A 1,132,855-nucleotide genomic window follows, 5' to 3' on the forward strand; every position below is an offset into this window, starting at 1 on the left:
AATGTTTATTTATTTTTGAGAGTGAGAGAGACAGAGCACAAGTGGGGGAGGGACAGAGAGAGAGAGGGAGACACAGAATCCCAAGGAGGCTCCAGGCTCCGAGCTGTCAGCACAGAGCACGATGTGGGCTCAAACCCACAGACCATGAGATCACGACCTGAGCCGAAGTCAGATACTTAACCAACTGAGCCACCCAGGTGCCCCAATACTGTGCATTTTCTATTCCTCCTTGTGTGATGTGGTCCATAATTTCACCATACACTGCACGGTCTACAGTATTACCAAAACTCCCAATTTGCAATTGTGATGGATGGGGTAGGTACTCACCCCTGCCTCAGCCTCTTCTCCACACCAAGCCACCCTGCGTGACAGCGCCCCCTGGTGGCCAGATCAAGAAAGACTTTGAATCAACATCTTCCCACCTTCCTGGGAGTGTTTCCTTACTGGGCTTCCAACTAAATGGGCTCAGGACTCACTGGGTTTTATGTGATGCTGACAAATATGTCAAGGTCAAAATCGTCGTGCCCATTTGACAGATGAGGGATTTTCATAACTCTAAGTCTTAATTGTCATTACAAACAAATTTGGGGTGAAATGTTCCATGTGTTACATCACTGCCTCCAAGAAAGCTTCCCTAACCACACAAGTCTTCTGGATCACAGTAAGATCAGACTATGTTGCACTGTGGGTGTTCCCGTCTTCCCACACTTCCCTGCCATCCCCTCATTAGAATAAGCCTTTGTGAAGACTGAAGAGTAACTATGTCACTCACCACCCTATCTCCAATAACTAGTGCATCCTATATGCTCAATAATGTGTTGACTGGGGGAAAAGGGAAAGGAAAAGAGATCACTGGGGGGTTTCTTACAAGTGCAGATTCCCAGTCCCTCTGCCCTTCTGACAGATTTGTTAAGTCGAGGGTGAGTCCACACAACCCGCTCTTCTAACAAGCACTCTATGTAATTGCCAGCGGTCCCTGAACCACACCTTGAGAAATATTAGCTACTCAGAACACAAGAAAATCCTACATTCAAACAAGATTGCAAACTACTGCAGCCCATGACTTCCCCTCTCTGCCTCCTTGAGATCTATAATCACGTATCACATTAAGGGTTCTAACGGGTACTTTAGTAAAGAAACTAGTATAACTCCACTTACCTCAGAGTTTTCCCAAGTTTATTTGACCACTAAACCTCTTCTTTTAGGAGATCTGGAGGAGCAAGGATTCTGAGGAATATCATTTTGGAAATGCTGCCATGGAGGGCTCATGTACAGCTCAATTCATATCATCCCCAAGGAAACGCTTTCCAAAACATAGACGGATCCCCCTTTACCTTCATTAAGCTTTTCTTTCCCACTCTGCCTTTTCTCCTTTGTCCGTTGGTTAGCTGTAATAATCCCATTGGTGGCTATCCATAGCACATACACCTTAGAGCTGGCTAGGGATACACCTCTATCAGGGGGAAAAAAGAGGTGGGGGGGAGAGGGAGGGAGAGAGAGAAGAAAGAAAATCCAAACGTTTTGATTGAAGTTATCAAGACTAGACATCCAAGCCCTCTTACCATTCCAGAGTGTTATATATTATGTAAGAGTGCTTTCGGTATCTCATTTGATTCTTGCAGGGAGTACCTCGGGGACTGATGTCATTTCCATTTTATAAACGAAGAATATGAGGCCCACAGAAGGTAAGTAACTCACCCAGACCCGAGATGGAAACCAAAGTCTTCAGAATCCCATCCTAGTGGCCCTTCACACACCAGCCATCATGATCCAGCCTAATCGGATTTGGGTTCCTCAAAGACTTGTTAACTTGCGATACCTACTTTGAGTCAGAAACCTTTTGAACACAATCAAGAGCTATGCCCACAAGGCTGTAGAGCACCCAGATGTCTCCTTCAGGTGCTCCACAGCAAGCCTCACCTGCCTCCTTAGCCTTGTCTAATTAAACCTGATTTTCTTCACTTACACAAATAAAGAACCGTTTCCACTCCATTTTGTTTCTTTCCCTTGTTTAAATAACAACACTACAATACCAGTGTTTTCTATTTCTGTCATCATACATGCCCTGAAATTGGTCTGCGTTATGGAATAAACAGGCATTTATGGGCTAACCTGGGAACTAACCTCTTTATATAATGTGGCAAGTGGAATTCAACCCATTCCACATTTCCCCCACAGAAACAACTGACTAACAGAAGGACTTTGGGAAGTGGATTTAATTACACACTAGGAACTGCCTAAATCTCTTCCAGGGGTGCCCCCTTCACCTTTCATCGTGCCAATGGATCCATCTTCTTGTCTCAGCAACCGGCCGGGTAGACCAGGTCAGGGGACAGAGTCTAGGTTTCAGTAGGTAATCTCTTCAAGGTGTTTCCCAGTTACCTGTTTTGTGCATTAGGCCAACAGCAACACTACCTGCACAACCACCAAGCACGGGCTGGATGCTGAGCCGTACCCCATAAGCTGATTCCCCAGGCCATGTTACCCAGGAAGGAAGAAAAGGAAGAACCTCAGAACACCCCTTCAGAGAGGATTGGAAAATGGCCTTGAAGGGAGATGCTCCCAATGGGACAACACTGCCATCTTCTGGCCTGACTGGGTACAGCACGTCTGCTGCAGAGGGCTGCAGGCCCTGACTGCACTCTTTATTGACAGAAACTCCTTCCTGATCCTTTTCACTGCCCTGGTGGAAGGCTTAAGGGAATGATTTGGAAATTTTTTTTAGCAGAGGACTTCTTGCAGCAAATGACTGTGTTTTGCCTAGAGCTTTCCGTTATTTATACTTGTTTTGCCTCCTGCTCTGCTGTTTGTCTCCTTGTCCACGAATTCTCTTTTCATGCACCATACCTGGTCCTTGTTCTTCCTGACATCCCCTTGCTCAGAATCCCTTGAGTCATTCTTAGTCCTTCTCCCTGGCTCATTCAGCATTTTCTGGCTTTACTGATCCTTGAATCCCTGCGAGTTCTAAGTTAAAAGGCAGAGCTTGTGATGCCTTGTGACAAACTCTGGGGCCCTGTTCCCAGAGAAAAAAACCAGCTCTAAACTCAGCCATGACAGGATTCTTCCCTTGCCTTTACCACCCAGCCCCCTCAGTTCCTGCTGATTCTTCCTCCTAAATATCTCTTTAATCTGTGCCCTCTCCCCTGTCCCACCATTTCTGCCACAGACCAAGAGAGCCATTACCTGTTTTCTACTGCAATAGCCCTAACCTGTCTGTGATTCTCCACCCTCTCCTAGGAGCTTCCCTCAACAGCTCCCCACCATTCCCTATCCTGCCTCCAGACAGATATTTTCAAAACGCAAGCTTAACTGTCAGTGTGACTGCAAGATTCAAACACCGCTGAGCGACCTCTGCTGTCCGACTCGTTCATCCTAGCAGAGGTTGTCAGGACTGGTTGCATGTTAGCTTTGAAAGGCTCCAGGCACCAGGGCTCAGCTGAGACCCACTGAGGTAGAGTCCCTGGAGGTTAAGCGGGCACCGAGCTGAGAACCAGCACTCACAGGGCCAACTGTCCCTGCCATCTCTCTAGTCTCCTCATCAATCACTCCTCTCCCTCCCTCACCCATGCCACACCCCACCCATTCCTGTCCTTGCCACCAAGTTCCCTTTTCCCGAGGTGCCCTGCCCCCCTCGGGCCTCTCTATCCTCCCTGACACACTCAGACTTCTTCCTACCTGACCTAATGCTGATGTCACGCCCTTGACACTTGCTCCACAGTGACAGTCCATACCCCTGTTGACTCACTCTCCCGGTGTGCTACCAGCTGCCATGGTTTGTCCCCACGGCTGTCCAACTGTCAGCACCACGCCACGGGCTGCTGGAGGGCAGGGCCTGTGCTCTGTCCATGACCGCTTAGCTAGCAGTTTGCGTGGGACAGAAGACGGCTTGGGAGCTTTAGCACGTGCTTGGTACTTCCGTCCTTGCTTCTGCCCTCCTGCCTGGTTTGCAGCCTGGCCCTGCGGTGACAGACTTTGTCTTCTCTGGTTTGTCCTAAAGGGCAGGGATTGCCCCTTAAGCTTCAAAACCCTGATGGCTCATAATCTGACTCTGAGGAAAATGGCCTCTGCAGAGCAGGTTTGTGCACGAACCCATTCCCAGGGGCGGGGGCTACCAGAGCTGGTCTCATTCCAGTGAGGCCAGGCACAGACACTTAGGGCTAGAACGTTCTCCTCAGTCAGATGAACAGCCTTTAAAAATGAGCTCATCCTGACTTCTTCTCTGCCCCCCTTAAGGGTCAGCTGAGGTTTCCCCTGCCAGTCCTCCGGGCGGCACGGCTCCCACGGCAGTTTCCAGGTCCCGGCAAGTCCTCATCTTGGCCGGTGGTGGAGAAATGCTGCGGTCAGGGGACACAGAGGTGTGTGGGGGGCATCACAGGTCCAGAGCAGAGAGACCAGCAGCAGGCGACCCCTACGCCAGAGCTTACTCCAAGAGTGGTCAATCTGGCGGCAGCCCCAGCCCAGACCTACTGAGTCACAAGACCTAAGGATGAGGCCCAGCAACCTGCGCTCTACCCAGCACGTTTACCAAGCATTCACCAACCCACGTGGGGAATTTTTGCCCGCCACGCACCAGCCCCAGCTCTGAGTCACCCCGAGGTTCGGTCCACTGCGTCCACTGGGTTGAGCGCCAGGCTCCTGAATCGCCAAGGTGAGGGCGGGACTAGTGCAGTTTCTTCGCTTCCGCAGCACCAGTACTTACAGCAGAAGCTGGCTCCTAACGGGGCTCCATCAGCTTTTGTGGAATCAATGAGTGAACGAATGAATGACAGTCCACACGCCGTCTGGCTTGCTCACCTCTGTGTCTCACCTGTGTCCCCCTCCCACCCAGGGCACAGCACACACCCTGGTGAGAAGCAGGCAGACACACACTCTCACTGAATTCCTGTTTAGACCGCCCTCACCAGATCTAGCAACAAGCACTGCGGCATTGTGCGTATGGGGGGGCGCGGGCGGTGCTGAAAGCCTACAAGGGGGACATAACCCGTTTGGGGCATACAGCTTGGCCTTCGGCCGGAGGTTAAACCCTGGACAACCTGAGGCAGTGAACAACTCCCCGGGCCTGGGGCGGCGCTGAAGCTTTTAGGGCACATGCCTCCGCTCCCACTCATCTCATCTCTCCAGGTTCCAAATACCACGATTCGCCGTCTCGCAAGTATGAAACGGCAGGCTGACCGCATTCTGTGGTGATGCACAAGTTGTACCTTCACATGCACTTGGGTTGAATTTAGAATTCAAGCGCACTGATGTGAGTTAAATAACACAAGGCAAATTTTTTAAAAACCAGGTGTTGTTTTTTTTCTTGACTCAGAACGTAAGTTACTTTTAATAATGATCACTGACTTCACTACAGAGAAACTTTCCAAAGGGGTAGGAAAGTAAACCCAAAGGACCCGACCTGTCAAGTGCCTGAGCAAACAAGAAGCTTCTACTGGGCACCTTCAGAACACCTACAGGCCCAACAGTGTGGGGGCCCAGGGAAAGGGGCAGGGCTGAAGACTTGAGGGCATGAAAGAGAGTCACTGAAGAGTCTTTGGGAGGGACCAATCACCAAAAGAGTCCAGTTATTTAAAGCTGAAACGAGTGAGAATTTATTCACAACATATGCAGATCTCTGAAAGTGATTATGCAAATATGTGGGAAGGGGGAACTTGAAAAGGGGGGTAACATGGAAGCTTGGTTCCCAGCCTGCTGGATACTGGTCACAACTTAGCTCAATGTGAATCAGTCTTGGTCCCTTTGTTCTTTCTCCTGATCTAGCATTTTTTAAACAGGTGAAGATTTATACCTTTTTCCTCAAATCCCAGTGGTCATGGGAGGTAACAAGCATCAGACTACGTTAAGCCCCTTGGTCATCAAATAGAACCCCTCCTTGGTATATGGCTTTCTAGAGAAAAGATATATGTATACACACACACACACACACACACCAACTGGTGAAGTGCTAGATGATTCTTTTCCCTTCCCCCTACTCCCCAATCCCATATATTTGCTACTGAAGACTGACGAACTTGCAGTCCGGTGTTCTTTCTCATATATACTATTGTGTTGATTTGCAGGTCTCCAATACAGATGGGCAGAAATGCAGGTGACAGAGACCTGTGTGGTCTGAAGTTTGGTCACACACTTTGTCCTGGAGGTTACCCAGCCATCTCAGAAACCAGAGGCCAGGAGTATCCCTCAAACTTCCATTAACCAGTCACCACTACCCACCTTGCCCCAAGCCTACATAGCCCCAACCCTGGGCTGGTCTTGTCTCGTGTGATGACTGTTCAAATAGGCCATCAGAACATTCTCGAATTTTCTCCTAGTGTCCGCTTCTTTCTGTCCAGGATGTGCTCTCCACTGTAGCCATGAGGGCGGATTTTCAACTCCACATAAGGAATGGAGAATTCATGTCCTTTCCATGGCTCCCAGTTCACCCCCTACATAGGAAGAAAGAAAGAAAGAAAGAAAGAAAAGAAAGAAAGAAAGAAAGAAAGAAAGAAAGAAAGAAAGAAAGAAAGAAAGAAAGAAAGAAAAAGTCAACATCAAGAAAAGGCACTAGGGAGGAGGGTGGGATGGGTTAAGGTACAAGGTACAAAGGAACGCTTCTTTGCAGGGAGGGGAGGGGAGGGGAGGACCACACCCTCTCTGCTTAAGGAAGACAGGTGGTTACTGGGGTAGTTATGATAAGGGAAGTACAGCTGAATCTAGAAACATGTGCCCTCCCTGTTGGGATGAGCACTGGGTATTGTTGTATGGAAACCGACTTGATAAATTATATTTAATATAAAAAATTAAAAACTAATAAAAAAATAGAAACATGTGCCCTCTGCTGGGCAGCTGAAGTTAGGCTGATGACTCAGAAGCCCCCACCACCTCCACCTGGTGGTTGGAAGGATAGGGTGTGAGGATAGGGTGTGAGCCCAGGGGGCCGGGGAGCCCGAGGCAGCAAAGCTAACACAGGGTCAACCTGGCCAGCAACAGGCACAATATCTTTGCCTCACTCTTTTCCTTTCCAAAAAATTAAAGGCAAAAATAAACATATTAATTGGCCAATCGTGTAAAATCATTTTCAATTTAAACTGTTTAGATACTAGCTCTGGGGTAACGAATAGCCTGCTGAAAACTAAATTTCATTTTATGTCTTTTGACTGGTGAGCGTAATAATATTTAATTCACTTAATAACCTTGCAACCTGGCCAATAAAGAGCCCAAGTGACCAATTTTATGTATTTTAATTTGTGAGGTAAATAATAAACAGGAAGCTAAATGCCTTGCAGACTGTGAAAAGCACATTAACCAGATGAATGTCTTTTATTAGCAAATATGGGGATGGTTTAGGGCATGCTGGTTGCTCATTTCAAATATTTGATCTCTGATCACAGGCTTTCCTGAGTCAGCCCATATGCTGCCACCATGATTCATGGACCCACCCTCCTTGGCCTCCCTGGGGGAACATTTCTTCTTCCCTTTGAAAAATCACACAAGGATTGGGAGCCCCCCCACCCCCGTCTGGTCAGGGCCAAAGTAATCAAACTGTACCTGGACTTGAGATGAGCTAATATTTACAGTGACACCGGTTATAAGGTAAGTTCTGGGGAGCGGTGGCTTCCTGAAGGCTAGAATAGACCCAGGGTGGGAAGTTAGAAACCCAAGGTGGGGAGGAGCTCATGGCAACAAGACGCCATTTTCAAGAAGATGTGTGGGAGCAGTCAGGAGATGCCTGGCAAGGAGTCAAGATGATGTCCACGGGTCATGGAGGTTTGAGAAATCACTGGTAGGAAAGTTTCAGAGCAAGGAAGGGGAGAGGAGCCATCAAGAACTCTCAGTCCTGGGTGCACCTCCTGAAATGGAGAGAGAAGTTTAGCACAACACTCTGGGTAGACTCTGAGTGGCTCTGGATGAAGTGGACCCAAAAGTGGGTCAGATCAAAGACAGAAAAAACTTGTTTCCTGGTGATCAAAGGACTTGAGGCAAATAGTTGTGGTTTCACTGGGAGAACAACTAGAAAGAATTCTGAAGTTATGAATAGAATGTTAGCTCCCACCTGCCCCCAAGGCATATGTTGAAGTCCTAACCCCCAAAGTGGTAGTCTCTGGAGGTGGGATTTGGGGAGGTAATCAGGGTTGATGAGATCATGAGGGTGGGTCCCCCATGATGGGATTAGTGCCCTTGTAAGAAAAGGAAGAGAGATGAGAGCTCTCTCTCTCTCTCTCTCTCTCTCTCTCTCTCTCTCTCTCTCTCTCCACCATAGGAGGACACAGTGAAAAGGCCACCATCCGCAAGACAGAAAGAGAGCTTTCACCAGGAACCGAATCTGCTAGCAGGCAACTTGATTGTGGACTTCCTACCCTCCAGAACTGAGAAACAAATGTGTCTCGTTCCAGCCACCCAGCCCATGGCATTTTGTTACGAAGATAGTGTCCATGGGTGGCCCGGAAACAGATGGTGCATAATCCATGTCACCTGTCTCTGTCCAGCAGTGGGCAGCCTGAGCTCCCACCCACCTACACTAAGTTTGCAGCTCTGGTGGGAATGCAGAGTGGGGAAGGGCTGCAGCGGGTGGGCAGGGGAGGCCTTGACCTCCAGGCCATAGAGCCTGGAGAAGAAGCCCCACTGCCCCGACTGGGAGCATCAGAAGGAGAGAGGTAGCCAAACCAGCGTGGAGAGTGTCACTTTGGGAACGCAAAGCTTTGGGCAGAGCTTGGAACAAAAAAAAGTGCACCTGTCGCCTACCTCACTGTGTTTGGTCTCCCCGTATCTGCCGTTGGGGTTGGCCAAGTGGCAGTTCTTATACCACCAGCCACCATGATGTGTCAGGGCACAGTTGCTGAGGGCAATATCGTTGTCTCTGTCAAAAGTTGTAAACTTCCATCCGTTGTGGTAAGTAAGAGCATCCCCTGCGGGAGAGGAGAGATGAGGGGTGAACAGTGAAGTTCGGCCGCTGAGATGGTGATGGAACTCTGGGCTCAGCAGGACAATCTCTGGGCATGAAAACGCCAAAGATCTGGCCATTTATGTCACAGGTAAATCACTCGTCTCTGAAAACGGCCAAGGTGAGGACATGATACAGATAAAGAGATTCTCCTTCCTGGCCTGTCACCCAAACTTCAGGCCTGTTTCTCCAATAGCTTCCAACAGCTTGCTCCCTTCCAGCATTTTCACTCAGAGGCTACACAGTCACGTAAAATAACCAAACATCTGAAACCAAACTCGTCGGCTCTCCCCCCAGCACCTGACCACCCCTCTCCCATATTCCCTGCCCTCACTCAGCCATCCTCTTAGCCACCCCAGCCTCGAACTCAGAGCCACATTTGCCAATCCCATGTACCCCTCTACGGAGCCCTTCTTCCTGAGGATCACTCACAGATGGCCTCACTCCTGGGGCTGCCACACGGCCTGCTCTCCCCTCCTCGGGCCTGCATCAACACGACAGCCCTCCCGGCCTTCCTGAAGCATAAGTGTCCACTTTCATGCTCTCCCGTCAATGTCCTTCCCACCACCCACCACAGGGAAGGAGCCGCTCCTCCTTGCTTGGCTTTGCAGCCTGTAATTTGGCTTGTACCCTTCGCACCATCTCCTGGCCCGCTGTCCCCACAGGCACACACGGCTTGTGCAGCAGACAGGTCTGCCCTCCATGCCTCTGCCCTCCCCGGTCCAACTCCTAAACGCCCCTCAAAGCCCAGCTGGACCCCACTCCTGAGGAAGGGTCGGTCTCCTTAATAATCCTCCCACACCCCCTCCCAGCACACACTCCCGAGTTTCCCAGGCCCTCCTGGCACATATATACAGTTCAGTGCTTCATTACATCCTGTCTGGAAATCCGCTTGAATCATCTGACTTGTATTTCTACCATTTCCCCCATGGTATGTATCATCTTTGTATCAGTTTAATTCTTAATTCAGCTCATAAAAGGTGACAAGGGCCTGAATCAATCCTAAGTTGTGTTCCTATCATGACAACACTTAGGTTTTCATCTGACCCCTGAGCTACCGACCACCTTCACATCCGTATCCTCCCCCTCTGTCCCCACGACAGCCTACAAGGTGGGCCAGGCAGCCGGCAGTCCCATGAGGAGACAGACTCACAGAGGTTAGACTCTGGGGACTTGTCAAGGTCCCACTATCCCCAGATAGTAGGGCCGGGACTCAAACCTCAGTCCTCAGATTCCCAGTCCAGGGTCCTCCCTGACACACCAACTTGCCTGCGGCTGCCTTATTTCAGTAGAGACCTTTAATTACTTGAACCAGAGCAGGCCGTCTCTGGTTCTCCCGGTGTGGCCCCTGGACCAGCAGCATCAGCAGCACCTGGGAATTTGTTAGAAAGGCACATTCTCAGCTCCACCCCCACCCCGGATCCACAGAACCAGAAACTCTGAGGCAGTACCCGCCTGCAGTCTGCATTTTCACAAGCTCTTCTGAGGACAACAAGCCCTTCAGAACGTCGGTCTGCAACTTCCTTCATTTATTCAGGAACCATGAGAACACCTGCTGGGCCCAGCACCACGCTCAGCCCTGGGAAAACAGATGGAGGAGGTCCCCACCCTCAAGAACTTAGTTGGGGGAGGAAGGGGGCAGATGTATGTAAAGAGTTAACAACACATTATGAAAAGGGAAGGTCCCAGATGGTCCCAGATTGTCCGTCTGACTTTGCAGCTTGAACAATGGCTCCTTGATGGCTTCCCCGGCGAAAGCAGGGGAGTGAGAGCAGGGGACATAGGCCGTTCCTGCTAAGACAGCTGAAGGGCCCCTGCCCCCAAGAGTTTCCTCCAACTGAGGAAAGGCGTGTAGTCGCTGGATTCGTACACATCTCTCTCCCCTTCAGCTCTCTAGCAGACAGTTAACTACAGCTTAAAATAACACGCGATTGCTCCCTTGGTGACACTCTTTTAATGAGCTCAGCTTACCGAATGCGCATCTAAAGTTCCCAGAGCTGTTTCCTAAGAATCTGTGCGGAGGCTGTTTCTTAACGATTTGTTCACAGTTATCGAACCTTAGGCACTGGGATCAAGGAAAGCGAAGCAGGTTTCGGACTAAGTGTGGCAGTTTATTCCATGATGGATTTGCTCCCTTCCAGAAAATGAAGCCATGCTGATGTTCAGAGCATGGACAGCGAGGATAGTCATGAATCAAGAAATTGCTTTGCTCTGGTCATCAGGCCCCAGCCAACACGGTGTTCTGATCTATTAAGCTTATCTCCCTAAGTAAGATAAAGTAGAAAAGCCAGTGGTCGTCAGACCCTCTCTCTTCTATCAGAGTTTGAGGAGAAAACATTGGATGAGAAATAAGCAGCCTTAACTTCTAGTACAATGGTTTTGGGTGGGCGGCTGGCTCCCCTCAGGAGGTGCGTGTGGGGTTGGTGGCAACCCCATAAGAGCCCTGGGTGGGGCCGCTGAGCTGGTTATCACCCATCTTGTCAAAACATCACTCCAAGATCAGCTCTCCTCTTGCACCTCCTGAGTCGGGAAGGATGACCCAGGCAGCTGAGCCACCTCAGACCCCAAGAAGCCATCGACATCACATCCCTTTTAAGTCACACAAGACTGTCTGGACCTTGAACCCTGGGAACAGGAATGGGCCCATGGAAGTGGATGTGTGCCATTTCTAGCTTTCCCTTGTGTCCACGAACCCAACACTTGTTTCGCCTTTAAGTACCAGTATTTAAGGGGCGCCTGGGTGGCTCAGTCAGTTAAGTGTCTGACATTGGCTCAGGTCACCATCTCATGGTTCATGGGTTCGAGCCCTGCACTGGGCTCTGTGCTGACAGCTCAGAGCCTGGAGCCTGCTTCGGATTCTGTGTCTCCTTCTCTCTCTGCCCCTCGTCCATTCACACTCTCTCTTTCTCTCAAAAATAAATAAATAGTTAAAAAAATTCTAAGTACCAGTGTTAAAGAATCTGTTTCAAAGCAAGAAAGGCACTGGCATTTGTGTAGAACAATTCCTCACCGTGGACAGTCAGCATCCCTGGCCCGGGCCCACTGAATGCTGGTGGCATTCCTTAGTCACGCTTCCAAGTGCCCCCAGGGCGTGAACCCATCATCCCTGGTCGGACATCCCCAAGTCTCGTGTCGATGGGATTGAACCCAGCTGTAAATGACGGGTCAGCCCATAGAAGTCGCTCTGCGCCACTCCAAATGTCTGTGTTTTCACCATCACCTCTCCAGAGACGAACAGCGTCTTATAGGCAGAGCTCATTAGATGTCCTCCCGGCCCTGCTCCAAGATCCAGAATCGGAAACTATATTCACCTGGCACTTCCTTGCTGGGCTCTCCTTCACGTGGGAATAACAGAGCTCTCTGACAGGACTTCAGGGAAGCAGAAGTCGGGGGCCCACCTGCACAGTGTGAGTCAGAGTGGTCCTGACTGACACGTTTCCCCCAGGGTCCCACATGCCCAATCCTAATCAGAGCTCCAATGGGGACAGCCAGCACATGCACAGAGACATCAAACCCTTCACCTTCTATTTGAGTGCTATGTCCTCTAAACAGCACCTCATCATTTAGGATGTGAGTGGTCAGAAGCTTCCTAAATTTCAAAACTCTCCTGGGGACAAATCAGCCTATACAAGGAAAGCTAAAACTCCACTAAGCCCACCACTCAATTTCAGAGTGTCCAAGTAGGAACGGCACGTATGCGGAGACCAGAGTGCTGCCAAATGTGGTGTGATCTGAAAGTCTCCCGAGGCCTCCTATTAGAAAAGGCATCTTCCGCTGACCAGCACTGTGGGCCTGAACAACCTCAGAATGGCAATTATCCCCTAATCACACTTAAAATGCAAATAGAGTCCCTGGGAGGAGGACCACGTTAATTCACGAATATACTGACTCCTTTTCACTCCTTTCCCCATTAGCATCAGTTCATTTCCCAGTTATTTTAGGGCAGGCGTTGGAAAAGGTGTGCGGTAGAAGAGAGGAGAATGGGCGGCCCTCGTGGGCAGGCCTGAGTGATGTCCCCAGTTGGGAGCTGGGGGCACCGGGATTCCGGGAGAGATGTAGGAACTCCGCATCTTGTCCAAGGAAGATCCCATGAATGGAGTCTCCGGAGGCTGGGAATCTTTAGCCCGAGAAAGGCAGACCGACTTGATCTCCACGGTCAGTAGTGAACGGCAAGAAGAAGGAAGACCAGCTATCCTCCATGTGGACTGAGCAGGACAGGAGGGGCCCGAAGGGTCTCAGGGAGCCTGTGATGTGTGCACCCTCACACCTAATGGTTGGAGATCCAGGAATGAGCCATCAGCAATGTGGTCTGATTTCATCCAGAACTGGGAAAAGGGTAGGCAGAGTGCTGAGTGGTCAAAACAGCATCTCTCCATCCCTCCCCACCCCACCCCCCGATTCGGTTTTATCGTCACAACCCCAGGAATGTCCATCTGTGCTTCCCAACTATTTTAACTGCCTCGTTCCTATGCCTGCCTTTCACGTTTCGTACTGTACTGTGAGCAGATGAAGTGCAGCGTACCCAACATCCAGAAACTGTATAGCAAGTAGAAAAGGGTTGCCCAGCCTGTTTCACCTATGGAGACCCCAGACCCCCAGAGAGAAGTGACAGCTCTTCCAGCAATGGTCCGTTTTTTCTTCAAGGATTTTCCCTGAAACACTGCACTTATCTTTGCACGCTTCCCCCACCCACCCCCTCGGAACGCTTGAACAATTCTGCCGTGTCTGTCACCCAAACTCTTCATGCGCTAGTAGGTGCCTACCCCTTCCTCTTTGTCTCCTCCCATGTCCCCATGTCAGTAGACCCACCCCTTCACCGGCCCCTGTGCAAACTCCTTGGGTCTCGGGGACTATCCCCTACACTATGAAACATCCATAACATCACACTGAAAGATCTTGCTAGCAACATCACATTTTAGCAAATGCAAAATTCTTGTGATTAAAAAAAAAACAAAACAATTAAATTATAAGACCTAAAAGTAACTTTGCATTAGCTACTGGCCACTTCGGATCACACTCCAGAGGCATCTGTTCACAGTCCTCCACCGTTAGGGGAGGAGGAGTGGCCTGAGTGGCCTCAGGCTTCAAGGGCACACCCCCGCACCCTTGCTTCTGCTCGGTCCTTGCTCACCATGGACTCCCCTGGGCCGGGGGGCCCTTCTTTGTTTCCCATCTAAGTCCCACCCTCAGACCCAGCTCCTGCCTCCTGCCCTGGGGGAAGCTCCCTTCAACAGCCTCAGCGTACCCACCTTGTCGCATCCTGTAGCTCCTTATTCTCCTCACCACTAGGTGACACTTTGCAAAAGTTACTTTATATTATTACTTATCTATTTACTGACCGCCTAAGGGGAGCAACCAGGTCCTATAGAGTCAGTGGATCCGACTGGTAACACATCCCTACAGAGTCACACCAAAGTCAAAAACGTGCAAAATCAAACGACTTGTTAGGGAATTTTTAAAAACTATAAATGTAAGTTTAAAATATATTAAAACAACCACCACCTTCCCCTCTTAAATAGAAAACTCAACGGTAAAATCCCAGTATTTCAGTCATGTTGCTTATGCTGTTCTCTTCCTTCACAACCGACCACACCATCGACTGGCTTGCATCCAATGAGCAGCTAATCAAGGTTAGAGATTCCCTGCTTTCGGCTGAACTGCTAATTTCTGGGTTGTCACAGTTCTATGAGGTTAATGAGACCTTCCTTCTTCTTGTTTGAATCAGCCCTGTCATTTTTTTCTTTACTTATGGTAAAGTGCTGCAAAATATTCAAATAACACACACACACACACACACACACACACACACACACACACACACACACTCTTCTGTGCAAGGACAGCAGCCATACCGCTGAAGCCCAGTGCAAGGTGGGCAGGCACCATGGATCACTCAGGATGCGGGTTCATTGGCCAATGCACAGCAGCCTGAACCAGGGGAGCGTAAGAGGAGGGCTTTTACTGGTGGGGGGATCAATGTGTAATGTACAAAATTCCCAACTTTCAGATGGTCAAGGATTGCTTTAACATACCTGTTTACTGCTCACCCCCTGTAGGGCATCATGCCTGAGGGGCCTCGATCATCAATGATCAATGAGGACAAGTCACCTTCACAGAGCAGTATCGCATCCCCCAGATCCATGGCCCATGGCAAACCGATCCTCAGACCCACGGGCTCGAGCCCGAGACCCTGGCAGGGGGGAGATGCTTTTGCTTACCGGCCGTGCCTCTGTATTTCCCGACTGAGAGCTTGTACCGCTCCTTGCTGGAGGCCACCTGGAAGAAATCATACACGGCATAGGCGGACTCGTTGGCTGTCTGTAGGTCCACTCTCACCTCATACCGGGTGGCAGTGCCAGTGGTGAGGTTGTGCAGCTGGTCGAGTCCTAAAAATAAAGCAGGCAATCCCAATAACCAATCAACCTATGTGTGCAAGTGCCCACCTACCAGCAGCCGAGATGTTCGGCACCAAAAGTCACCTTAGCCTTCACCACCTCTGCTAATGGGCACTTCCTCACGCTATCTCTTTTGGGGGACCCATTTTCTCATCCTGTTATCTCTCTGGCACGGCCATATTAACGAGTGTGGAAACCACGTCCTGTGAGAAAGAGCGGTGGAGGGTAATCACTGGTGAACCTGCCCCCACACTCCTTCTCTCTAAAGTAGATGCACTTCTACTTATCATCCCCTTATCTCACCAAGCAGAAGAGGGCATCAGATGCCACCGTAAGGTCTCTGGAGGAATTTTGCACCAAGAAAACCACATCATCACCTACTCTACCTGACACTGGGTCTCCAGATTATGATTTTTTCATTCTCCATTTCCCAGTGGGTGCTTTCGGCTAGTTCACTCTCTATGAGCATCTGCTCCAGAAAAGAGCAGAAGGGAAAGGGAAAAAACAATCCCCATAATGATGGGCATTACTAGTAGAATTTCAGGGACTACTGGTATGACCTCCCAATAATAGCCCAGAATCCCAATCAGTCAACTGTTTTTCTACTATGGTTTCTAAGATGTGCAGGCTCCAGGCAGATCCTGTGGAGCTCAGATACAGCATAAAGACCACCTGTGACAGCCACACCTGCTCACAATCCCAGCACATGAGAACCTTCCTAGCAACATGTCCCCACCAACACCTTGGTGGGTAGGTTCCTCAGGGTATCCTGTCCCTGTCACTGAAACATCTTCCTGAACGTGGGGAGCCTTCACAAGCCACCCAAGCAGCTTTTGAAGGGAGATGTCCCTTCCACAGCACAGCCCTTCCGGAATCTCAGAGTTCATACCAAGCCAGAACTCCTTCATGGGGTCCCCAAAGCCTTCCACATAGGTCCGCCAACGCTTGAAGAAATCCAGCTGTCCAGTGTTGCGCCTTTGGAAGACCTGCAAAGGGAGATGGACCTTTCACTCTGACACACTTGGACAGATGTCACTGAGTGAAGGAGGGCAGCAGCTTGGACTGGGGCTGCCCCGAGGTCAGACAGAAGCAGAGAGAAGGTCACACTGATGGATGTGGTGACAAGTTGAAAGTGGAACTGAAAGAGAAGTCAGGAGTGATTCTTGTGGTTTGGGCTTGCGGCACTGGGTGGCTGTTCCCTCAGCTATTGGCGGAGATGGGGGCTCTGAGAGAAGACAGGTTCTGCGGGTGCATCACGAGCTCACTTGGGACAAGGTAAGTGAGGGTCACCCCCAAGGTGCCCTGGCGAATGGGGAGGCCATAGTGGCAGATGAGTGAAGGACTAGGGTTCTGAAGAGAGATCTAGGCCAGACTTACAAAGGTAAGCATGTGTCTCAGATGATGCTAAGTGCCCACCAAGACCCATTTCACTTTCCTCTCCCCAGAAACACAGGGAATCTTCCTTCTCCAGGCTCCCTTGCAGTTAAGCTGGAGCCATGTGACTCATTCTAGCCAAAGGGCCGTAAGTGGGAGTGCAGGAGGGCAGGAGGGCTCTCCATGCTCCCTCTTCCATTGCCATGCATCACGGGGCCTTGGTGAAGGCCACATGACCACAGAGCAGAGCCATGAGCTGGAATCAGCCTGAATCCTGAGTCACCACTTAGAAGTGACTGCCAAACCCCCAGAAGATTGCACACATGGGAAGAAACTTTTTATGTCTCAGATCATTGGAATCTGGTGGTGTTTACTGCAGCAAGGCCTGCTCTATCCTAATGAATACAGAAAGCCACGGGGACACAGATCGTAAAGTGGAGCCACTGGAGAGGATGAGATGACCTGGGAAGAAAGAGTACCTAAAAAGAGAAAAGGGCCTAGAATCAAGACTCGGGGACCACCAATACGCAGCAGCCAGGTGCAGAAGGATGTGTTCATTAAGGAGAACGTTCATGAAGGACAATTAGGAAAGCATGGAACCACAAAGACCACAGAGAGAAAAGTGTGGCCGATAGTGTCAACGGCAGGTAAGCAGTCAAGGGACACGTGGCCTAAGGAACATGTCCATAGAATTTAGTGAGACAGAAGTCGTGAGTGACTCTAACAAAGGCTGCACTGGAGACAGACAAGGGCAGAAGCCAAAATGGAGTGGGCTGAAGAGTGAGTGGGAAGTGAGAAAATGGAGACAGACTTGGGTACTATTTCATGAAAATATGTGCTGCCTTCTTTTCAAAAACTCCTCTCTTTGGGGAAGGAAGGCAGTTCCTGTCAGAGTAAACTGGACTCGTTTATATGAGGTAAACCTGAAAAGGAGCTACAAGCTAAACACACCTGTATATCCTACGAGAAGTGATACTAATTGATGTCATTCCTCGTGACCTTGAAAGACAGCCATGCTAACCGCCATCCTAGCTAACCTCAGAAATGATTCTGGAATTCTGGAAGGCTGGAATGGCATCTTTGTCTCCACCTACTTTCCTCTGTAGTCATTCGAATACAGAAGCCCCAACACAAAACCCCATCTCCCTCCTTTCCACCATGCTTCATAGCGGGTGCCTTGACGTGAAACACAATTATTTTGAATTTGGTAAGGTACACCTAATATTTCTGTGTTCTTTACATTTTTTCTGGGAGGGAGGGAGAACAGAACAGGGGTCCTGCAACAGTGCTGAAATCTCCTCATGGGAGCTCACGTTTAACTCCTTCTGAAGCACCAACCCACCTCTGCTGGCCCAGGAAGCCCTGAACTAGGGCATCAAATGGCGGGAGAGCCCTGGGCTCTGAGGCAGACCATGGCCACTGCCTGGCCAGGGGCTGGTGAGTCAGTCATCTCTATCACTGAGCCTCGGTCGGTCAGCTTGGTGACAAACAGGGTTAGAAGCGGGAAGGAAGTGTTTATCTCACAGGTGCTAGGAGAACTCAATGAAATGGCAAGTGTAAAAACATTCTACAATACCCAGGTGCTGAGCAGGACTTAGGGAATGATCAGGCCCATAATTACATACTGCATTAACACTGTTGTTCCTGTCCCCTTTTGTCCTTATTTTAGAGACTGTCACTCCTCTCTTGACTTCCTTCATTTCTTTACTTACTGACCCACTTGTGTAACTACCATTTACTGAGCATTTTGTTAAGGGCTGGATACAGGGCGAGTATACATGATGCCATTTTACGGATGTGAAAGTTCAGAAAAGCAATTAGCCAGATTAAATACTAATCAGCTTATTATGTAATGACTGATGCAAGGATAAAACATTGATCTCATCTTTTATAAGAACATTTGAAAATACCAGCTTTTACTGAGTCTATTTTCCAAAAATCATTTCTTAAGATTCTGGGGAGCTAACTGGTCATTTCCTAGCATGGTGCCTGTTCCAGTACCTTCCCAGGGACACTTCCTATACCATGGACAGTGGAATCCCAGGGCAGAAGTGTTACCAATGTTTGGTTCCTTGTACACCGGGTCAAATTACATTCCCACTAACATAATTAGTTATAGTACAAGATCAGGCTCAAATTTGATTCTGCCTTCCTAGGAGAGATGCATTACAAAGGCATTCTCCAATCAATGAATAGAGTACCTAAGCATGATAGGGGTTTTTCCCACTGATATATATTTGTATATACATATATGTTTAATAATGTTAATAATGTAAATAATGTTACTAATGTAAATATATATACATATATATTTAATAATGTTCAGCTTAGTGAGGAAAACTCCAAAAAAATGGTTCCGATGCTCTCTCCATCGCCATTTAGACCCAGCTCTGCCCTTACTACCTGTGTCCTTCGGCAACTTAGTGAACCTTGACAAGCCTCACTTTTCTAAACTATTAGATCAAGATGTTAATAGCCCATTTGTCATTCTCTTAAACTGAGGCTGTAGCAAGATCATTAATCATGATAAATCATGAAAGTGTGAAGGCCAGAGACTGGCACATACTGCTACAAGTTATTATTATATCTCTATAATTGTTAGTTTGCATTTTATTGTGTCAGATTCCAAATGAACTGACCCACCATGAGCGTTTGCACGTCTTGATCAGGCAGCGTGACTGGACTCCCAGAGAATCTAGTCCATTCCCCTTCTATGAGGTGAAAACACCTGATGATGGACTGTCTGGGATAACAAGAGCCACTCAGCAAAGAAGTCTCGAGGCGGGCAACATGTCTCAAGACAGAACTGTCACTGCACTCTAGAACTTACTCAACGTCCTGACTCAATTGGGAGAAAAAAATGAAAATCTCATTTAATTGCCTGTGGAAATAGCTTCTCATGTAGTCCTTAAGACTTGCAAGATGGAGAACAAAGACGGAAATACCTGAGGCACCTAAGTGCTCCCGGATTGTCTTCATCCTGGCCTGCCTCCTGTGGTATCAGCTACCACGGGGTAGAGCTCTTCAGGCCTCTTAAACATAAGGAGTTCCTGCTGCCCCATGGAGGAAAATATCCTTAAAAGGATTTTAGGAGCTCAATTTAAAAGAGCCACATACTGAGGTCATCTCTCAGTGACAAAAGATCCTTGAACCCCAAATCAGGGACAACGCCAGTAAAAGATTTGGTGCAGAAGTGCTCAGGACTCCGCATGTTTTCTGGACTGTGATCGCTTTGAAGAGGGCCCTACAGAAGCTCAGTTCGTGTATTATCTTCAGGAGTCTGGGTCAGAAACAAGACTTGGGAGGGGGTGAAGGATTAGTTCACCGGTATTGGTTAGAACATAGAGGGATTTTATTACTTCTGGAATTGACCTCAGTTTCCTGGTAAGGGTCCTTGGCGTGAGCAGGCCCCAGAAGGCAAGCTCCTTGAGAGCAGGGATTCACTACTGGTTCTTGAGTATATAAAACAGTGCTTGACACACAATAGGCACACAATAAGTAATTTTGGAAAAAATCTTGGGGATTCCCAGGTGGACACACCGGCAGGTATCTTTCTAGAGGTTGCCCTAGACAAACGTCTCCTTCCCGATGGGAGGCTGGCTTTCAAAAAGGCCACACTAGACAACACAAACATTCTGCCAATGGTCAGTTATGGACACAGACGCAGGATACTGGCTTCAGGCCTGAAGAGACCCGACGCTTACAACCGTGCTGATGCAAAGCAGCAGGGACAGCTCAATGGCTCTGCTCAGGTAGAAAACCCTCCCGTGCTACAAGGTGTTCGGTTATTTTTACAAATCAATCAGGAATTTCTCCCATCCAATCCAGTTCCTGCCTTTCAGCCATCAGATGCAGCTGTGCGGATAGTAAGTTTTCTTCACTGCTGCTTAGCGGATGGTATCATTTTACCCGTGGCTGCTCAAGTGTCTTTGGTCTCCCAGGCCCCTGAGCGAACGTGTAAATGAATATAGTCTGAGCACTAGGAGATCATGCTTTCTCCTTCCCAGAGTGAGCTCCGGATGCACAGCAGGTTAAGGCCGCATGCTGGTCTGGAGTGGTGAGAGCCTCTAGCTGTTCAGGCACTGGGAGAAGGGGGTGGGGGGAGAAGGAAGGATCAGATCGAAACCCTCAGAGACAGCTCATCATATAATTGGATCAGGCTGATGCAATCAAAGTAGGTGCCATGTGGTGGGAGCAGACAACGGCCGGAGGGAATAAACCTCCACACAGAAGGACCATCAGCACGTTGCCAAGTTGCCCTCTTTCAGGCTTTAGCCTTCAAAGCAAAGTCCCCAAGGCCTCGCTTCTGACCTGCACAGCAGGATGCAGAGCCTGGACAAAGGGCTTCAATCCAGAGGCCCAAGGCCCAGGGAGGTCATACGTTTCCATGGCGGATGGCCTTAGAGGACCCAAAGGGAAGGCCAATGATCTGGAAGGCCGGAGTCCTGAAATCTGGCCCCAACTTTTGTCATTAATTCTTATGAAGGGCCAAGATACTTCTCCTTGTGGCCTCAATTTACCTATCTATAAACTAGAAATAATAACCGCTGTCACTTACTTGAAAGATTTTGTGTGAGAGTCTCGTTTATGAGAGTGCTTTGAAGAGAATAAAATGTAGCATTATACAAACATAGAGGGCATTATTAGATGCTGATAAACCCACGAGCCCCCACAATCATTAACCTTAGTTTAACTAAGCCTGCTCTATCCTGGCCATGAAGTACTTCAGGCTCTATTCTTTTTTTTTTTTTTTTTAATTAATTAATGTATTTTGAGAGAGAAAGTGAGAGGGGAGGGCCAAGGAGAGGGAGAGAGAGGGAGAGAGACAGACAGACAGACAGAGACAGAGAGGGAGGGAGGGAGGGAGGGAGGGAGAGAGAGAGAGAGAGAGAGAGAGAGAGACAATCTCAAGCACGGCCCACACTGTCAGCGTGGAGCCTGATGTGAGCCTCGAACTTACCAACCGTGAGATCATGACTTGAGCCGAAATCAAGAGTCGGAGGCTAGAGGCACCTGAGTGGCTCAGTCAATTAAGCGTCCAACTTCCATTCAGGTCATGATCTCACAGTTCCTGAGTTTGAGCCCCACATCGGGTCCTGTGCTGACAGTTCAGAGCCTGGAACCTGCTTCGAATTGTCTCTCCCTCTCTCTCTGCCCCTCCCCAGCTCGCTCTCTCTCTCTCTCTCTCTCAAAAATAAATAAACATTTAGGAAAAATTACAAAAAAACAGTTGGAGGCTTCACTGACTGAGCCACCCAGGCGCCCCCTTCAGGCTCTATCCTTACAGCCTGGGGCGGGGGAATCGGAGAACAAAAACAAGCCACCCAGCCCCTCCCTCCCGTGGATAAAGACTCACAATCCAGCCACCTCCGTCCGTGTCCATATCACAGTACACCTGCAGGGGCCGGCTGGCATCACCATGCAGGTAGATGGTATATAGACCGCTGGCAACATTGCTGTTCTGCTGAACTTGACTGCAGTCGGAAGGATGTGGAAAACGGGCACCAACTGGGAGTCAAGCAGAAAGGTAGCATCGTTAGGCGAAGGGCAAGGAAGAAGTAGGGGGGCTGGTCCCTTATTTCCAGATGATTTATTTTGTTCAGAAATTATTTCATAACCTCCTACTACTTTGCTTCTTCCGACCCTTCGCAAATATCTTATTTTTCTCATTCACCCTGCTCTCATCAAACCCTTCAAATGTAGTAGAAATAAGGTCAAGTTTACATCACTTCCTACCCTGATGCCCTCAAAATAACATTCTGTTCTGCTTCCCTCTTCAGTCTTTCTACCATGAGATCAATTTTGTTTGAACCCATAACCCTATTGCCCCGTTTTCAGAGAAATCCATCACTCTGTCCACTCGCTCCTCCTTGGACAGCTTTCTTGGCTGTCCGATGCTTGTCCTCTACCACATTCTCGTTCAGAGAACATTACCTGTGGAAAGGGTGGTAGATACACTCCTGCTCCGGCGATCACCCTTAAAGGCAACCAAGGAGACTGGGTAGGCGATGCCCTGCTCAAGGCCTTGCAACTCAAGTCTCTCGTTCCCTCTTCCAAGCTGTACCTCCTACCAAACAAAGGAGACAGTAGACAGTCACTCAGTGTGTCACCCCCAGCACCCTAGCTGTCAACGGCTTTCCCTGGTGCTAATGACAGGAGCTCTCTGAGAGCACAGTGTTTGGTTTCTTTCAGGGCTTAGTGGCGCCCAGAATACAGGTGGGTCCCAGCAGCTTCCCTGGGGGGCGGCGCCATGGAGATTCAGCCCTGCTGGAGTGCTAGCACAGAACTGGCACCACGGACCGCCCTGGAGGGGCACCCACCAGGTCTCCTGGGACCCTCTGCCTCCAGGTACATGCTGGAACACGAACTACAGCAACCAAGGCCAGCGGTGCTGGGCTGAGGAGCTAATAAGGGCGATTAAAGTGACTGCTGATAACTGTGCAGCAGGGCCACTGTTGGCCTTTCGGGAAACGTCCTTCTGAACCTATCTTATTTCCTCTACAGACATAGGGCTAACTTTCCTTGAAGCACTGTCATAAGCAACCATTAAGATAATGAACAAATCAAAGTGCCCTTCCTTTCCCTCTTCGTCCCTTCTCTCTTGCCAACAAGAAAGAGGAAGAATTTTCCATTGGAACAAGCTACAAAAACTTGCTGGCCTTCAGATTCCAGGTGGGAGGTATAACTCCTGAAAGAAGGTTTAATCAATCCATTCAATAAATATTTAGTGAGCATGTCTTGTGTGCCAGGTTGTAAGCACGTTAGATACAATGATAGATCCAACAGACAAATTGTCCTTGGAGCGAACGTTTCCTGAGAAAGACAACAGAACAAAATAACATGGGGCGGATGTGCAGCCCGCAAATACTCAATGGATAGCGAGGAGAAGGCACAAAAGTTAGTCCTCTAAAACGAGGCCACACGTACGATGTCAGCAGACAACTGTGTGCAGCAGCTTCGCTAACACAGCAGATGATCAGTAAGGCTCAACTCATTTCTTAGCCGGTGGCCATGACACCAGCGATCAAGCCGGTGGGCCCGGGTCAGTTGCTTCATTTGGAGGCTGGGCATGGGTACCAAGAGAAAAAGCAAGAAGTATCCAGTACCTTAACGGTGCCATCTGGGAGTTGGTAGGTCAGAATGTAGCCATCGATCTGAGCAGAGGGGGGCGTCCAGGTCAACACCCCCCCGGACTGTGTAACGGCAGATGGACGAAGGTTTTTGGGAGGGTCGATGTCTGTATACAGAAAGTCAGGTAATTATTATTAGTCGGTATTTCTGCAACCAAGGCAAGATCATTTCTGATGTGTTAACATATTTTCTACCAACTTATCCTTCCCATGGCAGCAGGCAGTTCCCAGGCAGTTCCTCCCCGACAGCAGGCATGGTCTCTGCTCTTCCTTGCCACCAGCCCCTTATGACCTTGGTTTCTAAAAGCACACTCCAGGGGCACCTGGGTGGCGCAGTTGGTTGAGCATCTGACTTCAGCTCGGGTCACGATCTTGCGATCCGTGAGTTTGAGCCCCGCGTTGGGCTCTGTGCTGACAGCTGGGACCCTGGAACCTGCTTCGGACTCTGTATCTCCCTCTCTCTCTGCCCCTCCCCTGCTCACACCGTGTCTCTCAAAAAAGGAATAAGTGTTTAAAAAATTTTTTTAATAAAAGCACATTCCACACCTGCTGAGGACAAGGTGACTAAGGAAGAGGGGAGTGGGTAGGGCTGAGACAGTGCATCTGTGCTCCCAGGTTCCCCACAGATTCTCCAAGAGTGGTGGGTATGAACAATCCAGGTCATCCAGATCAGCAGGCAGATTCCCAGTGACAGCAGGGCTCCCGAAGTGACCCGGAGTGCGGATCTGAGAGGAACCTGTGCACAGAAACCACGTGTCCCGGCAAACACCTACCTGGAAAGATGACTACAGAGCTGCCCACCCCCCACCCCACGGCTGGCACTGGGAAACCACCCAAGACTTTACACACAGCCCTGGAGAAGGAGCATGCCCCCTAAATCAGAGATACCGACTCACCAGCAGAATGGGGGCTTGCGACAAACATTAAGTTGGCGTAGAGATTTAAAGTTCTATTTCCTACCTAACTAAACATATGGCCTTAGATGCACACCCTGTACAGAAAGCATGGAGAAGGCGTGATGGTGGTGGTCTTGTGCAAAGGAGAGGAAGAGAGAGAGGGAAGAAGAGGCAGAGAAAAAGCAGAGCCTTCCTTGCGGCTCTGAACGTGTGATGGGGAGGGAGGGAAGGGGGAGGAGTACACACTCTGGAGACCGGGAAACCAAAACTCAGCAAGAATTCTAGTCAAAACCATATTAATTGGTCAGATGGCTCGTTTTTTTAAACCCAATAAGATATTGAATGAAAAATTTCCATTTTGAAAAATCATCATAGAGGGTGATTTTAATTTAGAAGTTCCCAAAAAAGATGTCTCCAGGCTATTTTCTCCTCAGTAGCATTTCAGCCGAGAATGGAATTGCAATGTTTTAATAGAAATCAGGCAGCTGTTGTTTTGAATTAGGATGTTTTGACAAATTTTGAGTTTCTGTAATATCAGCTCGGTTTGACTTTCTAAAGTGTAACATCTGGCATGGATTTTATTCTTTCCATCACACTACAGAACTAAATTTCCTGCTTCCAAACATCAAAGCAAAACCTTAACTATTTAAATATCTTAAGCTGGCCTCTGCTACATCTTTGACTGCCCACCAATCCCCTGGTTATGGACTTGAGATGTCTTAATTACTTCCACATTTCTGTGAAGTACAAAGATGGTAATATTGTTGTCTTGTTGTCTTTTTTAATTATTATTTAAGAGAGAGAGAGAGAGACAGAGCGAGAGCGAGCACATGCAAGCACAGGAGGGGCAGAGGGAGAGAGAGAATCCAAAGCAGGCTCTGTGCTGTCAGCTCAGAGCCTGGAGCAGGGCTCTCGATCCCACAACCCTGGGTTCATGACCTGAGCCAAAATCAAGAGTTGGACACTCAACCCCCTGAGCCACTAAGGCACCCCTTATTGTCTTTAAAAATGGGAAGAGTGAGAGGCACTTGGGTGGCTCAGTGGGTTAGGTGTCCAACTTCAGCTCGGGTCATGATCTCATGGCTCGTGAGTTTGAGCCCCGTGTCGGGCTCTGTGCTGACAGCTGAGAGCCTGGAGCCTGCTTCAGATTCTCTCTCCCCCCCGCCCCCCTCTCTCTCTCTCTCTCTCTCTGCCCCTCTTCCATTCATGCTTTGTCTATCTCTCTCTCAAAAATAAACATTAATTTTTTTTAAATGGGAACAGTGAAGCAAAGAGAAGATAATGAAGGAACAGAGGGAGAAAGGAACGAGGGCAACAGAGAGAGGAGACAGGAGAGAGGGAGGGAGGGTAAAGGAAAGAAGGAAGGAGGGAGGGACTGGCTGCCTCTGGGGAACAGCATTGACTATTAAGGAGTCTGGGCTGTACAAGAGTTTTTCTTTCTACGTGTTCCTTTGAATAGTTTGATTTTTTTTTTTACTGTAAGTATACTTTACTCTTTTAATTAAAAAATCCTGCTAATTGTAACTTATAAGGAAATTCAAGGCACCTCTAACTCCAGTGGCCACACATGGTGTCCCCCGCCACAAAGGGGATGGCCAGCCCTTGCCCAGATGTCCAAAGAGACCCGAGGACATCAGGGTGGGCACAGGGAGTCTCTCGGTCCCTGTGAGGCCCCACCACACACGCAAAACACAACAGCCCAGGCCCCTCTGATCACTAACTGGAAAGGGACAGCGAGGGAGAAAGACACTTCACCACCGCCCCCAACCCGGGACGTGGACACAGAAGCGCTACGTTGCCTCCCTCTTCTCCAAACTGGAGCCGAGGCCCGCCAGGTTCTAACATCCAGGTGGAGAGCCTGGGAGCTGGGCAGGGTGGAGGACAAGCTGACGGAGGCCCCGCACAACCACCTGGAAAAGCCACACACTTCCACTTTCACACTGCCTCCTCTACACTCTTTTTTTTTTTTTTTTTTTGAAGTTCATTTATTTTGAAAGAGAGAGAGAGTGCACAGCAGTGGAAGGAAGGCACAGAGAGAGGGAGAGAATCCCAAGCAGGCTCTGCGCTCCCAGCACAGAGCCCAACGTGGCTTGAACTCCTGAACCACGAGATCACGACCTGAGCCTAAATCATGAGTCGGACACTTAACCCACTGAGCCACCCAGGCACCCGTCCTCTACACTCTTCTCAATCAGAGCCCTCGTATCCGCGTAAGGTAAAGAAGGAACCACTCTGAGGCATGTCCTCAGGTGAAACAACGGCCTTCCCTACTCCCCTCTGCACCCCTAGGTACAGATGATGACTGCTCTGATGGGTGTGCAGGGTCCCCGGTTCCAGGCCTTTACAGTACCTGTCAGGGCCGTGGTGTCCGCCTTCTTGCTCTCCCGGGCCCCCTTCTGGGCCCACACCTGGACCGTGTACTCCACGCCCGGCCTCAGGCCCGTCAGCACGGTGCTGCTCTGCTCCTTCCCAACCGGCACCTCCCCGGTGTCTCCATCGGCAGACGTGTAGCGCACCATGTACCTGTTGATGATGGCCTGCACCGGGTCCCAGGAGACGGTGGCCGTGTTCTCCGTCACCCGGTCGGTTACCAGGTTTTGGGGGCTGTCAATGTCTTTTGAAAAAGGAAAGGCTGCATTTTAGAGCCAAGGGAGACCATCCTACCTCCCGACCCTGTCTCTAGGAGCTTTCCATTCAAGTTATCTTTAATAATGATTCAATTCCATCGCAACCAGGAGTGAAAGGCCCCTGGTTTCCATTTTCCAGGGAAACAAACCACTGGACATTAATATGAAAATTTTCTCCCTAGCTTCCACAAAAATAACAATAAAAGTCTCCCGAACAAGACAAGCCACCCAAACTGCTGTTCGAACAACCTCTTCTTGTTATCTCCACATTATGTGGTGGTTTTGTTTTACAGAGTCTCAGAGCTGAGAGGTCAGATCTTCTCACCTTCTTGTCTCTTACAAAAAGGGGAAGAGAATGGAGGTCCAGAGGAATGAAAAGGCTCGCCCAAGATCCTGCCATTTCCCTGTGTTAAAACGCAGACAAACCCCTCTCTGCTCTGAACTTTGAAGCCTCCCGCCTTCTAAAGGACTCTGCTCCTTTTCATCTGCCCTCTCTCCAGCACCATCAGCCTCTCCCACTCTCCCACCCCTCTGCACGCCTCAGCCCACGGACTTCTCGGGAGAGCGGTCTGCATGCCTCCACTATCAGTCCGCCCCTCACATCCACTCCTCGAGCAGTGAAGTTTGGCAATTTTTGACACCACGTCACCGACCCCACTAGTATAGGTCACCACCGACTCTGCACTGCCAGATCCGATGGACGCTCGCCACCCCCAGAGGCGTTTGGCAGAGCTGATCCACTCCCTCTGTCTTAAATGCTCTCGGCTCTTGACTGGCGTGACTACACCCTCCTCTGGTTTTCTCCTAACTGCCCGACCCCTTCTCCATCTCCTTTGTCGGCAACCTGGAAACATGGGGCACCAAGGCCCCCGTCTTCCTCTCTACACCTCTCCCTAAGCGAACCCATCCACGTCCGTGGGTCTGAACGCCAACCAATGCTCTCGGCTCCCTGATACACGAGCCCCTGGCTTGCATCCACAACCATATACCCAGCACAGCACTTAGCCTATGTTGGACACTCGACCAATATTTGTAGGATCGATGAATAAATCAATTAGCCAAGGAATCGCACAAGTTTCTCCAGCTTAAATGTCTAAAAGTCTTAACATCCCCCCCCCACACACCGAGCCTATTTATCTCTGAGCCTCCCCTCTCCGAAAATGATGCCCCAACCTTCCATGTTGCTCAAGCCAGAAACCCCGGTCTTACCTGATTCGTTTTCTTCCTGCCCCACACCTCATCCATCAACAAATACTGCCATTTATAACTCCAAAATATGTGCTCAGATACTCCCTCTCCTCTTTCCCAATGGCCATCATCACCTCTTGCCCGGATTTTACACTAGAGTCTTCATTAACCCTCCTAACGCTACCCTTGTCACGTCCTCTGTTTATTCTCTTCACTGCGGCCTGAATAAACTGTTTTAAACAAATATGACATCGTGTTGCTCTTCTTCTAACAAATGTAACCTTCCTTCAGGCACGTGGGGTCCTGTGTGAGTGACCCTGCCTCCTTCCCACCCGCCCCACATCACCTCCTCTCTCGCCCTCTGCGCTCCAGCAACACCAGCCCCCTTGCGGTCCCGTGTCCATCTCAGCTGCTGCAGCTTAGGGCCGTCAGGTGCACTCTTCCCTCAGCCAGAAGCGGCTAGTTTTCTCCAATAGCCATCCTCCCCTTCTTCCGTAAGCATACTGTCCAGCGGATCTCTCTGTAATGATGGAAGTACTCTGCCCTGTCCAATACAGTGGCCATTAGAAACGTGGCTCTGGACCATCTGAAATGTGGGGTGTCCAACTTTGAAAATAATTTAGTTGCTTTTAATTAATTAAAATTTAAGCTGCCACAGGCAGCCAGGGGCTACTGAATTGGAGAGGACGGTCTAACAGAAGGGTAAGGTGGGCACATGATCACCCAGCCGAAGACTCCGTTTCCCAGCCTTTCCTGTAGTGAGGTCTGGCACCGTGCCTTGGGTCTGGCCAGTGGAACACGAGAAGAACTAAAGGACGCATGCAGTGTTCCAGTCGTGTCCTTCCCTTTCCCAGGTCCCTTTCCACTTCTGGAATGAGGACAGATGACCACACAGACGAAGGCAACCCCCTAGGGATGACGGAACACAATACCAAAGGAGCCGGGGTCTCCTGTGCCGTGGGGCTACCTCATCAGCCCTGGGCCACTTCTACTCTGCCCACTCCACGAGAGAAGAGTAAGCTTCTTTCTTGTTTAAGGATATGTTATTTGGATGTTTCTGTCTATATGTATCTTAACCAGGATTCGTTCCATCCCGTCTAAGAAACACCCCTACCCTGCTATTCTTTATACCTGTGCCAGGTACATCTCCTTCATAGAACTTATCATAATTATAGTTACCAGTTGGTTTCCTTGTTGATTGTCTTTCCCACTGGACTGCAAGACAGCAGGAATCATATTTGTTTTGGTGCCACTGGATCGCAGGCCTGGCCTTCGGAAAATGCTCACCAAAACTTAGCGTAGGCCGAAATGAACACAGAGCTCCAACCTCCAAGGAAACACTTATTCCTCTAAACTACACACCATCTATTAAGGCAAACCCACAGAAAACAGCTTTGCCACAAAACAGTTCTCTAATCCAGTGCTTTTTCAGAATTTTATGTTGTTTTTACCATTCTATAATTTTTTATCACTGAGAAGCAGAGCTGTTAAAACACAAGCCTGGGGAAAGAGTTTTAAGACCTTCACAGGACTGTTCAGTATGTACCCCATAACTATGCTTTGATTTTTTTTTTTTTTTTTTTTTTTGGTACGGGAATGAGGTTTTTTCCAACAAACCTGCCTAAAACAGTCCCTGAGTCACAGACCCAAAAGGCAGCAGTGGTATAATTCAGCAGCAGCATCAACCCCTAGTGATGACCCCAGTTTCTGTTCTCCTCCCTCCTGTTACCTGTGGGGGCCATGGTGTCCGCCTTCTTGCTCTCCCGGGCCCCCTTCTGGGCCCACACCTGGACCGTGTACTCCACGCCCGGCCTCAGGCCCGTCAGCACGGTGCTGCTCTGCTCCTTCCCAACCGGCACCTCCCCGGTGTCTCCATCGGCAGACGTGTAGCGCACCATGTACCTGTTGATGACGGCCTGCACCGGGTCCCAGGAGACGGTGGCCGTGTTCTCCGTCACCCGGTCGGTCACCAGGTTTTGGGGGCTGTCAATGTCTAAAAGGAAAAGTACTCATCAACGTGCACTAGTTATAGGCCACAGAGTGCAGAAACTCACATCGTTTTGCTTGGAATGAGGCCCTTTCATGTTACGTGGTCTTTCCGTCACCTACGCTCTAACTGCTTCACTAACGTATGTCTTCTCTAACCAGACAGAGTTGGGCTCCTCAAGCAGAAAGCACAGTAACCCAAAATCTGCAAATCTACACTATTACCTTTACCAAGAGTATAACAAAACAAATCTCATTATTGATTTGGGAAGCGTATATCAAACTCCCACTATGTGCAAGGCATGGTGTTATGTGGCGTTCAGGGTTCAGCTGAAGACACAGTCCATGCTCACAAGCAGTAATCATTTTGTTTCTAGCATCATGTCAATGGAGACTTCTGATCTCATCCAAGATGATTCTAATAACTAGATGCAAATGTCAGCTCCTAGAGGAAGAGGGCAGCGACCATATCTCCTCTGGGTTGCCACAGCCTCGTAGAGAACACAGCACATGGTAAATGCTCAACACACATTGCTGAGTGGATCAGCCAAATGAAGACAAGTTTTAATATGCTTTACACATCATAGATGCACTTGTAATGCTGGTTGGCTGGTTAAATCACTACAGAAATACGGCCAAACATCTCTTTCCCAATAAAATTAAAATATAACATATAAGTTACCCTTATCCTCAAAACCAGATTATCATGATTCATTCATGCTAAAGCACACCACATAGATCAACTTGCTCTGGTAGATGTAAAGTCTATTTTATAAAGTTGAGTTATCAACATATTATTTAATAATATTAACAACATTTGATTTTCATTTTCTCCTCCCACTCAAAACACAAGGACAGACCCTTAATGCTGTCCACAGTGAAATATCCACGCACTCAGAGCAGGAGCAGCTGGACACTACCATCCAATCACGGCAAAACTGCACTTTGGAAACTGCCACAGGGGACTGACTTGTAAGGAAACCAGTTAAAGGGACGTGAGAGGTGGTGTGTGCAGTCTCTTATGAAAGGACACTATTCTGCTCTTCTATAAGTCATTGATTCTTCCAGGGTCAAACAGGAAAACAACTCTTGACCAGCCACAGGCTTAGGCCTTACATTCTCAAAGAACAAGGCTCCATTACCTGTCGGGGCCATGGTGTCCGCCTTCTTGCTCTCCCGGGCCCCCTTCTGGGCCCACACCTGGACCGTGTACTCCACACCCGGCCTCAGGCCCGTCAGCACGGTGCTGCTCTGCTCCTTCCCCACCGGCACCTCCCCGGTGTCTCCATCGGCGGACACGTAGCGCACCATGTACCTGTCGATGACGGCCTGCACCGGGTCCCAGGAGACGGTGGCCGTGTTCTCTGTCACCCGGTCGGTCACCAGGTTTTGGGGGCTGTCAATGTCTTTAAAAAAGATATTTGGAAAGCCTAAGCTTTGAAGCCATGGAAGAGATACCCACCACCCACCACTCTCATTTCATCTTCTAGAACTCTCTTAGCCCAAAGCAATGGTATTCCCGTCCAGAATCTGCTGGGAGTCAAGGGAGAAAGGAACCCCAGTTCTCAATTTCAAAAGACTACACATTGTAAGCTTAACATACTCTTTTGGCTTTTAGCTCCCTAAAATATATGAGGAACGACATCTTCTTAACAACATTATGTCACATCACAACAGTCATTAAACATCTGCCATGACGTTCAGGGTACCTAGTTTATCATTTTATCATGGGCTGCTTCACGGGCAATCATTCTAAAAGTATTATCACAAGCATTGCAACGATCAGAGCCTATAAACATCTTTGCTGAGTCCGCTAAAAACATGGCCACCGCCATGTTTCTCCCTTCCTGTGGGCTGAGTGGTTTCGTGAGCAGCTCACCACAACCAGGCAGAGAGAGCTACCAACTACCACCTCGCTGAGGTCACTACTAGGACTCACTGTCCTTTTTGGTCTCTGTGACTTTCTCTGCAAAGTCTCTCATCTCAGGCCGCCTCTTGGGTATCATGCACACTCAAATCCGCATGCTCAAAATTCAATTCTGATTGATCTTTTTCTTATTACCTGTTGGGGCCGTGGTGTTGGCTTTCTTGCTCTCCCGGGCCCCCTTCTGGGCCCACACCTGGACCGTGTACTCCACGCCCGGCCTCAGGCCCGTCAGCACGGTGCTGCTCTGCTCCTTCCCCACCGGCACCTCCCCGGTGTTTCCATCGGCGGACGTGTAGTGCACCATGTACCTGTCGATGACGGCCTGCACCGGGTCCCAGGAGACGGTGGCCGTGTTCTCTGTCACCCGGTCGGTCACCAGGTTTGTTGGGCTGTCAATGTCTGAAAGGAAAGTTAAAGCGCACCATTAATAAGCACCGAAGAGGGAGACCGTGTTGCTTGAAGGGAGGCAGTTTCCTGGTCTTGTGGTTTTCCCATGTCCTGTCAGTTTTCAGGTGTGTCACCAAGACCGAACTTCTCTCCACAGCTAGACTCTTGGATCCTCAAGAAGGCAGCACAGGATAATGGAATGAGCAGGAGTATCCAGAGTCAGAAGAGCTAGTTTGCAGTTTCAGCCCAGAGATGCAGAGCAGAGGGGCAGGAAAAGCCCTGAGCAGAGCCAACAGACTGGGGATATAGGCCCAGCTCTGCCATCAGCCAGCCATGGCCCTGGACAGCTAGCACTGCTGTCCCCAGCTGAACCTCAGTTCCTGCTTTGTAAAATATGGGCCTTACTAAATAGATACGAAGGTACCATAATATGCAATGAATATGCCACAAATCTGACTCCATGAATCATCAGCTGACTTTGTGACTTGTAAAAATCATTCACTTCTTTGTATTTGAGGTTTCTTAACTATAAAATGGGGATATTGATTCCTGCTCTACCCATCTCACCAAATACCTCTGAGGACGAAGCAATTGAAGAATATAACCCTCATTCATTGCTAGTGGGTATATAAAATACTGCCACCATTCTGGGAATAACTTGGCCATTCCTCAAAAAGTGAAACACAGAGTTATCATATGACCCAGCAATTCCACTCCTAGGTATATACCCAAATGAACTGAAAGCATATGCCCACACAAAAAGTTGTACCATAAACACTCATAGTAACCCTATTCACAATAGCTAAAAAGTGGAAAAAGCACAAATGCTTATCAAGTGACAAATGGATAAACAATGTGTTACATCCATACAATGGAATATTATTTGGCAAGAAAATAAAGTACCCATACATGCTCCAACATGGATGAAATTTGAAAATATTATGTGTAGTTAATAAAGCCAGTCACGAAAGACCACATGCTGTGTGAATCCATTTATATGAAATGTCCAGAATAAGGACCTTCTGTCTCTATAGAGACAGAAAGTAATAGTTTCCTAGGGCTGGGGGGAGTGGGGGCAGGAGGCACTATTAACGGACATGGGGTTTCTTTCTGGAGTGATGACAATATTCTGATTAGATAATAGTGATGGTTGTAGAACTCTGTAGATACACTAAAAACCACTGAACTATATGCTTTAAAAGAGTACATTGTATAGAAAGTAAATCATATCTCAATAAGTCTGTTCTTAAAAAATGAGGACACAGAGATGAATGAGCTTTAAAAATTATGAACTGTTACAGGATGTAAGTGCAACTTTAGGATCCTGAGAACGGAGCACACAGTGCTTCAGAGAGGATTTATCCCCTAAGAAAACAATAACCCTTCCTTGCTTCAAAAAGATCAGAGTGAAAAAAACACTTCCCTAAAGTACTAGGCTCGCAGATCCTAACATATATGGTTTCTTTATATCTTTTCCCTCTTAAGACAAAACATTTCAACGATTGAGTACAAATCAGAGGAACAGTGGGTAGATGGGACCGATCACCATCTATCTTTATAAGACCAAAGTATGAGGCCAATATGAGCTCCTTATTTGGAGGTAATGTGTAAAAGGAAGGTGAGGGATGGTGTGTGCAATCTCCACAAAGGGACACTATCCTGCTCTTCCATAAATCATCTAGTCCACCAGTGTCAAAGCAGGAAAACAAAACTTGATTAGCCATAGGTTGAGGTCTTACATTCTCAAAGAACAAGGCTCCGTTACCTGTCGGGGCCATGGTGTCCGCCTTCTTGCTCTCCCGGGCCCCCTTCTGGGCCCACACCTGGACCGTGTACTCCACGCCCGGCCTCAGGCCCGTCAGCACGGTGCTGCTCTGCTCCTTCCCCACCGGCACCTCCCCGGTGTCTCCATCGGCGGACACGTAGCGCACCATGTACCTGTCGATGACGGCCTGCACCGGGTCCCAGGAGACGGTGGCCGTGTTCTCTGTCACCCGGTCGGTCACCAGGTTTTGGGGGCTGTCAATGTCTTTAAAAAAGATATTTGGAAAGCCTAAGCTTTGAAGCCATGGAAGAGATACCTACCACCCACCACTCTCATTTCATCTTCTAGAACTCTCTTAGCACAAGGCAATGGTATTCCCATCCAGAATCTGCTGGGAGTCAAGGGAGAAAGGAACCCCAGGTCCCAATTTCAAAAGACTACACATTGTAAGCTTAACATACTCTTTTGGCTTTTAGCTCCCTAAAATATATGAGGAACGACATCTTCTTAACAACATTATGTCACATCACAACAGTCATTAAACATCTGCCATGACGTTCAGGGTACCTAGTTTATCATTTTATCATGGGCTGCTTCACGGGCAATCATTCTAAAAGTATTATCACAAGCATTGCAACGATCAGAGCCTATAAACATCTTTGCTGAGTCCGCTGAAAACATGGCCACTGCATAGCTTTATTTCTCCCTTCCTGTGGGCTGAGTGGTTTCGTGAGCAGCTCACCACAACCAGGCAGAGAGAGCTACCAACTACCACCTCGCTGAGGTCACTACTAGGACTCACTGTCCTTTTTGGTCTCTGTGACTTTCTCTGCAAAGTCTCTCATCTCAGGCCGCCTCTTGGGTATCATGCACACTCAAATCCGCATGCTCAAAATTCAATTCTGATTGATCTTTTTCTTATTACCTGTTGGGGCCGTGGTGTTGGCTTTCTTGCTCTCCCGGGCCCCCTTCTGGGCCCACACCTGGACCGTGTACTCCACGCCCGGCCTCAGGCCCGTCAGCACGGTGCTGCTCTGCTCCTTCCCCACCGGCACCTCCCCGGTGTCTCCATCGGCGGACGTGTAGTGCACCATGTACCTGTCGATGACGGCCTGCACCGGGTCCCAGGAGACGGTGGCCGTGTTCTCTGTCACCCGGTCGGTCACCAGGTTTGTTGGGCTGTCAATGTCTGAAAGGAAAGTTAAAGCACACCATTAACAAGCACCGAAGAGGGAGACCGTGTTGCTTGAAGGGAGGCAGTTTCCTGGTCTTGTGGTTTTCCCATGTCCTATGTCAGTTTTCAATTGTTTCAGGGACATAGACCTTCTCTCCACAGCTGGCCTCTTGGATCCTCGAAAAGGCAGCACACGACAGCAGGATAAGCACTAGATCCAAGTCAGAAAAGCTGTGGTCCTGCACATCTCAATGGTCTCTGGCTGGGCCTCAGCCTCATCACCTGCAAATCTGGGGTTCAGGTCAGATAGACTTTAATGTTCTTTTGAGCACTAATGTTCCATGCATACATCTAATTTCATAAATTACTAACTTGTTTCATGACCTTGGACGGCTCACCTCACCTCTATGCATGGATAAAATAGGACTGTTAATAGTTATTGTAAATATTTCACTGGATGGCTCTGAAAACCAAGACAAAAAATACCATGTAAAAAGGGGCCTTGAAAATACTGAAGTATTACAGTGTCTGCAGAATAAAAAAAGCAGGACAAGATATTAGTGTATAGCCTGGAAACTAGCTGTATTAAATGAGTTAACAATACGCCCTTTGTGACAACTCTTGGCACAGAGTAGATGCCCAATGACCATAAGCTATTATTGATATCACCTTGCTGATATTTTATGAGTGAAGAAGATTATGCTCCTCCAAACTATACACAGAGAAGATATTCAAAAATGCAGTCACCAAGAAAATAACAACATGTCTTTGTTCCAAATAGTTTATTGCAAAAGTCGTTTCCCTAAAGTCTTTGCCTCTAGGTCGTGTCACATATGTGCAATAGTATGTTCAAGCAGGACTCCTCTTATCTTGGTTTGGGCTGTGACTCCAAGAAAACTGGTATCTACATTCCAATCTGAAAGCCCACAGTCAAAGTAGGACCAACAGTCCCGTGGCCCTTAGCTGGCCAAACCATCTCCAGACAATGAAAGAGGTTGGAGAGGCCAAAGGGATGGGACTTCAAGAAGTGGATTTCTTTGGGCAGAGTTACACTGAGTTTCATGGGTGAGACCCAAACCTCAAATGGGCAAGTGTTCTCAATCAGGAATGATTGGCAATATCTGGAGACCTACTTGGTTGTCACAACTCGGTGTGGGATGCAGAGGCTACTGGAGTCTAATGGGTAGAGGCCAGGGATGCTGTTAAACAGCATACGGTGCCTGAGACCAACCCCTGCAACAAAGATTTCTCCAGCCAAATATTTCACTAGTGCCAAGACTGAGAAACTCTGCCCAACACTTGGGGAACACCGTAGGCTGGTGTCTGACATGTATCTAAAATACCTAAGGGGTGAGAAAATGGCTGTTTGCTCTGATAGAGAGCATTGCAAAAGAACCATGTAACTAGTTAATGGATTAAAGGATGCCTGCATATGCCCTGCAGACCAGACATGGACCAAGGAAAGAAGAGCCCACCTGGGATTATTTTAGAAGCTGTCCAAGACACTCAGCCAGAGGGGCGAGGTGATGCCACCAGAAAGGCACTGGAGTGCACCCCACATGTGTAGGCAGAGGAAGGGGAGTAGGTGACCAGCAGGAGAGATGCATCTGTCACAGGATCACTATGATGACAGCTCAGAGTGTAAGAGGGTCCCTGAAGAATGCACAGAAGTGCTCCACGAGGGAAACATTAGCTTTAACACTGGTCAGGCCCCATGACAGGCTCAGGGCAGCTGTGAAGGTTATAGTAAAGCAGGACCCCTTACCTCGCCTTCTCCTGACCCCTGGCCTCTCTCCAAGCTGTACCAAACATAAATGGGCCAGAAACTACAGTTAGCATGCTAGAAGGAGGGTGTCTGAAGTATAAGAAGGGAAATACAAGAGCAGTTGAGCAGACCCCCCTTCCCATGGCAGATAGTTAGCCCGCAAATGGCCCACACCAGTGGAGAGGAGAAGACTTAACTTTAAATGAAGTATTGATATAGACATTTTAATTACTAAAATGATATGTGTTGAGGACTAAAAATGACTAGATACTTGCTTATTTTTAGCTAATAGAGCATTATTATTATCTCTGCCTAAAACATTCATCCGAAGGGCAGAAATAAAAAACAAGCTCCAAGAAAGGGTTTAAACAGGTGAAGAGGGAAAACAAAGTTGGTTTGGGATCACAGTCCGGCTCCCCCCACATGGAAGGCACTTGTGCTTTCATCCCGTTTAGTCCGTATCAGGTGAGGCACTTCGTGTGTTCACAACACGGAAGATGCACAGGCAGAGAACAAAGGACCACAAGCAATCACATCAATCTTTAAAGACCAAAGTTTGAAGGCCGCAAGATGAGCTGTGCATTCTACGAGAAGCCATCAAATAGAAGTAAGGCATACAATGAACTCTATAAGCACACCATTGCACTCTGTAAAACCTCCCTTTCTGCCAAGGTCACAGAAGGAAAACCAACTGAAACAGACATGAGTTTAGCAGTGACACAGGGATGATGCATGCTCCGTTACCTGTCGGGGCCGTGGTGTCGGCCTTCTTGCCCTCTCGGGTCCCCTTCTGGGCCCACACCTGGACCGTGTACTCCACGCCCGGCCTCAGGCCCGTCAGCACGGCGCTGCTCTGCTCCTTCCCCACAGGCACCTCCCCGGTGTCTCCATCGGCAGACGTGTAGCGCACCATGTACCTGTCGATGACGGCCTGCACTGGGTCCCAGGAGACGGTGGCCGTGTTCTCTGTCACCCGGTCGGTCACCAGGTTTTGGGGGCTGTCAATGTCTTTAAGAGAGATGAAAGAAATGTAACATTTACCAACTCTCTGGTTCCAGAGAGGCCAGCACATACACAGACAAAATGATGATCTCAACAAATTTCAGAATCTGTTATGTGCCAGTGATTGGGATAACTTAAGGGTTTAATTAAGCAAGTGGTCTGAAATTCCAAGAATGAGCTAATAGCATGTAAGGAGACATAGGGTTTTCAGACAAAGCCAAAACAGTCTCAGCTCTATAAACTTTACCCACAAGTAGACTCTGGATTTTAAAAAAATTGGTCTTCATATACAAATTTCTCCATTACCCTGGGTTTATATAATACACTCTTTGAGTTCTGATTCCCTGTACCTGAAAGCAATTATACTTCAGTAAATCTCTGCAGTGGCTCTAATATTTTATTTGGGAATAAAAATATCCTGAAAGTAGGAGCTGTTAGTTCTTTCCATATAAAACATTATGCCTACAGCCAGAGCACCAGAAGACTTCAACTGATGGTCTTTGAGGTCTGGGCTGATAAAAAAAAAAAAAAATAATAATCCTACTTGGGTAGGAATCTGTCTGGGTTTCAATACAGTTAAACTGGGTTGGAATCTGGGCACCGTTTCTTAGTTGCTGACTTTGGACAGACTCCAAATTTAAGTCTCCATCTCCTCATCTCCACAAAGAAGGAAATACCAGTACCTACCTCACAGGTTACGACAAATCACAGATGAGATATTCACATGGAAAAATGCTTGAATATAAGCTCTTTGTTATTACAAGTGTCATTCGAGGCACGAAATTCCCCCCTTTCTCCTTGAAATGTGAACCTCTGAGTCAGAAATCCAAGTAGTTGGGTACATGATTAGCAATGCCTTTATGATCCTGTTTCAAAAACCACTTCCTCAAAATGGCTGAGCTTTCCGTAACAGCAACTGCATCTCAAGCCCGTGCCCCACTGCTCGACATGCATGGCCAGGCCAGCGGGATGGAGCACACAGCCAAGGAGACAACTTGCCTTGAGGAGCAAAGACATACAAGGGGGAGTTTCGTTCTGGGATTCTGAGCTGGCTTTGATGCTGCCGCCCCATCCTTCATGACTCCCCTCTGTCCACCACCAACACCACTTAAGATTGTTAAGAGACTTGCATATTAAAAATAAGACACAACCAGCCCATCCTATCCTTACATCTTATGCCTTATGCTGCCCGCCCCCCGCCCAGCAGCTGAGGTGCTAACTCACACCACCGCCACCTGAGAGCGGGGAAGATTCTTCTCTATTCCAGCTTCCACCATCTTAAAAAGACTGACCCACAGGTCTCCCTTTCACAACACTCAAAATCCTAGAAAACAGAAAGCCTTGTGTAATATAAACCAGGAGTTGGCAATTTACAACGCATGGGCCAAATCTGACCCACTGCCTATTTTTATAAAGTTTCATTGAACACAGTCATACCAGGTCATTTATATACTCTCCATGGCTGTTTTCACATTTCAATGGCGGAGCTGAATAGTTGTATCAGAGACAGCATGGTCCCCAAAGCTGAAAACATGGACTATCTGGCCCCTCACAGAAAGTCTGCTAGTTTAAACAAATCTAGATCTCACCCTCCTTACTGGCAACTTCTCCTTCCCCTGGAGGAGATAAGGCCCACCTGGACCCAGGAGGCTACATGCCATTAAATACTTCAAGGGCTAGGGGCACCTGGGTGGCTCAGTCCATTCAGCATACGATTCTTGGTTTCAGCTCAGTTCATGATCCCACAGTTCATAGGTCCGGGCCCCCCCCCAGCCCCCACCGCTGCCAGCACAGAGCCTGCTTGGGATTCTCTCTCTCCCTCTCTTTGCCCCTCCTTCACTCACACTGTCTCTGTCTCTCTCAAAATAAACTTTAAACAAACAAACAAACAAATAAATGAAAAAATAACCAAAAACTTCAAGGGCTGTTTGCTGATTAGCATTTGCTATGGACTGAATATTTGTGCTCCCCTCCAACTCCCAGGTTGAAGCCCTAACCACCAATTTGCTGGTATTTGGAGGTAATTAGGTTTAGGTGAGGTCGTGGGGGTGGGTTCCCTATGGTGGCATCAGTGCCTCACAAGAAGAGACCTGAGTTTCTTCTCTCTGCCCTATAAAGGTGTAGGAAGAAGGTAGCCATCTATTAGCCAAGAAGAGGGTTCTCACCATGAACTGAATCGGCCAGTGCCCAGATCATGGAGCTTTCCAGGCTCCAAGATTGTGAGAAATAAACCTCTTTTGTTTAAGCCCCCAGTCTATGATATTCTGTTATAGCAGCCAGAGCAGACTAAGACACATTCTAAGAAATAATCTCTACTACCGCTCACGTAGCCCTTGCTATATGTCGGGCACTTACATGAATTCACTCATGCAACCCTCACAACAACTCTTTGATGTAAATACTCATATGCCCCATTTTACAGACAAGAATGTGAGGAACAGAGGTCAGCTGACTTGCCCAAAGTCCCTCAGCTACTAAATGGCAGAGCTGGGATTAAAACTTGGACAGTCAAGCTTCTGAATCCACATTCCTAACTAATTAATGGCTTCTCTGGGCACCTCTGTACTAAGTGACTGTCCAGAATGGAGCCCAGTGAATAAGTAAATCCTTTTCTAGGATTCCTGTCAAGTGTCTGCAACCTCAAGCAGCCTCCAGGATTAGACTGCTCTGGACTCAGGGACAGTACCAGCGGAGGGTTTAAACACAAAGCAGGTGTGGGATACGCTCCCCTGCAGCCTCAGGACATCTGCAAACCCAAGCTGGGCCGAAGGCGGGCTATATTTCACAGCCGGGTGAAATATAGGGACCCATATGGTTTCTGAAAGCTTAAAGGCAGAATCAGTACATTCGGTGACTGTTGACTCAGGATGCAAACCATTTCCATGGTCTGAAAGAGAGCTCCAGATTATAAGCAAAGTGCCTGTACAGCCACTGCAAACTGAGATAAGCATTCAAATTCACTGTCAGCCAAATGTTTTGAGTTTTAACGTCCAAAAAAATGAAAATTAGGAAGTGTTATTCTTCTCTGAGAGAGTTGCATATGGAATTCTAACCCAAATAAGTATGACCTTCTGTGTAACGTAAAAAGGCTGGTCTCTTTTGTTTGAAGTTAAAAGGGGAGAAATCATAATTATGAAATTTGAAATTGCTTTTGCAACCCCCTTCCCCACCCCCGCAAGCAAAAGAGCTGATGCTAGGTGGGCATCGGACTCCTGATTCAAAAATCAGCCTCCTCCCTGCTGTGAGGAAATCTGTTTAGGCTCCCGTTCCTCTGTTACCTGTGAGGGCCTTGGTGTCGGCCTTCTTGCTCTCCTGGCTGCCCCTCTCGGCCCACACGTAGACTCTGTACGCCTCTCCCGGCTTCAGGCCCGTCAGGACGGTGCTGCTCTGCTCCCTGGGCACCGCCATGTCCCTGGTGTCCCCATCAGCAGAGGTGTAGCGCACCACGTACTTGTCTACGACAGCCTGGACTGGGGTCCAGGAGACTACCGCTGTGTCTTCTGTCACTCGGTCGGTGACCACGTTGGTTGGGCTATCGATTTCTTCATAAAAATATACGAGAAAGAAAAGTTAGAGAAGACGTTTGGCTGGCCAAAATCACAGGGGCTTAAAGATCTAGTTCATTCAGGTGACCGAGTTCCATGGTCCATACAATGCAAGAGGGTCTCTCCATCATCTGTGACAGGTGGACAGCTGGCAGAGCTCTACTTGAACTGTAGGCTGAGAAAGGGCTCCCTGATGGACAAAACAATCCCTTCCATTTTGAGACCAATGAGCACGTTAGACAAGACTCCTGCAAATGCAGTCACATGAAATGGAACTTCTTCAAGAGGCATATGGAATACACCTAATGCTTCTTCTGGGAGACCCTCCAGCAGGTGTTCAAGAATAGTAACCATTCTCCTTCCTAACTCTCCTCAAGTCAAAACAGCTTCATCTCTCCAATGTCTGTATTTATAGGTTATTAACTTTTGTATCATTATATCATATCATATCATGCCATACCATATCATATCATATTATACTTTCAAATTACAGTTTCTAGACCTGGCACTTACATCTGGACATGCTTTCTTTCCCTTGATCAAAGAAAAATCCCCAAAACTCAGTCCATTCATTCAACAATTCACTGACCATCCGTTTCATGCCAGGGAATATAATGGCACTCAGGAGTCACCAATGAACAAAACAATCAGAAATCCCTACCTATGCAAGGTTGATGTTCTAGAAGGACGAACCGAGAACAACATACCCCTCCATGTCCTAGACACTGTTCCCTCAATAACATATCTTCAGCCCACAGCCTCAGAAAATCCCTATGCTTTTCAACACGTGTCCCTGCTGACCCAGGGGTTGTCAACATTGGGCACCTCCTCAGTATCACCTGCAGAGAGCTCATTTCAAGTCTCAGATATGCGCTGACATCTCTGCTGAAAAAACAAATAAGCAAGACTCCTCAGGTAATTCTGATGCACAGCCAAGGCTGAGAATCCCACATTGAGCCACATCTTCCCCATTTAAGATGCATATAAAATACATCTCCAATGTTTATTCTTGTTATATTTCACCTTATGGACTTCATTTATAATTTAGTCTTTCACTCAACATGCTGATTTTCCTTTCTAGCTTATCATTTACAAACCTAATAGGTAAGCATCCGAGTGCAGCATCCGTTCAAGGTCACTGATAAGGGCGCTGCACAGAACAAAGCTGACATTTGGTGCCAAGAACCCTCCCCCCCTGCAGATCTATACCCTTTTGGGGAAAGACACATGAAAACAGGTTCCTCCTCTCAGAAATTTAAGCAGCTTTCCTTCCTCCCCATCCTGCCCTGGTTCTCTTAGCCAAGGGTCCTCCGGCAGAGAAGTTCCGACGCTACAAAGCTGCATTTTTTTCACATCAACTAGGATCAGCTTTCTTGAGCACAATGGCAGTGTCTTCTTTGTGTGCAAGGAAATGAAATATGTTCTGTCACCAGAGACAGTGCATATTTAATAAACCAACTGTCATCAATTGAGTGTATACTAAATGTAAGGTGCTTTTCACACATTACCCTATCAAACCTCATACTAACAACTCAAGGTTATATCAGATTCCTCATGTACTAATTTTGAACATTAATAATGGTTACCATTTTTAGAGCACTAACCATACATCAGGCTCAGAGAGGTTAGATAACTTAGCCAAGGTCACTCAGCTAGTAAATGGTAGTCACACATTCTACAAACGTTCCCTGAGTGCCTAGCTGGAGCTGGGAATTCAGTTTAACTCAGTTATTCATTTTCTATTTTTTTTAATTTTTTGTAATGTTTATTTATTTTTTGAGAGAGACAGAGCACGAGCAGGGGAGGGGCAGAGAGAGACAGAGACACGGAGCTGTCAGCACAGAGCCAGACAAGGGGCTCGAACCCACAAACCTTGAGATCATGACCTGAGCCAAAGTCGGATGCTTAACTGACTGAGCCACCCAGGCGCCCCAGTTTAACTCAGTTTTAAATTAAAGTGAGCCTGCCTGGAGCCTGCTTCAGATTCTGTGTCCCCTGTCTCTCCGCCCCTCCCCTGCCCGCACTCTGTCTCTCAAAAATAAATAAACATTAAAAAAAATTTTTTAAGTGTGCCCCTCCCCCACCAAAAGCTTAGTCAACATGCTAACCCTCCGTACCTCAGCATGTGACCTTACTTGGAAATAGGGTCTTTCTAGAGATAATCAGGTCAAAATGAGGTCATTAGAGTGAGCCTAATCCAGTATGACTGGTGTCCTTATGAAAGGGGGAGTTTGGACACACACACACACACACACACACACAGGGAAGATGATATGAAGAAGCCCACCATGTGCCTAGAATGCCGCATCTGTAAGTCACAGATTGACAAGGATTGCCAACAAACAGCTGAAGCTAGAGGGGTGAGGAAGGACTCTCCCCTACAGCTTTCCAAGAGAGAGCGGAGCCCTGCAGGCACCTTGATCTCAGACTTTGCAGCCTCCACAGCAGGGAGACAATAAATTTCTATTGTTTTAAACCACCCGGTCTTTGGTACTTTGCTACAGCGGCCCTAGGATACGAATACCCTTGACCCCTGAACAATGCAGGAATCAGGCACCTCAATTCTCTTCTGCTCAGTCAAAAATCCACATGTAACTTTTGACTCATGAAAAACTTAACAGCCTGCTGTTGACCAGAAGCCTTACTGATAACACGAACATTCAAGTAACACATATTTTGTATGTTGTATCATATACTGTATTCTTCCAATGATACCTACTTTCCCTTAATTTTTTCAGGATTTCTAGGCTATATTTCTAAACTTTGTCTGGGTTTTTCTAAAGTGTCATGAATCTCAAAAAACTTTTCCAGTATATTTATTGAAAAAAAGCTGCACATAAGTGGACTGGTGCAGTTCAAATCCATGTTAAGGGCCAACTGTCTAAGCAATGAACAGAATAAAGACTCTCTGCTATGGAACTTACATTTTCCTCAAGGAGACAGACGATAAACAAGATGTGATAGTATTAGGAAGCCCAATGAGGCAAGATATAGGGTTAGAAAATGCCGAGCAAAAGCGGTTTGTGAGTTTAGACAGGGAGGTCAGGAAAGAGCCATCTCACTGGGAAGGTAACATTTGAACAAAGACCTAAACGAAATGAGGCAGCGGGCATGTACTGTCTGGGCACCTCATTCCACACAGAAGGAGCAAGTCCAAAGGCCCTGCTCCACATAGCCAGGGAAAAGCAACAGGACAGAGTCAGTGAGGGGCTGAGTGGCTGGAGGTGAGTCCAGGGAGGTAAGGGGCAAGTGGACCGTGGATGGCGTCCAAGGCCACTGTAATGACTGTGGCTTTTGCACTGAATGAGATAAGAAGCCCCTGGGGGTTTTGCACAGAAGAATGGCATGATCTGACCTAAATTATCAAAGGGTCCCTCTGGCTGCCAGAGAGAGTACAGGCTATAGTAGGTCAAGAGTAGAGGTCACCCGGGAGGCTGTCCCAACAGTGCGAGAGAAGACAGGAATGTGAACCCAGTGTGGCAGGGATGAAGTCACGAGAAAGGCTGCACTCGGGAGATTTCAAATGTAAACCTGTCAGAATCTGCCGATGGGGCTGATGTGGGATACAAATCCACGCTTCCATCCATCCATGTTGATTTGAGACCCGAACGATTTGCAGAATGGGGTGACCATTTACAGAGATGGACAGATCTGAGGGAGGGCAGGGTTTTCAGGAGAGGGCGGGGAGAATGGGACCAGGAATCTGCACCCGGACACTTTAAGTGGGAGAGCCCAGCTGTGAACCATTCCTATCTGCCGAAGACCCTGCCTGATACCACTGTGTCTCAGCAGCATTATTGTCAGCCTTTTCTCATGGAAATAATCACAATAAACAAATAGCATCAAGTGTGATCTGGAAGGTTCCTGCCATCTGAATCCATACGCAGCAGGGGACTGGAGCTTGCAGTGACAGCTGGAAACAGTCTCCTACGGTTGCTCTTGGGAGACTGGCTGGGCAGACGTCACGGCAGAGAGCGGTGAAGTCAGGAGCAGACAGTGACAGGGCCTTGTCCCGGGCCTCTGCAGACTTGAGCAGGTTCTAAGAGGATGCTCAAGGGAAAGTGAGCACAAGAGAGAGAACTCGGTCCCCACCCTGGTCCCCCTTTTCTGTGCAAAGCATGATTCTGCACATGACAGGGAAGGAATGAAAAGAGCCTCCGCAGGTGACCCCTCCATCTGGGAAAATCTTGGTAGGTCGACCTTTCACTTGCATGTGTTAGAATAAAGGGGAGCCCCACTTTGGGGTTGCCTGGGTGGCTTAGTCAGTTAGGCATCCGACTTCGGCTCAGGGCATGATCTCACAGTTTGTGAGTTCGAGCCCCAAGTCGGGCTCTGTGCGGAGAGCACAGAGCCTGGAGCCTGCTTGGGATTCTGTGTCTCCCTCCCTCTGCCCCTCCCCTGCTTGTGCTCTCTCAAAAATAAACATAAAAAGTTTAATAAAAAATAAAAATAAAAATGGGGAGCCCCACTCCAGAAGATCTAATCTACAAAACTGAGTATACAGAAGAAGCTAATTAAGAGCTCTAGGCTCAGCAGGAAAGTTTATTCCACTTGGGGTAGGGCATGGCGTGTTCAGTCTCTGCTCAAACACCAACCTCACATGTCCCTGCTCCAGCCCACGGCAACAGGCAATAGCACTGACTCAGGAATGGGGACATTTAGAATGGAAAGTGAGGACAGGGGAAAAGAGCAAGGACACCCTGACAGTCCTGCCTCTTAAAGTCCCTGGTCCTCATCCTCTCCAAAGTGACCCACATCTGCACAACCCAAGGTCCCAGCGGTGCCTCCCACCATCCCTCCCTGCCCCAGGCCAGTGCTTGCCCCAGAGATGCGGGACCCAGGGCACAGGCCTATGCTTTGGGGGGTCAGGGCTGCCTTGTGCACAGCCCTCTCAAGAGCCACCATGCCCATGTGAGTGTAACCAGCCTGGTGCATCTGGTTCCCTCAACAGTCCCGGGGCACTCGAGGAGTGGAGAAGAGCCAGGAAATGCATCTTGACTGTGAAGAGTACGAAGGTGGGAAAGAAAAACAGAATCCTCCCGTGCCAGGGTCAGAGATGTAGCCCAGAGAGGAGATGTGACTTCTCCAAGGTCATGAAGCCAGCTAAGAAGACTGGCCAGCCTCGAACTCAGGACTCTGCCCTTTCTCTCGATCCCCTAACAACACCCTGAGTCAGAAGGAGGGGCTTCGTGGGGCTGCTCCTCTATATGATAAATCTAAGGATGGGAACCAGATGCCACGACACAGAAGCAGGAGGACAGCCCTGGTGTTGGGACCCCGATGGGAGGCCACACTCCTGGTCCAGCTTAGCAGTACCAAAGCCTCCCTCTCTGCCAAGAAGGGATGTGAGGATCATAAGCAGTTTTTTCATGGAACAAAGCCCTCCAGCAGCTGCAGACGCTGGCTGAGTCATAGATGAGTCATGGTGGGAGCCTCAGTGAGGAGACTGGCTCTCCCACCCAGCCCCCAACTCCCTGCCCACCTACTGGATGCTAGCAGCCCTGATGGGACCTTTCTCAGGGTCGTGCAAGGTCAGAGAGATTTAAGACAAGACTTGGTAGACAGACTTTTAAGTTGCATGTGTTAGAATAAAGAGGAGCCCCACTCCAGAAGATCTAATCTACAAAACTAAGTATACAGAAGCAGCTAATTAAGAGCTCTAGGCACAGCAGGAAAGTTTATTCCACTTTATAATGAGATTCACCACCGGTTTGGGTAGGACATGGCTGTCCTCAGTCTGTGCTGGAACACCAACCTCATGTGTCCCTGCCCAGCCCATGGCCACAGGCATTGGGAACAGCTTTTTCCATTCACAATGGCTACTTCTGAATCATCCCTTTGGCATAGTGGAAAATGGCACAGCCAGAATCTAAAATCTATGGGCATATGAGTTTGGGGGCAAAGATGGGGGAAAGGGCCTACGCCCCTAGTTTGATAGTGAGTTCCTGGAAGGTGAGGCTTTCCTCCCGACTACCGTGGCCATGCGTCCCAAGATCTTGTTTTCTCAAGCCTCCCCTACTGCCTTCACTGTGGCAATAAAATTATTCCACAAGCATTATTTGTAGAGAATGTGCCAAAGATGAACTCCTTTTCCTGCTCTCCTCTAGCTTTGCTTCTGGAAAGGTGGTGATTTGACCTCAAGCAAACCTAAGTTCAAATGCCATTCACTGGTTCACCCTGACTCTCCTAAATTCTGTAGTCTTCCATTTTCTCGCCTGTAAAATGGGAATAATAATGTTTACAACGCTATTATAAGGACTAAAGGTAATGTTTATCAAGCCCTGCAGCACCTAGAATAACAGTGGGTACTCAAATGACAAAAATCATTATTTTTCAGCCACCGGGTGTGCATGGGTGGCTGTGTGAGGCAGGAGCTCTGAATGTTGGCAGGAGTTCATCTTGAAACATGAAGGAATTTAAGAAGGCAAGTTTTAGGGCTGGGCCATTTCAAACAGAGCAGTGTGTTTGGAAAGCAGTAAAAAGTGAACAAGATCCTCAGTGAAGCAAAATTGTTATTTCGTAGCATCATCAAAGGGAAAAGTTCGAAGAAAACTGTTAACACGTGAATATGCCAGGCTGTATGTTCCACTGCGCGTGGCAGCTTGTGAAATTACAACAAAGCAAGCAGTCCTTTGTTCCGTACTCACCATTGCAAAACACACGCATCGGAGAAGTTATTAAGACTCATAATGACGTGAAAAAGAGGGACTTTAAACTTATTTAGTCTAACCTTTAATTTTACAGATGAAGAAACTGAGGGACAGCATCGCCTCCCAGTTAGTGACCTGCTCGTCTTGTCATGTGACGTGAGGTGGCTGTGGAGGGTCCGGCAGAGAAGTCAGGGACACTCGCCGCTGAAGATGCTGGCCTGGCTGGTGTCTGCTACTCTGAAGTTGACCTGCTTCTGAAGCCTGGCCTTTGTGGGAGACGCTTCAGTGCACTCCGAGTGTCTTAACAGGGTGAGGATTTTCAATTGACCCCTTCCCTTTCGTGGATTAGTTCCACCGAGTGACTTGTTAAATGGAAAATACCTGAACTGTGTCATTTCCTCCCTGCGCACGGCTATGCTGTTCTTACATTCCAGGGTCTTCTTCTAGCTCATGAAATGCAAAACATTTTTTTTCCCCTTAAATTAATGAACAGTCTAGCCAGGTTTGAGAGTGTTTCCTGACCTCAGACATTATTGCCTCTTTTTTTTTTTATGTTCATAGGACACATGACACACATTTATTTGCTATCCAATAAAATATCCCATCCTGCGTTTAGAATATAATTGACAATAAAAACACTTCTTGAGTGTTCACATTCTAGTTGGGATAATATACTTGAAAGGTTAACCATCAATTCAAGGCCATGTGTGATTAAATGCTCCAAAAACTCAGAGGCAAAAATGGCTGCTATTTAATGTGGTCCTACAAGGCCTCAGTGGAGAGGCTAAGGTTGGAGCTGGGTCTGGAAGGATGAGTGATCTTATTGCTATGAGTCCCTGAAGGGCAAGGACCAGGACTTTCCAGCTGTGGAAGTATCTAAAGGGACCACGTCTCTAGTGCCCAGCTCTACTCTGCAATTCGTGTTTGTTGAATCAACTGATGGCTTGTATTAATTGAATTCCCCACTGAATTAATGGAGATAACCGTGGAGGGCTTCCTAGGCTGGGGTAACAACATGAACAAACCCATCATGATGTAGAGATAAGCTTTCTGTGTTAAGAAACCCCAAGAACAGTCCAGCAGCAAGAAGGCTTCCCGTTCAGAAGTGGTAAGAACAACGACCCAGTTTGGTTGGGTCCCTTGAGGCCAAGATAGAAGGGTTTCTGCATTATCCTAAGGCAATGAGGAGTCACAGAAAGTTTTCTAGTTAAGAGGTAAAAAGTATAGAATTAACCAGAAACAATGGGTGAAAAGGTGAAAGTGGGATGCACTTTAGTTTTGTGTCCACCCAAGAGGAACCCATCCTGGGTTCAAATCCCAGCTCTGTCATTTCTTGGCTGGGCGATCCTACACTTAGCTTCTCAGTTCTTGTGGTTTTTCATATGTGACTTAGAAACAATAATACAACCTACCACATGGCCACAGGGAGAACTAAATGAGACAATTTTCCAGAAGTAATTGTTAGTATAATGCCTGATACATCGTGGGCTCTCAAGTAATTCAGAGCTGACGAGAAAGCCCCTGGAAACAAGGACCTCCTTGCCATTTCCCAGCCCCTACAAGTGTTCCACGAGTCCACCATTCGGGCCAGCTCCACAGTCTGTACTGTGTAGTTCATAAATTAGGTTCTATCTTCTCCTTCACAACTGGCCGACTAGAACTTTCACACTACTGATATGCAATCTGTTAGGCAACCGAAATAGCGAACTCAATTCTTGCACCATCTCACCAGCCTGACCAGCTCCTGCCAGGACTGCACTGAAAAGAACTAAAACACTTTTCAGGGAAGTCTCAGAATTCAAAAATCCCTTCTTGGCCAGCTTCAAGGATCAGCCTTCCCCAAGTGGCATTAGACTCCAGCTCACCAGTTCCCAACGTGGGCTGGCAGAACCACAGCTTTGCAGGAAATGCACCATTTCATATGGACTCAAGCATCAGCTAAAAACTGAAAATTACACAGACTATCTTGCATGTATGACTATAAGGATTGCAAATTCTTTTACGATTAATAAATCACAGTGTCAAATGTTACTGATTTATAACGTTTGTCATTATCTGTTATCTCGATCCACAGATGCTAAATATACCACTACTCCCATGTGAGAGCCTTTAACATCTTTTGACATTTTTAAAAATATTTTTAATGCTTATTTTTGAGAGAGAGAGAGAGCAGGGGAGGGACAGAGAGAGAGGGAGACACAGAATCCGAAGCAGGATCTAGGCTCAGAGCCCAATGAAGGGCTTGAACCCACAAACTGCGAGGTCATGACCTGAGCCAAAGTCGGACGCTTAACCGCCTGAGCCACCCAGGCGCCCTTCTTTCAACATTTTAAAGCAGAGTGCATGAGTGTGATCATCAGGAAAAAACACAGGAATGACAAGAAAAAAATTTTAGAACAACTTTCTTCGGTAATACGGAGTCGTGTGTCTAAGTCCAAGATAATGAATAAAATAACCCAGTGATTAAAGCTAATGAAATAAGCAGAAAGGTGCCAGAAATGGCCTTTCCCCTGGACTCCAAGATCCTGGGGGAGATTTTCAACAGTAAGAAACATTTCAAATAGAAGTGTTTACTTCCCTTCCCCTGCCCCACAAAATAGATGTCAGTACACAAAGAGACTCTCTCCATCCCAGGGTTTTTATCCAGGGAGGACTCAGCCAAGAAAAACATCAGGAAGAAAACTTGAGAAATGTTCACAGTGCCTCCAAATAGCTCCTACCTGTGCGGCCATTCAGGAGAATCGGCCTGCCCTCCAGTTCTCCTTTCATGGGGATGACAGTGATCCTATACTCTGTTCCGGGCTGTAGACCTGCAAACAAGCAGCCGGTGCGCGATGAGTTCTGGCTCCAGAACCTCGCCCCCAGCCCTGCTCTCCCCCAGGGTCTCTCTTGTGAGGGAGCTGAGGGGCTATGCTCCTCACCTGAAGGCTAATCTAAGGCAGAGAAAGGGCGGCAGGACCAGTGGGATACGAGGCGTCGTTGAAAGGCTTATGGGGGAACAGGGGGCCAGAGCGGATGAGGGCCTGATGGAGCTCCTTCCTTGGGCCACCAAGCACAGATCTCCCAGTTTTATTTACAGCCCGAATGTTTTTCTGCCCCCAGCAATCCTTTTCCCTCAAAAGTTTCTTTTCTAATTAGCCTCATTGTATTCCATTATTTTCTTCTTTGCTCTGCCTTTTGCTGTTGTTGTTGCTTGTTATTTCTCTGTAGCAGCAAATCTGAATGACTGTTGTTCACGGCACCTGCACCGATATCCAGACGGGGGCAAAGTGCAGACAAATAGTGGCACGTGTGAGACACACCCACTGTTCTCCGCTCTACAAATGCTGGGAACCTCAAAGATGTCCTTTCAAGATGCAACTCACAGAGCGGACAGCAGACTGAAGCCCCAGAGGAGAACTGAACCACGGCGCTAAGAAGCCTCAGGGCCCCCTCCCCTGCATAGGCCACTTCCAAGGGTATTCACACGGGTATTCATGATTGTGTATTATTTTCTCTAAAGAGAGCCCTGAGAATTCTATAAGCTTCAGGAGCCACAAAACATGATCCAGCCCTGCAGGTCCCATTTCCTTAGCAACCATCAGATTTTCAGCACTCAGCAGATTCACTTGGTCAGTTGGGACAGGACATCCCCACCCAGGCCTCCCATATGACTCCCCATGCAACATGCCAAACAACCCAGTCTCTCTCTCTCATTCTATCTCTCTCTCTCTCTCTCTCTCTCTCACACACACACACACACACACACACAGAGCTCTTCCAAAAGGAACATCTGTGCCACTATATCCACCCTGAGACACAGGCAGTTTTCAAGAGCACATCGGGCCTATGATCTGTTGACCAGGTGCTCTGAGATTCCAGTCAGCTCTGGGATGCTGGAGCACAGTCTGCAGGCCTACAGAATGGGCTCACATCTCGTAGTTTCCAGGGTCAGAGTTCAAGTGATTCCTAGGGCCCCAGGACCCTCTGTGCACACTGTCCCCACCTTGGCATCCATGGCGAACATCTCACATGCCCAGTGCTGGCTCTTACCAGTGATGTCATATCGGCTCTTGGGGTCACTGCTCCTGGGCACGGTGACCTCAGCCACCTCCTGCCCTGTCAGAGGGCCATACTGAAGCTTGTAGTAGTCCACCTCGGTCGGGGGGTTCTCCCACTCCACATCCAGGGAGCTCTCAGTCTCCTCTGTCACCCACGCGGTGCCAAGCACAGCCGGATCTAGGGCAGGGGTCAAGGAAGGCAGGAGAAAGCAGTGAAGAGCAGAGGTCCAGCAGGTCTGTAACAGGCCATTGGCTACCAGGTCAGTGCCCTTTCTTGACACGTTGAGAACATGCTTCAGCCCAGGACACAGTCCTTAACAGGTGTCTCAAGACTACCAAAGTAGCAAATAAACTATTGGTCCTCACATTATCCATGGAGGGAAGACTATCTTCTGGGAAAGCCTCCTGTCTCCCATCCCTTCCCATCAGATGCCAGGCTGCCCCCCTGCCCAAGCTGCCGTGGGCCAAGTCCTGGGCCACATCTCTCCAACCAGCCATCCAAACCTCCAGAACCTCCAGATCCCGGATCCAACCAGTCATCCAAACCACCAGGCCCTGGGGGCAGACTGCTCTGAATGAAACACCCCCTTTAGCAGAAGTGACTCAAGAATCACAGAAGGGTCCCTCAAAGACTGCACCCCAGCATGAGGCACTCAGGCCCTCCCATGTAAAGTGTGGGAAACGCGTTTGAAATTTTAAAATTTTCTCGTCCTCTGTCTCCCAAATTATAGCTCCTTCCTCACCTCTCAGATTCTCCTATGAGGGCTAACACTAAGCCAAACTATATAGTAGTTTGGTGAACTTTAACTTGGTCCTTCTGAGGATCCTTCTTGCACTTTCTACCACAGTTTAGACCTGGCGCCCTCAGCTACCCAACCTGTCCAGCCTGCAAAGGAGAGTTATTGGGCCCATTTGTTCACAGCAAGTATTAATGGCTCAATGTTTCCCCCCTCCCCTAAGAAAACAATGGAATTATAATGATGAATACAAAAGAATGGATTCCTGGTGTGGCTCCAAGGGAAGAACTTTTGAGTGGTGGCTGGGGAGGGGACCCATTCTCTGGGAGCACTTTGCATTCCAAAGGCCGTATCCCAGGTGGATGTGGTCTGACCTGAAGTCTGGAACAGGGAAGACAAGTCCCTAGACTCCCCAGCCTTGCCCTTCTCCTCGGTCACATGCCCACCTTCACCACCTTGGCGGTGCTCCCACCTAGGCCTACTGACCACTTGTCAAGGACATGGGACAGAGAATCTGTGCATTAGGAAGGGGGTGAACATGGTGTTCTCAAGGTCCCTCAGCTCTGAATGTTCCTGATTCACTGTTATGAACAAAGAAGCTCACAGAACCTTTTCTCTGAAGAATTTCTTCCCACCTACTGGCTTCTACCTGCCAGCCTCCAGGCTCTTCCTTCGAAGGTGGGAATTCCTTGAGGGAACAGGTCAAGACGTGAGTAATGGAAGTGACTCAAGAATCACAGAAGGGTCCTACTCAGCTCACAAATGAAAAAGCAGAGACTTAATGAAAATATTCAAGATTATTTTGGGGATAAGTATCTCTCGGACTGAGGCTCCCCTGAGAAGCAAATAAGAATGGGTTTAACATGAATCAGATTAGACAGAAAGACAAGCTTCGCAGTTACAAGATTTTACAAGTCCCTAGAGCAGAAGCCAAGAGGGGTTACTAAGACTTTCAGAACAGATGTCTCTGCTCTTCATTGGGAAGCTTGGGGCACTGGCCTGTCTGAAGGCGGAGGCAGCCACAGACAAAAACGGGAGAAAGAGAAAAGCAGCCCAACAGTGGGGGGCTGGCCTGGTTCTCACTGGGCTGGCTTGGGTGTGCTCCCATTGAACATAAATGGTTGCACAGAACATCAACATCAGACAAGCCACTGTGTGGCCATGACAGATCAAGACAAAACAGGACCATTCTGTGATCGTGTCTGAACACAGACAAAAATGTGAACAATGGTCCAAACCACAAAAATGACTAAATATTCTCTCTCCTGATATGAGTGACTACCCTTTCTTTATTGATGATGGCTTTAGCCTCCCTCTAGTCTGTTCTTTCTAGATAAGGTTCACTAAGTTACCATAGAATTAACTCCCCTTCCCGACAGCATGCAAGCCAAAACAAACCCCTGCTGGCTTTGACTTCCCCCAAATCACCTAAATACAAGTCTCAATTGTATCCCAGTCCTTTCTAAAGCTTTTACAGAGATGCTCACAGCCCCTGCAGTGAGCTGTCCCACCCCAACAGTCAATAAACCCAACCTGCTCAACTCCAGAAGTGTTCCAAGGGGTCTATGGCTGGAGGGGGGTGACAAAAGCAATTGCAAATTGTGCTCCCAGGAGAAGCACAGAGCCCTTTCCAACACAGAGCCATCCCTATCTCCACCGCCAAACAGGATAGGCAACTGAAATGTTTCTGCAGAGACATGTGCCCCAAACCCCATCCATCCAGGTCTTCCTGGATCTTTCCCCAGGAGTTTAGCAAAGGGTGGAGGCCGATGATTTTTATTAGCATCCAAAACACTATGCCTGGTACATAGTAGATGTTCAGTAAAACATGATGAGTGCATATATGGATCAGACTCACTCAAATAATAGGTTTCTCCAAGTCCTTGAAGATCTAAGAACTTTCACGAGAAAACAAAAAATTCTAAACAGTAAGCAGTGATGTCTGTCCTTCCAAACACTGTGGTAACATTAGGTGGTGTGCTGGAACCTCTGTCCCTCCAGATCCATCCTCTATCCTCCTGTCTCCCAGATTATGACCTCTACGAATTGTGTTAGTCAGATTCTCTTGCCCTCTGGATTCTAGTTAAGTTCAGCCAGTGAGTCACCAGGAGATCAGAGGGCAGGATAGAGAGTTCAGGCAACTGTTCTCCCCTTCCCTCGCTCCCTTCCTTCTCCTTCCCTCCAGGTGGACCGCCTGCATCTCTACCCAAAGCACCTCCTCAGGCAGCCCTCTCCCACAGCTCTTTTTGGGTTCCAGTACCAACCTCCATCCCTGACCCTTCAGAATGAGGCGATCCCCACTGATGCCAGTCCTATAGTGTTCCACCAGCCAAATCCTACCCAAGCCTCTTCGCTAGCTGTCTTCAATTACACTGTTTGTTCTCTCTCTTTCCTGCTAAGATAAATCTGATGCAGGGCGCTTCAGCAAATCTTCACCCATCCCAGCTTGAACTTGCTGAATGGCTTCAAAGGCTCAATGAGGGCTTGGGTGTGCAGATGTGCTCCTTGGCTGCTTGGGTGTGGTGCAGGGCAATCAGACCTTACTATTCTCAGGGGGGCAGAGAAGTGCCCTTGAGCCCCAACCCAGCAGGCTCTATCACTGACTTGGAGGAGCAGAGAGAGGGGAGCAAGAACTGAGATTTTTCTCCAGAAACTAGGATTGCAGCAGCTACGCTTTTCAACCCCAAATCAGGGCAATGTTCTGAGTAGTTGAAGGGTATTTGCAGGGACGATGGAAGAAAGCATTTAAAATGGGTCCTTTCCTGGGAAACCTGGCCGCTTCCTCACCCGTGGTGGCAAGCAGATGCTGTGGGCGGCTGGAAACCTCCTTCTTCACGTTGCGCAGGGTAACCATGTACTTGGTGCCAGGCAGCAAACCAAGGATCTCATAGCTGTGCTGCTCCTTCGGCACTTGGATCTGCTTCCCAGGGAGCTCCTCTCCCAGGGGGTAGTAGCTGAGGAGGTAGTGGTCCACCTCGCTGGCCGGCTCCCAGCTCACCAGCAGGGAATCCTCTGTGCTCTTGAGCAGCTGCAGGCCCTGGGGGGCCACCACTGTATGCAGAACAGGAACAGGTGTGCAGAGGGTGAAGCAAGCAAGGGGAGGGGGGATGCATAGCCAGTGTGCATTCACTGAGCACCTACTATACACTTAACACCGTGGTGGCAGGTATGAGAGCACAAAGAAGCCGTGCTGAGCACCCCTCTGGACACCCCTCCCCACACACCCGCCGGAAGTTACGTGAGGGGGAGTTCACCCTGATCCGGTCATCAGCAGACACACACAGACACACACACACAGCACCATCAGATCACATAAGATCAGTGGTTCCGCAACCTAGAACTTATTAATGAATGCCCACCCCAGGGCCCCACCCCAGGCCCGCCGAATCAGACACGCAGGCCGAGCCAGCAATCTGTGTTTAATAAGCCCTCCGGGGGCTCTGACGTACGTGGGCTGGACGTCGAGTCCCCCCCCCCCCCCCCGAGCATCAAGTGTAACAGGGTCTGGGGGTGCCCGCCCCCAGCAGGGAAAGGAGAGAGTCGGGCGTCGGCGCTCTCACCCTGGGCGCAGTCCGGGCCGCTGAAGCCCTCCTCGCAGTAACACTCGCCCGTGTCGCAGAAGCCGTGGCCGCTGCAGTCGCCGGGGCAGCGGCGCTCGCTGCAGTCCTCCGACGTGAAGTCCTCGTGGCACCGGCACGCGCCGCGCACGCACACGCCGTGGCCGCTGCAGTTCTCGGGGCAGGCGGGGTAGGCGCAGTCGACGCCCACGTAGGGCGCGTCGCACTCGCAGCGGCCGTCCACGCAACGCCCGTGGCCGCTGCACGCCCCGGGGCAGGCGGGCCGCTCGCATGCGGCGCCCTCCCAGCCCTGCTCGCAGCGGCAGCCGCAGGTCTCGGGGGAGAAGGTCCCGTGGCCGCTGCAGTGGCCGTTGGCACCTGCCGGCGAGAGGAAGGTAGGCTGGAGGGAGTGCGGGCCGGAGAGCGGTCCTCTCCCTTCCCTGGAGCTCCGGTAAGAGCGGGCTGGTGGGCCCTGGGCACTGTCTTTGAAGGAGGGCAGGGCCCCTGCAGAAGACTGGGGTCCGCCGTTTCCGCCCCCTCTCCCCCCCCCGACCGGCCGGACTCTGACCTGTGACATCCACAAACTGTGCCCTCCTTTTATGCCCAAAGCCACGGGAAGTCCCCTTCCCCTCCCCTTCTCATCCAAGTGCTCAGGTGAATTCAGGTTCCCTCTGCTCTAAACAGCAGTAATTACTTTGGACGTTTAAGAATGGGGGCGCGTTCACGTCCCCAGCCTGGGCGTCCTCGCGCCAGCGCAGAAGCTCGTCTTGTCTTGGCTGGAGGTTGCTGGACTAGCTAGCAAGGCCGGGTCCTTGGGAGATGAGCCCAAACTGAATCCTGGCAAAGGGGGCCTCCAGAAGCTACAAACCGGCCGCGTCTCACTACGGGGGTGAGGGGCGGGAGAAGGGATCACCCAGGCTCCCCTCTCTGACCCCAGGCAGCAAGAGGCAGTTGGAGGCCCTGGCCCTTCAACAGCCCGGCTCCTGCTTCTCAGAACACCCTCTCTCCTTCCTAGAAACTTTGGACGTGCAGGCTCCTCGGCAATCCCGTGCTGTTTCATTCACGGCAGTGTCCCTGATGCCTAGTTCTGTGGCTGGTACATAGGAGGCGCTCTCAACGGTAACACTTCCTCCAGCATGAACAGGTACGCCAACATACCACTGGATACTCGGATCAGCTTTCGTAATTATCAGCTATGGGCCAGGGAACTTATGTACAGCATCTAGGGTCCTCAGAACTAGGCTAGTGGTTAGAGTTTTCCTAACTGGGCAGTTTAGAAAACTTCAGGAACTGACCCAGAGTCACACAACTAAAAAGCAGCGAAACCCATCTGTACCCAGTCCTGTCTAGCTCCAAGGCTGACCGTCCTTCCTGTCTTTCCCACTGGCTTCCCCTTCCAGTAGAGATTGGATCCACAGGTCAAACAGCACCCAGAAGTGTAAACTCAGGAGTCCAGACTCCCTTTCAGGGTTGCCGGTCCCTCAGCACTTGGGTAGCTCAGTTGGTTAAGGGAGTGACTTTGGCTCGGGTCATAATCTCACAGTTCGTGGGTTCAAGCCCCTCGTCGGGCTCTGTGCTGGCAGCTCTGAGCCTGGAGCCTGCTTCAGATGCTGGGTCTCCCTCTCTCTCTGCCCCTCCCCCGCTCACACTCTGTCTCTCAGAAATGAATAAACGTTAAAGATTTTTTCTACAAAGAGTCGCTGGACCCTCTCTACTGAGGCTTGCAGATGCTTCCTGGAGCTAGTGTCGAAGATGAGACCCCCACCCCACCCTCAGAAAACCCAGAGGGAGGTGGGAGCACACCAGACCCCCACAGGACACCTGGCATGTGGAAGGCGCCCGTTAGTTGTTTGTTGAATGAATACCAGATGGTAAAAGCTCACCGGCAACTCCTTGGCAGCAGCGCTGAACATCACACCGCTCCTTCACCTCCGCCATCTCTTCCTCCAGCTTCTTCACTCGGGCCAAGAGGGCTTGGACGCTGCCTGCCAGCTCACAGTCCTTCTGTGGCGTCTGCAGGCGGATGTTGTGCCTGAAGATGATGTTCTGTTCCTCGGCCTCCCCTGAGGCCAGGAGCGAGGCTCCATCGTCACTAAGGGGCTGGGGGTTAGTCTCGACCTGGACCAGAGCGGACTTGGGCACATCAATCTTGTAGGTGTGGCTGACAGTAACCTGCGGCTCCTTGTCGCTGCAGCCCTGAGGCTCGAGGGTGGCCGGGGCTGAGGCCACCAAAAGCACAGAGCCAAAGAGGAGCCCCAGGGGGAAGCAGAACATCCCCCGGAGACCCATCCTTGGGGAGACAGGGAGCAGATGCTCTCGGAGACCTGTATCCAGAAAAGATGCAAACGAAAGCCATGAAGATTTGCTGGTGGAAATTGCCCTTTATAGTGGATTCGAAGAGTCCACAGGAAGCTGAGAAGCCAGCAGAACTACATCCTAGATCTCCTAAGGATCCAAACTAAATTTTGTGTTCTTTCTCCTGCTTCCTGTCTTTGCTTACACCGTTCACTCCCTGGGAGACCCTCCTCTTCACCTCTAATTCAATACTCACCTGACGAATAGTGACAAGGAAAACAACTGCGACCAGGCTTTGATCTCCCCATCCCTGATCTAAACCACACACCGAGTAATACCCTCCCCATTAACACCACCTACAGAACAGCCGCACATAGAGAGCATGCTGTGTGCCAGGCACTGTCCTAAATGTTCTGCGTTGATTACCTTATTCGAGCCTCACAACGCTTCGCAGAATATACTATTACTACCCCATTTTGCAGATACAGAAACTGAGACTCAGCTCCCTAAAGTGACTTGCCCACAGGCAAACAGCCAAGATGGCCGAATTTGAATCCAGAGACCATGCTCATCCCCACTTTGTCACGCTGCTTTGCACACGTGAGGAAACCAAGGTTCAAGGGACTGAGCAAGTTGTCCCAGGTGCCACAGCCAGGAAGGGCAGAGCCTGTCCTCGGACCCCAGGCCAGGGTCCTGCTCACCACCTCTGCCTGCGAGCCAGCAAAAGATGAGAACTTCTAATACAAATAATTCTTCCATGAAGCCTTCTCTCATGCCCCCCCCCCATCTCACTACAGCTGGAAACTACTAGCTCTCCTGCTGAGCATTCGGAGAAATGTATTGGTTCCTCTGTGAGTCTCTTCACGGCCTACATTGTGTTATAGTTACTCTTGTATGCGGTTTGTCTCCCCATGAGGCTGTCAGCCTCTTAAGGACAGGACCCAAGGCTGGTCCCTCCCGGAGCCCTCCCGAGGCAGGAGCAAAGAGCCACCCAAGCCAAGGGGTTCAGTCACCCTCAAATCCGTGCTCAGTGGCCTGGTTTGTCAGTCAAGCCGGGCCACCCTGGCAGGAGCAGGCGATTAGGTTTCACCTCTGGTTTGGCCCCCAGGAGGTGTGAGCCTTCCTCCATCAGTGTGGAGAAGGATCTCTGTCTCCAGCTCCTATCCAGGATGGCACGTTCTTGACCACTATCAGACTGAGGCCGGGCAGACACAGGAGACCTAGCTGGTACTTCACATTCGCTCAGGGGCACTCACCAGAACACCTCTCAGCTGGGCTGTCACGGCCCCCCTTTGCTAGAAACCAAGCTGCAGGGCTGCCTCTGGCCAACGGGCTTCTGTGACCAACTCACGACTCGTAAGCATTTGTACCGAGACTGAAGTCAGGAAGCCTTGTCCTTTCCTGGAGGTGATGTCCCAGTCAAGCCCAGGCTCTCCCTCCCCATTATAAGAGGCAGTGACAATGTGCTGGAAAAACAAATCAGGTCCTAAGTGTGTAGCCTCGCGAAGGCTCCTTATCCTCCTGTTAACCATCATCCTCTGGTAAAGTGGGAATGATAACACCTGCTTCCCGCATTGTATGAGGAGAGCGCTTCGTGCCATGCCAAGCACACGGTAAGTGCTCAATAAATGAGGTTTGGGTTTTAATCAACTACTGAGTATGACTTCCTTTTCTTTCTCATCTTTTCTATCGTGAAGGGTGATATCTATCCTGAAAAGAGCATGCAACAAAAATGGTGTCATTTTTAGTGAATTGTTACAAAGGCAACAGCCAGGGAACCACCACCCAGCTTAAGACCTAGAACGTCGAGAGCCTCTGGAAGCCCCCCACAGGCCCTCATCTGATCCTGCCTCTTTTCCCTATCAGTAGTCAGAGTCAACCATCCAAAGAGTTGATCTGGGCAGGTAACTCTGTTGGTCAGAAAAGGGAGAAAGCCTCGTTGAGGCAAATTCTCATACTTTGTGTGAGTCATCTTTTCTAAGAGTCCTCATTTATTTAGTATGAAGAAGTGGAGGATGAAGGTCCCTGGCAGCATTATTATTAGAAGTGACAATAAAAACATTACAAGAATACTATATGTTATTTGTCAAGTTGCTGCTTGGTGCCAGGCATTGGCCAGGTGCATTAATCCTCATAATTAAACTCCACAGCTGCTAAATAAGGTCAGGGCCAGTCTGCCTACCTTGGGTGAGGAGCCAGATGTGAAAGGCAAAGTCATTTACCGGGGGGTGTCCAACTAGTAAGTGGCCCAGTCGGGATTCAACACTAGGTCCATCTGATTGCAAGCCTGCACTTGCTCTACGTCAATACAACATTCTGACACTAATAACACATGAGCTCAGGATGTACCTTCCCTATGCAATTCCCTCCTTTGGCCTGACACCCTGTGTGTTGGGCCCAAGGGACGTGCTACCACTCTGAACTAAACGGAGCAGCCCCAAAGGAGAGTTCTTCTTCATATCACACCTTAGCCCCCCTCACTCCTTCTTGGCTCTTCCTATAATCCAAAGCATGCGTTATTGCTAATCATAATCATCGTAGCTCACCTTTTCTGAGCTCTTACTATGTCCCAGGAACTGGATTCAACACCCTGCAGACATAATGGTCAGTGGGACATTTCTTGTTGGCGTGGGATTTGGACAGTGGGTAGTAAGTGCCCACACATTTTTTTAAATTTTTTATGTTTATTTTTGAGAGAGAGAGAGTGCGTGCACGGGTGAAGGGCAGAGCGAGCAGGAGACACAGAATCTGAAGCAGGCTCCAGGCTCTGAGCTGTCAGCACAGAGCCCGGCGTGGGGCTCAGACTCAAAAAGCATGAGATCATGATCTTAGCAGAAGTCAGATGCTTTACCAACTGAGCCACCCAGACACCCCAGTGCCCACACATTTTAAAGAGAGACATTCTACTGGATCTCTTCTGCAGGCAGGTTGGTCTGAATAGGAGGTGGAGGGCAAAAAGACCAGCGTCTGCCCCTTGCCCAGAGGAATTCAGAGGCGGGGGTTGCCTAGAACAGCCTGCATAGCAGAGATTGGAGGGAGCCTACAGTAGGAGAGACCTGCACCCCAGAGTTTGGGGAGACAAGACTATGTTAAGTCCTGCTGTAGGTCATAGTCCTGTGTAAATCTATGCAACTTACCATGGGGGGGGGGGGGTGGGCAGAGCTGAGGGGCAGCCCCCTGGCTCAGCAGGAGTATGCTTCCCCAGTGGACAAACCACAGGAGGAGGTTCCCAGGAGGTAGAATGAAGACCGTCTAAAAACCCAGGACAGAGTCGCACAAGAGGGAGCTGATGGAGCCAGCCCTGGGAGCAGCTGCCACAAGGGCATCGGAAGGAACTACGATGGCTCTAACTAGGTAAAAATCCCTTTTCTCTTCTCTCTGACTCCCCTCCCTGCTGCTGACCTGGAGAAGGCAGAAACAGCCGGGCAAGTTGGGGGAGGCAGTGGAGGAAGGAAGCCACCAGGCTCACCACCTGCCCCCTGGCGTGTCTGTGGACTCAGGCCTAAGCTGGGTGAAAAGAAAACATGTGGCCTGGATAAGAGATTGAAGCTCTCATATTGGACGGACATGCCCTTCACAAAAGGGTTTTCTTCCAATATCAAAAATAACCAGAAAAGCTCTAGAATCTGCTTGAGATTTTTATCAGAGGACGGGGGGGGGGGGGGGGGGGGTGAGGAGGGCCAGGAGAGCAAGTCGGAAGGCAGGTATAGGATAAAAATAATAATATTTCAAGGGGTGCCTGGGTGGCTCAGTTAAGCGTCAGATTCTTGGTTTTGGTTCAAGTCGAGATCTCTCAGTTTGTGAGTTCGAGCCCCACATTGGGCTCTGCACTGGCAGCACAGAGCCTGCTGGGATTCTTTCTGCCTCTCCCTCTCTCTCTGCCCCTCCCCTGCTCGTGCTCGCTCACTTTCTCTCTCTCTCTCTCTCTCAATAAATAAGCAAAAACTCAAAAAAGATAAGCTATTTCACAATTGCTATCTTCAAAAGTTCAACCCAATGGTAGCACAGTTACACGTATAGCTGTGTGTTCACTCCCCGAAATGGGGACCGAGGCTCAGGGACATCAAGCAATGTGCCCTTGATTATGCAGCAGAAGTGCAAGGCTGCAGATTCAAACCGGTCTACACAGTGTCCACTAACTGAGCTTAAGCCCTGAGCACCTCTGTCACCCCCAATAACCACACACATTGATCTCAAAGCAACTTCTTTGAATGGAGTTTTCGCTGTCCCAGATCCCCTTCCCAGGCAACAGTGGAGCTAGAAAAGCAGACTGAGACTTCTCTGCCCACTCCTGCCATCCAAACCCCTCCCCCACCCCATGGCTCACTATTTTCTGAGACGCAAATGGAGCGCAGATGGGTTTTTGAAGAAGTTCTGCACGAATGCAAAACAGCTACAGACTCTTGCCATAAACCGCAGCAAGGCTGTGCAAAGCCCAGTCTCACTGTGTTTGTTTTGGGAAGCCTGGAATATGAGAAACCCCAGAAGCCCTCGTATGAGCCCTCCGTGTCACCCGTCCTTCTGCCGCCTGTCGCTTGTAACAAGATGTCCTCGCTAATTGCAGCCTCTTGGATTCCCCCAGTTGAGCTCAGATTTCCCTGGGCAGGGTGATTGTTGGAAAGAAGATGGGAGGGAGGGATCTGCGACCTAGCACTTCTGTCAAGTGTAATGAGCGAGAGGAGAAGCCTGCTGTCTTTCCTTCCAGCACGTGGCAGGAGAGACTTGCCTTGTGTAAGAGCAGAAGGAAGGGATGACCTCACCAAGGCTGCTAGCATGCACAGCCGACCACAGACAGAGCTCCGTCAGAGTGGGGAGGGGGCGGAAAGGGCAGCAAATGTCACCAAGGAAAATGCAGGATAAGTTTCCGAATGGGGATGATTTTTCTGTTGAGGAATCATTTGGTAAATGCTGTAGGAATGTCTGCGATAAAGGGGGTTTACATGCGAGGAATGTGCCTGCAGGAAACCACGGGAAACCAGGTGTCCACAAGAATCAGTCTCATTGACTCCAATCTCGTCTTTAATTCTGGCTGCAGAAGGGGTGGGAGGGGTGTGGGGAAGTGGCAGGCAGAGGCATACTAAGACTCAAGACAAATGCTGCCTGGCATTGCTTTTTCGAGAAAGGCTCTTTAAGGAGTGTGCTGCTACCATCAGCTGGATGGACAGTCCTGGTTCTGCCCTGAAAGACACACTGATGTCACAGGGCTCTTCATCTGTGCTCTATTCATTCTCTCTTGATGGCCACATCCACCCTTGTGACTTCAATTTCCAACCAACCACAGATAGCCCCAAAATCTATATGTGAGTTCCTCAGCCGGACATCCTTGTAAATCTCGGGCATGGTAGTGACCATGAATGTGTTGATTCCCTCTGTATTTTCAGCACAGTCCTGATGAAGGTAATATTTTGTGTATCAAGTAGTAATCCGCCCCTAGGTTTTTTGTGTATGGGTTTATTAGACGGTGGTGACTGCCAAGTACTTTATAAATATTATTCTCACTTAGTCCTCAAAATCCTGGGAGTCAATTGATACCATTCTTTGTAACAGGTGTTCAGAGAGGTTAACTAGCTTGCCCAAGGGCACAGAGCTAATAAGCAGCAGAGCTGAAATCAAACACCAGGTCTGTCCACTCTCCCTGTGTTCTTCATCTTTCTGCTATATGTACTGCCTGCCCCTCAAAAAAATCCAGTGAGAAGAATACCAACTGTGAAAAATAAACCAATGTCCTCTTGCCTATCATATTTAAGAGAGGGGTTCTTCTGCTGGAAAGAAAAGAAAAGAAAAGAAAAGAAAAGAAAAGAAAAGAAAAGAAAAGAAAAGAAAAGAAAAGAAAAGAAAAAAGAAAAGAAAAGAAAAGAAAAGAAAAGAAAAGAAAAGAAAAGAAAAGAAAAGAGAGAAGGGAAAAGAAGAGACGAGACTCAGGGCTTACCAGGTGCTCATTTCAAAATGAACTGCCCAGTAACTAAATCCTATGCCTGTACTCCCTCTGAGCAGTGCCAAGGATGATCTCCTAGAAGAACAATTCGTTTTCCCCCCCACAAGGAGGTTAAATCATGATCATTTCTCATGGAATTCTGGAGAACTTCCTTCCCAAGAAACACAAAGCAGACCAAGACTTCTGTCTGTAGGGGCAGATGTCAACCAAGGCTTGGCCAGAGGAGAAGGATGGACCCTCAGTCCCAGATAGTCCTCTCCTATCCTAAGGCTGATGGTCTCCATGTCACCTCATTGTCTCCAAAGAAGCACACACATCCTGGTCGGAAATAAAATATACGACTTACAACGAAGAGAGTGGCAGCCAATTTCTAGCCACCATTACAGATCTTTCTACTTAAATTCAGGGCTTTCTTTGGTTCCCTTATTACCTCATCCTGCTTTTACAATTAACCACAAGCAAATGAGAGCACTGCTTTGGGTTTTAGAAAAATCGTATCATCCATTTCCAGTAGAGTCACTTAAAAAGATATTCTGTCCCTAAATGACAGGGTGGACATCATTGAACCATGAAGGAAAGTGAAGGAGATGGTGGCTAGGGATGCACTGATGTCATAAATGTCACCTAGCATTTGTTACTCCTTCCCCAAACTCTCTTGGGCATATTCTGCCAGTGATCTACAACCTGGGCCTTGGATGACCCCAAGGTCTTCTGACCCAGTACTCAGTCCAGGAGAGCAAGTTCTTGGGTGCCTGGCTCAACTCGTCCTCAGCCTACCGATTTCACCTCTGGATCTTTTTCTCTTTTAGTAATGTGAGCATGTGAGATGCACAAGACAGTACTCTTTCGGCTAGGTCATACTACAGACAAACCAAATACATGTGAACACTTATTTCGAGGCCCTGTGACCCTGAACCCTCTGCAGAGGTATTCTATACAGGATAGAAGATACCAAGTGTGGGTGAGAATGAAAAATTGGTTTCATGGGATAAGGCTTAATATGGTGGCATTTCAGGCATCATTAGGTGCACCCACTCCTCCGGGTCAGTGGACCACAACCAGCGAGTGCCCAAGAAGTCCTTGTAGATGACTCTCACTGCCACACAAGACCTCTTTTCCTGAAGAGCTCTTTCCACCAAATCTTCCCATACACCACAAGCTAGAAAAGCTGACACACAGTGTCTCTGATTCAGCTTCAACATTCAATCACCTTTTCACAGGTGGTCACAAGCTGCCGTGGTTGTTTTATTCCATCAACCGAATATTAGTCTACCTTACGGAAGCTCAAATGGGTGGTGACAATGGTAGTTACCACTTTCTAAGCTCTTATGATGTGCCAGGCTCTGTGCTAAGCTCTTCTAAAGCTTTTCCTGAGCATCAGGCAAAGGCAAAGATGTCCATTGACACCATGGGAATGAATTCCTTCCTCATATAAAGCCCTTCCTTTTACTTTCACTGGAATGCACAGGCTCATGCATAGTGAGAAGATAAAATGGGCACAAGGGCATAAATTCGGAGACCTGCCTCCCCCACATCCAACCATACACCCAGTCTCCAGAATGCCTAAGCATCACGTTAGACACACAGGTGTAGAGGGCTTCACATGACAAACTCTGTTTCAGCTGAATGATAATGAAGAGAGGCGTATGATGAAAATATTGCTTTTCCTATCTTTGGTTTAACGTGTGGTTTTCCACAGATTGAAATAATTTTAAAGTTCCAGCCTTCTTCCAAAGAAGGTGAGTTCCATCCGCACGCTCTGGGTCTCTCCTTGAGACCAACAGCACTTATTCAGACAGTGGCTGGTTGACATTAACAGCGAGTCTACTGTGGTGAGACCCTGCAAAGCCTATTTGGGGATCAGGCTTGAGATCTTAGCATCACCAGCTTGCTGACTGGTGGCCCCAGATGCTGCTATGGAACCTAAACCATGATCTCATATCTGTATCCAGATCATATAGGAGCCAAGGCTCTGGAATGAGTGGTGGATGGACAAGAGTTTCCACTGGATCTGGGCATGATTTCTACAGGCCCCTTCTCAGGAGCAGACCTCAGTCTACCCTATATTTCAAACCACAGAACGGTGCTGGAATAGAAACCAGAAGCCACAAGACGATCTGAAGTCATCCTGTGTAATTTTCCCTCCTTTAGCAGTCAGCTGCAGCCACAAATTTGGGGACATAGCAGGATTCAAAGTTGCATGAAAGAATGTCTGGTTTGGGAGAGCAGGGGAGTACCCCTAGGAAAAAAAATGGTAACTGATGTTAATACTTTCTATTTCTTCCGGAGATTGTCTCCCAGCATTGTCACCTTGACTCTGAGTCTCCAACAAACATCTAAATGCCAAAAAACACCAATTCTTCCCATGCAGATCCTATGCTTCGGCAGCCACCTGTCTATGGCCGTGGCTAAGCACGTGTCACCTGCTACCTCAGTGGTTCTCTGGCTCCTGGAGGAGCCTATGGGCATTAGGCACTGTGGCTAACCTACTTTGTTATTTTTATGTTAGGATTTGTTCTTTTTTAAATGCTCATGTCAGCAACTCCAGTTTTGTGTTTTTAGGTGACTGTTCTCATTCATTCCTTCTCCATTTCCTCAGGTCTCTCCTGACCACAAAAATAAATAAATAGGTACATAAATAAAAAGACCCCCGAGAACTAGTCCAGCACAGTTTCTTGAAATGCTTTAATATGGGTGTTCTCAAGGCATTTCAAGGGTCATGGCATGGGAATTTGGGGGAAAGTTATAAATAAGAAATAAAACCTATAAAATAAGAAATAAATACAAATAAGAAATAAAACCTATAAAATTAAATGTTTGAAAAAACTTCAAAGCTCTTAAGTGCATTTGCAAACATCATCTTACTTGGCATATCCAAATTTCAAAAAAAGGGGAATGTTAGGATAGTTTCCTGATCACATCGAAAATGAAAGCTTTGTTTCAGGATTTTATTAAAAAGTGAGATGTAAGAAAACTTACCAAAAAATGAGGGCTTTGACATTGTAATAAAGAAAAAAAAAAAGCCCGCAAAGAAACAAGAGATGAGGAGGCACGAAAAACTTAAAGGAAATATCGTATGTAAAAATCTGTTACTCCAGGCAGAAATTCCCCTACAACACAGACTGCACGTGGCCAGGTAGGAAGGTGATTGTACTCAGTCCCTGTCGGGTATCCAATATACTGCTGACACGTTACTTGGGTCCTGGCAAATATTTCCTAATTAGGTTTAGGCAATGACATTGCCTGGGATTTTCAGCTCAGGAGCTCATGCCCAGCTGGCCATCACCCTCCCGCCCACAGGTAAAGCCCTCAGGACCTCTTACCTCAGAGGCTGCTGGGCACCACTTCCAACACTTCCCCCAGGGACTGGGCCCCTCGGGCTGCAGAGCTTGGTGCTTCTCTGTCCCTCCTTCTTTCCCCTCCTCAGCTTCCCTCCCTGGATTTAAATCCCATCCAGGCCAGAGGAGGAGCCAATGGGGACTCCTGGGTGTTTCCCTGTCTTCCCGGCAGTGACTCGGTTAAGAGATAATGAGCAATTCCTTCTTATTCTAACTAGGGAAGAAAAAACGTACACACATTTCCCCCTTCTTTTTTACATCCATTACACAGCAGCTAAAAATACTGGTGACTGTTTCCATTTAAGTAGATCCAGAAAAAGGTTATTAAAAGAGTTTGCATGTCTCCTGGCCAGGAGCTGGCTCTTTGGATTTGCAAGAGATTTTCTAAAGTCTCTCTTTTTTTTCTGTTTCAAGCAACATGGGACTTAATTGCCTACCATTTTTTAAAATAGGAGAAGACCCCTGGCATAGGAAGAAATGAGCAGAGACCCTCAGGGACAGAATCCCCCTGCCAACCTCTAGCCTCTTCCCGCCATCAGTTTGCAGCTCTGAGTGGCAGGGCTCTGAGGACACCGAGAGCAAGAATAGCAGATCTAGGGCATTCTACTCCAGTGCCCCCCTGTCCCACCCCTTCCCAGAGCCTCCTATACACAAGTCACAGGAGAGCTCCATCACCAGGAAAGCACCGTGGGCGCCCTTTGGTGCTGCCCTTCCTTTTTTGCCATCGGACGGACAGACCTTAATTCTTTCCATGAAACAGAATTATTCCAATGGGTCACTGCTGACACTCAGTGTTCCTTCTGCCCTCCACCCCACCTCTGCTCTGCCTGAAGTAGGTTCCAGAGTGCAGAACTATAATGCACTGGAAGGAGTCCATATGCTTCAACTTAGCAATGTAGGCATTGAATGTTGTTGGAAGGGAAGAAGGACCGAAGAGATGGGAGGTGGAGGAGTTGCCCCAGAAGCATGAAGGTGCATCTAGAGCCAGATTGCTGTATCTGAAGTTTGTGTCTGCTACTTGCAAGTGACCTTTGACCTAACCTCGCCGTGCCTCAGGTTACTCATCTCTAGAAGAATAATGTTACGGTAAGGATTAAAGGAGCTTGTACATGTAAAGAAATTCGGGGAGGGGCCCACATGGCAGAGAAGTGGGGGGATCCGAAGTTCCCTCATCTCTCAAACAAAGCGGTGTTGAAACCAAAGGACTTTGAACCCCAAGAGTCCAGGAAGCAAAGAGAGTCGCTTCCAGGGACCCACCCGGACACCTGGCAGGCCATAGGTGTGTGATTGTGAACTGGAGGAAAGAAAACAAATGGAGGGGAGGGATCCCTTTCTGCGGAGAGACAAAGGGAAGAGAAAGAGGCTGGGGAAGCATAGGACTGTATGCGGATAAGAGAAAAACCATGAACTGGAACAGAGAAAGATCCAATATCCAACTGCCGGGCTTTCTCCAGACTGGGGCCGGCTGCCCGGATTGCACACCTGGGGAGGAGGGGAGCCAGCCCCGGGCTCAGTGGCTAGGTCAGGGGCGCAGTCCAGAGTGGGAGAGATCGATCCCCTCCCCGGAGTGCTGTGGGACAGGACAAAGCCTGCCTGCACCTGCCAGCCAGGGACCACATATCGGATGGCACGGGGAGTCACTCCCCCAGTACCGGTGCGCGGAGGGAGAATTTGAATCCTAGCCAAGCACCAGGCACCAGAGTCAGGGGAGCGAGACAAAGTGCCTCGTTTGCACCGTGGCACAGTGAGCACAGCTCGAACAAAGTAGCTTGGGACACCAGTCCGTGGAGGAGAGACTGGGGTGTCGCCATTTTTCTCCCCATCACCACCGAGGTGAGGCTTCAGGGAACAGTCAACAGGGTGCACAGTGGAGGTGGGACCTGCCTGCACCAAACCACACCCCTGCACACCTGGTTACTGTGTATCTACTAGAACAGGATAGACAACCAGACAGCCCTTCCTCCAGACCTGCACTGCTGCATTGCCTGATTTAATTCTCGGACAGTTCTAATTATGTAGATATATTCTTCCTTTTCTCCTTCTTATCTCTTCCCTCCTCTAGTCTAGTTACTCTGGTTGTTGGTTTGTTTAAGCAGACATATTTAATCCATACTCCTGATACCTATTCTACACCTCCTTCTTTATTTTCCTTACTCTCTCTCTCTCTGGATTAATTAAGCCATATAGTTTCTCTGTCTGGACAACTTTATCTTCTTTTCTTTTTCCCCTCCTCCTTCTTTATTTTCCCTTCTCTGTCTCTGGATTAAGTCATATAGTTTCTCTGCCTGGTCGATTTTTATTTTTTCTTTTTCCCCGCCCCTGTCATTTCTCTCTTGGTATGGGATAGGCCTCTTCCATCAGCACTGCTTCCACCCTGTTGTTTACTTGTAGCTGGTGTTCTGGTTTTTTGTTTTTGTTTTATTTGTCTGTGTGTTTGCATGTTTTTGTTTTCTGTTTGTTTTTTGGTTGTTTTGTTTTCCTTTCCAGGGCTACTTCAACAAACAAATCAAAGCACACCTGGTGGAGGGTCCAAAACATTACTAGGAGTAGGCAGATAAATTAACCAAAGTCACAAGAGAGAGCAAATAACACTCCCCAAAAAACACCTCCTGAAGGGCCAGGCCCTGGACAGTGAATGGCCCCTCTTTAATACAGTAGTGCTCACAGGTTTAGGGCACATAACAAGCTTTTAAAACACAAAAGGGACAGAAAACTAGGCAAAATGATGAAACAGAAGAATTCTCCTCAAAAGAAATTCCAGGAAGAAATGACAGCTGAAGAATTGATCAAAACAGATATAAACAATATAACTGAAAATAATTTAGAATAATCATCATAAGATTAATCGCTGGGCTTGAAAAAAGCATAGAAGACAGCAGAATCTATTGCTGCAGAGATCAAGGAACTAAAAAATAATAATGATGAATTAAAAATTCTATAAATTAGGTGAAAAATAAACTAGAAGCAGTCACAGTGAGGACTGAAGAGGCAGAGGGGAGAATAAGTGAAACAGAAGAGAAAATTATGGAAAAAGAGGAAGCTGACAAAAATATATAAAAAAAATTCTGGATCACGAGGGGAGAATTAGAGAACTAAGTGAATCAATGAAACGGAATAATATCCATATTGTAGGAGTTCCAGAAGAAGAAGAGAGAGAAAGGGGCTGAAGGTATACATGAACAAATCATAGCTGAGAACCTCCTCAATCTGGAGAAGGAAGCAGACATTGAAATCCAGGAGGCACAGAGAACTCCCTTCAGACATAACTTAATCGATCTTCTGCACAACATATCATAGTGAAACTGGAAAAATACAAAGATAAAGAGAGAATTCTGAAAGCAGTTGGGAAAAACAGGCCTTAACATACAAGGGCAGATACATATGGATAGTAGCAGACCTATCTACTGAAACTTGGCAGGCCAGAAAGGAGGGGCAGGAAATTTTCAATGTGATGAACAGGAAAAATATGCAGCCAAGAATCCTTTATCCAGCAAGCCTGTCATTCAGAATAGAAGGAGAGATAAAGGTTTTCCCAAACAAACAACTACTGAAGGACTTCATCACCACTAAACCAGCCCTACAAGAGATCCTAAGGGGGACTCTGTGAGTGAAATGTTGCAAGGACCAAAAAGGACCAGAGACATCACTACAAGCATGAAACCTACAGATAACACAATGAGGCTAAACCCGTATCTTTCAATAATAACACTGAATGTAAATGGACTAAATGCACCAATAAAAAGACATAGGGTATCAGAATGGATAAAAAAAAACAAGACCCATCTATTTGCTGTCTACAAGAGACTTATTTTAGACCTGAGGACACCTCCATATTGAAAGTAAAGGGATAGAGAACAATCTATCATGTTACTGGAAGTCAAAAGAAAGCTGGAGTAGTCACACCTATATCAGACAAACTAGATTTTAAACTAAAGGCTGTAACAAGAGATGAAGAAGGACATTACACCATAATTACGGGGTCTATCCATCAAGAAGAGCTAACAATTATAAATTTCTATGCAGTGAATTCGGAAGCACCCAAATATATAAAACAATTACAAACATAAGCAATCGTATTGGTAAGAATGTGGTAATTGCAGAGGACTTTAATACTCCACTTACAACAATGGACAGATCATCTAGACAGAAAATCAATAAACAATGGCCCTGAATGGTACACTGGACCAGATGGACTTGACAGATATATTTAGAGCTTTTCATCCTGAAGCAGCATAATATACATTCTTCTTGAGTGCACATGGAACATTCTCCAAGATAAATCACATACTGGGCCACAAAACAGCCCTCAATAAATATAAAAGAATTGAAATCATACCACACACACTTTCAGATCACAATGCTATGAAACTTGAAATCAACCACAGGAAAAAGTTTGGAAAACCTCCAAATCCATGGAGGTTAAATAACACTGTACTAAAGAATGAATGGGTCAACCAGTCAATTAAAGAAGAAATTTTAAAATATATGGAAACAAATGAAAATGAAAACACAACAATCCAAACCCTTTGGAATGCAGCAAAGGCAGTCCTGAGAAAATACATTGGAATCCAGGCCTATCTCAAGAAACAAGAAAAATCCCAAATACGAAATCTAACAGTACACCTAAAAGAACTAGAAGCAGAACAACAAAGAAAACCCAAATCCAGAAGAAGAAGATAAATAATAAAGATCAGAGCAGAAATAAACAATATAGAATCAAAAAAAAAAAGAACAGATCAATGAAACTAAGAGTTGGTTTTTTGAAAAAATAAACAAAATTGATAAACCCCTAGCCAGACTTCTCAAAAAGAAAAGAGAGGACCCAAACAGATAAAATCACGAGTGAAAATGGATTTATTACAACCAATCCCTCAGAATTACAAGTAATTATCAGAGAATACTATGAAAAATTATATGCCAACAAACTGGACAACCTGGAAGAAATAGACAAATTCCTAGACACCCACACACTACCAAAACTCAAATGGGAAGAAATAGAAAATTTGAACAGACCCATAACTAGTGAAGAAATTGAATCAATTATCAAAAATCTCCCAACAAATAAGAGTCCTGGGCCAGATGGCTTCCCAGGGGAAATCTACCAGACATTTAAAGCAGAGTTAATATGTATCCTTCTCAAGCTGTTCCAAAAAATAGAAATGGAAGGAAAACTTCCGGATTCATTCTATGAAGCCAGCATTACCTTGATTCCCAAACCAGATAGAGACCCCACAAAAAAGGAGTACAGGCCAATATCCCTGATGAACATGGACACAAAAAAAATCTCAACAAGATACTAGCAAATTGAATTCAACAGCATATAAAAAGAATTATTCACCATGATTAAGTGGGATTCATTCCTGAGCTGCAGGGCTGGTTCAATATTTGCAAATCAATCAGTGTGATAGATCACATTAGTAAAAGAAAGGATAAGAACCATATGATCTGTTAATAGATGCAGAAAAAGCATTTGACAAAATACAACATCCTTTCTTTAATTTTTTTAATGTTTATTTTTGAGAGAGAGACAGAGAAACAGAGTGTGAGCGGGAAAGGGTCACAGAGAGAGGGAGACATGGAATCTGAAGCGGACTCCAGGCTCTGAGCTGTCAGCACAGAGCCGGATGTGGGGCTTGAACTCACGAACAGTGAGATCAGACGTGAGCCGAAGTTGGACGCTTAACCGACTGAGCCACCCAGGTGCCCCTTACAACATCCTTTCTTAATAAAAACCCTCAAGAAAGTTGGGATAGAACAAACATCATAAAAGCCGTATATGAAAAGCCCACAGCTAATATCATCCTCACTGGGAAAAAACTGAGAGGTTTCCCCCTAAGATCAGGAACACAACAGGGATGTCCACTCTCACCAGTGTTGTTTAACATAGTGTTGGAAGTCCTAGCATCAGCAATCAGAAAACAAAATGAAATAAAGGCATCAAAACTGGCAAAGAAGAAGTCAAACTTTCACTTTTCACAGACAACATGATACTCTACATGGAAAACCCAAAGACTCCACCAAAAATCTGCCAGAACTGATACATGAATTCAGCAAAGTCACAGGGTACAAAATCAATGTACAGATATCGGTTGCATTTCTATACACCAATAATGAAGCAACAGAAAGAGAAATCAAGAAATCGATCCCATTTACAATTCCACCAACAACCATAAAATACCTAGGAATAAACCTAACCAAAGATGTAAAAGATCTGTATGCTGAAAACTATAGAAAACTTATGAAGGAAATTGAAGAAGACACAAAGAAATGGAAAAACATTCCACGCTCATGGAATATTTAACAAATATTGTTAATATTGTTAAATATTGTTAAAATGTCAATACTACCCAAAGCAATCTACACATTCAATGCAGTCCCAATCAAAATTGCACCAGCATTCTTCTCAAAGCTAGAACAAACAATCCTAAAATTTGTATGGAACCACAGAAGACCCCGAATACCCAAAGTAATGTTGAAAAAGAAAACCAAAGTGGGAGGCATGACAATCCCAGACTTTAGCCTCTACTACAAAGCTGTAATCGTCAAGACAGTATGGTATTGGCACAAAAACAGACACATAGACCAATGGAATAGAGAACCCAGAATTGGACCCACAAATGGACGGCCAACTAATCTTTGACAAAGCAGGAAAGAGTATCCAATGGAAAAAAGACAGTCTCTTTAGCAAATGGTGCTGGGAGAAATGGACAGCAACATGCATAAGAATGAAACTAGACTACCTTCTTACACCACACACAAATATAAACTCAAAATGGATGAAAGACCTAAATGTGAGACAGGAAACCATCAAAACCCTAGAGGAGAAAGCAGGCAACAACCTCTTTGACCTCAGTTGCAGCAATTTCTTGCTCAACACATGTCCAAAGGCAAGGGAATTAAAAGCAAAAATGAACTATTGGGACCTCATCAAGATAAAAAGCTTCTGCACGGCATAAGAAACAACAAAACTAAAAGGCAACTGACAGAATGGGAAAAGATATTTGCAAATGACATATCTGATAAAGGGTTAGTATCCAAAATCTATAAAGAAGTTAGCAATATCCATACCTGAAAAACAAATAATCCAGTGAAGAAACAGGCAGAAGACATGAATAGACACTTTTCCAATGAAGACATACAGATGGCCAACAGACACATGAAAAGATGCTCAACATCACTCATCATCTGGTAAATACAAATCAAAGTCACGCTAAGATACCACCTCATACTGGTCAGAGTCTCTAAAATGAACAACTCAGGAAACTATACATGCTGGCGAGGATGTGGAGAAACAGGAACCCTCTTGCACTGTTGGTGGGAATGCAAACTGGTGCAGTCACTCTAGAAAACAGTGTGGAGGTGCCTCAAAAAAATTAAAAATAGAACTACCCTATAAGCTAGCACTGCTAGAAATTTACCCAAGGGATACAGGAGTGCTGATTCATAGGGGCACATGCACCCCAATGTTTATAGCAGCACTTTCAACAATAACCAAATTATGAAAAGAGCCTAAATGTCTATCAACTGATGAATGGGTAAAGAAGATGTGGCTTATATATACAGTGGAATACTACTTGGCAATGAGAAAGAATAAAATCTGGCCATTTGCAGCAGCATGGATGGAACTGGAGGGTATTACAGTAAGTGAAATAAGTCAGTCAGAGAAAGGCAGATATCATATGTTTTCACTCATATGTGGAAATTGAGAAACTTAACAGAAGACTCTGGGGGAAGGGAAGGGGAAAAAATAGTTTCAAACAGAGAGCGAGGCAAACCACAAGAGACTCTTAAATACAGAGAACAAACTGAGGGTGGATGGAAGAAGGGGTATGGGAGAGGGGAAAGTGGGTGATGGGCATGGAGGAGGGCATTTGTTGGGATGAGCACTGGGTGTTGTATGTAACCCAATTTGACAACAAATTATATTTAAAAAATGAATAAATAAAAAAATAAAAATAAAAGATATCAGGTTTTATTCTAACAATCCCCTAAGAAGATTCCAAGAATCGGAAAATCCTCAGTACAATAAAATTTCAGTATAGAGAGAATTGGAGGAGTCCTAGGAAGTATTTTAAAGGATTTTTGCTGTTGAACATGAGTACAACACAGGCTCTCTGCTGTCACTTAAAGCAAATGAATTCTTGAGCTCTAGATATTTAACTTGGGCTTCATTATCATTATTATTTTCTAACTGTACTTTAAAGTATTAGGGGCATTTCCAATCAAAGATAATAGTGAAAAGGTTTTTCTACTCAACTCTCCTCTACAAAACTAACAGCTCCTGGGCGCCTGGTGACTCTATCAGTTGAGCGAACCACTTGGGCTGGGTAATGATCTCACTGTTCGTGAGTCTGAGCCTTCAGATCCTTTGTACCACCCCCCTCTGCCCCTCCTCCACTCTCTCTCTCTGTCTCTCTCAAAAATAAACACTAAAAAAAACAAAAACTAACCACTCCTGCCCTAAAACAGCACAATGAAAAACAGAGACTAAAACTCCACCTTTAATGAAACTATCAAACAAGTAACTTTTGTACTGAAGGTGGTGAGAGGATGACAAGAACAAACCCATGTCTCCAATGCTCAATTAATTAAACGAGGAGGCCATTAGGGGGAGGTGACTCTAATGCCATGGTGGCCTTCATAAGCAAACCGAGATCTAAACCTACAAATGCCTCCAGGTTTGGAAATGGAAACCTAGGGACAACCAATTGCAAAACGGCCAGTAGGCTTTAAGCTAGAGTCAATCATTTCCTTTCTTTGCTTCCATACCTTCTCACTGTAAGTAGTTCCACTAGCTCCTCTCAGGGGTGCCCTTCTAACCATTTCTGGTTCACGCCTGCCCAATTCAAATTAATTTTTGCTAAAATAAATTATTAAAAATTTTAATATGTCTCAGTTTATCTTTTAACACAGTAGTCCAGGGCAGAGTTATGCAAAAGTCTGTGAAATGCCGTATCTTAAAACAGAGAATATATCTTCTTTTTAAGTACCTATGGATCTTTCATAAAAATGAATTAAATCTTATAGGACCAAGAAAACCTAAATTCATTTCAAAATTTACAAATAGTATGGGTCATTTTCTCTCAACCAATATAATACTACTAGAAGTATGGAAAAAATATTTTTTTTTAATCCTCCCACCCGGAAATGAAAATGAAAAACTTTCAAATAATTTTGGATCTAAATGAAAAACAGCCAAATTGCATATAAAGTTTTAAGTGATGATAATGAAAGTAATATGAACCCCTACATTCTCCTTCATCTCCCGTCCTGTGTTGTTCATACCATGAAATCTGCCTGTTCTATGAGGAAGCATCAAAGAAGGCTCTAGTGTCTGCCACAGCCAGGGACCACCCAAGGAAACAAACCCCAAAACAGGAAGTTAATCATTTTCAAGCAACAGATAAATCCTATTGTGATTAGTAGGGTTTGTCATTGAAATTGGAATAAGAGTTTCATGTGATGGTCATTCAATGAAATAAACATATCCACACAGTTGGAAATGAAGAAACAAGATTAATTTGAGTTCAAAAGAGAAGACGCTACTTAACTCCAGAATTATTCTCCCATACACAGCAGTATATTCACAATGGGAAAATACCATCTGGTTCCAGCACATACAGACTAATACTTCTGTTCTCACTCCAAATCAGAACCTATGAGATTTCGCTATTTAGCTATAACAAAGTATAGATTTAAAAAAAAATAATTGTATATATTAATATATATACATATTTCAAGCATTCACACTGTGAAGCAAATAATTATGTAATAATTATTACATAATTAATAATTATGTAATAATTATGTAATCAAAGAAGTTAAAAATAAAAATAAATTGTTTTTTTTAATTAAAAAAAAAGAATTTTGATTAAGTTCTGGGGACACAATGAGGACTCAGTAAATGTTACCTGTTACTATTGTTGTAATTATTATCATTTTAAGGATTCTTAAAGACTACCAAGTAGTCTTTGATAATCCCCACCTCAATCTAGATAGGTTCATAGTTCTCTTCCCTTCTTTATCAAAACCACCAAGAGTCCTGCTATCTGGCCCTGGAATTGAGGCCAGCTATACACAGAAGCAGTGTATTCACTGTGGTGACAGTTAAGGTCACCAGAAAATCCCATTGCCCCCAAACATTTCTCTTCTCCCTGGATATTTTTTCTCTGCTTCTTAAATAGGAAAGTCTCCCCTGGAGTCTCCTAGGACCCTGCTGTCCCTTCACATTGCTCTCCAGTTCTTAATTTCCTTTTGCTAATTCTCCTCAAATGGGTGATCTTCTCCAACGCACTCCATTATCCCATCTTTCATGCCCTAAATAAGAATAACAAAACCAATGCAACGGGCTCCTAAGAGGCCACCTTCCTCCAGGCTTTCCCTCCTCCAGCCTGTATGAGTTAGGTGCAGGTCACGTAGCTATAACAAAGAGCCCTCACACCCAATGCAAATAGCTCAACAAGATGGAAGATGATTTCCCCCTCACATAACAGTAGAAGGCTGCCTGGGACGAATAGGGCAGCACCACCGTCCATAGCACATGGCCACTTCCCTCCCAGCACTATCTCCCAGCCAGAGGGAAGAGTAAAGAAATTAGGGCAGAGGAAGTGCATGCCCATTCCTCAAAAACAAAAACAAACCCTTTTCACTCTGTAATTGTTTCAGGCTTGCCAAAAATTTGCAAAAAAATATTACAAAGAATCCACAATCAATCTTCACCCACATTTTCCAAATGTTGACATTTTGCTATGTTGGCTTTATCGTTCATTCTTCCTACGTTTTTTTTTCTAAAACATTTGAGAGTCAAAGACATGATTTACCTCTTTACCTCTAAATGACTTCCCTGTGTAATATTTCCCCCAAACTGGAACATATTCTTATATAACCTCTACACAATGATCAGAATAAGGAAATTAACATTGACACAATACTATTATCTAATTCATGGACTATATTCAAATTCCATCAGTTGTCTCTCTAATGTCTTTTGTAGTAAAATAAAAACTGTTTTCCTGATCCAGGATCCAATTCAGGATAACTCATTGCATCTAATTGTCCTGTCTTTCGAGTCTCTTTATTTTATTTTATTTTTTCATGTTTATTCACTTATATTTGAGAGAGAAAGAAAGAGAGAGAGCATGAATGGGGAGGGGCAGAGAGAGGGAGAGAGAGAATCCCAAGTAGGCTCCATGTTGTCAGCACAGAGCCTGATGTGGGGCTTGAACCCACGAACCGTGAGCTCATGAGCTGAGCCGAAGTTGGACCAGCTTAACCAACTGGGCCACTCAGGTGCCCCTTGAGTCTCTTTAAACCTACAGCACCTCTTCATTCTTTGTCTTTCATGACCCTGATATTTTTGAAAAATGAAGGTCAGTTATTTTGTAGAACATTCCAGTTTGGGTTTGTCTGATGCTTCTTCATGACTAGATTTAGGTTATGCATTTTGGGCAGGAATACCATAGAAGTGGTATGTCCTCAGTGCATCTTATCAGGAGCCACTTGATATGCAACTGTCCCAGTGTTGGTGATGTGACCTTGGATCATTTGGTTAAGTTGGGGTCTGCCAGGTTTCTCCACGGTAAATAGGTGCCCCCTTTGTAACTGATAGGTGTCTTGTGAGAAAATGTTTTGAATCATGTAACTGTCCTGCTTGGTGTTCTACTTTCACCAGCTAGTTTAGTACCCATTATTCAAACAGTTACTAAGATGGTGGCCATCAAATGGTGATTTTTCTTTTTTTAAGTTTTTTTATTTATTTTGAGAAAGAGGTAGTGTGAGTGAGCAGTGGAGAGGCAAAGAGAGGGGGAGAGAGAGAACCCCAAGCAGGCTCCACACCTACAGCTCTGAGTGAGATGCTAGGCTCGATCCCAGGAGCCACGAGGTCATGACCTGAGCTGACATCAAGAGTTGAACAATCAACTGAGCCACCCAGGCGCCCCCCAAGTGGTGATTTTTCTAATTCCATTACTCCTTATGCGTTGACAGATGGGATTCTACTATAAAGTAGAGATTTTCCTTTCCCTCCTCCCACTTTATTATTTTATTTATCTACATTCAAACTGGTTCATGTATTCTTATATTTTATTCTATGAGTTATATTTCCTTTACTCTCATTATTTATTTCATTCTGCAAATATTCCCAGATTTGGCCAGAGGGAGCCCCTTTGGCTGGTTCCTGCACCCTTTTAACATGCCCTGCCACTCTTAGAGCATTTCCCTACTTTCTGGATTGCAAAATGGTCAGGCTCATCTTGCACTTCTCCTGCCCCAACAAATGGTCAGCTTTGACCACAGCCTTCCCCGGTCCTGGTCCACATGACGCTCCTCTCATCCATGCCCCCTCTTTTTGAGGTCAAGCACATCTGCACCCCATGGGGTCTTCTCTGATTTTCCTACTACAATCACCTGAACCAAGGTGAAATCCTTACTTTTTTAACAGCCAGCCCCAGAGGTAACCTTCTTCATGTAGAAAAACACTTGGGATCCTAAAAGTAGACTTTCAAGGAAACTAAGAAACAAACCAATAAAGGCCAAACTGCTCTGCCTGGAATGAATAGGAATCAGCAAGGAGAAAACAGAAAAGATTACGGAGGTGGTGAGGCAGGAGGGCTGAGGCTGGGGCCTACAGAGGACTGAGGCCAGTGAGATAATCTTTAGAATATGAATTACTTTTAAGAATGAGAATGTCCATTCACTATTAAAGAGTTTGCAGGGCACCAGCGTGGCTCAATCCATTAAGCATCCAATTCTTGATTTCAGCTCAGGTCGTGATCTCATGGTTTGTGAGTTCAAGCCCCGCATTGATCTCTGTGCTGGCAGTGCAGAGCTGTTTGGGACTCTCTCTCTCTTTCTCTCTGCCCCTCATCCACCAAGATAAATAAATAAAAAATATATATTAAAGGCGACACCTGGGTGGCTCAGTCGGTTGAGCATCCAACTTCGGCTCAGGTCATGATCTCACGGTTTGTGAGTTCAAGCCCCGCCTCGGGCTCTGTGCTGACAGCTCAGAGCCTGGAGCCTGCTTCGGATTCTGTGTCTCCCTCTCTCTCTGCCCCTGCCCTGCTTCCACTGTGTTTGTCTGTCTCTCTCTCAAAAAAAAAAAATTCAAAAAAGATACTAAATATTTATTATTATATATATTAATATATATATTAAAGAGTTCGCTTTGCTTTATATAAACTCCCATTCATGGCCCCCCAAGAGTCAACTTAAGATGGAGTCTTCCACACCCATAGGTGCATTTTTTTGACTGGCTTCAAAGGCAAGAAGAAAAAACAAAGGAAAAACCAAAGATGTGTGGGTCACACATCTGGGTCAGCACCACACAAAGAGAAGGAAACAACCAGAGGATTAAGACTCCATGCAACAGAGTTCAGAGGAAGCAAGAATCCAGAACCAGACATGTCTGTTGGCCATGAGCCCCTGCACCCTGCCCAGGACAGAATTCAGAGAAACTGGTGATGGGAACAGGAGTGCTTTGGACTTCCCACAGGTCAGAGGTTGGAGGTTGGAGTTGATTATACTTAACTATCCAGCACCTGAGTTACAGGATACTTCCCCAGATCCCTCATTTCGACACCAGTAGTGCTGGTTGGCTTTCCATGCGTCCACACAAAGTCTCCTTAAGTTCAATATGAACTTCTGGAGAATGAGTACTTTGTTTTCCTTTTTCCTCTTACCATCTATGGTAAAGCAAAGTACATAGTACATTACCTGAAATTCCATCATGACAGACTTATTCCTCAAAACACCCAAGAACAAAGCAAATACCCCAAACATATCAGGTCTAGACCATGTTGGCAGGACTATTATGTCTGGCTCCCAACAGCCTCATCCTTCCTCTTTCCCAAGAGAGACCCAATTTTATTTAGATATCCACTCACCTCCTCCTGATCTTGGACTTCAGCAGAGTCTGGGCCCATTCCCTGCTCCATAAGTTGGGTTCTGACTGATCTAAGCCAACCCAGGTAATCCCACTGCCACTGACTGATCCAGACAAGATCAGGCAATATGTTTAGGGTCAGTGAGATGTAGGGAGAGGCTGCTGGCAGGGCTTCAGAGAAAGTTTCCTTCACTCAAAAGATAAATAAGCGATCCAAGGAAGTGGCAGATATTGTCACATTTTTATATAAGGGCTGATATTGTGTCAAACACCTTGCAACCAAACATAAGGGATACTAGCCAAAGATCAAACCTATCAAGGATGGCAGGACAGAAAGATGGAAGGAATCCGGAGTTTTGGCTATTGTGCTAAAGCTGCTGGATTAACAACCCCTCACAATTTACTCCTTCAGAACTTTCTTGAGTCAGGGCTTTATTTCTTACAGCAAAAAGCATCTAAGGAATTCAACACTGCTCAGTGAATGTCTTAGTAGCCAAGTGATTTATTGACATTCAGCTGAGAACACAGCAAGAGGTATATGTAGGGAACTCCTATGAGGAAATAGTCACAGCCAGCACAGGCCATGGCTTGGAGACTGCGAAATCGGTTTCCAAAGCTTTCGGTTCTATTAGCTCCACTGTGTTGCCTTGAGGTTGGGAGTTTGTGGTAGACTTAAAATAGCCACAGATTCTTTGCAGCTCCTCCCCAGGAGAGGCTGAGTCTGTTTCCCCCCTACTTGAACCTGGCCTACCTTTGTGATTTCCTTTACCCAGTAGAATGTGGCTAAGTGACATTATGGTTCTGAGCTTGGTCCTCAAGTGGCCTTACAGTTTCTGCTATCACCCTCTTGGAATACAAGTGGTTTCTGGAGGATAAAGGAGTGCAAGAAGAAAGAAGCCTGGCCGTCCTAGCTGAGGCCCCAGACACATAAATGAGTCCAGCCAATGTTATGTGAGACACCCCAGTCCAGTCAAGCCCAAACTACCAACCCACAGAATTTTGAGCAAATAACTAATTGTTTTAAGTCACCATATTTTGGAGAGGCTTGCTATGCAACAATGGAAAAATGACACAGAACTATTCCCAAACGAGGGGAATAATTTAACTTGAAACTAATTTCAACTCATTATTTTGCCCAAATACTGTAACTCATTCCAGAACAACCTGGAAAAAAACAAAGCTACTGGTTCAAATAATGATTCAGTCAACATGTTATTATATCATCTTCTTCTATTCGAGAAAAATGTAGGAAAAAGCATTCCAACTGCGGTCATCTCCAATTCGATTTGTCCCAAGAAATTACCCAAAACCCCATGTGCTGGCTCTGAGGGAGCCTGAATCAGTCGTGTCTAGTTTGGGATCTGGAGCTGGCTTCAGCTGGTTTGGGTCTGTCTGAGCTGTTTGGAAGATATGTCTTAGTATTTTTAATTAGGATTCTGCTGAATCTAAAGGAACTGAAACCAAACCTAAGCAGCCCTCCACTGTCACCATCTTGTCTCAATTCGCTCACTCATTCTGCTATAAACTATACATTCTGTGCCAATAGGGTCGTCTCCCCGTATGGTAGATACTGTGGTAGATTCTCTGTTAGTGCTTGTAAGGATTTGCCATATTTGACTTCAAATGTGCAAGTGCCTGCAAAAATAGGCAACAGAATACAGCATTAGCAAAAGGCTTTCAGCGAAGCAAAAATTATTACTTCCTTCAAGGCATTGAAAGACCTTGATTCTTCTTCCATCAATATTTTCTTTTCTTGGGTCAATATTTTTTGAGATCCATCTCCGTAGAAGTCAATATCTTCTTATTAATCTCTTTGGGCAATAACAGTTGCTATGAGCCAATGACCTGAAGTGTGTGTGGGATCAGAAGGCTGGATTTGCTGCTAGGGACCTGGAACCTTGTAGGGGCAGCAGTTCAGTCTTTAGGACGTTCTTCATACATCACTTGTCCATAAATCACTGTTTTGTAGGTAATCAGTAATATTTCCATTTTAAAAGTTACTTATTATTGTAGACTAACTGCAACATGCAGAAAAATACAAAGAAGGAAATTAACATTTCCCGTAATTCCCACAACCGGAGATAACTATTGATTTTTTTCTATAAACGAATACGTATATGGGGAGATGTATGTATCTGCGCACATGTATAAAAAAAGATGAAACAATTAGGATCATACTACATAGAGATTTTTTCCCTGCTCTTTGCTCTTAACTTTATAGAGAGACTTTTTTCCCTCCATTTTCTTACATGTTCTTTCAAGGACATAATTTTTAATGTTGTATAGTATTCTAGTCTATGCATCTAATACACGGGGGAAGGGATTCATTACAAAGGGACACAAAGGAATTGCAGGAATAACAGAGACGTTCTATATCTGGATTGTGGTGGCTGTCATAGGGCCTTATGCATTTGTCAAAATTCAGTGAACTGTATACTTCAGAGGGGTAAATTTTAATGTGTACAAATTATATCTCAATAAACCTGACTAAAGCGGGAGGTAAATACTTAGCTCAAGAATCACCTTCTAATATGACCCAGTGCTGCCCAGATCTTGATCTACTATTTAATTTCTGAGGCTTGACCACACACGGAAATCACCTGGGAGCGTTTAATAAAATAAGAGGCCAGGATTGGTGGGGGAGGGACACCAGAGACTCTGATTTAATTGGCCATGGTGTCCGGCCAAGGCCTCACATTTTCTGAAAGCTCCCATGATGATTCTAAAATGTGCAACCAGGGTCGAGAACCACTGATTTGCACAATAAGTCATCTGGACCAAGGAGGCAGGAGGTGATAAAAAGGGATGTGTACACTTCAGAATCATAAAAGGGTTTTATAAATTTTGCAAACTAAACATTTATTAGCCCATTGATTTTTTGTCCTATTTCCCCCCTTGAGATATTTATATGAGATAGTCATATAAATATTTTTATTGCAACATAATTCACGTAACATAGAACTCATCCTTTTAAAGTCTACAATTCAGTGGTTCTTAATATATTCACAAGGTTGTATAGCCATCACTATTATTTACTTTGAGAACATTTTTTTCAATCTAAGAACAAACCCCGTGCCTGTTAATAGTCACATCCGATTCCCCCCGCCTGCAGCCTGTGAAAACCACTGATCTACTTGCTGTCTATATGAATTTGCTTGTTCTGGGTATTTCATATAATTCATATTCATCGTATGGAATCATACAATACATGACCTTTAATGACTGGCTTCCTTCACTTAATGCAGTGTTTTTGAGGTTCCTCCATGTGGTAGCATGTATCAGTATTTCATTCCTTTCCATGGCCAAATATTTTATCACACAGATATACCACAATTTTGTTTATCCATTCATCTGTTGTTGGATACCTGGATGTTTCCCCCTTTTGTCTATTATAAATGCTGCTATGAGCACTTGTGGACAAGTTTTTTCTGTGCATATATGTTCTCCTTTTTCTTGGTATTTACCTAGGAGTAGAATTGATTGCTGGACCATGTGGTAACTTCATATTTTACTTTTTGAGGAGTGGCTACACTATTTTCCCACCAGCGATGTATAAGTGCTCCAATTTCTCTATGTCTTCTCCAGCACCAGTTATTTCCTGACTTTTTTTGTCACAATCATGCTAGTAGGGGTGAGGTAATAATCTTGAGGTTTTGATGTGTTCTTCATTAATGATTAATGATGTTGACCATCTTTTCGTGTGCTAATCGTCCATTTGTATGTCTTCTTGGGAGAAATGTCTATTCAAATGCTTTGCTCTTTTTAATTGGATTATTTGCATTTTCATGGTTGAGTTGTAAGCGTTCTTTATATATTCTGGTTACTAAACTCTTAATAAACACAGGATTTACAAATATTTTTCCCATTCTTCAGATTGTCTTTTAAGTTTCTAGAAAGCATCCTTTGAAACACAAAATTTTTAATTTTGATGAATCCAATTTATGTTTTTTCTTTTGTTGCTTGTGCTTTAGGTGTAATATGTAAGAAACCATTGACTAATCCAAGTCACAAGATTTATAAGATTCTTTCTAAGTCTTTTATAGTTTTAGCACTTACATTTAGATCAATGATCCATTTTGAGTTTGTCTTGGTATATGGTGTGGGGTAAGGGTCCAACTCCACTCTTTTGCATGAGGATATCCAGTTTTCCTAGCACCACTTATTAGAAAGACTCTTATCCTCATTGAGTAGTCTTGGCACCCTTGTTGAAATTCATAGTCAGGTGGTTTTTTTTTTTTAATCTATGCTCAGATGGAAGAAATTTTTACTCATTCTCTCAGCTGATTAGCAGCTCTAAGTCCAAAAGTCCATATCTACACATCAGTAAGCCCAGTGCCTAATAGTTGTGACCTTTAAGTGTCAGTTCCTACTGCTAGGTCCTTAACAAGTACTTTTTGATAAGTTATTCTTGAGGTTAATCAATTTAGTAAACATAGCAGAATTGATCAAATTGATTGGTCTGCTTCACGTGGATCTCTCTGATCATCCAAAACAACCAAACTAACCTGTACAAATCAATAGTCAGAATGGTGTAAGAATCCTTGGGGTGACGACAGTTGCCTATTAACCAAGACCACAATTCTGTCTGGATGTTTACCTCTCCCCTATGTGACTCATGGTTGAATCCTGATTTATTCTAAACTAATCATGGTATTCCAGTCTCTTTGACATGGTTTGATTTAGGAAAGGATATATGACCTTTGTCAAATGCGGATTCCGGAAAAGTTTTCTTTTATCAGAAGAGTTGGTCCTTTTCTTTCCAGTGACTGTTGCCATGCCTGCCTGGAATTTGACAGCCATATTATAACCATGAGGGAAGCTAAACAGAGAAGATAAAGGATGACAGTGCAGAAATATGGGAGGTTTCTGGGTCCTTAATGACATTCTTGAACCCCTAAACTAACTAACCTTATTGCTTTCCTACCTTGGGACTTCTCATTACCCAAGACAGTTAGAGTGCTTTGTTACTTGTACTCAGATTATCCTAAACAATAGAGGCCTCCTAACTTTCCACAGAAAATGCCGTTCAGACTGAAAAACGTTAAGGGGACTGTAAGACTCAGCATGGTAATCCAGAGATTTGAAATTCTCCAAAGAGATTTTTCCAAACTTAGCCCCAGATGACGTTTCCTTCACATCTGCAAGGAGACCTGCCCTCAAGGCTGATGATGATGGAAAAGGTATGGTATGTAAGTTGAACTCCATCACCAACACTAAGTCCCTGGCTTCTTCAGAGAGAACAACTCATCTCTATTGCTTTTCTATAAAAGGAATAGAGTTTTAGTATTGATGTGTTTCATATATTCTTATCCTCCAAAAATGTTTAGATCTGGAGGAAGTGCTTTTACATTCTAAGTGGAATGATGTAATCTCAACATCTTTGGATTGAGACGGAGCCAGGAGAGGCCATAGATGTAGGAGTCTCCTCCCTGACACTAGTCACCCTTCCTATGATGGAGAACTTCAGCCAGAGCTGCTCACCACCTCGATAGGAGGGGAATTTCAGTTGTATGTGGAAGCCAGCATGGATGGGTTTGGGAGAGCCAATTACGTGCATCTCTCCCTAGCTCTTCCCAGCCCGCACTCAGCGACGTCACATGCGTAGCTTAAAAATCAGCCATTGTGAGAGAAGTTATGCCGTGGAAATGAGGAAAGAGCTTTTTCTCTCTGGAAAGCCAGCTCTTCAATGGTACTAGCACACCACTGGAGATTCCTCTCTTGGTCATTCTTATACAACCAAGGTATCATGACATCTGCCACACTTCATGGCTGTAAATCAAAGAGAAGAAAGACCCCACTGTCCTTCACTGAAGATGACTGACTGCTAAAACATGACAGGAAAATACAGTCTTTTTTTTTTTTTTTTACAAACTGAGTCACAGCCTCCCATCTCAAATTTCCAGGCTGTTCAGGCTTTTGGTTTTTTGTTTTTTAGGAAGGAAGGAAGGAAGGAAGGAAGGAAGGAAGGAAGGAAGGTAGGAAGGAGGGGGAGGGGGAAGGAAGAAAAATGCACAACTTTGAATCTTCCTAAGAAGCTAACTGCAAAGATTTGGGGTTTTAGTGGTTTTTTTTTTTAATTGTTGTTTTTTTCAGAGTGTAGGGTTACAGCAAGGCTGGTGTGTGGTAACTCTTCCATTGCATGCAAGGGTAAAGCCACGGTAATGACAAGGTCTTACTGTAGAACTGCTGAGGTCGCCCGGCTGAGGCCATCTGTGGTATCTGGACATGAATCTATGGGCGGCTCCCTGAGTGACTGTGGGGCAGGGCTCCTACAAGGTACTTCTGCAGACTGCCATCCCTCTGGCCATCTGGGCTCCCGTCTCCTTCCACCTCTATTATCCCATAGCCTGTAGCCCACAGCCCATAACCAGCCAGGCTTTACAGGCTCTTCTTTCTCCCCCTCCCTCTTGTCAATTGCAAGTCTGGGAAAAATTATGGACTATTTTAGATATACCAAAAGGCACAGAGAAGAGTATCATAAACACTCTTGAATCTCTACCCTGCTTAGGAAATAAAGCATCATGAACACTACTAAAGTCCTTGCATATGCCTCTCTGATGCTATTCCCCTTCCTTCAAGAGAGAAACAGTTTCCGGAAATTGGGACTATCATCCCGGTGCATGTCTTTATCATTTGACTACATATGTCTACATATAAGCCTGAACAGTGTGTAGAATTGGTACAAAAGCTTTGAAGCTTTATGTAAATGCTGTATCTATTGCATGTCTCTTGCTGCAGCTTGCTTTATTTCTATCAATATTTTGTTTTTATTAATGTTTGTATTAGTTTTCTGTTGCTGCAGTGGTTTGAAATAACACACATTTATTATCTCATAATTTCTGTGGATCAAGGTCTAGGTGGGACTTAACTGGGTGCTCTGCTCAGAGTCCGACAGGCTCCCATCTAAGTATTGGGCAGAATGCATTCTCCTGTGTAGGCCTGACCGGTGAAGCATGGGCTTCCAAGCTTATTCAGGTTGTTGGCATAACTCCTTTCCCTGAGTTTGTACAGCTGAGGGCCCTAGTTCCTAGAGGACACTCACCGCTTGCCCCACGGCCCTCTCCCCCGCTCCCCACCCCCACCGGCTCTCCAGGCAGCTTTCATTATAGCAGCTCCCTTCTGTAAGGCCAGCAGAATCTCTCATTCTAGTCCTCTAAAATGAGGTTATACAATGTATCAGATTTATCCATCAATTTTGAGTGTCCCTGCACTCAAGGGGAGAGAATTTCACAAAGGTACCAACACCCACCGGTTGATGGGAATTATTGGGATCTGTTCTTTGGCCTAGGAAGTCTCCCCATTTTGCTGTTAATGATTATGTTAGTGTGATGCCAATTTCTTCTATTATAAACAATGTCATACTTAATAGTCTTAACAGATTTTTTCTGTACATACGAGAAAGTTTCTAGGCCCTAAAGCACACCAAAAGTCTCCGACTTTACTAGTAATGGTCAAATTACTCTCCAGAGCAGTTACGGCCTATGTCCATGCTACCAGGAAGTATGTGACTTCTGCAATTCCACATAGTCTCTTACTCTCGAAATTGAAAGAATTATTTTTATATCTTTATTTTATGGGCAGTCCAAGAGCTGTGAAATGGTATCTCTTGGTTCTAATTTTTAGTTTTGGAATTACTAATGAGGTAATGAGTACCTTTTCATACCTTATTTTGTTTCTTTCTGGGAACTGTCCTGGACTGTTTGTCTATTTCTCTCTTTTGTTTGTTTCTTCTTTGTTTTTCTTGTCTATTTATAGTCCTTTATGTGTCTTTGTTCCTAAGTCTTTGTATTATTGCACTACTGGTATTTTCTTCTTGTGTTTCTCTACCAACCTTCTACCTTTTATTTTTATATGCAGAACTTTTAAACTTTAATTTGGTCAAATTTATCAGTCTTTCCCTTTATGATTTATTTCTTTTATGACTTATTTAAGAAATATTTTTCTATCCTGAGGCCAAATCCTGAGGCCCAAAACATAGTCACATATATGTTTTAAAGTGTTGCTTTAGGGGCACCTGGGTGGCTGGGTCAGTTAAGTGTCTGACTCTTGATTGTGGCTCAGGGCATGATCTCATGATTCATGAGATTGAGCCCTGCATCAGGCTCTGCACTGACAGCATGGAGGCTGCCTGAAATTTTCTCTCTCCCTCTCTCTCTCTCTGCCCCTCCCCTGCTGGTGCTCGATCTCTCTCTCTCTCCATTTATCTCTCTCTCTCAAAATAAAGAAAATAAACATGAAAAAAAGTTTAAAAATTAAAATAAAATAAAGTGTTACTTTAACACATTTAGTTTTATAATATACCTGATACTTATTTTTGTCCATAGCATAAACAAAGCATCCAATTTTATTTTCTATTTCTATATAGATATCTAGGTTTTTAGCACCAGTTATTGAATAAGCCATGTTGACCTTTCTAATATGCCATGTCATCACTCATTCACCAAGTTTTCACATATGTATAGTTTTGCTTCTGGATTCTCTATTCTATTCCCACATCTCTTTGCTCATTCCTATACTAATACGCTCTGCCTTAATTATTATAATTTTATGATAAGTTTTAATATGCAAACAGGCATACCCTACCATCTCGTTCTTCTTCTCAACAATGTTTAGTTTATATTTGACCATGGCTCTTTCATATAAACTTGGATTCAGATTATTAAATTCCATGAAAAGCCTTCCTGGGATTTGATTGGGGGAGTCCTCAATTTATACATTAATTTAGGGAATGTTATGGGTGTGAATAGTGTACCCTCCAAACTTCTATGTCGAAATGCTTACACGCAGTACGTCAGAATCTTCAAGGGGATGCTTCTACAGTTTCAGAGATGTCCGTGTTTCTGAAGGGTTTGCCACCTGGCTGTCTATTCGGAGCCCCGTGTCTTGAAAATAAAGTGAAATAATGTGGCGATTTACCCGGAAATGCTGAGGGTGATCGGTGATCAGATGGCACATTCACGTGTCGGGACAAAAGTCTAGTCCAGAGGAAGAAACGTGACTGTTGAGGCTAGAGTGTTAACATCTCCTCAGATCCCAGCAGTAATGGAAAACATCCATGGGCCTCCTTTCCAGCTCCCTCTTAAAAATAGCACTTCTGGCACTTACTCTCTGAGTGTTCAGATCAGACTAACTCAGATGGAAGCAGGAGAAATTCCAAAGGATGAGGACTTGATATGTCCCCTTATTTTCATCCAACCACTTCGGTTCACACCCCAGTTATGCGTTACCTATATGGCCTTGGGCAAGGTGCTTCTCCTCTCTGGCCTCCGTCGTCTGACCTGTCAAATAAGGATTCTGGTAGCACCTACTCATGTGTGGGATTAAGTGACTCATTCACGTAACTCATTGGGAATAGCGCCTGGCATACGGTAACACAGTAAACACTCGATAAATACTAATGAAGCCCACGGGATGGCCACCTTTGCACTGCCTTTCGGCTACTTACTGGGTTTTTACATCGCTTTAATTTTTCCTTAAAATCTCAAAATACGCTGCTTAAATGTTACTCTATCCCCCATATGTTCCACCCGACGGCCTGGCACACAATACGTCTCTAGTTCATTTGCACAAGTTTATCCAACCCGGCCTGTCGACAATCACACTACCACCCGCCTTGCCTTTTTTCCAGCATTTAGGGTCAGATGCCACTGGTTTCCAGGCCAGCTTTCCACAAGGAATGGAATGCTGAACAAGAAGCAAGCAATCTTGAAATGACCAAGCTGAGCCTGACCATAGATATGCCGGCATGCTGGGGGAACCCCTTGTTTATAGCCTCATCTGCTAAAAAGTCCGGTGCTATCCTGGGGGTCAGTGGGCCTGGTGAACTTGAAGACATTCATGCTGGGGTCTTAGGGAGTAGGGTGGGAACAGCGAATGAGTGGCCTCCTTTCTTCTCAGTAATGCCCATCGAGCAATGAGGTGGCTAGGCTGTCGTCTGTGGTGGGGCAGAGGGCTTCCCCTCCTGTTCAACATAAAATCCCAATACCCAGCACCATGCCTGGGCCACACTAAGCGGTCAACAAATAGACATGGTACCAGGTAATTTTCCCTGGTACCCAACCCTAGTCAGGTTTAACGCAGGCTCTGGACGCACAACAGATAGTTAATGAACATTGCCGAGTGCTCCAAGTGGTCCCTGTGCTTCAAAATCAGTGCTGGCCTCAGTGACCTGGGTCCCTACCTTTACCTTGTCTTGTAAGACTCTTCTGTTATATTTGCATAAGTGCACACGTCCTCGAGGAATGAGAAGAAAGGAGAAGTCACTAGACAAACACAGCTCTAGCTACTAAGTAAGATGTTTGGCGCACAGTGATGAAGTATCCGGTGTCACTGTTATTCTTAGCAGCAGCAAACACATATTATGGAATTAAACCCGCAAGGCACTGTGCAGGTCGAAGGTGCAAAGAGTCACAGGCCGCCAGCCTGGCCAACAAGGGAGCTCAGCGAGGCTTTGGTCAGGAAAACAGAAGCACTGAAGCAGAAGGAGACGGGGCGGGACAGAGGCGCAAAGGCCGGCTCTCAGGTTTGCCTTTTAGAAAATCAGGAGCTTCAGAGCTTCCGTAAACCGCTCCTGCTGATCCCAGCTGCATCAAGCACCAAGGTCAGACATTTGCAGAGGCCTACGCAGCCGCGTGTGCCTCCACAGCCAGGGAAGCGATGAAAACACTTCTGCCTGTCTTCCTCGTGCCGTATTTCAGGCAAATGCCTTTCTTAGGCAGAATCTAGCTGGGAATGCTGCCAGCGAAGAACGCTGGGAAGTTTCGTTCTCAGGCTTTCAACCCCTGGGGTACGGGTGGAATATAGCAGGGATGGGATGGCGTTGAGTTCTCAGCAGACAGTTCAGCATGAAAAGCTTCTAAGTGTAAATTTAGAAAAACAACATTCAAAGGCATCCTTAACCTTTGTAAAGGATCTGAGAAGCAACACCATCTGTGCTTGGAGACAAGCATTGCCATGAGAGTTGGAGCCTTTAAAGGAGGCTTTGGCTAGAGTCATACCCTAAGACAAGACTTTGTCACACAGATAATGGGGAAAGGAAGAGCACAAGGAGGTGAGTGCACCCACACTTACTCACTCGCTCATGCATTTGGTCATCCATGCAGCAAACATTTATTGCTAAGTCCTGAGCTAGGCTCTTGGGCTCCTGAGCTGTGAGTACCAATTGTTTTTCAGAAAGGGAATAATATGATGAGAGTTTTAGTGCGAGGAGATCACTTTGGAAATGCATGTGAGCATAGACCGATTGAAAAGGGCAGGTGCCTCAGGGTAAACAGTGCTTGTCCCTGGATGGTGAGACTGTGAATAAAGGCTATTTTCTTTTCTAAATCTTTCAGTATTTTCCAAATATCCTGCAGTGAATGTATATTGCTTTTTATCAGAAAAAAAAAAAGTTTTAAGAAAGAATTTGGTGGGGGGAACGCCTGGGTGGCTCAGTCAGTTAAATGTCTGACTTCGGCTCAGGTCATGAACTCCTGGTTTGTGGGTTCGAGCCCCGCTTCTGGCTTTGTGCTGACAGCTCAGAGCCCGGAGCCTGCTTCAGATTCTGTGTCTTCCTCTCTCTCTGCCCCTCCCCTGCTCACTCTCTGTCTCTGTCTCTCTCTCAAAAATAAATAAACATTTAAAAAAAGGAAGGAAGGAAGAAAAAAGAAAAAGAAAGAAAGAAAGAGAAAGAAAGAGAAAAAGGAAGGAAGGATATAGGGGGGTGCCTGGTTTTTTTGTGACCAGGATACCTTGCCTTTCCCCTCACCTTCTTCCCCTTCACTTAATTGCCTCCTGTTCCGTTCCTTCCTCTGTTTTCAGTTGAAACTTTCCTTCCCCGAAAAGACTTGCCTGAGCCCTAAGGTTAGGTTAGGTCTCCACATTCTATACCCTTAGCCCCTGGGGTTCTCCTACTACTGGTCATACTCATTGGATGTCTGTCTTTCGCACCAGAATGTAAGCCCCACAGAGCAGGTATCATGTCTGTCTGTTCACAGCTGATGCCCAAGCACATTGGCCACTCCATAAATCCTGCTGCAATGAATCAGCCACAGTTTTAAAGGATGTAAGATTGAAGACTGGCAGATTAATAAGGAAGGAAGTATGAGAGCCTGGACAAAGGAGGGTGAGTACCGAGGGAAAGGGCAGAGTGATGAAGGGGAGAAGTTATGCTATTAAATCTGCAGAACCCGGTGACTTGGATACATTCAACAAGAAACGGAGGTTGGGGGAATATTTTGGAGGCAGAGCTAATAGAACTTGCTGATGGATGAAATGTGGGAATGATGGAAAGAAAGCTATCAAGAAGGCCTAAAAAAGAATATATTTCTTGGGATGCCTGGGTGGCTCAGCTGGTTAAGTGTCTGACTTCAGCTCAGGTCATGATCTCTCAGTTTTTAAGTTTGAGCACCCGCATGGGGCTCTAATGATGGCACAGAGCCTGCTTGGGATTCTCTCTCTCCCTCCCTCTCTTTGCCCTTCCCCCACTAGTGCTTTCTCTCTCTTTCTCAAAATAAATAAAAACTTTAAAAAAGAATATATTTCGCATCAGCCATCAAAAAGAATAAAATCTTGCCATTTGCAATGACATGGATGGAACTAGAATGTATTATGCTAAGCGAAATAAGTCAGAGAAAGACAAATAACACATGATTTCACTCATATGTGGAATTTAGGAAACAGATGAACATATGGAAAGGGCAAAAAGAGAGAGAGAGAGAAAGAGAGAGAGAGGGAGAGAAGAAAATCATAAGAGCCTTAAGGATAGAGAACAGACTGAGGGTTGATGGAGGGAGTTGGGTGAGAGATGGGCTAGATGGGTGATGGGCATTAGAGGACACCTGTTGGGATGAGCACTGGGTGTTGTATGTAAGTGATGAGTCACTAAATTCTACTGAAACCAATATTACACTATATGTTAACCGACTAGAATTTAGATAAAAATGGGGGGGGGAGAATATATTTCTCATCAAAAAATATGTCGTCTAGCCCAAGTCACTACTGACTTGAAGAAGCTGGAGAGTAAAACCTAGAATTTCAAATGCTGTCATTACTTTTGCTTTTCTCTCATAGTCCCTCAGCAATAACGAAGGACAAAAAAACATTCCCCAGGAATCCTCCCAGTTTAGCCAACTCCAAAACCAAGTGCAGCTTATCCAATAGCCTCTCTGATGAGCCTCAGTGGCAGAGCTTCAGAGCCACAAGGGCCATGTGTTAGTTTATGTTCCAGGAGTTACCAGACAATTGCAGGAAAATGTCTGTCCTCCTTTCCATTACAGTGTTCCAGAAGAAGAAGAAAATGGCCTGAGGCAAAAGGGGAAAGACAGGCATTATGACTTTTAAACCCTGGCAGCCTTACCTTCCACCACTGTGGTTTGAAGAGAGGTTTAAAGCTAAGCTTCCAGAATCATTGCAAATGGCTAAACATGGCTAAACACGATCACAGAGGGAGAGGGAGATGAACTGTGTCTTTGCAGAAGTCATTGGGGTGCACGGTGAGTCTGTGAACCTGAATGTCCAGAAAGGCACCTCAACAGATGCCTTGGTGGGTGGCGTGTGTCGGGGGGCATGCGTGTCACAAGAGGGTGAGCCTCTCGGGTGGACTGGACAGATGAACAGCAATTCAGACTGATGACAAGTGTACCAGGGATGGGTCACCTGACCGGCTCAGTCAGTAGAGCATGCAACTCTTGATCTCGGGGTTGTGGGTTTGAGCCCCATGTTGGGTATAGAGATTACTTTAAAAAAAATAAAAATAAAAATCTCAAAAAAAAAAAAAAAATACCAGGGATGGTTGGTAGCTAGCAGCGTGTTTATGGATGTCTGCATGAGACTTCACTCGGCATAAACACTTTGCAGAGACACATTTTGCGGTTACTTTCAGAAAGCCCTCAGTTTCCAGCCACTGACAGAATCCAGAAGCTGCAGAGACTGGAGATGAGTTGGACAAGGGTGGTGCCCTCGGGGGAATGGGCTGGCCCTGAGAACTCTGTGCTCGGGAGCCTGGCTGGGGAGAATATGGAAGGAAAGAGTCAGGTAAACCCAGTTGGATGTGAGGTTCTTTGATCTAAGCTTTGGCCATCTCTACCCCCAGACCCCAGTTTCCCTCCATGCCAGGCTCCTCTTCTGGCGAAAGGGGGGTGAATGAGCAGAGAAGTCCTTGGAAAAGAGATGTCACCTCTGAGGGATGCAAAAGCCAGAGCTCAAGAAGCTGATGCCGTGAAGCACAAGGAGCTTATGGCTGATCCCTCTAACTTGCCTCAAGATGCACCTTGTTGGAGAAGACAGACCCCCTATTTCTCTTGGCTCACTGGTAAGACCCAATGTGTCCAGAGGGGTTCAAGGAGGCAAAAAGCCTGAGGTAAAGTCACAGGTGAGGAGGGATTAAGAAGAGACCAAGGATGACAATTGGACTTAAAGGTGAGGGCTGAGGCTAAGGTATGGCATCAAAGCAAGGGGGTGGTGAGGGAGACACGGAAGAGGTCACCTCTGCTCATTCCATCCAGCCCTGTCCTGTCCAACAAGCATACTGAGCACCAAGCACCCTGCTCAGTGCTACAGATGCTAAAAAAGACAAGCCTCCTGCGCTCATGAAGCACATAGTTTTCTAGGCAAGCAGGCTTTTAGAAGTCCACTAACATGGGACACCTGGGTGGCTCAGTCGGTTAAGTGTCTGACTTTGGCTCAGGTCATGATCTCACGGTCTGTGAGTTCAAGCCCTGAGTTGGGCTCTAGGCTGGTAGCTCAGAGCCTGGAGCCTGCTTCTGATTCTGTGTCTCCCTCTCTCTCTGCCCCTCCTCACTCACACTCTGTCTCTCTCAAAAATAAATAAACATTAAAAAAAATTTTTTTAAGTCTGCTTACATGATGAGTGCCAGAGGTACAGAGTGCAGAGGAACAGCCCTACCCCTGCCTGGGGTCCCAGGGAAACCTCCCGAAGAAGAGGGGAATAGATGCTCTGAGAGCAGAAACAGTCCCATGTGTGTATGTGCACACACATGTACAGATGCATGTACTAATATTCCCCCCACAGTCCTGTATGGTATTTTGAATATGGCAGATACACAATAAAGATTGTTGAGTGAGTACAAAAATTAATTACTTTTTCTATCTGCATTTCTCTAACCATTCCTCTGCTTACGTCCTAAATCTTACTCTTTTTTTTTTTTTTTCCTTTGCTGGAAATGTCCAGTAGACTTTAATTTTAGGGTAAGGTCCAATAAACCAGATGTCAGTCAGATATAGAAATTGTCATTTCATGACATGAGCCAGTTTTGGAGCCAAGGGTACCTGTGGCCTCTGGTTAGAAAGAAAATCACCATCATCTTAATCATCAGAGAGCATTTACTGAACACATACTGTGTGTCAAGTGCTATTTTAAGGGCTCTAATTATGGAACATTCTTAAAGTTTCCAAATCTAAATCATTTGATCCTCATAATAACCCAATGAAATGGATACTATTACAGGTGAGAAATTCGAGCGATGTAACTCGCTCAAGCTCCCAGAGCCAGTACACGGTGGGGCCAACACCGTCTTCAGCTACTACTGAGTCTCACCCTTGGGACCGAAAACTGAGGGCAAAAGCATCTTGGGGTTACCCCCCAGTGTACAGGCCAGAAACCACTAATTATTTCAAAATTTTTAGTTACGTAATCCCCACCAGTTCATTTTCGCCTAATGCCCCATTCCCCTGTAGGAACAGATCCTAAATTCAAAGAGCTTTGTAGATGATCACTTCCGTCTGGGCCTTCATTGCAGTGGTAAGATACATAAGCCAGAAAAAACACGACAGTGTTGGAACCATGGAGCACATCATTTTCTCCGTCGGAGAGTAGCAATAGGACAAGGTCCCATTGCTCTCTAGCAATACAAGGCCAGGATGAGAAAAACCTCCATGGCAGGTCTGGCATGCTTGGCCTCAGGTCAATGCCCATGCTGTGGTCTCTCCATCTGAAAAATGGAGCAAATGATCTTTGGGCCTCGTGAGCGCACTGCAAGATTAAGAGACTCCCGTTTGTATCTGAGAAGTCGGGGTCTTCTCAAAGGAAACAGTGATTCTCAAGATTTATTATTCCAAATAATACCATCACAGAGGGCCAGTTTGGGCCAGTCCTCTCTAATTCTTCCCCAGTATTAAAATCAACATTCATCAGAACCCGACCTATTACCATAGAAGGGTGAAGGATGATTAAATGAAACGAGGGAAAAAGACTCCTGTAAAAGACCTGGGTGGTCGCTGTGGACATCCCCCACAGATGCATGTAGTCTGCATTGAAACGCCCGCCTGTGTGGGCCTGTTCTCTCGCCTTCATTACATCATCTTTTCCTACTGGGTTGCCATTCCCCTCACTACTGCAAATGTTCCTCGTCTTCCAGAAGCAGACCATTCGTGGTTATTGAAAGCAAGAGGCTGAGGTTTGTTTTTTTTTACAGAATCCCAGATCAAATCAGACTGGGAGACACTTGGCCTGACATCAAAGCTCGGGGACAGACTTCAAATGTATGAGAGGACAAGTCTAATCTCTACTTCGCTGATTACCATAATCTGTAAGGTTATACAGAAGATAACCTGAACTCCCTTTAAATACTTAGTGAATGTTGGGGTGCCTGGGTGGCTCAGACATTTGGTTGAGCGTCTGACTCTTGATTTTGGCTCAGCTCCTGATCTCACGGTTTGTGGATTCAAGTCCTGCATCTGGCTCTGCACTGACAGTGCGGGGTGTGCTTGCGATTCTCTCTCTTCCTCTCTCTCTGCCCCTCCCTTGCTCTCTCTCAAAAATAAATAAATAAACATTTCAAGTAATCTCTGCTGACTTAAAAAATATATACTTATTGAATGTATACCATGGGACAGACACCGCTCTATGAGATGAGGATGTAAAATTGAACAAAATAGACTAATTATTGGCATCATCATTGGAGTTTATATTTCTAGAGGGAAAGACGGACTGGCATTCCCTGTAGTAGGAGGGAACCAATATTAATGAAGTATTGCCCTGTGGTTCTGTGAAAGAAGTAAATGAATTAATAGTAGTCCGTATTCTTCATGTATCTTTCAGGGAATACACACAACATTTCCCAGGGCTGTACAGGATACTACCAACCCTACAGCCTGCATTCTACGGTGGTGTAGTGATTTAGGTCGTTACCATTGCACTTCTGTTCCCTTTCCTTTTCCTTGAGCAGAGAAGTCCAGGGCGCTGTTCACTGGGAATTACATCCAAGGGAAAAAACAAAAACAAAAACAAAAACAAATGGATTCCTGAAAGCAGATGTTCAGCAAATCAAACTCAATCCAGTAACTTAATTACTTGATGAAAAGATGTTTACTGAGGACTGAATGCCTACTGTGTGCTGTACATTGTGAGAAATCTGAGAAAGTGTTGAGTCCTGCCCTTGGATATGAGACATGAAAGCAATTAGTGAATAACATAAAAGAGTGTATTAGCTGTTTGTGACAGCAAAGAACGGGATGAAAAAGATCTAGAAACAATTTTAATTTCCTTTTCCGCAATAAATCAGGACAAAATTCGGATTCCCCTGCTTTGGCTGACAACTAATAAACTCAGCAGGAGACAAGGTGCATCCAGGAATATTTTTCTTTAACGTAAGTTAGCCTGGCAGGGTGCGGGGGCAGGGAGGGAGCGATGGGGTAGAACTTAAGGATCCTTGGATTTCTGGGAGAAAGCCATGGAGAAGGGTCTTGGGCAGACAGAGAATGTAAAGTGAGAGTAAAATGAATGCTCTGCTATTGCTCCTTCCCAAGCTCCAGCATGGACTTTGGACAAAAGGACAGGGTACACATTTTTTGCTGCTCCAGGGCTGCTGGGCAGCCTGCAGGATCACCTGACCATGTGTCTTCTCCAGAAAAGCCCACCTCTGCCTTGTGCTGGCATCATCAGGACTCACCCTGTGGCTTTGCAGAGGTTGCCTACCCTTGAATCCCATTAACTTCTAGCTCTTTGATATTTCTGTCCCCATAGCTACTAAAAGCAATGCACTTCCATTAAATGCTAACATTTTACCTTTTCACCAGCATTCAGAATTTAGAAAAACTACGAAGAGGGGAAAGAAAAAAGAAAAAGGAGAAATGATGTCAAAGAAAGAAGAAGCTGTTTTCCTCTCAACCGTGTATTCCCCCAAATGAAAATCTGTTAGGGACATTGCAAAAGAAAACGGGTGTGACCTCAGCCCCGAAACCACACGAAACATTTTGTTTTCAGCCTGGGCCACAAGCAGCTGGAGGAGGGGGCCTGGGATAGCACAGAGTCAGATCCAAACCCTCAGAATAAGTGTGGTCTTCCCTCTGGTTAGAGGTGAGGGAGGCAACCACACAGCTGCGGAGGCAGGAGCCAGCAACTGAATCAGCTTGACGACCAAGGGGACCATGGCCTTGGGCACAGAAGCCCCGTGCAGAGAGTGCCGTGGCTCTCCTGGGACCCTGCCGAGGCAGAAGGCCTGGAACGCTCAAAGGCCACGTAGCTCTGGGGGTCCTTGTCTCTTCAGGGAGCAGGCAAGCTCTCCCAGGCATTCCAGGGGAGAGCAGAATGACCACATCTGCTTGGGTTTCAGCAGATGAGTAAGTATCGTCATTATCATCAGGGGTTTGCTGGGTCTGGCTCTGTGCAGGGCAGCATACTGGATCCTAGGAGTACAGAGGCCAAGCCTCATCTCTGTCCTCATGGACTTTACTTTCTTTCCAGGAGTGCATGACACATGCTTCACACCTGTGTTTCAGAGAGGCCCAGGAAGCCCTTTGCTCCCTCAGGATCCTCTTGAGGCAACACTGGCTCCTTTCCTCCGGGAAAGACAAGATGCTTAGATTATTCCCGTCCGCATTGTGGGTGTGGTCTTTGTCCTGCCTGGGAAGGGAGAGACAGAGGGTACCTTTTTCCTCAAATACTAGGCCAGCAGCTTGTATCTATGGAGGCTGAATTTGAAAGAAAAGTCCATGAGTGATGAAGAGAGAATTCTGTGCCAATCTAGTCCCTTCCTGGGCAGATCAGCAGTGTCTGGTTAGGACACAGTCAAAGGTAAATTCTGAATGATCACAATCCAATAAATATTTATACAGCAGACACTCCGCAAAGAACTTGGGTATTAAGTTGAAAACAACACATTGCCTTAAGGAACTTTCAAATGAGTTGGGGAAATTAATACAAATAATATGTATATTATAATATATATGTATAATAATATCTACAGTATATAATAATATATAATTACATATATTGACAGCGTGGGGAACATGTCAAACAAGTACGATATTGAAGAATGTGTGCATGAATGTATAAGTCCCGCCCTCCGTGACTCTGACTTCCCCTATGAGAATTGTAAGAAATACATACTTAACCTTTGTGTATTTGTTTAGAAAGAGGATGGCCGAGTCCTGAGCACACGAATTATGAGTCATCCTAATGGAGTCAAATAGGAAAAGAGGAACTTGGAGGTGAGAAGAGGAAAAAGGAGGTAAAGAAATAGAGGTGCTGGGGCACCTGGATGGCTTAGTCGGTTAAGTGTTTGACTTCGGCTCAGGGCGTGATCTCACGGTTCATGAGTTCGAGCCCCGCATCGGGCTCTGTGTCGTCAGTGCAGAGCCCGCTCCGGATCTTCTGTCTCTTTCTCTCTGCCCGCCCCCCCCCCCCATGCGTGCACATGCGCTCTCTCTCTCTCTCTCTCTCTCAAAAATGAATAAACAAAAAAGCAGAAGTGCTGGCACTGAGTTCTCGATACAGTTAAAGTAGAGGAGTGTAGTGGGTTGAATAGAGCTCCCCCCAAATTCATGGCCTCCTACAACCTTTGTTTGAAGGTAGGGCGTTTGCAGATATAATTAAGGTAAGGATTGAGATGACATCATACTGGCTTAAAATGGCCTAAATGCAAATGAGGGTGTGCTTGTAAGAGTCTGAACACAAAGAGACACACGGGGAAGAAGGCCGGGGAAGACGAAGGCAGGGACTGCAGTGTGATATCACAAGAAGCTGAGGAATCTGGAAGAGGCAAGGGCGGATCCTCCCCTAGAGCCCCTGGAGGGAGTGTGACCCTGCCAATACCTTGATTTTGGACTGCTGGCCTCCAGAACCCCGAAAGAATACATTTCTGTTGTTTTAAGTCACCCAGTTGGTGGCAACTTGTTACAGCAGCCACAGGTAATGAATACAGCGAGGGAAAGTAAACCAGGCCCCTGAACTGGGAAGTGGCCTTGGAGGAGAGGGCATAGGAAGGTAGGATGGAGAGTGGAGTTGATAGCTGGGCTTCTGCACAGATACTGTTGCGGAACCAATGTGGGTCCGTTCCTTGGTGAATTACAGACAGACTACAGCAGGTGGAGCCGCCTCACAGAGTTGTCTTTATTTGCAGCAAATAAGGAGAACACGGGGAATTACTTCCAAAGCTGCGTTTCGCCGAACAGGGGTGAGCAGGCTCCTTTTATTAGGGCTGCAGGTGGATGTTCAGAGGTGGCATGTCATGTGCAGGCATAGAGCTGCACCTGCACTCTCAGAAACATGCCTGTGCATACTTTGTATCTCATGCTGATGGAGCTCACGCTCTTCCCAGGGCGGAGTGATGATTCATCTGGGCAGGCGTCATGCTAGGGGTCCTACTCAAAATGTTTTTCTACCCCCACAATTCGTTAGTTTCTAAAAGATGAAAATGATAGTTGGGCAGAGGCTTCTAGAAGTTTCCTGAGTTCAGGGGTTCTGGCTGATGACCAAACCACAGCCATGTCTGAGATCATGAACCCTGGGAGCTAGATAGAAGAGTTGAGAATTACCTGCAGATCTGTGCCTCATGTCTTTGTGTTCAGAATCTTATAAATATGATTATCCTCAGACATTTCTGTGTCAAGCACCAATTTACTTGGCGTCTCTGAATCACAGCAGAATTAAAAAACAGTAATGCAGGGTGGCTCAGTCGGTTAAGCGTCTGACTCTTGATTTCAGCTCAGGTCATGATCCCTGTATTATGGGATGTGGAGTCTGCTTAAGATACTCTCTTTCTTTCTCTCTCTCTCTCTCTCTCTCTCTCTCTCTCTCTCTCTCTCCCCCCCCCCTTTGCTTGTCTCACCTGCTCACACACACTCTCTCTCTAAAATAATAATAATAATAATAATAATAATAATAATAATAAGGGGCACTTAGGTGGTTCTGTCGGTTAGGCAACTGACTTCAGCTCAGGTCATGATCTCACGGTTTGTGAGTTCAAGTCCCACGTTGGGTTCTGTGCTGACAGCTCAGAGCCTAGAGCCTGTTTCAGATTCTGTGTCTCCCTCTCTCTCTGCCCCTCCCCTGCTAGCACTCTCTCTCAAAAATAAATAAATATTTTTAAATTAAAAAAAAAATACAGCAATGCAGCTATGAGCCAGGGAGCCAGGCCTGGAAGAATGAGTGGGTCCACCCACCTCATCGCCTACTCCTCGCCCCCATGAGTGACTCAAATGACTATGTGCCTGGGGTTCAATTACGCATTTGATACACTAAACTGAACCCAATGGAGAGGTTACCCAAAATAAAGGCTTCACGAGGAAAAGCCTCCGAGGGGAACCTTGTTAAGTTGGGGAATCTAACATGGTTAGAGGTGCTTAGCAGGAACGGGAATCCGTGCTATAGACAGCTAGTATGATCACAGATTGAGATAAGGGGTTTGGGCTTTATTCTGCAGGCAATGGAGAACTACCAAAAATGAGTAGTTGTAGAGTTTAGAAAGTTCACTCTGGCAGCAGAAAAGGGGGGATGCTTTTGTGAGGAAAGTCAGGTTAAGTTGAAAAAAGGGGAGTATGGAAAAAGAGCAATTTGGAATCCAGCTGATGCTAATTCAGGTAAGAGATGAAGAGGGTCTGGCCTACAGGAGCCAGTAGGAATGGAGACGATTTAAAAGACAATTAGAAGTAGAATCAACAAGATTTGGCTGATCTGTTTGGATGGGATATTTCTGTCTTAGCCTGAATTCCCCTGCTACTTGCCCAACACCCCCCAAAACAGAATCCAAGACAGAGGCTTATGTGCAAGTAATAGCTGTGGGCAGCCAGCCTGGGGAGCAGGAGTGAGGGATCAGGGCAGTGGAACGAGCAAAGAGGAAAAGGCAATGTCAGGATGTGTCACTGCATACATGACTGGAGTTCCATATCTCTGAGCCTTCAAGGAGTCACAGGAGACGTGTTCTCCATAGACTTCTGTCCCCCATTGGTTCAGGGTGTCCCCGCGGGTGTCCACGGCCCTGCAGTTGGTAGCCCTGTATGTGTGTTAAGCAGGCCCCTGGTTCCTTAGGTGTCACATGTGGACCTCACAGAAGCCACAGAGCAATAAGCAAGAGGTGCTTGAGGTCAGCTTGAGGGACTGTCTCACTGCACTGGAGCTCAGCTGTATATTTTACTACCTTTCATAGCAACTTTCTCCTGCTTTTTTGAAAAAGGAGCCCTACATTGTCATTTTGCATGGGGTCCTACAAATCATGTAGCCTGTCTTGCCGGTAATTCCTACTAAAGAGGCAAACTCAATCAAACACACAGGTCCCACCTGAGGATATTATGTCATCATTTTATTTAGAGGATAGGTGTGTATATGTGGGTGTGGGCGTGGGGGTGTGCGTGCGCACGTTTCTAGCTTGCATCAGGCCCCTTGTGGTGTGCGCGAACAGGGTGACGCGGGCATGGGAGCTCGGATGTGGTATTACTGCCACCTTGTGTTCAGTCCGTGCACAGCATATAGTTCCAGGAGGAGACTCCCAGGCAGCTGCTTCCACAAGTGCTAAGGCCACCCACACTCCAGAGCCAAGCTGGTACACCAGTAGGGTTACTATTCAGCTGGTGGTATTTAATGAAGGCAGACTACCGGTACAAACCATTTTAGAGCCTGGGCTGAAAATGCCTGTGTGTTTGTGTGTGTGTGTGTGTATGTGTGTGTGTGTATCCCTGTGCCTTTCTCCTTCCACACCATCTTTTCCTTCACTCCTACTTTCCTCTTCTTTTTCCCCCTCTCATAGCTGTCCCTGCATAAGTCAAACCATATCCAACTTTCCATACGTGGGCGGCCTGGCCCTTGAGGTCCCTCCTGGAGAACACCAGGGTTGTGAAGCACTGCAGGGGTGAAGCGGGGAGGGTATTCAGGCCCTGGGAGGCTGCTGAGTCAGGTTTCCTGAGTCAGCCTGGACTGCTGGGCCGACAGGGTCTCTAGGGACAGACGCATGCCAAGTTAATATTCTTACTCTGTGATGCCAGGGGCTGCAACCAAGGAGCCCTGGTATTTACCACTTACAAAATAGTGAAGAGGAATAATTGTTCCTCCCCCAAAACAGGGAGCCTAAGGAAATGATCGTTCCCTTACTAGCTATAGACTAGACACTAAAGGAACAACTTATTTGATGGTAGACACAGAGGAGACAGAGAAACGAAGCCCAAGGGGACAGCGAATGGCTTCGTATTAAATGTGAATGAAGCAAGCATCCCTGATTTCTTCATTTCCTCCTGCTTTGTCCAGGGCTCTGACCCCATGTGTCCCCACGGATTAGCAAAGAAGATTGACTGGGACCAGAGCATGACCCCTTCATCATGGCCTTGGAGAAACACATGTTCCAGATATCTTGGGTGAGACAATGGAGGCTTAAAAAGAGAAGGACTGATTAATATTTTTAAATCAATGTGAACATTTTTAAAAGTCTTAAAGCAAAACAAATTATAGGGAAGCTGACAAAATTCTAAAAACATAAATATAATCAGTAATCTGGTCACTCACCTATTACTTAATATTTCAGTTATTTCCTTCTTAATATTTTTATTTCTATCTATCCTATAACTATACCTCTCTCTTTAACCACGCATTTTTCAAAATTTGGAACCCATCAGATTTTATAAACTAGAATTACAACATGTTATTTCTTAATTCATTTAACCCTCCCTCTACTGTTAGACTTTTAAGTTATTTGTTTTTATTCTAAATAATCCCATGGCACATCTCCTTATAAATAAACTTAAGAGTTTCTCAGTATTTCCTTGGAATAGTTTCCTTAAAGTGGTATACCTAGGTCAATAGATAAAAATCTTGAAAACACTCTTGCCAAACTGTTTTGTAGACAAGTTATGCCAATTTATATTGCTACCACTAGGATAGGAAATTACCCATTTCCCCACACCCACAATAACCCTGAACTTCCTTTTAACCTTTGGTAATTTGCTAGATTAAATTGTCATGGTTTTAATTTGCTTTCTCTTGGAAACTAGTGAGGTTGAATATCTGTCATGTTATTAGATATTCTGAGGATTGTCTACTGGGCTTAAGTTTAAAAAGATATTCATCTATGTTTTCTTCTTTTTTTTTTTTTAAGCTTTGTTAGCATTTAACTCTTTAATGTATCTATGGTAAGAGGCTAAGGTATAATTAAAAATTTTTTCCTGGAGCACCTGGATGGCTCAGTTGATAGAGCATATGACTCTTTTTTTTTTTTTTTTTTTTTTTATTTATTCTTGATAGAGAGAGAGAGTGTGTGAGTGGGGGAGGAGCAGAGCGAGAGAGGGACACAGAATCTGAAGCAGGCTCCAGGCTCCAAGCCATTGGCACAGAGCCCGACGTGGGGCTCAAACTCACAAACAGCGAGATCATGACCTGAGCCGAAGTCAGACGCTCGACCGACTGAGCCACCCCGGGCGCCCCTATGGAGCATATGACTCTTGATCTCGGGGTTGTGAATTTGAGACCCACACTGGGTGTAGAGATCACTTAAAAAAATAAAATCCTTAAAAAAAGAAACAAAAGAACGTTTTCCCTAGATCTTTAACCAGTTGTTCTACCATTTGTTCAATGATTGTTACGCTTTCTTTAATAAATAACTAAATTGCAGTTACATTGGGGGCTCTTTCGGGCCACCTGCTTTAAGTTCCTTTACCTGTCTGTTGATTTTGGCACCAGTTCCAACTAATTCAATCACTGTGACTTTATAATGTATGCCACTTCAATATCTGGTAGAGCAAGGCTATTCATTATTTTTCCTTTTCAAAAATTGCGTAGCTTTCTACCTCATTCCCATATGAGTTATCCTCTTACATATATTTTAGAATTATTTTTTTAAGAAAAAAATCCATTGGAAGTCCCCTCCCTCCCCCATTGGAAGTTTTGACTGAAATGGCATGAAATCTGTGCATTAACCGATTGACATAAGTAGGGATTTTGTAAGCACGGATTCCGTGACAGCAATCAGGACTTTCTCCTTGAGCCATTGCTCCTCCAGAGGACAGAGTGGAGTGAGGATTTAGAGACTGGGCCTTGGTCTGGGGCCTTGCTCTGTGAGCTTGGCAAGTTCCAGAACCTCTCTGTGCCTCAATTTCATCATCCATACAATGGTTGTTGTTGTTTCATTAGGCCCAGAACCAACATGGTGACTGAGTCAAATCTCAGTCAAATCTCAAAACATTACCAATTAAATTTTTAATCTGTCCATCCAAAAAGTACCTTCTAGCCTCCAAAGGAAAGACTGTCTGGAAAAAGCAAAGGCAGTATAACTGACAATGGGGACTATCTCCATCTAAATGTAAATCTGGAATCTCCAGTTGAATATAAGCATCAGAAGGGCAGGGATTCCCTTCTCTCACCCCACCTCACACACACATACACATAACAGGCACTTAATATGTATTTGTTGAATAAATGAATGAATGGTGATCATTCTCCCAATCCTGGAATTCCAGGACAGTAAGGCCAAGAGCTTTCCCCACCTCTGTGAAATGGCCAGGGAGAGTCACAGACTTCTTAGGAAAACTCAGGTAAAGTGAGCCTTCTTTAGGCCTTGCCAAGCTTCCCCACACACAAATGGAGGAGGGTGCATTGGAGAAAAACCTTAGGCTATTTTACAAAACCAACACTATTAATTAAAGAAGGCCCTAGAATTTTCTCTTAGTATCTGAGAGCTGCCTATGTTACTAGCCACTGAATTATTTTACTCTCTTCTTAAAGTGAAGAACAGCCTAATGGATACTAATGCTGTTTAAGATATCCATACATACATGTTCCCACTAGCATTAGTCACAATATCCAACACATGGAAGCAAAGCGAATGTCCACCGACAGATGAATAGAGACACAAAATGTGATCTATCCACATATCGGAGTATTAATCAGCCATAAAAAGTAATGATGTACAGACACATACTACAACATGGATAAAACTTGAAGACATTCAGTGAAAGAAGCCAGTCACAAAAGGACAACTGCATGCTTCCACTTATATGAGGTCCATCGAATAGGCAGAAAGCAGAATAGTGGTTGCCAGGGGATGGGGGTGGGGGAAATCGAGAGTTATTGTTTACTGGGTACAGCTTCAGTTTGGGAGGATTAAAAAGTTCTGGAGATGGATGGTGGAGGTGGTTGTACAACAGTGTGAATGGACTTAATATCACTGGACTATACACTTACAAATAATTAAGATGTGAAGTTTTATATTATATATATTTTACCACAACTTTTTAAAAAGGTACTGATGCTGTTTCAAGATGCTTTCATGGGTGCCTGGGTGGCACAGTCAGTTGGCCATCTGACTCTTGATTACAGCTCAGGTTATGACCCCAAGGTCATGGGATTGAGCCCTGAATCGGGCTCCACGCTGAGAGTGGAGCTGCTTGAGATTCTCTCTCTCTCCCTCTGCACCTCTACCCTGCTTGCACGCATTCTCTCTAAAATAAAAAATAATAATAAAATAAATAAAATAAAATTTTTTATAAAAGATGCTTTAGGGGGCACCTGGGTGGCTCAGTCAGTTGAGCATCTTGATTTTGGCTCAGGTATCGTCTCACGGCTTGTGAGATTGAGCCCCACAACAGGCTCCACGCTGGATATGGGGCCTGCTTAGGATTCTCTCTCTCCTGATGCCCTTCCCTTGCTCTCTCTCCAAAAATAATAATAATAATAATAATAATAATAATAATAATAATAATAATGCTATTAGAACTATTTTTACATAAAGGAAGCAAAAGGCCACAGTACACAAAGCTGGCTCACTCATTTCATGAACTGATTACAGATGACCCTCAGTTGTGGGGAGAGAAAGGCATCCCATGGGCTAACATTAGGAATAGATGCCTCCTTGACACTGGTCCTGGAATTTTCTGATTCTACCTTGACAGCAGCCCATGTTGTTCTCTGCTGCCAGCTGACCTCAGTCAGTTCCTCCCCAGTCCATTAGAGATGTTCCAATAAACTCGAACCTTTAAAGGAGTCTGCATTCAGCTTCCTACCCAGAAGATGTAAATAGCATATGGGCATCCTCACTTAACCCATCAGCGCATCGAAGATACAGGTCTTTGCCATGCTGATATACACTCCTTTATACTCTTCTAGCAGAATCGTGGGTAGGTGGTACTCTCCTTACATCCAAACAAAGGAAAGGGGCCCCTCAGATTGCTCACTCCAGACCAAGGACATCTGCTATAAAGATGACCAAAAGTTCCCTGTAATATAGACTGAAAACTTTTAATTTTAAGTAATCTCTACACCAAATGTGGGGCTCCAACTCATAACCCCCAGATCAAGAGTCGCTTGCTCTTCCAACTGAGCCAGCCAGGCACCCCAGAAAACAGCAGTTTCTAAAGGGCAATTCTCCTCCCTCCCCTCTAAAACCCCAAGTGTTTTAATAAATATAAAGATCCTAGACGTGTAAATGGAAACAATTTTTATCACTGCCATCATTAATATGATAATTATCGCCATTATAGTGGACGGAAAAGATTTGCAAAATCTACAGGAAGGATGACAGAGAAGGAGTTGGCAATAGTTCCAGGTTTATGGCAAATAGCACCCTAAACTGGATGGAGGATATAGGAGGAGAAGCAGATTGAGCGAGACAGGGAAAGATTCAGGAGAAGAGAAACTGACGACGATGTGCTGGAGGGTGTGGGGAGCGGAGGAAAGTAGGTGGGTAAGAACGAAGGTAGCTCAACAGTATATAAAGTTGAAGGAAAGGCTGCCACGAGCCCGTAGCGCAGCACTACACCATCTGTATCAAATCTGCGCTCCCTCCCGGGTTTCTAATCTGCCCCACGTTCCTTGAAATACCGCGAGAACGCGAAGCCAATAAACCCTCCAGAGGTAGCCTAAAGACACGCCCCCCGCCCCGGGCCCCGCCCCTCGCGTCCGCGCCGTATTCGGTAGTCAATAAAATTGCGGCGTCTCGGCGTTTGCGGCGGGTAACATGGCGGCTTCCATGCTGGGTTCTCTGCTGCGGACGGTCCGGCAGGTCAGGCCTGTGCCCTTAGCCCCATGCCTCCTCCTTCCCACTGAATCCCCAAACCCACGGGTCCCCTACTACTCCACCAACTGCAGTGCCCAGGGTGGACCCGTCTCAGGGGAGGTCCGAACTGCAGATTTGGTGTTCGTAAGCCTATAACTGACAGGCATTGAAAGCTGCAGGTTGCCGCCTATTTGTAAGAAGTTAGTGCAGGTGGAAAAGAGTAGGAGTCCGTGGATTGAGGCCCGAGGGATTCCCAACGTTAAGCAAGGAGAGTCGAGCAAAGACTTGGGCGTTCAGCGAGGGAGAGGGAAAGCTTGGAGAGTGTCGTGGCCCAGAGGCAGGTGACAGAATTTTTGGGAGCAGAGTGGTCAGCCCTCTGCTCAGAGTTGCCAGACCAATTAAAAGGGGGAGATAACTGGCTATTGGTTTTAGCAGTGTGGAGGTTGGGGCCTCCATCACAGCAGTTTTAATGGCGTGATAGGGGCCAAAGCGTTCAAGAGAGAATGAGGAAAGAAATTGGGAGACTACGAGTATCGACGAACCTTTGCAGATGTTTTGCCAAAGGGGAGCCGAAAAATGGGTCAGTAGCTGGAAGGACAGGTGGGTTAAGAGTGTTTTGTGTCTTTGTTTTTTCACGTGACAGAAGTTAACTGCAGGTTTTTGTGTTAAAGCGGAAGATCCTGCAGCCTGGGAAAAATTAAGAGAGGGAAGAATTGCTGGGGCTGTGCCCTTGTGTAGGTAGAAGGTGATGGGTCCCTGTTCCATTATTTGGTCTAAGGAACATGGACAGTTCACCTGCGGTAGCATTGTCCAATAGAAATATAATGCCAACTACATGTGTAACTTAAAACATTCTAGTGGCTATGTTAACAAGGCAAAAAGAAACATGAAAATTTTAATAAAATATTTGAAGCCAGCGTATCCAGAATATTACTTCCATATGTAATCTATGAAAATGACTTATGAGATATTTACATTCTTTTTCATACCAGATTTTCAAAATCCAGTTTGAATTTTACTTCCGGCACATCTGTTTGGATGCCAGATCTTCCGCTATTAACATGGAAAATGTAGCCCTACCAAAACAATAAAGTTGTTTGATATTTACAGCTGCTTCAGTTTAAATGTTTAATGAATTAAATTAGGAATTAATGTTCTCCAGTTGCACTAGTTACTGCATTTCAAGTGTTCGGTAGAATATGTGGTTAGCGGCTACTATCTTAGAATGGATCTTTAATAACAGGAGGGAATATACAGCATATGATTACAGATTCTGGTAAGTGGGTAGATGTAACAGATATTTATGGATATTTCTGATTGCTTCTAATTCTATAAAGAGAAGTCATCAGTGGCATGTGAGGATGTGGGAGCAGGTGTTAGGGATTTAAGAAAAGAAGAAATGGCGTGAAATAGGAGTAGACAGGAAAACTAGTAACAAGAATTGGAGCAAGTATAGTGATGTCACAGAGGGGCCAGAGAGTTGAGGATGTATGAAAAACAACATTGTATTTACACGCTATGGAATTCAGGCTGGGTAAGGGGAGAAAGGAAATCAAGACCTGACAGTGAAAAGGTGGTAGGCTCGGGGCGCCTGGGTGGCTCAGTCGGTTAAGCGTCTGACTTCGGCTCAGGTCATGATCTCGCGCTCTGTGAGTTCCAGCCCCGTGTCAGATTCTGTGTCTCCCTCTCTCTCTGGCCCTCCCCCGTTCATGCTCTGTCTCTCTCTGTCTCAAAAATAAATAAATGTTAAAAAAATTTTTTTTTAATAAAAAAGAAAAGGTGGAGGATCAATGAATTAAAAACCTCACAGGAATTGTTATTGGGGTGTTTGAAGGAACAAGCTAGAAATAAGCAATAGAGAATGAGATACACAAAACTGAGATGATAGAAGGCTTGCACTTAATGGTGATAAAAGACTCAGGGCAAGGAAGTTAGTACAAAAGTCACTGGAGGAGAGGGGTTCGAGGAACAGAGAGATCAGGGGATAATTTCATGTATATTGGCTCACCAGGAATTAGGACAAGAATATCAGAGAGCATCTGATTCTTTTTTTTTTTAATGTTTGTTTATTTTTAATAGAAAGAGGAGCAGGGGAGGGATGGGACGGGGCGGGGGGGGGGGGGGGGAGACAGAGGATCTGAAGCCGGCTCTGTGCTGACAGGAGAGAGAGCCTGATGCAGGGCTCGAACTCACCATCTGCGAGATCATGACCGGAGTGGAAGCTCAACCAACTGAGCCACGCAGGTGCCCCTGAGCATCTTATTCTTGATTTCAGCTCAGGTCATGATCTCAGGGTCATGAATTCAAGCCCCTTATTGGAGCCTACTTGAAAAATAATAATATTGGAGAGAGTAACAGTGAGCCAGGATCTAGATTCATTTAAAAATGAAAGTGGTAGTTGAGTGCAGGAGTGAGGGGTGGTGGGAGGTATAACCCAAAAGCATTAAAGTCACAGCTTCCTTTCAAGAAGGAAGGTTTGGGAGCTGCCCTGAAGAGCGAGCAGTACACTTCCCTCACACCTCTACACCCAGTCGTGGGAGAGGGAAAAAAAAAAAAAAAACACAAAACTATAGGGGAGGCTATCAGGAGGGATTCAAGATTCAGCTAGAGCAAAAATCTGAAGATGGTAAGAGAAGTTGAGGATTTAGAAGATATTGATGACCATACAGCATGAATTGAAGAGGGCCCAGTGGAGGCATTTTGGGAGGTGACAAGGGGTGAGAAGGGGACAGGAAAGTGTATAGAACAGAATAGATTGTGGTCTTCATATATACAGCATTGTTAGAAACCAATAAAATATTGACAATATAATAGAAATGTAGGCAAAGGACATAAAACATTCACAGAAGAAATAATGTAACCGACCAATAAATGTTTTAAGAGTGTATTTCTAGTCAGAAAAAAATTATACAATGAGTAACGAGACATGTTTTAAAATGAGAGATGTTTTAGGGGCATCTGAGTGGCTCGGTTAAGTGTCTGACTTCGGCTCAGGTCATGATCTCAGGGTTCGTGAGTTCGAGCCCCACGTCGGGCTCTGTGCTGACAGCTCAGAGCCTAGAGCCCGCTTCAGATTCTGTGTCTCCCTCTGTCTCTTGCATTATCTCAAAAATAAACACTAAAATAAAAAAAAATGAGAGGTTTTAAAATAAATAGAAACCTGTTAGGAGATGGTAGAGAGGAAGTTGATTAGAAATAGTTTGGAAAAGAATTGAAGGAGAGTGTTTAATTTTGAGTTCTACGTCTCCTTAACTTTCAGTTTCGTAGGTAAAAGCAAACTTTGTGATGCACCTCAACATAAATTGTTTCTTTCAGCCAAAATGATCTCCGCTTGTCTTATGAATATATCTTACTCATTTTCTGTTTTGGTTTGGACAAACTTCACCTTTTCTCCCTTCCCCCCACCCCCCAGCTGTATAAAAAGTCTGTCCCTTCAGAGCCTTACTGAAGGTCCCTTTTCCAGGACACTTGTTTCCAGCCCAGCCCCAGTGACCATGGTATTCGTTTGACTCAGTTATGTCAAATCAATATTGAAATTCCATTTGTGTTTATTTCCAAAGGTGATTGGAGAATTGTTGTCTTTCTCCATGAGAATTCCAGCACTGAAGGCATTCAGTTTATCTTTTATTAATAGATTGAAAAAATGTTTGTTTTCCAGTAGTCTCATTTTCACTTTTATATTCTTTATTATTCTGTACATATATTTCTTCTATAAACAGCTCTTATTGGAAGCCATCATTACTTTCTGTAGCTGAAATTTAATTAACATATAGCATTTACTCTGGTTTGGGACAGTCTTGAGTTTCTAGTGGCTTGTACAATCTATGCCTGCACTATGTTAAGCAAACTGTAGGTGAGTAAATTTGAAGGTCTAATTGACTTTATTAAGTAATCTTGAATCAGGCACCATCCCATCTAACAAGTAGAGGGAAGCTCTTAGGACTTGTACAAAATGAAGATTTTTTTTTATAGGAAGGATGGTGGGGCAAGAAAGTTATCGGCAAAAGAAAAGGTAAGATCACCTTCCCTTAGGGGGAAAGAGCACTGGGCCTTGTGCAGATGATGTCATCTTCCTTTGGGGTGGGGATGGAGGGCCCATGTGGCACTCATTGGCACCCATCAGAAAATTCTTGACTGACTAGTTAAGACTGCTTTTCTGGGGGAGGTTGAAACTGCAATTAGATTAGAGACGAGGGCTAAGTGATGCCATTTTGGGTCTGTGGTTTTCTGTTTTACAGTTACCCCCTTGTGATCTAATTCTCAGCTTAACAGAAATGTGATCAAAATTAAAGGCATTAACGCCACTCTCAGTTACCAACCTCAAGTTCTCGCAGTTTTTGTTCTTCCCTTGTGTGGCCTGTCCATATGGTTATGGCTTAATCTCTGGGATATTCACAAGTCATGGCTTCAGGTTCACAATTTTTTAAATGTCATTTTCTTTGTTCCTTAGATGTTTCAGGTCCTTTAAAATTTTTTTTTAAGGTAATCTCTATACCCAACATGGGCTGAAACTCACCACCCCAAGGTCAAGAGTCGCACACTCCACCAACTGGGCCAGCCAGGCGCCCCCAGATGTTTCAGGTCTTAGGGAAATCATTTGCTTGGTGGTTAACAGCTGTGAACATGCATTTAAAGCTTTTAAGAGACTACAGCGCACCACAGAAGTTATTATGATTACTAGAAGCAAGGTAATTTCAATATATGGAGTGTACTATAGAGCTATGGTTCCCAAGACCCAAACCAATCAAAATTAACTAATTCAAAGAAAGACCCCATGCAAAGAGCTACCTTTTTAAGCCAAGTGACTTGTTCTGTGATCTTATGTAATTGAGTATCAGCTTCCCCAGAAGTGTTAATCTAAGCATAGCAGGTGGTGGCCATAAGCACAGACATCTTGCTCAGATAAAAGATAACCAAGAGCTATTTTATTATTAAGGACAGCTTTGACTCGAGAATCTAAGGATCTTTATTGGGCTGCTATTGCTTTAGCAACAGATTTTGCAATAATTCTAAGAATTAAGGAGCAGTTCTTGATCACAGCCTCATTTATGTATATCTCTAACCAGAGAAATAGGGACCTGTCAAAAGGAATGAATTCTGAGTCATGAATAGGCCCTTTTTAACTCAACAGTGTAAATTCAGGGGAATCGACTGATGAGATGTCTTATTTTGCTTGTGAAAAGTTAAGAGCCCAGTTAGATTTTAGCTAAGCCTGAAGTTAAAGAGGTTGTGCCCTCTTAGCAACAGCCTGGGAGATACAGCTGGGGACATTAATCTTTCCAGGCCAGTGCCAGAGTAAAGGAAAAGGAGGATGGATTATGGATTTTTAGTGTGAAGTCAATCTGTCATCTTGGACTGAAGCAGTCTACCTCAGTACCAGCCACTTCTCTTTCTTGTCAATTTGATTTAGAGGTCTGCAGCATCTGTAGGGACCAGGGGTCAGGTGGAGCTTTTTTTTTTTTTTTTTTTAAGCTGTGTGTTGTGTACCCAAGACTTAATACGTTTTAGTTTTGCTGTAGCGTCAGTGGTCAGGAGTACTAGGTAAGGTCTTTTCCAGTGGGGCTCAAGAACTGTTTTTCTCTAAGAATGTTTCCAAAATGCCACTTTATCTACATGTGCCACACTCTTACAAATACAGCGTAAAGACTTAGTATTACTTATTTGACAATGCTTCCCATATTTTACTTATTTTTACATATTTCCCCCCAGCTCCTCCCCCCCCCTTTATATATTAACAAATCTTTCAGAATATTCCAGGTCAAAGACTTCATTTGTTTATTTTTAAAGTTTGTTTATTTGAGAGAGAGTGTGTACACGGGCACTTGAGCGGAGGAGGGTCAGAGACGGGGAGAGAGAATCCTGAGCAGAGCCCCACTGACCCCAGCCCTAGGTGGGGCTCGAACTCAGGAACCCTGAGATCATGACCTGAGCCAAAATCAAGAGTCACTTAACAGACTGAGCCACCCAGGTGTCCCTTAAAACTCATTTTATAAAATAATTTCATTTTAATCTTAACCAGCTTGATCACACATTAATATTCCTTTTCAAAGACTTCTTTTCAACAAACCTGTAACTTTTTCCCCCTACATTTCTGTTTTATCATGTGTTTTTAATTTGTTTACCCCTTAACAAAAATTCATCTCTAATTCTCATACTTTTAGTGAAAACATATCCTACTTCCTTGGCATATGGAGATGTTTCCCTTATTTTTAGTAGTTTTAATTACATATATTAATTTGAATTTCTAACTTAGAAACTAATTTCTAGTGAAAAGTAAGAAGTAAGCAATTGTGAATGGTCTGGTAACCAGCATTCCTTAAATTTGCAAATTTATGAATACATTTTATAATTTCTAGAAACATATGTATGTCTTTTTGAAATTTTTAAAAATATTTGAAAAAGAGGGAGAGTGGGTGGGGAGGAGATAGGCGACAGAAGATCTGAAGCAGGCTCTGCTGACAGCAGAGACTCTGATTCAGGGCTCAAACTCACAAATGAGCCGTGAGATCATGACCTGAGCTGAAGTCAGACACTTAACCGACTGAGCCACCCAGGTGCCCCTAAATATTTTAATGTAGCATTAACATAACACACCTAAATATCTTTTAGTTTCTCTGTAATCAAAAGATAAACCTGTGTTTAGTAATTAATGTTTTAGTATTTTGTCCTATTTGGAAAGGATCTAGATATTTAATGAATTTATCTTAACTCGTCATTTAACTTAGCAAACCTTGAAGGTTTCAAGTTACTAAAAAGATTTGGACGCTATTTTAAAAGGTTACCTAAAACTTTTTATTTGTTAAGCAATTATGTTTAAATTACCTACCAAAACTTGATTAAACATTAAACAAAGTCTGCCATTATCCCTAAGCTATTATTTTTTGGTGGCCGATGTTGTAAGCGATAGGTAGAATAAAAGTTTTATATTTAATGTTGATAACTCTGAAGATTTGTCTGTTTTTAAACTTTTTTTTAATGTTTGTTTATTTTTGAGGAGGAGCAAAGAGAGAGAGGGAGACACAGAATCCGAAGCAGGGTCCAGGCTCTGAGCTGTCAGCACAGATGCGGGGCTTGAACTCAAGAGTCTGATGTGGGGCTTGAACTCAAGAATCATGAGATCTCGACCTGAGCGGAAGTCGGATGCTTAACTGACTGAGCCACCCAGACACCCCTAAACTAGTTTTCATATCACATCTGTTTTCAGATCCCATGAACTTGAAAAACATTTGGGTTAAATTCTAGCTTTCTGAGAGTTTTAGAATGCCCCAATTTTCCAACCATTTGCCTTCAAACCAACTAAATAGAGCTCCTTTACTGCTCCTTTAGCAGTATCATTTGGAGTTAGAGAAAATATCTCATATTTACAACATAGATGGACACAAATACATAGATGAGATAAACAAAAATGTATACCTTTTGTTTTGACTGATATTTCCAAATACCTCCTTGTATTTATTTATTTTTTTTGGGGGGGGGGATGAAAACTTCCCCCTAAAGTTTTGCATTTTAAAGAATGGCTCTTAGGTCCTAGAGAAGAGGGTGGGTAGAAAATTTACAGAAAAAGTATCCAAGTTTTCTTCAAGGTGGAGATTTGGAGCATATCTGTCTGTTATCAAAGGTGCTGGAGTCTGGGCTTGAGAACCCTTTCGGCAGTCTGTATTTTAAAAGGGGCGCCTGGCTGGCTCAGTAGAGCTTGTGAAGCCTACTTAAAAAAATAGAAGGGCCTTTTTCCACCACTTTTTTTTTCCTTTAGTCTCAGGTGATTGTGGGCTGCGCTTCCATTTCAGAGATGTGATAAGATTTAATCATTTCAAGGGACAGAGAATGTAAAAAAATTTTTTTATGAGAGCTTCAGGATAATTGCAATTTAAAATTTACCTTTCTTCTTAAGGACAGGACAATTTTGTTTCAATATCCTCGTCTTTTATAATATGCACATTTTGAGAATAGGCGAGGTTTTAGGATTGTGAAAGATAGGTGGGTTTTGACTTTCTGGTTTTGGAGAGATTTGTAAGACAAAGACCGTTTTTCTCCAGAGAACTGGGTTACAGCCTGAATATCAAGGAACTGGCTCACGTTTTTAAATAGATTTACTTATTTATATCAGGGAGATTTTTAATGAAAATGAGAATCAAAAGATGGTTGTCTTTGTAAAGTCTGTATAAAATAAAGCATTTTAACAGAAGCCTTCTTTCTGGTTATACGGTTCAACTTGGCATCTATAATCCTTCTGTTAGTATAAAGTATTAGCTTTATACTTTAAAACGTGTGCTGCTGTTCCACGGACAGGAATTCTCTGGTGGGCGGTGGGGGGTGTCTAGGATACACTTGCAAAGGTCATGCATGAAAATGCCTGAGGCTGGCTGGGATTGATCATAGTAAACCAGGCCCTACGGTTTGTTTCTCAGACTTCCGCTAAAATCACTTTCTGCTTTCGGCGTTTACAAGAATAGTTGATATACTTTGAACCTAGAGATTAGGCTGGAGTACTCTCTCTGAATCTTGTAGGGAAGAGGAAGTTAAAACAGACAGACGGGGCTGGATTTTAAGAAGGGGAAATTTTGGGATGCCCAGGTGGCTCAGTTGGTTAAGCATCTGACTCTTGGTTTCGGCTCAGGTCATGATCTCACAGTTTTGTGAGTTTGAGCCCTGAACCAGGTTCTGTGCTGATGGTGCAGAGCTTGCTTAGGATCCTCCCTCCCCCTCCCCCTCCCCCTCCCCCTCCCCCTCCAAAATAAGCTTAAAAAAGGGGGGGGGGATTTTCATTGGATGTGGACACTTATTTGTCTTAAGCCTAATTTTTTTTTTAAGTTTATTTAGAGAGAGTGTGCATGTGAGAGTATCTTTGGTTAAGCCATAGAAAGGCTTACTGATAGGAGTCGATATTAAATTAGTAAGACCCGACTTGTTAATGGCCAGACAATGAAGCCTTTAAATTGGCTACATTTGGGGAAAAAAATCATAAAGAGCTCTCAATTGCCTTATTAGTAGAATGGCTAGTTTTAGGGACTCCTTTGACAAGATAAAAGAACAAAAATTAGAGGTGCCTGGGTCGCTCAGTGGGTTGAACGTCTGACTCTCGACACATGCATGTCACATCCATGCAGTGGAATATACAACCTAAAGAAAAGGAGAAGCTTTTTAACTTATGGATATGAAAGCTCTCCAAGATACATTGTTAAATGAGAAAAAAGTAAGGGCATGAAACATGGGACGGGGGGGTGTATATGTATTTGTATAGGCAAAGATGTCTGGAAGGATACGGGATCTAGTAACAGTGGGTACCTTTGGAAGTGGAGGGGTCATCATTGGTCAGGTAAGGGATGAGGTAGGAGAGAGTCCACCCTGCTTTTTCTTTTTACATTTTTTTGGTTTTTGAACCACTATTAGCCTAAGTAAAGGTCAAACAATTATAATAAAAATCTAAGAAAATGTTTCACTTTCCAACACACCTTATTGGCATTATTAATTACCACCATTTTGGCTTAATGGACATTTATAAAAGTTATTTATTTTGAATTAAGTCTATTTAAGTTATTAAAATGATCCAAAATTATTAGAAAAAAGCTATTAGGTCATAAATAGTAAAAGGGATCACAGAATGGGAGACACTGGCAGAGCCTGGGTCTCACTGTCCTTCACCTTGTTCCTTGTATTTTAGATGGTTCCTTCCTCAGCTTCAGGTCAGGTTCGAGGTTATTATGTAGACTGGAAAATGCTGCGTGATGTGAAGAGACGAAAAATTGCCTACGAGTATGCAGATGAGAGGCTTCGAATCAATTCTCTCAGGAAGAATACCATTTTGCCAAAAGATCTTCAGGTGAGCTAATTAAGATGCATCCCAATGTGCCACAAGATCATTCTCAAAAAGCACCGTTGATACTGTTGTAACTTAGTAACAATATAATTTCTGGAGGATATGATCAAATTCTCCCAGTCAACATAAATTAATACCCTTGAAGTTATTCTGGTGAATTTCAGATTAAAGAGAACTTTTCATTCCTAACTAGCCTTTTAACTGTTTATTAGATGATCCTTAGAAAGTACTGGTGAATGGTAATCACACAGAAATTGGACAGTTATTTTGGCCTAAGTTCTCTCCCTGACTTCTTCCCACTCTTTCAACACTCTCCAGGCATTGGGAGGCTGTGCTGACGATTGAGGCCATGTGCCTCATATGTGGCCTAAGCTGTTCCTCACCCAGGGCAATGGGTGCCTGCCTCTCTGAACTCCTTCGCCCACCTCTGTGTGCTGAGGTGGTTTTCCATCTGGTTTACTTTCTTCTCATACTCCTTAGCTTGAATAAGAGGATGCCAACCGTGTTTGGCCTCCCGAAGCATATGGGTCCTGCACCTAGCTGGTGACACAGCATACCTGCATTCATGAGTCTTGTTGAGAACCTGAACTCAAACTCAAGGCTACTCAGACTATCAAAAGCTCAGAGGAAAATAAAAAAATACTTATAGAAGCTGGCTGAATAATATACAGGCCACTCATTACCATTAATTCTTTTTAATCTTGTCCAGATTAGCCAGATCAGCAGAAGACTGAGTGTCCTGAACCATTCGGTTACGGCTCTTACCATACGGCATTAAGCTACTTGCTTACATTTAGGGAGTCGTAAGAGGAGGCCTCTGAGAAAAACTTAAGATGTTGTGGAGGATGTTATTTATGAAGACCCCACCCCCCCCACCCCGCCCCAAGGAATGGCTCTGGTATGAGAACCAGCAATAGCTGTTCAAGGACTCTGTGAATTGTAGGAACTGATCCTGGCTCTGTGTTGCCTACCAAGTAGCATACAGATCAAACTTCTGTCCCAGAGGTCTGTCTCTAACAGACTTACAGGCTTTTCACAGTGCACACTATTGTCTCATTGTCCCTGTGCCCCAATTTCCTCATTTGTAAACTGACTTAAATCTTTTTTGGGAACAAGGAGAGGTATATAAGTGTATATATATGATAGGTATGTACATACATACATAATTCATAGCTCTTCTAGGACAGCCTCCACGAAACTTGACTTCCAGCCTGGTCTCCCCTCCAGTCCACTTTATAGCACATACTATCTACCATTCATTGGCTTAATTGTCAGTGTATAGAATTCACTAAATATTTCATAATGGCAACACATGCACAAGCTCTTGGAGATTAGGAAATAGTTTTTTTTCAGCGGTGCAACATATATATTTGATTTGCTAATTCTGTATATTACTTTGTGTACAATGATAATGATAAGTGTAGTCATTGTCACCATACAATGTTACACAATATTTTGACTATATTCCCTATCTCTGTAACATACTTCTTTTATAACTGGAAGTATATACCTTTAATTTTAAAATAACATTTAAATAACATTAAAGTAACATTTAATGTTACTAGTTTCAGGTAACTAACACATTGATTCAAAAATTCTGTACATCATGCTCAGCCATAAGTGTAATCACCATGCAACATTATTGCAATATTATTGACTGTATTCCCCATGCTGTACTTTCCTTTTTTTGTCCTTTAATTGAAGTATAGCTCATGCACACTGTTCTGTTAGTTTCAGGTGTACAACCTACTGATTTGACAACTCTATGCATTGCTGTCGTCACCACTAGTGTAGTTACCATCTGCCACCATATAACGCTATTTATGATACATTGACTATATTCTTATGCAGTCTGTACCTTTCCTCCCTGTGACTTACTCATTCCATAGCCGAAGCCTGCTCTTTCTATTTTCCTTCACCCCTTTTGCCCATATACCCACCTATCTGCCCTCTGACAATCACCGGTTTTCATTTTTGTGGGTGAATTTCTATTTTAGTAGTTTGTTCAATTGTTTTTTTAGATTTCGCATATAAGTGAAATCATATGGCATTTGTCTTTCTGTTTTACTTATTTCACTTAGTATAATAACCTGTAAGTCTATCTGTATTGTTACGAATGGCAGGATCTCATTGCTTTTTAAGGCTGAGTAATATCCCATTGTGTATACATACACATCTTCTCTATCCATTCATCTAGTATTGGACACTTGGGTTGCTTACATATCTTGACTATTGTAAATAATCCTATAATCGTAGGGGTGCATATATTGTTTCAAATTGTGTTTTTGTTTCTTTGGACAGATACCCAGTAGTGGATTACTAGGTTGTACTGTTTTCTATTTTTTATTTTTTGAGGAGACTTCATACTGTTTCCCACGGTGTCTGCACCAATTTACATTCCCACTGCAGGAGATTTCCCTTTCTCTATATCCATGCCACTATTTAATTCTACCCATTCTGAAAGTTGTAAGGTAATGTCTCATTGTGGTTTTGATTTTGATGGTTAGCGATGTTGAGCATCTTTTTATTTGTCTGTTGGCCATCTATGTCTTCTTTGAAAAAATGTCTATTCAAGCCTTCTGCCTATTTTTTAATTGAATTATTTGCTTTTTTGGTATTGAGTTGTATAAGTTCTTTATATGTTTTTGGATATTAACCCCTTATCAGATGTATTGGGAGATGTCTTCTCTCATTCAGTAGGCTGCCTTTTTGTTTCGTTGATGGTTTCCTTTAATGTACAAAAGGTTTTTATTTTGGTGTAGTCCCAATAGTTTATTGTGTTTTTGTTTCTCTTGCCTGAGGAGATATAACTAGAAAAATATTGCTAAAGCCAATGTCCAAGAGATTACTATCTATGTTTTCTAGGAGTTACGTGGTTGCAGTTTCTCACATTTAGGTCTTTAATCCATATCAAGTTTATTTTTATGCGGAGTGTAAGAATGTGGTCCAGTTTCATTCTTTGGCAGGTAGCACTTCAGTTTTCCCAATCACATTTATTGAAAAGACTGTCTTTTCCTCATGGTGTACATCCTTACCACCTTGTTATAGATTAATTAACCATATGAGCATGGATTTATTTCTGGGCTCTCTAGTCCTATCCCATTGACCTAGCGTGTCTGTTTTTGTGCTGATACCATGCTGTTTGATTGTTACAGCTTTGTAGTATATCTTGAAATCTGGGTTTGTGATACCTCCAGCCTTGTTGTTTCTCCAGTTTGCTTTGGCTATTCAGGGTCTTGTGTGGTTCTAAGCAAACTTTTGTATTACTTGTTTTAGTTCTATGAAAAATACTGTTGGTATTTTGATAGGGATTGCATTGCATCTAGAGATTGCTTTGAGTAGTATGGACATTTAAACAATATTAATTCTTCTAATCCATGACTATGGGATATCTTTCCATTTGTTTGTGTCATCGTCAGTATCTTCCAGTTTTCAGAGGATAGGTTTTTCACCTCCTTGGTTAAATTGGCAACCATACTAGAAGTAGTACGTTAATCACTTATGAAGCCAATATGGGAATTAAAATGCTAAAGTAGTAAAAATCTGTTTTATCTACAAAAATTAGTCTAAGGATAAAATAAGAAGATGTAAAATATAACATCATATACATAAAACATGGATGGGGTTAATTTAGTGCTTTTAGTGTATGTTTGAATTTAAGGTACAGCAACATAATACAGACTGTTAAACACTTAAGATGTTATATATAACCCTGTGGTAACCACAAATGAAGAAGTTATAGTAAATACACAAAAAATAGAGACAAAAATCCAAGCATAACACTAAAGAAAGACCTCAAACCCCAAGAGAAAAGAACAAAAGAAGGAAAAAAAAATAGACAGAAACTACAAAAACAATAAGGACACGACAAACTGCTAATAACTGCATATATATCAGTAATTACTTTAAATGTGAGTGGACTAAATGCTCCAATCAAAAGATACAGGATGATGGAGTGGATTAAAAAAAAAAGACCCATCTGTACACTGCCTACAAGAGACTGACGTCAAGACCTAAAGATGTATACAAACTGAAGGTGATGGGATGCAGAAACACATTCCATGCAAATAGAAGGGCAAAACAAAAAAAGCCAGGGTAGCAATGCTTTAGGTGCATTTTCTGCACTGTGGGGATGGCAGAGGGAGAGGTGAACCAAGATTTCATTGTCAAGATGGAAAGCCCACCCCTAGCACTCCACAGGATTGTGCCAGCCCACCATCTCCACATGCAAGTAGTTCAGGTAAACAACCTATGAATGTAACACTTAGAGAATGATTAAGGAAAACTAGATCTTCATTGATTCCTGTTACAGTTTGGTAAAACATCCTAAAGTAGAGAATGAAGAAAATGATCAGACTTCTTCAGAAGAAAACTTCAACAGAAGAAAACTGTTTGAATTTCAAAAAAAAAATTTAAATACATAGACAATAAATTTGAAGAAAGCGCATATTTGAAAAATACCTTCAAGAATATCAATTCAGGGGCACCTGGCTGTCTCAGTTGGTAGAGCATATGACTCTTGATCTTGGGCTTGTGAGTTTGAGCCCCACGTTGGGTATAGGGATTACTTTAAAAAAAATAAAATCTTTAAAAACAAAACAAAACAACATCAGTGCATGTGAATCTAAATTGATAGTCATGCAGTGATCTGCAAAGTGTTGCTGTGGATGAGGATCTTCTCAAATAAGGATTAAGTGTGAAGAAAAAAGCAAAATTGGTGAAGCCAATTGAGAAGAAAGAAGACCTTCTCTGGAGGCCAAAACTGGTCAAAATGTACAGATCAAAGACTGACATGTCTCAGTGACAGTTAATACAGAAGTGGAGAAGCTGGAGCCAGCTGTGGCTTTATGAGTTGCAGTCAGCTATGTCTGAGGAGAACAAGAAACCCAACCTTACAAAGCTGATAGACCCCTGTGGGTTAGATGATCAATTGCTACCCTGTAACAGAAATGAAGAATTTGTCAGTGTTTAATAATTTTTTCTCCAGAATATTTTTGAGAATAACAATTTGAGATACCTAACACATTTTAAAAGGAAGATAGAAACCATTAGGGCTTAAAGAAAGGTATCTCGATGAACATCAGTTTAGGGCACTCTGTTATATAAATACAAAGTAGGCTCTAAAATGAAAATTTAGGGGGCACTTTGGTGGCTCAGTTGGTTAAGTATCTGACTCTTGAGTTCAGCTCAGGTTGTGTTCACGGTTTGGGAGATTAAGCCCCGTGTCGGGGTCCGTGCTTACAGCGTGGAGCCTACTTAGGATTCTCTCTCTACTCTCTCTCTGCCCCTCCAACTGCTCATGTGCTTTCTCTCTCTCAAAATGAATAAACTTTAAAAAATAAATAAAATGAAAATTTAGGATTGTGGATAAATTTTCCAAAGAAAACTGGACATTTAAAGAAATGTGAAAAAAATTTAGATCATGTTTTAAAAAATAATTTGGACATTCCTTGAAGTCTGTTTTAATACCTTTGGGTTTAGTGGTCTAAAAATGCCTGCATGTCTCCTAAGTTTATGAACATTATTTCCAAGTATCACATATTTCCATCTGGATGGTATAGCAGGTAATTAGACTTGTTCATATGTCCAAAATTAAAAAAAAAAGACTTTAAAACAAAGACTGTAGCAAGAGACAAAAAAAAAAAGGCATTACATAATGAAAAAGGGATCAATCCTACAAGAGGATATAACAATTATAAATATTTATGTACCCAACATAGGAGCACATAAGTACATAAAGCAAATATTAATAGATACAAAGGGAGAAATCGACAGTAAAACAATAATAGTAGGGAGCTTTCACACCTCACTTATTTCAGTGGATAGATCAGCCAGACAGAAAATCAACAAGAAACTGAGGCTTTGATTATCACATTAGACAGACCTAACAGATATATATAGAACATTCCATCTGAAAACAGAATACACATTCTTTTCAAGTACACATGGAACATTCTCCAGGATAGATCACATGTAAGTTCATAAAGCAAGTCTCAGTAAATGTAAGAGGATTGAAATCCTATCAAACATGTTTTCTGATCATAACAGTATGAGACTAGAAATCAATTACAAAAGAAAAATCTGGAAAAAACACAAACACTTGGAGGCTAAACAACATGACACTAAGCAACAAGTGAGTCAGGAGGAAATCAAGGAGAAAGTCAAAAAAATACATGGAGACAAATGAAAATAAAAACACTAGTCCAAAATCTTTAGGACATGGCAAAAGCATTTCTAAGAGGGAGGTTTAAAGTCCTACAGGCCTACCTCAAGAAATAAGAAAAATCTCAAACAACCTAACCTAACAAACTAGAAAAAGATCAAATCTCAGAGCTAGTAGATGGAAGGAAATAATAAAGATCAGAAGAAATAAATGAAATAGAGACAGAAAAAAAAATAACAGTAGAAAAGATCAGTGATAGAGCTAATTTTTTGGAAAGATAAACAAAATTGACATTTAACCAGACTTATCAAGAAAAAATAAGGAATGTAATAAAAAATGGAGAGGAAATAGTAACTGACATCACAGAAATACAAAGGATTAGAGAGAACATTTGAAAAATTATATGTCAACAAATTGGGCAATCTAGAACAAATGGATGAATTCCTAGAAACATACATTTTCCCAAACCTGAATCAGGAAGATATAGAAAATTTCAACAGGGGTGCCCAGGTGGCTCAGTTAAGTGTGTGACTTTGGCTCAGGTCATGATTTCATGGTTCATGAGTTCGAGCCCTGCATCAGGCTATGTGCTGACAGTGCAGAGCCTGCCTGGGTTCATTCTCTCTCTCCCCCTCTTCCTTTTCTTCTTCCCTTCCCCCACTAGCTCACATGTATGCATGTGTGCTCTCTCAAAATAAATAAACTTTTAAAAAAGTAAATAGGGGTGTCTGGGTGGCTCAGTCAGTTGAGCATCCGGCTCTTGGTTTCAGCTCAGGTCATAATCTCACAGTTTTGTGAGTTTGAGCCCTGTATCTGGCTCTGTGCTTAGGATTCTCTCTCTCCCTCTCTCACTGTCCCTCCCCTGTTCGTGCTGTCCCTGTCTCTCTCAAAATAAATAAACTTAAAAAAAAATTTTTTTAAATATAAATAAAAGAACATTTGAACAGACCTGTTACTAGTAACGAAATTGAATTGGTAATCAAACTCCCAACAAACAAAATTCCAGAACCAAATGTCTTCACAGATAACCTCTACCAAACATGTATAAAAGAGTTAAGGGGTGCCTGGGTGACTCAGTCGGTTGAGCATCCAACTCTTGATTTCGGCATGGGTCACGATCCCAGGGTTGTGGGATTTAAGCCCAGCATCAGGCTCTGTGCTGAGTGTGGAGCCTGCTTAAGATTCTCTCTCCCCACTCTTCCTCCCCCTCTGCCCCTCTCCCCTGCTCGTGCTCTCTCTCTCTCTCTAAAATAAAAAAATAAATAAAATAGACTTAATGTTTATTCTTAAACTATTCCAGTAAATAAAAGAGGAAGGAAAACTCCCAAATTCATTCTACATGGCCACAGTTACCCTGGTACCAAACCAGATAGAGACACTACAAAATCTCTGATGAACACAGGTGGAAAACATCCTTAAAAAAAAAAAATTAGCAAAGCAATTTCAGCTAATATATTAAAAGATCATTCACAAAGATTTATTTCAGGGATGCAAGAGTGGGTCACTTTTGGCAAATCAAATCAGATACACTAACAAGAGAAAGGATAAAAACCATATGATCATCTCAGTAGATGCATTTGACATAATACACTAGCCATTCACAATAAAACTCTCAGCAAAGTGAACATACCTCAAATTAATAAAGGCCATATATGAAAAACCCCCAATTAACATCATACTCAGTGGTGAAAAATTGGAAGTTTTTCCACTAAGTTCCAGAACAAGACCAGGATGTCCACTCTCACTACTTTTATTCAACATACTACTGGAATTCAACTGCAACAATCACACAAGAAAAAGAACTTAAACCATCAAAATTGGTAAAGAAGAAGTAAAACTGTCACCATTTGCAGATGACCCGATACTATATATAGAAAACCCAAATTACTCCACCAAAAAACTGTTACTACTGATCAATGATTTTAATAAAGGTGCATGATAAAAAAATTAATATACAGAAATCTATTGCATTTTTATACACTAATAATGAAGTAGAAAAAAGAAATTAAGAAAACAATCCCACTTACAATTACACCAAAAAGAATAAAGTACTTAGGAAATATTCTTAATGCTTAATAGTTTATGACAATTTAGTGGATTTTATATGCATTTTCTTATTTAATTTATGCACTTTTAATATGTTAGAATAATTACTGTGCTTTCTTAACAGTCTAGCACAGGATCAATCATACTTGTCAGGTTTAAATGAATACAATCACACTAACACGCACATATATAAGAATAAACTTCTAAGAAATCCTTAATGCAAACTTTTGCAGTAATCTTTTTCCTCCATCTTGACCACTTTTGCCCTTCTAGATTCATTCTTTACATTGCAGTTGATCTTAAAAATGTATATCTCAGGGTGCCTGGGTGGCTCAGTCGGGTAAGTGTCCAACTGTCAGTCTTGGCTCAGGTCATGATCTCAGAGTTTGTGAGATTGAGCCCCATGTTGGGCTCTTGGCTCAGGTCACGATCTCACGGTTTGTGAGATCGATCTCTGCGGAGTCTGCTTGGGATTCTCTGTCTCTGCTCCTCCTTGTCTTACTCTCTCAAAATAAATTTAAAAACTTAAAAATAAATAAAAATGGAAATCTCACCTGATCTTTCATCTTTCTTACTCCAGCTGCCAGAATCTTTACCACAGATGTCAGGGCTCTGTTATCCTCATTCTCCAGCCTCAGACCACATTCCCTCTTACTTGCTCTGCATCCCAGAGGTTTCAGATTTTAAAGATTCATAAATCATATGGGGAATAACCAAACTTTATACCTTAAGGAACTAGAAAAAGAAGAGTAAACTTTAAGCCCAACTTAGCAAAAGAAAGGAACTCACAGGGGTACCTGGTTGGCTCAGTTGGTAGAACGTGTGACTCTTGATCTCAGGGTTGTGAGCTCAAGCCCCACACTGGGCGTAGAGCTTACTTAAAAAAAAAAGAAAGAAAGGAAATAATAAAGATCAAAGCAGAAATAAATGAGAGACCAGGAAAACACTAAAGATCAATGAAACTAAGAGCTGATATTTTGAAAAGATAAACAAAATTGACAAATCTTTAGCTAAACTAAGTAAAAAAGATCAAGAACTCAAAATCGCAATGAAAAAGGAAACATTACATCTGAGATCACAGGAATACAAAGTATCATAAGAAACTGATATGAACCATTCATTAAATGCCAGCAAATTGGAGAACCTAGACAAAATGGGTAAATTCCTAGAAATATACAACCTAGCGAGACTAAGTGGAGGAGAAATAGAAAATCTGAACTGACCAATAATGAATAAGGCTATTGAATTAGTGATCAAAAACCTTTCAACAAAGAAAAGCCCATAAATGGCTTTATGAGTGAATTCCATCAAATATTTAAAGATAAATTAATATACTTCTCAAACTCTTCCAAAATATTAAAGACAAGGGAACACTTGCAAATTTATGTTACCAGATCAGCATAATACTATTACAAAGCCAGATAAAGACACTATAAGAAAAAGAAACTACAGGCCAATTTCCCTGAAGAATATAGATGAAAAATTCTCAACAAAATACTAGCAAATCATATTCAATAACATATTAACAATATCATCCACTATGACCAAATGGGATTTGTCCCTGGCATGCAAAGATGATTCAACATATGCAAGTCAATAAATATACCACCTTAATAAAATGAAATATAAAACTCATGATCGGGGCACCTGGGTGTCTCAGCTGAACATCTGACTCTTGATTTTGGCTCAGGACGTGATCTCAGGGTCATGGGATTGAGTCCTGTGTTGGGTTCTGCACTGGGTGTGGAGCCTGCTTAGGATTCTCTCTCCCTCTGCCCTCCCCTACTTGAACTTGTTCTCGCTCTGTCTCTGTCTCTCTCTAAAAAAAAAAAAAATCATATGGTTGTCTCAACAGATGCAGAAAAATCATTTGGCAGAATTCAACATTATTTCATGATAAAAGCTCTCAACAAAGAGCTGCATGTAGAAGAAACATGCAACAAAAGAATAAGCCCATAGCTGACATCATATTCAGTGGTGAACAGCTGAAAGCTTTTCCTCTAAGATCAAGAAGAGGAAAAAGATGCCCACTCTTGGTTCTTTTATGCAACATAGTACTGGAAGTCATAGCCAGAGCAGTCAGGCAAGAAAAAATTTTCAAAGGTAGTCAAATCAGAAATCTGAAAAGGAAATAATATAAGCTGATGTACAATAGCATCAAAATCAATAGAATACTTAGGAATAAATTTAAAGAGGGGACAGATCTGTACACTGAAAACTATAAGACACTGATGAAGGAAATTGAAGAAGACCTAAATGAAAAGATAATTCTGTGTTCAGGGATCAAAAGAATTAATATTAAAATGTCCATACTATACAAAGCCATCTATAGACTCTTTGCAATCCCTATAAAAATTCCAATGGCCTTTGTCACAGAAATTAAAAACAAAAAAATTCTAAAATTCATATGGAATCACAGAAGACCCCTGAATAGCCAGAGCAAATCGGAGAGAAGTTCGAAACTGAAGGCCACATGCTTTTTTTTTTTTGTAGTAAAAGGACCTGCACACCACCTGACTTTTTTAACATTCATTTTTTTTTTTTCAAAAGCGAGTGCATGTGTGAGTTGGGGGAGGGGCAGAGAGGAGACAGATCCAGAGCAGGCTGCATGCTGTCAGCACAGAGCCCAATGTGGGGCTTAAACTCATGAACCAGGGGATCATGACCTGAGGCAAAGTTGGACACTTCACGGACTGAGCCACCCAGGTGCCCCTACACACTTTCTAATTTTTAAAATGCTATTACAGGAGCGCCTGACTGGCTCAGTCATTAGAGCATGCGACTCTTGATCTTGGGGTTCGGTGTTCAAGCTCCACATTTGGTATAGAGATTACTTTAAAAAAATCTTTAAAGAAAAAAACTTCATTACAAAGCTATAGTACTCAAAATAGCATGATACTCCATAACACATAGAGCAGTGGAAAAGAAGCAAGAGCCCAGAACCCAATCCAGTTGATTCCCAACAAGTGAACCAAAACTCAGTAGGGGAGGAGTAGTTTCTCTAACAAATGGTGTTGGGGAAGCTGGATGTTCATGTGCAAAAGAATGACACTGGACCTCCGTCCTGTACCACTCCCAATAATTAACTCGAAATGGGTGAAAACTTAAACCTGAAACCGTAAAACTTCTAGAAGAAAACATAAGGGAAGAGCTCCTTGACATTGGTATTGGCAGTAATTTTTTTAGATATGACATCAAAAGCATAAGCAACAAAAGCAAAAATAAATGAGTGGGACTGCATAGAAGTAAGCAGCTTCTGCACGGCAAAAGGTCTGAGAAAGGGTGCACTAATTATTGAAACTGGAGTTTCCTCAAAAAGTTAAAATTAGAACCATATGATCTAGCAGTTCTACTTCTGAGTGAAGAAAATGAAAATACGAATTCGAGAAGATATCTGCACCCCCACACATATTGCAGCATTATTCACAGTAGCCAAGTCATGGAAACACCCTACGTCTCAGCAAATGAAGGAGATATTTATTCAAAGAAAATGTGGTGCGCGTGCACACACCCAATGTAGTAGGATTTTCCTTTTGTAGTAACTTGAACGTACCTTGGGAACATTACATTAAGTCAGAGGAAGACAAATGTTTGATCTCACTTACATATATAATGTGGTATAAGTTGAACTCATAGGAATAGATTATAATGGTGGTTACCAGTGGCTGGGAGGTAGGCGAAATGGGAAGATATTGGGCAAAGTGTACAAACTTCTGTTTATAAACTGAGTAAGTGGTGAGAATCTAACATATAAAATGGTGATTATAGTTAACAATACTGCGTTACATGCTTGAAACTTACTAAGAGAGAGTAATGTTATATGTTCTCATCACCCCCCAAAAAAGGTAATTATTTCGGGTGATGGAGGTGTTCATTAGGCCTTATTGTAGTAATTATTTTGCAAGGTATACATGTATTAAATGTGTTAACACAATGTTATATGTCAATTACATCTCAATAAAGCTGGGAAAAAAACATGGGGAGACAACAGAAATAAATACATTCACATATTTTCTAAATGACTTAAGAATGTATATAGTGGTGAAAAACTGAGGGCTTTTCCTTTAAGAACCGAAACAAGACAAGAATGTCTACTCTTGCCACTTTTATTCTACATGGTACCGGGAGTCCTAGCCGCAGCAATCAGACAAAAGTTAGCTTTAGATAGCATCCAAATTGATAAGGAAGAGGTTAAACTGTCACTATTTGGAGGTGACAAGATATTATATATAGAAAACCCTAAAGACTTCACCAAAAAACTTATTAGAGGTAATAAATGAATTCAGTAAAGTTTCAGGATACAAAATTAATTCACAGAAATTAGTTGCATTTCTATACACTAATGACAGAGTAGCAGAAAGAGGTATTAAGAAAACAGTCCCAGGGCGCCTGGGAGCCAGTTAAGCGGCCTACTTTGGCTCAGGTCATGATCTTGTAGTTTGTGAGTCCAAGCCCACGTCGGTCTCTATGCTGACAGCTCAGAGCCTGGAGCCTGCTTCAGATTCTGTGTCTCCCTCTCTCTCTGCCCCTCCCCTGCTCACACCCTGTCTCTGTCTCTCAAAAATGAATAAAAACGTTAAAAAAAAAAGAGAGAAAGAAAGAAACAGTCCCATTTACAGTTGCACCCAAAACATTAAATAGGAATAAACCAAGAAGTCGAAAGATCTGTACTCTAAAAACTATAAAACGTTGATGAAAGAAATTAAAGATGATACAAACAAATGGAAACATATTCCATGCTCATGGATTGGAAGGATTAATATTGTTTAAATGTCCATACTACCCAAAGCAATCTACAGATTCAGTGCAATCCCTATCAAAACACCACCAGCACTTCTCACAGAACTAGAACAGATAATAATAAAATTTTTATGGAACCACTTACGAGCTCAGTAGGCAAAGTAATGTTGAGAAAGAACAAAGCTGTAGGTATCCCAATCCCAGATTTCAAGATAAACAGCAAAGCAATAATAATCAAAACAGTGTTCTACTGGCACAGAAGTAGACATAGATCACTGGAAAGGAAATAAACTCAGTTAATCTACAACAAAGGAAGCAAGCATGTACAGTGGGGAAAAGACTGTCTCTTCAGTAAATGCTTTTGGAAAACTGGACCACTTACTTAACCATACCCAAAAATAAACTCAAAATGGGTTAAAGACCTAAATGTGAGGCCTGAAATAAAACTCCTGGAAGAAAATATAGGCAGTAATTTCTTTGATATCAGCTATAGCAACATTTTTCTAGATATGTCTTCTTAGGCAAGGGAAACAAAAGCATAAATAAAAATTATTGGGACTACACCACAATAAAAGTTTTTGCACATCAACAAAATGAAAAGACAACCTAATGAATAGAAGATATTTGCAAATGATAATAGGTTAGTACCCTAGATATATAAAGAACTCCTACAACTCAACACCCCAAAAAAGCAAAAAATAATTCAATTAAAAAGAGAAAAAAAAAGACCTATGAATAGACATTTTTCCGAAGAAGACAAACAGATGGCCAACAGACACATGAAAAGACGTTCCACGTCACTCATCATAAGGAAATGCCAGTCAAAGCTACAATGAGATGTCACTTGACACTTGTCAGAATGGTTAGAATTAAAAAAATAAGTGTTGGCAAGGATGCGGGTTAAAGGGAATCTTCAGGCACTGTTGGTGGGAATATAAATTTAGTGCAGCCACTGTGGAAGACAGTGTGGAGGTTGCTCAAATTAGAAATACTGTATGATTCATTCAGGGCGCCTGGGTGGCTCAGTCAGTTAAGTGTCTGACTCTTGATTTCAGCTTGGGTCATGATCTCACATTTTGTGAGACTGAGCCCAGGACTGGGCTGTATGCAGTCAGCACAGAGCCTACTTGGGTTCTTTCTCTTTCCTTCTTTCTCTGCTGCCTCTGCTCTCACACGCACACTCTCTCGAAAACAAATATTAAAAAATTAAAAAAAACCAAAAAACTATATGATTCAGTAATTCCACTACTAGGTGTTTACCCGTGGGAAACGAAAACCTAATTCAGAAAGGTACATGCACCTCTGTGTTTACTGCAGCATTTTTTACAGTAGCCAAGATACAGAAGCAACCTAAGTGCCCATCGACAGAAAATTGGATAAAGTTATGTGTGTATACATATATATATACACAGTGAAATATTACTTAGCCATAAAAAGCAATGAGATCTTGTCATTTTCAACAACATGGACGAACTTAGAAAGTAGTATATGCTAAGTGAAAGAAAAATGCTATACATATGCTTGCATTTATACATGGGATCTAAAAACAGACCCATAAATACAGAAAACAAACTGAGGGGAGAGATGGGCACAAGGAAGGAGAGGGAGTGGGAGGCACAGGCTTCCTGTTATAGGGTGAATAAGTCATGGGGATGGAAGGTACAGCATGAGGAATATAGTCAGTGGCATTGCCTTAGTGTGGCGTGGTGACAATTGGTAGCCACGCATGTGGTGGGCACAGCACAATGTGTAGACTTATCGAATCACCATGTTATACACCTGTAGCTGACATCGTGTGTCAACTGTACTTCAATAGAAATAAAAATAAGATTCAGAGAAAGAAAAATTTATACAGCTGCCCTATTCATGATAGCTCAAAACTGGAAACCACCCAGATGTCCATCAACTATAGAATGGATAAGTGAATTCCAGTATGATGAAAAGAAATTATGTATGGTCACACAATGAAAATCAAACAGTATGGATGAATCTCACAAGCATATTATTGAATGGAAGAAGCCAAAGAGAAATGAATAAAAAAGAATGCCTATTATATGGTTAGATTTATATAAAATTATGAGTAAGAAAAGCTCATCTGTGGGTGAGCTGTTAGCTGACAGTGTCTGTGCTCAGTGTCTGAAAGGAGGCACAGCCAGGGCCTGGGGTACCCATCATGGGTTTTTTTGGTACTCTAGTTCCTTATTACTCAGATGTTCTGTTAAAAGTTACTGAGCTGTTACACTTCCGGTTTGTAGATTTTTGTGTACCTATGTTACATTTCTATAAAATTTTAAAAATTGTATTGGGAGCATGCCAAACATTTCTGTCATTTTTCTGGTCTGTTTCTAGCCAAAGCTTAGGGTTCACTACTGTGTCCAAGGTTCTTTGGACAAACTGGCTCTATCAGTGAATCTAGCCCTTTGTTCCCCTACTCCAAGCATTGACTTACGCATATAGAATGAATAGATGCCTGTGATATGTGTAATAATGTTGTGACTTCCCTTAGGAAGTGGCTGATGGAGAAATCGCTGCCCTTCCCCGGGATAGCTGTCCTGTTAGAATCCGAAATCGCTGTGTTATGACGTCCCGTCCGCGTGGTGTAAAGCGGCGCTGGAGGCTTAGTCGCATTGTCTTCCGTCACTTAGCAGACCACGGGCAACTGTCGGGGATCCAGCGGGCAATGTGGTGATCAGCTCCAGACCCACTGAGCAGGGAAACCAGGTCTGGCAAGAAGAGACTTTTCTAATAGACAAAACCCTGGTTTTATAGAGGTCCAATGTAGGAGTCGTCTAGTCTACCTGATACTGCCTGTTAAATTACTTCTTAATTTTAAATTAAGAAATTTGGATGTTTCATTCTGTCAGTGAACTCTGGCCATCTGTGAGTTCTCTCTTCTCTTGGACTTAAAAATTAAACATACTGCCTCCCTGCATAGTACAAGGAGTACAGTAATAAAAAATATTGTGAACATATTCTCTGTATACCTGCCTTTTCCTTCACATTTAATCTTTTAATAACATCCTAAAAGTTTCTGTATTTTTTAAGTACATTATTTCAGAAAGCAATTTTATCTGACAGTTAATGCAACTCATGGACAAGTAGCTCATCTGTGACAACTTGTAATCTTGGGTTGTGCTTCCCTGACATGCAGAGCACTTTACCATTTCTCATTGTTAGAGAAATGGTATGTCGGAAGGTAGAGACGGTGTTCTTGATGATCTAACTAATGCTCGGCTGCTTTGTGTGATGGCTGAACAAAAGGCACTAAATATTTCCTTGCTCCATCTTCAGTGGCCTTCAGAACAAAATGTCTCTTTAAGCCCCTGAAAATCTATCCAAAGAGGAAAAGTTTTGTTGGAATAGTATATATTTTCTGTATTCTTATCTGTAACAGAAATGAGTAAAGATAGCAAAAGGTTGTTTTGTTCAGTAGCTCAACAGTGACCAGCCCAGTGATAAAACTGTCCACGGTGTAGTATGGAAGCTGCTGCGTACCATTGGGAGAGTGTTCCTGGAGCTGATATTTGAACTTAACTCAAGAGGCAAGGCACAAGATGTTTGCAGAGGACAGTGGAAGCAGCCACTTCATTGTATGAGGAATAAGAAACCCAAGACAAAGGCTGTCATGGAACAGGTCACATTATGTGAAGGTAAGACTTAAATACTGGCTATTGGGAGTTTTAAGCAGAGGAATGGCTTCATCAGTTTGCTCTACAGATAAGGGACAACCGTGTGGTAGATCTAGGCCATGAGAGAAAAGGCTCAGTGCAAGATAACCAAGGCAGGAGAATGTCGTAATTGTTCTGGAAAACCAGGGCCTGGACAAAGGGAGTTCAGGCATTAGCAAAGGAGACAAGAGGAACAGATCTTAAAAGTCTTATTTAGGAAAGAAAATTGGACAAGACTTAGAGACTGATATTTACTAGATACAGGGGCCTCTAGGTTCCTGGTAAGGGTGACTAGAAGGGTGGGAGAAGGCAACACCAAGACAGAAAATAGAGGAAGAGAATTGGTTTGGAAGAAACCAGGTTATGGGAGTTTAGGTTTCAGTTGTGCTGTTTGAGATGCCTGTGTTTTCCAAGTCTGCTGTGCAGCTGGATAGCAGAGTCTGGAATTTTGGTGGAGGTGAAGCCTTAAGAGGGAATTAGCACAAACCTTGGATTCATATTTGCCAAGTTTTTATTACAACTTACCAACTGGAATGCTCTAGCTAATATTCCAACCAGTACCTGGTGTTAATCAGAGTGTAACTAGGACATCAGATTTGTGGATTTCTGGTAGATCATGGATAGGACACCCTCTTTTCATTTGTTTGAACCTGGGTCTGAGCATGATCTGTAGATTGCATTTGGTTGCTGTGCCTCTCATTCCTGTTTTCCTCATGTCACTCATTTGTCCTGTACGGTGGCCAACATCTGGCTATGTGCTTCATGTGTCCTTTAGCTTTGTCCTCTGTCCCTAAAAACTCAGTTACATTCAGAGGCTTGGCAAGATTCAGGCTCGGTTTTTAAGGGATGAATTTTCACAAATGTGCTGGGTTCTAGTTCATGTCACATCAGAAGGCACATATCTGGAGCGCCTGGGTGGCTCAGTCAGTTGAGCATGATTCTTGGTTTCAGCTCTCACGGTTTGTGGAATCGAGCCCCACAGAGCCTGCTTGGGAATTCTCTTCCTCCCTCCCTCCCTCTGCCCCATCGCACTCATGCACTGTCTCTCAAAAAAACCCACAAAGTATTATTTCTGAAATAAAAATTCACCATTAACAAAAAAGAAGGCACATATCTTGTCCGGCTTTCAGTGCTAATGGATCAATGGTTCAGGTGGGGGCAGCCTGCTCCCTGCATTCATTGTCCCCTAAGGATTTTAACATTTCATTGGTTGGTGATTTTTACCCTAGTCTGTATTTCATTAACGTTACAATAGTGATTTTCTAAATTCCATCATTGTTTCCTCTCTTAGCTGGCAAAAATTTAAGGAATTTTCCTTTATTGACATTTCCCTGAAATACATTTTAAACCCTACCAAATTTACCCTACCACTTTTACCAGATTCTGATTATTAATCATACTTTTGGTTAATCCTCTTGGATTTTTTTCCTCTATGTGTATGCTTTCTCGTCTCTAATTGCATTGGGAAACACGTCACGGGCATCTTGCTCTTACTCCTTATTTCTAGGAGGGAGTAATTCTAAAACAAATCCTCCCTTTTTGAAGCCTTTTGTGACACACTCCTGGATAGATTGAACTATTCCATTGAACAAAATCCTAATCAGCTTGAGTGAACATAGGAATTGATGGGTTTTCATTTATTTTTGCTTTATAGTTACTGCTTTTGTAAGCCATCTTAAAACATGGCAACACTAATACTATACAAAGATGTTTATCATTTAGGTTTAGCTTTAACTTAATATATTTAGAGAAAAACATTTGTGATTAGAGCATGGTGATGTGTTGTGTATATATATTAAGCTGTTCATAGAAAAACTCAACAACCTTGAAGTACACAGGTACAAATTTGCATTTTATGCAAAAATCCAGGTTTTATTTTTACTTATTCTTACACTGGTGGGAGGTGATGTCAGAAACTTATAGGCAAACGAGAACTTTTGTTTTCTACCTCTTAGCTGAACAAAAATACACACGATGTGGCATTATCATTAGGCAAGACTTGCTTTTTAACATTTCACACAAGAATACAATATTATCCTTTTTTGAACGAAATGCCCAGATTACTAAGGAAACCATCTTTGGAGGAAGTGTTTAATAAGCATATTTAAATAAATCCTCCAGTAGAAATGGGAGAATTCATTGCCTTTACTTAGAAGAAGGCTATGTAAGTAGTTATCTGTCAAATTTATCTGTGCAGCTCACCAACATTTCCTCATTGGAAAGATCAGTATTTCCACATCACAGTCCCCAAAATGACTTTCAAGTCTCAAAATTCTGTGTCTCCTTTGGCTTGCTTCTCTCTTGATTCCACCCAGGCTTTATTAATGGTTCGCTTCATATCATCATCTCCATCTTCATAAATTTTCTTTAGAACATTCATCAGTCCCTCACTAGGATCTGTTTCAGTGTCATAGGAGGGCTTTCTATTAAAAAGAAAACAAATAATGGAGATACAAATACATATATATAAATGATCCCATTTACTGCTATGTCCTTATCATAATGAATGCCTCCAGTTCACCCAATGTCCAAGCAGGGCAAATTATCTTCTTCACTTATTAAGTGCCAGATCGCATAACTGGCTCTGAAGAAACAGTAAGACAAAGACATAGTCCTGTACTCAGGTAATTCGTTCTTGATTTAAAATCAATTCAGATAGCTTCTAACCCTAACCAACCAAGTGCACGCAGGCTACCGGGGAAGGAGTGAGAGGAATGTGGAAGGCTAAGCAACTCAATGTAGGACATGGCCACTGCAGGATATTTAAAGCAGAGTAACAGTTTGACCTAGGATGGAAGTATCTTTAAATGAACACTTTTTGGAATGGTCATTAATGGATAAAAATACTTTTTCACTCTACACCAGTGACTGTGAAACTAAATTACGTGTAAGAAACTTCTGTGGAATTCTTAAGACTAATGAAAAGTAATCTCTGAGAAAGGACCTGGTATCCATATAGGAATACCACTGGCTTAGTGTTAAGAACCAGTACAAAACAGCGAATCAAAACTAAAGCCCTGGGTATAAAGCAACTTGCTGGCCATGTGCCCTCTTTTGGTAGGTTCTGACAGTTGAAAGATAGAGGATAATTGGGTTACTCAGTGGACATTAAGAGGTAAATGGTCAAATCACAGACTACAGCTCTTCTCCACCATAGCAAAGTATTAAAAATCTACAATCCCAGCAAAGAATACATTAGAATTCTTAAAGAAATGAAAGTAAACTCACTCTTTTTCTTTGCATTCTTTTTCAACTTGAGTCAGGTAGTCCCACCTCGTGTTTTCTGCTTTCTTTCTACATAAGATAAGAACTGTATCTGTCTTAACCTGGAAGAAAAGCAGGAAAACAAGTACAACTTACAACACATGTAGAGAGCATGGATATTTCGGAAACAGTTAATCAAGTTACTATTACGTGTAAGACCTGTTTTACGTGTAATAGTTTTACAAATGGGCCAGAGTCCAAACACTCATGGAAGAGAAAGACCATAGACAAGTAAAATTGGAATACCTTCAAATATAAAGACAAAAACCAAGATAAGGTGTCAATGGGGCTTCAAGGGGGAACTTCATTAAGAAAGGCCTCTGTGAGCTGAAATCTGAGATCTGGAAGAAAGGGCACTGCAAGGAGAAAGGCTGTAAAATGCGATGATTTTAGTGTGTTTGATAAAAAGGGACTGGTGAGATTTTGGTGATTGAAAGAGAGTTCTCTTAGAGGGGTCAGAGATAGGCAGAAAGCAAGACAATATACTCTTTCAACAATGATCCATATAATTCCTAGGATTATTTGAGCATTCAATTATGGGATTAATGGATGAAGAAGAAAGCAGTGAGACACAAGATAATTCATAAGTTACATTCTAATACTACCTTTAACCTGCTACATAACTGTGCAAACACAGATGGCAAAATGGCACATCTATGTACCAGATGCATTAAACCCTATTTAAATTAAGTAGGGAAAAGATTATCTGAATTAGCGCGAAGTATGCATAATAGTTTAAAAGACTTTTTTACAGCTTTTACTAACTCCAGTTAGGCTGAGTGCTGAAGCCCTTTTATGTTTCGAAAATTTACATATGATGCTAATAATAACTACCATTATTTAAGCACTTTATATAATTTCACTTTAGTATATAATTTCAACTGTGTAAAACAAATCACTGCCATCATACAAATGAGGAAACTGAGGCACAGAGGGATAAAGTGAGCTGCCAAAAAGTCACAACTAGTAAATGGAAAAACTGGCATTAAAACTCAGTTCTCACTCTAAACCAATTTTAATAGTTTATTCCCTCTCCTGATTTTAATGGCATTATTCCCTTATTTTTTTTTTTTTTTTTTTTTTTTTTGAGAGTGAGGGGGCAGAGAAACAGGGCTCACCTGAAGCGGGGTCGAGCTCAAGAACAGAGATCATGAGCCAAAGTCAGATGCTTAACTGACTGAGCCGCCCAGGCACCCAAGAATCTATTCCCACAGAACAGGAGTTGACAAATGGCCAGTTAGTATTTCAGGGTCTGGTGCAGCTCCTTGTTTCGTTATAGCACAAATGCAGCCCCAGACAACACCTAAGTGAGCACAGGCATGTTCCGATAAAGGGATCAGGCTGTAGTTTGCTGACCCCTGTTATGGAGGATAAATTAATTCTAGCTCATCTCAACTCTAAATCAACCAGGTTCAATTTAGTGAGGTTTTACATTATGACAAAAGAGCAAACTTACTTTTTTTGAACTGCCTTCCACAGAGATGGGTTTCAAGAGATTATTCACAATCATGGAGTAACTCTTTCCATTTAGATTCTTTACCAAGAGATCAAATGACCTACAACACAACAGTAAATACGTAAGCTTTGTGCTCTACAGCTCTTGTGGAAAAAAGATAGGAGTTTTATTTCAGGATGTGCATTTGGCCACCCCTGGTGAGAGTAACCTCTTCGAAACATGTGTAAAGGACAATTCTAAATTTAAGCAAGTTTTAGAAACTGCAAGAGAAAAGAACTGGTAATAAGGCAATCTCGGACTTAATGATCACTACCTTCCCCATTGTGAAAACTCACCTCTCTGTGAAATGCACCTGCACATTCTCAGTGGGGATTTGATGAACTCCAGTTAAGGTAATGTAGATTTTCACAAACTTATCTGACTGATCCCATCCTAGTAACAAAAAAAAGGGACATGAGTGAAGTCTCAGTATCTCTAGAACAGCAAATGCAAATGGCTCCTTAAACTGGAGAAAACTAAATTCTAGTAATAGAAACATGGGAAAAATTAAAATAGAAGAATTTTCTAGATGGAGAAATTGAACTTCGTAACAGTTAAGCAATCTACCCAAAATTAGGCATCTAGCTAGTGGTAGAACTGAGATTCAAATCCAGGTTTACTGAACACAAAGCCCATGTGTTGTTTTTTTTTAATATACCTTAGAATAAGGAATATGAGCATTAAATACATTCTTTTAAGAGTAGCTCATTTTTCTAACACCGCACACAGAAATAAACTCAAAATGGATCAAAGGCCAAAATGTGAGACATGAAACCATGAACTCCTAGAAGAGAACACAGGCAATAAACGTCTCTGATCTGGCCATAGCAGCGTTTTTCTAGATGTGGCTCCTGCGGCAAGGGAAACAAAAGCAAAAATAAACTATTAAGACTAGGGGCGCCTGGGTGGCTCAGTCAGTTGAGCATCCGACTTCAGCTCAGGTCATGATCTCACAGTTCAAGGGTTCGAGTACTGCATCAGGTTCTGTCTTGATGGCTCAGAGCCTGGAGCCTGCCTCAGATTCTGTGTCCCCCTCTATCTCTCTCTGCCCCTCCCCTACTCACACACACTCTCTCTCTCCTTCAAAAATAAACATTAAAAAAAATAAACTATTAAGACTATATTAAAATAAAAAGCTTCTGCACATAAAAGGATCATCAACAAAATGAAAAGGCAACCTATTGAGTTTGCAAATTCAATACTTGCAAATAAGGGGTTAGATATTCAAAATATAGGAAGAACTTATATACAACTCAATACCAACCCCCCCCCCCCACCAATCCAATGAAAAAAAAATGGGCAGAGGACCTGAACAGACATTCTCCCAAAGACCTACAGATGACCGACACATGAAAAGATGCTCAATAATCATCAGGGAAATACCAAATCAAAGCTACAATGAGATTACCACCTTACACCTGTCAAAATGGCTAGAATTAAAAACAAGAAATAACAAGTGTGGGTGGGGATGTGGAGAAAAAGAAAACCCTGTGCACTGCTGGGTGGGAATGCAAACTGGTACAGCCAGTGTGGAAAAGAGTATGGAGGTCGCTCAGGAAATTAAAAATAGAAATACCATATGATTCAGTAATTCCACTACTGGGTATTGTGGAAAACGAAAACACTAACCTGAAAAAATATGCACCCTATGTTTATTGTAGCATTATTTATACTAGCCAAGATAGGGAAGCAACTTAAGTGTCCATCAAAAGATGAATGGATAAAGATGGTGGTATATAGGATACACGTATGGAATATTACTCAGCCATAAGAAAGATCTTGCCTCTGCAACAATATAGAAGGACTGAAAGAGTATTATGCTAAATGAAGTCAGAGAAAAACAACTACTCTATGATTTCATTTATATGTGGACTCTAAAACACCAAACAAAAGCAGAAACAGACCCATAAATACAGAGAACACACCAATGGCTGCCGGGAACCACCACAGGCACAGTACAGTGGTGAAGGGGAGTGGGAGACAGAGGCTTCCAGTTATGGAATGAATAAGTCGGGGGAAATAAAAAATACGGCAGGGGGAATATAGCAGATGATACTGTAATAGTGCCAGATGGTGCCAGATGGCAGCTACATACAGCATAACACAGAGATGCTGAATCACTATGCTGTACACCTGAAACTAATGTATCACTATGGGTCAACTACGCTCAAAAAATTAAGCCCCCCTCCCCCAAACAAAACAAAACACCCAGCTCATTTTCTTTTTGTGGAATTTTTCTCCTATACCTAAATATCAATAATTCTCTACTAAACTGGATGGCTAAACATCAGCACCATCTAATTTCATAATCCTTTCTACTTCTCTAAGCAGTTAAAAGGCAATCATAGTTTCCTTAATTCCCTTCCCTGACAAAGTAGAATTCAGAGTCCAATTCATCCAAATACAATTTCACTAATCAAGATCTACTAAATGCCACTGAGGCATACGTTATCAAACTATTCATATTATTCTCTAACCTAGATGAATGGCCAACACAAAATACATATTAACTTCACATAGAAGGTATATTCTAAAAACGTGTATGTATTTATCGTATATATAGATTAAATACATATATCCCAGACTGTCCCTTGCTTAGTCCTATACAACAGAAATGTACTGGTCATAAAAAAAGATGTCCTAGAGAGAGTTCTGCAGAACCTCATCCAGTTTCTTCCCATGCATTCAATCCATCCCTAAATGCAAATCTAGGTGTCTGGGTGCATGCCATAATCCTACAACCTCAGACCAGTTTCCTATGGTCGAGTAAGTACACAGCATTATCTCCTTATTGTACCACAGTTCGTCTCTTAAGCAGGACACACTGCTTTTCATTAGGACAATACAGAAAACACAGTGCCTTTCACCTCCCCAGGCGTGTCCTCTCCTCACACTTGCCGAACTTGCCCTCCAAACTCAAGTGTCTCTTGTAATTCTCCATTCCTTACCTCCTTCAGATTACATCAGCTGTACTCCCACAGAACTTCCCAAATCTCTATTCATTTAAGCAAACAGGAAGTGACTACTACATGCTAGATGTTGTGAGCACAAAGAAAAATGACCGTCCCTCCCCTCATGAAAGCTCCTCACACCGAAATCGCACACTTCCAAACAACCTACTGAGGGAAAACAGCATTAGTACACGACCCGGTGTTAGTTGTAGGTCTGTGTTCTAACCACACCATGAGCAAGGATCGGGTCTTGGTCACGGTTGTTGCCACGAGCCCAAGCACAATAGTGGCACATATTAGGCGCTCAAAGATGTTTCTCGAATATAACTAGATTCCCTTCCTTAGATAATACTGGTGGTTGTTTGGCAAAATATAATGCAAAACATGATTGAAGCAAAACAAGAATCTGTGTTCCTCATATGCTGAACATATTTCAGAATAGGTTCATTTTTGTTGCTACTCATTGTACTAAATCATTTTGCTCTCTTGTTAGAAGCTTCTAGAATGTATTCTTTCCTTTCTTCATCGATGGGTCTTCTCTTTCAAACCACCAAAAGCAAACACTGAGATTGTTTTAAAAATTGAGTTTGTTAGTGGGTCACTACTCAGGAATAAGTTACTGGAAGGCAGAAAGAGCTGCATGTAGGGTAGTGAGTCATACCGTAATTACTGATTTTCATGGTGTATCCCGTTGTAATGGGAGCAACCACAGCAGCTGGCTTTTCACTGTCAACAAGTTCTGCTTTTCTCTGTGATTTCTGCTGCACCTTGTTCTTGATTTCGGTCTCGATCTTGGATTTTTCAGTCGTAAGGGCATCACGTACTCTTTTTCTAGTGGCCTTTTCCAGGAGCACCTTCACCTCTTCTAGATCTTTCTGTAGCTGTGTTAAAACAGAAGGTAAGTTAGCTATGATAGAAAAGATAATAGCTGGATATTATGCCCACTGGTCATTTCAATTTACTGAAAAGCTAAGTATTAAGAGGCTCATTTAAATTTACTAGGGTTGGTTACAACCTGGGATTCTTTTCTCCAGCCTATAGAACTGTAAATAACTAAAGCTTCCTGGTTTTCTTAAGGAAAATTTAATATTAATGTAGCAAGAGTTAATTAAGCCTAAATTTTTCACTTTGGTAGATGTTATCTGCCTTTGATTTTACTTAAAAGATATTTCTGTGATTCATCAAGCTGGATGAATAAATCTTTAAAAAAAAAAAAAGCCAATTCATGGATTTCCTTTTAACATCTCTTCCTAGTCATCAGATATTAGGAATTTTAAAAATCTTTCAAAAGATGAGCAAATACATGATGAACAGGATGAAATGCTATGGTAACTTTACTGAAGTAGTCTTACTTTCTGTGATTGTTCCTCAGACTCCTATCCCAAATGTTACACATCAGTAAGTTTGCATTTTTAAGACAAGAAATAAAAAAATAAAGACCTATTTTTGCTTTTAAGAAAATGTCTTGGGGCACCTGGGTGGCTTATTCGGTTAAGCGTCCAACTCAGATCTGGTCCTGATCTCTCAGCTTGTGAGTTCGAGCCCCGCGTTGGGCTCTGTGCTGACACCTCAGAGCCTGGAGCCCACTTCAGATTGTCTCCCTCTCTCTCTCTGCCCCTCCCACGCTCACACTGTCTCTCTCTTTCAAAAGTAAACATTAAAGAAAAATTTATTAAAAAAAAAGGGGGCGGGGGAGAAAAAGTGTCGTTCTGAATCTCAGGGGTAATGCTGCAGTCTAAAGTCTGGGTCTTGGCTGCACCGTAAAGGAGACAAACATAGGTGAACAATCCAAAGTGTGACATACTCCTGGTGCACTAAAAAACCCACCTGTTTGTTCTTCTCTCCTCATGTGAATACACTGCCTGCCAGTGTCTATTTCTACTTTCTGCAGAATGGGCCAACATTTTATGAAGAGTGAAAGATAATCAGCTTAAAACCTTTTCCCCAATTATCCTCTGATGTACTGCAAATGCATAATATCCTTACAAACAATGGTTTGTTTTTCTTAAAATAATTTTACATTCTGGCTTGATTAATAACAATTTGACTCTAGCTGAGTTCTTATTAAAAAAAAAACAAAAAACAAAAAACAAAAACTTAGTATAGGAGCGCCTGGGTGGATCAGTGGGTTGAGTGTCTGACTCTTGATTTCCAGTTAGCTCATGATCTTGAGGTTCATGAGTTCAAGCCCCTGCATCGAACTGTTAGCGCTGAGCCTGGCTGGTATTCTGTCTCCCTCTCTCTCTGCCCCTTCCCCAAGCACAGGGGCATGCAAGGTCTCTCTCAAAAATAAACATTAAAAAAACCCTCAATATAAAAATCTTCAAATGCTTGATAACTTAGTATAATGTCCAAAGTAGAGTGTTAAGGTCTTGTTTATTTGTATTATTTATTTTTAATTACATCCAAGTTAGCATATGGTACAACAATGATTTCAGGAGTAGATTCCTTAATGCCCCCCTACCCTTTTAGCCCATCCCCCCTCTCACAACCCCTCCAGCAACCTTCTGTTTCTCTGTATTTAAGAGTCTCTTATGTTTTGTCCCTTATGTTCATCTGTTTTGTATCTTAAAGTCCTCATATGAGTGAAGTCATGATATTGGTCTTTCTCTAATTTCACTTACTATACTACCCTCCAATTCCATCCACATAGTTGCAAATGGCAAGATTTCATTCTTTTTGATTGCCAAGTAATACTCCATTGTGTGTGTGGGTGTGTGTGTGTATCTATCTATCTATCTATATCATATTTAAAGTCTTGTTTCTTAAGTCTTACAAAATGTAGTAACAAATTCAAATGCTTTCCCGGTCTTACATTATCTCATTTAACTCAGATGCCCCTCCTTTTACTTCTCTGTAACTGCTAAGATGGTATACAAAAAGTCCAACTGTGGCCAGTCTCCTGCCCTTATCTACTCTTCCCACCCCCAAAAGTCCTATTACTAAGACAACAAACCCTGCAATTTCATCTATTGAGCACTGAAGCAATATGCTTTAATTCAAAGCAATAATTTATCATGGTGGTCTAAAAAATTCACATTGATTCTAATACCAATATGACAAAATTTTTGAAATGTAAAATTAGTGTATTTGTTCCCAAGTAAGGATTCAGTTAACAACAAAAAAACCCCAGAAAATATATCAAGTCTAAACAAAATGTTTTATTTCTTGACTGTACAGGAATTGTTTCTAGAACACTTAGGAAAGAACTCTGAGAATTAAGGAATTCTCAGGCCTCGTTACAGCCAATTTTGGCGCTCACCTACTACAAAAGGAAGGTATCCACTGTAAGTCTGAAGCAACTCACAGAAGGCCTGTTTTAGGTAATTCCTCAGTTCTTCTACTTGCAAACCTGAAACCAGTCAAGTTGATCCCTTTGTTACTTTTCCTACCCACAAGCTTTAAGAAGTAATTTAGGAGGCATTCATTTGTTTTCTTTATGCAAAATCCCATACCCCTTTTATCCCCACCCTTAAACACATTCAAGCTTTAAGTATTTCCAAATTCTTCACCAGGGAGCATTAAAACCAAAGTGCCTCAAAACAAAAGGACTTGAACACAGCCACCAACCACATGAAAAAAGATGTTCAACATCCTTAGTCATTAAGAAAATGCACATCAAAATCACAATAGGATGCCATTTCACACCCACTAGGAAGGCTAAAGTCAACAACAAAAACCCCTGAAAACAACAAGCCTTAAAAGGTGGACAGAAATTGGAACCTTCATACACTGCTTGTGTGAAGGTCAAGTGGTGCAGCCATTTTGAAAAGAGTTCACGTGCTCCTGCAATTCCACTTTTAGGTGTATACCTCACAGAATGGAAAATACACGTCCTCATAAAAAGTTGTACACAGTATTCACTGCGGCACAGTTCAGAACAGCTGAAAATCATCCAAATGTCTGTCAACTGATAAGCAGAGAAACAAAATGTGGTATATCCACATAATGGAATATTATTTGGCCATCAAAAGGAGCACATGCCACACTTCGGATGAACTAGAGATTATAATCAGTGAAAAAAGCCAAAAGTAAAAGGCCACATACTGTAAGACTCTACTTATAAGAAATGTCCGGAGTGGGCAAATCCATAGTGCCAGTGTAATTAGTGGCTGCTGGAGGGAGGGGAAGTAGGAAGTGACTGCTTAACAGACACTTAATAGGTTTTGGGGGGGAGTGATGAAAATGTGGAATTATAGAGCAGTGACAGTTGTGTGACGCTGAATATTTATCCTAAAGACCATTAGACCAGCGGTGGGTGTCTTGGTCAGTTAAGCATCCCACTTCAGAATGCTCAGGATGTGATCTCCCAGTTCCTAAGTTTATGCTCAGCATCAGGCTCTCTGCTCTAAGCACAGAGCCCACTTCAGGTCCTCTGTCCCCACCCCCCCACCCCCCCCCCCCCCCGCTTGCCTTAAGATAAATAAACATTAAAAAAAATTTAAAAAAAAACAGCCAATACTTTAAAATAGTTACAACAGTGAATTTTATATCAAACCAAAACTATCCCAGAAGTGCCCCTAAGTGTGTATTTTTAAGTACCTCAACTGAGAAAAATTCCTTATTTTGAAAAGGATTAATACTGAGCTATCCATGTGTGTGACTGTAAAGTCACTGTAGAGATGGGTTTCCTCAGGACACATGGAAGGAAACCCAAGGCCTAACACATACCATAAACCTGGGGCAAGGTATTCAGACCCCCCCCCCCACACACACACTCTTTTTCTTCATTTAAAGCAGATTCTTAGACTTCCAAGTCAAGTCTGGGATTTTTCAGACTTGTTCGTATTGAGGAAAAGATTTCCAGAAAACAAATCTCGTTAATACTCAACACTTTTCTGTAAATAACAGCAACATGCAGTGACATCCTACTTAGGCCAAGAAAAGCGCAATGTAAGTATTATTATTCCCATTTTGCAACTGTGCAAACTAAGTCTTCAAAAAAGTTACTCCGCCCCCGTTCAGAGTTTATAGAGCTTTCGAGAGAAAAAGGCTATCCGCCCCCCAACCCCCGCCAGTCACAACTAAATTTTGCCAAGCACGGTCTGAAACATTTTGGATACTAAAATGTGGCACCGAACAGCACAGTTATTTGCCCAAAGTAACACAGCTACTCATATGCGCAAAGAAAACAGGACTAGAATCCAAGTGCCGGGAGCAAAGGCTTCTCACCTTCCAACCACTTCTACGGTGAAATGACCCTCGGTTTCTGCAATCAGCACTAATTTAAAGAAGCTTCACGTCCTCGGGCTAGCATAGAAGGGGCAGACGGAGCCGGAGGAAAACGTGAAGGTGACCAGCTCACCCAGGTCCACCGCGGGCACTACCTGCAGCCGGGGACCGCGACACAGCCCCGCGCCCTCAGCCACCGGCTCGGGCCGGGGCTGAGCGGCGGGCGTCGATCGGCAACTTTCCCCGGGCAGCGGAGGCCGGAAGCCGGCAGGGGCCGCTGCAGGTGGGCGGGTGGGCGGCCGAGGCGAAGCTCGGGGACCGGAGAGGCGACCACCGAGCACCTTACCACGGGAAACAGGGCGTGAAGGGGGTGGGGGGCGAGTGCCGGGAGACAGCGGTGAAAGCCCCGCACGACCGAGTGAGGACGATGAGGCCAGACCCTTACCTCTTCCAAAGCTGAAGCCATGGTCAGGCTGGGTCAGGCAAGGCCCGAGCTGCAGCCGCGCAGAGCAGAGAACAGAAAACACCACCGAACCCGCTCACCCGGACGCAGGCCCCACCCGCACGAGGAGCAGCGCTCGCAGCCCCTGCGCACACTCGACCCGGCGCGACACCCAGCCCGCCTCCCGCACGCGGCGCCTCTGGAACCTTCGCGAGCCCGTCGTCGCCGCACCCCCTCGCCCCCCCCCCCCCCCCCACCGCGCGCGCGCCGCTCACCTCGCTCAGCCCCGCCCCGCCAAGCCTAGCCCCGCCCCCCGAGCCTCCTAGTAACGCTCAACTCTCGCGAATCCACCAAGAGCTCGGGAAAAGTAACGCCTCTTCCTCCCAGCCCGGAAAACTGTACGTATTATAGTTTGACGTCGCGAGTCCCGGCTGCGCAGTCGCAGTTCAGAACCGCTGTCTCGGCCTACCTTCACTCAACCCCGGAAATAACGTATGGGTTTTCGGGCTCCAAGTCGGAAGTTGATTAGAGAGTCGGCTGACTCCGTCACCTCTAGGGCACTGGGTTCGGTAGGCAGCCATCTTATCTAAAGGTAATTTGTGAGCCTCTTCGAAAAAAGGACAAAAACAGGGGGAGAAGGGGCAGGTTTTTTATGTTAAAAAGGGGAAGGATGAAGACGGTTAACGTAGAGGATCCTGAAGGAATAGTTCGGTTTTCAGTGGGTTCTGTCGTTCTGGATACGTCACCACGATTTAGCATCTACGATATGGTGGCGTCATCACCGAGCGCCTTGGGAGGTGGGGTCGCGCTGGCCACGTGACGGGGCCCACTCGAGCGGCCGGAGCGTTAAAGCGGCTGATGCGACAATTGTGGCTCCGCTTTTTTACGTTGACGAAGCACTTTTCTGGTATTTTCGCCACCTTCACCGACCATTCTGCAACCCTCTAGTTCTACCTCAGGGTTGGGACTCGACTTAACTGAGCCTGTGGACCAGAGAAAATGTAGGCTGAGATTTCCTGGGATTACATCATGTTCCTCTTTTAAGATTATTTTAGCCTTTGGCAGCCTTAAATCGTGGCAACACGGTTGGGAACAAACAGTAACCTCTGGGAAGTCAGATAACCCTCACAGCTTTATATATCGCCCAAGGTAGCCATTAGAATCAGCAAGTCTGAGAAGCCAAAAAGCTACTAGAAAAGTGCAGGCTGATCATTGTCTTAGAGAAGATTCGGGAGTACAGCGCAAAAATACACGAATTGCAGCTACTCACAACATGCGTGAATCTCACAAACCTGACGTTAAGGGAAAGAAGCCAGACATGCAAGAGTTCATGTCGTTTGGTTTTATTTAAATGAGGTCTAAAACCAGTTAATCTAATCGGCTGTGGTGTTAAAAATCAGGACAGTCTTTATTTGGATGGGGGACAATGACCGAAAACAGCCACGAGGAGGCTTTTAGTTTCAGTTACAGTTCGGTTTCTTGATTTGGATGTTGGTCAGAGGTGTGTTCACTTTGTGGAAATTTCATGGAGCTGTAAACTTAAGTGTGGTTTTCTTGTGTGTGTTATACTTAGCTGAGAGTTAACATTTGTAAGTAGGCCCAGGAGGGAATTTTCCCGAAAAGATGAAATGTTACGCTGATACACACAATTGTCAAAATTGATAGAATGAACTCTAAAGATCTGTGCGTTTTATTGTATGTTAATTCCTGTTTTCTTAAAAAAGTGGCCCAAAGCCTGGAATTACGTATACTTAAATTAGGAACAAATAGCCTATTGCCCTCCATGAAAGCTTGGCCTAATGCAGTGATTTCCCAGTTTGCTTGATGCACCTAGGGCAACTCTCCCCACCCCCAGGTATCCTAAAGTTACAAGATTTTCGATGCCATCTATTATCCCCTGACCCCCAAATCCGCAACACCTCTCCTCTGGACTCTGCTTGTGCTTAGATGTCTGAGAAGTACATCAAATTCAACTCTTCAAAAAACACAAAAGCCTCCGGAGCCTCCTCACACCCCCTCAGTGTCTCCAGTTATTCTCCAGCTCTGCGAATGCTCACCTCAGAGTCCTCATTGCTCCGGCCGTGGAATGCCTACTCGAGTCTTCAACCTCAAGTCCTACCCTCTGTGCTGTAGCAAGACTTACTGGCCCTACCTACAAAGTATGTTGATAATCAAAACACTGCCCACAACCTCCACCGCTACCACTGAAGACCAGGCCGTAGTTACTTTATCCGGAGTTTTAGCATCGTAACTGTTTTCTCTCCTCACTGTGGCTTTGTAGTTTTCCACAGCAGCCAGAGTAATGTTTTCATATTATTATATTCCTTTGCTTAACAGCCTCCAATAGCTTGCTGTTAGGCTGGGAATAAATGCAAACTCTTTGCCATGACCTAGCGTGTGCGGCATGATCTTATCTCACCTAAGTAGCATATCATGTCTTACCTTCCAGAACTCTTCTCTTCACCGCTCCCCGATCTCCCTGGTTTAAATCCACAGAGTTTGCTGCGTCTCCCTCTTTCTCTCTGCCCCTCCCCTGCTCGCACTCTCTCTCTCTCTCTCAAAAATAAACATTAAAGATATTTTAAATCCACGGAGTTTGCTCTCACCTCAAAGTCTGTATTCTTGTGCTTTGCTCTCTGGAATGCTTTTCCTCCAGACCATCACATAGATCATTTCTTCATTTACTCAGGTCTCTCAAAAGTAACCTCAGGGATCCTCTTCTTGATGATATTAGTTAGATTTCAGAGAAGCAGAATCAGTAGGTGACAGATACTTATTACAAGGAATTAACTTCTGCATTGTGGGAACTGGCTAAGCAAGTCCCAAGTCTGTAGGCTGGACAAGCAGGAAGGGATTGTGGGCATTCTGGGCCTCATGAAAACGGGTTGAAGCTTTCATCCACACAAACCGGGGAGGGAAGAACCCCATTCTTCTCTCAAGTAAATCTCAGCCCTGCATTAAGACCTTCCCCCTGATTCAATTAGGCCCACCCAGATTATCCCAGATAATCTCCCTTACTCAAAACTGATTATGCAAAATACTTTACATAGCAACACTTAGTGTTTGAATCACTGGGAGTGTAGGCTAGCCAAGTTTACATATCAAAAACCATTTTACCAACCTCATCGCCCTATTTCTCTCCACCCTCTTACCCTGTTTTTCTTCTTGGTAATTATTACCACCTGCCATATATTAGTCTTTTCCTACTACAACATTCTTGGGAGGGGGATTTTGGGCATTCGGGAATGTCTTTTTTGGTTGTCACAACTGGGGAAATATTACTAGTATCTAGTGCGTAGAGGCCAGGGATGCTACTAAACATTCTACAATGCAGAGGACAGCCCCTCCCCCCACCAAAAAAAGAACGCTTTGGCCCAAAATGTCAATAGTTTTCTCTGAGGTTGAGAAAAATTCTTTGCTAGGGTTTAAGCTTCACAGAGGCAGTATCTTTTCGTCCACTTCATTTCTAGCACTTAGAGACTGGCACCAAAAAACAAAAACAAAAACAGACTGGCACAGTAGACAGGCAGTAAACTTGCTTGAATTAATGTAATGGACCTGGTAATCTGCATTTTGTTTTATTTTTATTTTTATTAAATACTATGATTTTTATTTTGTGAGTCCATGCTAAAGCCTGAACTTTTCCATTCAAGTAAACTTTTTTTTTTTTTTAAGTTCATTTTGAGAACAAGGAAGGGGGCAGAGACAGAGAATTCCAAGTAGGCTCTACACTGTCAGCTCAAAGCCCCAATGCCAGGCTTGAACTCACTAACCATGAGATCATGACCTGAGCTGAGGCTGGACGCTTGACAGAGCCACCCAGGTGCCCTGCAAGTAAACTTTTAAAAGATTTTGTTCTGTCTCCCTTTGACGGTAATCAAAAGCTTTGTTATAGGTGAAATTTCAAAAAGGTGAAATCAAGAATCCCATGCAAATATAAAAGGAGCGTGTGACTATTTTATTCAACTCCGTTAATGAAGGAACCCAGTAAGTTGTTAAACGTGTATCACAGTGCATTTGCATAATGGATACTTAGAGGCAACTTAATAATGGAATGTTAGTAAAGTTAGAGGGGCACCTGGGTGGCTCAGTGGATTAAATGTCCAACTTCAGCTCAGGTCATGATCTCACAGTTTGTGGGTTCAAGCCCCACATTGGGCTGTGCTGACAGCTCAGAGCCTGGAGCCTGCTTTTGATTCTGTGTCTCCCTCTCTCTCTGGCCCTCCCCTGCTTGTGTTCTCTGAAAAAAACAAACAAACAAACAAAAACAAAACTTAAAAAAAAAAACCCATAAAGTTAGATACAAACTGGCTAATGTCTTACAGGGTAGTAAACTACATACAACCTTTGGAGTTATCCATTCCACTGAAAAGCAAGTAGGGACTTGCATCCCTCCGGACATAAATCTACAGTTTAACATGTAGCTTCACCAAGTATAGGACCTTTAATCAGTAGTGAACAGTGAATCCCATTTACTGTTCATATCAAGAACCCTCGACCCATAACTGCAAACCTCGGTATTTTCTGAATAATTTTGCTGTTTTACTTTTTAATGCAAAATTTCTTGTTTAAAATGCCACATTGGCCAGGGGCACCTGCCTGGCTCAGTTGGAAGAGCGTGTGACTCTTGATCTCGGGGTTGTTTGAGTCCCACACGTGTGACTCTTGATCTCGGGGTTGAGTCCTACGTTGGGTGTAGAGATAACTGAGAAAAAATTAAAAAATATGACATGGGCCAAACAGAAGAGGTGTCTGGTCTGGATTTGGACCACAAACCGTTTGATTCCACCATCTCTGATTAATATTTATTAACACGTGCTGAATTCTAAGAGGAGCCAGCTAATTTCTTGGATTTCACGTAGGTTCCATGGACTCCCGGAATAAAATGCACATGGGGCATCTCTGCACTCTGCGCCCACTTCGAGAACTCCTCTGGAGTTCTTCACTTACAGGACCACCCACCGTGCTGTACTTTGAAAGACTCAGCAGCTACCTCATCCAGGATGAGCCAATCCAATGTTGTGAGACTCTGGAATGGGGACACGGAGATGGTAGACCAGCAGGTCACCTGAAGAGAAAACTTGTGAACTTGGGAGTTGTGCTCCTGGAAGCAGGAAAAGCTTGTTTTCTGAGAGAGAAGCAGCAGCAGATAACCATGACCTGGGAAGACACGCAGATTATGAAACAGTTGCCTACGTTCCTGATGGCATTCCAGTCCTTGTCCCAGTGTCTCTTTAGGCCCAGCTGTTTGGCCTTTATGAGATGACCATACCTAGTCCTTTTAATTAATTGCCTTATTATGATTAAACTAGCTGTGAGAGCGTCTGCTACTTGCAACCAAGGAATCTCTATAGAAAGAATAGGGCACTTGGCCGTGCCGCCGTGCACAGTACCAATTTGCAGTGTAGAGCCTGGAGCAAACTCCTGGCATAGTTTTTCTTTCTAAGTTGACTGGAGTCTAGTGTCAGGTAAGAAGTGTTACATAAAGAGTGGGTTCAGGGGATTCAGAATAAAGTCAACTAGAAACGTCAAAAAGACATACATGGACTTCAGAACAAACATTTATTACCACTTAATGGGGCCAAAGGGGCAACACAAACCACTGAAAACATCACCGACTCACAGAAATAGTCACCTTGTCACCTTTTGGTTGAATTTGTTTATTTCACAAGGCTTCATTCACACATGAAAACAAGATACTAATCCAAGTTCATAACTGTTAAAAAAGTAAACATTTCTTGGGACAATGTACAATAAATTGCACTTTTTCTTAACAAGCATTACATTTACAGATAGCATGTACTATACATAATACATGGAATTATGGAAACATCGAATTGGTCAGTGTTCACAGAGGCTGCTCATCCATGTTTCTTTTGTAGTCAGCACTACAATCAACTCCTTTCTTCTAGAACCTGTTTTCATCAGAGAAGTCATGGGCAAAATCACAGAACTCATAAAAATAAATGGTACAGAATTTCTGCTACCTCCTCAGCAAGGGAAAGGTAGGAGTTGAAAGAAAGGAAGTGATGCTCATTGAGAAAGTTCTTCCTTCGTTGAACTGAGGATCCAGACATTATGCAAAACATCAAAAATGGAGAAAGTGATGCAAAAGGCTATTGGGTCATCTTGGATTCTGGGACCATCTCCAGCTTTATTCTTGTGCTTGCATGACACCAGAGTCCTGATGCATTTATATACTTATAATTGAGTTTCCTCATACTTTATTCCACATATAATATAGTTATTAAACGTTACATTTTAATGGAAAAGATTTTACATGTTTTAATTCATTGCCAATGAAAAAGGAAAATAACTTTAAAATGTTTGGTTTTTACTCAACGATGCTTTTTTCTTAAAGTTTTCAGAATACTACTAATGACAGACCAAGGACGGAGGTGGAGAGAATGGACATGTTGATGATGTCTTTATAACATGTAACAAATTCATTCGGAGAGACACTGGCCGTGCAGTCTTTTAGATGGAAGCCGGGAAGGGAACACCTGACAGCCCACTGTAGTCCCTAAGCTACTTGTAAACATCTACTTTTCTCCTCACATCTCACAATCATCAGCTGTGGAGGTACAGCCCACATGGAGGTGTTCATTTTGGTTAACTTTCGGGAGAGAGGGGAATTCCTAAGATTAAGGGCTTTGCCTGTATTACACGGACGTCACTTTGCTGGAACTGTTCTAGTCCCAGCTCAGCGTGACGTCAGCATGGCAACCAGAGGGAAAGACAGTTCTGTATCTGGTAGTAGGAGATACGGGCCACTAGACTTTTGGTTGGCCTCGGCTGTATTCAGTTGCACGGTACCTGGATGTACAAAAAAGGCAGGGATGCTCCCTGTGGAACCCTACCACTCACGCGCACACGCAAATCTAACGGTGTTCAAGTTAAACAACAGAGTTGGTCCATTGCCTCATTTACTTGTAACTGAAGCAAGAAAAGCAGAGCTATTTTAGACTTTGTGGTTCGTTTTAACGAGGAAGTTGTACAATAGAATCCTCTTGCTGAGTAATTAAAAGTGTTCTTTCCCAGAGAGAGAAAACAAACCAGGTTATTTAATTTTTTTTTAATTTATTTTTAAATTTTTCCCTTAAAGAGGTCCTGAAATCACACAACCACTCTGGCAGGATAATTAGGCTGATTTTAGCTACAGAAAACAAGATCCCTTACATTAGTTAGATACATGATCTTCATCCTCAGTAACAAATCAACTCCTTTAAGGATTTCTCATCTCACGCCCTAAACTGTGTATTCTCTTGTTTTTCTCACTTCCTCTGGGAAATAAAGCCATAGCTATTAACTGTTAAATATTTTAAGGAAATGGAGGAGGTGTTTGAGAAAAATAAATATTAACACATAGTATAAAGGAATGAAAATTTTGGAAAAAATATGAAACAAGATAACTATTATTATTAAATATCCCAACATCAGTGCAAAGATTGCTTTTGTACTTTACTGTGGAAATTTAAGACGACCAGTGGAGAAATTACTAACTTACTAGCTGGGAGAGGGAAAGAGAGAGAGGTTATATATGGAAAGAGAGGTCGTAGGCCCATATGACATTCCTATTAGTGTTTCTGATAAGCACTCATAAACAGGACATTAGGTAACTGAGAATATCTTTGCATTAAATTATACGTAACTAAATATAACCAAATTGTGCCACAGCTTGGGATGTGGGAAGCTAGCAAACATGTGCACCGCAAAATTCAGCCTGGTTTCTTTCAGCTTGAAAGAATGTGTTAAACAAGAGTATCGAGATACAAAAGCTAATGAACTGAATTATGAAATTGAAATTCATTCCCTTAATTTATTCTGCAGAATTTAATGAAAGAAGAAATCATCACTCTTTAGAATTCTGCAAATGTTGGATTTTTTGGAGGAATGTTTTCTACAACATATCCTAGGAAAAGACAAAAAACACTCTAGAATATTTGCAAATTTCCTAGATATTTGGGTTAGTTGATATCTAAAAGAAATTCAAGAGAAGAGTGGCAATTTTCAAATATGTTTCAAAATAAGTGAAATTAAAACTAGCAGTTACTTAATACCGGATGCACAAGTTTGCACACTGTATGTGGGGAAGGATATGTGGTTTGGGAGAGTACTATGAGAACATATTGAATGAATAATCACATCCTATACCAAATTTTGAATTTTCTATCTTTAGTATTGCTACTGACCCAAAGGCATTGCACAAAGGAACAGTTCAGACTTATGGTACCAATATACGTACCTAAGTATGATATGGAACTGGAGAAGAAAAAAAAATCTATAGATGGCCATTAAAATCTTTTGAAAGAGTTAAGAGAAAATTCAAAAGACATTACACATTTGGAATGCAGGTAGCTGGTGATTTTGTTTAAAGAGAAAAAGATGTTAGGGGCTCTGGAACTGAGCCAGGTGTACAAGTAAGGACTGAACCCACAGCCATTCTATTTGTCCCTCAACTGCGATGTAAGGAAAATACTGCAATTTAGGCATTCTGTGGAATGTGCTGAGTTTTGGAGGTTAAAAAGAGCTCTTACAGGAAAACTATGAGAGTCACAAAACACAAAAGAACATCTTTAATTTAGCTGGCCATTTCATAAGGCAACTTGTACAAGGCTTCCTGGAATAAAAGCATAAAGTACCAGCAAAGCTAAAAAATTATACTGAATGATTTACAGAAACAAGTACCAAGATGCAATTTTTCTAGCCATTATATTTAAACAACAACAACAAAAAGATTACCTTTGCTAAATCACCGAGTAGGGAATATTAGTCCACACACTCAAGAATGCTGGATTATTTTCTTTTTGGTACAAGGAAATGAATATTATAATGAAAGATGTCAGGACCAAACAAATAATTCTGTAAAAAAAGTATTATTTGATGAGTGTAACAAAGGGTAACATCCATATCGGTTTCATGGGTTGTAGATGATATAAACACAAGTGAAGGGGACTTAACTTTTTAGAGTTTAATGATCATTTTGGAGGAAAGGATCTACCACGAGCAACTTGTAGCATGTGCTCCCGGAGTCGAGATGGCGCTTCCTTAATTTTTACTTCCAAGAATGTGTTACTCTTAATTGCAACATGTGGCACAGATGAGAATCCCTGTGGCACTACAGAGTTTAAGGTCCTTGCTAAGAACGTGTTCAACAATGAAGCCAAGGATGAGTATCACTATATGTTATTGTACATGCTGGCAGCAGTTTGGGTGGTGCAAAGGACCAAAGGCCTCCAAACTAGCTTAGAAGATGGGAAAATTGGTTTTGTCCTTACCAAAGGATTTCCTGCAAGGATGATCCACACAGACATGTTAAATATCATTGAAAAAACTATTTCCACCAACTTTTAAACACTAGCTTTCCCTTTCCAGGAGATAAGTATTTCTATAAAGGTTTTGTATTCAATCAAAAATGTTACCAATGCATTCACATCTCTTCCTCTCGGGTACCAAGGGCACATTTGTAGGGAGATACAGAAATCAGGAAAAGTTGCCCAACAGTAAACTAAGATGATGTGAAGCTGGCCTGTATTTCCCATTTCATAACTTTAAAAAGCTACAGTATATTAGTGTTTCCTTAGCAAATATATGTCAATATCAAATGAAATACTCTGTCCCTGGCTCTCTATTTCATTTTAAGCACAGTGCCTGAACCTGGGCCTCTCTAGGCTTGTCTGGTAAAGGTTCCCTACTGCTGCAGCTTGCACTAGACCCTCCTGACTTCACGTTTGCTGCAAGTGTTCATACTTAGGAATATGCAATCCCCATGCAGAGTTTCTCAAAAGGACCCGTTAGAATACTAGGGCGAAATGGTTTATCTTCTCCTGCGTTTATCAAAATCCCAGTGCCTTTCATCTAGCGTGTAATTGTCAATAGTCTATCTTATTCTATGATTCTTGCCATTTCATTTCCAGATATACCCAACAGAAAATGAAAATAAACTAATTCCTTTTGGGGACTGCTCAATCCCAGGTTTACTCTTTGGACAGGATTATTGTTATCCAGGGAATCACTTTCGGGAAGAAACCTGATGGTCGTCACGAATGGCCCCACAGTGTGCTTTCTGTGAATAAGTCCTGAAAAGTTAAGAGCTTTCGGTTTCAATCTTTTTTTCTTTCTTTCTTTCTTCTTCTTTTTTTTTTATTTGCTGTGACAAATATCTTATCACTTCAACCTTGGAATAAAAGACATCTCCGTTTTTATGGAAGATAAAAGTAATTATGAATAATTAGTTCTACATAAAAGGCATTTAGTTCTGAATTACTTATTTCCAACTAAACATCAGGCATATAAAATAATGTGTAATCACTATGATGGAACTGAACGTGGCCTCCCATGAAGAAGCTCGAAAACAGGTATTCAACATAAGTCAGGGCAGTTTAAGTAACATCCCTTTGAAAAGTATCAAACAAGAAAGAGAGCTACTGAAAGATTCTGGCTTGCTTTCTGGCCTCCTTTACTTTCCTTCAAAGGGACACTGGGGAGAGTCCTCCTGGGTTTCTGTCACTTTGATCATTGTGCTCTTGTGCTCGGGCGAGGCTGGAACTATGTGCTCTCCTTGGGTGGCTGGGTGGCCTGTGGTGGCTGCAGCGGCTGGGTGCCCGTGGCCGTTTTGATAGAGTTCAGGGTTTTGCTAAACCAAGAGTTTTTTGCAGCTTGGATTTCATTCATAAGGGCTCCTCTCTGGTGTTCAAGTTCCTAATTAAAAAAAGAAAATCATTGCATTGTATAAATGTTTGCCCTCTGCCCCCCAAATTAACAGTATACTGCTTTTTGGAATCCCCAAGTCTGTATGAGCCATAGCTTTCCTCCCACAAAACCCAGGAGAGATTAAATTGGCTTCTTAATGCACTTTAGAGTTAAAGAGTTACCGCTGAAAATCAGAAACTGCTTTCTCTGAACAGTGAAATGAAACCTCATTTTATCCACCCCCCCCCACCCCGGGCAATCTCGGTCCAAATTTAGGCTCGGGTTCGAAACCACAACTAAACATAGACGTGTGCATGGACTGAATCTGAATTTTCACTGATAGTGTAAGCATGAATGAGTTCAAGTTCCAAACACATGGCCTTTGCCCCTGAGGACATACAGGGTCCAGCACAAAAATAGGTTATGGCGATGGGTAAGGATCTTGGGGAAAAGGGAATGGGGAACAGTCCATCAGAATCCAGGATGATTTTTCTAATTATGTTATCTTCCAACATGGAAAGAGATTATGGGAAAAGGGATCTGGTAAAACCAGGTAAAGACGAAGGATAAAAAGCCCCTCCAAGAAGCAGGGGTATCAGCCAATGTTCAACTGTTCAGGGAGGGATAACGGAGAAAAGTCTGGCCTTTCATTTTCAGGATCAGCTACCAAAGTGGCTAAGTTCGATGAGAAAGGACCTTGGCAAAAAACACAAAAAAACGGAAAAAGCATATGCCTAGGTTCCCCCAAGATCTCATTTTAATTATTACATTTTCATTTAAAACTATGCGTTTATGTCACTGCTTAAACACGATGACGTAACATGCGACTACGCGGGACACCTCGGTAGGCAAACAACCTAATCACCTATGGAAGCGTCTCAGACTCTGAGCCAGACACGCACGTTCCAAAGCGTGAGAAGGTGTCCTGGCGCCCTAACTGTTTGCTCCTGTTGATCCTTTACCAGATCACCAACCTGGATTTTGCACTTAGCCTCCACCAGCTGCAGCTTGGTCTGCGCCAATTCCAGCTCCAACTCCCTCAGCTGCTTCTTCAGGGAGTCCTTCTCGTCGTCCGGCTCGATCCCCTGGTCCTCTCTGCTGATGGCCACTAGTTTCAAAGTGCCCTCTTTGCTGAAAATGTCACTGCAGTGTTTACACGTCATCATCTTACCCTGAAACATCCGAAAGGGTTAACCAACCTCAAACCATTTCATAGCATAACGCGCTTCCTGAAACAACGGGACACGGGTTTTATTGAGACTCTGCTTGTAGTCATCAGATGCAGGTCTGTTTCTGGAGGTAATTACTTGTCTTGTGCTGCCACCAAAATGGTTTTAGTCAGCACAAAACCCAACTTTGCAAGATAGGTGCTCCTTTTTTTCCATAAAGTATCTCTAGGGAGACCCTGGAAATGGAAAATATTATAGCATCTCTCTGAAATCTGTTCTAGGAATGTTGGGCTTCCACTCCTCTTCCTCGAGCGCCATGCCATACGCTCTACGAGCAGTGTCTCATTTAATCCTACAGCGAGGTCATCAGGTACTATTAAAACCCCCATCGTACCCTGTGAAGGAACTCAGAGTTTAAGTACCTAGCCCACAGCAGACTGAGAAAGGCCATGATGACTAACCTAAATCTATCCTTCAACAAATAAAGCTTAGGTCCTTTTGTTCAGCTTTAAGCAAAGATGACCATTACTGTTCCAGGTAATGAAGGTAACTCTGCCACATGCCGAGATTGCCAGTCAAGCACACAGCACTCTCTTCAAGACAACAGTGCTATTGTTGTCTTAAAATATATGGAATATTTCTATTTTAATGTACTATCATTATAATCTGTCCACAACAGAAACCATACTCCTCTCTTCACACACACACGCACGCACGCACGCACGCACACACACACAGAGCAACTCCCCACACTTCTGTGTCATTGTGCCTATTTCTACCATTTAGGCCTGAACACTTTGGGGTTACCTTCTCATTGCCTCCTCCTTCAATCCATAGTCAGCTGGTCATTAAATGATTTCTCTGACATGTCCAAGCTCTCCCCATCCCAGGCCTGAATCCCTAAAAGTCACCTTCTCAGCCCCCACTGATTTCTTTCTTCTCCCATCCTTAAAGCACTCTTCAGATTCCTACCTGATTAATATTCATTAGTCACTTAAAAGATATTTGTAACTCTCAAGAACCTTTTGAGGATAATCAGCCCACTACTGGCACTAAATAGGCACACAGCAAGTATTTGTTATATATATTTATTGTTGACCAAATAAAATGTTAAAGTGGTGGCTTTTGATCGGGGTCTTAAATGATGAAAAGTTTACCAAGCTGGGTAAGCAGTGTTATTAGGCTGAACTGAGGGAGGAGGACATTTCAGCAGGGAGAACACTGGGTGCAGAGACACCGGCCCTTCACAGGACCGCAGGGAGCCTGAGATGGCTCGAGCGGGAGTAAATGGCGCAAAAGGGAGAGGCAGGAAGTGAGAAGGGTTCTCCACGGCCATGATGTAACGGTCCTTAAATGTAATGCTATCAAATCCTGCTTTTATCCTACAGAAAATGCATTCACTCACTCTATCCTGTGCTATCTGTTGGAGAGAGACCAATGAGCCTCATGACGCTGCAGTCAGGCGAACATGCTGAGTACAAAGCTGTGGTAGAGACTGCAGGTTCCCACCAGATCCATCTCCCGCGCTGCCAGCGGTGAGCCTGACGCAGGGCTCCCCTTCTTCCTTGATAACAGAACTCCTGATTTTATTTGGGCTGGCAGTTTGCCCAGTTACAAGGTGCCATTTCCCAGACTCCCCTGAGGCAAGGTGTGCCCATGAAATTAAGTTCTGATATGTGAGCGGAAGGAAGTGTGGTAGGGAGCTTAAGGAAGCTACTCAGAGCTCACCCTGCTGGAGCTGGGCCCTCATACCGTCGCATCTCCTTCCAGCCTAACAGTCTACCATGGAATGTGGGTGTGATGGAAGAAACTCCAGTTGACAGGTTTGACTTTTAGGTCACCGTGAGGATGGAAGGTCACTAATGCTGTGGATGTGGGTCACTAATAACTAATGAGCTTGGACTGCTGATGAAACCAAGGATCTTTCTAGCCCTAGACTTATTTTTACATGAGAGAATCAACATCTTCTATGCTTAAGCCAATGTTGATTTGGGTTTCCTATATGTGGCCAATCTAAGTCTAAACTGATGCACAGAGACAGTCAAATATACACTGGGGAATGCTCATTCTGATCACAGAGTAGAGGATTATCTGAAGGGGGAACGGTGTCATGGGAGGATGGAAAAATCAAAAGCTGCAGCATCGCGCCAAACGAAATGAAAAGGAAGTAGCTCTGATGAAACAGGATGTAGTATGGAAATGACTAAGGGTGTGGAGAGTAGAGTCCCACTCCCTGGGTTCAAATCCTGGCATTACTGTTTACCGGCTAAGTGACCTTGAGATCATGAATTACCTATTTTAGTAATCATCAATAAAAACAAGACATGGTAAATCATTAAAAAGAAGATATAATAGTATCTACCTTCTCAGAAGCTGTGAGGATTAAATGGGGAAATCCTTGGAACAGTACACACAGTAAGTGTTTAATAGGTGTTAGTTATTCTTTATTCAGCTAAAACAAGTTCAAATTCCTCTTCCCAAATATCATGGCCTCTCATTAGATAACCCTACCTCCTTATTCAGTATTTCCCTCTATTCCTTCGTACATACTCTAATCACACAGTCTCCTTGATGAAATACCAAAATGCTCATTCCAATTTCTGGGTCTTCAATAACAGTTTTTTCCAGAATGTCATTAAAAATTTTTTTTTTATTTTTAATGTTTATTTATTTGTGTGTGTGTGTGAGAAAGAGAGAGAGAGAGAGAGAGAGAGAGAGACAGAGAGAGAGAGAGAGAGGCAGGCAATGCAAGCAGGGGAGGGGCAGAGAGACAGGGAGACACAGAATCCAAAGCAGGCTCCAGGCTCTCATCTGTCAGCACAGAGCCCGATACAGGGCTTGAACCTGTGAACCATGAGATCATGACCTGAGCCAAAGTCGGATGCTTAACTGACTGAGCCACCCAGGTGCCCGCAGAATGTCTTTTTTAAATCCTTCTAACAGAATTCTACCCATCCTGCTTCAGTCCAACCTCCTCCATAAAGTCATCTCTGGTCTGTAGTTCTTATGATTTTGCTTTCTCTACAACCCGGATTGTCATCCAACTCAATGCTGACTTATATGCTTTTGAACTATTTCCTAAAGGTTTCATGTGCATATGTATAACTTGCTCCTGCAGGAAAATTCTAGGCTTCTTGTTATACATAATCTCCATAAAACAATAGAAGTCTAATAGCTGTGCACATAGTTGGATGCTCAATAAAACCTCGAGTATCCACGTAAATCCATTTCATTTCTATTTCCACAAAGATTTTAGTTCAGGATGGTTAACCCTTTTATGCCAAGGCACTTCATCAACTGAGTGTTGGTCAGTGTAAAAAGAATGATAAAGGCTAAGTACGAAGAGGGGTAAAGGTGGACCAGAGAGCAAAGGTATGAGCCCCGAATTCTAGGGTTTGGGCGGGGAGATGACCAGCTTTATAGTCACTAATAATCTCAGAATGTTTAAGAAAAAAACACGTTTGGAATACAAAGTCAGAACAAGGTTCATATTTCAGTTCTCATGTCTCAGATTTTCAGGTTATAAACTTATAAAAATATGTATCTACTGTATGCCAACTACTAAGCTAAGCACTTTATATATGTTATTTAATCTGCAAAATAACCTGATGAGGCAGGTAATGTTATGTCTATTTTACAGGATACAAAATAAAGCTTCGAGAGGTAAATAACTTGTCCAAGTTGTTAAATGAATGCATTTATTCACTAGCATGAAACCTGAATATATTCAAAGACAACTCTGTCAGGTTTCTGTAACACAGATCACAAGAGCTGGGTGTGCCCACACTGCCTCTTAAGAAGACCAATTCACGTGGTTTACTGTGGTTTCTATGGAATAAGCGATTGCTATTTTCACATAATCAACAAAAGGAGTTTTACCGCCAGGGGGCAGCATATAAAGAAATGCCATTGGTTTTCTTTAAAAACAACCCTCTAAAAAACTGGTGGAGAGCAATGGGATGATCCTCCTGGGTTGCACCCCGAAGCCACATCGATTCAGGCACAGGTGGGATGCAGGCTGCAGAGGCCTCCCAGGTGTCTACCGTCCCAGAATGCTCAGGGGCCTCTTGGGACAAGGCTAAAGTCCTTACCACCTGCCTCTGACAAGCCCTAAGATTTATGGGGATGCAACCTTTCTGCTGGCTGGGAAGAGGATCGCGCCCCAGTCGGAGACAGATGCTGCTTCCCACAATTCCTAAATCCTTTGAAACAACGAGAGGGGCAGGGTGGGTGTGACGTCTCACAAACTGTCCTGCCTGTGGGGCATCCTCACGGGCTGGGATGTCCTATCCGGGACTAAAGACTGTGTGAATTTGGAAGAAATACCAGAGATCTGTTTCATTCTTCCTCACCTTTACCACTTCCAGCTCCTCCTTGCTGGCTGTTTGCTGTTTCTCCAGTCTGGTACTTAACTGGGAGCAGATCTGAAGAAAAGAAAAGAGTTTCTTTACTGGAAAGTAGACCGACTCTTGCACAGCACGGGCACATGACTGTTTATCAACTCATATGAATTACTCTCGCTTCTCGGATGATGCTAAGGAGATTGAGCAAAAGAACAGCCCCACAAATGCAATGCGCATCAGAAAGCCTGACAGTGTTCTGTGTGTAAAGCCTATCTTAGTCTTAATTAGAGGAAAAACACGTGGGGTATTTTGATTTCTGTCACTAGCCAAATCTGTGACTAGTTCCAGTGGATTCCTGTCCTATTTTGGAATCAACCTATGGCATCTTTGCTGAGTGTCAGTTCTGTGCAAGGTACCATTCTGGAAGTCTGATGAAAAGAATGCTGGACCAGAAACTGCTCGTGTCTACAGTCACACAGAGAGTCTCTGTTTTCAATTACCAGAGTTTCCCTAAAACGTGGCAAAGGGGATAAAACAGTTAAAATGACCAGAAATTAATAAAGACTAAAATTCTGATCTCGTGGTTTGGCAACACGGAGTGAAATAAAAAGCCTGAGGTCCAGCTCTAGTACTCTCCTTGGGCAAACTCACGAATCTGAGCTTCAGTTCTCTCCTCAACACTAAGTGCCGTGCTGTGATAATCAATGGGGAAAAAATGTACGTAAAAGATTCAGTATAGCACCTGGCCTATAGTAAGTGCTCATTAAAGAAAATCTCATCATTATTGATTCTGAAAGAAGGTGCTAACAAGAAGTACTAGGAACAGGTAGAAATCAGTGCTTTCAAAGCTAAAACCAACCAGACAAACAAACAAACGAGCCATTTGCTTAAAAAAAAAAAAATACTAGAAGTTCAAATTCCTTGAGTAACATATGAATCTTTTATTTTTGAAAAAATGGAGTAAAAAACATTAGGGGATATCAAATTTTAAAGTGCAACTTGAACTAAAAACATAAAAGATCTACTTCTATTATCAAAACAGATTTTTTTAAAAAAAATCCCAGTCTACTCAAAAAATGGCTCTAGAGAGCAGGGCCTGCTTGTTGTGTTCAGTTTCTGATTTCTCCAGCTCTCAGCCTGTAAATGATGACTAGGGCTGTATCAGCTGATGTGAAAAAGAAGCAGTCTCCCCAGTAATTTTGGCAAACCAGAAACCCTTTCAAATAACCCCAAAGATTCCATAATAAGGACAATAATAGCCAATTCCAACTATAGAATGCTTTTGGATTATGTTTTATGTCCTAATTATCTTCAGACAGATGGGTCCGTTGGCTTTACATGACTGGTACTGCCTGCCAGATAATATTCGAGAACAGTCCCAAAGATTACTATTTTGAAGAGTGCTACATATGGCGGCCACCCATGGCCTAATGTGGGGATGGAAAAAACCCATTTGCAGTGATGGCAAGTTCCATAGCGCATGGTCTTTAATGTTCCTCGTATTGGCTAATGTCTACCCATCCCTTCTCCTAGTTATCCAATCAGAAAATCTAGGGATCAGTGTTTTCCCTGGTCTCGCAAGAAATGACTACATTCCTCTTCTCCATTTTCATTACTACTTATTTTAGTTCAGGGCCCTGTATTTTCTCACCTGGCCTCTGCTGTTAGCCTCTTACTGGTCCATATCTTTGCTTGTGGGACTCCCCATTGGTTTCACATTTCTCACTGGGACAGATTAGTGCCACCAGTATTTCCCCCATCATGCCACTTTCTTGCTCAAACATTCCTACTATAAACAGAATAAAATCCAAGCTCCTCAGTCTAACTGAAGAACCCTCCTTGAACTGGGACCCAACTCACCTTTACTTCTTTTCTGTACTTGAAACTCTTGACAAAACAAAACTATTTCTGTTCGCTAACCTATCTCTGTGGCTTTGCGTGTGTCCTCTGTTCCCCATTTCTTTCCTCCTCTGCCTCCGCACACCCAAATCTTGCCTCGCCTTCGAAGCACCGCTCAAATCAACCCTCCTCCAGGAAGGGTTTTATTTCCCATGGTCAGTAAGTTCCCTTTTCTCTTATTTGTGCACAGGTGTTATCTCCCTGTTACAAGAGCAGCATCTAAAGGGGAGAAATTGAATTAACTCCTCTTTTATTCCCCCAAAGAATCAAGCCTCTCAGATAGCAGACATTAAATAAACATATATTGATTATCATAAAAGAGAGTAAGACAGCTCTGAAGCCTTATTTCTAAGCAATCTTCCACAAAGGAGAAGAACCCTTCTGAAAAGACGTTCATAATATATGAAGTGCACTAGTCGTAAATATCAGCATGGATGACATAACTCACATTTTTATTTACATAGCAGCAATGCATATTCAGTATATTACAGTGATTATTTCTAATCGGCAAGGTTAAGGGGGGAGGGTTTCTTTGTGCTTTTCTACACTTTCTTAATTTTCCATGAGGAACAGAAATTTCATTTCTAAGCAGAAAAACACATGTTAATAAAAAAGAGTAAGAATCAGACTTCAAACTCCCATATGAGGCAAGAGACCCCAGAGAAATTCTTAAGCTGAGGAGGTGGCACAATACGGTGCCTTGATTCTGGAACACTGGAACTTCAGCAGTCCACTCGAGGCTTTCTCGGCAATGTGGAGTCCTTGCCGTGTGCTAGGCATGAGCAGCAGGCACGAGATGATACTACGCAAGCTGGAAAGAGGGCTTTCTGGAAGCATTCTGGCGATGGGGTCAGGGCCAGATGCATCCTCAAGGAGAGCAAACCCTCCACTAAGAGATCAAAGGTTCCCAACAGAATGTCTCCTGCTAGCATTGGCCACGGTTGGGTTAGGCCACAGAGCCGTGTGGGATGAGGAATCGCTAAACCTTAGTCCTCTGCAAAGAGGCAAATGTTACTGGGGAGGTCTATTTGAAATCATCTTCTGAGTAGGGCAGAGACGGGATCCCAATGGTAATAATCCAGTTTCCTGTTCCTCTGAATCTACCAAACATCGTAAACAGCCAACAGATTGTTCTGTTCGGTTAAACCTCCCATGTTATCAGCAAGCATGTCAGCTCACTGTCTATTTCAGCGGAGAAAGTAAGCCACCCAGTGTAATGAATGTACGCAGTCTCTATTCTGGAAACTCTAAAAACAAAAAAATGTTTTTTTACCCAAAGAGAAACAATAAGAAAAATCACTTTTATAGCAACATGAGCCACAGTAGCACACTACCTGCTTATACTCAGCGATGATCGCAGTGGTCTTCTTTATTTCATATTCTGCCTTCTCCAGCTGTTTCCGAAAGACTTCTTTCAGCTAGAGAGAGGGAGGATGCAAAACATCAAGACTCAAAGTTCTCATCAATTTCCACAAACACCTATACTTAAGTCGGCCCGGTCTGGTCAATGCCAACGTTAACAACTACAACTAGATAAATTTTCCTCACTGAAGCTATTTCTCGAGCATTCGAAAAGCCTAATCATGTCCAGAGATGCAGAAATATTTCTTTCCTGTAATGTGTAAGACGTATGAGCAACCCCATCATAGAGCTGCTTGTGCTTACCACTTACTTTATAAATATATTATTAAATAAGTGTCCCTTCTGAAGCTATCTTTATTCTTATGAAGAGTCTAAAACAAAACATCAGGGCAACGTCGCGCATAATCTTACTGCTAGGTAATAAATTACTGAAGGGCACGTGGGTGGCTCAGTCAGTTGAGCGTCCGCCTTCGGCTCAGGTCATGAGCTCACGGTTTGTGAGTTCAAGCTCCACGTCGGGGTCTGTGCTGATGGCTCAGAGGTGGAACCGGCTTTGGATTCTGTGTCTCCCTCTCTCTCTCTCTCTCTCTCCCCCTCTCTCTCTCTCTCTCTAGCCCTTCCCCACTAGTACTCTGTCTCTCTCTCTCAAAAATAAACATTTAAAAAAAGTTAAAAAAAAAAAAAAGAAATTACTGAAGCAGCATTTTGGGCCTTTCCATTCCCAGCCCCCTCCTATCACTACTGTTGTCTCTCTGAAGGTGGCAACAGGAAGTTTTTGAGGCTGGAGTCAGAGAAACCTGGAGGAAGGTAAGAGCTCTTGAGGTCAGGAGGTTCAGGGACTGAACAGTGACTGCAGAAGGAGCTAGCTTGACACACAATGCGGGTACTTATTACAGTCGCAGAAATGCTCAACTCTGGGTGCTAAACTGAAAACCACACTTATTTTTGTAGCCCAGCAGCTCCGGGATTCTAGGGTCGGGGAAGGGAGGTGGTGAGAAAGCACACATGCCACCAGAAAAAAAGGAAGCGTTCAGTTCTTCCCAGGTGTTGGCCAAACAACCAAACACAAAACACTCTGGTTAATCTTTAAGCACATAACAGAATAAATGGATAAATTCTGTTTGGCAGCCTCCCAGTTATGAATGGGGTGTGCTCCGTATTTGCTAATTCGCACATGATTGCGATTTATAACTGGACTCCTTATTGTCGGATGCTTTCCAGATTTCTTCATATTTGCTATGTTCTTAAATTCTAAAAGCAATTTGTGGGTTATATTGATTCAAACTTAGTTGTTTGTATTCATCTCTGTTCTCTGTCTTACATAATTTAAGGATGTAAGTCACACCCTCCTCCCTTCCTACAGTAAGGCCCCACTGACTTCAGGACAGACTTAGAAAGCTGAGGGGCTTTGAGCAAGTGTCACTTAATTCTCGAAACTATGGTTTCCTTATCTGACACACGAAGAGCATAATTGTTGTCTCACAAAGGCACTATAATGATTAACACAGGATATATGCGCACGCGCGCGTGCGCGCGCGCACACACACACACACACACACATCAAGGGGAGGGAAGAAGTATGGATTAAACTAATTAATTTGCAGGGGCGCCTGGATGGTTCAGTCAGTTAAGTATCCAACTTCTAATCTCGGCTCAGGTCATAATCGCATAGTTTATGAGTTCAAGCCCCACTTCGGGCTCTGCACTGACAATGTGGAGCCTGCTTAGGATTCTCTCTCTCTGCCCCTCCTGCTCTCTCTCAAAATAAATAAATAAACTTAAAAGAATAATTAATTTGCCAATAGCTTCATTCTTTACCCAAAGTACTGAATTGGGTCCCCAAAAGGCAGGAGGTAAAGAAAAACACAGAACCCATCAAAACGCCTAGTTCAAACTGGATAATCAGCTCCTGAAAATTTTTGAGTGGGAAAAAAATCTTGGTCTACACTAAATGCCAAGAGTCATTTCATCATTTAAAAAAAAAAATCATGAAACACTTTTTTTATAAACCCTGGAAGGTGCTAAAGGATGCATCCATTCATCAGAAACTTAAGTGGATTTCTTCTGCTTGGATGCAGGTCTTTGAAACGCTTTATGTTCTGTTTTATATTTAGTGTTATTGATGTCTTAGAATGAAACTCATTAAAATAAGTGAGTTAATCCCGCCTGGCTGGGACTGACAGACGGAGGACATTGGTGAAGCGGGCCTGCTCTTTCTTAGGGAAGCCTGAAGCCTCAACTCTTTGGGTGGAGAGGCCCCTCCTGTCACTTATGTGGAACGCCTTTGCCACGGTGGCATCTTGCAGCCGAACAGCCTCACAACTCGTACGATGACTGGAGGGTGCTAACAACAAGGCTGGTTCCCAAAGAGCTGCTTTTTCTATTCCCCCCGGGGAGTAAGGGTTGAGAGCTCTGCCAGGAACGTTCTTCTAAGGCATGAATCAGGAAAATCGGGCGTGACTGACTGAGACAGCTTGCAGCAGAGATCTCTGTGGGCTTTCCGCTTCATAATCCTCCTAAAATACTGCTGAAGTCAATTACCTTGGAGACACGACACAAACTTTGCGGATTCGTCAAGGCTCTTGGATCGCAATTCCAAGTTACTAAACTTAGAGGAAGCTTAACACTCTCGCCAGACATCTGAGTCAAGGCAGATTCCTAAGAGCTGTTGGAGGGTAGAAACGCGGCCTCGTCTTCTAGCGCCCTTCAAAAGAAATGTCGAGACCCACGCTACTCACATGTACTGCTACCAGGTGGCCCTTGATTTAGAGTAAGTGTCATTTTACTTCCTGCTTATTGTATTCATCAGCTCCACGGGCCGATCCTCCTGGGTAAAGAAACAGCCCACCTCTGCCTTTTACCTGTGCAGTCTCTTCCTCTTGCTTCCTCTTCTCCTCTTCAGCCTCCACCAGCCTCTGTTTGGTCAGGAGGAGCTCCTTATTCAACACATCCGCCTTGTCTTCTGCCTGCAAATCAGAGCACATCACACTGGTAAAGAAGGTGAAGGAAGCGTGCGTGTACCTCCTCCGAACCTAATCTCTAGTTACGACTGTTGCGTCACTACCAAAAGCCGTTTCTCCCCTCCTAGCTCACCCGGGGGTGGCTGCTCTCACTGAATGCCAATGATACAGCAGGCGCTTGGCACACGCCATCTCTGATCCTCACAGCAAGAATTATCTTACAGATAATGACAGGGAAGTCTGGAGGGAGCAAATAACCTGACTGGGGCAGACATCTAATATCAGAGCCACGATCTGAATTCTGAGTTGGATGGCACCAAAGTGCAGGCACTTTCTAAACGCTTCTTGCACGTTTTCAGATGTCACAACAGCACCCGCTCTGAGACTATGTAGATGGACTGGATGGAACCTCCTATGGAAGCTTCTGGCTGTTAGTGCAAGGGGGTTGGGGGTGGGCTCAGAGAGGAGACGGGCTGATCCATGGACAACAGTTAGGTGAGAAAATTCAAAGACCAGCGGAGGTAAAATGGTTCACAAGGCTACTCCCACAGGACAGTGAGTACAGCAAGGAGAAATTAAGACCAAAAACCCATGACAGAGATAGCCATGAGGAAAAATGATGTATGGACCAGGAATGCAAATGGAAAAGACCACGTTTCTAGAATGGTCAAGAAAAGCTCAGAGACAATACTCCGGTTTTAACTTGGATACAGAGTCCAGTTAACCAGGAAAGCACTGTGCGTGCATTGAACTTAGTTGACAGGTGCCTACTGCATACTCTGGACCCTCACCTCACCCTTGAGGTCTCAGCTCCAAGTTCATATCTGCAGTAAAGCGAGACCTGAGCCCTGCCCCACTCATCCTCATCTCAATCAGCTTCTCACCCCCCATCTAAATCAGTTCCTCTGCTCAAATCTCTCCAACTTCCCTTGATCGCACTTAGCACAATCTGTAATAACAAGATGCATGTATGATTTATTTGTACTGCCCACCAGACTTTCAGCCCTGGAAGGCAGGAACCACGTCTCTTTCGCTCCTGGCTATTTCCTCAGCACCAAGGCCAGCCCCAGGTAGGGGAGGGGCTCCGGAAGTATTTGGTGAGTGAACGGATGTGGCATTCAAGTCACTGCTGAAGCTACTGTGTGGAGTGGAGGTGGCGGAGGGCCACAGGATGAGTTCAGTAGAGGAAACCGCAGATGCAGAGGAGAGGCAGCTATTTGAAGAAGCCATCCCTGGCTGACAACAGCAAAACATTATCCAAGTAATTGTGAAAACTGGCCAGGTGGCCTTGTGTCTGTGTTTCACCGTATCGCCCACACGTCCAGATGGCCAGGCCAGCACCGTCTGCTGGGTCCTGGCATTCCAGCTTCTCTGTTCTGTCTTCCAGTTCCTGATGTCCCCATATTCTAACGGTTACAGTTCGGTGTTCAGATAATTTGCATCTATTGGGTAGCTGAGGTGAAAAAATCCCTTTTAAAGACTTTAAAATTTGTTCTGATAACACTGGATTTTATAGAGGAAATCTACACAGCGAAAGAACATCCTAAAATTAGAGGTGGGCAAAATACATGCTGCACGTTAAATCTTCATAAATTATAAGAGATCTCATGTAGATTATAGAAATTCAAAACAGCGAATTCTAGAGCAGCCAGCCAGATGACTGTAGTCAAAGCAGGGAGCACCTCCCCCGAGTCTCTGATGGAGGGTCACAGAGCAGCGAATGAAGAACAGCCATACAGGCCATTTTCATGTTCTTGAAAATCTAACCAAGATCTAGCTCCCTATAACTTCAACCCACTGGCTCAAGTTCTACCCCAGAATTTCTGAGCAAGAGCCCTCCTACTAAAGAAGGATCCTCTTCCGGTAGCCCCAGCAATTTCCATTTTGTGAAGAGAATATACATCATGACACTCTAAAGTGAATGTTATTCTAAGTTTGGTTTCTTAAAGAGATTCACCCCCAATTTTTAGCCTTTTGTAAATTTCCGAATAGTCAATGCTATCTGGACATTTAAGGTTCTTAAATTGTACACCATACCTAGACATTTAATTTTATAGTTTTGGAACACTAAAGGAATATTTCCAACATCTGCAGAAATTGCTGCGGGTCCCATGTGAGAGGAGTGCCAGAATTCTCCAGGAAGCTTCATCCAGAGTCTCTCCTCTATGTTAAATAGTAAAGTCAGAGAGATTCTGCTGCTCATCAGGAAAGGACCATATCTGAAAAAACTTGGTTCTCCTTCCACAAGCAGTCTTCTGGGTCTTTGTACGGCCTACTTCTATACCTCTATACCTTGTACGGCCTACTTCTATACTTGAGTAGAAGTCATCCTTAATGTTAAATGAATCTCAAGGGACGTAATACTAAACAGATACTCAAATTCTATCTTTGAACTCAAACTGTAAAACCTTCACCATAATTTGTTAAGATTATTGTCACTATTAAGTCTTCTAATCGCTTACCCACATCTTATAATGCCTTATTGATGTGGAGACTTCTGCTTGCTACCTAAGGCTTCTACGACCTACATAAGAGAGGACTTGTGATTTAATCACAAGTCCACCAATAACCTGACCAGAAGGTTCAGCTCTCACATCAGGGATGAGGATCTTCCAGACCCGATTTCTCAAAGAACTAGCCAAGCCAGTTGTCCAATTTAAAACAAAACAAAAGACTTTGCCACCCATTACATGCATCTTCTGGTCTAACACGGAACTTGCTCTGTTTAGAAGGACTAGGCATGGTCTTCTACTGGGTATGTCTCTTCTGTTTGTTCCCTGGGAACAAGAAATGACAGAAAGGGCTTGAAGGCAGGCAGCGACAGAAACTGAAATGGAGATATTGTATCTTTCTACACCCTTAATCGCTGAGGAGTCCATATTTCAAGCGCCTGATGGAGGGCAAGTTGTCAAAACAGAAAGCTGTGTCAGAGAGAAAATGAAGAGCCCAGGTGTCCAGGGTGCCCAAAGCCGGCACTAAAATGACACGGGTAAGGAATAATTTATTTACTTATTTATTAAAAAAATTTTTTTTAATGTTTACTTATTTTTGAGAAACAGAGAGAGACAGCATGAGCAGGAGAGGGGCAGAGAGAGAGAGAGGGAGACCCAGAATATGAAGAAGGTTCCAGGCTCGGAGCTGTCAGCACAGAGCCCGATGAGGGGCTCGAACTCACAAGCCTTGAGATCATGATCTGAGCCGAAGTCGGACACTCAACCGACTGAGCCACCCAGGAGCCCCAGGAATAATTTATTTTAAAGAACACCTAATTACTGAATTAGTGCTTGTTTGCTTTACATATTGTCTTGAATACAATCTGCTTTCGTGTTTGTTTAATGTCTGCCCAAGTTTTGCTATTTTAATGAAGAGATTGGATTTGGATAAAAGTGAGAATGGAAAAGTATGGGGTGAAGCAGGTGAAGGGGGGGCGGGGCTTGGGCTTTCTCTGTGCGGCTGGTGCCCTTCCTGGCTGGGGGTGGGGGGTGGGGGGCAGGACACCTAAACTGCACAGACAGCTTTTTGACAGGCAAATAAACCCCGCTCAGGCAGAAACGGCAAAATCAGATGTTAGGAGGAAATATGCATGAAATAGCAGTTTTTGAATTCTTTCACTTAGATGATAAGTTTCAACAGGCAGGGGCCAGGTCTTACTCTTTTAAAAAGGGAGGAAATAAGAGAAAGAGGCAAAAATGAAGGAACCAAGGAATCTTTTCTTCAGGGACTAATATCGAGTATCTACATGAGCTATCTACCCAGGTGCTCAATAGTCAATTATTTCAGGAGTGTCCATGTAGCAGTCTTTCCAGACTGATCCACAAAATGGATTTCCTTGGTGGTGCAATATTTTTTAAGTAATATATATTTTTCTGATTATTAAAAAGGTATAGGAGCACCAGGGCGGCTCAGTCGGTTAAGCCTCCAACTTCAGCTCAGGTCATGATCTCACAGTTTGTGAGTTCGACCCCGCATCCGGCTCTGTGCTGACAGCTCAGGGCCTGGAACCAGCTTCAGATCCTGTGTCTTCCCCTCTCTCTGCCCCTCCCCTGATCGAGCCCTCTCTCAAAATAAATAAATAAATAAACATGAAAAAAATTTTTTTTAAAAAGGTATAATCCATATTATTACTTAACCAAGGGTGGTTAAGTATTTAAGGTGTTATAAAAGATAAAATAACTGAAAAAAATGTATAAAGATGAATGTAAAAATTAAATTGACTCTTTTAAAAAAATTTATTACATTTATTTATTTTTGATAGAGAGAGACAGAGCACAAGTCGGGGAGAGATAGAGAGAGAAGGAGACATAGAATCCGAAACAGGCTCCAGGCTCCGAGCTGTCAACACAGAGCCCGAGGCGGGGCTCAAACTCACAAACCGCGAAGTCATGACCTGAGCTGAAGTCAGATGCTTAACCGACTGAGCCACTCAGGTGCCCCAAATTTACTTTTTTTTTTAATTTTTATTTTTGAGAATGTGAGCCCAAGTGGGAGAGGGGCAGAGAGAGAGAGAGAGAGAGAGAGAGGTGGGGGGACAGGGGATCTGAAATGGGCTCTGTACTGACAGCAGAGAGCCAGATGTGGGGCCTCAACTCACAAAGTGTGAGATCATGACATGAGCTGAAGTTGGACACCTGACCGACAGAGCCACCCAGGCACCCCAAATTAGATTCACTCTTATCACCCAGAGATATCTAGTACTAATATTTTGATGTATTTTCTTGTGTTTTTCCTTTTGAAGTATATATTTCAGCTTTCTTTCCTAACATGACTGCCCCATGCCAGCCATATCCCTTGCTATTTAGATGCAAGCATTACATACAGATAAATATATGGTTTTACAAAAATATTATTATAACATCATCTTCCCTGTTTTGAAGAACAATTCCAAAGACATTTTACAGATATACTTTCATTCTCCCCTTCTATTGGACATAGGCATTATTTCCACTTTTTATTCTTCCAAGTGACACAGTAGTTAACAATCTTGCACACATATTTCTGATCAGGTCTCTGTTTTGTTAGCATGGTTTTTCCAAGTCAGAGTGTATATGTCATTTTCCTCATTTTTAAATGCAAGATTAAAACAATCCCTGCTTGATGGAGTCAAGTCATTAGCGAGATTAAATAAGCTAATGCTATGAAAGTCCTAAATATAGTCCTCGGTGCATAGTAGACACTCAGTGGATATTTCATTTCATTACTTTTTAATCCGTTTAAGGGCTTGATAGAGAATATCAAATACACTTCCCGCACAACTTTCAATGTACAACTCTCTCTAGTGAATCTCACCACATCCCCGCAGAGCCCAACTGCTTAGAGCGCTTTTTCATTTAGCTATCCATCGTAAGAAAACTATTAATGGATACAAGATTCAAAATGACAGAATCAAATGTGAGTCAGGCTGTTAGGAGAGCTAATATGAAACAATTTCATCACAGTACTGACTCACCACCATAGTCTCATTAATACATAAATGTACCAGCCAAGGTCAGGCTGGTTATAGCCCTGATGGAACGGAGGCCCTCTGTCTTCTTTGGTTCTGGCTCTCCTACTCACACATTTTTCACGCCATCTCTAATAACTTCCCAACAGGCTGGCTGAGCAGTTCTGCGGTGAAAGGGGCCACCCCGCCCCCACCCTTTAACCAGGCTGCTTTTCTACCTTCTACATCCTGTGTCCCCACAGCAGAGTTTCTGTTTTATTTTTAAACTCTGTCTAGTGTGGATTGCTTCAGCTTCCCCTTCTCCCCCTTTAGCACGATTTTCCTTAATAGTCGTCTTATTGCCCATCTTCCTGTGGCTGAAACTTTGGAACCGCAAAATTAGTATGGGAACAAGGAGTTGAGGCAGGGACGATTTGTAAACATTTAACCAACTCCTTCCATCTCAAACATTTAATCATATTCATATCATTAGATGTGTATTTTAAATGTTGTCAACGAGCAGTTAGAACACAAGTAACGCCTCTGTTTTTTTACCGGTTCAACAGTATAAGGCTCAGTTTTTCTGACCCTGGCACCATTTGTTGGGAGTAATCACTTTTTAAGTCAGAAAAGAGGGATAATTTTAAATCTGCACAAGACTCCTTCCATCTTGCCAACTATTGTTGAAAACACTAGCACTAGAAAACAGGAAGTCCTAAAGCTGTCGGTACTGGTGGAAAGAACCAGGGAAGCTGAACGATTTAAGGTCTTCTAGCAACAGCTAACATTTTTGGAACTCACACTGTTCAAGTGCTTTGCCTTATTCAAAACCCACAGGCAGGGTCCGAACCGCCCAGGGTCACGGGGTTAGTAAACGGTAATGCCAGGATTCACACCCAGGCAGCCTTGGCCCTTAGTAGCCACTAGAACGCCTCCCAATCCAACAAGACATACGTCTTAATGTACATACTTTATATAAAAGCTTCACATTTATTGTAGCTGAGAATTCTTTTTGTTCCACAAAAAGAAGTGCCCTCCGATGTTTGAAGGGCATCCATATACTCTTGGTGACTGATATGTCTGGGTAATTATGCTGGCAGCCCTCGGCTTAGGAAAAGTACCAATGAAGAGAAGAGACACCAGAGAAGTTGAGAGTTATAAAAAAAAAAATACGTCGCACATGCTGTTTGGAAATAGCCCAAACCCTCCGTTCTCAAAGGCTCCGCGTCTTCCGCCCTCTCCCATCAGCACAAGCTGCCCCCTCCCGCCCCATCGCCCGTCCCTCCATCCAACAGGCAGCCAAGTCGGTATCAAGCACAGCGTGAGCCCCGGCGGGACCCTGGTGGGCGCCACTCAGTCCTCGCCCTTGAGGAGGTTGTCACGGTGGGAGGTCAACCAAGTTTACCTGATCCAAGTCGTTTCGCAGAGCAATTTTGCTGGTGACCAGTTCATGGGCGAGGTCATCGTTCTCCTGTTCCAGCCTCATGCTGGCCTCCTGTAGTCTCCGGTTCTCCCTCTGCAGGAAAAGAGCGACAGCCAGAGGTGGGCATTAGCACCTGGACGTACTAGCAGAGGCCAAGGGGGCTGGGGGGGAAACACAAGCCAACGACAACAAAGTGAACCTCTGAAAGGTGAAGAAAGGAGAAGGCGCGAGTGGCACAGGGACGCAGGGCTGCCGTCTGGGAAACGACAGTGAGTCAAGCTAGCAGTGCAGATGCGGTCTCTACCCGGTGAGACTTGCAACTGTCCCTTACAGGCACCCTTAGAAAAGGCTTCGTTATAAAACACGTGCCACAAAAGGCAAAATCTCCCCACATATCCCCAGTCCTGTGACATTTTCATCTAGACCTAGAGCACAGACACGGGACCTTCTCTGAGGCGTGCACAATAACCCCACCCTTGACCTCAAGGGAAACGGCACAACATAGGAGGGGTGAAATGGGGGGAACCTCTAGATGTTTCTTCAAGTCGTCTGTATACTATCAGAGTTCAAATTCATGGAATATATTTAATTAAGAGCACTAACTCCAGAATCAGGATAGGGGTTGGTGACTTTGCTATCAACGGACATTTCCATTCTTGGGGTTAAAAAATAGCTTCCTGAACACCAGTTTTTCTATTAGTAAAGAGCAACAGTCCTTACGACAGTGTCTCTAAATATTTGTTTGGGTGTTTTTTTAAAACTTCAGAATAAGAGGTTCTGGGTAAAAAAAAAATTACTGGGCTGTTTTTTTTTTCCTCTTGAACTCCCAGGAAAAACTGAAACAAAGTTATATGATCAAAGGTCCAAGTTACATTCTGTACGTTCATGTGGATTTTCAGAAGGGCAATTTACTGTCTTCCACTCCAAAGTATCAAAAGCGGTTTTTTGTTTTTGTTTTTGCTACTGTTAGCAGTTACAGGAGATTCAGAGAGCTGACAGGAAAGACTTCAATGCGATGAGACCTTCCTGTTTTTCAGATTTATACTCCTAATGGTGTTTTCTGCAAGGGCGGCAGAAACTCAGACAAAGCAGTGCCACACAGCCAGAAGACTCATCTATGCCCCGGAAGATAGCGTGTCACAGCACAGCGTGTGGGGCGGATGGCTCTTATCTTCCACAGAACAACCCAGGATTGGTTACATGGGAAAAAGAGAGCCTAGTTGCTGTTTTTCTTTTTGTTTTTTAAAGAAGGGCTAAGAAACCGATGGTGAGGACAGAGCCCAAGACTTCCATGGAGGTAGAGGGTCCAGGGTCCAGGGTCCCCCCCCCCCCCCCACCGGCAGGGCCAGCAGGAGGTCAAAGGACGAACCTGCGTGTTGACTAGAACTAGCCCACAGGGTCTATTTCTGTCTTCTCTTTTGGAAAAGGAAGAGTGGGATAGCTGGGGAATGCCAAAACATTTTTTTAATGTTTGTTTATTTATTTTGAGAGGGACAGATAGAGCGCGAGCTGGGGAGGGGCAGAGAGCGAGGGAGAGAGAGAATCCCACACAGGCTCCAAGCTGTCAGCGCAGAGCCCAACTCAAGGCTTAAACTTAAGAACCTTGAGATCACGACCTGAGTCAAAATCAAGAGTCGGACGCTCAACTGACTGAGCCACCCAGGTGCCCCACCAAAACATTTCTGAAAAAGAAATCTATGGAAGAAGATAAAAACAGTTCAAAATCTCTTAAATACTTTTAAATAAATTCATAATAGAATTCCATGCAGTGTTAAAATTAAGGGAAAAAATATCTAATGATGAAAGAAATGCTTAAGCCACCTTACAGAAGTAAAAAAGACAAGTAACTAGAAAATCTCATTTTCCTAACAACATAAATGACACTATTAATTGTAGGTAGATTTATTTTTATGGTTGCCTTTGTACCTTACAAATGTTTCTAAGTTTTCTACAATGAATACACAACACAGGTGTTTAAAATGTTGTTTAAAAAAATTAAAAGTCATTTGGAATTTCAATTCCGTTGAAAAGGATAAAATGCCCAAATGAGAACTTTTTAAAAGTCCACTCCTGTTAGAAGCTCATATTCTACCGGAAACCATACTGGATCTTCGTTTTTTGACTAAGATACAACGTAACCTCCCCAATGCATGGCCTTGCCAGGAACGCTTTCCCAAGATATCCCTGCAAAGACTGTGTACGTATTTGTAGGGCACATTGCACTCATCAAATTCTGGCAGTCCCTCAATCTATAGAAGTTCTAACCTCCACAGAAGTGTAATAAAAGGAGACACTAATATATATATCAAGGGCATCTACAGCTCAATCTTTCAATCGTTGCTGAAGCAATCCAAATTCTAGCAGAGGCCAGAGACTTAGTCTTCTACCCTGATTTGTCTAAATATCCCTCCTTTTCGTGGAACCAACTTGCATATCTGTAGGAAGCTGAGAATTATATATAAAAAAAGCGGGGGAGGGGAGTTTCGGAAACTTTTCCAATCCGTGTCCTCCTCACGGGGAACAAGCAGCAATGCCGAGCCCCTTTTCTTCACAACATAGTTCACAAAGCAGACCGCTGGGGCCCAGGAGCGATTTTTCTCTTTCTTGACCAGTCCCTCCGAGAGACCACGAGGATGCTACTCTGATACCTATTCCTGAATTAGGCGTCCGGTTCCCACTGAAATCCTACTTGCGGGATTCCAAACTGCAGAGTCCGCTCAACTCTTACTTAGGTTACAGTCATTTACCACCAGTGACCACGTGGCAGCTACCAGTTTTTCAGGGCACAGCGACATACGCTTCCGGGGGAGTGCAAATAACCTGCAGAGGAAATCGCACAGGGAAGAGCACTCTGTTCCAAGTATTTTCAAGATGCAGCAGGTGGTACTTCACCGCTGCTTGGAGATAAAGGCCTGACGCCTGATGTTATCTGAGAAGAGGCAGGAGCTCCTCCGGAGTGCTGACCGGAAAGTTCCCCTTACTGCGCCTGTGGCACGCGGCCGCGTCACGGGGGTGGAGGCGGTGGCCAGGGGACAGATCTGGGGCGGGAGCTGTGAGCGTCTAAGGGTCCCTAGGAAGCACAGCCGCCTCAGGGACGCACCTGCTGGCTCGGCTTTAGCAGAAGCTTCAGTTGGGCGTGTGGCACACAGCAAGCAGCACAGTGGGAAGGTGACGCCCGCGCTGCGCGCAGACACGTGGGAAAGCAAGCCGTGGGGCCGAAAATGCAGCATCGTCCTCCAAAGTCCTCCCTGCACCGCAGAGGCACCGCTCCCCGGCGAGGTGGAGGGTCCCTGCGCAGGGCCCGGCCCGCGCTCACCGAGGGGTCCAGCCGGCTTTCTTGCTCGGCTGTCTGTGGCAGCCCTTCCCGAGGGGCCAAAGCTTGTGTTCCCCGCAACTGACTGAGGCGCCAAACGGTTCGCCTTGCTGCCCCGACGGAGCAGAAAGTTCCGTCTGGACTGACCAGGTTCATCCTGCGATGTGTCCGAGGGCGGCCCGCCCGCCAGCGCCCGGGGGGTCAGCCGCGAGCCTGGTTCGCGCCGGCAGCTGTGCCCAGCTGTGCCCAGCCGGTCGGCCCCGCAGGCAGACGGCTCCCCTCTCCGCTCCGAGAAGGCTGCGGGAGACGCGGCCTACAGAACCCGGAACCCTCACACCGCACCGCTGGAAACGTCCTCCGTCCTGCACACCCTGACATCACCTGAACAGAAGGCGGACGACGCTGTCCTCCTCGGGGCCCTCCCCCCCTGGCATGGGAGCCGAACAGCCAGGGGGCAAGTTTGCTCAGTAACTTCTGGGAGGAGGATACTGCATTTTTCAGACAGACAGACGCCGGTATCACAGACACACACAGATTTAAAAAAAAAAAAGAAACAAAAAAACTTACCTCCTCAACAGTCATAGACCAACTACCGTTTACAATCATAGGTACAAAGACAATTGAAAAAAAACAAAACAAAACAAAACAGAATATCCAATGAAATTGCACACCTACTGATACATTTACCAAACCGCAGTCACAAAAGCAGACCCCTGTCGAGGCCGGTTTGCTATTTTGTTTTTCCTGAGAGCGCCATTTACTCCAAGCTCTCTCTCTGACTGCAAACATTCGCTGGAAGAAAGTACACTCGAGGCAGCCAGCGGGCAAGTCTCAACTCAGGAAGACGAAGCCCCTCCCTGTCCACGCTGCCATCTGCAGTTCGCGTGCTGATGGAAACGCTGCCTGTGGAACTATTAGCCGCTCCGGTGTGAGTTGTTTAGACCGTGTTACCAAAGCTGGGTGGGAGGAACTTCCTCCTGTGACAAGGTCAGAAGCCTTGCCGAACAGTTCATCTTCAGGCAACAGAATGAAATGGCCAGGGAGGGGAACGTTTCTAGTGGTCTTCTGCGTCTTGGGGGCTGGGCGGTGGGTGAGGCGGGGCGAGGGATGGGGAACGTCATTTATTCCGTGAGAAACCAGGGAAACGTGAACCGGCATTCAGAAGAAAATAAACTAAGCCTTACAGGAAAAAGTGACGGGGAAAGAGGCAGCTCCGTGGACTCAAGCTCAGCATTTTGGGTGTGTCGTCTGCTGCTAGAATGAATTCTTGGCACATGTTTTTAGAGACATTTAAGGGTCAGGAGGAAATGTTTTCCTAAAAGATCCAGCACAGTTTTATTTGCAACAACGCACTCCACTCTCACGTATTTTCCTTTGGGTAATTCTTTCCAGAGTTGATAATTATCAGCATCCCCCCTCAGCAAACAGCTTTTTGACATCCAAAGACAAATGCCTACAGATAAATGTTTCAATGCCTACGTTGTCTGCAAATGAAGATTTGAGAGAGAAAAATCTGGATATCTGAAATCATTTTATGCTCTTCCTTTACCCAACATATCCTATTTTATCATTCCGGTAGAAATTTTTTAAAATTTAAATGTCAAACTAAAAACAAAATCTCGTCAGTAATAACTAACTGGCAGTTGGCTAACCAGACTACAGTTTTTCCAGCATTTAAAAAACCAGTCTTAGATTATACGCTAGCACAGGGGTCAACAAACTTTTCATGTAAACGGCCAGACACTAAGCACTGTAGGATTTGCAGGCCACATGGTCTTTGTTGAGACTACTCAAACTCTGCCACTGTTGTGCAAAAGCAGTCCTAGACGATGATTAATAAACAAGGGGTGTGGCTGTGTTCCAATAAAACTTTATTTACAAAAACAGGCCGTGGGCCGGTGTGTCCCACGGGCCGTAGTTTGCAGATCCCTGCTCTAGCATACAAATCAAATTCTAAAAAAGAAAACGGCTTACCGATAATGTCAGAACGTGTCAGTGTGACGCAGTTTTTCTCAGGTACTACTACTTTAACAGGAAGCAAAACTTACTAAAAATGGAATACATTTTTTGGAGAATTCATTCTGGAGGTCATCAATAAGCATACTTAGAGATTCTTAATATGCATAACATTTTTGCTTCCCTCAAGTGGTAGGTATAACTCAATCAGCGAACAGGCATCGTCAGAAACCACCCGTTCCTTCTTAGCCAGTTTGCTCAAGAATCCTCAACAGGGCTTAGGCTGGCAATTTCCACCGTCTTACAACAATGAGTTCACTGGATTATCCATGCTCAAAATGAGTGGCAGCCTTCTGAAGTTTATCAGGAAGTTATCACAGGCAGATGGAAACCATGCTCTTGACTATTACTACTCATTAAAAGCACATTATTTCATAAACATAAATATTTCCAAAAGCCAATGACAGTCTTGCTAATAAGGAAAACTAACAAAATATGTTTATTTTCATTGGTAGAAAAACATTTTTCAAAGATGGATTCGCTTATCTTGACTGTAAGGAAATGCCCAACACGGTAAGAGAAAGGAGAGCCATCCCCCCCGCCCCCCCCCCCCGCCAGGTTAGAAGTCTAGCAAAATTTAAACTTGTTTCACTTGACAAGTTAAAAACAAAAGTGATAACTTGTCTGTTATTTCATTAGCTATGGAAGGATGGCAAATAATGCAAGTACAAGTAAGCTTCACTTCATATTTTTGTATTGTTTCTTCCAAGTATAATTAAATAGTTTAGTTTAATTTTAAATTACATGCAGGGATGGGATGCCTGGGTGGCTCAGTCAGTAAAGCGTCTGACTTTGGCTCAGGTGGTGATCTTGCGATTTTGAGTTTGAGCCCCGAGTCGGGGTCTGTGCTGACAGCTCAGAGCCTGGAGCCTGCTTCGGATTCTGTGTCTCCCTCTCTCTCTGCCCCCCCCCATGCTCATGCTCTGTCTCTCTCTGTCTCTCAATAATAAATAAACGTTAAAAAAATTTAAAACAAAATTACATGCAGGGACTGATCTACAAAAATTAGTATGTGCAAGACAAACTTTTTGTACACTTGGAGGAATTATTTTCTTCCTGTTTGAGTTACACTTTGGTAAGAGAATTACTATTTCTAACTCCATGAAAGAAATGAAACATTCTAAATTTAATTATACTAAACATGGCTAAGATACTTCAATTAGAAATGACAGATAATACTCTGTGTCCCAACTCAAGAGAGTTTGAGCATTCCTGATTCCTTCTAGGAGTTGCTCATCTCAAATAGGTGATAACATGATCTTCATTATGCTTTGGGAGACTCGCTGAATTCAATTAATTAGTTGTGCCTTTTAAGGCTTAACCCACATTTGTGCAGGTAGTTCTTTAATTAAACAAGAAAAGCATCCCATCTTCCAGAAGTAGACGAAGGCTGCAGTTCTCAAAAAGGCGCTGTCAGCAGATTACATTGTTAGAAAACTAACTTTCCCTCAACAGAAACAATGCATCTCCTTAAAACTGAAAATAGCATTATAATTCCTGGAGTTGGTAATTGCTTATTAGGGGCTTGGCTGCTAAATTTTAAAATATACTAAGACAGCTACACATATTTGTTTGTTTTCTGGGGGCTTGTATGAAAATGAAAATGTAGATGACGTATTTCTACGGACAAACCTTCAGTCTGAATTTCACTTCATTTGAAATAAATTAATTTACAAACCAACGTCTCAGAGTAGATAAATACCACTGCACAAATATGTCCAGGTCAAACTTAAGAAGGACAATAAAAGACGTTTAGAATAAATGTTCTATATTCTTCTCACAATAAAGTTTCTTTTTTGTGTCTTGGAATCTAGTCATGAAGATAAGCAGAGCAGCTACACCAGAGACCATAGGAAGTCATGATACAGCTGAGTTTCAAACGCAAACTGAAGCCAACACCAGGTGGCTCGCTGTGTGCACATATTTGTATATGCTTATGTCTGGGTGCATATATATTTATGTACAAAAATGAATATTCCACCCACTTTCCCCTATAAATAGGAGCACACACAGGATTTATAGTCATTAATTAGCTCCAAATCGGACAGAAAGATCTCCCTCCCGTAAGTATGGCTTCTGTACAGGCACCTCTGGTGTCACTTGGGATCTATGAAAAGAAGATGGCAGGCTGGATGTCAATCTTCTTGAAACATTTTACTTGGGGATTATTTTTTCTTTTAGAGATGTAATTCATATACTACACATTCATCTTTTTAAAATGCACAATTCAGTGGTTTTGGTATATTCAGAAAGCTGTACGACCATCACCACTCGCCTAATTCCTGAAGATTTTTGTGTTTAGGGGTTCTAAAATTTAAACTTACACCAACATAATTCATCTCTTTCTTTGTGGCTGAGATTTCAGTGTTAGATTCAGGTGTGTTCGGGGACATAACTTGAAAATGTAGACATCTGCATACGCCATAAAAATAGACACAAAACACGTATTTGGACACAGCCAGAATGTGACCTCCTCATTGTTGAGCCTTTAATCCTATCTCTGGCTTCCACGCAAGAGCCCTTTTTGTTTGCGGAGAGAAACAGCATCAGACTGAAAAATCTCTCAGAATGTTTTATTGTATGTATGACATTTATGGGCTCTTAAAAAAAAAGTGACACAACTTTCCTAACTCCCTTGCCATAGAGTGAGCTAGGGGGTAGACGTGGCATTTTAAGCAATATGGATCTTCATGGGTGAGGAGGGGTTGTTAGTGAGCTGGCAGGTAGGACTTCTGGCTGGATGCCCATGGTGATGCTTCTAAATTATTGTTAAGAATTTATGCAGCACTAGGTTCCCAGCCCAAGATCTATGAATTATAAAGTGCTCATGCCGGGGACACAGATCTTATTCTTGACTGGACTCAGGTCACAAGATGCTAAGTGGTATTTCCTAGAACACTTTCCTACTTTCAGGTAATTTTCACTAGCTTCTTAACTGCCTATCTGAAAGAACAAATCTGTTAATGGTTGGAAACTATGTTGTCAACGGTCACCTTGAAAATGTGATTATAATTTGAGGACTATAACTTTTATCAAGTATATCGCCAATACAAATGTTTAGCTATTATTAAAGGGGTATAGGAATATTAGTTAGATGTACTGACAAGCTATTACAATAATACAAAATAAATAGCTATAGAGGGTATCTGCTATGTGTACGAAGAACAGGCCATCACACTCAAAGTTAAAAGTAGTATCTGTTTTCAAAACAAAAACAAAAAGTTTAATTTCACTTTGGTCCCTCAGTAAAACTGGCACACACTAACGGTCTTAATGTGTGATAAGTACTTTTTAAAACATAATAAGCCTTGTGCCGTTTGTATAGATCTACTCTGACACAAAAAGGATTAAAGAAGCAATACCAAGTTCAGCCCCAGACGGATTTTAAATATATAACTTGAGTCTTCCGTTTTCCTCTCTTCTATTTTAAAGCATTCTTCCCAGATTTTATTTGATGGCAACTAAGAAAATTAGAATGATACAAGCAGTAGGAGGGCTTCATTTTGGATCCTTAAGAATATTTTATAATTACTGCTTCAAGCCTTTTTAAAGCAGCATGCTACATGAGCTACGTGAAGACTAGTTTTATTGGGAGGTGGTGGTGGTGGGAATTAGCTGCAAACTGTATTCTGTGAGCACCTTAAGCGTTAACAGTTATCTGCCACAGCAGTACGGGGGAATCTTATTATCACTCCTGTAGCCAGTTCGAGAAACAAGGAGAGAAACGTCAGGTTATGGGGTAGCAATACTACTTGGGAGAAATGTGAAATAGGGAAGTGGGGGACTGGAGGAACACACCCCCAAAGGGGCTATGACTCTAGTCACAGCTGGGTAATTGGAGGAGTTGGCCTAGTGAGGCTAATAACAACCGTTTATCGAACACCAACCACGTGCTAGGTACGTGACACACAAAATCCCTCATCTTTACAAGTCATTCAAGGAACTGCCCAAGCTACATGCTTTACAGAGGAGGAAGAAGTTCACTAACAGCCCAAGCTGCTGAACAACGGGGTAGATATTGAAACCCCTAATGTGGATTCCAAATCCTACGACGGTGTTTTTGTTTTTTGAAAGCCAGGATTTGAACTCAGGCCTGACCACAAAATCCACATACTGCTGCCGCCACACCCCACTCCGAGCCCCCCACCCCCGCGCTATTCAGTTCAGCAGCGAGGACAAGCCGTTCTGTGACTACAGCTGCCCATGTGTTTCCGACCACATAAAGGCAACCGGAGTCACAGAGGTACAAGTCACCCTGTTGTGGGCGATCTGACAATGCGACCCCAGTATATTATTTGGTAGGCTATTCTGGCATTGGTGATGCTCTGTGTGAAAATGCAATATTCTCTAATCCTAATGTTACTGACATGCAGAGGGAGGGAACCATTATGCACCTGTAGGAATCTGAGGAATTAAAAACATGTTCAAGGGACAATAATATTACAGTTGGAAAAAATAAGTTCAAAATCAGTGTTTCCCCAACACTGCATCATGGGAACAGTGCTGCTAATTACCACTGAAGAGATGGATCTCTGTGAATGGCCCCATGGAAAACAAAATACTACAGTTAACTAAGATATTAAATTGAAATCACTCTGATTCTGAAACTGCATACTGTAGTGAAATGTCACTTGTTTCTCATAAATTTGTAGAAATAAATGTTGCAACAAACACCAATACTGTGCTCCATTAACCTTTGTGGGTTTTATTTTTCCTTCCAAATGAGTTTGTATTTTTAACATTTGCCACAGACAGAGGGAAGTCTGAAACATTCTGGTGCCAGGCTTGGAACAGTTCACCTTCTAACAGTCTTTGTGGATGTGACCACGCACAGCTAAAACAGTACTTGGCCATTTTCCTTTTTTTCTCATTTTTGAAAGTAGTCGATAGCCACTTTCTTTCCTTTTCCCCTCTCTTTCTCTCAGCTTCTTATGAAGACTCCCAGTATAAATGCAACAGGTGGAGTTTCCTACAAATATACAAACTGAAAGAAAAGAAATATTATGGTTGGCTACTCAAGAGTTTCCTGAAATGAAAACATACCTGGACATTTATCATGGTCAGAGAGCATCTAAGTCTATCAAAAGGGAGCAGAGGACACTGAACTTGCCACACTTACTGCGACCTTCGGGTGCAGAAGGCACTTTGCTCTGACGGGTGACCCCTGCCGCCCATACCTTGTATCTATCCATTGGGTCTTCTTGTTGCAGCTGACTCTCTCGCATTGTCTGATATTCTTTCTCATATTTCTTCAGTTTCTTGGTCGGTACCTGCAGGGATTAGAGAAAAAGCACGTTAGACAAGGCGATTCTTTAGGAAAACATTTTCTGATGTGTTTCCCACTTAAGTCTCTGGCATTCTAATGGAGCACACCCAACTCAAAGGAGAGGGGGAAGAAGTCTAGACTCTAGAGCAAGAATCTGCAACCTTTTTCTGTAAAGGTCCAGATAGTGTATTTTAGGCTTGGTGGGCCACATAGTCTAGGTCACGGCTTCCCTACTCTGTTGTTACTGCACAAAAAGCTGCCACAAGTGACACATAGACAAATCAGAGTGGTTGTGTTCCAACAACACTTTATTTACAAACATGGGCTACAGTCCGTCCATTTCTGTTCTGCAATATTGTTACGTCACAACTTTTCTTGTAAATGTATTTAACAGTGCTATTAACTCTAAATACTTTTAAGTAACATTCATTCATAGCCTTCTACCAGGTTAAAAATGAAAATTATTTTATAAAAATAAAAAAAACTGAGCAACAAAAACACATTTAAATAGTCAATATACCATCCAGCGAGAAGGAAGTTTGTCACTGAAAACTCCCAAGAAATAACAGAATCATTGTGCTGTAATGAGATAATAGAAAATCATTGAAACAACTCATCTATTTCTTGCTAAAATTGTGTCATCTTTAAAAGAAAGTAGTCTGTTTACTGGAAAAAGACTAGATCTTACAGAATCTTCAAATTCTAAAAATAAACAAATAAACTTAACATAGTATAAAGGTCATAGAATTTGGCACTAGATGGATCAAAGTCTGAATGCCTACCTTTTTTATTATTAACTATGAAACCTCTTGGCAAACAGGTATTTAACCTCTCTTAGCCTGAATTTCTTCATCTGTAACATGCCAGGCAAATACATTTCTCCTTCAAAATGTCTGTCAGGAGAATTAAATGCTGTAACACAGGCAAAGTATCTAAAATATTGTGTGGTTCCTGGATATTTATTATTATTATTATTTTTTTAATGTTTATTTATTTTTGAGAGAGACAGAGACAGAGTGTGAGTAGGGGCAGGGCAGGGACAGAGAGAGAGGGAGACATAGAATCCGAAGCAGGCTCCAGGCTCTGCACTGTCAGCACAGAGCCCGGCGGGGGCTTGAACTCGTGAACCGTGAGATCATGACCTGGGCCGAAGTCAGATGCTTAACTGACTGAGCTACCCAGGTGCCCCAGTTCCTGGATATTTTTTTTAAACGTTTTTTAAAGTATTCAATAAAATTAACGTATTATAACCTCTTATATTCCATATAACAGATTAAGTCTACTTTTAGGCTTTCCTTGAACAATCAAAATGACAGAATTCCTTTCAACATCAAAATCTTTATTCAATGTTTAGGTCTTCAAGTAAGTGACTTGAGAGGAAGAAAAGGTTTGCCTAATTTTTTTTAAAGATAATGCATGTGTTATTTTTCTAGATTCTTAGGAACTTGAAGGCAGGGATGTGCGTTGATGCTCCTCAGTAACTGTCATGACACCTACTTAAGTCACTGTGTCATGATACCCATTTAAGACATTGGCCCAGACGAGGCTCTCTCAATAGAGTGTTTCTTGTCGAGTTCAAAATATGGTATTTAAAAAACATGTAATTAGTGTGTGAGAATCTGGCCAGAGAGTGTGTTAAATGCAAAGCAGAGATGCCATGTGTCCTGCCCCATCTTACTCTAATTCTTCTGTTCCATCCAGGAGCACTCTGAAATACTGGAATTACCTGCTTCTTACCACACCTGGGAAGTTGCACAAACTCAGTCCAAATTTGAGACAGTGGATTATCATAATTCAACAACCACATGATGACAATATTCATCTGGCTGATGGGGGAATATCTCCCCAGTCGAGCAAGAAGTAAGGACATTTTTCAGGGTGTCACTGAATCGCAAAACCACTGCTGGCAAGTGTCAGGAGACACTGATTTTGTCTTACTCCATCTCCAGAGACCTTCAACAATCCACCCGACCAACCAGAGTGCAAAAGAGAGGGAAGCACCACCTGCCGGCCGTGTGGCCTCAAGCGCATCAGACAAACCAGGAAAACATACATGGTCGTGTGCCAACAAAACAGCAGCAACAACATGATTTTTTTTCTTGACTTTAATAGGGAGCCTCCATTTCCTCTAGGTTTCTTGCCCCTGTGTGTTATTAATCATACACTCCAAAACCCAAAACCAGCCTCTTAAAATGAACTGGCAAATCTCCAGCACTGGTAGCCCTGGAGCCGAGGCAAAAGGGAAGAAGAAGGTCTCAGAGCTTCAAGCAGGGACAGGTGTTTCGGGCATTCCTGGGAGCAGGCTCAAGGGGGAGAAGGGAGTTCTGTAAGGAGGGTGCTTCCTCCCAAGGCCATTTACCTTCAAGATGGGAAGTAAGTCAGGATTTCTGCAACTGAACAGCAGTCCTATGCGGAAGTATTTCCCAGCCGGTTCTACGATGGATCCAGTCACCAATGACTGGATGCCACATTGCAAGCGTGCTTCAACGAGCATTTCTTCTAAAACCGTATTTCTCAAATTCCAAGTGCTACAGAATTTTTTTTCATGTAAAAAAGTATCCCTTTAAAAGTCAATCTTGCTACTTATGTTAAAAGGTTCATTTCAATGTGAAATTTTTAAAAAAATGCATTAAACACCCTCAATAAGCTCATCCTTGCCCATCTGGCTGAGATTCTAAGATGTTTGGCTTCATCGAGTTCAGGGAAACAGAGCAGGTTCCCAGAACAATATGTTGCTAGGAAACCTTCCAAGCTTATTTATCTTGTGCTGCGGGGTGATACTGAGCATCCACCTGTGATTGGCACAAAATGAAAGAGGGGAGGGGGCAGGAGGAAGGTGAGCTGATATGAAACTGTTATTTACGAGATAATCAAAGAACACAGCCTGTCACAGTTTTTTCAAACTGCATTTCAGGACAAAATTGATTTTATTTTAGGGAATATAATATTGAGCTTGAAGGTTTTCTTAGCAGAGAAAGGAATAAAATACCTCCTTAATATGTAGTTTTAATTAAAAGAACAGAAAGTCATCAAGAATTACCAGAAGTGAAACAACTTATTATCTCAAGAGTGGTAGAGGTATCTCTCCCCTTGTTAAATGTTTTTAATATAAGTGTGCACTTGAAGAATCATCAATCCTTTTAAGTTTTTGAGTTTATTTATTTATTTTGAGAGAGAGACAGAGGGAGAAAGAGAGAGAATCCCAAACAGGCTCTGCACTGTCAGCACACAGCCCGATGTGGGGCTCGAACCCACAAACCGTGAGATCATGACCTGGGCTGAAGTCGGACACTTAACGGACTGAGCCACTCAGGCATGCTGAATCACCAATCCTTTTAAATGCCTACCTAATTTGGGAGACTTCTTTCACCAACTGTTCATCTTCTACCTAATACTCCCTATTTGGTTAAGTTCAGGAAATGTCCTCAAAAAATCCACAATTGTTTGATAAGAGCAATGATAAAAGTATTCACCAGTTCAAAATGGTGTTTATTAAAAACAAACAACCTTCGAATAGAAAAACCCTGGCAAGACAATCTCTCACAAGTATGACAGCGATGATTGAAATAACCAGCCAAGGCCTGACATTTTGGACTTAACAACTAAATTTGGGGAAGAAGTAAGCATTTAAAACAGAACCCTTGTTTTAATCTTATGAATAGTACATGACATTTAGATATATTTCATGATATATTTAACCCTGACATTTAAATTTATAACATAACCATTTACATAGAATTAGGAATTTGGATGTGGAAGGACCTTTGGAGACCGTCTGGCTGGTATAATCCCCACCTTCAGGATGAGGAAAGTGAAGCCATGTGGCTGAGAAGGCTGGACAGAACCAGCTGGTTGTGGCAGAGCAACCGGAATCTGGGCGGGTCTCCCGTCTCTCTGGCCTATAGTCTCTTCTGGTATTGGGCTGTCAGGGGAAGTGTATTTCCCAAACTTTAGTCATTTGAATGCCATTTTCATTATTTTTGCCATGTCCAAGCACATTTTCTACTATGTTTTCCTTAAATCAACTAATTTCCTTACATAAATTTATTTTACAAGAAAAATATTTTGGAAGCAAGAGTCAATATAGACAACTATGATAGACAAAAAAAAAATGGCCTCCCAAAGAAGTCTGTACCCTGATCCCCAGAACCTAGGAATATGCTACCTTAACGTGGCAAAATAGATTTTGTAGATGTAATTGAGGTCAAGGATCTTGGCTTGGGGAGATTATCTTGGACTTTCTGGATGGACTGAATGGAATCGTACAAAGTCATTAAAAGAGGAGAACTTTTCCAGACTTCAATCAGAGGAGATGCGACTATTGCAGAAAAGCCAAAGAAATTCAATATTGCTGGCTTTGAAGATGGAGGAAGAGGTCCCTGAGTGAAGGAATGGGGGCCTCTGGAAGCCTCTGGAAGCTAGAAAAGGCAAAGAGAGCCTTCAGAAAGGATTGCAGCGCCTTTGACACCTTGATCTTAGCCTAGTGAGACCCTGTCAGACTTCTAACCTACAGAACTGTAAAATCATAAGTTTGTGCTCTTTAAAGTCTCTAAATTAGGTGACAGTAGGAGACCAATACAACATATTATATGTCGTAACCACTATCGACTGAGCTACCACGTGTTTATAAACAAAACTCAGTTGAAAGTTTTTATTTACACTTTCGCTGAAAGCAAGATAAAAACTTCCCTGCCCCCTTCATTTTATAACCAATTGCAAATTATGTCAACATAAAATAAACCATATACTGTTAGCTCCTGTGTTACAAGTATCAGAATAGCAGTAAGCAAAAGATAAAAACAACTCCACCCCAGACCAATGTGTAGACTCATTCAGTCCTTTCCTGCCTTCTCCCACTCACCACTGATGGCAACTAGTTGTGGTATTTCTTAAATCTCAGTTTTTGCTAAGGATCTATACAATGCCTGCTGATATTTCCTATTACGTTTTATCATATTCCATTTTTTAAATGCCTGTTCAGACCTTCTAAAATGATTTCATGAACAGCAGTTTGAAGGACATGCACTAAATCAAGGGGCCTTTTTCATCTCTTCCCCTGACGATCACACTAAATCACTGGAGAGGCTTTATTAACTCCTGTCCTGGTCACCAATGCAGTCACCTGCCATTTACTGATGAAAATGGGTTCTATTCAGCTGTTATCGGGAAATATACAGAAAAGAGCTTTATGAACTTAAGGGAAAGGGGGTGGTAAGGGAATGGTGGGGGAGTGCTCCATGGTGACCTTCGATAACCAGGAAGAAGAAAATACAATAGTTACTAATTTGCTTTATTCTTTCAATGTTCATCATGCTGGCCTCAGTTAGAGATGTAGGAGAGGAAGACTAAAGAATATGTTCAACTTTCTTTTCCCATGCTCTCCCTCTTCTTTTCATCTAAAGCATATATATTTTTAAGTGCTTATTTATTCATTTTGACAGAGAAAGAGCGTGAGTAGGGGAGGGGCAGACAGAGAGGGAGAGAGAGGATCCCAGGCAGGTTCTGCACCATCAGCCCGACTTGGGGCTCAATCTCACAAACAATGAAATCATGACCTGAGCTGAAATCAAGAGTCAGACACTTAGCCGACTGCGCCACCCAGGCGCCCCCTAAAGCATATATTTCTTATTTTTATGTATGACTCTAATAGAATTAAAATATGTGCATATATATATATATATATATAGATTTATAATTTTTTGTTGTATGTCAATTAATTTAATTTTTTTAAAGTTTATTTATTTTGAGAAAGAGAGAGAGAGTGTGTACGTGAGTGGGAGAGGGACAGAGAGAGAGAGGGAAAGAGAGATTCCCAAGCAGGCTCTGCACCGGCAGCACTGAGCCTGACGTGGGGCTCAAACTCATGAACCATGAGATCATGACCTGAGCCGAAACCAAGAATTTGACACTTAACTGACTGAGCCACCCAGGTGACCCATATATCAACTAGTTTTAGATGAACTTGCCTTAATAATCTTTATCTCACTAATCACACTTAGCTGGGCTATTGCCTTATTTTTACTTTTATTACATTATTTTGAGTACTCCTTATTAATACTTAAATTTCACGTGCATTAGTTATTTTTTTGAAAAATTTTAACAATATTTTAAAAGCTTATTTATTTTGAGAGAGAGATAGCATGAGTGGTAGAAGGGCAGAGAGAGAAAGGGAGAGAATCTTAAGCAGGCCCCACACCCAGTGTGGAGCCCAATGCAGGGCTCAATCCCACAAACCAGGAGATCATGACCTGAATTGAAATCAAGAGAGTCACTTAACCAACTGAGCCACCCAGGCACCCCAGTTTTTTTTAATGTTTATTTTTGAGAGAGAGAGAAAAAGAGTGAGCAAGCTGGGGAGGGGCAGAAAGAGAGGGAGATAGAGAATCCCAAGCAGGCTGCACACTATCAGCACAGCCTGACGCAGGGCTCAAACCCACAAACCATTAGATCACGACCTGAGCCAAAGACAGGCACTCAACCGATTGAGCCACCCAGGTGCCCCAACATTAGTTATTTTTAATAAAACATACTTCTTCTCTTACACACATGATCTTGTTGGATCTCCTAATTATCAAATGTGCTCTTTATACATTAAGGAGTTTAGGAGTCCTAAAACAACACAGATCTTAAAGTCTGAATTGTAAATAATGGAATAATAGAACTTTTCTTATCAATGTTTTATTTATTTTTGAGACAGAGTGAGACAGAGCATGAATGGGGAAGGGGCAGAGAGACAGGGAGACACAGAATCTGAAGCAGGCTCCAGGCTCTGAGCTGTCAGCACAGAGCCTGACGCGGGGCTCGAACCCACAAACTGTGAGATCATGACCTGAGGCGGAGTTGGACACTCAACTGACTGAGCCACCCAGGTGCCCCACTAGAACTCTTAAGTAACAAACTTGAAGCACACCCATCACATTAACCTAAGGGAAACTCACACACAGAAAAGAGGAAAGAGACACAACACAGCAGATTGTATGTGTGGAGAATTTTCAACCTGGTCTACACTCTGCAAGGTACATGGCATGGTTTCTGGTACAGGCTGATCTTATGCAATTGTGCATCAGTTTTGTGAAAAATTGATTCCCAATTTAAGTAGAGAAAAGAATCTAGGGACTACTAGTGTTTCTCAAGGTAGGAGTACTATTGTCATTTTGGGTGGAAAGATTTTGGGTTGTATTAGATTCCACTTCCCGTTTCTGAGCCCTGAGTGTCCTTGGCCCATTTAGATGTCACCTATCAAATGCTGGTAGTGCCCTCCAGTCAATTAGGATGGCCAATACAGCTTTCCAAACAGGGAGGGGAGGACACTGGGTAATGGGAGGCACAAAGGGTAGACACTTGAGAAAAAGTGGGTTTTGTGCTGAAGGGCTCTGAGCTGTGCTTCAGAAAAGCCAAGGGGAGGCCTGGGCTGGCATTCGAGGTAGTCAGCGCTGCATTCGTACATTCTGACGTCCGCATCCTTCCGCTCTGTTTTTGATCGGCAGTAACCGGCACTCAGAGAAACGTGGAGTGTCTGCATGTCAAAGAATTCCCTAACGCTTTTAAAGCTATAATTTAGAAAATTATATATTTAAGCCTCTCAACAACTCTGTGAGGTATTATTTAGATTTTACAAATAAGGGAATTGAAGAGAGGTAACTTTCCCAAGATCAAACAGCTGGTAAACGGAGAGTCAGAGCGGGGATCTAGGCCACCATCTACCTCCAGATTCTGCCCTCTTCAACCACTTTGCTCTACTGCCTGGGACCAATGAAGGCAAATCTCCTCAAGAAGCTGACAGTCTTGGTGCACCTGGGTGGCTCAGTCGGTTAAGCGTCCGACTCTGGGTCATGATCTCACAGTTCGTGGGTTGAAGCCCCACATCGGGCTCTGTGCTGACAGCTCAGAGCCTGGAGCCTGTTTCAGATTCTGTGTCTCCCTCTCTCTCTCTCTGCCCCTCCCCAGCTCGTGCTCTCTCTCTCAAAAATAAATAAACATTAAAAAAAAAAGCTGAAAGTCTTGATGTAGTGCCAAGTGTCTAATTACCATATAGTTTTGCAAGTGCAATACAAGGCATATAAGTACATATGTTCATAAAAGATACAAGGGTGATCAAGAAGAAATTCTTTTAGGGGGAGGGGAAGGCACACTCCAGTGAGGAGGATTTCCATTATGACTGGTTTATGTAAGCTTTCCTGACCAATTAAAAAATAGCATTTCCCCTGTGCTAAATTTTAACAATGGGCTAGTCACTTGTCAGATGTATTATTCAAAGCTTGATAAATCTGCTTCTCTATTTCAAAGATGAAAGACACAAAAATATTTATTAATGGATGCAAATACTGGCACAGTAAGCCACTATTTAAATAAAAAGGCTGCTAGGATCTCTTTAATATTTTCCTGGCTGGTCAGGAGTCTGAGTGCCTAAAAATCAATAAGCCAAAGGTACTAGAAATTATGTATCACTCTTGCTCACTTCAGATAATTTCTTTGAATATAAATGATCCCATTTAATACATTAATCATTAGAGAGAGAAACAAATAGATAACTATGGTAGCATATTTCTTGGTGACCTGGGGTACAGGGGGCTGAGAATTTCTAATTCAGAGTTAGTTCTGCAAGGACCCGTCAAAATCTGGAGAGAAAGTGGATCAGTGGCAATCAGAATTCTAGCAGTCAGTTTGCAGTGGCCTAAATTCCTGGGAAGAAATAGATGGGAAGGAGTCAAGAGAAGAGGGCCATGTCCTGTGAGGCTTCACTGAATCCTCTTCACAGTGTTCAGCAAATGAAGCTACTTTGAGTCTTGTTGAGCTTTTAAGCACTAGGATGAAGGGGAAACATAGTCAATGACAGTTTTACCCCACAGGATTGGTGGGGGGAACCTTCAGAGAACATAAGAGCCTATAAATGATTACTAATTGTATTCTTTGTTTTTTAAAGATTTATTTATTTTTGAGAGACAGATTGCAAGGAGGGAAGGGGCAGAAAGAGGGGACAGAAGATCCGCAGCAGGCTCTGTGCTGACTGCAGCAAGCCCGTGCGGGGCTCGAACTCACAAACCGTGAGATCACGACCTGGGCCGAAGCCGGACGCTCAACCGACTGAGCCACCCAGGCGCCCCAATTGTATTATTCGTTTATTAAGGTACAGTTAACAGATAACATTATATTAGTTTCACATGTACGATATGAGGATTCAAGATTTGTATATACTGCAAAATGATCACAGCAAGTCTAATTAACATCCGTCTCCATACATAGTTATAAGAATTATTTTTATGTGATGAGAACTTGTAAGATCTACTCTCTTAGCAGCTTTCAGATGAGCATTAGAGTATTATTAACTATAGTCACCATGCTGTACATTACATCCCTAGAACTTCTTTATTTTATAACTGGAAGTTCGTACTTTGTGACCCCTTTTACCCATTTCATCCCCCGCCTCTGGCAATCTGTATTCTAGGAAGGAATACAATGGTTTAAGGCAGTGGAGACAAGGAAAGTACTTATCTCTTGTAACTCTGACAGAGCTCCCAAGGCTTACAGACATCAAACTACGAGGCATTCTTTTCCTGAGTGCTGCACTGCTGTCATCTCATCTGGCGTGTTCAGCTTTCCAATCACTCAAGTCTAATGGTGAACACACCTGTGACAGGTTCCTGGACTCATTAATGAATAATTGTATGATGTGAGTCACTATCCAACATTCATGGCTCACTCCTGAATGTAGCATGCTCATCAAAGTATCTATGAAAGCTTTTGAAATATCCATTTCTACTTTCTTTACTACATTCTTATACAAGCTGCCTGTTCCCAATGTTATAGCAACTTTAAGAAACTGTGACATTTTATTTTTCAGATTTTTTTTCTATTTACACCCAAATTAGTTAGCATATGGTGCAACAATGATTTCAGGAGTAGATTCCTTCATGCCCCTTACCCATTTAGCCCATCCCCTCTCACAACCCCTCCAGCAACCCTCAGTTTGTTCTCCATATTTATGAGTCTCTTCTGTTTTGTCCCCCTCCCTGTTTTTATATTATTTTTGTTTCCCTTCCCTTATGTTCATCTGTTTTGTCTCTGAAAGTCCTCATGAGTGAAGTCATAGGATTTTTGTCTTTCTCTAATTTCACTTAGCATAATACCCTCCAGTTCCATCCACGTAGTTGCAAATGGCAAGATTTCATTCTTTTTGATTGCCGAGGAATACTCCATTGTATATATACCACATCTTCTTTATCCATTCATCCATCGATGGACATTTGGGCTCTTTCCATACTTTGGCTATTGTTGACAGTGCTGCTATAAACTTTGGGGTGCATGTGTCCCTTCGAAACAGCACACCTGTATCCCGTGGATAAATGCCTAGTAGTGCCATTGCTGGGTCGTAGGGTAGTTCTATTTTTAGTTTTTTGAGGAATCTCTACACTGTTTTCCAGAGTGGCTGCACCAGCTTGCATTCCCAGAAACCGTGGCATTTTATAGAAAATGCTTGTCTGTTCTTTTTCTTTTTTAAGTTTATTTATTTTGAGAGAGAGTGAGAGAAAGAAAGAGACAAAGAGTACACAAGCATGAGTGGAAGAGGGGCAGAGAGAGAGGGGAAGAGAGAGAATTGCAAGCAGGCTCCAAGCCACCAGTGCAGAGCCAGACTTGGGGCTCTATCTCACAAACTGTGAGACCATGACCTGAGCCAAGAGCAAGAGTCAGACAACTAACTGACAGCCACCCAGGTACCCCTTGTCTGTTCATTTCTAATTCCTTGTCTCTAGTCCTATGAATCTAATCTTGCATACTATTTTTATGGAACTCCTCGGTCCATAAAAAGCTCGAGCCTTCCTATCAATAGATAATATCCGGAGGTAATTTATTTACTATCATACGTTGACAGCTCTTCTTTTATAGTTTCCAGCCCAGGACTTCTACTGAGCTCAACCTACATATCCAACTGCTAACTTCCCATCATCTTTTGGATATTTCACATAAGAAACATTTAAACTGGACTTCATCACCCACTCTCTACGCCCAACCAGTTCTCCCACTGTTCATCTTCCATCCAGACGCTTGAGCCAGAAACCCAGCAGTGACCCCTGTCCCACTGAGGATCATGAAATCACTCACTAGATTCTACAGAACATGCCTCCAAATGTCTCCTAGTTTGTCTTCTTCTCTTGAACCTCAATGACACTGCCCTAGTTTAACCCATAACCTCCTCTCATCACTGCAATAACCTCCCAAGTGGTCTCCCTGGATTTGTCCTTGCTCTGCTCCAAACCTATTCCATAGGACAGCCAACCTTTTTTTTTCAGAATGCAAATCTGTTGTCATTCCTCTACCTAAATTTTTCAAATGCTTCCTGTTGCATTTAGGATAAAGAGAGGAATACTTGACATAGCTCTGCTGATCATATAGGATCTGGTCTCTATCTACTTTTTCCCCCCTCTGCCTATGCCTGTATTTTGCAAAAGTGGAGCTCCCATCCCAGGGAGCACATGGAAGTATCTAAGTAGATGCAAAAGGCAATTATTCAAACTTCTAGTTCCGTTTTCTAACCTTATTTTTTTAATTTTTATTTTTTTAACCTCATCTTTTAAAAATGTCTATTTTTGTGCCTATTTTATTAAAGTACACATTAATTTATTTAAAAAGTGAAGAGACATATATTGGAAGTATGTGCTTAAATTACTTTTACCAACAGGTTTGCATAATCAAAAGAATTTAGGGGTCACCAGTCTCTGTTCCAGCCACACTGGACTTCTTTTACCTCCTTCTGCACATATTCTGTCCTATCTCAGATTTTTAGGATGCCATTGCTTCTGCTGGGATGGATTCAGCATACTCACCCCAAGATTCTAATTGAAAGGTCTAAGGTATGGTTAGGCACCTCCTATTTTATAAAGCTCAGGCAATTATGCCATACTGTGTTATCCATTTGAAAACCATTGGATTAAAATATCAAGTGCTAAGGGAATGGGGGACAAGCTACAGAGGCTTTTAATGAACTGGCCTGAGAATATGACCACCAACTTCTAAAGAAATATCCATTCTGTGTTTCAAACAACCAATTTATAAATAAGCTTTAGGACAGAATAAATTTGTAAGATTAGGAAGGACTATTTTTAATGTTCTAAAATATTTCAAGAATCTATTACATAAACAGTTTGGCTACAAGGACAAAGTTGAGTTTTGAAAAGGGAAGAACCAGGGGCTCCTGGGTGGCTCAGTCGGTTAAGCGTCTGACTTCGGCTCAGGTCATGATCTCATGGTTTGTGAGTTTGAGCCCTGTGTCAGGCTCTGAGCTTGCCTGGAGCCTGCTTTGGATTCTGTCTCCCTCTCTCTCTGCCCTTCCCTTGCTCATACTCTCTCTGTCTCTCAAACATAAATGAACATTTTTAAAAAATTAAAAAATAAATAAACAAAAAGAAAAACCACGCACTTCAAGAATAAATATGTAAGCAACAGAATTATATGTAAGGTGGTTTAGGGTTGAACAGGCTCACATTTGAAATCCCTCTCTGTTGAATACTATGTAATTTCAGAAGCAAATCATTTAAACCTCTTATTCAGAGCTCCCATCATTTATGTTTTAAAAAGGGGGTAACACAAATCACACTACTATAACCATCTCCTTTTATTGAGCACAATAATGCATGCCTTGGCCCTGGCCAGAGCACTTCACATATTTTGTGTTCCCTAAGCCTCACAAAGCCCCAAAATGGGTTAACTGTACCCATTCTACACAATGAGGAAGACTAAGTAATATGAAGAGGGACCATAATAACAACTGACCCAACAGGTCTTTTGACACCAACGTCAAGCCTTACTTGTCACATGCCTGTCATCTACACTGCCCGTCATGTATCCGGCACACGCAGCTCTCAAATCCAGGGCCTTTGCTAAGCCTCATCAGTAGCCTGCTGCAACAGACCAAGCTAATCAGCTGCAGGATGGTGGAGATACTATTTTATATAAACACCTGACTAGGAGATAATGAACCTAAGACATCTGCCATATTACCTAGCATCAAGTAGGGGAGCTCAGAAAAGTATAAACATCTTCAACCTGAATTTTCTGGACAAGCCAGAAAAAAGAGAAGGTCAAATGAACCCCGGGGTGGTTGAAACAGGAATTTAACTCTGGGAGAAGTCTGCGTAGAATTTCATAAAATCTCAAGAGGGGGCAGACTGAAATCATATATTTTTCTCCTCTCTCAGCTGTCTGAAAAAAAGTACTGAGGCATAAACCACCCAGGAGATTTACAGCATAAAGCAAATTACCTTAAGGTATTGGAATCAGTCAACACTTAGATGGAACATTTTGGGGAGCCTATAGCTTCATTGAGAATGCCTTTCTTCTCTGTGTATTATTTCTTGTATTTCTTTCTTTCTGTTCCCACTGCTTCACATCCTGAGTTGTACAAAAAAATGCCAGGTTCCTTTCTTCACCCACACGCCACAGCTGCAGCTGGTTCACTAGCAACTAGCACTCCTTCTGCTGGATTTTAAATCTATTTTTCTCAGATTCCTTGCACTTGAAGGAGAGAGAAAAAAAAGAGACATTTTTGCCCGTTTTTCTTTTTAAGTAATAAGAATTCTTATCTCACTATATCCTCAACTTTAGATTGAGTTATAAACATTCTATTTTTCTCTTTGTGAAAATTAAGAAGCGGGCATATGCTAAGTTGGTGTACCATAATGGATGGTGGTATTTCTTTTATTTTGGGGGAAAGTGCTCAACATCCTCTGTAATGTCTCAAGTAAAATTCTACTTCTGAGTAAGGCTTTGGCTGGAGATGGATCACTTAAAATTTTTATTATAGAGTTTAGAAAATAACAGAATGACCACCAAGTGCTAAAACTTAAGACTGTAAGATGGTAGGTAATGTGCTAAATCTGGTTACATGTTGAATGGTGTTGGTCTGAGTCCAGGGAGTAGATTAACCAGATGTAGTCCCAAAACTGGGCCGCAGAAAGCCGATACAGGTATTCATTCAAAGAGAGCTAATTAAGCTTATTTAAAATTAGACAATGATACAGAGGAGAAGGAATGGTGGGGCAGCCAAGCAGGACACTGTTCTTTATTACCATCAAATGCTACATTCATTATAATAACACTGACCCTGGCACCACTGAATGCTAAGGAATCTGAAACAGTACTTTTATGTCAGGTTGTCATTGGCAAATGGAACAAAAGTAAATACGTATCTCTTGCTAAAAGTACTCTTAATGGGTGGAAGACCAGGGACATTTATGCTAGAAGACATTTCATTCAAGACTAATATGCTAAGACAATCTGAGTACTTCTGTCTTTAGAAAGATTTAACCTTAATATACCAGGCTAAGAAGGACAAACAGTGGAAAAGAGTGAGAAAGGGGAGCCTTCTCTGTATTCATGTACCTTTAAAGGCAGTAAGGAAATTGGTTAGTTGGCATCAGCAGAGTATCAACCTGCATGATTGCACTGCCATTTTTATACATCCCTTTTTAAGATGGGAAGGAAAACTTATACCTAGTCTGCATTTTTAAAAATCACCCATTCATCCACTCATTCATTCATTCAACAAATACTTCTTGACTCCCTACTGTGTAGCTGGCACAGCCATCCAGGAACAAATGCACAGTCTGTCCCAAGGAGCTCAGTCTGGTGGGGAGAGAGTCTTTAAAGACGTAATCACACGATTTAAGTCGATACTGCACTTACAAAGTGAGGTGGGCACCGTGAGGGAGAAGTCAAGGTGGACAGATAATAACGCATGTGGCTCTAATTTTGCTTATGTCTCTGAGGAATGACAATTAACCTGAGGAGTAAGTTAGCCAGAGAAGAGTGGGGAGAAAAAGTGCTCCCAGCAGAGGGAACAAGTAGCACAGGATGGGAAGGAGCGTGAACGGCCACATAGTTTGCAGGATCAGTACAAAACAAAACCTGAGATTCCTTATGTAAAAAGTGCTAATTTCAAGATGGTAGAGCATTCCCTCTCTCTTTTTTATGTTTGTTTTTTTTATTTTGAGAGAGAGAGAGAGAGAGAGAGAGAGAGAGCGAGCGAGCAGAGGAGGGGCAGAGAGAGGGACAGAGAGAATCCCAAGCAGGCTCTGCATTGTCCGCGTGGCACCCCTTGCGGGGCTCAATCCCACAAATTGCAAGATCATGACCTGAGCCGAAATCACGATTCAGACACTTAACCAACTGAGCCACCCAACCACCCCAAGATGATAGAGCATTCAACCAAGCGTGGGGGCCTGTGCGACTGCGCACGCTTCGTGCCCATGAAGCTGGCTCTGGGAAAGAGGGCTGGTTTGAGGGACCAAAGGTCAGGTGAAGCACCGTCGGGACAGAAAAGGCCAGCTGAGGCTGAAAAAGTGTGAGAGGTACACAGGCACCAACCCAAGGAACAGGGCCTCCAGGGACCAACCTCATAGATCAACCTACTCTGTCTCCTTTACAGTTCCCCAAATAGTTATTATTAAAGAGCTATTGTATAAGCCAGGCTGTTATGTAAGCACTCTTCTGGGTGCTAAGAGGAAGACAAAGAAGACAGCCTTTGCTTTTAAGGAGCTTACAAATAATTCCGTAATTTAGGGTAGAATGTGGTAAGTTTCACCTAAGTATAAGCACCAGTTTGTGGGAGATTCAAAGCAGGAAGATTATTCACATGAGGTAAACAGACTGAAATTAGCCTTCTTCTTCTGCCTTTAGAGCGGTGATTTGGCCATGTCACTATAGAAATAGCACACACACCCAGCGCTTCCTATAAGAGAGGCACCAAACGCTATATGCTTTAGATGTATTAATTTATTTTAGCCCCACATGCATAAGGTAGGTGCTATTATTATCCTCACTTTAAAGAGAAGAAAACACAGACCCAGAGAGATTAAACAACTTACTTGCCCAAGGTCACACAGCTAGCAAGGTGGGGATTCATTCCAATCCCAGCAGCCAAGGTCCAAACCCCTTGCTCTGAACTACTAGACCATACTACCATTTAAGTAACATTGTTTCATTTTGCTTTGCTTTAAAAATCTACGTACCGTACTTAAGCCCCTTGTATTTTTTTCTCCCTGGTCTTCTGCTGTCACTTTACCCTTTTTATCTACTCGGTTAGCCATATATGCTGCCTCAACACTGCCTAAGAGATACACAAGAAAAAGAATTTTCCTAACGATTTTTCCACCTTTACATCGAGAGTCAGAACTGGCAGGAACAGAAATGATAAATACATTTAGCTCTGAATTTCTGAAAGGAGGTGACACAGTGCTACTTTCCTTTGCTGTTGATGACAGTCCCACACATCTTTGTACTGATAATCAAGCAGAGCAGAGATGGTTGTGGACACTTACTACTGACTCCCTGAGAACTGTGAACACCTAATTAATAGACTCTGGGAACCCCCAGTTTCCCCACGACCCAATGCTGGGTCTGTTCCTTAAAGAAATGAGAAGTGCGTGTATATGCTCATTAATTCAACAAACACCTACTTTGTGCAAGACACTAGGTCAAATGCTCTCTGGGATACAAAGATACCTAGGGCACAACCCTTTCGTTAAGAAATTCACAACTGGGGAGGCTGGGTGTTTCAGTTGGTTAGGCATCCGACTCTTGATTATGATCTCAATCCTGAGATTCAGACCTGTGTCAGGCTCTGGGCTCCCTGCTCACAGTGTGGAGCCTGCTTTGGATTCTCTCTCTCTCTCTCTCTCTCTCTCTGCCCTCCCCTACTCTTGCTCTCAGTCTCTCTGTTAAAATATAAATAAACAAGTAAGTAAGTAAGTAAGTAAAAACACAAAAACTTAAAAAGAAATTCATGACAGAGGAGCCTGGCTGGCTCAGTGGGTAGAGCAACTCTTGGTCTTGTGAGCTGGAGCCCCAGGTTGGGTATAAGGATTACTTAAAATCTTAAAAAAAAAAAAAAAAAATGAATGAATGAATGAATGAAAGAAAAGAAAAGGAAAGGAAAGGAAAGGAAAGGAAAGGAAAGGAAAGGAAAGCAAAGCAAAGCAAAGCAAAGCAAAGCAAAGCAAAGCAAAGCAAAGCAAAGCAAAGCAAAGCAAAGCAAAGCAAAGAAATTCACAATAAACTTTAAAATTTGATTAATGCCGGGGCGCCTGGGTGGCGCAGTCGGTTAAGCGTCCGACTTCAGCCAGGTCACGATCTCGCGGTCCGTGAGTTCGAGCCCCGCGTCGGGCTCTGGGCTGATGGCTCGGAGCCTGGAGCCTGTTTCCGATTCTGTGTCTCCCTCTCTCTCTCTGCCCCTCCCCCGTTCATGCTCTGTCTCTCTCTGTCCCAAAAATAAATAAACGTTGAAAATAAAATTTGATTAATGCCGTAATGGAGATAGAAGACTCGTAGAGGAGAATGTTTTCACAAACTCTCCAGGAAACTTAGGACAGACTTTAGGGAGGAGCTGGCCTGGCCTATAAGCACTGTTCTGGGGGGAGCTTTTGCTAGTGACCATTCTCAAGTGTCAGGATCCTTCTTTTCCTTCCTCCCTCCTTCCTTCCTTCCATTTTTTTTCTTTTTGGGTTATCTGTAGTCTCTAAGGATTAGACACAAACAAGACCACTGGTTTCCTCCCCACTCCCTTTTACCCAGCAGGAAGCATCCTTCTTGGGAAAACAAGCCCAGAGGCTGTTCCGAGTCAGCTGCTGTTCTGCAGATGTCAGAGCGCCTGGCTCGCCACAATCTTACATGCAAAATCCATGCAAGGCTAGAGGGGCCTATACATTATTTCTAGCCAATCCAATTAAAAATTATTTGACATCCTTTATGCTAATTAGAAAACCCTCTAGTGTAGACTTAAATATAAGTGGGATAAATTTATAGTGGTCATCTCCTGATTAGGCTTTTTCCAATGCCAACCAACTAACCCTGGACTGTATTCCCGTATCAGGGTGCTTCAAACACACATCTTATCACACTGTTGGCTGGAGTATTTTAACCCAGGTTTCATCACACTGTGTAGGCTGGAGTATTTTAATGTAAATTGCAGAAAGTAGAAGAAACAGCCGGTAGGACTGTAAGAGGTACAGAGAGGAGCAAGGTAAAGAAAACAACCCAGCTCATTATTGCTTATTTCTTTCCAAGTTCCATAAAGGATGCGGAAGGAAGCTGCTGTAAGCAGAGGCATGATGCTAAAAAGCATGGGCCTCCCAACTGTGCCAATAGGCAGTTGTGCCCGCCGGGGTTAGGAGAGGCCCTTGTGTCTGGCATCTGCAGAGCAGGCTGGAGAGAAGGCACTGAAGCCAGATCATCAGGAGATCTAGGTCACCGCCAGTTGAGGGAAGCATGAACCTATTTTGGTAGTTGCTAGTTTAGTGACCATATTTTCGGGAAAAAAAAAATCCGCCACATGGTCTTCACAGATGTTTGTGTCCATTCTGGATGTGAGAAGCAATGTGGAAGACGGAAGAATCTAAAATACTAAAAACGTTTTGGTTGTTTTGGTAGCTTCTAGGGCTTCAAAAACAGAGTATCTGACGTTAGAACTCTCTGGAAAAGTCTTGTCCCAATAATGGGAAGAAGTCACTGAGGAGTGCTAAAACAAGGGGACAGAAGGATCTCAACTGTGTTGGTTAAGAATGTTCATCTGGAAATGGCATATCTAAGCTAAATTAGAAGGGAGGATGAAGAAAAGGAGAAAGGTGGCAATTGAAAGAATACTTAGAAAGTTCTGAAAACAGTTCAGGACAAAAGGCCTTTGTGAAGGTGACAGTAGGAAACGCACAAGAAGGTCCGTGAGAACCAGTGGAAAAGAAGTCTTTAAAGCAAGTCTTTTCAGTCATTTCAGTGAAGCCCAATGATCCCTCCCCTCCTTAAGCCTCTTTAGAATGTGTCTATACCACTCATTTAATAATCACATATGGCGGTAAGGAGCGTTTCCTGGGGTAGGAATTTTCCTGAATAGGATACCTTAAGGCAAAACAAAACAAAACAAAACAAAACAAACAAAACCCTTCTTTATTTAAACTTCATATCTCCTTCTTCAACCTAACCCAGAGCTGAATACTTAAAAGACGCCTAAAGCCGATTTGTTCAGTTAAGCATATTCTTAATGTCTCGTGGTTTGAATGGATTTTGTTAATTAGTTAAAATATCAGAATAAAAAAGACAGATGAAGACTATGCCCATATATTTTCTTTGAGTATGGGTATTACAGGAGGTATGTGATGACACAGGGCTGATGAGTGGAGACACACAGAAATCCACTTAACATAGGATATTTTTGTTACCTAAATGAGAAGACTGTGATAACCAATTAAAAATGGCAGTTTTCCTTGATATGTTTGACAGAGCCAATAATTACCTCTGCTCTGTGGGGCAATTTCTGAAATGGTGCATAAGAATGAGACTATTTGGGAGACTTCTTACGCTAGGCGACTGGATGCTCTTCCCTAAATTGAAATTCATTTCTTTAATTGGGGGGTGGGGGAGTAGGAGAAGGATAAGAAAAAAGTAAAAAACATCATGCATAGTGAATGCTTAACACATGGAGATTAGATATACATCTGACAATCATAAAAGAATTCTCTAATATCAAACTAACTCTCTAAAAATTAATTGAATCATTTTTAACGCTTAGAGTACATCAAATGAGAATAATACGAAATTCGTCTTGGCCACACACAGGTAAAAGGAAAGACCTTAAGATTAGCTTTTTTATATGCCTGTTTAGGGTCCCTCTATTGCTGTTTACACATGAATGACTGCTCTCCAAAGCTTGGAGTAGAGTGGCATTTATGTTCCCATTTCCATGGCAACTGTGAGGAGGCAAGAAAAATAAGGTATGGGGAAATATGCATTTCAACCCTCACTTCCTTCCACCCGTCCGGCCCTCCTCATTTCCATGGGAACAGGAATAGAAAGGCCTCCAGCAGCTGAAAGTAAAAGCAGGTGCATAGACTGCAGCTGTTGGAATGTCAGCCGAGGGCCGCAAATGACAGTATACAGCAGCTGGTAAAATTTTTAAACGATGTTTTCCTTAATAAATTCCCCACTGTAATAATTTACAAGGGGGAAACTATAGAACTAGATGAGGAGGAACAAACACTCAAAGGGGTCTCTGGATTTAACATTCTGCTACCTTTCACAAGTCCAGTAGCATGTATCATTTTTTTAAAGTAATCTCTATGCCAAACGTGGGGCTTGAACCCACAACCCCGGGATCAAGAGTCGCATGCTCTACAGACTGAGCCAACCAGGTGCCCCAATATGTATCATTTTAAAACAAATGGCTATGGGGGCGCCTAGGTGGCTCAGTCGGTTAAGTGTCTGACTTCAGCTCAGGTCACGATCTTGCGGTCCGTGAGTTCAAGCCCCGCGTCGGGCTCTGGGCTGATGGCTCAGGGCCTGGAGCCTGCTTTCGATTCTGTGTCTCCCTCTCTCTCTGCCCCTCCCCCGTTCATGCTCTGTCTCTCTCTGTCTCAAAAATAAACAAACATTAAAAAAAAACAAAAAAAAAAAAACCAAATGGCTATGGCAGGAAATGCAGTGAAAAGAAGAGTGGGCCTCATCAAGTCACTGTGATGTCACAAACGTCCTCCAAGTGGTGGATGTGGAAAAAGTCACAGAGGAACGAATTCAACTGAGGGAGGAGAGAGGAAGGAGAGAAGGAGGAATTTAATTAAACTTAAAAAAAAAAACCAACACAACTACTTAATGGTATTTCATTACAAGAAACCATGTGAAGATTATTAGCTACACCTAGAGTTGGAACACACCGAGCCCAAGGAACTTGCTGAGAAATGTAGACTTTTGTAAAAAATTCTACAAACTTTACATTATAGCATTTGTAAAAACGTTACAGCATTTGTACAAAATTCCCTTCACACAGAGTATTGCTATTCCAATCTCCTTGGCTGAGTTCACATGGAGACATGTACCCATGTTTCTTTAGCTACTGTCATTAAAAGGACAGGCTGGAACCTGCCTAAGATGACCCATTTCCCCTCTACATACAAGGTCTTTAGAATACACATTTAACAGGGCTTTATAGTTGGAAATCTGTGTTATAGGCTTTTAGCTTACAGGGAAATATCCTCGTTAATAACTGAAATGAATGCCATCCTTTTAAGCAAATGCAAAGGTTAAAAAAGAAAAAAAATTATTTTTGATTTACGTATCTATAACTTAATTCTCTCTCTGAGGTACTTTCTCATTCTTTTTGGAGAGGTTGTTATTCCAAATTGTTCACTGTAACCTGGCTTCTACTTACACATGCCCCAGGCAAATTCAAAACCTGAACATAATCTAATACAATTCAACAGAATGGTGTCGGGAGCATTAGCCAACGAGATAAGGCGGACTATTAGCAAAGACCTTTGGGGCCTAAATGGGTCTCTTGTTCTTACCACAGTCTCCAAGGTGATATTTCCAAAACGAGATTATGAGAATGAACTACAGAGGCTCCAAGTTAGGATATCCAGTTTTCACTGGTGATTCACATAAGTCTAACTCCGTTTAGCAAGAAGCATGTATTGAGAATTCCACTTATCACCTCGTACCAGGTACTGGTAATACCAACGTTTCTGAAGAAGACAGAGTCTCTGTCAGATATCTCGTTTTGTAAATGAAGTATTGCTATTTTATAATTAATCTTATAAAAAAATACATGGTTAACTCTCCTCCCCCACCCCTCACTACTATAGACCATTATTTACAAATACAAATATGTAAGGACTAGACAAAATTAAGTCAAAATCCATATTAAGTGACTTAATTCATCTTCTAGACTTTGTAAATTTGAGTGGGTAGACATTTATATACCTATTGTTTCTAGTCCAAAAAAAGTCAAAGGTATCATAACTAGGTATTTTCAAAACTGTTATTCACATGCACTCAAAACGGAGAGCCCAGAAACATGTACAAAGATTTTGTGAAAAACGGTAAAAACGCCTTTTTTGACAACAAAGAAAGTGAAAACCAGAAATATCAATCACCTTTTAAGAAGGGAAATCAGTTTTAATTCAAGGGAACTTTTAACTTGAATTAAAAATGTTTTCAATTCAGGTACTGTGTCAAAATTATCCTTTTTTGCTGATCGAAAAGCTAAAGGGCCCAGAATATATCTGGCCCAGGAATCTAAAGAGAGAACAGAGTTCTTGGCTAATTCCATTGAGGTGAATGAAGGTCACAACACTAAACTGGCTATGCTTTGTTCTCTAGTATAAATACAGTCTTTTCTGCTGATATTTTCATGCCTTTCAAGAAAAAAAGATTTTCTTGTCAAATTGTTTTACTCCGCTACCTTATTCACTTGAAATGTAAACCTCCATGTCAAGAGAAGTCAAAATAGGTGAAGCACATATTTTCAACATTCTAGGACATGTCACAGACTTTATTCCCCACCCCCACCAGCCTTACTGAGATATAGATGACACATAACACTGTGTAAGTTGAAGCTGTACATGTTGATTTGGGATTATGTGTATATTGTAGTGTGATTAACCACTGCTGCATTGGCTAACACCTCCATCATCTCACATAATTACCATTTCTTTTGTGGTGAGAATGATTTAAGAACTTTCTTAGTAACTTTCACGTACATAATACAACACTCTTAACTACAGTCACCACGTTGTACACTGGATTTCCAGAACTTAATCATATTACAACTAGACGTTTGAATACTTTGACTTCCATCTCTCCATTTCCCCCACCCTCGCGTCCTTGGTAACCCTTCCCTTCTGTTTCTATGCATTTGGCTTTCTTAGATGCCACATGTAAGTGAGATAATATATTATAGGCTTTTCTCTGACTTATTTCACTTAGCATAATGCCCCCAAGGTCATCCATGTTTATGCAAATGGCAGGATCTCCTTTCTCATGGCTAAATATTATTCCATTATATATAGTGCATCTTTTTTATTCATCCATTGATGGACACTTACTTTCCTATCTCAGCTATTGTGAATAAGACTACAATAACCATGGGAGTGCAGATCTTCTCCTTGAGATCCCATTTTCATTTCCTCTGAATGTATACCCAGAAGTGGGACTGCTAGACTATACGGTAGTTGTATTTTTAAGTTTTTGAGAAACCTCCATACTTTCTTCCATAGTGGCTGCACTAATTTACATTCCCACCACCAGTGTACAGGGATGCCTAACATATTTTTGATAACTGCAGAAAACATACCCAGTATAAGAGACCACTAGCTCATTAATCTACATTCTTACATCATATGTAAGTGAGCTTAAACAAAAACAGAGGTGTTGCTCTGTTGCTTTGATATTGCTATTACCATTTCTGATCCCTGCTTCAACTATTTCTGTTAGGCCTTAATAAAAAGGTCTCTAAATCAAAAAGACAGACTTTAATTCTTCTACAAGTTCATAATTTTCCCTGGAGGACTGGGCTTTCCAAAGTTGGTAAACGGAACTAAATATTCCAGTCTGACCCCGACGAAAGGCCAAAAATGCTGAGATGGCTCCAAAACCCTAAAAATGGTCCCCAGGCACATTTGACAATCAGGGAACCTTCATTATGCAAGAGATAGCCAGGATGTAGAGTGGAATGGGTCTCAAACACTACTGTGCACCAGAATCTCCTGGGGGCTTAAAGCATACATTGTTGGGTGCTAGTCCCAGAGCTTTTTCTTGTAGGGCTGAGATGAGGCCTAAAAATTTGTATTTCTAAGAAGTTCCCAAGGGATGCTGATACTCTGGGTCTAGGAAACACATTTGGAGAACTTTTGCTCTATTTTCCATTTCATTAGGCAAACTCTTGAGTACTTGTCAGTCATCCAATTTCCTTTCCTGTAAACCCATGAAAATACAGTGTAGGGTGGCCTAGAATGGGTAAACTGGGCCCAAGCAACGTGGTAACCAAGCAAAGTGAGGGTGGTAACCAACCAAGGGGGTGGTCCTGTGTGGAACATTAGAGCTCAAAAGGGTGAGGAGGGTATTTACATGGAAAGGAAGCCTGGCATGGGTGTGTTAGAGCCCTAGTGGAAAACATCCAGGAGCGGGGTACAATTTGACAATTAGAGCCTGAGCAGGGTGAGGAGGACATTCACATAAGGCAGAGGCGGGGGAGGGGAGAACAGCAGAAACGGCAGACTTGTACATACAAGGGGATTGAGCAAATAAGTTAAGGATTCAGACTCCTCAAAGTCAGAGAAGGGAGTTACAATAATGGAAAGAGAAAACCAGAATGAACACTGTAGTACTGGATTGGCAGTGGAGGTAATGACACAGGGTCAAGAGTTTTCAGGTACATAGTTAGTAATACAGTTGCAAGTGTGTGTGTGTGTATGTGCGTGTGTTCCTTAGCTCTGCCTGCTGAGCGGGCCTACAGGTAATGACACGTCCCTGGTGAGCACATCTACTCCAAAGATCATAGTTTCTAAATAGCATCTTCTATTAAAAGGAACCAGGGCTGCTTGGAGAAATACCTGGTTCCAAAGCTAGAAACAAGAAAGTACAAAAAGAGCCTGGAATATCTTGCTGTTTCAAAAGCAACTTCTGCCCAAAGAATAATGGGAACACGTCCGAAGGACAGAGAAACCATATTGAAGGAGCTCCCAAAGACCAAAAAAGCGGTTATTTCAGCATTAAAATAGTGATTGTAACAAAATACAATATTGAATATAATAGGGAAGCTTGAGTCCATATAGGTAAAAATGAAATAAACGGAAACTGATTAGGCATGGCATATTGACATAATTTCAAAGTACCTCCCCAGGAAATTCTTACTAGTCACAAAGAGGAATAGAGCAACTTTGCATGAAGAACCGGGCAGCAACCACCTTTATTCAAAATATCAAATTGGGCATCACCACTAATGAAACAAATCAAACTCGTGCTCCATCTAATAGAATGGATACAACAGGAAAAATATAGCATCATCTCTAGGATATATTCTGGTCAAACATGTATATCCCGAATCTACTCATGAGGAACCATCAGACAAACTCAAATTGAGAGACATTCTACTAAATAACTAGCTTGCAATCTTTGAAAGTATCAAGCTTATAAAAGCCAAAGTAAGACTGAGAAACTATTCCAGACTGAAGGTGGTGGCTAAAAAGAGAGAGTTGAATACAGAGGCTGGCTCAGAGTTCATCTTTTAAAAAATCCTTTTAAATAAGTGAACAAATATTCCTCTTTGAAATTTTGCAGAAAAGGATGGACTTTTTTGGGGGGGGGGTTGATATAATCCTACATGGAGAAAGGAGAAGTACCAGATGATTTCTCTGGGTCCTTTCTACAGTCTGCCAATTCCCCCCTTTTTACTATCTACCAGCCTATCTATCGTTCAGAGTGCACTTAACAGAATTTGAGCATTGACAGCTCAGAACTTCACTGGGTAGGAAAAGAACCGTGCACTTAAAAAAAAAACATGATGAGTGTAAGGAGAGTTGTTTTATACTATAAATCTTACATTAGTAGTAAGAAGGCAAGTCTTAAAAATCTACACCTGGACACAAGATGGGAGGCAGACCATGTCTTCAAGAAAAGGGGCTACCATGTGTGGTCCTTCACATGATATTTCTGCCACATGACTGTAGCCTTGGCCAGGAAATAATAAGAAACAATAGATTGAAATGGGTCTTTAAAGTTAAATACTAACGAAGCCTTCTGCTGTAAATAGGAGCCATCTTTTTATTTCTTATAATGCCTAGTAGACCGGATGGTTAGTAGTAAATGTACATCTCAAGTACTGCAAAGAGCATAAAGAGCTATACAGTATACAGACACAAAAACTCCCTGCCTTCCTCCGCCCCTCAGAGGTACTCCAATTGGCAGAGACAATTAATGGTTCAGTACAGCTGAGTAAAATGCATGGCAATAGCTGTCTTCCCTAATCTCTTTTTTATAAAACATTTAAATCTTGCCAGGGCAGAAGCAAGCTTTGACTTGGCTCAAAGCACTGGCTCCTAGTAACTTTGAAAAGCCTCACAAAGAAAATCCCTGAAAGAGGATCAGTGAAAAAAGTATTATCTGTTAGAAGCCATAAGAAATGACTTCCCTTATCCTAAGAATTAAAAGTTAGGCTTAGCACCAGCATATTAGAATAACAATCTTAACATTAGCACTAGGGATTCTGAATTTCATTTGTAAAATATAATGCAAAAGACATCTTATCAGTTTTCCTTTTTCAAAGAAATGGGAAATGTTCATCCTACATAAGAAAATACTGAGTTTCACTGGACATATACATTCACTCCAACCACTCAGAGCTTGGCCCAGTTTACTGTGAAGTACCCTGAGAATAAACTAAGGTAGGCATTAAGAACAGCCACATTACTTATTTTGTCATTATCTTTTTAAAGTTTATTTATTTCTGAGACAGAGTGCGAGCAAGGGAGGGCAGAGAGAGAGAGAGAGAGAGACAGACAGAGAATCCCAAGCAGGGTCCACACCACCAGCTTAGAGCCCGAAGCGGGGCTTGAACCCACAAACTGTGAGATTGTGACCTGAGCTGAAATCAAGAGACGGACGCTTAACTGACTGAACCACCCGGGGGGCCCCAGTTATTTTGCCATTGTTTTAATTATTTTAAAAAATGGTGGGATGATTTTTAAATGTTTCTAGTTAAAATAAGAACAAAAAAACCCCACTAAACTTGGGGGTTAAACAAAAAACCAAACTATTCCCCATGTGGTAGGCTGGAACCTGATAAATTCCTTTAGTTGGACTTTTGTTGTTTCATATTCATTTGAATTTCAAAAAATGTACCATTAGATTATTGTTAATTTTAGTAGGTATGATATCAATATTATGGTTATAATTTTAAAGTCCCTATTGGTTAAGATATACACCTAACTACTTATGAGTGAAATGAGAGGTCTCCAATTCTTATTTAACACTTGAGCAAGAAAAAGTTGGAGGAGAAATGAAACAAGAAAAGCAAGAGACTGATGGTTATTGAAGCTGGGTGAGGAGTTCATGGACATTCGTGGTACTCCTCTCTACTTTTGTGTTTGATTATTTCCATAATAAAACGGGGTTTTTAATGCATCTATCATTAACACCTTTGGGTATCATTATGGCAGTGCCACCACAGTAAATTCAGGTTTGGATTTAACTCCTTTCTACATAAAACACTGGTTTAGAAACCTAACTCTATCCTTGCTGCTCCAACCACCTACTACTATAATCAGATACTTAATAGCTACCGTCAACCTCACATATTAACATAACCAATTTTCACCCACACTCAGGTATACCATGGGGAAATCTTTTAGTAAAAGTCAGACACAAGACTTATATACAGTAAGTTGGTCCTATTTCCTCATGTCCATGCTATAAACAACCCATTATAAATGCATTACATTATATTTCAATTAAAAAAAATTTTTTTAATGTTTATTTATGTTTGAGAGACAGAGCATGAGTGGGGGACGGGGAGAGAAAGAGAGGGAGACAGAATCCAAAGCAGGCTCCAGGCTCTGAGCTGTCAGCATAGAGCCTGAAGCTGGGCCCGAACTCATGAGCTGCGAGATCATGACCTAAGCTAAAGCTGGATGCTCAACCAACTGAGCCACCAATGTATATATACATATATATATATATAGAGAGAGAGAGACGTGAGGGACAAATGTTAAGAAGCAGAAAATGGACAGGGCTTGGTCACTGAGTAGATAGATGTGAGCAATACGTAGACCAGCTCTTGAGTTTCTTGCCTGGATGGTATCATTCTTCAAAAACGGGAAGTGAGAACAAAGAGTAGGCTTGGAGGATAAGGTCAGTTTTATGGTTTGGATTTTGAGCCGTGTCATTTTATTAATTATTTACAATATTGTTAAATAAGAAAAAATATTCTTGACATTCACATATTAAAGAAGATAAATCATAAAATCATGTAAACAGATGCACAAAAGCAACTGATAGGATTAAGCACCCACCAATTTATTTTTAAAACTTAGCACGTTAGTAATGGAAAAGAGTGTTTTAAACCCACCAAAAGCTATCGATGTAAGACCTGGAGCAAACATAACATTTAATGGTGAATCCTGATCAACAGGCCCTTTAAAACCAGAGACAGGACAAGGATGCTTGTTATTATGGCTCTGGGAATAGCTATCGTTGACGTTCAGACTGATGAAATAGATAAGAGAAAATAATAAATATAGAGTTTAGAAATTAGAGATGAAGGCAAAAAAATTGTCATTTACGGATGATTAATAATTTAATTAGAGACATCTAAAATAACCTATGGATAGTGGAATGAAATGACTTAGAGACTTTAACGAGTTTGTTAAAACCCAAGGTCAACTTATAAAATCAATAGAGGTCTATACACTAGCAGCAACCAAATAAAAAATGTAAATAAAACCAAACTCTGTTTCTTCTTGCGACAAAAACTATAAGGTCTCTGGAAATAAACCTAACAAAAAGCCTCTGTGAGAAAAAGATTTTAGTTTTGTTAACGAACATAAAAGAGGACCTAAATGAAGGTGAAAGGACTCCCAATAGCATTGATACATCAATTCTTCCAAGATTCATTTATAAATTCAACACAATTCTGCTCAATATCCCAAAGGATTTGTTCACATAAGCCTCGATAAGTTCATCCAAAAAATTCATACTTGAAGAGCAAAGGACCAGGAAAAGTCAAACAAATTTTAAACAAATATAAAAGAAGAGGCATTTATTCTCCTAAATATCAAAATTTAGAGTAAGTTCTGCTAATTGAAATTGTGTCGTACCAGCTCAAGGACACACACATAGACCAACAGAACAGAATGAAAGGGCCCAGAGACAGGCCCAGGTACATGGGACTTGCTATAAAACTCAGATGGTGTTATTACAAATCGAGAAGGAAAGGGAGGTCAGACAACTGGCTAGCAAAAAGAGGAAAAGAATTAGGTTCCCCCACACTATAAAAGAAATAATTTGCACAGAAACTGAATAGCTAAATGAGAAAAATAAATATTCCGAAAATTTTATATACAGAACATTGTCACGTGGGCATATTGGAGGCTGGGTCGGTTAAGCGTCTGCCTCTGGATTTTGGCGCGGGTCATGATCTCACGGTTCGTGGGTTCAGGTCAGGCTCTGCACTGGCTGCACAGAGCCTGCTTGGGATTCTCTCTCTCTCTCTCTCTCTCTCTCTCTCTCTCTCTCTGCCCCTCCCCCGCTTGCACAGATATCTCCCACTCTCAAAAATAAATGAATAAATAAATATTTTAAAAAATGTCATCTCCACGAAAATCTACAAAAGTCAGTTTTACAAAGTGCTTGGCACACAGGAAATACTTAATAGATATTAACCACCATCTTCGTCTCCATCATCTATGACTTCTGGGTAAGGAAGAAATCTAAAATAAGAGCCCAAAGGCACAAATCACAAAACAAAAATAGAAACCAAATGCCAAGGCCTGCAAGGCTCTGCTCCATCTGGCTCTCTCTTCCCCAGCGGTTTCCTCTCTGGTTTCCTCGAGCTCATCAAGCTTCTCACCCCCAGCTCACTGAACTTCAGTGTAGGCTGTTCTCCAGTGTACCCGTCCTGCTCCTGCCTCGGCCCTTCCACTGGCTGTCCCCTGTCCCTGCAACACTCTCCCTTCTGTAGAGGCGCGGGGGTCACTCCCTTGCCCCAGTCAAGTCTTTGCTCAAATGTACCTACTTGGTGGAATCTACCCTCACCACCCACTTAACACTGTGCCCCTCCTAGTACTACTGATTGTCCTGCCCTTGTTCTGTTTCTTCCATACTATCTTGTAATATACTCTATAGTTTTGCTTAGTGCATTTACTGCCTGTCTTCAAGTAAACGTAAGTTGTATGAGAGCAAGGACTTTTGCCTCTTCTATTTACTACCATATTCCCATAGTATAACAGTGCCTAGTAGAGTACTTAATAAATATTTATTGAATTAATGAGTGAATGGAGATTGATAATAACTCATTAAAATTAGAAATTCTGGCAAACAGAGAGACACCATAAACAAAATTCATAGAAGGGCGCCTGGGTGGCTCGGTCGGTTAAGCGTCCAACTTCGGCTCAGGTCATGATCTCACGGTTTGTGAGTTCAAGCCCTGCATTGGGGCTCTGTGCTGACAGCCCAGAGCCTGGAGCCTGCTTTGGATTCTGTGCCTCCCTCTTTCTCTGTACCTCCCCTGCTTGTGCTCTGTCTCTGTCTCTCAAAAATAAATAATAAACATTAAAAAAAAGCCCTAAGTTCATATAGATAAGAAAAAACTGAAAAATATGTGTAACAAATATAACCAGCAAAGGATTAATATATAAATACCTATATAAACTAGGAGAAAAAACTCAATCCATTATGAAAATGAGCCAGTCAGTTGAAGGCCTTAAGAGTAAAGACTTGGGGTGGGTGGGTGGCTCAGTCAGTTAAGCAACCAACTTCAGCTCAGGTCATGATCTCGCGGTTGGTGGGTTTGAGCCCCACATGGGGCTCTGTGCTGACAGCTCAGAGCCTGGAGCCTGCTTCGGATTCTGTCTCCTTCTCTCCCTGTTCCTCTCCCACTCAGACTCTCTCTCTCTCTCTCTCTCTCTCTCTCTCTCTCTCTCTCTCTCCCTCTCAAAAATAAACAACCATTGCAAAAATTAAAAAAAAAAAAGAATAAAGACTTAGGTTTCTCAAAAGAGAAAGAATTCTAAAGACTGCAATGTAGAAGTCCTGCATGAGTTTTAGCTTCAATCCTGCAAGACTCAAGACTGCAACATTAACTCTGGTCTCAATTTTCAGCCTGCCAGCCTGCCCTATAGACTTCAGACTTACCAGCCTCAACAATCATGTGAGCAATTCCTTTAAAACAAAACAACCTCTCTCTTCTTTCTCTATATATCTGATTGGTTTTATGTCTCTCTGGAGAACCCCAACTAATACAGTGTATGCCAAGTGCTTAGCACAGTCCCTGATGCATAGTAAGTGCCACAGAACTATTAGCTCTTATTAGAATGTACTAAAAGTATTAAAAAGTTAATGGTATCAATATGTGCCAATTGGGGAGGGCCATAGAAAACTCTGGAGAAAGAGAGTATGAAGTGAGTGAAGGTAAATGAATTTTTAACTCTACTGGCATTGTTTCAATTCTTAAAAAAATGATCTCAAATAAATATGGCAAAACATTAATATTTATTAATTTGGGCACAAATACTTGGGTGTTTATTCCATAATTCTGTTTTTGAAACAGTTCATAAAGAAAAAGTATTTTTCTCATAATTAAAAAAAAATGTTCATTTATTTATGAGCATATTTATGAGCTCATTATTTATGAGCAAACCTGTGCTCATAGAGAGCAAGTGGGAAACGGGTAGAAGGAGAGGGAGACAGAATCACAAGCAGGCTCTGTGCTGTCTGCACAGAGTCCGATGTGGGGCTTGAACCCATAAACTGTGAGATCACGTCCTGAGCCAAAATCAAGAGTTGGATGCTTAAGCGACTAAGCCACCCAGGCACCCCAGAAAAAGAATTTTGTGTTAAGTGTGCAGAAAAAGCTGAGACAAATATAAACTCTTCATTGGTAGAGTTTGTCTTTAAGGGAAGGGGAGACAGAGAGAGCACATATCAGCATGAGGGGGCCCAAGAACTTTCTGACCAGTTTTTCTTAATTTGAGAAAGACATGAGTCACCAGAAGAGACGTTGAAACTGTTTTGCCAGAGATTACCCCTTGGTGCAAGGCTCTGGGGAAGAGAAGCAGAGACCAGACTGCGTGCAAGGTTGAAGGAATTAAGTTGAGCAGCAGGGGAACAAGTCATTCTCTGAACCTGGAGAAAATAAGGTATGTTAGGAGTAGAAAAATGTACTGAAGCAGCATCTGATTACCCTCAATTTTCTGGGAAGCTGGAACCAAAATCATCCTTTAGAGTTCCCCATCAATGCTATTTTCACTCCATAAATCCTTACTTCCTGATTCTGCGATGAGAAAAATGCTCTTTCCTCTTTTCCGGATTCCCATAGTATTTTGTACCTTTCTTATGAAACTCACTGGACTGTCCCATAGTTTGAAAGTGAACCCCTTATAAGCCTTAGGTGCCTCTGACCCAGGTATGATAGCTCAGTCACATTTGCAACTCCCAGTGAAACCACTTGGTAATATCAGTTTTGACTAAATACTTTTCTGATTCAACCTTAAAGGTAACAAAGTATACAACCACACAGCAGACTTCTGAGTCTTTGTTTAGGTAGAATGCACTCAAATAATTAATGTATTATGTAACCTGACTACATGTCATTTATCCAGACATGGCACCAAGGGTAAGGCTTTTAGATCTTCACTGGGAAGGTTCTAGAACCTTAAAATTGTGCAGAATTTAGGGGCGCCTGGGTGGCTGAGTTGGTTAAGCGTCCGACTTCAGCTCAGGTCATGATCTCATGGTTCATGAGTTCGAGCCCTGCATCAGGGTCTGTGCTAACAGCTCAGAGCCTGGAGCCTGCTTCGGATTCTGAGTCTCCCTCTCTCTCTGCCCTACCCCCACTCTCTCTCTCTGTCTCTCTCTCAAAAATAAATAAACATGAAAAAAACACTGTGTAGTATTTAGCTGTGAAAATCGTTTAGAGGTACCATATTCTTATAATAAACCAAGTCTTTCAAACCTGTTATTGTCTTTGGAAAAACAGTCACCTGTTCTATAAACGCTCCACACACACTTCATACATTTTAAACTGTTATCCGATAAACATTCAGTGACTTACACGGTACACAGACACATCCACCTTAAAGGTGATTTCAGGTGTTTCTAATATCCAAGTGGCCAAAGACAGAGGTAATGATAATAAGGGCTAGTGTTTGCTGTGTCTTTCCCATGTGCCATGTGCTGTTGAAGCAAATAACATGTTTTACCTTATTTTGTTCTCGTAACTCCACAGACATTGTCTCTTATTGTCCACATTTCACAGAACAGGAAACTGAAGTACAGCAAGGCTCAGCCGATTTGCCACACAGCTAGTAAGTGGCACAGAAAGGATTTGAACCCGGAGAGAGTCCATACTTCTAACCACTACAACGGATTTCTTTACCAGAAAACTAGAAATGTGACTCATATGCATGCATTCTGGTTCTAGGAATAATGTTGTCATTTACTTTTTCAGCTGGAGGAGACCGGATGGTCAAAATGACAAAATGATCAACCCCCTGGTCCTTATTTAGAAATATTTCTGTCCTAACCCATGAGTAGGTTATATTCCTAAACTCCCTGGTGAAAAAGCAGTGCTGGGAGAGAGTGCTGCTATCTGAAGAGCATGTCAGGGAAAGACAGGTTTAAAGACTGAAAGGCAGGGGTCCCTGGGTGGCTCCGTCGGTTAAGCGTCCAACTTTGGCTCAGGTCATGATCTCACAGTTCGTGGGTTTGAGCCCACGTTGGCTCTGTGCTGCCAATGTGGGGCCTGCCTGGGATTCTCTCTCTCTCCCCCTCTCTCTGCCCCTCCCTCACTCGCACTTTCTGTCTCTCAAAAATAAACAAATGAACAAAAAGAAAGTGAAAGGCAGAGTAAATGCAATAAAACAACTTGCAAGTACTGAAAATAAATGTCTTTCCCATATTGATCTCAATAGCGTTTCAATTGTGGGGCTTAGGGGGAAAATGTAACACGATGTCTAAATCTGCATCCAGTTGAATAGGCATTTAGTGCCCACCTGCAAAAGCATTGCTTTACATTTTACCAATCCGGTGATTCAAAAGGATGTATCTTTAGGAAGCTCACTATGGAGGAAAGACAAAAAATTTAGACATGACGGAGTATGAATCATGTGATAAATGCTGTTTTGATGAGGTCTAATTTCCAGTTCTAATATTTGAACAGTTCTTAGCAGCTGATAACTAGCTGTTAAGACCAGAGACTTTCATGTTGATTTCTGGATTACTCTGAAATAATCTTAATTAAACCTTGACCTTTGCAGAAAATAATGCCCTTAGGGGATACTGATGTTTGCATTGCAAAAAAGGGAAGAACGCTAATTTTATCTTATAGGTAAGAGTGTGCCTAAGAGAATGTATTTTTACCTTGAAGAACTATACATCGTTACAAAAAATTTTTTTTAATGTTTATTTATTTCTGAGAGAGAGAGAGAGAAAGAGAGACAGAGTGTGAGTGGGGAGGGGCAGAGAGAGGGAGACACAGAATCTGAAGCAGGCTCCAGGCTCTGAGCTATCAGCATAGAGCCCAACGTGGGGCTCAAACCCACAAACTATGAGATCATGACCTGAGCTGAAGTAGGACACTTAACCAACTGAGCCACCCAGGTGCCCCTGTACATCTTTATTATATTCCTCACCAAGTGATTGTGATAAGAAGGAGCTTGGAGATTCATATAAAAATTGATGAAAATATAACTAGAGAAGAAATATTTTATTATGGATTTTGTTGACAACAATATCTCTGTAAGGGACAGGACAATCTGAAAGACAGCCTGAAAGCAGGCTGATACAAACACATCACCACAAGAACAAAATCTGTAAGTATGTGTAGTCCATGTGGATGGATGTGATATGGTGGTGACCATTTCACAATATACACACAGATCAAATCAGCATGTGGTACTACACCTAAAATGAACAGTTATATGCCAATAATATCTCAGTTTAAAAAAGGACAGATAACAAATTAAAAAACAACAAAAACACACATTACTATAATATCATTAGTGGTAATACTAGTCTTTGCAAAGGGCTGCCATAATAAAGTACCATGGATGACGGGGGTTGGGGTGCTTAAACAATAGAAATGTATTTCTCACAGTTGTGGAGGCTGGAAGACCAAGATCAAGGTGTTAGCACGGTTGTTTCTTTGGAGGCCTCCCTCCTGGGTCTATATGTGGATGGCCATCTTCTCCCTGTGTCTTCCCGCCTGTCTGTGTCCTAATCTCTTCTTTCAAGAACACCCATCATATTGGATTAGGATCCATTCCAATGATTTCATATAAGCTTAATTACCCAAAGACCCTGTCTCCAAATATAGCTGTATTGTGAGGTAGTAGGGATTAGGACTTCAACATGTGAATTAGGGAGGGAGGGCACAATTCAGCCCATAATAGTAGCTAAAGCCACAAATACTGGAGTTGGATCTGTTTTGAGTCAGAGGTTCAGTGGCTTATCAGCATTATGACCCGGACAAGCTGCTTAAGCTGACTAAGCCCTGGTTTCTGCTTAATGCTGTTGTAAAGAATAAATGAGATAATCCCCGAAAGTACTTGTGGACCAACACCTACCATACAGAATACACTCAACAAATGATAGTTATAATGTCCTGGTAGCCTCAAGTAAACTTTTATAACTCCACTTACTTTACACTTAACATGTTTCATGTATTTGGTATTAAAAATAATTAAGTTTTTTATTCTTTTTTTATTAAAACATTTTTTTAAGTTTATTTATTTACTTAGAGAGGGAGAGGGAGAGAGAGCAACCTGGGGAGGGGCAGAAAGGGGAGAGAGAATGAATCCCAAGCAAGCTCCACACTGCCAGTGCAGAGCCCAATGAGGGCTCGAACTCATGAACCACGAGATCATGACCTGAGCTGAAATCCAGAGTCGGACACTTAACCAACTGAGCCACCCAGCTGCCCCTTAAGTTTTTTATTCTACTAAAATTTTCAATCATCTCATAAGATAAAACCTTGCTCTTAGAAAACACTAGCTCCCAGAGTCCTGAGTGGCCATGTAAGACACTCAGGTCACCATGCTGTGAGGAAACCTAAATTGAAAATCCAAAGCAGGTTTTTTATTCAACAATCCCAGCTGAGCCCTATTTTGAGACATTCCATTCTAAGCACCTGACTAAGAGTGAAGAACCTTCGTATAATTCTGGCCCTTAGTTTTTCAAGTATCCTCCGGCTGTTTGAGTCTTTCCAGATAAGGTCCCAGAATGCTATGATGCAGAGATAAAGCCATGCCTACTAGGTATTGTCTGAATTCTAGACACACAGAATCTGTGAGCATAATGGTCATTGTTTTAAGATACTATGTTTTAGAGTGGTTTGCAATAGATACGCTAGAACTATAGATTATAGAAAATCAAAACTATAGAAACATAGGGGCACTTGGGTGGCTCAGTCAGTTGAGCGTCGAACTTCGGCTCAGGTCATGATCTCATGGTTTGTGGGTTCAAGCCCCGTATCGGGCTCTGTGTTGACAGCTCAGAGCCTGAAGCCTGCTTCAGATTCTGTTTCCCTTTCTCTCTCTGTCCCTCCCCTGCTTGTGCTCTCTCTCAAAAATAAATAAACATTCAAAACAAAACAAACGAAACTATAGACTTGTTGAGTCATAAAGACTAAAAATAACATATAACACACAATATAGCCCATATATAACACATACATCATAGATATCAACAGCTAGAGAAGCACAGACACAAAGAAGACCATATAAAGCATATAATGAATCCCCTAATTTTAAAGATGAAGAAATTGAGGCCAGTCCACAGTTACCTGACGAGTGACAGATCTGGGACACACACTTAAGCCTCTTCACTTCCAGTCCTGGGCTCTTTCACAAACACAATTACTTCATAATACAGTTCTATATTGTAAAAGTCTCTTACCGTCTCTTGCTATTGTTCAAACTTCAACATTTCAGGACATTCTACATGTTCTCTAAGGCCAAACATAATTATACTTCTGAATACAGACAATTTATCCTACTATCCCTGACACATGACAGGTACTCAATAATCGTCTTTTGTTTGTCTGTTTTTGTTTTTGTTTTGTGGGGGAAATAAAAACAACCAGCCAAAATTTATTCTCCGAGACAGCATCTGCAGGTAAAGCTACGGGGTTTCTCCATAGCTCAGAGATTCACAAGGCATTGTTTGCTTACCAGTGAGAAAGGCTCGGGTGTGTTCTCTGTAACAATATCTACGTCACAGTATAAACAGGTACAAGTATGGTGTTCCACTTACAATTCCAGAAGGAAAGGCACAACGTGGCCAAAAAAAAAATTGGGGGGATCCTAAAGTCAGGTGCAATAACACAAACTTTTGATTACAGTTTTTTTTCCACAAACTACTTTTCCACAAACAATATTTCTCCACTCAGAAATTAAGGGTTTTTCTCCTTCCTTGTTAAGCCATTAGAGCAATGTTTCCTCATTTGCTTCATATTACATAGCCAAAAATGGGGAGTTTAAATTAAAGAATCATAAAAATATCTTAAACATACAACTGCTCCCATCATACATCAACTCAGGTTTAAGACAGGGCATCAGAAGACTTCAGTGGTTGGGGCGCCTGGGTGGCTCAGTCAGTTAAGTGATTGACTCTTGGTCTTGGCTCAGGTCATGATCTCACAGATTGTGGGTTCAAGCCCTGAGTTGGGCTCTGCACTGACAGCGTGGAGCCTGCTTGGGATTCTCTCTCTCTCTCTCTCTCTCTCTCTCTCTCTGCCCTTCCCTCACTTGCTCACTTTCTCTCAAAATAAAAATTAATAAACTTAAAAAAAAAGAAGACTTGATCAGTCATAAAATAGGAAAATGGAGACAATGGCTACAAAAATAAAAAATACATGAGGTAGATAAATCAATGTTGTGTTTTTTTTTTTTAAGTAAAGAATTATGAACAAGACAGCTCAAAAAACTGTAAATGGTGCAACTTAGATCTTCAGTGGTTGTGTTTGAAAAACAGAAACAGCATTTTAGTTTGGGAGCAAATTTTTTTTAAGTTTCTTTCTTTCTTTATTTTGAGAGAGAGAGAGCATATGTGAGTGAGCAGGGGAGGGGCAGGGAGAGAGACTCCCAAGCAGGTTCCAAACTGTCAGTACACAGCTCGACACAGGGCTCCATCCTACCAACCGTGAGATCATAACCTGAGCTGAAACCAAGAGTCAGTTGCTTAAGAAGCCACCCAGGTGCCCCTGGAACAAATTTGTTAAGACATAAAACATGATTGCTTCTCCCACCACCAATAGTTAATTTCTGGAAATCTCATTGAGGGCAACCTTCACAACCCCTCAACAGTGCCTCAAATGTAGGTGCTCAATGTTCACCTTCTGATATGTATATAAATATAACTATACTTAATATAAATATAATTGGAGGTATCACCTGCTAATTGCCTCTAACTATGTGCTCTCCCCTTGTTTTTTGGTAATACATTTTTAAGCCAGGTGCATAGCCTTCAAATTACGCTTCCTAGCCTTCTGTGTATCTAGGTATGGCCAATAACAAGTTTGGGCCAACAGACTCAATAAAATTGATAAGTGAAAGCTCCTTCAAAGGAAGAGGTATGCTCTCCTTTTCCAATTTTCATCCTTCCCTCCAACTAGATTATAGCCCTAGAAAATGTGGTGGTGAGTGTATGTGACCATGAACATGAGGGCAACATCCCTAAAGATGGTAGAGCAACAAGATAGGAATCCTGAGTCTGGTTTCCAGATTTCAACATAGCCATCACAGCCAATTTGGACTGCATACACTCAGACTGATACTGAAGAGGAAAATGAAGATCGTTCCTGTTGAAGCCACTCTCTGTTTAGATCTCTTTGTTAACCTGTACTTTTTTGCTGCTATTGTTTACATCTGCCTTCTTCATTTATTTTTTTTCCTTGCAGGAGGAGTTGAAACAAATTTTAAGGGTATGTTCATTTTTCTCCCTAAACATGAATCATTCAAGTAAAACCAACTTCCCGATAGAAATGCAGCAAAGTAAGGGGAAAGAAGCACAGCAATCCAAGAAAAGGCAAAGGTTCGGGGGGGTGGCGGGGGGGGGGTGGTGTAGGGAAGAGGGGAAGAGGTGGGTGCTGTCTGCATATAACATATGTTTGAGTGACATATGATTCACCTGCTCAGGACCGCCTTCCCAGAAAGCAAGCACAAGGACCTATTTTAAGAGTTAACATGTACTTTAATAAAACAAATACTGGGGCACCTGGGTGGCTCAGTCGGTTGAGCGTCCAACTTCGGCTCAGGTCATGATCTTACGGCTCATGAATTCAAGCCCCACATCGGGCTCTGTGCTGACAGCTCGGAGCCTGGAGCCTGCTTTGGATTCTGTGTCTCCCTCTTTCTCTTTCCCCCCCTCATGCTCTGACTCCCTCTCTCAAAAATAAACAGTAAAAACAAAAAACAAAAAACAAAACAAATACTACATTTTTGTGACTATAATTCCCTTTTCAGTTTTGGCCTTTTTGCCTTCTGGACTTACATCTGGCCTGTTTAGCTCCTGCATCACAATTTTCAGTGATGTTTAAGTGTTATGAGATCATTTCGGGTCCCATCATTGACTTGATTAGATGACAAAGCAAGAAGGTAAGTTCAGATATATTACTGTGAAAGTCTTTTTTTTTTAATTTGTTTATTTTGAAAGACAGAGAGAGAGAACATGAGCAGGGGAGCAGTGGAGAGAGAGGGAGAGAATCCCAAGCAGGCTCTGTACTGGCAGAACAGAGCCCGATGGGGGCTTGAATTCACAAACCCTAAGATCATGACCTGAGCCAAAACCAAGAGTCAGATGCTTCACTGACTGAACCACCCAGGCGCCCCACTGTGAAAGTCTTAAAAATCTGGCCAGGTGAAGATAGTTATACAGATCAACGATACAGAATTGAGAGTCCAGAAATAAACACTTATTTTGGTCAACTATTTTTTTTGACAAGATACCAAATACCAATAGTATTTTCAACAAATGGTGCTAGGGTAATTGGAAATTGCTATGCAAAAAATATATGTAGAATCCTATTTCACGATACTCCCCCCCCCCCAAAAAAAATGAATCACAGACCTAAATGTAAGAGCTAAAACTAAAAAATATTTAGAAGAAAATCGCAGTGACTTGGATTAGGCAAAGACTTCTTAGGACACAAAAAGCATAATCCATGAAAGAAAAAAAATCGGGAAGTGAAAAACTTCTGCTCTCCAAAGACATCTATTAGTTCTATGAATAGGTCTGCATTCAATTAAAGAAACAACCAGGAAAAATAAAAAAGAACATCATTAAGAACATAAAAAGGAAAGCTGCAGACTGGGAGAATGCATTTATAAATCATTCATCTGATAAAGGCCTTACACCCAGAAAATATAAAGAACTATCATGACTCAACAAGAAGACATATTTGTCTTCAACCCAATTAAAAATGGGCAAAAGCTTTGAACAGACATTTTACCAAAGAAGATATATAAATGGCTTGGCTAATAAGTACCTGAAAAGATGTTTAACATCATTAGGAAAATGTAAAAAAAACAAAAAACTAACAAACAAGCAAAACCCTTCAAATGAGATGTTACTATATCCCCACTAGAACGGTTATAATGAAAAAGACTAACATCATCCAGGGTTGTTGAGGAGATGGACAAATTGGAATCCTTGTATACTGCTGGTGGGAATGTAAAAACTGCCACTCTGGAAAAGTCTGGCAGCTTCTCAAGAAATTAAACATAAGCTTACTATACGACTCAGCAATTCCATTCCTAGGCATCCACCCAAGGAAAATGAAAACACATGTTCACACAAAAACTTGTATGGAAATGTTCATAGGAATATTATTCACAGTAGCTAAACACCAGAAACAAGTAAAAAAACCCACCAACTAGTGAAGAGATAAACAAAATGTGAGCTATCCATACAGTGGAATACTACTGTGCAACAAAAAGGAACAACTGATATGTGCAATGGCAGAGATGAACCTCAAAATCCTCACGCTAAGTGAAAGAAGCCAAGTACAAAAGACTATACATTAGATGACTTCATGCATACGAAACTTCCAGAGAATGCAAATGTATAAAAACAAAAAGGGGATTACAGGTGACTGGGTCTGAGGGTAGGATGGAGATGGACTACAGAGGAGGGAACTTCTTGGGATAACAGAAATGCTCTAAAACTGGATGTGGTCATGGATGCACAACCCTATAAAGACTTCTTCCTGAATTTCAACTGGGTTCATGGATACCCATCTAAGGATCTTCCCCGGTCTTTTCTGCGGCTTGGTGGGGGCATATGACTAAGTCCGGAAACAAGCAAAGGTGATGTATGCCAGTTTGTACCAGTGCCCTTAGAAGAGAGGGGGCGTATCCTCCCCTTTCTTTCTCCTATTGGCAGGGAGATGGCAAGAGCTCTAACAATTCCTTGGATCCACAGATGGAAGCAGCTTGTCAGGATGGCAGGGCTGTCCTACTGGCCTTGGACCTTTCATCCCTGGCCTGTATATGAGAAAACCAATGGATTTTAGGGTGATACGATTACATTATAGAAAATGAAGAATGGAGTTCACCACTCAACATTTGTTAACTGTGAACTATCTTAAGCAGCAGCTATCTTTATGAACTGTTTGCAGACCAGCAGTAAGAATGTTCTTATCTAATTACAGAAAAAATTATGCAACAACTTCTGTTAGTTTGCAATATTTAAGATCTGTTGTAGACAATATACTGGGAAATCTATCCTGGACACTGGTATATATCTCAAGTGTTTGCATCGAAAGAATGTTCCAGAAAGTTACTGAAGCTTGCTACTTATCTTTAGGTGTCAAGATTTATTTTCTGAAACAATGAATTGCCCGTATTTTTCATTTCACACAACCGCTGGCATTAAAAAAATGCTAAGCCAAATTCGTCCTTTTTCTTTCTCCTATAGTTCTCCAATGAAACTTTAAGATAGCTAAACAGCACAAAAAAACCTTTTGTGGACAGCTCATTCATGTAAAGAAGGTGGGTATTTACTTACCTGCCACCTGACTGAAAACAGAACCGTGACAGGTAATCAACCAAGAGACTGCTGGAAGTCAGAAGGCAGTGCCCTTTCTTCCAGTGTAAAATTTCCAGAGGTAAGCCTTGTAAAATTTCCACCAAATAAGGGTTTGGTAAACATATCTACTTTATCGGGAAGATTGTATCACAAAAACAGGTATGCTGCTCTGCAGGCGAGACAAGAGAAACGGCCTGTGCTGACTGTCCACAGGACAAACCTTCTGTCTGTAGAAACACCAGGTTCAGCACTGCTAACTTACTCACGTGGCAATGAGGTGCAAGTCAAAACTTCTGGGGAAAACAGTCAAAATCCGGATAGTTCTATCTATGCTTTACCACATGGCTCTTGTAAGTAAGTGTGGAGAGTGGACTACGAATGGGCACCTCTACTCAGAGACAAGAGCGCAGTCTGGGTCATAGACCGTAGAGACGTAAGCTTTCACGCAGTGGCTGGGCAAGAATTAAGCTGAGCAATTGTGCTGCTTACTGGGTGTACCAGATGACAATGGAAATGACAGTGAGAAAAAGGATTTCCACTATTTTCTAGGTTAAAAAAATCCAAACATACAGACTATAGACACCTGAAATAAATTTTATTGTTAAATGAATCTTTCTCTGAAAAATTGGTAGAGACCCCAGGATTCACAGGTGATTTCAGCTAGCTAGTATGCCTCATCTCTCAGGTTGGTATACATTTTCCATAAGAAATAATGGAAATAATTAGACACAGTTGGCAGTGTCCCAAACAGATTCAGCTTGTATCCTCTCATCTGCACTTGTTTGTAACTTGCTTTTCAGTCATTAGGCATTTCTAGGTGTGGGTGTGCTCTTTTCTGAGGATGCTGAAACTTTTTACGATCAAAGACCGTGCGCTGGCTTTTTCGGGATGTCTTGTAGTAAGGCATGGTACACCTCTGCCATTTATAAATGCATAGTTCCAGCTCAAAGATGGATGAGACAAGTATCTTATCCTTTGGGCATACCTTTGAGTTACTTTTCCATGACAATGGATGCGAGCTGATCTGTCCACATTCTCCTGCCTGGGGCCTTTTGTGAGATACATTTGAGAGGCTATTGGCAGAGAAAAGGAGTAAAATCTACAGAGCAGGATACAATCATCTGTCTCATGTGGATATGGAACATATGGCTAGTATCTCATTAACACCTGCCAGCCACAGACAGTGCCACTCACCAATTTTTTATGTTTCTTATTTTATCAAACAATGAGTTTGTAAAGCACAAATGCTTAGGCGAAAATCAAATCTTATCTACTGACTCATTTGACCTACAAAGCAAAACCAGAACTGCCAAGGGTAGGTGCCACTGTGAATAGCAATGCCAGAAACAGCAATAGGAGGAAGTTTTTGAACTAAGCATGGCTTTTTGTGTTACTCCAAGCCTCGCCAGCAAATCACAGAAGCTCTAAGGAGAAAAGTAGGATATCTGGAATAAAACATGGCCTGGTCCTATGAGTAGTTTAAAAACCACTGTCTCCAGAGTCATCTAGATGTCCAGTTTTCACCATCAAGGCAAGCACAGCCTGACATCTGGAAGCAGTAAGGATCTCTTACTGCTCAGTCATGTGTCTCTATATATGATTACAAGAACCACAGAGATAGCAAGGGGGCTTTGATTTTTATAACAATAAATGGTGATCCGATTATATAACAGAATTATATAATAGGAGTATTTGAATAGACTATTTTCAACATCTTGAAATCTAGTAAGACAGATGATGTCATTACTAAGCAGATAGTATGCTCACAAAATTTACTGCCAATCTTATAGGCATATTCTCAGATTTTATAAGCATTAATTAAAAATCTCAAAATATCCTTTATAGGTAAATGGGACTCTTCTTCACAGAAAAGACAGAGCTTAGAAAAGATAACAAAAATCATACAAATTTGCCTTCAATTTAGCTACTGTATTATTCTGCATGTATTCAACTGAACAGTTTGTATTCACTATTAAATGACACAACCGTTTGTTTTCTTAAACAGATGTTTTTAGGAATTTTATGGTGCCTTATTAAGTAAAAAGATCTTTGAGACAAGCAACAACAACAAAAAATAAGCCGGACTTTTATCAAAATCAAAAAATTATGTGCAAAAGACTTATCAAGAAAGTCGAAAGATGATCTACAGAATGAGAGAAAATATTTGCGTATCATGTATCTGATAGGGTTTGATATCCAAAATATGCAAAGAACTCTTACAACCCAATACAAGACAAACAACCCAGTTGAAAAATGGGCCAAGGGCTTGAGTAGCTATTTCTCTAAAAAAGATATACAAATGGCTGACCAGCACATGAAAAATGTTCAACATTATTAGCCATTAATGAAATGCAAGGATATACCACTCCAGATCTACTAGGATGGCTAGAAAGAAAGAAAAAATAAAAACCACAGAAAATAATTGCTAGTTTGGTAGCAGAGAAAATGAGAACTTTCACAACATTGCTGGTGGGAAACATAAAATGGTCCAGCTGTAAAAACAGCACAGCAGTTTTCCACAGTAGCTGATAAGTTACTCAGTAAATTCAATGCAGAAGCATAGTATGAGCAAGCACTCCACTTGCAGGTATACACCAAAAAGAACTGAAAACAAGGACTCCAATACTTGTACACCCATGTTCACTGCGGCATTATTCACAGTAGTCAAAAGACAATCCAGCGTTCCAACAACAGATGAATGCATCAACAGAATGTGGTGTATACACAAAATGGAAAGTGTGCAGCCATAGAAAGGGATGAAGTCCTGACATGTGCTACAACATGGACACAACATGGATGTTTCTTGAAAACTTTACACTAAGTGAAGTAAGCCAGACACAAAAGGACAAATATTGTATGATTCCACTTCTATGAAATGACTAGAACAGGCAAATACAGAGACAGAAAATAGATGAGAGATTATGAGGGATTAGGAGAATTGAGGGAAATAGGAAAGAACTGTTTAATAATTAAGTACAGAGTTCCTGTGGGGGGGCAGGGAGGAAATGGGGGTAAAAAAAGTTTTGGAGATAAAAGGTGGTAATAGCTGGGGTGCCTGGGTGACTCGGTCAGTTGAGCGTCCACCTTCGGCTCATGATCTCATGGTCCGTGCATTCGAGCCCCGTGTCCGGCTCTGGGCTGACAGCTTAGAGCCTGGAGCCTATTTAGGAATCTGTGTCTCCCTCCCTCTCTCTGCCCCTCCCCTGCTCACATTCTTTCTTTCTCTCTCAAACATAGACATTAAAAAAAATTTTTTTTAAAAAGGTGTTAATAGTTTTGGAAATCAAGTGGTGAACGTAATTAATGCTACAGAATCATACAACTGAAATGGTTAAAAGGCCAATTCTACGTTATATATATTTTATCATGATAAATAATAGCTTAAAAAGCACAATGAGGTACCACTTCACACCCATGAGGATGGCTAAATTAAAAAAAAAAAAAAAGAAGTGTTGGCAAGGATATAGAGAAATTGGAACCTCATACGTTGTGGGTGGTGATATGAAATGGTTCAACTGTTGTAGAAAACAGTTTGGTGGCTCCTCAAAAAGTTAAACATAGAATTATGATATGTATAGTCAAAAAAAAAAAAAAAAGGAAAATGGGCAGTTGTACATGTAAAGCAGCACTATTCTCAATGGACAAAAGGTGGAAACAGCCCAAAGGCCCAACAGACATGAATGCTTTATAAACAAACCGTGGAATATGCATACAGTGGAATATTATTTAGCCAGAACAAGGAATGAAATACTGATATGTGCTACAAACTTTAGAAATATTATGGTAAGTGAAAGAAGCAAAATACAAAAGGTCACATATTATATTATTCCATTTATATGAAATCTCCAGAATAAACCAATCCACAGAGACAGAAGGCAGATTCAGTGGTTGCCAACAGTTAGGAAGGAAAAGGGGGGCAAGGAGAAACAGCTTAATGGATCAGGGGTTTGGGGAATGTTCTGGAACTAGACAGAGGTGATGGCTGCACAACATTGTGAATGTACTAAATATCACTGAATTATTCACTTTAAAATGGTTAATTTTACGGAGAGGAGAAAGGTTACCAGGGGCTGGGGGCAATGGGAAGATGGAAATTGGTCAAAGGGTACAAAATGCCCATTATGTGATGATTAAGTTCTAGAGTAATTAATGTACAGCATGGTTGCTGTAGTTATAATAATGTGTACTTAAAATTCGCTTGGAGAGTAGATCTCAAAATGTTCTCACACCCCCGCAACACGACAGGTAACTAGGAGAGTGATGGATACGTCAAGTCAAGATACCTAGCAGCTTAAATTGCTTTTCTTTTTCAGACAGGTATTAAATTATCCTTCAGATCAATTATGTGTTCATCAAAACATGAAGTGAATTAAGATTCCAAAATAAAACTCTTAATTATGGAGTCAAAGTTCATATAATTTAACTTTCTATCTGATGCTTGGATTTCCCCAGTAATACCCTTAAGTGACCTCATATGGCTTAAACGTATGTAGCAATATACTGGAACGCCTGCAGGCATTGAGAGAAATTCACCAATGTTCTGATGAACAGCTCTACTTGTTAGTTTTGTGTTCCCCAATACTGAGGTGAAATGCACATCTCTAGCAGCCTCTACTCATTAACCACATTTGTGCCTTCTGTTCCAACTTCCACACAGAGTCCTTTTCAGGAAACTGAAGACTATTCCTGTTATCTCCAGAATTCCCCTTCCCCAAAAGGCACAATTTCCCTTGGGGTCAGTTTTACCAGACTGAACCCTCCACTCAGCTACATTCCAGGTGCTTTAGTATCAAGGCATCCAAGATTATGATCTCCTTCTTGCTCATATTCTACATTTAAAAATTTTTCCACTGTAAATCTACAGTTACTTTATGATGACAAAATGACTTTAAAAAAACTGTGTCATAGGTCCCATTAGAGTACTTTCTCTAAAACACTGACTAAAATATGCTTCTTGACAAAACCTACATTCCAAGTCTGAAAAGAAAAAAAAAAGAATAGAATCAGAGCAGAATAGATGAGAAATACTTCTTTCTAGGATTCTTAAACTCACATATCTGAAAGGGCTGATCCAAATTTCTTACTCCAAAGATGAAAAATTTAGAACTAGAAAGGTCAAAGAAACCACCAAGCATAAACCACAAGCCAGTGTTTTTGACAGTTCCGTAAAAGTAATGTCTTCCCCACTTAAAACCTTTTAAACAGCTTTGTGTTACCCTTTGTATAGAGTCCACAATCTCTTTCACTTGACTATTAAAGACTATTCATGGTCTGGTTCCTACTATCTTCCCCGGGGCTAACTGCAAACTCTTCCCTGCTCCCCTCACCCCCACTCTATGCGTTGTTTATTTAAATTCTTCTTTCGCTCACCTCTAAGACTTAGAAGATTCTTCATCCCCTTCCTGGAACACCCTCCCCCTTACCCTCATTCTCTTTAGCTGACTGGATCCTATCTATCTTTCAGCTCTTCCCCAATCCCTAATTTGGATTAGGTCCCCGTATTTGTTCCCAAAGAACCTAGGACCCCTAACATAGATTAGGTCTCCCTATATGTCCCCATAGGACTTGGGACTCCCTCTCTTCATAAAACTCATAACCTTTTTTTGGTGATTATTTGTTTAATACCTATCTTGTCTGCTAGACTGTAAACCCTGTGAAGGTAGGGACCACATTTATCTCAGTCTCTTCTGTAGTCTGAGCACTAACACATTACTGGGCACAAAGTATAGAATAAACATTCAATTTTGCAAAGGCTTAAATTAGCTTACAATTGTTAAAAAACCATTATTCAAATGCCACACACTATACAGAATTCTTCTGGACTCGAATCTCCTATATTACCCTTAGCCCTATTGTGTTTCATGGACATGCTGCTCTAGCCAGATCTTTCTGGATCCTCATTCTGCCAACCAATATGCTAGCCATCCATGTTAGCTATCTGCAAATTTGATTTAAAAAAAAATGCTACAAAAAATATATATTGCCTTTATATAAGTGTTCTTCCTTTAAGAAACTGTCCAAAGAGCATTTTTAATATTAGCTGCCTTTGTGTCTGTGTTTCATCTTCTTCTAAACTACCATTTTCTGCACTATCAAAGTGTGTTTCTTTTCCATGAAACCAATAGGTACTCTTAGCTTTGCTCACAGACTTACTTGAATTAATAGGCTGCAAAGTGAGATTCAAGTCAGATGGCAGCAGTGCCTCATTGGAACAATAACTCTTGTTACCGTGTGTCTCCTCCACAAGTCAGGGAACTTCAAAAAAGAACTGCTAACAGGTTTATTCACTGTCAGTATGCGTGCTACAGAACAAGGCTCTCTTTCCGTGTATAGAGCACAAAGTCAAACACGGAACTTTTGGCATTTAGACAAGCATGCTCACCTTACTATTCAAATCCCTGAAAGAAAGTGAATAGAATCTGAAAACAGGGCTGATCACTGTCAGGATCCATGCTTCAAAAATTAAGAAAGCTCTAATTATAGGTTTAATGTTTAACTTATCACCTTCCTCAGAAACTGCTGAAGTACAGAACATGTCAGGATTCTGCGGGTGTCTACATGGCTCAGTTGGTTAGGCATCTGACTCTTGATTTCGGCCTGGGTCATGATTTCATGGTTCGTGGGACGGAGCCCCGTGTGGGACCCCATGCTGACAGCGTGGAGCCTGCTTGGGATTCTCCCTCTCTCTCTCTGCCCTTCCCCCCGCTCATGTTCTTTCTCTCTCTCAAAATAAAAAGCAAAAAAAAAATTTCAGGACTCTAATAATCAAAGGAATATTGGGTGTAATAACTAATGAGTGGGTATAAAACAATGCCACGAGGGTTTTTTTGTTTTGGTTTTCCTTTTGTTCTGTTTTCACCATGAGTTTTGAATAGTGACTGAGAGCATTAACTCAGAGCCAGGAAGTCACTGTTCAAATTCTGACCTTGCCACTTGGCCACGGGGTGTCCTTGAGCTGGTTGTTAGTCTGTGCTTCCATTTGACCATCTTGAGATTCAGCCTCAAAACCTGTACTTAGCTCATAGAGCTCTTGGGGAGATTAAATGAGTTAAAAATCACATAACGTGTTAAAGAAATTAAATGTATATATAATGATGTGTCATTCTTTCTGTTCTGTGTCTATTTTAGTACCATCACAAGGAAGCCCGGCTTCTAACACTGCAGGACTTGTGGCCCTGCCCTTGATGTGCCTTACATCAATTCTCTGGTCTCCATTTGTGAGTAGACGGATGTCCTCTGCCTACTCCAAATCTCCCAATACCGGAGCCAGTGCGGAATCAAGAGAGGAAATTAATTCCTTCCCTTTGCAGGGGTACCAAACACACCAAAGGCAAGTACACTTTACTGTTATATGGGAAATTCCCTAAAAGCAGAGGAAGACTGATAATCTACACAAGCAGATGGGCCACACAGACATTTCGAGCGAGGTGGGTCATCATAATGCCAGCAATGCTGTCCTCACACAGTCCAGGCATCATCATATGATCTTGGCACAGCGGGGCCCAGGCCCTGAAACTAGAAGCCAGTGGAGTCCTGTGGGTTTGGCCTCAACAGGTCACAGGTGAGTGAAAATTTTCAGTATGAATTCATCGTGGACTTTACATAATGTTCAAATATGTTCAATATATAAACAACCACTGACTATATAGGTTAAGACACTGAGTGGGCTGAATGGCTTCATTTCACTCTGAATGGAATCAGTACTTTTGTTTTACAGTGTTTTGTTTTTCCCTTATTATTTAAGGGAGGTGACAAGTAGCTCTTTATTGGGAATGCTGGTATCACTTCAGTTTTATTTTTACAGCCTTGAAGTATTTTCAATTCTTTATTCTCAAATCTGCTGAGAATACACAGAATAGTTTCTATGATTCCAGTCAACAGAAAGAACTCTTATTCAATTACTTTGTTTACATATTTAACCCATTTTGGTAGAATTTCTATCATGTTCTGACCTGATAAGGGGTGAGAAAAAGCCTTCATCTCTTAGCTAGTGTCTGTTAACAAATGACCTCTTTTCTCCCCTGGGTCCAGTCTCAATACCCTCTTGTACCAAATGCAGTGCACTAAGTTCCAAAGCTCCACTTCCATTGATGATTATATACGGTGCCCCCTTCCTGACGTAACAGGTCAAAGTCCTTCTCAGAAGAAAAATGAACCTGTGAGTCCAGCCAACTCAGTCATACCCCTCTGAGTTAGACGAAATACATTCCCATCCATTCCAGGCCTCTCTCTTACCCTCCTCTCTGCACTCTGTGCCCTTCCAACACTGGGAAGGCTGGTCACTGAAAACACTTAATGCTGGTGTTAATCTGGAGTGCTAAGTTACACCTTGGCTTTTCAAATCTTCTTCCAGGAGTTCAAGTCAATGACAAATTAGACTACAAATTTACAAGTGACATTAATACTTTAGATGGAAGATATATTTCCTGTCTCTTTAATCAGAGGGAAGCTGAGCAGCCTACATCCAAGAGTGAAAGCAATTTGCACCTTTCAGGCAGGAGCAATAAAAACGATCATTTTACATGAAGGAATCAAATTAATGTGATTGTTAGGTTGGCAGGCATCGCAGGGCTTTTGGGCTTCTAACCAAGGGTCATATTTTAACTATTAAGAGAAATTAGGCTGACTCCAGCATTTATCAAGTACTGTAAGGTTTTAATATTACCTTGGATACACTGAATCTCAAATCATCAAAACTGTTACAATCTATCACCTTGGAATACTTCAACGGATAGATCAGTAAATCCACCTGGGATCTTCCTTCCCTCCCCTTTAAAGTTCTTAGGATGTAATTAAAGAAGGAAAAAAGTGATTTCAAGGTACCTTAATGCACCTGTGAAGCAGCAGGATGAATGTGTTCAAACACAGCATTAGCAACCTGGAGATTATTTACCCAAGAAGAGTCTGAAAAGGATCTGCTTACAAACTGTTCCAACAGGCCCTACAAGTGGAAGACTGGGCAATTAGGATCATTCCACACAAAGACTTCTGAGTATGAACAGAAGAGTCCAGCTTTCTGAAACTTACCATCCTTCCACATACTTTGTATGGCTGATAATTAAGATCCTGATGAGAGAGGTGTCTGTCAGTAAAGTGTCACAAAGAAGAAAAGCAGCACAGGTAATCAGTATCTCTCCAAAAGGTTTGTAGCAAGGTCTTTAAAGAAAACACAGCGGTTATGTCTCTAAGAAGACACCCGTATGGGGACTCCTGGATGGCTGAGTTAAGCGACCGACTCTTGATTTCGGTTCAGGTCACGATCTCACGGTCCATGAGATCAAGTCCCGCATTGGGCTCCAAACTGACAGCACGGATAGGACACCCAGATATTTAAGAGAAGGCCATCACTGTATAACCCTACACTGACAATTATGCTGTGATTTATGGAGGAATATGCAGTTTTTCTTTTTTCCTCGAAGAAATTACAAGAATCTTTTAGCAAGTAGCTGTCTTTGGAAACCACTTTGTCTGTATTTTCTTAACCTAATACATATACTGATTTTCTTTTATTGTTTTAAGAGCAACAGGAATTATTTGGATAGGGAAAATCTCAGAGTGATAAAGTTGTAATTTCTGCTTTATTTTTTTAAATGTTTATTTATTTTGATGGGGGCACCTGGGTGGCTCAGTCGGTTGTGTCCGATTTTGCCTAAGGTCATGATCTCGCTGCTCATGGGTTCGAGCCCCACAATGGGCTCTGTGCTGACAGCTCTGAGCCTGGAGCCTGCTTTGGATTCTGTCTCCTTCTCTCTCTCCCCATCTCCCACTCATGCTCTGTCCCTCTATGTTTATTTATTTTTGAGAGAGAGAGGGGGGCAGAGAAAGAGAATTCCAAAGGGGTTGTGCATTTGCAGAGCTCGATCTCACGAACCACGAGATCATGACCTGGGCCAAAAATCAAGAGTTGTACATTTAACCGACTGAGCCCCCCATGTCCCCCTATTTTATTTGTTTTAGTTTTTATTTATATGCATTTCCTAAATTTTGTATGTCAACATATTATTTTAGTTATTAATGAGGAAAAAATCTTTAAGTTGCAAAAAGATCTTTAGGGACTACACCTATTTGGCAACCTTCACTTTAAATAAATAGCTAGAAACATCTATTCTTTCTGTAACATGTATTAATCAACTTCATTACATTATGTACCTACTCAAAACCTTTCCCTATAGAATTAAAAATATCAGTGCCTGACTGGCTCAGTCAGTTGAGCATCTCATCTTGATTTTGGCTCAGGTATGACCCCAGGGTTTGTGGGATTGAGTCCCAAGTCTGGCTCTGTGTTGGTAGAGACTGCTTGTGATCCTCTCTCTCTCTCTCTCTCTCTCTCCCTGCCTCCCTCCCTCCCACCCAGTCTCTCTCTCTCTCTCTCTCCGTTCCTCCCCCCCTCCCCTACTAAAAAGAAATAAAATAAAATAAAATAAAATAAAATAAAATAAAATAAAATAAAGTAAAATAAAATAAAATAAAAGTATCAGTTCCTTAGCATTACACTAAAACCATTCATGACCAACTCCTACTATCTTACCACTTCCTGGCCTTCCTTCTATATTCTAGCTAGATGGAAAAAGCTAAAATTCCCAGATACCTCTCTTGCTCCTGTATCCCTCTGAAAATACTATTCCTTCTATATGGAACATATTTCCTCTCCACCTGACCACCTGAAAAATTGCTGTTTTTTCTTTAGAATTCTACCCCAAAATTTCCAATTAAAAAAAATTTTTTTTAACGTTTATTAATTTTTGAGAGACAGAGACAGAATGCGAGTGGGTTGGGACAAACAGAGAGGGAGACACAGAATCTGAAACAGACTCCAGGCTCTGAGCTGTCAGCAGAGCCCGACGCAGGGCTCGAACTCATGAGCTGCGAGATCATGACCTTAGCTGAAGTTGGACGCTCAACTGACTGAGCCACTCAGGTGTCCCAAAATTTCCAATTTTAAATGGGCACAGTTTTAAACATTGTTGGTGGGGAAAACAATATATCCTTCAAAGAGAGCAATTAGGCTCTAACTATCAAAATTAAAAACGCACTACCCTTCCACCCAGCAATTTCACTCCTAGGAATGTAACCTACAGATATATTCACACATTTGTAAAATGATGGTATACAAGATTATTCACTTGTCACAGTCTATAGCAGCAAAATATTGGAAACAACCTTATATATGCAAATATTGGGAGTTGGTTAAACATATGGAAATCCATATAGTAAAGCAGTATGCAGCTGTCAAATGAGCGAGGAGTCCTTGATGTACTGACAAAAACAACAACAACAAAAATCTCTAACACACACTGTTAAATGAGAAGAGCACAGAATGGGACACCATAAGTTCTATAAAAAGAGAGGGGAAGAATATATACAAATTTGCTTATATGTGCATAAAATATTTCTGGAAGGAGATCTCTAAAACATTAGTGACATCACAGGACAATAGGAATGTGTAGTAAACTTCATTAGAAGCCATTTTATATTTGTCAAAATTCTGAAAGCACGTGAAAGTACTACTTATTCAAAAGGTAAAATTGTAAAAGCTTAAAAACCAAAACGCTAACAAAAAAAAATTTGTTGGGGTGCCTGGGTGGCTCAGTTGGTTAAGGTCTGACTCTTGATTTCAGTTCAAGTCATGATCTCACAGTTTATGAATTCGAGCCCTGTGCTGGGCTCTGAATTGATGGTGTGGAGCCTGCTTCGGATTCTCTCTCTCTGCCCTCTCTCTCCCTGTCTCTAAAAATAAATAAATAAACTTAAAAAAAAAAGTGACCACATCTTTACGAAAGTATCTCTACTTCTCACGTTCTCCCGATCATTCCTTTATTCTCTCGTTAGAACCTTTCTATGTGTCAGGTGCTGTGGTAGAGAAGGAAAATGAACCTCACTGTACAACTCAAAAAGCAGACAGAATATCTCATTTCAGTGAGGGTGTAGGGTGTGACAGATACGCGAAGAAGACGAAGGCATCTTAGCTCTAACAGCACTCTCATCCTTGGTTCATGGCAAGTGTTTACTTGGCTGTCTAGACTGGCATCGCTCTGAAGATGTGTCAGAGGTTAGCACAGTGCTATGCACACAGGAGATCTGCATGTTGCACGAACCACTGAGTTAGAACAGAAACAAGCATTTCTTAACAATTAAGAACTAATATGTAAGTATTTAAGTAGACTCGACCCTGACTCCACAACCAATTCTATCAGAAGTTACTACAAAAGTGGCTCGGTTGGTTAGGCATCTGACTTCAGCTCAGCTCATGATCTCAGGGTTCATGGGTTCCAGCCCCACATCAGGCTCTGTGCTGACAGTGTGGAGCCTGGAGTCTGCTTCAGATTCTGTGTCACCCTCTCTCTCCGCCTCTCCCCTGCTTGTGCTCTCTCCCTCTCTCAAGAATAAGTAAGTAAACATTTTAAAAAAAACAGAATTTAGTATAAAGGTCTAAGGACAAAAAATTTTTTTAAATAACTCTCCCTATGTGTACAGATATGTATGAATACAGTCAACTGTCACAAACATCACCCTCTGTAGACCAATGATTGTACCTATGTGGTGCTTCATGTCCCCCCAGTGCTATCAATTCAATACATACACAGAGAACAATGCACCAGGCACCAGGCTGGGCTGGGGACACAGTGGTTAACAGAAACATACACAGCCCTGCTCTCATGGATGCTATGAGTTAGTGAGAGATTAATCAAATAATCACAAAAGTTTCACATGTATTCTTCTACCTTCGAGAAGGAGAAGACAGAATGCAAGCCATGGCCAAGATTTCTCATAGGCAGCCATAAGGAAAGGAAAGTTACTAAAACCTGTGTGTCTCAGGTAATGCAGGTTAAATGCTATATTAGGGGACTGTGGTGAGAATTCAGCATCCTTGAGCTCTGACAGAGAAAATATCTTTATTTTCCTAAACATCTGAAATTATCAGCTATAGATATTACAGATATTTTCATTCACGTTAGTTATTGCGTCTACCTCAAAACATTATTTACATTTATCACTATTTTGGAGTTATGGCAGTTATTCTCCTTGCTACCCTATCTTGTTATTTAATGTATTAATAAAGAAGCACATAGTACTCTATCATAAATCGGATTTTGGGGAGTTGACGGTGGGCAAAATGTGTATAGATAGTCAAAAGGTACAAACTTCCAGGTATAAAGTTATGTCTAGGGGATGAGATATGTGGTATGGTGAGTATAATTCATAATTCTCTATTGCAATGGAATGGGTAAAATAGGCAAAGGGGACTAAAAGGTACAAACTTAGTTATAAAATAAATAGGACACTGATGCTAGCTAGATTAATTGTGGTAATCACTTTGCAATGTGTATAAATGTTAAATCACTATGTTGTACACTTGACATTAATATAATGTTGTATTATGTCAATTACATGTCAATAAAAAATAATACTCTATTGTGTATTTGAAAGCTGCTGAGAGTAGATCTTGAAAGTTCTCATCACAGGGCCAGGGATGCCTAAAGCACCACAGTGTAGATGAAGACAGCATACACAAGATGTTTCCTGAGGGCGTGCCAGGCCCTGTAAGGACCCTGTATGGACAGCTCCAGGCTCCTTGATGAACTTGGCAGCCAATGAGAAGGCAGTTCATGCAGACTTTTTAAATGATTTTGTAGATCTCTTTGATGATGATGATATCCAGTGAGATACTATCCAGTGGTATGTGCGGTCAAGCCTTTGTTATATAGTGGTGTGGTGGACCTCCTCAAAGGACAATTTCAAATGGTTCTAAAGAACTTGTGGACATTACCTGAAATTAGGAGATGGTTAACTAAGAAAGAGAAGGATGGTTTTAACTATCTATATGAGGCCTGTTAATCTCTGAATGTGACCAACTTTCGACCTTCAATTTAAAAAAAGCGATGTCTTAACAGACAGAATGGGAGAAGATATTTGCAAATGATATATCAGATAAAGGGTTAGTATCCAAAATCTATAAAGAACTTAGCAAGTTCAACACCCAAAAAACAAATAATCCAGTGAACAAATGGGCAAAAGACATGAACAGCCACTTTTCCAAAAAAGACATCCAGATGGCTAACATACACATAAAAAAGATGCTCCACATCACTCATCACCAGGGAAATGTAAATCAAAACCACAATGAGATACCACCTCACCTAATCAGAATGGCTCAAATTAACAACTTGGGCAACAACAGATGTTGGCGAGGATGCTGAGGAAGGGGAAACCTTTTGCACTGTTGGTGGAATGCAAACTGGTACAGCCACTCTGGAAAACAGTATGGAGGCCCCACAAAAAATTAAAAATAGAACTATCCTGCAACCCAGCAATTGCACTACTAGGTATTTATCCAAGGGATACAGGTATGCTGTTTCGAAGGGGCACATGCACCCCAATTTATAGTAGCACTATTGACAATAGCCAAAGTATGGAAAGAGCCCAAATGTCCATCAACTGGTGAATTCATGTAGTATATATATTACTCAGTGACCAAAAAGAATGAAATCTTACCATCTGCAACAATGTGGATGGAAGTGTATTATGCTAAGCAAAATAAGTCAGTCAGAAAAAGACACATATCAGATGATTTCATTCACATGCAGAATTAAAGAAACAAAACAGATGAACATAGGGGAAAGGAAGCAAAAATAAAATAAAAACAGAGAGGGAGACAAACCATAAGAGACTCTTAAATACAGAGAACAAAATGAGAGTTGCTGGTGGGGTGCTGGGTGGCGGGGGGATGGGCTAAATGGGTGATGGGCGTTAAGGATGGCAGTTGTTGGGATGAGCACTGGGTATTATACGTAAGTGATGAATCAGTAAATCCTATTCCTGAAATTATTATTACACTGTATGTTAACTAACTTGGATTTAAATTTTAAAAAATGGCAATATCTTAAAAAAAAAGTTCTCATCACAAGGAAAAAAATTGTAGTATGTTTGGTGCTGAATGTTAACTAGACTTATTGTGATCATTTTGCAATATATACAGATGTCAAATCATATCATTATGTTGTACATCTGAAACTAATACGTTATATGACAATTATATCTCAACTTTTTTTAAATGTGATTTTTCTCTATTTTGATAACTATATTTCAATACAATTAGTTTCCTTTGTAATTTTATTTTATTTTATGCCCTTAAAAACAGTTTTCTGATAAGGGATCCGTGGACTTAAACTGCCAAAAGAGTCTGTGACCCCAAAATTGTTAAAAATCCTTGGGCTGTAAAGATGGCTCAGGTGGGAATAACAATGTTGGCATACCACAGCATGTCACTGGAGAAGAGATTTCAGTTTTTAATTACCTTTGAGAGAGATGGGTAAGAAGAGTGCCACTTCAAAGTTCCAAGTAAAATGAAAAAGCAAAAGAGTGGAAAGTATGAATTTACATTCAGGTTTTATTGTATTTCTGAGTAAATGTTATTTTCTGATGACAAATCGGGAGATGTACGGTTTGTGTGACTATAAATGATGTATGTTATTGAGAAACACGGTGTTTATATATTTTAGATAGCTAACCCAACTATGATGAACACATGAAGGGTCAGTTATTACATATGTAGTAGATGGCTGTTTGGCAAATAGTCACTTCCCCATCCTCCAGCCTCCATGATGGTATATACTTTCTGCCCCACCATGTTGGAAGTGACCTCCTGATTTGTTTCAGCCAATGGAACATGGATACAAATCAGTGTGCTAGATCTGAATGGAGGCCTTTAAGAGGCATCTGATGTTTCCACTGACCCTTCGGGGAATTTCTAAACTCTGTCAAGAGAAGGACATGCTCCAGATTGCCTATTGATTCCAAAAATAATGAGATATGGAACAGATCTAACCAAACCTGGGTCCAGAAACTAAGTAAACTCGGCTATATCCGCTGTGCTCGGCCAAGATCAACCACACCCTAGCCATCTAAAGACTCCCAAAGGAAATAGAAATGCTTACTGGGATGTGCAACAGGATTCATAGCTGCTTGTTGTGTTTGTTGTGCATGATGTGTGCTCTTGAAAATTTTTGCCCGATTAACTAATGCTCTCTGTTCCCTTCATAAAGAAATTGTATACACTGGGCATGCTTAACTCTTGTGGTGAGTAGACCACAGCTGAGTTTATGTTTAAAAAACAGTTAGGGCGCCTGGGTGGCTTAGTTGGTTAAGCTTCTGACTGTGGCTCAGATCATGATCTCACGGTTCGTCAGTTCGAGCCCTGTGTCAAGCTGTGTGCTGACAGCTCAGAGCCTAGCACCTGCTTCGGATTCTGTGTCTCCCTCTCTCTCTCTGCCCCTCCCCAGCTTGTTCCTTCTCTCTCTCTCTCTCTCAAAAGTGAATAAACATTAAAAAAATTTTTTTAAAGAGTTAATTGCAGGGCACCCGGGTGGCTCATGGTTCATGAGGTGGAGCTGCTTGTGGGGCTCTGTGCTGACAGTGCGGAGCCTGTTTGAGCTTCTCTCTCTTTCCCTCAATCTCTGCCTCTCCCCTGCTCACTCGTACACATGCTCTCTCAAAATAAACTTAAAAAAAAAAAAGATGTAAAAAGTTGTAAAACAAAACAAAAACAAAACCTCTACAAAGTTTGCATTAGATTGCTTCATAAATTTTTTAATTTGTTGTTCTCTTAAGAAAACAAACTAGAGGGGCACCTGGGTGGCTCAGTCGGTTAAGCATCTGATTTTGGCTCAGGTCATGATCTCATGGCTCGTGAGTTTGAGTTCCGCGTCGGGCTTTGTGTCTCCTTCTGCCCCTCCCCTACTCATGTTCTGTCTTTCTCTGTCTCTCAAAAATGAGTAAATGTTAAAAAAAATTTTTTTTAATCTAAAAAAAGAAAACTAATTAGCATTATGTATTTCAGAATTCCTATTCTAAGAAAGGGCATTAAGTTTCCTGTACTAAAATGGATTATGAATATATACTGATGTTTTAAGTTAAAATAAATGTTTAGGTTAGTATGTACTGTTTTTTTATGCTTCATCCTCTGAGCCAACTTCTTCTATGAACTGACTACAGTCCTGACTGTGTCAGATTTAAGAGGGCTTCTTCAGTATTTCAGCCTGCCTGCCAGGAATCCTATTGTGGGCAGTATAATAATCAGGGCTCCAGTGTTAGTGTTGCTTTGTTTTGTTGCAAATCCTGTTCGTAAGCCAGCTTGTAGTCCTGGCATTGAGTCTGAATGCTACAATTTCATATTGAGTTTGAGCACAGTGGTAAGTTTTTGATATAATATTGGCTTCTCCAATAATTCAATCATCATTTTAAATTCCTGTTAAACAAGATGTAAAATCTGATTTGTCAGATTTTTAAAATACAAGGACATCAAATAAGGAATAAAACCTGAACTCTTCCTTCTGGCTTAGAAGTCCTACATCATAGCGGTTCCCAACTTCTTCCCCAACCCCATTTCTTACCACTGTCTGCCCCTGGCCCCTGGTGCTCTTTCCACACTGTGATCCCACACTGACCTTCCTGTTTAGCTAATATATCAAACTCTACCAATTTGGGCCTTTTTTCAGAGCTTTTCTCTGCCTGAAATACTCTTTCCTAATTTTCCCAAGGATGCCATTCATATCTCAAATGACACCACTGAAGCCCTCATTGACTACCCAAAATAAAACCTCCAATGAATCCCTTTTGACGGTATCACTTCATTTTAAGTCTGTGCATAATACTGATCATAGCTGATAAGTGATATCATTAGCTAATATTTCTTTCTGACTTCTCCCCAAATAGTATAAGATTCACAACGGATATGTCTTTTGTGTTCACACCTCGCTCGCAGGGCTTAAAAATATAGCATAGCACACAGTAGCAGATCAATGAATATTTTTGATTGATTATTATATTGAATACAAACATGGATGCTAAAAACAAACAAAAAACCTAGAGTAAGACTTTTCAACCACTGTGGACAAGTTAGGACTTACAAGACAGAGAGAAATAATTTAATATATTATGTTTTATGTCTTTTTTTTAAATTTTTTTATGTTTATTATTTATTTTTGAGAGAGAGAGAGAGAGAGAGAGAGTGTGTGAGCAGGCGAGGAGCAGAGTGAGAGGGAGACACAGAATTGGAAGCAGGCTCCAGGCTCCGAGCTGTCAGCACAGAGCCCGACACAGGGCTCAAACCCACAAGCTGTGAGACCATGAGCTGAGCCGAAGTCGGACGCCCAACTGACTGAGCCGCCCAGGCGCCCCTATGTCTGTTTCTATAACAGACTTCTATAACTGTTTCTATAACATCTTCCAAAAAATTGTTTTGGATTGACTTACAAATCAACATCACCCCCAGGCCAGTATAGAAAGATTATTTTTCAACATCTAAAACAGGATTAAATGCAGAAAAGTTCTAATTATTGTTACAGAAGCTGGTTCAATTTCATATTTATTACCCAAACAACCTAAATAGGGATGCCTGGGTGGCTCAGTTGGTTAAGTGTCTGATTTCAGCTATAGTCATGATCTCATGGTTCAGGAGTTCAAGCCCCGCATTGGGCTCTCTCCTGTCAGCACTGAGCCCACTTTGGATTTCCTGTCCCCCTCTCCCTCAACCCCTCCCCTGCTTGCGCAATCTCTCAAAAATAAAAATAAACACTAATTTTTGGATGATGAATTTAGTTATAAAGTCTACTAAAAGTTAATCTCCTATTTTAAGATTTTTTAAAAAGAAATCTGTTTGGGGGTGCCTGGGAGGCTCAGTCAGTTAAGCATCTGACTTCGGTTCAGTCCATGGTTCGTGGGTTCAAGCCCCACATCGGGCTCTGTGTTTACAGCTCAGAGCCTGGAGCCTGCTTTGGAGTCTATGTCTCTCTCTCTGCTCTCCCCCTGTTCGTGCTCTGTCTCTGTCTCTCACAAATAAATAAACATTGAAAAAAAATTTTTTTAAGAGAAATCAGTTTGGAATAATACCAACTAACGTACATATGCCTCTTACTATGTGATAGCTATTCTCAAGTGCTTTACTTGCATGAACTGATTTAATCCTATAATTTAACAGATGAGAAAAATGAAGCTCAGAGAGGTCACATAATCTGCCAAAAGTCAGTGAGCTAGTTGGAGGTGAGGTGGGATTTGACCCAGTCAGTTTGGCTCCCGAGTCTGCACCCACAGGCTCTACTCTATTTTGTGTCACCTCACCCAACACTACTCAGGCATACTGTCTCTGAGGAATCTGGACTTGTGATTTAGGGGTAGCAACTTAACTCTCTGCATATGACAGAACTGTAAATCTGGATGCTGAATGGCAGCCATATTTCTTGGGAATGAAGAAGCAGAAAGCGGGTAGAGAGACAGATAAATAAAGGAGAGGCCAAGAGAGAAGTTAATTAGATGGCAAGAGACAGGGAGCGTGCTTGCCAGCAGGGGTCCGGTGCCAGCTCAGCTGCCTGGCCGCACCTCTGTGCTTGTGTTTAAAGGGACACACTCTGGTGTCTGCATGAGAAGTTCCCTTTCCTGTTGAAGATAGCTCAAGATTTTACTACTTGCAACTGTAAGAACCTTAACTCATATCAGAACTGATAACCAAATGAGGGAAAATTTGGCTCCTGCTACTGAGCTGAAATTGATGAAATACCGCCAAAACGTGCACAGGCTAAATAACAATGGAGAACAGAAAACGTTCAGATACTAACATTATTTTAAGAATATGGAGGAATTAATTGGCTTTATGTTTTGCTCCAGTCAAGATTTGAAATGTATATGCAGTGAAGATTTAGAAGCAATATTGATTTCATTGTTTTACCCATCTCTGGCACATGGAACTGCTCTGATTTTTTTTTCTAATTTGGCACACCACATTAAATTGGTGTGCCAACCCAGTAAGGAGAAAGTGATTTCAGAATGCCTACCCTCATCTCCCATTTATAGATCAGATAAACCGTAGCTCCCTGAAGGAGCTCCCTTCCTTTGCTGGCACAGTGCTGCTATTTTGGTATCTGCCAGTTAAGAACATATATCTAGTGGTAACAGAGCGCAGATATGTGCTAGCCTGGGTAAGTGGTTTGTGTTAATGGACAGTTCTACCACTGGACACCAAGCCTCTTACGGTGACATGTGACCTCGAATTTCTAGAAGTGGAACATGGTGAAGCCAGGCCGCCCTTTCTCCATTACATTCTTGATATCAAACTTGCCCATTCAAGTCAACACAACAACAAAAATTCCAGTTCTGTAAGGTGAGGAGCTTATAGTAGTTTTCAACTTAACTCCCTAATTTACTCTTCTCAAATAGATCAGCTGCTTCTTCCTAAGTAGTATTACTACATGTATCTATTGCAAGAACCTATCAACATGTGTGGATTAATTTCTTTATCACACTGCCATTGTCTAAGACTAGACACTTGTCAACTTTTTACCTGCACTGTTGTAATGCCCTTTAAAATTTTTTTCCACAGGCAGCATGGCCCCTGTCAGTCCATTACCACCAGATTATTGTGCAATACCGGATACATCTACTCAGCAGATGGTTTGGCTCACATAAATCTCTCCTGTTGATTCTACGTTGCCTTCCCACCACCCTAAGGCTCACACCTAAGATCTTTTGTACCGTCTTCAAGGCAGAAGGCTTCAAGATTCCTGTAGGACTGATATCCTGATAGTGATTCCCTAATTAAACAATTCACCAGGGTAAACCAAAGAATCCACCTTATCCTGTCCACCCACCTCCTCATTCCACATTGCTATGGCACCTTATCTATTCAGCCCACTCCTTCCTTCAAGCCTTCCCCAGTTTGAACAGCCCTTTCCTTGTTAGAAGGGAGACAATCAGCAAGGGCATTCACTGGGCTAAATATGTACAAATGCTCATTTAATGCTTACACTAATCCAATGAAGTGGTACTACTATGTCCCTCATTTTTCAGATGAAGAAACTGAAGTTTAGAGAATTTAGGTAATTTATGAATAAGTAGCAGATCTAAAACTTCAATTGGACACTGTGTAACTTAAAAAGCCCCCAAAGCAGTTAACCCTTGAGCCTTTGCACAAGCCGTTCCCCCTGCTCAGAAAGGTCCTACCCTCTTCCACCAGTTGGCAAGCACCTGGTCAGCTTTCAAAGCCTGACTTAAGTGCCCCCAGTCCCTTTTGAAGGCTTCTTCCACACTGCTCAATCAGTGGTGGTTATTCTCTACTTTGTTCTACCCTATAATAGCCAACTCATCACTCCCATAAATATTTATTTTGTTTCTCTCATTTACTTGACTGTGAGGTCTTTGGAGGAAGGGATACTCTATTTATACCAGCTCATTGCAATAACCCAAAAATGTTGGTTAACACTACATACTGCCCTAACATACGTCAGAAGGCAATATTCCTTTGGTGATCCCTGTATAGATTAAAAAGTTAAGATAATTCAGAATATAAATTAACACTTAACCTGAAAGTCAAGCTTGACAGAAACTATGCATTGGTTATTAGGCTTGTTCACTGTTTAAATCATATGTTTCGAATTCAAATACATATTCAAATCTTCCTTTGGAATGTATAATAAATATAACAGGTGTGCTCTTTTTCCCTTATTTACACCAGGCAGCTACAGAGATAACTGGAAATGGTGGAGGCAGTAAAGAGGAATGCTGGCCATTCCTCTCTGGCACAGAAGGCCCTGACTGAGGACAACTTCAGAGACTGCCTCCCTCATATGTTTATTATTCCTGGTGTGAGCACCACTCTGGAATTTAAAGATATATGTGTTGGAGGGAGAATGGGGGGAAGGTACAACTTTGCCTCAAAATGCAAGCCAGTTAATTTCAGCCAATGAACAACTAAAGAAAAAATAATCTTTTAGATTTAAAGGAAGGCTGGAATACTATGTTCAATGAGGCACCTTTCTAAATGTTTCTGGAGCCATTTTGATTATCCTGGATTTTCACCTTACACACCAATTTATTTTTGCTGTAATTTAAAAGTTCTTAGGTTTTTCTAGTGGAGACTCTAAGCTTTTGTTTAGTTTATCTTCGTAAATACAACACTGGCCTAGGTAATTTTTTTTTAAAGTAACGACTACACCCAACATGGGGCTCGAACTCATGACGCCAACCAAGGTCAAGAGTCAGCTGCTCTATCAAGTGAGCCAGTCAGGGGGCCAGGTCATTTCTTATTGTGGGGGGTGGGGTGGGGAGGCAGAGAGAGGGGAGAGAAGAGGAGAGGGAATGAGAGGGAGAAAGGGAGGAGGAGAGAGATAGAATATAAATGAAAGAAAGGAATCTGGGGGACAAGAGGAGTTATGCTTGGCTTCCTTATCCTTTTTTCTTACCTGTGATTGTCTAAAGGGAGCTGTATAAAGGGATTTGTGATTTGCTTGCATTACTGTTTATGTAAAAAAATTTTTTTTAACATTTATTTATTTTCGAGAGACAGAGTGGGAGCAGGGGAGGGGAAGAGAGGGCGACACAGAATCAGAATGGAAGCAGGCTCCAGGCTCTGAGCTGTCAGCACAGAGCCCAATGTGGGGCTCAAACCCACGAACCATGAGATCATGACCTGAGCCGAAGTCGGATGCTTAGCTGACTGAGCCACCCAGGCACCCCTGCATTATTGTTCATTTTTAAAGGATAAATAGGCTATAACCATGTTTTTCTAAGTGTGGCTTGAAACATTTCTGAAATCAATTTAGTGGTACATAACTAGCCGCAAACAAAATAGGAAAAAAACTGAATACATCACATGTAGTAACAGTTAAGTATTGTTTAGTCAAGTTTTCTTTTAGTCTTGTATGCATAATGGCTTGTATTTTTTACCACAAGTCTCCACCAAAAATGCCAGAAAGCCACAGGGCTACTTATAAACAAGAAATGATTCAGTGTCCACACCAAAACCACCATGCTTAATGGTTTTTTTCTTTCTTTATTTCTTTTCTTTTTTTTTTTAACCATTTGAGGAATCAAACTACCTTCCATTATGAAACAAAGTCCAATTACAGAAAAACATTTAATTAATCTTGTACTAAGAAAGCTTCTAAATATCTTTTGTAATAGTCAACCTACACCCAAAAGATTTTATATGGTAGCAAGAATGTAATTTGCTTCATAGTGCAGTAATAAATCAGATTGAGAAGTAATTTATTTTATACTGTAGAAAATCTGAGTATTTATCCCTTTCATACAATTTAAACGGTTCATCTTGGACAAAGCAAAGAATGGAATACAGAATCAAAAGTAAGTGATAAATATTTCACCTTAGCACAATTTTAATATGACTTTTCCACATGAACCAAAACCAAATATCACTTTCAAAAGATGGTACCAGTCAACTCTTTTAAATTTTCAATTCTGATAAAGAAAACTAAATATCTCCAGAAAGTTGTATAATTAAGTTCAACACCCCAACATCAATATTATTTAAAAGTTGAATACAGAGCAGTATTTTGTGCCTTTATCATACCTCTGAGGCTTTCCACATTAGTAACCAAATTTCATACCAAATATGCTCCAGGATTAGGAGTAGAAATGTGCGTTGGGGGAGCTGAAGTTGCATCAAGGCATAACCTATATCAATATATTGAATATTCATCTGATCTACAAATGGAAGAGTGTTTCCCAGTGAGCACATAAATATTAATTAGCTCATTTTCTCTCTGTGTCTCCTGCACATGTGCATATGACCACATGCACAACACACACAGCATGATGTCCTACACTCACTGAGTGTAAGATGTTCCCTAGGACTCAGTCACTGCCTCTCTCCTCAGCCTCCTTTGTCCTCTAGATTGTGCCACTTTACATCTGTTTTTGATTCTTCTTTTTTTTTTTAAGGCTGCACAGACACCTTAAGAGGATCTTAACAGGATGATCAAAAAGAAATGAAATGAATTCTGAATTCTTTGGATAAGTCTTCATGGTGAAATATTGTGAAATTAATGGCTAAAATGAAGTTAAGAGCTTATCCATAACCACTGAGACTCTCTGCTGACTTGATAAAATATTGTGGTTAACCAAGGGTTGGCAATAATATCAACATATATAATTATAAAATAGAAGTTAAGGGACGCCTGGGTGGCTCAGTCAGTTAAGTGTCCAACTTCGGCTCAGGTCGTAATCTCATGGTTCGTGGGTCTGAGCCCCGCATCAGGCTCTGTGCTGACAGCTCAGAGCCTGGAGCCTGCTTTGGATTCTGTGTCTCCTTCTCTCTCTGCCCCTCCCCCAGCTTACACTCCATCTCTCAAAAGTGAATAAATGTAAAAAAATTTTTTTTTAAACAGAAGACAAGAATGCAAAAGGCTAGATGTTTCTGTATCAATGAACACTTATATAAGTATATTATGTAGTATTTGTTTGGCTTTGCTATTTTTTTGGTCCAGTTGACTTTAAGTTTGTTTATTTATTTGAGTGAGTGAGAGAGAGAGAGAGAGAGAGAGAGAGCAAGCACACCCGAGTGAGGAAGGAGAGAGAGAGGGAGAGAGAGAATCCCAAGCAGGCTCCATGCTGACAGCACAGAGTCCAACGCAGGGTTCAATCCCACGGAGCTGTGAGATCATGACCTGAGCTGAAAGCAAGAGTTGGACCCGCTTTACCGGCTGAGCCACCCAGGCACCCCAGGCCAGCTGACTTTTAAACTGCATCTACCGGGATCCCTGGCTGGCTCAGGAGGAAGAGTGTTCAATTCTTCATCTCATTCATGAGTTTGAGCCCCATGTTGGGTGTAGAGATCACCTAAATAAATAAAATTTTAAAAAAGTAAAAATAAAAACATCCACTGCATCTATAAAACATCTACTGGGGCGCCTGGCTGGCTCAGTCAGTACAGCATGCAACTCTTGATCTCAAAGTTGTGAGTTCAAGACCCACGGGGGGCATGGGGCCGACTTTAAAAAAAATTCTACAAAAGTGGAGAGAGTATAATGAATCCCTATTACTCCTCTCTCAGTTTCAACAGTTACCAACACAGTTCTGTAAGTTCATATAACTTCATCCATATCACCAACCCCTCTACTGAATCATAAATATTTTTGAATCTTTGCAGATACTTCATCTATAATTATCTTAATATGTATCTCGAAGTTACCATTTTTAACATAATTGTACTATCATTATTTCATAAAAATGAATAATCCTCTTAATATCATTAAATATTTAATTGGTCAATTATAGATTTTTTTAATAGTTTGTTCAAATCAGCATCTGAACAATGGCAGTAGACTACATCTAATTAATGTAACCCTTAAGTCTTTTAAAATCTACCTATGAGAGTCCCCTTTATGTTTTCATTGCAATTTCATTGTTTGAAAAAATTGCCATCGTGTGTTTAAGGTTCCTATGCCTTAAAATAGAGAATCAGGGTTTCATACTAACAAGATAATGGTTACGATATAGTCTTTCGTCCTGTTGTCTGTGATGAGTACTATCAAATATGATGAATAAGAGGTTACTATGGCAAGAATTAGGCAAGTTAGTATAAAAGGTATGCTTCACTACTGTCTTAAACTCGAGAGCCATGATATGACATCTACATAGAAGAAACAACAAACATTTGCAAGAACTTCATTTTCCTATTATGCGAGGACGTGTGCACCAAGACGCTTGGAGAATTGTTTCAAAAATTTACCAATATTAAATCCAAACTAAAATTATACTAGAAGCTATTTTCATAATAGTTCTTCATAATAATGTAAACATTTTGAAAGTTATCTGGCTTTTAGATCACTTAACTTTGTGTTGATGTTATAGCCCACACGTAAAATTGTTCTACTTCAAAGACTGAATCATGTGTGTGTAAATGCAGGTGACCTTCACCTGCATCTGTCATCACAGACACGCATACAAGGCAAACGCATGAGGCGGGGCGATATTTGGTACTATAAAACTCTTCTCACCCTCACCATATATGAAAGCATTAACTTAGGTTAGGTGAGGTTAGGTTAGGTATGACTCCTAAGTCACTTTAAACGCACTACTAGCATATAGTGTTTGGTGATGTAAATACATCATTAAAAACCTGTAGACCTGTCTGTAGCCTGAACTCAAAGCCAACAGCAATACTTCTATTCTAATTCCCAGGACGTGATGCCTGAGTTGCTCCAGGAGTACATGTTAGAAAAGAGGAAAACAGCTCCAGAGCCGCGTGCAAGGGACCACCTACCATCGATCTGGGCTTGCTGATGGCCACGAGACTAGTGAGGAAGTCTTCGTCGTGCAGCTGGCTGAAAACATGGGCGTCATAGGCTACCATAATGGAGATCTCTTCCATCATCTTGCCAGCTGGCCTTTCCACAGCGGCAGCTGCTACCCCAGCTCCAGACCAGACTATCCAGGGAAAAATCCTACTGCAGCTCAGTGCCAATGCCCACACCCACCTGAGTCTGAAGGGGTGTAGTATCAAAAATCCACGAGGAAAAAAAGAAATATGAAAAAAAACCAGCTGCTATCACAGGCTTCTTTGGCAGCTCACCCCCTGTAGAAAACTAAGGTAGGTCCTCTTATCTGTGGAGGAAGTAAACGCTATAAACACCTTCTGTGTTCTTAACACAGCAGCTGGAAAGCTCAGTTTTGGGAAATCTTCTTTAAACTTCAAAAAGAGAAATGAAAAGTTTTCTAACTGGAAATATCCTATTGCAAAAACAATAAAACAAAAGGACCCCCAAACTGATTTATGCTACGTCCTTGGTAATTAGAAACTTAAAGTTTATCTTCTTACTTCAGTATCATTTATATCAAGAGTCTTCTTCTTGGAGGAGAAGTGGATTTTCTTATGGCTTATTTTTTCACATTCACAGAAAATAAATAGACGGCAACCTTTAGTTTTTCAGAATTTATAGAATTCTTGGTGCAGTTAAAAATTATCTCCTGAAGTATGAAAAAAAGAGTCTTTTCCCCCTCTGATTATTTCTGTTAAAAAAAAAAAAAAGAAGCACCTAAATATAAAAATGAAATGGACTGCAGTATCAGTTGAAAATCATTTCCCCTTCTCCCACTAAAAAACAAGCAAATATTTTAAATAGAATTCCTGATTTGGGGAACTTTGTTTTCTGTTGTTATTCACAAAGCAACACAAAGGTCTCATTTCTAAAAACGTATTGTTTTTCTCCCATAGATAAAAGTTCTCCTGTTTTATTTTTAAACTTAGAGGCTGTTGTTTTTTTTTAATTACCCTGTTAGCAGATAGTGGTGAACTGGTGGTGGCTTAGCCACCAGAAGTGTTTTCCAGTTGGAGACCGTAAATATGAACCTCAATATGCCCTGATGAAAAATCCGAAAGCTGCCCCAAATCATCATTACAAGGTTCCCTACATTACCAGGAAGTACAGCGTAGGCTGATTCCATGGAAAAAGTAGTAAGCAAATAAAAAGGGGGGGGGGGGAGAATAAAGCTCCTCCAAAAGTTGTTTTGCCAAAATGTCTAATTAAGCTATTATCTACTCTGCTATTTATAGATGATGACATTGCAATACCAGGAAAAATATTATTTGCTAAAAATCAGTTTGGCAATGTTTGTCTCTAATCAAACAGAGCTACTGGTTGGAATTTTTAGTCCTAATTTAGCATTGTTATGTTGTTGAATTGTTTGCTTTTCAGAAGACACACAAAACGTGGGATGAGATTCATGGTGTCTATTTTCCCTTATTTTCCTGAAGTATCTTCACCTAGATTAACATGATTACTTAAATAGCACCTTGTTCCATTTAAATATGATTAGGAGACTTTTGCAATTGCTATAGCATTCTAGATTAAATACACTCACACTCGCATGCGCACACACACACACACACACACACGCAGAAGGGGAAAACACCTTATTGCTAGGAAACAGGAGTCTAAGAAGCTTATTTTAATAGAAAACGCAAGACTTTCAATAAATCTCCAAGATTAAAACAGCTTCAAACTGTGCTTGACCCTTGTTGGAGCCGGTAAAGCATTTTTACTTCATTTTTTTCCTCCAATGCAGCTTTCTCTTTCAAGCTCTGTTTATGTTAAAAAGTTTCCCGGCACATTTACCTTAACGCTGACTAACCAGGTAAAAATTAAATGATAATCAAGAGACAAGGTTTTATAAGGCATCCGGGCAGTTCATACCTTTTAAATTCCTTTTTATCTTTTCAGAAGTGCTGTAAAAGTTACTGTGAACCTCTTCGTGCATTCACTAGCACCAGAAGGTTTCAGATTTATCTTGCAGCACCATTTTCTAGATGTGAAAGGAATTCCTCTTGCTTTCCTATTTTTCTGTGCTACAGTGACTCAGTGCTTCCACACTGATACCTGGATAAGGTGCACTGACAAAGACACCTGTTGTGGAAGGTAAAGAAACTACTTCCCATCATGCCTTACTCCCTGCTGGCAACCGCCCAGGGCCAAACGAGCATTATAACCGCTTTCGAGCAGTGCCTATGCACCCCGAGAGAGCAATTCAGTGTAACAATAGGTAATCTTCTAGGTTAAGAACACTCCTAACTGGAGGGAAAAAAAAAAAAGGACCAGAAAAACAATACCAAATAGGTGCTGTATATTAAACTCATAAAACATTTAAGGGATCAGGGCTGTAAAAGTACAAAAACAATTTCAGAAACATAATCAAAGGCTGTAAAGATAGTTTTAAAACTACATAAACAGAAGCTAACGACTTTAAATAATTCAGTCCTTTTAGAATTCCACACAGATTCTCAGGTAAAGAGGTGTTTTTTTAAAGCTTCTAATTTATTACCTTCAAAAGACTGTTCTAATTAGCCACAGTCACTAGAATTATTAACATTTCATTTCCAAATCTAAAAGGTCCTCTATTAAAGCCACAATGCATGCATTTTCTAAAGCAAGGGTTCCCTAGGTTAGATTAGCACCCTTCATTTTTTTTTCACCCTTAAAACTGTCCTCCATACCTGACTTTTGGAATCCAGGCAGGGAAAATACCAACGTTTCTTTCCTCTCACAATTGAATGTGTATGTGTGGTCCCAACACAAAGCATACTTTTTGAAAACTGATGATTTAAAAACCTGTCTTAGAACTGGCTTCTCTTCCTAAGACATTTTCTCTTGGGATACCCCAGCCTCAAAATTTCAGGGGCCATGTTACAGTCATGTTTACAGTCCTTTACTCCCTTGCAAGACGTCTTTCGTACTCTCTTGCCCCCCCCCCCCCCCGCCGCGCATCCCCCCAGAGCAACCCCGTGAATTGATCCCACGGATCTCCCAGGGTAGTCTGCGCGTGAGCTCCTGCAATCCTCTACTTCGCACCGCGCAGCTCCCCTGAGAAAAGGCGTGGGGCGGGGGGGGGGATTACCTGAGATCAAGGGGTGTAGCACCATTCGCTGCTACAATTTACCAGGACGGGGTTGCATACCCAGCCGGCGGCAGAAAACGCGGCGTTAGCGGTAACCAATAGCTAGTCGCCAGTTCAAGCAGGAACTAGCTAGCTGCCTGTCCCAGGGTAAGTCCTTCAACCTCCCTAGGTTTCCATTTCCTCATGGTCATGTAAATTGAGAGGGATGGACTAGATCAGAGGTTTGTGCGCTCAGAAACAGTCCAAAGCTAAGAATCCAATTTCCCTCCACTAAATAGGCTTATTCGGGGATTTGAAGGTGGAAATACCTTTTTCATCTCTATCAGAATAAAAAACAAAACGTAACGTTAAGCCCAGATGTTAAGGAAGTCCCCCTGGGGTTGCTATTATATGTCCCAACAAATGCAGTCTACTTTGTACCCTACTTTGGATTTTCTACATCAAGCCTTTTGCCTATGAAGAGTATTCGATGACAGCTGTTTTACTTTTCATTAGTTATTCCTTACAGTCTTTCAGTTTACAGACCAAACTGGCTACAAAGTAATTTTCAAAAGCCTCTCCAGATCTCATTAAAATAAGAAAACGTTAACAAATAAAATATCTTTAGTGATTTTTAAGTGCCATTTTAGATTTTAGATAGATTTTACTCTGGTAGCTGATTTTGTTCTACAGCCATTCTTCTAGGATTATTACTTTTCAGCAAACACATACCTGGGTCACACTGAATGACTAGGAGTTTAATAAACCACTCCTGGCCTTCAGAGAACATCTGTTCTCACGTGTCAAATTTAGGTACAGCCAAAACAAAAATCAAGTAAAGCCTGAATAAGATGCGAACTTTTTTTTTTTTAATTTCTGTGTTCTCCCCCAATGCGGCAAAGTATCTTTACAATGGCAGTCATGTTCAAGCTCAAGGCAAATACACTAAGAACCGATAGCACATCATTAAAAAATTATCTCATCTCACAAGAGTGGCTATAAAGACCCTTTTCCCATGAGTCGGGTTCTACTTTTAGAACATTCTCATCACAACGGCCCTAAAATCAGGGTAGGATGGAGAGGAGGAAAAAAGCCCATAGCAGAAATATGGTCTAGAGGGCAGAAGGATCTTCTGTGCCTCCCACGTGCACAGGTGGAGCTCTCTAGAGAGTCTCTTCCCTCCCCAGTGGTGCCTGTGTAATCACTCCTGAACATCTTCACAGATGTTCCTGAATCTTGACATAACCATTCCTGAAGTGTGCAGGACTCCATTTAAAATGGAGATCTTCACAAAATGTTCATGCCATTGACACAAACAACTATAAGAAAGACAAAACTCTACAAGCACCTTCTTAATCACGGAAAACCAAGTTTCCAAGTAGGTTTCATACTTCAGAGTGCACATTACAAAACCCAAGTCCTCTAAGTGGGGGAACAAGAGATAAAATGAGAATGAGAAGCCATAGGAGTGTGAGTAGTAGAAAGCTTTCCAGAATATTTTGTATTTCAGAGGAGTTCAGTAACACATATGGAGTTTTTACAAAGGGAAAAAGAACAAAACGTAAAAGATTAAAAAAGCAAAAGCTTAGCATTCTTTACAAATCATGCAAAGGTAAACAAAGAAAACCATTATTCTTGTGTCAAATTCCAGCCATTCAGCTCATTATCTTTTCTATCTTTCATAGCAATTGCTAGGCAAATTCAAAACCCCAGAAAACACAGATTCTTAAGAAAGAGAAAATCCCCAGAGTTAAAGAAAGAAAAAAAAAAAAAACAAACCAAAACAACAGTGGGGCATAAATACTTGCCTAACGGCTATCCTGGGTATCTTACTTCCTCATTCAGATCTCACTACAAAGAATATGGGGGTGAGGTAGAGTTCCCAACAATCAGCTTTTTACCTCACTTGTAACTCTAAAATCCACAGCCAACTGTTAAAAACAAGACAACAGGCCCCAAATGGAGCCACTTATGCGAAGCCTCATGTCACCCAACAGAGACTTCATTACCGTTTTGGCTCTCTCAGAAATGGAATCTCTAGTCACTCAGAAATCACCAGATCAGCACTAGTTGGGTAATCCGCCTGATAGACCCCTTTGAAATAATCAATCTGCTTTTTTGCCTAGTGGAACTTCTTTGTTCCTGCTCCCTTCTGCCTATTAAAGTCTTTTCTTTGGTACAAACTCCTCAGAGCTCCTTTCTATCTGCTAGATTGGATGCTGTTCGGATCATAAATCACTAGAAAAAGCCAATAAGATCTTTAACATTTACTCAGTTGAATTCTGTTTTTTAACACAACACATTCACTTAAGCCTTACCTAACCAAAAATAAGGGCTTCCAGTGTTGAGGATGGTTACAGACACATCTAAAAATTTGAGGAATGCTTCATCTTGCCTCATTTTGAGAATACACAACTCAATTGTAACTACAGAAATTTTACCTTATTTTTAAAGCAAATAACTTTTAAAATTAAAAAAAGTCATAAATTTTTTAAAAATTTTACTAACAACCAAATCAAGTCATTCCACAAGGCTAATGTTTTCGATTCTCTTTTCTTTTTTTTTTTTTTTAATGAAGACCAGAGTGTAGTTTTAGGGAACAGCAATAAAATGTGAACTAGTTTTCATTCAGATGTTTATTTGTCTCAGGTTCTTCCTGCAGGTTGGTTGAGTCCAGCCTGGATAAGTCCCTTTCCAAGGGGCCCTCGGGTCCCTGCAGTAGATCATATACACAGCTTGCAGTGGTGGACTTGGCTTAAATCCTACAATTAAAACTTGATTAATCTGCAATGAAGCAAAGGGGGGTGGGGGAGGGAGGAGAGAGAGAGGCAAACCAAGAAAAAGACTCTGAACTATAGAGAACAAACGGATGGCTCCCAGCGGGGAGGTGGGTGGGGGATGGGTGAAATACGTGATGGGGATCAAGGAGCGCACTTGTTGTGATGAGCTTCAGGTGACATATGGGAGGGTTGAAGCATCATGTTGTACACCAGAAACTAATATTACACTGTATGTTAAATGGAATTTAAAAACTAAAACAAAACAACCTTGACAAATTTGATGCTACATGAATTATATCACAATTTTTTTTCAAAAACCAACAGAAAAAAAAGTGGGGGCGCCTGAGTAGCTCAGTCAGCTGAGTGTCCGACTCTTGATTAAAGCTCAGGTCATGATCTCGTGGTCGTGAGATCGAGCCCCACGTCAGGCTCCGCACTGAGTGTGCAGCCTGCTTAAGATCCTCTCTCCCTCACTCTCTGCTCCACCTGCTCCATCTGCACACACCTCCCCCATCGTGTGTGTACGTGAGTGCAAGCACGTGCATGCATTCTCTAAAACAAATAAACAAAAAAATCCAAGAGCATTTACTAAATGCCTGTAATGTTCATGGGGGGACTTACTAAACTTTTCATATAGTATCATATAATCTAGTTATAAATAATGACTAATACCCTAAAAACTTTTAATGATAATAATAGCAACTCATATTTGGTAAGCATTCACCATGTCCTAGACAGAGAATCTCATTCAATCTTCACAGCAAGTCGATGAGCTAGGCACTGTAATTATCTCTGCTTCTCCACTAATGTGTGGAGAAGCTTAGTGATTTGACTCAATTCTCACAATCAGAAATGGAGCTGATAAGATTCAACAACAAGTGTGCCTGGCTCCAAAGTGCAGGCCCTTCATCACTAAAGGACAATAAGGGAAGGAGCAAACATAAATGGAGTATCAGCCATGTGCCAGACACTAGTGCTTTTCAGACACTCACATGTCCTCCTCCCCCACCCCAGAAGACAATGCGCCATTTGTCAAGTGATGCAATTGTAAGTGACTTTAGGATTGGAATAGTATAAAGTCTCTCTGCATTCAGGAAAGCCTGCATGGAAGACATGGATTGAATCTAGATAGGCGAAGTGAAATCATTTTTTACAGGGAAAATAAAATAAACTTGGCCACACTGGTGAACTGAAGACATCGGTTGGGTACGGTAGGAGATAAGGCTTCAAAGGCAGATTTGAATTGGCCTGCAGCGGGTTTCAAATATCGGGTCAACAAATTTGGAAAATATGGTGTGTAGGCCAAGGGCGGTCACTGAAGACTACAAAGTTTCTGCCTTTCTAGCCTCCATTTTTGTCATTAGAGGAAGGACCTATAATGGTTAACATGAGGACTTCAGAGTTCAGAATCACCTGGGGTAATTAATATAGGACTCTGCCACACACTAGCTCTGTGACCATAAGCAAATTCCATAAGCTGTCTCACCCCTGGTTTTCTCATCCACAAAATGAGAAAATAATAATAGTGCTATAATTATGAGGAATAATAAGATAATGCATGTAAAAGCCCTTAGTAAGCTGCCTGGCTCTAGAAAGCATTTGATTAATGTTCATTGCTGTTATTATCAATATTAAAAATGATGTCTGGAGGGGCAAGATTATTTGCTAAACACCAAAGAGAAGATGGAATTGTAACTCTTAGAATTGGGGCGGGGGGAGGGTATCCTCAGTATCCAAGAACACAAATGTCTCCATTTCCTATTTCCTTATCCAATTAATTAAAATCCAAGAGAAAGAGAGACGCTGTCACACAACTCCAATCCTCTACCAGTTTTCCCTAAGCAATTAAATCTTTCTACGTGTTGCTTTATTTGGGAGCAATTTGGTAATTTACATGTGTCCTTCTGTCAGAAATAATTGAGACAGGTTAGAGGACACAAAAGGTTGATAATGTGTGTGTGTGGAGTCTCCTGCAGTTTAGCTGCCTCTCCAGTTTCCTGACGACAATGCAGACAGAGTTTAATCAATTACCTCTTATTAAATTAAGCAATTGTGACAAGAATAGGGAACAAAGAGAGCATTTGTTGTCTACTGATATTCATCTGTTGTAACCTGATCAACAAAACACTGTTACTAGGGGCTAGCGTGGAAATACACAATCCTTCTTTATAATTGTATTATAACAAGATTCTCCATGGTTCGTTGGTATCTTAGAGTCAAAAGAAATATCCTATATAATTGTTTAGAGTAACAGCTTATCTGGAAGCTTAGACTTGACCAAAAAAACTGTTAATCCATTTCATCTCAACGATATCAACTGAGTATGGGTAGGGGTAAAAGGGGAAGGAGGAGAAGGGGAAGTAACGCATATTTAATATCTACTATGCTTGAATGGGCCTTTAACTATATACTCTCTTGTAGTTTTTTACAACAATACTATGAAGCTGGTTTTATTATCCCCATTTTATAGAAGAGTAAACCATTGTCCTCTGGGTTTAAACAATTTAAGGTCACTAGCAAATCAGACCTATTATTAAGACTGAAATATGTGATTATAAAGGATCTGTGTATCCCCCTCCATGCCCCCAACAGGTTCATTATAAGATGAATTCAAGAAAGAAGAAAATAAACTCAACGTGGAGATCCTGAAATAGAAGCTTTAAAATTTCCAAAGCTGGACTTTGTATCTCTCTTCTCTTAGTATTTTGCTTTTATATATTTTTAAGCAAGATCTACACCCCACGTGGGGCTTGAACTTAGGACCTCGAGATCAAGAGTCACATGTTCCACTGACTGACCCAGCCAGGCACCCCTCTTAGTATTTTGCTTTTAATATTATATCATTGTATATTGAAAATAGGAACTAAAAGTTCATTTTGCATCTAACGGTATTATTTATAAAGCATTTGCAAATGTAAAGAAAAAGAAAACTGAACGGCAACTACTGACAAGGGTTATGTATGTATTAGCAATCTTCTACAATAGAAAATAGCCCTTTGATTGAATGATCTGTCAACAGCAGCTTCCATGTTGTTAAAAATTGGCATTTTGTTTGCTTTGAGAGCAACAGTGAATTGCTTAATTGGCCAATAAAAAAGTAATAAAAAGGTCTTAATACTTTTTTAACAGTGGTCTTAGTAGCAGTAGTAGCAATTTCATTCATTTCAACAAGAATTTTATTTTTATTTATTTTTTCTTAAAGATTTTACTTTTAAGTAATCTCTGTACCCAAAGTGGGGCTTGAACTTACAACCCCGAGATCAAGAGTCACATGCTCTACTGACTGAGCCAGCCAGGAGCCCCAAGAATGTTTTTTATGTTCAATCTAAAGCATTTTCCCAAAAAGTCATCATTTCAGGTTTAATAACTGTCATAAAGTCTCATCATAAAGAATACCTCTCCAATATCATGATTTTTATTTTTCAACTAAAAATAACTAACATACTCATGCGTTACTCTTCAAAGACAACGAGAAGTTAAGAGAGAATGTCAGTGCCCACAGGGCCCAATGGTTTACTTTCAGTTACAAATTCTAAGGACAACCTTTAGGCCTAAGGACACATATCGTCTACCTCGCATCCTTATTTAAAAATGACTGTTTGAGGGGAGCCTGGCAGGCTCAGTTGGTGGATCATGTGAGTCTTGATCTCAGGATTGTGAGTTCAAGCCCCACGTTGGGTATAGAGATTACATGAAAATAAAATCTTTAAAAATAAAAAAAAATTAAAAATTAAAATGTCTGTTTGAGACAACTTATTTGTGGAGAATTTTAAGTATGCAATGTAATAGGAGATTATGATTTGTAATTCTAAATGTCCAGCACTTAATCATTACTAAAATGATGGTGAATCAACAATCACTGTAACAAGCTGAGACTTGGGGGATGTATATCTATTAGCAAATCTGCATAAATGATCGGGTTGTAAAACTGAATACAAATCTGTATTAAATACTGATTTGTGGGGAATTTCAATTTATGTAAATAATAATGCCTTTTGCTTCTCCTAACGGCCACCTAGTTCTTTGGCATTTCACTACTTACTAGTAGCTATACTCCAAAGAGTACAAAAACAGGGAACAAAGGAAAAATTCTCATTAGTGAATAACTGGTAAATGTTATTTCTGATAATCTCTGTCAAATGACTAGGGTAGAACAAGTTAAAATTAAGAGCTAAAATAAAATTTCAGTGTTTGAAAAGTTCTATATTTGACAATTAAATGTTTTATACATACTTTCTATTTTCTTTTCGAACGAATAGGGGAGAGCTGTCTAAAGGAATATTATAGGAAAACTGCCCCATGAAGGTGACTAAATAAAAAATTAACGTTAAGCAAGAAGTTCTGGTATTAAACTTCATAAAGAATAAAATGAGTTTTTCCATTACCTGCACTTGGAACACAGAATTGAAGCATTAGTAAGTGGCTGTTTTCATTAACTATTTTATTCACTATCAACAAAACTTGTGAATTTCTTTTTACTTTTAAGCCAGTCTTTAAATTTCAACAGTAACATTTCTTCTTTCCCTTCTCTCCATTCTTTCTCCCATTATCTGACTCTCTCTCACCCATATGCATCTCTTTTCTAAGATTATTTTTGTCCTAAACTACTGGGTTATTTAGCATTCATGTATTTTTACCAGATAACTTACTAAGTATACACCTTTACAAACATTTTTAAACCTAACTCCAGTTATGCCACACCGTTCTCTCTATACAAGGGTTGACAATATAAATGAGATATGAACATGGTATATGTGGTCTTACAGAGTCCTCTATCAGCCAATTGTAGGTAATTGTTCTACTATGGTTACTTCACCTATCAGTAATTAAATATTGCTTTTAAAAAACCACTTTATTTTATGTTAAGGTAATATCTTAATGAAGGCATTCCATTAAAAAATCCTACTGACATATATATATGATATATATATATATGATATATATATGATAGATATATATATGATAGATATATATATGATATATATATATGTGTATATATATATATGGTATATACATATGGGGTAATTAACCATTGTGCAAGATGATATCCCAGAAGTTCTTTCCTGTGAAAGGAAATGGCTATAAATTTGTTCAAAGCCTCCATGAGAAAAAAACTGTAAAGCAGCCATTTTGTAAAAAGGAGCTTCATTCCAAGACAGAAGTTCTCTTTGAAATCATGCACTGTTTCTCTTTAATGCAGAGTGCCTTAGCACCATTAATATAAATTGCCTGTGTTCTTTTCATTATTAATATGTTTGTAAAAAGTGGTTCTTAACTTTATAACACCACAAAATATAAAGGAAGCAGTAAACAAATTTATTGGTATTTTGTCTTTACCCTGGGGCAGTTTGAACAGAAGCAAAGGGAAGAAAACAGGTCTGAGATTTAGATAATAATAAATCTCTGTATGTCATAGTGGGCAGACTCAAACCTCTGGCAGGTTAATACAACAAAGCTACGTGATAGGAGTCCAATAGGACCTTGCAATGTGACAGCAACACTTCCCACCCCAAAGCCCTTGGCTCACATGACTCTTCTGAGATACTTCTGAGTCAAATAACCAAAAAATAAAACCATTATAGGTAATAGCAACCATTTCAATTTTATCTCCAAGTATTTCCCTCTCCTAAAACCTTAATGTATTTCCTCTAAAAAGAAAATAGCTTCTTAGCATTGAAAAGGAATATTGTAGAATTCTGTATCCAATGATTAGAAACCATTTCTTTACCCAGCATATATCATTGATAAAGGTATTATGTTGGAAAGCAAATGACGAACATAAAACATACTATAAATATATAAAAAACATAAAAATACTAAGAGGCAGAAGGGAGAAAAAAAGACATTTATACTAAATATATTGTTTTTTGTTTTGCTTTTGCTATAAAAAGCCCATATGTAAATTAACAAAATAGACGCAGAAATCAGAAGAAACTCAAAGTGAAACAACATCTTCTTGGTTTCAATGGTCAATAAAGAAATACTGTATATAAATTTAAAATAAATAAGTCCTTTAAGCCCTTACTAGATACAGGCTTATTAGTTATTTTGGTGGTTGCTAAGCAACGTTTTCTTCTGTAGGGCTAAAGCATATGCAATTAACAAGTTTTCGGAAAAAGATAAATGCAAAATTAAGGGATAGTATTTGAAAAGCAAAAAGGAAATTTGGGGTGTCTGGGTGGCTCAGTTGGGTAAGCATCTGAGTTGGGCTCGGGTCATGTTCTCTCAGTTCTTGGGTTGGCTCCTGGGTTCGTGCCCCATGTTGGACTCTGTGCTGACAACTCAGAGCCTGGAGCCTGCTTTGGATTCTTGTGTCGTGTCCCCCCCCCCCCCCCCACTCTCACAGGCTCTCTCTCTCTCTCAAAAATAAATAAACATTAAAAAAAGAAAAGCAAAAAGGAAAAGGTATTAACTTGCTAATCAGGTTGTAACAGAGGGTTAGTGATCTTTGCAATAGTGATTAAACCTTTTGTTTTCCACTGGCACCAAGTGGGATGTTACTTTAGTATATTAACATTTTAATTTTATTTAAATGGTGATCATCCGACTTAGCCCTACACTCAACAGCCTAGTTGTTTTGAATATCTCAAAATAAATCAGATCAGTATGCTCTGATTACTACTACTAACAGTGATCTCTACAGATCTCTTTCTCTACCAGTATTTTCCTCAAATCCCCAGTTTCAGGGTAGTCATAGCCCTGTTTGTAATTTTTTTTTAAATTTTATCTTACAGTGACATGAAATTAGTAAAGCTACACATACAGCTTCATGATACTGCTTAAACTACTAAATCCCTGAAAATTTTGTTCTTTAAGGTGCACATTTTAGAATAACTCTTTTTACAGATGCTACTGTATCAGCTCAGTGAGTAAAGAGGAATGCCCTTTAATCCACTGGGTATAATAACGGAAACTTTTTTAAAAAAGATAAGGGCAAATAACTGAACGGAAAATTACTGTAGGATGTCAACTGTTGTGGGGGAAAGAAAAGATAGGAAATGGAATGCAGCTCTACCATTCTGTGGATTCAGGGGAAAATTTCTCTCCCTGCTCCTGCACTTTTCCCCTTCCTCGTTTTTAATATTACGTTGCAAGTTGTATAAATGGTGTAGGATTGTGACTGCCAATCCCCTTGTTCACAAAATCAGTTCCTCCCTGAATTTTCTTAGTCTACATTGAGCAAAGCTCGATGCAGAGGCTAGTGAGGGCCCGCTTTAATAAATGAACTAATAAAAGAATTTACAAATGTGATGGAGAGGGATGTGCCTTGTGTTTGGGTTGTAATCATGCCTTGTATTGGTTCTACAACCAAATACCTTGTGAGCTTTGAAAGGCAGCTTCTTACTTGACTTTAAAAGAACGGCATTGGACTAAATGTTTGGTAGAGGCTACTGTAATGTCCATGACTCCACCCTGAAACATAATATAATGTAAGAATTATAACCTATTAAAGAATTACTCGGTTGATCTTTAAACTTGCCCAGATGGGACACTTAATACCAATTAGTAGGATCTTTTGAGTGCTTTCTCTTTTTGTTTCTGTGTAGTTTGCCTCAGACCAAACTCAAGAATCTTCTGTGAAAATCTAATTGTCCAGATAAGAGTAAAAAGCCAAGAAAAATGCCAAGAGTCAGCAAGCAGTTTAACGATATGCATGGCTAAGACGTGAGTTTTAATGATCTCTGTTTTGTTTCAACACCTACCAGAATTAAACATGAGCAGGCACTCCAAACTGTAGAACTCTCTATTGAGTCACACACAGAAAAATTTCTCAAACTTGGCACTGTTAACATTTGGGCACGAAAAATTTTTTTCTTGTGAAAAGTTGTCCTGTGAATTTTAAGATGTTTTGCACCATCACTGGCCTCTATACACTAGATACTAGTAGTACCCATCCCCCCGAGGTTGTGACAACCCCAATTTTCTAGACCTTGCCAAATAAATGTTCCCTGTGGGAGAAAACTATTCTGCATTGAGAATCCTGACCATTTCTCTCTTTCTAAATTAAAATTATGGAAAGGGGTTATTTTTAAATCCCAAATTGACCTCCAACCATTAGACTTTTTAAAATAAGTTCCATAATTTCAGTCCCTACTGATACTGTCTCAAACCCTACTGAAAATTATCAATAAATGAGTCATTCATTAATATCTGTGAACTTTCTTTCACTTGGGCTCTGTGAGGTTTTTGCCTCATGAATTACAACCAGAAAACCAGAACATTTAAATATTTTTTTGTATTGAAGTATAATTGAAAAGAAATTGTAATGTATTTAAGGTAGACAACTTGATGTTTTGATATAAAATATTCTTAAAATTGGAAAAGTCACAGTTAATGACAAATTACTTGTGGTGTCTCATTGTTATAGGTATTGTTTAATATATCAGTATTACTTATATGTTTTAAATATATATTATTCAACTTCATCAATCAGCTTTATAAAGTAGTATCCATAAATTTCAGACATAGGGGGCGCCTGGGTGGCTCGGTCGGTTAAGCGGCCGACTTGGGCTCAGATCATGATCTCGCAGTCCGTGAGTTCAAGCTCCGCGTCGGGCTCTGTGCTGACCGCTCAGAGCCTGGAGCCTGTTTCAGATTCTGTGTCTCCCTCTCTCTCTGACCCTCCCCCATTCATGCTCTGTCTCTCTCTGTCTCAAAAATAAATAAACGTTAAAAAAAAAAATTTCAGACATAGGAGGGTTCTAAAATGTTCTCAGATTCTTATGTTTCTAAAGGGGACCGGAATATGCCACCCCAAAATATCCCACAAAATATGCATAAGGATTATTTTGAGCTGAAGGCAATTGAGAAACAGCAGACACAAGAGGAACTCTCTGCCCCTAATTGCCTAAAAGCAGAGTATAAATTTTCCTTTTGTAAAGGAAATTTCCATTTGTAAAGGTGCCCCCTCCACAACCCCTATCTGGCAATAGTTTCCCTCCTACATTTCCTAGTTACCTTCTCACAAGTTGCCCCCCCTTGAAGCCCAAACCCCCTTTCCCTATGTCTAATCACTGCTCCACAATTTGTCACCCTTTGTTAAAATGGTATATAAGTCTCCAGGTCCAGTTGTCTCTTTGGGTTTTCATTTCTTTACTGTGAAATCTCTATTCATAAAAAAATATTAATATCACAAAAGAAACCAATGCTTTTTTTCCTGCTAATCTGCCTTTTGTCACTTTTATTTTATTTTTTTAATGTTTATTTATTTTTGAGAGAGACAGACAGAGCGCTAGTGGGAGAGGGCAGAGAGAGAGAGAGGGAGACACAGAATCCGAAGCAGGCTCCAGGCTCTGTGCTGACAGTTTAGAACTCATGAACCGTGTGAGATCATGACTGGACCCGAAGTTGGATGCCCAACGGACTGAGCCACCCAGGTGCCCCTGCCTTTTGTCACTTTAATTCATAGGCCCCCAGGCATATAACCTGAGAGGGCAGAAGAAAAGTTGCCCCCTACTTACATTTCCAACTCATGATTTGTTGATAAAATTACATTATAAAGATGACAATTTATTCATAAACATATATTCCCAAGGGTTCATAAAGTATGGGCAGTGGCTTTACAGATTATTATCTAGTTCCTGATTTACAGATGAGGTAGGCAACTTAAAAAGTAAAAATAAATTTCATTTTTAAAAACTGAGGGGAAGATAAAAGAAGAAAGCTTAAGAAGGAAGAAGAAGCAAAACCACTGGGAAAGAAGTAATGCCTTTAGAGGAGTGTGGCTTAGTGTGACAAACTAAAGCTTCACAAATTGCAGATCTCGGTCCGTGGGATTCATGCAAAACAGGAACTAGAGAAGTAATGACTATAGTTTTACAGCTTTGAACAAAGTCAGTGCTTCCTACCAAGGAGCCCGTGTTGCTGGTGGGGTCCTAGAAGAGCAGGTGATGGTGCGCAGACAGAACTTCCCTGGGCAGGGGTGGACAGAACCACCTGGCTTCTAGACTGATGGTTTATAGCACTTGATTAACTTGACTTCCTGTCAAATGGTGGCAAAGAAGGGCGTGTTGAGTATGTTTTACACTTTTGTATTTGAAAAAGTTTTTCTTACGTGTTTACCCTGGGTTTTTTAGTATAAATAAACAAATAAAAAAGGGTTGTTGCATGAACATCCATCCACCATTAAAAATAGGCTTAGAAACTATTCAAATACAAAAAGGCAGTTGATACAACTTCACTTTTTCTTTTTCTTTTTTTTCATTTTTTTCAATGTTTTTATTTATTTTTGGGACAGAGAGAGACAGAGCATGAACGGGGGAGGGGCAGAAAGAGAGGGAGACACAGAATCGGAAACAGGCTCCAGGCTCCGAGCCATCAGCCCAGAGCCTGACGCGGGGCTCGAACTCACGGACCGCGAGATCGTGACCTGGCTGAAGTCGGACGCTTAACCGACTGCGCCACCCAGGCGCCCCCAACTTCACTTTTTCAAGAGGTATTTTAGTGAAGTTCAAGAAAACACATAGTTACTGAGTGTCTCCTATGTACTGAACAGAGTGCTAAACATTTGGAGCGTCAGACTGAAAAACTCAAGAAACCCAGATTTTTATCAGTAGGCTCCAGAAGAAAATGAAAGAAATTTCTACACATAATGAAAGTAAATGTATTAATCACCCATTCCCCATACAAACACAAATAATGACCTCAGTCCATTTTTATTATTTTTTATCTTTAAGTTTATTTTTCTACTTTGAGAGAGACAGAGACAGTAGGAGTGGGGGAGGGGCAGAGAGAGAGAGGGAGAGAAAGAATCCCAAGCAGGCTCCACGCTGCCAGTGCAGAGCCCAATGTGGGGCTCAAACTCACAAACCATGAGATCATGACCTGAGCCAAAAGCAAGAATTGGACGCTTAACTGACTAAGCCGCCCACGCGCCCCTGACCTCAGTCCGTTTTAAAATGTCCTTGATTTGGGTCTTCCTTTTCATTGCTTTTAAAGTCCTCTTTCTCAAGAGGCTTTGTTTAGCAGGTGCAGAAAACAAGGCCCACAGAAAGGGAATGAAATGCTTACCTCAGGATTCTATGAAGTCATGGGCAGAATTTAGACTCATGTGATGTAAGGGCTACACAGGCCTTCAGGGGTTCTCTAACTCAACTGCTTATGTCACAGGCCCCAAATGGAGCTGTTCAGTGGCAAAGTTAAGATGGGAATCAGCCCTCTAGCCTCTTAAGCAAGGGCACTAATGGAAGCCAAAGCCTACCTTACCTTCGGTCTGTGTATAAGACACAGCCATTCCCAGGCTTCTACACAGCACAGCTAAGCCATTATGGTTAAATAAGGTGGGAATATGCTTCCTCCAGCACCATTGAGACTGGAAAAACTCTAAGCCTGAACGGGGCCATCAGCGTGGTCCATGATAGCCACCTTGATTTTAAATTGCTACAGACTACCAAAATAAGACCAGAAATGGATTAGTCTCTATCACCAAAATATACAACCTAGACTCAATGGTAATTTTATACCTGATACTTAATATAAAATCAGGTTTTCCTCAAAATATGATTTTAGGTAATTTATTCTCTTTATTGATAATATCAGATCTTCAAAAGGGTTGGGATGGGAGAGGAGGGAGAAACATTTTTAAAAGCGTTAAAAAACCCATTTATATTGAATATTATAGTCAGAATTTTTAAAGTTTATTTATTACTTTTGAGAGAGAGCATGAGTGCAAGCGGGGGAGGGGCAGAGAGGGAGGGAGGGAGAGAGAATTCCAAGCAGGAATTCCAAGAATTCCGCTGACAGCCTATAGCCTGATGTGGAGCTGGAACTCAGGAATCATGAAATCATGACCTGAGCTGAAATCAAGAGTTGGACACTTAACTGACTGAGCCACTCAGGCGCCCCTAGTCATAATTTTTAATAGGCAAGAAGTTTGATTTCAAATTCACTGGTGGAATCTATAAATATATTGCTCATTTCCTGGTTGCTTAGGCCATTAAGGGTCTAATCTATTTCCTGAGCTGAAACTAGCTAATGGAAAAATATTTAGAATAGTAATCATCTAGTGAGATGGGGCGTTGGCATCTATTCACCCAAAACATATTCTTGGTCATAATTCCCTTCAGTAATTTATATGGTTTCTAAAGGAATCATCTCACTTTTTACAATGAAAGGTCTATGCTCTACCCCTAATGTTTTATGAATAAGAGCACCCATCTATGACATTTTTCAGCCTAAACACAAATGTTACATTAGGTCAGGAAGTGTATTACTTGCTTTCCTACCAAATCAGTGAACAAAAAATCCCCATAAAGTCAATATTGTTACCATAAAACTGAGACTTTGTATTTATGCGAAGGAAATCCATTAAATAAGCTCATTACCCCACCTATTTGCAATACTACCCCAAAGCTGCAGAGATCCAAATGACTCAAAGCAAACTACAGTGTGCTGATGCTGGATTCACCAGGGGCAGCCCAAATGAGACATTCACAACACCCTCAAAATTATGTTCCCACAAGTTCCTTTCTCTTTTGTGGCCACCATGTCGTCGCTGATTATCAGCACACCTCTGACACAGCTGTTATTAGGTGGAGGGTTCAGATGGCAGACTAACTTTCTATATTTAGCCCACGAGAAGCATTATTCACAAGGTAAATATGCCAGAGGAAAACCCTAAATGTAGGAAAAAGCCAAGCATGACTTTAGCACGATCTGTACCGTTCCTCCCTCCCTTTTGCAAAGTTCATCAAGAATTGTCTTTGAAAATAACCTACCACGGTCAGGTTTGGGCTTTGGAGCAAAGCTAGCCTTTGAGCTGAGACCTGGGAGTGTGGCACTCATGAGTTACACATAATTCTGAAATCTGAGCCCACCAGAGGAAATTTCTTTTAAATCAGAATCCATTAAGATACATCAGTATCCATACTTTTGTATATAAGATGTCTTTGATTACATAAAAATATTACTGGACTTTGAGAAAATGTCTGCTTTCATTCAAACAGCATTCTCACATTATACACATTATTACCTTTCCATAATTCAGACACCAGGAATAAATTTTATATATTCTGGCACAGAGTATTAATATAATTTTTGCTGTTGTAAATGTCTCAATCCACAACAGAATTAGTAGTAATATAGTTCTGTTCATTTTGGAAACATCTCATTAAAAAATTTTGACTGCATTTCATAAAGGAAAATAACAAATTTCTGCTAAAGAGGACCAATATACTCTTTAAAGAAATGTGGTTATCAAAGCAAAATAGAAACTCTATGTTCTGTCTGCTAGTCACACCCTGTACAGTCATTAAAATCAGTTGTTAAAGTTTTTCCTTGTGGGTTTCACATCTATCATAGATAAATCTTTTTATAACACATTGCCCAGTGGTGTTTTGTACATGAGGCAGAAGCATTTCCTGACCTCAACAGGCTTCTAACAAGATCCGGGAATTGTCCAGGAAAAGAGAATTGGACAATGTAACTTAACCAAAAAGAAAATGCATCAAAACTCAGTATCAGAGATTCATATATGATACTGTACCTGCTGATGATGCTTATACACTTCAGCTTCTGACACCGACTAGCTTGCAACTGTTCTGTTCTTTTCTATTCCGAATTTGAAGCAACAGAGACCACAGAAGCAATTCACCACATTCTGGAATCCCCCTACGCCCTCTAACAGATATACTTCTTTTCTGCAGTTCTCAGAGTTAACACTTCCAGGTAAAAGTGTACAAAGGTATAATTAATTGAAAATTACATATTCGATTCTCATACCACTAAACTCAAATAATTAACTAAAAGACAAGTTCTGGTGTCTGACCACTTTAAAGGGAAACTATATTTGTCTTGGATAAAACTGGCATTGGAACAAAACTCTAAAAAACTCAAGTAGTCAAAGAGTTACAGTGTCATTTAGCTGTGCTATCATGATCAAAAACTGTTCTGATGACAAATTTAAAATCTAAGTCAGATACATCCAAAAAGCTTTAGAAAGGTAAGCGTTAATTTGCTAAGATATCCAAAGGAAAAAAAATTCAACTTCTTCACTCAGAAAACATGTTTAAAACCAAAATATCAAAAAAATGCTTTTTTCTTTTCTTTTCTTTTTTTTAAGAGAGAGAGAAAGTGAGAGAGAGAGAGAGCATGCTTGAGTAAGTGGGACAGTGGCAGAGGGAGAGAGGGAGAGAATCCCAAGCAGGTTTCTTGTTGGGGCTCCATCCCAGAACCGTGAGATCATGACTTGAGCCGAAATCAAGAGTCGGACGCTCAACCGAACCACCTAGACACGCCCCAAAATTATTTTTAATACTATAATTTGAATAGGGACAAACAAAAATGAGACAGGCATAAAAAAATTTATTCTCTTCATTAAGATAATAAAATGGGACTTCTGCACAATTGGAGAAAACAATGAAAATACAGCAGAGTATATTGTACTGAATGAGAAATGCAGCCCCTGATGAGGTGCGAGGCCCCCTGCCGCTGGCTCTCAGGCTGCTCTGCACCATCCCACTGTGTCCCACTGGAGGGAACATGGCTCCTGTCTCTAAGTCCCTAATGAAGTAGTGTTTCCTTTACGGCTATCACCTGGGGGGCGGGGGGGCTGCCTTCAGCTCCTCAGAACCACCTGCATTCCTTCCCGTGATCTCCTCCATCTTCAAAGCCACAACTGCACAGTCACACCTTCCAATACTTCCTATCTCCTTGACTGCCCTCTGCCATCCGCCAAAGGAAGCTCTCATAGGGATAGGTCAGCTTCACTCAGATAACCCAAGATAATCTTCTTATGTTGAGGTCAACTGTGATATGGAACATAATCACAGAAGTCAGATCTCATCATATTCACAGGTTCTCAGGATTAGGGTGGGACATCTGTAGGGAGGCCATTTAAACATGTTTACTGACCAAAAAAATCAAGGTAAACCGAACAAAATAACAAAAGCCAAATGGTTTTGTGAACTTGTCCAAACGTGAAACAAATATATTCTAAATTCCTCGCACTTGGGTAAGTAATATACACATATGGCATAAAATAGAAAGACACAAAAGACAGGTAGAAAAAGTTAAGACTTGCTTCCAATACTGTCCCTTAGTCCTACCTCCATTCCCTAGGGCTAACAACTGTTTGGGAATTTTTGTCTCTTCTCAGAGATTGCCATACTTATTAAAGCACATATATTTGGGAAGATTGGCCTCATCTGTTCCTGAGAAATTGATAGCAGCCACCTGTTAAATCACCTGGGCCTCACTCAGGCTTTTCCGGAGGGGGCTGGGGGTTGGGGTGAAAGTTATTCTGTGATAGTTTAGATTTTCTAATTATCTGAGATGAGTATTGATCATTTCTGTTTTCCTTGAAAAATCATCCTTTCTTGCAGGTTCCCAATTTGTACAGGATTGAGCGAAATAGTTTATCATTCTTTTATTCTTTTCTGTTTCTACCATTTCCCCATGTTTATTTCTCATCTATGCTATCTTCCCCTCCCACTTTCTAATTTTATTAGGTTAGCTAAAGATTTACCTATTTATTTTAAATAACTGTCTCTTTTATTTATTAGTCAGATCAATTTTCCTTTTTCCAGTCCATTAACTTTTATCTTTATTCCTACCTTCTGCTGTTTAAGGTTTGTTGATCATTTTTCCAACTTTTTGAGTTAGATATTCATTTTCTTTCTTCAGTAAGAGAGGTGCTTCTGAATTCTGCTTTCGCTGTGTCCCATGGGTTCTGAGAATGATGTGTTTTCACTGTGCTTTTTTCCCTAGCTTTTTTATAACCTCTTCGGTTTCCTCTGTGATCCAAGAGTTAGTTAAATAAAAATTTTTAAATGTTCAAATGATAAATTAGAACATCCTTAACTTTTAGTTTTATTGCAATAAGATTAGAGAATGCTGTATGCCTTCCTTTCACCTATTGAAATTCATTCAATTTCCTTTCTGAGCTATTTTTGTGAATGTTTTATTCAGCATTTAAAAAGGTCTATTCTTACCTTTCAGAACACAAAGTGGCAAATACCAAGTATTTGCTTTATTTATTATTTTTATTTGGGTTTTCTTTTTCTTATCTCTTGTCTACCTGATCTCCTGGACTAAGAGAAGTGAATTAATATTTTCCTACCACAATCATGTAAGTATTTCCTGTAGGAAATTTCGTATTTCCTGTTGGTTTTCCTTATAGATGGTGGTAGTATACTGCTATTATGAATCATCCTTCTTTGCCTTATTTAAAGCTTTTTCCTCCAAATCCAATCATGTCTGATGTTAAAGATGCAATCTTACTCTAGTGTTTGTGTTTTCCTGGTAAGCTTTTGCCTGTGTTTTCAATCTTTTCCGTGTGATTCTCCCTTCAGCGCATTACCCTGCTTCCTCTTTCTGCCTAATCAGGGCCAAGGAAGCTCTTGCTGCCAGCCCGCACCCTGGCTCCCATTAGTCTCAACTGGGCATTACTGGTTTGTCTGGGATGTGCAGCTGTGGTTATCTTTCTTCAACTGGCTTTGTCTCTTCCTCATTGCATACTGTGGTTTGGGGCTGCACGTCTAGTTTCTTTAAAGGTGGGGCTCATGTTTTTTCTTTTTGTTCTCCTAGTGCAGTTGCATGCTTTGTGAGAGACAAGGAAGATAATGCCATATATGCTCTGCCATTTTAAAACTAGAATCCAGAATTTGTGTTTTGCCAGTTCTCCTCCACTACCCATTCCTTACATCATGCTCTCTGGCCAAAGGCTACGCTGTACTGTGGGTTGCAGATGTTCCCGATAACAGTATGTTCTGGTCCTTTGTACCCTGAATGAGGAAGGCAGTTTCTTATCTGGCTCTTTGAAATTAGCTCCTCTAGTTTCTAGACTATTTTGCACTGTCTATATCTACCTCTCCCAGAAGCTTCTGGAAATCCTACTCTTGTCTCTGATTCATGTCTGTCTCTTCAGTTAACAGTTTAGTCTGCCTACAAGTATATTTTTACCAGCGAATTCAAAGCCGATACTAAACAAACCAATGGCTGGGCCACATCATGTGACCAATTTAGTGCTCCACCTGCTGTGTGCAAAGCCCCCTCCCGGGCATTGGTGAGGCACATTGAGAAGAATGCCTCAGGAACTCATAATTTAGCAGTGAGCAAAGAAAAAAATATTGTTCCTATGCTTTTTTTTCCCACTAAATGCACATTTCCATGTAGTGTCCTCGAATGTCATGGCATCAGGGTTACCCATCTTTCTCTGGGCCCTCCCTGTACCCCGTCAACTTTCTTAAACAATTAGAGGTGAACTGCCTTTCCTATTCAGAGTCTGTACACTTTCGACGTGGGCATGAAATTGCTATCGTGCATCAGCCCTCGCCTTGGTTGCACAGCCAACATAATAAGAGATGAACTCACAGAGCAGGTGTGTAAATTAGGATCCTTTGGCTACAAAGAACAGAGACTGACTCAAGTCATCTCCAGTAACTGTGAGGTTGTGTGTGTGAGGGAGGAGGGTCAGAGGGGGCATTATCATAGGCTCCACATGAAAATAAGGAACAAGGTATGCCGTGTGGCTGGGCCTCATGGTAATTCATGGAAAGCAGCTTCACTGGGCCTCATGCAAAGTATAGGAACACAGACTGAGGATTTCAAGTTGTGATTTCAAGTTGCCCAGGATTAGACAGATGTGCAAAAATTTGGTTAGTTCCTTATGCCTCTCGCAGTGGTAATTTGTTAATCATCCTCTTCCCCTGCAGATATGAAGTAAAATATCTGTAGGCCTACGCACACACTTTTTGAAAATTTCATGACTTAGCTTTTACTTATTTATCACTCTTGCTTACTCACAGCTTCTACTGACTCATCTTTGTCTACCTTTTTTTCTGGCTAAGTATTTGACTTCTGTCCCTATCAAATAATTCTCTCTACCTTGAATTTAAAATTTCCTAAAAGAGAGGATCTGATCAGACCATTATGTCACCATCATGAGTTGGATATAAAGTACTTGTACCAGGTCATTTAATGGGTCAGATTCCAAAAAAGCCTGACTGCTTTTGGTCAAATGCAGATGGTAAGGTCAAGCAATTTAGATCAAGGCCACCTAGAGTTCTGTCTTGAGTTGATATCTTCAGGCAGATAGGATATAGGTAGGATCCCTAAGGAAAAAAAGGACTGTGGATATACAGATATTCCTAGATTTGGCCTGACTATCACAGTGGTTAAGCTTTCCTCAGTTCTGATTACCAACATCATGCATTTTACCCCAGGTTTTCTGTGATTTCCAAGAAGGATTAGTTGTGTAAAATAGATAATTTATCACATTTCGAGCTTTTCCTACATATTTAAATGGAATCACTATCAAGATACAAGTCCATATGCTATACCACCAAAGGCAAATTTAATCTAGCCAGCTAGAAATTCCTTGGAAAGAGTTTTATCCAATAGAACATACTGCTAGTTTTCCAAGGGGTCAAAGGATTGATATACCTACTTCTATGAAGGAATCATCAATTCACTACAGCTAGGCAATAGTGTGTCTAGAAGAAATTGGGGCTTACTTATAATAACATTTCTGCCACCTAACACCACACAGACAAAAAGCTTTTTTAATTTCATTTATGACAATTTAGAACTGAACTTCACTTTGCTTATCACAATCCCTGTGAGAATAAGTTTTACTATCATCTTATAGACTAGAACATAATTCCAGAAGCCAACAATGCAACATTTTAGACTAGAGGCACATTGGTTTCAGAGTAAACTGCTATGGCTTTAGAATTTCAACCACAGTGCAGCTGAAAACATCAGCCTGGATGAGCACCTGAACTGAGACAATACATGCCAGATTGGGTACAGACACCTGCTTGCCCAAGCCTAGCCATATGCCACTGGATTACAGAGGAGGCAATCATCCATAGAGCAGAATGTACTGCTTTAAAGCCCTTGTGGGGGGGGCGGGGAAGGGGCATGTGCCCAATCTGTTCCTGTGTGTGTGCTATTTGCCTAATCCTTGCAAAATTATAAACTCTACCCATCGTAAGAATAATCTAATAGTTTTGTTGAGAGTACTCAACTGAAGATATATTCATCAGAGGGATATAAATTTAGATAAATTCCTTATACCACAAACATTATCATAATGAGGCTTTTCATTAAAAAATACCTACAATTGCCAGATAGTGACCTATACCTTAAAGGCAGACTGCTGATGTAGATAAAAAGAAATAATGCAGAAAATGCATACGACAAGGAGCATTGTTCGTGTCAGTCAGACACATACCATGCTTCTTCTAGCAGTCATCTGGTTCTCAATCAAGAAGTTACTAGGCACTGAGAACACTGATGTGCCAGAAACTACACTGGACATTCAGCATAGGGAAGTGAATTTACTTTCTACCTTTCCTCAAGAGAAGGAATCATGAAGGTCTAGCAAGGCAAATAGACTGAGAAATAAGTAATAAGAAAACAATGTAGGAGTAGCTCTCATTGGTGAATCTATTGGCCAAAGATTCCAAGGGGTATGTTCCTTTTTTTTTTTTTTAATGTTTATTTATTTTTGAGAGAGACAGAGACAGAATGCGAGTGGGTTAGGGGCAGAGAGAGAGAGAGGGGGAGACACAGAATCCGAAGCAGGCTCCAGGCTCTGAGCTGTCAGCACAGAGCCTGATGCAGGGCTTGAACTCACGAGCTGTGAGATCATGACCTGAGCCAAAGTTGGACGCTCAACCGACTGAGCCACCCAGGCGCCCCCCAAGGGGTATGGTCTGATTTCAACATGTCCTGTCAGAGATGGGCACATCTTCTGACACATTTTGCATGTCTCCCAAAAGTGTTCACCATGAGAGATCCTCTGACATCTATTATCATACCCATAAAAAAGACCTATTTCTCAGTTTTAATGTTATGGTTATTTTGCATCTTAGCGTGTAAGTTTGATGATTTGTGAACGTTAAGTTAGGCAAGAAGGGAATGCTGATCAAGGTTTTCACCAACTCTGCTTTGCAACGGGGATGCCATTAGCATGTGGGAAAAAAGCAGCTTGCAGGAGTGTGAATCTTTGAAATGAAGGACTGGGCCAGGCAGAGGGGAAGTGATGGTTACCTTATGTGGAGAAGAGGAAGCAATTATATCCTTCAAATCCTTTCTCCTACCTCAAGCATCTTCAATCTCCTCACCCCTTTACAAACCTCCTAATATTGTGATCTACTCAAATTGCCTGGTCACTTATGGCAGCAAACATACATGGAAGAAAAATAAGAAAAGAAATGAATGGGAAAGATATTAGGTCCTTGGTATTACCTTGAAGGAAAATTAACATCTTTTTTTTATTATTTTTTTTTCAACTTTTATTTATTTTTGGGACAGAGAGAGACAGAGCATGAACGGGGGAGGGGCAGAGAGAGAGGGAGACACAGAATCGGAAACAGGCTCCAGGCTCCGAGCCATCAGCCCAGAGCCTGACGCGGGGCTCGAACCCACGGACCGCGAGATCGTGACCTGGCTGAAGTCGGACGCTTAACCGACTGCGCCACCCAGGCGCCCCAAAATTAACATCTTTTAATGTGATGTGAACTGCTGAAATAGTTAAATCACAGAATCCTGAGGATTTGAAATACAATCCTTTTTTTTTTTTTAAGTTTATTTGTTTATTTGGAGAGAGAGTGTGTGTGAGCTGGAGACAGGGAGAGAGAGAAGGAGGGAGAGAATCCCAAGCAGGTTCCACACGGTCAGCACAGAGCACCTGAGATCATGACCTGAGCCAAAAACAAGTCAGATGCTTAACCAACTGAGCCACCCAGGCATCCCCAGAAATTCATTTTTTGATCATGCAAAGTGTAGGTAGCAGGAGGGTGGTGTTGGGGCCTCTGAACTATGTAATCATTTAGGAACTCCTCCTGATGGAGACTTTATCACCTTCAACATGTGGGTTCCACGGTCCCTTCCGGTGCCAATATCCAGCTGGCACAAGGGGTAGAGAGAGAGCATGAAGACTCTTTGGGGGATTTCTTTTAAGCAGATAGACCAAAGGAAGGAATGCCTATCACTTTTACTCTCCTTCCTTTGCCCAGACACAGTCATATAGCTACATCTAACTGCAGAGGAGGCTAGGAAATGTAGTCTAAGCTGTCTTAGCTTAGGAAAAGGAAAATAGCTTTGGTGAACAAGTAGCCAATCACTGCCACATTGTCTTTCCCAGATTATATTTCATCTGCAAATATACCCAGCTTTTGCATCTTAGGATGTGAATTTAACTGGGGTATTTATTATGTGTAAAAAATAAGTGTAATAAATACACTGAAATTCTACTACATAACAAGTTTGCCTGCCAATGAAACTTACTATAAAATGAATTGCTTATAAAAGGTAAATTGTCATTACACTGGTTTATTAAAATGTGAGTTCAGCAACATAAAAATATTTTTTATTGGGGTGCCTGGGTGGCTCAGTCAGTTTGCATCCAACTTCGGCTCAGTTCATGATCTTGTGGTTTGTGGGTTCAAGCCCCATGTCAGGCTCTGCACTTTCTGCCCCTCCCCCACTTGCTCGCATGCTCTCTCTTTCAAATAAGTAAACTTTATAAAAATTTTATTTATTTACTTATTTTACATAAATATATTTATAAATAAATAAATATTTTAAAATCTCTTCATTTACATTATATCAAATAGTAGTACTGTCTCTACTTGGATTTCTTACTTGTCAAACTTAATAATTCCAAAACCCTACATTTCTAAAACCAAATTTGTGATCTTCCCTTCTGTATCTCCTCCTGACTTTGTCATCTTAGAAAAAGACCTCTGGACAAACAATTATTCAAGCCAGATCCTAGGGAATAATCCTATGTATCTTACTCCCAAATCCCCATCCAATTTATCAGTAGGTTTTACTTTCAAAGTATATCTTGGATTCATTACTTTCTTCCAGTTTCCCCTAATCTAAGCCAATCCACTTTTCACCTGGATTACTGCTGTAATTTTATCTCCACCTCTACCTTTAGAGTAGCTCCCTACTTTCACATTTTCTCAGCCTGTTCTTTCTCAATAAGTCAGATAATCTTCTGACAATCCTTCAGAAGATTTGCATGGTACTACTCAGGTTAAAATCTGAAATCCCAACCGAAGGCTTGCCCTGCATGAACCTCGTCCCTGGCTTCATCTGCAACCTCATTTGCTAGCACTTATTTTGCTCAATCTGTACCAGCCTCTCAGTTCCTTGAAAAGGACAAAAGCTTTTCTGTGTAAGGGCCTTATTACATAGTATTTCCTCTGCCCAGAAAAAAGTAATTGTTTTAAGCCATGACATATATTTTCCTTTTACCATGAAATATATTTTCTTTTCTTAAAATTCATTTTAATGTTTGTTTATTTATTTATTTATTTATTTATTTATTTATTTATTTATTTATTTTTTGAGAGAGAGAGACAGAGCATGAGCAGGGGAGGGGCAAAGAGAGAGGGGGACACAGAATCTGAAGCAGGCTCCAGGCTCTGAACTGTGTCAGCAGTTCTGTGTCAGCACAGAGCCCAATGCGGGACTCGAACTCACGAACCGTAAGATCATGGCCTGAGCAGGAGTCGGACGCTTAACCAACTGAGCCACCAGGCGCCCCCCAAAATATTTTCATATAAAAGAATGTATTGATGCATATGACTCCCACTTACTCAAGCACCAAGGCTAAGATTTGCACTTATCCCACCTGTTTTACTCTGGGAAGAAGAGGTGTATGGAGGGGATGGGTTTTTCCCCCTAGTTCACTTATTGACAGAGAAGCCTTGGTCTTTGCCTTCTGCATGAGGCCTATTAAAACCCAAGATCTAGGCCACCAGGGATTGGCAAATGCCTAAAGAACAAAATACAGGTTTAGAATTTGCTGCTATCTCAGGATTCATCAGGTTTTCACATAATTTCTGGCTCCCATTTTTTTTCTTTTACTTTCCCACTAACTCAGCCACACGTTTAAAAATGTATTTTAATTACCGTATCCAGAAGTTTCAGATGTTCTGCACCAGAAGGGGTTACACTGACAGCTGGCCCATCATTTTGCCAGAAACGAAAGATCTTGTATGGCATACTTTACCAATCCTCTTCAGCTGGCTAGGTCCTAATAATCTTTTAGAGCTTCAACTTAAAATGTCACTCTGGAAAGTCTTCCCCAGTCTAAATTAGTTTCATTTCTCTCTTGAAACAAACTTCTCTTTCCCTTTGTAACATTAATAACAATTTCGATTACATATTATTTTTGTGTTATCTGTCCCTTCCATTATCCTGTAAGTGCCAGGATAGGAATCTTGTCTGATGTGATTATTACTGAATAGAATGCCTAGTGGGGTACTAAGACGCAGTAGGTGCACAAGAAACTCTAGATGCTTATTAAGCAAAGGAATGAATAGATGCAATTTAATGTAATCACATCGAGTCAAAGTGTCTTAAATCTTGTAAGCGACTGATAAATACTGGTAATATTAAACAACTTATAAATACTGACTGCCTTCAAAAACTATGTAGTATAGGACAAGTTCAAAACAAAAAATAGTGGGTGGAAGCGAGGCAGTAAAGCACAGACTCTGGAACCAGGCTGCCTGGATTTGGGTTTGGGCTCAGCCCCTTATGAGCCAAGTGGTCCCTGTTCGAGACTTAAACATTTTGTGCCTGTTTTCTGATCTGTCCACTCAGGTCAATAAGGGTATTTCGTGATGTTAAAATAATGATTAAATGGTAAACATGCCAAGCATCTACAGAAGCAAGATATAGTTGTGGTGGCTACTATTGTTACAAATTTAGTATTAACCGGTGGTGCCTTCAAACAAAAATGGCAAGTTACACAGAATCAGAAGGGAGAAATATGTAGGGACAGCAAGCTGTAGAAAGGCACTTGGGTTGCAGACGCACCAGCGAGAGGCAGGAGCACACAGAGACATCCATGAGGGAGGCAGCGAGGAGCTGGCTGCGCGGGCGCCCACTGCCCACACACACACGTCACTGACACGGCGGTTAGGAGAGAAGGGGCTGCGGAGAGGGCCGGGATGGGCCTGCCATGGCTTTCTGCAACATGTGCATGCACTTAGTTCACTTGATCCGTCACCAGCTCTCTGGTGGGAGGCTGTTTTAGACCTGACTTCGGCCTCAATTCATCAAAAATACCTGCAAACATCAGCCAAACAGGCAAGATTAAGTTCTGCTCCTTCTGACAGCGGCACGTATCTCTGGGCATTAAAGGCAGATTGTGTCTAAGGCAGCAGTTTTCCTGACAAATGAAATACTCTACTCATGGATCCTGTTTTTCAAAAAACAAAATACTGGATCTTTCCCATGTTTTTGGTCTTCCTTCTCTTTTTCAACTGCGTTTTTCTCTAAATACTGAGAACATATTACACAGTATCTTCTTTTGCATTCATTCCCCATGCCCCAGATCCTGGATCCATCTAAAATCAAGTCATTAGAGTTTGGATCTTGTGATACTACACTGATGACAGGTCTGATTATTTTATAAGAAAGTTTTATTACCCTTTTTTCTAGGTATAAAACTAGTTCTTTTTAGTCCTTCTGAGACTATCTATCCATGGCCCTCCGTGAAAATTTTACATTAAAATGAGCTTAACTGCATAACCCATATATTGAGAGTCTAAAGTTCTATCTGTTGGGATAAAATGACTCCAGCTGAACCCTGAGATGAATTAAAACAAACACAAATTAACTGGGTCCAGGGAGATAACTGTTTATGTCTTCTTCTAGGAGTTTTAAGGTTTCAGGTCTTTTTTTTTAAATTTTTTAAATGTTTACTTATTATTGAGAAACAGAGAGAGACAGAGCATGAGCATGGCAGGGGCAGAGAGAAGGGGAGACAGAATCTGAAGCAGACTCCAGGCTCTGAGCTGTCAGCACAGAGCCCGACGCAGGGCTCAAACTCACAAACTGCAAGATCATGACCTAAGCCGAAGTTGGACGCTTAACCGACTGAGCCACCCAGGCGCCCCAAGGTTTCAGGTCTTATGTTCAAGCCTTTAATCTATTTTTAGTTAATTTTTGTGTATAGTGTAAGACAGTGGGGGAGTTTCATGCTTTGGAATGTGGCTCTCCAGTTTTCTCATCACCATCTACTGGAGAGACTGTCCCTTCTTATAGTTTTCAATATACAGGTCTTTTACCTCCTTGGTTAAACTCATTCCAGGGTACTTTACTCTTTTTGATGAAACTGTAAGTGGGATTGTTTTCTTAATTTCTCTTTCTGATAGTTCATTATTAAGGTATAGAAGCACAACAGATTTTTGCTTATTGATTTTGTATCCTGCAACTTAAGTAAATTTATTCATTAGTTTTAACAGTTTTGATGTAGTATTTAAGTTTTTCTCTATATAATGTCATGTCACCTAGAAATAGTGACAGTTTTACTTCTTCCTTTCCAGTTAGGATGCCTTTTATTTCTTTTTCTTGTCTAATGGCTCTGGCTAAGGCTTCTTTTTTTGTTTATTTTTGAGAGAGAGAGAGAGAGAGAGAGAGAGAGAGAGGGAGAGGGAGGGAGGGAGGGAGGGAGAGAGAGCGCCCCCCCCCCCCCCCCGTGTGCGTGCACACGTGAGTGGGGGAGGGGTAGAGAGCAAGACAGTGACAGAGGATCTGAAGTGGGCTTTGCACTGACAGCAGAGAGACTCGAACTCACCAACAGCAAGATCATGACCTAAGCCAAAATTGGACACTTAACCAACTAAGCCACCCAGGCACCCCTCTGGCTAAGACTACGTTGAGTAAAAGTGGCAAGAATGGGCATCCTTGTCTTGTTTCTGATTTTAGAGGAAATACTTTCAGCCTTTCACCACTGAGTATGCTACAGTGTAGATCACTTAAAAATTTTTAAGCTTCCTCTGAACTCTGGAAACCCATTCTCTGCTGAATGATAAAATCAATATCACAAGATGGATTTTCTTTGTAATCAGAGTATCTCTACTCAAATTTTATTAACAGTTCATAAGCAACTACTGCTTCTGCTATATCAGGGAACCTAAATTAATGCTGGCTTTACTCACTCAGTTTCATTGTGAAAATATTTTTTAATTGAAAATGCAGCATCAGCTAATAAAAAATATTAATTGAAAATGCAATATCAGTTCATAATAAAAATTGTATGAAAGGGTATTATAAATAAAAATTATTAATAAATGTAAGTATATATTATTAAAATGGCAAGAAAGTATCCTTTCCACCCCACATTCTCAGAAACTGAGTTAATTTATAAACACAAATATACTTGAACATAAAGTTACCAAGTATATGTGTGGTAGATTGTTAGAGGAATGGCTCCCATTCAATCAGGTCTCCTGGTATCCATTTCCCATGTGTAGTCCTTTTTAATACTGACTCTCCATGTGATTTGATTTGGTCAATGCGACCTGATAACTGTGACACATGCAGAGGTTTGATGTGTACTTGTGCACTGGTCTTACTTTTTGGAAACCTGGGACCATAATACTGTGAAGAAGCTCACAGTAGGAAAACAGGTGGACAGAGAGATCCTATCTAGAGCTGTCCCACCTGCTGAATACCATCTATCACATGAACGAATCCAGAGACAGAAGCAGAAGAACCACCCAGCCAACTCTCAGAATCATGAGAAATACGGTAGATACAGACCAGTAAATTTTGGGACTGTTTGTCATGCAGCAGTAGACAAATGACACAGTGCACAAGCATGAATATGCAGATACGCTATTAACATTCCTTGAATTTAGTTTATGAATAAAGTAATTGATAATTATGAAATATATGAAGAAAATATAAAATATGACTAGAATTTCATACATAAATAAGGAAGAGACTAGTTTGTCTTTTGAAATCTGTATTAGCAGTCTTGATCATAAACTCTAATTTGATGTTTCTCCCTGTTTAAAAAGGCTGTGGCATATACATCTTAGCCTCAGTTCTTTCAACACAGTTATTTTTACTATAGACAACTAAGAAGTTAATGCAAATGAAACTAGATGAAACTTGAAAAGATTTTTAGTAGTCTAAAAATCGTTGAATAATTATCTGAAAAATCTAATAGCTGAAGATATACAAGGGCACCTGGTTACCGGAGCATCAAGGAAGAAAGCTGACCCTCCATCCAAGTCTTAAAGGTCTATAAAGGTGGAAAACTCAGAGTCGTATTTCATGACCCCTGTAATATATACACTATAATAGACACCTTTCTGAAAGCAAAATTCAGATTAAAAAAACCTCAGCTATTTCACTTTCCTGTAGAAAGAAACCTGGAAGGGGTGTCTGGGTGGCTGAGTCAGTTAAGCATCTGACTCTTAACTTCGGCTCTGGTCATGATCTCAGGGTTGTGAGATCCAGCCCTGCGTCCAGGCTCCACACTGGGTATGGAGACTGCTTAGGGTTCTTTTTCTCTCCCTCTCCCTCTGCTCCTCCCTTGCTCTCACTCTCTCTCTAAAAAAACAGAACAGGGGTGCCTGGGTGGCTCAGTCGGTTAAGCGTCCGACTTCGGCTCAGGTCATGATCTCACTGTCCGTGAGTTCAAGCCCCCCGTCAGGCTCTGTGCTGACTGCTTAGAGCCTGGAGCCTGTTTCAGATTCTGTGTCTCTCTCTCTCTCTGCCCCTCCCCTGTTCATGCTCTGTCTCTCTCTGTCTCAAAAACAAATAAACGTTAAAAAAAAAAAACAAAACAAAACAGAACAAAACAAAAATCCTGGAATACTATTCAATGTAATGTTTTTTTCTGTTTATTTCCAGAAGTCTTTTCAAAGAGGATTTAAAGCCCAATCTTCTTCATCTTAAATGGACAGGATTTGTTAACTAAATAAATATTTAATGAATGACTTCTTTGATCCAGCTACTCTGTGAGACACTGGATGAGACATAAGGCATCTAGAGAAGAGGAAGGTAGAGTCAAAGTCTTGAAGAACTCACAATAAGAGAAAATGACTCAAAGTAAATACAGTAATGAGATGCCTGGATGGCTCTGTTGGTTGGGCGCCTGACTACTGATTTTGGCTCAGGCCATGGTTTGAGGGTCACGGGATCAAACCCTGAGTTGGGCCCCGTGCTGAGCGTGGAGCCTACTTGGGATTCTCTCCATCTCCCCTCCCTCTCTCTCTCTCTGCCCCTCCCCTGCTCATGTGTATACACACATAAACACACACACACTCTCTCTCTCAAAATAAATACACTTTAGAAAAAGAAAATAAATATAGTAATAATGGCTAATATTTTTTGTATACTAACCATGCACAGCATTGTGCTAAATTTCTTACACAGTTGACCCTTGGACAATGTGGGGGTGTTAGGGGCACTGACCCCCCACAGAGTAAAAAAGCCACGTGTAACTTTTGACTCTCCCCGAACTTAACTACTAGTAGTCTGCTGATGACTGGAAGCCTTACCAATAACATCTACAGTTGATTAACACATATTTTTATGTCATGTATTATATACTATATTTTTATAATATAGTAAGCTGGAGTAAAAGAGTTACTAAGAAAATCATAAGGAAGAGAAAATACATTTACAGTCCTGTATTTGTAAAAAAAAAAAAAAAACTCCACATTTAAGTAGATCCACACATTCCAAGTCTGTGTTGTTCAAGGGTCAAGTGTATATATTATTCCACTTAATCTTCACAGTAATCCTATTTCATAGATAATATTATCCTTATTTTACAGAGCAGATAACTGAGGTACAGGGAGTATAAGTAACTTACCAGAGATCATAGCGGTAATAAATAAAGAAGCCAAGATTTGAACTCCAACAACATGGCTTCAGAAAAACCACATTTTTCACCACAATTCTGTTGTTCTAGTGCAGGAATTACCAGAGTTAGAGTAAATAACAGCCTAGGTTCCCAGAGGAGGTGATGTCTGATCTGGGTCTTAAAGGGTAAATAGGGATTTGCTTGATCCCATAACTGCAACTGGAAATGATAAATAATTTAGCGGTCAGTCGCACATATGCTTAGCTTTAATCATTCTTACAACATCCTTGTGCCGTAGGTATTAGCCTCGTTTCATGATGAGAAAACTACTCAAGGAGATTAAGTAAATTTCTCAGGGCCACTCAGTCAGTAAGAAGTGGAGTCAGAATTCAACACTAGACTCGTCTGCCTCCAAAGCCTCTGCCTTTTCCAGGCATTCCACAGAGGGAAAGTACTCCAGGCAGAAGGGACAAGATGTGCCAAAGCACGGAAGGGGCATGGCATATTGGTGTGAAAGAAGGGGCTGTCTGCCAAGCTGAGGCAGGGGTGGGGGGGTGGGGTGGGGTGGGGGGCGTATCCTGCAGGTAACAGGGAGCCAGCAGGGTACTGGGAGGTGAGGAGTGACAAGAGGAGGTTGATTTTCCAGGCAGACAACTCCAGTGGTGGTGAATACAGGAAACTGGAGAAGCCAGGAACTCAAGCCAGAGAGACCAGTTATTCTCAGGTGGCTGTTACAGTCCAGATAGGCGAAGTCAGGGGCTTGAGACTATGGATTCTGAAGGGTCTAATAAGCTCCTGCTATGCCAGACAATTTTCTTCAGGATCTTCCCCCGGCAAGGCAATGCATGCCATCTGACCTCTTAAACAACGGCCATCTTAAAATTTGGTGAAATGTCTTAGAAGAAAAAATTTTATGTAAATGATTTCAGAAAATAAACTAAGTTCCTATGTTGTATTCACAATCTGCTGTTGCCTAAAATAATCCACTTTATTATAATAGAAGAGAGACCTTCTTCTATCGCTGGACATCCTGTTAAGACATAACTTACTTGCACAACTCACTGCCTCTCTTTTAGGAAAGGAACAGAAACAAGGAGGTTGTGGTTTATATAAGATATGATATAATATATAGGCGGGACAATAAGGAAGTTAATGCAGTGAGACTATACCAGAACTTTATATAAGGTAAATTAGAACTTTTAACAAGCTAACATGCATGCCAGAGGAAACGCCTTGCCAACCACGTGGGCTGATGGAAGTGGAGGGTGAAACTGTGAAGAAAAAGAAAATCTTTTCGACAATCTGAGATTTCACGATAACATGGGAGAACTTTGGTGTGCTGACAAACATCAGAAACTGTCACGTCTTATTACCAGATGCTGGAGATCAGTTAAGGGTTGCCAAATAAGATCCATGTTCAGAAGAGAGCATTTTCAGAGAAAGTGGAGAGAAGCTGACACTTTGTTGATGATGAAAAAGACCTTATTATGGACTAAACTGTATGCTTCCCAAATGCACCTATTGGAGCTCTAACCCCCAGGACTGGGGTCCTTAAGAGAATAGGACACAGACAATACAGAGGGATGACCATGTGAGAACACAGTGAGGGGGAAGCCACCTGTAAGACAAGGAGACAGGTCTCCGAAGAAACCAAACCTGCCAACACCTTGATCTTGGACTTCCAGCCTCCAGAACAGTGAGAAAGCAGATTTCTGCTGTTTAAGCCACACAGTCTGTGGTATTTTATTACGGCTGCCCTAGCAGATTACTACAGACATGAAACTGGGGGCAGACATGAGACCCAGAAAAAAAGTACTGCCTATTGAGGAATCAACCTAGCAAGAAACTTCAACATGGAGCAAGGGCTAGTGGGAAGCACTGTGATCTTGGGGGTAAGGGATACTGGAGGATAACACTGTGCGTGGAAAAGAGAATGAAACGCTGCAGAGAACACACTGATAAATGCGCTGACCCTGTGCCAGCTTGGGTGCTGAAGCTTCTAACCTAAACCACTTAACACGAAGTTTCACTACCTCTTCATGTGATTTGTGCTCCAAGATTCCCTCACATAATAATAATAACAGCAGCAGCAGCATCATAATAATAAATAATGGGTATCTGAAAGAGACCATGTCAACTGCATACTGCAGTCATCTGGGTAGGAAGTGGTGCAGGCAGGGAAAAGGTTAGACACTCCAGAGGAAAGAAATCACTCTCTACTGGGTACCAATAAAAAGTCCCCAGGCCAGAGGAATTGACAATGAGAAAGTATTTCCCATTCAATCACAACTATCAGCTATAACAAGGAATATAATTTTCCCCTCAGCAGTTTGTTTGCCTTTAAGTGGAGCTTCAGAAAGGTTGACAACAGTTGGAGACATGTGAATAACACTTAAACATTTTCACTATCTTTTTTTGGTTGCTATTTTCATTTACGTATTACTTCCACTGCTTTAAAAGAATTTTTTGCTGGGGGGTAGGGAGAAGGAGAGAAAAAGGCATAACAGTAAAATAAGTAAGTTCTCCAGAGCATTAATGAGACTCAGTTATTTGCCAGTGAAATGCTAAATGGGTCCATGAGTTGGCGAAATAAGAATATAATAACCAAGTAAATATAATGTAATTTTACCTGATTCTCCCCAGAGTAGAGGCACCCGCAGCTGAAACAGCTGTGGTTGGAAGGTTTGGAATACTAACCCCCCCACGATCCAATGGCCCAGACTTCTTAATCCAACCTATCTTAAATACTTTCAACATTTACATCTATTTTAATTTCTACCTGAAAGAATCAAAATTAAATTATTTCTAGTGAGGAGCAACAAAGACACAGAGGAACACTATATACATTTTCTTGTCTAAAATAGATCTCCAAACACAAACTGTGGAGCACACTTTAAATATAATCTTAATATGAATTCAAATAGTAAAGAAAAAAAAATAATCAAAGAAAGGTGGATCTCAGTGTAAGTAGTTGTGGGAAAATTATTTGTTACCACTGTTTCCAAAGAGTGAAGACGGGTTCTAACTTTATTCTCCAACACAGATAAACACAAATTGTAACAGATAGATAGTGTTGGGCAAAACATTGCAGAAAGGTATATGAAATATGAAAACTCCCACTTAAGAGCATAACCATTAGCTGAGAGTGAATTAGTTGCTGGGGAGAAAAAGATACTTAAAGCTTGAAGGGAGAGAGACTGCTAGTCGAAATAGCAGTTTTGAGGATTCATTTTTGTTGTAAATTCTATGTGGGAAGCTCTGCCTGAGGACATCGTACTGTTTGGAATGCATAAAAGGGTGTAATGCTTGAATCCTATGATTTATTGTTTCTCTTACTAAATAGAGAGATGCCCGTATAAAAATCAATTTTTATATCCGTTTATCTTATTTTTCTTTGGTGTAGGACAACCTAATGATTTATATATATATATATATATATGTATATATATATATATATATATACATATATATATATGGCTTTCTCCTTAATAAACTGAAAGAAAATGACTGGCAGGTATAGGGGTAGTGGTAGAATAAAATGGCGGAAGTAAATAAGGGACAAATGCATTCTAGCTGATGAGGAACAGCCAGAAAAGCTGAATGGGGAGGGTGCCTGAATCTTCTAAATGAGGAGGGTGCCTGACGCCTGGGCATCTGGAGCTGTGGCCTATTTTCTCCACCTGTCATCAAGTGTTTCAGAGTATGCCCACATTTACATGTTTCCTGCCCATTCCCACAGTACACGATTGGGAGAAGATCAACCTGCATTAACCCCTGTTTTGGGGGAAAAACAAAACAATGCCCCAAATAGGAGGCACACTGAGGACTATGAACGTTAACAGAAGCCTCGAAGGAAAAAAGAGGTAAATGTTTTGATATAGAAACTACCTTGTTATCAATCTGTTATTTATCACCTTTCTGTATCCTACAACATAATACTTCCCCAGCAGAAGATTATGATCCTTTAAGCCAAATATTCCCAACTGTGGTTGTCAATGTAGAGGTCTTTATAGGAAAGGAACACCAGATGTGGTTCCATTAAAAATGAACCCTTTCCACAGTGCACATAAGGGCACACATTTTAGATCCATGAAGTTGACAGAAGCTTCTGTGTGGCCTCATTGCTAATTCAAAGAAAGCATTTGTTTGGGAGATTATATTCTTGTTTACACACAGCAATAATATCCAGAAATAAACAGCAAATACTATGAAGAAATTAGAAGTAAATTGCTTTCAATACAAATGTTCTTAACACTTTTGTTCTAGTGTGAAAGTTTTTTTTTTTCAAACAGTTAAATTAAAATTCATGGTTACAAATATGGAGGTCTCAAACAGGGAAAAATGTTAAATTTCTAGATTAACAAATTTACCATATTCCATTAAAAACATGATTTGTGAGAGGCAAGATCAAATTATACCAATGCACTGTGGGAGGGTAGATAATTGTCCATCTCAGTAGAGAGGTAACTGAGCTGGAGCAGAGCTTAGAATTTTCCGAGGCAAGTAGTTACCATGGTAACATCTTGTCATTGGTGGCTACCTCTCCTGCATAGGGCCGGAAGACAATTTTGGTGTTATGGTGAAGATGGCAGGGCCCCCCTCACCTCCCCTGCTCCTGTTGCTCTGCACATTTCTCCCCAGTGCATCTCGAATGTCTATGATCACAGGAAGACGGGAGAGAGAGTAGCACTGTTGCTAGGAAGGAGAGAAGCAAGTCAGAGGAGATGGCCATAGATGGCAAAATAGCAATTGGTGTGGTTCTGCTGCCGCTAATCAACCTGAGCTAACAGCTGGAAAATTTAAGTACAAGTCAGTATTGTCGCCCAACTGTCTTTCAAATACAAGAGTTTTGGGAGGAAAGTTGCTTTTTTCTTGGGTAACCACCACCAAGTCATTTAACGTCCTCCTCTACCGATCTCCTTAGTCATGGATTTCAACAATTCTTTGCAGCTCTCCCTCACCCGCGTTTCTTGTAGTCCTCATCGGTCTTCACTTTCTTTTCTATTTGTTAGTCTCCATTTTCCATCATGTCAACCACTCTCTGGCCACTACCCTCGTCTCTGAACCTGTGGTGCGCTAGAGTCATCAACTACCAGTTCCTGAGAAGCAACTGTTAGCACTTGGACATTCTGTGAGCCAGTTCTTAAGTCACTGGTACCTTGAAACTGGCCATGGTGGGAATATTTACACCATGGAAATTGGCTACAAATCAGGGATTCCCCTTTTCCTCATCCCTCTCCTCCCCCCAAGATCTGGTCTCTTAGTGCACCATTGCCCTGGCCCCACTGTCCTTCTTTTGCCTCATTCTGGCAAACCTCAACTCTGGGTCAAAATAACTCATTTCTTCATGAATACATCTGGGCTGCTGAGTGTTTCCAGAGAAACTCACAAAACACTGCAGATTTTTGCCACTATGAATTCATGATCTCCAACAATAGTCCAATAATCTTGTGTTTTCCCACTTAGTTCTTCCAATCTCTGCAATGTCTGTTCTAAAAACTTCTCTATGTTCTCTAACACCTCTTACTCTACTATGTATTCCCTTCATTCTAGAATCTGCTTAACTGAAACAACACAAACCTTCAAATGAAATACTCTCAATTTTCTCATCAAACTGCACATTCCCTTTATGTCTGCCGATTCCTCCTCATTCCCTTGAATGGAAAAAAGGTCCATTCTTTTTTAATCTAAGCCCTTACCTCCTCATAATCCTGTCTCTGTTGATATTTTCCCCTTTCTTTACTGAATTTTCAACATTTCTCTTTCTGTGGGCCTTTCCTTCTTATTTAAAGATGGAGTGGTCTGGTCCCTACATATCAACCCTCAGGATTCTCTGAGCTATAGTCACATTGGCCTTCTCCCAGTTTCTTAACCATACCTTACTCCTTCCTACCTCACAGTGTTTGTACATATTGTTCCTTCAGTCGGCAATGCCTTAGAATCTCAGTTCAAGAAAGCTTTCCCCAAATTGTTGGTTGAGTCAGTCAGGCTCCTTTGTTCCTTCTCCTCATATAGCCTTATTACATCCCATCTGAGCATTTATCTCACTCTGTAATTACACATTTACTAAGGTGACTATGTAATATTTCCACACAATAGTGTAAACCCCATGATTTCAGGGAGTATATCTGCTTTTGTTCTACCTGATATTCCCTGAATCTAGCACAGTGCCTGGTATACAGTAGGTGCTCAGTGAAGAAACTGATTCGTTGAGGCTTTTTAGCATTTAAACACTCATTTTCCCATCCCCCCGAAACCCATCTCAACCTCTTATCTTCTCATCTCTCTCGTACTTACGCCCTGGCCTGCTGGCCGTCTCTTCCATCTCCCATCTTCTTTCCACACTAAGCTTCTTAGAAGAATTGTGTTATCTTCCGTTCTCCATTTCCTCCCTTTCCACTTATTTCTTGAATCACTGGAGTTTATACTTCATCACTCCACTGAAACTGCTCTCACTAAGGCTATTAAGGACCTCTTTATCATTATTGCACAATGTCTGCTTTCCACTCCTCAGTACCTTATATGACCTCTAAGCACTGCTGACATTTATTCAACTTCTTCCTTCTTGAAAACGAATACATCTTCCCTTAGCATTCACACTTCACTTCTCTACTGGGTTTGCTCCTGCTGTCTCAGTCTCACCAGCTTCTACTTCTCAGCCCATTTTTTACATGTTAACGTATCTATCCTCAACACTCCTCTCTGCTCCTCTGTGAGAATTCACCCACTCCCGTGGTTTCAATGCCGATGACATCCAAATGCCTACTGTCAGCTCAGATCTCTAGCATCCACTTACTTGGTATCTCTATATATTTGGATATGAGTCTGTGGCTACACATTGCAAACCTAACATGTCCAACACTTCACTCACTGTGTTCCAGCCTTGTAACTTGTTGCTTTTTGTTTGTTCCCTTTGCAGTGTGATTACTACCAAGTTGCCTAAGAGTTCTGGGTGTCGTCGTGGCTCTCTTTCCCGGCTGTAATGCTCACATTTAATCACTAAGTTCTGTTGATTCCACCTCCTGAATATCTCTGGAATCTGTCCATCTCTCTCCAGCCCATAGCAGATACTCTGGTCACTTCTCACCGAATTGGTCTGTCACTAATATCTAATCTTACCCCTTTCAGTTCATCGCCACACAGCAGCCAGAAAGACCTTTCTAAAGCAGCTGATCATTTCCACCTCCTATTTAACTCCTCACAACGCTTCCCATTGCCCCCAGGAAAAATCCAAATTGCGTACCATGGCTCACATGGCTTTGCACCAGCCGTCTGGCTCCTGGATACCTTGTCTTCCATTTCCTATTCTCCGGTCATCAACTATGATGAGGGCTTGGACAGTGCCATATTTTCCTACCTCTGGGCCTCTGCATATTCTTTGTTTGGAACATCCTTCCCCCTGCCTCAGATACTCTTTTACCCCTGCTAATCCTTAAAGTCTCATCTTAACTCCCGACACACGACAGGCACTCAAGTCACGATCTCACTGTGCACTCAGTAAATGAACTTTCTTTCTTAATTACCTTGTTTAAGTTCAATGTCACATTTTGAAGTTTTAATTTTGTTCAAATAATGAAATAGGCTAATTTCTATTTTAAAATTTTATTTTATGAAGATCCACCAACAGATTTTTTTTGTTGTTGTTAAAGTAGGCTCCATGCCTATCACGGGGCTTGAACTCACAATCCTGAAATCAAGACCTTAGCTGAAATCAAGAGTTGAATGCTTAACAGAGTCACCCAGGCACACCCCCGCAACAGAATATTTTGAGGATGTGATGAACTTTGCTACTAATGAGGTGCATCACAAATGAGGCATGTGCAACATTATTCCAAATAAAAATCAACTAGAAAGGAAGAAAGTGAAGGAAGGAAGGAAGGAAGGAAGGAAGGGAGGGAAGGAGGGAAGAAGGAGGAAAGGAGGGAGGGAAGGAAGGGGGGGAGGAAAGGAAGGGGAGAGGGAAGGAAGGAAGGAAGGAAGGAAGGAAGGAAGGAAGGAAGGGAAGGAGGGAAGAAGGAGGAAGGGAGGGAGGGAAGGAAGGGGGGAGGGAAGGAAGGAGGGAGGAAAGGAAGGGGAGAGGGAAGGAGGGAAGGAAGGAAGGAAGGAAGGAAGGAAGGAAGGAAGGAAGGAAGGAAGGAAGGAAAACAGACAAGACTTGCTTCCCAGTCTTTAGAGAGTAATTCTTAGGAAAAGTTTACATGTCCATAGAAGTAAGGTATACACAGTACTCTAACTTCTACTACAGGTATTTTACTCTTCTAGTTTATTTTTCTTTATTCCTATGAGAGCAACGGCAGCTAAATGAATTCCATTATAATTAAAAGACTCAAAATTTTAGTATTTCATCCTTATAGCATTGAATAGATAACATCATACATAGCATTGAATCACATGGAGGCATGAAATACTGAATTAAATTATATACAATGTTTAATATCTGACATTTTTTACCAAAAAGAATGGCAATTTCATCAATTCAACCTAATATAATATAAATGATACTGAATAAAAATATATAAAAAGACAGGTCAAGAATTATAAAGTTTATATATATAAGCCCTTGAATATTTGTAGATACCCATTCATAAACTCTTACATGCTCTACAGAAATATCAATTTACTTAACAAGTTTAAGATTGTTCCACAATATAGAGGTTAATTTTTTTGAGTCACTGAATTCCTCTTAAGAATCTAATAAGGGGAGCCTGGGTGGCTCGGTCAGTTGGCTGTCCAACCTTGGCTCAGGTCCTGATCTCATGGTTTATGAGTTGAATCCCCGTGTTGGGCTCTGGACTAACAGCTCAGAGCCTGGAGCCTGCTTCAGATTCTGTGTCTCCCTCTCTCTCTGCCCCTCCCCTGCTCCTGTTCTCTCTCTCTAAAATAAATAAAAATATTTAAAAAATTAAAAGATTAAAAGAATCTAATAAAAGGTATATAGTCTCTTACCAGGAAAAACAAAATCCTCATATGCTTGTATAAAGAAATCAAAATTTCTACTGATTTAGAGTCCACGAAGCCAAGAATCAAGTTTAAGAAGGTCTGTAATAGCAGAAATTGTTACTACAAGGTAACATTTGAATAACAATATTCAACAAAACCCGAGGAAGTGTATATTCAATATGACTTTTCAAATCAAGTCTGATGGGTCAGCATATTTCCTGATTTTATTAAACTGTCTGAAACCATAGGAGCAGGGAGATATTTGAAAATTTTAAAACATGTTACTTAAATCAGAAAAAATAAACACAAAAACATTTTTGATATTTACTATTACACAGCTTTTCAAAGAATAAAGTTATTTATCTAATCCAGTGGGGTTTGTTAATACATCTTGTTGGTACACTCACAGAAATAAACCACATACAGGGCTAGTAAGTTATTTTTCACCTGCACCTCTCCTACCTATTTTAAAACCAGTCTGTTCACTGAAATCACTGATCACCTAGTTCTTTAAAAGTTAGAGGAAAGTGATTCATTTCATTGGGTAATTAATTAAATGAGAACATGTCCATTCAAAGAAGATAAAACCATACATGGATCCTAACTTTGAGAATAATTAAAATTAAAACAATTTTCATTATGTTTGGCCAACATTCTATCTTCAATCTCAAGGCTATACCTAAGAAATGGTGAGTGCAACTTTTTTACCTCTTCCCTACCTGCCTTCACCTTTGTCTAACGCGTAGCCTTGATCTCTCAATCCTCTGTTCCTAAAATTTCCAGTTGCTAGCACATCCTGCTGTAATGATGGCATAATGACTCACATTCTCACCACACCCCTACTTCCATTATTCACTGTTAACACCTCTTACAAGTTGCAGCCTATCAGGATGAGGAAGGGGGAGGTGGTGTGAACAGTATGACAGGCCTCAGGGTGTTTTCAATATTGCAAGCTGTTGTGAGATCCAGTTAGTGGGTCATGACTACCTTTTCAGTTTGAAGACTTTTCTTGGGGGGAGGGGAGTTTAAATGACAGAAAATACAAACCAGTAGTAGAAGAGGAAACATCAGAGTGCATGACAAATTACAAGGGTAAGTTTTTATTCAGATGTGTCTGGGTGGTCAGGGTTTTAATATAAAAGCTATTTTAAAATGTAGGTCTCAGTTTAAACACAATTTTAAAACTTTAGGTTGGAAACCTATGCTCTAGTTCCAGCAGGGTGCTTGGATATTGTACTACTTACGTCTTCCTTCTCTGAGTTTCACCTCACATCTGCCTCATAACCGTGTTATAAATTAAAAAGATGTCCTGTGATACAAAAATCAATGTATTTCTGCGTGTATTCTATATGTATTTCTATACATGAATAAGAAACTATCAGAAAGAGAAATTAGAAAACAATTCCATTTATAATTGCATCAAAAAATACCTAGGAATAAATTTAACCAAGGGAAGATCTGTACACTGAAAACTAAAAGACATTAATGAAAGAAACTGAAGACACAAATAAGTAGAAAGACACTCCATGCTCATAGATTAGAAGAATTAATATTTTTAAAATGTCCATATACTCAAAGCAATCTATAGATTCGATGTCATCTCTATCAAAATTCCAGCGGCATATTTCACAGAAACATAACAATTTTAAAATTTCTCTGGAACCAGGAAAGATCCAATACCCAAGGCAATCTTGAGAGGGAAGAACAAAGCTGGAGGCATCACTCTCTGACTTCAAACTATATTGCAAAGCCAAATTAATCGAATCAGTATGGTAGTAGCCTTAAAAAACAGACATGTAGATCAGTGGAACAGAATAGAAAAGTCAGAAATAGATCCATGCATATATGGTCAATTAATTTACAACAAAGGAGCCAGGACTGTATATCTTGGAGGGAAAGGACAATTTCTTCAATAAAGGAGGATGGGAAAACTGGAAGGCCATGTGCAAAAGAATGAAACTGGAACACTATCTTACACCATACACAAAAATTAACTCAAAATGGATGAAAGACTTGAACATAAGATATGAAACCATAAAACTCCTAGAAGAAAACATAGGTGGTAAGCTCCTTGACATTGGTCTTGGTGGTGATTGTTTTTGGATTTGACATCAAAAAACAAAGACAAAAAAAAAGGAAAAATAAACAAGTAAGACTACATCACACTAAAAAACTTCTGCACAGCAAAGGAAAATCATCAACAAAATGAAAAGGCAATATATTGAATGAGAGAAAATACTTGCAAATCATATGTCTTATAAAGGGTTAATGTCTAAAATATATAAAGAACTCATATAACTCAATAGCAAAAAACCCCAAACAATCCAATTAAAAAATGGGCAGAGGATCTGAATTGACCTTTTTCCAAAGAAGGCATACAAATGACCAACAGGTACATGAAAAGGTGTTCTACGCCACTAATCATCAGGGAAATGCAAATCAAAATCACAATGAGATATCACTTCACACCTGTTAGAGTGGCTCTTATCAAAAAGATAAGAAATAAGTGTTGGCAAGGATATGGAGAAAAGGGAACTCTTGTGCAACTGTTGGTGGCAATGTAAACTGGTGCAACCACAATGGAAGATGAAGGTTCTTCAAATAATTAGATTAAAATTAAAAATTAAAACTACTAGACAATCCAGCAATTTCACTCCTGGTTGTTTATCTGAATAAAATGAAAACACTAATTTGAAAACATAACATGCACCCCTATGTTCACTGCAGCATTATTTACAATAGCCAGTAATGGAAACCACCTAAATGGCCACTGATGGATGAAGGGCTAAAGAAAATGTGGTACACGTACACAATGGAATATTATTCAGCCACAATAAAGAATGAAATGTTGCCATTGGGCACAATATGGCACTTGAGGGCATTATGTTAAGTGAAATAAGTCAGGCAGAAAAAAGATAAATATCGTATGATCTCACTTATTTGTGGAATCTAAAACAAAACAAAATGAAACAAAAACAAAACAAAAATACCAAGCTCATGGATATAAGAGAACAGATTGATGCCTGAGGCAGGGAGTACAGGAGGGGGCAAAGTAGGTAAAGGGGGTCAAAACGTACAAATTTCATTATAAAATGATGACATTATTCATTATAAAATAAACGAGCCATGAGGATGTACCATACAGCATAGTGACCATAGTTGGTACCATATTGCATGTTTGAAAGTACCTAAGGGAGTGGATCTTGAAAGTCCTCACCCCAAGAAACAAATTTTGCAAGTGAAACAAACACAATGTTATGTGAATTATACCATAATAAAAACTAGTGTCCTGTGAGTACTATTTTAAATACCCAAGAAAAAGTTACTTTCCTTAGATAATGCAAAAACAAAAAACAAACCCCCAAGCAAAACGTAAAAACAAAAAACAAAATCAACGCCATTCTTACTTGAAATAACAATTCATGTCTACCTGTTCATCTTCATGCAAGTCACTCTGGTTGGACATACTCATTCCAGAAATGGTCCACTCTGATCATATTTTGAACTTACTTTCTAACATTTTAAGTTTCTGTGTCTTTCGGATCCCATGTTTCCAGCCTGACAATTGTTAGTTGCCTAAAACCCCTAAGTGGCTTCATAAATTATATTGAAAAAAAAAATCCTTCCCTATGTATCTCATAATTTTGAATTGTTTTCCTGGGTTTTTCATTATCAATGATTATCCAATGCTACCAAATTTCCTTTGAAGACATTTAGCTTTCTACCTTACTAGTTCTCCTAACTCTCTAATTTTTCACTCTTAGAAATGAATGTTTTATTTTAACAGATTCCTACAGCACTGTTCCAGTTACAGTACTTTTCTCTGACAGCTCTGGAACAATCAGGGGCTGAAGTCTGTCTTTCAAACCAACGTCCCACAAAATTCAATCAAAGTCACAATGGCCACTGCAATGTGCTTTCAAAGTCCACAGACAAATGTGGCTCATGCTTAGTCATTTGGCCCAGCCAAATAAAACAATCAGTCCTGAAGGCTTTAAAAGTCTGCATTCCAGGATGAAGATTCAGAGACCTATTTTTCTTGATATCTTTGGAAAATGATTTTTTTTTTTTGAATATAGAATTCACTTGAAAGACAATATAGTTTTTCTTCCCAGTTATTCCCAGTTATTTACTTTCAACATTGAATTGGACTTTTTAACATTTAGAATTTACTTCAAAATAAGTTAAAATAAAACAGTGTCACACCAAAAAAAGTGTTCAAGTAGGTATGGTGCTTAGATGAAGTCTATGTCAAAGTACATTGGAAGTAATAAGTTTAATAACTCCACAGCAATTCTATCTACTTGTCGCCTAATCCAAAATCTGTGGAGTCATCTTGACTCCCTATTTCCTCTCATAACCATGTCTAATGTGTCATGAAATCCTCTTGGTTCTCTTTCAAAATATACTCAGGTTCCAGTCACCTCCATCTCCACTCCATCTCCATCCCCAATGTTCTCAGCGGGCAAACACTATCATTACTTCTCAACAAGATTACTGCAGAAACCCCTGTCGGATCTCCCTACGTTCACCCTTACCTTGTGGTAGTCTGTTCTCAACACAGTAAGTAAGCATTGTGATCCTCTGAAACCTCAGACAGATCATATCACTTTTCCACTCAAAACTCTGGAAGGGCTAGCCGCTTCACCCAAAGTAAAGCCTAACTCCTACATTCGCTGGCTCCTTGTAAACTCTCGAACTTCCTCTCCTATAGCTCTCATTTTCATTCACTTCACTCCAGCTACACTGGCCTTCTTGCTGTTCTTCCAACCCACCAGGCATGAGCCAGCGGCAGGACCTTTGAACTTGATGGAATGCTCTTCCCCTAGACATCTCCATGGCTAACCCTTCTTTCACTCTCTTAAAGAGGTCTACCCACTCTGACTACCTAATAACAACTGTAACTTTCCTTCTCCTCCTCAATCTGGTCTTGTTTATTTCACTGGATGTTTCCTTTTTTCATAGCTATTTATCACCTTCTAACACATTAAATACATTCTTTACTTATTATGTTAGCCATTTATTGTCTGTTTCCTTCTGTAAGAACATAAGGTCTGTAAGACATGGGATCTCTGTCTCTTTGTTCAAAAGGGAAATTTCTATTTATGTATTTAGATTAGGTTAAGAAGATTCCCGAGTATTTTCCAGAGGTACAAGAATTAACACTTGTAAATTGGTTCCAATTTTTTTTTTTAAATGTGTTCTCTAATCAGATCCCACAATTTCCTGGATAGAAATTTCCATATCAAATTATTTTATAAATCTCACTTAGTTTTATTAGGCATATGATAAGGAGCAATGTATCGATAGCCATTTTGCAGATGTGGGGTGGAAGTGGACAAATCAACATCCAAAGCTTTCCAAGTCCCTCAGAGAAGAGAAAGCACTGTCTAAGCAGGCTTTTCTTGCTTTGTTGTAAATAATCCTAAAACAGATGGCCAAAAGCTAAATGCTAAGTCTGCTGCCATGGAAACCACTATCACAGTGGCCCATTCTAGAGCCCTACCTATAAGATAAACGTTTGTCTTCCTATTGTTACAATCTGAACCTACTAACTTTCACTCCAAGTCCTACTAGAAGTTATTTTATACATATCAGCCTCACAAAAAAGTCTGAGACTAGTTCATACATACTATCACCCTAACATAGCCAAAGTCCAGCAATGTACAGAGAAAGCGTTTTAAATAATTCTTTCTTCATTCAAGTTGTATCTTTATTATATATAAATTCATGTATCTTACCTTAATATTGCAAGCCTGCTCCATCAATCTTCTGGCATTTTCCTCAGCCCTGTATCTTTTTGGAAGCTGAACTCTGAAAAACTTTAAAGCACCTTCAAAATCAGCCTGCAGAAGATCTTCCTTTGAGGTCTGCAAAATAATTCCGAGAATTATCATTACATTTTAGCCTGCACTCAGGACAAATACATTGAAAAATGAATTTCTGTTTTCCTGAATGCACATTTGTAGCTAAGATCTAACTTAGTTCCATAAGTTTTTAGGAACATATTTCTAGCCCCTTTACTATTTGCTGAAATAAGTCACCATGAATCCTAGACACAATATAAGAATTAACAGGCTAACATATTTAATTTATATAACCTAAAGATTAGAATGGTGGATCCCAGCAAAGCTAACCAAGTTATAGCTCTGAGAAGGAAAAGTGCAAGAAAAGCAAAAAATGTGTAACTCTGATCTATGACTTTAGTTTGCTGGATATTTTAAGGGTATTATTAGAAACCCGGCTTGGGGTGCCCGGGTGGCGGGTTACTCAGTCAGTTAAGTGACTGACTCGGGTGTGATCTCATGGTTTGTGAGCTCAAGCCCAGTGTCAGGCTCTGTGCTGACAGTGCAGAGCTTGCTTGGGATTCTGTCTCCCTCTCTCTCAAAATAAATAAATAAACTTAATTTTTTTTTTTTCAAAAAAAGACAAAAAAAAAAAAAAGAAACCTGGCTGAAGATATAGAGAAGGTAAAGTATATTAGAATTACATAAGGAACACCTAATGGGAGGACTTTTCAACTAATGACAACAACAGTTCAAGAAAATAAGAAATTGATCCCCCACCTTAAAAAATGCCATGAAAAAAATAAATAAAACAAATCACTTAATGACTGAACTTCGTATGAAAACTACTGTTTGCAAAATTTACTTCTTTAAGAAATAACCACCTAGAAATGAATATATCCATGCATGCATGGAAAAAAGACTGAAAGGAAATAAAAGGTTTCTCTAGATAGTGGGATCATGGTTCCCCCCCCCCCCCCCTTATATATTGCTGTATTTGCTGCAGTAAAGATTTTGTAATAAGAAAGACAATAAAGGGTGCCAGGCTGGCTCAGTCAGTAGAGCCTGTGACCCTTGATCTTGGGGTTGTGGGTTTAAGTTTCATGTTGGGTGTGGAGCCTACTTTAAAAAAAAATGAGGGGCACCTGGATGGCTCAGTCAGTGTAAGCATCTGACTTTGGCTTAGATCATGATCCTGTGGTTTGTGGGTTCAAGCCCCACATTGGACTCTGTGCTGACAGCTCAGAGCCTGGAGCCTGCTTCAGATCCTATGTCTCCCTCTCTTTCTGCCCCTCTTCTGCTCATGCTCTGTGTCCCTCAGAAATAAACATTAAAAATTTTGTTTTAAAAATGAAAAAAAAGCAATAAGTATTTTATTAAAAAACTGTCAGCAATCTTTGGCAAACACCATGATACAAATTATGGATTAAAGCAGACTAGGTACACAGAAGTAAGTCAAAGAGAAATAAGGTGTTTCAAGAGCCAGAAATTAATTGTCAAAAACCTCAGTAATAAAATGAAAAACAACAAAACAAAAAAACGCAACCGAGATGTTTAGAAATCATAGAACTATGTGCTAATTCAAAATATCACTTTATCTCGATTCAAATGTAGACCTGGTCAACCTTAACAGCTGTACCGAAAGAGTATAAGGAAGTTGGAGAAATTCCTGCTGACGACAGGGCCCAAGTTGTCTTCACCACCCTGGTCCAAGCCATTGTCATCTCTTTGGTGAGCCATTGCAGTAACTCCCTGAGTGGTCTCCCCATTTCCACTTTGGCTCCCCATAGCCCACTTTCCCTATCATAGACAGACAATACCCTTTAACATCATGTGGTTCTTCTGTATAAAGCCCTCCAGTGGTTCTACTGTGCTCAGAATAAAATCCAGTATCATTACCACTGCCTGCAAGACCTTTCATGATCTGGAGCCCGTGCTTCCCCTCCAACCTCATCTGGAACCACGTCCCCCTCCTGTTCTCAAGCTCCAGGCACGCTGGCCTTGTTTCGTTTTTTTGTACACATCAAGTTCATTGCTGAACGCAACCGCCTTACTGTTCCCTCTGCCTGGAATCATCTTTCCCCAGATCTTCATAAGGAGAGCAACTTTCTGTGATTTAGATTTTAGCTCAAGTGGAAGATCAGAGTGAGACCTCTTCTAAGCACTTAAATTCTCCCCCCCACACCCCCAGCCCATCAAGTAATTTTCCACGAACTAATTTTTCTGTTTTACATCTCTTTCCGCCTAAGGAAAGGGGCCTTGTCTGTCTTGTTCTTTGCTGTGTTCACAGTGATAAAACTATTAACTGGAATATAGAAGGTTCTCAATTAAAATTTACTGAATGAATTTCTGCTTTCATCTCCCCTCCCTTTTAAACAGAATCATATGAAATAAAAGAATATATTAATTCATCCACCAGGCATTTTCACAAGGGTACTAGGTTGCTTCAGCTTTACATCCAAACTAGTAGTCAGAAAGTAGAGCTAGGCTAATATTGGCAGTGGAAAAAACAAGCCTCAGTACCTCTCAGATTTATTTCCTCCCTCACGGACACTCAAACACGATGGCAGTAAGTGGTAGAGAGAATGTTTATCATGATAGAGTGTTATCAACTCACCTTAACTTATTTGGAAAAGGCAGTTATCGGGAACTTCAGCCTAAAAGAGGCCTTCTCTGACTAAGATATCAATTGCTCAATTATTGGGAAAAGCATCCAGCTACCAGATAAACTGGACACACTATATCCTTAGTCTTCCTTTTTCATCTGTAATACTGGGTCTGATGATCAGCTCTCTGGTGATCATCAGGAAAATTCAAGACAGGCTGCTTCTAGAGTTTGTAGGGAAACAGGATTAACAGCTTTCCTCAGAACCCCAAAGCTTCTGAGGGCATTGCTTGATTTTCAGTGCAACTAACCTCTAGTTCCCTGGCAACAGATGCCCCCAATGGTGGTGTGGTTCCTTGTCTGCAGGCAGGAGCATGATTACCTAATTTTCTCATGCTGCCCCAGGCCTAATTTCAAGTCCAGTCTTGGAGTTCATGTGAAAGCAGAAAGATGAGGCCTCAAGATGAACAATCATACAGCCTGTGACATGTGACCTCTGGTCAGACATGCCGTGTAGAAAGAGATGCTGTTGGAAGGTGGCTATACTCTGGGGCGGGGGGTGGGGGGGAGGGGCGTGTAGCCAGAAGATCTCCATCTGGGTGGGGCTGAGTCTCAGGAAACCAGAATTCAGAGGGCCCTATGACTGTCCTTTCCAAGACACTGCTGGGGTCAGGGATGCTGTGGATCCCATGGCTTGGCCACCTCTGTTAAGCCCCATTGGAGAGGAGCTCTCACAATCACGGAGCAGAAAGACTCAAGCAGACACGTGTGGAAACTGCGTATTATTCAGTCCCTTAATCCCAGCCTCTAGAAGGTAGTTGGCAATTAAAGGTACAAACAAGGCTGCAAAGGATGAAATAAATTCTGACGCCAACTCTGACTAACTCACAGTGTGGCCTCTGTCTCTCCTGTCCTACTTCAAAAAGGGAGCATCTTTAACCTCGAGTATTTGAGAAGGAAATGAGTTAGGTCATATGAGTGCATTTTGTGAACCCAAAACAAATATAAGATATGAGAGTTTGGAAGGCTGCCTCTGTGTTGCTCAGGTATGTTCAGCTACTGATATTTTAGTGGCTAAAAACAGTACCCTCCTCTCGCTGACATTTTTAATTCCAGAAAGCAGGCAGTCTGGAAGTTATAAGAACTTATATTCTTCCATGGACTGAAATAAAGCTAATTTCATTGTGAATTTTTAAAAAATATGGCATAAGACAGCCCCATGGGGTAAAAATCATGCCAGTAAGCAAAAAGGATATTAACAACGTGTGCCATTGCCCCAGGAAACAATCTGCAATCCTACTTTGATTCCGATGGGCTTTTTCCTCTAAATTTCTGTCTTTAAGAGACTTCCATAATCATTGTGTCACCTCCAAATACCTTCTTATGCTATACTCAGGTTGTAAATTTACAAGGGTAACTTTCCATTTTCTGAAGGCTGTATCTGAGAGGTTTTTCCCTCTACAGTTGAGGAATAGATACCTCTTGCTCTGCAAAAAATGTGGATGCCTCACTGAGAATTTATCAGAGTTGTTTTGTTTTCTAAACGCTTTTAAAAACTCTTGGATTGTTTACATACGTGTGTGTATATCTACCTGTATAGTAGGGGTTATACGTTTTTTATTGATTACATATTCACTTCCCCCCCACAAAAAATAAATTTTTTTTTAAAAGCCTAACACATCTCACTACCCAGAGATAAACATAATTAGCATTTGGTTACAGGGGCACCTAGGTGGCTCAGTCAGTTAAGCATCTGACTCTTGATTTTGGCTCAGGTCAGGTCATGATCTTATGGTTCATGTGTTTGAGCCCTGCCTTGGGCTCCAGCCAGGAGCCTGCTTGGGATTCTCTCTCTTCCTCTTTCTCTGCCCCTCCCCTGCTCACACGTGCTAGCTCTCGCGCTCTCTCTCTCTCTCTCTCTCTCTCACACACACACACACACACACACACCCACACATTTAAAAAACCCAGTGGTGGTAAAACATTTAAAAAAACATTTTGTTACATTGCTTACAATCTTTTTTTTTTACCATCCCCACACACACACATCACATATATCTAACAAAATTTTAATCATATTGTACGTATGTTGACTATATATGCTTCACAAATGTCAAGTATTGCTGTAACAGTATTAGTCCAAACTATAAGTAGTGGTGCTTTCCAAAAAACTAAAACATGACTTCACACATGCAAATTATTAATAAACTGGCTACAGAGATATAAACTTAATTAATGGTTATGTTTACAATTGTATGAATGCTGTCTATCCTTACAATGAAGAGAAGCTTAACATATGATCTTGTGATAAGACCCAAGCTTTAAAAATGCACCCCGAAAAGGCAGACTAACATTTTAAGAACCAAACCAAATACTCAAAAGTAGGTAGGTAGGGCCAGCTTCTGGATACCATTATTCCTCTGTGCTCACTACATAGAATTCTGTCAGGCTAGAAGAACTGATTTAAAGGAAAGGCTGATCTTCAACTGGGAAATTCTTAGAGTTTTTCTATATTGCCTTCAGAAAGGTAGTGAGGGAAGAGTAGCATAATGAAAATGCAATTACTTTCTTGACATTATTTGTTAAGTAATGTTAGCCAGAAGGTAACGCAGACAAGAGTTAGGGAAATTTTAAGAAGCAAAGATGTGTTTTCTTCACTTGCAAGATCGAGTACTCAGGACACCTGGGTGGCTCAGTTGGTTAAGTGTCTGACTCTTGATGTTGGCTCAGGTTGTGATCTCATGGTTCATAGAGATCCTATGTGATGATGGCACAGAGCCTGCTTAGGATTATCTCCCTCCCTTTGCCCTTCCCCTGCTCGCTCTCTCTCTCTCTCTCTCTCTCTCTCTCTCTCTCTCTCTCTCAAAAATAAATAAATAAACTTAAAAAAACCACAGAGAACCTTACCGGCTTTTAAATAAGAATAAATAACTTTTGAAAACTAGTGGTTCTCTTGATACTCATCTTTTGCTCCCCAAACTTTCTGTCAAATTCTCTTAAGTGATGATACAAAACATGTTTATCAATTATACCTCCAAAGGACTATTATTTCATTCTTCATTTGAATAGAATTATATATAAAGATTACTAGAACAACTGAAAACATTTCAAGTCCTACTTCTATTTCCTTTCAAGTAGGTAAAGAGAAATATCCAGAGGGAAAAAGGAAGTAGGATTTTTAAAGCAGGTTGTTAATTTAGGTATCCTTCCTACTTCCCCCAGTAAAATGAAGTAAGCAAGTTCCCAGGCACATAATAGACACCAGCATAGATTTGTTCCATAAATTCGTAAAAGCTCTACTTTAAGCACACCCAGTATTAATCAGTCATAATTAATAAAATGCAAATTAGAGAGTATATTTCATACTTATTTTGACATAAAAATTGATTTTTACACTTTGAAGGGCATCAGAAGTATGCATGGCAACTTTTATATTGGGGTCTTTAAATTTTAAGAGTTGTAATCTCTCTTGAACGAGCAACCCTTGCAGCAGTTAAAAAAAAAAGTAAAAATGGGAGACATACTTGCTTCTGTTTTTCATTTCAGCATCAATGCTCCTTTGGATTCACTGTGTACAGTGCCCAGGGTATCAGTACTGAAACCATAGCCAAGACTGATATTAATTTATAATGATGTGATCATAACTTTCCACAACATGTAACAGCAAATGAAATCAAAAGAGAAGAAAGGGAAATTCTGAACATGAGTAGAAGAAAACTTTTCCCTTTTCTTCAAATTTCACACACTTACAGAGTATGGACCCTAGCTATGTGTCACTGCTGATACCATTTTGAGTGTGTTTTTCCCACTGAAAAATTCAGCGCAAGAGTATCACATGTCAAAGTGATTTTTTTTTTTTTTAAGGAGGCAGGGTGGGTGGAAAGGAACAGTTCTAACATTTGGGTGTTAGCTCCTGATGCTTCTATTCCAAACCTCTCACGATTCGTGGATGATAAATCTTTCTTCAAGGGCCTCTAAGAAGCAGCCCTTCTAGGTTTGATTTTTTTAGGGGGTTATTTAAAAAAAATCTAGGAATGGTTCTCTTTCTCACCTTCATTATTTTCACCACAAATGGCTTTTTCTTCCTTTAGTTATAGTGTCTAACAGAATTTCTATTCAGTGGAGACATATTTTTGGAAGTCTGAGAATCATTTGGAAGCACAGGCCTTAGAAGAGGGAAACATTACTTAGCTGGTATCTAGGATACCTGTATCTTTTGCTTTGGTATTTTAATTTCACCAAAGAAACGTGTGTTTGGTGAGTCTGTGCACAGAATTTATGCCTTGTGGTAATATCTAAAATGAAGCACTTGTACCTGCTTTATTAAAGGTATTATTTATTAAAGGTAAATTATTATTAAGTTGTTCTTTACTAGGCGTATCTTTGAAGGGCAAGAAGCCAAAATTTCAAATGTAACTTAAATAAAAACTTGAAAAAAAATGTTTTCAAATGTGTCTGGTGTTCAGGCAGTTTGGTGGTCCCTCTGTGAATCAGGGGACAATGAATAGGCTCTAAGTCTAAATCCACAGCATTGTCTTGGTAAATCTTCATTAATTTGATCAGTTCATCACAACAATTAACTTACAGGAAAAAAAAAAACTACTGGGATCTTTAAAGTAAAATAACATATTTGCATGTGTTTAACTTCTACACCTTCATGTCTGAAACATAGCTAAAAACTGAAACTTCAGTGCCTGCCCTCTTGAGTGGCAATGGAAAGGACTGCACGTGGCAGGATTCCTCTTAGGACCACCCTGTGCAGATTAGCCATCGATCCCACATCATTAGCCAGTCCAATAACACAAGGCTGAACAACTGTACTTCCTCCTGGTACACACTAAACTTTAAGCAGTAACTCATTCGAGAACTGATCTCAATTCACAGCCATATTGCTAATTAAAGGGCATGTGATTTTCCCAAACTGGAAAGTACCCCAGTTCTATCATTATGTACAATCTTTTATGTACAATATTGTACGACAAAGTCAGAGATTGCCAAATGACCCTCTGGACAACTCAGTAAATACTTTTCACATGTAATGTCAATGGCACCATTACCTATGTTTTGGCATGTGAGAGCCCAAAACAACCCGTGGGATATACTACTACCTTGGATACCTAATGGGGCAACCAAGCTGACTCTGTATGGTCGCAACACACAGATACACGTGACTTCCGCAACATCTGAAGCTTGTGAACCCATTCTTTGTGGATTTAATTGCCGATAACTTGTTTTAAACTAGAGGCAGTTTAAATTGAACCCTAATGCAGATTTAAGTATGAGAGACAGCCTTAGTTATAAATTTATGTTTTCCTTCAAAGCACTCAAAGTATAAGGTGCCAAAGAAAGGCAGTAGGAGATTACTGGAAAGTTAACAGTGGAGCCCTGGAATCACAAAGTTAGGGAGTCTTTAAGAATCTGAACTGACTCTTCAAAGGGATGTACTTGTTGAAATACATTTTCGCACTTAATAGCATCAAAGCTCTTGAATAAAATGCTTTTTATTTCACTTAAAAAATTCCTTTTCAATGGAATCATAAATCTTCAGTTTTCTCTTCTATTAAGAAAAACGTGATTCAGGGAAACAAAATTTAAGTAAGCACTGATGACCTCACTTGGGCATGAAAACATATGTATTGGGTTCTTTCTATTTCTCTCTTGAATGGCAAGGAAACGATTTCTCAAAAATACCAACCCCCCCAAATTGTATGCTGGTCACTGCTTCTAACTTCATCTTGCAATGACTAACAGACTTTCTTCGGGGTGAAAAATCCCTCACGTACACAGCTACCTAAAATGCTGTTATGATTATACAAGAGAGAAAATATTTGCATGCAAATACATACATGAACACTGAATTGGTAATTGCAACGATAATATAAACAGAGATGAACTAGACTGAAGAGGAGTATGTGAGAGAAAAGTGTGAACACTGTACTTTTGAAAAGAATCACATATGACAGAACCATAATGAAAGAACAGTCTGGAATGGTGTTAAAGTCCATTGTATAAAATAGACAAAGCTTAATGATTCTTGTTCAATTACCAAATAATGGTATAGGACTACTGTAGACCAATTATATTATAGAACAGTTGCTAGGTATAGTTCTCAAACCACTAAAAAGAAACCCTGCACCAGCGATTGTGGGTATTTAATTTTAACCCTTGGTAGGAAGTGAGAAAGGATGAGTGATTTTTCTCTTGTTCAGGAAATCAAAAAAACAGGCAAGCCAGACTTCCCAGATTCATAGCACAGACCCAATAGCTTTAAGCTGCTTCATAGATACACAGTTCAAACATTCCAGGAGAGAAATTTTCAATTTTCAACCCCAGGATTTTTAGGGGGTAAAATTCCGTATCCAAAATAAATAAATAAATAAATAAATAAATAATAAACAAACAGGTAAATAAATAGATACATAAAATAAAATAAAAATCAAACTGGCAATCAAATGGTGAGGTTAGAATGCAAACCACAGTAGTCTAGATAAGTAGCAATAATGTCTGTTGTGAAATTTAACCCTTTGGAGACGTAAATAACAGAATGCCTAAATCAAGCACTTGGGTATTCTGCTTTATTGCGGAGTCTAGGCAGCCAGAAAACATTTTTTTTCCCCCTGCCACAGAGATAATGCCACTAATGTGGCCCTGGGCTCTTAGAAAAGAGCCATATCCCCTCTAGCCAATTAAGGAGTGGCATGGACCAGGCTCAGCTAGAGCCCCACGACAGTGGCCACTCAGCACTTCCTTCTTGGTAGAGTGCGTAAGAGGAGAAGAAAACAGGAGACTGCAAGCCTCTTTTAGGGATACAGGAATTCTCCCAGAGGGTGGCAGATTCCCTATAAATGAAGTTCAATGAAAAACAGTCTCACCGCCAGAAGCCGAGGCACAAACAGACGATGCCCCATCCCCAGAAGTTCCAGCACTCGACATGCATACTCATTCACCAGCTTGCTCCTCTCGTCGTGCATGTCCTGGGACTTTTTGACAGGAGGTGTGAGCTTAGCAGCTGGGGCTGGGCAGGGCACCCCTTCTTCCATGAGCAGTAAGTAGGTATCCAGAATGAGAAAGCTGGATCTCTTATCCACAATTTTGAGAACTGCAGTGGGAGGGGAGGCAGGCTTAGGTCTCCCCAGGAGCACCAGCCAGTCTCTGGTGGGAATTGTCAGCTAATGTCTCCACAGGAAGAACATTTTGGCTAAATTATCCACTGTGCCAGAGCCCCAAAGTAGACTGGAAAACGAAATCAAACACGGATCTAAATAAAAACCGGCAGAAGCAATCGAATGCAAGAAAATGGCCAAGAGCGATGCAGCAGAGTTCAGATACATGTGTTAAAATGTACAGGCTGCTCGGAAGGGTCTAGCGTGTGTGTGCGTGTGCCGTGTGTGTGTGTGTGCGTGAGTGTGCGCGCGCGCGTGTGTCTGTGTGTCTGAGCAGACAGCAGCAGCAGTGGCCGGGAAGCCAGGGCAGTTGTGAAGCTGCAAGGAGAAAAGGATGAGCTCATTGCAATCCCCGATTCGTGACAAGCAGCGCTGCTGCCGCCACTGCCTCCGCTGCCGCCGCAGCCGCCGCCGCCGCTGCCGCTGCCGCTGCCGCCTCTCGCTGTGAATCAGTAATGAAGGGGTAGGGAGGGGAGGGGAGGGGAGGGGAGAGGAGGAGGTAGGTGAATGAGCATGCAGAGTGCGTCTCGGGGGAGAATGCTGTAATAAGAAGCCAATGGCGAGCCGTTGGACAGATGTGCTTCCCCCTCCCAGTCCACCTTCAATCAGTGTTAGTCTGACAGCTTCTGCTGTTGAATCCTAAAGCCAAAGGCAGATGAACCAGCTTCTCTTAGCATGTGAAGCTCACAGAGAAACCAGACCGCCTGCCAGCCACAAGGCTGACCTTTATTCACTCTTGCTTTCTAATAACGGTAACACATACAAGTCAGATTTTATGCTGCGTATTTAAAGTGGGATTTTCCAGCTCTTGTTAGAGGACTGAAATCCCCACAGAAGAGGGGTCTGGGGCAAAATGCTACAGTATGCACGAGAGCAAAGACTGGGCTTCCAAGAAACGACACACCCTCAAGTTGCAGTGTTTACGCAATAATACCGACTTTTTGCAAGGCTAGAATGTGAGGTATTTCGGCATTCAGGGGAAGCCACAATTAAAAGTAAGATTTTTATAAACATTCAGTATGATACTACATAAAGACCTCCAACATAATAATGAGAGTATACATCTAAGGAATCACTAAAGTTGGGATTCTCAAGCAGTAATAACTTTTTTAAGCCACAGACCTTGATAAACATTCAGGTAATAGCTCAAAATGTTATTTTACTACTCTCTGGTCAAATTAATCCTTCCCTACTAATAACAACTGAGAATTGTCCATAGTTTTAAATTTTACAATCTTAGTAGGTGTGATTTTAATTCCCTTGATGTGAATAATAGTCACAGTCAAGTGAAGGCAAAAAGACAAGATCACCTTTAGGAGCAGTTTCTAAACTTGAGCTAACAATGAACTCATGTATATTGAGAATCCTGGTGCTGTAGTTCTGTAGCTGCTCCCCTGAATCTCAGAGCAGTTTCTCCACTGAAGTTATAGCATGATACAGGGTAACAGGGCTAAGAGAGCCCAGGTGGTTCCTTCTGAGTCTTAGTTTCCTGCTCTGACAAATAACAGTTACAGATCTCCGCAAGTAACAAAAGAGAATCATATTTACCAGCATATCTCTAGGATCTCGGTTAAAGACATAGATTAATTACCAAATTCGGCTTAAAGGGAAATATTGCCTCCTTTAAAGAATATTGTTGAGTTCCTTTTTTTAAAACTCAATAAAAACAAAACATTTTTTTTGTTAAACATCTTGAGTATTAATGAACAAAATATCTTAAAAAAGATACTTATATATTGTTGTCAAGCTTTTTATTTCTTCTGAAAATGCTTTCTTTTAAAAATTTTTTAAATGTTTATTTATATTTGAGAGAGAGAGAGAGAGAGACAGAGACAGAACATGAATGGGGGAGGGGCAGAGAGAGAGGGAGACAGAATCTGAAGCAGGCTTCAGGCTCTGAGCTGTCAGCAGAGCCTGACACAGGACTCGAACCCACAAGTTGTGAGATCATGACCTGAGCCGAAGTTGAACATTTAACCGACTGAGCCACCCAGGCGCCCCTGAAAATGCTTTCTTAAAAAACTAAAGATTTTAATGGAAAGTGATCAAAACCATTAGAATATGACATATAAATAAATAAATTTCAGATCCCTAAGGTTTTGGATAAATGTCTGATGGGCTACCCAGGGTGGGGTAGGTTCAGTTGGAAGGGGGAGGCTGTAAGGATGAGGGCAGGGGTTCTGGGCCTTTCACAGCCTACCCCTACACACACACACACACACACACACACACACACACACACACACACACACCCTCTGCAGGGAACAGTTCCATTTTTATCTTGTTTACATACTGGAGTTCTGCATGAGGTTCTGTTTGAAAAGACTGTACCACTGCTATGGAAGTGTGAAAAGCACTGCCATGGAAGCTTCCTGTTTAAGAACAAGGGCACATTTTTACTTGCAAAGGAAGGGACAATTCAGTGACTCCTTTGCTTATAGGACTTTTTTTGGGTTGATTTTTTTTTTTTTTAAGATAGGGGAAACGCTTCCATGCAACTGACGTGGGTTCAAAGAACACTGGCAGAAGCATTTATTTTTTCTCATATAAACCAAAAACAAAGAATTTCTTGCCCAAATGGATTCTGGCAAGAAGTCAAAATTAATCCAAAGATTTCAGAACTATGGTCTGGCTCTGATGCTCACAAAAGAAGTTAAAACTCCATGCGCTAATATTAAATGTAATAACTAAAGTATGATATTTTATTTAAAAAATTTTTTTCCAACATTTTTTATTTATTTTTGGGACAGAGAGAGACAGAGCATGAACGGGGGAGGGGCAGAGAGAGAGGGAGACACAGAATCGGAAACAGGCTCCAGGCTGTGAGCCATCAGCCCAGAGCCCGACGCGGGGCTCGAACCCACGGACTGCGAGATCGTGACCTGGCTGAAGTCGGATGCTTGACCGACTGCGCCACCCAGGCGCCCCTAAAGTATGATATTTTAATGAGCAAACCAAAGCAAATACTTGGGCACATTTGAGAAACGTTACGTAAGAGGAATTATAAACAAGTTACCCTGTATTTCAGTTTTCCTAATCTCTCCATGATCCTCCCCCTCAAAAATACATTATCCTTGAGGAAGTGAAGGTGCTGGTGCAGCCCTGGGCTCTGAGTGGGCCCTGCCAGGAGAGCAGCAGGGGTCTTATGGGGAGACCGCGTGGGTCCAGAGCATACCTTCCCTGATGAGTCTGAGGAACGGGGGCTACACCAGAGCCCTGCAGAAGGCGTGGGGATTAAAGCACAGAGGAGCCTCGGGAAGAACAGGGAGAAGTGGGAGCAGGCCCAGCTGGCTATTCCTACCAGCCTCCGAACCAAGATACTGAACAGAGGAGGCAGAGCCGGCACAATGGGGGACGGGGGCAGAGCTGCTGACACGCAGAACTGGATCCAGGTCCTAGGGCTTCACAGGCCAGACTCTCAGTTAAGAGTCAGGATGAAGATGGAAAGAGAGCAACAGCACAGAGCAACCACGGCTCTGTTTCCATGTGCCCAGAACATGCTAAACTGGTGAGAAGGGCAAAGGCTGACGATATCAAATTCCCAGTGGGAAGATAAGGTACAGAAGGCCCTCCGGGCCCAGAAGGCGTCACCTACCTAGAAATGACCACACTGAGAGCTGTCTCATCTCTCTGCACGCCAGGCCAGGCCAGAACGTGCATAGGAATGAACACATCCCAGGTTGTAACGTCCCTCCTCGGCCTCTCATTGTCCTTTCGACATCAAGGTGAACCAGACATCTCAGAGACCCACTTATTCAGTTCTGTATACATGGGGACATCAGCCCAAGCCCAAGCCATCTTCCCATGTATCACTCTATGGAGAATAAAGCACCCTATATAAACAGCGCTCCCTCCATCCCCCCCTGCCAAAGCATCACCTTTGCTTTCAACATTTCCGTAATTTTTCAACCATGGTCCTGTTTTTAGGTTGTCCTTTGAGAATAAGCCATTGATCAATATCAGGTGAAATAACTCTTCTAGAACATAACTTGGTGAAATGGAAGAATGGATTCCAGGCATTTTTGAAGTCCTACAAGAGTGACTCATCTCAGTGAGCATTTTCTCTTCTCCCTCCCCAACTCCCCAAGTAATTTATTTATTGCTGACGAGGCTCAGAACAGCACACTTCTGAGAAATAAATGTTTCAGTTATAAAGTAGTCCAAAGATGAAATGAATGATAGAAAAAAAAAAAAAACCCTCTTGTAAATTAACCAGTTAATAATACATGACTTCTCAGATTTTTTAAACCATCACAAAGATTTTTTTTTTAATATGTACAGGAAGATCAACAGCAAATTGAAGATAATATGGGAAACCTGGATGAATCATGCAATGAGGCAGTGAAAGAAAAGCAGACAGGACCAGGCAATGGTCCCAAAGCCAAGGTCTAAAGAAGAGAACCCCACTGTCTGGAGTGCTGGGATCAGGTGGATGGTGGTCCTAATTAAAGCCTTGTGCCGGAATGCTCTTCCTGAACTACTCTACTGTGTCATGATTGCTGGACATGTGCAGGACATAAATAGACTCCCACTGTAAAATGAAGACCATATTTGACTTAATTTATTACTTAATGTAATTAAGAACACTGAGTGCAAAGAAACATGCTAAGTAGTTACTTTAGGGGTTACAAAGGTGAAAAAGGAAATACTTTCCAATTTGCAAGAGCTTAAAATCAGAGAGGCATTCAAACATGGAGATAGAGCACAATGTGGACACCATGAAAGGAGGAACAACACTGTGTTACGATCTAGTCACATCTTTGTTATCCACAATGGATTCAGACAAAGTGGGCTCCTACTAGTGAGACTGGCCTGGACCTATAATCCAAGAGTAATGATATTTAAACGTATCTCTGAGAGTAAAACAGGACATTGCTTATTCCATTATCTTTTAGTCACATTTACTCGTCGAATGACATGGGTAAATTACTTCATACTCTTTGAGTCTCTGTAAAATGTCCATGTCCTGTACATAGCCAAGTTGCTTCAAAAACTAAGTTAATGTGTAGAAAGGAATCTCTTGTGGTGCCTAGCACAGGGTGGGTGCTAGATAACTAGTAATTCTCTTCATCTTTCCAGGAAGTCATGTAGAGGGGTAAAATGTATTGTGTTCACCTGGCTTAGGGTTTAGAAAGACAAAAAGGTCTCTGAATGTATTAACATTAGAAACAGAATTAGAACTGTTGCCTCTTCAGTTTGACACATTAGTAATTAGTAGAAAAGGACCCATGCTCTTCTCAACTTGGAAAGAAAAAGGCAAAAGTGAACTCTCTAGTTATTTCTTTTTTGTTGGACAGACAAGTTTTTAAAGGATAAAGCCTCAATAATTTGGCAGGTTCCTAAGATCCAACAAATAGGTCAAATAAAGATAACAGAGTAAGTAGTATTGGTATCCTGGTAAACATGTAAAATCCTGCACAATGCACACTCTGCCATTCAAGTCTCGATTCTGCTCATGCTCTCCTACATGCTCCTGGAGGTAGAAAGATACACCAGATGCTGCCTCTAACTTTATGCATTATGCACGCTACTTGAAGAAAAAGCTAAAATGAAATGTAAGGAGACTGAGCACATAAGTTATATCACAGGGAAAGGAGTCTCATTATTTTGTAGCTGGAGAGCAAACACTGAAGAACTGGAGTACAAAATTAACTGACACCATGGTGGGTAGTTCGGGTAACAGTTTTATAGGAATTCAAAGGGGAAAAAAGGATTCCTATATAACATTATAGACTTACCTAGTGTTTAAGAATGGTCTAATCTCTTGTAAGACTTAAGGCATAACCATCTTATAACCATCGATAAAAACAAGGAGTTTTTGTTGTTGTTGTTGTTGTTGTTTCATAGAAGAGAGAACTTTCTCCCGCCAACAATTTAATAACATGCTGAGTAATCATGGTAGCATCATTATGACCTTACTACATATCCTTGTCCTCAAATTTTAACATAATGTCCTTATTAATGCAAGAACTTCTATGACTATAGACGTTGAGGGTTGGTCATTTTGCCTCTACTTCCTTACCTTTATTGACAATCATCTCAAAAGCCTGCTACCTATTTTATTACTGGACATTTGTTTAGAAAGGACTACTTGTGGTAAGCCAGAAATGTGAAATTTCTAGTCACTGGGGTTATATATTCTACAATAACACAGAAGAAGTCTACTTTTCTTATGTGACATTAATTAAAATATTTGAAGACTGTTTTAATTTCTTTTTCTCCAAGATAACCATCCCTGCTATAAGCTGGTTTCTGGATCTTTCTAAAGTGTTCACAATCCTACCTCTTGGATGGGATTTTCTTGGACAATGTCCTTCAGTACTTCACTACCCACACTGATAAGGATACTCTAGACATGATAACAGAATCACAAAATAATGTGCTGTTGTTAGACCCCAGAAAGCATCGAAGTCTAACATGTTTATCCTATTAAGGATAAGACTTACGTTCCGTAAGTGACCTGTTTAATCATAAAACTTGCTTGAGGCAGAGCCAGTAAGCCAAGGTCCCAGAGCCCAGTTGCATGGTAGGGAACCTTGCCTTTTTGTTGTCTTTCAAATTAATGTAGCCCGCTTAACAACAACAACAAAAACACAACTATCTTATGAGGAAAACTGTGCTTCACTATTTTATTTCATCTGGAATTGATATCCTGCCTGCTATCTGGCATGAAAGAATCTAAGAATCTTGGATTTGAGTTGAGAGGGGCATCCAAAAGCCTGTCTTGAGGATAATCACTTCTGAACACACACTTATCATAATAAAGCACATCTGCTTTCTCAATTTTTAACCGAGAAGCACTCTCTTCTTCAATCAAACAGAGAGGCTGCATCCTTGGCAGATCAGCCACAGTGTCTCAAGAGCAGCTTTCTTGAAGCCATGTTAGTGATGTAGGCTTGAAAATGGAATGCTGGCTCTCAGTTCATTCATCCCCTTCCCTGGACAGTTTGTATAAGGCTCCTATTTACTTTCCAGGTAAGCAGAGGCGTAAATAAATGTTAGCAAGGGCTGGGTTTATGTTAAATTGATCAGATTAAAATAATGATATATAGAATCTAGACTGTGCCTTGATTTCCTCCGCTGGATCAGCATTTTATTTTTTATTTTTATGTGTGTGTTAGTATGTGTGCGTTGTCATGATTGTTAAAAATAACGAGGTGCTATATTCATCTTGGTAAGTTGTGCATTGCCTCTGCCTTCTTCCCATGCTCTATTAAATTTGCTATCTCTGGCATCTTCATATTACATACAACGCTAAGTGTAGTTTAATAGCTGTCACTATGGAAAATAATATTTTCAGTGGAGTAGTTATATGGGTCAGCCCATGCATTAGCGAGTGAATTTGTTTCCATGAAATGAGTATGCCAAGATGGGGACATACAAGTTTTTTTGAAGACAAGTCCACGCTCTAAAATAATGATGGTGATAGGTTATACAGCCTGGCCCTGGCCCCTGCCTCATGGCTTCCAATGGTTTCAGTACAATTTCAGGGGTAGCAAAATGGTGCGAATGGAGGTGAATTTTCCTCTGCGTTCACTAGAGGTGATCTGCTCCCTCTTCACCTCCCTTGAGAGTTCAGTCCCTGTATATACTCAGTACTGCCACAGGCTGTCACATGATGATAGCAACAAGTGAACAGGTATACAGAGGTCCTTCCTGCATGGTGGGCTCCTTTACCTGTGCCATACTGGTATTTGTCCCAAGCAGGGCCTAACCAAGTAACTTGTACATCACAAACTCTTGTGGATATTTAAATAACCAAAAGTATAAATAATAACAGTTATTATTTATATTTATACAATACCCGTAAAGGCTGTGAACTATGCTAAGCCCTTAGAGCATGCATTGCTGCATTTAATCCTAGCAACCAATTATGACCATTTCACGTAGGAGGCACCTGAGCTTAGAACAGTTCAGCGACTTGCTCAGGATCATGCTGCTAGTAAGTGGAAAGTCAACGCAACCATAGTTTGTGGATAACTACACCCCTGATCTATAAATGTTTAAAATAGAACTTGAGTTATTTGAAACAGTGAAGAAAGTAGAGTTAAACAGGCTTGATCCCAGAGGCTAATCAAATTAGTCCAGTGGAAACACCAGGATTTACAGTCATGTCACTTTGAGTATACTGAGGGACTAATGTGTCCGGGGTTCTAAAAGAAATGACAGAAAAAAACAGTAAAAACTTATGCTCAGAGAGCAGCATCTGTACCCTGGTGATCTTACCCATACCCTCCCTGCTAATTCTGAACAATACAGCTACAGGATCAGCCCTCTCTCCAGAGCTCCCACCTGTCTCTCTCCTTACTGGATATATGCAGCCTCACATGTGACTTAATCGTAGTGTTCAACGTCATTCCTTCCTCCCCAGTGCAGCTCCTTGTCTTACATTTCCTATCCCAGCTGAGGGTGTTTGCTATCTGCCCAATTTATACAGTAGGCACCTGGGTGTCATCCCAGAGTCCTCCTTTACACCCTCCCCCACCTCTAAACCATCATTCAAGTCTAGTTGATTCAACCTCCTCACCATCTCTTACAACTATCCCCTCTTCTCCACTCCCATTTCTTCTGATTTGAGATCAGCCCTTGGTATGACAGGCTGGGATCTCCACCATCAGCAATACTCAAGACACTTGAATTTCCCTGCATGCCCCCGGCAACTCTGTGTCTCTAGGTCTCTGTTCTGGCTTTATCTTTCTTCTAGAACTGTGCTTCCCCTCTAATTCACTTACCTTTTCTTAATCTGACAGAATGCAACTCCGAGATTACCTCCTGCAGGAACCACCCTTCATTCTCGGAGTTGGGGCGCATGGCCCCGTTTGCCCCCCAACGTTTCCACCTATGCTGTCTCACAGCCATCTGCAGGCTTATACTTTAGTGAGTTGCCTTGAAATCAATGGTTAGGTCCCTCTCCTCTGCTAAGGCACTTAGAGACAGGTATCAGGTACCATCCTTCTTGTGCTGAAAACCAGCAGAAGCAGTTACTTGATGCATAATGGCTACCCCATAATTGTTCGTTGGAATGGCTCAGCCTTCAAAATGGATAAAATATGACTACTGTGTAAGAGAACGATAGATAAGAATTTCTCTGATTAGAGATATTGGTGCTTTAATATTTCTGAGCCTTTTAAAATGTTCTTCCCTTCTGGAATGTTTTTCCTCCATCATTTTTTTTTCCCTTTAAAAATGTTAACAATCCTTCAAAATGTTATTGAAAGATCAAAAACTGAGATGTCAAACAGACCTGAATTTAAAACCAACATTTGATGTCCAGTAACTGTGTGACTTCAGGAAAAGTTCACCTCCTTGAGTCTCACTTTTCATTGAGGAAATGAGGTTTAAAACAGTAATCTAATGGGGCACCTGGGTGGCTCAGTTGGTTAAGTGTCTGACTTTGGCTAAGGTCATGATCTCGCCACTTGTGAGTTCGAGCCCTGCGTTGGGCTGTGTGCTGACAGCTCAGAGCCTAGAGCCTGCTTTAGATTCTGTGTCTCCCTCTCTCCCTGTCCCTCCCCTGCTTTTTCTCTGTCTCTCTCTCAAAATTAAATAAACATTAAAAAACAGCAATCTTATGAAATTGCTAACATTATTAATGACTGTGACATTTCTAGCATGGAAAACTGGGATGATAGTGAAGATAATAACTGATAGGGAAAGCACTGGGGCACTGGAGCCAGGAAAGGGTGGAGAATGAATGGAGTTAGCAAGAAGTAAGTGGCCATCTGTTGGAGATTTCCACAGGCCATGGGAAATATGAATCTGGAGCCAAGAGATGGGTTTGGAAATCACTGGTGAAATATAGGAATGAATGAGGTATAAACCAGGGAAACTAGGAAGCCATAAAGAGACGTTCTTATAGTATGTCATGATATTCTTCTCAATTATGCCAGGTGTGGTTTAATAACTAGTTGTATAATATTATTGGGGAAATAATTGAGCCCACCAGACAGTAAGCTCCTTAAGGAAAGGTTGTGTATTTGCTTCACTCACCAACATGTTCCCCACGCCCAGTGGAGTGACTATGTCTACAGACAGCTCATCAATTACCGAGTTGATGAATGATTGAATCTTACCGATGGACTTTCTAGTCATTTGCTTGAAATTTGGTGATCTAAATAGTTAGTAATGTGAGAATACAAATTCGTAGTAAAAATGTGCAGAGGTGGAGGTAAGAATAAAAACCTCACAAGTGCCTGTTGTGGGCCAGACATTGTGCCATCCACTTCTACCCACAGTTTTACCCCATTCCTATGATATGTTGCAATGAGACCATGCTAAAAGAAATGATTTGTTCATGTGTTGCAAAATCAGTCCGCCTGATTTCTATAACACCTTTGGTTTCCCACTTTCCATCAGCCTTCCAAATCCAATTTATCTGTAAGTCCTGTCAGCTCTATCTACAAAATTATCTGAATTTGTCCTCTCTTTCCATCTTCGCCGTTATCACCTTAGTCCAAGCTACCATCCTATCCTGCTTGGACTTTCTGAAATAACGTCTTCCCAGTCTCCATGCTTCTATTCTCGCTTCTTTTCAAGTCACATTCTACACACCAGATCTCCTCAATCCAAACGTCTTAAAACCATAAATCAGTAAAATTTCTCCATGCTTAGAACTTATACTGGCTTCCCCTTAAACCCAAATGCCAATACTTTGCTACTGTTTGTATGACTCTACTGCTCTGGCCCTTGCATAGCTCTCTAACCACATCTCCTTCCTCTCTACTTCTTGCTCATCTGCTCGCTATGCCTCACTCACACTGGCCCCCTTTCTGTTTTGAACATACAAAACTTATATTGCCCCAGGGCCTTTGCACTTGCTGTTGGCTCTGATCTTCATACGACTAGGTCCACTACATCATTCAACTCAAATGTTATTTTGCTCAGAGGCCCTCTCTTACCATCTTACCTAATGGAGAGCAGGAACACATTGGATTCTCTTGTATTATTTCTTTCATCACATTCATTGCTACTTGAAACTGTTTACTTCTTTTTTTCCCCTAATGTTTATTTATTTTTGAGAGAGAGACAGAGCACTCATGGGGGAGGGGAAGAGCAAGAGGGAGACACAGAATCTGAAGCAGGCTCCAGGCTCTGAGCTGTCAGCACAGAACTTGAACTCACAAAGTGCAAGGTCATGATGTGAGCTGAAGTTGGACGCTTAACTGACTGAACCATCCAGGCGCCCCTACCTTTTTTTTTTTTTTTTTTGAGAGAGAGAGAGCACAGCAGCAGCAAGGGAGGGGCAGAGGGAGAGGGGGAGATAGAATCTAAAGCAGGCTCCATGCATTGCGCGGAGCCTGACATGGGGCTCAATCTCATGACCCTGAGATCATGACCTGTGCTGAACTCAAGAGTTGGATGCTTAACCAACTGAGCTACCCAGGCATCCCAAAAACTGTTTACTTCTTTTCCATGTATTATCTCATTCTCCCACTAGAAAATGGCAGGGGAAGGCTCACAGGGGAGAGGTGGCAGAGCTTTAAAAAAATCTTTACTGACAAGTTATTAGAAAAAAACATAAATGCAAAATAAGATTCTGGCTTCAGCTTCTTTTTTTCATTCATCCATTCATTTTTACTTAAAATATTATTATTTTACAGAGCCTTTTGAATCTCTCTTTTCTTTAGCAAAGTGACCCCTTGACATTTATAGATTCAATATTTATTGTTCCGGCTCTCCCTGAGAGACCCCACAAGTCTGTAACACAGCAACTTGTGGGTTTGCTGAGGAATGAATTTCGTTACTTCCGTGGAGCAGATGGTAAGGAAGCTTAGCTTATAGTCTTTGTTCCTCTCGGTTATTATACGCTCTTATGACAAGGCAGTTATTTTATCTCAATTTCATAAAAAAAGACACTGAATAAAAATATCATAGTGGTATTAAAAAATTTAAAAGCATTGCAGTATATATCTTTCACGAGTGTCAGTTACTTTTTTCCCCCTGAACCGATGGCTATACACATTTTTGTATAAATGGCCTACCTGGCTCATGGCAGTCGTGCCATGATTAATACCAAACGTTATGCTTCCAAAAAAACTATGATTAATCTATAGCCCCCATAAGGTCTTGCCACCTAAAAACTGCAGAAACCATTTTAGATATGCAAGTAGCTGAGTCATTGTGGTTTTTGGTAAAGAAGAGAGAGGTTTCTATATTTAAAAACAAGGATAGCATAATATTGGTTTTCAAAGCGTCCTGTAAACTTTGGATAATATATGCTAATGACTGTCAACTACTTTAGGAAGGTGAAGGAAATTAACAACACAAAATAACCAGAAACAGCCCCGAGACCGAGTGGGAATACAGAGGGATAAATGAGCCCAGGGGTAAAGGTAAAAGAGGAAATATTCAGTTCTCTATATACACACCATGAACCCAGAGTTTATTTGGTGCCAGTGGAATACGAAACTAGTGTATAATGTGGTCTCTATCGTCAGTGGTACTATAGACTCAGAGCAGAAACAAGACCCATGATCGGGACATCAGGGGGGTCCACAGCACAGGTAATAAGGTGCCCAATAGGTCTACCTGAGGCCAGATTATGATGAAAATGGAAAGCCAGAGGATGGGCTTATACTAGACAGCAGACAGATGAATAATACAATGAAGCCACATCTTTAGAAAGATGAATCTGGTAGCAGAGGGCAAAGGATTTTAAGAGAGGAAGAGACTGAAGGCAGACAAGTCATAAAGCTCTTGCAGTGAGCGGAATGTGGGAAGAGGAAACCCTGGACCGGTGTGGTTGCCATGGACACAGAGCGATGCTTAAATCTGAGAAGCATCATGAAGGGAAAATAGCTCTTCGTTATATTTGTGTAACTTTCCAAGTACATGTGGCTTATCATGTCCTCTTTTCTATGACTCATTGGTAGGAAATTGCCAGGTGTAATATTCTTCACCAAATCACCACAGAAATGCCCCCTGACATATGAATACTCCCTCAAAGTTGCTGATTTTGAGGCACTAGGTTTGGCTAAAAGATCAACTGGTTTGGTCACGATTTCTGAGACTCTTATTATTAATGTAGTTCAAACCATAAGGCTTTAGGTTGAACTAATCAGAAGTTGATCTGGTAATATACTAGTCAATTGTCCAGAGACACCCTGGTTATCACTCAATGAGCAGTAAGTGAGAATATGTAAGGTCTAATAAGCTGCCTTCTCTACAATAAACATCTTCTAAGCAGCTCCCTTCCTTAAAATTAAAGAGAGGGTGTAACTGGAAAGTTTTTCAGAAGGCAAGAAAGAGAGAGAGGAAAAAAAGAGAATAGCAATGACAGCATTTATCCTCGAGCACATCCAACTGTCCCCACGTCTCCCTGACAGCACCTGGGGGAATGTTGCTCAGTGTCCCCTGCCCTTTCCACCCTCGCTGTGACAGCCCTGGTTAAAAGAAGTCTTCATGATCTCTCTCCCCAGACTCTCCTAAAAGTCTCCAAACTACTCTCCATATCTATTCCCGTCTCTTCACATTCCCTTTTACCTCTCACTGTCTCCAAAACTGTCTTCCTCAAACAGCCGATCTAGCTATGTAACCATTTGAAGGTAGCCTTTGGTCCACAGGTTCAAAGGACACACAACCCTAACCGTAAGATATCCTTCAGACAATCTAGACCTCTCCTGCCTTTCCAATGACGACTGTCACCTTGACACCTTAAGCTCAATGTTCTCATGGAGCCTCTTCCCAACATGCTATATTTTGTGGTACTTCTGGTCCTCACATATGCTCTTCTCATCGCCTAAAACATCATTCCTTGTCTTCCCTTGCTAATCTTCCATGACTCAAACATCACTTTCTCTTTCAAATCATCCCTTTTGTTACCTCCCTCCTCCACCTTTGTATCCTGTCCTATTTGTTCATGACCATGAAGTAACAGCTGTTCTGTGGCCATTATTTATAGACCTGTCTATCTTCCCTACTTGTCTGTGAAGCCCCTGCCTCAACTGCAACACACTCATCTTGGCATTTCCACCATACAACAGCTTCTGGTCACTGCGGTCATGGATTATTTAAATAAATACGGACTACATGAATAACTGATGTGCAAAGGAAGAAGTGAGTTATGAACAGAATTTAAATATGAGCTTACTTTTTAAATAGACATGTATTATGCTAGGGGATGGTGAGTGTGTATCTCTTTTATTTACTGTCTAAATGAGTAAGAAGGAAGGCCAAAATTTAAAGAGTGCAGTATTTATGGGCTCTAGAAGAAGAGAGGGAAGATGCTAACCCACAGTAAAAGTGTAAAGGCCATAAGAAACTAAATAAAAAAACAAATTATTTAGCAATGTGCTATCACTTGGTAGCTCCTTCAGAAACAAACACATACATTTGATTTGGGGAGTGTGGAGGCTCTCATCATCTGACAGGCTAGTTAGCTGGAGGTGGGTCGATGGACAGACCTAAACACTTCACAGGATCGACACAAATGGAGGCCCAGAAGTCATTGTTTTAGTTTGGACTGAAGTGGGTAAAATACATTAGGGAGGGGATTGTTAAATTAAAAACTATTTTCCATTTCACATGGAAACAAAGTATCGTGTGCTGACAGAAGTAATAACTTACTTGGCTATAAGTAATCAATACTGCAAAATCACATCACTCAGGTTCTCAAGCAAAGGTTTCCAGAAAATGCCAGCATGCACCCCAATTCACATTAACATAAGATACACCTTTAAGAAAATGTCTGATTGGCAAGTTTACTTGCCCAAGAGGGCAGATACTCAGAATTTACTAACAGAGGACTGGAATAATCACATTCAAGAAAATGACATGGAAATCACTGTCACAGATGGAAAACACTTCCATAATGTCTCCCGTATAAGCTATCAGTAAATGGGTAAGATGTTTGAAATGAAATTAGGCAGGCTAGATAAATTAACCAAAGAATTAAGTTTCAATTCCCATTTGGTTTATATTTACATATGGTTTTTAAAAATTTTTCTAAGTTTATTTATTTTGAGAGACAGTGTGCCCATGCAAGAGTAGGGGAGGAGGCAGAGAGAAAGGGAAAGAGAGAAGAATCCCAACAGGCTCCCCGCTGTCAGTGCGTAGCCCTATGTGGGGGGTTGAACCCATGAACAGAGATCACAACCTGAGCCAAAATCAAGAGTTGGTCACTGAAGCACCCAGGCGCCCCGTTTACATATGGTTTTTATTTCTTTCTTTGCTATGAATGAAAGTTGATAAATGTAGCCAAGCTTCAAGAACTGAAAGTCATTTAATACACAGTATTTCACTGTATGTTAGACAATGGGGCCTAATAGCAGGTGTTACCATTATAAGGCTTACAGTCTGCACATAATAGTGGAGAAGTAGTATAGACTGTATGGTCAACACTTGAATAAAGATGCTCCAAAGCTCCTGTAGGACTCAAACGGTCCTGTTCCTAAAAGGGGCACTACTCTTGGGGCACCTGGGTGGCTCAGTTGATTAAATGCCTGACTTCGGCTAAGGTCATGATCTTGCAGTTCGTGAGTTTGAGCCCCACATCAGGCTCTGTGCTGACAGCTCAGAGCCTGGAGCCTGCTTCAGATTCTGGGTCTTCCTCTCTCTCTGCCCCTCCCCCACTCACATTCTGTCTCTCTCTCTCTCTCACAACAATAAATCAACATTAAAAAAAAGAGGCATTACTCCTTTAGCTCTTTAAATACTAATGTCAGTTTTGTTGTCTTTGCTCTGAAATGACAACATATTATTTTCCAACAAGAATACATCAGCTTGCTAGGGGGCGCCTGGGTGGCTCAGTCTACCAAGCATCTGACTCTAGATTTCGGCTCAGGTCCTTATCTTGTGCTTTGTGAGACTGAACTACCAGGGAGAAGCCTATGTGGGATTCAGTCTCCCCTCTCTCTCTGCCCCTCCCCCAACCTGTGCTCACGCTTCCTCTCTCTCTCTTTCTCTCTCAAAATAAATAAATAAACATTAGCAAAAAAAAAAAAAAAAAAAAAAAAAAAAAAAGAACACAGGGTACCTGGGTGGCTCATTCGGTTGAGCATCTGACTTTGGCTCAGGTCAAGATCTCATGGTAAGTTCGAGCCCCACACCAGGTTCTGTGCTGACAGCTCAGAGACTGGAACCTGCTTTGGATTCTGTGTCTCCCTCTCTCTGCCTCCCCCTCTTGTGTTCTTTCTCTTTCTCTCAAAAATAATATATAAATAAACATAAAGAATGTATCAACTATAGGTGTGTTCAACAGGAACATCTTTGATTTCTTCTATTTCCCCTAAAATTGCCTAAACCTAGGATAACTACCAAGTCATGACAATTACTGATACATACATACATACATACATATATATATGTATATAACTTGTTCACTATACATCACTATATTTATTTATTTACTGAAATTGCTTATTTTATTAAAGTGGTAGCTGAATGAAAACTGACATTAAACGAAAAATAAGACTTAATTTTCTGTTTTAAAATCACTTATCTTTTAACATTGCATTTTGAAATACTGCAGTATATTCTACACAAAAAAGAAGATAAAAGCTTTCCAAGAGCTGGCGCGCCTGGGTGGCTCAGTTGGTTGGGTGTCCAACTTCGGCTCAGGTCGTGATCTCGCAGTTATGAGTTCGAGCCCACATCAGGCTCTGTGCTGACAGCTCAGAGCCTGGAGCCTGCTTCAGATTCTGTGCCTCCCCCTCTCTCTGCCCCTTTCCCACTTGCACTTTCTCTCTCTCTCTCTCAAAAATAAATAAACATAAAAAAACTAAAAAAAAACTTCCCAAGAGCCTATTTTAATGTCACTAAGAACAAAATGGGTCCCATATGAAAGCACACCACCTTCCATTATTTTGTAAGTAAAGAGGAGGCATTGAGAATTTAATAATTAAGAATAGATTGGTGGCTTCCTTTCCAAGGCTGATCATTTAAAACGGAGCTGGTTTAACCACACAAGGCTTGCAGAACATGTAAGAGCCTAGTAGCAGTTCAGCACCTACTCTACTCCCTACTCCCTCACTGTCCCCAACTGCCCCCTGCCATCTCCAGGCTGCCCCTTTTTTATACTTATTTTCATTTGCTTTCTTGGCAGTTCTGTTTATTCTTGGCTTTGTACTCAGGTTCTTAAAACTCATCCCAGGCCAGCTTCACTTGATGGCCCATGCTTGTCTCCGTTACCTCCTTCAGTTCATGTGCTCAACTCTCAACCTTTACAGTGTACCACCATCTTGGGTAGATGATGTCCAGCCCCACACCTGCTGGGATCAGCCTCTCCCACTTCCTGCCACAACAGGGAGAGACCTCAGACAGGTGATGACAAAGAAAGAAAAGAAATCCAAGGTAAGGTACATATAATAAATTGATGAAGAGAACTAAAGAGAAAGAAAAATAGAGTGAAAGTAGTCAAGCCTGTAATTACTCAAATAAGAGAGAAAAATTACCAAAGAGGCAGAGATGTTCACTCATCTCTCAATTTACGAACAGAGAATGATGGCACTAATTTCAAACTGAGGATTAACAGATTTGAATGCGTATTGTAATTCTATTTGAATATCTCACATATCAGGAATAAACGTAAACGTTTAATGAGTTCACTGAAGTCATTCAGTGAAGAACTTAAGAAGAACTCTCAATGGTGTCCCCTCACACCCCCACTCTAATAGGCTCCACCCACAAAAAGTCTAATCTCTCCTATGATGAAAGTGCCTCCCAGGCAGAGATTCAGAGCTGACCCAGAGGACAGTAACAAATGAACAAATTAGTTTCAAAGAGCTTCCCTTAAATTCTTTTTTTTAAATGTTTATTTATTATTTTTGAGAGAGTGCAAGCGAGGGAGGGGCAGAAAGTCAGATGGGGACAGGGGATCTGATGTGGGCTCCACGCTGACAGCAACGAGCCCAATGCAGGGCTCAAACTCACAAACCGCGAGATCATGACTTGAGCTGAAGTCGGATGCTCAACTGACTGAGCCACCCAGGCAGTCTCCCTTATATTCTTTAAACAGCATTTAAGTAAAAATAAGGCAGGTACTTAAAAGCACTAACTTTTGCATGTAAGCTATGATGCAACAGTAATTCCCGAGAGTTATCTCTATTTAGGATTGTAACATAAACACACAGAAAGGTGTGTGATGAGCGGAGGTCAGATGTGAGCTAGCCTTGAAAAATATGTAGATTTAGAAAGGTTGAAAGGCTATTCCCAGACAGAGAACAGACAAGCCCAAGGTGTGCATGGTTCCTCTTGAATCTACTTCCAGTGTAGCTAGATTACAGAAACGTGATGAAGTTAGAATCATCCACGTGAATACAGAATGGACAGTTTTCAGGAAAAGACTAGGGTATCTCAACTCCATTTCCAATCTTTAGGAGTTAGTAAAGCTCTATTCAATATAGGAGAAAAGGAATGGAAACAGTGTCTTAAGCCGTATTTAACAATGGTAATTTTAACTGAGGGAAATTTCTTTCAGTGCATGATTATTTAAATAGAAAAAAATTTAAATTTAGGAACATGGGACTTTATACTCAAAAGAAGTTTTTGGTATGCATAATGTGAACAGACCTGTATTTACTATATAAACAATTAACAAATATGAATCTAAAGAATCAGGGATTAGTATGTGTATCTCCAACATAAAACATGAAAACAAAGCATAGATCATTAGGGAAAAATCAAAACTAGCTTAAATACTGCTTTAGATGAAGTGCAATCCACTTAAATACAACAACTAGAAAAAGAATGAGGTTAATCCTTTGGCCCTTTGCTACTCTGTGCATCAATCCTGGAATTCGGGATGTTTGCTGAACATGCAGAAATGTACTTGCCACTCTGGTGGATAAAAAGAAAGCCTTAGACTGTCTTTAAGAAATGAAGTCCAATCAGAGAATGCAGGACCTACACGTATGAAAATAAAATGAAACACAGCATGTTAGTGACAAAGCAAATGATACATTTTGCAATTGCAACAGATGTTCATTTCAGGCAGGAGTCAGGAACCATCCTTGAGAGGGGGTAGGGTTTAAGCCAGAACACAGGGGCTAGGCAGACGGTATAAACAGAGAAAAGGGAGCATGATATATAAAATAAAGATGCTTTCAGAATATAGTGCTAGAGTTTAGCTCCAAGACTTTGACGGGAGAATGAAAAAATGAATATAGTGTCATCATCAAGTACATGAGGCACAGATACATCAGTCTTTCTGTAAATGATACCCCATGAAGTTGTACTGTACATAAGCTGCCTTATCCACGCATCAATAATGATAGTAAAAAAGAAATACCAAAGGCCACTGAAGATTTTATATAAGATGGCTGAAGATATAAAATTGGAACTTGCTAGGAAAAAATTTAGGAATTATTTTCTTTGGACAGTGAATTTATGCAATGCAAAAATGCAGAAGGCCCAAAGACTTATCTACTGCTAAGACCTGAGGAGGAAGAGGAACGGGTACAGGGACGGGTAGAGAAGCAAGGGACCTGAAGAACACATAACTGTGGAAAACGGAATGGTACCATATCACAGAGTACTTTTTTTCTTCATTAACTAGAGAAATATGACTAGGTAGGGGGTAAACTGTGAAAATATGTGATCTTATATCAATCTTATGTTGTTTTCCTCAGCAGCTTCTATGTCTTAATATACAAGGCATACCACTCACTCAACCGTTAAAAGTTATGACCCATTCCATTTCTACTAGTTAAGAAAAATTTCAAGTTGCAAAATAAAATGTATTGTGAAAAGAGTACTGTTTAACAGCTATAGGGCTATTTGGATGATCTCTTTCTTCTTGAGTGAGCTTTGGTAGTTTGTGGTTTTCAAGAGATTGGTCCACTTCATCTAAGTTGTTAAATTTATTGCCATAAAGTTGTCTTTATGTCTTTTGCTTGGAATTCACGGAACTGCTGGGATCTGTGGGTTAATAGTTTTCATCAAATTTGGGAAAACATCAGCTATTATTTAAGTGTTTTTATTGCCTTTCCCTCTTGCCTCTTCTTCAAAGACCCCAATAACATATCCAGGAGGCCTTTTGAAATATCATAAAACTTGTTACTCTTTTCTCTTTTTAAAATCTTTTTTCTTTGTGTTTAATTTTGAATGGTTTCGGTTGCAATGTCTGCAAGTTCACTAATGGTTTCATCTGCAATGTCTCATCTGTCACTAATCCCATTCAATATCTTTCATTTTTTAAATCCATTGTACTTTTCTTTTTTTCTTATTTTTCATCACGGTAAGTGTACTCTAATTCCCATCCTGTATTTCATCTATCCCCCCCACCCACCTCCCCCCTGGTAACCATCAGTTTGTTCTCTAGAGTTAAGAGTCTGTTTTTGGTTTGTCTCTCTCTCTCTTTCTTCCCTTTCTTGTTTTTCTTTCTTAAATTCCACAAATGAGTGAAATCACAGTATTTGTTTTTCTCGGACTTATTTTACTTAGCATTATAGTCTCTAACTCCATCCACGTTGTTGCAAATGGCAAGATTTTATGGCTGAGTAATATTCCATTATGTATATATACCACTTCTTCTTTATCCGTTCCTCAATTGATGGATACTTGGGCTGCCTCTATATCTTGGCTATTGTAAATAGTGCTGCAATAAACATAGGGATGCATATATCTCTTTTAATTAGTGTCTTTGGATTCTTTGGGTAAACACCCAGTAATATGATTACTGGATTATAGGGTAGTTCTATTTTTAACTTTTTGAGGAAGCTCCATACTGTTTTCCAGAATGGCTGCACCAGTTTGCATTCCCACCAACAGTGCAAGAGGGTTTCTTTTTCTCCACATCCTTGCTGACACTTGTTTTTTGTTGTTGATTTTAGCCATTCTGACGGTGTAAGGTTATATCTCATTGTAGTTTTTACTTAAAATTTTTTTTCTTTAAATAATCTCTACACCCAACATGGGGCTCAAACTCACAACCCTGAGATCAACAGTTGCACTCTCTTCTGACTGAGCCAGTCAGGCACCCCTGTCTCATTGTAGTTTTTATTTGCATTTCCCTGATGATAAGTGTTGATGAGCATCTTTTCATGTGTCTGTTGGCCATCTAAATGTCTTTTTGGTGGAGTCTTTCAGGTTTTCTTTCTTTTTTCTTTTTTTTTTTTAAAGTTGATTTATTTTTGAGAGAGAGAGAGAGAGAGCTAGTTAGCTAGCTAGCTAGCTAGCTAGCTCACGGGGTAAGGGCAGAGAGAGAAGGAAAAGAGAGAATCCCAAGCAGGCTCCATGCTGTCAGTGTGGAGCCTCAGGCAGGGCTCGATACCACAAACTGTGAGATCATGACGTGAGCTGAAACCAAAAGTCAGATGCTTAACTGACTAAGCCACCCAGGGGCCCCTTTCGGGTTTCTATATAGTGTATCATGTCACCTGCAAATAGTGAGAGTTTTACTTCTTCCTTAATGATCTGGATGCCTTTTATTTCTTTATGATATCTAATTGTCCTGGTGAAGGCTCCAGAACCATGTCAAATAAAAGTGGTGAGAGTGGACATCCTTGTCTTATTCCTGACCTTAGGGGGAAAACTTGCAGTTTCATCATTGAGTATGATGAACCCCATTGGCTGCGGGTTTTTCATAGAGGACCTTTATTATGTTGAGGTATGTTTCCTCTAGACCAAAAATCCTATTTGCAGAGGATTTTTAACATGAATGGATGTTATACTTCGTTGAATCCTTTTTCTGCATGTATTGCATATGATCATATGGTTTTTATCTTTTCTCTTACTGACGGGATGTATCATGTTGATTGCTTTGTGCCCACTGAACTGCCCACGCATCCTGGGAATAAATTCCACTTGATCATGGTGTATTTTTTTCAATGTATTGCTAGATTTGGTTTGCTAATATTTTGTTGAGAATTTTTGCATCTATATTCATAAGAGATATTGGCCCGTAGTTCTCTTTTTTGGTGGTGTCTTTTTTTTTTAAGCTTATTTTTTTTAGTAATCTCTACATCCAGTGTGGGGCTTGAACTCATAATCAAGAGTTGCACGCTTTTCCAACTGAGTCAGCCAGGCTCCCGTATGGTGCCTTAATCTGGTTTTGGTATAAGGATGATACTGGCCTCACAGAATGTATTTGGGAGTTTTCCTTCCTCTTGTATTTTTTGGAATAGTTTAAGAAGAATAGGTATTATCTCTTCTTTAAACATTTGGTAGAATTTGCCTGTGAATCTGTTTGGTCCTGAACTTTTGTTTTTTGGAAGTTTTATCATTATTGATTCAATTTCACTGCTGGTAAGTGGTCTGTTCAAATTTTCTATTTCTTCCTGCTCTAGTTTTGGTAGGTTATAGGTTTCTAGGAATTTATCCATTTCTTCTAAGTTATCCAATTTGTTGGCATATAGGTTTTCATAGTATTGTTACTATTGTCTGTAATTCTGTGGTATTGGTTATTTCTCCTCTTTCATTCGTGATTTTGTTTGTTTATGTCCTCTCTGGGTTCTTTTCTTTCTTTTCTTTTTCTTTCTTTCTTTCTTTTTCTTTTTTCCTTTTCTTTCTCTTTTCCTTTTCTTTCTCTTTCTTTCTTTCTTTCTTTCTTTCTTTCTTTCTTTCTTTCTTTCTTTCTTTCTATGAGTCTGGCTAGAGGCTTATCAATTTTGTTGATCTTTTCAAAGAATCAGCTCCTGGTTTCATCAATATGTTTTATTGTTTTTTGGTTGGTCGTTTGTATATCATTTATTTCTGCTCTAATCTTTCTTAGTTCCTTCTCATTTTGCTGGGCTTGGGTTTTATTCGTTGTTCTTTTCCTAGCTCCTTTAGGTGTAAGGTTAGGTTGTTTGAGATTTTTCCTGCTTCTTCAGTTAGGCTTGTATTGCTATCAATTTTCCTTTTAGAACTGTTTGCTGAATCCGAAAGGTTTTGGACCACTGTGTTTTCATTTTCATTTGTTTCTATGTACTTTTTAATTTCTTTTTTGATTTCTTGTTGACCCATTCATTCTTTAGTAGCATGTTATTTAACTTCCACATGTTTGTGCTCTTCCCAGATTTTTCTTGTGGTTGATTCCTAGGATAGCATTGTGGTCAGAAAAGACGCATGGTATAACTTCCATTTTTTTTTTAATTCGTTAAGACTTGTTTTGTAGCCTAATGTGTGATCTCTTTGGAGAATATTCCATGTGAATATTTAAAAGAGTATCTACTCTGCTGTTCTAGGATGGAATGTTCTGAATATGTCTGTTAAATACATCTGTCCAGCATGTCATTCAAAGCCACTATTTCCTTGTTGATTTTCTCTTTGGATGATCTGTCCATCTACATAAGTGGGGTGTTAAAGACCCCTATTATTATTATGTTATTATCAATCATTTCCTTTATGTTTGTTATTGTTTTATATATTTGGGTGCTTCATGTTGGGTGCATAAATATTTACATTATATCTTTTTATTGGATTACCTTTATTATTATAGTGTCCTTGTCTCTCGTTATAGTCTTTGTTTTAAAACATAGTTTGTCTGATGTATGTTGCTATGTCGAAGCATATTTTGTCCAAAGTGTTGCTATGTCGGATTTCTCTTGACATCCATTGCATGATAAATGTTTTCCATTCCCTCACTTTTAATCTGCAGGTGTCTTTTGGTCTAAATTGAGTCTCTTGCAGACAGCATATACATGGGTCTTGTTTTCTTACCCACTCTGTCACCCTATGTCTTGATTGGAGTGCTTAATCCATTTACATTCAAAGTAATTATTCATAAATATGTATTTATTTCCATTTTATTACTTGTTTTATGGTTATTCCTATAGATTTTCTCTCTGATCCTTTCTTCTCTTGCTCTGTTTCATGGCTTGTTGGCTTCCCTTAGTGATATACTTGGATTCCTTTTTCTTTATTCTTTGCATAACTATTACTGGTTTTTGACTCATGGTTTACCATTACTTTTATAAATAACATCTTCTACATATAGTAGTCTAGAGCAAGTTGATGGTTGCTTAAGTTTGAGCCCATTTTTTACTCCTTTCCCCACTATATTTTTGGTATACAGTGTTTAAATTTTATATCTTTTTATTAATCCCTTGACTAATATTTTAGAAATATTTATTTTCATTGCTTTTGGGATTTTTGCTTTTCATACCTTCACTTATGGTCTTTACTTTCCACTCAAAGAGTCCCCTTTATTTTTATTTTTTTTTTAAGTTTATTTATTTTGAGAGATTGAGAGAGTGCACATGAGCAGAGGAGGGGCAGTGACAGAGGGAGAGAGAGAATTCTAAGCAGGCTCCATGCTGTCAGTGCAGAGCCCAATGTGGGGCTTGACCTCATGAACTGTGAGATCATGACCTGAGCTGAAATCAAGAGTCAGATGCTTAACCAACTGAGCTACCCAGGTGCCCCACAAAGGGTCCCTTTAATATGTCCTGTAGGGCTGGTTTAGTGGTCATGAACTTCTTTGGTTTTTGCTTGTTTGGGAAACTCTTATCTCCCTTTCTATTCTGAAGGATAGCCTTGCTGGATAGAGTATTCTTGGATGCAGGTTTTCCCCATTCACCACTTTGAATTTATCATGCCACTCCTTTCTGGCCTGCAAAGATTCTGCTGAAAATCCACTGATAGCCTTATGGGTTCACCTTGCATTGTAACTGTCTTCTTTTGCTGCTTAAAAAAAAATTTTTTTGTCACTAGTTTTTGCCATTTTAAGGACCATGTGTCTTGTAACGGACCTCCGTGGGTTGAATTTTGGGGGGGCAATCTCTGTGCCTCCTGGATTTGGATATCTGTTTCCTTCCCCAGATTAGTAAAGTTTTCAGCTATTATTTCTTCAAATAAATTTTCTGTCCCCTTTTCTCTCTCCTCTTCTTCTGAGATTCCTAGAATTCCGGTGTTATTACACTTGATGGAGTCTCTGACCTCTGTGAGACTCACCTCAATTTGCATAATTTGCTTCTCTTTCCTTTGCTCAGGTTGGTTACTTTCCATTACTTTGTCTTCCAGGTTGTTAATTTGTTCCCCTGCTTCATTCAGACTGCTATTTATTCCATCAAGTGTATTTTAAATTTCATTTGTTGTGTTCTTGATCTGTTTTTGTTTTTTTTATCTGTGTGTTAAGGGTCTAACTGATGTCCTCTTCTCTTTTCTCAAGTCCAGTGAGTATCTTTATGATCATTACTTTATAAAGTTCAGTTTTTTATTTTTTAGTAATCTTTACACCCAACATGGGGCTCAACTCAAAACCCCAAGATCAAGAGTCACATGTTCTTCTGACTGAGCTAGCCAAGTGTCCCTAGAATCATTACTTTAAATTTGCTATCAGGCATGTTACTTTATCCATTTTGCTTAGGTCTCTTGCTATGGTTTGGTCCTGTTCTTTCACTGAGGACTTATTTCTCTGTCTCATCTTGTCTAATTCTGTGTCTGATTCTGTGAGTTGGGAAAGTCAGCTACTTCCCTCACTCTTAACAATAATCACCTTATGAATAAGAGGTCCTGTAGTGCCCTCTAGTGCAGTGTCCCCTGTTCCCCAGGGCCTGGTCCTTCTGGGAAGATCTCCTATGCATGTTGCATGTGTTCAGCTGTTGAGTCTTAACCTCTTTTTCCTTCAGTCTAATTGTATGCAGAGGCTCTCTTTGCCCATTGTGGGCAGTGTTTGGTCCCCAGCAGGGGTGGGGCACCTTTTAACAAGGTGCATGGTGATTTGCTTGTGAAATGCGACCTGCCCCCCCTCCACCACCAGAACTGAGGTCCTGCAAAATGTGAGGGTCAGGAGATGTGGTGGTGGTGGCAGGGTTTGTACCAATCTTTTGCAGGATGGGGCCTGCAGTGCCAGGACCGAGGCAAGCATGACTTGGAAGGGCAGATTGCTGAAGCAGGGGGCAGAGAGGCAGGCTTGGTGCAAGCAAGTTAGTTAACAAGTGTTGGTGACTCACTGGTTCCCATGGGTGGCATTGTTTATGGGGGGGGGGGGGCAGCAGAGGGAAGCGGCACCTGCCAGCTCCTTTGCTCCTGGAGGAATCTCCCCATGATCCCTGTCTCTCCAGGACATGCTCTGAGATGAGGAAATCACTCTTTCTCCAGTCTGTCACTGTGTTTTACAAACTGCTGGTGCTATGCTGTATCTGCATGGGCTGTTTGTCTTGCTATCTTTTTTGTTTTTAATGTTTATTTATTTTTGAGAGAGAGAGAGAGAGAATGAGAGAGAGAGAGAGAGAGAGAGAGAGAGAGAGAATATGAGAATGAATGAGCAGGGGAGGGGCAGAGAGAGACAGAGACACAGAATCTGAAGCAGGCTCTAGGTTCTGAGCTGTCAGCACAAAGTCTGACGTGGGGCTTGAACCCATGAACTGTGAGGTCATGACATGAGCCAAAGTCAGATGCTTAAACTTAACTGACCAAGCCATCCAGGCACCCCAGTCTTGCTGTCTTTTAAGGGTGGGGATTTCCTTCCTGATGCCCTCAGGGCTCTCCCAGAGCTGAGCATGCTGGTTTTTAAAATTCCAGGCTTTAAGTCCCACTGGTTTTAAGAACTCATGAAATTAGGCCCCTTCTGCTTTCAAAGACAAATGTTATGGGGATTTGTCGTCCTCATTCATTGGCTCCTTGTTGTGAAATTCTGTTTTTTGCACCACCGGCTCCCTCTCTACTGTGAACAGCCACGTTCCATTTGCTCCCCAACTGTCTTCACCCCTCCTACCTTCTTCAGCGTGGTCTCTTCTCTATCTTTAGTTGTGGAGTTTATTTAGCCAGTCTTTGGGTCATTTTCTGCGTTATTTACACTGACGTGTTATCTAGTTGTATCCATGGGGTAAGGTGAGCTTAGGGTCCTCCTACTCCGCCACGTTCCCAGCCAACCCTTCCATTTGATATTTTTCTAAGGTCTATCAAACATTATAATTTTATCTCTTGAACTTCATTTTGGGTCTTTTTTATATCTTCCATATCTTAATTTTTTTAACATATGGAATAAAGTTATAATTACTATATTAATGTCATTGCTGATACAGCATCTAAGTCGGTTTGACTGGTTGGTTTTCCTCTTCACTATGAATCAAGATCTGTTTTGACCACTGTGAGAAATAAGCCCACTGACCCAATCAAAGGAGGGACACAGAGACTCACAGCACAATGAAGCGAGGCTTTAATACGCTTTTGCAAGAGCGGGTGTCTGATGGGCAGGCACACTGGGGGCAGTCACAGCAGACAACTTATCTCCTAGAGTGCAAGTCCTCACCGCTGGTTCCTCATTGGACGAGTGCTACCTTACCCAGAGGTCGCCCACGCCCATGTAAGGCAGAAAGGAGTCTGACTGAAACAAATGTACATTTTCTGAGGTGATGCAGAGACTTTCAGTCCCTCCTTTGTTCTTTGGCGCATGCTCACTGCAAAGCCCATGAAAAGAAGCCTACAAAATGGAGAGAGGAAGAAGTACCAGGACGTGAAGTGTCTATGGCTTTGGGACTCCACTGTAGGGGGGTGTTCGTACATATTTCCAATAGGCTGTAAACCTATCGTTAACTAGAGAGCACAGCTTTTATTTGGTATTTCTGAAAATGAATCATCTCCTTACTTCTCAAAACCACATATACGATGATGATCCTAAAGACTGTAAGGCAATGGTTTCACAACAAGGAGTGATACTGCCTCCAGGGGACATCTGGTAATAATGTCTGGAGACAATTTTGTTTGTCTTAACTAGTGAAACACTATTGGCATCCAGCAAGTGGAGGTCAGAAATACTGCTAAGCATCCTATAATGCATAAGGCAACCATCCACAACAAACCAGTAGCTGGCCCCAATATGTCAACAGTACTGACTTTGAGAAACCCTCATGTAGAACAACAGGAAAAAAGGAACTTGGGTCCCTGCATGACCTCATGGTGCTGAGCTGCATACGGACCTGGACCACAAGCCTCTCTCCACAGTCTGTCACATAAAAACGAAAACAAAAACTTCTTTCTTCTTTCAGGCACTGTATTTCAGGTTGGTATGGTAGTTGAGCCTAATACACAAATGGTACCCAGAAGTAAGGTGCTAGCAAAATTAAAACTTAAAGTAATTTTCTTGGCTTTAAAGTTGAGTGAAAGATGAGGCAAGAAAAGAGGTACTGCAGACTGGCAAATTGGTGAACGTTTTTGTGTCATAGGAACAGTAAAACTGTAGTAACAGAAAGGTAGTCTGTGTGTGTCTGTGATACCGATCAGTCTTGACAAAGTGGTTGTTAAGTGGTCTATCACTTAAAGTGATCAAGTACCTTGATTTGAGGCCTCAGGGTTGGAAAATCTAAACTCCCCCAAACAGAAGGATAAATAAGCTCTTTATTTGTTCATAAATATCTCTCATTAAGACTTAGCCAAATACAGAGCCAGCCAAGAGTCAAAGACCAAATTAGGGGTGTTGCTTTCGCACCCAAGCTCATAGTTGTAGCTGGCCTCAGGAAGAAGGAAGGAGTGAATGGGTCACGAAAAGCAAACAAGCAAATACCACAACATGACTTAAGAACTATGTCCAGAAAAAAAATCTTTAGGTCTGTTTACTCCCAACAATCTGAAAGCAAAAAGACCAAATCCCACAAAAAATTAATTAATTCCCTGAAGAGATCAAAAGGGTGGCTTAAAAAAAAAGAAGCACCTGTATTTGTTTGATCACTAAGACAACTCTCAGGCTTCCAAATCTCCACAAATAAGAAGCAAGCTTTGAAAACTGTACAGTTCCCAAGGAGGGTATGCTCTCTTATTCTAACTTCACATGTCTCCACAGAGGACAACAAATCATGAAGTAGCTCTGAGAGATGAGAGCAAGGGGCAGCCAAACAGGCTAAGCGAGAATATTCCTCTACTGCTAGAGCAGTAAATTCTGACAGATGGATGGTTATGTTGTTTCCCATTCCTTCCTTTCCACATGAGAACTTTTATTGCAGTTACACTTTTTCCTACCACTTTTGTGCACCGGATGGGAGATGAGCCCGTACTTTGTCACTGCACTTCAAGGAACCATTTCAGACCTCAGACGGAACCATGCTTCATTCAGAATCCCTTGGCTTTGAGCAGATGAAATCATTGAATGGGCTTTGTGAATGTCTCCCTTGGGAGGGAGATAGTGTTTATGTGTGAGAATAAAGGTGACCACAGATACGGTCAATGGCCAGAGGGGCAAACAGTGACAGATTGCTAATTATTCTCTAAAAATTTTCTCTCTTTCTTTAGAGGCATTAGAATTTTACTAGGTCACATGGCTGCTGAGCTAGATGGCATTTCCTAGTTGGCTGGAAGCTAAGTGTGGCCGTGGACAAGACATTTGTCAACGGAATGTTAGCAAAAGTAACATCCTCAACTTCTTTACTATTTCCTTAGAAGAAAATTGCTTGGCTTCCACTTTTGCTTAAAACTTCCCTCTTTCTCTGAATTGGAACTTGGATGAGGCACATACTTGTAAAGACATACATGAGGACAACATCCTAGGAACTGGTAGAGCAAAAACGTATGGAACTAACTCCAAGTGATCTCATAGAGCTGAGATCTCATGAGCTGCCTGCCTTTTTGGGCCAGTACTGCTCTTGCTGGAATGGTATGTGTCAAAGAAATAAACCACCTCGTTTAAAGCACTGGATTTTTTTTTTTTATGGTTTCTCTTCCATGTGCTGTATCTCTTTTTAAATAGCAGCTTAGCCTATCCCCTAATTTTAGTATATGTGCTGCCGAAGCGAGCACTGGCCTATACCCGAATTTTTTTTAACTTGTTTTATTTTTTATATTTTTAAATTTACATCCAAGTTAGTTAGCATATAGTACAACCATGGTTTCAGGAGTAGATTCCTTAGTGCCCCTTACCCATTTAGCCCATCCCCCCTCCCACAACCCCACCAGTAACCCTCAGTTTGTTCTCCATATTTATGAGTCTCTTCTGTTTTGTCCCCCTCCCTGTTTTTTTTATTATTTTTGTTTCCCTTCCCTTACGTTCATCTGTTTTGTCTCTGAAAGTCCTCATATGAGTGAAGTCATATGTTTTTTGTCTTTCTCTGACTAATTTCACTTAGCATAATACCCTCCAGTTCCATCCACATAGCTGCAAATGGCAAGATTTCATTCTTTGTGATCACCGAGTAATACCCCATTGTATATATACACCACATCTTCTTTATCCATTCATCCATCGATGGACATTTGGGCTCTTTCCATACTTTGGCTATTATTGATAGTGCTGCTATAAACTTTGTGGTGCATGTGTCCCTTCAAAACAGCATACCTGTATTCCTTGGATAAATACCTAGTAGTGCAATTGCTGAGTCATAGGGTAGTTCTATTTTTAGTTTTTTGAGGAACCTCCATACTGTTTTCCAGAGTGGCTGCACCAGTTTGCATTCCCAACAGCAATGCAAAAAGAGATCCTCTTTCTCTGCATCCTCACCAACATCTGTTGTTGCCTGAATTGTTAATGTTAGCCATTCTGGCAGGTGTGAGCCGGTATCTCATTGTGGTTTTGTTTTTTATTTCCCTGATGGTGACTGATGTTGAGCATTTTTTCATGTGTCAGTTGGCCATCTGGATGTCTTCTTTGAAGAAGTAATCTATTCATGTCTTTTGCCCATTTCTTCACTGGATTATTTGTTTTGTGGGTGTTCAGTTTGATAAGTTCTTTGTAGATTTTGGATACTAACCCTTTATCTGATATGTCATTTGCAAATATCTTTTCCCTATCTGTCAGTTGCCTTTTAGTTTTGCTGATTGTTTCCTTCACTGTGCAGAAGCTTTTTATTTTGATGAGGTCCCAGTAGTTCATTTTTGCTTTTGTTTCCCTTGACTCTGGCGACGTGTTGAGTAAGAAGTTGCTGCGGTCAGGATCAAAGAGGTTTATGCCTGCTTTCTCCTCGAGGATTTTGATGGCTTCCTGTCTTTAGGTCTTTCATCCATTTTGAGTTTATTTTTGTGTGTGGTGTAAGAAAGTGGTCCAGGTTCATTTTTCTGCATGTCGCTGTCCAGTTTTCCCAGCACCACTTGCTGAAGAGGCTGTCTTTATTCCATTGGATATTCTTTCCTGCTTTGTCAGAGATTAGGTGGCCATATGTTTGTGGGTCCATTTCTGGGCTCTCTATTCTGTTCCATTGATCTGAGTGTCTGTTCTTGTGCCAGTACCATACTGTCTTGATGATTACAGCTTTGTAGGATAGCTTGAAGTCTGGGATTGTGATGCCTCCTGCTTTGGTTTTCTTCTTCAAGATTGCTTTGGCTATTCGGGGTCTTTTCTGGTTCCATACAAATTTTAGGATTATTTGTTCTAGCTCTGTGAAGAATGCTGGTGTTATTTTGATAGGGATTGCATTGAATATGTAGATTGCTTTGGGTAGTATTGACATTTTAACAATATTTGTTCTTTCTATCCAGGAACATGGAATGTTTTTCCATTTTTTGTGCCTTCTTCAATTTCTTTCGTAAGCTTTCTATAGTTTTATACCCTAATTAATTAAGGTTACAAATGTCACAAATAAAATATTTTGCTCTAAATTCATTTGGCTTTGCCCAAATCAAATTTCCTTAGTCAAAGGAAAACAACAAAGGAGAAAAAAAAAGACCAAGTCTATGAGGGTTTTGGTTATTGTATTTCCAGTAAAAGGAGCATATTTCAACCTTTTCTCAACCTGCATAAACCAACTATCAAATAAATTTTTATATGCTTCAGTTGAATTTCCTCCGACTGGTTATATTATTGTGATAATATCAATCGATTCCTACAGTGAGTCATCAACACTGTCAGCACTTTAATGAACAAAATTAGTCTATTTCATGCTGAAAAGCAATACTAGCAACTCTTGCAGATAAAAAGGGTCATAAAAACTTATTGGGCAGGGACATCCTCTGATAAAAGTCTCCTGATAATATCTCCCTATGATCAGCTCAGACACAGTGATTGGTCAGAATGAAGAGGAGTTTGAATAGGGCCTTAAATAATATTCAGGGAGGACTTCCTTCATCATAAAGGCTATGAAAGAAGAAATAGATAGGCATAACTCAGAAATCAAATATTATTCTAGCCAGTCAAGAGAAGAGAATATTTTAATTTCATGATCATTCTTGACAGTGAGTTTGTTTTCATTAGCCTAAATTCAGTTATTCATTGAGGTAACAATGGTTCCTAATTGCTCTGACTCTGCCTCGTCCTGTTCAACCAGTGACATTTGAAAAGTGGGACAACTATCTTTGAGCATACAGTTGACGGGGCTTGGAACACACTATCGCCAAATATGGCACCTTGGCATATTGAATGTTTTAAGCTAAAAAAGTTTGAGAAAACAGCAGAAGAAGGAAGGTTTCTCTGATCCTCCTCTGCCCTTCTCCCCTGAACCAGGTCATAAGACCCTCAGTGAGAAGTGCCCTCCTTAAACCTGGAAGAAAGGAACATCCCTATCTCCAAGACAGAAGGATATGGAGAATAACCCAAAGAAGCAGGCTTTGTGAAATTTCCCCCAGTTTATTACATTTGCTTATTTATTTAAAATTTTTTATTTAAAAAATTTTTTAGTTTATTTATTTATTTATTTTGAGAAAGAGAGAGAGAGAGCATGCGAGCACAAGTGTGTGCACAATTGGGGGAGGGGCAGAGAGAAGGAGAGACAGAATCCCACTGATAGTGCAGAGCCTGATGTGGGACTTGAACTCACAAACTGTGAGATCGTGACCTGGGCAGAGATCAAGAGTCAGACACTTAACCAACTGCACCATCCAGGCACCCCTTCCCCAGTTTATTACTTTTAGCTCCTACTCCCTTGGTCCTACATGTTTCTCTACAACTGTTCATTCTTCTCAAACCTTGCATAAAAACACTCAAGTTTAACCAGTTCTTAGGGTCTTCATTTCCTTATAAAAGCTCTCTCGTCATTTAAACATATTAAATGAATTTGTATGCTGGGGACACCTGGGTGGCTCAGACAGTTGAGCGTCTGACTTGGGTTCAGGTCATGATCTCATGGTTCTTGGGTTTAAGCCGCAGGTCAAGCTCTGCACTGACAGGACAGAGCCTGTTTTGGATTCTCTGTCTCCCTCTCTCTCTCTGTCCCTTCCCCACTCACACTATCTCTGTCTCAAAAATAAATAAACATTGGGGAAAAATGAATTTGTATGCTTGTTCAGTTAATTTGTCTTTGTCAGTTTAATTCTCAGATCTAGCCAAAGACCCTAAGAAGACTGAGTAAATATTTTCTTCCCCTACACAATCTTCAAACAACTTAGATAAAAACCTTTCTTTTCATTCATAGAATGTCAACATGGATTTTTGAAATGGAAGCTGAATTCACCACAACTTGAGGGATTCCAACTATACAATGTAAAAAAGCATGAATTTTGAAGAAGAGCTACTGGGACTGAGTATCAAGTAGGAATAATGATCTCTTCTTCACAGGGTACTTAGAGGGTTTACACACACACACACACACACACACACACACACACACACACACCTGCCATAGGTTAGTGGTTAAGAACATTAGTTCTTATTATAGTAAGACAGGCCCAGTTTTGAATCTATGTCATTCATCTAAATGACTTTAGCCAAGTTATTTACCTTCTCAAAACCTTTGTTTCCTCATCTGTAAAATGGGGATATTAAATGACACCAACCAGTTCATAAATTAGGGAACTGTCTATAAACTGTCAGGTTTTGAATGCTCAAGGATAGAAATCACTGGGTCGTGGCTAATGCCTAGAGCAGAGTAGGTACAAAATATTATGTTTACTGACTGATGTTCAAAGATGCAAGACACCTTTCCCCTCTTGATGAGGCAATTTTCTTTTCAGATATTTGGATAAAGTCACTTTGGGTAAAGTGACTTGATTGTATTAAAGTGAAGCATGTAATCCACACATTGTCCTTTTTTGTAAGGCACCGGAAAAAAAGGCTAATCCACGTCAGGAGAATTTAAGACCTTTTGAGGACATTCAAACTTTGTGTTATAATCACCAAATCCTGCCTGTGTTATGTAAAGAGTTTTGTTTGTCAGGACATCTTTGTTGCATTCAGTTTATCTCCAAGTGCCCCAGTTTCTCTTTATAATCTTTAAAGTTAAAGTGCATACCTTATGCTAAGTGAAATGAGCCAGTTACAAAAGGGCAAATAATGTACAATTCTACTTACAGGAGGTACCTAAACTAAAGCAGTCAAATTCATAGAGACAGAGAGTAGAATGGTGGCCGCTAAGAATTGGGGCTAGGGGAAATGGCGCATACTTGTTTAATGGACTCAAAGTTACAATGTGGGCAAGTTGAAAAAACTCTGGAGATGGTTGGTAGTGATATCTGTATAACACTGGATGTCACTGACCTGTATGCTTAGAAACAGCTACAATGATAGCTTTTTAAAAAGTTTGTTTATTTTGAGAAAGAGTGAGCAGGAGAGGTGGTGGGAAGAGAGAGAATCCTAAGCAGGCTCCGCACTGTCAGCACAGAGCCTAGTGTGGAGCTGGAACTCATGAACTGTGAGATCATGACCTGAACAGAAATGAAGAGTTGACACTTAACTGCCTGAACCACCCAGGCACCCCTAAAATGATAACTTTTATGTTATGTATATTTTACTCTAATTTAAAAAAAGGGGGGGAATTAAAGGTCACGGAAGTTAGTTTAGAAGTACTTAGCATAGCACCAGAGACATTTTAGGTGCACCACAAATGATAGGTGTGTGCCATTAATTTTATTTATTATTTTTTAAATGCATTTGAGAGTGTATCACAAATGGTAAATGCTACACAATTACATAGTTATTGGTGATAGTTGTCAGATTTTTAAAATATAAATCCAACATATTACTCGGGAAACACCCGGTAAGAATAATGGTAGTACAGAAATGTGTGCACTATCCACACATCTTCTCACACTCTCTCTCTCTCACACACACACACACACTAATATGTCACTAATTTAGAACAAATGAGTTGTTCAGATTCAAAGATCATACTAAAGGGGCTTTTAAGTAGGACTGTAAACCATTTGCTGGTATTCATTTAGAACTATAACAGACTGAATATTCTTTTCCTCCTAATTTTATTATATTGCTCTGCAAACTCTTCCTTGTAAGAGACACAAAGATAAATTTCAGTCAAGCATTTACACAATTAAGCTAATTATAAGATGATTCTTCTGTATTCATAAAGGACCGAGATGGCTGTATTTGGCACATAGGGTGTGTGTACATACATACATATACACACATAAATACATACATACACACAGCATAGACTGACAGCCAAGAAAACAAAAATTTAGAGCTTTAGAAACCATATTTTTCTGTCCCTTTATTTCATACATGAAGAAATTAAGGGTTAGAAGGTTAGATGATTTGATGAAAATCCCACAGTAAACTGGTGGCAGAAATGTGGTTAAAGCCCCTCCAGAGACTCTTTCCATGCACCCCCCCTTTCCACGCACCCCCTCCGACGCAGCCTAGCAAAGGCCCTACCTCGGCCATTCCTCCTCGTGTCTCTTCCACATGCTGTTTCACTCTGCCTGTAATGCCCTCCCCTAAGTTTAGCTGCCACCTTTGTAAATCTTTCCTGGTTCTCCCAGAATGGATTTGGCACCCAGCCTCTGGGTGCTGAAGCTCCTTTTACAGCCCTGGAACAATCACACGGAATCGTAACTTCCTCCATTAGACTCCCAAAAACCGGAGCATCCAGACTGTCCCCTCTGCCAGATGCCAAACCTGGGTTACGACCTGCCAACTACAGGCACTCACTGACTGCTGGACAAGAGGACTAACCAACCACCACGGGCTTCTCCGAAGGGAGGCAGGAAAGCCGGGCTCAAGGACCAAGGTCGGACATTAACCTTGAAATGAAGACAGAACATGTCTCAGAAAAGCTTGAGAGAAAGAGAGAAAAGCTTCAGTGAGTTTGTGCTAAAATTACCTAATTTTCTCACAGAAATAGGACAAGGGAGACACTGGATGATATTGCTCTTATCTCTGTCAAGTGACCTCATATTTCTTAGGGTACATTAAGTTCACACGAATTACTGACAATGTGGACATGGCACGTTCTGTCAACTGTCCTCCTGTCCTGGCCTTATGGATTGTTTCGTGAGAAGTCAATCAGAAATCACTTCAACAAATTTAAGATGTTATATAATACATGCATAATACCATGACGATATACTTTTTTTTTTTTTTCTGATGTAGATCCCTAATCCATATAACACATTATTTCTGGAACTTTAAAATTCCTTGAGTATCTTGCACCCTGAATTGCATGGGTTGTTTTAACATTTACTAGATGGCACCTTAAAACTACACTATTATCAAGCCAGATACACACTGGAGAACAGTTAAGAAGAAACAAAACACTCAAACAAGTTATGTCTGAGGGAGAAAACAGGATTAATTGGAACTGGCAAGAACTGAGTGCTGGACGGTCCTCTTCTACTCTTCCACAGGAGTAGTGTTTTACTGCCACCTACAGGACAACAGTCGTTCCTTCATGGGAATTACAAAACGACTTCCATCTGCGAAAATCATTACAGGTCCAAAAGAAGGTTTACAGGTTGCTTCATTTCTTTTTTTTAACCAGGTCTTTAGACTTCTGATTTCGTAACCAGGATGGCAGTTACAGAAACAAAAATTCCAATTTCAGCCCTTCCCTATGTCACCATCTTCAAACATAGAAACAAGAAGCTCTAACCCACGTTGGTGAATCAAAGACTAGGGAGAACTGAAATCCAGTTTCCATTTTCAAGATATGTTCCTCTTCACTTCTTGGTCTTTAGCCCAGGATGGGAGAGAGCCACTGGAACATAAATTGTTCCTGCTTCCCAATACCAGCAGAAAGGGAAGGGGAAATTGTACTTTGAAAGGTCAAAGGAATATTTAATCAGCATGGTGCTAATAACAACTGATATTTTACTCTCTCAAATAAATAAGCCCCACTTTGGGAATTTTTCTGTTTTTTTTTTTTAATTATGCCTTTTGTCTCCATTCTTCTGCTGATTTAAAGATACTAATACTGGATGAGTTATGCCTTATAAATTAAGTTTTATGGTTTGAGGAGCCCTTGGTAATCCCATATGAATTAGCTAAATCACAATCCACACCCCAACTCAGGTGGCTCTTTTACCTCCCTTTCCAAGGAGCCCCCTATACTTGACTTCTCAGGAACCTACCCTAATTCTTACCTTGCAGGCCCTATTGAGCACCTCTACAATCCTGAAAATGAGGGGGCACTGGGAAGGAGGAGCATAGAGAACACAGACAAAATAGGAACTGTTAACAATAAACATGAGGACTATTCATTTTCTAATTGTAACTGTGAATGCCTGTTCTCATTGCACTTTCTCTTCTTCCCATTCTTTTTTTTTTTTTTTAATTTTTTTTTCAACGTTTATTTATTTTTGGGACAGAGAGAGACAGAGCATGAACGGGGGAGGGGCAGAGAGAGAGGGAGACACAGAATCGGAAACAGGCTCCAGGCTCTGAGCCATCAGTCCAGAGCCTGACGCGGGGCTCGAACCCACGGACCGCGAGATCGTGACCTGGACGAAGTCGGACGCTTAACCGACTGCGCCACCCAGGTGCCCCCCTCTTCTTCCCCTTCTTGTTGGTCCCCTCCATTGGATAATTTACTTTTGGATGTTTGATCACAGTGTGGTAGATGCTTAGCTGCACTTTGGGATCACCTGGTTGCTTTGTTTTAATACTGATGCTTGAGTCCCACCTAGATGTTCAAATAAAACTGGTCTGAGGTAAAACTCAATCAGAAAAATTTTAAAGCTGATTCTAATATACAAGTGAAATGATGTACAGTTAAGGCTGAGAATCCCTGCTCTAAGCAACACACGAGTATTCCTACCCTTTTGGTTCTGTAACTGCCTAGTCAGCTCTTGGGGATAGGGGATGGGTGTGAGGAGACATTCAGGAATCCCAGGAATCCTAGAATTTAGAGGATTCTTGGTACACTAAGATTAAGAATCACTTTGAATTCTATTGCTGTAAGGACTTATGGTATTGTGACACAAGTAAAATAAATTGGGACAGTCTCTTTGTAGATTGGCAGGCAGATTTTTTTTTTTTTGAGGGAGGAGGAGGGAAGTGAGAGGAAGATACTTTATTTGCTCATATACATTAGAGGACTGTCAGACATTTTAAACAACTTAAGGAAAGGAACTAAATATCGACTGTGTATCCTAATCATTAAGCACAGTGGCTGGCTCATAACCGGTGCTCAAAAGTCATTTGCTGAATGAGCACATAAATGCACAATGTTATTAGTATACAGTGCATTTCATGGGTCCTCAGAGAGTTTAGAATAGAGGATAGTAGATGAGTTGATGGATAACACGCGAAAATTACAAAATGATAGCGTTATTAAATGTGAAAAAAGAAGAAAGCCTAAAAAGAAATGATGGGAGGTTATTTTAGCCACAGAAGGGGCGCTGAACAAGGAAACAGGAAGCAGGATGGGGCACACAGAGCGTGGCTTCTGAGAGAGCTTTCAGCCCACTGACAGCAGGGTGAGCTGGAAAGGTCTGATGGGGGTCAAAATAAGGAACACAAAATGCTATTTCTCCTGTAGAATTCCAGACAGATTTCTGGAAGGAAGACGCAGTGATAAAAGAGAAAAAAAATCCAGGCCTGTAGTAATAGGCTATTGATATGATTGTTTAGTTAAGGAAAGAGATAGTACAGTTAAGCCTTTAGATTCTATTTGAAATATGAGTCAGAATCACACAAGCTGAAGAGGAAAAAAAGAAAAAAGTAAATACTACAATATAAATGTATTTCTTATTTCTCACGTAATGTGAATTTTTTTCTTTCTAAAAGCTGAACACTGAAGAAAATGGAGTAGGCAGGGATAAATCAATAATCTCTGAGATAAAAATTTCAACATCAAGCAAGTAGATAACATAAGCTCAGACACACACAAAGATTCTTTTAGAAATACTAAAGCCTACCAAAAAAGTCAGTTATATTTCAATAAAGCTGCCAAAGGGAAAAAAAAACACTGGAGTTTCCTGTAAGTCTATTCTGAATCACAGTGATGACAGAAACATTACACGTGTGAGTACAATGGAGGTTTCCCCAAAATAAGGGGAAAGGCTTCACTACTCCTGACACGTGGCAATTGTCACCCTGACCTTTAGGAAATCATTCACTCATCATTCTAATATGGCCAAATCATTACCACACGTGGTAGCAAAAGGTGGTGGTGACAGCAGTGGTAGTGGTAATCCAGAAATGGGGCTCTAAGGAACAAAACTTTTCTGAAGGAAAGTAAATGAGATCAAGAACAAGACAAGGATTTTGCTCTTGCCATTTTTTATTCAACAATGTGCTGGAAGGTCTATCCAGGGCACTGGGCAAGAAAAAGGAAAAGGTACCCAGATTGGAAAAGAAGTACTTATAGATGACATCATATATATATATATATATATATATATATATATATATATATATATATATATGATATATATACGATATATATATATGTCTTATATATATGTTATATATATCATATATATGTCTTATATATATGTTATATATATCATATATATGTCTTATATATATGTTATATATATATCATATATATGTCTTATATATATGTTATATATATCATATATGTTTTATATATGTTTTATATATATATAAACAGCTCACACACACACACACACATATCAAAGCTAAAACTGACTTCAGCAAGGTTTCAGGATACAAGATAAATATAGAAAAATCACCATAATTTTAGATAATAGTAATGAAGAATCTAAAATGAAATTAAGAAAACAATTCCATTTACATTGCATCAAACAGAATACTTAGAAATATATTTGACAAAAAGAAGCACAAGACTTTTGTACACTGAAAACTACAAAACATTGTTTCAAGAAATTAAAGGGGCACCTGGGTGGCTCAGTTAAGTGTTGGACTTCGGCTCTGGTGATGATCTCATGGTTTGTGGGTTTGAGCCCTGCGTTGAGCTCTGTACTGACAGCTCGGAGCCTGGAGCCTGCTTCAGATTCTGTGTCTCCCTCTCTTTCTCTGCCCCACCCCCACTTGCTCTCTGTCTCTCTCTGTTTCTCAAAAATGAATAAACCTGAAAAAAGGAAATTAAAGAAAACCTAAATAAATGGAAAAATATCCTGTGTTCATGAAATATCCTTTGTTCATGAACAAATGGATTCTAAAATTTATGTAAGACATGCAAAGGGACCACAACAGCCAAACAATCTTGAAAAAAAAAAAAAACAAAGTTGGAGGACTCCCACTTCCTGATCTCAAAACTTAACTATAAAATTATAGTACTCAAGACAGTGTGGTACTGGCATGAGGACAGACAAAAATCAATGGAATAGAGTCAAGAAATAAAACCATGTGTCGATAGTCAACTGATTTTTGACAAGGATGCCAAGATCATTCAATTCAATGGGAAGAGAACAGTCTTTTCAACAAATGTAATCAGGAGTGTTGTGACAAAGAACCATAGACTGAGTGGCTTAAGTAGCAAAATTTTCCACGATTCTGGAGGCTAGAAGTCCAATGTGCCAGCATAGTTGGTGTCTTCTGAGGCCTCTCTCCTTGACTTGTAGATGGCTGTCTTCTCCCTGAGTGTTCACATGGTTGTCCCTCTGTGTACAACTGTGTCCTAACCTCCTCTCCCTACAGGGACACTAGTCCTACTGGATTAGGGTCCACCCTAATCACCTCATTCTAACTTCATTACCTCTTTAAAGACTCTATCTCCAAATACAGTCATTGTCTCAGGCACTGGGGGTTAAGATTTCACCACATGAATTATTTGGTGGGGGAGGATGACCGTAATACTGTATCCTGGCTCCATATACAGAAACAAATTCAAAATGGACCAAAGACCCGAATGTAAGAGTTGCAATGATAAAAACCTTAGATGAAGAAATTTTGGGCAGTTGAGAAGATGGAGGAGTAGGAGGATCCTGAACTCATCCCATCCCACATTTTCAACTGGGTATCACTCACATTCAAACTGATAAACTGGAGAGTGATCCAAAGACTGGGAGAATAAATAAACTCTATGACCAAATAAAGAGAAGGGGCTGTGTGGTAGAGTCCCCTCCCTAAGGAGAGAGGGAAAAAAAGGGAGCGAAAACTTCAAGGTAACCTGGCTATACGCCTACATGACAACATCCCTCATGACCTTGTAAACGGAGGTGACTTGATCAGACTGCATGTTTATGTGTGTTACCGTATATGGGAGACAAAGAAATAGAAAATTAAAAAAAAACAAAAACCGTGCCATGTGATGTTGGGTGCTCAGTTGTTTGGGTATGAACCCGACTGAGCAGTGCCGGCAGGAATAAAAGTTGCTTCCTGGAAATTAAAAGCCTTGGTGTTACAACTCTGTGCAAGAATCCTGCTACATTGCTTGGGGACTCTTCTGAGATTTGGAGATGGTGCGCTTCCACCTCCTTTGCCACCAAGGTACGAGCCTCGGAGTGCCAGGAAAAGCAACCTTGCCTGGTGCCAGTGAACTACTTGATCCATAGATTAGTCTGTCCCAGTGAGCTGGGAGCAAGGGCCCCATGTGTGTTAATGGAACCCTTAAGGCCCAGGAAGCAGCGTAAGGAGTGCCACCCATCAGACTGGTAAGAACCGAGGTTCGTTTTGGCAGTCCTGCCCCTAAGAGGCAGAAGGGGAACCTGATCACCTCCCAGAATTGCCCTAGTAATTTCACAAGGGACGAGGAATGAAGCTGCAACTCTAAGGCGCTGAATGTAGGGCGTTGGGCTGGAGTCATGTGAATGAGATGGGCAACAGGAAGGTTCTGACTTGACCAAGGGCCAAAGCAAGTGTTGAGTCCCAATCCCCGGTTCTGTGGTGACCTCATATGGCTTAAGGTGGTGTCAGACTTCCTTGGGAGTCTGACCTGGGTCAGGGATTGAAACTGAACCCGCCAAAGCTAAGAGGCGCCTGAAATATCTCCAAGAGGTGAGTGGCTGGAAACGGGCAAAGTGAGTGTATGTCCTCTCCAAACTAGTCCCCCCTCCTTCCTTTGTTTCCCCCCTCATGTGCGTGAAAGTCCTCTGTTAGGGGGAGGAAATGGGTGGAAAGCAGAGTAAACCGACTCCCCTAGAGTGTATGTTGAGAAACTTCAAAAAAGGGATATTCAGGAAATTATGGTGTGAAATTAACTCCTGAAAAGCTCCAGACATTCTGTGAAATTGGCCATCATTTGGGGTGGGCTGGCCCTCTGAGGGCTCACTTGATAAGGAACTAGTTGGCGGAGTGTTCAGGGTCATTGCAGGGGACCCAGGCCACCCTGACCAATTTCCTTATATTGACTGTTGGCAAGACCTGGTCCTATCCTGGCCTCCTTGGTTAAAAGTCTACATTGAAGAGAGCCGTAAGTTATAACAGCTTCCTCCAAATACTAGCCAGAAATTAAAAAGCCCATACTGTTGGGAAAACCTGAAGAAACCCCACCACCATATGACCCACTGTACCCCTCACTGCCACCTGTGCCCCAGCAGCCCTAACTGCAGAAATCTCATCAGAGTCTGCCCCCAGCCCCAAGGCCTCACCATCCCTAGCACCACCGGCCTCCCCGAATGTGACGGACACCCCAGGACCGGCCTCCCGAAATGTGACTGACTCCCCCGGACCACCAGTCTGACCCCACATATGTCTCCTGAATGACAACTAAAGGATCAGGCCAGCAGAGGCAGCCCCTCTCTGCAGCCACACTGGAGAGCCCTACAGATGTCACTGAGGGCAACCAGGGGACCCATCTATTATGATCAGGAAGGCCAGATCCAAGGAGGCCAACGTGTTTTTATGTGCCAACCCTTTACCACTATGGACCTCCTGAATTGGAAGCACCATACCACCTCCTACACGGAGAAGCCCTAGGCTGCGGTTGACCTAATGCAGTTCAAACCCACAAACCTACCTGGACGGACTGCTGCCAACTTCTGATCCTCTTCAGTACAGAGGAGCATTGTCGAGTTACTCAGGCAGCCTTAAAATGCTTAGAGGAAAATGCCCCCCGGCTGGGACACTAGACCCTCAGACCTATGCTTGGGCTCACTTCCCTGGGGAGGACCCCAAATGGGACCCAAATGACTCAAGTATAGGTGGAGGGTTTGCAAGGACTGAATGATATCAAGAAGCCCTTCTAAATGGCATAAAGAAAGGGGAGGGGGAAGGCCATAAAATATGAGTAAAACATCAGAAGTGCTCCAAGGACCCAAGGAAAGCCTGAGCCAATTTTATGAGAGATTGTGTGAGGCATTTCGTCTCTACATTCCCTCTGATCCGGAAGCACCCACCAACCAGCAGATGATTAATGCAGCTTTGGTAGGTCAGGCCCAGGGAGACACTCAGCTCAAGCTGCAAAAACTAGATTTCACCGGCATGAATACCAGTCAGTTGCTGGAAGTATCAACCCAGGTGTTTGTTGACCGTGATCAGGCGGCACGGAAGGAAGAACGCCAAAGGATGCAAAAATAGGCAGATTTGTTAGCTGCCCCTTGCCGGAGCAGTCGAAACACCCCCGGAAGAGGGCCCTGCAGGAAAAGGGCCAAGGCCAGAAAGGGGAGCGGCAGGGAGGAGGGTCAAAAATAGGCCAAAAATAGGATGGAATCAGTGTGCTTTCTGCCGTCAGGAGGGCCACTGGAAAAGTCAATGTCCCCAGAGGCCAGACAATTCTCAGCAAGGTTCCAAGCAGAAAAAAAGAGGCCATGTGGTCCAGGGCAGGTTACCAACCGGCCCCACAGTCTCATGGGGCCCCCAAAAACAATTTTGTGGGGCTAGCCACCATGGAGAACTACGAAGAGGACTAGGACAGACCGGGGTCTATTTAGTTCGGCCCCCAGGAGCCCACGGTCCGAATGAATGTGGGGGGCCGACCCACTGACTTTACGGTAGATACTACAGCAGAACACTCAGTAGTGACCTGACCCGTGGGCCCCCTCTCACAGACACAAGCACCATCATGGGGGCCACAGGCAGTCAGACACAATGCCCCTTCTTATTGCCTCAGCGATGCAATTTAGGTGGCCATGAAGTCATCCATGAATTCCTGTACTTCCCTGACTGCCCTGTGGCTCTAATGGGCCATGACCTATTGGGAAAGCTGCAGGCCCAGATAACTTTCAGCTCTCGGGGACAGGCTGCTCTGACCCCATGGAAACCAGAAGCAAAGATTATGATTCTCACGATGATTCCCCAAGGGGAGGAGTGGCGCCTCTATAATCTCAAGGAAAAACCACAGCCAGTGTCTGAGCTTCCCATTAAGGTCCTAGGGGTGTGGGCTGAAGACGGCCCACCAGGACTGGCCTGAAACATACCCCCTGTGGTTGTAGAATTAAAGCCCAGGGCAGAGCCCAGCCGCCGGAGACAATATTTCATCCCTTACAAGGCACAGGTCGGGATCCAGAAACAGCTGGAGAGACTTTTAAAGTGTGGGATCCTCTGGCCTTGCCAGTCGCCTTGGAACACGCCCCTCTTGCCTGTCCAAAAACCAGGCACAGACAACTACCGGCTGGTTCAGGACCTGCAAGCAATAGACCAGGTAACTGTCACCATACACCCAGTGGTCCCGAACCACTATACACTTTTGGGGCTCATTCCTGCTGAAGCCACCTTTTTCACCTGTTTGGACCTTAAGGATGCCTTTTTCTGCATCCGCCTGGCCCCCAGCAAAGCCAATTGACCTTTGCCTTCCAATGGGAGGATCCTGAAAATGGTGACAAGGGCCAATTAACTTGGACCAGGTGGCCTCAGGGGTTCAAACCCACCCCCCCAACCATTTTTGGCAGTGACTTAAAAGCCTTCGTGGTGGATCAATACAACTGTGTCCTGCTTCAGCACAGGGATGACGTGGTGCCAGCTGGGAGGTCCCAGGAGGGCTTCATGGAAGGAACTCAGCAGCTCCTTACCCTCCTATGGAAAACCGGTTACAAGGTCTTAAGAAAAAAGGCCCAGATCTGTCAGGAAAAGGTGAAGTATCTTGGCTTCCACCTGTATCGGGGTAGCGCAACCCAGGCCAGAGAGGAAGCAGGCTGTTTGCCAGCCCAAAACCTGACGCTAGGTTTGAGAGTTTCTTGGGGCTGTAGGTTTCTGTAGGATCTGCATACCTAACTTTTCAGTCCTGGCAAAACCCCTCTATGACACTACAAAAGGGGGAAGAGAGGGAGCCCCTGATGTGGGAATCAGTACAGCAGAAGGCCTTCGAGGAACTAAAGCAAGCCCTTACTAATGCGCCTGGTTTAGGGCTCCCAGACATGACCAAGCCTTTCTCTCTGTATGTCCATGAGTGCATTGGACTCCCTGGGCCTGACCTAACTCAGATATTGGGGTCATGGCATCGCACGGTGGTATACCTCTCCAAGAAACTTGACTCTGCAGCCCAAGGCTGCCCCCCCCCCCGCCACCCCCGCTGCCTATAGGCACTAGCAGCCACGGCCCTCATAGTGTCTGAGGCTGACAAGTTAACTATGGGACAGGAATTGAGAGTCCGAGTGCCACATTCAGTATTGACATTAATGGGATACAAGGGACAGTCCTGGCTAACCAACGCCAAGATGGTCAGATATCAGGGAATGTTATGGGAGAACCCACGCATCCATCTGGAAGTAATGCCGACCCTGAACCCTGCAACTCTATTGGCTGTTGGGCCAGGCCAGCCAGACCATGACTGTATTGAAGTCATGGAAGAGGTGTTCACCAGCTGACCAGACTTGAGGGATCAGCCCCTCAGAGACCCTGACACTGAATATTTCACTGATGGTAGCAGTTCTGTAAAAAGGGGAGAGCGTCTTGCAGGTTATTCTGTGGTGATACTGAACTCTGTCATTAAAGCAGAGCCCCTGCCGAAGGGGACTTTGGCACAAAAGGCAGAGCTAATTGCTCTAACCCGAGCCCTGCAACTGGCGGCAGGGATACGTGTTAATATATACACAGACTCTACATATGCCTTCACCACCCTCCACATACGTGGGGCCTTATACAAAGGGGAGAGTCTAATAAACTCCGGAGAAAAGGACATAAAATATGGTGAGGAAATCCTTGAACACTGAGATGCTGTGGGCCCCTAAAAGTGTGGCAGTCATGTATTGCCGGGGACATCAAAGGGGAGACACCATGGCTGCATGGGGAAACCGAAAGGCAGACCAAGAGGCAAAGCTAGCAGCTTCCAAAGGAGTAACAAAATCAGCGGTCTTAACCACCACACTGTTCCGTAACCCACTGACAGAATGGGACCCTAATTACTCACACCATGAAAGTACTTGGTTTAAGACTGAAAATGGAAAGTACCTCCCAGGTGGACAGTGGAAATCTGAAGACGGCTGAGTGACAATTCCTGAGGCCCTGGCTCCAGCCTTTGTCAAGCAGTTCCATCAGGAGACTGCTATTGGCCGCACAGTCCCTGAAACAATGTTAGGCCGATATTTCTACATCCCTCGACTCTCCAGCATAGCTCCGGTGGTATGTGAGCAGTGTGAAACCCACACCCGGAATAACCCATGTCAGGGACGCAAGGCTGCTCCTGGGGTGCAGAGTGTCGGGGGAGCCCCATTTGAAAATGTGATGGTGGACTTCACTGAGCTACCCCGGGCTTGGGGCTGTAAATATCTGTTGGTCTTTGTATATACTTTCTCAGGCTGGGTGGAAGCCTTCCCTACTTGCACAGAAAAGGCACATGAAGTGGCCTGAATTCTTCTAAAAGAAATCATCCCACAATCTGGGATCCCCATCACTATGGGTTCAGACAACGGGCCAGCGTTCAAGGCTGAGGTCGTGCAGCTGGTGGCAACAGGGCTAAAGATCGCCTGGAAGTTATACTCGACATACCGACCCCAGAGCTCCGGGAAGGCGGGACAAATGAACAGAACCTTGCAGCTACAATTAAGTAAACTGTGCCAAGAAACCCACCTACACTGGGACCAGGTGTTTCCAATAGCCTTGTTTAGAATCAGATGCAGCCCCCATAAGCAAATAGGGGTTTCCCCTTATGAAATCCTTTATGGGTGCCCTTCACCAATTATTAAAGAGGTAAGGGGGGATTTAAATGAGATAGGCAATTTAACCCTAAGGCAACAGAGCTCTGGGCTCTACTCTAACTGCCCTACACCTATGGGTTAAAGAGCAATGGCCTGTGAGTCTGACCACAGATGCTCACTCCTTTGAGCCAGGAGGTGCTGTATGGGTAAAGGAGTGGAATGTTCAACCACTCAAACCCCTTTGGAGGGGCCTGTTCACTGTCATTTTGTTCACCCCTACTGCAGTAAAAGTAGCCGAGGTGGGTCCCTGGATTCATCACAGCAGAGTGAAGCCGGCATCCTGGGACTGGGAGTGCATTCCTGATCCATCCACGCAGTGTAAGGTGACCATACGAAGAAGCAATCTGCAACGCCAGAGACTCCGGCAGGGGACCACTGCCCTGCATTAGTCACTCCAGAAGCTGACCAATCTATGCACGACAGAAGCTTGAGGAATCGCCGGTCCAGTGAAATAAATAAATTGTCCTTATTTCCTATATCTGCCTTCTTACTGTGATGCACTGTCACCCCTTGTTTCTCACTATTGCAACTTTTCCCCCTACTTTTTGCTATTGGATTGGCAGAGGTTGCCCCAGTCAGCTGGAAATGTGGCAAGAGGTTTCTGTTAGCAGCCACTTTCACCCACTTATGTGACCCATGTATTCGCATAACCAGGTCAGGCCAAGGAGTCACTTGGACCTTACTGTACCATACCCATTTCTCATGGCAGGGAAGGACCGTGGGGACATGCATACACAATGAGTCCACCTATTCCATCTGCCACCGGGGAAGTCAATACACTTGCTTTAACCCACAATACTCCCCAAATGAAGATTGGTTACAAGTCTGACCTTCTCGGGAGGTGGGGGGAGTCTTGGTTCACCATCATTAACCCAGAAGACTACAAATGGCAATGGGGCACCCGAATTGACATCCGAATCTATGGGCGAGGCAGACCCAAGGACTGTGCTATATTTCAAGACGGTCACTACACCACCCATACGACCACATCCCATCAAGTCTTCCACTCCTTCTGTAAGGGAATAAGAAGTAGTCCCCTCCCATTTCAGTCCCAGCAAGGAACTTGTTTCTAGTCTGGGCAGAGACTACAGCCCAGACCCTAAAGATCTCTTCATGCTATGCATGTGGGGGAACCAGCATGGGGGAACAATGGCCATGGGAGGCCAAGGGATTAGATCCCCTCAAGCCTTATAATGGAACAAAATATCCCAGCTCTACTACCGGGGTTTGGCTCCTCAAAACCTCAGTCATTGGGAAGAACTGTCTTGTCCGATGGGGAAAAAATTTCACCATCCCTGTTGGAAACTTAACATGCCTAGGCCAAAGGTTTTATAATTCAACCACCTGGGAAACCCAAGGGTGGGGGTCCCCGGGTCACCTTGAGCCAGACCCTCGCCCCTTGTTTAACTTCTCTCATCTCCAAGAGGACTGGGACAACACTGATGCAGCCATCAAATGGCAGGCCCCAGGTAGACTATACTGGGTATGTGGGAGAACAGCCTATACAGTACTTTCCTTAGGCTGGCCAGGGTCATGAGTGCTGGGGACTATCCATCCATCTTTATTCCTACTCCCACTTGCAAGGGGAGAACATCTGGGAGTTCAAATATATGGAGATAGAGAGGCTCAAAAAAAGTGGCATGCCTTGAAAATTGGCAAATGGAAAGATAATGAATGGCCTCCTGAGCATATAATCCATTATTATGGCCCTGCCACCTGGGCAGAAGGTGGGTCCTGGGGCTACCGCACTCCCATTTACATGCTAAACCACATAGTCAGACTGCAAGCAGTTGTAGAAATTATAACCGATGAAACTGACAGAGCTCTTAATAGTCAAGCAACAAACCAAAATGCGCAATGCCATTTATCAAAATCGCTTGGCCTTAGATTACCTGCTTGCTTCTGAGGGAGGTGTTTGTGGAAAATTTAACCTGAGCAACTGCTGCCTACAGATAGATGATGAGGGAAAAGTCATAGAGGAGATCACAGATCAAATGAGGAAGGTTATTCATGTCCAGTCCAGACTTGGAAAGGTGAAAACCCCGGGGAGTTATTTGGGATGGTTTTCAACTCTTGGGGGGATTCAAAACCCTCATAGGAATTATCCTCCTAATTTTGGGAGGGTGCTTGATCTTACCCTGCTTAGCTCCCTTGATTGTGCAGTCTGTCTCCAGTCTCATTGAGGCTATGGTTGAGAGAAAAACAGCCGCTCATGTAATGAGGTTATGGAAATATAAAAAGAAAAGATGCATGGTATGGCCTCAATCTTTTTGTATTTGTTGAGGCCCATTTTGTGACCTAATATGTGATCTCTTCTGGTGAATGTTCCATGTGCACCTGAAAACAATGTATTCTACTTTTTTAGGATGGAATGTTATGAATCTATCTGTTAAGTCCATTGGGTCCAGTGTGTCATTCAAAGCCACTAGTTTTTGCACATGCACAAGTGAGCGGGGGAGGGGCACAGAGAGAGGGAGATTATCCCAAGCAGGCTCTCCACACTTAGCACGGAGCCTGATGCGGAGCTCCATCTCACCACCATGAGTCGTGACCTGAGCCGAAATCAAGAGTCGGACGCTTAACCAACTAAGCCACCCGGGTGCCCTGCATGTTCATTATTTCTTAGTGAAAGAGGTCACTACAACAGTCCAAGTTAAAGGGTGTGGCAGCCTAACTACCAAAGTGGGAAGATTCTAAAAATCCTTAAGAAGTAGAATCAACAGGAGTTGATGACTCAGTAGATGTTGGGGATTAAGAAGAGAAGAGCATTAAGGATAACTTCAGGTTTCTGCTTTGAGCAGCTGGGTAGTACCTTCACTTAGGTGAAGGTTACTGGAGGAGGCACAGGTCTGGGAGGGCATATCAGTTCAGTTTTGGCTTTTAGATTTGATGTGCCTCTGAAACATCCAAACAGAAATGGTAAGTCCAAGCCAAATATTTGGATCTGGGCTAAATATAAAGATGAGAGTGAACATTTATAGATGAAACCAGGGGAATGAACAAGATCAGCAAGGAAGAAGCACCAAGTGTGTTCTTAGAGGCCGGAACCCTGTGGAACTCCAAGTTAATGACTAGAGGGGAGAAAGGACTGAGCAGAAGTAAAATGAGAGGAAGGCGAGAGGGAGATTAAAAAAAAAAAAAAAAAAAGACAGAAGCCAAGGGAGAGCATTTCAGAAAAAGGGAAGTGTTATGTCTTTATGAGGTTTTGATAACTGTTGAAGATTCAAGGAAGATAAAAATGGAAACAGGTCCACTGATTTTGTTAGTTACTTCATAAAAAAAGCTTCAATAGAATGGTAAGGAAAAAAGACCATAGTGGAGAGGTTGAAAAGCCAAAAACATCAGATATGTTTCAGAACTTTTACATAATATAAAAAGCTCATCTAAGCCAGGCGCATTCTTCTAAAATTTAGCCAGCAGCAACTGGCTTCCCTAAAAAAATAAAAAAATAAATAGATGTTCCCAAATGAAAGAACATTGGACTCTTCAAAACTGCCTGAAGAGCTCTGTTTGTTTATTTACAGTGAAGCAAATTGGTATAATGATTACTTTTTCATCTGCTTTTACAACTTGCTTTTGCTGTCCATTAAAGCACATACTTAGAATACAGAGAAAATGTACTCTCATATTGCTAGTAGAAAGCAATTTTGCAATATGCATCAAAAATTCAAATGTGATCCAGCACATGTAATAGTCTGACCCAGTAACTACATTCCTCAAAGTTTATCCAAAAGATACTGCATACTAAATAAGTATTCAAAGATGGAAATTTAGGGATGTGTGTCTAACAGGAAAAGTCTAGAAACAACTTAAACATCCATAAAAATTAAATACAAAATCGATTAAGTAAAATCATGGTATACACAATAAGACACTAATCAGTTATCAAAAAACCTAAGGCAGCTCTATGCACAATAATAGTACCTGGGTGCAGGATCATACTCACAAGTTTCCAGGCACCAATCATATACTAACTCATTAAACTCTAACAATCCTATGAGAAAGATGTTACTACTATCTCCATTTTAAGGATAGGGAACCTGTAATTTATCTAAGACTGCTAGATAAATTGTGGGAGATGGGATCTGAACTCAAGCAGTCTGATTCCAGCATCCATGCTTTTAACCACTACATGTCTATAGTGACAAAGAAGATAGTCATCATATGTTATTAAATGAAAGAGTCTTGTTCATCAGCAATTTTTGAAAGAAAACAGATGTTCATCCTTTTACATTGTTCTGGATTTACCTCTCAGTTCCCATCATCTTAACTGTAATCATCAAACCCGTGTTAAAAAATCTGTATGCACATATACATATATATGTATGTAGATAGGTAATGCATGCTTACATATTCATAGACGAAAGCATGGAAGGAAGATCTTACACTGAACTTTTATTATGGTTACCTCTAGGGATGGAATCATGAATGGATTTTCTTTATCTCTATGTTTATATGCACACATAAGACATCAAATGAACCATTGTCTGAATGCAAAGAACCTATTCTGATAAAAAATTCTCAGCCAACATGAACTGGCTAAGATTAATTCTGATTGATCACGTCTAATCTATTACAATGTACTATACGCTGTGATTATTGAACGTTTCATATGATAAATTAAATTTGGGGGAATATATCTAACCTACCTAATGGACACTGCCAATATCCTAAATGATCTGATGATGCTATGTACTATAGTGAATCATTCTTTTAGCTCAAAGCTTTTCCATGAAGACTATTTCTAACCCAAAAGAAAGCAGCTCCCATTCAGAAAGTAGGTGCCTTTAAACCATACTGAGCAACAGAGACCGTCACCTATAATTATGCTGCTTAAAAATATTATAAATTCAGCTTTGCCATTACTAAGCCAAAAGACTTTAGGCAACCTGGGGTCTTGGCTCCCTCAGTTATCAGCTGCGGGAGAGAATTATATAGTTTTCTCTGGTTAACACAATTCACAATTCTCTTACAAATAACACCTGGATATTTAATGTGCTAAATACACATTATACTTATGGATAATGTGCTAAATACACATTAACTTACGGATAACTTATGTTGCGCTCATAAGCATTTTGAACTGTCCCTAAGTTTGTTTTATTTAATATAAACAAATATACATTATTTTATATGGCTTCTTAGATTAGAAGCTAAAAGTTAGTCACTGTCATATGTTTGGGATATTCTTTTTCCAGGTGGAAAAAGATCTGGTCCCGGCAATCAGATCAATTTGGTACACTTCAATTCAGTCTATATATACTGTCTCTAAGACAGCTCCAAGATTCATACAAGGAAGGGATGTAAATATGGGCCACTAGTGGGAAAGCTCTCCTTTTTACCTTCTCTAACTAGGCAAGTTCTCCAAGATGACACTAGATGAACATCCACGTATTGTTACAGAAGATACAAAAACCTTTCTGCCCTGTGGCCAGAGAATGTCCTCTGCACAGGTGACATCAGGTTAACATGGACAAAAATAAATGAAAATAATGCAATCAAACCAAAAGAACCTGCTAATCAGGAAGATAACTGCCCAGGCAGATACACTGCTGACACAGAGTATAGGTCAAATATACTTATTGGAGGAAATCCTGGGTGACCCCCAAAAGACAGAGTAAGTGTGTGCTAAGAGCACCAGTAAAGAAGAGTCAGCAAAATAATGAAGAAAGGCATTTTGGGAAAGATATAATATCTGAGGCTTAAAAACAAATTAGACAAGATAGGACAAATCATAACTTTGTTGGACTCCCTTACACTTGCTTTACGGCTAAGTATTGTTTGTTGTCTGAATTACATAAAACTTTGACTGCTTGGGCATTCTAAAAGTCTTATCCCAGCCCTATACCGAAAGTTCTTAGGAAGTTTTTGGTTTTGATTTGTTCTAACGACAAAAAACAAATAAAAAAAATTAGAGGTAGAGATCCATGACTTCATTAAAAGACACATGCAAATATGTTTTTGTTATTTTATTAAAAACATTTTTTTAATGTATATTTATTTTTGAGAGAGAGAGTAAGTGAGCAAGCGGAGGGTTAGAAAGAGAGGGAGACAGAGGATCCAAAGTGGGCTTGGTGCGGACAGCAGACAGCCCAACGAGGGGCTTGAACCCATGAACTGTGAGATCACGGCCCAAGCTGAAGTCAGACACTTACCTGACTGAGCCACGCAGGTGCCCCGTTTTTGTTATTTTATTGGAGAAATTTTAAATATTTTCCTAACTTCCAAAATAACTTTAGTATAAGAATTGTTCATATCTAAACTCAAAACTCAAAATAACTTTAGTATAAGAATTGTTCGTATCTAAACTCATTATTGAATGAACAATTTAAAGTACAATTTATGAACTTCACAAAAAACAGATGTTTAACAGAATAAGAGGTGAGGAGAGTACCCCACTTCTTGATGTACACAAGACCCATATTATGTCACGTCTTTGTTTTGGGTCAAGGTATTTAAGTACGGAAATAAAATATCCAGTGGCTCTCTGAAGACTTCAAGTCATTATCTTTTGGAAAATTTGGAAGAATGATGGGGAAGCTAGAAACAAATTCTGAGTTACCCTGTGAATATAACTGTAATCACAATAATGACAGCTAACATTTATTAGGCAATAAAATGTTCTAGACACTATATTAAGGATTTTTATATATCATCATATTTAATTCTTACAATAATCCCATAAATTAGTGTCTATTATTATCTCAAAACTCAGGGTCTGTGCACTTACAGCATTTTGCCCAAGGTCGTACACCAGAGCTGAAATTAGATCCAAATCTGTCCAAGTCCAGGGTCTGAAATTTTAACAACTATGTTTTATGGGGAAAGGGTAAGTCTGCATTTTTTTTTTTAATAAATAAGGCAATTTTCGCCTTCAGTAACAGAATGTCATCTCTGACGGAAGGACAAAAACTGACTGACTGGATTACTTTCAGCAACTCTGCAGCAAATGTCTTGCTATTACCACACTGTTAAAGCTGCACGGATATGTTGATATAAAATCCAACAAGGTAATTATAATTGAATTCTAAAGTGCTTATAAGTTTCTAGCTCTCAGAGAAAGAGGTGCAAATTGAAATGTAGCAGTTTCTTTTTTAGTCAGTATATTATAAAAGCTTGCTAATAACTCAATTCTATGTTTAGGTACCTTCAGGGATGTTATCATGGTAAGAAATATTTTAAGAAAAAGGCTGGCATCATTTTGACAGAAAACAGGTTTTAAATTTTTCTCTTACATCATCCAACTCATATGAATGAAAACAACTTTATATGTTACTGGAAGGAGTGCTAGGATAGTAAAATTAAATAGATTATAAGAAAAACAAAGACACAAACTCTAAATAAACAACAAAGGAGAGAATCAGAGTTCCTCACAAAAGTCTTCTGTTGTGTTCAAGAATCTAGAATGAGTCAAAGGCTATACATTTGAATTATGCCCAATTTAAAGATAAAAACAGACTTACCTTTAGGAGAGCCAAGGCTACATGAAAGATAATATTCAAACCCTGAAATAGAAAAAGAGAGTCCAAATCAATACTGCCACATCTACCACTATTTTATTAAGTTTCCCCAAGACTTCCATGCATCTCTAATAAAATCCCTAATTGCTTTTATCTTCACATACAATAATAATTAAACAATGAGATTTTTTTTTGAAAGGTATTTTCCTTCTCTGAGGCTTACTGCACATTTTTGGTGCCATTTAATTAACATTCACATAAAATGGTTATTTTTACAGTAAATTATTTTCCTTCAATCCTTCAATAAATTATTCAATACATTATTTTTCCTTCAATTTCTGGATTATCTGCATGGGTCTAAGGCTTGTGAAAGTCAAGTTCTTTGATCAAGATGGCAGTGATGCAGAAGTCTAAACTTATTCCATGGAATTCCTAAGTCCCAGTATATACATCTTGGTGAGGTAAAAGGCCAGCAGCAGACAAAACAAAACAAAACAATGTTGCTGATAACTGGGACGGGTTGTATGGGAGGAGCTGTAAGCATCTCACTGGATTTCCACCACTGTTCTTATTGCTTTAGTTCTTGTTTGCTTTCAAGTAGTATTCGTGCAACTAGAGGTGTAATTAGGGGCTATCCGCTAGACTTCCTTTTCCTTTTTTCCCCCCTGAAACCCAAAGCAACATCTCTTTAGGAAGAAACAAATTAAACACCTCGTTAAGAAGTCTTACTGGAGCTGAATTCTGAGCTCTGAGCTCAGCCCAGGGGCTCTGAAGTGATGTTGAGATGTTAAATTCAAAAATACAGGACATCTTAAATGCTCAAGATGACAATCAGAAACAAAGTTGCCATGAAATATGCCATTTCCTCCCATGGAAGTCACCATACAGGAGAAGAAAGATCTTTCAGGTATGAGTTGACATCTCCCATGAGTCCAGGGTCTGTCTTTGTGCCTTCATCTTGGTCACAAATACAGTCTATCTGCCTTTTAGATATGGCATTGTACCAGATGTGTTACACAAAGAACTACTATACCAGATGTATTATGCAAAGAAATTTTTTTTTAAAGTTTATTTATTCATTTGAGAGAGAGACAGCGAGAGAGAGAGATGCACAGAGAGAGAGGGAGAGACAGAATCCCAAGCAGGCTCTGCACTGTCAGCACAGAGCCTGTCATGGGGCTCGACCTCACGAATGATGAGATCATGGCCTGGGCCAGAACCAAGAGTCTGACAATTCATCCTACTGAGCCACCCCGGTACCCCTACACAAAGAACTTCTAATAAACCATCCTTTTCCTATGTCCAAAATCAGAAGCGAGGATTAAAACTAGATACTTAGAGTGAATCCCTATTATAATTTGCTTAACTTTCATAGTGAACTACCCAAAATATGATTTAATGGTATAAGGGGTGAATGATTAATACGAAATATTTGGTTCGAGGTCTGGGGTTTACTCTGTTAATTCTTTAAGAACTAAAAGCAGCAGGAAGTATAACCAGGCCAGAAGACAAAAGCAAATCATCACAGTTCATTATCACACCAAGCAATGATTCTGGACTTGATCACAATTTATCAATTAGAAAAAAGGAGACTATTGTAGATCAAAAAACCTGGGTTATAATGAAGCAAAATTTGCTTTCCTAATCGAAATTTGTTTTTTAATCTCTTAAAAAAATTTTTTAATATAATTTATTGTCAAATTGGCTTACATACAACACCCAGTGCTCATCCCAACAAGTGCCCTCCTCCATGCCCATCACCCATTTTCCCCTCTCCCCCACCCCCATCAACCCTCAGTTCGTTTTCTGTATTTAAGAGTCTCTTACGGTTTGTCTCCTTCCCTCTCTGTTTGTAACTTTTTTCCCCCTTCGCTACCCCATGGTCTTCTGTTAAGTTTCTCAAGATCCACATGTGAGTGAAAACATATGGTATCTCTCTCTGCCTGACTTATTTCACTTAACATAACACCCTCCAGTTCCATCCACGTTGCTGCAAATGGCAGGATTTCATTCCTTCTCATTGCCAAGCAGTATTCCATTGTATATACGTAAATCTGGGCCCTCACCCATTAACTGCTGTGCGCTGTTGCCAAAACGCACAGGCCAAGCCTGCTGCCCTGCTCTTTCCCCTCCACCCCACATCACAGCTGCTCGCCAGTGGTGAATTCTCACAACCCCAGTGCCTTATCAGTGGACTAAGTCCACTATGTCTCTGGATCTTGTTCTCCTAGTCACTGCTTAAAATGTAAGCCCCTCTTGTCTCCAGATCTCTAATCCTTATAATGCTCTGGTTTTTTCCTCCTAAGTTGGTCTCCCACCCCTCCTCTCCCTCCCAAATCCCTTCAGGGTACACTTTGGAGACTCCACATTCAACCGACTTTGCTATATTCTCAACCCCCTTGCTTTCGCAGGAATGGTGAAATCTCACAGATTCTCATAACAACCTGTATCATGATTCTCACTTTTCAGAATGTGAACTTGACTAGCCTAAGCTTATATATGGATTTAGTAGAAGCCCACGATCATCCCTCGCCTCTTAATGTCTAGTTTAAGGGCATTTTTACCACTCTGTGCTGGCATGACATACATAATACGTGCTTATTTGAGGACCAGAGGACTAAACTATACTAGCTATCCTAAAATTGCTGAGATTTATTCTTTTCCCAAGGGACCCAAGTAGAGCAATTTATTATCTCAAAGTCAAACTACTGGATAATAACTGAGCTGTGAAAAACACTAAGAACTTAGACATTTTTTAAAAAAAAGTTAAAGACCTCTAGAGAGCCAAAACAGCTCTAACACCACAAAAATTTGTTCAAATTTTAATTTCATATGCACTTTGAATTCGTTTGGTGATACGACTGTAGAGTTTATGGGTATCAGAAGTAGCCAGCTAAAGGACAAAGTGCATGGTAGATGGGATTAGAGACAAATAGCCTATAGAGACAGGTGTCAGAATTAAAATATTAGATCTGACAGAAATACAAGATACGTTTTTAAAAAAACTATTCAAATGTATAGTTGTCTGGGCCCATTTAGTGGAACCAATAATCCTACAGTTTACCTTAGTTCATGATGATAATCCGATAGTATTAATGAATGCTTCCATGTTCAAAATATTGTACTTAAGAAGGAAGCATAGCATGTGTTTAAATGAAAGTAAGTAATGTTTAGTTTGGGAAACTAAAGCGGTCCCTTTCAGTTACCAGAAACAATTTATATAGGGAAACTCTCTAAACCAGTTTAAGGTACTCCTGCATCTGCCATCCATAAAACATCCATAAAACAGACAGAAGTAAACACTTCACAAGCCTTAAACTAAAGTAGAAGAGTGTGGTCACACTGTGCAAACAGGATACAGCATTTGGTCAGTTTAAAATTACAGCACCACATATAGGTTGGCTTTGAGATGACAATGTCAGGGCAAGCTTTGGTCCTCAGACTTGGAGCCAACAATAAAGTGAATTATAAGGAAACAACCCTTCACTCTACCAAGCTACCACGAACGAAATCCCCTGTTGTTACTTAACTGTCCACCCACTCTTACATGATTCAATCTTTGACTAATTGAGCTGAAATCTATTTTTTGAAATACACTTTAAAAAGAGAAAGATGTCCTATATTTTCAAGATGCCTCTCCTTTTCAGGAATATGTGATCTGTAGCAATTTTTTAGGTACTGAGGGGTAAATAAGTGGTCCTAATAGGGCTCAAACAGTAAAACATTTGGAGAACAATGAAGAGTAAAAATAACGAATAAATGTGTTGTTGTGGCTACCTCTCATTTATGATACAAGGTCTAACTCCAAGTTCAATATAATAAATAAGGGCCAACATCCACATATTATCTATGTGCCAAGAGCTGAATTAATCACAATGAAAACATGCCCTTATTTCATCCCACAACCCTCAATTCCATTTTAATTCCATCCAAATGAAGATTTAGAGAAATCAAAGTAAGTTTCCCAAGGTCATACAGCTAATAGGTGGATTTTAAACTAAGCAGTGTAATTCTAGAAGTTGTTCTCTTAACCACCAAGTTAGAGAAGATGGCCCAATAAATAAGTGAATGGATGAATATATCCTTTAGTTGGGGGTTTTCAATGTGCCTTCTAACTCCCAAAGAATTAGTGATTCCTTCCCTTAAAAATTTTTTTTCTTAATGTTTATTTATTTTTGAGAGAGAGAGACACACACACAGAATCCGAAGCAGGTTCTAGGCTCTGAACTTTCAGCACAGAGCCTGATGTGGGGCTCGAACCCACGCACCGTGAGACCATGACCTGAGCTGAAGTTGGACACTTAAACGACTGAGCCACCCAGGTGACCCGGATTCCTTCCATTTAACGTAAATTTTGAAAGCAGAGGGTAGAAAGATAACAAATAGGTGACTTCTACCAAAACCAAATCTTGTAATTTACACCATGTCGAAAACACTCACAAAAAAGCAGCTGACTGCTTCCAGGATATAGGGCAATATAAACTCAGCATGCTGTGGCGAGAAAGGGTCACCACCTTCCTCCAGTGACAACACGCTGTTATCAGCCTCGTGTGCGTGAAGAAGTGTCTCCTTTACTGACTGGAAAGCTACGGTTTCAAAACTGAGTCATGGCCCGGCAAAATGTTCCCTTTAAAGAACACCTATAAGTAACTGCCCCAAATTAAATAGTTTCTCCGAAGCGCGGATCGCAGCGTTCCCGGGTAGGCCAACAATCGAGCACCCACAATCCCATGTGAAGGAAGGCTGACAGCACAGCGCTCACTGAAACAAAGACACGAACGTTTGGCTCTGATGAGCAGGCAATCGTGAGCTCAGAGGGAGCTGACAGACTGTGCGAGAAGCTGTCAAAAGCTACGTTGACAGCGCTGAGAGCAAATGCTAAAAAGGTAGTTAGTGCCAAACAGTGCCGACTGTGCTTCAGCACCCGGCTCCTCAGGGATCAAAATAAAAGGGAAATAAATAGTATGTGGGAATGGAAATCCTAACCACAAGGCAGGGAGAACCGATCAAACCAGAAGTAGCCAAGGTAAAGGGAGTGGCCCACAGACAAACATGGCCAATGCTAGAGGAAATGCAAGCTGCCCTTCCGACCCAACACGGGACATACCGTCCCAGGAAGTGGTGACGACTCAATGAAACAGCACAGAAAAAGCACATCACAGGAACTGAACACTTGCTAAGTATTCAGTAAATGCCAGCATACGTTATTAGGTTTGCATATTGATTGCCTGTCATGGCTGGTATTTTATATCTTTTTTTCACTTAATTCTCTGAGTAACTCCATGGCATATGTGTCACTGCCACCATTTTAGAGATGAGCAAACTGAGGCCCAGAGACATCACTCTGTTAGTAAATGGCAAAGCCAGGACTAGAACTTATGTCTGTCAGATTAAAAAAAAAATCCAGGGGCGCCTGGGTGGCTCAGTCAGTTAAGCGTCCAACTTCGGCTCAGGTCCTGATCTCACGGTCCGTGAGTTCGAGCCCCACGTCGGGCTCTGTGCTGACAGCTCAGAGCCTGGAGCCTGTTTCAGTCTGTGTCTCCCTCTCTCTCTGACCCTCCCCCGTTCATGCTCTGTCTCTCCCTGTCTCAAAAATAAATAAAATGTTAAAAAAATTAAAAAAAAAATCCATAGCTTTTTTTCACTAATTCAATACTGATTATGTTTGTCAGACAAAAAAAAAAAAAAAAAAAAAATTCCACATCCATCTACTGCAAATTCAGTGGGACTTTGGTTAGTGTCTGTAATGAATTAAGGACGTTCTTAATTCTTTGACACTTCTCCCATCCAGAAGTAAGGTCTTTGACCTCTCCTCTTGAATCTGGGAGAGTATACTACTGCTTTGCTCAACAGAATATGGTAGAAGTGAAGTTATGCCTATATTCTGGGCCCAAGCCTTAAGGGTATAAGCTTCCACTCCCTATCTCCTGGAGTGCTCCCCCCCACTCCCACCACGTGAAGGTCAGCCACCACCAGTTATATTTAGACCCTATGCTCTAAGAAGCTAAACAAAAAGTAAAGGGTCTGCAGGACAAAATGCCATCCATAAGAAACAGAGGCCAAAGGGGTGCCTGCCTGGCTCAGTCAGAAGAGTGTGTGGCTCTTGAGCTCAGGATTGTGGGTTTGAGCCCCATACTGAGTGTAGAGATTACTTAAAAATAAAAAAAATCTTGGGGCACCTGGGTGGCTCAGTTATCATGATCTCTCCCTTCCCGAGTTCGAGCCCTGTATCAGGCTCTGTGCTGATGGCTCAGAGCCTGGAGCCTGCTTTGGATTCTATGTCTCCCTCTCTTTCTGCCCCTCCCCCGCTCATGCTCTGTCTCTCGCTCTCAAAAATAAATAAACATTAAAAGAATTTTTGTTTTAAATAAAAACATCATAAAAAAGAAAAGAAAAGAAACAGAGGCCAAGAATCACCCAGGTGCCACACACGTGGATCAACAAGTCGTCCTGACAGTGAATCCTGCAGCCTCAGGTGCCCCAGTGGCTGCCATGTGGGTCAGAGGTAAACCACACAGCTGAATCTTTCTGAAATTCCTGATTTATGAAATTGTGAATAAAATGAATGGTTGTTTTAATTTTTAAAAGCCTTTAATTTTGAAATAATTTCAGATTTAGAAAAAATGTGCACAAATTGTGCCAAGAATCTCGGCATACCTTTAACTTGGCTTCATCAAATGTCAACGTCTCACATAACCACAGTACAACTATCAAAACCATGAAAGCAGTATTCAAATTTTGTCTGATGTCCCACTAATGTCCTTTTCTGGTCCAGGATCCAATCCTGGACCATGTCTTACATTATGCTGTCATGTCTCCTCAGTCTGCTTTCATCTAGGACAGATGGCAGATCAAAGTCTTTGTCTTTGATGAACTTGATACTTTCGAGGAGTACAGGACTCTATTTGGTAGAATGTCCCTCAATTTGTCTGATGTTTCCTTATGATGAGATTTAGGTTATGTATTCTTGGCACAAACAACCCAGAATCAATGTTGTGTCAGTCCATATCATATCAGGAGGCTACATATAATATCAACATGTCCCGCTTCAAAATCATTGTTTTAAAGCCACTCAGGTCTGGTGCAGCTTCTAATGTACATCAGGCAACCAGAACATAATCCCTCTGAGCTTCTCTTTGGGTGAGATAAATTTCTTACTTTTGTGATCTACAAAATGCATTTTTCCACACACACACACAAAAAGCGTGAGATAATTACCACGCAAACAAAAAGAAATACTGGCTGCTCTTAACACAGAGGTCTAATAGCAAGAATAGTGTAACACATTAGCCCAAAAGTATTTTACCTTATTTTCATTCTCATAGTGTAAGCATTTTAAAAATTCCATCTTTTAGGATGACTAAATAATGGAGTTTGATGGCGTACCCAGTAAAATCAGGTTGTATTCTAGGTTTAGGGTTTTGTTTCTGGATGCCCACTAGAGGTCAGGATTGCAGCACTGAAAACAAAGCAGCAGCTTAAAAAAGATGTCCGGGACCTTCACCACAGCCTTGCATATAAATTCATCTAAGTTCTAATGTTTGAAAGCCCTCACGGCCAAGTCCTCCCTTAGGCCTGCTACCTGTTCACTAATATAGTATAAAATACAAAAAAACTTGCATGATTCCAGCCTTCCCTTTCCCCCAGTTTCCTTAATGTTTTCCATTTTTACTATAGATTCATTTGTTAGTTTTCTCATGAGTAGAAAGAGTTCAAGAATGTGGAGGATAAGAAATAGATTTAACATATGAATGCATCTGTCTGGTTGTGGGTGTTTTGTTTTTTTTAATCTTTGCTTGACTTGCATTTGTTTTTATAAATGAACTACTGAATAAAGTTACTTCTTAATTATGAGTGACTGTGGGAAAAACTCTTAGTAGTTTGTGAAATCTGAATTAAATAAACCTTTTAGTAACAAAGGAGGTAAAATAAGAGAAATAGGTCAAATGAGAGGTTTTGACAAATATTTACCAAATCTGTGTGCCAGGCGTTCTGAAGACTGCTTAATATATATAATCACTTGCATGTTTACAGTGATGGATAGGTCATTTCTCCATCAATGGACTCCTAAACTAGGACTAGCGATAGAAATATAAATAAGCAACACATTAACCCTGGCTAATAAAGGAGAGGTGTGACCTGGAAAGCATTTTATGATGCCCTATTGGTAATGAACATTAGCAATTACCCTTCTGTTTTCAATCCCATTAAGTCATGATAAGCCCTGGATTATTCAGTATTCCAGCTACAATTATCAGTCAACCCATCCCAGGCTGTGGGGATGTTTTTGATGCCCTTCATAAAAACAAAGAAGACAAAGACTCCCACCAATCTCTAACTACCAGCTGATCTCAATCCTTCTCTCCCTCCAACCTCCTGCTAGAGTTTCCATTGACCCAATCCACCCTCTTTTTTAAAAAAATAAAAATGATCTCTAAAAACCCCAAAACACATTAGCCTAAATTCAACAAATACGTATAGAACACCAACTATGTATTCAATATGGCATGGAGGTGTTCTGAAAATTTAAAAGAAATATATTTTAAAAAATCAATAGATTTGGGGAGACAAGTCACTTGCAAAGGTTAGGGAACAGAGCACTATTTGGTACAATGTGTCAAGCTACTTTGCTGGGACTCCCCACAATCACACACCGCAGAAAAATGCAACAGGCAATTAAAATGTCCAGGAATAACTTGGGTTAAGAGCAGTGTGAAGTCTTCTTCGCAGCTTGACCTAATTCCAACTGATGAACTAAAACACAACAATGATGATGATGATGATGATGATGATGATGATATTAGCTACTAACATTTACGATCAATTAACATATGCCAATAATTGTTTTTAGAACACTAAAAATATCATTTAATTAAATCATGAGAATGTAGAAACTGAGGCACATTGCTAACGGTTCACCAACTCGCCCAAGATCACAAATGGTTGAAGCTGAGATTCAAAAATAGGTAGTCTATATCCAGAGACAGTGTTAGAAATGACCATGGCATACCATACATTTTCCTTAAATCTGAAGCTATTAAAGTCAGAATAAGATTGCTTTAAAGGTTAGCTGAATTAACAATGAAGATATTTTAATATTTAATTTTCAGACTAAACTGGCTCCAAAAGACCATTAGTTAAGAAATGTGTGAGACTGTATCAATTTATCATTAGAAGGTATATGTTAATATATCAACTTGTGCAACATTAAATATATGCTTGTGATGTAATAGAAAACATATTGGTTTCTGTTCCAGTTATGGGCACAGATATTCCTGAAACCCTTGTATTTTCCTAAGTAATAAGAACACTAAAAGCATCTCTTGTCCTAATATTAAGTCTCTGACCCCAATTCCTGACACAGGGCTCTTGAAACCCTTATAATTTCCTAGGAGTGTCTTTTGTTCTAATGAGGTGACCCTGGGTGGGCTCTTAAGGTAGCTCCTTGATGAGAGCCTGTCACCAGAAAGAAAAACCATGAGTGGAAGCTTGGAATTTCTCCCCTACTAACTCCCATTTTCTTGAGAAGGGAGAAGGGCTGAAAATGGAGTTATCAATTGATTCATCATAATTAATCACACCTACATTAAAATGTACGCCTCCATAAAAATCCCGATGGTACGGAGTTCAGGGCTTCCAGGTTGGCAGCATGTACATCCATGTACTGAGCATATGACACGCCTTTATGTGTCTCTTAAGGAACTGGTCAACCGTCTACATTACTGGTAAGTAAATGTTCCCCTGAGTTCTATAAGCTGCTCTAGCAAGTTGACTGAAACTAAGGAGGGGGTTATGGGAACTTGTGATTTGTAGCCAAAATGAACATAAGTTGTGGGTAATCTGGGGACCTACTTGTGTTTGACATCTTAAGTACAGTGGTAGCAGGCTTGGGGTACTGAGCCCTTAACCTGTGGGATCTCAAGGTAGATAGTGTTAGAACTGAGTTATGTTGTAGGTCACCCAGCTGGTGTTGCAGGAAAAGCCTTTACACATTTGGTGCCCAGAAGTGTCAGCAGTGAGGTGTTCCATGAGTGGGGTAGCAGTATGAGAGTAGAGGAGCCACACAAGGAAGAAACACACAGGAGATGGGCTGAACTGTCTTTCCTCTGCAATGCTAATCCAGGGAATCCCAGCCAGAAGACTTAGACCCACAGGTAAGTTGTAAGGTCCTCTGTGACAATGCTTTCAGCTGGTTGCTACCACATCATGTACCATCTGCTAAATGATCTGACACCTTTCCATGTACAGACACTACAGCACTTTTCTCTCTGCTGAATGCCGGGATTTCATTGGTGGCACCCACTGCCCACAAACTCCACCCTTTTTGGTGATCTCATAGCTGTGGGGAAATGAAAACTAGGTTCTTCTCAAGGAACTCCCCCATATTAGACCACGCCCTGAACCTCTGGACCTTCTGTATGATGTCTTCTCTACCTGGAACATCCTTCTTTTACTTAGCTACTCCTCTCTCTCTAGGTCCGAGATTAGATGCTAATTCCTCCAAGGAGGTTTTCTTGGCATTCCATGGCTGGGTTAGGTACCCCTTATTAGGGCTCTTTAAAAGCATCCTGGACTCTCCATCCATTGCTGTGTAACTACTCATTTATCTGTCTCTCTCTCCTTGTAAGTTGCATGAGGGCAGAACCCTGCCTGTATCTTTACTGATGTATTTCCATCACTCAGGACACTACCTGCAACAGAGTAGGTTCTCAGTATTAGCTGAATCAATAGATGTAATGAATAGGACTGTTGGAATCAAGGAAATAGAGCTTTCATGAGAATCAAGAATCATGAAATGTTCCTCAAAATAGCTTCTTTCTACAAGTTATTGATATTAATAGCATACTCCTTTTGGCTGGTGGGCCTCATTTGCAGGTTATTTGGAAAGAAAAACAGATTACATTCAGTTCCTTCTTAAACATGAAAAGCGAGCTTCTGAATAATAACATTAAAATTCAGACATGCTTTCTTTCATCTTCTACTATCCCAGAAGCTTCACTACCTCTTTCCAAATCTGAAAACAAGGGTATAATGCATCCGGGTGATGTTCTCAGGAAAGGAAAACCAATCACACGTTTATCACTGTCTTCGGAAACAAGCAGAAGCTGAAATTTTAAGTACTCCCAAAGGAGAACGAGGGGGGTGGGGAACCCAAACACAACTCAAGAACTTGCAGTCAAACATACAGTTGAGAGAATTTAAAAGACTCAAGATACCATATGTAATTTGCTTGGTGAGGAGTCTGGTGAAAGGCTGCAACCAGACTAACACACTCTGGATAGATGACTCCTACCCCATCCAAGGATGAAGTCCTGAGGTGTCTGTCATGCTGGGGAGCCGTTAATGAGTATATTCATCTTTGGTGACCCTTTTTCTTTCTTCTGTCCTCACTCAGTACATGGGTAAATGTTAGCGAAGCTTAAACACTAGAGACGACAGGGGCAGAAGTAATATAGGAGAGGCAAGTACCGAAAAAGAGTTTAAAAATTAAATCAGGTAAACAGCTCCACTGTTGCCTGCCACGTCTGTTTGAAGGATTTACTAATTATAGAAACTCACAATTTTTGATTTAATCACCAGATGGGGCATCTCTATCTTTTCTCCACCTCCTGCCCCCTGCCACTTAGAGCCCCCAGCAGACTGGTCTGAATAAAAAAATGTACTGCCAGCTTTAAGAATTAGGATGGACAGATGCTGGAGACAGCCAAGGAGCCCAAGTTTCACTCTGTCTCAGAGATAGGTGTGGCATCTTTCTGCCAAGAACTACATAGGATTTAGCACCAAACTAACCGCACCATTTCACAGCAGCCATTACTTGGTAAAATCTTAACTACAACCTTTATAGCACTTTGTGGCAGAGAACTTCCTGTGCAATTCAATTGTAACAATATCTTTCAGGTACAGAAGTTGATGTTACTACCTCCATTTTACAGAACACCTCAAATGTGCGAGGTGGTATTTTTAAATTCACGGAATTAGGACTGGAACGACAAGCTTCCTGATTCTAATCCAGCTCTTTTACCATCAGCTGAGTGGTTGACCTCCTGGGGTGCTTTTTGTTGTTGTTGTTTTAAATGTTTATTTTTGAGAAAGCGCAAGTGGGGAAGGGGCAGAGAGAGGGAGACAGGATTCAAAAAGGGCTCTGTGCTGACAGGCTGACATCAGCAAGTCCCATGTGGGGCTTGAACTCACGAACTGTGAGGTCATGACCTGAGCTGAAGTGAAAGTCTCAACTGACCCAGTGCCACCCAGGCACCCCTCCTGGGGGGGCTTTTATAAGACACTGAGGCAGGAGTTCAACCTTGGATCAAAGAAATATGAATTTCTTGGGGGTATAGCCTGTCCACTTGTATTTTTAAGAATTTCCCAGGAGTCTGATATGAATCCAAACTGAGAAGTGAGCAGTACCTAAAGTTTTCAAGCCAACTGCATGTTAGAATCACCTAGGAAGCTTTAATAATACCTCAAAGTCTACTTTAATTGGTCTGGGTGGGGCCAGGTGATTATAATATACAGCCAGGTGTGAGAATCACTGTACAATACCTCTAACAAGCACATCTTAAAATTCTTTAATTTAAAGTCCACCTCTAGCTACTTCATACTATTTAAAATGTTTCTGAGGGAGGGGCCAAGATGGCAGAACAGCAGGGAAGTTTTCTGTGTGTCTCTTGTCCCTGAAATACAGCCAGATCAACACTAAACCATCCTGCACACCTAGAAAACCGATTCGAGGATTAACACAACAATCTTCACAAACTGAACCAGAGAACTCAGCAGGTACTTGGCACAGAGAGGTGAACTGGGGGAGAAAACTGCAGAGGGCAGGGAGCTGGTTTTGCTTGTGGGGAGAGGACAGAGATGGGGGGGGGGAGTACGGGAAAGCACCCCCTCCCCCAAAGCACCTGGAGAGAAAAGGAAGATATGCAAGAGACTGAACAAAAAAAGGAGAAAGGAAAAAGGAGAGGGTTTAAATTCCATTAGGACTCTATAAACAGGGGGAGCACAGAGTCTGAAACTCTGCAGCTAGATACCTGGCTGTGCTCTGGTGGGAAGAGCAAATCTCCAGGAGGGGAGAGTGAGGTCTGAGCCACATGGGGAGAGGTGGTTCCCCTTCTGGGAGGACATTTGGTAGAGGCTGCCCTCAACAAGTACAAAAAGATCAAGATCATACCGTACGTATTTTCAGACCACAACACCATGAAACTCGAAATCAACCACAAGAAAAAATGTGGAAAGATAACAAATACTTGGAAACTAAAGACCATCCTACTAAAGAATGAGTGGGCTAACCATGAAGTTAAAGAGGAAATTAAAAAGTACATACAAGCCAATGAAAATGGTAACACCACAGCCTAAAACCTCTGGGACGCAGCAAAGGGAAGCATATAGCAATCCAGGCCTTCCTAAAGAAGGAAGAAAGGTCACAGATACACAACCTAACCTTATACCTTAAAGAGCTGGAAAAAGAACAGTAAATAACACCCCAAACCAGCAGAAGACAAGAAATAATAAAGATTAGAGCCAAAATCAATGCTAGAAAAACCAAAAAACCAGAACAGATCAATGAAAGCAGAAGCTGGTTCTTTGAAAGAATTAACAAAATTGATTTAAAAAAAAAAGTGTGATCAAAAAGAAAAGGGAAAGACCCAAACAAATAAAATCAAGAATGAAAGAGGAGAGCTCACAACCAACACAGCAGAAATAAAAACAATAATAAGAGAATATTATGAGCAATTATATACCAATAAAATGGGCAATCTGGAAGAAATGGACAAATTCCTAGAAACATATATACTACCAAAACTGAAACAGGAAGAAATAGAAAATTTTAACAGACTCATAACCAGTAAAGAAATCGAATTAGTAATCAAAAATCTCCCAAAAAACAAGAGTCCAGAGCCAGATGGCTTTCCAGGGGAATTCTACCAAACATTTAAAGAAAAGTTAACACCTATTTTCTTGAAGCTGTTCCAAAAAATAGAAATGGAAGGAAAACTTCCAAATTCTTTCTATAAAGCCAGCATTACCTTGATTCCCAAACCAGACAAAGACCCCACTAAAAAAAGAACTATAGAACAGTTTCCATGCTGAACATGGATGCAAAAATCCTCAGCAAGATACTAGCCAACCAGATCCAACAATACATTAAAAAAATTATTCACCACGACCAAGTAGGATTTATACATGGGATGCAGGGCTGGTTTAATATCCGCAAAAACAATCAATGTGATTCATCACATCAATAAAAGCAAGGACAAGAACCACATGATGCTCTCAACAGATGCAGAGAAAGCATTTGACGAAATACAGCATCCTTTCTCGATAAAAACCCTCAAGAAAGTAGGGATAGAAGCATCAAACCTCAAGATCATAAAAGCCATATAGGAAAGACCCAATGCTAATATCATCCTCAATGGGGAAAAACTAAGAACCTTCCCCTTAAGGTCAGAAACAAGACAGGGATGTCCACTCTCGCCGCTGTTATTCAATATAGTATTGGAAGTCTTAGCCTCAGCAATCAGACAACACAAGGAAATAAAAGGCATCCAACTCGGCCAAGAGGAGGTCAAACTTTCACTTTTCTCAGATGACATGATACTCTATATGGAAAACCTAAAAGATTCCACGAGAAACTGCTAGAACTGATCCATGAATTCAGCAAAGTTCCAGGATGTAAAATCAATGCGCAGAAATCAGTTGCATTCCTATACACCAATAATGAAGCAACAGAAAGAGAAATCAAGGAATTGATCCTATTTACAATTGCACCAAAAACCATAAAATAACTAGGAATAAATACCTAGGAAAAAACAAAAAGGTGAAAAATCTATACACTGAAAACTACCGAAAGCTTGAAAGAAATTGAAGAAGACACAAAAAAAAATGGGAAAATATTCCATGCTCCTGGATAGGAAGAACAAATATTGTTAAAATGTCAATACTATCCAAAGCAATCTACATATTCAATGCAGTATCTATCAAAATAACACCAGTATTCTTCACAGAGTTAGAATAAATAATCCTAAAATTTGTATGGAACCAGAAAAGACCCCGAATAGCCAAAGCAATCTTGAAAAAGAAAACCAAAGCTGGAGGCATCATAATCCCGGACTTTAAGCTATCCTACAAAGCTGTAATCATCAAGACAGTATGGTACTGGCACAAGAACAGATACTCAGATCAATGGAACAGAATAGAGAGCCCAGAAATGGACCCACAAACATATGGCCACCTAATCTCTGACAAAGCAGGAAAGAATATCCAATGGAATAAAGACAGTCTCTTCAGCAAGTGGTGTTGGGAAAACTGGACAGCGACATGCAGAAAAATGAACCTGGACCACTTTCTTACACCACACACAAAAATAAACTCAAAATGGATGAAAGACCTAAATGTAAGACAGGAAACCATCAAAATCCTCGAGGAGAAAGCAGGCAAAAACCTCTTTGATCCTGACCACAGCAACTTCTTACTCAACACATCTCTGAAGGCAAGGGAAACAAAAGCAAAAATGAACTACTGGGACCTCATCAAAATAAAAAGCTTCTGCACAGTGAAGGAAACAATCAGCAAAACTAAAAGGCAACTGACAGAATGGGAGAAGGTATTTGCAAACGACACATCAGATAAAGGGTTAGTATCCAAAATCTATAAAGACCTTATCAAACTCAACACCCAAAAAATAAATAATCCAGTGAAGAAATGGGGAAAAGACATGAATAGACACTTCTCCAAAGAAGACATCCAGATGGCCAACTGACACATGAAAAAATGCTCCACATCACTCATCATCAGGGAAATACAAACCAAAACCACAATGAGATATCACCTCACATCTGTCAGAAGAGTTAACATTAACAACTCAAGCAACAACAGATATTGGCGAGGATGCAGAGAAAGAGGATCTCTTTTGCATTGTTGGGGGCAATGCAAGCTGGTGCAGCCACCCTGGAAAACAGTATGGAGGTTTCTCGAAAAACTAAAATAGAACTACCTACAACCCAGCAATTGCACTACTAGGTATTTATCCAAGGGATAAAGGTATGTTGTTTCGAAGGGACACATGCACCCCCATGTTTATAGCAGCACTATCAACCATAGCCAAAGTATGGAAAGAGCCCAAATGTCCATTGATGGATGAATGGATAAAGAAGATATTGTGTATATATATATAATGGAGTATTACTTGGCAATCAAAAAGAATGAAATCTTGCCATTTGCAACTACATGGATGGAACTGGAGGGTTTTATGCTAAGCTAAATTAGTCAGAGAAAGACAAAAATCTTATGACTTCACTCATATGAGGACTTTTAAGATACAAAACAGATGAACATAAGGGAAGAGAAACAAAAATAATATAAAAACAGGGAGGAGGACAAAACAGAAGAGACTCTTAAACATAGAGAACAAACAGAGGGTTTCTGGGGGGGTATGGGAGGGGTGTGGGGCTTAAGGAATCTACTCCTGAAATCATTGTTGCACCATGTGCTAACTACTTGGATGTAAATTATAAAAAATAAATTATAGAAAGTAAAAAACATAAAAATAAAAAATTAAACTAGTTTCTGTTACTTGTGCAAAGTTTTTAAAGTCAAACATCAAAACTAAATGTCACTAAAAATACTGTGAATTGTGTTGTAGCATCAATTAATTAAAAGGTATAGGATCTAGCTGAAAATAATCATGATGATAATAGTAAAAGTGACTAATATATATTTAAGAAATAAGACTGATAGTGTGCTCAGTAGATATTTTTTTTTAGAAATTGTGGTCAAATGAAGTTGTTAAAAAAATCTCTCTGAAAGTTATTACTCCTGATCATATGTTATTTTAAAAAAAGTAGAACACATTCAATTCTCTAATGAATATCCCTTTCAAGTTATATCCATATAGGTAATAACCCACCAAGCAAAGATAGTTGAGATTTCCCCCACAGTAGTAAATAAATACATATTTTATGTGAATTACCATTAAAATCTTACCAAGTACATGATATATCATATGATATTTTATGAATTTAAAAATGAATACCTATGGGGGCGCCTGGATGACTCAGTTAAGTGTCCGACTTCAGCTCAGGTCATGATCTCACAATTTGTGAGTTCAAGCCCCATGTTGGGCTCTGTGCTGACAGCTCAGAGCCTAGAGCCTGTTTCGGATTCTGTGTCTCCCTCTCTCTCTGCCCCTCCCCTGATCTCACTCTGTCCGTCTGTCTCTCTCTCTCTCTCTCTCAAAAAATAAACATTAAAAAGAAAACGTTTAGAAATGAATACATATGATGCAATTAGGTAAAATGATGGATAAAAGCCCAAAAGTTGAGAAGCACTACAGGCTAATTTCTATACCCCCATCAGAACATTTGTCAGCAGAAAAAAAAAATAGAGAGTTCACTTGGAAAGTTATTGAAAATAGGTTATTTCTACCAAATTTCACCAATGTCTTCTGGAATTTACGTCTGTATGTATATGTGTACGGATTTGTATACAATTGGTATTCTATTTTAAAGGGGAACTATAAATTGGCTATTTAAAAATCTACAGGAAATACAGTGATACGAGTTAAGCTTAGGAATGCAAATGGCAAAACTTGAAAGTGATAAAATTTGGCAGATCAATGGTGAGAAATAAACAGCATATAATGAAAGCTAAGCAACAGAATTTCAAGTTAGCAGATCAATTTTATGAAACTGGTCATAGAAGAGATTTCAGGGAAACAAGCTATCGATGTTATTTCCTTAAATAATTCCATTGAAAATGAATATCTGCTCATGTATCATATTTACAAATGTGTCCCTAAGTTTTAACATATAAACGTATTACTTGCTTGACCAGAAATCACATTCCTGACTAGAAGAGACAACAATATATGTGCTTTTGAAAATAGTAATAATTTTTAACTGCAATCTGAAAATTTAATTCTTTGGGGTGCCTGGGTGGTTCAGTTAGTTAAGCGTCTGACTTTGGCTCAGGTCATGATCGCACGGCTCATGGGCTGGAGCCCTGCATCAGGCTCTGTGCTGACAGCTCAGAGCCTGCTTCAGATTCTGTGTCTCCCTCTCTCTCTACCCCTCCCCACTCATGTTCTGTTTCTCCCTCTCAAAAATAAACATTTAAGAAAAAAACTGAAAATTTAATCCTTAAGCTAAAAACGTTTACAAAATAAAACATAAATGGCACATTTTTTAAGTCTAACAAAATATTCTGATGAACGATCTTCCGTGAATGCTAAAAACAGTTGTAAGTTGAAAAAGTCCTATTTTCTATAGCTTTAGGATGTATTTATGTGTTGGAGTGCCCTCCCTAAGGAATGTGGTGAGAAAAAAACCTCAAGATAAGGGAAGGCAACCTGGTTATGTGCATATGTGACATCTCTCAAGACCCTGTAACATGAGACCACCCAATCAGACTGTGTGTCTATACATTACCCGTTTTGGGGAGACAAAGAAGTAGAAAATGTATAAAAGGCTACACCATGTGGTGTTCAGGGCTCAGTTTTTTGGGTATGAACCCAACTGAGCCCATGTTGGCATGAATTAAGTTGCTTCCTGGAAAGAAGAGCCTGGTGTCATGACTCTTCTCTGTGCGAGAATCCTGCTACATCTATACAGGCATATTTTTGCATAGCAACCACAATAATTTAGAATATACTATTCCTGTTTCCACCTCTCCTTTCATACACCAAGGATATATAAAATCTACAACTCTGACCAGGGAGTCATAATAATTACCCACTTTTTTTTAGAAAGTAAAAAGTAAATGAATTTCCAGTATTTTTTCAATACAGTACTGTTATTTATGTAGCAAACCATTTTCTTCTTAGCAATTAGCTATCCTGGAACAAAATATCCAGGACTTCAGGTACGTGAAGTATATTTAGTCATTTGACTGCGGTAGAATATAATTCGGAGGCTCGCTCAAAATTATGTTAAGCTGTAAAACAGACAGGAGAGCTTGTTCCTTTATTAGGAGCTGACCAAGAAAAAGGTATCCACCTGAAGGAGGCAGATAATTAAATCACTCATTACTGGAAGTTCTCTTCCAAGAAATCCTGGCTGCACATCAAGAAATTACACTGGAGATCACAATTCTACCTTCATAGTGAGGAGATGTCCTCACTTAAGAAAAGATGGAAGATTTAGTTCAGGTAATCTGGTCTGAGATCTACTAAATGACAAAACAAAACAAAACAAAACAAAACACCCAAGTTAAAAGTGAGAGTTATAACAAACAGACCTAATTATAATTAGCAAAGGGCACTTTAGCAACAGGAATACAGTAGTTGCTGCAAAAATTCTGTAATTATAAGGAGAAACTGTAGAAGCCCTGTGAAATTCATTCCCATTTAAACATAGTAAATTAAGCCTACTCAAACAATTTGGAAATTCACTGTAGACGTTCATTAATAAATATAAACCAAAAAGTTTCAGAGCAGGAGTTAAAATATCTGTACTGTAGTTCTATTTCTGCTACTGACTGACTGGCTTAGGTAAATGTCTCAGCCCCTGGAAGTAAGATCCCTCAATAACAAAACAGGGAGCACCAGTTAAGAATAATGAGGCAGGGCTTATTAAGAGCCCGCTGCCTGGGTCTTACTCTGGAAGATTCTGATTCTGCAAGTCCAGGATGGGCATGAATATTTAGTATATATTTTAGTGCCCTCCACCCTACTTCACAAATTGATAATAAGCTGGCTTTAGGAGCCACTGGCTTTCATGTTTTGTTTTTAAGAGTTAAGAGGAGCCAAAGAAGAAAAAGTTAGAAATATTGGTATAGATCACACTGAGAAGAGCCTTATACAACAGGTAAGTTTGTATTTCATTTCCTTATTCCAGAGTCACCATTTTACCTGCTGCTAGTCTGCTTCTGCTCCTGAAATTCATTCCATCGTAGTTGCTAGGGTGAAAGTCACCAGTAAAATGTCTTTCTGATTATTTCCTGGAGGCTTCTTATCTCTCTAATTGGGACTTAATTTCCCATGCTCCTTGCATCAGGGATCTCATTTCCTTCTTTCAGATGGCCAATTGATGAGGAAAGAAGTTCAGCTCAAGGTAATCACCATCTGAAACTCTCTGTGATTAAGGGTCTCCGGACTCTCATGCCCCTCAAAGGAGATTTACTAACGTCCATCTATGTTCCAACCATTACCGGTCTATAAGTCTTCTACTAAGATTATTGCTACATTCACTTCATGGTACTTAAGTTGCTTATGCATATTTATTTTCCCCACAATATGGGAAACCCTTTCAGGCCAGGGACCATGTTTTACTGCTTTTGACAATCTCACAGCCAATCTGGAGTTGGGCATGTAATAAGCACTTAATGATTTTTTATTAATTTAGTTGAGTTGATCCTATGATCAAGGTGGTTGGAAATTGGGAAACTTTATATCCAAGGTAGGCCAATCCATGCTTTATATTTATAAATGGAATGAAAATGGTTATAACTATAGAACGAGATATTACTTTTCCAAACTAAATGAACTTTATTTCTTCCTACTTTTTTAAAAACACTAAACAAACATATGATCCAAAGTCATCTGAAGAATTAGTAGGAAAGGTACAAGAATTTAAAAGCATACCAAATAAGCAAAGATGCTTTGTACTACAAATAATTCTATGTAACTGAACAGCATGAACAGATGTCAACCATGATTGGCTTCTAGCTCTGGCTGACCTATGGTGTAAACAGAGGTCTTGGCCTGTGTCCTCAGTTGCAAAGAAGGAGTTCTACAATCCAATATTCAAGAGTCTGAGCATCAAGATAGCTTTGATTTTAGTTCATCTCATCTTGTGCCTCATTTATAATAAATGACATTTGACTTTCTCCTAGGACCAAGTTTTTGTCTCCTATTTGCATTCTGGTTCTGAATTCTTACTTATGTCTAAATTGCTGGCCTGAAAACCTGCTCAATTCTCTAGGTTTTTTAAAGACAGACACCTTGTTTCACTGTTGCCAGTCCCTTCCTTAGAAATGGATCCTGCTTCCAAACTCTATCCCTTTGAGTGGGGCTTGGAAACTCCAGTGGACCCACCTTGCATTCTGACTACTATCACCTCCTGAGATCCTGATGGGCATGCTTGGTGCCCCAGCTACAAGCTACTGCTTCTTTCAGTACACTAAAATTCACTACTGAAGGCCAACACCTGTACTAGGAGATACAAAGATAAACTACAGTCCTGCCCTTGAACACTACATGCTCTGAACACATGAGAAGATTCTCCTACCTGACTGGCCACTACTTCAAAGTCTCCTCTGCAGGATTCTCCACATTTTGTCTAGAGGCGGGTGCTACAACCTTCAGTCTTTCATCCTTCTCTATTGTACTGGCTTTAAATACATACGCTGATCATTCCCAAATTTAACATCTTTAGTCTCACTATCTCATCTGAACTCCAGACTCATATATCCTACTACCTCAAGATCAGATGTCCACATAAGAATCTCAGACATGTCTGAATCTGAACTCTCTATTTTCCCCAAGAACTGCTCTTCCTCCAGTCTTTGCCATCTTAATTAATATGGCAACTTCTTTCTTCTACTTGCTCAAGCAAAAAGCCTTAGAGGTCCCCTCTCTCTCACAATCCACAATCAATCCACCAGCAGAAATCTTGTAGGATATACTGGCAAAATATATCCAAAACTCCGCTATTTTTATCATCTTCTACCCTATCCCAAGCCACCATCACCTGCTGACCTCCTACTCCTACCTCTTGGTCCCCCAAGTCTGTTCTCCACACAGCATCCAGTGTGATCCCTTAAAAAATATTTTTAATGTTTATTTATTTTTGAGAGATAGAGACAGAGTGCAAGTGGAGAAAGGGCAGAGAGAGAGGGAGACCCAGAATCTGAAGCAAGCTCTAGGCTCTGAGATGTCAGCACAGAGCCTGACACAGGGCTCGAACCCATGAACTGTGAGATCATGACCTGAGCCAAAGTTGGATGCTTAACTGACTGAGCCACTCAGGTGCCCCAAAGTGTGATCCCTTTAAAAGAGACATTAGATCAAATCATTTCTCTGTTCATTACTGTTGTTGTTGTTGTTTTTTCCTTTTAACTAAATAGCTTCATTAGGTCAGAAACTCGTACGGACTAATTTCCCCACCATCTACAACAGTGTTTTGCCACGTAATAACACTAAAAAATAGTTGTCCAAGGAATGAAAATGCAACAAAAGAGGAATGTACATGGCCCAAGGGGAGCCCCAAAATAGAAAGATTAGTAGATGCTTGAATAAGATTTTGAAGAATAAACACAAAAAGGTCACGTTCAAGTGCTGGGAGGAAAGCCATGCACACCCATAGCCTGGCACCTGTGAAGGCAGCCAGCAGTGAAGAAGCATGGTGCATGCAGGAATGACATGGGACCTGGGAGGGCTGAGGCAGAAAGTGTATGTGAGCGAGGAGAGGATGGCAGTTGGCGAAGGAGGCTGGTGCTCCACCACTTGCTGGCTTTCTTTGACCCTTGCAACCATCCACATCTCGGTCCATGTTATCATTAGTTCTAGAGATACTTGGGCAGCAAAAATACACAGTAGGCAGTGGAGTGCGTGTTGGGGGCAGGTGCGTTATGAGACGGACTCCAGCCAGCTTTCCTAAGTCTGAACTGACCTTTCATCTCCTATTAACTGTATGACTCAGAGAAATTATTTAAATTGTCTCCGCCCCAATTTCCTCATCAACAGTACCTACCTCACAAGATTGTTGTGAGGGTCACATGAGTTACTATATGCAAAGTACTCAGAACAATGCCTGGCGCACAGACAAGCAGTAACAGTCTGGACATATTACTAAAATAAAGTCCTCAAAACTGAGCTTCCAAGAATTTTTCTAAGGAATTTCAGTAATTCAAGATCTCAAGAAATTTGCTACATATTTCGATAAAAGTTAACCTATTTCTTCTGTTAGCTTCTTGAAAAATAAGTCTCTTTCTCCCAATCCACTTGATCGTATCAAAGACAGTCTTCAGAGGAAAAACTTAGGTCATTGGAAGATGGAAATAGCCAGTACTTTAGAAGAAAAAGATCAAAAGATTAATAAACCTTAAAAACTGATAGGAGAGGTGTTTATAGTTTTTGCTTCTAGAAAATGATAGAAGCTGACTCATTTAGCCTTTGGCATTTGTTCTTTCATCACTAGTCAGAGTTTTAAAGTTACTTCAGTAAAACAGAATTTAGTTGCACTGACAATGTAAGAAGTTTGCACGGTCACATCAGAAAGACTGTGGGAGATCACTGAGCTGCACAGGATCTCTGCGGGTGCATCCACTCAGGCCTGGAGATGTCAAATCCCAACCACAGAAGACAGACACTGATAATAACCAGAGAATTTGAGGAAGACAACCAGGAAGCCAACAATCCCTCCTGTTCCAATGTTTACTGGCTTCACTGTGTGGATCTGCCTTATGTCTAACTGCTGTTCCTTTTGCTATAGTATAAATTGACTTCCTTTTGTTCTGTCCTCAAAGGAAATGGGGAACACCTGGTTACAATTTTTCCATGTCATTGAAGATACTTTTGAAGGTACCCTTTCCAAGACTAAAGTCTTAATTCCTTTAATCTACCCTCATTTTTTACTAATTGTAAGTTCTTTTGCTGTTCACCTGTGAGTTCTTTTGAAGGCCTTCATAAGTCTTCTAATACAAAATAAAACTAGATAGTCTGCTGAAGAATTACCTTTACTCAAGAGTACTAAATTTAAGCCTTCATCCTAAACTGCCTACTCCTGCTTTGGGCTTTACATCAGCCATGGGCCTAACAACCCTTCCTGCCTTATTTATACATGTCGTCTTCTTTTAAATAAGGGCTATTGGCTGGAACCACCTGTAGGGAGCTTCCCAAGTGTAAGAATCCATGACTTTTTTATGATTTAAATATAGTAGAAACACTTGATTTTCGGTTTCAAATTAATAATAGACTGGATAGATTCACAGAGACATGGCTGCCTTTAAGTTCTAGTTCACCAGAAGGTTTGTAATGAGGAAGACACAGACATTACCACGGTAGAGTCTAGAAACTAAGGCCTGTTTATGGAATATGCATGTAGAACCTAGCCTTTTTAAGACTGGAGGAGTTTCTAGGCATCTTGCAAACTTAAATGAGGGTGAGCTTATGACTATAAGTAAAAATGGATGGCCAGGAATGGTTTGGAAAAGAAACTTCTCAAGTTGGAGATCTAGGTATAGAGGTTTTTGTTTTGTTTTGCTTTGTTTTCTGGATTATCCACTGGAAAACAAATGTGTCAAAAAGCATTGTAATCTATTTTTCACAAATGTTGAGAAAAGCAGGAGAATTAAAAATCCTGAAAAATATTTCTACTTACCAAAGTAGAAATTTCTTCTCTAGACACCTTACACAATAGGACAAACATTCATTTTAGAGGAATATCTAAGTGTCTGAAGACAGAATGACAGAGAAACCTGTCTATGTAATTCCTAGTGGCCCTCATGGCTGTTTTTTTATAAGTTTATTTACTACCTTGAGAGAGAAAGTGTGAGCACAGGGAAGACACACACACACACACACACACACACACACACAGAAAGAGAGAGAGAATCATAAGCAGATTCCTCACCATCAGTGTGGAGCCTGAGGCGGGTTCATGAACCCATGAACCACGAGATCATGACCTAAGCCTAACTCAGCACTTAATCAACTGAGCCACCCAGGTGCCCCTCTCATGCCCACTAGGTAACAGTAGGATGTCCTCATGGCTACCACAGGGAAGGCAGACAGGAAGGGCAGTGTTGTTCTTCCACTTAAGACTGAATTTAGAAAAGAGGTTCTGTCCATCAAATTTTTCTCGAATTTTTCATACGAATTTTTGTAATCAAATTCGTATGTCCCCAAGCCAAATTTATTTGATACCTGTTTTAATTTCCTTTAGGACTCTGAAATGGTATGACTGGGCCAGATGACCCCTCAGGTGTGAAAAAGTCTATGCCTGGGTAAAATCAAAGGCATTCCTTCTCAGAGGGTATGTGGATAGCCCCCACATCCAGGTGAACCCACACAGATGCACCAGAAATGGGCGTATTCGGGCTTAAATACAACCAGTATACGGGGGAAATCCAAACATGACGAGAAGAGCACTGCTTATAGAACTCACCAAAAACGTCCTACTTGAGTGAAGTAATTGCTCTAAAATTTACAGAGTTGTTGGAACTAACTTGTTTAGTTTTTCATTTTTTAATGCTGTAAAAATTTAAAAGACAATACAAAGGGAAATAAATGGGTAACAAATTACAGACAGAAATAAAAGTTGCAGGTGAATTTGGAATTGGTTCAAGTATCTGAAAGTCACAGTGTGTGTAGGTTACAGAGCTTGGGCAATAAATGATTGGCTCCTGAATAGAATTCTGTCAACAAAGTTACTGCTGACATCAATAGGAGTAAGAAATTAGTCTGCAATGTCTTCTGGTGAGAGACCCTATATTCCTTTTCTCCTCTAAAGAGAATGCGGTTCTGATGATTGGTACCTGAAGTTAACTATGTGAAAAGGCAAACCAGAATCTTCACTAGCTGTTTGTGTGTGTGTGTGTGTGTGTGTGTGTGTGTGTGTGTGTGTGTTTTAATCGTTGTCTAAAGCCTTGCTAGATCAAGCGTGCTCCGTGGAAGCTGCATCCGCATCACCTAAGAGTTAGATGTGCAGACTCTCGGGTTCCCTATCCCAGAACCATGAACTGGAATCTGACTTGGCACTTAACTAGAATCACCAAGGGATTCAAATACATATTAAAATTGGAGACCCACTTGCTGAGGCGCCTTGCGGTTCCAAGAGTTGATTGTACAATAATAAAATCAGATGCCTGGCAAGGGTGTCTTTGAAGTAAGGTAAAAAGGAAACTCACTTGAACCTGAACATAATAACATTTTAATGAAAGGACTGTGCCAGGCATATGACAGGTATTATCTCCTTTAATCCTCACAACAACCTAAGAGATGGACACTATTATCTTCTTTTTATAGAGGAGGAAACAGAGGTGCTAAGAAGTGAAATGATTCTGAGGCTGCACAGCCTGTAAGCCACTGCCTGGCTAGAAAACCAGGTCTTTCTTACTCCAAAGCTTATTCTGCTTCTACACATATGACCAGGAGAGGGATTTCAGAAAAGATGCCCAGTGTAGTCACAAAAAACCAAGCGAGACTCAACCAACCAACCAACCAACCAACCAACAAATGTTTACTGATTACTCACCCTGGGCTGAGAACTGAGCTACTCTAAGAAGAAAAAGGTAAAATATATGAGCAAAAAGCCAAAATTAAAACAGAATATAGGAGTAAAAATCTTGTGATTCATGCAAATGAATAACCAGATTTTAAAAATGCTTTTACACGAAAAATAAGCAAATAAGCAACAGAGCACTTCCAACAGGCCACACTTCTGCATTTTTCTATTCTGTCTATTTTTGCATTTTTCTTTTAGACGTTACATATCCATTCTGCCTAGTGATTCAAAATGTAATCTGCTTCCCACAAACAGCAGATGGCACCATGCATTAGTGAAAGAATGACAAAAAACATTGTAAAGATCAAGCTGTCAAAATTGATACCTTTTCGAAAGTAACTCAAATTTTCTAATTAGCTTTATAACAGTGACAGATAATTTAAGACTTCATTTTGAAAATTCACTGCAGATGAAGAAGCCACTTTTGATCCAGCTTTGCTGACCAAAAACTGTGAGGAAATAAAAAAACAGAGAGCTGTCTTCATTTAGAAGTCTGCCACAAATACATTTATAAAGAACGTATATTCGTTGAGGTAGTAACCTCTACCAATATTAAACAAGTCAATAGACAATTGAGGACCATAAAATAATTATTATATCTTCAAAACTGATTTCAATCAGCAATGATAATGTGTGGTACTGTTGACTGCAGCCAAACCAGAATCAGATGTTTTGCCACCAAATCGCATCGCAATTCTTTGTTTTTGTTTTCTGTTTTTTTGTTTTTGTTTTTTTTGTTTTTTGACTCCAAACACTCCCAGGCACTGTCCCCAAGCACATTCAAACCGAGGAGGCAAGCTGAATGAAAACACTGTTCGAACAGAGGTGAGCCCTTCATTTCTCTGACACAGCAAGCCAGCCAGCAAGCAGACATTACTTCTGAAGCGATTTCATTCTTGGAAACACAAAGTACCTGGACTATCTTTTTACAATGAGAGAGAAGAGTCCATAGACACGATTTCCATAAAAGTTACAGAAGGAAAACGAAAGGTTAAAGGACAGAAATAAAAAGTAAAGTGATATAAAAGGTTACACGTTATGGATGCTTCCAATGTGTAAGTCTAAATTCCACTAAATCTCTTTTTCCAAACAGAAAGCTTGTGGGGAGAAAACAAGAGATCATGTTTTCAGAAGAGGAATTAAAAATACAACAGTTCTTCACAAGTTTTCCTGCAATATATTCCGCTTTCTCAACCTTCAAACTATGTACGTAGTGCTTTGGGAAGAGGACAATGTTTTCCACTGTCCCACTCGGGTATTTTTTTCTGGGTAAAATACAGCAACAATACTTCTTAATAGTTTAACTTACAGTTAGCTTTGACTTTCAATTGTACCAGTTCCTTTTAGGTCCAAACAATAAATACAGGGAAAAAAAAGAAAATCTATTTAACAAAATGCTTTTGGCCCTAGGTAGGCACTCTTTTCCAATTCCACTCTATTCTACCTCATCTTTTCTCACTGGGCTGTCAAAATCCTTCGAAGAACCCCCTCCAGTGCTTAACAACAACCATGGCCTCTATTCTGAGATATGAATCCATTTACCACCCTTTATCCCCCTCTGACACTTTCAACTAACACCATCAACTCCTCTGTGGGCAGGATCCTTACTTCATCTCCCTGATTTCCTTATTCCCCTGCAATGCATTTACAACAGCTATAATCATATCTCAAACATTTAAATCACACCATGCAATTCCATGCTGAAAGATCATCAGTGGCTTCTCACATCACTTGGAAAGAAATTCCATGTCCTCTTCAACATGGCTGCCAGGCTCTGGTATTATTTGGGTCTACCTACCTCTTGGCCAACTGTTCTCTGTGTTCTAGAAGTTCTGGCTTTCTTTTAGTTCCTCCCACCCAAAAGCCTTACACATTCACTACCTCCCCCCTCCCTTAAATGGGAATTCTCCTACTCATCTCTCAGATCTCAGCTCTAAATGTCACTTACTCAGAGAGACCATTCTTGAAACCTTAATCTAAAATAGGTTTACTTATTACAAAATCTTGAAGCAGCTTGAACTTTCCCTTCATAGTAGTTATCATAATGTAAAATCATGTTTTTGTATTTATTTGTTACCTGCCCATCAGCCTGATAGCTCCATGGATGCAAAGACAATGTTTATCTATTAACCAAGGTATCTGTTAGGTCTGGGTCAGGGTCAGGGTCAGGACAATAATTGTTAAATAAATGAATGACTGGATGAATGAAAAAGACATTCCCTTCAGTGAGTATCTCTCATTTCCTAGATGTTGAATAGATGAGCTATTAGTTATTATTTTTCTAGAGACAAAAGACAAAACCTTACTTCAGAACAACTTGGAAGCATATTCTGCTCCTTTTTTGGCTTTCCTAGAATCCTCCTAATGACTATAAGTACTAGTCTGCCTCACATTCATATCTGGAATTAAACAGTCATCCACTTTTCACTACTTTTCAATGACTCTGAAAATAGATTACTCAGGAGTCCTTTCAGATTCCCATATAAACCTTTAATAACCCAACCTTTAAACATCGAGTTATCCTGCTGACAATGCAACACAGTAGCTAACGCATTCTATAAATTCTTTCTTTGCGAAGTATAAGAAACCACTTCAAAGAAAAGGCTATGAAAGAAAACCTAATCTAAAAATTTTGCATCCATTGTACAATGTGTTCCTTCCCCCATAATTCCACAAAAATGTAGAACTGTTAGACAATCTGGCATTATACCACATACTTTTAAATGTATACTCACTGCAAAAGATAAAGGCCCATGTGCTCGAGGACAGACATAGAAGCCGCAACCCAGAACATCAGCAGCTGTTCTTAATGTGTCTCACTGAATATATGTCAATTGATATTACACAACTATTTTGGCTCTTCCAGAATTGCCTTTCTAAGACATCTATTTTATCGTGCCATTACCCTGATTTAAACTTTCAGCAGCTTCCCATTACGTAACTGTGCTCTCCAAACTGCGGTATGCCAAAGCCAAGGTACAGAGAGCTATGTGTCAGAAGAGGGAAGAGCCAGAGCAAATATGCTACACTTCCGGGGACAAACAAATGTGGCAGGTAAATAATTCTTGAACACTTGAAAAAAATCTATTAAAACAGTTCTGGCTCTACTGCGGAACAAAACGCAAAGTTCAAAAATGACATTTTAATATATGATATGTAACTTTATAGAAGGTGCAAGTTTGGGAGACTGTCAAATACATAGGAGACACCCAATGAATGTGTCAAAAAGACATCACAGAGGACTTCATTCATTTACCAAATAAATAGTGACAACCACAGCCCAGCAATGCCGGGATTGGACAGTGGGCCTTCCACCAGTTCTTACGAACTGATCTCTCATATATATATCACTGTTCTGAGTATAATATTAGGTTCAACCATAGGAAATTGCCAGTATTCAATAACTTTTGACTTACAAGAATGGCAAATTCCCATGGATCAACATAACACAAGAGTCTTTGTATCTATTCGTATCTGATCACCCCAACCTGTGTCCTTGCAGAAAAATGTGAGTTCTTTGTCTCTACCATCAAGTACTGCAACTGGCCTAAAATAAAACACAATACATGTTAGCTTAAGGCTCAGCCTGGGTCAGTCCGTACACAGTGAGCATAAACAAACATCCGAAGTTCCATATTTTGGAAGAAATACGGTGGTAAAAGAATCCCCTTCTCCTTCAGGTTGAGACAAAAAGGACTCCTAGGAGTTAGTGATTTAACAGGACTGGCATGACATAACAAAAAGCTAGTCACATTCACATTCCCACATCGCAAATAAACAAATTTTGTCCTATAGCAATGGGACTTACCTAGAAGAAAACCATTATAATGGTTTTCAAATTCTATCCTTATGTGAATGTTTTAAACTTGATCATCTGTTTTTGTTGTCAAAGAAGGAAATAGGCTTAGTCACAGTGCCTGACATCAACCAGAAAGAATTTATTGAGTATCAAGGCATACTTCTCTTTTTAAAAAAGGGTATATGTGAATCTGAGTTTTAAAAAGCTTTGGTAAGGGGCACCTGGGTGGCTCAGTCGGTTAAGCATCCGATTTCGGCTCAGGTCATAATCCCACGGTTTGTGAGTTTGAGCCCGATGTTGGGTTCTATGCTGACAGCTCGGAGCCTGGACCCTGCTTCGGATTCTGTGTCTCCCTCTCTCTCTCTGTCCCTCCCCCATTCACACTGTGTCTCTCTGTCTCAAAAATAAATAAATGTTAAAAAAAATAGATAAAAATAAAAAGCTTTGATACTTTGAGAAAATAAGTTTTAGATTTTTAAAAAAGATTTTATTTTTAAGTAATCTCTACACCCAATGTGGGGCTTGAATTTACAACCTCCAGATCAGGAGTCTTGCATTCCACTTCCTGAGCCAGCCAGGTGCCCTGAAGTTTTAGATTTTTAAAAGAGATTTTCAGACACTAATTTAAAAAGATCTATGCACTCCTATGTTTACTGCAGCATTATTTACAATAGCACAGATATGGAAGCAAACTAAGTATCCACTGACAAATGGATGAGGAAATAGACACACACACACACACACACACACACACACACACACACACACACGGATATTACGCACTCAAAAAGGAAGAGATCATGCCTTTGTGACAACATGGATGGACCTAGGGGGTATTAGGCTAAGTGAAATAAGTAAGCCAAAGACAAATGCTACATGATCTCAATCAAATCAAAACAAATGAATAAACACACAAAAAGCAGAATCAGACCTCTAAATACAGAGAACAAAGTGATGGTTGACAGAGGGGAGAGAGGTGGGGGGATGGGCACAATGGGTGAAGGGGAGTGGGAGATACAGCCTTCCAGTTATAAAACGAGTAAGTCAAGGGGATCAAAAACATAAGGAATGTGGTCAATGATACTGTAAGAGCATTGTAGGTACGGACGGCAGCTACACTTGTGGCGAGCATAGCATAACATATAAAGACGGTGAATCATGGCTATACTCCTGAAACTAATGTAACACTGTGTGTCAGCTATATTTAAAATTTTTTTAACGTTTATTTATTTTTGAGACAGAGAGAGACAGAGCATGAACGGGGGAGGGTCACAGAGAGAGGGAGACACAGAATCTGAAACAGGCTCCAGGCTCTGAGCTGTCAGCACAGAGCTCAACACGGGGCTCAAACTCATGGACCGTGAGATCATGACCTGCGCCAAAGTCGGACGCTTAACTGACCAAGCCACCCAGGTGCCCCCTTTTTTTTGTTTAACGTTGTATTTAAATTTTTAAAAAATGAGCAGGTGACACCCCATAACACCACTAACCCCATTAACACCCCAACGTAGGTTCCTTTAGAAAAGGTAGCTCCAAGATCTGGTCAATATGAATACAATTGGAGGTGTAGAGAACAAGCTAGAATTGGGGCCAGGAGGAACTGGGGCCTCTGGGGAGCTAAGAAACAGCAGTGTAGGGCACTAGGTAAGGGATGAAGTAAAGGGGAGTAGAGCTGATGGGGCGGGGGGAGGCATGTAGACTGACTGAGGTGGCTACCTGCTTCCCAAACTGTCCACGAGGTATCAGCAGCATTTTTGTTATGTTCTAGTACCATCTGCACTATTGTTGACTCTTTCTAAAAATAAATACATTTGGGGACACCTGGGTGGCTCAGTTGGCTGAGTGACCAACTCTTGATTTCGGCTCAGGTCATGATCACACAGTTCACAGGACTGAGCCCCACATAGGGCTCTGTGCAGACAGTGCAGAGCCTGCTTGGGATTCTCTCTCTCACCCTCTGTCTCTCTGCCTCTTCCCCACTTACGTGCGCGTGTTCACTCTTTCTCAAAATAAATAAATGTGAAACATTTTTTAAATAAATATATTTTAAAAGGAAAAAAATAGATTTTAAGCTTAACATATAAACATATAGAATACTATATATAGAACTATATATAGAATACTATATATAGAACACGTATCATTTTTGCCTTAGTAAACATGAAAATTTGGTGAGCCCCCAGATAGCCTGTATTGGAACAATGCAGATTCATCTTCATTCCCCCTACTTGGTAACTGCTAACTCTAAAAAGGTCCCTCTTGTTCTTTGCCTAAATCTTCATGAAACCAAATATCTGCCCGTGTTTAATCATACTTGGTCCTGCTGCAGCACTGCTGTGAAACAAATCCGATCCAGATACTCATGCCACGGAAGTTTAGCTGTTACAACACTCATCTGCTCTCTGTCAACTTGGCTTTGTTGATAGGCCAACAGTAACATCTGCTCAAAATAGCCTTGAAGAAATCAACAGACCAAGGTTTTTACCCCCAGAATCAACACTAAAAATGCAGCAACCACAGAAACATTGCTGGATATTTCCCTTAAAATTTCTGTTTCTCTGAATTCATTACCTTGGACCATTATTTTACTTCCTAGAATTTGCCGAAGTAATGAATTCTAAGAATTGAAAAAGTGCACTGTCTCATGCCTTTCCATCTCACTCTTCTCAAAGCTCCTAAGGACTATACCTATAGAATTTGCTAACCCCATATGGAACAGAAAGTACTTGCCCCAATAACTCTTAGCTATTGCTGCTGCTCCTGATTAAAATTGACAAGAAGCATACGGTCTTTAGCCCAAACACATTTTAATATATACATACACAAAACTGTTACATCAGCATTTCTTAAAATTTAAAAAATTTAAAAACTTGGGAACATCTGTTGAACATGCAGATTTCTAGAGTCCTATCTTCAAAGAATCTGGAGAATAAGAAGGGGCTAGAGAATTTGCATGTTTAACAAGCACTTCTCAATCACTCCAAGTTCTTTTCTTTTTTTTAAATGTTTATTTTTGAGAGAGAGACAGAGCGAAACAGAGAGTGAGCAGGGGAAGGGCAGAGAGAGGGAGACACAGAATGTGAAGCAGGCTATCAGCACAGAGCCTGACATGGGGCTCGAACTCATGAACCACAAGATCATGACTTGAGTCAAAGTCGGACACTTAACCAACTAAGCCACCCAGGTGCCCCCTTTTCTTTATTCAAGTAGAATGGCCAACATTTTTTTGTTTTCTTTAAAAAAATTTTTTTAAGTTTTTATTTTAATTACCCAGTGCTCATCATAAGTGTACTCCATAATCCCAATCACCTATCTTACCTATCCCCTACCCCCCCCCCCCCCCCCCCCCCCGCCCAATAGCCATCGTTTATTCTCTAGAGTTAAGTGTCTGGGTTTTTTTGGTGGTGGTGGTGGTGGTGATTTCTTTTCTTTTTTCTTTTTTTTTTGTGGCTTATTTCTTTTTCCCTTTGCTCATTTGTTTCTTAAATTCCACATATGACTGAAATCATATGGTATTTGTCTTTCTTTGCCTTATTTCACTTAGCATTATACTCTCTATCCATGTTGTTGCAAATGGCAAGATGTCATTTGTTTTTATGGCTGAGTAATATTCTATTGTATGTGTGTGTGTGTGTGTGTGTGTGTGTGTGTGTGTGTGTGTATACACACACACATACATACCACACCTTCTTTATCCATTCATTAATCAGTGGGCGCTTGGGTTGCTTCCATATCTTTGCTACTATAAATAACGTTGCTATAAATATTTTTGTATTCTTTGGGTAAATACTCTAGTGATTGCTAGATCATAAGTAGTTCTATTTTTAACTTTTTGAGTACCAGTTTGCACCAGTTTGCTCCAGTTTGCATTCCCACCAGTGGTGCAAGAGGGTTCCTTTTTCTCCATATCCTCACAAACATTGGTTTGTTTTTGATTTTAGCCATTGTGACAGGTGTGAGGTAATATCTCATTGTGGTTTCATTAGCATTTCCCTGATGATAAGTGATAATGAACATCTTTTCATGTGTCTGTTGAGCCATCTGGATGTCTTCTTTGGAGAAATATCTGTGTCGTCTGCCCATTTTTAAATTGGATTATATGGTTTTTGGGTCTTGAGCTGCATCACATCTTTATATATTTTGGATAACCAACCCTTTATCAGATATGTCATTTGCAAATATCTTCTCCCATTCCATAGGTTGTCTTTTGGTTTTGTTGATTGACCCCTTCAATGTGCAGAAGGTTTTTATTTTGATGTAGTCCCAATAGTTTATTTTTGCTTTCATTTCCTTTGCCTCAGGAGACATACCCAGAAAAATGTTGCTATGGCTGATGTCAGAGAAGTTACTGCTGTGTTCTCTTCTAAAATTTTTATGGTTTTGGGTCTCACATTTAGCTCTTTCATCCATTTTGAATTTATTTTTGTGTATGGTGGGAAAAAGTGGCCCAGTTTCATTCTTTTGCATGCTGCTGTCCAGTTTTCTCAACACTTGTTGATGAGACTGGATACTTTCCTGCTTTGTTGAAGATTAACTGACCGTATAACTAATAATGGGCTTATTTCTGGGTTTCCTACTCTGGTCCATTGATATATGGGTCTATTTTTGTGCCAGTACCATACTGTTTTAAGACTGCTTTGTAATATAACTTGAAGCCTGGAACTGTGATGCCTCCAGCTTTGCTTTTCTTTTTTCAAGATTGCTTTGGCTATTTGGAGTCTTCTGTGGTTCCATACAAATTTTAGGATTGTTTGTTCTAGGTCTATGAAATATGCTAGTAGTATTTGGATACGGATTGCATTAAATGTGTAGATTGCTTTGGGTAGTATAGATATTTGAACAATATTTGTTCTTTCAATCCATGAGCATGGAATGTGTTTCCATTTCTTTGTGTCACCTTCAATTTCTTTCACCAGTGTTTTATAGTTTTCAGAGTACAGGTCGTTCACTTCTTCGGTTAAGTTATTCCTGGGTACCTTATGGGTTTTGGTGCAATTAGAAATGGGATTGGGCCAGTCTTCTGGAGGTGGGGACCACCACACTGGCAGTGAGGCAAGTGTGACTAAGAACAGCAGGCTTCAGGAACGAGGGGGATGGTGTCAGGGCTTGGTGTAAGCAAGTTAGGTAGCCCATGTCCACACTGTGCTGGTTCCTGCAGGTCGCCTTGTGCTTATGCTGATGGGCAGGGGAGGAAAATCACACCGGACAGTTCCTTTGTTCCCAGAGGGGTCTCTCCATGAATACTGCCTCTCTGGGACACACTCCAAAATGAGCAACTGACCTCTTCACTGTGTTCCCCAAGCACTCTTCAGATTGCTGTTTCCATGCTATATGTGCATGGGCTGTTTGTCTGCCTCTCTCCAAGAGCAGCCCCAATGTCCTCCAAGCTCTCCCAGATCCAAGCATAATGACCTTGAAACCTCTAGGCTCTAAGCCCCACTGGTTGCAAGAACTCATGAGATTTGGAACCCCTTGCTCTCTGAGCCAACTGCTGTGGGGAATCATCTTCCCTGTGCACTTCCCTGTGTACTAGTCTGTCTCTTGCCTGACCTTCTCAGTAACTGGGGCTCCCTCCCCACCATAGCAGCCAAGATCCATTTCTCTGCCAAACCTCATTTCTGCACTTCCTACTGTCTTCAATGTGGTCTCTTCTCTCTCTTAGTTGTGGAGTTTGTTCTGCCAGTATCCAGATCAATTTTGGGGGTATTTGGGATGATATAATAGTTACCCAGTTGTATTCGTGGGATGAAGTGAGCCTAGGGTCTTCCTACTCTGCCACCATCTTCCGCTCTCTCCTTCACCAAGTTATTTTAAAAACTGAGATATAATATAATTCAAATACCATAAAATTCACCTTTTAGAAGTGTACAAATTCAGTGGTTTTTAATAGAGTCACAAGATTGTACAACCATCCCCATTATCTTTTTTTTAAAAATTTTTTTTAACGTTTATTTACTTTTGAGACAGAGAGAGACAGAGCATGAATGGGGGAGCATCCCCATTATCTAATTCCAGAATATTTAATCACCCCAAAAAGTAATCTTGTACTCATTAGCACACTCTCCCATCCCTCCTCCAACCAGATCCTGTAACTACTAATGTACTATCTCCATGGATTTGCCTGTAAATTTCATATAGATGAAATCATAAAATCTAAGGCCTTTTTGTCTGGCTTCTTTCACTTAGCATAACGTCTTCAAGGTTCATCCATCATGTAACATGTATCAGAACACCATTCCTTTTCATGGCTAAATAACGTTCCATTATATTGGTATACCACGTTTTGTTTATTCACCCATCAGTTGTTAGACATTTCAGTTGTTTCCAATTTTTAGGTATTATGAAAAATTCTGGTATGACCATTCATATACAAGGATTTTTTATTTTTGTTTTGGTAAACCTATGATTTTATTTCTCTTGGATATATACATAGGAGTTGAATTGTGGGGTCATATGGCAACTGTATTTTTAAATTTTTGAGGAACTTCCTATTTTTCTAAGTGACCGTACCAGTTAAACTGTCACTAGCAATGTGAGGGTTCCAATTTCTTAACATCCTCAACAACACTATTTTTTGTCCATCTTTTGCATTATATCTATCCTAGTAAGTGTGAAGTGGCATCTCACTGCGGTTTTAATTACATTTCCCCAATAGCGGCTCATGATGTTAAACATCTTTTCATGTGCTTACTGGCCATCTGTGTATCTTCTTTTTTTGAAAAATGTCTATTAAGATCCTTTGCTCACTTTTGACTTGTATTATCAATTTTTATGGCTTTTCAATTGTATTGCAATTTTTTATTGCAAGCCTTTTTATCGCTGAGTTGTAAGAATTCCTTATACATCCTAGATACAAAACCCTTAACAGATATGTGATTTGCAAATACTTTTTCTCATTCTGTAGGTTTCTTTCACTTTCTTGATAGTGTCCTTTGAAATACAAGTTTCTCGTTTTTATGAAATCCAACTTATCTATTTATGCTTTTGTTGCTTGTGCTTTAATTGTCATATGTAAGAAACCACTGTCTAATCTAAGGTCATGAAAATTTACACTTAGGTTTTCTACTAAGGGTTTTATAATTCTAGCTCTTACAGTTAGGCCTATAATCTATTTTGAGTTCTTATATATGGTATGAGGTAGGGATACAACTTCATTATTTTATATTTCAATATCTAGTTATTCCAGCAACTTTGTTGAGAATATTCTTTCCTTACTGAATTGTCTAGGCATCTTTGTCAAAAGTCAACTGTTCACAAGTGTATATTTCTGAATTTTAAATTCTAATCCATTAAGCTATACATTAATATTTATGCCACTACCACACAGTTTTGATTTCCACAGTTTTTTGCAGGCATACCTCATTGTACTGTGCTTCATTTCATTGTATTTTGCAGATTTTGTGCTTTTTACAGTTTAAGGGTTTGTGCTAAATCTGTGTGGAGCAAGCAAGTCCATTGGTACCATTTTTCCACAAACATTTGATCACTTTGTCTCTGTGTCACATTTTAGTAATTATCACAATATTTCAAATATTTAACTTATTATTCCATTTGTTATGGTGATCTGTGATTAGTGATTATGACTTGCTGAAAGCTTAAATAATGGTTAGCATTTTTAGCAATAAAGAATTTTAAATTAAAATAAGAACTTTTAAAAAGGCATTATGCTGTGGCACACTTAATAGACTACAGTATTGTGTAACTTTTCTATGTACTGGAAAACCAAAAATTCATTTAATTTACTTTATTGCGATATTTGCTTAATTGCAGTGGTCTGGGACTGAACCCACAATATCTCTGAGGCATGCCTGTAATAAGTTTTGAAACTTCACCCGCCCCCCCCAAAAATTATTAAAAGCTGTATATGAACTACATTTTGAGAAACACTGGCTTATGCTTTCAAGCACAACTACACTTCTTCTATCAAATGTCTTATTTCTATAATCACTATAAATACATCTTTTGCAATATGGGCTTCTAAAATAAAAATACACTAATTTATTTACTATGATTTAGAATCTTGCCTACCACCTCTACATTTGCCCACAGAAAGAATAAAATTTCATCTTGTTATCTAAATCAGAGGTCACAACTGCAACACGTAGTCAAATTTAGCCTGATGATGCATTCTGTTTGGCCATATAGTATTTTTATAAATGGTGATTTTAGTTCCTTTATATGAATCATGTACTCTCCAATTCATATCAGTGCCTGCTACTCTGGATTATGTTATACCCAGCCTATTTCACTCATTTTTGTGCATTCGGGTTGGCTATATCCTATCTAAACAAATCCTTAATGTAGTTCCATTAGGGCAAATAGGAAAAGTTCTGGTTTCTTTTATTTTGTTGTAACCAATGCCCAATTTTTTCAAGGAGTTTATTCAAATGCTAGATTAAATTTTCTTGAACTTAGGAAGACTTAACAGATATTTACTGACTAGCAGTAGTTCTATGACTTAAAAAATGTCAAATGGGTGTCAAATGGGTTGAAATTCCACTAGGCTCAAATATTACTTGTTATCAAGTGTAGCAAAAATTCCAAAGTTGAAGATTATTAATATGGTGAATAAAATGTAATTCAGATTTATTAGTAACTTTCAGATAAGATCAAATTTATCTTTAATTACCAATGAGAATAAAAAATTGGCTCATATTTCTTAGAGGAAAACACAGATTTAAAAAAATGTTGGCTGGCACAATTTTAAAAAGCCATTTTAAAGGCTGGGAAATGCAGCACCTGGGTGGCTTGGTTGGTTAAGTGTCTGACTTTTGGTCAGGTCATGATCTCACACTTCCTGGGATCCAGCCCTGTGTAGGGCTGCGCAACAATGCCCAGCCTGCTTGGATTCTCTCTCCCTCTCTCTGCCCCTCCCCTGCTCATGCACACGTGCTCACTCTCTCTCTCTCTCTCAAAATAAATAAACATGAAAAAAAAAAAGGCTGGGATAAAGACAGCCTCAAAAAACCTACTACACTTTAGAAAAGTTGGCCCTCCACCTGAGGAAATGCTGGTACTTAAAACTACCATACAAGCTGGGGCCGCACGTTCACGCTGACCTTCTCTTCCTCTCCTTCCCTAGCTCCCAAAGAGGGATTCATGCAGGCTTCTTTGGGTCTCTACCATCCTCATACTCAGCCTAATACAGCTAGAGAATGTTTTGCTGTCACTAGAATAGTATATGATGACAAATAATGCCAATGGTCCTAAAAGTAGATGGGCTTATTAAATGTTGAGAGCTGGGCAGAATCCAATCAGGCCATCAGATGAGCAGGACAACATTTTTGTTTCTCTCTCATCCTCTTCCTGGGGAAGAGCACATCTTTCCTTTTCCTTTTAAGACTGAGCAAATACTGACCTAAGATAATAGAAGAGGGTCTTTTATAATACAAATTTAAGAAGAAAAATGGCTTATGCTTGTCCAATGGTTTGTCCTTAAAGATTTTTAAGGACCAAGTTATGCCAACAAGTAGTCAGAGGAAATGTCTGATCATCTTGTAAATGGTAGATCCTGAGGGCCAATACAAAAGGCTTTGTTTCCACAGTCTTTTTTTTTTTTATTAAATTTTTAAAACATTTATTCATTTTTGAGAGTGAGAGAGACAGAGAGTATGAGCAGGGCAGAGAGTGAGGGAGACACAGAATCTGAAGCAGGCTCCAGGCTCCGAGCTGTCAGCACAGGGCCCGACGTGGGGCTCAAACTCATGGACTGCGAGATCATGACCTGAGCCAAACAAAGTTGGACACTTAACCGACGGAGCCACCGAGGCACCCTGTTCACAGTCTTTTTCAGCCTGGTTGGATTAGAAACATTTTCCCGGTACAATCAGGTAAAACTCAGTAACTGAAAACCAGACCAAAATACCAAGATGAGGAAAAAAGCCCATAGGGCAAAGGAGTAAAAGCAGAGGTAAACAGCAAAGAGTCTAGGGGTATAACTAAAGAAAGAGGAAGATTCACAGAGAAGTTCCCTGAGGCACCAGGAGAGGGGTGGCTGGAAACCCTTGAGTATCCAATGGGCCAGTTAAAAGCACAAAGAGGAAACCCACCTCACCTGATTCCCCGCCCAAGATGAATTGTGTTAACAGGCACCTTGACCTTGGAGAAAAGACTTACTATACATCCTTCAAGACTCACTGGTATAAGTGATCGGCTAACAGCGAGACTTCCTTTTTTCTTTCAGTGTTGCACTGTATCATCATGCTCTTCTGAGGTTTGGAAAGACATTCTCATAGAACAAGCAATTATTTGTAAAATTTCCATGTGGTGTACTACCGGACACAAACAGAAAGCAACTATACTGATTTTTGAAAAAAATGAGACCCAGGACAAGAACCGGATACTTCTAGACAGGTGAATAGGCAAAGTAATATCTGTCTTCCAAAGATGACCTGTTTTTCAGGCCCTGATAATTTTGTGTATCTCAAGGCTGACTCATAGTATCTGAATATGCTCAGCACTATTAGCTTCAACCCATAGTCACTTATTTTAAGCTGTTTACTTCTCAAGCTAAAAGCTTATTAATTTAGATAAAATGTGCTTTGATTCTATTTAACAAAAAAAGAGCATTTAAAATTAGAGGTTTTATCAGTACTGTTGGATATCTGTCTTTGATCCTTTTATAAGAGCCCTATGTTAATATTAATAAATGATCTTTTAAATAGATTTATAGGGAAACAGAGATTCTGAATACTAAGAATGTACTAATTTTTCTCTGTATTAAGGATCCTGTGGACAAAATGGACCCTTCCCTGACACATAAACAAGACAACTAGTAGAAGTAGATGTACCTATTTCATTTGGCAGGTTAGGGAACAATTAGACCATGACCACTAAATGCCTTCAGTAAGAAACAGCGACCAGACTGTGACACGGCCTACACTGCAATCCAGTAGGTCAATGAGCCAGTGGAACATGCAGGAAATTGTTCAAGTACAGAAAATTTTCTGGCAATACTCCTAACCAAAAAAGACCAAAATGGGCTATATTACTTGGACATGGGCAAGAAGCAAAATGTCAAGTGGACCTATAAAAAAATAATAGCTTCTGAAAACCCTGGTAAGATAATCCTAAAAGCAAAAGAGCAGAAAGTCCTATTATGCTTCTTTTAAACTAATGCAGTCAGCAATTCTACTACTGATGGCTGGATATTGTTTCTCTACATATAATGAAGAAGCCCTGGGTAAATAAGGTAAAGGTCAAACCACTGTTTAGTTAAAAATGCCCAACAAGGATGCTGATGGTAAAAGTACTTGAAAAGGGGAGACAGAGAAAAATAGCAGGAGCATCAGAAGAAGTATTTCATGGTGAAGTTCTGCTAGCCCATAGAAAGAACATCTGAGGTATGAAATCAAACAGAGTCTTGGACTCAGAGATCCCAAGTGATGTTGAGAATCGATAAAATAATCCAACCTTTGAGTGAGAGTAGATAATGCAGGGTCCTTACAAGAGAGGGAAAGACCACTGGTCTATTTGCTATAGAGATGGACAAGAACAATAAGACCATCTGCCTGTGTGGATTAAACAAAAACTAAAAATATAATTATTTCTAATTTGGCCAACTAAATGAAGAAGGTGGAGGGCAACAGTCTATTTGCAAGAAGGTAAGGAAACGTGGGACAAGGTGTGTAAAGCTTCTAGCACAGTGTAAGACCCAGAGATACTCTGCAGAAAAGTTGGCCAGTATCTTGTCCTCAAACCTCTGAGACTTAAAAAGTGAAGAGCTTATCAGTAAACATTGGGTATTCATAAAACTGGATAGTGAAGGAAATCAACTGCTCTCCAAAACAAGGGCTTACTTCCAGCTGATACCATATGATAGACCTCTATATTGTACACTATAAATAATTTATGGATCAGAGTACTATTACTAATGACTGCAATGGAGGTAGTTAGACAATTATGTTGGAAGATGCTTTCACAATCCAATTTCCAGACAATGGAAAGCATTCAAATACTATATGTAGTTTTGCAAATAATCATTAAAATAATATAGATCAAAATTACATACTGTCTTTACTCAAAACCTTACCTGCAAAAACTATATCATGAAAATGATTTGGAATGCTGCTACCCCTTCCACCCTGAAGACCACAATTTTTAAGATTATACCCTATATTAAAACGTGCGACTCCCCATTCTAATTAAATAAATATCTACGGCTGGATAATATATTTTTGAGATGCATTAGAACTTTTTAAAATAAATATTGTATTTATAAAATGCCAACTTTCAAAGAAGTCAAAACTAAGAATTTTAGTCCATGGGGTATATGCACACCAGAAACATTTTGTTGTGCCAGATCCACCAGTGACCCTTCTCAGAAAATCTGCCTCCAAGTACAGCTCCTGTTGAGTGGGCTATAGGTCATGTGACTCACTCAAGACTACTGCTTTCCACGGCATATTGGATAAGACACAGACAACTACCTGGGGTGACACATATCTGCGACCTAGGACTATGCAGGCTTATTTTAAAATATGAAGAGGACCAGTTAGGTTATCCCTCAAGAATTTTACCTGACAAATATAAGGAGATTGCCAAGAGCTCTTGATACTAGAGTTGAGTAACCATGGCAAAACCTTCTGAGATACTGCAGACCCTAAGCAAAACAAAGTCACAAAGAAGCAGGTTGGGAAAGGAGGAACAATTCACAGCAATAAAGAGTAAGAGAGACGCATGCCTGGGGTTTCTGCGGCACCTGTCGTTCCTGAGGTCTGCTTGTTTACCTTCCCCTAGAGTCCCTTTATGGTTATAATAATCCTCCACTGTACTTGAGCTACTGTGTCAGGGTTTCTGTTTCTTAAAATATTATAACTAAAACGGAATTTCTAAATATATTAACTTATCTTTTCCTCTAAAACTCAAGAGCAAAGCCATTTTTTCAGCCTATAGGATTTCACAAAAACATTTAAATAAAGATGATACAAATAAATGTTTCCTTTGATTCTTCACTCCTATTTTCCTTCAATAGATATTCCTTGTATGTCTACAAGTTGACTACAAGGTATACAGTAGTGCACAAGAGAGACATGGCTTCTCTTTTCAGAAATTTAGAAACTAGTGGGAGATGCAGGCCTTTGAAAAGTCATACACAGTAAATAAATAACCACTACCTACAGGGTGCTATCAAATGTTTGGACTATTTAAGAATGGCTGGCCAGGAAAAGCTTCTTAGAGGAAGTAACATTGACCCTCAGGGCTGAAGGAATTAGCCAGGTAAAGAGTGGGGGGTACATTCTAGGCAGAAGGGAAATAAAGAATATGCACACATTTTCTACCTGAGAAGATCTTAAGTGTTCCAAAAACTAAAAGAAGGCCAGTGTTGAAGTATAGTAAGAGGAAGACTGACTCAAGGATACCACTGGGGAGGAAGGAAGGGCAAGATTACAGACCAAGTGATACAATGTGAGTTTTACTTAGTTGGGAAATCACTGAAGGCTTTTCAGCCAAGGAAAGACATGACCTGATATGTGTTTTATGAAAATCTCTCTGGATGCTATGGAGAATAGTGGGATCAAAGGGAGTCGAGTGGAAAGAATAGTTAGGAGGTAACTGAATAAATAGTACATGATACCGGTTTGGAGACAGAAGACAGTTTCCTAGACCTATTTCAGAAGAGGACTTCAAAACCAGTGAGTACAATATTTTCCAAATATGTTCAATTATAAATTGCTCAGAGATACACACATATGCAGTAAAAATACAGACACAAATGGGAATGATAAACACTGAATTCTGTATAATGGTTCCTCTGAGGAAGGCAGAGGAGAGGGGCTATTTCCTGGGAGAGGTGATAATAAACAAAACTAATCTTGTTCGTATTATTTTGTTTCTTAACCAGGGAGATGGATACAGAAGAGTATATGGTATGTCTTAATGTTTTTTTAAAAACATTGTATTTACTCATAAAAGTAACAGAATATGCTTAGTTATTTTATTTAATCCATGCTACACAGTTTAATCACTATGAGCTTTCTGCAACAAAAAGACTACAAAGTAAGTTTAATTATTCCAATTCAGGATAAACTGAAAGATTTTTATTGGAAAAAAAAAACCCTGTTACCCTATACCTTTAAGTCAGTGAAATATGTTCTGATTATGAGGACTAAACACATAATTAGATACTGTGGGTTCGTTACGAAACAGGTTGGAGGTATATTTGTGAGTCCTCAAAGTCATGTGGGTCTGATTCTACTGGAGCAAAATACCACTCCTATTTTTACCAGTAAACATGTACCTTTATTTTAAAGTACGTATGAGGTTTGACATGCTTATTCCTCCACTGATCATCTTTCGTAATTATTCCACCCTCTACATTTCTTAAACACTTACCTTAAATGATCCCAAGGGTACCAGAACCTGCTTCTAGAACAAACACTGCAGAGAAATTGTAACCCAAGCACTTCCAGAATAAAGCATGCAACAATCACTCCTCAACATCATCTGTCTCAAAGATGCTCCCTGAAGTATAGAAGCTGTACAGGCCACCATTCTCTCTCACCACCACATTAAATGAAAATATAAATCAATGAACTTACCCCAGATGATCCATCAGTACGTCATCCTGTCCGCTATACTTTTAAAATCTGTCCAGAATTCAACCACTTCTCCCCACGTCCACTACTACTAACTTGGTCCAAGCAACCCAAATTACTGCAATTGCCTCATAACTGGTCCCCCATTTTCCCCTTCGAACTCTCCCACAATCTTTTTTCAATGGGGCAACCTGAGTGATGAGGATAAAATATATAGCAGAGCATGCCAGTGCTATACCTAACCTCTCCAGTTGTTTCCCATCTCAGTCCAGTAAAACCTAAATTCTCTACTATTGAGATCGACTACATTTCTCTTCCTTCGTTTTTTTCCCATAGCACTTAACACCTCTAATAAACTATTCTTTTTTTTTTAAGATTTTTAAAAAGTTTATTTCTTATTTTGAGAGACAGAGAGAGAGAGAGTAGGGGAGGGGCAGAGGGAGAGGGAGAAAGAGAGATTCCCAAGCAGGCGCTGTGCTGTTCGCGTGGAGCCTGACTCAGGACTCGAACTCATGAACGGTGAGATCATGACCTAAGCCACAATCAAGAGTCAGACACTTAATTGATTGAGCCACCCAGATGCCCCTAGAGTATATATTCTACTTAGTCATTTGTTTACTGTCTGTACCTTACACAAGGATAAAAACTTAATGAAGGCCAAGAGTTTTGTCTGCTTTTCTTTACTGTTGTATCCCCAAACCTGAATGGTGCCAAGCATTTAGAAGGAGTTCAAAAAATGTTTGTTAACTAAATGAATGAATGAGTGAATATTTCGTTGAAGCCACAGGAATCACACACAATGGTTCTGCCATTTAACCTGAGGTTTCTATTCTTTCTGTAATATCAAAATTAGTGCGAACACAAGAAAGAGCTATAAGACAACTGACGTGAGAACCATAAAAATCCTTGTAGGTGAGAAATAAGTTAGGATCCAAAAACAAGACTTTAGAGTTTGTTTCCCTCTAGTCCTGAAGATTTCTATTGATAAATAAAACTTTAAAATAACCTTTACACTATTTATTGGTTGGTCAAAGCATTTTTTTTCTACTCTTAAAGTTTTTAGAAAATTTATGTTTATGTTCCTTTGCTCATTCTAATGCATTAAAAAAATTTTTTTACATTTACTTATTTTTGAGAAACAGAGTGAGACAAAGTGTGAGTGGGGGAGGGGCAGAGAGAGAAGGAGACACAGAATCTGAAGCAGGCTCCAGGCTCTGAGCAAGTGGTCAGCACAGAGCCTGATGCGGGGCTCGAACCCACGAACTGTGAGATCATGACCTGACCTGAAGTTGGACGCTCAACCGACTGAGCCACCCAGGCGCCCCTCTAATGCATTTTAAATCCAACATATCATTTGAAAAAGGTATCACCTAATGCTAGTGTAGTAATCATATTGCAATATATAAAGGTATCAAATACCTTTGATACACATCATATCAAATACACATCATATACCTCAGACTTCTACAATATTATATGCCAATTATATCTCAATAAAAAATTCACTTATTACTGTTTGAGGAAGAAAAATGGGGGCAAAGAATAAGAATATTATAGAATGAATCTACTCTTTAGATAAGAGGTTCAGAAAACGGTTTTGAAAGGAGGCATCTACTTGATGGTATTTAATTAGATATGGTAGTATCGTACTTCATTTTTTTCGTCACCCAAAGAAGAAAGGAGAGGCAGGAAATATATTCTAATTTGAAGCGTCAATTATTTCATTACATTTCATGAAATATCAAGTTACTATATAAAGCTGAATATATTTGATACTCCAAAAATTGAACTATTTGGGAAGAGTCAACTTCAAACATCAGCTGTCAGTTATTTTGTCAAGACTAAAAGAAATACTTATGTTCTTATGTCTCTGAAAGGTAGAAGAAAAACATACTTTAGGAGGACTACTTCAATCACTAGTCAAGATGAAACAGAATTAAACTTCCTTGAAGGTAAATAGATAAAATTTTGGCCTTAGCAAAAAAAAAAAAAAAAAAAAAAAAAAAGCATCTCATCTAGAGGGAAACAAAGGTGGTTAGAAAGGTAAGAGAGAACCAACAGTTAACCTGTTCTCCTAAGAATCTCTGAAGTCATTTTGTTAACTGAAGAAACTGAGAAGTAATAAAAGAGCTATACAGGTGGACAGAGCAGGATGGAGAGTAATATTATTAACTGGATATTTACTGTATAGCCGGCACTTTATATTCATACTCTCATTTCAATCTTTAAAATAAACCTGGGAGATGGTTTTGTTAGCATCATTTAACAGAGAAAAAAACTGAGACGTATATAGGTAAAATAATATAAACAAAATGATACAGGAAGGATTAACTAAAAAGCCAAATATCTAAACTCCAATGTCAAACTGTCTCTATGTTGCTTCTTCTGTAACTGAATACATCGCTGGATTTTTCCCACTGGCTTAACTTCTCTTACATGTAAGCACAAAAGTGATTCAACTCGGGGCACCTGGGTGGCTGCGTCAGTTAAGCATCCAACTTCAGCTCAGGTCATGACCTCACAGTCTGTGAGTTCAAGCCCCACATCAGACTCACTGCTGTCGGCATGGAGCCTGCTTCAAATCCTCTGTTTCTCTCTCGATGCCCCTACCCAGCTTGTGCTCGCTCGCTCGCTCTCTCTCTCAAAAATAAATAAAACATTAAAAAAAAAAGTGACTCAGCTCTTAGATCCAGCTCTTAGTTCCCATCTGTATGCAACTTCAGAAATCAAGTGAGTTTTCAACCAAATGAGTTTTATTTTGTTCCATATGCATGAACTCTAATCTGATCTAGGATCTGCCCTCTTAAAAAAACAAAACAAAACAAAACAAAACAAAACAAACACCTGCCTTTGATCACAAGGAAGACTTTCACTGAATAAAAACAACTCAAAAGGTAATGTTCCAAATACTCTGGAGAGCTGCTCAGTGGCATCCACTAAGCCCTCATATATACACGTCAGCAATCCCACTCCTACATAGGTACCCAAAGAAGTGCCTTCGGGTGTTTGCCAAAAGACAAGTGGCGAGCGCCTGGGTGGCTCAGTCGGTTGAGCACCTGACTTCAGTTCAGGTCAGGATCTCACAGTTCAAGAGTTCAAGCCCTGCATTGGGCTTGCTGCTGTCAGCGCAGAGCCCTCTTCGGATCCTCTGTCCCCTCTGTCTCTCTGCCCCTCCCCCACTCACGTGCGCCTGCGCGGTCGCGCTCCCTCCGTCTCTCAAAAATAAATAAACATCAAAAAAAAAAAAAAAAGCTGAAGAATGTTCACAGCAACACTATTTACAAGAACCCTGATGTGGAAACAACCTAAATGCCCATCAACAATACAATGGAAGAATGGATTGGAACAAATGAACCCTGTCTAGATGCAACTATATGGATGAATCTCACAAACATAGTGATGAATGAAACACCTCCATCAAAAGAGTTCATATTGTAGTATTCCATTTAAATGAAGTTCAAAACAAAATAAAAACTAATGTATGGTGTTAGAACTCAGGACAGTGGTAACTCACTCTTCAGAGAGGTAGTGAAGGCAGGGGCAATGAAAGAGAGGAGGGCTTCTGAAATTCAGACGGTATTCTGCTTCTTTTTGATCTGGGTGCTTGTTACACAAGTTACGTTCACTTTATGAAAAATCATCACGTTTTCACTAATTTTTGCAAATTTTCTTTTAATCTTTTACACTTCAACAAAAAGTTCTTTTAAAAAAGCACTATTCTGGGGCACCTGGGTGGCTTAGTCAGTTGAGCATCCAACCTTGGCTCAGGTCATGGTCTCACAGTTGGTGGGTTTGAGCCCCACATAGGACTCTGTGCTGACAGCTCAGAGTCTGGAGCCTGCTTTGGTTTCTGTCTGCCTGTCTGTCCCTCTCTCTCTGCCCCTCTCCAGCTTGTGCTCTCTCTCTCTCTCTCTCTCTCTCAAAAATAAATAAATAAACATTTTTTTTAAGCACTATTCTATTCTCGGTGGGTTAACAGTACAATATTTACACTATAACTGTTAATACTTTTAGCCTTTTTCTTATCTCCTCAGATAGAGGCAGACAATAAACCATAAAAGGTTTTGTTCTTTTTTTTAATTTTTTTTTAATGTTTATTTATTTTTGAGACAGAAAGACAGAGCATGAACAGGGGAGGGTCAGAGAGAGAGGGAGACACAGAATCTGAAGCAGGCTCCAGGCTATGAGCTGTCAGCACAGAGCCCAACACGGGGCTTGAACTCACGGACTGTGAGATCATGACCTGAGCCGAAGTCGGACACTTAACCGACTGAACCACCCAGGCGCCCAGGTTTTGTTCTTTTTAAAAACAATAATTTCATTTCATTGATTGGCTAAATGATAATTTATAGAAAGTTCCATTCATCTCAATATAATAAAATGTTTTTTTCAAACTCTAGTTTAAAATCCTGATGCCATCATCTTCACTAAATAAGGGAATTAACCTGAGTCACCATATATTCAGCTTTATATAAACACTTTAAATAAACTATTAACAACTAGAAGTTTTTAATGGAGACTGCACAAAGTCTACTAACACTCTTCCTAAATTTTCTTCTACTACATTAGCTTCATATTTTTGACCTCTAGATGAATGAAAAAATCCTTAAAAGCATTTAGCACAGGAAAACACAAGACGATAAGCTTTCTAAAAGTCGCAAGCTTGATGTCTTTCTCACTCTGCAATAGGATCTCTGAGCAAAATAATCCTGCAGATTAACACTTTTGGGTTTTTTTGGTCAGAGTGATGAATTTTGAAAAATCAACTTTTCCATCTGAGAAATTTCTCAGCGTTCCATTTGTAACTAAACATTAATTCATAGCCCAGGAAGATTTAAATCATTTTCCTAAAAAATAGAGAATAGGACAAAAACAATACCTATAGATGATTCTATTTAAGACTGTGTTATATCATTTCTTCTTTTAGAAAACTCTACCTCATATGAAAGAAGAGCTTTGATACAAACAGTTTATTAATGACAAGGAGGAAAGGGGCAAAGAGAAAAAACACAGACAGGCAGGAAATCAAAGTTTACCTAAAAATTTCCTTTGCAAAATAATCCGCTGACAAAGATGAGTTAGTGGAAAGAAATGAATATCCTGATACTGTTCCCAACAAAATTTTGAACTATTAAGGGATGTTATTATTCATTTCCCTGGTTACCATGATCCTGTGATTACAAACTATTCTATGTTTTAGAAAGCTATGCAATTTCCTTAAGCAGCTACAGAATATAGGTTTAAGTGGAGGTAAAGTAATATATATAATACTTATTAATTTTAATAAGCATTAAGATATTTCAAACACTGTAACTAGAAATCACAGTTGGCAAATGATAAGAAGGCTTATAAATCGACTTTTCATTTCTCTACCATATATGTTGCTAATTTTCTTAGCAACTGACATTAGAAATTCCAGTATCTTCAAGATAAAAAATTCCCGAGACATTATGAATCTGGGTTCCAGAAGACCCATGGATGATACTCCAATGTCAGGTATGGAACCACTGAGATAGAGACAATTTTAGAAGGTCATCAGTCTAGTGAGCTAAAGGATAGTGTTACTATTCTGCCAAAAGTGACCAAGAAATCCAATTTAACTGGTATGATTAAGCATATTAATTTCCTTCTCATTACTATAATGAACAGTATAGAACTAATATAGTATGAAATTAGATCATCTCTTTCAGCAAAAAACATGAAGCAATGATATTAACTTTTGCAAGCTCCTACAATATATAAAGATAAAACTGTTAAAAGGTCATACCCTCACTTTCCCATTTTTTAATAAATATCATGAAATACTAACCTCAGCTTAGTATGAAATTTCTAGTCCCCAGGGTGATTAAAATAAATAGGACCTATGAATGCTCATGAAAACTAAATTTTAGTATTACTTTAAGTTCACAGAACTCAAAGATATAAATTTGGCTTTTACTTTCGAAGAGTATTGCACTAAATTAGAGTCAGAACTGTTCACCACACCAATTTGTATAATCAGGCCAAGTAGAATTTTTAGTACAAATGCCTAAATTTGTGTATACTGTGATCACACCATTTTGACTTTGAATAAAGTTTTAGCTTCTAATTCTGCATTCTTCCTTTAGGTTATATTTATATAGGCAGTTTAGGAATGAATTTATCAGTAAAAAAAAAAATCAGAGAGTTACTATGCTATCGGTCAGGTTCTCTAGCTCTTATGTGTTCAGAATTGGAGACCTTATTCTGTGACCTTCAGCAAGTCACTCAAACTTTCTTTGTCAAAATATGTTACAAATGTTTACAACTCTTACACCCTTACAAAATGCTCTGCAACTTTCACGTACTGTGCAACTGTTACCTAGAACCTCCAAGAGCAGAACCCAACGTGGCTTGCATATGAAATGGTTACTGCTGTGATAGGCTAGAACTAAGTTTTACTTTGTGCAGCTGATGTACTTTATCTTCTTTAATCTTACTTTTGAAATGAAATTTCTAGTCCCCAGGGTGATTAAAATGGTTAGACTTTTAAGAAAGAGGAAACTGTATAAAAAGTAACGTAGAAATACAAAACTGTCCAGATTATATTAGGTTTATACTTTTGATTAGCTTTCTTTTAAAAAAAATTTTCTTTTAATGTTTATTTATTTTTGAGAGCCAGAGAGAGACAGAGCACAAGTGGGGGAGGGGCAGAGAGAGAGGGAGACACAGAATCGGAAGCAGGCTCCAGGCTCTGAGCTGTCAGCACAGAGCCCAATGCAGGGCTCGAACTCACAAACCTGAGCCGAAGTCGCGCTTAACTGACAGAGCCACCCAGGGGCCCCATGATTACTCTAGCTTTCTAATTTAAGATAGTATAATTTATATACATATATATTCCCAATAATAAAAAAGTTATTCTCCTACAGCAGCTTTCCTATCACTGCTAAGACTGTCCAACATGTTGACTGGCAGTATATGATGTATGTGTGTGTAATGTTGCTTATTTCTTTAAGAGTAAAGTAAGTATGGGGTGCCTGGGTGGCTCAGTCAGTTAAGCATCTGACTCTTGACTTCGGTTCCAGACACGATCGTGGTATCAAGCCCTGCACTGGGCTCTACACTGGGTGCGGGGCCTGCTTGAGTCTCTCTCGCCCCTTCTCTCTGCCCCTCCCTGCTTCAAAAAAAAGGAGTAAATAAATTTTGCCACCAAAGGAAATAAAAACAATAAAATATATAAATACAGATACCTAAAATATTTTGCAAGCTGATTTTTGAAATATCCTGCCTGAAAATAAAACTATATGATGTAGAAACTTTAGAGTATCACTTCACTGTTACCTGGTAGGAGTGTCAAACATCATATACAATAGAAATATCTTATGAATTGAGGATTAAATTACTATATAATTAGAGGACAAACTGAGGGTTACCAAAGGGGAGGTCGATAGAGACATGGGTAAAATAGTTTATGGGGATTAAGGAGTGCACTTGTGATGAGCACTGGGTGTCTTTTTTTTTTAATGTTTATTTTTGAGAGAGAGAGAGAGAGAGAGAGAGAGAGAGACAGAGACAGACATGGAGCAAGTGGGGGAGGGGTAGAGAGAGAGGGAGACACAGACTCTGAAACAGGCTCCAGGCTCTGAGCTGTCAGCACAGAGCCCAATACAAGTCTCGAACTCACAAACTGTGAGCCAAAGTCTGACGCTTAACCAACGGAGCCACCCAGGTGCCCCAAGCACTGGGTGCTGTTTGGAGTGCTGAATCATTATATTGTATACCTGAAACTAACATAACACTGTATGTTAACTATACTGGCATTTAGAATAGAATAGAATAGAATAGAATAGAATAGAATAGAATAGAATAGAATAGAAAAGAAAATTAAAATTAAATTAAAATTACTGTACAATTTTCATTTATATTCACTCTTGGAGTATAACTGCATTACTATTAGAAACACTTTATTTTAAATTTATTTAACTTTAAGGGTCCTTTATATTAGTAATATATTATTACACAAATAAAGGCTTATTATGAATTTTAATTGTACACATTTAATTACCTCATCTTACTTTGAAGAAATTATATATGCTTAAACATTTTCATTTCTCACAAGTAATAAAATTACAACTAAAATAGTCTTTACTAAAAATTCAAATAGAACTCTATGGTATTTATGGCTTAAAGTAAAAAAAAAATTGTAGCCACTTTAGAAACTATTTTCTACTTTGGTTTAGGTATGAGAGATGGAGTTACTGTACCTCACAAAGCAGTAAGTCAATGATGTGGAAGACCATGCAGAGAGGGAACTTGGCAGTGAAAAGAGTGAGAAACCACTGGGACGCGTACATATGTGCTTCCAGGTGCAGATCACAAAAATGGGTATGCAGGTCTGGTAACTGCTCCTAAAAAGTCAAAGTGGAAAATTGAGGGGAAGGAAGACTGAGAAGCTTTATTTCCTACCACTACTATAATTTAGGACAAGCTTTCTATGACCACTCTCAATTTTTCATGGCATCTGCTGAATTTTATGTAATTACACAGAAGCAATGACAGGAGATGAGCACTGGGGACACGATAATCAAGGAAAATAAAGGCAGACTTGTTATGAACAAATAACAAATATCACCTGTTGCTCACTTGACTGTTCTTGTTTCTTGGGACATGCTTGCTCTGACAGAACACCTGTAGTCTAATCAATGTCATCCCTCCAGAGTCAAGTCCAACACCCCATTCAGGGTTCAATGCCTAACTACCTAGGTTATCTTCTCTTTGGAGACCACTTAATATCAGCATCATCTGGGATCTATGGTATCACTCCAGTAAATTTGTGCAGTATTGAGAAAATCCTAAAACACAACCAAACTTTAAAACAATAGGTCCTTGACATTAAAAATGGCAAACTATAGAAACTGTGCAAGTGTATAATGTATGAAATTGGATGTCTCCTAAAAATGCCTTTATGTCACCCTGATCCCTTTTTTTTCCAATTTACACAAGTAAATGCTTGTCAAAAGCATGAAAGGTAAAGTGCAGAGTGTCAGCCTAGCTATTCCTCTAACTGAAAGACAAAAGCAAAGATACGTAAAAGCCCACGTTCATTTTGTTTTCATAAACAGATCACAAAAACAAAAAGAAAAGCCTAACTTCTTACATCAGATGCTTTTTGAAAAGCACCCAGATGTACCCATTAGGTACTTTAAATTGGGGTGTCCAAATGGTCACCACTGAAAGACGCTAACAGAAAAATGTGTCTGCTTTTCTTCACAGTACCACAAACATGCTCTTCATTTATCAGTTACACTTATTTGACTCTTAAAGCTTTTAAGAATACGGACCTTAGAAAAAAACATAAACTTCTGTAAATAAAAGGTAAAGAAGTGAAAAGTCCCAAATATTTACTTGGAAGGATTAAATCTCTAAAAAAGAGTCTATTGCTTTTACTGTCCATAGTTACCAGATTCTTCTACACAGTCTTTTTTCTCCTCAATGCCTATACGCCATTGTGCTTACAGTTCATTTGACATCTTTCCCCCATTTCATTTCTTCCTAATGTTTAAGGTTTTCTACCCTCCCACATTCTTTTCTAGTAAAGTTGTCCGTAACTCCACTGCTAAGTCTCTCTCTTCCCTGTTTTAGTTTTTCGGTCTCCTACTGACCTCGCCTCCCTCTTTAGACACCTACGGATCTCCTGACAGGTCATGCCAATGAGCTCCTACCAGTATCTCTGCTGCTGCATCCCCCTAACCTTCCTCCTTGATTAACTTTACTTTTATCCAACACGGACTCAATCCATTCATGTATTTCCTTCACATTTTTCTTGGATTCCCAATACCCCATATAGAGAAAGCCATATAAACACACTGCACAGGGGCACCTGGGTGGCTTAGTGAGTTGAGCATCAAACTTTGGCTCAGGTCATGATCTCACAGTTCATGAGTTCCAGCCCCACTGTGGGCTCACTGCTGCCAGCACAGAGTCTGCTTCAGATCCTCGGTCTCCCTCTTTCTCATTCTCTATCTCTCTCAGTGTTTAATGTTAATGTTTAATAGATAAACATTAAAAAACAGATATAAGATTTCCAACATCAGGTGGAATTTCAAACCTACTCAGTAATTCCTTTTATCAGCACTAGTCATTAACTTTGCTTTTGCTCACAATTTTTTTTATTATGTCATATCTGACACAGATTAAATAATGTGTTCCTCTTAAATACAAATTTACACAGACATATTGTGAAACAGTAACAACACTGTTTGAGATCAGGACATTATATGAGAAAAAATTTTTAATACATCTCTACATTAAAATGTTTAAGTTTTTTATTCTCTTTCAATACCTTTCTGTCCCTTCAAAGAGTTCTGTACATGTGGACCTAAATATGATACTGGTGCTAATTAAGGTGGAGAAAGCTCTTACGTATTTCAATCTTTATTCTGTTAACATCTTCATTTCTTTACAAATAATAGTTGGGAATCTCTTCACTGACTTAACTCACTATATTAAAGTTGAATATTTAAAATAGAAGACTATTATAAAAATGATCAAATGGTGAAATAAATATTAACACCAATGTAGATAGTGGTCAGAAACCAAATATGTCTACATTTTCTGTAGAAGTCCATTAAACCTCCATGAATCATTATTGTTCATCAATTTTATTACTTTTTCTGTACTTCAAACAACCCCTGAGTGACAAAAGCCTAATTTTCACTTACCTGCATTAGTCTCTCCAACTGATAGAATTTACAGTGAAGATCTTCAAAGTTGTTTTTGTAGAGATCTCGCAAACCATAGTCATACATGATTTTCACCAAAACACAGAATGCTTGTTCCTCTGGCATCTATAGGAAAACAGATACATAGAGAACCTGACTGAGTGGCATGTGGCCAGAATGTCAGAAAAGTCCCTTCATGTTAGCAGTCCGCTGCATCAATGGCTAAAGGCCTCTACTCACGGTTCCTGAGTTCAAGCCCTGCATCGGGCTCCGTGCTGGCAGTGTGGAGCCTGCTTGGGATTCTTTCTCTCTGCCCTTCCCCTGCTCATGCTCTCTCTCTCTCTCAAAATAATAAATAAACTTTAAAAAAAATAGGTAATACAATCACATGATTCAAAAATCAAAATGATGCAAAAGTATATAAAGGTAAAAGTCTTATTCCTCTCTATCTCCAAGTATAATAACCCCCATACCCGCCCCCCTCATCTCTTTGGCATAACCTTATAACTATGTTCAATAATTTCTCATGTATCCTGCTAGTATTTCTTTATGCAAATAAAAGAATCACACTTATTTTATTTCTTCCCTTATCTACATAGAAGATAACATTCTCTAAACATTACTATGCATCTTGCTTCCACAGCCCCCCCCCAACATATTCTCAAAAGAGGGACTGCTGGGTCAAAGGGTAAGTGCAATTTTAATTTTGATAGACAGGGAGAGGCTGACTTCCCAGTCTTCTTGATACTGCTATTTTCTTTCTATATAAATAGTTTTTAGGAAAGAATGTTATGAACTTCCACCATTAAGAGTTAAATGACAAATTCTAATATACCCTTCCTAGACATATTTTTATCTGAACAGAAAATGAAATCTTAAACCCAAGAAACAAATCTCTACATCGTGGTATCAATAAACTGAAGGGATTTAGAAAGAAACATATCCAATATTCTAGAAATTACATCAAGCCAACAGAAAAAGATTTTATCTTCAACTCACTGTCCTAAAATGTAACTGTTTATGTAAACATTTACTTGCAATGTCACTTCTTTGAAAATCTGACCTTGGCTGATTATGATATTTGACACCTTGTTAAATTAACTGCCTGCCTGAATAATTGAATCAAGTAGAATTCTATTTACCCACTTAGAAATGTAACTGTTTATTTAAATTCCTACACCAATTGGCCACTTCTATTTTCTACTTACAAACCATAAAATATGTAAATTAGTTAAGTAAAACCTAAAGTTAAGTAAGTACACTTAGTTGTTGTCATTTCAATTCTGTAAATATTTACTTATTTCGTATTTTTTTAAGCTTATTTATTCATTTTGAGAGAGAGAGAGAGAGAGAGAGAGAGAGCGAGAGAGAGAGAGAGCGCGCGAGCGAGCACATGCAGGGAAGGGGCAGAGGGGGAGGGAGATAAAGAATCCCAAGCAGGCTCCATACTGTCAGCTCAGAGCCCAATGTAGGGCTCGATCTCAGACACCGTGAGATCATGACCTGAGCCAAAATCAAGAATCGGACCTTAACCAACTAAGCCAGGCACTTCTACTTATTTCTTTTTTATCTGAGTTGTTTGGGGCTTTGACCCCAGGTGTTCAAGTCAGCAAACATTTTTCAGCTTACACTCATTTAGATGCAAGTGCACTGTATTCTTCCCTCTTTTAACAATTCTGTCATTGGAGCCTCAAGTGACACGGACTTGCACATGCATGGTGTACCCCTCTTACCACCAAGGTCTTAGCTCTCCATCTTTCTCTTGGATCTTTCCTAAAATGGCCATACAAAAGTGCTCATGTAAGGTAATGGTAGCCAGCCCTAGAGAAACGAATTCACTTATAATCTCCCTCTAAGTGAATGATGTTTAGTTAAATAGTTGGTACCCTATAAAGGGAACAAGCCTTTATTTCCTTAAATAGGTAAAGACATTAAAGTAAATGAAAGGTTTAAATGCCGTATGGGATTCACACAGCCAGTTACTGAACATGAGAGATGTATGCAGTGTGCTAGGCCCTGCGCACACAGAAGTAATGGTATAGCATCTTCCCAAAGGACAACTAAATAGGGAATCTCTTTGACTTTGATATGGACACACCAATCCTGGGATAAACAACATCGCTACAGCGAGAGCACAAGCAAGGGGTGGGTATGAGCTCGACCAGGAAAAATCAGTCAGGAAAATGACAAATGAACATAAATCTCTACTTTGCTTTTAGGTATGGAGCTTAAATTCTCCCTCCCTCCGTCTATCTCCCTCATCTCTATCTCACTCTTCTCGGCTCTTTCCTCCCCACTCCCCATCCATTTCTCTCTCACACACAAACAATATATTTAATACACGTTCTTAAAAAGACAAAAGCCTTTATACGTTGGAGTTTGATCCCCCAAAATAAAGTGGCCCAATTCCAGTCCATAACCTTTATTTAAAAAAAAGAAAATCTGGGGCGCCTGGGTGGCTCAGTCGGTTGAGCGAACGACTTCGGCTCAGGTCATGATCTCGCAGTCCGTGAGTTCGAGCCCCGTGGCGGGCTCTGTGTTGACAGCTCAGAGCCTGGAGCCCGTTTCAGATTCTGTGCCTCCCTCTCTCTGACCCTCCCCCATTCATTATCTGTCTCTCTCTGGCTCAAAAATAAATAAACGTTAAAAAAAAATTAAAAAAAAGAAAATCTCCATTTGGGGGAGTGGGGAGTCTTAGAGCTCTTGTCTTCCATGTCTAGCTTCAGGCAACAAAAATCAAGTTTTCGATTTCCAGTAGGTTCACATGCCACACAAAAATGGTAGACGAACCCTATAAAATACCAGCCCAGCGAGGGTAGAGTCAATACTGAAGATCAGCGAAGACGAAGGTCAGGCATAATAGGTTCTTACAGGATCTCAGATACTGTCTCATCATAAAACTTACTAAAAATGAACCCTTACGAAGTCAAAAAGGCTGTGAAACAAAATGAGTGAGAAAGTAATGTGAAACACGTATAATCCTTTGGAAAGTGAAAATGCAACCTTCTCTTTCTCGTTTAAACACTAAATGCAATCTATTCAGCATGTCTAATTAAGCTTCCCTGGATATTTCTCTTTGCATTAGTAGTAGCAACCAGGGCAAGCAAATAAAACTTAGCAAAAAAAATGTCAAAGATTTTAAAAATGAAAATAAAGATCTAAAAATATATAAAACAGACAACAAATACTGACTCACATTTAAACTGCAAAGGCTTGTAATGATATTTTGTTTTTGAAGGATAAGATAATACATGTTTGAGGAAGATATACCTTAGAAAAGTGTCAGTATCAGGGAGTAAAAGCTGATCCTAGAATGGTGGTATTGTGAAATGTAAGAAGTCTGATAGGAAAATATAGTTTGGAAATGCTTTCTTTTTAAAGTTTTATCTAAGTAAAATCTACACCCCATGTGGAGCTCGAACTCACAACCCCGCGATCAAGAGTCACATGCTCTTCCAACTGAGCCAGTGAGGCACCCCACAGTTTGGAAATTCTAAACAATAATCACTTACTGATGGCCACGAATGATTCCAACAATGGCACAAGATTTTACTTCTAAAATTAAATAATTTATTAGCATTGTCAATGCAAATAAACATAATACTAATAATTCTATTAACAAGTTGGGTAATAGGGGTCTTGCTAAAGCATTAGGAGTATTTGGCCATTATCCAGAACTCATCAAACAGCACAAAGTAAATGGACTGGAGTTGAGAAGTGCTGTGTAGCAGGGCAGCATTTGATAGTATTTCCATCATCCAGATTAAAACATTTACAAACAGACTCAGAGGTCAGATAACAGTACAATGCAGCAAAACAATGAGTAAGTGATTTTCAGTATTTACTACTTCTGGATTTTAAAACTTTATCTCATTGTAAGCTTAATCATTCCATTTTCTCCAGCTTTATTGAGATGCAATTGACATAGAACACTGTGTAATTTTCAAGTGTTCAAAGTGATGATTATATATAGATATGTTACAAATATAACATATATATATATATATTTCTCAAAATGATGACCATCATAGATTAGTTAAAAGATCTGTCACCTCACATAGTTACAATTTTTTCGTGTAGTAAGTAACTTTTAAGATCTCTCTTAGCAACTTTCAAATATACAGTACGGTATTGTCAACTATAGTCATCAAACTGTTAACCAGAACTTATTAATTTCATAACTTAAAGTTTGTACCATTTCACCACACTCACCCATTCTCCCCCCACCCCGTGGCAACTATCAATCTACTCTCTTTAATGACTTCAGCTTGTTTAGAGTCTACATATAACTGATACACACTTATTTTCTTAGCATAATGCCCTTTAGGTCTACCCATGCTGTCACAAATGTCAGGATTTCCTTTTTTATGGGTGAATAGTATTCCATTATATGTATATGCCACATTATCTTTACCCATTCACCTGCTGATGGACATCTAGGTTGTTTCCATGTCTTGCCTATTGTAAATAGTGCTGCTATGAACATGGGGGTGCTAATATCACTTTAAGATGGTAATTTCATTCTTTCTGGATATATATTCAGAAGTGGAATTGCTGGATCATAGGGTAGTTCTATTTTTAATATTCCGAAGAACGTCCATACTGTTTTCCATAGTAGCTTCACCAGTTTACATTCCCACCAAAGTGTACAAGGGTTCCCTTTTATCCACATCCTTGCCAATAGTTGTTACCTCTGGTCTTTTTGATAATAGTTATTTTAACAGGTGTGAGACAATATCTCATTGTGTTTTTTATCTCCATGATGATTGGTGTTGTTGAGCACCTTTTCATATACTTGTTAGATTCTGAGTATCTTCTTTGGAAAAAATGTCTATTCAGGTCATCTGCCCATTTTTTCATTGGGTGATCCGCCCCCTCCCCTCCCCGAGTTACAGTTCTTCATATGTTTTGGATATTAATCCTTATCAGATATGTGGTTTGCAAATATTTTTCCCATTGTGTAGGCTGCCCTTTCATTTTGCGGATGTTTCTTTTGCCATGAAGATGTAGTCCCACTTGTTAATCTTTGCTTTTGTTGTCTGTGCTTTTGATGTCCTATCCAAAGAATCACTGTCAAGACCAAAGTCAAAAAGATTTTTATCTATGTTTACCTCTAGGTGGTTTCAGGTCTTACATTTAAATACTTAATCCATTTTAATTTTTATGAGGTGTAAGACAGGGGTGCAGTTTCATTCTTTTGCATATGGTGTCCAGTTTTCCTAACACCATTTACTAAAGAAACTACCCTTTCCCCATTAAATATGCCTAGCTTCTTTGTCAAATTATTAGTTGGCTATATATGCATAGCTTTATTTCTGGGCTCTCAATTCTGTTTCATTGGTCTACAGAACAATTTTTATGTCAGTATCATACTGATTACTATAGTTTTGTAGGAGATACTGATATGTCAGTATCATTTGATTACTATAGTTTAGTAAGAGAGTTTAAAATCAGAAAAGTGTGATGCCTCTACCTTTGCTCTTCTCCTCAGGACTGTTTTGGCATTCAGGGTCTTCTATGTTTCCACACAACATTTTAGATTGTTTTTTCTAATTCTGAAAAACTGTCATTGGGATTAAGTTTTTAAAATTAAAAAAATTAATTTTAGAGAGCACAAGTGGGGGATAGGGGCAAAGGGGGGGGGAGAAAGGGAGAGAGAAAGAATCTTACACAGGTTCCATGTTCAGCATGGAGCCTGACGTGGGGCTCGATCCCACAACCCTGGGATCATGACCTGATCCAAAATCAAAAGCCAGATGCTCAACCTACAGAGCCACTCAGGCACCCTTATCATTGTGATTTTAATAGGGATTGCATTGAATCTGTAGATGACTTTGGTTATTACCAATTCTTCTGATCCATGAGAAGGAGTATGTTTCCATTTATGTCTTCTTCAATTTCTTTCATCTATGTTTTATAGTTTTCAGTGTACAGTAATTCACCTCCTTAAATTTATTACTAAATATTTAACTTTTGATACTACTGTAAATGGGATTATTTTATTTCTTTTCCAGATAGTTCATTGTTAAGTATATAGAAACATAACTGAAGTTTGGATGTTGATTTCAGATCCTGCAACTGTAATGAATTTGCTGATTAGTTCTAACAGTTTTTTTGGTGGAGTCTTTAGGGTTTTCTATACATAAGATCATGTCATCTTCAAAGAAAGACTTTCATTTTTTTCCTTTCTGATTTGGATATCTATGATTTCTTGTTCTTGCCTGACTGCTCTGGCTAGCATATTCACTACTATGTGGAATATGAGTGGTGAGAGTGGTCTCCCTTGTCTTATAGTCAAGAAAAAGCTTTATTTTTCTTTGTTTCACTGGGGATATAACTGGCACATAACATTATATTAGTTTCAGGTATGTAACATAATATGTAAAATAATAGTTCAATATCTGTACATAATTGAAATGATCACAAGTCTAGTTAACATCTATCACCATAGATGTTCAATGATTTTTCTTGCAATGAGAACTTTTAAGATTTAATCTCAGCATTATACAGACGCCTGGGCTGGTCAGTTGGTTAAGCCTCCCAACTTCGACTCAGGTCGTGATCTCACAGTTAGTGCATTTGAGCCCCGCGTCAGGCTCTGTGCTGACAGCTCAGAGCCTAGAGCTTGGAGCCTGCTTCGGATTCTATGTCTCCCTCTCCCTCTGCCTCTCCCCTGCTCATGCTCTCTCTCTCTCAAAAATAAATAAACATTAAAAAATTTTATTTAAAAGAAAAGATTTAATCTCTTAGCATTTTTCAAATGTGCAAAGCAGTATTATTAACTATAGTCACTATGCTGTACATTACATCCCTATGACTTACTTATTTAATAACTGGAAGTTTGTACCTTTTGACCTCCCCCTCACCCATTTCACGCACCCCTAACCCCCCACTTTTGGCAACTATTTGTTTTCTCTATTTATGAACTTTTTTTGGTAAGATTCTACATGTAAGTGAGATCATATAATATTTGTGTTTCTCTGTTTAACTTATTTTATTTAGCATAATGCACATACATATATGAGACACATTTTCTTTATCCACTCATCCATCCATGGCCACTTAGCCTGCTTCAATATCTTGGCTATTATTGTAAGTAATGCTACAATGACCATAGGGGTGCATATATCTTTTGGCTTCAGTGTTTTTATTTCCTTTGGATAAATACCCAGAACTTGAACTGTTAGGTCATATGGTAGTAATATTTTAATATTTTGAAGAATCTCTGTACTATCTTCATAGCAGCTGCACCAATTTACATTCCCACCAATAGTACACAAGGTTCCCTTTTCTCTACATCTTTGCCAATACTTGTTACTTTTTGTCTTTTTGATAATAGCCATTGTCCTATATATATGTGTATATATATATATGTATATATATACACACATACATACGTATATATATACATATATATGTACACACATATATACACACATATATACATATATACATATATATATACATATATATGTGTGTATATATACAATATATACACACGTGTATATATATATACACGTATATACACACGTATATATACATACATATATATACGTATATATATATACGTGTGTATATACACGTATATATACACGTGTATGTATATACATACACATATATACGTATATATACACGTGTATATATATACATACACGTGTATATATGTATATATGTGTATATACACATATACACGTGTATATATATGTGTATATATACGTGTATATACACGTATATATACATATATACACACATATATACGTATATATACGCGTATATATACGTGTATATACGTATATATGCGCATATATATGTATATATATATAAGGTGTATATGTACATATATAAGGTGTGTATATATATATATATATACACACACACACACATATATATGTGTATATATATAAGGTGATATTTCATCGTGGTTTTGATTTGCATTTCCCTGAGGATTGGTGATGTTGGGCACCTTTTATTGTAGCTCTTGGTCATCTGTATATCTAAAGGGAAAACTTTCAACCTTTCGCCATTGAGTATGATGGTACTGGTTTGTCATATATGGCATTAATTATGTTGAGGTACATTCTATACCCAATTTGTTGAGAATTTTTATCATGAATGGATGTTGAATTTTGTCAAATTCTTTTTCTCCATCTATTGAGATGATCATACAACTTTTATCTTTCATTCTACTAATGTGATATATCACATTTATGATTTGCATATGAACCATCCTTGCATTTCAGGGATGAATCCCACTTGCTCGTGGTGTATGATCCTTCTAATGTGATGTTCAATTCAGTATGCTAGTATTTTGTTGAGAATTTCTGCATGTATATTCATCAAGAGTATACTGTCTTACAGTTTTCTTTTTTTGTAGTGTCCTTAATATGGTTTTGGTGTCAGGGTAATGCTTGCCTTGTAAAACGAATTTGGGAGTTTTCCCTTCTCAACTTTTTGGAAGAGTTTGAGAAGGACTGGTATTAATGGTTCTTTTAAAGGGTTGGTAGACTCTACCAGTGAAACCATCTGGTCCTGGACTTTTATTTGTTGGGAGGATTTTTGATGACTGATTCAATCTCCTCTTACTAATTATTGGTGTATTCAGATTTTCTATTTCTCCAGTCTTCATTGCTGTTTTTAGGAATTTATCCATTTTTTTCTAGGTTGTCAAATTTGTGGGAGCATACTTATTCATAGCAATCTTATGATACTATGTATTTCTCTGGTATCGGTTGTAATGTCTTTTCTTTCACTTATAATTTCATTTATATGAGCCTTCTTTCTTTTTTATTTGGTTAGTCTAGCTAAATGTCTGTCAATTTTGTTTACATTTTCAAAGTACCAACTATTAGTTTTGTTAATATTTTCTATTGCTTTTCTATTCTCTATTTCATTGTTTCTGTTGCAGTCTGTATTATTTTCTTCCTTCTACTAATTTGGGGCTTAACTTGTTCTTATTCTAGCTCCTTGAGGTATAAAGTTAGGTTATTTGAGATATGACTATTTCCTTGATGTATGCATCTATCACTATAAACTTCCCTCTAAAGCTGCTTTTACTGCATCCTGTAAGTTTTGGTATTTAGTGCTGCCATTTTCATTTCTCTGAAGATCTTTTTTTAATGTTTTACTTATTTTTGAGAAGACAGAGCATGAGCAGGGGAGGGCAGAAAGAGGGGCAGGGTGAGAATTTGAAGCAAGCTCCAGGCTCTGAGGTGTCAGCACAGAGCCTGATGTGGGGCTTGAACTCACGAACTGTGAGATCATGACCTGAGTGGAAGTCAGACACTTAACCAACTGAGCCACCCAGGTGCCCCTCTCTCAAGGTATTTTTTAACTTCCTTGATGATTTCTTCTTTGAATCACTGTATGTTCAGGAGCGTGTTGTTTAATTTCTGCATATTCATGAATTTTCCAACTCTTCTCCTGTTACTGATTTCTAGTTTCATACCACTGTGATGGTAAAAGCTACCTTATACAGGTCCTATATTCATAAATTTCTTGAGATTCTTTTCTGTGACCTAACATATGATCTATCCTAGAAAATGTTCCATGAGTTCTTGAGAAGAATGTGTATCCTGCTGGTGTTGGGTGGAATGTTTTGTATTTGTCTGTTTAGTCCATTTAGTCTATAGTGCTGTTCAAATCTGCTGTTTCCTTATTGGTTTTCTGCCTAGATGATCCATTGTTGACAGTGAGGTTTTAAAGTCCCCAAATATTACAGTTGTTATTTATTTCTCCTTTTAGTTCTGTTTGTATCTGCTTTATATATTAGGTGTGCCAATGTGGGTGAATACATGTTTTTAATTGTTATATCTTCTTGACGGCATTTTTATCATTATATGGTGACTTTGTCTCTTTTGACCTTTTTTAGCTTCAAGTCTATTTTGTCCAATGTAAGTATAGCTACCTCTACTTTCTTTGGGTTACAATTTGCTTGAAATACGTTTTTTTCTCCTTTTACTCTCAGTCTGTATGTGTCCTTAAGACTAAAGTGAGTCTCTTATAGACAACATATTATTGGGTCTTATTTTCTTTTTTCAATCAGCTATTCTATATATTTTGATTGGAGAATTTATCCATTTATGTTTAAAGTCATTATTAATAGGTAACAACTCACTATTGACATTGTGTTAACTGTGTTCTGACTTTTTTTGTGGGTTGTTTCTTGCTTTCTCTTTTGCTGTCTTCCTTTATGATTTAATGGCTTCCTGTGACAGTATGCTTTCTCTTCTTGTCTCTTTAGTGAATCTACTGTCAATTTTGCTTTGTGGTTACCATGAAACTTACATAAAATATCCTATAGTTATAACATCCTATTTCAGGCTTAGGAAAACTCAACTTTGATAGTATACAGAAATGGGATACTTTTACTTCTCCCCCCCACCTCACACTTTAGGTTATTGATGTTAGAATATACATCTGTTTTATATTGTATAGAAAAAAATATTGTAGTTATGGTTATTTTTAATATATTTATTTTTTAACTTTACACAAGAGTTGTAAGTAAATTATGTACTACCACTATATATTACACAAACTGACTTTCACTACATATTTACCATTACCAGTGAATTTTACACATTCATATGCTTTCACAATGTTAATGAGCATCCCTTTTATTTCAGCTTGATAAATGCCCTTTAGAGTTTATTGTAAGAGAGGTCTAGTGATGATGAACTCCCTCAGCTTTTGGTTGTTTGGAGAAATCTTTATCTCTCCTTCATTTCTGAAGGTTAGCTTTGCCAGGTATGATATACTTTTGCTCTCAATACGTCTTTGAATATATCGTCCCACTCTTTCCTGGCCTACAGTGTTTCTGCTGAGATACTAAATAGTTATATGGAGAGTTCACTTGTATGTGGTGAGTAGCTTCTTGTTGTCCTCAAAATTCTCTTTGATTTTTGACAACTTAATTATAATGTGTCTTGGTGTAACCCTGTTCAGATTATAACCATTTGGGGTCTCCTGGGCATCATAAATCTGGAAGTCCTTTTCTATCCCCAAGTTCGGGAGGTGTATAGCCATTGTTGCTTTAAATGGACTTTCTTTCCCTGTTTCACTTCCTTCTGGGATTCCCATAATGCATATAGTACTTCATGTGATGGTGTCCCATAAGTTCTGTAGGCTTTCTTCACTTTTTTTCATTTTTTTCTTTTTGCTCCTCTGACGTGACAGTTCAAATGACTTATCTTCCAGTTCACGGATTCCTTCTTACATTTGGTTGAGTCTGTTGTAGTTGTCTATTAAAGTCTTCAGTTCAATCATTGTAGTCTTCAGCTCTAGAATCTGTATTGTGATGGTTTCTATTTCTTTCTTGACTTCATTTTGCTTTCCTAACTTCAATTAGTTATCTGTGTGTTCTTGTAGCTCACTGAACTTTGAAAGGATTATTCTGAATGCTTTATTAGACATTTCATAGACCTCCATTTCTTTATAGCCACTTGAGCTTTATTAGTTTCCTTTGGTAGTGTCATGTTTACCTGATTCTTCATGATCCATGATTCCTTATGTTCTTATCTGCACACTTGATTAAGTGGTCTCCTCTTCCACACATTACAGGTTTGCTTTGGCATGAAAAGACCTTCACCAGTTAGCTCAGCTTAAGTACTAATGGGTTAGTTAGTAGCATCTGTGGGAAAGCAGGGCGTGCTATCAGAGACCAGTTGAGTGAGGCCACTGCTCATGCTCTGAGATCTGGGGGGGATGGTACTGGCTAGGCTACACAGTTGGGTGAGCCTGCTGGCTGTGCTAAACATTCAAGTAAGACCAGTGGGTGGGCTCACAGATTGGGTGGGGCTGCTGGCAATGCTCCATGGTTAGGTGAGGCCACTAGCTTGGTTCTGCAATCACTTTTAGATGAACACGGTCAGAGGCCACGTTCCCTGGCAGGGTGGTGCCACTGGTTGGACTCCCCAGTTAGGCAGAGTTATGGGTTGGCCCCTGAAACAGCCCCTGGTCAAGTGGGGTCTCAGGTTGTCCTGCCTGACCAGATGGTGATGCTGGCTGGCCTTTGTGTTCAGGTGGGGCCATGGGGCGTATCTCAAAGTTGTGCAGGACCATAGGCTTGGCTTCACAACCAGGCAAGCCACTGACTGTGCTCTGCTGTTGGATAGAGTAACTGCCTGGGCTCTCTGGTCAAGAGGGGTTTCCAGCTATTATCCCACAGATGAGTGAGGCTAGAGACTGTGTTCTGTGCTCAGGTGAAATTACTGTCCAGGTTTCCTAACTAGGTGAGGCTGCAGGCTGTATTCAGCAATTGGGTAGGAGCATAGCCTGGGCAAGACTGTAGGCTGGGCACTCTGGCTTGGTGGTTCTGTAGACTAGGTTTTGAGTCTGCCCAGGGTCACTGTTATGCAGGGCCAGAGGCTATGATCAAGAGTTGGGCATGGCTTCTGACTTGGGTCTCTGTCTGAGCAGGGCTATAACATGGAATGTACAGTAGCTTGGATTCTCTGGTCAGGACTGGAGGCTAAGCTCAGCAACTGGGAATTTCCTTTCCTGTCTGAGCAAAGCAGAACACGTTCCATGGCCAGTCTGGCCCATTGACTAGGGATCCAAATCAGGCAGAACTGCCAACCAATATACGTTTTTTTTAAAAATATTAAGAATCTGGAGCATGGGGATCTCTAATATTGAATACCCATCTTTGCTATATACATATAGGATCTCTGTCATAAAATCAGTGCTGTTTTATTGGGGAAAGGAGGAGATAAGTATTAACATCTTATAATTTAAGATATCAAAATATCATCCATGGCTCTATGAAATACAAAACTAAGGACCTGACTCACATGTGTAATCTGAGAATCAATCATGATGTAATCATTGTTTGGTAACAAATGTTGATAAGTATCTGCCATCTGTACTACCACTGAATGGAGACAGTCTCTAAGCTTCATTGCTTCTTTCTGCAATGAACCATAAAACAAAGCAGGTCTAAGTACTTCAAAAGTTTTTAAGGCTCACCTGATATAAGATACATCAACATATGTTTCAAAGTAAAATTATATGTTAATATAAAATAATCCCCTTATTTAGGATAAAACTAAATTTTCCATTATCCATGATGGTGTTTCATATATTTTTGTAATAAATCTATGTTTTTCCGTGAAGGCAATGAAAATTCCACTAATTTTTAGTTTTCTTCAACAAAGAAAGATGCTAGTGACAACTCTGAAAATCATGAACTCGTGAGTGTTCATTTTCTGTTTACAAGTTGGAAAGCAAATAAAACGAAAACTTCTAGCTGTTCATTTTCCTTTTAAATCAAATACATGCTAAAATATATTTAAATTAAATGTCTATTTATAAGCAATAAAACATATTGTACAACATACTAGTTTGCTGTGTGCAATCGATTTAAGCTAGTGGGACAAGGGTCCAAAAGAAAAGGCAGAGTAAATAATTACCAATTTTAGAAAAAAATAGCAACAAATAGTATTATTAGAGGCGTTCATTCATGACTCCATCTGATCCTCATAAAAATTCTGTAAGGTGTGTATTATTTTTACATGTTAAATATTAACTAGTGAAGTTCAGAGAAGTTAAGTGATTTTCCAATAACTACACATCTATTAAGTAAAGCCTGGATTTAATTCCATGGTTGCATGCTTTTTTTGTGCCAGATACAAAATAAGACCTTTTTCATTAATAATATAAAGTATTCAATATTCATAAAAATCCTAAAAGAATGATAATATTACTTCCATTTTATAAATGAAGAAGCTGAAGCTCAGAGAGTTTAGGAAACTTGAAAGGTATTAAACCACAATTCAAATGTATAGTTGTGCCTTTCATTATCCATGAAAGAGTTCAGCTTTGAAAGGGCAGAGAAACCAAAGACAGTAGTTAATGAGAAGATCAAGAGACTGTTTTTCAAAGGTAAGATGTCTTGAGTGTATTTACGCACATGGAGATGTTATGAAATGGCTCAAAAGAAGTGAAGCAAGAATTAACTTGGAACAGAAAAATTTCTTGGATCTTAAGGAAAAAAAATGATTTAGGAGTACAGGACTTATTAAAAAATACAGCTCATTAAAAATTTCAGCTACTCTAAGTCAAGGTTATGTCACATGTAGCAGAATGCTGAATAATATAATGGCACACGTACTTTTACTTACATATACATATAAAGACACTAGGAACTCAGTATCTTCCATTTTCAGTTCTGCAGAAATGTTTTAATAAAACTAAGAAGTAGCTTTGCTTCTCATTTCTTAAGTCCACTGGTTAAATCTTATCTTAAACCTATCTTTTTGGGGAGTTGCATTAAAGGATTTGTAACTTGTAATTTTTAAACCTTATTTCATTTTTAAATATAACCCACAAAAATGCATAAAAGTTAAATGTATGCTTTAATAAATAATTTGATCATAAAGTGAAACCAAATAATTTATAAAGACAAATGTAACCACCACCCAGGTTAAGATAGAGTACTGTCAGTACTCTTGAAGATCCTGGTATGTCACTTCCCAATAATGACTCCTCATTTGTCAAGAAATCACTATCCTGGGTTACCTGGGTGGCTGGCTCAGTCAGTTAAGCATTGACTCAATTTGGGCTCAGGTCATGATCTCACGGTTTGAGATCACAAAGTCTGACAGCATGGCGCCTGACTGAGATTCTCTCTCTCCCTTTCTATCTGCCCCTCCCTGGGCTCGCATGTGCTCTCTTTCTCTCTCAAAAATGAATGAATGAATGAATGAATGAATGAATGAATAAATAAATAAGAAATCACTATTCTGACTTTATCAGTAATCACTTCATTGGTGTTATTTATATTTTCCACCTACGTAGCATCCTAAAAATAGACTTCAGTTTTGTCTGCTATGAACTTTCCACTAAAGGGAAACATAACAAATGATACCAAGTATACTCTTCTTACTAAACCTTATGTTTGTATGACTCATTCACATTAATTTATGTAGTGTAAAACATTCATTTCACTGTTATATAGTGTTCTATTAAATATATCACAATTTTTCCATTTTAATGTCTAATTACAATTCTAGTATTAGACATTCTAACAGCAGACGTTTGAGGTGTTTGTTATAAACACTGATCTGAGGACAATTCTAACACACAATTTTGGTGTACATATGCATAAGTTTGACTAAAATATATATTTAGGAGTGGAATTGCTGGGTATGCATATCTTTGTCAGACAAAGCCTTTGGTTTCTGAAGGAATTGTGCCCAGTCATAGTTTTTTTTTTTTAATTCAATAGTTTTAAACATTCTGGATTATCCAAAAATAATCCTTTCTGTAGTTGGAAAGCTTCCATGCTTGCCATTAATAGTATATATACGCTAATTTAACCTTAAAAAGGAACATGATTTTCTGAAGGTCTAAAAAAAATGTGTGTTCAATGAAAAAAAAATTTTAAACTTCTTGACAAGAAGTATGGTAGTAAAACATATTGGGTTAAAATTATTTAAAATAGTTTATATGATATTTAGAATGAAATATATACAAGAATATCATTTGTCATATTTCCAAATAAGCAATGACTAATACTATAATGATGATATCACTGATTATTATTGCATATTTAACATCAAAGGCACATGAACACTATAATGGTTACAAGCAATCTGTGCCATAATATTCTTCTCCAACCGTAAATGATAAATTTCTTATAATTCTATCAATAGATATAATAGCATCTACTGTGACAGACAATTCTTCGGCTGAAAATACTACAAGTTGCAAAGCTATTATCAAAGCATCTGGAAATTTCTAAGTATCAAGAAAGAGAAATTAATTATTTCCTAAAATTACTTAGACAATGGAAAACCTTAAAAATTCTAATCTTTTGTTTTTGAACATATTTTCATTTTTGATCTTCCCTTCTCTTAGGCAGTGACTGTGAAATATAAATGACCATGGGGGAGGAAAAGACAGTATCCGAAAAGAAGCAGATTCTGACAATGATTAATATGGAGCTGCCAAAGCATGTCTGGCAGCAAAAAGAAGCAAATGCTTATGTAACTGATAAAAAATTAGTTAGTAGCAAATAACATATCTCCCTGGAACCTGAGATAGCGTATTTGATGAATTGTTTAAGCTAGCCTTTATTCTTCTACCTGCTTACGCCACAGAGGCAAAAATATGAAAAAGAAAAAAATTACAGTTGATTTCTCTTATTCGAGTTGGTTAATGGATGAGTTGGTCATTTAATGGAATATGCTGATTAAAAGAATTATTGCATACACTCTCAATTAAAAACAACAATAATAAGCTTCTCATTAACTCTATGCTGCATACCAGTGACCCTTTCTTCAAAGATTCTGTAGGTATTTCTGTATTTCCAGTTATTTTTATAAGCAATGGCAACAACTGCATAATTGTTATTATACAAGGTGTGAGAAACTAGACTGAATTTCTAGCCATCTTGTGATACAGCTTGAAAGCAACTTTGTGAGTATGTTTAGAATGCAAGCTTGCCACGTGACCCTTCTAAGATGAGGGTAGATAATGTAGGAAAAAAATTCTAGGTTTTGAGCTTTCTAGTTATTTGGGTCACTATCTCTTTTTCTCATGGTAAGGTATTTCCAAATAAATATGAACTTATATTTAATTAATCCTCTGTTAAATGTGAGAACAGATTTCTCAGAAAGATGTTCTTCTCAGTGAAGTTTAATCAATATACTGTAATGTGTTTAATAGGACTACAGGTCTAAAATGCTAAACTATGATATACGCAAAGATTACTTTGTAGAAGACAAAGTTTCACCACCCATGGCTTCAGGTTTAGCTTCTCGTCAGAGTGATTATAAAGGCTCCTTTTGGAAGAAAAGGGATTCTGGGGCACCTAGGTGGCTCAGTCAGTTGGGCGTCTGACTTTTGATTTTGGCTCAGGTCATGATCTCATGGTCATGGGACTGGGCCCTGCATTGGGCTCTGTGCTGATAGCACAGAGCTTGCTTGGGATTCTCTCTCTCTGCCCCTCCCCTGCTGGCTCTCTCTCACGCTCTCTTGCTCTCTCACAAAATAGATAAACAAACATTAAAAAAAAAAACATTTAGAAGAAACGGGATTCTGAACCTTGGTGAAGACATCAGTGTCACTGCCTACAGCAGCCTCTTGTGTTAGCTATTTTAGACACTAGGTAGGTTTTGTAGCACAACAAGGGCCCTGGGAATTTGTGGCCATGAAGTGCTTGATTATCACAGAGAATACCAAGAAGATGGGCCATGGAGAAATCAAAGAAAGAGGATAACAAGGCAAAGATCAAGAAGGCCACAAACAGATGATAATGCAACGGAGGGAGATATCAAACTCAAAGTTAAATAAAGTGATTTATTACAATACATCATTGTCATCATTAGAATCAAGTTATCAGAATCAGGACCACGAATCTACTATAATCGCTCTTCATGTCCAGAATGCAAACCCAAAAGAAATGCTTGTTTGTGTTTTAAACTTGCTGGACCTCTTTGCCACATGTGACGGCACTGCTTCTTCCTTCCTGGAAATCAGAAATCCGCCAAGAATTCCTCCTCCTCATCAATCCTTTCAACATCTGGAATTCAGTTCTTGGGCTCTATACTGTTTTACTCTATTTTTCTTAGATGATCTCATCTACTCTCATGATTTCAGCAGTGATTTTCCCCCCAGCATCAGTCTCCAGCATCCAACTGGTTGGCGGACAGCTTCACTCAGATGTCCCCAAAATATCCCAAACCCAAAGAATTCAAAACAAAGTTCATCATCAACTCCTAATCATTTTTCTCCACTCAATCTCAATGGATGTTATTTTCTTTCTCAGCTAAAAATCCAAGTAATTCAGTCACCAAAGCTAGAAAATTAGACATATTACTTTTGACTCTTCCTTTGTTAATCCTTCCATAAAACTTAACCAATTTGCCTCTTGCATGCTTCTTATTCTGCTTCTTTTTCTCTGGCTCTCAACATCTCTCATTTAGACTGATATTTCCTAACTGGTCTCTCTGCTCCTGCTTGCTCCCTTCAATTACCCTCTACAAGGTATAAGAAGAATTTATCTGAAATGAACATCTCACTATCTTTCCCTTGTTTCAAACAGATCAATGGCACCTCCTTAGCTTTAGAATAAAGCCCACATTTCTTGACATGATTAGAGTCTTTATAATTTGGTCCCTGCCCATCTTTTTATTTAAAAAAATTTTTTTAATGTTTATTTATTTATTTGAGAGAGAGAGAGAGAGAGAGAAGGGAGGGCAGAGAGACGGAGACACAGAATCCAAAGCAGGCTCCAGGCTCTGAGCTGTCAGCACAGAGCCCAACGCAGGGCTCAAATTCACAAACTGTGAGATCATGACCTGAGCTGAAGTCAGACACTTAACCGACTGAGCCACCCAGGCACCCCTGGTCCCTGCCCATCTAACCATTTTTACCTCATACCTCTTCCTAGCATAAATTTTCCAACAGTAACTGAACAAAAACTGTAATTTCATATTATTCCCTTTATATGCTGTGCCCTTATGTGTTTCCATGCATTTGTTCATGTTTGTGTTTAGCTATCTCTACTCCCCCCCTCCCCTTTCCCAACCTAAATTATTTATGTCTTGGCAAGGTTACCATCTCCTCCAGAAAGTCTTTCCTGAAAGTTCTGGCAGAGCTGAGTTGGGTAATTCTCCTTTCTGTGCTCTTACTCTGTGTATTGCTTTTACTTAGCATACTATAAGGTCTTTAGTGACCGTCAGAAAAATCCATGAAGACACATAAAAAGAATAAAAAGAATAAGTATGTGCCTATAGTACTGGTGTCCCACCCTGAACTATGAGGCCTTCCAGAACACAAATAATAAATTATTCATATTTGTAACTGCACTTCCTAGCCCGGCACTGACAGACCAATGATCAATAAATGTTCTGTTAAATGAAGGTGACTGAGAGGAAAGAGAGTATACAAAAATAAACTGCAGAAAAGAGAAGACTTCCTTGCCATATTCCTTCATAATGGTCCTAGTCCTGCTCATATTTGAGCAGTTACACTGACTTCTTTATTTCTAGAGGGTTCTCTTTAAAAATAACTCCAAATAAGCAATTTATTCCCTTCTTGCTAGCAATATTAATTCAATTGAGAAACTGTCCTGTACTTGACATCAGATCTCTTACTTTATCACCAAAGGTACATTTTAAAAAAGACATGCCATGTGTAATCTCCATCAGATAAATGGAAAATGGGAAGGAAGAAGAAAACCAAGTAGAAAATAAAATAAACTTGGAAGCACCATGCCATTTATCACATGGAAAATTACTTACATGCAGCAGCAATACAGCAGCAAGAAAGGACTGTCCCTGACAGTACCCAATGTCTTCATCGTAGACAGAGTAGGCCTAGAGAAAAGACGCAGAGAAAGAAATACTGTAAATATTCACAGATTTTAATGTACGTTAACATCACACTACTACTTGAACTTGTCCCTAGGCTGTGCACCACAATTGCAACTTAACTGTGTGAATCATTAGCACAGTGGGATCCTCAAAGATGCTATATAGTTTCTAAAGCAATTCTAAATGCCCCATTATCTCCAGGTTCATCTTCAGAATTTGGAATAAAGAGATATTCAGAACACCTACTTTTCAAAGATCCATTACGGTTTATAGTCAGGCAAATGAAACCATGGAAGGCAGGAGCAAAGGGTAGAAGAGGGTGGGTAGGTTCTAGAGTAGTTGTGGAGTTCTAATGCAAAGACAAATATACCGATGGTGCTGTTTGAATCCTGGATATGTATCCCATCCCATGTATCCCATCTATGTGTTGTGCTTCGTTTTAGTGAGGGGATTTCTATTTAATGCATTTAATACAATGCATTATGATTCTGTGAGTCTAAAAACTGTCTCTGTCCAGGACAGTGGTTATCAAAGATTACTAGGAAGAGTCACCACTGGGAGGAGGGGAAGTGTAGTAGCTCCCATATGCCAAGGTAGTTAAAGTACCGGATCTGAAACATTTTTTAATTAAAAAACAAAACAAAAGAAAACAACTTTCTTGAAATAGAGTTTGTATTCAGTGAAAAGCATACATTAGTCACACAATTCCTTGAACTGGGTCACTTATGTAACCCCATTATTAAAGAATATTTCCATCATTCCATAACATCCCTCATGCCTCTTTGCAGTCAAACCACCTCCCCTAGGCAACCCCTGATCTGGTTTTTCTCACAACATATTATTAGCTTTGATTTTTTTAAACACTCTCATGCAAATGTAATAATTTAATATAAACTCTTTCGTGTCTGGCTTCTTTTACTCAGTATAATGTTTCTGAGATTCTTCCATGTGGTTGTGTACATTAGCAGGTCATTCCTCTTCATTGATGAGTACTATTCTACTGTGTAAACATACCACAATCTGTTTATCCGTTCTCTCGCTGATGAACATTTGGGCTTCTTTGTTTTTGGTTAGTAAGAATAAAACTGCTATCTATTCACAAGGGTTTTTCATGGATATAGATTTTCATTCTCTTTAGGTAAATACCTAGGGGTGGAAGTTCAAGGTTGAAATGACAAGTGTCTGTTTAACTTGTTTATAACAAGTTGCCAAAGTGTCTGTCCAAGTGGTTGTAACTCAGTTTTCACACGCACACCAGCAAACTATGAATATTTAATGCTTCACGTCCTTGTCAATACTTGATACTGCCAGTCTCTTTCTCTTTATTAATTCCTACGGTTTTAATTCGCATTTCCCTGATGGCTAAAGATGTAGGGTGTACCATCACGTACTTTTAGGCAACTGATATATATTCTTTTGTGACACTCTCTTCAAGCTCTTGCCCACTTGTTTCATTAGGTTGTTTGTCTTATTACTGATGATTCATGGGAATTCTTGATACATTCTGTTTACAAGTCACTGCCAGACACGTGTGTTACCAATATTTTCCCCTAGTCTGTGCCCTGCCTTTTTCACCCTCCTAATGATGTCTTTTGAAGTACTATTGTTCTGTCTTAACCTTCTTCTGCTAATGATGATATTATCACACTCTTCTAATGAGAGAAAAATTGGATCATGGAAACATTACCTAATGAATCTGAAAGGAGCTTTTTCTTCATTATCACCAATTTCCAGAGCTCTGCCTAATTTTAAGAATTGAAAGATGCATTAGCATCCTTTTACTTATTTAATTTTCTTTGATTTATACAGTTATAGTTCTGATTGCTTAATTTGTACTTTTATCCAGAGCTCATGGGTGTGTGTATTAGGGACTGGAAGAAGGATTACAGACAGAGAGAAAAGAAAAAGGAACAAAAAAGGAAGAAAGAGGGAAAAGGTTCTAATTCTATCCCAATTTGGAGCATTGCTGATGGTGCTCTGTCACTTCCTTTTTCATGAACAAGGAACAAGGAACTCTGGGCTTTGTTGAGGAGACAGCATGTTACAGAATGGCAAATATATTTTCAAGGCTTCCCCTTCCCCATGAAAGATGTCAGTTGAGGATTCTTTAAAACTGTGGATCTCCAAAAGCCGCCCATGCTTCACCGACCCTGACATCATTTTAACAAATGTTTGATCTATTTACTGAGGGATAGTTAATGTTTACTGAGAAGTGTGCTGTTTATATGTTCATTTGTGTTACAAGAGAACTCTAACAGAAAATAAAGGTCTATGATACATCAGACAGAGAAGGTATGAATTCAGTGACTCCACAGACTATTCTTTAACTAGAGAGCTGAGGCTAAAAGTGCACATCAGTAATGAAATGATCTTACTTTCTACTTGTTTCATGGTTCTTAGTTAGGTTAGAAGCAAAAATGACTTTTCAGACACCACTTGCTAAATTGATTTTATGATTCACAGTTTAAAAAACAGCATTCTAGCAAGTTCATATCCTTGGAGTCCTTCCAAGCACTGTTTTGGCTTTAGTATAAGCCTTCTCTAACTGAGGTGAACTGAATCCTCTCCCTTTATTTGAAACTTGCCTCCCTTTGCACCAAATCTCTCCCCATTCCTCACTTTAAGTGCATCTCTGGCCAGATGCTTGCTCTGTCCGACTTTTAAAAACCGTCTCTACACTACTTCTGTAATGGAGTAGCAGCTCCTACTGGACCAATCTTCCCTCTGGCAACAAATTTAAACTGTGTCTGGACAATTATATAAAACAGCTACCTGAAGACACTGAAGAGCTAAACAAAAGCAGTCAGAAACTTAGCGGGGAGAATAAACTTGGAAGAAGGGAACGACACTGGGTAAAATTCCCATTCTTTATGGCTTTTGCTAAACATCAGGCACCAGGGCTACTGCATCGGATGGCTAAAACTTGGATATAAAACAGTAGTCTTATTGGCTAGAAGACCCAGAGAACAGATTGGAGAAAAAGCTATAAAGTGGGGGTGGAAATTCTGGAACAAAGAATAACAGGAGAGAAGCCCTTACTATACTCACTGTAAAACTACAATATTCAAGATAGTATAAAACTGACAGAAGGGTAGACAAATAATCAGTAAACAACAAAAAGCCTACAAGTACAGGCACGCTTATAAAATTATTTGATTCCAGCAAAGTTACCAAGATAATACAATGAGGAAAATAAAATTGTTTATATGTATCAACTTGCAAGTATATGAAAATTGTTTCAATAAATATGCTCAAATAGTTGGATATCTATATGAGGAAAATAATGAACTTGGATCCCTACCTTACTTCACACACAAAAATTAATTTCAGACTTATCACAGTTCTAAACATAAAACTAAAACTATAAAGCTACTCAATGAAAACACAGAATATCTTTGTAATTTGGTAAAGGCAAAGGTTCTTTTAACCAGGACACATAAGTGCTAACTATAAAAGAATAAACTGATATATTATCAAATTTTAAAAAACCTCTAATGATGAAAAGACACTGTTAAAAAAATAAATAGGTAAACCACAGACTGGGAAAATATTTGCAAACATATCTGGAAAAAGTCTTGCAACACGTACATAAAGGTCTTCTACAGCTCAATGTCGAACAACTCAATTTTAAAAACAAAAGATCCGAAGAGACATTTCACAAAGGGTTATCTATGAATGGCCAGTAAGACCATGGCCAAGTGTTCAACATCATTAGACAATAAATTAAAATGAAATGAGAACCACTGTGAGATATTACTATGTAGCCACCAGAAACTAAAATAAAAAGACCAATACACTAAATGCCAGTATCTTTGGATTCTCAAACACTGTTGGTAGGAGTGTAAAATAGTAAAACTACTTTGTAAAATTGACAGTTTTCTAGAAAACTAAATATACACCTACCCTATGACTCAGCAATTCCATATCTACGTATTTACCCAAGAGAAATGAATGCAAATGTATACAACAAAGACTGATAGAGAGTTGAGATATATTCCTAACAGGTTTATTTATTATAGCCCCAAACTGTAAGCAGCCTCAGGTATCCCGTAGCAGGGAAGCGTATAAACATGGTATATCCATACAATGAAACACTCCTCCCTCAGCAAGAAAAAAAAGTGACAAGTCACTTACTTATACCTGTAGCACGGAAGAATCTTAGAACTATTACACTGTGTGAACTACATCTCACATGAAAATGATTCTCCTCCATGGTTCCACTAACATAAAGTTATACAAGTCAAAGTGATACAGGGTTAAAAAAATCAAAACAAAGATTGCTTCTGGGGGAAGGGTCAGGGATGAACTGCGAACACATGACGAAGCTTCAATGTCTTGGACACAAGTTTGCATTTGTCAAAATTAATGAAACGGCACTCCTAGTATTTGTACACTTCACTGATAAGAAGTTGTACCTGCAAAGGAAAACTGTTAGCAAATATTGAGCTCTAATAATATCCCTGCTGCACTATTAGGCATAAGGTATAAAGACATATAAAGGCAATTTACTTTCAAATGCCTGAAAATATTAAAAGGGATTGATCAATTGAATAGCAGGTGGATGGATCGACAGATAAGTGATCAAGAAAATGTAACAAAATATTAACTGTAGAACCCAGGTGGTGAGTTGGTGGATGCTTCCTGTACAATTCTTTGTAATTTTTTTTAATATATTTGAACATTGTCATAACAGTTTTGGGGGAAAAGAATCTGTGGCTGCACCCTGTCTCTGCTCTCTGCTCTGAACTATAGCCCACTTTTCTGGCGGGGTTCCCAAGAGTACTTTCTATATTCATTCAGCAAGCCAGTATTTTTTTTTTAATATATGAAATTTATTGTCAAATTGGTTTCCATACAACACCCAGTGCTCATCCCAAAAGGTGCCCTCCTCAATACCCATCACCCACCCTCCCCTCCCTCCCACCCCCTATCAACCCTCAGTTTGTTCTCAGTTTTTAAGAGTCTCTTATGCTTTGGCTCTCTCCCACTCTAACCTCTTTTTTTTTTTTTCCTTCCCCTCCCCCATGGTCTTCTGTTAAGTTTCTCAGGATCCACATAAGAGTGAAAACATGGTATCTGTCTTTCTCTGTATGGCTTATGTCACTTAGCATCACACTCTCCAGTTCCATCCACGTTGCTACAAAAGGCCATATTTCATTCTTTCTCATTCAGCAAGCCAGTATTTACTGAGCATCTATTATGTAATTAAATACTGTGCTTTGTGAGGTGGATGCAACGATGAAAAGACATGGTCCACGCACCTCAGCTCAGAGTCTCGTGGAAGGATTGATTCGGTGTGTGCAGTGAAACCAGCACAGTGAGAGAAGCGCTGCCAGAGAGGTGGGAGCTCAGAGGGAAAGGGTGAGCAGCCAAATCATCGTGTAAGAAGCAGAGTTACAGGCAAGAAAGACATAACACAAGGTGATGCTGTTTTAATCTTACAAAAGAAAAAAAGGGATGGGACCAGAACTGCTGCAGACTTGGCCTCACAAGCTTGAAGGAAGAATACGGAGATTCCTTAGGCATGCTGCAGGGGAAAGGCATGTACAAAGGCACAAGAGAGCCTCTATTATGGGCCAGATACTGCGCTAAATGCTTTTCTGTGTTCTCAATCAATTCACACAAAGCATATGAGATAAGAGAAGCAGGTTTAGAGAAAGTAAACAACTTGGGCAGAGACACAAAGCTAGAGCCAGGATTTCAACCCAAATCTGTTTAAATACAGAGCCTGTATGCTTAACACCTGTATTATGTCCCCCCCCCCCCCAAATTCATATGTTGAAACCTAATCCAAAATGTGATGGTACTGGGACATGGGGCCATCCAGGGGTGATAAGGTCAGGAGGGTAGAGCTCTCATGAATGGGATTAGCGTCCTTATAAAAAAGATCCCAGAGTGTTCCCTTGTCTCTTCTGTCATGTGAGGACATGGCAAGAGGACAGCCATCTACGAACCAGGAAGCAAGCCCATACCACACACTGAATCTACCAGCACCTTGATCTTGAATTTCCCAGCCTCAAGAATTATGGGAAACAAATTGTTGTTCAAGCTACCCAGTGAATGCTATTTTCATTACAGCAGCCTGAAGAGACTAAGACAATCATTTAGACTCACTCTGTGCAGAATTATTCTTCTTAGACATTTATGCATTTGGGTCCATAAACGATGGAAGGGCCTATCTTCTGATTTGCCTTGGGGGTCAAAAGGGTTGGGGGATAAGACTCCACAGTCTCAAGAGAAATGACAATTCTTGATGACATTCTGACAAATCTTGATTCTTGTTTAATCTTTTTCAATCTATGACTTCTGGGTTTAGGGAAGGAGAACTTTTAATTTCTCTATGTAATATATTTATTAACATGCTCACTACAGGCTAGAACTTAGACATAACAAATGATATTTGTAAGGCATAATCTAGTTGGTGCTAACATTTATCTATAAATGTAAGTTCTTCTTTATCAAATAAATATAGAAAACACTTGATTTTTTTTTAAAGTGTGGGATGCTAGCTTTGAAAATAATTTCCCACAGGGTAGTGGGACTTTCTTTACCAACCCAAACACACACACAATAACCAGTACTGATCTTGAATTACCTTAAAAACATTAGGGAAAATTTTAGTCTTACAGTTAAATTATGTCTAAAGATTAATCTACAATCTTCTTTCTCCCAAAATACTCTCTCACACACAAACCTTTACTAGGTTGATGCAGGAAACACAGAATGACAGTTCTCTTTTGTCCCAGGAATCGGTAACATACAGGTATCTATTGTCTATTTCATCACACAAACACACTTATAGGTAAAGAGGAAGGAAGCTCAGATTCACAGGAAAAAATGAAAAGGAAATCAGAACATGTACTCTAAGAAGCCAGAGAGGCTGTGATGTGGGCATACAAGAGAGGATCAAACTTCTGAAACATATCCCTATTTAGCTCTTGGCAGTGCTAAAGGAACTGATATATTTGCTGATGAACTGGCTACTGATAGACAAACAGTTTCATCTACTACCTGCAATGAGCTTCTGCCAAAATGAAATCAAAACAAACAAACCAGCCTTTGGACTGTTCTTGGCACCAAGAGCCCTTAAATGAGTATGTCATGGAAACAACCAAGTGTAAAATATGTGGAAATAAGTTTATTTATAGACTAAAAAGAGATCTGTTCTCATACAATCTAAGAGACAAAAAGAGATACCAAGGAAAAACTATGTTTAAATAGTGCCACAAAAAGCTAAATGAAAAGACGTCACAGAGTGACAAGAACTGTAAGACACCTGGCTGTCTAAAAGAAATTAGGGTAACCTTTAAAGAAAAGATTATTTAATATAGCACTTAACACACATGGCTTTGCAAAGAATCCTTTAGCATTAATTTCTCTGACCGTAAAATGGCCACTAACATTTATTGATAATTGCTGCCCATTGTTTTAGGTGTTTATATAAATGCATTTAATCCTTAACAAAAACCCTCTGAATTAAGTACTATTAATATATCCATTAAAAAATTTTTTTTCACATTTTAAATTTATTTTTGAGAGAGAGAGAGAGAGAGGGAGAGAGAGAGAAAGAGAGAGAGAAAGAGAGAGCACAAGTGGGGGAGGGTCAGAGAGAAAGGAAGACACAGAATCCAAAGCAGGCTCCAGGCTCTGAGCTGTCAGCACAGAGCCTGATGTGGGGCTCAAACTCACACACCACAAGATCATGACCTGAGCTGAAGTCAGACGCTTAACCGACTGAGCCACCCAGGCGCCCCAATACATCCATTTTATAGAAGAAGGAACAGAGGCACAAAAAGCTAAATTACTTGCCCAGGGTCACCCAGTTAGTAAGCAGCAGGCTAGAATTCAAACTCAGGCAGCCTGGCTTCGGATCTCGAGGTCTTAGCTACTCTTACTATGTAGACTCTGGATCTTAGTGATTGTTGACAAATGTGGCAGAGTTCGGGTGAGCAACCGCAGAACTTAATGATAAAACATAAATTTTTCTTTCTGTGTTGTATTCAGTACATAGTCATAAACTAATCAGAGATGTGGGTTTATTTAAAGAAGGTAGAAGAATGGTAATTTAGGAGAGTGGCTGACTCTGGTGGGGTGGAGGAAGATTGATTCTGAGAAGACACCTGGAAGTATCCAAAGATATTGGTAATACTGTATTTCCTAAGCTGTTGGCACAAGGATGTTACTTCTATTATTGACTTTTAAAACTCAGAAATACAAATCATGTTTTCTCATTTGAATGTATATTTCATAATTTTAAACATCTAACTAAAATTTTTAAAAGCTTACTACTTATTAGTAATTTTCCAGTCGATGATTTGTGATAAGATTTCAAATTGGGTGACATCTCTAGAAAACAGATACATGAAAAACACATACCAAGGCTCCACTGGAGTTTAACATAGGTGATTAAAATAGTGAGGTAAAATAAATAAATAAATAAAATAGTGAGGTAGATAACCATTGGAAACTACACTTCTTGGAGAAAATTATACCTATGCACAGTAGATTCTCATTTCTTGCAGCTGTTTGCTCTGTAAAGTTGCTGTGAACACTGAATTAGCAGATACTGAATCGATGCCCCAAAGGGGGAAACAGAGGATTAGGCTTCTGGGAGCCCCTGGTCAATCAATCCACCATAACCTTGTTTTATGTCTATGTGTATTTCTATTTAAAGACACTTTATTTGATACTTATTGTTCATTAGTTCATATTGAAATCATGGGCAACATCACTACCACTCAACAAAGCTTAACGAACACACATGTTTTCCATATGGTACTTCAAGGCCTTCTTGTGTTTTGTGCTTGGCATTGCTAGACAGCACTTCACTACACTTGGTGGCCATTTTAAACAGCACAATCACCAACACCAGAATCACCAAAAGCACAAAAATGAGGTACTAAACTTCAAAAAAGAACTCTTATTTATAGAATGAGAGTTGAAACAAGAAGACAGACAATTACCTGGTTTCATGTGAACTTTGGAATGTATACATCAGGTCTCAAATTTTTCTACACAGTGGAGAGGTACATCAATCAATGATCACAAAAATACTGAGGGTACTGATTTGGGGGTTACAAATAAATCTTGGTGAATAGGCAAATTTGCAAATATGGAATCTGTGAATAATGGAGATCTACTGTGTGTGTGTGTGTGTGTGTGTGTGTGTGTGTGTGTACCCTCTTAGATAACATCTGTATCTAATTGTATTTATCTATATATCTTAGAAATATATAAATACATCTTTGGGAATGCACACACACTGATATCCAGAATTAAGTTGACATCATTTATTTCTGAATTAGCCCACAAAAAGCAAATCAATATAAAATGTTTTTCATGAACAAAACCAAAATTTTTAGTGATTAGAATAATGAATAATTAGTTTTAAGAAGGGCCATAAACATTAGAAATACCAAGTAAATGAAAAGGTAATGTAGATGTATTCTCACACCACAATTTAAAGTTTTAAAATTTGGGACTAAATCAATATTTTTATAAAAATTTTCAGTACCAAATATTCCTCATCATATTCCTTTTCCTCCCCAAGCCTTTAGAGTCATTATGAATGACATATCTTCCTATTCCTTTAGAATTCAGTACAGATAGTCCATAGTAATCAACAGTTCATTTACCAGTATTTTCTTTGAAATTCGGCATGTGTTTTCCTATAAAAGCAATATGGTTATGAGGCTCTCAGATTCGCTTCCAAACTATAAAACTGGCCCCTAACTATAGGATCCAGGACAGTAGCTTTTTATGGTAAAGTGTTCTAAAATCATTGTTCGTTAAAAAATTTACTTGCAAGTTTTCTAATAGTGGATCTGAATGCCAACACTTCAAATTCCACCTCTGCCTCTTACAATAATTAGTTAACTTCCCTAAGTTTCAAACACTTTGAGGCAACAAATATTTGTGGAGAGTTTTTTTGAAAGACTGGTCTAAGCAGTGAACAAAATGGACAAAACACCTGCTCTCACAAAGCTTGTTTTTTTATTGGAAAAAGACAACAGTGTAAGTAAGTGTGAAGGTAAGTGCAGTGGCAAAACGTAACACAAGGGAAGGGGCTAAGGAATGCTGGACTCAGAGGACACTGCAAGCATAAGAGGGGGGTTAGGGCAGACAGTACTGGGCAAGTAACACTGGAGCAAGAAGTCAAGACAGGCAGAAGAGCAAGCCATGCAGACAGATCTCTGGGAGGAGGGTTCCGAGCAGAGGGAACAGTCGGTGTAAGGGCTCTGATGGGGGAGCAAGCCTGGCATGTGTGTGACTAGGACAGAGTTCATGTTGCAGAGAACAGTCATACGTGAAGCTTACAACCTTGTAAACCTCTGTAAGGACTTAAGCTTTAAAAATGAATGAAACAGAAAAACCAGGTGGACAGCTATAGTTTTAGACCAGGGTGGCTACAGTGGAAGTAATGAGATGCAGTTTCCGGACGTATTTTGAGGATAGAGCCAATAAGATTTCCTAATGGATGAGATGTGTTGTGAAAGACAGTCCTGCACAACCTGTTGACCTTTGCACGGTTGCAAAAGAGTATGCTGCAGCCCTGGGATATTTTCTCACATGGAGGTAAGGAGCCCTTACTCCCTGTGCTGGGCTTATCACCTTGTTTGGTCATCTTTCCCGATTCCAGGCTTGATGCATACTTCTTTATAAGTGTGTATGTCATATGGCACCTAGTCAACCCCACAGTTATCCATAGTCTCTATGAGGAGGGAATGGGCTCTTTCTTCTGCAGCACAGAAGAGGTGCATGCAGACCATCTCCCTGTGATAGACATCTTGGAGGACTGACACTCACTACTGAAGTTGACCTTGCTCTTTTTTCTATGAGGGGAAAGTATTGCTCCATCCAGTGGCTGTGTGAGCTGTGTCTTTCTTAGTAACCTCAACACTTGCAAACTATGCAGTGGGTTGACATCCTGGGACCTCTGCTTCTAGTGGTAGCTAACACTTTCTCAACTTAAGTGTAAGAGAAAGAAAGGAGAGTCAAAAACGATGCAAGGTTTCTAGCCTGAGCAATGGGAAGAATGGAGTTACTATTAACTAAGATGACGATGTTTTATGATTTGGAATATGTTTGTCTTCTGACAAGATCATCTTCAATAAAGTAATACAGGTGAAATCCTGACTGAAATGGGTTTAGTAAATAGTTGAAGGAGAGAAACTGGTTACAGCAGGTATAGACAAATCTTTTGAGGCCTTCTGTGATAAAGGGGAGCAGATTATCTTCGTCTGTAACACAAAGGTAAAAATAGAAACCACTGTATAAACTTGCGTGAGGATTAAACAGCGCCTGGGCACAGCATGAGGTAAATAATAGTAGCAATGACAGGCTGGTGTCAAGGAGGACTACAATGTCCTTCTTCTACATATCCCATTTGAGCCATCATCAGGATGAGTATGGAGCTGTCTGGATGAGGTCTCACTCACCATTACAATGCTTATGGATTCTTGTTTTATTAAAAAGTAGTCAAACTTCCCATTTCCTTTCAGAAGCCATCAGGCAAAGCAAGATAAACATGACATAGAGGGGTGGTCCGACATTATACTCTAACCAGGATGATGAGGCCATCCATGTGGGGAAGCGGATGGCCAAGAATAAGGAATCAATGGAGTGACACACATGGGATATTAGAGCCTGACCACTGTAAAGAGGCCATCTGTGCAAGACAGGAGAGGCCACAGCAATGGGAAGCTGGTTACATACAGGGATATTGATCAAATGGATAAATACATGAAAAATAATGAGAACTAGGTTTTTTCATTATTAGAGAAGGGAGTTAACAAATATAGGAAAAAGAACAGTAGAATTCATTTGCTGATATTTAATTGAAATTGAAAGTATTCCTGTGAATCCCTAATTTTCAACATGTGTAAAAAGGTATAAAAACAAATATGGGCAGTGACATCAGCAAAAAAGGCAGAGTAAGGATCTCTACAAATGTGCTCCTCCATAACAGCAGGAAAGATAGCAAAAATCGTTACAATCAGCTTTTCTAGTGCTCTGGAAATTGACCTAAGATTTGCAGCAACCTGAAGAACATTTATTACAGAAAAACGACCGAATCTCAGTAAGGACAGCGAACTTTGTGGCATTTTTTAACTTCCCTTAGCTCTACCTCTGCAGCCCCTTGATGACCTTGAAAACTAACACCTTGCTTTTGCAGTGAAAACAAGCATCCTGGAGACCATCAGGAGCAAAAGGGGATGGCTACAAATCCTGCAAAGAATCATTTGCAGAGAATGAGCATTGTTAGACCTGTGTGGTGGTTCCTCAAAGACCACTTGCAAGGCCACCCAGTGTGAAAAGCCCTTTCCCCAGGGCATTTGTCAAAAACAATTACAAGTGATTAATTTTATGACTGCCTTCAGGTGGTAGATAAAAGTTGGAGCAGACAACAGACTTAACCAAAAGGTTTAAAAGGAAAAAGCTACAGAATGAGATGTCCATAAGGTCTTTGAAAAACTCAGACTTATTTCTGAGAATATAGAGGGCCACGTCCATGTGTAAAACTGTACAGGTGCCCAAAGCTTTGGGTAAGCTCAGAAAAGGCATGAGAAGGCTTTAGGCTCTCATTTCTGGCTGACATTGATTGAGGCTCTGCACAAGCAGGAAGTGAAGGTAAAATAGAATTGTCACCCGGTTAGCTGAATAATAAAAGTATGCCTAAGCACATCCACAGAGCCCCTTGGCAAAGAGTGGGAAAGTTACGGGTTCTAGGAAATATAAGCAAACCTCTTTCTAATCATTAGCTAACGACCAAGCAGAGAATTCAATGGCCACACATGACAAAGAATAGACTTTATATAATTAGTTCACAAAAGTCACCAAACTACTACAACAAAAACAACAAAACCTAGCAAATCCACAGAAAGAGAAAGTGGATTATTGATTGCCAGAGGCTGAGAGTAGGGATGCTGGAGAGTGACTTCTAACAGATACAGGTTTCCTTTTAGAGTGGTGGAATGTTCTAGAACTTAATAGTGATGATGGTTGCATAACTTCATGAATATACTAAAAACCACTAAAATGTACACTTATTTCAAGGGATGCATTTTATAGTACGTGAATTATTTCATTAAAAATACTGAAAAAACTGTTTGTATAAAGACATGCATATATGTGTCTATACATATATTCACACGCACATATATATTTCTTAGCTCTGTCCGGTGAGATGACTTGTGAGTAACTCATCCTAATATCAGTGAATATACCTAGTGTAGAAATCTTGATTTTCTACCATTTTTAACTAAAGAAAGGAGGGATCCTTAGAGAAATGGTCTAGTTCTGGGGCAAAGAAAGCCTGGAGCATCTTTTTGGGCCAGAAAGAAAGGCAGTGCTCAGAGAATGATAGGATATGCCAAGATGCCAGCTTGAAGGTCTCCCACCGTCCAGTTGGGAACAAGCTGAGCACCAAAACAAATAATTATAGTAAGAGAGTTAGTAATACACTGAATAAAATGAGAATTGATGAGTCTATCTGAATATGATAATATGGGTGTGAGTGTGTGTGTGTATATACATCCTGTATATACACACACACACAAATAAATAAATGCAAAGTCTGATGAAGAAGGTATGTTTATATAATTCTTTCTCTACCCCAAAATATTTCTTAATTGCAAAGGGTAAAAGAGAAACTTCACAGTGGAGAAGTCTGGTCAACAACACCTTATTTATGTGATCAAAGTGACCATCATCAGCTCAGGTCATGATCTCACAGTTTGTGAGTTCAAGCCCCGCATCGGGCTCTGTGCTGACAGCTCAGAGCCTGGAGCCTGCTTCTGATTCTGTGACTCCCTCTCTCTCTCTGCCCCTCCCCCACTCATGCTCTGTCTCTGTCTCAGAAATAAACATTAAAAAAAAAATTTTCAAAGTGACCATCAATTATGGGAAAACCTGCAGCTGTGTGCTACCTGAGAGGAGGAGATAAGAGATGTTTCTTTTGTGTTACTCTTGCCAAAAATGTATAACTTGAGTCCAACCATGCGGAAACATCAGACAAACCCAAATTGAGGGACATTTCAAAAAATAACTGGGCTATAATCTTCACAAGTACCAAATGAAGGAAGGAGTGAGAAACTATTCCAGATGTCAAGAAGATGTCAACTAATAGAAAGGTATGATTCTGACCTAGGTCCTTTTTTCTGTAAAGGACATTATGTGGACAGCTAGTGAAACCTGAATGAAGTCTAAGGCTTGGGTTGTAGCAGTACATCGATGTTCCTTTTTGATTTGGATGTTTCATTACAAGAGAATATTCTTGCTTCTTTGAAAACATCCTCAAGTATTTGGGGGTGATGCAGCATCATGTTGGCAAACCACTCTCAAACACTATAGGAAACAAAATTATGTACTTGCAACTTTCCTGTAAGTTTGACATTCTTTAAAAAATATATGGAAATATGGATGTATACATACATATATAAATAAATTCAGAATAATTTTGTCTGTTGATTCTAATAATAAAAAATTGGGGCTTAAAAAAGGTTATTAAGTTTATCCTATATGCTGGCAAAAAGAAGAGTATTAACATAAGCTCCAAAAATAGATTCCCTGATATGAAATAATATAAACTCTGGCAAATATAAACATAGAAAACTAGATGTACTCACAAATATTCACTCACAAAGCAATTTTCTTATCTAACATAGCTGGCAAAATTCCTAGATGTAAGTTTCCTTTTATATAACACTTGAAAAAAAAAAAAATAAAGCCCTTGGCAACAATTTAAAAGTGAACTGATATACTCATTTAAAAAAAGGAAATGTAAAATAGCTAGACTATCATATACTTAAAAAAACATTTAATGCCCCTATTATAAGTAAACTACCGTATGATTATGGGAAATTACCCAGAGTGTTTAGTTTATATCTTTGGACTTTTGATTTAAAAAAAAAAATGATACATGAAGGACAGCAAAAAGGAACTCTATAAAATAAATAAAAACAACATCCTTGCTCTTTAAAGAGCTTACGTTGAGTAATTATTATAAACAAAATTATTTTATAGAAGAAGAAACTGTAGAGAGAGCTCTTGTAGTGTTTATATACATTACATTCTCATTTAAAATATGTTTGGTGAACATGAAAATGAACCTGTCTAATCTCCAACAGCAGAAAACATAATTGGTCCAAGTTGCCAACTGGTATGTCCTGAAATCCATCCTAACATTTGCACTAAGGCCACACTTCCCGGGGTATACTCCCAGCCAATGACTGAACACAACAAGACATTAAGGCAGGCCAGCTTCTGGGAGAAGTGGGACCCCACACACAACTTAGCCAAGGACTCCCATTGGCCTTGCCAAACATTCCTTATAAGTGCACTACACTCCAAGACACTTCTACCTAATCTTACTTCCTATCTTCTTCCCTTGGGGTCAGACTAACATTGTAGTCCAATGGCTCTCCCAGCGTCTCCATTTTCTCTTACAGGCATCTCCCCTAATACACTGCTTACACATTTAATCCTGTTTTGGTGACAAGCTTCTGAGAGGACCTGGAATAACACAGTTTCATCAAGTCAACAGCACAGAGTTAATTATATTACATCATGTAGTCAGTACTGCACTCTGCTCTCTAAAACAAAGAAAAAGAAAAATGTCAGAGAGAACCCTCTTCCCTCAAAGACTGAACATGCTGAAGAAAACACTTAAATGAAATTAATCAGACAATGTTCAAACATAATCCATAATAATCATCTAAACTTTCTAGAGTATTTTTAATCTATAAATCACTGTGGGTAGAAGTGGGTAGAACAAGCTTCACAAGGGAAGTGGGCTAGTAAGATTTGGACAGATGGGAAGGAGGTGGAAAGCAATTCAGATTCACACCCTTCCTTGGTCTTTAAAAGATGCAGGAAAAGGTCTGGTTAAGGAGGAGTCTTCAAAGTTGTAAAGATATTTTGCCAACTGGATAACAATTAGTAAACAGGAAATAAGTCCCCATAATCTTGTAACTAATCCACTCAGGAATAAATGTGAGTTTATTGTTTGGGATATTTAAGGCATTTGAATTTAGTATAGAGATCTCTATTTTGAGAAAAATCATAAATTCAGGAAACCATGAGTAGCATTTTATTTGAAGGCTCCTTGTGTTATGTCTTTGCAGGTTAGCTTTTTCTTTTCTATTTTAAAAAGTAATCTTACTTTTCTTCTTTTCTCAAAGAAGAAATGTTGTTTTTGAAAGAGAATGACTATAATCAAACCATTAGGATACACACCAATCCCTGTATTCTAATTTTACACATTTTTATCATCCTCATAATCCTACTCTTTCTCTTCCTTATTCTAGTAATGGTGTGATGGCTTCAATTAGCCTTTCAGTTGAAAGACTACGGGTTCCACAGAAACTACAAAGCTATTTCAGAAAAGCTCTTATGGGACCAAGCACATAAAGAAATTTTTAAAAACTTTTCAGACACTTTCAAGAGCATTACAAATCATTCATTCTCCTTCCAGGACTCCAGCTTCACAAACCTAACCTTTTATTGTTACAGTTTCAGAAGAAAAATCCATATTTAAAATAACATCGTATCTTCCCAGTTGAGCTCTGACCTATAAAAAGTCTGTCCTATTAATATGTATAATAACAGGAACAAAAAAAAGACCCCACCCAAAAATAGTCCCTCATGTATGATTTAATGATACTAACAAAAAAATGTTTTTGAAATACTATAAGCAAAAGCTAAGCATGAAGTTAACCCCTATATACACACAAACACACACTGTGAAGCTTTCCAACTTTAAGTTGCTAAGATTTCTTTTATATGTGTATGTATATGTATGAGCATGCATTTGCTGTTCTAAATGGCTATAAACATAACTGTCCTTGGCAATGAAGAAGAAGTAGACAATTTGCCTAAAATAAAAAATGGAAAATGAGTGATTTAAGGGCAGGGAAACTAAATGAAACTCTTACCCTCAGAGATTAAGATTTATCAGTATGCAAATCTAGTACCGTCTTTATTCCACTGTAAACAAGAGGATCAGTGACTATTTCCCCTCTCCCAGAGAAAATCTGAAACTATTAACGAACACCTATCTAACGAAAAGTTTAGGGGAACATTATGAAAATGTGATCTCTCATATCTCCTCACAGGAGCAAAATAATATTTCATAGAAGGGGAAAATTTTGGAAAAAGCGGTCTGCAACAATATTAAAAACAACTAAGCAGAGATTTCAGTGGTCTCATAGTGTCAAGGACACAGAAAGTAAGATGTGGAGCCCACCAAGGAGGAAGATTTCTAATAAATACCTCAGGCTTTTAGCTGAAATGCTGGAAGGTCTCACCCATGAAGCAAAAGATAGTACACACTGGGTCAAATGGATCCATTATACTCTATCTTCCTACCAGAAAAATACTAAATCTTCTTTGGAGTAAAATCATTCAAAACCTTATATAATTTTTCACATACAAAATCCAGATTTCTATTAAAAATAACCAAGCATGAAAGAAAATATGAGAAAATAAAAATCAAGAGATAATAGTAATATATGAACAGGTGATCAGATATTAGACTTTATCAGACTTGGACTTTAAAATACCTATGATTTGGGGTACGTGGGTGGCTCAGTCGGTTAAGCGTCTGACTTCGGCCTACATCATGATCTCACCATTGCTGAGTTTGAGCCCCATGTCAGACTCTGTGCTGACAGCTCAGAGCCGGGAGCCTGTTTCAGATTCTATGTCTCCCTCTCTCTCTGCCCTTCCCCTACTCATGCTCTGTCTCAATCTCTCTCAAAAGTAAGCAAACATTAAAAAAAAAATACCTATGATTAATCTGTACAAGAAAATAGGAAAAAAACTCACAAAGGAGAATGGAATCTATTTTTAAAAAGAATCAAATAAAAATTCCAGAACTGAAAAATAAAATAACCAAAATTAAGACTGCAATAGAGTAGAGAGAGGATTAGTAAAAAATATCCAGATGAAGACACAAAGGGCAGATGGAAACATAAAATGAAGACATAAGTGACACAGTAAAATATGAATACTTGGAAGTCCAGAATAAAGGAGCAAGGCCAAATAGAATTTAGAGAGATACTGGCTGAGCATTTCCTAAAAGTGACAGACTAAGTCAAGCCACATATTCAATAATGAAGTCAAGCCACATATTCAATAACGAACTCCAAGCAGTACGAATATAAAGAAAATCACAACTAGGGCACATTATTAAAAAAAACAAAAAACAAAAAATTGTTGAAAAACCAAAGATAAACCAAAAATTTTAGAGCAGAGAGAAAAGATGTATTATATTAAAAAAGAAAACAAACATATGATTCACAGCCATCTCTCAACAGAAATGATGAAGGCCTACAGACAATAGAATAACACCTTTAAAATGGTAGGCAAAACCCCATCTCAACCTAGAACTCCATATCAAATGACAATCTTTCCAAAATAAAGACAAAATAAGACCCTCACACAAATAAAAGAAATGCAGTAAGTTTCACTAGCAGATTTTTACTAAAGAAATATTAAAAACTTCCTCAATCCATGCTCATGGATTGGAAGAACAAATATGGTTAAAATGTCAATACTATCCAAAGCAATCTACATATTCAGTGTAATCCCTATCAAAATGACACCAGCATTCTTCACAGAGCTAGAACAAACAATTCTAAAATTTGTACGGAACCAGAAAAGACCCTGAATAGCCAAAACAATCTTGAAAAAGAAAACCAAAGCTGGAGGCATCACAATCCTGGACTTCAATCTGTATTACAAAATTCTAATCATCAAGACACTATGGTACTGGCATAAGAGCAGACACTCAGATCAATGGAACAGAATAGACAACCCAGAAATGGACCCACAAACACATGGCCAACTAATCTTTGACAAAGCAGGAAAGAATATCCAATGGAATAAAGACAGTCTCTTCAGCAAGTGGTGCTGGGGAAACTGGACAGCGACATGCAGAAGAATGAACCTGGACCACGTTCTTACACCACACACAAAAATAAACTCAAAATGGATGAAAGACCTAAATGTAAGACAGGAAGCCATCAAAATCCTCGAGGAGAAAGCAGGCAGAAACCTCTTTGATCTTGGCCGCAGCAACTTCTTACTCAACATGTCTCCAGAGGGAAGGGAAACAAAAGCAAAAATGAACTAATGAGGACCTCATCAAAATAAAAAGCTTCTGCACAGCAAAGGAAACAATCAACAAAACTAAAAGGCAACTGAAGGAATGGGAGAAGATATCTGCAAATGACATATCAGACAAAGGGTTAGTATCCAAAATCTATAAAGAACTTCTGAAACTCAACACCCAAAACACAAACAATCCATTGAACAAATGGGCAAAAGACATGAGTAAACACTTTTCCAAAGAAGACATCCAGGTGGCTAAGAGACACATCAAAAGATGCTCCACACATCACTCATTATCAGGGAAATACAAATCAAAACTACAATGATACACTACCTCACATCTGCCAGAATGGCTCAACTTAACACCTCAGGCAACAACAGATGTTGGCAAGGATGCAGAGAAAGAGAATCTCTTTTCCACTGCTGGTGGGAATGTAAACTGGTGCAGCCACTCTGGAAAACAGTATGGAGGTTCCTCAAAAAATTAAAAATAGAGCTACCCTACAACCCAGCAATTGCACTATGAGGTATTTATCCAAAGGATGCAGGTGTGCTGTTTTGAAGGGGCACATGTACTCCAATGTTTATAGCAGTACAATCAACAATAGCTAAAGTATGGAAAGAGCCCAAATGCCCATCAACTGATAAATGTATAAAGAAGATGTGCTATGTGTGTATGTGTCTACACATACATACATACATACACACACAATGGAATATTACTCAGTGCTCAAAAAGAATGAAATCTTGCCATCTGCAATAACGTGGATGAAATCAGAGTGTGTTATGCTAAGTGAAATAACTCAGAGAAAGATAAATATCATATGATTTCACTCATATGTGGAATTTAAGAAACAAAACAGATGAACATGGGGAAGGGAAGAAAAATAAGAGGGGGAGATAAACCATAAGAGACTCTTCAATACAGAGAACAAACTGAGGGTTGCTGGCAGGGTGCTGGGTGGGGTGATGGGCTAAACGGGCAATGGGCATTAAGGAGGGCACTTGCTGGGATGAGCACTGGGTGTTATATGTAAGTGATGAATCACTAAATTCTATTCCTGAAATCATTATTATGCTTAAAAAAAAAAGAATGAAAATTAAAAGGACAAAAAAAACTTGAAGAAGAAGGAAAACAATCCCAGATGGAAGCAGGCAATGAAGGAGGAAATGAAGAGCATAAGAATAGATAAACAGGTAAGTCTAAATGAATATGGATAGTTTAAAATACAAAAAAATAATACCCTGTGTGTGGGCATAGGTGGGTATTGATGCATGCACAGGATTAAATACATGATAATAATAGGACAATGAACCAAAAATATATGAAGTTAAAGAGATGTAAGGTTCTTGCATTATACAGAAGTGATCCAAGTACTCACTTAGGTGTATTCCAATACATCAAGAATGCCTGTTGTGATCCCTAGGGTAACCATTAAAAGTATGCAAACTATGTAATAGTTACAGAGTTTAAAGTAGAAAATGAGGGGGAAAAAAGAGAAAAAACAGATGAAACATAATAGAAAACAGTGATATAGTAAGTTTAAAATTAAATACATAAGTTCATTAAATGTAAATATACTCAATACCCCAATTAAAAAATTGGAGAGCTAGTGAAAATAACAAAGTTCAATTATAAGATGCTTAAAGGAGAGACTTCTTAAATATAAGAACTCAATTGAAAGTAAGAGGATATTGAAAGTTATACAATGCAAAATGAAGCTAATTTGGTCAGACTTCTATCAAAGTACATACTAGCAATAAGAAAGACATTTTATAATGATGATAAGGTTATTCAATATGAAGACACATTAACACTAAATTTGTATGCACTTAATAACATAAATAATAACATAAAAATACATAAAGCATAACTCAACAAAATTAAAGGAATAACAGACAAGCTCAGATTCATAGTTGGGAATGTTAGCACAATTTTATCAGTAACTGACAAAACAGGAGAAGAAAGAAGTTATAAAAAGATTGGAAAAGCATGATTACATATTTAGAATCAGAAAGCAAGTCTCAAAAAATTTCAGAAGTGTTAAAACACACAGAGCATGTTCTTTGACCATAGTAAAATTAAGATAGATCAATAACAAAAAATAACCTAAAAGTCACCAAATACAATGGGTCAAGGATATCACCATATATATAATAGTAATAAAATATGACATCAAAATTGGTGGGGTTGTAATAGAATACTACCCAGGAATACAAAAGAATGGACTACCAAAACACTCAACCACATGGATCAATCTCAGAGGCATTATGCTGCTTGAAAGAAGCCAGAAGTATATACTGTATGATCTATTTATAAAATTATAGAAAAATGGAAACTATAATGGCAGAAAGAAGATAAATGGTTACCTGAGGTCAGGCATAGATAGGATTTACTATGAAGGGGCATGAGGAATTTGGGGGCCAATACAGTTGATATCCTTTTTCAACAGGACTTAAATGGAAAGATAATCTATTTGATGTACATAATGATAAAATGATAAAGAAATCCAGGGATCTTTTGGTTCTCTTGTATTGAGGTATCAAAAAACCAAATCAAAAGTACATGAAAAGCATTTTCTAATCTTTTTTACCTGCCTGCCAGTAATTCCCCTTTAGAACAACTGTCATTTCTTTTTTTGGAAGTGGAAGCATTTTGTTTATTTTTATTGAAGTATAATTAACATATAACATACAAAATATAATAATATGTTATATTATTATCAGGTATACACCATAATGATTTGATATCTGTATATACTACAAAATGATCACCACAATAAGCCTATTTTACTACAATTACAATTTTTTCTTGTGATAAGAACTTTTAAGATCTATTTTCTTAATAACTTTCAAATATGCAATACAGTATTATTAATTATAGTCACATTACTGTATACTACATATACTATACCCCCATGATTTATTTATAACTGGAACTTTGTACCTTTTGACTTCCTTCACACATTTAGCCCACCTCCCACCTTTGACAACCATCAATATGTTCTCTGTATCTATGAGCTTGTTTTATTTTTCATTTATTTTTAGATTCCATATGTAAGTGAGATCATATGGTATTTGTCTTTCTCTAACTTATTTCACTTAGCATGATGCCCTCAAGGGCCATCCACCTTGTTGCAAATGGCAAGATTTCATTGTTTTTGATGGTCTGATAATATTCCATTGTATATATATATATACCACATTTTCTTTATCCACTCATCCGTATATGGACACTAAGGTTGTTTTCATATCTTAGCTATTATAAATAATGCTGCAAATAAACAAAAAGAATGCATATATCTTTTTCAGTTAGTTTTGTTTGTTTGTTGTCTTCAAATAAATGCCTAGAAATGGAATTGCTGGATAAGGTAGCTCTATTTTTAAATTTTTGAGGAACCGCTGTACTGTTTCCCATAGTGGCTGCACCAATTTACATTCCCACTAACCACACACAAGGGTTCCCTTTCTCCACATTCTTACCAATACTTGTTCTTTCTTTCTTTTTGATACTAGTCATTTTAATGGGTATGAGGTGATATCTCATTGTGGCTTTGATTTGCATTAGTGATGATGAGCATCTTTTCATGTACCTGTTGGCCATCTGTATTTCTTCTTTGAAAAAAAGTCTATTCAAATCCTCTGTCCATTTTTTAAATGAATCATTTGGTTTTCCTGGTGTTGAGTTGTAGGAGTACTTTATATATTTTGGATATTAACCCCTTATGGGATACATAATTTCCAAATATTTTCTTCCATTCAGTAGGTTGCCTTTTCATTTTGTTGATGGTTTCCTTTATTGTGCAGAAGCTTTGTAGATTGATGTAGGTTTGGTATCTTGATTGTGGTGTATTTTGATTATGGCTACATAGGTGTATACATTTGTCAACATTTATCAAACTATATGCATGAAACAGATATAGCTTATTGTATGTAAATTAAACCTTAATTAAGTTGATTATAAAATTAGAGCTTTAATGCAGAAAAACAAACTTCACAAAAATGCATCTAAAGCAGTATCTAAGAGCAATGTGTAGCCTTTTCTGTACCTATTAGAACAAAAGAAAAGCTAAAAAAAATTACTGATTTAGGCATGTATTTTAAGTTAGAAAACACAGCAAATTAAACTTAAAATGGAATAAAAATACAAGCAGATATCAGTGAAATAGAAAGCAAACATATAATAGATAAAATCAACAAAGCCAAAGGTTGCACTTTGAAAAAACTAAGAAAACTGATAAATTTTATCACAAATTAATAAATTGTATCAAAATCAATCATAGATAATAATCTTTAGTGTAAAAAGAAAAATAATAAAATTTCTAAATTACATCACAAAATATTTTCATGACTTTGAGTTAGGCAAATATTTCTTAAACAAGACACAAATATACTGACCATAAAAGAAAAATTAATAAATTGGGCCTTAAAAATTAATAGCATCTGTTCATCAAGAGATAATAGAGTAAAAAAGCAAGCCGGAGAGAAGATATATATATATAAAAGGGACTCATACGCAGGGCGCCTGGGTGGCTCAGTCGGTGAAGTGCCCAACTTCGGCTCAGGTCATGATCTCAGGGCTCGTGGGTTCAAGCCCTGCATTGGGCTCTGTGCTGACAGCTCAGAGCCTGGAGCTGCTTTGGATTCTGTGTCTCCCTCTCTCTGTCCCTCCCCTGCTTGTGCTCTTTCTCTCTCTCAAAAATAAATAAACATTAAAAAAAAAAAAAAAAAAAAAGGACTCATACACATGAGTCATGAGCAGCTGCACCAGTCTGGATTTCCACCAACAGTGCAAAAGGGTTCATTCCCCTTTCTCCACATCCTCGCCAACACCTGTTGTTTCTTGCGTTGTTCACTTTAGCCATTCTGACAAGTCTGAGGTGATTATCTCTTTGTGGTTTTGATTTGCATTTCCCTGATGATGAGTGATGTTGAGCACCTTTTCATGCCGACACTTTAAAAAATTTTTTTAAATTTGTATTTATTTTTGAGAGAGAAACAGAGACAGAGCACAGTGGTGGAGGAGCAGAGAGAGAGAGGGAGACACAGAATCTTAAACAGGCTCCAGACTCTGAGCTGTCAGCACAGAGCCTGACACAGGGATCGAACTCGGGAACAGTGAGATCATGACCTGAGCCGAAGTCTGACGCTTAACTGACTGAGCCACCCAGGCACCCCAACACTGTAAGCTTTTATTTACTTATCTCATCCATTTATTCATTTATCTATCTATCTAGCTTTTATTTATTTGTTTGTTTATTTATTTTAAAATTTTATTTAAATCCAAGTTAGTTAACATATAGTATAATAATGGTTTCAGGAGAATTTAGTGATTCATCACTTACATATAACACCCAGTTCTCATCCCAACAAGTGCCCTCCTTGGCACCCATCACCCATTTAGCCCATCCCTCCATCCACCTCCCCTCCAGCAACCCTTAGTTTGTTCTCTGTATTTTGCTTGTCTCTTATGGTTTGCCTCCCTCTCTGTTTTTATCTTATTTTCATCATCTAATTTTTAGGAAGGTTCTCCAAGACTTCCTGTATGACCTGAAAGAATTAATTTTTCCTTAAGGAAACTAATTCGTATGAGAATACTCTGCCATCCTCAAGGTCTTCTGAAACCACTTAATTCATTGCTCATTAGGATGTGCTGGCAAAGCAGAGTTGACCCTAGGGACTCAAAGGGTTCCTAAGCAGCACCCTATTTGGATCTACCTTAGAAGGTTGTTATGATTCAAAGAAGCATGCCAGAAACTCAAGGAAGAGAGGAGATGCAAAGGGAATAGAAAAGGCCTACTTGATTCTCTAAGGGCTGCCTGATTCCCCCAAGGCAGAGCTCTAAAAGAAATCCTTTTGGGTGCATTTTGATCCAGGAACACCAATCTGCCACACCAATGAGACCTTATTCTGGGGCCAATCAGACTCCAAGGATGTGGGCTGGAAGAGTCCCACAGCTGGCACATGCGGTTAAGGCAAATTGGGCTTTGTAAAGAAAAGTGGCCTATAATGGGTTCAGTAAATGCTGTCATTCAAACCAGGCATCCCAAGGAAGAGAGTTCTATTATAGGTAGTCAGATAGAAACTTGTATTGAAAACACTATTGGGGCACCTGGGTGGCTCAGTTGGCTAAGCATCAGACTTGGTCTTGGCTGAGGTCATGATCTCAGGGTCGTGGGATCAAGCCCCATGTCAGTGTGGAGCCTGCTTGGGATTCTCTCTCTCACTCTCTACTCCTTCTCCATACTCTCTCCTTTTCTCTTTCAAAATAAATATACTTAAAAAAATAAAGAAAATATTACCAACTCAGTGAAAAATAATTCATCCTTATAACCATTAATACCCCTTAACTCTACTAAACATTATAAATAACATATGATTACATCTAATTTTACAAAAGTCGTGATCACTTGCATTCTTCAAAGTCATGCAGCAGGTCACTCATTATTGGTATCAAAATAACACCTGAAATGTTTCAGTTCTTATATTAAATCCAATCTCGTTTTGAGAACAATATTTGATAAAACAAGCTTATTTTAAAGTTAAGTCTATTTTTGTCCTTTCACAAACCATTATACAATCAAATTATTAACCCAGATGAGGAAAGGTATTGATCTCTCTGTAATATATTCAGCCCATCCCATTCAACTCACAGCAGTAGCCTCTTTTTCAGAAAGCAGTTACTCAAATCAGAAAATTAGAAAAGGCAATAATACTCAAATTAAATTGCACATGAAGAGTCTCTTCAATCTGTACTGTTGTGAACAATATTTTAGCTGATTTCTATGACTGACTTGTCTCAGGTTTTTAAAGAGATGTATATCTCAAAGTAAATCACTAAATTATTCCATTTCATGTGTGCATGAAACACACACCCAAACACAATAATAGAAAGCTGGTGAAGTCTGTAAAGTTAAATCACACTTACTTCTAACACTGGTATTGAGAGATGGCTGGAGATATATATATATAACTCCTGACATGGGAATTGTTAAATTCTGCACTCATCTGTTATATTTTAAGGAAAAACTTACACACTTATAATCACTTCAAATTAGAATTGGAATAATCATATCAAACCCCACAGTCTTAATGAGGAGGAAATCCAAAAAGTGATTTTCCCAGAGTCTTAGGTCTGCTTAAGAATCAAGAACCAGATTTCCTGATGTTCAGTCCTTTAAACTGTGCCAACCTGTCTTCTAACTCAAAATAGACTTTATAACATATTTAAATTAAAAAAGTGCTAAAGATACTTGGGGTGCTAGCATTTTTTCCCTCCTTTCAAGGACACTATTTTAAAATATGTTATTGACCTGACTAATAGGAAAGACAAGAAAAGGGAAGGAGGAAGGGAGGGATGGAGGGAGTTAGGAGAACCCTAAACTTTTCATTTTCAGAATCCTATGAATTCTATTATACTTTCAGTTTAGCTTCCACACATAAATTTATGACAACAGAGGGATCTTTGAACCATTTCAATTTCCTCCTACTTTGAAAAAGATATTAAGAGGCAAAAAACTGAAATTGACAGGGCCATTAAAACATGACAGCAAATTTTTAACAGTCTTCCCTCTAATCTGACAGTTCAGATCATTTCTCATTTCACCAGAGCCACAGAAAACTTTTTAACTACAAAGTCAGACTTCTATATCCTTGAAACCAGAATTGATTTCCACACTTATTATAATTGAAATTCTCTTAATAATTTCTGTCTCAATTTAAGAGCATAGCACATTATATTTCTAGTATAGGCTCCACTGATAAGAAGTTGTCAGAAATAAATGAAGTAATATATGTGAAAGTACTTTGTAAATGTGAAATTATTATAACACATGAAAGACACCGTATTAAAAAAAAAGATCTATAGTGTGTTGCTGATGTGAAATAAGATACATCATTCTTAATGGTAAATCATTACAATAAGGAGCATGACAAGAATGTCCACTATAATTGCTTCATTTTAGTACTATTAATGGAGATTCTGGCCAGTGCAGTAAGACAAGAAAAAGATTAAGGAAGAAAAAAAAATTGGTAAAGAAGAAGCCTTTTTAAATCAAGGTATTATTAATGTTTATTCAGGTTGTGCAAGGTATCCAGGACAGAAACTCAAAGGTGTATTGCTGAGAGTGTGAGGTATGATGTTGGATATGATTCTAGGAATAAAAGTGATATAACAGGCAGACCACACTCAATGGCCTTTTTACATATAGCAACTTTGGGGGATATGGGATGAAGGTCATAAAATGAAAGACTATGGCTCAAATTGGATAGAAAAAGCAAAGGAAAATGTATGCACAATTTGTGAGTTATCACCACCACCTGAGGTTTCCCTGCATGAGCGCTGAATCACTACATAACAGATCAAGAGAAGAAGGAACTGTGTCAATTAGGACCCCAGCAAATTTTGGTTTCTCCAACATATTCTGAAATATTAATCTCTGCTCTCTCCCATTATCAAAGGGCACTGTAAAATGTTTAGGTAATATATATTTTAGTACAACATTATAAGCCTTAGCAACTTTTATTTACTATCCTGAGTTTTGAAATGCTTTTAATATGATTCTTTTGTTTTCCACATTTTTACAAAATGTAATTTAAAATGCTCAACATTTATAAGGTATCTTAGAGCTACAGTGTTCTAATACTCTTTTTTTCTTAAGTTTTTTTAATGTTTATTTTATGTTTGGGGAGAGAGAAAGCAGAGTGCGAGTGGGGGAGGGGCAGAGAAAGAGAGGGAGACACAGAATCTGAAGCAGGCTCCAGGCTCTGAGCTGTCAGCACAGAAACCGATGCGGGGCTCCAACTCACCAACTGCGACATCATGACCCGAGCCGAAGTCAGACACTTAGGTGACTGAACCACCCAGGCACCCCTGTTCTAATACTCTTAACTCAGCAAGGGCTTTAAAACTGTCTAATCATGTTGCAAAATATACACTGATGATCTAACATGGCCACACAAGCTGTGTGAATGTACTAATGAGTACTCTCTAATGAATTCAAGGTTGGATTATTATCCAAGCAAGAGATATCCAAGCAAGAGATATCAACTACTTAAATATACCAACTATTTAACTTTTATTTTTGTGTTTGGTAGTGGTTCAGATATTTCTCCTGTAAATATTATATAATGAGGGAAAGAAATACTGTTTTTACTACAATGGAGCAAAATTGTTAAGTCAGAGGCTGCAAGCACACAGAACCATCTGTTTTAGTTATGTGAAAAAATTATCTAGTATCAACCAGAGAAAAATTGAGGGAAAAGTTTGGCTGAAAATATGCTGAATGCTAAGAGGAAAATGTTCTCCTGTATATCATAGGTCAGACCCTTCTACATAAACTTAAAAACTATATAAATTTTGTTATCATCCTTACATAAGCCAGAAGCTAATTAGCTGAATTTCAAAACTGGTAGAAAAATTTTTAATAATTACTTTTGCCTTTTACAATCATACAATGAATATACATCTGTAGGAGTGTTCAATGGTTTGTGGCATTTTTAAAACTAGATGATGTATTATTTTCCAGAAGTCAGTACACTCTCAGAGTTTAAGTTATTTATGCATTTCTAGCTCTGACGATATAACCATATAAAAAAAGATTTCTGATCAGTGTTTATCATCCTCCAAATGGCTACACTGGAGAAAAGAGAAAGAGAAGGGAAAGAGAAGGGAAAGAGAAGGTAAAGAGATGGGAAGGTAAAGAGAAAGGAAGGGAAAGAGAAAGGAAGGGGAAGGGGAAGGGGGAAGGGGAGGGAAGGGAAGTGGGGGGAAGGGAAAGGGGAAGGGGAAGGGGAAGGGGGAAGGGAAGATAGGAGAGGGCAGAGGGCTAAACTACAGACATGCAAGAAGGGTTTTAATGAAAGCTGTGCCATTTGCAGAATTAGGCCATCCGTCCTACTTGCTAGCACAAGCAGGCAAGGGCTTTTATAAATAACATTTAAAAAAAATCAGTAAATATAAAATGACACTGATATATGAACATACTTCTGAATGTCCAACTGGCCCATTTTTACTACTCAATATAAGGATAAATTTAATTATTCAAGAACTGATTACCTAACTTATAAATTAGCCCTTGTACTTGCTTTTTCTCCATATTACTACAAGATTTTCTTGTAGTCCGCCATTCAGCAATAACCTTTATTGGGATGGTAGGTGAGGACAATGTGGAGTTTACCCACCACGTTTTGTAAGGCATCTTAAATTTGAGGATAAAGGGCAAAACTTTGTTTAATGGACTTTGCAGTTTTTAGTTTTTGGCCTCAATTAGCATTCGCTATATGAGTTAACTATATGCAATGATTTAAAAAGTCATTTTGCATTTCTGATATAACCTTGAAAAATTACCAATCTGACAGCTATTCTCCATTAACAGAAACAGAATCTTTTCTATCCAAGTAGAGCATATTTACTAAAATTCAGGAAAAGGTTTTCTTTCAGGTTTACTAATAATGAGGGAAAACGTTTCAAAATGGGACATAAAAACTGCACAAAGATGTATTATGTGGCATAAGTCAGGGTATACTAGTAATATCGGAGACCTCGATAGTATCAAAAAACCACATTGTTTCTTACCCTTATGTATTGTCCAAAAATTGAGACAACCGCCACATTAAATTGTCATAAGGGCAGTCATCGGGACTCCTCTGAGCCTTTACTACAGTAGCCTGAGAGGACCTTTAGTTCCTTTCTCCTTAGCAGCAAAATGAGGTCATAGTGCGCCCCCTCCCTGACAAGCAGGCATGGGACACGCAGCCAAAAAGTCACCTTCAGGACTCAGTACTGAGCAGAGAAAACTAAGGCAAGAAGGAAAGGAGACTGAGGAGACAAACTGACTTAAGTAAAGTCATTTTGGTTTTAGGCTGACCTTTAACCTAAAAGCCAGCAGGTCATAAAAAGGGTCACAAAATCTGACTCAGAAAACCACAGGACCCTATTCCCTCTGGCAGTAAAAGCCAGAAAGGACAGACACTCTTAAAATTGCTACCTGTAGGTAATTTCACAATCCTAAGACAATGGAAAAAACTAAGCACCCATGCAAATGATAAAGCCAAAGTTAAAGACTAAGCCCCTTCCTATAAAGGTTAGCTAATTTTAAAACTTAAAACCCAGGGCACCTGGTAGCTCAGTCGGTTAAGCATCCGACTTCGGCTCAGGTCATGATCTCACGGTTCATGCATTCCGTGCTCTATGCTAACAGCTCAGAGTCTGGAGCCTGCTTCAGATTCTGTGTCTCCCTCTCTCTCTGCTCCTCCCCTGCTCACACTCTGTATCTCTCTCTCTCAAAAATAAGTAAACATTTAAAAAGAAAAAATTTTTAAACCACTTAAAACCCTTCATTCAAGGCAAAGAGGATCCTTTTCCTCATCTGGGATGAGAGACTGCTACTTTGTGAAGTAGCTCCTTTCTTACTTCTAGACTTAATAAATCTTCATCCCTTTCTCTAAACTTGCTCTTGAATTCTTTCTCATGTAAAGCCATGAACTCTCTTGGCAAGGGGCTCTGGCTGTCCAGCATCAACATGGCACAGAGCAAATAAAAAATGAAGACAGAAAAAAAATCTGTAAGATGGGTTCCTAAGATATAGTCCTGTAGAATAAGTTTAAAAAAATGAGGTGGAGGGCCCTACCTTGCAAATCTTGTAAAGTGATTCCTGGCCATCTCCTCCAGTATCTTTAAAGTAATCATGTGCAGGAAACGTACGATGAATATCTCGAGTGATAACACTCTCCTGGGCTGAGTCCTAAAAAAGAAAAAAATAGACCTGGTCATTAATTTAAAATTTCTTTTTAATAATGAAAAATAATAGATACGTATGGTAAAAAGAAAATAGTCAAATAGCACAAGAAGAGTATGCTTCCCCCCACTGAAAATACCTGCCTTCCATTCCAGACCCACAGTCCCATTCACCAGCTATAAATGCTACCAACAGTTTCTTTTGTATCCTTTCATCCATCTATCTATAGATGTGTGAACATATGCTCATGTGAGGGGAGGTGAGGGAGGGAAGCTGTATACACACATCTCCATCCTTTGCTTTTTGAAGCACAAATAGAAGAAAACTATCTGCTCCTTTCATGTAATGGGGTAACTTACAGAATATTCCTTATCAGTACATGCAAGTATATTTCAGTGTCTTTCAGAGCAGCTATTAAAAAGAATGAGGTACATCTGGATAAAAATATATGATGGTTTAATATTCTATTAATGATTTTTTGCATTTTTCTATTTATATTACAAATAATACCACTAAGAACATTTTTATACATACATGTTCAACAATAGATTCCTAGTGGTGGAACTATAGGTAAAGGGTGTACACATTTCCATTTTTGATGAAGATACTTTCCTTCCAGAGGTGTTGTAACAATACATACTCTAAACACTGGTGGAGAAGATGTTTTTCCATACCTGCCCAATACCACATATTACTAACTTTTCACATTTTTGACCATCTGAGAAGTGAAAACTCAGACCACAATAGTTTTAAAAAGTAAAGGTATCAATCTTTTCCCTGATAGGTTAATTATCAACTCACACACTCCAGAGAACAAAAACCCTCAAAACTACTATATTAAGATGACTACAGATTAATTAGAATAATTAATAATTAGAATAAAATTCTAAGCCTTATAAAAAGTGATTAATCATTCATTTGATTGAATCTGATTCCTAGAAATGTTGTTTTCTCTGTTTATTGTCAAGAAAATAGGATGGAACTACTTCCGGCAACCCTGATGATGAAAATACTTTGCACAATTTAAGAAGCACCAATGGCCACCAGTGCAAATTAAGTGTTCTTTAATGTCTTGCTTGCATGAAGATTTGAACAAATCCCCTATTTCAGTTAAAATCAAGAAAGGAAAAAAAACGTTTAATACATGAATTACTTTAATGAGTGCTATCTCCCTTTTCTCTCTGTAGCTGAGAAGTATGTAAGAAAGGAAATAGCTGATTAACTGTGAGGTAAGCCAGTGCCTTCTCTTGCTGCCTTTTTTCATTTCGGCTGCTATTTCACACGGAGTGGTAATTAAATCTCATACCATGTAGAGAAAGGACACAAACTGAAATGTTCCAAATTTGCTAGCAAACACCGAAGACACTGCAAATCAGTCCAGAGGAAACTCTGAAGGCTTATTGGAATGTAAGGCTACAGCTGAATAGAAACGAAACTTAAAAAAAATGACCATACCTTAAGTGTCAGGACACCTAGAAAGTTTATACTTATCAACATAAATGCAGTTTCTAATGACAGAAAATTTTGAGGGCAGGTGGGAGCACACATAAAGGTAACGTACAAAGAGATATGGCTGGTTACGGCAGTGTCTAAGTAGGAGATCCCCTGAGTGGGGGATCTGGTACCAGGTAGAAGAAAAGTTTTCACTGCCCAGGCTTTCCCCAATAGAAAGGTTTTCTTTCCACACAGTAATAGCTTCCCCTTATAAGCTATTTGAAAAGATGACCAATGAAAATGTTACTACTGCCATTGCTGAACTATTTCAGGGGCAAACATGTGCTGAGTGGTTCACAGGATAAGTCTTTTACACTTTTCAAGATGTTAAGGGAGAGAAATAATTGGACTATATTCCCTAGAAACTGCCTACTCATTTGGCATCATACTGTGTTTAAATGGTACCAACAGTCTGATTCAGAGAAAGGGAAATTGATCAAAATTTTCTAGAAAGTAACTATGCATAATATGGAGTAATTTTTTCTACGCACACTTGAATCTTCCTTATTTGTTTCTAAAAATAAATGGGCAAAAATTAAATGAAAGTAAAAATCATCAACTTTTCCTTATGAACCATCCCTTCCTAGGATTACTTTCAAATGCTCTCTACAAATGTGCGTTTCTAGAGCTTTCTTCCAACATACTGCTCTCAGGTGGCTAAGGGAATAACTTCTGGAACTTCACTTAATAAACTAAATAAAATATTTTGCTATATTATTCACTGATCCCTTTCATATAACTGAAGGTCAGAAGGTACATTAGAGTCTTATAAAGAGACTAATACAAATGAAATTATGTACTAGAGAAAATAATCATCTTTTCAAAGCTCAAGCTAACCTCCTCCCAATTACCCATACTGTAGAGAGTAAAAACAGCACACATTTCCAGAATCCACACCTAATCTCCCAAATTCACTCACTTCTTCAACAAAGACTTGAATCAAAGCTCAGTAACACTCAGTAAAAATGAAGATAAAAATGATTTTTTCTCTTCAATATTAATTTTGTTTAGATTTATTTCAATTATAGTTGTCAATTTTCATAAGAAGATTTCATAAGAAGGACAAAAAAGAGGCCACATATTTCGCCATCGAAATACCCAGAGTTAAAACGTTTCATGCGAAAACTTTTTTTTTTTAATATGGCTAAAAACATTTTATAGCACAACCAAAACTGATAATGAGGTCGTCTTCTTCGATGGCTCCCATAAGCAGAATCTCCTTAAATCCTGACAGTCATCTTCAGAAAGGAAAGAGGGAAGAAGTCACTCCTTCATGGGCAGCTACTTCACCAATACCCGCAGGTTCACAGCCTGACCCACAATTTATTTCCCCATAGACGCATCTCCCGTTCTGGTCTTCAGTCCAGTTTGGTGGGCTAGTGGCTTGGAGCCAGATAAACTCACTGGTCCTATTCCTGGCTGCTCCACTTAGTATGTATAGGATCCCTAACAAGTTATTCAATCTCACGAAACTTCAGTTTCCTCATCTATAAAATGGGACAATAATACTAAATTTACCTCATTTAGAATAAAATAATGCACGCAAAGTGCTTAGCATGCTGCCTGGTATGAACTCAGTATTCATTAAAGAAACAAATCAAAATAGTAATTGTTAATTATTTCTTCCTCTTTTTCCTTCAGAATCACATTTAACTGTTTAAATACTTTGGTGAACATAACATTTTATACATTTTTATGTGTGCACTTCAAATAATAAACCACTGCTTTTCTTTGGATATCATGAACGTTATGAATAGAGCTTTCAGCACGATGACATTTAAATATATACACTCCCCATTCTGAATTTCCTAGCATGTATCTCGCATGTCCTAAATTATCCTTGTTTCTATCAATCCATGAATAAGAGCAAAAGTGAACAATCGTTTGCATAAAGTAATGTTTTATCAACTGGTAGACATTCTGACTGCAGCTTTGCATATGCCCATGCAATAGAGATGTACACAACTCAGGAGGATGGAAAGGACAGGATGTGGTAGAAGTTAAATTTGCCAGAGTAGCTACCATTTCCACCACGGCTTCAGAATTTAGCTTGTGAGAACCAGAGAAGGCCTTACGTTGCAGTTCTGGACAGGACAAACGCCACTGCCTCTTCTGCATGCCTTCCTTCTGGACCATTGACGCCAACCACGTAACTGGCAGGCAGAGTCCTTGAGATCATCTATCCTGTCTAAGCCGCAGTCAAGTTGGACCACACACAGAAACTGACTCAGACCAGTAACAGGGAGTAACAGAGAGAGGTTTAGAGCAAAGTCTTAGAAGTTGAGTTTTACTGCCTCCTCACCACCCCACAGCCCTGACACTGCCAACACACCGAAACTAAATTTCTATTTAGTTTACCTACAAAGGATTTTCTTTAATTTCCAAACTGCTACATCAGAAGGCTAAATTATCTTTTTATTTTCAAAACAGATATCATCTCCAGCGTGGTAAATAAAATCCACGGTCCAACAGAGGGTATCATCTGGCTTGTGGAAGATCAATTTAAAATCATCTCTAGGATGTATAAGTAGCTCAATTAACTTTGGACCATTTTAAGTGGATTCAATTTACAGTATCCATCAAGTGTTTCATATTAGCTGCTCTTCTAGTACTATGGGTATACCTGACATGTGTGCAATCCTTTCAATTCCTATTCCAAGAGAATCATCACTTAACTTGTTTATTGTGAGAAAAAAATGAATACGGCATTCAAGTGCCAACAAGTATTAGGAGGATAGGTTTGGATGACCATAGACTGTAATTTTTTTATAAAACAATTTCTGGGCTGTCAACAACTAGAAAGGTATTTCGCTGTAGATGATTGTTTTCACATGTGACCTTAGCCCCAGATGAAGTGTAAAAGTAATGTCTGATAAAGGAACACCTTGACTGTGCCTTAATTTGCTACATTTTTACAACTACGACAAGCATCTGTTCTTATTAATCCCTATTGTCAAATCCAAAGTATAACTGCATTTTCACCTTTCATCGACCACAAAATTACTTCAACTTTATAAATACCATGCCAATTTGCTAGTGTTACTAAAAATGCCAATGTAGACCACACCTACTCACAGTTGGCAGATAAATGATTCAGAGCTTAAAAAATATCTGACCTTAGAACGTGCCTTCTATTCTTACTTCACAGGGATCCTCCTTCAGTTCTATGTTGGAGCTAGATCTATGGTAAAACATCACAAACTGGTCAGCTTACATGTCCCCGAAAGCAGCTGGGTTTGCAGTGGTGGGTCTGACTTATTTGCCTTGATGTTTGCCAAAAATCCAAAGAGGCAGAGATAAAAGGAGAAAATATGGAAGTGCACTCTGGTTTTAAACATGCTCTTGAAATTGTAGGCTAGAGACAGTAACACAAAAAGAATGGATCACTGCCAGGCTTCAGTCCTTGAATATGCGGGTAGGGGGAGTCTTAGCATAAGTGGAATACTATGGAAGCAAAGAAAGAAATATTAACTCAATCATATCTTAAGCAACCCGTTTCCCGGGCATTGAACACACATGCTACCAAATGTCTCAGGATCAAAGCCTGACACAAAGGTCAAAAATATAAGCCATATTCTGGCTTCAACTAGAAAGAAATCTCTTCAGGGAGAAAAGCAACAATGAGAACTAAAGGAAGGGGAAGGAGAGGGGAGAGGAGGGTGCATATCTCTAAGACCAGCCAATATTCACGATAGATACCTTGATCCTGAAGGAAGTGCCAGGACTGCAGTAGGAAATATCTGAATAAAACAAAGCATTCTTTTGGGACTGGGAAACTAAGTAGTATTGTAGCCTATGGGTACAACCTGGATTTCCCAGAGTTCTTATGAAATTTAGGTCAGAGCCGAGATGACTCTCTATGACAAATACCTGGGGTTACTTTTAGACTCCAAATACACCCACCAAATGCATCTATGACCATATTTGGATATGTCCTCATTTCAGGGTGGCTAACCACTCATTGTCCCAAAATAAAGGTTCAACTGAGGCACTTGACAGTCTTGCAAACTCATCCAATGAGCAGCGATAAACTCTGCAACTTCTGCTGGAGTGAAGCACAATAACTGAACTCCATGGTGTTATTTTTCAAAGCAAGATGCATTTCTAACTTCGCATTATTTTTAAAAATTATGATTTTTATCAAACCCCTTGATAAAAAATGAAATAAAATAAAAAATTTAAGAGCGCCATATTTACTCCCATTGTATAAAAATAACATTCTTTTATTTTTCCACAAAACTAAAGAACACCTCTGATAACTAGCATTTGCTAAAAATGTCTATTTGCACCTAACCTTTAAGTTTTGTAATTTTATTAATTTTGACTATGTGCATACCTAGTTATTGTTTATAGGCTGAATAATTTTTAATAATTTTAGAAAATATTCTACCACTCTGTCAACTGCTTTAAATGCTTCTCTTCGAAACTCTTTGAGCTAAATTACATCTTCTTAAATTGAATGACATAAAAGTTGAAGATACAAAAAAACTGAGCTATTTGTTGCATAGTACAAATTCATTTATGTATTCAACAAGTACTAGTTCTGAGTACCTACTAAGAATTAGGCATTATTTTAGGTGCAGAAGATAACAACTGTTGGCAAGGCAATGCCCTTCCCCTATAGGACTTAAATTCTAGTAGCAGGGAAAAGAGACAAAAAACAAGTACTGGTTAGTTAAAATTACTGCCTAAAAAAATAAAACAATGTAAATAGCTAGTGAGGAGAAGACTGATATTTTAGGCAGGGGGGTTTTGACTTTCTGAGGGTAGGTTCAACTGTTTAGAGAAAGAGCATTACAGGCAAAGGGGAAAGCATGTGCAAAAGTTGTGAGGTGGGAGCAGAATGTCAATAGTTCTCTAGACATTTTCTAGAATTTTGCTGACCTTTGTGTGCAGGTGTCTTCAATGAATTGCCAAAAATTATTCCAATAGTTTTGTGGATTAACATGGTGACCTCAGAAATTTGTAAGTATAATTCGGATCATTTTTAAAAGATGTCTTAATTCATATGCTTGAATAATATGCTCCTGGTTGCACATGTCTGTATGAAAGTTTACCATTCAAACATCCAACACTTGCCATGTACAAGACATTGTACTAGGTGACAGGGGATCAAAAAAAAATAGGATATAGTCCATAATATCCCTAAATTGCAAGAGATTAAGATCTTGTAAACATAAAATATAGGTGCAAATATCAGTGGAAGGAGACATATTGCTAACAGCCAAATTAAATGATATGGGCAAAGTTATCTATGAGAAGTCAGTAAAGAAAGTGATTAGGGAAGGGTTCAAGTGGTGAAAGGGGCCTTCCCCAGGAGATGACAGGATGGGTTCAAGTCATGATCTCACAGTTGTGGGATTGAGCCCCGTGTTGGCTCCATGCGAACAGCACAGAGCCTGCTTGGGACTCTCTCCCCTCTCTCAGTCCCTCCCCATACACACTCCCTCCCTTCTCTCTCAAAATAAACAAATAAACATTAAAAAAATAAATTAAGCTAGAGGAAAGACAATGTTAAGAAAATGATAAGAAAAAATATACTTACAATACTGTACTGCATTTATCAAATAAAATCAGTGTATAAGTGGACCCACACAGTTGAAATCCATTTTGTTCAAGAGTCAACTGTACAATAATACAAGGGTGGTGTGAGCAGAGGATCCAAAGCAGGAAGGCACTTGGCATGCCCAAGTAATAGGACTCTAATTGTCTATAGAAGGGAATTCACAAAGAGGAAAGTTGAGTGGAATCTAGAATATGGAAAGGTCATCTTGAATGACGATGTTTTAACTTGGTCCTGTGGACAACAAGGACCATTTCATCTGACTATTTCACTTCATGGCCTTTGCAGTCAGTTTTGTGAACTCTTGTTTCAGTGTGATCTCATCTGCTTTTATTACCTGAAAGAATTAGTGTGTAGAGAAAAATTAACCTCATACAAAAAGAGGGCTGGAGTTACCAGGAGGTGATCTCTAGGCCCTTGGAATATCATGCCAATATCTTTTGGTCACCCAACAGACTAACAATGTGATTTATTATGGGGATTTGGGCCATACAGTATTAGTTCTATCTACAAAGAGACTGAAAACTAAAAGTCAGTCATGTGGGCAGTACGTGAATAAGCTCCTATAAAAACTCTACACAATAAGACTCAAGTGAGCTCCCCTAAATGAAGCTGGCAATACTCCATGTGTATCATTACACACTGATGCCAGGAAAGCTATGTTGTCGATGACTCTGTGAGGCAAAGACAAAAAAAAGTTCCATGTTTGCTATTTCTCCTGGACTCTGCCCAATGTGCTTCTTCCTTTGGCTGGCTTTAATCTGTATCCTGTAGCTATAATATACTGGCACCATGATTTTAACAGCTTTCACTGAGTTCCTTGAGTATTTCTAGTGAATTGTTGAACCTGAGGGTGAACCTGAGGGTGATTCTGGTAACACCCTGAACTCACAACTAGTGTCAGAAGTGATGGCACTCTTGTGTGCACTACCCTCCTCTTTAACTTTTTAACTGGTTATATTATAACAGGTTGGCCAGGGGTGCCTGGGTGGCTCAGTCAGTTAAGCGTCTGACTTCGGCTCAGGTCATGATCTCACGGTCCGTGAGTTCGAGCCCCGCGTTGGGCTCTGTGCTGACAGCTCAGAGCCTGGAGCCCCTTTCAGATTCTGTCTCCCTCTCTCTCTGCCCCTCCCCTGTTCATACTCTGTCTCTCTCTGTCTCAAAAATAAAATAAAACGTTAAAAAAAAATTTTATAACAGGTTGGCCATCGATAATTTTGAAGATCTCACTGTGGTATTCTCACCAGTAAATTTTATTTAGTCAAACATATTTATCATTGCCTACCTTTTCCTCTATGACAAAGTATTATTCACAATAAAACAGTCCCTTAATACTGTGTTAATTCAGTTGACTTTTTAAAAACTCTCCTTTAATGTAGAACCCTAAAGTTTAAACATATTGGACCACTACCAACCATTTGACCACTTGTTCACTGAGCTTCCGAAAAATCTCTATGTGATTAGTGAAGTGAAGACCACAGACCACTAAATGAAAAGGAGAACAGACAACTACTGAAGTGGCCTATAATTCACTTACATGAAGGGTCACCTACTTAAAGCCTAGAAGGAGAGTGAGGGTAAATGAACAATAACTGTATCTCTAAGTAAATGCCAACAATGTGTGTATTTTAAAAATCATTTAAGACCAATAAAGTTCCTCATGCTGGGGTATGGATTTTGAAAAAGGCAATTAATTTTTACATCAAGTTACATCAGGTTATATAACTGCCATTTTTTTTCCTTTTTATAACAGCCCATTTGCATTAACACAAGTTTTTACTCACTATGAGTCGAAGATGCACTGATCACCACACAGTAACAAAAGAAACAGGAAGAGCTAAGAACAGAAAGATTTGTTCCTGAAACACTATGGCAGTTCTAGTTCTCAATTATAAAGGTTATTTCAATAAATTAAATATTCTAATTCCATCTAGTAAGTGTATAATAAGGCATTTTTTTGTTTTACAAATTCTGATTAATATTATAGCTTTCTTTTCCAATAATCTACTTTGTTCAATTTTCCCTATTTAAGAGGGTCAATTTCTGTTTCTCCAACAGATATTATGGAAGTAGGAAAAAATTTTTTTGCAGGAAGGCACGTCTGAAGCTTGATTAATCCTTTCTGGAATAAAGCCAAATCATGGGTAGAAACCTAGAGATTTTTATTCTACACTTTTTCCCCCCTTTATATTGATTCAGAAATGAGCATTACTATTCAAAGACTAAGGAGATCTAGGTAAATATATATGCCAGCTCCTCAACATAGTATATTCCTTTTTAGTCTCTTGGCTGATTTTTCGCTTGCGTACTCCTTATCTGCTGGTGCATCCTTAGCCATGTTCTCTGCTCACCGTCCATGTTCTTCCTGGGAATCCTATCCGTTCCTGAGACTTCAACTACCAGCTGTCTACTCTCTCCTTGCTCTTCACTACAGCAGATGCCAAACCTTACTGATTACCAGAATCATCTGAGAATCTATTTTGGAACCCATATCCCCAGATCTCACCTAGATCTGATTTACCAAAATCTCTACAGTACTTCAGGCAAGCCGTATTTTTAACAAACTCCTACACAGCTACAAGCAAAAGTCTACAAATTGCTATTTAGGAACTACTGGTCTAATAGATATTTGTTCCACATCTAAAACTTAACTCAAAAACTCAAATCAGAATTTCCCATATAATCAGGTGCCCTTTTATATTTTCAGGCTCAATGGAATGAAATTCCATGTCTGAGCTGACATCAAAAAAGGTGTTCTGAAAGCTGTCTTTTTTCCTTTTCCTCCCTTAATCAATTGGTCCTTTGGTCTTCCATTCAGCAATATTAATTAACTGGTACCCATGTCTGAATATGCCCATGTAATTACCACCTCTAGGTAGACCATGATCAGTTGTTATTTATCTGTTTCCCTGGTACCTGAGACTCTAGGTGCTTAGTAAATGGGTGCTAAATAAATCAGAACAAGGGAAGCAGGCATGGTAAGAGTATATTCTCTATGATGAAGAGACTCAAGTTTTATAACTTTTTGCTTTGAGTTCTGAATTCTCTTGTAACCTCATTTAATCAAATGCAGTAGCAAAGGGAAATGATCTGCTCCCAAATCAAAGATGATAACAAGGACTCATAGGCTTACAAGCCAAAACTTCACAGCAAAATGCATACCAGAATGTCCTTACTCCCTAGTGAGTAAGGACATCACTACCAAAGATGACACACGGAAATAGTTACAAATATTACTACAAAAAAACCCCAAACAAACCCACAAATGGATCTCCATCTTAAAAAAAGAAATTAGAAATTCTACCACTACTGCAATTGCAAAAATCGTCATAACAAAAAGCTTTTGAGTTTTCTGAGTTTTACCTAATTTTATATGAAGACCAATAAAAGACGAAGATACATTCAAGTGATTCATTATTTTAAAATCAGCCGTTTTACTTTAAAAGTGACAAGAGATCAATCATATAATTAATGTGTTCCAAACCCGACTAGAAGCAAAGTACATTAAATACGATGTTTTAGAAATCTCAAGTGTCCCTCACAGCTTACATGTTAACTCTTTCTCGGTAAAAGAGCTTGAAGTAGTAGACTGAGATCAAGGTTGGGCAAGAAACAGGAAATTCTTTCTTATTCATCTCATCTCAGGATTATAGTATTTAATAGGCTCGGATTCTTTACCAGGTTCTTAATACCATATTAAAGTAAATCAAAGGAAGATACAGGTCCCCTCTTTTACATTAGGGCCTTTTAGAAGTTATAAATTAAGAAAGAGTAATGCCTTCAATTCTACTTCATAAGATTAGAAGATAATCATGAAATGAGGATTTTTGTTTCTATCTTTTGAACTGGTATCTATTTAGGTTCTATAATACTCACATGAGAAAAATACAGGCATCCCAACAGTTTATGGTTGTGGTCTTTCCCTGTTGACATATTAGCCCCTCCCCTTTAATTGGTACACGTATTTACTTCTGACTTAAATACCACAAGGGCCACAGATTTTTCTGCAATTTTCTTGCTAATAGATCTAAGTTACTAGGAGAGGATTTTTAAGTCTAAATTTCTAAAAAGGAAAAAGAAAACGTAACTGGGTAAACATTAAGAAACCGCAAAAGTAACCCCACTCATTTCTCATTTATTAAGTTGCCATTTGCATACGGTACTTTCACTTGATTCAGTGGCTATGGGGGGCTGAAAGGTTCCTTTCCAGGCATTTGTCTGGAACTGCTTCTTTATTTAGACCTCGTTCTACAAAGCTGTCTCATTTTTCCAAAGCTTTAAGTGGTTGATGCCAAGTTACATACACATGACGGTTCCTATGTTGCAGAGTAATTAGGCGTAATCGACCGCCAGTCACAATATGAAAACAATTAATATTATTCTTTAGACAAACCAAGCATTGTTTAATCAGTTAGGATATGTGTCCTTTTCTGGCACCACCACCACCACCACAGTTCAGGATCTTATCACTTTATGCTTAGACTATTTCAATGGTCTCTAAATTAAATAGAAGCTTTTCTCTACTTCACCCTTTATGGTACTTTTAGGTTAACCTACCTAAAGCACTGCTTTGCTCCTATGGAGCATTCAAATCCATCTATGGTATGGTCCTACCCACTATCTGGGGAAAAAGCAAAAATTCTTATTCCACTGCATTTGAATCATATCCCATTCCACAAAATTGCACTGTTCTTCCAAGCTTTAATGCTTTTGTGCAAGTTCCTCTGCTTTGTATGGCCCTATTTTAATATTTTCTCCTGTTGAAGTCCTGTCCATTTAAAGGCTCCTATCAGACTTCTTGGGTGGTGCTTTCCTAATGCTCCCAAGTAAAAATAATTCTATCTTCTCTTATAGTCTTATAATTCCAAGTTGTATAAACTTATATAAAACATATATTACCAATATTACATATTGCCTTGGAGGTAAGATATATTTTACCTCCTCTCAGCTCCTGGCCACTAGAGATGGTGCCACACAGCGACACATTTAGTACCCCATATATAGTAGGGGCTGAACAGCTACTCATTGAATAAATGATTTTATGAAAGGACAAAATGGAAAACCAAGGCAGAAAGAGAATAAAAAACGAGCTCATGTTGCTACTTAAGTGGAAGGTGGGTCAGGTCCCATACTGAGCCACAAATGGAAACTAGGTTGGGGCAAATCTTCCTTTCTTAGGCACTCTGGGCTGGCTCCTTGGGGAGAGGGTTTATGAAAACCATAATAAGACAGAAAGTTATCTGAGGGGCTATTGCCACAGCCAATGCCACAGTTAACATTTTTACCCACAAAACATAGATGGTCTCATTGCTCAAAACCCTGCTCTTCCAGGGATTACTTAAAGGTAACTTGGGAGCAAGTCAGCACATTTTATTTTTTTTAACTTTTTTAAAAATTTTTTTAACTTTTTAAAATTTTAAATTTTTAATTTTTTTCCAATATGTGAAATTTATTGTCAAATTGGTTTCCATACAACAGCCAGTGCTCATCCCAAAAGGTGCCCTCCTCAATACCCATCACCCACCCTCGCCTCCCTCCCACCCCCCATCAACCCTCAGTTTGTTCTCAGTTTTTAAGAGTCCCTTATGCTTTGGCTCTCTCCCTCTCTAACCTCAAGTCAGCACATTTTAGTTCACAATGCTAACTTCCTGATACATAGGAAAGAAAAATCAAAGGAGCCTTTACACAGATTTTAGGATAAACAGAAAGCATACATTTTGCTTCAATCTACCTTCAACCTAGCAAAGGCCTTATGAAGTGCAGGGCTGCAATGATCTAAGTAGCCACTGAAGACAGCACTCTTCCAAGTTAGTATTTCTTGCTGGCTATGGTTGTGATATGTTCAAGATCACAGTGGTGAGTGCGCAGTCCTGTAACATGAGGAGGATAGCACAAACCAGAGAACCTGCCACAAATGTAGCAAATTGAGAGCCACAGGGAGAGGAAGGGATTAGTGACTGATTTTTGACTCTTTAAACAACAAAGATGCAGCATTCTGAGCCTATTAGTCAGGAGGACTACCCTTGCCACTAAGGGAGCATCTGCCACTCCTGAAAGGAAATTTCTTCTTCAGGAAGAAATGGAGACAGGATAGGGTGAGTGAGGCCGACTGAGTGCCCGGGCTACCCGTGAGAGTAGGTACTGCACCATCATGGTACCACTGTCCTTAGGGACAATCAAGGAAATGTCAGCAAAGCTGGGGGCGGTGGGGGGGGGGGGGGGCGCGGAGAAGACCTGGGTGGAGGTGGGGGTGGAGGGTGGTGGTCAACAATATTTCAAGAGTAAAAGAATTCTTAACTTCTTTGTTTTTTGTTTGCATTTTACTGAAGGATTTAAGCAGGGCAAGCACTACAAGAATCAGTGCCCTATAATGTACTCAATTCAATGTGCTCAGCTATACCGTAAGCTTTAGTTGTCTTGTAATTTTATAATTCCACAAGAGTTAAAAACTACTGTGTTTTCCCCGGCTTTAGGGCTCCCAGACAAAATGTAGGATGCCCAGGTAAACTGCATGGGCTTTAATATTGCATGGGACATACCTATATTTAAAAAAAATAGTTTTTAATTCACATTTAAGTGAGAATGCTGTATTTTTATTTGCTAAATCTGGTAGCAGAGTACTAATATCACAGTACTGGGAAAATAAATTCCTGAGTACCCTTTATATATCATTTTCTTACGTAAGTTGCTTTTAAACACTTGGTCTGAAAAATACCTTATTTGATATAAACTAGTCACATCTGACTTCTCAAGCAAGCTATATTAAATTTACTTAATAAAAATGAGCAAATATTAGTTAAGATACTAATTAGCCACAGATACCGCTATGAATAGATTCAGAAAGATCTATTCTAAACTATAAAAGACTGAGAGGAAAACGAGGACATCTAGATAACAATGGACAGACACCATTATTAGTGAGAATACCAAGCCTGTGAGGCTCAGTAAAACTGAATTGATGACCTGGAAAATAAGATCAAATTAAGATATAGAAGACTGGTCTGAGGTCCCTGAAGACATGAAGGCAGGGAAAAGATAAAACTTCTTCCCCGAGAATAGAAGACAAAGATGCTGAGAATATTTACTTAGTCAACAACTCTACTCTGCTCAAATGCCAAATAAAGATCAATCAATTAACATTTGAAAGACTTTTCTGGTCAGACAAAAAAGTGGCTTCAAAATTAACATAATGGCATAAACCTATTCCCGAGATTTTGGTGCTGTGCTAATAAGCTTTATCAAGGGAGAATTTATTGTTCTGGTATTTACATTGCAAATATTAATAGGAAACAGTATCTGGGCACAATGTGGAAGACTTGGTGGGTATGGGGAGGGACAAGCAACCTTTATATGTAACACAAATTCAGGAATAATAGAGATTTAACGGGTTGAATGTTTTAAACAAATCTTTTTCATTTAATATTTTAAGTAAATAAACATTAGCATCCATTTAAATACCCATATTTTTTCTGAAGGGTTTTAACATTTTTACTGAGATTTTGTTAAGCTAGCAGGCACTACAAGTATCTGATTATAATGGTGAACTTGTGAATAAACTATAGTCTTTCTTTGAATACACTGTAAATCAATCGAAAAATGTGACTTTTCTTATTCTCATATTGTATTCTTTATTTTATTTTTAAAGTTTTAAAGTTTATTTATTTATTTTGAGAGAGAGTGGGGGGGGAGGGGCAGAGAAAGAGGGAGAGACAGAATCTCAAGCAGGCTCTATACCGTCAGCACAGAGCCAGATATGGGGTTGGAACTCATGAACCCTGAGATCACAACCTCAGCCAAAGTTGGATGCTTAACCAACTGAGCCACCCAGGGATCCCTCACATTATATTATTTAAAATAGAGTCTTTTTTAAAACAGAAACTTTTTTACTACACAAACATAGACACACACACAAACACACATGGTAGTTTGCTTCCTTTAAACCAATTCTCATCAGATACTTTTGTCTTTTTGGCTGCAACCGAGGAACCACAGTGGAACCTTAGCTCCCAAAGTTCAGGGATTGACAACCTATCATCCCACTCCTTAGGGCTGGACTCACTAAGGCTTTGGTGGCCTCAGAGAGTAAACCAAACAGACTGTGACTAGGCAAAAGGAGCATATAAAAACAAGGAGCTCAGTATTTTGGAAGAATTTGATAATCAAAAACAAAATCACCGATGGGCGCCTGGGTGGCTCAATTGGTTAAGTGTCCAACTTCGGCTCAGGTCATGATCTCACGGTTTATGAGTTTGAGTCCCACGTCGGGCTCTGTGCTGACAGCTCAGAGCCTGGAGCCTGCTTTGGATTCTGTGTCTTCCTCTCTCTCTCTCTGCCTTCCTCTGCTCATATTCTCAATCCCTCTCTCCCTCTCTTAAAAATATATAATAAACATTTAAAAATTTAAGAAAAAAACACAAATTCTTTAAAAAAAATTACTGAGGTTTTCAAAATGGGGAAAATCTGAACTTTGCTGTACCTCCCTAAACTTGCTTCACAGAATACTGACAGCAAATCCATTGCCTCTGGGCTTGGTGTTCCCATCCCATCAAACAGGTCTGTCTTCACCTCCAAATGGACAAACTTGATTTTCTCTAGGTGCCCCACCTGTCCAGTAAATCACCAAACAGTCCTTCAACCAGGTGTAAGGATCAGAAGACAAGACTGAAAAAATTTAGCTTTCTTTGAATGGGGGAGGGGTGTCCTGAGGTTAGATGGACCATATTTCAAAGCTAGGTTGGATGAGGTAGCTGAAGCACTGGTCTAGAATTAACTCCTTCTAAAAGAAATATAATGCAAGCCCATATGTAATTTATAATTTTCATGTAGCCACATTAAGAAAGTTAAAAAAAAAAAAGTGGGGGGGGGGGACCTGGGTGGCTCAGTCCGTTAAGCATCTGACTCTGATTTCAGCTCAGGTCATGATCTCAGGGTTCATGAGTTTGAGTAGGGCTCTGCACTGAGTGGAGACTGATTGGGATTCTCACTCTTTCTCTCTCTCTCTGCCCCTCCTCCACTTACACACATGCACATGCTCTCTCTCCCTCAAAAATAAAAATGTTTAAAAAAGAAAATAAAAAAATAGGAGAAATTTTTAACAATTTTAGCATTTTATTAAAACCAATGCATCTGAAATATTATGTCAACATGCAATCAGTGTTAAAAAATTGACAACAAAATTCCATACTCTAAGTCTTTGAAATCCCATATGTAATTTTTTCAATTCTGATTTGCCACATTTCAAGTGCTTGATAGTACCTGTGGCTAATATCTTCCATACTGGACAATGCAGGCCTAGATGCGAACTCAAAAACCTAACTCCACACTTTGGATCCATTTGTCACAAACTTTTCTTCTGTACGGGGACAGGAAAAATGTCTCTTGGGAGGGAGAGTAAAAGAAGGGAAGGATGGAATGAAGTTCTCAAAATGTGCAAGTGTGTAAGTTGCTAGTCCTTGTGACTAAACATTACAGAGAATAATTGCTGCTTTTGCTTCTCCCATCAGTCCTCTGGGACGCCAAGGTTTCTTATGAAGTGGCTAAGCCTATTACCCATAATGGCGTTTGCAAGCCATGTTTCCATATGGGATATAACTAATAAGGGCTTATCTTACTACTCAGGAGTAATAGAGAAACAGCAGTAAAAACCAGAAAAGGGGCATGGTCCTAAACATCTTCTATAAACTTTGGCTTCAAAGAACTCCACAGCAGACTGTGCACATCACAGAGATAACTTTTGCTCCTGGAACTACCAACAATTACGGAAGCAATCTTAATTCATCCTGTATCAAGAGAGCACTGACCTGATTATGTTGTCAATCACAGTGCCTGACACATAGTAAGCATTCAACTCATGGTGGATATTATTAAGCCTGGTATTGTTTCACTTTTTCTCTACAGAACGAGGGCAATAATTCTAGCACCCAGAAGTAGGACAACTCCCGCAGCCTTCTGATGTTACCAGATACCCAGATCATACATAACACTTCTAAGACGAAGTCATTGTGAACAGATTGGAGGGTAGCAAATGTATGGCCAGCCTTGGAGCTTCTCCATAAGCTATGGAAACTTTAAATCTCTATTACTGAATCCTGATCATGATCTAATAGTCAGTGTAGTGGGTCATAAGCAGGATTAAAAGGGGAAAAAAGTAATGGTAAATACTATAGTGCATCTCACTGAATCATTTCTGAAAATTATTGCTTCTGACATACATACGTGTATGGGGAGGGTCAAAAAAAAGTTTGAACACTACTACATTAGAATACACTAGAATTTTAAGAAACTCTAAAACTTCTCACTTCCTAGGAGATGCAGATGAGCAGGAAAGAAGAGAGCATCTGACTCGTTTGGGAAAGAATTTTTAGGGCAACAGTGAGATAGAGTTGTCAAAGATAGGCTTTAAAATATGTATATGGGATGAGGATATAATGATCCTAACTTTTATCAATATGGCTGTGTGAAGTCCAACTACCCTCAAAGGACTATAGGAAAAAGTGTAACTGACTCACCAGATGATACAAAATCTTCATACAGTAAGTTGTGGGCATTTTTTTAAATGGCTCTTTCTTTTTAAAAGCACTTGAAAAATATAAGAATTAAGGCTCTGGTGAAAGGAATTTTCCTGACTTTATAAATAGAATCTGATATAAATCCTTTCTGTGTGTGGAATTAGGGATTTACATAATTTGAATCCTAATGTGTATAACACAGATGCTATAGTTTGCATTGCTATTTTTGGTTATGAAAAGAAAAACCAGGAGGAAGTCCAAGATGGCGGTGTAGGAAGATCCTGAACTCACCTCCTCCCACAGACACACCAAATCCATAGCTACATATGGATCATTTCCCTCTGAAAAGGATCTGAAAACTAGATGATCTGATCTCCACAACAAAGGATAAAAGGGCCACCTCAAGATGGGTAGGAGATGCAGGACACAATCTCACTAAACCCCCACCGCCCCCCCACCCCCAACCCTTGATTCTCCCAATGCTCCCCCACGCCCTGTATGGTGATGCACAAGAGAGAGAGATCTCACTGCACAGTCACTTCTCCCAGAAGAGTAAGGGGTTGGTGCCCCACATCAGCACTCCTGCCCCTGGGATCTGTACCACAAAGATGAGCCTTAGAACGTGTGATTTGCAAAGCCAACAGGACCAATGTCTTACGAAAGAAAAGGCTCCAAAGTGTTATTAAAAAAAAACCCTGAGATTCCTCTCTTGGAGGGCTCATATGCTGTCTTACTCGTCCCAAGACCCAGAAAAAAAAAAAGTTTGAAAAATGCCTAGACTATATGTAAGGGAGATTCGTTTCTTGATCTGGGGTCACGTCACTGAAAGGAGGGGTTGGACAGTTGAGATGTTCCTCAGGGACAAAGATGCTGGCAGCTACCATTATTGCCTTCTACACACACTCTGCTGGAACAGGTGGGTGAGCCTGGACACAACGCCCCATCCCGCCAACAAAGGCTGAGGTGAGTGGTCTCCACGCTTCCTGAGGCCAGAGAGCATGGGCAGTGGCAGTGCTTCCCGGCTCCCCAGCTGGGGTAGGAGAGTGTGATCGGTCACAGACTTCCCTCCCCAGTGAAAGTCTGCTAAAATGGGCAGTTCTACACTTCCCCGACCCCTGGCGAACGCTGACCAGTGCCAGTGAGCACGGCGTTCTCCCGGTCAAAAGCCAGCACGTGCACTCAGACAAGACACCCATACTGCACTGCTGAAGTCTGGAGGTGTGAGCAGTCAAGACATTTTCCTGCTGTCTTTCTGAAGCAGTCAATCATGTCCTGCCCTCTACAGGATCCAACTGCCTTGCTAAAGCAGGCAGGTACACAAGGGACATCTCTTGATCGCCAGGCCCTGGTGGCCAAGAGGACTGGCATTCCAGAGCTCCTTGGGACTGTAACAATCAGAGACAATTATTGGCAGGCCGCCACCCTCAGGGCACTGCACTAACAGCAGACAGAAACACAGCCCTAGGCTTCCTGTAAAAAAAAAAAAAAAAAAAAAAAAAAAAAAGGGACTATTTACTTAGCCTGGGGCTGCAGCCTGAGGGACAGGCTTCAGGTTTCCCACATATGAGAGGCTAAGGAGGTGCTACCAAGAAATGTAAGCAGTGAGGCACCATCCTGTGCACCCGCTGACCTCCTTACAGCTGGATGAGTTTTCTCAAAAGGGAGCTTACATAATCATCCAGAGCCCCTAGTTTGGCAGTTGTTGCCCAGGGAACACTCCAAATCTCTTGGTCTGGAGACTAGCAGAATTATGATTGTGGCCCAAAGGACTGTATAAACTTGCACTTTTTTTTTAAGATTTTATTTTTAAGTAATCTTGACACCTGATGTGGGGCTCAAACTCAGCCTCAAGATCAAGAGTTGCATACTCCACCAACTGAGCCGGCCAGATGCCCCTACACTTGCATACTGTTAAAGCTGCAGCCTGAGGGACTGGCCTGAAACTATGTGCTAAATGAGATGCGCCCACCTTGGATCACTGATAGGTCTTGGCACATCCTGAACAATGGGGGCATATCTAAAATAAACCAGTTGGTTTAGACAATCACAAAAATTTAAGAGACTGAAATAAAAGCTAGAGCACAGCTAAATGAAAAGGATCATCACCTACACGAGACCACTGCTTCAAGACAGAGAGGTATCTGTTTTTCCTAATACATAGAAACCACAGAAATGGAAGCAAAATGAGGAAACAGAGAAATATGTTTCAAATGAAAGGATAAGATAAAACTGCCAAAAAAGAGAGAAGTAATCTACCAGATAAAGAATTCAAAGTAATGGTCACAAAGTTACTCACCAAACTCAGGGAAAGAACAGACGAACACAGTGAGAACTTCAAGAAAGAGAAAACATAAGGAAGTACCAAACAACAGTCACAGAGCTGAAAAACATAGTAATTATACTGAAAAATATACTAGAGGGGTTCAATAGTATACTAGATGAAGCAGAAGAACCAATCTGCAAGCCAAAAAGATAAAGCAACAGAACTCACCGAGACAGAGCAACAAACAGGAAGAATGTTAAAGAGTAAAGAGAGCTCGAGGGACCACGGGAACAACATCAAATAACATTTACATTAAAGGGGTTGCAGAAAGTGAAGAGACAGAAAGAGACAGAAAACTTGAGAAAATAACAGCTGAAAATTCCCTAAGCCATGGAAGAAAACAGACATCTAAGTCCAGGAATCCCAGAGAGTTCCAAAAAGATGAACCCAAAGTGACCCATACCAAGACACATCATAATTAAAATGCCAAAAGTTAACCAGAGAAATCATAAAAGTAGCAAGGGAAAAACAAACCGGTATATGCAAGAGAACCCCCATAAGACTATCAGCAGATTTCTCAGCAGAACCTTTGCAGGTCAGAAGGGAGAAGCATTGACATATTTAAAGTGCTGAAAGGAAAAGAACTTCTAACTAAGAATATTCTACCCAGCAAGATTATCATTCAGATGTAAAGGACAGATAAAGATTATGCCAGACAAGCAAAAGCAAAAGGAGTTACTCACTACTAAACCAGCCTTCCAAAAAATATCATGGAAACTTTAAGCTGAAAAGCAATTGCACTAGTTAATAGCAAGAAAATATATGGAAGTCAAAATCTCACTGAAAAAGGTAAACATAGAGTAAAGGTATGGATTAACCACTTATAAAGCTACTAAGAAGGTGAAAAGACAAAAGCAGTAAAATTAAAATTACAATAATTAGTTGAGGGATACATAAAAGATGCAAAGTGACATCAAAAACAATGAATGTGGAGGGAGAGTAGAAGTGTAAAATTTTGGGATGTGTTCAAATTTAAGTTGCTACCAACTTAAAATGGACACTTACATACATAGGATGATATATGTAAACCTCACAGTAACCACAAATCAAAAACTTATAGTAAATACATAATAATGAGAAAGGAATCTAAACATAACACTAAAGAAAGTCATCAACCCATGGGGAAGAGAAAGAGGAAAAGAAAGGAACAGAGAGGAACTACAAAAACAGCCAGAAAACAATTTAAAAGATGGCAATAAGTACATATCTAACAATAATTACCTTAAATGAAAAAGGACTAAATTCTCCAATCAAAAGACACAGAATAGATAAATGGATAAAACACAGGACATATATGTTGCCTACAAGAGACTCATTTCAGAAGTAAGGGCATACAGAGACTGAAAGTCAAAGGATATAAAAAGATATTCCACGCAAATGGAAATGAAAGCAAGCTTGGGTAGCTATACTTATATCAGACAAAAGAAACTTTAAACCAAAGAATGTAATAAAAGACAAAGAGGAACACTATATAATGATAAAGGAGTCAACCCAGCAAAAAGATGTAACCTTTGTAAATATATATGTAACCAACACAGAAGCACCAAAATAGATAAAACAAATATTAATAGACCTAAATGGAGACACTGGCAGCAAGACGATAACAGTAGGGGGTTTTAATACCGTACTTTTATCAATAGATAGATCATCCAGACAGAAATTAATAAGGAAACACTAGCCTTAAATACCACAATGCACCAGATAAACTTAATAGATATATACAGAACATTCCATCCAAAAGCAGCAGAATACACACTTTCTCAAGTGCACATGAAACATTGTCCAGGATAGATCACATGTTAGAATACTAAATAAGTCTCAAGAAATTTAAAATTTTAGGAGCACCTAGGATGGCTCAGTTGGTTAAGCATTTGACTCTTGATTTTGGTTCAGGTCACGATCTCACAATTGTGAGATCGAGCCCCATGTCAGAGTCTGCACTGAATGTGAAGCCTGCTTGGGATTCTCTCCCTCCCTCTCTCTTTCTCTCCTTCCCCCCAGTCACACCATGCATATAGTCCCTGTCTTACCCAAAATAAATATTTTAATAAAAAAGAAATTAATATTAAAAAAAAGAAAATCAAGATGTTTAAATCATATCAAGTATCTTTTCTATCCACAAGAATATGAAATTAGAAATCAACTACAAGAGGAAAACTGGAAAAACTATAAATATGTGGACATTAAGTAACATGTCTTTTAATAACTACCTGGTCATAAAATAAATCAGAGTGACTTGAAAAAAAAAATAGAGACAAATAAAAACAAAAACACAACATACCAAAATCTGTGAATCTTTTCTAAAAAGAAAGTTCATAGCAATACAAACCTACCACAAAAATGAAGAGAAATCTCAAGCAATTTAACTTTTCACCTAAAGGAACTAGAAAATGAATAAAATCAGCCCAAAGATGGTAGAAAAAAAGGAGTAATAAAGATTAGAGCAGAAATAAATGAAATAGAGGTTAAAAAGACAATAGAAAAGATCAATGAAACTAGGAGCTGATTCTTTAACAAGATAAAGTTGACAAACTAGACTCACCAAGAAAAAAAAGGGGGCGAGTCAAATAAATAAAATCAGAAATAAAAGTTACAACTGATACCACAGAAATACAAAGGATCGAAGAGACCACTAAGAAATAATTATATACCAAAAAAGTACAATCTAAAAGAAATGGATATACTATTAGAAACTTCTAATCCTCCAAGACTGAATCATGAAGAAACAGAAAATCTGAATAGACCAATTACTAGTAGGGAGATTGACTCAGTAATCAAAAACGTTCCAACAAACAAAAAAGTCCAAGACAAGATGGCTTCACTGCTAAATTCCACCAAACATGCAAAGACGATATAATACTTATCCTTCTCAAATTCTTCCAAAAAAACTAAAGAGGAGGGAAAGCTCCCACACTCATTTTATGAGGCCATTAATACCCTGATAACCAAAACCAGATAAAAAAAATTACAGGCCAATAATCCTGGTGGACATAGATGCAAAATCCCTCAACAGCATAATAGCAAACCAAATTCCACAATACACCAATGGGATGATACACCATGATCATGTAAAATTTATTCCATGGATGCAAGGATGGTTCAAATCTGAAAACCGATCTAAGTGATAAACCACATTAACAAAATGAAAGACAGAAATCATACGATCATCTCAACAAATACAGAAAAAGCATGTGAAAAAATTCAATATCCATTTATGACAAAAATTATCAAGAAAGTGTGCATAGAGGGAACATACCTCAACATAATAAAGGCCATATATGACATACCCACAGCTAATGTCACACTCAATGTTAAAAACCTAAAAGTTTTACCTCTAAGATCAGGAACAAGAAAAGGATGCCCATTTTCCTTTATTTTTTTTGTTTCAAGTTTTTATTTAAATTCTAGTTAGTTAACATATAGTGTAATATTGGTTTCAGAAGTAGAATTTAGTGATTCATCATTACATATAACACCCAGTGCTCATCCCAACAAGTGCCTTCCTCAACACCCATCACCCATTTAGCCCATCCCCTGCCCCATCCCCTCCATCAACCCTTAGTTTGTTCTCTACAGTTAAGAGTCTGATGGTTTGCCTCTCTCTATTTTCACTATTCCCATTTTTATTCAACATAGTATTGGGAATCCTAGCTACAGCAATTAGGCAAAAAAAGGAAATAAAAGGCATCCAAACAGGAAATAAACTAGCTCTATTTGCAGATAACATGATACTATATATAGAAAGCCCTAAAGATTCTATAGAAAGACCTGTTAGAACTCATAAATGAATTTAGTGTAGTTACAGGATACAAAATTAATATATGAAAATCTGTGCATTTCTATACACTAATAACAAATCATCAGAAAGAGAAAGCAAGAAGACAATCTCATTTACAACTACAGCAAAGAATAAAATATTTATGAATAAATTTAACCAAGGAAGTGAAAGACTTGTATACTGAAAACTGTAAGATACTGACGGAAGAAACTGAAGATAACCTAAATAAATGGGAAGATATACCATGCGCAACTAATATTGTTAAAATGTCCACACTACTCAAAGTAATCTACAGATTCAGTGCAATCCCTATCAAAATTCCAGTGGTCTTTTTCACAGAACTACAACAAATAATTCTAAAATGTGTATGGAAAAGAAAAGACCCCAAATAGCCAAAATAATCTTGAGAAAGAACAAAGCTGGAGGCATCATACTGCTTGATTTCAAACTATACTACAAAGCTATAGTATGATACAAAGCTATAGTATGATCAAAACAATATGATATTGGCATAAAAACAGGCACAGAGATCAACAGAACTGAATGGACAGCCCAGGAATAAACCCACACATATACATACGGACAATTTAAAAAAAAAGGAGGCAAGAATATACAATGGGGAAAGGACACTATCTTCAATAAATGGTGTTAGGAAAAGTGGACAGCTAGTTGTAAAAAAAATGAAACTACACCACCGTCTCATATCATAGACAAAAATTAAAATGGAGTAACAACTTGAATGTAAGAAATTATAAAACTACTAGAAGAAAACATAAGCAGTAAGCTCCTTGACATAGGTCTTAGCAATGTTTGTTTGAATCTGACTTCCAAGTTAAGGGAAACAAAAGCAAAAAATAAACAAATGGGACTGTATCAAACTAAACAGTTTCTGCGCAGTGAACGAAATCATCAACAAAACAAAAACCCAACCTTCTAAATGAAAGAAAATATTTGCAAATAGATCTGATAAGGGGTTAATACCCAAAATATAAAGAACTCAAAAATCTCAATAAAAACAACAAAATAAGGCACTCCAATTAGGAAACGAGCAGAAGATCTAAATAGATATTTTTCCGAAGATGACATACACATGGCGAACAGGTACATGAAAAGATGCACCACAGCATTAAGGAAATGTAAATCAAAACCACAATGAGATATTACCTTACACAGTCATAATGGCTAATATAAAAAAAAAAAAAACAACAACAACAAGAAATAAGAAGTAGTGGCCAGGATATAGAAAAAAAAGGAACCTTCATGCACTGTTGGTGAGAATGGAAATTGGTGCAGCCACTATGGAAACCAAGGGAGGTTCCTCAAAAAATTAAAAATAGAGCTACCATATAATATAGCAATTCTACACTACTGGGTATCTATCCAAAGAAAATGAAAACACAAATGTGAAAAGATACATGCACACCCCTATGGTTTTTTTTGCGACATTATAGACAAAAGCCAAGATATGGAAGTGCCTATCAATAGATGAATGGATAGAGAAGATGTGACATGTACACATAATGGAATACTACTTGGCCATAATAAAGAATGAAATCTTACCATTTGCGATACTATGGATGAATCTTCAGATTATGCTAAGTTAAATAAATGAAACAGAGAAAGACAAATACTACAAGATTTCACTTACATGTGTAATCTAAAAAGCAAAACAAACAAGCCAAACAAAACACAGACTTATAGATACAGAGGACAGATTAATGGCTGCCAGAGGGAAGGGGGTGTTGGGAGGAGCAAAATGGGTGAAAGCGTTTAAGAAGTACAAACGTCCAGTTGTAAGTAAGTCATAAAGATATAATGTACAGCATGGGGAATACAGTAAATAATATTGTATTAACTTTGTAAAGTGACAGATGGTAACTACACTTGTTGTGGTACAAGTATGTATCAGTATATACGTGGTACGTGTATACAAGTATCAAATCACTATGTTGAAACTAATTAATAATTAACTATATGTTAATTATACCTCAATAAGTACAAGAAAAGGGAAAAAAACTAAATTAAACTATATAAGATTTTTTAAAAAATGAAGCACCATGGATTGGAAATGCTTGGTACGAAGAAAGAAGTTCCAGCATCAGCAGAAAAAAATGAGGGAAAACAAGTATTTCTGCTATAAAACTAACTCAAACCTATTTTTTTTTTCAACATTTATTTTTGGGACAGAGAGAGACAGAGCATGAACGGGGGAGGGGCAGAGAGAGAGGGAGACACAGAATCGGAAACAGGCTCCAGGCTCTGAGCCATCAGCCCAGAGCCCGACGCGGGGCTCGAACCCACGGACTGCGAGATCGTGACCTGGCTGAAGTCGGACGCTCAACCGACTGCGCCACCCAGGCGCCCCTCAAACCTATTTTTTAAGAAACATTTCTTTAAAACTCTTATGGATTCTACCCTGAACACTTCTCTGTAACTGCTTATTCGGGTTACACTAATCTCTGAATTGACAAACACAAAAGATACTTTTGCTCATATTGTGTGAAGTGGACAGTATTTGAGAAAGCTAACCATTTCCCCTCCTCCTCCTCCTCCTCCTCCTCCTCCTTTTTTTTTTCTGGTGATGAGAACTTTTAAGATCTACTCTCTTAGCCACTTTCAAATGCACAATACAGTATCATTAACTACAGTCACCATGCTGTACATGACATCCTGAGGACTTATTTTTATTTTGTAACCCATTCCTGTTTTCTTTAACCTTTTCCCCCAAGGGCTCCATAATACCTCTTGCCTGATTTTCCTCTCACCTCTTTGCAGCTTCTCAGTCTCCTTTGCCAGCAATTCTTCTTCTGTAAAACTCCTACATGTTCTTGGCCCTCTTTCCTTCTTAACCAACACTGTCTTTGTGTAGTTTTGTACATACAAGGCTTCAACTTTAAGGCTTTCACTAATAATTCTCCATAATGTCTGTAGCCTCCAGACATACATTTTAAATTGCCTACTGAGTATCTCTACCCAGTTGTCCTACAGCCACCTCAAATTCCATGTGCTAAAAAAAAAAAAAAAAGATCTTTTTCCTGAAGTATTCTTTTTTTTTAAATTTTTTTTAACGTTTATTTATTTTTGAGACAGAGAGAGACAGAGCATGAATGGGGGAGGATCAGAGAGAGAGAGAGAGACACACACACACAGAATCTGAAACAGGCTCCAGGCTCTGAGCTGTCAGCACAGAGCCTGACATGGGGCTCGAACTCACGGACCGCGAGATCATGACCTGAGCTGAAGTCGGCCGCTTAACCGACTGAGCCGCCCAGGCGCCCCTGAAGTATTCTTTTCCTCTCATGTTCCTGTCTCTATTTAGACCCCACAGCCAGAAATCTGGGAATTCCCACGTGTACAACCTCCTAACTATTGTTAAAATCAAAGCCCAGTTTTTTTTTATTACTGACCCTCAAACCCATCACCATTTCCCCATTTCTATTGCCCCTACCTTATTTCAGTATCTGAGCTTCCTCTCCCTAGAATATTATAAACTTTTATTTCACTTTATTGTTATTTTTAAAAAGATTTTAAGTAACCTTTACACCAAACATGGGGCTCAAATTCACAATCCCAAGATCAAAAGTCATATGCTCTACTGACTAAGGTGGCCAGGTTCCCCTAAAACTTTTATTTTAAAAAAATATTTTTATTGAGAGATAATTGACTTACCAAAAATATGAGCATTTGAAATATGTAATTAAACGTTTTTAAGGATATTTGTACAGTTGTGCAATCATCACCACAGTCTAAGTTTAGAACATGTTCATAACTCAAAATAAACCTCATATCCAATAGTCCTCTCCTCCCTCCACCAGCCCAAGCAACTTTACGTCTCCATAAATTTGCCTATTCTAGACATTTCACATGAACTTATACAATATGTGGTCTTTTGTGACAGGTTTCTTTCACTTGGCCTACTATTTTCAAGGTCTGTCCGTGTTGAAGCAATGCCAGCCCCTCGATTCGTTTTACTCCTGAATAATATTCTACTGTCTGGATACACCCCATTTTATTTACCCATTTATCACTTTATAGGCATCTAGGTTGTTTCTACTTTTTGACTACTGTGAATAATGCTGCTACGAACATCTGTGTACAAGTTTTTGTGTGAACGTATTCCCAGTTCTTTCGGGTGTATCCTTAGGAGTGGAACTGCTAAGTCATATGGTGATTCTCTAACCTTTCGAGGAACTGCTGTATGGTTTTCCAGAGCAGCTGCAGCATATGTACATCCCCCAGCAGTGGATGAGGGCTGAAACTTCTCCACACAGTTACGGATACTTAACTTTTTGAGTATAGCTCTCCTAGTGGGTATGAAATGGTATTTCGCTGTGGTTTTGATTTGTATTTCTCTGACAGCGAATGATGTTGGGTATCTTCTCATGTGCCAGTTGGCCACTGGTATATTTTCTTTGGTGGAAATATCTATTCAAATCCTTTGCTCTTTTTACAGTTGATTTTTTTGTCTTTTTATGATTGAGCTGTAAGAATTCTTTATATATTCTGGACCCTTATCACATCCATGATTTGCAAATATTTTCTCCCATTCTGGGTTGTAGTTTCACTTTCCAGATGGAATCTTTTGATGCATAAAAGTTTTAAATTTTGATGAAGTTAAATTTAAGAATTTTTTTTCTTTTGTTCTGTGTGCTTTTAGTTTTATGTCTAAGAAACCATTGTCAAATCCAGGATCATTAAGATTTACCCCTATGTTGTCTTCCAAGAGTTTTACAGTTTAAGCACTTACATTTATCTCATTGACCCGTTTTGAGTTAATTTTTGCATATGGTGAGATAGGGTCCGATAATAGCCTTTTAATTCTTCCACCATCCTTCGGTCTTGCTGCCAAAATGATTTTTCTTAAATGCAAACAAGCAACAATTCTCATCCCGTCATCATGTTATTAATTTCTAAATGGCTTTGTCATATCTACTGCAGTGATTCTTAACTTTGTGGGATTAGAGAATCTGATGAAAACTGCAGACCCTTTCCCCAGCAAGTATGTATGTGAATGTCCACATGCAAATGTATGCTAACACACACACATACACACACGTTTGTGTGTAATTGCAAAAGATTCAAGAATGCACTAAAACCCATCCAAAGATGACCAGCCCAAAAAAATAAAAGTCCAAACTTCTTTGTACTTCTTTGCCAGGATCTGTCCTGCCCCATCATCACCCTGTCATCTGCTCTCCAAACTGGCTTCCCACAGGTTAGTACTAAAAGCTCTCTGACTCTATCCACTGTGTCACACGACATTAGAATCACATTTCTTTGCACATACATGCTATGCCTTCTAGCCAAAACATATTCCTCCAGCTCACATGACTGTTTTAAACATTAAGTGTGACACCTATGCAAATGTACTTGGCACACAGAAGGCATAATGCTTGCTAAATTTGAAAGAGGACTTGGCAAATGTTCGAAAATGAGGACTTGATATTTTATTTCTAGAAATTATACTCAAATAAATGGCTATGTTATATCTGTACTTTTTCATTCAGTAGTATATTTTGGAAAACCTCATACATGTATGTATGAAAATTATATAGCACAAGTAAGACAATTTCCAAGTAATAATAAATCTAAGAGAACATAAACGGATTGATCACAGAACCATCTTAGTTTTGTAAGTTCCCCTTATAAGTTTTTAAGAAGATCACATCAGTTGAAGTACCCATTAAAAGAAAGCATTAACAGAACACCAGAAGAATGTATCTCAGAAAATATAATGTGTCTCTGGAAAAAAGGCATTCAGTTAGAAGGGTTACTAAATCTTCACCCATATATGTTCATTTAACCACATCAATTATCTTTTCTAGACATCACTTTATTTTTGTAATGTTTATTTATTTATTTTGAGAGAGTGCACATGTGCACACATAAGGGGTAGAGAGAGAGAGAGAGAGAGAGACAGAGAGGGAGAGAGAGAGAGAGAGGGAGAGAGAGAATCCCAAGCAGGCTCCATGCTGAGCATGGAGCTCTAGAGAAGGAAGGAAGGAAGGAAGGGAGGAAGAGAGGAAGGGAGGGAGGAAGAAAGGGAGGGAGGGAGGGGAGGGAGGGAGGGAGAATCCAACACAGGGCTCTATCTCATGACCATGAAATCATGACCTGAACTGCAATAAAAAGTTGGACGCTTAACCAACTGAGCCACCCAGGTGCACCTAGACATCACTTTACTGTGCACCGATTTATTTATGTTCTGTTAAAATTAAAATTGCCACTTCTGGGCATATGTCTGAAGAAAAAAAATCATTATCTGAAGAGATATCTGCACTCCTGTGTTCACTGCAGTATTATTTAGAATAGCTGAGACACAGAAACAACCTACGTGGCCATCAGTAGATAAATGGATTAGAAAACTGTGGCATATATATATATATATATATATATATATATATATATATATATATATATACACACACACAATGGAATATTAGTCAGCCATAAAAAGAAGGAAATCCTGCCATTTGTGACAACATGGATGAACCCTGAGGGCATTATGCTAAATGAAATAAGTGAAACAGAGAAACACGAATGCTGTATGATCTCGCTTATATGTGGAATCTAAAAAACCCAAACTCATAGAAACAGATCAGTGGTTGCCAGAGGCGGGGAGTGGGGGTGCAGGTGGGGGAAATGGGTAAAGGTGACCAAAAGATACAAACTTGTAGTTATAAGAGTAGCAAGTTCTGGAAATCCAATGTACACCATGGTGACTATAGTTAACAATACTGTATTATATATTTGAAAGTTGCTAAAAGAATAGATATTAAAAGTTCTCATCACAAGAAAAAAATTTGTGAGCATGCGAGGAGATGGATGTTAACTTACCGTAGTGACCGTTTCACAATATATGCATAAACCAAGTCATCACATTGTGTACCCTCATCTCCTACGATGTTACATGTCAATTACATCTCAACAAAACTTGAAGAAAATGCAGAACTAACAGCAAAGGGGATAAGAAGTGTTCTCTTAAAACTGCAGATCAAGTGTCCATAGTTAGATGAATTAGGAATCAACCCTTAAGAATCAAGACAGACAGAACAAATAATTCTCAAAGTTGGACGTATTTGACAGGAAGAATTCAGAAACACAGATGTAAAACAAAGAGTGAGTGAATTTCAATAAGGTATAGTTGTCTAAGGATAGTATGCAAGTGCTGCCTTTATCCCGAGGAAACTCCACATGGAATTTGTGGAATTAAAGTTACGGGAAGGCAGAAGAATAAAGAAATATATTCGCAGAAAGCCAAGAAGTGCTTTTTTTTCCTGAAAAATCTGTAACTTTCCATACTTATAGTCTTATGCTGATTTGAAATCTCTAATGGAAAATGTTATACAACATTGGCAGTTTTAACCCCTAATAAGGAAACACAGGAAACAAATGGCCAGATTGTAATATTAAATATCACTGAGTTTCCTGTTTAGATATATTTTATCTTTTTGCTTGAAAGGTGATTTTTTGACTGAGTGAATGAAATAAGTATATAATGCCTGATGACTTCCAGAGGTTCATCACTTGGGGATTTAGAATATGAATTAATTAGGAAATGCCATAGAAAAAATAAAATGTTGGTAATTACACGCAAGGGCATACATAAAGTCCAACACTTCATCAAGGTTCAGACAATATCACAAATACAAAGACCATGGTAAATAAAATGCAAATTATGTCATAAACTTCATATTATTAAGGCACTCTGACAAAAATGAGTATAATAAACTCATTGCTTATTCACTGCAAAAAAGAAAATTAACTTCTTTACATAAATTGCCTCAATTTGTGACCTTCTGTGTAGAAAACACAGTCCTTCAAAAGTCATACCTACAAGTAATGATAATTATAGAGATGAAAATCCTATGTTTCTTATACTCATGATTTTTTTAAATCCTAGTTTTACAGTGCAAATTTTTTAAAAAGTACAATGGACAAAAGGAAATATTCAAAAAGGCAAGTATAAGCTGTGTTTTTCTTGCTCTTATTTTTCACTTTACAATTATATTTATTTCAACACATAAAAGAATGGTGTTCCCATTATTTAAGCTGTTTCTAACTAGATATTGTTTTCTTCAACATTTAACCAAGTGTTGGCAATTGAAAGAAGAGAAGCCCAATGCGATTGGTTAATTAAGATTTCAAAGAACCTGCTTCTCCCTAGAGGGTAGGCTAATTTCTCATTTATAAGCCCATTTATAACTCCAGCTCTGAGAAATGGTCCTAATAAAATTCACAGTTAAGTAGGCCTTCAAATGCATTCCAGCCATTAACATTTGGGCTGCCTGCTGCTAGCAAAATATTAATATTTGATGCTACAGCATTTTCATTTTATAAGACTATTTAGCATAAATCTGTTTCAGGGTCTTAAGAAACAGCTTTCTTTATATGTTAAACAGATTAAACTCAGGTTGTAATGGTTGGTTTTAGAACGACTTCAAAATAGTTCAGTTTATAGCCACTAGGAAACTATGTATTTTCTGATTAGATTACTGGCTATATTCCCTCCAGTGACTGCAGGAGGATATACTATTTTTAGGACAAAAACACTGATTGCAGGTGCCTTTGAAAAGAAAAGATCAGAGGAAAAAGAGCCAATAAGAGAGCAAGGGAGAAGGGAGCAAACTGAAGGAAATAAAACCACTTCACCTTGTTATACAATTTTCCAGTTTATCCGGCACTTGATATAGATTACTACCTCATCTAACACGGCAATCTGATGAGGTACACAGATCATTACTGTAACACATTAAAGATGAGGAAACCAAAACCCCAGAAGAGTGAAATTACAACTTGGTCACAGGGCAAGAAAATGGTAAAGCAAGATTAGAACCCCAGGCCTTGTAATAAAAGGAAGAATTTGTGCTTTAATTCATCTACTATCTGAGCTATGTCTTAAATACTCAAAAGCATAAGAGTGTAAAGGGCACACGCGTGCGTGTGTGTGTGTGTGTGAGAGACAGAGACAGAGAGAGAGAGAGAGAGAGAGAGAGAGAGAGAGAGAGAGAGAGAGAAAGAGGATAGTCTAGGTAGAAGGACTTGCATGAATAAAGTCATGAAGGCATGAAACTTTACTTACTTAGGTCAGAACCTCTATGAGGGCAGGGAACGTGTCTGTTCACTACTTAAATCCCCAGGACCTAGCATCATAAATACTGGCTGCACAAATGACTGAAAGAAAACAGAAACTGAAAGAGAATGGTGATATGGACATCAAAGGAGGAGAGAGAGTCAAGAAAGAGTAGCTAGTATCAAACATCACAGACACAGCTGCTTAAGAACCAAAATACCTCCCTTGGATAAAATGAGGAGATTGATGCTGCCTCTGAAGGGCTGGGGTGGGTGCAGTGATGGAGGGGAGACAATCAGTGCTCTGCAACTTGTAGCTCTTTATCTCTTCTCCACTGTGTTAACTAGAGATGGTTAAAGAGTTGGAAATTAGTTCCTGGGCACAACAAGAATCAAAGTGACATTTCTCTGAGTTCTAAAGAAAGACAGGGAGAGGAGAAAAAAATAAGCCAAGACCAAATATTATATACAGGCAAAATGTTATCCCATCTGGATAAAAACTCTAAAAAGAAAGAGGTAGAAAAGACATGAGAGAATCCATCCCACCCCTTTCTTCCACCTAATAAAAAAATTTAGTTTTTTATGGATGAGCAGTGAAGTCTGGACCTTAGGCTATTTTCATTTCTGTTTGTGCTATTTTAATACCAGGAAAAATAAAACATGACCAAAAATGAAACAGCACCAACAACCAATCAGTTGTTTGGTAATGATACCTAAGAAGAATATTTCAATAGCTAACAAAAAAATGCCACATCAATATCTATAATAGTCTATAATGCCTTCCAGGTAACAGAAACAACACACCATTTTAATAAGCAATTGTTCTACATGCACAAAAGCAAAACTGATACAATTTAAAGAGGAGCTATATTCTCTGAAAAATGAAACTGCTGGTATCTCCTTTATGTTTAAGGCTTCAATCTTCACATCAATAGGGAAAACAAATTTCTTTATTCTTCACTCCATCAAAGAATAAAAAGACTGGTCCTGAGATCTGAGAAGGTTGTTATTTCCATTAAGTTAAGAACAAGATCAATATGAACCTTCAGACATGGATCAATAAGAAAAAAAATGGAAAAGAGATTTCAAACTTTATTGTCAAAACAGTAATGTGAAAAACTAGAAAGAATGCTGTTTTCTAACAAACGGAGGCACCATTTTTGTTTTTTAAACATTAGTGTCTATTTTGCAGTATGTATCAGGGAATGCAGAGTTATTTGCTTAGAAGTCACTTAATCAGGGCAATGCCATGAGAAAATGATTTAAATTTGTGCAGTTCTTAATTGCAGAATAATGATAAAGAAAGCAAATGTATTACTTTCAAGTTCCACCAAATAACAGAAAGGTCTTAGGGGACCTGCTGTAATGACCAGATAAGGCTGTCTGCAATTAGCATGCCTCTTACATGTATGTTAATCAGTATTCTGAAGACTGAAGCCTGCTCAGAAACATTTTGTTCTTTTAACCATTTAAAGCATTCCCTTTCTAATACTGCTCACATTATTAGTTTGCATAGGCAATGAAGAAAGAATTCCAGCAGCAAAAGTAAATTGCATTTCAGGCATTGTTCACAATCCTCATAGGAGTTTAAATTAATGAGGTCTTTACTAAGTTTGATTTTACCTTTTTCTAAATTGTTAAGCACTTATTCCTCTCAGCTTTCTACTTATTTATTTTTGTTCATTCAACAGCTTGCTATGGTAAAAGAAGGTAGGACAAGTTTGAGACCAAGAGTGGCCAATTCTTATGACTTCTAATTACATTTCAGAAGCAGGAATAAGAAAAACATTGTGAGACAAAAGTCTACCATAACACAGTGAGATAATAGATCAAATCTCTTGAGGGTAAGTTTTCTAAAAGAAAAGATCCCAGTGCCTTAAAAAGTACTTAGCATAAACCTGGTATTCAGTAATTCTTGTTTTTTGTTTTTTTATCATAAGAGCAAGGACATCCTCTTCTATAACCACATCACAATGATCAAAAACAAAAAGCTATCAACATCTTTAAATGGTAACATCTTTTGAAGCCAGATTTAATTTCAAATGGCCCTTGACATTGGAAAATGACCTTCAAAGTTTTGCATATACTAAAATCAAAGATTTTTTTAAAAATAATGGCAAAGCGAAATGGACACCAGCTGGAGATTCAAGTGGTTCTGCCTTTTTTGTTATTGCTTGTTATGGGGCTTTCAGAAAGTCAATTTAATCTCTGGTTCTCAGTTCGCTTAACCACAAAATGAAGGCACTGGCTTAATTGGTCACCGAAATCCCTCCTGGTTCCAACCTGCTTTCATTCTGTATGAAGATTTCTAAAAGTGAAAAATGACTGTTTTTCAACTCAAAAGTATGAGATCTTCAGCTTACTTTTCTGCCTTAAACTTTGCTGCCGAAGTGGTACAGCAAGTCTCAACCAAGTGCATCCGTTCTCTCGAGCCACTAATGTTGGCTGAGAAACAGGCCTTTAAAAACCATATGTTTTGACTTCAATGCATATAAAACATAGTAGTTAGAGGCTTTAAAGAAAAAAAAATTAAGATGTTACATAAAAACAGGCCAAGTGTAATAACATCTAACATTTATATAGTTCCTTAAGATTTGTAAGGACCTTTTCACATGTTATCTCATGTAATCTTCTCAACAAGATGTAGAGCTGTTGTGTTTCCCATTTTGCAAAGGTCAAGTCCCAACATGGCATTAGGATTGGGTGATTTCTTACTTTGTAGCCCGCCCATGTTCTGTCCATTACACTATAGTACCTCAAAGGCACATATGAATACCTTAAATCTTACTTTGATTTAGCAGGAATGTTTCTTAAAATTCTTAATTATAAGCTGTCACAGCCCCATTAGATCAGGAAAGCAGAGCAAAAACCTTGCCCAGAGTACATCACAATTTCTTAAGCTGTTCCTGAAGATTCGAGATAACTTTAAAAAATTAAATAAAAACTAATCATGAAAAGAAGGATAAGTATTTTTGTTTGCAGCAAAAATGGAGCCATGTTGAAACAATGTAAATACAGTTTATAGTTCATTTTGTTCCCAACACTGAAATTATAGAATTCTTAGGGAATGTGAGATATTTCACATCATTTCCGATTTTTTTTTTTTTGCCCTTTTGAGACTCTGCACAATTCAAATGGAGACTATATGAGGAGCTCTTGTCTGAAGAGCTCTGGTATAGAATATGACTTGGTAAGACACAAGATTATATCTTGTGATCCTCTAGGAGAAAGCATCATGTTGCCACTGATTATTAAATACAACATCTTTACCAATTGGTCACTAAGATACAGATCATTCAATCTGTTCAGAGTACAGGCAAAATAAAACCTAGTTTATCTGAAAACCAGCCCAAATATATCCAACCTTCATCACTATGATATCTCCATAAGAAATGATGATGACTGAACTGTTTGCTGCAGAAAGTGTTTCAGGTTGAGGATTTCTCTGAACATATATAACATTGGTAACCTCTTATAAATTCAGTATTTCAGGCTGTCAGCAACTGATTAACTGATATAATTCCAATATCATTTAGTTGTTGCTCAAAATAAAAATCATAGAATTACAGTTCTTCAGCATCTAAAAGCACATTTACCTTCTATCAATGGTTTTCCAGATTTTGCTTTTTTCTTAGTAACTGCTACATAGGTCCTTAGCTTAAAGATGAGTATCATTTTTCCAAAAGCCATTGGTTAATTACTGCTCCTGATTGATAATTCAAACAAACTACTCTTCAACTTCTTTGCTTTAGTGGCAGGATGGCTTTCTCAGGATTAGGAACATTTATGCAAAAGAAACAAATACAAGAAATCGTGTCTAGGAGGAGGTAAAAGTAGCAAAGCTTTCAAGTTTCTCTACTTGGCTGAGAGAAAACACCACTGGATTCTTGAACCCATTTCTGGACATACACCAAACCTCAATAAATTTGGCTTTCTGAGCTGCAACACCAGAGTTCGTTTTTAACAGTTCCTTCCAAAAACCGGTGACCACATGAGGGCCACCAAGGCAAAGAGAATGGTGGGGCAGCATGTGCAGTGGTTACAACAGCCAGAGCGCCTGGGCCCAATTCCCAGGTCTTCCCTCCCTGATCTTTGGGAGTGAGGCTTCAGATTGGCTGAGGAAAGAACAGGAAACCCAGATAGAAGTATTATTTCTCTCTCTTATGTGAATGTCCCCAGACTGGCGGTGCAGGGCTGGTGCACAGGCTCTGCGCCCCCAGAGTTCACAGGGACCCGGTTCCTTCCAGCCTTCTGCTCTACCATTCCTAGGGTGCAGCCCTGGTGCTCACGGTCTAAGATGAGCTTCACCTCCGACAGGAGGAAGGAGGAATCGAGAAGGAAAGAAGAAGGGGCAGAGAGGATGAGCCAACTCTCTCTGAGAGTTCCCCAAAATTACCCACAGCACTATTTTTTTTCTTTTGTCATGAATCACACTTAACTGCAAAGGAGGTGAGGAAGTGTAGGCCTCCTGCCCAGATGGAACTGCTCTTACCATGAGAAAGAGGTGAGAAAAGATAGTGGTGTACCAGGGTTCTCCACACCACTGTGTGGTCTTAACCACTTTATGCCACTGACTTCTCATATGCGAAAAGGAAACAGTAATAGAGTCTCCCCTCATAAAGGTACCGGGTACATGGAATGATAACAATCTACACAGAGGGGTTAGCATAGTATCTGACACATAATAAATACCCAACAAGGGAAATAGTTTTCTTCAGATATTTTCTTTCACTTACTGATTTCCTTTCAATTATTAAAAATTAGATAAACTGTTCTATTTCCTCTGGCTCATCTATTTTTCTCTCCAATCCCCAAGTTATGTGCACAGTATAAACAGACTGGTCTTCTCAAGTCATTGCTTTTGGCAAGCCCCCCCCCCCCCTTTCTAATGCCCTTGAGAACACACACACAGATTCTTTCTCCCAGAGAAAACTTCAGTGGCAGTCCAATACCTAAATTCAAGTGCAAACTCCTCCAAAACCTAAGCCATAACCTCTAAAACTCCCTGTTTGTTACTTCTTCAATATTTCCCAACAGTGTCTTATTCTTACTTATTCTCTTTTATTCCAGTGAGATCATACTAATAATGACAAAAATGATTTAGATCAAAAGTACTAAATTTACAGAGGTTATCACTTTTTGAAAGTTTTTTTCTTTGCCAGGTAACATGCTCAGTACTTCACATAGACTCTCTCTTTTAATCCCCATAATCCTGTGAGGTTATCACCATTATTATCCCCATATTATAAATTGTGACTAAAGCTTATAAAGGTTATACCCAAAGTCACAGGAAGTATATCTCAGGGCTGTGATTTGAACAGAGGTCTGTCGGGTTCCAAAGCTATTCATTTAACCACTGTGTGGTACCTGTCTTCCGCACACACATGCCATCTGCATTCTCTGTAAACACCTAGGGTTCTTCTTCTAATCACATCCTGCTGAGTTTCATTAAGGGCTTCATTTCTGATCTCTTCTATGGGATGTTCATCAACAATAATGTAATTCTTATTACATTATAGTAATTAATGTAAGTAATGTGATAATAGTAATAGTATTATAGTAAGTATAGTAAGGTAATAATAATTAAATGATAGAAATTGCATGATGCTAATAATAATGGTGACAAACAGCAAAACAGCACTTATATTAGACTGTTATAATACTACATGGTTCTAAGAACCATACATATACCTTCTCACTTAATCCTCACAACAACCCTGTGAGTTAGACCATAATTATCGTATTTTATAGTGAGGTAAATGAGACCTAGAGAGACTAAGCAACTTGCCTGAGCTCGCATAGGTAGTAAATGTTGGAGTCAGGGTTCCAACCCAGGTACTCTTTATCTCCTCTTGACAAAATATATTCTTCCTGTATCCCTTAGATATTAAATCACATATACCCTATATAACATAACCCTTTCATATATTAAAACACAAGGCACCAGATAAATAAACAAAAATATGACATACTCATACAATGCAATGATATCCAGCCAGAAAAAGTAATGACATTTTGATATATGCTACAACATGAATGGACCTTGAAAACATTATGCTTGGTGAAATAAGCCAGACACAGAATGACAAATATTGCACAACTCTACTTATATGAGGTACCTAGAATAAACAAATTCATAGAGACAGAAAACAGAATAGAGGTTACCAGGGGTTAAGGGGAGTGGGAAAGGGAGAATATGGTTTCACAAGTTCAGAGTTTTTGTTGGGGATGATGAAAAAGTTTTCGGTACAGATCGTAGTGAGGGCTACACAACATTGCGAATGCGTTTTAATGACACTACATTGTATACTTATGAGTGGTTAAAATTATAAATATACTTTACCACAATAAAAAAAAATCAGGTACTTTATATTACAGTTACACTTCATAGACTTTATTGAAGGTTGATGAACACTTTCTGGGACCAAGAGATGGTAGGAAATTTCCTACATGACTGGTAGACAGCAAATTAAAAACCACCATTTCCATGAAACACCAAAGCAATCAATCCATAACCACATCTTGCTTTCCCAACATGATCAACACTACCTTTAGGAAAAATGTTTTCAACACATGCAAGCACATAAGATGCTCAATGAAATTTTGTTTAATATCCAAAGCCTCACAAAGGCGCAAATACATAAGCAATCTTTGCAATTATTTCACCAGGATTTAAGGACAATGCTATAATTTTCATTTTGTAAATGGAAAATGTAAGGTACAATGAGGAGACGTGATACTGTCTGGATTACTCTGTAAATCTGACACTGAAATCAAAGGTTCCCTACCCATCATTTGGTAAGTTACTAGACCATGCAATCTTGAAGATCCCCACAAAACATCAACCTGGTACTCATACTACAAGAGATTAAAGCAGAGTAGGATGAATACTGATTACCACCTGCAGCTCTCCTCCTCCACCTACCCTTCCCTACAACATTCAATACGTCCTCCAAATTAAATAGGGAATATTTAAAGACCCTAATTCAGAAGAGGTAACCAATTACTACCCATCAGCAGTAGCCATGATTGAGAAATGAACAAAGGTGGCACTTGTCCTTTAAGAAAGAGACCCTAACCCTTTCTGACGAAGAGATTCCAAAACGTTTTTTAGGTGAGACTTAGCCTGTTCACCAGCCAGACTCTTCCCCATTTCTCGCTACTCATGCTCAACCCCTCTCTGGTTACTGACAAGCAGCAAAATTCAATTTCTCTTCTTGTTCTCTGCTTGGCTTCTATTGGAGGTACAAACCATAAACAACGATGGAAGTACTAAAAACTTGACACCAAAGAGAAAAGATGCAATAAAAACTCAAGTATTCACTAACTGAATACTTAATAACTGAAATATCACTAAGATAACTTCATATTTCTTGGAATGATTCTAACGTGACTTAAGAGTCCTAAACAGGCAGGAATGAGGAATTAATATAATGCTATGCCATAAGATTTAACGTATATATATATACCTTAAGTATTAACTTCCCTGTCTGAATAACAACTTCTAGTTTTACATTTTTATTAAACAACCAAAAAGAGCTCCATCTTCGATATATAAGGAAAAGAATCCCACTCAAAAGCAGCCAAGCCTTTACCACTATGTCATGAGGTGAATGGATCTGATCAGTTTCCTGAAACATCATCACTACCTTCCCCAGCCCCCAACTGTAGCACCTTCCTTGCCTTGCTAAACAATCTGTGCCCATGTTCCCAACATAATGTAACTGGAACATGGGAAAATGAGGCTTAGGTAGAATTTCTTTGGCTTGTGACTGGTGCTTAAGCTGTATTGCAGCATGGCTTTGTTTGGTATTAGACATTAAACTTCAGAAGTACTAGGAAAATCCTGAACTGTATCAAGTCCAGACAATGAATACCTTATAAATCTTAGGACAATCAGCCTAATATTAACATACACAAAGAAATTCAGATGGTAACAGAAGGAAAGTGGAACCCAAGAGAAGCTACAGGGGTCAAAAGAGGAAGAAAAAAAGTGAAAGTGATTAGCTGGAAACCAAGTAGACAGAAAATCCTGCAAACAGATTAGTGTTAATTAAAATCTTAGGAAGCAAAATCTCTCTCTTGGAAGTAGGCAATGTAGAATGTCCACACACAGTTGGATACAATCACTAAGGAGAGTGAAAATGGGAAGATATTGGGGAAAACCATACGTTATTACCTATGTCTCAACAGTGGAAGATATCTGCTGATTGGAAAATAACTGATTCCAACCACACCTCTTTCACGTTCCAGTTGCCTGAATATGGCCTCAGACACTTCATGCTACCCACCAAACCCTTGTCCTTCTAATAATTCCCCCATTGATCTAGGAAACCACTAATCCACCCTCTCTCTTCCAAGCACACTGCCTATGAGCCCTTTAGCACACACTCTCTGTCCTCTCAAAGAGAATAATTAAACCAAAGTTATGGCAAATGTTGACATTCTGTGGGAAGATGACCACAGTGCTCAGGAGGACAAATAATGTGACCTTATAAAATAGCTTTTGGAGAAAAATATATTGTTTTGTGGGAAGGAGAAGGCAGTTAATCCCTAACAGGTGTTCAAGGCTGCTCTACCTTATTTCAGGGCCTGCTACTTTTAAAACAATTTTACTTTCTGTAAGAGCCAGAAAGTTCTAAACACATTAAATAAGAGGTAATCCCCCCACCCCATAATTTTATATATTTTACTTCTCTGAAGTTGATATGTCTAACCCAGCAAAAAGGGTCCAAGGCATCTGAGGTACCTGAAGTCCAACCAGAGTCTTGGGCCAGCAGAGGTTCCTGCTGGGAAGGAGAGAGGCCCACCAGTGCAACCAAAGGAAAACAGAACCATGAAAAGAAAGACTGTGAGGAAGAGTTTGGAGAAGGATTCCTGGACCAGCATTTGTAAACAACTTTCAGAACACTTCTCACCAGGGGAGCATCTCACTGGCTCAGTCGGTGGAACGTGCAGCTCTTGATCTCTGGGTTGTGAGTTTGAGCCCCACGTTGGGCATAGAGATCATTTAAAAATTAAATCTTAAAAAAGAAGAAAAATTCTCACCAGAGAAAAAATTTGAAGCAACTAAGGGAGTCCCAGAATTGTGGTTTTGGTAAGGACCCATGAGTTTACTCTGGTCTGTCCACCCTCCTCCCCAGTGGATGAATCCCAGAAAGATGGTCATGTTAATTCCTAAAGAATTCCACAGAGACCAATATTGCTCCTACTGAAAAATTGTTATTATGCTAAAGCTCTTCGGCAGGACCAAGAAAGTACCAGACATTATGGCAATCCTACAACCACTTTTTAGAACTAAGGGCCATTCCTTCGTAAGTCTTTCCTGGAAGTGCTTCAGGAGCTCACTTTTCATATACTAAAGCCTTCCTCAACTCCCTAAGATGGGAAACATATCCTCCTCTATGCTATCATAACACCCTCCACAAAGTTTTACCTGAGCACTTTATACAATAAAAAGCCACCAATGCTTTATCTGTCTCCCCAGTCAGACCGCCAATGACTCAAGAAGAGATTTCCTGTGTGTTGGAATCAGTAAACACTCAATATTTTTTGTTGTTGAATCAATGAAAGATGATCTTTCCCCTTTGATGATATTTTGAATTACATCTGTCTTCCCTGCCCCAACGACCGGAAGTGGTTCAGTCAAGCACAGGAAGGGAATAGGAAGCCAGAACAGAGTGCCGAAGAAAGAACCTAACACGGTCAGCTTTATGCCTCTGTGCTAACCTCCCCAAAGTGTGACTCTGATGAACTTCCTTGTCTATACTTCAGTATGCTCACCTACAAAATGATGATAACAATGGTGGCCATGTCACAGACTTTTATGAGGATTAAACAGACTAATTCATGCAAAGTACCTGGCAGAGTAGCTGACTCATCCCAAACAGCCAGTAAATGTTTGCTGCTGGTGGCAAGGAAAGAGCATAGGACAGCAGCAAGAGTGACAGATCAGGGTTTAGAAGGCTTGGATCCTCCATATCCTGGATTCAACTTGCTGGTCATGTGATCTAAAGTTGATGAAGCACAACCTCTATAAGCCTCAGTTTCCTCGTCTGAAAAATGGGAATGAGGATAACTACCTACCTAATCTTGCCAACTGTGTGGATCAAATAAGATTATATATGTGAAACCAATATAAAATACTATGAATAAGTGGATTTTTATACATGGAGCTCTGCATTTTTTTAATTTTCCGTATGTTTGTCTAATGAAAAGCAAATCGTTTTCATCTCTGCCTTTTCCTAGATCCCAGAAGAGCAGAGCCAGGATTTGAACCAGAGTGGTTTAAAGTTCTGATCCTAGTTGGGGTGCTATATTGTATGTCCACAGAGCAGGCAACACAGAATATGCAATAACTGTTAAATTTAATTTTACGTCTAATTTATACACTACACAAACTCAAATATTTTTTTCACCAAAACCTTCACATAAAAACCAAACAATTTCAAGTCTCAGTACTCATGGTTCAATATATGATAAAATACTCTAAAATCATGGGTGGACAAACTTTTTTGGTGAAAGGCCAGATAGTAATCAACACTTTAGGCTCGTGGCCCAAATGTCTCTGTGAGAAGTACTCATTTCTGTCTTTGTAGCACAAAAGCAGCCATAGACAATACGTAAATGATAAGTTTCAAACTATATTACAAAACAAGTAGCAGGTCAAATTTTCACCAGAGGGTATTCGTTTGCTCACTCCCGCTCTAAACAAAAACCATGGACACATAAACAAGAGCTCTAATACGGTGAAATTAGACTAACTGCATTGCTAGAAGTTGCTCTAAATACTTTGGTTTAAAGCAGTTCTCCACCAGGGGTGATTCTGCCCTCTCGAGGGAAATGTCTGGAGACATTCTGGGTTGTCACAACGAGGGATGTGTTAGTGGCATCTGGAAGGTAGAGGTCCAAGATGCTGCTAAGTGTCCTGCCATGCACAGGACGAGCCCTATAAGAAGGAATGAGCCTGCCCCATGGCAGCAGTGCTGAGGCTGAAGAGCCTTGGTTTTAAGGATGCCAATTTACGTAGATGTCTTTTTTTACCTATCCTTCTTAAAAGAGCTTTCCAATTTGGTCCTGATATAACCTTATAAAGAAGAAAAAGTAGGTGCATTTATCTCATTTTCTACAGAAGAAAACTAATATTCAGAGGAGTTAAACAATGTACAGCTGTTCACAAAGCCAATTAGGTATCAGAGCTAAAATTCACACCCAGGTCTCAATGTTTTAAAACCTGTGCCCACCCCCACCCCCCCCCCCATATTTAAAAGGAGTTAAGACAAGTTTATAACAGCTGAACTTGAAAAGATACTTTTAGAATTTTTTGTCAGAATATAAATCAAAAAAACACTGAATTCCAGATTTTACATCTTGTTGAGCTGCTTTAAGACTCAATCCTGGGAGGTAGAAAGGAAATTTAAAAATACTAAATCAGTTTTCAAAAACATCCTAGGAGAAAAAAAAAATATCCCAGGAGAGAATCATCACAATTAACACATAACATATTGTCTACTTACTCATTTACAGTCACCTATCAGTCCCTACTGACGGTTTTTCTACTCACGGTTCTTAAACTCTTTTCTTAACTTGTAGGGCGGGGTACAGATCTCGAATATGACTGAAAACGGAAGTGAAGACCTGGAACTACCATGGATACTACATTAAGGCACATATCTGGGGGAGGTGATGCACTTTAATTTCAGTCTGCAGAATCTGCGAACAGAGAAGACAAAAATCCCCCCAAAACCCAGAGTACTCCTTCCACTGAAACCCAAAAGGGGACTACAACTGCCAGTCCTAAAATACAGCTTCCATAAACAGGAATCCTTTCAGAAATACGAGGCAGTTCCATTCTCATGGTACCAGGGCCATCTGACAGAATCAAGAGCCCATTAGGGTCCCCAGGTCCTGCCTGTGGCCCTAGCAACTCGAATTCTCATCAAATGATTTCATCAGAGCCAAATGAAATGGCTCAAATGAAATAATCTCTTCCATCCAATTCTCTGATTTTTGTCTTCAATTTCACTCAACAGTACAAAAAAAACTGGTCTCTACCATCTTTAAATTAGAGACATCTAAACTAATAAGTAATATTTTAATTCAGAAAATGTTTTGAGTATATTCTTGATGTGTTATCAGTCCAGGACACTTCGGTCTCCAGCACAGAAGCGGTTTATTTAGAGATACTCTATCTTGAATCATCAAAGATGTGAAGTCTCTATCTCTCACAGTCAGTATTAAATAATCTTAATTTATAATTTCTGGCAATTTTTAAAAGAAGTATATGTTTTATATATGACAGAGAGAGAGAGACAGTGTGTGTGTGTGTGTGTGTGTATGTATGTATTTGGGGTCAGTATCTTTTTTTTAAGGTCCAGTTGAAACATACTGAAGTTGAATTTTTATCTACTTTGAAATGGATTAAAGTTCTAAGACTTGTGTGTTCGTGATAATAATGAACAATACAAAGTACAGTACTTCTTTCAAAAACACACTTAAATAATTTAAGAAAAAATAATAAAATAAAACTTTTGGAGTATAAAACATGATAAAAACACATGATTTTTAAATTTCAATAAATCAGTAATTAACAGAAACACAGTTGGAAAAGGATGACAAGGTGATCCATTTTGGATGAATTTATTCCTTTTTTCTCTGTCAACAGAGAGCTAGGCTGCTGTCTTCAGACTCATTCTATCATTTTCTCTGAGGGAAAAACACCTACATTTGTCTAGAGTTGGAGACTCATGATAAATGAGAAACAGAACCAAAAGAAAACACCTGCCTGAGTTATAAGTCCATAGACTTACCTTTCCTTTATTTTTTTTTCTCATCCAGTTTCACTATACCCTCAAACAATATCTACAGGAGTCTACCTCCCAATGCAATGTGCCAGTAACTTTCTGATACCAAGAGTGACAAACATAAGGTAACATTTAGGAAATTATGGGCAAGCAGCAGCACACTGGTTTAAGACCAACAAACAAACAAACAAACTTAGAGTAGCATCTCCAAATATAATTTGAGAGCTTATTTGGAGTAGAGTCCAGATAGTTCTATCTTTTACCAATAATTACACCTCCTTTGTTTAGAAAGATCAGCCAAATCAACTGTGGAGGTCAACAGAATGACAAATGTCATAGGCAGAATCTTTTATCTTCGGGAAACTGAGCAAACCTTGAAAGTGAGACAAGGTTAAATGAGGTAAAGAAGCAATCCTATTAAACTATATATATTTGATTCAATGGCAAGTTTAACTTTCCTGGTGGTTAAGCTATATAGCAGGTAAAGAGTTCCTTTAGGCTGAGACAAGTCTCTAAATCTCTAAAGAAGTAAGGCACTATTCTTAAGGGCTAGGTGTCATATCCTTCAGGATACATATTGGAAAAGGAGGATTGCTTTGCCAAGGAGACTGGCTGTCTTCTGACTGGTTAAGATGATGAGACTACGGAAAGCAAAGAGACCACACAACTTCGGGTCACAGAGCAGGCAGCATGCACTCTGTTTCTGCACTCTAGCGTGGTCCTTGCATTTTAACTCCTCTCAATTCAAAGAGTTATACTGACGTCTTTTGCAGTACTTCCTCATCATCACATAAAGGGAAAAGGGATAAGGAAAACATTCTCCTCTCTTCTCAGAGTTTTTGCCAAACATTGAACAAAGAAATTTTTAAGTGATAGAAAGGCAAGGGCAGTTCATTTCTGCCACTCTCCGAGGCCCTGACAGGTCTAAAAATCCACGTCCATCTTGCACAGTTAGTTGTGTTGCGACCTCCTTTGTCGTACAAAAAGGTCTGCTGTGGAGCTGCATGTCAGCCACCTTGGTGCTTTCTGTAAAGGCTATGATGTTTTGTCTCAGCCTCAGGAAACACATTCCTTGAGTACCTATCATATTCCTTTTTTTTTTTTTTTAATTCACATCCAAGTTAGTTAGCACATGGTGCAACAATGATTTCAGGAGTAGATTCCTTGGTGCCCCTTACCCATTTAACCCATCCCTCCTCCCCCAACCCTCTAGCAACCCTCTGTTTGTTCTCCATATTTAAGAGTCTCTTATGTTTTGTCCCCTTTCCTGTTTTTATATTATTTTTGCTTCCCTTCCCTTATGTTCATCTGTCTTGTCTCTTCAAGTCCTCATATTGGCGAAGTCATATGACATTTGTCTTTCTCTAATTTTGCTTAGCATAATACTCTCTAGTTCCATCCACATAGTTGCAAATGGCAAGATTTCATTCTTTTTGATTGCGGGTAATTCTCCATTGTGTGTGTGTGTGTGTGTGTGTGTGTGTGTGTGTGTGTGTGTGTGTACATATTGTTTATGCCTCACCATACCACATCTTTATCCATTCATCCATCGATAGACATTTGGGCTCTTTCCATACTTTGGCTATTGTGGATAGTGCTGCTATAAACACTGGATTGCATGTGCCCCTTCGAATTCTTACCTTCATGTAATTCTGCTCCTGCTCCTCTACTATGATGCAGTCTCCAAGTCCTCCCCTTATAAAAATCATCTTAACCCACATGGAGTCCATCACTTTTGATGCTAGTCACTGCGGACCAAAAGTAAAAAATTTTCCCTCCTTAAAACATTCCCCCCACCACCTGAGAGTCAACTGATAATTTGCTGCCATAGATTATTTTCGTTTTCCTATGTAAATAGTACATCTACCTATAGCTTCACTAATCACACTAACTTTAAGGAAAGGGAACCTATCTTCCATTTTTCTTTTTGGCACATAATAGATGCTCCACAAATGTCTGTGGCATCAATCCCTTCACATGCTCACCACGTTTTACATGTATTATAGGTGTTCAATAAATTCTTGGTATTGACATGATTATGGGAAATTACTGCAACGGCTTTTGTCATAAAGCTATTGAAGGCTATCCTATCTTATTATAAACATAGAGTGTTTTAAAGCTTAAAGAATGTTGCCATTACTCTAGGGTGGGTTAAGCAGGGATGGGAAACAGTTAAAATTGAGTAAAAATGGTAATTTGTACCTTAGCATACTTCTAATCTTTTTTAAAAGGTTCTAAATACACATTTCCTGTATTTAATGGGTATATTATTACTTTACAATGCTTAACTATAAACAGAGTTCTTGTTTATGGAGGAAGTATAACTAAAAGAGAATGCTTGCTATTCTATTTTCTTTAACCATGACCAAGGGAAGCCTATCAGGACTTACTGCAATGCCATAAGCCAAGCACTCTCTTGCTTATTCTAACTGCTGGAAACCTAATTAAGAAGCTATAAACAATTCCCTGCATGCTGGCCTTAGAAACTCCAAGCATAAGCAAAAATACAACAACACGCAAAAGGTTATGCAACTGTCACTATTTATTATCACCTCAAGAGCTATTAAGCACCAAAAGGCAAAGAGTTGTCATCAACTAAATTTAAAGAGGACTTTTATTTTCTTCCTTTAAAAAAGATAAGATCTGTGGTAAGATATATTACCCCCACCCCCTGCCATGAACATATATCCAGAGAACCTTCACTTTATTTAGAGGGAAAATTTTCATTTTAAACTTCTAGGAATGTAAATGATTTCAAACAAGATGTCTTTTTAAAGAAGGGAATTACAGTGTGTAAATCAAACCAAACACTTCATCCTATGATACATATTATGCCATATTTTACTTTGAAGTAAAAGTACTGCTTTTCAAAAATCTGTCATCACAAAATTTCAAGGAGCTTGCTTGTAAATGCCAAGGGGATACAGCAGATTACCATAACTTTAAATGATTTTAATTTTATAGTCCAGGTCAGAAACAGGAAATTTTAACCTAATCATGAACATACTGCAAGGAATACTTTTAAATGCTTCCTTTAAAAGGGAGGAGAACTTTATTTATTTTTTTAATGTTTATTTATTTTTGAGCCAGAGAGACAGAGCAAGAGTGGGGCAGGGGCACAGAGAGGGAGACACAGAATCAGAAGCAGGCTACAGGTTCTGAGCTCAGCACAGAGCCTAACACAGGGCTCAAACCCACAGACTGTGAGATCATGATCTGAGCTGAAGTCGGACGCTTAACCGACTGAGCCACCCAGGCGCCCCAAAAGGGAGGAGAACTTTAGATTAAGGAGGTTCAATACCCTGAAATAAAAAGGAAAGTAAGAAAACGGTACACAGACTTTTTCAGAAAAGGCAAATAAGAGATGTCACAATTTTTTTTAAATATGAAATTTATTGTCAAATTGGTTTCCATCAACACCTAGTGCTCATCCCAAAAGGTGCCCTCCTCAATACCCATCTCCCACCCACCCCCCCCATCCCCCATCAACCCTCAGTTTGTTCTCAGTTTTTAAGAGTCTCTTATGCTTTGGTTCTCTCCCTCTCTAACCTCTTTGTTTTAAAGAGATGTCTCAATTTTAAAAATAATACCAATGATTTGGTCTAATTTGCAAAAGTCATTATTATATTTGAAAACCAATGGTGATCCAAATGAAGAGAAAAAAGTGAAATTACAAAACCCTGCTGATTTTGGCTACAAATCAATTCACATTGAGGCTATAGTAGGAGTAACTAAAAGAGCACTAAATTAACATTTTCAGTAAAGTGACAGGCTTTGATTATTAATCTCTAAGAGGAGAAATATTAACTGTAATTATTTGTGGTTCTGTGATTCCTACTGATGATATCTGCATGTAAGTAAGTGAGAAATAATGGTCTACAGTTTTCTTTTTCTTTACTATCTTTATCTGTTTTTGCTACCAGGGTAATATTAGCTTCATAAAATGAGTCAGGAAGGCAAGGCACCTGGGTGGCTCAGTCAGTTAAGCATGGGACTTTGGCTCTGGTCATGACGTGGTTCATGGGTTCAAGCCCTGTGTCAGGCTCTGTGCTGACAGCTCAGTCTGCTTTGGATTCTGTGTCTCCCTCTCTCTCTGGCCCTCCCCCACTTGTGCTCTGTCTCTCTCTCAAAAATAAATAAGCATTAAAAAATTTTTTTATAGTTACAAACAGAGAGGGAGGGAGGCAAACCATAAGAGACTCTTAAATAAAGAACAAACTGAGGGTGGATGGGGGAAAATGGGTGATGGGCACTGAGGAGGGCACTTGTTGGGATGAGCACTGGATGTTGTATGCAAGCTAATTTGACAATAAATTACATTTTTTTTTAAGAGAAGATTTCCCAGGTAAAAAAAAAAAATTTTTTTTTAATGAAATGAGTCCAGAAGTGTTCCATCTAATCTTCTGGAAGTGACCATGTACAAACAAATAATGTTAATTCTTCTTAACGTGTTTGGTCGAATTCTCCAGTGAAACATCTGGAACTGGCTATTTCTTTTACAAGAACTTTTAAATTACAACTTCAATTTCTTCAATAGCTAATGGGCTATTAAGATTATTTACTTCATCATGGGTGAGTTCCAACACTTTGTATTTTTCAAGGAATTGATTCATTTCTTCTAAATTATCAATGTAATCTTTATAGTATTCCCTTGTTATCTTTTTTGGATTTTTAAAAATTTACTTATTTATTTACATCCAAGTTAGTTAACATATAGTGCAATAATGATTTCAGGAGTACATTCCAGTGACTCATCCCCTATGTAAAATACCAGTGCTCATCCAAACAGGTGTCTTCCCTAATGCCCCTTACCCGTTTAGCCCATCCCCCACCCACAACCCCTCCAGCAACCCTGTTTGTTTTCTGTGTTTAAGAGTCTCTTATGTTTTGTCCCTGTCCTTGTTTTTATATTATTTTTGCTTCCCTTATGTTCATCTGTTTTGTATCTTAAATTCCTCATATGAGTGAAGTCATATGATATTTGTCTTTCTCTATCACTTAGCGTAACACCCTCCAGTTCCATGTAGTTGCAGATGGCAAGATTTCATTCTTTTTGATTGCTGAGTAATACTCCATTGTGTGTGTATGTGTGTGTGTGGAGATTTATATAAATACACACACACATACATACATATATCACATCTTATTTATCTATTCATCTGTTGATGGACATTTGGGCTCCTTCCATACTTTGGCTATTGTTGATCTTGGGATCTCCTAGTCTGCCATTTGCTGGCATCACTCTCCTCTATTGTTTTCTTATTTTTAATGTCCTGACATCTGTTTTTAGCTTTATTATTTCCTTTTTTCTACTTGCTTTGAGCTTATTTTCTCTCTTTTTTGTTTCTTGAGGTAGGAACCTAGGTTTCTTGAGGGAGTAAGTTAGATTATCAATTTGAGACCTTTACTCATTTCTAATGTACAGCATTTAGTGCTACAAATTTCTATCAGGAATGGTTTAGCTACCTCTAACTTCTTTTCATAACTTTTATTTTCATTTTCATTCAGCTATAGAGTATTTTCTAAAATTTCCTTTGAGACTTCCTCTTTGATCCATAGATCCCTGTTGTACTTCTGTTAGTGATTTCTACTTGAATCTACTGTTGTCAGAGAATATGTTCTATATGATTTCAGTTCTTTTACATTTGTTGAGGTTTGCCTTATGGTCTAGGATATGGTCTATCTTGGTGAATGTTTCACTACTATTCTGGTATTGTTGGGTTACATGTTCTATACGTATGTGCCAGTTAGACTCTACTGGCTGACTGCATCATTCAGATCTTTTATATTCCTGCTAATTTTCTGTCTAGTAGGTCCATCAGCTGCTGAGAAAGGAGTCCTGGGTCCACTTACATTTAACATAATTTCTATGGTGGTCACATCCAGGTTACTTTGTTCTTTTGTCCGCTGAATATTCATTAATAAATGTTGAGCAGGTATACGGAACATACAGTAGGAGTCACTGACTGATTGGCTGACTTTCACAAGCCTGGGGCTGTCACTGATTTGCTAACTTTCAAAAGTGTAGTTACTGGAGTGAGGCTGTTATTGACTGGCTGATTTTCAAAGGCATGGCCACTGGAGTGAGGCTGTCATTGACTGGCTGATTTTCACAGCATGTGTACTGATCCAGAATTCTTTCTAGTTAATAATGGTTACCTATTCATGACTTGGGACTTCAGGCAAAGAAAAGCCTTTTTCTTTCTTAACACAAAACTTAAGTACTTTTAATTCTCAGTTCCCTTCAGAACAACCTGCAGGATAGACCATAAAGGACTACACTGATCTTGATTTCTGGAGGTCTGATTTTCAGCTAGTGTTTTCATTCAAATGATTTAAGTGCCAATTACTGTGGTAGAAAAATAGCTCTAACTGCCAAATTTGTATACCTTGTTGAAAAATGTTTAATACATGATATTTAGGGCATCTTAATAAAGGCAATATAGGACACACAACAAAATCATTAAATACAGGAGGTCTGGCTCTTCTAACTGTAAAGGAATGTTATAATAAGACCCATGGACAGTTTAGAAACAGGAGAAAGACATGAGTTGACTAATGTTAGGTGAGGGACAGGGAGTGGCTCAGTGGGGTAATGACCACAGGAGGGAGATTAGTTTAAATATAACATGAATCTAGTAAAAATATTAAAAACAAGAACCCTCAATTATTATAAGGGCACCTCTTTAAACTAAGGGTAAGGAGGACAGAAGAAGGTGTTTTCAACTAAAACAGAGTTTGTCCTCTGGCTATTTGAGTCTCAAGAGTTTCAGACTGGTGTAGTGTTCAACTCCTATTTAATGGCAAAGCTAATTCCTCTAAGCTATTTATAGGATAAAACCTAAGCTTCTGGAATTATTCTTAGTTTTAGGGATTCAGGAACAAGTTTACTTGGCTTTTCAATAGTCTTACTTCTCTAGCTTTTTCCATTTCTTGTGATCCGAAGAGCTATTACTAAAAGTCTGAGGCTTTCCATTCATCTCTGCATAATTCTAAACTTTAGCTTAGAATGGCGACCAAGTCTGTGGGAATTCTAAGTGGCTTTCCCTTCCCCAGCCTTCTAGGTGTGGATACCTATGCAGGACTGCACTACGACATTTAAAATCCAGTCCCCTCTTCTCTTGCATTATTACTCTATCTTTCAAGTATCTAAAGCCACCACTTTCCCTCTCCTCCGAACACCAAGAAAATTAGGAATTTTACTTTCCATAATTTTCATTATGAAGAAAATAGTCAAAATAATGTGCCACTCTGTGGAAACAAGGCCTCCGCTTAGTATATGGGGAAATTCTTATGTTTAAGAAGAGTATGGGGCGCCTGGGTGGCTCAGTCGGTTGAGTGTCCAACTTCGGCTCAGGTCACGATCTCGCGGTCCGTGAGTTTGAGCCCCGCGTCAGGCTCTGGGCTGATGGCTCAGAGCCTGGAGCCTGCTTCCGATTCTGTGTCTCCCTCTCTCTCTGCCCCTCCCCCGTTCATGCTCTGTCTCTCTCTGTCCCAAAAATAAATAAATGTTAAAAAAAAAAATTTTAAAGAAGAGTAAGGTGCTAACAAGAGATGTTAGCAAAAACCGCCAGCAGAGTAACCTTTGGCTTTACCACCATTGTAGAGTCGGTATAACCCAGCAGATGGATTTGAGGGCAATCTGGTTTTCATTGCCTCACTTCACTGTTCACAGGGGACTCAAGGACAGGCGTTCAGGTGTATTGACAAAATGGCTTAACATATGCTATATAACATCTGCCCGTACTATTTGAGGAATCAGTCAGTGAATTTTTAAATATTCATGGTATAAATTTTTATACTTGTGAGATTTTCCTTTTTTAATCTAGGTCAATGTTGTAGCTTTAAATTATTTTTTAAACCTTTTTGGCACCTCTAACTAAGCTTGTAAAATACCAACTGGAGACTCAGGTATACTTTTAGTGTTACTTAAACATGTGCAGCTAAAATAACAGCAAGTAGCTACTGAGTGTTAAACTTAAAAATCAGAAAAGTGATAAAAATGTCAGCATCTGAGGCGTCAGTAGTAGTTAAGTTTTCTTCCCAAGATGAATTAGTTAAGCAAAATGAGGGGAATCCACCTAAGTACTGAGATATTGGAAGGCAGGCAGCCCAGAGAAGCCCTCTGCAGATTTATGTGGGGATGAACAAGGCACGTCGCAGAAAGAGATGAAAAGCAGAGGTTTTACTCTTCTGCAACACTTAGAGAATACTTCCATTTGTAAACTGGCATGAGAAAGCCCGGTGATTATTATTTATTTATCTCTAATACTAAGCACACAGTATGACAATACCATACAGAAACAAGTTCAGCGTTTCTTCATTCTTTTTATTTTAATGTTTATTTTTAGGGTACTTTGGGGGGCAGAGAGAGAGGGAGACAGGGGATCTGAAGTGGGCTCTGTGCTGACAGCAGAGAGCCCTATGCGGGGCTCAAGCTGTGAGATCATGCCCTGAGCCGCAGTCGGATGCATAACCGACTGAGCCACCCAGGTGCCCCAAGAGCTTCTTCATTATTTCTATGGCATGGCTTAAAAAATCCTGGCAAACAGGACTTTTAAGAATTATACAGCACTTTAACAAGAAAAACTATCATTTTACAAACATATTAGGAAGGCAAACAATTTAACCAACATGACACAGCAGAGTTTCGAAATCTCAGAGCATTTGGCTTCACTCTGTGGATCATGCTTTAAGCACCTTCCCCCTGAGAAATTATCTACACAGTCTCTAACAGGAACACGTGTGACATCAATCTGGGAAATGACCCGTGAAGTCAGTTCTAAACTAACCTATGCACGTAGAGCAGCGCTTACGTCAAGGAGCCAGGCAGCACTGACGAATTTAACAGGCATTAAACCTCCTAACAAGTCGGTGTTTTAGGAATACTTGCACAATTTAGGTTCACAAAAGGAACTAGAACAGAAAAATGTGAGAAATTAAACATCTCATCTCATGTCAAATTATAGTTGCTGACAGAATGCCACAGAGACTTTCAAAGAACCTAAACTGCATTTTAAGATCACCTTTGACCAGATAAAGTCTGTCTCTACGTGAAACTAAATTTAATCTTGTTGAAAGGCAAAATATTATCTTTTCCAAATATAATATAGTAGGTAATAAACCGATACACAAGGGTTCAGTTTAAATACCAATACTATCTGTGACTGTATATCCAAAATTTGGAAGATAAATTCCCATCCTTAATAGAGCTTAGGTTGACTCTTAGTTTACATTCTTTGACAGTAAGTCACTATAAAGTAAGTCAAGCTCTATAAGAAATGCTTTCTCTTTCTGTCACCTCCTCCACCATAACGATAATAAATGCTAACATTCACGGACAGCTTGCTTGCTATGTGCCAGACCCTGTACAGAGACTTACCACAATAAATCTAGGAAGACGCAGCTGTCACTTTTTACAAAGAAACATCACTGCTAGCATGATCCAGGAGGAGGATTTGAATCCAAATCTAATTTTATTACTATTTTTTTAGTGTTTATTTATTTTTGAGAGAGACAGAGAGAGAGCATGAGTTGGGGAGGGCAGAGAGAGAAGGAGACACCGAATTGGAAGTGGGTTGCAGGCTCTGAGATGTCAGCACAGAGCCAGAAGTGGGGCTCGAGCCCACTAACCGTGAGATCATGACCTGAGTGGAAGTTGGACACTCAACTGACTGAGCCACCCAGGTGTCCCAAAATCTAATTTTAGATCATTATGTTAAAACTCCATTTTTAAAAGCAAACATAATAAAAACCTACTAGATATGTTTTAATTTAGCTAGTTTATCTTAATCCAAATAATGCAATTTAAGAAAAACAACCCAACAAGTCAGCTCTATAATCATTTTCCTCAATTTCTGTAAAACACTTCTAATGGTTCTAACTCCCCTACTTCACCATGAGCAAAAGGCTTTAAGAGAGCCTCCCATGGAAAAAGACTAAGAGCAAAGTTCCCTCTTATTACACATGGCACATTACAGGAAAGGAAAGACCTGATAAATTTAGAGATCTGAGTAATATCCAAAATAGAGTCACAGAAAATATCTAAATTTTGTTTATATTACAACTTCGGCTTCATACAGCCATTCTCCAAAGCAGTGCAGTGCAGTGTGTGTGTGTAAATCTGAGTCCCCATCTCAATATATTTATAATTAGTAGGTTATCTATATGTACCACTGCCAACATATATAATTAAGTACTTTTAGATAAAATAAATGCAAATATAGGGTCTAATATGTTCCCTTATCCAGTGGGTTACAGTATACTCGTCACTTTGGAGCCCATGAAATAGAAGATGCAGAATTTTCCCAGCTTTTTATTTCACTGTGGTTGCCTCCAGACACAACTGCAGAGTAGCTCAAGGACCTTTTTCTAACACTAAGGAGAGCCAGTGGAATACCCAATCTGACAGTTCAAAAGAGTTTTCAGAAAAGGTCTGGAAAAGCCTTATTTTCTTTAAATTCACACTTTGATCTATTCGTCTTTATGCTTTTTTATATTTAGGACAGAACTCCCTTCTACTTAAAAATTTCTACTTTTATGCTAAAATAAACACTACACAGAACTGAAGCAGTCTGAGTGAAGAAGACACAGGCAGAACATCATAGACATAAGTATATATATTTAATATACATTAAAATTACCATGCACCAAGGTAAAAATTTTACCTATATTACATCATTCAATTCTCAAAAAACCTAATGGAGACCTGGAAACAATAGGTAACTCCTACAAAATTTCTGCAGCATAGAGCAAGAATTTATCTGACACTAAGCTCTTAAACCATTATGCTTAATCTTCAACAAATCCCTATTACGTATGATTTTTCCATGAAAACATTGTAACTAACATGTATTTACTATGTGTCAGTATTAACTTATCTTGAAAATATACTGTGTAGGAATAGTTATTATTCTGATTAATGAGGGAACCAATGCATTAAAAGGTTAGATAACTTGCCCTACATCACAGAAAGCTTAACTCTAGAGCTCAGACTCTCAACCACTACATTAAAGCAATGCTTTTTCTGTAACAATGTCAGCCTCCTAAAAATTGAGCAGATTTACCATGGTCTGGTAATGGGATCACATTACAAAATGAGCTTGTAAACATGAAAAGACTACATGCACATACACACACACACACACACACACACACACACATATGTATTGTAGTTCTAGATTATTTGATGTTTAAACAAAATTATTTCTAAATTGTGTTCAAACTTTCATACTACAGAGGCACATCCTATTTTTTGTCTATAAATTTGACCATCTTCTTCCCAGGAGTTCAAAGTAGCTTTTCGATAAATAACAATTTTATAACGCAAAGTGAAATATCATTACACCCACTTTGTGGGTAAAAAAAAACTCCTAAGTCATGGAAAAATTAAATGTCAGGCAGCAATTCAAAGAGTAAATGGCAGCACTGGGAATAGAACACACAAGTCCTTAGATTAGTGGTATGTCTAAGGTTATACTTCAAACTTTAGTTCAATTCGATAGACATTTAGGGAGCATATACCATATAGGATGCGTGGCAGACTGTTGGGTTCGGGAAAATGGTTTTAAAAATCACTCTTTAGTACTTTATCCTCTAGCAGAAACAGAGAAGGTGTATGAGGAAACAAAGGGCGGAGGGGATGAGGTAAATACTAATAAAAACTATAAGAAACTTACAAAGTAACCAAAAGAGGAAAAGTTACACGCAGGATGAAAAACAGAAGAAAGCTTCAAAAGGAGTTGGTATTTAACCTGAAGCTTGTAACAGTATAAATGTGGAGAAATGCACATTCCAGACAGCAGTACCAGCTCAGCAAAGGAATGGTTTTCCCCCAAAATAGTTCTGAGATGGCTGCACCACAGCATACGTGCAGCGGGCCGTCTGACACAGACGAACGGACGGAAAGGCAGGCTCGAGGTAGATCGTAGAGGGCCTTTTCAAGCAGGCTAAGTAGTTTGCAGTTTTCTTCTAAACTAAGGAAGACAAGGAAATTACTTAACAGAATGGGAATGCCAAGGAGTTTGCTGTGGCAACATTTTCAGATATTGAACAGAAAAGAGGATAACTAACTGGGTGCATACTTGTTGAATAACAGTGTGCTTAGGGTATGTGAAACCACTGAATACTTATGGAAGATCTTCCTTAAAGAGAAGAACCATATGATCCTGTCAATCGATGCAGGAAAGGCCTTTGACAAAATCCAGCACCCTTTCTTAATAAAAACCCTTGAGAAAGTCGGGATAGAAGGAACATACTTAAACATCATAAAAGCCATTTATGAAAAGCCCACAGCTAACATTATCCTCAATGGGGAAGAAACTGAGAGCTTTTTCCCTGCGATCAGGAACACGACAGGGATGCCCACTCTCACCGCTGTTGTTTAACATAGTGTTAGAAGTTCTAGCATCAGCAATCAGACAACAAAAGGAAATCAAAGGCATCAAAATTGGCAAAGAAGAAGTCAAGCTTTCGCTTTTTGCAGATGACATGATATTATACATGGAAAATCCGACAGACTCCACCAAAAGTCTGCTAGAACTGATACATAATTTACCAAAGTTGCAGGATACAAAATCAATGTACAGAAATCAGTTGCATTCTTATACACTAACAATGAAGCAACAGAAAGACAAATAAAGAAACTGATCCCATTCACAATTGCACCAAGAAGCATAAAATACCTAGGAATAAATCTAACCAAACATGTAAAAGATCTGTATGCTGAAAACTATAGAAAGCTTATGAAGGTAATTGAAGAAGATATAAAGAAATGGCAAGACATTCCGTGCTCATGGATTAGAAGAATAAATATTGTCAAAATGTCAATACTACCCAAAGCTATCTACACATTCAATGCAATCCCAATCAAAATTGTACCAGCATTCTTCTCAAAACTAGAACAAGCAATCCTAAAATTCATATGGAAACACAAAAGGCCCTGAATAGCCAAAGCAATTTTGAAGAAGAAGACCAAAGCAGGAGGCATCACAATCCCAGACTTTAGCCTCTACTACAAAGCTGTAATCATCAAGACAGCATGGTATTGGCACAAAAACAGACACATAGACCAATGGAATAGAATAGAAACCCCAGAACTAGACCCACAAACGTATGGCCAACTAATCTTTGACAAAGCAGGAAAGAACATCCAATGGAAAAAAGACAGTCTCTTTAACAAATGGTGCTGGGAGAACTGGACAGCAACATGCAGAAGGTTGAAACTAGACCACTTTCTCACACCATTCACAAAAATAAACTCAAAATGGATAAAGGACCTGAATGTGAGACAGGAAACCATCAAAACCCTAGAGGAGAAAGCAGGAAAAGACCTCTCTCATCTCAGCCGTAGCAATCTCTTACTCAACACATCCCCAAAGGCAAGGGAATTAAAGCAAAAATGAATTACTGGGACCTTATGAAGATAAAATGCTTCTGCACAGCAAAGGAAACAACCAACAAAACTAAAAGGCAACCAACGGAATGGGAAAAGATATTTGCAAATGACATATCGGACAAAGGGCTAGTATCCAAAATCTATAAAGAGCTCACCAAACTCCACACTCGAAAAACAAATAACCCAGTGATGAAATGGGCAGAAAACATGAACAGACACTTCTCTAAAGAAGACATCCGGATGGCCAACAAGCACATGAAAAGATGCTCAACGTCACTCCTTATCAGAGAAATACAAATCAAAACCACACTCAGATATCACCTCATGCCAGTCAGAGTGGCCAAAATGAACAAATCAGGAGACTATAGAGGCTGGAGAGGATGTGGAGAAACGGGAACGCTCTTGCACTGTTGGTGGGAATGCAAACTGGTGCAGCCACTCTGGAAAACAGTGTGGAGGTTCCTCAGAAAATTAAAAATAGACCTACCCTATGACCCAGCAATAGCACTGCTAGGAATTTACCCAAGGGATACAGGAGTACTGATGCATAGGGGCACTTGTACCCCAATGTTTACAGCAGCACTCTCAACAATAGCCAAATTATGGAAAGAGCCTAAATGTCCGTCAACTGATGAATGGATAAAGAGATTGTGGTTTATATACACAATGGAGTACTACATGGCAATGAGAAAGAATGAAATATGGCCCTTTGTAGCAATGTGGATGGAACTGGAGAGTGTGATGCTAAGTGAAATAAGCCATACAGAGAAAGACAGATACCATATGGTTTCACTCTTATGTGGATCCTGAGAAACTTAACAGAAACCCATGGGGGAGGGGAAGGAAAAAAAAGAAGAGGTTAGAGTGGGAGAGAGCCAAAGCATAAGAGACTCTTAAAAACTGAGAGAAACTGAGGGTTGATGGGGGGTGAGAGGGAGGGGAGGGTGGGTGATGGGTATTGAGGAGGGCACCTTTTGGGATGAGCACTGGGTGTTGTATGGAAACCAATTTGACAATAAATTTCATATATTGAAAAAATAAAAAATAAAAAAATAAAAATTCAATTTTATTGGAAGATTTGTGGAACTGAAACAATCATAACTTTCTGTGCTCCTTTCAAGATCTTTACATATACATCAGAACCACACTTGCCACACCGATCACGAACCATATCAGATAATTTGTAAAACTCACAAGGTGGCAGATCGTTAGAGCTGTGCTCTAAAGCAGCATTACACTCCTCCTCTCCACCCAATAACTTTCTTTCGCTGATCATCAAGAGTTCTAAAGTGAAAATGTATGAGAAACACTGTATAAGATTTTAATAATATAAATGGGAGGGATCTAAAATACAGCAAGTACAGGTACAATGGGAAAGGAGGGGATGAGTGGAATAGTGGTTAGGGTAAGTAATGGTGGTCATTCCTTCCTTACCCTTCTGCCCAGACTCAGTGAGGTGTCCACCCTACAAACTTCCCCAGAACACTGCATACTCCTGGTTCAACACTTACCATATTGTACCACAGTTGCCTGTTTTCCTATTTGTGCACTCCTCACTGTAACTCATACCATCTCAGGGACTGTCTTGGGTTGTAGTTGTAGTCCTAGTACTTTGCACAACCTCTGGCACCTAGTAAGTATTCAGTGAATGTCCCTTGACTAAATAATTATAGAAGCAATCAATGAAATGGCATCATACTTATTCATATTTCCTTTTCACAGAGGGAAGGAACTAGTCTACCCATTTGACTTAAGGATCCGGCCCCTCTGTCAAGGATTTAATCAGGCCTACAACTGAGAGTGTACCCTCAGCCAAGTGGAAGTGTGCTGTGGTCAGACTAGGAGACACCTCCACCTGTCCCCCAACTGTCCACACATATCTCAAGCAAATGTTCAGCCACTGGTCCGTCCATCTGGTATCTACAACCAACTTTGTGACCACTGCTGAGTTAGGTAATGTGCATCCACCAATGCTGTGTACAAAGCAGCAGCACATTCATAGAGACTGAACAGTTATCCTGTGTAATGTGGTGGAGGGACACCAAAGGCAACTTCTGCTATGTTAATGAGGCTCGCTCTAAACTTGGTGAACTAAGGAGCTAACAATGTTCTACTTGAATGTGAATATAAATTTATATGTTTGTGTTTAAAATATCTAGTCTAGAGGTGTTGGTTTTAAAGTAACATCTCCCACTGGGGTAATGGTATACCACCCGTAAACCTAGGATATCAGTATCTCCAGATAAGATCATAATATTCAAAATTCCTCCCTGGGATTATAATAGTATATAAGACAGCTTTATTTTCAATAAAATCCTTAACAAAAAAAATAAAAATATACCTTCAAAATATGTCTCAATAAGGGTCATAAATATTTAAAACACAGGAATGTTTTAATGAGCTTTCATTAAAATACAAATAAGGTTTGGGAAAAATGGAACTCTTATAACTAAATTTTATTATAGGTTTTGAGAATGAGAAGTCTACAAGAAATAATCTTCCTTCTTCTGTTCCCTCCCTACTTATTTTCTTTCTTGAATCATTAAAAAAAAAAAAAAAGGTACTTTGCTGCATGTGACACATAGACAAGAGCCCAGGCCCTGCCTCACAAAGTCTGGAGTGTAAAAAAGAGAGTAAGCAAAGAAATATGCTCTTGGTGATATGATTGATTCTGATGGCTGAGCAAATAACCAGTTACAAGTAAACTAGTAAAAATAAATCAAGACCAAATTTGAGTGTTGCCTTCAGTCCTACTAGCCTTATCAAGAAAGCTGTTTCTATAAGTTTTTTTTTCCATTTTTTTAAATGTTTATTCATTTTTGAAAGACAGAGAGAGACAGAGCGTAAGTAGGGGTGGGCGGAGAGAGAGGGGGACACAGAATCCAAAGCAGGCTCCAGACTCTGAGCTGTCAGCACAGAGCCTGACGCGGGGCTCGAACTCACGAACCGCGAGATCATGACCTGAGCTGAAGTTGGACACTCAACCGACTGAGCCACCCAAGCGCCCCAAGAAAGTTGTTTCTGTAAGTTTAATAACTGGCTACTTAATGTGAGCTGTTAAAACTATTTCTTCACCAGCAAGTAGTACTTAAAATGAGAGGAAAAAAACAAAAATATTTTCTCTGCGTGCCATTATATAAAAGTCAGCATATGGTACTTTAAAAAGTAAAATAGATTCTTTGTATTTTATGGAAAAATACTGAAAATTCTATCAGGAAAAACTCAACAATAGGAAAATGGTTAAATATACATAATAAAAGCCTTACAATTAAATATTATGCAGTCATTAAGCATGATATTATGGAAAAATATTTAGTGGCATGGGAAAATGGTCATAATGCTTTCTTAAGTTGGAATTTTAAGACAGGTTATACAGAGAGCATAACATATACAACATACACATGATTAGTTCGAATGGTAGCCCTCCTCCTCCATGAAGAAGCAGAAGTTTTTCTTGGAATTTAGGAAAAATAAATAGAGATTTTCTGTCTCCTACGTGAAATCTGTGGCTCTCCAATTCTGGTGTTGATTGTTTTCATTCTGAACAACCAATACTTTATCAACAGGAGAATGACATCTTTCCATTTCATCTACCCACAGTTTCTTCTAGAAATGTGAAAACAAATTTGTTACATACGTTTTCTCCAATATCTGAATTTTCATTATCCAAATGAATTTTACTAGCCATCTTATCATAAAAATAGAGCTGCCATCTTTCTTCTCTTTTATTTTTCTCATTTTTAGGTGCTAGTGTTCTGTAAATGGAAATATTTTCTTAAAATAGAAGTCAGTGAAAATGCTGTTTGCTTTCCTAATATCTAAGCTTAATGTCCAGCAGCACATTCATACTAGCATATTAAAATTTCTTTGTATGCACACAGATACACTGCAATACTCCAACAATCCACTGAGAAATGCAAAGTGTAGAAAATGGCAGAATTTGATTTAGAAAATTCCATTTAAAAATCTAAATTTCCTTTCAGAATCTAAAAGTGCAAGGATGGATAATGGTATGTAGCATTTATTAAGCACCTCTGTTGAGGACTGGCTGTAGAGGGTAGGGAAATAGCCATACAGACATGACTCTGTTTCTCCAAAATCTTCGACCCATATTCACAAGTGGGAAAGAGGGGTGTTCCTCAGGAAGATGGGTTCTTAGTGGCAGTGAGTTCAGGGCTACAGTCTTCACTGAATCTCCCAGTTAACCTTTTGTCCTCTGAGAGGAAGACATGTCCCTTTACACCCACCCCAGGTTTAAAAAGAGTAATAATTAGGACTGATATAGCTTCATGTTTCTCAAGTCTTATTAAGCTACTTTGTACTTGGCTCAACCTTATAATATGAACTGTCATAGCAACTCATTCAACTGCCTCCCACATATAAGTTTATAGTCTATTTTTAATTGAAACCTCATCTAAGTCATAGAAAAACTGGCAAAATACAAAAGCTCAACTGAAAAGACATTTCTCAAGTTATCTTCATGATTTGGTGAGGGCAACAGGAAAGGCAATTCACTATTCAAAGAAATCAATAATTGAGATGCTTAGCCTTTTAAGTCAAAGAACCAACTTCAGAAGCAAGATAAAATTTCAATATTTACGTATGTTCTATAATTTAAAATCTCCTTTTAGATCTATTTTATACTATGTTACCACAACATTTTAAAGTATAAAATAAACATACAATACCTAAATTGGTGCTTTTCCCTATAAAAGAAAAAATGACTTAAAAGGTCTACAGTAAAACCATGTCAAGGCAGCAATTCAGATACTCTACCTTGTACTTGAAAGAATTAACAATATTTCTTGAAAAATGTGAAAAAAATTCCTTAGAGTGACTATAAAATATTTTTATTTTTATTTTTTAATAATCTCCACACCTAACATGGAGCTCAAACTCATGACCTGATATCAAGAGCCATCCATGCACCCCCTATAAAATATTTTTATTTAACAAAATACACACCCATTTCCAAAAGCTAAAATTGCTGAAGTCATTGAGTAGAGGGGAAAAACTATCAGCTTGATCTAAAAGTTGCCATTTGTTAACCTTATTACTGCTTGTTTTGATCAAAACCAATTTTTAAAAGGAAAAACTATAAACCTACCTAAACTAAAAATTATTATTTTTACCTAGTGTACTGTTCTCAGCTATCCGGAAATGTGACAATTTCATAGAAGGCACACATTCATTCTCTCAGTCTTCCATTTTCCCTCCCTCTCTCTCCCCTCTTCAATCTTTTACACACACACACCCCACAAAGAGTTGCAGAAAGGTTTTTGCTTTGGAGCTTTCTATTCTCACGCTGCCCCTTCAAGGAAAGTGATATAAACACTGAGAAAGGGTCGTATCTTAAATTTCCAGGATGCTTTTTTTTCATCCTGGCACTGGAATAATTCATTTGAATAAATTCGCAAGTGCAGACCTCATCAATAATTAAAATACTGACTACAGGACATTTGCAAAGAGGAAAAAAATGTTACGATAAAAACCTGAAGTGAAATAAGGACAGGATTTCCTACACAAAACCCAGACACATATGTTAGCATTTAGGAATGCCATTAACATAAGGCTATCATACATATTTCACAAATATTCACCAAGTGTCTACTCTCTGCAGACACCATTCTGTAACAAAAGTTAAGTTGAAGAAAATATGCATTTTTCAAGGACAAAACCTTTTTGATTCTTGCAAAATCATGCACAATCTAATTTTTAAGAATGCTCAATGTTTGTTGAAAGCATATGGAAAAATTGAAGTTTTCTAATTCAATGAAACGCGGACAAACAATTCTGAAAGGTAAAAGCCTGTTGTCAGAGCATTTTTATAATCACAATATTTTATAATGCATATATTATAATACTAATTATTTCCCCTAAACTACGAAAATATGACTAACAGGCACCAACTGCATCCTTTAGGATCCTCTGATAGTAACTATTCAAGCCAAAGACAAACTTCCTTTGGCAAATCTTAGTCACCAGTACCTGGGAATCTTCGCATGTTGGCTCTTATGAGCTCCTATTTATGCCACAAGCAATCGCTGCTAACTGAGTTCCTATAATGCATGGAGCATGCCTAGATGTGCAAAATTCTGGACTCCTGGACTACCCTAAAATCTTGAGACACGGAGAAGAGATTTCCTTTAAAAAATGATGGTACAACCCTGAAAAACCTAGAAACTCAAATATAAGTGGGGCTGTCACAGAAACTCCGCTTGATTTTAGTTCTGACAGATGTGCATTGGAGTAGAGGCAGTTAACATCACATCCCATGAGAAGAAACACAAATATTAACTTAGAAAGTTCAAGGACTGGTAAACTAGGATAGTGCTGACTACACCAGTAGGGGTCTTTGGAGTGAACACCACTCATTCACACAAGGAAAGTTGTACTTTAAAGTTCCAAAGTTCCAAAGTCCCAAAGGAGAGAAAGAGTATCTCAGTATCATTTCACATAACTTCAACACCTAGAATCATGACTGCATTTTAACACAAAAACTCAATCTACTGAAACACATGAAGGTTATAATATCCTAGAAGCAAGAGACATAACCAAGACATTTTGAAACATTTAAATTTCATTTTCTTTCACACACACACACACACACACACACACACACATCCAGGAAGAACTAAAAAAACTGAATACAACTGAATTCTACAGGCAGAATGAATATCTACTTCTCTGTGTACATTTATGTCTATTTATTTTAACTTTTAAATAATTTAATCATTAATAAAACTAAATTCTGCATGCCAAAATCAAGCAATGTTTAAATTCAAGTGAAAATATAAGCTCTATAAAGAAAAAACAAATTTACATATATTTGAAACTTCATTACAACAAATAAAAAGCTCTACTTAGTTACAAGTGTAAAAAAAAAAAGGAAAGGAAAAGAAAGGAAAGGAAAGGAAAGGAAAGGGAAGGGAAGGAAAAGCTAGTAAACCCTCCTTAGAAATGTCTGAGTCCAACTTTAGGACCAAATATCTAATGAGAACACCAGCACCCATAACCAGTGCTTTGTGTGTTTCCACATTAATATCAAAGGTAAACATTTTGACTTTTACTCTCCAGACTATCTTTATGCATATATCTTTTTCCTAAGAACACTGCATGCTCCTGTTGTATTCTGATCGAAAATGTCAAATATAATTCTGATAGGTACTGTGAAGTTATGGAGATACTTATTTCATGTGTATCAATTTTTGGCTTTAACTGCTTTAATTTCATTTTTTAAAGTTTTCATTTTGCTGAGATTCATAGGATAATAATCGTTTCTATTTCCTACTTACACATACTAATGGTTAATACTTCCTTTCATCCCCAAATGACTCCACAAAATCAGAAAAATTTGTTTTGAAATATTTAGGTAACCAATTCATTCTCGCTTGTTTTTTTTTCAGCGTTTATTTATTTTTGGGACAGAGAGAGACAGAGCATGAACGGGGGAGGGGCAGAGAGAGAGGGAGACACAGAATCGGAAACAGGCTCCAGGCTCTGAGCCATCAGCCCAGAGCCTGATGCGGGGCTCGAACTCACGGACCGCGAGATCGTGACCTGGCTGAAGTCGGACGCTTAACCGACTGCGCCACCCAGGCGCCCCTCATTCTCGCTTATTTTGATACCATATACAGAAACACTTAAAACATAATTTTGCATATATTTCAGGAAATAGAACATACATCCTCCCTCCCCCCCTCCTTCCCCCCCACACACACCAAAGTTAGGGAAACAACTGGTTTCAAATAAAGGATATGCCTGGTGGGGAGTGGGGTATGGAATGATGGTTTATAAAAACGATCTACAACAAGTATGAAGCCAGAAAGGCACAGAATTATAATTTGGGGGGGACAGGTTTAAAAAAAACAAAGCAAAAAAATACAGAGTCTCCAATTTTTATTCATATATACTTATATCATATGTATATTATAGATCATATATATATTATTCATATATAGATTTGAGATCACATATATAGAAAAACAAAAGTATTCATAAAACACTAAACAAGTCACATCAATTAAACTACCACAATTACAAATTTAGAATCGTGCTAAAGGCAGTATCCAAAATCATCCTTTTCTGAGCAAAATTTCTTTTAGCTTACTGATTTAATAATTGCATTTCTAAAAATTAAGTTAGGTTACCTTTATCTTTCTAAATCAGCAAAACATAAGTATTATAATTGTTGCACTAGGATTTATTTCTAGTTTATTAATTTAGTTAAATTTTACTGAATTGTTTATTATCACAATCTTATCCAAGTATTTTGTTGACAAGTTAGTCGCTCAACTAATGATTAGTAACAAAATTCTATAACCAACCCTTTGACACCCTCCCCCGCCCCGCACTCACTGAAAACTACACAAAGCTCAAAATGCACCTAGGTATACAATCCACTTCACTATTAGACCTGCTCTGGGTAACAATTAAAATTCGAACTACTTTGCTTAACTTGCTGCTTTGTATGAGTCTGAAAACAACAAGGAACTCTCTTATTTCAGGGGAGAAAGAGTTGCAGGAAAGTTAAGTATGGTAAAAAAAAAAAAAAAGAAAATTATGTAGTTCTATTTTTTGAAAATATATTTCCTAAAGAAAAGAAAATTTATATTGATAATGAAATCCCAAAAGTAAATTCTGGAGCTAAAAATAAATTATTTATGGAGTATTTACATCTTGATCAGCTAATAAATTAATGAAAGGCTGGCACTGACTAGATTTTTAAAAGATGTTAGTAATCACCAAAAAAACAAAAAGGCAACTTACTGAATGGGAGAAGACATTTGCAAATGACATATCCAGTAACAGATTAATATCAAAAATAGATAAAGAACTCATACAACTCAAAAGCAAAAAAACAAAACAAAACAAAACAATACTGTGATTTAAAAATAGAAGACCTGAATAGACATTTTTCCAAAAAAAATACACACATGGCCAACAGGCACATGAAACGATACTCAAAATCACTAATTGTCAGGGAAATGCAAATCAAAACCACAATGATTTAATCACCTTGCGTCAGTCAGAATGGTTAGGACCAAAAAAGACAAGAAATAATAGGTGTTGGTGAGGATGTGGAGAAAAGGGAACCTTTGTGCACTGCTGGTGGGAATATAAGCTGATACAACCACGGTGGAAAACAGTATGGAAGTTTCTCAAAAAATTATAAGTAAAAATACCATATGATCCGGTAATTCTACTACTGGGTATTTACCCAGAAAAAGCAAAACACCGATTGGAAAAGACATATGGACCCCTATGTTTATTTGTAGCGGCCAACATATGGAAGGAACCTAAGTGTCTACCGACAGATGAATGGATGAAGATGTGTATGTGTGTGTGTGTGTGTGTGTGTGTGTACACACAATGGAATATCATTCAACAATAAAAATGAATGAGACCTTGCCATTTGAAGCAACATGAATAGACCTAGAGGGTATTATGCTAAGTGACATAAGTCAAACAGAGAAAGACAAGTACTGTATGATTTCACTTATATATGGAATCTAAAAAACAAACAAACAAACAAAAAACACAGACTCATATACAGAACTGAGGGCTGCCAGAGCAGAAGGGTGTAGAAGGTTGGGCAAAACAGGAAAAGGGGAGTCAGAAAAACAAGCTTCCAGTTTTAAATAAGTAAGTCATGGGGATGAAAAATACAGCCAAGGCAGCATAGGAAATATAGTCAAAACTCTTGTGATAATGTTATATGGTGACAGATGGGGATTACGCTGATCATGGTGAGCACTGAGTGATACACAGAACTCTCGAGTCACTATACTGAATGCCTGAAAATAATATAGTATGTCAACTGTGCTTCAAAAAAAAAAAAAAGAAAAGATGTTAGTGACTGACAGGCTAAATCAGATACATTTTATTAATTTGTTAAAAAAAATATTTAAGTGCCCATTAGGTAACATAAGAGGAAGGAAAACACATGTAAAGATCCTCCTAAGTATTTGGTAAATGTTAGTTCCATTACCCACCTCTCCTCTGACTCTGCTCGTTTTTTATGAGGAATAAAAATGCAAATATAACATAGGTTCACAAGTATCCACAATGGACAGCTAAATATTAAAAGTATTCAAAGAAAACTACAAACCAAGTTCTTTGGGAATCTAACGGTGGAAGAAATTATATTCTTGTGAAGGTGAGGCATCTGAATTGGGTCTTAAAACGTCGATAGTATTCTGACATATGGAGACTGTCAGGAGGACAATGAAACAGCAGTGTGAGCAAGGGCATGAGAGCAGGAAGACACAGGGGGGTATTCAGAAGCCGCAAAGAATGCAGATGGGCAAGAGCAGGGGTCTGCAAAGCTTTTCTGTAATGGGCCAGATAATAAATATTTTAATCTGTGTGGGCCATATCGTGTCTGCTGCAACTCTGTAATTTGTCTTTGTAGTGCACAGCAGCCGTAAATAATAGCAAATGAAGGAGCTTGGCTGTGCAACATGAAAAATTTATTTATGGGCAATGAAATCTGAAGTTCATGTATTTTTCTCATCTCACAAAATATTATTCCCCTTTTGACTTTTCCCCACCATTTAAAATGTAAGAAACATTCTCAGCTCTCATTCCACACAAAAGCAGGCAGCAAACCAGATTTGGCCTGCAGGTTGTAGACTGTCAACCTGTTTGAAATCCCCAATAATCTATACCTAACAATAAAATTTCAATTTTCTCAAGAAAATTGAATATCTAACAATATTCAAGATTTTATCACTTTTTCTTACTTGGCAACTGAGTTTTTTTTTTTTTAAGTCAGAAAAAGAACCTTAGGGCTTCACTTTTAAACCAACCTTAATCTTCTTGCATATCAATAGGCTTATGTTCCCTTGATGTTTAATTTTACTTAATGTTTAGGCACTAAATTGCTTTTCTTAATTTCTCTATGAGATCTCATTGTTTTATTACTTCTTCCTGCTTTCCTTTTATAGCTTAATTGTAGTTACCACTATTTACTTTCTTCTTGATATACATAATATCTTTCTTTCTTTTTTTTGTCCCTTGAAGTTTTCTTGACAATAATTGCATTCCGTATCACTATACTTCTGATTTCAAGATACTCTAGTCACTGCCTTTACTTTTGGATCTAAATACTTACAGAATCTCATAAAGAGTCCTCGAAGCTTTATCTATTGCAAGAGAACTTCCTTACCCTAAATTCATCTATTCTCATCTCCCCAGAATATTAAGAACCCCGGTCATGGTAGGAGGTTCATCTAATATGGGCCCCATAATGACAAAGCAAAAAATTTAACCATATTCAAAAGAGATAAGCAAAGAGTTACTTGGGTAAGGATACCACAAAACAGAACTTCTGAAATCAATCAAATATAATCATATTTCTATTAAAAATAAAAATAACTGCCGAGGACACAAATCCTTTATATATGTGCTTTATAATGCAATACACCAACACTGGAAGAAGAAAATAATTATGAAAATCATTTCAAAAATTATTTTGTCCTAGTAGACCGAGAAAAAAGAATAAAAGACATAACACGACATACATACCTTGAAACAAATCGCAATTGGAAAACAACCACTCACCTTCAAAGCTAAAGAGCTAATGTACTTAGATTTTATTATTTATCTTATAATTACAAAATTCAATTTTGTGTCCTAGTAATGAATAATACTGCAAAAGGCTAAATATTATCCACAGTTCACAGTAAAGCACAAAGAGCTAGTAGCTGTGAAAAATATATATATCAGAAAAGTATCTGTTTATAGCAAATGACTCATTATTTTTAGGAAGTAATGTGACATAAAGGTCCTTAGGGAGAATAACATTATAGCAATTTTAATAACAGCTGTTCATGTTGACTGTATGTTCACCGTGAAGCTACACACTGTTCTTTACACTTTACAGGTAATAATCCTCACAACAACCTTATGAGATAGCTGCTATTGTTATTCTCATTTTATAGATGAAGAAACTGAAACTTGGTGAGGTTAAGTAGCATTTCAACTCCCAGAGCTACAAAGAGGCAAAACCATGCCAGAAAGTGGGGAAATCTGGCTTCACCCAAAGCCTTAACATTGTAACCACTATGCTATTTGTTACAATACAAAGAGCTATACTTAAGGCAGAGGACTACGGTTTTAACAAACTGGTAGCCAAACCACATTAGTTTTCAACTGTGAGAGTTTACATATAATTTCAAATACAGTAAGGTTTAGCATCTAATCATACTACAAACATTTTATATTATTACTTAGTGACAAGGCTAATATTTACTAGTTAACAGATGGTTGAAAGCTGTCTTACAATGACGCATGAGAATTATTTTGAAAACGTGACAATTCAGTGGGATAAAGATCGTAAGCAGCAACGAGCTGGAGTGGCAGATGAAAGAGCACCGCCATCTTTAGACTCTAGATCCGTGGTTCTCAAAGTGTGCTTCTCTAGCCAACAACATCAGCACTGCGGAGTCCAGCTCCCGGTTAAAAACCTGTGTGTGATTCTCAGGCCTGATCAAGGCAATTGCAAAGGCTTTACCAGGCAAGCCTTGTGGGGAGAGCTGTATCACACCAGACTTGGTGCATAGCCAATGCACTGCAGTCTAAAAGGAGTCGCAGCCAAGGGCTAGGGCCCCCTGGCTGATCGTGCTCCCTCCCCGCCCCTGCAATTTATATTGCTAGCCCTGGTGCCTTCATTCCTAGATTGTTGGCATTGGTGGGGTTGGGAGTGTGGGGGAAAGACAGAAGCATGAATATAATCCCCCCCCCCCCCCGCCCACTCAGTACTTTCCACTCCTACTCCTGCTGCCTCACCCTCCCCAGACCCCATCGGGAGTTTTTTGTTCAGAGCCCCCTCAACAGTGAGAGGACATCTGTGTTTATCCACTTGACCCTCAACCAGTGTGCCCTTCGATGGGGGAAATGGAAATGGAAAAGAGTCAGCGTTCCCACCATTTTTATACTCTTGCTTACACCACACCAATAAGTGATTAAAGGCTTAATTCTTTCACTTTGGGCTTAATGCTTTAATTGCTACTCCAACACTTGGCAGCTCAGGGCACTCTCTCAGCAGCTCAGTGGAGCTTCTGAGAAGCATCACTTGGGAACTTAATAAAAAATACAAAATCTCAAGCTCTACCCCAATTGGATTAATAAAGAATTTTGGAGATGTGGCCCAGCAATCTGTGCTTGAACAAGCTCTCCAGGTGATTCTAATCAACACCAAACTTTGAGAGCACTGCTTCAGAGAAACCCTCTCCCCATTTGCCCCTAAAAAAATGATTCCAGGTAATATCTGGGGCACCTCCTAAGAGCACGTAGGAGAGAAATGACCAACCAAATCTACAACTCAGAAATTTCTAAAAGAAATAATCTCAGGTTTATTTCTGCTCCCTTTATCTGTCATCCTTCTAAAAGGCTTCCTTTAATCCTTAAGATCCTTATTTTTATTCCTTGTAAAAAAAAAAAACAAGATAAATTATTTAACTTAAATATAATTTAGTTGTATTTTGACTGATAAAATTTCAAAAAACAAAACTGCTTGTACAAAAAAGATGCACGCAAACTGTCTTAAACGCAACAGACAGAAAACACTGGGCAAGACTTAACCTTACTGTCTTAGCTTCGGCTACTATAACAAACCACCATAGGCTGGTTGGCTTAAACAACAAACATTTATTTGTTATAGTTCTAGAAGCTGGAGTCCAAGACTTTAGGTACCAGTACGGTCAGGTTCTGGTGAAAGCTTTCTTCCTGGTTTACAGATGGCCACCTTCTTATTGCATCCCCGCACGGACGAGAGACAGAGGCTAGCTTTCTCCCTCTCCTTGTAAAGGACACGAATCTCATCACGGGGCTGCATCCTCATGACCTAAATTACCTCCCAAAGACCTCACCTACGAATACCATCCTATTGGGGATTAGGGTTTCAACCCACGAATTTGAGGCAGGGAAGGACACAAACCGGCAGTCCATAACACTTACGGTATCAAATTAAACTGTGGCATTCAAACATTTTTTTCCTTAAAACACACACACACACACACACACACACACACACACACACACACACACACAACAACAACAACAGGGATGTAAACTATACCACCTTTCAGCTTTTTATCATCATGTGAACATGATCCCAGTGAATTCAATTATATTAATTTTTTGGAAACTCCTTGGTAATAAGCCACTGAGTATAAAACATGGTGTCTTTAAAAAGGGTATTTGTGAACTATGTCTAGGAGTTAATGGAGTTCATTATGTTTAACTCACAATAAAAAATTTTAGAAACCGAACATTTATATGAAATGTAATGCAAAAAGTTAGAATAAGGAAAACTCATTTAAAAAGGATGCTGTGGGGGGTGGGGGGGCAGGGCACCTGAGTGGCTCAGTCAGTTAAGCATCAGACTCTTGATTTCAGCTCAGGTCATGATCTCACGGTTGGGGAGAGTGAGCCCCACATAGGGCTCTATACTGTCAGCACAGTTTGGGATTCTCTCTCTCTCTCTCTGCCCCTCCCCTGCTCACACTCTGTCTCTCAAAATAAATAAACAAACATTTTTTAAAAATCTCCCAATCAATTTCTGACAGAAAAAGCACCTTTACCCTACAAATACTGCCCAGCAACAAAACTGTCACTAGAAGCCCCATTTCATCTCCCCACAAAAAAAGGGGGAAGGTGGCACCTGGGTGACTCAGTCAGTTAAGCATCCAACTTTGGCTCAGGTCCTGAGCTCATGGCTCATGAGTTTGAGCCCCACGTCGGGCTCTGTGCAGACAGCTCAGAGCCTGGAGCCAGCTTTGGATTCTGTGTCTCCCTCCCTCTCTGCCCCTCCCCCACTCATGTGCATGTACTCTCTCTCAAAAATAAATAAACATTAAAAAAGTTTTAAAAAATTGAAAAAAAAAATAAAGGAGGCTCAGAGCACCTGGGTGGCTCAATCGTTTAAGCTTCTGACTCTTGATTTCGGTTCAGGTCATGATCTCATGGTTGTGAGATCAAACCCACGTGGGGCTCCTCCTATCTGGATGTGGAGCCTGCTTAAGATTCTCTCCCTCACTCCCCTCTGCCCATCCCTTGCTCACTCATGTGCGTGCACACTCACACTCAAAAAAAAAAAAAGAGGTTCCTCATAGTATCTTTGACATTTGTCTATGTATCAGTTCTAGTTTATTGTAACTGCTGTAGCCATTATATAAAGAGAGAGAGAAAGAGAGAGAGAGAGAGAGAGAGAGAGAGAGAGAGAGAGAGAGAGAATGCGTGCACACACAAGAAGGGGAGGAACAGAGAGGGGGAGAGAGAATCCCAAGCAGGCTCCACACTGTCAGCACAGAGCCTGACAGGAGTCTGATCTCATGAACCGTGAAATCATGACCTGAACCAAAATCAAGTCAGATGCTTAACTGGCTGAGCCATCCTGGCATCCCTAAATATTTCACAATAGTTTATTAGTGTTGAGCCAAAAATATAAATAAATAAATAAAGCAAACTGCTAGAAGTTACATACAGTATACCACCCATTACACAAAGTTTAAAAATATTCAACTTGATAAATAATTGTTTGAGGATATATAGAATGGAGATATATATATTATAAAGACATACATAGGAAGAAAAAATGTGAAGTTCTACATAATGGGTAACTTCAGGCAAAGACAGAGGGATAACAGAGAGAAGTACACAGAGGGATTCCATGATATTTGTGACATTTACTTTTTGGACTCTGATATGGAAATGTACTTTTTTTTTCTTTAAAAAAACTTTTTTTAACATTTATTTATTTTTGAGACAGGGAGAGACAGAGCATGAACAGGGAAGGGTCAGAGAGAGGGAGACACAGAATATGAAGCAGGCTCCAGGCTCTGAGCTGTCAGCACAGAGTCCAGTGCGGGGCTAGAACTCACAGACCACGAGATCATGACCTGAGCCGAAGTCGGCCACCTAACCGACTGAGCCACCCAGGCACCCCGGAAATGTACTTTTTTTTAACATTTATTTTTGAGAGACAGAGAAACACAGAGCACAGGTGGGGGAGGGGCAGAGAAAGAGGGGGACACAGAATCCAAAGCAGGCTTTCAGCCCAGAGCCTGATGCAGGGCTCGAACCCACAAACCATGAGATCATGACCTGAGCTGCAATCGGACCCTTAACCGAATGAGCCACTCAGGCACCCCGAGATATAAATTTTTATGTTTTGAGTTTTTAGAAACATCTCATAAAACACTCGATATAAATGGCATCAAGTGGCCTGTATTCCTTAACTTGCTTTTCCCCACATTATGTTTTTGGTGTCCATGTTGGAAGGTATATTTGTGACTGCTGCATAGTATTACATTGTATGTAGTACACTATCTGGGGACATTTTTAGTACTAGAGTTATGAAATTACATAAGCTATTCGTATCTGAACCATGTAATATAGTATTATCATTTTTCTTTTCCCTTTTCCATATTCTTTCTCCCAACTCAGAGTTCATAATTGTCTCAGTTTTCTACATACCCATAACTTTCCTCTAATTTTGTAAATCTCCTCTCAATAGATTCAAATACTCTCAATATTTCATCAACTCCATCTTCTTGAAAAAAAAAAGTCTCCTCAGATCCTTTCAGATTCAGACCTGAACTGGCTGCTCACTGGTCCTCCCACTGGTTATCAGGCTCAAATTCTCCTTTCCCTCATCATGAGGGTTTTCTGTATCTCCTTGTCATGGTAGATCTTCTATTTGTTATAGATCTGTCTTTCTTCTTGTTTTTTCTCTTATTTTCATGGTGAGCATTTCACAGTAGCTTTCTGAAAAAGGACAGATTAAGACCTAGCACATCTAAAAATGTGTTTAATCTATTCATATTTTGGTAATTTTCTTGGGTATAGAATTCTAGGTTGGAATTAATTATCCCTCACATATTTGAAGGTGTTGTTCCATTGTCTTCTAGTTTCCAGTTCTGCTATTAAGAACAAACCTATTTTTTCCTCTTTGGAAGCTTTTAGGAACATTTGTTTTTAGGACTGTATGAAAACCCAATAATATGTGTTGGCACCTGTCTATTTTTACCCAATATGCTGGATACCTGGTGTGCCCTTTCATTCTGGAAACTCATGTCCTCAATACCAGACAATGTCCCTGAATTATTTCTTTTCTTCCCTGTCCTTTATTTGTCTCATAGAGTTATACTATCCAAGTGTTGGGTCACTGGGATTGTCTAATATTTTTTTCCTCTATTTTTACCGAGTTAATAACTTACACAGTAAGGTACATAAAAGTTAAATATATACGTCAAAGAGTGTTTACATGCATATATACATAGAGAACCACTCTTATATCAATATACTATCCTGTATTATACCCACCCCTGACAGGTAGTCACTATCCCCAACCACAGTTTTGATTGTCCTTGAAATCCTATAAATGGGAACATACACTGTATACTTCTTTGTGACTGGTTTCTTTCACTAAATAACTGTGTCTTCAGACTCACACATGTTGTGTATGCCCCAAATTTGTTCTTTTTAATGCTGTGATCTAACTTTAAATTATCTAGTCTACTTTCTACCTCTCTATTTGTGTCTATTTGCTGTAAGATTTCCTCAACTTCACTTTATAACCCTTTATTCAATTATGTTTTAAAATTTTGCTGTTTTTTTGGGGGTCCCTGTATGGCTTAGTCAGTTAAGCATCCAACTTTCACTCAGGTCATGATTTCACGGTTCATGGGTTCTAGCCCCACTTCAGGCTCTGTGCTGACAGCTGAGCTTAGAGCCTACTTTGGATTCATTGCCTCCCTCTCTCTCTGTACCTCCCCTGTTGACACACACACTCTCTCTCTCAAAAATAAGCATTAAAAAAAATAATAAATAAATAAATAAATAAATAAATAAATAAATAAATATTGCTGTTTTTTTTTTTAAATTCCACTAGCTAATTTTAATTCCCTGTTACCACTTATAGGAACACATATGTATGAATATTTTTTATTTCATCATCTCTTTCCTCTGAAGATGTTAATTTTATTTTTTATGTTCCTTTCTTCTCCCTGCACATTCTTTGTGCTAAGTGGCTTTATCTGTTTGTTTGGTTGGTTGTTTTGTTTTGTTTTATGTCAAACGTTTCCTTCTAATGCCTAATGATATTTGGCTATTTGCTCATGTTTAAGAGTAGGGACTGACTTCCCCAGCTTTGCAGGGCACTGCCAAAAAGACCCACTTATGTCTTGCCCCATCTAGAATACTAAGGTGTGCTGCATGACAGGCGAGTGAGGCAACAGCTAGGCAAACAGCAGCTGAGGCTTTTGAAGGGCATTAAAGGGATGTGAATCCTACTAACCACATGGCACACTCTATCAGTAAGCCTGTCCGTGAGCACCGGGGAATGCCTCACCTGCAAATCCTCCAACAGGCCTCCCAATGGGGACCCCAATGCTCTGTGTACCTCACCCACACACACCTCCACCTCATGGTCAGCTCTCTATGCACAGCCCAATAGAGCAAGAGCAAACCTTTGCAGACTACTAGTAAGCACGCAAAGAAAATGAGTCCAACACTGTGGGACTGGGAGAAACCACACAACCTTGAGAATTCAGCACCACTCTAGGGGAAGTAAGGTTGTACAAGATCAAGAGAAGCCATACAAGTCATACAAGCTTAAGAAGTCCCCCATAAGAGGAGACAAGAAGTGTGGAAGAGGCATATCCTTAGAAAAAACTCTAAGAAAGCCTCAGAATCCCTATCATGGCTGATGGATGATATTTCTCTCTCGAAGCAATTAGTAAAGACTGAAGGAAGTAACTCCATCTACAAATGTGAAGACAGCAATGCCACACTTCAAGGAATATGAAAAAACAACAAAAAAACACAACGAGGTACAACACCACTAAAAGAATAAAATAATTTTCCACCAACCAACCCCAGAGAAATGGGTGATCTGCAATTTTCCCAATAAATGGGTAAATTTTCCTTTAAAAAAATTTTTAAGGAAGCTCCATGAGCTACAAGAAAACACAGAAAAATAATTCAACAAAATCAGGAAAACTACATGAACAATAATGACAAAAAAGCTGTAACAGATAACCCAAATTCTGGAGCTGAAGAGTATAATGAAGGAAATGAAAAACGCAGCAAAGAGCAGCAGCAGCAGACTGGAGCAAGCAGAAGAAAGAAATCTGTGAAATAGAACACAGGTCATTTTAAACTATCTAGTCACAGGAGAACAAATAAAAAAAGAATGAAAACAAATGAAGAAAGCCTACATGAACTACAGGATTCCATTAAAAGAAACAATCTATGTATTACTGGAAACCCAGCAGGAGAAGGGAGGGAAAAATGGACAGAGAGCTTATGTAAAGAAATAATGGCTGAGAACTCCCCAAATGTAGGGAGAGATATTGACATCCAAGTTTCTGAAGCTTATAACTCCCTGAAAAATTTCAACTCTAAATGATCTTCTCCAAGATACATTGTCATACACTGTCTAAAATCAGAAGATAAACAATTCCTCACATACAAGTGAACCTATAAGGGTATAAAAAGATTTCTCTGCAGATACTTTGCAGGCCAGGGGAGACTGAATATTCAAAGTGCTGAGAGAAAAAAAAAAATTACAACTAAGGATACTTTACTGGTAAACTTGTTCTTCAGAAATGAAGGCAAGATAAAGCCTTTCCCAAATAAACAAATACTGAAGGAGTTCATCATCACCAGACCTGCTTTACAAGAAATGCTGAAAGAAGTTTTTCAATCTGAAATGAAAGATCACTAATTAGTAATATAAAAATACATGAAAATATAAAATACTTTTTAAAGTAAATGTAAAGGTAAGTATACAGTCAAATTCAGAATACTCTAGTACTATAATATGTGGTGTGTTAACAACTCTAGTAAAAAGGTTAATAGACAAAAGTAATAAAAATAAGTATAATAATTTGTTAATGGATACACAGTATAAAAAGATGTAAATTGTGAGATCGGAAAACAAAAAATGTTGGGGGGGCAGTTAAGGGTTAGGAGCTTTTGCATGGGACTAGAGTTAGTTGTAATCAGCTTAAAAAGGACTGTTACAAGGTGTTTTATATAAGCCCCATGGTAACCCACAAAGCAAAAAATCTACAGTAGATACACAAGAGATATAGAGAAGGGAATCAAAGCATACCACTAAAGAAAATCATCAAGTCACTAAGGAAGACAAGGGAGGAAGAAAAGAACAAATGAACTACAAAATGGCCAGAAAACAATTAATTACAATGGTAATAGTAAATCCTTAAATGGATTAAATTCTCCAATCGGAAGTCATGGAGTGGCTCAATTATTAAGAAAAAAATAAGGGGCGCCTGGGTGACTCAGTTGGTTCAGTGTCCAACTTCAGCTCAGGTCATGGTCTCATGGTCCATGAGTTTGAGCCCCGTGTCAGGCTCTGTGCTGACAGCTCAGAGCCTGGAGACTGCTTCAGATTCTGTGTCTCCTTCTCTCTCGGCATCTCCCCTGCTCACACTCTGTCTCTCAAAAATAAGCATAAAAAAAAAATTTTTTTAAAGAAGAAAAAATAAGACTCAGCTATATTCTGCTTACAAAAGGCTCACTTCAACTTTAAGGATACACATAGGCTCAAAGTGAAGAGATGGAAAAAGATATTCCATGCAAATAAAAACCCAAAGAGATGAGAGGTAGCTGTATATATTAGGGAGAAAAAAACAGATTTTAAAATAAAAAACTATGAAAAGAGACAAAGAATTATATAATGATAGAAGGGCTAATTCATCAAGAGGATACAATTCCAAATACATATGCCCAACATGAGAACATCTAAATATATTAAGCAAACACTAACCAATCTGAAAGAATAAACAGACAGGAATACATAGTAGAGAACTTCAATACCCCAGCTGCAACAATAGATCAGTCAAGACAAAATCAGTAAGGAAACATTGGACTTGAACTATATGTTAGACCAAATGGACCTAACAGACATTTATAGAACCTCAATGGCAGCAATCCATCCTTTGCAAACGCATGTGAAGCATTCCCCAGGATGGATCACATGTTAGGTCACAAAACAAGTCTTAACAAATTTAACACGACTGAAATCATACCAAATTATCTTTCCCAATGACGACAATATGAAAGTAGAAATCAGTAACAGAAAGAAATATGTGGAAATTAACACTCTTGAATAATCAATGGGTCAAAGAAAAATCAAAGGGGAAATCAAAAAATATCTTGAAACAAATGAAAATGGAGCACAATATACAAAAACTTAGGAGAGGCAACAAAAGATCTAAGAGGGAAATCTATCATAATAAATGCCTATATTTAATGTAGAAAAAGATCTCGGGTGCCTGAGTGGCTCAGTCGGTTGAGTGTCTGACACTTGTTTTCGGCACAGGTTATGATCCCCAGTTTGTGGGATCGAGCCCCATATCTGGCTCTGTGCTGACAGCGCAGGCCTGCTTGGGATTCAGTCTCCCCCTCTCTCTCTCTGCCCCTCCCCTGGTCATGCTCTCTCTCTCTCAAAATAAATAAAAAAAAAAAAGGAAAGAAATTTTCAAAAAAGAAAAAAAAAGATCTCAAGCAACCTAACTTTACTCGTTAAGGAGCTACAAAAAGAAGAACAAAATAAACCGAAGTTAGCAGAAACTGAAGACCAGAGTAGAAATAAATGAAACAGAGACTAGAGAAACAATAGAAAAAATTAAGAAAACTAAAAGTTGGTTCTTTGAAAAGATAAAATTGACAAAATTTTAGCTAGACTTAGAAAACAAGAGTTCTCAAACAAAATCATAAATGAAGGAGGAAACACTATAACTGATACCACAGAAATACAAAGGATCATAAGAGACTACTAGAATAATTAAATGCCAAGAAAACAGATAACCTAGAAGACATGAATAAATTCCTAGTTACTACAACCTACCAAGGTTGAATCACGAAGAAAGCATATCTGAAGAGACCAGTAAGGAGTAAGGAGACTGATTCATGAAGTCTAGGAAAACATTTAAAGAATTAATACCAATCTTCCTCAAATACTTCCAAAAAAATTGAAGAGAAGATACTCCGAAACTCATATTAAAGGGTCCAGAATTATCCTGATATCAAGCCAGACAAAGACACTACAAGAAAAGAAAACTACAGGCCAATATATTAGATGAATACAGATGTAAAAATTGTCAACAAGATACTCGAAAACAGATTCAACAACATACTAAAAGGATCATACACCATGACCGTGAGAAATTTATTCCTAAGATGCAATGATTATCTTTCAACGTTTGCAAATCAATCAATGTGATAAACAATGGAATGAAAGATAAAAATCATATGATCTCAATAGACGCAGTGCATTTGACAAAATTCAACATCTTTTCATGATTAAAAGCTCTCAACAAGTTGTATACAGAAGGAACTAACCTCAACATACTAAAAGCCATAAATGACAAGCCCACAACTAAAATCATATCAATAATGAAAGGCTGAAATCTTTTCCTCTAAGATCAGAAACAAGACAAGGGTGTCCAGTCTCACAACTCCCAGTCAATATAGTACTGCAAGTCCTCATCAGAACAATTAAGCAAGAAAAAGACATAAAAAGCCTCCAACTTAGAAAGAAATAAGTAAAAGTGGCCATCTTCTCAGATAACCTGATCTTATATAGAGAAAATCTTAAAGAATTCAACAAAACCTGTTAGAATTAATAAATAAATTCAGAAAAGTCGCAGGATGACAAAAATCAACACACGAAATCAGTTGCATTAATTGTACTCTAACAATAAATTATCTAAAAAAGAAATAAAACGATCCCATTTATAACTGCATTAAGAACAATATGTAGAAATAAATTTAACCAAGGAGGTGAAAGTGCACTGAAAACTACAAGAGACTGATGAAAAAAACTGAAGACACAAATTAATGGAAAAATATCTCATGTTCATGGATTGGAAGAAATACTGTTGTTAAAATGTCCACACAACCCAAAGCCATCTATTGCAGAGATTCAATGCAAAGCCTATCAAAATTCCAAAAGCATTTTCCATAGAAATAGAAAAAACTATCCTAAAATTTGTATGGAACCCAATGTATAACTTGGTGGCCATAGTTAACAATACTGTATTATATACTTGAAAGTTGCTAAGAGAGTAAATCTTAAACGTTCTCACACACCTCCCCACCACACACACAAACATACACACAAGTAACAAGATGGAGGTGTTAACCAACCTTACTGGTAATCATATCACAATATAGATGTGTATCAAATCATCACATTATACACCTTAAACTTACACAATGTTATATATATGCCAATTATAATATCAATAAAGCTGAAAAAAAAGAGTAGGGAACTCTAAACTGAGTGGCACGTCAGAAGAATATAGTGGTGCTCACTAAAGGATGATCCAACTAAGCCAGTTCCTTGGGGAACCCCAAGGAATCTTTCTTTCTTGGACTTCTTACATTCCCAAAAGAAAATTCTTCCAATCTCTCACCTCAACAAAAAGGCTGATTACTAACATCCTGTGGGCTGATGGAGAAGACTGCAAGTCTCAACATTCAACATGCAAACATTTTTTACTGTACCTGATTTCAACAGAGTATCCATCTCCCTTCTGCCTTTTACTGTTTTGTGGTGTCCTCAACTCTGATATCCTCATTTTACCCTCTATAGAAAATACACCTCTCAGTCTTCTGCCACATAGGATAGGCACTATAGGCCAGTTATATGGTGCACAGAATGGGAACTTGGAAAACAAGTGTTTCTTAAACAGAGTTTAAATTAGTCCTGTTTTGAACCCCATTTTAACTACAACTTCCAGAGGGACCCAGTGTTTCCAATTCCTGAGAATTATGAGATCCTGGTATGTAAATCAGAGTTTCCTCAGCAGTTTCCCCACTGCCAACTTATAAGTGAGTTTTCTCAGGTCTGCTAAGTTAGTCTAACTCCTGCATCTGCTTTCCATCTTCCAAATTTTACAACTTATCTCCTCTCCCATTTTCTTTGCCCTGGTGAATTTATTTAGTTTAAAATCTCTTTATTTTCCGTTTAGAGAAGTTTTGGGAAGGACATGAGCTACCAACGTGTGTTTAATCTGCGATGTCTAAGAGTCCTTTTTAACTTTTTGCTATTTTTCAAAAGTGAACAGAAAATTCAGAGCAAAAAATTAAATTTAGACAGTAGCTGTCCCTTTCCAAATCTAGCTTTCTGTAAGCTTCTTCAATCTTTCGGAGTACAAGCCATAAAAAAGTGAAAATTTTAAATCAACTGGTAATTTCATCTAAATAAAATCGGTAAGTTCATGACAGATATTTATTTTACCAGTATTTAAAATGTACATGCTGGCAGCCGTTGGCCTTCTCTACGTCGGCACTGTTGCTAGCTCACTAAGCTCCAGCCCAAAGGAAGGATTCCCTACACTCTCCTGGTGCAGAGCTGGCTGCCTGCAAGCTGACTGGTGGGAAAGCACCAAGGAGGCAACTGGCTACTCACGCGAGTAGGACGCTACTCACGCGAGTCCGCCCCCTACTGGAGAGGCAAAGAAACCTTACTGTTACAGGCCTGGTACAGAGGCACTCGGTGAAATTACACATTACCAGACGTTCCACTGACACTGCACAGGACTTCAAAATAGTTCTGTATAATGAGGCGCCTGGGAGGCTCAGTCAGTTGAGCTTCTGACTCTTGATTTCGCCTCAGGTCATGATCCCAGGGTCGTGGGATGCAGCCCCAGGTCAGACTCCTCGCTGAGCTTGGAGCCTGCTTAAGGTTCTCACTCTTTCTTCCTCTGCCCCTCTTCCCTGCTTGCGTGCGTGCGTGTTCTCTCTCTCTCTCTCTCTCTCTCTCTCTCTCTCTCTCTCTCTCAAATAAAAACAAAAACAAAATAGACCTGTACTTCCAGAGCACAGCTATCTGTGCCTTTGCATGAGGCAAACAAAATCTACCCGGTTGGGTTTTTTGTTTTGGTTTTTTTTTTTTAAGTTTCCTTTCCTTTCCTTTCCTTTTTTCTTTTCTTTCTTATGTTTACTTATTTTTGAGAAAGAGTAGATGAGCAGGGAAGGTGCAGTGAGAGGGAGGGGGGACAGAAGATCCGAAGCAGGCTCTGCCCTGACAGCAGGGAGCCCCATGTAGGGCTCAATCTCATAAACCCTGACGTCATGGCCTGAGCTGAAGTCGGATGCTCAACTGACGGAGCCACCCAGGTGCTCCTAGGTGGCCTTTTTAAAGATACTAACCAGACCTACAATGCAGGCCAACCTGTAACAATCATGCCAGAAGACATCCAGCCAGCATGTCACACATGTGAAGAACATTTTATTAAAAACAAAAACATTTTTTTCTCCTTCCTGTTATTGGTAGTTCTGAAATTAGATATTTTTTCCTATGGGGCCAAAGGTGTCTAAGTATGTGACTGCAAGTGGAAAAAGAGGGACCCCAAATCAGGTATTGGTAGTTTTTCCATTTTCATTTGTGTGTAAATATTTAATATAAGTGCAGGAACAGAAAGCATTAATGCATGTCAGAATGTCAGAAGGCTTCAGTGAGTAATTTTCAGCAGTTCAACTTTATAACAATTATAAATAAACGTGAATTCCAGCATTTGGATTTTTTTTAAAGCAAGTAAATTTCTTACAGCCAAATAAAATAAAGTGGACAGATGTTTTGGCATAATTTAGAATCTAACTAAATCTGCTAAATTCCAACACATCCAGTCGAAATATTTTTCTTTTATGACCATGACTGAATCGAATGAGTTTTCAGTGTATAATACAAATGCTTTATTTTCTGTGGAATATGAATTTTATTTGCCACTCTCATTAGTTCCCTGTTATATGTCAGATTATCTGGATCACCCAGGTTCTAAGTGTTTCAACAGGCTGTTTTAGTTATCAACTCGTTATGTTCTTGACAATAAAACACTTTTTAAATCAGATGCCTAAAGAGTGTAAGGACGTCTAGATGATTCACATGCTAATTTAATTTTGAATACAAAATTCTTTCAAGATGCTAACTGATAATATAAAATATTTATCAAAGTTTTGAACAATCCATCTTTAAAAAAACAATGTAACAAATCAAATGTGAAAGTTATTTTGTGGGTTTTTTTCCTATGGCAGTCAAGAAATGATTAGTGAAAAGTAAAAACTATTCATGGTTGAAGTCATAAATTTCATGGTGTTAAATAATTAGTTCCTATCATAGACCTATTTTACCCCTATTAATTAAAATTCACTCTGTATCAAGTTGCTATGGCAGCACAATTTCACTGAACAATAAATTCCTCAAGTTTTGCCACAAAGAATGCTGCCAACCTGAAGTCTTTATTTTGAGAATAGGGAGAAAAATGTATAATTCTCTAGTTCATAAATGTATAATCAATACTTGGAATTGCCTTCCAATCTATAGTGAGAGTTTTGCTCTCAGAGTCCTGTGGGGATCCTGGGAACTGAGGTATTTTATTTGGCTTTCATTTCCTTACCCCTTTAATAAATGAAAACATTCCTGATAAGAACCATTTCAGCAGGGCTCACCTCAGGCAAATTGGCTCCGACTATAAATAGTAAAATCTGCCATCTGCCTTTCTATTCTTGTGCTGAATGCAGTGCTGGCATTGTGTTCACACTTCACTGGTGCCAGGCCTGATGCTGTATAGCCAGTAGCAACAGAAAATAATAGTGCAAGACAGAGATAATGAGGTGAAGAACAGAAATGGTACTGCTATAATTAACTGCTGTTTTGATATTCACCACAATAAAGCACACACAATGGTGCTGAGAGAACCTAACGGCCACATTTCATCTTAGCCTCATAAACAGGTTTGAAATCAAACTGTTAGAGCCCAGTGATTTTACATTACTGAAGATTAATTAAAACATAAAGAACCTAAGCACCGTTGGCAATATATGTTTGTCATGTTAGCAAGAGGCTCCACAGTTGTACCATGTGTTTTTTATTCTAATGATATTTAATGAGGCATTTCTTTCTATAATCAGAGGTCCTACTGTTCTGTTTTAGAGAGATACGCTCTTTAGTGATGAAAAAGCCCTTTTGCTGTACCTGACCCTTTCCAATTCTTGCAGTTCTGAAACCTCAGACAAATTTTCATTCCTTCCACAGCTCCCATAATTTCTATCAGGATATTCTGAATCCTCAGGTATTGTAAGATAAACATTTTTTCTCATCCTTGCTATGACACAAATGTGACCTATTTTAAAGAATGCCTGTCAAGCGAGGCGGTCGTTTTTACGCTGGAAATGAAACGTATACAGGACAACTGCCATGGTGTATATTCCTTGTATTAGTATCCTTGTTATTCCTGTATCAGTAATGACTGAAGGCATTAGTTCATTTACATAAGCAACAGCTAACTTCAGGGGGCACCACGCACTCTTGGAGTAAATGCCATTCATACAGAACATGGTATCAGTGGGGTCCCCTAGAGCTGTACGACATGGCATTACTAGATGTACATTCAGTGCCGAGCGTGAGCTGAGAGCAGAGTATACAGCTAGGACAATGCTGTGCCTCTCAACCTGGCCACCCATCAGAAACACCTGGAGACTTATTTAAAAATACTCTTGCCTGGGCCTCGTCCCAGACCAGTTAAATAAGAATCTCAGGTGACAGGGTCTTGGCATTGTTTCCTGGTGTTTGTTTGGGGTTCTTTTTTTCAGATGTTTTGTTTCTTTGTTTTTAACTTCCCCTAGGGGTTGTCATGTACAATTAGAAATGAAAACCACTGGCCTAATGATTTCAATATCTGATCCGAAGACTTTCAAGACAAAAACAAACGAATGAACCCCCCCTGACACCCTGAAAATGTTTACCTGGAGAGGCAGTCCAAGATAGCAGCATAGGAAGATTTTAAACTTCCCTCATCCCACTGACACAACCAATGTAGAGCTACATATGGAACAATTCCTTCCGACAAAGACCGAGAAACTAGCTGAATAGCTCCTTCACAGCAAATGATAAAAGGGCCACATGAAGATGAGTAAGAGAGGCAGAGGGAGATGCAGGCTCATCACAAAACCCATCCCTGGTGTGATGAACCGCAACTGGTAGAGGTCTCACGAATCCAGAGCTTCTCCCTGAGGATTGAGAGGCTCCTGCCCCAAATCAGGCCCCCCAGCCCTTGGGAAGTGCACTGGAAAGATGAGACCCAAACAGCTGGCTTTGAAAACCAACGGCGCTCATGTCCAGGACATGCAAAGGGATTCGGGGAAATGAGATGCCACCCTTAAAGGGCTCACACGGACTCATTTGCAAAAGCCCAGGACAAAAGCATCAGTTTGAAAAGCAACTAGATTTCATGTGAAGGAGATGCATTTGCTAATCTTAAAGGTTCTGCCAGAGGAGCAGGGGCCTGCTGGAACTCTCTCCAGAGATGGAGGCACCACTCTTGTGCTTCCCTTCTATCTCGCTAGTGCTCGTGGACACAAGCAGTCCCTGCACTCTCCTGCTATCCTGCAAAAGCCACCAGGCACACCCCACCCCTGTGCCCTCCACTGTCTTAAAGCTGGCAGCTGTGCCCTGGCTCATGCTCTCCTGGTGCCTCAGTAAAGCCGGCAGGCTTGCGCCAACCCTGCACGCTCCTGCTGTCTCGCTAACGTTGGCACATGCGGCCCACACAGGGGATGTTCCTTGATCACCTGGCTCTGGTGGCCAGGGGGCTTCCTTGGCTCTGTAATAGGACTGTAACAATCAGAAAGACAGTTCTTGGCAGGCTACCACAGCCAGGATACCACACAGGCTGAAGACTGAAACATATCCCCAGTCTTCGAAAAACGCCTGCCTATTTGTCTTAAGAGCATGGGCCTGAGGGGCAGGCTGCAGGCACACATCTAGAGACTCCGGAGGTGCTCTCAAGGAAAAGACGGTGGGAGTGCCATCTCTGCACTCTCAAATGATTCAGCTCACGGATACCTTCCAGAAAGGAGTTTATACATTTGTATGAAGCCCAGTTTTTTAAACTGTCGTCATGAGACACCTCCAGATTGCCTGGTTTGGAAGCCAGGAAGATTTACATTTGTGGTCCCACTGTCCTGTATATATTTTCATACTTTAAAAGCTGCTGCCTGAGGGTCTGGTCTTCAGTCAGCCCGAATCTCAACACTGACTAAGATCTGTCCCTTTAAAACACTGACAGGTCTTGGAACATGCTCAACAACAGAGACCTGCCAATAATAAATCGGGCTGCTTAAACAGTCATAAAGGTTTGAGAGATAAGAGGTAAGGCAAGGTTGAATGATAAGGCCTATCTCCCATCCAAGTCCTATCTTTCATCACTGGGAGAGGAGCTGTTTCAACTAATACCTTGAAAGAAATAAGAGTCAAGCAAAATGAGAAACAAAGGACTATATTCCAAATGAAAGAATAAAATAAAACCTTAGAAGAAAGACCTTCATAATAGAAAGGTAAGTAATCTACCTGATAAAGAATTCAAAGTAATGGTCATAAAGATGCTCACTGAACTCTCAGGAGAAGAATGGATGAACACAGTGAGAATCTCAACAAACACACAGGAAATATAAGAAAGTACCAAACAGAAGCCACAGAGCTGTAGACTACAACAATTTACCCGAAAAATACACTAGTGGGGTTCAACAGCAGACTAGATAAAACAGAAGAAAGGATCAGTGATTTACCAGACAGGGCAATGAAACTCACCCAAACAGAGAGGCAAAAACAAAAGGAATTTTTAAAAAGTGAAGATAGCTTAAGGGACCTAAGGGAAAACATCAAGTGGAATAACATTCATATTATAGGGATTCCAGAAGGAGAAGAAAGAGACAAAGGGCAAAAAACTTATTAGAAGAAATAATGGCTGAAAACTTCCCTAACCTGGAGTATCCAAATCCAGAATGCCACAGAATCCAAAAGAGATGAACTCAAATAGATCCACACCAAAACAAATTATAATTAAAATGTCAAAAGTTAGAAGTAAAGAAAGAATCTTAAAAGGAGCAAAATAAAAACAACTTGTTATGTACAAGGGAACCCCCATGTGACTATCAGCAACTTTATCGGTCTCAACAAAATGCCTCAACAAAAATTCCTGATTACTCACATCCTTTGGGCTGATGGAGAAGACTGCAAGTCTCAAAATTCAACATGCAACATTCCACGTACTGATTATCAATTCTGGACTTCAAGTTATATTACAAAGCTGTAGTAATCAAAACAGTATGGCACTGTCACAAAAATAACACACAGATCAAGAGAACACAATAGAAAACCCAGAAATGAACGCACCATTATATGGTCAATTAATCTTCAATAAAGCAGGAAAAAATATCCAAGCAACCTGTGCACTGTTGGTGGGAATGCAAACTGGTACAGCCACTGAAGACAGTATGGAGGTTCCTCAAAAAAATTAAAAATAGAACTACTCTATGCTAGTAATAGCACTATAATGGGCATTTACTCAAAAAATAAAAAACACTAATTCAAAGGTAAAAATGCACCCCTATGTTTATAGCAGCATTATTTACAATAACCAAGATAGGAAAGCAGCTTAAGTATCCATCAACTGATGAATGGCTAAAAAAAGATGTGGCGTATATGTATAATGGAATATCATTCAGTCATAAAAAGGAATGAAGTCTTGGGGCACCTAGGTGGTTCAGTCGGTTGAGTGTCTGACTGTGGCTCAGATCACGATCTCATGGTTCGTGAGTTTGAGCCCTGCGTCGGGCTCTGTGCCGACAGCTCAGAGCCTGGATCCTGCTTCAGATTCTGTGTCTCCCTCTCTCTCTCTCTCTGCCCCTCCCCTGCTTGCACTGTCTTTCTCACTCTCTCAAAAATAAATTAACATTAAAAAAAATTAAAAAAAAAGAAGAATGAAGTCTTGCCATTTGCAATGACATGGATGGACCCAGAGAGTGTAATGCTAAGCGAAATAAGTCAGTCAGAGGAAGACAAATACATGATTTCAGTCACATATGGAATTTAAGAAACAAATGAGCAAAGGGGAAAAAGATGGAGACAAACCAAGAAACAGCCTCTTAATTATAGAGAAAAAAACTGATGGTTACAGATGGGAGGTGGGTTGGGGCATGGATGAAATAGGTAATGGAGATTAAGGAGGACACTTGTGGTGATAAGCACTAGATGATTTATGGAATTCTTGAATCACTCTATTGTATACCTGAAACTAATGTAACACTGTATGTTAACTAACTGGATTTAAAATAAATATCTAAAAAATATGAAAGTACAAATCTTAGTGGTAAAGGTAAATATATAGTAAAGGTAGATGATTAATCACTTAAAAAGCCAATATGAAGGTTAAAAAACAAAGGTAGAAAAAAAACTGCAGCTACAATAATTATTTAAGGGGGTATATAAAACAACACTATGTAAAATGTGACACCAAAAACATAAACTTAGGCAACCTACAGAATGGGAGAAAATATTTCCAAATCATATATCTAATAAAAGGGTTAATATCCCAAATACATAAAGAACTCATACAACTCAACAGCAAATAATAATAAATTAAACCTAAATAACTTAATTAAAAATGGGTAGAGAATCTGAATAGACATTTTTCCAAAGAATACATACAAATGGCCAACAACACATGAAAAAAAGGTCAACATCACTAATCATTAGGGAAATGCAAATAAAAACCATGGTGAGATATCACCTTATATGTGCCATGTGATTATGATACAAAAAAACAAACAAGAAATAACAAATTTTGGTATGATGTAGAGAAAAGGGAATATTTATGTACTATTCATGGGAATGGGAATTGATGCAGTGACTATGCAAAATATTGTGAAGATTCCTCAAAAAATTAAAGACAGAACTATAATATGAACCAGCAATTCCACTTCTGGTATTTACCCAAAGAAAATAAAAGCACTAATTTAAAAAATATACTTCTTTGTTCATCTGCAGCATTATTTACAATAATCAAGATCTGATTTTCCAAAGATTTAGCCGGTGCCCAAGAAATGTCTCCAACTGATCTCAATGACAAAAGTCATATTAGAATCCAAACTCAAGATGGAATATGAGCTGCTTTTTAAATAAAAATAACTTCCCGAGTATTCCTATCACACTATTATGAGTAATAAGATTAATTCTGTTTATAGTAAAATTTACCTGAGTAATATTTACCAGCCAATATATATTAAATCTTCATTATGCACAGAGCACCTCAATAAAAAATATTTAATTATCGCGAGTTACTGCAGTGTTAAAAAATATCATCACTGTTCTTAAGGAACTTGCAATCAATATATAAGTATGGCTGCCACAATACTCAAAACACAGAAAGTAAAAATAGATGTGTTTATTAAATACCATGTTATAAACTGGCAAATTTGCAAATGAAACAAAGCAGTCTTCCAGCTACAGTGTTAACATTTAAGATCTCTCAGAACTATCAATCATATTACCTCAACTACAGATGAGCAGGAAAAAGAACTTCTCTGACAACTGGGGGCAAGCTCTATGGGAGAGCTTTCCGCTGAATAAGTCACACTCACACACACACACACACATTTCAAAGCTGGCAGAGCTCAAGTACCTCCTTACTGATTTCAACAGTTTGTCTAATCTTATTAAAGGAGTAGAGAATTTTACATTGCAAAGGTAGTGGATATTTCAGAGGTAGCTAACTTGGTCTTAGTATTTTCCATTCTCCTAAATTATCTGTAATTATGGGACCTAGTTCATAGGATTATTTTGAGATATAAATAAAATAATCTTTGACTGTTGGGTGACAACACTCAACTAACTAGCAAGTATTCATTTTTTTTGTTATTTTTGTTAACTTGTTTTATTTTTTATTTTTTAAAATTTACATCAAATTAGTTAGCATATAGTACAACAATGACTTCAGGGGTAGATTCCTTAGTGCCCCTTACCCATTTAGCCCATCCCACCTCCCACAACCCCTCCAGTAACCCTCAGTTTGTTCTCCATATTTATGAGTCTCTTCTGTTTTGTCCCCCTCCCTGTTTTCATATTATTTTTGTTTCCCTTCCTTTATGTTCATCTGTTTTGTCTCTGGAAGTCCACATATGAGTGAAGTCATATGATTTTTGTCTTTCTCTAATTTCACTTAGCATAATACCCTCCAGTTCCATCCACATAGCTGCAAATGGCAAGATTTCATTCTTTTTGATTGCTGAGTAATACTCCATTGTATATACATACCACATCTTCTTTATCCATTCATCCATCGATGGACATTTGGGCTCTTTCCATACTTTGGTTATTGTTGATAGTGCTGCTATAAACATGGGGGTGCATGTGTCCCTTCAAAACAGCACACCTGTACCCCTTGGATAAATGCCTAGTAGTGCAATTGCAGGGGTGTAGGGTAGTTCTATTTTTAGTTTTTTGAGGAACCTCCATACTGGTTTCCAGAGTGACTGCACCAACTTGCATTCCCACCAGCAATGCAAAAGAGATCCTCTTCCTCTGCATCCTCGCCATTATTTGTTGTTGCCTGAGTTGTTAACGTTAGCCATTCTGACAGGTGTAAGGTGGTATCTCATTGTCGTTTTGATTTGTATTTCCCTGATGATGAGTGATGTGGAGCATTTTTTCATGTGTCAGTTGGCCATCTGGATGTCTTCTTTGGAGAAGTGTCTATTCATGTCTTTTCCCCATTTCTTCACTGGATTATTTGTTTTTTGGGTGTTGAGACTGATAAGGTCTTTATAGATTTTGGATACTAACCCTTTATCTGATGTGTTGTTTGCAAATACCTTCTCCCATTCTGTCAGTTGCCTTTTAGTTTTGCTGATTGTTTCCTTCACTGTGCAGAAGCTTTTTATTTTGATGAGGTCCTAGTAGTTCATTTATGTTTTTGTTATCCTTGCCTCCAGAGACATGTTGAGTAAGAAGTTGCTGCGGCCAAGATCAAAGAGGTTTTTTCCGGCCTTCTCCTCGAGGATTTTGATGGCTTCCTATCTTACATTGAGGTCTTTCATCCATTTTGAGTTTATTTTTGTGTCTGGTGTGAGAAAAGGTCCAGGTTCATTCTTCTGCATGTCGCTGTCCAGTTTCCCCAGCAACACTTGAAGAGACTGTCTTTATTCCATTGGATATTCTTTCCTGCTGTGTCCAAGATTAGTTGGCCATATGTTTGTGGGTCCATTTCTGGGTTCTCTATTCTGTTCCATTGATCTGAGTGTCTGTTCTTGTGCCAGTAACATAGTGTCTTGATGATTACAGTTTTGTAGTATAGCTTGAAGTTTGGGATTGTGATGCCTCCTGCTTTGGATTTCTTTTTCAAGATCACATTGGCTATTCGGGGTCTTTTCTAGTTCCATACAAATTTTAGGATTGTTTGTTCTAGCTCTGTGAAGACTGCTGGTGTTATTTTGATAGGGATTGCATTGGATATGTAGATTGCTTTGGGTAGTATCAACATTTTAACACTATTTGTTCTTCCTATCCAGGAGCTAGGAATCTTTTTCCATTTTTTTGCATCTCCTTCAATTTCTTGCATAAGCTTTCTATAGTTTTCAGTGTATAGATTTTTCACGTCTTTGATTAGATTTATTCCTAGGTATTTTGTGGTTTGCAAGTACTCATTATTGATTAGTAATTTTTTTTGTCTCATTATTATTCAGTAAATAATATGGAAGAGTGCTGACAGTTTTTATTGGAATGACTAGTCATGGCCCTGCTAGTTCATAAAGTTTCTTTGTGCACATTAGAAAAATGCACTCTTCCTGCAGGCTGCCGGGTGGTACAACCCAAGCAAAGGTACACACTTAGGGAGTTGAGTAGCAAGCTGCCTCCTAGCCAGGCTCCCTTCTGCAGAGTATCAGCCCTGAAAAGAATATCTGCAGGGGAGTAGGCAAAAAAAAATTCTTGAATAAGGAGTTTTAAGCAGTGGTTGAGACAGGGAAGAAACATTAAAAAAAAAAAAAACAACAACAAAAACAGGAATGTTAGGAAATATATCAAAAGCCAGGGGATGGCATGTGTGAATGTTAAAGAATAACATATTTCGTAAGCAAGATTACTTTATTAGAGTAGATATGAACTCAGACCTAACAGGAAAAGAATGAAGTCATCTGAAGGGGAAGAGGGGGCCAATGAGTAAAATCCTGAAGGAACATGGTATATCTAGAACCATACAGATAAAGGTGTAATGAGAAGTTCAGATGCTCTGGGTAGAGCATAAATTGATTGAAGGGGTGAACCAGATTCAGCTCCCGGGTCTAAGCCTTCACACAACTAGTCCTTTCTATTATACTGCAAAATTTAATGTATACTGGTGGGCTGATTCTCAGAAAGGCAGTATCTGCAAACACTCTCTGGAGTTCTACATCAGCTAATCTCCACAGTGAGAACCTCAGAATTGATGAAGGCAGATTTGCAGAGGCTCTCTCCAGCAAACTCAAGTTGCATCTAGAAACCTGGGATTGGTTAATTTTGCAAGTGTCTTTAACAACAGAAGTTCTACTTAATCAAATTCACCAAGGATCACTAGGAAAGTTTTTGCTCATTTCCTTCCTCTTTGTTACTTATATTTCTTATCCTTGGCACATTTCAGCCAAATGTATTTCATTATCCGTGCCTACTCTACTCCTTCCCAGTCCGCTATAACATTCTGATGGTCCCTTTCACTGGACTCTCAGGAATAATGAGTTACTCTCCTAATTCCTTCAAGTTTTCATTGATTGTTCCTTTATCTTCCCACCTTAACTAAAACCTGGCTTTCTTTCTCAATTTCTCCAATACAAATGATTTCGTATGCCACCCCCACTCCTCAGTTCCTCTTTGCTAGACCAATGTTCTACTAACTTCTCATTCTTTAAGCCTAGCCATGTACTTCTATCAAGCTGTTCCCACCCTCATAACCCTCCTCTATGAACTTTAACTGTTTAATGCTGAGTCTCTGCCCTATTCCCTTATTGTAAAGGTGATATTAATAGACAAATTAACCACTAGCATTTCCTGAACTTCACTGATCTTCATTTCCACCCACTCCAACCATCTACCATTACTACCACCCTAATAACTATGAACTAGATGGAGCTTCATATCCCAGACTCTGAACACTATAACTCTCAAGTCTTTTCTCTATAGGATTCCTCAATCTAGTAAACATTCACCTTAATCTCTCATTAATTCCTCAAAACCCTTTAGGTGTCACTTGCCTCTCTACCAGCCCCATTTGCAACCATTTCAAATATATCATCAATGCCTTCTCCTCTTGAATTTCTGCTATACAGAACTTACTCATTTCCAACTCTGGATATCTTCTAGTCTATTTTCTTTCTTTCTTGTCTTAGTTTCTTCACTCCCATTTGCAAGATGCTAAGCACTGCTAAGGAAGTCACCAAACCATGCTTCTCATGTCTAAAAACAGTACATATCTAAGTTCAATAGAGCCTTTACAATGGTTGAGCAATCCATGTGGTCTTATCTTGTGTTCTCCTAAGCAAGTTCATATTTCTTAAAAATGGTCATTTAAAATCTTTTAACTCCAAACTCCATCTCACCTACACTCAGTCTTAGCAGATGACCTCACCTTTACTGCAAACCTGAAATTCTCTCAAGTTCCCTCTTCTTCACTTCATACTTCATCATTACTTGCTCTATTTACTAAATATGGAGAAACTGTTCCTCCTGCTTTTCAGTGTAAATCCTGGACATGAACTCATCATTCATCCTCTTCTACCGTTTATTCTGACATGTGAACAATCTTTCACACTTTGATTCCCGACATAGGTTCTTCCCCAGTTGAGCAAACAAACAAAATAACCTCCCTTAATCTTAAGAGTTCTTCTCAAGATACCCCCTCCTCACCCCTTTCTTTTGTGGTGTAAGCCACAACTGACTGGGTCTGCAACATAACAGAAAGGCAACTAGGAGGTATGTAACATAATTTACTTGCATGTAGAAGGAAAACAGTCAAAATTTCATGTTTATTTTTAATTTAATCTATTTTGTACATTTTATAACATGAGTGCAAGAGCATATGTATGTAGCTCATAAATACATAAATACATGAGTGCAGTAGGCTGTGTATATAACTCCTAAGTGAATAAATGTACAAAAACTGGAGCTGTGTGCAAATACATTCTACTGACAGAGTATGCATTTGAAAAAGCTTGGAAAACAGCCAATGGTAGCTCAGAGCTGGAGGGCAATGACTGAGGTTTCTCTTGTCACCCAGCCAGTGATTTAATGCCTCCAATTTTTTATCTGGGCACGGGTTTAAGAATAGAGAATGTTGCTGAATCTGAACCTCTCTTTACAAGGAGGAAGAAGAAAGGACACAGGTTAGGAAAAAGTCCCAGTGGTATCAATAACTGAGTAGAGCATAGCAATCAGGGAATCTTAGCACTGGAGGGCCACAGATTGGTGCACACACATGTACTAACCAGATGGTGCCTGAAGACAGGAAAAGACAAATAGCAACAAAACTTAATCTGGGCAAGGGCAGGGGAGGGATTGGGGGAGGGAACTCTAAAACCTTTCAGAGGGTCCTCGAGGTAAAACTATTTGCTTGCTAATACTTAGATGTTATTTACCTTTTTTGATTGGTCTTTCAAGTACACAGTGGAATTTTCCAGAGGCCACATTGCATGTAATAATGTAAGAAAATGAAATGTACAGCAGATTTGAGGTTCTGTCTTACACTGAGCCAGATATTAAAGGGATTTCCAAAAATGTAAAACACTACCACTCTTCTCACAAAATTATTTTTATGTTGGAAAATAGTTACTTTTTGTTAAAAATGCTATGGTAACATATAATGGGGTTACTGATGTTATTTTAAAGTAATTGATAAAACATTTAAAAATCTCAGTTTTTGATTTCTAATATGGTAAATATGAATAGATAAAACCTACATAAACAAAACTTTTTGGGTCCTCAACAATCTTTAAAAGCATAAAGCAGTCCTGAGACTAAACTGTTTGAGAACCGCTACAATGAACACATAAATTACATCCTCAGGGCCTATGCTACAAATTTGGATCCAGTAAAAAATCTGTCAGAAAAAAATAAAACACTGTGATTAAAAAGAATGGATTGCCTTGTGAAAACAAAAAAGAAAACTCACTCTCTTGATTTTCATATTATGCATATGACCAGGAATAAAAAAAAAAAAAAAAAAAGACCAGGAAAAGTAAAAGTTCTCTGAGGGGAAAAAAAAAAAAAAAAAAAAGGAACCTCTGAAGCTCCCAGAGCTGAACGTTCTGCCTTCCTCTTCTTTCACACAGTTTGGTCCGTTATGTATCTACTCAAACAACAACTGGATGTGCGATGCTTCAGCAAGTGAGTATATTTAATGCATGATAAAAATCAGCAAACTGTGTAAGTTACAACTTACAGCACACTGCCTTCATCTCTCTCCTATGCTCTTTAACTTCTACGTAACTCTTTTGAGATCTAGCTTCTGGGGAGAATGAGCTGTGGCTGCTGTTCCACTGCCTTCCCATTTCTTGTCCCTTTACAGTCTGGCTTCTACCCCAACCTACAACCCTAGGCTTTAAAGTTGGCAAAGGAACTCCACCAACAAAAGATAATGTCTTCCCTTTTTTGGTTTAAGATATAGCAGATGCTTCATGATTTAAAAAATAAATAGCACAAAAGAGCCTATGACTCCTCTATTTACACATGTTTCCTCTTCCCGGAATCAACTCCCCCTTCTCCCTTCTAATAATCATTAGCACCAGACCTAAATATGGCTATTTTTTGATTTATTCATTTTGGATTTGGCTACAGGTTCCTGCTCAGAGAGCTGAGCCTTCATCTTTAAATGAATAGCAGCATAATCCACAAACTCATAAAAATGTGTATAATTCATTTTGTGAGTTTTACAGTTTTTCATGTTAAGAGTGCTTGAGATACATTGTCTTTATTATAAAAGTTATTTGTGCTATACATTAATTTTGATTTTATCTAAACAAATAGAATTAATAATTTTATATAATTTCAGGACACCATCAGGGGAAATCTCACGTCAAAACAGACAAACTATGAATAGGTGAAAATTTAAAAAATGTTTACATTAGTCAAAACATGATGCCAATAATATGTTTTAGTCTATACCATAATGATTTCTTAGAAAAGTGGCAACTGACAGCAGCTCCTAGGCTCAAAGTTGATTTCTTTGGTTAGTGACTATTCCATTGAATTTCAGACATTATATTTCAAACCAGGTAAAAGCAGGTAATACTTAGTATATTTAAAAGTATTATTGAAGGAGACTATAGAATCATTGCTTTGAAAGTACTTAATGGGTGCTAACTATTTAGGCCTTATATGAATGATTAAAATTGGAATGAAAACACAGTTTGGCATTAATATTAACATTGTGATGAAGTCTTCCTTAATACATTTACATGCCCCTTTAGCATGATGGTGCTATGACAGAGCTCATTCCAGCAAATGTAGTTATCAGGTTTAATTCCACTGCTTTATGGCACTACAGAGGAAGAACGTTAGCAAGAGCTAGAAAACTCGTACATGTATCTCTGTATTTAAAATGTAACCATCCTGAATATTGCATTTTATGTACATGTACATTTTATGTGTGTACATGCTCTTCTCTGAGCAGAACTAGCCTAAAGCAATGTTTTCAGCATTTTGAGCTCCTGAAGAATACATTTAGCACTACCATAACAGTGGCCCCCAATTCACTAGGTGAGCTACACAGACCCATATAACCAAAATTCCAGTTTATCTTACTACCTCATCTTGAATTCTTGGCCTGCTACCCACATGCAAATTTAAACAGGAATAGAGACAGATTGAAGGCTTACACTCTGATCATTGTGCTCTGAAAATATGGCTTTTATGCATAGCTTTAAAACATGGCTTTAGACAAGATGATTAATTTTAGTTGTCCCCTGTGCTTCTAAGAAGGAGATGTGTTAGATCCTAACATGTAAATTCTAGTTCAGTCTTTTTTTTTTAAGTTTATTTGCTTATTTTGAGAAAGAGAGAGAGAGAGAGAGAGAGAGAGAGAGAGAGAGAGAGAGTGTGTGTGCTATCAGCACGGAGCCTGACATGGGGCTCAATATCCCATAATATCTCACTATTATGACGTGAGCCAAAATCAAGAGTCAGATATGTACCGACTGAGCCACCTAGGTGCCCCTAGTACAGTCTTAAACATGGACTTTTTATGTGTACATTTATTCTCCATATGACTTCATTTCAGAATGAAATGGGATAAAATACCTCCTACCATGTGTTTCAGAAATTATGCAAAGTGTAAGAAATATATAGCAAGTTTTCTGGAAGCCAGTAACTAGAGTAGAAGCAGTAAAATTGATAAAACTACCATTACCGCTGCTCCTAAGAATAATGCTAGCTATTCGCTATTATCATGGACAGAATATCAGGCCAGAAATGCTATGTTGCAAATGGTAAGTCTTATCTTCTCATGAGTGCACTTAGGCTGTGAATAATATATGCAGAAACCCTTTGTTCTTACTAATTAGAATTAAGATTGGTTTATTGTTCATTAAAAATCACCTAAAATTCTTTACAAAATGATCGGTTGTGTAAAGAAGCCACATGCTACTGAAAAGTACACCAGGAGAGAAATTAACCAGAGGACTTGATGAAGAGTCAGAAAATTTAATCAAGTGAAAGAAGCATGCTTTTATACCCAAAATTACTCCAGGAGTCATGGGGGAAAGAAAAAGGCATGAAATTTTAATTTCTCTTCAGTGGAAATTATGACTTAATTTATTTTAGTAAGAGTGTTCTCAATTTGTGCTTTTAAGAGTAGGCTTACTTAGTTGTACACATTTAACAATACATGTGAACCTCTTAAGATTCTTTTATAAGCAAAGAAAATTGCCTACTTACTAGCACCTATTCATCACTGAAAATCTTCATCTCTGCCTAAGTATTTTGTTAGTAAAGAAAGAGATTTCATCCTCCTTAATCTGTAGCCTTCTATTCATTACAAATGCATTTATTTCATGACTTTATCCTTAAAATCTAAGCTGTCCTTTTTTATCACTTTCTTCCATGTAACTGAAGCCATTTGATTGGCCTCTAGTGGTGTTCTAAGCATTTATTTAAACAAGAAATACTTTATTAGGTTAGGAATATGAAATCCCCTAACTCCTATCTACTAGTTAAAACTCCAAAGTTTCAGGGCGCCTGGGTAGCTCAGTCGGTTACGCAGCCAACTTCGGCTCAGGTCATGATCTCACAGTCGGTGAGTTCGAGCCCCGCGTCGGGCTCTGGGCTGATGGCTCGGAGCCTGGAGCCTACTTCCGATTAAAAACAACAACAACAACAAAAAACTCCAAAGTTTCTTTTTTTTTTTTAAGTTCCAGTGCAGTTAACATACAGTGTTATGTTAGTTCCAGGTACAATATAGTGATTCAACAATTCCATACATCACTCAGTGCTCATCAAGGTAAGTATACTCTGGGGGCACCTGGGTGGCTCAGTTAAGTGCCGGGCTCTTGATTTCAGCTCAGGTCACGATCTTACAGTCATTGGGGTCTGTGCTGAGCATGGAACCTGCTTAAGATTTTCTCTCCCTCTCTACCTCTGCCCCTCCCCAGCTTATACACTCGCTCACTCGAAAGAAAGAAAGAAAGAAAGAAAGAAAGAAAGAAAGAAAGAAAGAAAGAAAGAAAGAAAGAAAGAAAGAAAGAAAGAAAGAAAGAAAGAAAGAAAGAAAGAAAGAAAGAAAGAGGAAGGAAGGAAGGAAGGAAGGAAGGAAGGAAGGAAGGAAGGAAGGAAGGAAGGAAGGAAGAGGGAGAGGAGAGGAGAGGAGGGGAGGGGAGGAGAGGAGAGGAGAGGGGAGGGGAGGGGAGAGGAGAGGAGAGGAGAGGAGAGGAAAGTGTACTCTTAATCCTCTTCACCTTATTTGACCCACTTCCCCTCTGTTCTCTGCAGTTAAGAGTCTGGCTTTTTGGTTTGTCTTTTCGTTTTCCTTTATTTATTGTTTTGTTTCTTCCACATATGAGTACAATCATATGGTATTTGTCTTTCTCTGACTTATTTTGCTTAGCATTATACTTGCTAGATCCATTCATGTTGTTGCAAATGGCAAGATTTCATTCTTTTTTACAGCTGAATAATATTGCATTGTGTGTGTGTGTGTGTGTGTGTGTATCTCACATCTTCTTTATCTATCAGTAGACACTTGGATAAAACTTCAAAGTTTTGACATGACATTTTCATCAAGATTCTGCTCTTCCTCCTTGCCTAAAGTTGCATTCGTATGAAATACATGGATACTAATACACAGGAATACTTTTATTGTGGCTTGACGATCAACCAATTTAGTGTACCTTGAAAATCAACTAATTACTATCTTAACAGTATAGTCTATGTAGCTATACTACGTTTTATAATTAACGCATGAGTTATAAAGAATTAATTCATGAATTCTTTATTCACATATAACCAAAACATGACACTGTATGTAGACTCATGGAGAGAACCTGTATCAACTTAGAGTAGTTTCATTGAAATCAGGATGTTTCCCCACTCACCACATATTTGGATTGTGGGATACTTGACCTCAGAGGTGAGGTTTTGTTTATTTATATTCTGTGAAAGCAAAAGTGAGAGGAGCCACCAGAAGCCTTCAGTTCCTTAAAACAAAGTTCCTATACCCAAATTTTTAAATAGCATCTTCCCAACTTTTCTGTGCTGTCTTGGTCAAGGATCATATTAGAAGATACTGCATGCAGGGCTCCTGGGTGGCTCAGTCAGTTAAGCGACTGACTTCGTGAGTTCGAGCCCCACGTCAGGCTCTGTGCTGACATCTCAGAGCCTGCAGCCTGCTTCCGATTCTGTGTCTCCCTCTCTCTGCCCCTCCCCTGCTCACACTCTGTGTGTGTCACTCTCTCTCAAATAAACATTAAAAATTTTTTAAAAAATTAAAAAAGAAGAAGAAGATACTGCATCCACTTAAGTTAGCCTAGGCAAAGGGAATTTACTCAGATGGTACAGGTCTCAGAACCCAAGTGAGGAAAGAACAGTATATCCCCATGAAAGAGATCTTCCAACTCCTCCTTTTATTCACTTACTTGCCCTTTCACTCAACAAATATTTATTGAATACCTGCTATGTGCCAGACATTATCTTAGGAGCTAAGGATAGAACTATACACAAAACAGAAAAGAAAAAAGAAAAATCATTGCCCTCACGAAGATGACCTATTAGTATGAAAAGACACGTGGATGGAAAAGAGTATAATATATTTCAGGGAAAAAATTATTCCATTTGATTAAAAGTATGGCGTATGTGTAAAAGGAGGTTAAAGAACTTGACTGAGACAGGTCTTGCAAGTGAGGCTGAAAACTGTGGCCTTAGGTTAAGATGCAGTAAAGAGCCAGTGAAAGCTTCTAAACAGGGTAATGGCATGATTAGACCAGGGCTTAAGGAAGCAGATTTATGAGCGGTGGGTAGAATGGATGAGGGAAGGAAACAAAAACGAGTAGCAGCAACTGCTACTTTTCTGGTGAGCTGTGTGGGCCTGAAGCTTAGCAATGGGCATGAAGAACAGAACCGAGGAGATAGATTTGATGATGGCTGTTATAGAAGTAGAATACACATGCCTTTCAATGGATAAGCAAATTTTTAAAAACTGTCAAAAGTGATGGGTACTGCCATGAATAAATAGTGAAGGCTACGTGTAGTGGAGGTTAGAGGGTTAGAGACAATACAGAATGACTCTGGACTTTGAAGACATATAGATGTCATTATATTTCAAGTACAGATATCCAGATAACTCTTGAAAATGCAGTCCAAGAGACTTGAAGACCAGAAACGTATGTTTGGGAATCATTGCATAGAGTGTAATAGTAGAAATATAAAAACCTTCAAAGGAATGGATTAGAGCAGGAAAAAGGACTGAAGATAGCTCATTGAAGAATGCCTATATTTAAGGTTTGAGGAAAAAGGGTGATAAGTGATTATCAGAGAGTTTAGAAGAGCATAAAAGATCCAGCAATCTCAACTTAGATAACTGTAACACATTCTTGTACATTACATAGGGAAGAAGGGGGGGGGGCAGGGGATTACATATATAAATATACATGAAGTTGAAATATGACAAAAGAGAGGCAAAATAAATGTTTTTAACATGTAAGTTGTTATGTTACTAGGCCACATGCATTTCTCTTCTTCATCAGAGATACAGAATAGAGTATTATAATTTATCTTACTGAGGAGTACCATACTGGGATAGTTTTGATTACACAGAGATTTCTAGGCTAGGGTTCATTATTTTTAATGTAAGGCATTAAACCTGAAATAAAGAAAAGGTATGTGAGCAAAAGGTTTTCATCATTATTCTTTAAGCCTTAATTACCTTTCTCCAACACTATCTGAGACTAGCTATTTTTACTCGGAGATCTTCTAGCCAAATATGCTCTAATTACCTTGCCCTGAATAGACTTTGCTCATCCCTATTTATATAGTACTTTGAACATTTTAAAATTTGCCAGTAGTTTTTAAAAGATGGCATAATACTATGTCACTCCAATTTAATTAAACGCAAATGTGGGGTTTTTTTTTTTCATTCCTAACAAAATGAACACAACTAAACAAGACTTGCAAGTTATATAGAATAAAATAAGCATTGTTTGTATATCAGAGTCACTGTTCTTTGGAGTCACGTAATACGTTTAATATCATTATTTCCAGGATGGGAAGAAAATAAGTTTTCCAATCAAGATATGTGAAATTTGTTCAGAAAGGACAATCATTTCCTTGAGATAGCCTCAGACTAGATGTGTCTCTCAGCTACATTTCTATGAATAACTTTTCTGAGGAATGATGCTATAACAATTTCTCTAGCACTCCTGGGAGAAAACATCTCCCTCAAATAGAGAACTGGGTAGAATACACAATTGCAAATGACATGCCAATTCATCATATGTCAGCAGGTCTTAACCACTTTTTTTCTGGCTATGGTACCATTTAGCTACAAAGCAATCACGATTCTTCCAAAGAGAACATTGCAGAAATGATGAAAAACTATATTAAGAGGAAAATAACCCCAAGATTCAATAGCAAAGTAAACTGCATAATTGTATTGGTTCAGAGAACAGGCAAAGGACTGTGAAACAAAAGTACATAACAGATTTACTAAATACATGTTAAGGCGTAATGAAAGCCCACTGTAGAAAACCACATTAAAAAAAAATGTACTCTGTCATGATCATGGAATTTAGGGGTGGGGGGGGGAATAATAGATAAGGGATCTTGAGCCTTGTTTTACGGCAACATGCTGCTGGAATAATGTAGGGAAGATACGGGCTCCCCTTCCAACAAAGTGAAAAACGTCCAAGTCTTTATTATCACTAACACAAACCATACATATGTGAAATCAGGAAAAAGAAATGCTTTATTTATTCAAGATATCATAAAACTCAACAAGTGTTTGTGCCCTTACAAATCTAAGACGCTTTTGAAACACAGCTACAACATGCTAATTCATAGGTAGTGAAAATCTATTCATGATAAAGCATCCCTTTACTGACATGACTATGCTGTAGAGGATTACAAAAACTGAATAAAGTGTGGTTTCTGACTTTAAAAAAACTTACAACCGTGTGTGAAAGATGGTTCCATTTGTTGAATATTAAATACAGTACATTAAATATACTTAACAATAAATAAGAATTCAGTGACATTTTATTATCTGCCAGTCAAGTTATAGGGTTTATTGACCCCCAGGGCCCTCACCTGATTCACTCTGAACCCATTCACTAGCCTATAGATTATCAAGGCCACTGCAACTCTCATTTACTTTATTTTTCCCCATCTGGTCTTTTTACATGATCACCACCACCAGAGTGTGCCATGACAGTAAATCAGTTTGTTGTGGTTTTTGGCTTTCTTTTTTCTTTCTTTCTTTCTTTCTTTGACTTCTTGACTGCAGCTATAGTAAAAAGTTGCCATGTGAAAGTTTTCCAACTACTGATAACATTAAAGAGATGGATATTATCTGTGAACATCAATTATCTACCATAGTTGTTCCCTAAAAACAGGTAACAAAAATTAACAGAATGGAGTGTTAGAATGTGCTTGTACATTTTAACATCTATATACTTTCTGTGGTATCTCTCATGCCTTTTGTTTATATATTTGCCAAATTCTGTATATCTTCAGTGATACATGGAAGCACCTAATATGTCAATGCCATGTCAAAACCATATTTTTTTTCATGTTTATTTTTGAGAGAGAAAGCACGAGTAGGGGAGGGGCAGAGAGAGAGGGAGACATAAAATCCAAAGCAGGCTCCAGGCTCTGAGCTGTCGGCACAGAGCCCAACATGGGGCTCAAACTCACAAATTGTGAGATTGTGACCTGAGCTGAAGTTGGATGACTAACCCACTAAGCCACCCAGGTGCCTCTCAAAAAACATAATTCTGATAGAGATTTTTAAAATTAGTTTCAGGTGTACAATTTAGTGATTCAACACTTCCATATAACACCTGTGTTCATCACAGCAGGTGCCCTCTTTAATCCCCATCACCTATTTCACCCATCCCACCCCCCGCCCCCCCACCCCCTTGCCCCCCCTCCCCCCACCATCAGTTGTTGTCTCTCTATAGTTAAGAGTCTGTTTCTGGGTGTGCCCCCTGCTCTTTTCTTTTTCCCTATGCTCGTTTGTTTAAAGACTTTTTTTAAAATTAAAAGTAATTGGGGCGCCTGGGTGGCAGAGTCGGTTAAGCATCCGACTTCAGCCAGGTCACCATCTCGCGGTCCGTGAGTTTGAGCCCCGCGTCAGGCTCTGGGCTGATGGCTCAGAGCCTGGAGCCTGTTTCTGATTCTGTGTCTCCCTCTCTCTCTGCCCCTCCCCCGTTCATGCTCTGTCTCTCTCTGTCCACAAAAAAATAAATAAACGTTGAAAAAAAATTTTTAAATAAAAAAAATTAAATTAAATTAAAAGTAATAAATGTACATAATTTTTAAATAGTACTATTAAGCTTAAATGAAAAGCAGGATTCTGTCCCCATCCCTCCCCACTTGTAGTCCTGAAAAAATTATTTTCAATCCCTTTCACTATTTCTTCCTGTATTTACATACATATTTCTAAATAACGTGCATACCCTTCAATAAAGCTTACTTGGTGGGTATGCAATATATACACGTTGTTCACACAAAGCAGTGAGCTGGCCAGTTCTTTGGGAGTCTTCTTTTGGAATGGTCAGTTTTCCCAGAGAGGAATCCTTCAATCGCTGACTGTATGGATAAGTTTGGCTGATAATTTTCTGCCTGGTGTTCTAGCTGCTTATACTAACTACATGAACTTTCTGTGTACCCATTACTTATAAAAAGTTCACTATGTCAAGAAATTTATTTTTCGATACATTTTGATAATTATGAAAAGCAGCAATTGTGATGCTCATTTTTATTAATATAACTTTCTATTTATAATTTTTATAACCTCTGCACAATATTTTTGTATTTCTTAGTTTACAAAGATCATCAACAGTTCCAATAAAATAGCAGAGTTTTAGATATAAAAAAAACCTTGAATATCTTCTGGACCAGCTCCACTATGTTTAAAAATTGAAACTTAGGAATAAATTCAGATTTCCTAAGAATCCCAGAATGGTATTTTCCCTTAAAAAGAAGGCACACATACTGTACAAAATATTTTTTAAAGGGGTATATTTTTTCTCCGCTGAAACCTTTTTTGGAAGCCAGAGCAAACAAGTGTTCTAGAAACACCTACAAAAGGAAATTCTTCTGCAATAGAAACATTTTTTAAACGATACTAATTGTTAGTACATAACTCCTCTCCAAAAATGTACACATTATAAAGGTATAGGGAGGAGGGGCGCCTGGGTGGCGCAGTCGGTTAAGCGTCCGACTTCAGCCAGGTCACGATCTCGCGGTCCGTGGGTTCGAGCCCCGCGTCGGGCTCTGGGCTGATGGCTCAGAGCCTGGAGCCTGTTTCCGATTCTGTGTCTCCCTCTCTCTCTGCCCCTCCCCCGTTCATGCTCTGTCTCTCTCTGTCCCAAAAATAAATAAACGTTGAAAAAAAAATTAAAAAAAAAAAGGTATAGGGAGGGAAAACCAAGTGGCAAAAATAAATGAGTAGTTTAGAAAATGCAGAGTCTCAAAGGATGTGGAAGCTTTTGTGTCTTTCCCAAGCTTTGGCCCCTGCCAAAAGCACTCAGAAACACTAAGAAAACTAAGAGAGGTACATTTACAACGGGAAATGTTTATTCCTCAGTTCAGATCACTAAGGTTGGTCTTCTAAGAAATCAGACAATTTTTAGTGCCTTCCACTCAATTAAGGCAATAGATTTATAGAAAACAAATTACAAAAAAAGCAACTTGGTCTTTAATTTGAGCTGAAGGTTAAAAAAAAAAAAAGTGAAGTCTCAATGATTCATCGTTTCCATTCACCAACCAATATCTACCAAATCTTTTCTGTAAGCTCCAAGTCCTGGCAAGCACTGAGTTTTTTCACTGGAACTCAGGGCTATTGTGCCTCCTCTCCTAAATCAGGCACCGAGCTTTGCCCAGAAATAAAACTGTGGGTAGTAACACCTACATCAGAGGGTTATGTCAACCATTAAATGACAGTGTATGCGAGTTGCCAGTCACATAGGCACTTCATAACCGTTAGTTCCTGTCCTTCCCACTTTTGTAATACCACACTCCTATGACTGCCACTCAGTTCCTTTCACTATGAATGTTGTAGGTACTCTGTATTCCTCATCTTTGTATCTGGGAATTTAGCATGGTAACTGGTACAGAATAAGGACTCAAGTGAGTCAACCATATTAGCACAGCCCCATTCATATTTGAATTGAATGGTACAGAAGCAGCAGAATGGAACAATAAAATGGACACTGTTCCACTCGTCAGGAAAACTGCCATAAGCAATTTACTCTGGGTAAATCACTTAACCTCTCTGGGTATCATTTTCTCCCTTGTGAAATGAGAGGTTTGGGTTAAATGAACCCAAAACTCCCTTACAGCTCCAAAATTTTATACTTATATGACTGTGACTCTTAATAGTCCAAAAGTTATAAGGGTCTACAATTTATAATTTTATAACATATGAACTTAAAGAAGAGTCCTAGGAGGAGATATTAAAGACATAAGGAGAAAGCTAAGAAAGTTGTAAATGATCACGTTTCAGGTTAACACTGAGCTGCGGCCACCTCCACTGTTAGCAATGGCTACCATCCACTTATTCTCAACATGTGCCTGGCACTGTCTTAAACTCTTTATGTAAATTTTATCATTTCATCTTCAGGAGAATTTGATTTCTACAAGTTCTTTATCAATTGACATACCTAACCAACGTATGCATATTACATACATAATCATACATAGTTAATATTTACAGATGCATGCACATATTTCTTTAATAGGTTTACATGTAAATTTATATGTAACTTCACTCTTCCTTAGCTGTTTTTCCACATTTCAATACTAAAGAAAAAACAGAAATCAATTAGCTTAAATCTAAAAAAAAAAATTAAAGGGCTTAATTACAACATTTTTTCTAAGCATGATTTAGAAGTTAAAAAATGTGGAATAAAAATATAAAACTGGTTTTCCAAACGTGATGAAAGTAGTACCTATGAAACTAACAGGATCTTAAAATAAATCAAGCCTGTAAGGTAAGATGCTTTTATTTTCCCTTCTGGGAGATACTGCAATAATCACTGTACACCTCTGAGATAGAAATCAGCAAGTAAAATTAATGTGAAGGTGGTCACTGTCAGAGCTACTAATACTGTAACATGTGATTCCCTGACATTAATAGAGATGCTCAACTACAGATGAAGTGGCTAATCAGTTTTTCAGTTAGGCAAATCAATAGCCAACCTACACAGGGTTCTTGGAATCTTTTGTTCAAATGACAAGGCTGCTGCTCTTTCTAAGCAGTCTTTGTTGGACTGAGAAAGAGAAAAAGAGCAAGGGAATCTGCAAGAAGCTGCCAATGACAAAAGGGCAAAGAGTGGGAGGGGAGGAGAAGCATGAGGAACGGAAATCAGCGTACCAGAAAGACTTCAGGTGACACAAGGAGGGAAACAGAACTCCTACAACACAGAAAGACCAGAAAACCAAAGGGACAAGAGGATGGGGGAAAGCGAGAATGGGAAAACAAAGAATTTACACAAAACCATGCAATTACGAAGGAAGGGCTGAAAGCAAAAGTGCAAGATGGTGGCATGCAATATAGCTTCCTTGTTAAGAATGTGAGCTAAAGCTTTAAAATGCACACGAAGTTCCTTAACTTCTCTGTGCCACCCCTCTCACATAAATGAAGTGATCCTCACAAAACATTAGGTATGGGCGCAGTGCTGGGAACACAAATAGCAATCATTAATATTTGGTATTATCATATCTGATAAAAAGAGACTATATGTAGGTAATTGTGATATGGTGAGTATATGACGGAATAGGTTGGTAAAGATAGCTACAGGTAATCAGAAGTTACTATACTTATACTCAAACAGAATTCCACCAAAAACACTAGAGGCCATATAGAACCTTATGTTTGTTGCAATCCATCGTTCATCTCTGGATATGCTTTACACATGGCAGAAGTAACCAGAGAGATACTCTTCTGCACTGTGTGTGAGTATCGTGTGTACACATCAGAGAGGAGCGATGAAACGTATGTACTATGACTCAGATGTACAAAAATATAAAATACCAGGTCTTTTCTACAATTTAAGTAATTTTGCTTTGAAGCATCCATTTGCTCTAACAGGGATGGATGGAATAGGGTTGAGAATTGTTACAAATTTACAATTAAATATAACTTAACCTCTCCTAGTTTGTAAAGCAGTCTCTTTCAGGCAAACAGTCATCCAGTTAAAAATTCAACTTTTTTAAGGAATCTCTCCACCCCACCTTCTTTCTTAGGATGGCAAAGAGTTATATGGAGGAAGCTGAATTGTCTCATGGTCGTGGTTGAGGGGAGAGGAGTGCTGATTCACTTGCGACAGGCCAGGCAGCTGACTCGCTTTTCCTTGAACATTTGTCATTCCGCCTAGTCACTATGTGTCTTATGTTCATGTCTACTGAGATTTTGCCAGTCTTTTTGGCTAACCTTGAATCTTCTATAGCCTCTGGTTTTGAGGTCCAGGTACTAGTGCTCTATTTTGGCTAGTGTACCAGTGCTTTTAGAATTTCTCTGCCCCTGGAGAGACAGCTTTCTCAGATAATCCTGGCGTTCTCAAATTTTCTCCTGAAGCTAACTCATTGTTTTTATCATTACCATCATGATCATCAATACATCCCTGTCTCCTACTTTTAATTTTCAGCCTCTGAAAAGGTTCTGTAGGAAAGTGAAGACACAGATCTATGGCTCTTCTTCTCAGCACTGGAAAGTATTTCTTCCTCTGGTACCAGAAATTGCCTACAAACATGTGTGTGCATACATATACATATATACATACACCATTGCGGATAGTGAAATTATGTAGAGATTTTCAAATTTTGCTCTCAACACGTCCTGAGCAGTTTCTAGACTTTGGAACATCCTTCTTTCTTTCAGCAAATCCAGACTGTCATGAGTATTATTTTGGAGACCAAAACAAAACAAACCCCCCAAAATTTAAAACTCAGACTTAAACATATTAGACTCTGTTCTCATATTGATAAATTTGTATGAGTACAAAATGATGTATAGTCAGGGTTATTCACTGTAGCATTATTTGTTAAAGCCCAAGATTAGGAACTGAACCACTCACCAGTCAGATACGGCTACTAAAACTGACACCAAAAATGAGGTACTTTGACATGTACTGATATGGAACTATAGCAAAGATATGTGAAAAAAGCAACATGTACAAGAGTGTAAAAGATGTATCATTTGTGTATACAGAACTGAATGACAGTGACAAAGGGTAATGACATGTTGAGGGGAAAGGAGAAAGAAAAGATTTATATAAAATTATATGCTTTTGTACCTTTTGGATTTTATTACCGCACATGTATTTCACATTAAGAAAATAATTTACTTTGGGGTGCCCAGGTGGCCCAGGTTAAGCGTCTGACTCCCAGTTTTGGCTCAGGTCATGATCTCACAGTTCGTGAGCTCTCTCTCCCTCTCTCCCTGCTCCTTCCCCCATCTCAAAATAAATAAAAAATATTTAAAAAATTAAAAAATAATAATTTACTTAAAAAAACCCAGAGCTGAGCAAATGACTCCTTTATTTCAGACTGTATCTACTCTCATCCTGAAATAATTCATGCCAATGATTCCATGGGTAGATGGGGAAGCCCTGAAACAACAGGAACAAAGAAATGCTTGAACAAAAATATATTGTTTTAATATCCCCAAAAGATTCCTCACATCACCATAGAAACGAGGCAAAGTTTCACTCTGATACACTTCCATTCCATGAATTTATGAGACTGGAAGAAGGTCAACTGGAACAATGAGATTTCATGGTATATGTTTCAGAAGGAGATTAGTTTCCATCAAACACAGGGTAGAACGAATCCACAGACTGAAGCAAACACTCACTAGAAGCCTTACAAACCATGGTGGAGGGCCCCATATATGTCAAGGAAGTTAGCAGTTTCCTGGGGCAATTCATCTCTTCTAACAGGAGGCTGAGGGATGTAATAGGGTGATAAATGCTAAAAGCTAAGCTAGTTCCTCACCAAAGATGTTCTTGCAGAAGTGAAGCATCCCTCAGTAGGCAGGACCTGGCAAAGATGTGTCACACCTGACTCACAAGTCTCCCCCATCTGGATTTGTGTATACACCAAAACCCTCTCCCCTTTTTCTTGGCTATGAATAGTTATCTCCTGCAGCCCTGCAGTCTCAGAGTAAATGAAAGCCAAAATGAAGGCAGAGTGAGAGGAAACATGTAAAAGGCAGAGAGAGGGAGAAAAAGTAGCTTAGAACAATATTCTCAAAGACAAAAGATTTGGGCTGTTAGGAATTCTTTCTACTGGTCAACTTAAAATTCCACAATAACAATGAAAAACGAAGAAATAAATTGGCTTTATTAACTTTAATCAAGCAAACTGGAGGCAAAACAAGCTAGTGGTTAAGATTCTGAAACTGAATTAAAGAGACCCAAATCTCCAGGGAATCATTCACCTCACATGGAAAACCATGAAACCTCTTGTAAATTATAACTACTTGGTAGAAATGTTCTCAGAGGAACTTTTTTCCCTAATAAAAAAACATAACAACAATAATAATTCAACTGCAGATGAAATGAACAGTGTATCAAGGTCTACCAACCGGTGCCGCAGTGCTTTAAATAGCAGCAAAACAGAACAAATTTCCTTCCCAACCATGTTCTTATCTTACAAGAAACAGCATCTATTGGCCCAAGGGAAAAACAGTACATCAACACAAAGGCAGCCTGGCTGAAGGTGGTTGTGACTTCATCGGCAGGAGACCATCAACTGACATAAGCCCACTTAATTCTACAAAAACCCTTCCAAGCCTCCAACAGAGTATTATTTTCAAAAAGCAAGAAACAGATCAATGCCATTTTCTCTCTAAAAAAAAAAATTACACACAATCAATGTTCTAAATATATGCTCTCAAAAATACTAGACTCCAATGTAGAAAAGTCACAGGAGAGTAAAATTATTTCTTGAAAAATAATATCTATGTGTAAAATGGCAGCTACCAAGAAATATTTAAATTCAAATATGAAAGGCGAAACAGATTAAATCTTGAGATTAACTGTCAAGTTTGAAGTCTGAATAAACTTCAGTAGTTCACTTAAAAATAAAAGTAGATTTTGCTACTAGAGATTGCATTCTGCTTATAAAACTATTAAGTCTAATACTGGGTAGGATGATGAACATCAACAGATAAGCAAATAAAGAATCTGAAAACAATATTTTATATCTAAGATGAAATGTGTTATTTTACACATTTGAGATAGCTATTATATTTCATGAATGTCATTCAATAAACATTTATTAAATACACATTACACCAGGCTCCAGGAACGCAATGGTGAGCAAAAAAGAGAGTCCTTGACCTCATGGAGCATATAGTCTAGAGAGAAAGACAATTAAATGGGTAATAAGACTGTGGTGTGTTAAGGCTAAGATGGAAATAGAAAGTGCTATGGGAACACAAAGTAGGTACACCTAACTAGCATGGAAAAGGGGGAGACGGGGTAGTGAGTGTTGAAGGAATTTAAGAAACCCTTCCCCAAAGACTTAACATTTAAACCAAGACTTTAAAGACCACTAGAACTTATTCAAAAGGGAAAGAGGAGGAAGGCTCCAAGTAAAGGAAGCATTATTTCTAAGAGAGGAGGGAAGAATATAGTACAATTATGAAACTAAAAGTATTTAAATTTGGGGGGGAATGAATAACATACTCCCTTCACTCAACAACTCTATTTGTTCATTCATTCAATTAATATTTAGCATGCTCTGATAGAAGTTAGCTCATCTATAGGGACTCACAAAATAGAGGCCGCCACTGTGGCCTGGTCCATGTCATAAATCAAAAAGTCAGTCAACCTGCACTTACGGAAAACACTTCACTGTCAAGAAAACCCAACATATGCCGATCATAGTCTTCCAACTCAGGTTCAGCTAGCTGACTGGGCCTAAGAAAATAGGATCCATCTGCCTGCTACGGAAATTCCTGACCTCCTAGCTCCTACCCAATCATGGCCTGTTTCTGAGTTGCCTCTTCTAACGCTATAAAACTCACTCTTACCACACCCAAATCCCTCCAGAATAGTGTTCCACTGCTCATGGGACATGGTACTCCTCCAATTCATGGACTATTTTCCTTTGAATAAAGGATATCAACTTGTAACTGAATTGTTTTAGTTTTGTCACTTGACAGGTCCCATTATTTAGCAGCCCTGTTCAACATGGGAGATGTCTTAATCTTTTTTTCAAATTATAAAGCCCAAATAAAAGGAAAGCAATACATCCTATGTGGGCTTTTTCTTACTGGGATGACTTCATTATACAGAATTCATCTTTAGAACAACCAGGTAAAAAAAAAAAAAAAATTATTGTGAAACGGAATAAATTCCCTGTGAAGAATGAAGTCTTGAAACAACCAGTTTATCTATTTTCCTATTTTTCTAATCCCATTGCCTCTGAATTTTCAGAATATGTGCACCTAACAGTTCAGTAGGTCAGAAATCTGACCCGGGTGTCGCTGGGCTAAAATCAAAGTGTCAGCAGGGCTTTGTTCCTTCTGGGGGGCTCCAAGGGGAGAATGTTGAGTTCTTCCAGCTTTTAAACTCTGGCCACATTCCTTGCTTCTATCTCCCCTCCTCCATCTTCAAGCAAGCTCTAGTTGAGCCCTTCTCACACTGTATCACCCTTACTCTCTCTTCTGCCTCCCCTCATACATTTTCAAGAATTTTGGGGATGACACTGAGCCCAGCAGCATCATCCAGCATAATCTCTGTATGTTAAGGTTAACTGATTAGTAACCTTAATTCCATTTGCTACCTTAATTCCCCTTTGTCATGTAACCTAACATACTCGGAGGTTCTGGGGATCAGAACATGGAGATATTTGGAAAGTCATTATTCTGCTTACCACAGTACACTAAACAAGTATTTAAGGTTATAAACTATACATGACACTGAGGAAGCTGCAATGGTGGCCTCTCTCCTGTAATTTATATCGCGAGGGTGGCAAAGAAATGTGTACAAAATCATACCGCCAAGGGAAAAAACCCATCTTGAAAGTATTTCAAGCAGGAACGAGATGAGAAATGAGAAAATAATACAGAAATGAGAAAGAATATTTTTAGTTCAAAAGGAAGATAGCATATGAAGGCCTTACAGCACAGCAGGATCTGTGACAGGAAGAGAGAAGTATGGGGTGATATTTCAGGTGGGGGCTTAGTGTAACTAAATGGAAGGAAGATTAAAAAAAAGAACAAGAAGAAGAAGAAAGACAACATATTTAACAAGTCCCAGTGGGTGGAGTAGAGAACACTCAACGGGAAACAGCGGGAACTGAGAATTTCAAGGAGAAAGTGGTCAAAAATTCAACTGTGGCAGAGATGAAGAAACACAAAGACAGAGAAAAGGGCCACTGGGGTTTTAATTGATGTATCGCTGGAGATCTTCAAATAAGCACTCAGTCAAGTGCTGGTGGCAGGAGCCAGATTGCAGCTCTTACAGAGTGGGCTGGCGGCAAATGTAAAAGATTTTTTTTTAAATAAATCTGTAGTTTAAAAAAGCAAAATAGTTTTTGAAAAGAAATTTGACAAGACAGTAAGATGAATGGTTTGGTAGTATCCCATATGCCAAAGGAAGAAGTCAATGAAACTAAACAGATAAAGAGTAAGAACACAAAAGACAGAGGTTGCAACTCTCAAATCAATACCTGAGGATAAACAGCTTGATGATAAAGTTGCTGAGAATATCAATTAATAATCTGTTTTAAAATTTTAATTTGGGGGGGGATGGTGAGGCAAAATTCGTCTAACTTCATTTTATAAATAGACTACTGGGCTATATCCATTGAAAATACTGTCTATCTTCATTCTTACCAGATTCAAATTTGAAATTTCCTGGGAAATTCTACAAGCAAAATCACACAGGCTTTCAAGCAAAATTAGAACTCCAGATAAAATCCTATAGTCATAATGGTCACCACCCACAACATAAGAAAATAAAAACTGGGCGCCTGGGTGGCTCAGTTAGTTAAGCATCTGACTTCGGCTCAGATCATGATCTCAGTTTGTGAGTTTGAGCCCCACACTGGGCTCCATGTTAGTGGTACGGAGCCTGCTTGGGATTCTCTCTCTTCCTCTCAATCCGCCCCTGCCCTGCTCATGCTCTCTCTCTTAAAATAAATGGATAAACACACACACACACACACACACACACACACACACACACACAAATGGTAACAAAATTTAAATACTTTTTACATTTCTTTTTCATTCATATGTTCTCTTAACTGAGAGCAAAATTCTTACCTAAATTTCAACAAAATTATTTCTTAGTATGCAATAAAAATGTTTTGGTTTTAAAAGCCAGTAGACACTTTTCCTCCCCAAAGCTAACCACCTTTGTGTTAAGAGGTATGAGTATTATAGATTGTAAAGCACAGCTCTTAGGTTATTAATAAACTAGAAAATTCACAACAGAAAGGCATCTCAAAGAGGTCACTTAGTTTATACCCTCACCCCAGAGAGGATTATGTTGTATGTTAATTGCCCCTACACATATTTGTCTAGCTTCTCCCCTTTCCCTTCAGGCAGAATTAATCTTTGTGATCTTAAAGTATTTTGTGTGATAAATATCCTTCTCACAAAGCAGTTAGGTCATGATGGTTTTCAAAACTCTGCTCTAGACCTTGAAATTCTCAAGGGCAAGGGAAACCTCAGAGGGGTACTGTGGAACTGGAACAGAACCATCAAGAGGCAGCACAAAGGAATTTGCTCTTGAGAGCAGAGAAGCAGAAAAGGAGTAATGCGATCACAGCTCACTAATCCCCCATTTCTGTCCAGGGCTGGCCTTGGTTACAATCTGCTTTAATGCAATTCATCCTATAATTCATTTTTGGGTACACTTCTATTTGCTTAAAAAAATTCTGAGTTGTAAGATCATATGCAAATTAGTGAATAAATGAGATAATAAATTTAAGCATATGATAGATTAATCCTAACTAAAGCTTTTAAATCACTTTGGTTAATATCACACTGTTTGCTGAACAGAGTATTCTAATGGCACTCATGGTTTCTGGTAAGATGATCTAATAACTGCAACCTTTGTACAACCCCTTTTTTAAAAAATAGTTTGTACAGACTCAATTAGGTAATATATAAATACCACCCACATCCTTAAAAGAGAAAGAGACATGAGTAGATGAGAAATCAGTTTTAAAGTTGTGAAAAGATGTCATTTTCAAAATTTCACCTTGAATGACAGGCTTTGGGAATTTAACTGATGTCAAACTAAAATGACAAACAATTCATTAGGTTATTGGAATTCCTAATTTTTGTTTTAACTTGAGAACCAACTCTATATTTTATGTTGAGAACCAGCTAGTTTTATGACACTAGGTGAATATAACAGCAGGTAATATCAGAGAAGTAGGTATAATCCAGAGAGAGTAAATATCCTGGTAAGAATATCCATGAAAAGAATCAATATCAACATCCATTCACCACCCTTTAATGTACCTACTCACCTATTACTTCCAACCAATTATCCAATTAAGACCCCTTCAGGACTGATTAGGGTATGAATGAAACTATGGCCTTCACCACTGATATATTGTAAAATATTATGTGTCTTCTGACTGAGGTGATGAGACACAACAGAGAAACATATAAAGTTGTACAACTGCTTCCTCATTAACCAATACTACACTGGCATCCAAAGCAATCACCTTTCAGATGGGTTTTTTCATTGTAACTTTGGCTTTTAAAAAGCTGCCATTCCAGAAAGGGCTGTGAATTTCCACAGCAATTCCAAACTTTAAAGTACTATTTCTCAAAGTGTGGTCTTAGTCCACCTGCATCAAAATCTGAGGAGTTCTGAAAAGTGCCGATTCCTAGACTCCAAAGCCCCACCAAAACAGACTTTGTATTTTTAGCAAACATGTTTCTGGGGCATGCTAAAGTTTGAGAATCACTGCCTAAGAACAAGCTGTTCCTAGAACACTTGGTATGTGCATTAAGAGGCTTTAGACATACAGATATAACCCATACTTTCAAGTAGAGAAGCAGTGGCATCCTGGGAGCTTGTGAGAAATGCAGAATCTCAGGCCCAACCCAGCTCTGCTGAATCGAAATGTGCAGTTTAAAAAGATCCCCAGGTGACTCATATTTACATTAAAGCTTGAGCTGTACTGGTCTAGAGTAGTTATTTATTCTTGGATGCAGGTGTCATGGGGCACCTTATATGAGTAAACAGCAAAGTATATTAAGGATATTGTGGTAAACACCTGAAATACACTCTATAGTAAAATAGACACAGCCAAGGTCCTGTTGAAATGCAGAGGAAAGATTCTGAATATCTTTTGGTGAATTTTAATACTTTCATGATAATACTATATCCCATTCTACTCTACCAAGCATTGTATTAATCATGGAAGACAAAAGTTATTCAAAATACAACTGAGAACAGACAAAAACTGGAAAAGAGAGGTTTCGTAAATAGCAATGGTTTTGCAAGTTGCTTTGGCCCCCAATTTAAGATGTACTTAAGGGGCACCTGGGTGGCTCAGTTGGTTAAGTGTCGACTTCAGCTCACATCATGACTTCACAGTTTGTGAGTTCGAGCCCCGTGTCAGGCTCTGTGCTGGCAGCTCAGAGCCTGGAGCCTGCTTCAGATTCTGTGTCTCCCTCTCTCTCTGACCCTCCCCCACTCACACTCTGTCTCTGTCTCTCTCTCAAGAATAAATAAACATTAAAAAAATTTTTTAAGAGGCACTTAAGATATAAAGAATAACCAAGACCTTATTCATTTATTTTAGTACACTCTAGAAGTTGTTTTCTTATGTATGAAACCACTTGAGGTTGGGATACAGTTTCTTATTTAATAAAAAAAGACTTGCTAGAAAAAATAAACAAAATGTTAAGAGACAGTCCTCCTTGAATCTTTTTGTTGTCATTTTTTTAAGAAAGTGGGGAACATATCAGAGACAGGACTACAGTACCAAAGGATACACCTGAAAACTAGATAGGCAAAACAGGAGGTAATGTGTAAATTACATCTAAATATTATGCTTCTTGGTAAAATATTATTCTGTCTTATAAGTAATACTTTACATAGAAAGGACTATTTTCTTAATCACAAGAGTATGTTAAATTAGTTACAAATTTTTTGCTGGTTAATAACAGTATTACCACTCAACTATGGGAATACTATCTACCTATTCAGCTTATTTATAAAATATACTATGTAGGTTTGATATAAATACGTATTAAAAATCGCTTTGGACACCTTATCTCTAAGCACATATTTAAGGACTAACTGATCTCAGAGCGCTTACTGGAAATCTTATTGTGGATACGATAAGTTTTATGTACAGTCAAGGAAATGTCACTATCCTCTTGAATAAATCTAATTTTGTTATTATCATGCATTATGTCAGGATTCCTGTTGTATACAATATTAACTGATTATTACATCACAGCTTTAAATATGAAATATACATCAAAGCTTATGAAAATATTGGCAGAGGAAAAAAATGTTCTCACATGTTCAGTACCTCTTCCCAATTCAGTACCTTAAGAACAGAGTTTGAAAACAATGCTACAGAAAGCAAATACCAGAAAATCATGTGAAATAGCTATCACTTATTTTTGACCTTGCATCAACACTAAACTCAAAATTTACCCTACTTTCTATTCTATAAATGAGGTAAAAAATATGATGCTTGCTTCATTGCTCAGAAGTCCTAAATATCCTAATGATGATTATACTATATGTAAACATCAGGACAATGGCCAGAACCAAGAAAATAACCCCAGGATGCTTAGAAGAACAGTGGAGCAGGGGACCTGGGTGGCTCAATTGATTAAGTCAACTCTTGATTTCAGCTGAGGTCATGATCTCCCGGTTGGTGGGTTCAAACCCCACATCCAGCTCTGTACTAACAATGCGGAGACTGCTAGGAATTCTCTCTCTCCCTCTCTCTCTGCCCCTCCCCTGCTTGCACGCGCTGTCTCACACTCTTTCTCTCAAAATAAATAAATAACCAACAACAACAAAAAAAGAAGAGTGAAGGTTATTTGCTGATAAACAGCATAATTTTAGCTTGCAATGCTGTACTTCAATAGTCTGGATGCTATTCAAACATAGAGATCAGTTGCAGAGGTTTGTGAAAAAAGCCTACCCAGTAAGAACTTCTGTACTTTACCTGGTACCCAAAATAATACTTTATTTATAATAATATGGAAGAGATCATATGCATATTCTTTTAAATTCTTTTTCATTTTATTTATTTTTAGAGAGAGAGAGCACAAGGAGAAGAGAGGCGCAGAGGGAGAGAGAGAATCTTTTAAATTTTTAACATTTTTTAAAATTTATTTTTGAGAGAGAGACAGAGACAGAGTGTGAGCAGGTGAGGGGCAGAGAGAGAAGGAGACACAGAATCTGAAGCAGGCTCCAGGCTCTGAGCTGTCAGCACAGAGCCCAAAGTGGGGCTTGAACTCACGAACTGCAAGATCATGACCTGAGCTGAAGTTGGACACCCAACTGACTGAGCCACCCAGGGGCCCCCAGAGAGAGAGGGAATCGTAAGCAGGCTCCCCACGCTCAGTGCAGAGCTCAATGTGGGGCTTGATTCCGTGATGCTGGGATCGTGACGTGAGCCGAAATCAAGAGTTGGACACTTAACTGACTAAGCCACCCAGGCGCCCCTTATGCATAGTTTTGATGTCTCAGTACACCCAGTTCTACTCCTGTGACTATGGTACTCAAGCAGTGCCACCCTCAGATCCAGGAAGAGGGGACACTGCTGCAGACTGTGTTTCTCAGAGAACCCTACCTATCACAAATAACCTGAGTTAAATCTATCAAAGAACAATGCCTTCTGCCACTTGGATCTATTGCTTAGACTGACACAGTGTGATCTATAACCCTAAACACCTTCTCTCACAGGCAACACTCTACAAGCCCAGGGAAGTGCTTCTCCACATCTCTCACCCCTCTCCCTCAAAATAAGTGTCAGAATCCCCTGAAGGTTTGTGGGCTGCTGCTGAAGACTGAGAGAGATACTGCTTTGGAGCTTGGGGAGGATTTGAGCAATGAAAGAACTTAGGTAAGAGAAAAGACAAATTAATTAACTTGTCAAATCCTTCCTCTCTCATAGCATGAACACAATAAATCCCTGCTTAGCCAAGTATCCTTTCCCAATAGGGCCAAGGTCCATCTTCTTGCTTCATGTTTTAATTTGTGCTTCTGCAGGTAACTCACAAATTAACACAGTATTTGCCAAGAGTTGAACGTAAGTACTGAAGAGTATTTTACAATATTAAGGAATTCATAAATCTCTTGTGTTTCTGTCTTTTACATTAGTAGGTAATTTTGCACACATGACAAGAAAGTAACTTGAAAATAATTATAGTTCAAAGAATTTTTACATTTGCTTTAATTTGCATTTTTATAAAAACATATTCAAATTTTGATGAAATATCTGAAATATTCAATGAGTCAGTAAATTGACCCAAAATGTATCATTAAAGTCTTATTAACAAAATGAATATAATTAAAATATAACATAGGCATAATCAACTAATTGAGTACTTAAAAGTTTGAAACGTAAACTCAGAATACTGAGGATTAGAATATTGTTATAGGTGAGATCTATTCTTACATAGGAAACTGAGCTTTGTTTAAAAGTTCATTGTATAAACTAACACAAATGCATGAAAAAATTAGAATTAACGCTGGGCTTTCCAAGATCACCCTGCTAATCTTTGCTGGAGTCAAAACCAGAATTCTTATCTCCCAACCTAGTGCTCTTTCTGTTTCAATTTAGGAAGATTTACAAAATTCATTTTACATGGGATATTTAGGTTTACACTTATAATTTCTTGACCTGTAGATAATTCATACATAGCAGGTAGAAAATGCTAAAAACTTTATCTGTCTTAATGTGCCAGAAGGCCTTGCTTGGTATCCTTTTGAATTCAAAACCTCCAAAAGTAGACAGGATCATCATTTGTACCTTAGCTGTTTGCCCTTAAATGTTTGGTACTCAGCAGTGCAAGCTTTCAATAAAATATATCATGCCCTTGGCATTTTAACAAGAAGAGGTGTTCAAAGCAAGTATAAGTCCCAAGATACTATTGTAACTACCTTAAAGACACAATCACAATGTCTAACAAGATATACAGTCATTGTGAAAGACAATCCAATCAATCATTCAACATATGGAAAAAGAAAAAAATGCACAGTAGGAATCCTGAATAATGTAGCACCTTGCTAGGTCAAGTGTGGTCTCTAGATCAGAGCATCAGGATCACCTAAGAGTTTATCAGAAATGAAGAATCTCTGGCATCACCTCAAACCTAATAAATCTGAACCTACAATTTAACAAGATCCCCAGGTGATTTGTACCCACATTAAAGTTTAAACACCAGTGGACTAGCAGGTTCATCACGTTATCAATTATTACACATGTTGTACTCCTAAACTTCATGTGTAATTTCCTTCACTTATCACAATATGATAGACATTATTTTCCTGTCTTAAAGATGATACAACTAGTGGTTAGAGAGGTTAAGTAACATGGTCAAAAGCTAACAAACAGTAGACCCCAAATACAAATTCATGTTATTTCAGCCTCTCTATCCACCAGCCTAATGAAATAAGAAGCACTCTTAATGTCACCTGTCATGTCAGGAGGATTTTAAGAGGTACTAAGAAAGGAGTAAAAACAACCTTATCTTAACATTTTCTATGGGATTCTCTTTGGTTAATCAATGTGCTTCTATTATGCTGGGATTTATGGTAAGGGGTAAATAAAGAAGGTTTTAAAAGAGCAGCTATCTACTTGAAGAAATAGAACTAGCTCACATAAACTAACAGGACAACCAACTAATACGCAACTTCCAAGAAAAGTATTAAATAAATATATTCATTTTAACATAACATGTATTAACTACCTAGTATGATAATTAACTATCATACTAATATATGTTAAGATTACCTTAGGCACTGAAGATCAAAAATTAATTTTAAAAAATGGACTCAGGTTACAGACTACAAAAGGACAGCACAAACATTTAGGTATAAAACAAAAAGATAAGCATTACATGATCTGTGTACACAAAATGCCATATTAACAGTTAATTCCATCATGCTTCAGAAAGAAGAAAATGAGCAAGAATGTCTAGAAGAAGTTTGGTAAGACCCTTTGAGAAATGATGGATTTGGATTCTATGGGCGTTCTTTTTCTCTTCTATAAAACAAGTGAGTTAAGAGATCAGTCATCTCCGAAAACCTGTCAACATTCTATGCAGGAGCCTGGGGAGGGAGGGGATGAATGACTGCAGGACTCTGTAGCCTGCTTCAGTTAGAGAACCTCAGCCAGTACGTGTTGTGTGTGTGTGTGTGTGTGTGTGTGTAAAGGAGATTTTGTCGGTTTTAAAAGAATGTTTGAAAATTTAAAAATACTATCATCATGTAATTATATATGCCAAATTCTGCTTACATCAAGGCATGTCTAGGCTGCCAGCAAAATCTATTAACTTCTAAGGCATCTCTGAAGTAAGAGATCATCCCAAGGAAAAAGAAGGCCACAAACGCTAGAGGAAGGGAAAACACTGACATGGCATCTTGTCCTCTGGATGCCCTTGAGCTTATGCTGTTTCTGCCTCCTAGTTCTAACTGGGAATTGCCTCACAGCTCTGGAAAGCAGATGCCACACCAAAACAAGAGAACAAGATGTCGCTTAAATCTCTTGGACTTGGAATAGAAGACAGGAGAAATTTGAGATCTATGTAGTGCATTATAACAAATCCATTTTTGGGGGTGGGAAGAGCTAGATTTTTACTAAGATACTACAGAATGCAGCATGCTTCTGCAGAACTCCAGAGAAAGCAACACACACCTGCCATAGGAGGAATTCTGCACACTAGCCAGTTCACAGAGGTCCTGTGTTGTCAAGAGAAGTGTTCTCAGCACAAACATCAAAGAGCAGCAACCTATGGAGGCAGAGGTAAACCCCACCAAAGTGCTGTGGCTGCAAAAACATGAGGCAGGAGTGAAAGAAAGGTATATAGTGCCAACTAGTTCTTGAGTATACAAGCAAGGGGGAGAACGCTGATAGGAAACAATCAGAAAAATAGCATTTGAATACCTCTATACTATGATTTTGCCCCTGTTATAGTTAGGAAACACAATTTGGAGACTGGTAGATAATAGAGGGAATTGTGTAATTGGAAAATACAATAAGGAGACATGACTGACCAACTTTGTACTCGATTTTTTGGAGGCAGTAAATTTTCTAGTATTATCCTTTCTATTGCAGGGAGTTCAGTTCTCAGCACTATTTTGAAAATCACAAACAATTATTGAAAAGTTTTCATAGAGTGAAACAAACAGCATGAAGGGTACTCTCCTGACTTCACAATAAAAAATCAGAAATCAGGCCAAATGCTCTTCAATGCAACTATCACATTTTTTCTTTCCCTGTCATACTTCCTAATTAGACTTACAACATTTTCATCACTCACCTGGGATGGATCTTTCTGGGTTTTCAGTTTAACATCAACAACTAAACACAAGACACAGGACAAACATTTAAGACAAATTAATGTCACAGAAGGCAAAAAATATCAATCTGCATTTTCAGTTCAACTAAATATTATTCTGGAAATGGTCCTGGATAACATTGTTCTTGATGCTGAATTTTTCAAAATCACCTAATGGGCTAGCTCATGGCTCATTTCATATGAAGAAAGTTAAAAGTCCATTTAAATAGAGTGTAGATTTTCACAAATGCTGAACTGCTCAAATAGCTCCCTTGGAAATTAAATTAACACAGCCCATTTGATTTTCAACATGTTCACATTTTAGTCATGCCTATTTTTTAGCAACCAAGCAAAAACTCAATCTCATGGTAAGATACAGAATCCTTGTAGAGACTGAATAAAAATTTTAAATGCTTTGTCTTAATAACATTCTGGCCAGGGGTAAGCAAGGAAGGTAATAATATATATTACATGAAAAAGGGCTAATTGTCCTACTATACAATAAACTCTTTGCAAATTGATGAGAAAAAATCTAATGGAAATATAAAGATCATAGACATTTAGTAATATAATGTGGAACAGTTCTTCAACTCAATATTTATTATGAAGTGGCCATGCCTCTTTGAGTTGTCTAGGTATTTATTACTAAAGGTGTCGTAAAGTTATTCTTGCTATACAAGAGACTATAATCTAAAATGTTGGTCCATGGTTTGACCTTAAAGTTGTGGCAACTTTTCACCGTATTCTGGGGGGCACCAGGGTGGCTCAGTCAGTTACACATCCGACTTCGACTTCAGCTCAGGCCATGATCTTGCGGTTTGTGAGTTCGAGCCCCGTGTCGGGCTCTGTGCTGACAGCTCAGAGCCTGGAGCCTGCTTCAGATTCTGTCTCCCCTCCTTCTCCACCCTCTCCCACCCCCAACCACTACCGCTCGTACTTTGTCTGTCTCTGTCTCTTTCTCTCTCAAAAATAAATAAACATGAAAAAAATTTTTTTGTTTTCTCTTCCTAACACTTTTCAAAAGTATCCTTGTGTGTTCCCAACTGAAGATAATAATTAGAATTTAAATTTGTGATGAATAAACTTTGCTAATAAACAGAGAGTGACAGGGGCGCCTGGGTGCTCAGTCAGTTAAGTGCCCTACTCGTGACTGCAGCTCAGGTCATGATATCATTGTTCATGAGACTGAGCCCTGTGTCGAGCTCCATAATGACAGTGCAGAGCCTGCTTGGGATTCTCTCTCTCTCCCACTCACTCTCTGTCCCCGCTTCCACAATGAACAAGTAAACTTAAAAAAAATGTTAAAAAGAAAGAGTTACATATTTGTCATTTTCTCTTTCTAGTTTAAAATATTCCTGTGCATTAAAGAGTTAACATAGCAGGCCAGAGACTGCTATCCTTAGAAAGGCCTGCTTACAAGACTGGCCATTTGCTGGCATTTGGGAACTTCAATTTTGGGAGGGTTCCCACCATGCCCTAACTGGTAAGTGTAGTTTACTGTGCCTAAACTCTGTGCACAAACAATGCAGTTTATGTTGAACACCTACCCCTCTTTTTAGAGTCTTCAATTTTGGTACATGCTAGCCAAAGGGTATCTATGTGACTAATTCTTGATAAAAACCCTGGACTTCAAAGCTCAGGACAGCTTCTCCAGTAGACGACATTTTACGTATGTTTTCACAACTTTATGCTGGAGGAATAAAGCCTGTCTTGCACAACTCATCTGGGAGAGGACTCTCGGAAGCTGGTGCCTGGATTCCTCCAGACTTTGCCCCCGTGCCTTTTTCCCTTTGCTAATTGTGCCTTGTGTCTCTTTTACTATAATAAATCACAGCCATGAATAGGACTATATGTTGAGTCCTGTGAATCTTTTAAGCAAATCACCAAAATTGCAATGGTCTTGGGAACTCAACACAATTACTCCTAAAACACTTTTCCTCACTTTGAGAAAAGTTGATAAATATTCCATTTTAAGACCTATCAAAAATATCTACTTCATCCTTTGCCCCTTATATATTGTCAGCCACTAACTAGATCCTCTAGGCCTTTTTTTTTTTTTTAATATCGTCACTTTCTTTCCATTTCTACTATACCCATCTCTCTGATTTCTTCCTGGTTACCACTCCCCTTACCACCTCAAGCTCAGATTATGTCAATGGACTCTCAGTCTGCTCTGATTGCCATAACAAATTACTATAGACTGGTGGGTTAAACAAAAAAACAACTTATTTCTCATGGTTCTGGAGGCTGAGAAGTCCAAGATCAAGCAGCTGGCCAATCAGTTCCCGCTGAGAGCTCTCTTCCTGGCTTGCAGATGGCTGCCATCTTGCCGAGTCCTCACATGAGAGAGAGAGAGAAACACTCTGGTATCTCTTCCTCTTCTTATAAGGGTTATCAGCCCTACCATATTAGGGTACCACCCTTATGACCTCATTTAACCTTTATTACTGCCTCACAAGACTATCTCTAAATTTAGTCACACTGAGTGTTAGAAATCCAACATATGACTTGGGGGGAGTGGGGGTAGGTGGTGGGCCACAAACACTCAGTCCAAAATAGTCTTATCTGGTCTCTGTCTCCTGAAATAAATTCTGCAATCTGCAGCCAGATTAAGTTTCCTAGGAGACTGTAATCATTATGAATCTCCATGGCTCAGAGTCCACCAAGGAGGATTCTCCAACACCTATGATGTACAGAACAGGTACTTTAACCTGGTAACCACAATATCTAACACCTGAATGGGATTTGCTTTAGAGGTCAATAAATCAGAGCTATTTATGTCAGCACCTAGTTCTTTTTTTTTATTATTTTTTAAAAAATTTTTATCTATTTATTTTGAGAGAGAGAGAGCATGAGTAGGGGAGGGGCAGAGAGAAGGTGAGAGAGAATCCCAAGCAGGATCCATACAGTGAGCACAGAGCCTAACAAGGAGCTCTATCTCACAAACTGCAAGATCATGACCTAAGCTGAAATCAAGAATCAGACGCTTAAACAACTGAGCCACCCAGGAGCCCCTGTCAGCACCTACTTCTGATTCAGATATGTTTAAGTCCTTTCAAAAATACAATATCCCAGTATTAAATTCTAATTAAATACTCACTTTTCTAAGATTTTGTCTAATTTATCAACATTTCTAATATATAAAGAAATTATCACCTTCTTAAATAAATTACTCCCTAATAGGTATAGTGGGTATTTGAAAGCAAGCTGAATATTTGCACCTTCCTTCCCCACTAGAGACAGTGAATGTTGTCTTAATATTACCCTTTGTCTCCAGTCCAAATCACATCATAAGCTTACAATAAAATTTTTAATGCAACAAGAAATAATATTAATTCTCTAAGAAAACTAATATATCCTTAACGCAATAATAACATTTGATTAAAAACAAGCTTCAGCAAGAAGATAGGGAAGTGCTAAATATAACTGAATTTAAACACAAAAACAACTACATAAAACAAGAATAGAAATTTAAAATCCTAGTAGATCCTTCCCAAAGAAATCCATGCAAAGTGGCTGAAATGCCCTTATACTGAATCAGTATCAATACATCAGGGTTTTTTTTTCTAAATATCTGCTAAGTTTAAGCCACTATACTAACTAGTTTAGGGGATACAAAAAAGCTTAATACACAGCCTTCTTAACTCTTGCCTAGGAAAATGAGACAAATGTACAGGCAAAATCCAACTTTTGAGACTAACTTGGCAAGGGCACAATGCCAATGAAGTCATGGATTTAATCTATGTATGTTAATTAGTGCGTTCTGTCCTCTAAATGCTGCGTTTTGGAATGCCCCTGAATCCAAGGAGGGCCAGGCATTACAACATGGATATAAAACTAAAAATTCATTATTACTTCTGGAAAATCAATTCAGGATCACCATCTTTGTATATAAAAGGCAGCATTACCATTTACATTGCTGATACAAATAAGGTTAAACAGATTGTACACATGTAAATTTACGTTTTTAACTGAACTTTGACGCATTAGAAAGAGTGCCTTTTTTTGTTTTTGTTTTTTTTTGAGAGAAAGAAAGAGCATTCACACATATACACAAGTGGGGGAGAGGGAGAGAGAGAATCTTAAGCAGACTCCACAGCCTGATGAGGGGCTTGATCCCAAGACCGTGAGACCAAAACTGGCGCTGAAATCAAGCATCTGATGCTCAACCGACTGAGCCACCCAGGCACCCCCAAAAAAGTGCCTCTCTTAAGCTGTGAAATTCAGAATCCTTTTATATTTGATAATATAGAGGTGAGAAGAAGGGGGATCAAAACAGGAAATGGTACCAACTCTGAGATGGGGTGACGCTGAGCCAGGACATTTAGGTAAATACCTGCCAAATGTGGCAGTAGTCCAGTGCAACTGGTGAGAAAATGAAGGTGGGCCATGTCTATAGACAGGACTTGATCATATAAGAGAGTTATAATCTAACAGTATGGTTAATGTTTGGCTGTGACTCACACTGACACAATCAGTGTCTTAAAACTGGTTCATTTGGGACGTAAGTGGAGCAGAGAACTTCTAGTGAGAGATTCCTTCTCCAGAGCCTCCAAGATCCTGCCTCTCCCCAAGGCAGAGACACTTCTGGCAAAATTTAATGCAATGATTCTCAATCCTCTGAGTGCAGAGAGAAATTACATGTAGAGCTTGTCAAAAACTTGAGTTCCAGAGACTCACATCCCAGTTATTCTTATTTACTGAGTCTAAGATAGTTTCTGGGACTCCTCAATTCTAATAAGTACTGCCGGTGAGAATGATGTAAACTGTCCAGACTATACTTCTTAGAAATGCTGGATTAGTGACTTAGAAAAATTAATTCACTGCAGAGAAAAGATCTGATTTACTAGAAAGAAGTAAAGATATCTTTGCTAGAAAGGTACAGGCAACAATATGAAACTTTCTCATACTTGGTAACCAAAACATTATCCTTCATCAACAACACTTCCCTATACAATTATATAACACACAAAGATTTGAGCCTATTATCTAGGACAATAAATCAGAGAACCATTTACCTGACATTCAGCAATTTATGGAAAGCTGTTGCATAGTCACAGCTGTATTTTTCTTATTTCAGATAAAAAGAAATAAACATAAACACACACAAGCATTTGTTTGGTACAGTGACCCCAAGTAAGTATCCTCTGTTTGTAGCTTTTGTGTAAAACACTTCATTAATCTGTAAAGTCAAGATAGCCAGTGTTTACTACAAATACTCAATTGAACACCTACAGGTATGGCATACTACTTCGGAAGACAGGAATACAGTGGTGAACCAAAGTCTGTGCCCCCATGAAACTTATGGTTCTATTGAAATGGTTTTACCATATATACGTCAATGTCTATTCTTTTTTCTCTTCTTAAATTTTGTCTTTAGATTCTTTAGGGTAATAATGTCCAATATTAGCCTAAAGAACTAACCACTACTTGAAATTCATGATATTTATACAAAAATATCTGTCTACTCCGTAATATGGAACTTAAAAAATTTTACTTCAATAAAATTTGTGTAAACTAGAATTAGATAATCACCATAATTTATGCTATAACACTGCAAGATTACAAAATCAGTGTTGAAAATGAATCCATCACTAAACAAGAGTGAGTAGGATGAATTCTTATCTTTAAAAAAAGCATATTTTTAATACATGCAATTTTGTCAACTACACCTCAATAAAGCTGGAAAGTTATGAAATAAGAATATTAGACACCAAAGATGATTTCTATTTGCACTTTAATATCCTAAAGTAATTTTTCTGTAAATATGGCTGAAAGAAACATGAACTATTATTAGAAGCTTTGATAAACCTCACACACAGAGAATTATTTAACATAAAATCAGCCTACCTGCACTTTTTTTCATGTAAAACTCTCTTCCAGAATTTTAGCATAAGTCATTAGTATCCCTCCATGATAATTAAAGAGATACCTTTCATAGTATCTCTCACACACAGAAAAAGGATTCTGAAAGTTCTATTCACTTATCCTTATTCACATATATCAGGTTTGTTTAACTATTAGAGAAACACAAAGAAACTTTTAAAACAACAATGTATTATAGAGAAGTATAATAAAGAAAGGCAAAAACTGATCTTAAATCACAAAGTATTTCAGATACAGCAATATTAAAATAATCTTACAATGTATCCCACATATATGACTGTTAAACCAGAACTCAGGACCAAAAAGTTCTCTTCAAACCCTAAGATTCCATGGTTTTATAATACTGCTGAAATGGTCACATTTTCCTATCAAGGGGAAATGTGCCAATTTTCATCATGATCCTTATCAATTCTCTGACTTTGAAAATCTCTTCTAAAGCAATCCTTCATTAGTTTCCCAGGGATAGATGCCCAGTGAAAGAAAAGAATCAGTTTGATATATATGTCAGTATAACATTAACCGCCAAATAGTAGGGGAATGAAGAAGTAGCATACAATGGAGTGGAAAGGACATGGTTTTGGTATCAGACAAAACTAGATTCAAATTCTACACATACCATCACTTAATGGATGTGAGATGACATGGATATTTGAATTTTTTTTAAAGTAGGCTTCATGCCCGGTGTGGAGCCCAACATGGGGTTTGAACTCACAACCCTAAGATTGAGACCTGAGCTGAGATCAAGAGTTGGATCCTAACCGACTGAGCCACCCAGGCACCCCAGTATTTGAATCTGACGCTCAATTACCTCAGCTGTGAAATGAAGTTCCTAAAAAGAGATAAATATGAAGACATTTTCATGGTACTTACTATACAGTACCTGTGTTAAGTTCTTTCTCTTCACTCCAGACAATTTCATTCTCTGTGCTACCAGAGACCTAAGAGCCCTGGCTAAGTGAATGACCCAGGCCATACTTGCAGCATCCCATGCCCAGGTCTCATTTTTTATTAGGCTCAGACAATAATAAACCAAGGGGGCTGTTAAAATATCATTATTAATATCTAATTCTTGAGAAACTGTGGACCATCAAAAAGAGAATAAATGACTAGACAGAAGACAAAGTTTAAGATTTCTAAGAAAATACGAATTTCAGAAATGGTACGTTTGATGCTTTATGTAGTAAAACTCTAGGCAAGTGGCTTATAAGACTTACAACAAACATGTTTCACTGTGCCCATCCCGAAGAAGATATGGTAAAGATCTAGCTATGTATATATTTGTTTAAGTGCACATGCACTTAAAGGGTTTTAGATCAGAAAAGCCAGAGATAGGATACTTAATTTCTTCAGGGTTGACAACAATGACTCCAGCCAGTGTTGCTAATATTTACTGGGATCTTCTCTATGCCAGGCACTATGACAGGTGATTTATATCCACTATCTCATATAGCCCCATGAAACAGATACAATTATTAGGAAACCAAGAGTCAAAGAGGTTAGGTAACATATCCAGTATTACACAGATAACAAGAGACAGAAGGAAAAATTAAAATCCAAATCAGTTTGACTCTGGAATGTAGGCTGAACAACTATGCTTCATTTTCTTAAGGAAACATCTCAAGAAATAATTGAAAATAAGAGAAGAGAAAACCAAGCTAGATATTATCACTAGATAAAATGGGAACCAGAGATTAGGTAGAGCTACAGGTAGATATATAGTCATACTCAAAACGTGCTAATCAAATAAAGCAAAATCCATCTGAAGGAACATTTTGCTAGGTTCTGTTCTTGGTACTCTTCTGTTTATATCATTATTGCTGACTTGGAAGGCAACAGAAAAGGGTTTTCAAAAAACGAGATTGAAAAAGATCACATAAAACTAGAAGGAAGGGCTAGTGAGATTAAATTTTATAGGGATGACAGTAAAACCCTGCAATAAGGTTCAAGAAATTGATTTTCCAGGTTCAAAAGAGAAAAGATCTGGTTGAAAAACAGTTCAGACACAACAGACTTGAAAAAGTTCACTACAAGGCTTGGGTAACACTGCTGGTCAAACAGTTAAGCATATCTGAGACTGCACTAATGGAAACACATTGTCTAGATATGGCCACTACTAGTCTCACTATACCATGAAAGAACACACTAAGTCAGAATACTATGTCTAAGTCCAACAACTACCCTAAAGGTGTAAATTTTTGTGCCTTCCTTTTTAATAGTGGGCTTACTGATACCGTAGTCCGAATAGCTCCATCTCACCTATAATTAAGAAGCCTCTACCTTCCTATGTACTTAGAAAACATGAACAGGTCAGAAGTCCACCGTTAAAGGGATTTGAAAAGTGCCAAAGGTAGAGGAGCAACCATGATGATGTGCCATTTGGAAACCAAAGTAAATGGAGAAGTAGCCTTGTCGCATCCCCACCCTCTCTATCCTATAATCCTGTTTAATTTTCTTCATGGCATTTATCAAAATCCAAAACTATTTTTTACTTGTCAGGGTCTTCATCTGAAATGCTTTTTGCTTACTTCTATTTGGACATAAGCCCTATGAAAAAAGAGAGTTAATCACTGATGTTTACCACCATACTCCAAGTATTTCAAACAGTGACTTCTGCCCAAAAGGTGCTCAATAAATACCTGCTAAATAAACTCAATGAGCAAAGCGTGGAGAAATAAAGATGCTTAATTTGGGAAGAGAAGGAAGATACAAAAGCAATTTTTATATACCAGAAGAGTCATGTCACAAAGGGAAGGATTTACTGCTGTTTTTCTCTAGACAGATTACAAAGAATCAAAATGGTAGACATTTCAAGAAAGAAGAGTTGATTGGGGGTGCCTGGTTGGCCTAGTTGGTTAATCGTCTGACTCTTGATCTCTGTGTAGGTTATGATCTCGAGGTTCATGGGACTGAGCCCTGCTTTGGACTCTGCACTGGCAGTGCAGCGGCACTTGGGATTCTCTCTCTCTGTCTCTCCCCAGCTCACATGTGTGCGCACTCTTTCTCCCCCCCCCCCCCAAAAAAAATTAAATAAATAAACAATAAAAAAGAAAGAAAGAAGAGTTGGATTCACAATTAGGAAGCATCTTCTAAGTCAAAGGGGAAAAACTGAAGAGGCAACCTTACTAGTTATGAAAGGACTCTCAGAGTCTGAGTCCATAAATTATCAGTTAACTTAAAGTTCCTATAACTCAAATTATGTTAAGAATATAATAAAACTATACATGAAAATTGAAAGAAAAGGAAGAGATGAAAGTGGTTACTTAGAAAATGTATCTTGGAGGGACCAAGAGGGCAGAACACGTGGAAGTTTTTTTTCATCTCTTGTCCGTGAAATACAGTCAGATCAACACTAAACCATCCTGCACACCTAGAAAACTTACTTGAGGATTAACACAACAATCTGCACAACCTGAATCACAGAACTAAGCAGGCATGCAGCACAGAGAGGTGAACTGGGGGAGAGAGAAACCACGGAAGGCAGGGAGCTGTTTTTGCTTGCAGAGAGAAGATGGAGATTGGGGGGGGGGGGGCACGGGGAGAGTACAGGAAAATCACCACCCCACGCCACCCCACCCAAATCAGCTGGAGAGAAAGTGGAAAAGTGCAAACAGCTGCAGGGACTGAACAAAAAATGGAGAAAGGAAGGAGAGGGCTTAAATTCCATTAAGACTCTCTAAACAGGGGGAGTACAGAGTCTGAAACTCTGCGGCTTGATATGTGGTGGTGCTCTGGTGGGAAGGGTGAATCCCAAAGAGTGGAGAGCAAGGTCGGAGGGGTCCCCGGGCCACAGAGAGAGGCGGTACCCCTGCTGGGAGGACATTTGATAGAGTCTGTGCAGGCAAAGTCCCAGCAGATCCTAGAATAACCACATTCACTGGTGCTGGAACAAGGATGTTAAGGGTGAAGCCTGGTACCATATGGGTGTTGTGATTTATCATAATCCCTGAAATGCTGCTACAGGATCACATGAACTTTTTCTGGGGCGGGCTGGGACCCAGCTGCGGTCTCTGGGCATTGGCAGCAGCACAGTCCTATGAACGTTCCTGGGTGCAGCCAGCACCCAGCCAATGCTTGATGACACCCTCCTCCAGAAGGTATGAGCAGGTCAAAGCCACAGTCCCTCAGAAGTGAGGGGTTTGGAAACACAGACACATCTGAGATAAAATTCAGGAGGGAGGTGCCACCTGGCAACCTGACAGCTTGGTCACAGACAGCATGAAAGCAGGGAATAGACAGAAGCTGGAGACAAAGGATAGGTGCGTGATTGCAGATCAGGGAGAACAAAGTTACAATACCAGAGAATGGGTCGCTGGGTGTCGCCATTTCCACCCATCCTGCGCATGCACATACACACCTACAAATACCACAACAATCCACCCCAGTAAGCTAAGCAGCACCATCTAGTGGAGAACGGAGGCATTACACTAAGCCCTGTGCAACTGGGCCAACCTTGCGCTTAAACACCAAAGTCTCTTCACCTGCTTAGTTCACAGACTATAAAGCGCTCCAAAGTTTGACTTCTAGGGGAAAACAAAGTAACTTCTATCATATTTCAGTCTGTTTGTTGGTCCATCTATTCAACTTTCTTTTTTTTTTTCTTTTTCATTTTTCTTTTTCTTGAATACAGAAAGAAAAAATTTATTTTTATTTTCAATTTTTATTAAAAATATTTTTCTTTAGGGGCGCCTGGGTGACTCAGTTGGTTAAGCGTCCGACTTCAACTCAGGTCATGATCTCTCGGTCCGTGAGTTTGAGCCCCGCGTCGGGCTCTGGGCTGATGGCTCAGAGCCTGGAGCCTGCTTCAGATTCTGTGTCTCCCTCTCTCTTTGCCCCTCCCCCGCTCATGCTCTCTCTCTGTCTCAAAAATAAACGTTAAAAAAATTTTTTTTAATATTTTAAATTTTTTTTCTACTAGATTTTTTACTTTTGTGTAAATTTTTTCAAATTCTATTTTACTTCCATCATTTCATTTTATTCTATTTCAGTGTATTCACTTTTTAAAATTTTCAGACAATTTCTTTTTTTCCTTTCTCTTTTTTTCTCTAATCTATCAAGCCTCTTTCAACACCCAGAGCAAAATACACCTAAGATCTAGCATCATTTATTTGATTGTGTGTGTGTGTTGTTTTTAATTTTTTAATTTTTTTTACTTTTGATTTTTTTTTACTTCATTAATTCCTTTTCTCCCTTCAAAATGACAAAACAAAGGAATTCACCCCCAAAAAAGAGCAGGAAGAAACGACAGTCAGGGGACTTAACCAACACAGATATAACCAAGATGTCTGAACCAGAATTTAGAATCATGATAATAAGAATACTACCTGGAATCAAAAATACATTAGAACCCTTTTCTGCAGAGATAAAAGAAGTTAAAGCAAGTCAGGATGACATAAAAAAATGCTACAGCTGAGCTGCAATCTCGAAGAGATGCCATGGCGGCAAGGATAGATTAGGCAGAGCAGAGAACCACAATACAGAGGACAAAATTATGGAGAATAATGAAGCAGAAAAAAAGAAAAAGACTAAGGCAAAAGAGCATGATTTAAGAACTAGAGAAATTAAAAAAAAAAAAGAATTAGAGAAATCAGTGACTCATTAAACAGTAACAACATCAGAATCATAGGGGCCTCAGAAGATGAAGAGAGAGAAAAAGGGGCAGAAGAGTTATGTGAGCAAATCATAGCGGAAAACTTTCCTAACTGGGGAAAGACACAGACATCAAAATCCAGGAAGCACAGAGGACTCCAATTAGATTCAACAAAAGCCAACCATCAACAAGGCATATCATAGTCAAATTCACAAAATACTCAGGCAAGGAAAGAATCATGAAAACAGCAAGGGAAAAAAAATTCCTTAACCTACAAGGGAAGACAGATCAGGTTTGCAGCAGACCTATCCACAGAAACTTGGCAGGCCAGAAAGGAGTGGCAGGATATATTCAATGTACTGAATTGGAAAAATATGCAGCCAAGAATTCTTTATCCAGAAAGGCTGTCATTTAAAATAGAAGGAGAGATCAAAAGTTTCCCAGCCAAACAAAAATTAACAGAGTTTGTGACCACTAAACCAGCCCTGCAAGAAATTTTAAGGGGGACTTTCTGAGGGGAGAAAAGATGAAAAAAAAAAAAACAAATAAATAAATACCTAAAGCAATAAAGATTAGAAAGGAGTAGAGAACACCACCAGAAACTTCAACTCTACAAGCAAAATAATTGCAAAAAAATCATATCTTTCAGTACTCACTCAATGTCAATGGACTAAATGCTCCAATCAAAAGATATAGGGTAACAGAATGGATAAGAAAACAAGATTCATCTATATGCTGTTTACAAGAGACCCACTTTAGACCTAAAGACACCTTTAGATTGAAAGTAAGGGGATGGAGAACCATCTATCATCCTAACAATTAGCAAAAGAAAGCCAGAGTAGCCATACTAATACCAAACAATCTAGACTTCAAAATAAAGACTGTAACAAGAGATGAAGAAGGGCATTATATCATGATCAAGGGGTCTATCCACCAAGACCTAATAATTATAAACATTTATGCTTCAAATGTGAAAGCACCCAAATATATAAATCAATTAATCACAAACATAAAGAAACTCATTGATAATAATACCATAATAGTAGGGGACTTCAACACCCCACATATAGTAATAGATCATCTAATCAGAAAATCAACAAGGAAACAATGGCTTTGAATGACACACTGGATCAGATGGACTTAACAGATATATTCAGAACATTTCATCCTAAGGCAGAATATACATTCTTCTGCAGTGCACATAGAACATCCTCCAGAATAGACCACACACCGGGACACAAATCAGCCCTCAACAAGTACAAAAAAATCGAGATCATACCATGAATATTTTCAGACCACAACACTATGAACCTCAAAATCAACCACAAGAAAAAATGTGGAAAGGTAACAAATACTTGGAGACTAAAGAACATCCTTCTTAAGAATGAATAGGCTGACCAAGAAGTTAAAGAGGAAATTAAAAAGTACATGGAAGCCAATTAAAATGATAACACCACAGCCCAAAACCTCTGGGATGCAACAAAGGCAGTAATAAGAGGAAAGTATATAGCATTCAGGCCTAAGGAAGGAAGGAAGGTCTCAGATACACAACCTAACCTTATACCTTTAAGAGCCTGAAAAAGAACAGAAAATAAAACCCCAAACCAGAAGACAAGAAATAATAAAGATCAGAGCAGAAATTAATGCTATTGAAACCAAAAACAAGAAAACAAAAAACAAAACAAAAAAAAAAACAGTAGAACAGATCAATGAAACCAGAAGCTGGTTCTTTGAAAGAATGAAGAAAATTGTAAACCACTAGCCAGTTTGACTAAAAAGAAAAAGTAAATGACCCAAATAACTAAAATCAAGAATGGAAGAGGAGAGGTCACAACCAACACAGCAGAAATACAAACAGTAATAAGAGAATATTATGAGCAATTGTACACCAATAAAGTGGGCAATCTGGAAGAAATGGACAAATTCCTAGAAACATATACACTACCAAAACTGAAACAGGAAGAAATAGAAAATTTGAACAGACCCAAACCAGTAAAGAAATCGAATTAGTAATCAAAAATCTCCCAAAAAACAAGAGTCCAGGGCCAGATGGCTTTCCAGGGGAATTCTACCAAACATTTAAGGATGAGTTAACACCTATTTTCTTGAAGCTGTTCCAAAAAATAGAAATGGAAGGAAAACTTCCAAACCCTTTCTATGAAGTCAGCATTACCTTGATTCCAAAACCAGATAGAGACCCCACTAAAAAGGAGAACTATAGACCAATTTCAATGCTGAATATGGATGCAAAAATCCTCAACAAGATATTAGCCAACCACATCCAACAATACATTAAAAATTATTCACCACGATGAAGTGGGATTTATACATGGGACGCAGGCCTGGTTCAATATCTGCAAAACAATTAACGTGATTCACCACATCAATAAAAGATGCATCCTCTCAATAGATGCAGAGAAAGCATTTGACAAAATACAGCATCCTTTCTTGATAAAAACCCTCAAGAAAGTAGGGATAGAAGGAGCATACCTCAAGATCATAAAAGCCATAGATGAACAACCCAACGCTAATATCATCCTCAATGGGGAAAAACTGAGAGCTTTCCTGTTAAGGTCAGGAACAAGACAGGGATGTCCACTCTTGCCACTGTTGTTCAACATAGTATTAGAAGTCTTAGCTTCTGCAATCAGACAACACAAAGAAATAAAAGGCATCCAAATTGGCCAGGAGGAAGTCAAACTTTCACTCTTCACAGATGACATGATACTTTATATGGAAAACCCAAAAGATTCCACCAAAAAACTGCTAGAATTGATTCATGAAATCAGCAAAGCTGCAGGATATAAAATAAATGCAAAGAAATCAGTTGCATTCCTATACACCAACAATAAAGCAATGGAAAGAGATATCAAGGAATCAATTCCATCTACAATTGCACCAAAACCCACAAAATACCTAGGAATAAATCTAACCAAAGAGGTGAAAAATCTATACACTGAAAACTATAGAAAGCTTATGAAAGAAATTGAAGAAGACACAAAAAAAAATGGAAAAAGATTCCAAGCTCCTGGATAGGAAGAACAAATATTGTTAAAATGTCAATACTACCCAAAGCAATCTACATATTCAATAAAATGACTATCAAAATAACACCAGCATTCTTCACAGAGCTAGAACAAACAATCCTAAAATTTGTATGGAACTAGAAAAGCCCTCAAACAGCCAAAGCAATCTTGAAAAAGAAAACCAAAGCAGGAGGCATCACAATCCCAGACTTCAAGCTGTACTACAAAGCTGTAATCATCAAGACAGTATGGTACTGGCACAAGAACAGACACTCAGATCAATGGAACAGAATAGAGACCCCAGAAAATGGACCCACAAACATATGGCCACCTAATCTTTGACAAAGCAGGAAAGAATATCCAATGGAATAAAGACAGTCTCTTCAGCAAGTGGTGCTGGGAAAACTGGGCAACGACATGCAGTAAAATGAACCTGGACCATTTCTCACACCAGACACAAAAATAAACCCAAAATGGATGAAAGACCTAAATGTAAGACAGGAAGCCATCAAAATCCTCGAGGAGAAAGCAAGCAAAAACCTCTTTGACGTTGGCTGCAGCAACTTCTTACTCAACACGTCTCCGGAGGCAAGGGAAACAAAAGCAAAAATGAACTACTGGGACCTCATCAAAATAAAAAGCTTCTGCACAGCAAAGGAAACAATCAGCAAAACTATAAGGCAACTGACGGAATGGGAGAAGATATTTGCAAATGACATATCAGATAAAGGGTTAGTATCCAAATCTATAGAGAACTTATCAAACTCAACACCCACAAAACAAATAATCCAGGAAGAAATGGGCAAAGGCATGAATAGACACTTCTCCAAAGAAGACATCCACATGGCCAACCAACATGTGAAAAAATGCTCAACATCACTCATCATCAGGGAAACAGAAATCAAAATCACAATGAGATACCACCTCACACCTGTCAGAATGGTTAACAGTAACAAGTCAGGCACAACAGATGTTGGCGAGGACGTGGAGAAAGAGGATCTACTTGGCACTGCTGGTGAGAATGCAAGCTGGTTGCAGCCACTCTGGAAAACAGTATGGAGGTTCCTCAAAAAACTAAAAATAGTTGCACCCAGCAATTGCACTATTAGGTATTTATCCAAGGGAGACACATGTGCTGTTTCAGAGGGGCACACTAACCCCAATGTTAATAACAGCACTATCGACAATAGCCAAAGTATGGTAAGAGCCCAGATGTCCATCAATGGATGAATGGATAAAGAAGATATGGTATATACATACAATGTAGTATTACTCGGCAATCAAAAAGAATGAAATCTTGCCATTTGCAACTATGTGGATGGAACTGGAGGGTACTGGGCTAAGCAAAATTAGTCAGAGAAAGACAAATATCATATGACTTCACTCATATGAGGAGTTTAAGATACAAAACAGATGAACATAAGGGAAGAGAAACAAAAATAACATGAAAACAGGGGGGGAGACAAAACATAAGAGACTCTTAAATATGGAGAACAAACAGGGGGGATGTTGTGGGAGGGGTATGGGCTAAATGGGTAAGGAGCATTGAGGAATCTACTCCTGAGATCATTGTTGCACTATATGCTAACTAACCTGGATGTAAATTCAAAAAAAGAAAAAAGAAAAAGAAAAAATGTATCTTGAAAGACAGTAAAAAAAGAATCAGTACAAACTGGATTACAAATCACATGAGGAGTGAAGGAGAAGAAAAAGTTCTGAAAGTCTTTTTTCAATGAGCATTTATTAAATACACAGAGCAACAAACTGGAAATCTAGGAAGATACCGGTACCAGTGAAATTAATAAGAAAACAAAACAAAACAGAAAAGATGGTCAGTTTAAGTTGGCAATAATGAAATCCCTTTGTAACTCTTCAGGTTTCAATTTTTATGAGAAATCCAGAATAAGAAGAAGGCAGATACATCTGACTGAAGAACTGGTAGAGGCCAGATTTAGAGAGCTTCATTTCAGAATAATTACTAAAAGGATGGTAGTTCAATCCTTGAGAATGGATGAGTTTTCTGTAGGAATATTCAAAGAGTACAATAAATTAGGGACAGGGAGAGCATCACAAAATTGTATCTCTGTAAGATCATTTTTAAATGTCATCCAATCATTTATTTGTCCTTGGGCAGAACTGCACTTAAATAAAAACTCCAAAGGTCATTATCTTTGATTTTATCTTATCTTTAAACTCTCCACCAAAAGGCATTCTTAAAAATCTCCTGCAAAATATATCCCTAATGTTAAAATACATTTATTAAAATCTTTCTATATTTTCAATGTAGTTTCAGAACACAAAGTGTAAATTTTCTTATAGTAAGTGAAATTAAATAATCAAACATTAAATTATATCTCATCTGTTAAATGGATAAGCAGAAGGACTTATACACTTTTTTCTTGGTCTTATAAAAATGTATCATTCAGAGCACCTGGGTGGCTCAGTCTGTTGAGTGTCCAACTCTTGATTTTTGCTCAGGGTATGATCGAAAGTTCATGATTTCGAGCCCCATGTCGGGCTCTGAACTGACAGCATGGAGCCTGCTTAGGATTCTCTCTCTCTCCCTCTGTCCCTCCCCTGCTCACATGCTCGCTCACTCTCTCACTGTCTCTTTCTCAAAATAAATAAATATAATAAACTTAAATAAATATGTATAACTCAATATACAGCATAAGCTTAGAAGAAAACATTTTCTTCAGACAAGTCCAAAAGATCTACTTGTATTACATCAAATCAAGTTCTTATCCAACAGTGAAAAAAGGTTTCTGAATTTCCATAAATGCCCTGGTGTTCTAAAATAAGCAGTATCTTTCTGAATCAACTTAAACAGGATATTATAATTCATGATATTTGAATTATGAAGATTTAGGGTTTTTTCCCAAATTGTGATTTGTTGTTGTTATTCTCTTCTCAACCTTATACAATCATAAAGAATGTTAAAATAAATACAAAAATTAGCAGAAAACTAGGCTGTACAAGTTCTAGAGCATCTTTGTAATTTAGCCATTTGGAATTCTGGAACCTTAAAATTAGTAAATAGTTTGCAATTAGTAATCTGGAGGAAAAGGAGAGGCAAATGTTAAATACTCTTATCAAAATTATATAACTGAAACTGTTGTTTAGAAGAAATCAACATAAGTGGTAAAGTATTTTCAAATGATAGGTCTACTGCTATAAAAATAAGTCTAATCTCATCAAAAAGGCCTATGTTCAAAGCTATTTCTATGAGCATGGAAAGAACTGAGTAACTCTCCCCGGTTTATACTGTATCTCGCCAATACCTTAAAAAACTAACACTACACATATTCTAGTAAATTTCAATATAACATAACGTATAGAAAAGAGTTAATATAGCTGGGCTGAGACTATCTTTGGAACAGTCTCCTTGCAAGGTTGGCTCTTGGATGGCTTCCGGGAATGTGGCTGATAAACAGTTTCTCACCACGATATAAAACTTTCCCTAAATTATCATGTCTGGACTGTTACACAAACAATATGGTTTATGCTAAATATCTGCCTTCCTTCCAGAAGTTTGAAATTTTGGTTGGTGCAAGGCAGAGGGTACCTACATGACCAGCCTCCAGTAAAACCCTAGAGGGCTGAGTCACTAATGAGCTTCACTGGTCCACAATACTTTGCACATGTCACAACTCATTGGAGAAATGAAGTTGTGCTGTGTGACTTCACTGGGAGAGGACTTGTAAATGCTTCTGTCTGATTCCCTTCACTAGTTTTGCTTTGTTTTCTTTTGGTATAATAAATCTTTGCCGTGAGTACAACCATATGCTAAATCTTATGAGTCCCTTCAACAAATCACCAAACCTGGGGTGGTTTGGGGGACCCATAACCAATATGGTTTGAGATCATTTGATTCTTCAAAAGTAATTATCTGGATTTACACATTAAAAATATTCATTGCATTTGCAGATGGTAAAAGTTTAAATACACTGAAAGATACAATGAAGTTTTAAAAAGGCTGGAATAACTGAGCCAACTCTAACAAGATGAAATTTAAAGGAGATAAAGATAAAATTGTGTTTTCAAAACCCACAAACTATTGTACATGTAGGAAGAAGGAACAATTAAGCAGGTGCAAAAAAGACTTAGGCTTTATTGAAAATAAGCTCAATATGTTAAGTGATAAAATATAACTACCAAAGGTACCTAATTTACTTCTATGCTGAATAGCAGCTCAATAAATATATAATAAATGTTATATAAACCAAGGAAGAATGACAACTCCATTCTCTTTTGTTAATGGTTATATCACATACAGAACATTATTCAGCTCTGAGCACCATTTAAAGAAGGATATATTAGAGCACATGCAGGGAAAAACTAGTGATGAGCTTTAAAACCATATTTTAGGAATAATGGATCAAGAGTAAGATAAGGCTTTTCTAAGAAACAACGGCTCTATTAATGGATACACAAGGTTCTTGGGCAAAATAGAAATTTTAAATTCTTTCTAGGTAATCATGGTGGGAAAAAGTCAGAAAGACATTCATTTCAGCTGAATAAAATAAAAATTATCCCAAATCCAAAGCTACCCCAAGACGCATTTGCCCTCTGTTAAAATATGTATTCAAAGCCTACGAGTCCACTGAATGTGGATTTTAGAAGGAAGAATTTAATTAGAGTAGATACCGATACACAACTGAGTTGGGCAGGGAAAGGGGTAAGGGAAAAGACCCAAATATACAGTTAATCTGGACAATTTCACCCAACAAATGTATGACTTACTAATTAGCATTTTATACTCAGCTCAACAAATTATTAAATAGCCACTATATATAAGACACTCTGAAGAAATAGATGTAAAAGACACAATGAGAGGGTGCCTAGGTGGTTCAGTCAGTTAAGCATCCGACTCTCAATTTTGGCTCAGTTCATGATCCCCAGGTCAAGAGATTGGGCCCCACATTAGGCTTCGTGCTGGGTGTGGAGCCTGCATGAGATTCTCTCTCCCTCTCCCTCTTCCCCACATGCACATGTATGCACATGCTTTCTGTCTTGCTCTAAAAAAAAAAAAAAAAAAGCCAAAAAACAAAAACACACACACACACACAAACAAAAAATCAAAATGAACAAACAAAAAAACCACAACGAGGAGAAAAGGTGCAGACTTATAAGTGTCCCCTGCTCCTTAGACATTCATACCAGGTATGACTTCTACAAAGTAGTAAAACCACTCAATTGTCTACCAGAGCTCCAGTCACCACAGTGGGAATTATACCCATGGTTTTGTAGGTTAGGGAAAGCCTCAGTATCAAAAGTAGGCCTGGGGTTCTCAGCCCTCAACAGCTGGTCTTGATGTCCACATACATTCCAAGGATGCAGGGTTTGAAAGTCTCCACTTATAAAAAGATCCTCCCCTACTTTGAGAGGCCAGCAAGGATATTATTTCTGTAACAGAGGCTGAAGAGTACAATTTATTTTTTTTAAATTTTTTTTTAACATTTTATTTATTTTTGAGACAGGGAGAGACAGAGCATGAACAGGGGAAGGTCAGAGAGAGGGAGACACAGAATCCGAAACAGGCTCCAGGCTCTGAGCTGGCAGCACAGAGCCCTACGCGGGGCTCGAACTCACGGACCGTGAGATCATGACCTGAGCCGAAGTCGGCCGCTTAACCAACTGAGCCACCCAGGCGCCCCATGAAGAGTACAATTTAAAACATGTCCTAAATCTTTCTCAAACTCCAGTATATAAATGGTTGTGTGGCACACAGAGCACACAAACAGAAAATGCTGAGGACAGCACCAACAATGGGAGAACAGCACTGACAGAATTCAGTGTTTTTAAAAATAATACACGGTCTTAACAAAGCAGGAGCACAAAGTAAATGATAAGCTATTAAAAATGAGAAGATCTGGGGCGCCTGGGTGGCTCAGTCAGTTGAGCATCCAACTTCGGCTCAGATCATGATCTCACGGTCTGTGAGTTCGAGCGCCGCGTTGGGCTCTGTGCTGACAGCTCAGAGCCTTTAGTCTGCTTCCAATCCTGTGTCTCCCTCTCTCTCTGCCCCTCCCCCACTCTCACTTTGTCTCACTCTGTGTCTCAAAAATAAATAAATGTAAAATTAAAAAAAAAAGAGAAGATCTGAGCTAAAAGATTTTTAAAATTAAAAACTTTGGGCACTTTGGTTTAAATGCAGCTGAACAGATCCGTCCTAGTTACCTTCTTTTTTCTTAAAGTGGGGAAGAAAAATACCATAAAACACCACATTAACAAAGCAACCTCTAATCGGGGCTAGGAGGCAATAAAGTGAAAAATTAATTACCTTAATTTACTTGTTAATGTAGAACTGCTCCTGGCAAGTTGGGAGCGAAACAACCTGGTTTGATAGTTATTGGTGTGAAGATAAACTGGCTCGTTCCCTTTGAAAAGCAACTGGCAATATATGCAAATAATCTTAAAACACCTTCACACGGTTTGGCTCAGTACTTCGCTTTCTTAAAAACTGTAAGAAAATAATACTAAATACAAAGTTTCATTTATAAAGATGTTCGTAAGGAATATGCAATAACGTGGAAAAATGCTCAAGATATAAATAAATAACTACATTTAAAAATCCTTTACATAGAAAAGGTCCTAATGCACAGTGGGAAAATGGAAGGGAAAGAAATGAAGAGTTATTCTATCTAATTCTATGTGGGTAATGGACTTATGGGTGATTTATTCTCTTTTTTGTCCTTTTATATATTCCCTGTATTTCCTTAAGGAGTACTACTTTTTTTTAATGTTTATTTATTTTTTGAGAGAGACAGAGTGCAAGTGGGGGAGGGGCAGAGAGACAAGGAGACACAGAATCCGAAATAGGCTGCAGGCTCCAGGCTCTGAGCTGTCAGCACAGAGCCCAACCTGGGGCTCGAACCCATGAACCGCAAAGCCGAAGTCAGAGGCTTAACCAATTGAGCCACCCAGGCACTCCAAGGAGTAATATTTCCACCCAGGCACCCCAAGGAGTAATATTTCTTTAAAATATTAAAAACAGGGGTGTCTGGTGGCTCAGTCAGTTAAGTGTCGCACCCTAGATATCAGCTCAGATCAGGATCTCATGGTTCATGATATCAAACCCTGAAATGGGCTCTGTGCTGGCAGTGTGGGGCCTGCTTGGGATTCTCTCCCTCTCTCTCTCTCTCTCTCTCTCTCTGCCTCTCCCCAGCTTACTCTAAGTAAATAAACTTAAAAAAATTAAAATTAAAAATAACTAAAATGAATCTTGATTGAGGATGAAAAGGAGAAATTAGTGACGTAGAAGCGATGAGAATTAAGAGGCAGAACTTAAGAGTTTACAGTGATTAGCTATTGGCTCATCCTTTTATAGAGTTGTCTGATAATCAGAGATGCTTATTATGGAAAGGCAAGTTACTGAATATATCAAGAAGTAGAGACAATATCCTAACACTCAAATGATCTCTGTAAGAAATTCTTGAGGTCTTAAGACTCTGCAGTCCATTGTTCTGAAAAAAGCAGGAAGATCCAATGATCCTCTGGAGAGCTTTCATTTAAAATCAAACTAATGTAAACCTGACAATTTGCTGGGCTTTTTAAAACATTCAGCTTTATGTGAAATTATTCTATGTGTTTTAAAAATTTATTTTTAATTCCACTATAATTAACAATGTTATGTTAGTTTTGAGTGTACCATATAGTGATTCAACAATTCTAACCATAACTCAGTGCTCATCACATGCTAAGTGTGCCCTTAATCCCCTTCATCCTTCACCTTTCACCCATCCCCCCACCCACCTCCTTTCTGGTAACCACCAGTTTGCTCTCTATATTTAAAAATCTGTTTTTTGTCTCCTTTTTTCTTTCTTCATTTGGGTTTTTTTCGCATTTTTTATTAAGTTTTCAATTTTAATTCCACTATAGTTAATACACAGTATTATATTAGTTTCAGGTGTACAACATAGTGATTCAACAACTGTATAAACTACTCAGTGTTCATCACGATAAATGTAGTCTTTAATCCCCATCACCTATCTCACCCATCTGCCCTCTGGTAACCATCAGTTTGTTCTCTAGTGGTAAGAGTTTGTTTCTTGCTTTGTCTTTTTTTTTTCCTTTGCTTATTTGTTTTTTGTTTTTTCCTTAACTTCCACATGAGTGAAATGATATGGTATTTGTAGTTCTCTGACTTTTTTCACTTAGCATTATACCCTCTAGATTCACCCATGTTGTTGCCAATGAAAGATTTCATTCTTTTTTGTGACTAATATTCCTATTCATTTTTTACAGGAAATATAAGACAAATAAATTATAAAGGTGTTCAGCTAGACTACATGGGTTCAAATAATGGCTCTCCTACCTCAGTGACTTGGAACAGTACCTAATGCCTCAAAAGCATACGTAAGTATTTGCTTTTATTCTCATGAACCAAAGTGTATCTTTGATATAAATGTCAAGATCATTCATTCATTTTCTCGCCCATTTGACTAAACTTGAGAAAAACTCAAACACACAGATTAATTTAAAACACCATTAGTTGACAACGTCAGACACCATAAAATTCCTTTTGCTGTAATAAATCTCAGCCATGAGTGCAACTATACCCACTTACATTCTAATTTACAAATTTCCAAGCACTTGCTAATATGTTGTACGTCAATGCAGAATTATAAATTCTCTAAGTCATATACATTTTAGAGTTACACACAATTTTGCCTCCTATACAGCGAGATCTTCTGTCCTTTAGTTTTCTGCTTTACTGCTTATTAAAGTACTACAAAAGAGGCCACTTATTGATAAGTAAAATCAATTCTTTTGGATTATAAGATTATCATTTATTGAAGGAAAGTTTAACAAATGTTTTTGACGTCTGAAACTTTTGTCCAATATTAAGTATTACTGACTGCTACATTAATAGTTTAATAAAAAGACTAGGAAATAAGTGGGTTTTTTTCATTGCCAATCCTTTCTTTTCATTATCTTATTGCATTTTAAAATCTAATTCCAGAGGGACAGGGATTTTTATGTTATTGTTCTTGAAATAGTTGTCATGTTTCTGTAACAGCTCTTACTCTCTATATCCACTGACAGACAGAAAGCTCAATGTTTATAATAGCAGTGCCCAGCACTGAGTGATTTTAATGATCAGGGTACAGGTTAAGCTAGAGATCTAAAAATAGGACTCAACACTGTAAAACAGTTGACAGTTCTTCAAAAATTAAGCATAGATACACAAAGGACCATAGCCAAATAGGACAAAATATAAATATGTTAGCCATAAAAGGTAAGAATAATTTACTTAGAAAGTGTAGGACTATTTCATTTAGAGTGAGGTATTCAGTTGACAAACCACTGGAATCATAGGGAAGGAACCAGTGTCTAGAGTTTTACCCACATGCCAGAAATTCTCCTGATGCCTGGATGAATCAGATTGAAATTATCACTCATGAGATCCTTTGCAATTATAAAAGCACAACATTTTATTACCGTATGTACCATATAAAAAGCATTTATAATGTCTTATATCAGAGGTCAGGAGATTTTTTTCTGGAAGGGCCAGACAGTAAGTATTTTAAATTCTGTAAGATAGAAGATCTCTGTCACAATAACTTAACCCTGCCATTGTGGTATGAAAGCAGTCACAGGCAACACATAAATGAATGGGCACAGCTAAGTTTCAATAAAACTTTATTAACAATAGTAGGCAGTGGGCTTTAATTTGTCAATCCCTGTCTTATATTATAAGTATCTATATGTTGTCCATATGACCCCTAATAGTCTATATGTTCTTGGAGAACTAAAAATATGTTTTACTTATAAGTCTCATCATCTTGCAGAGAATTTAGTATAGTCCCTAGCAACAGAGTAACAACCAAATAAAGAAGAAATAATTATATTGATCAAAAATTAATTATAATTTAATTGATTATAATTATATATAAGGTCCACATCATATGCCTACCTTGGTTGATAGGCAGATAAGCTAAAACCCACCTGTCATAAAGACAGAAATTCCAATCATAGAGATTCACCTATAATCAGGTGACAAATAGTAAAGAAAACGAATCTAAGAAGCAGTGATCTAGGATGATGCTGGAGTTGACAGAATGTGTCCCATATATATTCCCTCAAGCTATATCCACCCATGTTAACATTTCTATCCTAACCTCAAAGCTTATACTTTACACCTAAACTAGTTACTTTATTCTAATCAGATTTAATGCATATAAAAGAACATTCTCTTTGTAATATACTGTGTCCCGAAATTTCCTCACATGGTTTTGTATTGTGTTGAATATCGAACATTCCCCTTCCTTTCGCTTTGACAACTTCTCAAATATCCCAAGGTATGCTCTGTAACTGCAGAATCTAAACATGCGGCCAGATATTTAGGTCAATTCATCTTTTTAAATTCATCAGTCTCTCTAATTCCTCAATCTATTGCATTGTTCCTAAGACTTTTCTGCAATCTCTCCCTCAAATCCTGGAAATCAGATGATCTGCCCCCTTGCTTGCTTCCCACTAGTCAATAAGTTATACTTTGGATTTAAAAGTGACCAGGAGTATTACGAACCACAATTTATACCCGACTTATACCCACAATCAATAAATATTTATTGTCCTAATTTGTTGATATGGAATGCAAATTAAGATTTCAATAATTTGGATTTTGCAATGACTCATCTTGCAATCCCTTTTAGTTAGTACCATAAATTAAGTAGTCATAAACAATCACAGAAATTTTAAATTTGTAAGAAAATAAACTTTCCAAATAACTTAGTTGAATTTATTTCAATTGCTGCCTATACTGGGAACCAAGGAAAGGATTCATTTAAGGACATTTACAAGACAATCCTGTGTTAGTCTAAATTGAGTTCCTTTAATTTTTCTGTAACCATATTATTTCACTAAAATAAAACTGAATTATATATTAGAAGGGTTTCATTTAAAACATCACTGATTCAGACTTATTTTATTCCCTGAATATTATTTCATATATTAAACATAAAACATATATAAAGCACTGTAGCATGAAATGTCAAAACCTTTTCCATTATAATGCTTCAGAAAAACCCTATGATGACTTCATCCTATGATGACTTCAAAAATACTGCAAATCCGTCACAAAGAACATTCAGAACATGGTTGTGACATGTTTACTTTTCAAAAGTAGTTATATGAAGACCGTGTGATTGACAGTTCTTCATCATTATATTTTTCTATTTTTTAATTTTTTTTAATGTTTATTTATTTTTGAAACAGAGTACAGGAGGTGGAGGAGGAGGAGGAGGGGAAGAGAGAGAGAGGGAGACACAGAATTCAAAGCAGGCTCTGGGCTTTGTGATGACAGCTCAGAGCCTTGTCAGGCTCAAACCCATGAACCAAGAGATCATGACCTGAACCAAAGTTGGATGCTTTAGCCAACTAAGCCACCCAGGTGCCCCCATCATTATATTTTTAAATATACAGCTAAAACTATCCAATTCAGTCTATGTATCTTCTAATATATTTAGCAGACAACTATTGTGTTTTGGGGTTTTATTTATTGAAAGAGAGAGAGAGAGAGAGAACTAACGAACAGAAGCAGGAGAGGGGCAGAGAGAGAGAATCCCAAGCAGGCTCCACACAGCCAGCATGGAGCTCAAGAACCATGAGATCATGACCTGAGCTGAAACCAAGAGCTGGACACTTAACCAACTGAACCACCCAGGCACCCGTACTGTGTTTTTAAAAGGAGAGGTAGGGGCACCTGGGTGGCTCAGTCGGTTAAGCATCTGACTTCAGCTCAGGTCACAATCTCATGGTCTATGAGTTCGAGCCCCGCGTCGGGCTCTGGGCTGATGGCTCAGAGCCTGGAGCCTGCTTCCGATTCTGTGTCTACTTCTCTCTCTGCCCCTCCCCCATTCATGCTCTGTCTCGCTCTGTCTCAAAAATAAATAAAAACATTTAAAAAAATTAAAAATAAATAAAAAATAAAAGGAGAGGTAAATTTTCATTATCCTCTATGCACTAGAAATTGTTTTAATATCAAAACAATGAGTAGTACTAAATACATCTTATTAAAATTTTCCATGATCTCAAAAGCTCCCTTGTAACATCCAGTTAATTTTAAGGTGATCTTTCCTACTTAATAGGTTAAAAGTTAAAATTTCACATGGAATCTTTCCTGTATCAACTAAGTAAGCCTTCATTTTCTACTCAAGGAAGAAGGGTAAGGTCATTCTACCACCAGCCATCCATAAATACATGATTCAAGAGCCTTATCATGGGCAAAACTATTGTTACACAAGACATATGCTCGGGACTAGCTCTGTCTAGCTATATGATACTAGGGTCACTTAAAAATCTTATCTCAGATTTCTGTATGTGAAATGAGATAGTGCTTACTCACAAAAGCTTTTAGAATGTCAAGGGCATTATGCATGTTCAAAAAGCATTTTAACCTTTTTCAAATTTTAACTTGCAGTGATCTCTAATAATTTCTTAACCCTCACAACAGAGGTACATGCTTGTCTCCATTTTCCTCATGGTACACTGAATCATTGGTAACTGTGCTCAAGAACATTACTTCAAATCCTAATATGTTTTCTAAAAAAAGATGTGTACCTTTAACTATTAGAAAAGTAATTAAACACCCTACAAGGACTGCAAATTGAGAATGCCAGCATTTCCCCCCGAAGTTTGTAATGTGGTAAAAGCATTAAGACACCCCCCTCATACACACGCACACTCTCTGTCCCTATGATACTACCAGATGTCCTGGATTCAGAATCTATAAAAGTAAATCCAAATCTAGTCTTCTAATAAATTTTAAGTCTGTTTAATTGTAAGTGTTAAGTCACATTTACAAAGAGGGCTGATATATGAAATTGATGACTTAAATAACAGAAGCCATCACAAGACACGCTTAATAACATGACATTGTAAATATGAGTCTTCAAAATGCACTTTTCCAGATCTATTTCCAAATAAATATACCTAGAAATCCAGTGAAGTTTTAAGATCTTGGTGATGTAAAACATTTAAAAACAACTGACTTTGAACAACGGAAGCAAGGAGAGAAAACTAATCCTTGGGATGTTACGTTTTCCTCAAAATCTATTTGAACAGAGAAAGAATTGAACATCTACATCACTGTAATTTTTGATTTCAATACAAATCACATTTTAAATATCTAACGGCAAAGACATTTCAAAAAAACCTAGGTATACTTTATACAGAGTTTATTTTCTTACAAACAAGAAACCATGTTCTATTTTAAAATTGGTAACTTCCAACAATTCTTAAAATCAAAACCTGAATCTTCCTTTCCTTGCCAAAATAATAAATATAACAAAAATCCAAACATAATTTAACTTAAATTATATTTAAACATATTAAAACATTAAACAAAGATTTTCAGGATTTTTTACCTGCTTTTTCAGAAATTCTTTTAATCTTCTCCAAATACATCATTTGCAATATCAATTTTACCAATTTAGCATTTTTAATTATAAAATTCCTGAGAAAGTAAACACAATAACTGTGAAGAGGCTATTACTCTAAAATGTATGATCTGATAATAACTATTTTAAACCTGAAACTCTCTTAGGAACGTTAGTAGAGTAAATGTTTTAAAGCTGTATTTTACAGTCTATACATTAACAACTATTTGTGCCAGTGTAACCTCAGACAAGGGGTTATCTCTTGCATTCATTGCATTGGTCTACACTGCATTCAAAGATACATTTTGAATCTTAAAGAACAGGCTATATAACTTTGTGCTTGTTTATGGGCCTCCCAACCCAATTAATACCACCACTTTAAATTTATAAAGAAAGTATGTTTGGGCACTTTTAACTGGCAACAACCTTACTTATGCTTGCCTAAATAGAAAACAAACTAAATTAATTGCAGTCTAATTTCTAAAATCAAATATGCATGTGATTTCTCTTACATAAAGTAGCATTTTGATAAGTTTTAGAATTCTAGAAAATATTTCCATTCAATAAATTCTACTACCATGCTCTATGTTTCTTGATATTTATCATCGAGAAACTTTAGAAATGAAAAATCTCAAAGATTCATCTGGTCCCATTCACTATAGTGAAAGTGCTGATATCACATACGCCTTTCATGTTAATATCTATCAGACATAACAGACTCCTAATGAATATATCACTCTGATTTTTTATATTACTCTGATTCCCTTCATGGGGAATCATAAATAAAAACAGAATAGAAATTACCATTAAAAAATTATACTGAACACCAAGTATAGAATTACTGAATCACACATTGTACACCTGGAACTAATATAACACTGCATGTTAAGTATACTAGAATTAAAAAAAGAAATTTAAGTTACATATATGATCTTTGAAGATGGGGAATTGGAAAAGTAGACTCTTGTGTATCTATGAGATGTAGTTAACACATCAGTTGGACCCTATTTCCCTAATATAGGATCATTCTTCTGATATTTAAAGATCTGAAAAATGTTAAAAGGTGTCATCACTGGTGCATTAAAAACCCTATAGTCACTGAGATCTCTTTCAGATGCAGCAAATAACACTTCAAACTGATTGTGTTGAAGCAAAAATAAGTCAAGAATATCTAATGTTGCAATTTCTCTGAAATTTTTTTCTGAAATAAATATTATAGGAATCAAAAACTATATAGACTATCTACAAAGAAGTAGAAAGACATATTCCATGCTCATGGATTGGAAGCACAAATATTGTTCAAAGGCCTATACCACCCAAAGCAATATATACATTTAATGCGGTCCCTATCAAAATACCAACAGCATTTTTCACAGAACGAGGAAAAAATTCTAAATTTTGTATGGAAACACAAAAGATCCTGAATAGCCAAAGCAATCTTGAGAAAGAAAAGCAAAGCTGGAGGCATCATAATTCCAGACTTCATACAAAGCTATGGTAAACAAAACAGTATGGTATGGGCACAAAAATAGACACATAAATCAACAGAACAGAATAGAAAACCTAGAAATGAACCCACAATTATGTGGTCAATTAATCTTTGACAAACCAGGAAAGAATACCAATGGGAAAAAGACAGTCTCTTCAACAAATTGTGTTGGGAAAACTGGACAGCAACATGAAAAAGAATGAAACTGGACTTCATTACGCCATACACAAAAATAAATTCAAAATGGATGAGAGGCCTACAAGTGAGACCTGAAACCATAAAAATCCTACAAAAGAACACAGGCAGTAATTTCTCTGACATTGGCCATAGCAAAACATAGCAATGTTTTTTCTAGATAGATCCCTGAGGCAATGGAAATAAAAGCAAAAATAAAGTATTTATACTACATCAAAACAAAAATTTCTACACAGCAAGGTAACAATCAAAAAAACTAAAAGACAACCTGGAATGGAAGAAGATATTTGCAAATGACATATCTGATAAAGGGTGGGTATCCAAAATATATAAAGAACTGATAAAATACCCAATAAACAAATAATCCAATTAAAAATGGGCAGATGACATGAACAGATATTTCTCCAAAGACATCCAGATGAACAACAGACACATGAGAAGATGTTTTTCGTCATTTACCATCAGGAAAATGCAAATCAAAACTACAGTAAGATACCACGCCACACCTGTCAGAATGGCTAAAATCAACAACATAAGAAACAAAAGGTGTTGGTGAGGATGTGGAAAAAAAGTAACACTCATACTGTTGGTGGGAATGTAAACTGGTGCAGCCACTGTGGACATCAGTATGGAAGTTCCTCAAAAAGTTAAAAATAGAACTACCCTATTTACCCAAAGGATCCAAAAACACTAATTCAAAGGGATACATGCACCTCTATGTTTATAGCTGCATTACTTACAATAGCCAAGATATGGAAGCAGTCCAAGTATCCATCGATTGACAAATGGATAAAGAAGATGTGATATATACACACAATGGAATATTATTCAACCATAAAAAAGAATGTGATCTTGTCATTTGCAATGACACGGATGGAGCTAGAGAGTATAATGTTAAGCAAAGTAAGTCAGAAAAAGACAAATACCATACGATCTCACTCATATGTGGAATTTAAGAGACAAAACAAGCAAAGGGGGGGAAATGAGAGGCAGGGAGAGACAAATCAAGAACCAGACTCTTAATTAGAGAACAAACTGATGGTTACAGAGGGAGTGGGGAGAGGGTTGAGTTAAATAGGTGATAGGGATTAAGGAGTTTACCGGTGATAAACACTGGGTGACATATAGAATTGTTGAATCACTATATTGTACACCTGATCATATAATACTATATGTTAACTAGCTAGAATTAAAATAAAAACTTAAAAAAAACCAGAAATCTATAGAACTACCTTTAAAAGAAGACAGTACTGGGACATGACTGGATAATGTTACTTGTAGAATCAATAAGCACTGTTTTGTGAAACGTCAAAATATTGCTTAGTCATCATTCTCTCTTTTTTTTGAGTTCATTTATTTATTGACAGAGACAGAGAAGGGGGGGGGGGGCGGAGAGAATCCCAGACAGAATCTGCACTGTCAGTGCACAGCCCAACGTGGGATTTGATCTCATAAACTGTGAGATCATGACCTGAGCTGAAATCAAGAGTCAAACACAACCCAATGAGCCACCTAGGCACCCTCAGCATTCTTGTTTTTTTTCAGCATTCTTTTTAATAAAACAATTTTGTTTTTCTGAGTACAAAGGAAGTAAATGTTCATTTCTAAAAACAAATTAAACAGAATATTAATAAAGAAGACCCAATGCCATCACTATTAATATTCTAAAACACAACCATTTATACTATTAAACAAAGTTATGAATATTTTAAATTGCAGAGCAAAAAGAGCACTGGGTAAAACTCATTTACGAGAAACACTCAAAAGGGAATCTGGTTGTTTTCTTTTTCTTTTCTAGTCACTTCACTTTCTTCTATGTCTATACATACATTTGGTTGGAGAGTATGCCACTTTCTACATATTCTTCTTAATCCAAAAATAAAGTTTTGTTCGGGGAGAAGAGCGCTTGTTGGAACGTACACATCAGAGTATCACATCAGCTCAGTAACCTAAGCTTTTGTGCATTGTGATGGCTCTACCTGAACATGTTATATTAGCAAATTCCCCACACCTTAATCTCCTTTATTTATCACATGCTTGTATCTTTTCCATATCTAATGATTAGCTTCCAGAGTGGAGAGAGACAGAGGACAGTCCTTCAAGGCAACAACTGCATTTATTTCTAAACTCATAAATTAATGCCATATGTAGAATGAAACCTGTTGGCTAATCTTTGTTTCTTCCAGGTAACCTGTATATAACAAAACACCCTAAATTCCATTTTAGTAAGTGAAGAAAATTAAAATGTAAAGACAAATGGCAAAACATTCCTGAACAATCCTTTCTTACTATTGCCAACCTGACAAAAGAAAAATGTTTAAGCGTATTTTATGCAATAAATAATGTAAGGAGGTAAATTAATCTCAGAATCATCCCAACAACTGCTTGCTGGTTATACTTAATGTCAAATGATGTCTTCATGAATAATCATTCCTGGAAAAGGAGCTTTCAAAAATTATGGAAGTTTTCTATATTTAAAAACATCTGAGTTTAAGCCAAAATCTGAGTTTAAACAGATATGAAAGGAAGCTCTTATACTCAATGGATTAATTCTGTTGTAAAATGTAATCTTCTTAGATTGTAATTAGTGATCTTGAAATTATGGTAGCAATGAATATGGCAGCCACAAAGATAATGAAACAGGAGCTACCACATTCTGAATGTGTTCTATGTGCCAAGAGCCATGCAGAGCACAAAGGCTACAAGGGATACTAGGGATAAACAGCCTCTGAAGGCCAGGATTTCAGTCCACATTTCATACCCTAGTAGGTTATAAAGACTTCCAATACTACGTAACTTCAGAAACGGCTCCACAGACAATCGAACCCTTAGTAACAGACTCTGGCATTATTGTTTCGCTGTCACTTATAACCAAATTGAATAATTACCACAGAATACAATATAATGATGTGAATAATGGTTATGCTTTCCATTCTTCAAACATATTAATTTTAAAAAGACAGAGTAGTTTCAAAATAAGTATTATATTATTATATAAACACACATTAAAATATGTCAAAAGGAAGTTACAAGGCTTGCCTGAGAGTTGCACATGAAACATTATAATAAATGAAAAATCTAAACCTAGAACTTGCCTTATAGGCTCCCCTTGCTTTTCCAGGATATGAAACCTTGACTGAACTCCTGGCCTTCAGAGGCTGTTTATCCCTAGGTAAGACACTGAATGTTCCAAGTCCTCAGTTTTCTCCTCAGTAAAACCCAGGGACTTGTACCTTCCTGTTGGGCTAGATTTGAGGACTAAACAAGCTAATGTAGCCTATGTGCTCTGCATGGCTCTTGGCACATAGAACATGTTCAGAATGTGGTAAACCTTCTCCACTCACCTGCCTGAAAATATTTTCTTCAACAGGAAATTCACAGAGATCTGAAGAAACTATTCAACAAAAACTTAACAAAAATGAATAAAGGCAATGCCAAGGAAATGCTATGCCCCAGGGTTTCAGTTTGATTACAGACTAAACTAGCAAGCTTGGGCTTACGAGATTGCTGTTTTAATAAAATATATTTGCAAGATCAAGGAAAAAGATATCACAAGGTATGGAAGGGACTACAGCAAAATGTTTAGGTGAAGAAAAAGAATAAAACTCAGAGAAATTTGTAAGGAAAAGGTACAGACAGAGGTACAAAGGTGTGAAGGCTTTTGAGGAAAGAAAACAAAAACAAAACAAAACAAAACAAAAACCCAGAAAAGCAGTGAAGCAGAGTGGTTAAGTATGTAGGCTTTGGCTCTAACCCAGCTAAATATGAATGAACCTGTGGGGAGGAAATGAGTGACCTTGCGTCCATCACCCTTCTTTAGTTTCCTGTCTCTAGGATGAGAATAAGAACATTATCTATCTGAAAGGGGTGTAGTGAGGATTAAAGTTAAAATATATATAAAACTTAACACAGTGTTGGGGTGCCTGGGTGGCTCAGTCAGTTGAGTGTCTGACTTCAGCTCTGGTCATGATCTCAAGGTTTGTGAGTTCAAGCCCCATGTTGGGCTCTGCGTTGACAGCTCAGAGCCTGGAGCCTGCTTTGGATTCTGTGTTTCTCTCTCTCTCTCTCTGCCTCTCCCCTGCTCATGCTCTGTCTGTCTCTCTCTCAAAGTAAACAAACATTTTTTAAAAATTAAAAAAAAACTTAACATAGTGTTTAAAACTTGACACATAATTGTTGTTACTAATTATCATGAGGAAAAGCCAGAAGAGGAAAATGCAATAAATGCAGACTCAAGTTTTCTCTACAGAATATCTACTGAGTCCTTTCGAGCTATATTTATTTACACACCAAACTAAAGGAATCAAAATCTGATTCCCAAATAATACATATAATGTTGAATATTCTATTTGTGACAGCTGAAAAGTTAGTAGTATTATGCTTTCTTGAAATCTGTTTTTCCTTTAACTGGTCTGAACTTAAAAGGTTCATTTTGAATATCCAAAATGCCACTGGCAAACACAGGGCAAGAAATAATATAAACAACCCAAACCACAGAAATGTGAAACAATTAAATTTTGATTCTAAGTGAGTGTTTTTATGAAACTGAAACAAAGTCTGATTTTGATACGTAGAATACTATTTTATTCTTTATTTTAAACCTTTCTTACATGTTTAAAAATATACACAGGTTCAAAACAACCTCAATAAAATGATGACATTTCTACTAACGGACCTCTGAAGTCAAACCACTCGTGTGCAAACACACTAGGCTTCCAATTTGAAGTCATAGGCACATTTCATTAAATGCATTTCATAAAACAAATAAATCAAAATGCTGAGAAGAAAAATACTCAGTAGTCTGATATAAACTTTAAAATATCTGTCAGGCAGGAAACTTATAGTAAAAAAGTAAGATTTAGATGTTTTACCACTCACACCTGCTTCACTACTGACTGATTCCCCCAAATGCCATTTTGCTACATCTAAACCCCTGGCAATTTATTATACAATTCCATGTAGCACACTAAAAAATAAGTTAATTTAATCTCTGCGTATGAAAACAGATTACAAAAGGAAATACTGACAGCTCTTACCTGTATTTGATAATTAAGTATATCATATTCTCAGCAGTACTAAGAATGCAGCTTGATCTAATATAAATATCTAATAACAACTACACAAAAGTATTTTTCTCTTTAAAGTTTTTGTATATTTTTTCCAATGTTGATGAGTTAAGCAACATTGATCTATGTATTGTGCTAAGAAAACATTAGGCACAGATCACATAATATAATTTACATTTTCTTTGTTGTAAAAAATATAGTATATGCAAATGCATATCACACAAATGATTGGTGGACGCAACACTAAGCTTCGTAGACCTAACACAAAAAGGTTAATATTGTCTACTGGATTGCGGGGAGGACACGCTGTGTGGTTTGAAGAGCAATACCTTACTTCTGCGTGAATACTCTGAAATCTCCATTAGAATTATTTGTGGATTTCCTTAAAGAAAAACAAAGCTTTATTATAGCAAAAAAGACACTACTTTGGGCACATGAGCTAATTGGAAAGGAACCAGATAAAAATGTATACAAAAGCTGTTAAAAATATTTAACACAATATCTCAAAGAACCTTTGTTGGAAGGAACAGATTATTTAAGATTATGATTGCTTTATATAGTAGATTCTTTCATTAGCTAAGACACTTTTGGATTAAGGTACCAAAGGATGCAGATCAAGAACAATGGAGGAAAAAAATAGCAGGCTGTTAGAAAGGGGGTGGGGATGGGTACACATAATTTTACCCAGGAGAAACAAAAGTACTGTTTCTTTTTGTTTATAGCAAACAATTTGCACTGCGGACATTATAAAAACACAAGCAAAAGGGTTATGTGGCAGGTAATAAAATACAATGCTTACTATGCATCCTTCATAGAGAGACAACTTATGGGTTGCAGATTAGTACATTTAAGAGTATACTTTGATGCAAAAAATTGCACTTTGCCACATATATTATATGTAGCATTTAAAGGGCAATTTATGTAAGTCATTTCCACAAACACAAAGAAAGTGAGACAGACAGACAGAATGAGAGGCAAAGACAGAGGAGAGAGCTCAGTCAGAGAGGACAGAGATGCCGAGGGGCTTTGCTCATGTCCTGTGGAAGCTCTGAGATACTTTTTTCAATAATTTTTTCATCTTCAGGGCTTAATTTTGTTATTACTGTACATTTATACTCACATACTAAAGTTATCTCATGAGATTACCCTCTATACATTCTTTTCTCTAGCTCCCCCTCCCCCACCACTGTGGAAAAAGAGAAGGAAAAAAAAAAGAAATCTTTAGTCCCTTCATCTCATAGTCAACTATTCAAGTAAATATTTCTCTAGTGGCAAACTTCCAGAAGAATTATTTAGATATTATAGAAGAATCAAGAACACAATCCAAAACCCCTGTCAGATTACACTGGATTTACTGTATAGTTCTCTTCAAATGGAGCAGGAATTAGCCCGTTTCCTAGGTTTGGGGTCTCGTGCTTCCTGATCCTTCACACACAGACAAGATGTGCACATCGTCTTGGACAGTCTTCGGAGGCCTAGCCGGAAAACACTGTTGGAAAGGCTGTATATTACACAGTTACAAAAACTATTACTTATAGCAAGCCAGGTTGTTAGGAAGGACAGTGTTGGATTGTCTAAGACCCGGGAGCTTTCCAGAAGAAAGTAAATTATATAAGGGAGCCACAGCATGTAAAACACACTGGTTATCCGAAACAAAACCATGGCGTAGCGACGGTCAGGGCTGTGTCCGGTCTCTCCAGAGGCATCCACCTCATGGCTAGGAAATCGGGCCCTCCGGTCATTTATCTCTTTGGTGTGCTGACGGCAAATTTTGAAAATGTGGAAGTAAGTGAAGCAGACCACAAAGGCAGCAGGAGCATAAAGTAAACAAACAATAAAGCCAGTAAAATAGGCACTGGTGAGCCAAGAGGTGGCACACCATTCAAAAATGTCACCATGGTACCCAGGTTTCCCCCAGCCAAAAAAGGAAGGCAAGAAAATGAGGCAAGAGTAGATCCAGATTAAAATAATGCAAATTCTCAGGCGACAAGGAGTGACCAGTTGATTGTAGGAAAGAGGCTTGGTTATTGCAAGATAGCGATCCACGCTTATGCAAGCAAGACATGCCATAGAAACGCTTTTTAGAACCGAGATGATATATCCAAAAACCTGGCAAGTCAATGACTCATGGATACCTGTGGAGTAGTGAAGAAGTGAGAGAGTAGGAACCAAGCAGCTAACTCCAACGAAAAGATCAGCATATGCCATTGTCTGAATAAAATAGCTGGTAGTGTAATGGTGTAAGAGTGGAGCACAGTGAAAGACAAAGATGACCGTTAAATTCCCAGCAATGATTAGAAATGTCAGCAAGACAATAACAACGGTCTCAAAGATGCACACATCCACCGCACTGTAGTAGCCAAATCCAAGTGGGCAGGAGTGACGTTCAGACACATTCACAATGCCACTGCTCATGTTCAGGATGCTCCATTCAGTCCACCTGGATTCATTCATGGCTTGGAATTAAGGGAACATGTAGCCTTGGCTCCAGCAAGCAGGTACCCTGTCCAGCATGTGTTAAACTCTACACATGAGTGTCTCGGGATCAGCTTCGGTAGACAGTGGCAGTGCTTCTGTCACAGCTGAGCATCCCAGAGAGTACTCAAGCCTCTTCATCAGTCTCAGTGCAGCAGTGACACATCTCAACTTTGGGAGGGGGAGAAAGGGAAGTAAGCTAGAAAGGAGGTGAAAAAAGGTCACTGATTAGCTTCCTCTGATGCTCTCTCCAACAACTTTTTGAAGACACAAGGCACTTCTAGAGAAAATGGATATTTTATTACCTTTCACCATGAAAAATTAAATCTGTAAAAAGAAAAAAAAATCAATTGCCAAGGGAAGAGAAGAGTTTGTGAGCTGTTTGGGCTCATCAGAAAGGTAGTTTCTTAGGGATCAACTAGAAATAATGAGGGAAAAAAAGTCTTAATTTGTCTCAGGCTTCCTACTTCATCTGTCATGAGAAGTGGATTCATATTTTACGGTTTTAAATAATTAAGATCTAAGATCTAGTTGCAAATCTAAGAAAAAGTTCATTGCGGCAAAGAGTGCCTTTGGGATCAGTTCAGGGTTCGATGCTGGTGGATGAACTTTATGATCTATTTCTCACTTCTCAAAAAAGCTAAATCCCCACACACACATGCACACAAGGTTAATTCTAAAAGACTCGGGTCTACTTGGGCACAAAGGAGCAGAATAGGGGTAACAGACTCCAGACTGCCCTATAACTCTCATGAGTAAACAAAAGCATATTTCCAGTAGTGAAGATAATGTGCAATGGGTTAACACGTGACAAGATATGATAAACTGTAAAGTTTTAATTCTGCATGCAATTTTTTAAGCATTCAGATGAAAACAGTTTTAGTCCATTACAATTACCGGTTCTACATGTAATTTGTATGTTCTCCTTTTCAAAGGGAAAATAAATGTTATTAATTTCAGCATCAATAATTGAAAATAACTTTCATTATCTGATATGCTACCTTCCTTATAACGGAATAATAGATTCACAGCTCAAAGTTATTTCTCACCTTTGCAACCACACCTATATCTCACGTATATATGAAATTTAAACAATAGAAACTTTCCTATACACTCTGAGCTTATTTGACTAGAAACGCTGCCATTATTTATTACTTAGGTATTTCTAGTAGGCTTCATAGTCTGTTTCTATTCTACTTTCATCAGAGGATTAACACATTAAATCATTACTTCGACTAAATCTTCTGAAAGTGGAAAATTACCTTGTTTGCTATACTTGCAGTTATAAAGCAGCCATATGTTATGAAAATGCCTCTTCTATTTCTGTTTTCTATTTTGAACAAGTGCTCGATTAGTACAGGGGTCATTAGGTAGGTTATAAGATGGTCTTATTTTAAAATACCTCTAAAGCATCAAGATGAGTTTAAATCCTAGAGTTTGAAATACTGAAAGGCTTGCAGGATAGAATCCATCCAAGAGGCTTCCAAGGTCATTCTGTTATCAGGTTAACATTTATCAAAAATCTTTTTAAAAGTACAGGTATTTCAGAGAGTTTCTTGTCAGTCTTTGTTGTCATACCTCTTGAAGAAGTAACATGCATTAGAGATAAAAACGTTTCCTTCAGGAACAAAGCAGCAGCTTAACAGAAAGCATTCTTCTGAAAGTTATTTTCTCGTGCACCACCAAGTCATTCAGGGAAGTCCTTCTTTTATAACAGCCACGGGATATTCCTCCTTGCACATTCCTAGTTTCACTTATCACAAAATAGTTCTCTTCTTACGGGAATAAGGCAATGCTTCTCACCTACATTCACTCTTATCAGCTGCTAGGCTGGGCTGCTTGATTCAGAAGTCCGATTTACTGTGATGCAGTTACCAGGATGCTGTCGCTATATTCTTCACAATCTCTCAGTATCACTGCCTCCACCTGAGCCGGAGCCCTGCTCCTCTCCTCCTCATCCTGAGCTGATGCAGAAGAACTCACCACCATCAGAAAGGTGACTCGGTCCTCCTGCCCCAATCAACAGCACAGCCAATGGCTACTGCAGCTGAAACTGTCACTAGGTAACAGTTGCCAGGCACATGCAGGCTTATAGACTTACTCGGCAAGCTCTGATCAAGATTGACAAAAGAAGACAATGGAACTGACCGATCCTTATAACATATTAATGGCATGTATGAATCTCTAGAGATAGTCTCCTTATAGCATTTATAAAGATTAACTCCTATGGACCAGACAGTATGAAACAAACAAAACAAAAACAAAAAAACAAACAAACAAAAAAAACCAAAAAAACACTGGGATACACCTTTAAACCCTGTAGAGAAACTACCACAAGGTACTATGACACTAAAAAGTCAGCAGTAATCTAATGCTCACTGGCAGAAAAAAACGTATTAATTATTAAAAATCAGCTAAGACTTCGTGAACTCAAGTGATATAGCTACTATTTTTACTCCCTAAAATATAGGTATGTTTTGATTAACAGAAGTTAAGTCATTTAATAATCTCTCTAATCCCTGCCACACCCACACTAAATTGCTGAATCCGATGTATTTAAGTGTATAAACAGAGCATTGGAACTAACACCTCTATGCTAACATCTATTTGGGGAAATATTTAAGGTCAAATGTGAACTCTGAAAAGTAGGCATTAGAAGTAAGTAGAATGATTGTTTACTCCACTTATTATCCTAATATGAAAACACTCAAGAGTCAAAGAACTGTCATACCGTGACTGAGCTACTCACACCCAAGTGAGAAGCAAGCAAATTAAGCTACTTTATTTGAGGGAGGTTAAAAACACTTCTATTTACTTTGACTTACTATAGGCAAACATTTTCTATTTTAAGCATATTTCTTATGGGATCAGCACTCTTCTTTAAAGTGACTTAGAACTAATTTACAAATTATTTCAGACTTAGATAAGGAAAATTAAGCTGAAAATGGAAGATAAACTAACATCTGTTGAGCACATTCTGTGTGCCAAGCATTATGCTAAGTGCTTTATATATTTCCTCTCTATAAAAACCTTAAGTCTTTATGGAGTAGGTACCCATCATTATCACTTTCCAAAGGAAGAAGATAGGTACTACAGAAGGTAAGCATAACTTGCTTCCAACAGTCATGAAACTAGCATTGAAACAGGTCAAAAGTGTCATTCCTAACACCATATTGATGAACCCCTCTCTCCTTCCCTTTCCTTTCCTCTCCACTGATGGCTGCCAGTAAGGTAATGTCTAAGAATAACTATTTTGGATTCCAAAAATGATTTCTAAAAAACAGAAAACCCTATTCTTTCCTCCATGTTGAACTGCCTTATAGGAATGAAGACCATATTATTGTCAAAAATCTCCAGGGGTTTAGGTGAAATACAGAAAGAATGGAAGCGCATTTCTCATTACCAGAATAATTCATAAAACAAGTTAGAATAACAATCATAGAATGAGTACCATGTTGAGGTTTGAAAGAAAATATTTAAATATACAATACAAAAGGCTAGAAAGTCCTATTGTACAAGGGAAGTAGTTTGACCTTTAGGGATACATAAAAGCATTAAAATCAAACAGGACTGGATTTAACTAATAGTCTCATTTACAATAATAATAAATATTAAAAATAAAAATTACATTTGATAAATATTCATGAATGTAGACAGGTCCCATACTCCATATTAAAAGGAGTTTAATACTCAGCTTTACTATAAAACCATCAGAAAATAAAACACTATCAATTATTAAAGTTACCTATATATTACCAAAATCTAAATAAACCTTTTCCAAGGATAGGCTTTACATATTTTTAAAACAGTTTTGAATGTAATATTTCCAAAATTAGAGAAATGGCAAAATAATCTCATAGGGAAATTCAAATTCTAGATCGCTTTCATTTGATACATTTATTTCCCAAAACTAATCACTGACAGGGATTTGAGTCTACAAATACTCTAAATAATCCGTAATTGTACATGCTTCCAAAGGCAAATAAATGATAATACAAGAGAGTTCAAGCAGAGCCTTTGGTCCACTTTCTTCTTTCCTTCTACCAACTTCCAAAAAAAGCTTTACCAGTTCTAACAAGATAATTTTCTTCTTTTCAGACATTGACTTGTTCTACTGGTCCCTCATTTTTCTCCCTTTCTATCCTTTTTTCTAATCTGATTATAATAGGAACTAATTTATAATGTGAAGCTTTAATAACAAAAAAGCATTAATGTCATATATTTACATAGCTCATTACATAAATCATTCTTTGTCTTTAATTAGGCATAATTCTCTTTATGTTAGGGGTCATTAGGTGTTTGATTATTGCCATTCTTACTGCAATCATTGTCAACCACCTCTCTCTCCTTTTAACTGATGAATGCTAGTTGGGAAATATCTAAGAGGAATTATTAGTTGGAATACTTCAGAATTACTTCTAACAGCTAAAACTATAGCTTTATGAGGTGACACATCACAGGTATTTGCTTTTTTTTTTACTCATACCTTAAATTGTTTTATATATTCTTTTATATGAATCAATAGTTCATTATTAAACATCTAAGCATTTCAGGCAACTACTCAATAGGACCTAAATAGCAGAGTAAGAGAGAGACATCAGCATCAATGGTAAGTAAGATAAAAAGAAGGTGATGATTATCAAGGAGAACTATACAACCAATATAATATTGTAAAAAGCAAACATGTACAGAAAAGGTTTTTTTTTTAATAATTTTAAAGGTACAAAAAAGGTGTATGCATTCAGAATTTATCTATTTCTTCAAGTACTCCTCCCATCCATTAACTCTTCCCTATCTCGGCTGTCACTACCCTAAGCAAGCTCGCATCGTCTTGTGTGGGAGTGCATGTAGTGGCTTCCAGTGCGGTCCTCATGAGCTACCTGTGGCCTCTCTTTAATCCATTATGCACAGACAGAATATTCTTTAAAAAATGCAAGCCAGATGATATCACTCCCCTTTTAAAATACTTCAGTGGTTTCACACTGCCCTTAGGATAAAGTCCCAGTAAGTCGTATAAAATCTGTTCTCCACATACCAATTCAATCTTACTTCTATGTTGTTTAGGATTAGCTAACCTGGTTCTACCTCCTCCTATTCTAACCATCCCCCTGTACTACATGTATTTGCTATGTTGTCTACTGCCTCAGGACATTTGCACCCGCTGCTTACTATGCCATCACACTTCTTTTAGTTAACACAGAAATAACCTTCAGATTTAATTCAAATACCACTTCCTCACAGATACCTTCCTTGAATTCCCAGATTAGACCAGATTCTATACCTATCATAATTTATAATGATCTATTTCATTCAATTTTGTCTTTCTGACTAGACTGCAAGCCCCATGAAGGGAGCAATAGCTGTTTTGTTCGCATTATATCTTAAGTACCTACTTTACACTTTTGGGCATAAAATTGGAGCTAAACAAGTACGTGTTTAATAAGCTTTAATGTAAAGAACATAAAATAGCTCAAAAGTCTGCAAGACAAGAAACACTAATAACCAGTTTCTGTGAACCTCAGAATACACAAAGTTCCTTATAATCCCCCTTGAATGACATACAAGCTTCACAAGAAAGCTATAAAACATATAACCAAATTTCAGAAGAAGAATTAGCCTAATAAATTCAAATTAAGGGCAATATTATTTATCTATACTTCTACCTAAACCCAATTCAATATGAATATTTAACTAGTGCTTTGAAAAACCCTATCTAGCAAATGCTGCAAAATGCAGTACCAATATACGTTAAATGTTCTATCAAAGCAATTTGGTCTAAATGTTAAAAAAAAAAAAGTAGCATATGTTACAATCCACTGATTTAGTGATCTCTCAAGGATAGAAAGCGAGTTTATATTATTACCTTTATTTCATTAGGAGACAAGTTATTAACAATCACAAATATTTCACAGCTATTAAGTGAGTGCATTACAGAAGAAAACTTCCTCAATCTGATAAATCCTATAGCTAGAGTGATATTTAATGGTGAAGGAGTAAAAGCTTTCTTCTTAAGATAGAAAACAAGGCAAAGATGTCTGCTGTCACCACTTCCATTCACTTTATACTGGAGGTCCCTGTCAGTAACAGGCAAGAAAAAAAAAATAGCTAAGCCATACAAGAAGACATAACTACACACATAAGAAACACTTCAAAAATCTATCCCAAAGACTATTAGAAGTAATGAGTAAATCTTGTCCAAATACAAGGGCAATATACAAAAATCATTGAATTTCTGGATACTTGCGACAAACCACAGTAAATGAAATTTTAAAACAACAAACCATTTACAACAGCCCCCCAAAACAGAAAATATGGATAAATTTAAAACAAAAGATGTGTAAGACTTCTACCCTGAAAACTACAAAATTAAAAGGTCATAAGTAAATGGAGAGATATACTACCTTTATGGATTAGAAGACTCAACACTATGAATAAGAATGTTAGCTTTTCTCAAATTAATCTATGGATATATTGCTATTTGTTGATTCTAAGTGATTCTACAATTTTTACGTAAATAAAAAAGGACGTAGGGTAGCTAAAACAATCTTGTGAAAGGATCTTTTAAAAGTTGGAAGACTGGCACAAGGATAAACAAATAAATGACTAAAAAGAATACAGTCCAAAAATAAACTCACACTTACCAACTGAATCTTAACAGACTTTAAAACAAGTCAAAAGGAAAAGAATATCTTTTCAGTAAATGTTACTAGAAAAATTTGGATAATGAGAAAAATGAACTTAGACTCCTTCCTCATACCATGCACAAAAATATATTTGAGATAATCAGATCTAAACATAAAGATTAAAACTATAAATATATAGTTTCTAGAAGGAAACATCCTAGAAGGAGAATATCTTCATGACATGTAAGTAGACAAAGGTTTCTTAAAATGCAGAAAATAACTATAAAGGTATTTATAAAGGTAAAATGTAATGAATTATACTAAAACAAAATTCTGCTTTTCAAAAGATAGCATTAAAAAAATCAGTAAGTCGGGGCGCCTGGGTGGCGCAGTCGGTTAAGCGTCCGACTTCAGCCAGATCACGATCTCGCGGTCCGTGAGTTCGAGCCCCCCATCGGGCTCTGGGCTGATGGCTCAGAGCCTGGAGCCTGTTTCCGATTCTGTGTCTCCCTCTCTCTCTGCCCCTCGCCCGTTCATGCTCTGTCTCTCTCTGTCTCAAAAATAAATAAACGTTGAAAAAAAAATTAAAAAATCAGTAAGTCAAAAGACTAGTAAAAACACTAGCAAAACATATATCTAACAAAAAGTCTGTATCCAAAATATATAAGAGGACTCCTACACTTTGTTAGTAAAAATACAAATAACCCAATTAAAAATGGGGAAATGCCATCATAGGTACTTCACAAAGGAAGAAATGGCCATCAGTATTCAGCATCAATAGTCATCAAGAAAAGGCAAAGTAAAATCACAGTGAGATATCACTACATACTCACCAGAATGACTAAAATTAAAACACTGCAAATACTAAATATCGGTAAGAATGCATAAGTCAAACTCTTATAAATTGTAAGTATTAGTGTAAAATGGCCCAACTTTTTACTTTTTTTTACAGTGTTATATTAGTCTCAGGTGTACAACATAGTGATTCAATACTTCCATACAGCCCTCAGTGATCATCACAGCAAGTGAACTCCTTAATCCCCATCACCTATTTCCCCTATCGCCTGCCAATTTGTTCCCTATAGTTAAAAGTCTAAATGTCCATCAACTGATGAATGGATAAAGAAATTGTGGTTTATATACACAATGGAATATTACATGGCAATGAGAAAGAATGAAATATGGCCCTTTGTAGCAACGTGGATGGAACTGGAAAGTGTGATGCTAAGTGAAATAAGCCATACAGAGAAAGACAGATACCATATGTTTTCACTCTTATGTGGATCCTGAGAAACTTAACAGAAACCCATGGGGGAGGGGAAGGAAAAAAAAAAAAAGAGGTTAGAGTGGAAGAGAGCCAAAGCATAAGAGACTCTTAAAAACTGAGAACAAACTGAGGGTTGATGGGGGGTGGGAGGGCGGGGAGGGTGGGTGATGGGTATAGAGGAGGGCACCTGTTGGGATGAGCACTGGGTGTTGTATGGAAACCAATTTGACAATAAATTTCATATTTTAAAAAAAATCTGTTTCTTGGCACTTCTCTCTTTTCCCTTTGCTTGTTTCTTAAATTCCACATATGGGTGAAATATGGCATGTGTCTTTCTCCAACTGACTTATTTTGCTTAGCATTATACTCTCTAAGCTCCATACATGTCACTGCAAGATTTCATTATTTTTTATGGATGAATAGTATTCCTGTGTGTGTGTGTGTGTGTGTGTACACACACCACCTCTTCTTTATCCATTAATCACTTGATGGCCACTTGGGCTGCTTCCATAATTTGGCTACTGTAAATAATGCTGCTACATATATACAGGTGCACATATCTCTTCAAATTAGTGTTTTTGTATACTTTAGATAAATACTCAGTAATGTGATTGCTGGGTCCTAGGGCAGTTCTATTTTTATAATGAATGTCTTTTTTTTAAATTTTTTTAATATTTATATATTTTTGAGAGACAGAACATGAGCATGAGCAGGAGAGGGACAGAGAGAGAGGGAGACAGAATCCGAAGCAGGCTCCAGGCTCTGGGCTGTCAGCACAGAGCCCAACGTGGGGCTCAAACTGTGAACAGCGAGATCATGATCTGAGCTGGAGTCAGACGCTTAACCGACTGAGCCAACCAGGTGCCCCACAACTTTAATTTTAATAGCCCAAAACTGAAAACCACCCATATATCCATCAACATAGAAACAAATAAACAAACTGTAATATGTCCATACAGTGAAGTTCTGAAATACATGGAACTAATTTTTGATGAAAGAAATCAGGTGTGGATGTGGATGTGTGTTGACCAACAAGAAGTATAAGGAAACTTTTAGAGATGATTGGAAACATGGTGTATCTCGATAGCCATGGGTAACATGCATTTATACATATCAAAACTCATCAAAATGTGACATTTAAGATCTGTTATTTCACATACATGTAACTTATGGCCAAAAAGAAGGATAAAGCTATGATTGCACTTACATGTTTCAAGCATTCCATTTCTTAAATGTAAAACCACCAAATTAGATCCCTAAACTACTTGAGTGAAAAATACCAGAATCCTCCAAAGCAAGAAAGAGAGCTACTGAAATGTCTAAAAGAACAGATAGAGTAAGTAAATCTATCCTGTGCCTACTTTCACACTCTCTCAATCAGGATACCTGACTCATGGTTCAGTGTTTGTACTCACAGACACAACAGCCCAGATGCAAGTGAGACACTGAGTGAGAAAAGGCTTCGTATTAAATGCCAGTTATACAACACTCTGGGACTGCCCCAGCTAGGCGGGATCTAAGACAACTGGCCAAGAAAGCAAAAACTTTGAGAAATTTCATTATCTGTAACCAGTCACAAAGGAAAAGGAAGAAAGAAAATACTAATATATATGTACATTTATTTTTTCTTAATGTTTATTTTTTTTGAGACAGAGAGAGAGAGAACATGCACACACAAGTGGGGGAGGGGCAGAGAGAAAGGGAGACACAGAATCGGAAGCAGGCTCCAGGCTCCAAGCTGTCAGCTCAGAGCTGGACACGGGGCTCAAACCCACAAACCGCGAGATCATGACCTGAGCTGAAGTAGGACACTTAATTGACTGAGCCACTCAGGCGCCTCTACCTGTATGTTTAATTCTTAGTAGGGGGAACCCTCAAATAAAAGATGTAATTAAAACCAAATTAATCAGTCAAAAATAGTATGCAGAGTAAAAATAACTAAGTAAGTAAGCAAGTAAAACCATGCACAGTATGATCTTTCTTTTCATTTTCCTTAGCTTGGGCTATTATCTTTAGTAAACATTTATCATACTTGAAGACTAGGAAAGATTATGACTTAAAGAAGACAGTACAGGCTTTAGAATGCGCCAGACGTGGGGTGGCAAGCTGGCTGCAGCACTCATTAACTATGACGCCGTGGGTATGTCATTCTTCCCACGTGTCTCAGCTTCCATCTGTAAAATGGAACTAACACCTACCCCTTAAAGTTGGTTACGAAAACTAGAAATTTAAAGATAAACCATAAAAAGCACACAGCAGCTCATTCAAAGCTCAGATAGTAAAGGTAAGCATATTCTTCACTATCAACAGACTTTCTGTTTAATCATTTCTCCTTAAGAAACTATACCCACAAATAACCTGAGAATAGGAAATTAATAACACTTCTACTTTCTACTGAATTGCCATCTCCCTCAACAATTCCCTTTAAAAAGTACATTTTTAATATAAATGCATTATCTGAACATGACCACGCATCTTAGGAAATTTATATGATTACAACACCATAATGTAAAAATCACCAAAGTTTAGTCCATAAAAACCTCAATTACGTGGATGCTGCAATTTCCAGATAATGCGGGTCTTTCTCTTTTTAAATTTTTAAAATTTTGTTTCACTCCATCAAATTTTACATTTAAATCTTTATAAGATGCCTCATATACATCTCCTCTGCCTTCTTAAACTCAGAATTCTGAACATAATTAAATTTTGCCTGGTAGGCTGGGATCATCATTCTTAACATTGATGAGAACAGTCTTAAAATTGCCTTATCATCACCATCACACCTTTGTAGCTACTAGATTCCACATACATGTATATACACAGATATAGATACATAGGTTTTATGTTTACAGAGAAGCAGACAGACAGATTTGTTTGATTTCTACAAGTAACCAGACACCTAGAAAAGAATGGAGCTTCCATATTTTCCGAATCTATTTGCATAGCAAATATACCATACTCCTCTTTCCTCTTCTAATTTGCTACCCTTAATTTTCTAAAGGTTTAACTATAAGAAATAAGGCTTATGAGAATTTTTTCTCAAAGAGTAAGCAGAAGTACTATTCTATGAATAAAATGCCATAGCTCAGGCCTGAGCTGTCAGTTATTTCTAAATAAGTAAAGTGGTAGCTGTTTTAGTATAGCAACAGACATGATAAATACACTTAAAAATAACACAAGAGAAAAGGAAATTCCCAGCTTTCTTACATCTTCCATGTTCTTCTCTTTATGAAACAAATCTGGAAATTAAATTGTTTAATAAGATTTTCACATCAATGCAATCCCATCAAATATTAATAGTATGTCACAGGAAAGGTTCAACATAGCCACCTCCCTTTAATTTTTGCACAGTAATAAAAACATGGAGGGGAAAGTTGAACCTTAAAACATCTCCTGCAAAAGTCTGTCAAAATTATAAGAAAACAGAATAGTACAGTTACATTTTAAATAACAGGTTCACATTATAGGAAAGAAATGTGGATTCAAAATCATTTTTAATTGAAAGAGATTTTTCCCTTATAAAAGAAAATTGCTATTTTTTAAAGATATCTTATTGTTATGGCAACTGAAGTGCTAAAAATAATAAAGAAATATCAAAGTTGTTATAGCAACTAGAATTTTAAAAAGCCATGAAGTGTAAAATAATCAAACCTTTACTTGGCTTGAAATGCAACATCTATGACTCAGTTTTCAAAAGAAAACTTGAAATACTCATGCTCTTATCTTTACAAGTTGTCTCTAAAGTCCAAATTAAAAAACAAAAAAAAACCAAAAACTTCAGCCTAACACTTTAAATATTTTTTTAATATTCCTCATATCCCTCACTATTCTATACATATTCAACAATGTGGCTCTGATAATCATACAAGTTATCAACCTCCATCAGTAGCAGGAAATGTTGGTTACTCAATAAATGCATGTTGACTGAACTCAACTATTCAGAGTTCATGCAAAATCTGGATTTTCTGGTCTTCTAACATACTTATCTCTAATCTTCACTCTCCTGCTCTGGAATACACTGAAGGTCAAAAGATCTACTCACTGCCAAAGTGCTTTGCCCAGATTCATCCAATTAGAGTTCAATTAAATTACAATTTTACTGAAGGGCTACTGCATGCTACATATTGTGTGAAGTTTGGGGAAGTTTTTCTCATAGAAGTCACAGTCTAGTAGAGAACGAACTAAAATAGGTCAACATCACTGGGATGTAAAGTGCAATGAAGGGATATAATAAGATTATCAGGAGAAAATCATGAATGTCCTATAAGCAATGGCAAAGTCTTTGAAGGATTTAAACCAGGAAGTAACATAAATTGATTGTTTTCCCAGAAACAGCCAGATTAAGAAATTAAAATTTTAGATTTACATGCTTTGCATTATAAAATCAAGATTAGGTGCTTACTTCCATAGTTTTCCTTGCTCCTTTCTAATAACTAATGACCAAGATTCAGGTAACAAATGTAGTAACAAATAGTGCTAACATAGCACATTTCTCCAGTCTTTATACACCGAAGAGAACGGACTGGGAACAGACCCCTATGTATGTTTCTCCACACCCCCTCTGCCTTCTTTGTACTCTTCTTCATCCATCTCTTTTTCAATGTATTTCCCCACTAAAAACAACTGGCTTTTTTTTTTTTAAACAACTGGCTTATTTTTAAACTAGCTGTGGTTTATCCTATGAGCTAGAAAAGACAGCCTGAGAAGCTCAGACTGGGCTCTGTGGGAAAATGGGCCTTATTTCCCTTAGACATAGAAAGGGAGACCTGTAGTATTGTTGATATGGAAAGCCTCCTGTTACATACACTGTAGAGTTTGCTACCTCTGCAGAAAGAGGATGCTTACAAAACCACAATCTCTTCCGTGCCTGCCTTAACCTAGTAAAGAAGATGACTAGTGATAACCACTACTATTTTGATCCTGAGCCCATTATAGTTATGTTGCCTTTTCTTAAAATGAATAACTGGTATTGTCCTTTAGATAAATTATCTGCAATGCCTTGCTTTATTCTTAATTTGTGCAAAATCTTGTTTTTCCTAATTTTTTTTATCAAAAAAGGAATATAAGCACTCAAAAACAGAAAAGGAATTTAATTTCACATAGTTGTATTAAGTTCTTAGACTGTACCTCCAAAATAAAATCATTCAGTAGTTAATTTGATCATTATATTTAGCACTGTAGTAATTTATACCCATGTAGTGCCTGCACGATTAATTTTATAACAGTTGTTGAATTTCTACTTGTTTATGCCACATATATACAGTGTCTGTGTGTCTGTATATACTCTACATTTTGTAATATTTCTCAAACTGGAGTCCAAGGAACCTTTGAGAAAGTATCCTTAGTGGTCCATGAATACTCTTAATATTTTTAAATTTTCAATTTTATTTCTACAAAAATCTAAAAACTTTGCTAGAACTAGATTCTGGAGCTGCCTAGGTGGCTCAGTCAGTTGAGCATCTGACCGGCTCAGGTCCTGACCTCATGGTTCATGAGTTCAAGCCCCACATCTGGCTCTCTGCTGTCAGCACAGAGCCTGCTTCAGATCTTCTGTCTCCCTCTCTCTCTGCCCCTCCCCCACTCATGGATGCATGCGTGTTCTCTCCCTCTCTCTCAAAAACAAAAAAGTAGATTCTGATAATCTGACTGCTATCTCATAACAAAGCATTATTATGCAATATGGGTGCCAACATTTATTGAAGCATTAACCATTGTGTTGGAGTCAACTAGTTCTTAATTTGTTGCAAGCTAAGAAAATAGCACATAAAGAGGCTTCATACGTAAATAATGCACCAAGTGAAGGTCACATGACCCAACATCACACCATACAAATAAGTTCTCCAAGTGGGTTGGAAAGTATGCTGAGAAAACGAAGTCATCTGAAAGCACATGGCCACATAATTATGCCAAGCTCAAAACAAAACAAAAAAAAAACAAGACAAAACAAAAAAAAAAAAAACACTATATCGTAGCTATCAGGATCACATTCATACTGCGAACAGCAATTTACTCTCAGGAAAATAACCTAACCCATTGCATTAAATTAATACCATACTATTTTGTTATTAATACATAAATGTATATTTTTATTGCTTCCATTATATTATGATCATGAGAACTAAAAGTATATAGAGTTTATATTTAATTTTATATCACCATATATTTAGGTAACATTAAAATATATTTATAGTCAACACTGGTGGTAGGGGATTGTTAAGAACTTCTCTTCACCATGAAATGGCGTGGCATATTATTCAAAGTTGAAAACCCTGACACATATAGTTGATATTCAAAAGATGTCTTTTTTTTCTCCCTGAGAGAGAGTGCTCATGTGCACACACAAGCACAAATATGGGGGAGGGTCAGAAGAAGAGAAAGAATTCCAAACAGGCCCCATGCCCAGCACAAAGCCAACATGGGGCTCAATCTCACAACCATGAGATCATGACTCAAGCCAAAATCAAGAGCTGGACACTTAACCGACTGAGCCACCAAGGCACCCCAAAAGATGTCTTTTAATAATAATGATGAAGTACTCCAGCAATACTAGTCAAAAAGAAGTAAAGCTAAAGAAAACAATTTAACTAGGTTAATAAGAAATGAACAATTTTTGAGTCTAGAATGCCCACTAAGCTTATGGAAAATATCTAATTACAAATCATACGAACAGATGGAAAAAGATTTATATGAGAGAATATAATTACCATAAAATGCTCATTTAAACATTCATTTGCTTTTACATGAAAGCACTAAAGAAACGTCGTATTACCCCCTCCTCCACAAATTTCCTCCACACCCCATTACCACTCTATACGTTGCACTCTCAGCTCCTAGACCAAGACAATCGTCTCATTTATCTCTGAGTTGCTCATGGAGCCCAACACACAATGCTTCCATCACTGATATCCAGTGCATGTTTGCTGAAAGGATAACATTTCTATTGACCCAGCACTTTTCTCCCCAAAGATCTCAAAATGCTTTATAAACAGATATTACTGACATTATAAACATATTGTGTGACTTGCTCCAGATCACATTAGAACTACGATGGAAGAGAAAAAGTCAACAGAAATAAATGAAATGAAAACCTTCCAACCCTAAGTCCAGAAATGTATTAACCACAAGATCATTAAAAGTCTCCTGCAAGGGCCTAAAATAATTTACTTAGCAATTTAATTCGCCAACGAACAAAGGTCTGAGTATATCTTCTTTACTAGGTTATGAGCTCCTCTGAAAATATCTTTCATTACAGCTATCCTCAGTGGTAAGCACAGTGGCTGACACATGACAGAGGCTAATAATATATGCCAAATAAATCAAATTGACTGATATGTGTTCCTCTCCTGCTAAACATCAACACAAAAGGTTATTTCATAAAGCTAGAGACTAATCTAAAATAAACAGCTGGATTCTCCTAAAATAACAGAAATCAGTGTGGCTTCAATTCACTCAGAATATAAAGCTTTTCAAAAGAAAGCTAAAAATATTATACTTTCTCATCATCCCTGGGTCATGTTATGGGGGAATGAAGAAAATGAGAAATCAAACGAATTGACCTACATCTGCCAGTACAACTTTATTTTTCACCAGGCAGTTTCAAAGCTAAGTGGCTAAAGTGATTAGGTAGCATAGGGAACAACTCAGAACACTGAGCCTTTGACAGAAATCACTTTTAAGAGACAGAAATTGAGAACGGAAAGAATAAACCTATTATGCTGTTTTCAAGACATGCCTAAAAGAGGAATAAATGTTGCTAAACTGGCAGAAGCCTGGTAAGAAAATGTCTCTATTGAAAAGGATTTGGAATCAAAGAAGAAAATGTGATTAAAAACTTGAATTAGAAGACTGAGGTGGGAATCAGCAGTTTGGCGGATTTTGGGGGCCCACTAGGCAACACCATGCAACACTGTTTACAATGTTGAGTAGGGGGATAGGGCTTTAAATGAATGCGTACAAACGCCTATACACACATATATATACACACATCCACAGAGATTAAATGCTCCTGTTAATCTAACATTGGCATCTCTTTCCAATGCCAGCAATAATCTATGGCTAAATAATTCAGTCATAACACACACTAAAGCGTGGTAAGTAAGCTCAGCAACATGGACTTTTATTTACAAATGTCACCACTCACTGCTTTTTCAATTCAGTCTCTTAGCCCCGCTTTCAGGTGCTTCAGTAACCTGGTACACAACAGTATAAAATAGATGATGTAGAGAACTACAGGCATTTAAAAGGTAAGCTTTGGGGCGCCTGGGTGGCTCAGTCAGTTAAGTCTCTGACTTTGGCTCAGGTCATGATCTTGCACTCTATGACTTCAAGCCTCACGTCGGGCTCTCTGCTGATAGCTCAGAGCCTGGAGCCTGCTTCAGATTCTGTGTCTCCTCCTCTCTCTACCCCTCGGTCTCTCATACTGGTGCATGCTCTCTCTCTCAAAAATAAACATTAAAATTTAAAAAAAAAAATAAATAAAAGGTAAGCTTTTCTAGGAAACTATACTGTTGTTCACAGAAAAAATACACCTTGGGTTAAAAGTAGATTCTCACAGAATTTAAATGTGCCAGTAAGATGCTAGAATTAATTGGGTATTTAAAACTCACAACACTAACACCAAATAATTTATAATCAGCATTTACTCTAGGAAAAAAGTGCTCACAGAATTCTATTCAATATCCAATATTCTGAAGTTGCTTATAAGGTAACAATGAGATAAATCAACCTCTGATTCTCTTCTTTTATCATATAGGAAGTATTTCCAGTGCTATGGCTTTTGTTTATTTATTTTTTTTAATATATGAAATTTATTGTCAAATTGGTTTCCATACAACACACAGTGCTCATCCCAAAAGGTGCCCTCCTCAATACCCATCACCCACCCTCCCCTCCCTCCCACCCCCCATCAACCCTCAGTTTGTTCTCAGTTTTTAACAGTCTCTTAGGCATTGGCTCTCTCCCACACTCTAACCTCTTTTTTTTTTTTCCTTCCCCTCCCCCATGGGTTTCTGTTAAGTTTCTCAGGATCCACATAAGAGTGAAAACATATGGTATCTGTCTTTCTCTGTATGACTTATTTCACTTAGCATCACACTCTCCAGTTCCATCCACGTTGCTACAAAAGGCCCTATTTCATTTTTTTCTCATTGCCACGTAGTATTCCATTGTGTATATAAACCACAATTTCTTTATCCATTCATCAGTTGATGGACATCTAGGCTCTTTCCATAATTTGGCAGTGCCATGGCTTTTGAATAACATCAAGATCTTGGAGGCTTAATACTCCAGTCCCTCCAGAGTCTTCACAGGGAGAAGGCATATATGAAGATGTATTTGTGATAGAAAAGTTTCAGAACATTTTAGGAAGCCATTTATCCAATATCCTTAGTATGTCTTTATACTTGTAAATTCGACAGCCCTGTTTAAATGCTTGCGTATGCAAATATTATCTGAGCATCAAAAGAAGACTGCAGAAATGTGAAGGATTCCAGTTATAGTAATGGGTTGGAATGACATTTTCTTTAATAACTTCTTTTATAAATGTACCGCCCAAGCTGAATGTCATTATGGGACTATTTATAATTTAAAGCTTTCTGTCAAGATGATTTTATGCCCTGACATGGCTCTGAGTAGGCTGGAGACAGCTGTATGCCCCAAGGGAAAAGAAATTACTGGTGTTGTTCAAGAGCAAAGGTATTAAATAGGAAGTGTTTCATACAGAACTTCATTGAAAATGATGATGGCTAATTGTAACATACAGTAAAATTCTGCCAGTCGACCAATGATAATTTTGATAATAAATGTTATTTCACCAATAAAGTTTCTTCCCTTAAAGTAGATGAAACTTAATTATACTTTTCTGAGCTTCCTAATAATATAGATGCATGGCACTATTACAATTAAGGTTTTTGTGCACAAAATGGGTATTAGAAAAGTTCTGGAAAATTGCAAAAAGAATCTTTATCCAACATTACTGGAATGTCATTATATTTGTAAATTTTAACTTTGCATTAATGGGTTTAACCAACATGAATCAAGAGAAAAATGTGAATTATTGAATGAGGATGTACTGTATTTGCAGAAAACACTGGTCTAAACCCCATCATTACTAAAAGACAAACAGAACAATCAGACTGAGGGGTTTTTGTTTTGTTTTGATTATTCAGTTTTTTAATCTATTAGAATAAAAAATATTATGTCTAATTTGTTCCTATATTTTGGGGAATTTTCATAAGAATCCACGTTGGTAGGGGATTCTGAATAAAATTATTGGAAATACTCTTCATGTCTCAGCCAAACGCTACTGGAAACAAGAGAATAAAGTTCTAGTCCACTATTCATTGGATGAGAGAACATCACTTGAATTCTTCCAGTCCCAAAGGCCTAATCTCTTTCAATTATAAAATGCAATGCTTACCAAATGAGGCATGAAATTACAACACTTGATGCTTTTTAAAAGTTCTTGAGAATCCTGAAATTTTTACATTCACAAGGGTGCCTATTAATAATATTATTAATGTGAGTTGGGACACAAAAACTGTAGACATAAAAGAAAACTAGTGATAAAAAATAACATACTACAGGAGTGCCTGGTTGACTCAGTCAGTTAAGCTTCAACTCAGGTCATGATCTCATAGTTTGTGCATTTGAGCCCCATGTCAGGCTCTGCTCTGGCAGTGTGGAGACTGCTTGGAATTCTCTCTCTCTCTCTCTCTCTCTCTCTCTCTCCCCCCCCCCTTCCCTCTCTCCCCTGCTCATGCTCTCCCTCAAAATAAACAAATACTTAAAAAAATTTTAATTTTTGCTACAATATTTGTTGGTTTTAAAGGTCAAATTCTATTTACATCAAATGCTGTAACAAATTCTAATGAAGAAACTCAGCACGACAAAAAGATCACCAATGCTGTGGATGATGACGTACATATCTCAAATAATATTCAGTGTTAACAGTGCTCCTTACCAACTAAAACAGCAGCCAACAAGAAGCAGAAAGCTCTCTACTATTTGCTTGCACTGACCAACAAGGACGGTTTAACCATTATTTTCTAAATTTTAAATGATAATCCTATTGGCTTACTTTAACTCCACAAAAACTTGCGTTCCAATGGTGTATTCTGTTAACGATAAAGCCAATCAAGTGTTAATGATGAGTACAACTGGAACATAAAGGTGTGCTGTAAATGATGCTCTCTACACATCAATGAAATGCATTAAAGGCCAGAATTTATTCATGTTTTTATTTCATAGTAACAAAAAGACACGTCAGAAAGTATGATTTCAAGGAGATTACTGCATTGAACATAGTTTAAAATACCTGGCAGTTTTTTCCAGCACCTGTTTCCTGTACAGGAAGCAAAACAACTGCTACCCAATTTTGATTTAAAATATGGTTATTGTATATGTACTTAAAATATGGCTGAGATGCCATAAAGTCTGAGACGCACATGATAAAATGTTTCTAGAAATGAACATGTGTATTTTTAAAATTATTAAAAAGCATTTAATAATGAAAGAAATACAGAAGTGTCATGGACTCGAGGCAAGGAATGAAGGATAATCTTCATTTTACTGATTTTATTTGTTAATGTTTATTTTTTTATTATATGAAATTTATTGTCAAATTAGTTTCCATACAACACCCAGTGCTCATCCCAAAAGATGCCCTCTTCAATGCCCATCACCTACCCTCTCCTCCCTCCCACCCCCCATCAACCCTCAGTTTGTCCCATATGTTTTCACTCTTATGTGGATCCTGAGAAACTTAACAGAAAACCATGGAGGAGGGGAAGAAAAAAAAAAAGAAAAAAAAAAAAAGAGGTTAGAGTGGGAGAGAGAGCCAAAGCATAAGAGACTCTTAAAAAATGTTTATTTATTTTTGAGAGAAAGAGACAGCACGAGCAAGGGAGGGAGACAGAATCCTAAGCAAGGTGCAGGATCTGAGCCATCAGCACAGAGCCCACTGCAGGGCTCAAACCTACGATCTGTGAGATCATGACCTGAGCCATAGTCAGACACTTAACCGACTGACCCACCCAGGCACCCCTGCATTTTACTAATTTTAAATGCCAGGTGGAGAATGGAAAAGTAGCAGAAGCTAAACTACAAGCCATTGTCTCTACTAATCCTAAGGGCATGAAGGTAAAGCATAAAAACATAGACACACATTTCCTTCACTCATCGTTCGGTAAATTTTTTCTTGACAGCCTACTGTATACTATGCTTTCTTTCTGAGGTCCTTTGGTTTCGGTCAAATATATCTTTTTTTATATAAACTGAAGTGACTCTCCTTTAGGAACAAGGGTGCTTACTTCTCAGATCATTTGCCTTTGGCCTACATATCCCAAAATAAATATATTTTTTTCTGGTTCTGAAAAGAGAGAAAGTTTAGTTTCAAACAGATGTCATATATAAATCACAAGTAAAGTGAACACTCATACCTTCTGTACTTCAATTACCTAGAGAAGTTGTTCCAAAATTAGATTTGAAGCCTTGGCAGAAGATAGGGTAAAGACTTGTACAGAACAGTACTCTATACTAGAGGAAGGATGGAAAGAAGAGGAAGGAAGGAGGGACAGAGAAGGAGGGAGGGAGGGAAGAAAGGAACGTAGAATAAAAGAAGCAAACAAAAAAAAGAAACCTTCAAAAGACCTCCAAAAGGATTATACAGGAAAATTATCCGATGTAAATATTTATAATGCATTTTCATCCCAAAGCATGTTTAAGTAAGCCTTTTGGCCCAGAAGTCTTTTAAATTTTTGTATTGATTCATAAATCGAAGTATAGGTACATGCCACTTTGGAAAATACTATGCAGTTCATTTTGAGACAGAGAAAAAGCAGTTTTACTCACAGTACAATTTTCAGAAGAGAATAAAGAAGAAAAAAGTCCAAAAGACATGTGGAGATACTGTCAAAAGGTTTATTTTTGTTCATTATCTGTTGATTCAATGAAGTGTTAAGTGCTTCCTATAATGTCACAGTCTAAAGATACCATGGGAAAATGTTGGTGAGATGAGTTTATATTCTATATTGTCAGAGTTACCTGGAAGCCAAATAAGATAGTTCAATACAGAACAATGGACACAGAATTAGTTTTAGTGATGCAGGTTACAGCTTCATATGTTATAATTACACTTATGTATCTCATATAAATTCTTGTACCTTTGGATTTCTCATCGGAAAAAAAAGAGTAATACACCAATTGTCTTGCTTATCCCAGATGGTTAATTGGAACATTAAATAAGGCAACATTTATGAAAAATTTTGGGGGAAAAATTATAAAGTATGCTAACAATGTCACTATTTTTACCGATAAAACTTCAAAGAAAAAATGGATACCTGAACGATATAAAACTATTTCATGTAACTTCTCTTGGGCTTCTATTTCCATATCAATAAAGGAGAAGGGATTATCACTGGCTTTGGTGTTGTAAAGGCTTTCATAAGGACAAAATTAGAAAAAAAATATAGAAAAAATACTGTAACTAAGAAGGGGTATTTCTATAAACTGATTATTTGTGTCCTACCATATGTTGAAATTCTAGCACCCAAGATGATGGTGTTAGGAAGTGGAGTGTCTGGGAAGTGATTAGTGCCCTTATAAGTGTGGTTGGAGAAAGCTGCCTTGCCTCTTCCACCATATGAGGACAAAGCCAGAAGGCACCCTCTATACACAAGGAAGTAGGCCTTCACCAGACATTGAATCTACTGTATCATGATCTGGACTTCCCAGCCTCCAGAACTGTAAGAAATAAATTTCTGTTGTTTGTAAGCAACCCACTTTACGGTATCTTGTTATAAGAGACCAAAAGGACTAAGTCAGCTATGAAATATAAATGATTATAAATTCTGTTTTCTATTCTTAAAACATTTGTAAGTTGTTCAAACATTAAAAGAAATTACTTAAATCTTGATGATCCTTATTAATCAGGCACAGGGAACCCAGACACAAGACAATTCTCCCCCAAAGGGCAGAGAAAATATTCTTGCTTGTTACATTTACAATCAGTCTCCAAACTGGAAGAAACCACAGATAATGCTTTTTTTTTTTTTTTTTTTTTTTTTACAAAAATCAATCCAAAGAATATGCTCTTAAACCAGACAACTCTATTGATTACTACCATTTTGGGCAAGTTATATAAAATCGTTATGCTTCAATAATAACACTTAAGTAATTATAAAATAATATAAACAAGTAACAATAATTAAATGAGTTCATACATTCAATAATAAATACTCATAAAGATTAGCTATTTTATATCACCAAAAGCATTATGAGATTTCTACTTTCTCAGAAGAGTATGCTAATAAGCCTCAGATAAATCATTCTTGCTTCCCCTCAAAAGTACTAAAAGCTTGATACATGCAAAAAGCTGTGCTTTTAGTATGACAGCTTAAGCCCTAACAGACCAACTATAAGCTCTAGACTAAATATAAAAAAGTGAAACAATTCACTGAGGGCTCTGGAGAGAGAAAAAAAGCAGGAATACTTTGGAGAGATAATCCAAACTTGAAAAATGGGCATATCTGACATTAAGTATGCCTTTTTTGCAGTTTTGGCTTGAGGGCAGGCCAAAGTCACAATGTGATGCAAGACGGCTGAAGTTCCAATAGAAGGCATACTATCCTTCCTGACTGAGAAGCCAGGGTCAAAGCCCAGAGTAATCACAGTTGCCACAGAGTAAGGAAATAATGGAAAAGAAAGGGCCAGAAAATAAGAATCCTAAATTCTGTGTATAACATCTCCCAAGTTTCTGGGTAACTCCCAAACCAAGCATACATGCGGAAGACTACAAGCTGGCAGGCTCAAGATAAATGGACTGAGCAGAGAACTGGGCCGTTAACCACCACAGGCAAGACAGAGCTTAAAATTTGAATAAAATCAAGGTAAACACTTGCTAAACAAAAAGTCAATACTCTCATAATACCCACAATTTCCAGGACACAATTCCAAAATTATCTAACAAACAAGTACCAGGAAACTGTAACCCATTTGTAAAGGAAAAAACAATCAACAAAAGCCAACCTTAAAATGACCCAAATGTTGAAATTATCAGACAAGGGCTATGAAGCAGCTATGAAAACTATGCTCAGTGACGTAAAGAAAACTATACTTGCAATGAGTAAAAGTAGAATAAATTTCAGGAGAGAAAATGAAAATATAAAAAAGATCCAAATGAACACTTTAGAATACAAACATAACAATTAATTGGATGGAATTAGGGGCACCTGGGTGGCTCACTCAGTTGAGCATCCAACTCTTGATCTCAGCTTAGGTCATGATCCCCTGTTCATGAGATTGAGCTCCACATCGGGCTCCACGATGACGGCGTGGAGGCAACTTGGGCGCTCTCTCTCTCTCTCTCTCTCTCTCTCATGTGCATGTGCGCATGCGCACACACACACACCTTTAAAAAAATTCACTGGATGGACTTAGAGATGAATAAAGAAAAGCTAAGTGAACCTGAAGATAGATCAACAAAAATTATTCTACCTAAAAATTATTCTGACCCAAAAAATAAAAAACAGAGAGCCCCAAAGATCCGAGGGAACAATATCAACAAATGAAATCCTAGTAGTAGAGAAGAGAATTGGGGAGTAAGAGATATTTGATGAAATAATGACCCAAATCTTTCCAAAGTTGGTGAAAGATATAAACTTACAGATTTAAGAAGATCTGTGGCCCCAGAGAGGACTAACATGAAGAAAACCAAGCTTAGGCATATCATTATCAAACTATTAAAAACCAAAGTGAAAATGAAAATCTTGAAAGCAGCCAGAGAAAAACAACATATTACATATAGGAGAGCAATGATTCAAATGATGCAGGTCCAGCTATATGATTGTGAGACTCCATGCAAATTGAAAAGAGGGGGCCCGAAAACTATTAAGAGTTTCAAGACAACAACAGCAGAAAATGTAACCAAGCACACAGCCTTTGTAAGTGTGGAACTCTATGCAACTGCACAGGTCACATGCCCATGAAACAGACTCTGGAGTGACTATGTGCTTTCACCAGGAATAAGAGAAGCCAAAGGCACTGCAACAGTATCTTCAAAATGTTTAAAGGAAAACTATCAACCCTATAGTCTACAAACAGGGAAAACATTCTTTGACAATAAAGGCAAAAGAAAGACATTTTCAGATAAAGGAAAATTATGTTACCAACAGACCTGCACCATATGGAATGCTAGAGAAATTATTTCAGGCTCAAGAGAAATGATATCAGAGAGAAACTTGAATCTTTAGGAATAAATGAAGAGCACAAGCGCGCGTGCGCACACACACACACACACACACACACACACACAAACGTGATAAATATCTACATTTTCCTAAATGTTATCACTGGAAAGTTTTTAAAAAGAGCCTCCGGTTGCAATATGGAGAACAGGCTGGAGCAAAGGGGGTAGGAGGTAAAAATATGGAAGTGGAAAGACCATTTGGAAAGCTACTGCTGTTGCATTAGAAAAATATGTCTTGGACTGTAATAATGGCAAAGAAGATGGAGAATGCCCATATTTGAATCCCAGCTGCGACATAAAACTAACTAGACTAGACTTCAACAGGAAAAAAAGTACAAAGTATTTTATTTTCTCAGTTTGTGATACTGGGAGAAGATAAAGCCTAGCTTAAAATTCATTCCGTCCTGGAAAAGTCCCTAGTAGTATGTTCACATCATTATATGCTTTTGCAAAATCTACAAAACAGACAAACAAAAAACATTCTTTTCCTTAAAGACCTCTCCCATCCCAAAATTACATAGGTTTCAGGCCCAACAAAACCTGAATTCATATCAGAAAATCAAACACAACTAAGTAGCATAAAAGGGAGAGATGAAAGACATATTAGAAATAAAAATTAGGGGTGCCTGGGTGGCTCAGTTGGTTAAATGTACAACTCTTGATTTTGGCTCAGGTCATGACTCATGGCTCATGAGATCAAGTCCTGCATCAGGCTCTGCAATGACAGCACAGAGTCTACTTGTGATTATCTCACTCTCTCTCCTCTCCCTCTACCCCTCTCTCTTCCCTTCTCTCTCTCTCTCTCTCTCTTTCTCTCTCTCTCTCTCTCTCTCAAAATAAAGACTTAAAAAAAGAAAAAATAAATAAAAATTAAAAGCCAGTTTATAAATCCTCTTGAGCATTTAGAATGATACTAAACATGTCTTGAATGATGAGTGCCATTTAAAAAGCACTCTCACAAAAAAGTAATAATAAAATAGAAAGCACTGTCACAAATTAAATTAGTAACATTCAACCTAATGCTTTCCAAATCAACAATCTGGATTAATACATAGTATGCTCAAGATTCACTTAATTATGTTTATGTCAGTGTTCAAATATGTCATGAATAATATCTAAACTAATTTTCTTCCTGGGAGTGATTTCTAAAAAGTAATACAAATAAAGTGGCTATTTCAGTTAAGGTACTTAGTATATGTCATTTCAGTTCTACAGCAAAAGCACTGGCCAGGTTTCCTAGAGGACTACTTGTCACAGTATCTTTCTGGTTGCATCTTTACCCATTTCCAAAAAAGAAAAAAACATAGCCCTCCAGTAACCTTACACTGTGTTAAGCTACTATCTCTGTGATAGAATATTTTAAATTAATGTGGTTTGCTTTCACTAAAGAACTCTTCTCTCAATATAACCCGACAGAAGGAATGGTGAATAGGACTTATCTTCCTGGGAAGTAAAACATATTAAGGTTTTAAATGTGGTGGGTCAAGTAGAATGGGAATGAAGATTAATGGAAGTAAAATTTAATTCTTATTCTTCAGGCTCAAATGGAAAACCTAAAAGGCTCTATACATTTTGAGAATTAAGGAAGCCGCCTGAATCAAAAATGAAAGTAGACAGCCAAAACCCAAGAGAGAAAAATCGTTCACAAGAATTGTCTACTTCTTTGATTCTCTGACTTTCCTTCCTTCTTTCCCATCAAGTAAAAGCCAAGTATCAGATGATTCAGATGTTACATAAAGCATAAATTAAGAAAAAAGAACTTAAACCTTACAAGGCAACTATGTTTAATCCAATGTCATGATTCTCATTTGATATTTATATAGTATTCCTTTGATAAGAAACTATAACTATTTTTGTTTTTAAACTATATTATCTTATCTGTCTATAACAATGATAGTATTCAATTATGATCTATTATAGTAAAGGTTTACCCATAATTATAGAAAAATTTAAAAACTATTTTATAGTAAATATTAAATTACATTGTGACTTTTTAGCTATTTCTTTTTTTTTTTAATATGAAATTCATTGTCAAGCTATTTCTTTCTCAACTAAAATAAGCCAGAAATAATTATAGGCATTCACTCAGGCAATAATAATTTAAAAAGTATTTCAGAGGGGCGCCTGGGTGGCCTCAGTCGGTTAAGTGTCCGACTTTGGCTCAGGTCATGATCTCATGGCTCATGAGTTCAAGCCCCACATCAGGCGTTGTGTTGACAGCTTACAGCCTGGAGCCTGCTTGGGATCCTGAGTCTGTCTCTCTCTCTCTCTCTCTCTCTCTCTCTCTCTCTCTCTGCCCGCCCCCCCGCCCCACTCACACTCTATCTCTGTCTCTCAAAAAAATAAACATCTGAAAAAAAAAAGTATTTCAAAAACATTTTAGAGCTTAAGGCCTAAGACCCAGACCCTTGGTACTTAAATTGTATGCCATAGACCAGTAGAAGCATTGGCATTAACAGATGGGTTATTAGAAATGAGAATTGCAAGCCCAACCCAGACCCATTGAATCAGAATCTGCATTTTAACAAGATTCACAGGTGTTCTGAAGACACATTAAATTCTGAGGTCTGTCCTAGAAAATGTTTCTGACCTCAAAAAGTCAACAGTGAAATTTAAACTGAATGTAAACAAACCAAGAACAAATTATCAAGTATTGACTCTGCTTGGTGATTAAATCAAGACTTGCAGGAAGGTATGGAATTGGCACTTTAGACTGTATTCTAAGTTTATACTCTAATAGAATCAAAGTGACATAATGCTGGCATTTAGGTTTGCCCCAATATTTTTTACTGGACTAAGCCCTCTTTTAAAGACTCTTTGGGGTGCTCCTGAAGCAAGACTGGAATCTTAGAGAACCCTTAAAACTAACAATATAAACGTAGGTTTCTCTTGTGTTTCAAGGATGCTCCACTGCTATAAGCATTCTTAGAGAATATCTCTATCTCCAGAATAAAAAAACAAAGTCATTATTTAATTTGTAACCATTCTCTCAAAGTATTAATATGCCACCAGAGGACACCTATATTAAAAAACTGTCAATGACTTAAGACACCACTGAATTTGGTACAAACTAGATAGAATTTAGAGAATCTTTCCTCTCGTATGGTAACAAAATCATTCTACGTAGGGTTCCATTAACAGTATCAGTGGAATGAATGCCTGTAAGTATAATAAATGAAAAAAAGCTTGTATTTTTGTAACAGAAAACAGTCTCATTTATAGCTCATCAATCATGTATTATTGTCGAGCAAAAATTAAAAGCCTGATGGAAAATTAAGTTATCTTCATACTTACAAATGATGGAGGCTATTTTTGTTAAGACTGTCTGAATTTATTAACCATAATTATGACATACAGTCCAAAGAGAATAACCTTCTTATCATGTTAATTATTCTTCTCTTTTAAACACCTACTGTGTTGTCTGAGCAATAATTCAAGTAAAATGCCCCAGAAAAAAGCCACTTAGGCTCCCATGTTGGAGTCCAGTTGGCAGCTCTGAGCCTTGCCAATAGCCCCAACTCGCCTTTGTGTCCTCTTTTAGAGGCCTTGTACTCTATGTATAACTTCATTAACAGTGGGCTGAAAACAACCTTGGGTTGAGTGTTTTGTTTGGGGCTTACTTGGCCAGGGCCTTTTGAACAGTAGTGTCCCAATGAAGTACTGGATATTATTTTTGTAAGAATGAGCTTTAAAAAACAAAACAAAACAAAACCAACAACAGTCTTTGAGAAATTTCTAACTACTTTGTAACTGCATGACTTGACCTGGTGATAAAGCAGTAATTAAAAGTTTCCCTCAAAAAAAAAAAAGTTTACCTCCACGCCCCCAGAAAACACAGTTTCAGTGGAAATAATATCAACTACCTTACTAATCTAAATATCATCTGTTACCTATGAAAAGTAAATGATTCAAGCATCTATTCTGGATCAGTTCCACATCATTTTGGAGTGATGCACAGCTTTTATCCACTGTCACATGTGTACCAAGGAGAGTCGGTACTGACACTGGTGAGCAACCCAGACAAAACACAAGTTCTATGGATGTGCTAACATATCTCAGCACTGGAAAGGCTACCTCTGGAAAGCCAGCAATTTGCCTCTTAGTTTTCAGTCTCTGGAGGTACTATTTATTCATGAAAACTTTGATAAACCTGCAGTTTTACCACAATATAAAGAAGAAATATTCTCTGTAACTTTATGCTCCAAGGAAGTTCGATGGAAAACACTAAAAAGAGAGTTAAAAATCATAGATAAATTACAGGTAACTCTAGTTTCTATTTCCGGTTCTGACATACTCTTCCTTTTGACCTTGGGCTGAGTATTTATTTAAACTTTTAGATTTCTGCATTAACTGTAATACTATTATTACTATTCTGCATTAACTGTATTAACTACTATTAATACTATTCTGCATTAACTGTAATACTATTATTAACTGTAATCACTCTAATCCACAGGTAAATCAAAAAGATAAACTAATGTTTCTAAATCAATTCTCAAATTTAATGTATTAAATAAGCACATGACAATACTTCAAATAAGATGAACATCTGAGTAACTGAGTTATGCAAAGCATTAATGCAAATCCATATACCCAAAGTTCAAAGGAAAACTTTAATCAAAAGGAAGCCCAGAAATCTAAAACCTGAATGAAAGTTATGGCTCCTGTTTTAATACTCTTCTTGTTGCCAACAGTGTCTTGCTCCCATCAGATATAGCACATAACACAGGTTAGTAGCATTTCTGGGTTAACAACTTTTTCTTCTTCTTCTTCTTCTTCGTCTTCCTTTTTTTTTTAACAAATGACAATTCAACAGAAATACATCTACCTTTAAAAAGCAATTACTCCCACAATCACAAGACTTATGTTGCCAGAGCGAAGCATGCCAGATAGTGTTGTGTCAGCAATCATTTGTACAAGATTTAGAATCTTGAGCTATACCTTATTTGAAATAACAGGAAAGAATAAAGTGATTCCCAAAGGACCACAATTCAAATCATCTGCATAAAAATAAAGAATCAGAATATAAAAATCAGAATCTACTGTGTGCCAGCAGGTAGGGGTGGAAGGGTGCAAAGGATACAAAAAAGAGTAAGTTACAATTCCAATTCTTACTGAGGGTAACTTTCTAATTCTTATCTTCCTAATGCGTCCAACTACTTGCCCATTTTAGAAACTAATAAACCTCTGAATATGTATTAAAACAAATATCAAAAGACAGAGTAAGTTAACAAGAGCAACATTAAGAACAATGGTAAAAGTTCTCCCCAGTAGTTCATAATCACTATTTGCTAAATTATGAAAAATCTTATATCCTGAATATAGTATCATCATACAAACACAAAAAAGCCTGGGAAACAAGACACAGAATACATATATAATGCACACTCTGGTGAAATTAAAATAGTCTCTCTTACATAGTAATTCTCTAAAAAGACTTCAGTTAAACCAAATGGTTAAGCTGACACAAATGCCAATATGAGTTAAATAAATCCACTAACAGTTGTCAGATATTTACATTGATTGTGATCTCACATGACATATATATATGTTTCTTTATATTTATATATATCTAGATACATACCCAAATGGTATCTACTAAGATTATTTCTAAGTAGCATGGTTTGTTCCAGAATTTTAAAAATATGGTAAGATTAAGGGGCACCTGGGTGGCTCAGTCAGTTGAGCGTCTGACTTGGGCACAGTTCCTGAGCTCTAGCCCCATGTTGGGTTTTGCATTGATAGCACAAAGCCTGCTTTGGATTCTCTGTCTCCCTCTCTCTCTGCCCCTCCCCCACCTCAAAAATAAAGAAATATTAAATTTTTTTTAAATGGTAAGATTACAAGTTTAAAAACCTTGCAGATCAACCAAAATATTTTAACTCCCAAAATTATTGCTATCATGTCAATTACATCTAAAAAGAAGTCCATTAAGCATCAAAGCTTATCACTACAAGATGAAGTCCACTAGAAATCTTTAAATCGCTCCTTTCAGCTAGGACATAAACAGTTAAAGAAAGTTGCTAGAAGCTGGATAGCAAATAGCTAAGTCTCCAATTTCTTTCTGTAAAATAGCCTGAGCAGGCAGCTGATGAGCAGTTTCCTTTTTAATTATAGTCGTTTCCTGATTAATTAGTCCCAGAGCACTTAATGCAAGATTACACTGTGCCACTGGGACAAACAATGACTCTCCTCACGGTACTATTAAGTATCATTTTTTTCCCAAGGATCAAACTCAATCTATTTTCTGTTCTAAAAGGGAAGGATCTGTTCATAATAAAAATAAGTTGGAAAAACCATAGGTCAATACCTATAGATACATCACCAACCCCAGGGGGAAAAAGAGATTAACTCCTTCTACATAATTCCTCTAGGGAATCCCTTCAATCCTTAAATTCTTCTATAGTTTTTTACTCAGAAGAATCTTCATTTTAAATAGTATGCAATAAAGATCAATTTCCCTTTTGACTGCATGATCAGCTCCATAGGACTAAGTGAGAAAGAAATTTTGTAAATACACCTAAATCATCACTGCACAGGTGTGACCTTTGAAACTCCTCAAAGCAAAGATCTGAAGTTCCTATGAAGTAAAGAAAGCTACAGAGACTGTGATTACATAATCTGTATGAAGAGATGGAACCTTACCTAGAGTATCTAAGTATCAAATAGACAGATGGGTAGAAAAATTAAGATAAGCTTTCTTTTTTTAAAAGGTAAGTTTTTAATTAAAAATTGCCATCATACTTTTCAAACAAGAACTAAAGTTTTAAAGAGTTAAATGGAATTGCTCCTTTTCACATAATTTTTGCAGGTATCGAGGTAAAGGCTGCATAATGCTGTCTTCAGAAAATTAGTCATCTATTAAAAGATTAAGTAGTTTTAATAAACATGTCAAAGATCAGCTCTTAAAGGGTAGAAGTGATTCAATTATTCTGGCAGTAGTTAACAAGTAAAGTCCTCAACTATGCATACCCGTAAATTTCCAACCTAGCAATAAAAAAGTTTTCAGCAATTTTTACCTAGTCTATGCATCATTCATTAGGAATAAAAAAGTTTGTATGTATAAAAGGAAAGCCTATTGTATTCTTAATAGAAGCATTACTGATAAAATTGTGAATCCTAGAAAAAGTAAAGATTTAATAGAGAAAAAAAAACAATCAAATGAGAATCATAATAAATTGTTCTGGTATAACTATTCTTTTTAAATTGCAGCATATTGAGTTAATTACAATATTTATTTTGAAACAGTCTATGGAATGAATATATTAATTAAATCAAAAGCCAGTTTATGGAATAAAGCTTTAAAGTCTGAAAAATTTTTGCACTGTCAATAATATCCCCAACATAGTATTCATCTAGTATCTTCTTGAGGAATCTCAAGAAATTTTACAAAGGAACTGAATTTTTCTAAGGCCTACAATAATCCTAAATTTACTCAATGGTCCTTTGGCTTTTCCATTTATTTATTTTTTTTCTACTGATGAGAAAAGAAGTAGAAACTAGGATATGAGTTTGCAATAGGAGATGCACTGTATTTAATATTTTGGGGTCTCTATGCATATTAACAATTATATATCTATTCCATAAGCGCAAAAGAAATAATTATCTTATAATGAACAATTTGAATAAATTAAGAAGAAAACTTTTCAATGATTAGTCTTTCATCTGGTCCTTAAAAGCTACTCATTAAATGTGATGAAAAGGGGTGCCTGGGTAGCTCAGTTGGTTAAGTGTCTGACTTCGGCTTAGGTCATTATCTCATGGTTCCTGAGTTCAAGTCCCATATTGGGTTCTCTGGAGTCAGCACAGAGACCACTTTGGATTCTTTGTCCCCCAACCCCTCCTTCTCTGCCCCTCCCCTGCTTGTTTGTTCTCTCTCTCTCTCTCTAAAATAAATAAAACATTTTTTAAAATGTGATGGCAGGGGCGCCTGGGTGGCGCAGTCGGTTAAGCGTCCGACTTCAGCCAGGTCACGATCTCGCGGTCCGTGAGTTCGAGCCCCGCGTCAGGCTCTGGGCTGATGGCTCGGAGCCTGGAGCCTGTTTCCGATTCTGTGTCTCCCTCTCTCTCTGCCCCTCCCCTGTTCATGCTCTGTCTCTCTCTGTCCCAAAAATAAATAAAAAACGTTGAAAAAAAATTTTTTTTAAATTAAAAAAAAATAAAATGTGATGGCAAAAGTGAGACTTCAATTAATCCACTCTGGTCTACAAGCTGAAGTGTTCTATTAAAAAAATAACATTCATAACTTCTAATATATTCTTCGATTATAATGCCATAACCAATTAATCCCTCGTTTTTGTCTAATCATGGGGCACTGACCAAAGGGTTTACTTCATGTAGTCATTCAACAAATATTTATGTTAAAGGCTAGTGCCAAGCTCTGAGGATACAAAGTACATTTTGTTTGGAGAAACAAAATGACAGTTTATCTATGATGACACAGTCTCTTATCAGTCTTAAAAATCAACTAAAAGCCATGCAACTAACATGCAGCCTAATCTGAGAAATTCACAGGGAAAATGAAACCCAGCAAATATAAAACAACAAATAATGAAAACCACTTTCACGGCTACATTATGGACAGTTAACAAGAGGCAGGTAATAGAGAATGGAAGATATGATGGAGAGACAAATATAAAGAGACACAAAAAGATAAAGAGAAGATAACTGAGAAAGATTCATGAAGTTATCAAACAAAATGGAACTGTTAACTGTTACCAAACTATGACAAGAAATGTGTAATATGGGGTCTGGGGGTGGATTTTTGGTACTTAGCTCATACCTGTTGTCTCACCCCCTTTTTTTTTTAACCTGGGCACTAATTAATGGTAAACAGAACCAAACAAATTTAAATGGAAAAGTAAATCAATGCAAAAGCCCTGGAGGAAAACTCATCATACCACATTACCCAATAAAATATAAAGTGAGTGCAAATAACGTTAATAAAGTTATTGTGCAAAAAATGTTGTTATGAAATTGGGATCCAAGAGTCATACTCTAACTTGAAAATTTGCATGATTTAGGAAAAATATCACTTTTTTCCTCTTATCCTTAACTCTAAAGCTATAAATACAGCTTTTATGCCACTAAATGATGCACGCTTAATAATAATTCAAAAGACTTCCCTCAAAACAATGTACTTCTCTAACTCTATGACATGAAATCACCTGTTCCTTAATTTACCTGAAAACTATTTACTGCGTTTAAAGGATAAACAAGAACACTATCTGTTACTAGAAATAGAACACTAGCACTTAAGTACATGAAAGAATAATTTTAAAATTTTTACAGAAACGTGTCAGTGCTCAGATTCACATATAATTATAGTTTTGATACATGCCAATGTCAATATATATATCAAAGAAAATGAAAGACCTCAGAGATGAAAGAAAATTTGGTAAAAATTATGCTGTGAAAAACCAGTAATAAGCAAGGTATAATTATATACTGAGAAACCATCACCCTTACTACACAAGAAAAGAGAAAACACATTTTCTTAAAGAACCTCTTTCAATAATTCTTGATTTCCTCTAATAAAGGCTGCTGGTGACTATGTGTTCAAGGCATTTACATTACAACACAGTGAATATTCTTTATTCTGCTTGCCCACCTTATTTTGGTTGGGTTAGTACATTTTAAAGAATTAAGAATTTTCTGGAGAAATGTTTGTAAATTTTAGAGCTATATCAGTAATGTACCATTCAGTATGAGAGTCTGTGGCTTTTACACATACCGATGGTACAGACCCATCTGGAATAACCCCATTCTATCAAAAAGCTCATTTCCTAAAACTAGACAAGGTGATGACAGAGAACAGAGCAGCCGTGTAATTAAGCAGTGCCCTGCCTCTCGATGAAATCTAGAGTTGTTATCTAACAGTACTGAATTTTTAAAAAAATAAACCATGTAAACAAAAAGCAAACAACTACCTGGCTAAATGATGTAAAGCATTTAATTTAGTTGTGAAATCTTCTCAAAAAAATACATAAATGATAACATACTCTAAATGTTATTCAATCACAAGAAAGATACCAATTTAAATACTTTCTCTTGAGAATGTCCAGTAATTATAATTATAGAATGTTCCACTGAAATAGAGTAAAACATTTTCTTTACCTACATGTTTTATTAAAAGCCATCTGCTACAATAATACACTGGAGAACAGACAGAAGACAGGCTTCACTCCGAGCAGCACCAACAACCTGACAAGAATAAACAGAGTGAAGCCTTACCTGTCCATACAATAATGCTCAAGAAAGCAGAGAACTTGCAGAATCTTAAAACAGGTCAGTCTCACAGCTGTTTTTATTTATATTCCAAAAGAGAGTTTTGGCAGCAACTACCAAAGTAATATTTGCAACTACTGCCCTTTTGGCTCTCTGATAGAGGTTTAAGCACATGCTCTTCTTTGCAAGTTCATACTGTTTTATATTTAGCCAATAGATAGTATTTTTTTAGTTCATGGATTCTAAAAATTAACATGCAATACCATCCTAGCACAGCACCTGGCACACAGTAAATACTCAAATATTTATTGAATAGACTCTATAATATTACTTATTAAAATTCTACTACTTCAACCCTAGGAAGCCAATTTAATATTCCCTTGTGATATCATTTTCAAATGACATATTTTCTGAAATTTTTTACTTCATATATGTATTCTAACAAGAACAAACTTGTATTACATTCTTCTCATTTAACAAGAGGACAAGCATTGACCCATGAATAGTGGACGCAGCTGGCCAACTGGGGTAGGAGTGAGGAAAGAAAGGAGCATGCTGATTCCACTTGCAAAGGCTCCCTGTACAATCCCAAGCTCAGTCACTAACTGGCGGCTGAATCATTACATAAGCCAGTCCTATACTGCATTCCCTTCTATCCTGCTCAGGCACTGAATTCCCACCTCAGACATCATCTTCCTTGTGAAGTCTTCCCAGCTCACCCAAACAGAGCTGCAACTACCTCGTCTGTATTCCACACACTTGATTAAGATACCTATTATAATCTGTATCATAATGTAAATGCAGTCTATCCGTGCACAGGCTTGGCTTTCCCTAGGCTGCACTCATCAAGGGTATGAACTCTTTTCACCTACGTAGCCCTAGAAACCATAGGAAGCCTGGCCTGTGAAAGATGCTTGATAAAGACTTGCCAAATGAATGGATTAGTAAGTTGATGGAAGTAATACCTGACTTGCAGTAAATGAATTAATAAGTGAATGAGACTACTATCTGCCTTGTAGCCTTAACAGTCATCAGGAGTGGTTTTTAGAGAACATCATCTGACTTTATGATATACTTTACGCATAATCATTAAAATAATAAATCATATAACCACTACAAGGTCAAGTTTTAGGATTCAAATATTCCATGATATTCACCAACCAGGGGGCTAAAAAAAAAAAAAAAAAAAAAACAGAAAAAAAATGCCTGACACTTTACATTTCTTTTTTTTTTAATATATTTTTTTAATATACGAAATTTATTGTCAAATTGGTTTCCATACAACACCCAGTGCTCATCCCAAAGGTGCCCTCCTCAACATCCATCACCCACCCTCTCCTCCCTCCCACCCCCCATCAACCCTCAGTTTGTTCTCAGTTTTTAAGAGTCTCTTATGCTTTGGCTCTCTCCCACTCTAACCTCTTTTTTTTTTTTTTCCTTCCCCTCCCCCATGGGTTCCTGTTAAGTTTCTCAGGATCCACATAAGAGTGAAACCATATGGTATCTGTCTTTCTCTGTATGGCTTATTTCACTTAGCATCACACTCTCCAGTTCCATCCACGTTGCTACAAAAGGCCATATTTCATTTTTTCTCATTGCCACGTAGTATTCCATTGTGTATATAAACCACAATTTCTTTATCCATTCATCAGTTGATGGACATTTAGGCTCTTTCCATAATTTGGCTATTGTTGAGAGTGCTGCTATAAACATTGGGGTACAAGTGCCCCTATGCATCAGTACTCCTGTATCCCTTGGATAAAGTCCTAGCAGTGCTATTGCTGGGTCATAGGGTAGGTCTATTTTTAATTTTCTGAGGAACCTCCACACTGCTTTCCAGAGCGGCTGCACCAATTTGCATTCCCACCAACAGTGCAAGAGGGTTCCCCTTTCTCCACATCCTCTCCAGCATCTATAGTCTCCTGATTTGTTCATTTTGGCCACTCTGACTGGTGTGAGGTGATACCTGAGTGTGGTTTTGATTTGTATTTCCCTGATAAGGAGCGACGCTGAACATCTTTTCATGTGCCTGTTGGCCATCCGGATGTCTTCTTTAGAGAAGTGTCTATTCATGTTTTCTGCCCATTTCTTCACTGGGTTATTTGTTTTTCGGGTGTGGAGTTTGGTGAGCTCTTTATAGATTTTGGATACTAGCCCTTTGTCCGATATGTCATTTGCAAATATCTTTTCCCATTCCGTTGGTTGCCTTTTAGTTTTGTTGGTTGTTTCCTTTGCTGTGCAGAAGCTTTTTATCTTCATAAGGTCCCAGTAATTCACTTTTGCTTTTAATTCCCTTGCCTTTGGGGATGTGTCGAGTAAGAGATTGCTATGGCTGAGGTCAGAGAGGTCTTTTCCTGCTTTCTCCTCTAAGGTTTTGATGGTTTCCTGTCTCACATTCAGGTCCTTTATCCATTTTGAGTTTATTTTTGTGAATGGTGTGAGGAAATGGTCTAGTTTCAACCTTCTGCATGTTGCTGTCCAGTTCTCCCAGCACCATTTGTTAAGGAGACTGTCTTTTTTCCATTGGATGTTCTTTCCTGCTTTGTCAAAGATGAGTTGGCCATATGTTTGTGGGTCTAGTTCTGGGGTTTCTACTCTATTCCATTGGTCTATGTGTCTGTTTTTGTGCCAATACCATGCTGTCTTGATGATTACAGCTTTGTAGTAGAGGCTAAAGTCTGGGATTGTGATGCCTCCTGCTTTGGTCTTCTTCTTCAAAATTGCTTTGGCTATTCAGGGCCTTTTGTGGTTCCATATGAATTTTAGGATTGCTTGTTCTAGTTTCGAGAAGAATGCTGGTGCAATTTTGATTGGGATTGCATTGAATGTGTAGATAGCTTTGGGTAGTATTGACATTTTGACAATATTTATTCTTCCAATCCATGAGCACAGAATGTTTTCCCATCTCTTTATATCTTCTTCAATTACCTTCATAAGCTTTCTATAGTTTTCAGCATACAGATCCTTTACATCTTTGGTTAGATTTATTCCTAGGTATTTTATGCTTCTTGGTGCAATTGTGAATGGGATCAGTTTCTTTATTTGTCTTTCTGTTGCTTCATTGTTAGTGTATAAGAATGCAACTGATTTCTGTACATTGATTTTGTATCCTGCAACTTTGCTAAATTCATGTATCAGTTCTAGCAGACTTCTGGTGGAGTCTATCGGATTTTCCATGTATAATATCATGTCATCTGCAAAAAGCGAAAGCTTGACTTCATCTTTGCCAATTTTGATGACACTTTACATTTCTAAAAAGGTTCCTTCTCAATTCCATCAGCTGTTATTCACATTGTGCGCTCTTGTGAAAATTATGTGACTGGAAGCAGTCTAACATACATATTAAAGTAGAAGTATAGACTGACACCAATATCCATTATAACTGTTATCATGTTCATGATGTATTATCATATTGGTAAAAATAGTAGAAGCTAATCTCAAATACTTACTATGTGCCCAGCACTTTATCATCTTATTTAATTCGAGTCAGTACTACTATCTCTGCCTTATAAATGATTAAACTGAGGCTTAGAAAGTTGGGATAACTTTTCAAGATCATAAATTAATACATGGGAGGGGTGAGACTCAAATTTAGCTGAATCTAGCACTAGAACTTAAATCCTGTAAAAAGAAAGTGTGTGTGTGTGTGTGTGTGTGTGCATGCGTGCACGCATGCACACATACACACAGAGAGATACTTGTTAAAGAAAATATTCCTTTGGAAAAAACAAGAACTCAAATGGTAGGAAAATGGCTTATGATGATGTTATTTCTGAAAGCTTATCAAATTAAAAACTTGTTTTGATTTTAACAAAGTGTAAAGTATGAGTATTACAAATCAGATCACTTCTACAAAAGAGCACAGAACTGTAATCCAACATTTGCTACGTTATGTAAATGATAATCAGCACACTTGATGGATAAACTATACCACACGTGTCATGTAATTACTGAAATCACAAATACAGTTCTGTAAAACAACATAAAATTCAAGTTGCCCTAAAACACACATAACCTCCTCATGTCAAAAGGTTGCTAATATGTGAAAATGTAATCACTACTCAGTGGCTCCTCAAACTAGATATTAAGATTTAATCCTCAGTTCACAAGTTCTAAATTCTGTTTGATCCTATAGGGTCATAATCCTTCTCACCTCAAAATTATGAAGAATGCTAATTTCATAGGAATCACATGAAATATCAACTATAAGCAATAAAGAACTTAAGACTTCAGAAATATGTGGTACGAGCCTATCATGATCTGTCAACAGTGGCGATGCCCTCAGCCCCTGGCAGAAATCATGCAGCAGCAATGGCTGAAGCCTCAGTTCACTTTAGGACAGACTGTGCAAAGACCCATCCTAAAAGGGTTGGTTGAAGTTAGGTGTTTTAGAACTTTTCTATTACTGGAGCACCTGGCTGGCTCACCAGTGTAGCATGGAACTCTTGATCTCAGGGTTGTGAGTTTGAGCCCCATGTCGGATGTGGAGACTACTTAAAATAAAATTTTTTTACTGGTTCTATCATTCCTTCCCTACATAATATTAGGTCCTTGGTGGGGTTTTTATAAAGCAACTATTTGTTCAAGCTGAACCATTTCATTAACTAACCTTGAAGTATTGCCATTTCCTTGATAAAGACAGGAAGAATTAACTGGACCAAAAGAAGACACTACCAACTGCTGAACCACGACCAACAAATAGCAAATACTGGAGACACTTCTTACTGAAAATCCCCTGGGTATTCATTTTCTTTCTACTGAGTGGCTGGTAAGCTTACATGTATTCACCACCAAAGTACATACATATACTCTTGGCTATAAGCACTTGATGCCTAATGTCTACCTGTAAACATACAAAAAGGACAAAATTGTTTTTTAAGATATTGACATTCATCTTTTATTATCTTTGGCTAGAAGCAAGGAAGACAAGGGAACTGAAAATACCACTGTATTTCCTCCCACAGAAATGTTATAACTTGAGAGCTTGAATAAAGGAACATTATTGGAGCCACACATTTCTATACTGTTTATATGAAAATGTTGTTTTTGATAAATTGCACTGTCAACAATAGAATTAACATTAAAAATTTTATGTAGTTGAATAGACACTTCTCCAAGGAAGACATCCAGATGGCCAACTGACACATGAGAAAATACTCCACATCACTCATCATCAGGGAAATACAAATCAAAACCACAGTGAGATACCACCTGACATCTGTCAGAATGGCCAACATTAACAACTCAGGCAATGATAGATGTTGGCAAGGATGCAGAGAAAGAGGATCTCTTTAGCACTGCTGGTGGGAATGCAAACTGCTGCAGCCACTCTGGAAAACAGTATGGAGGTTCCTCAAAAGACTGAAACTAGAACTACGCTACGACCCAGCAATGGCACTACTAGGCGGAATACAGGTGTGCTGTTTCGAAGGGAAACATGCACCCCCATGTTTACAGCAGCACTATCAACAATAGCCAAAGTATGGAAAGAGCCCAAATGTCCATTGATGGATGAATGGATAAAGAAAATGTGGTGTGTATGTATGTATGTATATATACATATATATATGTATATATATATACATACATACACACACACACACACACACACACACACACACAAAATGGAGTATTACCCGGAAATCAAAAAGAATGAAATCTTGCCATTTGCAACTACGTGGATGGAACTAGAGGGTATTATGCTAAGTGAAATTAGTCAGAGAAGGACAAAAATCATATGACTTCACTCATGTGGGGACTTTAAGAGACAAACAGATGAACATAAGGGAAGAGAAACAAAAATAATATAAAAACAGGGAGAGGGACAAAACGGAAGAGACTCATTAATATGGAGAACAAACTGAGGGTTGCTGGAGGGGTTGTGGGAGGGGGGATGGGCTAAATGGGTAAGGGGCATTAAGGAACCTACTCCTGAAATCATTGTTGCACTATATGTTAACTAATTTGGATGTAAATTTTAAAAAATAAAAAATAAAATAAAAAAAATTTTATGTAGTCATAAATGTATAAACTGAATGTGGAAATATGTATTATATTACCTTAAATTATACTGTTAGTCAATCTCTAGTGGTAATTTTTAAACATTTGCCATCCTAAAATAAATTACTAAGCTTAATTTTTATAATAAATTATTCCACAACATACCTCAACTATTGCCTCTATTAACAGCTGTCTGCAGCAGAGAAAGGTTAAGTGTCTATCCAATATCTATTTTCGCTTTTCTTCCTTATTAAGCCCATATTTTGGGAGGTGGAGGAGAAAAGCATTGCGACCACCTTAAAAAAAAAAATTCTCAGCTTTCTAGGGAGATTGTAGCCATGTAACAGTACTTTGGCCAAAAAGATTAAGTGAAAACTGCTATTTAGGTTTAAGGGAAAGCTCTTTAAAAGGGCAATAGACTTGATCAGATTAGCCAAAGAGATGTCCAGCCTCAGTACAGGCTCATGGAAGATAACCTCTAAACCCCTAGAATTTCCCAAATGATAGGAGTGTCTTTTTTTAATTCACGGTGGGCCCCTCCAACACTCTGATAGTTTATGCTAAGGAGGCAACTTATGGTAGGCCCCTAGATGGTTTAGGTTAAAAAGAGGACTCAGCACTGGGGGCTAACCAAGCCAGAAAAACCAAACACATGGTTAGAGGTGTTGAGTCAGGTGATATCAGCCCAACTTCAGGGAAGGGGAGAAGAGAGAGCTAAAGATTGAGTTCAACTAGGTGGGTGATGATTCAATCAATCATGCCAATGTAACGAAACCCCATAAAAACTCTGGAGTCCAAAGCTTGGTAAGCTTCCAGGGTTAGTGATCTTCCAAGTACGTACTAGCATGCAGTGATGTGGGAAGGATAATGTGTCCCTGACGACGCTGCAAGCTTCATATTTGGAACCCTCTCAGTACCAGATTCTGCCCTATGTATCTCGTCCCTCAGCTGGTTCTGGTTTGCATCATTTTGCTTAAAAAAAAAAAAAAATCCTGCAATTGTAATTATAACATTTTGCCATACCCTTAGAGGCATGACAACAAGGTGACAAGCATATGCCAAGTATATCCGAGTTTAGTCAGGGAAAGAGAGATTTAATGTAAGAACTTAGGTACTTAAGCACTAGAAAAGCTGGAAGACCAGAACACTGGGGACACTACTGCTAACTTTTAGGTTGGCCAGCACCACTACGGTCCAGAGAATCAGGGGGCTGCTGTTGCTTCTCAAGTTAAGAAATTGCAGGAAACAGGAACTAAAGAACGAAGCCAGGTGATTCAGAATGGAACACCTAGAGGCAGGTGCCAAGTCCCACAACTGGCAAAGCCTGGGTATCTGTCTGCTACTGCCAGAAGCAGAAAGTAAATCACTGCCAGGTTCCAGAGTAAAAAAGAGTCTGAGAATACTTTATTCAATGAAAACATTTTTTTTTGTCATTCTGCCTCTTGATCTTAAACTTCTTCCTGCAAATTGTATATTCAAAATTACCATGGTGCTTCATATATGGTAAAGCTTTTATCATATGTATGACAGACACTGCATTGTTGGGAGTTCATAAATAATATCACGGGAGACTTATTATTTATTTTGCTCCCAAAGTCTGAAATCCTAAAAGACATGAATTTTAAAAGCTTCTTAGTAGAGAAAGGGATATGGCAGTAGCGGCTACTCTATAAGCAGCTATTAAAAGTATATAGTTTGTTTTTTTAGATAAAAAAGTGATCTGACACCCAGAGATATGGTCTCTGGGTATTTTTCCTCAGACACCTCCATTAATAAAAATTTTTCTGGGCATAAACTTCCAATACATGTATACTTATTTTGCTCATTTTTATTATGCACACAGTAGCACTTGTGCTAATATAGATCTACATAGAAATGTAGATAGGATATAAAATAAGGTAAAGACAATGAAAAAGTTATGCTTCACAAAAATATTATTCAATATTAAACATGGGTTATTTTTTAAATGTTTTATTTTGTGTAATTTTTCTACTGAGATATACTTCACATAACATAAAATTCACTTTTAAAGTATACAATTCACAATGTTGTACAACCATCACCACTATAAAATTCCAGAACATTTCTATCACCCCCAAAAGCAACCTCATACCTGTTAGCACTCCCGATTCTTCTAACCCCCATCCCAAAGCAATCATTAGTCTACTTCCTGCCTCTCTGCATTCGCCTATTCTGCACATTTCATGTAACAGAATCATACAATAGGAATTATTTGTTAACATACTTGTTTAGCAGTTTATCAAACAATAATTTGAAAACCTGCCTCAAAATCAGTTTTCTTGAGTCACAGTTTTAATCGTTATCGTATCTGAGAAAGACTTCTAGAGATCCAGAGACCCAAACAGAGGGCACCATTTTTTTTTCAGTCCCACCCAACAATCATATTGTTGAAATTTGGTTAGGAAATCACTCATTTTCTCAAATGAATTTTCTTATCAGTAAATCAGAAGGTGTTATATTTTTGTATTAACAGTCAGTCCCAAATTTTCTGCAACTGTTTGTACAAGTCTTAAACACATTTGGAATTTCTGATTCCAGGAAGAAGATGTTAAGAGTTTTATTATAACGCACACAGCTTTCAGTGCGACAAAATCACACAGTGATGTTTAAATCGCCAAATGTTTCAAAAGTCCTCTATAACATGAACTTATTTACAGAGGTAGTTGCTTTGTCATCCATTATCACATTAATTCTTACTTGAAGGGACACATTAGTGGGGTTTTTGTTTTGTTTTGTTTTGTTTAGTATCTTGATATGTAACATTCTGTGATAGCAATCTCTTTAAGCCACACATATACCTTGTGGGGGCTAAGTTAAAACTAGACAATCTTTAACTCCACATATTTGAGCACACGCAAATTGCAAGAGAACTCTAATATCATGAAAGTGCATGTATGAGTGTGAGCACCACTGTTATTCCTTCCCAAGGTGCACAAGCCCCTTCTTCCATCAGGTCACTCCTGACTCACATGGGACAAATGGCCACTGGACTTAGTCAAGTCTCAGTACTATGGCACAGAAAATATTAGTATAGCTGAATATCCTTTGTGTTGCAACTTAAAAAAATACAAACGGAACTTTAGACATCCCCCCCAACACACACACATCAATGGATCATCTCGCACATTCCACTGCAGAACACACTAATTATAAACAATGATAAAGGTTTTTTTTTTTATAATCTGAATTTAGCAGTGACTGAATATACTGGCACTCAGAAAATATCTGTGAAAGGGAGGGAGGCCTAAACGGAAGTAAGGGAAGAAGGAATTAGAGGGGCTAAAGAATCTGAAAAGTTGATAAATCCTGAGGAACGAAGACTTGGTTAGCAAAAAAATCTTATTTATGAATAGAGATTTTTAAATCTATGATTTAGAGTAGAGTAAGAAATTAGGAGGTGAGACCTATGAGGAGATTCTAGGACTGAAGCTTATCTTTGTACATGCTCTACCATCAGTTTTTTGGACATAAGCACAGGAATTTACATTGGAACCAGGAACTCCTGACAGAACAGGGATCTGGGCAACTATCTACATCATTTAAGTATAAGATTACATAAGCACAGGAGGCCTTTTAATTTCATTTTAAGTTAATTTGATTTCAAAATTATACTCGAGTACAAGCATACTGTGTACAAATATAACTATATAAATCTCATATAATAAGAAAGGTTAATTGAAAACACTTGAAATATAAATATATTCCATTTCAACAAAAAAGTGAAAGCCACTATCCACTATCCAACAAATGCTCAGAACAAAAGGCAGAACTATTCGCTGCACAACACTGATAGTTTTTAAAGAAGTTCAAAACATTTATGACTTATTGCACCTATGAAAACAATATTTATTTAATATGTTGTCCAGTGAGAAGAATATGAAAAAAGCTTCCTACCTTTGTGATAAGAAGTCGGTATCTATCCAGCATTGTCTGGTTGTCATGGCAGCCTGATAGTAACTGCCATACCTCTGCCCTCAATGCTTCAGGGACACCGCTCTTCACCAGAGTGGACAGCCCCTTTGGTCGGGCACCAAGGTTATTGTGCCTAAGAAAAGAGAACAAACCATTCATACTGTGTTTACTGCTGAACTGCTATTGTTACAGAAAGTATACTAATGAATTTATATAAAAATGGAAGCCTGGGTCAAGAGAAAAATTGGGGAGGGCATTAAATCATAACAGTAATGTCAGCTCAGTGATGTCTTAGACATTTTTTCCCGATCTGCCTTCTTTATTGGTGAACCATGTTATTCTACCATCAAGAAAAGTTTTTACTTCCTTTCATTTACTTTTTAAAATCATCCTATGAACTTATTCAAAATAATGAATGTGTTACTTATATATTTCTGGGACACATTTCAAGGCGTAAAAAGAACCATGTGAATCTCCTGACATGAATGTAGGGCAAGTTGGCTAACAGCGTGGGTAGGACAGAGGATGGGGAAATGGGATGCCAAAAGTGGATCGCAGGCCTATCATGTCTTGTGGATACCCCTACATCCTGACCCAAAGTACTCCCTACATGAAAAACCTGGTCCTTTCCTACAAAACCCACACAACCTACACAGCTCCACCTTGCTGGGGGGAGCAGCATAGACTCATCAGTCACACCCATTTCCAAGGGTGTTTAGAAATGAAACAAATATTTTTGTTTCATTTCAACTACATGAAAGGCAAATATTTTTCATCACGAAGTCAATGATGACAAAGTGTGTTACTATAATGATCCGCCCAAATGAACAAGAAACTGAATTGCACTTCCCAGTCTTATGAATATAAATTCCATTCCTTAACTTTCTCCTGGTGCCTAGCTTGAACCTGGAGCTATGTTTTATGCCTCTTTGCTCAGATTTTATCTTTACTTGTATTTGTTGCTCAGTTTTTGATCTCTTAGAGTGGACCCTGGGGTAACCATCTGGATTCCAAACCCTGATGACATACACTGGTTTGGTCTAACATTCAGGCTCTAGTTTCAAGGTTTAAGCCTTAAAAGTCATAGTATCAATATCTCCATTTTCTAAAATTGGCCCATCATCTACGTCACCAGCTTCTCTAGCTTATACACACTCTTCCACCTCCAGCCCAGACCTCAGTTTTGGAGGCCCTTCCTCTGAAATATGTCCCATTTTTTCCCCATATGGTCATAATCTGGCCATTTTGGAAAAAACTATAGTAGCTGCCATGACTCAAAAGCTCAAGTAAACTCATCCCATTAATATTTTTAATAAACCATCAAATTTACATCTATTCTGCTTTGTTTCAGCTTCTTCAAAGCAAACTTTTATGTTGTTCAGTTAGAGAACCTAAGCTTCCAATTCTGATTGGCTTGAAGCAAAACAAAATTAAAGGAGGTAGAGCTTATATGATTTAACATGCTATTTACTGCACATTAGAGACCAGAGTGAAAAAAGCAAGTTTCAAAACAGTATATGTGGTATAATTTTAAATACACATACTCTCTCTCCATCTCTCAAAATTTTATACAGTATTATTTTAAATACATATTTATTCTCTCTCTCCCTCCCTGCCTCTCTTGCTCCCTCTCTTTCTCTAACACATACTACTTAGAAATCTGATTTCAACCTTCATAGGAAAAGAATACAGAAGAATATACTCCAAAATACGTGTGCAATAGAATTAAGAGGAAAATTACTTCTGTTTATTTTCCTATGTTATTTGAAATATTCACAATGATCATGAATTCTTTTATAATCATACACCAAAAAAAGTCATTTCAATACTTTAAATTTCTCTCATGGACTTAAATTAAAATATAAGTTTGGTTAACTTTGAAAAGCAACAAAGCTAAATATGCTCCACAAAATGTCTTGAGCATATTATTCTTGAGAAGACTTACACCTGAGTAAACTGACACCTGTAACTTCCTTCCAGCTGCCTCTTCTTCACTATCCAACCAAGTTTAAGATCAGCAAAAGAATATTATGCCACAAAAGAGCCAGGATAGGGGCACCTGGGTGGCTCAGTCGGCTACACATCAGACTTCAGCTCAGGTCATGATCTTACAGTTTGTGAGTTCGAGCCCCACGTCGGACTCTGAGCTGACAGCTTGGAGCCTAGAGCCTGCTTCGGATTCTGTGTCTCCCTCTCTCTCTGCTCCTCCCCTGCTCACGCTCTGTGTCTGTCTCTCAATAATAAATAAATGTTAAAAAAGAAATTAAAAAAAAAGAGCCAGGATAAGTCATAAAATGATCTTCCTCACAATTTATTTGGTTCTAAGTATATATATATATTTTTTTTTTAATTTTAGAGAGAGGGAGAGAGCGAGAGAGAGCAAGTGAGCATGCACGGAGGAGCAGAGGAGAGGGGCAGGAGACAGAGAATCTTAAGCAGGTTCCACTCTCAGCATGGAGCACTACCCTGGGATCATGACCTGAGCCAAAATCAAGAGGCAGATGCTCAACCAACTGAGCCACTTAGGCACCCCTGATTATATTTTTGAACTGGAAAAACATTGGTAGTTTGAGGGTAGCAAGTTTCTGTACTCTTTGGGTAAAAAAACTGAGTTAACTAAAAACAACAGTGTACAATGGTCTAAGCTCACTTCCTCTGAAATTAAACGCAAATATCTGAATTTTAAGTCCCATAATATATAAGGAGAATTCAAAGTAATTAAATATATCATATGTTACATGTTCTATAGAGATCAATAAGTCATTACTGTGTACCTACAGCTATTAAAACTCCAATACAGGGCACCTAGGTAGCTCAGTCAGTTAAGCATCTGACTCTTGATTTTAGCTCAGGTCATGATCTCATGGTCACAAGATAGAGCCCCACATCAGACCCTATGCTGAGTGTGGAGCTTGATGGGATATTCATGCTCTCTCTCTCTCTCTCTCTGCTCCCCGTCTGTTCATGCGCTCTGTGTCTATAAATTAATTAATAATTTAATAAGAAAAAATAAATAAACTCTAATATATACCTCCCATGTAAAAGAAACCTTTCTTCAATGCCACATAACCCTCTGGCTATCATACAGTCTCCTACTTTGCAACAACAAATTTCTCAAAAGAGTTGTCGTATACTCATTACCTCTATTTCCTCCTCTCCCACTCATTCCTCAACTGAGCTCAACATGGCTTCTGTATCTTTCCTCAGTTTTCACGGAAGTAATACAAGACCTCTCTCCATGCCACTAAGTTCCAGGGACATTCTTCAATCCTTTCACTGTGGACCACTTTGCTTCCTTTGGCTTCAATGACAAAGCCCTCTCTCTTACCCCCCAAAGACCCCATTGCTGTTCCCTCTCCTCTATTAACTTCCCAACTGTTCCAAGGGCTCTCCACACTTTTTTCAGTGGTATACTTTTCATCACTCTCTCATCTCTGAGTGTTTGCACCCATGCCCATGTGTTCTGAGCTCCAGAGACTCAAAGGTTCCTCAAAATCACCATGTCCAAATTTGAGCCCATATTTTCTTCCTAAAACTTGTTTCCCAGGGTATCCCATCTCAGTGACTGTCACCACAACCTATCCAAATAAGAAACTAGGAATTACTGTTTACATTGCTCCCCACCATATAATCCATTAGTAATCCATCAGTAAATCCAAATTCCACGCACTTCTCCCTGTGTCCACTGTCACCAATTCTATTCATTCTAGAATTGCAACAGCCTCCTAATATTCGCTTGTCCTACTATGATATGTTTTCAGTACTGCTGACAAACAGGTTGATTAAATACTATGTTGGTTCAGATTATTTTGTGTAATGATTTATGTAAGATTTTATATTTGGGATATCTTTTCCTAAACATGCATATATACACATGCATACACATACCCCTAATGAACTCTTAACCATAATATGATTCAACTCAATCAACATTCAACTTCTAGCTGACCCTCAGCCTTCTGTCTGACCAGACATTATGGGAAAAGAATCTTTTCTCCTCTCTTAAAAACGTAGGCTAGGCTCCCTTTATCTTTATAGACTGACATTTGAAAGGAACTAGGTCCCTCATAACACTGCATGATCAATAGCTTTAATGTACTGATTATCCTGGTAATGATACAGCAATTAGATTGCATACAGCACCCTAGTACTTAAGGGGCACTAAGGGACATTAAGCCAAATGCGACTAGTATACATCTATGACCAGGGAGGACCCATATGAAATAGCAATTTGTAGAAATAATCATTGCTTTTGGTATTTCTGATAAAACTACCTGATTAATAACTACATGTGGACATTAATAAAACATTAACCACAGCTATCAAGAGACTTAGAAATAGGCAACTAGTTATTGCTTGTGCTGAACCATGGCACTACATACAAGAGGTATCTAATTATTCAAAAAGTAACAGATAAAGCAGATATATACTAAACATACAGTAATCAAGTAGTTTTTAATACATAAAAATACACTCCACAAGAGATTCCGCAAGAATCTCTGTCTTCTCTATTTTTGTACCCCAATACCTGGAATAGTGCCTGGCACATAAGAAGGCATTCAATACATTTTAGACAAATGAGAGAATTATAGAATTAAATTAATATGATCAACTACTAATGCTAAGAAAAAAATGCTTTTTTAAAAGCAAACGTTCTCACCAATTTCAATAAGATCACAGAGCTGCCATGTGTTCACCTAGTTACCTTTGAAAGAGGCATTTTTCTTGAAACTATCTGGGCATATAAGAACTTCTTCTATTTTTAAAACTGTCCGGAGAGAATTTTAAAGGGAAGGTTTCATTTCTAACAAAAACCACAAAGAAATCAAGAGATGAGAAGACAAGCCATTAAATGACATTGAGTGGTCACTGTCGGAATTAGGGCAATTTTGACAGAAGGGCGATGGAAGTAGGTGGCTAGAAGATATGAGAACGTGAGGGCAGCAGCCTCACCCGTTTTAAAAGTTCTCTCAGGAAAAGGACTAGCTAGAACTGAAACTGCAAGATAGGGTTTCTCCTTTCCCCAACAGTGAGAAGATTTAAATCTGTAAACCTAGGTTTTGCTTAAACAAGCTACATTTTAAAAAGCTTCAAGAGGGGCGCCTGGGTGGTGCAGTTGGTTAAGCGTCCGACTTCAGCCAGGTCACGATCTCGCGGTCCGTGAGTTCGAGCCCCGCGTTGGGCTCTGCTGGAGCCTGGTTCTGATTCTGTGTCTCCCTCTCTCTCTGCCCCTCCCCCGTTCATGCTTTGTCTCTCTCTGTCCCAAAAATAAATAAACGTTGAAAAAAAAATTTAAAAAAAAAAAAAGCTTCAAGAAAAAAAAGACAGATTAAAGCTTATTCTGAAGATCAAGGGCACATATTTTGCTTTGGTTTTTGGTTTTTGGTTTTGTTTTGTTTGTTTTTGCCAGGACTTTTCTTCAGTTGAAAAAAAGGAACGTTATGTTAATGTGAAAAGGAAGAAAGCTATGATTGTTCACGCTTAGTGATTCTAATAGTTCAGGTTTCCTCTGAGTTTATACTCTGTTTTCCGAGCAGTTTGTCAATGCTTTGTTAGGCTGAGACCACTAATTAAGACAACACTTACCCACTTTGAGAAGTATGGCCATGAAGAACACAAAGTGCCTACTAAATACTGTATCAATTTTCTGATATTCTAATAAAAGAAAATGAATAGCTTGAAGATGGTTTTATTTAATAAACCAATACCTGATTTTTACCTCACTCACTCAGTTTTTTTGGTGAAGAAATCTTCCTGCTACAAAATTTGACCTCCATACCTAAGGGTTCAGGGTCAGCACTATGTTTTTCTAGTCTTTACAAAACTCAGCAGCTTCCACACAATTTCAGAACTAGAAGCAGTTATCCAGAAATAATTCTGCCCAATTCCTTAAATTCCCAAAATAATTTAACACTCAAGTCATCAGCATTACTATTCTGAATACATTCAACACGTAACACAAATCTTGCTACTGCTTTCCAGTTTCGATTTTCTAATCCTCCCATCACAAATGTCTCCTCTCTTCCTCTCCCTCTTCCCCAACGCCCTCTCGCTCAATTCCAGCTCACTATTTTTGTGCAGTTATTTCTTCAAGACATCTTAACTACAATCTCATATAACAGACCTCCACAACTGAACTTTTTACACGTGTTTTTAGCTTTCTTTTCCATACTATCTTTCTTTCTGATAATTCTGAATTACTATGAAATATTTTCCCTTTACATCTCTCTAGTGGTACATTAAATTTAACTGAATTTTGATTTTATCCATAAAAGCTTCACTGCATTTCAATACAGTGATCTAGCTGTTGTATCATAAGTTCAAAATATAGTTTTCAACTATATATTGTTTATAAGGTTATTACAAATACAGGCTGTCTCCTCACTTAAAAAAAACATCCCCAAAGCAAAGCTGTCGTGTTTTACACAACAGGTGCTTTACCTAAATAAATCACAAAAATAACTTCATGTAAGCACCTAACTAGTACTCCAAAGACTTACTGAAAGTCTTCTTAAAGAACACTAATGTTTAAAAAAGATATTTAAGGGTGCATGAGTGGCTCACCGGTTGGGCCTCCAACTTTGGCTCAGGTCATGGTCTCATGGTTTGTGGGTTCGAGCCCTGCAACAGGCTGTGTGCTGACAGCTTAGAGCCTGGAGCCTACTTTGGATTCTGTGTCTCCCTCTCTCTCTGCTCCTCCCCTACTCACACTCTGTCTTTCTCTCTCTTAAAAATGAATAAACAATAAAAAAATTGTAAATAAAATAAAAAAGATATTCCAAGAGCAATTAAAGATTTTTATCAATCCTTATGTAATAAATATAAACTTCTCTCATTTAGGCAAATTTTACATGATTCATATGAACTGTCATGACAACTCAATTAGAAGCTAAAAGAATTAAAATACTTGAACTGTAGAAGACGCAGCTCATTTTGCAAAGGTCCAAAAATTAGTTATCATATGGCTAACAGACTCATGAAAAGATGCCCAACATCACTCATCATCGGGAAATACAAATCAAAACTACAACGAGATACCTCCTCACACCTGTCAGAATGGCTAAAATTAACTCAGGAAACAACAGTTATTGGCAAGGATGCAGAGAAAAGAGAGCCCTTTTGCACTGCTGGTGGGAATGCAAACTGGTGCAGGCACTCTGGAAAACAGTATGAAGGTTCCTCAAAAAATTAAAAATTTATAGCAGCACTATCAACAATAGCCAAAGTATGGAAAAAGCTCAAATGAATGAATAAAGAAGATGTGGTATATACACACAATGGAGTATTACTCAGCAATCAAAAAGAATGAAATCTTGCTATCTACAATAATGTGGATGGAACTAGAGGGTATTATGCTAAGCAAAACAAGTCAGAGAAAGACAAATATCACATGACTTCACTCATATGAGGAATTTAAGATACAAAACAGAAAGATGAGGGAAGGGAAGGAAAAATAAGATAAAAACAGAGAGGGAGGCAAACCATAAGAGACTCTTAAATACAGAGAATAAACTGAGGGTTGCTGGAGGAGTGCTGGGTGGGGGGATGGGCTAAATGGGTAAGGAGCATTAAGGAGGACACTTTTTGGGATGAGCACTGGCTATCATAGGTAACTGATGATGCACTAAATTCTACTCCTGGAACAATTACCAAAAAAAAAAAAAAAAAAAAAAAAAGATTTTCTCTAAAAAAAATAGTTTCCTCAGATTCTTTCAATTTCCTGAGGTCCAGTACAAAAATATAACTTAGACAAATTATATTTTATTTCTAAAAAAAAAATTACACTGGATTATAGCTGAGAAACTCTTGTCAATTCTACCTCAGAAGTCTTTATCCATTTGGAACCTCCTCTCCCTATAAGGCCCATGAGTTTGGTAAGATCTCATCAACCCATGAAATTACCTCCCAACCAGTTCCTCTGCTAATAGTTTCTTCCTAAATAACAAAAAACACCATAGCAATTTTAGCCTTAAAATACTTGTTGAGAATTACCTTTACTATGTCAGTAACTACTGAAGTTGGATGGTGGGCACATGAGGCTTTACTATGTATGCCTCTACAAGATGGCAAATTCCTTGGGAGTAGGAATGATCTCTTATTCATCTTTAAATCAGCAGTGTCTAGTACAGTTCCTAAAAGAGACTAGATGATTTTTTTTCAGTTGGATGAAATCATTAAGTGACTTGTCATTTTATAGAAAAACAACAACAACAACAAAATGGTCAAGAAACATGAAGCAATCTCAGGGTCTCAGTTAATTTTCTGAAATGGTCTGTTCTGAGTATACATTCCTATCATTCTTGCTGATAAACCTCAAAGGTATGAGCTATTTCTTTATTTATGTATCTCCTGGAGCCCAGAAAGATGCTTCATAAATGTATTTTCCAACCAAGTTATCAATCTTGCACTTTATAAATATAGCAAAGATCTCAATTTGCTATTTAGTCATCAAAATAATTTGGTTCCTGCCATTCTCATGGTCTCTCTTTAAACTCATACTATCAGGGCACATGGGTGGCTCAGTCGGTTGAGCATCTGACTTTGGCTCAGGTCATGAGCTCATGGTTCATGAGTTCAAGTTCCACATTGGGCTTGCTGCTGTCAGTGCAGAGCCTGCTTCAGATCTTCTGTCCGCCCCGCCTCTGCACCTTCCCCAGTTGTGCTCTCTCTCAAAAATACACAAATCTTTAAAAAACAAAAAAAAACTCATACTAGAAGGCTGGCAAGGGCATCAATTTTCCTAATTTACTCTCCTTCTCATTAAAACTTCTACATGTTCCTATAAAAACTAACCTAGTACCCTACCCACATCATAGAAATGGCACCTGTCCACTTGGTTTAAAAAGTTCTCGCTCTGGAGCCAGACTGTCTAGATTCAAATACTGACTAGGTCATGTACTCACTGCATGATCACAGGCAAATTACTTACTGGCTGGGGGATCTTGAGCAAGTTACCCACTCACTGGCATTATCTGCAGCGTATTTTTATACTAGCTTCCTAACGTAGCTGCAACCTTAGTTTGTCATCTCTAAAATAAAGATAATAATAGTCTCTACTTCTGAGGGTTACCATTATAACACTTGGCACATGGTAAGCAGACTTAAGTCAGCTATTATTTTGTAGCCACACCCCACCACATATCCTCTTTTGCCATCAACTTGGCATAAGACATCATCATCTCTCTTCTGGATTATTTACAGTAGTCTTCCAACTATTCTGCCTGCTTCTGTCTTTGCATTCTTATAATTTATTTTTCCCTTCAAAGCCAGAAAGATGCTTTTAAAATGTTTAAGTCAAAACACTTCACCATACCATGACATTATCAAGACATAAAGTGGTCAAGTAACTGTCCTAAGAAAAATGAATCTACTTATAATGTAACAGGAAATATATCAATTTACATTTATTTAAAAATTACATGTAAGAAATAACCAAGTACCAAAATATAAGCACATAAAATTTTTACAGACTTGAAGGGACAGAATAAGTCAGGAATCTTCCATTTATAAAATTCATTCAATAAATATTCGTTGAGTACCTACTATATTCTAGGGATGATGATAAGGACCTGGAAGACAACAGTAACATTAAGGAGATCATGTGCATTTGACCTAACTTTGAAGGGTTACAACAGAAAAATGAGTTCAAGACAGTGATTCCAACAATGAACACCACAAATCAAAGAGAGAGGAACGTGATACAAGGGATTATGAAGGCACTGACCTATGAAAAGCATGCACCTCAAAGAGCTACTCTACACATAAGCCATAAATTTCATTCCTGTCTTTCTCCCTTTTTTCCCCATTTCCTTCCTTCATTAATATTTATTATTTGTTCTGATGTGTTCTGTGTACTATACAACATGAAAAAGCATTTAGGTCTTTTTTCCTTCTTTTGTTTTTCTGATGTAGCAGTAGTAGTATTTTGTACTTTAACAACTAAAATGCTCCAGACTAATACTCAGGGTTTTTGGCGTTTTGTGATTTTTTTCTCCCATTTAAGGCACAATTTATGCAGCATAAAATACACCGCAGTTCTGTGAGTTTTGACAAATTCATATAGCTGTGTGGTCAACACTATAACCATTAAAAAACCCTCCTATGCTCCCTTGTAGTCAACGCCACCCAACATGATCAATTCTTGGCAGCTACTGATACATTTTCTTTTTTTCTTTATTTATTTAAATTCAAGTTAGTTAACATACAGTGTAGTACTGGTTTCCGAGTAGAACCCAGTGATTCATCACTTACATATAACACCCAGTGCTCATCCCAACACGTGCCCTCCTTAATACCCATCACCCATTTAGACCATCTCCTACCCACCTCCCCTCCAGCAACCCTCAGTTTGTTCTCTATATTTAAGAGTCTCTTATGGTTTGCCTCCCTCTCTGTCTTTATCTTACTGACACATTTTCTATCATGAAAGTTTTGGCTTCTCTAGAATCTTATATAAATGAAATGATATGGTATTAAGCCTTTCGAATCTGACATATTTCACTTAATATAATGCATTTGAGATCTATCGTGCTGTTGCATGTATCCATAGCTCACCCTTTTAATTGCTCAGGAGTATTCCACTGACCAGTTAGTTGATTTCATTGTACCAGTTAGTTGATCCAGGTTGGAGAGCATTTGGATTGTTTATAGTCTGGGACAACTATGAACAAACATGTTGTAAACATTTGTATACAGGTTTTCATTTCACTTGGGTAAATACACAGGGGTGGAATTGGAATTGCTGGGTAAATTAAGAAGTATGTGTTGAACTTTACAAAAAAAACTGTCAAACTTTCCAAAACAACTGCATCATTTTGCATTTCCTCCAGCAAAACAGGTTGCTTTGTACCCTTGCCAGCTCTTGGTATTATCAGTGTTTTATTGTTGTTTGGTTTTTTTTTTTTTTTTATTTTAGCCGCTTGAGTATGCGTATAGTAATATAGTAATATCTCATTGTGGATTTAATTGGTATTTCCATAATGACTAAAGTTGTTTAGCATCTTTTCATAGGCTTATTTGTAATCCAAAATATCTTTTTTTAAGTCTTTTTACTTATTTTGAGAGAGAGAAAAGAGAGAGCAGGGGAGAAGCAGAGAGAGAGAGGGAGAGAGAAAGAATCCCAACATGGGGCTTGAACTCACGAACCATGAGATCATGACCTGCTGATCTGGAATCAAGAGTCAAACACTTTAAAACAACTGAGCCACTCAAGCGCCCCCAAAATATCTTCTTTGGTGAATTGTCTGTTCAGATCTTTTGCTTATTTTTAAATGGGCTTTTTTTAGTATTAAGTTTTGAGAATTTTTTTTTATTCTGGATATAAGTCTTTTATCGATACGAGTTTTGCACATATTTTCTCCCAGTGTGTAACTTTGCATTCTTTTCAATGTCTTTTGAAAAACAAAAGTTTCTAGTTTTGATGAAGTCAAATTTATTAGTTTTTTTCTTTCATAGATCATTCCTTGGTGTCATATGTAAGAAATCTCTGCCTAACCAAAGGTCACAAAGATTTCCTATGTTTTCTTCTATAGCTTTTATAATTTTAGCTTACATTTAGGCCTATGACCCATTTTGATTTAATTTTCTATACGAGGCAAGGTGTGCTTCAAGGTTCTTTTTTACTGTTTTTACTTTTTGCAAATAGATATCCAATTACTAAGCATTATTTGCTGAAAAGACTATCCCTTCTCCATCAAATCTCAACTACACCTCTGTTTAAAATCAGTAGACCATATTTGTGCATATTTCTTTTGTGTATACAGCTAGATCGAGATATAATTTGAAGTACTTAATTCAGTGGTTTTAATATATTCACAGTTGTGTGGCCATTACCAAAATTAATTTTAGAACATTTTCATTACCCTAAAAAGAAACCCTGTACTTCTTAGCAATCACTCCCTACTTCCCTAAATCCCCACTCCAGCTCTAGACAACCACTAATCTATTTGCTATCTCTACGAATTTGCCTATTCTGGATACTTCATATAAATAAAATCATACAATTGGTTTTTTCTGATTTGTTTTCCTCACACAACATAATGTTTTTAAGGGTCATGTATGTTGCAGATGTACCAGTACTTTATTTTTATTGCTGAATATATCCCACTGTATGTATATACCACATTTATTTATCCATTCATCACTTGGTAGACATGAGGATTGGTTTCACTTTTTACTTATTATGAACAATGATACCATAAACATTTATGTACAAATGTTTACATAGACATATGCTTTAATTTTTATTGGGTATATAACTACAAGTGGGATTGTTAGGCCATATCATACCTCTGTATTTAACCTTTTGAGGAACGCCAAGAATGTTTTCCAAAATGGCTGCATCATTTTACATTGCTATCAGCAGTGTTTTTAGGGTTTCAATTTCTCCACACCCTTAACAACACTAGTTATTGTCTTTTTTTATTATCCCAGTAGATGTAAAATGGTATCTCACTGTGGTTTTGATTTGCATTTCCCTGATAGCTAATGATGCTAAGCATCTTTTCATGTGCTGACTGGACATTTGTATGTCTTTTTGGAGAAATATCTTTTTAGATTGTGTGGCTCTATTTCCGAACTCTCTATTCTGCAACTTTGATCTATGTGTCTATCCTTTAATCAGTAATGTCTTGATTACTGTAGCTTGATGGTAATCCCTGAAATCAGGTAATCCCTGAAATCAGGTAGTATAAGTCTCCCAAGTTTGTTCTTCATTTTTATTTATTTTTATTTTTATTTTTATTTTAAACATTTTTTTTTAACGTTTATTTATTTTTGAGACAGAGAGAGACAGAGCATGAACGGGGGAGGGTCAGAGAGAGGGAGACACAGAATCTGAAACAGGCTCCAGGCTCTGAGCTGTCAGCACAGAGCCCAATACGGGGCTCGAACTCACGGACCGTGAAATCATGACCTGAGCCGAAGTTGGCCGCTTAACCGACTGAGCCACCCAGGCGCCCCAGTTCTTCATTTTTAAAATTGCTTTGGCTCTTCTAGTTACTTTGCTTTTCTATACAAATTTTAGAATCAGCTTTTCAATTGCTACCCAAAAAATTCCACTAGGATTTTGACTGAAATTACACTGATCCCAATGATTAGTATGGGAAGAATGGAAATCTTAACAATATTGAGACTTTAATTCTATGAACATGGTATATTTTTCCATTTATTGAGGTCTTTCATTACTGTTCTCTAGTTTTTCAAAGTATAGATCTAGTAACAGTTTATTCAATTTCTATCTAAATGTTTGATTTTTTTTTCTAGTGCTTTTGTAGGTTTTTAAACTTCCTTTCCAATTTTCAATGCTAGTATATACAAACAAGATGGATTTTTGCATTATTTACCTTGTATCCTACAACCTTGTAAAACTCAGTGTCCAAGGTAGGTTCTGCCAATAAGTAACAGCGGTACGCAATCGAACGGTAGAAGAAAAGAAAGATTGCACCGCCAGGAGTAGCTATACCACAACTCCCGAGAATTACTAATACCTGCCGGGCCCTCTAGGAAATACTAGCACCAATCACAAAGTGTTTCCCCCAACCAGCTCAGGGGTCTGGGTATCTCTTCAGAAGCAAAGAACTAATCAAATGACCCCTCCCCTCACGGTTCCTTCTAAACCCTAGCTACTCTGAGTATCCTCAAAAGCCTAAGCAACCAGTTGCACAGCCTTCCTCAGAGGTCCCTGCACCAGCTCCTCAGGAGACCTCCACTGAGTCCCTAGATTCTGGTCACAAAACTTCTTCCATATTATTTCTCTGGCCCTAGAGGATACAGCTGCTTCCTACTACTGGGGTTACTTCAATGTCTTCTTTCTTTCAGCATTCTAACACACTAGAAACCAACTACTTGCATTAATACCCTTCTGTTTGAAAAGGTTGGCATGGCTTCTCTTTTCCAGACTGGACTCTAACAATCTTCTTGCTCTGATCAGCACCCCTTCCCCACTCCCAACACCTAACTCCCCTATGAAATTCTATTAACTAATGACAAAGATATTCTCCCTCTCCCTCTCAAAGCTTTTACTACTTTTAAGTAATCTCTATGCTCAACATGAGGCTCAAATTCACAACCCTGAGATCAAGACTAGCATGTTCTACTGACTGGGCCAGTCAGGTGCTCCCAAAGACTCTCTTTTTGACCAAACTTGTTTAGGCTCACCTGAACTCTCTTCTCAAATAGGTCTGACTTTTTAAGCTTCCATGCTCATCTCTGCATTGTCCAATTTTAGCAAGAATCCTACTAAGTCAGTTTAGCCAGAATCTGCCATCATCAGTACCTGATTACTCTTGATTTCTAATTGAGTTCCTCACCCTCCACCATATTCAAGTAATGTCTGATCATCCTGATCCACCTTTAGCAAGAATTTGTTAAGTCAAGTTAGCCACGAATCTCTTTACCCCTGATGTTTTCTCTCAGTAATTTTCCATTTGCTAACCTCCACCCTCTCCCTGGCTGTAAATTTGCACTTTTCCTTGCAGTATTTGGAGTTGAGCCCAGTCTCTCCCCTACTGCAAGACCTCATTTCAGGAACCCCTATACCTGCCACGATAGCTCCCCCTCCTGAATAAAGTCTTCCTTATCACCTTTAACAACTGCCATGAATACTACTAAGTGAAATCAGTAAAAACATAAATTTAGAAACATGGACAATGCTTATTACGTTAATCTATTAACTTCTGGATACAATATAGGGAAAAATTGAGAAGTTTTGAAATGGGCTAACGTATGGAATGCTGCAGCTTCTGGGAATTACCTGATATGATAGAGGTGTGTGTTTCTATTCGTCTTTGATAAGGCAAATTTACAACTCTCAACAGAAGATAATGTGTGGAAAACTAGACATGCATAAGTTTTTTGTCCATAGCTATGAAAATAATTCCTGCTCATGGCAATGCAAGTGAATTATCAGGAAGAGAATATAAATCTCTAAACTGAATTCTCATCCTGATTGGTTGTAATATCTAACTGGCTCCATTACTTAAGGAGTTAAATAAACCCTCTGAGATGTGTTCAATTTATATTTTGTATGTACAAGATAAGTAAGATGAATTTTCTTTGTTCGATTAAGGGGAGACAGCTAGCCCTCCTAACACTTAGGATATCTCCTTAAAAACATAATAGGTTCAACATTTTGTTCAGGAAGTTGATAAACCTACTCTCCAGATTTCATACTGAGAAGTCATAAGCTTTCCGACCATCAGAGCTATAAATATGTATCTCTTAAATTAAATCAGGAATCCCTTAGGAAGTGTATAGGAGATTTGATAAAGATTATCTTTATCAAAAGGTATAAAGTTTTAGGGACACATGGGTGGCTCAGTTGATTAAGCATCTGACTTCAGATCAGGTCATGACCTCATAGTTCAAGTTTGAGCCCCACATAGGACTCTCTGCTATCAGCACAGAGCCCACTTTGGATCCTCTGTCCCTCTCTCTCTCTCTCTGCCCCTCCACCGCACATTCTCGTTCTTTCTCTCTCTCAAAAATAAATATACATTTTTTAAAAAAATATGAAGTTTTAATTATTTCTTCTGCTTTACTGTATAAAATGTGTGAAATTTTTCCCAGACCTAGTAGTTTCTCCTGGACTACCTGCGTGCATGTAATTTGATACACATACTCAATAATAAATTGTGGTTTCTATATACTGGTATGGCAGAATCTTTTTGTGGGCAAAATTATTTAATTTTACTAACAACTGATAGTCATGATTTCCTCTTTAAAAAACTTAGTAAACAGAGTATGTGTAATAAATATAAACAAAGTACCCTTTTTTGTAGTTCCAGATAAAATGCTACAAAACATAAAGTAACAGTTTTAGTCAGAAAGAATAAAACAGGCTTGGTTAACAGTTTATAATCAGTGGTGAAATGAGTAACTCTAAGCACTATAGCCTCTTTTCATGGTAATAGACTTAGGAGAGAAAGGAAATATAACCCTTTAACAATAGATATTTACATGTTTTAGCAATAAAGCAAACAGTTGATTACTCTGAGCAATGTTCTGCCTGAATGAAATAATAAGACAAATATATCTTCCAAAAGTAAGCTAAATAAGACCATATTGGGTGGAAGACTCAGGCAAACATAGAGTATCTATGAATTATATTTCAACTTTCATGTTTTTAAAGTACATTAATATACTAACATTAAGATAAATATATAGATTTTAATAAGACAAATGAACATCAACTAGGTAAATGTAAAATTTTCAATAAGAAAAATAAATTTTTTACCATCTTCCTAGCAGTTCTCCCCAAGAATAAAGGATCTTCTCAGGACAATCCTTAGACACATCACCGGTTCCACTTGAGAGTTCATTATCACTCTCTGCAGAAGAAACACAAAAACAAAAATGACCAACATTGTATTATATTTTTGATATTTATATATCGTTAATCAAGGAATAGGACTGTGTGTTTAATAATACAAACAATACTTTCGCTTATATTATTATGCCCACTGGAAAAAAAACAGTAAAAACTTCATTAATATATCTTTAGTGCCTAGATAAATATAATCCCAAAGCATTAAATGTTTTATAAAAATTCCTATTCAGTTTACATAGTATGAAATTGAAAATACCTATATATAAATAACTTTATCCAAAGAGGGTAAAATTGTATAAATTTTTTAATGTTTATTTTTGAGAGAGAGAGAGAGAGAGACAGACAGACAGACAGAACATGAGTGGGGTAGGGGCAAAGAGAGAGGCAGAGACAGAATCCCAAGCAGGCTCCAGGCTCTGAGCTGTCAGCACAGAGCCTGGTGTGGAGCTCGAACTCACGAACCATGAGACCATGACCTGAGCTGAAGTCGGACACTTAACCAACTGAGCCACCCAGGCGCCCCAAGAGAGTAAAATTATAAAGTTAATGGTAACACAATCAGAAATTCCTACGTGATACACTCACTACTCACGAGACTAATATTCTCAAATATTAATCTTTTATTATTAATACAAACAAACACTGAAATGAAGATTCAGGTATATATATCGATATGTAATACTGAGAACTATCAATATATAACACTGAGAAATATATATATTATGATAACACACAACTAGAAATATTTGAAACTTTAAGGTTTTAATTTTTTTTTCAACGTTTTTTATTTATTTTTGGGACAGAGAGAGACAGAGCATGAACGAGGGAGGGGCAGAGAGAGAGGGAGACACAGAATCAGAAACAGGCTCCAGCCTCTGAGCCATCAGCCCAGAGCCCGACGCGGGGCTCGAACCCACGGACCGCGAGATCGTGACCTGGCTGAAGTCGGACGCTTAACCAACTGCGCCACCCAGGCGCCCCTAAAACTTTAAGGTTTTAAGGGTATATTCATAAGTACAAATTTTTTGTTTTTGAGAGAGAGAGAGACAAAGAGAGACCGTGAGCAGGGGACGGGGGCAGAGGGGGCGAGAGAGACAGAATCCCACACGGGGCCTGATCCCACAACCCTGGGATCACCACCTGAGCTGAAATCAAGAGTCAGATGCTCAACTGACTGAGCCACCCAGGCTCCCTCATAAGTACAAATACTTCTGACTAAAGGAAATACTAAAATGTTTGGCCTTTTAAAATGGCAATTTTATAAAATATCCCAATAAATAAAGTAATCGCTTTAGAAAGAGTAAGATGGGTTGAGTTACAGCCTACAATCAGTGATGAAATGAGTAACTGTAAGCTCTATAAATCTTTTTTAAATTTTTTTTAACGTTTATTTTTGAGACAGAGAGAGACAGAGCATGAACGGGGGAGGGGCAGAGAGAGAGGGAGACACAGAATCGGAAGCAGGCTCCAGGCTCTGAGCCATCAGCCCAGAGCCCGACGCGGGGCTCGAACTCACTGACCGTGAGATCGTGACCTGAGCTGAAGTCGGACGCTTAACTGAGTGATCCAGGCACCCCAATAAATCTTTTAAGCGGTAACAGAGCTGGCAGAGAAAGGAAATGTAATGGGCACAATTTATCTCATTAGAATAAGGACTTTGACACAGAGCTATATACGAAAAATCTGGAAAAGTATTATCTGAATGATAAAATAAGTTGGATAAAAATCTGTCTGGCTCTTTGCAAGGACCAGTGTTTTATCAATGTTGTTAACAGTACAACAGAAGTTGGCATTAAGTGAGTCCCACAGGGATCTGTGTTCAGAACAGTATTACTCAGCATACCACAAAGCCAATGATCGAAGTATAAACTAATTCGTATCAGTGGATATAATTAACACCAAAAAACAATAAAATAAAGGTAGGTATATTTGGCCTAGTTAAAAGATTTGGTCATACTTACACAAAAAGATTTTATCACATGTTTAGTAAAATATAACCAAAACATATGCACACACGTAGACAAATACTTGAACTTCTTTAGAACACTTTATTCAAAATGTGAACATTAGTCTGGATATTGGAATGGTCAAGAAGGTAAATACCTCACATAAGCAATTCTGTGAACTTTCCAACAAGTTCATGAAAATAATAGAAATGAGAGATTTTTAAAAAACTAAAACAAATGAAGTATTGCAGGAATAATGTAAACAGCAACAAATGAAGCCTTAATATTAAAATGTCCTAAAGAACTATCCCAGGTAAACAACTATCCCTTATAATCCTTACAATTTTTCATCTAAACTGAGGTAGTAAAGAGGGTCACTATTAAAAGTTACACTGGAGGGGCAGCTGGGTGACTCAGTCAGTTGAGCATCCAACTTTGGTCCAGGTCATGATCTCACGATTCGTGAGTTTGAGCCCCGTATGGGGCTCTGTGCTGATAGCTCAGAGCCTGGAGCCTGCTTCACACTGTGTCTCCCCCACCCCTCACTCCCTACCCTACACTCGTGCTCTCCCCTCTCTCTCTCAAAACTAAATAAACATTAAAAGAAAATTTTTTTAAAAAGTTACACTGGAAAAAAGGTGAAACTTATCTCAGGCAAATAGGGACTGCTGATCACTCTTCCTATAAATTGGTACCAAGTATAATATGAGTACTTATAATATAAACTGGATTTCAATTAAGCAGGGTCCAGGATGGTCCCACCTTATACTCTATTTTGCTCCACAGTAAATAATAATACAACAAGGTTCCAAAGTATTTGATGAAGTTGTACATGCTAAATTGGAGACTAAAATCTAAGAACATAATGAAAGGGAAAAAGAAAATAGGACTCAATCATTACTACTGACACAGAAAATCTCAGATTCTTCTTATTCTTTTTGGTAAAGGAATAAAACAAAATTGAGATGTCATAAGAAAGATTAAGAAATCTGACTACCTATAAATTAAAACCTTATATGAAGTAAGGTATAGAGTACATTAAAATAAAATTTCCAGGGCACCTGGGTGGCTCAGTCAGTTAAGCATCTGACTTCAGCTCAGGTCATGATCTCATGGCTTATGGTTTGAGCCCCACATCAGACTCTCTGCTGTCAGCCCAGACCCTGGAGCCTGCTTTAGATCCTCTGTTCCCCTCTCCCTCTACCCCTCCCCTGCTTGAAAGCACACTCTTTCTCTCCCTCTCTCCTTCCCTCCCTGTCTCCCTCTCTGTCTCTCAAAAATAAATAAACATTAAGAAAAATTTTTTGAACATATGACAAATGGTCTTAATACTCAATAAACTAAAAAATCCAACAGAAAATTGGTCCAAGGACATAAACATAGTACAGTTGTATAAAATATAACTGGCCAATAAAAACACTGAAAAAAGCCCTATCTCAATTATTTTTTATTCAAATTAAAACAATGAAACAGAAAAAAAAAACAGATAAAATAAGGAATAATACCTACTGTTGATAAAAATATGGGGGAACAAGCAAGAAAGCTGATGTTTAAATAAGAGTCATCTTTTAAAATGTATTAAGATTCTAAATTAATATACCATTTGATTTAGCAACTACACTTTTAAAAATTTATTCTTCCAGGAACACATATGCCAAAGAGATATATGTAAAAGATTTCATTGTATCACTGCTTGTAATAATAATTGAAAACTATCACGTATTATTTAATAGAAGTTTGTTAAATTATGGTACATCCTTTCAAAAAATACTATCCAATAGTTTAAAAGAATTGACTAAATCTTTTATGCTAATATGAAAACCATCTAAAATACATTACTTTGTGATGAAAAGCAAGAAACAAAGTAGTAATTTTTAAGTATGGTTTTATTTCTGTAAGTGGTATTACTTATACGGTTACAAAGACCTTTAAAAATAGCTGTAAGATGGGGCGCCTGGATGGCTCAGTCAGATAAGCATCTGATTTCAGCTCAGGTCATGATCTCACAGTTCGTGGGTTCAAGCCCTGCGGTCAGGCTCTGTGCTGACAGCTCAGAGCCTGGAGCCTGCTTGGGATTCTATGCCTCCCTCTCTCTCTGTCCCTCCTCCGCCTGTACTCGATCTCTACCTCTCAAAAATAAATAAACATTAAAAAAAATTTTTTTCAACATCTGTTAAGATTATACACCAAATTTTTTTTTTTTTTTTTTAGAGAGAGTGTGTGCTAGTGAGGGAAAGGGACAGAGGAGGAGAAAGAGAGAGAATCTTTAACAGGCTCCATACTCAGCACAGAGCCCAACACCGAGCTCAATCCCACAACGCTGGATCATGACCTCAGCCGAAATCAAGAGTTAGACACTCAACCGAGCACCCAGGCACCTCTACCAAACTATTAAGAGCAATTGTGTTTTGGCACCTACCAGTATCTTATCACATAGTAGGCATTCAATAAATATTTAGGGAATGCATCTTTCACTTTTCTTTTTTTTTCTTTTAAGTTTATTTACTTACTTAGAGAACGCGAGCATGAGCGGGGATAGGGGCAGACAAAGAGAATCCCAAGTGGACTCCCCACTGTCACCACAGAGTCCGATGTGGGGCTCAAACTCGCAAACCATGAGATCATGGCCTGAGCCAAAGCCAAGAGTCAGATGCTTAACTGACTGAGCCACCCAGGCACCCCTGACTTTTAAGTTTCATACTTCTGGAATACTCTTATCTTTTAAAATAAGTACATGTAACTATAATGAGCATGGGGAAAGGACTTTTACCTTTTAAATAATCCCTGTTGCTATAGAAAACAAAAACCTATTTCATTGTTATAAACCCCTACTAATAAGCCATAAAATCATCACTGATAACAAGGTATTTTCTCCCTGACAATCTCTCAAGCTGTTTTCCACCACAAAAAGGAAATTAGAACTGTAAACTCCTAGAGTAGCAGAGGGACCACAAAAGAGAAGAGAAAAAAATGGGCACACTGAAGTTAAACTAAATCCCTGATGAACAATTAAGGCAGAAACCACAGCAACACAGGGCCCAAATACTTGGATAAAAAATAGGACTTATCCAAAGAAAACAGAAATCCTAGGCCTTTATTGAATGTCTGCTCTTTCTATCTATATTCCAGGCACTATTCTTTAGTTTTATAAGCATTAACTCATAGTATCCCCTAAATAACCTAATAAGGTAGTCACTACTAATTTTCCCACTTTCAAAATAAGAAAATTGAGGCACAGAGAGGTTAAGTAACTTGCTCAAAGTCGCCCAGCTACTAGGTGACTCCAGAATTTAACCTCAGTTTGAATCCAGAGTCAAATACCACCTCTCCTTATAGTTTTTCTTACCACATTTTCATGGGAGACTATGCTTGGCATTTAGCAGATACCAGCCTATGCCAAGTACCAACATCTATCTAGTAAATGCTGGAAGCCAGAGCCGAGAATGGAAAATGCAGGCATATTTAAAGCAACATGACCAAGAAACACTGAACTTGGAACAAGAGATAATGGAGAGGCTTCAGGGGTGTAATCCCCTTGACATTCAGGAAGAATAAGGATGAAATTGATATCCCAGTGACCTCAAAAGTGAGCCAGATCTATCTTCTTTACTGCAGAAACTACTTACCATAGGTGTTTTACATACTTAATGGCTTTCCTGCTAGAGAGGAAGAAAGGAAGCTAAAGAAATATAAAGTTCCTACTATATTAGACATGACAGAGTGTCTAGGCAGAATGAAAGCAATGAACTAAGAAAAAAAAATATGAATGACAAAGACAATGGAGACCAAAGTGCAGTAAGAAACAGTGAGGAAGTTAGCAAGTAGCACATGACAAAGAAGAAAAGGAACAACAGAACAATGTGGATATGTAAAAGGATAACTCTGAAAGTTCTGAAAAAGCAACTGTATCCCATTCTACAGAGAGAAAAAAGAAAGGAAAAATGATAGAAGGCTGGGATTCCTATCTTCTTGAATCTTTCTTTTCCATCAAAATTCAGGTTAGGATTACCCTTTTCTGGATGGGCTAAATGCTACTCCACTGGGCATATTCTATCGTGGCAATTATCACACCATATTACAATCTCTATTTTCCTCTCCATCTTCTCCTATTAGACTTTAAGTTTCTTGGCAGTGGGGACTAACTTTTATTTCTATATTCCCAGTACCTAGATGTATTTGGCCAAAGAGTGTTAGAAGTTTCCCAAATTGGTAATTGGAGAGGAGAAGATGCGAGAAAAGAAAATCCATTACAGGTACAAAAAATGTATGTCTTGAAAATTAGTGACCTTCAGTACATGGGCATCTATGTGCAGACATGAGTAGAGGCAACCAGGTCCATTCAGTCATTCATACTGGATTCTGGAGCCAAAATGCCTGGATGTGAAACCCAGTTCCACTACTTAGTAGCTGTGATGCTGGTTAAGTTATTTAACCTCTCTGTGCTTCAGCTACCTGTTTGCAAAATGGGAATAGCAATTAAGCAAATTACTATGCAAAACACATATATATTACAGTGTCTGGCAAAAGACAGGCATGTTAGCTATTAAAAGCTGTTTTCATTCAACCAATTAACCTCCTATGATGTACAATACTGGGATAAAAGCCGGAGTGCAAATTTTGAAGAATGAATGAGTGGGAAATCGTGACCGTAAATGTCGATTTTTCTTTATCCAAGCTCATGAGCTTTGGGAAGGTAAGAGTATAATATTGCTAAAAAGAACAACACGGTCATTTCAAGCATTATACTTCCTTCATCAAGCCCCATTCCCCAGAAAATTGGCCAGTTCTTCCTTTTTGGCTCCTACAGAGACTCCTACAATAATATCTGTAAGACTTCCAAGAAAACATGTCTGTTTTCATTATGATGCATTTAATACCTATAACTTTCATGTTTTACACATCTTTTTCCCTTTCTCAGAATCCAAGCTCTGTCAGGGCTGGGAGTGTATCTTGTCTTTATTTAGTAGCCTTTACTCAACTGAGGAAAAAATGGAAGTATTTCTTTGTTACTGCTTTATTTTTAGAACATGTTCATACATGTAAGGTAATTGAGAAAGAAAACACTGGAAAGAGAAAGATGAGGAATCAGGCCAATTCCCTAAAAAGACATGAAATTGCCCAGGTTTGGATTAAAGGTAGTGACTGACCAGAAGTACATCCTGTATTTTGAATGAATATGGGGCTTTGGAAAAGCTTAAAGACATTAAGATACAAAGTTGAGGGAATCCGTGGCTAACAGCTTCAACTTCCTCTATAAAGTTCACTTTAGAAGAGGTCTCTGAGAGACTCTGCTAAACTTAGGTAGCAAACTTTGGCTAGAGACTCCTCTAACATGCCCAACTTCAATCCTTTCCATGAACGTTCTCCTTCTCAATTTGTTTCCCCACAGTCACTCTCCTCCTTCAGAAAGCAGGACCACACAGAGTATACCAGATGTCATCAGACTCCTGCACCACAGGACTACTACCTTCTTTAAACGTCAGTGAAATGAAAGTAACAATATTAATCACCTAGTAGTGTAAAATTAAATGAAAATGCATGTGTAATACTAAACATGGTGCCCATCACACGGTAGTACTCAAGTGTGAGGTAACATTTTCTATTATTTTTATTATGGAGTCGTCAGTTTCTGGCCCAGAACTTCAAAGTAACTAAAAAAGCTTTCCAGCCTTATTTCTTATTATCCACTCATTTCTAACATGCAGACAGCAGAACTGTGCAAGACCAAAATAAGATACAATAAATGTAAATTTTTAGAACAAACAAAATAAATATGTATGATACTTCAATCAAAGTAATTTATGGGCTCTCTCAACTTTGGCCACTCCCTGCTTTGAAAAAAAAAATGTTTTTCATCCTAATCATAAAAGGAAAATTTCAGAACTGCTATCAGCAGACATCATAAAAAGAAAAATATATATGTATTTATTTATATGCATATTTATGTATATATGTGTGTATATGTATATACACACATATATATGTATGTGTACATACGTGTGTGTATACGTATATACACATATATATGTATACATATGTGTGTGTATGTGTATATACACATGCGGGTGCACACACAAAAAAGCTTTTTTTTCAATGGAGTTAAAAATAAATGACAAAACTAGGGGAAAATTAGCACAAAATCTCATTCTTCTTTTCATCTAAAGATGACGAGATCATCTGAAGGATTACTCATAAAATGAAAAACTGATAGCGCACCTGGGTGGCTCAGTCAGTTAAGCGCCCAGGTCATGATCTTGTGGCTCGTGGGTTCGAGCTCCATGTCAGGCTCTGTGCTGACAGCTCAGAGCCTGGAGCCTGCTTTAGAGTCTGTGTCTCCCTCTCTCTCTGCCCCTCCCTGGCTTGGACTCTGTCTCTCTCTCTCTCTCTCTTTCAAAAATAAACAAATGTTTTAAAAAAAACTGACAACCATAAATAAAATATGACTATTGCAGGTTTTCAAAGATTTTCCCCTTAATTTTCTTTTTTAATAAGTACTGTTTGCTGTAAATGATACAGGGAACCAAAGGTTCCTGTAAACTCTCTTCTAAACAATTAGGGAGGGGAATAAAAAATCTTAGTAATCTGGCAAAGCCTGTAGGAATACAGGTCTATATAATGACACCTGTCAACCTGGAATAGTGTAAAAGTGATTTATTTTGATTACTTAGTAATAAACAATGTCATTTTGGGCAGCCAAAAACTATAGCCACATTTTTATGACCTTGAATATAATATCTCTCATTTCTCACATGACAGAGTCAGAAAATACTTGTTCTGTATGGAAGCTGATAACCAAATGTAAATTATTAGAGTAAAACAAAAGATCATCCTTAATTTCTGAAATGTGATAACATTTCCTACTGTCAAAAGCAAGGTGATTTATCATAGAAGATTCAAGGTGGAAGAGACCACAAATTTCATGATTTCTTTCCAACTAAACCATCATCACTGTCATTCTGACTCTAATTACAGGTTTCTAATTAATAAACCCTGTAGTTGCTAAGCATATGTGATTAATAAAAATGTATCACTCATCACTGAAATCTGTCAACCATACTCAAGAGAACCAGGGCAGTCAATACACCTTCCATTTTTTTTTTCATTGTTTTTTTAGACTCACAAATTTGTACAGATAATCAGAATAGAAAAAAGCTAGCTTGCATTTGAGGGAAAAAAAGGCTAAGGCTCTTAACATTAAACAGTTTTCTTGGTCATGAGGCTAGTTTATCCTTTTGTGTGTGTATTTATGTTTTACATTTTTCTGGGATATTAATGACTTAGAATTTACTTAGGTATTTATTTACATTTTGTATTTTCAGGGCTTTGGAAATGCATTTTAATTCTCTGCTCATTTCCTTTGTTTTTAATTGAAGTATGATTGACGTATGAAAAGCTGTGCATATTTAACATGTACAATTTGATGTGTTTGGAGAGACTAGTATGGTCTTATAATAAAAAGTTGGGCAGTGTCTATTTGAATGCATTATCAATGACTTTTCAAAATAAATTGAGGGGTGACAAAGAAAGAAATTAGTGTCTGGCAGATTATAAGAAAGAACATATGTAAATAGTTACATTGAAGGATTATTTTAAAACGTATTATTCAAAGAATGACTTTTTAAAAGGCAGCCAATCAGAGGGAGAAAAACTAAGCAAGGGTTGGAGAAAATTAGAAACAAAGGGAAGCAAGAGAAGAAAAAACCCATTAGAATAGCTCAAATTTAATTGAAAGGTGGAAAGGGAGCTCCCCAACACCCACTCTGTGGTACACAACACACTCACGAGCCCTCTAACTGGGCAGATGACCCCTTCAGCCATAAGTGTAACTCTGAAAGGCAAAATACTCACAAGTAAATGAGAAAGGAGTGGGAAATGCCCACAAGACTAGTCAAAGCAGCCACATGAAACCAGGTAGTCAAGGAAGTAACAGCGAAATCAGGTTCATCTCTGCATTTGGATTTTTTTTTTTTTAATATTCTCCTCCTAAGGGAAAGCTAGTAACTGATGAAGAGGTTACCAAGTACAAAACACAATGGGAGAAACAGGCAGAAATCGCCAAGAGACTCTCTGCATGGCCCTATGATAACACATGTCTCTGTAATGGCCTGAATACTTGCCTGCCTTCCTTTCTGATCTAACTTACTTGCTTAACAAAGGGACTGTGTCCTAGTCATCATGGCATTCCTCACCATATCAAAGTACTTGGCAACTGGTAAGCACTCAATACATGTTTGATGATTAAAAGAAATGCACTAGCTTCAGAACCTATGTATCAACTGCCTATATGACATCTCCAATTGGATATTTGAGAAACTTTCAAAACAAAACCCTTAATTTTCTTCACCTACCTGTATTTTCCTGGCTCCCTCCCCTTCCCCATTTTCATAAATGACAGCACTATCTACGCAGTTAAAAACTGAAATCTACAAGTTATTCTTTTTCCCTCAATGCCTACATTTAATTACCCACCCCTGTCCATTCCACCTCCAAAATGTATCTCAAATCTCTCTACTTTTCTCCCTCTCCACATTACAACCTTCATCCAAACCCCCAACATTTTGGCCCAGATTACTGTAAGAGTCTCCCAATGGTCTCCCTGTTTCCATCTCTACTCCATAGAACTTCTCTCTCCGCAGATACAGCTGCTGAAGTGTTCTGAAATCATGAATCAAATCTTTGTCTCTTCTGCCCCGCTTAAAACACTTCAAAGTCTTCAAAAAAAAAAAAAAAAAAAAAACAAAAACAAAAACAAAACAAAAAAACCAACTCACTGTGGCTTACAGGAACTTACAAAAATATCCCTTGGCTATCTGACCATGTCTGTATCGTACCACTTTCTGGCTTCCCCTTCCCCTTCAGTCATCTGCCTTCCTTTCTATTCTTCAAACACACCAGGCACACTTTCACTTTCCTCTGCACTATTCCCTCTTCAGAAATGCTCTTTCCCCATCTCCCAATGGCTGGTTTCTTCTTATTACTCAGATCTCAGTTTAAATGCCACATCCTCAGAGAAATTTTTACCTGAACATATAATCTAAAGTAACTAACCACACCAATCAGCCAATTTTAAATATCTAAATGGCATTGTTAGTTCTTGATATTTTCTTGTTTATTATCTATCATTTCTCCCAAAATTAGAAGTACAAAAGATTTATCTATCTTATTATATCAGAGGTCTTCCAGATCACCCCCAGGTTCAATGATTCACTGGGAGGACTCACAGGACTCAGCATAGAGTTGTATTTACACTTATGACTTATTGCTGTGGGTACAAAGCAAAACTGGCAAAGGGAGAAGGCACACTGGACACTGGGTGAAGTCTGGAGGGAACCAGGTGCAAAATTCCCAGAATCTTCTCCCCATGGAGTCACAGAGGACACATTTCACTCCTCCAGCAACGAGTTGTGACAACACATGTGAAATGTTGTTTACCAGGAAAGCTCATGAAAGAGGTTTTTGTCGGGGCTGATCACATAAGGACCTTCTGCCTAGCATGTACCAAAATTCCACAGTCCAGAAGGAAAGCTACATGTTCAGCATGAAACAATACTGTTAGTACACACAGTGCAGGCACAGTGAGCCACTCTTCTCAGTTAGGGAATGGTGGGAACCTTCTCGAAATCTGTTTTCCAGTAAGAGCCAAGGACTGACCTTGAAAACAGGCTTTTCTAAGGGTAGGGGTCTGAAGCCTACCCTATGTTAAGTCTGTTCTGAACACTTATTCACCCTTATATCACTTATTCTAACACCCATTAACATATTTTAAAACCAAAAATATGTTATTCTTCACTGAATCTAACATTTCAAAGATATTTCCATTCACTACACAAATATTTATTTAACACTTGCCACATACTAAAGCAATGGGAACTCAAAAGAGAATAAAACACCATCTGCCCCTTAGGAACTCACACTCTGGAAGGTGAGAGAAATGAATTTAAAAGCCCATATTTATAATAAGGTATTTTTAGAATTATTAGAACGGTGTGTTCAAAGTACCATTAGCAAAAGATGGTAGAAAGACTAACACTGAGTGTAAAAGGGAAGACTTCCAGAAAAAAAAAAAAAGAAAAAAAAAACTAAGAAAGAAAGGGCCTATGTTAGCTAGAAGTTGTCAAGGAAGACTATCTGAAGAGATAACACTTAAGCCTTGAGCTGAGATCTAAATGATGAGAAAAAGGCAGCAAGCACAAGTTCTGATGAAAATATCTTCCCAACAAGGAACAACATATGCAATGGCACAAGAAAGGCCAATCTGAAGGAAAGTTTTAAGTACCTAGCATATAGTATACCCTCAATAAACAGTAGCTATTATTATACAATGTCCTCCTCATGTATTGAGAAACTGATTATATAAGAAATTAGATATATGAAGCCCATACCACTAGTACATTTATATCTTATTTATTTATATCTACCCTATCCATTTACCGAAAACAATTATTTGAGACAGAAGTTAACGATAGACACAAGTAAAATGAACCAAACATCAATTAATCAATTACTGATTCATTCAAACATTTACTAAGCATTCATTACAAGGACACGCTTAAAAATATGAAAGAGACATGCTCCCTGATTTTGAGGAATTCATGTTCTAGCAGAAAAAACGAAATGTATATAGATACATGGCAACAGAGAAAAGAAAAGTCAAGGATCGTTGTGGGACTGAGACGATGCCTTAGATCAGAACATCAAAGCAAAAACAACATACAACAGGTAAATGAAACACTAAGCTTTAACCTTCTCCAAAGACAAGAATGAAAAAAATGAAGGGTTACATGCACAATTCTTACTGATAAGTTTAAAAAATAATTTCACTTAGAAAGATACCTTTTCCCAAGATGTATGAGCAATCTCTTAAATCTTTATACAAAATACCCTGAATAACATAATAAGTCATGTCCATGAAGACATTTTTACCACACCTGTAGAAATCTCTCTTATACCAACCCTTGATTAAAGCATAAAAATACAAATTCAGAATGGCCTACATGGCCCTCAATCATCAGTCACCCTCTGTATTCTAATCTCATAATGTATCATTTCCCACCTTTATGAGTGAATATAACTTACTGCACACATAATGCTGTTTTCCCTCTACCTGGAAGGTCTCCCTTACCAGGCATCCAAATATTTCTAGCTAAATAATATACATTAATCAAGACTGAACTCCTAGGCACAATTTCCAAGAAGTCTTCCCTGAATTTTCAGGCCAAACTTTCTTTTAGTCAGCTCACATTATATTCTGATCATTTCTTATTACTGCATTTACAATATATTACTAAAATTATCTATTTATGGGTCTTTTTCTTCAACTAGACTAAAAGCTCCTCAAGATAAGAGTCATGTCTTATTTATTTTCGTGTCCACAGCACTTAGCAAAGTAGTGGGTGCCCATTAGAAGTTAATTAAACCTTTACAATTTTAATAAAACATACCAAATAACAAACTTGATTTACAGATAGCCTCCTAATGATCTTAACGGACATGGGAATCACACTTGAAAAATCTAAAAGAATAAATCATTAATTTTTTCTTTAGAGGGAATATCCTGAATACCAACTGTCTACATTTTTCACAGTCTATAGTGCAGATTCTTCAAAACTGAGATAATTAGTAAGTGCCAAATGTACCTGTAGTCTGCACTGTGAAAAAGATCCATTTGCTCTGCACACTTCTTAGCTGAATGGGTGGCAAAATGAAATTGCATTGCAAAGTCAAAGAGCCTTCCATGTACACCCACTTGGACTGAGGGCCACTGAATCTCAGCATAAGTGACTTCTATAGTCAATGGTTCTCAACTCAACCTATTTATCATTTACATATGTAGCCCATTCCATAAATGACATTTCTCAATGCACACAGTAAATTCTCAACTGAAGACACACACTCCTGGAATGACAAGGTACTCCCGTGTATTGAGAATTACTCTTCGCTTATATTATTTCAGTTGAAAACATCACATAGGATCTGATACATTAATCTTTTTATGAGTATATTTACAACTCATAATAAATTTCGAAAACATGATAAAGGCCAGCATATAAAATGTGACCTATGTGAAAGTCAGATACTCCACTAAGTCAAACTACAATCCACGCTTCTGTTCCTCTGCCCTAAAATCTGGTTGCTGGTCATAGTGAAAGGAATGGGAATCTGTTGGATCATTCTATCCTTCAGGTGTATGATTCTTATGCAAACTATCATCTTCTTTTCAAGAAAAGTCGTGAGAATGAAACTCAAGGTTTCTTAGAGAGCTTTAATCCCTTAACTTGATAACATGACCATTTTAAGTATTCAACAAAAACCTCACTTTGGGAATGACCATAAGTGCATAGCTTTCAAGAGGTATCCAAATTTTATCTATTGGAATTCAACTTCTGAGTGTCTGTACCTCTAACATCTTGCATTTATTTATTTATGTATTTATTTATTTAGCAGTTAGTTAACATATATGTAATTAGTTTCAGGAGTATAATTTAGTGTTTCATCACTTACATGTAAACTCAGTGCTCAGTACAAATTCCCTTTGGAATGACTTATTACCCATTTAACCCATCCCCCAACAACCCTCAGTTTACTCTTGATAGTTAAGAGTCCGTTTTATGGTTTGCCTCTCCCTTTTTTCCCCTATGTTCATCTGTTTTCAGTTCTCCATATGAGTGAAATCATATGGTATTTGCCTTTCTCTTATTTCATTAGCATAATACACTCTGGCTCAATCCATGTCATTGAAAATGTCAAGATTTCATTCTTTTTGATGGCTGAGTAATATTCCATTGTATATATCAATGACATCTTTATCAGCCAATGAACGTTTTGGCTCTTTCCATACTATGACTATTGTTGATAATGCCACTATAAACGCTGGGATGCATGTGCTCCTTCAAATCAGCATTTTTGTATCCTTTGGGTAAACACCTACTAGGGCAATTGCTGGATTATAGGGTAATTCTATTTTTAACTTTCAAGGAACCTCCATACTGTTTTCCACAGTGGCTATACCAGTTTACATTCCCATCAACAGTTTAAGAGGGTTCCCCTTTCTCCACATCCTCACCAACATGTTTCCTGTGTTAATTTTAGCCATTCTGACAGGTGTGAGGTGATATCTCAATGTAGTTTTGATTTGTACTTCCCTAAAAATGAGTGATGCTGAGCATCTTTTCATATGTCTGTTGGCCATCTGGATATCTTCTTTGGAAAAATGTCTATTTATATGTTCTGCCCATTTCCTAACTGGATTATTTATATTTTAGGTGTTGAGTTTGATAAGTTCCTTATAGATTTTGGATACTAATCCTTTATCAGATATGTCATTTGCAAATATCTTCTCCCATTCCAAAGGCTGCCTTTTAACTATTGTTTACTTCACTGTGCAGATTTTTATCTTGATGTATTCCTAACAGTTTATTTTTGCTTTTGTTTCCTGTTCCTCCAGAGACATATGTAGCAAGAAATTGCCATGGCTGAAATTAAATAGGTTCCTGCCTATGTTCTCCTCTAAGATTTTTTGGTTTCCTGTCTTACATTTAACTCTTTCATGCATTTTTAATTTATTCTTGTGTATAGTGTAGGAAAGCGGTCCACTTTCATTCTTTTGCATGTTGCTGTCCAGTTTTCCATTGGATATTCTTTCTTGTTTTGCTGAAGACTAGTTGACCATATAGCTGTAGGTCCATTTCTGGGTATCTATTCTGGTCCACTGATCTATATGTCTGTTTTTGTGCCAGTACCATACTGTCTTGATGACTACAGCCTTGTAATACAGCTTAAAGTCCAGAACTGTGATGCCTCCAGCTTTGCTTTCCTTTTCTAGATTGCTTTGACTATTTGGGGTCTTTTGTGGTTCCATACAAACTTTAGGATTATTTGTTCTAGTTCTATGAAAAATGCTGGTGGTATTTTGATAGGAAGTGTATTAAATGTGTAGACTGCTTTTGCACAGTATAGACATTTTAACAACATTTGTTCTTCTAATTCATGAGCATGGAATGCTTTTCCATTTCTTTGGGTCCTCTTCAATTTCTTTCAGAAGTGTCCTATAGTTTTCAAAATACGCATCTTTTACCACTTTCATTAGGTTGATTCCTAGGTATCTTATGGTTTTTAGTGAAACTGAAAATGGGATTAATTCCTTGATTTCTCTTTCTGGTGCTTCATTATTGGTGTACAGAAATGCAAAAGATTTCTGTACATTGTTTTTATATCCTGAGACTTTACTGAATTCGTGTATGAGTTCTAGCACAATTTTTTGGTGGAGTCCTTTGGGTTTTCTATGTAGAGTACCATGTAGTATGTGAATAGTGAAAGTTTGACTCCTTCCTTGCTGATTTGGATGCCTTTTATTTCTTCTTGTTGTCTGATTGCTGAGGCAAGGACGTCTAGTATTACATTAAATAACAATGTTGAGAGTAGATACCCCTTTCTTGTTACTGACCATAGAAGAAAAACTCTTGGAGCACCTGGATGGCTGAGTTGGTTAAGTGTCCAGCTTCAGTTCAGGTCATGATCTCACAGTTGATGGGTTCGAGCCCCACATCAGGCTCTGTGTCAACAGCTCGAAACCTGGGGCCTGCTTTGGATTCTGTGTCTCTCTTTCTCTCTGCCCCTCCCACACTCATGCTCTGTCTCTGTCTCAAAAATAAATAAAACATTAAAAAAAAAAAAGAAGGGGCACCTGGGTGGCTCAGTCAGTTAAGTATCTGACTTCAGCTCAGGTCATGATCTCATAGTTTGTGACCTGGAGCCCGGCATCAGGCTCTGTGCTGACAGCTCGGAGCCTGAAGCCTGCTTCAGATTCTGTGTCTCCCTCTCTCTGTTCCTCCCCCGCTCGCACTCTGTGTGTCTCTCTCTCAAAAATAAATAAAGATTAAAAAAAAATTAAAAGAGAAAAAAAAGAAAAGAAAAGCTCTCAGTTTTTCCCCACTGAAGAATGATATTAGTTATAGGTCTTTCGTATTTGGCCTTTATATCTTGAGGTATGTCCCCTCTATCCCTACTTTGTTGAGGGTTTTTATTAAGAATGGATGCTGTACTTTCTCATGTTTTTTTCTGTATCTATTGAGAGGATCATATGATTCTTATCCTTTATTAATGTGGTTTATCGCATTGATTGATTTGCAAATACTGAACCATCCCTGCAGCCCAAGAATAAATCCCACTTAATCATGGTGAAGGATTCTTCCAATGTACTGTTGGATTCAACTTGCTACTACCTTGTTGAGAATTTCTGCATCCAGGTTCATCAGGGACATCGGCCTGTAATTTTCTTTATTGGTGAGGTCTTTATCTGGTTTTAAAATCAAGGTAATGCTGGCCTCACAGAAGGAGTTTGGAAATTTTCCTTCCATTTCTATTTTTTGGGAACAGTTTGAGAAGAATCGGTATGAACTCTTCTTTTAATGTTTGGTAGAATTCCCATGGGAAGCCATCTGGCCCTGGACTTTTGTTGTTGGAAGATTTTTTTATTATTGATTCAATTTCTTTGCTGGTTATCAGTCTGTTCAAGTTTTCTTTATTCCTGTTCCAGTTTTGATAGTTTATGTTTCTAGGAATTTATCCATTTCTTCCAGATTACCCAATTTGTTGGCATATAATTTTTCATAATATTCTCTTATAATTATTTTTACATCTGTGGTGTTGGTTGTGATCTCTCCTCTCTCATTAGTGATTTTGAGTCCTTTATCTTTTATTTTTTATAAGTCTGGCTAAGGGTTTACCAATTTCATTAATTCCCTCAAAGAACCATCTCCTGGTTTCATTGATCTGTTCTATTATATAGATATATAGAGAGAGATAGAGATAGAGAGATAGTTTTTGAGGCTGGGGAGAGGGATGGAAGAAGCGGGGGGGGAGGAGGGAAAGAGAGAGAGAGAATCTAAAGCAGGCTCCACACAGAACCCAACACAGACCTCAATCTCACAACAGTGAGATCATGACCCGAGCCAAAATCAAGTCAGACACTTAACCAACTGAGCCACCCTAGTGCCCCTCATTGATCTGTTCTACTGGAGGTTTTTTGCTTGTTTGTTTGTTTCTGTATCCTTTATTTCTGCTCTGATATTTATTATTTCCCTTCTTCCGCTGGCTTTAGGTTTCATTTGTTGTCCTTTTTCTAGCTCCTTTAGGTGTAAGGTTAAGTTGTATACCTGAGATTTTTCTTGCTCCTTGACGTAGGCCTGGATGGCTGCGTATTGCCTCTTATCACCACTTTTACTGCATCCCAAAGGTTTTGGACCATAGTGTTTTCATTATCATTTGTTTCCATGTATTTTGTAAATTTCTTCTTTCATTTCCTGGTTGACGCATTAATTCTTTAGTAGAATGTTCTTTAACCTCCTTGTATTTGTGGTCTTTCCAAATTTTTTCTTGTGGTTGGCTTCAAGTTCCATAGCATTGTGGTCAGAAAATACACATGTATGATCTCAATCTTTTTGTACTTGCTGAGGCCTGATTTGTGACCCAGTATGTGATCTATTCCGGAGAACGTCTTTTCAAATGTACACACAAAAAGAATGTACATTCTGTTGATTTAGGATGAAATGTTCTGAATATATCTGTTAAGTCTATCTGGTCCAATGTGTCATTCAAAGCCACTGTTTCCTTGTTGATTTTCTGCTTGGATGATCTGTCCATTGATGTAAGTGGGATGTTTTGAAGTCCCCTACTATTATTGTATTATTATCAATGGGTTCTTTCATGTTTGTTATTAATTGATCTATATACTTTGGGGCATAAATATTTACAACTGTTAGATTGTCTTGTTGGATAGACCCCTTTATTATGATAAAGTGCCCTTCTTTATTTGTTACAGTCTTTGGTTTAAAATCTACATTATCTGGGGCGCCTGAGTGGCTTAAACATCTGACTTCGACTCACAGTTCGTGATTCGAGCCCCACGTTGGGCTCTGTGCTGACCGCTCAGAGCCTGGAGCCTGCTTCCAATTCTGTGTCTCCCTCTCTGCCTCTCCCTTGCTTGTCCTCTCTCTCTCTCTCTCTCTCTCTCTCTCAAAACTAAATAAACATTAAAATCTACATTGTCTGATATAAGTATGGCTACTCCTGCTTTCTTTTGATGTCCATTAGCATGACAAATCGTTCTCCATCCCATCACTTTCAATCTGCAGGTGTCTTTAAGTCTAAAATGAGTCTCTTGTAGGTAGCATTTGGATGGTGGGTCTTGGTTTTTTTACCCATTCTGACACCTTATGTCTTTTGATTGGAGCATTTAGTCCATTTACATTCAGAGTAATTTATATATATGAATTTAGTACCATTTTATTGCTTGTTTTGTCAGTTACTGAAGATTTTCTCTGTTCCTTTCTAGTCTTTGTTGCTTTTGGTCTTTCTTTCCCAAAGAGTCCCCCCTTCAATATTTCTTGCAGGGCTGGTTTAATGGTCACCAACTCCTTTAGTTTTTGTCTATCTAGGAAACTATGTCTCCTTTTATTCTGAATTACAGCCTTGCTGGTACAGTGTTCTTAGCTTAGTATTGTTTTTTGGTTTGTTTTTTGTTTTGTGGGTTTTTGCCTTTTCTTCCACTTTACTTCATATTCCCACCACAATAATGATCCTCTTAAACTAAAAACCATAGAGAGTTCCTGAAGGGCTGGCAGCAAAGGAATGGAAATGTTAAAGGCTAAAGGATAGGTGGGGTGAGGAATCAGCAAATAATCTTGACTGGGCTCTTGAAGTTGTTGGCAGCTTGGAGCTACAGTTGGTAGGCCATTGGATGGATCTTGAAACTGTTAGAGCCTGGGCACAAACTGGTTGGCAGGCCACTTTGTCCAGTACTTGGGGTGCACCATGAAGCACATGTGAGGGAAATCAGTGCTGAAGTAGGCACTGTCCATGTGATGGTGCTGTGATGACTTGGGTGTGTACACGTCCATGCACTTGGGGCAGTAGAGCTTCACCATGGCCTCATCTGGAATGTCCGAAAGGCTGATGGGAAGCATTGGCTGGTTCTCACAGGACACACGGAAACAGTAGCCGAAGTCTCCTTGCTGGTACTCTTCCAACATCTGGGCAATACCATGATTGGTAAAGATACAGTGGGCATGGAACAATCCATAAAGCATCTCAGCGTCCTGTTCAATCAGGTCACTCTGGTTGGGGCTGCATATTTTTCCCATTCAGCACACTGAATATATCATGCCATTCCCTTCTGACCTGCCAAGTTTCTGTGGAAATCTGCTAACTTTGTCTTTCCTTATAAGTTAGGGACCCCTTTTTCTCTTGCTGCTCTTAGGACTTTTTTCTTTATATTTTGCAAATTTAACTATGATATGTCTTTATGTTGGCTTGATTTTGTTGATTTTGATGGGAGTTCTCTGTGCCCCCTGGATTTCGATGTCTATTTACTTCCCCAGATTAGGGGAAGCTTTCAGCTATAATTTTCTCAAATAAACCTTCTGTTCCTCTTTCCCTCTCTTCTTCTTCTCCTGGGACTCCTATGATCCAAATGTTATTACACTTTATGGAGTCATTGAGTTCCCTAAGTCTATAGTTGTGATCCAAAAATTATCTTAACCTCTTCTTTTCGGCTTCATTATTTTTCATAACTTTATCTTCTATATCATTTATTCATTGCTCTGCTTCTTCCTTCCTTGTGATCATTACATCCAGTTAGTTTCAAATCTGTTATTGCATTTTTTCATTTTCACCTACTTTTTAGGTCTTTTATCTATGAGATAAGGGACTCCACTGGTGTCCTCTATGCTTTTCTCAAGCCCAGCTAGTATGCTTATGATTGAGGTTTTACATTCTGGATGAGGCATATTACTTATATCTGTTTTGATTAGATTCCTGGACAAGACCTTTCCATTATGTTTCCTGCTCCTGAGAGAAACGTCTTTATAAAAAAAAGGTCATATACTTTCCAGGGCCTACCACTTCAGGAGGTATGCCTGGTATATGTGGTGTGCATTCTGCTGCTGTATTTTGGCTGTTCCTTCCCTCACGTCAGTCCTCTGTAGTTTCTCCTTGTCTCTAGTAGGAAGTGTTTGGACTTTGGCCAGAGTGTGCTGAGTTTAACCAGGTGTGCTATGTTAAAAATGACCTGATGCTATTTCCACTAGAGCTGAAGCTTTGAAGAACTCTATGGTCAGTAGACATGGTGTGTGCAGGGGTCTGTGCTGGTCTTCTCGGGGAGAGGCCCACTGCACTTGCCCAAGAAAAGCAGCACATGCAGAGCACAAGGGGGCAGGGCTTGGTATAAGTGACTTAAGTTGCCAGTGTTGGCACTGTGCTGCTTACTCAAGTTATTTTATGTTGAGGGGCGGGAGATGGGGAGGGAATGGTGCCAGCCCACTTCCTCATCCCCTGAGAGGGGAGTTTGTGCCCCTGCTATCCGAGAAGCCCTCCCAGAAGAGCAATCTCCCTTCCTGTGTCCCAGGCATCCCTCAGATCCCTGTCTTCACCCTGTGTCTAGTTCACCTGCCTGTCCAACAGTGTAGTACACCCATGTTCTATCCCAAGCAGCCAGCTGGCTTAAAAACTCCAATCTTTAAGGACCCAGCATTGCATGGACCTGCACTGGTCCTCCAGCAGAGGGTTTCACTATGCTGGGACTAATGAAGATTTGTCCCAGAAGGGCAGTCACACCAAAACACAGGGGCATGGAGTTTGGAGTGAAGAGTAGCAAAGAGCCAGTGTCCAGGTTAGCCACCCTCAGCAGGTGTCTCTGCACCTATGCTGAGGGGCTGGGGGAGGGGGGGCGGTTAATGGCGCTCAAGAGCTCTTTTGTCTCCGGAGAGGCAATGCCACCTCTCCCAGATGCACTCCAGAAAGGGGAACTGTCTCTCCCAGAGTGTCCCAGGGGATCCTCAGATTGTGCCATCTGCCCCTAGGCTCTTTGCTCTCTTTCTTCCACAGAGCAGCATCCTCAGGGCTCCACACCAGCCACACCATGGACCTCTAAAACTCCAGTCTTTGAGCCCCCCTGGATGTAAAAACTCACAAAACTCAGCACCTCTTGTTTTTCCAGTCAATCACTTTGGAGAAGTATTTTCCTGTGCATTCCCTGTGCCCTCCTCTCTCCCTCTCTCTCTCTCGCCTCTATCTGTAACCAAGGTTCCCTCCCCTCTGCAACACCTGCAATCCATTTCTCAAATCCCCAAATCTCATCTCCACACATCCTACCTTACACAATGTGGCCTCTTCCCTCCCTCTAGTTGTGCAGTTTGTTCTGTTAGTCTTCAGGTCAACTTCTTGGGTATTAAGAATGATTTTATATTTATCTAGTTGTGTTGGAGAGCTGAGACAAGCCTAGGGTCCTCCTATTAATCCACCATCTTAACTCCTCTATCTTGATTTATCATACACATATCTCTTTCTACCTCTAGACTGCAAGCTCCTTGAAGACAGGTCCTGGTTCTAAGCATTTAGTACAGTGCTTTCTCTATAACAGGCTTTAAATATAATTGAATGTAAGAAGGATGGAAAAAATGATCTGGAAAGGGAGGGTAAGTGGACAAGCAAAGCCACAGAACGCTAGAAGCAAAAGAAAACCAGCACTAGAGTCATGACAGTTGTGGAAAGGAAGGTAAATACAAAAACCAAGTAATTCTGAAGAGACTTGTAAGATCTAAAACCCTTATTTCTCTGCTGCAAAATTTGTCTGTGGTTTTGATACAAAGAGAAAGGATAAATTAAATCTCTAATTATCTAAAGCCAATTTCTGGGTTTTTTATAACAAACTTACTGTATTTAAAAAAAAACCCTCAAAATATTTTAGTATGCTCAAATGAGTACCACTTAGAATTTTTATTAACTAATTTGCCTGTCTCTAGGATACTGTGTAGCCCTTCTGCTGACATACATTTTACAAATATTTACTCCAGCCCCAAAATTAAAGCCAGTGTGATATTTTTAGCACTAAGTTTTCAGAAAGCTCAGCCTTCTTCCTGTAGTTATAAGAGATCTGAGTCATTCAACTCCCAATGCCATATTCAAATCATTGGAACACCACATCCCCCTAGTGTGACAAGAGTCATCATTTCTCCAAGTGAAAAATTAAGCCCTCTTCTTCCTGATACTGACTACTGCTACAGGAATGGTATATGAATTACTTCTACAATCTTTCTGCAAATAGTTAATGAGCTCTCAGTCTTGGTTCAGTTAAAGGAGTCAATTGTTCACAGAATACAATTTTAAAGTAATCAGGAGCCTAGATTCTGGTCCTGACACTGTCACTTTATCTCAGGGGCTCAGTCTCCAGAACTATGAATGAGATAGTTCAGTATAAATAAATTCAAATAACATTTATTGAGTACATCTTCTGAGCAAAACATATAATGCCTAACTTGTTGCCAGTCTCCAAAATTTAAATATTTTAATTATTTGAGGTTATCAAAATTTTCCTGACTGTAACAGGTTGAATAAAGAGAACCCACCAACTAGCAGGTTTCTCCTCAAGTCTTCTCCTCAGACACCTATGTCCCCAAGCCCTGCCCAGAGACACATACTGGGAGTCACAGTTGTCATCAGCTTTCTGGCTTCATCCCAAACCCCAGCACAAGGCTGATAAACAATGTGATTCTGTCATACTCTGCCTTCACTTATAATGGGGCAGTACCTGTGGAGGAAAAGGGAAATTTAAGCAAGGTCTAAGCATGAAAAAGAAAGAAAATATATTAGCAAGAAAAATATTCACACACTGTGTGACCCTGGGCAAATTGCTTTACCTCTCTATCTTCAACTTTTCTATAATAAAATTTTTGATTAAAAAAACTACCTTATGGGGTGCCTGGGTGGCTTAGTGGGTTAAGTGTCTGACTTCAGCTCAGGTCATGATCTCACAGTCCATGAGTTCGAACTCCGTGTCGAGCTCTGTGCTGACAGCTCAGAGCCTGGTGCTTGATTCGTATTCTGTGCCTACCCCCACCCCCGGCCCTCTCCCACTCATGCTCTGTCTTGCTCTGTCTCTCAAAAATAAATAAATGTGAAAAAAACTACCTTATAAGGCTGGTATTATAATTAAATATAATTCACATAGTTTCTTCATACATATTTCCCATTATTGTTAACTAGAAAGTGGAATTAACTGCCTTGCGAATCTGTGACTCAACCTGTTCCCACAGAGACCTCTGTGGGAGGTCTGTCACCCACAAGCATGGGGGAGGTCCCTCCTGCCAAACATTAAGGGAATTCTACTTTAGGAGAGGGGAGGCAGTGGATGACCCTAGGATCTCTTCTAATTCAAAGATTCACTGAAAACATGCAGCTGTATCAATATCGTCAGGGTGTGTGAATGATCACACCCAGGTGGTCACTACAGTATTTTAGTCTGAATCCTAATCATTAAATTGGCAGCAAAAGCGGGTACAGTGGCTACACAAACCCTCCTAAGACACAAGGTCTCTGAAGCAGGCTTTGCACAACTACAGACCACCTACTACTACTTACGGCAATAAAAGTCCAGATGCCAGAAAGGGCTGACTTCGCAATATGGAGAACATCCAAACATGCTGATAATACTCTCAGGCATGTATAAATGTCTAATAAAGGTTAAGTCCTATTATTGCTATTATTACATCATAGAAGCAGTCTCCAGGCACTATCACAAAAATAAATCTCAAGTACTATATGTTTTTAGGCACCTTCTATACCTTAACACTACTGACCACTACTGTATGGTCTCCAGATTTCACTAGCGACCATCCTCCAGAACATTTACATTTCTTCAGCCAGCTGAAGCATGATTAAGATGTTTTCATCTAACACAAATATATTTTGATTCGATTTACTATCACCACACCAAGTGAAGCAGATGCTGATCAAAAATGAAGCTGTCCTAAGTGACCACAATGCTGAAAGAGCAGGTACCCAGTAAACTTCGGAGAGGGAGGGAGAGAATCTGAGGGGAAGAGAAAATCCCCGCCCATCAAATAGGAAGGATTATTTCTGGATTTCCTAGTACTTTTGATTTGTAAAACCATGGTATGCTAGAATCCCAAGACAATATACACCACTCAACAGATAAAAATCCCAAAGACTGAGTCCAAGTGAACAGTGTTTCATGACTCTTCCCCTATGCTACAAAAATCATGCTTTCTTCCCAACTTCTCCTGAGACTGCTATGCTGGCAAATATATAAACCAAATGAGATTTTTAGAATTTGACTGTAAGTATTGTGAAATATTAAATCTCTGACAGGAAAAGCAGTTTATGTGAAGTTTAACTATCATGGAGGTGCTTACAAAATTAAAACTTAATTAATTTTTATTAATTAAAACCTAATAAACACATACAAAATATGCTCATCCTTACTTGTAATCAGGGAAATGTAAAGAGAATGAGATGCTATTTACCACCAATGAGAATAGTAAACATTGTAAGACTGATTATACTACTGAAAGGGCGGGCCTACGCCGGCTGACTCCATCTTGTTCTGTGTCCTTCACCTAGACCATGCCTCCTCCCCTTGAGTAACCTCCCGCTCACCCATTCAAACTTCCTGATCAAAACACGCCCAGCGACCTGCATAACAGGACTCTGACCCTTCCCCAGCCAATCGGCTGAGGCCACGCCCCTTCCTCAGCCAATCGGCTGCCCCTAGACCCCTGTAAAATCTTTGTGCTTTTGAAACCCGCTCTCTCTCCCTGGTATCTCACCGCTGCGTCGGTGCAGGTAGGGGACTGAGCTCGAGCTAGCTCGAATACAGGCTCTTTTGCTTTTGCATCGGACTCGGCTCCCTGATGGTCTTTGGGGATCACGAATTCTGGGCATAACATTTGGGGGCTCAGCCCGGGATCCCCAAGACCCCCAGGGGACCCCCGACCCAGAGAGCCTGACTGGCCACGGTTAGTGTCTGTCTGTTTGTTCTGTCTTTTCTGTGTGAGCTCATTTCTGGAATTCTGGTAGTGCCCGACGCGGTCTAAGTGGACGCACTGGAGGACCACGGGCCGGGAGTTTCGGAAGACGTTCTGATTCTCCCTTCTGGAGGGACGTGGAATCCCCTCAAAGGTCTGAGACAAGGCAGGTCGCTCCCACTGGTCAGCGTGAGGCCGTCGTCTTTGGAGGGACGTGGAATCCCCTCATCGGTTTTGGAGGGACGTGGAATCCCCTCATCGGTTTTGGAGGGACGTGGACTCCCCTCATCGGTTTTGGAGGGACGTGGACTCCCCTCATCGGTTTTGGAGGGACGTGGACTCCCCTCATCGGTTTTGGAGGGACGTGGAATCCCCTCATCGGTTTTGGAGGGACGTGGAATCCCCTCATCGGTTTTGGAGGGACGTGGAATCCCCTCAAATGTCTAAGCTAGCTTGCAGTTTTGCTTCCATGGAATTGGAAGACTTTCTAGGGGCCCTCTGTTTTTGTGTTTCTCTGTTTTGTTCTGTGGACTTACTGGACGGACGTTATGGGACAGACTCAGACTACTCCTCTAAGTATTATGATTGATCACTTTAAGGATGTGAGGGGAAGAGCTAACAACCTCAGTGTGGAAGTCTGAAAGGGTCGGTTGCAGTTTTTTGTTCTAGCGAGTGGCCAACTTTCAATGTCGGATGGCCACCAGAGGGGACCTTCGACCTCCCTACCATCCACCGAGTCAGGAGTATCATCTCTCGGCCTAAGACGGGTCATCTTGATCAGCTCCCTTACATTATCACTTGGCAGGACCTTGTAGAAGAGACCCACCCTCTTGGCTTAAGCCCTTCCTAGCCCCGCTCCCTCCGGAGCCAAAACCCATTCTTGCTTTGCAGGGGACAAAGAAGAAGAAAAGTCTTATCCAGCCTTCAGCACCCCTCTACCCTGTCTTACAGAGGGGTACTGAAGAAGAATTAATTTTTCCTCCCCCGTATAACCCCTCTAGGATGCCGGAAGAACACCATCCTCCCCCTCCGGGGGAGGCAGACGCTGTGGAGAGCGGGAGGCGGAAACGCTCCAGTGGGAAGCCCGCCCTTTACCAGACAAAGGGCTCAGAGGGAGCAATCCGCCTCCGCCGCCGACTCCACTCTTCTGCCCCTGCGAGCCACCGGACCCCCAGACGCGGAGGGGAATCAGCTCCATCACTATTGGCCTTTCGCCACTAGTGACCTCTACAATTGGAAAGCTCAGAATCCTAAGTTTTCCGAGAAACCGGCAGGGCTTATTGATTTATTAGACTCTGTTCTTTTTACCCATCAGCCCACGTGGGACGATTGCCAGCAGCTTTTGCAGGTCCTGTTCACGACTGAAGAAAGAGAAAGAATCCTCAATGAGGCCTGAAAACTAGTTCCGGGTGCAGACGGGAATCCCACCACCAACCAGGCTCAGATAGATGCCTTCTTCCCCTTAACTCGGCCCCAGTGAGATTTCAACATGGCAGAAGGTAAGGAGAGGCTCCGGGTCTACCGCCAGACTCTAATGGGGGGTCTCCGAATGGCTGCTAGAAACCCAACCAATTTGGCCAAGGTAGGAAATGTACAACAGGGAAAAGATGAATCTCCGGCTGCCTTTTTAGAACGGATCATGGAGGCATTCCGTACCTATACCCCCATGGATACAGAGGCTCCGGAAAGCAAGGCAGCTGTTATCATGGCCTTTGTAAACCAATCGGCCATAGACATTAGGAGAAAATTACAGAAAATAGATAGACTAGGAGAAAAAAGTCTGCAGGACTTACTGGTGGTAGCCGAAAAGGTATATAATAACCGGGAGCCTCCTGAGGACAAGCAGGCTCGCGCCATGGCGGCTGCCAGCAGTAAGCAGACTCGAGACCTGGCCAGAATACTACTAGCTACCACTGCTGACTTCCCCGAGGAACGAGACTGCCGTCTCTGGCAGCTGGCAGACGACGCAAGAAAAGGTAAAGGAACCACCAAGGGGGGGAAGCAGAGGCTGCAGAAGGATCAGTGTGCATACTGCAAGGAGATAGGGCATTGGGCCCGAGATTGTCCAAAAAGGGTCGGCAGGAAGGGAAGCAAGACTGATCAAGTAAAAAGCCCTAGAGCTAGATGAACTAAGTGATTAGGGGAGTCGGGGTTCAGACCCTCTCCCCGAACCCAGGGTAACTCTTAAAGTGGAGGGGACCCCTATTGACTTCCTTGTCGACACCAGAGCACAACATTCGGTCCTCCGCACCCCACAAGGAAAACTAGCCAACAAGAAGTCCTGGGTACAAGGGGCAACTGGTATGAGCCAGTATTCATGGACTACCCGAAGAACAGTAGATTTGGGAATGGGCCGGGTATCCCACTCCTTTATGGTAATACCAGAATGCCCCTACCCGCTGTTAGGATGGGATTTACTGACCAAGATTGGAGCTCAGATAACTTTCAGACAAGGGGGGCCTCAGGTCACCGATGGCAAGGGCCACCCCATCCAGGTACTGACCATGAAACTGGAGGATGAATGCCTCCTCCACCAGGAGGCGCTCCCGATAGAGGATAATATAGACAGATGGCTACAAGAATTCAGAGATGGGGGGGATAGGACTAGCCGCTCACAGGACCCCAGTCCTGGTAGAGCTCAAGCCAGGAGAGAGTCCGGTAAGGATCAAACAATACCCCATGTCTCAGGAGGCCCGGAAGGGGATCCAGCCACACATCTGGAGACTACGAAGCCTAGGAGTACTAGTTCCTTGCCAGTCTTCCTGGAACACCACCCTACTGCCGGTCAAAAAGCCTCACACAAATGACTATCGACCGGTACAAGACCTCCGGGAAGTAAATAAGAGGGTCGCGGACATACACCCAACTGTTCCCAACCCATATACTCTCTTGAGCTCCTTGGCACCCTCCAGGTTCTGGTATACTGTACTAGATTTAAAGGATGCCTTCTTCAGTCTGCCGCTGGCACCCCAGAGCCAACCCTTGTTCGCCTTTCAGTGGCATGATCCGGAGAAGGGCTACAGTGGGCAACTCACCTGGACACGGCTACCTCAGGGATTCAAAAATTCACCCACCATCTTCGACGAGGCACTACACGAGGACCTGGGTGAGTACAGAAGGGAGCACCCTGGCCACACTCCCCTAAAGTATGTAGATGACATCCTGATTGCTGCCCACACAGCCAAAGACTGTGAGCGAGGGACCCAGGACCTGCTGGCTACCCTGGGGGCCTTAGGGTACTGGGCATCCGCAAAGAAGGCTCAGATATGCAGGGAGAGGGTAAGTTACCTGGGATATATCCTGGAGGGCGGACAGCGGCGGTTATCAGATGCCAGAAAAGAAACTGTCCTAAAGATCCCTACTCCCACCTCCCGAAGAGAAGTGAGGGAATTCCTAGGATCAGCCAGCTACTGCCGCCTCTGGGTTCCAGGTTTTGCTGAGATTGCCAAGCCCCTATATGAAGCTACCAAAGAGGGGAAAACATTTAAATGGACTGAAAAAGAAGAAATTGCCTTTAATCAGTTAAAAAAGGCCCTCTTAAGTGCCCCAGCCCTGGGCCTACCAGACATTACGAAACCCTTCCACCTCTTTGTAGACGAACATAAGGGAATAGCAAAAGGGGTTCTAACTCAAGCCTTAGGCCCCTGGAACCGCCCAGTGGGTTACCTAAGAAACTAGACCCAGTGGCTGCCGGCTTGACGCCATGCCTAAGAATTATTGCGGCGACAGCACTCCTAGTCAAGGATGCAGACAAACTGACCCTAGGACAGGAGATCTGGATCACAACCCCACACGCCATTGAAGGAGTCCTGAAACAGCCTCCGGATAGATGGATGAGCAACACACATATGACTCATTACCAGAGCCTCCTACTCAACCCTCCACGAGTGCGGTTCCACCCCAGTGCAGCTTCAATCCTGCAACCCTGCTGCCCGACCCTGACCTAGGTGCTCCACTACATGACTGTGCGGGAATCCTGGAACAAGTACATGGATTCCGGACGGACCTGACCAACCGGCCCCTCCCCGATGCTGAGGCTACTTGGTTCACTGATGGCAGCAGCTTTGTGCAAGACGGACACAGTATGCGGGTGCAGCGGTGGTCACCGAAACGGACACCGTATGGGCAGAGGCTCTACCCTCCGGAACGTCAGCCCAGCGAGCAGAGCTCATAGCCCTCACCAAGGCGCTGATGCTGGGAGCTGGAAAATGGCTTAACATCCACACAGACAGCCGTTATGCATTTGCCACAGCTCATATTCATGGGGCAATTTATCAGGAGAGGGGGTTACTGACGGCAGAAGGACGGACTATAAAAAATAAGCAGGAGATACTTAACCTGCTTACGGCCTTATGGCTTCCTGCCAAGCTAGCCATTAACCACTGCCAAGGGCACCAAAAAGCTGATAACCCAGTAGCTAGAGGTAATCAAAAGGCTGACCAGGCAGCCAAGGCAGTAGCCCTTACTCCAGTCCCCACCATGACCATACAACTACCGGACCCGGGAGACCCAGTTTTACCAGACCAGCCCAAGTACTCCCAGGAGGAGTTACAGCAAATCAAAAAACTCCCCATGGCCCAGGAGATAAAGGGATGGTAATATATACCTAACAAGGAGCTTGTGCTGCCAGACCAGCTCGGAGTCTCAATATTAGAGCACATGCATTGGTCTACTCACATGGGGGCCCGAAAATTAAAAGACTTAATCCGACATGCCGGAATCAAGATTCACCAACAGGACACCAAAATAGAGCAAGTTGTATCTGCCTGCCAAGACCACCAATGCGAGAGCCACATCAAATAAAAAAGGAACCAGGCTCAGAGGCACCAGACCGGGAGCCCAATGGGAAGTCGACTTCACTGAAATCAAACCAGGAAAGTATGGTTATAAATATCTTTTAGTATTTACAGACACCTTCTCTGGCTGGGTGGAGGCATACCCAACCAAGCATGAAACGGCTCAGACGGTGGCTAAGAAGCTACTAGAAGACATCTTACCCAGGTATGGTTTTCCTGCCCTGGTAGGATCAGACAATGGACCAGCTTTTATCTCGCAGGTAACACAGGCAGTAGCCAAGGCGGTGGGGGCAAACTGGAAATTACATTGTGCTTATAGGCCCCAGAGCTCAGGACAGGTAGAAAGAATGAATAGAACCCTAAAAGAGACCCTTACCAAATTAACCATGGAGACTGGCGGGGACTGGGTGACTCTCCTACCGTACGCCCTTTACCGGGTTAGAAACACTCCTTACACTCTGGGTTTTACTCCCTACGAGATCATGTTTGGCAGGCCACCCCCTGTTATTCCCAGCCTTCGAGGTGAACTTATTGCTGAGTTTAAAGATCAAGAACTTTTTCTTTCCTTGAGAGGGCTCCAGAGGGCGCATGAGGACATTTGGCCATGCCTCCGTGCCATCTACGAGGCTGGCCCGACCCCGACACCTCATCAGTACAGGCCGGGAGACTGGGTCTATGTCAAGAGGCACCACCAAGAGACCCTCGAGCCGCGCTGGAAGGGACTCTACATCGTGGTGCTGACAACCCCCACCGCTCTCAAAGTAGACGGCATCGCGACCTGGGTCCATCACACCCACGTTCGGCCAGCGGACCCCTCCTCGATCCGGAAGGACTTCGTCACACAATGGGCCATCAGTCGGGACCAACACAACCCGCTCAAGCTCAAGCTACAGCGCATTCAACCCACCTAATATTGGTAACTCTGTCAACTCTGCTTGTCATTGCTCATGCTGCCAGGAGTCCCCACGCCCCCCAAAACATCACCTGGCAGATCATAGACACCAGCTCGGGGACAATACTTAATCAGACCTCCCAGAGCCACCCCAGGGACACATGCTTCCCAGAACTTAGCGTAAAACCTCCAAACTCTGTTCCCCTTGTCACCATAAATGCAGCCGGTCCCATGATTGGGTCCGTAAGCTACATGACAAGGGGGGAGATGAAAGGGCAGGCCTACGCCAGCCGACTCCATCTTGTTCTGTGTCCTTCACCTAGACCATGCCTCCTCCCCTTGAGTAACCTCCCGCTCACCCATTCAAACTTCCTGATCAAAACACGCCCAGCGACCTGCGTAACAGGACTCTGACCCTTCCCCAGCCAATCGGCCGAGGCCACGCCCCTTCCCCAGCCAATCGGCTGCCCCTAGACCCCTATAAAACCTTTGTGCTTTTGAAACTTGCTCTCTCTCCCTGGTATCTCACCGCTGCATCGGTGCAGGTAGGGGACTGAGCTCGAGCTAGCTCGAATAAAGGCTCTTTTGCTTTTGCATCGGACTCGGCTCCCTGATGGTCTTTGGGGATCACGAATTCTGGGCATAACAATACCTGGGGTGAAAATTTGAAGAAGGGGGAGCTCAGATACACTACTGTAAGGAATACATATCTGCAGTCTTTCTAGAGAGCAACTTAATAGTACCTATTGAAAGCCAGGTTGTGCAAACCACAGCAATTTCTACTAATCTGTATTTTTGCTTCATAGTATGTGTATGTATGTATATACACACAAGGAAGACTATTCTTCAAAATATTTGAAACAGCGAAAAAGAAAAATAGAAATTGTAGAACCTTCAAAAAGAGAACTGGAAAAGTAAGTTAGGTTACATCCATGCCACAGAATATTATGCAATTAAAATGAGTGGGAAATAGTTTAATGTAGTGTACATAAATAGACTGTTTAACAAGAAAAGCAAGTGCCAAACGGGATATATACACGGGATACATATTCCTTTCAGAAAAAGCTGAACCATTAAAAGATTCCTTCTGAGAATTAGAATTGGTGGGCAGTCAGAGTCCATTTCACATCTATTCTAATTTTTTAACAATAAAAAAAGAAAGAAAGCTCCATGTATTTTTGGGGTTTCTTTAAAAAAATTTTTTTTAAGTTTATTTATTTATTTTGAGAGAGAAAGAGAGTGCATGAGCACACACACCAGTGGGGCGAGGGCAGAGGGAAAGAAAATCCCAAGCAGGTTCAGTACCATCAGCACAGAGCCCGATGCGGGGTTTGAACTCACAAACCAAACTGTGAGATCATTACCTGAGCAGAGATCAAGAGCAGGACACTTAACTGACTGCACCACCCAGGCACCCCTTCTGTTTGTTTTCTAAGTAATACAAAGTTGCTTATCTTCCCAAGTCATAAAACAGTGACTGGCTTTACACAGACAATTTTTCAATAGTTCTGTTAACTTATTTAAGTGTCTTAAAGATTTAAGTAAATGATTTTCAAAAACAGTCAAAACCATTTTACATGATTCATGTCATCAGTACAATTAAAATGACAAACATCAACAACATTTGCTAGAAAGAACTTTATCTCAGAGAAAATCTACTTGGGGTCTTTCTTTTACATTTAAATCATCATTTGTCAACAATAACAATTATTTTGAGAACACTAGACTGTTTCTAACCACTCTCCTCTCTTTATTAGGCTACCATTTAAAATGTTATTGATATCATATTAAGTTGCAGCCATTGTGAATATTCTTATCTCTCTCTTAACATGCTGGATCTAGACAAACTGTTCAAACACAGGCTTTATTTGAACCACTTAGGAAAATAGAATTGCATATAAAAATATTTGCAAAAATATTTGCAAAAATAATTGCAAGTTAAATTTCTATAAATACTCTATGGCATTTAGCTAATTTTAGTGACCCTTCAAGTACAAAGTTCATTTATCTATCATTTAAAGATCAGCCCTACTATCAACAAAGACATTTATAGGATTAAATTAAGGCTTCCCATCCCCAGAAAAGTACCAGTGTACAACTTTATTTAGAATACAATTGCTTTGCATGTATATGTGTGAGATCCTTGAACACTTGAAATATATTTCATTAAAACAAAACCTAAAATCCTCACTCAGGTCATGCAGTAATTATGTTGCTTAAAAAAGAAATATCAAGGGGCGCCTGGGTGGCTCAGTCGGTTGAGCGTGACTTCAGCTCAGGTCATGACCTTGTGGTCAGTGAGTTGGAGCCCCGCATCGGGCTCTGTGCTGACAGCTCAGAGCCTGGGGCCTGCTTCGAATTCTGTGTCTCCCTCTCTCTCTGCTCCTCCCCCACTCAACGCTCTGTTTCTCTGTGTCTCTCAAAAATGAATACACGTTAAAAAAATTTTGTTAACAAAAAAATTAAATTAAAAAAAAGAAATATCAAGAATGAAATCCTGTATTAACCTAAAACTTTAGATACCAAAGATTTTCCCTAAATTCCCAATTATTGTATGAATTAAATTAAGAAAAAGGAGTTTCAAAGGTGAAGAACGGCAAAAGCCTATCTCAGTTAAATTTTAGGGATTTCAAATAAAAACACCTTTGTATGTAATGGAAACTCTGAATAGCAAGAAACATAAGTGCTCAAGTTTTCATCCAAACTTGGTGTAGCTCTAGTCTGGTGTGTGCCATGCCCAATAATTTGCATAACCAAATTTTACTGAGTTCAACCTCCCTCTTATCTTCTAATATTCTTTCCTCTCTAATCTTCATCCTATTATATAATATTTATAGAAAGCGTTCACAGGAAAATTGCAAAGGCAGCATTTCAACAATGTCTCTAAGATAAATTATATATTAATATTAATCTCCAATTTTCAAGAAGTTTGCAGACATTAAGCCAGGCAAAGAAGCATCACATTAACTGGCACTCGAGAGAATTTAGGCATTGGGAAATGTGAAGCCTTTACTGCACCAGCATTAAAAAAATGACACAGACAGCAGCCTGCATTTTGGAGTAACATGAAAATAGCACTAAATTAAGAAAGAACTAGGGATAACTTCCCATGAGAGTGTGAGTTAATTCAAACTAATTTTCTAACTTCTGAAATGACCATTTTTTTAAATTAGAAAAAAAAGAAGGGAAGACATGATCACTTAATTCTTGATACTGTATCATTATAATAATAAAGCTTCATTCAGTTAATATACCTACAAAGTACTAAAAGAACCAAAATTTACCCCAGCATGAAAACAAACAAACAAAAAACCCAAAAAGCCCCAAGAGAAACCAAACCTATAAAAGTTTAATAACCAGATAGGAGCATTTTAAAATAAACAGTTAAACTCTCTTCTAAAAGCATACAGTACAAAAAGTCACAACTCGGGGTGCCTGGGTGGCTCAGTCAGTTAAGCATCTGACTTCGGCTCAGGTCATAATCTCATGGTTCACAAGATCGAGCCCCATGTCAGGCTCTGTGCTGACAGCTCAGAGCCTGGAGCCTGCTTCGGATTCTGTGTCTCCCTTTCTTTGGCCCCTCCCCTGTTTGCGCTGTCTCTCAAAAATGAATGTTCAATTAAAAAAAAAATGAAAAATTAAAAAAAAATCACAACTCACACTTACCATATTCACAATCTTATCCTTACTATAAAGTTAAAACTTAAAGTTCATACAATATATTTCTAAAAAATCTTTTGAGTAAAATTGTCTTTAAGACTGATTTTCAGGGCAGCTGGGTGGCTTAGTCGGTTGGGCATCCAACTCTTGATTTTGCTCAAGTCATGATCTCCTGGATTGTGAGATCAAGCCCCACGTCGAGCTCTATGCTGACAGCATGGAGCCGGCTTGGGATTTCCTCTCTCCTTCTCTTTCTGCACCTCCCCAGCTCACTCACACACACACACTCTCTCTCTCAAAATAAATAAACTTAAAAAAAAAAAAAAAGACTGATTTTCTAACCAAATTATGCACTATATTAATGCTGAAGATCAATCTTCCCTGAAAGTACTTAAATAACAATATAAGAAATATTTTTATAACATTAAGAGGTACTTTTTCTATCAGATTATCCATTTATGATAGTTTGAAGTAAGTAAACACTTGGGATTTGCCAACAGAACCAAGGAGTGCAAATATACTTCAATACCAACAAAGCGTTTAGGCACACTGAGATAACCACATGAGGAACGCATGGGCTTTCCATCACACCTATATGATGAAACAGTAACGGTAGCGCACTTTTTTTTTTCTTGCTATTTCTCATATTTCCTTTCAAATATATTCTCTGTTAACAGCAAAGTCCATGCATGAAATATGAGTTGCCCCACTTAAGGTCATTTCAAAATGCAAAAAAAAAAAAATCTTTAATTTCATTTTTTTATATACTTCTCACTAGAAATACGCTAAAACTTTACTTCAGTTTTACTACATGTGGCAAAGGTGTATAAGAAGAGTTTTCTTTGGAGCACTAATACATTGCCCTTTGGCATTTATTATGTGACAAACGCAACTAACAAGAAGTAACTTTAGCTAAAACAGTGACCCCATGCTCCATACACAGAGAAAGCACGGAAATAACAGTACACTCCACAGAATTTTAGGAATTACATAAAACATACTTAAAGCTATTTACAAATACGCTGTGACTATCAGAGTTAACCAACTTTTCTGTAAAGATCCAAATGGTAAATATTTTCAGCTCTATTCTTCTCTTTCCACTTCTTTATTTGGGGGGGCGGGGGCATAGGGGCGGGGTTGTGGTTATTACAATACTTTAAAAGTATAAAATCTATTCTTAGCTCAGAACCCATTACAACAAAACTCGACTGTAGGGCAGCTCTGGCTAGTAGGCCATAGCTCACCAGACCCAGGACCCCTGCAGAGCAACCGTTCATTTCTATTTGCTTCAAAATATTAAAGATGATTTTTTCAAATGCCCAATACATTTAAAAAAAAACAATCAATTTTATGAAAAGTGAGGACTTATAAAAGGACTTATAAAAGGACACATAAAAGACTAGGCTATATATTATACAATTTAAATATAATAGAAATCATTATCATAACATCAGATTTCAATCTACCAAATTTAAGAATCTTATCACTTAAAAAAAAATACTAGATTCCAGTTAAGGACAGGACAATAAACTTGACAGGCACAAAAATATTGCTGCAAGAAATTATTAAAATGTATTCTTTTTCAAACTGAAAGATTAATTACTGTCTAAAACGACATGAGAATTTTTTTTTTTTTTGGTAGAAGACATGCAACCCAGAAATTTAAGAAGGTAGTTTACTTTCTACTGAATGCTAGATTGTCATTCTTTAGAGGTGTTGTATTTTAGCATATAAAGATTACTGTACAACTGAGGTGGAATAAGATTAGACTCAATGGACTATAATCATGAATTAAGCACCATGATTTTGTATTTTAGGCTTTTAAATGAAATACAAATCACAGGAGAGGAAATCAATACTAAACACTGAAGTTCAGTTGATATGGGGCTGAATCCTACTCAAGCATCCAATGGTTAGACTGCAGGTGTTTGAGACACCAATGGTTATCTGCAGGGGGAAACATCAAGAGCCCAAATGACAATCTTTATCGATCTCACAGGACCTGGGATCTAAGCCACACATTTGGAACTTGATTATATTTGGGTCAAATGCAATACACACTGTGATGTTTCACAGTGTTACTTAATTTCTGCAGTGATTTTAAGTGCTTATTGCCATATAAAACATTAACCTTAAAGGAAGTCTAAGTTCCTTTAAGGAACAAATTGCAGTGCTAAAAATACATAGATACACAAAATATTCCCGAAATAAATGAACAAAATTAATATACAAAGATGCTTGTTTCCAGGGCAAGCTAACCCAGCACTGAGCCTCTGAAGATGGCAATTAAAGACAAGTCTGACTCATCACCTTTTCCTGTCAATTATTTCCCTGAAATCAGTCAGTTTCTATTTCCAGGATCAGCACCCTGGTTCAGGCTTTATCTCCTCAAATTAGACATATAATCACAGGTTCCTCTCCACTGTTCCTAACTGCATTTTGCATAGCTTACTGCCCACTTAATCTTCCTAACTCAAATCCTGACTCATTCCATGCCCTAGCTCAAAATCCCTCAATGATTCTTCATGGCTTCATACAGTGAAAGTCAATGCTGTGTCAATGTTTTCAATGAGGGCCTCCAAGGCCTGGTCTCGACCTGTCTCTCTAACCTCTCACTCATGTCTCACAGATACACTGCGGATTCTGCATGCATCCATACTTATGGTTTTCACAAATGTCAGAATGCTATGGCTTCCTACTTTCTACTCTTCCAAATCCTACTAACTCACTCACATTTCCCCTGACTTAATCACTTGAAAGTGAATAAAAGCTACCATTTACTGGTGACCCACTGTGTTGAAATTCTCTGATAGGCAGAGGACAGATCCAGAATGAATAAAGATCCAAGCTTGTCAGAAGGAATTTACGGTCAAGTAGGGAAAAGAAGGCACATGTGACTGTAATTTAACATAGAATATCATAAATGTCATCAAAAGATAAATAAGCAAAATTATAGAATTCTATATTCATGGAAAAACAGATCGCTTCTGACTGGGGATAAGAAGTATCATAAAGAAAATGTCATTTAAGCTGATAGCTGAACCCTAGCTTTAACAGGCAGAGATGATGAGGGCTATACAAGTAATAGAAATAACTTGAAAAAGACACTGGAAACCTACACCAATCAATGCTCTTACAACTCATTTGGCAATTCATCATGTACTGTTTTAAAGAGCTGTTTAGATAATTTTTTGTTTAGCTAATACTGTATATTTTATATCCTAATACCCAGTCCAATAGGAGAAATGAAAATATAAACATGTAAAATGAATTAATAGTACTTATCTTGCATAGTCATGGTGGCAAGATAACATGTACATAAAAGTGGCTTTACCTAACAGGTGCTTCAAAATGATAAGTTTCCTTGGGAATGCAAGCTGGTGCAGCCACTCTGGAAAACAGTACGGAGGTTCCTCAAAAACCTAAAAATAGAACTACCCTACCACCCAGCAATGGCAGTACTAGGCATTTATCCACGGGATACAGGTGTGCTGTTTCAAAGGGACACATGCACCCCCATGTTTATAGCAGCACTATCAACAATAGCCAAAGTATGGAAAGAGCCCAAATGTCCATCGATGGATGAATGGATAAAGAAGATGTGGTATATATATAAACAATAGAGTATTACTCGGCAATCAACGAAATCTTGCCATTTGAAACTACGTGGATGGAACTGGAGGGTATTATGCTAAGTGAAATTAGTCAGAGAAAGAAAAAATCATAGGATTTCACTCATATGAGGACTTTGAGAGACAAAACAGATGAACATAAGGGAAGAGAAACAAAAATAATATAAAAACAGGGAGGGAGACAAAACAGAAGAGACTCATAAATATGGAGAACAAACTGAGGGTTGCTGGAGGGGTTGTGGGAGGGGAGATGGGCTAAATGGGTAAGGGGCACTAAGGAATCTACTCCTGAAATCATTGTTGCACTATATGCTAACTAATTTGGATGTAAATTTTAAAAAATAAAGAAATAAAATTTAAAAATAATAAAAAGAAGAAAGAAAATGAAAAGTTTCCTTTATTTTTGTTACATAGTTCTCTGTGATAGGCATCTCTAAGACAGCCCCCAACAGTCTTGCCTCCTGGGGTACACATCCTGTATAATCCCTAGCCTTGAGTGTAGGTAAAACTTCTAAATATGATGGCTATGACAAGGTGTGTTATAAGGCAAAGGTGAAGGGATTTTGCAGATATAAGGTTCCCAACCAGTTTGACTTTGAAATAATCAAAGCAAGATGATCCCAGCTGGGCCTGGCTTAATCCTATAAATGCCTAAAAGAAGGCTCAAGCTTTCCCTTAAGAGTCCAGAGATTCTCCTGTTGGCCTTGAAGAAGAAGTCACCATGAGTTCTACTGCTACAAGAAAATGAATTCGGCCAAGAATCACATGAGCTTTGAAGAGAACCCCAAGCCTCAGATGAGGCTGAAGTCCTGACTGAAACTTTGGATTCATGAGATGCTGAACAGAGAAGCCAGCTAAGCCATGCACAGACTGTTGATGCATGGAAAATGTGGGATAATAAATGTGTGTTGTTTAAAGTGACTAAATTTTTTGCTAACTTGTTATGGAGCAATAGAAAACGAATACACCCTTTCCCTCCACTTTCTCTTAAATACCTTCCCTTATCAAATATATTTTTAATCATTTTGTTGACATAGATCATTTAAAATGCCGAAGATGAAATGATATTATAAAGTCCTTTCCTCCCTCCATCCCTCTGCTTCTCTCTCTCTCTCTCTCACACATACAACACATACAATGATGAAAGAAATAGTATCTAGTATGCCAGGAATGTTTTATCGGAACATACTTTGCTCATCTGCAAGATGGATATAGTAATAGTATGGGCCTTATAAGGGTGATATGAGGATTAAATGAATTAATATAAGCAGGCAATTTAAATCCTGGCTACTCAAAGTGTGGTGACCAAAAGCAGTGGTGTCTGACAGGACATCTGTTTAGAAATGCAGATCAGGCCCCACCCCAGACCTAAGAAATAAGACTTCATTTTCACAAGATCTCCAGGTAACATACATACACATTTAAAGTTTGAGAAGCACTTCTTTAGCTGGTTCTTGCCACACATTAAGTACTATATGATCATCACATTCTCCTAAACTAATTTCTTTCCTAATCGCCTATCTTCATTTAAATATACAAAATTTTCATTTTTGTATATGCAAATTGGTTTCTATGGTAACACTTGTTTGTAATTGCCTTTTCTCTGATCAGACTATGAGTCAAGAAATTAGAAGAAAATAATGGAGTTTGAGACTATTTTGCTCTGTATTTATGATTAGGAGTAGTTAATAGGCCACTAACAATCATTTAAATCATGAGGAAATTTTTTTTAGATAGCATTTGAACCAATCCAAAATTCAAAAACTGCAGACTATACTGAACATAAAAAGCACAACCAGGAGTGAGGCTTACGTAATATTACTGTGAGTCTGGTCTTTTACAATTACCTGGGCATGTGTCTTAAAGGAAATCATATTGTATTTGCCATCTGGTGCCTTCATGTAACATACTATCCAGGTTACAAGTAACTAAATACAAGCTTCAGGTCAATAAACAGAAAGCCAGTTTGAAATACAGATGAAACAGTACCAAGTTTCAAAAGCAGGAGCAATTCAGAATATGTAGGAGTATGGAAAGGTGACAAGGTAAGCTGAAAATAACCCCTATGATGTTGCACTGACGGACTTAACTTTCTGCTAAGATTCCTTTGCATTCAAATTAATCCCCTTTAACACACTTCATTTTTTGAACAGCATTTGAAAAATATGCCAAGATACCTTAATTCATTTTACTTTAGATCTTTCCCAGGAAATTAAGAGCAATTTTAGTCCTTTTGAATCTGCATCCTTTTTTAGTTAAATTACAGGCTAAGGTAAGACAATTTAGAGTGACTTGAACTTCCACTTTTGCTTTGACAGGCAAATTGTTGGAAATAATTAAATAAAAGAATACTCCTATTCCCCCCGAGCAGGAAAACATTTCTATGCCACCTCCAGCTCTAACTTTTGATGTTTGCGTTGACAGAAATGTCAATTACAGAACTAATAATAAAGTATATTGAAAATGTATGAAATGCCTGATCTATAAAAGAAACTATTACTTCCTACTCTGTGATTTTTGTAACTTTTTAAATATAGGTGATAACTAATAGATTTTCAAAAGATGAGGTGACATCTCAAATAGCGAAAAATTGTTAAGAACAGAAATGAATTTTAGAGGAAAACAGAAATCTGATGACCTATTCTTCAGACCAAATACATAAGAATACGAAACTGAAATTTTTATGTACTTTTGCATATTTTCAAATGCAATCCAGAAATGTTGCCTCTGTTTTTCTAGTCTTTCTTACCATTGAATCATTTTCAAGCATTATAAAAGGAAAAACATTATATCGATTATAATAAATATTATATATTTTTAAAAATTATTTGTTCATTCATTTATTAGTGTTCATCCTATTTACTGAGCAGACAAGATCTCAATGAGAAGGTGGCATCTGAGGAAAAATTAGAATGAGGGTAGGGAGGGAACCATGCGGCAATCTAAGACAGAGAGTCCCAGCCAGCAGCTGGGACCGCAAGCACCACAGCCCAAGGCAAGTGTGCACCTGCTATGTCTGAAGAACAGCAAAAGGACAAGTGTGGCATGTGGAAGGGAGGGGGTGGTAGAGAATGAGGTCAGAAATGTAAAATTTTTAAAAAAAAATTTTTTTTAAGGTGAAAATCAGAGCAAGACTGCATTCAGCCCTGTCAACCATAGTAAAAAGAACTTTTGGCTAAGTGAAATGAGAAGCCAGTGGGGGATTTTAAGGAGAAATAAAGTAATCTGACAAATTTCAAAAGAACATGTATGGCTGGTGTGGGGAACACAGACTAGGCTGGTAGGGACAAAGGTGGAAGGGGGGAAACCAGTTAGGAGCTAAGACAATACTCCAGTACAAGGAATGACAAAGTCAGATAAAAGTAGGCTTCTGGATTCTGAGATTTGGAGCCTAGGAAATGCCACCTGATGACAGGGGAAAACCAACAGCTTGATTTGGGGAGAAACAGTCTTCAGCTACCTAGTCCACTTGAAGTATAGCCTCTCTCCATTGAATAGAAAAGAAAGGCAAAACCATTTAGGAGACAGAATTCTGGAAACACAATTCGGTCAGGTACATGTAAGACCTCGGGTCCAGAACAGATATGTGACTAGTTAGGGCCCGCTCTGGTCCCTCCAGAGTGCTCAGCCTTGCACACAAACAGGGTCTTCCAGACCACCAGTGATATGTACAGTCTTAGGAAAGCCCACTTATTCCTTAAATCCTGTTAAATTCTGGCCAATCTGGAGTGCCTGGGTGGCTCAGTTGGCTGAGTGGACTGACTTTGGCTCAGGTCATGATCTCGCTGCTCATGGGTTCGAGCCCCACACTGGGCTCTGTGCTAACAGTTCAGAGCCTGGAGAATGCTTCGGATTCTGTCTTCCTCTCTCTCTGACCCTACCCCACTCATGCTCATGCTGTCGCTCGCGCTCCCTCTCTCTCAAAAAATAAATGAAACGTTAAAAAGTTAAAAAAAAAATTCTGGTCAATCTGTGGCTTTCTCCAGCCAGAATTACAACCTCATGCTATTTACAACATTGGCCATCCTTTTGCACAAAAATCACGACTGTTTCCAACAACATTCCAGCAATACAAGGTTTCTATGTTTGCTCCAAATCACATAAAACCCTTTCAGCAACTAAAGCAAAACTACTAATTTTCTTTCTGTCTTTTATTGAAGTATAGTTGACACACAATGTTAAATGCTATGCTCACCATAAGTGTAGCTACCATCTGTCACCATACAACGCTATTACAGTATCACCGACTGTATTTCTCATGCTGTAACTTTCATCCCTGTGACTTATCTATCCCATAACTGGAAGCCTGTATCTCCCACTCCCCTTCAACCATTTAGCCCGTCGCCCCACCCCTCCCCTCTATGGATCGGTTTCTGCAAGCTCCTAGCTCTCACATCTTGCCCCACCCTTGTAGAACTGCCACAATAATAAGCCAGTGGTGGGACTGAGCAGAATGGGAGCAGCTGCAGGGACTAAGCTACCACAGACTGTTCTTCCCTGAGTTCAGTAGTTTTTCTTGAATGAATACTTCTCATTTTGTATAATTTGTCACTTTCTTAAGTCCTAAACTGGCTGGGTTTTGACAATTTTACTGACTTTTATCATTGCTTTTTGATAAATGGATTGGCCAAGCTCCTTACTCAGCCATTCTGCATTAAATACATTTTAAATGTAATTTGCCTGAGCAACCTACTAAAAAAAATGTCACAGAAAATATTTTGAAATATCTCTAAGTGCAGAAACTGCTAAAATTACTGCTTTCTTTTTACTGTTAACATGCCTTTGTTGAAGTGCTTACTCAGGTGGACTGAGCCTGTAAGCAGAGTAAACAGCATTTGCAGAAGACACAGAAGCCTGTCAGGAAGCTGTACTGTTACAAATTCAGTGGTAACTCCTCTCTAATTTAGCTCTCTCTTTCCAGCTACAGATGAGCTCAAATTTCTTACCCCTTTCTTGGCCTAATATAACCCAATGTTTTTAATCCAATCTCTTTCCTCTTCTTCTGATCAACTTTCTTGAAAGGTTAGAACACCAGTCTCCCCTTCCTCAATCCACTAAAACAAGACTTTCCTACCCAACTTCAGTAAAATCACCCTCACAGAGGTTCAGTGACCTCTAAAATTCACCAAACCCAATGAACAATTTTTGGTCTTATCATGCTGAACCTCCCTGTTACACGTGGCAATGCTGCACATCACTCCTGCCTTCACCGTCTGTTACTACACTGTCTTAGTTCTCCTCACATTGTTCTGATCATTTTCTGCAAATCCTTCAGCTGGGCTTTCTTTTCCTGCATATACCCCTTACATGTCAGTGATCACCTAAACTCTACTTTCAACCTGCATCTCCCACGTTTCCCAAGGAAATTTCAGCCATTCTCATTGCTTCATGTTGAGGTCTCTCAAACCTTTATCTCTAACTATTAAACTTCTCTCATAATTAAAAACTATTTCTAGTACCTGAAAAACAGTCCAACTTTAATGTTCCACAGTAAGCTCAAACTCATCAATGTCTAAATCTTACCCTCATTCCGAAACCCACTCTTCTTCCCCTTGTCTCATTTGTTGGTACCAAAATCACCCAGCCACCTAACCTAGAAACCTAGATGTAACCTTTGATTCTTTTTCCTCCTTTCTCTTCTGCTGCTCATGACATCCAATTAATTTATAAACTTCTTGATTTTACCTCCAGAATTTCTCAAATGTATCTCTTTTGCCTTTCATTCCTTATATTTTTGAAGTAGCCATTTGGACACCACCGTGTCAAAAGAACTGTGTCAAAATGGCTACATCAAAAATGAAGAGTGGGGTGCCTGGGGGGGGTTCAGTAGGTTGACAATCTGACTCCTCATTTCATCTCAGATCATGATCCCAGGGTCATGGAATAGAGTCCCAAGTCCGGCTCTGAACTGAACATGGAACCTGCTTAAGATTCTCTCTCCCTCTGCCCCTCTCCCCTACTCATGTGTGTGCATACACACTCTCTCAAAAAAAGAAGCTTGATCTCATTCATTTTTATGACTGATAATGCATTGTATATACATACTACCCTTACTACCTCTTTGTTATCCATTCATTTATCAGTGGACATCTGGGCTGTTTCTACACCTTGGCTTTTGTAAATAATGCTGTAATAGACATAGAGGTGCACATATCTTTTCAAGTTAGAGCTTTTGTTTTCTCTAGGCAAATACCCAGTAATGGAATTACTGAATCATATGGTAATTCTATTTTTAATTTTCTGAAGAACCTCCATACTGTTTTCCACAGTGGCTGCACCAGTTTGCATTCCCACCAATAGTGCACGAGGATTCCTTTTTCTCCACATCTTTGACAACACTCGTTATTTCTTGTGGTTTTCATTTTAGCCAATCTGACAGGTGTGAGGGGTAACTCACTGTGGTTTTGATTTGCATTGCCCTGATGATTTGCAACTACATGAATGGACCTAGAGGGTACAATGCTAAGTGAAGGAAGTCAGAGAAAGACAAATACCATATGATTTCAGTCATGTAGAATTTAAGAAACAAAATATATGAACAAAGGAAAAAAAGAGACAAAAACAAAACAAAACAAAAAAACCACTAGACTTAAATACAGAGAACAAACTGGTGGTTGCCAGAGGGGAGGAAGGTGGGAGGATGGGGATGAGTAAAACAGATAAAAGGTACAAAGTCCAGTTACTAAATAAGTAAGTCATGAAAATGAAAAGTACAATATAGGGAATGTAGTCAATAAGATAGAATAACGTTATTTGGTGACAGATGTTGACTACACTTATCGTTGTGTGCAATGGAAATGCACAGAATTGTTCAATCATTACATTATTGAACCCGCGTTGGGCTCTGTGCTGGCAGCATGGAGCCTGCCTCAGATTCTGTCTCCCTCTCTCTCTGCCCCTCCCCTGCTCACACTGTCTCTCTGTCTCTCTCTCTCAAAAAAAATAAATAAACATTAAAAAGAATTAAAAAGAAAATGATAGCCTTTCCAATGCTTACCTACATGATTTTAAGATCCTGGCAGTGGATGTTTCTGAATATTCTGATGATTCATAACAAGCTAAAACTGGGATCATTTGGTTTGTCATTTACTTCTAAATGTATCTGTTTTCTAGTTATGTTGCTTTCCATAAGTAAACACCTCTTTTGTTAAAGTGCATCTGCACAACTTTCAAATCTCTAAATCACACCTAAGATTTGGTACTACTAAACCAAAAAATACCTTTCCAAGTCCTGAATAGCATCGAGTAATATGTCAGACAAAACGCATGGAAAATAGGGGCACCTGGGTGGATTAGTCAGTTGAGTGTTCGACTTCAGCTCAGGTCATGATCTCGCAGTTCACAAATTTGAGTCCCACGTCGGGCTCTGTGCTGACGGCTCAGAGCCTGGAGACTGCTTCAGATTCTGGGTCTCCCTCTCTCTCCCCCTCCCCCACTAGCACTCTCTGTCTCTCTCAAAAATAAATAAATATTAAAAAATGTTTTTAATAAAAAATGCATGGAAAATAAACTAAAGGAGTGCTTGTGTGTCTCAAAGATTTCTGTTGAAGAGAATATTTTGGCTTCCGATCAGTTTTTCTACAACCCATCCTTTAAAGAGGTATGTTTGGCTTCTGGCTGACATAACTGAAATATTCTATATCTAAAGTTCTTTTTTAATGCACTATCTGTATGCTGAAAGCACTCTTCAAAAATGCTTTCACATAAAACAATGCTATTTGGAAGATAGAGTCTCACATTATATTTTCATATTATGTTGCATTATGTTCTTCTAGCCAAGGTGTATGACGTTAGACAGATGTAGAATATGATCTAAAATACGTAAGAGCTAAAATATCTTGTCTGTAATATGAGAAATACTACCTTTTAAGCAAATGAGAGTTATATCAATTCAGTGGTTTAAAGAAGAATACCTTGATTTTGTATGTCATGAAAATTCATTGACTTTAGAGTGACACTACCATAAGTTTGGATTCTGTATATTATTGTTACTTCTTTGACCCCAAATTATTTACCTCAATTTTTTTAGTCAATTTCCTCATATGCTATATAAAGATGATACTTACTCTATTTCTAAGTCTAATATGAGAAAATATGAAACTAGATCTATTAAATATCTAATGCATTATGTGCTACAAAGCAGATACTTAATCCATGTTAGTTGTCCTTCTTTTAAATTAGTGGATAGAAGGGATTTTTATTTAAATTATATAATGTATTCCTATGGAGTAGCAACTGTCATTCTATTATTTTTGTTCTCTCCCAATTCTAGTTCCATATATTTTTTATTTCTAAAGGGAATGGCATTTTTATAAGACATTACCTGAAATCTTAAGTTCAAATTACTTTCTGGTAGATGCTTGTCACAACTGTTCTTCTTCTTGAGCAACATAACTCAAAATTACATTCCCAAACAGTCCTGTGGTTTTTGTTTACCAGAAAAGAATGTGTTTCTATGTCTGGCCCAAAATTCTCCTGCAAATGATCTCTGGTCTTTACCTCTTTGTGTTGGCTGGGAAGGAGATGACCATAACAATGTTCCTGGGAGTCTTGTCTAGAATATAGTGGAGTCACACAATGGAAGTAAGGGCTGAACTCTGTGATCAAGAGAATACTGTGAAAGTGACGTTGCATGACTTCAATGCTAGGATATAAAAGGCACTGCAGTTTCCACTTTGGTCTCCTGGACTGCTCTCTGGGGAGCCATTATCCCAAAAGGACACCCAAGCAGCCCTTGTGGGGAGGCCTACGTGGAGAGGAAGCAAAGTTGCTTGCCAACCACCAGCATCATTTTGGTAATTGTATGAATTAGCCCCTTTCTGCCCCACCCTGTTAAGTCTTCAGACGATTACAGCCCCAGACAACACTTAACTCTTCATAAGAAACTCTTAGCCAGAACTGCCCACACAAGCCACTCCCTAATTCCTGACCTTCAGAAACCATAAGATATAATAAGTGGTTTTGTTTTTTAACCCCCCCCCAAAAAAAGAACTCTAAACTACCTCCAGCATAAAAATTTAAATGGATCACAGACAAATCATTAAGGAAAAAAACTGACAAGTTAGACTTCATAAACAAACTCTTGCTCTCCAAAAGACACTATTCACAAAATGAAAAGGCAAACTACAGAATGGGACAAAATATTTGTAAAACCTATCTAATGAAGGACTTTTATCTATATAAACAGAGATAGAGAAATGAAATCTTAAAAATCAATCAGAAAACAAACAACCCAATTTAAAAATGGGCACCAGATCTGAACAGACTGTTGGACCAAGAAGATATACAAATGGCAAATATCATATTAAAAAATGAACAACATGATGAGTCAGTTGGGAAAATTCAAATTAATATCACAAGATACCACTATACTCCCACTAGAACAGCTAAAATTTTAAATATTGACAATGCCAAATGTAGATAAGGATATGGAACAACTAACTCACATGCTGCTAAGGATGGATGATACAGCTACTTTGAAAAACAGCCTAGTGGTTTCTTATAAAGTTAAATACACCCTTACCATAAGACTTCTCCTACCAAAAGTCTACTCCTAGCTATTCACCCAAGAAAAATGAAAGCATATAGTCAGCAAAGACTTGTATTCAAACATCCAGAGCAACTTTATTCCTAACAGCCAATAGCTACAAACAACCCAAAGCCTCATTAACTGGTGATGTGATAAAGAAATTGTGGCATATGTTTACAATAAATTACCAGTCAGCAACAAAAAGGAACCAACTACTGATACAACAGATAAATCTCAAAAGATTTGCTATGTGAAAGAGGCTAAATACCATAGACTACATTAAGATTCCTTTTACATGAAGATGTAGAAAAGGCAAAACAGGAGGACAGAAAACAGATTGGTGGTTGCCAGAAACCACAGGTGAGGAGAAAGGATGACTTGTGAAGGAGTGTGAAGGAAATCTGGGGGTAACAGAAATATTTTATATTATGGTTCTGGTGATGGTTACACAGATGTACCCATCTGCCAAAATTCAATGAACTATACAACTAAAATGGGTATATTGGGGGCACCTGGCTAGCTTGGTCAGTAGGGCAAGTGACTTGATCTTGGGGTTGCAAATTCAAGTCCCACGTTGGGTGTAGAGATTAAAAATAAAATATTTTAAAAAAATAAATAAACTGGGTACATTCTATTGCATGCAAATTATACCTTCATAAAGTTTTATTAAACACTTAGAATAATGTTTACATGTAATAAACACTCAATACATATTAACCAAAAATAACTAGTATTTGTATGGCAAGTAGTAGTTTCATAGAAAGACTAAGAAATTCTAAGATGCTTTTTGCAAAGGTGGTATCAATTCAGAAATTATTTTTAACAAATCCTACCCTGTAAGCAGATAATTTTTTAAATGTCCATTTATGTATTTTGACAGAGAGAGATATAGAGTGTGCACACAAGCAGGGGAGGAGAAGAGAGAGTGATAGAGAGAGAATCTCAAGCAGGCTCTGTGCTGTCAACACAGAGCCCAACACAGGGCTCGATCTTTCGAACCATGAGATCATGACCTGAGCAGAAATCAAGGGTCGGATGCTTAACTCACTAAGCCACCCAGGTGGCTTGTAAGCAGATAATTTAAGGGTTTAAAGTAAAGATCTGCCATTTAGTTCTAATTTCTATAAAAAGAGGACTGAGCACAGAGCCAAATGAAGTGTGACTCTTATGGGGTTGGTCAGCATCTCTCAGCAGCATCCATGTAGTAAACAGAGCAGATATCATGCTATTTCAAATAAGTGAGTGGTAAAATGATAAGGCAACAACAAAAAACAAGTCAGAATTAAATAATATCAAATGAGTATAGGACATGACATATCACTAAAATTCTAAAAACACTTGAGAGAAGTTGAAACTTCTCATTAAACACTTTAAAAATATTTGAAATGAGGGATGCCTGGGTGGTTCAGTCAGTTGAGCGTCTGACTTCGGCTCAGATCATGATCTCACAGCTCGTGAGTTCAAGCCCCACGTCGGGCTCTGTGCTGACAACTCAGAGCCTGGAGCCTGCTTCCGATTCTGTGTCTCCCCCTCTCTCTGCCCCTAACCCACTACGCATTTTGTCTCTGTAGCTCTCAAAAATAAATAAGCATTATAAAAAATTTTTTTTAAATATTTGAAAGGAAATAGGAAGCAAAATAGCAAAGTGAGGCTGTCAATTTAAATAGTTACGTAAGTGGAGCCAGGGACTATGCAACCGAGAAACTGAAGAATCAAAATCTCTTCTGCATCTAGCAGAATCTAGCCTAAGAGTAGCAAAAACTAGGAAAAATCAGCATTCTTTCTCTCCATCCCCCCTTCTCTCTCTCTCTCTCTCTGACACACACACACACACACCTGTGAGGGTTATAAATAAAGCAGCTATATATAGAAAGACAACTGAATAAGTTTCACTTCTTACCCTCTTCTGCTTCATCCTCCTGTGGTGACATGGGACCCCCTCCACTAGTGGGAGTGACCGGTTCCTCCTTCTCAGACTGTCGCTGCAGACTTACTACCTCATATATTGCATCTCCAGCATTGGTATGGCCTTTTCCCTCATACTGAGAAAGATATAAACATGTGTTTCAATATTAGAAATTTGAAGGAAAGACTGAAAGATAGTAATTCAATGGTTCATCAAAAAGACCTGAAATTAGGAAGAGCATGTCATGTTTGATCTACACCAAGACTGAAGTACAAATTTTTCAAGTGTGTTGTTCTCCGCATGATATTCTAAATGCATTATTCTTCCAGTATTATTTTAACCAATGAAACCTAATAATCATATTGGGAGAAATTTTCTATTTAACAAAAGAAATCCTAAAATACCACAGACTCTAGGGCAGATAGGTAAGTAATGCTGGATTTCTAGGACTGACTGGCTCACACTGAGATAAAGGGGTATCAGTTACATCCATCAAGTACCTTATAAATGGTGAAAAGAGAAAGAAATGAAAAACAGAAAATAATAAAATGGTAGACCTAAATCCAAATATATCTATAACTATATTAAACATAAATGGCCTAAACATACCAATTAAAAGACAAAGACTGTCAGATTGACAATTGACACAATTGCATTCTATCTAAAAAAAAAAAAAAAGAAAAACTTTAAATGTAATGTAGGTAAGTTAAAATGGGGGAAGAAGATATACCATGAAAACACTAAGAAGAAAACAGAAGAGACCATATCAATATAAGATAGACTACCACACAAGAAAAAAGTCACTAGGAATAAAGAAGGTGATTGACCAATGTTAAAAGAATCAATTTAACAAGAACACCAAAGCATCTTATAAGTAAATTCACCTAACAACTGGGTCTCAAATATATAAAGATGGGATGGGGGCACTCCAACTCTCAGTTGGAAGAGTGTGCAACTCTTGATATTGGAATTATAAATTCGAGCCCCACACTGTTTGTGGAGATTACTTGAATAAATAAAATCTTAAAAAAAAAAAAAGAATTGATGGAAATGAAAGGAGATGGACAAACCCACATTTACAATTAGAGATTTCACATTCCTCTCACAATAAAAAAAGTAGACAAAAATACATCAAGGTTATAGAATTGAACATCAACAACAGGATCTAACATTTACAGACCACTACATATAACAAAGGCAGAATTTACATTTATACACATTTATATATATACCATATATACATTTATATATATTTATGTATTTATATATATACACATTTATACATGTATATATACACATTTATATACATATGTATCTATACACATTTATATATACATTTATATACAAGATGTATATGAGGAAAAGCTAGGAAACTGTGATGTAAGATATCAAAGAAGAACTAAAGAAACGGAGAGATAGTCCATGTTTGTGTATAGGAAGACTCAATGTTGCTGTCAGTTCCTCCCAACTTGATCTACAGATTCAATGCAATCCCAATCCAAATCCCAGAAAGATGCCCTGTGGACGTCTAAAACTAATTCTAAAGTTTACAGAAAGAGGCAAAAGAGCCAGAATAATCGATACAATACTGAAGAACAAAATCTGGGGACTAACACTACCTGACTTACTATAAAGAGAAAGTAATCGAAGTTAGGAAGATGATGGCGGCCTAGGAGGATGCTGGGCTCACTGTGTCCTGCTGATCACTTAGATTCCACCCACATCTATCTAAATAACCCAGAAAGCTGCCAGAAGACTAGCAGAACGGACTCTCGGGAGCCAAGCATAGACAAGAGGCCCATGGAAGAGGGTAGGAAGGGCGGAGAGGCGGTGTGCACTACATGGACTGGTGGGAGGGAGCCGGGGCAGTGGAGGGGCAGCCAGCCCACCCAGCAAGGCAGAGCCCCTGAGTCTGCCTTGCAAAAGCAGAGGGGCTGGACTGTGTGAGTTCTCACAGCCAGTAGGACTTCACATCTGGAATGTTATAAGTCAACAGCTCTGCTTGGAGAGCAGGAGGCCTAGAGGACAATGGAAGGGAGAGTTGTTGAGCCCCGGAGGACAGAGGTCAGCTTGGCGGGGAACAAAGGCGCTGGAAAGCGCCAACTCCCTCACCCATCCCCCAGCCAAAATCCGAAAGGGAACCAGTTCCCGTCAGGGATCTTGCTTGCGCCACAAACACCCAACGCTGTGCTTCTGTGGATCCCTCCCTCCAACAGGTCTACCTCCCTCCCGGTGCCTCAGGACCCCTCCCGAAGTGAACCACTGACAAAGCGAGCTGAGCCTGCCCCTCCCACCCCTGTGCACCTTGCGGATCCACCCCGGCTAATACGCCAGATCCCATAGAAGCAGCACCACAAGCCTGGCAGTGTGCAAGCAGCCCAGACAGGAGCCACACCACTCCACAGTGAGTCCTGCCCCTGGGAGAGGGGAAGATAAGGTACACACCAGTCTGACTGTGGCCCCAGCGGTGGGCTGTGGGCAGACATCAGGTCTAACCGTGGCCCCGCCCTCCAACACAAGTTACTCCAGACAGCACAGAGGAAGAGCCCTGCAGTTCCGCACCACTCCAGGGACTATCCAAAATGACAAAATGGAAGAATTTTCCTCAAAAGAAACTCCAGAAAGTAGCGAGAGCTAACGAACGATTAAACAATATATTCTGGGTCAAAAACGATTTAGACAATATAACAGAAAATGAGTTTAAAATAATAGTCATAAAATTAATCACTGGGCTTCAAAAAACTATACAGCACAGCAGAGAATCTATTGCTACAGAGATCAAGGGACTAAGAAACAGGAGGAGCTAAAAAAATGCTATAAATGAGCTGCAAAATTAAATGGAAGCAACCACAGTCCGGACTCAAGAGGCAGAGGAGAGAATAGGTGAATTAGAAGATAAAATTATGGAAAAAAAGGAAGCTGAGAAAAAGAGAGATAAAAAAATCCAGGAGTATGAGGGGAGAATTAGAGAACTAAGTGATGCGATAAAACACAATAATATACGCATAATTGAGATTCCAGAGGAGGAAGAGAGAGGTGCTAAAGGTGTACTTGAAGAGATCATAGCTGAGAACTTTCCTGATCTGGGGAAGGAAAAAGGCATTGAAATCCAAGAGGCACAGAGAACTCCCTTCAGATGTAGCTTGAATTGATCTTCTGCACGACATATCATAGTGAAACTGGCAAAATACAAGGATAAAGAGAAAATCCTGAAAGCAGCTAGGGATAAACGTACTCTAATATATAAAGGGAGACCGATAAGACAAGTGATGGATCTCTCTACTGAAACTTGGCAGGCCAGAAAGGAATGGCAGGAGATCTTCCATGTGATGAACAGAAAAAAACATGCAGCCGAGAATCCTTTATCCAGCAAGTCTGTCATTTAGAACAGAAGGAGAGATAAAGGTCTTCCAAAAAAAACAAAAACTGAAGGATTTAATCACCACTAAACCAGCCCTACAAGAGATCCTAAGAGGGATCCTAAGAGACAAAGTACCAAAGACATCACTACAAGCATGAAACCTACAGACATCACAATGACTTTAAACCCGTATCTTTCTATAATAACACTGAATGTAAATAGACTAAATGTGCCAACCAAAAGACATAGGGTATCAGAATGGATAAAAAAAAAAAAACCCATCTATTTGCGGTCTACAAGAGACTCATTTTAGACCTGAGGACACCTTCAGATTGAAAGTGAGGGGATGGAGAACAATCTAGCATGCTACTGGAAGTCAAAAGAAAGCTGAAGTAGCCATACTTATATCAGACAAACTAGACTTTAAATTAAAGGCTGTAACAAGAGATAAAGAAGGGCATTATACAACAATTACACGGTCTATCCATTGGGAAGAGCTAACAATTATAAATGTCTATGCACCGAATACGGAAGCCCCCAAATATATAAAACAATTAATCACAAACACAAGCAACCTTATTGATAATGATAAGAATGTGGTAATTGCAGGGGACTTTAACACTCCACTTACAACAATGGATAGATCATCTAGACACAGGATCAATAAAGAAACAAGGCCCTGAATGATACATTGGATCAGATGGACTTGACAGATATATTTAGAACTCTGCATCCCAAAGCAACAGAATATACTTTCTTCTCGAGTGCACATGGAACATTCTCCAAGATAGATCACATACTGGGTCACAAAACAGCCCTTCATAAGTATACAAGAATTGAGATCATACCATGCATACTTTCAGACCACAATGCTATGAAGCTTGAAATCAATCACAGGAAAAAGTCTGGAACACCTCCAAAAGCATGGAGGTGAAAGAACACCCTACTAGAGAATGAATGGATCAACCAGGCAATTGGAGAAGAAATTAAAAAATATATGGAAACAAATGAAAATGAAAATACAACAATCCAAATGCTTTGGGACGCAGTGAAGGCAGTCCTGAGAGGAAAATACATTGCAATCCAGGCCTATCTCAAGAAACAAAAAAATCCCAAATACAAAATCTAACAGCACACCTAAAGTAAATACAAGCAGAACAGCAAAGACACCCCAAACCCAGCAGAAGAAGAGAAATAATAAAGATAAGAGCACAAATAAACAATATAGAATCTTAAAAAACTGTAGAGCAGATCAATGAAACCAAGAGTTGGTTTTTTGAAAAAATGAACAAAATTGATAAACCTCTAGCCAGGCTTCTCAAAAAGAAAAGGGAGATGACCCAAATAGATAAAATCATGAATGAAAATGGAATTATTACAACCAATCCCTCAGAGATACAAGCAATTATCAGGGAATACTATGAAAAATTATATGCCAACAAACTGGACAACCTGGAAGAAATGGACAAATTCCTAAACACCCACACACTTCCAAAACTCAAACAGGAGGAAATAGAAAGCTTGAACAGACCTATAACCAGCAAAGAAATTGAATCAGTTATCAAAAATCTGCCAACAAAAGAGAGTCCAGGACCAGATGGCTTCCCAGGGGAATTCTACCAGACATTCAAAGCAGAGATAATACCTATCCTTCTCAAGCTGTTCCAAAAAATAGAAAGGAAAGGAAAACTTCCTGACTCATTCTATGAAGTTAGCATTACTTTGATTCCTAAACCAGACAGAGACCCAGTAAAAAAAGAGAACTACAGGCCAATATCCCTGATGAATATGGATGCAAAAATTCTCAATAAGATACTAGCAAATCAAATTCAACAGCATACAAAAAGAATTATTCACCATGATCAAGTGGGATTCATTCCTGGGATGCAGGGCTGGTTCAACATTCGCAAATCAATCAATGTGATACATCACATTAATAAAAGAAAAGATAAGAACCATATGATCCTGTCCATCGATGCAGAAAAGGCCTTTGACAAAATTCAGCATCCTTTCTTAATAAAAACCCTCGAGAAAGTCGGCATAGAAGGAACATACTTAAACATCATAAAAGCCATACATAAAAAGCCCATAGCTAATATCAACTTCATTGGGGAAAACTGAGAGGTTTCCGCCTCAGATCAGGAACGTGACAGGGAAGTCCATGTTCACCGCTGTTGTTTAACATAGTGTTGGAAGTGCTAGCATCAGCAATCAGACAACAAAAGGAAATCAAAGGCATCAAAATTGGCAAAGATGAAGTTAAGCTTTCACTTTTTGCAGATGACATGATATTATACATGGAAAACCCGACAGACTCCACCAAAAGTCTGCTAGAACTGATACATGAATTCAGCAAAGTCGCAGTATACAAAATCAATGTACAGAAATCAGTTGCATTCTTATACACTAATAATGAAGCAACAGAAAGACAAATAAAGAAACTGATCCCAAGAATTGCACCAAGAAGCATAAAATACCTAGGAATAAATCTAACCAAAGATGTAAAAGATCTGTATGCTGAAAACTATAGAAAGCTTATGAAGGAAACTGAAGAAGATATAGAGAGATGGGAAAACATTCCGTGCTCATGGATTGGAAGAGTAAATATTGTCAAAATGTCAATACTACCCAAAGCTATCTACACATTCAATGCAATCCCAATCAAAATTGCACCAGCATTCTTCTCAAAACTAGAACAAGCAATCCTAAAATTCATATGGAACCACAAAAGGCCCCGGATAGCCAAAGTAATTTTGAAGAAGAAGACCAAAGCGGGAGGCATCACAACCCCAGACTTTAGCCTCTACTACAAAGCTGTAATCAAGACGGCATGGTATTGGCACAAAAACAGACACATAGACCGATGGAATACAATAGAAACCCCAGAACTACACCCACAGAAGTATGGCCAACTCAATCTTTGACAAAGCAGGAAAGAATATCCAATGGAAAAAAGACAGTCTCTTTAACAAATGGTGCTGGGAGAACTGGACAGCAACATGCAGAAGATTGAAACTAGACCACTTTCTTACACCATTCACAAAAATAAACTCAAAATGGATAAAGGACCTGAATGTGAGGAAACCATCAAAACCCTAGAGGAGAAAGCAGAAAAAAACCTCTCTGACCTCAGCCACAGCAATTCTTACTTGATACATCCCCAAAGGCAAGGGAATTAAAAGCAAAAATGAACTACTGGGACCTTATGAAGATAAAAAGCTTCTGCACAGCAAAGGAAACAACCAACAAAACTAAAAGGCAACCAACGGAATGGAAAAAGATATTTGCAAATGACATACTGGACAAAGGGCTAGTATCCAAAATCTATAAAGAGCTCACCAAACTCCACACCCAAAAAACAAATAATCCAGTGAATAAATGGGCAGAAAACATGAATAGACACTTCTCTAAAGAAGACATCCAGATGGCCAACAGGCACATGAAAAGATGTTCAACATCGCTCCTCATCAGGGAAATACAAATGAAAACCACACTCAGATATCACCTCACGCCAGTCAGAGTGGCCAAAATGAACAAATCAGGAGACTATAGATGCTGGAGAGGATGTGGAGAAACAGGAACCCTCTTGGGAATGCAAACTTGGGAATGCAAACCCTCTTGGGAATGCAGCCGCTCTGGAAAACAGTGTGGAGATTCCTCAAAAAATTAAAAATAGATCTACCCTATGACCCAGCAATAGCACTGCTAGGAATTTACCCAAGGGATACAGGAATGCTGATGCACAGGGGCACTTGGACCCCAATGTTTATAGCAGCACTCTCAACAATAGCCAAATTATGGAAAGAGCCTAAATGTCCATCAACTGACGAATGGATAAAGAAATTGTGGTTTATATACACAATGGAATACGACCTGGCAATCAGAAAGAATGAAATATGGCCTTTTATAGCAATGTGGATGGAACGGGAGAGTGTTAGGCTAAGTGAAATAAGTCATACAGAGAAAGACAGATACCATATGTTTTCATTCTTATGTGGATCCTGAGAAACTTAACAGAAGTCCACGAGGAAGGGGAAGAAAAAAAAAAAAAGAGGTTAGAGAGGGAGAGAACCAAAGCATAAGAGACTCTTAAAAACTGAGAATAAACTGAGGGTTGATGGGGGTGGGAGGGAGGGGAGGGTGGGCGATGGGCATTGAGGAGGGCACCTGTTGGGATGAGCACCGGGTGTTGTATGGAAACCAATTTGACAATAAATTTCATTAAAAAAAAGAGAGAGAGAAAGTAATCAAGATAGTGTGTTACTGGCAAAAGAACAGATAAATAGATGAACAGAACAAAACAGAGAGCACAGAAATAGACTCATACATATATAGTCGGACAATCTTTGACAAAGGAGCAAAAGCAATACAATGGAGAAAAGACAGCCTTTTTAACAATTGGTAAAGAAACACTGGACATCCGTGCCAGAATATAAGAAATACAGACACAGACCTTACTCCTTTCCCAAAAATTGAGTCAAAATTAGAGCACCTGGGTGGCTTAGTCAGTTGCGCATCCAACTTCAGTTCAGGTCATGATCTCACAGCCCCTGAGTTTGAGCCCCACTTGAGGCTCTGTGCTGTCAGTTCAGAGACTGGAGCCTGCTTCAGATTCTGTGTCACCCTCTCTCTCTGCCCCTCCCCCATTCACGCTCTGTCTCTGTCTCTCAAAAAATGAATAAACATTTAAAAAATTTTAACAAAGATATAATACCAATGCTATAAAAAAAATTCTTTAAGGAAATATAAAAAAGGGATTCCCAACTCACTGTACACGGCCATTTCTCTGACACCAAAACTAAAGAAGGTATTACAAGAAGAAAAAAAAAAAAAGACCAATATCCCTCATAAAAATAGACCAAAAAAATCCTCAGTCAAATATTAGCAAATAAATCCGGCAACCTAGTTTAAACATATGGATATATGTCATATACCCACACAACCAGTGGGGGTTTATCTGGGAAATGCAACAATAGTTCAACATTGACAGAAATCAACATAATCCACCCTGTTTTCAGACTAAAGAAGAAAGACCAAATGATAAACTGATAAAGGCATTTGAGAAAATTCAGCATTCATTCATTCATTCATTCATGTTAAAGACTTTAAGTAAACCAGGAATACAAGGGAATTTTCTCAACCTGATAAACAGTATCTATGATAAACCTACAACCAACATCACACTTAATGGTAAAAGACTGAATGCTTTCCTTCTGAGATTGAGAACACGACAAGGACATACACTGTCAACATTCCCATTCAACATCACATGGAAGTCTTAGCTAGTGCAATAAAGCAAGAAAAAGAAAGAATAGGCACACAGATTGGAAAAGAAGAAGTAAAACTGTTCTTATTTACAAACAATGTAAGTCCATGTCAGGAGTTGACAAACTTTCTATAAAAAGCTAGATAGGAAATATTTTAAGCTTTGCAAGCCATATGGTCTCAATCACAACTACTCAACTTTGTTGTTGTGGATAAGTGTTACAACAGTGGTAAAATATTTCATCTGCACTTAGTTTCCTATATAAACATAATTTTCTCTACTACTATAATCTCATGTAGACCTAAACATTAAAAATGAGATTTTTTTAAATAAAAAATACATTTATTTCCAATATTCACATATTTTTAGATAACTAAAAATCAATCTGTCTGTATTTATAAAATAAATTATCTGGCTCAAGTTAGAATTAATTACAGCACTTTGAAACATATAAATACAGGGTAGCTGCTCAATAAATGTGGTTGACTAACACACGTTACAAAGATTCATCACAGTTATGCAAATAAACTCTAATTGTGCTTAATGGTACACTATCATCAAATGCAAAGGACGATATGCTCATATCTGTATTCAGAATCTTTAGGATAGGGTCTGGGAATGGGGGTTTTTGTAGAGCCACAACTGATTCTGATGAAAAGCTAAATTGTGAAGCACTGCCTATAAGAACTCTTGTTTTAACAAAAATGTCTATGTTTAAAAAATCATATAACAATCAGATAAGCTCACTAAGCTACAGATATATATATAATAATGTGGAAGAAACATATTTGCAACTTGCAAGCAGCTTCTATTTGATTCTATACAACTAAAGGTAAAGAAAGTCAGTTCTAAACAAAAGTGTTAAGTTAGTAAACCATTTGCCTTCTACAGATTTTTATTTTCCCACAACCACTCAAAGTACTCCAAACCTTGTTAATTTTCATCTTTCTGCAATTAGAACAGTTATTCTTCTTTTTCAGTTATTCTTACTTTTTTCCAGTTTTACTGAGCTATAATTGACATACAACATTGTATAAGTTTAAGGTGTACAACATAATGATTTGATATACTACATATGATATATTGTGAAATAATTTCCACAGTAAGTTAGTTACTATACATTACCTCACAAACTTACTCTTGGTTATACTAATTTATTACACTTTGATTTAAATAGGTTTAAATCAACGTGCATCTTCAAAAGAAAATTTTCCTTTTGGGTTTTTAAACTGTTAAAACAAAAACCAGAGGCCCAAAATGGTGTCATTTAGACCAAGTTCCCAAACCAGTACTTAATACATAAATACCTGCAGTTTCAAACTTCTCCAGAAATGTAGCCTTGACTGGTTAATCAGAAATTTTTCAGTCCATACCAGTGAGTGAGCCACCTGGGTCCTCTCTACCCCACAAAGAAAGTTAAGGTAACCTGTATGATTAAAAAAAAAAAAAAAAAAAAAAACTCGCTTTTCCCCTAGAAAGCAGCCTCATCTGGACCAATCCTTTTCCTTTGCTAATGACTTTCTTGCCCCACCCTCCTTCTATAAAAATCTTCCATTTCATACAACTCTTTGGAGCACTCAACTTGCTAGATTGGGTGCTGCCCAATTCATGAATTGTTTATATTTGAGATCTTCATATTTGCTTGGTTGAATTTTACTATTTACAGATTTGGTGGCAGTGGTAGGATCTGAAGTAAAATTCCGACAGCTTTCAGGGATAATGAGAAACACGGGTATGGTACCTGCAATCACTGTGAGTTCACTGTCTTCCTCATCATTTTCGAAGGCTATGGGTAAGCAAACTCTAGTCTGAGCTCTGCCTTTTTGTCTGCACTCAAGCTCCTAATCTGATTGGCTTTCCTTTAGGAGGTCAGCTTGAGCCAGCAGACAGTTATGGCTAAAGCCCAACTGAGCTGGCAGTTCTGCCTAGAGCCCAGTAGAGATGCCAATTTTGCCCAGGGCCCGAATAAGCTGGCAGAAGGATCTGCCCAGAACCAAGACCCCAACCCTTCAGACCACAATTCCCTGGGGAGAAGACTGCAGCAGGGCTCCACAGGAATTGTCAGTGGTGTGCACAGGGCCTTCCTGTGGCCAAGACACAGTACAGCTACCATATTAAGGTACATGTTTGTTTGTCGTTTTGTGTAAATAAAGGTATTGCTAGTGCGATACTGGAGGCAAAAGGCCACAAAAATCGGTGGGTACAGGTCAAGCATTTAAAGGTTATTAGAGTACTCACCACTTTAAGAAGACTCCTGTGGTAGGATCAGTTGATCACAGATCAATTGGATTAACACTAGGTCATGTAACAACCTCCAGAAAACTTCTGTGCAACAAATCCCCAACCCCACAGCACACAACTTTTAGTATTAGTTTGGCTCTGAGAAACTCTAAAGAGTCAAGCATACCTGCTTATTTTATGCCTAAGAACTACAGCCCCAGAAGTTGCAGATATCTAGCAAGATGAAAACATTTTCATTAAAAACAACCTAGAATTTACAGTGCCCATCATGGAGAATACTCCAATTAGACACGATTTCTCATTTTAAAAAGTACAGTTGAAAATAAGAGTTGCCAAATTAAACAGAATGGGACACCTATGTTAATTGGTATGAAGAAGCTTCCAACAGGCTTCAAGATTCCAAATTTGTCTCATTAAAGATTACAAAAGGCTAATAAAAAATTTAAAACACAAGAGGTACCTAAGACAAAACTGTTCTGGCCTTTTTTACCTGAGTACTCAGTGTCTACTAATTTTCTGTCTGAACTAAAGAGACAGTTACCTTTTAAAATAAAATCACCTGGGGGCGCCTGGGCGGCTCAGTCAGTTAAGCAGCCAACTTCAGCTCAGGTCATGATCTCACGGTTCATGGGTTTGAGCCCCGCATCAGGCTCTGTGCTGACCGCCCGGAGCCTGGAGCCTGCTTCAGATTCTGTCTCCCAATCTCTCTCTCTGCTCCCCCATTCGCACTCTGTCTCTCAAAAATGAATCAACATTAAAAAATTGTTTTTCAATAAAATAAAATCACCTGAGGTTACAGGTGATCCTCCTCAGATATCTTCCATTTCTTGGTCAAAGATGGAGCTTCACAATAAAAACAATTTCTTAAACCAAGGGAGAATGCTCAAGAGTTTGTTGTTTTTTGTTTAAGAGATTCCCTACTGGGCCCAGTCAAGAGAGGAAAGTAAAAATTCATGTTATCCCATCCTTTTTTATTAATAATCTCACTCTTAGGAATAACTATTTCCTTCCTGACCATCTCACTCTACATCCCATTAACATGGCTTGGAATTTTTCCCTGCCCAGGACATGCAGGTGGTCAGTTTCTTCCTTGGCTATCTTGGGGAGTGGCTCTCGTTCCTATAAAAATAGTACCTTTAACACCCTCTTAGAGCATGTCCCTTGGGTCCATGAGGTGGTCTGATACTTCCAGAAATCATTACTGTTTGTTCCAGAGAAAACCTCACAAGATGTTTGTAAAAGCCTTATTAAATATAATTAGAAATTTGGCCAAATTGCAAAGCTGATATCTGGGGCCTAAAGAGAAATTTTTTAGGCCTTCTTCCCTATGCTAAATGTACCCAAGGGGAAAAAAGGCCTTCTCATAGGTGGATGGGTTTGTCATTCCTGTGATATTATATAGGCAGCAACCAAATTCTATAAGAAATTAGAAACAGCTGTCCTTTCTTTATAAAACTAGTCTTCATAGAACAGAGGTGTGGTTCCAGAAGCAATTCAAAGACCACCAATCCTTTTCACCAATCCCAAAACCTTCCCTATTTATCTCAAAAGGCTTATAAATATTGTAAAATTTCTGGTCTTAAGGAAATGAAAGTCCTCCTAAAAAATGGTTACATTTTTTTCCCTGTGCATTTAAAATATAAACGTTCAGTGTTCTAACAGTCTTCACCGAGAACCCTTTATCTAGCCAATCTCTTCAAAATGCAAATTGCAGGGAGGTAATTCTTATCAAGTAAAAACCAAAAGGAAAAGCCATTTAAAAGCTGACTTGCCAAGGACAAACACAAATCTTAAGAATCTTCTCCACAAATATTAACAGAAAGCTTTAGCCATCTATACCTATAATCTTAACTTATTCCATCTACCAGAAAAAACTCAGATCCAAATACTGTAACTATGGTTTATACTTACTTCAGGGAGCCCTCTTGCCCTACTATAGACCTGAAGAGTTTAAGCCAGAAATAGACAAGACTCAACTCACGATCTAACTAAAATCCATTGTATTTATTTCTTATCACACTTTCTGGAGGCACTGACAAAAACATTTTGCAATGACTAGAACATTCCAACCTCCAGAACAGAAAAGCCTTAATTGCAACCCAATGCCTAGATCACACTCCAGTCTCCTTCCCTGCCCACAATCTTGAGCTGAACACATACTGACCCCCACCCATGATCACACACTCTGCCCATTCTTTTGCATGTACCCTCCTGAACCTCTTTCTAGGAAACTCTAGTGTCCATTTTGCCAATGGAGAGGTTGGTTGGTAAGGCTTGAGACTTCCACATCCCCACCTGCTAGCACTCACAATAAATCTCTCCCTTTCTCTTCCAAACCCTTGTCTCTTGAGTTACTGGCTTCTCTCGTGACCAGTTTATTCCAGTTTATTCGGCAATATAGTTAGCAAATCCGGCCAGGTGCTGTTCTTTTGAATCTATCCAGCCCCCATGGGATTCTTCAGGAAAGTTGGCTGAGACAGTGCACCAGAGCTCATCAGTTTGTGGGGTGGACAATGCAGTTGGCTGAGGGCTTACCCATTCCTTTCCTGACTTAGTGGCCGTAATAGATCCTTCAGTAACACTTACTTCATGGCAGTAATTTTAAAACAAACCAATAAGGTCTGAATTTATCTGCACGTTCATGTGTGTCTATATGTACGTTCTATACATGTTTCTAGCTCTGATAAGAATTAATTTGTAAAACAGCTATATTTAGTTGGCTTACAAGGCAAGGACTTGTAACAAGTGGTCATTCTAAAACTCAAAAAGATATAGGGGCTCCTGGGTAGCTCAGTCAGTAAAGCATCTAACTTCAGTTCAGGTCATGATCTCACAGTTTGTGAATTTGAGTCCCACATCAGGCTCTGTGCCAACAGCTCAGAGCCTGGAGCCTGCTTCCGATTCTGTGTCTCCCTCTCTCTCTGTTCCTCCCCTGGTCAGGTGCATGTGCATCCTCTCTCTCCCTCTCCCTCTCTCCCTCTCTCTCTCTCTCTCTCTCTCTCAAAAATAAATATTTAAAAACAAAAAAGATAGAAACTAACCCAACCTTGCCTAAACACATTCATTGCTAATAAATACCTTTCTTCTTTTTTTATGCCCTCTGCTTTTAAAAACCTTTCTCAAACATTTTTTTCAATAAAAATAAAATAAATTTAAAAAAAATTTCTTATTTACCTCAGTGAAGTTCCCCTCTACTTGCTAGACGGGATGCTGCCTGACTCATGAATCGTTTAATAAAGCCAATTAGACCTTCAAATATACTGGCTTGAATTTTTTTAACAAACATCTCATAAGCTAAAATATATTCTGCTCTCAATTTCTGCTGTGCTCATAAAAAATGACTCACCTATTTCCTCAAAGGGACTTCTTCTAAGCCCCACTTTGTATCATTATACTGCTGTGGTCCTTCCCTCTCCTAAACCCTACAGCAATCTGTACATTATTTTCATTCAGTATTTATCATCCCTTCTTGTAAAATGGTGAGTTTTACACATTTTATTATTAATAGAAAGTGACACTGAGATCTTTTAGGAGGAAGAATTATATTTTAAATATCTCATCTTCATTGTGACCACTACCACAGATATTATAAATTAACCTTGAATTAACTTGACTATGGAATTATTTGTAGTAAAACCTTTTATGTATATGTAGTTCACTAACTCAAATGTCACAGAATTTCAGAGATGGAAAAAACTTCAGTAATACAGAAGAAGTAATGCAGAATTAACCTACATTTTTATTTTATAATAAGGAAACCAAGGTTTATAGAGATCAAGGGACTCCTAATAGAATTTTTTAAATTATCTATTGAGAAGAAGCCTCATCTGACATACTTATTTCATATACAAATCCAAAATACTTTTTTCATGTATTAAATTCACAATATATGACACAGTACATATCTGTACAGTAGTGATTACTTTTCAATCAAAAATAAAGTTCAATATGTGCTTTCAGGCCAGATGCTCCAATAACTAAATACAACTTAATTTTTTATTATTAGAGTTTTAAAACTCCAAAACAAGCAACACATTTTTTTTTCAGAAAATCTGTTCATCATGGTAATAAGATATGCTAATATAAATTATTAAATTATTTAAACCTTATTTATTCTAGAACATATGCTTTGTATCTCAAGAAATGTCAATCTGCATTAAAATATGCTGTGCTGGCCTCAAAACGTTCTGGATTTCCTAAACTAATCTAATGTAAATAATATTTCTTAAGATTATTTTTAAGATAAGTATTATATAAGCATTTCTTTCTTTGTAACACTGTTTTTTTTATCTATCATTGCCTCATATTGTTCTTTCTAGTTTATCACACACATCTCCAAAATAAGCAAGAATTCAAGAACCACCCCCAACATGTTTTCACTTGCTGACTCAACTGACCTCTGGAGAACTGAACTCTGTTTTACAATAACTTCATCTAATCATCTAAATCTGCTCCTATTTTTTCCTGAAACTCTCTCCTCATAGACGCCTAATTATGAAATAAAAGATCACTGAGTTCACTGAAGTAAATGTTCCATCTCCAAGCTCATCTCCATATGCTTTCCCATTTTTACACATAGAATAACTTTGCTGTTACCAATTTTTACTACATTTTGGCACTGGCACAGAGTAGAAAACATTTTTATGAGGAGCAACACAGCTAAGAATGTTGCACAGCATTATTGTGAACAAAAGCAGTTACCTCTGTTCACAGGAAATCATTTTATTTCAAAATGATGAACAAGTAGTATTTTAAAAATAACAGTCCTAAAGAAGAAGAAGAAGAAGAAGAAGAAGAAGAAGAAGAAGAAGAAGAAGACCATAGTCTTAAATGAAAGAATATTATCTAGACCTAAAGAAAGTTATGTCTATGAAATAAGCAAAATTGTACTATTAAATATCAATTATGTTGCTACTTCCCCATCATATCCAAGCAGCTCTGTCACATTACCCTCTAGGTGGTGATATAAGCCTTCTGTTAAATTTTCAGCAGACTGAAAGAACACATATCTTTAGGTAAGAGTTATTCTTCACTCACAGGCCACTTGGTAATGCTTTCTTAAATACCACAAAAGACAGACAAGAGAGAGGAACGCTAATACTTAAGAATCTCCACTCACTGGGCTTGCCTTCCTGCTTTGCTTAAAAAATGGCCCATTACTTTTTAAATACATTGCAAAAGAGTTTATGTAATTAAGGGCTCTCTGCTTTCTGGCTTAAAATTTTTAAATGCTAATTTTTCAGAATCAATTCTTTTTATTCAACTAATAATTCCTCAAGTTTTCAATGAGGGCCTATAATAAACCAACTATTCTCATTTCAGTAACCAGAGGCAAAACTGCTTTATTTAGTTTTACTTCTTTTGATTTATTCTCATGAGGAAACACACTTTAGGTGTTCTTTAGGTTAAATACATACCACCAGCAGAATATAAAACCATAAAACACAAAGCAAAACATAACATTACTAGAAAGGTTATATTCCAGTCAGTTTCTTATCAAAAAGAATCCTGCCACTAAATACCTTGTGGATTACTGGATGTGTAGCTTTATTTTCATTAAGAGGAAAGGTAAAAAATAATAGTTCATCAAATTATTTCTCAAGTAATTTAGTAGCAACAGCTGATATCATTCTAAAGCTATGTTAAAAAGAGGGGCACCTAAGTGGCTCAGTGGATTGAGCATCTGACTCTTGATTTGGACTCTGGTCATGATCCCAGGGTCATGGAATTGAGCCTGACACATGCTGGGCTCTGTGGTGAGTGTGGAGCCTGCTTGGGATTCTCTCCTTCTCCCCCTTTGCCACTCTCCCCTGCTAGTGCTCTCTCCCTAACATAAAATAAAATAAATGGCATCACTTGGGTTAAGGCACCCAATCAGTAAACTGGGGCTAAATACCTAATCTATTCGCAGTTTCAACCTGCCCTGGGAGAAGTAGTCTAAACCAATCAGCCAGGAATTTTCTGACGGGCACCAGTGAGTCAGCCAAATGGGCCCTCCATCCTCCAAAGGAAGATGAGGTGATCTTCATGATAAGACTCCCTGCTGATCCCCCAAGAGAAAGTGACCTCACCTGCAACAATCCTTTTCTTTTGCTGATAACTTTCTTGCCCCACCCTCCTTCCTATAAAAACATTCCATTTTGTACCAGTGCTTTTGTACGCCCTCTCCTTGCTACATGGGGTGCTGCCCAATTCATGAATCATTTAATAAAGCCAATTATTTTGTTTTCTTTTTGAATTTTTCATTTATTCTCATTAACATACAGTGTAATACTAGTTTCACGTGCAGAATTTAGTGATTCATCACTTACAACACCCAGTGTTCATCACAACCAGTGCCCTTAATACCCATTCCCTATTTAACCCATCCCCCTGCTCACCTCACCTCCCCTCTAGTAACCCTCAGTTTGTTCTCTGTAGTTAAGAGTCTGTTTTCTGGTTTGCCTCTTTTTCCCCCCATGTTCATCTGTTTGGTTTCTTAAATTCCACATATGAGTGAACTCATACGGTATTTGTCTTTCTCTGACTTATTTCACTTTGCATAATACTCTCTGGCTCCATCCATTTCCTTACAAATGGCAAGATTTCACTCTTTTTTAAGGCTGAGTAATATTCCATTGTGTGTGTGTATATACATATATATACACATATATACGTACATATATACATATATACACATATGTGTGTGTGTATATACATATATGTGTGTATATATATGTACGTATATATGTGTGTATATATGTATACATACACACACCACATCTTCTTTATCCATTCTTCAGTCAATGGACATTTGGGGTCTTTCCATAATTTAGCTACTGTTGATAATGCTGCTATAAACATTGGGGTGAAGGTATGCCTTCCAATCAGTATTTTTGTATTCTTTGGGTAAATGTCTAGTAGTGCAATTGCTAGGTCTTAAGATAGTTCTATTCTTAACTTTGTGAGGAACTTCCATACTGTTTTCCACAGCGGCTGCACCGGTTTGCATTCCCACCAATGGTTTAAGAGGGTTCCCCTTTGTCCACATCCTTAACAACACCTGTTGTTTCCTGAGTTCATTTTAGCCATTCCGACAGGTGTGAGGTGACAGGTCACTGTGGTTCTGATTTGTATTTCCCCAGTGATGAGTGATGATGAGCATCTTTTCATGTGTCTGTTGGCCATCTGTGTGTCTTCTTTGGAAAAATGTCTGTTCATGTTTTCTGCCCATTTTTTAATTGGATTTTTTGGGTTTTTAGTTGGTAAGTTCTTTATAGATTTTAGATACTAATCCTTTATCAGGTATGTCATTTGCAAATATCTTCTGCCATTCCATAGGTTGTCTTTTAGTTTTGTTGATTGCTTTATCTTGATGAATTCCCATTTATTTTTGCTTTTGTTTCCCTTGCCTTAGGAGACATATCTGGTAAGAACTTGCTACAGCCAATGTCAAAGAGGTTACTGCCTGTGTTATCCTCTAGAACTTTTATAGTTTCTGGTCCCACATTTAGGTCTTTAATGCATTAATCTATTTTTGTGTTTGGTGTAAAAAAGTAGTCCAATTTGATTCTCGTGCATGTAGCTGTCCAGTTTTCCCAACACCACTTGTTTTAGAGACTGTCTTTTTTCCATTGGGTATTCTTTACTGCTTTATCATAGATGAGTTGACTATAGAACTGTGGGTTTACTTTTAGGTTTTCTATTCTGTTCCATTGACCTGTACGTCTATTTTTGTGCCAGTACCATACTGTTTTGATCACTACAGCTTTGTAATGTAACATGAAGTCTGGAATTGTGATGCCTCCAGCTTTGCTTTTCTTTTTCAAGGTTGCTTTGGCTATTTGGGTTTTTTTGTGGTTCCAGACAAATTTTAGGATTATTCTACTTCTGTGAAAAATGCCGCTGGTATCTTGATAGGGATAGCATTAAATGTGTGGATTGTAATAAAGTCAATTAGATCTTCAAATTTCCTCTGATATTCGTTTTTTAACAAGTTGTGAGTATCTCCAATATAAATTCTATTTTGGGGTACTTTAAAACTGTCATTTAAAAAATCATTTTGAATTAACATGATAACCACATAGAATCTGAAGCAACAGAACATTCAAAATTTTCTAATTTTGCTTTCTACTGTTTTGGAAGTCCTTCCATATATTAAAAAAAGAAAAAGAAAAAGAAAAACATCAGGTGATACATAATTTCTTTTAAATGAGATACAATTGGCATTTAATGTTGTATAAGGTAAATATATTGATAAGGTACTGCATTTATTACTGCAGTATGATTACCATCGTAGCATTAGCAAACACCTCTATCATGTCACATAATTATTTCATTTTTGTGGTGAGAAGAAAAGATCTAGTTTCTGAGCAACTTTAAAGTTTGTAATACAGTATTGTTGACTACAATCACTATGATGTACATTAGATTTCCAAAACTTCTTTATCTACTAGTTGCCAGTTACTATTTCTGCTTTTAAATTATCTACTATGTCATTCTTCTAAATGTTGGCACTAAAAGGTGTTCAACACTCAACTCCATATTTTGATGTGGTATTCATTCACCAAGTATCACTAAGGGTTTAGCTTCCAAACTGTTTAATTCCAATTGCTTAACTATGCCATTTCTACTTTTAAATTATCTACTATGTCATCCTTCTAAATGTTGCCAATAAAAGGTGTTCAACACTTGACCCCATACTTTGATGTGGTGCTTAGTGATACTAAGGGTTTAGCTTCCAAACCCAGAAAAAATAGAGATTTAATTTTCTTAAAAGTCTAATTTTATATATTGTTGACCCTTGTTGACTTTGTTTTCTTTTCTCTGGCATACTTTATTGTAAAAATACAGTGTATAATACATATAACACAAAATACATGTTAACCGACTGGCTTCTGGTCAACAGTAGGCTATTGATAGTTAAGTTTTGAGGGAGCCAAAAGTTATACATGGAATTTCATTGCATAATGGGTCAGCACCTCTAACCCCACATTGTTCAAGGGTCAACCATATAAGATAAAGTAAAATGTATTCTAATACATTGGGATACATACTTGGGATCTATACCCAGCATCTCTTTTGTCTCCCAGTCAACCCTCAATCAATTGCAGTCTGACTTCTGCCCCACTACTCCTCTGAAACTGTCCAAGGCTACAGTCTAAGATCAGGTCTCTTATTTAGGAATCAACTTCCTAGTTAACCTCCCTGTGCTAACTGATGCTGCAGTCATTCTTTCCTCCCAGAAAATATTTCCTTCCTTGCCTTTCCTGGTCTCATGCTCTTGTGAGTTCATCCCTAGATCTGTGCTTATCCTTCTAGATTTATTTGGCTCAATCCTCTTCTACCAATCTTTCAACTGTGCTCTATTTCCCAAAGCCTCCACTCCTCATTCAACACTTGGGTTCTCTGTTATTTCACCTACTCCTATTTACAGTTCCCAAGTATTAACCACTTTTAAAATCTTTACTTCCCAAGGTTAGGATACAAATATCCAACTGCCTACAAACCTGGGAGCCCCACAGGAACATCAAAATCAGCATATCTGAAACTCCACTGGCTTTCCTCACAAGTCTCATAACTTTTCTCCCTGGAACTCTATCTCAATCAAGAAGATCAACAATCACCCAGTCACTTGGAAGTAATCCTAGCATCCTTGTTTTCCATCAACCTCACATCAAATCAAACACCAAATCTTACTGTTTTTACTTTGTTAATGCCCCTCTAATTTTCTTTTTTTTTAAATTTTTTTTTAACGTTTTATTTATTTTTGAGACAGAGAGAGACAGAGCATGAACGGGGGAGGGGCAGAGAGAGAGGAAGACACAGAATCGGAAGCAGGCTCCAGGCTCTAAGCCATCAGCCCAGAGCCCTACGCGGGGCTCGAACTCACGGACCGCGAGATCGTGACCTGAGCCGAAGTCGGACGCTCAACCGACTGAGCCACGCAGGCGCCCCTCTAATTTTCTGTTCTACTATCCCCACTGCCACTGCCTATCTTTAGGCAATCATTATTTCTTATCCGGGCCATAACAGTCCACTCACTTCATATATTTTCTGACTCCAGTATCAACATTCTTTTCACTGCTGTCAGAGTGACCTTCCTCAGTTATAAATCTAGTGTCATTCACAGCTTTTAAAATCTTTCCAACCTGAGCAAAGTCTCTAAATTTCTAAACATGGTAATGACATACCTATTCAGAGTAATTACCACCATGTCCACTGATGCTTCAGCAATATCTAATTTTTCTAAAGATACTAAGCATATTATCTTGCATCAGAATTTTATGAATTTATTCAACTATTTTCTCCAAATGAAATCTCCTTCTCTGCTTTGTCTTACTTCAGAAGTCTAACCTTTTTATACTGGTCATTCATTCATTCATTCATTTTAGGCTGAAGATACAAAGGACTCTGCGCAAAGAGAATACAGACTAGATAGAAAACAAAAATAGTCAATTAGCATTAATAATAATAATAATATTTATTGAATTACCAGGTGACAAGCACTGTTCTAAGGACCTTACATGAACTCTAATTTATTCATCAAAACAAGTGTGATATTGTGATAAATAGTAAGATACATATGTTTTTCGGTCTTCATCCTGGCTCTTGAATATGCTCCACAGCTATAAAGGTGGAAGAAATATCTTTTGTTATGATATTTAGGTCTTGTCCCAGTTTCTGTATTAGCTCCAGAGAAATAAAGGTAAAAGGAGCATATTGTGTTGTTGCTAACATGTCCCTTTCAGCCACAGTGGAGTTCATGTCAATGAGGTGACTTTTGGAAAGCCCCTGAAGACTAGGGGGAGGAAAGGGCTTGCATGCCAGGGGAGTCAACAGTGTGATTAGAGGGTCATAACTTTCAGACCCTCTCCCCAACCTCCAAGGAGGAGAAAGGGGCTGGGCAGCGAGTTAATCACTAATGGTCAATGATTTAATCAATCATGCCTACATAATGATGCTTCCATAAAAAACCCTAAATAAAGGGATTCAGAAAGCTTCTGGATTGGTGAACACATGGGAGTGGGGAGGGTGACAAGCCTGGAGAGGACATGGAAATTCCACAATCCACAACCCTTCCCTCACACCTTGCCCTGTCCATCTCTTCCACCTGGCTGTTCCTGTGTTACATCCTTTTATAATAAACTAATAATGTAAGTAAACTGCTTTCTTGAGTTGTCAGCCATTCTAGCAAATTATTAAATCTGAGGTTAAAAGCAAATGTGTCACATGCACCCAATGTTTATAGCAGCACTATCAACAATAGCCAAAGTACAAAAAGAGCCCAAATATCCATCAATGGATGAATGGATAAAGAAGAGGTGGTATATATACACAATGGAGTATTACTCGGCAATAAAAAAGAATGAAATCTTGCCATTTGCAACTACGTGGATGGAACTACAGGGTATTATGCTAAGAGAAATTAGTCAGAGAAAGACAAACATTATATGACTTCACTCATATGAGGACTTTAAGACACAGAAGAGATGAACGTAAGGGAAGGGAAGCAAAAATAACATAAAAACAGGGAGGGGGACAAAACATAAGAGACTCTTAAACTAACAGAGGGTTACTGGAGGGACTGTGGGAGGGGGGATGGGCTCAATGGGTAGGTGGCATTAGGGAATCTACTCTGGAAATCATTGTTGTACTATATGCTAACTAATTTGGGTGTAAATTAAAAAATAAAATTTAAAAAAAAAGCAAATGTATCAAAGTGGACTTACAACTGGTATCTAAAGCTTGGGGTAGAGGGACTCAGTCTTATGGGACCGAAGACCTTAACCTGCGAGGTCTGTGTCAACTCCAGGTAATGTCATAACTGAATTGCAGGACACCCAGCTGGTGTCCATAGAGTTGGACAACTGATTGATGTGGGAAAACACCCATCCTTCCGGTGTTAAAAGCGAAGTGGTGTGAATCAGAGTAAAGGAAACAGAGTTTTCTTTTAACAACTCTGTGAGGTGGTATAATAAAACTCCACATTTCAGACATAAAGAGTATCTTGCCTAAGGTTAAACGTCTAGAAAATGGTAAGGTAAGATACAACCCCAGGAAGACTGAGTTCAATCCAATGTAGTAAGTGTGATTACTGAGCACAACTTCTGCACTTTGCATATACTTCTACTGTTGCATGTATTACCTTGTGGTATAATATTTTTACCACTACATTCTTGCTCCTTAAACACAGGGAACATATATTATCCATTCATGTATCCCCAACACCTACCATAATGCCTATCACATTGTAGCACTAAATAAATGTTTAATAAACTAACCACTGAAAATCATTTCTTTTTTTTTTTTTAACGTTTATTTTTGAGACAGGGAGAGACAGAGCATGAACAGGGGAGGGTCAGAGAGAGGGAGACACAGAATCTGAAGCAGGCTCCAGGCTCTGAGCTGTCAGCACAGAGCCCGACACGGGGCTAGAACTCACGGACCGCGAGATCATGACCTGAGCCGAAGTCGGCCGCTTAACCAACTGAGCCACCCAGGCACCCCTGAAAATCATTTCTAAAGTGAGTACTGGCGTCTCAGAAAAACTATAAAATAAGCTAGACAGGCCTTTTGGCCCTCTCTCCTCAATTTACTAATACTTCACATCAAGCAGGAATGCCCTCTTGGATGTCTTAATCTTGTCCTCTAATAAAATCTAGCCTAAGGAAAGATTCTTATTAAACTCATCAATAATGAATACAATATGACTGGTAAAAGTTATTAAGGTCTATTTCCTGGGGATACTGGCATTTTAACAGGTAGCAAAGCTTTAAAGCAGTGGAATCAGCATCTAATAGTAAAATACCAGATTCTCATTAGTATTAGACAGGCTTTTGGAGCAGGAACATTTTGGGCATTTCCAAATAATTCCAAATAAGCAGAGGGCTCCTCTCACATCAGCATCATATATCACTGCATTTCAGCAGCTACGAGCCTATTTTCTTTCTTTAAAACTATTTGAGAGACAGTATGCAAGTTGGGTATGGCGGGGGGAGTGAGAGAGAGAGAGAGGGAGGGAGGGAGTCTCAAGCAGGTTCCACACTCAGTGCCAAGCCTGACATGGGGCTTGATCTCACTACTGCAAGATCACAACCTGAACCGACATCAAGAGTAGGACGCTCAATCGACTGAGCCAACCAGGTGTCCCGAGCCTGTTCTCTTAGAGGGGTAAAGTTCACTAACAATTTCTCAAATGTTAGGAGTTCTTAGATATTCTTGCTAAACTCTTCACGTATAATATTTAATGTAGTTAGTGATGTCAACAAAGATGATGCAAGTAAAGATGATGAGTTGAAATGAAATATAACAAAAATGATCAGCACTCATACAAACAAGTTTTCAGGAAAAAAAAATCCCAATTTTAGTGTTATGACTATAATATTTTCCCTTTCTCATTAACATTTCACACGGATGAGTTTTAGGACCAAACGTCTCAGGTTTAATTCCTGATCTGGCAACTAATAACCTTCCTGTGCCTAAATGCTTATCTGAAAAATGAGGACAATAATGGCACCTATATCTTTAATGGTTGTAATGAGATTACATAGGTTAATCCTTATAAAATGCTTAGAATAACTGTTATCGCCCCTACTGCTTATACTAATATATAGAAGTTGTTACTCCCAACATGGAGAGATATAATTGAACAAATGGAGAACTGAGTAGAGATCTCAGAAAACCACTATCATAGCACTTGACATTTATAGAATACTGCACTTAACAAATGCAGAATACACATTCTTCACAAGTAGTCTTGGAACATTTACCAAAACAAAGTCAAAAAGTTAGTCTTAACAATTTAAAAGGATTCAAATCACACAGGCTATGTTCTCTGATCAAAATGACACAAATTAGAAATCAGTAACAGAAAGATAACTGGAAAAATCACAAAAATTTGAAAAATAAACAACGCACTTCTAAACCAACCCATACATCACAAAAGAAATAATATAGGATGTTGAAAAATATTTCAAGTCAAATGAATACACAAAGAATCAAGTCTTATGGGAACAGCTGAAGCAGCAGTTAGAGGGGAAGTTATAACTTTAAAAAGTGAAAAGGCATCAGGAAAAAAACTTTTTTTTTTTTTTTTTTGAGAGAGAGCCAGAGAGAGCAAGAGGTGGAGGAGAAAAGAGACAGGGAAAGATAAGAGAATCTCAAGCAGGCTCTGTGCTGCCAGTACAGAGCCCGACCCAGTGCTCACAGTCACAAACAATGAGCTCAAGACCAAGCCAAAACCAAGAGCTAGATACTTAACTGACTGAGCTACCCAGGCACCTCAGGGAAAAAATGTTTTAAATCAGTGATCTAATCTTCACATGAAGAAACTAAAAAAGAAAAACAATTTAAATCCAAAGTAAGAGGGGAAAAAAAGGCAATAACAAAGAAAATAAAAGGAATCAACAGAAAACAACAGGGAAATCAATGAATCAAAATCTAATCCTTTAGAAGAAAAAAGGTCAATAAAACTAATAAACCTCCAGCTAGGCTAATATGAAAAAAAAAAAATAGAAAAAGAGAGAAAATACAAAAATTACTAATATCAGAAATAAAAGCGGAACATACAAGTCCTAAAGACATTAAAAAGAAAATAAGACAGTATTTTTTAACCAATAAATTAAATATCTTTGATTAAACTGAAAATTTCTTGAAAGACACAAATCAATGACTCAAGAAGAAATAAAAAATAATCATAAACAGAAAACACAGTATCTAATAAAGAAATTAAATTCATAAACTAACAGAATTCCCATAAAGTAAATCCATATGGTTTCACTGGTGAATTCTATCTAACATTCAAGGAAGAAATAGTATAATCTTGAATTCTTCAAGCAAATAAAAGAAAAAAATTTGAATTCATTTGATGAAAACATTACACTAATACTAAAATCTGACAAAGACATTACAATAAAACTAGAGACCAATATTCCTCATGAAAAATAGACATAAAAATCTTTAACAAAGCATTACTAATTCAAATCTAGCTTATATATAAAAAGAATATTATCCTAATATATAAAAATAATACCATCATGGTATTAGGATAAGTGGGGCTTATCCTAAAGAATGCAAACTTAGTTTAACATTTGAAAAATGTTGAAAACATGTTGAAAAATTCAACATAATGGGGAGGAGGAAGGAACAACTTGAATATGTATACGCATAAAAAGTATTTAATAAAATTCAACATATTCATGGCAAGAAAAAGAAACCAAAGCATTCAAATTGGGGAAAAAAAAAGGTACAAACTATCTTTATACACTGATGGCATTATTGTATATATGAAAAACATTCAGGGATTTATAAAACTAATAAACTTAGCAAGTTTGTAGGGAATAAGTTCAATATACAAAAAGCAAATGTTAATATTCTAGCAATGAACAATCAAAACTTTAAATTTTACAAAATACATCTTTTGCAAGGAGTTAAGATGGTAGAGCAGCATGGAGACCCTGAGCTTGTCTTATCCCTGAAACATAGCTAGATCAACACCAAACCATTTGAAACACCTGGGAAAAATTGACCTCAGGATTAACACAACAATCTGCATAACTTGAGACACAAAATTTGGCAGGTACACCATCAAGCTTCTTTCACCAAGCAGACCAAAACACACCTAGGATTTAGTATCCTTTGTTTGATTTTTTGTTTTGTTTTTAATTTTTTAATTTTTATATTTTATTTTATTAATTTTCTTCTTCCTCCAAAATAACAAAACAAAGGAATTCACCCCAAAAGAAAGAATAGGAAGAAGTGACAGCCAGGGGCTTAATGAACACAGATGTAAGGAAGATGTCTGAACTAGAATTTAGAGCCACAATAATAAGAATACTAGCTGGGACTGAGAAAAAGCACAGAATCCCTTCCTGTGGAGATAAAAGAAGTAAAATCTAGTCAGAACAAAATTAAAAATGCTATAACCAAGATGCAATCTCAAATGAAAGCCACGATGGAAAGAACAGACAAAGCAGTGAATCAGTGATATAGAAGACAAAATTATGAATAATGAAGCAGAAAAAAACGAGGGAAACAAAGGAAAAAGGGCACGATACAAGACTTAGAGAACTCAGTGACTTATTAAGAACTAACATCTGAATCATATGAATCCCAGAAGACAGAGAAAAAAAGGGTCAGAAGGTTTTATGTGACCAAATTATATCATGAGACTCTCCTAATCTGGGAAGGACGCAGACGTCAAAATCCAAGAAGCACAGAGAACTCCCATTAGATTCAATAAAAACCAGCCATAACCAAGACATATCATAGTCAAATTCACAAAATACACAGACAAGTAAAGAATTATGAAAGCAACAAGGGAAAAAAAGCCCTTAACCTGTAAGGGAAGAAAGATCAGGTTGCCAGCAGACCTATCCACAGAAACTTGGCAGGCCAGAAAGGAGTGGCAGGATATTTTCAATGTGCTAAATCAGAAAAATATGCAGCCAAGAATTCTTTATCCAGAAAGGCTGTCATTCAAAATGGAGGGAGAGATAAAGAGTTTCCCAAACAAAAACTAAAGAAGTTCATGACCATTAAACCAGCCCTGTGAGAAATTTTAAGGGGGACTTTTTTTTTTAATGTTTATTTTTGAGAGAGAGAGAAAAAGAGTGTGAGCGGAGGAGGGGCAGAGAGAGAGGGAGGCACAGAACCCAAAGCAAGCTCCAGGCTCCAAGCTGTCAGCACAGAGCCTGATGCAGGGCTCAAACTCCGCATGCAAGATCATGACCTGAGCCGAACTCAGATGCTCAACCAACTGAGCCACCCAGGCAACCCTAAGGGGGACTCTTTGAGTGGAGAAAAGACGAAACAGAACAAAAAAAGCCAAAAACAACAAAGACTAGAAAGGGCCAGATTTATCACCAGAAACTACAACTCTACAGGCACTAAATGGCACTAAATTCTTATCTTTCAGTACTCACTCTAAATGCCCATGGGTAAACACTCCAATCAAAAAACACAGGGCATCAAAATGGATAAGAAAAACAAGACCCATCTCTATATGCTGCTTACAAGAGTCCCATTTTAGAGCTAAAGATACCTGAAGATTGAAATTAAAGGGATGGAGAACCATCTATCATGCTAATGGTCATCAAAATAAAGCTGGAGTAGCCACACTCATATGAGACAAACTAGATTTTAAAATAAAGAATGTAACAAGAGATGAAGAAGGACATCATGTCATAATTAAGCAGTCTATCCACCAAGATGATCTAACAATTGTAAATATTTATGCACCCAAAGTAGAAGAACCCAAATATATAAATCAATTAATCACAAACATAAAAAAAAAAACTCATTGATAATAATATCATAATAGTAGGGGACTTCAACATCCCACTTACAACAATGGACAGATCATATAAGCAGAAACTCAACAAGGAAACAATGACTTTAAATGACACACTGGGCTGGATAGACTTAACAGATATATTCAGACCATTTCATCCTAAAGCAGAATACACATTCTTCTTCAGTGCACATGGAACATTCTCCAGAACAGATCACATGCTGGGACACAAATCAGCCCTGAACAAGTACAAAAAGAATGAGATCATACACTGCATGTTTTCAGACCACAATGCTATGAAACTCAAAATCAATCACAAGAAAAAAATTGGCTAAGACCATGAATACTTGGAGATTAAAGAGCACCCTACTAAGGAATGAATGGTTAACCAAGAAATTAAAATAGAAACTAAAAAGTATATGGAAGCCAATGAAAATGATACCACCATAGCCCAAAACCTCTGGAATGCAGTAAAGGCAGTCGTAAGAGGAAAGTATATAGCAATCCAGGCCTTCCTAAAGAAGGAAGAAAGGTCTCAAATACACAACCTAACCTTACACCTAAAAGAGCTGGAAAAAGAACAGCAAAGAAAGCCCAAAATCAATAGAAGGGAAATAATAAATATTAAAGCAGAAATCAATGATACTGAACTCAAAAAACAGTATAACAGATCAGTGAAACCAGGACAGGTTCTTTGAAAAAATTAACAGAATTGATAAACCCCTAGCCAGATTGCTTAAAAAGAAAAAGGAAAGGACCCAAATAAATACATGAATGAAAGAGGAGAGATCATAACCAACACCAATGCAAACAATAATAAGAGACTATTATGAGCACTTATATGCCAACAACAAATTGGGCAATCTGGAAGAAATGGACAAATTCCTAGAAACATATAGACTACCAAAACTGAAACAGGAAGAAATAGAAAATTTGTACAGACCCATAACCAGTAAAGAAATTGAATCAGTAATCCAATATCTCCCAATGGGATACCTGGGTGACTCACTCGGTTAAGCGTCCAACTTTGGCTCAGGTCATGATCTCACAGTTCGTGAGTTTGAGTCCCATGTTGAGCTCTATGCTGACAGAGTCTCCCCTCCCCTCCCCTCCTCTCTCTCTTCATTCTCTTTCTCTTCTCTTTCCTCTCTCTCTCTCTCTCTCTCTCTCTCTCTCTCTCAGAAATAATAAATGAATAAACGTTAGGGGGGAAAAACCTCCCAACAAACAAGAGTCCAGGGCCAGATGGCTTTCCAGGGGAATTCTACCAAACATTTAAAGAAGAGTTAACACCTATTCTTTTGAAGCTTTTCCAAAAAATAGAAATGAAAGGAAAACTTCCAAACTCTATGAGGATATTATCTTGACTCCAAAACCAGACAAAGACCCCACTAAAAAGGAGAACTACTACAGACCAATTTCCCTGATGAACATGGATGCAAAAATTCTCAACAAGATACCAACAAACCAGATCCAGCAATATGTTAAAAGAATTATTCACCACAATCAAGCGGGGTTTATTCCTAGGATGCAGGGCTGGCTCACAAATCAATCAATGTGATATATCACATTAATAAAAGAAAGGATAAGAACCACATGATCCTCTCAATAAATGCAGAAAAAAGCATTTGACAAAATAAAGCATCATTTCTTGATAACAAACCTCAAGAAAGTAAGGATAAAATGATCATACCTCAAGATCATAAAGGCCATATATAAAAGACCCACTACTAATATCCTCAATGGGGAAAAACTGAGACTTTTATTCCTAAAGTCAGGAACATGACTCGGATGTCCACTCTCCCCACGGTTATTCAGCACAGTGTTGGAAGTCCTAGCCTCAGCAATCAGACAACAAAATGAATTAAAAGTCATCATGGGGCGCCTGGGTGGCGCAGTCGGTTAAGCGTCCGACTTCAGCCAGGTCACGATCTCGCGGTCCGTGAGTTCGAGCCCCGTGTCAGGCTCTGGGCTGATGACTCAGAGCCTGGAGCCTGTTTCCGATTCTGTGTCTCCCTCTCTCTCTGCCCCTCCCCCGTTCATGCTCTGTGTCTCTCTGTCCCAAAAAATAAATAAATAAATAAATAAATAAACGTTGGAAAAAAAAAAAGTCATCCAAATCAGCAAGAAGGAAGTCAAATTTCACTCTTCACAGATGACGTGATACTCTATATGGAAAACACAAAGATTCCACCAAAAAACTAATCCATAAATTCAGCAAAGTCACAGGATATAAAATCAATGCACATAAATCGGTTGCATTCCTATGCATCAATAATGAAGAAACAGAAAATCAAGAAAATGATTCCATTTACAACTGCATCAAGAACCATAAAATACCTAGGAATAAATCTAACCAAAGAGGTGAAAAATCTATACACTGAAAACTGCAGAAAGCTTATGAAAGAAACTGAAGAAGGCAAAAAAAGAAAAAAAGGAAAAACACTCCATGGCCATGGATTGGAAAAAGAAATATTGATAAAATGTCAATACTACCCAAAGAAATCTACATACTCAATGCAGATTGAATGTAGATTCAATGGTGCATTCAACCCCTATCAAAATAACACCAGTATTCTTCACAGAGCTAGAACAAACAATCTTTAAATTTGTATGGAACCAGAAAACATGCTGAATAACCAAAGTAATCCTGAAAAAGAAAACCATATGCTGGAGGCATCACAATTCCAGGCTTTAAGCTGTATTTCAAAGCTGTAATCATCAAGTCAGTAGGGTACTAGCACAAAAAAACAGACACATAGATCAATGGAACAGAACAGAGAGGCCAGAAATGGACCCACAAATGTATGGCCAACTAATCTTTGACAAAGCAGGAAAGAATATTCAGTGAAAAAAAAAAACAGTCTCTTCAGCAAATGGTGTTCAGAAAACTGGACAACGACACACTTAAGAATGAACCTGGACCACTTTCTTACACCCAGACACAAAAATAAACTCAAAACGGATGAAAGACCTAAACGTAAGACAGAAAGCCATCAAAATCCTAGAGGAGAAAACAGGCAACAAACTCTTTGACCTCGGCTGTAGCAACTTCTTACATGACATGTCTCCGGAGGCAAGGGAAACTATTGGGACCTCATCAAGATAAATAGCTTCTGCACAGCAAAGGAAACAGTCAGCAAAACTATAAGGCAACCAACAAAATGGGAGAAAATATTTGCAAATGACATATCAGATAAAGGGCTAGTATCAAAAATTTATAAACAACTTACCAAACCCAACACCCAAAAAACAAATAATCCAGTGAAGAAATGGGCAAAAGACATGAATAGACACTTCTCCAAAGAAGACATCCAGATGGCTAGCTAACAGACACATGAAAAGATGGTCAAAGTCACTCATCATTAGGGAAATACAAATCAAAACCACAATGATATACAACCTCACACCTGTCTAAATGGCTAAAATTTACAACTCAACAGAAGTTGGCGAAGATGCAGAGAAAGAGGAACACTTTTGCACTGCTGGTGGGAATGCAAACTGGTATAGCCACTCTGAAAAAGAGTATGGAGGTTCCTCAAAAAATTAGAAATAGAACTACCCTATGACCCAGCAATTGTACTACTAGGTATTTATCCAAAGGATACAGGAGTGCTGATTTGATGGGGCACATGCACCCCAATGTTTACAGCAGCACTATCGACAATAGCCAAAGTATGGAAAGAGCCCAAATGTCCATCGACTGAAAAATGGATAATGAAGATGTGGTATATGTATACAATGGAGTATTATTCAGCGATCAAAAAGAATGAAATCTTTCCATTTGCAACAACATGGATGGAACTAGAGTGTATTATGATAAGCGAAATAAGCCAGAGAAAAACAAATATCATATGATTTCACTCAAATGTGGAATTTAAGATACAAAACAGATGAACATAAGGGAAGGGAAGCAAAATAAAATAAAAACTGACAGGGAGACAAACCATAAGAGACTCTTAAATAAACTGACAGTTGCTGGCATAGTCTTGGGTGGGGAGATGGGCTAAATGGGCAAGGGGTATTAAAGAGGACACTTGTTGGGATAAGCACTGGGTGCTACACGTGAGTGATGAATCACTAAATTCTATTCCTGAAATCATTATTACACTGTATGGTAACTAACTTGGATTTAAATTTAAAAATTAAAAAGCAGGTTGCTGGGAAGATGGCGGCGTAGGAGGACTCTGGGCTCACCGCGCATCCTGCTGATCACTTAGATTCCACCTACACCTGCCTAAATAACCCAGAAAACCGCCAGAAAACTAGCAGAACAGAGTCTCCGGAGCCAAGCGCAGACAAGAGGCCCACGGAAGAGGGTAGGAAGGGCGGAGAGGCGGTGCGCACTCCACGGACTGGCGGGAGGGAGCCGGGGCGGAGGGGCGGCCCGCCGGCCAAGCAGAGCCCCCGAGTCTGGCTGGCAAAAGCAGAGGGGCCGGACGGAGTGTATTCTGACAGCGAGCGGGACTTAACATCTGGAAGGTTATAAGCTAACAGCTCTGCTCGGAGAATGGGAGGGCTGCAGGAAAACAGGAGGGACAGTTGTTGAGCCCCGGACGACAGAGCTCAGCTTGGTGGGGAACAAAGGCGCTCGCCAGCGCCATCTCCCTCGCCCATCACCCAGCCAAAATCCCAAAGGGAACCGGTTCCTGCCAGGGAACTTGCTTGCACCGCACAGACACCCAAAGCTGTGCTTCTGCGGATCCATCCCTCCGGCGGGTCTGACTCCCTCCCGGTGCCGCAGGGCCCCTCCCGAAGCAGACCTCCAAAGGAAAAGCGAGCTGAGCCTGCCCCTCCCGCCCCTGTGCACCTTGCCGATCCACCCCAGCTAATACGCCAGATCCCCACCCAGCACCACAAGCCTGGCAGTGTGCAAGTAGCCCAGACGGGCCACGCCACCCCACAGTGATTCCCGCCCCTAGGAGAGGGGAAGAGAGGGCACACACCAGTCTGACTATGGCCCCAGCGGTGGGCAGGGGGCAGACATCAGGTCTGACTGCGGCCCCGCCCACCAACACAAGTTATTCAAGACAGCACAGGGGAAGTGCCCAGCAGTCCTGCACCACTCCAGGGACTATCCAAAATGACCAAACAGAAGAATTCCCCTCAAAAGAATCTCCAGGAAATAACAACAGCTAACGAACTGATCAAAAATGATTTAAACAATATAACAGAAAGGGAATTTAGAATAATAGTCATAAAATTAATTGCTGGGATCCAAAACAGTATAGAGGACAGCAGAGAATCTCTTGCTACAGAGATCAAGGGACTAAGGAACAGCCAGGAGGAGCTAAAAAATGCTATCAATGAACTGCAAAATAAAATGGAGACAACTACGGCTTGGATTGAAGAGGCAGAGGAGAGAATAGGTGAACTAGAAGATAAAATTATGGACAAAGAGGAAGCTGAGAAAAAGAGAGATAAAAAATCCAGGAGTATGAGGGGAAAATTAGAGAACTAAGTGATGCACTAAAGAGAAATAATCTACGCATAATTGGTATTCCAGAGGAGGAAGAGAGAGGGAAAGGTGCTGAAGGTGTACTTGAAGAAATAATAGCTGAGAAGTTCCCGGATCTGGGGAAGGAAAAAGGCACTGAAATCCAAGAGGCATAGAGAACTCCCTTCAGACAGAACTTGAATCGATCTTCTGCATGACATACCATAGTGAAACTACAAAATACAAGGATACAAGGGAAAATTCTGAAAGCAGCTAGAGATAAACGTGCTCTAACATATAAAGGGAGACCTATTAAGACTCGTGACCGATCTCTCTACTGAAACTTGGCAGGCCAGAAAGGAATGGCAGGAGATCTTCCATGTGATGAACAGAAAAAATATGCAGCTGAGAATCCTTTATCCAGCAAGTCTGTCATTTAGAACAGAAGGAGAGATAAAGGTCTTCCCAAACAAACAAAAACTGAAGGAATTAATCACCACTAAACCAGCCCTACAAGAGATCCTAAGGGGAATCCCGTGAGACAAAGTACCAGAGACATCGCTACAAGCATGAAACCTACGGACATCACAATGACTCTAAACCCATATCTTTCTATAATAACACTGAATGTAAATGAACTAAACGCGCCAACCAAAAGACATAGCGTATCAGAATGGATAAAAAAAACAAGACCCATCTATTTGCTGTCTACAAGAGACTCATTTTAGACCTGAGGACACCTTCAGATTGAGAGTGAGGGGATGGAGTACTATCTATCATGCCACTGGAGGTCAAATGAAAGCTGGAGTAGCCATACTTATATCAGACAAACTAGACTTTAAATTAAAGGCTGGGGGCGCCTGGGTGGCGCAGTCGGTTAAGCGTCCGACTTCAGCCAGGTCACGATCTCGCGGTCCGTGAGTTCGAGCCCCGCGTCAGGCTCTGGGCTGATGGCTCAGAGCCTGGAGCCTGGTTCCATTTCTGTGTCTCCCTCTCTCTCTGCCCCTCCCCCGTTCATGCTCTGTCTCTCTCTGTCCCAAAAATAAATAAATGTTGAAAAAAAAATTTAAAAATAAATAAATTAATTAATTAATTAAAGGCTGTAACAAGAGATGAAGAAGGGCATTATATAATATTCACAGGGCCTATCCATCAGGAAGAGCTAACAATTATAAATGTCTATGAGCCGAATACAGGAGTCCCCAAATATATAAAACAATTACTCATAAACATAAGCAACCTTATTGATAAGAATGTGGTAATTGCAGGGGACTTTAACACTCCACTTACAGAAATGCATAGATCATCTAGACACACGGTCAATAAAGAAACAAAGGCCCTGAATGATACATTGGATCAGATGGACTTGACAGATATATTTAGAACTCTGCATCCCAAAGCAACAGAATATACTTTCTTATCGATTGCACATGGAACATTCTCCAAGATAGATCACATACTGGGTCACAAAACAGCCCTTCATAAGTATACAAGAATTGAGATCATACCATGCATACTTTCAGACCACAATGCTATGAAGCTTGAAATCAATCACAGGAAAAAGTCTGGAACACCTCCAAAAGCATGGAGGTGAAAGAACACCCTACTAGAGAATGAATGGGTCAACCAGGCAATTGGAGAAGAAATTAAAAAATATATGGAAACAAATGAAAATGAAAATACAACAATCCAAACGCTTTGGGATGCAGTGAAGGCAGTCCTGAGAGGAAAATACATTGCAATCCAGGCCTATCTCAAGAAACAAAAAAATCCCAAATACAAAATCTAACAGCACACCTAAAGTAAATACAAGCAGAACAGCAAAGACACCCCAAACCCAGCAGAAGAAGAGAAATAATAAAGATAAGAGCACAAATAAACAATATAGAATCTTAAAAAACTGTAGAGCAGATCAATGAAACCAAGAGTTGGTTTTTTGAAAAAATGAACAAAATTGATAAACCTCTAGCCAGGCTTCTCAAAAAGAAAAGGGAGATGACCCAAATAGATAAAATCATGAATGAAAATGGAATTATTACAACCAATCCCTCAGAGATACAAGCAATTATCAGGGAATACTATGAAAAATTATATGCCAACAAACTGGACAACCTGGAAGAAATGGACAAATTCCTAAACACCCACACACTTCCAAAACTCAAATAGGAGGAAATAGAAAGCTTGAACAGACCTATAACCAGCAAAGAAATTGAATCAGTTATCAAAAATCTGCCAACAAATAAGAGTCCAGGACCAGATGGCTTCCCAGGGGAATTCTACCAGACATTCAAAGCAGAGATAATACCTATCCTTCTCAAGCTGTTCCAAAAAATAGAAAGGGAAGGAAAACTTCCTGACTCATTCTATGAAGCCAGTATTACTTTGATTCCTAAACCAGACAGAGACCCAGTAAAAAAAAGAGAACTACAGGCCAATATCCCTGATGAATATGGATGCAAAAATTCTCAATAAGATACTAGCAAATCAAATTCAACAGCATACAAAAAGAATTATTCACCATGATCAAGTGGGATTCATTCCTGGGATGCAGGGCTGGTTCAACATTCGCAAATCAATCAATGTGATACATCACATTAATAAAAGAAAAGATAAGAACCATATGATCCTGTCCATCGATGCAGAAAAGGCCTTTGACAAAATTCAGCACCCTTTCTTAATAAAAACGCTTGAGAAAGTCGGGATAGAAGGAACATACTTAAAGATCATAAAAGCCATTTATGAAAAGCCCACAGCTAACATCATCCTCAATGGGGAAACACTGAGAGCTTTTTCCCTGAGATCAGGAACACGACAGGGATGCCCACTCTCACCGCTGTTGTTTAACATAGTGTTGGAAGTGCTAGCATCAGCAATCAGACAAAAAAAGGAAATCAAGGGATCAAAATTGGCAAAGATGAAGTTAAGCTTTCACTCTTTGCAGATGACATGATATTATACATGGAAAATCCGATAGACTCCACCAGAAGTCTGCTAGAACTGATACATGAATTCAGCAAAGTTGCAGGATACAAAATCAATGTACAGAAATCAGTTGCATTCTTATACACTAATAATGAAGCAACAGAAAGACAAATAAAGAAATTGACCCCATTCACAATTGCACCAAGAAGCATAAAATACCTAGGAATAAACCTAACCAAAGATGTAAAAGATCTGTATGCTGAAAACTATAGAAAGCTTATGAAGGAAACTGAAGAAGATATAAAGAGATGGGAAAACATTCCGTGCTCATGGATTGGAAGAGTAAATATTGTCAAAATGTCAATACTACCCAAAGCTATCTACACATTCAATGCAATCCCAATCAAAATTGCACCAGCATTCTTCTCAAAACTAGAACAAGCAATCCTAAAATTCATATGGAACCACAAAAGGCCCCGGATAGCCAAAGTAATTTTGAAGAAGAAGACCAAAGCGGGAGGCATCACAACCCCAGACTTTAGCCTCTACTACAAAGCTGTAATCATCAAGACGGCATGGTATTGGCACAAAAACAGACACATAGACCGATGGAATACAATAGAAACCCCAGAACTAGACCCACAAACGTATGGCCAACTAATCTTTGACAAAGCAGGAAAGAATATCCAATGGAAAAAAGACAGTCTCTTTAACAAATGGTGCTGGGAGAACTGGACAGCAACATGCAGAAGGTTGAAACTAGACCACTTTCTCACACCATTCACAAAAATAAACTCAAAATGGATAAAGGACCTGAATGTGAGACAGGAAACCATCAAAACCCTAGAGGAGAAAGCAGGAAAAGACCTCTCTCATCTCAGCCGTAGCAATTCCTTACTTGACACATCCCCAAAGGCAAGGGAATTAAAGCAAAAATGAACTACTGGGACCTTATGAAGATAAAAAGCTTCCGCACAGCAAAGGAAACAACCAACAAAACTAAAAGGCAACCAACGGAATGGGAAAAGATATTTGCAAATGACATATCGGACAAAGGGCTAGTATCCAAAATCTATAAAGAGCTCACCAAACTCCACACCCGAAAAACAAATAACCCAGTGAAGAAATGGGCAGAAAACATGAATAGACACTTCTCTAAAGAAGACATCCAGATGGCCAACAGGCACATGAAAAGATGTTCAACATCGCTCCTCATCAGGGAAATACAAATGAAAACCACACTCAGATATCACCTCACGCCAGTCAGAGTGGCCAAAATGAACAAATCAGGAGACTATAGATGCTGGAGAGGATGTGGAGAAACGGGAACCCTCTTGCACTGTTGGTGGGAATGCAAATTGGTGCAGCCACTCTGGAAAACCGTGTGGAGGTTCCTCAAAAAATTAAAAATAGACCTACCCTATGACCCAGCAATAGCACTGCTAGGAATTTACCCAAGGGATACAGGAGTACTGATGCATAGGGGCACTTGTACCCCAATGTTTATAGCAGCACTCTCAACAATAGCCAAATTATGGAAAGAGCCTAAATGTCCATCAACTGATGAATGGATAAAGAAATTGTGGTTTATATACACAACGGAGTACTATGTGGCAATGAGAAAGAATGAAATATGGCCCTTTGTGCAACATGGATGGAACTGGAGAGTGTGATGCTAAGTGAAATAAGCCATACAGAGAAAGACAGATACCATATGGTTTCACTCTTATGTGGATCCTGAGAAACTTAACAGAAACCCATGGGGGAGGGAAAGGAAAAAAAAAAAAAAAAGGTTAGAGTGGGAGAGAGCCAAAGCATAAGAGATTCTTAAAAACTAGAGAAACTGAGGGTTGATGGGGGGTGAGAGGGAGGGGAGGGTGGGTGATGGGTATTGAGGAGGGCACCTTTTGGAATGAGCACTGGGTGTTGTATGGAAACCAATTTGACAATAAACTCCATATATTGAAAAAAATAAATAAATAAAATAAAAGTGAAATAAAATAAAATAAAATATTAAATTAAATTAAAAATAGGGGCGCCTGGGTGGCGCAGTCGGTTAAGCGTCCGACTTCAGCCAGGTCACGATCTCGCGGTCCATGAGTTCGAGCCCCCGTCGGGCTCTGGGCTGATGGCTCGGAGCCTGGAGCCTGTTTCCGATTCTGTGTCTCCCTCTCTCTCTGCCCCTCCCCCGTTCATGCTCTGTCTCTCTCTGTCCCAAAAATTAAAAAAAAAAACAAAAAAAAACGTTGAAATTAGATTAAAAATAAAAATTAAAAAACAATGGGGCACCTGGGTGGCTCTATCAGTCAAGTGCCGACTTCGCCTCAGGTCATGATCTCATGGTTTATGAGTTCGAGCCCTGCATCAGGGTCTGTGCTGACAGCTCAGAGTCTGGAGTCTGCTTCAGATTCTGTGTCTCCCTCTCTCTGCCCCTCCCTTGCTCGTGCTCTGTCTCCTCTCTCAAATATAAACAAACATTAAAAAAATTTTTTTAATTAAAAAACAATATACAAAAAAACCCAAAATACATCTTTTAGTCACATAAAAATATTAAATATCTGGAGGTAAATGGAACAAAATATGAGTAAAACCCATCTACTAAAACTGACAACATTGCTCAGAGGAATTAAAGAAAAGCTATATTCTACGTGATATGCCATGTATATTGATTGGAAGGCTTGATATTAGTTTTGTTTTTTAAGTTTTTATTTTCAATCAGCTTAAGCTCATCATGACAACTGCACTCCTTAATGCCTAACACCTATTTCACCTATACCCCCACACCTGTCCCCTCTGGTAACCATCAGTTTGTTCTCTAGAGTTAAGAGTCTGTTTCTGGGTTTATCTTCTTTCTCTTTGCTCATTTGTTTCTTAAATTCCCACATATGAGTGAAATTATAATGGTATCTGTCTTTCTCTGACTGACTTATTTCACTTAGCATTATATACTCTCTAGCTTCATCCATGTGGCAAGATTTCATTCTTTTTACAGCTGAATAATATTCCTTTGAGGTGACCTCTTCTTCATCCATTCATTAACTGATGGACACTTGAGCTGCTTCCGTATCTTGGTATTGCAAATAATGCTACTATAAACACCGGGGTTCATGTGCCCCTTCAAATCAGCATTTTTGTATCCTTTGGATAAATTCCTAGTAGTACAATTGCTGGGTCATAGGATAGTTCTATTTCTAATTTTTTGAGGAACCTCCATACTGTTTTCCACAGTGGCTGCACCAGTTTGCACTCCCACCAATAGCGCAAAAGGGTTCCTTTTTCTCCACATCCTTGTCAACACCTATTTCTTATGTTGTTGATCTTAGCCATTCTGACAGGTGGGAAGTGAGAGCTCATTGTAATGTGGATTTGCATTTCACTGATAATAAGTGATGATGAGCATCTTTTATGGGTATGATGATCATCTGTATGTCTTCTTTAGAGAAATGTCTGTTCATGTCTTCTGCCCATTTTTTATTTGGATTATGTGTTTTTTTGGTGTAGAGTTGTATCAGTTCTTTATATGTTTTGGATAGTAACCTTTTATCAGATACATCATTTGCAAATATCTTCTTCCATTCCATTGGTGGCCTTTTAGTTTCACTGATTATTTCCTTTGTTGTGCAGAAGCTTTTTATTTTGACGAAGTCCCAGTGGTTTATTTTTGCTTTTGTTTCCCGTGCCTTGGGACCTATCCATAAAAAAGGTGCTACAGTCAATATCAGAGAAATTACTGCATGTGTTCTCTTCTAGGATTTTTATGGTTCCAGATCTCACATTTTAGGTCTTTAATTCATTTTGAATTTATTTTTTTGTATGGTGCAAGCAAGTGGTCCAGTTTCATTCTCTTGCAGGTAGCTGTCCAGTTTTCCCAACACCATTTGTTAAAGAAACTGTCTTTTTCTCATTGGATATTCTGCTTTGTCAAAGATTAACTGATCATGTAATTGTGGGTTTATTTCTGGGTTTTCTATTCTGTTCCATTGATCTATTGGTTGATTTTTGTGTCAGTTCCATACTGTTTTGATCACTACAGCTTTGTAACATATTTTCAAGTCTGGGATTGTGATGCCTCCAGCTTTGCTTTTCTTTTTCAAGGTTGCTTTGGCTATCTGGGGTCTTTTGTGTTTCCATACAACTTTTAGGATTATTTGTTCTAGTTCTATGAAAAATGCTGGTGGTATTGTGATTGGGGTTGCATTAAATTTGCAGACTGTTTTGGGCAGTATAGACAAGTGAACAATATTCTTCCAATCCATGAGCATGGAATGTCTTTCCATTTCCTGTGTCATCCGCAATTTCTTTCTTGAATGTCTTAGAGTTTGCAGAATACAGGTATTCCACCTCTTTGGTTAGGTTTATTCCTAAGTATCTTATTATTTTTGGTACAATTGTAAATTAGACTGTTTTCTCAATTTCTCTTTCTGCTGCTTCATTGCTGGCATATGGAAATACAACAGATTTGTATACACTGATTTTGTATCCTGTGACTTTACTGAATTAATGTTTTGGTCTTACCAGTTTTTGGTTGAATCTTTCATGTTTTTTACATACAGTATCATGCCATCTGCAAATAGCGAAAATTTTACTTCTTCCCTACCAATTTGGGAGCCTTTCATTTCTTTTTGTTGTCTGACTTCTATGGCTAGGACTTCCAGTACTACGTTGAATACAAGTGATGAGAGTGGGCATTCTTACCTTGTTCCTGACCTTAGGGGAAAGGCTCTCAGTTTTTCCCCACTGAGGGTGACGTTAGCTTTTCAGATATGGGGAAGACCTAATATTGTTAAGATAGTAAGTCTTTCCAAAGTGATATACAGATATAAGGCAATCTCAATCAAAATCAGGGCAGGGGTGCCTGGGTGGCTCAGTCGGTTAAGCGTCCAACTTCGACTCAAGTCATGATCTCGTGGTTTGTGAGTTCGAGCCTCGCATTGGTCTCTGTGCTGACAGGCTGGAGTCTGAAGCCTGCTTTGGATTCTGTGTCTCCCTCTCTCTGTTCCTCCCCCACTAGTGCTCTGTCTCTCTCTCAAACATAAATAAAGATTTAAAAAAAAAATTTTTTTTTAAATCAGGGCATTTTTCAACAAACTGACAGACTAATGCTAAAATTCAGATAAAAATGCAAAATACCTGAAACAGACAAAACAACTTTGAAAAACGTCAGAAATCTTACAACACCAGACTTTAAAATTTACTAAAAAGCTGTAGTGCTCAAGACTGTGTGGTATTTATTGGTACAAAAACAGACCTAAACATCAATGGCATAGAATATAGAGTCCAGGAATCAATGGTCAAATAGTACAAATAAAAATTTAAGAAAAAATTTTTGATAAATATAGCCACCAAAATTAAAAATTCAGCTCTTCAACAGGCACTGTTGAGAAAATAAAAATGCAAGCCATTGTTAGGGGGAAATATTTGGAGTAAGTGTATGTGACAAAAGACATATTCAGAATACATAAAGAACTCTTGCAATGCAGGAAGACAAATAGTGGGCAAAAAAATTTGAGCATTTAAAATGAAGATTCATTTATGTATCTTCTATGTATTCTTATTCCACTTCTACATATCTATCCAAGATAAATGAAAACCTATGTCCACACAAAGACATGCATACGGCAGCTTTAACCATACTAGCCAAAAACTAGAAACAACTAAAATTCCAAACAGATAAATGGATAAACTGGGGTATATTCTTACAAAAGTCTAGCATTTCATAATAAAAAGGAATGAATTACTGACACACACAACATGGATAACTCTCAAAAACACTGTTATATGAAAGAAGCCTTACACAAAAGAGTTCATAGTGTGCAATTTCAGTTGTATGAAATGCTAGAAAAACCAACTCTAATCTATAATGACAGAAACAGATTACTGCTGAGCCTGGGGAGGAATGGCTGGGATAGCAAAATGAAATTTTTAAGAGTAATAGAAACATTGCCTATGTTAATTTTAATGGTGGCTATTCAAGTGTATAAATTTGCCCAAACTCATAAAATGGGTGCATTGTACTGTGTGCTAATTATACTTCAATAAAGCTGATGTAGAAAAAACCCTTACCATGGACTACAAATTCTCATGTGATCAGGGACCTAGCTTCCTCTCATCACCTACTGTCTTCCCCTCTTCTGTGCTCTCTAGTCTTTCCAGCCCTCTAGGCATTTGCACATACTGTAATTAAATTCTACTCCTCTGTCAGGACTCAGGTCACAAGGCTCTCTCTGAGAAACTTTCCCAGACCCTCTTGATTCAGTCCCCTTCTTACATGCTCTTTTCACTCCCTGTGAGTGGAAAATGAATGAAATGAAAATGCCATTTGGCCCCAAATGGACACTAATTAGTGTAAGTCATATTTTCCTACATTCCTCAGCATACAAATAAACTCCTGCTATATTTGAGAGCAGGAAAACTAACAAGAAAAAAAGAATTTGGGGATAGGGAATCCCAACCAATATGTTATTATCCCCCAGAAATCTGTTCTAATCCTGTGTGAGTAGAGGACCAGTTCTGGGTTTATTCAGTAAATCCAGTAATCCCAGAAGGATTCTAAGTGCCTAAATCCAAATCACTCAAACTAAAACTAACCCATTCTCCTCTGAATCCTTGATATTAGGAATGGCCTGGACCCAGAGTTTCCAAGGTAACCATGAACTGCATTCAATGCTCACCTAATTCCTTCTTTCTACCAATGCTGTTTAGTCTACACCAACATCTCAAAATTACTATCAGTGGCCACAAACCAACTCAGTCTCTGAAATACTGAAAAAAGAAAGTAGCCTGGCCTTAGAGCAACATAGTGTGACTTACAGTAAGGAGCTATAGTCTCAGCCTTTGCAATAATTATCTACGTAAGTTTTAGTACTTCACTGAACTTCCCTAGGTTTCAATTTTTTTCATTTTCCTTATTTCTGCCCAGGGCAGGTATGCCTTCAGTCTCCATAGCTTCCCACGCTTTTCCTTGAACATGGATTATGCCACTAAAGTTACGAATCATCTTCATCATATTTGATATTCATTTAAACCAGTTTCACAGCACACTTGTGATGAGCACCAGGTGTAATATGGAGTATTGAATCGCTACATCGTACACCTGAAGCTAATAATTACACTGTATGTTAACTCACTGGAATTTAATAAAAACTTGAAAATGTCTTCATGGGGGGTGGGTTCCTTGGGGGCAGTGTACTCCTTCTTTGTCTATTCTCAGGGGAAGGCCTGTGTAGTTTGGTGTAGCCTGTGTATGTATACGTGCATGTGTGTGTGTTCTCATGTTCATGTGTATGCATGTCTGTGTGTGTGTACATTTCCCAAGTGCACAGGCTTTGGAGGCGTTCACCAGTGAAAGTTTTCATACTGAGTTCACTTTGCGGGAAAAATTCTGACTGCATATTCACCATATTTTATATATACAACAATTCAGATTTTCTATTTAGTCCTATGTCCATCATTTTGGTAAATTGCGTTTTTGAGGATTTTGTCCATTTAATCTACATTTTCTACTATTTGGGCATAAAATTGTTCACAATATAAGAATAAAAAATAAACAAAAAATAAATCAGTCTCACATTTAGTAGAGCTGATTATAAGTAAATCTAATTTAATCTTAATTCACATGAAATAACCTTGTGCAGTATTTTTAATGCTTAATTACTTGCTACTCAATCACTCATCAGTAATTTTTAAAATATGAAAATAACATTTAATAATAAAAATTTACTCTAATATATATCCTTAAAATTTACGTAAATATATAAATCACAGTACTCTCATTTATCATGCCATATATGTATATACATCAACACACATATATGGGAAAAAGCTAACTTTTTTTTCAAGTTTATTTATTTATTTTGAAAGAGAGAGAGAGAGAGAGAGAGAGAGAGAGCACGAGCAGCAGAGAGGCAGAGAAAGAATCCCAAACAGTCTCCACACTGTCAGCAAAGAGCCTGACACGGGGCTGGAACTCACGAACCATGATATCATGACCTGAGCTGAAGTCAAGAGTCAGACGCTTAACCGAGTAAGCCACCCAGGCGCCCCAAGAAAAAGCTAACTTTTTATCAGGTCTCAGAAAGGAAGAATTCATATAATTTATTAACTGTCACTGGAAGAACAATGACCACTTTCTACATAGCTCCTTTACTTACTCTTACACAACTCTGAATAATCCTCTGGCTCAAAATAACAAGTGAATTCTTGAGAGAACAATTAAGCTACCAAAAAAATCAAACATAAGAAGGGAGAGAGGGAGGAAAATATATCATAATAAAATATGAAAAGATACTCAGGAGACTAATATTTTGAATACTGTTCATATAATCTTCACTAGAATATGCTACAAAGACAGGAAATGGTCTAAATAGTAATAAAAGTTGTGTCAGACCATTGTTCTAGTAATTTTATGAAAAACAAAGAAAACACAATCATTTCAAAGTACCTAGCTGAGCCATATATATATATATAAACAAACAGCTAAGTGGCTTCTATTTTGTTCGCTATGCTGACACTTGTTTTTACCACATTACATTTCACATAGTATAGTCTATGAAGAAGCAAAAACATTATTAAATTAGGGAAGTGGTAGTACTAAATAATAAATAAAGGATTTCCATGATTTAAATAGAGCATTTTACCCTCATTTCACAAAACAGACCCTTAGAATTCAAACTATTTTTCATTGATACCTCCTTCCTTCACTACAAAACAAAAATTATGTATTTTACCTAACACTGCCTAATATAGGGATGTCAAAGAAACCCCACTTTTGCTAATTTTAGTATTAAAGTAATTTTATAATCTTACTGATTCATATATATTCATATATATATTGGTAGAAATAATAATGACAATAATAGGTATTACTTGGAAATGTTTTCATTATAACTTTATAAAGATATGCCATTTCTGTGTTCTGGTTTTTTGGTTTTAAAAAACTATCTATAAAAGGATGTTGTTTTATATATAAAATCACTATTTCAATTAAGTATGTGGATACTTCACACATACACATTACAGGTTTCTAGTGAATAAAGTGCATAATTATTATACTATCCCTTTTTTTCTTTTAACTTACATTACCTAGATGTAGCTTTTTCAAATATTCTATTGGTTGACAATAAACATCACTTGATTACACTATTAATTTTATTGCTTTTTATCACTACTTACAAAATTATCTTGGTGTTAAAATACTAGAAAAAAATATAGGGTATTATACAAAAAGAACAAAAGGTCCTACCTGTTTCAACCTCATGAAGAACGTCTCTGTGAAGGTCTTTCTGCTGAAATACCAAAATCGCTCATTTGGAGGGTACACCCGTACGACAGTCTCCAGGAGAAAGCGGACAGGCTCCACCACCTCTGTGACTACCATATCCACTGCCACAGTCATGTACACCCGCTTATCTGCAGTAGAAATTTTCCGTACATACATTATGCTGTCTTTATCATTCCTTGACTATTTAAGAAAACAAAGGTTCCCCACTTATGAAAAAACTAAGGTCCTTTCCAATCATGTTACCATCTATGTTTAATTTTAAATGTTGTACTGTCTCTTTGATTAAATGGGTAAACAAACACGTTTTCCAAGTATGCTTCTCAATACTCATGATCCTATCTAAACCAATGGTCAAAATCTCTGACAACCTTACTTTTTCCTTCCACAAATCAGGTCTTTAATATAAAAAATAAGATAAAATTTTCAGATAAGATGTAATTTTCTTTTACACAAAAACTATCTTTCAAATTTCCCCAAAAAACTCTGGAAAATCACAAGAATTTGCCCTTTCATATTATAAAAAGAGATACAAGAAACTATTCACTTTGATGAGATGCATGAGGACTGTCAAATCAAAAGAGATGTTCAACCTTCACGATGCTAACTTTGTACAGGAAAATGCTTATGCAATGTTGTATATGCTTTAAGGTCTGTCAGTACCCTCATTGTCCTCTCACTGTATGTTCAGGAAAAACACTGATTAAGGTTCTTCTGTACAGTTATATATCTATATCAGAGTCTTGGCAAGTAATTTTAGGCAATAATATAGTGCTATCAGTCACAATTTCAGTTATTATTTAAAATGTTTACTTGGCCGAGGCACCTGGGTGGCTCGGTCAGTTCAGCATCCAACTCCAGGTTTCAGCTCAGTTCATGATCTCAGTTTCATGAGTTCAAACCCCAAGTCAGGCTCTGCACTAGTAGCTCAGAGCTTGCTTGGGATTCTTTCTCTCACTCTCTCTCTCTGCCCCTTCCCAACTTGTGCTGTCTCTCTCTGTCTCTCTCAAATACATAAATAAAACCTCAAAAAAAAATTAAAATGCTTACTTGGCCACAGACTTCTACTTTTTTTTAAGTTTTTTAATGTTTTTTTAAGTGTGTTTCTTTATTTTGAGAGAGAATGAACAGAAAAGGGGCAAAGAGAGAGGGAGAGAGGAAGTGCAGAGCCCAATGCCTGGCTCGATCTCACAAACTGGGGCTCAATCTCACAAATCATGAAATCTTGACTGAGCAGAAATCAAGAGTGGGACTCTTAACCAACTGAACCACCATTGCCTTTTTTAATTTAGATCTAGAATCTTGTAGGCTAGTGTCTAATGGTTTCCTTTAGTTTCACAATAGGCTGAAATACGGATTTTATTTTGTTTTATTTACCCTACTTGAGATTCATTGGTTTTCTTTTTTTCCTTTTCTTTTTTTTAAGTAGGCCCTATGCCCAGTGTGGGGGCTTGAACTCACAATCCTGAGGTTAAAAGTTATGCACTCTACCAGCTAAGCCAGCCAGGCTCCTCTTATTGGGTTTTTCAGTCTGGGTTTGGCTATTCCATATTGTCATTTCTTTGCTACTTCTTAAATATTTTTAAATTTTATTTTGTCCAGCATTTTTAGTTCTCGAAGCTCAAATAACTAAGCCCATTAAAAGAAACCTTCAATAGTGTTTTTAAAAAACATTATACAACATTTATGCACGTCAACTACACTTCTATTAATGTCAAATTCAACAAAAAATTCATTACATTCTTACGTAATGCAAGCATTCTACCTGCAAATTCAAGAGAAATGAGGATTCACTAGACACTGTATTTGACTTAGCAGACCTTAAAGTCCAAGGAGAGTACTATCAAAGTGTAAGAGACAATAACACAAAACAGAATAGAAAACACAGCTTGGTGGTACAGTGAAAAGATCTAAGACATTTCATCTCCAGAGTTTCAACTTCTTCTGTAAGAAGTCAAAGTTTTATTCATGAATCCTTTGAGTAAGTTATAATCTCAGGGACATCATTTGGAAATTTTAGAAATCAAGTCAGTGTTTTTTATGGCATATGAAATAATTTTAAATTTAAAATACATTATCTTTTGGATAAGAATATTATTGTAATATAGTATTAAGTTTATTTTAATAGAACAAATACTTTAAAATATATTATCTTCTGATAGAAGACCAAAGATATATTAAAGAACAAAATCAAACTGAACTATGTGTTACATTAAAAACAGATAAAAATTGCTGTTATAACTCACTATTTGAAGTTCTTATATTTTATTCTTCAAAATTATCAACTGGCTTATTTTTCTCATTTTCATGTTTACTTTCTGAATGATTATAAGACAGAAGTTTACAGGCTGGTCTTTACAAGCCTGTAGGCAGAATTTACAAACTGTGGGTGTAAAAAGTATTTATTCCTAATACATGAAAGGCTCTATAATCATTATTATTTTTCTATCTTTTTAGCCCTCATTTTGAAATAGACAGCTTGATGTGTGATCAAATGCATGCAATTTATGCAACTGGTAAATATTCTTGCTAAAGAAATTTGAGAATAATTACCATGTAATGCTCTTCATTAATATATTTCTATATTAGTATTCATTAATGTTCCTGTTTTAACCAAAAATCTACTGTGGATATAAAGAAACAAATATAAAGACAAAAGATCAAGCCAATGGATCCGTTATTTTCTCAATACAAATTATTGGTTGAATCACAGTAAAGCATTTAGTGTAACTTACAACATTAGTTGTAACTCATGAGGTAAAAATTTAAATTTTAGTTTAAGGACAGATGGCAGAGGGGTAAAAAACACAGACAATTAACAGATATCTGGATAAAGTAGGAATAAAAATAAACACAATGGGAAGAATGATAGATGTACTATTTACCACTCATAAACTTATCGTTTAACACTAGACATGTCTAACAAAATGAAAAGGTAAACAACACAGAAAAAAGCGTTTACCACAAATGAAATCCTGAATACACATTACTAAGATCCCAAAGGTCAAAAGACTGGAAAAATAATTTAAAAATAAAAAATATAAGTAATCTATAAGGAAAACAGAGAACAGTTACCAAAGATATGCAAAATTCCAGAATTTGCTTTCCCTATTTCTTCCATACTCTTCCATACTCTGCTTCAAAATAAAATAACTCCATAGTAACATATAAAGCACAAACCCCAAATATTTTCTACATAATCTAATAAAACTAATTCACATATCTTTGAGGAAGATTCTTTTGAAAGTGGAGGTTTTCCCCATAATGCATAAAGTATTTTTTAAAACCTGCAAAATTTATGGGGCGCCTGGTTGGTTCAGTTGGTTAAGCATCCAACTCTTGATTTCAGCTCAGGTCACAATCTCACCATTTGTGGGATTGAGCCCCACATCAGGCTCTGCACTGACAACAAAGAGCCTGCTTGGGATTGTCTCTCACTCTTTCTCTGTCCCTCCCTTGCTCATCATGTCTCTCAAAATAAATAAATAAACATTTAAAAATAAAAAATAAAGACTTTGAAATCTAAATAACTTCATTTTAAATAAGCTCCAGAATTTTTAAAAACACAGCAAAACAACATTGACCATACTATAAAATTTAAAGCAAATAATAATGAATAATTTGAGAAAAGTTACCTTTTGGGGTTTCTTCATTAAGTGCCAGAAATATTGGCACATTGGGGTTCCAAATGCCGGTAATAACATAAGCTCTTCCATCATAGCTCTTTCCCATGGATTCCTATAAAAATTCAGACAGAAATTACTGAGAATACATGCATCAGGAAAATCACCATTTTAAATTATAAACATATCTTACTTTAAGCAATCAAATTTAATAAAATTTGGATTTACAAATGGATTTTTTTCTGTATTATTCGCCACCCTACAAAAGCATTTCTTTCATTATTAAATTCTAAGGCTTTCTTCAGAGTTTCTATTTACAGACACGTACCTCTTGGATAGAAGGAGCTGTACCTTCATATACTGACTCACAAAAACATAGTATTGGAGTGAAGTTATAGTTATCTTAGACTTCTGGTGATAATTTCATATACCTACATACAAGGATGTCCACAGTTTCTATTAAAACTATAGTGTACATCTCACTGAAGATGTTTAAATTGAATTAATAGTAAGTCAACAGAAAAGCGGTATTTTTCTTCCAGTGTTCTAATTTATAATATATTCTTATAATATTAATTTACTTTATCACAATTAACACTTCTAAAAGTTCATACTTTTCTATTATCTATGTCAGATACTTGTATACTGGCTTACGATCAGTAACCAATGTTAGGAGGCTAATAGAGGTAATCAACACCCAAGTTGATTATCTCCCATTCACTCTTATACTTGCTCCCTCCTTCTCTTCACTCCTCCCCTTCTTCATCTCCTCCACTCTTTCAGGCTCCTACTAAGCCCACTCCTGACCCTCACTGAAGAAGCCAGCAACTCCTATCGTGAAAGCAGGATCATATACAGTTGTGTGCATGTATGTACGTGTGCAGGGGAGGGGAGGTTAGAGGTGTGCCCATGGGAGAACAGCACACAGCATACAAGTATGTGCATAGGCAAAAGTGTATTATCTACAGAACTTTAAATTTCCTGTGCCCATTTCCTCATATTATGAATAGAGACTGCTAGAAGTATCAGACTAAAACAAAGATAAATACTGTTTTTCCAATTTTACCCCCACACAGAAGCTTCTCTGAATCCCTATAAAATTATTTGTCATTTGGTAATTATTGTGTTTATTTTCCTCATGTATTGGTGGTATTTCACTAATCGAACTGTACAGCTTGAGTGCAGGGACCCTGTATTCCGGAGATGAAGTACACTCATGTGGCCTTGAGTGTGAATTAAGGAAATTCACTCAGCACCTTCAACACTTTCATATATTCATATTCATTCTCTCTCTGTCTCCCCACCCCTTCCTCTCTCCCTCCCTGTGCCTATCCTCTCTACCTTCTCATTAGATCCCCATTCAAAACAAGAATGGGCATCTGACCCCCAAAAAAACCCAATCCATTTCTGAACAAGAGCTTGTGCCATGCTTGACTCCAAAAAGATGAGTGAGCCCAATCCAATTATTTATTTCAATTAACAAACACCAAGAAAAGTAGGCAGTCAGCAGTGGAGCTGAAAGGTTTTAATAAGAAGCCAGGCACTGACAGGCCACATAAAAAATGAAGTGATAACAGAAATTAAAAAGTAGGAAAGAACACATAAAGAAGAGTAGAGTATTAGGAAACTGTTAAGTGGTAGGAGAGAAACGGAGAAAAACAAAAAACCATTAAAAATGATCATGCAGTCAAAATACAAAGGCAGATACTGGGAGACAGGGAAGGAAGGAGGAAGAGTGAGGAGCAGAAAGAAAAGGGGCAGAGAAGGTGCAGGGAGGGAGAGATGAAGGCAAGGAGGGAAAGGGGAAGAGAAGGAGAAAGAGGAGACAGAAAGAAGGAAACAGAAAGGGGGAGGGGAGGGAAGGAGGTATAGAAAGACAGGGGGGCAGAGCACCAGATCTCCGGGAGCAAGGGCAGCAGTGAAAAAAAGAGAAGGAGCAAAAAAAAAAGAGACTCAAAGAAAGAGCAAGCCCATGGGGGGACGTGAGGCAGACAGGAACAGTCCAAATAGCAAAAACCACTTTGTAGTGTTTAGGTACAATTTCATGAAGATCAATAACCTCTTCTATCTTCAAGGTGTTCTAAGTGGATCTCTGTTCCTTATAACCAAAATAGCCTAACTCAAACATCTGTATTTTTATGTCTTTGTAGTTCTCATAATACACCACCACAATAATACTGTCTTACATCAAAAGCCCTCAATAGCAGTTTCTCCTCATCAAGTACTGCATTTTTGTTATTGAACTAGACCTTTCTATCACACAGACTGGCTCGCTCCCAGCCTCTTATAAAGATGCTTCTTGGAGCGCCTGGGTGGCTCAGTCAGTTAAGCGTCTGACTCTTGGTTTTGGCTCAGGTCATGATCTCACGGTTCAAGAGTTCAGGCCCCACATCGGGTTCTGAGCTGACAGTGCTGAGCCTGCTTGGGATTTCTCTGTCCCTCTCTCTATGCCCCTCCTTGGCTTTCTCTCTCTCACTCTCCCTCTCTCAAAAAAAAAAAAAAAAAAAAAAAAAAAGACAAACATTTTAAAAAATATTTTAATTAAAAAAAAAAAAAGATGCTTCTTCAACTGTCTTTGTTGAAGAGTTCTTCCTAACTCTTCTGTCTCCACCACAAGCAGAGCTGACAAAATCAGGGACAGCAGGTAAGGGACATCCGGACAACCTAAGTCTCTGCCCAAACTAGAAAAGGCAGGAACCCTAGGTGCCCTCCTCTTAGGAAAATAAACTAGGAAATACAGACAGAATGTGGCAGTTTACAATGGGAACATAGCAGAAAGGGCATAACACAGAGGCCGGAGAACACAGTAAGCCACAAATGAACTGTCAAGTCATGAGCAAGCTGAAGCTATGAGGTCAAGTAGGCAAACAGTAGGGTAAAGCAGTACTGGAAAGAAAGAACACACAGAAAAAGTAAAAAATGTAAGTTTGTGTTAATTTATCCATTTGTTAAGCAAAAATGAGCCTACTATAACCCATGGTCTATGCCTATTAAGTATCCAGCAAGGAAAACAAAATGATCCTGACCCTCGGGAGCTGAGAGGCTAATGTTTTCCAAACAGCAATTTGTGACTCATCTGTGGATCATCAAATCAATTTAGTGGATTATGACCAGACATTTTAATCAAGTAGAAGAAAAATAGAGTTCCTCATACACCTAAGGAAGGGGTAAGAACGGTTTCATGAAAATTTTATTTCTGCTGTTCTACACAAAGATTATAAGCATACTGGATTAAAATACAAATGAATTTGTAACTATGAGTCCAGCTACTGGCCCAGTGTCAATAAATGGTTAATTGTAAAGCTCCACAAGCTTTCCGAGGCATTTCTAGGACTTTTAAATTACATTCCAGTTCCAAGAAACCAGGCTCTACTGAGTTTTCAGCTTTTCTTGGTACTTTGCAGTTATGCTTTTCCTAGGTACTATAGGGGAGTAAAATTTGGCACCTCAAAATGTATCTCTTTGGCATGTAGGCTATTTTTAGTCTGATTATTTTAAAAAACAAAAGACTGGGAAAGAACCTCTGACCTCCCCCTTATAGTGACCATAGATAACTACAGTATAAAATAAAGCAGGTGAAATAGGGAGGAACTTAGCAAAGTCTGTTAAAATTCCTATGTCCCATTGTTTCTGAGTGGTCTAGCAAACATTTGTTTGCCAAACATTTACTTTTTTTCATCTTCCTATGGACTGTCTTCTTTCCCTTTGAGGTCCCCAACTTCTACCCGTTCTCCTTAGCTCAGAATGGCATATAACCTCATTGTCTGACTACCTATAGGCACCATATTCTTATGAAGCCCCAACATATATGGAATTAAATTTAATTCTCTCCTGTTAATCTGTCTCATGTCAGTTTAATTCTTAGACTAGCCAAAAGAACCTTGAAGGGTAAAGGAAAAACTTTCCTCACCAACTGTATCAATGGCTGTGGATCAAAAATTCTCATTTCCTTATTCCTACAGTACAAGGATCTTCACCAAAAATATTCTCACTACTGGAAGACAATGGAGTCTCTGTTATTTGTATCCCCAAAAAACCAAATTTTATTTATACATGATTTTGTTTATATAATATATATGTGTAAGTAATATGGACATTTGACTAAAATATATTTTCACCTATAAATATGACTTTCTCTTTCATGTAGATCTTATATTAAACTAAATTTATAAACTTACAAAATGTCTCAATTCATCTTGCTTATTAGAAAATATTCACAGGGAAGAAAAGTTAGCATTCTTAAATATTGTTCAAGATAAAAAGAAAATTCTCACAAATTGTGAAAATAAATACAATTGTAGGATTTTTCAAAGTCTGTCAGAAAAAAAGTGCAAGAAAGTGAAATTTGTTTTCAAAGTGTTCACATAATTAAACGAGTCATAGAAGAACATAACATCTTGCTCTAGAGGGAAGAACTAAGGCTAATTAGGCTAACTTATAAGGGATAGGATTACAAAGAATTGACTTCATAATAATCAGAACTGTCCCATAGTTTCCATTATAAGGTAATAAGTTCCATTTTATGAGATGTGGTCTAGTCAAAGCTCAATAACCATGTAGTAAGATAGCACAAAGATCAGTAATAAATCACAACTACTGATAACTGCAAACACAAACCCTCCCAATTTTACCAACTATTTGTTGTACAGAAGCTTCAATGCTGACGAACCCTTTGATTTCAACATGGACTCTTCAAAGTGGAAGACTGCTCTGCCAAAGACACTCAAGACCAGGAAGTTCAATGCCAGTCTGTAATTTTATAATCTGCATTTAGGTTTCTCTAGCAGTGATTCACCTTAATCTTTTAAACTCCAAAAGACCATGACTAACTAACACCTAGGAACTTGTATTACATGTTCCTAAACTACCTCCTTATGGAATTCTCAGGACTCCAAAATGCTATGACTTGCCTTAGGTAAAACCACTTGTATTACTGGTAGGTTGTAAAGAGCGATGGAAGAAAGCTGACTTCTTTTCACATTCAGTGGAACTGGTTTGTTCTTACCTTACCTATCTGTGCAATGCTTCCTCTGTATTTCTGTGGCTCACTGTACCAATCTAGAAGAGCACTTAACCCACTGCTGTAGTTACACACTTAAGAATCTGCTTCCATCACAAATCTGTGAACCCACACATGGCAAAAGCTATGTTTTACCATATCTATAAGCCCAGAACTCCACACAATGCTTGCCACACAATTATGTATTCAAAAAAAGGTTCAACGAACCATTGTAGGGCCACTAGAAAATCAATGTGACATTACCAGGGAATAACTCTAAAAAGTTGACATAATTGATGATATTTAATTGACATCTGTAAAACTCAGCTGAAAAGATGAAAACACGTAGTGCTTGTTATCTATCAGTTAAGTGTAAAACATCTCAGTCACTTTATACTTAACTACTTTATACCTAATACTCTATTTCCTACATTTCTAAATCACAAAGTAAATGTTTTCATTAAGTACAATATTTTTGTTTAAAAGATAGTATACTATTTTCACATCAAACATCAACTTGCGAATATATATTAACCTTCAAGAACATTCCTTAAACAAATACAACTACGGTAAATATACTTTGCTAAGGACAGGTTACCAAGGAGTATAAATTCAAAAATGGAAGTGCTTTAAAGAAAACAAAAGCATTCATCACAGTCCTCAAATAATAATAGTGCATTAAAATAAATGAAAGGCACCATATTCACTCTAAGCATACCTGTTATAATCATGTACTTGTTATTTTTGGCTCAAAGAAAAGATTATCTTCCTAAAAACCTAAATAGATGAATAGATGGACATTGTCATAACACTATCCTTTTATTTGCTTTCATTTAGCATATGATTTTTTGGTGGAAATTTTCCTAAATCTCTCCCTCATAAGTAATTTTACGTTTGGGTTTCCAAATCTAATTAGTACTACCACACAGCTGAAAGTTAGAAACAATTTTGACAATATGACAAAATCTTTAAATAGAAAATACTTCTAAAATATAAAATAACTATCATCTATACTTGGTTAATGTGCTTAAGATTATCATTACCATATCCAGTAAATGCATGTCACTGTTCTTCACGTTTCGACCTGGGCTTAATAACATTCCAAAACATCTGAAAATATTGGGGGGGAAAAAAAGGACAAATAAGGTATCAAGAATATATAGAAGCCCAGTGAGCAAAAAGCCTTTTTATAATAACTACACAATCTGAGCTCTGTATTTACAAGTAGCTTTAGGTTTTTTTAAAGAAACACCACAAAAAAAGAATTCATTAAGGTACATAATAAAATCACATAGAAATAAGTTATCTAAATTCCCAGATCTTTATTTCTACATGTAAAATATTACCAATGATCAGAAACTGTGATAAAATGGCCACAAATTACTGACTGAAACAAAACATAGTAGTGAGATATGAATTAATTTCTAGGTAGAAATGAGACTTTATTTGCCTTGGAGTTATTTTAAACATACAGATCAAAATCAACCAACCCAAGTAAATGAAAAAGGAGATTAAAAAAAAATAAGACTGTGCTCTCTCTTTGTATCAAGCCAGATTAACAGAAACAATTACCCTGGCCTTCAACAGTCACTTTCACTGAGTAGCCTGTTAATATTTATTATACCTTAAGTTTGAAAAAAAAGTTATATGAAGGTCATTACTAAATGTATTAGTATATTAGTGAAGATATTATCCAACATACTATATACGATTAACTATTTACTTTGTTCTGTGTTTCCTGATGCTAGAGAAGCTTTAGGAATCCCATCAATACTACCACTTTATTTGTGAAGGATTTTCACAAGCTCTAAAATTGAGCTAAAATCTAACGTTTTTATTTTTGTTAGACTATGATTATTTCTGCTTTTAGGTAAGAAAAGTAGAATCTAGAGAAATTTAACAATTTACTCAAATTCTTTTCCCTATTAAATAGGTCTTATAAATCTAGAGGCAATGTGATCTGTCTTCACTATCCCTCTGCCAACAACGCACAGCCACACTTACTAGAGGGTTTGTATTGCAGCTCTCCAAAATTTTTAAATATGCTATGGAACATTTCATACAGAGATAAAGAATGTAAATAAGTATGTTAAGATTTTTTTCATTTCAAAATACTGGCAGCTGACACATCAATACTTAATCTGATCCTTTTTATTTTCTGAAAGTTTACCTTTCTAATAGCACAGCTTTTTCTTCCATGAACAAGATAAGTCTTATCCCAATTATGAGTCTAGTAAGTGGTAAAACAATATATACTTCCTGTGAGTACTTGAGGATACCATGTTCATGGTTCTCTTTTGGCATCCAAAATCAATCAAGTACATGACAAAGATAAAGTTCAAACATATTACTGTACCACTGAACAAAATGGAATCTACTAAAAAATACCTTAATATTCATAATTTTAATATAATTACTATACAATGAAAAATCTCCCTATTAATTCCTATAATATACACTGTACAAATTAAATGTTAATTATGTAATTTACTGTACTATTTCTTATACTATTGCTTAAATACTTGCTAAGCAAGAATAAAAGAGTGAATTTTTTTTCAAATATAAAATTTGGTCCCCTCAACTAAGAAGTCAGGTCAATGAGGTCAGAAGACTTCTCTCACAATACCATATGCTTTGCTTTGGCTTGCATCTCTCACGGCTTTTTTAAGAACAGATTTGTATGTACTGTCATATACTTATTGTAAAAAATTAATGGATACCAAAATATATAAAGAAAATATAATTTATCCTTTCTCTAACGTCAGCCCCCTTAAGAGCCAATGTTAACAATCTAGTATGCATCGCTTTTTGTTCTTTTGAAAACTTAAAGTTTTTCATCATTTTTTTTTTGCCAGGCACTTGCAGGTGAATGGTAAAATTGGTACAATTTTATATTTTCTTAATATTCTTATGTTAAATTCTACTGCAAAAAGAGCCTTGGAAGTTTAGGTTTTCCTTAAATGGCAACAGCTCTCACTTTACTTTGATGATCTTCAACGTGCTGCTCTTTTCCTGGGTTATAAACAAAAAATCCTGCCACCAACCAGTAGTGTGACCTTAGAGAAAGCACCTAACTCCCTTGAGCCTCTGCTTCCTCTTCTAGAAAATGGGAGAGGTATAATATATGAACTCTAAGTAAGTTCTTCCAACACGAAGACTGCACAATTTTTCTCCATCAAGCTGTATTAGTCATTTCCAAAATTATATTTCATTAAAGCACATCAGGCTTCCTACAGAGACAAGCGAGGTCTATTAGGAATAATGTGTCAGTAATTAGATAGATATTATTAGTACCACAAACACCTAATGCAGATATTAAGTGTTTCATTGGGGAGGTCAAAGCATTCAACCTTTCCTTGTTAACTCTATAAATAATGTAGAAAATTGCCATCACACCTGTTTTCTCAAGCAGTTCACAGTCTACTGGAGAAGGAAAATACAAGTAAACAGGGAATTACAACCTGATATGGTAAGTTCTAGGACTGCTGTATAAAGCACAGATGAGGCATATCCAACATTATTTATAATATGGTAAATAGGCTGACCTGACCAAAACTTGCAATCAAACCTCCTTAGAATGAGATATTATATTATTACATTAATTGTAACAGATACTTAACTTTTTAAGTTTATTTATTATTAGAGAGACAGAGACAGAGACAGCAACAGCGCAAGCACGGAAGGGGTAGAAAGAGAGGGGAAAAAGAATCCCAAGCAGGCTCTGTGCTGCCAGCACAGAGCCCAAAACAGGGCTCGAATTCACAAAACTGTGAGATCATGGCTGAGCCGAAACCAAGAGACAGACGCTTAACCAACTGAGCCCAAGCCAACCTTAAGTCAGACATTACTATATTACTGCATTTTACATTTCAAGACAATCTGCATATGAAAAATGACAAAGCTTGTTTTCAGGAAGGTAGAAGTGATTTGTCAGAACAAAGCTATTACGTTAAAGGACTGGGATGCAAGTCCATATCCATGATTCAAAACTGCTGGTCTTCTATACATTGAACTCTGTCGTCTCCCTAGCCTATCAGAAAAGATTATAAATCCCTTATGTGACCCAGGACAAGTTATACACTGCAACATCTCACTTTCGACATTTCTGAAATACAAATGTTATCGCTTACAGGCTCACTGTTAATGTAAAGATGAAAAACCTCATGGTGAAAATACACTGTAAACTATAAAGCAGTTGCCAATTATAAATTATTATTACAATTGCCACTATTAAGAAGAGAAAATCTGGGGTGCCTGGGTAGCTCAATCAGTTAAGCATCAACTTTGGTTCAGGTCACAATCTTGCGGTTTGTGAGTTTGAGCACCCCATCGGGCTCTGTGCTGACAATTCAAACCCTGGAGGCTGCTTCAGATTCTGGGTCTCCCTCTCTCTCTGTTCCTCCCCCACTCATGCTGTCTGTCTCTCTCTCTCTCAAAAAAAAAAAAAAAAAAAAAAAAACCTTAAAAAACAGAAAGTTTAGCCTTCCATAATACCTATGAGTTTTTACTCAAAACAGAGCTTTTAACAGCAAGTTAGCATCCATACAATCACCAAAACTCAGCATATCTAGCACTGCTTTAGACTTCAGAAATGGAAAAAAGTGAGAAAAACAAAGATGGTATGTTAATGTCCTGCAACAGGAAACTGAATTTTTTTACTTTTGCTTTTAGTCCATCAAATGATTAGGATTCTATTTACCACCATTTATGCTGCTAGAAGACTACCGATAAAAATTAAGAAGGGAAGAAAGGAAAAGGAAAGGAGGCAAACATCTACCAACACCAGTCAAGGAACACTGTCTCTTAACTGAACTTTCATTGTTAAAATGAAAAGTGACAGTATGTCAGAAGGAGGTAAACAGAAATACAAAGAAAAGCTGTAAGTCAATTAGATTTCTTTTCAGAATATAAAAACACACTACAAGCTAAATTCTGAAAAAACTGGAATCCCAGTCTCACACTAAAGAAGTTAAAAAAAAAAAGATAGTTGGAAAAGTCTTCCAGGTGAGAAATGTTGGGATTGCTTTTCCCTGACTAAAGGGATCAAGTAGAGATAGATACACAGGTATTCCTCACTGCGCACAGTACGGGGAACCATTAAAATAACCACACAAGCCAAAACTGTACAAAGCGATGTTATAATCAATGGGAAAAATTATGATTGTTTTGCAAACAACTTTTGTTGTTTTGTCAAAACTTTAAAAAACTCTTTACTGTCAGTTTTAAGTATATAAAGAAATGGAAAAAAAAAAGTGAAACTTATTTAGCCCCTTGTAACTTAAAGCGCTTAGAAACGTTGACAAGGTGTTTTGCTTCTTTGGAAACAATTATTAAGACTAGCTTGAACAGTGCTTGCTTTCCTCTCATACAATTCACGACATGGGGTAAGCGTCTTTTCTTTGAGGAACTCACGTTCCTTTCTAAGTCTGAATCAGCTTCCAACATTTTCTCCTTTGCACTTTTAATGTTATGAAAGGTCTCTGAGGGCTCCTTTAATGTGAAGCTTTTGCTGGCATCACCTCCTCTGCAACATTTATCCTTTTCATCACAACCACTTTATTTATGCTGCTAGATTAATCCTCTGCCTGCCTATCTAGATTCCACTGAATAGTGGCAATGTCAACATTCCCGTGGTCCTATTCCTTTCTAATTCCATCTACATCCTGTTCAAATCCCGCAGAGTTATTTGTACAGGGCACTAAAGGTTCTGCCATGCCACATGCATACTATTCACTGCTGCTTCCTGTCATGATGCATGAATGTTTTTAACAGCATGCTTCTACCATATTTCTTCCAAAACTTAGCTAAGAAACTGCATCGTCTCCAGTCCTGTAATTATCGTTCCCATTCAATGTGGCAACTAACTTCAAAATGTTGGCTTAAACGCTAGCAAAACTAACTAGAATTTTAGTTTTTGTTGGTCTTCATCCAAAGTAGAAGTAAATGCTTCATTTCAACCATAAGCACCTTTCTATTCCTACTGAACTTAAAGATGATGGAGTCCATCAGAGTCCGTCAGACTTTTTCAGAACGGCTCATACCACAGCTTCACACAGGGCTTAGGTCTCGTCCTGTTCTCGTTCTGCTGTCACCATTTCCAAATCTTCTAAGATTGCATGAAATTTCACTTTCCACATTACCACTTTCCATTTCTTTCCTGCACTTTGATCTTTGTTGGCCAACTCTTTCAATTATCCATTTTTGTGAAATGTTCAGGAGGTTTCCCACTGAGTGCTAAGGAGCAACACAACAACACACTCTGTGGTCTGAGAGTTAACTAAGCAACAGATACGCTGTGACCACTATCAACAGAATGTGAATGAAGTGATGTGACTGGTCACTGATCCTGTACTTATGTAGTGACAGTGCACTGAAGAGTTAACAGCAAAGTTTTCACTTTCTACAATTACTCAAAATTAATATACCATGGTGACAAAAATTTGAACCACGTGGCTATAGGACTGGTGTTATTTAACTAAACCAAAGTAACATAAATTTGTGCATTATCATAACTGTAAAATAATGCCTCCTTGTCTATACACATAAGTTCTAAAAAATCTAGCCACAGCTTTGCCTTCTCATGTAGCAGTCTACTCCGATTCTGCAGGCTACTCTGATTTCCACTTATCACTCAAAACAGTCTCAGTAGCGATCATGATTGTGGTACTAGTGATAATACCACCAACAGTAATAACAAAAAACATTTATTAAGCATTTATTCTGAGTCAGGGACTATTCCGAATACTTCACAGGTATTACCCAATTTTTTCCTCTCCAAATTCTTAAGAGGTATTATTCACAACTTACACATTAGAAACTGAAGCACAGACAAGTTAAATAACTTGGCCAAGGTCATTGTAGAGCCAGGATCCAAATCCACATCAAAGACTCCACAGTTGTGATCTTAAGAACTTTACTAGCTTCAATGCCATCAGTCACAGGAAGAAGTCTCTCCATTAAGTTTTATACTTGTAAGCAAAACAGGTTTAAAACACTGGCTGTTCTTTTCTTTCCAATCTTCAGGTGGGAAATTTTTACTTTCCCCCTAAGATTACCTGGAACACTAGGACTAATTACTAGGAAAAAAATAATTTAAAATAGATGCTTAGGATTGCTTTAGATTTGCTATCAGTACACAGAATTTAATCTACAAAGAGGCTATTAAAGAAGAGGTAATATTTTTAGGTCTTTTTCTTCTCTTTTTTAAATTATCAACCAGTAAACTTCAAGAACATACAACAACCTCCAAACATACCATCCAGGGGCAGTAACTCCCACATTATAATGGATTGAAATTTGAAATGCAAAACCATTTTCAAATATAAATACTTTTACTAACACCTTTCAAATATAAAAAGAGAACTTAGCTATAGTCAGATAGAAAATAAAATTAAAAAATTATTAAAACAAACCAATAAATTTCAAAATCTAACACTTGGCCTAATCACTGCTAAAAACATTTAGTAAATCAATTATTTTGCTTTACTATTCAGTAGGAATAATACAAGAAATCTGGATAATGATACATTATTTAGGCTTTTGCATATACCAGATACAGGAATAAAAATAAAAGCAAAACTGCAAGTATTTTTATAATTGAATGTACCTGAATATACCTGTAAACACAATTCAAAAACCTCACAAAGCATGGCAAAAAATAAAAATTTTCCCCCTAGCTACTACTGGTTAACAAGGGCTTGTTTTCTCCTACACAAAGGTAAATCAAATGTAGGTAGAGACAAAGATCAGCAAAAAATTATAAAATCAATTATATGAGAAAATGTAAAACATACACAACTTCAGCAAATTTTACTGAATAAAAATAATAAGTGATTCCAGGGACACCTGGGTGTCTCAGTTGGTTAAGTGGTTAAGCATCTGAATTTGGCTCAGGTCATGGTCTCACAGTTCATGAGTTCAAGCCCTGAACTGGGTTCTCTTCTGTCAGCACAGAGCCCACCTCAAGTCCTCTCTCTCTCTCTCTCTCTCTCTCTCTCTCTCACACACACACACACACACACACACTTAAATATGTATATATATAAACATTTAAATATATAATATAAAATGCATAGTATATATAAGCATAAAATATATTTTATATATACAATATATATATTATATATATAAAGAATAATAGTGATTCCATCTGGACTCCCTGTTTTTTTTTTCCCAGCTATTAATTTCACTTCCTTTTTTTCTTCTACTCTTTATTTCATCTACACTTTCTTCCATGTCTATTGATACATTTTTGTTTTATCTCTTCCATCTGGAGTTTTATCTTTCTTTATATAGTTGGCAGTAGAACTGATATGATTTACTGAGGAATTAGGTGTATAGGAAGAAAGATCTGACTCCAAGTTTTTCACCCTGAGTCAATGGAAGGATCAAGTTACAAATTGGTAAGACAGGGGAGACTATGGGAGGAACAGGTTTGGAACAGGGTTGGGAATCAAGAGTTTGAGTTTTGAATAAATAACCTTAAAATGCTAAATGAAGAGGTGAAAAGGAGTGAGCAGAAGATATCCTAACATTACTGGCTTTGCCTTCCTCTGAACGTTCCTAGAAAAGTCGCAAATTATGAAAACAACAAGAATTTCTCTGAGGCAACATTAGAGGAAGAAAATGTGGTTCTCACATTGGTTCCAGTTAATGAGGAGCCTGATAAAGAACATCAAATGGAACTAAGTGTTTTTTCAACTTCATAAGTCAGCCTGAAGACACTTGAGACAAAGTTCATCATCCTCAAATGAATGAACAATTCAAGATTTTCCCCAAAAATGGTTGTTGTAATACACCAATCCTTCCCTTGCCAACCAATCTGCCTTCAGTTGATAAAGTGGCTTGGGACAATCTGCAAAACTGGTACCAACAATTTGAGTACCGATGGCCGGAAAATACAGGTTTATGTGAGGCTCCAGAAACATGCTTACTCTGAAAGAAACCAGAATATTCCTAAACATCACCAAAGGCCAAACTGCAGTCATGTCTGAGGAAATGCAAGATGGTGGCCAAGAGATGAAGGATTTGGAAAAGTTGTAAGAAAAGTGAGAAAGAGGAAGAAATTAATACAGTTGAAGTGATAACTTCAGCACAGGAAGGCATGTTGGCAGCACAGTCAAGAACCACTGCAAAGAGCCAAACGATCTAAGGCTGTGAATTCATAATCCATTCCTGCTTCTGTTGAGATCTTTGTGCTGCAAGCCTCTGGTGTCTAGTGGTGTGTGGTCCATGGCAGAACTCTCTTGTCAGACACAGAATGTTGGCTTTGCCTGCAGCTCCATGCAGGTCAGGCCCGGGCCTGATGCTCCCAAAAGGATGACCTCCCTCTTCCCGTTACCCACCTGCACTTTCCCATCCCTAGGCCCAAAAGATAACATGTTACGCACTGAATGTGCTAAGAGAAATAAGAAAATGATGAAACAATTCATTGCAGTGGGGAGGGAGAAGTGACCTGGTTTGAACACACCAACACCATTCCCTTCAGATGGCCATAGCTTAATAAAGAGTAAGTGGTGGAGAGCCCACAGATACGCAGACTTCCACCCCAGTGACTGCTGTGCTGTGTCCTAGCCATTCTCAGTGTTGCTGATGCCTTGAGTACAGATATAAATGTCCGGACTCCGTACTTCAGGTTTGCCAAGAAGTGACTGCTACTGCTACTTTAAATATTTAGTTACACAGAATATAATTTAGTTTTGTTTTAATTACTAGATTTCTTTTTTAAGTAGTTTTAGGCTTTCAGAACAATTGAGCGGAAAGTACAGGGTTCTGAAATACTGCCCCAACCCCTTCCTCTACTATCAACATCCTGCACCAGTGTGGTACATTTGTTGAACCTACATTGGCTTATCCTGATCACCCAAAGCCCATAGTTCATGACAGGGTTCACTTTTCGTGTCGTACAGTCTCTGGGCTTTGACAAGTATATAATGACCGCCTATATCCACCATGATAGTTTCAAAACAGTTTCACTGCTCTTAAATTTTCATGTTGCATCTACTCAATATTCCCTTCCTTCCAAATCCTGACTACCGATCTTTTTACTGTCTCCATAGGTTTGCCTTTTCTAGAATGTCATACATTTGGCGTCACAATAGCCTTTTCAGATGGACTTCTTTCATAGCAATATGCATTGAAGGTCCCTTCTTTTCACAGCTTGATAGGCCACCTGTTTTTAGTGCTGAATATTCCACTGCCTCCATGTACATTGTTTATTCATTCACATACTAAAAGTCATCTTGGGTGCTTCCAACTTTTGGCAATTACGAATAAAGCCGCTATAAACAAACAAACGAATGCCAAATGAAGATCCTAAAGTTGTGGACCTATATTTATATAAATTTGCAATTCAGAAGAGACCTCAGGTTTGAGATTAAAAATTTAGAAGTCATTCATTTATAGATTATATTTGAAGTCATATATTTAAAGCGATTGGATGAGGTAACTAAGAAGCAAGTGCGGTAGAGGAAAGACAGCTAAAATAATGTCATCAAGAAGGAGACATAGAATAAAATCTATACAAGAAGAAAGCTTGCCATAAGAGCATGCACATTTCATCCAAAGTAATAAGAGAAAAGGCAGAATATATGGTACAGATGAGATAAATTGGCAGACACGGTGATAGGAATATCTAAAGTTCTATTATTGTTTCTATTATCTTAAACAAGAAGAGGTAATTGGCTGAGAGTAAACATGTAGAAGACATGATGCACTTTTAAACAGAAGATGTGAAATAGCCTAGGAGAGACATGAAATAGGTTGTCTAGTAAAATGAAATAGGGATGCTAACAACACAAAAGTACACCTGAGGTTGTGGTCATGAATTTGAAGTAAAGCCAATCAGCATGGTTATATGTTTATTTTCCCAGCTGCATTCAGTTATAACAAGTGTTGGTGCAAAGGAGAAAGCTAGAATTAACCAGAGATGGGAATATGCCAGAGGAATAGAAAGACGGAAAAGAGAGCAAGGGAGTTGTGGGAGTATATAAAGGAATAGTTTATAAAGGTAGATAATGGAATCTAAGTTGGGATGGAGACAAGTAAAAAAGTAAAATCATGAAGTGAGTGGGTGAGGGACAGTAAAACATGATAGGACCATAGATTATTAGTCTCAGTGAGATCAAATAATTAATGGAATTGAGAAAATGAGAATGAATTAGACAGATAAGAAGTACTGATCAGACAGTAGGATACTTGATACTAAGATTATGAAGGGAATACAGTCAATGGTAATGACAAATTCCAGACTATGACCCTTGAAGCAGGTGGCTGAAGTAGGGAGGAAGAAAGGTCTTTGGAGAGAATGAGATCAAAAAAACTAAGAAGCTAGGTTATTAGAAAAACCATCTATATAGTGAAACTGCTATAACTTAGGAAAAGCCTAATGATTGGAGAATGACAGTGAGCCAGGAGCTAAAATCTTCAAAGAATGATGGGAATCCCAAGGATGTGTAGATAACTGCAACAATTGAGGCTAGCAGATGGGAAAGTCTGAGAGCATCAAATTTGAAGCTGTGAGTTTCTAAGGAGGGAAGAGGAAAACAGTCTGGAAGAAGCAAGGACATTCAAAGGATACTCACACATCTCCAGGCCAAGGTACAAAGGCAGGGGAGGAGAGAAAACAGCCATCACTTGAGAAGCAGTAGACTCAGGGCAAGCCCAGTTTATATAAAGTGAAGGCAACATTCAGAATCAGGTTGAAGATTAAAGAAACTGTGCTTATGATGGACTATGAGTTCCAGAGTGTAAAATGGAATGTCCCAAAAGCTGGGTAAACATGGACAACAGGAGTCAGAAGACAGGATATACAGAGTCATGTGGGGATCAGGATTTGAGTATTGATGGAAAACCCAAGAGTCTTGGATGTCTTACAAGGCCTGAAACAGCCAAAACAGAAACAAAATTCAGCGAGGCTAAAGGTTCAGGGTAGGAAGAAGAACAGTGGCAAGAGCATGCAGAGCTCTGGAATACCCTGCTTTACTCCAGTTTGGGACAACCAGGGTGCACGAGTCAAGGAAGGGGCAGTACTACCAGAGGAACATGGAATTCTGGGCATCCCTTTCCTATTATTGATGGGGGACAGGAATGCGAACAGACTATATGAGTGTGGAGGAGTTTTTACTTGAAGTGCATCGAGGAAAGGTAACTACTGCTGGGTATCCAAAGACACTCTCAGTTAACGAATTTGCGAAATTGTAAACCCAAAAACATATATACTATGCATTAGCTCATAACCTCATCTCACAAATGCTACTGCTCCCTAAAAGACAAGGTCTGAAAAAGCTGTCCTATATCTTCAATAAAGAGACTTTCAATTAGGCAAAAGCTTATTTTCTACAATCAGTAAAAGCTACACATACATACATCCCCAAGAAAGGAAATAATAATCTTAGATGTGGTCCCTGCATGAAAACCTACTTATAGCAAAATGCTCTTGTGTTGGAGTCCCCAAGACCACTCTAGGTTCGAAGATTTGCTAGGAGGACTCACAGGACTCAGCACATAGTTGCATTTATGGCTATGATTTATTAGAATGAACAGATACAAAGCAAAATCAGCACAGGGAAAAGGCACAAGGGGTAAAGTTCAGAGTCCTCGTTCTGTGGAGTCACAGAGGATGCATTTAATTCCTCCAGCAATGAGATGAGACGTGTGAAAAGTTGTTTACCAGGGCAAGTGAGAGACTCAGTATCCAAGATTTTTACTGAGGGCTGGTCATACAAGCATCCTCTGCCTAGGACATAACAAAATTCCAGATTCCAGAAGGAGAGCAAGTGTTCAGCATAAATCACGCTGTACAGTTTAGGCACAGTTCTGGGAATGGTGGGAACCTCTCCGAAATCCAAGTTTCCAGATGCCATTCCAGAACCAACCCTACAGGGCGCGCCTGGGTGGCTCAATTGGTTGAGAGTCCAACTTCGGCTCAGGTCATGATCTTGCAGTTCACGAGTTTGAGTCTCACACTGGGCTCTGTACTGAGAGCTCAGAGCCTGGAGTCTGCTTCAGATTCTGTGTCTCCCACCCCCTCTCCCAGCTCACGTTCTTTTTTTCTCTTTCTCTCTCTCTCTCTCAAAAATAAACAAACACTAAAAAAAAGAAGAAGAACAAACCCTACAAACAGACCTTTAGGAATAGCAGTTTCGGCCCTACTTTGGTAACTCTCTTCTATACAGCCCTATCTTGATATTTACATTTTAAGAGAACTTTAATATAAAACAATGCCATCTGTGTGTAAAATAATATAGATTCCTCAGGAGTTCAATTCCATTTAAAAGACTTGAGCACCTCGGTGTCTCAGTTGAGCATCCAACTCTTGATTTTGGCTCAGGTCATGATCCCAGGGTCATGGGATCAAGCCCCTACATCAGGCTCCGTGCTGAGTGTGGAGCCTGCTTAAGATTCTTTCCCTCTGGGGGGCCTGGGTGGCTCAGTCGGTTGAGCGTCCGACTTCAGCTCAGGTCACAATCTCGCGGTTCGTGAGTTCGAGCCCCGCGTCAGGCTCTGGGTTGATGGCTCAGAGCCTGGAGCCTGCTTCCGATTCTGTGTCTCCCTCTCTCTCTGCCCCTCCCCCATTCATGCTCTGTCTCTCTCTGTCTCAAAAATAAACATTTTTAAAAAATTAAAAAAAAAAAAGATTCTCTCCCTCTGCCCCTCTCCCCTGCTCGCTCGCTCTCTCTCCCTCTCCCTCTCTCTCTCTCTCTCTCTCTCTCTCTCTCTGACTAGGGGTTCCTGAGTGGCTCAGTCAGTTAAGTGCCTGACTCTTGATTTCAGCTCGGGTCATAATCTCACAGTTGGTGAGATCAGGCCCTACACTGGGCTCTGCACTGACAGCATGGAGCCTGCTTGGGAGTCTCTCTCTCCCTCTTTCTCTGTGCCCCCCCCTTATTGAACTCTCTCTCAAAATAAATAAACTTTAAAAAAATAAATAAAAACCTTGAATCAAGCTATATAAAGTTTTGATCAGTTATGAAAAAAATAACAATCTTCTACAGTATAGTGGAATAATGAAATAACTTGCCAAAATATATAATAAACTTTAAAGAAAACATGTAACAATTAGAAAAAGAACATGAGGTGGGGCGCCTGGGTGGCTCACTGGTTAAGTGTCTGACTCTTGATTTTGGCTCGGGTCATGATCTCATAGTTGTAAGGCAGAGCCTCACATAATCAAGCCCTGCACTGGGCAGGCAGCCTGCCAGCCTGCTTAAGATTCCCTCTCTTGCTCTCCCTATGCCCCTACCCTGCCTGCTGTGCACATACACACAAGAAGGAAGGAAGGAAGGAAGGAAGGAAGGAAGGAAGGAAGGAAGGAAGGAAGGAGGAGAAAGAGAGAGAAAGAAAGGAAAGAAAGGAAAGAAAGGAAAGAAAGGAAAGAAAGAAAGAAAGAAAGAAAGAAAGAAAGAAAGAAAGAAAGAAAGAAAGAAAAGGAAAGAAAGAAATTCAAAGAAATTCAAAGAAAGAAAAGAAAGAAAATGTGAGAATAAAAAAGGTGAGTAAACTTATTAAAACAGTTAGAAAAGACCAAATCAATAAAGCACAAATACAAAATTTCACATGTAACTTAGTTAACTTTTGTTAATTGCCTAATGTTCTCCTATACAAAAATAACATTTTATGTAGTTCTTCCTCCCTCTTCAAATGAACCAAAGATCTTAAAAAAAAACTGAACTGCCATTATAAAGGACAAAATATTAGTACTTAAATAATGCTTACTAGTAATGTAAAATAATTATATCTAGAGATACTTAACACCTCTCCTTGCCCCTCTCCACCAAAAAACATCATACAGAGGAGTCAAACTGAATAAGGCTTTAGGAAGAATACCAAGACACCCTGCAAAATAACATGCTTCCTCCCCCACACACTAAGAAATTTAACCCAAAGGATAATTTACTTTATAGGACTTCTTTTGTATGAAAAAAACTGTGCATTAAACACTCGGGGTGGAAATGGACATAGGGTAGAAATCATTAGTTTTTAATTCTTGTCATTATTATTATTATGACACCAAAAAAAAAAAAAATATCTAAAATAACCACTTTCTTCCCAGTCCCCAGAAATGCATTTGAAACTTTATGGGACTGGTTGATTTTATTAGGTACTAATTCAATTAGTCAATTGAAATCCAATTAGGAAAGAAAATACAGTAATTTGAACAGGGAAAGTTTACTATAAGGAATTATTAACTATAATAGGAGAGTAACTATAAAGAGAATTCTAAAGAATACCCTAAGGCTGAGGGAGAGAACACCAAGAAAGAGCAAACCTGGAAGGAGGATCTTCTCCCTAAAGCTGGTATTCTAACAGCTTACTACAAAAGGTAGGACTGTAGCACAGTAGATGGCAAAGTTTGCTAGACTTCCCAGGCAAAGCTGGACCACAAGCAAGCAGGACACAGCCCACTGGGTGCAGGTAGGCAAGTAAAAATAAAGGAAATCAGAACTCCTGGAGCCAGCTCACTGGCAGAATGGTGTAGGGCCCGAAGTCCACAGTGTCTGTGTCTGGAGGTCCACAGGAAGATCTTGCTGAACCAGGACTAGGACTATGAGCTCGAGGAGGGAGTGCATGCACTGGCTACACAGCTGGAGCACAGCACCGCTGGACATCCCAGAACCTACAGCTAGAGCAAGAAACAACCACCACATCGCACCAGAACCATAAAAGAGAAGACCCTTCTTTTGCAGTGTCTCTCTAGCACCCTCTACTGGCTCAATTTAATAGTGTGCTTGCGCAAAGAAGAAATACATAAGTAGATAAGGTAAGAGGGTAGATCTGGAACCAAGAGGCAATAAATTGGTAACTGGCATAGGATATAGTTAAAATACTCACTTCTCCTGATTACTTAATACTCATGTTAGCACCCAAAAATTCTTATATCAATACATTTTTTAAAAAAGCATTTTCTAATGTAAGCTGAGAATGTAACTTGGTTTAACCACTATGGAAAAATATGGATGCTCCTCAAAAAATTACAAATAGATCTACCATATGATCTAGCAATCCTATTTCTGAGTATATACCCAATGGAAATGAAAATAGGATATAAAAAAAATGAAAATAGGATATAAAAGAGATACATGCACTCCCAAGTTTACTGCAACATTATTCACAATAGCCAAAATACGGAAAAAACCTAAAAGCTCATCAATGGATGAATGGATAAAGAAGATGTGGTATATATAGGTACAATGGAATATTATTCATCCATGAGAAAAAAAGAAATCCTGCCATTTTCAACAACAGGGAACTTGAGCAAACCGTGTTAACTAACATAAGTCAGACAGAGAAATACTGCAGGATATCACTTACATGTGGAATCTAAAAGAACCACACTCACGAAAACAGGGAGTTAAAAGGTGGTTACCAGGGCTGGGAAGTGGGGGAATAGGAGAGATGTTGTTTAAGGACACAAACTTGCAACTAGCAGTAAATAAGTCCTAGAGATCTAATGTACAATACATGAGTATAGACAATAATATTGTATTATAATCAAACTTGCTAAGAGACTAGATCTTATGAAAAAGAAATAACAATTACGTGAGGTGACAGAGGTGCCATTACTACAAAGGCAATAATATTACAATATAAATACATCAAACCAACATATTATACACACTAAATTTACATAACGTCAAATATATTTCAATTTAAAAAAAAACACACATTTGAGCAACCTGGAACTCTCCTCAGCAGGACCTGGGAGCCCCTCTGTCCATAATTACCTTGAATGCTCACCTTAAGTTAAAGAAAACTAATTAAAAATCTCTCACCACTAGAAAAATAATTAAGAAATTATTATGTTATAAAAGAACAGTATGATTTACAAAAGGATTCAAAAAATGCTCCCTCTGATAGAGATCTATAGACTGTACCAATGTAAATTTTCTAATTTGTATACTGCACTATAATTATGTATGATGTTACCATTGGGGGAAACTGGAGGAAGTGTATATGGAGCCTCTCTGTACTATAACTGTAACTTCCTGTGAGTCTGTAATTATCTCTAATTTTAAAATTCATTTAAAGATGAATTCCAAGACATCTAAAACAGTTCAACTTATAAAAACATGCTATGGAATATGTTTTCACTGCTAATATTTAAAAAAAAAAAAACTCTTAAAATACAATGCTGAAAAAGTAATAGCATTATATACATACTTCTATAGTGACACTTCCCTCTACCACATGCCAGCAATGGAAGATACTGAAAATTCTGTCCTAATTACAAGTTCCAGTCCAAAGACTGCGAGACAGAAGCTTCCAATGTTCTACTGGCAATGCCAATAGTTCTTTACCGATTGTCACTTGAAATAAATATCAGAGAACACTGAAAGGTTTTTTGTATAAATGTACCTTATTCTCCTAAGGAAAAAGAAAGTTATCTTTCGACTGCCTTAAAAGAAAACCAAAAGAGAACAAATGTTCATAGAACATCTTTTTAAAATATTATGCAGACTTTGGGTCACCCCACTAATTTTCTCTCATTTCAGGATGGAGGAGAATGATGTCCTCCAAGAAAAATTATTACAACATCTAAAGGTCTTAGGGTGTCTGACTGGCTCAGTCAGTGGAGTGTACAACTCTTATCTCAGGGTTATAAGTTCAAGCCCCACACTGGGAGTAGAGATTACTTAAAAAGTGAAATCTTAAAACCTCTTAATAAAATCTTAAAATATCTTGATTTTGTTGACAGGTTTCATAGGTACACTAATTTCTATAAAAGAATAAGAGATGGAAATCAAACTAACATCTACGCAACCTAAAGTCAGTGACTTGAGCTTCTTTCTAAATAAAATTGTAACTTGCTAGAATGAAGGTAAAAATAAGTGCTAGGTAAACCCAGCAAAAGACCGTCAGAATAATCAAATGTGAAATTAGATCAGCCCAAATGTAATAAACAGTTGGAAGTTCTACCATTCCCCTACATTAGTGATTATCAAATCATATTAGAAAATTGTGCTGAAAGAAGAAAAGAGCCCCAGGTGGTTGGTTTTGTTTTGTCTTGTTTAGTTTTTTTAATACTCCTTAACTTGGAAATCTTTTCCTCAAGAAAATAACACAAGGAAAGGTACCTCTCAATCACTCACGCTATGCCGTATGGTACTTAACACTTCAGTGTCTCATTATATGGTTTTTGCTGCAAGCCAGCAAGCACAAGTTAAGAAGTGAAGAAGGATATACCACCGAAACAAGCACATCTCTGAATTACTCCACAAATGATCAAACTACCTTCTGTTAATGAGGTGTTATGTATTTTTTAATGTATGTGTAACGGATGTATTCTCCAATATTAGGATCAAAGTGACTCATGCAAATCCTTTCTTTCTAGCAGTGTGGTCTACGTTACTCAGTACAGAGTTATATGTTCATAACAAACCTAATAATCATCCTTTACTTGCTATATCCATATTTCATTTTGATTCACACAGCAAAGCATCAGGGCAGATCCCTGGGAACAGGGTGATTCGAAAGATATAAACCCTGAAGCCAAAAATCTCTTCCCAACTACCTTCCACAATGATGAAATTAACATCATTAGAATTCCACTTCTTGTTAGGGAATTTTATGGAGATCCATTTTGTAAGCGTATATTGTATTACTGCCCTGAATTTTATTACAAAATAAGAATACTTGGAAAAAATCAACCAGTCAGAAAATTAACACAACAAAAACTGAAACACTTCCCCCTCACTTCTCGAGTATGACACGTAACCAACCACCTATTCAAAGCATCGAGGTAGGTGCTATGTAATAGTGCTAGTAACAGTGTATCTTAAACATGAGATAAAGCTTTAAAAATCCGTATCAATTCAGTACTTTGCAAGAAATTTTTTTTGCAGTATTTCTACTTGTGGTAATACCAAAAACCACAGAAATTTCAGCTGGTCGGCCATAGAGATGATTGCCATTTCTGCTCTGGAAACACCAGAAGAGCACGGCCTGGTCAAATCTGCACACTTTAACATTTACAACTGGGGGCTTGCAATAATTGGGTTTCAGTCTTGCTCTTCTCACACATCTCAGAGGGCAATCATCTTGCTTCCTCCCTTCAGTTGTTATTGTTGGTTTTCTCTTCTACAAATCAATCAGCTTTTCTCCCAGGACATGGTGCCCCTGAGTTTGAAGTCACTGAGTAATCACTTGGACACCCCCACATCTCTATTCTCATTTTCCAGTTCTGCTAGAAATACAACAAAGAATACCAGTTCATTTATTTTCTAACTGGTTTAATTTTCAACTTAGTGTACAATAAAGATTTAGTTGGGTACAGCCTTTAGTCTTTTAGAGTACACACTCAGGAACCAGCTGGCTTTGGTTTAAACCCTGGTTCTACCAGTTTCTGGCCAAGTGACCAAGGTTACTTAACCTCCTGAAACCTGTTTCATCGTCTGCAAAAATGTGGTAATAATTATAAAACCTTCCTCATACGTCATTATGATAATTGTACCATGGCCATCTCGTAGTAAGTGCTCAATGATTGTTGTCTGTTATTATTTTCTCTCTCACGTACAGTTCCTAAATAAAGCTCAATATGTAAAATGTAACATGGGTCATGGAAAAAAAGCAAAAGAATATTAGAAATTTTCAAGATATGAAAGCAGTTTTCACATCTTCTCTAAACAAGGTAGGATTCTATCAGGTGCAGTGTCCCTCAATGTAACAATGAGTTTGGTCGATACTGTATAAAATTTTTATATACCTTTTATTCATTTTTTTCAACAAGTTCTTTATTCTGATATCAGACAGACTTAATTCAAATATTAATTGTATTACCTGGGCAGGTTATTGAACCATTCTGTGCCTCAGTTTCCTCAAATGTACAGTGAAGATAATAGTAGCTACACCTCATAAATGACACCGAGAACCATGCCCAGCACAGCAAGTGCTAAGTAAGGATTAAGTAGCTAACTACAAAGTTCTGTGTTGCTAGCAATGTGCTAGATGTTGGAGATTCTGAAATAAAGGACATAGTATTTGCCTTCAAAGAACTCAAGAAAGATAATCTCAGTATAATTTGTTTAATATCTACAAAGGAAGAAGGCTTGAACCCTTGAATACACAGATAAATGGACTCTTTCGGAATAAAAATATTAAAAAAAAAAAAAAAAAAAGCCCAAATCCTGAAAATTAGCATTTGGGGTAGGTGATGGGTACACTGAGGTTCAATATATTACTCTTTGTACTTTCACATATGTTGGAAATTTTACACAATGAGAAGTTGTTTTTAAAAACAATACATCATTTTCTCTTTCAGAAGATAAGCCAAAATGATGTAATCTGATTTTTTTCACATCAATGTCTTTATATGACAAACTTTGTTTAAGACCATGTTTAAGATTCAGAGGTGTTAATCCTCTTGACAAGACTGCCACCTGGTGGATTACCTTAAATTCCACCATTTACATTTTATAATTTAAACACATGAAATGCTACATATAATCTAATAAAAGGCAAGTTTCTTTTAGCAAAAAATACAAATCCAAGTAGTAACAAAATTTCCAATATCACAGGAAATTCTGTGTGTTATGCTGAACAAAGTATTGTTTGGAGAACCATTAGCCTAAAGCAATCTCAGTCAATTTTAGTTTGGGTATTTATAGAGGTCATCTGACAAAACGTGGTAAAAGAAAGAAAGAAAAGAAAGAAAAGAAAGAAAAGAAAGAAAAGAGAGAAAGAAAGAGAGAGAGAGAGAAAGAGAGAGAGAGAGAGAGAGAAAGAGAGAAAGAGAGAAAGAGAGAAAGAGAGAAAGAGAGAAAGAGAGAAAGAAAAAGAAAGAAAGAAAAGAAAAGAAAAGAAAAGAAAAGAAAAGAAAAGAAAAGAAAAGAAAAGAAAGAAGTAAAGAAACTTAACATGGGTTTAGTAATTAATGCCAGATATATGAATCCAGAGTTGTTAGATAATACCATCAAGATTAACTATATTAAAATAAAACCAATAGAGTAAGTGGTTATATATGGAATGAGTTGTTTTGTTTTTAATTCCTAATTCTATACAAACGGGCACTTGTGGCTTAGGTAAAATTTCTTTTTTTTTTTTTTAATGTTTATTCATTTTGAGAGAGAGCTCAAGTGGGGGGGGAACACAGAAAGAGGGAGAAAGAATCGCAAACAGGTTCCACACTGCCAGAATGGAGCTTGACACGGGGCTTGATCCCACAAACTGTGAGACCATGACCTGAGCTGAAATCAAGAGTCAGATGCTTAACCGACTGATGCACCCAAGCACCCCAAATATCTAATAAGAGCAATATATACTGATCAAAAAAAGGGCTTATCTCAAACAACTTAAGCAGAACTTGAGATAATGTGCTCTGTAAAAATCCCTTAAAATTACTCAAAAAGCATGATGATGAAGAAATCGATGTTGAAGATTATTCAGTCTGAATGAAATTGTCTTACGAATATGAGAGTGGGCAAAATGCCCCATTTCTAAGTTATTATTTTGCATAATATATTTAGAAAGCATGTGTAAATGTTTAATTAAGCTAATGAAGAAAACATTATAAGCAGGCATTCAACTATTTTACCTATAATCATCAATGTTTCTATACTCAAGTTGACCAAACTTGAGAGTTTCTCATTGGGAAAAGGAAGGACTGCCTAACACAACAAGCAGGGCACAGGCCTCTATAGCAGAGACAGAACATACCATTTCACCATAAAACTCCAAGATTTTTAATAATGATTATTAAGAGTTAAATTACTCAACACCTAATACTTCTTTGCCTGTGTTAGTACAAACTTATTAAATGGAAAGCTGCCTTTTGTTACGCCGGAAAGGTAAAGACATAGGGTGTGAAGGGACTCCCAGTGGCAAATTCTGGACAATGATCACCAAGATAATTAAGTTCTGTAGTGAATTATAAAGCACTGCAGGGGGGGAGGAGAGAAATCCAAGAGTCTATACCAATAACAAACAGATAAATAAGTGGAAGAGAAGGGAGATCTTTGGCTTACATTAGAATGCCTAGGGCTGACTGCTAAACTACCAAGAAGGTGCAGGAGATTGAAAGTTCTAATTTTGCATTCCTCACAGTAAAGATAAGATCAGACAAGAATTTGAATGAATGTTAACTTAAGAAAATGTTTATGAGAAGCGGGATATTTTCATTCATCTCCCTACAGACTGCTTATTTGTTGCAAGGGGGGAGAAAAAGGGGAATTACAGTGGAGAAATCGGATATTTTCACAATCACATTTTCGCAACCAAAATTAACATCACCAGGGAGGGACAGATAGTTATCAGGCACCTCCAAATGCAATCCACTATGAAGGAGACAATATCACCTATGGAGCATGAAGTAATCTGGATCTAATCACAAGGTAATATTAGATAAACCCCAAATTAGTAATGTTACATTAAAAAGTGGGAAAATGGATGTATTCTTCAAAAATTCCATGTCATAAGCAACACAGAAAGGCTGTGGAAATATTACCACATTAATGAAAGCCAAAGACATATGGCAACTAAATGCAATATCTGACCCTAGTGTAAATCCTGAGCTGGAGGAAAAAAGGACGCTACTGAGATAAGTGACAAAACTGGAGACAAATGGTAGGTTAAAGACAAAGCACTGTATATGGGGCACCTGGATGGCTCAGTCAGTTAAGCGTCTGACTCTCGGTTTCAGCTCAGGTCATGGTTTCACAGTGAGTTCAAGCCCCACATAGGGCTCCACGCTGTCAGTGTGGAGCCTGCTCTGGATTTCTCGCTCTCCCTCTCTGTCTGGCCCTCCCCTACTTGTGTTCTCTCCCTCCCCCTCCCCCCTCTCTAAAACATATAAGTAAGTATTGTATGAATGCTAAATTTAAAAAAGTATTCTAGGAATGCTAAATTTATAGAAGTTGCTACAAATAATGTGCTTATATAATAGATATCCGTATCCTTATTTTTAGGAAATACTCATTTCCTAAGGAATTATATAGGAATAAAATTGTTCAGAAAAACAATAATGTGGGTCTGTCTGTAGGTAGGTAGGTAGGTAGGTAGGGAAAGATTGAGAGACAGAGAGGAGAGAGATTGAGAAAATGGGTGCAGAGCAAATGGGGCAAAATGTTACCAAGAGATGATTCTAAGCAGAGTACACAGATGTTCTCTGTACCATTTTTTTTTAACTGTTCTAGAAGTTTGAAATTGCATACTTCCAAATAAAAAGATTCAAACATTGCTAGAGCTACTGTTAACAACAACACATTCTCATCATCATTCTTTTAGGACTAAAATATTCAAAGTCAATAATACCTTTAATCTTTAGCTATGTTTCATGAACTTTTATGACTCAAAATTATTTTTTATTACCACTAAGAAAGGAAAAAAGATGACAACTATAAGAGAGAATTATACAGCAGAACTTTTCCTGTTATCTGGATACCAGCAGTTAAACCCAAGGATGGGAACAAAGCACAGCTAAATTCCTGACATTCTAAAGAAAGCTGCAGATAATTGGGGGCCAGACACCTTCTCCTACACTTGAGAGGGACAGCGGTGACCATGATCCCAACAGCCAGCACCTCAACTGGCTCCCGCCTTCATCCTAGTCTACAGATGGGGAGGGAGGAGTCAGAGTCTACGGCAATCTTGATGAAGAGGCTTTTCTTTCTCTTATGACTGTCACCAATTGCTCCCACTTCTAGAAACCAAGTGAATAGGCATTTGTTTTTGTTTCTGGCTTTTTATCACCATAAAAAGGGCTGTAATAAACACCCTCAGAAATATGTCCTTCGACAGTGGTACTTTTATTTTTAATGGAATAGATTCCCTAGAATGGAGACTGATGCATGTAACTATAGATTTGGGTTTTGTTTTGTTTACTTTTATAGATGTTGCCAGGTTGTTTCTCAAAAAGGGGATATATACACACTTTACCCCTTCCCCCATATTCCCACCAGCCTGGCGTGTTCTTTTTGCCAATGTGGTATCTTAATGCTACCTTAATTACATTTCCCTCTCTATTCGTGAATTGAGACATCTTTACATACATATGTTTGTTAGCCATGTGAATAGCTTTCCTGTGATTTGTTGATTCTTGCTTTTTATTTTTTTTTTTTTTACAAATTAAGAAATTTATGTATATTATAGACATTAGCCTTCATCTGTCATCTACAGTACAAATACTTTTTCTACAACTATCATTTGTTATTCTTTGTTTATAGGACCTTTTGTCCTACAAGATTTTGTTTTGTTTTTACATGTTCAAATATATACATAAAATATGTAAATGCACACACACACATTTGTGTGTGTATGTGTGTGTGTCTGTGTGTATACTTATATATTTAAAAGATATGTATCTATTTTTCTTAAGCCCCTGAAAGTCCAATAACTAAATGTACTTTTTAATTATCAGAGATGATTGAGAATTTAAGGTATTTGTCCTACATGTAAATAAGGGACAGCAGGAAAAAGGGATATGACCAAACAGAGCTGAAGTAGTTATTACTGGCACGGTGGGGGGGGGGGGCGAGGGGGGGAATCATGTTTATTTCCCCCATCAACTGCGATTTTTTTTTTAATTTACCATTTTAACCATCTTTTAAATGTTTATTTATTTTGAGAGAGAGAGAATGAGAAAGGGGAAAGAACAGAGTGAGAGGGAGACAGAGGATCTGAAGCAGGCTCTCAGCTGACAGCAGAGAGCCCGATGCAGGGCTCAAATCCATAAACCATGAGATCATGACCCGAGCCAAAGTCGGAAGCTTAACCAACTGAGCCACCCAGGCACTCCCATCAACTGAGACTTTCAATAAACCAGTTACATTTAACTTATTGAAGTGGGTAAAGCATTATGACTCTCATTCTCATTTTTACATGGAGAAACTGAAGTATGGTGAAAAGACACAGCAAGTAATAAAGCTGAGAGATTCAACAGTATGTCTCTTGAAACACAACAGCAATGTCAATACAAGTTTTTGGTAGCATTTAGGAGCAAGCTGCTTACCTTTCAATAGCTAATTCTTTGTTAGAAAGTTGCTGCACTGTAATTACCACCTTCTTCTCTATTCCTTGTTTTAACTTGAAATAAAATTTCTCTCTATCCTTAGGCACAGGACTGAAATATGCAAAAAGAACAGAAATTATCAGTACAACACCACAATAAAATAATCTACTGCAAGTTTAGAATTCCAGCACCCTTATTCTTAAGGTGTGCTAAACTCATCTTGCCCGAGTAGCTAACTACCAATGTTATAGTCAGCAAAACAAAGTCACTAATTAATTTCTAAATTGGATTTATAAGAGCCTTATATTTTACTTAACAAAGGTTAAAATCCAAAATTCTTTAAATGACATCATTTCAACTTTAGTTTCTAAATTTAACAAATTTAGGAATATAGCTTATTTAATTATTTTTTAAGACTCACTATTCTGGTTTAGCTGGTTGTGTGGTTGTAAGAGCCTTTAACACACTGAAACCCAAGGCAAACAAAGTGAGAAGAGCTTACTTTAAAACATCTACAATTTGAGATAACTGTAACATACAAACTCAAGTAAATATAAATAAGAGATGGAAAAAGAGCTATGGATCAGGGGCAACTTAAAGTCTAGCCTCAGCCATACTGACTATTCTATAGATATAGATATATAGATATAGACATAGATATCTATATCTATATATATATTAGTTTCCATACAATACCCAGTGCTCATCCCAAAAGGTGCCCTCCTCAATGCCCATCACCCACTTTCCCCTCTCCCCCACCCCCCACCAACCCTCAATTTGTTCTCAGTATTTAAGAGTCTCTTATGGTTTGCCTCCCTCCCTCTCTATAACTTTCTTTTTTCCCCTTCTCCTCCCCCATGGTATTCTGTTAAGTTTCTCAGGATCCACATATGAGTGAAAACATATGATGTCTGTCTTTCTCTGCCTAACTTATTTCACTTAGCATAATACCCTCCAGTTCCATCCACATTGCTGCAAATGGCCAGATTCCATTCTTTCTCATTGGCAAGTAGTATTCCATTGTATATATAAACCACATCTTCTTTATCCGTTTGTCAGTTGATGGACATTTAGCCTCTTTCCATAATTTGGCTATTGCTCAAAGTGCTGCTATAAACATTGGGGTACATGTGCCCCTATGCATCAGCACTCCTGTATCCCTTGGGTAAACTCCTAGCAGTACCACTGCTAGGTCGTAGGGTAGTTCTATTTTTAATTTTTTGAGGAACCTCCACACGGTTTTCCAGAGTGGCTGCACCAGTGTGCATTCCCACCGACAGTGCAAGAGGGCTCCCATTTCTCCATATCCTCTCCAGCATCTATACCAGACTGACTATTCTTAACAATTCATTAAGACAATCTAAGTGTCTAAAATATAGATTATCTTAAATATCACGATTTCACTCATATGTGGAATTTAAGAAACAAAACAGATGAACATATGGGAAGGGCAAAAAGAGAGAGAGGGAAGCAAACTATAAGAGCCTTAAGGATAGAGAACAGACTGAGGGTTGATGGAGGGAGTTGGGTGAGGGATGGGCTAGATGGGTGATGGGAAGGAAAAATAAGATAAAAACAGAGACAAACCAAAAGAGACTCTCTAACTATAGAGAACAAACTGAGGGTTGCTGGGGGCGGAGGGGGGGGGGGAGGGAATGGGCTAAATGGGTGATTGGCATTAAGGAGGGCACTTGTTGGGATGAGCACTGGGTGTTATATGTAAGAGATGAATCACTGAATTCTACTCCTGAAACCAATACTACAGTATATGTTAACTTGAACTTAAATACACACACACACACGGTGGGGGGGGGGGGGGGAGACAGATATAGATACATGATCTTATCTGAAAAGAAAAAATACCTTGAGCAATTTATCTAAGACTCAATTTCTATATCTATTAAAAAAAAAAAAAAGACAAAAAACTCTACCTAACAATTCTTATTAGAATTAAAGGCACATAGGGGCGCCTGGGTGGCTTGGTCAGTCAAGTGTCCGACTTCGGCTCAGGTCATGATCTCACGGTCCGTGAGTTCGAGCCCCACGTCGGGCTCTGTGCTGACAGCTCAGAGCCTGGAGCCTGTTTCAGATTCTGTGTCTCCCTCTCTCTCTGCCCCTCCCCTGTTCATGCTCTGTCTCTCTCTGTCTCAAAAATAAATAAACGTTAAAAAAAAATTTTTTTTTTAAAGAATTAAAGGCACATAAGTGGCTGTTAAAGAGCATAACTATATCCTATCACCTGTCTATTTGTGAACAGGAGAAAAACATTCTAAATATACAATAGAAGAAAATGGTTAAATGATGATCAAACCACCCAATATATTATTGGTACTATTAAAAATGATTTTAATTAAGAACATTTTAATGGAAAAATTCTTACATAATAAAGTTAAAAGAAAAAAAAACCTGTGTATATACAACTGTATAAAAATACCCCTTAGAAATAAACAAAGGGAATAAATCAAGTATTAAAAGTGATTGTGGTTGACAAAAGTATAGCTTTTTATTCTTTTTATTATTTTACTACAATTTTCTATAATATCATTATTCATAAATATGGAGAAAATATTTTACATAAAGTATCTGAAAGCATGAGAATAATGAAACATTCATTCACCTGCCAAATATTTCTTTTTATCATTTTAAAGCTTTATACCAACATTGTATATAGCCTCTGGAAGCTTTATGTTAGCCAATACTATATTTCAGGCACAATACCAACTTTTATTCTTCCCAAATAACCTCACCTAAAGTTTCCTTTTCCATCATCTTCTTTTACCTCCAAGGAGACACTGAAGGTAAACACGTCACTGTCAGGGGTAGGAATAACTGAGTCTTTAACATCAGACACTTGTCTGGAAGAACGTTTGAATGCTGTACAGAAACTATATAAAATTCTGCTTACCTAAAAGAATAAAAATGGAGATACCGTTAGGCAAAAGCTTTAACTGCATTTTGATACCCCTCTCTCCTAATTTTTGAATCTATTCCTTTCCATGGTCACAATTTACTTTAGCAGATATAGTCTAAGCATATACATATACACATGTATGCAAATGTTTACATGTATTATATATAATACAAAACATTTTATATAGTTTGCTTATATTTACATAAGCTTGTATTTATATGTTTATATATTATACGTAATATATAACATTTAATTTACAAATATAGTTTGTTTCTTCAACTTTAGCATTTAAACCTGGTAATAAAGATGTTTAATTAACTGAAGTTCACAAAAGGAGCTCTATTTATTTATAGATGTTTCTAGGCCTCAAAATATACTATATTGCAACAAATGAATCCTAAGGTAATCCTAAGAATGGTGCTGGCATCTAAATATTCCCAAAGAACACACACAAACAAGGTTTTAGTCTAAGTTCTCTAAGTGCAATTTCTCTTCTCACTTCCCTTGGCTTCAGTGGGCTAGACACTGAAGCACAAAATGAAGTAAATACTGGCGTTCCTGGGTGGCTCAGTCAGTTAAACGTCCAACTTTGACTCAGGTCATGATCTCATGGTTCGTGAGTTTGAGCTGTGCATCGGGCTCTGCGCTGACAGCTCAGAGCCTGGTCTGCTTCAGATTCTGTGTCTCATTCTCTCTCTGCTCCTTCCCCCCACTCCTGCCCTCTCTCTCAAAAATAAACATTAAAAAAAATATTTTAAAAATGAAATAAATACTGGTTTTAGCAATAAGCAAACATGGTAACATGATTAAAAGAGTTTCGAGTGTTATCACAGTGATGCTGTGTTATAAATGCATTGCAGGATTCCCAGTTGAAATGATTTCTTTTATTAGCATTAAGCCACCCTGGTGAATACTATAAAAAATATATGTCAATGGCTTATACTCTTTCCCTAAAGTGGAGAAATCCTCTAAATCCCACACTTACAGAAGCTATTCTCTTCCTTGGTTCCAAAAGTAGCATCACACCATCTCAAAATTGTAAACTTGAAGCACAAAAGAACTTCCAAATCTCTCAGGCCACCATAGGTTGAACAATGAAACCACGATGAAGAAGAGCTTAACAAAGGTCATAACCTCACACTGAGAGATACAAGAGACTTCTCCAAACATGAACAAATCCTTCCCTTTAGATAAAGGGAATTCAAACTATTCACTGAATTGTGTTAGCTTAAAACTCTTAATATTTTGTTATTTGCTTGAAATGAGAGCACTTCCACCAATAGCATTTCTTAGAAGTATGGGGTCTTTCCTCATTTTTCTATTTTTGTTGTATCCATGTATTCTACCTTTTCTCATACAGTCTATCACACTCAAAAATAAGTGGTTCTCAAACTTCCAATTGCCACACTTAGACCTATGAACCAATAGTTACATCCTAAACTGCCTTTCCATTGCCAAATTAAGTTTCTTAAATTAACTGACTTACACACTTTTAAAGTTCACATCCAGCAGTAGTATCACGTTTGTACCACAGTACTTAACAAAAATATTTAAATATCTTAGTATGTTATCCCATTATAATTTTACGTAAATGAGTAAAAATAAAACAAAGGACTGATATAAATAAGAACTGTAGGCCTCAAATTTTATACAATTAAGATGATGAATTCACACATTCGTTCAATAAATATTTTGGGGGTGCCCTCTGTAGACTTTGTATTATTCTAGGTGCTGGAGAATACGGCAGTGAACATGGTGCTTACAGTCCAGCGCGTGTAAGTTGAATGTGCTTAGGGTGGGTGAGAAGGAATCATTAGGTAAGCCAAAAGCAGAAATATTTAGCCTCAAGTGGATACTTACTTGATTTAGCTCAATAACTTAAGTGTTAAAGAAGAAAACAGAATCAAACAACACCCTAGAAATAAGTCACTGAAGAATATGTCTCAAGGCAAAGTATAAACAGAAACTTTAAACTACTTTTAGTTGAGTACTCCCCACATCCTAACCTCAAATAAAATGTGAAGTCTATTGTTTACTTTTTACACATTCAACTTCAGCATATTTTTAAGAAAGCATTATATGTAAATATAGGGGAATGCCTATAGATAATTATTGATACATCAGTTGAGTCAAATCCCAACCATATTTATTCTTCTTTCTCCTCTCTCATATCTCCTTCTATTTCATGTCTTAATCTTTGGCTGCACCAAAAATGTCAAGGGAACTTGGCAAATTCTCAAGTAGATGGCAAAGCTCAGGAATTTCTCTTTAAAAAGGTTATTAAGAGGTGCCTGGGTGGTTCAGTCAGTTAAGCATCTGACTCTTGATCTCTGCTCAGGTCATGATCTCATGGTTCATGAGTCTGAACCCCGCATCAAGCTCCACACTGATATTGCAGAGCCTGCTTGGGATTCTCTCTCTCTCTCTCTCTCGCTCTCTGCCATACTCTCTCTCTCAAAATAAATAAATAAACTTAAAAAAAAGGTTATTAAATATATGGGACTGAGCCAACGTACTAGAGAATTATGAAAGGAAAAAATAAGACTACACTTTTCTCTTTTTGGAGAAGGACATAGCAGTACACTGACAGCGATCAAACCACATTACATCTTGTCCGTGTCTTACAAGCTGCTACTTCCAACAACAAGGTTAAAATCATTTGTGAATTCTAGGTCTGTGAATAAGCTGGAATGGTGATCCAAGGACTGGTGAGGTACAGTATCTTCAGGAACAATGGTTATCAAGATCTACAGTTATTGAGACAAATTGAGTAACCAATAACATCATGAAAAGAATATTAAAGGGGCACTTGGGTGGCTCAGTTGGTTAAGCATCCAACTTCAGTTCAGGTAATGATCTAATAGTTTGTGGGTTCGAGCCCCATGTCAGGCTCTGAGCTGTCAGCCTGCTTCAGATTCTGTGTCTCCCTCTCTCTCTCTGCCCCTCCCTTGCTCATGCTCTCTCTCAAAAATAAACAAAAGAATACTAACAACATACACCATGGCAAACATTTCTATACATGTCACACTATTTAACATACACACAAATAATCTAGAATAAGTGTATTCTTTGCAGGAGGCAATGGCATATTGACAAATAATACAGTATAATTTTTTCCCAGAAGGCTATACCCACAGAAAGTACTAATTAAACACAAAAGGGTCTGCTGTGGTTGCTGATTTCTATGAAGAGGTGGGAGGAGAGCACATGTGGATGTGGAAAGGAGATACGCCAAAATCTTAACTCTGGTGGAATTTTGAGTAACTTCTATTTTCTTCTTTATTTCAGTATTTTCCAAATTCTCAAATATGTATTACATGTGAATACTCCAAAAAAATTGCTATTAAACAAAAAGGTATTTACTTAAATGACACAGCCACTTTTTCCAAGATAAAGCCTTTTCAGTAACATTGGGGAAAGAGAGCGGACTCTGTCAAAAATACCATATGTTAAGAAAATGTTCACCCAAGAAATAGATGTAAGAAAAATCATTCTATAAGACACCCTGAGAGAAATGTGTTAAATTTTTAAAAAGAAATTATTCAAATATATTACTCACTGAAAGGAGCTAAAATAAGAAGCATATCAAACAAGAAACTTTTAAAAAAAGTATAGAAATTTATTAATGTAAAACACTAGTAACAATTTCAGGATTAATTTCCAAATTAAGGCATTTTGCTAAAATGCCATCTCAATAAATACATGTTTAGAAATAATTTCCCATACATGGAATAAGGTTTCCTTAATAGAGTGGCATTTGAGCAACCACGCCCCCACCCCCCCACAACAAAAAACAGTGCAGGGGCACCTGGCTGGCTCAGTCAGGAAAGCATGCAACTCTCGGTCTCGGGGTCATGAGTTCAAGCCCCACACTGGGTGTAGAGATTACTTAAATAAGCAAATATTTTTTTTAAATGCATTATGAATGAAGATCCTGGGGTGCCTAGGTGGCTCATCTGGTTGAGCATCCAACTGGTGGTTTCAGCTCAGGTCATGGTCTCACAGTTTTGTGAGTTCCAGCCCCACATCAGGCTCTGTGCTAGCAGTTAGGAGCCTGCTTGTGATTCTCTCTCTCCCCTCTCTCTGTGACCCTCCCTCACTCAAAAATAAACTTTTAAAAATAAAATTAAAAAAATAAAATCCTGAGAAAGCTTAGGAAAAAAAAAAAAAAAGAATGAAGATTTTCCCAATCATACCCTTCGTATTTACCATGAAATACCTCTAAATGCCTTTAATGCCAGATAATAACCATGCTTCTAAAATGTAACACCGAGAATTGCTAGTAATAGTTAGTGTTAAGTATTTTAAAACACACAAACATCAAATCTGCTTTGAGAAAAATTGTGAGAATGACATAATAAATTCTTAAAGAGAGTCAACTAAGCCTTTTAAAAATATATTTTAAAGTTTTATACAATGTATCCATAAAGACGCAACAAGGATATGTGCCTCCCTGGCTTTTTTCCACTATGTTTTCAGATATTTTGTTTTGTCTGTAATTCTTAAGCAGAAACATAGCACATCATTTTCCCTACACAAAATCAGTGGCATCAATATATCTCTGGTCAGATTCCCCAACTCTTTTGCCACAGGTTATCAAGATGCACTCCAGCAGAGTGGTACAGACGAATATCCAGGGTCATCGAGTCAAATGTAACCTACCCCTCCTGCGGGAACACCTAATCCTTATGTCACAGGTCCAACAGAGCTGTGACCTTCACTGGATTCCCCCTAACACTATCGGTGCCTGCTGCTTATGGGATTTTACAGCGAAATAAGAGCATCACAGGGACAGTTGGTAGTGGCAGCCATGTCACTACTCCTGCTTGAGAAGATGTCGTCTTCTTGCCTTTAACTGACAAACCACTTCAGATCTCATCCAGGATTCTGCAAACCATGGAAAACAAGCAAGTTAGTGACACTGCTGCACGGCACATATTTAGCCAGTAAGAATATCTGTCACTTTTCCTGAACTATCTTTGCCAACTGTTTGTGCCCATTAACAAGGTCCCAAAAAGTAAGGGCTGAAGTTGTGCCTTCACCACAGAACACGAAACCTGGGAACCAGATAACCAGATAAGTAAATGCAACTAAAGACCTGAGATTCATTAAAACAGGTAATTATTTTTGAAGGGAAAGAGGAAGATGTTGGACATCTTCTGTAAAAGGCATGGGTAAAACTCAAAGGTGGCTGGAACGTGAGCTATATGAGCAACAGATACCTTTATAAAGCATAATGAAAAGAAAAATCCACACTTGCTTTTTACAATATTTAAGTAACAGGAAAGTTGTCACTGAAAATAATATGGGTATTTCAGGGTCAGAGACTTCCATTTAAAACCCAGCTCTGTTGTCTGTTCTCTTAGCCTTGAGATAAATAAGCGGTAACCCTACAATTCATTAATCAAACCAGAAGTCTTCTGAGAATAAGATGGAGTGCTATTAATAACATACCTGGACAACAGACATAAACTAGAACTGTTCCAGGCAAAGAGGAGCACAAGACCACTAGTCAAAATAGATACTATCTATATCATGGAGATTTTAGAGTATCAAGAAAAGGCTTATTAGCACAGTTCCTTGCATAACCTCCACATTTATTCTGGGTTAGTTTTCATTTAGCAATAGTTCTCATAATAAAGTTTAATGACAACTGTCATGTATTTCTCCTTCAGAGAATGAATTTTACCACCAATGTCTCATAATGGAACACTTGCAAAAATGTACTCTTAAAAAAAAATTAAATAATACGTGGACATCACTTTCCCACAATCTGCAATGTACCAAATACCCTCTCAATTAATACTATTTAATACCATATCCAAAATGGTCGGGTTGAGAATTCCCCACAGCTTTGTCCGCTGCTTATCCACTGTTAAAGCTCTCAAAAATGACACGCTGTTCCCCCACCCATAAACAAGATGCCACAATCCAAAAAGAGTTTCATACCGTCACAATTATGAAAAATGCTTGCAAGCCAGGTCCCTTTCAATTTCCTTCTGCAGCAGTGTTTCCACCTCTCCAAGCAACAGGTTCTCCAAGTCTTCCAAGTTCATTTCCTCGCTGTTGAGTGCCAATCACCCAGAAATCACACAGGTGTGTTAAATGCCGCCAGGATGAAATGCCAGGACTCTGCCCACTGCTTCCCCACCACTCCTCTAGTGGAGTTGTAAGGTTAGAAATAGGCCCCTTCCTTCACAAACACATTCATATTCTGTCAACATATTTATGTTCCCTGCCTCCTAAGTGCCAGGCACACCTGTACTCACGCACTCTATCACACCTTTGACCAAGCAGTCAGTATACACATAAATACAGAAATGTGGGCATGAAACAGGTTCAGAAATACTTTTTAAAAAACACACTTGGAATTTCTTATACAGGCCATGGGTTCTGGCACAGAACTTGTATGGCTACAATCTAAATTATGTGTCTATGCATGTTCATTTTAGTGTAAATAAAATGTATTTAAAAAGAGAACTGAGATATTCCTCATGATTAGTATCAAACACACAGAAATACACCTCTGCCATGTTGTGGTCAGAAATAAACTCTCAGAAGTCCCATTAATACAATGGTTTATTTATGTTTCATGGCAAACAGAAAATAGAGTAGCTGCTTTTAGCATTTCCTGCTGACAATTTTTATTTCCAAAAACAAATACAGCTGAGATTTGCCCATCCAAACCCATTTATCAATGCCTTTAAAATGGTTGTAAGCAGTAAAGTTCTAAAAGTACAACCTAATTACACCTGAAACTTATATAACACTGTATGTTAACTATACTGGAATTTTTTTAAGTGCAACCTATTTTTAATTTGGGGAGAATCCAACAAATACAGAAAAGAAGGCAATTTCTCCATGTATTTGACAACCATTTGATTCTGAACTACTTCTCCAGTCTCAGAATAAACCACCAGTTAATAATTACTAAAGGAAAGTTAACTACTATCTTCAAAGAACTACAGGTTGATATTCCTGCTGTATGCGAGATTTGTATTTTTAATTAGGCCAGTTCCACAGAGCAAAAGCCATCCTCTGAGTAAATGAACATAACAAATAATCACCAGTGAAAACCACACAGATCTACGAAACAACCTTAATCCAATATCTAAGTGAAAGCAATATACAACTATCAGTCCCGGCAGAGGAAACATGTTTAGAAAGTCACATGGACCAATCGACTTGGGAAAAATAATAAAAGAGGCCCTTCTAGGTCTGAGCAATTAGTACCATAGTAGGGTAGGAGGAGAGCTCACCAAGCAGGATTTTTCTGTTACATCTGTTAAATTGAGTGTGTCCCACATACAACACCACTTTAATACACAGTTATCAGGTTAAGCTTTCCATATTGAGTTCTCAGCCATTACAATTTTTTTTTAATGTTTACTTATTTTAAGATAGAGAGAGAGCAGGGGAGGAGCAAAGAGGTGTTGAGAGAGAGAGTCCCAAGCAGGCTCCACACTGTCAGCATGGAGCCTGATGTGGGGCTCGAACTGATGAACCATGAGATCATGACCTGAGCCCAAATCAAGAGTCGGATGCTCAACCAACAGAGCCACCCAGGCGCCCCTATGCCATTACAAATACTAATGTTCTCTTTAGAAATCTACTCCAAATTTACATAATAGAGTATATGGTGATACATACTAACTTATAGGACAGTGAGAGTAGGGTTCAAAAATATTACCCTAATTCATCTTGATAGCAAATTGCTACAATATATTATACTTACTGCCTCTTTAATTTCACAGGAGAAAACATGTATCTGAAATTCTTCTGAACCATGGGAACTCTCTGTAAATGCAACACAATTGCACTCTGTTGTCCCATCATGTCCACGTGCACAGAATAACACCTTGTAGATTGGAAAAGAAGCTATCTCCACATTGCTGGATTGGTCTATAATTCTACAGAACAGTGATGAAAAATAAGATAACATATTAAATAGCAAAGAACAAAGCAAAGGCAAGCAGTTTTACTATACTAATAACATGAACATAATCATCTTAAAATCATAAAAATAACCTGGTTATAAAATATAATAATAATTTAAATAAAATATTTTAAATAAAATAAACTGGTTAAAACAAATACCATATTTTGCTATATGTATCTATGTATATACACACACATACACAAATTCCTCACCTTTTTTTGACAATTACCTCATTTCTATATTTTCTGTGATCCAACTCATTTACTCCCAAAGCCAATATATACTGCCTGATCAAATCCGTCACTCATCCCCAAATGCTAGCCTTTTCTAGCCATCCCCAAATGGTTTCTATGTCAAAAAGAATGCTACTACACAATAGCACAGACCAGACCTACAAAGTTTCTATTTACAACAGTAAGTTTATCCAACACCTACGTCATTGCTAGACCAAGACCCCTCTTACCCCAAAGCATAAAAGGTCAGAGTGGTTACAAAGTTGAACTTAATAAAAGAATTTAAGAAAGTAAAAGCAGTTTGTGGGATTTAGAAGCAAATAATTCTGACTTTCCCTATATAAACCCTTAGCCCTAGATTGATCTAAAATCTCAAGACCACATCAAAATCTCCCCAATTGTGAAACCAAGGGGTACCCAATAGGAAGAGAGAGGCAAGTCAAAACACTAAGTCTTTTGTCAAGGTGTGTTTGGCACTTTGAAAAATAAAAATATGACTTTAAAAGGCAGTCTGCCATTTTCTAAGATATATCATACAAATAATATATCTACAAAACCCTTTCCTGAAAAATTCAAAGTATTTTTACCAAACATTATAAATTTATATTGCTGTTATTTTAGTACTTAGAACTAAGCTAAGACTTTTTCATTCTTTTTTTTATTATTTTAATTTTTTTTGTTCTACCTGAATTTTATTTCTCTTTGATCTGTTTTCTTCTGTGAACATGTCCCAGTTTAAAGGGATCATTTAATTAAAACAACAGAAATTAAAGAAATAATTTTTATTTTTTATTTATTTTTTCTTTTATTTATTTATTTATTTATTTATTTATTTATTTAGATATGAAATTTACTGTCAAACTGGTTTCCATACAACACCCAGTGCTCATCCCAACAGGTGCCCTCCTCAATGCCCCTCACCCATTACCCCTGCTCCCTTCCACCCCCATCAACCCTCAGTTTATTCTCAGTTTTTAAGAGTCTGTTATGGTTTGGCTCTCTCCCTTTTTTTTTTTCCTTCCCCTCCCCCATGGTCTTCTGTTAAGTTTCTCAGGATCCACATAAGAGTGAAAACATACGGTATCTGTCTTTCTCTGTATGACTTATTTCACTTAGCATAACACTCTCCAGTTCCATCCACGTTGCTACAAAAGGCCACATTTCATTCTTTCTCATTGCTACATAGTATTCCATTGTGTATATAAACCACAATTTCTTTATCCATTCGTCAGTTGATGGACATTTAGGCTCTTTCCATAACTTGGCTATTGTTGAGAGTGCTGCTATAAACATTGGGGTACAAGTGCCCCTATGCATTTAATTTTTTTGTTTAACGTTCATTCATTTTTGGATAGAGAGAGACAGAGCATGAGTGGGGGAGAGGCAGAGAGAGAGGGAGAGAATCCCAAGCAGGCTCTGCACTGTCAGTGCAGAGCCCAGTGCAGGACTCAAACTCACGAACCCGCGCGATCCTGACCTGAGCTGAAACCAAGAGTTGGACGCTTGATCAACTGAGCCCCCAGGCGCCCCTCTTTTCCTTTTCATTTCCTTAATGATTCAATTTTCTGTTTGTTCTGCATAGTGTATGTCTTAAAGCTAATGTCCAAATTATAATACTGACTTCTAAAAATTTGTTTTTGTTGTTAATTGCAACCATTTGCGTATTTTTTTTTAACATTTATTCATTTTTGACAGGCAGAGATTGACAGAGTGTGAGTGGGGGAGGGGGAGAGAGAGGGAGACACAGAATCCGAAGCAAGCTCCAGGCTCTGAACTGACAGCACAGAGCCCGACGTGGGGCTCGAACTCACGGACCGTGAGATCATGACCTGAGCCGAAGTCAGACACTCAACCAACTGAACCACCCAGGCGCCCCTTCACTTTTTCACATTCTAAACCTTAAAGAATGAGGTATTTCAGGAAGAGTTTGAAAAAAGATTAAACTGGATTTCTGAGAATATTACAGGTTCATGATACATTCAACCTAATTCCTAAGACTTTCATTTTGTTTATTCAACAAACATTTCCTGAAAACCTGCTATGAACCAGATACTGCTCAAGACACCAAAGTTAAAGCAGAGAAAAAGACAAGTAATCTCCTTGTATGGACCTTATATTCCAGTGAGGAAGTTAGATGATAAACCAAGAAACAAATGTATGTACAATACCAAGTCAGAGAAAGTGCTATGAAGGAAAAAAAAAAAAAAAAAAAAAGGTCCAATAAGGGGGAAAAGACGAATAGTTACATAATCCAATCAAAGGCGGCTTCTTTTGATAAGATGTTTGAGATGAAACTGTAAAGTTTAAAAAAAAAAAAGCCACTGGGAAACCAAGAAAAGATTGTTTAGGCAAAGGAAAGAGAATATGCAAAGGTCCTGAGGTAGGAATCATGACAGTATTTGAGAAAGAACAAAGAAGCTACCATGACCAGAATGTAGTGAGTGAACATAGTGAGAAAGCAAAAGAGAAAGGAGGTAAGGAGAGATGAGAGAGGTAAAAAACCAGGTCAAAGCAGTAGTTTATCAGTGGCCAGACATGGTAAGGATTTTGAATATAATCACAAGTGTGACTGGAGGCCACTGAGTGTAGAACAACATTATCTGATTTATATTTAATTCTTATTCCTACTTAAGCATAAGAGAAAAAGCCATTTTGCTTCTTCCTAGTCTGATGTAAAAAGTGTAAGATATGCAACTTCACAAAAACTCTGTGATTTTTGAACCACAGTTACATGACAAGACGAAGGCAGGTTTTAAATTCCTTCTGAATAAAGAAACACAAATTATAGGTATTTTTAAAGTTCTATTTACATTCATAATACTCTAAGCATAATTTTGTAAAAGCCTCTTGTAAATAAGCAACATGGTGTAATCCTAAACATATTTACTTTTCATGTCTGCAGAGTAAAAGTAAATTCACGGTAAGGCCTAGGCCTGATTTATGACGTTAACATCATCACTACCACACAAAAAATTTCATGCATGTCTAGGGGAATTTAAAAAAGACTAGAGCTTACCTCACAGAACCTTCTGGAACATTTGGCACATAAAGAGTAACAGGAAAGGGGTGCTGACTCGAAGATTTCATAGTTGCCATTGCCCGTAAAGCCTCCACTTCATTACGTGGGGAAGAAACCTTCATACATCCCAAGTAGGTCAGTTTGTTAAATAAAACACTATCTTCTTCAGGTAATCCACTTAGAGAAGATGGTCTGGGTGTAGAAATTTCTGAAGAAAACACACACACACACACACACACACACACACACACACACTCAAAAGGTTAATGAAAAACTTCACAGTATAATTTCACCTACTGCCCAAAAACAAATGAAAAACTGCAAACAAAATTTAGGTCTGTGTTTTCACTTCTTTTGATGTTTATCCTACATCTGAAATCAGAGTTATGGAATTTTTGTACTTTCAAGTCTCTCAAAGTATTAACTTACTTAGCTACAACTTTTTTTAGAGAAAAAGAAAGAAATTTAAAATTTTTATTTTAAAAAATCAAAAGCAGAGTTCAAATGATATAGAACAAGAAAGCAAAAAAAAAAAAAACTACACTAAAGGCAGTGTGAAGTAGCCTAAAATTAATGAGGATTAAATAAAGCTAAAATCAGTTATAAGTTTGTCTTGGCTGTAATGGTCCTGCATGGCACCCAATTTATTAAGAAGCCTAACTTCCAAAGCAAAGGTAAACAATATTACGAGGACACATCTCATACCAATAACAAAGCAAGCCCCATGTTTAACCCTTCCTAGCTTGCTGGCTTCTATGAACTATGCAAGTATTCCAATGGAAACTGCTTCATCAAAATAATGATCCTATGATTGCCTCCCTCAATTCTCTCCTCCCCATTGATGAGTTTCTTAAAAAAGTAAATAAGATAAAGTCGTTCTCTTTAATTCTAAGCACAGCTTGCAGCAAAGGCCCAACTGTGGTCAGAGTATCCGTCTGCATGTATCAGACACTATTAAACTCCCTCTTAAACCTCTTAAACCTCTTAAACTATTAAACTGCCACTCTTTCCATCCACACCTAAAACCCATATTCAGCTAGTCTCTACTTTTTCCCATTACCCATATCCATTTTACACAAAATTAAGCATGCCTGTCTCACCCAAACTAGATCTCTGCACCATGCTCAAATCCTCATTACCACAATTCCACCTATAGGACTTTAATAAATAATTCACAAAAGCCATTCCCAACCTCCCCACTCCAGCTCCCAAATATCATACTGAAACATGCAACCTCATTGCCTACTTTTCTTCTACTGAGAAACTAAAGCCATTCAAAATGATTTATTTCATCTACCATGTTCTTCAATCACTGAAACATGTTTTTCCCTCTTTTGAATCAGTTCAACGTGCTATATTTCAAAAGGGATAAATAAAAAAAAACACAAACACATGTTAAAGCTGGATGCTAGTATGTTTACTAGACTTATTATTCTGTGAATTTTTTGTTAATTTAGCAAGCACTCATGAAACAATTATTTGCAAGATCCTATGATTAAATCATATTCCAGTAACTGATGAACATGACAGATAAAGTAGTTCATATGGTCTAACTTACATACAGTTGGAGTCATACCAAAAAAACCCCAAAAAACAAAAAAAGGGACAAAAGCTTTCTGAAAAAAATATTGTACTAATCTGTATAATTCAGATTCATATAACTGTGTAAACCCCAAGTAGAGAAAAACAGTACAGAAATTGATCCAAAAAAAAGACAAAATAAGCAGACAAGGCCTTTAAATAACTATTATAAATATGATACAGGATGTAAAGAAAAATACCTAACAAAATAGACAGAGAAATGAAAGACAAAAGACCAAAAGGAATTCTAAAGCTAAAAAATGCAAGATCTGAAATGAAATATTCCCTGGGTGGCTATAACAGCAGATTCTAAATTACAAAAGAAAAAAATATTAAAGAAGTTCCTTGGGATAAAGAATAATGATACTAGAGGAAAACTGAAGAGCCTCAGAAGTTAAAAACATGAGGGCAAGACTTCTTTGCTTTTTAACTTCTTTAAAATATAACAGATTATTCAAAGTAAAAATTAGATACTCTCCCCTTCACTGTCCTGCCTGCTGCTCCCTTGAGATGTATTCAGTAAGCCTCCCTTGTGTTAAAAAAAAAAAAAAAAAAAAGGAGGGGGGGTGTAAAAATTAGCATTCTGTAGAATTTATAACATGTGCAAGCAAAATGAATGACAACAAAAGCATAAAGTCTGCAAGAAAAGAAATGGAAGATCTTCACAGTATACAAGAAGTGGTATATCATTAAAACCTAGACCTGTTGGGGCACCTGGGTGGTCAGTTGGTTTAAGCAGCCAACTTCGCACAGATCATGATCACACCGTTCGTGGGTTCAGCCCCACATCAGGCTCTGTGCCGAGAGCTCAGAACCTGGAACCTGCTTCAGATTCTTTGTCTCCCTCTCTCTCTGCCCCTCCCCCACTCATGCTCACGCTCTCTCTCCCCCCTCTCAAAAATAAAACATTAAAAAAAATTTTAACTAGCAAAAATTTCCTATTAGATTTGCATCCAAGCAGCTAGTATATAAGATCATCACATGACAAAAACCAACAAGTTATCATGATATTGAAACAAAAGCTTTCATCTATCTGGTTTTATAACTGAAAAACAATATACCTTTAATATTCACTCTAGGCCATTTAAATCTAGATACTTTCTAGATACAGTTCCTTGCCACTGAAGTTATGTGTCATTTTAAACCAACCACAGTAATTCTGTAAGCAAAAACTGTGTTGACTGCAGCTAGGAAAAGGCAGCTGAAATGTCTCATCTTAGTCTGTTCAGGCTGCTATAACAAAATACCACAGACTGGGTGGTTTATAAACAGTAGACATTTACTTCTCACAGTTCTAAATGCCAGGAGGACCAGGATCAAGGTACTGGCAGACTTGGCATCTGGTGGGAGCCCACTTTCTGGGTCACAGACAGCATCTTTTCACTGTGTCCTCAGAGGTGGAAGGGACAAGCTAGCTTTCTGGGGTCTCTTTCATAAGGGCACTAAGCCCAATCATGAGGGTTCCACTCTCATGACCCTAATCACTTCCTACCTCCTAATATCATCGCTTTGAGGGATAGAATTTCAACATGGATTCTGAGGAGAAGAACATTCAGAGCATAACATGTCTCTTTATTGAAAATAAAACTAAAAATATGTAACTAGAAAAGAATACTAAAAACCTACTTGTAAAGCAAAGGAAATTTCTTCTTATCCACTGAGATCTTTCTAAAAATGTATTTAGTGTAAGGGGTGTTGAGAACACAAAAAGAGCACACAATACATGGTCCCTATCAAATATACTCAGAACTAAGAATCATAAGCCACTGTAAAGAATAATTAAAATTCCAACAACCCATCAGAGCTACATTAGCAGATAAAAGGTATTCCTTCCTTTTGATTAATATATTAACCAAAAAATAATTATATAAATGTGATATCAGTATGCTTTAATTTTTTTGGAAGGGGTAGAGAGACTCAAGAAATTCAAAAGGTAAAGCAAAGCATAATAAGTAATATCATCTTTCATGTTCCCTTCATCAAGAATAAAAATTAATGCTTTTTAAGGTTTATTTCCAATCCTACATTTTTAATTAAAATACATAAATGTTTACCTTAAATTCTCTTATTCTTACTTCTAGCTGTATGACTATATGTTGAGACCTAGAAGTATTCATAGTGAGTCACCAAATCAGAGGGTTTTATTAAAGACCCCCAACACATTATAAATATCTTCTCCTACCCTGTCATTAAGCTGTATGTATTATATAAAATGGTTGAGGATGTATCAGTGGGACAGGTTAAAAAAAAAAAAAAAACACAAAAACTTGCAATTTGGGGTGCCTAACATTAATGGTCCATTTGGAGGAAACCCCATGATTATGATATATGAGTATCTTTCTTTTTTAGTGTTAAAATGTGTTATCTAACAATTTAGTTAATGCAGGTCAAAGCAAAAAAAAAAAAAAAACACATTTATTATGGTACCATTCTCTTTCAGAAGATTTAGGTTTTTGTGTATTAAAATAAAACTGTATTTTATGACATGGCTTTTCCTACCCAATCACAAAATAGTCTCCAATATTTTCTTCTTATAGGTTTATTTTTCACATTTCAATATTTGATTCACTAGGAATAAATTTTGTGTACAATGTAATTTAGGGCCATCATAGCCACACTGTGTACCACTCTGGCCTGTATCTATACTTACACCACACCAACATTCAGAAATGGATCACTGGTTCTAAGCCAATCAAGATAATCTCATCTTGACTGTCAGTGTGACTTATTGAGGGATTTGAATGTAACCAAGGCCTATTAGTTCATGTGATTCCCTAGCTACTATAAAATGGTTCAACTGAGTGAAACTCACAACTTTTGTTCAATAGGTAAAGAAGAGAGCCTTTGTCTCTGCCACCAGCCATCAACAAATTGCCTGGCCTTACTTACCAATTTCTGCTAACTACTTTATGACCATAAAGGAAGCAGTTGGAGAGAAAGGTGACAAAAGAGATGATAAAAGCTGAGAAGTTTACAAAAAAACCACAATCAGAGCCTCTAGTATTTAAACCAGCTATAGAAAGTGGCCTTGGTTTTTGTTCGGCTTTTCTTGTACCCAAAACCATTTTGCATTATAAGCTGATATTTCTACTACAAATCCTACTCAATCATGGATGCATTTATATTTTTATCAAGGTGTATTTTTTTTTATTTAAATTCAAGTTAGGTAACATACAGTATAGTCTTGGCTCCAGGGGTAGAACTCTGTGATTCATCTCTTACACATGACACCCAGTGCTCATCCCAAAAAGTGCCCTCCTTCATGCCCCTCACCCATTCACTCATCCCCGTACTCACTTCCTTTACAGCAACCCTCATTTTGTTCTCTGTATTTAAGAGTCTCTTATGTTTGCCTCTGTCTCTGTTTTTATCTTATTTTTCCTTCCCTTTCCCTATGTTCACGTATTGTGTCTCTCAAATTCCACGAGTAAAATCATATGATACTTATCTTACTCTGACGTATTTCACTTACCATAATATACTCTAGTTCCATCCATGTTGTTGAAAATGGCAAGATTTCATTCTTTTACATCACCTAATAGTATTCCATTATGTATATACACCACATCTTCTTTATCCATTCGTCACTCGATGGGCATTTGGGGTGCTTCCATAATTTGGCTATTGCTTAACTGCACTACTAGGTATTTATCCAAAGGATACAAAATGCTGATTCAAAGAAGCACATGCACCCCAATACACCTATCAAATACACTGATGTAATTGATATGCTATTTTACTTAGAATTTTCACAAATGATAATTTTAAATAACCAAACTGAGTAAAAAGGCACATTATATGAAACACTGTGCCCATTACACTATTTCCTGATACCCAAGTATTTACTGAGTGCCTACTATGTGCCAAGTACTAGGAGTAAAATGAAGACTCAGACATAGTGCCTGTTCTCAAATAACATTGACATTGATTTTACAGGTAAAGAAACAAAAAAAAACCATTAAGAACCAAAGTGGGAACTCTTAAGCAGAACCAAAAACTTGGTGGCCCTGATCTTAGAAAACAAAGCTAATAGGATTTTTTTTAATTTTCATCTTAAAATTTTCAGGATCACTTTATCCCATTTCTTTTACGATGTCTAAAAGTTCAATGCAGTACCTGTATTCGATGGATCCAAAATTAACTGAAGAGATGGCTTATTTGTTTGGCTGGCTGAAACATCTCCAAATGAATGGTCTGAACTCTCATTGGAACTCTGACAATCAGCAAGAGGACTGCTTTGCCCTTTCTCAGAATCTCTCAGAATCTCTTCCATGGCTTTTTCCAATTGTTCATCACCATTAGAAACAATCTATAGACAAAGCAAGATGATTCTGTTTCAATCATATTATGGTTCTGGACTTTTCAAGGTTTCTTTTATTTCTATTTCTAATATTTTGTTTCTAGAAGAAATTAAAACAATCTAAATTTTAAATTTAAATCTAAGTTACTGAATACTAAGAATTTATATACACTTGTACCTAACTGTATCTGATCTAAGATATAATTTACAGAGATTTTTCTTTCTTTTTCTTCTTTTCCTTAAGAACACATTCTAAAAACCAGGTAATCTTAAATTTATGTGTTTTAAAGGGAAAAACAGGTAAGTTTAAGTGGACACTGTCTACTGTGACTGTTATTCAAAAGGCCATATTTCTTGTTATCATAGCATAAACGTATTTGTGATTTCTTTACGAATTTTGCTTGCTTGGTAATTTTTTTACATTTAAGTTGACTCATCCTTCTCTTAAAAGCAGGTGAGATCAAAAGCCTAATAAAGGTCTTAAATTAAACACACTAAAATGCAGATACTTATTTTTCAATGCAAATATTTAAATACATTTAAAGCCATTTATTTAAATACCTATTACTTAAATTTAAATAAAACCACTATTCTAATACACTTATAAAACTCTATATACTCAACATAATGTAAAATGGGTATTTAATACTATAATTTCTATAAAATTTTATTAGATTCATATATACTTTTGATGCCATAGTTAATACTAAATAAAAGTCAAACAATATGTAGCATATCAGACTAATTTCTCTACTCCTGTTTCTAGAGGGTGTTTATGCAATTCTCATGCATGTATATGGGTTTGTTTGATTCTTTTTCTTTGAGTTAGGAAAGACAACAAAAATTTGAAAATGGATCATATTCAAATAAAAACTCAATTGCTAAAAATGTAAGACATATACTTTAAAAATATTCAGGCAAGGGGCACTTGGGTCGCTCAGTCAGTTAAGCATCCAACTTCAGCTCAGGTCACGATCTCAAACCCCTCATCGGGCTCCCTCCTGTCAGCCCCGAGCTTCAGATCCTGTCTCCCTCTCTCGCTGTCCCCTCCCCCACTCTCACTCTCTCTCAAAAATAAACATTAATTTTTTTTTTTAATTCAGACAAGCCACCTATTCAATCACATACTAGAATGCTACCAGCTGATTTAAAACATAAAAACCATACAGTTGTTTCTTAAGTACAAATAAAACATAATTATTTATGTAATTAACTTTAAAAATCCAGCAGCAAGAGAGACAAAAATATCCAGATAATGGTTAAGTCTTATATAAATTTAAGGCAAATTCCCCAATTATCCTTTTCTTTCTATTTTCCCTTCCATTCCTTCTTCCTAAAATTACGAATTAAAAAATAAAGAACCAAAAGCAAAAAACTTTAAAAATACACAAACCAAATAATTAGCTTCTGCATAAATCAAAGACTGACGTTATTCAAGGTCAGTATTTGAGAAAAACCTTCGTATTTTACACATCTCTCAAGATCAGTCTCACCTCATTAAAAAAATAATAATTTAAAATAGTATCATCTGTAAATAAACAAAAGCAAGAAAGAAAGAAATACCTTCAGTTCAGGTTTTTCATCATCTTTTGTAGACGTATCATCTGCATGCTGAGAAACCAAAACAAATTCTTCACTGTTCAGTGTAGCCACAGAATCTGATGACCCACTAACCTTCTGTAATGAAGCTCTGACCTCCATTTCAATTCTACAAACTTCTCTTCCCACATCCACCTGGTCAAAACTACAGAGATTTAAAAACAAAAAAACAAAACAAACAAAAAAAAACAGCATGAATAAGAACATGATCAATACTCACCCTTTAAAAATGGTTCACATGAAAAAGAATTCTGTTGGCTAGATAATTATCTCAAAACTAGGGAGGCTACCTTCTTGGACTGGGCCACATAATGCAAATGTACTCCCTTCACCCTGAATTCCCAGACTAAAAGAACCATATTGTGCCCTGAAAAACAACACAAACCCGCCCATATCTCAACTAAACAGATTTACCACTGCTTGATTCATTTCTCCTAGAACTACTATTTTTGTTCTTTTTTAATAGAGGAAATAATTAAGCATGATACTAGAAACCAAATTCATACACAAAGTCACTGAAATTACTTTATAATTAAATCCAAATGTTTACAAAAACGTATCTCCTAAAAGTATTGTACCTTAAAATATCTTTGTGTCACGTAAGTTTACTAATTAATAAGAATTCAACACCCAGGGGCACCTGGGTGGCTCAGTCAGTTGAACATCTGACTTCAGCTCAGGTCATGATTTCACAATTGTGGTATCAAGCCTGTATGGGCTCGGCTTGCTGCTATCAGCCTGCCAGTGCAGAGCCCACTTCAGATTCTTGGTCCCCCTCTCTCTGCCCCTACCCCACTTGCGCTCTCCCAAAAATAAAGAAAAATTTAAAAAAAAAAGAATTCAATACACTAAACCATGTATCTTTTCTTTTCCAGACACACTACCACTTATCAGCACAAGGGGATGGGGAAAAGGCCAAGGCTTTCACATTTCATTCATGTGACAGTGTAAATACAGTGTAATTCTGCTTTCTGGATAGATCTGTACACCACAGAAACTCAACAATGTCTATCACTTCCAGAAGTTCAAATATTCACACTGCTAATTTAACTGAACCTGTGTGCTACATAACAAACACAGTACTCAGCATTAGGGTTATAGGAGTGACTAAGGCAGACAAGTTGCCTGCTCTCCTGGAGCTTACATCTAGTAAGAAATCAAGCAAGTAAGCAAATGTAATTCCAAATCACTCTAAAGGCTATGAAGAAGATAAAATATGTTATTGTAACAATGACTAGCTACAAAAAGCATAGGGACAACTTTAAGTAAGGTGGTAGGAAAGAACTCAGGGAAATATCTGAGCTGAAATGTAAAAGACAAAAGAGAACGGTATATTAATCTGCTCAGTGACCAAAGGGGTAATGTGATAGAGGGGTAGAACAAATAAACTGGGGCTAAAGAACACAGGACTCTCTAAGTCTGCTGATGCATGCCTTAAAATTACCCAGAATTGTTCTTTTTCTCCTTCCAATTAAGTTATTCTGTTCTCTGCCCCACATAAATATGGCTGCAATATCTCATTTTGCCTTTAGGTGACACTAACACCATTATTCTTGGCAAAAAAAAAAAAAAAAAGAAAAAAAAAAGATTTACTCTCAGCTTCCAGTTACACTTTAATAATTACTTCCATCTTCATCGAAACTCAAAATTCCCAGTAACTTTAAAATAAAGAGTAACTATTCTAGGATAGTGTAATTAGCTAGCCACCATTTCATTCTGTTGGACATGTGAATATCCTTCCTTTTAAATGTTAAATCCTTCAAGCACATTTTTCTGTCCTCTAAAGATTTTTCATTTTGCAAGTAAATGTTTCTGAAAACAGTATGTGTTAGAGGCCACGTCTTTGCCCTTCCAGGCTGCCCCAAGAATCTTTGATTACCAAGACGCTACACATTCCAGATATTCTTTCTGTGGCCAATCCTTCTTCAAGCCCAAGTTGCCACTCCTCAACTTAACATCTAAATGCTGGAAATTCCCCAAGTTCAAGTTCTGAACTTGTGACTCCTTGCCACACACATCTCTCTAAGCAGTATCTCTCACTGCCATGTATTTAAATACCATCTATACGTAATAGTCTCCCAAATTTCTCTCTCAACCCAAATGTCCTCTAAAGTCTTCATTTGGAATCCAACTTTTTTTTTTTTTTTGAGAGAGAGAGAGAGAGAGAGAGAGAGAGAGAGAGAGAGAGAGAGAGAATGAGAATGAATAAGCAAGGAAGGGGCAGACAGAGAGAGAGAAACAGAATCTGAAGCAGGCTCCAGGCTCTGAGCTGTCAGCACAGAGCCGGACATGGGGCTTGAACTCACAAACTGTGAGATCATGACCTGAGCCAAAGTCAGATGCTTTAACTGACTGACCCACCTAAGCGCCCCCCAACTTTCTACTTTATATTTCCATGTGGAATTCTTATCAATATCTTAAATGTGACCCAAATGTAATTCCTAACGTCTCCTCCAAATTTCTCATTCAGATTTCCCATTTCAGTTAATAACACCACTTTCTATCAAGTTGCTCAAATAAGTAATTTGGATATCATTCTTAATTCATCTCTACTTCTTCATTCCTCCCATAAACATGTCATGTTAACCCCACTTCCAAAATAAATCCCACATCTATCCCATTTCTTCATGGACATTTTTATCAACCTAATCCAGGCAATGTTCTCATCTACTAAAAAAGTCTCCTAACCCAAGTCCTACTTCCAGTCCTCTCTTCCCCTAATCTATTCTTCACAGAGATGCCAAAGAAATCTTTCAGAAAATAAATTAGATTACATTAGAACTCTACTCTAAAATGTTTTCACTGAGGCGCCTAGGTGGCCCAGTCAGTTAAGCCTGGTTTCCACTCAGGTCATGATCTCTCAGTCTCATGGGTTCCAGCCTCACATTGGGCTCTGCACTGGCAGTGCAGAGCCTGCTTGGGATTCTCTCCCTCCCTCTCTCTCTGCCCCACCCCCACTTACGCTGTCTCTAACCCTCTCACAAAATGAATAAACTTAAAAGGAAATTTTTTTAATCTTTTCACTAAAATTCAAATAAAATACAAATTATGCCAGGACTTACAAAGCCCAACACACCTTTCCCTCTGTCACTTTACCATTACAGCTCTTTAATTACCAAAAGTTCTTTTACACTATAGGGTCTTAGCTCTTGCCTCCTTTCATATGGCTGACTCCTAAGGTATCAGCTTTCATTCATCCATTCAACAAATATTTAATGAGTCTCTATGATGCACTAGAAACAATCATGGGACCTGGAGACTAAATGATGAGTAAGACCAATTTAGTTCCAGTCTTCCTAGAGCTAACATTCTTATGGAAGAGAGAAATAACATAGAAAAAAATAAATCAAGATCACATACTGGAATATATACTATGAAAGGTAATGAGAAGACAGGAGGCAATATGGACCCAGTTGACGTTTGGGCTTAATAAGAATGAGTGAGCCATGGAAAGAACTAGGGGAAAAGAACTTCAAGTAGAAGAAACAACAAATACAAAAAGCCCAGATATGAGAAAAGGCTTATGAGAAAGGAGGCCATAATAGCTAGATCACAATGAGCATGGGTGAGAGCAGGATACGATGAGATATAGAAAAGAAGGCAGGGAACCCTGAGGCCACCCCCTGATGCTAAGGCTATCTAAATAAACCCTAATTCCAACTCATTCATTTACCTGAGAATATCATATGCCTAGTGTAGCAGCTAGTACATAGTAGATATTCAACAAATGCGTCGAACAATTTGTTGTTAAAAGCACCAATCAGGCTAAAGTTCTCACAAAAAAACAAATGCAGAGCCAAGATTCAAACCAGGTATTCAGACTTCAAAGTACATGCTCTGAACCACTACATTATACTGTCTCTTGAAGTTTCCTTACCTATTCCTAGAGACTGAGGGTTGGTATCTGTCACTACATACACAATGAACCTTCTCCACACCTCTCCTCTCTCCATCAAAAGTTATGTCTTCTCCCAAGACATTCTTCTTTGGGGCATCTGGGTGGCTCACTCAGTTGAGTGTCCGACTCTCAATTTCAGTCAGCTTAGGTCATGACCCCAGGGTGGTGGGATCTGGCCCCATGCTGGGCTCCACGGTGAGCATGGAGCCTGCTTGAGATTCTCTACCTCTGCCCCTTTACCCTACTAACGTGCACGCGTGCGCTCTCTCTCTCAAAAAAAAAAAAAAGAAAAAGAAAAAATTTCTTCTTGTGTAAGTGATAAATAGCTACCCTGGCCATTAACTCTAAATCAGCATGCTAAGGGCGCCTGGGTGGCTCAGTGAGCTAAGCAGCTGACTTCGGCTCTGATCATGATCTCACAGTCTGCAAGTTCAAACCCCGTGTCAGGCTCTGTGCTGACAGATCAGAACCTGGAGCCTGCTTTGGATTCTGTGTCTCCTTCTCTCTCTGCCCCTCCCCCACTAATGCTCGCGCTCTCTCTCTCCCTCTCTCTCAAAAATAAAACATTTAAAAAAAATTTTTAATAAATAAATAAATCAGCATGTTAATGAATACTGATGGCTATACAATTCAAATAAGATGTCCATTTTTAAGAGGTTTTCTTTAGCCCAAGAAAATGTTAGATATTCTGCCAGGCTAACAAGAAAACTATTAGTTTACCAAAAGTAATTTTGTGATCTCTTCAAAACACAGCCCAGAATTTCTCATGTTCCTCAGAATTAAGTCAGCACTCATTACAAGCATAAAACCCTGCCTCCAAGGGCCTTAAGAATACTTTTAGAAGTTTGCCCAATGCTACTTTATTTGGTTGAACATTTCCATTTCTTTGAACCTCAATGCAGATGTTTACTAAATTTGCACACTTGCACACAAATACAAAAATCTGAGAATGCAAAGCCAACACTTTAAAATATTTCAGGAGCACCTGGATGGCTCAGTGGGTTAAGTGTCCAACTTCAGCTCAGATCATAACCTCACAGTTCTTGAGTTCAAGCCTGGCATCAGGCTCTGTGCTGACAACTCAGAGCCTGAAGCCTGCTTCGGATTCTGTGTCACCCTCTCTCTATGCCCCACAAAATATTACAAAATTATATTCAACAATATGTAAAAAGAATTACACCCAAGGTAAGACTGACAACATTCAAAAATCAATGTAATAAAACATATCAAAATAAGCTAAAGAAAAATCATGATCATGTCAGTTACACACAAAATGCATTTGACAAAATCCAACACTCATTCATGATCAAAATAAAAACTCTCAGCAACCTAGCGATTGATGAAACTTCCTCAACTTGATTAAGAGTATCTACAAAAAACCTACAGCTAACATACTTAATTATGAAACTGGGCACTTTCCCCTTAAGACTTGGAAGAACACAAGGATGCCCTCTCTCACCACTCTGATTCAACACCATAATAAACAAAAGTATAGAGATCGTAAAGGAAGAATGAAACAGTCTCTATTCACAGATTACATAATTATCTATGTAGAAAATCCCAAAGAATCTACAAAAACAAAAACAACTTCCTACAACTAATAAGTATAGGAAGGTCACAGGATACAAGGTAAACAAATGTTGATTTCTTCCCTACATACAATGAACAATTGGAACTGAAGTTTTAAAAAAGCAGTACCATTTACCATATCACAAAAAGATGAAATACTTAGGTATAAACTTAATAAGATACATATAAGATCTATAAGTAATAAATCTATAAAACACTGATGAAAGAAATTTAAAAGATCTAAATAAATGAAGAGATACTCAATGTTCATGGATTAGAAGCTCAATGTTGTCAACATGTCAATTTTTCCCTACCTGCTAAGACCGAATGACCAACTGAGCACTCAACTACAAGTTGTTAGGGGACATGCAGGGACCATGTCTATCTTTATTTTACTCACCAACACATCCCCGGCACAGTGCCAGCACAGATAACATGGGCTCAAAAAATATCTGCTTAGTAAACAAGTCAATTATCTTGGATGTAGCAGAATGGACTCCCTCATCAGATAGGAAGTTGGACTGAATGAATTCTAAAGTCACTTAATCTTAAGATTCTCATTCCATGTGATGTGCTGAAGAATTCCATTTCACAAGTCAATTCAAAACATAATTTATTAAATCTACTACTATGAAGCAATATGCTAATATGCTAATGTTACTTTCTCTTTATGGCAATCTATTATTTCTTCCAGTCAAAAGAAAGAGCAGCTGGAAAACTTGCAGGGGTCTTTTAAATAATACGGAGCTCACTGTTCTATGAACTCAAGACTAATACATCCATTTCAACTCAGCATGTAAAACAGAACAGTGCACAAAAGCAAAACGACTTTTAAAGGCATTTGGTTAAAAGGCTACCCTATTATAATCCAAAAGTTAGACTGTAAAATCTGACCAAAAAAAATGTTATGTCTCTTCAGATATTAAAAAAAAAAAAAAAAATACTGGGAACTACAGTGTTGGCATACACATTTTTATTCTTTAGGCATTTTAAAGGTACAAGAGAATAAGGGACAGGAAACTTATCAGTCCTACAGAAAATCTGATGTATGTTTTTTCTATTCATCCCCTTTTTCCCTTCTCAAAGGAGTTCAATAAATATTTTTGATTGACTGAATCACTTAAATACACGCTTATCCCCACACTGATAGCAATTCTACCAATTCTACCCAGTGAAATGGCTTTTCTCACTTTAAGTCCACATCATTTTTGTGAAATGAGCAATATATTTTAAATTAACACCTCACTTGGATGCCTAAAACTACAATTTCACATATACACTAGAAACAGTGTAGCAACATTTAGCAGAGTCTAACTGGAAGCTATCTTCTTCCCAAAATAACTGAACACATTCAAAAGTATAAAATCGTGGTGCACATGGTCCAATTTCTTTTCGTGCCAAATGTGGTTAGCCAGCTTCTTGCTTTTAGATTATGTGTTTGCACCTATTCATTTTCAAGTAGCTCTTGAACTAAAATAGAACCCTGAATATATGAGTGTGAGTCAAAATTGGACAAGATAAGCTGCAAGTTTTATTAGGCATGAGAATTCAAATGACTATAGTAGGCTTGTTACAACACTGGAAACAGGAAATAGTCTTAATTTACAATAAGAAAACAGACATGAATAATCTGGAACATCATTTACCAACTATAATTATTCTGTGCTTTAAAAAAAAAACCATCCAGTCTTGAGGGGAAAAAAAAAAAAAACTACCATAGTTCCTATTTACTAAACAGTCCATCCATTATTCCAGTTCTCAGGCAAGAGCCACACCAACATGAATAGATGTATGCAAGCATACTCCTGCACAAAGGGGCACAAAAGGGCCTTAGTAATTCACATTACTTTAGTGGATACCTATTTTTTTTTTGTCCAGCAATAATCTCAAGACCTTTTTTTCTGAAAATAAGCCTTCCCTCTGTTCAAATCTCATGGTTTTTATAGAAACCTCAACACCATGGCCAAACAGTTCCAAAGATGGGCACTGAATCCAAACTACTTAGACCAATTAACCCGATTCCTAAGATTTTTGGACTGGTGACCAAAGACTTCATCATGACAGTTATTCTTAGATAAACTAAGAATTGTTGGTAGCCATGTTTTCCCCCATATGAAGAAGGTCAATATGCAATGAAAGAGATAAGTATATCCTAAAGCCAGACAAGCAGGAGAGTCTTAGTCGAGTCCCTACCATTTTGTTTGAGACAATCCTGAGGTATAGCTCTATCTGTTCCAAACCTCAGTCTTGGTAAATCCACTATTTCTTTAATTCTATGAAATATCCCTTTCAATAAATTATTTTTCCATAAGTTAGTTTAATAAATTTTTTTAAAATATTTATTCATTTTTGAGAGACAGAGTGTGAGTCGGGGAGTGGCAGAGAGAGGGGAAGACACAGAATCTGAAGCAGGCTCCAGGCTCTGAGCTGTCAGCACAGAGCCTGACACAGGGCTCAAACTCACAAACCAAGAGATCTAGACCTGAGCTGAAGTCGGCGCTTAACCAACTGAACCACCCAGGCACCCCTGCGTAAGTTAAATTTTTTTTTGTTTGTTTATTTATTTTTGAGAGAGACAGAGCATAAGTCAAAGAAGGACAGAGAGAGAAGGAGACACAGAATCCAAAGCAGGCTCCAGGCTCCGAGATGTCAGCACAGAGCCCAACACGGGGCTTGAACTCACAAACTGTAAGATCATGGCCTGAGCCGAAGTCAGAAACTTCACCAACTGAGCCACCCAGGTGCCCCATAAGTTAGTTTGAGTTTCTGTCACATGAAACCTAATAAGTCCTAATATAATTATATGCAAGCAAAAAGACAAAAGATATATTTTAATAAGTTTCATATAGTAAATATAAGGACAAAAATCTAGGTGAATGAAGATAGTATATAAAAAGTTGACAATTCCCCAGATAAACAGTATACTTGATCTGATGAAATAAAAAAAGGGGAGAAATGACTTACTTGAAATAATTACCAGAGGAAAAGAAGAATACAAGTGGTACTTACAAAGGATGGTTTAAAAGGCAATAGAGGGGCACCTGGGTGGCTCAGTCAACTGGGCATCTGACTCCTGATTTTGACTCAGGTCATGATCTCACAGTTTCGTGGGCTCAAGCCCCACATCGGGCTCTGTGCTGGCGGCACACAGCCTGCTTGGGATTCTCTCTCTTCCTCTGTCTCTGCCCTCCCCTCACTGTGCTCTCTCTCTCTCAAAATAAACAAACTTTAAAAAAAAATTTTTTTTAATTAAAAAAAAAAAAGGAAGAAGATGATGATGATGATAGTGGACCAAGAAGCCAAAAGACTCAAAATGCAACTTGTGAAAAAGACCTGAATCCAATACACAGAAAGAGGTAGAGTCTCCCTCCAGACCCACAGACCCATGAGTTAAAAACCTAAATATTTGTTTTGTAAGCCAGCAAACATTTCAGCATTGTTATGTAGCATTGCCACAGCAATGGTTGACTAATTCATTGACCTCTTTTTAAATGCCTTCACTTAAAGGGGTGTCTGGCTGGCTTAGTTGGAAGAGTGCAAGCTGGGGAAGGACAGAGAGAGGAGGAGACAGAATCCAAAGCAGGCTCAAGGCTCTGAGCCCTCAGCACAGAGCCCAATGTGGGGCCTGAACCCACAAACCACTGGATCACAAACCTGAGCCAAAGTCGGATGCCCAACCAACTGAGCCACCCAGGTACCCCCCCTTAAAAAATATTTTTTTAAGTTTATTTATTTTAAGAGACAGAGAGAGCAGAGGAAGGGCAGATAGAGGGAGACATGGAATCTGAAGCAGGATCCAGGTGTTGAGCTGTCAGCACAGAGCCCAACATGGGACTTGAACTCACAGCCCACGAGATCTTGACCTGCCCTGAAGTCGGATGCTTAACCACTGAGCCACCTGGGCACCCAATTTTTTTTTTAAGTTTATTTACTTATTTTTGAGAAAGAGAGAGAGAGAGAACACAAATATGAGTGGGGGAGGGGTAGAGAGAGAGGGAAAAGTTAAGAATCCCAAGAAGGCTCTGCACAGTCAGTGCAGAGCCCGGCACAGGGCTCAAACTCACGAACCATGAGATCATGACCTGAGCTGAAACCAAGAGTCAGATGCTTAACCGACTGAGCCACCCAGGTGCCCCTAAATGAAAAATATTTTTTTTGTTTTGTTTTACATTTTTTCATTTTTTTTTAATATATGAAATTTATTGTCAAATTGGTTTCCATACAACACCCAGTGCTCATCCCAAAAGGTGCCCTCCTCAATACCCATCACCCACCCTCCCCTCCCTCCCACCCCCCATCAACCCTTAGTTTGTTCTCAGTTTTTAACAGTCTCTTATGTTTTGGCTCTCTCCCACTCTAACCTTTTTTTTTTTTTCCTTCCCTTTCCCCATGGGTTTCTGTTAAGTTTCTTAGGATCCACATAAGAGTGAAACCATATGGTATCTGTCTTTCTCTGTATGGCTTATTTCACTTAGCATCACACTCTCCAGTTCCATCCATGTTGCTACAAAAGGCCATATTTCATTCTTTCTCATTGCCACATAGTACTCCATTGTGTATATAAACCACAATTTCTTTATCCATTCATCAGCTGATGGACATTTAGGCTCTTTCCATAATTTGGCTATTGTTGAGAGTGCTGCTATAAACATTGGGGTACAAGTGCCCCTATGCATCAGTACTCCTGTATCCCTTGGATAAATTCCTAGCAGTGCTATTGCTGGGTCATAGGGTAGGTCTATTTTTAATTTTCTGAGGAACCTCCACACTGCTTTCCAGAGCGGCTGCACCAATTTGCATTCCCACCAACAGTGCAAGAGGGTTCCCGTTTCTCCACATCCTCTCCAGCAAAAAATATTTTGAAAATATACTCAAAATTTTTAATGGCATTTGACTTTATATTTTTCTCTTGGTTTTTCTGCCATTATTATATATGCCATCTATTCAAGAGTAAGGTTGATAAAATTATATAGTCACTTACTTCCTGGAAAATCAAGGTCTGTACAATTCAGAGTCCCATAAACTTGGCTTAAGACTAATAATCAGTTTTGTGCCCAGCAGATACAGGCATATGGTCAAGGGGGGAAAAAAATCATCACAAGACAGAAGAGTTCATCACTAAAGTATCCACTGTATAGTTATATCCCCCCTTGATATAATAAAACCGAAGTTTTGTGATATGTGGGTCAACATCTAACACTTGGTATCTTGTATGATACTGCATAAAGCACATATCACAGTTCTTTCTGGCCCAATGTATCCATGAGAAAAGGCATCTCACTTCTATGAACACACTTGTTTTATCTGAAAATAAGGTATTGGACTAGTTAATCTCCAAGATCTCTAAGCTCTAGCTTCTACACATCATTTATCTTCTGAATATTTGAAGAACAAATATTTCTTTAAAAAGCTACAGCACAGAGAAATTAAATAATCTAACAAGTTACAGAGCCTGAAACAAAACATAGAAATCCTCAACTGAGAAATCTATTTACTAGCATATTACCTTTCCAAAGACTGGTAATTATTACACTATTACAAACATTTGATTCCAATCAATTGTCTCTTCTGCTCTCACATAACACAGTCTATCAAAGTATACCAAAATATAACACCAAGCAGAATTAAGAGGAAAAAGAAGTGAATTCATGTTTACTGTGTTTCGCCACAATAACTGGCACTAACAGAGGAAATGCTAATTACCAATTTGTTGGGTATAGCAGAGAGAATCAAGGTAGCAACCAAAACTTCGTGAACTTGGCAACCAGACCTGGTTCCTACAGTTAAGAGAAAGACTAAGAGATTTGATCCACACAAGATCAGCAGTGAAGGACACCTCAGTCATTGCACCAACACAACTAAAGAAAAGAAGTCAAGTGATATTTTTTAATTGTTTTTCTTTTCCTATTAAGTCTACAAAGATCTGATCTCTGTCTTTGAAGCACAGAGCCCTCTGGGTTTAGTATAACACTGAATGTTTCTGAGATATGCCTGACTTAACACCTTTTAACCCTCAGAAGAAATTTAAATACATAAAATCCAAATGCTTCTTGGCATACAGTGTGAACGTTTGTATGTTTTATGCATTTATCTCTGTCTAGTTCTGCAAGAATTAGTGAGCCACATAAAAGAATTAGAGTTCTTGAAAATCCCTCAAGTTAACTAGGTTTCAAGAAGAGGCATTTTTTTCCTTGATTTGGTAAATTTATAACAAAGAAGAAGTACTATACTTCAGACTACTTTCTAATCTTTTCAGTAAAATGATTCAATGGGGTGCTTATGAGGAAAGTTAAGTAGTATGAAAAAAAGTTTTGAAATCCTAAAAAAAGGACTTCCAAATTGTGTTGCACAAATAAAACAAACACAAAAGCACAGAATAATCTGAAGAAGTTTAATATTTAGGAAATATTTTGACATGTACCTAACATTTCATAAGAGTTTCTATTATATAACGTCATGCATCTACAAAAGCAAAAGGGAAGAGGGTCCTTGCTAAATTGAAACTATAAACTATAAACTAAGTCCCTGTTCATTGGAAAAATAATTCAAAGTAAAAACTGTTCTAGTACTAGATTTTTCTACTTTACAAATTTGCACTCTCACGAGGCAAACAAAACCCGAAGATACTTTATATAATTAGAAGAACAAGTTATTCAATGACTCCATAACCATTTCTATTGACTATCCCACCTACTAGCAGATGTTTTTAAATGTGTTCTGAGCTTTTAAATAGGCAAGGTGTGATAAAAAAAAAAAGTCCTCAGAAATCCAGTATCTGACAGTTTCTCATGTTGTTGAATGTGCATGTTGATGTCCATCTTGGTAGTTGTCACGCCTTTGAATCTTGGATCACAAGCCACAGTACACTTGCTGCACACTGAGGGCAGAGATAGGAGTATTAGAGCCCCAGGTTCTAATGCCACTCCATTAACTAGATTCTTCCAGTTAATTTTTTAACAAGCATTCACTGTTGCTGCTGATGTTCAACACGTTATTTGGCAAGCACAGTTACATAGTAGTCTCCTCCAAATGGATACCTAAGAGACATTTCAAACTCAACATACTCAGAAACCATACTTCCAACCTTTCCCCTAACCCACCTATCCTCACTCCACACCACCCTCCTGCAGATTTTCTCATCTCAGTTGATGGCAACTCCATCCTTCTAGTTACTCTGCACAAAATTATCAGTCATGCTACTCCTCTTGTTCTCTTTTTCTCCTTCCTCAAACTATCTCTCTCTCTCCACTCCCTCACCTTACATCTACAACATCTGCAAATTACTTTGGTTCTACCTCCAAATTACATCCAGAAATCATCCATTTCTCACCACTATTACTGCCACCACCAAGCCCCAGCCCCACCTACCATCATCTCTTACCTATATTATTCTAAAAGCCTTCAAAACTACTCTCTCTGCTTCTTTACTTGCTCCCCTATGGTCAATTTTCAAAAGCAACCAGAATGATCCTTCTAATTTAGTTCTTTCCAGTCCCCTGATCAAAACTCTCCAGTGGCTCCCCCATCCTATTCATAACAAAAGCCAAGTGACCTTCAAGGCCATTACATGTCTGCACTATAAAGTCACCCCTCCTCACCACTTCCCCCACCCCATCTTACCTTACCTTTGTGACTTATCTCCTACAATTCTCCCCCCTGTAGTCTCCCCCCGTAGCATCTAAAACAAGCTCCTTGCTTTCTCTTAAACCACTTGACATGCTTGCTCTGGCTGTTGCAAAACAGAACACTCTTCGACCAGATATCTAACATGTTTACTTCCCTGTTCACATCTTTACTCAAATTTCATCCTCTTGAAAGACCTGCCCTGATTGTCTTATCTCATACTGCTTCCCCACCACCAATTTCCAACCCCCATTTATCCTGATCTGCTTACTCTTTCTTTCCCAGAACACTTATTTTCTAACATACAATCTGATTTACTTTTGTATTATATTTACTGTTTACTGTCTGTTTCTCCCACTAGGATGTAGCATCTTCAAAGGCAAGGATATTTGTTTTATTCACCTAGAAGAATATCTGGCATATAGCAGACAGAAAAATATTTGCAGAATAAATGAATTAGATTACCCAAGGTGAGTAAATTCAAAGTTCCTAAAACCCAAAGAGCCATCTAATACCCCACAGCCTGATCAGAACTTTACCTCTAAAGGATGATAACAGCATTGACAGTTTCTTTCACTGGGTAAATAACCAGCATACACTTGTCATTATATAGAATTTCCACAGGTTTAAGATATAATGAGGTAACTTTTTTTAAGTTTATTTATTTATTTTAAGGGTATGTGGGTGGCTCGGTCGGTTAAGCACCTGACTTCAGCTCAGGTCACAATCTCAGAGTTCGTGAGTTCGAGCTTCCCATCAGGCTCACTGCTGTCAACACGGAGTCCATTTTTGTATTCTCTGTCCCGCCCCCGCTCACACTCCCTCACTCAAAAATAAATTAACCTTAAAAAGAAAAAAAAAGATTATTTATTTTGGAAGAGAGAGTGCACACAAGTGCACACGAGTTGGGGAAGAACAGAGAGAGAGAATTCCAAGCAGGCTCCACACTGTCAGTTCAGAGCCAGATGTGGATGGGGCTCCATCTCACCAACCAAGAGAGCTTGACTTGAGCCAAAATCAAGAGTCAGATGCTTAACCAAGTGAGTCACCCAAGTGCCCCTGAGGTAACTTTTAAAAGAAAACAGTAGGGGCACCTGGGTGGCTCAGTCAGGTAGGCATCCAACTTTAGTTAGGCCTCCAACTTCAGCTCAGGTCATCATCTCACAGTCCCTGAGTACAAGCCCCAGGACAGGCTCTATGCTGACAGTTCAGAGCCTGGAGCCTGCTTCAGAGGCTCGCTCTCGCTGTGTGTCTGTCTGTCTCTGTCTCTGTCTCTCTCTCTCTCTCAAAAATAAACATTAAAAATATATATATTTAAAAAATAAAAAATAAATAAGACAGTAAACTAAAATGTTAGAGACCTCCACACCAAATTTCCCATCTATGCAAGGAAAATGAGAACAGTGACAAATCAATGATATTAAGAAATGATTGTTAATATTTCTGAGAGTATGAAAATGGTGGTATTGTTATGAGAGAATCCTTGTCTTCTGGAAACGCATAGTGAATATTTACAAATTAACATGATGTCTGAGATTTGCTTCATAAAATCTGGGTGGGCACAGAGGAAACTAGATTGGTCATCATTTGATAACTGCTAAAGTTGATAAGAGGTTACAGGATTATATATCATATCATTCGCCCTAATTTTTTATGCTTGAAATTTGTATTTTATATGCTTAAAATGTGCCAAAATAGAAGAAAAAAATAAATAATAGTATGGAAAGTTTAAAAAAAAAAACCCACAAAAACAAAGCCTGTATTTCCTTTAGCATCTAGCACGTGACACCCAAATATATGATGAAAAAAATAAAGTACATGTCAAAATTAAAGAATAGTTCCTAGAAACTTCCATAATGACAACAGCAAATTAAAACAAAAGAAAATGACCAAAGTGAGGCCCTCCTTCAGTGTCAAGGAAAAATGGCCTGCAATGTGATAGCACAGTGATCTCAGATTTGAATGACTGGAACAGAAAGGGGACCACCTCAAAAGGCTTTTCATCTTTCAACAAGATAAAAGGCACCATACTTTATTCTACAAAGGTCATTCATATAAACGCAAAATATAATCAAAAGGGGCAAGAAAATGTGGCTGAAATTTTATGTACCAAATAACACTGAAACATAATTAGAAGGAATAGTAATAAAAATATAAAGAACCAATTTGACTAGAAAACAAATACAGCAAGAAACAAACACTATCTCAATCCCAGAAAAGGTCAAGTAAATAAAAAAAATTTTAAGGCATAGAAAACTCAAATCTTAGAAATGCTAAGGTAGTATAAACTAGATATACAAAACTTGAATCCTTCAAAACATAATTTCTATCACCTCTAGAACCAGTTTCAACAATCTCCCCAGCTAATTAAGTCTGCTCTAGTCCAATGATATTAGCCTATGGGGTTATACAATCAAAACAATTTTTTTAGAGCCACCCATCTAGCTTGTGTACAGATAAATGTTTGGGTTTCTTTAAATTCACATTCAAGTAGAGATAAAATCTAATGGACTAAAAGTACAAAAAGGCATAAAATTTTCCCATCAGGAAAAGAAGCTGTTATTTATGCCAGCTTATCCTGCTAATGTGCCAAAGAGTAAGATGTGATATATGTGTTTCACATTCTAGGAATACCAGATTTTTAGCTACCACCTACATGAGAGCTTATATAAAAACATCTCAAGTACCTATTTTAGTTTGATTTTTCTCTTGCCTCTACTCTTATTTGCCAGAAAATCTCAAATTCTTAATAAAAACAAACTGAAATAGGTACCAGAGATATTTTTATGCCATTAATTCCCAGTATAGTACAATGCACCCTGTTGCTGATCAAAATAATCTCATTCCTTTTTAATTACTACAAATATTTTCATTTTATAAAGATTTGTTTTCATGTAACCTAAACAATCACCTTAATTAACCAAAATACTATACCACATTTCAAAGAGTTAAAAATTCACCTATCGTAAATTTGCTCTCGGTAAGTCAAGTCCTTCAACCTAGGGATTATTTATGTCTCTCCTGTTCTAAAAGACAAAAGTAATATCACAATCTGCAAAGTCATTATAGGACTGGTTTAATACAGTAAATAACTCCATAATGAACTAGACAATAATGTGTTATTACTTCATGAAACCCTTAAAAGTGATTATAAACAAGATCTAAACCGTATACACATTTTAATCATTACAGCACAAACACCTAAATATCAAAAAAAAAAAAAAGCAGCAATTATTCATCATGAACTATTCAGGGGCACCTGGATGGCTCAGTTGGTTAAGCATTTGACTCTTAATTTCAGCTCAGATCATGTTCATGAGTTCGAGCCCCATGTCAGGCTCTGAGCTGTGTCAGCACAGATCCTGCTTGGAATTCTCTCTCCCTCTCTCCCCCCCGACCGCACTCATGTTTTCTCCATCTCAAATGAACTTTAAAACAAGAAGAAGAAAAGAAATATTCAAATGGAGCGCCTGGGTGGCTCAGTTAAGCATCAGTTCAGGTCTGTTATCAGAGTCGTGAGTTCAAACCCTACGTTGGGCTCTGTGCTGGACATGGAGCCTACGTTAAAAAAAACAACAAACATTCAATCATTTTACAGTCTCCAAATATACTCGAACTCTTAGAACCATTCTTTTCCTGAATCCCAAATATCATGGATAGGAAAAGGAAAAAGGACTAGTCATAATAAGAATCTGCATTGTGAAGCAGTGCCTGCTCAAACATCCAATTCTAGATTTCAGCTCAGGTCATGACCTCACAGATTGTGAGTTTGAACCCCGCATTGGGCTCCGTGCTGGCAGGGTAGACCCTGCTTGGGATTCTCTTTTTCTCTTTCTCTCTCTCTCTGCCCCTCCCGAGCTTGTTCTAAGTAAATACACTTAAAAAAAAAAAAAAAAATCTGTATTGTGAAAAAAGATCCTAGCTGATTGTGATATGCATATTCAACCGCATTAAATATGCCCATCCTGAAGGACTTACACTATTGGAATCTCCTTATCTAATTTAATTTATACAATACTCATTCAACTAACAATTATTAAGTGACAGGGAATATGGCAAACAATGAAAATACATTCATATAGGGGAGCCTGGGGTGGCTCAGTCAGTTAAATGTCCAACTTTAGCTCAGATCATGATCTCACAGCTTGTGGGTTGGATTCCCATGTCGGGCTCTGTGCTGACAGCTCAGAGCCTGGAGCCTGCTTCAGATTCTGTGTCTTCCTCTCTCTCTGCCCCTCTCCCAATCATACCATGTCTCTCTCAAAATTTAAATTAATAAAACCATCTTAAAATTGTTAAAAAAAAAGAAAAACAGAAAATACATTCATACAAACTGGTTCTCTGCTCTCCAGGAAAAGGTGCCAACCATATGCCCAGAACTCCAAGAATATCTATATAGACCACAACAGATTTTTTAAAAGCAAGACATCAACAGTACTGTGTTCTGCTTAAGAAACAAGTAATAAAGTAGTACAGCAATGAGAAGGATTACCTGTGTGCATCAGAGGAGTTATTTATGAATAACCCAAATTTAGAAGTGAACAAATTCCATGGTTTTTCAAAGTATATTAAATGGAGCATTGAGGAATTCTTTCACCAAGAGGAATCTAAACACAGCTCCCACCATCCACCATGGGTAAGATGGGGCAGTGTCTGAGTTTGGGACTAAACCTACTTATAAGAGTTCAAGCCCTAATAAATATTGACAATTAAGGCCTTAAAACCTGTTAAGCCCTCAACCAATAGAGTCGGCATACACACAACTGAGTTTAATCCTGCCTCCACCATTTATAAATTGTATGACCTTAAGTAAATCTCTCTAACCTTCAACTTCATCAAGTTTAAAACAGCAAAAACAATAATCCACCTAAGAGTTGTTGGGGTAAAATTAAATGATATTATGCATGTAAAAGCACTGAGCATACTTCCTGGCACTTTAAAAAAAAAAGTTGAATACATATTAGTGACTATCATTTATTGTTTTTATGATACTATGAACCCTGGCTCAGTTATTACAGGAGTCTTAGCAGTATCACTTACCTTCAACTTATTTAAAGATTTAGTTTGATCCATCTCTTATAATACATCTCAAATTCTATCTTATGTTATGACCCATATTGGGCTAACAGAGATTTTCCACTATAAAAATGAAGAAGAAAAAAACTTTACATCCAAAAAGATACTACAATTCAAATTATGGACACTTGACTAAATAAACCAAATTTCTTCAGAAATAGATTTACTATAAGATACAGGAAATCATGTTTATAAAATTTCTAACTGACGCTCAAAACAAAATTATATACGTGAAACTAGAGCAGGAAGTTATGAAGAAGGAAGATTAGGAGAAATTGCACAGAGACAAAATAAAATGATTAACAAAGGCAAAACCACACCAGGTCTGGATTAGATATTCCACCAGAACAAATTAGTAAAGAAACAAGTCAAAAAAAATCAAATGTTTATCCTAGATTCGACAAAAAAATTAAGAAATACAAACACTGAGGTAAGAGAAATATGAGATCAGATCCCAAAGAGGCAATCACAAATTTAAAAAAATAACAATTCCGGGGCGGAGGGAGGAAGCTGAAGAGAGAATAGTAATAAAGCCTATAATAAAAACAATTCCTAACTATACCAGTTACTATTCTTAGCACTTTACATAAACTTTTAATTCTATCTTAAAGTAAGTCTGTTATTATCTCCATTTTACAGATGTGTAAACTAGGGCACAAAATGTTAAGAGCCTTGCCCAAAGACACTAGTATCATGGCAGGAATTGGAAACCAAGCAATCTGGCTCCTCAGTTTATAGTCTTAACCACTATACAATGTCTCTCTAAAATATATAATATCGGCGGCTCCTACAAATCCCTGTGGGCTCCTTTGCATCTCCTCTCAACTTTAAACTTGCCGTGGCTTCCGGTGGTCTACAGACCCTGCAGATCATCCTAACCCTGCTTGGCTGGATGAATGCTCCTGCATTCTGTGCCCTGTCCCTTGTGGATGGTGACTGCCTTCATCAGTAACATCACCATGGTGGCCCAGGTGGCATGGGAGGGGCCGTGGATGTCCTGCATGGTGCAGAGCACAGGCCAGATGCAGTACAAAGTGTACAACCCACTGCTAATGCTGCCCCAGGACCTGCAGACTGTCTGCGCCCTTTGCGTCATCACCCTCCTGTTGGCTCTTCTTGGTCCGTTGGTCCACCTCACTAGAGCCAAGGGTACCACCTGCATGGAAGACAAGGAGTCCAAGGCCTGTCTGATGCTTTTCTCTGGGATCATCTTTGTCATCTCAGAAGTCCTGACCCTGATCCCCATCTGCTGGACAGCCCACACCATCATCCGGGATTTCAACAACCCATGGGTGCTCAAGGCCCAAAAGCCAGAGCTGGGGGCCTCCTCCTTCTAGGTAGAGCAACTCTTTGCCTCTTGTTGCTGAGCGAGGGGCTACTGTGCCACACCTGCCCCTCTGGGGGCGGTGGGGAGGGGGACAGTGGATACCATTATATAGCCCGATACTTGGTGTCTGCCACACATGTCACCTCTTGGGGTCCCTCCAAATACCCCATTAAGAATTATGTCTAATTCCAGTAGGGTAGTGGGGACTCCCTTGACAATAGAGCCTAATCCCCTGAGCTGGAGCCATCAAGATAGTGATCCAGACAGCTTGTGGTTGTTTTTATCTGTGTGTGTGTGCGCACGCGTGCGCGCACACTTTTGGACGGGAGGGAGTATATTTCTAATCTGATAACCTAACCAAGAAATTCAGACACTCTCCTGGGCTCTGCTGCTGGTATTTCTCACCTTTGAATGATGGAGCCAAGGATGTGATGCTTCAGGTTCTGGATCTTTCTCCACCCTGGACATCCCCACCTTGGAGGCCAACTTGGAGCTGTGGACCACTGTGAAGGCTGCCTGCTGTTCAGACTGTCCCTGAAGTCCCTCCTTACTGGTCAGGCCTCTAGAAACCCCAGGGGCTCTTGAGCCTCAGATAGCCTTTAGAAGACCAGGTGATAAGTTACCAGAGAATGCCCAACTCAGTCTTCTGATCTCTAGCTCCTCTATCCTGAGTCACATCTCAGCCATGCTATGCACCCTGACCCTCTCACCTTCAGCCCCTGCACACTACTGCCATGCCTTCCCACATACACACTCACCAGTTTTTGCTAAATAAAGCATGTTCTGTTTCATATGTGTGTGTGTATGTACGTATATATATGTATATACATGAAATGTTTCTAATGTTTCTAATTGAAGGAAAACCTGAAATGGGACATCTAAAGATTTTGAGTACACAAGGAAAAAATAATTAAAACATGCTAAAACCTAGATACAGCCTAGTAAAAATGTTTTTTAGAAATCCTACAGAAAAACAAGGAGTGATAAAGAATTATCTACGAAAAGGAGAAGAGCGGAGGAGAATGAGGAAGACCAGGGAGAACAGACTTCTATTAATCTCAGACGTAACCCTTTCCTCTGGGAAAGTACAACACAAATTATAATGAAGCAATCCTTAAATTTTCAGAGTGAAACAGAAAGATCAAAACCCAAGAACCCCATACCTATACACATACAAGACCAACTGCTTCTCAACTGGACAAAAATTCAGAAAAGAGAACACTCATATGATAAACTCTTCATGAAGATAATTACCCAACTATATATTTCAGGCTAACAAGAAACAAAATTTAAAAAGACATGGAAGCTAGTCTACAAAGAACAAAGAGTGAATAAAATCGATTACACAGTACTAAGACTAAACAACTACTGTTGATGAGTCATAAAACATTAAATGTAAAAAATTCCTGAAAAAACTGATTTTACACACTGAAAAATAACACTTTGGGTCAAAATAACAGAGTTATCAACAAAACCCTAACAAGACAAAAATAGATATACATTTACATACATAAGATTTTTTACCTTCGGAGTTAACAGATATGGTTGATCCTTACTATTCACAGATTTTGTATTTGTAAATTCACTTACTAAAACTTACCTGTAATCCCAAAATCAATATTTACAGCATTTTAGAAGTTATTTGCAGACATGCACAATGTGGCAAAAAAATTTGAGTCGCCCAATACACATGCTTCCAGCTGAAGGTGAACAAGGCAATGCTCTGCCTTCTTGTTTCAGCTCTCAAACTCTAAACAAGTGTCCTTTTCACAGTCTATTTATTGTCATGTTTTTACATTTTACTATTTCAAATGTCCCCAACTATAGTGCTGAAGGGCTGCCTGGTGTTCCTAAGCACAAGAACATGATGATGTGACATATGAAAAAACTGCATTAGATAAGCTTCCTTCAGCCATGAGCTAAATCTACATATTAAACATATATTAAAGAAGATTGCTTTAAACAGAAGTATACATAAAACAAGGTAATGTGTTCATCAGTTGATAAAAACGTTGTGACTAGAAGCTCACAGGAACCTAATTGTACATGTCCCCTAGGAACTACTTTAGTATTTGCTAATTCAGTGTTTGTAGTAGCTGCGTAAGAACATAACTACCACAAATAAAGAAAATCAACTATATCTTGAATCTCCATATTGAAAATTAAAGAAACAGTTTGTTGCAAATGTTTTCACAGAACACATATGTAACCAGTAGTAGAATAAAAAGAAACCGTGTATCATCTTCTCTATTACTTGGATAAAGAATTAAGAACCATAATCTACTCACACAAAAAGAGATAGCAGAAATAAGGCAACAGCAAAAACACATAAAATTTTAAGAACATAAAGCCAGATGGATGTGAAAGGAAAACCAAAAGCCTGTCACATGAAAGTGAAAGGATTCTGCACTATACTAATCGTGACCAAAAACAATCAACAAACAGAGGCAAAAAACCACAAATTTCCTTAAATGTAAGAACACAAAAATAAAGCTGGATTTCTGGTTTCCAGTTCCACATATTAAGAAGCTCAGAAATAGCCACTTCATGCTAATAACCAGTAAAAAAGCTATACAAATTAAAAAATCAACAACCGTTCTTAGCTCCAAAAGATAGGTGAAGTGACAAGACAAACTGCTGCCCCCAAAACTGAACAGACTGTCAGGTAAATATAGAGAATCATAACCCACTGGAGCAGAAACTTCCATGGGAATCAGTGCTGAGGTAGGAAAACTTAAACTGTAATTGAGGCTCAGTGTGGGCAAGTCTGAGAGGTTTCCATTTGCATGGAACATCTTTTTCAATCCCTCACTTTCAGTGTGTTTGTGTCCTCACATCTGAAGTGAGTCTCTTGTAGGCAGCATATAAATGGATGTTTTTTTTTTAATCCATTCAGCACCCTATGCTTTTTGATTTGAAAATTAGTCCATATACATTTAAAGTAATTACTGATAGATCTGTACTTACTGTCATTTTATTGTTTTCTGAAGGCTTTGTAATTCCTCTCTTCTCTTGCTCTTTCCCTTTGTGATTTGATGAGGGTTTTTTTAGTGGTATGCTTAGATTCCCTTCTCATTATCTTCTGTGTATCCACTATATATTTTTGCTTTGTGGTTACCATGAGGCTTATGTATAACAACCTGTAACAATCTATTTTAAGTTGATAACAATTTAAGTTTGAATGCATTCTAAAGCTCTATATTTTATCCTCCTGTACTCTGCCTTTTATGTTTTTGGTGGCACCTTTTACATCTTATCTTGTATAGCCCTTAACTAATTATTGTAGTTATAGTTATTTTTACTACTTTTGTCTTTTAACTTTCAAACTAACTTTATCAGTGATTAGTCAACTACCTTACTATATATTTATGTTTACCAGTGAGATTTATACTTTTATATGTTTTCTTGTTACAACCTTGGGAACTTCGTCTTCAGCTTAAAGAAGTTCCTTTAACATTTCTTGTAAGGCTGATTTAGTGATGATGAACTCCTTTACTTTTGTCTGGAAAACTCTATCTCATATCCTTCAATTCTGAATAACTTTGCCAGGTGGAAGTTTCTTTCCTTCAACACTTTGAATATATCATGCCTCTCCCTTCAAGCCTGCAAAGTTTTTGCTAAAAAAATATGATAACCTTATAGGAGTTCCTTTGTATGTAACAAGTTGTTTTCCTGTTGCTGCTTTTAAGATTCTCTCTTTAACTTTTGACATTTTATTATATAATGTGTCTTGGTGTGGGTCTCTCTAGGTTCATCTTTTTTGGAACTTTCTAGACTTCCTGGATCTAATTGTCCATTGCCTTCTCTAGGTTAGGAAAGTTTTCAGCCACCATTTCTTCAAATAAGTCTGCCCATTTCTCTCTCTTCTCCTTCTGGGACCCCTATAATATGAATGTTAGACCACCTGATGTTGTCCCATAGGTCCCTTAAGCTAGCTTCACTTTTTTTCATTCTCTTTTCATTTTCCTGCTCTGACTGAATGAGTTCCACTACCCTATCTTTGAGTTCACTGATCCTTTCTCCTGCTTCATCTAGCCTGCTGTTGAACTCCTCCATTATATTTTGCAGACCAGTTATTGTATTCTTCAGTTCTGTGACTTCTATTTGGTACTTCTTTATATTTTCTAACTCTTTAAGTCCTTACTGTGTTCACCATTCTTCTCCCAGGTTCAGTAAGCATCTTTATGATCATTACTTTGAACTCTTTATCATGTAAATTATTTATCTCCGTTTCATTAAGCCATTTTTCTGAGGTTTTATCTTATTCATTTGGAACCTACTCCTCTTTTTCCTCATTTTGTTTGACTTTCTATGTTTATTCCTGTTTTAGATAAAACTGCCACCTCTCCCACTCTTGAAAGACTGGTCTCATGTAAGAGATGAACCTTATCATTCAATCATACTGGTTGTCTCTTGAACCTTTGTGATTGTCCAAGCAGCCTATTTTTCTTTTAGTTTGTTTGTTTGTTTGGGGTGAGAGAGGGCATGCACTTTATTTATTTATTTATTTATTTATTTAGGGAAAGAGAGGGCACACACAAGCAGGGGAGGGGCAGAGAGTGGGAGAAAAAGAATCCCAGACCCCATGCTGTCAGCACCAAGCCCAATGGGGGGCTGGAACTCACAAACCCTGAGATCATGACCTATGCTGAAACCAAGAGTCAGACACTTAACCAACTGAGCCACCCAGGTACCTCAGCCTATTTTATTTTTAATAGCTCCCAGTTGTTGAAGATATGCTGAGACCTGTCTGTGTCCCAAAATGGGGAGCAGAAGGGAATATTAGTCAGCACCTAGAATCAGGTTGATTAGAAGCCAGGCCCTCAGGCAGCAGGTTTTCAAGTACATAAATATAGACAGTCTTGTGGGACCACAAGGATAAGCCCTGCTGGCCACCAAGCAATCTGGAGATGTTTTCTGGGTGACAGTTGCAAAAACTGGTATGCAAAACTGATCCAACAATCAAAAATCACATCAACTGGCTACAAAAGACAAATCACATGATTATATCAGTAGATGGAGAAAAGCATTTCACAAAATCTAACACTCTCATAATAAAAACTCTTAGTACACTAAGAATTAAGGGAACTTCCTCAATTGATAAAGAATATGTTCATAGATGACATAATTGTTTATGTAGAAAATCTGAAAGAACTGACCAAAAAATTACTAGAACAAGCAATTACAGCAAAGTGGCAGGCTACAGGGTTAACATAAAAATCAATCACTTTCCTATATGCCAGCAATGAACAAGTGAAATTAAAAACACAATACCATTTACAATAGCACCCAAAAATTATATATTTGGGTATAAATCTAAAAAATTATATACAAGACGTATATGAGGAAAAGCTAGGAAACTGTGATGTAAGATATCAAAGAAGAACTAAGAAACGGAAAGATATTCCATGTTTGTGTATAGGAAGACTCAATGTTGCTGTCAGTTCCTCCCAACTTGATCTACAGATTCAATGCAATCCCAATCCAAATCCCGGAGATACCCTATGGACGTCGAAAACTAATTCTAAAGTTTACAGAAAGACGCAAAAGACCCAGAATAATTGATACAATACTGAAGAACAAAATCTGGGGACTGACACTACCTGACTTACTATAAAGAGAAAGTAATCAAGATAGTGTGTTATTGGCAAAAGAACAGATAAATAGATGAACAGAACAAAATAGAGAGCACAGAAATAGACTCATACATATATAGTCAGACAATCTTTGACAAAGGAGCAAAAGCAATACAATGGAGAAAAGACAGCCTTTTTAACAATTGGTACAGAAACACTGGACATCCATGCCAGAATATAAGGAATACAGACACAGACCTTACTCCTTTCCCAAAAATTGACTCAAAATTAGAGCACCTGGGTGGCTTAGTCAGTTGAGCATCCAACTTCAGCTCAGGTCATAATCTCACAGCTCCTGAGTTTGAGCCCCGAGTGGGGCTCTGTGCTGACAGCTCAGAGCCTGGAGCCTGCTTCGGGTTCTGTGTCTCCCTCTCTGTTTGCCCCTGCCCCTCCCCCTCTCATTCTCTCTCTCATTCTCTCTCTCAAAAATAAACATTTTTTAAAAATTACTCAAAACAGATCACAGACCTAAATGTAAAATCAAAACTATAAAACTTATAAAAGATAACACAGAAGCAAATCTAGATGACTTTTGGACTGGTGATGACTTTAAGATACAACACTAAAGGCATGAGCCATTAAAGAAACTGATAAGATGGACTTCATTAAAATTAAAATTTTCCACTCTGCAAAGATACTGTCAAGAGAGTGAAAAGACAAGCCACAAACTAAGAGAAAATATTTGCAATAGTGATATCTGACAAAGGAAACTTATCCAAAATAAACAATTCTCAAAACTCAGTAAGAAAATAACCTGATTTTTAAAATGGACAAAGATCTTAACAGACACCTACCTCATCAAAGATACAAACATGGCAAATAATCGTATGAAAACGAAGCCTATGAAATAAGATGAAGCTCCATATGTCATCAGGAAAATGCAAATTAAAACAATGAAATCCCACTACATACCTATTACAAGGGCTGAAATCCTGAACAGTAACAAGACCAGATGCTGGTAAGAATACGGAGTAACAGGAATTCCCATTCATTACGGGAGGGAATGAAAAGTGGACATCCGCTGTGGAGAACAGTTTGGCAGTTTCTTACAAAATGAACATATTCTGACCATACAATCCAGCACTCCTTGGTATTTACCAAAAGGAGTTGAAAATATAATGTCCACACAAAAACCCACACATGGATATTCAGAGCAGCCTTACTGATAATTACCAAACCCTGGAAGCAACAAAATTCTTCTGTCCTACAGCCCTTCATTAGGCAAATGGATAAACTGTAGGACATCCAGACAATGAAACATTATTCAGAGCTAAAAAGAAATAAACTATCAAGTCATGAAAAGACATGTAGGAAACTTAAATGTACATTACTAAGTGAAATAAGCCAGTGTGAAAAAGCTGCACACTGTAGGAGTCCAACTATATAACATTCTAGAAAAGACAAAATTATGTAGACAGTAAAAAGATCAATGGTTGACAAGAGCTGAGGAAGCAAAGAACAAAAAAGAGGATTTTTAGGGCAATGAAAACACTCTGTATGACACTAAAATCGTTGACATATGTCATTATATATTTGTCCAAATTCATAGGAAAAGTGAACCCTAATGTAAACTATGGATTTGAGCGGTAACAACGCAGATTCATCCATTCTAACAAATGTACCATCCTATGAGAAATGTTGATAATGGAGGTTACGCATGTGTGAAGGCAGAGGGTATATACAAAAACCTGTGTCTTCCGCTCACTTTTGCTGTGAGCCTAAAACTGCTCTAAAACATAAAGCTTATTTTTAAAAATAAAGTAGTAAGTCAGATACATCCTCCGCATAAGAGGGGCAAGCTCGCCTGGCCTTGAGTCCCCACCCAAAGTGTTGCAGCATTTGCCAAAAAGCTCACATTGCTCTTTTCTTCTTTCTTCTTTCTAAAAACAATTCAGTGAGGGGCACCTGGGTGGTTCAGTCAATTAAGTATCAGACTTTGGTTCCGTTCACGATCTCATGGTTCCTGAGTTTGAATCCCACATCGGGCTCACTGCTGTCAGTGCAGAGCCTGCTTGGATCCTCTGTCCCCCTCTCTCTCCACCCCCCCACCAACTCGTGTGCATGTGTGTGCGCACACGTGCACTCTCTCTCAAAAATAAACATTAAAAAAAATTTTTAATAAAAACAATTCAGTGGGTTTTAGTACATTCACAAGGTTGTACAACTATCACCACAGTCTAATTTCAAAACATTTTTATCACTCCAAAAAGAAACTCTTTACCCACTTGCAGTCGCTCCCCATTCCTCCTTATCCCCAGCAACCTCTAATCTGCTATCTCTTCACATTGCTTATTGTTTTTATAACTTTCTAGCCTTTCCTGACTATTCAAAAGACTATCTAGTGCATGCCTCCCTCCAGCTGCTAGGTAAGTGATAACAATCTCAGCACTTTTCCCCCAGAACAGCACAGAACCACCGGTCAATTTCCTAGAATCAGTCCCTGAGGTGTATAATCCTACTGAAAGAACCAGGCATTTATAATTAACTGAAGCCTGTTCATGCAGATTTATTCACCACCATCACCATCACACCTGGGAGAACAAAATGGTTACTACCAATTGAATGCTCATTCAGAGTTCAACTTAATAGGTGCCAAAGCCAAGGTGATCAGTGTTGACAGCTGAGAATAACTGGTTTTGAATCACAACCTCTACCCTGACAAGTTTTATGACTTTGAGCAAATTACTTAATCTCCCCATGTCTTAATTTTTTTTAAGCTATAAAATAGGATCATGTTACCCCCCCCCCAGAACTGTTGCAAATATAAAACAAGCTAGCATAAGTAATGTGCTTAGAACAAACAATACATTTAAGAACTTAATGAATGCTACTTATTGTTGGTATCTATATTATCTATTAAAAGATTCCTGAGAGGTACCTGGGTGGCTCAGTTGGTTAAGTGGCCAACTATGGCTCAGGTCACGATCTCACAGTTTATGAGTTTGAGCCCCGCATCAGGCCCACTTCAGTTCCTCTGTCCCCTTCTCTCTCTGCCTCTAACCCACTCACTAACTCACACACACTCTCTCTCTCAAAAATAAATAAAAACATTTTTAAAAATTTAAAGAATTTAAAAAAGTAAGAGATTTGGGGCAACTGGATGGCTCAGCTGGTTGAGAGGCTGACTTCAGCTCAGGTCATGATCTCACGGTTCTAGCCCTGCATTGGGCTCTGCGCTGACAGCTCAGAGCCTGGAGCCTGCTTTGGATTCTGTGTCTCCCTCTCTCTCTCTGCCCTCCCCCCGCCCCACTCATGCTCTGTCTCTGTCTCTCAAAAGATGAATAAACGGGGGCACCTGGGTGGCTCAGTCGGTTGAGCATCTGACTTCAGCTCAGGTCATGATCTCACAGTCGTGAGTTCAAGCCCCGCGTCGGGCTCTGTGCTGACAGCTCAGAGCCTGGAGCCTGTTTCAGATTCAGTGTCTCCTTCTCTCTGCCCCTTCCCCGCTCATGCTCTGTCTCTCAAAAGTGAATAAACGTTAAAAAAAATTTTTTTAAATATGAATAAACGTTGATAAATAAATAAAATACGATTCTTGGGGCACCTAGGTGGCTCAGTCAGTTGAATGTCCAACTCTTGATTTCAGCTCAGGTCATGATCCCATCCATGGTCATGGGATGGAGCCCCACATCAGGCTCCATGCTGGGCATGAAGCCCACTTAACATTCTCATTCTCTTTCTCCCTCTGCCCCTCTCCCCTGATTGCACTCTCTAAAATTAAAAATATTTTTTAATTTTTTTAAAAAGATTCTTAAATGGGGTCAAAATATGATGAGTACTAAAATAAAAAAAAAAAGCTGGTGGCTAACCATGGTTGGACCATATGAAATCACCAATACATGACTTTTTTTGACCTATAGAAATGGTAATTTCATGTGATTCAAACTAATATATACTTCAAAGAGACATACTTAAAAGTACATGGAAAGTTGAGGGGAAAAGGACAAATCATATCAGGTAAATTAAAATAAAAAAGATACTGAGATAGGCAGATTCAATATCAGAGTATAATTTAGCCTAAAAACATTAAATAGGACAAATGAGGTATTTTTATATTGATAAGCAGTACAAGTCACACTGAAAAATCTCTTAGTCAAAAGCCTATATACACCAAATAGTGTAATATCAAATCCATAGAGCAAAAACTGTTCAAAATACAATGAAAAACTGACAGACAATTCAAGCAGAAGACAATTAGCTGTTAACAAATCAAGTGCCTTCTAAGAAATGAGGATACAGATATGAAGTTTAATTGGTATGGTTCATTAATAGATATGTACGTAAGCACTCTATCATTTTGGCCAAACATAAAGGTTCATTTTCTCACACACCACATACACACACACACTCAAATTTTTAGAGTAGAGATTGTTTAGGATACTTCTCTGACAAAAATACAGTAAAACTGAGTATCAGTAAGAGTTTATGTCAAGTAGAGGGGATCCTAATTGCTCATTTATTGACAAACATTCCCCAACCCTGACTAAAACAGATGATCTGTCTGGTGCACTGATGCTTCCCCAACACCTAAAAGAATATCTGACGCATGGTAAACACTATATAAATATGTACTGAATGAAATTAAAAAGCACTAAATACTCAGGACAATAGGGACTTCAAAGCTACAATCATAGACTGTTTAAAATGTGAAAATGAGAATACTACATGTCAAAATATTTCTGGTTTTGTTCCAGCATACCTTTATAGTAATATTATTATATAAACTATCACAACCTGAAAGCATCAACTGAAAATCTATTCCAACTAATAAAAGATTTCAGAAAAATAACAGTTCTTAGAGCACATGAAGTACACAAAACAGTGCTGGTTGTTATTATTACAAATGTTTCTCTACTTTCACACATTTGATAGTTTTGTACTTTATATAATGACACTCTCTGCCTTTCTCATGCCAAAGGCAGCAATTTACACCCACAGGACAAAAATTATTTCCTGCTCTTCTGTGATAACATCATCAGCCCCTGAGGAAAAAGGCCAGATCGCCTCTGCAGCAATGCCCATCAAGTAAAATGCCTATCTTCACCGCTACCATGGACAGGGGTGTAATCCCATGCAAAAGCTTCCTGGCCAACAGTACAGTAAGTAACTGGGCCTCCCTCCCCAGGGACCGTGAATCCCTGGAAAGAATCTCAACCAACCTAAAAGCAGTATCTAACTATTATCTAGAGTTTTCACATTTTCTTAGCTACCTATAAACAGAATACATCCACCCCCCTACACAAACACATAAACCTATCAGATTATTAGAGATTTATTTTTTAAACATTTTCTGAAATATATTCTCTATGAAAATAGATGATCAGTATTGTTTTTATTTATTCATATTAATGTTTATTTTGAAAAAGAGAGACAGAGGGTGAGCAGAAGAGGGGCAGAGACAGAGGGAGACAGAAGCAGAGTCCAGGCTTCAAGCTGTCAGAACACAGCCCGACTCAGGGATTGAACTCACCAACCGTGAGCTCATGACCTGAGCCAAAGTCAGCTTCTTAACCGACTGAGCCATCAAGGCGCCCCATGTGTTTTTATTTTTAAGCAAGCCTGCTAGATACAAAATACACAAATTCAATAGCTTTCTTTTAGGCCAGTAGTATCTCATTACACCAAAAAGAGGGTGAGAGGAACCCATTCAGAAAGCCAGTAAGAATAAACTTCTTATACAGACAGTACTTATAAAAAATACTAGTAAATTCTACCTAAGTACTTAAAATCTCCAATAAACACAGATACATATAATTTTCCAGGATAGCAGAATTCAGAAAACAGACTATTATATAACTATATATTGTAAAGATGCCAGATGATTTACAGGTTCAATCTAATTCCATCAAAACTTTAAAAAGCAGTTCTTGTGGGAGTGCCTGCCTGGCTCAGTCAGTAGAGCATGCAACTCTTGATTTCAGCCCCATGTTGGGTATAGAGATTACTTTTAAAAAAAAAAAAAAGTTACTTGAAAATTCACACAATGATCTAACCTTTGGGATAGTGGTTAAGGACATGAGCTCTATAGTCAGACTACCAGTGCTTGATTCCTAGTTCCTCAGCTTTAATGTGCTCTTAAAGTAAGTATTAAACCCATCTGTATCTCAATTTCTTCATCTGTAAAATTGTGACATAACACCAACATCATTGGCTTGTTATGAGGACTGAACATGCTAACACATGTAAAAAAAAATTTGACATATATCACGTACTCAGTAAATACGTATAAAGTAGTGTCAACATCTGGAAGAAAACATGGGGGAAAACAATCAAGAAAATATGGGGAAAGGGAAAGAAGGCATAATCACCAGATAGAAAGATTAACTGAAATTACTTAAGAGTGATATAAGAAATTGCAGGCAAATCAAAGAAACAGAATAGAGAATTCAAGAGCTTCCCAGCATGAGATTTTGGTATCCAATAAAAGTGGCAAATTACAAAGCATTTGTGAAAGGACAGGTTCATTCAAAACATTACTGAAAGGAGGGATTATTCAATAAGAAGGTGGTGGGACAAATGGCTATTAGGGGAAAAAATTCAAAGTGACACCTACCAGAAACCAAACTCAAAACAAACATCAAAAGGATTTTGATTTTTTGTTAAATGACTAAGAAAAAAACTACAACTATTTTTGTTATCAGGGTAGGAAAGAAATAAGCATAACGCAAAGGAAGAAATCATGAATAAAAAGACTGATAAATGTAACTTATAAAATTTTAAGACTTCTGCATATTATATAATAAGAGCAACATTTAAAGGCTAGAGTTTGGGTTGGGTTGCCTAGGTGGCTCAGTGATGACTCACTCAAGTCATGATCTCACAATTTTGAGTTCGAGCCTTTCATTGGGCTCTCTGCTGTCAGTGTGGAGCCTGTTTCAGAACCTCTGTCTCCCTCTGTCTGCTCCCCTCTCTCAAAAATAAATAAACATTAAAAAAAATTTTAATAAGATAAATAAAGGCAAAAGTTTGGAACATGACAAATGGTATTATAACAAGTTGTTACGGAAAGAAAAAAAAAAAGATGAGTACTCCAATAGAAATGAACTAAAGAACATAAAAATACAAATGACCAACATCCATATTATGTATTTTCTAGTTTCCATTCTCTCTCTCCCTCAGTTGTACAGCAGCCCCGGAGCATCTGGTGGTGGGGATAAAGATGCAGGAGGAAGAGAGGGGGCAGGCTTCTAACTGAATCTAAGCCAATTAACTTAATACCTTTTACTGTAACACTTTGTTCCAAAAGGAGCTTTAAGCCAATTAACATGGCATTTTCCTTTGAACAGTACAGGAAAGAATTTAAGAACTAAACTGTCTCATCAGATTAAACCCACAAAGAGAATGTAGTAGGAGAGAGAAGCTGTCCTCCCTCTGGACAATATGGCATAGAGATATAAGGTCTATAAGAGATTGCAGGTGTCAGAGAAAGGGTAAAGAATTGTGGAAAGGAAGGGGAAGGGGAAGGGGAAGGGGAAGGGAAGGAAACAAAGTTTTGACTTCATTAAAGTTAAAGAACTTAAGGAGATATGCTTTGCAGTTAATGAGAATTACATTTTAGTTTAAGTCAAAAATAACAGTAAACTGGAATAGAACACCTAAATTGTTTTTCAGAGAACCTGCTATTAAGACATATAATAGGGTAGGTGTGCCTGGATGGCACATTCAGTTAAGGTTCCGACTTCGGTTCAGGTCATGACCTCAGGTTCGTGGGTTCCAGCCCCACATTAGGCTCTGTGCTGACAGCTCAGAGCCTGGAACCTGCTTTGGATTCTGTGTCTCCCTCTCTCTCTGCCCCTCCCCCACTCACTCATTGCCCCCTCTCTCAAAAAAAAACATTTTTTTAATTTTTTTTAATTTTGAGACATAATAGGGTAGACAAAATAGACAAAGCTAAATTCTGTAACTATTGTTGATCTCTCTCAGATGTAAAAACAAACATATTTTCATTGCCCAAGGAAAGTAAATGTGTTGGAAAATTATAATGCCCTGTACAAATCTCATTGAAAATGTTCAGATGGGTGGCGCCTGGGTGGCTCAGTTGGGTAAGTGTCCGACTTTGGCCCAGGTCATGATCTCACGGTTCGTGAGTTCGAGCCCCGCATCAGGCTCTGTGCTGACAGCTCAGAGCCTGGAGCCTGCTTGGGATCCTGTGTCTCCCTCTCTCTCTGCCCCTCCCCTGCTCATGCCCTGTCTCTCTCTGTCTCAAAAATAATAAAAATATTAAAAAAAGAAAATGTTCAGATGGAATGGTAAATAAAGCTTCTCTAAAAATGAAGGGAATTATTTAAGAGAACTATAGCAATTTATAAAAATGCATGCATGACAGTATCATGAGTTGCTAAGGAAAAACATCTTTATCTGATCTAAAAAAAATAACTTTTATGGTAAAACTTAATTATTCATGCAAGAGGAAGAAGTGAATAATTAAGTTATCAAACAAACGCTCCACTGTCAAAGAATAACCATCATTCAGCCTTATGGCGAAGTCATCCAAAATGATATTATTTTCTATCTTCTCTTATTCTGAAATAGAATAAAAATGAAATTAGTGCAGAGATAGGTATTTGAGGACTTCTTGAAACTGGTGATAGTTCTCCCTCAAGCTGGGGTGCCTGGCTGGCTCAGTCGGAAAAGCAGGTCACTACTGATCTCAGGGTTGTGAAATCTGAGCCCCACACTGGGGGTAGAAACTACTTAAATAAAGAAATAAACTTCTAAAAAAGAGAGAGATAAGGGTGCCTGGGTGGCTCAGTCAGTTGAGTGTCTCTTGATTTTCACCTCAGGTCAGGAGATTAAGCCCCAAGTCAGGCTCTGAGCTGAGTGTGGAGCCTGCTTAAGATTCATTCTCTCTCTCCCTCTCTCTCTCTCTCTCTCCCTCTGTCTCCCTTTGCCCCTCTCCCCTGCTCGTGTTCTCTCTCTAAACTTTTTTTTATTAAATTAAAAAAAAAGAAAATCCAGGTGTTGGAGTTTACTGAGTACCAACCAGTGACTACTGTGAAAACCCATTGGCTCCACCAAGCACTCTAAACCGAGACTACAGCCAACACTCCAAATGACTTAATAAAAGGCAGAGATAAGCCCAAAGACAAAAATAGGGTTTCTTTTTTTCTTTTTTTACAGTTACTTTTGAGAGACAGAGACAGAGCATGAGCGTGGGAGGGGTAGAGAGAGAAGGAGACACAGAATCCAAAGCAGGCTCCAGGCTCCAAGCTGTCAGCACAGAGCCTTGAACCCATGAACCATGAGGTCATGACCTGAGCCAAAAGTCAGATGCTTAACCAACTGAGCCACCCAGGGGCCCCTGACAAAATAGGGTTTCTTAAAGCAGAAAAGAAAATCAGAGGTAAGTTCATCTAAATGTGGTAAAAGATATGCCTTTCTTAAAAATGTATACTCTATCTGGAATTAGTGGTATACAATCTTGTGAACATACTAAAAACCATCCAACTGTATACTTTAAAATGGAGAATTTTATGGTATGTGAATTAGATCTCAGAAAAAAAAAATCCATGTAACTGACATTTACATGCAAAACCTTCCAAAAAGATAAGGAAAATTATATACAAAATGACTTATCACAAGTTTTGTGTTTACCAAGAATCTATTATTAAGCTGTAGTTTCTGTATGTTCCAAGATTTCTTTTCTCAAAACAAAAAGTGGGAGGGGGGCGCGGGGGGATCCAGGTATATACACTGTCACCCTAATAAGCCATGGGATTTGAGTATCTGAATGGACATGCAGACCCTTTGGTAACATCCTCCATAAACAGTCTCTGCATCCGCAAATTTGTGAAAGCCTGTTGTAGTTTCAGTTCAGAGTGGCTGATTATCTGTTCTTTCCAGAGTGGTCACTGGTGTTCAGTAAATTCTAACAGCTGGATCCTCCCATGGGAAAACTGCTTATGCCTTTGCAGACCTGGGCTGGAAATTGAGTTGCCTGGTCCCACTGACAGCTTTCGTCATACAATAAAGAATGTAACAACATTCACCTAACACTTTTGATCAGGAGTTCTCTGTTTTCTAGGCAAGACAAGTTCTAAGCTGTCTACCCCAAATAGGCAGATGACTGTCACTTCTCTATAAAGGCTTTACATCCTAGAAACAATCCCATGTGAGGATTTCTCTCTTCCAGGATACAGAGGATAGGAAGCATCCAGGGGAAGTGAGAATAGCATCTCCCTGTCTCAAACCCAAAGAGACATTGCATTTGCCTTTGTTCTACAAAAAATCAATAAGACAGTAGAAAAAAAGTGCACCCTAATATAAATTAATTTGAATTTCACATGAAAATATTATAGGGGATTCCTGGGTGGCTCAGTCGGTTAAGGGTCTGACTCCAGCTCAGGTCATGATCTCACAGCTCGTGAGTTGGAGCTCCACATCGGGCTCTCTGCTGTCAGCACAGAGCCTGTTTAGGATCCTCTGTCTCCCTCTTTCCTCTCTCTCTCTCACTCAATAAATAAATTAAAAAAAAACATTTTAAAAATAGATTAAATAAAAGGAAATATTATTAAGTAAATGTTAAGCTGTTATTATAAAGTTTTATTTTCATAGAAAGAGCATAATTGACTTGACTGTAGACTAAGTCCTCAATTCAGACAGCCATCAGTGTCATGGAAAAAAATCTAGCTAGCTGGCTCACATTGCCAAGAAAATACTATTGACCTGAATTACAGGTATCATGCCAATAATAATTACCATTTACTGAGTATCTATGTATTTATAATACTTCTAAAAACTCTACAAGGTAGCTATTATCCTCATTTTAGAGATATGAAAACAGGAAAAGAATAGTTAAGTAATTTGCCCAAGGTCACAGTGTTAGTATATAGCTGAGACAAAACTCAGAAGCAACTCAACAAGACTCCAAAAATCCTGCTTTTTCCACTATGGAATAATGCCTCCTAAAAGAAAATGCATACAGTAGTAATACCTACTGTTAACTGAGTGCTTATTTTGTACTATGCACTTTACTTTCCATCTCAATTGCCCTCACAATATATGGCAGATCTAATATTAATCCATTTTTATAAATGAAGAAACAACAAATACTAAAATGACTTATCCAAGGTCCCAAAACTAACATGGCAGCCTGACCAGAGAGGCCATATACTTCACCACACACACTTACAACCACTCATTAAGCTTGTCACGTAGCAGACACTGTGCTACATACTTTTCTTTCTCATATAATCCCTCTAAGAACAAGGAAACAAAACTCGAGATTTTTAAAAATTCAGCAACTTGGGCCACCTGCGTGGCTCAATCAGTTAGGCATCCAACTCCTGATTTCAGCTCAAGCCTGCTCTCATGGTTCCTAAGTTTGAGCCCCTCAGGGGCCTGCTTGGGATTCTTCTTTTCTCTGCCCTGCCCCTCTCCCAACTGTGCTTGCGCTCTCTCTCCCCCCCCACCCCCCCCCCCCCGCCAAATAAGTAAACATTAAAAAAAGCCTAGACCCAGAAGACAAATGGAATCCATAATAGCTCAAAAATAGAAATTTATACTGCCACAATTTTACCAATCGTATAATCTTCCTTAATCATCATGTGCTAATCTTGCATGATTAACTCTGCTTTCCCTTTAGTAAACATAGTCAGAAGCTGGTAGTTATTACTAGCGTTTACTATTTTGCTTTTTGTCATTTGCTCTGCCAAGAGCTTTATATATGTTAATTAACTTGTTAACTGAGATTAACATAGAAGTGAGTAAAGTGACTTCACTGGCTCACAAGTCTAACTACTGTTACATTTTAAAGCCAGAGTTAAAACTAAACTTCAAATGTAAGAAGTATGCCAACATGTTCAGTCTAATCCTATCAATTAATAAGCTAAAAAAAACTGGTAGAGATGCCCCAACATGAGACTTATCTTCCAACATAGGAAGATAAATTCTGGTTTTCCCAAGACATTTTCACATGACTATACTGCTTAACCAAAGGTATTTTATTTTAATCTACTTAAGTTACAGCTGAGATGACAGTAAAATAAGTATTTCTACCATAAAAAACAGAGCATTAGTTATAAATACAAAATAAAAAACTGACTGCTCTAAATGGGTATGAATAGGCCCAGATATTAAATACATAGCCATAAACATAGTAACGCTACTTTATACAAGCAATCCCTTCTTGATTCATCAAAGTTTACACTTGGGAATTTACCAATTATAACCAAAACCCAAGCACAAAGTAAGAAGCCAAAGAGTTTTCTTTTTCCACTTCAACTTTCCAGCTTATCTTAACACACAGCTAAATGTTATTTGTTGTATTTTCTTCCTAAGGGCAAAAATGAGGCAGAAATTCTCTCCTGCTTCTGAACAAAGGAATTCAGATAAAAACTCAAATATTTTACATCAAAATTACCATCTTTAAATCAAGTCTTACAAATGGAAAATTATTTCCAAGAAAATCAGCATAGAAACCAGAGTAATTAACTCCACATCTGAACTTCACTTTTTTTCAAATATTAGCAAATAATTTTCCTCCCTCCTGTCAGAACCAATCTCTACCTTCAATTCTGACTTCTTTATTTATGTATGTCATTTAAGTCATTTGTACCTAATATGCTAAATATTATTGGCCTTTCATATAGTCCCAGCACACTCCAATTACACCTGATGTTATGACAAGCCATTAGTAGGAGATAAAAGTTTAAAAATGAGGGGCACCTGGGTGGCCCAATCAGTTAAGTGTCCGACTTTGGCTCAGGTCATGATCTCCCAGTTCATGGGTTCACACCCAACTTCAGGCTCTGTGCTGACAGCTCAAAGCTTGGAGCTTGCTTCAGACTCTGTGTCTCCCTCTCTCTCTGCCCCTTCCTGGCTCGCACTGTCTCTCTCTCTCTCTCTCTCTCAAAAATGAATAAACATTAAAAACAAAAAAAAGTTTAAAAAAGAAAAGATGAAGCCTTTTACAATTTGTCATAGTTTTGTCAAAATATGTCAAACTTCTGTGAGTAAAGAACATATTTCAATGTGTCCTATCAAAAAAAAATGATGAAAATAAACACTTGGGAGAAACACAGAAATGAAATTCATATTTGACATATCCTGAAATAAAACTCAAGTACTACAATCTGAAATATATTCTAATCTGTTTTAGATATAGCTACCCAGTAACTATACATTGTACTTGGGGGGGGGGGGGGGGTGGCATGGAATTCTCAATATCCTTCTTGCTTCACAAGAGTACAACAGTATCCCAAATCCCAGGTCACAAAAAGATGTACTTACACACATTGTAGAAGATTCCTATGTGCCCTAAAAATAAGAAAAGGAGCGGTCAGAAAGTGAGGCTGTCAGGACAATGAGGACATCCAAGGGCATCATAATGGACCAAGTCTGGGTTCTATGAAAATATCTCCACTTAACTACAGTTAAAGGCATTTTCCGGCAGTCTAAATACTAACTTCTAGTTCGTATCTCCTCACTTTCCGGTTTCTAACCAGTTGTGGATCGAAATCCCCTACAGGAACTACTGTCCTTTCAGCTCAGTTCCACTATGAGGTATTTTCTACCCTTCAAAGCTCAAATTTTAGATTAGCATACTTCATAAGGCAGAGCTAACTTCTGCAAAATAATTTTTTTAAAATAAAATGTCTTAACTAGTGACAGATAAAGAGAGGGGAAAGAGAAAAACGAGGGAGGGAAGAAGAGACAGGCCTAATGCAAACAACTTAGAAAACTCAGCATAACCGTGTTTTAAAACATTTCAAGTACATTTTTAAAACCAAATCAGTAAATAGTAACTGGTTCAAGAAGAGTTCCAGAATTCTGTCCCCAAAGAACAATACAATTTAGTACCAGGAATCCTAGCTCTTGTTACAATTTCTAGCATCAAACAGGCTATACACAACTAAACTTATGTTTTAACCTTACTTCATTCTATAGATAAAGGGACTATTTATCTACCATGTTACACATATTTAAATCTTAATGTCTTAGGATCTCCCTTAACTCATCCAATTAAAAGAATGTACAGGAAGAAACCACTCAAGAAATATGTACTAATAATTATGTGCAAAACATTCACATAAATTTTAAGGCAAGTCAATGACTTTTCTGGGTTTTGCTATACACACTTATATAACACCTTATATAACTTATATAACTTATATAACACCTCTTTTTCAAAATAGTAATAAACTAAAGCTATTTCAAATGACACTTACGACCCTCAAAGAATATTAACTAATGCACAGTTGATCCATATGCAACCCTTCTCCAAAAATATAGAGAACATTATTGAGATTTCATTCTGACATGAAAATGAAATCCTATAGGGATAACATTCATATGGCCAAGTCTGCAATATAGGATACATCAGCATACAAAGATAGCCTCTTGCTTTCAGAAAATGAGTAAGTCAAAGAAATAATATGAATCTGAAGGGATACCCGTTTTCTATTAACAATACAATTTAGGAATGTAACAAGTATCACATACTATGTGTTTTATGTGGCAGTTGTAATTTTTAAAGATTTAAATAAACTAAGTCTAGTTTGTTGAGATTACTATAATTCACAAATAATAGTTATCACTTTATAGTATTATTTATTAAATGCTTACTATGAATGAAACTGCTGGACATTTTAGTTACCTTTTTGTTTATATTCACAACAATCACTGAACTAATTGCATTTCCACCTTACAAATGAAGGACTACATTCAAAAGATTAAATAATTTGTTCTAGTTAATACACCTAGTTAAAATACAGAGTCCAGACTTGAAGCAACCAAATCAATACCACTTTGCAATGATCTGTCTCCTACAATGACTGCTCATAGGCCAGATGCCCATCTCAAGCCTCGTAGGCATGGGCGGGTGGGGTGGGTTAGGAGGTGGGGAGACCCGGTTAAATGGTGTAAAACATGTTTGCCTAGTTCCCTGACTAAAGTTTCCATCTGAAGGGACTGTGGCTATGGCAGGTTTCATGACTCATTGCACTGAAAAGAAAATAGATTCTTCTGTTCTCCTACTTCTATATGGGGCTTTCACTTCTTGCTAGGAAGAGTACAATACTGGAATCCTCACCACTTTTCCAACCTCCCTTTACCAATAATAAAGCCCAATACTTCATTTTGTCACACATTCGAAGCCTATGTTTCCGTTCTCAATTAGTTAAGAACCTGGAGAGATGCAGAAGTGACTCAATTAGACCCTCTTAAATCTCCTACTGACATGTGCAATAGAGTTAGAGAAATAGAGGGGTTTGAGATCAAGCAGCTATCATTAATGAAACATACTAACATCAGGTGAACCACAGGAAGGCTATTAGCATTTACAAAGTAAGTCAGTAACATAACTTTTATGTTTAACTATATGGTTTCAGAGATAATCTATTTTTTAACATGCACCTACTTCAATCTATGAAATTTTCAGACCATTTGGTCTGGCCACTTTGAAAAAATTACCACCAGCAGCTTTTTTGTAGCAAAAATTGGACTCTACCAGTGCACTTAGCCCCACATTCTAACCCCAAGCCTTATCAGTCTGGCCCATCTTCCCTTTATTAATATAGGAGCCCTCCTAGACCTTTACTTACTTTGCTGAGCCAAATCTGATGGTTTCCTCATGTACTGAGTGCTCCTAACTCAAGTTTTCTGTTATTCCAGAAACTTCCTTGGTTATGCCCCAAGAATCTTCTAGTATTGTTCTCTGTTCACTGGCTGATAAAAACTAGTAGGGCAGTAAGCAAGCTGATCATGGCATACCAAGCAGTCGTAAAATAAAACCAAGGAGAAAGAACACAGCAAGAATGTGGGAGGCAAAGGAGGAAGAATGTGATGTTCCACATTCTGACTGACCAATCTGCTTTTTCTCAAACCAGTACACTTGCATCCCAAGGTGTAAACTGAGACATGCTGGGAACATACTACAAAAATGAAGGTGAATGCTAAAACTGGCACACAGCGTTAGCACTCTTCATTCACTCCAGTATTCCAAAATTAATAGGCCAGTAGTGTTTTTTTTCCTGCTAGTAATTAAAACATTTCTATATTTATAGAATCAGTATGCAAATAAATGCAATTTTCATATGAATTCTTAAGATAAAACAGATGATTTAAGAAATTTTCAAGCTACCCCAGGTATGTCCTGAACTTCCAAGGGGCAGTCTTACTCTCTTTGCCTTTGGAGTTCTTTGCAGGTAGTTTAAAAAGCCCTATTTTACACAAATGTGGGAGGGGGGGGTAAAATCCTAACAACTGGATTTGTCTGGATTAACAAACCTAGAAACTTTCTCCAACCCCCCCAAAAAGAGTCAACCACTGCGTCAATAGTGCTTCTACAAAATTTTACATTAATTTATATTCCTACTCTAGCATTTATCATACCACATAATTATTTACGTGTCTATCTCATCAATTACAACTAGTTCCTCTCGGACAGCAAGTACCCTTTTTCAACTTTGTATTTCCAGCTCCTAGGAAAGTGTCAGGAACACAGCACCCCATCTGACAATACCACACTTGTTAAATAAATGAATGAATGGGTTAAACTTAAACATTTCAAAGAATAATAATTTCCTTCTAGCAAGATCACAACAAAAAGAATTTTTTTAATATTTTAATTGCATCAGACAACATACAAATACCAAACCCAAATCCACTTTACAACTATAATGGGATTTGAAAAACTAATTCACTTACCCATAATCAGGAAACCACCTTCAGATTTAATATAAAGGAAAAGCAAAACACTAACCACACACAGTTCTTTACATAAAGTATGTCCTTTCAGATCAAAGAATTTCTGGTGATGCAAAAACAAAACTGTGATTAAAATGGAAAACCTTTACAAATGATGCTGCCATTCTGTTTATCTCAGCACATCTCATTAAGGGCAAGAGATCTCAAGACATAACAAATCTGAATTACAGTATATTAGTTTAGCTTTAATTACCTATGTTCTACTTCTAATTCTACACTTTAAACCTATTTGGTTCTCCAGAGGGCAAGTGTCTCTACTTTATGCAGACTCAAAAGGAAAACCTTAATTACTTTGGGGGGTGGGGGGAAGCTATAATTATTAAAAAATAGTGACTACAATCTTCATATCTTTGCAAAGCTTTCCATCTGATCAGAATTCTCAAGGTAGTGTCAATCAAAAATGGATAACTATTTTTAAAAGCAACATTTCTGCCTACATTCTAAAAAGGATTCTATTTATTTTAGTGTAAAATTTGAATGTTCTAGTATTATCATCTCAAAAATTTAAATGTCCTATATTTTACTGAATAGATACATACTTTGATGTACACATTTCCACTTAAAAATGTTATATTTTTTATATGTTTATATATACATATCGTTAATGCTCCCACAGTGTCTAACACATTGTATGCAATTAATAAACATTTGATTAATTAAGTCCACAAATATTTTAGCTTTCATGCCAGACACTGCTCTAAGCACAGGCATGGTAAACCTAACAGATATGGACTTTGTCTTCAATTTTGTGAAGAAGGCAGAAAACAAGCAAACACACAAATATGTACTTCTCAAATATGGCAAGTAGAATGAAACAAAACAACAAGGTTGTATTAGCAGGGGGTGGGGCATCCTACTTTGGACTACTTAAAGATGCGTCTCTGAATCTGGGCATTTGAAAGAAGATTCTCCATCCAAAGATCTGGAGACAAGATCATTCCAGGTTATGGGAACAGTATGTGGAAAGGCCCTAAGTTTCAGATATTGAAAAGTCAATACAACTTGATCACAGAAAACCAGAAAAAGAATAGATTTCTTAGAAACTGGCAAGGAGACATGTAGTTTTGTAGCACATGTTAAAGATTTTTTTTAAGTTTATTTATTTATTTACAGAGAGAGAAAGCGTGTGTGCACAAGCAGGGGAACGACGGGGGGGGGGGGGGGGGGGGGGGCGGGTAGACAGAGAATCCCAAGCAGGCTCCACACTGTTAGCAAAGTCCCACACAAGGGCTCAATCCCACGAACTGTGAGATCATTACCTGAACTGAAAACAAGAGTCAGATGCTTAACAGACTGAGCCAACCAGGCGCTCCCACGTGTTAAAACTTAAAGATTTATTCTAAGTGCACCAAAAAACCTAAAATAAAGCATTATAGATGAGGTGTGTGTAAGGAAAACCAAGATTTAGAATGTCAGAAGTCCTTGGTCCTACATCAAAAGCTTGGAAAGGAAAATAATTTAAAAAAAAAAAGTGGGGGGGAGTGTCTGGGTGGTTCAGTCACCTGAGTGTCCAACTCTTGATTTCAGCTCAGGTCATGATCCCAGGGTCCTGTGATTGAGTCCTTGTCAGGCTCCACACGGAGCATGGAGCTTGCATAAGAGTCCCTCTCTCCCCCTCTGCCCCTCACCCGCTCACTCACTCTCTAAAATAAAAAGAGGCACCTGGGTGCCTCACTTGGTTAAGTGTCTGACTCTTGATTTTGGCTCAGGTCATGATCTCACGGGTTTGTGAGTTCGAACCTCACATCAGGCTCAGAGCCTGTTTGGGATTCTCTGTCTCCCTCTCTCTCTCCCCCTCCCTCTCTCTCTCTAACTAAATGAACTTTAAAAAATAAAGTAAAAATAAATTTAAAATCTTGGTAAGGTAAACATAGATTTCAAGTTAACATTTTTAAGGTGTATACATTAGGTTTTTCATGATTCCCTAGTTTAATCAACTTTTTTTTAACTAACCCATCACCTACCAGACATGATCACACTCTCCTCCCTTTCCCTTTCTATGTCCATACTAGAACAGTAAAATGGTCAAATAAAAAAATAGAGAATAAAAGTAAAAAGTACATGGAAAATGACAAACTGGAAAATTAACTTCTGAATAACTGAGCTGACTAGCTCTTCTACAGGTTGGAATGAAATGAGAACACATGTCTATGCAGAAGATACAGACATTCTGAACTGTTTAAATTTTTATCACTTACATTATTTTTTAAATCAAAACATGGACTATAATTACATTTCTCACTGGAAAGCTTTTAAAATAATATAACTACTTACCAAAACATTACCAAATCTTTCAAATATTATTTCTACTTAATTTTTCATCAAAATGAAAAAGTGAGGATTAGCTCTTATTTTGTGAGATTAACAATTTTTGTGTCTTCATCTTCTACCTGAAACTCAAGTATGCTGAGAATGTCCTTGGAAGTTTCAACCTACAATATTCTATTCCACTGTTCAATGGAACACCTTTCATCTCCACCAAATGAGTCCGAACATTAATGTCCAAAAAAGGCTAGAAGCCAACATTTAACTCTATCAGAATTTTTTTTTAATTTTAAGCCAAATTTTAAAGAAAATGTACATAACAAACAACCCAGTGATCCATCCACAAAAATCTGTCCCAAATAAATACCCAATAATATGTGAAAATACAAAGGCACGCATATTAGCATTGTTTTCAACTGGCCCCGGGGGTCTGGGGGGTTCGGGGGGGGGGGGGGGGGGGAAGGGTGAAGGGGCAGGCAATCTAAATATCTAATAAGAAAATAGTTCTTGGGGGCGCCTGGGTGGCTCAGTCGGTTAAGCGTCCGACTTCAGCTCAGGTCATGATCTCGTGGTCCATGAGTTCGAGCCCCGAGTCGGGCTCTGTGCTGACAGCCCAGAGCCTGGAGCCCGTTTCAGATTCTGGGTCTCCCTCTCTCTCTGCCCCTCCCCTGTTCATGCTCTGTCTCTCTCTGTCTCAAAAATAAATAAACGTTAAAAAAAAAAAAATTAAAAAAAAAAAGAAAATAGTTCAATAAGTTCCACGGTATTAAGCTGGCACAGAATTGTCACAGTAAGATATTCAAAATATACTATGTCTATTATAAGTTCATTTCTTTTTTTCTTAATGTGTGTGTTTATTAAACAATATAGGGGGAAAGTAGAATTTCACTTTTACTTTAAATGTATTACAATGTGCTACCCAGGATTTTAAAATAAAGGCAGAAAACTTCGAGAAATAATTATTTGAAGGTATAATTTTACATTCCTTGAAATAAAACAAAAACGTCATTTTAAGTAAAACCTAAAAGAAATAAAATTTAAAATTATCCTCCAAAGTACTTTACTTCTGTCATTCTCAAAGCAAGGTGCATACAATTTTCTCCATCTCAAGTGGAGTATTTACCTCCTGAATAGTCCCTAAGCAGTAGACTCTGAAGTTAGAGTTAAATGATTAAGGCATCTCCAGATTTCTCCACACTTCCCAGACCCTGGCATCAAACACAGGACAAAGGGGAGCATTAACAAATCCCTCCTCTCACTAAAATCACATTTCAATGAAGTCTATGAGCCCTAAGAGGTCCTCCAATTTTAGATATACATGTATCTGACTGATGGGACCTAGGTATGTATCCATGCCCTAGATGAAAAGGCAGGGGGGTGGGAGGGGGGGACACCTGGATGGCTCAGTGGGTTAAGCATCTGACAATGAACTCATGGTTCATGAGTTTAAGCCCCACATTGGGCTCTGCACAGTGCAAAACCTGCCTGGGATTCTCACTCTCCCCCCTCTCTCTCTGCCCCTCCCTCCCTCTCAAAATAAATAAACTTTAAAAAGGGGGGGGGGGGGCTGGGAATAAAGCATCCAGCATTTTTAGCTTTTAGTGAAAGCTCTGACTCATAAATTGGGAGAATATGCCAAACACAAGGAAGGAGTTCAAATGCAGAAAAGAAAAAAAAAAAAGACAAATATTCACTATTCATAACAACACCAGTGCTCTGTCTGTGGACTTGAGACTCTTGACCTCAGGGTCATGCATTCAAGCCCATGTTGGGCATGGAGCCTACTTTAAAAAAAAAAAACAAAAAAACAAAAAAAAAAACTATAAAATTTAGAGTCAAAATATTACACCACAAATAATTTGTTGGTTATATGGTAAAAAATGAGCTTTATAACAGAACAATTAGAGATTATCACCACTTTACCCAGTGATCAATCTCAGCATCACTAAGACAAGGACAATCAGACATGTGCCTCCAAATATAATGTATTATGATCTACACACCAACAACTATAAATACTGGTGCCCAAAATGCTGTAATTTAAACAAACTTTCAGGGGTGCCTGGGTGGTTCAGTCAGCTAAGCAACTGACTCTCGATTTCACCTAAGGTCATGACCTCACGGTTCCCAAGTTTGAGCCCCTCATTGGGGGCTCTGCGCTGACAGCATGGAGCTTGCTTGGGATTCTCTCTCTTCTGTCTCTGCTCCTCCCCTGTTTCTGTCTCTCTTGCTCTCTCAAAAATAAATACACTTAAAAATACATATTTTTAGGAGCACCTGGGTGGCTCAGTCGGTTAAGTGTCCGACTTTAGCTCAGGTCATGATCTCACAGTTGGTGGGTTCAAGCCCCGCATCTCTCTCTCTCCTATCTTGAAGCCCTAACCCCCAATACCTCAGAATGTGACTATATTTGGAGGTAGGACCTTTAAAGAGGTGATTAAGTTAAAATGAAGCGATTAGGGTGGGCCCTAATCCATTTTGACTAGTGTCCTTCTAGGAAGACACAGAGACACCAGGGATGTACACACAAAGGAAAGAACATGTGAGGACACAGAAAGAAGGTAGTCATCAATAAGCCAAGGAAGGAGAGAGTCCTCAGATGAAATAAAATCTGCCAACACCTTGATCTTGGACTTACAGTTTCCAGATCTGTGAAAAATATTTTCTGCCGTTTAAACTGCCAGTCTGTTGGTTTTTTGTCATAGCAGCCCTAGTAAACTAATACAGACATTTCAGGTACAGGTAGCAAAATGTTGATACGGGCTTGGCTTTTTATGATCTAAGGAATTGTTAGGTGTGAGAATGTGAGAATGTGATTATAGTTATGTAAGAAAATGGTTTTTTTTTAATGTTTATTTGAGAGAGAGACAGAGTGTGAGTGGGGGAGGAGCAGAGAGACAGAGACAGAATCTGAAGCAGGCTCCAGGCTCCGACCTGTCAGCACAGAGCCCAAAGCGGGGCTCAAACCCACAAACTGTGAGATCATGACCTGAGCTGAAGTCGGACGCTTAACAGACTGAGCCCTCCAGGTGCCCCAGAAAATGTTAATTTTTTTAAGATGCATTTAAATATTTAGGTATAAAATAAATCAACTTCTGTAATTTGCAGTGACCTACCAAAAAAAAAAGAGATGAAGATGGCAAATAAAAACTGTTCAATGTAGATGATTACATGAATATTAAGTAAACTACTCTTTCTTATAAATTTGAAACTTTCTATAATGAAAAGTTAAAAACTTATCTGTATGAAACTGATTTATGGAGAAAAACTGATCATATAATAGAATGATTCCCAACTAAAAGACATTAAAATGAGGAACAAAAGGAATACAAAGATACACAAAACTTTAATTATACACTCAACTATTTGTTGAGTGCCTAGTATGTGCCAAGTACTATATACAGGGAGGTAAACAAAAGAGACGTGGTCCTGTCTAATCTAATATAGGAAAGAAATGTAATAAAATAAACAGGAATAAATATAAACAGAAGAAAAAATATATAAATATGTAAGTTTTTAGAAACAATCTTTTTTTTTTTTTTTTAACAAATTTCTCTTCCATCTCTAAAAAGGAGTTCCTCACAATTCTATTCTGGGTCTCTTCTATTCTACTTAGTCTCAGTTAGCACATTTCAAACTCAAACATCTCTCTCAAGTTTTATAACCATATGTCATATTGCCTATAGATATCTATAATATTTACTGCATAGACATCAAAACTTGAGCTCATATTTTCTTTCCCCAAAACTCTGTTCCTCCTTTAATCTCTCCTGATAGAGGCCCAAAAACCAATGATTCCTTCTCTAACCCCTAAATTTAATATATCTCAAAGTCTTATTGATCTTACTTCACAAAAACTTAAATCTGCTTATTCCTCTCCAACTTCACTACTTCCACACTAGATCACTTACCTGGATTACTGTAATCATTTTCTAAATGGCCCTATCTCCAACCTTACTTCTCTCCAAATTCATTCTACCTACGGTAAACAGACAACATCCAATATCACCATGTCTTTGTTAAACAAGATTTTTAAATCACTTTTTCCACATACTGAACCATATTTCCTTCAAGCATCACTCAAAAGCTGGTCCTGAAATAAAACTAGCCCATAGGAGTAATTCTCCCAGCTAGTTTAGAAAACAAAAGTTACATGAATTAAAAACAATAGTTACAATGATTTGGGAAGCATAGGGTCCCAACACTTCTTTATAACATTCAACTATCACCAAAGTATGTTACACTTAGGGTTGTCAGATAAAACACAGGACACTCAATTAAAATTTGAATTTCAGATAAACAATAACTTTTAGTATAAATATGTCCCAAATATCACATGTATTTTTATTTGCTAAATCTGGCAACCCTAGTTATACTAACAAAATTATCACAGCTAACAAACTCTGACTTATTTATACTTTTTCATTATAAAGTTTACTTACATTTAGGGAAAAAAAATCCCATAATCCAATCACACTAACACAATTAGCATTTTAGTGCATTCTCTTTTTCTTAATTACTTTAAATTTTATACTCGCCCTTCCTTAAAAAACAGGCATTTCCTTATGTTAACAATCAGTGTAATTATTTTCATGCTATATAATGGTTCTCAGAATAGATGGATGATAAATTTCCTACAATAGAAGACTTTAAGTTGCTTCCAGTATGCTATTATTATAAATAATGCTGCTCTGAATGTTCTGCAAACACCTGGGGTGTTTTTTTTTTTTGCTTTTTTGTTTTTTTTTTAATGTTTGTTTATTTTTGAGAGAGACAGAGAAAGAGAATGCAAGTGAGGAAGGGGCAGAGAGAGAGAGAGAGAGAGAGAGACAGACAGACAGACAGACAGACAAAGAGAGAGAGAGAGAGACAGACAGACAGAATCCAAAGCACACTCCAGGATCCGAGCTGTCAGCACAGAGCCCAATGTGGGGCTTGAACCAACGAACCCTGACCTGAGATCATGACCTGAGCTGAAGTTGGATACTTAACTGACTGAGCCACCCAGGTGCTCCTACAAACACCTGTTTTTTATCTCTTTCCTCTTTTTCTGTAGTTATTCCTTTAGAATATTCTCAGAAGTGAAATTACTAAATCAAAGGTTTAGTAAAAGGTTATGAGCACTCTAACAATTCTAGATACATATTGCTAAATTACAACTCACTAGCAATATTTGAATATGCCCACTTTACTAAAATCTAACCAGCCTTCCATACATCCTTTACTGTTCTCTAAAAAATTGAAATAGGTATAAAATAGCCTTTCATTTTGTTTTAATAAGCCTTTCTTTGGTTACTGATAAGATCTAACATTCTTCCACCAGTTGCTTATATTTCCTCTGCTATCAACTGCTCATTTCCTTTACCCATTTCAAAAAATGTTTTTGTTCTTTACAATAATAAAGCTTTCCCAAGTGAAGAATGAAAGGGTCAACTGTCTAAAATTCTAGTCACATGGACCAAACAAAAAACTATAGTTTATTTCTTCAATCCTCATCTTCCAGAAATTAGTACAAACATTTGTTATATACTCTCATTGTATATACATATATTATCTCAAGTTTCATGTAAATAACTTTCATGATTAAAAATAATTAAGAAGCTGAATTGACTCAAATTTCCCGATTTAAATACCAAAAAGATCAGTTCAACCCAATACTTGGATATGCCAAAGAATCTTATCTTATTTGAGTATAGAAACAGAAATCATGTTGCAGATCTAATCTCTTTAAATAATCCAGAAGGAACTTGATTCTGCAATCAGAGTTGATTTTCCAATACTATCAGTAATCCTGCAAATATAAATATGCACGACTGGTTTCAATAGAAGACAGGGTAAGAAAGTAATTAAGTAACTCAGCACAAATTCATCTATACCATTAGAACAGAATTCAAAGCTCAAAAGCTAAGAGGAGGACTTTAAATGTCAGGGATTTTTGAGATAACCTAATTTATCTTTCCTCCCCCACCCGCCACCCATTTTGCAAAGGAAGAAACCAAGGCAAAATGAAGTCAAACAACTTTCAAGAAAGTCTGAAAGTTAGTTAAGGGCAAGAATATCTGCTTCATTCTGCAATCAGCAAAATTTTATTGAGTGCTTTATTCGAAGCTCGAGAGATACCAAAAGTAGGAAAAAGTTAAGTCCTTGCTCTCAAAAAGCTTACATGCTACGAAGGGGTGGGAAGGAAGGAAGGTAGGAAAGAAGGAAGGACATTTCTATGACAGGGATAAGTATTTTGAGGACAACGTGGCAGAGCATGACTAGATCAAGGGACCACTTCAGATTGGGTGGTTTGGAAAAGGCTTGGAGAAAATTAAAAGCAGAGATCTGAATGACAAGAAAACAGGAACAGAAAAAGAGAAGGAGAGAACATTCTGATTAGAGATTCTCTTATATCCAAGCATTTCTCGAGGTACAGCAAGGAGTAAAGGTGGGGGAGGCACCAATGTTTTCCATTTTGTTTCTTTAAGATTTTATTTTTAATTAATCCCCACACCCAATGTGGTGCTCACACTCACAACCCTGAGATCAAGAATCACACGCACCACCAACTGAGCCAGCCAGCCACCCTGGCAATGCTTTTCTTTTTTTTTTTTTATCACAACATGGACCATTTAAGTAAAAAGGATATTACAAAAAGATTCAATAATAAATATGGCACAAACTTGTTTTTCAAGTGATACACAAATCGAGATAAAATATTATCACAGGAAAATATCTTAATGATGATTTCACTTCATCTACTTAGAGTAATTAACCAACATTTCAATGATCACACTTGAAGGTGACAAAGTAAGCACATTTTAAGATTTATTGGTAATTTTTTAAATCCTTAGAAGATATTAGTGAAAGAATTAGGACAAGATAATTCTAATGAAGATTTTGAAATAAGATTTAAAAATTAACATTAATCAGAAACTTCCATTTTCAACTTTCCTATTACTTTTTGACACCAGCATATATAACACCTAAGGACTTTTTTCCAGCAAAACTATAGATCTTAAATGATGCTAGGGATATTGGGGTCAGAGAATAAGATGGTTGTTTCAGCCAATAATTCTGATCTTTTTAAAAATCAGTTATTTTTAATACATGTATATATTACTTTCCCCACTACAGTCAAGTTCCTAAAAGACATGGTTTACGCCTCGTACTTCTATACATTTCCCCACAGCACCACCACAGGGCCTTGCAAACAGAAGAGATACAAGGAAATGGCAGCCCCGCCCCCCGCCCCGCCACTGGGGCAGTAGCAGCAGTACAGATCTCAACAGCTTATGGCATTAAAAGAGAAAAAGATGGGGAAAAAAATATATCATTCTTGGATTATCTTAACATAACATCACAAAGGAACAATTCAACAATCCATAAGCCTTCAATAAACTGGGCTCAGCTCAATGAAAAATAATTACCTAATAAAGTAAGTAGTTTAGTATCATAAGCATTTTTAATAAATAAAAACAAAAAGCCACTCATCTGCTTTATGAGATTTTAAGCCAGAATATAAATGTTATGCCACATCTGATCAATCTGGTTCTACCCTAAGCCTTCACATAAAGCCACAGGCCCTCCCCATCCATGTTTTCTGTGTGAGGTCAAGATCACTGGGATAAAATTTCTTCTCTCATTCCCCAGATCATCCAAGTATCCCTCCCCCTATTTTTTAATCTTCATTCATTTATTTTTTAAATGATCTCTATGCCCAACATGGGGTTCAAACTCACAACCCTGAGATCAAGAGTTGCATGCTCTACCAACTGAGCCATCCAGGTGCACCTCACTCCCCCTATTTTTTGGTTTGCTGTTGTCAATTAAAGTTACTAAAAGTAAGGCATACTGAGGATTCTGGCTCGGTAACAGAGCCAATAATACCTATCATGTATAGAGCACTTTCTATACACCAGGCACTCTATACACTTTCTATACACCTATTTTATTTCTTAAATTTCATAGAATCATGAGCTATTATTACTTTCATTTTACAGATACATAAACCCAGAAGTAAGGTTATTTATCCAAAGTTCCACAGCTAGTAAGTCTGTCAGATTCAGGATCCTTTATTCCCCAAGAGATCAATAACAATCCCATCATAAAGTAAGATGATGGCAATATGAGGCATAACCACCAACACAAATGAACAAGGTCAGAAAGCAGCAAGTCCAGGAAAAGAAACTCTACAATCTTTTCCACCTACTTTAAACACACAGCCATTGGGGCGCCTGGGTGGCTTGGTTGGTTAAGCATCCGACTTCGGCTCAGGTCATGATCTCGCGGTCCGTGAGTTCGAGCCCTGCGTCGGGCTCTGTGCTGACCGCTCAGAGCCTGGAGCCTGTTTCAGATTCTGTGTCTCCCTCTGTCTCTGCCCCTCCCCTGTTCATGCTCTGTCTCTCTCTGTCTCAAAAATCAATAAAAATGTTAAAAAATAAAAAAATAAACACACAGCCATCATAACAATTACAATCTTGACAAGGGCTAAAGTTTTTCTGGTTGGTAATCCAATTTGGAAACTAAATAATTTGCTGCCATCTAGCTCAAAGGTTGTATTTTTATAAACTAGTTATTATTCATTTGAAGAGATTTTCATTTAATAAGGTTAATGATAGACCCAGTTCAGTTCTAACATAGTTTACAAATTCACTTAAAAAGTGTTACTGAGGGGTGGCTCAGTTGGTTAAGCATCCAACTTCAGCTCAGGTCATGATCTCACAGTTCGTGGGTTCGAGACCAGTGTGGGGCTCTATGCTGACAGCTCAGAGTCTGGAGCCTGCTTGGGATTCTGTGTTTCTGTCTCTCTGCCCCTCTCCTGCTCATGCCCTGTCTCTTTCTCTCAAAAATAAATAAACGTTTAAAAAAAATTTTTCTTTAAGCCTATACCATAGTCTAATGCAGAAACAGGTAAGTTACAATACAATGTGTTAGTATCACAACAGGGAAGAAAACAGAATGCTCTGAAAACACGTATAATAGTCTACGGTTTCAGTGAAGGCTTTCCAGATGATGGTATCTATGCTAAGACCACAACTACAAGCCACCCAGAAGAGAAAAGAGATCTAATCCACACTCTTTAAAAACACCTGGTACTCAAATGGTCAAGAAGCCTAACTCTGATACCTTATAAGCAAATCATTTCTAACCAATGTTACATGGCAAATACTTTGCTGAACTTTGTCTAGTATTTTGTAAACTCTGCAGGTCTCTGTGTGTCATATATAAGAAGAAAACTCCACGGTTATTCAAAGCCCTTTGGAAATCAATCATTCTGGATCAGCAATTTGATAACTCAAGAGTTTACCCTCTGGTTTCCTTTTTTTTAATTTTTTTTAATGTTTATTTATTTTGAGAGAGAGAGAGAGAGCAAGCAAGGGAGGGGCAGAGAGAGAGGGAGACACAAAATCCGAAGCAGGCTCCAGGATCTGAGCTGTTAGCACAGAGCCCGACACGGGGCTCGAACTCACGGACCGTGAGATCATGACCTGAGCCGAAGTCGGACGCTTAACCGACTGAGCCACCCAGGTGCCCCAACAATTGACAACTTTAAATAAAAGTTGTTTAAAATGAAAAACAAATAGCCTATTGTTGACTAGAAGCCTTACTGATAATGTAATCAACACATATTTGACATGTCATATGTATTATATACTGTATTTTTACAATAAAGTAAGCTAGAGAAAAGAAAATGTTATTAAGAAAATCATAAGGCGGAGGTGGGGAGGGCGCGCCTGGGTGGCTCAGTCCAACTTCAGCTCAGGTCATGATCTCAGGGTTCGTGAGTTCAAGCTCCACATCAGGCTCACTACTTAGCACAGAGCACAGAGCTTCGGATCCTCTGTCTTTCCTCTCTCTGCCCCTCCCCGACTTGCACTCTTTCTCTCTCAAAAATAAAATAAATAATAAAAATTAAAAAGAAGGAAAATCATAAGAGAAAATACATTTACAGCATTTACACTTACAGTAAAAAATCTGCTATAAGTAGACCTGTGCAACTCAAAACCACATTGTTCAACACTCAACTATATTCCATATAAAACAACTTCCTATGATAAATACCTTAATGCCTTCATAAATGTACTATACAGACCATATAGTTAACCTTCTCTTGGTAAGTGAGAACCTGACAAATTTTGATTATTACTCTATACTATTAGAAATACAATGGATACTTTAAAGCTAATTAGGTTATGCAAGGCTGTTTTCCTTATACTACCTATAGTTTTTAAATTTTTTTTTAATGTTTGTTTCTTTTTGAAAGAGAGAAAGAGAGAAAGAGCACAAGCAGGGGACGGGCAGAAAGAGAGGGAGACACAGAATCTGAAGCAAGCTCCAGGCTCTGAGCTGTCAGCACACAGCCCAACGCGGGGCTTGAACTCACGAGCAGTGAGATCATGACCTGAGCCGAAGTCGAACACTTAACTGACTGAGCCACCCAGGAACCCCTTTACTTTTGTTTAATTTTTTTAATGTTTATTTTTAAGAGAGAGAAAGAGACAGAGCGCAACTATCTACAGTTTTTAGACTCGTTTTTTTTGTATATAGTTTTTCTATTCTGCACTGCTATCATGTCAGCAATCTCACTGTCCTGTTATCAGTATGTATGCTTACGACAACATCTCACCTCTTCTAAATTATTCCTCCTTCTAATCTGCTACCTTAGAAACAAGCATATTTAACATAAAAATAAGTTATCAGTGAGAAATAAAAAGATTTATAAAGAATTAATTATAAAAATGACATCTACTCTGGGGTTTTTGCAAAATTCAGAGAAATGAGGTGCTGCCTACACAGGGTCTACATAGGTAAAGAGTTACAATTTCAAATCTTCATACCTCTATCTAAAATGTCTCTCTCAGTGCGCCTGGATGGCTCAGTCAGTTAAGCAACTGACTCTTGGTTTTGGCTCAGGTCATGATCTCACAATTTGTGAGTTCAAGCCCTGCATCAGGCTCCACACTGACAGAAAAGAGCCTGCTTGGGATTCTCTCTCTCCCTCTCTCTCTGCCCCTCCACCGCACATGCTCTTTCTTTAAATAAATAAACTTTAAAAAAATAAAAGATCTCTCTCATTTAAAAAAAATGAATGAATGAATGAATGAATGAATGAATGAATGAAATAAGTCTCTCATGTCTTCTTTCAGCTCAACTCAGATATTTCAGGCAGCCTTACCTGAAATCCTAGGCCAGGGTACATAACACTCTGAAGCTTTCCTGTAAGACACATCCTATGCTGCCCCGTCCTCGCTAAACTCCACTGTTTTGACGTTTCTCCAATATGACTGTCAGCTTAACAACAGTCTCTTACCTGTGCTTCTTATGCACAGAACCCATACTCTGCCTTATAAATGCTGTTGAATAAAACAATGTCAGAGAATGAAACTGAATTTATGGCCATAAAGCCATAACATTCCATATAATAAAAATGACCTTTCATACCTATGACATTACCTTTCTTCTCCCAAATACACATTCGGGAAATCTAAATTTAAGGGAAAGTAATATGAAAAGTATTAAATACAAGCATGTGACAATATACTATTAAAATCTTTTACCCACCTCACCATGAAAAATACCTTTTTATCTTGGAGGGAAAAAGACAAAAATGCATAACTACATTTTTCCCAGGCAACTACATACTTCTGCTCAACCTAAGTGCAAAAAATTGACATTAAAGAATGGTGACTGTTGATGATCCAAGCTAAAAGTTATCTTGGCTGTATCTAGCTACTTCAAGTTGTTAGAAGAATAAAGAATAAAAGTCACCTATTACAGGACTCATATATTCTTAATCTTGGAACGGTCTTAGAAGTTACCTCATGTTATTTAATATACTCTTCCTCATTGCAGAATAAATTCAATTTGCTAAAGATCATCCAATCCACTTGTTATTCAATAAACCCCTATATTTTTTTCTTCATCTTTCATTCACTGATCCTGTGGACCCACACAAAATAGGTCTTCTGTGCAAACAGCCTTTCAAATATTCATCTGTTCAACTTATTTTATGGTTCAACTCATTTTAGTAATCAGAAAGTAATTTAAGTGTTTATCTATTTCCAAGATTTCTTTGGCTCCTCAAAAGTAAATGGGGCACCTGAGTGGCTCGGTCAGTTAAGCATCTGACTCTTCATTTCAGCTCAAGTCATTACCTCATGCGCTCATGAGTTTGAGCCCCACATCAGGCTCTATGCTGACAGTGCAGAGCCTGCTTGGGATTCTCTCACTGCTCTCTCTGCACCCCTCTCTCTCAAAATAAGTAAGCATTTTTTACTAATTATCCAGTAAGATGAAAACACCAGGCATATTTACAGGTGTTCTTTTGTAAACCTTATTTTTATTCTCATAACCACCCTATGAAATAGGCAAGATAAGTATCATCACCCCCATTTAAAGAATCATTGATACTAGTTGAGAGTCACAATGAGGCAGATTTAGGAGCAATCATCCACTTGTTAGAAGGATGATTTTAAGCAAGTTACTGACCTTCACCATTTCCTCATCCACAAACTGGGAATAATATTATACTAACTCCTACCCCACACTGTTATTGTCAAGATTAACTAGAGAGTGCACAGTATCTTATATAAGTAATCCATTAAACCCTCAATGTTAGTTCATTATTACTCAATAAAGAAATCACTTTTTTGGTAAATAACATTTTCTCTCTGAATTTCACAATAGCAGATCAAGAATTAAGGTCATGTGTTCTACATACCTTGTCTTCCATAAAATCAAAAAATCATTTTAGCTATTTGCAGTTTAATGATTATTTTTGCCCATATTCATACCCCAGCCCAACCAAAATTTTTAAAATCTATTATTATCCTCTTCCAAATGAAATTCTCCAAAATGCAAAAATCACTAAAGCCCTCTATTTTAAAAAGTAAATTCTCCTCTGTGTAATATAATAAAGTTTCACTATGATTAGCATGCAAACAATGAAATTTTTATGCAAAATGGCAAGTATCACATTAATTGCTAAACAAACTGGTTTCTCTAACCTATTGTTAAATTACCTTTTAAAAACTGTATCTGATATCTTCAAATGGTAGAGATTGCTATTTTATTGTTTGTGAAACCAACTGTAGAAACCTGTTTCATCCATCAAAACTACTCACAATGTAGACAATATAAAATGCATTCAGAATTAAAAAGAAAAAAAAACTTGAGGCCTAGACTCATTCACGAAAAATTAAGTTACATAACTCATGCATAAAAATGTTATAGTTTGCTAGTATAGGTAAACAGACAGTCCTAGGATTTGAAGAAGAATAATAATATTCTAGAATACTGAGGGAAAAAATGGATAGAGGAAACGAGACATTAACTGAATTGCAATTCAGTACCAACTTGGGGCACCTGGGTGGCTCAGTCGGTTAAGCGTCCAACTTCGGCTCAGGTCATGATCTCACGGTTCACAAGTTCGAGCCCCACATCAGGTTCTGTGCTGACAGCTCAGAGCCTGGAGCCTGCTTTGGATTCTGTGTCTCCCTCCCTCTCTGTTCCCCCCCTGCTCACACTCTATCTCTCTCTCCCAAAAATAAATAAAGATTTAAAAAAAAAATTCAGTACCAACTTGATAGGCAGTAATTTATCTTTACACAAAGACTAGGACAAAGGCAAATCAAAACATTAGTCCAAACATACACTCCTTAACAGTAGGGCACATATCAAAGATTTAAAACGAAATAATACACGGGGGTGCCTGGGTAACTCAGCCGGTTAAGTGACCCAACTTTGGCTCAGATCATGATCTCACAGCTCATGAATTCAAGCCCCACTGAGCTGACAGTGCAGAGCCTACTTGGGATTCTCTCTTCCCGTCTGTGTCTGCACCTCCCACTTGCCCTCTCTTTCTCAAAATAAATAAGTAAATAAACTTAAAAATTTTTTTAAGGGGCGCCTGGGTGGCTCAGTTGGTTAAGCATCCAACTTCGGCTCAGGTCATGATCTCACAGTCTGTGAGTTCGAGCCCCGCGTCGGGCTCTGTGATTTTTTTTTTAAATAACATGAAAGAATACAGTTCATGAGGGAAGAGCGTGGTGGAAATAATAAATGAATGAGGTCTGATGGCCTCAGAAGCCAAAGTAACAAAATTACTATAAAACACCCTGAGGAAAAAAACAAAAACCTAAGAAACCATATTGTCTGCCAGTATATATATAGGTTCCTTTCAGTGGTTGACTTTTCACTAAATTAAAATATATCTATTTAAAATGTCATACCAAGATAAATTTACTACACAGAGAAACTACTCAAGGAAATTCCTGATTAACCACTAGCGATTTGCATTTGTTCAATGCTCTTAGCATAGGACCTCAAAATGAATACATCTTGAAGCACAGAATAAATATTCTGTATGGTTTATCAAAAACTAGTATTATATATCTCTTAAATCTGCAAAAGTGAAAACCACAGGTCTGTAGTTTTTCTAAAAATAGTGTTTGTTCTTTGCATCCCCTGTGGTGGAAGTCTGATTTTGAAGTCTTGCGATTTTGCTTACTACTAAAAAATAGGACAGAATATGGGTGTATATGTGGGGTAGAGGAAAAGTTGAGAAGTCCTTCACTGATACATGAATGTGTCCTACACTTGCCTTTTTAAATGTGCTCCTTTCCTGGAAATTTGGCATGCAAAAAGTCCCTTTGGGTTTGCATTACTGTCATATTTGTCACTGTTTCACATGATAGCCTTCAAAGAGTATGACCACTTGTTCTTAGGCATTTGCCAGGTAAACCATACTCTCACTACAAATACCAACAATTAGTGGGTGGTGTGCATGTCTGTATACATACATAATACACATTTTTGCATATGTGAATATCTGTAGAAAACACACAGCTTAAAGACATCAATATCATATAAACTCTATTTGTGAAGCCTAACACATCTCAAAAAAAAATTAATTAAAAAAAAAAAACAACCCTGTGCTGACACGATTAGCTACTCCATTCAACTGGTGTGAGGTATCTGAGGCATGCTGCATCTGAACTCTTATCACGCTATTTGGGGTGTGCTATCCTGTGAAGCAGTTCATATGAAACTGCTGAAACCTTCTGAAATGACAGGACAAACTTTACGTATCAGAAGCTTAAATAAATGAGGAAAACAGAATGGCAAAGACACAATTCATATTTATTTTAGAACAAAAGCTCATCCTAAAAATTCTTCGTCAACCATCCAGAAGTAGCCCAGCTTCTACCAACTAAGCAGTTATTTACTGTAGCAACTTCATCACCAAGATTACCAAAATTTTCCACATGCTTCTACCAGTCTGTGTATTTGTTGTTACCTGGGCAACACTCTAAAAGGGCTTTTACCTTTACAGAACTGAGAGGTCAAAAAGAACTAAAGCTTCTTCAAATTGACTGTGCATCATCTTACTTAGAAGCAGTAAAGTGTGAAATCATCTGAAGACAGAAAAGCTTGAGAGCTATCACCAGTCAATCTGATTAACAGACATACCTTACTGTCACTTATGTTCATTTCTAGCCATCTAATTCACCTGTGGAACAAGGCAAGGTCCATCCAGGACTTCAAAACATCCTCAGTCATACAGCCTGTCAAATAGCATAAATGCTGAAATTCTTTGAGTAAAAAAATAAATAAATAAAAATAAAAATCTATCAATCCCTCACATCTGGATGTCATATAAAATACTTTGCCTTGATGCCCTAAATTCTGAAAGCTGGTCAGCCCAGTCATGGATCTGTAAAGACTACCTTTCTCCCTGAACCAGATCTGCCTCCAAAAACTAAGATCCATCCATTCTGAAATCACATTTTAAAGGCACTTTGAAAATACTTTCAAAACTGCTCCCTCCTCTACTACAGCCAATTTGATGCTATCTGGAAAAACAAAAAATAATAGTATCTCCTCACAAAGAAAATATTTTCCCTTACTTTCCAATAGTTTTAGGATTGGAAAACACAAGGTTGCTTCCTTAACACTAATAATTTTTCCCTTCAGCTTTTACTGTAAGAATACTCAAGTGTTCTCTGGGTCATATTCTAATCAGGAGCAAGGCATATATATAAAGCCTAATGTTAAGAAGTACTACTAGATGACTCCAGAGTCAAAAAGGAAAGATAAACTGAAAAGCAGAAAGGAAAACTGGCATTTAAGGCTCTTCACCATCTGATGCTCTTTCTTGCTTAGTCCTTTCCCTCTTGATCTTTGATCGCCCTTGGCCCCTGGTATAGAAAGGCCTTTCTTTACATACTATTTGTCCTATTTCCACATGTCCAAATCCTACCTATTCTTCAAAGCACGGTTAAAATGTCACCTCTTCCCTTATCCTTACAACCAAAAGTAATTGCCCCCTCCTGTCTCTAAATTCTTAGAGTGCCTTATCTTTATTTCTTTACCACACATTACTTTCTGCCTTATAGTAGCTTTGTTTCCATATCTAATCCCTACATAAACATAAAGGCCTTAGGGTCAAAGTCCATGCCTTATTCAAACTCTATTCCAACTGCTTAACCAATGTCTTGAACATAGTAAGCGCTTCAACTGAGCTACATAAATGGCTTGGGTTAGTAGAGAAGTCCACTAGAAACAAGGCCAGATTACTAGGATTCTGGAGACCCGGCTTTACTGGTAACTAGCCATCTGACCTTGAACTTCAACATTTTGGTATGTTCACCTGCAAACAGGAGAGGGTGGACCAAACCAGTTTTTAAATATAGACTGTTATCTATCATTAGCTGGCTATAAAATCAATTTGGGAGTCCAAACCCAGCATTTTTTTAAATAAATGAAGTGTAATAGAAAACATCAAAGTGTGTTGTAGGCAGTAGTGCGCAGAAAATGTTTAAAAACTGGCTATACGAAGCGGAGAAAAAGGCCCTGAACTATATACTTCTACATGCTCTCACACCACGGCCAATTTCAAGCTCATGTCACTGAACATGGAGCGAGGGAGGAAGACAAAGCCACACTGCTTCTACAAGCCAGTACAATGAGCCAGTTCCAGCAAGGTCCTGAAAAGATAAGTATAGTTTTGCCAAATTTTCAACTTTGTACACAGGCACATGGGGTGGGTGGGGGAGTGTTAAGTTAAGGTATAAAACATGTTTCTTATTGTAAGTTCCAGTCAAAACAGTTTCATAAATGTTCGGCTGAACAATCTCCTAGTCTCTTCCATGTGTCCTCCACAATGCAATAAATCTTACTCTGAGTTTGGTTATATACATAATCTCTTTACCACCAAAATGTAGTTCTCCTCAGAAATGAGAGTTACAGAGATCCCTATTGATATCAACAGACGGCAACTTACAGGGAGTGGAAATTTGGCTTAGGAAGTATCAGCAAAGGGCCAAGGTTCTCAGCCTTTGTTCAGCCCCACACACCTTAGGGACAAAACACACTCCTACTAGTAACAGTGGTTCATTTAGCAAAGGGTTAGGGGAGAGAGGAGGAGAGGAAGAGAAAATATATAATATGAAAAAAAAAATCCAAGTAATTGTGACATTTGTGCCCATGCCCCCACCCCACTGAGAACCCTAGGTACAGAAAAAAACAGTGCTATAAAAAAGTTAATTTCTATATCTGATGTTTTCCAGCCAAATTCTCCAGCACAAGCTTGCATCCCCAAACAAGACCTCCCATTTCTGAGAATTCCCTACTAGAATTAAGTTTTTGCCATGGACTAGAGACATGTACTTGTTGAATTTAGAACAGGCAAGGAGGGGAAAAAAAAAAAAAAAACAGCACATCCAACAGTTGATACTCTGGGAAAATTAGGCTTTTATTGAAAAAAAAAAAACTTTATTTCTTATTTAAGCTTACTAAACTAGGTAAGGAGAGGGGAAGTTTCTTGAATATATTCTTGGCTGTTCTAAACAACACAGTCTGTAACCAGATTTTTCATGAGTGTTTATAAAGAATTGTGTTTTCTATTTTTAAAGCTATTTAGAAAACAAGAAGGCTCAGAATTTCAAATAATCATAGCCCAAATCTAACTCCACATCAACTAATTATATGCCTAGAAGCTTCCATGGAAAATCCCCAAAAATTACACCAAAAAGTACCAAAATCTGACAAAAAGGAGTCAGCATGAGCACAAACGTGCTATCCTCAAACAATTATGGCATCCTACCTGTTGAATGAGTGAATATGGAAAGTAAATGAAATATGAAAAGTTGAATGTTGACATACAAGTTCTGCTAAATTCCATGAACTCTTCCTTATTAGGGGTTCACTGACATTCATGTATTTATACCCAATCTCAAATACTGACCAAAGTGAAAATTATTCACCACTCTGAAAAGGCACAAGTCAAGAAAGGCCTTCTTCCATGTTCACAGTATTAAATCTCTCCTCCAAAATGTATGTTTTACCATAACTCAGGCTCAAGTCAGTACTTTCTCTGCCTCCACTGTTAGTCATGGCAAATGCTCATAAGACTATCTTCATAAGAAGCTGAGCTACTTTTGCAGTACCAGAGGCTGGAACAGCTTTTTCTGCTGGTCAGACTCAGACCCGGTGGCTGACCTATTCCTACAAAGCAAGAGCTATATATGTGCATTAACTCATTAAAACTTGTGAGACATAGCAAAAACAAAAAAACAAAAAAAAAAACAACAAAAAACGCTCTGTGCCTGGGAATCCCACAGACTACAGTTTCTACTTTATTCTCTAAACACCCTCTTTCTAGCCATAATCATCCCCACACCTCAAGACAATGGTAGGATGGAATGCAGATCCAGTTCTATACCCTCAACGCAAGAAATTTTTGCTAGTTAGCTACTACTGTCTTCAAAGTTAATCTCTTGAACTTGGCTGTCTCCCACTCATAATATTTTTGCTTGGCACAACAGAATTCCTTAACTATTCCATTAAGAATGGATAAAAGGACTTTCAGCTTTAATTCTGTATCATCTGAGTTCAAAGAAATATAGAATTGAGTTGAAATCTGGGTTAAAGCAAAGAAAAATTTTTTAATTACAACTTTTTACAAGTCACAAATTTTACGCTGGTAAGCTGATAAACATGAAAACTTTTTTCATATGCCTTATAAAACTGTTTCATTCAAAAAATAGTATAATAACTACTAGAGTGAAAAGAAAACTATCTAAATCATGAAACAGGAACAAAAGGAACAAAAACTCTCAGAATAGCAAAACCATAATACTGTATATTAAAGTTCCCATCAAATAAATCAGGCCAAAAAACAACAACTTCACACATGTATTGTCACACCTTTTTATGCTGGGTGGTTTATTCACCACATGTCCCAATAGTACTGGGATCTACTACCTTGTTTCCAGCTTTCTAGAATATAATGTAGGCTACATAACATGTTCTCATATCAGCATTGACCAACTACATCCACTTCTCCCAAGATGACTTATTAATACATAATATCAGAGCACATTTTGAATTAATATACACACCAGTCTAACTCACAGTCTCAACTAACTCACCAAACAGGTGAGCATTTAAATACAAACGGATGAAATTCATCTGGTCTTGCTCCTTTGCAATTTCATTGTGAGTTTCACATGGGGCTCTTTCTTGAGATAATGAATCATAGACCAGTTTTCCAGTGCTAGCAGCTGGTGGACCAATATTTTCCATGGACAAAATCCACTTCCAATTTGACCACAAGCAAACTTCATTTTTTATTTTCTGACATCATAGTATTGGCTATTCTACAGTACAGAAGCCATATGTAAACACTGCTATAAGAAAAGTCAGAATGTTTTCTTGAAATTGTGTTTTCAGAACTGTAACAAGCAACCACCTACCTCCCACCAAGTACAAGAAAATTTAAGTGTATTAAAAATCCCTAAACCTTCCAGTACTAAAATGCAGGCCTTGAAATCAGTTTCCAGTCACCGCTGAAATCTCTCCAGCAAGCAAAAGTTCTCCTTACCACTAATTAGCATAATGAGGTTGGCTCTTCTCCTCACTTGCAGGAAACCCTCAACTCTGCAAGTGACCACCTACGTTTTGGTACATTTTCTAAGATAATCGTGAGAGCTACAAGGAGAATACACAAGCACCTGGACGCACTGCCCCAGGGTCAGAAACAAACCCTGTCAGTCCAGTCCTCTAGCACTCGGCCACCTTCTGCTGGCTGGTAGCCCCTTTCCACATGCTGACGCACTGCCCAGCCCTGCACCGTTGGCGACCCGTGCAAAGTACTAGACCAGTCTCAGAAACTTTGACTCAGTTATCAGGACACTAAGCACCCACACCTGGACGGAGGACTTTCGCGGCCAGGAGGTCAACTCTGAAGCGGGGCATTCCTTGCAGGTAGAGATCTGCCCAGGGCGCAGCCCCTCCCAGACTGCAAAACCACAAGCATCAACAGCAAGAGCAGAGCAAAGTGCCGGGCGGAGGCAGGGGGAGCGCGAGGGCGAAAGCGGTCACGAACAGAAGGCTGTGTGGGTAAGCAAATACCCCAACCACACGCCCCCCGGACGCGAGGCTGCAGGGACCTCGAGCCAGGCGGCAGGCAAGGCGCAGCGGCGGAGGCGGCGGCACTGTCAGGAAGGCACAGCTGGGGGCGAGCGCCCAAGTCCCCACCCCGCCCCCAGGTGAGGGGCGCCCCGACTCCGCCCGGGCCGGGAGAAGCGACCAGCAGGCAGAGCTGTGGGGTCCAGGAAGCGACCGACAGTCCCGGAGCCCCGGTGCCCTCCTCCCCGCAGTACTCTCGCATCCCGTGCTCGGCCCGGCCCCCACACCGACCCTCCCACGGCTCAGCCCCGGCGCCAACACCCCCGGCCCGGCCCGCGGCTCCTTGCCGCCCGGCCGCCAACCCGCCCCTAGGAGGCCGCCCTCGCCTCACCTCCTCACGTCTCAGCGGGCAGGGCCGGAACAACTCTGCCAGGCGCCCACGTCCCACCCGCCGCTCCGCGCTCTGCGGCCGGGCCCGTCCCGTTCACTCCGTGGCCGCCAGAGCCCTGGGAGGGCGGAGGGAGCAAGGCGGAGGCAGCGAAGAGGGGGGGAGAGGGGGACCGCCCGGCAGGAAGAGGCGAGGGAGGGGGCGGGCCGAGGAGGAGGCGGGCCGGGAGCGCGCGCGTCAGGGCCCCTCGGCGCGGCGTGCGCGCTCCTGAGGGCGGAGGCGCCTTCTCTGCCCTCGGGGGCGGCGCGCACGCGCGTACACGTCCCTGCCTGGCGGAGGTTGGGTAGGGGGCGGGGGAGCGAAGACCTGATAGAACCTGGGTAGTAAGAATGGGGACCCGGAAAAGGGCGGGAGGCCCTCTCCTGGCGTTAGAACCCTCCGGGGAGGTAACCGCGCCCTTGGGGCCAGCCGGTTCGAGCGCGTTGAGGGGCCTCCCCGGGCCCCGGTCAGGGTAGGTGACGGCCCTGCCCAGTGCTTAGCCAGTTCTTAGATAATTCTAAGTTTGGGGCGATTGTGTTCCTGCTCAGGAACCTGGTTTACGTGTCTTCACTCTTAATGCACAGTAATCCTCAGGGAAGTCACCTTAAACAATAACTTTTTCTCGCCAGTTTCTCTTCTGTGCCTTTCTCAAGGTGTCTTGTGTGCTTGCGAAGCACTCCCTTCCTGGTTCGTCGTGTGGGACTCGGGAGATAGAAGAGGGAAAATACCTGCTGTGTACTTATAGGTAGAAAACTGGCCCTCATTTTATTCTTGGGAGTAGATAGACATAGTAGAGTGAAAAGAAACCAACTCTTTCTCTTCTACAAGTATTGTGTACTGAGCCTTCAAGTGTAGGTATCCTCCTTCCTAGATCCTGCAGCCAGAAATGAACTGTAAATTTTCCTAATTTCCATAGCACTTTGTTTCTATCGGTTTGTGGCACCGCATATATTCAACCTTATCTAGGTAAATCTGTGCAATATTTTATCCCTCTAGAGAATCCTTGAGGACCTGCTTCATTCATTTTTCTATCTTACACAATGCCTAGCAGAGTGCCTGACTCACAGGAAGTACTCCATAAATGCAATTGTATGAATAAGTGCCTTTGGTGCAGCAAGCTTTCAGTGTATGTCCAATGATTTGAGCTCTAGAATGAATTGTTTAGTTTAAAATACTCCCCCCTCTGTCCCCCTTCAATTCCCCTGCTCTCATTTCCCCAATTAGATCCGAAAACTGCTCTGAGACATATGATATTTGTCCAAAGGTCCCTCTCTCTTTTTTTTTTTTTAACTTTTCCTGATTTAAATGTCTAGAGATACTAGGACATATCAAGAGTATTACAACTATTCTCTGTTTCCCCTACCCTTCTGGGCTCCTTCCCAGAAGGTCCTTTAACCTCTGTATTCCAAGAGTCTACCTAGCTCTGGCCCTGACTCAGTAAATGCTGGAAGTTTGATATTTAATAAAATTAGGTTTAGAACAACTCAAATCATCTGTATCTATTAATAAACAAGTACCTATTAGTAAATAAGCTGATAAGTACCAAACCTCTACTAAATAAAGTACACGTAAAGTTACACTGGGGACCATGAGGAAGTCAACAGATGAAAGACATAGTTTCTACCTTCTGACAGCCTCTCACTGGACAGAAGCTTTTTGACAAAAAGGGCAAACTGACCTATGGCCACATGTTACACCTCTGATCACCAGGGGTCATTGTGCAAAACTGAACTGTTCTTCACAATAGAGCTTAGATAAGAGATGCCATAAGAGAACCGAGATAAGAGACAAGTCACAACAGAACCTAAATAAGAGACGGTGAGGGTGATTCGGTGTAAACTCATCCTCACCACCAAGAAAACAATTTTAAGTACATGCCAAAGAATTAATAACAGCATCCTTCATATAATGTGTGCTGCTCACTTCTCTCCCCGCTATGGCTTCCTTTGCCATTAGCAAATGCTAGCAGCCCTAGTCCTTGAAAGAGCTAAAGCTCTCACTTTGGAGGAGGGTATTATGAGCATGGCTCATAATATGACAGAAACTAGTAGCCTAGGTCCAGATCTAATGCACAAACATGTTGGGTTTTGTTTTGTTTTGTTTGGCCTACACAGTACTTAAACTAGCCAAAGTTAATGTTAAAAGCCAGAAGATTTCACAGGCATTCTCTTTTAAAAAAACAAAGATTTGGAAACAGCAGACCTACATAGTGACAATCGGCTGGCTACAGGACATGTGTTCTCTCCTCAAAGTCTCTGTATTCCCTAGTGTACCTTATCTTACCCTGTTTCTTTCAGGTGGGCCTGCAATTCCCAATTTGATAATATTGGACACCTGGGTGGTTCAGTCAAGCATCTGACTCTTGATTTCAGCTCAGGTCACGATGTCAAGGTTCGTGAGTTAGAGCCCTGCATGACAGCACAGAGCCTCCTTGGGATTCTCTTTCTCTCTCTGCTCCTCCCTCACTCATGTTCTCTCTCAAAATAAATAAATAAATAAACTTTTTAAAAAATGATAAAATTTAGGGGTGCCTGGGTGGCTCAGTTGGTTAAGTGCCTGACTTTGGCTCAGGTCATGATCTCATGGTTCGCGGGTTCAAGCCCCATGTCGGGCTGAGCTGACGGCTCGGAGCCTAGAGCCTGCTTCAGATTCTGTATCTCCCTCTCTCTGCCCCAACTTCACTTGTGCTCTCTCAAAAATAAATAAACATTAAGAAAAAACTTTTAAAAATTATAAAATTTTATAATATCAAAACCAAGAAATAAGTTACATATTGAACAAAATGGAAGAATTTATTTATTCTTAATTTTTTAATGTTTATTTCTGAGAGAGAGAGGGAGATACAGAATCTGAAGCAGGCTCCAGGCTCCGAGCTGCCAATAAAGCTCAACGTAGGGCTCCAACTCAGGAGCCTTGAGATCATGACCTGAGCCAAAGTCAGACACTCGACTGAGCCACCCAGGCACCCCTGGAAGAATTTAAATCATGGTATTTAATGGCAGGAAATGTATATCTTTTATATTGGGCATTGTTGGTTGGCTCCCCAGCATGCATTTCTACCCCTCTGCAATTGTGAGGCAGCTAATGATTTGAATGGGAAAAGCTCCGGCTCCAGCTCCAGGTGTGGGCCCTAATTGATTCCATAACTAGCCTAATCTGGTCTCCACCTAACTCTGTCAAGGATAGACACTAATGCAGATCTAAAGTGGTCCAATCATAAGAAAGGCCAGATCTCATGTTTATTGGGAGAAGGAAAGTGCCCTGTTTCCTACTCTGGTTAGTGTGATAGATGAACCTAAGTCCTATAATTACTGTGGCCACTTTGCTACCATGAGGGAAGCCAGCCTGAGGATAAAGCTGACATATAATAGAAAAGCTCAAACCCAGCTTGAAGCCTACCCCTTTCCAGATTTACTAAGTTTCCTGGGCCAATAAGCTTTCTGGACTGTTTAAAAAGTTCAAATCTGGGGCACCTGGGTGGCTCAGTTAAGCATCTGACTATTGATTTTGGCTCAGGTCATGATCTCATGGTTCATGAAATCAAGCCAGGCATCAGGGCTCCCTGTTAATAGCTCAGAGCCTGCTTGGGATTCTCTCTCTCCTCTCTCTCTGCCCTTCCACTTCTCACATGCTCTCTCTCTCTCAAAATAAATAAACATTAAAAAATTTTCAAACCTGGCATTTTATTGCTTGCAGCCAAAGTTAAGTTTTCCATGCAAGTTACAAAAGAAAAGGCATTATCCAGTTCTTCTAAGGATACATTTTCAATGGATCAATAGGTAACAACCTGCTTGGTAACAGTGTAAAGGGTCTTGAAGGTAACCACCCCCCAAAACTCTCTGACTAGGTTACTTGATGCCTGAGAATTCATCACTATACTTTCTTTTTAACAACTTAAATCCTTTGCCCTCTTTAAATCTACTTTCCCTGAGAAGAGGACTTCATGACTCTAATCAGTAATCTTGTATAAATGAGTTTATCATATGGTTTTTGAGTGGTTTTTTACTAGTGGGAAGATTAAAAAAGAGACGCTAAGAATCTGAGAGATCAAAGGTGTCATAGAGGAGACTATAGATACAGAAAACAAACTTTTATGTTTCAGTTTTATGTAGGGCTGAAACTCAGAGTAATTCAGGCAAATCATACTAAGCCCAAATGATAAAGCAAACCTATATTAAAATCACACTTTTAAAATTAAATAGGAACAAAATTAGAGGCACCTGGGTAGCTCAGTCGGTTAAGTGTTCGACTTTTGATTTTGGCTCAGGTCATGAATATGTGTCATGGGTTTGAGCTCCGCATCAGGCTCTGTGCTCGTGGCACAGCACCTGCCTAGGATTCTCTCTCTCTCTCCCTCCCTCCCCCCCTCTGCCTTTCCCCTGCTTGCTCGCTCTCTCTCTCAGAAATAAACATTTTTAAAAAGAACAAAATCAGTATATATGTAGGGATCAGAAAATTTTCTCAGTGAAGTAGGCAGAGCCATAAATCTCTCTGAAAAAGAATAAATGTACAATTTTTGTTATTTGATAAGAAATAGAAAGTACACATACCAGAAACTGTTTCTCCCATACTTTGTGGCGAGTATCCAACATCCATCTCACCATCAGAGTCCTCTACTTTGATCTAGGCCAGTGATTCTCTTTAACATATAACAAAATCACTCTGGGAGTTTATTATTAGAAAATGTAGACCTCTATGTTCAACCTCTAAGAGATTTAGGGGACTCAGGACTTCTTTTATTTGAACTCTTTATTACAAAAATGTTTAAGCACATAAAAAGTAGAGAGAACAGTATCAGTCTTCAGGTGCTACTCAGCTTGGAAAATGATCAATATATGCCCAATCTCCTCTTCCCCACCCCTCATGTGGATTTCACCCATAAATTCTTCATTACATAGTTCTAAAAGATAAGAATTTTTTTTTTTTTTTTGCAATCAAGAAAATCCAGAATGTGGGAAACTCTACAGGGCCAACCACCAAATTCCTTCAACAAATAAATTACATAAACAAAAACAGAAAGAAGGATGTCTTGAACTTGCTTGTTGATTTTGTTTTTAATAGCTTCATGTGATATAAATGACACATATAAATGACATGTGATAGACTGCAATTTATTTATGTATGTATTTATTTATTTATTTCCTTCCAATATAGTGTACATACAGTGTTATATTAGTTTCAGGTACACAATATAGTGATTTAACAATTCCATACATCACCATTGCTCATCACCACAAGTGCACTCCTTAATCCCCATCACGTATTTAACCCATCCCCCTTCACACCTTCCCTATGGTAACCATCAGTTTGTTCTCTATAGTCAAGAGTCTGTCTCTTGGTTTGCCTCTCTTTTTTTCCTTTGTTCATTTTGTTTTGTTTCTTAAATTCCGCATCTGAGTGAAATCATGTGGTATTTGTCTTTCTCTGACTGACTTATTTAGCTTAGCATTATACTCTCTGGCTCTATCCATGTCATTGCAAATAGGAGCATTTTATTTTTTATGGCTGAGTAATATTTCAATGTATGTGTATACCACACCTTTTTTCATTCATCTATTGGGCTGCCCCCATAATTTGGCTATTGTAAATAATGCCATTATAAACATAGGGGAACATGTATCCCTTTGAATTAGTGTTTTTGTATTTTGGCAATAAATACCCAGTAGTGCAATTCTTGGATCATAGGGTAATTCTACATTAAACGTTTGGAAGAACCTCCATACTTTTTTCCCCAGTGGCTGCACTAATTTGCATTCCCACCAACAATGTAAGAGGGCTTCCCTTTCTCTGCATCCTCACCAATAACTGTTGTTTCCTGTGTTGTTAATTTTGGCCATTCTAACAGTTGTGAGGTGATATCTCACTGTAGTTTTGATTTGCATTTCCCTGATGATGAGTGTCGTTGAGCATCCTTTCATGTGCTCTTGGCCATCCGTGTGTCTTCTTTGGAGAAATGTCTGCTCATGTCTTCTCCCCATTGTTAAATTGGATTACTTGATTTTGGTGTCTTGGGTTGTATAAGTTCTTTATATATTTTGGATACTAACCCTTTATTGGATATGTTATTTGCAAATATCTTCTCCCATTCAGTAGGTTGCCCTTTGGTTTGTTCATCATTTCCTTCACTGTGCAGAGACTTTTTATTCTGATGTAGTTCCAATAGTTTATTTTTGCTTTTATTTCCCTTGCCTCAAGAGACATATCTAGAAAAGCATTGCTGTGACTGATGTCAGAGACATTAATGCCTGTGCTCTCTTCTAGGATTTTTATGGTTTCAAGTCTCACAGTTATGTCTTTAATCCATGCTGAGTTTATTTTTGTGTATGGTGTGAAAAAGTGGTCCAGTTTCATTCTTTTGAATGTGTCTACACATATTTCTACACATATTTAGAGTATTCAATTTGACAAGTTTTGAGATACGTATACACCTATGAAATCATCACCAGAGTCAAAATAGTGAACATATCCATTACCCAAAACACTTCCCTTGGGCCTCTTTGTAATTTCTCTCTCCCACTCTCTCTCCCATCCTCACGTAACCACTGATCTGCTGTCACTATAGATAAGTTTGCATTTTTTAGACTTTTCTATAAATGGAATTGTACAATATGCATTCTGTTTTGTGTTGCTTCTTTCACCTGGCGTACTTATTCTGAGACTCATCCACGTTGTTGCATGTATCAGCGGTCATTGTCTTTTAGTCTTCCAGTCTCATAGCATGTTCCCTATTCCAATTGGGCTTCAGCATGTATTTGGCTTCAGCTCCCCCTAATGCTCTGGTTTTCTGTTTTCCTTTTCCTAGAACCTGGGAATTTCCTGTCTTGCTTTAAAAATTTTTTTTAATGGTTATTTATTTTTGAGAGAGAGAGAGAGAGAGACAAAGTGTGAGTGGGGGAGGGGCAGAGAGAGAGGGAGACAGAATCCAAAGCAGGCTTCAAGCTCTGAGCTGTTAGCACAGAGCCTGACGTGGGGCTCGAACTCATGAACCATGATCATGACCTGAGCCAAAGTCGGCAACCAACTGAGCCACCCAGGCAACCCCCAGCTTTTAAAATATTGAAATTGGCAATATATATTTTCCTCAAATTTTTAGGTTATTATCTAGCATTCTAGATTGGATTACTTTTTCTTAACAATGTAGAAAAATGGTTAAAAAGTAACTTCTTTTTTAACAATGTGAAGAAACAATTGAAAAGGAACTCTATGTTTTAATAACGGAAAGAAACTACATAGTCAAAGGGGGAGCCTGCCTCTGTTGATGTTGTGTCAGCCATTTTAGCAGACTTCTTGTTCCCTGATGCATTCCCTACAAGAGGCACACAAACATAGCTCTGGCAGTGACCCCAAGTTCCCTTGAAGTACTTGCCACAGGCCTAGAATTTAGATTTTGGCCATATAAGAAATATTCCTTAAATACATATGTTTTGCAGAAAAGCAACTTCAAAAATTACAAATACTTTCATGGTAAAGGGAGGAAAATTACCACTTTGCTCTTCTGAGTCAAGAGAAACCCACACCCTCTCTACCACCTCCCACCCCTCTCCCCAAGACAGTTTTTAGTCCCTTTTCCTGTTGCCACAGACAAAATAAGCTTCAAATTTGAAAGAAAAAAAAATTATGTCTAAGTTCTATTAGAGTCTACCTAACCTAAAACTAATGGAGAATTATTAAATGATAAACACTATTGCTTTAGAATGTATTGAAAGATCCCTAACACTTTCTCTAGCATTTCTCGAATTTCAGAAACATTCTTACTACTCTTTAACTCTTTGATTTAATTACAATCACAACCCCTTGTGGAAGACCATTGGTTTATAATGTTTTTACCTCTATACATCAATGCTAGTAAGTTCAAACTTTATACCAAAATCCAGGTTTGGGTATTATTTGTAACAAAAAGTATGTCCTGTGATTATATTCCTAATATCTGAGTTCAGGATAGCTTGTAAATGGATGTAAATTATGTTATTTTCTATGCTTTTTGGTATATTATAAATTGCATAATAATTTTTCATTTAATTTCACATCACTTTCTGCCTTACTTTGGATACATAACCTTCTATCTCTTTTATGGAATTAATATCTTTCTTTTCTGTGCTCCCACAACAGCTGGTACATACTTTCCTACAGCACCTATAACACTTCCATACATTTAAATTTTTTCATGTCTATCTCCACTAGATTTTAGATCTTTGAAGACTAAAATCATGTCTTTTTCTTCCCCTGGTCCCTAGACATTGAGTGTTTATTGTATGAGTAATAGCATGAATGAACACATTCCCAAATTTGTTTCAGAAATTATTGAGATGCTTCTCTTCTCAATAAAACAGAGAGCTTAAATAATATAACAAGTTACTGAGTTTCCTACTAATTGTAGTTTTTCTTTAGTTGTAGGTTTTCTTGGGTTTTTCTTTCTTCATAGGGAAAGCAAGCATTTAAAGGAAATCATAGGTACAGTACATGTAAGGATCTTTATCAGTAATTCTACTTGTTAGTAATCAAGGTTTGACCTAGCCCTTTTCTTAGAAGAAATATATTTTAAGTCTCTATGCTGGTGACTCCTGAGTGCTTGCTGTAACATCCATTTTCTCATTCCACCTTAGTAACAAAACCCCAAATTTATTCAAGACTAGAATGTGCAGAGTTAAAAGACTACAATTCCTGACTTCCCTTGCAGCCACGTATTCTGTCTGACAAAGAGAACTGAGACATTTTCTTCAAAGACGAGGAATGGGCTCTTCTTTCCTCCCTCCTGCTACCTGGAACATAGACACGATGGTTAAATCTAGCAACCATCTTGAACCAGAATACAAGAGCACACCATAGGAATGGAGGGGTGATGAACTAAAAGGATTTAGGTCCCTTATGACTTTGTAGAAGGTCCAACCCTCTGAAATGCCAACTTCCAAAACTTATAGAGAATGAAAACCTATATAATGCATTATTATTTGTTATTTTTGGTCTTATTCACTGCAGTTGGATCTAACTAGTGTTCTTACCCTTAAACCTTATTTTACATGCATACTCCTTAATTGATTCCCTTGATTTTAGAATAGAGAGTCAAAGTAGTTTCATAATAATGTAATTCCTTTAAAATTGATGTTGTTTATTTGGATCTATCATATCTAAAAGGATGGCTGATACAGAGAGCTTGGATGAGAATTTTAGCAATTGTTCTCTTTTCTTTTTTTATTTTTTTAAATGTTTATTTATTTTTGACAGAGAGAGATGGAGTGTGAGCGGGAGAGGGGCAGAGAGCAAGGGAGACACAGAACCCAAAGCAGGCTCCAGGCTCCGAGCATCAGCACAGAGCCCGAAGCAGGACTTGAACCCACAAGCCATGAGATCATGACCTGAGCCAAAGTCAGATGCTCAACCAGCTGAGCCAGCCAGGTGCCCCAACAATTATTTTCTTAATAACCATGGCTAAAAGGTATACTTTATACTTGTTTTTTAAGTAATCTCTACACCCAATATGAGGCTTGAACTTATAACCCCAAGGTCAGCAGTCTTCATGCGCTACCAACTGAGCCAGCCAGGCACCCCTAAAAGGTGTATTTTGAATACATTTTGGTTTGGTAATTTCACTGAAAGTACACTGCATTTTTTTCCCTACTTTAGGAAAACTGAATTCTTTTCATTCAAATTTTACATTTATTTCTTCCATAGAGCTTTTTTCTACATTCCTTTATTTCAGGATTCTACTGTAGTAATTGGTGAACGAAACTAATACCAAAATTATGAAATTTTTATTTTATAAATTTGGGCTTGTGATGTGTACTTCCTCCTAAGACTTGTTCCTGCATGTTCTGAAATATTTCCACTAACTGTACAGTGGAAAATCTGTGTATGTGTTACCTTGGGCTAATGTGACTTGTGAGATCTAGTCAAAACATAACTGTTCTCTTGAAATGAATTCAGGGGGGAAGTCTTCCCCCCCTGCCACCAAGGTGAAAATTGCAGCAAGTCTCATGACTTTTCTGCTCCCTTAACTTATAATCACTTTAAATCACAAAATTGAGCCTCAGTTTGACATTTATAAAGGAAAGTCTTAGAGAAAAGGAATGTGGTCAGCCCTTTCTCCTTTTCCTATTTACTTTCTTCCCTATGCAGTAGCTACTGTGATGGAATCCCTGAGTTATTGTGCAGAGAGGAAACAGGGAAAAGAGAGCAGAAAGGTCTTATTTGGCTAGAACTACAGTGAGATGACTTTGTACTTGCTGGGATTGGCAGATGTTTAAAACTGATTCTTTGTCTTGTGGGAACCTCTGTGAGTTCCTCAGAGACTTATGCTTGATCAGTCAAGCTCTAACTCCTGCAACAACATCTGGGCACATATTCTATTACTCTTGGGGCTGCTCCTTCCTTAGTCACAGGTTTTTTTGGATATCCACAACATACTGTTCATTCTGTTAGAGCCCAATTGACATATCAGGCAATTCTCTTGGGTAAGAGTCAAAAAAGATATCTGGGGACACCTGGGTGGTTCAGTCGGTTAAGCATCTGACTCTTGATTTCAGCTCAGCTCATGATCTCACGGATCGTGAGTTCACGCCCCAAATCAGGCTCTGCACTGACAGTGCGGAACCTGCTTGGGATTCTCTCTCTCCCTTTCTCTCTGCCCTTCTCCTGCTCATGCTCTGTCTCTCAAAATAAATAAATAAACTTTAATTAAAAAAAAAAAGATCTCTGGACTGGCTCTTTCTCTCCTGTGTGGCCCACATCTAGTCTGTGAGAAGCTTTATGCATCATTTGTCCTGAGAAATACTGAGAGTGCTCACTGGTCCCAATGCAATTGGGCATATCCTCTCCAATAACAAAGAACCTGCCAAGCCATCACTTTCTGACCCCCTAGATTTTCCTAGGGGGGGAGTCAGGTATCAGTCCTTTATTCCCCATCCTTCCCACCATAGTTCTCTGAATAATCCTATAAAAATCTTCACTCACTAGGCCAGAGGTAAAAGAGCAGGCATTCTCCTCTTCTCTACTTTAGTGAGAGGGGTATAGGATGTACAACATTGCTTTCTCTGAAGAATATCACTTAACAAATGCAATCTCACTTTCCACTGCATGACTCTTGTGGTTTTTAAGAACCATCTAACCAGTGGAAATTTGTTTTGAAATTTCTACTAGGTGGTCTGGTACTTCACTGTGAAAAATCCCACCTGTCGTATTGGAATGCTTCTTTCAAATTTTCTATGCAACTTCCTGTTACCTTTCTTACAGCTTCAGGATGCAAATAGCCAGTCTTTTCCGGGACATGTTTAACTAAGAGAGAACCAGCAGTTGTCCAATAAATTATGCTTTAAAAAATAAAATCTTTATTAGAATAACAGGAATAAAAAATGATTTTTAAAAATAATCACAAAGTAGTCACTTATATGCAAAGTAAAAGTTGGTATTTTTCTGAGTAACTTTTACTGATAGTTTATTTGAATGCCTACATCCTCTTCCCCACTCCACCACGAATACTTTCAGACCTAAGAAACCTTCCTTTAACAAACCCTGAATTCTTCATCTCAGAGTTTAAAAAAGTCCTTTGGAATACATATTTGGCTGCTCTCTTTAAAGTCAAACACATCTTGGGGCTCCTGGGTGGCTCAGTCGTTGAGTGCCTGACTTCTGCTCAGGTCATGATGACACCACTCATGGGTTTAAGCCCCATACCAGGCTCTGTGCTGACAGCTCAGAGCCTGGAACCTGCTTTGGATTCTGTGTCTCCCTCCCTCTGTGGCCTTACCCTGCTTGTGTTCTGTCTGTCTCTGTCTCTCTCTCTCTCTCTCAAAAATAAATAAACATAAAAAACACTAAAACAAATAAACACTGTTTCAAAAAGTCAAACACATCTTTAAAAATCAAAAGCCCTCCGAGATATATGTGTACCTACTTCAGTTTGTAGAATAATTCCAATGACTGACTATATTACACAGCTTGGTACTGAATTACATTTCTACATATTTTAACTTTCTCTTATCCAAAAATTTTCCTTCTTTTTTTTTTTAAATGTTTATTTATTTTTGAAGGAGCAAGAGACAGAGCATGAATGGGGGAGGGGCAGAGAGAGAGGGAGACACAGAATCCAAAGCAGTCTCCAGGCTCTGAGCTGTCAGCACAGAGCCTGATGCCGGGCTCAAACTCATAAACCGTGAGATCATGACCTGAGCTGAAGTTGGACACTTAACCGACTGAGCCACCCAGGCACCCCCAAAAACTCTCCTTCTGGATGGATAAACATAAAGAAGAAAAGGGAATATATAGGCACATAGTAGATTTGTGTCCCTGGCATGATTCCTTGATTACCTTTTTTCCTAATCAGAATAATATATGACCTTTCCTTACTCCCAAAACTCTGCCTTTAGAGGGATATTACTTCAAAACCTTCTACTTCCCTCTCAGCCAAAGCTTTCTTTTTCTTTTCTTTTTTTTTTATGTTTATTTAGTTATTTTTGAGAGAGAGAGAGAGAGAGAGAGAGAGAGAGAGGGAGAATTCCAAGCAGGCTCCACGCTGTTAGTGCACAGCCCAATGTGGGACTCAATCTCATGACCAAGGAATCATGACCTGAGCTAAAATCAAGAGCCCAAGGCTTAAGGGACTGAGCCACCCAGGCACCCCATTGGTCAAAGATGTCTATATCATTTTCATTTGGTCACTTTAATAGTAAATATGTCCATTCATTCATTAAACAAATATTTATTGAGTACTTCTTAAGTAGAAGGCACTATTCTAGGTGCTTAGATATAACAATAAACATGAGACAGAAGTCCAGGATAACTTGTAGGTACTTGTAGAACACACCCCCAGTGTAAAAAAAAAAAATAGTATAATATAATGGTAGTATAATATAATGTGCTGATAAATGAAATTAAGAAAAATAAAATTGTGTTAAGTCACTATATTGTACACTTGAAACTAATATAACATTGTATGTTAAGCAATTGAGATCAAAATAAAAACTTAAAAAATAAAAAAAATTTATATTTTTAAATTAAAAAAAAATTTTTTTTTGAGAGAGAGAGAGAGAGACAGAGTGCAAGCAGGGGAGGAGCAGAGAGAGAGGGAGATACAGAATCCAAAGCAGGCTGCAGGCTCTGAGCTGTCAGCACAGAGCCCCATGCGAGGCTTGAACTCACCAACAGTGAGATCATGACCTGAGCCAAAGTCAGACACTCAACCGACTGAGCCACCCAGGCGCCCCAAAAATAAAAAAATTTTAAGTAAAACATTGTAAAGGAATAGGAAGTGCCATTTTAGATAAGGCAGTCAAGAAAGGCCTTTGTGAGGAAGTGTTAGAAAATCTATAATGTTAGGGTCAGCTGATACAAATGGCCTGAGGTGGCAGAGTCCTTGGTGTGTTCTAAGAACAGAAGAGAAGCCAGTATGACTGGAGCCAGTGATTAAAAGGAAAGTGATAGGAGATGAGATTGGGGGAGTGGGAGGGGTAAGCTAGTAGCCAAGATGATAGAGGACCTTTGTAGACCATGGCCCACTTTTAGTATGTACAACTTAGATTTCTTTCTATGTTGGTGGAAAGCCATTTTGAGTAGAGGAGTGACAAGATCAGTTCATGGTTTAAAAATATCAATCTGGGGGCACCAGGGTGGCTCAGTGGGCTAAAAACATTTCTGCTCAGGGCATTATCTTAGGGTAGTGAGATTGAGTCCTGCATCAGGTTCCACATTGAGCATGGAGCCTGCCCGGGATTCTCTCTCTCCCTCTCTCTCTTTAAATAAACTTTAAAAAAGAAAAAAAGGAAAAGTAGTTTAGAAGACCAGCTAAAGGTGCCAGTAGCTTGAAATAGAGAGGTATTGGGAGAGGTGGGAAGAGGCGACTAGATTCTGGATATATTTTGGAGATAGAACTAACAGGATTTGCTGATGCCCTGAGAGTTAAAAAGCAGTCAGGACTGATTTTAAGAGTTTGATTCAAGCAACTAGATAAATGGTAAGAACATTGAGGAAGGGACAAATGGGATTGAAAGGCTGTACATAATCTAAAGTTCAGTTTTACATTTTAAGTCTGACAACAATTAGCCACCTAGGTGAAGATTTCAACCTTAAAATTAGCTATATGATCTTGGGTACAATCAAGAGACAGACATTTGAGACTCGTCAACATAAGGTTTTCTTTAAAACAAACAGTCTCAAACTTACAGAAAACTTGCAAGTACAGCACAATTTCTTTCCTTAGTCATTTGAGTCAATGTTGACTTAATACTGACCCAGTGAAAATGCTGCCCCAATACCCCATCACTCCCAAATACTTTAGTGTGTTCTTCCTAAAAATAAGGGTATTTTCCTACATAACCACAATAAAACCATTGAAATCCAGAAATTAAGGCGACCGTATTACCACCATCTAATCCTAATGACCTTTATATCAAAAGGATTCAGTTCGGAATCATTTCTTTAGTCTTTTTCATGCTGGAACAATTTCTTAGTCTTACCTTGATTTTCATGACCTTGCTACTCTTCAAGATTACAGGGAAGGGAAAGGAACTGAATGAAAGGAAAGGGAAAGAGAAAGTCATATATGTGGGTTTGCAAAGCCATGAAACTGGCTTGGATCTCTTAGGGAATGAGGACAAATAAAGGAGAACTGAGCCTTGGGGAACCCCAACTTTGACACTTATTTGTCAAAGAAATGAAGAGGAACCAACAAAGTAGACTGTGAAGAAGGAGCCAAAGAGATAGGGGAAAACCAGAAGAGGGAAGTTTCTTGGAAGCCTTTGAAGACTGACAACTCAGCACTGAATTTAATGATATGAAGGGCAATGGTAGACTTGATGAGAGTATTAGCAGTGGAATGAGGAGGGCAAAAAGCCTTATTGCAGGAATTCAAGACAGAATGAAAGATGATTACATGGGAACAGCACATTTACAAAATTTTCTTTTGAGTTTAATCCTGTAAAGAAGATTAAAGAAATGAGGCAGTGGCTAAAGAGGGATGAGAGATCAAGAGAGGGTTCCTTTTATTAAAATAGAGATATTAAATAATATGTCTATGTTAGTATTAATGATCCCACAGAAAGAGGAAAATTGATACAGGGAAGAGGATAATTTTAGAAGTGAAGTGTTTTTTTTAATGTTTATTTATTTTGAGAGCGTGTGCAAGCCCAGGAGAGGATGAGAGAGAGGAAGAGAGAATCCCAAGCAAGCTCCAAACTGTCAGAGCAGAGCCCTCAGGGCTCAGTTTCACAAACCATGAGATCATGCCTTGAACCAAAATCCAGAGTCTGACACTTAACCAACTAAGCCACCTAGGTGCCTCTAGAAGTGAAGTTCTTGAATGGGCAAAAGGGAATAGGTCTCAGAGCACAGAAAAAGGGGTTGGATTCAGATGGCAACAGAAATAGTTCAGCCTTCCTAACAGGAGGAAAGGTAAGATACAGGGAGTGGTTATAATCAGTGGTGAGAAGTTATGAAAGTTCTCTTTTGACTGCCTATTTTACCTCAGTGAAATAAAAAGCAAAGTCATCAGTAAAGATGGAAAAGAGAGGAAAAGACTGGAGGGGAATGGCATCATTGGGAAGAGTGGGAGAGTCAAATGACTAGGGAAATAGAATGGGTGGACAACATTGAGAACCCACTTGAAACTTGAGGTCACAATTTTAAAGTGAGTCCAGTCAGCATGATATTTTTTTCTCTCTAGTTGATTCGATTGACTAGGTGGGAGGGGACCCTGGGTGGCTCAGTTGGTGAAGCATCCAACTTCAGCTCAGATCATGATCTCAGGGTCATGATCTGCATCAGGCTCTCTGCTGTCAGTCAACACAGAGCCCGCTTCCAATCCTCTGTCCCTGGCTCCCTCTGCCCATCCCCCACTGGTTCTCTCTTTCTCTCTCTCTCAAAATAAATAAACTGCAAAAAAAAAAAAAAGATTGAGTAGGTGGGAAGTTGTATTACACCAGGAGTTTTGCCAAGCAAGTACTAATGGAGAGAAGGGTGAGGGTGTTGAGGGCATGAGCTATGACTGCTCACAGTACAAATCATCTCATGAAAGAGTTTATAAAATGGTATCCACATAATGTTTAAAATGCATGTTAATAAAAAATTAAAATAATTATAAAGTAATTTCACCATAGTAATGTGTGTGTGTATATATATAACCTATAAAAATATAAATAAAATGTTATCTTTTTTTGTTTATTTTTGAAGGAGAGACAGAGAGTGGGGAAGAGGCAGAGAGAGAGGGAAACACACAGAATCTGAAGAAGGCTCCAGGCTCAAGCTGTCAGCACAGAGTCCAAGGCGGGACCTGAACTCACAGACCGTGAGATCGTGACCTGAGCTAAAGTTGGACGCCTAACTGACTGAGCCACAAGGCGCCCCTAAAATATTATCTTCTTAACTATGACTGCCAATCACATTTGGAGACAATATCGTTCACGTGTACAGGAATTACAAATAATAAATTCAGAAATCGATATCATTGTCATCATCAATATTGTCACTATACAACTATGGATCTATAATAAATGGCTATTGGTCCTTATCTCAGAACTGAACGCAGTTTAAGAAGTACTGAGCCAAATTTTTCCCTTTGGATCCAGGAGGCAATTAACTTAAATGTTTTGGTCCACTTCACCTCTGTTCTGTCCTGAAGCGCCAAGAGTTCAAATAGCTATTAGCTCAGTAGTTTTATTATCTCATTCCAAAGATAGCGTAACTAAGCCAATAAGGAAATCCATTGGTACTAGGGGAGAATAGTTACATGTATATGACACATGGCTCCACTTCTGATATCCAGATGTGCCTCAGGCCTCAGTCCCTTTCAGAACTGGGTGAGTCAAGGTCTCTGTATGTATGTTCATTCACTCCCTCACTATTAACTGAACAACTGTCTTGTGTTGTGGGATTGGGGGGGGGATATAAAAATTAATATGCTATGCTTTCTACCCTCAAGAAGTTTTCTTGACACTAGGCCAGATGAGACACTCACACAAAGAATTCTATAAAGCAGTTTGTGATGAGTGTTATATTGTTGATACCAATCAAATGCTATAGTTATACAGAGTGATTGTTCAGAACAAAGAAGGCATTAAGGAAGACATGGTGTTTGAAGGGGACTTGAAGCAAGGCAGAATTTTGAAAGGGAGAGAATAGAACAAGAAAGCATTTTAGGCATAAGGAGCGGCATAAGCACAACTGTGTCCAGTAAGGAGGAAAAAATGAGTTGAAAGAATAATATTTGATGGCAAGACCAAAAATCCACTCGGTACAGTTTAGATAAAGTAGGATCTATTTAAAAAGAATTTCTCACAGATTTAAGAATGAGCAGGAAGTTTATCTGGGCCCCACAAATGTGTGTACACAGAACCTGGAAAGTTAAGAGCCAAGATTAATCTTTCCTTCATTTCTATTTATAGAAATTTCATTGTCCTTTACTTCTCTCTCTCTCTCTCTCTCTCTCTCTCTCTCTCTCTCTCTCTCTCTCCCTCATCAGTTTGGGGCCTCCAAGAAGTAATTGCCAAGATATGCATGTAGAATTAAAAAAAAAAAAAAACCCTAGCACTAGTTCCCAATAACATATCCAAGTCTCTGTGATTCATTTCCAATTTCCTGGAATGGAGAATTTGAATAGCACCATTTGGATCAATATCCACCCAGCTACTGTTCGGGAGTATGAGGTTATATGGTACTAACATGGAAACTAGACCTATTTTACATAAGGGGCTGAGGATAATGTGCAGTTTGTTAAGAAGGAGGCTAGGCAGAGGGATAGAGGCATCTCTGTTTTCAAAAATAACTCGAGTGGAAATACAAAGATCTGGGTTTGAATCACAAATCTAAAACTATTAACTATGTGATTTTCTTAGCTAATAGTTCCTCCCCGTACATACTGCTGCCTCATCTGTTAAAGGAGGATTACTCATGCTTTACAAGAATTAAGCAATTTAATAAATAAAATAAATACGAAAACGCCCTGGAAATTGTAAAGCCCTATACAAAACCAAAGGGCAAAGGATTAAAGAAAGAACAAGTAGTCCAGATTTGATAAATCAGGGTTGTTGTTTTTTAATAGTGGAATACATGCTGAACTTGAGCAAAGAATATGGAATCAGAGAATCTGGTAGGAAGCTCTACAAATAATCAGTTTGTAAGGGTGTGGTACCAGTTCATTGCAGGGATGAAAGGCAGCAGAGGTAACTGTACAATAGTAATAGTAGTAATAGAATTAGGATAGAATAGTATTAGAATTAAGACAGTGATGGAATGAAGTAAGTGAATGTGAAAGTAATTTTGAAATTTTATGCAATATGAGCCATCCCATGCAAATTAACTACTTCAGACTCTGGATAAAGTTTATGAAAAAGGAAACAGACTACATTTCATTCAGAAATACACTACTGGAAAGAGAATTGAGCTCCTTGCACAGGAAACTCATCTGAAGAAAAGAAGACTTTTAAAAAATGTTAAAATGATACTTGTGAGCCAGAATTAGCCTCTAGGGATAGGGGGAATTTGTTCATGAGAAGTGTAAGTAGATGGCCAAGTATGATCAATTTGATGGGTACCACAAGATGATCTTGCCCCACAATATATTCCACGGGTCATGCTATGGTGGCTAATGTTTACTGTTTTGAATTAAAGACGCTGAAGGTTTCCATTAAATACATATATTATCTTGGAATAAGTAGCTTGTTATAAGATAGAAGCAGAGGAACCTGCTGATAGGCAGGGAGATTTTTTAGGGACACAAACCTTGTTGAAAAAAAAATCACTTTAAAACTAATCAATTCATCAGACTATCTGTCCTATCACTAGAATGACGAGAAGGAAAAGCAAGGTGGGCAGGATAGTTTTGCTGCAGAGGCAAGAGATCACAAATGGCTTCAAGCTGAGATGGACAACTCCCGAGAATTGTTATACTGTCATGACTCATCTCCCACCCTTCACCCCTGGCTGCTGTGTGTCATCTGAAGCAGAACGTTGGGAAATATTCCAAGAGGATTGCACCTTGAATTTTAGGTTCTTTTACCAGTACAGGGAATTAGAAAGATGGAGTTGTTATGTAGTAAGATAGGGAAAATTTCAGGACTAGGTTTGAGGTCAAAGGAATGAGGTTTGAGGAATCAGGAATTGAGTTTTGGATGCATCATTTTAGATGCTTATTAAATAACCAAATATATAACCATATATATATATATACATATGTGTATGTATATATATATATATATATATATATATATGAAGTTATATTTATGAGATTAGAGTTCAATCAGGTGAGAAGTCCGAGCCAGAGATGGAAATTTGGGATTGCCAGTATATAGGGATGATATTTACAACTATTAGAATGAGGGGCACCTGGCTGGCTCAGTTGGAAGAGCATGCAATTCTTGATCTTGGGTTCATGAGTTCAAGCCCCACAGTGGGTGTAGAAATTACTAAAAATAAATTAATAAATAAACTTAAAAAAACAAAACAACAACAAAAACATGAGAATGAGATCACCAAGGCAAGGAAGGGAGACAAAAGAAAAGGAACAAGCCTAAAGCCCCGGAGCAGTTCAACAATTGGAGGCTGAGGAGAAGAGGATGAACTCTCAAAGGAAACTCAGACAAGTGGTTTGTGAAACAGAAGGGAAATCAGGTAAGTGTGGTGTACAGGGAGCCAAAGCAAGGCAGTGTTTCAAGAAGAAAGGAATTATCAGCGAGTATTGAATGCTGCTGATAGGGTCAAGAAGATAAAAAGTAAGTATTCCAATACCGGTCCCAAGTTTCAAGAAAATGAAGGTAACAAAGACTTGTTGACTTTTAAAGTGACAACAATAGAGATGATGGTTTCTAGATGAATATATGGCACTATCTTCAAGGAGATCATAATCAGACCATTCACTGAGTTTGCTATGTTTCAAAATAGTCGCATTTATTGAGGGCCTTTTATGAAGAAGAAAGACCCTGTGCTAATTGTTGGGGAAACAAAGATGAATAAGATATGGGTCCTGACATGAAAAATAACCGTTGCTACTATATTCTGAATACATAACTAGGTGTCCAGCACTGTGTAAATCACTTTATACATACTACCTCATTTAGTACTAACAGACGCATGTGCCAGGTATTTTTAGAATCTTTTTTTTAATGAGGAAACTGAGGCACAGACAGTTTAAATAATTTGACCAAGTCACTTAGGCACTAGTAGTAAGCGTAGGAACCAGGTGTGTGTATGTATGTGTATGTTTGTGTGACTTAAAACAGCTATTTATTTAACTCATTGTTTTATGGGTCAACAGTTGGGGTTGCGCTTACATGAGAAGCTCCTTTGGTCCAGTTGGACTCATTCATATGTTTGCAGTCAATAGTCAGCTGGGGAAATGGGGGTGAACAACCCACATGTCTGTCATCCTCCAGCAGACCAGCCTGAGCTTAGCCTCATGGAGTCAGGGTTGTAAGAGTAAAAGTGAAAGCACGCAACGTCTGGGCTAAGAGCTGTCACACAATGTCATTCCTACCACATCGTGTTGGCCAAAGTAAGTCACAAGGCCCATATTCAAGGTGTGGGGAAATTGCTCAGAAATATGTCCACAACATCTTGCATTTAGCTGGTGCTCAGTAAATACTTATCAAACAAATGAAAAGAAAAATTTTCTTTTAAAAAAAGTTTATTCATTTTGAAAGAGAGAGCACAAACTGGGGAGGAGCAGAGAAAGGGAGAGACAGAATCCCAGGCAGTTTCCATGCCATCAGCACAGGGCCCGATGTGGCGCTCAGACTCACAAACTGTGAGATCATGACCTGGGCCGAGCTCAAGAGTTGGACACTCAACCAACTGAGCCACCCAGGTGCCCCAAGAAAACCTTCAGTCTGAAAGTATACAGACTCCATTCAATGCAATCAATTGGTACATGTTATTTCTCACCTGCTGGGGGCCAAGAAACGTAAACCATCCTTTCTCAACTATGGCTTCAGAATAGCAACTGAGGGACCAGGAAGCTGGGGCCAACAGCAGTCCCACTGAGGGTCACAGTGGAGAAGCTCAGCTGGCCCCAAAAAAGCTCCTCCAGAGAGATCCAGAGCATCAGCAGAGGCCAGACCAGACACACAGTCACCTGAATTGAAAGCCACGTGTTCCTCACTTATGGGTGAAGAGACTTTTAAGCCTTTGTGAGGGCATGAAAACAGTCTCCTTTGACTCTTTCTCCCCAAATTTAACAGTTTTATTAAGATTTAAATGATGTGGCAGAGGAGCTGCGATGGCAGAACAGCATGGAAGTTTTTTGTGTGTCTCGCGTCCATGAAATACAGCCAGACCAACACTAAACCATCCTGCACACCTAGGAAACTTATTGGAGGATTAATACAACAATCTGCACAACCTGAACCACAGAACTCAGCAGGTACATGGCACAGAGAGGTGAATTTGGGGAGCGAGAAGCCGCGGAAGCTAGGGAACTGCTTTCGCAGGTGGAGAGAGGACAGAGACTGGGGAGGGAGGGAGAATACGGGAAAAGCACCCCTCCCCAAAAGCAGCTGGAGAGAAAGTGGAAAACTGGAAACGGCTGCAGGGACTAAATTAAGAAGGGAGAAAGGAGAAAGGAAAGGATTTAAATTCCATTAAGACTGTAAACAAGGAGAGTGCAAAGGCTGCAACTCTGCAGCTCCGTACCTGGTGGTGCTCTGGTGGGAAGGGCGAATCCCCAGGAACAGAGTGGGGTCCAGGAGGTTCTCGGACCACACGGGGAAAAGAGGTTCCACTGCTGGAAGGCCATTTGGTAGAGACTGTTGAAGCCCCCTGGTCCCAGCAGACGCCAGAAGGCGGCCACATTCGCTGGTGCTGGGGCAAGGTCCTTACGGGTGAAGCCTGGTGCCAGACGTGTATTGTGATTTTCCATAATCCCTAAAATGCTGCTGCTCACTGTCTCGCAAACTTTTTCTGGGGCAGACTGGCACCTGGCCGCAGTCTCGGAGCACCGGCAGCAGCAGGGTCCAGCAAGCATTCCTGGGTACAGCCGGCATTCGGGGTTGCTCAGTGAGACCCTCCCACAGAGGGGCAGAACGGGTCAAAGCCACAGTCCTTCAGAAGTAAGGGGCTGGGGAAAACAGGCGCACCTGAGACAAAACTCCGGAGAGAGGTACTGCTGGGACCTGGCCACAGACAGTGAAAAAGCAGGGAGTGGGCAAGAGCTGAAATCAGAGGACGGGTGTGCGATTGCTGATCCGGGAGAACAGAGTTCCGATACTAGAGACTAGGTAGCTGGGTGACGCCATTTTCACGGCTCCCGCGCATGCACACACACACCTACGAGCGCCACAATGCTCCACCCCAGTAGGCTAGCAGCGCCATCTAGTGGAGAGCAGAGCTGTTACACTGAGCCCCACCCAACTGGGCCAACTTCACTCTTCAAGAACACAAGTCTCACCGCTGGCTTAGTTTATGGGCCATAAAGCGATACATAGACTGACTTCTAGGGGGAAAATGAAGCAATTTCAGTCCTACTTCAGTCTGTTAGTGGGTTCATCTATTCAATTTTCTTTTTTCTTTTTTTTTCTTTTTCTCTCTTATACTTCTTTTTCTTGAATACAGAAAGATAAAAAATTCATTTTTATTTTCAATTTTTTTTAATATTTTTCTTTAATTTTTATTACTATATTTTTTACTTTTGTGTAAATTTTTTCAAATTCTATTTTACTTCCATCATTTTATTTTAGTCTACTTCAGTGTATTCACTTTTTCAAATTTTCGAACAATTTCCTTTCTTTCTTTTTTCTCCTTTTTTCTTCTTTTCCTTTTCTTGAATGCAGAAAGATAAACACTTCATTTTTACTTTCAGTTTATATTAAAAATATTTTTATTTAATTTTTTACTATATTTTTTGTTTTTACATAAATTTTTTCAAATTCTATTTTACTTCCATCATTTTATTTTAATCTACTACGGTGTACCCACTTTTTCAAATTTTCAGATGATTTCTTTTTTCTTTTCTTTTTTATCTCTTTTATTTTTTTCATTTCTTTTCTTTATTCTTAAGTACATAAAAAGAAAAACTTCATACTTATTTTTTTATTAAAAATATTTTCTTTAATTTTTTTCTACTATATTCATTACTTTTCTGTATATTTTTCAAATTCTATTTTACCCCTATCATCTCATTTTAGTCTACTTCAGTGTATTCATTTTTTCAAATTCTGAAATGATTTCCTTTTTTTTTCTCCCCCCCCCTTTTTTTTCCTCTAATCTGTCAAACCACTTTCAACACCCATACCAAAACACACCTAGGATCTAGCATCATCTATTCGATTTTTGTGTGTGGGTGTGTTTTTAATTTTTAATTTTAATATTTTTTAATTTTAATTTTTTTAATTTCAAATTTTCTACCTCATTAATCCCTTTTCTCCCTTCAAGATGACAAAACAAAGGAATTCACCCCAAAAGAAAGAGCACAAAGGAACAGCCAGGGATTTAACCAACACAGATACAAGCAAGAGGTCTGAACCAGAATTTAGAATCACGATAATAAGAATGCTAGCTGGAGTTGAAAATAGATTAGAATTCCTTTGTGCAGAGATAAAAGAAGTAAAAAATAGCCAAAATGATATTAAAAACGCTATAATTGAGCTGCAATCATGGATGGATGCAGCAGTGCCAAGGATGGACGAGGCAGAACAGAGAATCAGTGATATAGAGGACAAATTGTAGAGAATAATGAAGCAGAAAAAAAGAGAGAGATTAAGGCAAAAGAGCACGATTTAAGAATTAAAGAAATCAGTGACTCATTAAAAAGGAACAACATCAGAATCATAGGGGTCCCAGAAGAGGAAGACAGAGAAATAGGGGTAGAAGGGTTATGTGAACAAATCATAGCAGAAAACTTTCCTAACCTGGGGAAAGACACAGACATCAAAATCCAGGAAGCACAGAGGACTCCCATTAGAGTCAACAAAAACCGACCATCAACAAGGCATCTCATAGTCAAATTCAAAAATACTCAGGCAAGGAGAGAATCATGAAAGCAGCAAGGGAAAAAAAGTCCATAACCTACCAGGGAAGACAGATCAGGTTTGCAGCAGACTTATCCACAGAAACTTGGCAGGCCAGAGAGGAGTGGCAGGATATCTTCAGCGTGCTGAATCAGAAAAATATGCAGCCAAGAATTCTTTACCCAGCAGGCTGTCATTCAAAATAGAAGGAGAGATCAAGAGTTTCCAAGACAAACAAAAATTAAAGGAGTTTGTGACCACTAAACCAGCCCTGCAAGAAATTTTAAGGGGGACTTTCTGAGGGGAGAAAAGATGAAGATAGATAGATAGATAGATAGATAGATAGATAGATAGAAATACAAAAGCAACAAAGATTAGAAAGGACCAGAGAACACCACCAGAAACTCCAACTCTACAAGCATCATAATGGCAATAAATTCATATCTTTCAGTACTCACTCTAAACGTCAATGGACTCAATGCTCCAATCAAAAGACATAGGGTAACAGAATGGATAAGAAAACAAGATTCATCTATATGCTGTTTACAAGAGACCCACTTTAGACCTAAAGACACCTTCAGATTAAAAATAAGGGGATGGAGAACCATCTATCATGCTAATGGTCAAAAAACGAAAGCCAGAGTAGCCATACTTATATCAGACAATCTAGACTTTAAAATAAAGACTTTATCAAGAGATGCAGAGGGCATTATATCATAATCAAGGGGTCTATCCACCAAGAAGACCTAACAATTGTAAACACTTATGCAAATCAATTAATCACAATCATAAAGAAACTCATCGACAGTAATACCATAATAGTAGGAGACTTCAACACCCCACTCACGGCAATGGACAGATCATCTAATCAAAAAATCAACAAGGAAACAATGGCTTTGAATGACACACTGGACCAGATGGACTTAACAGATATATTCAGAACATTTCATCCTAAAGCAGCAGAATATACATTCTTCTCCAGTGCACATGGAACGTTCTCCAGAATAGACCATATACTGGGACACAAATCAGCCCTAAGTAAGTAAAAAAAGATCGAGATCATACCGTGCATATTTTCAGACCACAATGCTATGAAACTCGAAATCAACCACAAGAAAAAATTTGGAAAGGTAACAAATACTTGGAGACTGAAGAACATCCTACTAAAGAATGAATGGGCTAACCAAGCAGTTAAAGATGAAATTAAAAAGTATATTGAAGTCAATGAAAATGATAACACCACAACCCAAACCTCTGGGATGCAGCAAAGGTGGTCATAAGAGGAAAGTATGTAGCAATCCAGGCCTTCCTAAAGAAGGAAGATCTCAGATACACAACCTAACTTTATGCCTTAAGGAGCTGGAAAAAGAACAGCAAATAAAACCCAAAACCAGCAGAAGACAGGAAATAATAAAGATTAGAGCAGAAATTAATGCTATTGAAACCAAAAAACAAAACAAAACAAAACAGTAGAACAGATCAATGAAACCAGAAGCTGATTCTTTGAAAGAATCAACAAAATCGATAAACCACTAGCCAGCTTGATCAAAAAGAAAAAGGAAAGGAGCCAAATAAATAAAATCAAGAATGAAAAAGGAGAGATCACAACCAACACAGCAGAAATAAAAACAATAATAAGAGAATATTACGAGCAATTATATGCCAATAAAATGGGTAACCTGGAAGAAATGAGCAAATTCCTAGAAACATATACACTACCAAAACTGAAACAGGAAGAAGTAGAAAATTTGAACAGACACATAACCAGTCAGGAAATCGAATTAGTAATCAAAAATCTCCCAAAAAACGAGAGTCCAGAGCCAGATGGTTTTCCAGGGGAATTCTACCAAACATATACACTACCAAAACTGAAACAGGAAGAAATAGAAAATTTGAACAGACCCATAACCAGTAAGGAAATCAAATTAGTAATCAAAATCTCCCAATAAACAAGAGTCCAGAGCCAGATGGCTTTCCAGGGGAATTCTACCAAACACCTATTCTCTTGAAACTGTTCCAAAAAATAGAAATGGAAGGAAAACTTCCAAACACTTTCTATGAAGCCAGCATTACCTTGATTCCAAAACCAGACAGAGACCTCACTAATAAGGAGAACTATAGACCAATTTCCCTGATGAACATGGATGCAAAAAAATCCTCAACAAGATATTAGCCAACCGGATCCAACAATACATTAAAAAAATTATTCCCCACGACCAAGTGGGATTTCTACCTGGGATGCAGAGCTGGTTCAATGTCCGCAAAACATGTGATTCACTACATCAATAAAAGAAAGGACAAGAACCATATGATCCTCTCAATAGATGCAGAGAAAGCATTTGACAAAATACAGCATCCTTTCTTGATAAAAACCCTCAAGAAAGTAGGGATAGAAGGAGCATACCTTGAGATCATAAAAGCCAGATATGAACAACACAATGCTAATATCATCCTCAATGGGGAAAAACTGAGAGCTTCCCCCTAAGGTCAGGAACAAGACAGGGATGTCCACTCTAGCCACTGCTATTCAACATAGTAGTAGAAGTCTTAGCCTCTGCAATCAGACAACACAAAGAAATAAAAGGCATCCAAATTGGCTAGGAGGAGGTCAAACTTTCACCCTTCACAGATGACATGATACTCTATATGGAAAACTCAAAAGATTCCACCAAAAAACTGCTAGAATTGATTCATGAATTCAGCAAAGTTGCAGGATATAAAATCAATGCAAAGAAATCGGTTGCATTCCTGTCCACCAACAATGAAGCGACAGAAAGAGAAATCAAGGAATCGATCCCATTTACAGTTGCACAAAAAAACATAAAATACCAAAGAATAAATCTAACCAAAGAGGTGAAAAATTTATACACTGAAAACTATAGAAAGCTTATGAATGAAATTGAAGAAGACACAAAAAAATGGAAAAAGATTCCATGCTCCTGGATAGAAAGAACAAATACTGTTAAAATGTCGATACTACCCAAAGCAATCTATATATTCAATGCAATCCCTATACAAAGTAACACCAGCATTCTTCACAGAGATAGAACAAATAATCCTAAAATTTGTATGGAACCAGAAAAGACCCCAAATAGCCAAAGCGATCTTGAAAAAGAAAACCAAAGCAGGAGGCATCACAATCCCAGACTTCAAGCTATACTACAAAGCTGTAATCATCAAGACAGTATGGTACTGGCACAAGAACAGACACTCAGATCAATGGAACAGAATAGAGACCCCAGAAATGGACAAACGTATGGCCACCTAATCTTTGACAAAGCAGGAAAGAATATCCAATGGAATAAAGACAGTCTCTTCAGCAAGTGGTGCTGGGAAAACTGGGCAGCGACACGCAGAAGAATGAACCTGGACCACTTTCTTACACCGCACACAAAAATAAACTCAAAATGGATGAAAGACCTAACTGTAAGACAGGAAACCATCAAAATCCTCGAGGAGAAAGCAGGCAAAAACCTCTTTGATCTTGGCTACAGCAACTCCTTACTCAACACGCCTCCAGAGTCAAGGGAAACAAAAGCAAAAATGAACTACTAGGACCTCATCAAAATAAAAAGCTTCTGCACAGTGAAGGGAACAATCAGCAAAACTAAAAGGCAACCAACGGAATGGGAGAAGATATTTGCAAATGACAAATCAGATAAAGGGTTAGTATCCAAAATCTATAAAGAACTTATCAAACTCAACACCCACAAAACAAATAATCCAGTGAAGAAGTGGGCAAAAGACATGAATAGACACTTCTCCAAAGAAGACATCCAGATGGCCAACTGACACATGAAAAAATGCTCCACATCACTCATCATCAGGGAAATAAATCAAAACCACAATGAGATACCACCTCACACCTGTCAGAATGGCTAACATTAACAACTCAAGGAACAGCAGATGTTGGCGAGGATGTGGAGAAAGAGGATCTCTTTTGCATTGTTGGTGGGAAGGCAAGCTGGTGCAGCCACTCTGGAAAATAGTATGGAGGTTCCTCAAAAAATTAAAGATAGAACTACCCTATGACCCAGGAATTGCACTACTAGGTATTTATCCAAGGGATACAGGTATGCTATTTTGAAGGGACACATGCACCCAATGTTTATAGCAGCACTATCAACAATAGCCAAAGTATGGAAAGAGCCCAAATGTCCATCGATGGATGAATGGATAAAGAAAAGTGGTATATATATACAATGGAGTATTACTTGGCAATCAAAAATAATGAAATCTTGGGGCACCTGGGTGGCTCAGTCGGTTGAGTGTCCGACTTTGGCTCAGGTCATGATCTCCCAGTCTTTAAGTTTGAGCCCCATGTCGGGCTCTGTGCTGACAGCTCAGAGCCTGGAGCCTGCTTTGGATTCTGTGTCTCCTTCTCTCCCTGCCCCTCCCCAGCTCATACTCTGTCTCTCTCTCTCTCTGTCAAAAATAAATAAACATAAAAAAAAAAAAAGAATGAAATCTTGCCATTTGCAACTACATGGATGGAACTGGAAGGTATTATGTTAAGTGAAATTAGTCAGTCAGAGAAAGACAAAAATCATATGACTTCACTCATATGAGGACTTTAAGAGACAAAACAGATGAACATAAGGGAAGGGAAACAAAAATAATATAAAAACAGGGAGGGAGACAAAACAGAAGAGACTCATAAATATGGAGAACAAACTGAGGGTTACTGGAGGGGTTGTGGGAGGGGAGGTGGGCTAAATGGGTAAGGGGCATTAAGGAATCTACTCCTGAAATCATTGTTGCACTATATGCTAACTAATTTGGATGTAAATTTTAAAAAATAAAAATAAAATAAAACATTTAAATGATGTGGAATTAATTGTACATATTGCATTTATATAATTTGACACCTCTTGTATGTATATACCTGTGAAACTACTGCCACAATCAAAATAATGAACTTGTCCATTGTCCAAGTTTTCTCATGCTCCTTTGTAGTCACTCCCTGCTGTCTCTCTCTGACCCAGGCAACCACTGATTTGCTTTCAGTCAGTATAGACTAGTTTGCATTTTCTCGAATTTTATTTAAATAAATCACACATCCCTTTTTTGTCTGGCTTCTTTCATTTGGTATACTTATTTTGAGATTCATCTATGTTGTGTATATCAATATTATATATATATATATATGTATATTATACATATATATATATTTTATTGCCCAGTAATAATCCATTTTATGGGTATATAACAATTTATTTATCCATGCACCTAGTGATGGTCTTTTTGGGCCCTAGGAGTCAGATTTTTAAACTCAGTTTTGTTTTACTTGAAAGTCTGTGATTTTATCTACAATGTAGCTAAGTATGCTTTGTTATGGACTGAATCGTGCCCCCCCCCACCCCAATGCTTATGTTGAAATTCTAACCTTCAATGTGACTATATTGGAGATAGGGCCTTTAAGGAGGTAACTAGGATTAATGAGATCGTAAATGTGAGGTCTTTATCCATTAGAATTGATGTCCTAATAAGAAGAGGAAGAGGGGCACCTTGGTGGATCAGTCGGTTAAGCGTCCGACTCTTGATCTCAGCTGAAGTCTTGACCTCAAGGTCATGAGTACAAGCTCGGCATTGGGCTCCATGCTAGACATGAAGCCTACTTTAAAAAAAAGAAGAAGAGGAAGAGACACCAGCATTTCCTCTCTCTCTCTCTCTCTCTCTGCATAGGAAGAAAGGCCATGTGAAGATACAGTGAGAAGATGACCACTGCAAGCCAGAAAAAGAGGTCTCACCAGAGACTAGCCCTCCTAGCACTTTGATATTGGACTCCCAGCCTCCAGAACTGTGAGAAAATGTCTGTTGTTTAGGCCACCTTGTCTGTGGTATTTTGCTATGGCAACCTAAGCAGACTTATACATGCTTCAAGTGAAAAGATTAATGACTTCTCAGTTCCAACTGGTGCAAAATGAACCCAGTATCTTCCTTCACCAAAATTTGGTCCTCTATTAGCATTGTATGATCTCTCTGAATGGCACCACCATTTTTTTTAACGTTTATTTATTTCTGAGACAGAGAGACAGAGCATGACCAGGAGAGGGGCAGAGAGAGAGGGAGACACAGAATCCGAAGCAGGCTGCAGGTTCTGAGGTGTCAGCATAGAGCCCGACGCAGGGCTCGAATCACAAACCGTAAGATCATGACCTGAGCCGAAGTCAGTCGCTCAAGCAACTGAGCCACCCAGGCGCCCCGAACCACCATTTAATCTATCATGGAACCCAAAACCCGGATGCTCTTCTTAACATTTCCCTCTCTCTCACCTGTTCTCCTGTTTTCCAACTCATCTCTCAGTTCTATCATTTCACTTCTGGCTGGTCCTTGAACCCAGCCATTTCTCTTTTCCTCCACAGTCACCTCTGTACTTGAGATTACCACCTTCCCTTGGACTAGAGTCATAGTGTCCAAACTGATCTCTCCCCATCCACTCCTGCTTCCCTCTAATTCATTCCCGCATAATAGCCAGAGTTTTGATTCATAACCAAAACCAGGTATCACCCTTCTACCACGAACAGTTCCCAATGCTCCTAGAATAAAGACTAAGTTCCCTAACTGGTCTATGAGGCCCTTCATAACTGGCCTCTTTCTGAAGCTTTCCTCTCCCTCATTCTCTGTCCATCAGCCACACTAGCCTTTCCATTCCCTAAATATGCCTATGCCTCCTGGCCACAGAACCTTTTTTCAGGCTATTTCCTCTATCTGGACTCTCTCTACCCTTCTGTTTGACTTTACCCCAATCATCACTTTGCCAGAAAAGCCTTCTGGGACCTCTCTGCCTAGGACAACCAACCTGTTATGCACCTAAAATTACAGTGGTAATTTACATTTGTCTATATGATTCTTTGATTAATATCTGCTTCTCCAGTGCCTAATACACATATAAATATGACAGGAATTCTTATCCTGAGATGCAGAAATCTTTTAGACAGATCCATGGGTGCCTTGAAACTATGTAAAATTCTTCATGCATTGGCTAGCTGTATGTTTTTCTGCAGACATGGGCCACAGCTTATAACATATTCTCATCCATTAGGAGGAAATTAGACTCAGCAGTTGGTCCATTTTCTTATTTCTTGTTAGCCTGGAGCTCCCTGTTTAAAAGCAGAAGAGAAAGGAAAGATGAATACAAAAATTAATGCTATTCTGCATTATAATGCAAATTCCTATCTCCATTGTGTACCAGGGCTGTGTTATATAAAAAAAATTAGGGCAAGGGTTCTTTTCCTCTTTATTGGTACTGCTCTGAAAATTGATGTTTGTACTTGAGAGATCAATGTGTGTATATGTGCATGATCTGATAATTGTCTCCTAGATCCTTAGAATACTGAATCTCTTTCTGGACTCTAGACTGTACAACTAGATTTAGAGGGGAAAGCCGACCCCTCACCCATGGTATTATTCTAGACTGAAACAACCAAGATGGGGACATGTACTGCTGGGGAATACTCAGATCAATAGGCTACCAGGCAGGAGAAAGAGAATGTGGACTAGAGTGTATGATCCAAACCATTAGCAGTAGAAAAATGAAGGGTATTCTCTAACTGGACAGAGAATACCTTCCTGAGCAGCAAAGTGCAGGTGGGTGAATCCATAATAGATGTAGAGCAACCCTCCTCAGCTTTCACTTTTTCCAGATATGCCAAGGATGGCAATTCTAATGCGTGGGTGAGGGAAATCTAAGGCTTGGGTTGTGCCCTGCGGAAGGAGGCATAGAGAGAGCTCTGGGAGCACTTAAGAGCCACACTGAAGGAAGGCAGGCTATGAAGGAATGCTTCCCGTAAGAGAGAATATCTGAGCTGTATTTTGGATTAATGACATTTTTCATAAACTGTTTTGCAAAACCAATAGAAATCTTGATGAGCAGAATTTAGGGAACTGAAGCACAGGTAAGTGAATATATTTCCCCAAAGAAAATATGAAGCATATGGTCTGACATCTGATTTGGCAATAGGACAGAATATTTGAAATTGGGACTTGAGAAAAAGAGAGCATATGGTCACTCTAAGCATAGGGTGTAGCTTGGGAGAAGGGTCTAAGGTGTGAGAGGAATGAGCCAAAGAAAGAGTGACCAAAGGCACTGAGATTAAGCAAATGTCTAATGTCATCAACGTTGATTGCAGAGAGTTAAAAATAGAGCTAAGATATAGAGGCCAACCAAGATCCCCTGATGAGTTTCCTGCCCACTCTTCTCTCTCTGGTGTGACTGATACTAACAGCCTCCACCAATGTCCAGTAGGTGGGCTTTAGAACTGGGTAATGATTTTAAGGATTAAAATCATTTTTAATGATTTAAAATCCTGGGTAAGGATTTTAAGGAATAACATACATGAGGGCCAGCAAAAAGCAGCAAAATAGTTGGGAAACAGGCAGCAAATACTGCTATAGAGATACTGACTCCACTTCCTCCGAACTCCCACCTTGAGAAAAATACCAGCATTGCAACTATTTTATTCAATAGTTTAATATGTTCCTCAAGCTTATTTAATATACTCCTCAAATATAAGACTCAAGATGTACTTTTTATTTTCAAAAGTGAGACAATATTTTTAAACCCCTCTCTCTCTCTTTCTCAAAATAAATAAGTGAAATTAAAATTTAATATACTTAGCATAATATTAATATGGCACTTCATGGGATAAGAGAAAATAAATTTTGAAAATCTAAGGACTTCTTGAGAAGGGAATAAGAGTGAAAATCAACCAGAAACCTATTTCAGGGAGGAAGAAATTTGTAAAAATTAAATAACTAGGTGGTGATGGCAAAGCAGACAATGACAATTTTTTGGAGGGGTTGATAATTATTTTCAGAACTTGAGCATACTTTTTTGCATTTCAGAACTAAGTGGTTAATCTCAAACATCCACCTTGAAGAAAATGGGCACTTGATAGGAGCAAATAATTCAAAAAAGAGGGAATGCAAGGCCAAAAAATATATTAAAATGTTTAGCCTCCCTACTAACGAGTAAAACAATGAGAATCCGTTTATCAAACTACAAATGTTAAAAGGAACAATAATCAGTGCTATTGAGGGTAGACATCCCAGAGATGAATAATGGGAGCATAAAAAGGTAAATTTTCTGGCAAGTACTTTGGCAAATATAAGAAAATTCTCAAAAATTGAGCACAGCATCTGATGTAAAAATTCCAATATTTATTTTGGGAAAATAAACCTTCAGGGATAGACTATTTAATTTTATTTTTTAAAGTAGGCTTCGCACTCATTGTGCAGCCCAACATAGGGCTTGAACCCTGAGATCAAGACCTGAGCTGAGATCAAGAGCTGGACATTTAACCTATTGAGCCACCCAGGCGCCCCAGATTATATAACTTTTTTTTAAAGAATAGTGTTGTGTTTTTAAAGTTTATTTTAAAAAAACCTCTGACAGTGTGGAGCCCCACATGGTGTTTGAACTCAACAAAACGTGAGATCATGACCTGAGCTGAAATCAAGATTTGGATGCTTAACCAACTGAGCCACCCAGGCACCCCAAGATTATATAATTCTTAATAGTCTTGTTGATAAAAACTAAAAGTGTCCAAGAGTTCATTGATGACATGTTATGATACTTCCATACATCGTAAAGTATGCAATCATTTAAAATATCGGTGTACATATACACGGAAAAAAATTCACAGTACTGATAACAAAGCAGGCTTTGAAATAGTGTAAACAGTTTGGCCCCCAATTGTTTTAATGTTTATTTATTTATTTTGAGAGAGAAAGAGAGAGTACTCATGTGCATGTGTGCAAAAGTGGGGGAAGGGGCAGAGAGAGAGGGAGAGAGAATCCCAAGCAGGCTCCGTGTTGTCAACACAGAGCCTAATGTGGGGCTTTATCCCACCAACAGTAAGATCATGACCTGAGCTGAAATCAAGGGTCAGACACTCAACCAGCTGAGCCACCCAGGCACCCTTGACCCCAAATTTTAAAAATTACATAAAAAGAATACCAAAATGGCAGTGGCGGAATTATGGATGCTTATTTCTAGTCATCTTCTGCTTTCTATTTTTCTTTAATAGAGAGGTACTATTTATGCAATAACATTTTCCTAAATGTTTGTTTTTGAGAGAGAGAGCATGCATAAGCAGGGGAGAGGCAGAGAGGGAAAAGGACAGTGGATCCAAAGTGGGCTCCATGCTGACAGCAGAAAGCCCCACATGGAGCTTAAACTCATGAACCATGAGATCATGACCTGAGCCGAAGTCGGACGCTTAACCAACTGAGCCACCCAGGCACCCCTGTAATAACATTTTAATAATCATTTGAGGAACAGTGAGTATCCTCACTGAAGGTTTTATCTCCAAAGGACAAAACAATCCAAGCACAGGAGTGTGAGGATGTCATGAAGGAGAAAACAAATGAGAGAGGGATGGTCTAACTATTAGGAGAAATGACGAAGAACTTTACATATGCTCCAAAGATGAATAGTTGAGTGGCTTTTTTTAAGTCACCACTTCCTTCTATTTTTTTGACTTAAAATTTTTTTTTCTTGGAGAAACAAGGGTTCATAAATTTTGGGGAAGGCGGTGTATGGGATGGGATGGGATGGGATGGGGAAATTCAAAGACTTCCTGCCATCAGCTTTACTTCTAAGTGATTGTACATTCTGTCAATGTTTGTTTATCTCACCACCAGGGGAAAACGATTCACAACAGTCTCAACCATGAGAAATATCTCAGGATTTAACAATACGGTAAGAATAATCATTATTGATGCTTTTGCTACACCTTTAAAATATTAAAAGACTTCACTAACATCACATAGGGTTTGTAGTAACCCAAGCAGCTGAATTAACCATCGGGTCATGGTGAAACGTTGGTTTCCAAACTGCTTCCACACAAAGGTGTCTGTTTCAGTGAAGGTTCACCACAGCAGTAACAAAGACCAACTGTCACTGATTTAAGCAGAACAATCGTTAATTAAAATAACATAGGGTTACACCTCCATAATTTTTTTTTTAAAGAAAGGATATATTGGGTGGCTCACAGAATTGCTGGAAGGGCTAGACAACCAGGCTTCAAGCTAAACAGCAAAGATGAACTTCCCGTTGTGGTTTTCCTGGGACTGAAAGGTTTTCAGGGATTCAGAGCTTTCCAAGCAAAAACTGAAAAAGTGCTAGGCAAATTGTGACAAGGTGGTCACCCTAGAGCTGGTGCCACAGACATCAAGTACTTGATGCACTTTGGCTGTTAGAAACTGTTGCTTTATAGTAACTGTACTGACACTAGGAAAGACAGTGACAAGGAGAGAGAAAGAAACAACTTGTATCTTTAACTTGGAATCAAAGGTCGAGCATAGATGTGTGATTAAATACATGTTTGCACCTTAGCAGCAAGAGAGGCAAAGAAAATATTTCAGATCTTCTATTTCCATTATGGGAGAAATCTTTGCAGGTCACCAAGATTTACAAGGTGAAGAATTCTCTAAATATAGGGAAGCAGGTCAGGTGGCCCAAATAATGACCAATTTCCACTATAGTATCCATTTTTTAAAAAAAATCTAAGAACGCAAAAGCAATCATTCATCTGGTGTATAGTGGTTTCTTTGACTTAAAATTGAGTTTTAAGAGTCAGATTAACAGAATGTTACTATAATATTATCTTAATTATTTGGCCACACAATGCCTGTTATAAACCTTAATCTGTATGATGAACATAATTCTGTATTTGAGTTGTAAACAATTTAATCTTTCTGACTTTTGTGCATCACAAAGGATTGGTTTGTTTCCATTATTTACCCAGGGGAAAAAAATTGTTGCTTCTCTATCATTTCTAATACATCTAGAGGAGACAAACAGTTACCCAAAGGCTACAGTGTTTGCCAGGAAGAGATGGACTTTAATGGAAACCTTTTATCTAGGACAAACCTTAAGAACAGTAATGGACAGTGTGTTCTACATAGCTATTTAGCTTTCACTCTTACATTTGTTGTGGTTAAGTGATTTGAGCAAAGGATTTCAAGTCAGCGCTCATGTATTTTTCTTAGCTATTCATTTCTCTTACAGAATGACCTTGAACAAACCCCTTAAATTTTTTGGTTTTGTCTTTATATTCCAAACTATAAAGTGGGAATGCCTGTAATTAATCAAAGATTCAACATTTACTGACAGATGGTAACGAATAAAACAATAGAACAAGAATTCTGGTCCTGCTTTTCATGTTGTAGTTGTGAGGTCTTGGCCATGTCACTTAAGTTCTCATGTCTCAGTTTCCTCAATGTATAAATGATAATAATGCCTGCATTATCTACTTCAAAATACAGATGGAACAACATTTTCAAAAATATGGAACAGTGAATGCAAAGTATTAGTATTGAATTAATGCCAAAAATGCAGAGTGCTTCCTTTGATTTTACCTAGAAAATATATCTCTGAAAATCAATCCAAAATTATAGAAGCTAATAGAAAAGCCCTTTTAAGTTTGTGGTTACCTTCTCGGTGGCAGATTTTTAAATAGTAATTATTAATGCAGGTTTCTTTCACTTGCTGTTTCCTAGACTCCAATCTCTCAAAAGTTTTCTGAATTGTATTTGTATTCCCTGAAGTCCTGGGATGCTCTTCTGAGGTTTTTTGTATTTTGTTTTTTGTTTTTTTAAAATCTAAGATGCCCAAGATAAGATTCCATACAGGAGGCAGCTATTACTGCAGCAAAGAGAAGATAGTAGAATTGTTCGACTTAAATAACTGCCCCCTATTGGAGGTATAAAACATAAATTTCGTTTATAATGAGAGGGAACAAATGGAGAGAAGAATCTGTTAGAAGAGGTTTGCTTGACAAAGATGCCATATCTACTTTGTAAAATTACCAAGTGCCATGGGATTAGGAAAGTACTTGCATACCCCCTACGAAGAGCCTCCTTTGTTTCCTTGCTCTCTGGTCCTTTAAATAGTGCCTGGATAATCTCACATGAACTCTCTGGAGCTGTGAATTTATAGATTAAAAACTGCTGATTTAAGACAGCCGTGTGATTAATCAGGGCACCAGAAATACAAGCAAGCAGGCAGGATGATTATTCTAGCAGCTTCATAATTTGGACTCTTCAGTAAGAAAAAAAGAGCTCAAGCCGACTCCTTTACAAAAGTTCTTATTATATCTCAACCTTCATGTCTAAACCTAAATAGAATTCCTTTCTATTTTTAATACCTTTTCAACAAAGTGAAAGCTGAATTTGTACACCAGTTTTTGTCTTTTATCCATCAACACTCTGGTCAAAGACCAATTACACTGCCTGTTAATCTCAAGTGGGATAAACCCTTCTGACTTTTTCCTCACACCTACTCTAAGTGTATTTATCACAAAAATTTGGCGAATGATCTGATTTAGAAGAGGAGGTGCTGCCTGCTTCTCTGGGTGACCTTGGGAAAATCTCTCAGATTCTTTTCCTAGGGAATGTAATATAGTTAATAAAGAACTATGTGATCTGTCTTGCCCACTCAAAACAATTTTGTCAGCTGACTTCTTGACTGAGAGGCAGAACTTATTTGTGAAGTTAAATGTTCAACTCAGTATCACTTATACGTTAACTAAGAATATAAAGGAATTTAACTCGGGTCTTCGTGGGACTTAACCATGAAAACTCCTACACATTAATACAAGTAAAATGCAAATGATGCCACACTATGCCCCGAAGAAACTATAAAGATGTATAAGAAATTATCCTTGATCTCAAGGATTTTACAGGCCAGTAATGACTTGCTACAATTGCTGACACATTTTAAAGGGTTCAGTTGAGAAAACAACTGAGAGTACTCACCGTGTACAAGACATGGTAGAAAAATAATAATTATTGCAGTGTCCTAAATAATGTCTCTTAAATATTGTGATTACCAATGAACGTTTGTCTTCATTTTTTAAAATTTTTAATGATTTATTTATTGTTGAGAGAGAAAGCATGAGCAGGGGAGGGGCAGACAGAGAGGGGGGACAGATGATCCAAAACAGGCTCTCTGCTGGCAGATGTGGGGTTCGAACTTACGAACCGCAAGATCATGACTTGAGCCACCAGGCACCCCTTGTCTTCATTTTTTTTTAAAGTGAACAAATTTAACAAGATATATTAAAGAAGAGTCCTCAGTCCTACCCATCATTCCTCTAATATCAAAGACAATTACTTTCAACTCTAGATGACTTTCCTCCCACGCACCTCTATACTCTAGATACCACGCTTCTATTGCTACACCACGTTCTTTTAGTAGGCATTCTCTATTGGTTTTCCTCACCCCACCACAATTAAACACATACATATACAGTCAGTGTCCCATTCCTCATCATCATAGTATAGTGATTAGATAAATAGATGGTGTTTATATTATTAGATGTATATATGTTGACAAAAACTGACCTCCATGCTTTGGAACCAAAATATGATGCAAAGACAGAGTTTGGGATGAAGAGGAAAAGTAGCTTTATTGCTTTGCCAGGCAAAGGAGGTTGCAGCAGGCTAAAGCCTTCAAAACTGCAAGCCCACTGGAGGAAGTGGGGAGGGGGCTTTATAGGGAAATACAGGATCTAGCTGGTCTTGATAGGAACTGTGTACTGCCAGCCTCCTTAGTCGTGTCTTCAGGGTAGGACTGGGTTCCTAAAACAAAAGGCTAAGAAGGGAGAAGGCAAGGTTTGCAGAAGAGAAGGAAAAGGTTACTTAGTTTAAAACAATGCTTCTCGAAGCATTAGTGCAGCCATTTTGATTTTTGTTCATCTTTATGCTTTTAAGGCATTTCAATGGTGATTTCAGAACAGAGTCAACTATCGTCATTTTTTTTTCCTGCAAATGTTTTGCTTTCCCTGGAGTTAATAATTTTCATGTGTATGTTTGCTTAATTTTCTAACCACTAATTCAATCAGTCTCTCTTCTGGTTGATAAATATTCTATCAGTTTTATCTTGCTAAATATTTCCGTCCCAGGGCCTCTGACCTACTCCAACTTTGACTTGTGGCATAGCTGTTGTCCTAGGAGCTCCCTTTGCAAACATCTTGGAGGTTCCTTTCTCTTTTCTCCTAGGATAGGTCTTTTGTTTTGATGGAACCCAACCTTCAGTAAGTTCATGAGAAAGGACACCTGGGAAGTAAATTTTTTGAGATCTTGCATGTCTGAAAATGTCTTCTTTCCCTCTACATGCATACTGGATATGGAACTAATACATAAATATACAGAGATATAGAATATAGAAGTAATTTTCCCTGGGAATTTTGAGACAATTTCACCATTGCTTTTCTTTTTTTTTTTTTTGAAGGTCTAAGAAATTTTATTTTATTTTATTTTATTTTTTTTAATATATGAAATTTATTGTCAAATTGGTTTCCATACAACACCCAGTGCTAATCCCAAAAGGTGCCCTCCTCAATACCCATCACCCACCCTCCCCTCCCTCCCACCCCCCATCAACCCTCAGTTTGTTCTCAGTTTTTAACAGTCTCTTATGCTTTGGCTCTCTCCCACTCTAACCTCTTTTTTTTTTTTTCCTTCCCCTCCCCCATGGGTTTCTGTTAAGTTCACCATTGCTTTCTGCTTTCCGGTATTATTACTGAGGACTCAAAAGACATTCTGATTCTTGATCCTTTGTATGAGACCTCTTTTTTCCTTTTTGGAAGTTTGTAGACTCTTCTCTTCATCTCTTGTGTTCTTAAATTTCATAGTAATGTGTCTGGGTGTGGGTCTTTTTTCATCCCTGGTGGCGCATATACACTGAGTGAGATCTTTCAATCTAAAAACTCATGAGGTTCAGTTCTGGGAAATTTTTGTAAATTATCTTCTTAATGCCTCCCCAATTGTTTTCTTATTTCTCTCTGTCTGAAACTCCTATTATTCAGATGTTGGACCTCTTGACCTTGTTCTCTGGATTTTTTTCTTCTTTTATTTCCTAGCCCTTGGTGTTTTTGCTCTACCCTCTGGATGATTCCTCAACTGGATCTTCCAACTCTTCTGTCGAGATTTTCATCTATGCTACCATAACTTTAATTCCAAAGAATAACTTTTGCAATCTGAATATTGTTTTTATGTAGCATCTTGTTTCATAAATGTAATATCTTGTATTTAAGTTTTTTCTCTCCTTGTCTCATTGCTATTTCCTCAAATATTCTTCTTTGTATTTATTTATTTGGGATTGTATCTTTCTTTATAAGTTTTCTTCAACTTTCTGTTAATTGTTTGCTCATATTTAAGAGTATGACACTAAAAACTAATTGAAAGCTTTAAGTATCTGGATGGAACTAGAGAGTATCATGCTAAGTGACATAAGTCAGTCAGAGAAAGACAAATACCATATGACTTGACTCATATGTGGAATTTAAGAAAGAAAGGGGGCAAAAAGGGGAGAGAGAAAGGCAAAACAAGAAATCAACTGTTAACAGGGCACCTGGGTGGCTCAGTCGGGTAAGTGTCAGACTTTGGCTCAGGTCATGATCTCATGGTTCGTGGGTTTGAGCCCTACATCGGGCTCTGTGCTGACAGCTCAGAGCCTGGAGCCTGCTTTAGATTCTCTGTCTCCCCCCCCCCCCCGCCCTCTTCTCTCTCTGCCCCTCCCCCTCTCATGCTCTCTCTCTCTCTCTCTCTCTCCCTCTCTCAAAAATAAATAAACATTAAAAATTAAATTAAAAAAAATAGACTCTTAACTATGGAGAAGAAACTGGTGGTTACTGGAGGGAAGGTGGGTGCAGGGATGGGTGAAGTAGGTGATGGGGATTAAGGAATGCACATGTCATGACACCACTCAATGGTGATGTATGGAAGTGTTGAATCACTGTATTGTACACCTGAAACTAATATAACACTTAAAATTAAATTAAAAACTTTTAAAATAGAAACCTTTAAGTATATGTCAGTTCTGAGCTTTAGGGCTGGGCTGTTTGTTGAGGGACCCCCAAACTGATATCTTTAGCTTTCTTCATGGGCTGGTCTGATCCTCAGAGAAGGATCTTCCAATCTGACTGCCGATGTCGGCGTCAGACAAGGTAAGAGAACTCAGCATTCAGACACACTCTCATTCCCACATGTCTGGTGTGTTACCCCACGTTCCACTATGACTGATGACCCTCAGACCAGACACTCTCATTTTTACCCTCCCCAAAGAAGGAGTCTCTAGTCTATGGTGGGGGCTGGGAATAGATAACCAGCAGTGTGGAGTAAGAAACAAGATTTAGCTATTTGTTCCATCATTAGCTTTCAACTAATCTTCCGTTTTTAACATTCTCCAACTTTTATTTCCATTTCCAGAGGTGCCTGGTCCTGATAATCCCTGGAATTTTAAGCATTTCTGCGATGGAAATCAGTTTATTTCCCCTACTAGGTTAAGAGCCCACTTTCTCTGGACTCCTCTGAGTAACCACCAACCTGTCTGCTTCATAGCCTATGAAATGTCTTTGATATTGTTTATTCTCATCTTTACTAGCTTGTCGGTTTATGGCCTTAAATTTTTTTTTAACTAAGTTTTAGTGGAATTTCTGAAGGGAGGAAAATTAGATGCATGTGTTTCCTTTTACTGAGAACCCCCAATTTATTTTTTTACCGAGAGACTAGTGAATCAAAGGAATTTAATCAAAACCAGAGCCATCATAGAGAAGCTATCAAAAACTAACATAGCTCTCCTCTTGTTCCAGCAGGCCCCAATGAAAAGGAAAAAAATGGCATGTTACTCCAAAAATGGAGTACAAAAATGGAGGCCTATTAAAATATGGGTAGGCTAAAGCATACTACTAATCAATGAAATCTTTTCTTCTGCAATATTAATTTAGACTGCGCTCTTAGTAAAAATTTGTACCTGCTTTTTTATTAATATACTTATTTTTAGAGCAGTTTTAAGTTTATAGAAAAATTGTACAAAAAGTACAGAGAGTTCCAAATATCCCTTATTTTCCCCCACATAGTTTCTCCTATTATTAACATCTTGCATTAGTAGGATACATTGTTACAATTTACAAACCAATATTGATATACTATTAAAGTCCATGGTTTCCTTTAAGGTTTCTTCTTTGTGTTAAACAATGTTTTGGGTTTTGAAAACTGCATGTATCCAACATTATCATGTATCCAACATTGCAGTATAATACAGAATAGTTTCACCACCATAAAAATCCCCTTTGCTCTACCTATTCAATCCTCTTTCCCTCTCCCCAAATCACTGGCACCCACTGAGTTTTTTACTGTGTCAATAGTTTTGCCTTTTCTACAGTGTCATGTTGTTCACATTATACAGTATGGAGCCTTTCACACTGGCTTTTAACACTTTAAACATTACCAGTAACCTTAACTGTTCAGCTAGAGAAACTTCTTTTTCTGGGTCCCTCTTAAAGCTGAGAACCTTTTGTGTTAACCTGAAAATAGGTCAGAGCAGCATATCCATGTGATACACATTACCTCCCAAATCCAAGGGGGTTCACCAAGGACAGTTGTTTCTTGAACAACAGGGGACTTGGGGGTGCCAAGCCCCCACAGAGTCAAAAATCTTTGTATGACTTTTGACTCCCCCCAAACTTATTACCCTACTGTTGACTGGAAGCCTTACCAATAACATAAACAGTCTATTGACACATATTTTGTATTATATATGGTAGTCTTATAATAAAGTAAGCTAGAGAAGAGAAAAAATTAAGAAAATTGTAAGGAAGAAGGGCTCCTGGGTGGCTCAGCCAGTTAAGCGTCCGACTTCGGCTCAGGTCATGGTCTCGCGATTCGTGGATTCGAGCCCCACATTGGGCTCTGTGCTGACAGGTCAGAGCCTGGAGCCTGCTTCAGATTCTGCGTCTCCTTCTCTCTCTGTCCCAACCCCGCTAGTGCTCTGTCTCTCAAAAATAAATAAATGTTAAAAAAAATTTTTTAGGGGTGCATGGGTGGCTCAGTCGGCTGGGCATCTGACTATAACTTAGGTCACGATCTCATGGTTCATGAGTTCAAGCCCTGCATTGGGCTCTGGGCTGATGGCTCGGAGCCTGGAGCCTGTTTCCGATTCTGTGTCTCCCTCTCTCTCTGCCCCTCCCCCGTTCATGCTCTGTCTCTCTCTGTCCCAAAAATAAATAAAAAACGTTGAAAAAAAATTTTTTAAAAATTCAAAAAAAATTTTAAAGAAAATTAAAAGGAAGAGAAAATACATTAACAATACTGGACTATACTAACTGAAAACAATCCATTTATAAGTGGACCAAGGCAGTTCAAACTCGTGTTGTTCAAGGGTCAACTGTCTTGTGTCTCTTTCTTAGTGTAGAGCAAGTGGCAACGTGATCTTCATTCTAGAGAGAAAATCCCAACTTATCCAGGCTGAAGTACAAGTAGCTCTGAGCCAGTTGTGCCCAAAGTTTGCTAGATTATAATGTTGTTGAAAGAATAAAGTTTGTTAGAAGAACCACAACAGGACTTTAATGCAAAACAAAGCTACGACCCCTTATGTAAAATTATGTAATATACTGGCACCTGAGTGGCTCAGTTGTTTAAGCATCCAACTGTTGGTTTTGGCTCAGGTCATGACCTCACCGTCATGGGACTGAGCCCCAATTCGAGCTCCATGCTGGGTGTGGAGCCTGCTTGGAATTCTCTCTCCCTCTCTCCCTCTGTCTCTGTCTGTGTCTCTCTCAAAAAATAAAATAAAATTACATAATATATTATATAAAATATAGTAAAAATTTACATATATATAATACATATGTATATTTATTTGGTAACAGCCTGTGGCTTACTATTGATCCCTGAGAGACACTCAATGCATGCCCCTGAGATACCTCGTTTTCATCATGAACTTAGTATCGTCTAGCCAGACATAAAGCCAAGCATCAGCACACCATCATCAAGTGGAAACAATGTAAACAAGACTACACCCAAACAGGTGCCAAAGTCACAAAGAAGTTATACATGCAGTGGCTTACACTCCACATGCCTTTTTTCTGACTTCTCTATCGGACCTCCCACATCCTACTTCTGTGACCTCATGGATACATCCTTAAGATCACTTGCCTCAAGAGAAAAAAAATCCAACCAAATTTATAGAAAGCTCTGCACAGTATAGTAGCTCTCACTCTAAATGAACTTCTGTGACATTCAACTCCATTTAGGCAAATGCTGAAGGACAGTGCAAAAGAGATATCCTTCTCGTGGGAAAAATTTCAAGAACTATAAGTCAGTGGGTATTCTGTTTCTTGCAACTGAAAATATCCTACATGATATGAATTTTCCATACAACATTACTTTAGGCTAATGAATTCTGTGAGTCAACAGTTTGACACTCATTCAATTTACAGATCTTGTCTTGCACCCTCCCACCCAGAAGCAGTTGGTGCAAACCCTAAAGAACAGTGACATGGCTACTGAAAACTCAGTTACACTGCCAGCTAGGGGATCATGCTATATTGAGATGGGAAGCGGGGGTGTGGTCCTGCCCGATGAAGTAAATGCTCTATACCCTTGGCAAATATATGGTACACTTTCTCCTCTCCAAGAAACAAAGGAATGAAAATGGGGTTATGCCTCCCACAGATTAACCAAATGGCCCGTGCACAAAGTGTTTTATTTCCTGTCCTGATGACTTGGGGCTCTATTAGTTTAGCAATTTGAATAAATAAGGTAAAAGTACATCCATCAAGGACACAATAACTTTGTGGAGTAGACAGGTAGAAATGTCTTTTAAGCAGGATCACAATTCAGATGAGAAAACAGGACTGGAGACAGCAGTTTGAGACTCACCAGGTACCGGATGTGAAGGTGTAAGAGTACATTAATCTAGACTGAAGACTGAGCAGCCAACCAAAACCTGTGCCTTGGGAAATCCTGCAGTCGGAGGCTGGAGGAGTGGAGAACAGGCTGATGCGGTATCGATAAAAATCAATGAAGCATTTCTAGCTTTAAATGGTACTTGGCCAGCAGCCCCTGATTCAGCCTCTCCCGACTGCTGCCTGAAACACATAAAAAGACAAAGAGAAATTATAAAAGTCATACCAATGCAGAGCACAAAAAATGACAAGCCTCTTACTGCCAGGAGGAAGACTCCAACTTATAAGGCTGATGAAGTTGGATTCAGAAAAACAATCGGTGGCCCATTCATGCTCTGCATCATTACACAGAGCAGATTTACCCATCTGAAAGAAGACAGGGAGTCTGAGCATCCTTCCCCTGCTGTCAGCTTGCTGACTCAGAACGTCAGGGTCCATGCAGAGCTGCAGATTGACTGAGCAGCTGGTCCTTCTGTGGAGCCATATCTTTTTGGTTATGGTAATGTTGGAGGCTATCATCTTCCTGCATGCATCTGGAGACTGCAACTTCCAAAAGTTTGTAGGGAAGGATGGGGTGGGGATGGAGAGCAGGTGCTAGTTCATCTGTCCTGGCAGATTTGTCCCTGTGAACAAAGTCTATAGGCAGAGTGTTGGTCACATGGTTGCAGAGCTGATGATAGATCAGGAATTCCATTGGTTTGGTTTGTCAGAGAACCAACTAGTTCCTGTATCTCAGGTAGTGACATTTGGACCACAATGTCCTATCACAGTATAGCAAGGCCATGGAAGACAAAAATCACTGGGAATTACTGTGGACATGGGTGTATTAATCTGGCCTCTAGTTAGAAATCTGAGAGTGGAACGAAAGGAAATCCATATTTCCTGCCTGGGTGTATGACAGATATGTTGGATATAGGTGGGAATATAAAGTGGGAAAAATACCCAAACTAACCTAAGGTCTTAATTCCCTCCAAATCTAGCACTATGAAAAGGTATCACATGCTTGTGTGTTTAATTTCTTCACGTTAACATCCCTGGCTCTGTCTCTAGAACCTACTAGCTAAGGTCAGTCTTGCCTGAAAATACTTGAAAAAGATCCAGTTCTTGAGTTCATTTTCCCCCACAGATTTCATGTTTCAAATTATTGTTTGTTTCTCAAGGCTCCCTAACAAGGCTCGTAGACAGGGCTCCCCTTTGCTCCCTCCCCACAACTGTTAGCCAGTTCTGCCTACAGGCACACAACCTGCCCCCAATCCTGATCCACATTGGGCACCCAAACCCTCTTCTTGCCCAAGAAAGATATGTAAAATAATATAGATAAGGGAGAAGTAATAGAATCCAGAAGATTTACCTACCTCTGAAAGTGATTTTCATTTAGAAATCTGTTTGACATCCTAAATAAGAAAGCGAGAAGTTATGGCCTGTACAAAAGAGAATCAGAAGGAACAAAAGAAGAGAAGATGAGATAAAACCCAAACTGAGAGGGGTGCTTGGGTGGCTCAGTCAGTTAAGTGTCCGACTTCGGCTCAGGTCATGATCTCATGGTTCATGGGTTCGAACTCCGCTTCAGGCTCTGTGCTGGCAGCTCAGAGCCTGGATCCTGCTTCGGATTCTGCCTCTCCCTCTCTCTCTGCCCCTCCCCTGCTCACACTCTGTCTCTCTCTCTCAAAAATAAATAAAACATTAAAAGTTTAAAAAAAAAACCCAAACTGAGGATTACAAGTATGTCTGAGGAGTAACCCAAAAGAATTTGGACAAAGTAATAGTAAATCAAAGACAAACTGATAAAAAAATGTTTGGACCTAAAAGAAGATTTTAAAATAGAGAAAAACAGTGGCACCTGGGTGGCTCAGTTGGTTAAGCATCCAACTTGGACTCAGGTCATGATCTCGTAGTGCATGAGCCCGAGCCCCAGGTCAGGCTCTGTGCTGACAGCTCAGACCCCGGAGCCTGCTTCAGATTCTGTGTCTCCCTCCCTCTGTGCCCCCTTTCCCCACTGACACTCTGTCTCTCTCTTTCTCGAAAATAAATAAACATTAAAAAATAATAAATATTAGTAAAATAAAATAGAAACATTACAAAATAAATGGGGAAAGCTACCACTTCTAACGTTTATTTATTTTTGAAACAGAGAGAGACACAGCATGAACGGGGGAGGGGCAGAGAGAGAGGGAGACACAGAATCGGAAGCAGGCTCCAGGCTCTGAGCCATCAGCCCAGAGCCCGACGCGGGGCTCAAACTCACGGACCATGAGATCGTGACCTGAGCCGAAGTCGGACGCTCAACCGACTGAGCCACCCAGGCGCCCCAACCACTTCTAGACATATCTGGTGGGAGATGGGAATGAGATGAAAATAATTTTATAAGCATTCAGACAGACTAAGACAGATCATTTATAAATGACCAAACATCAGGTAGTCTTCATTTAGAGCTTCCACTGTAACAGAGTTTGTAACAGAGTTTGGAGGGATAAAATTTGAAATCCAAGGTATTGTTTAAGTGTGAACCAAGTGTGAAGCAACGTGTTTAGGAGTGATGGCAAGAGAAAAACATGAGAGGCTTCAGAATAGAACAATGTTCATATTCTCTCCCTTAAAGAAATCTTGAGTATATATTCAACTAATAATGAAATCAAAATAAAAGTTCCAGATGAGGAAGTTGTGCTGTAAAATATGGGCAATGGACATTAAAGCCCATTAAACATTATTTATTCATTCATTCAATTCACAGATATTTATTGACTTGCTATTTACTTGCTAAGCATTGGGAATGCAGCAGTGAACAACAAGACTTGTCTTGGAGCTACGGGGAAATAAAGAAACTCAACAAGTAACTATAATCAAGTGTGTGCTATAAGGCATGGAAGTAAGGGGAATTGGCCTTAATTTTAGGGATCAAAGATGACAGACCAAGGGAAGTGAAATTTTAGCTGAAACCTAAAAGTTGCTGGGAATTAGCCAGGCAAACAAAAAGAGGGAAGGGAATGTTTTAGACAAAGTGAAGAGCTCTTATAAGAAGCAATAAGGGACATTTACAGAATACAAACATGTTCACTGTGGCTGGAGATTAGAGATCAGGCTACAGAGGTGGTCAGGGGCTAGATCATGACTATAAGCTTTGCTAAGGGGTTTGGTTTTTATCCTAAAGGTAAGTCAAGGGATATTATGCAAGAGTTTAACAGGGAAAAGATGATCAGCTTTGAGGGTCAGAAAAATTTTTTTTTCTGTGTAGATAAAGGATTGGACTATAGTGTAGATAAATGAGGGGGTTTGACAGATATTTAGGAGAAAGAATCAACAGAATGATTGGACACTGCAGGTGAGGGAGAGGAGAGTTAAGAGTGATTACTAGTTTCTAGCAGGGGCTACTGGGTGATTCTGTTTCTGAGAGTGGAGATACTGGAGGATTAGTTTTGGGGGAAAGTTCAGTTTGGGACATTTTAAGTTTAAGGAATCTAGGAATCATTCAAGTGGTGTTTCATGTAGGGAACAGGGTGCATGAACCTGTAGCTAAGGGAAAAGGTCTGTCCCAATGTTCACATTTTGGAGTTGAAAAACAGTTGTCAAAAAGATTAGCACAAGAATGTTTATTACAGCTTTATCCATAATAGCCCCAAACTTGAAACAACTCAAATGTTCATCCCGAGGAGAATGAATGCACTCATTGTAGTGTGTTCCTACATGGAATACGATGCAGCAATAACAAATAATGAACTGCTGATATACATAATAAAATGGATTATTTCAAATGAAGCCAGACACAAAACACTACATACTTTGTTATTCCATCCATATGAAGATTAAGAATATGTAAAACTGGGGTGCCTGGGTGGCTCAGTTGGTTGGGTGTCCGACTTCGGCTCAGATCATGATCTCACAGCTCTTGAGTTTGAGTGCCACATTGGGCTCTGTGCTGATGGCTCAGAGCCTGGAGCCTGCTTCAGATTCTGTGTCTCCCTCTCTCTCTGCCCACCCCCCAGCTCATGCTCTGTCTCTCGCTGTCTCAAAAATAAATAAATGTTAAAAAATTAAAAAAAAAAGAATATGTAAAACTAATCTATAGTGATAAAAATCAGAACAATCATTGCCTGGGATTTCTGGACAGAAAGGGGAGTAGGGGAGAGGGATGAGGAGCTTAAACAGAAAGTGGCTGGAGTGAACTTGCTGCGTTGATAGAATCATCTTGTGTTTGTCTTGACTGGAGTGTTTTTTACATGGAAATGTACATTTGTCTTAACTGATCAAGTTACAAACATATGATCTGTACATCTTACTGTATGTAAATTATGCCTCAATAAAATTAATTTGAAAAATAAGTTGTGTAAAATCTTCATAAAATTTTAGTGAAATTTTCAAAAGTAATTCTTTTCAAATTGACATTTCTAATTTGCTGAGAAAATGAAAACACTCAGAAGAGAATTTCTACAAGTTCCTAACATTACCATATCTGCCCACCCTACGTCTGTGCCCAGAGACTGTCTTTCCTCCTGTTCCTAAAAATGAACTGTCTGGGCTCCTAAAGCCAACCCCTCCATTTGAGAGCTGGATGCCATTGCAGCTCATCATACTTCATCAAGGACATTAGTAATTGTCCCCTCACCCTCTTGCACATCAATTCTTCCATCTCAACTGGATCATTCACATGAGCATAGAAACATGCTGTGAAACATCCTATCCTGAGTGACAGAATCTTCCTTCGGCTTCCACTTCATTCTTCTACTCTTGTTATAACAAAGCTCTTCAGAAGCATTGCCTACATACTATTTACAAGTTCTTTCCACGTCTTTTCTTAAACTTACTCCAATCACAGTATTCCCCCATCATTCAATTCAAACTGCCTGTCAAGATCAGCAATAAACTTTATGTGGCCAAAGCCAATGGTTAATTCTCAGTTCATTGATCTCTCTTTTCTCCTTGAAACACACTCTTCGCTTGCATGTAGGAATCAGGTTTCCCCTTACCTCTTGGTCATTCCGTCTTTGCTGGTTCATCTTCCTCAACCAGATCTCTAAAAGTTGGGTTTGGCCCTTGCACCTCTTTTCTTCCCTATCTGTACTCACTTTTTTGGTAAGTGGCCACATCCATTCTTATGGCTTAAATATAATTTATATGTGGACAATACCCAAAATTTGAACACACCTACCTCCTCAAGATCCACATCAAATATCCTACCAAAGCTTCAGCCACGACAATAACTAATTTCCCATATAGCTCAGAAGAAAAATTGCATTATCTATTGAAGGTGAGGAAATACACAGTAAATCTAACAGTTAAAGGACAACTTGTATTGTCAAAAATCTGTGAAGCATATTTAGAGTATATTCTAGAGGTCATCCAAAGGAAAAACAATAAGGTTGGGTCTGGCCAAAGTCATTAATACAGGTGCTATATAGGATTAATATAGGATTGGAGATTTAATATGTTTGTTCAGTCCCTGGGTGCGACTAACATTTTGCTTGATTGGTAGTGGACCTGGCTTCAATGGCTGCCCATAGTAAGTGAAACTGAAATGCAAGACTGAATTGGCATATCATAAAAATTAAACCTAAGGTTTAGGGAAATGGATACATTAAGGCAGAGATTCTCAGTCACACACTAACCTCCTGGGCACTTAGGTAGCATTCCTTTCACCAAAGCATTAATAAATTATTAAATAGGAAAGATTTAATCAGTCAACAAATGCCTTGGTGATAGGATCTTCATTATCCTTGAAAAACCCTGTATTGATTGTCCTCTGCAGGCAATGTTGATTGTAGGAAATGTTGCCATGAACTTGGGAATTTTTGATTTCCATAGAATAGTAAGATAGCAGGGGAGGTGAATGGAGGAGCTCAAATGGCAGCATTTAACCATTGGAGACCAGATAGATACAATCACCATATTAAGCTGCAGAGAGGTAGTGTTAATTCTTTTTAACACAAGACATTTGTGGTAGTAATTAATAATTACGAGATTCCTGAGAATAAAATACATGGGCAATTTCTCAAAGCTTTGCTTGACAAAAATTGTAGATCTTCAGAGTGGCATTTATGCCATCATTTAAAAGTATACATTTATAAACATTTCACTAAAATGTGATGTATTAATACACGCAGTATTAAGAGTTTCAAGGATTTTACATTTTGAATTTTGAATTTATACTTCTAAAATAGTTTAAAATATTCAAAGATGATCACTATACACAATTACTGAAAAAGGCAGGACACAAAATGGTATGCACAATATTATTCAGATCCTATTAAATCCACACACACACACACACACACACACGTGTGTGTGTGTGTGAGTGTGTTATTTTTTTTTAAAGACTTAAAAGGACTTCTGTTTTCAGCCAAGATGGAGCAAAGAGACTTGATTTACCCTCCCACCTAACATCCTACTAAAGAATGAATGGGCTAACCAAGCAGTTAAAGAGGAAATTAAAAAGTATATAGAAGTCCATGAAAATGATAGCACCACAACCCAAAATCTCTGGGACACAGCAAAGGTGGTCATAAGAGGAAAGTAAATAGCAAGAAAAAGAAAAGAAACAAAAAAGAGAAAGAAGAAAAAGAAAAAGGAAATCATTTGAAAAATTGAAAAAGTGAATACACTGAAGTAGACTAAAATAAAATGATGGAAGTAAAATAGAATTTGAAAAAATTTAAACAAAAGTAAAAAATATAGTAAGAAAATTAAATAAAAATATTTTAATAGAAATTGAAAATAAAAATGTTTTTCTCTTTCTGTATTCAAGAAAAAGAAAAGAAGTGAAAAAGAGAAAAAAAAGAAAGAAAATTGAATAGATGGACCTGCTAACAGATTGAAATAGGACTGAAATTACTTTGTTTTCCCCTAGAAGTCAGACTATGAAGTGCTTTATAGTCCATAAACTAAGCCAGCGGTGAGACATGTGTTCTTGAAGAGCGAGGTTGGCCCAGTTGGGTGGGGCTCAGTGTAACGGCTCTGTTCTCCACTAGATGGCGCTGCTAGCCTACTGGGGTGGAGCATTGTGGCGCTCGTAGGTGCGTATGCGCATGCGCGGGAGCCGTGAAAATGGCGTCACCCAGCTACCTAGTCTCTAGTATCGGAACTCTGTTCTCCCGGATCAGCAATCGCACACCCGTCCTCTGATTTCAGCTCTCGTCCACTCCCTGCTTTTTCACTGTCTGTGGCCAGGTCCCAGCAGTACCTCTCTCCGGAGTTTTGTCTCAGGTGCGCCTGTTTTCCCCAGCCCCTTACTTCTGAAGGTCTGCGGCTTTGACCCATTCTGCCCCTCTGTGGGAGGGTCTCACTGAGCAACCCCGAATGCCAGGCTGTACCCAGGAACGCTTGCTGGACCCTGCTGCTGCCGGTGCTCCGAGACTGCGGCCAGGTGCCAGTCTGCCCCAGAAAAAGTTTGCGAGACAGTGAGCAGCAGCATTTTAGGGATTATGGAAAATCACAATACACGTCTGGCACCAGGCTTCACCCGTAAGGACCTTGCCCCAGCACCAGCGAATGTGGCCGCCTTCTGGCGTCTGCTGGGACCAGGGGGCTTCAACAGTCTCTACCAAATGGCCTTCCAGCAGTGGAACCTCTTTTCCCCGTGTGGTCCGAGAACCTCTTGGACCCCACTCTGTTCCTGGGGATTCGCCCTTCCCACCAGAGCACCACCAGGTACGGAGCTGCAGAGTTGCAGCCTTTGCACTCTCCTTGTTTACAGTCTTAATGGAATTTAAATCCTTTCCTTTCTCCTTTCTCCCTTCTTAATTTAGTCCCTGCAGCCGTTTCCAGTTTTCCACTTTCTCTCCAGCTGCTTTTGGGGAGGGGTGCTTTTCCCGTATTCTCCCTCCCTCCCCAGTCTCTGTCCTCTCTCCACCTGCGAAAGCAGTTCCCTAGCTTCCGCGGCTTCTCGCTCCCCAAATTCACCTCTCCGTGCCACGTACCTGCTGAGTTCTGTGGTTCAGGTTGTGCAGATTGTTGTGTTAATCCTCAGACCAGTTTTCTAGGTGTGCAGGATGGTTTAGTGTTGGTCTGGCTGTATTTCATGGATGCGGGACACACAAAAAACTTCCATGCTGTTCTGCCATCTTCACAAAGGTGAAAAATTATAATTCATGGGGCATTGCCCCAGCAGTGGGATAAAAATTAGCTCCCTTATTAAAGATTACTCTGGTCTCACTTAACAAAGTTAAAAGCAAACTTTGAAAGGATACAAATTTTTTTTAAGTTTCTTTATTTTGAGAAGGGGGGGAGGGACAGAGAAAGTGGAGACAGAGAATCCCAAGCAGGCTTTTGGCTGACAGCACAGAGCCAAATGTGGGGCTCGGTCCCACTACCCAGGGATCATGACCTGAGCTGAATCAAGAGTTGGACGCTCAACTGACAGAGCCACCCTGGTGCCACTCTCATAATCTTTTCTTAATCTCAGGTCTGAAATTCAACAGTGATGTGCCTTGATGTGGGTTTTTAAAATTTGTTGTGCTGAGTACAAAATGAGTTTCATTCAGTCCTAAAACTTGTCTTTCGGCTATAGGAAATTTCGTGTATTACTTCTTCAGTAATTTCCTATACACTTATGTTAAATTACATTTTTTAGTAGGATTTTTTTTTTCTGTTACCTATTTGTCTCAGTTTTCTCCAAGTTCCTTTTGACTATTTCTATTGGTCTCTTCCATGTTAAAAACTTTTCTCAAGTGTCTGATGATTCTCAGCTGCTTATTTATATTTGAAGTGAAATCTCCTTCAGGTATTCCAATTACAGATATCCTAGACTGTTTAATATTGTCTCACAGCTGACTCTCTGCTCTTTTACAGTCTTTTTGTTTTTTTAATCTGGACATATATACAGAAGATTGTTTTATTTTTTTTATTTTTAATTTTTTTTAATGTTTATTCATTTTTGAAAGCCAGAGAGAGAAAGAACATGAGTCAGATAGGGGCAGAGAGAGAGGGAGACACAGAATCTGAAGCAGGCTCCAGGCTCTGAGCTGTCAGCACAGAGCCCGATGTGGGGCTTGAACCCACGAACCATTGAGATCATGACCTGAGCCAAAGTTAGACACTCAAGTGACTGAGCCACCGAGGCACCCCATTGTTACGATTTTGGGGGGGCTCTGTTCTGAATATAGTGACTTAAAAATATTTTTATTCCCTCTTCAGGCTCTGTGCTGATAGCTCAGAGCCTGCTTGGGACTATCTCCTCTCTCTGCCCCTCCCCCCCAAAAAATAAATAAATAAACTTAAAAAAAATTTAAAAAGATTGTGAGAGCTCTTAGAAAGAAAATAATAATGGGGCACCTGGGTGGCTCGGTTGGTTGAGTATCCAATTCTAGATTTTGGCTCAGGTCATTATCTCATGGTCATGAGATTGAGCCCTACATTGGGCTCTGAGTTGAGCATGGAGCCTGCTTTAGACTCTCTCTCTCTCTCTCTCTCTCTCTCTCTCTCTCTCTCTCTCTCTCTGTCTCTCTCTCTTTCTCCCGCTGCCCCTGTCCCCTGCTTGCACTCTCTCTCCCTAAAATAAAAGGAAGAAAGAAAGAAAGAAGAAAGAGTCACATGCAAAGGGTGAATAACCAGAAAATTTTCAGACTTTTCAACAGCAATAATCAAAGCTAGAAAACATAAAGCAAAAACAACAATATGAGAGAATATGATTTATAACCTAGAATTCAATCCTCACCAAATCATCAGTCATGTGTAAGGGTAAAATTAAGACATTTTTAGATGAGGTATTTAAAAAAAAAATCACTTCTGATGCACCCTTTCTCAAGAAGATGCTAGAGAATGTGTCACCAATAAGAAAGGATGAACTAAATGGCACACTCAAACTGAAGAGAGTTTAATAAAGGGACCGTTTTAGAGGGTGTGGACAGGGTTTTGGGAAAGCAATAAGGGGTAGTGCAGCACTCTGAGCCTATTAACACCATTAGGCCTAAAGGGGCAAAATGAGAGCGGGGTTACTGGAATCTGGAGACAATGCCTATGAAGAGGGCCACCTGTCAGGAGCTGTGGCTCTAAACATAGGGCAGGAGTCAGGAGAATAAATACCTCGTCTTCACTTTCTTCCCTCCCTCAGACTTAGTGTTGTGTCTCCCACTGACCAAACCCAATCAAAGGCCAAAAAGAATCATGTCAGCATCTTAGGGAAGGCACACAGCAGAGTGGAGAAAAGAGTACAGGAGTTAAGGAGGAAAGAGGGGCAACGGAACTATATCCAGGACAGAGGGAGCTAGAGGACCCAGGAAACAGAGTCCAGTAAAGCACCCAGGCAAAGAGATTTCTCAACTAGATGGAGCAAACAGTCACCTTGGATGACTACTATACGGCAGAACCCAGATTGGAACAAGACCTTGGAGAATTACAGGATGATTATCTTAAGATGTAAAGAAACCAGTGGCTTTCCTGATACATATAATGCTCTGAGAGGATATTTAAATTCTTCTTAAGAGTTGGGAGGAAAACTTGTCATAATCATGTAGCAAACTAAGTGAAGGCACCAGGCAACTATTAACTGAGGGAAAATAAAAACTAGCACCAAAAAGGAAAAATAAGGGGCCCCTGGGTGGCTCAGTCAGTTAAGCGTCCAACTCTTGATTTCGGCTCAGGTCATGATCTCAGGCTTCATGAGTTTGAGCCCCACCATCAGGCTCTGCACCAACAGTGTGGAGCCTGCTTGGGATTCTCTCTCTCTCTCTTTCCCTCTCGCCCTCTCTCTGTTCCTCCCCGGCTTGTGCTCTCTCTGTCTCTCTCAAAATAAATAAATTAAAAAAAAAGAAAAAGAAGAGTCTTCATACTTAGTTGAACTGTGAGTAGTGTGTATATAAAAGTCATAATAACAAATACTAAGTATTCGTCTAACAACATGACTAGACGAGGGGGGATGGAGAGAAGGGCAGTAGAAGTGTATACGTGCCTATGAATGTGGGGTGGAAATATTAAGAAATGCTCTATAGGCATGTTACTTAGAAATATGAGCTTAATCCCAGAGCAGCCAGATGCAAGACTTGAAAGCAGTGACTGCTAGGAAATGGAGGGAGGGGACAGTTTGGGGGGAGAGATGGGACCAAGGATTGCATTCTTCTTTTTCTTTTTTTTTAAGTTTATTTATTTACTTTGAGAAAGAAAGTGTGGGTGTGTGCATTTGTGCAAGAAGGTGCAGAGAGACAGAGACGAGACAGAGAGAGAATCCCAAGCAAGCTCCGTGCTGTCAATACAGAGCCTGATGTGGGGACTGAACTCATGAATGGTGAGATCATGACCTGAGCGGAAATCAAGAGCCAGATGCTTAACCGATTGAATCACCCAGATGCCCTTGCATTTTTCATTATAAACCTTATAATACTATTTGGCCTTTTAAACAATGTACATGCATGAATGTGATAAAAATTTAAATTAAAAATCTCAACAAACTGAAGATTTTTCTTTCATTAAAATAAAACAAAATTAAAATATAGCCAACTCCTTTACATTAGTATGGTGAAAGAAATAAAACTTCGCTTCTATCTTCTTCCAGTTCCATGATTTCCAAGTTTCCTCCTCTCTGTGTTCCAGGTCCCTCACATGTTATTAAATGAAGATAATTCACAAAGAATGAGGAAGAGCTAATAAAAATGATTGATATGTATAAACAAGCCCCAAAGGATAGGAATCCACGACAAGTCTTTTTGGCTGAAAATTTTTAGAACATGAGATACGAAAAAGAATTCTAGAAGGCGGGGGTCTTCAGAAATTTTCTTGCTGTAGATAGATTTTTATTGAACAGATACATTCTGCAAAGGCTGTCAAGTATAGCAACAATCAGAGGGTCTTCCCCATGCATTCACTCTGCCAGTGAATTCAGTATTCAAGACCAAACCTGCCTAAGCTAAAAACAAAAATAATAAATAATAAAAGCTAAAAATAACTGAGCAGTTGCCAAGTGACAAGCATTGTACCAAGCCCTTTATTTGCATCATATGATTTGCATCCTCACAATCATCCTCGGAGTTGGGTCTGACTATTTCCCCATTCTACATATGGGAAGACCTTTAAAAGGGTGAGAAACTTGCTTGAGGAAGTGGCAGTCTGGATTTAAACTCAGGTCTGTCTTACTCAAGAGCCCACGTTCTTGTAAACTTCTATGTATTTTTGGCAAAACCAAAAATGGCAATCTATGGGGTGAGAGGGGAAAAGATTAGCTATCACTCTGGTTGCCAAGTCTCAAGGCAATGCTATAGGAACAGAAGAGAAAATTATGAGGACCTATTGAAACCGCAAAAGAATGGTATTACTTTGTAGAAAAATCCCACAGTAGATGGTCACATGAAAGCTGCTAGAATAAACCAAAATACACGTAAATTAATTCACCAAACACTTATTGAGTAACCTCTGAGTTTCACTGAGCTAGGTACTGGCAGTATAATTTCTTTGTATAATAATATAATAAATATAATATAATATAATATAATATAATATAATATACTTAGAAATTAAGAATTTGTTGAAGAGTCACTACCAAATTAGAGGCATTTTGGTATCCTTAGAACTTTTAATACTGTATCTTAGAAGAAATTAGTTGTTATACTATGGCTATTTCAGTAGAGGGCACTAGGAGATCAAGATCGTTTTGAACTTAGGTGGCAAAATAGTTAATAGACCAATCTTTCAGAACTGTGTAGTCATGATTTTAAAAAGCGTATCAAGTGTTCCAAAAATGGGATAAGTCATAAACCAAAGAAAAGAGGTTTTATATATGAATATTGGCAAGGTCACTAAGATCAATACTCCAGATGCTTGCCCAATTATAGATTTTTTTTGAGTGGTACCATTTATAAACTCACCTCCATTACTTACTTGCAGATCTCTATTAGGGCCACCAGGAAATGTCAGTTTAGCAGACCTAGCACTTCTGAGAGAAATGGCGTAGGGCATAAGAAGTCCAAAGGCTTTGAGAGCACCTGTCCACCTCCCCACCTTACCTCCATCTCCCACCCAATGCCTTCCGCCAAGTAAGTGGCCTGGGGGCAAATTACTTAATCTCTGTTTCCATACCTCTAAAATAGTGATAATTTCTCCCATGATTATGAACGTGAAAATGCGTTGCAAAGTGTCATAAATATAATAAAGTTTGTAAGATACTAATAAAGTAAAAAAATATAAAAGAAAGTATAAAAGTATAAAAAATCACACTATTAGAAAAAGAAGTTCCAGAAACTGTGATCCCAGGCCTATGAAGATTAGCTTTGGAAACTTCTGACAGTACTGTACATCTTAATCGTCCAGACAGAGTTAAAAACAGAATTCTACAGTCACAATTTCAAAACACTTCCTCCCAGCTCCTTCAGATTTTGCAAGCCCCTTTTCCACCCCCACCTTCATTGAAGAAGAAATACAAATTGATTCATAGGGATTTACTAAAAGATCTTTTTCTAATGTAATCATAGCTATTGCCAGATAAACTTCTATTAGTTTGTATAGACAAATGTCCCGGTTTTCAGGGAAAAGAAATTCAGGTGATAACACTTTTAATTTTCTTAGACACACACATACATACATAATTTGCATGCGTAATTAGTAGTATGGTCACTCACCATCACTCCCAAATTGCCTTGATGTTTCCATAAACATATAGGGTATGATTATATTTTATTTATGTATGGGAAGACTAAAGAGCAGAAAGATTAAATGATTTGCTTAAAATGACATAGTATCAACCATGGAAGTTTGCCTTCTAATCCATCATAGAACAACTAGAAAGTACTGGAACCACGTGAAACTACTGGAAAATTAGCATCTTAATTTCTATTTTATCTTATTACTCATTTGTTTATAAAATCAACAAATACATTTCGAGCAGTTACTATATGCCACGCACTGTGGAAGATGTTGAAGATACAATAGAGAAGGGGGGAAACCCAACACAGTTCCTAAATACTCATGCAGTTTATAATATAAAGAGGAAGACAGACCCCAAAAACTGTAAGGAGAAATATAAAACAGTTGTGAATTGTAAACGTTCTTTGAAGGAAATAAACATAAGGCTAAAATAGAAAAGAGCAGAGGAAAATGATCTTAGAGAGGGTATTCAGGAAGAATCAGGTCAAAAAAAGATGGTGACATTCAAGCTGAGACCTGTAAGGAGAAGCAATGTTGTAGGGGTTGCAGTCCTCCTGACAGAGGTAATAAATCGCATGTGCAAAGGTCCCGAGGAGAGAAAGATCTTATGTACCCGAGGAAATGAAAGAAGACTGGACACTCAGAGCACAGCCAGCAAGGGGAGAATGACTTGAAAAATGAGATTGAAGAGATCAGTTGAGGTCAGGTCACACTGAGTTTTGTAGACCAGGGTAGTAGGTTGGATTTTATTCTAAGGAAAATAATGAAGTCACTGAAGCATTTCAAGCAGAGGAATGACATGATTAGATTTGTATTTTAAGAAGAGTCTTTTTCCTATTATGAGAAGAATGCGTTGGAAAGGAGCAAGAGAGGCAACATGGAGATGGCACAGGAGTCTAATGCAATAGGTCTCTCAGATAGATGGTGATGAACTCAACAAAGGCGGTGATGGAGATGAAAAGTTGCTCTTGAAATTGGAATGTGTTTTAGAGACATACCTGGTTCTACTAGTTATTTGTAGTGTCTTTATGCCTAGTACACATTAGGGGGAAAGAACTCAAGATGTAATCTTTTCACTTGACAGGATGGTTCTTTTAGCTCTTCCAAAGAATTCAAAGCACTTATCAAGCACTTCAGTATATTGACCAAAACTATTTTTTTTTACCACTTTATTTATTATTTTTAAAAAAAATTTTTTTAAACATTTATTTAGTTTTGAGACAGAGAGAGACAGAGCATGAATGGGGGAGGGTCAGAGAGAGAGGGAGACACAGAATCCGAAACAGGCTCCAGGCTCTGAGCTGTCAGCACAGAGCCCGACGCGGGGCTCGAACTCACGGACCGTGAGATCATGACCTGAGCTGAAGTCGGACGCTTAACTGACTGAGCCACCCAGGCGCCCCCTTTTTTTAAATTTACATCCAAGTTAGTTAGCATATAGTGCAACAATGGTTTCGGGAGTAGATTTCTTAATGCCCCTTACCATTTAGCCCATCCCCCCTCCAATCTCCCCTCCAGTAACCCTCTGTTTGTTCTCCATATTTAAGAGTCTCTTATGTTTTGACCCCCTCCCTGTTTTTATATTATTTTTGCTTCCTTTATGTTAATCTGTTTTGTATCTTAAAGTCCTCATATGAGTGAAGTCATGTGATACTTGTTATCTGACTGCCTAATTTTGCTTAGCATAATACCCTCTAGTTCCATCCATGTAGTTGCAAATGGCAAGATTTCATTCTTTTTGATTGCTGAGTAATACTCCATTGTATATATACCATATCTTCTTTATCCATTCATCATCCATTGATGGACATTTGGGCCCTTTCCATATTTTGACTATTGTTGATAGTGCTGCTATAAACATTGGGGTGCATGTGTCCCTTCAAAACAGCATACCTGTATCCCTTGGATAAATACCTAGTAGTGCAATTGCTGGGTTGTACTTCTATTTTTAACTTTTGGAGGAACCTTCATACTGTTTTCCAGAGTGGCCGCACCAGTTTTCATTCCCACCAGCAGTGCAAAAGAGGTCCTCTTTCTCCACATTCTTGCCAACATCAGTTGTTTCCTGAGTTGTCCATTTTAGCCATTCTGACAGGTGTAAGGTGGTATCTCATTGTGGTTTTGATTTGTATTTCCCTGATGATGAGTGATGTGGAGCATTTTTTCATGTGTCAGTTGGCCATCTGGATGTCTTCTTTGGAGAAGTGTCTATTCATGTCTTTTGCCCATATCTTCACTGGATTATTTGTTTTTTGGGTGTTGAGTTTGATAAGTTCTTTATAGATTTTTGGATACTAACCCTTTACATGATATGTCATTTGCAAATATCTTCTCCCATTCTGTTGGTTGCCTTTTAGTTTTGCTGATTGTTTCCTTCACTGTGCAGAAGCTTTTTATTTTGATGAGGTCCCAGTAGTTCATTTTTGCTTTTGTTTCCCTTGCCTTCAGAGACGTGTTGAGTAAGAAGTTGCTGTGGTCAGGATCAAAGAGATTTTTGCCTGCTTTCTCCTCGAGGATTTTGATGGCTTCCTGTCTTACATTTAGGTCTTTCATCCATTTTGAGTTTATTTTTGTGTATGGTGTAAGAAAGTGGTCCAGGTTCATTTTTCTGCATGTTGCTGTCCAGTTTTCCCAGCACCATTTGCCGAAGAGACTGTCTTTATTCCATTGGATATTCTTTCCTGCTTCGTCAAAGATTAGTTGGCCATGTGTTTGTGGGTCCATTTCTGGGTTCTCTATTCTGTTCCATTGATTTTAGTGTCTGTTTTTGTGCTAGTACCATACTGTCCTCTATTGACCAAATATTAACTGAACATAGAAATGAAATTTGAGAGATGCTACTCCACTTCTGATTGCATACTCAGTTTGGAAATCAAAAGCTCCCTGAATAAAACCATTAGAAAATAACCTATTGCTTAATATAATACCAAATACTAAGTGTAGAAAATAAGTTCTCAAGAAAGACAGAGATAAAAAAAATAATTGGGACTATCAAGTATCTTTATAGTTCTAAAATTGGAGATTCTTTCTGGGATCTAAAGATGCACAAAGTTTATGTAAACCAACAAATTCAGATGAAGAACGGATTTGAGTAAGATTATTATGGCAAGTGCTTTTAGGAGTTTCTGCTTAGCTCAAACTAATTATCCCCCTTCTCTCAGAACTGATCCTCCTTTCACAGAAATGGGCACCTGGTAGCCATGTTGTATTACATAATTCCTATTCTCATAGCAAGATTAATTAGACTGGAAGCTTGACCCAAACCAAGTCAGGCCAATCAAATTCTCTATCTCAGAAATCCTGGTGCCCCAGAAAGTCTGAATTAGGATTCAAAATAGGGAGGTTAGTCTCTAAACATGGCTGCAACTGTAACATGTAAAACCCAAGAGGCAGGAGAAATGGGAAAAGCTGATCTGCAGAGAGAATGAGGAAGAGAAACATTTTGATTTCTTCATTCTAGAGCCTACTGCACCCTTCCAGAGTCTCTCACTACATTCTTGTCCTTGAGTTTTGTGAAAAAACTCCATATCCTTAAAATTTGTTAGTTGCTATTACTTAGAACCAATATGTCCTGTCCTACCCTAGTAGTCATGAAAATAGGAATGATCACAATGAAAACAGGACTAATTACAGCAAAAGAACATTCTATACACAAAACATTGAGGAGGAAAGAAAAAGTACAAGGCTAGGCACCTTCTTTAACAAGCTTACAATTAGCGACAGATGATAAACATCACATCAGAAGACTAATGACCCCCCATGGATGCTGATATCAAAAGATTTTTTTAATGTTTACTTATTTATTTTTTGAGAGAGAGAGAGAATGAGCGGGGGAGAGGCAGAGACAGGGAAACACAGAATCAGAAGCAGGGTCCAGGCTCTGAGTTGTCAGCACAGAGCCTGACCCAGGGCTCAAACTCACAACCATGAGATCATGACCTGAACTAAAAGCAAGAGTCAGACGGTTAACCACCTGAGCCACCAGGTGCCCTTCAATGATTCTTTAGGTGAAGAATTTAAATGACATTGTCAAAAGGAAAAGGGAGTCATGAGTCTGGTACTCACACACTCTGAAGAAGTGTTAATTTCTGGAAATTAATTTGGCAAGATTCTTAAAATAGATATACTCTTTTCAACGAACAGGACTTATCAAGTCCTTACTATGTGTCAGGGACTCTTCTAGATACTGGAAATGAAGTATTAAACAAGAAAGGCAAATTTTCTACTTTCATAGAGCTTACTCTTGGGGGAGAAAAAGTAGAGGGAGAAATAATAAATAGTAAATTAATTACTCTATAGCCCATAATTTCTAGGAATTTAACAAATAATCAGATGTGTAAATGTACACAGATGTAAGCATAAGGATATTGATACATTACAGTGCTATTTACAATATCAAAGAATTGGAAACAACCTAAATGTTCAAAAAGGGATCAATTATATAAATGATAGTATATCCAAATAGTAAAGTACTATGTTCCAATTCAAAAACATTTATTTATTATGTGCAAGGTATTGTTCTAGTGTTTAATATATAGTAATTTATTTAATAAAAAGAAATTCTGAAATAGATATTTCATTATCATCTCCATTTTATGCATAAGGAGACTATGGCATAAACAGACTGTGGAATGCAAAATCATATAGCTAATATGTGGGGGAGGTAAGATTTGAACCCAGAGAAAAGTTTGACCCTAGGAGCTAACCTCTTAACTATACTGTCTCCTGAAAAAATTATAACATGAGAAAATACGCATACTATAATTTTTAAGTTAAAAATTCAAGATATTGATCTAACTTCACAAATAATTTTTAAATTCAAATATGTATATATTTGTGCCCTCAAAAAGAATTAGAAGATATTCCACAATGGTAATAAATTGTTTTCTCCGAATGATAGGATTACAAGTTTTACTTATTCATCTTTTTTATATTTCCAAAACTGGTTTGCACTTAACTTAGATTACTTAGTAGAAAAGGGGATGAAATTTTTGCTGAGGCTTGAGGATAAAGAGAAACTAAATAAGAACTGGCAGGAAAGTAAATGCGAGGAGGTTTTAGTTTGTTACCATGATTCCTGCAACGCATCAGAAAGCAGGGTAAAACCTAATTTCTAGATGTTACTTCTTCCAAGATATTTAAAAAAAAATACTTTTAAGGATTAACATTTACAGCATTTTCTTTATCATCTTTACAAAACAAAATTGAGGTAACGAGAAGGAAGGTTACATCTCCACAAAAATTAATGATAGAAGGAAAAAGTTCTTCTGATACACCAGGCACTTGTCTACATGACTAATATTGAGAAAAGGGTTTTCTAGGATGAAAAAGGAGGTTTTTTGGGAGAGTCTCTCCTGGAGAACAGGATTAGGATGCTCAGATCGAATTGTATTTGAACAAATGCAGAATGAATGAAAACAACTAGGGGGGTGCCTGTGTGGCTCAGTGGGTTGAGTATCCAACTTCGGCTCAGGTCATGATCTCACAGTTTGTGGGTTCGAGCCCTGCATCAGGCTCTGTGCTGACAGCTCAGAGCCTGGAGCCTGTGTCAGATTCTCTGTCTTCCTCTCTCTGTCTCTCTCTCTGCCCCTCTCCCACTCGCACTCTGTCTCTCCCTCTCTCTCAAAAATAAAGAAACATTAAAAAAATTTTTTTTTGACTGGACATCTTATATGTATTGTCAATTACCCATAAAATAGCTAATGCTACTGGTTGGTTTCAAACTATTTTAGAATTGGTAGTGCCTGCTGTTATGGAAGTCTCTGACAATAATTTGGCAGTGGTTCAGAAAAGGAAATGGAAAAAAAAAAGCTTTATCTTAATATCTATATATTTGACACTTTTACAGTTCTGTGTGGGAGTTACCTGACTGACACAAGAAGATGGTGGGCCATTACACTTCTGTATTCCTGTCTCATTTCCAATCACACAGTGCACTTTTCTGAATGATGTCTCTAAAACCAAATGAATAAGATCAAAAATGTTTCTCCAGAAAGTCCTAAATTAAAGAATCAGTAGAGACACATCTTGGAAAATACTGATGTAATTTTGTAATCACTCTCTGGTCTGACACTCATTCAACAGGCATTTGTTAAAAGCCTGTAAAGGCAGGATACCCTGATGGGAGACTCCATTGTATTGACATAGTCATGGCCCTCAATGCGTTTGTCCCTAGTAAAGAGATAAGTAAACAATTATATATACTTCAAGGCAGGTGTGATTAAAGTACTATGAGTGGTATGAACCATAGTTTAACCCATTACACAAGTGGGGAGAATTACTTCTAGACAGGTCAATTGAGCTTAGATCTGAAGAATGGTAGAAATTCAATTAACAAAGATGAGGGGGAAGGAGAACATTCTAAGCACTCTACTGGGTATAAACATAGAAAACCATGGCATAGAGGCACCTGGGTGGCTCAGTCAGTTGAGTGTCTAACTTCAGCCCAGGTCATGATCCCACCTTTTGTGAGTTCGAGCCCCGCATCAGGCTTGATGCTGTCAACACAGAGCTGGCTTCGTATCCTCTGGGCCCCTCTCTTTCTGGGTCTCTCCCACTCACACTCTCTGTCTCAAAAATAAATAAAAAACAGAAAAGAAAACCATGACATACATTGTTGGTGCCAAAACATGGAAGATTTTGAATTCCTGACACGCCTCCAGGAATATACACCCTCAGTTCTTTCCCCCATTCAGCTCCAAGAAGTTGAAAACTTGGCCAACAGCCTCTAGACAGAAGATTTGAAAGACTTTGAGATGTCTTTCCAGGACTGTCTGAGATGTCCAAAAGGAAAGGCCTAAAAATACCAGCATTGGGGGTTCCTTAACATGATGGTCAAAAGCAGGTCTCTGTACAGTAAATTTCCCAGTTGACAAGACTTTATCTTGGGCTCAGAGCTTACAATCAGCTTTTTGTGGTTTAAGACAGATAAGCAAGGATCAGTTATCAGGCTTTCTGAGGAAAGCCTCTAACAAATATGCAGAAGTAACCTAAAGGGAAAAAAGACTATAGGGACAGAAGGTTACTTAAAAAAAAAAAAAAATCCTCATTAATATCCTCAAAAAAATAGGAGAAAACATTGCATCCATAAAGCAAGAACATGATGCCATATAGAAAAAGCATTCATGTTACAAACAAACGAAACCAAACCAAAAAAATCAGCTCTTGTAAATTAACCTTTGAGAACCTAAATGAAAATTTTAGTATCTGGAAGATGATGCTGTGAAAAAATAAGTAGAGCAAAAGCATAGATAGAAAACGTGGAGGAGGGAGAAGAATTAAAGGCCTAATCCAGATGGACCAGAATTTAAAAAATTAAAGTTCCAGAAAACAAGAACAGAGAAAATGAAAGGGAGGAAATAATCAATGAACATGTTCAAATTGAATTGAAAGATGTGAATTTCTAGACTGAAAAACCTTATATAGCATGCAGTTCAATCAAAAATAGACCCATTGGAAGGCACATCATGAAATTTCAGAAACCTGAAGATAAGGAAAAATTCTCCAGGCTTCCAGAGGTAAAAATAGGACATAAACTACAGATCATGAGTTAGAATAATTTTGGACTTCTGTGGTAGAAATCTAACTGCAAGATTTCCCATCCTGTGTGTACATGTGTACTATAAATATGTGTACCATGAATATGATGCATTTGACCCCATAATTAGGTTATGTTATATGGCGCAGATTGACTTTAAGAAAGGCTTGACCTGGGGCACCTGGGTGGCTCAGTCGGTTAAGCGGCTGACTTCAGTTCAGGTCATGATCTCACAGTTTGTGGGTTGGAGCCCTGCCTCAGGCTCTGTGCTGACAGCTTGGAGCCTGGGGTCTGCTTTGGATTCTGTGTCTCCCTCTCTCTCTGTTCCTCCCCACCTCTCAAAAACAAATAAACATTTTTAAAAAATTTAAAAAGAAAGGCTTGACCTAATCAGCATTAAAAGGGCCTCTAAAAGTGATGGGGCTCCTCCTCACAAAGGAGGGTCTCCATAACTGGCTTTGAAGACAAGGAGGCTACATGGCAAGAAATGCAGGCACCTGTAGAAGCTGAGAAAGGTCTCTCCCCACCTTCCAGCCAGCAAGGAAATGGGGATCTCAGTCTTATGACTACAAAGAACTAAATACTGCCAGCCTCCTGAAGAAGCTTAAAAGTGAATTTTTCCCCAGACTCCCCAAAGAAATCTGTCCATCTAATACCTTGATTTCAGCCTTGTGTATCCTGAGCAGAGAACTGTGCTCGGATTTCTGACCTACAGAATTGTGATCCAATAAATGGATATTCTTTTAAGCTGATAGGTTTGTGGTGATTTGTTAACAAAAAAATAGAAAACTAATACAGCTTCTCAGCAACAATGACAGCTATTCAACAATGGAGAACCCCACCCTTCAAAATTCTGAAAAGAAGAAATTTCAAACCCAGAATTACGTACATAACTACCAATTAGCTATGAGAGTAAATTAAAGATATCTTCACACATGCAAAGTCTCAAAAACTAACCTACCATGTACTCTTTCTTAGGAAGCTACTGATATGTGTGTTTCACCAAAATTAGGGGAAAAAATAAAATAAGGAAGAGGAATATGTGGCACACAAGAAGAGGTGTGAGGAGAACTCCCATGATACTGGGGAAAGGCCATCCAAGGATGGCATGTTGTGGACAACTGGTCCACACCAGAGCAGGTTAAAACACTCTGGGGACATTTTACCATGAAGATTAAGTTGAAAGGATATGTAATGTTATAGTTGAAGGAATGGAGAAGAGATTTGGGTGACTGGCAAAGAGTTGAGGGTTGAAATACTAATTAGTATGTAGAAAACTAACTGCATAAGCTTCAAAAATGCAGTGATTGGGGCCCCTGGGTGGCTCAGTCGGTTAAACATCCGACTTTGGCTCAGGTCATGATCTCGTGGCTTGTGAGTTCGAGCCCTGCATCCGGCTCTGTGCTAACAGCTCAGAGCCTGGAGCCTGCTTCCGATTCTGTGTCTCCTTATCTCTCTGCCCCTCCCATGCTCATGCTCTGTCTCTCAATAATAAAGAAATGTTAAAAAAAATTTTTTTTAAGGCAGTGATTAATTTTAAGGGAAATAAAAAGTAGTACAAGAATGGTTATCATAGTTTACTACTTGATTTAGCTGTTAATAGTATTTATATAATCATAATAGAACATTTTATCACAGTGAGATGCCAATAAGACCCAAAGCTCAAAAGTCAAAATTAGAAAGACAGCATGTATATAGATCTAGAATACCAAATGAATTAATTAAAGAACTGAAAAATGCTGCCTCTACAGAGAAATAGGTGAGATGGGATAGGGACTGTTTGTTTTAGTTTTAAACCTTATGAAACTATTTTTCTCCTTAGAGGCATGTGTATCTTCAGTAAAATAAACGCCAGAAAGAAGAAGAAAAAGAAGAATAAAAAAAAAAGGAGGAGAAAGAGGAGGAGGAGAAGGAGAAGGAGAGGGACGGTGTAGTGAAAGGTATCTCTACAAATTAATCAGGTGTAAATGGCTTTCTTAAGAGGAAAACTGACAACACTTTCATCATAATAAAGTGTTCTCATGTTAGTGTCCATTCGTCAAACAATAGAGCATTGTGGTAAATTTCTGAGCAGAAGGGAACCCATTTGTTATGGCAAGTGGTGATGAAAAGAAATTGAAAATATCTCAGGAAATAGACTCAAAAGAACTTGGTGATTAACTGCTGGATGGATGGGGGCAGTGATAACACAGAAGGTGTGAGAAAGGACGAGTCAGGGATGGTTCCCAGGTTTCTGCCTTGGAGTACCTGGGTGGCTGCTGGTGCCATTTTCTGCTTTCTATAGCAGACATAGAAAAGGAATAGACTTGGAAAGGCAGGAAAGAATTTAAGTTTGCTTTGAGGCATGGTTGAATAAAGTACCTAAGGGACATCCAAGCAGAGAAGAAGAATGGCAACTAGATCTAGAGAACAAGAGTTCATAAGAAAGATTTGGCCTCGAGAAAGATAGTTGGGAATGTAACATATAAATAAGATGACTACGGGAAGAGAGCAGGAGAATTCCTTCCTAGGGACAGACTTGCTTTGCTAAATCCATTCAGAGAGGTGACGCTTCCTATGGGAAGGTTGACAATTACAACTTGGAGAAGTTGAAAAGTGCTAAGTTAACTCTGTCTAAGAAGAGGGTATATGAAGGAATAGGAAAGAGTGAGAGACCCTGTGGCTGATGGTAGCATTTGGGGAAGGGGAAAATGTTCAACCAGGAAGTTAAAGTTATCTGTTGTGTGGTATGCCTGTGACTCTTCGGTTTTCCTTTCATGAAATCTTTAGTAAAAACTGACTTCCCTTCTCAGTATTTTGTGGAGATTTATTTTTTGGGAATGTGACCAAAAATGATTTGTATCTCAAGGTTAGTACAGGGAGAAGCCAGATATGGTCCATGGATTGGCTACATGTCTATAGTAATCATCAGCAAAGTATTAGGGGAAGCATTTGCACACGTCTCTGGTGATGACTAACACCAAGCAGAACCCAAAGAAGTCACTGTGGTTACTCAGGAAGTGCTCTGAAGATCTCGATTTTTTTTTTTAATTTTTTTTGTTGTTGGTGGTGGTGGTGGTGTTCTTCTGTTCCTCTATTATGGCTGTTTTTTTGTGGGGTTTTTTTTGAGACGTAATTGACATATAACATTATTAGTTTCAGGTGTACAACATATTGTAATCTTAATTCCTAACAAAAAAATACAAAAGACAAAAAGTAGGGTCTATAGTAGAGAGCAAATGTGAGAGATTGGATCCAACATGAAGTTATCAGAAAGGGTGCAACCAAAATAAACTAAGCCTTGTGAGAAAATGCTAAGAAGGGTGTGAAGAAAAAGGAACCACCCTACTTCTTGAGTCCAGTGGCAATGCAATTCACTGTTTCTGCCTTTGTGTCAACCAAGTGTCCATCAGTTGTGATTTATCAATATTCTACCAACATTCTAATGCCACCATCTTCACACTCTAGGCTCTTGCTCTGCTTCCCTTTATATCCGAGCACCTGTCAGTACCTGAAATTGTATCCTATACTAATTAATTTGTTTGTTTGCTGTCCATCTCCCTCACTCCAAGGCAAACTCCCCGAGAAGAGGAAATTCATCTTCAATATTCTGTCGAGAATTGTACCTGTCGTGTGAAATTACTCAATAAATATTTATCATTGAATGAATCAATTAATATCTTGCTTCTACCTTTTATCAGAAATGGCCTTTGGATTAAAACAAGTCTGACAAAGTTCGTTAAGAGGGAATTCCAGCCCAAAGAAGTGTAAAGTTTGTATCAAGGTCTTTGAAGTAATGATAATTGAGATTATTTTTGAGTGCCAAGTAGGTGTGCCTTGAAGCACTGTGCTAGGCACTTAATCCACCTTATCTAATAGAATCTTCAAAACAACTATTATTATTCCCATTTTATAGATAAATTAGAACCTAAGTTTCCAAAGGGATAGGGAACTTGCCGTATCTGGCTAATGTACAAGCCAAAGCTCAAACCCAGGTCTCTCAGCTTCAGAGTTTGTGTCCTTAAGCATTCTGTGATTCTGTCTTATGAAATAAAAATAACATTTCCATACTTGGGACCCAACCAAATTATCTATCAGGATTCTGAAATTATTGAGCTGCTCTCTATAATTATTAAGGAATTAGGAAAATGGGCTAGGTATAGAAGGCTGCTGATGGGTAAGTATATTCATGATTTTTAAGAAGAGTAGAGTGTATAATGAAGGATCACAGAGCTACATAGTTCAGTTGTACTAGGTACATAACATAACATTCTTGGTCATTGAAATACCTTTAGACTAGGCATTTCAGGTCGTACACTACCTATAACTCCCTGCTGGCTTCTCCCAGTCTTGTTACATATTTTGATTTCCTGCCTAGCCCCCAAAGAAATTTCAACATATAACCCCTGAAAACTATAGAAATCTGTCCCAGCGGAAATTTAAGGACATATACATTTGTTGTGATTCACTTTTATTTTCTTTAATGTTTATTTATTTTTGAGAGAGAGATAGAGCAAGCAGCAGAGGGAGAGAAGGAGACACAGAATCTGAAGCAGGCTCCAGGGGTGACTCAGGGCTCAAACCCATGAATCGTGGGATCATGGCCTGAGCCAACATCAGATGCATAACTGACTGAACCACCCAAGCACCCCTGTTTAGGATCACTTTAAAAACAAGTCGAAATTGGGGCACCTGGGTGGCTCAGTCAGTTACACCTTCCGCTCAGGTCATGATTTCATGGTTCATGGGTTTGAACCCTGGGTCAGGCTCTGTGCTGACAGCTCAGTGCCTACAGCCTGCCTCAAATTCTGTGTCTCCCTCTCTCTCTGCCCCTCCTCCATTCGCTCTCTGTCTCTCAAAAATAAATAAATGTTAAAATATTTTTTTAAGAAATAGTGATTAATCATCAAGAGCCGTTAAGGTTTACTATAAACTCATAAGACTAAATTCATTTTCAAGGTTATTATAGTGATTCTAAGTGACAAGTAGTGGTGGCAGGAAAAATAGAAAGCAAAGTGTAGATTTTTTAAATTGACACTTTAGAATACCTTAGAGGCAAATATATCAGAAACTGGAAACAATGCCTCTGGGAAGGGAATGAGAAGTCTGAAGGACAGAGCAGGGAGGACAACTTACTTTTCATTGTCCATCCTAGAGTGCATTTAGAATTTTATAGCTCTAAGATTTTGTGGGTGACAGAGCCCTTGCTGACACAAAGGCAGGAACCATTGAGCATCTGAAACAGAATCCAACTAAATGAGCTTAACCTCCGTAGTTTCTTGAAAATTCTCTGAGATGATGTTAAAAGCAGCTCCCTAGCCTTGATTATGACACAGAGAAATGAACTGCCTTTGTTCCCAATGACCACATGACACTGAATTCAGCTGCTGGTTGGAATCCAAGCTCAGCTGTTCCCTCCACGTGACTCAGCCACCACTGGTCTCTGCATCTTGCCATACCCAACTCATTAATTCACCACTTGACAAAAATTTGCTCCCTCCCTCTTTTAAAGTTTTGGGTTAGTTGACTAATTTTCTTTAGTTTCCCAACAACAAGGAGAAAAATATTTTTAGGCTGTGAGGGTGCCCTTTCTTCCTTCACCTTCTGTTTTCCACAGGCTTGAAGCTTGAGACAACAGAATTAAAGTTTCAAACCATTGTTTCATTTAGCTATTTGCCTTGAATGGTTTTGACATATGCTTGCTTAGAAAAAACTAAATTTCTGACTTTTTGACAAAATGCTTCAAGAGATGTTATCAAATTACTCTACCTTTTCCAAGAACTAAAATGCAATTATTAGAGATAAAAAAACATGTATAAGCAATAGCCTAGGAAGAGGGCAAGAGTGAGAGAGATAGAGTAAGAGGAAGGCTGGAGATGAGAGTTCTTTGGCAGATATCCTATTTTCCTCAGTTGTTTTTTTTTTTTTTGAAAGCATTAAATATATTTCTACTGACAACAAAACACAATTTTAGAGCATAAAGTATGGGGAGTACTATACATCCTACTGTATATATATGCATATATATTTATTTTTTTTTTTATTTTATTCTGGGAGAGAGACAGAACATGAGCAGGGGAGGGACAGAAAGAGAGGGAGACACAGAACATGAAGCAGGCTCCAGGCTCTGAGCTGTTAACACAGAGCCCCACCCAGAGCTCAAACTCACTGACCGAGAGATCATGACCTGAGTGGGAGTGGGATGCTTAACCCACTGAGACACCCAGAAGCCCCTATCCTGCTGTATATATTAAAGCAATGTACTAATAAAAAAGTTTTTCTCTATATATGCTTAAAGACTTAGCTATTTTAATATAATTAAGTCACTAATTTCCTCTTCCTCCATAAAGAGTGAAAACTAATGAGAATTTTTGACTATTACTTTTTTGTGCTCTGTTCACTGAAGTTAAAATACATTCTGAGTGTTTTTCTTTTTCCTGGAACTATTGTCTTTGAAATTTGCCCTAATTTAACCCCATAAACCTAAACATGGCAACGTTGGCTTCATGTTTAAAACATAAGAGGGGTTCTTGGGTGGTTCAGTTGGTTAAGCATCTGACTTGGGCTCAGGTCATGATCTCGTGGCTTGTGAGCTCGAGTCCCATGTCGGGCTCTGTGCTGACAGCTCAGAGCCTGGAGCCTGGTTTGGATTCTGTGTCCCCCTCTGTGCCCCTCCGCCATTCCCACTGTGTCTCTCTCAAAAATAAAACATTAAAAAATTTAAAAGTAAACAATAAAATAAAACCCAAGGATGATTGTTAACCATAGTAAATATACTCAAAATGCACAAAATGCAAAAGTAATGTGAAATAAAATACTCAACGCCCCGAGAGTTTATTCCACTAATTTTGTTTCTTGGAAGCTAATTATCTGGGTTATGGACTAAACAGATCCTTTGTTCCTTCTCAGTTCAAATACAGTTGCACTTCTGCCGTGTACTGCTCATTCTCCTCTTCTCATAAGGATCTAGGAGACATGGAAAATAGAACCAATATTTTAGCTCTTGAACTTTCAAGAGGACAGTACTCTGTATGGTATAGTGAATTCTACCATCTGCCTGGATACTAACCGCTGACTCACAACTTCAAAACCAAAACTCTCTGGAAATTGCTGTCAGCTGATAGCTGGAACTTCTGCAGAAGTTCATGCTCCCTTCCTGGGTAGTCCTCATCCAATAACAGGTCAATGTGAAGTTACAAATCTGGTCCCCTGGTCTCAAGGCAGGACAACTCTGAAAGGACTTTCGGCTCCAGAGCTTTTTGTGAGATCAGCTGAGGCCTCTGGCGTGGCTTCATCAAAAATCGACCCCCCCCCCCCCCCACCGCTGCCCTCACTCCCTTACAATGTGGTCACAGAGAGTAGCCCTCGATTAGTCTTTGTCCACAAATTGCCGTCTAAACTCTGCTTCTGGGGAAACACTGGAAAACATATCGGTTGATTTCTCCCTAGGAGAAGTGAACTGATTTATAGTGATACTGTCTGTATTCTTTTTTCCCACCGTTTCCCTTTAATTTGCCAATGTTTTTTTTTCTTCTCTCTCTCTCTTTTTTTTCCCTTTTAAGTTCCTGTAGAAGCATGTTGCAGAAATACCCTAGAACACAGAGTCTTAACAGTAGCAGAAAATGAAAGCTAGATTATTCCTTGCCCATTTTGTGGCTATCCAAAAGAACATTCTTGACTTTGTGTTGGGGGAGATGATGAAGCTCGTGAAATTAAGTAAGGCTGATTGACCTTCATGAAGATCAGACTCATGACCTTGGCCTTATTTTGCCATATTCTGCCCAACTGAGCTAATGGGCTGACACAGAAAACTTGAAAGTGAGATTTAAAGATTGCTTCTGGAAATCTTGTTATCTCTGTTGGTGACAATCATCAAGAGTCATCCAAAAACTGTCTTTTTGAGAGCTTTTACATTTTTCCAGTAGATTCTGGCTAAAAAGGCAGATTGATCATATGGATATAGCTCCTCTCCTCTCTAGGACTCCCCCTAAAATTAAGAGAATGGGAGAAGAAACAACAGCAAATAAAAAAAAGTTTTAACAAGTTTTTGAAAAACTGAAATCAAATAGAGTAATAGAAATTGACTCTGTAGAACAGAAACTGAATAGCCCCCCGGTGGGGGGAGGGGGGGAATCCTGTGACCCTCCCATGAAATAACTGACTCTTGTCTAATCATTCTAAACTAAGTAAATAGAGCAAAGGGACCCAGAGAAGACAGAGACAATGTAGTGAAAAGTAAACTCTTTTTAAACTACAAAACTTTCAGAGAAGAGGTTATATGACAACCATTCAAAACAAAACAGAATTTTATTTAAAAAAATAGAGAACATGAAAGTTATCCTATATATTACAAATATAATAGCCAAAATAGTAACATATTTAGAAGGGCTGAGAAAGAAATCTCCCACAAAGCAGAGAAAGATAGAAAAGAGAAAATAAAAGAAATGAAAGGATCGATGCAGAAAGGCCAAAATCCAAGTTGTAGAATTCCTGCCAGAGGGAGTAGTTAGAGAGGAGTAAACTATCACAGGAATAATCCTATAAAATTCCCCAGACCCAAATGACAGGAGTCTACAAGTAGAAAAAATCCAGGTACTCTGAGGAATGAAGAAATATTCATACCAAGTTTTGTCGTTGTGAAACTGTAAACACCAGAGATAAAGAGATTTTTAAAAGCTTCTAGAGAGGAAAAGATGGGTCCTATTCAAAGGAACAGTAAAGAGAACGACATCATAGTTCTGTTATCAGCACTGAAAGGTAGAAGATAATGAAGCAATGCTCTCGGAATTCTGAAGGAAAAATTCCTTTCAATCCAGAAGATAGATTAAAGATAAAGGTAATTTTCTAAGGCAATCATTGGGAGGTAGTCTGAAGGGGTGGGACAAGAAACAACTATTTGTCCTTACAAGTTGTTGGGTGCTATTTAATTGATTGACTGATTTTCATGTATTAAGGACCCAGAAGTTAATTTCTTGTGTGTCCTCTACATTTGACTAAGGATGTACTACAAAAGAATAGGGACATAGGTCGAGACAGAGGAGGGCATGGAATCCAGGAAACAGTGTAATGCAATGGCCAAAGAAGCAGGCCTGCAGAACAATCAACATAGATTGAAACAAGACAGAGGCTTCAAATGAGAGAACTGGTTGCTTTCCTGTTATATATGAGCACTGGGAGAAAACCGATGATAGGTGTACTGTGCATCTGTTTGAGGCGTTATAGCAATTTTAAAGTCCTATTATTTTTATTTTTATTTTATTTTAAAAGTACTCAAGGGGCTCCTGGGTGTCTTAGTCAGTTAAGAATCTGACTCTTGATCTCCCCTGAGGTCAAGATTTCATGGTTGGTGAGGTTGAGCCCCTCATTGGGCTCTGCACTGACAGCATGGAGCCTGCTTGAGATCCTCTTGGGGCACCTGGGTGGTTCAGTCGGTTGAATGACCAACTTTGGCTCAGATCATGATCTCACGGTTTGTGAATTTGAGTCCCACGTCAGGCTCGCTGCTGTCAGTGCAGAGTCCACTTCAGATCCTCTGCCCTCCTCTCTCTGCTTCTCCCCTGCTTGTACTCTCTCTCTCTCTCTAAAAAGTAAATAGACATTTAAAAAAAAAAGTATTCAAGGGGCACCGGGTGGCTCAGTCCGTTAAGCACCCAACTTCGGCTCAGGTCATGATCTCACAGTCTGTGGGTTCGAGCCCCGCGTCAGGCTCTGTGCTGACAGCTCAGAGCCTGGAGCCTGCTTCGGGTTCTGTGTCTCCCTCTCTCTCTCTGCCCCTCCCCCACTAGTGCTCTGTCTCTCTCTGTCTCTCAGAAATAAATAAATGTTAAAAAAAAAGTACTCAAGAAGTGCAAAAATAAGAAATATAATCATGGTAGTTTGGAGTACTGAAATGATTAATATGTATATAGGTGTAATATAAACATAGATCAGTGGAACTAAAAATTATGATAATTATATTGGAAATGTGGGGAGTGGGTGGAGGGATTGTAAAAAGGATTTAATCTACTTGATAGTAAATTCCAAGAAGTCAGGGATTTGTCTGTTTTGTCACCTCTGGCATCCCCAACACATAGAGCAGAGTCTGGCATATAGTAAGGTGCCCAACCAATATGTGTCCCTTTGTTATCATCTACCATGCCAGGAAGTCATGGCTACATACAAAGAAACAGCTAAAATTATTTAAAGGAGAAAATTAAAAAGAATTTTTTTCTGAGACAATCACTTGGGAGGAAGTCTAAAGGGGTGAGATAAGAAACTGCTGTTTGTCTTTATAACTTATTTAGTGCTCCTTGATTTTTTTAAAAATTGTGTGTATGTAATAAATACTTTGCATTTTTTAATGAAGCAAGATAGATACAAGTTAAAATAAAACAATTGTTTCTAATAAAATATATATATTTTTACAAAGTCCTGGGGCACCTGGGTGGCTCAGTCGGTTGAGCATCTGACTCTTGATTTTGGCTCAGGTCATGATCTCACAGTTCGTGAGATCAAGCCCCGTGTCAGGCTCTACACTGACACTATGGAGCCTTCTTGGGATTTGGGATTCTCTCTCTCTCTCTCTCTCTCTCTCTCCCTTTCCTCCACTCATGTGCACATGCTGTCTCTCTCAAAATAAATAAATAAACATTTAAAAAATAAAAAATAAAAGAAGGTACTGAGCAATAGAAACTGAGTACAAAATGGTCCCAGGTCCTTTATTCAAAAAAAAAAAAAAAAAAGCCACAGGAGTGCTGATTTGAAGGGGCACATGCACCCCAATGTTTATAGCAGTGCTATCAACAATAGCCAAATTATGGAAAAAGCCCAAATGTCCTTCAACTGATGAATAGATTAAGAAGATGTGGTATATATTATATATTCATATATATATATATATATATATACATACACACACACACATACGTACACACAAGGGTATATATATATATACAAGGGTATATATACATATAGTATATATTATATATAGGGGCGCCTGGGTGGCTCAGTCAGTTAAGTATCCAGCTTCAGCTCAGGTCATGATTTCATGGTTGGTGGGTTCTAGCCCCATGTCAGTCTCTGTGCTGATAGCTCAGAGCCTATAGCCTGCTTAGGATTCTGTGTCTCCCTCTCTCTCTGACCCCCCCACTCATGCTCTGTCTCTCTCAAAAATAAATTAACATTAAAAAAAATTACACACACACACACACACACACACACACACACAAGAGAATACCACTTGGCAATTAAAAAGAATGAAATCTTGTCAATTGCAACAATGTGGATGGAACTGAAGGGTACTATGCTATGTGAAATAAGTCAGACAAAGACAAATATCACATGATTTCACTCATATGTGGAATTTGAGAAATTTAACAGATGAACACAGGGGAAGAGTAGGAAAAATAAGATAAAAACAAAGAGGGAGGCAAACCATAAGAGACTCTTAAGTACAGAGAACAGACTGAGGGCCGACTGGGGTGGGGAAAATGGGTGATGGACATTAAGGAGGGCATTTGTTGGGGATGAGAACTGGCTATTATATGTAAGTGATGAATCACAGAATTCTACTCTTTTTTTTTAATTTTTTTTAACGTTTATTTATTTTTGAGGCAGAGCATGAACAGGGGAGGGTCAGAGAAAGAGGGAGACACAGAATCCAAAACAGGCTCCAGGCTCTGAGCTGTCAGCACAGAGCCCGACGTGGGGCTCGAACCCACAGACTGTGAGATCATGACCTGAGCCGAAGTCTGACGCTCAACCGACTGAGCCACCCAGGCGCCCCACAGAAGTGTACTCTTGAAGCCAAGACTATACTGTATGTTAACTAACTTGAGAATTAAAAAAAAAAAAAGAATTATTTGGCAAAATTAATGAAAACTAGAAATTTTTGCAAAATAACCAATCTTGTAATTTTGCTTAGGACGTCAAACATGAAGTAAAGAATGTTACGAGAATGTATGAAGTAGAAGATGTTCTGTCTCGCTGTTATAGAAATTGTCAGATAACTATGCAATTCTTATTAGTACATAGTTACAATTATAATCTAACTTGGTTAAAAAAATATGCCAAACAAAATCCTACTTGCTTTTTGTCACCTTGACAGTTTGTTAGAAAAGGTCAGGATGACTGAACCAATAAAGTTCTAGTTTTAATGCACTACACTTAAATGGCATGAGCTAATAATGAATTTAGAGAATATATTAGTGCTGATTTATTTAGCATGACTTCTGATTTAACTTGGCATTATGATAGTGGGCAAGGTTAAATTATGCCTTACCATACAATTATGACTCTTTTATATTATTGTATTGCTGAGCAAATGTTTTATTTATTTATTTGGTCATGTTAAGAATTCTAGGCTACTTTTACTTACTTATTTTTTTAATGTTTATTTAATTTTGAGAGAGACAGAGTGCGAGCAGGGGAGGGGTAGATAGAGATGGAGACAGAATCCAAAGCAGGCTCCAGCCTGGGAGCTGTCAGCACAGAGCCTGACATGAGGCTTGAACTCACAAGCCATGAGCCCATGACCTGAGCCGAAGTTGAACGCTCAACCAACTGAGCCACCCAGATGCCCCGAGAATGCTAGGCTACTTTTAAATGGAGCAAATGCAAGGTAGACTGGATTAATTCTATTGACTTAGCTTTGCTGCTAAAACTTCAACAATTCTTGTGGGGTTTTTTCCATGTTCCCATCACATTGGATGTTTACCATTTTCCTTCCCTTCCTAACATCAGTAACATATGTCTGTTGAGTTGAGTTCCAGTAGATCCTTTGACTACAGTTTATAAAACAAACCATAGGCTTTGGAAGGCAGCCGTGCTCACCACTATACCACCAGCACTAAACAAAGCATACACTTTGGAATCAGGTAATGACACTCATAAATCCTGCTGCTTACTAGCAATGACTGTGAGTCACTTGCTTAACTTCTCCAGGCCTCAGTTTCCACACTTTTAAAACAGGGACACTAATCTTACCATATGGTATCGTTAGTAAAATTAAAGAAGAGGTCAGCATTTGGGATAAATGCCTACTAAAGCGTCTGGCACTTGACTTAATAAATGGCAGGTAATATTGTTACTTAGGGTTTAGCAATTCTATTGTTTGATTTTGTGACATAGTTTTCTCATCTTCCCATAACTTTGCCTTATGACATGTACATGTACATGTATTTCATAAACTCAATTAAAAGGAATTAAAATTAGGCTTTCGGGATTCCATGAGGCTCTTTGAGATAACTGTGCTGTTGCCAAACCAAGGTACTGGGACTTTCTGCAAAGTGTTTACTTCTTGGCCATAATATGTAAGAAGAGCCAAGGTGATCACAGTTAGAGTTAAGTGATAGTACATGGGGTCTTTATATCATTCTGTCTACTTTTGAATATATTTGAAAATTTCTGTACTAAAAATCTAGCATAAAGGTGAGCTTTCAATACAGGAAAAGATATAAAATCAGTTCCCCTAAGCAAGACATTTGTTGGTATATATATCCTTGATTATTTGGTAAGTCAACCTAGAAAAGAAAGAGTCCATTATCTTGTGAATATTTTCCATTATAAATTCTATTTTTTTTAACATCTATTTATTTTTGAGAGAGAGAGACAGAGTGCAAGTGGGGGAGGGGGGGTGGCAGAGAGAGGGAGACACAGAATTCGAAGCAGCCTCCAGATTCCGAGCCATCAGCATAGAGCCTGGCTTGGGGCTTGAACTCACAAACCATGAGATCATGACCTGAGCCGAAGTCAGATGCTTAACCAACTGAGTCACCCAGGCGCCCCTATAAATTCTATTTTTGTTTCTGTTTTATTCTAAAAAGTATCCCACATGACAAGAATGAACATTTAATCTCTCGTTAGCTAAATAGGCCTTGGCCTGCTACATACCTGAAGAAAAGACACTCTAGGGAAATCTAGGTAGGAAGCAAAGTGTTGATGAGTCAGCCGGTGGCACACTTTCTCTGCGTTGATACTAAATCAAAGCTTCAATTAATGACAAGAACTGCTTTGTTGCTGAAGCACTTGTCCTGGGAGTGACAACAAGATTGAGGGTGTAGCTATTAATAGACTATACTTCCTTCTTTTTTCTGGTACTGTTTGTTGCAAAGGTCCCAGTGTTGCTTGTGGAAACCTAGATAAGTCATTATTTGGATAATTATTCTCTTAGTGAAACTCCATTGGTGGTTTTAGTTAAAGAAAAAATGGTGCTGCCTGTCCCGCTCTGAACTATTTGACTGGGTTGTTTACACATAAGTTGTGCCAAGCCTACAAAGGCTTCCCTGCAAAGGCTGTGTTTTGCTGGTCCTTCAGGTGATTCATCTACCAGCGACACATACAAATTATAGTTCAGAAGGTTGTTGTAAGAATTAATTAATGTGTGCTGTGCTCCTTATGATCCTCAGATGAAAGGCACTAAGGAAATGTAGTGTGCCTACATTAAAATAATAACATCGGTACACATTGTAAAGAATGTTGGGATCCTTCTGAATGAAAGATGGAGTATTAACTTCAGGTTATTTTTATTAGTGTTTGCAGAAGAATCACACAGTGTGCGGAGGTCTATATGAAACTCAAGAGATCTTCAAGTAAACATGTAACCGACAAAAGAAGGTAGTAGTCAATAATTCTGCTGTAGACTAAGGAAATGAAACGTTTTTCTTTTGGATACCTACACATCCTATCAAAAAGGGAAGAAGAAAGAAACAAAGAAACAGAAGAAAAAAGGGGGAAAAGCACATGCTTAATGTTCCAAAGAAGGCAGCCTTGATTCTTGAAATTCTTTTCCCATTGAGATAAACATTGACAAACTGGCCAAAAAGAGTTTATCAGAAATATTTGATCTTATGTTACTCCTCATAGTTTTACATGCGGTTGGGGGAAGAGAGCTCAAAGAAAGCGAAGGGAATGTGGGAAGAAAAACTGGTTAAACATAAATATCAGTGGACACAGGAGAATTCTGAGAGTTATTTTTAACCCGTCCTTCTATTTCACTCCATCTGAAAATAAAGGCCTAATAATACCTCCTAAGGTCAGTTCCTCCCGTCCATTCCCACCTGCCTCAGGTTTGATCCCTCAGCATCTCAGATGCAGATTACCACAGTAGCCACCTGGCTGGCCTCCTTGAACACTTACCCTGTATACCACACTCATCATACCCAAGCTCTGTCGCTGCCTTTGAAGGTCTGAGATCATCAGGCTCCCCTCTATCTAACCTGCAGTAACTCTCTATTCAGTGACATCATTCTCCTTGAAAGTTACCCCACCTTCATGATCTTTATGCCACTGAGATGTCCTATCCCTTCCCTCAACCAATCTACATTTAACCCATTAAATTTTTTGAATAATTTTAAAGCCTTCCCTGACTATACCAGCTTTGAGTCATCTTTCTCTCTTGTGACCTTTTGGGCATCTGGGCACCTAGACTTTGTTTGCATCACGGATTTTCCTGTTTGTTGTTCTTACCTACACAGTGAGGGCAAGGACTGTTCTTGATACACATTTAGCAAGAGAGAGTGAAGCACTTACAAGAAGCACAATAAATGTTTGTCTGATGGCTGACCTTGACTGTGGTCTGCTGTCATCTCCCTTTTAAACCAGATGGTGGGATCCTCAGAAGAGCACGGAGTCAGAACTGAATGAGAATTCCCCCTCTAATGCATGACGGTGGATAAGATTTTTATTTTCAGACATCCAAAAAGCTACCAAGACAAATATTAGACATGCCCATCGAATCCCTGACCTGTGGAGAAGATATCAGGTCTGGGAAAAAGAGCCATCAGGTTGTATCCTCCGACATGGGAGACAAAAAAAAATCTTTCAATGGGCTATGTCCTGAGCCTAAAGAAATATTATGCCTCCAATTTTTTACTTCTCCTGCCACAGTTCTACTCTTACTAATAAACTTTCTGGTTTGCCAGTTTCCCGGATACCAGGAAAAGTGAGTCCCAGACAGGAGGTGAGAGTTTCCAGCCACTGGAAAGGAACATACATCACTTGACATTATGGCTGTTACATTAGTGTCCTTGTTTGGTAGGTGTAAATCGTCTTTTAAGACAGACATTCATCATCTTTGGATAACTGAGAAAATACAATTTATAAAAACAGCAGAGGACCAGTCACTGGGCACTTCTGATCCTGTCAAGTATTCTGACAAAGAGGGCCTACCAGAGCCCTCTAAACTGTATTTCTACTTAGTCCCCTGGACTGTTTTACTCTTCTGCTTATCAAACTATCTGTCCTGATTTGTGCTACACCAGAGGACCCACACAATGCAATGATCAAGAAAATGAACTTCAAGGGCACCTGGGTGGCTCATTCGGTTAAGTGTCCAGCTTCGGCTCAGGTCACGATCTCATGGTGCATAGGTTCGAGCCCCGTATTGGGCTCTGGGCTGACAGCTCAAAACCTGGAGCCTGCTTTGGATTCTGTGTCTCCCTCTCTCTCTGCCCCTCCTCTGCTTGTGCTCTGTCTCTCTCTCTCTCAAAAATAAACATTAAAAACATAAAAAAAAAAAAAGTAGACTTTAGAGCCAGGCAACCTCAGTTTGAATGACTCTTATTTAATAAGTCACTTTGAGCAAGTAACCAACCAGTCTGTGCCTACATTTCCTTATATGAAATAAGATGATAAGTTATAAGTTATCTCATAAGGATGTCATGAAGAACTAATATACATAAAATACTTTAAGCAGTGCCCAGAATGTAAGTGCTCAGTAAATAATGATTATGCAAAAAGCATAAACTCTGATAAAATGAGTTTAACCCCAGTCTACAGACTCATTTTGGTAAAATCTGAGGAATAACTTAAAGAACTTGTTGACATTTTGTGAACATTTGTTACTTCTCCATTTTTTTGGTCAGTTTTTTTTTAGTCACAAGTTTGTTTCCTCTTAGCAATTAACAGTAATTCCTTAAAAAAAAGGGGGGGGGGCCTCTGGCCTTCCATTCCTGAGGTCATTAAAGATGGCTAGAGAAAGCTGAAGAGGCAGTTTCTTTTCTTTTTTTTATTATTAGTATTTTTGAGAGAGAGAGAGAGACAGAGACAGAGACAGAGCATGAGTGGGGGAAGGGCAGAGAGACAGGAGGCACAGAATCCCAAGCAGGCTCCAGGCTCTGAGCTGTCAGCACAGAGCCCGACGCGGGGCTCAAACCCACAAACCATGAGATCATGACCTGAGCCAAAGCCGGACACTTAACCAACTGAGCTACCCAGGCGTCCCGTAGTTTCTAAGATAGCTTTGTGAGGAAAAACATACATGGGTGGTAGCAACTGTGAAGAAGAAAGGAATACAGGAAGAATCCCAGAACCCTGAGGAAAGAAAGGTGTCCAGAGGTGCCGGAGAATCTCCAGAAATGCTCCATGATCTCCTTACAAATCAAAGCTTCTAACTTAACAAAAAGTCTACTCAATGCTTTCTCTCAGCTAGCTCTACAAAGAGATTGTCTTCAAGCCTTCAGTAGATGAAGTTGTTTGTGATACAAGTGGGCTCTCAGTTGATACCCAAGAATGTGCAAAACGTGTGTTTTTGTTTTTGTTTTTGTTTTTTGTTTTTGTGGACATTCTCCTAGGAGATTGAAATACATTGTATCCAATATATTCTTTGGATGATTTAAAACACTGATGGAATTTTTTAAAAAGCTACTCCAGCCTTCAACAAACATTTCTGAGTCTTCAACATCTTATAAAAGTTCAAAACCAAATGGATCTTTTGGTTTGATTCCAAAATCTCCACTAAGTATATTTGGAAATACGTTTTCTCATATCAGAGCACACCGGGCTGTTTTTTCCCTTCTCCTCTTTGGTGGCACAGCCTGCCAGCCAGGTTCTGGAGCCAACTATCAGGACTCAGTTCCCAGCTCTAGCACTTTTTCTTGAATGACCTCAGGACAAGCAACGTAACCTTTCCCTTTCCTCCATTTCCTCATTTGTAAAGTGGAGATAATGACAGTGATGGTGATGTTGAAAATAACTATCTGTATGTCCTTTGTAAGAATTAAATGTCAGTACATTTAGAACAAAGCCTGACGCATAGTAAGCAATCAGCGAGTATTAGTTGCAAGTGTTACTTTTATTGTTGTCATTTATCGAATTATCTAAAAATGAGTTTCAGGGGCATCTGGATGGCTCAGTCGGTTGGGCATCCGACTTCTGCTCAGGTCACGCTCTTACAGTTTGTGGGCGCACTGGCGGCTTGGGACCTGGAGCCTGCTTCAGATTCTGTGTTTCCCTCTCTCTCTCTCTCTCTGCCCCTAGCCCCTAGCTCACGCCCCTTCTCTCTCTCTCTCAAAAATAAATAAATGTTAGGGGCACCTGAGTGGCTCAGTCAGTTAAGCGTAGGACTCTTAATTCAGCTCAGGCCATCATCTCACCTGAGTTCGAGGCCCGCATCAGACTCTGTACTGACAGTGCGGAGCCTGCTTGGGATTCTCTCCTTCTCTGCCCTTCCCTACTCACACTGTCTCTGTCTCTCTCAAAATAAATAAATAAAATTTTAAAAAAACTTTAGGGGCGCCTGGGTGGCTCAGTCGGTTAAGTGTCTGACTTCAGCTCAGGTCACGATCTCGCGGTCCATGAGTTCGAGCCCCGCGTCAGGCTCTGGGCTGATGGCTCAGAGCCTGGAGCCTGCTTCCGATTCTGTGTCTCCCTCTGTCTCTCTGCCCCTCCCCCATTCATGTTCTGTCTCTCTCTGTCCCCAAAATAAATAAACATTAAAAAAAAAAAATTAGGGGCGCCTGGGTGGCGCAGTCGGTTAAGTGTCCGACTTCAGCTCAGGTCACGATCTCGCGGTCCGTGAGTTCGAGCCCCGAGTCAGGCTCTGGGCTGATGGCTCAGAGCCTGGAGCCTGTTTCCGATTCTGTGTCTCCCTCTCTCTCTGCCCCTCCCCCGTTCATGCTCTGTCTCTCTCTGTCCCAAAAATAAATAAACGTTGAAAAAAAAATTTTTTAAAAAAACTTTAAATAAAATAAATAAATGAAGATAAATAAAATAAATGAATAAAAATGAGTTTTAGTACAGCTTACCTAAAAGGCAAAGTGTGGTGAGCACGTGATTTTAAAAGGTACGATAGCATAGATTAGTCTACTTAGCCACTATTTCTGGTTCCATGTGGTCTTGGAATTCTTAATTAAGGCCCCCATTTTCCCCACCACAAGGGTGGGCACATGCCATGGATTGGGCCAGTCCCTTCCTCTCCTGGACTTCCCTGAACGTTGTGCTGAGGATGTAGGTGCGAGTGGGGAGCCTCTCTTCCTTTGCATTGTGTATTGTAAGAATGTAGCCCTGGGACAACAGCCTCATCCTCTCTCCCCTTTCTGCTACAGAAGAGAATGCTTCCTTCAGACAACGAGGGGCAGATGGTCCCTAGAGATGCAGCGAGGACAAATCTCTCCCTGCATGAACAATCTAACACAGTTAACATAAGCCAATACATTTACCCTTTTAGTAAAACTAATTTGAATGGGGCATCTATCATTCACACACACACACACACACACACACTCCACTAGTCCTGGGTTTTCCAGCATAACTCCAATCTCAAACATTCTGTTTTATTATTTCCACAGTTAATACTACTAATAATAGCAGCTATCATGTACGTGACTTTGTATGTGCCAGGCACTGTTCTAAGTGTTCTAAGCATTTTACATGTTGTAACTCAGTCAAAGCTCCCCACTGTGCTGTAAAGCAGGTATTACAAACAAAGGATTAACTACTTTGTAGGAGACCATGTAGATACAAAGTGGAGACAGGATTCAGATCAAGACGGTCTGAATTCGGAGTCCACTCTTTCTATACCTAACCACGTATCAAATGGTCACTGGTCACACTTGTGGGTAGGAATTAAACTCTCCATAGCGTGCACTAAGAAGGACATAGGAAGTGGTCCACATAGTACATATGTACTAATTTGAAAATGGGGAAGAGGGAAGAGAAAATAGGCCAACTATATTCCTATATCTACTAAACAGAAAGCATACCAGAAAATTATAGTAATCAAAGATTCTCTGATTTAGGTTAGTTTTTTAGATATTCTTCTCCCAAATTCCATTCAGTCCCCATGCCATTTATGTTCTCTAACCCTCCTTTAACTTTAGAAAAGTCTGGCGCGATTTCGTTCATCTCTGGGATTCTTTTTTTTTTCCCCCTTAAGTTTGTTTGTTTGTTTGTTTGTTTGTTTGTTTGTTTATTGAGAGAGAGAGAAAGGGGGAGGGAGAAAGGGGATCCCAAGCATGCTGTCAGCACATAGCCTGACACGGGGCTCAGTGCCACAACTATGAGATCGTGACTTGAGCTGAAATCAAGAGTCAGACGCTTAACTCCACTGAGCCACCCAGGCACCCCATCTCTGGGACCCTTGAAACATTTGATACCTCTATTATTTTACCTCCCTTTTACTCTGGATCCCACTGAAATCTGGCTTAATTGCCACCCCACCCTCCCTGGGAAATTGCCCTGGATAAAGTTGCCAAGAACTTCCTACTTGCCAGGCCCATTGAGCCTGTTACTGGTAATATGTGACTTAACAGATACTTCTGGGGTCTTTTATGGTGTTCATCTATCCTTTCTTGAAACCATCGCCCTTCACGTTTGGGCCATCACCTCTCCGCATTCTCTTTTTCTATTCTGACTATCCTTTGTAATCCCTTTGTAGCGTCCTTTCCCTTTTACCATTAAATACTGATATTACAATTCAACTTTCTAAACTCTGGGCAGTTGTTACATTTTTCAGAAAGTCTTCTCTGTCACCCACCCCACAGAATTCATCAAACCTTCATCTGACCTGGACTGTGCTTTGCCTGGGCTTGTTGCCTTTGTGCTGCATTGTTATTTATTGCTATTTGTATCTCTTTCCCTTTGGGCTGGAGATTCCCACAGGGATGGTTTTTTTGTTTGTTTGTTTTTTGTTTTGTGTGTGTGTGGTTTTGTTTTGTTTTGTACATCTCTGTATGCCCTGCATTTAGCAAATTTTCACCACAGAGTAGGTTCCCAGTAAATGTTTCTGAAAAAATAAATGGGCTCATCTGGTTTTTGATTGCAGAATATTTGCCTATTATGACTCAACTTGATCTTTCTTCTACAAATAGGAGAGATATTATCATAAAGATGCCTAGTGATGTAAGTTGTCCACGTAAGTCGAAGGACACGTGGATACCCAATAGTGAACATCTGATGTCTAGTATGTCTGAACATCTATTTTCCTGCTAAACAAATCATTGGTGATGGTGTGTACTTGTGTGTTCACAGGGAACATGGCATCTTTGGATAAGAATGCCTGGTTCTGTCACTTAGCCCAGTGATCTTGGGCAAACTATTTAGCTAATCTGCAGCTTGAATTTTTTTTTTAAGTGATAAAAATCTCTGCCCTGCCTAGCTTATGGAGTTGCAATGTAGATAAGATGGAAGAAGTATAAACATGATCTATAAATATAAACATGAAGAAATATAAAACTGTTTTAGGTGGTTAAATTGGTTGTACAAAAATATAAATACACCCAGGTTATGTCAGGAAGTGAACGGTTTATTGGAAAGATACCCAGGGAAATTTTTAAAAAGAGAGCAGATGCAGAAATCTCAGCCACAAGTTTCAGCCAACCAGGAAAGCAGGAAGTGACATAGTCACCGACTGGGTCACACAGGAATGATGGGAACCTGAGTATAGTTGAACTGGACAGTACACTGGTATCCTGGTTCTACAGTATAGAAACTGGAAGGCAGTTTCTTCCAGAAGTTTCTACAGGGTCCAGCACAGATAAAGCATCCCTCCACCCCGATAACAAGAGCTTGCTGATCTTTCCTGAGTCTTCTGCAATTGACATAATGTATTTTCTCTCTTTGTTTCTCTCAGAACAACTTTGCTGAACAACTTCTCTCAGAACAACTCAGAACAACTTTTGCTTTCTGCCTTTGCTCCTACCAACTAACTGACCCCCTAAAATCTATAGATGAAACACCAGACAGGTTGTTGCTAAGGACCTGATGGCAAAACTCTTGCTCCCGTTTCCTTCACAGGGAGCCCTCTAGCCGATAGTGGGCTGTTCTCGAGTTAGAGCCACTCCCCTGGTCCAGTTAGTGGTGGCCACGGTGACAGAGCCAAGAGGAACAAACGCATCTACCTATTTCCATACCCAAGACTCTTGCTTTAGATTACCCACGGTAGGATGCCACTAGGCTACAGGGAGAAAGGGAGGAAAGACCTACCTGGTGAAAGCCTGCTTGGCTGCAGCTGAAAGAAGGAAGGAAATGGCTGATGCCCAAGATGCCACACAAAACAGGTGGAAGGGGGTTTGGTGAGAAATGACCTGGCTTCGTTTTCTTGCTGCTCCCTAAACTCCTCCTATTAGCCACACACACCAGGAAGCCAGCTGACACAAGAAGGCCAGTCCTGCCTGTAATAGAAGATCAGAGAAGGCAAGAAATGCATCTGAGGGCAGTCTCAGGACCAGCTTTTTATCTTATTAACTGAGACAAATCTTCAGTCCGCTTGGGGATGGCCAAGAGAGTCAGCACTGTCATAATGTAGAGTGAGTACATTGGAATGAACAGAACTGGCTTCAAATCTTAGCTCTGCTATTTAGTCTGTTTTATTTGGGGTGAGTTGCTTCACCTTTAGAAACGTCAGTGCCTTATTTTGCAAGATACTGCTAATAATACCAATCTTCTAGGATTGTAAAGACTTGACATAACGAACATAAAACTTTCAACACAATGTCTAGACATGAGGAATGTTTTACTGCTACAGTAATTGATAGTGGTGGTGGTTGTCGCCCCCTGCCCCTGCCGGTCTGGGTTTCATTTTTGCATCTCCAACAGCCTGGCTTAGCAGCTTTTTTCCAAGCTACTTAAAAACATAAGCGTCACTGGGCCTCTGAGTAACCTTATCAATATCAAGGTTACCTGAGGTCAAAAAGTCTGAATGGATAAAATGCCATGGAAGTTTCTTCATCTTATCAAAGAAATTATGAGGTGCTTCACACATATAGATACACCTCATTGTCTTGTGCTTCGTTTTATTGAACTTCATGCATATTGTGTTTTATACAAATTGAAGGGTTTTATACAAATTGTGGCCACTTGACATCGAGCCAGTCTATTGGTGACATTTCCCCAACAGTGTTTGTTCTCTTCATGTCTCTGTATCATGTTTTGATAATTCTTGAAATATTTCAAACTTTTTCATTATTGTTATATTTGTTAAGGTGATCTGTGATCTTTAATGTTACTATAATAATTGTTTTGGGGTGCCATGAACCACGCCCCTATAAGACTGCCAACCTAATCAATAAATATTGTGTGTATTCTAACTACTTCACCAGCCACCTGCCCCACCCCCATCTCTCTTTACCCCCTCAGGCCTCCCTCTTCTCTGAGACACAACAATATTGAAATTAGTCCAATTAATCACCCTACAGCAGCAAGTGTCCAAGCGAAAGAAAGAGTCACATGTCTCTCACTTTAAGTCAGAAGCTAGAAATGATTAAGTTTAGTGAGGAAGGCATGTTGAAAGTCCAGACAGGCTAAAAGCCAGGCCACATGAGCCAAACAGTTAGCCAAGTTGTGAATGCAAAGGAAAAGTTCTTGAAGGAAATCAAAAGTGTTACTGTAGTGAACACAAAAACGGTAAGAAAGCAAAACAGCCTGTTGCTGATATGGAGAAAGTTTTAGGGTCTGGCTAGAAGATGAAACCAGCCACAACATTCCCTTAAGTCAAAGCCTAATCCAGAGACAAGCACTACGTCTCTCCAGTTCTATGAAGGCTGAGAGAAGTGAGAAACCTGAAAAAGAAAAGATTGAAGCCAGCAGAGATTCATGAGGCTTAAGGAAAGAAGCCATCTCCTAACTGCAGCAGGCGAAGCAGCAGGTGCTAATGTAGAAGCTGCAGCAGGTTCTGCAGAAGATCTTCCTATGATGATTAATGAAGGTGCCACAATACACAAGAGAATGATTCTAAGAAAATACATTTATATTCCTATATTCTAAGAAATCCTTGGGACACCTGGGTGGCTCAGTCAGTTGAGCATCCAGCTTCGGCTCAGGTCATGATCTCACGGTTCGTGAGTTCGAGCCCCACATCGGGCATGCTGCTGTCAGCACGGAGTCTGCTTGGGATCTTCTGTCCCCTCTGTCTGCCCCTCCTCCACTTGCACTCTCTCACAAATAAACATTAAAAAAAGAAAGAAATTCTTATATTCTAAGAAAATGCCATGTAGGACAAGTCAATGCCTAGCTTCAAACTTCAAAGGACAGGCTGACTCTTGTTAGTGCTAATGCAGCTGGTGACTTTAACTTGAAGCCAATGCTCATTTAACATTCTGAAAATCCTACAGCCCTTAAGAATTGTGTGAAATCTACTTTGCCTGTGCTTTAGAAATGGAATAATAAAGACTGGATGCCCACACATCTGCTTACAGCATGGTTTACTGAATATTTTAAGCCCACTGTTGAGAACTACTGTTCAGTGCAACAGATTTCTTTCAAAATATTACTGCTCATTTGAAGACGCCATTGAGCTTTAATGAAGATTAATGTTGTTTTCATGACTTCTAATACAATATCCACCCTGTAGCTCATGGATCAAAGAATAATTTCAGCTTTCAAATCTTCTTACTTAAGAAATACATTTCACAAAGCTAGAGCTTCCATGGATAGTGATTCCTCTGATGAATCTGGGCAAAGTCAGTTGAAAATCTTCTGGAAAAGATTCACCATTCTAGAGGCCATTAAGAATATTTGTGATTTGGGACGCCTGGGTGGCTCAGTCAGTTGAGTGTCCGACTTCAGCTCAGGTCATGATCTCACAGTTTGTGGGTTTGAGCCCTGCATCAGGCTCTGTGCTGACTGCTTTCTCAGAGCCTGGAGAAGCAGAGCCTGCTTCGTATTCTGTGTCTCCTTCTCTCTCTGTCCCTCCCCCATTCACGCTTTGTCTCACTCTGTTTCTCAAAAATAAACAAATGTAAAAAAAAAATTAAAAAAAGAATATTTGTGATTCAGGGGCACCTGTGTGGCTCGGTCAGTTAAGCATTTGACTCTTGATTTTGGCTCAGGTCATGATCTCACGGTTCATGGATTCAAGCCCCACATCAGGCTTTGCACTGGCAGTGTGGAGCCTGCTTGGGATTCTCTCTCTCTCTCTGCTCCTCCCCTGCTCACATGCTCTGTCTCTCTCTCTCTCTGTCTCTCTCTATCTCTCGCTCAAAATGAATAAATTTAAAAGAAAAAAAAGAACATTTGTGATTCATGGGAAGAGGTCAAAATATCAATGTCAATAGAAGTTTGGAAGTAGCTGATTATAATCCTCATGGATGACTTTGAAGGATTCAAGACTTCAGTGGAGGAAATAACTGCAGATGTGGTGAAAATGGCAAGAGAACTAGAGTGAGAAGTGGAGTCTGAAGATGGGACTAAATTGCTGGAATCTCATGATAAAACTTGAACTGATGAGACTTTGCTTCCTACAGATGAACAAAGAAAGTAGTTTCTTGAGTTGGAATCTACTCCTGGTGAAGATGCCGTGAAGATTGTTGAAATGACAACAAAGGATTTAGAATGACATAAACTTAGTTGATAAAACGACAGGACCGAATGACCCAATTTTAAAAGAAATTTTATGCTATCAAACTGCATCACATGCTACAGAGAAATTTTTCATGAAAGGAAGAGTCAATCAATGCAGCAACCTTTATTGTTGTCTTATTTGAAGAAATCACCACTGCTGCCCCAGCCTTCAGCAGCCACCACCCTGATCAGTTAGCAGCCATCAGCATGAGGTGAGACCCACCACCAGTAAAAAGATTATGACTCTCTGAAAGCTCAGATGATGGTTAGCATTTTTAAGCAATAAAGTATTTTTAGGCTAAGATTTATGTATTTACTTAATATTAACTTTTTTTTTTTTGAGAGAATGAGAGAGAGTGTGTGTGAGCAGGGGAGTGGGGCAGAGGGGCGGCAGGAGAGAGAGAGAGAATCATAAGCATTTCCACACTCAGCATGAAGCTCAATCCCACAACTTTGGGATCAGGACTTGATCCAAAATCAAGAGTCAGATGCTCAACTGACTGAGTCACCCAGGCACCCCAATATTAACATTTAAAAAAATTTTCAGTGTTTATTTATTTACTTCTTGAGAGAGAGAGAGAGAGAGCACAAGCAGGGGAGGGACGGAGAGAGGGAGGGAGACACAGGATCTGAAGCAGGCTCCAGGCTGTAAGCTGTCAGTGTAGACCCTGATAGGGGGCTTAAACTCCCAAACCATGAGATCATGACCTGAGCCAATGTCAGACATTTAACTGACTGAGCCACCCAGGCACCCCATCATTTTAAAAGGTTTCATTCACGTCATCAATATGGGAGACAATTGAGGACACTGTTAACACACTTAAAATCCAGAGATGGTCATGACAGGCAGGAAATCCCCCAACCCCGTTCCTGAGGTGGGATGAAGGATTGCTCCCAGGCCTCCAACCTTGGCCAGGCTCTGCCATTAAGCTGAGACAGCCTAGAGATAAGACAGCCTTGGTCTCATCCCCATCGGGAGGCACACTTGCCTGCTCACAAGCAAGAAAGTGTTAAATTGTACTGGAGATTGCTTCTTGTAAGGTACTATTTTTTTTTAGTTAAGGTATTTACATTTTTAGAAAAAGACATAATGCCATTGCGCAATGCTAATGCATTGGGAAACCAAAAAAATTCATTCGACTCACTTTATTATGATATTTGCTTTATTGTGGTGATCTAGAACTGAACCTGCAATATCTCTGAGGTATGACTGTATAAAATGCTTGCCTGGGTACACAGCAACAATCATACCACAATATTAGCCATTTAAGAAAGAGTACGAAACTTCTCTGAGAAAACAGCAAATGGCGGCTGACGGAGCTTCTGTGGGAGGGCCCTAGAATGGAAGGCCAGGCAGCTTTGTCAGAGGCCAGGAGCTCCAGGAAGTAAGGTCAAAGACAAGGAGTGGATCCCTGTCAGATGTCCACTCTTGCCACTGTTATTCAACATAGTATTGGAAGTCTTAGCCTCAGCCATCAGACAACACAAAGAAATAAAAGGCATCCAAATTGTCCAGGAGGAGGTCAAACTTTCACTCTTCACAGATGGCATGATACTCTATATGGAAAACCCAAAAGATTCCACCAAAAACTGCTAGAACTGATCCATGAATTCAGCAAAGTCACAGGATATAAAGTCAATGCACAGAAATGAGTTGCATTCCTATACACCAATAATGAAGCAACAGAAAGAGAAATCAAGGAATCAATCCCATTTACAATTGTACCAAAACCCATAAAATACCTAGGAATAAGTCAAGGCAAAGAGGAGAAAAATCTATACACTGAAAACTCTAGAAAGCTTATGAAAGAAATTGAAGAAGACAAAAGGAAAAACATTCCATGGTCATAGATAGGAAGAACAAATATTGTTAAAATGTCAATACTACCCAAAGTAATATACATATTCAACGCAATACCTCTCAAAATAACACCAGCATTCTTCTCAGAGCTAGAACAAACAATCCTGAAATTTGTATGGAACCACAAAAGAACCTGAATAGCCAAAGCAATCCTAAAAAAGAAAACCCAAACTGGAGGCATCACAATTCTGGACTTCAGAATGTATTACAAAGCTGTAATCATCAAGACAGGATGATACTGGCACAAAAACAGACACTCATGGAATGAGTGGAATGGAATAGAATAGAGAATACAGAAATGGACCCACAAACATATGGCCGACTCAATCTTTGATGAAGCAGGAAAGAATATCCAATGGAATAAAGACAGTCTCTTTAGCAAATGGTGCTGGGAAAACTGGACAGCAACATGCAGAAAAATGAACCTGGACCACTTTCTTACACCATACACACACACAAAAAAAAAACAAAATGGATGAAAGACCTAAATGTAAGACAGGAAGCCATCAAAATCCTCGAGGAGAAAGCAGGCAAAAACCTCTTTGACCTTGGCTGCAGCAACTTCTTATTCAACACATGTCCAGAGGCAAGGGAAACAAAAGCAAAAATGAACTACTGGGACCTCATCAAAATAAAAAGCTTCTGCACAGTGAAGGAAACAATCAACAAAACTAAAAGGCAACCAACAGAATGGGAGAAGATATTTGCAAATGACATATCAGGTAAAGGGTTAGTATCCAAAAATCTATAAAGAACTTATCAAACTCAACACCCCAAAACAGATAATTGAGTGAAGAAATGTGCAAAAGACATGAATAGACATTTCTCCAAAGAAGACATCCAGATGGCCAAATGACACATGAAAAAATGCTCCACATCACTCATCATCAGGGAAATACAAATCAAAACCACAATGAGATACCACCTCACGTCTGTCAGAATGGCTAAAATGGACAACTCAGGAAACAACAGATGTTGGCAAGGATGCAGAGAAAGAGGACCTCTTTTGCACTACTGGTGGGAATGCAAACTGGTGCAGCCACTCTGGAAAACAGTATGGAGGTTCCTCAAAGAGATAAAAATAGAACTACCCTATGACCCAGCAATTGCACTACTAGGTATTTATCCAAGGGATACAGGTATGCTGTTTTGAAGGGACACATGCACCCCAAAGTTTATAGCAGCACTATCAACAATAGCCAAAGTATGGAAAGAGCCCAAATATCCATCGATGGATGAATGGATAAAGAAGATGTGGTATATATACAATGGAGTATTACTCAGCAATCAAAAATAATTAAATCTTGCCATTTGCAGCTACATTGATGGAACTAGAGGGTATTATGCTAAGCGAAGTTAGTCAGAGACTAAGACAAATGTCACATGACTTCACTCATATGAGGACTTTCAGATACAAAACAGATGAACATAAGGGAAGGGAAGCATAATATAAAAACAAGGATGGGGACAAAACATAAGAGACTCTTAAATATGGAGAACAAACAGAGGGTTAATGGAGGGGTTGTGGGGGGGGGTGGGCTAAATGGGTAAGGGGCATTAAGGAATCTACTCCTGAAATCATTGTTGCACCATGTGCTAACTAACTTGGATGCAAATTATAAAAAATAAATAAATTATAGAAAGGAAAAAAAGAAAGAAAGAAAAGTAGATCCCTGTCACCACGCTGGACTGCCTAGTCAAGTACAAGAAAATCAAGTCCCTGGAGTAGGTCTATCTCTTCTCCTTGCCCATCACGGAATCTGAGATCATTTTTTCCCCCTCATCATTGATGAAATTTTGAAGACTGTGCCTGTACAAAAGCAGACTCATCCTGGCCAGTGGACCAGGTTCCAGGCATTTGTTGCCATCAGAGATTACAATGGACAGGTCAGTCTGGGTGTTTAGTGCTCCAAGGAGTAGCCACTGCCATCCAGTGGGGCCATGATCCTGACCAAACTATCCATCATCTCTGTGCTCTGAAGCTACTAGAGGGGAAGCAATATCAGCCAGCCCCACACCGTCCCTCACAAGATGACTGGCTGCTATTCTCTCTGCACAGGTGCACCATATCGTTGCCCCAGAGACATCATCCCAGCCCCTGTGCCCAAGAAGCTACTGATGACTACACCTTGGCCAGGGGCTGCACTGCCACCTGTTGCAACTGTTGATGCCATTTCCAAGACCTTCAGCTGCCTCACCCCTCACCTTTGGAAAGAGAATGTGTTCAGCAAGTTTCCCTATCAGGAATTTACTGACATCTTAGAGACCCACACCAGGCTCTAACTGTGGCTACCACAGAGTTTTATATGAGAAAAATAAAGTGAATCAAAACCTGTATGAAGGAAAGAGAGAGAGAGAGAAGGCAGGGGGAGTGTGGAGAGGAAGGAAGGAAAAATAAGGGACTGGTATCTTTGGAATTACAAATAAATATGAGCAGACCCAGCAAACATTCTTCACGGAATTATATGCCTGTGATTTTGAATTAGCGATTCATCTATAGCAATAGACAGGAAGTTAGTGGATGGTCTAACAGGAAGAGTTTTGGTGATTTAAACAAATTTTGGAAAAGCACTCACACTAATTTCTTTGTCGTTATCTGGAGTTTCAAATTTAAAATACTACAAGGTTTTTTGTTTTTAATGTTTATTTATTTTTGAGAGAGGAAAGACAGAGCACAAGTAGGGGAGGGGCAGAGAGAAAGGGAGACACAGAATCTGAAGCAGGCTTCAAGCTGTCAGCACAGAACCCACTCGGGGCTCAAACTCACGAATAGTGACATCACGACCTGACCTGAAGTCAGACACTTAACCGGCTGAGCTACCCTGGCGCCCTGTGTCTTGGGTTTTTTTTTTTTTTGTTGTTGTTGTTTTTTTTAAGGTAAACTCTATGCCCAGCATAGGGCTAGAACTCATGATCCCAAGATCAAGAGTCACATGCTCCACTGACTGAGCCAGCCAGGTAGCCCCTCTGCCTGAAACATTTTGCTCTCTCTCTCTTTGCCTACCTCATTTCTACTCCTCTTGTAGCTTTCAGCTTCAATGTCATTTTATTGAGGAAGCCTCTGTTCATCTTAGACTCAGTCAATTTTTCACTGTTAAACACGCCATGTACTTTGGCCTTCACACTTGTGGTTGCTTAATTATTTATAAGTATTCTATCTTCCCTGCTAAACTATAAGCTCTGAAAGAATAGATTCTGTCATGTTCACTGCTGTATTACCACAGCACAGTGACTGGGACATAACCAGTTATCAGATATTTATTGTGATTGTGATAAAGTGGGTGCAAATTGATTTCATTCTGTGACTTTTATATCATTAGTAGAGAACATCTGGGGCTTGATTAGATGTTGCAGAAACAAGGTTATAAGTCTCTGCAGAAAAGAACCACAAATGAACACTTCAATTGTTCTCATTGAAATATTTTTGCAAAAATTAAAAAAAAAAAGAATCCTTTTTCCATGTAATTTAGCAAAGAGGGCTTTGATTGCCCCAAATGAAATGCTTGATTAGGAAGATTCTTGTTAGCAAAAGAAATTCAAGAAAAAAATTAAAAGTAGTTTGCATTCATAAAAATCTTTAGCCACGAGAGACTTATATAGAGACTTTCCCCTCGAGAAACGTGCACAATATCAGTTTTTAATGCAGGCAGCAAACATTCTTGGCAGAATGAGTAAAAAAAAAAAAAACAAATCAAAATCTTCAGAGGAGTGCTTATTATTTGGGTATAATCAATGAACTGAGTAACAGAAAGGAACACTGAATTTAGGACACCTTCACTTAAGTTTAAGTGAAATGGGTACAGATGTACTCTTAAGTTTTGAAACTCTAATGACTAGAGTCATAAAAATAAGGGCAAAAAAAAAAAAAAACCCAAAACAAAAACCCCAAACATGAATAACTTCAATTAAACTGAGTAAAGGGAAACTATATGACAAATGGGAAAAGGGATTATTTCTTTCTTTTTTTTTAATGTTTATTTATTTATTTGGAAAGAGAGAGAGAGAGCGTGTGTGTGAGCAGGGGAGGGACAGAGAGAGAGGGAGAAAGAGAATCCCAAGCAGGCTCCATGCTGTCAGCACAGAGCCCGATTTGGGGCTTGAACCCCCAAACCGTGAGATCATGACCTGAGCCAAAATCCAGAGTCACACACTTAACTGACTAACCCAGGCACCCTGAAAATAGATTATTTCTGCAATCCCTTGATTTCTGTAACTTTCCTTTATATGTTAAGCCATCTCAGAAAAAGGAATTTTCTGGAGGAACTTTGGATCACAGTTTTGATGGTAAGGAAGGAAGTTGAGGGAAGCTAGATAGCCAGAATCACAGTTAAAGTCAGTCCTGAAATGGCCTGGTTAGGGTATCCACTGCCATTGCCAGTGAATACTGAATACCACTCCAGAGATAGCTGCCACCAGACTGGGCCACCAGACTCTGGATATTACACATGCGAGTGGGGTGAATGCTGCTTATTCTTCATAACTCAGTCCAGATTCAAAGTCCCAAGTAACACCATCCAGTCTACCAGGCTTAGGTCACTTTCCCTCATCCTAGGATTACTGTAAGGGTGGAGCAGGTGGGGATGTGGAAGGGCAGAAGGCAAGTATCTGGAGAAGAGGTCCTGCCACCCACCAACATTCCCAAGTGGAAAAGTCCCAAATAGTGTAAGGAGGGGAGCGTAAGAACTGGGCAGCCATAAAATTATAAATAACTCATTATGTATGTCCATCTTTCAGAAATACAAGGAGATGTAGGAGAATCTTGCCCTCCCCAACTATGATTGCATCATTTCTACAAATGTAGGCAGAAGGTTACTAAATTACCCATCACTCGATTTAAACATACCCATATATACGTGCACACACACACACACACACACACACACACACACAAGTTGGTCCACTGGTTTTTCTTCTATTTTACCATTCCTATTGAGAAAGTGAAACTTTTTTGTTGTTGTTGTTCCAGGTTAAATAAAGGAAATAGTCACTTGTTTCATTAAACTGCAACTATAATGTAGCCTTTTACCTCAGAGGATAAATCTGACAATAATGTGTTTGATGAAGAAATTACAATTGAGAAAAGGCAAATTTGGCTATGTAGAGAGCCATGAAGTTTCATTTAAAGGACCCTTCTTTTTTCTTTTTTCCCCAAATAATATCCCTGCCCAACGTGGGGTTCAAACTCAGGACCCCAAGATCAAGAGTCGTATGCTCTACCAACTGAGCCAGCCAGGTGCTCTAAAGATCTAAAAGATGCTCCCTTATTACCTCCTGCTTATAGAGGCAGGATTGGGGTATTGTTTTCCTCTTTCCATTGGTTACTGAATGCTCCTTTTATTTTATCTGATATTTGTAAGTCAAGAGCATTGGGAAAATCTGCCCACCTCTGAACTCAGTTTCACATTTAGTCTCGTACAGTCATCTGTTTATATGACAATTAGTCATACGGGATACTTATAAACATCATCTCTGTGTTGTTGTTGTTTCAGAAACTAATTCCTTGGATGGCAGGAGCTCTGTCTGTTTAGTTAATTGTGTTTAACACCAAACATTCATCATTACATGTAAGGTTTTTAATGCTACTGTTAAACATAATAATGATAAAATACTTTCCCTGACTTTGGCAAATAAAATCTCTCTTCATATAAGACAGGGTTGGCAAACAACAATCTGGGGGCCAAATCCAGCCCACCATCTCTTTTTGTCTGTTTTTGTACATAAAGTTTTATTGGAAGACAGTCATGCTCATTTACATTTTTTCTGTGGCCGCTTTCCTTCTACAACAGCAGAGTTGAGAAATTGTGACAGAGACTGTATGGCCTGCAAAGCCTAAAATACTTATTATCTGGCCACTTACCAAAAAAGCTTGTTGACCTTTGATCTATATCACTGGTTCTTACCTCAGACAATAGGATAGGATCACCTATAAAATTCAAAAAAATTAAAGATCTCTGGCCCCAAACTAATACCTCCAATCAGAATCTCTAGGGTCAGAGCTAAAGATATAATACAGTTTTTAAACGTTCACCACAAAACTGAAAATCACCAGCCTAATGCAACACATACTACCTATGATAATTTTAGTAACTCTCGCTCATTGAGTGGTAGATGTCAGGCATTGTATTAGAGGCTTTATATGTATTTCCTCTTTCTAATATCCATAAAAGCCATGTTAGATACATTTCACAATCCTTAATGTATATATGGGGAGGGAAATTGAAGCTTTCTAAGCCTAACTTGTATAAACTCACACAGCCAATAAGTGGTACAGCAAGGGTTTGTACTAGTCTTCCTACCTGTCCGAGATTGACAACAGAAGACAAATATCCAGGTGGAGAAAAACTGACTATTATCCCCTGAGATTTGCTTTTCCTCTGGGGGAACTGTAGGTATTTCGCATTACCAATACTACATTGGCCTGCATGAGAATGACTGGCCTACAGATGACAAGAGAACTCTCCTATTGATAGAAAGTGGCACAGCTGAGAAAACACTAGAACATTCAAATAAGATTTTATTCAAACCTAGAGGATAACAAAAGGGGAACAAACTCATGGAGTACCATGTAGCTGAATATTCATCTTCAATGAAGAGTCTACCATTGGGACATCTAGGAAGATGATCTGTCTGATTCATGATCTGTCCCAAGTGGGAGAGCACTTTCTTACTTATTTTTTTTTTAATGCTTATTTGTTTTTTGAGAGAAAGATCGAGCACAAGCGGGGGAGGGGCAGAGAGAGACACAGAATCTGAGGCAGGTTCCAGGCTCTGAGCTATTAGCACAGAGCTGAACGTGGGGCTCAAACTCATGAAGTCAGATGTTTAACTGACTGAGCCACCCAGGTGCCACACTTATTTTATTTTTAAGTAATCTCTATATTCAACCTGGGGCTTGAACTCACAACCCCGAGATCAACAGTCCCATGCTCCACTGACTGAGCCAGTCAGTCTCCCCAAGCTCATCTGTAATCCCTAAGCTCTTAGGACATCATGAAGAACTCTAAATATTCCCCCAAGGAAAGTAAAGCATGGAGTAAAAGAAAGTGTCCTCTCCATCTTGTTTAAAACATATCTCTCAGGGGCGACTGGGTGGCTCAGTTGGTTCAGTATCCAACTCCTGATTTCAGCTCGAGTCATGATCTCACTGTTTGTGGGTTTGAGCCCCTCGTTGGGTTCCACACTGACAGCTTGGAGCCTGCTTGGGACCCTCTCTCTCTCTCTGCCCTTCCCTGTTCACTCTTTCTCTCTCTCTCTTTCTCTCTCTCTCTTTCAAAATAAATAAATAAACTAAAAAAAAAAAAAAACCCATACCTTTCAAATTCTGGTTTCTAGAATGATTTACACACGAATGTCCAACTTTTTCTTAACTAGTTGGTCATGATATGACAAACCTAATATTGCCCAAGATATAGTGAACATTGAACATACATTTGTGCTAGAGGATATCATATGATTAAAAAGTGCATTTGACCTCAATATATCTATAATTGCTTGTTTAGACAGAGTTCTAAATGAGGATCGAATCATTAGCTATATAAATCCTTTCATATTAATCTTGAGTCTGTTCAAGTTCTAGTATCTGTTTTCTGAAAAGTTCTATTGTGATGTGACAGATAATTTTGGTAATCAGTTTTTTTTTTTTAAATTTCAGTACCCTATTTGTTATTGCTAATTTATACCCAAAAAGCACTGATATTTTATGATGCAAAGATTAATTAGAAAAGCTAGGTTTGGGGCACCTGGGTGGCTCAGTTGGTTGAACGTCTTACTCTTGATTTTGGCTCAGGTCATGGTCTCATGGTTCGTGAGATCAAGCCCTGAATCAGGCTTTGCCCTGACAGTGTGGATCCTGCTTGGGATTCTCTCTCTCTGTCTCTCTCTCTCTCTCTGCCCCTCCCCCACTTGCATCTCTCTGTCTCTCTCAAAATAAATAAACATAAAAATAAAAGCTTCAGGTTTAACTGAATAAATTTAAAATTGTACCTACACAAGAGTACCTTTTATTAATAAGTATGATATTCTTCTTTTTATTTTTATTTTTTTGAGAGAGAGAGAGAGGTTGAGAGAGCAGGGTGAGGGCAAAGGGAGAGAGAATCTTAAGCAGGATCCACCCAGCACAGAGTCCGACGCAGGGCTCGATCTCACAGCCATAAGATCACAATCTGAGCTGAAATCAAGAGGGGTTGCTCAACCGACTGAGCCACCCAGGTGCCCCAATAAATATGATATTCTTAAAGTGAGCATTTATTAGTGTTATGGGCTGAATTGTGTCCCTTACCCTCAAATTAATATGATACAATTCTAAACCTTAGAACGTGACTATATTTGGGGATAGAGCCTATAAAAAGAGGTAATTAAAGAAAAATGAGAGCATTGAGGTAGGCCTTAATCAAATATGCCTGGTATCCTTATAAGAAAAGATTGTGATACACATAGACACAGAATGAACACAATGTGAAGACAGTGAGATAAGACGGCCCTTTGCAAGCCAAGGAGAGAATCCTTAGAGGAGATCAAAACTGCCAACACCTTGATCTTGGACTTCTAGCCTTCAGAATTATGAGAATATTTCTGTTGTTTAAGCCACCCAGTCTGTGGTATTTGTTACAGTAGCCTTAGGAAACTAGTATGGTAATGAAATCCACCAAAATTTCAGTAATTTTTTCCAAGTGGAGCTGCTTTCTCTTGACACCGTTTAAAGCAGTGCCTAGAATGGGCCTCTTGGCTGAAAGATGTCTGATGTCTCTTTCATACAGGTGTTCTGTTTACTATAACCTTGGACTAAGTCTCAAAAGGTCAGCTGAAGTTCAGAGATGCTCAGTGTTGGGCTGGAGGCCTTCATGAAAGGCAGGCAGGCCAGTTTGTTATTAAAAGATCTTTCATAGCTGCTAACTCTGGAAACAAATGGGTGAGCCCTGGTGCACTTCAGGGCCAACTGTTCCATCCCAGAGAATCCTGAGGGGGCTGGACAAATTGAAAGCACAGCTCCTGGCTAGCTTTGCCAACAATAGTGCTGAACAAACTTAGAGAAACTCATCACAAGAGAAGCCAGTAACTAAAGAGATGAGAGTTTGGAAAAAAGGAAGAAATTTATTTTGGATGTGGGCAGCCTGGAGACGTGGCAGGCTCAAATCTTGACAACCAACTTCTCCTCTAGCAAGATGGACATCTAGAGTTTGATAGAGAGAGGTTTGGGGTGGGGGGGGGGGTGGGTAACGCGCAAGAGAGCAGGCAGAGAGCATGTGGTCATGGGTGGAGATCGGTATGTGTTCAGCCCAGGATCATGGGCAGGGAAGGGATATGAGGGGCTATGTAGGGTGTGGTCTTCTGGGCATTCCACTGCTATCAGGGCTTTTCTGGTCAGGTGATTGGGATGTTCTGGGTCATTGCAAAATGCCTTCATTAATGCCTCAAGAAATGAGCATACTGGGTTTTAGAGCATGAGTTAAACTTCTTTATATCTGGTTTTAACTGTTTTGGTCTAACTATAGTTGAGCAAGAGGGCTTGCTAACAGGTTCAGAAGCAATTTCAGGAGGGACTCAGAAACATTGATTTATTTGGCTTTTGTGATCAAGTCTACAGGAAACTAGCTCCAGAAACCCTCCAGACTTGGGCTACATCTGCCATGATTACTTTGGATTGTTACCCCGAATCTAAGGCAATCCTTCAGGTCTAGTTTGCAGACGCTGACTTGGTTCAGTTTGGGACTGGACTCTAAAGGTGAAGGGTAGGTCAGACACGATTGGTTTCCTAATATTCCCTTAATGTAATCGCTTGGACTATCTTCCTCTGTTTCTATTTATTTTCATTATAATCTTAATGAACAGTGGTAATAGGAGTGTCAACTGGGGGAGGGAGTAGGTTATGGAGAATCCACATATGAGGGAGGGTTAGGGTGTGGAGGATGAAGAGGACTCAGTCGGACTCCCACTCTTTACCTAAAGCTGTTCAGAAAATCCAGGTGACTCAGCTCTAGTGCTTTCTATTTTGTGCATGGGTTTGTGTTTGAGGATGTCATTCCCTCTCCCTACATAAATGATTTACACTGGAGAGGTCTCAGGTCCTAGCTGTACTTTAACCAGGGTTTTTAGTTAATCTAAACTCTATCCATACACCCTACTGTTTCCCATTCCTTGTCCTCCTCATCCCTGTCCCACCTTGAGCTGAAAGCTGATTATACTTCTATGGCTCTGGGTACACATCTAATATCATACATAATATTTCTACCTGTCAAAAGGTAGTTTCTGTGACATTAGAACAAAAGTTCCTACTACTTCTTCCTTTTAACCTGCATATAACTTTATACTTTCTATGCAATAATGATCCGGTTTATTTTATACTCTAGCTGTTTACGTGCATATCATATTGTATTCCTCTTACTAGACTGTTCAATTTCCTTAAGGCAGGGACACATGACTTATTCGAATATCTTTGTATTTTCCCCTCATTCCTGCCCTTCTCACTCTCTAACCTCCTCATCAGTAATAGGATATTTGTCTGTAAATAAGGAGTTGGGTACGTATATGATGTATTCAACCTTTCCTAGTCTCTGTTTCATATAAGTTGGTTGGAATCTAAAAACCTTTTCTAGTTTTAATATAAACAAACAATGCCTTACGTTGGCAATTACACATCCCAGAGTATTATTTACCCATGTGCTAGCTTACTCACTCTGCATAACTTAAAACGTGGTTTAGTAAAAAAAAAAAAAAAAAAAAAAAAAGACAAAATCAAAAGAAGAACAATGTAGTACAGGCATATCAGAAAATACAGTGAGGGGTGCCTGGGTGGCTCAGTCAGTTAAGCCTCCACTCAGGTCATGATCTCACAGTTCATGAGTTCGAGCCCCACATAGGGCTCTCTGCCGACAGTTCAGAGCCTGGAGCCTGCTTCAGATTCTGTGTCTCCCTCTATCTCTGCCCCTCTCCCACTTATGCTCTGTCTCTCTCTGTCTCTCAAAAAATGAATAAACTTTAAAAAAAAAAAGAAAATACATTGAAAAAATTCCTAAGGCATTATTTTAACTGATTTTTGTGTGCTCCAAAAAATAGCATTAATTTTTGAGTTCATGCTAAGAGCAAGAATGTATTTGATGACTTGTCATCCTCATTTGACTGATGAAAAAACTAAAGGCTCTAATGACATATACATAAAATGGATTTTTAAAAAACATCTGAGTACTTACTATGTGCAATGAACTATTCTAAGTCCTTTACATGAAATGACTCATTTAATTTTCATAATATACCACTGGTGGAGGCCAGGGCAGAGTCTAAATTTCTAGGCATTCTATATCAGATTTAAATAATAAAATACAAAATAAAACTAAATTGTTTCAGTTGTATTAAAGTGACACAGTAGTGATTTCTAAGCACAAATGACTGTAAAACATATAAGCTGTTTGTCTTTAGTAATACATTCTTAAAGTGTTATCTTAGCTCATGGAACTGCTCAGACACTATTTCACTGGATTAATACCTCTCAACACCCCGAAAAATGTTACTACTCCATAACAATTGGCAAAAATTTTGAACAGCAAAATCAGAAAAAGAGCTTAGTGCAATAGCTAAAATTCTTACGGTGTATTAATTTGGGAATAAAATCCAGAATGTCTTTTTGTTGTTGTTGTTGTTGTTGTTTTGCCAAATAACCATATAACCTTTCTTCTAAATAGACGCAGTCTCAGGGAACAAATTATTCTCTGTAATTTATACATCTACCCTAAGTGGGGAGTTCAAAGCATATAAATGTTTCTCACAGATTAGCTTTTATTGTAAACACCGAAGTAATTTTCAAAGCTTCTTTTCTCCTTTTTCTGCCAAATGTTTCTGTTTAATTATATTATTAAAATGAATTCTGGGAAGCCCCTTGGCTTTAAACTTACGCTCAACTGAAATATTGATGAAATAAAAAGAAATTTAACTTTAAAATCATATTTTATAAGAGAACCGTGAAAGGGATTTGCCGAGTGAGGTACAACTGTTAATAGTTTAAAGAAATTATATTATCTAGGCTGCTTGTAATGGAAGTTGGGTTATTTGCTTCACCTAAACAGGGAAGTTGGCATGTTTGCCTAGCAACAGCCGCTAAAACCTTCTGTTGTGGAAGGTTCCCTAGGAGTGAGAAGGGAGGAGGAGGAAAAACAGGAGGAACAGATTAATCTGTTTTTCCTAGCAGGGGACTGAGGTCTGGCTCTTTGAGGAGGGAAAGGCTATCTAAGAGATAGCCTTTAGATTAGCATTCACTAACCTAATCCCTCCGTGATAGCTAGAAGTTAGTTATTTGTAGGATTGGGGTTACTACTGAGGAGGCTGAAGGGAAGGTTACAGATTTAGCGCACTTCAAAGGCAGTCAATTTCATTCAATAGAAAGACATCAATAGGTCTCCTAAAAAGGAGCTGAAGTCTCAGTACAGGAGGGTGTCAGCAACTGAAAAGACCTCCGCTCAGAGTTTAGGAAGGTGTGTGATAATGTGTTTTACAAATATTATGAAACACTGAGATTGACTTTATCGAGTTAAAGGCAGTAGCTTCTCTAAATATAGTACTGTTCTTGGTATTGGTGATGCCTGCAGTGAAGAAAGGACAGGAAAGCAAAATCTCTGCTCTCTTGGTCAAGACCTGAAACAAAAAAAGGCATAATGCAGAGGAGTTATTAACTGGGTGTGTGTATGAGGACCATCTCCACTGTGGACGATTTATCTTGAAATTGGGACTGTTATGTACCAAAAGAATTCCATTTCTCTCCTTTAAAAGCACGGGTTTGGTTAAGCGCAACTGGCTTGAAGGGGTCTCCCACTACCTCCAAATCAAAATGGCTTCTTTTCCATAAGGGAGAAGAAACTTTCAATTATCACAAGGTTATCTTTTAGATCCAGGGAACTTTTCCATGGGCCGAAATCTTTCCGTTCTGCCCCAGACACCTATCGTCGGTTCACATAGGCCTGGAAACACATTTTGGAGCAGTGAGCGTCCAGGCCTTTCGGCCGTTTTCGCCGCGTTGGGAAGGGGGACTCTCTGGGACTCGGTGAGAGCGGTGACCAGGGCAAAGCTAGTGCGATCGGGAACCCGGATAAAACAGGACAAGAACAAATTCTCTGGGTGGGGGAGGGGGATATGAAAAGGAACCAGAGTGGAGGACTAGAACGGAGAAAGCCTAGGGGTAGAGGGAGTGCAGAGTTCGATGGAAACGTCAGAAATTTCCCAATCCCCCCCGCGCCGTCTGGCCTCTCGCCTCTGGGCGCAAAGACGCTGGTGGGGGAGGGCAGGCCGACTGCTGGACCAGTTTGGCGGCTCCGGGCGTGGGTGCGCCCCGCGGGGAGGCGGAGAGCGTCGCGGGCCTCCCTCCCGGGCGTTGGCGGCCAGTGACTCAGAGCTTTCCTCCCGCGTCCGCCCCGCCCCTCCCCTCCGCGCGCCCCGCCCCTCCCCTCCGCGCGCCCCGCCCCACGAAGGAGGAGCCTCGCCATCGTCCCCGCCCCAGTCTCCGGGGCGGGCCGGAGCCCGAGGAAGAGGAAGGGGACGCGGACAACGAGCGACTGGGAGGAGGCGGAGGAGGAGGAGGAGGAAGAGGAGGCCGACCAACAAGATGGCCCCTGCTGCAGAAGCAGCCTCAGCAGCAGCAGGTGGGAGGCCGGAGGCGGCGCTGGCGGTGGCGGCGGCGGCCGTGGCCCGGCGGCCTGGGACAGAGTCAGAGTCGACGGTGGCGGCGGCGGCGGCGTTGGCTGCCGCGGCGGTGGCGACGGCCGCGGGGACTCGGAGCTGAGAGGAGCTGCTGCTCGGACCAGCGCGGTGAGCGAGCGGTAGGCGGCGGCGGCGTGGGGTGCGCGGCGGCCGCCGCCCGGCCCCCGTCGGGAACAATAGGCGGCCGCGGCTGGGAAGGGGCCGTCCTCGCCCGCCCTCCACCCCTCGGCGGTAGCGGCCACCCCTCCAACCCCCGGCCCTCGGCTTCAGCCCCGCCGCCGGCGGAGGGGCTTGTCAGCGGCCCGCGTCCTTAGGCCTTAGGCCTCCGAGCGCCGCCGGGAGGGCCTGCCTGGGTGGGTAGGCCGTGGGAAGGTGCGGACGCCGCCCCGGACGAGGGGAGGGCGCGGGAGACTTCGGCCGGAGGGAGGGGGCCCGAAGGCCGCCCAGCTCGGCGGTTACTCCGAGGGCCTCGGCGGGTGATGAGTGCGCGCAGGAAATGTTTTTTGGACCCCGGGTCGGTGGGAGGTGGGGAGATGAAGGCGTCTGTAAACTGGTACCGCCTCCGCCTCCTGGCACCCGGGGGCTGCTCCCCTCCCTAACCCCTGAAGCGCTCCCCTTGCTCGGCCAAGTGGGTTTTAACGGTGTCCATTTCCCTGAAAGCTCCAGGAGATCGAGCCAGATGGTCTTTCTTCCTGCTGGCGATCGGGAAATTGTGTATGCGGGTGTCTTTTTAAAAAAATTTAAGTGCAACAACAAAAAACAAACAAGGTAAAATGTGATTATCGATAAGGGATGAGGAGGGATGGAGGACTAAGGGATGTTCTTAAAACATCTCTTGGCATCAGTTCTCTCTAAACATCAATTATGCCCACGTCCCGGGTGAGAGTGAAACAAGGGCTCTTTTGAAGCAGTAATAATATAACCCTTGACATCCCAGAATAGTCCATGAAACTGGAAACAAAGCCACTTACTGGCAACGCGAAGACAAATTGTAATGTTTGAATAGAACTTTTCTTCGAACGAACCGTTTTGAATTATTAATGTGCCGCATAAGAAACAACATTAACATAGAATGGACCTAAGGAAACATTTCTTCAGGAGGGAAGTGGTTCGTCTTCAGGCTAGAACTTCTTGTGTGCTGTCTCAGGCTCCAATTTTGCATTTCAGTAGTTCTAAGACTAACCTTTCCTGTAAGTTTGATTTCTGAAGCAGATTTTAATAAGGTTTCAAAACTTTTTTGGTAACTTTCAAAAACTAGAAACAACTGTTCTCTTTTGAATGTTGAGGTTTATGGAGAGGCAGCTCTTCATCGTATTTGCCCTGGGGTAGTGGCGCCTGTGATTTCAACTGTTAACTGCGACTACTAAATTTAATTTTTTGAGGCTTCCACCACGTCCATTTCCAAGTGGGGGCGGGGAGAATGATTCAAGTTATTTCTATTTCAGTTTCTACCTAGGTATGCAGAAATTTATATTAAAATAGTTTGGATGCATCCAGGAAGATTGCTTTCCACTATTTAACATAACATTCAGTTGTGTGGTCCAATCTAGTTTGTGTTCTTAAAAGGAAGATGGGCCTGTGCAGAGAAGATGCCAGTTAGTATCTTTCATCCGTCTTTAGGGTAAATTCCTAATTAGAATTTGTGTCCTAATTCAAAGCATTTTTAGGTTATGTGAAGTTTAATGTACGGTGCTAGTCCTTAATTCTTTGATGAGAATTGGCAGTAAATAGACAATTAAATAAACACAAGATTGAACTGTCTTATTGTTTAGGATTGAAGTATAGTGGGTAAATGTGAATAACTTTTATGCCTAGCATAAATAATGTGGATATTTTGATTTTTAAGTGATGGGGAAAGAACAGCTTTCACATGCCTCCAGCTAATGTGAATGTTCTGGGAATAAGTTTTAGAAAGGACACTTTTTTAAGTGCTTAAATTCATGATTTTTTCTTTTTTTATGCTGAATTTTGTTAGGTCAGTACAAAATGCAACTAAAGACAAGTTTGTAAATTGTAAGTGGTTAGTGTGCTTTGTTATGAAAAAAAATCTCATCATGTCTTGACAGGGACTGATTTTCCTCATATTTAATATCCTTTGCCTGACAACATTTTTTAGTGTTAAGGGTTTGTGTTTGAAATTGGATGTTGATCCAACAATTTATTGAGTTTGGGTTGAGTCTGGGTCCCTATTTTTGTTTAATATTGAAAAATCTTTTAGAGAGTTCTGGTTTTAATAAGTGCCAAAACTCTCTTAAGATGTGATCCCTGCATTGTGATATTTTATTGGTGTTTATTCTGATAATTTAAGTTTCTCAAGTAGTATTTAAGAATTTCCTTGTATTTTCTTCGTAATATTAGAAGTTAGTATATTTGATTCATTTGAAGATATTTGAAAAGGATTTTTGTAGCTAAAAGTTAAATTTTTAAGGCATCTTTGTTAAATGAGTAAAAACATTCTCATTTAATCCTATTTAGGCTGTAATATTTTGTGGTATTGTTCTCACTTTACATACGAAGAATCTGAGGCTAGGAGAAGCTATGTAACTAGCAAAAAAGGCCACATAATTAATAGGTAAAAGAGCTTACTCAAACCCAGGTCTTGTGGCACAAATTAGATGCTTTACTACTGCCACCATGTGTCTCAAGGTTTAACTTTGAAGCCTCTCCTATGTCGACAGATTCCTTGTTTTGGCCACAAGCTATGCTTTGTAATTCTGTACTTGTCTTTAGCCCTAATAGCTTTTCTATTAACATTATTTGTACCCTGTCAAATATTCGCTTACAAGTTTGAGAAAGTATGTATTCATGTGAATTACAAATGAAAGACTTATTTTTACTTTTAGCAGATTTGAACGTTGTTGATATAGAAACTCCTACCATTTATATAGGACAGATTTATAGTATCACTGTAATGGCTTCATGGCTTTAATTTGCTATGTAAACAGTTACGAAATTGTGCCTTTGAAATACTGCATGGAAATTTAAAAGTGACTTTAGAAACGTTCAGGGATGTTAAAGTTGGGTCAGCTAACATTTGAAATTCTTCATTTATGCTTTTTTAAAGCCATAGCCCATTTAGAATTCTGCAGAACTTTTGTTTCTACATCTTGGGGTTTGAATTGGAATTTTATGAGGGTCTAATCAGCCTACTCTCTGATAGATCTTGTAAGTTGTTGACACCCAGCAAAGTGAAGAATGCGCTGGTAAATGATCCTTGTTTGGTGGATGCCTCGGAGCAAGATGTTCTTTGGCAGGGTATACTGACCTGGTTTAGCTTTGGCCCTGCGCGCAGGAGTTCAGGTGTTCTTTGGAATTAGATTCAAATGGGTTTAAATTCTCACATTGGCCTGCGTCAAAAACAGTCACAGATTTCAGTATCAGCCCGTTCTCTAGGACCCTCTTAAAGATCTCCTTCTCTTTTGTTTAATCCTGAAATCTATGCTAGATTTGGACCAGCCTTGGAGGTTGTTCGGGCATGAGATTAATTTGTCTGGCATTATACAAAGGAATATTTCTTATTCCATAGTTTCTTAAGGTAGATTCTACACATTTTCAAGTGTACAGTTTACTAATCCTAAATAATGATGTCCTACATCCCCGAGACAGTTAACTTTATAGCACATTTATTTATATCCATTACTGGTCAGACTTGTGCCTGTTCACTTCTTATGTAATATTCTTGTTTACTCTATGTAATATTAGACACTTGTTATTAATTCACAGTGTTTTCCTAATTGGTTGAGTTTTGGGAGAAAAATTCTAGTAAAAATTTGAGTTCACCTTTCATGCACAGTTGAGCTGACTGAAATAGTGACCTGTTGTTGTAGAGGAATAAATATTTTAAGGTTCATTTATATTTTTCCTTGAGATTATTTACAAATGAATGTCATATGTCAACAATATTTTGATGTTTGTCAAGCATTTTAACACCATGTCAGTACTCATCTCACTGATTATTATCATGCATATATGGTAATATTTAACTTAATATTATCGTGCATATATGGTAATGCATTTTATTTAAAAATCTCCAAGATCTAAATAGCATTTGAACATGGTAGCAGTGTTTTTGAAGAAGAGTTCTAAAGGGGTCATTATATATATATATGTATATATATATATATATATATATATAAATTTTTGTGATGCTTATTTACTTATTTTTGAGAGAGAGAGAGAGTGGGGGAAGAGCAGAGAGGCAGAGGGAAAGGGGGAGAATCCCAAGCAGGTTTCACGCAGTCAGTGCAGAGTCCGATGCAGGGCTGGAAACCATTCAGATCGTGACCTGAGCCAAAACAGACTTGGACGTTTAATCAACTGAGCCTCCCAGGTGTCCCTTAACATAAAATTAAAAAAAAAATTTTTTTTTTTAATGTTTATTTTTGAGAGACAGAGAAAGTGCAAGCAGAGGAGGGGCAGAAACAGAAGGAGACACGGAATCCGAAGCAGGCTCCAGGCTCTGCACTGTCAGCATAGAGCCCAATGCAGGGCTCAAACTTAGGAACCACGAAATCATGACCTGAGCTGAAGTCAGAAGCTTAACCGACTGAGCCACCCAGGCGCCCTGCATAAAAATTTTTTAAAATAAAGTTCATGTCATTTAACATAAAACTAATGATTTTATTTGTTTATTTATTTTAAGTTTATTTATTTTTGACACAGAGAGAGAGAGTGCGAGCGTGAACTAGGGAGGGGCAGAGAGAGAGGGAGACACAGAATCCAAAGCAGGCTCCAGGCTCTGAGCTGTCAGCACAGAGCCCGATGCAGGGCTCGAACCCACGAACCGTGAGATCATGACCTGAGCTGAAGCCAGACGCTCAACCGACTGAGCCACCCAGGTGCCCCAACTAATGATTTTAAAGTGAGCAGTTTAGTAGCAGCATATTCATGATGTTGTGCAGCCACCACTGTCTAATTCTAAAACCCTTTTATCACCCCCAAAGGAAACTGTACCCATTAGGCAGTTACTTCCCATTTTCTCCTCCCCCTGGTCCCTAGCAACCACCATTCTACTTTCTGTCTCTGTGGATTTAACATAAAACGATAGAGTCAAGATTAAGGGATAGTACTTTGTATAATTGAACATGCAGAAAAAACTTGGGATAGGATTGTTAGGGATCAGAAACCATCTCATTCTTTGCATGCTTCTCTTGATTGAGTACAGTAGGCAGACTGCCAGAGACTCTTTATGTAAGAAAAGTTGAAAGTCACAGCGATTTGCAGTTTTAGTTTTTGATCATTCCAAAAGAGTTCTACTCAAATTCTCAGACTCATTTATATTTCCTTATTGGGTTATGAGAATTAACTAAATTATAATGTTCTATACAAGTGTGAGCAACTAATACTTACTTATTTTGCTCTTTGCAATTTGCCTTCTGTTTTCTCCCTCTCTGGTTTTTTTTTTTTAATTTTTCTTAATGTGTAGAAGAAACTTGGAATGTGTAGGACTTACCTGAGATGATACCAGAAAATGATTGTTAGGTTGAAATTCTTTGATCTTTATGAATCTGTTTTATAATTTTATTCAGCTGATCTTTGAGGACATTTAGAGTTAAAATTTGCCTGATACTATGCTATTAATCCCATGTTGAATAAATCTTAAAAACCTAGGTTTTGGCTCTATACCTGACTCCTTCCAAAAATGTAGACACTGTTATAGAAGCAATTGATTTGTAGCTTGTTTTGATTGGCTTAGTTCATTGATTGAGAGAGAAAACTGTTGGACTTTTTTTCATTCTGGAATAAAGTATAATAAAGTTGGACTTCTGTAAATTTATTTTTCTAAGTAATCTCTATACCCAACATGGGGCTCAAATTCACAACCTCAACATCAAGAATCACATGTTCCACCAACTGAGTCAGCCAGGCACTCCTGATGTCTGTGAATTTAGAATTGCTCAATTTGAAGTTTCAGTTTTGAGCTTTGGAAGTACTCTTTTATCCTTACCTTAAGTTCAAAATGGTACTACCTTCCCTCCCCCCAATTAAATTGAAATCTTAAAACTTACAGTGTGAAGCACAGAACAGATTTCATATTAATAAGATTTTTTTAAGTTGGTTGGTTGGTTGGTTGGTTGGTTGGTTGGAATCCAAGCAGGCTCCATGCTGTCAGGGCAGAGCCTGATGTGGGGCTTGATCTTGTGGAACTGTAAGATCATGACCTGAGCCAAAATCAAGAATTGGACGCTTAACCAACTGAGCCACCCATGTGCCTCATTAAAGATTTGTAGTAAGTTACAGGAAATCTATGTGGAGAAGAAAAATTTAAATTTTGATATTAATCCTCCCCTTTTTTTAAACATGATTTTAAATATTCTTATTCTCTTAATTGTTTCCAAATGTCAGAGTTCTTGATCAGACTTCAAAAACTTCAAAAGAAGTCCTTGGCAACCTCCAAAGTTACCTTTCTAATCTCCTCTTTTTAGGGGAAAATTTATTTAGTTGTAAGAACAACTTAAAAAGTGATGAGAAAGAATTACTTAAGAATATTTACAACTCAATGCAGTAATATTCCTGCTTTTCTTTAATAGAGACTTTTTTCAGAAAAGTAAACTAAATGTGTTTTTATATACACCTCATTAATTTTTGATAGTGACATTTACTGGAAAACTAGTATAGTAAATCGAGATTCAATCATTAAAATAACAACTTTAAGGGAGATGATGTTTAGAGATCTATGCTTAAAAATATGGTTTAGTGGGGAGCGCCTGGGTGGCTCATTCAGTTGAGCATCTGACTCTTGATTTAGGCTCAAGTCATGATCTCATGGTTTGTGGGATTGAGCCCCACATCAGGCTCCATGCTGATGGTGCAGAGCCTGCTTGGGATTCTTCCCTCTTTCTCTGCCCCTTCCCTGCTTTCTTGCACACTCTTTCTCTCTCTCAAAATAAATGAACTTAAAAATATATATATGGTTTAGGGGCACCTGGATGGCTTAGTTGGTTAAGCATCCAACTCTTGGTTTTGGCTCAGGTCATGATCTCACAGTTCATGAGTTGGAGCCCAGCCTTGGGCTCTGTACTGACAGCATGGAGGCTGCTTGGGATTCTATCTCTCTCCCTCTCTGCCCCTCCCCTGCTCACACTGTTTCTGTTTCTTTCAAAATAAATAAAGTTAAAATATATATATGGTTTAGTGTGCAATTTGTGAATGGAGGATTATTGTATTGTTGACTTTATTATAGAACAATATTTCATCTATCCATGTCCCAGTTTAGAATAAGAAGTATACAAAAAGTTTTAATTGTCACAAGATTAATGAGCCAGATCATCTGCACTAAGGCACTGGCTTAGGAGCTCTCTTGGTTTTTACATAATTCTAATAAATTTGATTGTTTTCTGATCCCACAGCAGATTAAAAGGTGCAAATTTGCTGTGGGAATAGAGGCACTATAGGTAAAATGGAGAGCAAGGGGACAGGTGACAGGGAAAAAACCACATTAGCTTGGGGCCTTGTAACATAGACTCTGAGTATGTCATTAGGTTTTGTGTTGTGCTAATAACCTATTCCTGATGATAAAGTCATTGTGGGAAAATTCAATTGTGTTTTAATTTTGGGAGTCATAAAAATGTACAGAGTACGTTTGGACACAGGCTTTGGAGTCAGATATATCTAGGTTCTCATCTTCTATCACTTAAGCTTTATGATTCTTTATCCCTAAAAATAGAAATGGTAATTCCTTCCATTAAAGATTTGTTTTGAAGTTTAAATGAGATAACATACATAGTATAGTACCTGATATCTAGTATTGATTCAATAAATGTTATTCTCCTCCTTAAATTCTGTTCAACAAAAATCATTTTAGAAAAATTTTCATCTAAAATATTTGAAAAAGTTTTGTTTTTCAAGGTACATATAAACTTTGTATAAGTTAGGATTAAATATATGTGTACTTTTTTTTTTTTTTTTTTTTTTAAGATTTTACTTTTAAACAATCTCTACACCTGATGTGGGGCTCGAACATACAACCTGGAGATCAAGTCACATGCTCTACTGACTGAGCTAGCCAGGCACCCTGTATGTGTACTTTTGAAGGTAGTGGTCAGGAATGAGATACCATTCTCATTTTCTTCCCACATCAGTCTTTCATTAGTATGGATCTGTGCTGTTCAGTACCAACCACTAGCTACAAATGGCTACTTAAATTTAAAATTTTTTCCTAGACTTAATTTTTTTACAGCAATTTTAGGTTTACAGAAAATTGTCCTGAAGATACAGAGTTTCCACATACGTCTTCCTTCTACAGTTACTTCTGTTAACATCTTGCATTATTGTGGGGCATTTGTTATAGTTGATGAGCCAGTTTTGGTAAATGGTTATTAACTAAATTCCATAGTTTATATGAGGGTTCACTTTTAGTGCTGTGTAGTTCTGTGGGTGAGAATGTCTTCTTTCACTTAGCAATGTAACATTTAAGGTTCTAGCTTGTTTCTTTTTACTGTTAAATAATATTCCATTTTATGGATAAATCTAAGTTTTAGTTAATTAAAATAAAGGAAATTTAAAATTTAGTTCCTCAGTTGCACTAGCCACATTTCAGTGGCTCAGTAGCCACATGTGCCCAGTGGTAATTACCATATTGGAAAACGAAGATCTAGAACACTTTCATCATCTCAGGAAGTTTCTTATTGAAGAGTGCTGATATAAACTATCCTCCTGGGGTGCCTTGGGTGGCTCAGTCAGTTAAGCATCCAACTCTTGATTTCATTTCGGCTCAGGTCATGATCTCGTGGTTCATGAGACTGAGCCCCACGTCAGGCTCTGCGCTAACAGCACGGAGCCTACTTGGGACTCTCACTCTGCCCCTTCCCTGCTGGTGCATGCTCGCTCTCAAAATAAATAAATAAATAAACTTAAACAAAACAAAGCAAAACACCAATACTTCCAGCATCCAGTTCTCCATTTATATTCACTCTCACAGAAAGCTTACTTTACATGATCTCAGTTTGTCCTCAAGCCTACATTTCCAGTACTTGTTGCTTGTGTTGCTGGCAGCCCTAAACTATACATAATAAACTTGATTCCCAGAAAAAACCAGCCTTTACAAATAAATATTGTCCATTAATGGTTTCCTAGGTTTCTTATCAGGGTATCATCTTTTGCTCCATTTTTCATTGTTCCTAAAATTTTATTTTTCTCTAAACCTTTTGAATATTTATCAAAGGTATACAGATCTCAGAGCTAAGAAATGGCAGCACTGAGATGAGAATCTAGACCTTCTTATTCTAGTTCTCTCATGGGCTCCCCACCAATTGGGGTTGCCTTTACAATCACTTTTGAAGAGGTAATTGGAGACCATTTGATTCTATGCTATAGAATTTTTAACAGTATATTTATAGGTCAAAACTATAAATTTAATAGTGATATATTCATTCTTAAACAATTAGAATCTTAAATGAAGACATTTATCCCTTTAGCCGATTTCTTTCTATAATTCAGTTATGATGGAAAAATTTTTTGCTTTCATGTGTGAGTCATTTTTTAGGTAACCAAAATTAATTTCCAGGACTAATATGAATTGGCTGGTAAGGGTGAATAGAATTGAATTGAACATTATTGACATCCAGAATTCTCTGCTGGTACCTGGATATTACACTTGGATTCTATTCAAACTGCACTTTAATTTGTAAAATCCAATCGGTTACCACATGAACTTTAATTTGTATCTTTTTTAACTCATCATGTTAAAGTTTTCAGAACTTGAAAAATGGAGAGCCTTGTGTTAGTCTCTTTTGCTTGCCTTTTTTTTTTTTTTTTTTTTTTGTGATAAGTTGTACCTCTAATTTTGCTGATACTGTAGCCATTTTGTGTTAGGTCTTGATTTGACCTTCCTTGTACACTGACTATGCTTACTCAAAAGTCAGTTTTGTGGAGACATTATGTTAAAGAGTAGTAGTCTTTCATATTTTAGTACTGTACTTAAAATAACTTAGATTTTTTACCTTCCTTTTGAAATGCTTTCCCTATAATTACTGCTTTTAAAACCCATGTTTTATGTGTCAAATTCTGTATTAGTTACCCCATTGAAAGCAGTTTTTGAACTGTTTTTGATTAAATACTCTTTGCTGGAGTCTGGCTTTTCTTTAAAATTTCTAGAAATTTTTTAAAAAGGGTGAGGTTTTTCATATATTTAGAAAAATTGAGTTACAGTTTCTGTGGATTGACTCATTATCTAAGTCAGTTTTTTTCAGAAATGTCAATTTATTATGTAGGTATGCAGTTGATGAAAACCTGTTCATAAGAGCATAGAAGCCCTTCTAGTTTTTCCTTCTGCTATTAGAAAAAAGAGATGGTTTTGTGAAATAAGAAAGTCCTTATAATAATAGATAGATCTCTAAATGCTTTTAAGAACAACTTAGAGAAGCGCCTGGGTGGCTCAGTTGATTAAGCATCCCACTTTGGCTCAGGTCGTGATCTCACGGTTAGTGGGTTTGAGCCCCACGTCAGGCTCTGTACTGACAACTCAGAGCCGGTAGTCTGCTTAGGATTCTGTCTCCCTCTGTCTCTGCCCCTTCCCCTCTCTGGCTGTGTCTCTTTCTGTCTCTCAAAAATAAATAAACATTTAAAAAGTTTTAAAGAAAAGAACAGCTTAGAATATCACAAAACCCACAATAAAGCATCATTGAATATTGAAGTAGTAGCACCTAATCTCCTAATGATTGACATGCATCAGTTAATTCATTGTACTCAGTGTCAAGATAAAACTCAACAGCTTTTTAGATGCATAATGACAAAATGGTGAGGGGATTGGAGGGGAAAGAATTAAGGAGTAAAATCCTGTCAATAGATTCTCCATATTTGGGAAATGTTTCACATTGTTGATTTTTTAAAATTCTTTTTTTTTTAAATGTTTTAATTTTTCTTTTCAGTTTATTTATTTTGAGAGAAAAAGAGCACAAGCAGGGGAGGGGCAGGGAGAGAGGGAGAAAGAGAATCCCAAGCAGGCTCTGCATTGTCAGTGCAGAGTCTGACACGGGGCTCGAACTCACAAACTGTGAAATCAAGACCTGAGCTGAAGAGTCGGATACGTAACTGACTGAGCCACCCAGGTGACCCTAAATGAAGACTTTAAAAACAAAAAAAAAAATTTTTTTTAATGTTTGTTTATTTTTGAGAGAGAGCGCGAGCAGGAGAGGCAGAGAGGGAGACACAGAATCCGAAGGAGTCTCCAGACTCTGAGCTTTTAGCACAGAGCCCGATGCAGGGCTCGAACGCACAGGCCGCAAGATCACGACCTGAGCCAAAGTCGGCTGCCCAACTGACTGAGCCACCCAGGCACCCCTACCCTAAAAGACTTTTTAAGAGCAGTTTTATATTCACAGCAAAATTGAGAAGGTACTGAGATTTCCCATATACTCCTTGTTCCCACATGCACAGCATCCACCACCAGAGTGGTAAATTTATTACCAAAAAAAAAAAAAAAGATTAAAGTTCATAGTTTACATAGGGTTCATTCTTGGTGTGGTACATTCTGTGGGTTTGGACAAATGTGTAATCACATGTATTCACAATTGTAGTATCATACAGAGTATTTTTGTTGCCCAGAAAAATCCTGTGTTCTGCCTATTCATCCGTGTTCACCCCAGCTCCTTGCAGCCAGTGATCTTTTTGTCTCAGTAGTTTTGCCTTTTCCAGAATGTCCTGTAGTTGGAATTCTACAGTAGGGAGCCTTTTCAGATGGCTTCTTTTAGTATTATCTATGTTTTTTCATACCCTAATAGGCTCATTTCTTACTTAAAAAAATTTTTTTTAATGCTTATTTATTTTTGACAGAGAGAGAGAGAGACAGAACATGAGCAGGGGAGGGGCAGAGAGAGAGGGAGACACAGACTCCGAATCAGGCTCCAGGCTCTAGGCTCTGAACTGTCTGCACAGAGCCTGACGCGGGGCTTGAACTCACAGACCGTGAGATCATGACCTGAGCCGAAGTCAGACGTTCAACCGACTGAGCCACCCAGGCGCTGCTAGGCTGCTAGGCTCATTTCTTCTTAACGCTGAATGATATTCCATCATCTGGATATACCACAGTGTATTTTTACATCTATTTACTGAAGAGTATCTTGGTTGGTTGTTTCCAAGTTTCGGCAGTTATGAATTAAGCTGCTCTAAATGTCCGTTTGCAGGTTTTTGTGTAGACTTAAGTGTTCAGCGCCTCTGGGTATATGGCGAGGAGAGTGACTGCTCGGTTGTATGGTAAGAGTATGTTTAGTTTATAAGAAATACCAGGGGCGCCTGGGTGGCGCAGTCGGTTAAGCATCCGACTTCAGCCAGGTCACGATCTCGTGGTCCGTGAGTTCAAGCCCCGCGTCGGGCTCTGGGCTGAAGGCTCAGAGCCTGGAGCCTGTTTCTGATTCTGTGTCTCCCTCTCTCTCTGCCCCTCCCCCGTTCATGCTCTGTCTCTCTCTGTCCCAAAAATAAATAAACGTTGAAAAAAAAAAATTTAAAGAAATACCAAACCGTCTTCCAAAGTTGCTTTCCCATTTCGCATTCCTACCAACAATGAATGAGAGGTCCTGTTGCTCCGATTTTTGCCTCCATTTGGTGTTGTCTGTGTTCCAGGTTTTGACCATTCTAATGGGGTGTGTAATGGTATCACATTGTTTTAATTTGCATTTCCCTGATGACTTATGATGTGGAGTCTCTTCCTATGTTTATTTGGAATATAATATTGTATAGTTGGAATCATACAACATGTAGTCTTTTCAGATTAGCTTCTTTGTCCTTATCTCTTTTTTTTTTAAGGTTTTATTTATTTAAGTAATCTCCACATCCAGTGTAGGGCCAACCCCAAGATCAAGGGTCGCACGCTCTTCTGACTGAGCCAGCCAGGAGTCCCTATCCTTATCTTTTTAATCTGCCACTTTACCTTTCGTTTTACCTAGCTTATGGATATTTTTAAGGATATCTTTAATTTTGGAGGCATACTTTCTTCTAAATATTAAGTACCAGTATTAAAAAAAATTAACTCATTTTGTGGTGATACATCCTGCTGTCCTAAGTCCCCTTGCCATTTTACATTATCTTTTATGTGAATCGTCCCAATACTATCTTTAGAGATATGAAATTTGTCACAGTCAGGCAGAATAGTGATTTTTTTCAGTCACATTCAACAATTATTTAGCAAATATTACATGCCTGCAGCAATATGGACTTTCTCTTACAGAAAGAGCATAGGATATATTGGAAACATCAGAGCATCTAATACAGGCTTGGCTAAAAAAGATTCTTGAAAGAGCTTCCTGAACTGAGTGGGACTTACAGGATGAGTAGAGGTTTAACAGTCTAGATTTAGGAGACTACTTGAGCCCAACAAGACCTAGAGTTAAAAGAATATATTGTGTGCAGGGAAAACGTTAATACTTCTGTTGGTAGAGAGTAAAATATGAGGCAGATGGTGATGAAAAATAAGATTAGAATGGTAAGTGGGGGCCAGATCCTGAAGATCTTTATGGCATGTTCAAGTTGGTCCTCATTAGGTACCATCAAAGAAATTGTTGTTGATGTTACTTGTTTTTCAAATCGAGGTATAATATACATGCAGTAAAAAGTAAAAATCTTAGAGCTATATCTTAATGACTTTTTACATATATACACTTGTGGTATAACAGATTACTACCTAGATGAAGATATATATAGTGATAGTGTTTCTAGCACCTAAGAATTCTTTTTGCTCTTTCCCAGACCATACTTTTCCCCACTGCCTCTCATCTTCCCCAACAGTTATGCTGACTTCTAACATCATAAACTACTTTGCCTCTTCTTAAATGAAGTCATATATCATGTATTCTTTTTCCTTCCTCTATAAATTAAAGCCTTCAGTAGGTACTATTTGGTATCTGGCTTTGTTCATTATGATACTGTGAAATTCATCTATATTATATGTAACAGATCAGTCTTTTTATTATTGCTGTATAGTATTCCATTTTGTAAATTAATCACAGTTTATCCATTCTACTGCTGTTGGACATTTGGGTTGTTTCCAGTTTGTTTTCAGCTTTCTATGAATAAAGCCTCTAAGAACATTCTTGTACATGTCTTTTTTTAAAAAATTATTTATTGTTTTAAGTTTCTTTATTCTGAGAGAGAGACAGAGAGAGTGAGTTGGGGAGGGGCAGAGAAAGAGAATCCCAAGCACGCTCCACACTGTCAGCACAGAGCCTGACGCGACGCGGGCTCTAACTTATGAACCGTGAGAACATGACCTGAGCCGAAACCAAGAGTGGGACTCTTAACTGACTGAACCACCTAGGCACCACTTTGTATATGTCTTTTGATGGACAGAGTCATCTCTCTTGTGTAAATACCTAGGAGTGGAATTTTGGGGGTCATTGGTAGACTTTTGTTTGGCCTAAGTAGGTACTGTCAGTTTTCCAAAGTGAAATGTGCCAACTTACACTGCCTGAGAATTTCACATGCTCATATCATCTTTGGTATTGTTAGTTTTGAAAAATTTTAGCCCTTCTGGTAGATATGGAGTGGTATCTCATGGTCATTTTAATTTAAATTCTCCTCCTGTGTAAACGATGTTCTATAACTTCAGTTGGCATATTGTATACCCATTGGCCATTTGGATATTGTTGGAAAGGTTTGTTCATGTCTGTTGTCTGTTTTGTTTGTTTGTTTGTTTGGAATTGAAGCTTCTTATTATGGGATATACATACCACTATTAGTGTTGGGTGTTCTCCGTTTTTTAATTGAGTTGTTTTGTCATGGAAGAAAACAGGTGAGTGACTAGCAGCTGTGTGGAGGGTAGAGGGAGGCAAGAACAAAGCTGGAGACTGAGGCCAGTTAAAGGGTAACTGTGTGGGGGCACCTGGATGGTTCAGTCGATGAAGCATCCGACTATTGATTTTGGCTCAGGTCATGATCTCAACAGTTCGCGAGTTCAGGACCTGGGTTGGACTCTGCGCTGAACAGTGCTGAGCCTGCTTAGGATTCTCTCTCTCCCACTCTCTCTACCCCTCCCCTGCTTGTGTGTGTTTTCTCTCTCTCAAAATAAATAAATTTAAAAAAAAAGTTACTGTGTGATCCAAGTGAGAGAGACTATATGCTCTATGAGAGCAGGGTCATTGTTTCTTTTAGGGCTGTATCTTCAGATCCAAGGACGGCGACTGGTATATAGTTGTAGGCGCTCAATAAGTATTTTTTGAGTGGATGAATATGGATCCTCAGGGAAGTAGAGATGGAAAGGAATATATAGATGTAAAAGATAATAAAATTTTTTAATAGGAGTGGAAAAAGATGGAATCTAGGATGATTACCAGATTATCAGATTTGTACATTTGTACATTGTCAGATTGAATAGTGGTGTCACCAAAGAAGCAAAGACTGCAGAAGGAATTGCCAGTTTAAAAATAGGGATGTTTAGTTACCATGTGACCTTGAGCTTATTACCTAACATCTGTGCTTCAGTTTCCTTAACTCTAAAATTAAGCTTTGTAATGATACTAATAGGGTCATTGTGAGGGCTAAGTGAGATAATGCATGCAGAACACTTAGAACAGTGCCTGGCACATAGATGTACTCAAAAAAGGTTAGAGATAGAAACAAACAAAAATCCCTATCCTTGTGGAGCCTATGTTTTAGTAATGGTGGGTATACACTATAACAGAGCAAGTAAAACATAGCATTATTGGATGCTGAGAAATATTATGGAGAAAAATTAATCAGGAATGAGATGGGAAGGAAGTGCATGTGTGTGGTGGTAGTGGGATTGGGGTTGAGAGATCAGTTTTATTTTTTATATATTATTTTTTTATATTTATTTTGTTTCTTTTAATTTTTTTTGACGTTTATTTATTTTTGGGAGAGACAGTGCGAACGGGGGAGGGGCAGAGAAAGCAGGAGACACAAACTCTGAAGCAGGCTCTAGGCTCCAAGATGTCAGCACAGAGCCCCACATGGGGCTCGAACTCACGGACCATGAGATCATGACCTGAGCTGAAGCCAGATACTTAACCGACTGAGCCACCCAGGCGCCCCTATTTATTATTATTTTGTTAAATGTTTGTTTATTTTTGAGAGAGAGAGAGAATGAGCAGGAAGGGACAGAGAGAGGGAGACACAGAATCCAAAGCAGGCTCCAGGCTCTGAGCTGTCAGCACAGAGTCCAACACGGGGCTTGAACGCATAAACTGTGAGATCATGACCTGAGCCAAAGCCAGACTCTTAACCAACTGAGCCACCTGGGCACACTGAGATTAGTTTTAAATGAGGTGATCAAATAAGGCTCTTCATAAGAGAATTCACTTATGAATGCTTGCAGGGAAATGAGAAAAAGGTTCAGGACTGGGGGAACAGTGGGGCAAACTGATGATAATTCTTTAAGACAAGAAAGCAGAGCTCCCTGTTTTTACCAGAGAGTGTAACATTAGTAGATTAAGATCTGTTTAGATGTGCAACCCCCAGCAGTTAAACTTGCCTCAACCTTTTATCCCTTCCTCCCTGCAACACACAAACATACTACACAAACCTGAGCATGAATTTAATCCCCCAAAGGTCATCATTATGTATTTTGAAGGAAGTGTTTTGTGTTTAATTCTGCAGTAGTAACAACAAATCAGTATATTCTCTAACAGTAGTTACTATTTGGGAGTCAGCAAAATATCTTCATTTACAAGTTATATACCTTTTATTTTATAAATCAGATACATTGTAGCTGTTAGCTTCTGTGTTTGGAGTCCATGTAGTAATTTGTCCTTTTTTTTTTAAAGTCCCGAAATGTAATTTTTTGCCTGGGATAAACAGTCTAGAAATAATTCTCAGTTGGAAAATGAATCCATACCTCTTATTTTGTTTTGGATTATTTTTCAAGCATGTGCAATTGCAAATCACTGTGATTTTGTGGAGATAGCTTGAATTCTATCAGACACATTTCATAAAAATAAACAAAGTAATGAAAATGTCCTTAAGTCTTGGCTAGTAGGTGACGGGGACAATACATTTTATTAACACTATTATTAAGTATGTTAGATTATGTCTCTAATGCAAAAATTCCCTAAGTCCGATGATATATTCAAGGATCACCCACCTGTACGCATCACAGGTGTGTTGCAGTTTACCTCTTCTGTGTACATCTCCCTGTTTTCTCTTTGTCGCCCAGTTCTAGAATCAGTCACACTCCTATGATCACCACCAAGGACACCTAAGGCACAGGCTCCCTGGGGAAAAGTAGAAGCAAGTAAAAGGAAAGAAGTGGGGGCTATTATTGTGATGGATATGTTGCTTTGTTTTCTTGAGTAAAGAGGGACTCTGTTCTCAAGTTTTGTTACTGACACCACTACTGTTTTTGTTACAGTTCACCACCAGAAATCTGCTGGTGTTCAAAATCCAAATGTCATCACTGCTTCAAAACTGACCTTATGAAGGGTATTTTTCTAACTGTGGTCAGTTTAACTGGAAGTGTTGTGTAATAGTTTAAAAAGTACGAATGTAGAATAAAAACCTAACAAATATAATGTTGAATTATTATAATATATAATATAATATTTTATAATAATTATTATAATTATCTTCGGAAGCTGAAACACAAAAGAATATATATATGTATACACACATACATACTGATGGTTCCACTGTATAGAGTTTTTAATCTGTGGTATTAGAAGTTAGGATAGTAGTGACCTTTGAGGAGGAATAAAAGAATAATGATTGGGAGGGATGGTGTGGGGGGCCTTCTGAGGTGTGGTAATGTTGTATATCTTGGGTATACAGTTGACCCTTGGAGCAGTTTGGGGGTTAGTGATGCCAGCCCCCATGCAGTGAAAAATCTGCTTATAACCTTTGACTCCTCAACTTAACATCTAATAGCCTACTGTTGACTAGAAGTCTTACCAGCAGTATAAAGTTGATAAACGTGTGTTGTATGTTGGGTATATTATATGCTGTATTAAAACTAGAGGGAAAAAATGTTGAGAAAATCATAAGGAAGGTGAAATGCATTTACTTCCTTACGTACTATATTATTGAAAAAAAAAATGCACTTATAGGCAGGCCAGGCCAGGCCAGAGGCAGTACCAGGGGCAGGCCTGGTCCTGGCATGGTGATATTCTGCACCCTGGTGACCTTGGCTCAGCAGGGGCAGCTCCTGGGCAGCTGGCTGGCTGTGGCGGAAGCCTGGAGGTACAATACAGAGGTCTCATCTGCCTGGCAGTGTAGCATTGACCTGTGCCACTGGCAGCTGTAGCCACATGTAAGTATAGCTGGCCTCCCAGAGACTCTGGGGCCTGGGTCCTGTTGGGGGGTGTTTGGTGGGGAGCCAGTGCCTGGAGGATTGGAGGTTGAGGCCACTGGATGTGTTCCTCTTTCAGCTCGGCCTCCTCTCTGCCAAGCCCCCCTGTGCCTGACTCACCCACCCCACATATACAACCCTTCACCCAGAGGGTGACCCGAAGCCCTGCCCCATCCCAGGGTGCCCTGGGACTGCTGACTGCCTCCACAGGTCTGGTCTCCCTGGATTCTCAGGGCAACAGGCACAAGCTCTGTACCGGTCACCTTTGATTTGGTCTGTGGAGAGACTAGGATGGGCAGTTGTAAGTAAACGCCTTGTGCCTTTGCTGTCAACTCTTTTTAAAAAAAAAAAATCTGCATGTAAATGGACCCATGCAGTTCAAACCAGTATTGTTCAAGGGTCAGCTGTACAGGTATGCTTACTTTGTGATAATTCATTGAACCGAGCATTCTTGATCTCTATGTATGCCTTTCTGTAAGCTACACTTTAACACATTTTAAGTATCTTAAAATATATAGAAAATAAGATTCGTTTTCTGTTTTAGTCCTGTGATTATTCTCAGTGAAAAGTTCTAATAAAATGTTCCTTGTGATTCTCTTCAAAAGGAATGTATTAGTTGCAATAACCTAATTAAAAAATAAGCTAGTAGGCTTAAATAGTTCCAGGGGTCCTGTACTAAATTTACTTAATTTGAAACTGATCATGCTCAGGTTAAACGTAAAACAGATCTTTATTTTTGGCTAATAAAATAATTATTAATTCAATAAAAATTACAGGTGCTGAAAGTTGGAAGATACTGTATTACAGTAGAAGAAGTACAGGCTTTGCAAAGAATTGGACAAACGTGGGTTCATATTATGACTAGACCACTAAATTAGCTGAGTAACTTTGTTTTCTTTCCTTCCTTCCTTCGTCAGTAGTGGTGATAGCTATCTCAGGAGGTTGTTGGGGGATTAAATGAGATGATCTCTAAGGGCTTGGCACTCATATCCCAAGTGGGATTTGGAGGTGAAGAGGGAATAGTTTTGGAGAGTGTATAAAGATAGTTGTAGGTAGGAAAAAAGAAGTATAACCTGCTGAAGATCACTAAGGTGATGATGTTAAGGAAAGTTAAGTCTTTAGATTATAACCAGTAAATACTAACAACATCTAGCTTGGGAGTATACGAATCTATCAATGTTAAGAGTTAATAATGCTTCTGTGGCACATCAGCATGAAGGACTGGGTAGCATGGGTGACAAGTATTAAGTTGGAATATAATAAGTTTTAGACAGATTTACATTGAGTTTAAGTGGTTGGTACATATTTTTTCTAGAGGACGTGTCATCCATGCTGTGCTTTGAAAATGTTATCATTTTGGTATACTTGACTGCTTCTCCCCTTAGTATTAATTTATGCTGTAGGATTAAGAAACTAAATTTAAGCATGTTGTGTTTATGAAGGTACTTCAGTATATTAGTAATTTTTAGGGCCTTCATGAGGATAGATTCACACTTTTAAAAGGTAATTCAATTGAGAACTTTTCATGTTTCAGGGTCACTATTACATTCAGTATTATGTATTCTTAAAAGGCTATGATGAAATTTATACATGTTATGTTATGCTTTAATTATATAACAATTAGATATCTAAGTTGAGTGGCTGAAAACAACCTTTTATTTGGTTACACTTTTGAGTCAGCATTTGGGGCAGGATTTAGCCGTGTGGTTCTGCTGCTGGTCTCCATTTAAGTCACTCATGCAGCTTGAGTCATCTAGCAGCTCACATTGGGGCTGATTGTTCCAGGGGACTGAGCTTGGACAGTTTTTCTCTGTTTTGTTCTCTGTCTAGGCCCTGATTGTCTCAAGGGTGTAATAATATTTTATAAGGTTATTATAATTAAAAGATAATATACTTTAAGTTTTTAGAATATATTTTTTACGGTTTATTGTATTTTTGAGAGTATGAGCAAGGGAGGGCCAGAGAGATAGAGGATCTGAAGTGGGCTTGGTGCTGACAGCAGTGAGCCTGATGTGGGCCTTGAACTCATGAACTGTGAGATCATGACCTGAGCCAAAGACATTTGAGTCACTCGTGAGCCACCCATGAGCCCCAAGTTTTTGGAATATTTTAACCCATAGTAAATTCTGTTACTATTTTAGAGCTTAGCATTCTTTCAAGTCTCCATTTGTTTATATTTAACCTATGATTATCTCCTTCAAAGATAGGAATGCCAGCATAGCTTGCTAATAAGTGGTATCCTAGAGGCCTTCTGAAAGATAAAGTTGAGGGTTTTTCTCTCTGTTTGCCAGCTTTGATATATTAAGACTCATTTGCCCATGTTAAAAGATGCCTGCTTAAAATAATGAAATAAAAACCTGGATTTTATATTTGAGTTTATAAACCTTCAGGTACCTTCTTAAAATCTCCTTCTTCCAAAATGGAAATTGTGTGTGTGTTCACTGGAGAGCAAACTATCGGTTATTTTAATTGCATTTACTCCTGATAATCTAATTATTGTTAAACTGGGGTATAAGAATACTTGGATTTTTAAGCTTTTAAAAAATTTTTAAAAATATTTAGGCTTTTAATGTCTGGCTTACAAGTTTGTTTTGTAAGTTTAGGGGAGTAATTGTCTAAAATTGGAGTTACTTGTTACCAATGTTAAATTTTGGCCACAGAGAGTTTGTCATTATGTTGCTGATGTTAAATACCATTTTTGTCCCCAGTGTCTTAAGGTGCAAAGTAAGGTTATTGATTTGATTTTTTCAAGTTTTTAATTTTTTTCTTGTTTATTAGTTTTTTGTCTTATTTATTTTTTTTAATTTTAATTCCGGTGTAATTAACGTACAGTGTCACATTAGTTTCAGGTGTACAATGTAGTGATTCAACAATTTTATACATTAGTCAGTACTCATCATGGTAAGTGTACTCTTAATCCCCTTCACCTATTTCACCCGTCCCCCTACCCACCTCCCTCTTTTTTTTTTTTTTAATGTTTATTTTAGAGAGAGAGAGGGAGACAGAGGATCTGAAGTGGGCTCTGCTGACAGCAGAAGAGCCCGATGAAGGGCTCGAACCCACAAATTATGAGATCAAGACCAGAGTGCTAAAGTCTGGCTCAGCTGCCTGAGCCACCCAGGCACCCCTCTTTTTAAATGTTAACATCTAAAGCTGCACACTTCTCTCTAAACCTTGCTTTAGTTGCATCTTATAAGTTTTTGTATTGTATATCTTCATTGTCATTCATCTCAGAATAGTTTCTGGTTGCCCTTTTCACTTCTTTGACTTATTGGTTATTTAGGTTATTGTGGTTTAATTTCCCCATGTTTGTGAATTCCCCAAATTTCTTTCTGTTATTAGTTTGTAATTTCATTCCATTGTGGTCAGAGAACATAACTTTAGTGATTTCAGTCCTCTTAAATGTATTGAGACTTGTTTTATGGTCTAGCATATCTGCCTTGGAGATTGTTCTGTGTGTACCTGAAAAGAATTCTGTTGTTAGGTATTCTCTGGATGTCTTTAAGGTCTAGTTGGTTCATAATGTTATTCAACTCCTATAAATCCTTGTTGACCTGTGCATGCTAGTCTAGATGGTAAGGCCCTAGGTTTCTTCCCTAGCAGCAAGCTTTCCATTAGCTCAGTTGACTTTTTGTTGGAGAAAACAGAAATACTCCAGCTTGATACATATGCTAATGTGTGTTGGCTGACTTTTTTCTGTATTAAAACCATAGAGAAAATAATGAGAGGGGAAAAAAACCAAGATACTCTCTGATTTTAAGGAACTTAGAGTCTAGTTATGGCTTAGCTAATTGCTCTATTGAGGGTATTGTTAACAGGGATAACTATAGTTAAGAAATCTAGTAATCTAGATAAGAGATGTTGGTAACCTAAACTTAGATACTGGGAATGGATGGGAAGGTTTAAGGAAACATTACAATGAAATGATAGGGCTTGGTGACTGATTAGTTAAGGGGGAGGGGTTTGAGGAAAATGGAAAAGTCAGTTGATGATGCCCCATGCTTCTGTCAATGGGTAAGTGACTCATCATTTGACATAGGGAACAAAGGTTTTTGGTAAGGTTGAGATGATTTGAGATGCTAGTTAGACATGGATGGCTAGTAACTAATTGATTATATGGCTCTGGTTGGCATTGAGAAAAGAGGTCTGGGGAGCCTGGGTGGCATAGTCAGTTAAACGTCCCACTTTGGCTCAGGTCGAGATCTCACAGTTCGTGGGTGCAAGCCCCACATCAGGCTCTGTGCTGGCAGCTCAGAGCCTGGAGCCTGCTTTAGATTCTGTGTGTATCTCTCTCTCTGTTCCTCCCCTGCTCTCACTCTGTCTCTCCCTCAAAAATAAATAAACATTTAAAAAATTAAAAAAAAAATAAAAGGAAGAGAGGTCTGAACTTGAGATACTGATTTGGAAATCATCAGCATGTAGTCGGTATTTGAAAGCTGAAAAATAGATGGAATTACTCTGGGAAATTTTGTAGAGGAAAGAATTGAGGTAGGAATTCTGGAAAATTATATATTCCAGAGATGGACAGAGAAGGAGAAACCCTCGACAGAGACACGCAAGGAGTGGCTTGCCGTTAGTGGATTATCTGGACAGTATGTCATAATAGAAACCAAAAGGGGACAGCATTTGTAGGAATAACTGGCCAACATTATTAAATGCTATATATAAAGAAATTAATGACTGAGACAGAACCATTGAATTTTTTTTTTCAACGTTTATTTATTTTTGGGACAGAGAGAGACAGAGCATGAACGGGGAAGGGGCAGAGAGAGAGGGAGACACGGAATCAGAAACAGGCTCCAGGCTCTGAGCCATCAGCCCAGAGCCCGACGCGGGACTCGAACTCACGGACCGCGAGATCGTGACCTGGCTGAAGTCGGACGCTTAACCGACTGCGCCACCCAGGCGCCCCAGAACCATTGAATTTTAAAAGAAGGTTTTGACATGTTTGTTAAGAGATGTTTCAACATAGTGGTTGGGATAGAGTGGGTAGTTTTAAAACTGAAAGGTGAGGGAGTAGAGAAAGAGCCTAAGAAGAGGACAAGGACAGGGATTGAATGACTTTTATTTATTTTTTAAGTAACTCTATGCGCATTGAGGGACTCAAACTCACAACCCTGAGATTGAGAGTTGCACACTCCATTGAGCCAGCCAGGTGCCCCAACTTTTTTTTTTTTAATTAAAGATTGGAGACATAAATGTTTTTTAAGCTCCTCTGAACAAGGATTTAACCATGCCTGTAGGGAAGGAAAGAACTAGTAAAGAGGGATAAATTGAAGAAATGGATTATTAGTGCTGCCCCAATAAACTATCTCAATTTCATTGAACTCCTCAGGAGTCTATAGGTTAGTAATTGACAGTCTGAAATATGAGTTTATGGGGCACAGGTTAGATTTATTTTTCCTTGTGAGCATTTACCCCTACATTCATGGTTACTGAATACTTGCCAATCAGATTTGTCATTGCGTCTCAAAATAACTTCTGGAGACCAAAGGAACAAACTTCCTGTTCTGAAAATGAGCCATTATTGCAGCAGGGGGAGAGATTTCAAAACGTGACCTGAAAAACTATTTAAAGTCTAGTTAAAATATTTGGTCTAGGCACCAAAAATTATTCATGGATCTTTTTTGTTGGGGCTGAGTTATCTTTAGGATTTAGAAAAGAGGCTTAATTAAGAAGACATCAATTTTCACAAAGAAAACAACCAATATCAGAAATTTGCATTTAATCTGAAAGCAATTAACAAAATAACAGATCAACTAAAATGCCAAGTGTATTCCAGAATATTCCTGATTTTGGTTATTATTAGTTCTTGTTGTGTTGTTGATGTTTGAACACCACTAAATGGTGATAACATACTTAGTTAACAATATAGTATATGTAATATTCAGCGGAGGATTAATGTAGAAGCTGAAAAAGTGAAGTAACCTTTGGCTGTTTTGCTATAATGCGAAGTTTTCTAAGTATTCCACAGATGCTTTAAAGATGACGCGCTTTTTTCTTTTTTTTTTTTATGTTTGTTTATTTTTGAGAGAGAGCACGAGTAGGGGAGGGGCAGAGAGAGGGAGACACAGAATCTGAAGCAGGCTCCACCCTCTGCGCTGTCAGCACAGAGCCCATCGCGGGGCTCTAACCCACAAATTGTGAGATCATGACCTGAGCTGAAGTCGGACACTTAACCCACTGAGCCACCCAGGCGCCCTAGCCCCTCTGCTCCCCCTTTTCTTTTTTAGATGATGCTTTTCTGCCACCTCTTTAATAACTGGTGATGTCCTCTTCAGTGTAGCACATTTACACACAACGCGTAACTTAACGTAGAATAAAAACCTGGAGCTTTAAAACTGTGCACACAAAGTTAGAGGTTGTCATTCACTTTCTAGAGTACCACTTCAATTTCAGATTAGGCAGCTTCTCCATGAATGAATGGTTTTATCTGTTTTTACTATTTCTTCTTCTAAATTTGGCATTATGCTGCAGGTAGAAATGTTTCTTTTTGTCCTTCTAAACACTGGATGGCTAAATAAGCCATCTAAATGATCCCTTTGCTGCTTTCTCAACCCTTTTTATCAAGCCCTATCTTTTAGGCTTTCCTCCCTCTAAATCAGAAGCTATTCTCTCTATACCTGTCTGAAGTATTTGTCCGTTTGTACTGACATTAGCATTTACGTTATTTTATTTACATCTACAATGTTGTGTTCACATATTTTGGGAAGATATTTTTACAATCAAAATTGAGTCTTGGGGTGCCTGGATGGCTCAGTTGGTTAAGCGTCCGACTTCGGCTCAGGTCATGATCTCACGGTCCTTGAGTTTGGGTCCCGTGTTGGGCTCTGTGCTCACAGCTCAGAGCTTGGAGCCTGCTTCAGATTCTGTGTCTCCCTTTCTCTCTCTCTCCCTCCCCTGCTCCGTACTCTGTGTCTCTCAAAAAGCAAATAAACATTAAATAATAAATAAATAAATAATTGGGTCTTTCTTCATAGGACATTATTGCTGGAAAAACCTTGAGCCTCCTTAAAAATCTGAGACTAGTATTTCATCTGTAAATTAATTGATACTCTGCTGAGAATTATAACACTGAGAATTATTATAATAAGCCTTCATTGATTTTTCTTCTTTTTGTTTTGATTTCCTGCTTTTTGCTTTGTTTTTCAAGATTGTTAAAAATGTTCTCTGATGTTGCCCTGCATGTCAGTTGCTATGGAAATGTTCCAGAGAGATGACAAATTAAATTACGACCAAGAATACAGAGTTAAACTCCTCTCGTAGGGTAGAGTGTGAGGAAACCAAGGTTTTCTTCTTAAAATAAGGTTTTGCTTAATATATCTTTCTCAGGGCAGCTTATACTTCAGATTCACGTAAGAGCTGAGTTGTAGTCTCAGCTCACAATATATCAGCTTCAGGCAAGTTATTTAATTCTGTTGAAGCTCAAGTGTTATCTATAAAATGGGCATAAAAATGCCTCAGAGGGGTGACTGGCCCAGATTAGATGCTTGATGAATTTCATTTCCATTTTCTCCCTCTAAGTCAGAGGCAGATAAAATGAACCTGTGTAGAGGAGATGGTAATACATTTTTAATAACTTTTTATTTATTTATTTTAGAGAAGGAGCACGAGCAGGGGATGGGGACAGAGGTGTGGGGGTTGGGGTGGGGGAACCCAATCCCGGGGTCATCAGCTCTCTTCCATAACCGTGGGATCATGACCTGAGCTGAAATCAAGAGTCGGACTCTCAACTGACTGAGCCACCCAGGCACCCCTTTAATAATTTTTTAGATGTCAGTTTTTAATACATGTATATATTAACGTTTTATTTATTTTTGAGAGAGAGGAAGAGTGTGAGCAGGGTATGAGCAGAGAGAGGAGACAATTCACAGCAGGCTCCAAGCTCTAAGTTGCCAGCACAGAGCCTGACGGGAACCCATGAACTGTGACATCATGACCTGAGCCCAAGTTGGACATTTAACTGACTTAGCCACCTAGGCGCCCCACTTTATAATCTATTTAAATGAAATCTTCAAAGCAATATAATTTAGCTTTTAATTAGGGCTATTGTCTTTATATATTTTTTAAGTTTATTTATGTATTACGAGAGAGAGCGAGCAGGGGAGGGGCAGAGAGAGAGGGAGAGAGAGATAATCCCAAGCAGTTTCTGCACTGTCAGCACTGAGCCCGACCCGGGGTTTGTACTCCTGAATTGTGAGATCACAACCTCACAACCTCACAATCAAGAGTTGGATGCTTAACTGACTGAGCCACCCACGCACCCCTGTATTTTTAAAGTATTGCATTTAAAAATTTGAAGACTAAGACTCTTTATTAAAAAAGACTTTAATGATTTTTAATAGCTTTATTGACATATAATTTACATACTTATAAAATTCACATATTTTAAGTGCACAATTCATTGATTTTTCGTAAATTTGCAGAATTGTGCAGTCATCACAATTCAATTTTAGGACATTTCCATCACCCTTAAAAGTTCCCTGCCTTGGTCTTGGGGCATCTGGGTGGCTCAGTTGGTTAAGTGTGGGACTCTTCATTTCAGCTCAGGTCATGATCTCACAGTTCATGAGTTCGAGCCCCACATTGGGCTCTCTTAGTGGAGCCCCCTTCTTTGGATCCTCTGTCTGTCTCTCTTTCTCTCAAATGAATGTTAAAAAACAAAAGTTCTCCTTCCCTAAGGACTGTTGGTCATCTGTAAGATGGCACAAGTTACGGTATTTAACAGTACCAGCTTGGGAATTAGGCTGGCCAGGCTTAAATCATAGTCCTGCCACTTGCTAGCTTTGTGTCTTTGGGTACTTCTCTGTACTTTGGTTTCTTTACTTTATCACTAAAATGAAGGTAATACATGCATTACAGCATTGCTGCTGTGAATAATTAATTAGATACTGTATATAGCGCACTGAAAGTGCTGGCACCTACTTGGTACTTAACAGATATTGGTTACTGGTGGTAGTTCATATTGTGTTTTAGATTTATGGTGCACACTTAAATGAGAAAAGCATCTGAAAACACCTAGCATAATACCTGACACATGGTTTATTTTCAGAAAACCAAGCTCTTTTTCTGTACCATATCATAATCTTGTCTGTAGTACTTATGAGCACTATTCCTTGTGTAAAAATGTGAATATTCTTGAGGAAGTTATGATATTTTAAAATTTGGGCCTTCTTCAAGGTGAACTGATTGCTATTTATCATGTTGTTATGTATAACCAATTAGTAACAGTAAAAATTACGACTTGCCATTTACGGAGGGGACTAGGCCTTGTTTTAACTGATAGGAAGGTTAACCATTGCTTTCATCATTGAGTAACAGTCACTTGTTTGGATTTTTGTTAGAAATAAAGAGGGTTCATCGTCCATGCTTTTCAGATTAGAAAGGTTTCAGTAGAACTACGGTTGAGCTAGGTTTGGGCTGACTGACCTCTAATACACAATGAGTTGTCTGGAGGCCTTGAGCACATGTGCTTTGATGAATAGAATTATTTAGGACTTTTTTTTTTTCCCTGACAGAACCTTGCTCTGAAGAAGCTTAAAGAATCTGGATACTGATGTTTAGTATTTTAGTCATTTTCTTTTTCTTTCTTTCTTTCGAGAGACCCAGCGCGAGTGGGTTGGGGCGGGGGCAGAGAGGGGAGACACAGAATCCAAATCAGGCTCTAGGCTGTGAGCTGACAGCAGAGAGCCCGATGAGGGGCTCAAACTTGTGAACCACGAGATCATGACCTGAGCCGAAGTTGGACACTTAACCGACTGAGACACCCAGGTGCCCCTATTTCTTTTTGTTTTTTAACGTTTATTATTTATTTTTGAGAGAGAAACAATGCAAGCACGGGAGGGGTAAAGAGAGAAGACACAGAGCCCAATGCAGGGCTCGAACTCATGAACTGTGAGATCATGACCTGAGCTAAAGTTGGATGCTTAATCAGCCGAGCCACCCAGGCGCCCCTGTCAGTTTATTTCATAGGTTTACTCCATACTGACAGAAGGTTTACTACATTCACTAAGCCATGTGTCCTGTATAATTTAGATATGTTTTGTGGTTGAAGATGTTGTAAACATCTGTTTATGGGAAAACTTGGGGAATGTTTAGAAAGATGACTTTGGAGAAAGATGTTTAAGGAATGAGGAAGTGGAAATTGTTCTTAGATCTAATAACTACAGTTAATAACATTTTGACATTCAAAAAAAAAATCTTTGTTTTATGATTTTATAGTTCCTAAAATAGAATCATCAAAGATTGAGTTACTATTCATAATCATCAAATTTCCCAAGCAAAATCAAGCTTTTAAAATACTGTTTTCCCTCAGTCTTTCATACCTATCTTTCTGATCAAAAGAAAGTTGGTTTTTTTTTTTTAAGTTTATTTATTTTAAGAGAGAGCACGTGCGTGCTGAAGGGACAGAGAGAGAGAGAACCACAATTAGGCTCTGCACCATCAGCATGGAGCCCAGTGGGGGCTCAACCTCATGAACCATGAGATGACCTAGGCTGAAATCAAAAGTCAAACACTTAACCAACTGAGCTACCCAGGCGACCCTAGAATGCTTTTATTTTTAGTGAAGAACTGGGTGCTGATTTATGTGTTTATTCTATCAAGTTTGTTATAGTTGTCTCTAAGAACTATTTTACTGGAAAACGCAAGAGTTTAGCAACTATATACCTGATTTTACTATGTTGAGATGGAATGATACATAAAATTAATAAAATGTGCTAGTTCTTTGAAACAGGTAAATTATAGAGAAGTTATAAAAAGAGTTTTTAATGCATTTTGAAAAAAAACAACTAAGTTTTGAGAATTTGGATGTTCAAATGTATAAAGCAGTCCGTTTAATAAAGAGAAATGTTTTAGTCTTACAATAATTTATCTTAGAAGTAGCCTAAATTGTGTTCTAAAGGTACTCTAGCTTCTCTTGTTTTCATTGTTTCAAAATTATTTGCACTTATAAAATTCATGATTATATACATTTTATAAGCTGCCCAACTGTATAACTTGCTGTTAATTTTGTTTGACATCTTTCCAGACCTTTTTCTTCCATCTGTTCATATCCATTAATACCCTGGGATCATGACCTCATCCCAGTTTGTTTAGATTATCTGTTATATGTACTTCTGTCTCTGTCTTTTACCTTTACCTTGATAGCATTTACCATGCCTTGGAGTCATGTATTTAGTTTGTGTCTCTGTTGTTTATATGGGTAATGAAAGAAACGATGTAAGCTCTGTGCAGACTTGCAAAGACTTGCTTGTTCACTATTTTTTATCCCTAGTGCTGGGCACATAGTAAAAACCAATAAAAGATTTTTATGCAAGTAACTGAATGTTTAATTTTTACTGGGAATGGAGAAAGGTTTTTAGGGTATAATTTCTAAGAAACACTGGTTTAGTACAGAAAGAGAAGAGTTGCAAATGACAGCATTTAAAATACTTTTTAGCCAGTTAATAATACATATTTGTATATTGACCTATATGGATAAAGAATCTGAAAAGAAAATAAACCAGGGGTTTGTCTGTGCAGGTGGATGGAAGTGAGGACTAGAGGGATGAGAAATAGGGGTGAGAAGGAGACATTTCGGTGTAATCATTTAAAAAAATGTTTGGTGCACGTGAACATCACTTTTAAAGAACTTACAAGAGTTTGTTGAGATTGTGGTGCAAATACAGAGGAAATATATGTTCATATAAATTACTATTTTTGTTTTTTATATTCTTATGTTTTCACTAGTTACTTTATTTCAGTATATCTGAATCAGTGATTTCTTTTCTCTTTTCTTTTTCCTTTCCTTTCCTTTCCTTTCCTTTCCTTTCCTTTCCTTTCCTTTCCTTTCCTTTCCTCCCCTCCCCCTCCCCCTCCCCCTCCCCCTCCCCTCCCCCTCCCCCTCCCCCTCCCCCTCCCCCTCCCCCTCCCCCTCCCCCTCCCCCTCCCCCTCCCCCTCCCCCTCCCCCTCCCCCTCCCCCTCCCCTCCCCTCCCCTCCCCTCCCCCTCCCCTCCCCTCCCCTCCCCCTCCCCTCCCCTCCCCTCCCCTCCCCTCCCCTCCCCTCCCCTCCCCTTTCCGACAGACACATCTTGAGCAGGGGGTGGGGTGGGGCGGAGAGAACCCCAAGCAGGCTCTGCCCTGTCAGCTGTGAGATCATGACAGGAGAACTGAAATGAAATCAAGAGTCGCTTAACTGACTGAGTCACCCAGGTACCCCATCTGAGCCAGTGATTCTTATTTTCCCCTTCCCTTCCTCCTCAGATAAAACCTTTGAGAACTGATAAAAATTTGAGAATTGATAAAAGCCCTGGATCCTATTCCTGAAGGAATGAGCATGTGTATATAAACAATTTTACATATTTCCAAGGTTAATGGATGCCTTGATACTAAGCCAAATATTGTTAACTGTAGTTTTAGTGTACAAGGATATTTTATTTTATTTTATTTCATTTTTTCAATTTATTTATCTCCCTTTTTTAAAATGTATGCATGTATGTTTGTTTATTTTTTGAGAAAGTGAGAGTGTGCAAGCAGGGGAGAGACAGAGAGAGGGGGAGAGAGAGAACCCCAAGCAGGCTCCATGCGCAGCACAGTGCCCAACACAGGGCTTGATCCCATGACCCTGGGATCATCAGAATTAATAAGAGTCAGAGGCTTAACCCAACCGAGCCACCCAGGTGCCCCCACCCTTTTCTTTTTTTTTTTTTTAAATGCCAAGTTAGTTAACATATAGTGTAATAATGGTTTCAGGGGTAGAATTTAGTGATTCATCACTTACACATAACACCCATTGCTCATCCCAACTAGTGTCCTCCTTAATGCACCTTGCCCATTTAGCCCATCCCCCCATCCAGCACCCCTCCAGAAACCCTCAGTTTGTTCTCTGTATTTAAGAGTCTCTTATGGTTTGCTTCCCTCTCTGTTTTTATCTTATTTTTCTTTCCCTTCCCCTGTGTTCATCTGTTTGGTTTCTTAAATTATACATATGAATGAAATAATGATATTTGTCTTTCTCTGACTTATTTCACTTAACATAATGCATTCTAGTTCCATACACATTATTGCAAATGGCAGGATTTTATTCTTTTTAATCACTGAGTAATATTCCGTTGTGTATATACATACCACATCTTCTTTATCCATTTGTCAGTTGATGAACTTTTGGGTTCTTTCCATAATTTGGCTATTGTCAATAGGGCTGCTATAAATATTGGGATGCATGTGCCCCTTCGAATCAGCGTTTTTGTATCCTTTGGATAAATACCTAGTAGTGCAATTGCTAGGTCATAGGGTAGTTCTATTTTTAATTTTTGAGGAACCTCCAGAGTGGCTGTGCCACTTTGCATTCCCACCAGCAGTGCAAAAGTTCCCCTTTCTCTGCATCCTCGCCAACATCTGTTGTTGCTTGAGTTGTTAATGTTAGCCATTCTGACAGGTGTGAGGTGGTATCTCATTGTGGTTTTGATTTGTATTTCCCTGATGATGAGTGATGTTGAGCATCTTTTCATGTGTCTGTTAGCCATTAGGAGGTCTTCTTTGGAAAAGTGTCTGTCCGTGCCTTTTGCCCATTTCTTCACTGGATTACTTGTTCTTTGGGTGTTGAGTTTGTTAAGTTCTTCATAGAGTTTGGATACTAACCCCTTATCTGATATGTCATTTGCAAATATCTTCTCCCATTCCGTTGGTTGCCTTTTGGTGTTGCTGTTTCCTTCACTGTGCGGAAGTTTTTTTATCTTTTTTAAAAAATTTATTTATTTTGAGACCAAGAAAAAGCGCAATTAGAGGAGGGGCAGAGAGAGAGTCTTAAGCAGGCTTCATGTGGGGCTTGAACTCATGAACTATGAGATCCATCACCTAAGCAGAAGGGCAGTGCTTATTAACCAATTATTATTATTATAGTGCTTATTATTAATCCAGGTGCCCCACAGAAGCTTTTTATCTTGATAAGGTCCCAATAGTTCATTTTTGCTTTTTTCCCGTACCTCCGGAGACATGTTAGTATGCAAGGATATTTTAAAAATCAGGGGGTGGTGATAGGTTTATTTTCAAGGCAGTCTGATAGGGGTGCCGGGGACACTAAAACTAGAAACTTGGTTTCTAATCCTGGCTCTGTTGTTATCAAGCTGCATGACGTTGTAACTCTTTTACTTGTCTTGTTTTTGGTCTTCTTCATGTTGAATTGGTACAGTGGCAAGTGCATAGGCTTCAGTGTCCAGTACTGATCCGAGGTGGTTGTGTCTTGATTTTGCTACCTATGTGACCTTGCACAGAGTTCTCTGAATGTTAATTTTATTTCTCTGCAAAAAGAAGGAAAGTGATTCCAAGTTCTTTGGGTTTTAGCGATTGAATGGAAGGAGATGTTTGAAAATGTTTAATAATACTTGCTACTGATTGGGACATAAGAATGTTACCTTATCTTGAAAAATTAGGCAAGAACCAGATGATCTCTAAAGTGTCTTTTACCAACAGAATTTTGTGATTGTATTTTAAACAATTATTGTGGGGCGCCTGGGTGTCTCAGTTGGTTGAGGGTCCGACTTTGACTCAGGGTCATGATTTCACAGTTCGTGGGTTTGAGCCCTGCATCAAGCTCTCTGCTGTCAGCACCAGAGCCTGCTTTGGATCCTCTGTCCCCCTCTCTCTCTGCCCCTTCCCCACTGTTTTTCTCTCTCTCAAAATTAAATAAACATTTTTTAAAAAATCTTGTTACAACAGAATAATTTGGAAAACTTGTGGCAGCACAGTTCTGAGACCATGTAGGAGAGCAGTGAGTTTTCAACTCTATAAAACTGATGTTGACCATATTTTCTACCTGTTTTCCATATTGCACAGTGTCAGATGTCGTAAATCTCAAAAAGTTGCTTGCAATTTTAAGACTCATTAAAGAATAATATAGATTAGAATTTCGTAATTTAAGAGTTTTTAAGTCACTTATAATTTTATGAACAGATTTTCACACGTCTTGTCAACTCTTGAAATTATAGGCAAAAACTTTACGTAGTCTAAATTATAGTGGGGAGCTATTAGCTTTCATAGTGAACAAGACAGGTTAGATCTCAGCTCTTGTGGAGTCTATATTCTAATATTAGATAGATATTGAGTAAGCAAATAAAAATATAAGAAGAAAAATGTAACATAGATAATGTAAATGTTTTGTAGAGAATTTAAGTACAGCGATGGACTATAGAATGATTTAGAGTTTTAAGTGGCCAGGGAGGATGTGACATCTTTGGTGGCATCTAAGTGATGAAGAGTGCGATCCAACTCAAAGATTAGATAGAGAGAATACCTAGTACTAACATACTAAGGTGAGGATAAGTGTTAGAAAATGAAGTTGGAGAAATAATTACAGGTCATATCATTTAGGGTTTTGTAAACAAGAATAATAAATCCAGATTTTATTCTAAATATAATAGAAAGCTTTTTCAGGATTTTGGCTGGAGAATGATGTGAAAACTCAAAATAGAGACCTGATGATTCCAGCATTTAGGAGTTTAAGAGATCAAAAACAGCCAGCGAGTTAGAAAGGATGAGGGGAATGAGGTTCATTGATGGTTTCAAGAAGCAGGGAGTTAGTAGTTGTCTGTTTCATACCTCATTGAGAAGACAAATGAGATTAGAACAAGGACCTGACCATAGATTTGGCAGTAAGTTTAGCAGAATTACTGTGAAGTTAGTATTAGGGAATGCAGCTTTGTAGCATTGGTTTTTGAATGAAATCGCAAGTAGTTTCTTCCTACATTATATTTAACCTTTTATTTGTGAATGGTGATCTGGTTAAGAGTTTGGGTTTTGTGCCAGAACATCTGGGTTAATATCTTAGCTCTATTTCTTTATATCTTACTCAGCCTCTCTAAACTTCCACTTCTCATATCTGTAAAATGGGATAACAGTAATTACCTACCTTTTATGTGTTCTGTGTAAGGCGTTTAGCATAGTATGTGGCAAATAGCTGTATTCATAGTAAAGGTTATGACATGGTATAAAAACATTTATTATACATTTATTTGAGAGAGAGAGAGAAAGAAAGAGAATCTTAAGCAATTTCCACACTCAGCGCAGAGCCCGACCTGGAGTTTAATTTCATGACCCCCGGATCATGACCTCAGCTGAAATCAAGAGTCAGATGCTCAACTAACTGAGCCACCCAGATGCCCCAACATCTTACTATATTTTGTGCCCTTTGGGGGTTTGTGTAGTTTATAGCGTTTGAGAGAATTTAGTGCTTTGTTTTACCTATACTTTAAGATGAACAAGTTTTAAGTTGTCTAGAAAGCCATACTAGTAAAAAGGAAGGAACCATTAAACTCTCTTTGCAGAGATTAACAGGATCAGATTCTTTGCAGGCATTGATATATGTTGCCATGCTAATCTATAGAAAAGTTTATGTGAGTGATGCTTTATCTACATAATCAGGTTTAGCAAGCAATTTATGACTAATATTCAGTTCCTTTTCTGAACATTATGTCTTCTCTAAAAATTTACCCCTTTTTTTTGAGCATTCTGCAACCCAATGCACAAATCTAGCATTTGAGTCTACAAGTGAATAATTAGATAGTGTATTTTCTTTTTTAACATTCCAGAGGAGTTTCAGTTTATTAAGTAGTAATAACTTATTATAATCATACTTGTAGCTACTCATAATGTATTTGATTAAATCTATTGTATTAGAAGTTTTTATCTTTAAACATTATAGAAATCAAAATGTGAGTAATTTCTTTATTTGCTCATTCTTGTTATTGCAAGGGTCATTTCAACACACATGCAGATAACTTGGGGTGCCTGGGTGGCTCAGTCTGTTGAGCATCTGACTCTTGGTTTCTGCTCAGGTCATGATCTTATGGTTTGTAAAATCCAGCCCCATGGTGCCTACTTGGGATTCCGTCTCTCCTCTCTCTGTCTGCCTCTCACCTGCTTGCATGCATGCACACAGCATGCTCTCTCAAAATAAATAAAATTTTTAAAAAATGAACTATTTCTTTGCCCATTCTTGTTATTGCAAGGGCTATTTTAACACACATGCAGATAACTCTAATTTTAGATCCTGAACGTGAAATTAACTTGGTAAAATACATGTATCTTATAGCACTTTTGCAAAAACACAAACAAAGCTAAGATTACTCAGAAGGCAGATATTATGACTGTGCTGTTTCACTGTTTCCCTAGCAATTCAGTCTGGCACATAGTAGTGCTTAGTAAATATTTGTTGAATGAATGGATAAATTTTTAACATACCTAATGAAAACTGTTCTGTCATCAATAATGGACTTGCATTTAAGGTTGAGTTGTTTCAATAAAGCAAGAAGTAAATGTAATGCTCAAAGAATAAGGTATATAGATAATTTACTTTCCTAGTTAATTACAGCTTAATTATTTCATCTTTGTAAGCAGTTTCTCTTGAGCATAATCAAATCTTTAACAACTTGTGATACTGTTACTTTCTTCTGTACATCAGTTCTCATTTTTAGAAACTACAGTTAGATAAATAGTACATATTATTTAAGATGTGCTGTAAGTTTTAGGTTGAATTTTATATATAAAAAAATTTTCTGTTAGACACAGGTGATAAGTCAATTTGGCTTTTATCTTCTGCCAAAAAAGAGGGTAGGAAATGAAATTTGAACTATAATTGTTGTACCATTAATAAATCTGAGAGTTTAAAAAAATCTTTTGAAGTAAATAATTGTAACTATGCAGTTGTTCTAACACAGCACACTATAGCAACAGGTGTAGGCCATAGCAGGGGCTTAAAGGTAACTAACTACTGGTAAATAAAATTCTTAACGGTGTCTAAAACCCTTAAAAAGACTTTTAAAAATTTCACAGACTCTTTGTTATCTGATACCCAATTTGATGATAAAATATTTTCAGGTAGTTTTAATTTTAAGCCAATTTTTAAAAACTCTGTCTTGAGGTATAACATATACAGACGCTTGATAAATGCTCACAGCTGAACACATTCATGTAATTGGTATGCAGCTCAAGAAACAATATTATTAGCCAGTTTAAAAAGGCTAATTCTTAAATATAAAACAACCGTAGACTTAGATAAATTTGCGAGATTTAGATCCTGGATCTAACCTTGTTACTAACTTCATTTGTTACCTTGGGCAAGTTATTTTATCTTTCTGGGGTCCACTCCACATCTCTACAGCAAGGAGATGAGACTAGAAGTTTTATTATGACTTTATTCTATGAAAGTGCAAAACAGTGGACCATAGTGATATAAATGTGGTATAAAAGAGTGTAGGTAATGGAGTGTGAATGCAGTTTAATTGAAAAGGAAAACACACTAATTTTTTTCTTTTTTTTTCTGTTTGTTTTCCAGGTTATATTTCACACTATGTGCTGACTGTATCTAAGGAAGATATTTAAAAAAAAAAACTTTTTTCAAAGATTTTGATTCCAGTGGAATCTTTGCTTTAGATTATTTGTGTGTGTGTGTGTGTGTGTGTGTGTGTGTGTGTGTGTGTGTTAGTGAATTGTAACTCCAGTAACAATGCCTGTACAAGCTCCACAGTGGACGGATTTCCTCTCCTGCCCAATTTGCACTCAGACTTTCGATGAAACAATTCGAAAGCCCATCAGTTTGGGTTGTGGCCATACTGTCTGCAAGATGTGCCTGAATAAACTCCACCGCAAGGCTTGCCCATTTGACCAGACCACTATCAATACAGACATTGAGCTCCTCCCCGTGAACTCAGCATTGCTGCAGCTAGTGGGTGCTCAGGTAAGATGGGTGACTTATTCTTTTTAATCTCTGAGTGTATGTGTTTTCCTCTTAAGAGAAACTTGTTGAATTCAAATTGGGCAACATTGCCTTCTATCTAAATAGATAAAGTTCTGTTCAGTACCATGCAGACCCTTTATTTTAGTGTGTTGGGAGATTTATTGTTGTAGTGCAGTGTTCCTCCGTCATAACAGTCATTTAATCTGGTGATCAGCCTTTCTCAACAATCTTAGCTATTGAGATCACTAGAGAAACCTAAGAGGCAAATCACAAGGACTGTTTTTTGAGAGAGAGAGAGAGGGAGGATGTGTGGGGCAGAGGGGAAGGAGGGAGGGAGGGAGAGAGAATGAACAAATGAATGAATGAATGAATGAATCCCAGGCAGGCTCTAGGCTCAGTGCGGAGCTCAACATGGGGCTTGATCACACAGCTGTGAGATCATGACCTGAGCTGAAATAGAGTTGGACGCTCAGCCAACTGAGCCACCCAGATTCCCCTTCTTTTTTTGTTTTTTTTTTTAAAGGACCTCTTAATATTGGGGAAAATATTACTCATAAAAACCATTGCATTTTACTAAATAGGAGAAGTGAAGCTGCTTCAGATAATTTTACTTAGTAGACACTACTCAAGTGAAAGATGAAGAAGGTGACAGAAACTGTAGAGTGCATAGCCTTTGGGAATCATTTTTCTAGAGTAGGAGGAAATATATCCCCAGCTACCTAAATAAAGGTAAAAGTAAGTCTGGCAGTTCTGATGGTAATATTCTGAAAATTTTCTCTCAGTATTCTCAAAGTAGAGATCAGTAGTATCCTCAGAAGATTTCACAAAGTCAAGGGAGGTGAGTTTTTGGAAGCTAGATAGTTACTTAAGTAATCCCTTACTAAATTTGCATAGTTTGAGTCTGAAATGCCATATATTTATCATAAATCATTTTTCCGAATAGATATACTAGAACTTTGGATCTGGCCCCATTAATATTTTCTAGATCAGTCTTGATGTAAACTGCTAAAATGTAGGAAAGGTTGATATTACATATGTTGGAGATAAAGAGAATAGAGTAGTTTATTCAAAAAGAAAACTTCTTTTATTGATAAACCTCTCTTGTGATGTCACCAACAACACTATAAAATATTTGTCAAAAGGGAAAGTGCAGTTGATCCTTTTTCTTCTTGTACTTTATTTTTCATTTCATAATCATTTATCTTTTTATTTTGAAAATCCTGCTATCACATTTTGGAAACATTTTTAAAAAATAGACTTAATAGGGATAATAATTTTAGAAATAGACTATTTTTTTTTAAATAGCAAATAACCAAGGGGGCACCTGGGTGGCTCAGTCGGTTAAACAACTGACTTCGGCTCAGGTCATGATCTCATGGTTCATGGGTTTGAGCCCCGCGTCGGAATCTGTGCTGACAGCTTAGAGCCTGGAGCCTGCTTCAGATTCTGTGTCTCCCTCTGTCTCTGCCCCTCCTCTGCTCATTCTCTGTCTCTCTTTGTCTCTCAAAAATAAATAATGTTAAATAGCAAATAACCAAGGCTTGCTTTTTTTTATGAAGTTGTCTAAAGATGAACTCCTTTCTGAAAAATGAGTAAGACTATGTCATACCTTAACTGAAACAACTAATGTTTATGAAATGTGAGGATAGGGCATTTTAATATATAGTAGCCACTATTTTAGCCCTAAAGAGTTCCATTAAAAAATTGTTAAGACTTAATACGTGAATTAAGCAAAGTTGCAGTATATAAAAGCAACATGCAAAAATTAGTTGCATTTTTATACACTAACAATGAACAATACAAAAGGAAACTAAGAAAACAATTCCAATACGGCAGCATCAAAATAATAAAATACTTGGGAATAAAAGGTGAAAGGCTTATGCACTGAAAACTACAAAACGTTGAAAGAAATTAAAGAAGACATAAACAAACGGAAAAACATTGCATGTTCCTGGATTGGCAGACCCAAAGAAATCTACAGATTCAGTGTAAGCTCTGTCAAAGTCCCAATGTGTGGTGGTGTTTTTTTTTTTCCCCAAAAGAAACAAACAACAACAACAAAAACCCTAAAATTTATATGGTATCAGAAAGGACCACGAAGTAGTCAAAAAAATCTTGAAAAAGAACAAAGTTGGAGGAATCACACTCCAGATTTTGAAACTGCAAAGCTATAGTGATGAAGACAGTGTGATACTGGTATAAAGACAAACATTTAGATCAGTAAAATAGAGTCCAGAAATAAACTCACACATACGAAACGATTTTTGACAACACTGCAAAGACCATTCAGTGAAGAAAGGACAGTTTTTCCAACAAATGGTGCCGGGAAAACTTGGATATCCAAATGTGTACAAGAATCCATTTGGACCCCTACTTCACGCCATCTACAAAAATTAACCCAAAATGAACCAATGTAAAAGTTAAAACTACACAACTCTTAAAAGAAAATATAGGCATAAGTCTTTGTGACCTTAGAATAGGCAGTGAGGTTTTTTTTAGATAGGACACGAAAAGTACAAGAAATAAAGGTTAAATTGAACTGAAGACTTAAAGCTTTGTCCTTCAAAGGACACCATCGGAGTGAAAGAACGACTCACAGAATGAGAGAAAATAATTGTAACTCATAGATCTAAAAGTTGTGTCTCAGATGTAATAAAGACTCCTACAACTCAATAATAAAAAGGACATAATTTTAAAATGGGCAAAGATCTGGATGCCTCGCCAGAGAAGATACACAGATGGCAAATGAGCTGATGAAAAGTTGCTCGACGTCATTTGCCACTAAGGAATTACAAGTTAAAACCACGAGATGCTGCTACACACCAGTTAGAATAGCTTCAAGGTCCAAAACACTGACAGCACCAAATGCTGGTGAGGATGTGGAGCAACAGAAACTCTTATTGCTGGTGAGAATGCAAAGTGGTGTAGTCACTTTGGAAGTTACTGCACGACTCTATGATTCTGTTTACATGAAACGTCCAAAATAGGCAAATCCACAAGAGACGGAAAGCCAATTAGTATTTTCTTATGGTTGGTGGGGAGTTGGGAGGAAATATGGGAGGGGTGACAGTTAAGAGTATGGTGTTCTTTGGAGGGGTGATGAAAATGTTCTAAAATTGTAATGGTTACACACCTGTGAATATACTAAAAACCATTGAATTCTATATCTTAAATGGGTCGCCTACATGGTATACAAATTATGTTTCGGTAAAGCGATTATAAAACCAAAATAATGCATTAAATTTAGTGTGTTAGTATAGAAAAGGTCTTTTGAAAGGCTTCAGTAAATTTAGTGGGAGTTTTGATATTACCACTTTAGAGTAGCAGTGCATAAAATATACTTAATAAGACATTTGTTTAATTAATTAGTGTGCACTCATACAGACCTTTTTTTTGACCTCAAGGTCCCTGAGCAGCAGCCCATTACTCTGTGTAGTGGGGTTGAAGATACAAAGCATTATGAGGAAGCCAAGAAATGTGTAGAAGAATTAGCATTGTACCTGAAACCACTCAGCAGTGCTAGAGGTGAATCAGATGCAACTATCCATGCCAAATAAATGTTTATGAAAGATGCTTTTCTTACCATAAAAATGGTGGGGTGTAAGTGAATGTTAATGAAATTCATTTATTTATTGTAAGTCAAACCCACTAGTAGTAAATAATATCATTACAAACCATTCCAAGAGATGAATTTAAAGTTTATGTGATGTTGGAAACATTTGAATGAGTTGCAAAAGTAAGTGTGAATATACTAGTGGCTTCAGGAGGGCTCCCCGCCATTTGACAACTCTGGATTATCTGCCTTCTTTTCAGTTTTATATGATGTGCCATAGAGAATGTAATAAACTTGGAAGTTGCTGTTACCGCCTTGCCATTATGGCTTATTGTTTCAATAGGAACATAAAATTAACTGTTATGAAATAATATGCCAGAATTGTTGTGACCTCAAGATTTGGGTCTTAAATTAATTATTAATTTTGTCCCTCCATGGTTGTGATGAATAATAATATATTTAATGTTACAATGAATATTATTTTCACATGATATAACAACTTTTGTATATTTTTAAAATGAAAACGAGGCTTTTATTTCTATCATTTTATCTCTTGTTTATTTTAAATATCCTAGTAGAAACCAGAGCTGTTCACATATCCATGAAGTCAGTCAGCCCATCAGAGGAAATTTTTTTGGACTCTTAAAAGCTGCATTGTAAACCTAGAAATAACTTTTTACTCTCTTTTAAAGGAGTGGGTCTGAATAGCACTACTCAGAGTGTTCTGAGTCGCCCAATGCAGAGGAAGCTGGTGACTCTGGTCCACTGCCAACTTGTGGAAGAGGAAGGCAGGATTCGTGCCATGAGAGCAGCTCGATCTTTAGGTGAACGAACAGTTACAGAGCTCATTCTTCAACACCAAAATCCTCAGCAACTGTCCTCCAATCTCTGGGCAGCAGTCAGAGCTAGGGGCTGCCAGTTCCTTGGACCAGGTATGTGATTAAAGTTTGATATTTATTATGCCAGTAATTCTAAAAGTATGGTGTCAGAACTGTGCCGTGTAGAAAGACTAGTTCTTTGCAATATCTGTTGTTACAAAATAATATCCCACTTGACGATCATGGCTTGGGCAATTCCATGTCAGTTTTTTAGAGCACTTAAAACCTTTAATGGCAAAAAGTTTTCATTTTGATAGAAATATTTCTTGAATGTATTAATTTTTTATCTGTTTTCTTAAGTAAAATATATAGAGTGTAGTATAAAATTGCCCCAAAATAGTTAGAAAGTATAACTGTGAATACTTTTTGTGTTTTTGTGTTGTGTTGCCCATTAATTAAGTAGCACCTGCAGAAGTTTTTGAGTATTGCCCTTCTAATAAATAGATGTGTCTTATCTTTGCATATGATAAATTCTGGTTTTGCCCAACTTTTCCTAGCAATGCAGGAGGAAGCTCTAAAGCTGGTTCTCTTGGCCTTGGAAGATGGTTCTGCTTTGTCAAGAAAAGTATTGGTTCTTTTTGTGGTGCAAAGGTTGGAGCCACGGTTTCCTCAAGCCTCTAAAACTAGCATTGGGCATGTTGTCCAGCTCCTTTATAGAGCCTCCTGCTTCAAGGTATGAACCAGGGAACCAGCGTTACATTTGGGCTTGAAAGGAAACCTTGTCTTTTTCCCCAACTTAAATAGTAAATCTTTGAGTTTAGTAAAGTTGCCCCCTCAGAAAATTTCAACATTTCAAGAATGTAGATGGTATTCTATTAAAGTTAAATCTTGTTACATTGAATTTTGTATATTAGATAGCGAACAACATAAACTGAGGCTTATATAGATGTTTATATTTGAAGAGACTATTAAACTGTGTCATTTCCCTGCCGAGACTATAAGCAGAATTGGTCTGAGCAGAGAGTCATTGAAGCAGGAAGAAATTTTATTGGGCTCTTTGCTCCTGCTATAATTCCATATACACAGTGGGGTTAAAACAGTACTGGAGCTCCATTTGCCACTTTCTTTTCAGTGTAGATAGTAATGCTGGACTTCTTCTTTTGTATCCCAGATTGAATCAGCACTGCTTCCAACATTGGTGCTCACTATATATCATTTATTTTTCATCCTGTTTTCCTGACTTCTTAATGTCAAGGCTTCTTCTAACTTTTTTAATGTTTATTTTTGAGAGAGAGGGAGAGGGAGCCTGTGTGCACAGCTGGGGGAGGGGCAGAGAAAGGGAAACAGGATCCGAAGCGGGCTCCCAGCGCTGACAGCAGAGAGCCAGCCCGACATGGGGCTTGAACTCACAAACCATGAGATCATGACCTGAGCTGAAGTCGGATGCTTCACCGACTGAGCCACTCAGGTGCCCCATCTAAGGCTTCTTACTTCTGACACAACACATAATTAGTACTTCATGAACCAGGCATGCCTCTGAAATTGTTTTAATTCATACAGCCTATAAGGAAATCCATTCCTTGGTCACCATGTCCCCTCATCTGACACTCAAACTAAAGAATCCTATGTCCTACTATAGTCTTGTCTATGTTCTCATTTTCTGAGAAAGATGAAATGGTTCACAGAATCAACAGCAAAGCATACCAATTTAATTAAAAAAAAATTTTAAGCTCTAACTAAATGCCAATATTCTTAAGTTTCTTTCTAGAGATAGATTAAATATATATACTGAAAATGTGCTGTGGACTCCAGGTTTGTACCCAACCCTGTTCTTGCCGTAAGCACCTCTGGAACTGTGAGAAACTCTAGCCAAAATAACTCCCAACTGGTTCAGATTGTCCCCGAATAACAACATTTGTTGTAATGATTGTAATAACATGATTTTACAGTGTCGTCTGGAATACAGTTTAGAATGTCTGTCTGCTTCCAAAGTTCTTTGTTCTCTACTAACAGCACCAGACAGATACAGTATTGAAGCTTGAAAAAGAAAATGAAAGAAAAGGAAATCTAGCCTTCTCCTGTGAAGTACTAAGCGATCCAAAAACCCTAGAATACCTACAGTGAACCTCTTTCAGTCCTAATTAGAAGTATTAATATAATTAAAAAGAGATTGGAAGTTGCAAAAAATCCAGTTTTTCACTTGAGTCATGATTATGTTTCTTTATTCTATTGTCTGCCTGTTTTCTTCTCTTGCCAGTAATAATGTACTATTAGTACATATTAACTAAATTAACTAAACATATTAACTATTAGTTATTAACATTTAATATAATATTAGTTATTAACAGTTAACATAATATTAACAACTAAACATTAACTAAATTAACTCATTTAATTCTCTAAGCTTTTCCCTCCTCCTTGCAGCTATATGTGTCCATATAGCTGTGTTCTAGTTATGTCCTTTTAGCATCTCTTTTATTTCCATTTGAAAAACCTTTTCAAACTGGGATAATTCTGGTCCTTCTGAGTACAGTTATAGTTCCAGGAGTTACTTTAGACATTGCATCTCTTGGAAATCTTTGATTGTTTTTAATTAAAAGAGAGTTTTGAGAGCCAAGTCCAGGGAACCCTATTATATCATATAGAAAACATTCTACATTTTAATAATATTTAGCTTATATTGAGAGTATGTTTTTGTACATACTCATACACATGTGGTCTTTTGACTTGCCTTTAACAAGTCAAACAAGTCTTTAACAAGATTTTTCTTTTAATCAGTTGGTCTTTGTACGGACTTAGCTAACAAAATTTAAGTTAGACTTTCTTGGAATAAGAATGGAATACATTTTAAAATACAATGTCAGTGTGACCTAGAAATCTTGACTAACATATTCTATAGTTTTTCTTTGATGGAAAAAAAATGAAAATTTTCTACTAGAGGAAATTGAGACCTTACGAGAATAAAGCAATGATTTTTAAAAAAGAAAAAAATACTCATGCAGTTATTGTGAAAAAAAGCAATGTATGTTTCTTCTTCATAACTGTGGATTATTACTGTTGGGCTTGCTTGGCGTTGAGCTAGGTGGTACTCCTAACAGAGCACCATTCAGATGCTGGCGTGATTCTAAAAATGAATAATCTGTGCTTAGCTTAATTTTCCATGGAGTTTTGCAGTCCAGGCCACCATCAGAAAGTGCAAAATAATAATGATAATATCTTTTAGTGATTAAAATGATTAACACTTATTGAGCCCTTAGCATGTGCTAGTCAGTGTGTTAACTTACTAACCATCATATTGACATATTAACTCATTGAATTCTCTAAGCTTGTTGAGGTAGTTACTGCTGTTATTTTTGTTATATCGTTACATTTTGAGTCAAGTGGGGTTTAGGTCAAAGGCTCATCTCGTCCAAGATCACCTGTATCCTAATATACTGTAGAATATATTTTACCTTAACACACATACGCGCGTACACATACACACACACACAGACATATGTATATATAAAAAAGTAGGCTCCATACCCAACATGGGGCTTGAACTCATGACTCAGACCAAGAGTCATATGCTCTCACTGACTGAGCCAGCCAGGCGCCCCACATATTTTCTTCTTTTCAGGAATGCATATGAAGGGATGTCTGCGTGTTTCAGTTGGTTGAGTGTCCTCCTCCTGATTTTGGCTCAGGTCACGATCCCAGGGTCGTGAGATCGAGCCCCATGTCGGGCGCCATGCTGAGCCTGGGGCCTGCTTGGGATTCTCTCTCTCCTTCTCTCTTTGCCCCTCCCCCACTTGTGCTCATTCTCTCTCTCTCTCTCTCTCTCTCTCCTAAACAAATAAACGTTTAGGGGGAAAATGCATATACATATTCCTACAATTTAAATAAACTGTATATGTGTTAAGGTCTATCCAATCTTGGGACTTTGCCCCAGCACATAGTCATTCTTTCTGTAAGTCCTATTCAGAAGAGTTTGACATCTATAAAGGGGGAAATGTTTTACACGCAAAACAGTGTGTTCATTTTATCTTGCTATTGTTGCTAAAAGAAATTTGTTATATTAAAAATTGTTCTCTGTATGTGTTCATGTAAAATACAAACTCATTTTGTTTCTTACCTGACTCATGAGATTATGTGTGTCTTACTAGGTCACCAAACGTGATGAAGACTCTTCTTTGATGCAGCTGAAGGAAGAATTTAGAACCTATGAAGCTCTGCGGCGAGAACACGACTCTCAGATAGTGCAGATTGCCATGGAAGCAGGCTTACGGATTGCACCAGACCAATGGTCCTCATTGCTTTATGGAGACCAGTCTCACAAGTCTCATATGCAGTCAATCATTGACAAGGTAGACCCTTTTATGTTCCTTACTTGGACACATCTTGGAGTTTTGATAATTGATGATTTAGTAATTTATTTATTTAACAAATGTATGTTAGAGTGAATACCATATGTCAGGCTCTTCTTACAAGTTATGTTATCTGTAGCTGAGTATCATAACTAGTCACATCATTACCAGTTTGTTCATATAAATTAAATTGATGTACAAGTGACATCATTCATATAAGATTTCACTATAGGGAGCCTGGGTGGCCCAGTCGGTTAAGCGTTCGACTTCAGCTCAGGTCATGATCTCACAGTTCGTGAGTTTGAGCCCCGCATCAGGCTCTGTGCTGACAGCTCCGAGCCTGGACCCTGCTTTCAATTCTGCGTCTCCCTCTCTCTCTGCCGCTCACCTGCTCATGCTGTATCTCTCTCCCCTTCAAAAATAAATAAAAACATTAAGAAAAAAATAAAAAGATTTCACTGTAGTGTTTTAACGCTTTGTCCTACACTCTTTTGTATTCTTCTTGAGTGTCTTCCATCTCTATTGTTGCCTCTCTTTCTTCTTTCTTCTCTGAGTTTTAATCATTGTTAAATCATTAAGCCCATTTTCTAAAGGCCTTTATTGTCTTCCTATAACAGCCATTTAATGGTCTGGAAGATGTATATAAGTTGAGATTTCTTAAGATTCTCAGTCACAATAATTTCACATAAGTTACTGAATCATTCTAGGTTTGATCAGATTTTCAATAAATGTATTTCTACTTTTTCTGTTCTTTGTTATGATATAAAGATCACTAAGCTTACTAGAGTAGCTCCATTATTGCTGACTCTAAGAACTGTATTTAATTTTGTTAAAGCTAGGGTAATACCGTAATTTTTTGTTGTAATTCAACATGAAATATATGAAAGTGCAAAAAAAAAGGTCTTAAAGCAGCATGTAAATATATTACGTTCAGTAATAGCATTAATTTTTACTATTTTACCTTAAATACTTGTTTTCATTAGAACCCACCTCACAATTTGCAGAAATTAAGATCAATGTGTAAGAGTAGTCTAAATATAATACTATTTAACACTTACTGAGAGCCTACTAATGCCTCGTGGGATAATCATTTAATCCTTTTAATAGACCTGTATTATTAAAGGTCTTAAAGGTATTATTAAAGGAGACAGAGAGAGGTTAAATACATTTCTCCAGGGTAATATAGGTAATCAGTGATGGGGCTGGATTTGAACTCGGGTATAGTGATTCTAGAATCTATGTTCTTAGCCACAAAATCTCTTTCCGGACTATTCTGCCACTTTTTTTTTTTTTTTTGGCTGTTCTCAAAGATAGGATTCTTTGAATGAGTAGTGTATTGATGTCAAAGGACAGTTGCAAAATGTGTTTTATAACTGCCTGTTACATAATTTCCAATGTAATATATTTTTGTCCTATAAATCTTTTCTAGATACTTTTGCCCAAATTCTACCTCCAACTCCTAGGTCTGAAATTATGCAGCTGACTGATGAAAATATTTTGAAACTTTAGTAATGGTCTCTTATAGGAGTAGCTGTCTATCTCTGAAGAGAAACTTGGCTTGCTTTTATAAAGATTCTCTAAGGAGGTTGACCTTTTTGTGTAAACTAGACTATATAATTTATCCTATAACAGTATCCTCACATCATGAGCAGTAGTTCGAATAATATCCAGAGACCTTCTTACAACAAACTGGTAAACAAACTTTGCAGTGTATGTGGCATCTTTTCATGCAGAGCAGTGGAACTTTCTGTGGTAATGAAAATGTTTTATAAATGCAGTGTCTGATTGGTGATCACTAACCACCCACAGCTGTTTAGCACCCAGAATGTGAGCGTGCAACTGAAGAACTACATTTTTATTTTATTTTATTAATTTAAACTTAAATAGCCACTTATTGCTAATAACTACTGTGTTGGACAGTGCAGATAATTTATTAAAAGTGATATGAAAAGCAATAATCATAGCAAATTAGTGGACAAAGAAACATGAACTATCAGTTCACAAAGAGGAAATACATTTAATTGATAGGATAGAACTCAACTCCAGTAATAATTAAATACACCATTAAAATAGTGACATAACAAATATTGCCTATTATATTAGTCAAAGAGACATATATTGCCATACATTGCTGATGGTTTGTAAAATGTATTACAGATCTTTTGGGAAACAATTTGTCAGTGAATAAAAACAAAATATTCATGTCTTTTGATCAAATTTAATCTTGCCAGGAACTTATTTTAAGGAAATAATCCAAACTTTCAAAAATGTTATGAGCTCAAAGGCATTAAATTGCTACATTATTTATAAAGGAGAACATATGCAGATTGTTAAAGAAGTTGTCTATCTTTCTGCTCAGAACTCCGTTACATGGCGATTAAAATTAGTTATTTCAGGACTGATACTCTCTACAGCTGATATATAACATTCAATTTCTTTAAAAGTCAGTGAAATATTTTTATTAAGTCCTGGTGGTGGATACATGGGTGTCGTCATTATATTAGACACTTTGAAATATTTCATAATGAAAAGGGTAGCAATATAAAAATGCTTTTGTTGTAATATTAATGGTAGCCAAAACCATAAGTTCATAAATGGCTGATTATATAAGTGTATAAAAAGCATGCTAAGATGAAAAAATTGAATGAAGGCGTGTGAGCATTCAAATGATAGTTCTATTATTTTTCATGTTTTTTAAAATGTATGCTTTTTTTAAAAATTACCTTTTAAAGAGTGATCTTTTGTGGGGAAACAATTCTGATCTATATTAATAAACTACATAGAGAGCTAAATGTTTCCAAGTAAGACCCTTTAGTCACTATAACCTAATCAATTTCCCCTCTTAAAGTTCATATGTGTGTCCATCTTAGGAGAGTTAATGTGAGAAGTATGTCATAAAGCTTTAGAAAAATACATAATCTGATCGCTTCCAAGAATCCCAAACCATTCTAAGATTTTTTTTTTAAGCTGGAGTGGACTTTTGAAATTATTTAGTCTGTATAGCAATTGGACTTCAGATTGAGTCTGTAAAGGTTATATCCAGTGTCATGATCTTTGGTCAGTAGTAGAACTTGAACTCAAGCTAGTTTGATGGAATTCAGTTTCATTGTTCTTGGTATTGTATAGCTTTATCTTCGAGACTCCAGATTTCAGTTATTTGGAAGCACTCCAAGAGCAAACTAATAGTGCTCTAAGAACGTAAGGTGATAAGAGTCTACTTCCAAATTGAGGAATTGAGAAAGGTCTCACATTTGGGGAATGTGCATCAGAGGGAAGAGAGTTTACAGTATGTCAAGCTGTGAATGCAGGGAAGTGCAGGCTTTGTTGAGGCAGCAGGTAATCCAGTCTCTAGCCAAAGCATGGAATGTGTGGGAGGGTAAAATTAAAGGTAATAAATTGCAAAAATGATTGCAATATTTTAAGTAATTTTTATTTCAAAAGGATTATCTGGTTTTTGGAAAGTTAATATTTTTCTTTTTTAAGTTGCAGACCCCAGCGTCTTTTGCACAAAGTGTTCAGGAACTAACAATTGCTCTCCAGCGAACTGGAGATCCAGCAAACTTGAACCGACTAAGACCCCATTTGGAGCTACTGGCAAACATTGACCCTAGTCCAGGTAAATAAACCCAAGGAAAATAAGTGGACTGTCCTATGTGTGTCTCAGTGCTGCTCAGTGATTCTTTTAATTATCTTTTGTTGCATTCCTCAAGAATTTCCCAGAGTGGTTACTCCAGACCTTTTACACAGTATTTAAATTTCTGACCACGATCTTGTCCATCTATCTCTTTATTGCTTCAACTAACACTTAATACTTTTTGCCGTACTGCTCACTTGACCAGGAAAGTAATTCACTCTGGGATCCTTTTTGTTTTCTCTTTTTTTTTGCATCACAAAATTATGCTGTATTTATCATTCTCATCTGCTTTGACAAAACTCAAGTTCTCTCATTTTGTCTCACTATGTATGTGTGAGCTTGAGTTCACCCATACGTCCATACATACACACATACATATAGAAATGCAATTCTATATATATTTCATATTTTTCATATGTCCTTAGTTGCATTTTCTTGGTCCCAGATTTTTCCTTCTCTGTGATAATGGTGTCTCATTCATCAAGTATCCTCTCTTGCATATTTTTACTTTATCAGCCCTTTTCCTACTCCTTCCCCTTGACCTGAAAATCACTCAACCTTCATTTTTCACATCTAAGGTATTTTAAAATCCTTATGTCCTATTGCTGTCCCTGTGTTTTATTCATGCTGCTTGGCTAAAACTCTTACCATTCACTAGCAATTTATCCCATTTCTTATTCCAAAGGCTTCTTCTCAGTCCTCAAATTACTTGGTTTCTCTTTAGCGTTTGATGATGTTGTTAGCTAATTTCTTAATATAGAACTTTCCTGGGGCGCCTGGGTGGCTCAGTCGGTTAAGCATCCAACTCTTGATTTCAGCTCAGGTCATGATCTCTCGGTTCATGAGATCGAGCCCCATGTCAGGCTCTGCTCTGGACAGCATGGAGCCTGCTTGGGATTCTCTCTCTCCCTGTATACATGTTTTCTCTCCCTCAAAACACAACAAAAAAACTCCTGATCCCTTATTGTAAAGATATGCTTACTTTGACCACTCTTTCCTCTCCTGCCCACTGAGGAGTAGGCCAGTTGTATTCTTAGAATTTTGTTTTCTCTGCATTCTATTGGTGATGGTCATTTGTTACTCTCTGCAGAGAACAGATTCCCAAATATCTCTAACGCTGTTATCTCTTCATCACTCCAGACTTACTTTACAAATGCTTTCTGAGATTCTCCATCATCTCCTCTTTGTTCTTCAACACAAATTCTTCTTCACTTGATACCAGCTCTTCCTGTGTTTTCTCTGTTAAATGACCTCACTGTCTGAGGTATTTACACTTAAAACCTGAGTCTTTTGTCCTAGTTCATATCTTTGCCTTTCACTTGCTCTACATACCATTTCAGACAATAGGATCTATCTTTTTTCACAGTCTCCCTCTATCCCATGCCTGTTAATACTGCCTGGGTGAGGGCTGCATTATTTTCCCCAAGACCAAATGACTTCCATTTTCCTCTGTTCTTTTAATTCTTCCAATCCAGTCCACTTACTGCTGCAGAATAAATCACATCTCTGATCTTATTTCTTTGCTCATAAACTTTCAGTGGCACCCCATTGCTTTATTGAATAAGGTTTGGAACTCTTGACAATGGCCTTCAGGGCCCTCCGGTTTTTATCAACGTACCTTAATAGGATTTACTACCAAAATTGCTTAATCAAACCAGGTCAGATATATTCCTAGAACTCAGTCATTTTTCTTTTTTCACTACTTTCTTATTCTGAGCAATCAAAAGAGCACTTCCTCATGTTCACTGCCCCACCCACCACCAGCCTGTCTATCTGCATTCCTGACAGTGTTTTTTGCTCTCCTTGTGTGACAGTGGATAAATTGTGCCTCTAAGCTAAGGCTCCTCTCTCATCTCACGTTCTAATACCGTTTTGACAAGTATGTCACTCCAGTATCCTCTTTTTTATATCACCAAGTTTCCTTCTCTGCTAGAGTATTTCTGTCAACAAACACAGCTCCCCGTCCCCCCCCCTCCTTTTTTTTTTTTTTTGCCTGCTGTTGGACTCACTCCAATCAGGCATTTATCTCCACTATTCAACCAAAACTGCTTTGTCAAGGTCACAAGTGACTTCCATGTACTTAGTTGAAACATCACTTCTTGGTTCTCATTTTATTTGACCTGTTAGCAGCATCTAATGTTGTTGTTCACTGTATGATCCTCTTTAACACTTTCTTCACTCGGCTTCTAAGCCACCACGGTTTCCTTCTCATTTTACTGGACCCTCCTGAGCCTCCTTTCTGAGCTGATTTCTCATCTTCATAGCCTCTAATTTTTGGATTGCTCCCATAGTTTAATCCATGTATCTCTTTTCTGTTTATACTCATTCCCTAGATAATCTCGAGTCTCATAGCTTTAAATAGTATTTATACAACTCACAAATTTACTATATTTCATCAGTTCTGAAGCCCACATTTTTTTCAGATCTTAGCATTTCTGAAATTGGGATGCATCTGTATAAATAACGACATGATAATCTAATTAACAATATATTTTCTGTTTTGGTGACACATAAAATAATGGTGTATGTAGCACTTGATTTTGAATCTGTGAAACAGGAGCACCCGGGTGGCTCAGTAGGTTAAGCTTCCAACTCTTAATTTGGGCTCAGGTTGTGATCTCACGATTCGGGAGATTGGGTGCCACCACATCGGGTTCTGCGTTGACAGAGCAGAGCCTGCTTGGGATTTTCTCTTTCCCTCTGCCTCTCTCTCCCTCTTTCTCTCAAAATAAATAAATGAACAACGACAACAAAAAATGTATCTGAGAAACATGTATTATATCCAGCCCAAACCTCCTTCCTGAATTCTTTTGTATATCCACCTTCTCGCTCAATATCCAGAAGGTCTACTTGAATGTCTAGTATGAATTTCAGACTTAACCTGTCCAAAAGTGAGCTCTACGCACTGCTCCCACCCCACTCCCATTCCTTTTAGTGGCAGCTCCAACCTTCCATTTCATTTTCTCCGTGCAAACACCTTAGGGATCTCCATAACTTTTTTTTCTCTCATATGTACATGTGATCCAACAGCACATTCTGTAGGCCCTCCCTTCAAAATCCATCTGCTTATCACCTTCACTATTACCACTCATCTCTCTTCAGAGATTATGGAATAGCTTCCTGTTGTCTGTCTGTTTTTAGCATAGAAGCCAGAGTGATTCTCTTAACCCTCTGCTCAGAAGTTCTCTGATGGTTTCCATCATTCACTAAAAGTAAAACTCTTGCCCGTGACCTACCAGGCCCCACATGATCTGGGGTTCTTTACTTCTTTCTAACCTTGTCTCCTATTCTTTTCCACCTGATTCATTCCTTTCCAGTTTCACCTCTACAGAACATGCCAGGCATCCTACCACATCAAAGCCTTCTCACTTATTCTTACCTTTCCCTAGAACATTTTTCTCCTGATATATCCACAAGACATACTCATGCCCTTCTTTCAGGTCTTTAATCAAATGTGACCTTCTTAAGGAGACCTTCTCAGGCCACCCAGTCTAAAGTTTTACACATACCCGTCCCACTCCCCCTCTTTGCTCCATTTATTCAAGTCATCGTTATGTAAATAGTTTGTATTTTGGTTATCTTATTGTCTGTCTCCTCTCTTTCAATATAATGGATTTTTGTTTTGATCACTACTGCTTCCCCAGCAGCTGGAACAATACCTACGACTTATTAGTAGGTATTCTGAAAAATACCTTTTGTATGACTTTTCTCTTCACCTTCTCTACATCTTCATTTTGTTTCCAAGTGAAACTCCACGTGTCCTTCAAAGCCTCATTCACTTGCCATCACCTAGAAGTCTTTCAGAATGTCTCCAACAGGAAGTTATCCATTTGTCTTCTCCCTTCTTTTTATATTTTCTCTTAGAGAACATATTTGTGGTTAACTTTTCCTTTATAAAATCACAGTGCTGGCACTGGACAGATACTTACTAAATGAAAAAGATATGTAGTAGAGTTGCTGTATATAGTAACTCTTCTATTAAACTTCGTAAACATTCTGTTTACCAATACTTGATTTATGCAGAATTTCAAAATGGACATTACAGATTGGTTAGTCCACTATTAAGTTTTGTTTGGACCGCACAGTATGGATCTGCATAATATTCTGAATTTTTTAGATTCTGATACCTACAAACTTGGTAATTTTACATGAAAATCTCAAATTTCAGTTTTGCTTAGGGAACAGTGTGTATCTGGCAGTGCTAGCTTTGCATCATCACATCATAGCAATCCACTAAAGTTGACAGGTAACCACAACCATAGATGTGGGACATACTCCAGTTCAGCACAGCCCCTGTCACTCTTCTGTTGTCATTTCCAACACTAAGGGTCTAATGGCAGTCGTCATTTATTGTCTGGTGTACTTAATTTCTTTATGTTACCTTCCCTGTCCCTGTAGTTATTTTAGTTTACAGTCCATTCCTTAAAATGATGTTTAGGTAAATAAGTTATTACCTGAAAAGCTACATGAAGCCTAACTTGATTTCACTGAAGTTCTGATACTAACTCTTTTAATTAGTTCCATAGTGGGAACGTCAAATAGCATGCATCACTGAAAGATTTTTTTAATTTGTTATGTAGATGCTCCTCCTCCCACTTGGGAACAGCTAGAAAATGGGCTGGTGGCTGTGCGTACGGTGGTCCATGGTCTGGTAGACTATATCCAAAACCATAGCAAAAAGGGAACAGACCAACAGCAGGTAAGGGGAATGTTTGAAACTTAGAAGTAAGGCACTGTGGATGTTGTGACAGATACAAAGCCGACAAGATGACATGAATATTTTGAGACTATGACTGTAGAACTGTGAATTAGTATGGTGAGCAGCCAATTTAATGGATTAGTCTAGTAATCTTATGTGGCAACAATGAAATTAAACAATCCTGTTGATCTAATGTTGTATTGGAGTCATGTTTCACATTGAATATATAGCAGCATTTGATTGTGTGTAAAGGTATGTATTTAAGTAAATGATTCTCTTTGGTTCCTATTCTATTTCAGTTAGACAATATATATCACTTTTTAATGCTGTATCTGTCCAGTACTGTTCACACATTTGTAAATACTTTTTCCATAGCAGTATTTTAACATTTTTTATACATATAATGTCTGTTGTGCCAGTGGGCCAAATTTTCTTCAAATACTTTTTTTTTTTTTCAACGTTTATTTGTTTTTGGGACAGAGAGAGACAGAGCATGAACGGGGGAGGGGCAGAGAGAGAGGGAGACACAGAATCAGAAACAGGCTCCAGGCTCTGAGCCATCAGCCCAGAGTCTGACGCGGGGCTCGAACTCACAGACCGCGAGATCGTGACCTGGCTGAAGTCGGACGCTTAACCGACTGCGCCACCCAGGCGCCCGTCTTCAAATACTTTTAAATGAAGTGTATGGCAGTAAAATGTAAGAGCTTATGTTATGGTTGGTTTTTAATTTTATTCCCAATAATTTTATCTTGCCCTCAGGATTCATGTTAGAGTTATTAGATCTTCTATTTTGCATTCGTAAGCTTGTGAAATTAAAATTTTGTATTAATTTATATGGTTCAGGTAAATATTAACAATAGCTTGTCCGGGGTGCCTAGGTGCCTCAGTCAGATAAGCGTCTGACTCTTGATTTCGGTTCACATCCTGATTAGGTTCGTGAATTCAAGCCCCACGTCAGGCTCTGAGCTGAACAACATGGAACCTGCTTGAGATTCTCTCCCTCTCTCTTTCTGTGCTCCCCGCCCCTGAAATAAATATTTAAATTAAAAACACACACACACACACACAGTAGCTTCTTCAATATTTCTTTTTTCTTTGAGAGGCAAGAAATATTAAACATATCCTGCTGAGTTGCCGGGGGGTGGGGGGGGGTGGGATGCCTGACAGGTTCAGTTGGTAGAGCACTCTTGATCTTGGGGTTGTGAGTTCAAGCCCCTTTTTGGGTATAGAGATTGCTTAAAAGTCGTTTTTAAAAAGTATTCTGCTGAGTAGAATAATATGGGTACAATTCTTAAATAGTCTAAGCATAGACCAGACTTTATTTTATGATAAGAAATAAAGATTAAAAACTTATTTTTAAATCTCTGTTCCATTAGACATCATAAAGAATGTAACAAAAATAATAAGATTAATCTAAGTTCTGCAAAAAGTGATAAAATGCATCAAATTTCATTTAACTTAGTATTATGTTTGATACCTCATTAACTCCCCAAGTCCATCCTCCTTGTCTTGTATGGGAGTTGCAAATAATAAGTTTCATTTGTACTTTTAGAAATATTGTAAGTCCTTGATATGTTCTTCTGCATATCAAGAATTGTTTGCAGAGTATTTTTCAGTTATGGAGCCTACTATAGATTTGTGTTGTCTCATAGGAAAACATAATTGGAAGTATAGCTATACTAAATATTGTCCAAAACAAATATTAGGACATACAGTAGACATTTGCAGGTCCTAAACTCCAGTGGTTTGTCCATTATAGAACCTGGAAAGAAAGTCATAAAGCCCTTATGACATTTAATCCAGGATTTATGTGATGTTACATGTTTGAGACGTTATGCCAACATATGAAAAAATCAGGACTCCGTTCTTTTAATTAATTATTTTTGGACTCCTAGACTTTAGACAGAATGACTTTCTAAGTGACTTTTTGCTCTGCACAGTCTAGATAATTGTGTGAGTTAGTCTGAAGTCAGCGTCTAATGTTTTAATTTTGGTCTCAGCCTCCACAGCACAGCAAATATAAAACATACATGTGTCGAGATATGAAGCAGAGGGGAGGATGCCCGCGTGGGGCCAGCTGTACATTTGCACACTCACAGGAGGAACTGGAGAAGTAAGTGTAAAGGTTATCAAATTCAACTTTCTAATAACTTGTTATAAAATAAGGTAGAGTTACTAAGTAGAATAATTTGCCACTGTTGAGAAACAGAAAAAGAGTAGTTGCATTCTCTTTAACGAATGGGAAATATTTAGAAAGTAATACAGAATTGTAAAAATTAAGAAAACTGAAGCAGTTTCTTCAGCTTTCATTACATCGTGCCTACAAATAGGAAACTAAATATAGAAGTGAGTCATTTGCACTTTCTCCCCAAAATTAAAACTCTTAAGAATTTTCATCCATTCTAACTTACTGATTTTAAATAATTGAATAATGTATTTCCAGTGGAAAAACTTACCCTTTGCTCAATTCAAGAAATTACTTTATTGCCAGGCTTAACTTCCCAGATTCTCTTAAATTTCAAAGATCAAATAATTCCACTGATGTTAAATTTCCCAGCACATAGTAGAAAGAAAAGAAAATGAATTGTACTCATATAAACTAAAATGGGAAACATAACCAGAATGGAAATTAAAGCTCCCATTGGCATTACCACCACCACCACCAACAACAACAACAAATACCAAATAAAAAATTAACAAGAAATATTGAGGACCTGTGTGAATTGAATTAGTAAGCTACCTAGGCAAATAAGAATTGAATAGGGGCACCTAGGTGGCTCACTTGGTTAAGCCTCCAACTCTTGATTTAAGCCGAGGTCATTGTCTCTCAGATTGTGAATTCAAGCCTTGCATCGGTCTCTGTGCTGACAGCATGGAGCCTCCTTGGATTCTCTATCTGCCCTTCCCCTGCTTGTGTGTGCACATGTGCATGCACGCGCGCTCTCTCTCTCTTTCTCTCAAAAATAAACATGGGGTCAGGGGTCAGAGAGAGAGACAGAATCAGAAGCAGGCTTCAGGCTCTAAACTGTCAGCACAGAACCCAATGCGGGGCTCAAACCCACAAACCGTGAGATCATGACCTGAGCCAAAGTCAGATGCTTAACTGCTTGAGCCACCGAGGCGCCCCTAAAAAAATCTTTCAAAAAATAAAATTAAATTAAAAAAGAGAAGAATTGAATAAATAAAGAAGGATACTGTGTTCTTGGATAAAAATTCCCATTATACAGGTTTTATTTTCTCAGTAAATTCAGTGAAATCTCAATCAAAACCTTAACGTGATGATTGTTAGGATCTAACAAAATCATTCATTGGGAAAAGTAAATATGTGCAAACGGCCAGAGAAATTCTGAAAAAAAGAAGTTTTCAACAGACTGGACTAGACTATCAACTTTTAAAGTGTATTATGAGCTGAAGTGCATATAAAGACTGGTATTAGCACAGGAATAGCTAGATCAATGAAGTACAATGGAAAATCTAGAAAGAATGCCAGACACAATAGGAACTGAGCATTTGTGCTGAAGATGGAATTTCACATCAGTAACAAGGAAGATGACATTGAAACAACTGCTGTCCATTTGAAAAATCATTAGAACTCAATTCTTACCTTTATACCAAACCGAATTATAAACGTATCAGAGATCTAAATCTTTAAGAAGGAAATGATACACTACTTAGGGATTTTTGCTGTTTTTGTTAACCTAATCTTACAATAGGAAAGGATTTTTTCAAGAATGACAACCCAGCATCCATAAAGGAGAAGACTGATAAATTTGATTACAGAAAAGTTAAGATAAGGCCCAAACACCAGAATTCAAAAAAAAAAGATTGCTGGGGAAATGACATACAGAGGATGTACCCCTAACACAAAATGAGTTGCTACAAATCTGTAAGAAAGAGAAGAACCAGTAAATATATGGCTCATGAACATATAAGCACTTCACAGAAGAAATAGTAATAAACATGTAAAAGTATGTTCAACTTCATTGATTGTTAAATACAAATTAAGACAAAATTATATTTTGAACTATCAAATTCATAGAGACTGTAATACTACCCAGTGTGTGATAAGATAATGAAAAAGGACATTTTTAAAAATATTATCAGTAGGAGTTATAATAGTTTTGGAACATTATAACAGTTTCTAATGTGCATAGAGTAAGTAGACTTAGCTGTTCTGCTTCTAGTTAGTTACACAAGGGTGCAAGTACGTGTACAGAAGCACCTGTTACTGCATTTTTTTTTTTTAGCAAAAAATAGGAATAGCCTAAAATGTACCAACGTAAGGGAATATCCAGAATGTGAAAGGAAGAAGTTACGACCCTATTTCTGTTAATAACAATCTTACATACATATTAAGGCAGTGTGTGGAGTGGAAAATCTGCAGGATTATGTACCAAACTGCTAACAGTGGTTATGTCTGAGGAGTAGTGTCTCCTCCCCACCCCTATAAAATTTGTCCAGTATGGGAAACATTTGGAAAAATAGCATTATTCTTATGGGAGTTTGTCTTTGAGATTATTTTTTAAAGTGCTCTAGCAAGAGTAAATACATTTGCTTTCATTGTTGAGGAACAAGGGTAGTAGAGGCTGATGGCTTGGCTTAATATTTTTCCTGTGGTTAGATTTACAATCTACATGCCTTTTATACTGCAGTATCTGTTTATATTTAGGCATTATGTTTTCACTAATCCACTTTTAGAATAATTTCAATTTTGTGTAGGCATACATAGCATCAGCATCTCTGAATCGTATCTGATACAAATTACTATTCTTGATTATATACAAATTTTAATGGAGGAGAGCCTGTGTGGTTCAGTGTATTGAGCATCCGACTCTTGGTTTTGGCTCAGGTCATTATCCCCCCAGGGTTGTGGGATCGAGCCCTGCGTTGGACTCTGTGCTGAACGTGGAGCCTACTTGAGACTCTCTCTTTCTCACTCTTTCCCTCTGCCCCCATCATGCTCTCTCTCTAAAATTAAAAAAAAAAAAAAAATTACTGGAATAAATGGCAAAATTTTCTCTGTACACAGGCTTTATGTTTTATTGTTATAGTAGAGTCACTGTATCCCGAGGCATTCGTGGGGAAGCTAAAGCAAAATATTTCAGAAACTGTCTTCTAAAGATTTTCCTTACTCCCTCTAAATATGTTTGAGAAATAGAACTTACAATAAAGTAAGTTATAATACAAATATTAATATGATTAGTAATGTTACAAATACTTATAAGGAATTTTATACTTCGTGTGTTGCCTGACATTTTATAGGGTATACACACATACAAGTTTTCAGGTTGATAGCTACAGCCAGTGTTTCAAGAGAATTTCCAGAAAGTAATGTTCTTGGCATCTTTTCCTTTTGTATCTGTTTCTTAAATACATTTTAGTGCTTGGTTTCGCTTTTATAATTTTGGGTTTTGGTGTATGCTTTTGCTTTTTATATAGGTTTCGTAAAATGAACAAACGCCTGGTTCCCAGAAGACCCCTGAGTGCCTCTTTGGGTCAACTTAATGAGGTGGGCCTGCCCTCAGCAGCTGTCCTTCCAGATGAAGGTGCAGTGGATCTGCCTAACAGAAAAACCCCTGCTCTGCCAAATGGAATTGTATCAGCAGGGAATACGGTAACACAGCTGATTCCACGAGGGACAGACCCCACCTACGATTCTAGTCTGAAACCAGGAAAGATAGATCATCTGAGCAGTAGTGCCCCTGGATCCCCTCCTGACTTGTACGTTATTTTTCCTAATTTTTATTTAAAATTTCTCCTTTATAAACAAAGTAGAGGGAAGAAAGATAATCAGTGTTTTGGTTTAAAAAAAAAAACAACTCATTTTTGGCTATATTTTGTTTATTTTCTATGCCAGTTCGTTTTAAGAAATAATTAGCATAAGTGAGATAAGATCAAAGTTTACAAATTTTGTAAAAGAAATGACTATTAGGAAAAAACAGTTTTCCGGGGTGCCTGGGTGGCTCGGTTGGGCATCTGACTCTTGATTTTGGTTCAGGTCATGATCTCTCGGTTTGTGGGTTCAGGCACTCACAGCATGGAGCATGCTTGGGATTCTCTCTGTGCCCCTCCTGCTCACCCATGCATTTGTGTCCCCACCCCGCCCCCCACCCCCACTCAAAATAAATAAAAAAAGAAAAAGTTTCCCAAATTGAGTCTTTTATTTTTATTTTTTTTTTTTACATTTACAATATGTGTATATTAGAAGTATTTTTGAGACCTTAAAGTTGACCTTTGGAATTTTATTCTTTTAGGCTGGAATCTGTCCCTAAGAGTATTTCTGCCTTACCTGTGAATCCACATCCTGTACCTCCAAGGGGGCCAACAGACTTGCCTCCTATGCCTGTCACCAAACCCCTTCAGATGGTCCCACGGGGTTCTCAGTTATATCCAGCGCAACAGGCAGATGTTTATTATCAGGATCCTCGAGGAGCTGCCCCACCATTTGAACCAGCACCTTATCAGCAGGGTAATGATCTTTTATTTATGTTGCTCACTTTTCTTAGGAGTTAGAACAATTCCAAGAAAGAGTGATCATATTTACAGAAGCCTCGAGGTAAATAAATGCACTTATTTAATACTGTAGAAAAAGTTGAGACTTTATGATCAACTAAATAGTATAAAATAAGTGAGTTAGCAAAGCTTTATAAATAAACCAACTGCCCAAATCACTGAAAGCTAGTTGTATATCAAATATGTGCATATATTTGTGGAAATAACAAGTCGCCCAAGTAGACCATGGAAAGAATATTATGGTGGGTACACACACTATGTTTTTCAGTTATCACATAATACTTTTGGGGGCCCTGTAACATTTATGAGAATAATGCAGCATACATGGTATAGAGAGTTGATAGTGTAGAATCAATATTAATAAACGATAGTGTGAGCGTACATATGTTGTATATATATGTGGGTATGTGTGTGTTTAAAATTCAGCGTTCCATTGTGGTAGTTAATGTGGGAGAGATGAACTGCAAGACTCAAGGGAGATCACTGAGAATTAAGGAATCAAAAAGACTTTATGGAAGAATGCTCTAACTAGAGGTATGGGAATAGAAAGATAAATTTACAAATGGATTGCAAAGATGACAGTCTAGAGTCAAGGAGTAGTAAGGAGACTGTTGTTAAACCAGGTTTTGAGTATTGAGACCTAGATTAGTGCGTTCAGAAAGAAGAAGGGATTTAAGGAAATAGGCAAATTTGAAAAATTAGCCAGTTTTAATGATAATACCAGGTATGGATAATAGAGGAGATGACCAAGAGGCTTCACATACACAATTGCTATGAAAAAACATGAACACTGCTTTTTAAACTAAAGTGTTGGATCTCTGTCAGAGACAGTATAGTGCTATTATTTTTTAAACTGGGATAGATCAAAGATGTTCTCCTTTTTTCCCCAAGGCTATCTTAACTTTGAATCAGAAATGCCTTCTCTACTTTCAAAAGAATAGCTTTAAATTGGTATGACATTGTCAGTACACATAAAAATATGATGAAAGGTTTTTGTATCTTCCTTTGGGCCATCCATCACAGGAAAAACTCAAGTACTTTTGAGTACTTAAATACATTGTATCAGTCAGGGTCCACTGGCAGATAACAGAAATCATTCTTGCTGCATTAAGCAGAAAGAGGTGTAATGCATGGCATTTAGATACCCACAAAATCAGTGGAAGTATTGGAGAATTAGGCTTAAGCTAGGCCTCCAGGAATGACTCTCAGAAGTAGCTACTAAAAAAGCCCAATTACAATGAGGAAGCAGTAGAAATAGAATTTTGGGGTCTTACCTGTGCGCCAGGATCACATCACTTGAGACAAAAGTCTGAAAATTAGGAAGCTACTGCCACAACTTTTGTCTCAAGAATTCTAGAGCTATGCAATAGCTACTATGTCTGCACACAGTTTGTGTGCCATGTTGCTTTCTAGTTAACTCAGTTTCACATTCAGAATTCGTGTGAGTGATTTGTGGTACCCAAGTCTCAAGGGAAGGTAGTCTTTTGGTTTCCAATGTTTGCATCGCGTTAAGGCACACCAGAAAGATGGTCGATTGAGAGAGCCAGTCTGCTATTGTAGTTTATAAATAGATTAGGTTTTTTGATGACTTTTAAGGATTAAGGTTAATTTCTGCTTATTTTTCATAAAGTTAGCCTGATGACATAAGCAGAAGGGAACCTAAAGAAATGGATTTTGAATTCTTTAGTGTTGAGATATTTCAAAAGGGAAAATATGAAAAGATAACAAAAGCTTATTGTTGCTTTTGGTTCCTCCTCTGCATTGTACAGGTATGTACTACACTCCACCACCACAGTGTATGTCCCGCTTTGTCAGACCGCCACCATCTGCTCCTGAACCTGGTCCTCCCTACTTGGATCACTATCCACCCTATCTCCAGGATCGTGTAGTAAACTCTCAGTATGGCACACAGCCACAACAGTACCCACCTATGTACCCGCCACACTATGATGGCCGCCGAGTGTACCCTGCTCAGTCATACACAAGAGAGGAGATTTTCCGAGAAAGTCCTATTCCCATTGAGATTCCACCTGCAGCAGTGCCATCCTATGTGCCAGAATCCAGAGAAAGATACCAACAGATGGAGGGTTACTATCCAGTGGCTCCCCATCCAACTCAGATCAGACCTTCGTACATCAGAGTATGCTGGGCTTTTTTCTTCCTATATAGATTTAATTTGATTGTTGTTGCAGTGATATACCTTTTAGCCATGGTAATAACCCTTTGATCAATTCTTTTTTGTAAGAAGCTTCCCCCCCCCTTCCTTTTTTACATCTTTTCACAATTTGGGTAGGATTTTGGGGTTTGTTTGGTTTTTTTTTAAACCATTAAAAGGGATAAAAAACCCCACCCCACTCCCACTAACTCTTCTTAGTCTCTGAAGTTTAGTTTATTTAACATTTCTATATCTACATTTGACCCTTGAACCATGCAGGCTTTAAGGGGCAGAACCCTGCCTCATGCAATCAAAAACCCATGTAATAACTTTTGACTCCCTGAAGACTTAACTGCTAATAGCCTACTATTGACCAGAAGCCTTTACCAATAACATAAATAGTTGGTTAACACATTTTGTGTGTTATATGTATTATATGCTGCATTCTTACAATAAGGTAAGCTAGAGAAAAAATGTTATCAAAATCGCAAGAGAAAATGTATTTACAGAACTGTATTTATGGAAACAAATTTTTATGAGTGGACCTTTGCCATTCAAGCGTGTATTGTTCAAGGGCCAACTTTATTTAGAAATTATGGTCTCTGGCTAAGAAAAAGAAACTTAAATTTAGCTCTTTGGGAAATCCTCAAGAGTTTTTTTGGGTGGGTTACTTATTTTGTTTTGCTTTGTTGCAGTAAGTCTCAGGATTTTCACATATTGAGATGAATATACAAGTTGCTCTCTATTTAAAATATGTGCTAAATGAATTAATGTGTTCTGAAATTCTCAGTTTTTACTAAACTTTGCATTTTCAGGAGCCTCCTTATAGCCGGCTTCCTCCTCCTCCTCAGCCCCATCCTAGTCTAGATGAGCTACATCGCAGACGAAAGGAAATAATGGCCCAGCTAGAGGAAAGGAAGGTTATCTCTCCACCTCCTTTTGCACCTTCACCAACATTGCCTCCTGCCTTTCATCAAGAGGAGGTAAGCACATTATTTTTAGTCCCATTTATCAATTTTTCCTCCATCATTGGTTTGCTGTATGTCTTGTTTAAGTAATCTTGGCTGTTTCCAAGATGATGAAGATATTTTCCTGTGTTTTCTTCTAAAAGGTTTATTATTTTATTTTACAATTACATCTGTAATCCATCTAGAATTGATTCTTGTTACTGTGTTAGGGGTGAAGATCCATTTTTCCCCTGTAGGATATGTCCTTTACCTAGCACCATTTAATGAAAAGCCATCTTTTCCCTAGTGCTCTGCAGTCATCGTTATCATAATCAGGTCACCTTTGTCATAGTCGGGTAACTGTAAAAGATTCTGGACTCTCTTCTGTTTCATTGATCTATTTCCTCTGTCTTTGTAGTCATACCACATTGTATTAGTATAGTTTTATGATATGTCTTAATATGTGGTGATGTATTTCCAGTTTTGTTATTCTTCAATATTACCTTTGCTGTTCTTAGTCCTTGCAATTTCCAAACACATTTTAGAATCAGCATGTTGATGTTCACAAAAGTATCTGCTGCAGTTTTTATTAGGATTACATACATCGAATCTTTGGATCTGTGCTGTCCAGTATGGTAAACACTAGCCACATGTTACTAATGAGTACTTAAAATAATATAGCTAGTCCAGATTCAATTGTACTGTAAACGTAAAATATACACTGGGCCCAAGACTTAGTATGCCCCAGGAGTAAAACATTTCATTAATATATTTCTTAATTCCATGTTAAAATGATAATACTTTGGATGTATTAGATTAAATAGAATATATTAGGAAAAGTAATTTCACCTGTTTCTTTTTTTTCGTGCGACTGCTAGAAAATTTTTACGTTAATGTATGGGGGTCTCATTTTATTTCCATTGGACATTGTTGTTTTAGATTGGTTTAGGGAGAAGTGACATCTTTCGACTATTGAGTCTGCAAGAACATTATATATCCACCACTTACTTGGATCTTTAATCTCTTTCAGAAATGTCATAAATCATAGTTTTCAGTGTCTTGCACATCTTTAATTAAACTTATTCCTAGATAACTGATGTATATATTTTTTTAATGCTTATTTTTTGAGAGAGAGAGACAGAATGTGAGCAGGGGAGGGGCAAAGAGAGAGGGAGACAACAGAATCCGAAGCAGGCTCCAGGCTCTGAGCTGTCCGCACAGTGCCCGACGCGGGGCTTGAACTCACAAGCTGTGAGATCATGACCTGAGCCGAAGTCAGACACTTAACCAACTGAGCCACCCAGGCACCCCGATAACGGAGATTTTTTTTTTAATTAATGGAATTCTTCTTGAAATTTCATTTTGTTACTAATACAGAGAAATTTAATAGATTTTTCTGTATTGACCCTTGTATTCAGCAGTGTTGCCGAGTTTCCATGTTGATTCTAGCATATATTAGTGGACTCTTGGATTTTCCATACACACAATCAAATCCTCTGTGAATAATGACCATTTGACTTTCTCCTTCTCAATTCTTAGGTCTCTTCTTTTTCTTAACCTTGTGCTAGCTAGATCTTCCACTATAATGTTGGTTGAATAAAAGGATTGACAACAAGTAGTCTTATTTCTAGTCGTTGAGTAAATAGAGCTTTTAATAATTTACCATTATTATGTTTACTGTAGGTTTTTTGGTAGATAATCTTTATCAAATTAATGAAATTCCTCTCTATTCTTGTTGTTAGACTTCTAATAAGTAAGATGCATCAAGGATTTATTTAACTCAGTAATGAGGAAAATAGGATGGTGAAATTGATCAAGAGAAAAAGAAAGACAGGTTAATACAGTAATGTGAAAGGCAGGAAAAAAACCCTGAAAGTTGCTAGAATAAACTGGTTAATGTACTACAGGGCTCTAAAGCATAATCTTGGGGATTATCTTTGTGTTTCTGTAGGACACTGGTGATTGTTAATCATGAATGAATGTTGTCTTATGATCTTTTTAATATCTACATGGTCTTTGGTGGTGTTCATTTTCCACTTACAATATCGGTGGTAATTTTTTTTCTTGGTCAGTCTTCCTAGGGATTTATCAAATTTTTCTTTTTTTTTTTTTTTTTCCAAAAAGCCAGCTTTTGCTTTGTTGATCTCATTTATTTTGGTTTATTGATTGATTGTATGCACTGCCTCAACAGTGTGTGTAAGTGTTGTTTTGGTTTTTTTTAAGTCAAATAGGTTTTCTCAGCAGGGTTGCAGTTGATATTATGTAAGGAAAATGTCTTACATCCTTTATGTATAGAATTATGATTCTAAACAGGTTTACTGTCTGACAGATTATGAATAATAACAATGAAAACTGAAAAGTGAAGTGCATCACATTGCATATAGTAAGCAGTAATCTTTTGGGTCTGTGAACGTGGTCTACTAAATAACAGTTGTTTAGTTACCCAGCTTTTCTATCTAAACACTTTAGATGAATTTTCCATAATAAAGTAGGTTAATTAGTAAAATCATAACATCTTCTATTAATAATGTAACTTCATTTGTAAGTATAAACATTACAGAGACAGAGCATGAGTGGGGGAGAGGGGCAGAGGGAGAGAGAAAGAATCTTAAGCAGGCTCCATGAGCCAAAATCAAGGGTCGGACATGGGGCGCCTGGGTGGCTCAGCGGGTCAGTGTCCAACTTCGGCTCAGGTCATGATGTTGCACAGTCGGTGGGTTCAAGCCACACGTCAGGCTCTGTTCTGACACCTGAGAACCTGGAACCTGCTTTGGATTTTGTGTCTCCCTCTCTGCCCCTTCCCTGCTCGCTCGCTCTCTCTCTCTCTCTCTCTCTCAAAAATAAGTAAACCAAAAAAAAAAATTCGGATGGTCAACCACTGAGCCAGCCAGGTGCCCCAACATTACATTTTTTCAAACATTGTATTTTAGAGTCCTCCTAGAACCTAGTTAGGCCATACTATTTTATCAGCAATATGACACTGCAAAAAGTAAGCTAATTTTGGAATCAAAGATAATTTATCTTTGAAGTTAAGCTGTGTCACTCCATGAGATCTTTTGTAAATTACTTAGCCTCCCTAAACTCTGAAGCTCCGGTTTCTCCATTTATAAACCAAACATAATAAAGCCTACTTCATAGTGATGTGGGAAAGATTAAGTAAGACATAAGGCCTCTGGCACATATCCAGCATTCAATAAATAATAACTTTTTTTTATTTCTAATAAAAATTAGGATCCTCACTATTAAGGAACTTTATTTAGAATTATTTTAGTTACTGTTATCTGATTATATTCTTATATTATTTGTTTGATTATAAACTACATATAATTGTACTAAATTAGTACATTATAAAAATACATAACATAGAGAAATTTCTCCAAAGTCCCATAGTCTATCACTGTAAATTTGTTATACATTTCAACTTTCTAAATATATTTCAGCTTTTATGTGCACGAACTAATGTATTGTTTTTTAATAGGATCATTTAGTACTATATTCTGAGGTTTTGTTTGCATCTTACTTTTTTTTTTTTTTCCTTTTACTTAACCAATTATCCTGGATGTCTTTCTTTGTCAGGTATAAACTTATCTCATTCTTTTTAACAGCTGTATAATACATTAGGGTGGGGCGGGGGTAAGCTCTTCTTAGTAGGTCATATCAAGATATGAAAACAAGCTATTGTATTGGTGCCTCAGTGGGTTGAGCACCTAACTCTTGATTTCAGCTCAGGTCATGATCCCAGGGTTGTGGGATCAAGCTCCTCGTTGGGCTTTGTGCTGAATGTGGAGCCTGCTTAAGATTGTCTTCTCTCTCAGATGTGTGTGGTGTGTGTGTGTACGTACACACACACACACACACACACACACACACACACACACACACAATGGAGTATTACTCGGCAATCAAAAAGAACGAAATTTTGCCATTTGCAACTACATGGATGGAACTAGAGGGTATTATGCTAAGCAAAATTAGTCAGAGAAAGACAAACATCATATGACCTCACTCATATGAGGAATTTAAGACACAGAACAGATGAACACAAGGAAGGGAAACAAAAATAATATAAAAACAGGGAGGGGGACAAAACATAAGAGACTCTTAAATATGGAGAACAGAGAGAGGGTAATTAGAGGGGGTTGTGGGAGGGGGATGGGCTAAATGGGTAAGGGGCATTAAGGAATCTACTCCTGAAATCATTGTTGCACTATATGCTAACTGACTTGGATGTAAATAAAAAAATAAAAGAAAATAAATAAATAAATTTAAAAAAAGATTCTCTTCTTTCTCCTTCTGCCCCTTTCCCCTGCTTGCATGCATGCACATGCTCTATCTCAAAAAAATAATAAAGCAAATTTTTTTTAAAAAGCTAGCTATGTGAAGTTTGCATTTGGAGGAGAACTAAAGGAGACAGAGAAGCCAAAAAAATTGTTTTAAATATAGGTAGGACAAAAAGTTTATAGACAATAGAAACAGGAGTTATCATTGAAAATGAATAATATTTATAAACAGCAAGACCCTCTGTACAGAAAACCAATAATGATGACTCAGAAAAGAGATCTTTATTTTAGATAGGGGGAGGCATAAAGCCACTTACATATACCAAGAGCCCCTGTATTCTCAGTATATCACTGTATATATATTTATGATAACACGAAAGCAGTATTAAAGTCCTAAAAAATTTTTTTAATGTTTATTTATTTTTGAGACAGAGAGAGACAGAGCATGAACAGGGGAGGGTCAGAGAGAGAGGAAGACACAGACTGTAAAGCAGGCTCCAGGCTCTGAGCTGTCAGCACAGGGCCCAACACGGGGCTTGAACTCACAAACTGTGAGATCATGACCTGAGCCGAAGTCAGAAGCTCAATCAACTGAGCCACCCAGGCGCCCCAACAGTATAGTTCTAGTCACCTATGTTCTCACGGACTTGAGGAATATTGGAGATAGTACATGTAAAGGCACTTTGTAAAACATAAATGTGAATGTTGTGATTTTAGTAAATCACATTAGACTTAGAATAGCTATTCTTTTATTGTATAATTTCAGAACTCATGTTGAGAAAATCTAGTATCTTATCCTTTTCACTTCGCAGAATCAGCCTAAGGACCAGAATTTATTATTTAAAATTTTTAAGTTTATTTATTTTGAGAGAGAGCAAGCACGAGCAGGGGAGATGGGGAGGAGGTTAGAGAACGAGTCCTGAGCAGGCTCCCCACTGTCAGCACAGAGCCTGATGCGGGGCTTGAACCCACGAACTGCGGAATCATGATCAGAGCCAAGACCAAAAGTCAGACACATAACTGACTGAGCCACCCAGGTGCTCCCAGAATTTATTTAAAATGTGAATTAAGGGCACTTGGGTGGCTCAGTCAGTTAAGCGTCTGACTCCAGCTTAAGTCATGATCTCGTGGTTCATGGGTTCGAGCCCTACGTAGGCTCTCTGCTGTCAGCTCAGAGCTGGCTTCAGATCCTCTGTCCCCTACTTTCTCTCCAAAGTAACTACACATTTTTGAAAATACATGCATTAGTGCTGTTAAAGAGATTTCTGTAAAAGTTACTGTATCATCATGCACTACACAGTGCCTTCTCAGTTATGTTTCAAGTAGTTTTTCATGTTCTTGATTATCTGGAATGTTACTGAAAGAAACATTGAGGAGTGTCTGGCAAAACTAGGGCCGGGTATGTATTATTAGCTTAAATGTTGATTTCCATCCGATGAAGAAGAGGATAAGCAAACCTCCTCCAGTCCTGGTTTGATTCCTTAAAGGATATTGAGATACTTGTTTTTGACCCTCTGCTAACAAAGAGTAAAAACTAAACATCTTTCTTCACCTATTTTATATTTTTCAGAGTCTATAAAAATCTTCTGCTCTGACACAAATCAAATAACCCATCACTGTTTTGCTCTAGCATGGTGTTCTGGGAAATTCCTGCTTTCTCTGTGTTGTTACTTATAAAGACTTATTTCCTATGTGTGTATTTTTTTCCATCTGTAGTTTCTGGACGAAGACTTGAAAGTAGCTGGGAAATACAAAGGAAATGATTATAGCCAGTATTCTCCCTGGTCATGTGATACCATCGGCTCCTACATTGGCACCAAAGATGCAAAACCCAAAGATGTTGTGGCAGCAGGGAGTGTGGAAATGATGGTATGTGTAGTAACTAAGCCGTAGTTAATGCAAATCAGGATACACCAAATATGTCTGTGTAGTTAATAGTGTAGACACAAATAATTGAGCTTTACTTAAGAACTGCAAGGCCATATTCTATATTATGTGATTGAATTAGGTTTAAACTATAGGGGTTTTATGTTTGTTTTTTCAGGTATAAAAATTAATCTATTGCACATCTGGATAGACAAAGGAGAGCATTTTAGTATATTTCTGTGCAGCCAACAATGAACCCAACAACTGTTCAGAAACAGAATTAAATTATCTTGCATAATTAATCAGGATCTTGGATTTCTTGTCTAAATGAATTATAACTCTCTTAAAACTCTGAACAACAAAGTTGAATCTAGTGAACAATAGTATTTGAGTCAGAATTGCAGCTAATAAGCTTCGAGTGGACTGTGGTATATTGAAATGTGTTATACTTCTATTTTAATTTTTAATAAAAAATAATGTAACAACAGTATGTCTAATGCCCAAGCTTAACATACATAACTATCTGAATTGCTTCTTTCTTTTTTAAAGAAATAAAACTTTATAGAAATAGTGAGATCTTCCTAAATATACCTCCCTAATCTACTTTTACTTCCTTCCTTCTTCCCTGGAGGTAACCTTTATCCTGATTTGAAAGTTACTCATTTCATGGATACTTTCATACTATTCCTAAACAGTTTTGTATGTTTACAGACCTTATATTAATATATATGTCAGCTTGCGTTTTCATTCAATTTTTGTTTTTGAGATGTATCCAAATTTATAGGTCAAGTTCATTCATTTTAACTTTATATCAGATACCATTGTCTGGTAACTGGTATCATACAGTAAATATATATGCAAATCATTATTTTTTCCTTTTCCTGTTGATGGACATTTAGGCTAATTTTGATCTTTTACCGTACTGTTAAGTGTTACAATGAACATTTTTGTGTATTTCCTTGTGTACATACATTAGTTATGCTTAGAAGTGGTATTGCTATGTTGAAAGGTATGTCTGGGCTAATACTCTTAAGCCATGTGCCCCTAATTAACCTAACAGAAGTTGCCTAGGATATTATACAGGTTTTCATAGACAAATACTTGTCCAACTGGTTAAGAGACCAATTCTTAGTAATAGAAAAGTAAGACTTGGATGTTAATATCATAAATGAATGAAATGATATATATAGCATAAATATGATTAGATGCCAGCCAAAAAAGAGAGAAAGAAAGGCATTGGGTGGGGGTGGGACAGAAATTTTGAATCTTTTTATTTTTCTGTGGTGGGATTAAGGAAACATTATTTAGAAAACATCCTCTCTAGGGGCGCCTGGGTGGCTCAGTCGCTTGAGCATCCGACTTTGGCTCAGGTCATGATCCCATGGCTGGTGGGTTCAAGCCCCGCATCAGGCTCTGTGATGACAGCCTGGAACCTGCTTCAGATTCTCTGCTCCTCCCCTGCTCACTCGCGCGCGCTCTCTCTCTCTCTCTCTCTCTCAAAAATAAACAAACATTAAAAAGATAAAAAAGAAAACATCCTCTCTAAGAACAAGAGTGAGATGAGGTGGAGATAGACGGGAACCCTTGCTTTGTACCTGGCTTTCAGAAATAGTTATTATATTAAAGTAATAAAATTAGCAAAATAAAACTCATTTCCTTAAATCACTAAAGAATAAAAATGTTTGTCAGCCTAACCTAGATGTGATTGAAAATCTCCTAAATGGTAAAAGACAGTGTTTTTCAAGTGTGTATAAATTACCTTGGAGTCTAATTAGAGCCGATTAAAGTGCAGGTCCTAAATCGCTAATACTGGGGTGGGATCTGAGACTCTGCATTTCTAATGAGTTCCCATGTGTTGCTGCTGCTGCTGCTGTTGGTCCTCGAACTGTAGTTTGAGTAGCAAAGATCTAGCAGTTGAATTTCCATTTCAGTTTATCTTGGTAATTCCTTCTTTCTAACTGGAATCCCTTTGAAACATCTGTTGTTGACACTTAAATTTTTAAGTGGTGGTTTTCTAACTATTGAGTTTTGAAATTGGGTCGTCATGGGCCTTTTTTTTTTTAAAGAAATGAGTTTGAATAACTATAAATGTGAGAGTACATTACATATAGTAAGAGGCAAATATTTGTCATAAAATTCTATATATATTAGAATGTGTATATGTACTGAGTCATGATGTAAAATATATTTCTTATTGTGGGGAGTGAGCAAAGGTTTAAAAAGCAGTGTTTACTATGACAAGCAAAGTACTTTAGTCCTACCAGTAAGAAAGTTATACTTTTTTTTTTTTTAACCTTATCACATATCTGGAAGAAGTAATGTTAGAGATCTAAGTGTGGGGTGGATTTCTCATTTTACTTTTTATCAGAACGTGGAGAGTAAAGGAATGAGAGACCAGCGACTGGATCTTCAAAGAAGAGCAGCAGAAACCAGTGATGATGACCTTATCCCTTTCGGAGACCGACCAACCGTTTCTCGGTTTGGTGCCATCTCTCGAACCTCCAAAACAATATATCAGGGTGCTGGTCCAATGCAGGCTATGGCACCTCAGGGAGCTCCCACAAAACCGATGAACATCTCAGGTAAGAATCATAGTTAAACTGATTTAGGGGCTTCATATTCATGACTTTTCAGCACCATCCCGACTCCCTACTTTCAGCACTGATCCCTACGATCAGTGCTGTCCGTAATCTTCCAAGACACTAGTCTTTTAAACTTTTCCATGGAATTATCCCTGCAGAAAGTAATTATAACTAGAGAATTCTAAGGGTACAGATGAGCAGGTCTGGTATGTGAAGATTGCCGTTGTTGTTGTTGTTTATTAGCTTCATTGCTATTATTAAAATAATACATTTTCATTTTTAAACATTGAAAACAGTTACAAGCACTGATACCGTTCAGTGGGGGAAAAAAACATCAGTACCCTCTCGTCACATTGGTAGGCATCTTTCCAGAGAGCCGTGTACACAAAATGCCTATGCCTTCTAGATTATGGCTACCTTAAAAGAATCAAACCTCTGAATTGCATCATACCTCACTACATTATTCTCTTGTAGATTATAGTCCATATGGAACCCACAGTGGCTGGGGAGGTTCTCCATATTCACCTCATCAAAACATACCTTCTCAGGGACACTTCAGTGAGAGGTATGAGTCATTCTTTTTGCTTCTACAAACATTAAAAATTATTCAGCTTTTCTTATTTGTTTTACTTGTCAGTAATTTTTATTTATTTACTTACTTACTCATTTATTTATTTTTAAATGCTCATTTTTGAGAGAGAGCATGACCAGGGGAGGAGCAGAGAGAGAGGATCCAAAGCATGCTCTGTGCTGATAGCACAGAGCCTGATGCGGGGCTCAAACTCATGAGCTGCAAGATGATGACCTGAACCAAAATCGGACATTTAACCGACTGAGCCACCCAGGCGCCCTGTCAATAATTTTTATATTTTTCATAGTGAAGTAACAGATTTTTATGTCAGAACAGTAGTAGACCAAACCTAGGGGGCTTGTTTGTTTGTTTTCTCTCTTTTAATTTTTTTTCAATTGAAATATAGTTGACACAAAATGTTACGTTAGTTCAATAATATATTTTTAATAAAATTTAAAATTTATTCCACCCTTTCTTTTCCCATACAAGGGACAGAATGTCCATGTCAGAAGTAGCCAGTCATGGAAAACCCCTTCCATCTGCTGAGCGGGAACAGCTACGACTAGAATTGCAGCAACTAAACCATCAAATTAGTCAGCAGACCCAGCTACGTGGCTTAGAGGTACCAGACCACAGATATTTTTTCATTCCAGTTTTTGAAGGGTTCTCAAAGAGGTTTTAAAAGAAAGAACTTTTGAGGTACTCTGAACATAAAAACTTAAGGTCTCTTTCTTAAAGAGTTAGTATAGGTGTCCATTCTTCAAAGAATTTAAATACTTAAGACTTCAGTGTGGGACGGTGGGAAATTTAGAATTTCTATTCCATGAGAATAGAAAACAGGCCATCTAAAACTTCCCAACAGGAACTTATGTTCCCTGATGGCACATTTAAGGTATGCAGTTTTTATCAACAAATGCCTTTAGCTTTACATTTGTTTTTATTATTTTTTAATTTATTAAAAAAATTTTTTTAGATGTTCATTTAACTTTTGAGAGAGACACAGAGCGTGAGCAGGGGAGGGGAGAGCGAGAAGGAGACACAGATCGGAAGCAGGCTCCAGACTCCAAGCTGTCAGCACAGAGCCTGATTCACGGCTCGAACTCACGAACCACGAGATCATGACCTGAACCGACGTCGGACACTCAACCGACTGAGCCACCCAGGCGCCCCTAATTTATTTTTTTAAATGCTTATTTTGAGAGAGAGAGAGAGAGAGAGAGGGCACATGGGCACATGCATGTTCAACCAGGGAGGGGCAGGTAGAGAGAAAGGGAGAAAGAGAATCCCAAGCAGGCTCTGAGCTGTCAGCACAGACAGACCCCAATGCGGAGCTTGATCCTATGAATTGTGAGATCATGATCTGAGCTGAAATCAAGAGTCAGATGCTTAACCATCTGAGCCACCCAGGTGCCCCAACATTTGTTTTTAATTTCTCATATTTCTTAATTAAAAAAAAATTCTGATTTCCTTTAATCCTCAGCATTTATGTACAAATATTTAAAAAGTAGAAGCTTAATGGGGCGCCTGGTTGGTCAGACAGTTACGTGTCCAGCTCTTGGTTTCAACTTAGGTCATGATCTCATGGTTCGTGTGTTCCAGCCCCATGTTGGGTTCTGTAGTGACGGTGTGAAGCCTGTTTGGGATTCTCTGTCTCTACCCATCCCCCACTTGCGCTCTCATTCTCTTTCTCTCTCTCAAAATAAATAAACTTAAAAAAAGTAGAAGCTTAGAACTTGGACTTAAGCATAGCCTCTGTATAACAATTATATCTTTCATTAATAGAGTTTTTTCAGTTTTAAGTTGACATATATCCTACTTGACCCTTACAGTATCTTTTGATAGGTCGGTTAGGGCAAGTGGTACAGTCCCCCCTCTTCTGGTTGAAAGATACGAGTTTCACAGAGGTTGAAATATGAACCCAAGTCTTCATATCCAGTATTCTTTCTACCATGCTGCTTGACACTTAGAGAAAAAAATTGCTGAAAACAAAGAATTTTAAAAATCCTTTTAAGTGCCATATAAAGAAGACTAGGTTTTGTTAATATTACCCTTTGCATGAGAGCATAATCTTTGAATTTAGTAAACTGAAGACTATATTCTGAAGACTGTATTCTGATAAATACATTTTCCCCATCTGGAGAGAAAAATAACTGTTAGAATATTAGTCTTTTGTTTCTACCAAGATCTTTAATAAGTAAGGCATCTCCTTAGAAATTAAAAAAAAAATTTAGGGGGAAATAAATTTTTAACTAATTCTATCTTAGACTCTCTTATTACCAAGACCAACAGGAGATCTTTTTTTTTTTTTTTTTTTTTTGGAACACATGTCTGGCTTGTGCTCTTATATAAGCAGTAAGGTTTAGAATTTTTTTTAACTGTGTAATACTCATTTTCTGTCTTCATTTGCCATTGTTTTCTTTACATTGGTCCAGAACTTCTTGCTAATTCCTATTGTAAAAAAAGAGAATGCTGTGTTTATGTTTATCATCTTTAGTTGATTAACTTTTTTAAAGATTCAGACCATTAACTCTGTAAAGTGTTATTCCTTATCCTGATAATTTATGGCTTTTTGTCTTAATTGAAATTTGTAGACCAGTTTTCTGTTCCAAAAGAGTATCGGCAGCATTTGGAAGCTTGCCACATGTTTAACTCATTATGGTTAAAAATCCTTGCCATTACTGAGGTTTCACAGAAATAAATTGCAGGATTTACTTCAGAAAATTCCATTTAAAAAAGGGGGAAAGATGTACATTTGTTCTTGACTTCTCTTTCAAATATTCTTTACTAAGTTTAAGTCCCCTATTTTTTCATTTTAAATTCAGATGGTACTCAAAGAGATAGTGCCTTACCATTGCATCATTTTTATTGCAAATATCTTAGTGAAAGGTATTTGAGGCAATGTTCTGGATTGGGCCTGGTCATTCTGTGCATGGTGTGAAATGTGTTGAGTTGTGTATGTGCTTGGCTTTATGCACTAGGCTGTTAGTAACAGGCTGGTGTTGCAGAGGGAGGTGAACACCCTGGCAGGCCAGTCCCAGCCACCACCACCACCACCTCCAAAATGGCCTGGAATGATTTCAAGTGAGCAGTTGAGCTTGGAACTGCACCAGGTGGAAAGGGAAATCGGGAAGAGAACCCGGGAACTGAGTATGGTGAGTGTTACGGTGGGAAAGGGTGGGGCCGGCTGGAGGGGCGGGGGTGTGACCAGAGAGCGTCTGTGTAGTGCTGTCCCAGACTCAAGCCTCTAGGCTCATCACCCCAGGGCACTCCAGTGAAGGATTAATACTCTGAATAAGTCTTATGAAGATGGGATGCCTCCTGGTTTTATTCATTCCTCTCATTCCCTTTTGGTTTGAGTATATTCTTTGTCTTAGGATTCTGCATTCTGAAAAAACTTTCAGGGAAAAAGGTAGTTAATTGGAGGTTACTAAATTACTGTTAAACATACTGACTAGGGAAGCCGAGGGGTTGGTGTTTATGATTTTGCAATACCATTATGTTATAAAAATATGTATTCGCAAAAAAACATTGTTTTTATAGCCCTTTAGTTATTGCAGACCTGTTTTTTTGTTATGAATGAAATACAGTCTACACATTCCTTCTTGAGGAGTTCTATCCATGGATGTGTTTGAGGTTTGCTTCCTAGCGCACCAGTACTGATTTTAGTATATTGTCGAACCGTCCCCCCAGGTTGTATGGGTAATTATTTATTGACTTTTGTTGCATAGTTTTCACATTCCTTCTAAGCAGATGAATAGGTGTTTTATTTTTCTGCTTTCAATAAGTATATTATAGGTAGTTATTATATTTTGGCTTATCTTTTCTAAGGCATCAGGTTTTCTCATTTCAGGCATTTTCCCCCTCGTTTTCTAGCTTTTTTAGTGAGTAGATGTACTCTGTTGTTAGGTGTGTCTCTCAGACTGCCTGTTCCTTTGGTCATTTTATAAAGACTGAATATGATTTATGGATCATCAGTTTATATTATCTATATTTGATCTTCTTTCATTGGCATTATAAAATATAAGGTAATTAAATTTACTTCCTTCTTTTTCCAAGGAGAACCAGTGTTCTCTGGACATGAAAGGCAAATTGAATACAAGTAAGCAAGCAGAAAATGGACAACCAGAACCACAAAGTAAGGTTCCAGCTGAGGACCTTACATTGACATTCAGGTAAAGAAAGGGACATTTTCCGTAGTCTTATATTATTCAGTCCTGACAGAAGTGCTCTCATAAATATGATTTTAAAATGTCATTATTCTGTATACATTGAGAAAAGAATATTTTTGTAGAAGTTTAGTTATAAAACTTATTCTTACTTATTTTTATGAGTTTTAAAACTTATTTTAGAACAGATCAAAAATTGAATTTTCTGTTAATACCTAACAAATGAAATTTTCTGTTCCCATTTCCTTCTTTCTCCTGTATTATAATTTACTTAAAACCAACGTTCACATTTTGGTGTATACCTTTCCGGTCCTTTTAAAGCATGTGGATATTTAGCTTCTTTCAAATCCACCTTCCACCCTGTCCCTCCCTCCCTTTTTAATGTTTATTTATTTTGAGAGAGAGAGAACCAGCATGGGGGAGAGGCAGAGAGAGAGAGAGAGAGAGAGAGAGAGAGAGAGAGAGAGAATCTCAAGCAGGCTCCATGCTGTCAGCACAGAGCCCAACGCGGGGCTTGAAACCACGAACTGTGAGATCATGACCTGAACCAAAACCAAGAGTGAGAAGGCTGAACCGACTGAGACCCCCAGGCGCCTCTCCTTCGGGTATTTTGGGGGCATTTGCTGCATAGTCCTGAGTTGTCTTCCTGGTGAGAATATAATAATCATTTCTAATCCCTGTTGCTTTCAAGCTTTGGTTTTAGCTATTTAAGTCCATGCATTGCCCTGGGTTCAAAATAATTTCTTATACTAGTAAGCCTGCTGAAGCAGGAGTCAGTACTTTTTCTTAAAGTCCAGATAGTAAATATTTAAAATTTTGAGTCTTATAGTATATGTGGAAACTCTCAGCTCTGCCATTGTAGTGTGAAAGCAGCCACAAACCATATGTGAACAAATGGGCGGGTTGGGTTTCAGTAAAACTATACTTAGAGGAACAGGCAGGTGGTTAGCCTTAGTTTGTCAGCCCCTGTACTAAAGCATGATACGGAGCTGTAAAAGTTTAAAAGTTAGTTGCATATTTTTCCATACTATTAAAAGAAAGGCCCTATTGGGGCACCTGGGTGGTTCAGTCTTAGTTAAGCTTCTGACTTCAGCTTGGGTCATGATCTCGCAGTTCGTGTGTTTGAGCCCCGCGTCAGGCTCTGTGCTGACAGCTCAGAGCCTGGAGCCTGCTTCGGATTCTGTGTCTCCCTCTCTCTCTGCCCCTCCCCTGCTTGCCCTCTGTCCCTCTCTCTCCCAAAAATAAATAAACATTAAAAAAATTTTAAAAAAAGGAAAGGCCCTGTTGATTTTATTCTACTAATCATTTTTGTCTCTCTCCTTAAAATTCTAACTTTTTTTTTTTTTTTAATGTTAACAGTGATGTACCAAATGGATCAGCTTTGACACAAGAGAATATCAGCCTCCTGTCAAACAAGACCAGCTCTCTGAACCTATCAGAGGACCCTGAGGGAGGAGGTGACAACAATGACTCCCAGAGATCGGGAGTTACTCCCAGTTCCGCTCCCTAAATGATGAAGAATCCTGCTTTTATCTTCTGCTCCTGATCAATTTGTGGGGTAGGGTAGGGAGAACAGATAACTTCTAAACATTTTCTCTGAGAGTGGTCAGAGAAATCCAGGAAAAGTACCGGAGGCAATGTGCACAAACACCACTACTAAAAACAAACCCTGCACATGTAGTTCACATTAATGCATTTTTTAATTTAAAAAAAAAAAAGAAAAAGAAAAAGAAAATTAGCAGTATCTGCAAGCAATTCAGATTAAATTTGTTTTTGTTCTGTGAATGAACTTTATTTTAATAACTTTGGACGCCTTGGATCCAGGGCTTAAAAAAAAAGAAGATATTATATATACACTCTGTTTGATTAATTGTATGATCTTAATGAAGTAGGTTTTTCTTGTATTTTGGTATTATTACATACCCAGTGTATAATTCCTGACCCCCAATCCTTTCCAGCTTTGACAACCCCATAAATTAAAACACACAGAAAGCACCGGCCTGTCTGAGAATTCTGTGGTGCTTGAGAAACAAAGAGACAGTAGTAGACTACTTATTAGAAAATGTGCAGCAAACCAACTTTTCCAAGAGCCATTACTTGAAAGTCATAATTTTCTTTCCCTTTCTGGTTACTAGCTTGATGTGTGTTTTTTCATATGGCACTAAAACTTTCTGTTGTTCAGGAGGGTTTTGTTTCTATTTCAACTTTCCAGAGAGATAATTACCAATTAATTTTTGAAGTCCTTTTCCACATAATGGATCCTTGCATTCTCTTAATCAGAAAGCCAGGCCAGTGTTTTAGAATGATTAGATTTAAATGGAGATTGTTTTAAGAATGAACTGTAATTTATTAGTCCTGGGAGATACATGATTGGTGTATTACCTGTATGGAGCTGCTGGTTAGAAATTCGGACCTGTGCTTTTTCAAATTTTAAACTTCTGCTAAAATCCTAGAGTGTTAAAAACAATAATAATAGGAAAATCAAGCATGTTTTAAAACCACAACACTGGAACTGAAAATGAACAGTCACATTATTTCAGTGGATGTTTTTGTTTTGTTTTACTGTCAAAACCCAAAAGTGTAAAATAAAATAAAAGTCCCTGGCTTTCAAATAGATATGGCAAGGACAGACTGCCAGGATCTTAAGGATGGTTTATGAATTGACTAGCTGTTGCTGTTCAGTATCCTTAGCACCAGTAGGTAATAAGTACCTAAAAGTCAGTTTTCAGAGACTTGACTTTACAATAGTGATGAGATTCTTTATGAAATTATTTAGTTCTGCTGCACATATTCTGATGCCATGTGTCTATACTGAACTAAAACCCTATAAAACATGTTTTGTGGGGATTATTTGATACAGTCACCCTCCCCATCCCTCTGTTTGCCTGATTTTTAAAAAGTTCCCTTCTGGATTATACTACTAAAACAGAAAGCACTGGTTATGTAATAAGTTACTGCATTGCTTTGGTTGGGTAAAAGCAAGAGTTTGTATTTTTCTTGTTTCTTATTTTCTTAACCCTTAACTCCTGCTGAGGTCATAACAACCTCAGTGTAAGCTCTGTGTCCATCATACTGTTAACTGAAACAAATGGGGGAGGGGGGGAGGGAAATACAGTCCTGCCATTGCCTACCAGTAGGAGAGTCCAAACAGAACACTCTTTTGAGTAGCAATTATTTAATTTGCCCAGTCAAGGCACCGTGTTTATATACTATTTCACATTGAATTTGATTATGCCCTACAGACCTGGCTGGTCAAGGATTTGATATACACATATTGGCTTGGGATTCGAGCTTTCTTTTTTATTTAAATAAAAATTTATATATATTATATATATATATACATATATACATAGCTATATCTGTATATATATTGGGTATGTTTTAAGGATTTTTCGCATGAGCGCAGCTGTTGCGATAAAATGACTGATTGGGAGGTAGAAGCACTGAATGAAGATGAGGCATTTCTGCATTTGATATCCACAGTTTCCTTTAAAAAAAAATACACTTGCTTTTTTTGCTTTTTTGTTTGTTTTCTCTTTTGCTTAAAACCCTCTTACACATAAGTGCTTATTTTTTGGGAGAAGGAGAGAAACTGTGTGTGTCTGACAGAGTCCCAAGATTTTTCATTTCTTTGTATAACCATAAAAGGCAACATTCTTGGCCTCCAACCTTCTGTAGGCAGATTTGGGCAGGTTGTATTTCTCCTTTGGACATGTTAGATAATTCCTAAGTTTTAGAAGCAGTTGGTTTATTTGGAACTCAGTGAGTCTGGCACTGGAAGGGAATTTATGAGTATTGATTTTGTTGAGGTTCAGAATAAAAGTAAAAGTCCATTTTGGGTATCCATTGAAACATTTCATAACCCAACTTCTGTTCTTGTTTTTATATCCTTCAGATATACTCCTTGCTTTCACCATTTTGATTTTGTAAGCTAGGCAGGAATAGGCATTAACTTATATAGTATTCCTGCTCTGAATAAAACCTGAAAAGCCACTGTTTTCAGTTGACTCAAAGTCATCTCTTTCACTTTTTAAGGTAATTTCATTGGGGGGGTGGGGGGCTTTGGGGGCCAGGGCAGATCCCTTAAATTGTAGCCTTAATTCTAGCTGCACCTCAGGAAGGGCCCCGCACACTCTGGAGGAAATCTGGTTGGGTAGAAAGGCAGAAGAATGATCCCCTGCCCCATTGTGCCTATGACTTACCTGTTTTAAATTGGTCATTCTGCCTTATCTCATGGAAATTCTTAAAACTTTCCTGGTGTTCACAAACAGTTTTAGGAATTAAATAAAACCTCCAAAGTTTAGATTTTTTTTTTCTTTTCCTTTTCTCTGTGAAACACTTTGTGATAATGATGAGCCTGTAAGGGTATGTGGCCTATGTGGGCAAAACTGCTGGACTCTTTAACTGCTTTTTTGTCAAAACCTGTGAAAGGCACTGATTTTTTTTGTCTTATTTTAAAATGTCTGCCTTTAGAGTAAAGAGATTAAATGAGTCAGATAGGAAATACAGTTTTTATGCTTTCTACTTATTAAAATATTAATTTCTTCTGGAAATGACTTTTATTTGCTTTTCACTGAATTCAGAAGCAAGACTCTGACATCTCAGACGAACATGAGCAATTGTGAAAAGATTAAGGTAGGAGTATAATAAGCATTGTGTTCACTCTTGTTTAGATTACAAAACTAGGATCTTAATTTTTTTTAAAACCAGGATATTATTATAGCTAGGAATATAAAAGTACTTTGACTTATTTTTTTTCAAGGTATCTCTGGAAAAGCGTAGAACTAAGAATAAGGTATCTACATGCAGTTTCCTAACTTATATGTAGTTATTTTGCCTTACTTACAGATATTGTCACAAGATAAGTCCAATAGCCGCCCTGTCTTGGGTAATTTACAGAAGCTGAAGTGACCAAAGATCCATTCTTTGTTACTTTTGTAATCAAAAGAACAGTTAATTATAGCATAGGTTTCTAGTAATAGTATTCACATAAGACACTATTTCTAATGCCAGCTACAAATATTCACCTACTCAGAATGTATACAAAATTATTTGGTATGGCATTAATGTGGCTGATTCCCTTCTCTCATCTTATTTCCCTTCCCTTCTCCTGGTCTTTCTCTTGTATTTATTCTTTTGCCTAAAAGACATAGAATTGATATGAATCTCATTTGCTACCATGAATATGTAACTCCATCAGACTTTCCATAGGTCTTTAGGGTTGGAGCTCAAGGGTTTTTTTTCCTGGCCCTTTTCTATCTTGCAAATTCCCCCCTTGACTTACCCACTGCCCTCCCCAATCTGCAACAGTGACAGTTTGCTGCCTCAAAACAGAGCATTCAAATGAATTCGCTTAGCCAATAACTTCTGTGAAGTTGCCTTTTCTAATGGTGTTATTACTCAGTGATGCACAAATGTGGTATTTGCCCTACTGGTAGGCAAACAAAGGTCTGGTTAAGAATGGTAACCTGCTGTTTTCTTTAAAGGAGAGCCAAAGACTTGTGCTTTACTCTGTTTTGGTTTGGGGGGATATAGCCATTTTGATTGTGAAACCTTTTAGTATTTGTGAGTTGATTGTACTGTTAAGTAGATTTATCTAAGTTAACTGTTAAAGGTAGCTGGCCTTATAAAATGTAAAAGTAATGAAAATTCATCAGTTTCTCTAAGCCAGTGAATGTCATCTTTTGCAATATTGTGTGTAAGCAGTCCCCCTGTTTTTTGATATTATCTTGTCATTGTAGCATCTTGTGTGTTTTGGCTTTTCACTTGTGTCTGAAGGACAATCTGTATCACTATGGTCACGCTGTGGGACTGGGTAAAAAAATTCATGAGCATGTGACTGGTGAGAAATAAACTATAGTCACTGCATGTGAGATTATATTCAGATTTGGAGAAACACAGATTCTTTTCACTAAAAAGTATTTGATTGCTATTAAATCCAAGTGGTGATAGATAGGGATCTTACCATCTTTTTTCCACTTTCTTTCTGCTCATTTTAAAAAATTGAGTAAAGGTTTCATATGTAAAATCTACCTGTAAAAAAGTACCTGTAATGACCTATATTTTATTAAAAAGAAAGACCTGGTTACGTTTTAAGAGAAATTAATAATCTGCCTGGAAATTAACTGCAGCCTTTACTTAGATTTATACTCTGAAAGAGCCCGATTGTGTTTATTTTTTAGTTGGTGATACATGGTTATAGTGTTGCAAGATGATCTGTTCCCGGAAAAATCAGCCTGTCCTTAAAAATTTTAGCAACTAAACTAAAGCAAATTTCCCTTCCGACATTAGGGAGTGGACACATAAGCAGTTTGCTGGTCTTATCGCTTTACTTGTATTGCTGTTCCTTCTTCATACCGTTCTACCTTGGACAACTATGACTTTTCTGTTTATTTGTTGCTTCAGCTCAGCTTTATGAAATTTTCCTGCTGAAATTACTTATGGGGAGTTATAGGTGAATTGCAGTTAATATATTTTTTAATTCTTAATTCAACTTTTCTGAGCCATTTGAAAAAGAAAGCTGTTTTTGGCAAGGTACTATTATAGTAAATGCCAACTTAAGATTTGGGTTTTAAAATGTTATTGCTTTGACTGCTAAAGATGTTTTCGTATATAAAAGATTCTAATTTGATAAGTAATACTAGTTATAATGTTAATAAAGAATAGGACACTGCCACCACCAGGAAGAAGTTACACCTTTTAATAATAAATGTGTTCCCAATAGGTGGATTTTCAATACTGCACTGAACAAAGTAGGTAAAGAGTCCTTTGAAATCCTATTGTGGTAAAAGGACTTAACCTCACCACTGGAATCCTTGTTTTCAGAGCCTCCCAATTTTCAGGCAAACACTGAATTTCCTTTAAATTTGTTTCCTGAACAAAACATCCCTAGAGTAATAACCTTTATTTTCACAAGAAAATAAGACACAATAACCCAAGAGACAGAAGTTAAACCTCAATATAATACTGTGCCCAAAAATGTGTATGTAGAAAAGTAAAATCCTGTGGAGTTAGTCTATCTACTAGATAAGGTGACTTATTTTCTCGTATTGAGGTCTCTCTGTTTCTGGTTGTTTCTGTTTTGTTTTGTTGTCTTTAACGCTTAGGCAGACAGAGCTCACAAGTCTTTGGCATCCTCTTTAGCTTGTACGCTCAGAGTCATCTTATAACTGGAAACTGTCAGGCAGGCCCTGCTCCCACCCCAGCCACTGCATAAAAGGGCCAAGGAAAGGATGGGACGAACTATTGGATAATTGGTTGCCTGCTTGTTGCTGGTCTTTGGTTTGGGGGGTTTTTTGCCTGTTTTTTTTTTTTTAAATCACCATTTATTAGTGTAATCTCTCTTCAGTGATTGGCTGCCATTCTTACAATAATATCTAAACAACTCTGTAAAATATTCCTCTAATTTAAGGTATTTTAAGCTTTTCTTTGTCATTTTTACATCCTCTGTTCACCTAAGGCACTGTCCTGAGAGCTATATTTTCCAGGTGTGTGGTTGCCTGCATTTTCTTTATCACCCCCTCCAGACCTCCCACACACACTCCCACCTCCTCATCCTTTCTCCTCTTCTCACCTTCTGGAAATGAAAGGAACTTGGGTGGCGGGGGATTTTTTCATTTTATTCACTGATCCAGGGGCTTCGTTGCTTACTTTATGATGATGTGACTTTTTGGAACAAGAGCAATGGAAAAAGTGAATTAAGATGATGAACAAAATCTTTTACCCACTTAAGCATTTTCCAGTTGTGAGATTCCTCTTTTTGTGTGCTCTCTTTCCCTTGTAACCCCTGCTACCCTTTTCCCCTAACTATGGTCAATTTGGTCTTTAGGCTCATACCAGTCTCCCCGAGACATTCTGCAGTCATTATCACCTTTTTGGGTGGATTTTATTTTGTTTTATTTTGTTTTTGTTTGTTTGTTTTTTTTTAAATAACTTTGTAACATTGATGCATATTTGCTTGGGATAGAGCTTGTGTAATTTACCAATCGTATTGATTGTATGTGATTGTGCCCTGCAGAGGTATATTTAACAAGACAAGAATAATCTAGATTAATAAAGGAGCCCATGAGATTTGAGTCAGGTTATAAATGACTATAAAATCACTTAGTTTTGGATAGTGAGACTTTATATCTCCTGTTCGTATAAATCAGTGCTAGACAAAATACCATTTTTTAAAAGTTCTCTTGCATTCCTGTTTTTTTCCTTGCCTCAGCTCCCTGTTTTTTCTTGCCCGCCTCCACCTACCTGTTCAGAAATAAAAATATTGAGTCTTAAAGTGACAGCTGATTTTTAAATTGGTAATGTTTGTGAAATTTAACTTTTTCCAAATGTTTTCAACTTTTTTTTTAAGTGAAGATAAATGGGTTGGAATTTCACAAGCTATGAATAATCCTTTAGCGTCTAGCAAACTGTGAAATCTTATTTGAAGACTTTATCTCTTGAAAGTTCTTTTGGAATAGGAAAAAGAACCCTGTTTGAAATGGACCATTTTCTTCTCTTTTTAATGTGTTTATATTTCCAGTTTTTAAAGAGCCTTCAAAACAAGTGAGGTGGAAATCCAGAGTAGTAGGAAGATGTTTAGGGCAGCAGAAATCTGGGTCTGAACAAGTACATGTTCATTTGTTGGGTTAAGAGGATTAGGGCCATCTTTTTCAATTTTGTATTATTTGTGTGCATGTTGTTTATATCAAAGGTGCCACATTTTGTTAAAATGCTGTTTCCTTTCTTTATAACCTTGGAAACTGACTCAGCCTCATGTTGCTCCTGAGTAGTATTAAAAGCTCCCATGAGATGCAGATAAAAGGGTTATTTTAACAAGTAGAAGGAGGTGATTCACCTTTTGGTTTGTAAATATATGAAAATGTCTACAAGGTCTTTATCTGCTTTCTGTCAGCATTTATATTAAATGATAAATTAATGAGGAGAAACGTGTAGTCTTTTTTGTAAATGAGTCTGTGCCATTTTCTTCTAACCTTGGGATTATCACACCTTTTAAATATTTTTTTAACGTGAAGAATAATTATGTAACATGCACAAGTAAACGCATACATGCAGTAGCCAATTTTGTAGCGATACCACAGAAATTAGTCCAACCTTAATGATTATTTTTGAGAGAGAGCACAAGCAGGGGAGGGACGGGGGAAACAGAGGATTCAAAGCAGGCTCTGCAGTGACCACAGTGAGCTTGATGTGGGGCTCGAACTCACAAACTGTGAGATCATGACCTGAGCCAAAGTCAGGCACCCCAGTAAATGTCTTTTTTTTTCTTTTAATATTAATTTTTTTGTAAACGTCCATACTTTAAGAGAAGAATACTACTCATGACCAGTGAAGGTTATTTACTCCTCCTACTAACAATTAGCAATTAGGTGTCCTTTGTTTGGTACCATACTTGACCTCAAAGGAAGGAACCGTAGTAAAAAAAAAAAGTTCAGGGGTATGAAGGATGGTAACTACTGCAGCCATCCTTGAATGTTACAAAATCTAGAGAGAGAATTCCAGGACCAGCCCTGCCATCTTACCATTTACCTAGGCCTACCCTCCCCACAAGCAATTTTCTGACCCCTTACACTGAGACTCACGTAGATTAACAGGAGTTTGTTTTTTGTATGTATTAGCACGTCATTTACAGTATCCAGCTAATCTGTAATGATCAGTTAGTAAATCCTACTTTCTAACATGGTGGCCCATTGAGTACTTAATAATATGTCCAATACTGAGAAGATAATGCTGCCTTTATCCTCAAGGAGCTTAGACTCCCAATTATGGAAATTGACATGAATATAGTTTAAAAATTGGTAACAATCATCAACAAACCACTAAAATTACCAAAGTATTCAACCACAGTTGTCCTCGGAAGAGCAAGGAGCTGTGAGAATACACACAAAGAAGACTTAACCTCGCTTGGCTGGGTGGCAAAGGCTTTCCTGAGGAAGTTGTGTTGAAGGTAAGACTTTACGAATGGACAGAATGGCAGGTAATGCTGGAGACAAGAGAGTCCTAGTCAGAGAAAACAGGATGTGTGGATTTCTTCTTTCGAAAGAAGAATCTGTGCCCCTGAGACAAAGTGGTGGAGGCAAAAGTAGAGGGAGTGAACGGCATGAGAGGAGGCACAGCTGGGTCACAGAGGCCTGCAGACAATGCTGAAGTATTTGGGTTTTATTCTGGGAGGAAATCCAAGTAAAGGTTGCATGCAGGGGAATGAAGGGATTTGATTTGTGCCTCTTTACTCACATTTATTGGAGAGCTTCTGTGTTGGTGCTTCTCGGACTTCACGTGCACACGCATTACCTGGTGCTCGTGTTAAAGTGCAGTTACGATTTCAGCAGGTCTGGAGTGGGGCTTGGGGTTATCTAATGTGCTCCCAGGTGATGCCGGCCCTGTTTGGCCAAGGACCACAGTTGTGAGTAGCAAGGTTCTATGTCACAGGCAATTTTAGAAGCAGAAAGACCCAGTTTCTGCAGTCAGACTTGGGGAGTGAATGAGTTGTAAGACATAATTAGCATGACCCGGGGACTATTTCAAGGAAAATGCCTAGAGCTGGAGAAGCAAGGTGCTTCAGGAAAGTTTTTACATCTGAAGAGTTGATTTGTAAAGGTAGGAAAGGGATTCTAAGGTGAGCAAAGTGGGGAGCAGACGCTGCATCCCGGGAGCGTGTACACACCCCCGTGTGTATGAATGTGGCCTTGCAATGGGAGACAGCTAGGAAAGTTAGTTTGAGGCCAGGCCTTGAAAAGCTTTGCATACAATTCTGAGCCATTTGGATTTTATCTTTTAGCAAGTAAAAATTAGTAAAGATTTTAAGCCAGACTGTGATGTGATCGTTGTGATTTCAAGTGGCAGAGAACCCAGTTGTGAATCGGTTGCCATCAGTAGAGTTAACAAGAACTAGTACGGGCTGGCCAGCACCAGGATGGGGAATGAAGAGGAGGGAGGAACTTCGCAGACAGTGTTTAATTGAGCCATAATTTGACAACACATGGTACAAGCATGACTGGCATTCTTAAACGCCCAAACAGGTGCCCCCAAAGTCCGTTGCTTCCCCTGACCAAGCACTAGGTCTAGGTCTATTCCTATATCACCAGCTTAAAAGGGCGGGGGGGGGGGGGGGGGGTGGGATTACCTTTGCAATATCAAAGCTCTTCAAAATAGTTTCAAGGAAAACCTACAGTCATCTCAATTTATCATCACCTTATCCTCGCAAATCTAAAACATTCAGGCTATTATGATCTAAAAGGTGCCCTCTGATTTTCCTTTGGCCCGAAGCCTGCCCTCCTCGTCATCTAACTGATTGGGCTTTTCGTTACCCTGACAAGCTAGGGAAACTGCTGAACTCTGGGACAGACCTAGGCCGTGATGCAGGTGGCCTCTCCAGAGTGGGCCGGCCTGTTGGCTGGAACTGAACCGCTCGGGCTTTCCCTTCAGCACCATTCCCTGGTTAGCTGAACTTCGGTAGGGACACAAGATGCGATTCTGTTCCATGTGGGAACAGCCTGTGCCCAACCAGCATCTGTTGCTTTTTAGCACTAGCCATCAGGAAAGGGTCTGAAACCCACTGTGTGTGTCCTGATGGAATAAAAGCTACCAAGCCACATTCATCCCTAGACCCTCATTTCCACCTCACCCCTCAAATGGATTTGGATAGATTTGCTAAAGCAGCCCTTGGCAGAGGTGGGTAAGAGACGTCTGTCACATGATTGACCTGTACTTATCAAAACACGCACCCTTGGCCTTAGCTTTACTGTCAGTTTCTTCCTGCTGCTTCTGGGTTTGTCCAACCCACCCCCTTTCTCCAGAGAACTTTCCCCCATACCTCTTCCTCTGCTCTCTTGCCTTTTCCTCTTCTCTATTTTTCTTTCCCCACCTACAACTTCCGGAACTGAAGTAAGACAATGAACTAACTCCATGTGACCCTCTCCCAAGAATACCCTCACCCAGTATTTCTGAGTTTACACAAGGTGTCAGTTCTGCTGGATAATTAAGCATTTTTAATAACCTTTACATGTAAAGTATTTTTCTGTCAATAAGTAGACAAAACTACTCTGAACCTGGGTTTCTTTAAACTCAAATATTTATTTGAGTAGCTGGTACATTGAAGACCCAGTGGCATGTGCACTGGGCATGTTCAATAAATATTTGTTGCTTTGATTTGGTGTCCCTGAAACTAAAGCTGAACTTTCTAACAGTTGTGAGAACTTGAGCAAATTCCAATGAGATGCTTTGAGAATCATACCTAAAAACTGCCAAATGATAATGCAGGATTATTTTGATGAACTTTATTTCACCCTTTGTTAAAATAGCATACTAGAAACTAGAAACCCGGGGGAGTTGGAGATGGCTCTGTTTTTCCAAAAATGGAAAGATGTTTTGCCAAATTTCCATGGAAGAGTTAAGCTGTGAGTTACTCAGTAACCGACTGCAGGAGCTCAGCTCTACTGTTTGCTCTCCACCAAGGTCTTACTCTTGGAGCCAAAGGGAAGAGTAAAACAGGGCGGGGACATGAGAGAATGAACAGTGAAGATCAGCTAATTACCTGCTCAGGAGCTGCTTCTGAGCCTAAAGGCAAGGCTAGGGAAAGGGGAATTTGTTCATTTTGTTACTGAACTTGAAGGCAGCATTCACATTTTTTTAAGTGTGTTATTTTGAGAGAGAGAATGCGCACAAGTGGGGCAGGAGCAGAGAGAGGGAGATAGGATCCAAAGCAGGCTCCACCCTGTCAGTGCAGAGCCTGGTGCGAGGCTCAAACTCCTGAACCATAAACCATGAGATCACAACCTGAGCCGAAGTCCGACACTTAACCGACTGAGCCACCCAGGTGCCCCTGAACTTTAAAGGAGTGTTTAAAAAAAGAGAGGGTGACTGAATGCTATATTCTTTCCTCTCTGTGGCCCCTAACACAGCAAAGCACAGAGAGGCCCTGGTTACCACTTGGAAAATGAAGTCTGCCTCCAATTGCAGAAATGGTTAGAAGTTACCAGGAAAATTTTGATTTAAACATATTTGTATATATCTAAATATAAACAATTGTTAAAACATGACAGAATATTGACGATTCTCTGGGTGGGAGGGGGAAACCCAGATTTGTTTGCCCACCTTTTTTTCCCTTTCCTCATCAAACCAGTCTGAGATGAACTAAGAGGAAAGGGGTTTCGGGGTCATGAAAATCTAGACAGTAAAAAGGCAAGGGGTGCTGTATGAGACCCAGCGACTACGCTGATGTTAAAGACACCCAAGGCCAATTGAAAATCTCGTTTGAGGGGGCGCCTGACTTCAGCTCAGGTCACGATCTCACGGCCTGTGGGTTCGAGCCCTGCATTTGGGCTCTGTGCTGACAGCTCAGAGCCTGGAGCCTGCTTCGGATTTTGTGTGTGTGTGTCTCTCTCTCTGCCTCTCCCCAGCTTGTGCTCACTTTCTCTTGATAATAAATTTTTAAAAATTGTGTTTTAATTATTAAAAAAAAGAAAATCTTGTTTGGAATGTGCATCAGAGACAAATGCTTTCTAATAAAATATGTGTAACCAAGAAAGAAGGTGGAAGTCCTTGGGTTCATTCCTGCTCCTGGATTTGGAGGGAATCATAGACAAACTTTATAGAGAATATCCACAGGAGGAGAACCAGGTGGTGACATATAACCCCTGCCCCAAGAACAACAATTGTACGCTGAGTTTTAATTTGGAGAGACAGACATTTTCTTCATATGTACCTTATAGGAGCACAAACCCATGACACAGGCACACAAAGGGTCTGAATCTCAACTTTGCTAGCTTTGTAATTTGGGTCAAGTTCTTAACCCTTGTGAATAGCAGTTTTCTTATCTGTTAACTAGGCATAATAATATCTTCCTGGTATAGCTGACAAATGAAATATATAAGCTAATGCCTGTAAAGCACTTAGCATAGATCCTGGTGTATAGTGTTTTAAAGTGGCACCCATTCTGATGGTCATATTCAAAGATTTAAAGGATTTTACCTAAGCTAATGCAAAGTAATGGTTACATTATAGACCATGGATTATTATACAGCCATTAGAAATTTTTTACCAGGCAGGGTGCACCTGAACACCTCTGTTCCACCTGTAGACACTGAACTGGGCGTCTCTCACTCTCCTTTTCTCCTTTGTTAGGAGCCCAGGGCTCATCCAGCTTCTAGATCTTCTCTGGTGCTGCCACCACCTTCATCGTGGCCTGGTTCTCCCCTCTCCCCAAGTCTCCATGGAATAAACACTGACACCCTTATTGCTCACAAAGTCCAGACTTGTATGAATAAGTGATACATGGGCATGTTAAAACGTAGAACGCTAGGGGCACCTGGGTGGCTCAGTCAGTTAAGCATTTGGCTGTTGATTTCGGCTCAGGTCATGATCTCATGGTTCATTGGTTCGAGCCCAGCGTTGGTCTCTGTGCTGACAGTGCAGAGCCTGCTTGGGATTCTCTCTCTCTCCCCCTCTCTCCCTCAAAATAAATAAATTTTAAAAAGAGAAAGTAGAATATGAGTAAGGAAGTCTTGCTTCCTCCCCTGACTATCCACCCCTCATCCATATCATCTGCACTTTGTGATACAAAAGTAGCATACTAAACACTGACCTGCAGCTTGTTTTCTTTCCCACGTAATTATCCTGGAGATCTTCCATATCGGTTCAGAAAAAGGATCTTTATCCTTTTTGACAGTGGCATAATCTTCCAGTGGGGATATACCTTGGTTTATTTAAGTAGTCCCCTATAGGTGGAAGTTGTTTCTCATCTTTTGCTATTGTTACCCATCGGTTACAGTTAGTAATCTCACTGACACCCATGCAGATGTATCTGTAGGATACATGGTATTTTTGACATGTATTGTCAAATTTCCCTTCAAAGTTACAGGATTCTGAAAAAAAACACCCAAAGTTACAGCATTCTGCACTCACTCCCCTTAGCAATGGGTACAAGGACCTATGTCCTCACACCCCAGCAGAAGAATGTGCCAGCTTAGTCTCTTTTAATTCTAATCATTTTCAGTGATAATCCTTTTCAGGGAATCAGATGAGAAATAACTGGGAAAGTACAGTGTTTAAAAAGTCTTGCAAAAGAATCGTGAGGGATAGTAAAATTAGCAGGTGAAAGTTTGATGAAAAACAATATTTATACACTTTCAAGTTATCTGCCCACAAGATACTTATTTAACAGAAAAGGGAGGGAAGCCTGGGTGCCTCCATTGGTTAAAGCGTCCGACTTCAGCTCAGGTCACGATCTCACGGTTCATGAGTTTGAGACCCACGTTGGTCTCTGTGCTGACACTCTGGAGCCTGGAGCTGCTAAGAATTCTGTGTCTCCCCCTCTCTCTGCCCCTCCCCTGCCCATGCTCTGTCTTTCTCAAAAATATACATTAAAAATAATAATAATAAAAATGTAAAATTGCAGTTTTATTGACAGAGAAAGAAAGTTGGCGGACACCATTGTAACCAAGTGATCAAAGTTAACATCACACCTGAAATGGAACAAATTGACATCATGTGTCTCCTGATATGATGCAGCGAGAAGGACACAATATCACTCTGTAGTATGCCTGCCCCCTAAAAGAGTATAACTCGAATCTAATCCTGAGGAAACCTCAGACAATACACAAATTGAGAGACATCGTTCAAAAATATTTGGCTTGTACTCTTAAAAAAATGACAAAAGAGAGCAACTTTTCCAAACTAGAAGACACTAGAAACATGACACACTTTCAGCTAGATCCACCATCTTACAGTAATTTGCCAAAATGACCAACACAAAGGGGAAGAGTAGAGTCACCCACTATATGTTCTGTAGGAAACGAACATGAGGTTCTGGGAAACATTGGGTTGTTCCTTTGGCCACATATAGGCAACTCTACAAGAAAGATGATATTGTAGACATCAAGGGGATAGGCACTGTGCTAAAAGGAATGCCTCATGAATGGTAACATGGCAAACCTGGAAAAGTCCACAGTGTTACCCAGTGTGCTGTTGGCATTGTTGTAGACAAGTTAAGGGCAAGATTCTTGCCAAGAGAATTAATGTATGTATTGAACATATTAAGCATTCTAAGTGCCGAGATTGCTCCCTGAAGCGGGAAGGAAAATCATTAGAAAAAGAAAGAAGCCAGATAAGACAGAGAGAAAGGTACTTGGGTTTAACTGAAGCACCAGCCTGCTCCACCCAGAGCACACTGGGAGAACCAAAGGAGTCTGAGCTGATGGAACCAATCCTCTGTGAACTCATGGCAGGATAGATGTAGAAAAAATAGAAGACCTCTGGTCTGTAAAAAAGACATGACAACTAAATGCAATGTGTGATCCTAGAAAAGGAGAACAAAATGGAGGTGGGAGGCACTAAATCAATGTCAGCCAAAGCGTGGGGACTTCCAGGGCTCCTTCATGTATATGTGAAGTCTAACTTATAATATATAATTAAAATTTTTTTTAATGCTTTGTTTTATTTTTGGGAGAGAGAGCATAAGCAGGAGAGTGGCAGAGAGAGAGGGAAATAGAGGATCCGAAGCAGCTCCAGGCTCTGCTCTGACAGCAGCGAGCCCGATGTGGGGCTCAAACTCACAAACCACAAGATCATGGCCCAAGCCGAAGTCAGATGCTCAACCGACTGAGCCATCCAGGTGGCCCTTAATATATAATTTTTAATAATATTTAGGTGTTATTTAGCAAGATTACAAGGGGATCCTGAGGGCAAAAGTTGAGTAGGACAATTGGCAAGCTTAAAATATGGCTTATAGGTTTGAATATAATACTACATCATCATCAGCTTTTCTGCCTTTGATCACTGTACTGTGGTCTGGTAAGTAAATCCTTGTTTTTAGAAACTTCACACTATTTAGGGATAAAGGGACATTAGATCTGCAACTTACTCCCAACTAGCGCAGAAAAATAATAATATGTATTACATATATAATATATGAATTCCTATGAGTATACCACCCTCAATCTTTAATCACACAAAAGGAGGCATACTTATCCTGTGAGTACTGTTGCAGCAATCCTTATGGTACTGTTTTTGGCCATTTAGGAAGAGGAAAATAAAAATACACCTGCTCTTTATCCCCCTTAGTTTGAATTCATTTAATCTCCCCAATAACTAAAATAAGTAAAAATAACAATATATACAAAGAAATAGGATTTGGTTTCTTTGCTTTTAAAGAAGTATTTCAAGGGTGCCTGGCTGGCTCGGTTGGTAGGACATGTGACTCTTGATCTCGGGGTATGAGTTCAAGCCCCACGCTGGATGTAGATTACTTTAAAATAAAATCTTTAAAAAATAAATAAATATTTCAGCAGTAGCTTGTGTGTTTTTTTACCTGCCTCATACTTTGTCTCCTGATCCCCCAGTGGGATCAATTACTCCCTTGTGAGTCCTCGTCTGTGTCATGGACATGTTGGCTCTTAGAATCCTGAAGGCAGTACTTGTTTCAGAACACGCTCCCCTCTGACTAGATATTATGGACTCTTTCTCCTAAAAGAGAGCTGTGAAAGAGAGCATATTACACTGAGCAGGTGGAAAGCTAGAAGTTTCTGGACATTCGATTTGACTAGTTATATTCACCTATTTTCTGTCTCCTCGTTTCGATAACCAGGGGGAAAAGAAATTCCTGAAAACAAACTTCTCCTCAGGCATTTTCTGACCAAGTTTGAATTTGTGAACATTCCTCCTTTTCCTTTTCTGCAAAGATAAAGAAGAGAGTGAAGGAGTATGGGTAAGAAAGGTGGGCCTTGCCTTCCCTCGACCTGACTGAACTTTAAAACTTCTCTACTAATTAAACAACACGGGCCTGTACACTTTGCTTAACCCTGGAAGCTGGTCATCAGCCTTTGACCTCAGTTTTCCCCTCACCAGTTCCCTCCCCCACCCGAGCTTCTGGAACCTCAGTCAGATTTAGAGGAAAGAACCAGTTTTCAGAGGGATTGCCTCAGAACACACTATCTCCACTTGCCTGGCCCCGTGGAAGATTAGCAACCATGTTTTCCAATGAGATAGGAACTGTAGCTGCTGGAAAAAGGTAAGAGAGGCGAGTTTTCTCTTTCGCATGCCCTCATTGGGTTTTCTGACTTTTGAAGGGTGGCCTCGACACCTTTGAGAAAACCCGGCCCTCTCCCTGGGTAGTTACAAAAAAAGATGTGTTTGGAAGACGTCATGCCAAGTGCCCTCCCTCCCACTCCCTCTTGGGGTAAGCCACACCTTGGGCTCTTAGCTCAAGAAACCAGGCATGTCTTCCCTGTGTCACAGCTGTGGCAGCGCCAGCCCTCACAGCAACCGGGAGACGCTCCGGGGGAAATTCCCAGGCCCGCCAGACAGCTGAAAAGAGGGCAAATTCAACGTATTTAACCTGTGAGGACCTCCTAACTCCTTTTTTCCTTCTCCTCCAGCTTGGTTGCCTCCCCCCCCACTCCAAGATCTCAGTGACCTTTGGCTGAAGGATAGCAGCTCTGTCCCCTTGCCTCACGGCGAGGTCCCCTCCTCCCTCGATATCACACACATTCCCCTCCTGACCCGGGTTGTTCTGGGGGCTGGAAGTGAGGCCGGGGCACACCGTATTGGTGATTCTTTCCCCCACGAACAAAGCTCCCAGATCACCCTCAGCCTCCACTTGTATTTCCAAACGTGGCTGAGGGACCAAACAGGAAACAAAAGGCGAGCAAGACAGGGAGATGCATGGCAGGGGTCTCTGTCTCTGCTTCTTCACCCCGCCTCCTAAATCACCCTGAGCGGCTCCCATCTTCTCTCCCACTCCGTGCCTCGATTCTTAAAGGGCCGCAGAGTTTGCCTCGTCTCACGCAAGAAGCCAAGTCCCCCTCGGCGGTCCCCAGCTTCCGCAGCCCAACACTTGCCAGCAGGCCACCTCAGGGAGTCCTCTCAGCACTGTGTGCGTGTCTTTTTCTGCCTGGGGAAGGCTCAGTACCCACACGGACTCCCAAGTCAACCAGAGGAAGCCCCTGGTCTTTCTACAAAAATATTACAAGAGTTTATGCCTTGGTTTGCTTAACCGAGTGTTCCAATTTTCCTAGTTTGCCAGTCTCGTGATCTCACTTTTTTTGTTTTTAAGATTAATTTCATTTGCTTTTAGTGAACCCCTGTTGGCAACTATGAAAATTTCCAGGCAGAGAAATGATGAGGGCCTGAACTAAGGCAGTGAGAGAGCCAGGGAACAGAATTAATGGAATCCAGGGTCTGACTAAAGAGGGTTTTTGAGGGAGGAATCCAGAGAACCTGCCAGCTTTCTGGGTTGGATGTCAGCATGCACGAGGGGCCCATTTGTTGCTTTGGAGGATGTAGAAGGAGAAGCAGGTGGGCGGGTGAAGGTTGCAAGTGCAATTTGGTCATTTTTCACTAAGGAATCTTCGGGCCGTCCGGGAGGAATTGTCCAGCAACCGATCGGTCTGGAGCTCCTTGGGAGGTTAGGGCTGGAGCTAGAGGCCTGGGGAGGCTCCAGCACACAGATGGTGCTTTGCTCTGTTCATTCCCTCTCACCCCGTTGTATGACTGAAATCTCTGCTGCATCAGTCAAGATCCTTCCAATCTCTCAACATCCAGGTGACATTCAAGCCATTTCTGAGGCCTTTCCTTAACAGCTTCTGCCAATGGCTCCTCCCGCCGCCCTAAGTCTTCACTGGACACTGAAGTCCCCTGCCTGTCACATGTGCGTGCCCCATCTCACCAACGGAAGCTTTGCATTCTTTATTTCTCCCAGCCTTGGGCACACGGTACTTTATAACCATCAGTCGCTTCAATAGTTGATTTTAATTTCAGCATGACTATGTCCAGGCGAGTAGAACTATCCTCTTGCAAGGAGTCCAGGACCGGGCTTGTCCTGGGCCCTTGTACTTTGCAAAGGTTTTGGCCCTCCTCTTGGCCAGGTGGGCTGGAATCCCATGCTTCACTGGGGCAAGTCTGTGATGGGCAGTGGGGATAGTTCTCCCAGCCCAGCTTAACTCAGCTTTCTGTCTCCCTATAGGAGGATATGTCTTCTCTCCTTGCTCATTGGCCTCTGGGGCTGCGTGACCTGTCACTGGAGCCCCGTGGAGGACATCTGCACAGCCAAGCCTCGGGACATTCCTGTGAATCCCATGTGCATCTACCGTTCCCCAGAGAAGAAGGCAATTGAGGATGAGGGCTCAGAGCAGAAGATCCCCGAGGCCACCAACCGGCGGGTTTGGGAACTGTCCAAGGCCAATTCCCGCTTTGCCACTGCCTTCTATCAGCACCTGGCCGACTCCAAGAATGACAACGACAACATCTTCCTATCGCCCCTGAGTATCTCCACAGCTTTTGCTATGACCAAGCTGGGTGCCTGTGACAATACCCTCAAGCAGCTGATGGAGGTACAATCCGAAGTCTTTCTGCCTCATTACCGGACACGCAAGAAAACACGTATTGGTCTGGAGCCCGTTAGAGACTCTCTTTGTGTCTTTACCCTTCCTCCTCCCTCCCCTTCCTTTGTTCTCCTTTTATTCACATACTCATTTAGAAAACAGGGGCCGTTCCAGGCACTGTGCTCGAAGGAGCTCACAACTGAGGTGGCTGTAGATAGGGGGCTAACCAGTGTTGTGTTCACCACCATGTTAGCCAGGCTTCTCCACCGTTTTCTTTTGGTTTCTACAGGTTTTTAAGTTTGATACCATCTCCGAGAAAACATCTGATCAGGTGCACTTTTTCTTCGCCAAACTGAACTGCCGACTCTATCGAAAAGCCAACAAATCCTCTGAGCTAGTATCAGCCAACCGTCTTTTTGGAGACAAATCCCTTACCTTCAACGAGACCTATCAGGACATCAGTGAGGTGGTATATGGGGCCAAGCTCCAGCCCCTGGACTTCAAGGTGAGTTGCAGATGTCATCCCTGACCTCAGAGTTCTTTCTCTCCACTCAGCTTGAGAGGACAGGGAAGCAGGATCCAGGATCCAAACTAACACAGCTCTGCTAGTTGAAAGCAGGCTGGGGGTTGGGGAACGACCGAAAGTCAGAACCTCTGGAATATATCTTCTTGCTTGAAACCTGAGAAATCAGTGGTATCTATGGCTTAGATTGCAGTAGTTGCTCTGAGAAAGTGGTATAAATAATAAATTCTTCATTTTGTTCACCAGGACCAAAAAGTATTCTGCAGATGCCAGTCCTACAAGGCTCCTTATTTAATTTTTGAAAGTTACCATGGTCAAATAAAATTGGTGTATGGTGCGTGTTGTATTCTCCTCTTGGAGATTCATGAGGTGCCTATTAGGTCTTCTGAGAAGTCCAGCAACAAAGAAATCTATTGGTTCTATTCAATCAGCATCTCTCATTTTTTTTTTTTTTTGGACCACATGGGCATCCTCTTTGCCCCTCATCCCTGCATGACTCATTAGTTTCCCACAGAGCATATCAGAGAAAATAACATTTTGTTTTCTTTTTCCCACACTATTTTCTTCTTTTCTGTTCCTTTATTCCTGTTTCTCTTTCTTTCTCTTTCTTCTGTTAATATTTACTAACCATGTGGAAGATTCCTGGCAGTACACTAGACATGTGAGTCTCCCCAACTTGAGTTAGAGTGATCGCTTGGCCAAACGGTGGGAAAGGGCAGAGGGCTGATGAATAAAATAAACTGCTGTGTGGGGAAGTGGAGAAGCCCACTGAAACACGGGTGAGTAGGTTTGTTTCCTATCCTCCTCAGGAAAATCCAGAGCAGTCCAGAATGACCATCAACAAATGGGTATCCAATAAGACCGAAGGGCGTATCACTGATGTCGTTCCCCCAGAAGCCATTGATGAGCTCACTGTACTGGTGCTGGTCAACACCATTTACTTCAAGGTACTCAAAGTGCCCCTGAACAGACAGGCCCAAAGAACTTGCTCTTGTCCTCCAGCTCACTTTCTTTCACACCACGGGGCATTAGGTAGATCTTCTCTGAGAAATGGTCGACACGTGGCCTGGGAAGAAATACAGATTTACTGACAGTCTAGAACCACGTCTAAGGCCGTGGCCGCTGGTCTGAAGTCCAGAAGTGCCTGGTAGTGTCTCCGGACCCAAGGAAGTCATGTATACACTCACAAACTTAGCTGGTCCAGCTGCAAAGCGTGCATGGTGATGAACTCTCATATCCATGTGACCATTTTTTTGCTATCCATTTAACTCCATTTTGAAATCTGGAACAACATGACAGACTCTATTGACAGTCCTCAGGGCTGAGATTTTCTCCATCATGTGGAGCACCTTCCAGAGTGACTCAAAGTTCCCCTTGCCTGAAGCTTCAGAACCTCTAGGCTCACCTCAAACTTTGCAGAGGCCCTGTGATTTGATCGTGCAGAGGCTTTTATCTTTCTCAGAGAACCAAGAGTTCTAAAGACTGTTTCGACTTCATATATTTAGAAAGGGGAATGAGGGAATAAACAGATCACTGGTACTTGGGAGTGTCACAAGTTTCAGACAGGTGGATTTGCAGCACATTTGCCCATCCTGGGCTGTGCTCCACGTGCATTCTTACCCCCGCACAGGGCCCAGGAGGTTAGTCGGTCACTGCTGTTGCCAACCACTTTGTCTCTTGGGGCCTCCCTCTCCCCAAGAGTGGAGTAGGTTGTATTTACACAATGTGTACTGCCCTCTAAAGTTTACAGAACACTTTGCTATTTATTAGCCCTCTTTATTCTCACAAGATCATAAATGAGACCTTGGGCCTCTCAGATTACTTAGTTCAAATCCTGGCTCTTCCATTTCTGCTGTGTGAACTCAGTTGAGTTACCTGAGACCATCCTATGCCTTGACTACTGCATCTATAAAATGGTAATAATGTTACACCTACCTCACAGGGTTACTGAGGGGACTGAACAAGCGAATGCATGTAAAACACTGGCATACAGTAAGCATCCTGCAGATATGAGCAATCGCCAGCTCCTAACTTTACAAATGAGGACCCACCACTCAAAGAGTTAAATGACATGTCCCCAAATCAATGAGCCAGAAAATGACAAAGAATGATAATCACAGCTCAGAAATTTCAGAGGGGTGTCTTGAATCCCAGGGACCCTCCCTCTTTGAGTAGGAAGTTAGCCAGGACTCACCCTCTGCCTGGCAGGGTTCCTGAATGCTATCCCCCACCCCACCCCCAAACCCACCAGGTTATTATCTGCGTTTGGCCTTTATTTATCAGGGGTGGAGTCTAGCATTTTGGAGGATGGCCTTTGAGAAAGAGGCTGCTGGGAGGCAGAAAGCAAAAGGCAATAAGATTTAAACTCAAAAAGATGCTTGTGGAGAGGCCAGTAAGTTGTTCTTGGTTTTAGTTTTTATTTTTCTAGTTATAAAAGCAAAGGAAGAGCCACTGCAGAAAATCTGGGAAATACAGAAAAGTTTACAGAAAAAAACACTCATAATTCCATCATTCCGATATAGTCATTGTTATCCTTTTCATGCATATCCCTCTAATCTTTTCTCCTAATAATTCTGCTAACATATTTGCAGGAGAAAATAATGTGACAATTTCCCATGTCAATATTCTCCTACGGATGTCTTTGGTCTTCCTGCTTTGTGACTCTCTCCCGCCTGGTGTCTCCTCCCAGGGCCTGTGGAAGTCGAAGTTCAGCCCTGAGAACACAAGGAAGGAACTGTTCTACAAGGCTGATGGGGAGTCGTGTTCAGCGTCCATGATGTACCAGGAAGGCAAGTTCCACTACCGGCGAGTGGCAGAAGGCACCCAGGTGCTCGAGCTGCCCTTCAAGGGCGATGACATCACCATGGTGCTCATCCTGCCCAAGCCCGAGAAGAGCCTGGCCAAGGTGGAGCAGGAGCTCACCCCGGAGGTGCTGCAGGAATGGCTGGATGAGACAGCGGAGACCCTGCTGGTGGTCCACATGCCCCGCTTCCGCATCGAGGACAGCTTCAGCGTGAAGGAGCAGCTGCAAGACATGGGCCTCGTGGACCTGTTCAACCCTGAGAAGTCCAAGCTCCCAGGTGAGCCTAGGAAGGACGTTCCTCTTCCCTCTGCTCCCCTCCCCCAAGGCAGTCTGGGCCAAGGTGAAAGAACTGGGGAAAGAGCAGAAAAGAGCAATGGGTGAGGACACCTGGACTCTCATCCCAGTTCCACTACTAACTCAGGGAGCCCCCTTCCTTCCCAAGGTCTGCTTCCTCTTCTGTAGACCGGGGAGTTTGCACTTGGCTCTCCATGGGCCCAGCTGACACAGGAATCCTTTGAGTCTGTGACTGATACGGGGGATTGGCCAGGTGGTAAAGAACTTGAAAAGACATCGGAATTCAAAGCAAAGATCTGATTCAGAGCTGGGGACATCTTGGGCCCAGCAAATAGGCATTAAGAGCCCTTCACCTGATATTCCAAAGGGCTCATGAGTTTTCCTTGAGGTCACTTGGACAACAGATGTGGCCAGACTTTGCTAGCTGTGAGACTTCAGTAACAGTGTCCTGTTGTTTTGGTTCCTCCAATCCACCATTCTTTAAAAATATGGTTTAAAATATCTTTTTAGAAAAGAGGTTAACAATGTCAGGTAATTGGGTTTGCCTTTAAGGGGCTGTCTTTAAATGAGGTCTAACCAGGGCACCTGGCTGGCTCAGTCTGAAAAGCATGTAACTCTTGATCTTGGGGTTGTGTGAGCCCATGTTGGGTACAGAAATTACTTAAATAAGTAAAACCTGGAAAAAATTTCAAACTAGATCTGACCAAACATTGCCAGAGTGGAAAGAAAGACATTCCTACTAGGTGGAGTGAGTTTTTCTTTAAGAACAGAGTCCCCTGCTACCTTCCAAAAGCTGAAGCATAAGATTAAATTCACAGAAGTCGGGCTGAACAAGCCCAAAGTACTTTTTATTATTAATATGTATTTGTTTAGGGAGTATCATTAGGTGACGGTTCAGGATTTCTATTAAAAAAAAAAAGCAAACCAAAGGACCTCTTATTCAAACTGAATTTCTGTGTGTTGAAACCAACCTTCCCCCTTTTCGTAGAACATTCTCTGGTCTTCCTTCTAGGTATTGTTGCAGAAGGCCGGAGTGACCTCTATGTCTCAGATGCATTCCATAAGGCCTTTCTTGAGGTGAGTATACCTCCCTTTGCTCTCTCTTCTTATGCTGTTTCTTTATTCCCATGCTGCTTTATTTTTTAGTACATTGATAAGTCGTGCGATTTGTAACTTTGGAGTTCTTACACCACTTGGCCTTCTGGTCTGACACGAACAGCAGAACACGACTGTAGAAAAAGGCATGTTTCCAGGGTCCTTCAAACCCCAAATCTATAGCCCCCCCTATCCATGAGGCCTCCACAATACAGCCCTCCCCTGAAGCCCTCGTGGTCCAATTGTTCCACACTCCCTCCTGCTACTTCTGAAGCAGGTCAAACAGGAACACACACATTTAGGGGAGGGTGACACAGGAAGAGAAGCCAACAGAGGCTACTGAGTTCAGAGGAGGAGAACCAGGAGAGTCTGGGCTCGTGGAAACCCAGGGAGGAGCTTTAAAAAAACAGAAAGTTATCTAGTAACAAGATTGAAGAGTGACGACAGGTTACCATTCCCCAAGGAATTTAGACAGAACAGTGGGGGCACATGCCTAATCGTAATCGGTGAAGAGCAAACGGAGGGTAATGAGGAGCTGATGAGTATGGGCCATATCCTAGAGTGTGTTCCAGAAAACTAGAGCTCTAGACTACCTGGCAAAACACGAAGTTAGGTGGTCAAATAAATGCATATCCTCTTCTTGGGAAATTAATGCACACTGGCATTTTGGCATCTAAGGAGTTCCATGGTGAAAAAAATGGTTCAGTATTGCTTAACCTACCAGAAGGGAGGTGGTTGGGGGAATGGGTGAAACAGGTGATGGGGATTAAGGACGGCACTTGGCATGAGGAGCACCAGGTGATGTGTGGAATTGTTGAATCACTATATTGTATGCTTGAAACTAATATAACAGTGTGTTAAATAGCTGGAATTGGAATAAAAACTTAAAAAAATATACTGCTGAACCTAGTGTTTCCCCAAGTCAGGTGCCCATGGAACTCTTTACTAGAGGAATAGCTATGTAAAGCCTTTAGAAATTCTGGTTCTCAAATACTGAACTATGGATCAATAGCATTAGTTAAGTGGGGTGCTTGACTCTTGGAGAATCTAGGATAGGGCCCGAGAATCAGCATATTTACAAAGGTCCTCAAGAGATTTTAATCCACAACTAAGTTTGGGAATCACTGTCCTTTGTGGGAACCAGGCTAAGAGGCAAATGAGATGGCCAATTAGAGAAGGTCACAGGATTGAGGAAATCACAAAGAAGGGTATAGTCAAAGAGAAAGGTTTCAGAGCCTGATACTAGTAAATACAGTTGCAGAGTCCAAGCTCAGTGGGAAAGTGTAGTTAGACGGAAAGTGGAGAGATCAAAGAACAGAAGGAAGTCAGAGTAATTGTATTAAGAGGAAATGCAATAGCTTGAAAAACAGAAGGTTAAGTCTGAGAGGATAGTGTCATTATTGTGATTTCACAGGTAATTCTGAGAGATGGCAAGTTCAAGGTGTGGCCATGGGGCCGGTTTGCTTAACTAGAGTGAAGGCAATGCTCATTGAGGCTGAGGGATGAAAAGTGGGAAGTTAGGGTGTTGAACGGGCCTCCTACCAAGGGATTTTAACTGCGTCAAATGCTAGCAGGAGTTAGGGTGGACAGAAAAGCTATGAGCTACGTGCCAAAATCTGCAATGTGGGGACATAATCCATGGGACAATAGATGTCAGTGACCTACAGGACAATAGCAAGAGCCGAGGGCTATATCTTAAATGTATTGAGATCAGAAGTGGGGATTTTACGCGAGTATCGGACTCATGGTTTTGGAAGCACAAATGACAGTATGGACACCCTCTTCCATATGGATTATGAAGGGAAGAGCACTTAGGAAGACCGCAAGGGAAGCTATCCTCAGTATTTTAACTATGATTGAAAATCCTCTTCTAAGGACCCTAAAGAGAAGAGGTCGAGTCAGACACCCTTGAGGGCTCGGAGTTACCGGTAGGAAGAAGCAGAGGTCTGCGTTCATTTTATCCTCCATAGCCCACTAAACAACGGTACCAGGTTCCTCTGTAGCTCTTGGAACGAAATTGCTTTCCTTGAAAACCTTGGGAAGCCAATATACAGGACCCCAACCGATTGGAGATCTCCTGGGAAGCCATTAGAAACCAGTCTGTGATTTGAGTAAGAAGATCCTGGTGTTGCAAAAGCTCCAGTCTGCTCATAAATCTAGTCCTAGAATGATCATGAAATAGCACAGGAAGATGGAAGGAAGTAGGGAAGAAGAGTGACAGGGAGAGACTATCTTCCACCAGCTCCACAAAGCTCAGGGATCTGACATGCTTTCATTAAGAGGCAGGGACAGAGTTTTAGTGAGATCCTGGGTCACCAAGCAGAATTTTCTGGAAGTATCTCTCTGGTAATTCTAATTAGCAAGTCAGAATACCAGTGTGTCAGACTGTTACTCCAAAAAACATCAGCCAGATGTTCTCTCATCAGCCAGAAATGGGCCAACCTTGCGGGCATCCACATTCCTGGTCCAGGAGTTCTCTGAGTGGAACCCTTGCCCGTAGCATACAGCTCAAGGCTTGGAGGAACACAAGTGCTTATTACATCAATGTTCATTGGATGAAAGAATGAGTAAAAGTAGGGTTCTGGTGGGAACGCAACCTGACCCGAGTGTACTTTTCACTGGAAAACAAATAGCATTTTGAGGAACTGATGTGTCTGTGGATGACTGACCTGCCTGTGATGAACTGTAGCTAATGGAGAGGTTTTGTTTCCTACGTGGCCTGCAGGTAAATGAGGAAGGCAGCGAAGCAGCGGCAAGCACTGTCATTGGGATCGCAGGCCGTTCGCTGAACCCCAACAGGGTGACCTTCAAGGCCAACAGGCCCTTCCTGGTTCTTATAAGGGAAGTTGCTCTGAACACCATTATCTTCATGGGCAGAGTAGCCAACCCTTGTGTTAACTAAAGTGATCTTACTTTTTGCACCTCTTCCTGTTTTGGTTTGTGATAGAAGCAAAAAATAAATACAACTCCTCCCGATTATGAATGGACTCTGCCACCTGAAATGAAGACAAGGAAAGGAGAAGTGGATATTCTTTTGGGCGTGTGGGAAAGTGAGTGCTTTCGATTGTTCTCTACCAGTGAGCACATCTTGGTCAAGAAAGTGAAGGAGGGAAATATGTCACTGCTGCGTCTTGAAAGATGGCAGGCGTCCTGAAAGGGCAGGGGGAGCCTGAAATGTCAGTATTCCCAACATGCTAAAAAAAGAAAAAAAAAAATCCATAAATTTTAAACGAACATATCTCTATATACAGAGAAACCAGATATTCAGATCTGAGTATTAAACCATTTAATTCTCAAACCACTCACATGCATAATGTTCTTTTACACAGTGTTAAAATAAAGAGGAAAATGTATTTTTATACAAACAGAATTTCAAGTATACATTAATAGACTTTTCAAATTACTAACCAAGTTGCTAAGATTTCATTCACATTGTTCTTAAAGCTGTTCAACGAGAAAGCTTTTGCTAAACTGCTTTAAATATGTTTATATAAACCCATATCTTCACTCTTTTTCTGAATCTCCCTCCCCCCAACCCCAGTCTCTGCCCACCCTCCAGCCCTCCCCCCTCCCCCGACACAACAGGGCTTCTGGGGCTCTAGGAGACATGCAACCCCACCCAGGACTATTGGCTTGTCATCAGGGGAAGGGCAGAATCCACAGGAGGAGAGACTGAGAACACCTGTCAAACTGAGAGAACATATCTAATACTTAGAAATGACACAAATCAGAATCACAGCTTACAGCCTCTGTGTTTTCACTTGACTTCTGGAAAAAAAAAAAAATCTCAGCCTCCCAGAAAACAACCTAGAAGTTTCTTACAATTTGGTAGCTGAGAAAATAACTTAATATTGGGTATTTTCTCCCAGGGAAACTTCTACAATCAGGGTAGGCATTTTAAACTTTTCCATTTTGGTGGTTTCTTTTTCCCTGTGGCAGGGGGTGGGAACAGTGAAAGAATGGGTGTGATTTGTGTTTACATGAAGGAATTTGGTTGTCTCACAGGGTCTGGTAGGAGTTCTCCCTCCTCAACTCTCCTCCTGAAGTAATCTGGCTTCAGGGCTGGGAACAGCCACTCTCCTTAGGAATTAAAGTGCATTTGTTCAGTGAGAGGGGGGTGAGGGGAGGTGTGGTTTACACTTAAGTGATAATGATTAAAAGAGGGTGGGGTGAGGGGAAAATCCTATTCCTATATATAGGTATTTATAATTAAGGTCATAATGAGAACAGATATTTTCTAAGGAAATAAGATGCACAGACCCAGTCCAGCGCTCTCAGGGGTGGAAGACAGCTAGCCTGGCCCACTGACTTTTCCGAGGCATCTTTATTAATGGAGTAATAGCTTCAGATGAAAAGACACAAACCTCAAATGTTTGTTTTCTCAAAGGGAAAAAACAGACTGGTAGGTTCTTACACTTTAAAACCCTACCTCACTCCCTTTCAGGGATAACAACATGTTAGAAATTGATTGTCGGTTTTAATATGAATCTTTGATTAGCAAGTTGTGAAAAAATGTTACATAAGTTTGCTGCTTACAAATACGGTAGCCTTTAAAAACTCCGGAAGAGGGGCATGTGGATCCTTGCTATCAGTATCAGTCGAGGGGAAGTGAAAGTCTTCTATGGTCTCTTTCATAGCTACCACCAGAAATCTTATTTTCTGGCTATTTTCCTTTAAATACTTTACTATTTCTTGGGGGACAAACCCCAGAGTTTTCCAAAGAGAAGTAAATGCTACATTATTAGCTGTATGAAGAAGTGATGGGCTCAAGATGAGAAGAGGGAAATGGTCCTGGGTTCTGGCCTCTGAGTCCAGTGTGATCTGCTTTTCACAGTGACCAGTGGGAAGGCACAGTGCCAGGGACAGGTAGATGGGGGACAGCTGTCACCCACCATATAAGCACCATAGAGAACAGGTGGACAGATTTCTTTCAGACCATGTCCATCTGAAGGAAACCAAATTTCAGCCACCTTGACTTTCTCGCTTTGAACGCTCAGCTTCTCTTCCCCTCGCAGGGGCAGAGCATGAGTGGGCCCCACCCTGAATTACTAGGAGTCGGGAAATCTAAGTGCTCTCCCAAGTGTACTTCTCCCTTTACTCACTTATGCTGACATGCCCAAAATGGAGAGTTTTGGTTTTAAGATTTCTTAGAGGAGAGGCCATCAGCTTCTGACTGAATCGGCAGATGGACTTAAGTCCCGCCATTAGATCACAAAGTCCTGCAGTGGGCTAAAACTGCGAACAGAGACCGGGGCAGATACGAAGTTAACGGACTGAGAACACATTCCCATAGCTTGAGAATGTTTTTCTTTTGTTGAGAGTAGGGGGATGGGGCCGAGTGGTGAAACTGTAGTCAGACTAGCATTTGTGTAGCCGTTTCAGAAAGGACTCCTTAAAAGTTGAAGAGGAACCAGCAAGCCAATGCAGTAGGGCAGAGAACTTGACCGAACTTCATAGTCCATAGAGAATTCCTGATAGGGAATTTGTTTCATTCCTTGCTTAAAACATAAAACAAATTTCTATATATTTTTTACCATTACTTCCCCATCCTCCTCCTCTAACCCCCCCCCCCCCGCCCTCCCCCCGCAGAAATCTTAAAATCCAGTGCGGTATGATTTGCATGAATTTCAACAATGTTTCACAGTACTCCACAATGCTCTTCACCATGAAACCCTAATGTGCTACTCTCTGGATGCATGCAAGTCCCAAAGGCTGCTGTTTGTCTGTTCCACCCCATATCAGGAAGCCTTCAGAAATTTTCTAAGGCATAGGAGGCATTTTCTCTGAAAGACACTGCAACATTTACATGCTAAGCAAATAGCTGAGCCTCAGTGTTATTTCAATGAAATGTCATAGCTTGATGCTAATTCAGTCCTCTGCACTTATCCAGTCTTTCCTTCTTGAACACACCACCTATTTGAAATTTAAAATATCAATTATTGTAGGCATTATATGAATGAAAATTTCTATGGTGCCCAGAATTCTCTCAGAAGAGAGACTACTATATCTGTGTGCTCTTAAACACAAATTTCTGTCACGAATGAGAAATCACTTGGTAGCTAGTCGTTTTGAACGCGGTGGCAGGAGGACTGGGGTGGGGTGGGGGGGACGGTGGAGGGAGAGTGTCTCACTTTTAAGGTAATCAAACAGTTCTCCCCTTCCCATTACCAGGCGTGAAGTTGCCATGGGCAGGCATGTTTACTACCTGGGGTGGGAACAAAGAAAAGTATGGAACCTCATTTGGGAATTACTGGGTTAGGTCCTTGACATCCTGGAATAAAGAGGCTAAAATGACTCATTTCACATTTCATCTAAAATTCAGAAATATTTAAGCCTTAGCTAGTGCATTTCATTCACAAAAAAAACAAGGAAAAGTGAAAGTCACTTTACACTGAAATCCCACTTAGAAGACAGGCTAAGAGACAAATTATCAAATGTACCACCATCACCCCCAGGAAGGACCCTTCTCTTTTTCCATTAACTTTAATAATGCTACCTGTTTATTTTACAACTAGAAATCATCCTAGGCAGGTTGGGCTTGGCCCTTTCAATAAATTCAAGTGCTCTATTTTAGCTATCAGAGTTGAGAAATCTCCACTCAAATCACATATGCAAAGAAAAGAGGATTCTAGAGACCAGAGCTTGAAATCGTTTTGCTTACTTCTGCATACTTTGTTTTTGGTAAAGAGACAAAACTGGATGGATGCAAAATCTCTCTCCAGAATTACTCTGAGGACAAATGGATGATCCATTTTACCACCTGAGCGTTGGCCCACTTTAAACTCAGAGCCATGCGTGGGATATCAGTAAAGGTATCTTATGACAAAAAAGAACCAGACTGAGGTGATCCTGCCGGAGGCCACTCAAGATTACCTGGCCAATGATTCTCAACCTTGGCTGCCCATTAGAATCATCCGGGGAGCTTTTAAAGCCCATGTTGCACAGCAGACTGATTAAACTCAGTAATTTTTTAGATACCCCAGGTAAGCCCAAAGTGCTGCCAAGGTGGGGAACTACTAGTTTGGGTCAGCTGGCTCTGTAATAAAAAGCATGCAGGCCGGTGATCACTCAAGCCAGAGGGAAGAAAGGTCAGACTCCGTGCCTCCTCTCAGATTCGCAGAATTAACATGCACCCCAAAGAAATTACCTAGGCATTGTTCACCTTTTTGTTTTGCTTTTAAATAAATCACTTTGGCTGTAACAGGTCACACAGTCAACAGTAAATTATGGATTTAGGTAAGTCTGCACTTAATTATGTGTTACGGCAAAAGAGCTGGCTGGGGACAGGCCTAGGACAGACTTGGCACAAACAAAAGAGAAGCCAGGGGGAAGAATCTTCCTAAGCAGGAGTTAATTCCTGAGTCTAGGATATGAGCATGGCTTACAGGCTGACGATTATTCTACAGTTAGAATAACAGTAGCCGGGCAGAATCTCCTGCCCGCGGTCCTGTCCCTGTGCCTTAATAAAAACACATGCTGCGCACACACACAAAAGAAAGAAAAGCAACAGCTGTGGTGAGTAGATTCACGTGATTCTACTGTCTCCTCTCCCTTCAGTACTCCCGCTGTTTTCGGGCAGAGGTGACTGGGTCAATTGTCACCTAGGAGGAACGCCCGGCTCATTATCTGCAATTTCACACGGCATCCTCTCATCGCCTGCTCTACCCAGTCACCAGGAAAGCAAACACTTACCAGCAAGTACCTAAACACAGAGGCCAACCTCCAAAAATCTGAAAACAGATCACTCTCTCCTTCTCACTCTTAACCTGAAAATCCCTGTGTCGACATCACAACCAGCCAGTGTGGAGTGAAAAGGTGGCGAGCATTCCGGGATAGCTGTTAAAGGGCCGACGGTCCTTCCTAGGCTGTAACACATGTTCAAAATGTAGGCCAACCGCCACGGCTCAGTGTGCTCACGCCCCGGACAGTCAGGTGAATGTTACGACTGGATTTAAAGATCAGGCGGTGTGCCTAGTGACAATTTACTGCTGAAACTGAATTTCCTGACACCCACAGCATTCAAGGGAGGCCATCGTGATCGGTACCACAGTATAGGCATTAAAAATAGGAATATCTCTTTGGAGTGACTGAAAGCAAAACAAGCCATCCAAAACCCACCTCCTGCAAACCTCTCTGTCAAGATATTGGCAGAAGGCTCACCATCGGGAAAATAGGGTTAATTATCTAGGTTCCCAGTAATGGGCTGCAATGGCAATTAAACACACACACACACACACACACACACACACACACACCCTCAGGATTCAAACAAAAATGTTTACATCATTGAAAGGAGTTTGGTGTGTTTCTTAAAAAAACAGAAAGATTCCACGTGCACCGGCTGTTCTTGCAAAATAGAAGCCAGGAGAGAAAAGCACTAAATCAGAGTATTCAGACACTGTTTGGTTTGGGCAACAAAGCTGAACATGAACATCTGCCCATGACAAGGGGGACGGTGATACTGCAAACCCTAGATTTTGTGTCCGGCTTTCCTTTGCTTGCTACAAAAAGCACACTCTTTCTTCAGCCAAGTGCTCAGAGGTAGAGTTGCTGAAGCGAGTACAGAAGAGAATGAGGTGGACAGTGGCTGAGGAATCCAGCGTCCTGCCCAGAGGGCTCCAGGGCAATATTGGAATATGCTCAGTCTTTAATGGGAGGTAGACTACATCCTACATTGACTTCTCTGCCTTCACCAGACACCTTTTTCTCACATACACACGTAAAATCACACACACGTAGCTGGCAGCTCGCAATAAAATTACAACTTGCACACCCACCCCAACAGCTACTTGCAATCGAAATTCGATATTCAACCCCAGCTCTTCTTAGTAGATGCAAGCCAACTTTGTTCTTTCGAGGTCCCTCGTTTCGCCAGGCTTTTTAGACATACGTTTCACTTTAACACCTACATCTTTTTTTGTCTCTAAACAACAGCTACACTAAGTGGGTGCAATGTGTTATAACATCTTTATAAATAGAAAGTGCAAGAAATAACTTCCTTAGCCAAAATACAAAGCGACAAAGAGCTCTCATAGCCTACTGTGCCAAGAATGTGATTTTCAGAATCAATGATACAACTAACAAATGCTTCTAATGCTACCAGGGTCATAGTGGATGAGTAAATATATTTATAAACATACATTTATGAAAAAAGATATTACGAAAATAGCCAAACTTCCCACAAAAGTTATTTGCATGAACTATCTTTAGTATACCACTTTGTGTTCGATGCACATGCATATACAATTGCATTATATTAGTGTTATTTTTATTGGGCCAGTTTTCCAAAAAGAAAACAGGCTCAGTTTTTAAAACTTCAAGTTACATGATTTAAAATCATTTTTGTAAAAATATTAGAAATACCATATAAATTCTAAATCTCTCTGCTATCGGACGATAGCTATGCTAGACGTAGGTTTCAGTCACACTCTTAGTGACCTCTGCTTGCGCATCTTGGCTTCCAGAGGAAACACATTTTACGTTTTGTTCCCTGTGTCGTATTTCTGGGCTTTTGCAGTAGTTATTGGAGAACCACTACAGTTAGGATTCTATTCCTTTGTAGGAAACTCAGTAGATCATCTTCCAGTATGTCACAAACGCCTGCT

The 1,132,855-nt window shown here is 39.2% G+C and overlaps 8 protein-coding genes, 1 long non-coding RNA gene and 3 pseudogenes across 31 annotated transcripts; 7 read left to right on the plus strand and 5 right to left on the minus strand.

Moving 5' to 3' along the window:
* Positions 1 to 5,080: 5,080 nt before the first annotated feature.
* On the minus strand, positions 5,081 to 68,771 carry TNN (tenascin N). Of its 3 annotated transcripts, XM_053209827.1 has the most exons (21): positions 68,616 to 68,771; positions 58,946 to 59,386; positions 57,066 to 57,440; positions 56,293 to 56,556; positions 52,761 to 52,946; positions 51,449 to 51,538; positions 41,812 to 42,075; positions 38,276 to 38,539; positions 35,518 to 35,781; positions 34,593 to 34,856; positions 32,576 to 32,839; positions 31,656 to 31,919; positions 30,257 to 30,520; positions 27,063 to 27,326; positions 23,793 to 23,923; positions 22,621 to 22,753; positions 22,043 to 22,194; positions 16,202 to 16,298; positions 15,136 to 15,303; positions 8,719 to 8,882; positions 5,088 to 6,422 (listed from the first exon to the last, which is right to left on the minus strand). In XM_053209827.1, exons 2-21 carry the CDS (start codon positions 59,349 to 59,351, stop codon positions 6,282 to 6,284), a joined length of 4,419 nt encoding a protein of 1,472 aa, XP_053065802.1. In that variant the 5' UTR covers positions 59,352 to 59,386; positions 68,616 to 68,771; the 3' UTR covers positions 5,088 to 6,281. The 3 variants fall into 3 exon arrangements, with proteins under 3 accessions (XP_053065804.1, XP_053065803.1, XP_053065802.1); XM_053209828.1 differs by lacking the exon at positions 35,518 to 35,781 and having other exon boundaries at positions 5,083 to 6,422; XM_053209829.1 differs by lacking the exons at positions 35,518 to 35,781; positions 38,276 to 38,539 and having other exon boundaries at positions 5,081 to 6,422.
* A 41,818-nt stretch (positions 68,772 to 110,589) lies between these two features.
* On the plus strand, positions 110,590 to 136,440 carry MRPS14 (mitochondrial ribosomal protein S14). The gene is made up of 3 exons (XM_015064657.3): positions 110,590 to 110,708; positions 120,364 to 120,522; positions 135,975 to 136,440. The coding sequence occupies exons 1-3, from the start codon at positions 110,664 to 110,666 to the stop codon at positions 136,155 to 136,157; spliced, it is 387 nt and encodes a 128-aa protein (XP_014920143.1). The 5' UTR covers positions 110,590 to 110,663; the 3' UTR covers positions 136,158 to 136,440.
* LOC106968312 (swi5-dependent recombination DNA repair protein 1 homolog) lies at positions 120,529 to 125,832 on the plus strand (annotated as a pseudogene).
* Positions 136,441 to 138,981: 2,541 nt separating the features above from the next.
* On the minus strand, positions 138,982 to 150,705 carry CACYBP (calcyclin binding protein). Its single transcript, XM_027074257.2, has 6 exons — positions 150,464 to 150,705; positions 145,508 to 145,727; positions 142,192 to 142,288; positions 141,857 to 141,956; positions 140,365 to 140,462; positions 138,982 to 139,559 (listed from the first exon to the last, which is right to left on the minus strand). Exons 1-6 carry the CDS (start codon positions 150,482 to 150,484, stop codon positions 139,403 to 139,405), a joined length of 693 nt encoding a protein of 230 aa, XP_026930058.1. The 5' UTR covers positions 150,485 to 150,705; the 3' UTR covers positions 138,982 to 139,402.
* Positions 150,706 to 159,013: 8,308 nt separating this feature from the next.
* RABGAP1L (RAB GTPase activating protein 1 like) lies at positions 159,014 to 914,490 on the minus strand. 17 transcript variants are annotated; one of them, XM_027074244.2, is made up of 27 exons: positions 914,349 to 914,490; positions 849,556 to 849,604; positions 849,424 to 849,471; positions 847,677 to 847,869; positions 841,977 to 842,187; positions 838,524 to 838,698; positions 830,625 to 830,782; positions 827,878 to 827,988; positions 803,981 to 804,047; positions 797,951 to 798,053; positions 794,280 to 794,446; positions 748,534 to 748,675; positions 698,267 to 698,360; positions 682,015 to 682,165; positions 476,523 to 476,636; positions 445,708 to 445,782; positions 426,464 to 426,589; positions 424,007 to 424,150; positions 371,230 to 371,271; positions 307,067 to 307,195; positions 190,234 to 190,326; positions 179,710 to 179,820; positions 172,787 to 172,891; positions 169,898 to 169,981; positions 166,674 to 166,745; positions 162,127 to 162,324; positions 159,014 to 161,161 (listed from the first exon to the last, which is right to left on the minus strand). In XM_027074244.2, the coding sequence occupies exons 2-27, from the start codon at positions 849,559 to 849,561 to the stop codon at positions 161,009 to 161,011; spliced, it is 3,072 nt and encodes a 1,023-aa protein (XP_026930045.2). In that variant the 5' UTR covers positions 849,562 to 849,604; positions 914,349 to 914,490; the 3' UTR covers positions 159,014 to 161,008. The 17 variants fall into 17 exon arrangements, with proteins under 17 accessions (XP_026930045.2, XP_026930047.2, XP_026930044.2 ...); XM_027074246.2 differs by lacking the exon at positions 849,556 to 849,604 and having other exon boundaries at positions 914,349 to 914,488; XM_027074243.2 differs by having other exon boundaries at positions 849,424 to 849,604; positions 914,349 to 914,488.
* On the minus strand, positions 632,910 to 637,810 carry GPR52 (G protein-coupled receptor 52). The gene has a single exon (XM_027074256.2). It carries the CDS (start codon positions 637,716 to 637,718, stop codon positions 636,633 to 636,635), a length of 1,086 nt encoding a protein of 361 aa, XP_026930057.1. The 5' UTR covers positions 637,719 to 637,810; the 3' UTR covers positions 632,910 to 636,632.
* LOC128312964 (uncharacterized) lies at positions 723,914 to 726,703 on the plus strand. The gene is made up of 2 exons (XM_053208979.1): positions 723,914 to 723,942; positions 725,440 to 726,703. The coding sequence occupies exon 2, from the start codon at positions 725,614 to 725,616 to the stop codon at positions 726,250 to 726,252; it is 639 nt and encodes a 212-aa protein (XP_053064954.1). The 5' UTR covers positions 723,914 to 723,942; positions 725,440 to 725,613; the 3' UTR covers positions 726,253 to 726,703.
* Positions 868,401 to 869,151, plus strand: LOC106968314 (claudin-6-like; annotated as a pseudogene).
* Positions 914,491 to 944,215: 29,725 nt separating the features above from the next.
* On the minus strand, positions 944,216 to 994,137 carry LOC113603960 (uncharacterized). 3 transcript variants are annotated; one of them, XR_008293081.1, is made up of 5 exons: positions 993,944 to 994,137; positions 966,909 to 967,052; positions 960,357 to 960,395; positions 958,976 to 959,184; positions 944,216 to 945,405 (listed from the first exon to the last, which is right to left on the minus strand). It is a non-coding gene; the product is annotated as an uncharacterized LOC113603960 (long non-coding RNA). The 3 variants fall into 3 exon arrangements; XR_008293083.1 differs by lacking the exon at positions 966,909 to 967,052; XR_008293082.1 differs by lacking the exon at positions 960,357 to 960,395.
* An 8,623-nt stretch (positions 994,138 to 1,002,760) lies between these two features.
* Positions 1,002,761 to 1,010,063, plus strand: LOC113603995 (40S ribosomal protein S2-like; annotated as a pseudogene).
* A 10,917-nt stretch (positions 1,010,064 to 1,020,980) lies between these two features.
* On the plus strand, positions 1,020,981 to 1,105,532 carry RC3H1 (ring finger and CCCH-type domains 1). 3 transcript variants are annotated; one of them, XM_027074242.2, is made up of 20 exons: positions 1,020,981 to 1,021,256; positions 1,057,689 to 1,058,090; positions 1,061,495 to 1,061,615; positions 1,062,336 to 1,062,575; positions 1,063,019 to 1,063,194; positions 1,066,607 to 1,066,807; positions 1,070,291 to 1,070,423; positions 1,075,022 to 1,075,140; positions 1,077,141 to 1,077,253; positions 1,080,580 to 1,080,861; positions 1,081,395 to 1,081,609; positions 1,083,423 to 1,083,793; positions 1,084,624 to 1,084,791; positions 1,090,752 to 1,090,904; positions 1,093,270 to 1,093,483; positions 1,093,958 to 1,094,048; positions 1,094,544 to 1,094,676; positions 1,097,060 to 1,097,206; positions 1,098,111 to 1,098,226; positions 1,099,580 to 1,105,532. In XM_027074242.2, the coding sequence occupies exons 2-20, from the start codon at positions 1,057,860 to 1,057,862 to the stop codon at positions 1,099,728 to 1,099,730; spliced, it is 3,375 nt and encodes a 1,124-aa protein (XP_026930043.1). In that variant the 5' UTR covers positions 1,020,981 to 1,021,256; positions 1,057,689 to 1,057,859; the 3' UTR covers positions 1,099,731 to 1,105,532. The 3 variants fall into 3 exon arrangements, with proteins under 3 accessions (XP_026930043.1, XP_026930042.1, XP_026930041.1); XM_027074241.2 differs by having other exon boundaries at positions 1,020,982 to 1,021,267; positions 1,097,033 to 1,097,206; XM_027074240.2 differs by having other exon boundaries at positions 1,020,982 to 1,021,256; positions 1,097,033 to 1,097,206.
* Positions 1,105,533 to 1,116,066: 10,534 nt separating this feature from the next.
* Positions 1,116,067 to 1,126,229, plus strand: SERPINC1 (serpin family C member 1). The gene is made up of 7 exons (XM_015064646.3): positions 1,116,067 to 1,116,224; positions 1,118,178 to 1,118,544; positions 1,118,825 to 1,119,040; positions 1,119,868 to 1,120,005; positions 1,121,748 to 1,122,138; positions 1,123,168 to 1,123,232; positions 1,125,976 to 1,126,229. Exons 1-7 carry the CDS (start codon positions 1,116,184 to 1,116,186, stop codon positions 1,126,150 to 1,126,152), a joined length of 1,395 nt encoding a protein of 464 aa, XP_014920132.1. The 5' UTR covers positions 1,116,067 to 1,116,183; the 3' UTR covers positions 1,126,153 to 1,126,229.
* The last annotated feature ends 6,626 nt before the right edge of the window (positions 1,126,230 to 1,132,855 follow it).

The sequence above is a fragment of the Acinonyx jubatus genome, chromosome E4 (assembly GCF_027475565.1).
Source record: "Acinonyx jubatus isolate Ajub_Pintada_27869175 chromosome E4, VMU_Ajub_asm_v1.0, whole genome shotgun sequence".
In the NCBI taxonomy this organism is placed as follows: domain Eukaryota; kingdom Metazoa; phylum Chordata; class Mammalia; order Carnivora; family Felidae; genus Acinonyx; species Acinonyx jubatus.

What these genes read in the sequence shown, in the direction of transcription:
- TNN (XM_053209827.1), bottom strand. Translation starts at nt 59,351, where the DNA reads ATGGGTCTCCGGGGGATGTTCTGCTTCCCCCTGGGGCTCCTCTTTGGC. An exon ending in GGACACCATGGCCCCCACAG is followed by an intron (nt 27,327 to 30,256) that starts GTAACAGGAGGG and finishes CTTTTTCAAAAG; the next exon opens with ACATTGACAGCCCCCAAAAC. An exon ending in CGGACGGAGGTGGCTGGATT is followed by an intron (nt 16,299 to 22,042) that starts GTGAGTCTTTAT and finishes CTCCCTTTGCAG; the next exon opens with GTCTTCCAAAGGCGCAACAC.
- RABGAP1L (XM_027074243.2), bottom strand. Translation starts at nt 849,561, where the DNA reads ATGGAGGTCAGAGCTTCATTACAGAAGGTTAGTGGGTCATCAGATTCT. An exon ending in TTTGGATCCATCGAATACAG is followed by an intron (nt 842,188 to 847,676) that starts GTACTGCATTGA and finishes TGTTTTCTTCAG; the next exon opens with AAATTTCTACACCCAGACCA. An exon ending in ACCGACTTCTTATCACAAAG is followed by an intron (nt 476,637 to 682,014) that starts GTAGGAAGCTTT and finishes TTTCTTTTTTAG; the next exon opens with GACTCAGCCCAGGAGAGTGT.
- LOC128312964 (XM_053208979.1), top strand. Translation starts at nt 725,614, where the DNA reads ATGGCAGAAGGTAAGGAGAGGCTCCGGGTCTACCGCCAGACTCTAATG.
- GPR52 (XM_027074256.2), bottom strand. Translation starts at nt 637,718, where the DNA reads ATGAATGAATCCAGGTGGACTGAATGGAGCATCCTGAACATGAGCAGT.
- SERPINC1 (XM_015064646.3), top strand. Translation starts at nt 1,116,184, where the DNA reads ATGTTTTCCAATGAGATAGGAACTGTAGCTGCTGGAAAAAG. An exon ending in TCAACACCATTTACTTCAAG is followed by an intron (nt 1,120,006 to 1,121,747) that starts GTACTCAAAGTG and finishes GTCTCCTCCCAG; the next exon opens with GGCCTGTGGAAGTCGAAGTT. An exon ending in TCCATAAGGCCTTTCTTGAG is followed by an intron (nt 1,123,233 to 1,125,975) that starts GTGAGTATACCT and finishes CGTGGCCTGCAG; the next exon opens with GTAAATGAGGAAGGCAGCGA.
- CACYBP (XM_027074257.2), bottom strand. Translation starts at nt 150,484, where the DNA reads ATGGCTTCAGCTTTGGAAGAG. An exon ending in CAGGTGCATTTCACAGAGAG is followed by an intron (nt 141,957 to 142,191) that starts GTGAGTTTTCAC and finishes GTTGTGTTGTAG; the next exon opens with GTCATTTGATCTCTTGGTAA. An exon ending in TGGAAGGCAGTTCAAAAAAA is followed by an intron (nt 140,463 to 141,856) that starts GTAAGTTTGCTC and finishes CTTTTCTTCCAG; the next exon opens with GTTAAGACAGATACAGTTCT.
- MRPS14 (XM_015064657.3), top strand. Translation starts at nt 110,664, where the DNA reads ATGGCGGCTTCCATGCTGGGTTCTCTGCTGCGGACGGTCCGGCAG. An exon ending in TGCTGCGGACGGTCCGGCAG is followed by an intron (nt 110,709 to 120,363) that starts GTCAGGCCTGTG and finishes CTTGTATTTTAG; the next exon opens with ATGGTTCCTTCCTCAGCTTC. An exon ending in TTTTGCCAAAAGATCTTCAG is followed by an intron (nt 120,523 to 135,974) that starts GTGAGCTAATTA and finishes GACTTCCCTTAG; the next exon opens with GAAGTGGCTGATGGAGAAAT.
- RC3H1 (XM_027074241.2), top strand. Translation starts at nt 1,057,860, where the DNA reads ATGCCTGTACAAGCTCCACAGTGGACGGATTTCCTCTCCTGCCCAATT. An exon ending in TCACAGGAGGAACTGGAGAA is followed by an intron (nt 1,077,254 to 1,080,579) that starts GTAAGTGTAAAG and finishes CTTTTTATATAG; the next exon opens with GTTTCGTAAAATGAACAAAC. An exon ending in CCTGGATCCCCTCCTGACTT is followed by an intron (nt 1,080,862 to 1,081,394) that starts GTACGTTATTTT and finishes TTATTCTTTTAG; the next exon opens with GCTGGAATCTGTCCCTAAGA.